The sequence below is a fragment of the Chionomys nivalis genome, chromosome 25 (assembly GCF_950005125.1).
Source record: "Chionomys nivalis chromosome 25, mChiNiv1.1, whole genome shotgun sequence".
NCBI lineage: Eukaryota > Metazoa > Chordata > Mammalia > Rodentia > Cricetidae > Chionomys > Chionomys nivalis.
Window position 1 is genome coordinate 20,717,704 of NC_080110.1, and position 1,146,104 is coordinate 21,863,807.

The following is a 1,146,104-nucleotide window of genomic DNA, read 5'->3' on the forward strand; positions in this document are numbered from 1 at the left end:
GCAGCAGAAAATGATCTTGTAGAAATTAGTGAAAATTTATGTTTTCAAATATTTGTAGCTGACAGGGATGGGTTCATGTATGAGTAAAAGCGTGAGGACTTACATTCAGACCGTCAGAACCCATATAAAACCTCAAGCTTGGCTGTGTACATTCATAGAGAGCATGGAGAGAGTAAGATCACTGGGGGTTATTGACTGTCAGGGTAGCAGAAAAACAATGAGATTCATGTCCAGTGAAACACTGAGTCAGGCAGATAAGGCAGAGTAATGATAAAGGACTCCCAATATCTTTCTTTAGTCCCTATAGATGTCACCACTGATGAGCACAACTGTATGCATACACACAAACACACACACACACACACACCCCATTTACACACACTGTAAATGATTCACATACATATGTAAGAAGATTACATGATCAGTATGTTCTGAAAGCTATTAGTTTAAAAACTTCATGTAAACGTAAAGCAAAGAAAGCCAGCCTACAAACCACAATCCCAGAGAACTTAGACAACAATGAAGACAGTAAGAGAGACTTACATAGATCTAATCTACATGGGAAGTAGAAAAAGACAAGAGTTCCTGAGTAAATTGGGAGCATGGGGACCTTGGAGAAGGGTTGAAGTGGGGAAGGGAGATGCAGAGAGGGGATCAGAGAAAAATGTAAAGCTCAATAAAAATCAATAAAGGGGGGGGGGACTTCATGTAAGATATCCTGTGCAGAGCGGCTGAAAGTCATTAGAACCCCCGAGGGAAGTGTGCCATTCTAAACTAGCTTGGTGGCCCTGGGAACAAAGAGGATGAGATCACCAAGTGCAAATGGGAACAACTGGGCAACTGTCCTATTTTGGAAGCAGAGGTCTTATGGACTTGAGCCTGGAATATATTTCTATTGCTCGCCAAGTGCTTAGGGGTGTGAAGTAAAGATTAATTGTCAATGATATTAAGAAACGAGTTTAAACAGTTCCAGGGAAGTCTGGAAGCAGAGCAATCAAGTAGTTCATCCATTTAAATTCACCACACTTACATATTCTGTCTATTCAAAGCACAAACCACATCTGATAAGACTTTTCAAATACTCTTTGTATGTTCTAAACTATATTACTAGTACTGCTGTAAGCACCATTTTTAAAGTTATACTGCTGAAGCCAATGACCTATTACAATGACTGTCAACCACACAATTGCATGTGCTGGAGCCTGTCCTTTTAAAAAGGTCTTAGATACAAGTGAAATTACACACACACACACACACACACACACACTATTTAAAATGTTGTTCATTCTTCACTTACAGAAATATGTTAGTAAGTTCTGAAATGCCTGGGGTCCTTATCTTTAAGCTTTGGTGAAATAGAGTCTTACTTAGAGAAAAATTAAAGAGATTTATGTCTTTATAAGTAGATTGTGATGAGAATTAAAAATTTACCATTAAATGGCATAAAAGTTCACACTGTACGTTGTAAATAAGAATGTATACAAGTATGTGTGGCATTAGAATTTTGACTGAAAACAAAAACAATCAGAGCTGCAGAAACAGCTCAGTGGTTAAGAGCACATCCTGCTCATAAAGAGGACCTGAGTTTGATTACCAGCACCCACGCTGAACAGTGTGCAATCCCCCTGTAACCCAAGCGACAGGAGATCAGACATCTTCTTTTTAGCCTTCACAGGAAACTACACTTAAGCCACATTCCAACACAACACATACAAACATGAAATATCTTCTAGAAAATTAACTACCCTTCCTCAAACCTTAAAAAAATCTATAGAATTTAATAACCATCCCATAGTCATTGCATTTGCTGCTTTATTTTCCAGAGATTGTGTTAGAATCGGTGAAGAATTACAAAGTCTGTCTAGCCTTTTATGAGTTTCTTTCAAATTCAAGGTTTTATATTTATTTTCTTTGCTATAACCTATAAGGGAAACCAGGCCATATCTGAGGGAACTTCTTGGGAAAATAAATTTGTATAATAGAGTTTACCATAACCTCAATGTCTATAACTATGCAATGGAGTGGAAATAGCTTTTGATATTCCTGTATTTTTAATTAAAACATCAAGAAACCCAATAGTGCAAACCAAATAGCGTTAGTCACACATTTAGCCAGAAGCAATCAAACTTGTACAGAAAGAAAGGCATGAAAGAAAAAAGTTGCCATTCCAAAAATGGTGGTATAATAATTACCAAATTTAAGAAAAAAGTTGCTATTACAAAAATGGTGGTATAATAATTACTGAATGTAAATGATAAAAATAAAGTGCAATACTACTCTTAGAATGCTGAAAGTTTGTGGAAGACCTGGGATAGAAGTTGAAGAAGATGAGTAACGAATTACAATAATAAAGAAGAATGGTGTGTGTGTGTGTGTGTGTGTGTGTGTGTGTGTGGTATTCACAAGGGCACCAAGGTATTTGCTGCTTTCCCTCTGAGAGAAGCTAGAAATTGTCTGAGAGACCTTCTCTTCTCTGACCCTTAGGATGCTACTGATTATAAATAGAGGACTGGGATTCGAACTTGCGATGTCTTCAGTTGCCCTTTTTAGTACTAGTTTCTCACTGCCCAACAAAGCCAACCCTAAGACTGATGTCGATCACATGAATGGGTTCAAGTCAGCAGAGCTGCTATTTCAAAAGTCACTACTATTTTTATCCTTTCTGGGCCACAATGAGGTTGCTGCAGCTCTTCACTTAAGAACTTAGGTGGGGGGCTGAACAGATGATTCCCCAGTTAAGAACCTTGGCAACTCTACCAGATGTTCTGAGTTTAATTCCCAGCAACCACATGGTGGCTCACAGTCATCTACAATGGGATCTGATGCCCTCTTCTGGTATGCAGGTATATAAACACATAGAATACCATATACATAAAATAAATAAGTCTTTAAGGAAAAAAGAGCTTAGGTAGTGACATAGTTATTTTTCTATTGCTATGGTCAATATACCATGACTAAGACAACTATAGAGGAGTTTATTGGCTTACATTTTTATAGGGTGAGTCCATGACCATCATGACAGAAAGCATGGTAGCAGGAAGGCAGGCATGGCACTAGACTAGTAGCCGAAATATTACATGTGATCCCCAAACAGAAGGTAGGGGAGGAGGGATGAACTCTTGGGAATGGGTAGGCTTCTGAAACCTTGAAGCTCACCTCCAGTGAGACAGCTCCTCTAACAAATGTATACCTCCTGATTCTTCCCAAACAATTCCAGCAACTGTGGACCAAGCATTCAAACAGTTTAGCCTATGGGGTCCATTCCCACTCAAGCACCACTGGTAAGAGTTCTCAGCCTTGGGGATTTAGTAAGGGAGAATAGAACATATGCTAGGTAGGCTTCGCTATTTAGATGTGTATCCTGTGGCATTGTTTACCTGTGTTTTCTTATTCTGCATGAACACTTACTTGCCAAAATTCTCATTACTGCTTCCCTCCTGTGTACATAGGCCATTCCTTAAGACCAAAGAAAGAAGTCAGTCTCAATAATCATTGCCTGAAATTGTTTCAACCTTAACTATTTGGTTAATGTCACTACTAATTTCTGTCTGTCCAAAAGCTGAAAGTAGCTGTTTTCTTTCCCTTATCTCTAAGCAAAGGAAGTAGATTCCTCTCTGGATTGCCAGATAATAAGGGACTTTTACACTTGGCCATGACTGGTTTTCCAGGACAGTGGTTCTCAACCTTCCTAATACTGTGACTCTTTAATACAGTTCTTCATGATGTGGTGACCCCAACCATAAAATTATTTTCATTGCTACTTCATAACTATGGCTTTGCTATTGTCATGAATCATAATGTAAATAACTGATATTTTCAATGGTCTCAGGTGGCCCCAAGGAAAGGGTCATTCGAAACCCAGTGGGTTGCAACCCACAAGTTGAGAACCACTGTTCTAAGAAGTCCTAAGGGGCACATAGTTTACCACCTGAGAAATAATTTGTAGTAAAGAGCCCTCTTAAATACTGATGGCAAGGGGTTTCTTCCTATTACTACCACTTCAAATCAGTTTGCATATTTTATCAGTTCCAAATTACAGAAACATTTCAAAGAGAGTGCTCATAAACTTGTTGCTTCCATTATTATGATACAGTTGTATAATTAGTGCACCAATAGTGGTATATTTATTATCATCTAAGATCACAGTTGACTCATGCTTCTTTAGTTTTCTCTGAAGGATCATGCAGCATGCATTCCATGTAATTCCATGTCTCTTCAAGTCCCTCTTTGCTGGGACAGCTTTCCAGACCTCATCTTTAAAGATCTTGGTAGTTTTGAAGAGTTCTGACAAGTAATTTTTTTTCAGTGTCTCTGGTCCGATGTCTGTTATAGTATTACAAGAAAAGACTGAACAGGTAAGACTGAGTCCCTGATTTTAAAGATCATTGCTACCCTCTTATCTCAAAACTACATATCCTCAGCTGGGCATGATCCATCTGAGCTGCCATTTGCCTTGACTATGAAATCCCTCTCTCCTCTGCTTTTCTTCAGTTCAGTTTAGAAGGAAACCTCGATTGACACTCAGAAGAGGCCTGACATGCTTGTTTCAGATCTTTGAAGGCACAGCACATACACACATTATTTAAGATTTTTCTGCATGAAGAATTTGTCTACTCCATTCCATTTGTTCATCTGTTTAACTATTTATACCAATATAGAATGCAGATATGAATTTTATATTTTGTGTAAAAGGAAACTTCATCATACTCGATCAAATGGCACATGGGAGCTCTTACAGCTGATGCATGAGTTACTCTGACATGTCTCTAATACATTGTGCATGTGTCTGTCTTGGACTTTCTGAAATGACAACATACTTCAGACTTACTCTCAATAGTCTCTGACCCAGTTCTAGAACTTTTCTTTTATCCAAAGAGCTCTAGTGACCAAGGTCTTCATCCTGTTTGTGTTCTTTGTTGTTAACATGGCAATGTCCATATTACTTGGATTCAAGATAACAAGGATTTATAAATGTGGCCTTGAGACAAAAATCATCTGCCTCCCTTACTATGTTGGTATTTCCTACTAATGATGAAATCTAATGTGTAGTCAAGTACTTTTCTCAGAGTCAGAGGTTGCAGATAGCATTAGAGCCATCTTCTAAGGAAAGACATGGAACATCCCATTTTACCACCCAAGAGAACTGTAACTCTGTGCTCAGGTCACACTGATGAGAAAGATCGGGGGTTAAGTCTTATTCTTTCATTGGCACACAGTCTACTGTTCCTTTGCCCTGAGAATAAAATTTTCATCTACTGTTTATCCATGAAGGTTGTATCTTACAAAGAGGCTGAAGAAACCTGGTTTATTTTCCAGTGTTTATAGAAAGGCCAAGTAGGGGTGTCTTAACACCATGGTGGTGTACATGGCAGATGTCATTGATGGGGTTCAGTATTTTGCTAATGTGTCTCCATGACCCTTGTAAGGTTTCTTATCATGGCTACAGTAGTGACTGTCAAAGAGCCAATGTCACCATCTCTTTGTAGAACTACTTGGCAATATCATTGCAAACCAAATGAACATATATGTATGTCAGATTAAACAATCCTATAAGGGCAAGGGATGATTGCCAAGTCCCATTTAACGCACATACAGTGAGTGGAGGAGTCAGTCTCCAAACAGAGATCTTCCAGGGCCAGGTATGTAGCTCTCGGAATATTTGCCACCGTGTCTGAAGCCCTTGGTTCAATCTGTAGAACTCATAATCAGGGCATGGTAGTAAAATCCTGCAAACCCACTGTGGAAGTAGAGGCAGGAGGATTAAGAATTTAAGGTCATCTTCAGTTAATTTACGAGTTAGAGGCATGACTGGGCTATATGAGAACTATCTTTAAAAAAAAAGATCAATAGATCAATCAAGCACATAATCAAACAAATTGCACATAAATACTCCAGACTAAGTCAACATGCCATTAACATGACCCCCTGATTCAGACATTTATTTTCCCATTACCAATATCATGCTTCTCCTTAACCCAAAATGGAAAGGTCAAATTTATGGTTTTCCTCAGTTTTTTTATGTCCCCCATTCCCAGACCTGGGTCTGGATATAATAGACAATCTTTGATGATTTATTTTACCAGGTCCGTGAAAGGTATTTTCTCACTTACAATGGAAATGCTGCAGCCTTCACCTTTGACAGGTGAATGACCACACATGAGAATTTGCCAATGTTTCCACAGAATAGAATTTAATCTTTCTTTCTTGCACTAAATTCTCATGAAGAGAATAAAATTTTCTGGCAATATGAAGAACATGGGCCAAGGCATTACATAAACAAATGTCTTCCCTCCTACTTTTGCCTTGGACAGGCAAAAGATGTCATTTGTTTTTATTGTCTAAGTTAAAATAGGGCATCCAAAGTCAGAAAAAAAAAACTGTACCTTCCTGAAATTTGAGAATAATTGCCTGGCTGCTAAAAGAGTCCAACTGCAAAGAAGAATAAAGTACCTTAAACTCAAAGTCCAAAGACTTTCTAGCAGCCTTAGTGTGGATCTGTGGTGGGAGAAGGTGAAGCTGCTTTATTTTATTTATCATAAGCTGTCAGAGGAGAATAGAATTTGGTCTGTGGGAAAACCAATTTGAAGAGAAAGAATGATAACAACTTAAATGTCAAAGACACAAAATAATGCTGCAACCAGATTCCAAATACAGCAGCTCCTTTCTCATCTGGGAAATCAGAGGTCCTGTATGCTCAACTCATGATGATACATCCCCAAATTTCTCTAACAACATGCTTTATCACAACTGTGGATTTTCTTAAACAACTGATCGCTAATGAACAATTTTGATGAAAAATGGTCTCTATGGGCATAAAATACAAAGCAATTATCACAAAGTCAATACAAAAATATAAAAAAGCAAAAGGTGAAATCTAATCTCCAAAAAACAGCCAATAGTTTATTAATATTTTCAGCTAACTACCATCACAACTTATAGACTAATATGTTAGGTGAATCTAATCAATACAAGATAAGTTCTTTGCCTGGAGAGATGCCTTAGTGGTGATAAGCATTTACTGAGAAAGCAAAAGGACCTGAGTTCAAACCCTAAGTACACTCATAAAGCCAGGCATGGTTGTATGTGCCTATAATAATAGTACTGGGGGCGAGACCCCAGAGTAACACAGATGCTCATTGGCCAGCCAAAAGAGAGATTTCAGGTTTGGTTAAAAACCTTGTCTCAAAAAATAAAGTATAAGTGATACAGGAAGACTCCAGATGCCTTCCTCTGCCCTCTCTCTGCATGCACATAGATGCACACATCTGCGTACACATGTGTATACACACCATACACACAGGCACACCAAGTTTAAGATTAACAAAAGTTCTTGGAACTTGAGAAACATCTCAGTTGCCCCCTAAAAAGTATGTGGGTTTGAAGTGGGATCTCCATTATTCACATAAAAATCAGTTCTCCTCTAATCTCAATGCTGCGGCAGCAGGGATATGAGGATATTTGAACTTGCTGACCTGTCATTCTACCCCATCAGAACTCCACATTTAGTGAGACCGAGTCTCAAAAAGCAAGGAGGAGAGCAACTGAGGAAGACGCCCAAACTTGATCTCAGGCCTTCACCTGCACACCTGCCTGCACACACAAGAAGATGTCCAAATACATACATTCACATTCAAAATGGATAAATTCTCTAATACTTAATAGAAAAAATATATAGGTATCTTTACATGTCCATAATTAATATCTACATATTTATAGTAGTTTAACCATATTATTTTATATAATTATATACAACATACTTGATAGTAATGTACATATGGTATTTACTATTTTTGTTACTCTAAAAGTTTCAAGACATTCAGTGTATGCCCTTCTGTATATGGTTGATGACTTTTATGATAAATTGTTAAAGGTAGAATTGTTGTATCAAATTTGTATATTTTAACAATGAACATACAATGCCAAATCATTGAATTGGAAGCCCAGCTATGAATGTTCTGTGCTAATCTATTAGGCTGCAAATTTCTCATACTCAGAGACTGCTGTGGTCTGTATCTGTTCCATAGTCTCAAACGGCCAAGCAGTCATCACACAATAAATATTAGTTGAAGAAATTACTATTGATGACAAAAAATTTAAAGGACCTAATTTGTATGGAGTTAATTGCATATTAAAATCAACTTTGAGGCTGGAGAGGTAGCACAGCATTTAAGAGCATAGACTGCTGCTGCAGAGGACAAAAGTTAGGGTCCCAGAACCACAACAGGGGGTTCGCAGTCACTTATAACTCCAGTGTTATGGGCCACTGTTCTGCCTGACCTTGTGCTCATTGGCCAATATTTTTGAGTCTCCAATTTTTTTATTATCTGTAGAATGAGTATAAAAAAAAAAAACCCACTTTGTTTGCCTGTCAGGATTGTTATGTGATTTAAATAATATAATGGGAGGCAAAAGTTCTTTGTATCCAATAAAATCATCAACAAATAAAAGAGATTAACAATTAAAGACAGCTTTAATGTTCTGAAATGTATTATATTCAACTCACATTAGCCTGAAAAGATTTCTGGAAACATCTCCATGCTCCAGGCTTAGAGGCTAGCTGTCTTGTGTCCACCTGCAGAGGACACCTCAGAGTGATGATTTTTGTAAGACGGGAAAGTGGCATGTGTTTTCACTTTTATCTGTCATACTTAGCTGAACAATACTTCCTATTGATTTGTGGCATCAAAGTCGGTTCCTTTTTTTCCAAGCGTGACATACGCTATTATCTCTTTGAAAGCTCAGAAATCTAAAGGCAACACCATAAGAAAAAGAAAATCAAAACCTCAGTAGCTTAAGTATTGATTAAAAACAAACGTGGTTCATTAAAAACACTGCTGGGATTTGAAGCACTCAGAGGCAATCTTTTCTTTTCTTCAGCATTTAAAAACTAAAATGATTTACAGATCTTCTTGGCACTAAGAAGGAGTTCCTGTTTCTTTAAATGTGCTTTCCATTAAAACAAAATCAAAGGATTATAAACAATCACCCTCCCCCCCATTACTCTTCTTGATGCTTACACAGAGATAGTATGTTTGGCTTAAAATGTCGATACCTGTACATGTCATGTATAATTGCATAACAACTCTTCTATAATAAATATCTTCAGCTAATGTGCCCTATACTTCTGTTTTCATTTTGGAAATTGTTAGTGCTTTTTTAAAAAGGGGGACAAGGTCACAGAACTGTTGGAGGAGCTCCTGAGCAGGCAGAAGTGACTGTCTTTAGATATCCCAGAGAGGAAAAAACCCATGCTCCTGTCAGAAGAAAATATATGTCTTCATCTCTAACTACTGCATCGTGTTCCCCTTCTTGCCAGGTGTCTCAGTGGCTAGAGGAAAGAAGGGTGAGTCATAAAACGACCCAGTCCTTGTACCCTCTTGGAAGGGCATTCAGCTCAGCTAACTAGTAGCTTCCTGTAAGCACGGTAGAGTCAAAGTCACTGTATATTGAAAAAGTTTCTTAAATGTGCTTAAATCTTGGCACAATTGTGTAGTGGATTTACGTACTTAGCTTTCTATGTTTTTTAAAACTGATTATTTGGTAGATCTGTGGTGCTACTCTTCAGCATTAGCATATGTCTATGTATTAATTATACTATTATTTTATTGGTTCCTTTACTTAAATACCTTTTTTTTACTATAATATAGAGGATAAGAATGATTCAATAGGTGCCCAGCCCTATTCTAGATGTATTACACCATGCCACTGAGGCAAAGAGACAGTCACAGAAGAGAAAACAGAAAGAATGTAAGAGCCTAAAGAGGAGGAAGGATTGCAAATGTCTAACCTGCTGGGCGTGGCACAGCCATGCAATCAATCTCACAGCAGCTACAGTGGCTACACTGGGCAGCACAAGATTGAGTCTGAACTGTAAAGCATGGACAGGGTAGGGGCTTGTTGGGTACTACAAATCCATGCTAAACTTTTAGCTACTGATGCATTATATTACAAAGGATTGTTCACCATTGTGTTTAATTATGTACCCACTCGTGAGCCAGCAGGCTGCAATGGATAGTTCCACACCCATGGTCAAACAGATGGTCCTGCTAAATTCACTGAGTCGTAGAAAAGGAAAAAAGACTTGTAGAAAAGAAGGAAAATAAAAGGAGGTTTGGGGTAAAAATCATCAGAATGCATTATATGCCTATATGGAATTGTCAAAGAATAAGATTAATAAATCTTTTTTTGTTCTTTTTTGCTTGTTTTTTTGTTTTGTTTTGGTTTTGATTTTTCAAGACAGGGTTTCTCTGTATAACCCTGACTGTCCTGGAAAGGAATTTGCTATGCAGACCATGCTGAACTCAAACTCATAGATCTGCCTGATTTTACCCCTGAGTTCTGGAATTACATGCATGTGTCACCACCACCCAGCAATAATTTATCACACTGTGTAAAGTTAAACAATTTAAAATACAACACAATCAAAACAGTAGTAAAACTTGGTTACCATTGACGACCACAAAGCTGTTTTTTTATTTTGAATGGAGTGAAGGAAAGAGTTAAAGAAATCAAGAATATAACCATATAAGATGCTTGCCTCTGGTTGGTCAGAAGACAGGGAAAGAACTAAAAATAAAGTTCTATTCTCAGGCATTGCTTTGGGATGGTGTGCATGTACTCTCTGAAAGACCTTGCCCCAACCCAGTGACACAACATTAGGAACCACAGCTGTATTATGTCCCCACGGTGCATCGTGTGAACTGATCAGCATCCGCTTCTCGTGCATCTATTTGAAAGGATAACACATAACAAGCCCTCTGCCATGCAGACAAAATACAAAGTGAATTGTCTCATTTTCATCTGGATTAAGTGATACCATATACGTTTGTCTCTGATACCCATGAGTGAAACCCTACAAGTAAGATCAGAGAACAGAAACTATTTTGTCTAGACATTTTATACAGAATCAGTCTCCCCCAAACACTTTGGATACATCAATACTGTGCAGGAATGCTTATGCTTACCTGTACCTATCAATCACCAGAAGATGCTAAAAATCAAGTCTGGATAGACAGATCCTGAGATTTCCCACGTCTCCAGATGATGTTGTCTTGATTTAGTAGTTTCTCCTTCAGTAGCAAGAGCTCACTCAAAGTCTAGGTGCCTGATCCTGTCTCTTACTTTACCTACTCAATCCCAACTGTCTTGTTCCCTGGTTATGTGAATGTCTGCAAAGCTTTCAACTCCTATTTCCCCCTCTGTTGAGCAGCACTTGAAGGAGGGGAGGTGCTTTATTGCATTGTGATAGAGAACACAGAGTTAGCTAATACACATAAAACATACTGGAAATGAGCAGCATCTTGATGAAACTGAAGATGACTGGAAAATTATGAGCAAAATTATATCTGATTTGGTATCTACTGCTGCTCCTAGTTATGATAAATTCCACCATCAAGGGGTATTTACCTCCAAGAGCGAACCAATATACCTTCAACATAATAATCTTCTTATCTTCTTCTTTTTACCATTTACTTTATTACTTTGCAATAGCACATTAGCTCTTGTGGTTATTTCGTTAGTATGTGAAAACGTCCAGAAAGTAAGAATCATAACTTACACACCATCAATGCTAGGTAGTGTAGCATGATCTCTTATGAGAGTGTTCACTATGCTGATTGGCATGGGGATGCTAAATATTTGTTAGATGAATAAAACTTGAAAATTTGTGTCCTCTCCTAATTCACACAAATTTCCTTGTGTCATAAAAACAATTTTAACAAGTCAGCATTCAGCAGACTCTAAAGGACTACTACTTTGAAGAATTTACATAACATGCCAAATTTACCCATTCCTCATAATTATTCATATGCTACAGATAAACTTTTGGCGTGTCTTGTGCATAGCTACACAATATACATGCATAAATGTGCTTCAAAGCACAATAATTTTATACTACCATAAAAATTTAATTTCTGAGCTGACATATTTTTCAGTATGCCTAATAGCTCCAAAAATACGACTAAATTAAGGACATACATTTATTGTATAATTATGGTACAGAAATGTTCTCTTTCCTTTCTGACATTTGATGTTACAGGACTTTACCTGGGAATACATAAAGAAATGTCTACACACTGTTGATAGGGAGGGTACCAAGAAACCAAATAAAGAATTCTGCCCAAGTCCAGTTGGTAAACACATGGATTTATTGTGGGTTAGTTGCAAGAGCATTGTCAACTCATGGGTTATCACAACACTTGGGAATTCTCTGATAAATCTTACGCAGTCACACCATGAAAAAGCCCATCCCCTTGTACTGCCAAAAGCCCTTATTCCCAACAAACATTCCTATATTTTCTGGTGACAAGTGGACATTTTCAAAGGGAAGGTTCTCATGACACTCACCTGAAAGCCTCATGGTGTCTTCAGATCCTTCTTCCTTACTCTACAGAGGACTGTTAATGACCCCATGTCTCCTGAAGGTCTCATATGAGTGATCACAACTATTTTGCCTCAAAAGAGCAATAGCTTTGTCTATTCCAGAGGAAGTATACACAAAAGATTTGAGATGTCCAATATAATTTCAAAAAAAAACATGGAATTTTATTCTACATAGTTTCATATTTCAAGTACTTTTTTATTATTAAATATTGGCATTTTGTGTGTATGCTGTTAAGGGCCTCGCTCATGCTAAACAAACACTCTAATAGTGAGCTATATTCTTATTCATAATTATTGTCATTTTGAAAAAATAATAATTTACCTGAAATTATAACAGATAACATTTTCTTTACTTTGAATTATGTAACATCATGTGTCTTAAAATCATTATCACCTTTGACATGATTTTATTATATTGAGAAAGCAAGAGCTTTGTACCATTTGATGAGTGGGTTCAGATAGCAACAGAAGAGATATGCCCAGAATTCTGTCAGAAAACTTGATGTAACACATGTAAACACATTAAGAAATTTTGATCTTTTCTTGAGAAATGAAACTGCTAAGAATGCCTTAGATCTTTTAGTTACTCATGTTGACTCTCTTGTAGAAATATTCCTTGAAAGTTTCTACAAGTGAAGAGTATAGAGTGTTACTTTTAAGTCTGGCTATAATGGGATAGTTTCTATGAAACCAACTTTTTCATCAAATAGCAACTTTAAAAGATAGTATATAATGCATGTATATATATAGTTAGTTTGTGAACAGGCAAACATATAGCCAAGATTTCAAAGTAAGATACCGAAGCTTATTTTAACAACTGGTACATTTTTTTGTCCTTGCGGTATTTGCTAGGTCATTAGTGATAGATGAACCACTAAATGGACTTTAACAGTTTCAAGGAGCAACAGAGAAAGAAAAATATGACCAGAAGCCTATGCAAGAGGAGGCAAGATCTCCAAATTTTCAATTGAGATGCTTGAATAACTACACCAGAAAATTCATGGAAGAACTGGAAATAGCAGAAGCAAGGCAGCTCAGGATAGAACCAAACTGGACTGGAAAAAAATAAAATGATTCCTAGTGATATCCTACTACATCCGTTGATCTTGGTGCCTAGACCAGTTGTCATCAGACAGACAACATCCAGCAACCAATGAGAGCAGTTGCAGAAATCCACAGCCAAATGCCAGGTGGGGCATGGAAACCCCAAAGAAGAGGGAAGTGAAGGACTGTAAGAAGCCAGAAAAGTTGAAGACAGCAGGAGAACATGGTCCACAGAATCAAGTAAGCAGGGTTCATAGGGGCTCACAGAGACATAAACAACAAACATGGACTCTGTATGGGTCTGAGTTAGGCCCTCTGCATTTAACTTATGGTTGTGTTGTTTGGTGTTCTTGTGGGATTCTCAACAGTCAGAGTTCAGCGTGTCTCTTTTTTAGCCTACAGTTGGGACCTTTTTCCTCCTGCTGGGTTTTCTCATCCAACCTTGATATGTTTGTGCCCTGTCTTATTGTATCTTGTTAGTCCATGTTCAGTGGATATCCCTGGGAGGCCTGCCTTTGTTTTTTGTGTTGTTTTGTTGTTTGTTTGTTTGTTTGTTTGTTGTTTTTTTTTTTACAGTTATTACTTTTTTTTTTCCTTTTTTTTTTTTTATTCTTTTTTACTTAAAATTTCCAACTTGAAGGGAAACAGAAGAGTTGATCTGGGAGAGGAGGTAGGGAATGGGCTGATAGGAATGGAGGGAGGAGAAACTACTGGTGGATGTAATATATGGGAGAAGAATAAAAGATTTTTAAAAAGAAATAGAAATAGTGTTCATTGTGGCAGGGACCTAACCCAAAGGGTCAACCCATGGAGGCTGGAAAGATAGCTCAGCAGTCAAGAACACTGCCTACTCTGCTCTTCTAGAGGTCATGAGTTCAATTCCCAGCAACCATGTGGTGGGTTACAACCATAAATAATGTGATTTGATTCCCTCTTTTAATGTGCAGGCCTACAATAAGACAAAGCATTCCTATATAAAACACAAAAACAAAAAGTCAACCTATTGTATGTAAAAATAAATGGTTCTAATTCTTCTAAGAGGCAAAATAGATCCCTGAAAAAAAAAAAAGATGGCAACTTCAATAGACTCAAATTGCATATCATATAAACAGTATTTAACACTTAATCAAAATTCACTTGACATATTGGTAGAAAAGACCAAGCTGGGAGGATTACATTTATTAGAGAATAGGAAATCAGAAAAGAGAAATTATGATGTGGATTAACTAACATTCAAGAGTCTTTTTGAGAAAAGACATATGGAAACTTCCTAAAATATGTGCATATACATAAATAAAGAGTTAAAATTGAGTTATCCTATAATGGGATGACAATATACCTACTAGGAACCACATGCTAGCAAACAAAAAATCCAGTACCAGGACTTTAGCTGTTGGCCAGTGTTACTCCATAGACACCAAATATGTCAAGGTTCTGACAATGCTCCTGGCTATCCTTCAAAACTCATCAGGAAATCCTTATCACTGAAGCCACTGTTCATATACTTATGCTGCAGAACATGTAGAAACCACCCTGGAACTTATCTGGACACTCCATACCATCTGTCTAGCTTTCATAGTGTTGGGAGGTGCTATGCATGGTACCAGAAGAGAAAAGCCATTATCAACCTCATCCAAATGTGAACTCTGAAACAGTGAGCCATGACTAATCTAACAAGATATGTCCACTTTTGCACTAATGGCACAAATGTTATTGGAGCAATAAACAATTTTCTGATTGGATCTAAGGAAGGCCTGAGATGGAACCTAAACTTGGCACTGCTAAAAGGCCAAAAAGTTCTGGCTAGGTAGGTCATAGGTCCTAGATAAGAACTTATTGTTATTTTGGTCAATGAACATAGTTATTTTGGTCAATCAACATAGTAACTACTAATGACTTATTTTATATACATAGATCAATGAATTTTTCAGCCCTTACGAGGAATATAAAAGGGTAGCGAATCTTTGATAGATACACATGTGGTAGAGGAATAGTATCCAGACTATATACAGAGCTCAAAACACAAAAAACAAAGCATCAAACAAAAACCTCCATTTTTGAAAATGAGCAAATGGATCTTAGCAGACTGTTCTCAAAAGAAGACATAAAAATGACAAAAGGAATATCTCAGAGGATGTTCAACATCCTTCACAATTAGGAGAATGTAAATGGAGAAAGCTTGGGGATTTCATCTCATACCAGTCAGAATAGCTAAGGTCAAGAAAACAACTGACAGCAAAGCCAACAAGGTTGCAGGGAAAGGGGGGTTATCGTCCACCGTGGGTGGGATTGCAAAACCGATGAAGCCACAGTAGAAATCAGGGTGGGGAATTATCCGAAGCTAAAAATAAATCTATCTTATGACCCGGTTTTATTGCAGCTTAGCACATGCCCAAAGGACTTGTTCGACATCCTATTACACAGATACTTGCTCAACATGTTCAATGCTGCCCTTTTCACAATAACTAGGAAATAGAAACAACCTAAATGCCATTCAACTGATGAGTGAATAACAAAAAATGGGGTGCCTATACACAATACTGTTCTATTCAGCTGTAAAGAAAATTAAAATCATGAAAGTTGGAAGTAAATGGAGAGAACTAGAACATACTATACTCTGAGTGAGGTGATGCAAACCCAGAAACACAAACATTACATGTTCTCTCTTTAGTGACTCTTAGCTCTGGATCCACAGACACGAGCATCTACTATAGAGTAACCACAGAAACCAGGAAGATGCAAAAGGATGAGGAGGAAGAGGAGCTCTAGAATGGGAAAGGCTGTCATATGGGTGCTGGGAATCAAACCTGGGTCCTCAAGAAGGTAAGTTAGTGCTTTTAATTGTGGGGCCATCCTCTATCTCCCCCAAAATTCTATTTGTAGGACATACAGTCTTGATTTATTTATTTGTTTATTTTGGATTTTGAGACAGGCTTTAGATAGCCTTGGTTCACTTAGAACTTGGCCATGAGACCAGAATGGCCTTCTACAGAGAGAGATTCACCTGCTTCTAGAGTACTGCGATTAAATGCCTGAGGAAGGAAACCCAGGGGACATCCTTGGTTTGACCACCAGCATGGCATACACCAGACATAACAGTATGTGCCTCTAGTCCCAACAAGAAAATCAGGCGTTCAAGGTCATATTTGGCGTTATAGAGAATTATAGGCCAGCCTGGGCTATAGTAGATACTATCTCAAAAACTATCAGAAAACACACACACACACACACACATACACAAAACATCAAAATGAACCATTCTTCTTTGTAAATTATCTTAAATAATTTGTTATTATAATACGAACTTGACTACCATATTCACCTAGGAAGGTAGTTCTAAAAGCCATTCTTATGCAGAGGCTTCTGAACTCGATAAAACATATTTGGTTTGTCTCTTAGATAAGTTAAATATACAGAGAAGGAACTTAACTTCAGTTCAATATACTTAAAGGCATTTAATTTATCGAGACTGTGAAAGGGAACAAATGCTAATCAAAATTTGCATCCAAATGAATGGTTTTGTTTAATATACAATCAGATAATATTTTTAAGCTGAACTTAAAATATTAAAAATCCAACTAATATTTTAAATCAACTAAAACTTTTATAAATGAAAGTTAACCTTGCCAACTTTTCTACTCAGCTAATTAAAGTTAAACGCTCTCCTGCTTCTACAAATGCCATTTTGGAGGCCACTGAAAACTCACTTAAGCAACACAAAATTTAGGAGCTGGTGAGTTTCCATCATAATTATAATTCACAATACAGAGTGATAACTTGCAACAAAAGTAATTAATTATGATGAGGTTATTATTGTTTTATCTCTTGAGAACTAAGTCTTCATGTACTGTTGATCTCCAGCTAATCTTCGGTAGATATGGCACAACCTAATAAACTGCCATTGTGGTAATGATAAAAGAACATACCAGGAGAAATTTTTTCATTTTACTGACGAATGTAGACCAGATATTTTCAATGGTATCTTTGTTACTATATTTAAATTCAAACTTTGCATAACACATAGTTTTTCTCTGTCTCTTCACTGAGACGTGACTATGAGTCAAATATGTAAGAACCAAAAGTCTGAGACCCGCTCAAGCTTAGAGAAGGCCCTTCGTGAGGTGCAGTTTGGACGAATTATACCACGAAGATGGGTGGAATACAGTTGACATAGCTTTTTCGACAACTCATGCACAAGTAAGGAAACACTCAAAGTTACTGCATTAACTGTCTCTTTGTTCCTCTCTTTCATGTGAGGTGTTAATTCATCCACCTAGCACATTTTAACTTCCAAGTACAGGACTTTACTTTTCACCTCTCAGGAGCATGAGATTGTAATATCCTTTCTGACAGAAAAGCGAATTTAGATTATCTAATATAGCTTGTTAATATTACAGTAGGAATTACAGACATGGAGGTAATGTGCATCACCCCCACGTCTTTCACCTCATGTGCAGTCAGCCAAATTATGTATTTATTAATTTTGTTAAGCTGGCCTCATGAGTCAATAGATTGAATAGAGTCTCTGTTAATTAAGTTTGCTGATGAAATGACTAGAAGCTTGGAGAATAGCTTTGGAATTAAAAATGAGTTTAACCAGCTGGAGGGGATTTATGCTTTGGATAAGTATTGAAACAGATGACCTCTGTGGTCTTTCTGAACTCTGAAATTGTGCGAGACACTGAGAAATCAATACGACAAGAACTTATATTAAATGAATTTAATTTAACAAAAAGTTAGGTGGAAGACACTGATTAAAAATATTCACATGTAATCAAACGTAAAAAGGAATGTTACCCTTGTAGATTCCACTAGAGACAGGGTCTAAGTACATGTCTGCATGGCAGGCAGATTTCATTAGGACACTGAGACGATTCGTGTTTAAAACTCATTTCTAAAGAAGAATTTTTGGTGTGATGGATATTAAACAAGACCCCTCTTTTCTACTTCCTCATTTATCAGCAGCGAGACCATTTCCAATAGCTAATGATACTCCTGTAGCTAATTAACTTTTAACCAGTAGACTATGGTTAGAAGTCATATACATCAATTTCAGACCTTCCGCATGAGTTTATCCTCAAGGAAGTCTCCATTTAATTTCTTTAGCCGGGGAACAGTGTATAAGGAAGTGACCTCAAACCATCTATGATGCTTCTTCTCAAATATGGACTCATCTGAAATGCTCACACACAAATGGCTATGATTTTCTTAATGGGCATTTTTAGACAGTTAAGTCAAAAAAAGTATTACAGCAAAAAAAGAAAAAAGAAAAGAGATGTGTAAACATCCAGTAAGTATATGTGAAAGGGCACTCAACTCTCTTAGTCATAAAGAAAATGCAAGTTAGAACTTTAATGAAAAGACCATTGTAGGCCTGTTAGAAATCGCGCTGCTGAGTATGGTCAGGCTATGAATCAACGAAATTTCTTCCCCTCCGACACTGACACCTGGGAATAGAGGAACTAACGAAGGGAGTTGATTCTCTAGAGACAACCATGTACACTATCTATGCTCTAGTAATACCACTGGAGATATTTTCCCAAACAAGAACAATCTTCGTGTTTCCAAGTGCTGGGCAAGAAGCCACAAAACAACACTAGTGTTGAAAATCAAAGTGGGGAAAATGTCTCTATGTAGTCAAATGAGGAAATTGTATCACGATATCCATGATAGAATCACAACAAACAGTGAACTCAATTAAACTCTTTCATTCTAGAATTATAAAATGATAAAATATTGAAGAAAGAATCTCCCTAAAAGGCCATCAAATTATTTCATTAATATATTTCTCAAACTAGAGAAAAAGCAAACAGGTGTAGAAAAAAGAACAACAGTTATCTTTAATGTGTGCCATGGGACATGGGAAAAGAGGATCATTACTTCCAGAGAACAGATGGAAGGTTCTGGAATGATGGGGTAATACATATTTTCATTCAAGCTATAATCATAATACAAGGATTTGTTTATAGTTTTAAAAAGTACCATGGTATTATGAGCATTTATTTATCTTTAGGTTAAACATCCAAATATGTATCTGAGGGCTAGGAAGGTAACTTAGCCGGTTTATTATTGTTTAGTATACACTTAAGCCCTTGGTTCAGTCCCTAGCACTGTATAAAATAGGGCATGATGGTACAAGTTAGATATTATAGCATTCTAATGGAAAAGGACATGCTCAGCTGTCTGGTTAGTTCAAGGAAATCCTGGAGAAAAGAGACCCTGTATCCCAAAACTACAATACACACCGCACACAAGTTACACATACATGCACACATGTGCGCGCGCACACACACACACACAACCACCCCAGTAACACAGCAGAAATGCTGTACACTTCCTTTTCTCACATAGTGGTTTAAAGCAATCATGTCTAGAGGCAGGCTGGGAGATTAAGCGACCTTTCCAGTTCCCTTTCTGCCCGGCGATCCTCTATTATTTCCTACAGAGTGCTGTTTTTCGTAAAACCCCCTTCAGTCTTCCTCCTCCTTTGCTATCGAGTTGCGCAAGACTGGATTTAATACTCCAGAGGTGTTCTCGCAAGGGCAATGTCAGTAGAAAGTCCACCAGCTACCTAACAGGTAATATGATCGGGCTGTATCCAGGGGAACTCTTGGTGGCCTTTGTGCGGTGCAGCTACAGTTGGATGGATAATGCAAGGTCACATCCAATTCCCTCTCTGCTCTCACCTCTGGATATTTTAACATCATTTCTTCACAAGTTTCCCTTCATCTGGCACGCTTTGCACTGGATTTATTTTTTCCCCTGGAGGCACTAACCGACTCCCCTTTTGTCAGCTTTAGAAGAATACCTTGAACACTTTCAGTCTAAATACATGGGAAGCAGAGTTCAGGTGATCTTAAGAACACTTTTTTGTAAAAAAAAAAAAATACAATGGGATTACTACTAAATTACTACTAAATTAACAAGAGGATTAGCTGACCAAATAAATTTTTTCATATTAATATGTACAATTATCAAACGAATGCAGTAAAAATTCAGTAAAGGGGAAATGAGAATTATTTAAATGATTGGAGATTTGAAATTTTTACTCTGTGTTTTCACTCAGGGGAATTATAAAGATTGTTGGCTACCACTACAATGTCCCTTATTGGGGGTGCAGTTCGAGACAGGGTTTCTCTGTAGCTTTGGAGCCTGTCCTGGAACTAGCTCTTATAGACCAGACTGGCCTCGAACTCACAGAGACCCCCCTGCCTCTGTGTCCCGAGTGCTGGGATTAAAGGCATGCCACCACCGTTTGGTTACAATGTCCCTTACTGACTGAAATTCAGATATTATGAAATAAACTATTTCATATTAAAGAACACTGTAAAGTGAGTCTGATTCTTATTATTGATATAACTTAATAAATTAAAACGTGATACTATTATCTTTTTCGCTTTGTGAAATAGGCTACTATTTTGTGTTTTGATACAACGTTGTTGATTATCTCCAAAAGCCCTGAACTGGCTTGTTCACTCTCAGCACAGCCAGCACAGGGACATTTTATGTGGAGAGTTCACTGGCTCTGAGAAGCCCATTATTATTTCTAGAAGTTCCCAGAGCAAAACATTTACTCTGGAGAAATAAGCTCACAGATTTGAAGACATCACCATTCATTGACACTGTAACATTTGTTCCCAAACTTTTAAGGCTCTCCAAAGGCTATGGTTTTAGGCCACCCATTCAAAGTTTATGTCACGGAGTGGTTCGGGGCAATAAGAGATAAGAGCACTGCAAAGGATTTGTGAATCTGTGCATGCAACAACCTCAAAATGCAGTTAATGGAATCTCAGTGTGAAGCCAGAGAAGACTTTTCTTCCTCCCACAAACTCATTATAGTCATAGGTTACTCTAGTTTGAAACTTGATTTTATACTAGCACGGGAAAAAAAAATCTAACTTCATAATGTCATCAATCATTGAAATATATAACTATTTCTATGCATTGAGGCCTGGATATCTAGATACAGAGCTTACCCATTTACAATTCATAGAAAATTTCCATGTCATTCAAATGCTTCGAGAACGTCACCATAAACTTGAAAATGATTTATCAGAATACAAATAAGAAATTATTTATTGAGGAAAAAAGTATTTTTGAAATACAGAGGTAGTCAATCATAAGACAACTCAGGCAATGGACTATCTAGTAAAGAGTATAATATTATGTATTAGCCAGAATTGCTTTTCTTTCAAAAGCTATCCTTTCCCTGATATCTAATGCGAAAGAAAAATGTCTAAATAGTACACACATCTAAAGTGCAAATGATAAAGATTTTATTCATTATTTCAATGATTAAACATTTTAATTTAACTATCTGAAAGCCTTCAAATGATGAAATTTCATTCATCATGAAGTTTTTCTGTTTTTCAGTATCACATGACCCAACTTCTTGGTTGCCGTAGGACATCTGTCCTCATGTTTTCAAAAGTTAGGAACTCCAACAGTATTTGATATCACAGGATTGGTTTTAACCTTCTGTTGAAAATCACTCATCTAAGGACTTAAAGATAATCACATCCTTTTAAAGACACTTCAGAAATACAATCACAAATCCAGGATAGTGTGATGTTTTACTCTCTTAGCTTTCTGAGGTTCCCACCAACCAGCTCCCAAATAAATCACACGCAGAGGCTCATTGTTGCTTATCAATGCCCAGTCTTTGTTGGCTTGTTTCTTACCAGCTTTTCTTACCTATTTCTCCCAACTGACTTTGGCCTCTGGGCCTTTTCTTTTTCTTAATTCTATATAGCTTACTTTTACTCTTACCCCATGACTGGATGGGTTGCTGACTCCTGACATTCTTCTCCTCTTGTTCTCTCATTGTTTCTCCTCCTTCTCATCCAGATTTCTCCTCCTATTTATCCTCTCTGCCTCCCAACCCAACCTATCCTTGCTCCTGTCTTGTTATTGGCCATTCAGCTCTTTATTAAAATTTACCAGGTGTTTTAGACAAGCAAAGAACCACAGCTTCACAGAGTTCAAAAGTGCAGCATAAAGAAAAGTTGCACACCTTAATATTCCCCGTCAGTGCTGGCTAGGGGCCTGCTGCCACATGCCCATCACACAGTCCTTATTTAAGTCACAGAAGACTTTGTCCCTATTCGCAATACTAGCATCTTTGATATCCTCTTGAAAGTTGTTTCTAACCTGCAGGAGACATCCTGCAAGATAGCTGCCAACTTCCTGCTTCCTGGTGCATGCTTTCTTGTGTTGCTTCCCTCAGTGTGGGGAAGGCTTAGGGAGTCACTTCTAACAAGTAGAACACAGAGCAACAGAGGGAGAATGATTCTGATTCCCACCTCTAAAGACACCTTCAATCTCTACCTTGGAAGCTCGTTCTGTCTTGCTCTTTATCTCACTTGTAACAGAAGGAAGTCAATGTTGCATCCTCAAATTCACTATGGAAAGAACCACGTGGCAAGGACATGAAGAGGCTCTCTAGCCAACAAAGAGCAGAGAACCACATCCTGCTATCTGAAATGAGGCTATCTCTTCCTACCAAGCTGCCATAAAACACCTGATGCCTATGAGGAAGCTCACTGAGGTTCTTTGGAAAGTCATACATTTCAGTGGGATGACTAATGGTTCTAAAGCAGTATTTGTAATTACTCAATTATTTTAGAATGTTATAAAGTGTGTTATAGGTACCCATGTGTAATGCCTTTACAGTGATGGCCTGATTTCTTCTGGTAGAAAAAAAATGACCTTTATTTTTCACCAATGCTTCATGTGATCCCTCTACCACTAGAGGAAGACATGGGGATGTTTTTGTGTTTCAATTGTTCCTTCTTAACACACATCCTTGAGTGTGGAGGGCACGGGCTATGTTTTCTCCTTGTTCTTGAGTAACTCCCCACCTTTACTCATATTTTATGTGTAGTTTTGTTTAGAATGACTGACATGTGTGCCTACTGACTTCAAAGTGGGGATTGAATTCCATTCCTATTATCACTCTAGACCCTAAAACTAAATACCTATCCAATATCATCATTCTAAGTCAAAACTGGCTAAAGGTATGAATTTTAGCCTAGAGCTGTGGTTCCTAATCCATGGGTCATGACCTCTTCAGACGTTGCATGCAGATATCCTGCATGTCAGATATTTACATTAAGATTCTTAACAGTAGTAAAATTAAAGTTATGAGGTATGAGCAGAATAATTTAATCTATTTTATTTATTTAACTATTTTATTATTTTACTTATTTTATGCTGGGGGTCACCACAACATGAGGAACTATATTAAAGAGTTGCAGCAATAGGAAGGTTGGGAACCACTGACTCAGAGCCTTCCATTCAAAGTTCTAAAGTTACATGTAAAGAGAGTAGACTTTGAGTCTTTAAAAACTCTCAATCTATTTCCTAAAGAGAATTTACAAGAATAAACTTTGACACAATTAAAAAGAATGTGTTGTTTATAAACTTATTAGATGAGACATTTTAATGTCAAAATTGTCAAAGGGAGCTGGTACACAGTTGGCATGATGCCTCTTAAGCAGCACCCAAGGTAGGGATGCAGCTCCCCAAGAATGAAGACTATAGCATTGAATAGAATATCAAGTATCCCAGAAGTGATAGACAGTTTCTAACTGTCAAGCTTAATAAAAATCAGCTGAGAACAGAGTCTTAATGAAGGAATTGTCTGAATTGGGTTGATCTATATGCATGTCTATGGGGGATTTTGTTTGTTTGTTTGTTTGGTTGGTTGGTTGGTTGGTTAAGTGATGTCGAAAGGCCATGGCCAAAATGAATGGCACCATTTCCTAAGCAAGGGGTCCTGAATTTTATAAAAGGAAGCAAGCAGACCTGCACACATTTTTTTCTCTCTGAATTTAATTGTGGGTATAATGTGACTAGATTCTTCAAGATGCCACTGTGACTCCTCCATTAGGATGAACTATCTCCTGGGATAGTCTGTCTGCCCTAAGGTGCTCATTGTCTGGGTCTTTTTATATCACATCAGAAATGAAAGTAGAATATAAGCTAACCAAGGCCCACATCAGTGATGCTTCAAGGGAAATGAAACCCTAAGCATCATTACAGAGAGACAATTATTATCATAGAAGAATAATGGTCTTTACCAAAGAATATGCAGTGCCTATCCTTAATTCACATTCCATGCTTTGGAAAGCATTCCTTGTCACCGACTGAAAATAAAACTCTACTTTATTAAAGGAGATAAAAAGAGGAGAAAAGATAGCACTGAACTACTTTTCTTTTAAGAATTATCGTGAATATTCACACATTTTTTTCTTCAGTACATGTTCATTGGACATCTTCTTGGGGGCATGCCTCATTTACATACAAAGAATAAAGCAAAGTAGAGATACAGGAGAATTTGTCTGGCAAAAGAAATTGAGTTATAAGTGAAAAATTAACAATCGAAGTGCAGTGTGTCATATGAAAACACAGAAGAATATCTCATCTGGACAGGAGGTAGAGAGGGAGTCTCCAAGAGGACTGAGCTCTGAGCTTAAATCATGGAAGTGAGGAAGATCTAGACAGAACAACATTGTAAGAGAGAAAATGGCATGAACATTTCAATGTCTTCTCTAAAAGTCAGCCATTCTGCACAGTCTATGTGGGGAAATGGAGAACTCCCGCAAATATTAATTTGCCATTTTGACAATGTCTTTCATGAAAAGCAGCAAGATGCATCCCATCCCAAAGCTAGGCTCTACGGGGGCTAAAAATTCCACTAGACAGATTCAGCCACACGTTTTCCTCCCCCCCCCCCAATTTTCCTAGTATGGACTGTATACGCTCTCCCAATAAACTGTGATTCTGCTTAAGTCAGCCTGCATAGGTTTCCCTTATTCACAGGCAAATCCCCCAACAACTCAGCCTTTAAATATTTTAGCAGAAGAGGTCTAGATAGATTTGTATGTTTTACAACTGATATAGCTATGGATGCTATAATAAATGGGAGTGCAGCTATTCTAGGATCGGGGACTGAGATCTGTGAGGTAACCAACAACCTTACTGGAGAATATGATGACCTCACTGTTTCTAATGGTAGTACCTAGCCAGCCTGTGGCTTTAAGAGATGTTGAAGCAGAATTATAGATATTGTATAGAGGGTTACGGAGGTAGAAAACAGAGATTGTTTTGTTTATTCCAATGGAAACTCTTTACTGACCAGCTTCTGGATTTATGTGTGTTGTATAAAGAGCCAAGTGTAAACTACCACAGAAGGCAGAGAAAGAAGAAAAGGATAAACCTAAAAGACTTAGAAGAAAGGAGATAATGAAAAGAGATAATTCCACATTTAAAGAATTAAATGCAGAAAAACCTGTCTCAAAATGTTTCCAAAAAAAGGTGCTGTTGATCCATGCCTCTAAAAGTTGAGTGGTATATTTGACATAATTATTAATCTAAGCTTTGATTTAATTCCATTGCACTGAGGTTGACTCTTTCTCTTTGGGGGTATTTTCCTCTCACTTGGACGATGCAGATAAGGTATTTGGCGATGATGAATCTGGACTCAAAAGTGAGGAGAGAAAAGAGGCCATTTCTTTTTGTTTCTCTTAATAGAAATTGAGAGACTTCATTCCAGAGCCTTTTGGAAACCTCTTCCCATTCACCATTATTACACACTGTGGTATGTCTTCATTCCTGAAATAATTGTGTCTGGAAGAATTTCATGTGTGAAAACTCAGGCCCTGATTCCGCCAAAATAAAAAAAAAAAAAACTGATAAAGAAAAAAATTGTACATGATACCAATAAAAAATAGGATGGTACTAACAATTTCAAAATATTTTAAAGAGTAGAAAATTATCTAAAACCATCATCTTTACCCTAACTATTTAGTCTCATATTAGGCTTTATGAATCTTACATATGACATATGAGAAATTAGATGATACTTATAAGAAATTATTGTGAACTCTAACCTTTAAAAAGATGAAAAATAAAAACCAAAACCTAAAGGAGTCTATTCAAGCAAATAGATTTTTAATAAATTCAAAATGTCAGATGAAATAATGTATTTTGAGTGAGCCACTCAATATAAAACATTGCTCTATTAAAATAATAGATTATATGACAAAGATACTCCACAATAGTCAATTGGGCAACAGAACTGCTATTTATGAAAATAGTCCATAGAAATCAAATATATTAGCCTAATGTAATGCTGTCAACACTAGAGGCCATAATTTCTAATAGTAAAACATGTGATTATTTTCTATAATTTAAAAAGTGAAGCAAGTATTGACATATCATTAAATTACTGAGTTTCAATAAACGCAATATTCTGTAAGATTTTCAAAATTAATCAGAAGTTGCAGGCTATACATAAGTAAAAAAGGATAAATCAAACCAGAATCATGTTTCTTCAGCATACTGATATTGGATAATTTGGTATAGTGGTTATACTAATATTTGTTAAATTATTTATTATATCATGCTGTATTTTTTAACTTTTCAAAAAAGAAGAAAATCAATAAAAAATGTGTTTCTTCAGAGAGAAACATGTTTGACTCTGTGAATCAATGAAATTAAATGTTCCACTAAGGTTATGTCCTGAGTAACCATTTTTGACAACTCTTTCACTTCTTGAGCAAAAGTTTTGGACAGAAGTAACATGATAACTTAAAAGTATTTTCAGCTTGTGATAAAAAAAATACTAAAATCTATTTAACAGCACACAAGGGAACCATCTTAGGAATAAAATCTAAACTGCACAGGATACACACAAAGTATCAAAATAATTTTGTCTCCCTTTCTCTGACATGGCCATGTGGATCTGTATCACAATCTTTGTGTTAAAATTGTGGTCAATAACTTCCTCTGCTTACAAACAAAGCAGGATTATAGTACTGGGAGCCACCATGACTGAACCAAGTGTGAGGCATAAAGGACTAAGTTCAGAGGAAATTAATTTTAGGGTTTTCAACATATCCATTTAGCCATTTCTATTCTGTCCTTGTATGCCATTTATTATTTGATATGGCAACACATGATATATATTTTATGTCTTGAGATAGTATTGATACCTCTTAGATGATCCAAAAAAGTTGGGATGCTTTTTTCAAAATTCCTAAAGTGTTTCTTTCTTGTCCAAAAACTGTTAGATATTTGGCAGTTTGAGATGGCTTAGATGACTTTGGTTAGACTTGGGATAGGTTTTATGGCTTCCTTGAACCAAGAAGAGAGAAAATTATATACTAATTTTTATGTTAGTGCCAAGGTTATTCTAAACTAACATAAGAACAATAATGACTGTTTTGTTTATAGTACCAACCAGCAAGGGGAACTTGAGTTTGGTGTTTCTCCTCCTCAAGTTGGAAGCTTGGGAAAGAATGGCTAGCTAAACCTGGAATCCACACACTGCATGACAATGAACTATGAATCCTAAGTATGCTCCTGCTGAAATATTTATCACCATTCATTCAATTATGAAGATTCTACATGATTAAAGTCCAATTTGAGTTTCATTGTCTCTAAATTGTCTTCTCAATTTATTAAAATGGCATATAATTTCTGCCTGCAAGCTGATTTCAGGTGTTGCATAAACCATGCTCAGAATCGTACTGGGAGAGCTTGTCTGGGTCAAGCTTCCTTCCAATGAGGAAGCAATTCCCTAAGATAACAATGCTGGGAAATAGTTTCAGACAGCTTCTCTTAATCCCTGTTCCCACTTACAAACCTTGGCAGAGAGTTCATGTGGCTTTTTAAATACCAGGTATCCCAATTCCCTCACTCTTTCACAACGGAGACACCAGAGTCTAATAAAAACAAACCTAAACACGCATAAGGGACATTTAAAGAATCCTCTGCAAGTTATATGGGTACTGGAAAATAACTGTTGCTAACTGCTGAGCCACCTCTCCAACCCTAATCGTCAGGCATTCTCTTATAGCTGCTTTCTCAACATGTTGGGAAAAAAAAAAAAAAACAACAACAACAAAAAAAAAAAAAAACCCACACATTCAGTAATTTAATCCAGGTACTTCCCAAAAAATTATCATTAATCTTTTTTCTTGTTACAGAGCTGTGGAAGACTTTGCGCCTCTGTTCATCTAGTTCCTCCTTCCTGGCTGCTGGGACTGCAGGCATGTGTTATAAGGCCTGTTCCATGATGTGCAGAGTCTCCAATCAGAGCCCCATGCTAGGTGACCACTCTACCAACTGAGTTACATACCCAGCTCTAATTTATAACTTTTAAATAAACATAAAGCCCCACTTGTACTTGTGTGTATCTTGGGGAGCAGAAGTCTACGTGTGTGATATATATAAAATATGTATATGGAGAGTTCATATGCGTGTAAGCAAATGCAATCTAAAAAATTGACAGCAAGCTTCTTTCTCCAATCCTTGCGGACTTATTCAAAGAGAGTGCCTCACTGAATCTGTAGCTCATTGATTTGGCAAGACTGCCTGGTAGTAGAGATCAAGGCATCCGTCTCTTGCCACACACAAGCACCCCACCATTACACCCCCAACTCCAGGATTACGGATGTGCTTTGGCGTGCTTTTGTGGCCAGCAATCTGACAATGGAGTTGTCATCTTCCCAGTCCAGTAGTTGGCTTAAGAAATGATTTTTTTTCTTATCCTTTCTCATCTTTAGTTGTTTGTATTTTCATTGGTTTGTTTTCAGTGGCATGCAAAAGTGAATGGTTGTTAATTAGTTTCACTTTTCTAATCCCTAGATATCCCTTTTGGTGTTCAGTATCATTTGCCTTCTAGTCACGCTGATTATTAGCCTTTATACCTAATTCTGTAGCAGCAAGCCAAATTACTGAATATGAAAATAATATTTAATTGTAAAATACTATATAGATATTTGGGTATATTTCTTTAATTGTCATAGCCTTTTACTTTGTAGAATGCTCATTTTGGAGGACTTCCTTGGAATTTCTCACCCTCAAAGATAATAAACATTGAAAGAACTTGGATAGCTCTCATTCAATTTTAACAGGATTTCAAAACATTACCACTTTGCTAATAACTACATGATAAGAATTAATTAAAACTAAACAGGGATGTTTTTTTCTGAAAGTCTTTTGTAAGTTAATTGAATTATTTTAGTTGCATTAGAGAAGTAAAATATTTAAAGAAAGCTACGATGAAGCCTTTTACAACTACAGCGAGTCGTCCTTTATTCGCCAATAATTCATCTGCTGAGTTCTGTGCTGCTCGAGGCAGAATCTGTAAGATACTAGCCCTCTCGCTAGCTAGTGAGTTATATAAGTTTCACCCAGGATTTCGGCTAACAATTTGAATAGTTGTCATGGAAACTGGAAGAGACAAAGGGTGCCTCTGGAAAAAAAATAGCAGAAACTCTTGCCGTCAAGTATTCTAGTAAAAGCGATTTTTATCTGGAAGCAATTTGCTGGGACAGCCCAGCTTTATCCTTGGCGATCCCAAGGAGACCCATGGATTAAGTGATACTTCCCACCATGAAACCCACCCAAGCTTCTTCTGCTTGGTGGATATTCTCATTGTACCTGGGAAGCTTTGGATTTTAAAGTCAGTGGTTATTTTTCTGCCCTCCCCTTCCTCTTTGTGGAATTGCACACGAGCACAGTTCCAGAAACTGCGAATTCTCATTCATGGAACACAACTACCTAGCCTCAACTTCCTGGAGCTGTAGAGTATTACCTAATATGATCTATATCTATACCTATATCTATATCTATCTCTCTATATATAGAAAAATAGGAGATAGAGTTAAATAATATGTATTACCTGACAAGCATGTGAGAGCATTAAACAGACAATATATTCATCACTGCTACAGAAAGCGAAAAGTTCCATAAGAGAAATCAAGATAGCTTAAACTGGCAGCTTTTGTTTTGTGTTTTCATCTGAACCTCACTGTCCTGACAAAACTTCACAATAAGTATGAAATATCCATTTTCTTTTTTTTATTAATTAATTTATTTAATTATTAAAGATTTCTCCCTCTTCCCCGCCACCACCTCCCATTCCCTCCCCCTCCCCCAATCAAGTCTTCCTTCCTCCTCAGCCCAAAGAGCAAGCAGGTTTCTCTGCCCTGTGGGAGGTCCAAGGACCACCCACCTCCATCCAGGTCTATTAAGGTGAGCATCCAAACTACCTGGGCTCCCACAAAGCCATTACGTGCAATAGGATCAAGAACCCATTGCCATTGTTCTTCAGTTCTCAGTAGTCCTCATTGTCCATTATGTTCAGCGAGACCGGAAGGTGAACCCAAAGAAAAACATATAAGCATCCCCCTGAATATTAACCTTCATCAGGCGATGAAAGAAGACAGAGACAGAGACCAACATGGGAGCACTGGACTGAAGTCTCACGATCCAAAGGAGGAGCAGAAGGAGAGTGAGCACGAGCAAGGAACTCAGGACTGCGAGGGGTGCACCCACACAGTGAGGCAATGGGGATGTTCTATCGGGAACTCACCAAGGCCAGCTGGCCGGGGTCTGAAAAAGCATGGGACAAAACCGGTCTCGCTGAAATATCCATTTTCTGATGAAATATTAGGACAAAAAGGACAGAAAGTTAATTTCTCTATTATAGGCAATGAGAAGTACTTATAAGAACAGAGAAAGGTCTTATAATTAGGAAGTTAATTATTTATAAGTGGATGCTTCGAAATTTTATAAGTTAAAAAAAATTATAAGTGCCGAAAACAATTATTATATTTAATTCCTTTAGAATATATTTTTACAGTACTGGTTACATAATTCATTTTGTGTAGCATGGTATCTATTCATGGAATTCATAAGGAAGTATCAAAGCAGGCACTATAAAAAGAAATTCTAAATCAAGGAAATTCCAAATATGTGTAATCCTAAATTCTCAAGCAGTATGTTCCTCTGATTTTATATAAGGACGGCAGAAATAATGAGGCTGGGATTTAACCAGGGGTACCCTGAGTACCATTGCCCATAGAGTGACATTCTTGGGATAGTGACACTCCTGGGATCTCAGCACTGGGGAAATGGAGGGAGGAGAATCAGAATTAAGGTCATCTTTGGATACATAGTGAGGGCAGCTGACACTTACGACCCCCCACAAAGGAACAAAATAATAAGAGAGATATCTGGTAAGAACTGTACAAAGAAACTATCAGCCAAGCCTTCAAAAAGCACTGTCAAATATCAGAAAATATGTGTTATTATGGGAAAGGCATTCAATTCTTGACAATTTCCTGGTATTTATGAATAATTTCCATCTGAAAGAAAACATGTGTTCCTTATAAGGCTTTTACAAAGGGAACAGATTTTAAAAATTGTTTTCCTTTAAAGCAATTCTCAACTATTCTATGGATCACATTACTGTGAAATTCTGTTCTCTGTTTTCAGTAAGGATTGGTGTAAGGAAGTAGTCTGCAAACCAAGTCCTACTGTTCTCTCTGGCAGACTGAGTTTAGAGAGGAGCGATAGAGATGGGAGGAAGTGGAGAGCAACTTTTCACATTGTAAGGACCACATAGTAATTGTGAGTGTACCCTTCATGCTGAGTAAGTAATGATTGCTCTGCCACCTTCCCTATATTCTTGCAGTGTTGACTGATACTTAAAAAGAAACATGACTACATGTTTTGATTCAATCATACTCTCCTCAAACTTGCTTTTCTTTTATTATTTGGAAAACTCCTGAAAATAGATGATCTGAATTGCATTCTGTCAGAGAACTTGATGGTTTCAAAATTGACTTCCTTAAAAGGAGAGTGTCCAGCCAACCTGGTTGTAGTGATAAACGGTGTTGGTCTCTGAACCAGGGCTCACCACCTTCTGTTGAACTCAGTCATCCCATCATTATTATGGGTTGTCTGCTGACTGGTTGATCTCAGTTGTCCTCGACTATTTTATAGCCCTCTAATACTCAATGATAAACGAGCTGTAAAAGGGCAGTGAACATAGGGCAAATTAGATCATTGCCTTACTAAACTATATGATACTTACATTGTCAAAATTTTGTGGGCAACATTTTCTATTTTTCTCTTTACCATTTCCAGCTCTGTTTCTTTTTTCATCAATGAATTAAATCCAATGGTAAAGCTGTTGATCAAAAATCTGTTTCTTTTTCTATATTATCACTAAGTTCTGAGATATTTTTCATTGGTTTCTTTCTGATTATTGCAAGTATTTTGGTTCATGATCGGCTCAATCAGATCTGTACTTTAGTGCCTAGCTCCTTCTGGAGTAGAAACAATTTTGTGAGTACGTACAAATTGAGAACGGAGACTAGGCTGACATCCTAAAGCCTGTGAAAGAGAGCAGGAAACACTCGATATGCAAAGACATGCATTTCCTAATAACACGATTGCTCCTTTATGCAAACAGAAGAGGCAAGCAAGACACTAAGTCCAGAAAAATAGATCTGAGGAAAAGAGACGAGACCCAGTTTAATGCTAGCACATTGATTTCTAGACTTTTCATCCCAATCACATTTCCAGCAAGCCCTCATCACTCACAAATTTACAATTCCAATTGATTCTGAAGATTATTGTGGATATCAAGGATGAACAATTGAAAACTGACGGTCGTTTTCTGTAAGTTGAGACTGAGAAACACTTTGTAACTTAGTTCTTTCTATGAGTGAAATAAATTCCTTTCCTTTTGAACATATGCGTTCTCCATTCTCCCTTTTAATCTAGAAAGTTATTAAATAATGAAGGTGCACTTACTGTTCAATTATAAACTCTTATGCTTTTATAAGTACATCACAATGTCATGTAATCAGCAATGTATTTTACATCTTTTTTTGTATTGCCTTTGATGACTTCTGAAACACTTCACATGTCTTCTTCTAATTCGTTCATATTTAAGAACAAACGTTTTCATGGTCAACATTTAATTCATATCCTAACCTCAAAATGTTTTATTTTCTTCTTTCTAATCTATCTCCTCCCTATGCAATCATCCCATACAGACATAGGATAATGTTTTATATGAAACATATGAATTTATATTGTGGAACATCAAGACAGCTCACCACCTGGGTAGACTTTATGGTACAAGCATTAACTGTTCAACAATCTTCTGTCAAAAGTCTTAAAAATAAGGCTTATTCCCAGACCTCTGAAAAAAAGTTTACTATCAAAGTTATTATTTTATATATTTCCTGAAAGCAGGACTCATTAATGCAGAATTCTTGCATGTTTGTACTGGGACTGTGAGTAAATGTTTCCGGATAACATTTGAGCTTTTCTCCTACAGCTGCAGCCCCATCATCGACTTCAGTTTCTCATTTCTGTGTTAGCAGCATCATGAAACTGACAGCGAGTCTACTTGACCCACTTAAGGCAGAGTCTGGGTATTCGGGTTTTTCAAAACAAATGCCTGTTGGACAAGTCAGAGAGGCTAAAAAGGGCCAAAAATACCAGGTGAGTCAGTGTTTTTAAATCTGTGTGTTCTTCTCATGGTCATGGCATTAATGCCTTGAAAGTAGAGGGCTTCAAGGCACATAACATGAGCTTAAATGCATCCCGAAGGTATTATATTATTCCTGCAGCTATTTTGAGAAGCGGAATACTAGGATAAAGTTTTTGAAAGCTTGAGATATGAGGGTTTGTTCATTTCTGTAGCACTGTGATTTTCTTTTATTTTTATTCACGTTTTCAGCACTGTCTTGCTAGAGAAGAAAGTCCACTCTGAAAATAGAGAGGGTAGCAGTTCTCTGATCAAAAAAAAGGGGAATGAGCCAGGAAGCAAAAAGGGATATACATATATATATATATATATATATATATATATATATATATACATATATATGTATGTATCCTAAAAGGGATATATATATATGTATTCTAAAAGGGATATATATATATATATTCTTCAAATAGGCAGAATGGTCCATTTGTATATTCATTCAATAACTGAAGCAATAAATATCTATTTATGATGTCTTTATGCATAGACATCCCTTCGTATGCTAAAAGTGAAGTAGCATAACGATACAGTAGCTATGATGTCTATCACTAAAGAGCACCCATCTAGAGGCAGAAACAAAACATTACACATCTGTCAAATAAAGAGAACCATCTCATGAGTATCTCAGTGTTATACTGGGGTGGTAGGGAGAGAAGGCACAGTACTTCATATATAAGAAAGAAGAGAAATTATTTTATTTAAATTATGTGAAAGAGATTTTGAAAGAAACTGTCATTTGATTCCTGGCATATGGAGTAGGTGGGAGCTTTTAGGGTAAACGTTAAGATTAGCAAACACGATTCAGTGGAGTTGGGCAATGGAAACAGAGCCGAAATGTTAAGATACTGAAGGACATTAAAATGGTGTCATTTCCCCTCTCCTTCATTTTCATCAGCCACAACTTAGATTTTTGTAGAGTTTAATTTTCTTGGAGCTTGTAAGAAATGAATGTTCTGACTTCTCTAAGAACAGTTGCCTTTTATCGTTGTTTTGTTCACTTTGGGTTTGGTATGCCGACTAGAGACAGTTGCTTGCTGTGTGGCTCAGAGTGGTGTGCAGCTCACTATATAGCTAGACTGACCTTGACCCTTGATCTTCTTTTTTTTTTAACCTTCAGAGTATTAGTATTAGACATTTGCCAGCATGTCTAACAATTACTTTTTAATGTTTTAAATTTAATCCATGCAAAATTGTTGAGAATTCTTGCTTCCATACCAACTGTTGTTTTGAAGTCAATCTTTCATTTTATCCTTTGTTACGTGACTTGAACCCATGCTCATACAGTGGGCACACTCAGCATGGGTCCTAAGTAGTTCTACATGGATAAGCATGTATGTAACCCCAAAAATAAATCTGTAAGAGTAAGTCTTCTCTAAAATTCACCTTAAAATTTTAGGAGGAATTCTTTAGTATTTGAATTCCGTCTTCTTTGTACAACTATTTTTATTATTCTCCATTTTTATTGTATAACACACCATACCTATTTTTCTCTTGAAGTCTCTAATCCATATTTTCCCCTTTTATACCAACTATCATTATTTTCTGATTTTTCCATTGCTCATTTTCTTTCCTTGCTTAATGCTTTCCCATATATCACCCTAACAAAATCCTATTTGGCTTTAAAAACTCATTTTACACTGTTTCTCTACTGTGTTTGTCCTCAGTTAAGGACTGGAAGGAATTATTTATTTCCTCTCTTCTGGCACTTGGCCTTGTATCAAATCCATTCTACTTAGCATTGCTTCCAGAGCAGAGCTTTCCCAAGCAGGACAGAGTTTTCTACCTGTGTACATCTCAGAGGAGGGACAGCAAGAACAGGAGCAGGGGGAAGAAGTTCATTGTGCTATAGTTTTCATACTGAGGAAAGGCAATGTAAATCCGAAGAAAGAAAGCATGGAAGACCATGACTACCCCTCTCTGCTTCCCAAAGGAGACAGCAGTTGTATGTTGGTGGAAATGGGGAGGGATAGTAGCCTGAAGATGCCATCTTGTATTTTGTTCAAAGCACCACGATGTCTCACGGCACAGCCTCTGACTAAAAAGGCAGGCTCTGTGCATGTTCATTTTGCAAAGAACTCTCGTTCTGAAAACAAGTTTTGTGTGAGATGTAGTATAACGTGTTTGTGATTCAAGCATTTGTAGGCCCAGATAGAATGTTCATGAGTTTGAGTCCAACTTGATATATATAATACACTTAAGGACAGCCTAGGGCTCTAAGTAGGATCCTTTCTCTGGTAGATGATAGATAGATAGATAGATAGATAGATAGATAGATAGATAGATAGATGATAGATAGATAGATAGATAGATAGGTGATAGATAGATAGATAGATGATAGATAGATAGATAGATAGATAGGTGATAGATAGATAGATAGATAGATAGATAGATAGATAGATAGATAGATAGGTGATAGATAGATAGATAGATAGATAGATAGATAGATAGATAGGTGATAGATAGATAGACAATGATATTTGGTAAAGAGAAAAGTGCACATGAGTATGTAAATTTTATTCTAAAAGAAATAATATTGGGAAACTGGGCAATAGCCACATATCTGAAATATATATCTAAGTCAGCTTATTAATAAGAAAGTCATGGTACTAGGACCTTTAACTCTGCAACTCTATCTTTAAAAATTTATAATAACAGCCGGGCGGTGGTGGCGCGTACCTTTAATCCCAGCACTTGGGAGGCAGAGGCAGGTGGATCTCTGTGAGTTCGAGACCAGCCTGGTCTACAAGAGCTAGTTCCAGGACAGGCTCCAAAACCACAGAGAAACCCTGTCTCGAAAAACAAAAAACAAACAAAAAAAAACAAAAAACAAAAAAATTCATAATAACCAGCCTAGTAAGGTATGTCTACAGGTACAAGAGAGACATGGCTGTTAAGGGAGCAAGCAACCACTTTCTGATTGGACTCAAGGCCCATTCCACAGGAAACAATTTATGTTGTAATGGATTACAGTATGGTACTGCAAATCCAACCAACATCATGTGGCCCTAACAGATAATCTACTATTATTATGCTAAATGCAGTCTCTAGTCAATGGATTAGCAAATTTTCTGATCCTTTCAGAGAACCATCTTTATGTACTGGATACTAGGTAACATGGAAATTGAAAGCTGGTCAAATACAGAGAATAAACGACGGTAAGGTGCTCACTTCCTGATCCCCAAGAGTAACGGAATGTAATGGAAAAGTGCTGGAAAAAGTCTAAGAGCCACATATTGTAGAAGATTCCTTCAGAACAGTGTCATCTGCTCAGGACAGCATCAATACGCTCGTGAACTCATAGCAGCTATACTTGCACAAGATCAAGCCAACCAACAACCCACCATGGATGGGAAAGGGCTCACAAGGTCCCAAGGAGGAGCTATTGACAGTTGATGGTTGCTGAGGGAGGGTCAGTGTCCCATATCAAGAGAGTAATCCCTGGTAGGTGGTTCATGCTCCAGGATTAGTCTTATGTCTATGTTCATTGAACAGCATTAAATTGGACTCTCTGGGCCACTTTAAAAGAAATAAAGAAGGAAGAAAATTGGAAAGACATTTAAAAGAATCCATGGAAGCAGCTCGGGGTAAGTTGGTAAACTTCAGGGTGGATAAAGCTAAAATATATTTTATAGATAGGAAATTCTCAAAGAAAAAATGATCATATTAATTTAAAAAGGAAAAGAAAAATAATAAAAATTCATCATTAAGTATTTGATGGATGAATGAACACCAACAAAGGGCTTATAATTCACTTGACTATTTCAGGCTTCTATTTTAGGCCTTAAGAGTCTCTCCCCATAGAAAATTAAATGAATTCAGATAAAACAAGAATGAAAAGTAATCATTATTCTTTAATTCTATTGCCTCACCTGGCAATAGAAAAACCACATAAATGAGGCAAGTTTCTATTTCAATCTTTCTAAAACAAAGACTCTCTCAAGCTTTCAAGGCTAAAGTCCAAGCGCTAAACATCTTTCCTTTTTTTTACTGAGACACAAAGTCATCTGCAGAGCTCCAACTCAAGAACTGTGCCACCAAGTTACAAAAAAAAAATGCAAAACCATCATAACATTTTATGATTTTGTGTTGGGTTGCATGCATAGCTATCCTCAGCTGCAACAGTCCTAGACCTTGGGTTGCACACACCTGCAAGTCTGGACACACTGAAGATGCAGGTTCTCTACAGACATGCAATCATTTTCAGTTTCAAGGAAGCTCTTGGCAATAGCAAGCTCAGGAAAATTCTTTGCATTCTCTCTGTCTAAAAAGAGCATGTTTCTAAAATAAATACCATGAATCACATCAAAGAACTAGAAGCCTGAATTCATCAGCAAAACAAAATGCAAGTGAGAATCATATTGTCTTTTATAAAATGACTTTTAATCCTTTCCCACTGGTTCTTTTGAAAGTTTAAATGCATTCTAGTGGTTTTTCTCTATAATAAATACCAGACAATTTCTGGGAAGCAGATTATACCTACATTATTCTGCTGGAATGTAGCAATTACTTACAGTTTAATCATTACCAAGAAAAATTTTCTCTACATGCAGCTCTTATTTCTGTGGAATTTTAATTTAGATTTTAATTCATGTATGCGACAACTTAGAACATTTCCATTTTTCCTTTCCATGAATTTGACATTTATATTTGTGTTCACTGGAGGGGAACTAAAACTTAGCTGTCAGGGCCAGTGCCATCCCAGTAGACAGACTCACTTCCTAATGACACCCAACAATGTCTGAAAGGGGAAACTCCACATCCTGGATTTTATGATCGCCTCTGAATCTCCTTCAGCTGGAATCTCACCATTTAATCACATTTTTCACAAGTTATAAAAAGGAAAGAGCCTGTTACATAGAAGAAGCACTAAGATTTTCTGAGTCTAAAAATGTCAAGGAGGAGAGGCAGTATAGTTGCTAGGCATGTACGACTGCACGAACACCAGATCCTACTGAAATATTACCTCTGCTTGTGTGCAAATTGTCCCCATCACCACTCAAAGTCAGAGTCCTGGCCTTTGAGGAATAGATAGCGTGGCACTTTCAGAGAAAAGACTGGCTTAAAATATGATCTCTTGTGTAAATCAACTTTCCTAAAGGGGAATTTGAGGGTGGAGTCCAGGTCTTTAATACATCCACATATTCTAATATGACTACCTCCTTCAACTCTGAAACCTATCAGTCCCAAACGTGATGTGTTCCCATTGCCACAGAGAAAGATTCAGAGATATATTTGTAACCCAAACCAGACCAATGAGAGCTCTTCCCTGGGCTCCACTTCACTGATGGTTCTCTGTCAAAGCACGCCAGAAATCGCCACTTTTAGCATGAGGATAAAGTCTTCCATTCAAGTGAACAGAGGTGATCAAAGAGGTAGACAGAGAATGGCGGGAAAGCTCTGGTTTCAACCAAACCACAGTTGCTTTTTCCTTAAGATCCAGGAATTGAGAAAGTCTGAGCTATACCAGGATTATGAAAGAAAAACAAAGCAAGCAAAAAACAAAAGAGACACACACACACACACACACACAAAAAAAACCACCTTCCTTTATTTTTTAGACTAGTTCATGCTTCATTCTGTCTCTTGTTAACTAAAACGTCACAACAGGCCATCCTTCAGGCTGTGAAACAGTGGTTCTGGATGCCTTGGTCCTTAGTGAGAGTCTATTTATAACAAGCTGTCCTTCAGTCTATGAAATAGTGGTTCTGCATGTCTTGATCCCAGTGAGAGTCTTCTCTTTAAGTGAGTTGCCAGGCCAAGTTATCAGCAGATTACCTTCACTGTACCCCATGCAACACAATCTCATCCTTTATCCTTCAATGACTTTCTCACTGTTTGTGAGGGGTATCATTTCGTCAGATCTGAAAAGCTATGGATCTCATCATAGGATTTCCTTTTTGTCCCTTTTCCTCATCATCCCTTAAGATGTTCACTTGTCACCTACAATTTCAGTCAGAAGTTTACACAAAGATGTTCATCTACTTTCTGTTACTCACAGTCTTCAATATCCCACTTTTACAGCGTCCTACCTGATTCATCGGTGAGCAACTTCAGATGAGGGTTTTGTATGGCTTTGTTCTTAAAGTAGCAATAAAGGGACTCCTATTGACTTTCTGCCCTTCTCATAGACCAGTGCCTTGCTAAGTCGTCATCAGATAGTCTTCTTCCAGGAACAGATGGGGACAAATACAGAGACCCACAGCCAGAAATTAAGCAGAGTTGAGAGACCTTGGAACACTCAGCAGAAAATGGGGTATCTCCATCAAATCCCTCCCTGCAGGCCTCAGAGAACAGCAGAAGAGAAAGTGGAAAGAACCTAGGTGCCAGAGGAGATGTGGGATACCATGGAAATAAGGCTTTCTAAACACAGCAGGACCTGTGAACATGTGAACTTCAAAGACTGAGGTGGCAGGCACAGGCCTGCATGAGTCTGAACCAGATGGGGTCCTAGAGCCGAAAGGAGAATTGGACAGAAGCCCTTATCCCTAACACTAAAGCTATCTCCAATTGATAACCACTAGCGAAAAAACAAACAAAAAATAGTTTTCTTCAGTGCGATCTCACTGGGGAAATAAACCACCTTGAAGGTAGGGTTATGCGCAGCAGTAACCGGCCAACACAAAACAAACTCAATAGAATCTTTGGAGGTTCTTTGTCTCATAAATGCATAATGTTGAGTCAGGGGTTTTGTTTTCTTTTTTCTCTTCACTTGACCATACAGGTCTGTTGTGTATATATTATGGGTTCCCGTGTTGTGTTTCTATGGAATTGCTGTGTATGTGAATATGCGTATCTCTGTATCTATAGTCACCCAATTTCTCAACTTAAAATTCAAGGCTATCTTTGTGGCTCAAACCTGCCATTTCTACCCAACTTTGTATTGTTTTGTTTTTTAATCCCATAATTGTCTGTGTAATATTCCCTATTCCCATAGTTATGTTTCTTTCTCGGCAGCTTTCATTTTGTGAGAATGCCTTTCCTATTTTCATCTTATTTTCTAAGCTCTGTCAAGCTCAAGCACGATTTTCCCCTTGGAGGGTGCCTTTGCCTGGAGGCTAGATAAACTAATCAAGAGGAATTGAAACTAAATGTGAAGAGGAAGGGGAAAGCATCCCGATAAATATGTAAATCAATTTACTATGGAAAACAGAAGATGTGGTGTTCAAGGAAGATAAACATTGTGGGTGGTGCCAGTTATTCAGAGGAGAAAACCCTTGCAAACACTTGCATCCGCCGAGATAATGCTTAAACCCGAATGCAAATGTGTGTCCTTGTGCAGACCAAGTAACGTGAAACTTATATTTTAGGGGGAATATAATAAGACAGTTTATGGATTCTGTGAGCTTTCCTAAAGCATCTCAGCATTTGAAGTCTATGTAGCAGACGCATTTACAGTTCCAAGGACTTTCTACAACTACCTAGGGAACAAAGATTCTCAAAGTTGGAGGTAACTGAAGAATATCTAGAGAATCCTAAAATAAGTAAATAAATAAGCAAAAAAAGGCTTCAATATATGAGCTGTATTCCCATTTTACAGAGTGAGTGCCTCGTGTGCATTAAGGCCCAGATATGGTGGCACAAACCTGTCAACAAGCACTAGGGAAATGGAGACCAGAATATTAGAAGTTCAAGATTCAAGCTTATCTTTCCTCTAGACTAGTTTTAGGTAAACTTATAAAACAGGAGACCCTATTGCAAAAGGAAAGAAGGAAGAGAAGGAGAATAAAAAGTCAATCCAGCCTGGCAGTGGTGGCGCACGCCTTTAATCCCAGCACTCCGGAGGCAGAGACAGGCAGATCTCTGTGAGTTCGAGGCCAACCTGGTCTACAAGAGCTAGTTCCAGGACAGGTTCCAATGCTATAGAGAAACCCTGTCTTGAAAATAACAAAGCAAAACAAAACGTCAATACAAGATTTTATAGAGATGGAACTCAGGTCTCATGATCAATATTCAACTTAAAAAATGATCCACAGGCCTCCCTACAGTCCGATAGTTCATAAGGCATTTTCTTAATCAAATCTCCCTCCTCTCAAATAACTGTAGCCTGTGTCAAGATGACATAAAACCAACATAAATATTATATGATTGTATATATAACTGATCCTAAAATTCTACCAGGAAACTCATACAGCTAGCAAGCACATTCAGCAAAGAAGAAAGCTACAAAATTAATATGGGAAAATTGGTAGCCTTCATACTGAAGTGAGAAATTGAAGAAGATATGAGAAGACGGAAAGATTCCCCATCCTCATGAATCAGAGGTATTAATATAGTTCACAAATCTATGACATCTGGTTTCTAATAAAGAAGCCAGAAATACACACAGGAGAAAAAGACAGCCTCTTCAAAAAAATGGTGCTGGTCAAACAGGAATGCTGCATGTAGAACAATCCAAATAGATCCATATTTTCATCCTGTACAAAACTACAAATGCCTAGCCTGTTTGGATGCTCACCTTTCTAGACCTAGATGGAGGGGGGAGGACCCTCAACTGCCCACAGGGCAGGGAACCCTGACTGCTCTTTGGACTGGAGAGGGAGGGGGAGGGGAGTGGGATGTGGGGAGTGGGGGAGGGGGAGAGAAAAGGGAGGCGGGGAGGAGGTAGAAATTTTTAATAAAAATAAAATTAAAAAAAAACTACAAATGATTCAAAGACCTGAACACACAGTCAGAAACACTGACTCTGACAAAAGAGGATGTGGAGAATAACCTTAAACTCATTGGCACAGGAAAAGTTTTTCTGAACAGAACACCAAGAAACAACAAAAACAACAAAAATGAATACAATTAGTAAACAGGATCTTATGGAACTGAAAAACTTCTGCATAGCAAAGGACACCATCATGCAGACAAAATAGCAGTCTACAGAATGGGAGAAGATTCGTACCAGGTATACCTCTGGTAGAGGTATTATCCAAAACACATTAAAAATAACTAGATATCAAAAAACAAACTACCCAATTTTAAAATGAAGTACAGATCTAAAAAGAGAATTATTAAAAGAGGGAACTCAAAGGGCTGACAAACACTTTATAAAACGTTCAGTATCCTTAACCATCAGAGAAATGCAAATCAAAATGACTTTGAGAATCCATTTTATACCCACCAGAATAGCTAAGATCGATAAAACAAATAACAGACCTCGCTGGCAAAGATACAGAATGAGGGAAGCATTCATCCATTACTGGTCGGGTACAAACTTGTATTGCCACTACGGAATTCAACGTGGCAGGTCCTCAGGAAGATCGGAATTGAGGAATCTGCTTCAAGACCCAGCTGCACCACTCTCGGGCAGAAACTGAATGTGCCATCCTGCCACAGAGGCACTTGCTCAACCTTGTCCCTCTTTTCACAGTAGCCAGAAGCTAGAAAGAACCTAAACGTGAGGTACCCCAGACCCAGAAAGACATTGTGTGCTAAATTTTCAGTTATATGTGTATGCTGTTAAGTCTTTGATAAGCAAGCTACAATAGGGCAGGACACAAGCTCAGTGTCCCCAAAAGGCTGAATTTTTATGGCACACGCTCAAAATGTAGAAGCCACAATGAACTTAAGGGTTTAAGTGCTGAGTATCTAGTCATTCAACACATCCAAGTGAACAGAGCCCCTGAGGAACTAAGGTGCACTATGAAATTTACAGAGCTCATGGTCAGATTAACCCGTGCATGAACTCCCCTGTGGCAATGAGGTAATCCTTCCTGGGAAGGGACACGTTGTTCATAAACCAACAGAACAAGCTTCCCAGAAGAAAAAGATACTCCAGAACAAGATGAAGAAACAAAGCCCTATGGCAGAAGAATAAATTCAGCATAAATAAATGCTATCACATATTTTAAAAGTAAATAAATCAACATTTATATCTAATGTTCTGCTTACTGGTGGACTTTTTTTTTAATCTAAGGATGCTGAAAAGTCAGAATAGCTTTTTGTTACTGATCACTGTACTAAAAGTCTTGAAAATCCAGTAAATAATGAAAAAATATTTATTGGAAAATTTTAAAAGTAAAAATTTAAAAAGAATTCAACTTTTTTCTGGTTGGTTTGGTTTTTTTTTGTTTTGTTGTTTGTTTTTGCAAAATAGAAAAAAAACTAAAAAATAAAAATGCCAAGTTACATTTATATAGTGCTCAAATATTATATATTTAGAGACTTATAAAATATGTGAGATGCACTAATAAATACCAACATTACTAAAATTATTTAAGAAAATGCCTATATGTCTGGTATTCTCCACCATGCTTATAGATTAGAAAAGTAATATTTATAAGATATTAATTTGCTTCCAGGTGCTGGGATTAAAGGCATGTGCCACCACTGACTGGCTCAATCAGGTTTATTTTCAACCTAGGATCAATGTGGAGCAAATTAATATCTTGTCTGTTTGTTTTTGAGACAGGGTGCCTCTGTATAACAGCCCTAGTTGTCCTGGAGCTAGATCTGTAGACCTGGCTGGCTTCAAACTCAGAGAGCCCACAAACAAACAATAAAACGTCAACAAAAAACTGATTAAATTTCGTTAAGTATTTTTGAAAAAAAATCAAGTTGTTTGTAAAATTAATATGAAAGTATCAAATATATAGGTCATCAAAATCATATTAAAGTAAGAACAATCTTAGAGAAGTCATGCTTCTAGACTTTAGAGTTCTCTATGTGCCAACATAATCAAAACTGGGCAACTTTCCTATGAGAGTAAATATATACAAGATCAGAAGACAAATTCAGAGACCAAGAAGCATCTATAGTTGGCTTAAGGTAAAATATTCAATGGGAAGAAGATACTTTGTGATAAATTGGGAGAGTGTGGTAAAGCACTATATGCTCATGAGAAAAAAGACAAACCATAGTTCGCATTATCTCCTGCCAAATACTAGACTTAAAGTGGATTGTAGAGCTAACCGAGACTATGACTGATGTTATTTGAACACATAGAAGAAAATTTCTGCCATGTAGACAATAAGTAAGCACATATAATATTTCTGAGAACACAAAGAGGACTCTGAATGAAGGGAAAAGAGGGACATGGTAGTAGCTTCAAAATTCATATTCAAACTTACTCTGGCCCCTAGAGCAATGCCCAAAACATGAACTTGTTTTCTCTCCCATTCATTTTCTGATGTTTTTTTTTTTCAAATCCATATGCATTTTAAAAAATGCTGACACAAAGTAATTACTGGTTAGAATAAACAATGACAGAACATTACTTGCACTTCAAAAGAGTTCTCTAAGCTCAGAGAAGAGGTGGCTGAGAGAATGTAAGAGTCTCTTATCCCTCCCTCTAGGCTCAGGGGACATCAGAGGAGAGGTGGCTGAGAGAATGTAAGAGCTAGATGACAGGAAGGAGGGCTGGGAAATGGTATCTTCTGGACAAGGGACAAATATTGCAATCAGCATCTGACAGCAGCTATGAGTGGCTGCATAGACCTGTATAATGCTGGACATGGATAGGGAAAAAGCTCATAATGCCTTCCCTAGGTATTGGTTACTGATGGATACTGAGGGAAAGGAATTTTTGTCTTCATTCGTGTAGCTAGCCATGTGTGAGCCTACCATTATCCCATGGCTAGTTCCACCCCCATGATTATACAGACAGACCTTATTAAACTCAGTAGGACACAAAACAAGGAATATAATGTGGGGCGGGGACTTGTAGGGAAGGGGAGCGGGTTGACAGAGTTGAGAAGGCAATGTGAGGGTAGGATGAGGGGAATCAAAGAATTCTACATATGAATGAATTTTTCAAAGACTGTATTTTCTTTGAAAAGGTCTTTCCTCTGATTTCTCTACATTAGGTAGGTTCTCTGGGGCCCAGCCTAGCAAAAGAGACAGCTGCTTGAATTTAAGCACCAATTAAAGATTTTGCTGCTTTTAGACACTTTCTTGCACAAGAACCATCTTCTGGCTGTGTACTTGAAATAACTTACAAATTCTCATGGTCACAGATATATTGCTAGATATTTTCAACAGGAGCTTCAAATACCGGAGGGTAACATACATTAGAACTTAGGTACAAAATGTAACTGTCAGCATTTCATGTGTACTGCCTTATTTGGTACCGTGATGAAGTCTACCAGTACTCTTAGAAAACTTCAACCAGACGGGCAATTCACCCAAAGACAGTCTCCCCAACACATCGGAACTCAGGCAGTCTGACTCCAAAGTCGACAGTCTTTACCGCCCACGCTGCCCAGTAGCTTCTTTTGTAGAAATCAGCCCCTTGCAAACTTCAGAAAACATAAGATTTGCCTGGGAGGTTCAAGCAGCCTGTGTTCCAGTCCAGGGTCTGGTTTTAAAGATCTCTCAGGTGATGCCCACCGAGCTACTCCCCAGATTGTACATTGCTAGAGGCTGTGTGGGAGAGGAGGAGGACAGTTTGGAAGCAAATCTTCTGCTAATTATCTTTAAAACAACACAGGGTTCATCAGGCCTGTGCAGTAATAATATTGCACTTTAGAACAGGAGGATGGAAGGGACCCTTCAAATCCGCTGACTCCCTAAAACCCTTTTCTAAATCGGTGTGCTTTAGCACCCAGAGACATGATTTACAGACTACTCAGAGTGTTCTTTACCTGTCAAATGGCAGAGAAAAGGAGTGCATTCTGTATTTTTTTTTTGAAAGCATTCTTCAGGGAAAATAGGGGCTGGGATAATAACAGGGTGCACTCGGCAATCTGCTGGGTTTAAGGGCTGACTGAACTCTGTCTGCCATTAGCTTGCAGGTTAAGAAGCAAGAGTGAGAATTTAAGCCAGGCCCCTCCTTCAGCTCTGCAAGCAAGACGGCATTCTACATGAGGAGCTTTTTCACACGGTTTTGCTTAAAGGAGGAGGTTAATTGAAGGAAACATATAACTCTTACCCCTAGAGGGAGGGTGGGCAGGGAGCTGCTTCCAAGGAATCCGGAGTGCAACATTAGGCAGGTTCTCTGGGGCCCAGCCTAGCTTCAGAGAGACAGCTGCTTGAATATAAGCACCAATTAACGATTTTGCTGCCTTTAGACATTTTCTTGCACAAGAACCTTCTTCTGGTTGTGTGCTTAGAAAACTAGTCAACTGCATATTCAGCTTACGATTAAAAAAATGCAGTCATGTATCATAGAAGCAAATGTTGCAGAAAGTAACTGTCAAGGGAATTGTCAGCACAGGAGTGACTGGAAAACTCTTTGCCAGTTGTGAGTTGCTTATGCCCCTAAATGGCTAACTCATCACCTTCTGGCTGAACATGAGAATGCAAGGTTCATACGTTAAAGGCATGCTTTTCTGGCAAGTATCATCATCTTTACCTAGCCATGTCTTAGCACATACAAGTTCTCAGAAGTTAAAGGTTTCTTCCTGTTTCTGCTATGTTTGTATTGGGAAAAATAAAACTGGGGTCAGTGTGATGACTCAGCAGTTAAAGATGCTTCTTCGGCAAGCGTGATGGCCCAACTTGGATTTCTGGACTCTAAATGACTTAGTTATGATTATTATTGCTGTGACGAAGCACCGTGAACAAAAGGAAGTTGGAGAAGAAAGGATTTATCTGACTTACGTTTCCACGTCAGTGTTCATCACTGAAGGAAGTCAGGGCAGGAAGCTGGACGCAGGACCTGACAGAGAGGCTGTGAGGGATGTTGATAACTGGTTTGTTCAGCTTGCTTTCATATAGAAACTAGGACAATCAGCCTAGGGGTGGCACCACCCACAACCGGTTGGGCCCTCCCCCATAAATCACTCATTAAGAAATGCTTCACAGGCTTGCCTGAAACCTGATTGTACAGATGTATTTCCTCAATTTAGGCTATCTCCTCCTTCCTTTACCTTGTGTCAAGTTTACATAAAATTAGCCAGCTCCTCATGTAGAGGGAAAAGGAGAGAATAGACTCTGAAAAGATGTCCTCTGACCTCACAAGGACACTATGACACATGTGCCCCAATATGATCATAAAAATTAATAGTAATAATAATAATGTAAATAATCCTTTTAAAACCTGCATTGGAAAAGTCAGTGGAGATGCAATCGAAAACATAGTATTTTTTGATGTCTCTGATAGTCAAATAAAACCAAAAATGAGAGGGATATAGGAAAATGAGCACATTAATCCATGTCATTTGGCATAACAATTCTAGTCTGTCATTGTTTTAAAAACTATTTCAAACTTCTGTCCCCAGGACTACTATAGAATAAATTTCTAATGTCTTTCCTGTTTCAAAAAATTTAGTTGGGACTAGAAAGATGGTTCAGTAGCTAAGAGCATCAGCTGTTCTTCCAGAGGACCTAGGTTCAATTCCCAGCATCAACATGGCTGCTCAGAACTGTCTGTAACTCCGGTTACAGGGGATCAATGCCCTCTTCTGGTCTCTGCAGGCACCAAAACACGCATGGTGTTCAACACTCATATAAAATATCCATACACATAGATAGACAGATAGATGGATGATTGCTGGATAATAGATACTTTAAATTTTGCTTTAGCTAACTGTTCATCTCGAGGAAGGGCTATTATTTGGGTGTCAAAATGCAGGCATAGAAAGTGTTCATAACCTGCTTTAATGAACTTTGTCAATATTACCAAAGCCTTTACAAGAAGCATATATTATTTAGAAACTTTCATGGTATTGGTAAAGGATTTTAATATAGCTGTGTACCTAAAAACTCTCAGACGAGGCTGTTTTCTGCTTGATTCCTCATACAGTTCTGAATGCTCCCAAGTGGTTGCTTTCACAATCCAGTGGCAAGCCCAGGAGATGCTGGATTCTACTAAGCTAAATCTGTTTTAATTTGTCCCCTGTTACTAAGTAGAAAAGAGCTGTCAGAAGAGGAAAAGATGCCTATTTATACATTATTTGTGGTGCTTACTATTATGTCTTAATTCTTACCAAACTGCTCTTCAAGAAAATTTATTTTACAATAAATACAATGGTCTCGCTTTATACTGGTGATGCCACTGAATATCTATCTGGCTTGAAGAGCCCACCAATATACATTTCAGCCTCTATAGGGATTTTAAGACATGCCTTATAAAGTGCAAAAGGTTTCAAGGTGGACTCCTTGCCTATAAAGAAATTATATAATTCATGGCAAGGAGAGAAAAAAAAAAAGACATAGTCATACAGCCAGTAAATTTCAAAAGTCAATGCATGTGTTTGTTTAATATGCCACAGGAATGAGTCCTAGGCAGCACACGGTGTAATGGAATTAAGGTACTTGGCCTGCCAGGAAAGGAAAGACTGTCTGAGAACCTGACTTTTCATATGATGCTAAGTCAGTCTGGACCGGCTGATGGATAGGACCTATGGGAAGGAAAAGGAAGACTGCAGCTCACCTTAAGAGTGACTAGGTGCGGCACACCGCGCCCATCTGCGCTCTATGAGCCACCATACAGTTCGTGAACCAGGCAAGGGGCTGGAGATTGAAACACACAAAGACTCACAGAGACACGAGTCATCTTTGAAACAGGAATGCCCCAAGAATGCCCCCTTTATTGTGCTCTGGGGCAGCATATACAGGGATAGCCACGCCCCAGGCAAACGCACCAGAAACCACTCCCCTGATATCAGGAATCCTGAGGGTCGCCTCGTGCTCAGAGCAGCTGCAGGCTGTCTCAGAACAGAGGAAAACAAGTTGTTTACAAGAAATTCAGCTCCCAACAACAGTGGGTTTGAAACAGCGGTATCATTGAGGATCTGCCTCTAACCCTCGTCGGGGCTTTGCGGAGACATCATTTGAGGGCAGAACTGGAAGCAGTCTACCAAGCGTCATTGTTTGCTCTGTTCCAACTAGGAGAGTATCTCTGGACACCAAAGCGCCTGTGATGGAGATGAGTAGATAGGTTAATTGGCAGAGGGAGGATAGATAAAATGACATGATGAGGAATAAGAGCTATCAAGGATGATTAGCAGATTTTTGGCGCTTCAATCTAGCCAGCTTCTTAATGTGAAGAAGTAATACCCTTTGTGGTGAAGCTGCTGAAATGTGCGGAGGGACAACGGGGGCAAAGTTGATGGGCATAGGAACCCAGGATACTTTTGGCCACATGTGAATACATGAGAATTTCACTTTAAATTCCATCTTTAGGACCTTATCCCAAATATTGTACAATTCTAGATAACTTTAGGGGATTTCTGTTTCCCATCTTAACAAGACGTAGGGTAAAGTTTTACCATTAAGGCAGTTCCTAGGAGCCCTGCTAACGGGAGATTATATAACTTTGCTAGGAGATCGAGCATTCTCTACAGATTTACCAACACGAGCTAAACATTTGCTAGGCATTTGCCTCAGTCTGTATGCAGATACTGTTTGTGCAATGTTTTTTTTTCCCCCTAAAATTTAAATATTTATCTCCTCCCACCCACAGGACAAAGTGCCAAGTGCTATTCTCTGATCAGCTATTGATTTTGTGCCATCTGTCACCTGTGAAGCCTGATCTCAATGATGTGGCAATCTCTTAGCTTAAATTGTCCTAGGCAACCACGGCTTCCAAAGTGCTAGACAGGAGCCTGTTTATTCCCTGTCTGTCACTGTGAGTTGTTTATGATTTTTATTGTTTGTAATTTACATCTAAATGAATTCACCAACTATAGTGGAAATTTGCATTTGAGCTGATGGGCTGAACAGAGGGTTTCAAACCATTATTTTCCTCAATCAGGAGGTACTTATTGGTGTGCCAGTCATCCAAATGGACTTTTCAGTATGACATAATTTCCAAAAGGCTTTCTTTACCTATTCCTCACAAAGCTTTAAATTTCTTGTTTGGAAAAAAAAATAGCAATGCAAAAAAAAAAAAAAAAAAAAAAAACTCATTCTTTGACTTGAACTTTCCTATTTATTAAAAAGGAGATTGTATCTACGGATATTCTTATAACAATCCTGGTCAAAATAATAAGTTTCCTTCAGTTTTATCATCGGAATCACAATTATATTTAGTTTTAAGAAGATGTAACAATGAATGAATTGAACATCTATTATTATTTCACAAAATACAATATCCCTTTTCCTAAACCTTTGACCTCTCTTTTCTCTGCTTGCCCATCCCACCTAATTCATGCGTATTCTAATTATGTTCCCTTTGTTTCCAAGGACCTGAAATACATTCAGTCAAACTAAAAATGAAAAGGTGAGGCTATGATTACAATAATAACTGTACTAATTTATTGGGTGCTTAAGTGGAAAACCATATCACTGCGTCTAGCTGTGGCTAAGACCGGAAGTTGCCTCGAGGGCTAAGACAACTCTGTCTTTTTGTCAGGTCATAGAATCTGCTTGTTATGCATTTAAACTGGGCAGCATGGTTGTGCAAGGCACTTTCTGAGCAGCATAAAAGAGAAATCGATTCTGACTTTGCTCGTAGACTTGTATATGAAATTTCACTCAAAACGTCAGCAAACCAGCAGGTACCAACAGATTTGGAAGGAAAATGGTAGATGTTTCTCAAAGGTTATTCTGGACTTGAAGCACTAAACAGAAGGTGAGCAGGCCGTGTGAGTACGAAAGCACACTTAATACGACTGCATGCTGTCTAAAGCCTTTTTGTTCGTTCTGCCCACTTCAAACTCTACCCTCGAACCTGAAATATGTATGTTTCACATTGGAAAACTGAATCCCAGTTGTCTGACTCTGCTGTGGTCTCAACTGTTAAATGCAGACTTCGATCAACTCTGCCTGACTGTGGAAGATGTGGTTCGCCTTAGCTGAGACCACTGGTCCACTTAGCTTAGAAAGGAGGGAAATTTATTATATCCTAAAATTCTTAGCACAGTGACTCCGGAAGCATCAGAACTGAGAGGCTACCATAGCTACTAATAGCTAGGCGTTATGCTTTGCATTTTTAAAAAACAAAAAAAATTCAAGGGTTTCCTTACTAACATTAAGAATTAAATTTTTAATTAAATTAAAAATACAAGATTAGGGGCTGGAGAGATGGCTCAGTGGTTAAGAGCATTGCCTGCTCTTCCAAAGGTCCTGAGTTCAAGTCCCAGCAACCACATGGTGGCCCACAACCATCTGTAATGAGTCTGGTGCCCTCTTATGGCTAACTGTATACTAAATAAATAAATAAATAAATAAATAAGATTAGCTCAGTGTGATATTAGACTCCTTTAATCCCAGCATTTGGAAGGCGGCAGAGACAGGTGGTTCTCTGAGTTCAAAACGAGGCCAGTATGTATAGCAACCTCCAGGTAGGCCAGTTCTGCATAGTAAAAGTTCTGCATATGTTAAAAGGGGAAAGAAAAGAAAACATAATCACATTATCAACAATTCATCATTTTGAACTATGTAAATTCTTTTTTATTCAAAACTGGTAATTTATGTTTTATTTTGGCTTTGAGATAAAAAATTTTATATAGCCCAGGCTGTGCACAAACTCTGTGTATCTGGGGATGACCTTGAACTCCTGATTCTCCTGTCTCCTCCTGGAAAGTGTGCAATTAATTGTAGGTGTGCACCATCATGATCATCTTTGAATACACTTTAAAGATAATCAATCAGACACGAGATTGATAAAATACATAAGAAAAAAACCTCAAGACTGGAGTTCCAAATTATATTTGGGAGAATTTATGAATAAATGAAGATTTAATTTGTAGGAAATGGAAATCCACAGGCAAGATGATTTTTCTTGAATCTTGGAACAGTTCTGAATAAGCAGCTCAGAAGAGATGATTAGCGAACGTGGGCACACTCTCAACACCCCACAGATTTTCACATCATTCTGTACCAGTGTGTGCGTAGGTGGAGGGTGATGGAGAAAAGGCTTCCTGTTCTGTGGAGCACTTCATCTGTTCTCTGCCTTGCCTCTTTCTATTTTTCCCAGTCTTTTTCTGCACCATTTTTCCTTTTAGTCTCTACCTCTCAATTTCCCATGCCGTTCCCTGTATCTTTTTCTCTGAGGATGTTCTGATAAGCTACACTGTACATTTTCCAGATTAGGTGAAATTACAATGTTATTTTAATATTGTTATTTTTAATATTGTTTTTTATAGTGTTACACTATCTTAGGACTTCTATTGATGTGACAAAGTACTATGACCAAAAAGGAAGTTGGGGAAGAAAGAGTTTATTTGGCTTACATTTCCACACTGTTGTTCGTCAATGAAGGAAGTCAGGACAGGAACTCAAACAGGGCAGAAACCTGGAAGCAGGAGCTAATGCAGAGAGCCAAAGAGGGTTGCTGCTTACCCATTTGTTTCTTCTGGCTTGCTCAGTCTACTTTCTTATAGAACCAAGGATCACCAGCCCAGGGATGACTGCTGTGGGATAATGCTCTTGTTCACTGTGAAGATTTTCCACTCTTATTAGTTTAATAAAATGCTGATTGGCCAGTAGCCAGACAGGAAGTCTAGGCAGGGTGACCAGACTAAAATAATTCTGGGAAGAGAGAAGTCAGTCAGTCACTAGCCAGATACAGAGGAAGCAAAATAAGAATGCCTTACTGAGAAAAGATACCAAGCCACATGGCTAAACATAGACAAGAATTATAGGTTAATTTACGTTGTAAGAGCTAGTTAATAATAAGCCTGAGCTAATAGACCAAACAGTTTATAATTGATATAATTAATATAAGCCTCTTCATTCTTTGGGACTGAATGGCAGGACAGAAACTTCTATCCAACTTCCAGATAGTGACATCTACCATGGACTTGACCCTCCCCCATTGATCACTAAGTAAATGCCTTACAGCTGGACCTCATGAAGGTATTTGCTCAACTGAGGCTCCTTTCTCTTGAATAACTCTAGCTTGTGTCAAGCTGAAACACAAAACCAGTCAGCACAAACACCATCTGAAATTACTGCCTTCAGACAAGGCACAATGCAGGATATTCTCTTTGATCTCTTTATCTTAGAGATCTTTCACAACTGAAATGGAAATTCACCTTTAGAAACATGCTAGTTGGGGTTCACCAGCACACAGAGCTAAGTGTGCACCATATTAGGCAATAGGCGTGCAAATTATTTGTTTCCAGCTTCAATATTTTTTCCCTAACATGAGCATTCTAGTGGCACATATTATACAGAGACTTTGCTTGAGATTTAAATCTGCTAATATACTGCCATTGCATATAAATTTGTATTTTAATGTACATAAATTTCACAACCTGGTGAGGAACATGGAGCTCATGAATAGAGATCTGATAACCACAATGGCAATGATGGACCAGATACAAAAATTTCACAGTCAAAGTTTCTGCTACCTACTGAATATTGTTAAGAAAATAACATGGTTTTATGTTAAATACCAAATGTTTCACCATACTACAAACCAGTAAGAATTTCCCACATGGGGGCTGGAGAGATGGCTCAGTGGTTAAGAGCATTGCCTGCTCTTCCAAAGGTCCTGAGTTCAATGCCCGGCAACCACATGGTGGCTCACAACCATCTGTAATGAGGTCTGGTGCCCTCTTCTGGCCTGCAGACATACACGCAGACAGAATATTGTATACATAATAAATAAATAAGTAAATAAATAAATAAATAAATAAAAAAGAAAAAAAAAAGAATTTCCCACATGAATGAAAGTAAACAAAAGACCCTAAAACAAACATGTAATGCTTGGTTTTCATCTTTTGTGGAAATTTTCTTTCCTGCTAATCAAATTGTCGAAAGACTTTTCTTGTGGCTCATCTTCAAAAGCTGGCATGGTCATATACATTGTGTGATGAACTGTAATATTTACCCACAGCCCTCCATCATTTATGCTAACTCAGAACTGATTTACTATCTCTCTAGGTTTTTGTTTGTTTGTTTGTTTTTTGTAGCTTGATGTTATGTCTCCATTATTCATCATTCTCCAAGTAGAATAATCCAAGCCTTATCAGGTAATTCATGCAATGTTATTTTAGCTAATGCACCTGTAGTCTAACTAGTGTGGCTATGTTCACTACATGCCTGACCATTTGAAATGAATGTTCCCACTCATTAGGGGGCCTCTGAATGCGCATATGGTGTTTTTATGCCTCATAGTCCTTTTCTCAAGGCACTGACATATCTTGACAGACGTTTTCATGCCTCTCTCTCTCAAAAAAAAAGTTTCTTAAATGATTTTGCACTGACTGATAGAATGAGATTAATGCAGAAGAGCTAAACTTGGAAAAATGCACACATATTCATTTGTTCAATATTTTTACACGTGTTCAATAGATCACAGACATGACACCCATCAGTTACTTTCTGAGAGTACATTGAGAAGCTTTAAGATGTGTATTAGTTGAATTAAAAATCTGTATTAACTAATGTATACTGTCAAAACATGTGGAATTCAGCCAGGAATTACAGGGAAATATGAACAGAATTTAGCTCATTTTAAAATCCACAACTCAAGTTGGCAGTAGGGTCAATCGATGCACATGCACACACACACACATATATACTTCACTTCTTGTTTCATCAAGTGGGATATCATCCTTTCTTTTAGGAGACCATTTACACCCCTTAGTTCCCCAGTCCTACAAATCATTTACAAATAAATTCCGTGCTGAATTTTTATCCTGTGAAACTCGAATGGGGAGAGAAAGCAAATCCCCGTTGATGATTCATGAGCTCAGTAAGCAGCTCTTTCCCAACACCAAGAAAGCCCAGTCTATAACGATCTCTACCCAGGAAGACCTTCCTTTTTCTCTTGGAGAAACATAAAAGGGTTAGCAAAGCATAAACAATGTTCCAGGCAGAATTGCTGAGCAATATGGGTAGAAAGAGCTATGGTTCCCACAGGTAGGACTTAGTATGTGCCAGTCAATGTCTCTCAGAGTGAGAGTGTGTTCTTTCCACTTTAGACACCCTTTTATTTAAGAGATTCGAGAGTTCTACTGATCTTAAGTGATGGGAAACCTGAGACTACACTCCAGGTCTACAAAAAAGAGTCAAAACTCAGGGGTCTTTCTACTGTGTCTTTCTGTAAGTGAACAGATTCATGTTCATCCATCCATTTATCTGTCTTTTCCTTCAACCTTTTCTGAATACTCATTTCAACAGAAATGTTATGATCTTGCCTGATTATATTCTATGTATATTAAAATGTTTGGAAATGTGTGTGTGTGTGTGTAGTTCTGGGAAATAAACCCAGGCCCTTTTACATGCTACTGAAGTATACTCTAAAAAGAGATACACTCCCAGGCCCTGAAGAATTTTAGATATTCCTTCAGAGGCAAAGAAGAGAGAGAGAGAATGGTTTGAACATTTCAAGGGTCCCCACTCATCATTCCCTTTAGCAATCGGATGTAACCAGGATGTGTGACAAGAGATGAGGCTGTGAGCTCTAAGGAGCTCTTACTTCCCATGTGGCTCTCATAGCAAGAGCAAGAAAGCATGAGTCAAGGAACTGAATATGATATTTATATTTTTATGTCATATGTTTGTTTTTTGCAGAATTTATGTAAAATTATTTATGAGCCCATTTATAAATTTAGGGAGATATTTTGATTATATACATAATTTTAAGTTCTTTATAGCTTTAAAATCTAACTTCATGCTAAATGTTTATTATTATAATAATTATTAATATTGTTTTTTTCAAAACAGAGTATTTCTGTGTAGCTCTGGAAAATTACTTTGTAGACCAGATCAGCCTCAAACTCAGAGATCCGCCTGCCTCTGCCTCTCAAGTACAGGGATTAAAGGTGTGCGCCACCATTGCCCAGCTTGTTTTATTATTCTTGGTTATGTATCCATGGGGGTAGGTGCATGTGAGTACACATATCAGCAAACAAATGTCATTTCTCTATTGTATTCCTTGTCATTAAAGATCATTCTTTCTTCTGATGGATACCTGGTCCGAAGGGCTTCCTCAAAATCCAGGTGGTTTACAGTTGCGAATCATCCAAATATATCAGAGGAAAGACACCCAACTGTGAAAATCAGCACCTAGCTTCATTCTGCAGTTTTAGAGATGGTTCATATACCTACACCACACTATAACATCACTTCTAATTGAAGTTAGCCAAGCAAATCTCTTACTCTGGTTTCATCAAGCCTACACATAGCACTTAATTTTTATAATATTTATATTATGTTCAGTGTGTGTGTGTGCGTGTGTGTGTGTGTGTGTATGTCCAAGTACATCTAGGCATGTGGTCGCATATGTGTGGCCATCAGAGGACAACTTGCAGGAGTCAATTCTTTCCTTCTACCATGTGGCTACCAAGGATGAAACTTAGGACATCAGGCTGCAGTAATAGTTTTACTCTCTGATCCATTTCTAAAGGCCCATAGATTCCCTTTAAAATCTGGTTTTACTATATACCCACTTTAAAATAAATGTATCAGTGATATGGCTCAGTGGATTAAACCTTTATCATGTCACACAATGACTTGAGCAGGACACCCAGGACCCATGAAAGATGGAAGGAGAGAACTGAGTTCACAGAGTTGTCCTCTGGCTTCTCCGTAAGTACCATGGTACACCCGTTCCCACACCATAAACACACAATTTAAAAAAATTAAAATGAAAAAGAAATAATAAAATGTATTTGACCTTTATCATGTATGTTTGATGTAGTGCTTTGGAATTCTGCTTTAATTAATTAGTTTTATATCACTTTATTTTTGTTTTGTTCAACAGTACTTCATGAAGAGACTCACTTAGTTGTAACCCCAGTGACATCTAATCTCATAAAGGAGTACTAAAACATAACTCTGGGTCTTCTAAGTAAGAATAAGACCCTGCAATATGGTAAACCCACAGATGTGTTCTCTTTGAGGCGACCTGGTTCTTGAAATAGCACTATTCAAATGACACTCCTCCTGTGGGATGTGTGGTGTGTGTGTGTGTTTTTATTCACTCATTAGTGCTGATTACAAAACCTCACCCATAATGCCATGATCAATATATGATTTTTAAGATATGTTGCTTCTTTAGGGTATATATCCAGGAGTGATATAGTTAGATAATAACATCATACTTCTATTCTTAGATTTTAAAAACACAATGGGGGTTACATCAACATTATAGGCCAAATGCTATGAAGAACATTATTACCTTTGTAGGAGAGAACAGTGGCATTGAGCAACAGAAAGAGGGCAAGGTAGCTGCAATTTTTTCTTCTTTTACCTTGAGCTACATATCACTATGAAGACACACTCATAAAGAAAATGGGGTGTACTGATTAAGAGAGATGTGGAATGCATGTAGTGAATAGTCAATAAATACAAGTTCAGAAATTCAAACATAGTATAGGTAGAAAATATTCAAGAGATCTTCTTACTAATAATTTATATAGAGAACACATAAAATATTGAAATCAAAGAAAGAAATCTGGGAACCAATAGCAAATATCTGAGAGACTAAATGGCTTATATATGAAGGTTTTTTCCAAGAAAAAAATGTATAATCGAATAGGATGAAGCAGCGCTTGTGGAGAGCACTGCACTCCGCTGGTGCTTTATACACAGAGAAGCATATGATGACAGCAAAACCAGCAAGGTGGGGAAGAGCTGAGATTAGCTCATGCTGTGGGTAAAATTGGAGGTTTCTTTCTTTGATTTTCTTATTCTATTTCTATTTGAGGAAGGGTATTTTGACACATCCCACCATAGACTTCAACTCACGGTCCTCCTGCCTCACCCTCCTGAATGCTAGAATTATAGAGTTGCAGCATCACATACAGCTTAAAACAAATTTCTTGATGGAAATATTGATCTATTTCCTAATGACTAAACAGAACACAGTGGAAGAAATGAGGGAGATGCTATGGACATCTTTCTTCCAAGACTGAAATATTTATTGAGTGTTTTCTCATTTGGGTGCCTTTGGTTGTGTTTCCAAAGGCCCTTCTATAGGCAGGCGACAGTGAGCAACAGATTACAAGGGTTAAGGAGTAATTGGTGAAGATTTGGAAACAAGACCTTTCCTCTTATTTATAGTCTGATCTGTCATAGCCCCTGAAGAACAATGATGGAAATGAAGCAGTTAAAACAAACAAACAAACAAAAAAAAAACAATACTGACTCTAATAGTCTTACAACATTAATTATAGTTTGAATCAGCATGTAGACATATGTTTTTGACCCTGCTATATTAAAAGTTTCTTTCTGTGGGGATATGTACCTATGTCATATATGTATTGTGCTGTAGCATGTACCTACCAGCAATTTGTTGGACAAATGAATGACCCAGTTGAATACTCAAAGACGTAAGACCACCCATTCCAAATCCCAGGGGAAATGCACCAGTGCTCGTGAAACAATTCTTTTTTAAAAAAAATTAATATGCAACTTGAAACAAAGAAGAGATGTCGAGCCTTGGCTTATCTTGTGGTTTCTGAGTGACAGACTCTGGCAGACCTGGGAGAAGAGCCACTGATGCACAGGATACAATGGCAAACAGCAGAGGCATGAAAATGGCCACTCTGCTGGTGATTTTCTGAGACAGGCTCTCAAGCCTAATGTGCTTTTCCATTTATCTGTCATCTTACAAGAAAAGAAACCTCTTTTTCCCCGAGTAACTAGCTACAGGCATTTATTTAATTTCATTACTGCTGCACTGCTCCCAGGCAAATCTCCTTTGAGCCTGCTCTGATTAACACTATGGTCTGCACTTGTTTGATTCCCAAGTCCAACTCAAGTGGAAGATGTGGTGTGGACCTATGGAGCTTCTCCCTCCTCTGTACTGTTTTGAAAGGATGTTTGTGATGGACATAGGTGTTGGGGAACACACCACATGGTACGTACACGTAGGTGCAGAAAGGAAGGACAAAGGGAATATTCTAAAACAAAAGCAGCAGAACTGAGTTTTTCAGCAAAAAGATCCAAAGGAAATGGGAATCAGAGTAATCAAGAAAAAATTTCATAAGCATTTTATCACCCTGTTTGAGCCTTCCTCTAAAGGCTCTTTTTCTTCTGTGAAGGCTGAAAAATATGATCAGAATGTTTCTACTTAAGCTTGTAATCCAAACATCTGCTTCTTTGACATTCCTAGTGTCTCCAGCTGGCCTTGGTGGTTACATCCGCAATACTTGCACGGACTTGACTTGAATTTGTTGAATATTTTATGACTTTTTGAGTCAAGATGTGGCAGGCATATTTACACTTCTTTAGCTTCTTCACCCCACACCATGTCCTACTCCTGAACTCTTTTGTACTGCCAAGTTGTCCCAAGTCTCATACTCACAGGTCTTATGCCTCTGTAATTGATACGTGTTTCATATTTTATTTAATCATTTGGAGACCAGAGGTGGACAGATATAGTCACTTATCTGCACAGCAAGAAAAAAGATCTTATATTTAGTTTTATATTTATATTTATATATTAAAGTTCTAAATCCTTGACTTTTAAAACTTCTCTGGATTTTCTTCTTAAATCTACAGGAATTCCAGCTTTGTAGCATGATGCTCCCTGCCTGTCTCAATAGACTGAGCTCATGAGCCAGTAGCTCCCACCCAAGGTTTTAGATCATTTCTGCTGCACGGTGCTAGCTAGTCCTTTGTTTGATCATCAACCATCTGTTCATGCCCAAAGGGCCTCATTCTCATATTTATGACCAAACATGACTCTTCTCTCCCTAGGAGGAATTCTGTGCCAGCTCTTAAAGTAATATATTTTTTCCTCCTTCTGCTACTTCACAATAAAGCTTGTATGCTTGGCCCTCCATGCGGGAAATTATGTGTTTATGTTGTTATACTCTCATGGAAAGAAAACAGTGAGGACATCAAGATTTGTTATTTTTTCTTCAGGGCTTCTGGCCCCAAAGGATTCATCCTCATCTCCCTTGTCCTTGAACTTCTATTCCTTCCAGAAGTCTCAACAAAATAGATTAAAGGGGGCAGCAGAAAATTTCAGTTCAGAGCTGTTGGCATCTTCCCACACTGCACCACAACTCAGCACAGCCAGCAGGTTTGTTTCTTCCTCTTCCAGGCCTACCCATTAATCCCAGGTTATTCAAAACTCCCATAGCCTTGAGTTCATATCAGAAACACTTTCTTTTCTATACTTCCCATGTTAAGGTATCCATTTCTCTAATTTGTTACTGAATTATGTGTCCTACAATCCACGAAGGAAACAGACACAGCCTCACTCAACAAACTCTTTTTTGGGCAGACAGAAATGAGCAAAAGTCATCACTTTGTGTCACTGGAGAGGAGTGAAGAAGAAAGTTGGATACAGAGAAGCGGGACAGAGAGTGGAGAGAGTTGGGATTTTACATGTGGTGGGAAGAGGCAAGATCACCAAGTCATACTGAAAACGAATATGGCTGTGTTTATTTCCTGTGTCTGCATTAACAACAAACTATCAAAAGTTTGTTGGCTTCAAACAACAAATGTTTACTCCTTTAGAGTCCAGTAGCCCAGAAGTCAGGAGAGTTTCACTGGGAGTTTGTGCAGAGGGAGTCTGGGCTGCTCTTGCTCTGGAAATTGAGGGAGATTGATGTTTTCATGGGAACTACCTTTTTTTGGTTCCTTCCTCTGTTTTCAAAGACAGCAGTAGACTGTGTGCCTCTTTGGTCACCTTACTACCATTCTGCATCAAATCGTCCCCTGTCTTCCAGGCAAAGGGACAGTAATGGCTACACTCTGGGCCCACCTGGAAAATCTGTGACATGTCTTTGTCTCAGAATCTTTTTAAATCTCGAGACAGGGTTTCTCTGTATAGCTGTCCTGAAACTTGCTTTGTAGACCAGGCTTGCCTCAAACTCACAGAGATTCACCTGCCTCTGCCTCCCAAGAGTTGGGGTTAAAGACATGAGCCATCAATGCCCAGAGCAGATCTTAAATGTAGTTATATCTTACAAACGTCTCTTGTTGTTTTGATTACTCCGGGTTCCAAAGACTAGAACCTGGATGTGTTTGAAGTGCTGTGAGCCTGAAACCAATAGCTAAAGAACAAACTATTCACATGTAAGTGTGTGTCAAGTCATTTTCCTCATTTGTGACATGAGAGTTTCAGAAGTCCTAAGACAAGTGATGGGTTCTGAGAACATCAGCATGGCTGGAATAAAGAAAGGAGAAGGGAGGAGCAAAAGTGACCAGACATATTAGGATGAAGGCCCACCAAGAGAGTCATGTAGCCACACAGTTTATGCCTACAAAAACTAGTATAAAGATTATAGCTCCTAGTCTGAGTCGAGAGACTGCTAATGTATAGAATTCATGTAACTGCTCCTCTTCCATCCACTGAGAGACGTTTATGACAATCTCTATTCTTACACCTTCTTTCTATCATGTATCTATACTCAAAAATGTCGCTGCTAATTGTTTGTAAGGCCCTCCCCCCACCCACAAAGTATTAAAAGTGCTTCCAATATAAAAGTTGAGGATTTTATCCTTTTCCAAAGCTATGTACTGTCAGGTAGAATTTTAGGTGATCGCTCTGAAGTTCATTGTAAAGGTTTTGGTTTCTATTCTGAGAAACAAGAGAATGTGAAGAGCCACTCTGGTGAACCTATTAAAAATGGTGACAAGGCTGGAGATATGGCTTGGTCAGAAAAGTGCCCACCATGAATGAACACATAGTGATCTGCGTTCTGATCTGTGACACTCAGGCAAAACCCAGGTTGGGTGGTTATGCATCTGTATCCCTCATAACGGGAAGACAAGGAGATTACTGAAGTTCATTATAGTGCCAGCCTAGACAATCAGTGAGTCCCAGGTTCAGTGAGAGACCCAGTCTTAGTAATTATAAATAATAACAATATTATTAATAATGAGGTGGAGAATGATCAAATAAGACATGATAGTGGTCTCCAGCTTCGACACACTTATACATTCATGTATACATGCACTTACACACTTGTACATACTCTGGTAAAAGCATATGTATGTACTACAAACACACACACACATACAAAACAAATTAAAAATAATACAATCCTCCAAAGCCACAGAGAAACCGTCTCGAAAAAAAAAAAAAATACAATCCTGGGTTCCCTTAAATCTCTTTGCAAGATTCACTCTTTCCAATTTCCTTGCGCTCTGCTTTCTGTTTTGAATATTTTCTTTTAAAGATTGACGGTGATTCAAAGCAGGGGTGAGAAGGGAGGGGAGACCAGCGGGGAGAAAAGCTCCGTAGAAGGGCAATGAAATGGGTGTTAGTAAGGGCTCCAAGCACAGGTGGGGCTTACCTGGGCACGTTCAGGCAAGTTTTAATAGGGAAATTACCTGGCATTAACAAGAGCTGCTAATGAGGCTCCCTAGCATGAGAAACACAATGAGTTTGCACAAATGGCATGGATGGGCTGCAGGCTTGGCTTGTCTCCCGTGCTTCTCCCTGGCAGAGGGTCTGACAACATTCAACAGTCTCCTGGCACTGGCCATTGTTTCTGCTGTAAGCTTGCAGAGCCAATTTGGAAGGCAAAAATGAACCTTGTCTGTTTCTCTTTGCGTTTCTGCCACAACAGTCTAATCCTCCAGGTAACGTACATCCCCCGACTCTCTAGTGGGGGAAGATCACATGCAAAGGAGTTCGGGTTCAATATTTCAATGTATTATCTCGGTGCACAGAGCAGTTACATATCCAGAAATATATTATTTCTCAGGAGGCAGTGGATAAAGTAAGCAAACAATTTGGAAGGAGAAAATTTAGAACTGGAAAGTGGTTATACTTTTATAGAAACAAAGTAGGAAATCTATAGACTTTAAAATTTACAAAGATTTGGTTGTTTCCTCCCCTTTCTCCTGAGATATTTGTTCTACCTTCCTTGGGGTATAAATAAATCTATAGAATATCCTACACTGTAGTCCTTAGCAGCTGATGAGATTTTATTCTGTGTCTAACGGGTATTCAGCACAATCCAGGTGGGTTAAACCCGAGTCACTTACGTGCTTAGTAATCTTGGGCTTTACCTTAGATTTTTATCTATAGAGCTTCGGATGCCATTTGCAAGGGGTAGAATTGTCTTTGGGGACAAAGCATTGGCACTGAGCAGAAATAAGAAAGGAATGGGCAGTGGCAAATCCAGGAAGTGCTTCTATGGTGGCAGTCACCAGCCACCTCAGTAGCAACTGGCCTGGCATCTCACTCTGTTCATTGGTTTCCCAAAGGTAAGATGTTTCTTAGCTGCAGCCTGTGTAAGAGCCATTTATTACCGAATCAATATTTTTCTGCACCTACTACAATGCACACTTCTGCCAGGTTGACTGGTACATTCTAGTGCTTCTGTACCCACAGGCACTGATTGTACTATGCTTGTTTTTTTACACAAACATGAAGGATGGCAGGTTGGTAGGTAGTTTTTCTGTTCCCCGGGTGTGAGGAATCGCACATTCTACTTTCTGAACCTCTCAAGAAAGCCGCCTCAATGCTTGGATTCTAATGCGTAAGCAAAATGTAGGTGCGTTGATTGCCAAGAGCCTATAAAGAATAAGTCCAATAATGTCAACAGTGGACACATGTCCAAGAAGGAAAAAACAAAAATCAAAACAAATGAAAGGATCTTAAGTGTCCCTCAAGAAGGCAGGAGAATGGCTATGAGGGAGAAAGTGACATAAAGAAGCCACCACCCACCCCTACACCCCCCCCAAAAAAAAATAGCATGGACACAGGTCACCTGCAAGGTCCACTGCTTTAGCTACAGTGGCCACATTGCTGTGCCACCGATTAGGAATAGTCGACAGGCTAGATAGCTAAGAATAAGGCATCAACAGTGTTTCATGATTACTTTTCTCTCTCCAGACACACTGGTTTTCCTTACACACACACCTGTGGATCACTGTGTGTCCAGATCTTCCAAGGATACAGTCAGACTGGGTGACACCCGCACTACTGGCCTGCAGCGCACAACGCCTGTGTGTGCTCTATGCGCTACCATACAGTTCCCGAGCTTCAGGCAAGGGGCTGGAGGTTGAAACACACAAACACACACAGAGACAGAGAGACAGAGACACAGACCTCTAGTAACTGGTAAGAAGCCCTTTATTCAGTAGCACCCTGGAGGCTTATATATGCAAGTCAGGTGGGACAACAGGTGAGCACCTTATCCTCTGATCCTCAAGGTCAAGTCAACACGTGCTGTGCTCTTGCTCCTGAAGCAGAGCTGGTAAACAACTTTGACACAGCTTTTAGTAGCTCAAATCAGTTGGAAAGTAAAGATCTCCAGCAGGGAAGAGAAGCTGGAGGCCAGGACTCCAAATGGTCCCAACACTGGCCTTCTGCTCATTTAATGATCCTGTGAAGGAGACTTTGTTCTAGATATAATCAGGGTCTAAGTACTACACGGGGCTGAAGGTAGGGGTGTGGGAGTATGGTAGAATTTTAATTGTGTTTATTTGAGAAAACACAAAAGCATAGCATTCATTTATTAAAAATACTATTTTTAATTTAGTTTACAAAACAATTGCCAGCCCTACTCATGACAAATTTCTTTAAAACATAACAAAACAGAAAAAGTTATTTTTAAACTTACATGTGTAGGGCAGGGTCTTGCCATGCAGCTATAACTGATCTGGAATTTGTGGCAATACTGCTTCCTCTGCCTTCTGAGTATTAGGATAAAAGAATTCCCAGTCAATTTCAGCTAAAAATTATTTTTTTTATAGTGCCAAGGACAAGGCATGATTGAGCATACCCTCAATCCCCACACTCAGTAGGAAGAGGCAGGGGGGTTTCTATGAGTTCAAACCCAGTCTGGTCCACATTGTAAATTTCAGGCCAATCAAAACTTCCTAGTGAGACTTGATCTAAAAAATTAGAAAGACAAAGGGTGCCAGATGTAGATGTTTCATGACAAAATGCTACTAACTGCCAAAAAAACAAAATAATCCCAGTTATACATAAAGCATTCCAGAATACTGGAAAGAAAAATTCCTAATTAAAATTTTCAGCAAGAATTTTCATTTAAGACCGAGAGTATAAAGAAATCAAAAATGGAAAGGTTTACACTTTGAGATTCAAGGGAGACACTGAGAATAACTTTCATGTTAGGAAATAGAGTTATTGGTTATTAACTTTGCAGACAGATAGGTAGGGGCTCTGATGAGGCCAGGCTCGTAAGAGAGAATGGCACTTTTGGAAGAAGGGAGAGCTCTAGTCTGCTTTGGTAATGAGCAGTCCAAGCCACTGGATTGCAGCCAGGCTGTCCCTCCTCATTCCTGGGTGGCACGCTGCTGAGAGGCTCCTGCATCCTAAAGCAGGTGCATGAAACTTCAGCATATGGGGGAAGTGAGAAATGAGGGTCGCATCCAGCGGAGGGTTTGGGCGACGTTTTGTGGACCACCAGGCAGCTCCCATCTTGACACGGAGACTTCTTATTCATTGTAAATACTTGGCCTTATCTTATGCTTGTCCCACTCATTTTTATAAAACTAAACCGCTTCTCTTCGTCTACACTTTGCCTCCTGGCTTTTCATCTCGTTTACATTTTCTATGCCCTACTCCACGTCTTCCTGGCTGGCTGACCCAAGATGTCTCCCTCTCTTTCTCCAACATTCTTTTCTCCCAAGCCTGGATTCCTCCTCCGACTTATTCTCTCTACCCACCAGCCCTGTCTATCCCTGTACTGCCTACCTGTTGGCCCTTCAGTTTTTAATTAGACCAACCAGGTGCGCTAGGCAGGCAAATTGAAACAAATGTAAGTCATCTTTACGTAGTTAAACAAACGCAGCATTAGCAAGTGCAACATAGCTTTACAGAGTTAAATATTCTGCAACATAAATGTTAACACATCTTTTCACAGTTAAAGTAATAGTCCACAACACCTTTTCCTACCTGAATCTTTCCCATGTCTTAAGTCTGGTGACCTGAGCCTATAAACTTCATTGGGAAGTCTGAAGAGTCCAGGCCTCTCTGGAGTGAGTTAGAGATTTATACAAATCTTAGAGGGGGGTTGTCATTTCCTATCCCATGGCTGTAAGGGAGGTGCTGCTGCAGATGGGCGTGGCCTGACTGCTGTGTACCCTGAAACTAACAAGGTCAATATACTCATAAAAATGGGATCAGTATAATGACATCCCAGTAGCACTGAGCACAAACAGCAGCCAAATATTGGATTTTAAACACTGTTCTCCAATAAAGAGGAGGAAGGATCCTTGGAGAAATAATTGATTGCAGGACCGGAGCAGTGGAAATGCAATCTAAATTTGGCCATTATATGGTATTAGGCACACACACACATACACAAATAAATAAATAAAATGGAAGAGGCTTTGTCAAAAATCACAGGCACTAACATAGAGGACTTCACAATGACAAGAGCTAGGAATGAGAGGGGAAAAATAGCATTAGTTTGTAATCCATAAATAATAAATAATAAATAACCACAAACTCATGCTTTTTTGTATAAGCAGCTGAACAAGTGAATAAGGGAGAAGAAACAGCTCTGCTGTACATGACTCTAGTTAATAAGGTAGAGGAAAACACCAAATCACCGTTAGCTGATTCCTCGGAAAACCTCGTTGCAGATAAAATCAACAGAGAGATGCTAAATTCAGGAGATGAACGCTTCCAGAGAAAATGGACTGACACAGTCTCACAAATTGCTGCCAACACTGTGTATTAATTACAGAGGGACTGGAATAAAATTAACAGTAGGGGGGTCAGCATAAACTGCTTATAGCAACTGGTCCCGGCCAACCTCGCTGGTACAAAGCATATGAGCATCACAGATCCTTAATGGAACACATTGAAGGAAACTCATGATGGGACACACTGCATCATTTCTGTGAACATCGTAATCAGAAACTCCTAATATAATTCAGTTCTAAGTAAACTCCAGTTAACCACAAGTTAGAGAACACTCGACAAAACAGCAGATTGATAATATTGAAAATTTTCAAAATCATATGTTATGGGAACCATTCCATGAGACACACAGGACAGAGGAAGTGTCACATATGGACAAATACTATGCATAAATGGCAATGAAATTGAAAGTGGAATACCAGGTGGGTATTTTTGGGACCTATTACTGGCGAAATCTGAGTCAGGACCAATGTGGGAATAATTTGTATGAAAAAAATTATTGGGTTATACCACATGCCTTGAATAGCCATATCCAAGGGAAATAACACACTGCAATTTTCATTTCTAGGTTTTGATAATTACAATATGGTTATGGGCTATAAATAAAGGTTACAAATAAATTCTCTTTGCTAGCTATGGAGATTTTCTGGACATGTACAAGTACTTCAAATTTCAAAAGAAAAAAATGATGGAGTCTTCACAATTACACAGCATAATTGTGTCTGGCATAATCAAACCATTTCTCCTTGGAACTTCCCTCCCATCTACTCTGTAAGAACGCTCCTTGTTCAGATTTTCCTTTGTGTGCCTTAATCTCTCTCCTATTGCTACTCAATAACCATATTTGAGGCTCAAAGGATCAAAGTTAGACATTGTGTATAAACAATCAAAGAAACACAGCTGCTATTGGCTAGCTCACAAGTTAGAGTTCTCAACTGTGTTCAAGGTTTTGTGTTTCCCGGGGCTTATAATTCAAGTGGAAAATTACTGCAAGAAAAATAACACAAACAGCATTTTGTATAGTCTGTGTTCTTTATTTTAAAGTTGAAAATAAAAGTGAAATTTAAACAATTCTTACGTATAAATATAAGGATATAGATAGAAGAAGTGGGCATAGGTACAAGAGCATTAACCCATGACAAGTTTTTCTGCTTTCAATTTTAATATGCTGTAAATCAACTTCCTGTGTGTGCTATGCTATCTAAACATGAGAAACCACCTATAGAGTGGGAGAGGTGGACATACTAGCTAACTTCTTGCTTCTCATAGTGTATCTTCAATAGGAGCTCGCTAATTTCTTTCTTTCTTCTATTCCTTTCCTATATTTCTTTTATTTTTAAATTCATTGTTGGGTCTGTGAACTCCCAGACCCTGAATTTCCTGTAAACAACTTACTTGCAGCTGCTCTGAGCAAAACAACTTGTTTTCCTGTGTTTGCAGCTGCTCTGAACACGAGACAGGGCAGGGCAGTGGTTTCTGATGGCTGCAGCTGAAAGATCCTAAGAGCTGGGGTGTGACCAGAGGGCTATATAAGCTGCCCCTGAACACAATAAAGTTGGCATTCTTATACAAGGATGACTCGTGTCCCCGTGTCTCTCTCTCTATGTCTCTCTCCTCTCTGCCCCCCCCCCGTGTGTGTGTTTCCACACCCTTGCCTGAGACTTGCCAACCATACTGCAGAGTGTAGAGCACAAAACAGACAAAGTGCTTTACAATTTATTCATTCATTTATTTAAAAAAACTGTCTTTTCTCATTTTGCATACCAATCCCAGTTCTTACTCCCTCCCCTTCTCTTGCTCCCTCCATCCCACCCCCCCAAACATCCAACCTCCCATCCATCCTCAGAGAGGAAAGGCTTCCCATGGGGTGTCAACAAAATCTATCACATTGCTTTGAGGCAGAACCAAGGCCCTCCAAACTATATCTAGGCTGGGCAAGATATCCCTCCAAAGGGAATGGGTTCTAAAATGCCAGAACAGCAGTAGGGACAAATCCTGGTCTCACTGCCAGTGGCCCCACAGTCTGCCTCAGCCATACAACTGTCACCCACATTCAAAGGGCCTAGTTTGGTCCTGTGGTGGTTCCCTTGCTGTCAAGCCGGAGTTGGTGTGATCCCATTAGCTCAGATGAGCTGTTTCAGTGGGTGCTCATCATGGTCTTGACCTCTGCTCGTATTCTCACTTCTCCCACTCTTTTTGACTGGACTTTGGAAGCTTAACCCAGTACTCTGCTGTGGTTCTCTGTACCTGCTTCCAGCAGTTGCTGGATGAAGGTTGTATGATGACATTTAAGCTAGTCCTCAATCTGACAACAGGGCAAGGCCAGTTCAGGCACCCTCTCCACTGTTGCTTAGGCTCTTAGCTGGGGTCATCCTTGTGGATTACTAGGAATTTCCCTAGTGCCAGGTTTCTTGCTCACTCCAAAATGGCTCCCTCAATCAAGATGTCTCTTTCCTTGTTCTCCACCTCTGTCTGAGAAGTTTTCTCCATGCACATGGCCTTTAGTAAATTTGGTGTCTTGAGTATGTGTCTGTAGCGTCATTTATCTAACACTTAACATGGTGGTTACCGAACAAAATTTTCAAATAATAAACAACTGAAGTCTTACCTGGGAAAATCACTTAGGTTGGGTTTTTGGAGAATTTGGTTAGACAAATCCATGGGGATGCTATTTCCAATTTCCGTTTTCCCAAGATGACACATTATTTCATAGTATAGGACAGAGGAACAAGGATGACTCTTTGTTTCTTTTAATTCACTTTTTCATTTATAAAAGGAAGCTATGAGATGAGGCTGGAGGCAGAGGTAAAAAGATAAGGCAATAGAGGATCTTTTATTACTTGACATTCTCTTCCTTTTGCGAGTTAGCTTTATGGATCCCTTGACTAGAGAGAGCCTAACTTCATGATGTCCAGATGAGACCTTTCCCTAATACAGCAGGCCGCTCACGCAACCTGTCTGCTTACATATTTTAAACTCAACATAGCAAACATTACCTCTAAACTGAACCTATTCTCTGACTTCCATTATTTTTGGCATTGTAGTCCACTAAGAAGCCAAAAAGTCCTTCTTTTTCCTGAAACTTTAATCCTTATTCTTAAGAGCTAATGACTGGATGAAAACCACTCCATATAATATGAAAGGTAGTTTTTATGCGATTTTAAATGTTGATCTTGTCTTAAACACACAAACACACACACATGTGCACGTGTGCATGCACACACACATTTATAACATTCATAGTAGTATTTGATCAAATAATTAATCTTCACAGTTCAGTAAGTTAATATAAAATTAACAATTACAAGAGTTGAGTCAATCATCCTTGACTATGACTTGGAATCCAATGATTGCCTGACCTCATCCACTCCATTTATGAGTCTGGTCCAAACTTCAGTCTCTTGCCTGGATTGTTTCTTTCATATTTCCAAGTTTCCCAAACTTTACCATTGCATATTCAACACAGGCTCCCAACTTTCTTTCCTTTGTTCTGCTCTTCTTTGTGCACAACAATATTTTCTTTCAAGCATTCAGATGACAGTTCAAATAATTTCCTGCTGGGACTCATTTCGGTGTCACTGTGTTGGTCAGCTTTCTGCCGCTATAGCAAATATTCAAGATAAACAATTTATAAGGATGAAGGATTTGTTTTGCCTCACAGTTTCAGAAATTTCAGGCTATGGCTGGTTGGCTTTATTGCAATTTCTTCTCTCACGATCAAGGAATATATAATCAGAGAACATGAGAGAAGAAATTGTTCAAGTTTTGAGAGTGGGAGTCAAGAGAGAAGGAGGGATTGTGTTCCAACGTTTCTGCTAATGGAAATTTCCAAGTGCTCTAAGTTGTTACCAGGCCACTGGTACCAAACCATAGCTAGTGACTGAAGCCTTTAGCAAATGGGCCTGAGGGACATTTCAGATCTGAGCTACAATTATCATTCCAAGCAGACTTTCTGTGACTTCCTCTGTCTCCTATAATGACATATGTCTCTCTTTTCTGTTTTCTGAATTTTGTGCATCATGCTAATTGTTTTTCTCACTTATGAATTACCTTTCCTTCTATAAAATATAAGAATTATGTTATGTGTGTGTGTGTGGCATGTGCATGTGTGTGAACAAGTGTGTGCTTTGCGAATGTTATCAGTGTGTTCTAGATCCTCATAACTTGCTTGGCATATAGAAGGTACTAACAATACTAGTTTAGCGGTGGAAGGGACATCCAGATATTCACTAAAGTTGTGTGACTTGGGTTGTAAGCATTCTAAGTACATTAACTATTATCCAAAGTAGAGGGAACAAAAGTTGTGTAAACATTAACTTTAGACAAGACATGAAGAGGACAGTGTGATTGCAATGCTAAGTTCAAAGTGAGGGCAATGTGTATACAATGAATTTGGGTTAGAAAGCCGGAGTTGGTTATAAACACCTTGTATAAACCTTATACAACGTGAAATAAAAAAGGATTGTCAGAGAAGGAGTGACAAGTTCCATTGTCACTGAAACAGATCACAGACTTTAACACAGATAAATATATTAGGGACAGACCAGCAGGAAGAGTGACTGCCATAACGCCATCTTACAGCAACAGGATCCCATGTCTTAGGGAGAGAGAGGAAAGTGGTAACATTATTACAGATGGGACTTTATCCTCGACATTAAATGCAAACAAAAATTATTAGAAAAGAAGTGGCTGAGCTGTACCGAGAAAAAGTCATTTTGAAGTAATAAACAAATACAATTATAACAATGGTTTGGGCTCACACAGGAGGGGAGAGAGGAGGAACTAATTATTTTCACCCTCTGATGTACCTCCTGCTGTTCATCAGGTTTGCAAGATAAATGCTTTAACTCATTACATTTCCATAAATCCCCTTGAAGCACCTTTGTCTTTTATCAGGGCACAAACAAAATGAATTGATTTTTATAAGTCTTTCTAACACTTTTTTTGCAATTAGTATACTTTTATTAAATTCAGTTTTGCAACATGTGAAATATCTTATCAACTTATCGCCATGAGTATAGATTTGAGAATCAATTAAAGTCTGAAAATTTAATTTCCTCCCTTATGAATATAATCCACCTCTTCTCACCTTCTGCATGATACCTACTGCTTTTATTAAATCAAACAATCACGTGCCCTTAGCAGGTTGAGGTGCTGAGCCTCTAAGAAAGACCTGAAAAATAAAACAGAAAGTATACACAGGAGATTGCAAGCTACTTTTAAAAAATAAATGCCTGACATGTATTTCTGTGAATGTGAATTGTGAGAACATGTGGTTTGCAAGTTGACATGTAATATTATATTAAAATAAAGAGTAATCCCCACCCTTTATTATACTTGTTAAGTAAATCAGAATAACAACTATGTACATGTCTGTGCTTACTGTGTTGAGTGTTCCCCCCCCCCCTTTCATCCTCTCTTCCATTGTCTGAAAAGGTAAGACTCTAACTTTAGCACAAATTGTGCAGTGCAAATGGGCTTTACCCCAGTCCCAGTCTGGGTCTTTCCGTATCTTTTCACTAGCTCAATGGAGTGTCTTTAAAAGTGGTCCTGCTATTGGACAGCCCGTTTGGGTGCTCGTCCCTAATATTCCTGCTCTCAGTATTTCTTTGTTGCCTATAGTTCTTTGTCTAGGGTAGGGTTGCAGGGTCCCCATATGATTTCTTCCATGTTAACATGTTGATTGATGTCATCCTTCTTCGGGTTCTGTTTAGGCAGCCATGGCAAGAGGTCAGCCCAGAAATCATATACATACCAGTGACATTTTATTGACTGAGAAGATTGTATTTATATTCTTATGAATTCATATTTATTACAATAATTAAAAACGTAGAGACCATGAACTTGAAATAGAGCAAGGAGTTGTATATGACTGGGAAGGCTGGGAGGGAGAGAAAGGAAGAGGGAAAATTCTGTATTATATTTCAATTTCAAAAATAAAACAGCCCTGATTTCTGAGACTTATTGTGTTCTCTTTTCTGTATTACTTTATTATTGACTGTTGTTCCTACAGTAGAAGACTGGAATAGCTCCTCTTTGTCTGATTTCATCCAATGCTGGTTTTCTCTAACACCTTCTAGACTCATGTTCTCTACCATATAGTCACAACCCTGTGTAGACCATAGTTTTAATGGCTTAGCTCAAAGAGTCAAAAATGGCAAAATTGGGGGAAAGGATACACAGTAGCTTGTGTGTAGACCAGGAGTCAGGGACAGCCTTCCTTTGGAAGGGGCCCGGGCCATGATGATCTAAGTCTGGGCAGGTGACCCAAAGGAAGTTCTTTACTTCCAACCATTACCACCTGGGACTCTGGCCATCAATAAATTTAAATAAGAGGCCCGAGTCTCAGTAGTTTACCCTGAAGCAATACCTGGTCACAGGAAAGAACCACAAACTGAGATAACCCTACCCCCACCCAAGGGCAGACCATTCAAAGGAAATGCCTGACATTCCAACCGCAGTAAGATAGGATCACCTGCCAGCACACCTCACCAGGATACCCCTAAACAAATGTCAGCCAATCAGGGGTCCTGAACCTCAGAGACCCCTCACTCCCACCTCTAATACTATAAAAACCCTATTCTAATGGAGCTCGAGGCTGTCCGGATATTCCAATATGTTGGACATGCAGAGAGAACGAGTTTGCAAACTTGATTAAAATAAAGGCTCTTTGCTTTTACATATGGAACTCCGTCTCCTTTGTTGGCTTTTGTGGGGACCCCGCAGATTTGGGCATAACACTTTGGCTTTCCTTTTTCCTTTTGAGAGTTGCCAGAAGATCATTGCCATGTTCCAATCCTCAAAACACACACACAAAAATCCATCCACAATTTGTTTCAACTGCCAAGCACTGACCACTGGGAAAAACTGCCTTTAATCTAAACTGAAGATATCCAGACAGTGGACAGAATCACTGGAATAGGCATCCTAGCTGCTCAGGTCAAGGTAGGCTTGTCTTCCTACAGATCTCTTAGCCCAAAGTATTTTCTGGAGCCTGGCAGGCACTACACTAAGCAGCAAAAGGCATATACAACCCACAGCTACCATGCAGGACCCTGAAGAGTAGCTCTAGATGCCAACCAAGTAAGTTCCCTATTGTTTTTAATCAATAATTCAAGTAAAATTTTATCCTTCTCAAAGATCTCTGATGCAGTTTGACAGCTGAGTGGTTCTGTCAGTTTAAAAGAAAAACCTCACCAAACAAATTTCAGTAAAATACAAGTTATTAACATGCAAGTTAAAAAGGTACGAGGGCAAATACAAGTTATCAAATTTCTCTGTCATGCTGCCTTCCATAGTCTTAAAAATATTTTCATTCTGATATAAATATACTACTGTTTAAAACTTATGTTTTCACAAACCCAAAGAATTCTTGTGAGTTCCAGGGAGTCAAATTGAAGGATCCACCTTAAATAGGTCAGATACACCCTTCTCATTCCCTGGTCATGAAAATATTTTTCTTCTTTCTAAACTTAACTTTGTCCTCGTTCTGCCAACATCTTTCCAGGTCCAAGAGACACCGAACAGTTCCATACCACAAACCCTGGACAGGTGTAAAGCGACAAGCTACCCCATGATGTGACCAGAATACAGCTTTCTCAGGTTCCCCCTCCCAAGATGATGACCACAAATAAGCAGATGGCAGTCTTGAGAGTCCAGTGACTCAATTCCTTTAACCTGTTGTGCCTAACTTTCCACCTTTTTATTATAAGAAAGAGATGAGACTATTAGGATCTGCTGGCCTGGTCTGTCACCTGGGTACCCTGTCCCTTTAAGAGAAAAGCCCTGCCCTCTCCCAACCCCTCCCCTTCTGGATATCCCACCTCCTTCAGCCTGCACTCTTTCTTTCTGGCTCTCTCTCAAAGAGGTCACTTCTGCGCTTCTGCTCTCTCTCTCTCTCTCTCTCTCTCCCTCCCCTCCCCCACCACTCCTGCCTCTTTCTTTCTCCCTTCCCCTTCCCTTCCATAACCCAAAAACTCTATACTCGCTCAGCATGATGTACCTATCTGTCTTGGTCTCCCACCTGCCAAGGTGACTTGCCAAGGCCTCAGGGGATTCACCAAGGCCTGGGGGAACCCACCAAAGGATCGGATCACCTGTCCCTACCCCTCCTGGAACTAGCTGCCCGTCATTGGACCAATCTCTCGCCACTATATCTTTAAAAAAGAATACCAACCATAGTTTCTGTGAGTTCATATGAACTTAGATCATGTTGATGTAGGGGGCCATGTTTTCTTGGTGTGCCCCATCCCCCTGCCTCTTATACTCTTTCTGCTTCAGGGTTTCCTGAGTTCTGAGGGTAGGGATTGGTGAAGACATCTGTTTAAGGCTGAGTGTTCCAAGATCTCCCACTCTCTACTTAATATCTGGCTAAAGGGCTGTGTATTTGTTTCCATCTGCTACAGGAGGAAGCTCAGTGATCCTAGTTTTCTTGACCAGGAGTCTTTTTTCTATTGTAACACATGCTGGCAAGGCAAACACATTACTGACTGAACTATCACTAGCCCCAAATTTACTTTTAGCTGAGATGTTTTCTCAGCTAACCTATGTAACTTTGGGAAATCATTCCTGAGCCAAAAATTCAATACTCTATAGAGGTACAGGGGATATGAAAAGAGCCATACAAAATCATACAAAACCAAGCATGATACAGCTGCGCCCACTCAGACCACTGACACCTAATGTTATTATTTTAATAACAGACTTTTATAGAAGTTGAAACAAAGTGTCACAAGCCTTAACCTAATCCACTGCATTTCTGCTGATGATATAAGTGTTGGCATGCATGTATTAAATAACATTTTTAAAAACAACCGAAATAAGACAGTCTATATAAAATATGGGAAGTTCTTATTTCTTTTTGTGGGTCCCCTCAATCTGGCAAAGATAAGCATTTGACAGTGCAGGTGATGCAAATGTTTTTTATACAGAACTAAATGCCCAAGATTTGAATAGCTACTTCCCTGTCATTAAAGAGTTTCTGTCGCAAATATATCATTCTTCAAAGAGATCTCATTTTCTGTGAGCTTCAGAAAATAACGGCATGAAGACAGCCACTTTCTCAACACCCATACGGGAAGGCGGAACCTGTTTTGTTCTTGAACAAATATATCTTGAAGATAGCAATTAAGTTACAACATATTCAAGAAAAGCCCGGAAAGACATCTCAAAAGGCTAAGGACAGAATAGTTACAACTAAGTGTAATTACAAAACAGAAACCAGGCAAGGTAAAGAAGGAAGGAATACTGGTGATTGACAAGAGAGGAGGAAGGGGACAGAGGTTTGTGAATGGGATGTAGGAAAGCTGTGGGTAAAAGCATTTGCTCTGGACTAATGTTCCTAAGAGCATTTTCTTTTTCTTTTGTTCTTGCTCTTTTATCGAGCAAGGAGTGACATTTTTAAGGACACTGTGTGACTCAGGAAAAGGAAGATACTGAAGTAAATTGCAGGTCTTAAGGCTGAGCTGTTTCAGCTAGAAAGGGTTGATCTACCTTTGAGAGCTGCTGGGAAGAAGTGCATGCTCAGTGCTGAGGGAGACATTCAGACCTTTGAAGCTGCTCCCCAGTTCAAACAAAAGCCAGGACACAATCAACATGACAAAAGAAGTGCCGATTACCTAATATAATTCTACTGCAGATATCAAAAGCCTTGCTCTCTTGAGAAGCCAGGTCTCCACAAACAGTTAGAAATCTCACAGAGTTAATGAAAGCCATCGGCCGAGAAGTACTTACATCCTCATTCTCCTGCAGAAATGTTTGCTGGATATGCTATGCAAGAAAATGTCCATTGTAAAATCCCTTCCTCGGGGACATTGATCACAGTCCCAAGTACCAGGCCTGAGGAGGAACAGAGATTGTGAAAGAACATACCAGTCCACCATATCTTTCTTCGAGACTGAGAAGGAGGAGAGTATCTACCGATTTGAACATCTTTGTTGCCACCCAGAACACAGCCTTCTCGGCCAGAACATCTAGTTACCTACGGCTGTCAGTTATCTACAGGCTGGACAAGAATCCAAGAAGTGGCCACACAGAAAAGCAACCCAGACTGGTCGATCTACACTTAAGGGTAAACACCCTTCTCAGGACCTTAACAGAGATAATTCAAGAAATTATGGCCAGAACTATTGAGCCACAAATAAGGCATGATGCCATGGATAAACATGAACCCCAAGGCAGAAAGAAAGAAGCAGTATGATATAAAGATGTATTTCTCAACCTGTGGGTCTTGACCCCTATGGGGAGTCTAATGACCCTTTTGCAGGGGTTGCATTGGAAAGCACAGATGTTTACATTATGATTCATAACAGTAGCAAAATTACAGTTATGAAATAGCAATGAAAATCATTTTATCATTTAGGGTCATCACAACAAGAGGAACTATATTAAAGGGTTGCAGCATTAGGAAGGCTGAGAACCACTGGTATATATTCTGAGTAACTGAGGCAGAGGAAGTAGATGACTCTAACAAACTTGTTAAAAAGATAAAAATGATCTTTATTATCTACCAGCAACTTTTATTCAGGTTGTATTTTTTACTTTTTAGAAATCTCAGTGTCAGCTCTAAACTGGATTATTATAGTAAAGTGGGTAATACTTATTACCCAGCTACATTAAGCACTATTTTAATTGAATAATAATGTATTAAAACAATCCTGTCATTATTGTTATTTTAGGATGGTAAGAAAATGGATGTTAGAAATAACTCGCCTAAAGTCGTATATACTGGTGACAAGAGAGGGGGTAACTTAGGCTTTTCTGCTACTATAACAGAGCACTAGAGACTGGGAGTTTATAAACAATTGAGATATACATTTTTTGGGAGCCATACAACTGATGACTTTCTCAGAGGTCCCCATAAAAAGTCAAAGGGAGGGGCTGGAGAGATGGCTCAGAGATTAAGAGCACTGGCTGCTCTTCCAGAGGTCCTGAGTTCAATACCCAGCAACCACATGGTGGCTCACAACCATCTGTACTGAGATCTGGCACCGTCCTCTGGCGTACAGACATACATCGAGGCAGAATGTTGTATACATAATAAGTAAATCTTAAAAAAAAGTTAAAGGGAATGTCAGCTCTGTGTTCTTATAGGAGCATACTCTGCAAGGTCCAGGCTGGGGCTGGGGTTGGACCCTGGACTGGTTAAACTTTTGGTTCGTGGAAACATGGTTTCCTCTCCTGGAGGGCTATGGTTATCAGTCCTAAGACAGCTGTGTCTGAGGAATCCTTGCTTTTCTTGCCATCATTGTCTAATTTAGCTCTCTGCTGACCTTGGTCCATTGCTGTGTGACAAGGGTCCTGTATACTGTAAAGATTTGTCACTTGTATTGGTTTAATAAAATGCTGGTTGGCCAGTAGTCAGGCAGGAAGTATAGGCAGGGCGATCAGAATAAAAGAATTCTGGGAAGAGGAAAGGCTCAGTCTGCAATTGTCACCCAGATACAGAGGAAGCAAGAGGAGAATGCCTCACTGATAAAGGTACCAAGACATGTGGCTAACATAGACAAGAACACAGACAAGAATTATGGGTAAATGTAAGAATTAATTAATAAGAAGCCTGAACTAACAGGCTAGCCAATTTATAATTAATGTAGGCCTCTGTGTGGAACTGAATGGTTGAGGGACCGGGCAGGAAAGAAACCTCTGTCAAAATCCATCCTTCCCATATATATATATATATATATATATATATATATATATATATATATATATGATGATGATGAAGTACTTAATAAATTTGGTGGCATACATCATCTTGTACAAGTCTACCTACCTGGTTGGTCCCAGGTATGCACCTTTTTTATTTCTCATCTCTGGACCTCTCTACCTCAACATTTGGGATCCCTATTCCTGTGGGTTCAGGTGACATTTCAGAGTTCTAGAGGGTAAAGTGTCCAAGATCATGTCACCAGGATTGCTCTTTGCTTCCAGGATGACACCTCTTGCTGCCACTTCCACAGGGGATATCGTCCTCTGTGTCCTTCCATCCCCAAAGGGCAGAAAAACAGAAGGACAGGGGCACTTTCCCTAACCAATTTATAGATTTGCTAAAACCATTCAAGAAGGCCCATGACTTACCACTCCAAATCACCTTACTACTTTAAAAATATTGATTGGGAATTAAGTTGTAATGCAAATTTTGATGGTTATACAAATATCAAAATTATAATAGGTAGGATTTGAACCCATACAGACTGGTTCTAAAGGCTATATTTTTAATATATTAGTCCACTGCTAGCCTAAATTAAACCATTTCCTGTTAACTATAGGATAATTCCTCAACATCTTATCCTGTCATGAAAGTGTCCAATCATCTAACTCACATTTGCTTCTATGGATTCTATGACTTTAACCATTTATAACCTCAGTCTCCACCGCATGCCTTCTCTGTAGAACAAGGCCCATCTTCCCCTATACTGGCCCCTCCCTCCCTGTGGCTATCTCTGCCCCCTCTATGGCTTCCAATTTATTGTTCCTATATTTCTATCTGTAGTTCATTTCTACCTGTCTCTATCTTTTTTCATCCTGAAGCTGGAAATACTTCCTGGAAGAGGTGGAAACTCCCACAACAAACTCTATACAAAGAGCCTCCCCAACTGCCTTGGTCTCATACATCTGAATTCCCTGCAGAATGCAGCATAGATGAACAATGCGATTCTTTCAGCCTGTATTATAAGTGCTTATTTAGTCTCCTGCTGAAGAACAAGGCAAAGGAAATTTAGTTCCAGGCTCAGTGAGCATGCTTTGACTCTCGGATAATTTATTTTTTTATGACAGATTCCATTTTCTGCTGCTGGCATGATTGCACGGGAATACATTTGTCCACTGAGAGTACATTTGTGTCATTTGCATGGGCTAACTCAGTGGTAGCATTTAATTTCTGCAATATCATTCACTTATCAGACCAAAAACAGTACATGTTCAGAATGACTAAGTGTACTGAAATGTTATTATAAGATTCAGCCTTGAGAGGCAGGAGGAGTGCCAATGCTTAGCTCGAGATTGCCTCATTATCCTTGAAGCACGGCTCTTGTTGAGACGATTCATTTTTGGGGAAATTTGGGTTTGGAGAGGTGAGAATATGTGCTTTATCAGAAACGATGTGTTTCAGCATTGTCTACTGCTGTAGTAGAAAACTAAAATTCTTGCATAGGGAAGTAGGGAAGTTGGTTAGAAATATGCTAAGAGTGAGGGGGAGTTGGGTTAGAAAATTTCCTCAACGGGGGAAGTGGTCACCTTTAAGCCATAATTAGTTGTTAAAACGGTACAATTGAGGCTGAGGTCAGAGACTGGTTTTTAAGAGAGAAGGCATTCCTGGATATGTATATGACTAAGTTGCAGTAAAGGTAAAACAAATTCAAATATATATATAAATACTACCCCCCTTTTTTAATCAAATAAAAATTGCAAGATTATTTCTATTAACTTAGGGATAAATTTCTTCCCAACCCGGCCCTAAAAATATCACCCTTTGGCTAATGTAATTTTAAAAATTAAAGATGATTAATCAGCAACCATCAATTCTAGAAGCTGTCACAATTCTCTTCTTATATAGTCAGCGTCATTAATTGAACATCTATTATGTCCAAGTCACTGTCCTATAAATGGAAGAATAAAACTTGACTAAAAAAGACAAAATGCCTAGTTATCTCCAATGTTCTTATTATCCGTTTTCTAATCTTTTTTGTTACAATGAAGAAATGAACATGTATAAGTTCTTTTTAAAATGTCAACAAAGATTTCCTAATCACACTCGACTACCACCCTACACAGAAATTCCGCACAAATGATACTTGAACTTGCCTGCAGGAGGAGAAGCAGAGGCTGTCCAGCTTCAATCTGCTTCTGAGCCTGCAAAGGCCACTACAAATGCCTCAACTGGATCTGAGCACATACACAAAGAGGGGACAATTTCCTTCCCTTGTGGCATGCTACGTGCCATACCCTTCACACAAGGTGTCCAAAATATGTGCTTTCTTCAAGAACATGTATGTAGGTTTTATTGTTTCCGAGTTCTACAGCTCGGGCTGGCATCTGGTATGGGCCTGCTGACTGCATGATAACATGTTAGAAAGTTTCATTTGGAGAACATGGCACAGAGAACCTTTCTTTATTTTATTTTGGATAACAAAGCCATCCCCAATAATCCACCAATCCATTCATCTAAGAACAGATTAAGCATTGAATAGGGCAAGGCCATCTTGAATCTAAGATCTCTAAAATGTCTGACCTCCAAATACCATCAGTCTGTGAATTTGAGGAATAAACTCTAAATACATGGACTTTGGAGACATGCCAACCCCTAGGCCTTGAGGAAAAGTCTTTCCAAGAGGACTTTTACAGAAACAAAATGCTTGGGCCATGAGGCCCTCTGCTTTTACCATGCATCTTTAGATTTCCTAGCCCATCATCCATTATTTTGAGGGCTACACTGAAAGGTTCTCCTTGGCATTTTCTGTGGTGAAATAGCTTTTTCTTGCAACCCCAAAGAATCTACTCTTCGTTAGCAAGTAAATGGTTTATAAACTACGTATTAACTTGATACGATTATAAAATATATATGAACAAACTAAACAAACGCCTCATTTTGAGAGTCACAGACAAGTGCTAAAATCTATTTTAAAAGACTGAGACTTATTTGAAAACACAGCTAGCAATGCTTTTACTTTGAGATGTTTCCAATTTGTGCTTTACACCGATGAAATGAGCATGTTTTTTAACTAACCACTTACCCTTTGCACAACAGTATTTGTTCAGGGATTCTATCAACTTTTCCTTAGGTTTTGATATCATATTCAAAATGAATTATTTAATAGAAAAATGTCTAAACATTAGTTTCAATACTTACTTTGTATTATTAAAGCATCCCAACACACTTGAAGTTATATTTTATATAAAAAGTTGTATTTTTCTTATGATTCCCCCCCCCACCAAATTAACATTGGTTCTGTAAAACTGCTTTCAATCTTAATTTTCAAGTTCCCCTTTTTATCTGTGCCTTACAGATGTTACTGAGATCTGTGACTTGACCTTTCTTTGAAATTAATGGTCACATACTGACTGTAGGTCTGACTCTAGCCATATCAATATTTGCTTGGCTGGAGAAATGTTTTCATTTGTTTGCACATGATCTATTTTCTAGTTCTCTGGAGGTCCTACATATCCTTTGCAATTCATTCTATGAGAAGGAAATTTCCAGAGCAGACTGCAAACCCACAGTGTCCTTCAGGAGTGAGGCAGGAGGCCACTGTCATAGTGAGGACACCAGCTGGCCACACAGACCTTTCTGCCATTATTTTCCACGCTTAATGGCATATAGGCACAGTATTTTCAAGTTCACAATGAAAACAAAATTAATGATAATTCCAATTTTGATGGTAAAATTAACTAATTTTACTTAAGTCTTAATGCTGTTAGATATTGGTGATAGTAATAATTTCATATATCTGAACAATTACTCAGCATGAAAGGCATTTTTTTCTTAAGCTAGTTAATAAAATTCCCAGTTGATGCCAAAGAAACCAAATAGCTAAAGGGCACATCAGAAATAAAAAAGGGCAAATTGCTGTTTGTACTCAAAGAGGAACGACATATAGTCAGTTCTGTAGCTTCTACAGACAAACTGCATTTCTAGTTTCAGATGTTAAAAAAAATATAAATAAAGCACTGAAGAGTCAAAACAAAACTTTAAGTCTAATTATATTTATACAACTAATTTATACTAATAAGAAAGCATACCTAATCAAGATGTTTTTGATATTGAAAATAATCATTAAACATCAATGTCTAAAGACGAAATTGTTCAAATAAAGGGGAAATACGTTTCACTTTAAAAGAGTTTCTACAATTCTCACTAGGAGGGAGTAAATGCTCAAAGCTGACTGAGAAGCAGTGAACATTGGCATAGAAGGTTGAGAAGTCAGAGGGAAGCTTTATGCAGGGTAGGGACAGTGCTGCCTTTAGTAGGCTTCCCCTACTACACAGGCTAGGACAGTGCTGCTTTAGTAGGCTTCCCCCAACACATTTAGTCCACACGCATAGTTTAAGTGCATTTGTAGATTTTTCTTGCTAATTCTGGTATTCCCACTCTCTCAAAACCTCCCTCATTTGTATTTGTAAATGTTAAGGTGATGTTTATCTGCAGTGAGATTCTGATCTTGCTTTGGGAGCTATCCAAGTCCTTAAAATATCTTTTTGTTGTTCTTAAAAAAGAAGAATCTACAGAATCTGACCAGAAAAGTCAAATGATGATGATGATGATGATGATGATGAATAGATATTGGGTTACTACCCAAATATAGGAGTGAGATGTTATGGACTGCCTTTTGTGTCTCCATAAAACACAGGACCCAAAATCCTAGCCTCTCCCCTTGAACAGGTCAGAGAGGAGATCTTAGTAGGTGATGGCTCATGAGTGTAAATCCATCGTCAACAGTCAGTGTGTTTAGGAAAGAGATACTAGATAGCTCGTTCATCTCCCAGTCACATAAGAATGCAGAGAAGAAATTGTCTCTTAAGGAGAAGAAGTCCACCAGACACAGAATCTGCCAGCATTTTAATCTTGGACTCATCACCCTCAAGGAGCATGAGAAATGAATTGCTATTACATGTAAAACAGATAGTTAATGGTAATTTTTTATAGTTACCCCAATGAAGTTAGAGAGCAAGAAATCATTGTTCTGTGACTCTTATTTAAAAAAAAATTGACAACAAAGAGATGGCAAAATAGAGATGACAGATAGATAAACAATAGTTTAGATTTATGATATTTGGACGAACAGACTGATGCAGAATTTTAAGATAGTTAAATTTTAAGTGTAGTCGCATTCATTAACGTCATAATTAAATTCATGGCTTCATATTACATGGTGGAAAAAAATACTAGGAAAGACAGATTTGGATGGCTGTTACCTATAATAGTTAGTGTTAGTTCTCACCTTAACAGATCAGTAATTACCTAGGAAATGGGTCTCTGGGAGTGCCTGTGGGGGATTATCTTGAAACTGTTCATTGATTTGGGAAGACCTGGCCATTGTGGGCAGCATCTTTCTCTGGCTGGTATCCTGAACTGTGAAAACAGAGAAAGGGAACTGAGTGGCAGCATGCATCATCGCCTCTCTGTTCCTGACTGGGCATGTGATCTGACCAGCTGCTTCGAGTTCTTGCTACTTTGACGTCAATGTCATATTACACTGTACCTTTTGCCATTTCCACCACCCAAAGTTGCCAGCATTCTGTCAGAATGCTTAGCCCAACCAGCGTCTGGCACTTCCAGGTTCCTCTGTGCAGGTGCCACCAAGCATTCAGGCAACTTACATACACACCCGGGATCCTCACGCCCATGACCACGTGATCTATGTGTGATGTGGCCAGTCCTGGAACTAGCTCTTGTAAACCAGGCTGGACTCGAACTCAACAGAGATCCACCTGCCTCTGCCTCCCAAGTGCTGGGATTAAAAGCTGAGCCACCACCACCCGGCAGAAACTACACTTCTTTATCCTCAGATTTTGACAGTGTCTTAGTTTCTGTTTCCTGTTGCTGTGTCACCAGTGTACTTAAGAAAGAAATGGTTTATTTTGGCTCGAGGATACTAAAATTACCAGGCAGGAGGATGGATCACAAGACACAACGTAACCCACTTATTAACAGAGCCGGGTGTTAGTAGCGCATGCCTTTAATCCCAGCACGAGGGAGGCAGAGGCAGGTGGGTCTCTGAGTTTGAGGCAAGCCTGGTCTACAAAAGCTAGTTCCAGGACTGGCCACATCACAAAACCCAAAAAAACCAAAAAAAAAAAAAAAAAAAAAAAAAAAAAAAACAGAAAACAAACAAACAAAAAAAACCCACCACCACCACCACAACAACAAAACAACCAAAAAACAAAAAAGGGGAGGATAATTTCTGCATAGTAGAAAACTATACAGTGAAAGTCTAACTACCATGAGTCTGACTGTTTCCTCAAATAGAGACAATGCCCTATAAGGAGCCTGGGCTGGGCAGTAATGGTCCCTCAATCAAACAACGCCTTTAATCCCAGCACTCGGGAGGCAGAGGCAGGCAGATCTCTGTAAGTTCGAGGCCAGCCTGGTCTACAAGAGCTAGTTCCAGGACAGGCTCCAAAACCACAGAGAAACCCTGTCTCGAAAAACCAAACAAAACAAAACAAAACAAAACAAAAAAACCAAAAAAAAAAAAAAAAAAAAAAACCACTTGATTAAGTGTGGCTAGAATTCTGTTGTCCTTTTCAAAAAGCTAGTTTAGTGCTTGAGAGCACTACAATTTAGGAATTCAACATTTAGTGTTATTTTTGTGCTAATTACTAACATTTAAATTCAAAACTGATACTGACTTTCAGTATGTTTGAACAATTTATTTCAATCTTTTCCTTTCTCTTTTTGATATTTAAATACAAGCAAAACTATTCTGATGGAAGTTTGATATCTAAATTGTAAGCATTTAGATTATGACTTGTGAGGATTTAAAAAAATTGCACAAATAATAAAAGATGAAATCAAGCAAAGAATAGTACTTTAAATATTTAGTTTTATCATTCATTGAAATAATATTTTTGATATATTAGTAATTGTTTCTATTAATGTGGTCACAAGAAAAAAATCTAAAATTGCCAACATGGTTCTTGTATTTCTCCTGAGAGCAGTGTTCGAGTCTGAGTTACATAAAGCCTCATAAGTGAACAGAGAAGATGAAGTTCCCTTCCCTGAGAACCTACTGATACTCAATTTCCCTCTGATCTCTACACAGCAGCCAAATTGTGAAGTGACATTATCACTACAGCAAGCTGACTCTGTTTCTGCATAGTTCTTATTTTAAGTCTTCTAAATTCAATCACGGCCAGGTTTCTGCTTACCAGTGCTCCGTCACTAAGTCTCTAATTCCATCAGGAAGAGGCTAAAGAGACTACCCAGTCTGAGGAACACCAGGAAATAAATCAACTAAAGGAAATAAAAAACGGAATGCAAGCCACTTACCAGCAAGCCACTTGTCTGGGAACGGAATAGCCCACATTCAAAGAGTTGAAAATTCTTGGAGAATGTCCCCTTCACTACAATGTCTAAATGGAATTTGGACCAGTATCTATATCTCATTTTATGCAACATATCCTCAGGATTGACATAGGCTGAATAATAAAGTCACTACATTTTCTAATAAGCACATACAGGTTTTATTGGATAGAATATGAGAAGATGTGCAGACATTCTATTGCCTATTGGGGGATGTTGGCTAGATACACATTCAATTTCTAAAGAATGCTCCCATAACATTGACTGCATTTTGTTATCTATCATCATTTTAGGGTAAGAAATCTTATCCCAAGAACGGAATGGTTAGAACAGAGATCCATTTCAATAATTCCTATGATACACATTCCTGAAAATGTCCCATTAAATTCATGCAGGTATATTAGTAAGATTGAAAAATTAGGTGGAAAAAACCTAAATGAACAATGAAGATCAGTGCTGCCCCCTTCCGGTTCTATTCTTAGTTTTCTCTACTTTGTCAAGACCTTTCCTGTGGGGAATCATTTCTGGGCTAAGGATTTTTATTTTCATATCTTCAGTTGCCACTGGACTTCCAGATTCTACCATTTCAGTTCCAACTGCTTGTTGTCTCTTCTTTGTTAAAAAAAAAAAAAAAAAAAAAAAGCTTCACATATTTAAATTGTCCTATTTATGGCTAAGGCAACCAAAGAGTTGAAGAGCAGAAGAAAGAGGAAACTTAAAAAGGAGGTATCCAGATAATTACATCTAAATGGGGAAAGAAAGCATCCTGAATTCATGGTAGGAGATGGCCTTCAGTTAGCCCTTAGGTTATCTTGTTCCTCTTCTAGCTACCAGTTAGCATTCTAATTAGTAGTCAGACTTCTAATTAGCAATCTGGCTTCTAGGAAGCACCTCTCTCAAAGGTGGTCACTCCTCTACTTAACACCAAAATTTAATGGGTGGTAGGATTAGTTGATGTCTCCAGACTCAACAATACTTTTCTTCAGTCTACTATTAATAGAATGAAATGCATTTTAGGGTCTGAGAATGCCGTATCATAACTGGGTCTCTCTCCTTCTCGTCCTCCACCACACACATTCACAGACCAGTCCTCAAAAAGTAGATGATTCATATTCTTGACCTAGTTTGAGAGACAAGGAAGGCTTATCTAAAACATTGCAAGTTTGACATGGCATATGAGAATATATAAAGAACAAAAGAAAGAATATTTCCTAAAATAAAAATAGCGCTCTAATCTGGACATGGCGGCACACCTGTATCAACCCATGGATTTGGTTGAGGCAGAAGATGAACCATATGAGTATCATGCCCAATCTGACACAGACAAAATGTCAAGTATAATATGATTTGTGAATTCTTTTTGAATAAATTAGAATACATTAAGGAATTTTCATTAATGATTTAACAAAGTTTGAGATTAATATTTATCCTATAGAATCAATCACTCACTCTTCTACTTGACTGCCAATGAATGACCTGAAACTCTTTCAACAAATAATTGTTTGGTTTTGGTTTACTGACATTTTCTAAAAATATGTAGCAGGAAAGAACCTCTCAGCTTCTCCCTCTAAAGTTTTTAGCATATGGCAGATCACAGTAGAACACTGACATGCTCACATAGCTATACTGTCCAGAAAGTTATCGTCCTTGGTTTAATAATTGTCTTTAGATTCTTCACTGGGTATTGTTATAGCGAACAGAATCAAAACCGTAAGCATGGTGAAAAAGGAAGCTGAGGGTTGGGACAATCAGCAAAGAGAGGAAGAGTAGCTATTTGGTCTATTCAAGAGATGAGGGAGAAGACCGCATTTTGTACATGTCTTCAGACTTCTGCAGCAGTACCCTGAAGGAGAAGTATGCCTGTCAAGTAAGCCACACAACATGAGCATGATATTTTGTTTTAAAGACACTCTCAGTCAAGTTAAAAGACTCAGGTGAATTCTAGCACTACAGTTAATAAACTGACAGTAGCACCACTTCAGCATTCAGTCATCACTAAATTACCCAGCTAATGGTACTTCACGTGGAAGGAAGATCTTAATGAAGATTTATCCATGTTGTTTTGATGTGGGGAGAAAATGGATGGCATCTCATGGCATCTGATGCCAGAAGAAGCCTGGCATATGTTAGGCATATAATAAACTTCCATTGAATAATAATAGCTAACACCAGGGAAGAATTTAAGATGTTCCGACTACTTTTATTCAGAGCTTTCTGCATTTAAAAATACCCAAATTTCAAAACAATCTTATGAATAAATATGTGATAATACTAACAGATACATGAGCAATTGAGCAAGATACTCTTTTTAAGAAGGCACTCTCACACATTGCAAAAATCTCACACAAGCATGCACGCATGTACATAAACACTAAATAAATCTTTTTAGTTTATGGTAATGCGAATATAACAATAAACAACTATTGACTTGGAGGCAATGTTTAGAGCACTTTAAGGTTCATTCCTCAGTACTCTTTACATGTTTTTTTTCCATAATATTTATTGAGCTCTACATTTTCCTCTGATCCCCTCCCTGCCTCTTCCCTCCCCCCTTCAACCCCCCCCCCCAAGGTCCCCATGCTCCCAATTTACTCAGGAGAGCTTGTCTTTTTCTACTTCCCATGTAGATTAGATCTATGTAAGTCTCTCTTAGTATCCATATTGTTGTCTAAATTCTCTGCGATTGTGGTTTGTAGGCTGGCTTTCTTTGCTTTATGTTTAAAAACCATCTATGAGTAGGTACATGTGATAATTGTCTTTCTGTGTCTGGGTTACCTCACTGAAAATAATGTTTTCTAGTTCCATCCATTTTTCTACAAAATTCAAGCTGTTGTTATTTTTTTTTGCTGTGTAATACTCCATTGTATAAATGTACCATATTTTTAAAAATCCATTCTTTGATCGAAGGGCATTTAGGTTGTTTCCAGGTTCTGGCTAGACAAACAAAGCTGCTATGAACATAGCTGAGCACATGTCCTTGTGGCATGATTCAGCATCCTTTGGATATATACCCAAAAGTGATATTATCGTGTCTTGAGGAATGTTGTTTCCTAATTTTCTGAGAAATCACCACGCTGACATCCAAAGGGGTTTTACTAGCTTGCATTCCCACCAGCAATGCAGAAGTGTTCCCTTTTCCCCACAACCTCTCCAGCATAAGTTGTCATCAGTGTTTTTGATCTTGGCCATTCTTACAGGTGTAAGATGGAATCTCAGAGTTGTTTTGCATTTCTCTGATGACTAAGGATGTTGAACATCTCTTTTAAGTGTCTTTCAGTCATTTCATTCCTCTGTTGAGAGTTTTCTGTTTAGGTCTGTACTCCATTTTTTTAAATTGGATTATGTGATCTTTTGGTGTCCAATTTCTTGAGTTCTTTGTATGAATGAGTACAATCATTGGCTTCATTTTATACAGGGTAAAGCTATGTTTAAGACGTAGTCTTACCAACACTTTGGAATAGGTGTGCAGTTCAGTCGTAGATCATGTGCTTACAGTACATGATTTCCTATGTTCTGTTTCCAGTACCCAAAACCACAAACCTATTTTAAAGATAACTTTTACATATACTATTTTTAAGAATATTGAAAATAGGGTAATGACTATTTCCTATGGCTTTTGGTGAAAATAGGAAGGGCTATGTACTGCCCATAACACTTTCATGTAATAAATAACATTTGATTTTTCCCAGTAACCTCTAAGAGGGGTACTTTTCTCATCATTTTATAGTGAGGAAAACTGAGGCTTGCAGAGTTTCAATAGACACATGAGAAGAACAGTGGCATTGGGATTCTGACTTATGTAGACTGATGCTTTATTAATAAGAGTCATCTTCAGATTTTGTTTTCTTCTTCTCAGGAAAAACAAAACACAAAACATTAAATCCAGTTCCTCCCACATGCTAGGTAAGTGTTTGACCATTGAGATACACTGCCACGCTCGAGCACTGGATTAATTCATACTCTGAACAAGAAGAACTGTAGAAGTGCCCTGTATCTCTCAACTGACTATAGAAATAAAGACACTGATTATAGTTCAGTATGGATCAGCAATGCCAGTAATTTATCTGTTAGAATTATAAAACAGAAAGCAACCAGATACACATCCTACTACTACTAGGATTCATGAAATGTCCAAACTATTTTGAAAGGAATTACGATTTTAAAGAAAGTTTGTTCCTATTTCATGAACTCTTTCTGCCTTTTTGTCTTTGTCTATCTCTCTCTCCCTCCCATTCTTTTTATACACACACATGCACACACACATGCATGCACACACACACACACAGAGTTACTTTTATTTTAAAATCATCATTATTACTAAAAGATCCAAAGTGAATTTGATGGAATAAAAACAAAGAAACACATAATGAGTTCATTTACCTCAGTGAATATGGACATTTTATTTTGATATTTTTAATTTGTACTTTGTCATCCAGGCATATTGGAATCACACTCAGAATTTTCAAAAAATATTCACTGGATAAATTAAGTTTCACTTTCGGAGCTACATATATACTGCATGTAGTTGCATGTATGTACCTGAACCTTTGGAGCCCTTCCGATGATGCTTATAAAATATAGGTTCACAAAGATCCCCAATGAGGACATGTTAATAGTGAGGCAGCATTTTAAAGCTTGACACATCCCTACACATCACCATTCAAAATTTCCCCATACAAGACACCACACCTTGTTGTCAATAAATAATTCCACTTTAATGGCAAAGTAATAATTTAGACAGATACAGGGTGCACATTTGCAAAAAAATATATGCAAGCTGGTTTACAAGCTAGAGGAACAATAAACCAATAGAAAATACATCATCCAGTTAGGTCCATTGACACCAAGTACTGATTGTTGGGGCTTTACAAAGACTACAAAATTTCTCAGGTGATTTCTTTCACTGCTTCTGCCTATTTACATGATATGTTACATCCAAAAATGTACAAAATATAAAATGTATACAGACAAATGTTTCACAAACTAGTTTACGTTGTAAACTAGGCGTACCTACTGGGATGTATTGCAGGAAGTTCTGTTGATGCTCATGTGTGGACCGTGTTTCTCGAAATGGCAGGGAAAGATTAGCAATGTCCTTAGATGACATATCATACAAGGGCAACTAGTCACTCATCCAGCTACGTGCATCGATGTTGCACGGCAGATTTGATCCAAAGTTGAGGCTCCAAAGTCGGGGTGACAATTCTGCGTGCACAAGTTCAGTCTGATATCCCTCGGGGCAATAGCACCATGTGACGACCCATTAACTTAACAGCACTCTGAAATCTGCACAGATACCTCGGGTTGTTAATTTTGCTCTAGAGAAACCACCCCATAGATGGTCGCAGAGGGTAGCACCAATAACATGTCCCAAAAGGCGCACAGAGCTACATCTATACCTTAGCATAGACCTTAAGTTTCCTAAACTTTGAACCCACCCTCTGTGGGTGGTGTCACTTTGCCAGTGACTGATCAGTTTTCACGCACTGTCTTCATAGCCTGCCACAAGAGATGTACTTTCAGACAGTTAGTCATCCAAAAGTGTACTGGCCGCGTGTACAGTCTGGAAGCATGCTCACTCTAGCACGGATAGCTCCTGCATTGTCACAACTTGTAAGTACAGGACAAACACACCAGATAGTAACAGCTTCGAGGGATTGCATTCTGTATTGGTTTGCAACATACAGGAAATCTCAGCAAGTGGAACACCTTGTAACACCAACAGGAGAAGATACAATTTTGTGTTAGTTTTGATTTTGTGCAAGTTTGAAGGAAAGGAAAATCATTATTTACAATACCTACCCAGTAGAGTGTGCAAATCTAACCGTTTTGTACAGTATAAATGCTTCCTCTTCCACAGTGGCTGACTGCCTCAATGTTCTTTAATGCCGAATATCTCGTGTACAACAATAGCAATCAAAACAACATGCGTCAGAACTAACATTTTCTTTTCTTGGAAAGATAAAGACGAGGGAAGGAAAGCCAGAGAGTTGTGCTCATGCTGAACCCAGTGCTTGTATTTCACCTGGATCCGAGTTAGATATCTCCCACCTTCTGAAATGCTTTCATTTAGCCCTGGATGGAATAAAGTCACATGTCTCTGTTTCGAAGTGATGGGCACAGAGGGGTTCTAGGGGTCTCAAATTATTGGCAGGATAGGCAAAGAAATCTCTTTATTCATAAGATAAAAATACTGATCTTTCTCCTATCCACTTCTTCAAGAAAAAGAAAATAAGAAAAACGAACTCGAAGAGTGAGGCTGCTGTATTAACTGGTGTGTTGCTTGGTTGTAAATGAAGAGACAGTGGAAATTACCAATGGTTTAGGATCGAAACCAACTGTTAAACTGTTGGAGAAATCTGGTTTAAGGCAGTGAGACAGCACCATAGAAAATGTTCCTTCTTTCACTGAAAAGGCAAAAACAAATACAGCCCTAAAAAAGCCTTTTGTCAGTGTTGACTAATAATTGGTATAAAACTCTGGGTTGGGGAGTGGGCAGGTGGTTTGAAAAGGACCACTGTGGTAAAAACAACCTTATAAAACCCATGACTCATACACTAAGAGGGTAGCGCACTTGGGGAGAACACAGGGGTTAGAAGGAAGCTGGCCCTTCCCGTTTGCCACAGTAATGTTTTCCTGGCGCTTGCACAATTCCCTTTGTGCTTACGGTGAGGACTGGCCTCCTGGAGTCATTCTGCAATGGAGTGAGCGCACAACACAGACACTACTGCATCCCTGTCACCAGCACCATGAGGGCCACAAAGGCTGTTGCATGGATCAGAAGAGCGGACCCTGCCTGAGGAGGGCAGTACCTCAGAGGAAACAAAAGAAAGGCACAAAAAAAGAAGGGAAAAGGAAAAAAAAAAAAGTCCTGCATTGTAAACTTTGAAAGAGGAAGAAAATAAAGTCCGGCCTGCTATTCCATTTGCAATCTACTCATTTGCCCTGTCTTCTTCAGGGTCCTTTCCAGTCGCATAAAGGGGAGCCCTTGCTGACGACTCCATGATTATAAAATGCCTAGGAATAAAATAAACTAAGCTCCCATTTCAATTTAGCATCTCGGTGCTTCCAGCTTAATCTTGCTGCCTCCTTGGAGGCCACGACTGCTCTGGGTCAGGGCTCTGGACAGGGGACTTTCATACTGGCAGTGGTTTAGTGACAATACCTGTCTTTAAAACACCTCTGAAAGGCATCGTCCTTCGCCTAGCTCCTCCCACCCTTTAGAGAGTGGACTCAAGTGAGGAATCCAAACCGTCTTCATGGTGGTGGATGCTCTCGCTGTCGCAGCTTTGTGTGCCCGAGTAGTTGGCTGCTTCCTGGAGTTTCATTAGCATATTCATCTGAAGAAAGAGAAAGAGACATCCCTGTGAGCACCGAGTCAGCCAGCCCCAGAATGAGCAGGGCCCTGAGCCATCTTGGAGAACCTTCTCTTTTCATCCCATCCAAATGAAATGCACACGGCAGTTTTCGCCTGAATTGCTTCTCTCAAATAGGACTACAGGTCTACACCGAGAGAACAAAATAGGGCCAGAAGACAACTCTTTCATTTGGTGCTGGGAATGAAATCTGCTCCAGCAGCGAGATTGGAAAGGAAACTATCACAGCTGGACATCTGGGTTGGGTGCTGGAAAACAAGCCAAGCTTCCCAGCCAGCTTTTTGGCTGGGAGAAGCAGAGAGCCCTGAATGGTAAGTGAAAGTCATGAATGTTCACACACACACACACACACACACACACACACACACACACTCACGCTCACAAGCACTGTCCCTTGAGAGGAGCGAGGACGGGGTGGAATGAAGCCAGCTGCTGCACACAGCGCACCATCTGTTGTTCAGGAGCTGACCCCCCCCCCCCCCCCGGGGTAATAGGAGGAAGCGGACCATGAGCATTTGAAGAGGGAGAAGGAAAGAATCACTGTCAAGTGTTTGCTGTCACTGAGGCTCTGGCTGAAATATGATTGATACATCACGGAGAACAAAAGCCACCTTCTGGAACAATGGCAGCCTTCTCAAGCGTCTCAACTTCACAGGAGAAAGGTAGCATTTGTTCCAGGAGAGAGGCTTGTGCCTGAGTGCACCTGGGGAGAAAGACAGCTCTCCGGTGTATTATAAAATAAAAGGCTTGGATTTCAATAGATCTGCAGTTCCACTATTAGAGATCGGAGCTAGGAAAAAAAAAAAAAAAAAAAAAAAAAGGAAGAAGAAGAATGTTTAAAAGCAGACTTGGAAAATCGATGGCTCAACAATTTCAGAAGGCACAGGGTAATTGGCGCCTGTCTTCGTGAGGGTTGGAGACTTGTTTTCTTATTGAAGGCTTCTTCCAGGACAATAAACTTTATATTGCTTAGTGCCAAATACTAACTACAGTACTTTCTGGAACAATCAGAGTTGTCCTTTATCTTTCAACTCAGAGAAATAGAGAGGAGATATCTCAAACAAGATTTCTTAGTCTTCAGTCAGGCCATGAATATTTGTATGTCAGTATAAAATGCATGTTTAATAAAGCTTGTGAAATAAAGAATGAGCTGGTAATCATGAGTTCCAGCAGGAATGCCATTTTGACAAAGAGGCTGTGGTTATGGAGTATTCTGAAATCATTTTGATAATTTTCAGGGCAGTTTTCAATAGCATTTCAGCCTTAACTACCATAATGTATTAAACCACCTACACAAGGATATGAGATGAAAATGGTTTGTGATAACGTCTGAAACTTAAGATTTGACTGAAGCTGGTTTATAGAAGTATTGTGTCTGAGCACCCTCCTGACTTAACAAGAGAAAATACACTTTGAACCTCAGTGGGCACCAGGCATATGTATGGCGTACACACATACATGCAGGCAAAAACACTCATATACATAAAATAGTAAATAAAGGAAAATGGTGCTCTATAATAGGTTTAATTAGCGTCAGCTCCCAGTCTCAGATATGTAATAAACACGTACAGTGTGATTCACTCTGCTTCTGGCCATGTTGTTGTATTCAATTGCCATCAAAAGATATTAGAAAATGAAAGTGAGTTTACATACAACTCAGTTTCCATCGTGATCAGTATGGATTCTCTGCACATTATTTTCCCCTGGCCTCCCCTGCATTCTTCCAGTCTATACTCACAGCCAAGATAATGCCTATTACTGTAACACGTTCTTCAGTTTTTCTCAGGTAGTTCTGCCAGCTACCCCAGTTCCATGCTCTGTCCTCTGCCCTGTTACTAAAATCATCTTAAGCAAGTACAAATGTAAACAGATAAACACTGATGCTTCATTGTCCATGTGATCATGTCTTAACTACCCATAAAAATAAAATGACATAGCGAGATCTAACAGCTGGATAAGTCTATAGTTTTAATTCTTCTGACCAACTGTTATTCGACCTCTAACTCTTAATTTTCACTGTGCTGTTTGGCAGTGTTTTGTGTGATAATTCCTTGATTTGAGAGGGTCTGCATTCAGCCACGTAAACAATGCCAATGCCTGTTTCAGTACCCAGCTCAACTATCCCATCTGTCAGGCCCCGTAACAGACTCACAACTTTGCCCGCCAGTTCTCCCGTACCTGATGCAGTCAATGCAAGCACACATCTTGCATCACTACTGGACTATGTCCTTTTAAGATCATAAACAATGGCACCTACTATGATCACCAAATCGTAGTATTCAGCACACATGTGCCAATGTTAAACATTTTGATGATGCATGTACATTCCATTTTAAAATAATGTTCAGTGTACTAGAACATACATTCTTGTTCGGATTCAAAACCAGACTCCTGATAATAATAATTTCCCTACTAGGATTTCTAATTTAGATTAGACTGCAATATATTTTTGCTTTCTATCCGAGATTATGCAAACATATGGAAACAAAGACAGAGGCAACATATGTATGTTCACAACAGAATATATCTGACCCAAGGTTTAACTTTAGATGATCCTTTCTGTCACTGAGCATGCAAGGTAATAATTTCTTGAGGTTCTCACTAGTAGAATACTATGAGTAAAAAGCAGATACACTAAAATGGGTCTTTATTGCTAATCACAATATGTACTTAATACTCTCATAATAGTCAGACATTGGAGTTCTATACACTTAAACTATTGTAGTGCTTTTAAAACTAAAATTATATGGTCTAATACAATGAGGAACGTGGTAAGACTACATCCTTTTTGATTGCCACAGAGATGGCTTAGCAGTTAAAGGAACTGTCTGTTCTTCTAGAGGACCTGGATTCAATTCCTAGCACCCACAAGACAGCTCACAAACTATCTGTAACTCTAACTCTAGTTCCAGGAGGTCTAGAACCCTCTCACAGACATAAATGCAGGTAAAACACCAATGCACATAAAAATAAATAAATCTCATAAAAAAACAGAACTTATCCTTTCTTCCTGAAAGCAACAGCACACTAACTGTGCATTTAATATGGCTAGTTTATATATAGAAAATAGGTTTTGTTCTGTGTACATTTGATTATATTTTAGTTATAGGCAAACTTCCAGTTTTCTCTTAAATACCCAGTGGATTATCAGGACAATTAAAATACAGATTATCTAAATATCAACACAATTTAATGTATAATCAGAGAAAAATCATACTTATACAGTTTGAACCAGTTTCAGGGTTTCTTACATTTTTTTGACAAATAAGTTGAATTTTGTTTTGGTTTTTGTTTATTTTCTTAAAGAATTTCAACGATGGAAATTGTTCTAGTCGTAACATTTTGAATGATCAGCCTCATCAAGCTGATTTCATACATTAACTACAGTAACTTGTCTTTGATAATGATGGCTAAATGTCAATGACTACTACTGATGTGAAGATAAAACAAGAATAACAGGTCATGCTTACCAAGGGGTCCCCTTCTGTATCAGTCTGGGGAATGTGCTTTGACGCTGTGGCTTCCTTCGTCGATGTGCAGCCTTCATACCCAACATCTTCTGGCCGTAGCTGCAGTAGTGCTGGGCCCTCTTGAGGCAGGGATACAGGATTCCACGGATAGGTCTCAAGGACCCACTTGGAGGGATCTTCCCATGGGGCGCGTTTCCCGTACATCTAAAAGTTCACCACATTACAAAGGTCATTTATATCAGGTGAGAAAAGAATCAAGTGGCTATTTTCACATTCAGTCCTCAGGAGAATTTTCCAGATTTCGAATGTAGATACATCTACAGAGGTCACTTTAAACCCCCCAATTCTACAAGACGGAAGGGAGCACCTGATGTAAGGGAAAGCACCAAGGAGGTTTATTATATGGAAATAAAGGCATTCTTGTACGTGTTTGCTTTTACACATAACTTTAAAAACCCAGGAGAAATGAACAAACAAACAAAAAATTCTCCAGGTTGGTAAACAAGATCTAAAAAACAAAATCTGTTTTTACAATAAAGGGAGTTCTCTAGTAACTTCATCTTTGGAAAGATGAAGAATAAAGAGGTGGTTTGTCCATTCATTGTGCTCAGCCAGCCATTCCCCTCACCGCCCCGTAATTCCATTGCTTCCTTTTGGAAGATTTTTGATACACTTATAAATGAGAATACTACAAAAAAAAGGGAGAAAGTGGAAACCCAAATATGAGTTCTGTAAGAATCTATGGGAAAATCATGAGCACAATAAGAAAAAGATAAAAGTGACTGGAGAAAGCAGGCTCAGTACAACACAGGGAGATGATGATCCAGGAGTTTCTATGTTATAAACAAAGTTATAAACTGAAGAGGGTCCAATGAGGAGATGGAGACTGGCGGGATTTTATAAAGAAGGAATTAGGCTGAGAGACCATGGAGAGAAATGCTACACTTAGGAGGAGGCAATGGTGTTCTTTCTTTTCCTTTGTGGCCTGGGTCACCTAGGATCATTCTGGCTACCAGGTGCTGTAGTGACATAACCTCAGAGGACAACTTGTGATTTCTCTGTTGAGAGCCAGTACTTTCAGTGTTTCAGTGAGACAAAAGAAAACTACAGGCGCAGTGAGTACAAGCCCATGGGATGCTTTTAAGGTTCTCCAGAAATTATATTAAAATCTGAATCCATGATATTGCAAAAATTATCTAGGTCCCAATATTTCTTTTGGGGTAGGAACAGAGGCAGAAATCTGAAGATTATTTGTTTTCCATCACTTTTTTTTTAAATATCTCTCATATGGGAGCAGGAAGTTTTTTCTCAGCTAAAAACTACTTAACATGGGGTAAAAAAAAAATACAGATATGTGCACAACTGACTAAAAGGGAAAATTCACAATTCTTTTTGAGGGGGAATCAAGACAGGTTTGTCTGTGTAGTCCTAGCTATCCTGGAACTCACTCAGTAGACCAGAGATGCATCTGTCTCTGCCTCCCAAGTGCTGGGATTGAAGTCATATGCCACCCCTGCCTGGCAATATACAATTCTTAAAAAGTTTGTGTTTAGGGGTTTGAGTGATGGTTCAGTGGTTAAGAGCACTGATGACCCTTTCAGAACAGCCAAGTTTGATACTTAGCACTGCCATGACAAATTACGATCTTCCTTAACTCTAGGTCTAGGGTAACTGGCACCTTCTTCTCACCTCCAAAGGCTCAAGGCATATATGTGGTGCACATACATACATTCAGGCAAAACACTTATCACCTAAAAATAATAAGTAAATCTCAAACAAAAAAATTTTAAGTCTAAAATTGACGTAAAAAGACTTGAGAGTGCATAAAGAGTAGACGCCAATCTTTATAAAGAATCAGCTAGGACAGCAAGAGTACAGGAGATCAATAAATAAACAGAAATAACAAGAAAATAACAACAGAAATCTAAACCTCCAGAAACAGATGATTTAATCACTGACATTTTAAGAAGGATGGAATCACCAGAAGAACTCAGATTGCGTGTGTCAGCAGCATCCTTTCCAACCTGAACATGTGTCACAGAACATCCCCCAGATGGTCCTCAGTGAAGCACCAGCCTTCATCCAAAAATGACTTTCCTTTTACATTCCTCTAAAGTGACAGACCCAGAATCATGTCTTCACTTATTCCTTTAAGATAAGGTCACTATGAGATCCAATGGCATGACTTCTGACCTTTTCTGCCCTAGAGGTCATGGATGGGGCCTTCCAAGATTCACATTATCTAAATTCTTTCACATAGTAAGAGTTTCCATTACAACAAAAACAGTCTGTTATTAAAAGTGTACTCTTTTTGCCTATCCCATGTGCCGGCTCTAAGCTTGACTTCTGTATCTATATAAGGTAACCTATTTAGCTGCTCACACTAACCTAGTACCAAATCATCAGAAACCACAGCAAGAAACTTGAGACTGATAGACTTCGTCTGAGAGATTATGATTACCAAAATGAGCAGGACTCTCATCCAAATGGAAGCTTTACACCATCATAATGTTCAAGGAAGAGTTTTACAAATATTATTTACTATAATATAAAAAAGATGCATGTATCTCCAAAGATGGAATCTAAGGAAGTTAAGCACTTTATGTATTACTGATTTGGGGCTCATAAGGCTTCTGTTGCTTTTTATTTCTTAGCAAGCAAATATAAAACATCAATCTACATACAAAGATTAAGATAATAGTTGTTAATATGGAAACTGTATCTGAAGGGAAAAATACTTCACCTAAACATCAATTTTATAATATAGCTTCTCTAATATAAGTGAGTTTTCATAAATGGTGATACTATTTTTAAAATAAATGAAATTTGAGAGATCAGCTTACATTGTATGTAGTACAGTGGATTTTGAAAATTCATAAAATGCAAAATGTTTGAACTAAAGCCATATCTTTTTCCTTGAATCCACTTAGTAGTCTGTGTCTTACAATGGATAACTGTCATTACATATCTGTTTAATAAGAACATTTTCAATACCCATTGTAATAGTCTTGGACTTCAATGCATTGCTGGGAGAGCTACTTCTGTACAGACATGTACACACACACATATACATACATATATATATATATATATATATATATATATATATATATATATCCACACACATATATACAAATACATACAAATACACACATATGTATACACACATACATATGAGCCTTGTGATAACAGACACACTACTGCACATTTGTTCTTCTTTACTTACTTTAGTTTTCTGCATAAATATCCAAAAAAAAAAAAAAAAAGAAATGGGTTTGTTTTTGAAAGAATAGGGGTTTGGCTTCTTTTTTTACTTTTTTTCTACACAGTAATACATGTCAAATACTCTACCTGAAGGCCTTCCCTCACTGCCTCCAGAACGTAAGGTACCAAGGAATAATTCCAAAGGTCCATGAACCACACCCTAGAACCTTCTACATCCATGGGGCAAGGAAGAAAAAGCCGAGGACCTGAGAAGACACAAATGATAAAATGTTTCAGAAGCACTGTATTTACCAATCCAAACGCATGTTTAGAGACATTTTCATGTTCATGGAAGGTCAAGCCTCCCCTCCAGGCCTCTTGTTTTCCTACCAATGAAACATTAATTGTTTAATAACACAGAATGAGAAGAAATAGTGATATTTCTGATCCAGTCTTATTTTACAGACAATATAAAGTTCAGTAGCACAGACAGGAATTGTCGATTACAAGATGTCATTCATGGTAGGATTTGGAATCAGTCTAAATACTCTGAGCTGAAGATAGGATTCATGCCTGCAGCTGAGGATATTTAATGACTGATAACTGTGGGAAATGCACTTCTGCCCATGAAACTTAAGGAGTAGACAAACAGACACCACTGTGTTCCCCAAAGAGGGGAACTCAGTTTTATCTTTTGAAAAAAATGTGAAACACAAAACTTATTTACCAGAACGCTCTTATTTTTAACTAAAGTCTTCTCTCAATGACATATCTGAATAAGCTAATTAATAGAAAAAAATCTGTGAAGTATTCTTTTTAGCAAAAAAAAAATTACTCTGAGGACTTTTTATTTGGACTGATGGTCAAATTTTTGGATACTTTTCTATTTCAAACTTAATTTTACTTTCCATAATTGTCAGATACAATAAAATAATTGTAGCTGTAACCCCCAGAGAAAGATGGTTTTAGGAAGGAAATAATCCCTTAATCTTTGGGAGCTTTGAGAAGCCTACCTTTCTTTGTTGTTTCGTCATTGAGTCTGGCCACCTTTACACAATGCTCACAGGAAATGGGATATTCTAATTCTGGAACTTACCAATGGTCACATCAGAAGAACTATGTGTTTCCAAAAAGCTATTGAGGTGATGCCATGTCTTAGGAATCCAATCTATGATTTTGACTAGGTCATTATTCCGTATATTCCTTTCGATTTCCATCTCTATCAATTTTCTTCGAAGATACCTGCCTAAGAAGCCTTTCACCGGTTCTGTGTGGTTTGCACATAACACCCACCTGCAAAAAAAAGAAAAGGAAAATCCGATGTCCTTTTGGAGAACTTAAAATGTATTTCTATAGTAATTTTCATTGTAATATAAAGCACTAATGTTCCCATATTAATTAATAGCCACAGTGTGATACTGCAAGCATTTAGAAAATCTATTATCATTAGAGTTATAATACGGGGAGTTTTACTTCATAGCTTCCAAGGAGCTTATGTTCCTGAGAGTGAGTGGGTGCCTGCATGCTGAGAGGGCCGCTGTGGGAGAGTGTAGATCCTGAAATAGGAGCTCTCTTCACAGTCTTCACTCAGAAGCAGAATGCTCTATTTTAGCCAGGGAAGTAGTGTGCAGGAAGAGAAACACTTTTAATGACAGATTAAAGATCACAGAATGTCTGCTTGAGAAAGGGTACCAGGAGAGTGAGAATTATCCCCACGACACAGGTCACTGTGGGCAGGAGTGTCAACAAGGAAAGGGAAAAACAGCCGTTTTTCTGATTAGAAAGAAACAATAACATGTGAACACAAGAGCACAGCTAGGAAGGGAGGTGCGTGTATGCATGCGTACACACACACACACACACACACACACACACACACACACACGGAGAGAGTCCTTCAAGTCCTTACCTGAAATTGTGATGTAGCTCTAAATTTGGTGACGAAGAGACTCCCTGATTCATTGTTCCAATAATATAAGGACTAGGAAAAATAAGAGAATGGAGCATTTATACATGCTAGAGGGAAAAGTGATGGAATTGTCTCTGGCATGGACCACATGGCGACTGTTGCTGCTTGACCAAGTTCCAGCATTTTAGCATTGCAGACCACACTTCATTTTTAATGATTCCCAATATTAATGCCTTTCCTTCTGGGAAGTTTTTGCTTGTTTTTGTTTTGTTTTTTGAGACAGGGTTTCTCTCTCTGTGTCCTCAAACTAGCAGTGTAGACCAAGCAGACCTCAAACTCACAGAGATTCACGGGCCCCTTTAATCCTGAGTGCTGGATTAAAGACATGCTCCACCACTGCCTAGCTCCCTCTGGGAAGTTTTGTGCAGGCTTTGGTAAAAGATAAAATTGTACACAATGGTAGCCTTTCTAAAAAAAAAAATTCTTTGGAAACACTCCCACCACCATGGAATCAGGAATGCCATTGTGCCCTCCTAATTATACCAAGAATAGGAAAATTAGAGATTTACTAGACACCCCTGATCCCAAGGATGCAACATCTAGCTATCACATTCCCTATTTAAAGAATCCAATCATTCCACCATCCACACTGGCATCCTAGACCTCTGACATGTGTATGGAAACTAACATCATCAAAGAAGGCATAATGCTTCCATAAAAGCACCCAAAGATCAGGTGCAATGGTGTGGGGAGACAGAAGCAGAGGGATTACTGTGACACAGGCCAGCGTGGTTAAGATAATGACACCTTGTCTTAACCTGTCTCAAAACAAAACAAGCACCTAAATAAGCAAACAAAGCAAGACAAACCCCTTCTAGAGACATAACTGTGGACAAATAAGTATTCTAAAGCACACATACAGATTCTATGGAAGTTTAGGATACTATGAGAAGTTTTTGCACTAATGGTATCCATTAGAAGTGTTAAAACATAAAAAGGTACACAGAAATCAATGGCATCACTATTTCTTAACGTGGTCGGTCTAATTACTTTCATGCGCTTACCATTTGTTGTATTTACAGTTGAGGAAACCATTGAAGATATCACTCAAAGAACCCACGTGGTGAAGATTATCCAGGATGATGACAACGGGGAGCTCCACGCCATTATTGTCAGCAGTGCACTGCTCAGCCAGGTTGGCAAGATACTGCTGCAATTCCTTAAAGAGGCCGAGCAAACACATCAGAGATGAGCCTCCACCACATGCAAGCAATTGACAATTGTAGGAATTGCACACTGTGTCCTTCATTTGATTTCTTTTTTCCATTATTGTCATGAACGAAGCCCATTTAAAATTGAGAGGCTCACATTTTTAAAGAAAAGAGGGGCAGGAGTGCAGAAAGGGTATTTCCACAAGATATCTAAAACTGAGAACACGGTTGCATTTCAGTGGTTCCTCCTCAGAAGGAAAGCCAGATAAGTTCAAGACAGGAATTTACATGGTAACCTATAAATTTCAGGTGTCTTTTTCTTTTTGAAATTTCAATAAGGCAGATTTTTATCAAAGTTATTTCAGTTACACGCTAAAACCAGAATTGCACCTTTTAGGTCCTTATATACTTTCAACATTTTGATTTAAATTATTTAGATGAGTTGAATCTAAAAGTATATCCCTAGTCCTCAGACCACTCCCCCAATAGTAGATAATTATTTATTTATAATCTGCAGGTGACTGCTGACATTTTAAACAGAGAAAGCACTTCTTACATTTTACAGGACAATTTTGTATCAGCGCTTGATATTTCTTGAGCTTCCTGGTGATATTCCATGCATTATTCTTGTCTAATATCTTTGAACCTAAATATGATAACAAGTTCTCTGATTGACGGTTCTCACAGATGGGAAGGTCAGGAGCAAAATTAGGTTCCTTAGAATTATCCTAATCAGTAAGAACATTTCCATAATATTTGCATATTTATAATGCCATTCTCAATTTGTAAAGCTTGTTCAGGGTTAAAACAATTCCACGATCCCAATTTCTGGCAGTCAGGTAAACACATATCTTTCCTCCCACACACACACTGGATGCTTCCTCACTGCACCTCCAAAGTTAAGCTAGAGAACCAACAGCAGAGCGGAAAAAGCAGCAAAAGGCGTGGCAGAGGCACTGAGTAACAGTCATTCAAGGTGGCCTTTGAGATGAAACATGGATAATAAGATAACGCAGATATGTCTGTAAGCATTAATTTAATAGTTGATATTAATAGTAAAATTCCAACTGGTAAGTTTGAAGTTATTCATTGTTTCAACACACCTTTACCATGAATTTACTCTGTGCCAGGTACACTGGCATTGAGAACTCAAGGACCCAGTTTCCAAGAACATCCAGTAGATTAGCAGACAACCTGAGCAGTAAGAATATCACACTACCACACAGACAGTGAAATGCATAAAATACCACACTGAGAGTCAGAAGAAGTCTGCCCTAGGTTCAAACAACAAAAATATAATGAGGAAAAGTGTTTAAAATATTCAGAACAACCCTCCCAACATTATAAAGTACAACTATAAGATATATTTATGGAAATAATAAGAGTTTTGCTGTAGCAGTGGGAAACAGTGCACGGTCATGGGATGTAAAAAGGATTGGAAAGAAAAAAGAGACTAGATTCATAAATAGGGAATTAGAATGCATCACATAGAAAAGGGTAGACCTACGGATGCCTTTGTTAGCTTGTCCGTAGGAGGGAGCAATTTATTTATCAAAAAAATACAATGACTAATGAAGCTAAAAGCAACTCAGAAGCTTATTATCTACAAAGAAGTGAGGCAATACACATATAACTATAGTTAAGATAAAAGTGCATTATTTTCATATATTTTGTTTTACAGGATGTAAAGATTACTCACCGCCTCTGGAAAAGACTCTGAAGTAGCAGAAATACTTCCCACTAATTTTTTCATGGCTAGGGAATATTGTGGTAGATAAAAATGAGAGAAGAGCTTCCCATGTAGAAAGACAGGAATAGGTAAAGTCAGAAATGAAAAAATTATGATGCTCAAAATACAAGTGGAAAGAATGAGCTTTGTGAAAGGAAAACACAGGGAAATGGTTAAGAAGGAAGTTTACAATCTGAGATGGTAGGTAAGATGATGCAGCATCTCCTGGTGACCACAGACACGTGTAATATTCATGGGATGCAATGAGGTCAAATTAGGATTGCATAAGGAGAAAAGGGATGAGCCCAGAGAACATTGAGACTGTTGAAGCCAAGGGACACTATCGTTCTGAACAGGAAGAGTGTGGTATTTTGGATTGAATGTAGAAAGCAAACGAAAACACTGGAGGATGATAATTGAGCTAGATTTTTAAATGAAAAGAGATTCTATTTTCCATGCCATGAATGGATAGAGCTGACAAAAGAGTGATGGGGAATTTTAGAGGGAAATCGTAGGAATCCGAGGAAACAGGAAGGTGGTTGGAGTAGAGGTTAATAGAAATGGATGGGCCTTTGATGCGGGGCCCACATCTGCTGTTTCTAAATATCATCTGATCAGATGAACTCTAGCACACCTGTAGGTTGAAAGAAAACTTTGAAACGGGAGAACAGGCATGGCTAATGATGCTCAATTCATGCCTACCATCCAGGTCAACACACGAGAAAGCCACTAGAATCATTTAAAGGGGAGCAGGAGAGAGGAGGATAGAACATCAGGAACATTTTCATTTGTGAAGGTAAAAGCAAGCAGTAAAAACGGCCAAGAAAGATCTTACCACAGAAGCAGGAAGGAAAGGAGGAGTTAGAATTATGAAATCAAGAATTTTCAGAAAGGAAATTCTTCTAATATCAACATACTATATACAAGGAATCAAGAGACTTCAGATCAGCAGAACAATGGATGGGTATGAAATAGATTCTGGAGAATATGATAAAAGCCATGGGCCACTCATTTTTATAACCCTCCTGGAGATCACTTTGTGATTCTCAGACCAGCTTATGGGATATAAAATTTAGATGGAGGGGGTGATGTACGTCATTAAGCCTTTGCCATTTTTACCAAGTTAGGCAAAACAGAGCAGCGCCAGATGCCAGATGGGCAAGGCAATGAGACAAGTTCATGTTTAGACTTTGAGACCATGGACAGAGCGACTGTTCCAGTCCATTGCATCCTTGTTTTCTTGGGTTTTGACTCTAGACATTGCTGATGAATCTGTCCATGCCAGTTCTCTGATCTTTCCCTACCTAACATTCCAAGTGGCTTCAGCTGGCCACAGACTCTTTACTAAACCCATTTCCATCCTTCTGGAGCTGTTGTATCAAATGTCACAAAGTGTAATTGTTTGTGTGCTCTGCTCCCAATCACAATATTCCAGCTGGCAGCTTGAGGGGAGGGCTTGAAGTGTGGGTAGAAGAGGAACAGAATGTAAAATGAAGAGGACCGAAAACATGAGGAGACATTTTTCTTTTTCTCTTTGATGGCTTATTGTTAGATTTTATTTTTTATTTTTTGAGTAAGTGCTTTCTGGTCATGTCTCCTCAATGCTTCCTAGTGGCATAGCACAAAACAAAGCAGCAATTACACGACTCTATTTTTTTTGCAGCAAAAGACTTATTATTTCATGCCTCATTAGCATTTTATTTTAGAAAAAAAATCTATATTCCTCATGGGTACCCCTAACACAGTCTTAACTTGTCACTCCTCTTCATTTATATCATCCTCCTACTCACACCCTCTCCACTCCAAAATCCAAAAGCCTGTGGATTCTCTGTCAACTTGAAAATAATAAGACATAGTCTCTGGCTCTAATTCTGTATCCAGTCTGACTGACAGCTTATTCACACATACCAAACCAAGGGAGAAAAATTAACATCTTTCATTTGTATTTTGTGTTTTCTCGATTAATACTATATGATTTGTCTAAGATTTCTTCCTATCACTAAGTTTTATTTAAATACTCCTAAGAATTCCACCCCTGACTACTTAGCAGTGAGAAATCTGAGCTGAGCAGTTCCCTTGCTCATCTGAAAAGCAAAAAAAAAACCAAAAAACAAAACAACAAAAAAAATCCACAACCCACGTAGCACCACTGGAGACAGATGCCAGAACTTTACCTGGTAAGCCACAGTCTCATGGCGATACACAGATTAATAGAGATGGGTTAAATTAAGATATAAGAGTTAGTCAGAAATATGCTTAAGCTATTGGTCAGACAGTATAGCAAATAATATGGTTTTTGAGTGATTATTTCAGGGCTGAGCAGCTGGAAACAAACAAGCAATCTCCTCACAACAATGTATACATAAATGGATTTTCACAAGAGAATATTTTGCTAGAGGAATTGAGCCACTACACTTTACATTGTCAAACTGCTTCTCATTGAATTTTAGAGTTGATATATTTAATTCTAGCCATCTACAAAATGATCTTCCACTTTATCAAAGTGCATTGGTCTCCTCTTCCAAATCCATTTTACTTATTTTCTAACCACTTTTTTCTTTTGTTTATTTTTTTCAAGGCAAAGAACTTGAATAGTGTTCTGGCATGTCAATAATGAGGAAAAGCCGAAAAGAACATAGTGTATGCCCAAGAGACCTCAGAGTTCTTTTATCTTTTGATTGGAAAGAAAAGTACAGTGGGCTAAAGGGCTTTATTGTGGAGATACAAAGAAACAGGAACACAGCATACATTAAATATGCAGGTGGGAACAAATGAGCAACTGTCTCCTTCTAATACAGCTTAAAGGGGAATAAAGCTTCCCATGTCGGGATTTGAGCAATTCTTCAGTTCCGATGACAAAGAATGGTACAACCACAATTTGAAAAGTGCTGAACTCCAAAGAAATACTCATAATTTACAGGATACATGTATTTAAGTCTAAAATTCCCCATTGTACTTTATGTATATTACTGTTGGAAAAGAACTTTGAACCAAGGTATGTATATATTGTGGAGTATGTGTTCTTAGGCAAGAAATCTCCATTGGTGTGCTTGCTACCTTTCACAGTTTATCTCTGTATTTTTCTGTATAGTCACCAGCTGCAGAAACAAAACAAAGCAATCCCACATACATTTTCTTTGACGTCTTACCGCAACCTTTCATTTTCCCTCATTCTACAGTTGAGAAAAAAAAATGAAGGTGCCAAGGAATCGAGTAATAGTTCCCAATGCTCCTTCTAGTTAATGTACCATTCCACTGAGACGGGACTGCTCATTTGAAGAATTCAGTAGGGTTGGGACTAACATTACCTTTTACAAATCTTCAAATCTCAGGTATTATGTATTTTCTTTTTTTTTTTTTTTTTTTTTTTTTTTGGTTTTTCGAGACAGGGTTTCTCTGTGGTTTTGGAGCCTGTCCTGGAACTAGCTCTTGTAGACCAGGCTGGTCTCGAACTCACAGAGATCCGCCTGCCTCTGCCTCCCAAGTGCTGGGATTAAAGGCATGCGCCACCACCGCCCGGCTAGTATTTTCTATATCTCCTGAAATGCTTGGGTGTTAAGTAGTTACTTGCTAGTTGACAGGCTTGAGGAACTGCCTGTACCAAGGGGTGGCTGCTAATATCAATTGATTAATCTACTGATGAGTTGATACCGAATGGGCAATTCAAAAGGAGGGTCTGATGAAAGGGTGTGGTTCCCTGGGGCACGTCTTTACAGGGTATGCAGGTCCCCCCTTGCTCTCTAATTTGTGGCAGACCTGAGATGATCCTCTCCACCTCATCAAGTTCTCTTATGACCATGCTGTTCTGCTTTGGCAGGTTAAACAAAGGGACCAGCTGACCATGAACTGAACTCTCAGAAACTGAGCAAGAAGGAATCAACTCCTCCCTTCCCTCTCAGTTTATCTCAGGCATTTTTATCACAGTGAGAAGAAGCTGATCAACACGCTAAGAGGCTTGGCCAGTGTACACCATTCAACTAGGCTGTTTTGAAACTGTGGCATGGCTCTCTCGCACTGGGACTCCATCAAGGTATCCTTGGTGACAGTTGCACTTTCCCAAGAGCCCCTCAGGTAGCAGCCTCTGAGATTTAAACAAACAGAACAGTAAAACAGGTGTACTTCCTACTTTAGCGCTCTTCATTTTATGAAGTAGAGCGGTACCAATGAGGTTGGGCTTTTTGTGTTGCTTTGTTTGTTTTTCCAAGACAGGGTTTCTCTATGTAACAGTCCTGGCTCTCCTGGTACTCACTCTGTAGACAAGGTTGGCCTTGAACTCATAGAGATCCTGCTTCTATCTCTTGAGTGTTGGGATTAATGGCGTGAACCACTACCCCCAGTGACTTGCCAGTGAGATTTTACAGTCTCACATTGGGGTGAAGAGTCTGTCTGTTTATGTTTTGCTTTTATTGGTTAATGAATAAAGCTTTTTCAGTCAATCACTTAACAGAATATAGCCAGGCTGGAAAAGATAAAAGATATATATAGAGAGTAGGTGGAGTGAGCAAGACACCTTATAGCCACCTGAGGAGAAAGAAGTGAGTCACCAGCCGGAACCAGTAGGTCACGGGCCTCATGGTAAAATATAAAAATAATAGAAATGGGTTAATTTAAGATGTAAGAGCTAGTCAATAAGAAGCTAGAACTAACAGGCCAAGTAATGATTTAATTAATACAGTTTCTGTATGGTTATTTTGAGTCAGGGCGGTCTGGGAACGAATGAGCAGCCTTCAACAATATCACAGGCAAATGTAATAACAGAGATAGATCAAACTACCATAGTAGATTAGAATGGTAGCCAAATTCAACATTCCTCCTTTCCCAAACTTCTCGTGCAGAATGTCTCTAGAGACAAGATGTCAGCAAATTGCTACTTTATTTGTATTTCTGCAATTATTACAGCTATCTCCAGATCAATCTCTATTCCTGCAACATCCCCATTAATTCCTGTTCATTTATTGATGCTTAAACCACACATTGCCTTTTTATACTGCCTGGCTCGGCCTGTAGAGTCATTTAACCATCTCCTTTCCACAGCACCATAAATTGCTGCCTTTCTTGTATAACACTTTGTAAACACATATCTTAGGGACATCCACAACAGAGGCTCTGCCATTGTATTAGATATAATTCCAGTGACTTTCCTGTTACATCATAAGTGACTGTTACTAAAAACAGAAGATTTATGGACATTAATTAAAGCAAAATTTGTTCAGCTACTAAAATGATTTTGGTGACTGACATAACAGGATTGTTTTTTCAGTGTGCTGACATGGAAATTGCATGTGATTTATAACTCGATTGCTCAGGACACTCCTGGATAAAAGACAGTTATTTTCTTAGTTTTCTGTGACGTACCTTACTTGACTTGTGGTCCACATTAAAAGTAGCAATTGCGTCCTCTGTTTTTTTCCTCCCAGATTTGGCTATTACATATTCAGCAAGTTTGTTGGCTAAATAGGTCTTTCCAGTACCACTTGGTCCTGAGAGTATAATTCTGTGGTGCTCCATCAGCAAGTTAAAGTACCTTTGGGTAATTGGTTTGGGGATCAGTGTATCAAAAACAAAACTGTCCAGACTATTTTCTTCTACCCCTGAAGGAAAAAAAATATCAAAGGCAATAATAAGCATTACTGTTTTTTTTTTGGCAGAATTAGAAATGCATTATGAACTCAAAATAAATCTTTGTTATTCATAAGAATGTAGTTCTTGCAAAATAATTTTCTGGCTATTTTTAACTCGCAAGCATTGGTTGTCATTTGAACATTGATAAGAAGGCATAGGGAACATCAAAGCTGCTTTTTTCCTGCTTAAGCTGCCCTCCACTGCCAGCTGCATGCTTTCTTTCCATTATTAAAGAAAGAAATATATAAATTTAAATTTACTGAGATGAGCAAACCTGCTAATTTCTCTTAGAGATATATGTACAGTGCTAGAGAAAAAAGGGAGATATGTAAGATCTACAGAACTAAGACGGAAAAAATGGCTTCATGAGGAGTCAGCAAGGAGCAGTAAAAGACAAAATGAGTTCAAGGCCAGCCGAGACTACATAGTGAGAACCTGTCTTGAAAAGTCATAACTCAAAGGACAATGCTTGGTCTTTTTTTCTACCCCATCCTTATTGCCTTCTCTTACTCATGAAGTACCCCAGCTGTATAGCCATGTAAGCTTTTGGAAAAAAATACAAATTAAAGTGTTTGGAAAAGGATTAAGAAGAGAGCAACATTATTTCATTATTTCCTTTTACTAACACAATTACTTTAATCACAAAACCAAATATTGACAAATCCCGCTATTAATCCACAGTTTATTTAGATACCTGCACATTTTCAAACACACTCAAACAGAGAACTAGGGAGGCAAGCCTGTGTCTGTTGTTGGATTCGCTATAACCAGACACAACACGCAAAGCATGACTCATCCCTGACTCTTGACTTTCAATCTTCACCCCCTGTGAATGTTTATTGAATACACAGACTTTTAGCTTCAAAATATGGTGATGAATATATTAGTTCAGTAAACCCAATAACGTTAATTGAAAGCTAGTCTCATAAAGAGAAGTTACGAAAAAAACCGAAAAGCTGAAATCCCCCTAGTTACCTTTCTTCTGCAAGTCTTGGGAATGGTACAGAATTATATTTCTAGACAAACCAATGTTCATTTCATACGTTAATACATTTTATAAAAGTATGCAAACTTTAACAAACTACAAGTGCAAAAGAAAAAAAATGAGGTGTCTGGGTAAAAGTTGTCCTTTTTTTACCTTTCAAGTTCACAGTGATGATATTATTATCTCCAACCAGGTATCCACAAGGCAGCAGTTCAGGCACATCTAGGTTATGGGATCTAATTAAATCTCCTATACAGTAGCTAGCGATACAGTCAGAGCTCAGACCAAGACTAGAGGATGTATCGATTCGGAACACATATTCCTAAGGTGGTCCACAAAAAACAAAAGTCAAAACAGAGCTTCAACTCATCTGTAACAAAGATAAATTCATGAAGATACAAAGCTGGGTGTTAAGAATTTTGATTCATAATTCTGTCTATAGTCAGACCACCCTGAACGCACCCAAGTTCCTCTGGTCTCAGAAGCTAATTGGGGTTGGGCCTGATTAGTGCTTAGATGGGAACCACTGGGATACCCAGTGCTGTAGGCTTTTTGGGTATAGAGATGACTCACTAGTTAAGAAAGGTTGCTGCTTTTCCAGAAGACCTGGGTTCAATTCCCAGCACCCAGGTGGCAGCTCACACCACCTGTAACTCCAGGCCCCCAAAATCAGATGTATTCATTTGACCACAGACATCAGATATACATATGGTGCACAAACTTATATGCAGGCTACTCAGACACATAAAACCAATACATCTTTAAAAATTAAAAGAAAATTTGGACCGACTATATAAGAAGTGTTACATTAAACAGTACAAAGCAGAAATCTTTCCCTATTGAGATGGGGGAGAGGATCAGATACATTTAAGCTATGAAAGTTAAGTAAATCATCAAAAAAGGTGAAAACATGAAAATTTATGTCAGGCTACCTTTAAAAGCTTACCTTAAAGAGACGCCTAATGACACCATCTAAGACATCCCATTTAGTTTTTCCACTCACACCAATGGATCCTATCAAATAAGCCTGAGACTTCTGTTCCTTAATGAGAACAAAAAGAAGAGAAGGCCCAATAATTCATTAATTTATCACTGTACTTCACATTAAAATGTACTAATGTAGTTGCTGCTTAAGACTGCGTATGGTGGGTTATATAAAGCAAAATATGCCTCAGTGAATTAGTCAACTGAGCAAATAAAGTAATAGTTAGAACAATAACTGAAGAAAGAGCGAGCTTAGATGACACAGTAGGAAAGGGAAGATGGGGCAGAAGCTGTTCAGAAGGAAGGCAAGATGAAGGTATCCCAGAAGAGTTGCTTTCCCATGATATACTTGATGCGTTCCTCCTATTAGCTGCCGTATGGAAGGAAGACATAGAAGACAGAATGGATCTTGTCAAACAAACACAGGACTTCATATTACTATTTTATGATTTTTATCTTTGATAAAGCAAACATGCAGAATTTATATCTTTAATTTAAATTTAATACACAATGCATCATTAACAACAAAGTTATCCACACTACTATGACATTTACGTATTTGAAAACAGGTGATTTTGAAGTTATCAGAAAATTTCTAAGAACCAGAAAGAGAAACTTTTTTTTTCTTTTTTTTCTCAGAAAGAGAAACTTACAAGACTTATTATGGAGCTCACTTTCTATGGAGTAGAAGTGGTGGTCTCATATCTATCTTATTTATAGGATTGATTATCGATATTTTTTCTAGGAATATGAGAGATACAAAGCTTCTGTCAGCTGTAGTTAAGTTAGAATTTTTTTTTTTTGGTTGGGCGGAAATAATAACTGTGATGCCAGTAATTAGAATTGATTAATAATTGCAATCCTGGTTTCCACAGTCTAGTGGTCATTAAAGTATAGTAAAATAATCATTGAGCCAAACCTTTAGAATGCAAAATTCTACAGCACATATTAGCTACAGTAAGAATCTATCTCCTTATTAATAAAGCATCTGTCTATTAAGAACTATGATGAGAGGTCAATCCCTCAGCTGACTCTAAACCTCAGTTTCTTTATCTGTAATATTTAATACTCCCAGTGTAAACAAACATTACCATTTCTACTGAGATGGAATCTGAGTTAGAAGTCTAATCTTTCTTTCTTTCTTTCTTTCTTTCTTTCTTTCTTTCTTTCTTTCTTTCTTTCTTTCTTTCTTCCTTCCTTCCTTCCTTCCTTTCTTTCTTTCTTTCTTTTTTTTTAAGAAAAAGTTCACAAAAGTGGTTTTGATACTTCGTTTAGTACTATTAGGAGTGAAATTTTTTATGTTCCCCAAATTAATTTGTTGGAGACCCGCTCTCAAGTATAATAAAGACTGAGCAATGAGACCTCTGGGAGGTGTTTAGGTCAGTGCAGACATGAGAGTGAGGACATCAGGGTAAGAGTAATGTCTTTGTCACAGCCTTTTTCTTCCTTTCAGAGATGCAAAGAAAGGCACTATGAGAACCAATCAAGATGTTGACAATCTGCAACCCAGAGTGCCCACACCACCATCCAAACTGGCTAGAAGCTCTGTCTTGGACCTGTCTGCCTCTGGAACTGGCGGGAAATACTTTTTAAAGACATCTCTACCATGTCACTTTTTTTGTGGCAGTCCTTATATACCTAGACAACTCTTATGAATTGTACTGGTAAAGGATGCTGGAACATATTCATTGTTTCTTAGAGTTATTCTGGGTAGGAAAATTTTTTCTTCTTCTGTGTTTATAGTGCAGATTCTAGTATGTTTACAGTGCTTACACAATACAATAGAACAGCTGCATTTATTTATTTATTTATTTATTTATTTATTTATTTATTTATTTATTTATTTATTTATTTTTGGTTTTTCGAGACAGGGTTTCTCCATGGCTTTAGAGCCTGTCCTGGAACTAGCTCTGTAGACCAGGCTGGTCTCGAACTCACAGAGATCCACCTGCCTCTGCCTCCCGAGTGCTGGGATTAAAGGCATGCGCCACCATCGCCTGGCGAACAGCTGCTTTTAAATTAGACGTAGTTCAGGCTTCCCTCAAACCACAAGACATAAATGGTCACGTGGGAAAAGGAGGCACAAGTCTACAGCTCAGGAGAAAGATTATAATGTCGGATAACTCCCAACATTTTTAGAAGCAGTATTTCATTATTAAAATTCAAGTGCTCTAACTATTTTTAAACTTTGAAATATTTTATTATTTTTGATGAAAAAATTTAAATGTGCATTCTGGGCTACCAAGTAACAATTTAATTTAAAAAATCCCTTTGAGTTAATTAGGACACAGAGTCAAATGGCATTCATTTAAAGAGAATATTTGAATACAGAAGTGAAGTTACATAGATGCCTGATTAGATAGGACTATGCTTAAAATGGACATGGACAAGTAGAATTAATGGAGTATGAGCTACTGATTTCAGTAGATTCTCTCTGATGTCTACAGTATTCGTTATCTTACAGGCTCTTGTTTGTACAAAGACCACATCAACCACCTGCACATGGTGATGTCCTTTCTTTGCTGTCTCTATCCTTTCATCTTATAAAACATGTTTAGCTGGCGCCAGAGATTCTGGGTAGCTACAAGAGCAAACCCTCAGGCACACACCACATCTCAATTAGCAAGTGTTCTAATTCCTGACTTACAGAGAATATAAGATTAGAGAGATACCTTTGCTCGACCATAGCCCTTGCTTATGGAGACTATAATTTTCACACTGCGGCCATCCTTATGTCCAGCTGCATCACCAGTGTCTTCTAGCAAAATATCTACAGAATCAAAAAGAAACGTAGTTACTACAGGGTAAGATTAACTCAGGGTTGCTTCCGGTCCATCTCCATGTCTATATTGTAAATATTGCCCAATGGAATCTGTTCACCATATTAGCCTAACTGATTAGAAAATCCTCAGGTCTCAAGAGGATGGATTATGTGATGGTACTAAAATTTCATCTTAAGAATTTATTTCTACTTGCAAAGATTTTTACTTAAGTGTTGGACCATTGCCTTTGAATGAGGAAATAAGTTTTATTCTATTGCAGATAGGTCTAGATAATACTCGAGGAATATCCAGGCACCATTTTAACTGTAACAAACTGAAAAGGAACCTAAGTTTTCATTTTATGAATGCAAAGGTGCTGAGATGTGAGTGGTTGTCAAATGAAACATCTTCCAAGCATCTAGTATATGATATAGTTGTGATAGGACTTTATATAAATCTATCGTTACTAGGTGTTGTTATGACATTATGCATACCTACTGAAGTATGTTACTCATTGTTCTCCTGTACCCTACATTAACAGCTTCAAAACCAAAATTCTGTTTTTAGCAATATTCTAGTAGTTACTGAAGCATGCTAACTCTTACTCGCATTTATAATACCAGCTTTTAAATGAGATTAAATACTAAAATTTAAAACAAAACAAATAAATGCCCAATTTGAAGAATTAGTATGGAAAACATTCTACATGTATGTTTTCCTTTAACAATGATGCTATTGAGTCATGTCTAATATGAAGACAGTATTCCACAGACAAATATAATTTAGTTATATGCTAAGGAATGCATGTGTTTGACCCAGCTTCACTAATAATTTCATACAAATACTGTGACTATTAGCATCATCAGAACAATTTATTAAGATGACTCCTAAAAATGGAAAGTTTCTATTTTTATTTGAGACAGGATCTTGTTCTCTCATAGGCTAGCCTAGAACTCATGGCAATCATTGTCTGAGATTACAGATGAGAGCTACCATACCTTCCTAAAATGGTTTCAATTATATCAATAATCATTTAATTATTAAAGAACTTTTAAAGTTATGGTGTATAGAAATTTCATACAAAGTTTTTTTATTATTATTGTAACTATTAAATTATTTTATCTAGGGTCAATGCAGGGCTTTGTTAATTCTTTTTTTTTTTAAATTAATTTGTACTCTTGGGATAGGCTTCCTCTTTGTAGCCCTGATTGTTCTGGAACTCCCTCTATAGACCAGTCTGGCCTTGAACTCACAGTGATCTGCCTACCTATGTCTCTAGAGAGCTGGGATTAAAGCTTTTTGTGTCTTTAGCAAGTACCCACCCACAGAGCTTAATCCCAGTCCTCTCCTTCACTGTCAAGTTTTACGTCATCAAAGACGATCTTTACTAGAATTTAACTATTTTCTTAGAAGACATTGTCAAAGACTTTTTCCTTTTTAGCTATTGTTTTAAAAAATAAAGGTTTACAGAATTATTTTCAGCTATTTTTTTTTTAGCAAGAAAGGATAACTAACAGTCCAAATAGTCTATGACATATTTCAGAATGATTAGAATGAATTCCTCCAAGGATAAAAGTGATTGTCATTTGAAGAGATGGAAATGTTCATCACCTTGAGTTGGTGACTACAGAATGTACATATATATTGAATTCTAAAACTTATACAATTGAGATAAATAAATTTTAGCCTAATAAAATTGTTTCTAAAATTATTTTGTTCTGAATTTCAGGAGTTTAGAGCAACACACCATTGGTTGTTCATATTTAAACTTCTTATAATTCATGGCCAAACTTCCTGCTCAGTTACTCATAAATATTCATAACTCTTAGTTACTCATAAATATACATAAGCATTCAGTAAATACTTAGTAAGCATAAAAAAAGAAAACTTCATCTGGATATTGAGGTGCATGCACATCGAAGTCGAAAAAAAACCTTCTTGCTCCTCTGGATACATGTTCTCAACAAAGTGATTTTAGAATATTCTGGAAATAAACAGGATGGTGAAATGGACAGGAATTGACAGGAGAGTATCCTAGATATTTAGGCATTTCTATCAGAGGTGGGGTTTGGGAGTAGACCAGAAGGCTGAGAAGTCAGTCCTCAGCAAGCAAAAAGCCAGAAAAATTGGTTCAGTCAAAAAAAGAAAAGGAAAGGAAAGAAAAAAAAAAAACCCAAGGTTATTTTAAGAGCTGAACATCAGCTTGGCATAGCAGTAAATGCAATCCAGCACTTAGGAGAAAGAGACAGGGAAATCAGGAGAGCACTTCAGTCCTAACTACGTAATGAGTTCAAGTTTCGTGCTTGGGGCTACTGGTATACCTACATAAAAGCCTTAGCCTAAAAACCACACTCATTAAAAACAAAAAAGGCTGGGAATTCTAGGAACACGTTCATGATAAAGACAGAAAAGAAGGTGAGGGCATGGAGTCCTCTGAAGTGATGTTGAGTGAGTAGTTGTCCTTTAAATGGGATAGACCTTGCTTGCTCACCCAACATGTCTATCATTCACTTCATGTTATATTAATTCACAAAAAAGGAGTAAAATATGAAAATCTCCTAACAACTTAGAGTAAACACAACCTTTAAACAAATGAGTAATGTTCTTGGCCTTTACATAGATAGTTAATTAAGAAAAAATTAAGTCAAAACTCCAGGCAGTGATTCATCCAGAGCAGGGTTTAAATACTACTTGCTGGTATATGATCTTGACAAGTAGGACCACGGTCATTTTCCTAAGGCTTGGTTTACACCTATGTAAATGGGGTGGGGACTACCAACTTTGAAGGACTATTGAGGGGATGAAAGATAATATTTTTAAAAAGACTCATCTTACATGGCTCATAAGTTTTGCTCTCTATGATATTACTCCTTTCTCTATGCGTTCAGTATTGAAATTCCCCTCTTGGCAGTAGGATGGTTATAGCATGTCTCACTCTGATGAGACTTCCAGATCACCTGAGAAAACAACTCCCAGGAGAATACAAGCTCTAGCCATAAATTCTCCATAACTGTTTAGTGGAATAATAAGCCACAGTGATATGGGACAGAAGAAAACAAAAATTAAAGAACTATTTTATTGCCACTAATCTCATAATCCTTTGGTTTTTTTTTTGAGTCTTTGAAGCTTTTTGTGAGGCAAAAATATTACCTAAAAATTATAAGATTAAAATATATATTTTTAAAAGTTTTTTTTTATCATGATATTAATGGCCATATAGAGTACTAACTAGTTCTAGTAAATGGCTTCATTGAGCTTCCTGTACATGATTTCGGGTTTGAGTCTCTATCAGGTGACAAGGAATTAAGTTTTTGAACTCTAGATGTTTATAACAAATATTGATCCTTTAACCTCTTTGAAATGTTCTACACATGACATTTAAAATGTCTAACTTTTCTGTACTGAACCAATACCATGCCTAACAGTGATATCTGAAGTCTCCAAAAGGAGGGCGGGTCCCCACAATGATGATTCCACCATGACTATGATGATAACATCACTAAGCCTGAAAACTCAACCTAAAGACCAGTATTTTTATAGCATTTTTATATTATGAAAGGCCACTGAAATAGAATTTTAAAAGTTCTGACTTCTATTTGAAGATGTTCCTTAATAAAAATACAATCAATTTCAGCATTTAATATCATTTCCTTAGCTTCTTCCATCTCATCCTCTGATCCTTGTGCATCTAGGTGCATTTGATTTAGAATTCTGATCCTACAGTGTTGTCTAGTTACCCAGGAACATGTGTAGCATTGCTTTCCAGTGTCATCTGCTGGTTGTGCCATGTAATTACCACAGATCCCCATGTAAACAATTTCTAAAGGAAATGCTATGTCTGTGATTGAAAGTCACAGGAAGAGTTATATCTTGTAATTGAATTATGCATCAGATATGAAGATGAAATTATGTCCTATGACTCTATTTGAAATCGAATCAGATCTGTAGCCTTGTTCTATCATTAGTATGCTGAATACAATAAGAGAATCCAGCATGTTCTTTTCCTTTGTTGAAAATTTAATAGAGTTACAGAATGGGTGACAAAGGAGCATCATGCTCTCTAGCCAGCATCATGAAGGGTAGCACAGTCATTTAGAAGTTGGCTCGGTGTACTGAAAACTCTATTAACCGGCATGGAGCTATTTTTGTTATATTCATGAGGACCAATCACCATGGAGAATATTTATTCCTCGTCTTCTTATTCATGACCATAGAAGAAGTACTTCACTGTGATTTCTAGACTGTATCTATCTCTAAGACTCTGTATTAGAGAATGCTCTTCTAAAATTACAAAATAAGGTTTGAGGACTTGAGAGGGAGAGGCAGCTGGAGCTCCCGGTTTATTCAAGATCTGTGTTGGCATTTCATTTGTACTTTAATGAACAAAACTGGCCCGAAGATCAGAGAGGAAAACAGCCCCACTGATTAGCTTTACTGTCTAGGCAGTGGTAATATACACCTTTAATCCCAGTAGCCACACTAGTCTGCCATAGATACCGGGTGGTACATGATTTTAATCCCAGTGCTGTGGACCTTTAATCCCAGCCCTAGCAAGGATTATAAAATGGGAGAAGACAGCTCACAGTTTCAGCCTCATTCTTAGATCCCTGGAAGCAGGATTGCTATTTTCGGAATGAGGTCTAGGTAAGAGTCAGTGGTTGGTTGTTTTGCTTTTCTGGTCTTCATATTGAACCCCAATTTCTGTCTCTGAGTTTTTATTGATCATGCTACAATGGCCAGATGATTTATATAGCTAGTTTCAGGCCAAACCTAGTCTCTTCAGAACTAATTAAATAAACAATATACACAAGTCTATATGATAAATTTTAGCTATTTCTGAGGATTTTGAAGATAGGTAAAGCTTTCCTGACTGACCCAAGGAGAATAGAAAGGAAGCTTGCTGGACTTTGAGTACACACATGCACTGACTCACCTGAGGTAATGGACTCTGTGATGTTCAGGTTGTTGAGCGAAAGCCCTAAGGATTGGCGAGAGGAAGAAGATGATGCGGTGCTGGAGGACTCAGATGGAGGCCGAGCGGGTTTAGCTGTGTTACCGGTTTCTGCCTTCAACCGGTCATTTTCAGCTTTCAATATTTCAATTTCATTCTGTTGAGAAGATGTAAAAGAAAAAAATGTTTGATAAAATGGCACAAATTTTGGATCAGACTTAATCTGTATGCTTGTTAAATAATAATGTAAAACAAACATAAATTATAAAAACAGAATTTTAGTCCAAAGGAGAGAAGAGAACCCTTCTCCACTATACATGCATGAGTTTCTATATTCTCCAATTAAGCACAATCATTAATGACATTACTTGTGGTACTGGGTACTAAACCAGGGCCTTACACACATGAGGCAAAAGTTCCTTACTAAGCATTATGTTCCATCCTGTTGCTAAAATATACTTTCAATAAGTTTTAAAGTTAAGCATACAGCTCAACATCTGAGTGATTGACTTGCATTTACAAGGTCCTAAATTCAGTTCTTGATACTGCCAAAAAATAGACTGAAGATTGTTTGTATTGATTGTAAATGTAATTTTTATACCTGATATTTGTTCTTATTGTATATAACTTTGTATCAGGCTTAGAACTTTCTTATTTAAACAAAAAGGGGAGGTGCTATAGGAATTCCTACCGCCAGCAGCCTTTAAGTTACCTGCCCACTTGGGCATGGCCTCTTTTATACTATATATTCCACTGAGGAGAAAAGAGTGATAGAGGGCACAAAGAGAGGACATGACCTTCCAGCCTATCTGCATGTACATAGATGCACACACATGTGCTTATACGTTCAGAAAGACAAACACAAATGAACTAAATCTTAAAATGGTTCCTAACATGTTCCTAACATTTTAATTTTTAAAAACAATTCAATTATGTGTCCATGTGTTTGTACACGGGTAGGTTTGTGCTTGTGAGTGTACTGTCTCCAGAATCCAAAAGAGGGCGGCAGATTCCCTGGAAGTGGTGTTTCAGGAGTTTGTGAGCCACAGCAGTTGGATGCTGGTAGCTGAACTCAGGTCCAGGGGAAGAACAGAGAGTCACCTGAATGCTGAGCTTTCTCACCAGACCTAATACCGTTACTGTTAAAAACCATATTACACTTCCACAGGGCAATGATGCCGGTTACACTTCTGTGAATTCATGCCGACTGCAAAAACCAGGCAAGGCAAAAGTAATTACAAGATGGTTTGAGTTCCTTGCGCATCCTACCTAACAAAGGGGAAAGGTTTTGTTTGGCAGAACAGGGCACGGCACTCATACAAACCACAGAATCCTTTCTGTTCATCTCGACAGCAGTAGGTAAATGGCTTAGCATTTGCTTTTCTTATTTGAAGAGGCTAGGGGACCACGGCATCCCTGCATCACAATGATAAGATGGAAGGAGTCAGAGCATAGACCCCTTCTGAACTTCGACTATAGATGCTCCCAAAAGTGCAGAGGCTTTGCTGTCAAAGACGGCGTTCAAAATCACTTCTACTCCTGTATCCTAAAGCCTGCGATAAATGCTTCTAGTTTTCCTCATTATTTTTGCTTTTCAATAGAAAATGGGTAAAAGTCAGATTTCAAAAGAACATCTTTGAAGAACCAATACAAAGGTAATTCACGGGAAAGTAAAGAAGCCAGAATCATAGTAGTTTCTTAAAACTCAACTCCCTGCCTGTATCCATTCACTTGTTCGCGTATCTTGAATTGTCCTGTTTGCCTATTTGCCTTCCCTCTGCCTACCTGGATTTGAGCAAATCCCCCATTTGGTATTAACAACTGAGTTGCAAAGACTGCAAAAAAAAAAAAAAATAGACTGTGTTTCCATGGTGGCTTTAAAAGTAGAATTTGTTATCTAATGGCTCTGAGGAGACAAAAGGCTGGCTTTTATCTTTCCATTTTGTTCCGTGAAGTAAGATGCACAGACCTGCATCCGGTTCATGGCTTCTCGGATCTGATCAAGATGATGAGCTGAGCTGAGGGCCTCCAGCCTGATGTCCGTTAATTTTAATTCCTTTTCTCTGAGCTCGCTCTTCAGCTGCAGAATGATCTCTGCCTCGGCCTCCGTGCATTCACAAATCCTAAAGGAAAGCCAGACACAAACTCGGTGGTCAGGGGAAGCCGAAGGATTAGGGAAAGAAATGATTCTTTTAAAGGTTGAACTGCTATAATATCCACCAGGTACAGATGTTTCCTGCTGTTGGTAAAACCTACAGCGAAGGAGAGTTTTACCAGCGCTCATTCACAGGTTCAAAACTGAAATCAGCTCCTTTTCTTTTCATCTTTTTGTCCTGTTTTCTGAAGTTTAAAGACAGTCTGGTATTAAGGAAGGAAAAGCAATCCTCAGAACTCCCTGGTGTCTGATATGGATAGAATAAACCATTGTGACATTTCACTGTGTATTTGTCAAGGGGCTTAACCCTCCGTTTGTAACATGAAATTCTCCTTTTTAAAAGCCAAATCATTATAGTCTCAAAATGTTGATTTCTCCCTTTCTAAAACTGTGCAAACAATAACCTTATTTGCCTCCATGCTGTCATTCAGCCTCCATGAAAATCCAATATAAATATTGTAGAAAATAAATTACAGAGATTAGTTTTGGACATTTAAATAATGGATGAGTGTTACATAAACTTCCTGTTGGACTCTGAAGACTTAGGAGATCACAGCTAATGAAGCTAAGCTACCAATTTCAACCCACGCCAGCAAGCTAGCTGGAAGCTGTCTGAAGGTCATATCCCCTATACCCTTACTGCTTTGTTGGGGTTTTATGCGTAACTTTGTTAGAGACAATCTGTCAAGAGATTTCTTTATATTAACTAATAACCTCCCCCTTTAAAATCTGAAGGCTTAGACAGTTGATCACAAAAGTTTTCCTTATGTAAGTGATGAAATCATGTAGTCACAGCATGGTGGTACTGTTTTCTTTGCATGTCTGGGATAGTCATTTTTGCTGAACATATAAGAACATTTACACAAAGTACTTTATAAAATCATATGAAATTATTTTGCAAGTTACATTTTACATGCTGTGTTTTTTCTTTCTTATACTATAAAATTTGGCTACTATAGAAAAGTCATGATATCTAGTGCAACCAAAGGCAAATGGATTTGGGGTTGGTTTGGGAAAACTATTGTTTAGTTGAAAAACAAAGGGCTATGTGAAGATGTAAACGCATGCAAAGGATTTTAGAAAAGGACAAAAAAGTCCATGGCGAGGTTAGAACCTGTGTCTTTACAGTTTCATGCAAAACACGCTCTTTTACCGGGATCTATGCTTGTAGATCACAGGGCCATTTTTTCGTTTCTTGGGTGGCCAGACAAGGGGTGACCTGCATGTATGCACATTTAGACAGACACATGGATCAATGCAAGTAAAAAAAAAAAAAAAGAATGATTTAATAAAGTGTAGGATGAGATTGCGAAACAGCAGATACTAATAGAAAATAGAACAGAAACAAAGATTGTCCACCATACAAGAATTGTAATGATGGGTAAAAACAGATGTGCTTGTGAGAGCGAGCCAGATTGCATTTAGGACATAGCCACTGGCCTTGGGTGAAGTCAATTTTGAAAAGTTGGTCAAAATGATACCAAGGGAGTAACTTACGCTGAGGCCGACTGGGAGGGCTTCATGGAGGTGGAACCACAGTCGCCAGCATTGTGGGGTAGCTTGGGGGATGCTGGCAGAGAGGAATCTGTCAGCTCTTCAATGTCCGAATGTGAGGAAGGTGGCTTCGTGGACTTTTTTTTCCCAAAGGCTTGTTTGAAAGAGCTTCTCAGCTGTAAGGAGGACAGAAGTTACCCTTTTGCCCATCTGAACGTGGAGGGATTATTGGCTGTGGGGCGTTAGTTAGCAGGCGCCATCCTAGCCACTGCCTGGGGTGAGTATATGTAAGCAGAGTATTAACAATGGCGGCACAGTATCCCTAAGACATCAATACTGTGCTCTGTAGTTCCCTTTTGTTCTTGTATTAATCCAGCAGAGCGCAAACATGGAGGGCTTTTGAATAGCGCGAGGTCAAGGGCATGGCTGTCAGAGCACTCATTTAAAACTAAGTACCTTGAAGGGATCTCTGTTCCCAAGGCTTCTCTCTTCAAGGCAATTTGTTTTAAATGGCCACTTTAGCGCCACAATCAAGTCATGTCCTGCTGACAGTCCAAACTTAAAAAGCAAAATGAAATCAAATTCACCTAACACTTCATTAATTGTGATTTTTTTTGGTGGCTATTCAGATTTCCAATTCCAAGACTATTCAAAACCAGAATTGGTATCCCCTACAGCTCTATTCAGAAAGTGGTTTTACTTCTCTTGAAAATTTGAGATTAAAATGAAAAGGCACAAAGAAAAGACATACAAGGTAATCTGTTTTTAAAAGGTATAAAAGCCTGCTGCCAAAATGAATAGCATTCATGCCGAGGTAGGGTGTTTTGTATAGATGCATGCCAAATGTCCACGGTTACATATTCACCTCACTTCCTCTAGAGTTCACCTTGCAGAAATATGAAAGAGTGTAGAATTACAAATCAAGGGAATGAAGGCTGATCAGTATTTTAAAATATTACCTGCATAAACATTTGTTTGAAACAAAAAGATATTTGTTTTCATTATTTCCAGAAAAACACCAGTAAAAGTCTCAGCTAGCTTTGAGTGTCCTCAAAAAACTTCTATCCGTGTGAAGGTTGACTTTTGTCTCAAGGTATTGATAGAAATTCTCTTCTTTACTGTACTACCTTTTTGCTGATTAATATTGCCATAAATAATAAAAACATCTCTAGTAAATTTATGGATAGTTCTTCTAAAGTTCATTTCTATATTCCCACTATGGTCTACTTAGTATTCCTATTATGCTCTGTTAGATAAATACGTATATGCCAATAGAAACTAATGCAGTTGATTTCTTATAGGCTGGTGCTTTCTTCCTTGTACATTCTGTAGAGTCTGGGGGTTGGGGAGGACTTTGGTTTCTCCTTTCCCTCTCCCACCTCTGTTTCTACCATCCTTATCCTAATCCCAATCTTCTTCCTCATCTCCATTGGGATAAGGAAGCCCCACACTGGCTCTCTGTCCTAGCCCCAGCATGTGTGCCCTTCAGTGCCATATCCGCCTAACTTTAGAAGTAAGATTTCTAACCCCTCCACCCCCAGCCTCAAGTAAACAACTAAGTCCTTGTGTCATCCAAAGTTCTGACTTTCACCAGAGGGGATGTCTTACCCAGTTTTTCTTTTTCTTTTTCTTGGAGTCAGCATCATTACCACTGCCAATGCTGGAGTGGCTGGTGGCGCTGTTGATACTAGAAACGCTTTCGGAGGAATGCTGTCTTCTGATGCGGAGATCTAGCAATAGACAGAGGGGGTCAAGTTCATTCACCATCTGAGTCTGAAGGCAGAGGGTGTGTGGCTTTCCAGCTAAGCATGGCTTTCTACAGCCCACTAAAGGGCAGTTTTGGTCTGATGTATTTAATAAAGAATAACTGTATTTGTTTTAATTAACTGGGTCGTACCCATGAAAAGTCAATGAGAATCTCAAATGGGCCCAAGGCACCAGAGGTTTGAAGAGTTTTGAGTCTAGTCCAAAGCCGAATGGCTCAGCTCTGTGATTTTTTACCAATACCTAATTAGACAGCCCTTCCAAAAATGATTTGTTTCTAATGATTAGTTCCATGGAGCAAATGGAAATTCACAAGACGTGAAAAATGAATTCTGTCTCTCTAATATTTGTGCGATGAATAAAGGTACCAAGGCCAAATTCATTAACTTTCCACTTAATGGAATCATACCAGACCACTGCTGAAACATTCCTTGCAAGGCATGCACACAAGCACTTCATTTCATAGGTGAGGGGCATGAACTGCAAAGAAGGTCTGTATATGATCAAGGTTAAAGAAAGGGCGAGGAAAAACCTCCAAGCAACTCCTGATCAGATAAAATTAACACCCCAACTCTTCATCTATGTGTTCTTAATTCCTGTGCAAGAGAGAGTGGAAGTGGCTATTTGTAAATTAAATAGATAATAACTTTATTATAGTACAATTCTTATAAACACATCCCTGGTCCCTGACCCAACAGAGAATAGTAAAATCAAAAGCAATAGCAGCCGGGCAGTGGTGGTGCATACCTTTAATCCCAGCACTCGGGAGGCTGAGGCAGGTGGATCTCTGTGAGTTCGGGGCTAGCCTGGTATACAAGAGCTAGTTCTAGGACAGGCTCCAAAGCTACAGAGAAGTCCAGTCTCAGAAAAAAAAAAAAAAAAAAAAAGCAATAACAATGCTGGATGTGTCCTGATTACTTAATTTTATTGTTAAAGCAATAAAATGTCTTTAACTACTAAATACAATCTGCACACAGTTACACACATGAAAACTGATGGTGTGATCATTGGTGCTACATTAATTTGTACTTCAACTTAGAGAAGATAATTGGAAGAGAACAGCTTTTGGTATTCATTATTCTATAAAGGCATCTACTCATCCCAAGTAATTAGCTTATGGAAGGTAGTATATTAGAATTAAACTTATATTGAAATTGTATCTATTTGCAACAACCTGATATTTTCAGTGGGACACTAAGAAAAGTGTAAAGAAAAATTTGCTTTTAGGATATAACTTGTAGTCTATTTAATTTGCATCAGTATAGATTAGCCTAACAAAAACAAATTTTGATGAGACTTGTAGGATGTCGAAAATGGCTAAATAATTGCTATATAACATTTAAAATGTTTCTATGGGAAGCCTGTTCGTTTCTGAAGGGGTCTTCAGAGTAGGAGTGGATCTGGGGAGGAAGATGACCAGTAGTAGTGGAGGAAAGGGAAACTGCAGTTGGAATGCTTTGAAAGCAAAACAAAGAAAGAAAAGAATTCAAAAGAAATAAAATAAATTAAAATATAATAAAACTAGTATTGTCAATAAAAACATTTCCATAGAAATAATAGTGTGAAATAAAGTTTGATTCATTTATCAAATTAATAAAAAGACTAGCAGATGTCAGTGGTTATTTACAAATTATTCTAAAAAGCATTTACTGTTATCCAATTTCATACACAAACACTCACACACATTTCTGTATAAATAACATATAAAACATATAATATAAAATATCATATTTTATATACTTATTATATATAACATATATTGTATATATTATAAATAACCGATCAATAGTTGATAACTAAGGAAAAACTGCTATAAAATGATATTATATCTGTGTAAAGAAAAGGAAAATTTCCATACTTTTAATTTTCAACCTTTTAACATTTTTATTATACCTTTCAAATATAATCAGATTCAAGGATACATTTGTATTCCTTTGTTTTAAACGTCATGTAATCTAGTAGATTAGTTATTTATATCTATTTCTTTATTTAAGACAAAATAGAATACCATGTACAAAAACTTAGATATATCTATAAATGAATTCATATTTTTGTGATAGGTTTACTTACCAGACTGGTAATAAATATAGCATAAAAATTTAGAGAACAACAGTGGGTTAACAGATGGGATTTTTGCCAGATTGGCCTATGCAGAAAGTGTCACCTCGCTGCACATATTTATCCCAGGGCCACATGTCAAAATCTAGAGGAAATTGCATTTTCAGAGCTTCAAAGACAGTATTTCAACCTCATCAGCTGAATAACCAGCGAGAGCTGCATGGCTTGGACAGGCAACTATTTTCGCCATGCAACACTGGCTGTCAATAAAATACAAGCAACATGTTTGTAGTAACAGAACTGAATGATGTTTCAGTACTTCAGAAATATAAATCCTGCTACATATCCAACTATTCTGTCTTCTGATTGTTCTCAAGGTGTAACATTTAAAGATTTCTAATGCTTGTGGATGAATTTAGACCTAACTGATTATCCAGCCCACACTTGCAAGCAAAAAAATTCCCATATTTGAATTCTAGAAGATGCAGTATAAGCTACCTGTTGCCTAAGATAAAAGGAGTCATTCCAGAAAGCCTCACTTCAGTGACTTGTGTTATATTAAGGGAAGGATTAAGCCTTTTTAAAGCCCTTCTGGACCTATTTACGACACGAAGATTTAGAACATAAGCTGCTTTATTATTGCTTTGAGATAAGCCTTAAATATGCAGTAATTTTCCATGCAGCATATAAATCAACTTCCCCACATGGAAAGCTGCTGAATTTTTAACAGAAGTAGCTCAAGAAAATAAGTCTGCTTTTCACAGTAAGTATACCCCTTTATGTACTTTTTTTTAAAACTTAAATTCAACCATATAATTTTTGACTTTGTTATTCCTTTCTATAAACTTTGGATAAGCCTCCATTTGGTGGTTTGAATAGGAATGACCACTGTAGACCATGAGTTTGAATGCTTGGTCCATAGCGAGGGACTGGTACTACTCAAAAGTGTGGTCTCAAGGGAGTAAGTGTGACCTTGATGGAGGGAGGAAGTTTGTCACTGGGAGGGTGGGCTTTGAGTCTCACAAGCCCAAGCCAGGCTTAGGGGTTCAGGTCTTGTCCTGCTGCCTTTGGATCCTGGTGTAGAAATTTTAGCCCCTTCTCTAGCAGCATGTCTGCCTGTCTGCCACCATGCTTCCCTTGATGATAACAATGGACTAAACCTCTGAACTGTAAGCCAGTCCTAATTAAATGCTTCTTTTAATAAGAATTGCCATGGTCATGGAAACTCTTCAAAGTAATGGAAATCCTAACCAAGATACTCCTACACATTTAAGGTATTGCCACAGCCAAAATACAAATTAAAAGATTTTCTAGCATAAATTTAAGAAGATAGATTTAATAAGTATAGGGGAGAAACGTAAATATGAATACTTTCCCAGAAATATATCACAGGGGACTTGAACAAGTTTAGGGGGCTAGGAGGCCTGCTTTGGCTAAATCCTGCAGTTTTCTAAAACGTTTTGATTTTTATCAAACAGAGGAGAATATTAGAAGTGAGCAGGGAATAATAAGAAATTCAGGCTGGAGAACAATTTCAACATGGAGTGCACATTATAACACAAAAGCAAGAGGCAAATTCAAGAACTACGAGTCACTGAATATTTGTTGAGTGAGTCAAGCTGGTGAGGAGATGTAGTGTTATATTTAATAGTCTGAATTTCTCACAGTAGACAATGGTGTCCTGATTAGTACATGTTTTTACACGACTTCTCTGACTTTGATGTGAGGGATGTTGTTGACTGGTGGTTCTCAACCTATGGGTTGTGATGCTTCAAAAAAAAAACTAGAAAATACATATATTTACATTACCAATTATAACAGGAGAAAAATTACAATTATGAAATAGCAACAAAAATAATTTTATGGTTGGGGTCACCACAACATGAGGAATTGTATTAGAGGAGGTTGTAGCATTAGGAAAAGTTGAGAACCACTGGTGTAGTCTGTAGAAGATTTTTCATCTGTGTGGTATTGTGGATTAGAATTAGGGTCCTGTATATGATAGACAGGCACTCTATGGCTGAGTTATAGCCCCAGTGCAAACATAGGAAGAAGTTAAGAAACATCGAGCCTATGTAGGAGTCCCTAGTCAGAGTTTAGGGGAGAGATGGAGAATGGTGATGGAGTCAGAGAAAAGTGAACATTCAAGAGCTATTGAAGGCATGGAGTCAATAAACCCATAGATACATTGAATCAGAAGAACAGTGCTTATAACTGACATGCACTATTTCTGACTATAAAAATGAAAAGATGGTAATACTATATCAGAGAAAAAGGATGGTGAATAGAGGAAGTGTGAGTGGAAAAATGGCAAGTAGAGAATGTTGATTTTCAGGTGCCAGAGTTAAACCCAAAGGCATTCTATTACATCTCTCCTTTGGCATTAAGAGGTGAGCTTAGCTTCAAGGCATATTAGACAAGTTCCTAGTAAAAGCAATAATTGTAGCTTGAGCAGTAGACAAATTCATAGACTTTTAGCTAGAATATACAACATCATATGGTAAGAATCATAATGAAGAAGAATATAGGATACCAAAAATTAAAAATGGGTACAGAAGAGTGAATGGATATTTACCACAGAAAAATTTACAAGGAATTAAAAAGGACTAGAAATATCACAGTAACTCAGGAAATGATCCCAGCAGTTGGTCCAAGGGATTGTGTACTGTTTAAGTTTCTGTACAACAAAGAAAGCCATCAGGCAAAGAGATCGCCTACAGAATAGTAGGACATTTATCCCAACGAAACACACGACAGGAAACTAACATATAGAAACTCTACAGGACTTCAAAAATTAAATATCATCTTTGAGAGATAGCTGAGTTGTTAAGATCACTGATTGCTGTTTCAAAGGACCTATGTTTGATTTCCAGCACCCACATGGCAGCACCCACATTTGTCAGTCCAGTCCCATGGGATCCAACAACCTTTTCTGGCTTCTGTGGACACTAGGAACACATGCATTGCTCAAATATACATTGAGGCAAAACACTCATAAAGAATAAATATAAAAACTTAAAATATTATATACCAAAATAGAAGTCTCACCCAATCTATAAGTGGACTAGTGAATTGAATAGCTAGTTCTCAAAGGAAGAAGTTAAAATAACCAATATATATTTGATAAAGGGTTCAGCATCATTAGGCATCAGGAGACATAAATTAAAACATGTTGAGATTCCACTCTAGCCAGAGTAACTATTATCAAGAATGTCAATGGTAAACGCTGGCAAGAGAGAGGGGAGGATGGTAGCTGGTCAACAATAACAGGTACAAAGTAACTACTACAGCTCCTCTGGAAAGAAGCGTGAAAGTTACTCACAGAAACTAGTAACAGATCTATCATTAGACCCAACTATACCACTGAAGGTATATACCTGAAGGATTCTCAGTCTTCCTACCATAGAGATATTTGCATAGCCATGTTTACATGGCACTATCCTGATAACCAAGATAAAGAGCTAGCCTATACGTTCACCACAGGCACTAGGTAAAGACAGAATAGTTTTCAGGAAGATAGCGGACCAGAAAGAGGGAAAGAAGGGTGAGAAAAGAAGACAGACTGTGAGGGAAGCAAGAATAAAATATAATGACATGTAAGTATGAAATATCATGGTGATTAAAAATGCAGCATGAAGAACAATGTATGGCAGCATGAATATTTGTAAAAATAAACATTTCAAGTGTGAGGGTTTGGGCATCACTAGTAGAATCTGTTTTCCTACCTAATACAAGAAATTGAAATCTTTAATGAATTAAGTATTACATATGTCACTATTGGTCCTGGACAACATACTTTTGGTGCAAGGGTGGGAATAGGGGGTGTCATCCCAGTGGGTTGAAGAGTGATTAGTAATTGGAGACACGGGGAAGAATGCAAAACTATTTATCAGAACTAGTCTGGAGCTGAGAAAAGAGGTGATAAGGCATTCAGGATTTAGAAAAGGATTTTAAATTGAAGGAAGAACAATGTACTTTAACATGCCGATGTCAGGATACAAATAAATAGAACATAGGTAAAGAAGAATTAGGACTAACAAAACAATGAGCATTTCTTCCACGGCATTCCAAGGCATGGGGATGGTGGCAAAGAATCACACAAGCATGGTACTGATACACTTTTATCTGACTCCTGGTCACTTTAAAACTCCTGGCTACCAGAAATGTACTTTCTCATTGACCCTACCCATAAGACCTTGCTCCCAGTGTACACGGGATCTTGATTATCATATCCATTCTTAGGCTTCATTTGCTTGAAGTGAGACAATTAACCAACTTTCAACCTACCAGCTTCAATGTACTAGTTCAAGCAGAGAAAAATGTGTGCATGACTGGTTACAGTTTCATAATCTAAAATTCACTGGATAATGAAAGCTAACGTTCACAAGATTTGGAATTCTGAAGCAATTACATTACTTTACTATAAAAGGGGGCACCACTGAGTAAGTAAAACTCTACTGTAACTAATCCCATGCCAGTGTTTACAGTATGGGGTGACACAGGGCACAGCTTGAAGTATACCTTTGGGAGGGTGGTCTGGGCCATTCAGCGCACCCTGAATAGCCGCCTGGGCAGCAGAGTTCTGGGCTTTCAACATTTCAATGGTTTCCCGTAGTTCTATGAGTTCTGATTCCTGTAGAATGAACAGAATTTGGGAGTTTAATGTCTCGAAAAAAATAAAAGGTCATTGTTAATACTTTCCTGTCAAATGGGTTTGATAGTATTTAGCCCCATACTCCTGAAGAAGTTGGAGTCTTGGCTGACCTTGTCAAACTGTATCTAAATTTTTGTTAGCTAAAGAGGGAATTTAAAGAATCCTATCCTATAAAAGTAATATCAGGAGTCCATAATCTTTTCAAAGGGAGGTACATGGCTGATCCCTTCAAAGCAAGGCAAGATAAACTGTCACTCAGTTTAGCATTACCTATGGGAACATTAGATATTAAATCTCAATATTTCAGCATAACACTATGTTGCCTTTGATGTCCAATGGATACCCTGATTTTAGATTTTGTCTGAAATGCTTTGTACCTTGGGAATTGATTCTCTGTCTTCAAGCATAAATCTTGGCACTCATTCCAGACTCATTTCTTTGAACTGTCACCTTACTATGTTCGGAGGGCATGTTAAAGTCACCTTAGAATCCTGATATTATTTTCATGCAGCAGTGAATAGAAACATATGAAATACAAAGACTTTATATATTAAATTATAAATAATATCAGGGTCCTTTCTCAGTGTCTCAGAGAATACAAGGAAAAGCTAAGCAATTTCGTTGCAGAAAGTTGCCTCATATGTTGAAATGTCCAGTAACGATTCTAATCTTAGGTAGACACTGCAATTGCTTGAAACGACATGGGAAATTAGAGTAGATTGTGATTGTCTCCCTTCTCTCTTTTTCCCTTTTTTTTTTTTTCTGAGAAAAGATTTCACTCTGTTGCTCAGGCAAGAATACAATGTCTTGGCCTCCCATGTGCTGGCGATACAGGCTTGAACATCATGCTGCCTTTTATACATGTATTTGCTTGAGTATCTCATATGTTCGTGATGGACACTGGTTAGACTGAAAAATAAACTCTTGTGAACATTAAACAGTTTGTAAATACAAACCTCATAATGGAAATTACTGAAATTATACATAGATATGAAATAATTTGCTGTAACCATTCATTTCTCGTAAAGGAAGCATATCACATTGTAGACACAATTTGCAACCCCGTTCATCATAACAACTTTGTCTCCCCCAACTTCTGCTTTGTGTCTCTTGTTCAATTACTACAAGTAATTTTACGAAAACTTGATGGTTCTACTTGAAACTCTGGAGAGAGAAAGTATTTACTGGAAATAGATTCACATAATTTAAAAATCAATTTTATAACCAGTGCTTAGGTGAGTGTTAAATTTTAATTAAAGTCAAATTTTCATCCCTGGATTTGGAACCAATGATGCTTATGCTGCAGACTTAAAAATCTGCTAAAATATTTAAAATATTTGACTCTGGCTTTTCAGAAAGAAATGGAAATAAGATCTTATGCAAATGTAATAATTGAGCTTAATTTTGAGCTAGCTGAGTTATTTAAGTGCCAAAGCTTTAATCTCTTCTAGAGAAGTCTCTTCTATAAACTTGGTATTTTCAAGACAGAGTTTCTCTATGTAGTCCTGGCTGTCCTTGAACTGGTTCTATAGACCAGACTGGCCTTGAACTCACAGAGATACCCCAGCCTCTGCTTCCAGAGTGCCAGGATAAAAGCCAGGATAAAAGGTGTGCACCACTACATTGATTTTTTTTTTTTTGTCTAACCCTTTAAAAGTGATTAAAAGTGGAATATTCATAGAATATTACCTTTTTATAACAATGAATTTAATACACCTTAGAAGAATGATCACTTTGTAAAATTAAGGTTTACTTTGAAAATGACAGATATCTATAGACCAATTGTTATCTGTGATGGTTTAGTTAAACTAAGCGAAGGATAACTAGGTAAGAAATATATTTACTATATGACTTTGAAAATTTCTATCTGTTAAAAACTAGCTGATATGAATTCATGTTGGTATTTCTACAGGGCAGCTTTCTAAGCAAAAATAACTGCCTATAACAAATTCTGTAAGATTTTAATTAAACTGATAGCTAAATTCCATAAAGATGGATATGATCTGTTCAAACCTGTATTTTCTATTCCCTACATCTGCAAAATTTTCCATGAATGAAATCTACTCTAATTTTGTCATTCAAGTTACAACCATGACCTTTGTGAGAATTTCATATGATGTTTACCTTTTGCCAAATACTCTTTCCCTTACAGGCCAAAATGAAATACCCCTGTCAGAAAAATAGAATAAAAGAGGTCCCTTTTATACCATTTAATGGAATATCTTATTTTGTAGCTGAGAGATCATTCTTTTTGATTGATTATAATTCAGTAAATGCTGGCGTGATTTTATGAAAAGTTCTGGTTTACACGCAATAGATGTATTTGTTCTCTGAAGAAAAAATTTTCAGCTTTACTACTCACATATAATAGAATGGATGTGTTTTCAACTAGGGAGTACAGGTGCTATATGAAAACATGAAAACTTTCACAGCCTGTTATAAACAGAAAGTCTCTGCATGGTTAAGTGAGTAGAACTATCTTTACTGAGTAGTCAGGAAGCCACAGTTCCCTTTCTTTCTTCCTCAGTAGAAGATTAGAAATTAACAAAATGTATTTTAAATATTTGACTAGGATTTAGAAAATTCCCAATATTATTCCGGCCCTCATTGTTTTTTGTCATTAGAATTGGTTTTGTCATTAGAATTGATTTTCCTGCATATTTTTCCAGGATTACTGTAATGCATTTAAATTACAATGTTGCCTCAAAACACATACATGTATCTTCCACCCGAACTTCTTTTTTGCTTCCTTGCTGGTGGGACATTGGGATAAGGACTACTGTCAGTAATGAATTCCAGAAACAGATGACTACGAAATCATAAGAAAATCTGAAATGTCTTCAGAAGGTCTCTATTTTGTTGTGGACAACAGAAAATACTTAAGTCTAGAGAGTCACTGGTCAGCCTTTGTGGAAGTACTCTGAGAAATAGCTATGTCATACAGATGACGGTTTAGTCTGTTGTGCAATACAGTCATTCAGAGTTCTTCTCTAAAACACAGAGAAAACAGGTCTGACAAATTCCACAAGGATGCCTAGGAATTAAGATGTCAGATAGTTTTTTGTTGTCTCTCTTCAATTCCTGTAATAAATTCAAGATAACGATTCCATGACTTCTGTAGACCATGTAAAAGTATACTTTCATGTGGTTTCTAATTTGGATGGTTGCCATGTGTATTTTTGGCTATACAACTTAGGAAGATCATGTTTGAAATACTTCAAAAACAAAGTAATCAAGTATTTCCTTGATACTAGCCTTTGAAATTCTTTCCAACGTAATTTCCTAGTTGTCCTTGACCTCTTTCAAAACTTCTCATTAAGTTCCACTAAAAACCCTACAAGCTTGACAACAAATCTTGTGAAACAGCTCAAGCTTCTAGGCAAGGCTGCTCAATTTTACACTAAATCTGTCTTTACTTCCTAACAATGGTACTCAGTTAATCTCACAGGTTAGCTGTGGTTTTCTTGAGAACATTCTTCTCTCCCCAGTCTTCTATGCATTTGCCTTGAAATCTACATATTTTTAAAATTCATATTATTTTCTTCTTACCTCACAGAAGTTAATAAAAATTTGCTGAAATACTAAATGGGCAAATGAACCTTGAAACTCTAGAGACTGAGATTAAAAATACAGTTCTATATTCTTGATGCTTTTTCTTAGGATTGTTGGATCAGAGAGTGATACACCCTTTTATCTTAGTTCCCTGGTGAATGCCTTTCCTGAAATATTAAATGTTATGACCTCGGCTTTTAGAAAAATGTCGAAGTGAACAATGTGTTTTGTCTTCTGTTATTTCATGACCCCAATTTAAGAACCCTTGAGATACATTTATCCTTAAATTCAGGGCCAAGATGTTAGTCTGTTCAATCTAAATCATTCTCTTCTGGTCAGACAATGAGAACAAAACACACCAAGAAATCTCCCTTTGTTCCTTAGCTTTCCTGAAAGCTGGTCAGTTTAGGGTTTTGTGACCAGTCCATGTGGTTTAGATACATTGCATACATTCATCTCCTGATTTGATGCAGTTTCTGTTACTGAACTACACCATAGTCCAAGTTATTTTATAGATTTCTTCAAAGAAAAATAAATATGAATTCACAAATTTGAGATGTATAGAAAGCTATCAAGATTCATGTCTCTGTATAGTTCTGAACTGAAGAGGAATTACTTTATGCTTAGTTAAAAATAGTAAAGGCAATCACACATGATATTTCTGGACAATTTCCAACAATTTTGATGATGTTATTTGAAGTGTCCTGTGTATATAATGACAAAAGTCCTTATATTAAGGAATTATATTTTGTGGCTGACTACATCCACATAAAACTCAAGAAAGCTTGGAAAGGAATTATAGACACGCACACGAAAACAAAGTTTAGCCACATTTTTTGGGGGGCTGGTGGTGTGCCACAGCTTCCTGAAGAGAGCTCTTCCTGATTCAGCAGTAGCAAAAAGCAAAACAAAATACGTGGTTTCAAACAGCTTCCTGGTTTGCCAGCAGAAATGGTTCTGACTCTTTTGACAGATCAGGCTACAGAGCATTTAAATGGGCTCTATGAATAGACTGTTACAATTTGCTTAATGGCATCATAGACTGCTTTGTGCCTAAAAATGGGGCAATGTAAATGTCTGTCAGAGGCAGTGAAGGGACCTTCAATGTGCTGAACAAGGCAGGGCAAGCAGGCAGGGCCATGTTGGCCCTCACCACGCCCACGTAGTATTAAAAAAATGTGCACTGCTGGTCAGAAAATAATTACAGATACACAATAAAGACAAATTCAGACATAAAAGACCTCTAAATGAGGCACAGTGTGTTTTAAAAAGGTACATAGGCTTGGGAGAGATAAGAAAATGAGTTTGGAGAGTTATAAAAAGAAATAAGTGTTGTATTTTTTTTTTTAAATAAACCAAAGTCTTTAAAGAGACAGAATAAACTTGTAGGAAAAGTAATAGAGTAAGAAAAATAAGTCATGTAAAGATGGAATCTACACAGAGAGTCTGGATTATATACACTATTGTGGTTTTTTTTTGACTATTTTGACTGCAGAGAGACATTTGATTCTGGGAACTGCTAAGATAAACCAACATAGAAATCTTAACGGTGTCTTGACTTCCAAAGTTTTCAAATATTATGAGTTAACATGCTTGTGGATCTTACAGAATTCTATTAGTAATTTTACTTGTACACATATAAAAGAGATAAAGGAAATATGAAGATATTGCCAAGAATCACTGTTGATTTTGCTTTCTTCAAGACATTCCAACGAATGCTAATCAGCCTTTTTAGAATATACCCAACATATGCCAGATATGAATTAGTTTATGTTCTTTTTTTCACTTTTGCCCATATATTTGTGCATGGTCAACATATATGTGCACATATGTGTAAACATGAAGGTATGCATGTGTACATGCATGGGTAGGGTTTGAGGTTGATGTTGATTATCTTCCTAGATTGTTCTCCACCTTATGTATTTCACTTCTCTTGATGAACTTGAATCTAGTATGTATATCCATCTGGTTCTTGGAATTGCCTGTTTCTGCCACCCACCTTTCAGAGTAGGATTATAATCATACTTATAAGAAGGCCCTCATACACTTTTGGCTTTTATACTGGGTTCGGAGGAGTCCTTACTCTTGATCTCATACTTCCATGGCGAAAGATTTACACAAAATTCTCCCCAGTCCCTTTTGGAATTTTATAAGAAAAAAAAGATAAATGTGCAGGAAGATGATATTTCTAGATTGCCCTAATACACGTGATGAAAGCATAATATTTTGCTTATTTTTCATGCTGATCCTACAAGGTACTTATTTGTTATTAATGTGACTTTGGAAGATATCAGTGATTAAAAAGAACACCCAACTGTTAAACCAATGAATTTTAGGTTAAGCTATCTCAAGACTAGATAATTCTTTTTTGTTTTATTTTATTTTGTTTTGTTTTTTAAGACGAATTTCTCTGTGTAACAGCCTTGGCTGTCCTGGAACTTGCTCTATGGTGGAATTCACAGAGAGATTCACCTGCCTCTGCCTTCTAAGTGCTGAGAGTAAAGGTGTACACTATCACCGCTTTGCTAAGGCTAGATAATTCTTAAGAGACACAGTCAGAATTCATGTTCAAGGTTTCCAGTTCCAATGTTATTAGATATTCTTTCATGGTTGGCTTATAAAGGACCTTATAATCATGTTTTCTGGGTTCTTATGCTACACAGTGAAGTAGCAATCCATAACAAAGAAGGAAATTACAAAAGAGGGAGGGAAGGAAAGGGGATAAGGATAGGAGAGAAAAAGATGAGGCAGGGAAGGAAGGAAGGAACGGAGAAAGGGGAAGGAGAGGAAAGAGGGAAGTTTAAGAACTCAGAGGGGTTTGTTAGAAATCTTCTAGAAAGGTTTGATGAAATTGTATAGAATATTGTTGTGGGCAGAAATCTAGGCTCTAAAAGAAACAAGAGGACCTGGTTGTATTAGGTAATTATATTACATTACACACCTTTTAATTTGACTATTCATATATTTTCTAAAAACAAGTTTCATGCACTTACAAAACTTGATAATGCAAGACCTCACAATAGCTAAACACAAAACTGAAGCTATCCCTACAGGCAAATATTGGCACAAGTTGAAAATATCCAGAACTTCTTAGAATATAGATCTGTATGGGAATCAGATGAATACAGGGACATCTGCCAGTGCTTTGTATATGTGTAGCTTTTATAAAACATTTCCATGAGCTTCCGAGCCAACAATACAAGAAGGTCAAGGACACGGAACAAACAGCACGGAAGAAAACTGGTCTTCATAAGAGAGTGACCAACATCTTTCTTGATAGATCAGAACATTTAAATGTATGTGCCTCTGAGAACTCAATTCCGCTCCCTTCTTTTTAGTATTCTTTATTCAACACTATAAAATCCTTCGCATGCCTTTTAAGGTTTTGATGTAACTGAAGTAATATTACTTCAAACAGACATAGCATCTCAGATGTCTACTAATTTTTGATACAGAAACACTTAAAAATTGTTCCTATCATAGCTGGTGCATTCTCATGTCTCCTACTTCGGAATTCTAACGTTTCTAGGCATCCTTCTTGATGTGTCAGCTTACAGCCGTGATTTACTTATAGGCTTTTGGAGCATGCGTTTTTGAAAGTTCTCATTTAAGTACATTTCGTATTAACTGCATAACAATATGAACATATTTGAATTCTCCTACACAAAGCTTCCTCTTGACATTTGGTTTTCATTTATAGATGCAGTTGGAGGTAAAGAGACAGACCTGTACCTCAGAACTTGGCGTGTATTTGTGTCTCTTTGTGCACATGTGGACAATCTGATTGTGTCTTTAGATTACAGCCGGAAAGGAAGTGGCACCGCCCACTCAGGGTTCCAGTTTATCGCGGAATGGGTGCTCTGCAGTATTGTTTGAAGGCACGAACACCTTCCTGATATTCAGCGTCCTGTGAAGTATACTCTCCCTTTTCGAGCCTCAGTGGCAATTACTGGTCATACCTTTTGTTCTGCTGTCATGGTCAGACTCTGCAGTCGGCCAGTCATATTCCCTAAACTCTTTTCAAAAGCTGCTACGAGGTGAGCCTGCAAAGAAAATAGAAGAAAGATAGAATGTCAGAGTCTCCTGTGGCTAAGATAAAGTCCTTCGCTTTACAAAATGCTTAATCTCAGCTGCTCCAACGTTTTAAGTGCTATGACTATCATGGTTAGGTCTTAGTGCTGATGCTCCTTTAACACATATCTCCATTTTCCATTTCTAAATTTTGGTTTCCTAAAAATCAGCGTTTCAGTCTTTTGACATTTAATATGAGCTCGGCTTCCAAAAGGGGGTGGTATTTTTTTTTTTTTCTGCAAATAACAACACCTCTGACTTGCACTTCACGCAGCGATCTGACACCCGAAATGCCGAATGAATTTCCCAGCTGCCACATTTTTAGAAAAGAAAGCCCGAAAGGAGGTCACTGAAATAGTCAATGGACAAATGTTCTTCATTTCTCGACTTCCGTCATGACCTTTGCGGATATTGTTAGCGCGTCTATTGTGAGGACATTCTCCTTCAAGTGTCAGACATCTGCTGACAGCTAGAACATTATCTTTTCTCTTTTTCTACTTACAAAGAACTGGGTGGGAAGAGTTGTCTTCACTTTCAAATCTCTGTAATAAAAGGCCTTTTCTCCTTACTTTCGATTCCCTTCAGCTAAAGAAGTAGAGCTGGTCCAAATTTAACATTAAGCTTTGGTGCCCTGGGGGTTTTATTTTCAATCTTAGAGAATTGCACGTATTATAGTATATATTCATCACACTTATGATTAGAAATGCTTGAAGATACAACTGTAAACGAGGCCTTTTCTTCCAGATTCCACAGCATGAAGTACAAATGCTAAGTATAATGGGATGCTTCAGTCAGACCTGTGACTTTAGAAACAATTGCAGTCACACTATCTCAAACTGATGTTATTTACCGTGTTCCTATGAATATCTAAAGATTAAGTGTTTTCTAATATCGATCTATAACAAGCACGATCTAGGTAAAATCTGGTCGATTTTGGCAAGCGATTGATTTTAGTTTTCTGAAGGAAGGGTGTGATGGGACTCTAACACATCATTTTTCCTTCTGTTGTAGAGCTCAAAGGATGGCACCTCCAATCAAATGGCTACCAAAGATCCCCATGAGAGTCAGCCTCTGATGGCCCATACTTAGCGCAAGTGCCTTCACTCATCATGGACTGTGGTTCATGGATACTGCAGTAGGGAGAAAAACAGTTTGTGGAGAAGACAGTTCAAGCATTCATGAACACTCTTTGATCTCTTATTCAGTTACTGGGGTCTTTCCTTTCCTGAGAGAGCCATTAGATCACTATGTTGCTGCTTTCTTCATATTTTCATGGCTAACTTTGCATTCCAAGTACTATGTTTTAATTTGACCAATTTTACAAAGTACCCAAGTACTATCATGCAGTTTTCATGAGTATTTCTTCTTTTTAATATTACATTTGAAAACAACCATTCTTACCTCTGAATTTACAATATGTTTGTCATGATGGATTTCTGTATTGATTACAATTTTGCCTTTTCAAAATAATCCCTTTATGCCCGTGAACAAAGGTGCTAAATGCTAAAACCAAGGTTGCCACCCCCATAAAAAACATTTGAGAAGAAAAAAAAATTCTTATTTGATAAAGAAAATAATCCTGAACACTGTGATATTTTACTTCTCAAAAAGTCAAGAAAACAAATATTTAATTATTGGGCCTTTGATATATACATTTGTAGAAAATTACTTTATAATTTGTGTATTAATGAAATCAAATTAGTTGGAATTAAAAATATGAGAATATTGGGATTATAAAAAAATAGGTTGTATACATAAACTATGTTGACTGTATCTTGTAGGTCCAAGTAATGATAAAGTATTTAACATTAGAATATTGTGCTATTTAGTCTTATGTCAATTTGACCCATGTTAAAGTCATCTGGAAGGAAGGAACCTCTGTAGAGAATATGCCTCCATAAGATCCAGCTGTGAGGCATTTTCTTTATTAGTGATTGATGGCGGGGGACAGCCCATTTTGGGTGGTGCCATCCCTAGGTTGGTGGCCCTGGATTCTATAAGAAAGCGAAATGAGCAAGCCACAAGGAGCAGGTCAGTAAACAGTACCCCGCCATGGCCTCTGCATCAGCTCATCAGGTTTCTGCCCTGCTTGAGTTCCTGTCCTGACTACCTCAGTGATGGAAAGTGGTATGAAAGTGTAAGCCAAATATGCCCTTTCCTCCGTGACTTTTTTCTGTTATGGTCATGATGTTTCATTGCAGCAACAGAAACCATAACTAAGAAAAGTACAAATGTCTAATCTTCGTAAATATGCTTTTAACTAATATTTCACAAACCCTTAATAATTGCTTACTAAATATCATCTTAAGTCAAATTATTTTCAGTGGAAAGTATGCTTTAAAAATGATTATTTCATATTCATATCATTTTGGCTTTGTTTATCAGGTTAACTTTATTACTTCAGAAGTAATAAATGTAAAGTTTCTCACTAAATACAAAAACTAACAGAAGAATAAAGGGGTAAATGTGGGACAATTTTTCATCAATAATTATTTTTATTACTTTGTCTGGGAAGCTTTGGGACTTTTAAAAGAAAATATGATTTTCAGGGTGGTTGCAGTGTTTACTAGATTGTGACTAATTTTTTTTTAGCAATTTTTCCTAAAATATTATTCAAAATAGAGTAGAATGTATTAATATGAGATAAAACAGAGATGCCTAACTGTTAGTTAAGAATAGCTATTTCTCATAATGGCCATGGAATTACACTATCTAATGTGATACAAAGAAAATTACTGTGAATTTTTTAAGAGCAAGATGAAGTGTGATCATTTATAATGCCTACAATGCATGTATCAACGTAGAATGAAATAACAGTTTGTACACCAGCAGAACGAGCTTTCTGTAAGTCTCTTGTGGCTTGACGCAGCTGTTTCTGGAGCACATCTGTAAGGAGGGAAGGACTACTGTGTGCTCCACTGACTGGTCCTGTACTCTGCTAGTCCGACGAGAAGGCGTCTCACTCAGTATCATCTTTCTCTCACTCTGCTCTACTGAACAGTGACACAGCAAGTTTAAATAGATTTATTAACGTCAAGTCCCAGCGCGCAACACACAAGTCACAAAAATGAACCTAATCAAGTGAACTCACTAGGACCTAATACATAGATTAAGAGGAGGTGAATGTTCCTTAAATGATTATTAAATTGAAAAATACCCCTCAAAATCTGTCTTTATGACATATACCTACTGCACTTTCATATGCCAATCCCTCCTGTGGAGAGCACACATTTAACCAAATACAATATTTACTCACAGTCTGAATAAGTTAATAGGCTAAGACTAATACAGCCAGTTCAGCTAATAAACTATATAAATTTGAATAAAAAGACCTGTCTTTACCCACAAATAGAAATTGCAAATTAGAAAAAAATAACTTCAGGTCTAGTTGTGGCTCTGGTGATAAAAAAAAAAAAAAAATTAGCCTGGCATATATGAGTACATGGTCCAAACCCAAGTACTACAAAAGCAGACAAACATGCAACAAAACATGTGATCATCATGGATGAGCTGCTCACTGAGGCTTCTTAACCACAGATAAACACAGTCCGACATGTCATCTGGGTGTAAGTTCAGAAACTCACCAGTTTAGCAGTACACTAGAGACACAGAGTAAAATTTACATTAGTCTCAAAATTATCTCTTTAATAGTTAAACTCAGAGATCACCAGTGGATAGACTATTATTTTCTAGCAATGCTTAAAGGAAAAAAAAATCTGCTTTTATTGTTAGGCATTTCATAGAAATCTTTGTGAACAATAATAGTCTATCTCAAATGACTATTATTCCCTAGCGTCAAAGCATAATGTCAGCGGATACAGAACTAAAATTAATTCCCAGTGAGTGAAATGACTTATTTCCTGCGGATTCCTATTACAGAGTCATACACTACAGTCCCGCACCTGTTCATTTTTGCTTTGTGATGCTTTGTGGAGAAGCAAGAACACCTCCACGAAGGGGCAGAGAGGCAGCCGTGGAGCAAGAGGGAGAATCCCAGAGCCACAGGGCAGAAAGGACTGAGCAAAAACTACAGAGGGCATATGTCAGCACAGCAGGGCCTCCGCACCCCCTGCTCTTGTTTCTCACACTGCTTCTCCCTAGCACTGTGCACAAGGCTACATGCTGTCCCGGGTTACAGTTCATTTAATCTACTTTGAGTCCTCCTAGGAGCGTGGAAAGACATTCGACAGAGAAGGTTAATGTGTTGACGGTCTTCCGGGTGCCTATTTTTATGAACATAAGTTGCTTTAGTACCAGCAAATGTAGTCTTCTAAATTGTTCTAAGAAGCGAGGTGTGAGGGGGTGATGGTATATTTGAGAGAACGGTATTTTATTTACAGTGGAGCTAAGCTTCCTATTTAGATCCACGTTAATTTATTTTAAACTTTATTGTATGTTTCATTAACCATTGAAAGGGACAGGACCCATAGGTATTTTGCCTTCCACAGTCAAAAACCAACAGACCTTATTAGGTTTCAACTTGAGCAAAACTTCTACATGCAAAATGACAAGAGTAAGAAACAAGAAAAGAGGCAACACTTGTTATCATGACCACTGTTTGTAATTTTCTAAGTTACAATCTTTTATCCCCATTGTTTTGTTTTACCATGTTGTTTCTCATCAACTTAGGTTCATATTTTATTAGTGAGTGGGCAAAACCCTTCCACTTCATATGAGTCCTACCTTCTAGTGCCTTCCATGGTGTGACCGTGGACACTTTAACCTTGTGACTCAAGCTATTACCTCTAATTAGATACAAATCTGTTCTGGTATCTTCAAACAATAAAAGGCAACTTACATTTGCCGACAGCTGAGATGTGAGGGTAGCAACTTTCTCCTGGGATGCAACCAGTTCTCTCCGTAGCTTATGGATTTGCTGTGCAATTAAAAAATCCAAAGAAATAAATGATCCGTTACAATGAAGATTTCGGTACAAGACAGCAAGTACAGTAACCAGAGGCAAATCGGTAACAAGTCTTTCTAGAGGGCAAACACTAGCTGTGTTGCAGCTCCCAAACGCTACTTATCAAGAGAGAAATGCATTTCTAACTTTAATATTGGGACCCACATCTGCTCATCAAACTAGTCTACTGACTCTACTTATAAGTCCTGAAGGATTGATGAAATAGTTCGCTGTCTCTATAGAGTCTCCTCCTTCTAAAACAATATTGTGATTAAAACTCAGGCATAAATTCTCTTTAAAAATTCATATAGACTATCTACATACTTTTCTTGATTTTTATGTAAATGATATGCCACATGATTTCTTTGAAAATCTCATGTTTTCAAGATACATTTTAGTTTTTTATATTTTATAAGATTTTCAGAAAGTATAGACTATTTTAATAATATAGAAGACCTGGATTTAAATACTTAGTGAGTCTATATTTGAAAAATAAATATTTTTCTTTCTGAGACAGAATATCGTCATGTGGCCCAGGTTGTCCTCAATCTTGTGATTCTCCTGCCTCAGGTTCTGGAGTGCATGATTATGAGCATATATCACTATGCAGAATACAAAGTAATTTTATGGAATGGAAGTTTAATGGTAAATAGATAATTTATAGTTAATGTTTCTTAGAATACCTTCATTCAGTGACCTATTGCTAGCTCTGAGCAGAAATGTTTTGTAGGTATCCAAATTATAAAATATAGGGGGAAATTAAGAATATCATATAATTCACTAAAAAAGCCACAGTATAAATATTCTTAAATGGTTTTGTTTTTACTAATTTCACTTTAGTTATACAGACATATAAATATCATATCATATTATGCATTCAATCAGTCACATCCCATGTTGCCAGGAAATGTAAACAGTGATTAAAATGGTAAGATATTTGCAAGCATATGAAAATTGCTTCTGCAAGTGTATTTCTTGTCTCAAGAGAATCCAGTCCTTTAGATGCCAAGTATTCTACATGGATGCTTCTCTTAACTCCTAAAAAATAAGTCCTCATTCTTGGAGCTGGACATTTTGAATGCTTTCTAAGTGTCAAAGGACATGTTAGAATGAGCCATTAAATGCCTTATCCCCTTCTAGACAATACACTTTTATTTTGAGAAAGAAATAGTAATCATTACTAAGAGGAGTGAGCAAAAGGGGTGATATTTATCTCAGTATAGAAATAGAAAACAATTATACAGTTTCTATTCCTATTGCCAGGAGAAGGATGTAGTCATTAATACTATCCCGCTCCAAAACTTGTGACCTCTAACAGTGATGTGCCCTTATACAGTTTTGCCAAGTACTGTTTTCTGTTATTTCCTATTTTTAAAATGAAGATCTACTTCAGTCCCAATGAACATATGTGTTACTTTCCTATAATGATGCATTTAACCCCAGGAAGCAAAGCCTCTTTTATCTTTCAGACAAATACAGACAGAAATAGGCTTTCTCACCTTACACCTTTATTATATAATTCTAGTTCCTGTAGCATGTAGCCCAGAAAACTATAAAGCAATGTATGGTACCTTTTTGAAAGCCCATGACCTCCTCTGAGCATCATAACAAAAGAATTGGATAGCTACTACAAAGGCAGAGAGACACTGCTGAATTTCCAAACCTCAGTAACTGTTTCATGACCAACACTACAAGTCTTGCCATGTCTATGTGATGTAAAAAGATAGTTTCAGTTAAAAAAACTCTGTGTGTGTGTGTGTGTGTGTGTGTGATCAATATGTACTCTAAGTAGTTTTGAACATATTTTGGAGCAAATTTTAAATCTAAACATTTATGAAATGAGCTCAGTCAGAATGATGTGCTCCGCAAGGTCATTTTCGAGGTGTTTTTCTTATCAGCATCAGTGTAAACCTATGAGAATTGGTACTATGCCCCGGAGAAAGTTTAAGATTTACTTTTAAGTTGTGTGCTTGTATGTGTGCCCATGGATGTGCATGTGATTTGGAGTTCCGTCAGAAGTCAGAAGAAGAAGCTACATCCCTGAGAGCTAGAGCTACAGATGTTTGTGAGTCTCTAGAGCAGGGTACTGAGGCCTTCGGCAAGGGCAGCATGCTTTTCCAGGCTGAGTCATTTCTTCAGCCTCCATGAATAAAGTCTTAATTAACTCTCACTGCTCTCATAGCCTAGAAATCTTTTTTTTTAATTTCTTTTAACCTTTTCTCCAAAGAGAAGTTTGATTCTGTACATGATTGCAAGCAAGCCAGACGTATTTGTGAAATGTATCCCCGTACAGGAAAAGGTAATTCTAGAGGTGGCATAGGATGTGATCCTTGTGTGGAGAAGGTCCTGCGCCTTGTACAGTTTCATTAATCCTAAACAGAGTGTATCAGGCCGTGAGAAAAGGACAGTGATATGTTCTATTTTAAAACTCAATTCACTAATGAATGAATGAATGAGTGCCAGCTACTATAGATAACGCATGCGTCGTTATCTGGAACGACATAGCGGACAGAATATGACAGGAAAGTTCACTGCTAGAATTTACTTTCATTTTCCCTGAGTCAACCTCTGAAACCACAGATAAACTTCTAGAAGTCCTATAGTTATGCTGCTGCATCAAGCGCCCTCTAGTGGCAATAACACTGATTTCATCCTAAAGTAAAGCTGGTTAGTAAATAATAAAACGCTAGAGAATTTTACCTCTGAATGAGCCTTTTCTTCAGCCTGTAAAAATAAATAGAGATTTTAATTTAAAAATTAAGGTCAACTTATTCTATATGTATAAATGAATAAGCTATTTAAACATGTATTTACAACTTTTATGATGTAATGTAATATAATAAAACTGCATACTATAGAAACAAAATGGACAGTTACGTATGATGCAAAGTACTTTAAACTAGAGGTAATAGATTCATAACACGCCTCAAGGCAATGAAACAGTTTATGATCTACAGAGACCACAAAAACTCATTATAAACTTATACTCTAAATATATGGATGTGTGGGAACATGAAATGTTGTTTTATATATCAGACTCCATAAAATTATATAAATCTTTAGCTAAGATTTAGACAAAAGTTTGTCTTCTGATTTATGTATTATGAAAATGACAAATGGAGTTGAAGGGAAAATGCTGGCCATTATTGTTAATAACAGAAGTAGAGGATACTAATTCCTACTTGCTTTCTTTTCCTTAGTGACTATTAAGCTGATCGGCAGACACATCAGCTAAACAACAAGATACTTTGTTTTAAAGTGGCAACAAATAAGACGGCCAAATAACATCAGCTGTGCAGCTGGCGGGAATGAGAACTGCTGTACAAGATGGCCGAATGTTTTGTGCTTCTATGCAGAAACTCCCAGGTCTTTTTTCCATCTGCACGCTGGGGCTATGAAACTACAGCAAATGAACTATCTGTGCCATCCCATTTGGGAACCTGCCGCAATCTGGGGAGAACTGGAGGATGTGTAATGTTGCTGAACAAAATGACTCTCTGCCGGCTGTCATTTGCTGAAAAAGGCTACAAAACAGTCTCGTCACCTGTAGCTGCTTTGGGGACATTTTGTAATGACTTAATACATGGTTTTGGTCTCTTTTCTAGAAGCAAGAAAACACACGCACACACAGAGGCACACACAGACATGCACATATACATACGCACGCATACAAACATACATACAAAATGCAAATAGCACAAATGCCTAGGTATATTTTATTCATCAGCATTTCTTTGAAACTGAATTTCATGCTCTTTAAAAAAATCTACCTCTGAAATGTGTCAAGATGTATGTTAAGATATCTGCTGTGTGCTAACTATAAAGACTTTTATGGTCTTCATATGTAAATTTTGTATTTAAAGACAATGTTTATATTTGCCTTGGTCATTTTTAAAACTCAATTTTAGCCTTCAACATATTCCTTTTTTAAGTTCTAGTAATATAAAGTTATTAAATGTGGTTTGGTATTCAGATGTGCAGTACAAGCAAAGGATGTCCAGTCATTAACTTGATTAAGCCTTATTCATGATTTTCTTTGACTACATAATACTTTATACATTCATTTGGTTTATTATGGTTGCATTTTGCCTTTAGACTTATTCAGATTGCATTAAAATTATAAAGACTCAATAAATAATTGATGTGATTTTTTTAAAAAAATCTACTTTATTTAGATGAAAGAAAATATGATCATCACATCATATTTTCATTAAAATAACTCCAAGTTACAGGGGTTAGTTAGATATTAATGCACTGTATGGCATGAATCTTCTCATAGCTGACTTTTCAAGACTTTTTTTCTCTTTAATCCTTGCCTTCTTTTCATATTCCATGGTTGTTTTTACCAGTAATACCCATTATCATAAAAATGGAGCAATGAGACAAGCATAATAACCTATCTTCCCCCAGTGGCTTAGATCTGGGATTAATGATATTATGGTGAGGTTTGATCGCATATTTTTAGTGAGTTTGTTAGAGCAAGACTAGCATACTGAAGAACAGTAAATAACATAAAGTATTCCACCTAAGTAAAAATACCAATTGATTTCTGTATTTCTCAAGCCAGTTAAGTTTATTTTAACAATCACTTCCTAGCATTGCTTTTGTGTTAAACAGTTTGTGAAGGACACATGCAAGGGCGAAGCATGGACCTTCTTCCCATGAACTCAGTGGAAATTAGAATAGAAACACAGAATGGAATCAATAAAAATGTCATATTTTACCACTGAAAAATTATACTGCAGGAATCAACAATGTAAAAGTTTTAACAGTATCATACATATAAAAATTAAAAGAATCAACATATTAAAAATTGATAATCTAACATCCCTCTATGCTACCCTTTGTTTTGTATTTTAGCAGATATAAGTATTAAGAAATACAATGATTATCAGCAACACAAACAACTTCAATGTAAGGGAGAAAAGAGGAGGTGGCAGAGGTGGTGGTTTATCTAAATGCCTGTGACATTACAGGAAAGATTCATCTAAGAGTCGCTGGATATTTCCATTATTATCACTATTATTGAGATAGGGTCTCTCTATTTAGCCTTAGTTGTCCTGAAACTTGCTATGTAGGCCAGACAAGCCTTGAATTCGGAGAGATCTACCTGGCTCTGCCTCCTGAGTGCTGAAACTAAAGGCATGCACCACTGTATCTGGCCTTAAAAAAAAAAAAAAAAACACAGAATTCATAAATTTACATTGTTTTGACAAAATCCACAGATTGTACAGTGGGTTTGGATCTTAAAAATGAGCACACAGATTTTAAGTTTCTAGAGGTGACTTCTTGGTAGATGACAATAGACCTGTGACTTCCAGTTTGCAAAGACCTCTTAGGGGTGGAAGTCAGCTCTTGACTGGGGAAGGAACAGCCCATGACATATATAGTTATTGCTAACCGAATCAGGTTAGAATGAAAATCTATTCATTCGTCCCCTAGCATCCCTAGGATAGTATAATGTTAATTATAAATGGCTGTTTCAGTTCATAGTGTGAAAAGCATGTCCACAAGTGGTTTCTGCCATGTAGGTAGAAGAGGGTGTCAGATCCCCTGGAATTTCGAACCACCATGTGGATACTGGGAATTTAACTCAGGTCTTCTGCAAGAGCATCAAGTGTTTCTGAACCATCATGTCGTCTCTCTAGGCCCCATATAATGCTTTGAACAAACTATTTCTCACCTAAGCTTTCTTACTGTCATAGTTTGCCTTCCCATCCCTATCATTCTATTGTTTAAAACCCTTTATTGCTGAACTCTTGGCTACTGATAGATTCTGGAGGAAGATTCTATTTAGTGTGTATGTACTGCTAAGTCTACCAGGCTTCAAGTGATAGCTCCAAACCCATGGTCACATAGATTGCCATGGTTAAACTCAGTAGATCACGAAACAAAATGAATAGGCATGAATGGGAAAGAAGGATTAGTAAGAAAGAGGGCTTCTGGGCAGGAGGGTAGGGAGATAGAAAAGAGTAGAGAGATAGGAGAATATAGGAATAAATTTGACAAGTCAAGTTAAATAGTTTATAAAATTTATCCTCTTGTTATTTTAATTAGCATGCCTCAACTCTGCCTATTAAGAAGGTTCAGTATTATGCATTATGTGTTAAAACAACACAATGTGCCTTTTTATGCTAATTCAGTCTTTTTAGTTTTTTTTGTTGTTGTTGTTTGTTTTTTTGAGACAGGGTTTCTCTGTGTTGCTTTGGAGCCAGTCCTGGAACCAGCTCTTGAGACCAGGCTGGCCTCGAACTCACAGAGATCTGCCTGCCTCTGCCTCCCAAGTGCTGGGATTAAAGGCGTGTCCCACTGCCTGGATAAGCATAAAACTTGTATTATGTAAATGAGTACCTTATAAGCACACTTGCTCATTCAAATGGTGATTGAGATGAGACAAGCAGTCTCTAGATGCACTGCAAACGATCAATAGTAACTTAGAACCCTCACTTATGATATTAAATTGTGTAGAGAAGATGATTATTATTATAGGAAGAGCTGTTAGACCCTAGTGTAGACCGTCTGTTTTTTTCCCCTAAACCCATGATCCACTTGTTCTTAAATCATAATGGAAATTTTATTCAAATATATGGTTGTCCGTGCATGGCAAAGACAGAAAAAAAAGGACCAAACTTACCGTAGAGTAAAGAGAAGATGTGCTAGAGACCAATGACAGGGAAGAGCCATGGACTGGAAAAAACAAGAACATGGTTAAAGCAGTGAAGTCCACATGTAAAATCAGACATCTACTGAACGTATAAAGATCAGTTGGCTAGAGATGTAAAATAACCACAGAAAAGGACCTGGTTATGCAAATAGTTGACTGGGAAACTTCTAGAGATTCAATTACTTAATGTTCCAAGGTCATTTACACACTAGCAGTAGTCACCAGGTTACAGAGAGAATGTGTACATTGGAAGCTGCAGAAAATTCCCGTATAAGATGAACAGAAAGCTAACATCTCCTTAAAGACTTTCAGATCTCCTTTACTGAATTTCGTTCTCCTAACATACAGATTCAGGTTCAGAATTTTTCTCTAACTATTTTCAAGGAAGTAAGTACTTGATTCAATTTGGTATTTCCTTTCTGTGATGAATTGATGGCGTTATTTGAAATGGGGGAATCAATTCTTTATGAATTTCAGTGATGTAAAAACATTCCCACTTCAAGATAAAGATGACGGTGAAAATTTCATTCAGGTTCATTGATATAAATCAAATACACTGTCATCACAATTGAAGATAAGTCATTACCTCGGGACTTACAATGCATTAAACTGAAAAGATGGGTAAAATTATACTTATTATATTTGTATGTAAGTTCTTCCTTTTTTCCATATGGAACAGTCTTGTTCGCTGCCTTTAATTCATCCCTTAAATAAATAAACATTAGCTGAAGACATAATGTCTGACACCATTGCAAGATTCTGGGGTCACACATACATGGGATACAACCCTGACTGTCCAAAATGAAGCCAAAAGGCATAATGAAAACAACATCTACAAGAGAGGAATCCACAGTCTATTGAGATCATTGGGTAATTTAAGGGCAGAGGGCTATGCCTCTAAGCTGGTTTGCAGAGGGCTCTGGAAGCTACCTGGGATAGTGTCAACCCGGGTGAAATAACAGGATGAAGCTTGAGAGAGAGCAAGAAGAAGCATCTTTTCATTTTTAGTTTTGATGTGTGTGTGTGTGCGTGAGCATGTGTGTGTGTGTGTGTGAGTGTATGCATGTGTGTGGCCTTGGTAATAAGTACACATAAGATCAACACTTGCTCAAGCATGTATGCTAGTGACCAGTACAGGGTGTCAGTTGCTTCCTCTGTCACTCTCCTCCTCATGTTATGAGAAGGAGCCCCTGCTGAAGCGAAACTTGCTGTTTTTGACTAGTTGGCTCCTTCAGGGAGTTCTGGGAATCTTCCTGTCTCTGTCTCCCAGTGCTAAGCTTACATGTGTGCACAACAGTTGGCTTTTTACATGGGTATTGGGGTTTCAACTTAGGCCACCGGGCTTGCAAAGCCAATATTCTTACCCATGGTCCAACTCCTCGGCGCTAGAAGAGTTACTTTAGAAGTGTGTATTAGGATATAAATGTTTGTGAAAAGGGAAAAAATACTTCTAGGACTTGAGAAATGCTATTACTTCATCAAATGTATAAATCATTACTCCTTGAGTCATTTATCATCTGAAAAGACCCATTCTTTCAATGTTTATATAACTTTTTAGTGATGCTGAGAAAAATGACTAGAGTTATCCTGGGGTACCAGAAGGAAGACGGACAATGGCTCAGAAAAGCCCACTCTCATTCTCTTCTTGACACTTTTCTGTTGTTGTTGTTGGCCTATGACTTCATAGCTTGTGATTTTGTTTTCTCATCTGTCAGTGTGGGCATTGAGCAAGTATTCAATCCAGTTCAAGAGTGCCTTCATTCTAGATCACAATTTAAGCAGGCCCTAAAGGATTAGCATTCAATGCATGGGTATAGGAGAGTTCATTTTGCCCAGTAAGGCTAGCTCTAAGCAATTCATATTATTTAAATGCCATACACTGGATGCCAAATTTCCCAGCAATGAGCATCATCCTACTTGTACACGAGGCACTCTAGAGAGCTATCCACATGTTTAGCAGAGTACAGAAGGCTTAAGAGGTTTCTGCACAAGCACGTGACACTATCACTTCATAAAGACAAGGGCCTAACATTTCAGATTAGAGATTTTGAACTTTGCTGCACCATTAGCTGGTCACCATTTGTAACAGGGAAATCAACGGTTTGTTTATTATTCTCAAAGGCAATGGAAAAGGCCTGCCAATATAGTGCTAGTACAATATATTTAAGTAGTGACCTGAAGTCATAAGATAGATACATTACACAAGAAGATACATTGGACAAAGAAGAAGGAAGAGCTACACTTAGGCCCATGTCATCTACATGAGAAGTGTACAAAGTGAATGGGACAGAAACTAGAGCTTACAAAGCTAAGAAACTTCCCTGAGTTCAGCCTATGAATAACTGATGGCTAAATGTTTATCTTCTCAGGTCTTTCAAGTTTAGAGGTTCTGTGTTATGCGTGATTATTAAATGGCGGCTTTTATGTTTGATTTTCCTTTAGTTACTTTGGATTTCTATGCTTAGTTTGGTTTTATCCTTAACTGACATGGTTTATGATGTACATATCATATGCCTTCTTCATGGGTAATTAAAAATGTTTCATTAAATTAAAGGAAAATTTCTTAGAGTTAAGTTTTTTTTTTTTGTAATACGTACACAAGGGAAAATATGTACACTTGAGCATGTATTTAGCTTCCTGAGATTTTTGCATGGACTTATGTAGAACATGCATGAGAAATTGTATAACAAAATGATATTTATGAGGCAAGGTATACATTTTATTATAGTTGGAAAAAATATGACCTGTATTGGAAAATGCAGGTAGAATATAAATTCTAAAATGGTACAGTAGCTAATATCACATAAACCTGAGAATAAAAATTAGCAACATAAAATAATTCTTTTATGACTTACATATCTTTATAGCTCTTTAATAAAAGTTTCAACTAAAATGTTTGTTTTAATATATGACACATATGTCAAGGTTCCCTAAAGCCCTATGTCTATCTATAGGAGAGCATTAGATTTACCCAAACCATTCTATAGTCAAGCATTAATTTTTAAAAAGAAACTGACACACTTCATAATATATAAAGAAATAGTAAAGTATCTTCAAGCTTTAGCAAACCTAAAGTGAGAATTAGCCCATTGATTTTTCTCCTCCTTGAGTATCCTTATGCTATGGATGATGAAACACGCTTCCGTTCAGACTTACATGAAATAGCCTTATTCCTATCTTCCCTCATTCCCCTCCTCATTACCTTCCTCCAAGCTGTCTCTGAATGAACCTGAGTGGCTGATAGCACGTGGCCTTTCCTCCAGAGATGTGGCGCTCCCACAAAGCTGGGCATCATCATAGAGGTCGAAGGAGGAGTCTTGGGCGGGAATGCTGTTGGAACGCATCATACTGGGTCCAGGAAGGTTAAATTGAGACAGGTTGGTGGGACTCACTGGAAAACAAGGAGCGGAGGCTCAGGGATTTGGGCAACGAAGATAATGGGCTAAAATAAAGTAAACACACTGCCAATTCTTGTAAAAGTATATACACGTTACAATCTCAATTTTAGGGAGGTGGAGGTTCCACCTGAGAACTATCAGTAACAGGAAGTGTGAGTCTTCCGCCTCACGCACTCTCATGGTAATAATCTTGCCAATTTCTAAGGCAACAGAAATCACCACCAACAAGTCACCTTGGCTGTTGTGCTAAAGATATAATGACATAAAATAATGAATATTTTCTGGCAAGTGATAAAGAAAACACTGGCTCTGCTAAGGCAACAGGATTCTTTTCTAGAGAATAATCATCACTTTAATAGGAAGAGCATAATGGAAAAGAAAGTAAAATATGAAAAGAAAACTCTAATCTCCGCAGGAAGCGCTCTGTCGGTATTTTCAGGCAAAATAAACTATATTGATGTGAGTTTATTAGAACAAGGTCATAAAGAAGAATAAAAAGCATTTTCTTTAAATAAAGTACATATGGTGTCTAGTCTTTTAGAAAGAGAATCATAAAAAAGCCATTTTCTGCTGAGTCTGAGATGAAAATATCAGAAGGAGGTTGTCAAGACAAACATATTTCAAAGAAGTATCTTAAGTGCACAGTTTCAAATAAGATTCTGTCAGTTATAGCTCTGCCTTATAGCTCTTATAGTAGCCTGTGATTTAGATCAAGTGATAATCATCAACCTAAAAAAGAAAAAAAAAACAGATACGGCTGATTAAGTAAACAATTCAATCAGAAAACACCACATTTTGAAACTTGGTATAGGATTGAGGCAAAAATTGGGAAACAGCCATATGACTTTGTCGTATTGAATTCCTCCCATTTAAGAAAAGTAAATTTGTTATTGCTATATAAGAAACAATCCAGAGTCTATAAAGGAAACTGCTAAAAGCTATAAAGAAACTGCTGAGCACTCTTAGAACACAGGAGAACCATATCAGCTATGCTGAATTGAATTGGTTTGAGTTTTTAAAACCTGCTCTAATTTTTGACAAATGACACATATTAATACAATGACTTGTCCTCATGAGAGAGTTAAATTGCAAGCTAAACCCTGAAATAAGCAAAACTGTCTATCTACTGTTTACAAGGAACTATGCCTGATATTTCACAAAGTTAACTGAAATATGACACAGAAACAACCCTCTGTTATGAAATGTAGACAAAGAATCAAGTGAAGAAATATAATCAAAAAGGAATAAACTACATATTTGTAAAGTATATAACTGGAGGAAAGAAGATAACTCAAGGACATAAGGAAGTAAAGGATAAAATAAGAGAAACAGAGACAGAGGGATAAAGAGGAAGGAGAGACCAAGAGATGGAGAGAAAGACAGCAGAATGGAGGGAGGAGCAGAATGAGATTTTTGGGGGGGCATTCTTTCAGTCCATAGCAGTGACCATTAGTTCTAGATCACTGTGGTTTCTGATGAGAGGCATTAAGCTTGCAATAGGTCATTCAGAACTTGAATGCTTGCTTGAAATACTGAGGAGGGATACATTAACCTGTTCAGTGTCTACATCATGAAAGGACTCTTGTAAAGAGCGTTCATCCTATTTACATGCGCATCACTTTAATATTTATACCAGCACTTAAAAGGACATTTGTTAACTGTTTTTTTTTTGGTTACTAAAATGAACATAGACATATCAATACAAGTATACTTCCAAATATACCATTTTACCAACTCCTGATAAAAATAATGATGAAATGTTGTGGAATATTTGTTTACGTTTTGTGAAGATGTGTCACTGTGACTGGTTTAATAAAGAGCTTGATGGCCAATATGTAGACAGGAGAGAACAGGCAGGATTTCCTGGAGAGAGAGAACTCTGGGAAGAAGAGAGGTGGGGAGTGGCCAGTGAAATGTGAAACAAGTTGAACATACAGTACAGAGGAGAGATAAATAGGCCATGTGATGAAATGTAAATTAATAAAAACGGGTTAATTAGTTACAAGGACTAGTCTGGAAATAGCCTAAGCTAAGGCCAAGCTTTCATAATTAAAAATAAGTCTCCATGACATTATTTACAAGATGGTGGTCCAAGATAGTTTGACAAGAAAGCTAACTATAATGAAATTAAAAAAAAAAAACTTTACAGGAAATAGATGAATTTGCAAGGACTATTGATTATTTTCCATTAGAAATATACCAACAATACTCAAGAATGTTCAGTTATAGTATTGATGAAAGGTTTGCTGTTTTTATAGTTGAACTGGAAGGGAAACATAACATCGTATCTGACTTCAAAACTGTCCACCAGGGGGGAAAGGACCAAAGTGGAGAAAAGCAACACAAAGTGCTGTGAGACAATGGCCTGTACCCTGTCATTTATGTTTTAAATAAATCCTGATTGGCCAGTAGCCCGGCAGGAAGTATAGCCGGGACAACAAGAATTCTAGGAAGAGAAAGTCCTAGTCTGCAGTCGTGACGCAGCCATAGAAGATATAAGATGTGACTGCTCGGCAAATAACGTACCATGCTACGTGGCTAACATAGACAAGAATAATGAGCTCATATAAGCTATAAGAGTTAATAAGTAGTCTGAGCTAATGGGCCAATCGGTTTATGATTAATGTAGACCTCTGTGTGATTTCTTTGGGACTTAATGACTGTGGGAACAGGTGGAACAGAAACCTCAGCCAACAACAAACTTTTTTATTGTTGTTGTTTTGCTTTGTTTGTTTTGTGATAGAATACAAAAAAGTATTATAGTGGTTATACTGATGCTTTAAACAAAGTTTAACTCAATCATCTAACCTGGCAAAATAATCAAATATTACTTTCAGAATGGGATGAAAATAATGAGAGAATACATGACCTTTAAGATCTGCACAAAGGCAGGAGTCTCAGAGCCATCTCTGAATACAAGAGAAATACAGAGGGCAATCTATTAATAAAAGGAGGTGACTGACTTTGCCCTAAATCAAAATCACAGAGTAAAACTATTGATTTTATTAATATTATATGTCTGATGATTAGGAGAACAGGAATCAAGGGAGAACTGACTGGGATTTATGTGTATACTAGTGACTGAGCTATCTGATCAGTTTCTGGGCCAGGCTTTTAAATAACTTTAAGACAGTCCACACCCTTGCTTCTTTAGTGAGATATTAATCATTGGATTTATGACACTGTTCCAAATAAGAAATGAGTCAAGGTAGAACATACACCTAAGTCCACTCATTTTTCTCACATTGACCCTTGTTCCTCCTGACTCCACCCTGCGGAGTGTTGAGGTTACCCAACCTACAAAGCTTCCACATTTTATCCAACTGCCTTTTCCTTTCGTCTATGAAAAATGTGTAAATACTTAAAATATTTAGAAATAGTACTTTAAAATTCAAAGATAACAAATATCAAAATATAAGACTGCCTAAATTTTATTTCATTTTCAGTATACTGCACCAATTACTGCTAAAGCATGGTTTGTCCTTGCGTGGTAACTGTAAATAGAAACAGTAGGTTCTTAAAGTTCTACAGAAACGGTCTGTTCTCAGTAGAAGCACAATTCTTTCATGATGTGTTTGAACTCTTAAAAACTGTGTAAATAAAATATAATCTTAAACCATCAATTTTTAAACACCTGTAACCATAGGCATCTTGTCTTCAAGTAACACATTAATTTAAACTTTACAAACTTCAAAATATATCTCTATACAAATATTTGACATTCTTGGTAGAGAAGCCTTAATTCAAATGTCATAGTTGTATTCATATATTTTTGGTTGTGAGCCTGGACTTTAACGGCTGAGCCCTCTCTCCAGCCCCATAGATGTATTCTATATTTATATGATGATACTTTGAATTACATTCACGTTAAATGATATAGCCACTAGTTTGAAATTATATTGAATTAAATGCAGGTAAAATTGACAGCTGTTCTTTTATAGTATGATATATGCTTTCTTTAAAAATGCTTCATTTCAGTGTCTTAAGTCTTCAAGTATTACATGGCCTTCCCATTCATGATATCAATCTTTCTTTGGAGGGTGACCTAGTTATTAAGTATCTGTTCAGCTAAGTTTTAATGACTGCCCCAAGGCTAGATAATAAAAATTAGGGAGGTGTTATATTTAATCTAGGAATAATGGAGTAGAAGGATTTATTTAGAATATCAAGTGTAGAAAAAGTATCATAAATACTCAGCTAAATAATTAGTATCAATTAATAAAAACTTGATAGGACACAGGAGGTATTTAGGAAGTCTACAGTGTTTGGGGTGATTTGGATTAGTATTTCAGGTGTTCTATTACATGTGGTTAGGATTTACATCCTTAAGATTCTACAAAAATATTTCAATTTTAAAAAAATGTTTCAGTGTTAGACTTTTTACTGTTTCATAATTATGCACCAAGTTAAAAAGAAGATATACATCTTTTGCCATTATGGGGCAAAGAAGCATCATTATGTGTAGCTGTAGCAATAAGTATTAATGTTCAGACCATTCAGTAGCTCACAGGCAACTGTGGAAAAGATTATTGTCTATGTCTTAAAAGTTCTAGCAATTATAGTGGGAAGAACTGAAATAAGACAGATTTAGCCTTGAGTCCTTTGGGGTTCAAAGTTGAAACGTTCAAATTGTTCATTTGTGAATGGTCTCCATAAAGACCATTAATTTTGTTCAGCAACAACATAAACTAAGGTGCCTTACTGAATGTCAATAAGGACTTGGGATAGAAAGGAGAGCGTGCTGGGCTTGAGGTCAGGTGTTTCATGATTTGTCCCCACATCTGATACTTACAGTGGTCTGTTTTGTGTAGTTCAGATTTAGCTCACCAAATGACAAAATTCTAGTTATAATATATTCTCAGCATTAAGCATTTCTCATAAAAAATAAGTGATACATTATTTGGAAATTATTCCGTGTACTGTAAGCAACATGCTGAGGTTCCCTCACTCTCTCCCTTTCTCTGCCTCTCTCCCTCTTTATGGAAACACACCAACATATTTCCACATGACAGGGCTGTGAAAGGGGTAGAAGAGATTTGATGATTTAGAATATTTTACCCAAGTTGGAAAAGTGGTATTTTCCCGTGGCTGAAGACGACATGGCAGAAGGGGAGACCAGCGGTGACTGGTTGCCAGTATCCTGGAGCCCTCCAGTGGAATGGGAACGTAGCCACTCTTTGCCTTCTTCCTGGTTGGCCTGCCGAGATGATGGGGTGTATCTGCAAAACAGCACAGCTGAGACGCTTGAGCATATCTACAAGGGCAAGGTAACATCAGGACATGAAGACAATCGAGGGGAGCTCACTATTCAGACTGCACGGCAATCACAAACAGATCGGATCTAACGACAATCGCACAGTTCCTCCAGATGATTTGGCACCATCTGTTTGATCCCACAGGAAAAATAAATAGAGGCACGTGCAGAGAAAATGATGCTTCTGCGAGATATGGACTGGAAAGTCATAAGCAATGAGGAGACAGCCAAGTTAACAGAGAAGGACCCCAAACCACTGTGTTGAGGAAAGGGCATGGGAAGGTGAGAACAGTGATTCATCATGGTAGACTGCAGTAGGCCAGAAGTCAAGGGAGGTGCAGTGGGAGGCACAGTTACAGTCACAGGACAGCACAGGAAGTGAGACACACACTGAGAGCTAGGGTTTTCCTTCAGTTCTTTGGTTAAAATGCCACTTGCTGTCAGCTCATAGCACTGTACCAGTTAGCTGTTTTCTCTGTATCTTTTTCTCAGAAAAAAAAATAGAGCGTAAGACAAGTTCATGGCCATGAATTCAATTCTCATTTTATTTTTATTCTAAACTGAACAACAATTTAGAAATTGCTAAATGACATTAGATTAACTTGGATTTAAACTGATGGGCAAATAATTTAAAGCAGGAGAGCAGAAATTGGGATTGAGTATTTATAAAACACAATCTGTAAAATAATACCTTAATTGCCACACCTGCCCTGTGATGATAATTTTTGTATTTACTCCATTTATAGCCTACTTCAGCCTTCCATCCTTACTTGTCACAGGTGTAGACTATGTAGGTTTGGGGCACTATGTAGGTTCTATGGGCATCTGTACATGTATTAATGTCAATAGTGTATGTGTGTGGGTTGTGTGTCTGCATGCATGTGGAGGTCAGAGGAAGAAATCAGGCATCGTGCTCTATTGTCTTCTGTCTTATTCCATTGCTCTAGTCTCAGCAAACCTGAGCTAAGCTGCGAACCAGTGATTTTCCTGTCTCCTCCACTCCTGTCAGCGATGGAATTACTGTCCATGGGTCTCTGGTCAGCTCTTTATGGGGGTGTTGGGGATTTGAACTCACGTCCTCACGCTTGCTTAGCAAGAATTTTTATAACCGAGTCACCTTCCTAGTTGCAGTTTTGAGGTTTGGCAAACATATATTTCCAAAAAGAAAATCCTGGAGAAACAATTTTATCTTAATAAGAGAGAAATGACTCTGCCTCCTACCACTAGCCCCTCCCCTCCTGAGCAACACCTCAGAGAAGTTCCTTTTATTTTCTAATCATGATATCCCTAATGGAATCCACTTGAGTCAACACCTCCGCACTCACTGGCATCCCTTCTTAAGAAGCATCACCACTCTTGCAGCCAGAGAAAGCATCAAGATTAAGAGTGACTTCATATTCCAAGTCAGATGCTACACAGCAAACAGATAGGGAAAAGACACAGCACACAGAGTTTACACGACAACAGAAAGAGGCAGTGATTGTGCTGAGAGAAATATATACCTTAGTCCCTTTTTGGGTAGTGTATTTCTGTCAAGCTGCATGCTGTTAAGACAAAGAAAACCCCTAAGGACATAATGCAAATGAAATTTCCAAATCACATACTCAACAAAATTCATTCTCTGAACTACACAAAACAACACTCTGCTAATACACACATGAATACTGAGCTGGCTGGAAAAGCTAACTAAGTGACAGGACCTTTGTTGCTGCAATAAACGTGGAATTTCTTTCTATCCTAGTGACATTCAAACTTAATTAGAAAATGCATTGAATCATGTTAGCCTAGCATCCCTGTGGAAGCTGTGTCCCTCCTTTTCCCCTGGAGTGGACGAGACTTTTGCTGTGACTTCATCTGCAGGAGAATCATAGGGATGGCAATGACACCTGCTGTTAAAGTGACAAGGCTCAATAACAAGACAGGATGAAAAAAAAATCACATTCTAGTTGTATCTCATCTAGTTAATTCCAATAAAAATAAGGGTAGATTTGTTTCCCACTTACATATAAGAAAGAATTTAATATATAGTATGTATTCTCTTTAAACAATGTTTCTAGTATAATTTACTTAAATATATTACTGAAGTGAAGCTATTTTATCCTTGAGATATCATTGATTGGGTATTTGAAGGATTATGTATGGTATCACCATTATTTTAACTAAATCTCAGTTTGTCAGACATAGGGCTAGAAAGATGTTCCTAAATTAGCGGGAAATGACTTTCTGGGATGGAGAAGAGTGGCTCCATGCTAATCTCTAGCACGCAGATTGCCAAAGTGGAAAATGAATGTGGACTTAGAGAACTACTGCTTTCGTTGCTGAGACTATCAGATGATCAAAATAAAATAGCATGTGCACAATGGGGATGATGGAACAGAAATGCAAAACAGACGGACTTCAGATTGAACCACTTAGAATCAAAGCTTAAATGTTTTCTTCCACAGGTACTCCATCTCTTAAACTATGCCAATGAGGAATTTGTTCTTGTCATATTTTATGATCATAAAACTTCCTAACAATCAAGCCAAAAGAATCATATTAAGCAAATAAGACATCTCTAAATATAAAATGGATTGGCCTATGCATTTATAATATCATATGTCATTATTTCTTTAAAATATTGTAGAAAATTCGAGAATTATTATTTTTCCCAATGTTATCAGGTTGTATAAAAATTATAGTTCATATGTTCCAGTGAAATAACTCAGAAAACATACTTAGGTTGAATAATATAGAACATTTCTTAGACTCTAGAACAGTGGTTCTCAACCTGTGAGTTGAGACACCTTTGGCAAACATCTATCTCCAAAAATATTCACCCTAGGATTCATAACTATAGAAAAATTACAGTTATGAAGATGCAACAAAATAAATTTAATGGTTGGGGGTCATCACAACACTAGGAACTGTATGGCAGGGTCACAGGTGGAAAACCAGTGCTCTAGACATTCATGGCAGTATTATGTTGGCATTTCTGCAAAGCTTCAAGAACCAGTGTCAGCCACAGCTTCGGAGGTAGAGAAGCGAGGTAAGTGCAGATTTCAATTTATGCACTGTTTGTCTAAGGACAACAGTTGTGTGCAACACAGTTGTCAGATTTCACATTTAATGAAAACCAGACATTTTCAAGGTTGTCTATGACTTTAAATTACTTTAAAAATATGCTTTGGTCACAATAAAATAAAATTAAATAAAACAAAGCAAATAGTTATAGTCATTGAACCACCAGTGACTAGATGTGATGTGCATGGCAAAATGAAAAAAGATATCATTTGTGTATTTTTGTTTTTTTACTTTTTAACTTTAATGGAGAATAATTTATGTAAATATTGGAATTAGTATAAATACCCACTGATTTACTAGCCCTAATATGTAAAGATCAAAGTGTAACAAGAGGAGTCAAGAACTTACATACAACACAGCATCTATAATATACATTTCAAATTAATTAAAAAAATCACACCTCAATACACTTTTATACTTTCGATTCAGAAATTTACTGGCCAGTTATGCCAGAATATGTACACGAGATACTCTTAAATAGACCATGCACTTCCTCATATTCACTGTTAAGAGTTAAGAAGTACTGTTAGAATTTGCAACTTCCTTCTGAAGAAAGAGTATGCACAATGTTTTAAATCAAAAAAAGTTTTATCTAGCTATTTGCTGGAAGAAAATTATTACTATCAGTTTTATATATCATTCTTAATAAGATAGCCATATTGACTTTATATGACTGAATAGTCACTAATAAATTTAAAGCATATTTTAGAAAGTTTTTTATTTATTTTTTTTTTATTTTTGGTTTCTCAAGTCAGGGTTTTTCTGTGTAACAGCCCTAGCTGTCCTGGAACAGATCAGGCTGACCTTGAACTCACAGTGATCCACCTACCTCTTCCTCCTGAGTGCTGGGATTAAAGGTGTGTGCCACCACTGCCTGGCATCTTTGATTTATCCTAATATCAGGTTAAAATTAGACTATTCCTAATATTGCCTAACTATTAAGAGCATTGCTTTAAAATTGTAAATAACTATATATTTATTGTTGTATTTCTTTAGTACACATTTTTATAGAGCTAAAATGTAGAAAAAGTATTAAAACTGGATTCCACTATAGCTATATAACTTGCTGATTTTAACATGAAGTTTTGATTTGATGGTGTCTTGGTTATAGTGATGTATTTGACCATGTTTCTTAATGTTTAATGTTTGAAGGCTAACAAATAGGTTGAAATCGATATGATCAACTTTATGTTTTCATCTTTATAAATTAAAGATTATCTGCATTTTGGAGAATGATTGCTACTAATAAACTGAAACCTGCTTGTTTGATTTAGGTATCAACTCATTGTTTTAATTCCTCACAATGCTCTCATCTATCTAGGATATATTATGTAAATAAGACTGTTAATACATTTTCAAATATAATTCTATTTGTTTGGCATAAGTTTTATACATGATATGTGTACCTTATAAGTACTGAAACCAGGATCTGAGATATAATTGAAAGTCTAATTTCTTTTAATGGACCATTAAGTACCAGTTCTTTTTTTATGTTGTATGTACTAACAAAAACCTAAAGGGAAGTGGATACATTTTTGTGTGTGTGTGTGTAGAATCCAGTTGTCAGGATTCAAGCCTTTTATGAATGGGAAAACATAGATTCTGTAATTATCAGCCCATCACAGTTAGCACTGAGCACCAATGTTTCATTTAGGTCTCAAGTGCTTTAATGCAGTAGAAGCGCCGATTGCATGGCTGTCGGTGTGCACTAAGGTGATGGAACACTTGATTTTGAATTTCACACAGGCAAGAGAATCCAGAAGGTAATATTTGGAAATAATAGATTAATTGACAATTTGAGCATCATAGAATATTTCTTAATAAGGGATTAAAATTCCACATATTTCTTAGAGCACAATTGTAGAATCCATTTAATTTTGATCGTTGACAAGGTTTTCATCATCCTAAGGATCTGTGGTGTCTTGACTCTCAAGCCAATCATTAGAAAAGTCTTGAGAAGATATCATCCATTGCATGAATGCCTAGTTTTTCAAAAGTTGCCTACAGACTAAAAAGGCATTCACGTTAAAAAATAAGCCAATCACCCTACCTTTAATGATTTCATTCCTTGTCAAATTTGGTAACAAGAGAGAAGAATAAGACTGGCCTTCCCAACATAAACTCTAAATTTACGTTCATTTTTATGTCACTGCACAGTTGTGCTCACCGTGGAATAAGGGAAATTTAGGAGGGTGGGGTCGTGGGCACAGTGCAGGAAGAAGGGGTTAAGGACTCATGGGTGCCTCCGGGGAAGCTCACCTTTCTGAGAGAGTAGATCTCACACTACCCGTTCTCATGAGCAGGCTCTGCACCTCGTGAGTGCCTGTGGTCAGTCCAGACAGGGAGCCATGATGGCTGAGGGGCAGGTCAATTGACTCAGAGCTCGTATGGAGACTAGTCATGGACTGGTAACTCGGAGTGTCCTTGCTGCCGGCAGAGGAACTGCTCAGATTGGCAGCCCACACAAGACCACCCGATGTGAAAGAGTGAACCGATGCTGGGCTGGAAGCCAAGGAGTGACTTAAGCTTATAACATCTGTAGGTAAGTCTGAGGGCTTATTGAAGAGAGGGCTGCTGCTGCCGCTCAGCCCACCAGCACTGCCCATGCTGCCCGTACCAGACGATGGTGACTCCAGACTGCCTTGTCGCGCTAATGAGGTACTAGGGCTGGGCAGTACTGAGGAGGATTTCACCCCCTCGGTATTAGGTGCAGAGGCAGATTTGCCACCTGCCTTGGCACCAAACAACCTAAAAGAAAAACAGATAACAACTTCAGTTGTTCCAAGAGACTCATATCCACATTCCATAGGGTTTCAGTCCACAGAGCCAAGGGTGCTTTGGTGTAGTGAGCTACCAAGCACGTCTAGTCTCTATGTTCCTGAAGGTGATTTGACTGGCCTTGGTATTAATCAACTACTAAAAAGTTCTTACAATATCTTAAGGGGAAATCAGCACTGGGTCGCAACCAAGCTGAGCAGAGTGGGCAAAAGCCAAACATGATCATGCTTGACTTTTACATTTGTAGCGATCAGAGGACTCTTAAAATATTGCAGCCATTCTGGCAATGTCTATCGACCATTATAATGAAACAACTTCTACGCATTCGGTATATGACTCTTAAATGGAGTTTCCTCTTTTTAAAATAGGTTCCTCAAAAATCTAACGGGGACAGTTAAGGCAAGGTTAAGTAAGTAAGGTAATGTCTGGAGGCTTGAGGGATTCAGCTGGAAATATTGGATATTGTTGGCAATTTACAGATTTGGGAAAAATCTTCCCATGGAAAAACCACAGGGATTTCTGTCAGTTGCCAGAGTTATTCAGATATATACCAGTGATTTGAAATATCATTGGTGCTAAGTAAGATATTGGAGTTTAGTTCAGAAAACATTTTAGTTTTGTAAATGAAACAGATGATATAATCAAATTTATGCAAATATGGAAATAACATGATATGAAGTAATGGCATAATGGTGACTAATTCAGCTGCAATGAATCCATATTTCCTGCAGTGGAAGATTTTTATGACGAATATGAGAAATTGTTTCATAGGTAATGGGCCACAGGAGGGCACTATTGGCTTTCACATAAACAGTGAAAATATTTACTTTTGCTAGAACTGTAATATATTCTTTCTAAGAAGAATTGACAATTCAAAACATTCTTCACAATTAGTACTTCTAATGAAAAATTTGACTATTTTTAAAACATTTATGCTTTTAAGGTTGCTTAAATGTGAGAGCAAATTTTTAGACTCTCTAATTCTAAATAAATTCAAAATTCTAGGTAAACCTGTTGAATAAGAACAAACCTTAAATATTTAACAAGTAACAAAAAATAAATGATACTGTATTAATTTGAACATGAGGAAATAGAGGCAGCTATTTGTCCTAAGTCATCCACTAATTTTCCCCATGCTACTTATAGTATCTAAAATCAGGGCTATTCCTAAGCAGAACTTCACATACTTAATATAAATATAATTGTGGTGCATACCACATACTGACTTTTGTCAAAGAACACTGATAAACGGTTATCAATGTTACCTCACTTGTGAGTTCTTACCCTGTGTTAGACATCTAAATGTTTTAAAATCTGAGAAAAAAAATCTGACTTTTTGTTTTGTATTTTACTATGTTAAGAGTAGCCCTATAAATAGTTCCAATATAAACAGTCATATGGAATACATCCTCTATATTCATAACTACCAATGAATGCATTAAGAGTCAGTCAAGATAATGTATATTAGAAGTAAGTGCAGTGTATATCAACAGCCATGCAGGTTGATTTTTTTTTTTAACTATGGACAGGAAAGATGGAAACTGCTGAATTATTTTACAAGCTATCACTTATGTTTTCACTACTTGTATGAACAGATTTTAAGCATGTTGACATACTATTCGTATTTCTCGCATACATCGTATTGACGGTATAGCCGAAAGACTTAACCGCTTCTCTAAACGGGCATCACTTTTTACACTAGCAGTTCACACAATCAGTTCTATAGAACTCAATATATTTTTAACAAGTCTAGAATACAGAATCATCAAATATCTAGAATAAATTAAAATACCTTTGTGTAGAATAAATCTGTGTTATATACTACCTTTTACGTTTTCCCAGCATCCCTATACATACCCTTACCTTCGAAATGTAGGTGAGGCAATATCTGGATATTTGGACCCTGGCTGTCTGAGCCCTTGCGCACCACAGGCACTGGCAGAGGTGGGGCTGGATTTGGGGGAACCTGACAATGAAACACTCTCTGAATCGGACACTGCGACTTTTTCCTTCTCTTTGTCTGTTTGGTTGACAGTGACCGGACTCGAGCGCCCTGAGGCAATCTTAGTGGGTTCTCTAAGTTTGGAGGTGGTGGCCCCCGCTGACTTGCTGCTGACGTTAGAATCGATGCTGCTGGTACTGGATCTGTGGCCGCCTCGCCCAGGGATACCGCTGGTGCTAGACTTGGAAGGGCGGGGCAAGCTGCGGTACTGGAGGGTAGTCTTGGAGCTCACGTGCAGGACAACGTCATCTTGATTCTGGGACCCATCTAGACTGGTTTTCCTTCCTGCATTGGACTTCCCACCAATGGCAGCCGATTTGGGGATCTTCCCCAGTGTTGCCGAGCCACTGGTTATGGTGGCCCCACTGTTGGTAATCATAGTTGAGGAGCCTACAGCACTTGGCTTCTTATAACCAAAAGAATTGCTGGCTGAGGATCTTCCAATGCCCGACGGTGGCTTTTTCCCTTCATCTCCGCTGCTTTTTCCTGCATCTGAAGGAGACCTTTGCAAGGATGACCCTTTCAGGGGAGTTTTCCCTTTCTCTGACGCTTTGGCATCATCAGTCTTCCCTAATTAAAGAGAAACACACAGATGGGTTCATTTCAATGCTTTGACATCCTAACACCTCCAAAACCAAATGTAAAACGTGAACGCTCTTTAGCTCTTTCTATCACTTCAGTTCTGACATATTTCTTGTTTCAGATCTAAACAGACACACTCTATGAGATGATTGAGAGTATAGCTAAAAAAAAAAAAATGTCTGTTGGGGGAAATGTAATGAGCTCGAGGAAATAAAGCGAAAATGTGATTTTCTTGTTTGTTAGTTTTTTGTGTCTTACAACACTCGTTTCAGAAGGCTGTCACTTATTCCCATCAAGTTGAACACTAGACCAGTGATTCTCAACCTTCCTAATGCTGCGACTCTTTAATACAGTCCCTTGTGTTGTGGTGACCCCCAACCATAAAGTGATTTTCATTGCTACTTCATGACTTTAATTTTGCTACTGCTATGAATCATAGTGTAATAGACACTATTTATAAAATAAGGGGAGAGTCTTTCAGCTCTCAGATTTGTAGCAAAAAGTAGTGACATCTGTGAAATCAATACTGAAAACATGGCATTTGTAAATCAATATTGAAAATATGTATTAAAAAATCAGGAAAAGTGAGTTATTGTTTATGCATAACTAATACTTTATCTGTACATAACATGACCAGATTATAATGCAGCACATAACACCCACTGTGACAAATGGTCCCCTAAAGGTTCTCAGACTGTCATACTCATGTGGGCTGATCTGACCAAGTATGTGGATTATAGAATACAATTACTTAACTGTGTTAAATAACTGTGTTAAACAGAATAACCTGATTATTAAAGGGAGAGTGAATACATGTGAATACAGATGCAAAACAGCATCATAGGTTAAAATTCTTCTGCAGCGCAGACCCTAAGTGACAAACTTACCAGGGGTCTTGAGCGTACTCGTGCCGGTTTTCTGCCTAGCTGAGGTTCCTCCCTGGGCAGACATGCCTCTCCTCCAGGAGCCTGTCTGAGACACAGACAGGCCCGCTTTCTGCCCTGTCTTCTCTGGGTCTTCAGCCAGTCCAGAGGTGGCGCCCTTCCACTTGGTTCCTCCATCACTGTGGCTGTCAAAATCTTCTTCGCTCTTCTTCAGATCCTCCGCCCTATCCCAGGTTTCATCGGCTGTGGAACGTTTCTCTGCATCTGTTTTTAGCTATAAAGAAAAATTTCCCATGGGGAAAAAAGACCTATAAGACGTGAATCGGTAACTGGGATGCATTTTCAGATCCATGGTAGGAAAAAATAACGAAGCAGCGACTTCCACTCCAGAAACATGCCAGAAACAATTCTATTTATAACTATAGTTTCCCTCATGTTTCATAAATTTCAGCCATATAATTTCCTTTCTCAGATATTAGAGAAAGTCAGAATAAATAATGTTCAGAAAAGCCTAATTAAACTCCACAAAGGAAGGGATTTTTCTATGACAGACATGACAAGAAAATCCAAGACAAGGTAAGATGCATTCAAAGCTCTTTCTTGATTCACTGTTGACAAGGGAGCCTAGTAATTGGTTTTTTAGATCATTATAAAATTAGTCCAGAAGGATCCAATGTTAGACTCTTTTTAAACTTGGTTTTTAAGTAAATCAGTATTAGAAGGGGAAAAGATATCAAGGTAGGTCTTTCTGGGTTAGAGGTCAGCAAATATTTCTAAGCTGTTTACAATCTTCAGTAGAAGCTGGGGGTGGGCATTGCTATAGTTCTGAGGGGCACAACTCTAGGGGACCTAAAATAAAAACACTTCAGATTCCAGTGTTGGTGAATCATTAGTATCTCTGCTTATTCAACTTATGCAGATACTTCAGATTAAGGAGTAAAACCACAGTTTAATAAAGTAATTTTTTTGAGAAAGAAATTGATAGAATCACTGGGGGAGAGAGAAGATGGGTCTCACCTGAGTGTTCTTCCTGGAGGGGACAGTGATGTTGGAATAAGAGCTGAGGGAAGATGCTGTGTTCAGGTCATCTGTGCTGATGTTATCAAGTGTGTCACTGAGACCGCTGCTCACTGAACTGCTGTCATCCCAGCTAAAGATAGGACACAAAACAGCAATGAGTTGGTCACAGAACAAACAACATGAACCACCCGTATTTCCATACAATGCTTTCATATATCACAAAGACATTAAAAACATTTATTATGAGAATTTGCTCCCTATCCATTTTGGGAATATCCTATTTATAAGAACTGAACATCTACTAAATAATAGCCATATTTAGGAAGAACCAGAAGACATGGCTTCCAGGTGAACAACTGAAGCATGAGTGGAAATTTTGAGAGAAGAGTAATACCCCGTACTCACAAAAGCAACCTGGAATCAAAAAGTATCTAAGAATTAATTCTCTGTTCAAAAAATGTTTGCTTTAATCAGGCACCTGAAAACCACTCCTAATGTTTCTATTTGAAAATTACAACCTTCAACCAGGCTTAAATATTGAAATCCACCCCAATTCCAAACAACGTAAGATAGTCTCCTATCTGGTGCTCCTCCTGCTGTTGGCCTTTGCAACACAACTTCAGTGGCAGCATCTGAGTGAATCATCAAAAAGATATATTTGGAGCCTAGAGAGATGTCTCAGCTGCTAAGCGCACTTGGTACTTTTGCACAGGGCCCAGACTTAGTTCCCAGGACTACACAAGACAGGTGGCTGTGAGCTGCTGTGTGGGTGCTGGGAACTGAACTCTTGTTCTCCGAAAGAACATCAAGTAGCCTTAACCTCTGAGCCACTACATCAACTCCATTAAATGAAAGTTTGAGCAACATTTTGCTCAACATAGTTCTTTGTTAAGAAAACTTAAAGTAATACTTTTTTTTAACAGTTAATGGAGTTATTTTTCTAATCTTAAACTTCCATGACATTTGACTTTCTTCTTTGATTTCGTAGATAACCAAATTCTCCATAGCCATGATGCAATTAATTCTGTTGATTGTCACACATTTAATTAAGTTGAGAAACCTTAATAGAAAATAGTTTTTAATGAAAGAATTATTAGCATAATTAGCTCTGAGTAATAGGCCTCAAAACTCATTAAATATTTTTTCCATCTTTCATTTTTAATTGCATTAAAATCTGAGGGTTTTTAACTATATTCTGCATAAAGGGCACCTCTTTATTTCTGCCAAATTACACATCCATAATTCTGATGAATTTTTTCCCTCACAATCTATAACAAATTAAAAAATTGTGGGATTTGTTACACACACAGTTTTTATTTACAGATTGTGTAGTTAATATCTTGAAACAATACAAATAAAATCATTGAAACATTCACACACAGGTCTTCTCATGGACATGATCCTTCTTTTACTGGGTAGGAGGGCAGAGTTGTACTCACATATGTCTTATTATATTCTTGCCTTGGCCTCTTTTTTTTTAAGTCTTTTCTTATTTATTTATTTATTTATTTATTTATTTATTTATTTCTACAGTATTCTCAGTACTCTGCCTGCAAGCCAGAAGAGAGCACAGATCTCATTACAGATGGTTGTGAGCCACCATGTGGTTGACTGGGAATTGAACTCAGGACCTTAGGAAGAGCAGGCAATGCTCTTAACCACTGAGCCATCTCTCCAGCCCCCTTGGCCTCTTATTTTTGTCACTACTGTCAATCAACATACTACTCATAAATTCATTCATCATTTTTCTAACTGAAAAACATGATAACAATCTGTGAAGCCCAGAGAGATTTGTTTATTTTGTCCATGGTTGTTTTTCATCATATCAGGGAAAAATATCTTGATTGTAAGAGGCACTCAATCAAAGCCAGCTTTTATAAATCAATCATTAATGGTTATCTTCTCACTTAATTCTCCATGCTGACAGTAATCACCTAAGTAGAATAGTATATATTGCATTGGATGTCTGAAGACCACACCTATTTGTGCCTTAGTCTTTAAGACACAAGTTTGATTTACTACACAGGTCTTGAACCATGTCCAGACTATATTACCATGTTGAATTCCAAATGAAAGCTCAGACATAGTTGGCTCCATTTTTAAGCAATCCAGAAAGTTTGTAAAACTTACTAATAATATTATGAATTACATGTAACTAAACACAAATTCTGCAATCATTTTGTCATTGGTAAGCAACTGAGCCCTACATTTAAAATACTCATTTAAATTTTTGAGATCTATGAACAGTTGTCAAATCTCTAGGACAATATTTTATATGTACTTAGAAACAGCTTGGTACTCTGATAATAATGGAGATGTACATTTATTTCACAAGTGTTATCCTAGCAACATTTCTGTTGCTGGGATAAGAGATCCCGACAAAATGCAAACTGTTGGAAAAAAGGTCTATTTTGCTCACCATTTCAAGTTATACTGCATCACAGCAGAGAATGTAAGAGGGCAAGAGCTGCACACATTTAGTTACATTATATCTACACTCAAGTGTGGAGAGAGAAATGAATGCCTGTACAATTAGTACTTGGATGACATCCTCCATTAAACAGTCCAAGACCTAAGCCCTAAGGAATGTTGGTGTCTAGAGTGGATTGGGTCTTCCCACCTCACTCAACACAACTGAGCCAAGAACCCACAGACAAACACACAGGTGAACTGAATGTAGACCATCCTTCATTGACATTCTCTTTCTGGGTGATTCCACAGTATGTCAAGGTGACAAAAAAAATTAGCCTCTTCAAGTATTTATTACAATATTGAAATTTTTCAAGCATTGGTGAATTAGCTGAAATAGAAATAAAATTTCAGTCTCTAAGTACTAAAAGATGCAGGCCCCTCAAGTGTCAGAGAATGTCAGGATTCTCATGAGACAGTAAAGAAAAACAATATTTCCTCTCCAACTTAAAGGAGGCAAATGGCATAGAATATAATGTAATGACTATTTTAAAGATTTTACTGAATATTTCTTAAATATGAAAATAATTGCTTAATAAAAAGGAAAAATGTAATCATCATGAGATTATTTTGTAAAAGTTTCTGGATATTCCATCCTGAAATAAAGGGAAAATTAGATAATATTTACACAGTAGAATGGAATCACTAAAAATCCTATCCTATTTTAAGATATATTTTTCTGTATGATTATTAAAATAATGAGATGCATTTCACTTTCACAGTCTGTTCTAGATGCAATGACCTTTGCAATGTTGAGAACTGTCTAGGCTGTGAAGTTTAGAGCAAACTATTAAGTCCCTGACACTGGTCCTCACAGCTACGAGAACATGCAACTAGTTATTCTTTTATTATACAGATTTGTATGTAAACACAATATATAATTCATGCCAGCTTTGGATATTTTAGACACTGAAGTGTAAATTCATTATTACTTTAGGGTCATTGATAGAAAACAACATAGAGTTATTTCAAGACAGATTAGTTGAGCATTTTATTTATTTATTTGTTTATTTATTTATTTACTGTAAATAAAGAAATAAGACATCAGCATAGATTTCTCTTTTTTTATTATCAGCAGAGACTTCAAAGTGGGAAAAATCCAAATTGATATATTAATATCTAAATTTTATACTAGATTAAATAGATAATCTCTCAATTAATAGCCTTTATATGACTTTATTACAGTTTAAACAATTTTTCCTTATACCCACCAATGTCTCATATTGCCACTGTATATTATCTGAATAATTTGGTTTACAATAGAACTGAAACAGCATTTCTTCATGAATCCTTCCATACCTTCCCAAAATTCTTTAATTCGTGCACATCTCTATTTGCTTCTATTCAGCCTCTAATCTCCTGAGACATTCTGCAAAAAGCTGTTCCAGTCACAGCGTTATAGCCAAGAGCAAAAGCAGATCCCTTTTCTCAGCCACAGAGCCCAACCTAACTTTGACTCGGTCTAGTTCCTTAATGCTTATAGACTAAATCAGAAAATGCTCCAGTCTCGTGATGTTACAACTCATGGCCATCATATGTGATTACTAGCCTCTGATTCTCAAATGAATTTCCTTTTTTTTTTTAAAGATTTTTTTTATATATTTATTTATTATGAATACAATTTTTGTCTGTGTGTATGCCTGCAAGCCAGAAGAGGGCACCAGACCTCATTACAGATGGCTGTGAGCCACCATGTGGTTGCTGGGAATTGAACTCAGGACCTTTGGAAGAACAGGCAATGCTCTTAACCGCTGCGCCATCTCTCCAGCCCCATGAATTTCCTTTTATGAATTATCATAATAAGAAAGAGGTGAAATGGGAACAGAACTCAGTGAGGTGGGGGATGAGTAAGTTTGGATTTAAAAAAAAACCTGTTTACTTAAGGGAATCTCATTGACAGAATAAGTGGGTAGACAGCTGAGAAGTAAAGCCTTCTGGGAGCGAAGAGTGAGAAAAGATAAACGTGCACAAATGGAATCCCCAAAATACCCAGACCCAAGAGACATATGGGACTAGAGTGGCGGGTGCGGGAAGAGTACAATTGTTCAGGGAGAGAGCAATCCGAATTCTCTGCTGGAGTCTGTGCTTAGCAATGAAATAAAGTGTGTGTGTGTGTTAAGTGTTTATGTGTGGCTGCACTTGCATACATATGTGTACACATGTGAAGACCACAAGTCAACATTAGGTGTCTTTCTCAATATCTCTTTAGTTTATCCTCTGAGTAGAGGCTCTTGCAGTACATGGAGCTTACTGATTCAGGGAGACTAGCCAGCAACACCCCCCCCCCCCCAGGGTTCTCCTGTCTCCGTCCCCCAGCACTGGGATTACAGGTACATGCTCCTCCATCCTTTTACAGGGTAAGGGAGATCACACTCAGGTCCTAACGCCTGTAAGGCAAACACTTTAATAACACCCTTCCCACCTGAAGGTGAATGTGATAGATATATTACAAACAAGGCACTTAAGGAAGCAGTTGAGATGACATTTCAAAGTTTCTAAAGAAAAAAAAAATACATGCAAATAAAAAGAAGAAAAGAGTTGCAAAAATCATTCTGAAGAAAACACCAGAGGGTTTGCTGATACTTGGAATGTGGGCAAGAGAAAAGACTAGTGCTAGCCAGGGAGGAAGACTTCTGGAACAGTAAGAAAAGAACTCATCAAGAGTATTCAAAACACAACCCTGAAGAATGTTGTGTTTGAACTTGCATCATCTCCTCCCATGTCAAAAGATGCTGGTCTGTTTATTTCTTTGTAGCTAAGACGATAATCTTTAATAAACTGACAACCCATATAAAAAGGTTAAAAATCTTCACGATTATAATTTTAGTGTGATATAAAATTGAGTTTAATCTATGAAATGTTAGGGGACTAGTATTTATAGGATGTGGATTTGGAAGCAGACAGCAATCCATCAGGTACGCACTGGCCTTCTCATTTCCTCTTCTGTTCTCGAGAAAACAAATAATGAAGACTTACATTTGTTCTCTTGGAGCATCAGATAAGGATAGATAAACAACAAAATGAAAAGCTCTCGTTCTTTATCAAAGAAAGCCCCCAGGTAATCTCTGTCAAATTTAATAAATAATGTTGGTTTAAAATGAATTTATGCAGTCAGGCAGATTTTTATATTTTAATAATATTTGAGGCACAGAAGAAAAATAACTATTTTTTATCATGTGGGCTGAAATCACAAGAGCAATAAAATAATGTCATTAAAAATTCATTCAAACACATTACTAGAATAATGCCATAATAGTTTTGAAAATTTATTTCATTGCTCATTTTTCACAATAGTGCTGTATGAATGAAAAAAATATCATATTTATGATAAGTAGAGAAATTATGGCAAACACATATACATTAAAATTATAAAAATGAAGATTGCAACCTGTTTATATGGATTTAAGACTTCAAAAAGATGACTAGTATGTATTTTATATCATATATGATTTAAAAGCCAATAAAGACCTATAATGTCTAATTTGCATTGTCTACTTGGTTGCCTTTAAAATCACTCCAAGGCACATCTCACAGTGTAACTCTGAGGAAGTTTCCAGAGAGGTTAAACTGAAGAGAGAAGACTCATTTCCGCTATGAGCTGGAGTCTTGGGTTCACAGAAAAAGGACAATGGGTTTTTAGCACTGCCTTCTCTGCTTCTTGTCCACAGCAGCAATGCGGCCAGCCTTCTTCTCCTTCTTTATCATAGCGAATGGACAAAATAACATCTGTCTTCCTCAAGCTGCCTTCATTCAGTATTTTATCAGAACAAACAGAATAATAATGAATACAGTACTTACTATTGACAACTGGCCAGAAATATAAAACCACAACAGAGTTAAAATCTGTAATCTGCCTAGAATTAGTCATTCATAATATTTTAACCATTTCTGAATCTTTCTGGATGTTACACATATAGGTAGACATTTTCCTTTTTTTTTTTTATTTTTATTTTGTTTTTTTGAGACAGGGTTTCTCTGTGGTTTTGGAGCCTGTCCTGGAACTAGCTCTTGTAGACCAGGCTGGTCTCGAACTCACAGAGATCCGCCTGCCTCTGCCTCCCGAGTGCTGGGATTAAAGGCGTGTGCCACCACCGCCCGGCGACATTTTCCTTCTTATAATACTGCTTTATGTGTATGCATTATATATTCACTTTATGCAATGTTATCAAGATTTTAATTTGCAAGACTGTCTAAATCATTACATATGTGTGCAATGACTATAAAATCATCTTATATGAAATATATATTTACTAATAATCTATAGTAACCTATAAAAAAGTTTATCATTTTCTATCAATCGTTAAAAAAAAACTTTAAGGAGTATTACAGATTTATGTAGTATTAATTTTAATTGTGGTTATATAACATAGAAGGGTGTCCTTAAATGTTCTAAAATGTTTGAGATTGAAAAGACTTGAGAATTATAGTTACATTTATCAAAAATTAGTTAAGTTGAATTTTCATTAATTTTATCAGCTATTCTTTAACTTTCTTTTATGTTCTTTGCAAAAATATTAGATAATCCATTTGTATTATATTATTATAACTTTCCTTTGTTCTTGAGGAATTCTTAGATGTATGCAATGAAATATGATCATATCCTCCATTTTCTTTTTGTGACTTTTCCCATTTTTCCTTTAACATGTTCCCCTCTCAACTTTATTTCTTCTTTTTTGATAACCCACTAAGTCTAACTGATTGCAGTTAAGCTTTACATTTCAACATTTAAACTATTTACACAATATACTACTTTTATTAATGTCATTTTAGTAAATTTTATAAGATGTTGGTTTTTTACCTTATAATAGTTCATGATCCTAGAGAAGCTAAATAATAAGATGAACCCAAAGAAAAACATATATAGACCCACCTGGGAACTGGAAACAGACATAATCTCCTGACAGAATTAGGGGTATGGGGGTAGGGGGAGAAGGGAGGGGAGAAGGGAAAGAGGAGAAGAGGAGAGTTGAGGAGAATTTGAGGGAACGGGATAGTCGAGAAGGAGGAAGGACAGAGATGACAGCAAGAAAAGAGCTATCTTGATTGAGGGAGCCATTATAGGGTTAGCAAGAAAACTGGCACTAGAGAAATTCCCCGGAATCCACAAGGATGACCCCAGCTAAGACCCTAAGCAATAGAGGAGAGTAGACCTGATCTTGACTTGCCCTGTAGTCAGACTGATGATTACCACCATAGAACCTTCATCAAGCAACTGATGGAAACAGAGGCAGAGACCCATGTCAGAGCACTGGACTGAGCTCCCAAAGTTCAGTTGTAGAGTGGGTGGAATGAGAATATGAGCAAATAGGTCAAGACCATGATGGGTTCACCTACTGAAACAGTTTACCTGAGCTAATGGGTGCTTACCTATTCCAGGAGGACTGAGAAGGAACAAGCATAGGACCAAACTAGTCCTTCTGAATGTAGTTGACAGATTCATGGTTGGGACAGACTGAGGGGTCACTGGCAGTGGCACCAGGATTTATCCCTATTGCATGTACTGGCTTTTGGGGAGCCTATTCTCTTTGGATGTATACCTTGCTCAGCCTAGATATAATAGGGAGGGCCTTGGACCTTTTCCAAAGCAATGTGCCTTACCCTCTCTGAGGATTGGATGGGGGTGGGGTGGGAGGGTGTGTGGAAGAAATGGGAGGAGGGGAAGGAGTGGGAACTTGGATTGGTATTTTTTTAAAAAAATTAATAAATTTAAAAAAATAAAAATAAAAATAATATTTTCTTAAAGTTCTGGACAAATATTTTGATTTCTATGATTTTTCATTAATTTTCTCTTGTTAAAAGAAACATTTTTAAATTTTATGTGTGTATTTTGCCTGCCTACATGCATATAGTACCTGCAGACCCAGAGACGGCGTCAAATCCCTTGAAACTGCAATTAGAGACTTTTGATTCTCTCTCTCTCTCTTTCTCTCTGTTTCTCTTTCTGTATGTGTGTGTGTTAGGAACTCATTATCTGTAGGAACTCCAAGTGCCCTTGATCATGAAGCCATCTATAAAATTTCCCCTTTTATCTCTTAGAGGAAAGCATTTAGTGACACCCACTTTTTCCTGTTTATTATTATGGCGTACTTACACAGCTTCAGCATGTGATATATGGACATTCTACATATTATCACATGTATTCCTCTCATGGCATCTTTTCAATTTTATTGTGGTAATATGCTATTATAAATATGACATAGATGGCCGTATCTATAAACTGCAGATTACCACTTTAAAATGAATATGTGTTTAAATTTAAATAAGTGTGCATTAGAAGATTCAGAATTTTAGATGTTCTATTATTTTAAACAATGATTACCATATTTATTCATTAGACCATCAAACATTTATCAAATGACATGCACAGAAAATATAGAAATAAGATGTTATAGAGACCCTACATTGACCTTAACTTTGATAACATGTAATTCTCACTTTTGGGAATTCACAGATTGGTTTTTGGACAGCAGAACATTCGTTACTAGCTCTCTATTTAATCACAATCATAGCTATTAGGCCTTAGCTAAATTGTCTCCCTTCTCAAAATCCCCCTTTCTCATTTGAAATATTCTTGGCATTAGCTATCTGTTTCAGAATAATAGAAGTGCCAAAATGACTATAATTTCAAGGCTGAGTAAAAAAAAGAGAAAACATTATATAGAAAAGAGGAGCTTAGGCAATGCTCAGCAAGTTGGCTACAAAGCCGTGAGCAGGATTTGAAACACAACTCCATTTATTTCCTGCTCGCTTAAAAGAGTATGCATTCAGGCAAAAGCACAATGACACACTTTTACTTTATGTAGACAAATATTATTAACAATGAAGAAATATTTTGCTATAATATAGCAAAATATATAATATATCACATAAAATGTACTATAATAAAAATCTATTTTTTCCTTTTCAAAATTCAGAACATTGCTTCAGTAAAGAATATTCCTTTGAAAAGGTGGAAGGAAGGAATAGAGGGAGGGAGAGAGGGAGGGAGGGAGGGAGGGAGGGAGGGAGGGAAGGAAGGAAGGAAGGAAGGAAGGAAGGAAGGAAGGAAGGAAGGAAGGAAGGAAGGAAGGAAAAAATGGCACTCGAGTGAGCATCTTCAGAGGTGAAAGGCAGTTCAGCATTAGGGAGCTATCTGCCCAGAAATCAGCTTCCCCCACCCATGAAGGACAACAGATGGTAGCAGTGACAAGAAAAACTTGCAGCAGATTCTTCCTGGCACACTTACAAAACATCTATGTTTCTTTAGTACAAAGAACTTACTGTCCTTTCCCCATACTGTGCAATGACTTTAGGATACAGGATAAAATAGGAGAATGACCCTTAAAATATCTTAACAGATCGAAAGGATTAAACTGCCAAACTGGGCTGAGGTGGTGACATGGCCCTAGCTGGGCTGGTCTCAGCTTTCAGACAATTAGCAGACAGGGCCCTTATTGTTGATATGTCACATGAACTACGTTAAGGTCTCATACACAGCCAGCCACCTGCTTTGGGCCACTGCCTGTCTTCTGGCACCATGGTCACTATTTCTGAGCTTCATCTAATGACTCACATTTTTTTTTTTTTTTTTTTTTTTTGCTCCTTCTCTTCCAGAGGCTATCTGTGCAAGGATTGTCCTTGTTCATCTGGATCATCTCATTCTTTCATCAGGTGCATCAGACTCAGAGCACTCACGCAGAGATGGGGGTCAAGGAGACACAGGCAAGTGAGGGGTCACTGAGTCTGCACACTGCCAGAGGCTGTGGATTTAAGGAGCGGCCAGTCCTCAGAACATTAACACGTGAGATGAGATACTGAACGGCAACAAAAGCCTCCGACAAATGTAGCCACTCTTCTAAAGCAGAGGGGCTCACATCGCGAGAGGAGAAAGTTTCACAGGGTTTTTACAGTAGAAAGCAGAAAGAGCTATGAGGAAGAAATAATTGCAAAGGATGAGAAGTAAAATGTTTACATCAATAAGCCTGCAGGAACTCGCATCATTGGTAAAGGTACTTCTGATGAGGGGACTCTGTGGATTAATCTGAGTGAACCCCTTCTTTCCGAATTAGTACCTCCATGTTTACTGCAGCCATAAGAGGCACTGAAGACTCAGATGGGTAAAAGTCAAAATAACTGAATCAGGAAATTAATTGTATCAATAAGTGTTATCTCAACCTATGTCATCTCTTCTAAATTTACTTACTTACATGTATAGTATTAATCAATGAGGCCAGTGCCTCAGCATACAGTTAACCTTCTACGTCAGGGGTTTCTGCACATATGCATGCAATTAGTCACAGACTGAAGATACCTTGGGAAAATGCATCTCTAGCAAACATGCCCAGATTTTTTTCCTTGCCATTCTTACCTAAATGATAGAACATGACAATTATTCACACAGAGTTTACATGATTTTAGTTGCTAGAATATAAATATGACTTAAAGTATATGAAAAGATTCACAGAGAATATGTGAAAATACACCACTTTTATCCTACAGATAACGAATCATGATTACAGCAGTGTCCTTTAGATTTCAGATGTGTGGAAACCTGCACATCCAGTAAGCATATCCTGTATCCTGCTGTGGATCCACATCCCTAAGACAAAAACCCATCTTTCTTCGACAAACATAATCTCAACCTTCATTGAGCTGGCACCAAGTATAACTGATCTGTGTTCTTTGCATCTGTAGTCCCAGGAATCTTGACATTTCTCAGTAAACTGTAGCTGTAGTATTCTAATTAGTCCCTGAGCCTCTGACCTGGGTTTCTAATGCATCTTTCAAAGACCCAGAATGAATTCTGAAAATCATAGCCTGGGATGAAGAAGACTTCAAAGTCTGCTCATGGGTGACTTGGCCTACTTCTCTACAATTCCCAACACAGCGCCACACTGGCTCCATTTCAATCTCTCGGCTGTCCTTTTAATTTTATGGATCTATATTTTCCCGACTTTCTGCACATATACATCTCCTGACTCTTACAGGTCCCCTGCTAAATAACTTTGCTCTAAAATCCTTCAAGCACACAATTCTCTTAAATGACATTTCTTGGTAGTTTGTGAATCTAGAGTTCAAGTACTTATAATCCCCATTAGAGTGATACATTTCTCATTACTCTGATTAATTCATCCAACTTTCAATTATACATATCCTGCTTACAAGTAGTTATGGATAGATTTATTATTATATACATACATATATATAATTTTGTAAATATATTAAAATTCAAGTAAATTTAAAAATATATTTATATAAAATTAGAAGATTTAACTCTTAAATAGTAATAACATTCCGACATTTTTATCTCCTTAACATATTACACCATTATATCCAGTGGATCATTTCAGTTATCAATCATTATTTATAACTTTCATATAAAGGTATACCTCAGGCATTTGAAATACATGTTTCCCAGATTGCTTTTGGTGTGAAGAACATAGGATTTTGCAGTTATAAGCTGACAGCAAGGGCTCCCTTGTCAAGGGCAATATTTAAACAGCCTATTGAATGTAGAGAGGTTGAGCTGGTGCCTGCAAGGAGCCTTCACCCCTTGGTTTTAGACTCTTTGTTATGGAAAGGTACTCTTCAGGCTACTAAAAACAAACAAACAAACAAAAACAAAAACAAACAAACAAACAAAAAAAACCCAAAAGACATGGGCAGCTACAAACCCCGCTTTCAGGGTACCAAGTAGCACCCCCTCCCCTGGGGGCTTATTCCAGACTACTCTTGAGAAACCCCACTATAGGTAATTCCTCCCTAAAAGATGCCTGGGACCACACCTACTGGCTACTTGAGATAGGCCTGTAGATCTACCATGTGTGCCCTTGTGTTCTGTTCCCTGCCTTCCTAAGGGTCACCCAGAAATGCTCTGCTTTGCACTGCCCTGTTTATTAAAGATGGATTTATTAATTTGGTCTGATTCAGCTTATTGTACTGGCAGCAGAGGAATCCAGCAATTGGGGATCCAAAACTTAACAATAAGGAAGAAATAAATTTCATGTTTAACTATATTCTCTGAGGGTTTGATTTCTGATTAATTCTGTGTTAGGATTTGCTTTACTTTGACAGTCAGTGTCCCTTTGTAACACCAAAGCAGATTGCCTGGCTTCTGATCCTGCGTTTATTCCATCACACCAGCAAATCTTACGTCATTGTCAATGTGTTTATTTCCAAAAGTTCCAACTTTTGACTCATAGGATAATTTTGATCATAAGGTATCACATGAGATCCCAGGGCACTTTTGATTCTTTTACTCTGCAGTTGATTAGTTGGATTTGTTCTGTTTTTAAGGTCCTTTATTAGTTCATGATTACATAAGGGTAGACAAAAATTATCTTTTGTCCTCAATAAGCATAAAAAGGCAGATGGTTAAATAACTGTAGCTGAAACTCATTATTTTAGTTCATTGAAACCCAAATAATAGAAAAGTAGAAATACACAATGTAAAGGCTATATTCAAAGTTCCTTGTGCCTATAATCATCAGTCATAGTGGCATCATAGGCATGAGAAATGTTATTTCAGCAATTCGCGATCATTGCTTATCATTATAGCATTCTTATTTTACTTGTTCATTTAGACTCCAGGGATTTTTCTAGGTCTGTAATGGGCACATAAAGATCAACTGAAGAAAAAAAATGTCCTTGTCTAAGAGTTTCTATTGTTGTGAAGAGACAGCATGACCATGGTAACTAGTATAAAGTAAGATATTTAATTGGGATGGCTCCCTTACTGTTTCAATGGTTCAGTCCATTATCATCATGGCAAAAAGCATGGTGGTGTCGAAGCAGACGTGGTGCTGGAGCTGAGAGTGCTACATCTTGCAGGCACTGGGGAGTCAACTGAATGTCACACCGAGGGAAGCTTGAGCAGAAGAGACCTCAAAGCCTACCCTCACAGTGACACACTTCCTCCAGCAAAGCCACATCTCCTAATAGTGCCACTCCCTTTGGAGGTTACTTTCTTCCAAACCACTTCAGGACTCCTTCAGGATCTTACTAAATGGAAATTGTCATAGAAAGTAGACAGCTTTGCCAGAGAAATTAGCCAACCAACTAGGAAACAGCTCTTGAGCCGAGAGTAATCCTTACTATATGCTTTGTAACAGTAAATGCATGGGCAAATGCACACATATGCACTCACACTCACACATACACACACACATGAGAGAGAGAGAGACAGAGATAGAGACAGAGACAGAGAGAAAGAGAGAGAGTGAGGGTTGTTGACACAACTTGTGAAGTCACAATTGATTATTGGTTCACAAAAGAATAAATTCATCAGTGAAATCTAACTTTATGCCATTTAAAACATAAAACTAACAACACTAATCATGACTGTATTTTAGCATGGCAGGAACCAATAATACCTCTTCAAGGAATCTATTGTGATTATACTATGAAGTCAAACTTAAGAATACAGAAACAAAGTTCTGTTATTGTTACATTTAACTGAGTTTTTAAACTTTATAAGCAAAGTCAGGGGATAATACGTTTATGATCTTCACTACCTCAACCACATATATTAAGTAGACTCTCTGGAAGTCAATTGTATAAACAGTGGCATCTCACACAGGAGTTAAATGAAATCCTTTTCTAAAATATTTATTGTGTAAAGCCCTAAAATTTGTATCGGTTTGGACATATTCACACATAGTAGAAAAATAGATCTAACACTCGGAAAAATGGCACATATCTTTTACTTTATTTCTCAAGTTTGGAAGAGAAAGGATAGATCCAATCAAAAGACTTCTAGGAAATGTTCACATCTTTTTGACCTTTATCTCTGTTGTCAGTGAATGTTAGAAATATGAAAGCAACTATTATAGTAGGTTTTAAAAATTGCCTTAGAAAGAGGTCATAAGGACAGTTGTATGATGTTCCAGGACGGTCATTTTTATAGTGTAAGAATTTTGAAAATATGTGTGCTGGCTATTTTAAACCTAACCTATAAAAATGCCCAGAAGTTATTCTGTTACCGAGTTAAGAATATGTCAACAGAGTTTCACTCTATTATTTTATACACTTGCATCAAAGAAGAAATATGTGACAGAAATAATTTGAGAAAGGATTTAGTTTGGTTCATGGCCTCAAACGTAATCTGTTCACCAATGGCCTGGGGGGCATGACAGAGATTAGTCTTTCATAACATGGTGACCAGCTAACAGGAAAGGGAGATAGGTAAGAAGGGACCAAAGCAAAACAAAGTCCCCAAGGATACACTTTGAGTGATCTACATTCTCCAAGGAGGATTCATCTTTCATACTTTTCTTCATCTCATATGTCATGTTAGGAGTCCATCAGGAGGTTAAGGGATTGCTTGGGTCAGATTCACCAAGATCCAATATAAGTTCCCCCAAACATACCAGTTAGCAACTACACATCTAAAGCATTTCATACACAAACCAGAACAGGTACCATGAGCATGGGACAATATTCCCCCATGCTCATCGGGATTTATGTTAATATGACAATTTGGAATGATTTATAGTCAAATGTCTATTGCGAAGTCTAGGAACCATCTTCAGGTAATGTGGTCAATGATAGTAGCACAGGCTTACTTCAGATAACCCGGGATACAGTGTGTATTTCTTATGACTTCTGAATTTTACATTGCCTAAACTATGGCTTGTAGGTTAATTTGCAGCGCTAGCATCAAAGAATTACCTTTTGAAGAGTATTTTCAATTTGAATTTAATTTAGCCACTCATATAGGGCATAAACTACAGGATGGTGAACTTAACGTTTACCCTTTCTAACAAGGATTCAGTTTTCTGTGTGCTTGAATGATTTAATGCTTCAGCAAAAGATTGCACATCAAAGGATGAAAATGAAAGACAAAATGGAAGAGTAATGGGTTTGCTGAACTTTTCCCTTCACTCTCTCAAGCGGAAATATTTGCAGTACTAATTCTGTGCCATAGTCTATGATAATAGCGTTGCTTCCCTTGGCAGAAAGGCATTTGGGAAAAAAAGACAACGATGAAATAAACCTATTCTTTAGCCTTTTGTAGTTCATATGCCCATTATGGACTATTTTACGTGTTACTTTAAAATCAGCTCATGATGTATAATGTCTATCCAACATCAATTGTATAGTTAAAGCAATAAAGATTAATCTTACTGAAATCTCTAAAATTCTTTCAAGAGTAGTGATAAGAAGGGAAGAAAATTTAATGAATTTATGTAGTATCATACTGGTAACGCAATATCGAATATGGTAGAAGATTAGCAAAGAAAGAAAAGTGTTGCATCAAATTTTTGACTCATATAAGGATTCTTTTATTTAGAAAAAAGCCTTTTGCAATGTCCTATTGCTTTGACAATAAAAACAATAGTTGTTATTAATTATGTTGATGTATAAATTAAAACTAATATGCTGTTCTGTCTGATTTCATCATCACAGAAAATAGGTTAATAGAGACTTAGTTAAATACAAAATATCCACAAAGCTATAAAAATAATCAATTAACAAGGTTTATTTTAATTTTTGTTTCAGATATACATATATACATGCACACATTTTCTGTATGTATCTGTGTAGATACATGCATCTGCATCTGTGTACAGATACATGCAAGTGCTTGTACATGTGCATGGAGAGGCTAGAGGGGAACAATATGTCTTCCTCGGTTGCTCTCCATCATATTTTTTTGAGGCAGGGACTTTTCTTGAACTTGGAACTCAATAACTTGGCTAGGCTGACTAGAGAGCAAGCCCCAAGATGGATTTCTGTGCACTTCCCCAGTGGTGGATTATAGGTCTGTGCAGTCTCACCAGACCTTTACTTGGGTGCCAGGGAGCCAAACACAGATTCTCACATTTGTATGACCAATGGCTGACCAACTCCCATCTCACTTGTCCAGGGGGTGCATTCATTTAAATATCCATTACTTACATATAGAAAAATTTCAAAAGTTGACAATAATTATATAAATTTATAAATTTTATATATACTTACCTTATTATCATAAAATATTTTAAAGTAAAATATTGAATAAAACTGAATGCTACATCTCACTGAGTAAACCACCCACCCCCAACCCAACAGCCCCCACCCCTTTTGCCTTATACTCTCCAGGAGGCAGTGTACTGTTATACAGACTCTGGGGTTTCTTCGTAATATGTCATACTGCTTTACAGCCTCTTCTGTACAGTACCAAGCAGAAGACACATATGGACACCAAAATAATATTTAATGCTTCCTGCGGCTGTCAGTTTTCAGCAAGGACTCCGATTTCTAGAATTAGCTCATACATGTCAAAGTCTGTTACAAAATCAGCGCTCCTAGAAAATTTATGTATCTTGGCAGCTTAACAAAGAAATCCTCAATTTCAATGAGATCAACAGAACCATTTTTAGAAAATTACTGCCAGACCTGAAGCTAATTTCCCCTCATTCTACAACATCTGTACGTCTCGTATAGAAATCTGGGTTTGAATAAGCCCTGAGGCCTAACAAATGGCTGGCGAGGCTTAAAGAAAATAAACACCGAACACCATTTGAAAGGAAAAGCACCAGATAGCATACGGGCTCCAGGCTTTACAGGCAAAAATAGGAGCAATGTACTGGGACCATATAGGAAACCTTTACCACACTGTTTAGTGTTATGAGTGATGGCCAATGGTGCTCCTAGGGTTCCAACACATAGACGATGGCACAGAAATGCCAAGAAAGGAGAACAGAGCAAAGGACAAAAATGCAACGTGGAATGGGAGCACAAGTCAGCTAGACATGCTGTTGAACAGGTGACTGCTCCCAAGATTTTAAATTACAGCCAACTTCCAGTTTGCTCTTTTTTGTTACTTCAGACTAAATGAATGATCTTCAGTCGAGAGTAATCTTTTAAAACTACCAAGTGGTACCATTCTTTTGTTCTTTGGATACTGTATTTGCTTTAAAAAAAAATCATCTCGGAACCCAGAAGGGACTTAATGAAACTAAATTAATGAGAAGAACCATGAGTTACTGGTGCGTATGTGTAAAGATATGAATGTGTGTATATAAACATGTATTAAACCAGGCTCCATAACCATGAAAAAAAAAATAAAAAACTACTCTGTTCATTAACCTCTAACACCTCATTGGATACAAAATTTAAAAGGATAAAGGGAAGCAGGAGCAGCTCTGCCCTAACAGCCTCTCCTTATGTCACTGTGATAACAACACTGATAAGAAGGCTGTGTGCCCCCAGCAACATTCTTACCATCATCCAGAACTGAGCATGTGGGAGAGTATGATGTCAGTCAAAGTGTTGCACATATCTGATAATTAAGTTTAATCTTATTTTCATTTTTTATAATATTGGTTAATGACATAAATCCCAGACTTTCTGAAGCTGTCAACAGAATGCCTAAGACTAGTAAATTAAGAACACATGCACTATCCAAGTCCATGGGTAATGCGAAGGTAAACGGAGACAGAGTGAATGTTTGCTTTGAGGTAATTCTGTTAGCAAACTCTTTCACAAGTAGTATTGAAAATGAGCCAAGGACTGCTTGACTATTTTCCAGGCATCATCTCATGTAATCCTTCCACAGTTCTGCAAGGGCAAACGCTATTACACTACTTTTCAAAGAAAGAAAAAGGCTAGAGCCAAAAGTAAAGGAATGTGCCCAATCTCGCCAAAAAATTATGAAGTGAGTGGGCAGGAAGATAAAATCAGTTCCTGGATGTTCAGATTTGTGGTTTTGCCATTCTTGTTTTAAGGTTTAACGGAAGCTATATGTGGAAGGGGTTTTCCTGCATTTATGGGTGTGCATCATGTGCATGCCTCGTGATCATGGATGCTAGAAGCTGGCATCAGATACCCTGAGACTGGAGTCCCAGATGGTTGCAGCTTGTCATCTGGGTGCTAGGAACCTTATCCAGGTCCTGACTGCCAGATCTCCAGTACCCTTTCCCTAGGCTTAGTTTATAATTTCCACACCATCTGAACTATATGATGAATTCACAAAATGTGGAACCCATTGATGAATGACCCTGAAATATTTGAAAGCAGATCAACAGTCTACATGTCTGTTGGGTTTTATTCTACCCAGGCTCTTATCTTTTAAACTGGGCACTCTATTTTCTCTACTTCTGTAGTTTTATCATCCTTCACTAATAAGCATACAACTCTGAATAATTGGTTCTTGGATCCCTTTAGACGCTTCAGCCCTGACCTTTTCCCCAGGCGCAATTTCTGTTTCAAGCTGCCTGCCTGTCATCTCTGCCTGGATGTTCAGCCCACACACAATATGCTTTTTACTGACTTCTTTCTCTTCACAACCCATCCCTTCTACTAGATCTTCTGTTTCTGTCCATCATCTTCACAGTCCATTCGGCAGCACAGACCCAGTAAAAATCATGAAAATGAGCTGTATCATTATTCACATGGTGCTCATCTTTCTCTTTTACTGACTACACCTATCTGTCCCTTTGACTGTGACCCCAGCCTCTGAATGTCTGCTCGTTGGAATAGGAACAGAAAGGACACTTGCCACATTCTCCAGAATCAGTGCAAGCTCCTGTGCAATATTTTATTCATCCTCCATCCCAAGAGGAGATAGCCCAAGAGCTTCTTTTCTCTGGGTATTAGCACTACAGGACAGGTAAAGTTGAACTGCAGCAGCTCGCTCAAAGCTGTGCTGTGTATCACAAACCCGGGACAGATGTTTGGTAGTGGAAGGCATTGGCACTTGGAGAGAGCTACTTGTCATGTTGAAATTGTACATTATTACACTCACCTTAATGTAAAATCTGTTATAGTGACCTCCACCCTTGTATCCTCTGTACCATGTTTATTCATTAAGGATATCTTTATCATTTTGAATGTTACACAACCATTTACACACAATATTGAGATTTAGATCTAGGGCCATGTAAATGTCAGGCAAGCATTCCACCACAGAACTATATCCTATTTCCTCTTTTTACTTTTCATTTTGAGACACGGTCTCATAACGTTCCTATGAAGTGGCTTAAATTTTCTTTGTAGTCAAGGCAGGCCTTGAACTTGCCATTCTCCTGTGTCAGCCTCCCAAGTGGTTTATAGTAGAATGTGGGCTCTTAGCACCAGGCCCAGACAAACACATTTCCAGCGCATTTCTTCCCTCCCATTTCCTGCTGATCAAGGTGATTCTTTCTGAAGACACAGTAGATTATTTTCTCCTAGTCAAACAACCCATGTGATTTCTCAAGTGATCAAATAATGAAACAAAACTTTTTAAAAATTTTACAATGTTCTAAGGAAGTTAAATTGTCATCAACTAGAGTCACCCACTCCTGAGCTGAGTCTTTCTGCATCAATTAACACAATTGAGACAATCTCCCACAGGCCTGCACACAGACAAACTAAGTCTAGACTATCCATCATTAGGAGCCCCCTCTCAGGTGACTGCAGACTGTGCCATGGTGACAATTAAAAGGAGCCATCACAGCAGGCTACACTGTATGAGTGAGTTACAGCCACACCCTTCTATTTGAATGATTTTTAAAAAGTGTTTCCTCTAGTTACTTTCAATCACGACGAAGCAGAAGGGATGAAATAATACATTTCCTTGGAGTATCCGTTTTGCTAGACAAACAAAATGATGTTTAGTTGAAAAGGAGGACTACTTAAAAAGGAGTTAAATTTTTTTTTGATGAATTGTGGAGTCTAACCTTCACAGGGAAGGAAATGGACAAACAACAAGGTTATCAATTTTTGGCAGGTTAATGGATTGTGCCTATTGTAAAATGCTATAGTTTTAGGATAATAAAGAGACTAACTTGGAAAGGGAGTAATAGCTATTAGCGAGAGTGAAAGTCAAGCATTTTTGAATAAAGAGAGTAAAGTTAATATTAATGACAAATTAAAAGGTGTCAGTATGAGGAGAAGGTGTCATGATCCTCTGCAGCTAGGCGACGAGAATATCAACATCTAACAAATTATTACTAAGCAGATCCAGAAAGTGAGTAATGATTTGGAGCTCAAAGTTTGGACAATACAGGAAGTGGGACTTGAAGTTCTTGGAGGATCACATTAAGGATAAGGAACTGTGGGTACTGAATTCTAGGATACATAAAAGAAGGGTGTTTGATAATAAGAAGACATAGAAAATGGAGTTTATTTTATGTGATATATATAACATTTAATATGATGTGAATGTATTATATTGCATTCACATTGTGTATAATATATATAGACACACATTCACATTAATGAAGCACACATGGGGGTGAGTCCACGTGCATCTGTGTGCTTATGAATATGGATGGAAAGATCGATTTCAGGTGTCTTTCTCCATCACTCTACTGTCTATATAGACACAGGTTCTCTGCCTTAAATCTAGAGATCTCTGAGTCACATGATAGTCTAGCTCACCAGCTTGCTCAGGCATCGCCTGTCTAGAGTCGTGGGATGACAATAAGTGTACCACACACACTGGCATTTACGTGGGTTCTTGGGATCTGAAGTCCCCTTTTCATCGCTTCACGGTAACTGCTTTTTTTTTTTTTTTTTTTTTTTTTTTTTTTTGGTTTTTCGAGACAGGGATTCTCTGTGGTTTTGGAGCCTGTCCTGGAACTAGCTCTTGTAGACCAGGCTGGTCTCGAACTCACAGAGATCCGCCTGCCTCTGCCTCCCAAGTGCTGGGATTAAAGGCGTGAGCCACCACCGCCCGGCGGTAACTGTTTTTCTTACTAAGCCATATCTTCAGCCCCAAAATGAAATTAAAAGGGGGGATTTATAGAATTACAGATATGTGGAAATATGAATATCAGATATAAATTTGACATATATATTTGATAGGTATTTGCTTAGCAAATATCCTTCAATAAGACTTTAGTGTAGAAAAATATCACAACTTTTGTTCCATGAGAAAACATATAACAGAAATATATATGTATATATGTGTATATACATGCATGTTCATATAACAGAAATCACATATGTATCTAGAAAAAAAATCAGAATATCCAAAGCAAAAGTCACTACCCTAAAGTTAGAGTTATCAGAAAAAGTTTAAAGAGCATGTTCCTTTGAACAGATGTGTATAGGTATTTGTAAAAGAGGTCATAATTACATTGAGTAATTAACAAGGAACAGTTAATAGAAGATTATCTTTGTGGTGTGAGCAAAGGCAGAAGAATATGCATTGATTACAAAGAAAGAACAAGGTCATTGTTGAAGTCTCAGAATGGAGGCCTCCTGACGTCCTGGAGGACAATTAGGTTCTTCTCCTTCTGGGAGACATTTCATTTCCTTATAGAAGCAATGGCATACAAAGCACTTCCACAAGCCTTTCTCCTACTTCTCATCCATGTGTCCAATGAGGTTTTCAATTAGGGAAACAGGCTTGCTTTGAGGTTTTAGGAGAGAAGGATGCAGGATACAAAGGTAAATCATGATGGTGTTCAAGATCATAACAAGAAGATGGACAGCTGTCTTGGCTGAAAGGCACATCAATAACAAAGAACACTTCCTCTGTCTCACACCACCCACTGTTCACAGCCAGGCGGTCACTACGGTGGCCCTCTCAAGCTACGCTGAGCACAGAGATCTGCACCTGCCCTAGTCATGCCCTGAGTCCCGAGGTACTGATCTGCCGAGCTCACTATTAGTACCTGTGCAAGAATAACAAAAGGCTTGAGAGTCTTCTCCTTCGAGAATATTCCATGCACCTGGAAAAAAATTGTTGCTTCTTCCTATTATAATGATGTAATAGTTCATGAGATAAGAGACATTACTGCAAGGTAATTAAATATTCACATATAACATGAAAGACTCATACAGCCTAGTATGTTTGTCTCTTAAAACATAAAATTCCAACTCTCTATTTATTGTCTTTTTAAGGGCTGCTTCTCATATCTGTTAGCTTGGCATGTGAATAAAATCTCCAATAGCCACCATACCCCGGTGTGTGTTTCCTAAATGCCTGCTGATAGGATTTCGAATTAGTCTTTTTGATCCTATCATGCACATATGCTCAACTAGATGAAGACACAAACAAGTTTGAGATATTTAGATGCGGCTGACGATACCTGGAGTACTTACTTTGCATTTCTGATTAATTCCCCTCAGTAGGCTGCACTCACCACCATGCTCTATGAGACACAGCATCAGAGTGAAAGAACAGTGCAGGGGCCCCCTATGACCAGTAGGATATCTGAACACTATTATCTAACCATGAATAAATTGGTCTGATACCTTGACAAAACTCCAAAGCAGCAACCAATCAAGAACTATGATCTATTTCAGAAAGAAGCTAAACTATCAAGAGAAAAATAAGATGTGAGCATTGTAATCAATACTGACACCCACTGAGTTAATGAGCTGCTGTCATTGTAACAATGGAAGAAAAATGTAGAGAAGAGAAACTCTCCAGACTGCAGTGATTAAGCCTTTAATCTAGAGAACATTTATGCAGGTGAAATTTATTTTAAGAGCATGCCTCTAAATGGAAAACACTGAAAAGTTAATTTAAGATTTACCCTCTGTATCATACAGACAACTTAATCTTACAAAAGGGTTGTATTGATCCTCGGAAACCAGAGATGCCTGCTGCTTCTGCAGCTTCTAAGGAGACTTATTACACTCTAGTTTTCTAGTTTCTACTCGTCTGGGTACGTTTTTATATTTTATAGCTCAACTTACATTATGTGAATACCTATGAGACAGGTATTTGTCTCCATGGATATGATATAAGATTCTATTGCCAGAAGAATGGGTGGGGAGAGTGTGGAAGGGAAGCTTGTGAGGCACTGAAATATGATAGATGATTTTACTTTCTGTGCTTCAGTTGGTTCACTGAAAACTGCAGAATAAATTATCTTGGATTATGATCCAAAAGCACTTTACAGAGTGCCTGCCATACAGTTAAACTGAAGTCAACATTCTTTCCCTTTGCTGAACTATGCAGAGAAGAGAGTAGCCATCCCGCCGGCTGATGAACCTCCCTTTGGAACACAGGATGACCTGATCTCTCCTCCAGGGTTCTTACCGTGGATCAATCTCTTCCACATGGTAGGATCAGAACTTCTGGGATTCTGACTCATTCTCCGATTGAAGGTGGCCCAAGTTGTTTTTCCATTCTTATTCATAAAGAGTTTTAAATATATTGACTCTGACTAATACTTTCTTCTAATCAGAAAAGCAGAATTATGTCTTTTTGTAATACACAAATACTATACAATCTTATGTATTTGTGTTTCTTTTTAATGAGCAGATGATTGATTCCAGGCCCCTGAGCATGCTAAACAAAAGACCTATTGCTCGTTTACATTCCCAGCTCCAAACATATTCACTGTGAACCCCTATGAAAATAGATTCGAGATCATTCATGAAGACACCATTAATATCAAATAACAAAATGTACTGCCTAGTTTTTCTGATGAAACATTTTTAACCACAACACACAGATCAATGGCAGACCAATGAGAGTTCAGAGACTGCCTTCTCCTCTCAACAAGACCTGAACAATGATAACATCAATAGAAATTCTACCAAGCAGGGGGAGGGGGTGGAATTTCACATCCCCCATCCCTAGACAATGAACTACAAACAACTAATGACTGCTATGAGACAGAGAATGGGATGGAGTACCCTAACTGGGTAGCCAATACGAAGTGGTTAGCCCTGAAATAATATTCGTACAGCAAACATCTCTCTCTCTCTCTCTCTCTCTCTCTCTCTCTCTCTCTCTCTCTCTCTCTCTCACACACACACACACACACACACACACACACACACACAGAGTCATCAGTTTTAGAGAGATTGGAGCATGGGAGGGGTGAAGGAAGGAAAGAAGAGTGGAGAATAATGTAATTTTAATTAATTTTTTTTTAAATTAAGAAAAAAATCTTTCTGACATTAACTGTATCAGGCTTTGTTTTAAAATACATTTAATCGAGCACAACGGGCTAATTCTACAAAGGCAGTTCCGAGCAACTAAAGTATAAATCTAAGTCCTCGTGTCTAAGAATGCTACGCAGCATTTTCATTTAAAAAGCAGACATGTGGGGATCTTGAACTAGCTCACCCTTGTGCTGAATATGAGACTGAATGATTGAACCAACCTTCCATGCTGAGACAGAACAAGCTGTAAAAGACACAAATCCAACAGCAAATCATATTCACACCCAGGGACTATGAGTCACAGCTTCATCCTACAATAATTCCAGAACGCTGCATGGACACAGGACTGTGTTATCTGTGGCAGAGTATTCGCTTGATCTATTTACAGAATCAGCATTACGGTGGATAAAGGCTGGCAAAAATATTTGTTAGACATAAGATAAAAAATGTTTTAGCTCTTTTTAGGATAGTTTTTTTTTAATTTTATTGATTTTATTGAGATCTACATTTTTCTCTGCTCCCCTCCCTGCCTCTCCCCTCCCCTTTAATCCTCCCCTAAGGTCCCCATGCTCCCAATTTATTGAGGAGATCTTGGCTTTTTCTACTTCCTATGTAGATAGCTCTATGTATGTCTCTCTTAGTGCCCTCATTGTCTAAGTTCTCTGGGATTGTGACTTGTAGGCTGGTTTTCTTTGCTTTAGGTTTAAAAAAACCACTTATGAGTGAATACATGTGATAATTGTCTTTCTGGGTCTGGGTTACCTCACTCAAAATGATGTTTTCTAGCTCCATTCATTTTCCTGCAGAATTCAAGATGTCGTTATTTTTTCTGCTGTGTAGTACTCCATTGTGTAAATGTACCTGGAAGGATGGCTCGGCCATTAAGGGCTAGGCTCACAACCAAAAATGTTTTAACTTAATTTGACTTTTTAAAATATTGCTTCTCTGCTGCTAGAATAACTGAACATTCATAAGATGGCCACTATTCTATGAGATCTTTAGAGTTATTTGAAAGCAGGGAGCAGTGGATCTCAGAGATTACCTGGCACTACCTCATTGTAGTTCTTTTTATCTGTTCTATGTGAGAAAAGCTCTTGCTTTATAATAGAAGAGAGGACAGAATAAGATCTAACTCCCGCACTTTTAACTTGATCTTCTAAACAAAAGTCAAGTCTGATACAGGGCTCTCTGAGAAAGAATGCCATAAACATATTAATTATGGGTGCGTAGAACTCAGATATTGAAGTCCTTACCACTGGTCCCTCAGAACATGACCTCATTTGGAAATAAGGTCTTTATAGACACGCTCAAACTAAAATGAGCACAAGGCTTAATCCAATAGGATTGGTATATAAATAAAAGAAGAAATTTGGACATAGATATACAGAGGAAGACAACCTGAAGAGGTAGCCAAAAGTAGGGAACAAATAGATCCTTCCTCCCTAGGGAAAAGGAACAATGCTCACACCAATTTACCACTGTTACAGCTCAAGACAATAGTCTCTGTACTTTTGGGGGGCTGCACCAAGAACATGGTAAGTTTGAAGCCAGTCTGGGCTACACAAAAGATCATGTTTCTAAAAGAAAAACAAGGGGGGTGGAATCACATCCTTCCTTCTCTCCTCTCTTTCTTCCTTCAATTATCTCTTATTGGAGGCTAGCAATGTATCATAGACCCTGTAGTATTGGCTAAGAATCTAAGGTCACACAATATGGGATAAATATTTTCAGTATAAGATATACTGTTAGTTGCTCTAAGTATTAGTTACTATAAAGGTAGCACATAGTTGAATAGAACTCCAGAAAAGTAAATGTATGCTTTGTGACAGGCACTATATCTGATTTGGGGGCTCAGAGAAGAATTGAAGATAGTTCTTATTGGTTAGGTCATAGGACTCTGGAAGGGACAGGTACATACAGATCTTCTAATAAGATAGCAAATCATGTAATTGACATAGCACAGAAAAGAGACACTGCTGTTCCCGAGTGATCCTGAGGCGAGTTCACAGGGGAGATAACAGCAGTGTTGAGTCTTTGAAGAAGAACAGATTGTGAGAGATGACATCTTAGGTTAAATATGAAACCCCAGACATTAGCAAAAACAAAGACTAACAAGGAATGTGTACCGGTGTGGCAAGGGGGCAGAAACGGGTAACTGGTATTTGAAAAGAGTAAACTGAGCCCAAACAAGACAAGAAATAAGGAAAGTCCATAAACTGCAAGCCAGAACCAGGGGAAAGGACAGTGAGTAGAGACAGAATGGGTAATTCTGCACCCATGGATTTGGTGATGCGCATGGGATGTACAGAAGGTCTTGGCTTCTCAATCCAGGTTTCCATTAAGGACCGTGTAGAAATGGGCTTCTGTCTCAATGGATTTAAGCCTAGAATCATGGGGGACCGAGAGTGTATTGCAGTCATAGAGGAACATCAAAAATACTCTGTATATACTACAGCCAAGCTAAGAGGTACAGAAAGGCGGGGTGTTGATAGGTGAAACCACACCTAAATTAAAAGCTAATTATGGACTTCCCAGTTTGCAAGTAATCCATGTGATTTGTTTTATTTTTTTCTTTATTTTTGCATTCCAACCAGAGTTCTCCCTCTCATCCCTCCTCCTGTACCCTTCCTCTCCTCCAGCCCATCCCCTACCCATTCTTGCCAATGGGTAAGGGCTCCCATGGGGAGTCAACAAAGTCTGGCATATTAAGTTGGGGCAGGACATGGGCTTTTGTCTTAAGCAAAATGTAATGATTTTAGGTCTCCATCTAAAGAAGTCTATAACTGTTACTAGTCACTAATAGTTCATTTGCTTGGCCATATATATATATCAGGCTGAGAGACGTAAATAACTTGCCTAGGTCTTCTAAACAAGAAGTATCCAAAGATACAACCGGAATCCAGGAATCTCTACTCTAAACCCCTTTTTAATAAACTAATTTACGTCAAATCCTATTCCCAAAACTTAAATGTGTACCAATGATGGAGATTAAAGAACTTGAAGATAGGCTTGGAAACACAGTCTATAATACTAGGACTCAGGAAAATGGGGCAGGAAGGTGTTTATACATTCAAGGAGAGCCTGAGCTACACCTATAAGGCTTTTTCCAAAACACACAAACCGAAGCAAAAACCAAACACAAATAAAAAATTCCCTTATGCTTGAGCACATCTTTGTGGTGTCTATAGGGTAAAGGACGGTCTTGACTACAGACAGACAGACAGACAGACAGACAGACAGACAGACAGACAGAAATACACACCTGTTACCTGGGTTATAGGTTCCAAATAGTAGAGAATCTTACTGCTTATGTAAACTTTAAGTATCCCGTGGTCAACTCTCAACTGTGCTTCCCCTGAGAGACATTAAAGCTATTATTTTTGCACTTCTTTTTTGTAGTATTCGAAGAGGTTGTTATAAACGTACCCAGCATAGGTTCACCAAGATCTCTAGATCTTTTGTGGAGGTGCAATTGCTGCTAAGAAAATGCCTCCACTGTTGCCACTTGTGTGATGTGCCACCATCAAGACCATCCTCAGTGGAACTGAAACCATAGTAGCACGACGCTTGGAGTCTCCAAAACTGAGAGATAACTTAATTTCTTCTATTTCTTAAAAAAGAAGCTACATAGGCAATTCATTACCATAATAAAAAGACAATCAATCCATATATTGTTTGTGTGTATACATGTATGTATGTATGTATATATATATACATACATTCATGCATGTATGCATATCTAAACTATGTAACTAGAGACAGTGGGCAAGCCCAAGGGAGGTATATCAAAACAACTTTGGTTGTCCTTACGATGGGGAGAAAATGGGCTATTTTTATATTTCCTTTTGAACTTTTATAAATGCTAATTTTCTTTAATACTTACACGGAAATTTTTATAGGATCAAAACCACCAACATCTCTCAGAAGAGTAAGCACTCATCTTTAACGAAAATGCTTCCCTTTACAATTTATCTGAGAAACCATATGGACATTCTGTGCATGCCGACAATAAACACGGCAGCTTACTGCAAATAACCGTTTCAAACACAAATTAAGTCAAGCAATAATACAAATGGAGGACAGATGACACCAATAAATAAACCGTGGCCACACGTTCCATAGAGTCACGGCAAAAATGCCACAGGCTTTATCAGGTATTAGCCAGAATCCCTCCACTTAATGATCCCAGGTTGGTGCCTCAACCCATTAGTTAGTCCATTAAAAAAAGGAATTCACCCCTCCCCAGTTCTTAAAAGAAAAGAGTTTCATATATTCGTGGAATTTATTAAATAAAGCTATACAATTAAATTAGGCAACATAATCTCTCCAGTTTTATTGCTTTTCATCTAAAAATTCCTATAGTATTAAAGGTCCAAGTTGCTTTTCCATTCTTGTGAGCTCTCTGTAAGAATTTGTCTTTGTACACAAGAAGTCACTTCTCCTCACATTACTCCTTCTTTAAACCCTAGAGCTATTTCCACAGGTATTCAATGTCAATAACAGCTCTAAATGCATAGGCACAGAAGCACAAACCTTTATTCTCAGTGCTATGGTGGCAAAAATGGGAAGTTTGAGGCTAGCTCAGGCTATATAGGCAAGCCTTGTCTCAAAACAATTTCCAGTATTATTACAAAGAACAAAAATCTCTAACTTGCTTTACTGGTATCAGTAGAGTAGACATCCCTTAAACCAGTGCTTCCCAACCTTCCAATTCTGTGACCCTTTAATAGTTAGAGTTCTTCATGTTGTGGTGACCCTCAACTATAAAATTATTTTGATTGCTACTATATAACTCTAATTATGCTACTGTAGTTAATCATAATATAAATATTTGTGTTTTCTGATGATCTTAAGTAACTCCCGTGAAAGGGTCTTTTGACTCCAAAGGGGTCATGATCCACAGGTTGAGGACCACTGCCTTTGACAACTCCAGAACAAGCACATTGGGTCTCATGTGTTTCTACATCTATTGATAGTTTGCAGTGGAAGTAGAATATATTCATATTCTGAGCTGACCCACATCTTTTTTTTTTAATTTTTGGAATGGAACTAAAAAGTCTGTTCATATTCTAAGCAGATATATTTAGAATAACAGAGAAAGTTTTCTGAAAAACCAGAAATTGCTATTAAGACATGAGAATCTTGATCTAATTTATTATTTTAAATAAAAGTATAAATATAGGATCTGGGTTCAAATAAGTTCTCATGGTTTATTAACAAATTCTTCAGGCAAATTACTTGATCTTCTTTAGATTACTTCTTTAGAAGGATTTACTCTTACTATGATGAACATTTAGTGTTACTAAAAGGTAATAATAAAAGTCATCATAGGACTGTTGCAAGATAAAATAATGTATTTAAACAATATAACCCACGTACAAACTGGTTCTTCTGTGCTATTTTCATTATAATAACCTTGACTCCTGTCTTTCTTCTATTCTCATCATTCCATTTTCCAAAGGTTCCACAATAAATCATATTGCAAACATACAGTGGAGAATCCTATATAAACTACTGTACCAAGACGATGACTCTTATTGAGAAAACAATTACAAAAAGACAAAGTTATATTTTGCCCAATCTTAATATTAAGACAGTCCTGAGATGGATTTTACTGTTTAGTCCAGGAGACCTTAAAATGGGCAAATAACAGAGTCTGGTCTCTAATTCCTAACCATCCTCCCTCACCCTCCAAACTTCCAAAATGCTGGACTTACAATTACATTTGCAGTACCACGCTTAACAAACCATACATACATATATATTGTATATTTACATACATATATATTGCCTGCCCAACAAGTTTTTCAAAGATATCATGTAGCATTTATAACATTTGTATATTTGTTCTTTTATTCTGAAAGATACTGAAGGAAATTCCAATTAAAGCATGTCTATGACCAGGGATAGTTGCACTGTAAGTGTATGTTTTGAATAAACAGTATTTAAGATTTTCACAGTCCTCATTCCAGTGACCTTGTAAAGTCAAGACTTCTGAGTACAGTATTTTAGTGCATGTGTGGTATGATCTGACTTTAGGAGTTATGCCTCCCATGAATCTTATATGTTTATTCACTATGGGATCAGCCAGCCCTGATTATTGGGTGAGGGGAAGTTCAGCATCAACACATAGGCCTGATATATGAGCAGAGTAGAAAAGGGAGGATAAAAGGACATCAAAAATAGTTGTTACAGGTCCCTAATATTTTCCATTTAGCTTGCTTTATTTAGAGGCAAGGTCTATGAGCAAAATGGCAGGCCATTTGATTATAAAATTAAGTAATGACATTTACTTTTATCTATTTTCACCTCAGCCTATTACTTTTTTATTTGCCTTTAATTACTATTGAAAGCTAATAAGCTAATGAAGGAAATACTGAAGGTATGGGACTATACTGTTTCTGTGATTACACCAGAGCAAACCAACACAGAATAGAGCGAGTCATTATAGTGTATGCAGACAAAAGGCAAACATAATGAATCTGAGCCATAAAATATTTGCTTGCCCTCTTAGGAGAAAGATGTTGACTTTATTTTTTTCTGTGTGGAGCAGGTATGGGAACAGCAAAGGCTTCCCCCTCTCATGCATGCTTCCCCACAGAGTTATTACAATGTTCTGTGAGTCTCTTTACAATGCCAATGCTCAAGGGTAGCTTTAGACAACTGGCGTGACTATATGCTTCTTTCTTCTCTGTATGAAGAGCAGCCACCTCATTTCCAGCCTTTCATAAGACATACCCAAGGACTTCTAAACTCCCACTGTATTTTGAAAACATTTGTCTCATGGTTTAGCAAGATCCTGTGCTTCACCTCCATCTCAGCTCGGCTTGTATCCAATCTTTATCATATGCAAGAATAATTATAATTTCAATCTTCATCATTACACACACACACACAAATATATATATATATACACAGAGAGAGAGAGAGAGAGAGAGAGAGAGAGAGAGAGAGAGAGAGAGAGAAAGAAAGAAAGAAAGAAAGAAAGAAAGAAAGAAAGAAAGAAAGAAAGAAAGAGAGAGTCACAAATAGTGGCATATGCCTGCAATCTCAATAACCCAGAGTGGCTGAGACAGGCTAAGGAAATACAAGGCTAACATAGGCTATAATCCAAGATCCCATCTCAAAACTCAACCAACCAACCAAGCAACCAACCAACTAGACAAGCAACAAACCAAAAACAAGAGCAAATTTTATTAGAGTCAACCATCCAGTTGTCAGTTCTGGGAAAATGTACTTTCTCTGCTCTTCTACACAAGCCACCAAGTAAGACATCAGAAACCATGTCTACTCTTGAATTTACTATAAACTAATTGCTTCAAGTGTCAACTGCCTAATCACAAGTTATGTGAAGTATTCTTAGTACTAAAAGGAATAAAGTGCAAATATCCAAAATTAATAATTTGTGCTTCATATCCTTAAAACAAGGTATAAAATATTATTAACTTATGTTATCAACCTTGTTAAGGAATTGCATACAAAATTATACTCTTAAAATGTGTTAAAAGTCACTAAATAGAGGATATCTCAATTCCAATGCCCAAAAGATTGAAATAAATGTTTCAACAAAGAAGTCACACACACACACATATACAGACACACACACACACACACACACACACACACACACACACACACACATATATATGTATAATACTTATAAGACAAAACTGGAATTTTCATACTTTGCTTACAGGAATGGTGCTATGTGGCAATTTGGAAGACAGGCAATAATTTTAAAAAGTTAAACAAATTTGTCATAAGATCTAGACAATAAATATCTAGATATCTATCAACCAGGGAAAAATAAAACACATACCCCAACACAGACTTACCCATGAATGTTTATAGCAGCATTATTCTAAATAGTTGGAATATGGGAATAATTAAATTGTCCACAAACTGATGAATAAACAACACACAATACCATCATTAACCACTTAATGATATAACACTTGTCAGTAAAGAATAAACTTAGTGAGATACGCTACGTTCTTGAACCTCAGAAGCATATTTAGGGAAAGAAACATCAGGCTGCGTACTGTAGGAACCCATTCATGTAAAGGATACAGATAAGGCAGTTCTATAGGCTAAAGCACAAGTGTTGCTGATGATGATTGAGTATCTGAGTACCGACTGGCAATAGACATTGGGGATCTTTCTGGGGTAAGAGAATATTCTATGCTTGGTTATGAGCAGTGCTTGCTTGGATGTATTTACTAAAAGTCGTTCATGTATCCATTGAAAGTGGATAACTTTTGTCCCCTGATTTTGATCCCAGAGAAGTTGATAGCATTTTAACCAAGCTTTCACCATCTCTCTAGAAAGGTTCTGTCTGTAGTACTTTCATTAACGTTCAGTCATAATTGTAAATTTGGACTCATTTCTCAGGACTCCTACCTCAATTTCAGTAGCAATTGAGTTTCTACAGAGGAACAGATTTAGAAACTGCAGGTATTTTTCCACCCTTCTGTACTAATGTTGACAGCACCTTTTCTGTTTTAGATGGAGTTTCTTTTGAACTACTTCTCTCAACAGCTACACCTTGCTTGTCTGTACAGACATCCACAACAAAATTCTATAGACTTAGTGGCTTTGAAGTGGTTATCAGTTTGTTTCTCAGTTGTAGAGGCTAGAAGACCAGAATACTTTAGACAGCAGATATGCTGTCTGGTGAGGTTCTGCTTCCTGTCACAGACAGAGATTTATTTATTTATTTATTTATTCATTTATTTATTTGTTTGTTTGTTTGTTTGTTTATTTATTTATCGATTTATTTGGTTATAACTTGACATTGAGAGAAATCATTAGCTCTCTGGACACTTATTTTCTAGGAAAATAAATTCATTCATAAAGATTATACTCTCACAATCTAATGTGTTTCCAAGACCACACATCTAAATATCAAGAGGAGGAGTATAGGCATCAAATCTAAAGACTATATATAATCTCTTTCCAAATTATCTTAGTATCCTACATATGAAATCCACCCCTAGTTCAGTGGATCTCAGACTTATAATGCTATGTCCCTTTAATATAGTTCCTCATGTTGTAGTCATCTCTATGCATAACATTTATAATTAAATTTTTGTTACTGTTATGAATCATAATATAAATATCTGATATGCATGCTATCTGATATGCAACCCTCAAAGGCCACAATCATAGGTTGAAAAATGCTTCATTTGTCTAGAAATTTATTATGCAAGCTCAGACCCTTGCACATATATGATGGTTAATTATCACTGTCAGTCTGATTGGATTAAAGAGCAATGCATTATGGAGCACACTTGTGGATATGCCTTTGAGAGCTTTTCCACAGGAACTTAGATCTGCAGAGCTCTGGTCTCATACATGATCTAATTCATTTGTGGATTTATATGATGCCATTGCAAGGCAGTGCTACAAGGTGGGCCCCTTGTTTGTCCTGACTGCCGGCTAGCTTACACCCAAAATAACCACACAGAACTACTGCTTGGCCATTAGCTCTAACTTCTTATTGGCTAATTCTTACATCTTAATTTAACCCATTTCTATTCATCTGTGTATGGTCACATGACTGTGGCTTACCGGCAAGATTCTAACCAGCGTCCATCTCAGGCATAAGATCCATGGTGTCTCCCACTCTGCCCTTCTTCCCAGCATTCAGTTCTGTCTTCTCCACCTATCTAAGTTCTGCCTTATCCGGCCCAAAGAAGTTTCTTTATTAATTAACCAATGAAAGTAGCACATGATCATAAGAACCTCCCACACCAAGGCGGTTGTGAGAAGAATATGGGGCCTTTTAAGGAAAATAACTGAGGGATGGGAGGCGCGTCTCTCAGTGCCATTCCTTTCCCAGGTCCCTTCCTCTGTCCCTGCCATTTCCTTCTGGCCATAATGAACTGCTATGTTGTGCTTTTCTTGCCAAGATAGAAGGCACACACTGAAATCATGAACTAAAATAAATCTTTCCTCTATTAAGATGATTGCCAGTGATGAAGAGGCAGCAAAAATTAATCTCTGTGATACAGTAGAGCAACTCAGCAATCATATTTACTTTGATCTGGTCCTTGTCCTCACTACTGTCTGCATGAGCTTCAACCTTCCCCTCGTTGTTTTGCCCTTACTGCTTCCCACTTAATTTTCTTGTTTCCATCACCTGGCACTTCCCTTTACCACTTCGTGGAAACTGGGTTAGATATGATGAGTGGTAAGAAGCAAATGCTGGAGTCATTTCGCCACAGTATCTGGCACTGCTGCCTGTTATGTCTTACTCCATTTTCGAAGTTTCAGTGACTCTCATGGTCCCTCACTCTACATTAGAACTGAATTTACCTCCTCAATAGTTTTATCCTCTTTATTTCTTCTTCAAATGTCAAGGATGCACATTAAGGGCTTGCTTTCTCATTCTGCATAGAAATTCAAGTGTGGTCTCAGTGTGCATAGTGCTTGTGAACAGAGCAATTTCACACATTTTAATTACTACCAAATTACAAGCTCTTGGCAAGCTTGAGGCCAGCTTTTCTCAGAAGTGCTCAGGTTGGGGCAATGACCTTAGATTTGTGCTGTTTCTATTAAAATTAACTGGGAGACTGAGAGAATAGGTTTTTACAGTTCTCCCTAGTGAGATGCTTCTCCCAACTGATGACATCACATTCTGCAGTGCCATCATCACCTGTTGTATCTCTTACATTGGCTCAAGAGAATTCATTTAAAAACAAAATGATAGCATGTGTTTTTGTTTTGATACTTAAAAATGAATTAAAATGAGAAAAAAAATCTTATCATTTACTACTTAAATGACTAGGCCTGATACTCTACCTCCTTATTTCTTGCCTCAATTTATTTTCTTACCTTACAATGAGGGTCCTTTTGTCAGACTGACAGACTACATACACTAAACGAATAGATTACTTATGTTCATTCACTAAAACAAGCTTTTATTAAAGCCTCAATGCATGGTGATCATCACATCATTTGTACTGATGAATAAAGACAGAAAATGTGTTTAGGAAGAAGCATACTTCCCCAATAATGTGACCTTGAGCTGAAACTGTAGGCAAAAAGGCCAACGAATACACAGGCAAGGAGCAGCAAGTCAATGCTCTCAGTTAAAAATTAGTTTACATTGTTTGAAGGATGGAAAAAATACCAAGGGTTAGGGATGAAGCTGCTGTAATAGTCAGTGACCAGAAATGTCTGCAAATTCAGAGTGCAGAGGGGAGAAATGTTTTCACACATAGTTACATGCTCCACATGCACACACAAAGATATGTGGACACATACACATAGAGAGACTAAAGACTGGGATAATGAGTGCAGAAGAATGAGAACTGAGATTGCTCTTCTGGTTGACATGATTTATAAAGTATTAATGTAGAATGAGCCAGACATGATTTATAAGGTATTAATATAGAATGAGTCAGAAGAATTCACTACCTCCCTTTTGGGTAGAGCTATAAAAAGTACACTAGATGTACACACTCTTATTTCACAATGTGACTATCTTAAGTTTTAAGATGTTGTCTTTATCATCAATGACCAATTAAAAAATTCTTCTATATATTCATATTACTTATAGAAATGTGCAATGCCAGCCAGGCGGTGGTGGCATGCACTTTTGATCCCAGCACACGAGAGGCAGAAGCAGTGGATCTCTGTGAGTTAAAGGCTAGCCTGGTCTACAGAGCTAGTTCCAGGATGGGCTCCTAAGCTACAGAGAAACCCTGTCTTAAAACAAAACAAAAACAAAAAAAGAAAAAAAGAAAAAGAAAAGAAAAGTGCAATTGCCTCCTTGTTCAGTAAAATGAAAGTTTGGAGTGAAACACTAAATAAATCAGTATAAGAAATATATTTTATGTTAGTTGGTAAAGACATGGATCTCAAATAATGATGATTCGAAGTCATCTGAACAGTTCCGGTAAAAAAGACTATGTCTGAAACACGCACGCGCACACACACACACACACACACACACACACACACACACTACACCCTCCTTAAGGAACTGGAGCTAAAAGAGAACAAGATGTTAGCCTAAAGCAAGAGCAGCATGTCTTCAAAGTACTCTCAAGAGAAGTATTGAGATTATTGTACTTATTGTAATTGATGGTTTGAAATGCATTTTTATAGTTGTATAATTAGCCTCCAGGTAAATCTAAGTGCATCTGAATTGATGGATAAACATTAACAACGTGGGTTTTTTCAAATTAGAAAAATTAATACATGCTGCTTTTAAGTTTTCTCTTATAGCAACTGAAATTTTAAATGCTTTCTATCAACAATATGTTTTGTCAGTATTACCGACAATGTTCTAAGCAAATGAAACTGCCTTTGTTTTGAAAATATTGCAAAGTAGAAGTTAGAGTTTATAGAGCAAACCCCTTGTAATCTAATTGATGAAATGACTTCATGCACGTCAGCATCTTCTATGCTGATAGCATTACCTGTCAGCATCCACCGTCACGTCATGAACCCCTCGCTGGATGACATCCCTGGAAGCTGCTGTGTCTGGTACTCGGTTCAGACTTCTGCTATAGAGGTTGAGCCCGCCATCTGTCATGTACCTAAAAGGAGTTGCCAACACGACATTATCAAGAGAAAATTCAATGACCTTATCTACATGACTTAATAGACCTACCGAATTGTGAATTTTCAATAACTACTCAAACTCTACAAAATATATAAATACTCTCATCAGAAAGAAGTAAAAGTTTACTTAAAAATCAATATTCTTTACTATAAAAAGTCAGTAACCTTTAGAAAAAAAACCCATTAGTTTCTTATCTTATCAATAGTTTTAACAAGTTTTGGAATCATAGATCTTGTACCAAACAGAAAGGTAATTTATTAGTTAAATGACATTTTTGCTACTTGAAAGTCACAGAACTAATGAAACTTTACTAAAATTAAAATTAATTTGTTGGACAAGTAAGTTATTCCATAACTGGTAATTTCCATTAAATTCTAACCAAAATGTATGAAATGTCCTATATGTTGCTAGGATCTATTTTTTTTTTTTGATAGGGTTTCTCTGTATCGCCATGACTGCCCTGGAACTCATTCTGCAGACCAAGCTGGCCACAAACTCAGAGATCTACCTGCATCTGCCTCCCAAGTGCCAGGATTAAAGGCATGGGCCACCACTGTCCCATTAGGACCTATGCTACGTCATAAGTATATCAACCAATCTATTGGCATTTTAAATGAATAACACAGATACTATAACATTTAATAGCACCCTCTCTGTAGGCATCCTTTCCCCCCATGTCCCTTTTTCTAGTTTCCTGGACCCTGTTGGTACCTCAAGTTAAATACACAACCTAAAGGTATAAAGCTGGAATATACATACACTGGGTTACATCTGTATAAACATATTCACACACATATATGTAATATATATGTATATTTCCAATTCCATCCATTTATCTATAAAGTTCATGATTTTAATAGCTAAATGTCCCATCATTTATAGACTGATTGCATTTCCTAGCTATAGTAAATACAACAGCAATGAACATGAAAAACTGCTCTTAGAACATTTCCTAACAAATGAACAAAAAGTTGGTTGGGTGATGTAGGAGGAAGGATCAGACAGAGTGGGGAAGGGAGTGTGGGTATGATCAAATAATGTCTCATGAAATTCTCAAGCAACTAGTGAAAATGCAAAACAATTAAAAACTTGGATATCTACTAGAAGAAGAATGGAATTACATTGATGCTACTCATCCTGCACAATAATCAACTCAAAATGGATTGAGGACTTTAATTTAGAACATAAATATGGGCCCAATGATGGCTCACTTGGGAAAACTGCTTGCTTCTAAACTTGAAAAGCTGGTATCCAACATGGCAGGAGAAAAAGCTATCTGTCCTCTGAGCTCCACACTACTACATATACCAAGGTAGTAGACATAAACCCACAGGTACATACACACACACACACACACACATACTCATGTGCATACACACAAACACATATAGACACAGGCACACAGACACATGTGAACACACACAAAGCCATATACACACCACACAAACACACACACATACAGACAGACACACATACGCATCACACAAACACACACTAAGTGAATAAATGTAAAACCTTAAAGGTTGAAACTGCTAGAGTAGAAAATAAAGAAAGCCTTCAAATTACAGGGATAGGCAAAAATTTTCTTAAGTGGACTCCAGTAGCACAGGGATTAACCACAAGAACTGACCAAAAAAAAGTGGTGTGGGAAGAATAATTGAATACACGAGACATGAAAATAGAATGAATTGTACACCTGCAATGGGGTAGGCAGAAAGGGAGAGATAACGTGCGGGTGGGTGCAGAAGGGAACCAACCAAACCTAAATATGTGCAAAAATGTCATGAGAAAACTAGATTCTTTGCCTGCTAATTAAAATAATTAATCTTCAAAAAGAAATTGTTTATGGCATTATTGTGTGTGGTAAACATATGTAGCTTAGTTGTTTGTTTGTTTCTAGACATGATCTCATCCTGCATTCCCACCTAACCTAGAACTCTATAATCCAGAGTAACCTCTATCTCCTGGCAATCCTTCTGCCTTAGTTTCATGAGCGTTAAGTTTATAGGCACAACCCCTAGCCTTTTGTTACTTTTAAAACCTCGAGGTTTGTTCCTACCACTTTTACTTTTATTGGTATACTGTTGAACTTGATGCTCTATCTATAGTTCTGCAAGGTACTAGCTGTGTGGGCTCTGAAAGAATTCCAATTATATATGACAACTGCTTAAACTGTAAAATGGAAATGAAAGCAATAATAATCTTACTTCTGGTTACATTGAGATAGCAATGATAAAAATCACATGGGGTATATAAATATCCCAAAAAGAAATTGTTTATGGCATTATTATCTAGGTTAAATAGATGTATGTGTATATGTATTTTGTATGCATATATATGATATATCTGAATATCTATATGATGTATACGTGTATGTATATATTTGTGTGTATATATATATATATGTATGCAAGTATATATACATTTGTGTGTGTGGTCTGTAGGTGGTGAAGAGCATTGCCTATCACAGAATAGCACTGTGTGCACAGTGACTGTTTGGCTGGTGTTTGTTCTATGAAAGTTTCCATGTTGACACAAAATGCCTGGTAACTTGAATATGAAACCAGAGTCAATGCTGGAAACTTGTTGAGTTCACGTGAAAGACACATTCAGGTTCTAGAGCCTTCCAGTTGCTGTGCCCATGTCAATCAGCCCACGTTATTAGGAGAACTGGGGGAGGAGCAAAGGGACTAAAGTATATTTCACTTCATATTTTCAGTTTCATCCTGTAGAATTCTTCATTTCTTTCATGTTTGGGTCAAATGACTCAAATGGAATTTTAACATTTGGTCACCTGTTCAGAACTGTTTCTCACTGTGATATCTAAAGATAATGTCAATTTCTACTCAATTAAAACATGTAAATTTTCTCCCAGATTTTCTTTTGTGGCTTCATAAATGTATTTTTCCAACTCATTATAAGAGTTCTTCCTCTCACTAATTCCTAATTACTGACAGCTTTGCATTCCCGAGTGTGTGAAGTAATTTCAAAAGGAGAAGTGTGAGATAAGGAAGCCTCTGCATGCTTCAAGCAATTTTGAATTCTGAGAATACCAACTAAGTAATTTTATCATTCCTATCCAGAGTACATGGAAAATGCAACTCCATTCTCATTTGCAATGACCTTGTAAACAAAGTCTGTTTGTTTGTTTCCCGACCGCCCAGACCCAAATAATCACACAGAAACTATATTAATTACAACACTGTTTGACTGATTTCTCACGTGTATTTCTAGCTAGCTCCTACATCTTAAATTAACCAATTTCTATTATTTTATATTTTACCACAAGGCTTGTGGTTTGTTACTTCTTGCTTCTTGGGCAGCTACATAGTGTCTCCTTGACTTCCCCTACTCTCTCTCTCTCTCTCTCTCTCTCTCTCTCTCTCTTTCTCTCTCTCGCTCTATCTCTTCCAGCCATAGGCCAAAGCAGCTTTATTCATTAACCAATAAAAGCAACATAAATACAGAAGGACCTCCTACATCAGACCTCATGGCATTCCTTGTGCTATCACAGAAAAGCTAAATAAAGCATTTCTTTAAATATTTAAACAATAACAGCCTGTTAAGCTTTTTGTTCCTTTAATCCGTAAACCATGCTTTTAAAATTGTGAAGAGCAAGCAAGTCTGTGATTCATTTTATTTTTAAATAAGGTGTAGCCATAGCTTTCACATCAAATTAAAACATTCTTGGACCACCTCTGATCTCATGTCCTCCACATTCCAATTCAACACTCAGATATCAACAGTGGCTTACTACATACTCTGGAAAGTGGTTTTCCACGCATTGTTCTCCAATCAGCCTCTAGCTGAGACCAGCCTCCTTTCCTGCAGAGAACAGAACTCTGCTGTATTTTAAAAGTCAGTCTCTATGTACGCTATGTCACAAAAGAAGTTTCAAACTCTAATTATAATATAATTATGTATTATGTTATAATATATCATAAGAAAATGATTCTTCTAATCATAGGCAAGAGAAAAACAATATCTTCCAGTGAAATTTGATACAACTTTCATTCATAAAACATGTAGATCACTGATGCACATATAATAGACTTCCTATGAAAGACTGGTGGAGTCGAAATGAGAGACTAGAAGTCTGAATTGGGCTCCAAATGAAAAAGGAAACAAGTCAAGTAAGACAAAAGATCTGAAAACATTGCTTTCCCTCAGTAGGCAACTCAGAAGGGGTGACAGCCAGCTGTTAGCAAAACAGTTTCCTTGTTCTCTAAGGCACACAGCTGAGCCATGTTTCCTTGCCTCCTGCAGGTAGCTGTGGCCCTAAAGGTACTCTGGCTATGAGTCTAAGTGGAAAGGAAATGCAAAATTTCCAGAGCTGAGGAAGATAAATTATTCTCCCGCTGTGCTTTCTTCATCATCATTGCTGTTTGTCAATTTAATGGTAATGATCAGGGTGATATTGGAAACCCAATTAGATAAGAGCAGAATTATCAAAATTCTAATTCTCTAAATAATTTGGGCTGACATTCCTCACGTGATGATCAGAAACATCAGGGACAGAGCCCGCAAGATAACTCAGTGATAGCATTTGCTGCTGAAGCCTGAGAACCTGACTTGGGTTACCTGGACTCACTTTGGGGGCAGGAATAAACCTGATTCCTACGAGTTGTCCTCGGACATCTACATGTGTACCATCACATGTGTTAAAACACACACACACAGAGAGAGAGAGAGAGAGAGAGAGAGAGAGAGAGAGAGAGAGAGAGAGAGAGAGAATTAGTAAGTGAAATGTAATGAGAGAAAACACCTGGACCATTTGACACAAAACAGAAATGAGCTTCTTTGCCGCAGGCTTAAGATTTTTGAGACTTGTCAAAATAAAAATAAGTATTAGCTAGCATATTTAGAAGTCTGGAAAATAAAGGGTTTTTCTGTGGATTGGGACGTTTATAATAGCTATCATATGCAGAACTCGGGGGTATATGTGCATATATGTACATATGTAGATTTTTGTATAAATATACAAGCATACTGTAAGCTCATTAAAAAACCTGAGTGCTCAAAATTGTAATTGCAAGTACAAGCATAGGGTTTCCCATATTATATTTATTTTCTCTCTGCCTCTGTGTGTGTGTGGGTGTGTGCACATTTTATAGCATATGTATGGAAATCAGAACAGAATCTGTAGTATATTCTCTTCTCCAAGACACCAGGCATTGAAGTCCACCACAGTTTGGTGGAAGGTGCTTTAACCTGCTAAGCCTTCTCATCCGCCCAGGATTAGTTTTAATAGAAACGTCCTATTGATTCCAAAGCTCATCATCCTCTACCTAAACCAAGTTGTTCAAGGTGTTGCCCAAACACCTTAAGAATTTTAGAATCACAAACTATAATTTTTGGAATATAATAGGAAAAAGAAGAAAAGATCACACTATTTTAAAGTCTGAAAACATCGACAAAGAATAAATCAATCTATCTAAACGATCAACTCTGGTACTGTAGAGACAGCTCAAAGGATAAAGGCATCTGCTGTCAAACCCGATTTTAGATCCTAGGTCCCCACATGATGGGAGGACATAACCGACCACTGCCGAGTTGTCCTCTGAATTCCACATGTTCACCATTGCATACATGAGCCCTCACATATACACACAAAACAGAAACAAACAAAACGTAATCAAAACTTCAAAAACCCTTCCACTCTGAAATGATTCCCCCTGAAATTAAACTGGAAGCTCTTGATTGAACAATGCCACAAAGTACTTATTCCTCAGGGCAGTGCGAGCCACCCAGACCCAAACCAGAAATACAAGCAATTCATCACAACTCCTGTCTCCTTCTCCTACCCTAGGTAACTATAAAATCTGTTATTTAGGAACACATAAGACTATTTATTATTAAAGCTACTAAGGCCATATCTATTTTTCTAGACCAGGGGTTCCCAACCTTCCTAATGCTATGACCCATTAATACAGTTCCTCATGCTAGGGCCATTTCAAATATAAAATAATTTTCATTTCTACTTCATGACTGTAAGTTTGCTACTGTTATGAATCATAATGTAAATATGTTTTCCACTGGTCTCAGATAACCCCTGTGAAAGAGTTGATTGAACCCCATGGGGGTCGTGTCTTACAGGTTGAGAACCACTGCTCTAGATGAACAACAGAAAAACTTGATGGCTGATCAAAGGAATCTTTGAATTTTGAAGGCAAATGGATGGAGCTAGAAAACATTATTTTGAGTTAGGCAACCTAGACACAGAAAGACAATTATCACATGTACTCACTCATAAGTGGTGTTTAAACATAAAGCAAAAGAAAACCAGCCTAAAAACCACAATCCCAGAGAACTTAGACAACAATGAGGACACTAAGAGAGACTCACATAGATTTAATCTACATGAAAAGTAGAAAAAGGTAAGATCTCCTGAGTAAATTGGAAGCATGGGAACCTTGGAGGAGGGCTGAAGGGGGGAGGGGAGAGGCAGGGAGGGGAGCAGAGAGGAAAATGTAGAGCTCAATAAAAATATTAAAAGAGAAACCTTTAGTATTTTTGCTTTCTACAAAGGAGCAGAAGAGGCCCTGACACATCATAAATCATCTCAGAGTATTAATGACCTAGGTATCATCTATGTCCCCTTCACAGCTAACATATCCTCACGCACCCCTCCTGGACAATGTTTGGCATACTGAGGGCCACTTACCCACTGTTGATGTCATCAGCTCTCAGACTCTTCCCAAGGATGTCTCCGTCACTCATGTACCCACCAACATCCACTTCAGAAGACACGTCCAGGTCACTGCTTGCTTTCTCACTCATGTCTATTTGTGACATGTTTCCCAGACGAGAGACAGCAGCTCGGCGGAGAGGTGTTGTATACATGAACCTGGAGGGGTCCGTGTGGATGAACCGGCTGGTACCGCTTCGAGGGTATCCAGCACCCATGGAGGGGGCATCCCCAGCCTGAAGACGAGGACATGCCTGACCCAGTCTCCAGGTCATGGGAGTAGGTCGGCTTGTCAGGTTGGGGATGGTCCTTCCATTTACTTCAGTTGTCACGGTAGTATCAAATGTTGTCTCCAGGGTGCTGTCAAACAAAGAAAAGGGAAAAAAAAGGAAGAGATAACTACACTTTGGTTCACTAAGGCCAAGATGCAAGATGACAGGAAAGGCTAGAGTTGAGTGACTCTGGCTAGAAGCTCATTGCTTTTATGAATGTGAACGGTGCACGGGTTCATTTTAGGAAGTCACACTGAAAGTGATTGCTTTCGAAAGAGAGGCTGCCAGTACCTTTTAGACTAACCAAGTACTGTTTCACTCTTGAAAAGTAAAATGCAGAAATTCAGCTATCTTAAGATACTCAGACCCATGCAAGAATTCCCTGTGGGCATGCTTGTGTGGATCCCTGGCAGCCCTCTTCTAGAGGTCTGGAAGACATGACAAAGTCTCACTAGAAACAGCTGTGGTTGACTAGCTAAATTCAGTCTAACAACAAAGTTCTTTTGGAGACAAGATAAAGAGAAGAATAAAGTACCTGACATCTCTCGGCTGAAGGATTAACGAAAATAACCACCATGTACTAACTGAGGAAGAAAACAGTAAACAACACCAATATTTTCTCTGCATCCTAAGAGGAATCACTTGTTGCATTAGTTTTTCCTTATCCCTCCAAAGATAGGTAGAACTTCTAGTACCTGTGACTTATCTGGGTCCCACGAAGACTGGACATGGTCTCTTCTAAGTTCTGTCTCAGGTCCGCTATGTTCTTGACTGTGCGCATTCTTCTTGTTTCAGGGTCTTCACCTGGAAATGAGCGTAAGAAATTCACTGTTGATGGCATGGTCTGTGCAAGGACAGATGTTTACACAGATGAGCAATATAAGCCCCTCTACTTTAAAACAAAAAGACAGGTAGAAAATTCCAGATAACTCATCATCTAAAAATTGTAATTCATTTTTACAACCACAACATATTTAGTATCACAAATAAAAATTCTGAAGTTTTAAATCTACAATAATACTCATAAGTCTATGATCATAGTCATTACAACATTTTAGACAACTGGAAATGCAGTATACAGTACTTCCAGCCGCTGGAGTGAATTTTAAAGTTTAAAATTATTTGGGCATTCTGATTTTAACAATTACCTTCTTTCTTTCTTTCTTTCTTTCTTTCTTTCTTTCTTTCTTTCTTTCTTTCTTTCTTTCTTTCTTTCTTTTTCCAATAGGGTTTTTCTGTAGCTTTGGAGCCTGTCCTGGAACTAGCTCTTGTAGACCAGGCTGACCTTGAATTCACAAAGATCCACCTGTCTCTGCCTCCATAGTGCTGGGATTAAAGGTTTGAGCCACCACTGCCTGGCAATTACCCTTTTTCAAGCACATCTGGAGTAGCTGAGATGCACTTCCTTACCTAGCATTATACATGGACAGTAAAGGATGCTGACACACCTTTTCTCACAGAAACTTCTGTGTTTGTCTTATTAGACTAAAGGAACAAGATTCACAACACTTATTTTTAGTTACCTCTATATTTTGCTTAGGAAACTAAAATGCCCACATGGAGACATCACAGTTCAAGCACAGCCGAAAGTATCCAAACCCAAACACATCTTTCTAATCCGCATGGAACAAGAAGTTCTGATCATGTGGTAACCACAGGCGATCCACACGAACACCCATCTTTTGGGTGCAGAAGAGTCATTAAACAATGTTTATGGTCACAAATTGGCAGAGGAGGGATAATGGGTATACTACAGAGGCAGAACAAGTTTGTACTCCCACCAGTAGTAGGTGAGTGCTCCCCTTTCCCCACATCCCTACTAGCATGAGCTGTCATTTGTCTAATTAATATGAGCCATTCTTATGGGTTTAAGAATGAAATACAAAAGTAGTTTTGATTTGCATTTTTTTCATGACTAAGGAGCAGTGTTGGATGGGTGGGGCGAGTTTTGGGGAAATCTGGGAGGAGATAGGAGAGGGAAGACAGTGATCAGAATATATTATGTAAATTTTCAATTTAATGAAAGAGAGAGATAAGGAAAGGAGAGAGAAGGAAGAAAAGAACTAGAATGAATGGACTAATAGGGAAAAGTAAGCTGGGAGGAGCAACAAATGGGAGAGTATAGAAAGAGAATCAAAAGAAAGTGGAGAGAAGAGAATTACATTATGAAAATCATCATGCAGAAAAGTCAAAATGTGCCGGGCGGTGGTGGCGCACGCCTTTAATCCCAGCACTTGGGAGGCAGAGGCAGGCGGATCTCTGTGAGTTCGAGATCAGCCTGGTCTACAAGAGCTAGTTCCAGGACAGGCTCCAAAACCACAGAGAAACCCTGTCTCGAAAAACCAAAAAAAAAAAAAAAGTCAAAATGCATCACACATACATACACACACACACACACACACACACACACACATTCTGTTTTAACATTCTAGGTACCAATTCATTTTACTAATATACTTCCTTAGGATTCAGACCAAATTCAAAAAAAAATGTACACATATAAATTCTGTCTCTTTAATTACAGTTGTAGAGTTGAGGCGGGGGAGGGGGGGCAGAAACCCATCTATGGAACTGACCTGCGACTCCCATGGGACAGGTACATGTCTTTCACCTTCATCCGCAACACTGGAAAACTCTCTACCTCTCTCCTCCCAACATTACTGGGGGTCTGATGATGAATATATTTTTGAGGAATGAACCACAACTATCTCTTGAAAGTTCTACTCGGTGGATCCAAAGACTCTGAGAGCAATTGAACAAACTTACACTATCCTGAGGCAGCCCTCAAATCATGAAAGACTACTGCTGTTTCCTCAGGCACACATTACCACTTTGTTCACGACCCCTCGGCCTGGTTGTCAGCCCACACAGCCCCTATTCTGCTGCCAGTGGGCAAACTTGTTGCCGCTCATTTACAAATGATTTGAACAGTTAAATTACAGCTAACAGCAGCATTATTATTCCAAATTGAGCTTATATTATATTGCTTCACCAAAAGAAACATACTTTAAGAAACAGAAAAAAAAGTAAGACAGGACTCATAAATGTAGCAAAAAAAAAATGTTCCCACATGAATATGAACTATGCAATCTCTGATCCCATAAATTAACATTCTCAGAAACTAGGACTGTTTCTAAGACCCAAGATGCCAACCATATCCTCTCTAGAAATGACATGCATGATCCCCGTTAATGTGATATAGTGTGATTGAGAAATGGCCACTGAGATATTCCCTTTTCTCTTCTAAATAATGTGCTACAACTTTGGGGAATTAAAAAAAGGGGGGAGGGGCTTGCAAAGAAAAATTTAAAGAGCGATGAAAGAATATAATTATAGCCAAAGGAAAGGCAGAAGCAGCAGACTGGGAGTAAAACAGTGAGGAAGTTTAGAGATGAAGAGACACTGGAGACTACAGGATGTGTGGCCGCCACCCGGGGGGAGCAGGTGCCAAGCACTGTCCCGAAACATGCTTGTGGGCTGTATCAGTACCTGCTACCCATCTCTGAGCCAATTGCAGTCAGGGTGCATCCTAACCACTTGTCAGATAGTCCAGTATTGGAACGGATATTTAAGTTATTGCCCATATGTTTTAGTAATAATTTTAAGACCTATTACTGTCACAGGTTGCTTCTCTGAATGCTTTCCCTATCTCTATACTTTCGGTAGTCCAAAAGGAGTGTTTGATTCATGGATCCTTCCCGGTGAATTTTGGGCTTGTTTATGTGTTTCTCTCAAGTATCAGAACTGCCTTATTTCCCTTCCTCCCTCTTTTGATTTTATCCTAAAGAGATTCACACATGACACCATGCCACTCATGGCAATCAGACAGATGGATCTCTGCCCACTGACACTTACACATCTCTGCTGCCTCGTTCATTGCATGAAGGATACCAAGCAAAGCAAAATGCATTGCTTAAATATTTCAGTGGCCCATGAAAGGCAAGATAAAAAACTAAGTGTGTTTATAATTCCCCGAGGAGCGGTTGCACAGTCTGGAATGCCCTTCAAAGTGATATTCAAATGTAGGGGAGTGGAAAGGCCCAATAATAGGATGCATGCATCAAACTGTTTAGCAAATAAAGTTATAAGAACAATACAGATTCAAAATTTACTTAAGCACTAAAGTGCTTCATTTCTTCCCATTGACTTAATCTCAAACCCAACTATTATTCCCAAGGGGGTCTTCTCGTCTTTGCCAATCACTGTGGCAGGGACTTCCATGCATTTTTTAAGATGATATATTCTCTAATCTACTTGAATCCTCAACCTGGCACAAAATGCTCTCCAACAGCTTCCAGGACAGCAGGCTCAATGTAATGCAAAACCGAGCATTTAATTTGGGTGGTGTGCCCTTGCTGTGCATGATACATATTATAATTAACATTGTCACACTACCATCTTTTTAATGGAAATCAACTGGTATATGTGTGAAATCTGATTTTATATAGCTAGATCCTTCACAGAATTCGTTCTGTATACATTGTTATTGAAATGCTATCTATTTTTTGAAAAGTAACCCTATCTTTGTGAGTGACCCCACCCATTATTTTTAGATTAAAAACTTCAAACTTATCTTTATAATGTTGACATTTAGTAGGTTAAAAATATGGTTGGTGGTCACAGAGTGGCATTTAAAATAATGTCCTACACATTTCAAGCACAGATCCTTGCCAATTCTAATTTATTAGGATACTCAATAGTAAAAAGTTGAACTCATGAAACCTTGGCCATAGCTAACTTACAAGAGGCCATTTTGAGTCAGAGGCAGAACCTTATCAAGAAAGCAGCAGAAATTTTATAAATTTCAAACAACACAATCTAGGGAATTTCCTTGTCGCACCTGATATGGAAATAGGATTCTTCACATCAGAACTGTATGAATGTGAACCTCCCTCCTTGCTTGCATTTTTGTGTGCTGGCACCAGTGGGTGGGAGGGGCAACCCTTATGGAGAATAAGCACATGAATGTGATTAGCAAGATCTCAGTTCAAAAATGCAGCATGGCTTAGATACTTCTATTAGGAGCCTGTTCCATGACAGCAATGATCCGGGTTATTTATGCATAACAAGCAAGATTTCATATTTATATCCAACCACATCTTGCAATCATTTAACACAGCAACCCCCAAATACTGCCTGGGGATTGCACTCTGCTCACATCATTGAAAATACTAACATGAAAGGTACTTAGAACAAGATGAATGCTACAATTTTACAAGCCAAAGAGGAATATTGTTTGATTCTACAGTTCCAGAGGATCAAAAAGAGATCGGAAAAGAGAGCAAAAGACACGAGGACTGAGACTTCCTCTGGTCTTTGTACTATGCAGAGCTTTCTTTATGAGAAACAGCCCATCACCCAAACCATACAATAATGTAGAAATACACCTCTGGCATCAGAGTCCTAGGAGGATTTAGAGCCAGAAATTACTATTCTCCAAACAGTGGAATCATTACTCTTTTGAAGCCAAACTGACATGAAAAATTGAGCCATATTTTGCCTCAGCCGTCTCTCTAAACTTTCCCATTCCAAATCTGTTCCCTAAAACATGACAGGCAACCTCATTAAACACCTTATCATAGGACATTCACAATGAGAATAAAAGCAAACCTGCACGTAGCACCATCTGTGTGTGGGAAACAAAGAGATCACTGGCAGGGGTAGTTCTTTTCAACTTACAGGACACCATAGGAAGTCCTTTCTGCAAATCTGCACTGACAGAAACTATGATGTGCTCTGTGGCTTCATATTTAGGGAGTTCTGAGGAGACTACATGATGAAAATATATGTCCGTGGGAAACCGGATGTAGAGATATTAGATATGGGCATTTCTTTAGGTACCCTTGTAAGGTAAGTGACAAGGGTGGCATTTCAAGTTTCACCACAAAACCCTTCACATCTAGTTTAAGGGAATGTTACTGAATGTTGATGCATTAAAGGTGCCCAGTTTGTAAAGTATGAAACAGTTAATAGTCAATCCCCTGGTTTAGTTGTGACATCCATATACAGGAGCAGCTCTTCCCAGACACAAGAGGAAAGAAAGGAAGGAAGAAAGGAAGGAAGGAAGCAAGGGAAGGAGGGAGGGAGGGAGGGAAGGAAAAAGGAAGGAGGGAAGGAGGGAGGGAGGGAGGGAGGGAGGGAGGGAGGGAGGGAGGGAGGGAGGGAAGGAGGGAGGAAACCAAGGCAGGGCTAGAGAGCTCAAGCCTCTGCTTTCAGAGTGCTTGAAACATCAAAGAAGGAAAATTATCTATTTAGGTAACTCCAAAGCAGCAAACAAAAGCATACAGAAAATTAACCCAGAAGACCCTTCCATCTTCATTACACATGTAAGATAAGGTCACCTTGAGAGAAGTCAAACAAGACTCCGTGAATGACTAAGTGGATAGCATGCTGACCTTTAGGACACCCTAGACTCCCTGTCAGCGATAACCTCAAGTGAGACTATTTACTTTTCCCGGTTAAATTTCAAAACAGGTACTCACAGTTCCGTTTTACAAGGAGAATCATTTCAAGAAAGAAGAAAAATCAAAATTCGGAGCACATATATTTCATAAGGAATTAGTCTAGAAAAATGGAAGACTCCCAGGAATCCGTCCTCAGCAACCTGGACTCACCTAGTAAGTTAGTGTAAAGTGCCTGCTCCAGGTCACCCAGCATAGTAAGGATCACATCCTCATCCAGGTGAGCGGTCCCTTCCCGCAGGCAGCTTTCTCCCTCCTCAGCCGCCCAACTTCGGCTTATGCTGCTTGGCTTGGAGGACCCATTTTCATCTTCGGACCTGCTGTCTTCATCACTGTCCCCTTCCAACCCTCTCCTTGCGGCCCAGTCCTCCAAGTCATCAGCACAGGACTGACTGCCTCCTGCAGGCAAGAGGCTCCAGGCTCCTGAGCTGCTGCCATGGTACAGCGACTGCACGGACCTAGAGAGAAACCTGGAGAGTGAGCCTCTCTCTGCATAGCTGGCTTCTCTCTGGCTAGCCTTGGCAGCGTTTCCAAACCAGTTGGAAATGCGCACAGTGGGTCTCCTCTCTCCCTCACTGGTCAGGGAAAGGTTGGTCAGAGACTTCTGTTTCTGAAGGCAAGCTCCCTTTCTCTTGACTTCTTTACCCCGGAACACAGAGAGCTCCGCTGACTGCTGCATGATCCTCCAGCTTTTCTCTCTTCACTCGGACTTCATATTGTCTTTTGCCGCTACAATTGTAACTGTCCTCCACCCCGTTTTTTGGGGTTTTAATTAGCACGTGCACTTCAACAAAAGCTCAGGCTCAGACATTCACAGGAGATTGCCGAGACGGGGTAGACACAATCATTTTCCCACAGCTGAGCGTGCCACATCGCTTCACTGATCGGCAGTACTTACAAACATTTTGCGTAAATATGTCTTAAGCAGAAAAAAGAGTTCACGGAAAGACTCTGCTCCAGCTGAAAAGTAGCGCAGAAGCCAACTACGTTTTCCCGTCTTCATCCAATCGTGTGTCTCAGCAGGATGGTGCGTCCACATTTCCCTCTAATGCTTCTGTGTTCCGAAACGCAAGGTGGTGAAGCAGCGCTGGATGTCTCTCGGTCCCGCCCCACACCCCTGCTTCTCACTAGCCCTTCCCTAATCCAGGTCTGCAAGCCTATAATGAGCTGACACAGTGCAGTAAGTACGGCTTCCGCAGCAGAGCCCAGGGACAGCAGAAACGAAGCTCCGGAGCCCAGCCCTGTTTGAGCCTCTGTCGTATTTTAGTATTCCACCTGCATCCTCAGATCTATGGTTCTCCCTTGCTGCTGCAGTGGATGCTGGTGGCTGCCATGGCAGCAAACACCCTGCTAAATTAAAACAGAGGCACGGCAGCAGCTGGCCAAGCGAGAATGCCACAGGTTTCCGAGCCAAGCCCAAGCTAGAGGCTATAGGAGGATCCTCTGCAATTCTAAAAGACTCTCAGCCTCTCAGCCACCCAGCCACCCACACGGGAGCACACATGCTCTCACATACACTCTTGCACAGCGCGCTCTTCCTGATTCCGAGAGAGACAGGCTAATTCTCTATAGCTGCAGGCAGCTGAAGCAGGCGGATCTGCCTTCTGAATGTCGGGATCCGTGCTGTAAAAGCACAAATCAAACTCAAGCGCTTTGCAAAGGACCTAAAAATTGGAGCCCGAATCCCTCTCCCCTCTGGCAGGTAATGTTTTGAAGGGAAAGCTCTCATCCTGCCTTTTAAAATCTTGAGATAATGCTTAAGAACAAGTTTAACATCTTAAGATAATGAATAAAATTCTAACGTGATAATGAAAATCGAGATTCTTCCTTATTTCCTTCAAAAACATAGCGGAAACAGCAACAACAACAAAAATTTAGTCAAAGCATTGTTACTCACAGCACAGATCAAAAAAGTTTATAGCCCAGTGCAGACATAATAGGGTGTGAAGTAAAATACACAAAGTACATTATTGTTATATACCAAGCAGTATCTTAAGTCAACCCATAAGCCTAGCACAGTATAATTCCTAATTTTACATATATTGATGAATACAGAAAACTTAAAATATAAGTATCTTATTTTTTATCTCATATTGTGTGTGTATATATACCATACTATTAGGATGCAATCCTGATTTTTAGGAAAATTTATTTTTGAGAATATCTGGTCTATCAGAAATCACGCATAACGCGGACGGTGAAGAAGGGTATTAAAGAACAAAATTTCTAAAGAATTTTATGTTCCCAAATATCACAGACTAAAAGGGGAACAGGGAAAATAATTCATAAAGATAGTCACTGTGTCAGTCAAATTGCATGTTAAGTCTTGATTGTCTTTGGAGATAGCAAGTAACATGAGCTCTGAGTTCCCATTTTCACTTATAAACCTCGGTGGGGAGAAATGTCTTCTTCACTAGCTAGATAAAACAGCACAGTAATATGCCATGCTTATTCTGTTTCACATGATGACAACGTTCCCAGGAAAGGTAATGCTCGCTCGTGGTCTCACTCGGTGCAGACCTTACTTCAGTCCACGTTACCAGTATGCATGATTAGATATAAAGAACCAACTGCTACCAAAATGATAGGCTCAACAAGCAGTCAGCTGTGGATTCTGATTCTCAATCCTTACACCTTAAAAACTGTGTGCATGCAATATATGTTTAAATAAAACTAATGCACATAAATGATCTCTGAAATAGATCACTTAGGCTTCAAAAACAACTTATTTTTCAAAAAACCACGTGTGTCTCCAGACGACCAGAACACAATGCTGTTCTTAAGACGCAAACATTCCATTTCTGTGCTCCATGTAACACATACATTGCTTGACATATGGTAATGTACCCTTAGGCCTCGCTGATTCACAACATGGGGAACCCTAACACTTTATAGGTCAAAGAATTGAACTTCTGCGTGTATACATGAAAGCGGTAATTAACCCTTCCCTTTCAAAAGGGTGTTTATATGCCAATCACCTTAAACAGTGGTTTTCCAGTTTTTGCTAAGAACCATTAGGAGGACTCATTAAAGTCCCATTTGCAAGGCACCGGGCCCACAACTCTTCATTTAGTAGGTCTGAGAAGGTCATGACATTGCTTTTCTAATATTTTCCCCTGCTTTTGTGAACCGTGCGGCTGAGGTTAGTGGTTTCTAACGGAAGATGACTTTTGTTCCCTAGGAGACATTTGTGGTTCCAATGGGAGAGGGTAACATCTGAGGGTCAACGATGTTGTTAAACATCTTACACTCACAGGTTCAGAGCCCACGGAAAGGAATTATGCCCCCTCTAATGTCAGTGGTGTCAAGGTTAAGAAGCATGACTCAAAGTGCTTTTCAAACTAACATTTCTCTTTCCAGACACTAATATGCAGCCTGTACCGGTTAACAGCTCCTGCTTAGGTATATTTTTTTCTCAGACCCACGGCAAGACCACCGTCTGGCACATATTGATCTTATGACAGAGAACAGAGATGAGCACTCTCAACAGTGGATCTCACAGTTTCTGTTCAAGAGTGGACTCCTGTCATTTTTCTACTTGCATGTTCCATCATAATTTTCCTGGCCCAGAGATACAGCACTCTCCTCACAGGGTGAAGACAGCAAAAGTGGGCTAAAGTCATTGAAATCGAAGAAGGGAGAAACCACAGACAAACATCACCAATAATTTTGTTAACATATTCCAACAAAGGAAACACCAAATGGGGGTTGCCATATTTTGTATTTATTTAAAGGTTTTACAACAAGCTTGTAATTTCAGTAGTTTTGCCCATGGAACTACTAGATGTAAATTTACCCTGACAACTCTAGGGAGCCCACTTACATCACGATAGGCATCCATCCCTGCTTTGTTGAGTGTGCATAACACAAGGCTATTTTTATTTATGTGGACTTACACAGAGAAATGCGTGTTATACACGGTGGAGGAAAAGCTTCCACACAAAGAGAATTAAAAAAAAACTACAGAAATTTTATCAATATATAAAATAAAATATTTCCACTGTAACGTCCTGAAAAAGAAAGCTCTCAGGTCTTTTGTGAGCACTGCCTTTTCTATTTGGCTATTTGAGTAGAATATGTAAGCTGATTTGAATCACCCGAGCTTGATCTTCTCAGACTCCACAAACATTCAAGAAATGGGAAATTCTGGTGATCATTTGCAAAAGCCTTAAATGCTATATATTCCCTATTCTTTAATGCAGAGTGTGTAAAACCACTGTCTTTGGTTAAACCTATATGCTTGATTCTAAAATAATTCCCTGAAATCATCTACTTATTTCAATATTACTTCTTAGAAATCAGCATAGTATTTTTTTAATATTTAAATATATGTTCCAGTTAAAAGGTTAAAAACTGCATTGAACAAATGTACACAGAGTAGATACACACGGGAGCAGAGAGCCTTAGGCAAAATGGAGAAAAAAATAAAGGCCAATGTGATCTTAAGTAGGAAGCACAATCTGAAAGCATTTTACAATGGAATGAACATTTAATCTCAATTACAGCTGATCTCTTGGCACTTAAAAGAAATGGCCTCAGAGAAGAAATTCTCCCTGTCAAGGAGGGTAAAAATACAAACAAAGCTAACGCAATGAATGTACATGATAAATTCACCCAGAAATGTAATATCAAGATGGTGACATGAATCCTAGAGGAAGGTGCTTTGGGCACTAAGCAGATTTACTCATTGCTGTGGGTTGCACAGTGCATAGTAATGCATAGAACCCACCACTATCAGATCCGGGAAAGGCATGGAGCTTTCTCCAGAAGAATAAGATGAGCAAAGGAAATCTGTGTGCTGGTCTCACAATGTTGGAGAATATTAAAAAGTCACAAAGAGTCTTCAAAGGCAAAGTGAGGCCTCTCATCTCTAATGCTTGTCTTCAAGCCTAAATTCAACTACATTAAAAGAAAATTCACAACGTTTTCTTGGCAAAGACATTTTAACTAGTCTATTAACTAGTGAGCTATTACAAGCAAGGAAAATTTAAACAGGTAAGCCTTCCCCATTAGCGAATTCCTCTGACCAACTTACACTGCACTATGAACAGAGCTTGCTCCTTAGAAGTATTAGAATTTTCACAGGCTATACATCACATGGTTAATGGAACAAAGATAGATTTGACAACTTTTTAATTAACAGAAAAAGGATTCCCCTTCCCTGGGGAACATTAACCTTTATAGAGAAATGGGGAGGGAGTTTCATACCATATATTTTTCAAAAATCTACAAATAATATAATCAAGATTATTTTGTTTTTCCATTCAAGTCTGTATTGGTTACATTCCTCAATGTTTGAGGAAGGTATTCCATCAGGTACAGCAGGCACAGCAAGAGCTGGAGGACACTTGTCATACAGACATTGAGAGTCAAGAATACTGTGAAAATGAAAGGTCTGCCCCTAGTGACCCATATCCTCTGGCAGGGCTCCACTCCCTCAAAGTTTAACAACCTCACTGAGTAGCACCACTTGCAGGGAACAAGTGTTCAAACACCGAGTCTCATGGGAAGTGTCGTCTTGCAAACCACAAAATAGTCAGTGCTTTCATTGAGAGATAATCACTCTACATTACTACAAGCCCTATTGACTGGGATGTCATCCAAAGCCCATAGCAGCTCTCCTTTTTCTTACATGTTCTATACACCTAAATATTGTGAGGGTTCTGTGGTGGCTCAAAAGAGAATGTCCCCCAAAGGGAGTGGCACTATTAGGAGGTGTGGTCTTGTTGGAGTACGGGTGGTTTTGTTAGAGGAAGTATGTCACTGTGGAGGCAGGTTTTGAGGTCTCCTTCTCAAGTTTTGCTCAGTGTGATAGTCAGTACACTTCCTGTTTCCTTCTGATCATTATGTAGCAAGCACCATGTCTTCCTGCTCACCACCATGCTCCCTGCCATGATGGTAATGGACTGATCCTCTGAACTGTAACCTGCCACTTAGTTAAATGCTTTCTTTTTAACAGTTGCGGTGGTCATGGTCTCTTCACAGCAATTGAAACCTAACTAAGACAGGCTCTTTCTCATCAAGAGTCCCATTTATGTAATATTTGCAATTTATTCATTTCATAAACAGTAATTGGGTGGGAATTATGAACCAACTACATACTAGGACACACCAGTTAATAAGGACAAAAATAGACATAGAAGGAAGGGGCTCTATTCTAGATAGATCTTGAAAATACAATTATTCTACTGTTTTTAAACTGCCTAGAACATTAGTTTTTTTGGTTTTTTGTTTGCAGTGTTAAAAATTCAATTTATGAATTATCACTTGGTAGGCTAGTACTCTCCAACTGAGCTATATTATCAGATCAGTGCTTTAGTTCTTCTGGAATGACATATACAGTGTCACCGGTATTTATTGAGCCTCTGAGATGAGACAAAAAAGCAAACCATCAAACACTGAGAAGTGTATCAAAAGCTTATTCCAAGTTTCCTGAATGCAAAGAGAATAAACCATTCACATAAGGTCGGTAACCTAGTGTAATCACTAGCCTTCAGGTGTCAGAGGATAGATTGACTCACAAATGAGGCTTGCATTACCATTAGCGAAAATGGAGAAGAGGCAGACAAAGGGGCTTTGAAGGCAGATTTAAGATTTGTTTTAAACATAGCATATTGGAAGTATCTGTGAGATATTTAAGAATATTTATTATTTAAGATATTAATGTAGGATATTTATTTAAGATATTTATGTATTTATGTATTGAGATATTTATATAAGGAATTGGAAACTTGAGTCAGGTTACAAGGGAGAGAACTAGAGTAGAGAAATGTTGGTGGTCATCAGTATATGGATCACATTAAAAGCCACAAATTACTGTTACTCACCAAGGGAGAATGTATAAATAAGTCTTGGGGGAGAAGCTGAACTGTTTCAATGATAAGAATTTAGGGTGAAAAGGCACAACTAGAAAAGATTACCAGGAAAGAACAAACAGAGAGCTATGGGGAAAATCAATGGAATTTTGACATCAAGCCAGAAATGTTCTTTTCTAAGGGGATTTCTTTTCTAAGAAGGCAGCTTCCTGGTCAGAGGTGAAGAATATGAGCCACAAGGCTTAATCCTTGGATTTTGCCAGGTCTCCAATAATATCAGCTTCAATTAAGAGCAATTTCAGTGCAGACATGAAGTAAAAAAAGCTAGTTCGAGTAACCTAGGGCAACAGTGAGAATGGTTTCACAGTCGGTTTGAAGGCTACTCAGAGTAGGACAAAAGAACTAAATTATAACTATGTTGGAAGGCAAAGGAAAGCTGTATTATATTGAAGTTATAGATACATCTTCACTTTGTGGTCTAAAGAGATGGTTTGGTAGAGAGGGGGTACATGAGAAGGTGAAAGAGATGACAGTACCAGAAAAACAGAGGAAACAGGTATCAAGTAGATGTAAACAGGTACCAAGTAGATGCAAACAGGTACCAAGTAGATGTAAACAGGCACCAAGTAGATGTAAACAGGTACCAAGTAGATGTAAACAGGCACCAAGTAGATGTAAACAGGTACCAAGTAGATGTAAACAGGTACCAAGTAGATGTAAACAGGCACCAAGTAGATGTAAACAGGCACCAAGTAGATGCAAACAGGCACCAAGTAGATGTAAACAGGCACCAAGTAGATGTAAACAGGCACCAAGTAGATGTAAACAGGCACCAAGTAGATGTAAACAGGCACCAAGTAGATGTAAACCCTGAGTGGGAAGACATGGAAGTAGAGCTCATGGACACCCTTTCTTGTTTTCCATTCTGCAAAGTTACATCGAGGTTAATAGTTAAAAATATTAGGACAGGCAGTGTTGGAGTTTGGCGACGAAAAAGGTAATATAAGAATCTGAGAGACTGAACAGAATTAGGAAACCATGTTTACTGGGGCTGCTAGAAATGCATAAGGCTAAACTGATCACTACAGAGTCACCTCAACCAGCACGTAGATTTCCTCTTATTCATTCATTATTGATATCAAAAATTTAAAGAATTTAATTCATTTAATTAAAGAATTAAATAAGACTATACTTGATTTGGTGAAGTGAGAAAGCACAAAGGAATCAGGGCTGTGTGCAGGTGGGGGGAATAACTCTCCCATTACCACAATTACTATGTTGATCAAGAAGGAAGAAGACATAGGCAGTCTGATAAAGGGCAATGAGAAGACATGAGGTTCATACTCTGGAAATCCTAGCAGAATCATTGTGGAGTCGGGGAACAGTGGGGAGAGCACTGTAAACACAGGGAACTTCAAGCAGTGAGAATAGGATTTATGGGGCTGGAGGTGTGGTTCAGTGGTTAAGAGTACCGGTTGCTCTTCTAGAGGACCAGGGTTCAACTATGGTGTCTGATGGCGGCTCGCAACAAGCTGTTATTTCAGTTCTAGGCCATCTGTCTCTGTTTTATGTCCCCTGTGGGTACCAGGGATCCATATCCTCTGCAGACATACATGATGAACAAAAGAACCACCAATATAAAGCAATTAAAAAAAAAAACAAATAGGATTCATGGTAAAGATGTTGAAGAGAAGTTATATTTCCTGATGATACCCAGGCCTAGACACCAACTATGAGAATGTATAGCTCAGCTGGGATTATGAGACAAGGTTCCTGGATGAGGCTAGGTTCTTGGGAAAGTCATTTATTCAAACCCTTAAAATATCAGAAATTAAAGCAGGGGTTGCAATGGAGGGAGGGACAGTGATCTAGAAGGAAAAGCTAATTTCAAACAGATAAGGGCAAAAATGACGTAATAGCACAGGACTCACTCCGGCATCTATTTTTTGTTTCCTTTTCTTCCTCAAATTTCCGACCCATATTTCTACAAATCACCAGTTCTTCTGCTAAATCCATTACATTATCACACAAATATCTGGTTTATATTACATTTTCAAATATTCTATTAAAACACCAGAACATTAAATAGAAATATCAATTACAAATATGAAAAAATGATTCAATGTAGACAGAATAAGATGCTGTAAAATTAAATACAGATTATTTGCTCCATGAGAGTTACTCATTGATATATTAACTTTAGAAAACCGTTTTCCTTGGTGAAACAATGATTACAATTCAAATTTCACTGAAATTCACTTCCAACTGTTGACTGGAGCACTGCACTTCATACTCATAAAGCAGATGTTCATACACATTCAATATGGTAATTGAAGCATCTTCACATCACAATTTATAAAATAGCTTGTCACAATACAGGAACAGAGAGCACCATCTTGACACTTCTCTGTAAAGTCTGATGTCTATAAATACACCGCCAAAGCCATATCTTCATACCATAATTTTTCCTGTTTCTCCTGCACTGGCCCTGGGTTGTATCTGCCAACTGAACTGAAGACACAGATGCAGATGGAATCACTCATTCCAAAAGTTGCACTTGGGGTGTTGTTTTCTCATTTCTGTCACTACCCAGTGATAGGTATTTCAGGGAGAGCTCATGCTTGCTAAACGGAATTTCTTGGTAATCAATGTGTAGACATTTCTTAACCTTTTCAGTTGTAATTTTTGTTGCTTTTTTGATCTTCAAGATGGGAATTTCAGGCTTTGAATTAATACAGACATGTTTGAAACTCAACTTGTTCCTTAGTTCTTGCCATTGGACTTGGCAGTGAACAAACGAGGGCTCACCTGCAGATTTGTTGGAAAAAGAGACGCTCCTCTACTTGCAACCCTATCCAGATTTCTTAAATTCTCTGCAACTAATGACAATACAGTTTTCTAAGAAATTACTTTGGTCCTCATGAATGATGAAATATGAATATATTATACTTAATAAATATATACATAAAATACATGAAAAGTTTTCCATATAATCCTAAGCTTGTATGAATCACTGGGAAAATAAACTCAAGCAGAAAAATCCCTTTTCATACAGTTAAAAATAATTGTATCTGGGAGATTTGACATTTTATATCACCTACATTTGTACAATGAAACATTTGCTGTAACTAGATTTTTGCCAAGATGGACAACGTAGAACTGTTGCAAACATCACAGAATTATATATAGGATAGAACTGAATCAATTATAAGCTTCAAAGTTATGTTTAATCATTAGTATAACCAATCTCCATACAGATCCAAGGACTACCTGATGTGGATTCCCTTCTGTATGCTGTGAATTCCATTGCCTAATAAAGAAGCTGTCTTGGCCTGTGGCAGGAAAAAAGAATAGAGCTAGGTGGCGAAAACTAAACTGAACGCTGGGAGAAGAAAGGCAGAGTAGAGAGAAGCCATGTAGCTCAGCCAGGGACAGACGCAGTAAGCCGGTAAGCCACAGGCTCATGGCGATATACAAATGAATGGAGATGGGTTAATTTAAGATATGAATTATCCAGAAATATGCTGAAGCTATTGGCCAAATAGTATTGTGAATATCATGGCTTCTGTGTGATTATTTTGGCGCTGAGCAGCCAGGAACAAACAAGTGGCCCCCTTATAACAATTACCCTACTAACCATAGAAGTTTCCCTAGAGGCAAAATGACTTGAAGTAAATTACAGTTTCAGGTTTTGAACGAACCACCATGTTTTCACACTTTTCTGAGTAACAGTGAGATCATCCTGACCACAACATTCAAATATGTGAGAAACTCTGAAGCATGAAATATACAGAATCCAGTTTTGCAAATCATAGAGCAAATGTGACTTAATAAAATAGACTTTCAAGGAGGTTATAAGAACTCTGAGGTTTGACTTTTCCATTAATCGACTGCTCACTTACCAGAGATTTCTTCTAGGCATTGCTTAGCCGTCTTATTATATGAAGAGTCCATCTTTGTGGGGCTGGTACAGGAGTCAGCTGATGGTAAAGAGGAGCCTTCGTTTTCTGAATGTGCTCTGAAGTTAACCAAAAAGACAGAGACAAACAACTGTGGTCACCAAGGACTCATCTTTAGCGTGAGGAGAAATTAGCTCATTACAGGTTTTCCATTGGGTTCGATAACTCTTTCCTGTGGCTGGGGTGTTCCACAGATATCCCTCTGGATGAGAATTTTAGAACTTATTTTATAGATAACACCCAAGTATGAGTGAAGTATTGAATCATATCTCCTAATTTTTTCTGCATTTGTAAACCTATATTTATCGATAGTTGATTGCATTGAGTGAAACAAGAAACAGGGGGTCTATTCTCCAGAAATTTGACCGCATAAGCATATGTAAGTATAGCAAATCACTGAAACAACACCTGGAACTCTTTTTAATGCCTACCTTATGAAGCTTATCCTAAAATATAATGCATAAGAATAAATAAGAAAAAGGCAGTAAACTATAACTGTAACCATAATGATTTAGTTACAAAGGAGTCTGGAACACTGAAGACAGCCAGAACTGATCTTTAATCTGTTTATATTTGTGTGCTTGTAAATAGTGCACAGGATGGAAGAGATTAGCAAGTAAGGGTTCGTCTAATAAAATGGAAAGCGTTCACCAAAGGAATCAAGTGCTTTTGACAATCCAGTCTCATTTTCACAGTTTCTTTCCTCTATACACAGGTGAACATTTTAGGAATCTCTTGACACAGACACAAATTCACACATAGTTCATTCAAAAGCTCATGTTTGACAAAGTCACAGCAGGAACCACTGAGACACAGGAGTCAAACAAGCATAGCATGTTATGCTGCTGGACTTGTTTTCTTAGTAAGAGTTTCCCCTTGTCTTACTTGAAATTCCGTTCACAGTACTGAGTCTGAAGCATGTCAAGTCATCTGTTATTATTTCTTAGTTTAGGAATATCTACAGAAATATTTATCTGTTAAGTAAATTTCAGTATACTTTCGATTCAGTTTTGACTGATCTATGACTTTTATCCTAAATCTTGGTTTTGAGAAAAATACAATATAAGCATTGATATCAGAACTAGGTTGATATTCGCACATCACTTTGGAACAAGGAAGCAATCTCATAACTTCAGAGGTAGAGACAAGAGCATCAAGAGTATAATGCTAGCCTGGGATAGCCTCAGATATATGGTGGGACTGAGGTGGGGTGGGCTTAGCAGAAGGCAGGGCGAGGAAAGAGGGGATGGAGAGATGACTCAGTCTGTAAAGTGCTTGCTACATAAGCATGATCTGTGTTTGGACCCCAACATCCACATAAATATTTAAATGCAGTGGTCTGTCTAAAATCCCCGAGCAAAGAGGGCAGAGCTAGACAGATCACTGGAACTCACTGGCCAATCTATACATCTGAATTGATGACCTCAATATTTCAGTTGGAGACCCTGTCTCAAAATATAAAGTTGACAGTAATCGACCACCCAACATTAGCATCCGGCTTCCATATGCAGGCAAGTGCATTCACTCATGCACACAATGGACAAACATATATGTATGCTTCAGACATATAACACACACACACAATTGTTATTGAACTGGCAGATATAAAAATTGAAAAAGCTCATTATTTTTCAAGAAATCCTTTAACACTGTATGTCATCCTTGGATGGATGTGTCATATATGTGAAGTGAGACTCATAAACAAAACAAAACAAGAATTTTTTTATGTCTAGCCATGTTGACCTCCACTAATTTCTGGCAGAGGGGCCCTACTTTATTTTACCTTAAACAGTATATTAAAATGAAAAGTGTCAGCTTTCAATTAACAGATTTTATACCACTGCATCAGCAAAGACCCCCAGGGATGCTCATTCAACTGACATCTTTATCCTTCACTTCATTTGATAAATTGGGGACATTTTGAACATTAGACCTTTCATTTCTTCAAGAGACTCTGGCCTTCGCTTCTATAACCCAAATTCTCCATTTTGCTTCCTAGTATCTTTGGCTTCTATAATTTTCCTCTTTTTATTTGTCCTTTGAGCAAAAAACAAATCACTAAATGTTGCAGCTGTAGTTGGTAGAAGACTCGGGGGGGGGGGGGGACTTGGGAAGACTCTTCAAAGGCTGACCCTAAGAGTCTTTTATTTTTCATTTGACAATCTTCCCAGGTGGTCTCGGTCATATTCGTTGAATTAAGTAGTACCTGTGCACAAGTGATGGCCATTCTTAGTTGTCAACTTAACATATCTGGAGGATGGGACCTCAACTGAAGAAATGCCTACATCAGGCTACCCTAGCTTATGAGACATCTTGTTGATTATTAATTGATGTAGCGGAGACAAGTTTATTGTGTGTAGCACCATCCCTAGGCAGGTGAACCTGGTCTGTTTTAGAAAGATCCGTGAACAATGAGCCTGGATCAAACCAATATTCAACTTATTAGTCAAGACTAATTTTTGTGAAACATTGTATCTTTCTGACCTCTCAGCCTATTTTGTCTGAATAATGAGGCAAACGTACTCTCAAGTATTCTAAGACTTCTTATTATGTATTGAGCAAGTTTGAGTATGAATGTACACTTGAGACTCTTTAAAAATCTACCAGACTGCTGTTCAAGCAGTGTGGAAAAGACATCCTGCCTTGGCAAGCTGGCTGGGAGCCAAGATTGGTTTGCAACTCTGCAGGTTTAGCATTCAGGGAGTCATCTCTCAGAAGCTGGGTTACCTTACATGTATACCGAAATGACTGTCAAAAGCTCAATGCTGGTTGCTTCTTATTAGATCAATACCAACAACTGTCATGGGAGGCAAAATATGCGAAGTTATAAAAATCCACAGGATGTCCCTCTAGTAAAGTCTGTATGGACCATGAAAATATTTAGATGTCTTGAGAGTAGGAATTTTGCTCCATGCAAAACAGATCTTAGAAAGCACTTCTGAGTTGACTGTGACTTCCTTCCTCACCACATGAGACTGATCGTTCAGTTCTGCTGGCTATGCCTCTCTAGTCCCTTACCTGAGAAACAAAGTGTGTTCACATTTCTAATTGTGAGCTCTTAATTCAGATGTTCCCATTATACTGTGTTATTGTGGAAGTACATATTGCTGACTGATTATCTTTTGATGTCTTTTGAGTTTATTTATTTTCAAGTTCTTTAGTAGATATGCCATGGCATTCTCAAAATGAGTAATTTATAGCAGCAAAAATATGGATACAGATTAACCATTACAAGGAACGCGAGACACTAAATGTCTCATCCTTTACATTATATCCACAAGTTCAGATCAGGCATCTTCATTCCATGTATTTTATAAAACTGCTATTTACCTAGTCTGTTTTACTTACAAAACTAGTAGCACTAGATTTTAAGTCTGGCCTACTGTGCTGTAATCAATGCTCATTAGTATAATTTTTACATTTTATTATAAATAATGAAATAAGGCAAGTTTCTGGACAATTCCCAAATGCCCTCTACTCTTGTGACTATTACATATTTAGAACAAGAATATTAGGGTCTTGTTATGACACAGTAGATGAAGACTTCAAAATCCACAGGTAAATTTGACAGAGTGAATAGTGGAGGCCATCCTTGACTGTTCCCACAAACTGGCATGACAGTGGCATTCATTACATGTGCCTACTGAAGTTATGACATGTACCTGGGCAAATACTATTTAGTTAATGTAGAATTTTACTTTTCCAGGTCTACAAAACGTCACTAAAACTTGCAGAACTAATAAATCTAAATCTTCACAATGATTAGCATGGAAATGAAACTCCATTTTTATGTACTTTCTGTGTAACAAATATTGGTCTAATGCAATATCTTTGGAGAACCACTAAACTTCAATTCTGCAAGGTATGTGCTGCAGACAAACAAATTACAGTTTCCAGATGTTTGACCATTGGCCCAGGTAGATGCTTAACCCATTGTTGAATTAGGCTGCTGTAAATGGTGACCTTATCAATCACTACTTTGACAGTTGGGCTGCATTTAAATGCCCCTGGACACTCAGTATTGTATTTCAAGTTCCTCTTACTAATAGTCCGTTTAGTCTATAAGAGACAACATTGACTGTAACAGCATCAACTGATCTATTCTAAATGTTACACTTTACTGGCCATTTAAGAAATTTGATAACACATATTAGGCACTATCAAAAATGAAATATTATAAAAGCGATTTTTATATTAACCCACATTTAACTGCATAATTTCTGATGGAAATGCGTATTTATATTCTTACCCAGATAACTTAGTTTTGACCACTTAGAAAACCTAGAAGCAATAACATGGTTTGAAATATAATTCTCCATGAATAGAAATTAGGGATAATTAAATGACAGATGAAGCTAATGTAGGGAAAGTACAGAAGAGTCAAAAGCACGTTAGACAGGGAGTCTCAAAGAGTGGTCAGGCTTGTTAAAAGGTTATACAAAGTGGCTTGAAGATCTCTCAGTAGCATAGTTAGGGAAACTGAAAACATGAAAATAAATTACGGCAGCAATGGATTATAACACATGAAATAAAATTAAATTCTATTAGTCATTACATTATAGATAATGGAGAGAAACTGCTTTCTTACACTTAAGTGGCAGGAAGTAAACACAGAGGAAAAAAAAGAATTATGAAATATTCCTCTTTAGAATATAATTTTAATTCAGGCAAGTAGCCTCAATGGATGTTAAAAGTTATGAAAGAATAGATATAAAGAATAAAATGTTTCATATAGTTTCAAAATACCTTCACAAAGGCTTATTAGGAATAGTGGAATTAATTTTTAAATAAAAATATCTATAGGAAGTATCTTAAAGAAGCAGACTAATCTTATACCATAATAACAAAAATATAAGTAATCGTATAATAAATACCTTTAGCCTAAACAATGGAGTGAACATAGCATTATTTATGTGACATTGGAGGAAAATGAGTCCATTTGTCTAACAATGGGAAATATCAGACCTACCCAGATAAAAGGAAAGTACTGAAAACTGGCCTTCAAAATAGGGATGTTATAAAAGTCAAGGAAATAATGAAAAAGAGACTGAGGGTTGCTAGAGAGACATGACTACTACATGCAACATTAATTTTAAATTACTAAGAGTGGTATTTTGGAAAAAATTAATAAAATTAAGTAATGTTTTAGATACCATAAATACAGTATATATATGGTATTAGCAATATTGCTTTATATTTTTTATAAATTTAATAGTTTTTGAATATCAGACAGTCAAATTCAAAAGCCCAAAACAGGAAAGATTGTGTATACCCCTCTATGCTTAGAGAACACCAGCTTACAGCAGGATTCAATATAATAGTCCAACTTCCAGCAGCATCTCTGTATTTCATCTTTAAAACACTGCAGTGTGAGGGCGTTTTAACTACTCCCCAGTGCACATAAATATATCCAGCCTAGTAAAAGACAAGCTTGCAAGGCAAGAATTCAATAATCTTTAGTGAGTGCTGATGACCAATTATGCCCAGTTCCCATAAATCTCCAACTGCACTATAATCTACAGAGGTTGCTTGAGGGCATACCGTGCTTCATCTGAAAGATGGTTATATGCTCCATATTTCAATCTTTGTGAGCTCACAGCTCCTCCTACTCGATTTATTGTTCAACAAATAACCTAAGCCTCAAACCCTGTGAGGGAGCCAGCCAGAAACGAATGTTTTATAGTCTTTGCCTTTCAGAATACAGCATATACAAATGATAGTTTTCCAAGGTACTCCCTAGGCAATTCTGGACTGTACAACATCTTATGACCCAAAGCTCTGCTAGCAGTCTAAGATGCTGTCTCAGAAGGGGTATGCTTTTACACCAAAGTAGAAAAAACACTTAAAATCATTGTTCATTCACCTAATTTTATAAATACAGAGAGTTACAGAAGCTTGCAATGAATATTTAATAAATTTCCAACACAGTGATTTTCTTTTCTGCATTAGTCATGCTTTGCCAGCTAAGGATATTTCTCTCTTCTGAGAAATGCCCAGGCAAGCCCTGTCTCAACTCTTTTGCTTGTAGGGGCCTACACCATATTAAACACATCGTTTTATTGTCATTTACAATATATGAAAAGAGTGGAGAAACTCACTGGAATTTAGGTGGGAAGTGGTAAACAGAAATAGGAAGAAACGCGTGACTCAGGTGGTGTTGTGCAAGAATTGGCAGGACTAGCGAAAAGTTGAATACTTTCTTGGGGAGTGGTTAAGAGAACAAAACATGAATTTTTCTGCGCCATTTATCTTCCTTAGTCCTTCAACCACCTGAGCATCAATCCATGGTGTGTGCCTTGGCAGCTATTTTCGTTTTTAGGATGCGTATGGCACGTCACAGTTTATTCCTTTGCTCCTTTTAACCTAGATTGTAAAATTGCCAAATACCAGATCTAGACACCTGACAAAATCCATGTTTTCCTTGAAGTCTCGCTTCATACTTGAACCTCCCTATTAGACACTAATTGGCCCAACATGCTTCCAAATATTTAAAAAGAACTCTTTCTTCGATATAAATTCTAAAGCAATGCACTTTTAGACCAGCAATGTTTACACACTCCAGTACAGTCTTATCATGTCCCCTTCCTTTGTATCACTCCTGAAAGTCACCTAAAGAGTGAAGGATGGGTGTATGGAAAGAATCGTATGTGATGACTCCCTTTTGTTTAGCTTCTGTCAAATGATCATGTGACCATCTCATAGATGTTTCTGTCGACACATTAAATACTTACAAGGGCAGGCTATTCCCATTTCATATAGCTGTGATTGTTATGAACCTCTACTGCTGAGCTTGTGTCTTCTATTAAATTCTCCACCTTTTAATGTTAGTTACTTCTGCTCATTAAGCGAGTAAAGGTCATAATATATTTACAATCTTCATTATTTTGTGAGGACAATGGAGTTACAAAAGTGATAAAAATATGTTATACTTTATTAAGAGTTAGATTGCATGAAACCCTTTGACGATCATAACCTGACATTTTATTTATGGGACTCTGGATATACAGTTGGTAAGAATGAATATTAGGATGCAAATATTAATGTTCCACTAGGGATGATAATTAAGAAAGTGTCCTGGTGAGATTTTGTAAACTTGACACAAGTCAGAGTCATTTGGAAAGAAGAAACCTCAGTGGAAAAAACAAAAATCAAAAACATAAAACGCACCTTCCAAACGGACTATAGGCAAGTCCGTGGGGATTTTCTTGTATTAACGATTGACTCAGGGGAGCCCTTCATATGAGGGCAGTATCGCTTACTGGCAGGTGATCATGAATTGTATAAGAAAGCAGGCATAGAAAGACACGAGGAGCTAACCAGTTAGGTGCTCTTTTGGTTTATGCTTCAGTTCTTTTCTCCAGATTCCTACCCTCCTTGATGCCCTGTTCTGAATTTCTCAGGGACAGACTATTACCTGGAAGTGGAAAATGCAAAATGAAATGAACCTTTTCCTCTCCAAGCTGGTTTTGGACATTGTGTTTTATCATAGCTAAATTTATCTAAACTAAGATTAAGAAAGACCTCTGTAAGGTTTAAAAAAAAAAAAAGAAAAGAAATCACCTGGGGTTTAATAATCTGTGTAGGTTACTTAAGCATATTTAAATATTACATATGTATATGTTCATATACAAAATATGTATTACGTTAATTTTACTAGTTAATAAAAATTCAAAATTTTTATTAAAAATGACTTTTTGAGGCGTACTCTTTCTTCTAAGCAAGGCTGGATATGACCATGCAGTCTCCTATCTTCCCACATAAGTTGTGGGATTCACAGGCGTACACCACCATGCCCTATTTATAGGGGTGTTCTGATTGAGAAACTTGCAAGCGTATTACTGACATTTTCCTAGTCTGAATTTCCTGGTAATAATGCCCATTCTTCCAACATTGTAGAAAGAATTGACAAGCAAAGGCGACTATGTCCTCACGTTCAGGCTCACTGAAGAGAAAATGTGTGCTGTCAGTCAGAAATTGTTTCACAGGCAAATTGTTGCCAACTCTGTAATTTTCAGAGATCATTACTACTCTGAATCTCAATCGCTGGTTCTCCGTTTCTGATAAATAGGAGGAGTATGACAACCTCGTGGATCTGTGGTGAAGTTTAAGTCAGGAAATGAATATCAGTCTTACAGTGTGGAGGATTGCATTAAGTAACCACTAACGGATGATATTTTAAAATATGGTACTGCCATTATAAAGTAATAAATCAAGAATATTATCATCTCAAATAATTAACGACCCTATAAAACATGTCAGGGTGCTTTCAGGAAGATTCTTACATGAGCAGGGATAGTTAGAATAAGGAAAGACATGTGGATCCACACTCAAAATGCTATGAATCAAGAATCCAAACCTCTCCCACACATGGTGGGAAAGTATGAGTATTGAAAACTCTGCTTGAAGCTAAATAAGAAGGTGAACCCAAAGAAAAACATATAAGCATCCCCCTGAATATTAACCTTCATCGGGCGATGAAAGAAGACAGAGACAGAGACCAACATTGGAGCACTGGACTAAAGTCTCACGATCCAAAGGAGGAGCAGAAGGAGAGTGAGCACAAGCAAGGAACTCAGGACCGCCAGGGGTGCACCCACACACTGAGGCAATGGGGATGTTCTATCGGGAACTCACCAAGGCCAGCTGGCCGGGGTCTGAAAAAGCATGGGACAAAACCGGTCTCGCTGAACATAATGGACAATGAGGACTACTGAGAACTGAAGAACAATGGCAATGGGTTCTTGATCCTATTGCACGTAATGGCTTTGTGGGAGCCCAGGTAGTTTGGATGCTCACCTTAATAGACCTGGATGGAGATGGGTGGTCCTTGGACCTCCCACAGAGCAGAGAAACCTGCTTGCTCTTTGGGCTGAGGAGGAAGGAAGACTTGATTGGGGGAGGGGGAGGGAATGGGAGGTAGTGGCGGGGAAGAGGCAGAAATCTTTAATAATTAAATAAATTAATTAATAAAAAAAAGAAAACTCTGCTTTTAGAGGACACATTTTTATCATTCATAAAATTCTGTGATATGTCATAGCTGTGCCATATATAGAGTACTGTAGAATGTGCCTTGATAGTTTTTATTTTATATTATTGACAATACAATACCCCAAGAATTATTATTGCCATTAATGATAATTGTTTTACATGGAATTACTTCCTTAAATCCCTTAAAACACTACTCTGTATGAACCACTGTATGAATGATTCGGAGGAGGCTGTGTAAGAATGAACAGATGTTCTTAACATAATACACATACCAGCCACAATTTTGTAAAGAATCATGTGAGGTAGGCTCACTTACTTCATCTCTATTTTATAGACTGGAAAACTGGAGTCCAAAATTAACCTACCATTAAGAAGGTTGCTAGAAGTCACATGACCAGTCATTGGTGGCAAGCAATGGCTGTGACTCTAAGGGGCATGGTATCAAGAACTCTAGACCAATTTTCTCAACAGTAGTGATGCAAGATTCTTTCTACTCTTTTTTCTCCTAACCAGTAAGCTATATTACCCCACATCTATAATATTCACTTTAAAGGGAGAAATGAAATTTCGAGGTGTAGAGAAAGTCTGTTTGGGTGACATGAGCATACCCACAAGTGATTCCTGTTAAGCTTTAAGCAGGTAAATTGCAACCATAAATATCTTTGTTGCTAATGTTGATCACCGATGTCATGGAATATCATTCAAGCATAAAGATAGAGAACGACTGTCATTTGAGACAACGTGTATCTGGAGGACAAGAAGGTAAGTAAAGTAAGTCAGGCACAGAAAAAGAACATTGTCTTTCCTACACTTGGGATGTAAAAAAGAAAAATTACCTGATCTCACAGAACTAGAGAGTAGTGATATATTAGTAGCAATGATGTGTGTAGAGGGGTAATTTGGGGAGTTATTGCTCAGATACACAGAATTTCTTTTTGAGAGAAGAAATAAGTTTAGAAGACCTAGTGTTCAGTTTAATATGATGATTATATGCGATAATAATAGATTGCATGCAAAATATTGTTGAGAAAATATGAAGTATGCTCATGACACAAATGGTAACTATGTGTGAAGATGCATATGTTAATTATCAACACTTAATCATACTCAAAAAGATCATATGCATAGAAATGTATTGATTTTAAAATTTATCTGGGAACTGGTGGTGCATGCCTTTAATCCCAGCACTCAGGAAGCAGAGGCAGGTGGATCTTTGTGAGTTTGAGGCCAGCCTGGTCTATAAGAGCTAGTTCCAGGACAAGCACCAAAGCTACAGAGAAACCCTGTCTCAAAAAACAAACAAACAAAAATAAGGAACTATGACCAAAGAGTTCTTTGTGATATGTAGTTAAATTCAATAGCAATACAGAGTTATCTAAAAGGTTAAAGAAGATTAAGAGTGCTGAATCAAAAACATATTTTCTAATGCAATGGAATCTACTAAATTTTCAGCTGCTGAATGTTTCATCACAAATAAACAGGCAAAAATAAGTCTGTTGTCACTCGCAGAAATAAAATGGATAAATAGGTAAACATAGGGATTCATTTCCATTGGCATGCATATTTGATTTAAAAATGATTGATGTCTTTGCAAAATATGCTTGAAATGAACAGATTGCTAAGTGTGATATATTTAAAAGTTTCATGTTTTTCTTATACTGTTGAAATGTGGATTTTGATTTGGACATCTTAAGTTTTGATTAGCCAGTTGGGGACTTTGGAGCCAGAAACAATGGACTTTCTTGATCCAGGTACAAAGGCTTAGATGTCATGTCACGGAAGTCAGGGCACTTTGACCAGGGATACTTATCAGGGATGTGGCAAGCAAGCCCCACAAATCAAATGTAACTATTAGAAGTTTGCTTGAATTCAGTGTGTAAAGCCTGCAAGTGATAACAGACTTATTTTTGCTTGTTTATTTGTGATGAAACATTCAGCAGCTGAAAATTTAGTGGATTTAGAGAAAAGCATTCAGTTTCTTTCAAAGGGGAAAAATAATAACAATTACAATTCTTGGCTTTATTTTGAAAAAGCTGTAATTCAATTCGTTAATAAAATATTTCACTGTAGTCTTGACTCCATGGTCATTACAGCAAGTCCTGTTAATCTATTCTTAAAACTTCTTACCTGCTTAAAATCTGACAGTCTGCCAAAGGATGGGACCAAGAAGACATTATTCTTCCCTTGGCTGGGTCTCTACTAAGCAGCCAGTGAATTAAATTAAACTGACAGTGCTGTAATTGATGAGTCAGGTCCCCAGACAGGAAAAAAGGGCTACTTTGGTAACTGTGCGGTAGTCTGCATATTTTTAGATATAATACATAATTGCATGTTTAATGTATACAGTGTAGAACAAATACACAAAATACAAAGCAACAAATATTAATATACTGATTTTATATAGAGCTATTTTTATCTGCAAACTTAGAAGATTTTACTATGATTTACTTTGTAAATGGTATACCTATAAAAACACTTCATGCTTTGCACTATACCAGAGTACAGAATAAATAAATCAATTACCTTTGTTATTATTCTAATCTCTACTAAGAGTTGAAGCAATGAGACGAGGAAATTTGAAACAACTTCTCTAAGGTCGTGAGGCTGGTAAATGGCACAGCTGGGAACTCAGGGCACATGTGTATGCTCTCGAGGCCACCCTCTTTAACCATTGTGATCTACTTCATCCCAAACACGACAACAAAAAGTTGGCTGCCAGCACCTTTAGTCCAACGATTATTTTAAGGGACAGCTTGAGCTAATGACAGTTGCTAGGTACCAGAGGTTACAGGTGTGATGAAGACCTGAACATGAAAAAGTCAAGGCACCTCAATTCCATCGTGCCCTTGAAAAGATGTATGTTCGTTTTTGAACCCTTCGGTGTCTGAGAGAACAGGGCCTGACACGTGAGAAGATTTCCCCAGACTAAGCTTTTCTACAGAATTCTAGTCCCGTAGCTTCGAAAAGAAACATTCTCAAATGGTCGTTTAACTTAATATTACACATCTTACTATGAAGATCTGTGAACATGGGGCCACGGGGGCCATCTCACCTGTAAATGAAGGGAGCCACCGTGGCAGTGTTGGGGTGACTATGTTGCTGTTGCTGGGGGAGCTGGACGGCTCCATTGCCAGTGCTCTGTCCACTGCTGTGTGCCACCTGCACACCACAGGAGCTAGAGGGAGATGCATGGCCAGCTTCCCTCCCCTCCTGGGGAGCGGAGAGGCCATGTGTGCTTGCTTTCTCCGTGGTGATGGGCTTAGGGAAGGCCTGAGAAGGGCTTCCCTTGGTAGTCCTGAATTTTTCAGACTCTTTGCTTGCTGCACTGCCGGGTGAAATGCTTTGCTTTGCCGTGGGTACTTTTGAGCCTGGCTTTGGGATCCCACTGGATGACGGGATTAAGCTTTCTTTCTTGGCTGCTGCGGTCTTGCTGCCCTTTGGGATCAAGCTTGCGATTTTCGAGGTCTTTTTCGGGGCTGTCTCAGTAACCTGGTCCTTCTCTTCCTTTCCGGACTTCTCAGTGCAGGCTTTATTTTTGTCCCTGTTCTTTTCCTCCTTTTCTTTTGGCTGCAGCAAAGACTTTTTATTGCTGAAATTTTTGCTTCCTGCTTTTGGAGGGGTTAATTTAGGTGAAACTTTGGGACTGCTATTTGTTGAGCCACCGCTATTCAAGCCACTATTAAAACCTTCCGTGTCTCCAGATTCAGAAAAGGCATCATCGTCTTTCCCGCTATCACTAGGTCCCGAACTGGGAGACTGAGGGGGGCGCAATGCAGTCCGGGCGTTAACCAGCTTGAATTTTTCAAGCATAGATTTCTGTCCCGAGGGAGCACTTTTAACCCCTTCTGTGGCAGGAGGCTTCAGTCTGTCTGAAGATGGTGTGGGCGAGGTGGCTGGGCTCGCCTGCTTCACCGTCAGCATGGTGGAGGTGGCACTGTGCTTGACATTCATGGACTTGCTGCGCCAGGGCTTGCTGGCACTTGGGGAAGGGATGGCAGAGGCTGGGGGTTGCCCAGCAGTGCTGGTAGGCTGTGTGTTTCCATTGATACCTGAAGATGGTTGAGGTCCTTTGGAGGAATCTGTACATAATTAAGAAAAAAAGGGAAAGATTTATTTGTCTTGGTTGCTTATTAAACACAATTACACATTTACTTTTTTTGTTCTTCCTTAAAACAATAGAGGTATCTCTGTGTGTATGTGTGTGTTTGGGGAGCATGTGCATGTGTGCTTCCATGTGGATGCAGGTATAGGCAGAGGCCAGGAAAGGGTACCAGATTCCTTGGATCTGAAGTTGCAGGTGGTTGTGAACCGTGTCTTTTCATAAGTGTCATCCACTCTGGGCCACTGAGCCATCTCTCCAGGACCCCTTATTTCTTAACTATAGACACATATTTATTCTGAACTGAAAAGCAACATATTATGCATCTTTAATTACTTCTGTGATACGATTTTCTTTTCTTTTTTTTTTTGGAAAGTATCAGTTCCGCATACTCCAGTTACTCTTACCAAATGGAAGTTATTAGTCCTGAGTATTCATATATTTGAAAATAAATAAAACAACACCTCTCCTTTATGAAACTCTTTGTTATCCAACCACTGCAGCTCAATCTAATGAATGAATATTCTGCATTGCTTACAAAATGGAGAATTTTTAAAGTTATAAGGAGATTAGCTACTTGTTATGTGACTACATATAAATGATGATGTAGCCTTTTAATTAACTGTATTTATTAACAAAAATTACCACTAAAGTTATATTTTGTGGTGTGTATGTGTTTGCATGCGTGTCTGTCTGTCTGTCTCTATGTCTGTGGTACTAAAACTGAAAACAGGATCTTGTGTATGTTAAGCTTGCATTGATTAAGCAAACAATTTAAGGATACATCTCTATTATTTTAATCTTTGTGTGTGTGTATGAGTGTGCATGTGTGTGTGTCTACCTGTCTGTCTTTCTGTGGTGATGGAGGTGGGTCTTGTATCTATCTGTTGCCTTCATTGGTTAATTAATAAAGAAAACTGCTTGGCTTGATAGGACAGAAAATAAGGTAGGCAGAGTAGACATAACAGAATGCTGGGAGGAAGAAGCAGAGTAAGGCAGTCACCATAGCTCTCCTCTCCAAGATGGATGCAGGTTAAGATCTTACCGGTAAGCCACCACCTCATAGTGCTACACAGATTATTAGATATGGGTTAATCAAGATGTGAGAGCTAGCCAGTAAGAGGCTAGAGCTAATGGGCCAAGCAGTGTTTAAAAGAATACAGTTTCTGTGTGATTATTTTGGGTAAAGCTAGCTAGCCGGGTGGCAGGACGCACAATCTTATATATGTGCAGTCTGTATTGATTAGGGCAAGCAATTTAAGGATATATCTCTATTATTTTAATCTTTGTGCATGTGTGTGTGTGCACGCATGTGCACACATACACACGCACACACAGGTATCTTTTGGAGTTGCTCTCTCAGCTTTTAATTTGTTCTGAGACAGGGTCTTTCTTAGTGTTTCCACTTCTCCATGGTGTCTTCTAGGCTAGCCAGGCTGTGACTTCTATGTGGCTTTCCTGTCTCTGCCTCCTTTCCTTTTTTTTTCTAGCTGTAGAAATGCTACAAATGTGGGCTTTTGCAATGCACTCTCTACATGGATTCTGAAATCTAAATTAGGGTCTACGGAACTGCGTGGTGTGTGCTTATAGATACTGAGGCATCTCCCAAACATCAAAATTTATTTCTCCTTTTCTTTATGATAATCCTGAGATGTGGGTATCTATTATCATCCTCACTTGTCAGATCCCCCAGGGACCCTCCAGTACCTGATTCTCAGCATACATTTACATGTTTACCGATTTTAAGAAATTACTGTCATACTATTCTGCTCTTTCTGGGAATATTAATCAATTTGATTTAATTACTTCTATCTAAAGAACCTAGTCTAATCATATCATCTGTTAGTATTTACTGAGTGGCTTCTGGATTGAAGGCACTCCTACACTGTATAATCCTGTTAGAATAAAGAAAGGAGCTGTATGATGAATGTCACTGGATGCTGACGTATTTTAGACATCAGAAGAACAGGATATATTGAAGATATGGTAGAAATGATGAGAGTTGCCTGAGATCACATAGGGCTGCCTAATAAAGACAGGACAGATGACATGGGGGAGGGGATATAACTGCTGAAGGCAAGAGAGTATTCATGAAATGTCTTTAAGGAAGCATACACGTTTTCCATCTATAAAGATTTATATACATATGTGAGGACATACGTCTGTAAAAAAATGCAATCACACAAAATTTAAGCCTGTTTTGCTGGGAGTACAATTGAGGGAGCCATTCATTACCTCACCAAACTCTTTCCCATTGGGATCAAAATCTATTAGTGTCATTGCCCATTCTACAAGAAAAACAATGTTAACATTGCTAACATAACCATTCCATATATAAGTCAACTGAAGATTCCTTAACTTCATTATTTCACAACAACCCTTTGAGGTGGGAAGGGCTTATGTTTCTAGCACATTCAACTTAGTGAGTCTAAGTAACTCCTTCAACAGTTTGCACCGAACTGTGAGACTCTGTAATTAACTTTCTTTGAATGTTTGGAGCACAGGGGATTGTATAGTTTAATGTGATCATGTGCTATCTGGGAATCTTACTGCATGTGTTATGCTGTGATCTTACTGCTATGATTTGGCATTTCTTCCCATTCTAATAGCCTGCAAATCTAACAAGCTACCAGATACTGTAATTGCTACAGGTCACAAGCTATGTTTGGAGTAGACAGGGCTGAATTCATTCTTTGACCTTGTTTCCTAGTATTATATCGTCCATGTTGGCTAAATTAATCAATGTTCCATAATTACGCAGTACTCATATTTTTGATTCTTCGATGTTTGAGAACCTTGTTCAGGTCTGAGCTCATCAGGGTATCGAGCAGTTTGTGGTGATGAATCACTGAGGAAAAATCAAGCATATGAAGATGTCTAAAAGTCTCTTTTCTCCTCATTTTAGGCACAAATCGGTCCATTAACAAATCAGAAACGTCCTGACTGCGAGAACCAGGCACTGTGGCAAGGATAAGAATGGTGGGAAGGAATGAGGCAGGATGCTGTTGAAATGACTAGCAGTGGTAGACAAGAAAAGTAATGATGCTCCTTACTTAGAAAACAAGCTGAGGGCGTTAACTCCATAGACCATAGAAGTTCAAGTACAGAAGAGGAAGTTATCATGGCTACACCCAGAATAAGTCATGTGGGACTTGACGTTATGGCACTCACTTACAACACACTAATGGTCATAGCAATAGCTGTAACATCAGCTTCAGCTGAGAACACTCATCTAAGACAGCTTTCCATGCCTGTCTCTAAATCTATCCCCAGTCTGGTTTGGTTTTTTTTTTTTTTTGTTTTGTTTTGTTTTTGTTTTTTTATAGCAGCCATAAGGAACCTCAGATTTCTTTAATAGGACAAACCACAGTGTCAAGTCACTCAGTGTCAGAAAGATGTCTGGATGAAGAGAGCTCCCTGGACTCCTCATGATAGCGTGTACAGCAACAGCAGCTGAAATGGCAGCACTGTGGGACCCAGCCATGACAAGCTCAATAGAGGCCTGGGTTTCAGTAGTTTTCCCTAAGGCAATATCTGGTTCCCAGAAAGACCATAAACTGAGACTTCCCAAGCCCCACCCAGAAACAGACCATCCAAAGAAAATCCCTAACGTTCCTTTGTAGATAGGATCACCTGCCAGCACATACCCATCGTTTTTCACGAGGACACTCCTGGACAAATTTCAGCCAATCAGGGGTCTGAAACTTTAGAAATCCTTCACCCCCACCTTTGCTACTATAAAAACCCAACTCTTACTGAGCTCCAGGCTCTCTGATCACTCCAATACATTGGACACTCAGAGAGACCAAGTTTGTAAACTTGTGTAAGAATAAAGGCTCTTTGCTTTTACATACAAGACTCGGTCTCCTAGTTGGTTTGGGGGGGACTTTGTGATCTGGGCATAACAAGCATCAGTACCTTCTACAGAACGGGTAAAGTGGGAACCTTAGGATCTGTCAATCTGTCAGTCACATCTTCAATATTAAGCATCCTGCACCCAATAACATGGTTCTGAAGGTTGATTAAGTCAGTTTCTCACTCAAAATTAATCTTCTTATAGAAAGAAAAGAACAGATGCCTCATATGCAAATGTAAAGGTATTTAAACAGTGTGACTGTACCTTGCATCTTTACGGCCTTTGTTTATGATGATAACCTGTTATCTCTGGTCCCCAAATAATTTTCTATTAATCTTCCTCTTCTTCCATCTAGATACCAACCAACTCTACCATAACCACTAAATAGGGGTTCTCAAGGAATTGTTCAAAGCATGTTGTGAGATTTTTGTCCACAGTATCATATTAAATCTCAAAATAACCACCATACACACAGCGTTCTTTTGCCAGAAATAAGAAAATGAGAGCTTCATGAGAGAAAGCAACTTGTACCCAATAAAACACACATAGCAAGACTTAGAAAACTCCAAAACATTGAACCAGATTAATCTGACTCCAAAACTTGCAGGATTTAAATTCTGACAGTATTTCTTACCATGGAGAAGCTAAATGGGTATCTGAATTCTGTTTGGTTTCTTCCTCACTGAGCAGAATTTAAATATGAATAACATAAAAGACTCTGCCCAGTGTACTACTCTATTTCCTTTGACAGCCTGCTCACACATATTCCTCAGAGTTAATGTAAAAATATATCTCTTCATTCAGGCTTACAAATATATCTAAACTTCCTCAGTCAATGTTTGGCTTCCTCACCAGGCAAGCGACAGTATCAACAATTCAGGTACAATTCCAATCTACTCCTAAAGTGAATACATTGAGGTAAATATGGTGACTGCAACAAACACAGGAAAATAAGGAATAGGGTTCTTGATAAACTTCAGGGCTTTAGGGCTTAGATACAATAGCTGACGGTGCTACCAGCTTCATAAGCAACACAGAAAATATCCTGAATTTGTACATCTATTTTTTAATGCTAACTGTCTTAGATAGAAGAAAACCAGCTTTTTAAAAAAAGTTTATTCATTTATTTTATATGCCGACCACAGTTTCCCCTTTCTCTTCTACTCCCATTCCCTCCCCTCTTATACTGCCCCATAACTCCCCAATTCACTTCTGCTCTGTTTCTGTTCAGAAAGGGGCAGACCTTCCATGGGTGTCAACACAGCATGCCATATTAAGTTAAGACAGTACTAAGTTCCTCTCCTTGTCTTAAGGATGAGCAAGGCAACCCAGTAAGGGGAATAGGTTGTCAAAAGTCATCCAAAGTGTTAGGGACAGGCCCTGCTCACACTGCTAGAAGCCCCACAAGTAGACCAGTAGAACAAGCTACACAACTGTAACATATAGTGAGCCTAGGTTGGTCCCTTGCAGGCTTCCTAGCTGTGGGCTCAGATTCTGTGAGTTTCTATGAGTCCAGGTTAGTTGTCTCTGTGGGTTCCCTTGGGATGACCTTGATCCCACCCTTTGGCAGGTATAGTTCTTCCTCCCTCTCTTCAACAGGATTCCCTATGCTTGGTGGATCAGTGGAACAAAATTGAAGACCCCAACATAAGTCCACACACCTATGAACACCTGATTTTGGACAAAACAAAAAGCCAAACTTATACAATAGAAAACAAAAAGGCAACTTCAACAAATGGTGCTGACATAACTGGATGCTGACATGTAAAAGAATGCAAATAGATCCATATCTATCACCCTACGTAAAACTAAAGTCCAAGCGGAACAAAAACCTCAACATAAATCTAGTTACACTGAATGTTATAGAAGAGAAAGTGGGAAATAGCATTAAGTTGGCATAGGAGATAACTTCCTGAATAGAGCACCAGTAGAAGAGAAACTGAGATCAACAATTAATAAATGGGACCTCACGAAACTGAAAAGCTAAGACACTATCAATAAGACAAAATGGCAGCTTACAGAATGGAAAAAGACTTTCACCATCCCCACATCTAATAGAGGGCTAATCTCCAAACTATATAAAAACTCAAGAAATTAGACATCAAAATACTAAATAATCCAATTAAAAATGGAGTATATAGCTAAACAGAGAATTCTCGTCAGAAAAATCTCAAATGGCTGAGATACACTTAAAGAAATGTTCAAAATCCTTATCCGTCAGGGAAATGCAAACCAAAACTATGAGATTCTGTCTTAAACCTATCAGAATAGCTAAGATCAATAACACAAGTGACAACTCATGCTGGAGGGGATGTGGAGCAAAGGGAACACTCCTCCATTGCTGATAGGAGTGCAGTCATTTTGGAAATCAATATAGCAGTTTCTCAGAAATTGGGAATCAATCTACCTCAAGTCTCAGCTATACTGCTTTTGTGTATACACTCAAAAGATGCTTAATCATACCACAAGAACATTTGTTCAACTATGTTGAGAACAGCATTATTTATAATAGCCAGAACCTGGAAACAACCTAGATGCCCCTCAACCAAAGAACAGACAAAGAAAATGTGGTCCATTTACACAATGGAGTATTATTCAACCATTAAAAGCACTGACATCAGGAAATTTGAAGACAACTATATGGAACTAGAAAAAAATCATCCTCAGTAAGGTAACCTAGACCCAGAAAGATAAACATGGTCTGTACTTACTAGAAAGTGGACATTAGCTGTAAAGGAAAGGGTGACCAGGCTACAGTTCACAGTCCCAGACAGGCTGAGTAACAAGTGGAATGCATAGATTTCCGTGGAAAACACAAGGAGAAGAGATTTCATGGGTAGGTTGGGGGCAGGGGTAGCAGGAATGGGAATAGGAGGGATCAGTTTGAAGGGTAGACAGAGGGGGAGAGAACTGAAAGTGATGTCTTCATAGGGGTGCATTTTGGGGTCAGAAAAGAACCCGGTACAATGGAAACTCCCACAGATCTACAAATGATGAGGCCAGCTAAGCTTCCTAGCAATATTGGATAGGTAGCCTAAACTGACAATCCTCTGTAACCCCAATTGTCACCAGAGATCCTTAATCCAGTAACTGATAAAAACAGATGCAGAGACTTACAGAAATTAAACCTTTAACTAAGAAATATATAAAATGATAATGATGATGACAATATTAGCATTCTTTGAAAAGGGTTCTCTGCAGAGCAGGTGGAGAATTGGGTAATACAGATAGCCTTGGATATAGGACATTTTAAGCACAATAATTCTTGCGAAAGGAAAGAAGCAAAAGAGTTACAGGTTGTAACAAGATTGGAAATAATCAGTATATAAAAGGCCAATATGTTTCACAATAACACACCAAAACACCTTTGAAGAACGTGAAAGGTCATAAAGGATGGCCCAGATGCAAATGTCTTCTCTTGCCTCTATTGTGTCACAGCATGTAACCTTGAGAAGGCAATTGCTTGTGAAATGTTCCAGTCATCAATTTTATAATGACTCAACAGAAACCTAGGATGCTATTGCAGAGACAATGTCCTCTCTGCATATGCTTTCCTATACTATTTGCAAAGTCAGAGAGCTGCTTTGTGAAAGGGTGTGATATTTGGGACTGTTCCTATTCATGAACCAGCTTTTATTATCTTTAGTAATAAACAAAGTCCCTCACTATACACATACAAACCAGCAACATATTTCATGAATATTACTTAGTGATAGTACCTTGTTTGTACTGAGTGTTGGCTAAGAGTTGAAAACTTCTTAGATTTCAGAAATTATGGTATAGCCACCTTATATTAGGATAAACAAAGAGTTGTGGTAAGCACAATAAAATTAACAGTAATTAAAAATAATAAACATATGCAGTGAGGCTGGTCTTGTAAAGGATCCATGTTAGGTTTCCTGAATCCATGACTGCTCATAGTCATCTATAATTCCAGTTCCAGGATTTCCAACACCTTCTGACTTCCATAGGAACAAGGCATGCATGTGATGTGTATGCATATATGTAGGCAAACACACACACACAATACAATACAAATAAATAAATCTTTCAATATACATATTATCTAAGAGAAAAAAAAGAAAAGCACTTTAGTTCCCTACAGATATTTAAAAAGAATTATGGAACAAAAGAGCCAGAAAAAAATGTGTTGAAGAATGGAATATCTTATGCTTAGCTAACAGTAAGCATCTGAAATTCAGGAGCTAATACAAAACTCACATGAACTGTAACGGCTTACAACAATGAGTCAAAATGTTGCTAGATCTTTGGCATCAATCCTGCTAGTTCCAGGTTGGGTATAAATAAAAGAAAAAAAAGGCTCATATTAGAGAGTGCTTGATGCTGTTCTCTTCCGTAAGGGCACATTTCAATGTAAGAACCATTTGAGAGACACAGTGAGATGGTAGTAGTGTTCCCCAGGGTACCGAGGTATGTTCCTTAGCAACATGGAAAAACACATCTCTAAGGAGCTGTGTCAGGCAACCCAAGTTTAGTAACTCGGGACTCTAAAATGTAGCTCACAACTGGGTCACAATGAAACAGGGGGATTTACATTTACAATAACTGAGATGTTTAGTATTCCCTTTCAAACACATTGCACGTACTTTGTAAAACAAAACTAATCTATTAATGCTTCTCAAAACACATAAAATGGGTGCCCAAATGAGTCACAGCATGTTTTTCTCAAGCTCCAATTCCTAGTCATCAGGTATGCTTTTTTTTCCCAGAAGACCAATCTGCCTAGAGTGCTCTTTCAGAGGGCATGGGCTCTGATAAATGCTAGGATCGCCTGCATTTTTCATTGTCAGCTTTTGAATGGCTGGTGATCAGGAGGAGGAAGTGAAGGTGAGTCTGAAAAGCCTAACAAAAGATGCTCTTTTAATTTCTTGATGTATTCTGAGAAATTTGTTCCTACCTCCCACTTCCACGGAACAGTGAGACGGCATTCCATTCTCCTCTAACATTTCTATCACGGCTGTCTCTACAAGAAATGATTTATGACAATGTGCACTTATATTTTAATTCGTCTGCTAAAATGAGCACACCTGTTTTTGGGAGATGCTTAGTATTGAGATGGTATTAGGTATTGAAGTGAGGTTGATGCGTCTCTGGTGATTCCACTGGATGTCACGGCTTATGGAAATTGCCCTGTATCCTTCTACCCCCAATCATACCAACTAACAGTGCTGTGCTTAAAACAGTTTGGTTTTCTTCAGTATGGAAGTAAAATTGTTCTCATATATAAATCTTTTTTTTTTGCAATTTACAAATTTTAGAGATTTCTGAATTTTTAATTTGTTTAATTCTTCAAACACCCCCCCCCCAGATACTGTAAGCTTCAAGAATTGGGAGACAACCATAGGTTTCAGCCATGCCAGGCTCTATTATTGAACTATATACATTTGGCCCTAAAAATATCTTCTCAAGTATTCATAGAATAATATAATAAATCCAGCCTCTCAAGCTACTTCTGAGCAATAACTCTCAACATTTTGTTCATCCTGCTTAACTAACAATTGCTTTAAGTTAGTAAATTCAATTTGAGTGGTTAAACGTTCCAAATTCTAATAGCTAAAAAGAAACAACCACCATATTTATAACAATCAAATGATATACCTAGAATTTTCTCACAATAAAATTACAACCTTTGGAAATTTTTTGATAATGATAATTGTCATCTTTCTTGGTCATACCCCAAATCAGAAACTATTTTGTGACAAAGACCAATTTACTACCTGATGAATATTTTTAAATTTATATTTGAATGCCCTATTTGTCTGTTGTTTCTTGAAGGCTTGCTCTTTTCTGAAGAAGAAATTAAGGGTGTAGCAATTTGAATGTAACTGGTCCCCATAAGTTCACAGGAAGTGACACTATTAGGAAGTCCGGCCTTGTTGGAGTAGGGGTAGTTTGAGGAAATGTGTCACTGTGGAGGTAGACTTTGAAACCTCATATGTGTTCAAGCTATGCCAAGCGACTCAAATAACTTCCAAATCCTTTATAAGAGTTGCCGTGGTCACGGTGTCTCTCCATAGTAATAGAAACCATAATTAAGACATAAATTGGTTCCAGGGATTGGGGTATTACTGTGATAGGCCAGACCATGTTTTCATTTGGAATAATATGAACTTCAGCAGTTTGGGTTAGGAAAACAGTGGAATGCTTGAACTTCTGCTACATGGGCTACTAGGAGCTAAGAAGACAGAGAGCTAAGAGTTATGCAAACTGTGGGGACCTGCCTCAAGAGGTTTCAGAGGAGAAGAATTTCAGTATGCTGTCTAGAGATCTTTATTGTGCTCTTTTGGTGAGGAATGTGTGTGCCTGAAGCTAAAGTGAAGAGTTTTGAATTAATTCTATTGAGAGGGAATTTCAAAACAGCCCAACATAGCCTCTGTATGACTGTGAGTGGTAATTTTAATAAAGAATTATAATGAAAGGAGGAAGCAGAGCAAGTTAAAATTCAAAATGTAAAATTTTAGGAGAACAAAAGCACCAGGAAGTAGATAGAATGGAGCTAAATTCTGTGTTCAAGGAGATAAACAGATTAAAAACTGGAATAAAGGAGGTAGTGACCTCAGGGCACGATCCACCCAGCTAAGGTTCCAATTTGTAAAAAGAAATTAAAGAAAAGCTTAGAGTTGTGTATGGTGGTGCACATCTTTATTCTCAACACTCCAGAGGCAGAGACTGGTGGATCTCTAAGTTTGAAGCCAGCCTGGTCTACAGAGCAAGTTCTGAAACAACCAAACTTAGGCAGTGAAGGTAACCAAAAACAACAACAGGAAGCTGGGGAAGATATAACTGAAAGATCTCTGAGTGCAAGGCCAGCCTAGTATAGAGCTTCAGGAGAGCCAAGCTTAGGCAGTAGAGGAAACTTTTGAAAACAGAAAGCTGGTAAACATGTAATTGAGTGAGGTGGCCATGTTCCAACCCCAGAAAGCAGTAGAACTCGTCAGCTTCAGCCACATGATTCTGGCTTTAGAGTCCAGGATAGAAAAAAGGGGTTATATAACAGTCCTCTGAAACAAAGGGAAGATGCTGAGGGCAGGTATGTGTGAGGGGTGTCTCTATGGAGTAGAGAGGTCACTGTGTGAAGTTGTGAAGTAGAAGCCTAGATTGCCTTGGATGACCCGAGATGTTAGAGATGCCAGAGCTGTGGGATACCTGCAGGGTAGAGCTGTTAACAGAGAGTGGAATCAGCCCAAGAGAAAGAATTGTATTGCAGTTAACAACACTGAAAGAAGTTGGAGAACAGGCCAGTTGGCAGTGGTGCATGCCTTTAATCCCAGCACTCTGGAGGCAGAGGCAGGCAGATCTCTGTGAGTTCGAGACCAGCCTGGTCTATAAGAGCTAGTTCCAGGACAGGCTCCAAAGCTACAGAGAAACCCTGTCTCAAAAAACCAATAAATAAATAAATAAATAAATAAATAAATAAATAAATAAATAAATAAGAAGAAGTTGGAGAACCAAAGAGCATTTTGACAACAGAATCAGACATGAAAATGCAGTTTGGTGTTTACCCAGCTGGTTTTTGTCTTGCTTTGGTCCAGTATTTCCCCACTATGTTCCCTTCCCTACATTTTAGAATGGTAATGTATATTCTGTGCTATTATATACTGAAAGTATGCAATCTGTTTTTGATTTTTATTTGGGGCTTACAGTTAAGAGACTGCATGAATCTCAGAAGAGACTTTGAACTTTAAAACATCTCAGACTGTAATAAACTACAGGAACTTCGAAGCTGGACTACATGCGTTTTGCATTAGTATATGATTATAAGCTTATGGGGTAGGGAGTGGAATGTGGGTGTTTGCATATAACTGGCCCCCATAGGGAGTGGCACTATTAAGACATGTGGTCTTGTTGGAGGAAGTGTGTCACTGTGGAGGCAGGCTTTGATGTTTCATATATGCTCAAGCCATGCCCAGTGATTCAGACCACTTCCTGTTTCCTGTGCAAGATGTAGAAAGCCCAGCTATCTTTCTCCAGCATCATGTCTGTCTGCATGCTACCACGTCCCACCACGATGATAATGAACTACACTTCTGAATTGTAAACCACACAATTAAATGTTTTCCGTTGAATTGTCGTGAATCATGGTGTCATTTCACAACAATAGAAACTCGATTTAAGAGAGATGGGAAGCTGATCTGTGGAAGAGGGGATGTGTGTGTGTGGGTGGACACTTAAAGGAGTGGAAGGAAGGAATGGTTGGGATGTGTTGTATGAGATAAGAATCTATTTTTAGCAAAAATAAACAATACAAATAATTTTAAATATTTATATGTCTTCTAATATGGAGGTTTGAATGAGAATGGCCTCCATAGGCTCACATATTTGAATGGTTGATACCAAGAAGGTGAAACTGTTTGAGGATTAGAAGATGGGAAGATGTGGCCTTGTTGAAGGAGGTGGGTCACTGGGAGTGGGTTTTGAGGTTTCAAAAGCCCATGCCACTCCCAATTAGCTCTTTCTGCCTCTTGGTTGGCCTCCTTGTTGTCATTGTCTCTGTTTGCAGAGCTCAGCTACGGCTTCTGCACCATATCTGCCTGTCTGCTGCTGCCATGCTCCCTTTCATGATGGTCTTGGACTTTTGCCTTCTGAAACTTTAAACTCCCAGTAAACTCTTTCTTTATTAGCTGGCTTAGTCATGGTATCCACAGCAATAGAAAAGTAACTGAGACTTGTAAATAACTCAAAATCCTTACAGCAAAGCATTTAAACTAAACGTCTCAGATTAAAGTTTGCAGTACTTGCTTGGACACAGAGTGAATTATAATTTGTCTCAATGACTCAAATAATTCTCACAGCAAGTGCATTGTACATATAAAACTTTTCTATCATGTGAGTTTATCTAAACTTATTGGCAATTTATTGGCACTTAATGCCCACATATGTGTGACAAAAATCTACAAATCTGTAAAAAGGATCTACAAAGTACAGCTTTCATATTGCCTCATTATCTGGATTATCAATTACACATCCCTCTCCTACAACTCCTTAACCCAAAGGGCATAAGTGACATACTCTTCAAAATGTTTTGAAAATTTCGGGTAGCTTTATTTAAAGCTCTAAATGTTAATTCACTATGTCTTTACACCTTCTGCTTTCTCTGGTAAGTGATCAAGGCCACATATTGCATTGTATCTGTCTCCATCTTGTGGTAATTAGAAATACTGCTATATAAATGTTAAATTTCTAGACATCCATGAGAAGCTGAGCATCTTTGGAAGAACCTGGGTGCTTGTCCATCTTTGGAGTTGTACTTTGAGATACCAGAAATAAAGACTTTGAAATAACAAATATAGATACTTCATTTCATCACCTTATCAAAATATTTAGATCACTTCTAAATCTCTCTTCTAGTATCAGATGTGTATGTGTAGAAACTAATATAATATATATGGAGCAATATATATGTATATACACATATATACAAACATATATGTGCATATGGCAGCAGGAGAATTTTAAATGAGTAGTGGTAGTTTGTTCAACACACCTCTGTTTGCAAGTTTGTCAGCCTCCTCTAGAAAATGTATAGCATATACTTGTAGAACTTGTTTGAAATTAGAGAACACTTTCTAAAGTCACAGAACAAGGGAAGTGTTTATTTCCAACCAGAAATGCCCATTTCCCATTTGCTTTCTTCCCAAGAAAAGTCAAAGGTTTAAGGGTATATTTTTATTTAAGTGAAAGGAAAAATAGAATGCTCAAAATCACTGAGCCTATTAAAAGAAGAGAAACCAAACTTGGGCTTGAAAAGTAAGCGTATGTGTAGTATTAAACATTATAAGAAATAACTGAAACTCTTTTTTGATGACTGTGAAGAGAATGTTTTTTCCTTGTTTTAAAATGTTCATTGAAATCATGTACGCATAAAGCTGCCAACCAGGAAGGCGAAAAGCCAGTTGATTTTAGAATATTATGGAAGCCAGTGGCACTCACAATTATGCCAGGAATAACTTTTTTTATTAAAACTTTAACGTACCTGGTCATCATGAATCAGTGAATGCCCAATCACTTGCCGACAAAAGGAGACTTTATCCTTAATTTTAAAGCTTCAGATTTCAAAATGTATACAGTATTTCCTCTCCCCTTCCCAGCACTGGACTCAAAAGTGGGAGGCATTTCAGGCATTAAGACACACTGCTTTGCTATCCAGGGATTACAATACTCCAAAATTTGCTTCAGTCTAAAGGAAAGATCCTCACAAAACAGTTTCTCGTTCAAGGTTGAACCTGTCAATTTATGTCTGAGCAAGAGAATGCTGCCTAATTCCCTATTGACATAAGTGGTAATTACCTAACCTGTACAAACCATGCTTGGTTTAACCATTCATACTAAGCTTTCCATAGTTCTCCTAACTAAACATATGAATCACTTCTTAATTTCATAGACTACCCTGCACTGGGTAGGGAATGACAAAGAAAAATAGGACATTTCACTGATGTGGAAATAGTGTTCTAACAGTCACAATATTTGTAAAGCATGCCTTTTTGATTTCCTTAGGATTCAGACATAGGTATTCATCCATTCTATTGAGCCCTGGTCCAAATAGGACAGGTTCCAAGTCAGCACCTTTAAAAATACACACCTTGCATATCATAGAGAACTGTGTGGCCTGTAGAGCATTTATAATCTACTATTTACATATATAATTGTGTCTTTTTTTACCTATTCATTCTGTGATTTTATGTTTCTAGTAAGTAATATTTTAAGAATATATATAGGGATAATTTGATGTTTTGGGAACAATGATGTCATAATGTTTCCCACTCCTTCTGCTTTCAAAGATAGACACTAGTGGATGGAGAGATGACCCAGCGGTTAAGAACACTGGCAGCTCTTCCAGAGGACCCAGGTTCAACTCCTAGCATCCACATAGCAACTCTCAACTGTATGTAACTCCAATTCCAGAGTATCTGATATCCTCACACAGATTTACATGCAGGCAAAATAACAAAGTCATAAAATAAAAATAAATAAATCATTAAAGACGAACGTTTATCACAAACATATATCGACTATTGTTCCTACTTTTTTTGAAATGCTCACATATGCTGTTATCTTGCCTATTTGGGGACTTACTACATAGCCCACATTGGCCTCAAATTTGCAGTAACCTTCCTACCTTAGTCTCCTGAGTACAGGAATTCCAGGTATATACTCCCACAGCCTATTCACTATATTTCAGCTTTTAATGCATCCACCTTAATTACTGTCCGCATTTTGTCAGTGACCTAAGGATTAACTGACACAGGTATTTAAATAAGTTTAAGATAGCTTCTTAATTTCAGGATAAATTTTCATAAAGCACGAAAGGCGTATGAAAACTCTATGTATATACATCTGGGGTAACCAACTCTTTGTGAAACAGATTTTATGCTTGGCTCTATAATTAACAATCTACTTTAAAATACATGAACTCGTTTCCTTGAAATGTTCTGCAGAATAGAAAGGACCAGGAGGAAGCCGCAATTCATGATGGCGGGGGTTAGTAAACTTCTCGTATAAGATTCCCATCCGCAAGCTGCCCCAGTGTTCAGCTCTTAACATTCCTGTGTCAATCCACAAGGCATACATTAGACTCGGACCAGGCTGATGTGACAGGTGCAAGCTTACCTTTCTCATTTCCATTTGCATAATTTGGAGACTTGTTTTTGTCAATGCTGTTAAAGCTCTGACTTCTCCTATTCAGGTTGGAGGCTCCTGGAGCCTTGTTGCTGCTGCTTGCAGCTGGCACCCTAGAGGGCCCTGGAAGCCTGAAATAGCACGAGAAAAAAAATTACATCATTATTGTACACTTCAAAAAATAAGGAGAAGGGAAGTATGAGCAAGGAAGAGTTGGTGGGAAAATCACAGTAGGGGATCATCTACGACCTACTTAGCAGAAAATGATGGGTTAAGGGACAAACAGCTGGACACCAAGTAAGAGACTGGGAAGAAAAACTGGGTTTACTTCTCAATAAACATGCCTCTAAAGATAAGAAAATTAAAACAAAGTGGCCTTTAACCATAAAAAAACCTTGCTCAGATGAATAAAAGTTTGTGTTAAATATACCATTCAATTATATGAGAAGAGCAACACTGGCTTTAACCTCATAGAATTTTTAACCCATTACTCAATCATTTGCAGTTGTTAAAATTTCCCTTTCAGTGCCCGGAACATAGTTCTAGCTAATGCAGCTTTTCCTAAGCCTTGAAATTTAACAGCAAGAATAAATCATTGAACAAAATGATATTTTGACTAGCTAAGCTTAAGCTTCTAAGCTACGTTAAAACACGGTGCCAGGACCAAGGTCGCGTTTACGCTATACACAGCCGGGCTGCTTCACAAAAATGTTTCACTATCGTGTGAAGAAGGAGACTGAGATATATTTTTGGTGATTACTCACATGAGCCCACCGCATTGCATAGGGCAAAACAGGATGCTAACCAACCTCAAAGGAAGAAAACCACTGTGAGTACAATGATAGTTGAAATATCCCTAGAGCGAAGGCAGTCTCAGTGCTTTTTGTGTATGAAGAACGAGTCAGGTGGAAACTCATGCCCTCTCTCTCATCACCAGAGCAGCTGGGTAGATGCCCGTCACCTGACACTTTTGCATTAAGACTATCATCAAGTTTCAGTTTGGATCAGTTTACATTTTACTATTTTTTTTCTTTGAAATAATACTTTTTCGTCATTTCATGAACTGTACCTAATTTTTAGTTTACATTACTATTGCATTTTGCATATGTATCATAAGCTCAACCCACATCACTTAAAACCTAGAACTTAACGGCCAGCTAGCATTGACAGTTTTGAGACAGACATGGATACTGCCAGCATTGTGGGCCTGTGCTGCCACCGTGTGGATGAGCTTGTGTACTGCTCTGAAAATTCCTGTTTGAAAAGAAGATGGATCAATCTTTCCTAAGAAACAGTGCTGATCTTTCTACAGCTCTTCTTTTAAAATAAAAATTTTAAAACATTTTTTATAACTGCTATATGTCCAAATTGCTTATCTATTTAGAACAGCAGATTTCAGCACATATCTACTGTTCTACCAACTTTGAGAAAGCAACTCCTCCCCAAATAAAACTTTTTATAGTAGTAAAACTGCAAAATGCAATGAACACCAGGAAAATACAAATACAAAAACTGCACTGATTTTAGAGGCTCTTAAGAGTTTCAAATTTTTGGCTGAACTTTTGTGATTAACATGTTTAAACACATCTGGCTAATAAACAGTCTCTGCAACAATTTTAATAGTTTGAGGTTGTGTCAAATACAAGATTAGAATCTTTCCCGAATGACTTCAGCTTTTTATTTTTTATCAAATAGCTATACAAGGGGTTGTAGCTACAACATCATAACCACAGACCCTAGGAATTTACAGCCCCAGTGATTACTCTCCACAGGAAGAAGTCAAATAATTAATTGGGCCAAATGTCCCAATCCCAGTAAATATGAGAGCAATTTCTGAAAACATAGCCATAGACTTTGAAATTCACTCCATACTCATGTGTAAACAGTGCGTCCTCAAACTTGCTCTGTTTGCAATGAAACTTGACCCACTTCTAGAAAGCAATTAAGATGCATTTTAATCTTTACTGTGACCCATGAAGTTAAGTGATCTACAGTCCTCAGAAGAACAAATTAAAAGATACATTTGCTCTTCCCGTTACCCTAATTTGACTGGCAGCCAGAGCCTCCACATCATTCATCAAAGCAGTAAAAAGGGAAGTGAGATGGAGAAAAAAGAGGGAGAAAGACAGTGTGTGACACAGTGAAGTTCCATTAGGACAGAGTGCTTAGAGTATGCCGTGCGTGTCCACATCTTTACAGGAGTCCTGAAGGTGCTTACTGCTTATGGGTGTCACTGTCCTCACAGATGTCATTAATGTCATCTGTTGTCATTCTAACTAAACAACTTTAAACATGCTTCCCTCCAGAATAAGTTTCTACTACTGTGGAAATTCATGTAAAAGAAAAATAAAACAAGGCACTAATGTCATTGAGCCATCAGAAGCAGCCCTCATGGTGAAGCCCCTGGACAGCTTGATTCATGGCTGAAGCAAGGACTGACAAATCACCACTTGACAGCTCCTAAGAAAGAAGAATGTACATAGCAGCACACATCAGAGTGCAAACTTTTGCTTTGACTTCATCCAGCTGACTTGAGCTACCATTACTTCTTTATCAGTAACATGAACAAAAATAAAGGTCTCCAAATACTTTACTAATCATCGTTTTGTAAAAAGCATAAATATATATTGATCTTTAAATCCATATGTTATCAAAGCATAAATTTGTTATTATATACAGAATATTGTCCTAAGTTAATTTCCCCACAAAAATCATCCAACCCAATTCTGCTTTTAGAGTGTATAGTAAGTACCACATGCCTATTTCAAAATAGTTATAAATCTTGCTGTGTAACTGTCAGATTATGAGAACTTGAAAGGGTCAAAGAGCTTTCAAGGTCATTTTCCCCCACTTACTCTAAGTCTAGGACACAGCTTTGCCCATCACCTAACTGGACATCACTAAATCTCAATCAAAGCCAGACCTTTAAACCCATTTAATCACCTAACATCCTCATCCCAAAGTCTCCATATCCACCAGGGAGAACTGAGTACTTAAAACTTAGTACTCTTAGAAGTGTGTACTGCTTTGGACAATGTAAAGTGATAGGACAGCATATCACTGGCATTTACTTGAATAGCACTAACAAACAATAGATTAGAGACGTGAACTGACCTAGTAGGTTTTTTCTGACTGGTTGCAATTCCACTGTGATTACACTGAGCTGCATATCTGGCTGTCAGACTGTATGAGGAGAAACAGAGAAATGGAATTAAAGGGATTCTTTGACCATGGAAAGAAAGTGCAAACTTACAAGAAAGTTATGAGTCAATGAAATGCAATTGAAACACACAGAAACAAATATATATACATAAGAATATCATGGTAATGCAACACATATGCCATGAGAATGTCCTATGAAATAATGTGGTACACCTCTTGTAGCAAAAAAGGGCCTCATTGCTGACTTCGAAGTTATAATATGAGATGTTATATATTATAGATATTTAATAATATTATTTTATATAATAGAACCTTAACCTTCATCTGACTGTGAAAACATTAAATAGACTAAAGTTTTATTCATAAGATTCCTTTCTCCAGAACAGTCGCAAGATAAGTCTGAGAAGAGAGTTCGGTCAACTCTAATTTGCTCTTTTAAACCAAATATTCTGAAAAGCAATTTACTAAAACTGAGTTTATAACACATACGTTATTATTGACACCTAACACTGTGCAGTTTAAAAAGCGTTTACAATATAGCAACTTTGTTTAAAAAAAGCTGTGTACCAGAGTTGAAAATTACTTAGAGTTAAGTTCTAACAAAAAAGTAAAAATCCTTAAAACATCTGATAATTTTTGAATATTCTTGAATTATATTCAACAAATTATTTTATTGTGTATAGTGGCGTTTGTGTGTGTGTATAGGCTGATTCATGCCATAGCATGCATGTGATATCAGATATCAGCAGGTAATTCTGGGATTGGTTCTCTCTTGCCACCTTGTAGGATCAGGAAGCTGAACTTAGGTCTTCTAACATGCCAAATTTATTCACTGAACCATATCCATTTCTTAAATTGAATACTTTGCTCAAAGAAATAAAATAAAGCATTACTTAACCCAAGCTTTGAAGAGTAACACTTTATCCACAAAAAAATGCAAATTTGGACCTATGTTGTTAAAAGTTGAAGAGATAATGTTTAGAAAAAAAACACTCAATATATTTGAGTGTCTGTCGGCACACCCAGGGTAGGCAAAAGTAAACTTCATGGAGAGGAGAATCACTTCCCAGGGAATTAGACCTCTACACGATCACATGTGGCGTGTCTGAATAGTCATTCGTAGTCAGGAGGACTTTAGACTAGCACTGACTGGGGTACTAGCATCAGCAAGAAGGGTCACTAGAACCTTATGGTAATTGACTAGTTTGCTCTGCTGCTGAGCAGAGAGGATTTAAGCAAGAGAAACTTCTTCTGGTCTTGTTTTGTTCTCTAGGAAATTTCTCACTCTTCTGAACCAGCCTGTGTTGGGAATGTGAGTGTCCTTACCTTAGCCTAGGGTAGAGGGAACACATTATCATATGGAAGGTGTTTTTGTGTCGGCAGAGTGCATGTTTCTCACATTCATTATTTTATACACTGGTATTTGTATACAAAACAATCTGTATTTTAACGAGGCCGTGAACTGAGACAGGTGGCCAAGCTACTCACTTTGCTGTCAAAAATATCGTAGAATAAATGAAAAAGAATAAGCTCTTCCAATGCAATCAGATAGAAATTAAATAAATACAAATACATTTTAAAATTCACGCATGGTGAGGAAATCTCTTGATTTTCAGAGATAACTTGTAAATCCTCCAGTAAAAGGACCACTTTTTCTTTATTGTACTTCCCACACCGAACATAGACAAGATTAGTGAAGATGATACGAGACAAAGGGTTTTCTGGTAACTAAGGCTAGCCCATCATTTCTATGTATAAGTTTTAAAGAAATAATATAAATCTGGGCATTTAATTAGGAAAAGGCAATAGGAAATCCATGTGCTATTAAATGATTCAGCCAAAGTCAGTTTAGCTTTATGGCCGTGTTTCTGATTTGCTGTGAAAGAAAATGTTGCATGCTGACTATCTTTGTACCAACACCTCTTACTTTATTTAATTCCTTGGTATTTCGTATCTTCAGTTTATCTCTTGCTTTTTTTCTGCTTGGTTTACTGAGGCACGATGACACTACACAGCTCACACTAGCCTGGAACATGCTATGTAGCTCGAGCTGGACTCTGAGCCATCACCCTTGGTGGCCAGCGTCCTAAGGGTTGAGATTATAAGTAAGACCTATTGCTAAGATGTATGATGTCATTACCTTGAACAAATCCGGGGATTTGTTCATTTTTCCTGCTTTCTAAATTCTTGGTATTAACCATGTTCTCTGTTTGTTACGCCGTCCCCTGTCACAGCAACCGGACCTGTGTGCCTGCCGCTCTTGTCTATTTCTCTTAGTTTCATTACACCTCTGTCCCTCAACTCTTAAAGGCATCGTTTTCTCTGCAGAGACTATGCTCCATTTCCTCAATGATACCTCTTTACTTCTAACTAAGATTCCGGCCAAATGTTTAGAACTAACTTCTTCAAACTGCAACATGCATATTAAGGATTTAAAAGACTTGCCCAGTTACATACTCTTCACGCTTACCCACAACCGTGAACTCACCATTTGTCTTCATTCATCTTCGAAGTTCCAATACACTTCTTCTACTCATTCGTTCTTATTCATAGGATCATGATTTACCCATGTGTGCTCAGAATTGATTTTCCCTTTCCCTCTAAGTCATGGCAGATGTCAGTGTCTAGTCCTGTTTTTAGAACTATACCAACCACATGCTTCTAAGTTCCCCTTCAAACCTCATGACTCATTCTCTTGATTTTTTTTTTTTTTTATAAAACACAGGTGACCAATCACCCTGGCATCACTTGAGACTTGTAAGAAATATACAATCTCAAATCCAATCCCATACATCTGCATTTTAACAAGGCCCTCATTATTTTCTCTTATCTTGAACTTATCTTTCTTTTATCGTCTCTTATCTCTTATCCTATCTGCATAATAAATCTTACTTCCACAGTAGAACATAAACTCATTTAATAACTCTTGTTATAAAGTTCATGGATGCTTTGAGGACAATTTACTTCAAAGTAATGAATAAGTAAGACAGAAGCTTTTCATTCAAAAGTTTATAAAGTGAAGAACACACATAGCTATTGGGATAAGTGTTTTGGTGCTATGGTCCTCACATTATAGTAAGATTATATGAATTCATGAAATAAGACAATGAATCAATCATGAAAAAAGGTGCTGAGTGACTACTGATTACATACTGCCAAAATACTTAAAAAAGATTTAATTTATTAAAATAAGTTTAAATGGTAATAAGTGGTGCTTTGTCTCCAGAAATATAGCCCATAAAATCATGTCTATTAACTTATGGGTTCTCCGTAAAGTATAGTTGGATATGTAACAGGAACTACATTTATTTCCAGCTTAGATATAGAAACACAGAAATGCCCAGCAAGTGGGCAAAGAGTGATGAATGACATATTTACTGTGAAAGAATAAACTAAGAATCTAGAATTAAAGAGCTAGTACATTGTTCATACCACAGACCCTGGAAGTAGACCGCTATGGCTGGCTCATCATCCTCTGTGGTAGTTTGAATGTAATTGGCCCCGAAATCTCATGGGGAATGGCACTATTAGTCCATATCTCTGTTGGAGTGGGAATGGCCTTGTGGGAGGAAGTGTGTCACTGTAGTTGTGGGCTTTGAGTTTTTCTAGGCTCAGGATACCTTCCAGCGCGTCAGTTGACTTCCTGTTGCCTGCAAGAAGTAGGAGTTTCAGCTATTCCTCCAGCATCACATCTGCCTACAAGCTGCCATGATCTTTGCTATGATGACAATGGACTGAACATCTAAAACTGTGAGCAAGCCAACCCAATTAACTGTTTATTTTTATAAGAGTTTCTGTATTCATGGTATCTTTTCATAGTAATAGAAACCCTAACTGAGACAACCACTTAGTCTCTCTGCTTGCTTCACCATCTGTTAAATGAGGTTGATAACTCTATATATACCAACTTTTTCTGAGAATTTAATTTAACATGACAGAAAACAAGTATTTGGGACAAACAGATCTTTATAAATATGAAAACTAACATGTAATGGAATTCAGATTCATGTTAAAGAAGTCCTAAACCATCTAAAATTCTGATGAATCCAGTATATAACATGACATTCTTTATTTATTAAAAATAACCCTGCCTCTCTATGCTTCACCTTCTTTTTTGTTTGTTTGTTTGTTTTGTTTTGTTTTTGTTGGATACAGGTCACTTGATGCATTAGTATTCATATCAGGAGTTCACAGGTATGGTCCTTTCAGGATAATGTCTGAGATTTCAACTATGGCTCTTAGTCTCTACAGTGACCCTGCCTTATAGTATTGCATGCCCTGCCTTACAATATTACATGCCCTGCCTTACAATATTACAGGGTATTTATTTACTCTTCTTAAATCCTGAAGTTGACCACATGAACCCCTAAAAAACCTTGTTCTACAATGAATCAGCAGATGCTGCTTCAAGAAGTACCTAAGAACCACCATGCCCAAACTAACTCTTAAATCTATACATAATCCAACGGTGCCAGAATTTCAGACATGGTGTTTAGCCTCCAAAGACTAAAACTGCATTTCTCTTTCCCTTTTCTTGGTTCTATTATCATATTATCTTTTTTTTCCTATTAAAATGTATCATCAGCCAAGTACTCAATAAAAATAGAAATAAAGTCTACCCCTGTCACCAAAGGCTGTCTTTCTATGTTAGTAGAACAATTCAGCCTTCCATTGAAAAAGTCCCTAGCCATTGCTGAAAAACTATTGGTAACAGATGCTGCTAGGGAGGGAAGATTAGTTCTTTTCAAGGATGTGGCTCCCAAAAGGCTGTATGGTTCAGTAGATAGTCTTATAATCATACATTTAAAGGAAAGCCAGTCCTATGTGAATCTAGTAGGTTCTAAAATACAAAAGAGCATATGAGAATGGGAGAGAAAAATGTCCAAAGGAACTATAGAAAAATTTGAAGACAGTAGAGAATAGATTTAGTCAAACATGCCATACGCATGTAAGAGACTCTCAATATAATTGAACCTTATACTAAGAATCAAGATTTAAAGATCATTTAAAAACCTGTACTATAGAAGATCCCTCTTGGGGGAGGGAATGGGAGGTGGTGGCGGGGAAGAGGCAGAAATCTTTAATAATTAAATTAATTAATTAATAAAAAAAATCAGCAAGAAAAAAAAAAGAAAAAAAAAGAAAACTCCTATAAAATAATAACTAATAAGCTAACAGCTTGTAGAAAGAAAGAGCGGCTTCAACGGTCACATCTTTTGTAACTTCAATCAATCTAGTTTCCTTCAAAATCCACATAAGACCTTTTGCTGATATTTGCACTTGAGAACTTGTGCCACCATACAATGGACACATGCTTAACTTTTGCTAAGAATTCACAAAACCATGAATGAATTAGAAACTTAGCTTCTCACACATGTTTCTTTTTAGTGGCTGGGTGGCTGAAATAACATCCTCGTGGCCTTTGAGACAGCTTACAGTGATAACTTATGCCATCAGCAGACTGTGGCATGAACACGCGTTATAACTTACTGACATTTCCGCACACAGTTAGTGAGGCCACCTGCACAGTCTGCTTCTGTGCGATCTCAAGACAGTAACTAAAGAGAGAGATCACGGAATAAGATATTGGAGAGATAGTCTCCTGCTATTTTGCAGCATCCGACTCCAAGATATAGGAAGATCAGGAATCTAGATTCATATTTCTCTCACTGTATCATCATATATCACATTTCCACAATGTTTTCCCTCATACTCTGCTTTTAGAAAATCCTCTATTGCTCTGTACCTCTTTTTATTTAAATCTACAGTCTTCACTGCACAGCAGAGCTGTATCTCAATACACCAAGAGCGTAATCACAAAAGTCTATTAAAAATACAAACCACCTTAAATGAGCTAAGATATTTTTCTAACTCATGAAATTAAATTAATTTGACAAAGACTATCCAGGTTAGTGAGAAAAAAAGAATAAATAATATTCCCAGAGATTTAAAACACACAGTAGTCAGTACCGAGTATGTTTGCAAACTATTTATTAATCTATTTGTTCATAAAAATGACTCTTTATTATCAAATTTATAAAATAATAATTTAAATCCATTTCTCTAAGTTATATAAATAGTTTCATAAAATAATTTTTGACTGTTAATCCAAAAGCACTTCGAAATAAGCGATGGGCAAGATAACATGTGAAAATATGGAGATGAGACCACAAAGAGGAAACCTCTGAGATAAGGCTTTGTAATAGAGATAGGTGATTAAAATCTCATGGGAGACATTCCTTCCGTTGTTAAAGGTTTGTTCCCTAGATTGGATTCTTTATTCACCCACCAGGCCTTTGATTACAGCTTGATTTTTCCATATTGAGTTATTGATAGGAAGATGATGAAATCATCACACAGGCAGAATTATTGTAGTTTTGCAGAGAGTTGCAATTTCCACTTTAAATCAGTAAGCTGAAATTTGGGGGAATATTGTTCATTAGAAAACTGATTACCACATGATAAGTTTATAAAATATAAGAATGTCAGTAAAATAAGCAAGTCTTTGTGTTATGCTTTATTTGCGAACTAAAAATAAAGTATAATTGAAACCAAATTTCTAATATATAAGGAAACGATTATAAACTATATAAACAGGACATTAAAACGTCCTGTGGCAAACTTTTAAAACCGGATGAATCACACATACTTTTCCTGAGTTATAGCTCTAGATTAACAAACATTTTACTCTTTACAGAATGATATAGAGTCAGTAATGATTTGCATACCTGCAATCCCAGCACTGGGAATTAAGGGGCCTCAGTTACTTGAGTGCAAGACTGCTTAGATTATATGAGACCATGTTTCAAAGACACACACACAACACACACACACACACACACAGAGAGAGAGAGAGAGAGAGAGAGAGAGAGAAACATTGATAGTTCCTTTGAAAGGTCAGTATATAATGGAAATTATACTTTTTGATACCCAGGAAACATTCTTAAATGATTGTTATTTTATGAATCAAAAACCTTACAACCTAGGATGACTGTCCCCATACCTTCTAAACTATATTTGCTATTCCTTGTTTTTCTCATATGATGCCATTTGATAAAGAAATAATAAAGGGTTAAGTTCATTACTTCAAATAAAACAGGAAAAAGTCATGAGCCAACAATAAGAAAGAGATTTTGAAGTATATTTTGGAGAACCAAACGGAGCGGAGGAATGTTGATTAAAAATGTTGGCATGGAAGAATGCCTTTATGGGTTTGAAATGGTCCAACCAAAGGACTTTAAAATGAGCTCTGGTCAATATTAAAGTTAGCTGATATTTTATGCTCAAATTTAAACAAATAGCAATAGAGACTTTCAAAAGAAATGACAAAAAGAGTCATATTCTTAATTCTGAATACTCTTTTGACATATGTACATTTAACAATCAGATACTACATTGGTTTCAAACTTTCAAATCAATCTACCTTAGGAATATGTGAAAATAATTCACAGAACAGTTATTAATCTTGTGGACACTGAAAACAAAGCAAAAACATGTACAAAGTCCAAACAAACAATAAAAGGAAACATGTGGACCAGACGAGGGAAATCTGAGCAGCTGTATTCTATCATGTTCTGTGAGGGGAAGACGAAGGATACTTAGATTAATAGATTAAATAAAAAGAGATAAAGATGTCTCTATTATATAAGTTTGCAAAGATAGCCAATGGAAAGTTAGAGGAATAAAATGCAATTGCATTAGTATAATTCATTTTCTATAATTTAATTGATAAAAAAATATTTTTTCCTTTCTCTCATGTTAATTCCTACTAAACAGATAGATGTTGACAGAACTATCACAGCGTGAACTTCACTGATACCACTGACTGATGTCATCTTGGGTTACTCCGCAGTTCTCGTCCTATTGGCCTGCAAGAGTCCAAGCGGCAGAGTTTGTGCCGACATATTTAGGAAACAAAGGTTCATATTATAGGAAACAAAGTTCCAGCTCACATTTCCTGAATTGGACTTTAAGATGAGTCTCTGTGAAATTTTGCCAAGTTAAACTGCTCTATCTACTTTGGGTTTCCTTAGAGGGAAGGTAAGATCACCTGTATCACATGGTTGCTATGAGGACTTAGTGAGAGAACACAGGCATAGACTAGCCAAAGGTGACTGAATCATGGCGGAGGGGGCCTCTATGATATCCATCATTATTTCCATTCTTCTTAGAACATTTTTTTTTCACTTTCTTTCTATGATACCAAGCTATCTTAATTTGGGTTCGATTTTGTAATCTTACTTTATAATTTCCTCTACACAGTCCTGCTCTATGTCTGGTCTCGATAAACACTGGTGAGCTGCCGACCCAGGGACTTAGTTTTATCACCTGTAAATAGTTTTTGGTGATTTATTGCCTCTAGTCTCATAGAGTTTTAAAGCTATGTACTATGTCCATAGTGTGTATTAATAAACTATATCTGCTTCATATACCCCATTCTCCCAACCCCAATGTCCTTCTTACAGACATTTTCAAGCTGATGTGTGGGTCAGTGAGTTAACTTCTTTCTATACCAAACTCACTTCTCCTACACGTATTTTCTTTCCGGTACAAAGATACATCTTCTCACAGTTAATGCCAACAATTTAGAAACTCCTTTCTAGTCATCCATTCCAATGCAAATCTGTCAGCTGATGCTACCAAAACTTCCCTCCAACCACATCAGGAATTCAACTTTTTGACCCCACCTCCCATGACAGTACAGACTTGCTCCTTGAATCAGCTATAACTAGCCTCTCTTTATCTCAGAGTAATGGGATGACACTTTCATTTCCACTTCCATTGCTATCTCCTGTCATGGAAAAATGATAGTTTCTCATTGCACTAGGGAACAAAAGGCAAAATCCTAACTCTGGTGGTAAATTGTCTTTCTCTGATTTGTATCTGTCCCACACGTGGCCTTCTTCCCTAAGATCCAGCATAAAGGGCTATTTTTCTTCTCAAAACGAAACGGACAGTACTCTGAGATAGACAGCCAGCAAGTTCTGTACTAGGACAAGGTCTTCATTTGGCAAGGCTTTTCCTGAGTATCATTTTTATAGTTATCAAAATACAACTCCTGTATGTTAATTTCCCTTTTCCCAGTTGATCTTTCTTCACCTGTCTAATGATGACTTGTAGTATTTCAAAATTGTTCCAGCTTATTACCAGAATGTGGTCCTCATGCCAGCAAACCCCCTTTGATCTATTTGATGCTATACCCTACCGTCAATGTCTCCACAACTGTTTGGGATATATAGAAGCTTATATATTTCTATGAGGTAAACCAACTGTAAGATAGTTCACTGTGAATCAACAGACAATAAAAAAACAGATAAACTAAAATTAACGGTAGAATAGTATTTTATTAACAATAGAGGAGCCACTGCTAAATTATTTAAATATGTGTATAGTTATACTGAGTATGGAAACGATTGAATATTTTTAACTCTTAATTATAGAGATATCATTACTTGGAAATAATTGCACAAGTTTAATAAAATTTAGAAGTGAAATGGACTTGGTTGATTAAAGGATGTGGTACAAGTAGGAGGCAGAGTTGAGACTCAGTGTTTCCAGGTAGCCAAATATTTTATAATACATGAGATATGAGGTTTAAGTGGGAGAAGGAAGTGAAAATAGTGAACTTGGTGGTTATGTGTTAGCAAGTTTATATGTCATTATCTAGGCATGTTACATATAAATCTGTAAATCTGTTCACATAGCCTCCTCTACAACCTTCTGTAACTTTAGAGCTGAGATCAACAGTCCATCAGGGGTTTCATCTCTCATCCATGTTACTCCACTGGCAATTGCTGAAATTCACATGGGCACACTCTTTAAAACAAAAATCATAGAGCCACGTCTTCCTAGCAACAGAAGTGTCAGTGGTTGTCTAGTCTTTAAGTAAAATGGTAGATATATAAACACAAGAAAAATATATGCATAATATTAGATACTTGCATGTCTGTGCATGTGCTCATATACATGGTGTGCACGTATGTGCACACACATACACACACATACACACACACACATACACACATACACACACACATACACACCTGCCCCTCCCACACATCCACTCACACACATGTGTGTTCAGATTTGCTTCTGATATTATCACCATCAATCTTCTTGGTTTCCCAATATCTTCAAAAGAATTCCCTTAATTTATATGTGCCTAGAAATGAAAGGTCATACTTTTGTTTTCTTAAGATTCATAAAATATCCCTACTTGTTTTCATTTCCTTAAAACTTTGAGTCCTTGACTTAAGAAAGAACACATGATAGACCACAACACAGAACTGAGCAGAGTAACTAATTGAAGCCAGGATCCCGAGGGCTTAAATTACCGCAGTCTCTCTGTCATCCTAAATTAAAGCTCCCTATACACATCTCATGATTTAGAACCCCACGACCAAAAGCTGAAAAGCCTCCCAGATTTGGAGCACATTTCCCTGAAGGAAATGGTGATTCCTAGAAGAGAAGTCCTGAGAGGCAAATATCCTCAATGGAAGAGGACACTCTGGACAAAGTGTGTGGCAAGGGTCATGGCGTTCTGGGGGGGGGGCTCCCTGGGAACTCAGAGCGCATGCACAGGGCTTCTGTCAATCAATCTGAAGTTCAGTCAGAGCGACTCCATCCACAGGGAAAGTAGGACCCAATCGCCAAAATAAAATGGGGCATAGCAACTGACCACCTGGGGATAAGCCTCTGTGTTCTTCTTAAAAACACTTGTTATAACCACACCTTTACCTCCCGTTTCATCCAAGTGCATATTTCTTCAACTCTACTTCACTTCCAGGGATTTTATAATTCAATTCTAGAAAGTATGTTTCATGTCATCATGTGATTTAATGTCTGAGGTGGTGAAAGCCAACAATTATCTGTCAGGAGGGTTAGAAATCATTTGCTCATCTTTAACAGGAATTTTTTTTTCAATTTCTTGGTATTTTTTCAGTTTCATTTTGTTTCGTTTTGTTTTGTTTTTTTGAGACAGGGTTTCTCTGTAACTTTGGCGCCTATCCCGGAACTAGCTCTTGTAGACCAGGCTGGCCTCAAACTCCCAGAGATCCGCCTGCCTCTGCCTCCCGAGTGCTGGGATTAAAGGCGTGCGTCAGTTTCATTTTTTTAAAATTGTAGTAGAAGCGGCAGGTATCCGGCTAGCTTTACCGTAGTGGGAGCGGCGGGGCTGTGTCCCGCCACCTGGTTAGCTTTACCTGAAATAATTACACGGAAACTGTATTCTTTTAAACACTGCCTGGCCCATTAGTTTTAGCCTCTTATTGGCTAGCTCTTACATATTGATCTAACCCATTTCTAATATTCTGTGTAGCATCACGAACTGGCTTACCAGGGAAGATCTTAACCTGCGTCTGTCTGGAGTGGGAGAATCATGGCGACTGCCTGACTTGGCTTCTTTCTCCCAGCATTCTTTTTACTACACCCACCTAAGGGCTGGCCTATCAAATGGGCCAAGGCAGTTTCTTTATTAACCAATGAAAGTAACTCCTACATCATTTAATTGAGCTCCACATTTTTCTCTGCTTCCCTCCCTGCCTCTTCCCTCCCCTTCAACCCTCTCCCAAGGTCCCCATGCTCCCGATTTACTCAGGAGATCTTGTCCTTTTCTACTTCCCACGTAGATTAGATCTGTGTATGTCACTCTTAGGGTTACAATCCCAGAGAACTTAGACAACATTGAGAACCCTTTAACAGAAATTTTTAAGAAAAAAAAACTTATTTTTATTTATTTATTTATTTATTACTTTTTGGTAAGCAAAAGATTATCTTTCCTATATCCTATCATTTAACAACATACATGAACTAGATTATTCTATTATCTCCATGATTACTATATCTTACCAGATATAGTAATATCTGTAACTATATCTGATATATATATGCATATATATACATATATACACACACACACACACATATATATTCATTATAGTCCCCATGTAACTCAGCCATTCATTAACTTGGTATTATTCATTGGATTCATGGGCTGAGAAATGAATGGAGGTCCTCTGGAAGAGCTGATAGGGCTCTTAACTGCAGGGCCATTTCTCCAGCCCAAGGGTGGCATTTCTGTCAGATTAGTCATGCTATCAATATCTTTATTAGGCTCTAATTGAAACTGAATACCTTCACTATGCTATTAATTGTAAATTAGCTATTTCTAAATACTAGATCTGTTATCTCGTTTGGCTCTTCCAAGCAAAACATAGAAGAAAGGAGTGATAGTCATGAATGGCTTTCATCTGTCAGTGACATCACAAAGCAAAAGAACTTCATGCAGCCTATTTATTTTTTACAATTCTCCAGATGGTAACAATCTTGGAAATCTCTATATTACGTTCTGAATGCAGAAATCATATGCAGAATCAGAAAATTTACTATGGACACAGGCAGCAATATGAGCAGTAGTGATTATCATAGACAACACAGAAAAAGAAGGTAAACCTAGAATCTATATAGACTGGATAAAGAGGGCATGATAAAACACCTACTAAAGTAGAAGCAAAACTTTTCATGCATCTTGATACTCTCTGGTTATTCTAATTGTCATAGTGAGACCAACCATAGCTGAATGTTAAGAGTAACTAAAAAATATATTTTAACTATCATATTATACTAAACTGATCAATTTATAAAAAATTAATTTTAAAGTCAAAATTATAACTATAAATCTTTTTCAATGCTTCCCCTTCCATTTGCATTTAAATTGACACATAGTAATAGTACATTTGTGGAGTACAGTGCGAGGTTTCGATACTTGCATACATTTCAAGATGATTTGATTAGGGTGAATGGCATTTTTTTTACCACAGTAGACATAAATCAGTTTTGTGTTATGAGCATGCAAAATCTTCTCTACTACCTACTTTGAACTATTCAATCATTTGCAAACCAGTTACCCTGTGAGCTATAAAGCATTAAAAATTATTACTCCTGCCCATCTGTACCCTACATCTTTAACCACTTATTCCCGACTTCCCTCTGAATTCCCAGTGTAGTCAACAACTTTTCTTTTTTCAAGTTCTTTGATATCAACTGTGAAAGTTTCATTTATTATCATGAACCCATGATAATTGTCTTTTGGTCCTTTTAGAGGTGTAAATATAACATTTCCCTAACTAAACTGGAAAAAGAAGTAATATAAAGTTGTTGTTATGCTTCTTTAAAATTTATTATGAAGAACATACTGAGTATAATGTTCTCTGATAATGCTTGCATTCTAGTAGTAACAAAAATAGGGGGGAAATTAGAGATAATGAACAAGGAATATAGACAAATAAATTTTAAGTTAGAAGGTGATTAGAATTTGGACAGAAGAGAAGTAATTTGAAGACCAATGTTGGGCAGGAATGGGAAGACTGCAGCATTTAAAGGATGGCCAAAGAATCATCAAGAGTTCTAGTAAATCCACACTATAGAGAAACATGAGCCTAAGCAACTGCGATTTGCTCATCATGTAGACCAAGCTTCCAATATGGAGGACCATTTGTAAGATTAATAACAGGGAAGAAGGACAAGCCAGGCAGGTTCTCTGTTATGTACATATACATATAACTTCTTATACAATCTTTTGACATATCATTTATTTTCTTGAGCAAGTAAGGAGACTGAACCAAAAAGATGCTTTGTAGGGATGCTAGGTGTCACCTGGCAAAAGCAACTGGAGTCATAGGGGTGACAGGTCTTCCAAGTACATCTCTGAAGGCTTATTTAGCCTCAGTGCATGCCTGTAAGTAGTCATCTTGTTTGGGTTAATTTATGTAGAAAGTCCCACCTTAACTGTGAGTGGGACAAACACCTATGCAGGGATGCTGAGCTCTGTCAAAAGGAGATAATGTACTGAGCACTGGGAAGCATCACTCTCTCATTCATGGTTTTGGATACTATGTGAGTAGCTGCCTCAAGCTGCATGACTTCCCTGCTATGCTGGAATTTGTCTCAAATTGGGATCCAAACTAACCTCTTCTCTCCTTAAGTTGTTTTTCTAAGGTTTGCTATTATAACAAGAGAAAAATGACTAATAGAGAAGCTACATAAATTTCATAGTTTGGAAAGAGTGACTTGGATTGCAATCTCATCTGTAATTCTAGAGGTGAGCTTTTAATGATGAAATCTTTAGGTGTATGCCTAAGTAAGAGCTGTTTAAATTATGAAAACACATGAATTATTTTCAAAATGGCAAAGAAGACAAAATTCTTAATGTATAATGTGGAGACCTATACAATTATGATTATTTTAAAAAGAGCAAAAACCACTCTCTCACTGAGCTGCAAAAAGGTGGCCTGTGAAATTTTTATTAGTCTACAAAGAAAAAGAATTATTGCTAACTATTCAGAATAGATTAAATTTTCATTTAAACCATACACTGAGGAAGAACTCTGAAATCAATACAAAGGTATCATAAATCATACTTAAGGCTCATGCCTCCAGCAATATGTGACAGTAGTTTTTTTCTGTATTGATTGTCTTGATTTTAACAGAAAGATATTATACTGCTTTTTTGTATGTTACTACTATGGATTTTTGAAAAATACTTAAGGAACACTGCTATAATAAGTTCACATAAATTATAATTATAAACAGTGGGCTTGTATGAATAGAAGTAAGTATTGATGACTGAGGCATTATATTACATTTTTCAAAATGTGTAGGAAACTGTTTACAAGGTGACACTGAACCCCACTGTATCAGGGCCATCAATGCTACACTTACCAAAGCAGGTGCACTAAAAATTTATTAAATTAAGTATCAATTAAAAAACTATGAATATATAGCTTTAGAATGCCCGTTATAACTGCACAGTTCACTGAGATGTTAGACTTGGGTCAGGTTAATTTTGGTGTATGACTTTTTTGATTCAAGTATTTACAATCAAGTTTTAATAAAAAACTAATTAAATCCAATTTTGTACAATAAAAATTAAAGATGTATCCAGTCTTAAAAGAAAAGTACAGAAAGAAGAATACTGTTATTAAACCCCTGCCACAAAAAATAATCTACGTCTTCCCCAAATGGTATGAGTGGAGTCATTTTATATTTAAAAATAACTTGTAATTACAAAGCATCCATGCATATCCACTGAGAAGCAGAAGAAAAGAGACATTTATTCCAAAAAGGAAATAATATCAAGGAATTCTGGGCAAGAAATACTGTAGCATAGACATAAGAACAGAGAGAGGGAAAATCTAACAAATGACACTTTGTCACTTCCAAAATCGGTTCTCTTTGTACAAAATCACTTCATTTAGATTACTCTTCCACTACTATTCGTGCCTCTTGTCCACTCAAATTGCTTAAATCAGTCTCTAGGAAGTACCTCTGCTGTCGGTAGTAAGAACCGACGTCTCCTTGCCAACTGTATGCAAACAAACTAGTAATAAAAAGATTTCCTCTCCCCTATTCCTTCCTCTGAAGATCATCCAGGAAATTACCTTATGATGTTATGTTTGATTTTGCTTAGTTTGTCTTCCTGTTCCCTCTACTGAAATTCAAAACTTTCACTAGAAATCACAGAAAGACAAGGTGTGCTTAATAAACAGAAGCCTAGCCGGGCGATGGTGGCGCACGCCTTTAATCCCAGCACTCGGGAGGCAGAGGCAGGGGGATCTCTGTGAGTTCGAGACCAGCCTGGTCTACAGAGCTAGTTCCAGGACAGGCTCCAAAACCACAGAGAAACCCTGTCTCGAAAAAACAAAAAAAAAAAAAAAAAAAAGCAGAAGACTATCCATATAACTGAATTCAAGATAATGAAAGGCATCCTCATCATTCTATGAATGAGGAAACGCATGGCATCTTGGTAAACCTATGTTCTTTCATCATTTACAAATCAGCTGTTAATCAAAGCGCTTTACAAAGAACGAGAATTTGCATGCATAGGTCAGTAGCAAAGCTGGCTGGAAATTCTGGAGTCAAACAAGTGACAATAGGTAGGGAATAGTTTTTGAAAATTGTTTTGATATTTTAAATTATTTTCTGTCAAATACTGAGCGGTAAACACACACAAAAAAATCAAGGTAAGTTTAAGTTGAGTACTTTAGATTTCAAAGATAGGAAAAAAACAAATACGTATGGGTGTTTCATATATTCATATATTTTTAAGAAAGGTAATGTATATTTTTATGCTTTCTTTCTTTAACAAAATATTATTCCTATTTATGCACCAGAACAAATTATTCCATATAGCTCATCTTTCTTCAGGAACAAAGCTAGGGGTTGACATGAAAATTATTGGCTGAAACTGTACTTGTCATTTTCTGATGTTCCAAACAAGGCGGTCTATAGTTCTAGTTAGCCCATGATACACTGACCTGCATGCTGCATGAATCTTATTAGGGGGCAGCAATTCAAGTCCATGATCAGTGGACTTTAAGTGAAGAATATCACCCTAGATGTTCTTTTTCCCTGAATTTTAAGCTTTATTTACTTTTGTTTGTTTGTGCTCAGGTGACTTTATGTGAACTACAGGCATGCAGGTGCCTGCAGAGGCCAAAGGTCATTGGATCCCTGGAACTGGTGTGAGCTGCCCGATGTGGGTGCTGGGAACTGAACTTGGTCCAGTTACATACAAGATCTGAACCACTGGACTCTCCCTCCAAGCCTATGCTAAAGAATCCTGATGTAAATTCAGCCAGTTGAATAATTCTAAACTTTGACCCAGGCTTTCTAGAAAGAGGGCATTTCCTGCCCTCCGGTGGGGTAGCCTTACAGATTTCACTTGCTTCTTCGGCACCACTGAACACATAGGCTGCACCTGCAAGGACCAAAATTCAAGCTACACAAACACACACGTGCACATATATACAGATATATACACAACACCTAATCTTAAAAAGAATGTGAAAAAGTACTATGAATAATAATCCTTGAGTTTTGAAAGATATAATCAATACAAGCTATCAATAAAAGGTAACCATCCTCATTACCAGGATTCAAAAGACACATGATATGCACTAAAGTATTTGACTGGAGGAAGAAACCATACCACTTTTCTTCCACCAGGGACATCTTGCATGGTAAGATATAGAAAAGTCACCATTAGAAAATAAACAAAAGTGTGCATCCTAAAAATATGATAGACCTTTTTTGTCAGATCCAGAGAGAAGGGTTTTTTTTTTTTGTTTTTTTTTTTTTTGCACAAATCACATACCTGGGTCACACAAAAATGAAAGCACACAAAGATAATTTAAACTCACAATAATTTAGAGAGTCAAACTGCGTCTGAACAAACTCGTTTGAAATATATCCCCTCCCCCCATCCTTACCTAGACTGCATATCTTGCTGGGTTTTGACCTGATTGGGTTCCGACTGAGGAGCAGTGTCAGTCACTCGCTGCTGAAGCTCCACCAGGGACTGGTAATACTGCTGTTGATGGTGCTGTTGCTGCTTGTAGCGAGACAAACTGAAAAACAGTCCTAGAATGGCTTTTAAGTTTCCATTTCTTATTTCTGTATCAAATGGAAAAAAATGTAAAACAGGGTCAAATAAATCGAATTGATTTTTCCTATATGACTCCAAGTCTAGAGGTAATCCGCTTAGACCAGATCTATGAGGATAAAAACACAAGTTGCTCTCTAACCCGCAATTTCAATTGATTATGAACTTCTCAATTCTGCCAACATTACAAAGTGACTTGCGATATCACGGGGCTCGGGGGAGGGGGAACAGAAGGAACAAACCTAACTAAACAAAGATGCTCTATGGGTTGTGGTTTTCCTTACTCTTGAAAGAGGATGTGCTCACTGCCTTGGGGTAACGATTTTATTTTGCACACAACTTCTCTCCCCAAAGCATAATAGCCTACATAGGCTCGTCTATGGAGGAATGAAACTGCTCAAACACCCACCGAGGCCATTTGTGAAAACAGTACAGTTCCTTACCTTCAGCCGACAGGCCTTGGACATTGACTCCGCGAGCTGCTAGAAAGCTAAGGCAAGCCTCAACATTTTCAATCTGCAACATGAAAAGCAGTGGAAAGGCCACTTAGAGGATTACTCTTCGGTAAGTGCATGAGCAAGAACGAAACTTGGTGGGGGGGGGGGAGAATTAATACTTTACATTCATTTCATTCTAGGGAGAGTTACCAGAGGTTTACGAGAGTGATCTCGGCCGAATACAGAGTGACCATAAAGCTCCCATTGTGCACTTTGGTGTGTGCACACAATTGATAAAGGCACAACCAAGAATGGCATTCCTGCATCATAGCAACCCACCTACGTAGCACAAAACTAGATCTGTGTTTTACAAATAAGCCTCAATGAAAACATCCATATGAGATGAGATTGTAGCCCTGCAATTATGAAAATATTAGGATGTGGGATATTGAATTCAGTCACTAATATTTCTTAAGTTCCCAGAAGCTGAATAAAAAGGAGAGTTTTTATATGAAATAAATGAGGCTTATTTTTAACTCTACACCAGAAAAAAAACTTCATTTTCAAAGTTGTCTTTGCATTTTGACAGTTGAGGAAGCCCATGATTAAATGCAAATATGATCTTTCAAATTTTAAAAGGGCAACGTACATGGCTTTTAAGTGATCATTTTAGTATGACAATCAACTTGCAACCATTTGAAATGGAGGAGAGGTACTGAATCCACCAGGCAAAAGACTACTCTCAATGTTGATCATGGAATTACACAGTTAAGTTACCTAGAGGACTGTTTAAAGCTAGAGGCTTCCAATTGATTGTGATTTTTTTTTTTTTTTGTGATTTTTTTAATACTCTAAGAGTGGTGCACGATAAATTATAGAAAACAGTTAAAGTTAATAACTAGTAAGGGATTAATTTCTGTCTTATTTACTTCTCATCAAAAGTCATACAGAAAGACCCATAAACTTCTGCCAATGCCCTCTAAGCTCAGCATCACAGGAAGACAGTAATGCCTCTGAAAAATAACAATATATTCAATAATCCATCTATCCAAATGAGAAGGTTATATTCCTTCTGGAATATAATCTTGTGGAAAATGAAATCTAAGCCATAGCATTCAATGAGCTATTTTTTTTTTTTTGGCTCACAAATAAAGCCAAGGCATATACATTTTCTTTGAGAAAAAAAATTATGCTGGTAAGAAAGTATTATTTAAAGTATTTTATTGTTAAATTAATAGAGCTGAAACAAACTGACCAAAGTGTAACCTAATATATTTCATTCCACCATCAATATCTGAGTCTCCAGGAAGGGTATGATGTTGAAACTTACATCGGATCTTTTCCCATGCTGCTTTGCTATTGGAAAATAATGAAATAAGAAACAAAGGACTAGGGAGATGGATCAGTGGGTAAAACCACTTTCCATGTACACATGAAAACTAGGTTCAAATCTTCAGGGCTCCAGGAAGAAGCTGAATTTGGACATAACAGCTAGAGTCACAGAGCTCAGTTTCGGCAAAGCTGGAAACAGGGGGATCACCATGACTTGCCATATGTTGGCCTAGATCCATCTCCAGACAGACTATCTCAGGACAATAAGGAGGCGAGAGAACAGGACATTAGATCTTCTGCTCCCTTTAGTGTAACTAAAGGCATCAAGCCATACTTTCTGAAGTTTCATAAGCATGCACTCTCCTTTATTTGGTTGTTGTTAGCAAGGTTATGTGTGTGTCTTGCTTTTTTAATGTTTTATTTTTCACTGTAGGTATGCGGGTATCTAGCTGTGTGAGAGTAAGGTGCCCACAGAAGCCAGAGGCATCAGACTCCGCTGAAGCTAGAGAGATGCATGCAGCTGGTAGCCACCTAACAGGGATGCTGGGTAATGAAGTCTAGTTCTCTGGAAATGTGGGGTTCTAATCCTGAGCCATCTCTATAGCCCCTAGCGTAGTATTTTGAATGCAATGGGTACACAACAATGCTTAAAAAACAAAGGAGAAAATAAGGCGATATATCACAGATATATCACATCTATCTTCATATTTATGAATGAACTAGATAAAACTAAAAAATAGCAACAGTGAACCAGTGGTATTTTAATTTAAGTCTACATGTTATAAAAATCACACCTATTCCCTGTCCTGGGCTCTAGGAAAAAAAATGAATCATAAAGTTTATTGATTGGGACAATCTATCAGATTGGAACTCTTAATCTAAATCTAGCCTGTTTTTTCCACGCAAAGCAGCAGATATACCTATCTATCATAGAGATACACAAATGAAACAAAATATCAAGAACACACTATATAACACACAAAGGATATGAGTTAAATACCAGCGAAGAAAAACAATAGAAGCAAAAACTATAATGACTGCGAACATTAGATTGAGATAGCCTAAACATACCGGGATGCTGGAAGTAGAAGCTTTTGACATAAATAACAGATAAACTGAACATTTAAGCTTTTGGTCCTTTCTAAACATTTAATGATATTACAAGCACTTAAACTATAACCTTACTGTAGGTCGTAATTAAAATATACTTTCTGACTTACATGTTTTTTTTTTTTGTGTGTGTGTGTGTGTGTATGCACAGGTGCAGAAATCTGCAGAGGCCAGAAGAGGACATCAATCCTGCTAAAGTATATTTACAGATGGTTGTGAAGCACCTAACATGGGTATTAGAAATTGATCTTAGATCTGGTATAAGAGCAATAAGCTCAGGGCTGGAGAGATGGCTCAGAGGTTACGAGCACTGGCTGCTCTTCCAGAGGAATTAAAAAAGAAAATGAAATTCACTCCCTGGCAATGCTGAAGCATATATGGGCAGCCCGTATATGGCGGTTCTGTTGAACTTGTCTATATATCGGTTTCATGGTCTAAGTTGATGAGGATGAATGACCAGGTCTCTTCCTCAAGAGGGTACCAGATTTCATTACAGATGGCTGTGAGCCACCATGTGATTGCTGGAAATTGAACTCAGGACCTTTGGAAGAGTGGGCAGTGCTCTTAACCGCTGGACCATCTCTCCAGCCCTTTTCCAGAGGTCCTGAGTTCAATTCCCAGCAACCAAATGATGGTTTACAACCATCTATAATAGTATCTGATATAGAGGCATAAAGCCAATGGAGCCCTCAAATATATATATATATATATATATAATATGTATATATATATATAATATGTATATATATATATAATCTTTAAAAAACCAGCAAGCTCTATTAACCACCAATCCATTTCTCTAGTTTGAAGGTTCATATTATGAATTGTATATACTTCTATCTGTATAATTTTATATCATATTGGAGCACTGCCATTTAGGTATATTATAAAAACTGGATCATTCATTTATTCATTCAATTCTTATCTCCATACCTAAGAAAGAGACACTGTCCTAAAATGTTTTAAAGAACACTGACCAATTTCCAATAATTTCATATAGTCCCATAAAAATAGATTCAATTTGCAAAACATCACTAACTTATTGACTTGTAGTTATACATTTAAGTTGATTCTTAAGTACTTATTAAACACGGACATGTCTAACTGCTAAATTACAAACTGAATTTCAAATGAAGAAAGGGAGAAATCAAGCCATCTTTTCTCATTTATAAGAAACTCAAAATAGTAAAAAATGTATTTATAGCTTTGATTATTTTAATTACGGGTTAATGTGTTCTAGATATAAACACAACATCTATATTACAAACAGCTCCATTTATTGATTTGAGCATTGAAAAACTCGACTTCAAACAGAATCACCTTTACAGTGAAATCATGTACGTGGCTCCATGATTATTATAACACCTTCTCTATTACAGCAAAACTGGTCTAACCTGCTTTAAGAAATGAACTTGGAGGAATCTTTTACAGTATCAACAGACTTTGTGTCCTCACAGGTTCCTTTCATAGTTAAGAATATTTAATGACTTTGAGACATTAAATGACTGAACGAGATAGATAGTATCCTTGGCGTCTATGTTTTAATGTTAGCCATGGTGCGGGAATTAACACCATGTGACTGGTTCATGCTGCAAGTCTTCACTATATTAAGGGCTCTGTGGGATGGTGAAGGGATATAAAAATGAATTACAAGGTCTTTGGTTTTGTGAGCTTAGAAAATAGCTGCTGAGACAGTAAGATTCATCACTACAATACAAGACACCGTATAATAAATTCCAAAAGAGATATAAAAACAACATGGGGCACTGCTAGAGAGAATGGAGCCATCAATTTCCAGTACAGATCTGCAGACGCCTCCACAGAGTGTCATTTAGAGTTGAGAGATAATTCAGGTTTTGGTAAAACTAGACAAGCAGCAGAGGGCAGAACAGGGCTTGTCAACCAGAGCTACCACACAGAGAACTGCGCATGGGTTGTTAAAGAGAGCTTAACAGCACCTCTCTCTCTGCAGTGACACACTCAAGAGGTGATCTTCACCTGGCCCGGAAAGGGTCCAGTCTGCCCTTTGACTCAAATACCACGCAACAGGAAGAAACAAAGACGCACAGTCTAAGCTGCAGGGATGACAGAGCTGAAGTCATTTCCTGCCTGACTCAAGTAGATGCCTATTGTGAAGAAGTCGGGCCAGTCTTACTTTAGCCTTCTATGGAGAGACAGTCTTCTGTGCTAGGATTTTATTATCATTATTATTGTTGCTGTTGTTGTCATTATTTTTTGTTTTTATTATTAATTTATCTTTACTTTGAGATAAGACCAAGCTTTCTACCCCAGACTGGACTGAAATCCTGATCCTCCTGCCTCAGTTTACCAAGTGCTAGGCTTATAGGCAAGTGCTATGCTTCTGTTTCCCATGATGAACTCCTGACTATACAAATTAGCCAAATAATTATGTAATTTAAATAATATATATATCATTTCTACCAAAATCAAAATGAGATGCCTCACTGTCATCCAAATTGCATTATAATATATTTAAACAATTAGATTTCAGCCAAAAGATTCAACTGAATATAAATTCATATAAAGTAAAATATAGTGAATATAGTAAAATATTTTGCATTAGATAAAGATTATATAATGACTGGTTTTGTTCATTACTTTAGTAATTGTCTAAAATTTTTTTTTTTTTTAGAACTCAACAAGTCATTATTGGAGTTTAAAAGGAAAAATACCCTGGGACAGGCAAACTGTAAATGTTAGAAGATGCCCAGGGAGTAAATGGAAGAAAGAAGGGGCTATCACTGCTCTCTGAGGTTGTACATGGCAGAGAAGCAGACACATGTTCAGAAGAGTCCTTAGAGAAAGACTAAGAAAGACCTAAATAGTAGGAAAATATTTTCTATGGCAGACACAGAAATAATAAAACGAAAGTGGGGCTTTTCTGTGTACTTCAGAGAAGCAGGCAGACTTTGAAGACCCCTGGCTGTGGCCCCGTACACCATTCTGTATGAAGGCAGGAATTCTGGGGGGAAGAGTACAGTACCCCAACAAAGAACTCATTATTTTCCCTATCTCTTTAGCATAGCTTACCATAAACCCCAATCAGGTCAGAGGTTCTATTCTCTTGGCCAGAACTTCACCTTCGTGCACCTTTATTACAACTAGCACAGCTCCACTGAGCCAACCCTGATATTATTTAGGAGCCAGATTTTGGATCACAGCCTTCAAGCAGACCTCCTATTCATAGAGTTAATCTCGAGTTCTGAAAAAGCCTTTTTAAACTTTTATTGTTGGTTGTTGGACAATTTGGTACCCATATAGTGAGCGTTCTGATTTTCACCTTCATTTACCATTCACTGCTCTTGTGCTCCCTCCTCTCTTCAATCTCTTCTTGATTCACGGTTTGAAAAACAAAAACATATTTTTATAAATGAGAAATAATTAAACTGTAAAACAATGACTTAATGTTATGCTTTGAGAGACAGACTCCTAAAGTCAAACCAGAAGTCGATTTTCAGTCAGATGTCCAAAGGACCAAGAAACAATAAAGTCTGAAACCTGTCTAGAATTGCTACAAAGGCATCCTCTTCTAAAGTGGCCAATTTTATAGCCCATTATAAGGAAAAAAGTACTGGACCACGAACTGAACTGATGTATTTATAGAAACAGCCTACAGTTTTCACCTCTGCAGGTGAAAGAAGCCTGCTTGATCTCCAAGCAGGCCAGGGAGGATTAGCAAATGGAGGAGCCTGTGGTGTGAGGTGAACCCATGAACCAAGTGAAGGCTGAGCGAGACACAGACAGGAAACACCTGAGGTTTTAGAACTCAACTCCAGAATAGCCAGAGATCCAGAATACTCAGTCTCTCTGGTGTCTTTCTCTACAGCTCCTAAACTGTTCGCCAGTGTGAAAATCCTAAGTATCAGGGTCTATTGGGGTGTCAGCCCCCTAAGCCTCTCAGAATCCAGAAGGAAGGCTACAGTAAGTGAAGACTTAATAGAAGGGGACTGAGGGTACATGTATGTCTGCCTCATCCTGTTCCATTTATTCTTCCAACATTCTCACCAATGTTCTCTTGATATTCTCTCTCGATTTTTTTTTTCTTTTTGATCCCACAAGGCTTCCAGTTTATATACCCACACAGACACAATTAGTAATTCTTGGGCAATAGCCAGGATAGCAGAGTCAATAAATCAAATAAGACCGACAAAGTAGGTATGTATTAGCTTATTTAGGTCTCAGAGGGGGCGTGGCTGTGAAACACCTGGGCATATCTGAAAAGGGTAAAGAGAGGAAGGGGCTGTGATTTCTAAGACGGGGAGAAGGGAGTTTGTGTGTTAACTACATCTGCGTGGTTAGTTAAGCTAGAAGTCTGTGACTGGTAAATAGAAAAAAAAAGAAGAAGAAGAAGAAGAAGACCACAGCAGGGCTGTGCACTCTCCGAGCGCTTTCTTCCACAGTTGCTGGGAACGCAGCTTTGTGGTAACCACTGCCACCAGCATAAGCTGTGGAAGGAAACCTGATGGTGCTTGATCCGCATTTAGCATTTACTCAAACGCTGAATTAAAGGGAATTTCTTAGTCCTAGAGATAACATCTGAGGTGGCCAGATAACAAGGGAAAAGTGGTAAGGTAAAATCCAGAATCTAGCAATTCCAGCCTCCAGGTCAAGCAGTGGCTTTGTTCCCCCTGACAGCCCCCACACCAGCCCCACCCCACCATGAAAAGAATTTCCTTTCTCTACGGCCTTTTCGAGAAGTAAAGGCACCTATATGTGTTCTATATGTCAAGATTATACAGCTAAATGAACAGTCATCCAGTAGAAAGTACATGAGGGAGTTATGCCTTTGGGAATTGGTGTGGGGAGAGAAACCAACCGCCAGCTACAAATGGCGCACAATGTTCGGCAACTATATTCACATAAAACCTGAGAGAGCTTGGGAAGGAATTCTAGACACAAAAGAGCAGAGTCAAGCATGGATTCATGGTAGCTGCATTTTCCTAGGTGGGTTCTGTTAAGCAATCACAGGCTGGGCTCCTTTAGGAGAGGCTTCCTGACTTAGTATTAGTTTTAAAAATCTTGCAGTTCTTTTAAGAAGTTCTGCCATCAAACAGTTAAATAGTATTTATGAATAGCTGGTGGCATGCTTCTTGGTGGTGGCATGGACCTAGAAACTCCATAGAGTTGTGGCAATAAACAGGGCTCCCACTTGTACCTTAAAAAAAGAAATAGAGTAGGTGGATGTGGTGGAACATGACTTTAATCCCTGAACTTAGGAGGCAGAGGCAGGAGGATCTCTGTGAGTTTTAGGCCAGCCTGGTCTACATAGTAAGATCCAGGACAGCCAAAGATACAGAGAGAAATCCTGTCTCAAAAAAACAAAAATTAAAAATAAAAGAAAGAGTTTTTAAAATGCCACGTAAAGATGAAAAATACAGAGAAAATCTGGATACTGTTATTACATTGTCTTTGAATTATTTGACTACTGAGGAAGGAGCAATAGCTGCTAAAGGACATTTAATTATAAATGCTGCTGGATTAATCTAACCTATATATTTTTTTTTAAAAAATCCTTTAACTTCAAAATTTAAGTCAAAAGACATGTCACTTTGGAGGAGAGGTGTTGCTTTTGTTTCTACAGGAAATGAGAGGCTGTGAATTCATTCTTGGTTAGGAAAAATAAGGTTTAATCAGGGAAGATGACCTGTAAAATCTCCAATGGGAATGGATGGTCTAGATTATTCAACATCTCAGAGCACCTCTGTTGTAGTTTCTTCTGAGTTCTACGTTCCGAGCATCTTCAAGGTTGCTGGCTGAGATGATCAAGTCTCATAGAATACTCCATAATCCTAAATTTTCTTTGGGTCCTCATAAGATTATCAGTGTCCCCAATCAACAGGAAGTAGCCTCGAAAATTATGGCCATAGTCCCAAAAACTGGATTATGGATGTTTATCTTTGTTTATAGTGCTGCTTACAAGTTCCTATGGATAATGGTCAGGAAAAAAAAGTTAAATCAAGAAGATTAGATTTTGAGTTATTGTTTCAAAAAGGTAAAAAATGGGGGGGGGATGCTCACTGTAAAGATTTGTCACTTGTATTAGTTTAATAAAACACTGATTTGTCAGTAGCCTGGCAGAAAGTATAGATGGGGTAACCAGACTGAGAGAATTTTGGGACTAGAAGAGGCAGAGAGTGAGTCACCAGCCAGATGCAGAGGAAACAAGATGAGAACGCCTTATTGAGAAAAGGTACCAAGTCACATGGCTAAATGTAGACAAGAATTATGGGTGAATTTAGATTATAAGAGGTAGTTGGTAATAAGCCTGAGCAATAGGTCAAACAGTTTATAACTAATATTAGCCTCTGTGCATTTATTTGGGACTGAATGACTGTGGGACTGGATGGGACAGAAAATTCTGTCTACATATACCCAATAATTGATAAATAAAAATAGACTTATGAGGTTTTTTGGGATGAATCCCACTATGGAAAAGGCGAGCACTATGGCTACACAAGGATTTTACAGAAATGACAGCAACTATTCAAAAAACAGATATTCCTGAAGCTTTGCAAATTGGTTTCCTCCACTGGCCTAGAGTTTTGCCAGCTTTACTTTCACTGTATAATGCTGTGGACCACAGCACCTAAGAAGATTGAGAGACTTAGAATATGTTTGGAGAATCTACGAAAGAGGATAAACTGGGCAAATGAGATCAGAGATCAGGAATCATAAACTCCAGAGCAATTTGGAGGCAGGAAAAGAGGATACAAAAACAAACGCGGGTTAAAGAAGAATACCCTCCAAACCCTAATGAGGGTGATGGCTGCTTTTAAAGCTTGGTTGAATGGTAAGTTTTAGTTAAAGGACTGAGGTCTCTGTTTTACATAGTTTTACTGATAAATGGTAAGAAAATCTTCACAAATCAATATTACCTATGATGAATTCTTTAAACGATGATTTTAATGCATTTCTATTTTACAGCATAACCCTAATACTCTAGGTTCACAGCATGCTGGATGGAAAAGGAGACAGTCTACACATCTTATATTGCATGCTAAGTATGGAAGCAAGAGGGGTAGGCTAGATGCTACTTCTCAACTTTCTTCACTCCAGACTTCTCAGAGCTAGCAGAAGGAGAAAGTTGAAAAGAATTTTAAGCACCTAGCTATTTATAAAATAAAATAGAAACCTTTCAAAAAATCTTCCTCATAATGTTTGATATGATTAACCTTGCTTTACCCATCTACAAAATAACTTAGTGAGACTGCCTTGTATTGTGTGTGTAAATATTTAATACATTAAAAAAATATTTAATACATTATACAGCCAAATTGAAACACAAACACAGAAACCTGCAGTGAAGCTGCTATTTCTCTTACACTGTTCTGACAAATGTAATGTAGACATTGAACTACTTCTTCCCCTGGCTAAGTGTCTACACCATTGGCACATGGTTAAGACACAGAGTCAAGCATAAACGAGTTGTCTAATAGATGTCTGGTAGGTGTAGTACTTTAAGATAGAATAATGTGTGACCTCTACTTGCCCCACATATTTTTTAAGTTTACAAGGTTTAAATACCTACAAATTATTTCTTAAGTACCTAACACCTTTGTCCATGTACAGAGACCAAAGCATGGGATCACTGATGTGACCACAATCCATGGCATTTAAGCAGGCACCAAAAGCCAAAAATGACACAGAATGGAATTCTGCTCTGCCAATGTAAAGAAAGATAGATCAAATGACATTTTGATTCTGACCTGGTGATAACTACTTCGGTTCTGGCCTCAAGGTCTGGGACAAAATTTCAATGCTTTTAATTCACTGGATTGGTGATGATTAGGTACAACAGTTCCCAAAGGTAATTCAGTTCTCTGCAGAGGAAATCAATAGAAATCGCACCTTGTGCAAACCAGGGCAATCTGTGCCAAAGTGGGCATCGCCTCTCCAAGTCTCATCTTCTGAAGTTGTGATTATATTTTATTAGAAAAAAAAAAAACAATTCTTCAGAGAGAGAGAGAACAAAAAGTTCAATTAGGTGCCAATGTCACTGAGATGTAAAACTCCCATGCTTCCTGCTCCCAAACTTGTAGGGCAAGACAGGAAAATTTCAAGAGAATTACATTTGTCTCTTTTATATATTTTTTCCTTGTTTTTTCAGGATTTAGATTTTTGGCTGTTTCACAGTTAAATAAGTAAAATGCTTTGCTTAAGAGACACCATGGTGAAGTGTATAAATATTTTACAGTCAAATAAATCTAGTCTTCATTTGGGCATTGCAATGTACACCTTATTAGAAACTGAGCTATGTTTACTATCTAAGTCTCAGATTCCTAATATATGAAATGGGAATGAATATATTTTGATTTCCTTTTTCAAAATCTTACGTGAGGGTTAAAAATGAGGAGATTAGCTGTATAGTAGGAACTAGGTGTTTGTGCATATCTATGTATCTTTCTCTATGAATATAAACATATACCCATATAAAAATAGAGAGGAATTAATTTCTGTTTATATGTAATTGTATATATAAATACATATATATACACTGTTCATATGTAAAAATAAACTTTTCCTAAATACATATTTCTGTGATACAAGTGTGCACATCCTACGTGCATGAGTCTATATGTTGAAAAATATAGACGCAGATATTGAAAGTTCACAAAAGTTTTCTTTTGCTCAAAATCACTTCAACTTTTCTTTAACCAACTTGGTAGATAATAGTAAGTGTCAAATGTTAACAGTTGTTTTCAGATACAAATGACAGTGAGTCATCATGACTCTGCCCATTCTAATGGGCAGGATGAAGCATCACAGCATTCTTAAGCTGCAGCAGTGTTCATTGACCTCAGGAGTTCAGGATTTTAAATAAGGTCTTCCTTTCCAGTTGGTCCTAAGAAACAAAACCAAAAAGGAGCCTGTGTGTTTTCTCATGAAGTCACAAAACTAATGAGTAATTTAACCATAAAAATCTACAAACAGTATTTCTGTCTTATGACCACACCCTTCTCCAAATACATGGGCATTTATATTCCTGTCACAAATGGAAGAAGCACATGTGGTCTTAGAAAAGAATTCTTATTTATGTCACAAGTTTGGGAGCAGCAGAGGAAAAAAGAGATATGAAAATGAGAGGAAAATGAGAGGGGGGCGAGAGGGAGAGAGAGAGAGAGAGAGAGAGAGAGAGAGAGAGAGAGAGAGAGAGAGAGAGAGAGAGAGAACAATCTCAATCAAACCTCAGGAAATAATTTTGTAAACAATGAAGAAATGATTCCAATGTACAAAGAGGTAAAAGACACAGAGTAGCTGATAGAACACCACAAAATGAAAAGAATAAAATTGGGTACTCATAATCCCTGATGTCAATGCTTACGACAGAACTACAGTATCAAGGCAGTGTGGTAATAAAAAAAGAATAGAGAGACCACAGTGGACAGAACAGAGAGCCTACAGAAAAAAAAGAGGCACAAAAGTAGAAACAACTAAACTTGGCAAAAAAAATCAACGGAAGTATTGTCAAAAAGTAGATGCTGAAATAACTGGATACCACATGCAAAACATCCAACCTAAATGGAGGTTTTACATACTTTCTAGAAAATTAATTTAACAGTGAACAATAAATTTAGATGTACACCACCAAAAGTAAAACTGTGAGGGCACAGGGAAAAAATCTGGGCCATCTCGGATGTGGCAAGACTTTTTTAATGCATCGTGAAATGTAAGGTCTGTGAAAGAAATGAGAAACTAGATTTCAAACTTCTTGTCTGAAAAAGAAAATGGTAAAATAATAAAGGAACAATAAGTGTATGGAACTATTTCCCAGAGATGTCTGTTATCTAAAATATACATGGGATACATAAATATGAATAAAATGCATACACTGGACATATACATTATTTATATACATTTCAGATGTATGTTATTTATAAAGTACACATGAGTTATGAGAGAGGACATAATTGTTTTCATAGTTCCAATTCTAATTTGGATTTGTTATTTTTTATTTTGATAGTGGGTAAGTATAGAAAATATATCCAATAGTAAAAGCAAAAAATTTAATGTAAAGCTTCCGGCTTCCACATCAAATGCCAATTCTTACCACAATGAAGTTCATTAAGTTGTATAGTGTTTGGGTCTATTAAATTTTTGTGTATTTGTAAGGTTTTTTATAATAAAGTTTGTTAAAATAAAATGCACAAAGATCCCTTAAACCTCAAAAATAGGGAAAACAATCTGATAAGAAGATGGAACCAGCCGGGCGGTGGTGGCGCACGCCTTTAATCCCAGCACTTGGGAGACAGAGGCAGGCGGATCTCTGTGAGTTCGAGACCAGCCTGGTCTACAGAGCTAGTTCCAGGACAGGCTCCAAAACCACAGAGAAACCCTGTCTCGAAAAACCAAAAAAAAAAAAAAAAAAAAAAAGAAGATGGAACCAAAGTTCTGAAAAGAATGCATCACTACGGAAGACATTCTGACAGCAAATAGCTTATGAAAAGATGGTTATGACCCTACGTCACCAGAGAGCCATGTTAAAACTAAATAAGCTGATACTACATACCTAACTACTGTATCCAAAATGTAGAACAAATCAAGCTCACCAGATGGGTAGAACTGAACTTCCATTTCAAATAGGGATATAAACACTGCTGAGGCCCTTGTAGGTAGTGTCACTGTCCCACAGAACTATACAAAATTACTTAAATTGTACAATCTACAATAGTGATCTCAGATATTAACTAAGCAATTTACATAGGAAAACATGTCCATATAAACATCTGCCCAAAGACAATGTTAGCAACTTCATACAGACTTCCCGAGACTTGGAAGTCAACTGGATTACCTTCAAGGAGCTAAGGATGAACACTGCATAGTACAAACACAGACACAGTAAAATGATATTCAGCACTAAGATGGAATGAGTTATCAGATCAGGTAATGATGTGAAGGGATATTCAATGCACACAGCTAAATGAAAGAAGCCAATCTGAAAGGCCACTGCCTATAATATGAAGGATGTGAAGATTACCATAAAGGAATTTCAGAGAGTTGAAACTATTTCACTGGTGAATAGAAGCTAATATACCTTTTCCTGAACCATCACTAATGTAAGCTATGGACTGTGAATAGTAAGAGTGTAACAAAACAATCAATCCATTACAAATGACTTACCACAATGAGGAAGGTTGATAATTGGGGAGCATGTGAATATAGCAACAGAAAGTCTAAGGAAAACCTTGGTACCTTTGAAATTTGCTGCATGTTTAAAACTTCTTTTTTTTTTTTTTTTTTTTTTGGTTTTTCGAGACAGGGTTTCTCTGTGGTTTTGGAGCCTGTCCTGGAACTAGCTCTTGTAGACCAGGCTGGCCTCGAACTCACAGAGATCCGCCTGCCTCTGCCTCCCAAGTGCTGGGATTAAAGGCGTGCGCCACCACCGCCCGGCTGTATTAAAATTTAATGTGTTTTAAATCAAAGGAGGGGGAAGAGAAACAGCCAAAAATCCAGTGGCCTAAATTCCAGACTGCATTCTGTCATACCATTTTTATAAACAAATCTGAAAGTTGTCAGGCTTGGACTGAAGCATGAGTTCAAGCCACAGTTTCTACACTTGCTCAATATGGATCACATGTACTCTTGATGAAGCCTAGTTCTTATGTAGTGCTGTTCTTATGACAAAATAGTGAATATAAGCAAATCATCTAGTTCCAGCTGTGTACATGTGTGTGTGGTTTTGCGTGTTAAAAAACCAATCAACCAATTATCATGACCAATTGTCAAATTCTCAGAACCACCTCTAAAATTTGGTTCCATGAAATTAATGTCTAAAATTTCTTTGACACATGAATATGAACAAGGTTTTTATCAAAATATAATAAAACTTTTGTTCATGACTATCCACATGATTAATTAAATTCCTGTTAGAATCATTTAATTATAATTTTGAGAAGCAAGTATCTTGGACTCATCTACTAAGTTTTGAACATATATCTGCTGAAAGGCCAACATTTAAATGGTATACTAAGACCAGGTAGAGCAGATGTCTCCTGCTTCATTGTTGCTTCTCTTTACTGCACCTAATGCAATTTAGGAAACATCTTTCTTACTCTGTGATGAGAGCAAATTAAAACATCTATAAAGATAGAAAATGACATGTATTATAAGACAGAATGTTGGTAAAAGAAAAATCATATTTTTTCAGAATAAAAAAAAATCCTATCAAACCAGAATTCCAATGGACTTTGATATTGGTTGTCCACTTTTTTTCATAGCAAGATAGACCTAAGTTCCAATTCCCTTTTCTGGGACACAGCCAGAAGGAGAATTAATTCAACCAATTCATCCCATATAACACATCTTGACAGTTCACTAAAAATTCAAGTAACTCTATAGAGACTTTCACTTTTGAAAACCATCAGGATGAAAGCCTTAAAACTTAAACATACATTCACTAAAAGTTCAGTTTATTATATTCCTTTCAAATTTAGAGACATGAAAACAATGAAATCAGTAAGGGAACTATGAAGCATAATTTTCTTGTAGTGTTTCTAAATACACCAGGGAAATATTTGCATTAAAACATGTGTTTTCATAAGTTTCTTTATCTCGCCATTTCAAAATCAGCAACTTCAAAATGCAGGGGGACCATGCGGATACCTAAAGTTAGGAACTGGACATTCCTGTGAGTTTCCACTCACAGGCTAGAACCCTAGAGTGTGCATATCATAAATTTTTATTAAAATTTAACAGCACTCTAGTATTTTATCTCTTCGCTATTCTGTTAAAAGCTTCTCTTCTTATGTAAAAAACCCTCAAGAGAACAACAATCACAGGCAATGACTCAAGAAATTACAACTTTGAAGGGTACAAAACTGGTGAAAATAAGGGACACATTCTCATCATAAGCGGTCACTTCCCAACAAAACTAACTATAGATGTGGGTAAAACGTCTGTGAAATTTGTAAAGAATTTCTTTTAGAAGCTAGTATCTTATGGATCATGGAATCATATAGAAGGGCACACTAAGTTCTACTTTTCCATCTTCTAGAAACAATTTTAAAACAAATTAAGAGGGAAAAACATTCCAAAACATCATTTGTCAGCAAATTTTACACAATAACATACAGAAGATGACAAAAGAAAAAAGAGTGCAGCTAAAGGTTGTGATTAAACCACAGTTGAGCTAGAAATAGGGTCACATAGAGGAGTTCAGTTTGAAGACCACAAGAGAGCCTTGAGCCACACATCTCTAATCCTCAACTATGTAAGAGAAAATAATTCTTGCCTGGCAAAGATTTCGAACCATCAAATTCCTAAATCATCTGGGCACTTCTGAAGATCCCTAAATATAACAGTCTATCTTAAGATGAAGAAAAACTTGTTTCAAAACAATTTTCCTACATGTCTAAGATTCTTGTTTGAGAATCTCACACTTGTGCCTCTGCCTTTCAAATAAATGTTGGGCATTTTTCTTTTGCTATTTTTAACCTATTAAGCATTCAGGATATTCCTGGAATTTGTAGTTTACAAATTTATTTCCTCATGTAAGCTCAGCAAAGTTATGTCATGCAGCATATATTTTAGATCTTGAGTAATACCTACCTAGAAATGACTCAACAGGTGTCACCCATATTAATAACTTCATCTTCAAATGATGTTAAATATAGTGTTTGTTCAGACCCCACAAAACTATTTCTATGCTTCAAGATGATGATGATCTGAAATTCACTGATAAAACATAACTATTTTTTTGAAATCCACAGTGGGATATCCAGATATTTCAAAGGGGATAAGTTTATATTTTTCTTACATATGTGATGTCTGGACCATGCTATCTAAAATACGATTGTTATATTCTTTTATATGCATGTACATACATAAATTTGCTTTCATCTTATAAGATACTTTATAGTTCAGAGTGTATCATATACAATATCTTTAGTAATGTTTTATTTATCATAAGAAAAGCTACAGAGAATAACAAAAAAGAGTATATTAGCATTATCTAAACTTCTGGTCCTTACTAAAATGATTTAAATTTCTTAAATTTTAGTTTATTGTACTTCAAATACTGACTTTTCATACATTTACATCCTCTGTGACTTATATAACATGACATAGAGGAAAAATGGTTTTGCTTTGTCTTTATCATTCTTCCATAAAAGCCAATTTTCTATAAAGACTTCAAAATTTCATCCCATCACTTACATTTTTGCTGCCATGAATCCTCTTCTCTCTCTACTGCTACATTCTTTTCTAAAAAGATTATTTATTTTTATTTTATGTGTATGAGTGTTTGACCTGCACGTATGCCTATGTACCCTGTGTACCCGAAGCCCATGGAGGCCGAAGAGGGTGTCAAATCCTTGGACCTGGAGTTACAGACAGTTTCAAGATACCCCTGGAGTCTTGGGTATGGAACCTGAATTCTAGAAAAGAACAGCAAGGACTCATGACCTGAGCCATCTTTCTAGTCCCTACAGCGATCTTCTTCTTGTCTTTTCCCACAACTGAAACAAATCTCCCCTCAGCCAAGATGTCTCTCAAGCATCTTTTCTTTTTTTCTCTTTGCTAGGATCCCCTAAAAGTGACGAGTAGTTCATTGGGTACCACAGTGGCCGTTACAACTTAATAGACTATCTCTCTGTAGAAGGATCCTTTTGTTTCGGTTATGAACGCTCATCTGATTACCAAGGCTGACTTCTTCATTGCAGCATAATCGCCAGACTAGGTAGCATGTGACAGCATTAGCTACATCCTATTCAATTCATTTTACTCGGTATTTGTGCTGAAGTAAACACTGTAGCTTAAACTATAACATTGATACTGAGCATTAGCAAGCTACACCTGTGACCCACTGTCTCTGTGAGGGCTATCTCACCATTCTCCCTCTCCTGATTCCTACCTTATAAATACTAATGTCCCTCATCACAAACCTTTCCTTGCTGAATTTACACAGGCCTCCTGCAAGATTTCCTTCTTGCTATCCATCACCTGTGTATGAAATGGTAGCTTCCCCGGATAGAAGCTCAAGGTAGCAACCTAGTTATTCCCTGCTTTATGTTCCAATGGGCATCAAACTTTACTTGTCAAAAATATAGAAGTGTCATTTTTCCTTTCACCTGTGAGCCTCACCTTCTTCATTTGACAAAAAATTAAAAAAAATAAATAAAAAATAAAAACCTAAAGGAAGTGTTTGAAAATTCCCCTTCTTTGCCATCTTCCACACCTAGTTGAAGTCTAATATATATTCTGTTCTCTTCAGGTAGCCCTGTAAGTGACTTTAAACACGTGTATCAGATATTGACATAGACAAGCATTAAGAGTGATCCAATTTATCCTCTCCTGATTTAAAAGACCAACATAAGCTCTTTACATGGCTCTTCCACGATTTGGTTCTGTCTTCCCCTTCCGACATCCCTAGCCAGACTCAAACCACAGAGTTCGTTCTAGAACACATCAAGATGCCTCCCCTCCTGGGTCCTTTTATTCTTCCCCATTCATTTCTATTGTTATTCTGTACTTATATTGCAGCTCTGATCTTCATCCGGACCTCGGTCAAATGTCCCTCTCCCTGCTCCTTTAAGACTTGTAGCAGAGGGGCTGGAGAGATGGTTCAGCAGTTAAGAGCATTGCCTGCTCTTCCAAAGGTCCTGAGTTCAATTCCCAGCAACCTCATGGTGGCTCACAACCATCTGTAATGAGGTCTGGTACCCTCTTCTGCCCTGAAGGCATACACACAGACAGAACATTGTATACATAATAAATAAATAAATATATTTTTTTTAAAAAAAAAAGACTTGTGGCAGAGAGAGGGACTAAGTGTGAATGACCAGGTTGTTATGAACATGGACCAATACACTGCAGTTCCATGTCACCAGAAACTCTAGTAATGAGTGCTTCAAATGATTCTAGAATGGTCATAGAGCATGAAACATAAATCCAGATAATCTAGTACTGGAAGGTTTTTTCCTCTTTGGTTGTTGTTCTTGTTTTGTTATTACTAAACACAGACTTCAGCCAGGGTGACAAAAGACAGGATATGTACGATGTGCTGAAAGTCCTTTTTGTGAGCAAGGATGGCTCTCTATGACGGAGGTGGAACCTTGCATTGTGTGATAACAGTCAGCCGCATCCTGACTGGAGCAGACGCTTGATCCATTCACCTAGTCATGTTGCCATACCTAGCTGTGTTTTCCTTTCTGGTCTCGGCTCTAGTCTGGGTTTTGTACTTATTAATTACACAGTGCCAATTAAAACTCTAAAGAAGAGTGACAAAAACAGTCAAGGCGGACATTACATTTTTTCACAGTGTTTCTTCTGAATTAACCTTGAGAGTTCATGCTAACTTCAGATTTGAAGTTCAACCACCAACCAGTCAGAAAAAAATAAACCAAGACATCCTCATTCAAGACGAAATATAACTCCAACTAAGACTTTAGAGGGAGGAAGCCACAGTTTTCACAACACCATCACTTTCGAATCTTTGGGTTTCTTTTTGTCTTCAGAAGCAGGGGTACCGTGTATACCAACCGTTGCATGGCATGGCTAAGAACATTCAGGAAGCCATAAATAAGTAAAAGAGTCTATGCTGAGATACTTTTCCAGATGTGTGAAAACGGTAGGTGCAGATACTTTAGATAAACATCAGAGCATTGCCTGTCTAATGTTGAGCTTTGGAGATTTTTTTTCCCTGTAATCAAGTATGAGCTTGTCTGGAATTCAGATCCTCAAAAAGCAGTGTAAAATTGGGATAGCAGAGTAGATAGAAAGCACTAGACCATTGGTTTTCAACCCATGGGTCACGACCCTTGGGGGGTCAGATGATCCAGGGGTCACCTAAGACCATCAGAAAACACAGATATTTACATTCTGATTCATAACAGTAGCAAAATTACAGTTATGATGTAGCAACAAAAATAATTTTATGGTGGTTGGGTGAGGGGGGCATCACAACATGAGGAACTGTATTAAAGGGTTGTAGCATTAGGAAGGTCGAGAACCACTGATCTAGATTTAAAACCATTTATAGTGTCTACCACTTGTTCATTGTTAAAATAATGAAAACACAATCAAGTTTTAGGGTTAAGAAGACACATACATGAGTTCCAGGGACAAATTTGTCAAGTGAAATGCATTACAATATTTGAGCAGGTGTTAATCCATTCATATGCTACTCATAAAATTTCCAATAAAATTACTCTGTATTTGCATATTATGTTAATTAGTGTATATATAGGCATTAATTTTTATATAATAAATAAAAACATTCAATTAACATGTCTTTTGCAACTGAGAAAGCTCAGAGAGTTTGTGTGTTTTTCCAACATCATACAACTATTATTACATCAGAATCTGCAGTTATTCTATTGTAGCATGCCAACAGTAAAACTTTACAAAGCAAATGTAATTAATTTCCACAGAGAATCATTTACGTTCAGAGTAATTAGATCAGGAAATACCCATAAAGCTGAAATCTTTTATAGAGACCTTATCTTTTATGGTGAATTTTATTTATCACAACAACTATAGATCATGACATTTTAATAGGTTTTTTTTTGAGCTTTCAAGTTTTAAGCAGTCTAATGAATCACTCTTGAAAAATAAAATTTTTATTACATTGGATTTTAGTCTTTTGACTTTAAGTGAAGCAGGTCAGCAGGTTTAAGAATTCCATGAGTTTTTCCTTTGAACGAATCCATGACAGGGATTCATTAAACACTCAAAATGCCTAAATTGTGCTAACAGGAGTATTCTCTGAAACAATCTCACTTGGAGAGACTTGGGCTGTTATTCAGGCTGGAAACTGCCTGGAATGTCTTCACTGGAGGCATTCTGTCTTCAGTTCACCCCAGAAAATGAAGTGGTGGCTTTGTGATTAGGGTTTGCTTGTTTGTTTTCATCTCAGCAGCCTATCAATCTATGCTTTTATTTATAAACGTTAAGCTTTGCTAGCTGGGAAAGGAAAGACATAGCTGGAATAAGGGGCCTTCAGACAGAAGGCTTTCTGGAAGCTACAATGGGCCTTATCTCAGAATCGCACATTGTTTTGAATATATGCTACAGCACACCCGCAGAGCGGTTCCCAAGGGTGGCAAGAACCCATGTGCTCACCCTGAACTTCGTGATGAACAAGTCACACAGTTATACTTTCAAAAGGCACATGGCTAGCTCTATTATTTAAAACAGCCGCTCAAGCAAAAAAATGTGACTTTCAACTGGAAATCAAGTTCACTGACAGAAAGCCCAGTGTAAAGAATTGCAAACTGTAAAACATCAGAACAAACAAAAGAAGAAAAGTAAAAGAAAAAAAGAAGTCGAGGGTCAGAATAAATACCTAGGAACATGTTACACAGTAGTCCAAATTCCCCTCTGCATGGTGCTTCCTCATTGACCCTGAGGCCACGGAAATGCAGAGGGCAGAATGGGATCCCATGGTCTCTTACACAAGCAGGAAGGCATGCAGAAAAGTCCCTAAGCAACGGTGCAAATGCAGTTAACTTGGAAATGGGGCTAAGTGCGGAGATTGAGAAGAAATCAGATTCTTACCATCTGAGAATGACTTCTAGGACATCCATTGATATCTTCCACTTTCTCATTGGCTAAAACCAAGAAATAAAACAAAGGAGAGAAAAAAAGAACAACATGCTTAAGCAATGAAGTGAAACACGCACAGGGGAAAAAAAAAGAGGCGACCTTTAAAATAAAATAAAAAATTAAAAAACACCAAGCAGAAATGCCATTGATTCCCCTACTCAGCCTCCCAAGCCAGGGACAAGGGAGCCAACTTGTTATCAGCCAACAATTCCATGTGCACAAATCAAGCAAAGGAAAAAAGGGAAAAAAAAATGAGTGAGTGAGGAGGAAGTCGCTGCTGACTTTCCAGCTGTGCCAAATGACGGCTGACATGAAACCTTTCACAAATGTCTCTGCTGGATCAGGATCCAGTTTCAAGGAGTCTCAGTGTATGAGCTCCTCCGGTTAAGGAAACACACACATGGGAGGCATATGGTTTAACGAGGCTTTCCTTTCTGACAATGCTATATATGTAAAGACACAGTTTGAGCTATTGCAAAGTGTGGCCAGAATGCCTTTTTCAGTCTCACGTAAACATATTCAATTAAATCGGAGACAGGAACACTCCTGTCTTGGACACATGAGACGATTCAGTAGGCATCAGACCTAAACTACAATGTAGCAAAAGCATAGCGAGCAGAGAGCCCCTCCGAGTTGTCAGAGGGCAGGTCTCACCGATGATCTGGATGATCTCAGCCAGAAGGACCCCGTCTGCAATGTCCTGCTGCAAATCCTTAATCAGCCGCTTGTGGCCAGATTTTGCCAGGTAGTGGTTGGCCCAGTCAGTGTAAATCTGTGGAAGACAGGGAGGGAAGAAGTGAGATGGGGCGTGGGAGAAGAGAGACAAGAAAACCGCTCAAGGCAAATGCGAGACTCGGAGGGAAACCGTTCAGGATCGCATTCCAGCTAAAGAAGTCACAGCTCCAAAGGAAACAGTTGTAAAGTCATTTTTAAACGGCTCTTTCCCCCACTTATCTCTTGTTTCAAAGGATGATGAATCATTCCTTTCAAAACCATGGACTAGTCAGTTGTGACCAAGCAAAGCTCCCTTCCCAGCTGACTCGGGAGGAGATCGCTAATGGAACCAGTTTGGGTTTTCTCTTTGCTCTTTTCCTCCGCCCTTTATTTTGAAAATAATCCTGTCTGTGTAAAGGGAAGCCACCTGGTCTGATTTATGGAGGAACTTTGTGAAAATGTGTTTCTCCGAAGAGACGTTATTGAATTTGCCATCTGAGATACTATATGTGACAATATTTTGGCATCCTTTTATGAAATAATTGCAAATGCCTTCCTGTCTAAGATATTTTGTTTGGACTGTCATCTCTTATTTTAAACCTCCTGAAATGTGTTTGTATTAGAACAGGGAGGCAGCAAATGGAGTTACAATTACAATACAGAACAGAGAAGTGTATTGTAAACCACAGGGTTGGCAATTTGGCTTACAAATAGGTGATCCCAGCAACTGGCGGGTCATGATATAAAGAAAACTTGAAGTTTCAAGAATGCCACACACATACCCACAAAAATGTTACTTCTTAAAACATTATTAGCCTATTAGGCTTGAAGGTGTTTCAATTGCACGGGTGGTTCATTAGTAATTGTGTTACAAGGTAGATTATTTTAGGACATAATATTTTTTAAAAAAAATTGAAACGAGAAGAGAGAAGGGGAAACAAGAAACAGACAAAGGTGGCTGGAATCATGGCTCTGAGGCTGAGAGTATGTGTGGGTTCTAACAGAGCACTGACTTGGGGTTGCTCACTGTCACTTGCTGTGTCATCTAAGATCCCGGGGCTCATATGCACTCCTCTGGACCCCAAAAGCAATCCACACCAATGCATATTCCTATACATACACATACATAGGTACACAAGATTAAAAGACAAATCCGTTTTAAAAGGCATACAAAAGTGTTATCAGAAATAGTGGGATCAGAGCTGGGATGATAAAACACGGATGTGAGAAATCCATGAAAGAATCTTCCCTGCAGAGGGTGTGACCCAGGCAAGGAAGAAGCTCCAGAAATGCGGAGTCTAAGGAGAAACTGTGGCTGACAGAGGATGTCTAAAATGAGCACAGCCCAGGCCAAGAGAGTGAGTTTTATCTCACTGTCACAAGCCAACAAAGGACAACAACATGCAAAACTACTATTTAAAGATTTATGTGCTGGAGAGACTCCTCGGAGTTAAAAGCACTTACTGCTCTTGCAGAGGACCAAGGTTAGGGCCTTAGCACCCACATGGCAGTTCAAAATTGTCTTTAACTCCAGTTCTGAAGGATCTGATTCCCTCTTCTGTCCTCTTTAGGAACCAGTTAAGTATATGGTAAACATATATGCACACACATGAAATAAAAATCTAAATAAGCTAAATGTATTGTTTTCTTATAGCTCATATCTGGTACCTTTCATAGGCAAGACAAATACTTTACCACTGTGCTAGAGATAAGCTCTCCCTAATGTGACTGGGTCAGCCTTGAGTTTATACTGTGGCTTACGCAATCATAGACACTGTGATCCTCCTGTTTGCTATGGAATAGCTAAGGATACAGAGTTGGAAAACAAGACCTGGCTACTTCTAAGAAAACAAATACATACGTTGTAATTGATAAATCAGAAGTATATGAGACCAAACAAAACTGGGAAGGTTTCCCAGAAGTTGCGACCCTTCATAATTTTGATTAGCTTGCTACAAAATGTTCTATAATGAGTATGGAGTATGTCTAAACAACAGTTTACCATTTAAGCACATTTTTTTACACACATACACATAGGCATTCACAGAGAGAGAGAGAGAGAGAGAGACAGACAGACAGACAGACACACACACACACACACACAGGGTTTCACAGACACAAACACACACACACACACACACACAAAGACACATACTTGCCGGGCGGTGGTGGCGCACGCCTTTAATCCCAGCACTCGGGAGGCAGAGGCAGGCGGATCTCTGTGAGTTCGAGACCAACCTGGTCTACAAGAGCTAGTTCCAGGACAGGCTCCAAAACCACAGAGAAACCCTGTCTCGAAAAACCAAAAAAAAAAAAAAAAAAAAAAAAAAAAAAAGACACATACTCATTTACAGACATACACATATAGATGATACACAGACACACAGAAACATACCCTATTAGGTACAAAATTAAAACTGCATTTTATAATTTTTGCTTTTTAATTAACAATTTAACAGAAATTCTAAAAGTCATTTCATGTATATTTGCATCAATACTCTTGATAGCATATTGCAGAAAAAGTTCAGTACTCCTGTCAGAGGATAATTAATATTTCTGACTATGATTTTACTGAATTTATAATTGAATATTTATATGAAGACTAATACACTGACACTTTATATGGTTAAACATATAAGTGGCCCTAATAAATGTTTTCAGGGTATTACTAAGTAGAAACATTCCAAAAGTATGAAAACATATAGATGATATACTTTTAGAAAATATCAAGGAACATCTTACGTATATCTGGTGATTCTTATTTACCTCACTGTGAGAATAATTAAAGGTGTATAGATATGTAAGAAAGACTAGGTTGGTAAGTGCCAGTTGATGTCTCATATCTATGATCTATGTTATTTGTAAAGTAACGAAGCTCTGATTCTCTTGCCCGCTCATGGGACCCTTTTCTGCCTATTGGGTTGCCTCGCCCAGCCTTGATATGATATTTGTCCCGAGTCTTTTTGTGTGCTGTTATGCTATGCTCAACTGATATTCTTGGGAGGCTTGATCTTTTCTGAAGAGAAATGAAGGAGCAGTGAATCTGGGGAAAATGGGCGGAGGGACGCTAAGAGGAGGGGACGGAGGGGAGGCTGAAGTTGGGATGTATCATGTGGGAGAAAAATAAAGAAAAAGAAAATGACTCATGGCTCTCTCTAAATCACGATGTGAACAATTTCTAAATGCATTTATTTGGCAGTCCTCTCATGTCCACTTATTTGGTGAAACTTAAGGTTGTCTTATATTTGCAGGATGGAAAATATTTCTTTTGCTGTTTGTAAAGATTTATAAGTTTAAAACATTTAGTGTTATCCTTGTATCTGTACTTCATCCAAGTAGCAGAGTTCCAAATTCACCGTTCCAGATGAAGAATGGCCTGAGTTCGACTTGGATTGTAGCCGTCTCTCTCTCCATAGGCAGGGGTCACTGAGCCATCGGCTGACAAATCTGAGGCCCTAGAGAATTCACCGCCACCGTGAACTTAGGAAAGTTACCTACTCTATCTAAACTGTAAAATAGGGTAAATAATAAACCTTGCATCACAAAACTGTACCAAGATGAATAAAGTAGCACCTCTACAAAGCCTGTGACACAGAGTTACTCCCAAAGAATTCCCTGACACCATGGCCAGCACTGTGACAGCTAGCTGTTCTTTGCTAGGCTAGCTTGAGAGTAAATGCTTGCTCAGGTTATTGCCCCACGGAGATGAAGCAACTGGAAAAACTAGGGCAAAGGCTGAAGAACTTGCAGTGCTGACTTCTGGCTCTATACTTCTGTCAGATGCTTATCTTCTAATTAGCTGCAGCTTCTGGGTTCTCTGCCTCCTGAGCTATGAGACTGGATTGAAGTGCAGTGGTCACCTCAGTACCTCTACTAAGGGCTACTGCATCACCTTCCAAGCTGCTTGCATTTTATTCTAGGAGGACACTAGCTAACATGAAAAGAAACGTTCATTTTAAATAAAAAAATGAATGAAGTATATAAAAAACAAAACAATTGTTTTACCCCCCAATGCATGCTGAAAGAGTCTTACCATGTGTATGACTCTTTCAGGAAATTTAGGCAAACAGATGGAAGCCAGTCAGCTGGCTTTAATTACTGATAAGAAAGCCTCAGGCTGGTCCGGCAGACCTTGTGTGTTTGCTTCCGGATTTTCTCCAGGGGATTTCACACCTGAGGTCTTTGCCTGAAAGTATGCCCTGACTTTCATTGTTGTCAGCAAAATCAGTAACTAAATGAATGAACCGAGAGCTCACTTCTGGTTAAAAATCACACACACAAACTTTTCGTTAATTATCCTTTTGCAAGAACATATATACTTTCTGTAAGTAAAAGAAATGATAGCCTATGAGGAAATCATGAGGGGAAAATTGTACATCCCAAAGGAATGTCATAACTGGAAAAACATAAAATAATTACAGCACAAAATATCATTATATATTATAAATGATTAAAACATATTTTATATAGATTACTTATTAACTTATTTCTTTATAAAAGATCTGTTATATATCTCAGGTTAATTTTAAATTCATGTCTATGCCCCAGATGACCTTGAAAGTGCAGCTATCCCCCTGCCTCAGTTTTTCAAGCACTAGGATTACAGGCATGTACCACCATACCCAGATTGTTTCTTCAAATTCTTAAATTGAAACTATGTGAGTTGAGGAAAACAGTGGTGATGTGGGAGTCCCCTCTGGATGCTGTGATTACCATGAAGGAATAAAGAAACTGCTTTGGACCTATAGCAGGGTAGAACTTAGGTAGGCGGGGAAAACTAAACTGAATGCTGGGAGAAAAGTGGAGTCAGAGAGAAGCCATGTACCCCTGCCAGAGACAGACGCCAGAACTTTAGGCAGTAAGCCACAGCCACTTGGCATTACACAAATTAATAGAAATGGGTTAAATTAATATGTAAGAGTTAGCCAATAAGAAGCTAGAGCTAATGGGCCAAGCAGTGATTTAATTAATACAGTTTCTTCATGGTTATTTCAGGGCTAAGAAGCCGAGAACAAACAAACAGCCTCCTTACAACACAGTGGGGAAAAGGACGTGTCTCTCTAATGGGGGAGTGGACATAAATAGAAGACATGGTAAGAAATCAAAAAACTCACTAGTCAACTTTCTGTTATGCTCTGATGAGAGAGAATGCAAACAGCCCTGTCAACTTTCATTAACTTCTGTTGTTTGAACTGATGTGGAGGGATGATAAATTATGTTCTGATGCTGGGTTTGGACTGCAGCTTCCTTTGGTTCGTTAACATAAAACACAATCATTCTATGAAACCTTTCAGCTCCAGTTGATTGAGTTAGGAAATATTATACTTCCCAGGATTAAACTGTGAATTAATAGAAGTTCTTGAGTGAAGAAATTCATATAAATGAGAGTAATATAAAATGAATATAAACCCAATATTTGGCAATTTCTATTCAAACTCTTTGAGTATTTTCATTGCCAAGCTTTAGGCCAATGCTTCAAAAGCTTCAAATATGGCTAACTCCTAGTTTCCAAAGTCAGTGTTCAAGTATTTTACCTAACAAATGGTTTATACATCTCTATGAATTATACTTTGGAAATTAGATAAAAATTAGTAAGATTACATTGACCAAAAACTAATCAGAAATTATATTACAAGTAATTATATGTATATATATGTGTGTGTGTGTATTTATGCATATATAAGCTCATTTACATTAATTAGAATAAATCAAAGGTATCATAAATCAACGTGAATTTTTGGCCTATTATATAATATGTGCTTTTAGATGATGCATTCTACAGCATTAAGTTTAAGTTCTATCACTTCCCATCCATGTAAGGACCACTGAGTATTTATTTACTCAGTACCAGGGACTCCTCATTCATAAAACAGGCAATATTACCATTATCTCTGAACAAAATTTCTCTCAAGTGTAAATGAAATCTGACATAGCCTTCCACTTAATACATGTATTAAGTGTTAAATATATTACAACTAGTTTGTTAAATATATATTTTCATTATAATGAGAACTGTAATAATTTTTCAAAAACCATAGTTACTGTTAACTCCTTAAACCGAAGATATTCATCTAATTATAATAATATGAAACAATTAAGGAAATCAGTTACAAGTTGTAATGACCTCTTAAGAATATGCCCTAATAATTATTTAATTTCATTTTTATTAAAAAGAGACTTTTTTCATGCAATACATCTTGATTATGGCTGGTCCTCCCCAACTCCTCCATGATCTCCCCACTTGTCCACCCCTACCTACCCAAATTCACAGTCTTTCTCTCTTTCATTCGAAAATAAACAGGCATTTAAAGTAACAGTAACAATAAATTAACTTAAGATAAAAGTAAAAAGCAAATGAAACAGAATATGATAAAACAAACAGAAGAAAAGATGTCAAAGAAAAGACACAGAAAACGCATACAAAGGCAGACACACATGCATTCCCATTCACAGAAAACCCACTGAAAACAAAGTTGGAAACTACAAAATATTAGAAAAAGACTTTAAGGTTAAAAAGAAAAATGACTATAAGGTTCAATAGAAAAAAAGATCCCAGACAAAGTATAATGAAACAAACAAAAAAGAAAACTCTACAAAAATACCATTGAGTTCACTTTGTGCTGGCCATCTACCGCTGACCACAGGGACTTGTCCTTGAGTGTGGTTTGTATACCCAGTGAGACTCAGTTGGAGAAAACTAACTTTTCCTTTTAGTGGTTATCAGCTGAAGACAGCTTCTGGGTGAAAAATGGGTTCTGTGTTGACTTCTCCGCTCAACCCTGGGACCCCATCTGCCTTGTCCTATGCAGGCCCTGTGCCCGTTGCCATAGTCTCTATGAGTTCATGCATATGTCATGTAACACATATAATAAAATACCTGTTTTGTTATGAAGTTAAAAGATGATATAAAGCCAACACATATGAATAGTACATAAATATCTTTGGCCATGAACACAAAAATAACATCAGAGGAAGATGTATTTGATGCCCCACAGAACCCTAAACTTGATTTGTGTTATTGGCAAAAACATACTGCTTTTTATTGTTATTTTTGTTTTTATTCATTTTTTTTCACTTGTTTTACATAGCAAGCACAGTTTACCTTCTCTCTGCTCTTCCTATTCCTTCCCCGTCCTCCCATCTACCCTGCCATCCAATCCTTCTCCCTTCTAAAGGGGCAGGCTTCCCATGGGAATCAACAAGGCACGGCATATCAAGTAGAGGCAGAAACAAGCCTCTCTCCCTGCATCAAGGTTGGACAAGGATCCAAGTATGGGGAACAGGTTCTAAAAGGCCAGTTCATGCATTGGAACAGGTCCTGATCCCATTGCTACGGGCCCCACAAACAGACCAAGCTACATAACTATCACCCACAGGTGGAGGTCCTAGGTGGGTCCCATACAGGTTCCCTAGCTGTCAGCTCAAAGTCTACAAACTCAGGTCATCTGTCTGTGACATACTACCATTTAATCCATCCAGGCAAACTGCTCTTAATTGTGTAAACCATTGCTCATTTCTTTCTTTTCTTCTTCTTCTTCTTCTTCTTCTTCTTCTTCTTCTTCTTCTTCTTCTTCTTCTTCTTCTTCTTCTTCTTCTTCTTCTTCTTTTTTTAATTTGTGATAAAGTTTCTCTGTGTAACAGCCCCAGCTGTCCTGCAATTTACTCTCTAGGCCAGGGTTGCCTTGAAACTCAAGAAATCTGCCTGACTCTGCCTCCTGAGTTCTGGGATGAAAGGCATGTGCCACTACCACTTGCAAGTTCATTTTAGTTCTTGATGAGTGTGCTATGTATAACCTGCCAATCAGCTACATATAAACATTTAGGCCTGTTTTATTTACCCCATAGATGATACTAACCTACTTATGTGGATGCAATGATTTATGTTCAATGAATGGCAAGTAGTCTAAGAAATGGAGGCTATCAAGATTCTTCAGTCGGAATTAGATTTATGTGAATGAAAGGGAGAACCTGAATATGAGCGAGTCTTTTTCTCAAAGATTGAATTTTAAACCATAAATAACTAATCCACTTCTAATACAGAACAGTATATTCTTGCATACGGTACAAAACCTTAGTCTTGAGAGAAATTATATATTATATTTTTATTTAATAAATCATTTATATAGTATGTTCTGAAATAATCTACCTACTGTTTCCTTCCCACCAATTCTTCCCTTGTTCTCCATCACTTTTCCCTTTTGAATTCTTTTTTGCATTTATTGAATCAGCAAATGAGCCAGTCTTGAAAAATCTGTTTTCTTCATACCTATTGACCCTGGGACATCATCAGAGCTTTAACAGCCCCATTTCAATTTCTCAGCCCAGTTCCTCTAGCATTGCAGAAATAGTCTCAGAACTCAGGTGTGACAAGCAATAAAATATCCCTTATATTATTTTAGCCAACTATAACTTTAAAATAAAAATAAGAGTAGATTATCTTCCAACTAAAAATCACATAATAGATCTCAATTACCTTAAAAATGTTTCTTCGTAAAGCAATTTTTAATAATTCATTTTTAAGAATGAATTATTTCATTTTTTAGAATGAATTCATTTTAAGAATGAATTATTTTAAAGAAAGAAAGCTGGCAATGACAACAACAACAAAAACCACGGATGAAGCTAACAGAAAAATGATAGAGAAGTGAGGCCCACCACACAAAGGGGAAGGCTTTGGCAGGAGGAGAAGAGAAGATTCTTTCATGGAATACAAGGATAACTAAAATCTACAAAAGGAGCAGAGAAATTGGACAATAGAGTGAATTCAGAGAATCATGAAGGTTTTGATTTGAATAGACCATGGAGAGGGCATACATAGGAAGTCAGAAATAAGAGGTTAGAAATCAGGAAAACACCAGGCAAAGAAGGAACGCACATAAGATAAGGTAGCTGACCTCAGATTTATCTTATCTTATTATTATTCCCTAGATGCCTGTTTGTTTTCTAACAAGAAACAGAAAGGGTACGTATCTGGATGAGAGGGGAGGGGGAAAGGGAAACTGTAAACAGAATATATTGCATGAAAACCTATTTTCAATAAAAGACCAAAAAAGAAGAGATATTGTCAAAAAAAAAAAAAAAAAAAAAGCCGGGCGATGGTGGCACACGCCTTTAATCCCAGCACTCGGGAGACAGAGGCAGGTGTGAGTTCGAGACCAGCCTGGTCTACAGAGCTAGTTCCAGGACAGGCTCCAAAAGCCACAGAGAAACCCTGTCTCGAAAAATCAAAAAAAAAAAAAAAAAAAAAAAAAAAAAAGAATTAAGGGCTACCAAAAATTTGATGAGATAAATTTAAGTATTGTTAATATACACAGATAAAACAATTTCAAGTAAAACAGTTCAAGTGAGGAGCAAAAGAAAAGTCAAAGAAATTATAATTAATATCCTATACTCTGCTAAGAAGGAGACAGTATATCCACCAGGAGAAAGACACATACATGCAAGCAAGCACATAAACATTTGAAGAAACATGGGATAAGGTGTTTTAAAGTCAAAACTATTAGAGCCAAATAGGTTAAAAGACTAGAAGATTAAATTGGAAAATAGATAAAAATGCAAATTTAAGCAATACAAAATATCATGTAGCATCATATTAAAGAATAAAGTCATTAGATTAAATGTCAGTGAAATGTATATTTCCAATAGAAGAGATTTTTTGAATAAAATCATAAAAGTTTTCAGTATAGATAAAAAGTTAAAAAGTGATACCAATAATAGTGGATAATAAAAATATCCTAATAGCTAAAGGGCCACAGAGAAGAAAACAATTTCAAGTTCCTGTCAAAAGAAAGCAAAGAGATGACATCGCCAGTCTCAATAACCCTCCTAAGTCTAGCGGTTTTAGATAAGTTCCTATGTTTTGGAAGACGGTGGTTTCCAATCTCGAATACGATGCAGACTGCCAGAGAACACAGATAGAAAAATAAATAGATAAAAAACTTGTTCAAAGTGTTCTGAAAAAAACATTCCTTATCTTAGGAATATATGGATAAAAATAAGAAAATTCACGCAGGTGGCCAAATACAGGAGAAAGGCAAAAAGCATTTTCATGTGCATGCCTTGGCAGCATGTCATCTTCCTGTGAGACAGGATAGAGAGCCGACATTTCGATGACTTTAGAATTATTGACAGCGGACAGATACTACAAGTAACACACATTCTGACAGCTTAGATAAAGAAAGTTTTACAGAGATGCCCTTTACACAGCAATTGGAAACCATAGGAAAAAAAATTGGATATTGGTTTTTAAAAATCTAAATTAAAAAGGGTGCTATGATTATTAGTGGTAGGCAAAATAGGACAACAAATTTTGCTTTAGAAAGGGCTGTAATCAGGGTATATTGTATGTGGTTTGGCAGTAAAGGATATTTACATGGAAATAATTTAAATATATGGATTTAGATGAAAATTATAATGTAAGTATATTGGGGGCAGGATAAATGGAATGGAAAAAAGAGGAACTAAATCTCATGTTTTTATAAAAATCAACATAAAAATCTCTATAATCCATACATTAATATTGTGGCATATCACTTGGAGATGTTGAAATAAGTGTCTTAGAAAACTTAAATAGTGCAAAATCAGTTTTCTCTGCTGTGAACAGGAAGGGGAGGTATAGAAGATGGCTGTGATTTTTTTTTTTGAGATTTTATTAGTTTTTGAGATTTTATTAGTTTTATTTTCTTAAATGGGTGCTTTATCTCCATGTTATCTGTGAACCATGTACATAAAAGCCTGTAGAGGCCAGGAGACATCAGACGCCTTGGGAATGGAGTTAAGATGTTTACTAGACTCCATGTGGATGCTGGGAATGGAGCCCAGGTCCTCTGGAAGATCAGGCAGCATCTTAACTGCTCAGTCAGACTCTTGAAGTTATTTTGCATTCATTTTCTGATAATGATTTAAATGACTTTTTTTTTGAAAATATGAAGATATGAAAAGAGGCAGAGTAAGAGAGATTGTGGCCATTAGCCACAAAGGTATGGAGATATAGAAAGTGCAATGTTCAGTAAGCAGTCAGCAGGGTGTGGAGGTCAACCAGGGTCAGTCAGTGGAAAAGTTCAAATTTGTAATTTAGGCTGACACTAGCACTTGTTATATTGCTAACCACTTAACAGACACTGGATAGAGATTGGTTTAAAGCTCATAGAGTCATCAACAGGGGATCCAAGGTATTCTTCTAGAGCTGGTCATAACAGGATAATACAAAAGAACTTAGCTTAATGAAGTCTATAGAGTGGTGATATATTTCAATAGTAGAGTGTTTGCCTAGAGAATTCTGGATCAGTTCCTAGTATTGCCCTGCCCCAAACAGATAAACAAACCCCACAGAGATTCCAGTAGAGCCAAGTATGGAAGTGAACATCCATAATTCTAGTAACAAGAGAGGAAAGAAAGGAGGCCAGGAATTCAGAGCCAACTTCAGCTATTTAGAGAGTTCAAAGCCAGCCTGAACCACATGGGATCAAAAAAGAACACAAAATACACACTGTCTTAATTTTTAATGTTTTAAATTATATTATTTGACTGCTTATCAATAAAATTCTGGCATATGCCATGAGCACTGTTAACTTCTTGACGTGTGTGATTACCAATTAAAGAAAATAGAATATAACATTCACATTTGTAACAGTACTTTCTTTTATCAAAATACTGATCTTAATACTTTTGGAGAATGACTTCCTCCCTAAAACGTTACACCTTGGCAGGCTAATGTGGTGGTTCCTATCATAAAGCCAGATTAAATCGATCATATCATCAGCAAGCTAGTATACCATTCCCAGACCTTCTGTGTTGGACAGACATCAAACACACATTTAGCTCAAGTGTTAGATGTTGTGGAACAGAAATTAGGCGGATATTTTTATTTACAACTGCATTTATCATTGTAAATTCGCAACATGATTTGTCTCTTTGGAATCCTCTGGTGTCTCTCTATTTCCATATCAGACATGGGAAATTTTTAGATGAACAGAAATAGACATATATGTAAACTGATCTGAAAGGAACGGGGAGGGTTTACATACTAACTATAGTACAGTCTGAATTCTTTTTTCATGTGTAGTTTCCTTATAGAGAAAATGACAGACCAGACATAAACTGTCCCCTCCATAACCAGATGAAGTCAGCCAGCATTTATGGGGAAGTGCTGTGTTTGCCATTGTGGCCACAGCATAAATGCTAATGTCCATAGTTTGTCCTTGAAGAGGGCCAGAGAGGGGGAAATGGTAAGGGAGCAGATTCTGTGAGCCCTTACCATCTGAAATGATGATGGCCTAGGCTCCCTACGCTTCTGCTTGCCCAGGGGACCTCAGCACTGCCCCTCTATCCAGTTCATCTCTCCCACATTTTCTTTCACTCATATGAAGTCATTTTTTCCCACCCCTTAACCCTTCTTACTGTTTCAAATGGGCTAAACCCTTTGGTAACTCAGTCAGCATTTTCTCCCCTAACCTAAGCGTCCCAATCATCCAGGGCAATTGCATGGTCAGTGTGAACAATCAATCAAACCAGCCTGGCAGAAATCAAATATGTAATGAAGAACCATCTACACTACCTCTGACCCATGGGCTCTAATAGATGATCTTTCTTCCCATAGTGCATGCTTTAAATTAGTGTTAGGGAAGGGACTGAATGTCATAACCATACAGCATAGTCATTGACTTCATTCCCATTGCCAACAGCAAGCTGACAAGGCTGTATAGTGTTCTTCATAACTTCATAACACTGTATTGTGAGCAAGATGCCTTCACTCAATATTTCAGAGTTTAACTTACTTGATCCTAGGAGGAAGTTCCCTGAGAGTGACGCAATTCCCTTACAAAGAAAAGGATCCTGAGTCAAGGGTGAGAAGTTTTCCCAAGCTGATAGTGGTTAAAAACTGTACAGAAAACAACAACAACAACAAAAGGCCTCTGGCTCAAGATTTGTGCTCCTGGTGCATGCAAAAGGACTATGTCACTCATGACATGGAGTGAACTCTAATATCCTTCAGCTATTCCCACTACTTGAGACAGCCGTCTCACAATATAGGGAAAAGGCTCCTTGGCTATTACCGTATCTGGTACTGAAAATGAACACTGGGAAGAATCCACACTAATGCCTTGCAAATGTTTAACAAGGCAAGGGAATAACGGAATATTTTTTTGAAAAAGAACAGCACAAAAACTTTTAGATTCCATTTTGGTTTTAGGACAACAAAATAGAACAACTTGAGTTTTTAAAATATTATTTTCAATACTTGAAGATATTCTGCTAAGGTCAACGATTGGCATCTAGCCCAATTGTCACAAAAGGGGCCTCACCCAGCAACTAATGGAAACAGATTCAGAGAACCATAACCAAACACTATGCAGAGCCAAGGGAATCCTACAGAAGAGAGAGAGAAAGGATGGTCGGAATGAGAGGTTTGAGGATGCCAGGAAAACATGGTCCACAGAATCATCTAAGCAGGGCACATAGGGGCTCATACAGACAGAAGTGACAATCATGAACTCTGTGTGTTTGAGCAGGTCCTCTGCATTTGTGTTATAGTTGTGTGACTTAATAGTCTTTGGGGACTCCTAACTGTGAGTACTGGGTGTCCCTGGCTCTTGCTTTGGCTTTGGACCCCTTTCTTCCTACTAGGTTGTCTCATTCAGCCTTAATATGAGGGTGTGTGCTTTGTCTTATTGTTATTTGTTATGCTGTGTTCGGTTGATATCCCTGAGAGGCCTGCTTTTTTATTTCTTATTCTTTTTGCAAAAGAAAATGGAGGTGGAGTGAATCTGGGGAGAGGGGTCGTGGGGGAGGGAACTAGAGGAATGGAGGGAGGAGAAACTGTGGTAGAGATGAAATGTACACAAGAGTAATAAAAAATAAAATAAAATCGTAATTTTGTGCTAATCTCAAAAATTGATATAAATAATAGAACTAAATTAAAGGTAAAACTGGCAAACTATGCTCCAAAGATCAGATGACAGGCTAGAAAATATGTGTAAGAAATCACTGTCAATGAAACCCTAAGTCATATTTCCAGCCTTCAGGTCTGAGTATATAATGTCTCACTCTAACAATTAATGACAAACTGATTGATGGAACCCCATTAGCATGGGTCAGTGCTTCTCAAGGTTGACGCGGAGACCATCACCATAAGAGCGATCTATGAACTTTTATAAGTGCATATTATCTGAACCCACCCAAATTTATTATCTTATAGGCTGGGGATGGTGGAGCCGACCAACTGTCTTGAGGAGGCGTCCACCTGGTTCTAAAGGTGGAGGTGAAAAAGAATAAACCCAGTTGCCTCTGAAAGGTTCTCCATCAAAGCCATTCGTGCCTTGCATGAGATGTATCTACTTCAAGATAAATAAAAATTACAGTACTCAAAACGGAAAAACAAACAAACAAACAGTGGCATGGATAAATACTATTTACAAATTTAAAGCAATCTGATTGAACAGTTAAGCTCCTTTCAACACACAAGACACATTTGCTTCTGAATCTATAGACTATACAAAAGCAGCATCTCTGCTTCTCTCATGTCCCACCAAGAAAACACAAGGTCACAACAGGGCATATGCAAATGTTCTTTGCAAACAACTCATTCCTATGATGTAAGCCCTTAATATCATTAATGATAAAGTTGGTAAATTTTCTCAAGAGAGAGAAATAACATTCTTTCTTTTTCTACCTTCTTTCTTTCTTTCTTATTCTGTTTTGCAATTTCTTTATTATTAACTGTCATGTGGGAAAAGTCATACTTTACATTTGCTTAGTCTTAAAATCACTGCAGTTAGAAACTGAGAGGTAACATTCTGTCTGCTGTATTGAAAGCCACAGTGAAAGTAATAGAGCTAAAAACTCAACAGCCCAGGCATACTTCTGTCCGTCCTGTATTGACAGGAAATAGCACTGAAACTTTCAGGGAAAAAGAGACTTTAAAACACAGAATTTCTGATCTCCTGGACCTGCTCTCCCTGCCCCCTATTTCCCTTGGTCCCGGGCTCATTGGGGCCACCAGGAATCCCTGCATAGGTGCTGAGAAGTCCCATCTGGATGGGTGAGTGTGTGCTATCCTGGGGCGCACTGTCCCGGTAGAGAGCACAAACGCCCCCCCCCCAGCTCCTGCTGCAAGGCTTTCTTTCCTACACACCCGCCCCCCACCCCCACCCCCAAGCCTGCCTTGTCTGCAAGGTCCTTAGCTGTGGAACAGTTTCCTGCCCTTTCACTAAGGCTACCAGCCCAGAGCAGTGAGTGCCTGACTAGAGGGCAGGCCTCAAGGTCCCCGCCAGGGAAAGCGGGCCCCTGCTGCTGGGGCTGCAGTCTCTGCTGTGATCTCCTGGACCTGCTCTGCCTGCGCCCTACTTCCCTTTGTCCCTGGCTCATTGGGGCATCCAGGAGTTCCTGTGTAGGTGCCGAGAAGTTTCATCGGGACGGGTGAGTGTGTACTATCCTGGGGCGGAAGGTCCCGGTAGAGAGCACAAACGCCCCTACACTAAGGCTACCCAACCAGAGCAGTGAGTGCCTGCCTAGCGGGCAGGCCTCAGCAACCCCCGAAAGGGAGTGCAGGCACCTCCAGCTTGTACTGCAGTGTCGCCTGTGTTCTACTCGACCCCGCCCGACCCCTTGCATTCGGCCTTCTTTACGCGGGTCATTGGAATACCACGCATCCATGTTTTGGTGTTGAGGAGTTCATCTGGAAGGGAACGGTTCCTGCCCCTACACTGAGGAGATACACCTAGAGAGTTAGTCACAGCAAAGACTGGTCCAAGACATCAGGCCTCTCCTGGCTCCATTTGAAGGAAAAGATGGGCAGGCGCCAATGCAAGAATTCCCCCAACAACTTGAAAGGCAACGTGACATCACCAGGATCCAGGAATACCGAAATGAGAAGTGTACACCCTAATCCAGAAGAATTAGAAGAATTCGACTCAAAAGTGAATTTTATGAAAATAATAGAGGACCTTAAACAGGAGGTGAAAAACTGCCACAACCAATTAGAGATTACAAACAAAAAGGTAGAGGAAATGAATAAATCTCTCAAAGATACCCAAGAAAACCAAGAGAAACAAGAAAAAGTAATCAAACAGGTAAGGGAAACGGTTCAAGACTTGAAGAATGAAGTGGAAGTAATAAAGAAAACACAAACCGAGGGAAGGATGGAGATGGAAAATTTGAATAAACGAACAGGAACTACAGAGACAAGTACCACCAACAGATTACAAGAGATAGAAGAAAGAATCTCAGACACTGAAGATACCATAGAGAAAATAAACACTCTCATCAAAGAAAACAGCATAACCAACAAATTCTCATCACAAAACATTCAGGAAATCTGGGACACAATAAAAAGACCAAACCTAAGAATAATAGGGATAGAAGAAGGAGAAGAAGTACAGCTCAATGGTCCAGAAAATATATTTAATAAAATTATAGAAGAAAACTTTCCCAACCTTAAGAAAGATATTCCTTTGAAGGTCCAAGAAGCATACAGAACACCAAATCGACTGGATCAAAAAAAAACATCTCCTCGTCATATAATAATCAAAACACAAAACATACAGAATAAAGAAAGAATATTAAGAGCTGCAAAGGAAAAAGGTCAAGTTACCTATAAAGGTAAACCTATCAGACTTACACCTGATTTCTCTATGGAAACCATGAAAGCCAGAAGGTCCTGGATAGATATACTGCAGAAACTACGAGACCATGGATGCAAGCCCAGACTACTATACCCAGCCAAGCTTTCATTCACTATAAATGGAGAAAACAAAGTTTTCCAGGATAAAAACAAATTTAAACAATACGTAGCCACAAATCCAGCCCTTCAGAAAGTAATAGAAGGAAAATCACAAACCAAGGAGTCCAACAATGCCCATAATAACTCAGACATCTAATGACCCTTCACCAGCACAACTTGAAGAAGGGAAACACACAAACTCTACTACCAAAAGAAGGAAAGAAAGAAAGAAAGGAAAAATGACCGGAGTTAACAACCACTGGTCATTAATATCACTTAATATCAATGGACTCAACTCACCTATAAAGAGGCACAGGCTAAGAGATTGGATACGAAAACAGGATCCAACATTCTGTTGCTTACAAGAAACACACCTCAACCACAAAGACAGACATCTACTCAAAGTAAAGGGCTGGGAAAAGGTTTATCAAGCAAATGGACCTAAGAAACAAGCAGGTGTGGCCATACTAATTTCTAAGAAAGTTGACTTCAAACTAAAATCAATCAAAAGAGATGGAGATGGACATTTTTTACTCATAACAGGAACAATTCACCAGGATGAAGTCTCAATCCTGAATATCTATGCCCCTAATATAAAAGCACCCACTTATGTAAAAGAAACGTTACTAAAACTCAAGGCAGTCATCAAACCACACACACTAATAGTAGGAGATTTCAACACTCCTCTCTCACCAATGGACAGGTCAATCAGACAGAAACCTAACAGAGAAATAAGAGGATTAAGGGAGGTAATGAATCAAATGGACTTAACAGACATCTATAGAACATTCCACTCAAATAAGAAAGAATATACCTTCTTCTCTGCAGCTCATGGAACCTTCTCGAAAATAGACCACATACTCGGTAACAAAGCAAACTTACACAGTTACAAAAAAATATCGGTAACCACCTGTGTCTTATCAGATCACCATGGATTAAAGTTAGAATTCAACAACAATGCTATCCCCAGAAAGCCTATGAACTCATGGAAATTGGACAGTCAACTACTAAACCACACCTGGATCAAGGAAGAAATAAAGAAAGAAATTAAAGTCTTTCTTGAATTCAATGAAAACGAAGACTCAACATACTCAAACCTATGGGACACTATGAAAGCAGTGCTAAGAGGAAAGTTCATAGCATTAAGTGCCCACATAAAGAAAACGGAGAAAGCACACATTGGAGACCTAATAGCCCACCTTAAAGCTTTAGAAAGAAAAGAAGCAGACTCACCTAGGAGAAGTAGAAGACTGGAAATAATCAAATTGAGGGCTGAAATCAACAAAATAGAAACACAGAAAACAATCCAAAGAATCAATGAAACAAAAAGCTGGTTCTTGGAGAAAATCAATAAGATTGATAAACCCCTATCCAAACTAATCAAACGGCGGAGAGAGAATACGCAAATTAACAAAATCAGAAACGAAAAGGGAGACATAACCACAGACACAGACGAAATTCAGAGAATCATTAGATCTTACTACAAAAACCTGTATGCCACAAAATTGGAAAATGTAAAAGAAATGGACACTTTTTTAGATAAGTACCATATACCAAAGTTAAACCAGGACCAGGTGAACAATCTAAATAGACCTGTTAGTCGCGAAGAATTAGAAGTTGTTATAAAAAACCTTCCCACCAAAAAAAGCCCAGGTCCAGACGGCTTTAATGCAGAATTCTACCAGAACTTCCAAGAAGACCTAATACCTATACTCCTTAATGTATTTCACAATATTGAAACAGAGAAGTCATTGCCAAATTCCTTTTATGAAGCTGAAGTTACTCTGATACCAAAACCACACAAAGACACAACCAAGAAAGAGAACTACAGGCCAATCTCACTCATGAACATCGACGCAAAAATACTCAATAAAATACTGGCAAACCGAATCCAAGAACACATTAGAAAAATTATCCATTATGATCAAGTAGGCTTCATCCCAGAGATGCAGGGCTGGTTCAACATACGAAAATCTATCAATGTAATCCATCATATAAATAATCTGAAAGAAAAAAACCATATGATCATTTCATTAGATGCGGAAAAAGCATTTGACAAAATTCAACATCCCTTTATGATAAAGGTCTTAGAGAGATTAGGAATACAAGGGTCGTTCCTAAATATAATAAAAGCAATTTATAGCAAGCCGTCAGCTAACATCAAATTAAATGGAGAGAAACTCAAAGCTATTCCACTAAAATCAGGAACACGACAAGGTTGTCCACTCTCTCCATACCTCTTTAATATAGTGCTTGAAATTCTAGCAATAGCAATAAGACAACATAAGGGGATCAAAGGGATTCAAATCGGAAAGGAAGAAGTTAAACTTTCATTATTTGCAGACGATATGATAGTGTACATAAGCGACCCCAAAAACTCCAGCAAAGAACTCCTTCAGCTGATAAACACCTTTAGTAGCGTTGCAGGATACAAGATCAATTCCAAAAAATCAGTTGCCCTCCTATACACAAAGGATAAGGAAGCAGAGATGGAAATCAGAGAAGCATCACCCTTCACGATAGCCACAAATAGCATAAAATATCTTGGGGTAACCCTAACCAAGGAAGTAAAGGATCTATTTGACAAGAACTTTAAGTCAATGAAGAAAGAAATTGAGGAGGATACCAGAAAATGGAAGGATCTCCCTTGCTCTTGGATAGGGAGGATCAACATAGTAAAAATGGCAATTCTACCAAGGGCAATTTATAGATTCAATGCAATCCCCATTAAAATCCCATCAAAATTCTTCACAGATCTTGAGAGGACAATAATCAACTTTATATGGAGAAACAAAAAACCCAGGATAGCCAAAACAATCTTATATAATAAAGGATCGTCTGGAGGCATTACCATCCCTGACCTCAAACTCTATTACAGAGCCTCAGTATTGAAAACAGCTTGGTATTGGTATAAAAACAGAGAAGTTGATCAATGGAACCGAGTAGAAGACCCTGATTTCAACCCACAAACTTATGAACACCTAATTTTTGATAAAGGAGCTAAAAGTATTCAATGGAAAAAAGAGAGCATCTTCAACAAATGGTGCTGGCAGAACTGGTTGTCAACGTGTAGAAGAATGAAAATAGATCCATATCTATCACCATGCACAAAACTCAAGTCCAAATGGATTAAAGACCTCAATATTAGTCTGAACACACTGAACCTGATAGAAGAAAAAGTTGGAAGTACTCTACAACATATGGGTACAGGAGATCACTTCCTACGTTTATCCCCAGCAGCACAGACATTAAGGGCAACATTGAATAAATGGGACCTCCTGAAACTGAGTAGCTTCTGTAAAGCAAAGGACACTGTCACTAAGACAAAAAGGCAACCCACTGACTGGGAGAAGATCTTCACCAACCCTGCAACAGACAAAGGTCTGATCACCAAAATATATAAAGAACTCAAGAAACTAAACTTTAAAATGCTAATGAACCCAATAAAAAAATGGGGCACTGATCTGAACAGAGAATTCTCAACAGAAGAAATTCAAATGGCCAAAAGACACCTAAGGTCATGCTCAACCTCCTTAGCGATAAGGGAAATGCAAATTAAAACAACTTTGAGATACCATCTTACACCTGTCAGAATGGCTAAAATCAAGAACACCAATGATAGCCTTTGCTGGAGAGGTTGTGGAGAAAGAGGCACACTCATTCATTGCTGGTGGGAATGCAAACTTGTGCAACCACTTTGGAAATCAGTGTGGCGATTTCTCAGGAAATTTGGGATCAACCTACCCCAAGATCCAGTAATACCACTATTGGGAATATACCCAAGAGATGCCACATCAAATGACAAAAGTATCTGTTCAACTATGTTCATAGCAGCATTGTTTGTAATAGCCAAAACCTGGAAACAACCTAGATGCCCTTCAATGGAGGAATGGATAAAGAAAGTGTGGAATATATACATATTAGAGTACTACTCAGCAGTAAAAAACAATGACTTCTCGAATTTTGCGTGCAAATGGATGGAAATAGAAAACACTATCCTGAGTGAGGTATCCCAGACCCAAAAAGAGGAACATGGGATGTACTCACTCATAATCGGTTTCTAGCCATAAATAAAAGACATTAAGCATATAATGTGTGATCCTATAGAAGTTAAATAAGAAAGTGAACCCAAAGAAAATCATATAGTCATCCGCATGGAGAGGGGGAAGTAGACAAGATTGCAGGGCAAAAACTGGGAACTTGCGGGTGAGGTGGCATGGGGCAAAGGGGAAATGGGATGAGAAATATGAGAAGGGGAGGATGGGAGGAGCTCGGGGGATTGGGATGGTTGGGATATAGGAAGGATGGATACGGGAGCAGCGAAGTATATATCCTATCTAAGGGAGCCATCTTAGGGCTGGCAAGAGACTTGACTCTAGAGGGGTTCGCAGGTGTCCAGGAATATGTCCCCAGCTGGTACCTTGGGCAACTAAGGAGAGGGAACCTGAAATGACCCTATCCTATACTGATGAATTTCTTGCATATCACCTTAGAACCTTCATCTGGCGATGGATCGAGGTAGAGACAGATTCTCAATTTGGAGCAACGGTCTGAGCTCTTAAGGTCCAAATGAGGAGCAGAAGGAGGGAGAACAAGAGCAAAAAATCAGGACCACGAGGGATGCACCCACCCACTGTGACAGTGGAACTGATTTATTAGGAGCCCACCAAGGCCAGCTGGTCTGGGACTGAATAAGCATGGGTTGATTCCGGACTCTCTGAGCATGGCGGTCAATGAAGACTGATGAGAAGCCAAGGACAATGGCACTAGGTTTCAATCCTAATACATGAACTGGCTTTGTGGGAGCTTAGCCTGTTTAGAAGCTCACCTTCCTGGACGTAGATAGAAGACCTTCGTCTTCCCGCAGGGCAGAGAATTTGGACTGCTCTTCAGTATCGAGAGGGAGGGGGAATGGTGTGGGGGGAGGAGAAGAGGAGTGGGGATAGGGGGAGGGGAGTGGGGGGAGGGGGCAATATTTGGGAGGAGGGGAGGGAAATTGGAAACGGGGAGCAGGTGGAAATTTTAATTAAAAAAGAATAAAAAAATAAATAAAAGAAAAAAAAAAAAAAAAAAAAAAACACAGAATTTCTTGGCATTTTTATTTATTTCTTGCTTCATAAGTTCTAAACAAGCAAGTAATTAAGCAAACAAACAACAAAAACAACCAAAAAAAATCCCAAAAATGATTGGGAAGGTTTTACATATATGTATATATGTTTGTATATGTGTAAGTGTATACATAAATATTATACGCACACATACACAAGTATTTTATATATAAATACACATACATTATATATACACATACATATATACATATATGTGTTTGTATATATATGTATGTACATATAAACATAATATAATAAATACATACATATATACAATATACATGTATTTACATATATGTGTGTGTATGTATATATAAACATTACACATGGTGACATTTGGCCTCTGTCTCTTGTTAAGGTCGCCTTAACAATTATAAAATTTTTGGAGTGTATGATTCCCTTTTCTTCTGCAACATGCTATAGCTACTAGCACCACTGGGTGGTGCACAGTGAACATGCCTGTAAGACAATCAGCCAAGAGTAGATGTGTCTGAGGGCTTGGTCACACTGAAAAGCCAAGCAGCTCACTGATTCAGAGAACCACAGGACCACAACAGAGCACCAAGACTTCAAATGTCATCGTATTAACAGCCACCTTAAAAGCCTCCCAATTTCACCTCAGAATCCTTTCATTTCAAATGGACCACAATTGCTAGATGGCTAAGGAGATCGTCTGAATCCATAACAAATCATCAGACTTTGTAAAATGAAGTGGAAAATAAAAGTGACAATGGAAACAAAACAAGCCAATCCCCCCAATGACAGACGTATCTCCATATGTCATACCGTGTTTATGCACATGCAGGTTCAAGTCTCCAAATGACTTTTAAAAGATTCTTTTTCTTTCTTTCTTTTTTTTTTTTTTAATAAACTTTGTCCTGTGATTGAAGCAGTTTCTCAAGAAATACATGCAACATAGGCTCAAACATTTTTAGAGCGCACAGAAAATACAAGCAGCAAATTTTCTTCCCAGACAGAAGGGAAGCTGACCTAAACTGATGTGTAATTTCCCCAATCCCTTAACCTCTCCTCCCCAGCCTACTGCCCCCTCTCCACCATAAACTTAAATTACTGAACCGTTTAGAAGGACAGAATTTGGAGCATAGAGTCAGAAGCACTGGGCAGCTCTCCCAGTCCCACCACTTACTGCTGGGGCTGGATTTTCCTTCTCGAAAATGCTGGGATCGGATTCTTATCTGCCTTGCCTATCTTGCAGAAAGGATTAACTCTAATGGGAAACATCTGCAAAAGCAAAGTTTATCACGCAATATGAAGCATCGCTATTATGATTAATGGAATGTGGTATCTCTGATTTACATTTTAAAAACCTATTCTCCAGTAATAGAACGCTTTCATGTTCTTATTTCTAAGCGTTCCACAATTATTTTAAGCCATTGCACATGTCAATACTGAAACTACTTGCTTGATTTTAATTATCTTCTAAGCAAACATAAAATAATTTATTTTCACACACTACCTTTATTTTGAACTTATTCTCTGCCCACATTTAATATATCCCTGGGAAAAATATATTCAGATACAAATTCAGACACAGTCCTCTGCATATTTCTTTATGGTTAACTATGTTGAAAGAGGGGAGATAACTCAGTGTGTAGGAAGCTCGCTGTGGAAGCATAAGGACATAAGTTTGTATTGTCAGCAAACATGTAAAAGTTAGGCATGACTGAACGTGTCTGCAACACCAGCACAGGGCCATCAGAGACAAATAGACACTTGGGGCTCACGGATCAGTCAGTGTAGCCATTCTGGACCGTTCCAGTTTTAGCGAAAGATCCTTAAACAAAACTCTAAGAGAGACAGTAACAGAAGATGACTCTTAACATCAACCTGTGGCCTCCATCTGCACACATACATGTGCACACAGACTCAAATATATACATATACAAGTCTCCCCACACACTTGAGTGTTGTGTATTTTTTATGCCCTCAAAACTGACTTCAAAACATTGCCTCACTGAGATGAAAGGAAATTAGTAAAACAAAACAAACAAATAAAGAAGTGGTTAAGCCATTGTTTGAATTCCTAGAAGCAGCACAGTAATCTGCATGCAAAGCATAAACATGAGACTTCTTATGTACTATCCCCACATAGAGAAGCATGGGTATCATGAGTTTTCAATGAAGGGCACTGGCCAAGATACCTAGAATCATAATGGACAGCAGTTGAAACAGTGCTGGCATGGTGTTCAAAAATAATGAGGCTTCCATTGCTGGCATAGCAAGATCCTCCACAGGAGAGTAAGAAATCCTGGACACACCGGAATTGCCAAAGTCAGAGAAAATCACCACTGACAATGCAGAATGTTCCCCAAATAGAGGAACTTATATTGGGGATTGATTAAGGGATCAAAAAGGAATCAGAATGCTCTTGGGTGCCCCGGTGACAGCAATGAAAGTGATCTGAAGGACTTGCCTCAACAAGGGCAGAGCTTTGGAACATTCTGTTCTTTGTTGAAAGACAGACTACACAGAGTTGTAAAATTATTCAAAGTTAGATGGTCTGGCATCTTCTAGAAAATGGGTAGTTAGAACCCCAGACTGAACTAAGAAATACCTTCAACGACCAGAGACTTTTACTTCAAGCTCAAGGGCAAAGAGACTCAGAGAGAACTTTGATGAACTGCATCCGCTCTTAAGTTATAAGGACATGCCTCCCTGTGAAGGCGAGCTTTTACTCCCCATGCGTCAGTCACTGTAGTTCTGCTCCACATTGTCCTCCTCTGACCCTATGTTTGGGGACCTTTCATGTTAGTCAGATGCAAGTCAGCTACGACACTGTCCCTCCTTCTCTAACACCTATTAATTTTTACTGACACTATACTGCCTTCATTTTCATGTACAATTAACGACCAATGTTAATTTGTCAAGCTACATGGCCTTCTGTTTTTCAGTATGCAAAATAATGTTCTCAACAATGTACGATTTTAACTCCAATTAATTGGATATTAATTTCCAAATATCTCATGCCTGATTATCACAGAAGCACCAAGTTAACTACTAGGTAAAGGACTTTAGCTATACCATGTAAAACACTTTTCCTAAGTCACTTCCAAATTGCACTTCTTAATAAAAACATAATTTTCAGAGTCTAGTATACTTTTATTAATAATAGTTACAATTTGTTGATCATTCCAGGCTCCCAGTGTTTATTGACAAGCATTGGGAATTACAACTATTAATATGCATCTCCTCTGGCTTCCAGGTTTCTGTGGGCGATCTTCATGATTGCAGGAAGATGGTGACCATAAGGCTCCTTAGGTAACTATGGAGGGCTATGATCACGCCGTGACTTATCAAGGGGCCAGGATAGGTAGAAAACACCTGTAGCTCTGAATACCTTAAATGCATTTGACAAATATTACTTCAAAGGGTGCTAAACGCAAAACCTGCCACAACACCTCTAACCTGTTCATAACGAAGTGATCATTTAGTTCTCTTAGAGATCATGTGTTGTTTACCTCAAATTCCAAACCAAATTAGCCCCAAATGAGCAGAAACCAACAGATAATCATAGTCTTTAGTCTTTTAGTCTTTCAGCAATGGTAAATAGGCAGTGGATTTTGGTGTGCCAGCATCCTAATGATGAGACCTGGCAGGAAGCATGCCGAGGGCGAGTGCCTCTGAGCACAGTACACAGCAAACTCTCTCCATGAGAATGTGAATGTTCTCAGAAGGAAGCAGATGTGGGCTACGTTAATGTGATTTATTTTGCCTTTTCTGAAAAATACGAAAAAAGAGAGACGTCTTTCAGTAGTTGCTAGGAAACGTATTAAAGTTTAAGAAATAAGCTAAATTACAGATCTTGGAACACTTGCCTAACATATATCATGGCAAACAGGAGACCCGAAAGTAGATAAATACATAAGACAGTTGATTCATGTGAATGACACTTTTTTTTTTTCTTTTTACTAGACTTGTTTCTATGACTCCTGAATTCCTACAGCATCTCTTGGGTCAGGATAGCAACTTCAGATCTTTCAGAGGCTGGAGTCTGAAGCACATGGATCTCCTGAAACATTCTAAATACAATAATTATCATTTGTTTACTTCATGTGGTGAAATCAATGTTTCAAACCACATCAGCTCCCCATCAAGAACTGAAAGAGCAAGCCCTGACCACAGCCTGACCTTTATCTCAGACCAATCTCTGACTAGAAACTGGCTCTCCATTAAGTCATTTCTCTGTTGACAGATACCAAATGTCCTTTTTATTTGTCCTTCTTTCTTTCTCTGATGTTCATGCTCATTTGGAAACTAAAGCTAAGTTTATAATTCTTCCATTATCCCATAGAAAAGTATCTTCCTGCATGCCCCCCCTCAAAACAGTTTTAGTTTATTATATGCCCTGGTATAAATGAAATACTGGTCCAGTTATACATCTTCTATGTGGTGGATTTAATGATAGTCACAAAGTCCACTCCACGGAGTTTGTTTCTCCAGCACTGAATTGTGGCTGGACACCTGACTGCTTCTGTCCAGTGTGATCATCACACACATATAGAATGGTGATCTTTGTTCACTACTCATGGAACTGTTCATTTGCAATGTACAACTAGGGTATCTGAAAGGTTAGTGAACATCATATGGACTGATCAAGCCTTCATCATCTATGCTGCTAAAAGCCCTATGCTCTCCCAAAATCGCCACTTCCATGTCTGGAGGAGATGGGGTATGAGCTTGATTGTTATGAGTCCAGACCAAGTGACCAATCAACAAATTGCTAACTAAAGAAATGTTTACTATCTTAGGACATGGGATACTGGTTTATTTTGTTATTATTGCTGTTTCTTTCTTTTCTTTATTTGGTTAAAGGAAAAATTTATTCAGTACACCTTTTCTAATAACTAGAATGAATGTAAAAAAAATGTCATATGACTGGCATGGAGGTCCAGATGATATCAGCACTCATGGTATCATCAAACATTTAGTTTAGTTTATGAATTATTGGTGAACACAATGCAGAAGCAATATACAAACTGATACTTTTCAGAAACAAAACAGCCTTGACTATGGAATCCTGACCAAAGTAAAGTCATAGTGATGTTAAATGCATTTCACTTGGAGCGAGCCCTAATAAACTAAACTACAGTCAGTCAGTGGAACTCCTGGGGTCCACATGAAAGGGGAAAATATTATATGCACTCTACATGGATGGTAGATGACAGCTATAAGCTCAAAGAATACTTCTTAGATATGATTAATTCAATCTGGATTCTTCACGGTTGACACTCCTGATGGAAAACAACATTCCTGGTTGGATGTGTGAATTAATTTTCCTAAGTTTTATTTATTCTTTTCCAGTCCAAGAACAGAATTGACCAACTATGCAGATCCGTTTAGCTACAACCTTTATATGCAAAAATGTGATTCTATGAGTCCAGGATCTAACTGAGGAATAAAAAGTCTTCTAGTTATTTTGAATACAAGAAATCTGCTTTGGAGCTTTGATTAGAAATTATGGAGCGACCATGAAAATAAACAGTGTGTGTTTTACGTAATCCAGAATAGGAAGCCACTGTCACATTTATAACAGGGAAAGAGACGGAAGGTTATCACAAAATCTCAAATGACTGAAGAGATGGAAGAACATAGAACCAGACAGGGAGAGAAACACCGCACAAAGGGCTTGCCTACTCACTTCTGGGAGTAGGGGATAGCATCCAAAATGTATCCTGCCCTTCCTATGCTTCCTGCCCTTCATGGTCACACTTGGTACTTTCCACAGCTGCAGACTTTGACTAATATGTTAAACTATAGTTTCATGAGAAGTTGGGGGTAAATCAGACACCACAACGAAGACCACCGGAGAAAAGAGATGCTTAGCATGCAAAGCACTGGTTACATAGAATCTTGTCAGCTCCAGAAGGCAATCTGAGTAATACACTTCAGCAAATGACTAAGAAAGATGACATAAAATATATATATATATATATCCTGCTCATTCAAATTCTTCTTAAATAATGCAATAACTTAAAAACATTATCATTATTTCAACCCAAAAGTTAACATCCAAAAATAATAGAATTCATGAACTCTAGGGTGGTGTACAAATGGCTCCCTTGTACAACAGCAGAGACAGATTACCTTGACTTGAAATATCCATTTTTGGAATGAATAACTTTGTTGTTGTTAGGAAAGTAGTTAAGTCACAGTTTTCATGTGCAGAGATCATGTTTATCATATTCAACATCTCTTTAGACTTTAACTCAAAAATCAATAGAAAGATAGCCTTTTCATATGCTTTGTTTTGGGGCATTGTAGGTGAAAGGTCACTCACAAATTTAAATCCTTTTCATACAATGAAGAAATAAATATTGTATATTTGAAACTTCAAGCTTTGTTGAAGTGTATATGGATAGCCTTCATTTAATCCTTCCGATGAACACCTAATAGCCTTTAGTATAATCACTGTATCTTTTTCCCCCTCTCAGTAGTATGAATCATTCTTTCCCCTTTGCCTTTGTGTTGTTTTTCTGAGGAACTATCAAGGTACAATCAGTTGTGGTCTTTAGTCTGTTTTCCTTGAGAAGTCCATGAATGAATGTGGAATGCTCAAGGCCGTGAGAATACACAGCGAAGTTTGTTGCCAATTTAAAATTTCCTCCCTTTCATAGCTCTACTAGGGAAGATAATAGTGTTGTGAAGTCGGTTGCTTCAGATAAACTGACTACCTTCTCTTGAAGATACGGTTCCTCCCATCTTGACCAAATTTTCCTGATCAAAATTGGCAGAGTTACATTCAAAATTTTCTATAAGGAATACACACACTCTCCTGATACATTTCTGGTTTGTGGCTGGTAGATCTTTGCTTCTTTCTAATATAAAGAGACCCAGTGGGAAATCCCTGGCTGAGCGTCTGGTTTTATAAAGCATGCAACTGTAGCTTGTAATCTCTACATCTGCTATTTATTTGACAGGTCTCTTGAGGGCCATGGAGGGGAAATTTCAGAGAATCACTAAGCACACTTGCAAGCTCCACTGAGTGCCAGAAAGCATGTTTAGCTGGAATATCAGTGTTAGGTTTAAATGAATCGTTAGCACAAAGGGTTCTGACTCAATTCCCCGTATAAAACATATCATGTTAGATTCAAGGAGGGCTTTCTATGGTGTTGCGAAATAAAGTTAATTACACATTGAAATCAGGCCTTCCCAGCTCTAGGAGGAGGAGATGCCAAAGAAAATTTGTTGCTGCTCAAGAAATACACCCAGGGTGGAGTAATTTTCCCTAGGGAAGGGGGAATGAATGATTAAAAGATAGTAAAGAAGAATTCAGGGACTTGAAGACTTTTGAAGGGTCTAACAACTAGAATTCCAACATGGCATGTTATCATCATATGAACACATAAGAATAACCAGAAATATCATTAGAAATTAATTGTGCTGCATTTCCTTAAGTTTGAAAATGTTCAAGACCAGCCTGGTCTACAAGAGCTAGTTCTAGGACAGGCTCCAAAGCTACCGAGAAACCCTGTCTCAAGAAACCAAAAATAAAAAATAAAACTAAAAAGTAATTTAAATGATGTATTTTGCAACTTATATGCATTTATTGACAGGTTTTAGGTGTAACGTAGAACACAGCACACCACTAAATGAAACACAAGCCATTCTGAATTTTGTAACCTCGCAAAGATTTCAGTTTATGGATATAAACTTCAATTGTCAGATTTGAAATAAAAACAGATATCTGAAAACTGCTCTGCACACTGTACAGCATTAACTCTCTTCTACAACACACTTGACAAATGGCCCGTGGGTTGTCACTCCCTATTCACACAAGGGAAGGAACAGCAAGAACAGATTATCCCACAGGGTATTCGCTAACCTTTGAGAGCACTGAATCAATGTCTACGATAATAACTTATTTTAATGGAACCTCCCGAAACCAAGAAGCTGCCCTTCAAATGTGATTTTTAAACAAAAGCCAAGTATTTATCTTGTGATTTTCGTGACATGGGAACATCTACAATAAATCACAAGAGAGTACCACAGACTAAAATGTCAAAGTCACTGGTTCTTTTGGTGCCAGATGAAGTTTGGGCAGCATCAATCCTATGTGTATCTCTGAGACCATTTCCCTTGTTCTCAGATGATTGACTGATTGACTGTTGAGCAATTGCATGCACTGAGCTTCTGGCAGCAGCCTCTTTACATGCCAGTAGGGCAGGATTAGTCTTCTGAAGAATGTTTGCTGATGCTCTCTGAAAGTCGTTTCCAAAGTTGGCAAAGACACAACGTGTAAAATTTACGGGAAGTATTAACCAGCTAAACAGCTGCTGAAGTTTTCATTCAATTAAAAGCAGAGAGTCTCATAAAACCTCAATTTGGCCTCCTCAAAATGTCATGGCTCTGAGGTGGGGTGGGCTTTTGCTCTGGATGTGATTAAAATCCACAAAGAATTAAGAATTAACAACATCTCATAAAGCCAGCATTCACTGAGTGGATGGTACACATCCAGACACTAGGACAGGGGAAAAAAAAAAGAAGCTGATGGGAAATCTGTTTCAGTTCAGACTGGAAAGGCATGTGCTGAACAGAAGGAAGAGACTCACAATGAAAAGATGCTTTTAGGGTCTCAGGTCCTCTAGAAAAACGTCTGAAGCCCAGGATAAAGTCAGAGTTGTGTAAAGTGCTTGGATCTCAGTTGTGTGACATAGCTTTACTTTGTTTTGAGATAGCTATGTTCCTTGAGCGTGAAAAGTCATTGCATAAATGAGTCAGGGAGTTAAATGATGTCTTATATGTGTATGTGTATATAATATATCTTTACATACAGATACATATATATGTAGCACAAATATGATTTAAAGGTCAATTTTTCTATCTTAAGGTATCTTTTCTTATACATATTATTCATGTCATAATTGAACTTTGAAAACTTCATCAGATCTGCCAGGACTTGGTGTGAATGTACAGAGCTGCAACCCCAGCCACTGGAGATGAAAGTGGGGAGCTTGCTGTTAGTTCAAGACCAGTCTGTGTTGCATGGAGAGTGTCTGTCTGAACAAACAAAAAACCAAAAAAACCCAAACAACAACAGAAACCCAAATACAACAACCAAAGAACTGTCATTATAATGTAAATAGAAGCATGGTATTCTGAAAATAGAAAATACTATTAGGATTTCATGAAATAATTAGAGACAATGAAATAGGATATAGAAATTATCATAATATTTTGTATAAAAAATTCAAGTCCACTTTACTTATACCACAAAGTTCTTTAAAATATTCATGAAAGCATCCATGCCATACCATCATTCATACTGAGGAGGTTATATTTAGGCTCAGCAGTTAAGAGCACTGCCTACTCTTCTAAAGGTTCAATTCCCAGCAACCACATGGTGGCTTACAACCATGTGTAATGAGATCCGGTGCCCTCTTGAGGAAGAGACTTAGTGGATGTCATCAGTGTAGACTATGAAACCCAATATGGACAAGTTCAACAGAACCACCACATATGGGCTGCCCGTGCGTGCTTCAACATTGCCAGGGCATAAATTTCATTTCAAAAATTTCATGTATATATGTATATGGATACGATAATAATTAATTGAAAAAAAGAGGTGATGAATTTTAGGGAGATCAGGGAGGGGATAAAGTTCGGAAAGGAAAGAATCAGATGTTATCATATTATAATCTCAAAAATATTCATGTCACAATCCCAGAGAACCTAGACAACAAAGAGGACTCTAAGAGAGACTTACATAGATTGAATCTACATGGGAAGTAGGAGAAGACAAGAGCTCCTGAGTAAACTAGGAGCATGGGGACCTTAGGAGAGGGGATAGGGGAGGCAGGGAAGGGAGCAGAGAATAATTTAGAGCTCAATAAAAATCAATAAAATATTCATGTTTTGGGGCTTAGAGAGATGGCTCAGTGATGAAGATGACTTGCTTCTCTCTGAGAGAACCACACCCATATCAGCGTCCCCACAACTGTCTGCAATGCCAACACCAGGGAATCCAACACCCGCTTCCAGTCTCCAGGAAAATTTCTGGGCTCACAAGCACATACTCACAAATAAAAAGGAAACATATTTCAAAAATAATGTCTAAATGTTAGGGATTTGTTTAGTTTTTATAAAATGGATTGGTCATTTCAAACTGAAGAAAATGCATACTGGCTGACAGTTGACCCACAAAACACTCCCAGAGAGAATTACAGTCCTTCATATCATGGGTTCAGACTACATGGATTGACTTCCTTTAGTAGATTTTTATTTCGGAGATTTCTGATAATTAGAAAACACTTACAGATTGACCAAATAGCTATGATGTATCTAAGAATTAAGAAAGATGAATAAATCATAATTGTTTAAAATATATATGCTAGTTTATTCTGCTTATTCATTACCATAAATACATATACTTTAGAAAATGCACCAAATTACACACATATAGACTGGGAACGGTAACACTTGTAATCACAAATAAATATCAAAATAGGGGGCATTTTGTGTATATTTACATTAAGACTAAAGAGGCTGAGGAGGCAGAAGGATCATTAGTTTGATATGAGCCTAGGCTATATAATATACTGTCTCAAAACTAAGTGAAAATATAATATTTAATTTCAACTGCCTATAATTAAACCTATTAGATATTAATTTGTTAATATGAAATGCTAGCGTTTTCAAAGACTAGACAGATTTGGATACACAGCTTCCTAGGCCTGGATGTAGAGGGGAGAGCCTTGGACTTCCCACAGGGCAGGGTTCCCTGCCCTCTCTCAAGCAGGGAGGGGAAGGGAGGAGGGTAAGTGGGGGAGTGGGAGGCTAATTGGAGGAGGGGAGGAAGTGTAAATTTATGAATGGGAAAATAAAAAAACCAACCAAACAAACAAAAAGAAAACAACAACAACAACAACAACTAACAAAAAGCCCTAAGGTTTTTGACAACATTTCATAGAGAGATGGTATTTTACTCCTTTCCTAAATATATTGCTGCCCTATTATTTTAAACCTAATGTTGTACAGAGTGACACATCACTCTAAGGGCCACAATTCACTTGTTCCTTCATATAGTTCCTTTATATGTGCACACTATTTGAAAGGTGACATAATATGCAGGTTGAAGAGGTAGCAAACAAATTTCACTCACTTCTTTTCCAAATGCATTGCTTTTGCGGTCTTCCCTTTGGTCTTGAGTTACTAGTCTCCACACATCAGTATCGATACTGGCCCCATCTCTCGCTCTTCATGTCTTATTTTATCACCTTCCATCTTTTCTTCTACATCTCCAACCTCACATACAATGACTTGGTGGGGGCAGACAACACAAACCTTAATGCTCAGATTCATGAAAATATTCTGAGCATTGAATACCGGCTTTGTTCTTGCATAGAAGTCATGTGTTTGGGGACAGAGAGCTTTGTGTTGAAGATGTAAAGTGGTTTTATATATATACTATAGATTCTGGTATAATATACCTGGTACACAGACTGGAGCCACTTGATGGAATTGAAGGTCAGACAAGAGTTTACACAGAGGTAAAGGGTGGTTTGGGATAAAAACAATTTTGGAGCAATAATGGCTCTGGAAATATGTCCTAATTTCACGTTTTTGTTTGTTTGTTTGGTTGGTTTTTGCTTTAATCGCCCTACTCCAACCTCCTCAGCACACCTCTCTTTCTGGGACTGAACTCAAACACTACTCACACTAAGCACTTGTTCTGCCACAGAGCTATATTCCTTACTCCAGTTCCTTTTGTGGTTGAGCTCTCTGTAGGACATAGTTTAAAAAAGGCTTCATGGTACCATAGTATAATTCTAATGAAAAATGACATAAAAATAGTACAAGTATCAAAGAGAAGGCTCACAAATGACAAGAGTAAATATATTTGCATAATACTTTAACCCTGGTGGACTACCTAGGTTGTCCAATTTAATCTCACAAGAAAAAAAAATAGACATCTAACCTATATTTAGACATTTATATTTTGGAGTATAAAGTATGATTTGATATTTAAATTTTTCCAATCCTGCTGGGGCCTACACCAATAATTTTGATAATACATTTGACTTTCCTAAAGCTGAAGAGAGATTACTGTATGATTTTACAATATTCATGAAAATTGGTGTACAAAACTTATGGAATAAGCTGTCAACTTCTACACTTTCACAGGGTTATATTAGAACATAGATGATGGAACACACATTATCTGTGGGCTGTCTAAGCATCTTCCAGGAACTGACTTTAGAAGGAAAAAGCATATTGCATCTGCTAATGTTTCAATAAAGTGACATTCTTATTTAAAATAAAAATAACAAGTTAGTCTGACTTTCCTCTGGGACTATAAGGCCGTACTATACCTATTTTGCAGATAAAGAAACTTAGGCAGAGTGAAATTAAGTATCTTGAGCAAGATCAAAGGACAAAGGTCTTGATTTAAATTCTATTTCTACTCATTTTCTCTACTCTTGACTATGGAATCTGGGATTTGATTTCATAATCAATTTCTTTTAATATAAACTATGCCATATAGTTGCATAGGTAAGACCAAAATATGTAAAAGAAAATATTTCTTAGGAGGACATACTGTATTTATCTCTGAGATACAGTGAATAGAAAATAGTTTAGATAATATTCATTCATTAATCATAATATTTTTGTGATCACTAAGGACATCATTGAAGGAAGCAGATGCTTTTGTGACAAACAGTTTTCACATACATTCAATAGAAGATGCAAATATTACTCTGAAAGGCATTAAATACAAAAATCAGTAAATTTGTTGAGACTCTAGAAGTCAAAGGGATGCAGTATATACTCTTTTGAAATTGTACCATACACCCCTAAATCCTAGTACCTTTTTTTCTCTTGCCTCTGAGGAACGCATTTGCATGCATTTTAGTAAATGCTGCCTGTCCATTTGGAAACCATTCTATGTAACAGGCTTCCAAACTCTTCAGTGAATCACAATGTATTTAGCCCACATGAAGTCATAAACCATATGTCAGTTCCAATACTTTCTTGAGACATATGCTCTTGGCTTTATACTCTATTTACAAAATAGTGATTTTAATATTTATGTTTATTATCCAATATGTAATTAGAAGCCTATGTGGAAATAAGCAATTTTGAATATAAGTTGTTTTGGAACATACTGCTGACTAACATAGTTTGTAACTGCTAATTATGTACAATAGCCTATTATGTTTTAAAGTAACAAAGCATGAGAAAATATTCTAAAACCCACAGCCAACCACAGCCTATAGCTTCTGTATGGGACTAGTTTATTTCTGGCTTTTCAAAATAATATGGAAGTCACATACAGCTATCACTGTGTGTTTTATACACAGGTCACAATCTTCATTCAGCTACTTACTCTGAGAAAGGGAAGATCATGAACAGCTATTCCCAAGTATGCGATACAGAGGTAGCGTAGGATGTAAGAAGTGGTTCAGTTAACTTCTTTTGATCCTGTTTTCTTGCCCAGTATGATGCATGTGCCAAATATATTGATAAATTACTCCTCTCCTAAGAGTTTATAGTCCTAAGAGATAGATACCAGTGTCTTTGTCTTCTTTGAAGCAAACAAGGTCTCAACAACGACAGATATTCTGTAGAGCACTGTGGATACATTTGTCAATCAGGCAAAGAGAGAAATGGCTACCGGGCTGTAATCTAGAAAGATGTAACACTTAAAGATATCAATTCAGATCTCAAATGAGTTGGTAGATGCTGTACAGAGTCTAGAAGCCTGCTGGAAGGTGAAGGAAGACGGGGAGATGGACCATATGTTGGTGAAAATGTGAAATCATGCAATTGAAAAAAAAATATGAGAAAGAGACCTCTCAGTGGACAAACACCTACACTCTAGGAATTACTTCTTTTCCTCAAGATTATGAAGACCTTGGTTGTTTTAATTCTAGCAAGTAGAAGTAGCAGTAGTTACATTCGTACATTCGTAACACTACAATAAACTAGCTCCGGCAAGAATTCATTTAAATCCTTCTGTGATCAAAGCCAGTAAGTCCTCATAGCAACACTATGGTTATGCTTCTGTCTCCTCTTTCAGTGGAGAGATCGTGAAATTGGTGTAATCCTCAGAACATATAGTGGAATTGGAATTTGGACTCGGGCTACATGGCCTACATTTGTAGGTATTTCTGTTTTTTTATATGTATATATTTCATTTATTCGTATAATTTGTTTCATTTTTAAAAAAGAAAACACTTTTTCCATTTTACATACCAATCCCAGTTCCCACTCCCTCCCCTCTTCCCATTCCCTTCACCTTCTCTCCATCCTCCCTCCTCCCATCCATTCCTCAGAGAGGGTAAGGCACATTGATGTGAGAAAGGTCCAAGGCCCTCCCTACTATATATGTATAGCTTGCTCAGCCTAGATATTTGTAGGTATTTCTACATATTGTTTTAATGTGTCATTCAGATAAAACAACAGCAACAAGCTTACTTTCTTGCATTGCTCACCCTGATTGTAAACTCTGGAGTGAGGATTTACCTCACAGGAGAGTTTGTTATAATGATTCAAAGCTCAGCCTCAATTTATGTTATGACAGAGAAGTTTAATGTAAAAAAATAATTATAGTCCAGAGAATTGGAGGAAAGTTAAGAATCATAAAGTTAACCCCTATCTGAAGAGTTAGAAGGAGCAAACTCCCAGTGAGCTTCATTTTCTATGTCAGCCTTAATTGAACTTTATTCCTGCGGATATTCTATGTGCTAAATCTTCTCGGTGTCCTGAAATTGTCCCTTCTTCTGTCCTCATACTGATTAAGCCCTCAGTGTAGAACTACAGATCAAATGACAAAGAAAAGATGCCAAGATCCCCTTTCAGAAATAAACAGAGCAGCTGACAGACCCATTTGTATGGAAACTTTAATGGGATTTTAATTTAGAAGAAACTGGACGAAAGGGAAACTGTCTCTTTTACTGAGGTCTATCTTCTAGGTTCAAAGGTGAAAATATCAAAAGACGGTCAAGATATGAAAGGGTAGCCAAGGAAAAGATCTATTTTTATACAGTGGAAGAAGCTTTAGGACAAAGAGAAGGAAAACAATTATTATGAATAGAAATTAAGCTGATTACATGATGGGTTCCTGGCAGCCACTGAACAAGTCATACATTTTGAAATGTTCTTCAAACTTGCATTTCTTTTCTCTTTTTTTTCATTTTACTTATTTATTTATTTTATCTATTTTGGTATCATAAGGACTGCTTGCTGTTGTTGAGTGCCTCCCTACCTAAAAGTGCCAGGGGCTTGTTTTTGGTTATCTATTATTTATTTATTTGTTTGTTTGTTTGTTTGTTTGTTTATTAAAGATTTCTGCCTCCTCCCTTTTCCCTCCCCCTCTCCCGATCAAGTCCCTCTCCCTCATCAGCCCAAAGAGCAATCAGGGTTCCCTGTCCTGTGCGAAGACCAAGGACCACCTACCTCCATCCAGGTCTAGTAGGGTGCGCATCCAAACTGCCTAGGCTCCCACAAAGCCAGTACGTGCAGTAGGATCAAAAACCCATTGCCATTGTTCTTGAGTTCTCAGTAGTCCTCATTGTCCGCTATGTTCTGCGAGTCCGGTTTTATCCCATGCTTTTTCATACCCGGGCCAGCTGGCCTTGGCCAGCAAACTTGCATTTCTTAACACAAAATATCTTTCTGTATGAGGATTTGCAATCCTTTCCTCTTCAAAATTAACAGTAACTGCCACCGTGAATAAGCAATCATGCCAGTTTTCCCAAGAAATTTTGACCACTCATTTATATCTACATAGATGTACCCATTGTATTTCATGAGCCGATCTTTCATCCTTGCCACACATTTTAGTCAGGCAATATTGTCTTATCAGTGGCCAGCTTTTATTTTCCACATGGCTTGTTCGACTTAGAAAATTGTCCTTCCTTCATGTGGATTCAGAGATAACAATCTCTGTGTTTTTTCCCTGTTTTCCTGCTTCCAACTCTAGTCTCCATCAATCCTTCCTATTCATTTCTGCTGCCTTAATTGCTTTTGTTCTATTGGAGCACTATATAAATGCCAATTTTCAATTTGTACCTTTTCTTTGAGAATATATCAACTTAAATACCTTTAAATGTCTTTTTTTTCACATACTACCCACTCTTGTATTAGTAAATATAGTGTTGACCTTTTCCTAAATTCTTGATTCAGTTGTTCACTTAGGAAACTGGCTTGATCTCCACAAAATTTCTCAAATAGGATTTATTTCCAATTTTGACATGCTCATGGCTATATGTGGTGAATCAGTTCCTCCTTTGTTCTTCTTTGTCCCTTTCAGGCCAGTTATTCCCTTCCTGTAATTTTCTCTATATACAAAATTTTACATATATGTAAAAGTATATAATTCATCATATAATCAACCTAGTTTCTATTCATAATCATCATTTTCCTCCTCTTTGTCCTGAAGTATCTTTCATTGTATAATAATAGATATTTATTGGCTACCCTTTAGATATCTTGACCAACTTTTCATCTTCTCAATTCTGAACCTAAAAGCCATACCTCAGTAGAAGAGACAATTTTCCTTTCATTCAATTTCTTCTAAATTAAAATTGCACTAAAGTATCCATATAAATGGAGATGGTGTCAGCTGCTCTGTTGAGTTGAGCTAATATCTTGGTAATATCATTGGCTTCCCTTTTTTCATATTCTATATATCCTCTATCAGCAAAGTAAAAACTTTATGCTTTTATAAAGATCACTTTGGCTAAGTAGTCATTAGACTCAGTGGAAGCAAGGAAATAGGAAGCTATTAATGTAATTTAAGGGAGAAATCTTGGTGGTTTGGATGTAGATGGTAGCAGAGGAAGTGGTAAGATGTAGATGGATCATGGTCATAAAAAGCCAGCAAATTGGACAGTTTATCATCTATAATGAGCCTATCTATGTTCTCCAAGTCTTGGATAATTGTAAAGATTTTTTTACTTGGATTAAAAAATCCAAGTTAATTCTGACAGGAAATTAAATTAATTGTTTTAGATCTAATAGAAAGGACTTGTATTAAAAGCCCTTAAACACACACACACACACACACACACTTTAGGGAGAGAGAGAGGGAGAAGGGAAGAGAGGGAGAGCGGGAGAGACACAGGTAAAGGGAGAGAGAAAAAAAGAGAGATTGTATGAATGAGCGCATTATTTCATACATAAAATTGCTTAATGAAATTACTTAAATTTGAGTTCATGCAGTTTCTCTGAAACAAAAAAAAATCCCTTGAGTTTCTTCTGGTACATTTATTCCTGTTGACTTACCTTATTTATTCCTCTTTTTATAAACATAGTATAAAATCTTCGTTTGGGATTCTTTATTGCTACCCCGTTTTACTGTATTGTGAAAGTAGCTCAAATGTATTATCTCAGCTTTCCACACTTAGCGTGAACTCCTAGGTTCACAGTTATTGTGTTTAGTTAACTTTCAAGGGGATGAACCTGAAAATGGGACAGTAATGATGCACTTTTTTTTTTTGAGAAAGCTCTAGCTTAGTGTATAAGAAACTAAGATAAAGTTTAAAACAAAAATGTAGCCTTGTTATATTGCTCAATTCATTAACTTGTTTACAGTAGTAATTTTACATTCCTTTAAAAGACTTCTTTTAATCTAAAAATAGCAAAAAAAAGAGTATTCCATTTTTATCATAAAACTGAGATCAAAAGGCAAACTAAGTGACCACAAAAGATCAGAATATATTAAATTCCACGTTCAGTGTTTATAAATCATAATTTATATTATCATATGATTCTTCTTGTGGGAAAGAGTATGGAACATTAGTCCTCTTTTTATCAGATCTCTGTGTTTGGTTTAAAAGGAAGCATAGGGTAAATGGTTCCAGACAAGACTTAAAGGAAAAAGAGAAACTTACTTTCTCTCTCTCTCTCTCTCTCTCTCTCTCTCTCTCTCTCTCTCTCTCTCTCTCCCTCCCTCCCTCCCTCCCTCCCTCCCTCCCTCCCTCCCTCCCTCTGTGTGTGTAGTAGTAGCAGTAGTAGCAGTAGCAGTGCTGCTGGTGTTGGTAGTAATACTAGAGGGTGAAGTATCACGGAAGGAAAGTATATTCAAAACAAAACCATGATGCCCACTCAAAGAGATCAATCTTTAATAGTTAAGAAATGCAAAGCACTATCTGTAGTACACACACACACACACACACACACACACATATATATATATCGGGGGCAACATATTGAGAGGAGAATTTCTGAGTACATTAGCAACATCAAACGAAAGCCCTTGTTCGAGAATGTTCTAAGGAAAATACTTTCCAACTATATGCCAAGGACTCAAAAAGCATTCCTAAGTTCCATATAATGGCTCTTCAGAAAATTTGAGAACTTTAATCATCCACAATTCAATATTCTCTGCTCTTCTTTGGGAAGAGGTTTTAACAAGGTCAGCTGACCAACAACTGACAATTCTACTGACTTTCCACCCTTGGAAACTCGTTTTAGTATTGCTCAGTTCTGCAGTGGATGAACTGTGAAATCATGTTTTTACTATGATTTTACTGATTGTTTTTTCTCTTCTCCTTTAATTTTCTAATAATCCTGCCATCATTTAGCTATCAACAGATTGTTTTCCATTGCTACATGACCGAGGTCTTTATATTAAATGAAGTGTCATTTGAAGTAAGAATTAAAGCAACGTAACAGATGTAGGGTTTTTTCCTGACCTTTACAGTGGCATATAGATTTTACTCTGAATCTTATTTTGGGGATAGAAACCTTTCTAGGTTCTTCTCGTAACTGCCATGCTTAGAGAGCAGTGACAACATCATCTGGTGAATCATGTGGAAAGGGATCTGGGGAATTATTGGGAAAACTTCCAATACCAACAACCAAAAGCTAACTGCAGCAGTTTCTGGAAGCTGAAAGGTAAGGAAGAGGCTGGAGTTCTGGACCACAGTCAAATCCTGCTTTTCAGAAGGGAAACCAGGCTAGAGCAACGAAGTGGAGGAAACAGAATCATGGATGGGTAATAGGACCATGGTCTGAGCCGTCCTTTGTGTTTCTTGCTAAAGTTGGACTGCTTTTGGTACCCAGTTCTCTTTAACATAACTGCAGTGAAGAAATAAGATGCACTTGTCATTCTGATACTGGAAATCAGAAGGATGTTCTTAAAAGGCCTGGGCAATGGTTCTCCACCTTCAACACTCTTCCTTTCCTGGAAACAGCCCTGGGGCAGTTCTGATTCAGAGGTCCTAGGCCTTACTTTATGCAGGAACTATTCTTCCCAATCAGATTTCGTTAATGATTCTGGATGCTTGATTCTGCTTCTGAACAGGACTCATTATGTGAAACTCACAATCAGCTGCCCTACATATTCAATCCACCAATAACATACATTAAAAACCATTTCACTTTAAAATAAACTATATCATTTTCATCTTAATTTTTTTTCTTTCTTTCGTTCTTTTTTTTTTTTTTTTCCAGGCTGGCCTCGAACTCACAGAGTTCTGGGATTAAAGACTTGCGCCACCACCGCCTGGCTTCCATCTTAATTTTCATACCCCCTTTACCCTTTCCAGAGCAGCACCTCTAATTCTCTCTCAAACTCATGGTCTTGTTTTTTTTTTTTGTTTGTTTGTTTTAAAGTACTATATCTTATGAATGAATATATCTTGCAACCTACAACCTGTTGAATCCATTTGGTGTTTTTTGAAAGTTTATGTTTAACTTGAACAATACTGGACAATATACTTTTACTTAAATTGGTTATCTTAATTTTAAGATATCAAATTTCTTATAAATAAATAGGATTCTCTCTAAAAGACACAATGTCAATTTTTGTGATCTATGCTATTTATCACTAATATAAGCACAATAATATTAAGGACTTTGCCTCCTTAACTTTTATATTTACTATTTATATATGAGTATTTGCAGTTCTTCTAGAAGGCAGGACAACGTGAGAGGAGTGTAGTGGCTGCAGAATAGGGTTTTGTAGGCACATCAAAAAGACTGCTGCTGAGATCATACGCAAGACTTCAGGCTTCAGTTTCACTGCCAAATGTTCGGTAAATTGTTAGTTCTACTTGTGATTTATATGACACAATATATTATATTAAGTCACTTTAACTTAGGTAGTTACTGATACAAAAAAATATGTGACAAGCCACAAATAAGAGGACTCAAAATTTACCAAAGTGTCTGGAAAAAAATAACCTAGGCTTGAGAATAAAAAAAAAAAAAGCATAATGGTCACAGGCCCAAATAGAAGGCATTTACTTATCTACCAAAAATAAAAATAAGGATATATAAAACAAGATATTTTATAGACTATGCTGAATTCCATACTCTGTGAAAACAATGCCAACCACAGTAACATTATATTGAATCACAGCCCATATACAAATGACTGTTCCTAAAGCATTGGGTACATTTGATTTACATACTTCAACATGTTTCATTTATCAACATTTCAGACACCAAAAGCAGAGAGGCATTCTAATGTTTCCCAGTGAACCCTACACGAATAGGAAGTTCTACTTAAGAAATGGGATAATCCTACCTAATAGAAGAAAGGGTGGAAAATATTCAATTACTCATAGACAGCTTCAGAGAACTATCTTGTGTTTAAATGCTGTATCATACTACAATATTGGGCTAGATATCTTCCTTTTGAACATCTTTATGAAAAATCATTGGCTTGAAGCTTTTCTCAGGATACCATAGGAGGCTTGGGAAGTGTACATAACCCTAACCAGTACATTTTAAATACATCCAATTGGCACTTACAACACAGTACTTAGGATGAAAGAAGTGTCTACATAATATAATTCTAATTTTCTATTGACACTTATGCAAGTTTCCTCATAAAATGAAGAAGACCACAGGAGACACTGCATATATAGCAATAGCAAATGGACATTCTTGCTTAATTTAAAAAAATGAAAGGTAAGAAAAAATACGCCATTTACAGCCCAAGCTAAGACTAAATGGACATGAAACAGATGAATACTAGAGCACAGACTTTGTGTTTATCAGATAGTCTTATTTCATACTTTAAAACTAAAGAAATAAGAATAGATTGTGAGTAGCTAAATTCTCAGGCAGTTCATTTATCAAATAAATCATATTGAGAGCTATAATTTCATTTAATTATAACTTGATAAAACGAATTTATAGAACAAAAGCTTATAATATTAATATGAAGCATATCTCAATGTAGAGTACCAATTTCTAGAACTTATTTTCCTAACTTTGATCACTTACTGCCTTTAACTTTGGTTTACTGAAAGATATGGAAAAAGAATAATAGCAACTGAATGTATTTATAAAGAGAAGATTTTTGATAGCTATTCATGTACATCTAAGCAAAGGTCGTTGATGCCTCACAGCTGAATGATGACCAGGACATGTTTTCTTATGTCAGTCTGAAGACTAGCAGATCCTTCTTCCATGGACACATGCCTCTTACCTAGAAGTAATATTAAGAACACCTAAAAGTTATCATTTAATATAGAACTCTAATAGCATGAATCCTAGTTGAAGTAAATGTTGGTGGAGATAATGTTACTTTGTTTCAGTCTTGAAATAACATGAATCAGCATGAGTCTGGCATGACATAAGTTCAGCATAATATGAATGATGGCAGATCAAAAGATTAATCACTGAGCAGCAACTGAAATAATCTAGGTTGTTGGCAGAGGCTGTTCGTTCATTCCCAGCCACTCAGACCTGAAATAATCACACAGAAACTATATTATTTGCAATATTGCCTGGCCAGTAGCATAAGTGTATTTCTAGCTAGCTCTTATATCCTAAACTAACCCACCTCTATTAATCTGCACATCACCATGAAGTCATGGCCTACTGGCAAAGATTCAGTAGGCTCCAGAGGAGGCATCTGTCTCTTGTGGCAGCTACATGGCTTCTCATTGACTCTGCTTACTTTCTCTATATATCTCTTTCAGCCTTGCTTGACTCAGTTAAACCATTGGCCAAAAGCAGCTTCTGTATTAACCAATGGCAATAAAACCTATTTATAGCATAAATTACCTCTTACATCTCTAAGTTAGTAATATATTGTAATGTGTCTTCCATTAAATGTCTAATATTTCAGTAAGTCCACGTGTATTAGTCAATCTTTTCTTTAAAGGTGAAACAAATGAGAGGTAGATAGAGAGAGAGACAGAGGCACAGAGAAAGAGAGAGAGAAAGAAGAGAGAGGGAAGACAAAGGTACAGAGAGACATCTGAATGTATTTATAAGGAGAAGATGTCTGATAGCTAATCATGTACATCTTGGAAAATGTCATAGATGCCTAAGAACTGAATGATGACCAGGACATATTTTCATATGTCAGTCTGAAGACTAGCACATCCTTCGGTTAAATTATCAGCTCTTCCAGAGACTGGGAAAAAAACACACATTGAAATAGTGTTTCTAAGTCCTTGGCAAATCTAAGGATGAACTCATATCTAATTGCATCACCCTATACAACACCAGGAGAACTTATGGTCAGGACCCACTCCTGAAATTAATTATCAAAGAATATTAATACAATAAATACCTTCAGGAGATAGAGAGACACAGAAAAGCATAGATAGATAGATAGATAGATAGATAGATAGATAGATAGATAAATAGATAGATAGATAGATACATGATAGATATGAAAGATGATGATGATAGATAGATAGATATGAAAGATGATAGACAGATAGATGATAGATATGAAAGATGATGATAGATAGATAGATAGATAGATACATGATAGATATGAAAGATGATGATGATAGATAGATAGATATGAAAGATGATAGACAGATAGATGATAGATATGAAAGATGATGATAGATAGATAGATAGATAGATAGACAGACAGATATGAAAGATGATAGATAGACAGACAGACAGACAGAGAGACAGACAGACATACAATATATCTGGAAGCTGAGAAGTCCCCAGAGCTGGAGCTATACTCTAAGTCCTTCAATACACAAGGACCTTAGAACTAGAAGAGCTCATTGCACCAGCTGACTACAGGGTCGAAGGACAGAATGGTAAAGCCGTGGATCAAGCAGGCAGGCAGGCTAACTGCCTCTTTACTTGGGTTTTCTTTGGGAAGAGAATCTTCACTTAACTGTCTAAGTGCTACCCACATGAGGTAGAGTGATCTATTTAGTCACTCTACGAATTCCAATGGTAATTACATCTAGGCCTACCTTTATTCGCACTTTCGGGATAAATGTAGGATCATCTGACACACAGGAAAGGGTACATAGAAAAAAAATCATTTAACCAACCAAATTTTGGATATTAGTTCTTCCCCATAGGGTAAAACATAGGGAGGTGTAGAGGGCTGAAGGTTATTCCAAGGATAAACACTTAAATGTGTCCCATAAAGTTTATGTGGAAGAAATGTATTCATATCTATTGACAGGACACAGGGCTCCGTCAGAGCACTGATGTAAATTACTGAACAGAACATTGGCCCTATTCTCATGTGTTCACATACCCCGTACCTTTGAGAGAACAAAAACAAAAATCTTCTAGGCTCTAGAATATTTAAAGTTTCATCAAATATGTATTCCAGATAGCATGCTTCATTCCCATGCTTCCTTCTCCATCAATGTAAACTCTAGACCCTTAGCCAGGAATGACATTCAATAGGAACAGCATGTTTTGGAGTCACACCTTCTTTAATGATATGTGAAACAAATAATTGTTTGAAATTATCAGTTCTTCCAGAGACTGGGCAGAACATACACACTGAAATAATGTTTCTAACTCCCTGGCAGAGGTGAGGATGCACTTGGATCTAATTATATCTCTCTATACAACACCTTGGAGAACTTACAGTCAGGAAGCACTCCCGGATCTAATTAGCAAAGAAAATAATGCAATGATATTTGTGTCTTTAATGTGCTTTGCTGTTTGTTTTATTACATAATTGTAATTATAAGCTTCAAAAGGTTTCAATTACCTCTTTCATCTCTTTTATAAAGCTGGAAGCTGAGATAATTGGGGTATAGTCACATAATTAATTATTTTTTAAAACTTATAATGACATCAATTTATTGTTTTATTGAACATTGCTTCTACTGCTTAAAAGTTGTTTCTCTGGCTTAATTGCTTTGGTAAAATGAAATATTTTTCTTTTAAATTATATTATTTATTTTTAGATGAATTAATTCATATGCAGTAAACTAATTTAAAATTCTAAAAGGATGAATTACTGTTGCAGGAAAATTAATTAAGGAGAAAATACAATATTATATTAAAAGGAGAGTGGCTCAGAAATGGAATGTGGCAGGCCCTAAGTTCAATCCTCATCACCACACAGGTACACACACACACACACACACACACACACGTACATGCAATTCCTTAGTGAATCTGTCTAAATAACTGAAGAGAAGATAATTAACATATTAACATAATCACTCTATCCATCTTTCATCCATTATTACTTAATTTTTAGTATATTAGGGATTTTCTAAATGTTGATCTTGTCTGAGTGAATAAAGTCATCATAGAGCTTATAATGCCATAGATTTAGGACGGACCATACAGTCACATGAACATACACAACTTTTGATTGTGAAAAAAATGTGGCTCTAGATACAGCAAGTCAAATTCTTACCTTGGATTCTGAAGTTACTAAATAAGGCAAAGATTACTCATAATACATTTTTCTTTTTATGACCCTCTCCTTACATGTAAGTACAGGGTACATAATTTACTATACTCAGCCTATAATGCTGTGTGAAAATTGAAACCAACTAAGGGGTTCTTATCTTATGACTTATAATCACCAAAGGGTATAACTGATTGAAGTGATGGAGAGACTTTCCCAGAGCATTGAATTAGCCTCTTGATCCTTATATCATTTCCATGTCAGTCTCTATCATTGAACTTATATGAATTTACTTATGATGGTACATTGTGAGTGATTCCTCTATACTCCAGAGTAAGAACAATTCGAAGGCAAGAACAGGGTTTGCATTATTGGCACCTTACACTATAATACTGGAAACTAATAGGTGTTTGGCTAACGAGAATGGCAAACTGCTGTGATATTCCAGTAGTCTCTGGAAAGATGCTCCTTTCTCCAAGAGCTTGGCATCTATTTTATGCAATGTGCAAACAATGGAAAAATCTTATACAAAGACATTTTTGACTATGATGACTAAATCAAATGATAGAGTTATAAATCATGGCCAAAGGCAACACCAAATTGGAACCACAATTACGCAGATCATTTCAGGCCAGTAATAATTTACTGCTAGGCACTGTTCTAAATATTTATTTAGGAAGAAATACTTTTTCAAAGTATCTTCAAATACAGAAAGATAAAGAGAATGATATTAAACACATATCAGATTTGGGTGCACCATATTTCAAAGCAAGAGAATGAGGGGGAGAATATGACATGTATTCAAACAGAGCTCACCAAACAGATCTATTGAGTTAGAATCAACGAATGTCAATGATACCCAAGGCCAACAAGAGATAATTTTACATTAAATTATATTCATTAAAATATGAAATCTGTGTCCTATACTTGAAGGGTTAGTATACTAAAAAAAAAAGCTGGATAATGTTCACTCTCTATAACATATTAATTGTGAGATATAGGGGCAAAAGCTGCACTCTTTGTAGGGAGGTTCTGGAAGTTGAAAGGAGTCAGAAGGAAATACTAACCATGAAGCAGCAGAAAGTATGAGGAAAAGCATCTAAGGCAATTACAGCAGAGCAATGGGTCTTAAAATGAGTGTGGTGCTTCAGAGCATCTTGTTTACCCTGCTGGGCAGCTGGACGTTCTCTCTGATGCCTTGGAGAATTGGTACTAACGCAGTATGGCCATAGTGACTTTGCTCAAGGAGCAGCTAAAGACCACGTAAAAGGCAATAAGATGGTGTTGGGACAGTCACCTGACATCAAGATAACTTTAGAACTTAAAGATAATGATCTAAACTAGGGAAGTGCTAACAGATGAGGTGATTGAAAAATATTTAAGAAGTAAAATAGGTAGGACATGGTGACTGCGTTGACTTTAGAAATTAAGGAATGATAACTGCCTGCATGCATAAACAGTAAAGATTTTTACTGAAAAGTGTTGTGCCTGAGTCCTGGGACCCCCAAGAAGACCGCCATGGAGCCACACTTCCAAATGCAAAAGCAAGGTTATGCTTATTAAGTACGGGCTAGCTCGGGTCCTTTGCCTCACAGTCTGACACAGCAGATGGAGGGAGAAGGACCCCGTCTACTATTGTAAAAGGTTTATAAAGACAAAAACCACAAAACAGTCACAAGGTTACAGTATCAAAACACAAAATTACGTATCCTATACTATAATTGGCTAAAGATTAGGTAAAGTTCAGCTGTTTGTTCCTGATGGGCTATTATTATCTAAGTTGGATAGCAATAGCTGCCCTCGTTATGTCTTGTAAACATCTGCTGACCCTTTGCTAACTGCAGGGGCTGGTTGAAATATTACCTAACTGATAGGGGAAGTTGGGTGGTCAACATTCTCTGTGTGACTACTGGTGGGGGAATGGGCTGCAGTCAGCAACTTTGTGTAACTTAGGTTTCTCCATTAGCTAATGCTTCCCCTAAATAGGGGTCCTGAGGCCTTCAGCTTTTCCTGGGGTGTAGTTCAAGGTCCCCAAAGGGCCGAGCACAGAAATGAAATCTTTTCCGCCTTTCAAAACAAACGTCAAAAGTCAACTATTTGTTTAAGTAAAATGTTATTTAGCAGAAGAGTGCAGATGATTCCATTATCAAGAAATGTGAGAAATAAGACTCATGTTTGATGAAAAATAGTGCCTGGAGGAACAGACAGGGGATGCAAAATGGCTATTTTGCCTTAGAAGAGTTCCTTTAACAATGTCACAACTCCAAATTATGGTAACGGACCACCACTCAACAGAGAAACTCAGCTCAGCAAACAGGTATAGGAAGTGAGAATGGATACTAGAAGTCTTTGCAGTATAAGATCTGAACATTTTAGAATATATTATTTTACCAAATTCAGTTCCTCTGGCGCTGTAACACCTTCGAGAAGTAACAGATTGTATAAAATTGCAATATTACTTTTGATTTTATGTTTCACTGTCGTACAGATTCAGTGGCATATATTGAGTATTCAGTCTGAACCAGGCACTTATGTATGTTGCTATATTTTGTCTTTTCCTAAAAACAAGAGACAAGGCATGCAGTTAGCAAAAAGAAAAATGAAAAGGCAAACAGTGGAGTAACCTTTGGTAAAAGGCCTGGTCTTTTTGATTTCAGACTGGCAATGGGCACCCTTAGATACCCGAGTTTTAGTGGTCTCTGAGATGCCGTGGAATAAAGGAGAAATCTACTAACATGTCAAAAAAGTTGAATTGTTTTTCCCTAGCTTATATATTCATAATCCTTCTCTACAAAGAAAAAGAGAAAGACTTGAAAGTCTTTACCTTAAAATAAGTGACCAATATTTTAACATGATGCTTTTACTAACAGAGAAGATTCTCCAATAGCTCCACCCATCACTGTCACCTCTTCGTTACTTGACTGACACTGACGCTATCTCTAACATAATTCCTGCAGCTAAATCTTTCTTTTTTCTCTAAAGAGTTATTAAATTGCTATAAACCTGAGGATTGTTGAAATAAAAAATAATCAGGGCTACATTCTGTCAATAATTGATTCTGTTCCTACAATTCAGATTTAAAAAACCCTATTGTTATGTGAACTAAATGGCCTAAGGAGCAAGGTTATGTGAACAAAATGTGTTATGTGAACAAAATGACCTAAGGAACAATCTTTTTCTTGAGTCCATTTACAACCAATATGAAGTTACAGTTGGACACTGCGACAACCCGAGATGTTACTGCTGGTTTTATTTTAAGTCGAAAGACAGAATAGATGAGATTTTAGGTGTTCAGATACAATTTTCTGCATCTTAATAAGAAGATAACGGCAGAAAAGATCAATCACATTTTTTTTTTTTGAAAGAATTCTCCAAAGAATTTGAGTGCTGATTTAACGTTGTAAAACTGGTACTGATGAAAGAGAACTACAAAACCAACAATATAGTTGTAAGTCGTGACAAACAGACAAATAATAATGCAATGGAGAACAGATCTTAGGGAACCAAAAAAAATCTTTTTTTTTTTTTTTTTTTTTTTTTTTTAAATTCAGGGGAAAGTGAAGAACCTACCAGGCTGCCTCCATCTTAGGCTTAAAGGCCAGTTTAACCTACCAGGCTGCCTCCATCTTAGGCTTAAAGGCCAGTTTACAGTAAAGACAAATGAGGTTATTTCCTGTTTATGATTAAATCTCTGTTTCTCAAAGATTGGGTTATATCTGCCTATAACCTTAACTACAGATGGTTCTGTACCGCCTGTTCCAGGAGTAGCAATCATGTCTTTGCTTTAAAAAGTTGTCTAAATCATCTTGCAATCCTATTTTTGTTTCAAAAGGTTATATGACCACCTATGACTATCTTGTAATCACTATAACTGCTCTGTTATGCCCACCTCACAACCATGTCTTTGTTTCAAGAGGTCATTAGGATTAATTTCTGTTTGTCCTGCTCATATAACCACACCTATTTTGTCCTCAAATCCCCCATCTGGAAATTCCCTACCCCTGAACTGTAAAAGCCTTGTCTTTACCTACATTCAATGCTGAATTCTTGAAGCCCACATTAAGAGAGGCAGCCCCTGCACATGAATAAAAGAAAAGCTTGATTCAATTAATTGCATGCTTTAAGTAATTTGGCCACAACAATTTGGGTTGGTGGTCTTTCTCCTCCTATCTTTGGGATTTACAGAAACAAAAATGAATTCTACAGTGAAAATGTGGTCATTCCTGTGCTTCTATACCCTATTCTGACCATCCCTCATTTCTGTGTGTTTGAAGAAAATACATATTCGACTAACTATAATTTCAAATGGTATCTTAAATGATGTGTTTACATATTTTAATGTAGGGTCCAACTAAGTTACTAACTTTTTCAAATATCTCTATATTGAATATTTCACCTTCAATAATAAAGTTAGCATTAGAATGTGTGAAATAGGACAATACACAGCCACCACCTCTACTCTGAACCATACACTATATAATAAATCCTTCAGGCCAGCTCCTGAAGTCAAAATCAAATAATATATAATGAAAATTCTTTTGTAAAAGTTATATTCATAATAAACTTATATACCCTCACATTTTAGAGTTACTAGGATGGCTGCCTCAAGAAAAGATGAAAGAGTATGTGGCCATTCTATCTTGAATATAATTATACATTATTACTTGGCAGAATGAGTTGGAAGAACATGAATGAACTACATAATTCCACAGGTCTCCATCCATATTTTGGTATCTATGAGATAGTCTGGTCTCAGTGACGCTGCCACACAACTATGAGCGGAGACAAATACTATTTTGCCCGCAGAGTTTCTCCCTCTTCATTCAATACACTAAATGCTACCATAAGCACCCACTTTCCAGGCCCTTAGAGCGAAATGACATCTTACCTGATGGTTAAGCACTACTGGGTAAGACATCTTGCCAAAGAAAGATATCTATCATTCACTGGGCTTTCTGCTGGTCCCTTCCCCAAATTAGAGGAACAATACACAATAAGCAAAATTATACCATTCAATATGCCTTCACTACTTTAAGGTGGAGGTTTTAGGTCAATTTTTAGGAGATTTCACTGGGAATTTAATAGGGCTTAGGGCCCTGTTTATCTTGACTGTTGATGAATCTTAAAAGAATCATCAACGATAACTACTTACAGTTTAAACCTTTAGTACTATACATGTAAAGAAATATGACCACACAATGCTCCCATAAGGCAAAGTCACAATGTATGAATATGGAAAACCGAAAGTCGTCAGTTTAGGCCATTTGTCTAAGCACTGGGTAGTAAGTAGGTTAGAGCTTGAACTCTTTTCTGTAGGATTTAATGATCAACTACTTTGTGCTACAAACTATAGAAAAGTGACTTTAACATAACTTGACAGATCATGTTTTAACAATTTATAACTAACAGTGAAGCAAGCTGGTTTCCAAACTAGCAAACTCTACTAAGACCATGGAATCACAAGGCGCATCTACAAGAAAACCACTTTCCAGTTGTCATTTCTACATGTATAGCTTCATTCATGGCAGTCCTATGGCCAAATATCATTTGATTCTCATTTTAATATGAATTTAGTTAACTGTACACCGGATAGAGACACATTTAGATTTCTATCTTATCTATAAGTCTATGACCCTATAACTTTTTTTGCTTCCTAAGCATATACTGGGTTATTCTGGGCATTTCCCAGGTTGCTAACTTAAGCTAGACTCCAATGCAGTTCTTGGTACCAACTAAAATTGTTTTTACACCATCAGCTGTATTTGGTGGCATGAACTACTAACATGGAGGCACTCTTCCCTCTATTTAGACCTGCTTCCATCTTGAGTGAGAATAAAAATAAAGAAACAGTTGTCTGAAACAAATGGTATGTAGGCAGTAGGCAAAAATACAATAAACTGGGATTTAACTCTGAAGGTTCAGTCTTTCTTATAAACACCTTAGTAGGTTGGTTAGAAGTTCCATAGAAAGAAAACCATGCATAGGTAGTTAGCACACCCTGCTCTCTATCCCCAATTTCAAACCAAAGTTATTTTTGAGAAGTCCTACTCATTCTTTCATTATAAAATATACCGATAATATACATATGATTAGCCCCATTTTAAAGATCAATAATCTAAACTCCACTCTTGTATAATTTGCTTCAGAAGAACAACCAATAATTATTACAGTATTTTAATTCATTATCAGCAATTTAAAAGTAAATAAATTAGTTCTTTAGCATCTATAAGATATTGATTATTAGCTGTAAAACAATGAAAATTAGTTTCTAACATTGCTCTCTGTTATATAATATCATTGAATGAACTTTGAAATTATTCTAATGAAAACGTCATCCTTGGGTAGTCAAGTCCATCTTCCCAATAGAATGTGGAAAGAAAATGTTCTTTGGATCACAGAATTCCCCTGCCAGCTGTAATTCATTCATATTTTATCTGTGTTAGGTGACTGTCACTCAACATTAATATAACTGTTCAAAATTACTTTTCTATGGCAGATTGAAATATTTTTAGATAAAGGTAAAGTGTCTTTGCATTCTTCCTCTGTTAGAATAGACTTGGAAAATTAACATTACAAAAGTATTAATGCATCTTGTATGGCACCAGACAGGCAAGATCCCAGGTCATGTGAGATCAGGGCACAGCACTCCTAAAGATGACTTTACATTATGTTGTTCTTACATTAGGATATTGATTACCTGTCATGCATAAAGGACAGAATTAAAAGTCTTAATAGAGAGGGGTGATAGAATTTCTTTCTAAGCAGCTACTAAAAACAATAAGAAGATCCATCATAAAGGTTAAACATGAATTGATAGAGACACCACCAATATTCTAAGGATAGTCATATACCCCAAGGCCCACAAGTGCTGCTTTCAAGATACATTTGTAATAATAGGCAATAGGACAACAATAGTTCACTTTTGTTTTTTGAAGAGAGACTTTAAAAGGCACTGTGACAAGCATTCTGCTGCAGAGGCAAAAATCTATTATTTTTCTTGTACAATAAAAATATTCATATCAGTTTTTCTCCAAACTCTAAACAAAAATGCTATAAAATAGAGTAATAACAAGTGGGTTCATTATGAACAACAAAAGAGCCTTGAACTGCATGGCAAAACCTCTAGTTTAGTTATTTGCAAAGCAGACACTCATGAAAATAAACACATCTGAAGTTCAACTACTATTAACATCTTGTCTAAATTTTTCATTCTTTGGCCATAAATTATATCATAAGTTTATTAATTTAATGTCCATAAAAACAAATTATAAAAGCAACCAACTACAGGAGGCTCATTGTGCAGAACAGCAAACATTCTAACTGCTTGTGGGCTTGTTCCTTAGGCTAGCTTATTCATCCATTATACTAGGCATTTATTGAACATTGACTCTGTGCAAGACATTAAATACATCTTTTTCTAGGGTCAAAATAGACAATCAGGTAACTTTTCCATTTTTAGTGCACACAGACCTCTTTTTAAGCTAAACTAATAATGAGTCAGAGAATTACACGTCGATATAAACTCTGTGGGAAGAATAAATTTAATGTATGCTTTGATGGTTAATGTATGAATGGAGGACTTTAGAGAGGTATGGGTGGGCTTGCTTCACTATAGTACAGACCCGAGGACTGTTTTCTTCTGTATTAGGTCAGGGAGCCCAACTGTTTCCATCATCTTTGTCTCCTCAGTGTTGTGTTTAGGATTTAGCTTCTTTCCAATGACTCATGTATTGGAAGTTTGGTCCCTAGCATGTTGGGATTAACAAGGAGTATGGAACTTGTAAGAATCTGAGACTAGTGGAAGTCCTCAGAAGGTATAACTGGATCCACATTACTCTCAAATCCCTACCTAGAGATATAACTTGCTTCTTCACGATGCCACCAAACAGCAGTCTCGCAAAAGGCCAAATCAATGGGCCCAACTGCTGCTGTGTGACGTTCATTCTCCCACACTGTGACCTGAATCAACATCACTACTTTATAAAATAGTCAGCCCCTAGCTGACTCAAATACACTAGCACACTCAAACATTTATAAATTATATCATCCTTTATTAGAACTCTAGAACTGCTTATTATATGTACTGACATTTATATAGCAAGAGACTGCAAGATATTGCATCAGAAAAATACTTATAGTGGCCATATTCCATTGTTGATATGATACTTTTATGTAACGGCGTAAATGAACGACAGACGGAAAATATAGTAAAATATTTAGCTTTAATTAGGGAAAGACTCACAGAAACCACAGTTCCAGCGGAGAACAGGAAAGCAGAAGGGAAGGCAGGGAGCACACCTGCAATCTTTATAAGTAAAAAATATCCTTGGGGGACCCCGCCCTACAAGCAAGGTGATTGGCTGGGTCTCCCCTACACTTTTAAAAGAAATTAAGACTCATACCCAAAACTGTATCTCACCAAGGCATTAAACAAATTACACTATCACAGATAATTGAACTTATAAATCACTTGCCCTTACTGCTGATACTGAGAAATTAATTAAGCTAGGAAAAAATATGTTGCTTTAATTCAGCAGAGTCATGAAGGCAGGAAGATGGTGATGTTGTAAGCAAGGAGTACAGAAAGAAGTTGTAGAAAAAGTAGAGTATAAACCAAACTGAGATGCCCGAAACACCAAGATAAGCAATATCAGATTTAGGAGAGCTCAACAATGTTCCCAAGTCCTGCCACCTTCATGTGATCATGCCACATGAGGCATGATGATATTAAAAACCAAATTAGTATTTACAAGTTTGTAATTATGATTCCAGACTCTTAAGGGTTTTGCTTACTCTTTCGTCTTCTGCCTTGATAATCCTATCACAAAATTAAATGGGACTCTTGCTGAACCTTGGGGTAGAACACACATGCTCCAGAATCCAAGTTTATGTCCAGCTCTACAAAAGCCAACCAAACAGACAGACACAGGGTAAATAAATTAGACAAGTAACTACTTCCATCTTAAGTCTACATTTTCTTGCTTTCAAATGCTTTCTTTATTCTCAGTAAGGCTGTAAACGATGTCTCATTGATTTGAGGATTATTGTTCCCAAAGTAAAAAATTCAAACTTTTGTTGAAATCCAAAATGATACCTTACACACTATAAAAATTTTGCCATACACATCTGTGTGAAACACTTCAGAAATTGTAAAATAGAAAGTTCAAAAGTGAGGGCTGTCAAGAACCATACCATAAAATTAGAAACACTCTAAAAAATTTCAAGGAAGATGATTTTCCTCTTATTTATTTTAAATATCTTTTATTAATTTATTATGTATACAATATTATGTCTGTGTGTATGTCTGCAGGCCAGAAGAGAGCACCTCATTACAGATGGTTGTGAGCCACCATGTGGTTGCCGGGAATTGAACTCAGGACCTTTGAAAGAGCAGGCGATGCTCTTAACCACTGAGCCATAGGACAAATGTAGTTGAAATAATTAGGAATATTCCAAACAGCTGTTGATCAAATGGAGCCTACAAAGAAACATGTCAGATATTACCTAGTACCAGACATTGTCCTCCCAGCCCATCTCCTGACCTCTTGAAGAAAACCAAGTTCCTTTATCTTTAATTCAGTGTAAATGTTTCACTATAACGATGCTTCAATTACTATGTGAAGTTGTGTTCTACAAACATATATTTGCATACACTTATCTTTATTAAAATTCCCTGCTATTTTACATTTGTGTTTCTTTTTCTAGTGCCAGTTAATTTCATATTCCCATCCCATCCTTTTCAAATAAAAGATTGTTGTATTTGTTATGAGTAACCCCAAATAACCTTAATAAGAATTTTTAGGAAACCAAAGTCTTTTTTTTTTTTAGCAAAAGGTTTTTGTTCATCTAGAAAAAGAGAAAAAGGTAATTGAGGGTGGTTACACGATATGATATTTTACAGAAATGAAGGAGGAACATGCTTTATCCTGATATTTTTTAAAATGAGAGAAAGGAAGGTGACCTTCTAAAACTGAGCATGACGATATACTCCTTCATCCTGTCTCCATTCAAGTCCTAAAATAAACAGTTGTTTCTTCCAAAAACTTCTGCCTGCTTGAAAATGGAAAGATTAGATAGGTATTGTTGTACAAAAAATGATGATGTTTTAAGCATGGCCATGTTCCACTAGCACGGAAGTGACACTTCCTCTTTGGGATTTCATGATTGAGAAACTTAAACTAAACTAAACTATTGATGCTGCCCCCGCGCAGCTCACAGTCATAATTAGCTAAGATACCCATTGGTTTTGGCAAGAGGGACTGCAGAAAGGATTATTGATGAAATACATATCTCCTCTTCCATTCCAACTCAGAACATCAAAAGGCAAAGGAAACAATTCAACTTAACAGAGCCTACTGATCGGCCACAATCGGCTCAGTACCAGTCTCAGAGGACCCTTCAACTCTTCATCCATTCTCTCCTGCACTCTCTAGCATCAAAAAACTAAGCCAGTTTCTTTTCTGAGAAGCAGACCTGCTTCAGGTAAAGCAAGATCCTTCACTGTCTTCTTTATTAACCTTCAGGTAATTAAAATACCATAATTCTCCTCTAGTAGACACTTCAAGAACAATCAATGAAAAGATTTCTGACACATCTAACCCAAAAGTATTTTTAAAATAATGTTAGAAAAATAGAAGACCAGAACATGCCAATAGTATTCAATATTCTTCAAAATACTCATGACAAGAAACAGCTCATTCTGATGTGTGTTCATTTTGTTAAGTGAGCCCAAGGCGCTGAGTACACAGTGCCAACACCAGAAAACAAGTCAGAAATGAGACAGCACAAAAGGAACTTTTTTTTTAATTTATGAAATTCCTTGACATCTGATGGTTGATGTTTCAAAGCAACTTAAAAGAAATAAAATTTCCATCAATTGAACAAACGGACTACACTCTAAATTTTCACATGGAGGAATGGGGTTGCGTATTGAATGACTAAAAAAAAACCCATTTAGTCTATATTTCAAACTGATGGAGTCTAAAGCAAATATATGATAAAATATAGACGAGTAAATAGCTTACAGGAAAGCACTTAAGATTTCAGGAATTTCACAGCTGCCATAAAGATTTCTGTTTTCTCCATAACCCACCTCCTTTTCAACTCCAGCAACAGAACATAAAACAAGTCACAGCAAAGTGTCCTGTGGCTTATACAGCAGGCAGTAAACGTCGAGGAGATTTAGCACGTCACGTTTGACTTATGATGCAAATGTGTCTGCTTCATTTTCTTTCACAATACAACACAAAGTCCACTTGCGCTGCTGAAATATTTCTTAATGTTATACAGAGACATAAAGACAGGTTTTATTAGTTCAGCACTTCAGATTACTTAGTAGTTGACCAGAATGCAATTGGCAGGAATTTGACTCATTTAGTATTGCCCTCATCCATCCTGGGAGATACCGCATGCATGGTAAACAGAAAGCCTGAAGGAAAAGTAAAGATCTGGATGGGTCTGGGTAAGTATGAGTAGAGTTAAAATAGATATATTATAATCTTCTTAACTAATTAGAGGCGTGCAGAATTTATTTTGCTAGACTCCAAAAGGTTTTAATCAATGATAATCCCATAAATACAGTGGGGCTATATGGCTACACAGTCATTAGCTAAATATTTCATGACATAAAATGCATACTTGGTTACAGATTCGAGGAGCTCCCGGCATTCATTACAAACAGCTCCATGATAAAAAAATAATGGGATTTCCGAAAGTAACATTTTGAAATGACTTTTCTAAATGTCTCCTCATAGGAACATATACAAAATTAATACTACCTAGCCAAATAATTCAGACCAAAATTGTTGGGCCCCATGGAGGTGGACCCATTCCACTTTGACCAAAGGTTCAAGGGTCAAGGCCTATTCTTGCTCCTTCAAGGTTATGACAGGAGGCTTGACCCAGGGTGTGATTGTCTACAGGATGCTTGACCTAAGGTATGGTTGCTGCATGTCCTGCCTAAACAACAGAATACTTAACTCAGGATTCTTTGTTTGATGTTTAGGGTATTGAAGAGGTAATCACTTTCTTTATTCCTTGTTTGTATCATGGTAAAGAAGTTTTGACTTCTTCCCTTTTAGGATTGGGACATATAAAACATGTGGAAAATAAAGATGGGTGCATTAATGAGGGCAGGTTGTCCTCCAGAATCTATTCTCTGTTTCCTCTGTCCTTTCTTTTTATCTATGTTTTTTTTTTTTTTTCTGCCTGATATTCCCAATCCACATGCCCTTACTCTGGAACAAACCTATCTACGTTGAACCCCGACGGATGTTGCCCCAACATAGGACCACAACACAAAGTGAACCTTATGAAGGATAGTTCTGAACATTATACCTTTCTTCCTTTTAGAGGCCAATTAAAATAGTTCAATAAAAAATTACTGAAATGCTAAGCTCATTGCCATTCAAATCATATAAGATACTACCAGCAGCCCTTCCCACTTGGTTTTAAAACCATATGGAGCTATATTTAAAAATTTAAACTTGACTGTAGGCATTCACATCTGCATCTAATATTTTGGCAGTAAAACCAATTCACTCTACTTGAATGTCAAATGCAGACTTAATATTGTTTTTTGCTCAAATAAAATATTGTCAATTCATTATAACCCCAAAGTAATAAAAATTTATTTAATAATTATAATTAATGGCCTACCAAGACAACACTTAACTTATATAAAATATTGTGGAGCTATTACAGAAATACTTGGTAACATTTCCCTGTTGGAATATTCATTATTGTTTGCTTTGATAGGACACTATTCTGGTAGTGACTCTTTCTGAATTATATGTAAGGAAGACATATAAATTTTGATTAAATTCCAACAAGCTATTGGTGGAGGAGCTCAAATTTTGAGTGATATAAATGATAAAAATATTAGATAATATAAAACACACATGTGCATGCATAAGCCAGTATCTATATACATGTTCGCACATAGTTTATTTCTCTGTATAGCGTACCTAGTGCATAAAAATCTAATCTAAATAAGAATTGATACATTTACATAAGATTTACATAAGTGTACATATATGCATATATGTAAATTAATGGAATCTTATTTCTACAATTGAATCTTAAGGTTCTCAGTTACTCTCCATTCTAAGAACCAACGTCATCATTTTCTTATACATGTATATAGAGACAACTTATACATGTACAAACGCATGCAAATATAGTAATATACTCTCAGACACATAATGTGTTGTATTACAGACATGGTTGCACACTGCCTTTTTTCCCAAAGTAACATAACTCAAGGTTAACTAAAAATGAACTCATGTATCTCCCCTACATTCTTTTTCATTATACAGAGAAATATTTTAAATGTGCTTTTAAATTAACTGGGGGAAATTGATTCAATTATGATGAAATAAAATTAAGTGCAAAAGAATAATGAACATAGGGGCAGTTGGAGTGGGAAAAGAAAAAAGAGACTAGGATTAAGAGGTTTCTCAGGGTTCAAACTAGAACAAAGACATTTCCCTATATTTTGGAAAGCAAGACAACATCACAAAGCTCACCACCTAGGTGTTTGCATTGCCTGAAAATTTCTCTGAGAGAGCCAAATCGAAGTTTCCTAGAGCCTGAAAATTACTGTATGTTAAAATCTTTTTCTTAGGAGCCTAAGCCTTATTTCAGGGTGCTCTCTCTACATTTATCTTAGGAAAAAACAAAACAAGAATTAGAAGATAGGGCTTGTATATTAAAACATTTCAGAAACAAGTTTGTAGGAAAAGTTTCCAAAGTCTTACAGCATAATTACTAAGGGGACAATTTAGGGACATGGCTGAATCCTGAGACAATTCATTTCAGATTTCAGTAAATACTTTTTTTTTTTTAAATGTTTTATTTTGTATACAACATTCTGCCTCCACGTATGCCTGCACACCAGAAGAGGGTGCCAGATCTCATTATAGATGGTTGTGAGCCACCATGTGGTTGCTGGGAATTGAACTCAGGTCCTCTGGAAGAACAGTCAATGCTCTTAACCACTGAGCCATCTCTCCAGCCCCTCAGTAAATACTTTTAAGAAATGCAGGAACTAAAGAAAATCTCCGCTGAAGTGGAATTAGAGGTTTCATGTTGTTGGGAGATGAATTTCTACTTCTCACTCTTCGGAAGAATGATCGAAAGTATACATTGTTTTAAATGACACACTCATTCATTTACAAATAGCCAAAGGGTCAACGCGTTCTGTAACCCCAGAGAATATGAAGAAAAGAAGTACCTGTGAGATCGTGATGCCAGTCAATGAACAGGAATATTCTATGGGCTCAGGTTGGGGTAAAGAATCTTGTCTCTCCCTCAGCAGGAAACCAAAGCAGAATGGCCCAGAGAAAGTTCTCTGGGAAGCTCAGCATATCCAGTTGTGACAAGCTGCATATTTCAAGAGATTTAGTTCCGTTTTATTTGGATTGGGGTTTCAGGAGAACAGCTATTGTTGTATAGATAGGCATGCTTATGAAGCAAGAGTTTCCTTTTATGTCTGTTCCTAGGGTTTAACATGAGCAAACACTTGATTTGTGAGCCTTTGCTTTCCCTCAAAAAAAGTGGTCAGACTGAAGTGAAAGAAGAGACCCTCTCCATCCCGATCCTGGAAGAAGAAAAATTCCCACAGTGTCAAAAAAACCACAGTGAGATAGTGTAACAAAATAGGTCTGCAAGTTCCCATCTGTCCTCAGAATATCTGTTCTCTCAGCCATTCTTTCTGCAAATCTCTATTAAAGTTGTGTGTGTAAACAGCTGGGATTTTCAGATACTGAACTGAATGTGGTTACACGTATTGCAGGGTTCCCGAGACTCCGAGATATGCTTCAAACTTTGAAAGCCAGAATTAACAACACAGCCCTACAACAAACATTCCCTAGAACATGTGTGTTTTGAGTCAAGTTCTTCATCCACATGGAATCCAATACCCTCTAAAACCCCGGACTCCCGTTTTTCATCTTCTTTTCATGTTTTCCTCCTCCCATGAAAAGAAAAATTGTTAAGTCGTACCCTAGAGCTTAAATGGCTGCAGTGTGCTTTACAGTGTGGATGACAGATAACTTTTCTGAACTATCATAAGGGATTGTGCTCTATTTCAGAAGCCACTGCCAGAGGAAAACCATGGGCCAGATTCCTAACTCCCTTGGAGCTCTCCTGTAGAAATGACCCCGTGAAATTCCTCAAGTCAGAAAATAAATATGGATTAGACTTTGTCTCCAATGCAGAAAGCACTTTTATTCTTGGCAAAATTGCATGGATAGCTTTGGGTTTGGATGTAGATTTTTGTTTGACCCATGAACTCTCTGCCTTATGCACATACCGACAACCAAAAAGCAAACATAGCAATATAAATTTTGTGTTTTAATCCTATAGCATTGGAAACACAAGTGGGTACTTTTCAGCCATATATTTTGCTTATGCGATACTAACCACTCTCATTCGCTCCAGTTTTAAATCAATGACATTATATCTATTTTCTCAAATATTAAAATATGATTAAGTCCTTTGATAAAAGTTAATCCTAAGGAGACTTTTCAAAAAGACATTATCTTCTCTATAAAGGAATTTAAGAAATACCGCATATATGTAAAGATGTTTTAATCCATCAAAAGGAATTTCAAAAAGAAATATGATAAATCAATACTTTATTACAACTGTTGCTAAATAATTGAAAAATAAATAGAATCGGTCATATCTTTTCCGTGGAAACTAAATAAAAGTTGACCAATTACGAAGCCTGAAACTTCCCATGCTTTTGTTACCACAAAACAATTCCCTTATCCTCTACCGATGTCTTATGACTTTTCAAAGAATAAGGTCCAAAATTTAGAGTTCTTTAAAAGAGATTATCATTTATTAAAAAGTTTAATTGCATTCTTCTGTACACAAGAGTAAGATATCTACTTCGTATACAATCTATACGAAGGTCAAATTGTACACGTTAGACATTAAAAACCTCTCATAAAACTAAAGTGATGCCTCATGAGAAGCATGGAAGCTTAATCTTCCCTCTATTTGTTCTTTATTTTTTGATTACTCAAAGGCATGCATGTAATCTAAAAAAAAATAAAAGATTTAATTAAGCCATCAAAAACAGTTGCTAAAATTTGATACGGTTAAATGAAGCTTCAACAATTAGCACAGTCACATTCTTTCATTATCCAACGTAAGCATGCCAGGTGAGAGCCCATCAAGAATTGGAGTGTTTTTCTTTTTCCAGAAATCATAAAGAAATCAATTAATTCTACAATGGCTGGGAATACAATTCAAATGTTATTTCACGTTCATAACTACTTAGGAAAGAGATAAAGATAATTCCATTCAAGTTAAGATTTTACTGTTATGATTTTCACAGAACTATAAAATTAATGGTATTTATTTTCATTATTTTATGACTCTTCTCATGACATTTCAAAACCATGACATTCTTCCTATTAGAAAATGCTTCAAAAGATAGTAATTTTCAGGGCTGGTAAGACAGCTCAGTGCTTAAGAGTAGCGACTGCTTTTCCAGCAGAGCTGGTTTTAATTCACGGCACCCACATGATGGTTCAACATCTTCTGTAACTCCAATTCTAAGAAATCTAATGGCCTACTCTGCCTACTTTTAACACTAGCACACATGTGGTACACATACATCAAGTTAAACATTCACAATACACAGAAGATAGATAGATAGATAGATAGATAGATAGATAGATAGATAGATAGATAGATAGATCTATAGATAGATCTATAGATAGATCTATAGATAGATCTATAGATAGATCTATAGATAGATCTATAGATAGATCTATAGATAGATCTATAGATAGATCTATAGATAGAGAGATGACAGATAGATAGATAGATAGATACATAGATAGATAGATAGATAGATAGATAGATAGATAGATAGATAGATAGATAGATACATAGATAGATTCTTTAAAGGTAATTTGAAGTTATATTTGGAGAGAGAATCTTAAGTAGAAGAGAAATATATTTCTGATGTGTAATGTTACATATCATAACAAAGGTGATATATCTTGTTGGGAGGCATTCTGGGTGAGAAAACTGTCCTCAGGGCTTGATAGAATGAGTCATTATTCATCACCTCCTCTAGGTTTTCACCCTGTCATCATTATGTAAGAAAGTGTTGTTTATTTTTGAATGCTTTAATAAATACATGAGAACAAAGGATAAGAATACAGGAACATGCAATTTTGGCTCAAGCCTGCTAAAAGGTCTTTCTGCCATTTTGTCTGGGCTCACTCAGTTATAGTAAGTGTGCAGCCCATCACTGACTCACACATCAACATAAGGTGTACATTTGCTGGCTGTTTATTTGAGCCTGGGATATTGTGACAGTGATTATCCAGTAGGCTTGCCAACATTTATTTATGGGGGGTTCACAAGAACAACAAATTGGAACAATATATTGCTCTCTGAAATTTAGTCCCCAAATTCTTCGATATCTGTACAAGAGCCTTGCATTGCTAAAATGAAATTGTGGAGGTTGGTTCAAATTCAAAGTAGCTCTAGACAGATATCCCTTCCCCACCTTGAAATTAAGATACAATTTTGATATGTTTCAGAATGTCCACATAAAGACATCATAATAAAATAGAAGCGACTCATCAACTACATTTTGCCAAAATAATACACAATCCCAGTGGTATGATAGAAGGGTAGCCTATATTCAAAAATAAAAATTAGAATTAAAGAATGCTAAGATCACTGTTTGCTACAATATTTTTTAGAAGAAATAAAAACGAGGCCATATAGTATTTATTTCTAAGTAAAAATGAATAAGTGTAATATTTGATAACCTTACATTTGATAAAAAAATTAACTAAGAACTAAGAAAATAAACTAAGAATAGGCAGTGAGCCTGAAAAGAAGACAACCTTGAAACTAAGAGACTGAATTTTAAAATGCTATGGAATTACACAGGAAAGACTGCAGGAATATGTTGGAGCATTTATTTCCAACTGCCCCAAAACATGTTTGCCTGTCCAGCACACAACACAAGCACATGATTATATGGTGTACTTGTTGCTTTTCTTTTTTTAAAAAAATTACCTATAGTAAAACACAGTTTTTCAACCATGAAAACTCGTTAGAACACAAAGTTTCTAAGGACCAGCAAGTCTTCTGTTTTCAAAAATTAACTAAAAGCAAAGGAAGATACCTGTTGGATAATAATCATAAAAGTAACACTTCAGGCATTTACTCATGTTGGTTTGGGTTGAGTATGCACACATTATGAAGCACAACCAAAAAGATGGTATAGTTGATGCAGGCTGACTGCAGAAACAGGCTGTCTTCCAGGTGAAGAGAATAATGGAGCCATTCATTGTGTCTGTTGGCAAAACATCACTTGGCTAGTTTGCTTTTTATTAATTCTTAACTTTAACTTTGAAATGCTCGTAGCTAATTTGTCTGTGTCTAAAATGACTAACCCAGATGAAGGCTATAAAATCCATACAATGTGTGGAATTCAGAAAAGCCCCTTTCAGAGCAAAGCAGAATAAAGTGAGGCATTTCGTATCCTTAGTACTGTGTATGACAATGAGCACTCAGAAGGTCAAGGTTCTCTCTCCCTCTCCTCCTCCTCCTCCTCCCTCCCTCCCTCCCTCCCTCCCTCCCTCCCTCCCTCCCTCCCTCCCTCCCTCCCTCCCTCCCTCCCTCTCTCTCTCTCTCTCTCTCTCTCTCTCTCTCTCTCTCTCTGTTTGTTGGGACTGCGCATTTGTAGTGATATAAATTCAACATAGGGCCTTGAGCGTTGGTGGTATAGTGGTGAGCATAGCTGCCTTCCAACATAGGGCCTTGAGCATGCTAGACAAGAACTGACCCCTGAGATTCAATACATCATTTTTTTAGACATTTCTGGTTTCTAAATCAACTTTATTCCTATTTGCATAACTATAAAACATAGATGGGTGTGTAACAATTTAAGATTGTTGAATACATGAATGAAGGAATAAATTAATGAGTTAAAAGTAACAAATGGAAGTTAGAGACAGTTTTCTAAATTGGTATAAGAAAATATGTTTATCTTCTGAGATGCTAGACCCTGATCATTAGAAATATCCTGCCTAACTAATCATGAAAAAATACTACATTTATTGAAGTTTTATTAAAATATTGTATGAACCAGCTGTCTTGTGAAGTTTATATCCAGAATAGTAATAAAGAAACTCTACTTTCTATAAATTATTGGGGAAAGTGGATTCATAGTCATCAGAACAGGTAGTAAGCAAAAACAGACAGTATAGGCATCTAATGTCAAAGAATAGTCAATAATAGATTAAATTACAGAAAAATGATCAAATGCAGTAGTCATCATATAATTGTAGATCTCAACTTCATTATAATCTCATTGCACACAACCTAAGACTATGACGTCATGGTAATAAATTACCTGGGAGCTTAGATGGAAGCATCTAGAGATATACTCCACGTGGTAAGAAAGCAATTTGTTATAACAAATTTTAAAAACAACTAATAAATTCAAGCATATTCATCTCCTATGATTTAGCAATTTCACTATTGACATTTCTGCATAGATTCTTACTCTTTTTTCTCATTGTAAGGATCTGACTGTCCTTGAACTTGCAGAGTCCAAGTGCTGGGATTAACAGTGTTCACAGCTACCACACGGCGATACTCTTAACGTCACAAAATAGAATAGCAGGGTTGTTCACAACAGTGCCGTTCATCAGGCTGTAAATTACACATGATCCAAATGTATACATTCACCATATAATGAATACACACTATGGAAAATTTATACAGTGGATAAACATGTGTATGTGAATGTGTTTATGTGCACGTGGTGTGTAAAAACAATCTAAGCTGCAAAATTGTCCATGTCAGACACTGCACGTCTATTTCCTGTTTTGTACTAATTTCACAGGTGTATTTCTTAACTGAAAATTCATCAGCCCACATTGGTGACATGCATTAGACATTAATACACACATTAAATGCTTATAGCAGGCTAGCTATTTGACAAAGCACTTTTGGGAGCTTACAGAAAAACGCTTGCTTTATGATTCTTTGAAGTGAAGCTATTTTGAGATGTGTTATTTCATCACCACATGGAGACTCTGGAAGTCATGTTATTTCTACCTTTACTTTACAGAGCTATGCCGTCTCATAAGTTAGATGCGCTGGCTTTGTCTTCCAAAATGTAGCCGTTGCTTAATTCCTGTGACTATCTTACTATTGAAACAATAACTTAAATAAACAGAAATTATAGAACTGCAGTCTCTGATTTCTCTTACTGTTGCTTGGGCACTTTTCTTTTTCTTTTTTTTTTTTTTTTTTTTTGGTTTTTCAAGACAGGGTTTCTCTGTGGCTTTGGAGCCTGTCCTGGAACTAGCTCTGTAGACCAGGCTGGTCTCGAACTCACAGAGATCCGCCTGCCTCTGCCTCCCGAGTGCTGGGATTAAAGGCGTGCGCCACCATCGCCCATTTGTCAACTACACATGAAGACCAAAAGAGGCGCCACTTCAAATTTCTCCAGCAGTGCTGGCCAGCACAGAAGAGGTCAATGCTATTGCTAGCTGTTTCTGAAGTTGCAGGGATACATGCATATTAATAGTAAAACACCATGGAACATCCCAGTAAATTGAACTATTTGAGAAGGCTACCATACCATGATTATACAGTCATTTTCTATTTGTGGCAGTTTGTGTCTGAAATTATCCAACACTATTTTGGTTCCTCTTTAGCTCTTTTTCTCAGCTAACCTATGATTTCGCTATTCACTGCATTAATGGAAAAAAGAATCCAACCTAGCTAATGTAATTCATTGATCAGTTTTAAATGTATTAAGCCCGTGGAGATAAAGAAGTCCTGAAAGTCTGGTTTTACTGAGTGAGAAGATGTTTTCTGAATTCAAAAGCTCCCCTTTACCCACCAAATGCAAAATCTTTGGCGTTGGAGCAAAGAGCTGCACCCAAAAATCAAATGCAGAGGATGCAAGACAGATTTTTCAGAGAAGCCATGAATTGAGATAAGTAAAATTTCAAATAGTAGGAAAGAAACAGGGATATTAAGCAACGGTTTATTGAAGTAGATGAAAGTACAGGAAACTCAAGATGCTTGCAGTGTTTATTCCCTTGCAGCCAGGCCCAGGATTAATAGTTAGGTAATAGAAGTACTAAGAAAAGTCTCAGAAAAGAGTAGAGAAGATGTCTGTTACATACGCACTCAGTAGCTGCCGGGCTTTAGTACCCCTTCCATCTATGCAGCTGCCACAGCAAAGGGAACATGATAAGTCCTTATTAGATAGCTGAGGTTCTGGGTTTGGGTTCTAGGTCACTAATGGAACAGGTACCTAGCATTTCAGAAGTGATGGACTCAATTAGGAGCAACACATGCACACAATTCAAGTGTGCCTGACTCCAGAAATTCGTAGGATCTTAGTATGTTTATGTAGTAAGACTGAAAGGCCTTTAGATTCCCAAACCAATATTAGGACAAGGCCCATGGCAATGTAAATGACACATGATGGCCGCCAGGTATAATAAATGCTCACATTTCAAGAGAGAAAGGTGCCCATACCGATTGAACAGGCTGGACGTGTTATCTCTGCAGAGAGGCCAAGGGTATAGACAGAGGCAAAAGGTCATCAGTTATTGCTGTTCAGCAACCTTCTTTCTTTAGGAATGGAGGTTTGTGATCAAGGAAAAACACATTGCAGAATACTGAGATACATTTTCTTATCCAAGGAATAGTGTATTTTAAAGCCATTTGAGCAACAGCTATAAGTTGCGGCATAATTGGTTGATTTACTATACTGAAGGGGACTTCTGAGTTCTTAAAGGAAAATTTAGATAAAGCATGGTTATAGATAATGTGGACTCTATTAATATTCATGAAACTACTGTAGCCAGGACTATGGATGCTATGACTGAATACAATTGTCTTTCTAGATCACTCTGACAAGGAAATGAAAAATGTCAAGACACTCTTGCATGCTACATATCTTGAACATGTCCCATAACCCTACAGATTCATTTTGTTGTTGTTGTTGTTGCTATTTTTGCTTGTTTATTTGGTTGATTTGGTTTGGTTTTTTGAGACAGGATTTCTCTGTGGTACAGTCCTAGCTGTCCTGGAACTAGCTTTTGTAGACCAGGTTGGCCTCAAGCTCCCAGAATCCACCTGCTGCTGCCTCCCAAGTACTGGAACTAAAGGTGTGTGTCACCACTGCCTAGCTGTAACCTTACTGATTCCTAAGCACAAGGTTCTAACTAGTTTCTAGAAGACTTTGAGGCTTGAGTGGAATGTGGAAGTCATTCATTTTCTCATCAGGTTAGATAGTCAAGTCTAAGTATCAGTTCTGAATAAGACATGATATAATATAGACTTTTATATCCACGTTTAAAATGCAGACACGGAAACATATATATCTACTTTTTAAAATGACACAGTTTGGGAACCAATAAGAACTAGGAAGAAGCTTGCCAAGCAAGTTTAACTACCTCAGATCAATCCCCAGAATGCATATATATATGAACGAGGATAGAAGTGAACATAACATGTTGATCTCTGACCTCCACATGCACTCTACCACATGCATGCACTCCACGGCACACATGCACCCCATGGCACACATGCATGCACTCCACGGCACATATGCACTCTACTCCATGGCACACATGCACTCTACCACATGCATGCACTCCACGGCACACATGCACTCTACCACATGCATGCACACCACGGCACACATGCACTCTACCACATGCATGCACTCCACGGCACACAAGCACTTCACGGCACACATGCCATAGCATAAATGCCTGTATATACAACATATGCCTCTATGGACAATAAATAACACTTTAAAATAGTTTTCAAATGACAATTTCAGATGACTTATTTAAATTTGCTAAGCTTTAGTTTTAACATGGCATACAAAGAGATTTGCCTTATAGAATCCTCTCCACTATTCCTTTCATCTTCAATATTCTGCATTTTATGATCTTCAGACACCTAAGATCACCAGTGATTGGGGGTAGTTTTGCTCTAGGTGGATTTGGTTACAAACACTAAAACCTAAACTGTGATACTTTGCATCACTGTTACGGAGAAATGGCAGAGGTCATGTTCATAGTCATGAAAATATGAGCAGGATCTAGTACTAAACTTTATGAAACAGGTACAAACAACACACATGCCACTGGAATCATAGCACAAAAATAATTTTCATTTTCTCTATTCAACAAATATGTTTCAACTTTAATCATATTTAAGAAATTGTGTTGCGACACTTGTGAGGTATAAACATGACTTATGTGAGCCTCTCATTAAGAAAGAGTTTATATGAGAACTTTCCCTTTAACCAGGTTGAGTGAAGCTTAAACAATTGGCAAGATCATGGCTGTTGGGAGAGACAATTTGTACAATAATGTCTCCGAAGAGCATGACCCAAAGACTTTCCTGACACAATGTACAGCGTCTAAAACCTGACCAAGGAGCAATTAGCATAAACTTTCCTTTTACGTATGTATCAAACTGCATGCAATTATTTGGAAAACTGCTCTCCTGGCCTACATAGGGATTTTTTTTCCTTTTACCAGACTCTTCCATTTAGAGAAGAGGTTGTCAACCTTCCTCATGATACAAGCTTTAAATGTAACTCCTTATGTTGTAGGGACCCCAAGCATAAAATTATTTTCATTGCTACTTCATAACTTTAATGTTGCTATTGTCGTGAATATAATGTAAATATCTGTGTTTTAGGATGGCCTTAACTGACCCCTATGAAAGGGCCATTTGACCCTCAACCCACAGGTTGCGAACCACTGATCTAAAGTACAGAACAATGGAACATAATCAGCCACTGCTCCACAGCGCATGCCAGAGGCAGCTCAGGGCTCTTCTATAGAATTGAAGGTGGCTAGCACACTGGCCTTTATACTTCTGCCAGTATAAATGCTCCATATACTTTGCAGATTATGAAGCATATTGAAAGAAAATATGAGCTCATTCTTCAATATTTGTAGTGGAAGAAAGCTTCCCACGTCTCCAACTAGACTACACCCAACAGAGAGGAGGTTTGGATTTATTTGGACTGAAACACTTGGACTCCAGTGGAGCACAATAAAGACTTCTCGTGACTGCTTCTTGCCCAGAAGTTTCAGGCCAACCCAGAAACTCCATAGGATGGCTCTCTTATTCAGTCGGCTGCCATACCTCACAGCTAGTAGCGGAGTTTGTCTTAACTTGGAGTGCTCTTGTTATTTTAACGTGGCTGTTTCTATTTATAAAGTTACACTACCCACTTGGTTCCTTCTTTCTCCCTGTCTGAGGCATGGTTTACAAAAAGAAACCAGTCATTCCACTAATCCATTGCCAGGAAACCCAACTACTGAACTACTGTCTGCTAGAACAGCCTGAAAAACAAACAAACAAACAAACAAACAAAAAAACACGCACACCTAGACTTCTGCCTTGCTTAGCCCTCCTCACCTCTACTCTCAGAGGCTCTTCCTTCTGACTGAACTCTGAAGTTTCACTGTGTTCATGCGAAGGCTGTTTTTGCTACTTTGCTCATGTGGTCGTTTCTCACAGGCCTCTAAAATGCCCTCTAAGCGAAAGCTTGACCCACAATGGGAAGCATCCACTGCCAAGTTCTTTGATGAGTAGCAATGTGATCCCAAGGAGATCCAGGTGTCAAGACATTTAAGGAAAGTTTATACAGCAGCATTTGAAGAGAAGAGAGAAAAGAGAAATGAACCACCGAGTTTCAGCCCAGCTCTTCTTTAAGCTATATGCTAACTGCATCAACTTAGATGTGTCAGACAGGTCCACAGAGGGTATTTATGGGAACTGTCCCTGGAAACTAAAAGAAACTGCATTTATGGTAGAGCATACATGGGGATAAGAAATCCAAGTGTCTCTCACAGTTCTTTAAAATATTCAATTTCATCAAAATATAATTGTTATTTGATCAAGGATGCAGAAGAGAAAGGGAAACACCACTGTCCGTGAATCCATCCTCTGGGAGACTCCTTTTCTTGGGTACACCATGAAAAAATGTCATGGAGGAGGAACTGCAAAGAAAATCTGGATACCTCATGTTCTTCACTATTTATTTATGATAAACTCTTAGCTACTCAGTGATCCAAACAGCTACCTCTCATTGTGTTTTGTCTTTCCACTCTTTTAATTCTCTCATTGGGAGTCCTGCAAATATTACTCCATAGGGTGGTATAGCATACAGACAGAATAATGAAATACACTATACTTCTGTGAGGAATTTATCTGCTGTCTAGTTTCTCTAGATAAAGTGTGGTGCAATTCCCTTTTTGAATTAAAAAAAAAAGTTCTTATTTTGAAGACAGTTTTCCACATTCAATCAAAACAGGTTATGGACATGGGTGACATTAAAAAACAGATCCTTAAAATCTATTATTATCATGTAGCAAATGCCTCTGATAATTTTAGGTGTAGACATATCCTCCCTTCCTCTTAGCACGCCCCCAACTTTCCGTCAATAGTCTATTGTTAAAGCATGGACTTTCTCCCAGACTACATCCTGTCTGTCCTATAGAGAGGCATCACACTGTTGAAGAAGAAAAATCCTCATCTCTATGTGCAGCTGCTGAAGAAAAAGAGAAAACAAACTCAGTGGAATCCAAAACACCATTGTATTGAACTCAGTGTCTACAATTTATTTTGAAAACTGTCCAAAGAATTTCAGAAATTATGAAAGGAACTAGGACTCTAATTCAGACTTTTGGCCAGAAGTTTAGTAATATCTGATGATACTACTACTGTCTTTACACTATATTCAACAGACATTCTTCATATTTGGATTATATGAATAAGTATGTACATGTAGCATATATCAATATAAACATGAATGTATTCCTCCTCTTCAATGAGCAAATGTTCAATAGACTAACTAAATGATCTTTAAGTGAGTCACATATAGAAACACAAGGCAATAAAACAGTCACTAAATCTAAAATAAAAATTACAGAAAAACTGTCACAGAATTAAATCTAAATTAAATGCACATAAGACAGATTTGTTTCATAGCCAGGTGAGTCTCTTGAGCAGGCATTACTTGGTGGTCATGCTTTGAGTCCTGAAATAGTCTGAAAGTATCTACAAAGGTGCTACATTGAAATGGAATTATTATTAAGGTACTATTAATTTATAAATGCACTAAAAGGTAATGAAGTCACAAAAATATATCCTATATGTAGAAACCTAGGACCATGATGTAAGGACTCAACAACCAAATCCACTTTGGACTGTCTTTCCACTCCATGAGAATGTATCACTCCTACTTCCCAAGCAGAGCGAAGTGACAGAGTGCCATTTTGAAGGCAGGGACAGCTTGTCACATGAAGTTTCTGAGGCCTTAATGGTTGACATCCCAGGCTCCCTGACTCTGAGAAGTACACCCACTTATTTATGAATACCCTGTGTGTGGTGTAATGTCAGAGCAGTACAAATGAATTAAGATAAATAGCATCACTGGACTCCACCTTCAGGCCATATGCAAGTATGCTTAATATGAGAAATATGTATATGAGTGTGCATGAATGTGATATATATGCATATGAAAATTCCCAATATATATTTTTATAGATCAACTTTTTCTCTAGAATTATCTTTTCCCATCGCTTGGTACTTCTTGCATTTCTATTTTATTTATTTATTTATTCTACTTATTTATGTTTATTTATTTGTATGTGTATTGTAGGCCCATATTTCTATATGGTATGGCAGCCAGGCTCTCAAGTCACAGGCCACACCTGAGGTGGTCATGTAACCTTCTAGATAGGCTACCCTAAGAAGGGGTCGGGATGTTGTTTTGCTCCTTCCTTTGTAATTTGGAGGATGCCTGAATAGAGATGCTAATTTAGGCCTACGTGACAGAGCTAGCATACAGACTAGGGAGACGTGACAAAATGGGCATAGAAAGATGTGATCAAAGATGTAGACGTGACCACAGACATTCACCTGGTTTCCTAGGAAACAGAATGCTAAAGTATTTCCCCCTCAGTTTGAGTTATGGTATAAAAGTTGTTTGGAGAATAAACGAGAGAAATTTTCAGGATGTGAACTCAGGATTTCATGAGGACCACTGAGAATCTCCCTCCTGATAAAGCCATGTGAGCTGTGTCTTTATTCCCGTGCCTCCACTCTGTTCCAGAGAAATAATTTATGGTGGGGCTGGCCGTACTACGACAGTGTATGCAATCTTACCTGACATATTCATGTATACATGCATTTATATGTATATATGCTAAAGCCGACTAACTTTTTTTTTGGGGGGGGGGTGGTTTCAAGACAGGGTTTCTCTGTGGTTTTGGAGCCTGTCCTGAAACTAGCTCTTGTAGACCAGGCTGGTCTCGAACTCACAGAGATCCGCCTGCCTCTGCCTCCCAAGTGCTGGGATTAAAGGCATGCGCCACCATCGCCCGGCGCCAACTAACTTTTTTAAGTAAGTCATGTTCTAAATTAGTGATTATGAACTCTAGGCAATCACCACTATCTGGATATATTTTTAAGTATTACATATGGAGAATAGAAACCTATTTAAAATACAGGAAGCATATCTCAAACTTCAAATAAAGGTTTTTGAAAAATGACATTATTTCTGATATTGTTAAGTTATATTATATAGGTGTTTGCTTTCCCAAAAGAATATACTGAATATACATTCTCAAGAGATCCCCAATTCTTATAATTATACTTGCTACAGTGCATTTGATGTTATTTTATTATATATGCACACATTTACATTAAAGCAGCATATATGTGAACATGTCATGCTTGTGGATACACACGTAACAAACATTTGTGGGTACGCCAATAAGCTGAATAAACAAAGGCAAAAAAAAGACTTCTAAGAATCCACGATGCATACATCAGAGTGTGGCAAATACGAAGATTTATATTTACTGAAAAGGCAGCTTTATATAGGATATAAAAGGTCTAGCATAAATCTGAAAAAAATAGCTGTATGAACACAGTGTTGAAGAGGGTGATCAGCCAGAGTTCAAAGGAAGATGCAAACCAGAGTGAGGATATCGAGAAGTCAGCCAAAGGAAGCAAGAAATGGCTATAAAAAACAGACGGCTTAAAGAGAAAAGAACTGTGACACAACTTTTTAAAATGGGCCAAAATAATAGCATAAATTTTTGGCAAGAATTAATCATATAGAAAACCAATAAAGGCAGAAAAAGATATTAAGATATAAGAATTCAGAAACAAACAAAAAGAATATACAATCTCCATGATTTAGGAGACTGAAAACGGATCAATTTTTTTTGAATGAACGTACAATAAAATAACATCCATCACTGCACTTAAACATCTTTGAACCCCCCCAAAAAATTTTTGGTTAATATGAAACAAATAGGCTTCATTGTGACAATTTTATACATATATGATTATTCATTTATTCATTCTATCATTTATTTTTGAAACAGTCACACTGGGGGGAGCCTGCTATGTAGTTTGGGTTTTCCTTAAACTTCTGATCCTCCTGCCTCTGCCTCCCAATTGCTGGGCTTACAAGCATGCCTCACCATGCTGTGTTAGGGATGAAAGCCAGGGTTTTTTGCATGCAACGTGAGCGTTCTGCTGAATTATGTTCCCAGTCTCTGTTTTGTCCTTACTCATCTCTACCCACAGGGAAGTCCTCGAGTCCACCTCTTCACTTTTTTGATCTACTGTTTCCCTCTCCAATTCTCACTGTTTTTTATGACATATATCCCAATAATATATTAAAAGAAGGTAGAATATAAGATGCATTGTCATTGCACAATGTACAATGACAAGTTAAACCACTCGGCATTCATCTCACGACTCAAACGAGGTATTCCAAATATTGTTCTTTAGAAATCCTTTTCATAGAATCTAAGGATTATAGTATGATTTTCTTCTTTCAGTATGAGGGGTGAATTTTTTCAATTCCCACTCAATGGCTCCTTGGAAATGGTATATAATGTGTTGACAGATGTTACAGGTATATAATGCTTCCAAGTCAAGGGTAGACATTCCATTACACACCTGTGTAGCCACCCACTGACCAATATCGAGAAGCCAATGGGTCAACTCTCTCTACCTGGACTCTTTAAATTTCGCTTCTAAAATCCAGATATTACACTTCCTTGGCCTTCTGGGTCATACTGCTGATGGAGAATTTCCAGTAACAGCAAGAGACAAATTCTAAAACCCATGTACTAGAGGAAGTAGGAATGAGTGTCAGGTCCAAGAGTAACTTCAGGACACCAGTATGGATCGACATGTTAAAACACAAGAAATATAAAACTGTCAGTTAAATCACATGATGGAAACAGCCAGAGAAGCCAGGGAACCACAGTGAGCCTTGTTTATGAGAATTTTTAAATCTATGTCAGTTTTATGTACTTGTTATACTTAAAAAGTTGGATAAATTTCAAAATTCTTTTCTTCTGTATTTTGGGAATTACAGTTTTCCTCTGATGTGGTGTTCTGCTCTTAGGTAGATATTCTTGCAAATCAGTACAACTGAGTAACAACTTTTAAGACACTATTGAGTACTTTGGAAGGATTTTAATATCAAAAAATTATCTAATCTTAAAAAATCTAATGTAGTTAGAGATTTAGACCAATTCCTAAAATAACAATATGCCCATTAATACTTCACCAAGCTATGCTTTTCTTGTTTTATTCTTCGTTCTTTGCTTTTCTTTTATGAGAATGACATTATATTATTTTGATAGGTAAAGGATACATTTGTGCCATGATCCCTCTTACCCAGTGACTTTTTTTCTAATTAAAACCATAATACATTTTTATTGATTTTTATTGAGCTCTACATTTTTCTCTGCTGCCCTCCCTGTGTCTACAATACTTTTTAACTTTTTCTTCAAAGGTCATTGAAGAAATATTTAAGTTAATGCATCCCATAGTTCTCTATTATGAAGATTCATCTTTGGTACGCAGTCTGAATAGGAACCACAGACAATGCATACAAAGCATGTCTGTGTTCAAATAAAACTTTACTCTAAAATGTATGTGCAAATCCAGGTTTATCTTATATAAGTTTGACATTCCTTGGTTATACAGGGTCATGAAAGGGATGAAATACATGTTTCTATTGTGTTAAGTATGGGATATCAAGGGATTATACATTATAGAATTTAGTATCACCTTAATTATCAGGGTGTCATTTTGACTGTATCTAAACTTATTGCAACGTCTTTCAATAAAAACAACTATGGACTTATCCAAACTCAGTTTTCTGGTTTTCAAAATTAATATGACAAAAATGCTGCCTTTGTTTATTCTTTGTCCCTTATTTTCCTTTTATGAAAATGGCATTACATTATTTTAGTAGGAAAATGGTACATTTCTGCCATGATCCTTCTCCTCTAGTGACTTTTTTCTAATTAAAACTACAATGCTTTTTTAAAATTGATTTTTATTGAGCACTACAATGCTTTTTAACAAATGATTCCATAATTTGGAAAGGGAAAGTCCTGCCATGTAAGCAATTATAAAACTCTCCCAGGATATCAAATTCCTCAAGCAGGCCCCAGCAAATAGTAATCCAATGAAAAACAATTCTTTCTTTTCCAAAGTCTGGAGCAACAGTGGGAACTGAGAAGAAGAAGAAGAGAACAGAGTGAAACTCGTCTAAGATTAATTCAGCACTCCTGGCCATGAATGCATAACTCTCCTCTTTTCTTTGGAAAATGGTCTCCAAAAGTTAGTGAAGAGGAGAGAATATTAAGGACATAAGAGTCAGGCAGAACTCGACTGTAATCCAACCCTCTACCGCATCTCTGATCTGTCTATAATTACTGATATTAATAAATTAGAAATATATATCATCTAACATGCAGTAGATGCTCAAAACATTGGGAAATATCATCAGTTTTATATGTTCCAAATTAAAAAGTTCAAAATGTTTCAAACATATCTGTATTCTTTACAAATAGAAAATGTATTTATTTAGTGACTTTTACAAGCCTTGGAATGTGGATAGTTGATAATGGGTGAATGAATTCAAACACCTATGTCTTCTTTTCCTAAAGTGATATTCTTGATTGTGTTTGGGCTTGGTTCTGAAATAAAGAAAAATCTATCTTTTTTGCTTCTATATTCTGGAGCTTCAGCCTCTTCCTAATCTGGCCCTTTTCATGCTACACTTCATCATTATGCATCTAGAAACTTGATACACATGTCACCTTGATACCTGGCCACCTCTGCTCATTCTGTAGAGGGTATAGCCAACATCATCACTGAGACTTCATTTCCCATCTTTCCAGTGTGACAATCACCTATGCCTTGCCCACATTCTATTTGTTAGACTTTGGTAATATTCTCTTCTTTGATACAGTAGCATTCTATTTCATACCTTGGTAAACAATATTATCTCTGAAACTCTCTGAAAAGTTCCATTATCCCATGTTTTCTTGGCCAGAAACAAATATTCATTCCAAAAGACATGGTTCAAATGTAACTTTTACCATAAACAAATATTTAACTAATAACCCTTGTCCTAGTACTTTGTTATAGTTTTATATGAAATGATTACCTTTATATTTTATGCATATTAATAAATGTTGGATAAATATGTATTTTCATGTGATCTATAGTTATATACACTCAATTATTTAATCCACAACAAGCTTATGAGTTAATTTATATCATTATTCTCATTTTAAAGACAGCTAGACTTAAGTATTAATTCATTTGCCAACATCATTTGCTAATAAAGTCTGGATTGTTCTAAAAAGACAATTGCTAGCAGATTTCAGATGCTGGCTGTCTTTGTCTTCCACTCCTACTCTTCTTAGCATCTAGAGATAATTTTTGTTGTCATAGCTGACATAGCTGAAGAAAGATCTGATTTGTAAGTGGGGAAGAAATGCTACTCCATATTCCACAGCTTTTATAATTATCTGATGTGGGATTCCCCTCTGTATTCTATGAATATGTCTTATTACCATTGATTAATAAACAATCTGCTTTGGTCTATAGCATGGCAGAATATAGCCCAGTTGGGAGAGATAGAGAGAATTAGTGGAGTCAGAGAGACGCCAGGTATGAAGGAGAAAGAAGCCAGCAGCCTTGTGGCAATACATAGATGAATAGAAATGGGTTAATTTAAGATATAAGAGTTAGCCAGAAATATGCCTGAGTAATTGGCATATATAGTGTATTAACTAATATAGTTTCTGTGTGGTTACTTCTGGTCTGGGTGGCCAGGAAATGAAAGAACAGCCTCTGCCTACAAAATGACCTACCTTTGGCACAAAAACTATCAGGTTCCGTTGTTACTGGTATTAAAAAAGTTTTTATAATTCCTGGTCCAAAGAACTAAAAGGAGTGAAAGAAATTGAAAAGATGCTAGGGAAATCAAGATTTTAAAAAGGGGACAAAAATCAGGAAAGAGAAAGGGAGAACATTGTAAAAATGTTACCCTTGAAAAACACTAAGTGTATAGAGAGCAAGCCTAGCATATCAGCGGTCCAGGTCAATTTCCACCATCTCATAAATGGGGTAGTTATGGCAACAACACGGGCCTAGAATCCCAGACACTTCACACGTGGCAGTGTGGAGGAATCCAAACATTTCCATCAGAAATTATCCTTCTTATTTCACTGAAGTTTTTGAAGAGTAAAGACTGAATTACTTATGTTTTTTTGGACTGAGCATAAGGTTAGTTTATGTCGTAAAGGACCTAATACAAACTCCTCTTAATTATACTTCATAAATTACTTAATTATACTTCATAAAGAAAGTTACAAACTGATTATGGTTACAAATCGCATTGTAACATTGCATCGCAACATTGTTACAATACAATGTAACACTGTTACGGTGAAACATTGTAACATTGTGTTGTGTCATGTTACATTGTAGCATTGTAACATTGCATTGTAACATTGTTACAACTTGCATTGTAACATGCCAACCAATAAAAACTCTGCTCAAAAATCACTAACACATCTATTGGTTTCATGTTTGTATAAATAATATATTTAGTAGTTTTTTAATAAAAGAAAGATGATTACAATACTGAAAATGTACAACTTAACATATTAACACATTGTCACGAATATAAAAATAAAAAAAAAACAGACCAAGTCTATAGAGAATTCAGTAAGATACATCACCTGTAAAGGTTATGACTTTTTAACATGATTTTGCAGTTTAAATACTGAGATAAAATATTTAATGACTTTGCTTAACACCAAACAAGAGAGACAGCCATTTCTGGTTGCCAATATTTACACAAGGACAATAAATCTATTGTAGTAAAAAATTACTCCCGCCAAGAGAAAAAAAAATATGTTCAAAGGTAAGCATCATTTTATTATTTTTATTCAAGTGCTACCCCAAAGACAAAAAAACAAAAACAGAAAACAAAAGAAAAAAAAAAAACAATTAAAGCATCCCAAACAGCTTACTGACGGAAGTTATCACTATGAAAAGGAATGAACGATTATGCTTCTTTAAACGCCAATAACAGACTGTACAAGTACAGCAGGGACAGGCAAGCCAGGCCCACTTACCTAGGGGATTATGAATGAGCCAGCAGGAGCTCTGACAGCACTATGCAAGCAGGCAAACTCTCCAACAGCAAACAGCTGGAAGCCAGAGCCTGGCTCTACTCAATTGACATCTGCAGCTGTATTTCTATCTTGGGGCCACTTCTATTCATTTCTGTTTCTCATACAATTCCGTAGAGGCCATGTGTCAGCTAAATTGTCTTCTCCTGATAATTGTACATACATGAACATAGCCAATGTCTTACTTACAATTTCTAGAAACGGCGATTTGGAACCTAAAATGTATCTACGTAGAAATCAAGGCTACCAATGACCTTGTAAGCCCATCTGCTATTGTCAAGAGTCTTCATTTTGGTATTTTTATTTAATTAGTTAAGAATTAACATTTTCTACAACCACATACTCTTTGAACCTCTATTCCACTACAATTTAGTCTCAAAAAAGGGGGTCAGTATTTTTACCCTTCTAAATCTCAGCTTCTTCGTGTGTAAAATTAGAGCAAATTGCATCTGTCATTCAGCTTGTGTGAGAACTAAATATGATAGCCTACAAAGCACCTAGTTCAGTACCTAGAATATTGCAGTACATAATGTTAACTAACATCGAATGCTTTCAACCCTGACTTATCTAAATATCACTGTCATGGTAATTATGTCTAATTCTATTTTAAGATCCTACTTCTCAGTCAGACAGTAATGAAATCTTCCTTTAATACCAGTACTTGGGAGGCAGACACAGGGAGACCTGTGAGTTTGAGGGTAGCCTGGTCTACAGGAAGTGTTCCTGGACAGCTAGTGATACACAGAAAAAGCCTGCCTTGAAAAACAACGGCAAAAATTAAAAAAAAAAAAAAGAAAACCTTTTCCTTATCTGCTTAACTAGCTCAGCCTCCACTAATCCAATCCTGCTACTTTCCACAAACAATATCCTTCAATTATAATATTCTACTCGCTGGGACATTCTGCACATCATTTTTACTAAAACCCACTTTTACCCTCTGTACCTGACCGAGTCCCTCCTGCCCACTAAACACCAACTGTTTCTTTTCTACATGGCCGATTCACAAAAGACTTCTCATAGCCTTATAAATGGACAAAACAAGTTCTCCCATCAGTAAGACTACTTATTTAATGTATTTGCTTATCTGCCTTGACATTTGAGTTGATTTTGAATCTGAGAATAGGGCATGATGACCCACACATGTAGCTTCAGCACTCAGTACACTGAGGCAAGATGGTCACTGAGTTTGCTGTCATCCTGGATTACATAGGGGGTTAAGGGTTAGCCTGGGCTACAGGGTGAGACCTGGCCTCGAAACACACTGAGGTAAATGGAGATAGGGGAATTTCATGGGGAGAGAATGCTCAACATATTATATACATATGTGTACATAAATATATGTATGAGTGTGAACTAAAGTTTAAAATAACTAACTGAAGTGTCTCATCATAGACAACGGTTTTGATTGTCTTTTGTTTCTAAGTATTATACTGAGTCTTTTGTAAACACATGAGAAAGAAAGAATTTCTCGTAAGACCATGCTTAGAAAACATTGAGTAAGAACACCGAACAGTATATTCCCATTAATATGGGGCAAAACACTAATCCTCTCAAGAATTACTTTAGATCTTCTCAGAAGGACACAAGTTGTCTTTATGTTTGCCATAATAATGTATATTTTAAAGCATTTTTTGAACATTTGGAATGAGCTCTAGGTGCGTAATATTTGCAGAATATGGTAAACCTAGAAAACATACAGAAATTATTTTGTGGAGAGAATGGGACATAATAGAGAATCAAAGGTTTATTTCTGAGATTTGTCTTTAAAAATCTCAAGCAAAGACTTCAGGTCTACAGTTATATCAAGCTTCTTGTTTATGAAAGAGCCCAGGAAGAGTCAAATATCAAATGTGTATAAGGAAAGGGGTTTGAAAATTCAGACTCATAAGTGGTTTTTAAACATAAAGCAAAGAAAACCAGCCCACAAATTACAATCCCAGAGAACCTAGACAACAATCAGGACCCTAAGAGAGACATACATAGATCTAATCTACATGGGAAGTAGGAAAAGGCAAGATCTCCTGAGTAAATTGGAAGCATGGGGACCTTGGGTGAGGGTTGAAGGGGAGGAGAGAGGCAGGGAGGGGAGCAGAGAAAAATGTAGAGCTCAACAAAGTCAATAAAAAAAAGAACATTCAGATTAAGTAAGAAATCAGAAAAGATACAGCAAAAGAAAACATGAGTGAGCCCTCGACATGTTTATGGAACATTTTCCAACTGTACATGGTAGAGAATAAAAAAAAAGTGTGTGTGTGTGTGTACCAGGTTGCAGAATAGGCTGGACTTGAATTTATAGAGATCTGCCGCCCTAGTGATGGGATTACAGGTGTGCACCACCATTGCCTGGCTGACAACATCAATTTTAATGTAAACCAAGAACAGAGATGCTGAACTGAAGGCATTTCTGACATGGTCAGAGGTTGTGTTCTCTCTCGCTCTCTCTCGCTCTCTCACCACAATACAAAACTGTTTGGTGTAGTGAGTAGCTGCATACTCCACAAAAATGCTTTTTAATGATAGTCATTTATTGTGGTTACTATCCAGGGTTTGCTTCTCTTAGAAATGGAACCCATAATTTTTAGATGGGCACAGAGCTGCTTAGGATAAACGCTGCATTTTCTAGTTTCTCCCACTGCTAGGTAAGGCTGAAGAACTTTAAGGAGGCCAATAAGATGTCATAAAACCTAAGTGGGGTATGTCTTTAACCAGAATGGAATTCTATAATCCACTTAAGATGGAGAGTTGGAAACCACTAATGGAGAGTGATAGGCAAAATGGAGAGGACCCCACTTTCTGACAATGTCTTGACCTCACTATATATCTCCAGACAGAGAAGCAATCTATCCTGTTGTCCAACTAGTATGATATTGAATACAGTGTTACATTCAACCAAGTCTAACTATGCTTAATATATGTACCTTGATCATTTCTGCTATTTTCGTTAGTTCTTTAATTTAAAATATTATAAATATATTTCTTTTTAACACATAGGAAGATTTTTAAATGCTGCTGAAGCATTCTTTACATTGGTTGAAAATTCAGGTTTAAATCTGATAAGAGATATGGTGAAATTATTCCTACATATATAATAATTCTCATGATTTTTTAAGCCATGGAAATTAATTGGAATACTAGATGCTTATTTTACATTTGTTGAACAAAGTGATCTACCCAAATTCTATTTAAAATAGTAATTACCGTAGCGAAGTTCTAAATTATGGCCATTTAGCACAGTTGAATTTTGAGCAAACATAAAAGGTAACAGTCATATATTCCACAGAGACAATAGATTTATTTATCCACTTATCTATCTGTCTATTTATCTACCAACCATCTAGCTAGCTATCTCTCTCTCTCTCTCTCTCTATATATATATATATATATATTATCAATAAAGTATCATCTATATAATTTTCTATTTAATTAGATAATCACTGAGTGAGCATAAACTATAATAGAGTTGTGTGGTATTCACTTTTAAATATTTTCATAAAGTTAAAAATTCTCTATTTTACCAATGTCTTATACTTTCCCAATGTTATTCAGAATTTTCACATTGCACTGAGAAGTCTGTATATAATCAAATAACTATTTAATTGAAATTTTTACTTGAATAACTCTTTGTTACAGCTAGAAAACTTTAAAATATTCTTGAATTTAAAACTTCCTTTTCATATAGAAGAAATGACACCAAGAGATCACTGATCTTTCTCTTTGTTCGTTTTGTTTTCTGAGACAGGGTTTCTCTGTGTAGCCCTGGCTATCCTGGAACTCACTCTGTAAATCAGGTTGTTCTAGAACTCACAGAAATTCACCTGTTTCTGCCTCTTGAGTGCTGAGATTAAATGCGTGTGCCACCACAACTTGGCTAAATCAATGACTTTAAATGATCTTTCTTGTAGTAATAGTTTTATTCATTCATTGATTCATTTACTCTTACATATATTCACCAAATTACTGTATCGAGTGTATTATTATATGTGAAACCTGAGGCGGAGTAAGAGGGAGCCTCAGTACTGACTGAATATAATCCCTACTTTCCACATAGTTACACCTGTTAGATCAGCAATACTATATAATGTGTGTGTAATTAAACCCGGAATGACAAAGGTAGACATCGTAGCCATTTCTACAGACAAAAGAAAAGATCACAATAAAGTAAATGAATTAGGTGATACCTGAAGGCTTTACGAAGAAAGGCACATCTGAGCCACGTTTAAAAACCTAAATAGAAGACAAATCAACTAGGCATCCTTGAGAAAAGCCCTGGCTTTCCTTTGCACTGGTAGAAGGAGTTTGTGTACAGCAGACACACTCAATTACTTTTTAGCTTGCATTTGTATATAAGCAAGTAAAATACCACTATTTCCTGTAAGTCAGAGAGGAGACGGTGAACTTGGAAAACTTTCGAAAGATTGATATCATGTTTTATGCTGCACTCCAAGTGATACTTATGAAGGTTTAGACCAGTGGTCCCCAACCTTCCTGATTCCAGGACCCTTTAACATAGTTCCTGTGGTGGTGACTGACCCTCCACTGTAACATTGCTTCATTGTTACTTCATAACTGTAATTTTGCTACCGTTGCAAATTGCAATGTAAATATCTATGCTCTCCCCTGGTCTTTGGTAACCCCTGTGAAAGGGTTGTCTGACCTCCCAAAGGGGTCTCGACCCACAGGTTGAGAACCACTGCTTTCGCTGCATCCCCAGTGAAGGATCCCAGCTGTCGGACTCAGCTAGCACTCTGTCCCTGGAGCAAACACCCGAAGAAGGCTCAGCAACTGAGAGCTCACAAAATACAGGGCAGTAAATGGCTGCAAAGGTGATGCCAGCGATAAGAAAAAGAGAGGTTCAGACAAACGTGGAAGGACAAGGCTTTACTTTCTTCACATTACAATAAATTAAGGCGCTCGTGTGCAAACGCTCAAACTGTGCACATGAGCAAAGGGATGGCATCTGCAGGGGACTGTAGGACGTCATCTCCTTTACAAGTAAAATAGAAGAAAGCGGAACCCTCCCCCCGCCCATTCCTTACCTTTGGGACTAGTTGTAGGTCAATGACAGAAATATCGAGGAGTAAGTATATTCATAAGTAATTAAGCCTGCCACCATTAAGTGTACTGGTTATTACATATGCATATTCAGAATTGTGCTAATGACTTTTGCAGCTATGGGCTAAAATCCAGTTTTCACGTAAATGCTCAGTCTCTCATAATTCTGCGTCCTAGTACACAAAGTTCCGGGTGCACCTGAAGCAAAATTTATCTTTGAGCCCTTTAAGTCTGCAGCGACCTTCAGTGACTCACCTTGGTGTCTTCTCTCTCCTTAGCTGCTCTCTGCGGAGCTCTCTTCTCTCCAAACTCACAGGTTGATTTTAAGGTGAGCTGACAGGAAAGCATCGAGCACTCCGGTGCAGCAAATTCCAAAGGTCTCAAAGAACGCTGCTGGGACACACTGATACCAAGATTCGGTATCGGTAGAGCAGTGTGAACAGGCTTTGACCCAACAGCTGGCTGTCTTAGTTTGGAGGCAACCCCAAGGACAGGCATGGCTTCTATACAAGTATCTTCTTGTTGCCAAAGAAAATGCTCCTAACCTCAGTCTGGTAGACTCCAGTTTTAGAATTTCCAGAAAAAAAAATACTTTAAACAAAACTAGCAGTCATCTGGATTTAAGAGAGAGAGAGAGAGAGAGAGAGAGAGAGAGAGAGAGAGAGAGAGAGAGAGAGAGAGAGAGAGAGCGCAGAAACGAAAAACAGATAATAACTTTCAAACTAACTTTCAGGAAGAGACAAAATTTTTCATTATTTGAGTTCAGATTCTCACATTCATAATCTCTCTCTCTCGTTCAGTAAGTAGCATCTGCAAAATACATGCTGCAAAGCCCCTTCTGTAGGGGTTATAGCGTTTCTAGTTTCTAGCTTTGCTGTCTCCTGACTACATGAGCAGAGTCTGATCTTTTCCAGAGGAGGGGGTGGAGGAGGTGGAGGACAGTACGACAAAGGAAAATCCCTTCGGTCTAGTTTCAGTCTAATTGTCAAAGAAGCCAAAGCCAAAAGACCACAATAGCTAGGAGTTCTTCCTGACTTCAGAAATAACCACAAAAAAAAAAAAAAAAAAAAAAAAGAGCAGGTCAACGGCCAAAACAAACAGCTGTTGGAAGAACTTTTAGCCCGGAAACAATTTCAGCAATGAAGCTGTTTGTCTAATTTCCAGCTATTTTTCACTCTTGACAGCCAGGAGCCACGGTGTTCATTCTGCTTCATCCCATGAAATCAGGCTAAACTGGAGTAACAGGACAGCCAACTAAGGCAGCTGAAGCCTTCAGCAGACCCTGCCTGCTTAGGTTACAAACTGCAGTAAACACAGGAAGTCAGGCACTGGGTGCACTGTGATTTCTAAATGCCAGGATGATGTTCTCATTCCCAGGACATCCATGCCCCCATGACAGTTACAGGGCTAAGCACATCGGCAATGAGCGGAAGTAACCTCTGGAATCACATGAAATCCACAAACTTATTGTCTGCACTTTGTACAAAGGGGGCAGAATAGAGACTAGAAACCCAAAGATCAAGATTAGCATTAAAGAAGCCAGTTTGCAGAAAAGTGGATATCCTTTCCAACCTGGAGCTGTGGGGCAAAAGCAAATCAAAACTGGCAAGGTTGGCATTCTATATATGTCCTCTAACTGGGTTCCTTTCTCAGCTTACTAGATCACTCTCATCTTAACATTCTTTCTTAATAAGCCATCCTATTTCTGTATCTAGTAACATTAGATGAGCCTGAAATCAGGTGCCTTCTGAACCCAGGTCCTCCCCAGTTCCTTAATTTCCAGCATGTCCTTCCCAACACTCTTGGAATTCTTTGCTCTATTTCTAACCCATATCTAAAAGTCATGCTTTTTTCTTCATCTCCTCTCTCTTGTGGCTGTTGGAATTTTCAACTTGCCTGCCCAACTGATTCACCTTCAGACTCTTATAAGACTGTCTTTGAGCTTCCTCTGACTCTGCTTTCATTGGTTAGACTAAGAATCAACATAAAGCAAAGAAAATCAGCCTACAAACCACAATCCCAGAGAACTTAGACAACAATGAGGACACTAAGAGAGATTTACATAGAGCTAATCTACATGGGAAGTAGAAAAAGACAAGATCTCCTGAGTAAATTGGGAGCATGAGGACCTTGGGGGAGGGTGGAAGGGGGAAGGGAGAGGCAGGGAGGCGAGCAGAGAAAACTGTAGAGATCAATAAATCAATTTAAAAAAATCAAGAGCAAAAAGAATAAAAAAAAAATCAAGAGCAGGAACCCAAAATTACACTGATAACAAAAAGGAAATTTTGATTCTCATTTGGGTGATGAAACCAAAATCAGGAATCAGAAAACAGAGGAGTTTTCACCTTTAAAGTTTAAAAGCTCTCTGAAAAGCCAGTTCGACAATAGCTTTTCAAGTGTTACCCAACTTGAAGTTTTATGCTCCTAAACAATTTCCAAATCTCTACTCATTGAATAATACTGATTCAATTTGTAAAACTGCTCTATTATAATCATATCAGATTCCGTGTTGGTTAAATGCACACAAGGATTTGTGTTAAGAAAACATGCAATATGCAGGCCTCAATGTCTTGAAATACATGTGCACACAGAAAACTTCCCATTGGTTAATAAGAAAAAAAAGCATGTGTGCGTGTGAAGATACTGATATGTCAGTTGTGGTTCTTACCAATAAGACAAATTTTATTTTGTATCTCTCGTATTTCTACTGAAGAATCCCTTTGTGTATCTCTTTTTATGAATTAAATGTGTTGACAATTTCATACATGTCTATAATACATTCTGTTTGGTCACATTCTCCAGTTCCTTTTCCCTCTCACGAACTTACACCCTATCCTTTTCCTGACAACTTATTACAGTCACAGTAAGTTGTTTCTGGGTTGTTTGGTCGGCTGCTTTTTGGTTTGTTTGTTTCTACTGAGTTTGATCAAGGCTATTGGTGGTGCTCATTAATTGGTATTGAAAGCAATGACTCCTCGTTTTCCAGAATCTCCCAGTAGCCGATTGCTGGACAGTGAGAGATATGACGTCCTCAGCTTCTTCTCAATCCATATCTAAACTCTGAGGCATCTGTACTGCTCAGACTCGGTATAGGCAACTTCTGCAGTCATGCATTCAGAACTGCAATGTCTGTGTTTTGCCTAGAAGATAGCATTTGCAACCCTTCTTTCTATTCTCTTTCTCTTATATTCTTTCTGCCCTCTTTTCCACAGAGGCCTGTGAAGAGTGATAACAATGTCTTGCTTAGAGATGAAGCATAACCTGTCTCTTCTTAGTATTTTGGAAGTCATAAGTTTCTTGAGTCACTACTATTTACGGCAAAGAGAGACTTTTTTTTTATTCGCCAGAGTGTAGCATTTATCTACGGGTATAAACACACACATTTAGAAGGCAGTTTTATATTATCTCAATTTTGCCGAAAAACACTATAGAGAGTTTACTGTTAGGTCCTGTGATCTCACCAGCCTTTGTTATATTAGAACTAAGGTGCTGTTTAAGAAGCTAACATCCCTAGACTTTTTGAGGACTAATAACTTTTTACACTGCAAATCAACAAAATGTCTCAACACTATTTGAGATATCTGTCCCACAGATATATAGAGAGTGCCTCTCCAAGTGAGAGGGCATACTTCTTTCAGGGACCCTAGGCCTTTGACAATTGTTTAATGGGTGACTAATGTTTTATAACCTGTACACATATTCAAGTTAATAGGGAGGTTTGCGTATAACCCTCAATATCTATAATAGTTTCAGTGCAAGAACTAGGACTTTCATTTTTTCCTGCCATTAAAACAAGAAAAAATGTTGAATGTTGTTAGTTTATCATTAATTCTCAAGAAATTTTTATTCCATATTATTCTTAATTCAGCTATCCTCCATAACTTTTAGAGAATAAAGTATTCCAGTGGGTTGCAAATTGTTTGACTAAGATGGCATATCTTTAGATCTAATGAGGACATTAAGTTAGAAAAAAATAAAGTAGATGCAGAGTTGAGAACATTCTCTACACCTGATTTACAAGACATAAAATCCTATCATCTATCTTGTAATATCTTTTGCCAGATTACCTACTAGTACCATTGTTGTTCAGAGATATCTGAGGGGAAATGGAACATAGAAAACTATTGTGTTCATGGTGGACTTGAAGAGAGAGTCATCCAAGATATGCCTACACTGTAGTTTAGGAAAAGAAGAGTTCAGTGACTGGCTAAAACACAGGGATGATCACCAGGGACAAAAGACACAGTAATAGTTAACTGATCTTCTTAAGTAAAGACAATGCCTGGGAGAACTGGAAATGGCCTACACGTTCTCTATGGCATACATATACTACTCTACTGACGTCATCAATTGACCAAGTAAAAGTCAGAAGGCCTTGTAGCTATAAAAAAGAAATGAAAAGCAAATGCATTAAGGTTTGGAGTCATATTGCATATGGATACAGGGAGTTGTGCCTCCCTCCTGCCAAATCCAAAACATACCCATATGGAGCTGGGTCGACTATTTTATTAAAACAAAATCACTTGGATAATTTGACTGATAAGTTCCAGTGCTACAAAACTATAACAAGAAGACATAGATATGAAACATATTAATAAGGAGAATTAGTATCTCTGCAGAAATATTGAAAGAAGCACTTCTGTTAATATATATACATATTCATACACATGATATGTACATGTTAAATACACATGTGTATTTCTAACTTATGAAAGTTAAAAAATACCTTGAAAAATGCTAGAACAGTTTGGTCTTGAGAAATGAGTTCAAGTATCTTTGGATATAAAATAAATCCTGACTGTTTATAAAGGAATCCATTTTGAAACTGTCCCCTTGTCAATCTGATTATTTTTACTTACTATACTTATCAATATATACTAAAACAAAACAGGTAGCTTACTAATGCATAAAACTTAAAATATATCAATAAAATGTTACTTTGAGCAGAAGTACTTGTGATATAATTGAAGCACAAAACAGGCTTCTCGTCTATCAGATTTAAAAATTTATAGGAAAATTACCATCAAAAAGTTTGCACAAGATAAGATTTGGTGTTTTACTGCAATAATACATTGAAAAAAATCTTTGTAATGTCATTTGTTTAAAGATGATAGGAAGAAAAGTCACTTCATGAACCTACAGATCCAGAACAGGATCTCCAAGACAGAGGACAACAACAGGGTACCCAAGAGCAGCCCGGCTGAGAGCCCTTAAGTCAGAGGCCTCCAGCCAGACGATGACCTCAATGGCTCCTGGGGTTGAACACTTGCAAGTAAAGATGAAGGGACTAAAGGGTGACTCAACAGCCACACTAAAGCTTCCAGGGATTCTTCTCCTTTTTTTTTTTTTTTTTTTTTTTTTGTATTTGTTTTTGTTTTCTCTTTGTTTTGTTTGTTTGCTGATTATGTTTGGTCTTTGGGTTTTTATTTTATTTTATTTTTTTGAGGGGGGTTGTTGGGATGGCAGAGGGAGGATGCAAGGGGACAGGGAGATAAGTGGGATTGGAAAACATGATGTGAAATCCACAAAGAATCAATAAAAGGTAAAGAGATTTTTTTAATAAAAAGCAGCAAAACGAAGAAAAAGGCAACATGGTATTCAAGCAATGACCTACAGAAACCCACTCACACCCAGACCATGTGTAGCCTACTTTGAACATTGCCATCACTATGTGTGGATTTTGTAATGACTGAGTAAATAAATTAAAGATATATTTTATCTGAAGGCTTTGCATTATACTTTGAGGGTAAACTAAATGAAAAACAGTGGTTTAGACACAGCCCTTTGAGTTAGATTCCCTGGGCCCACAGGACAGGTGGAAAGAACTGACTCCACCTAGGTATCCTCTGATCTGAGAAAACACTGTGACGTGTGTGTGTGTGTGTGTGTGTGCGTACGCATGTGTATATGTGTATGAGTGGGTGCACACTTACACATGGCAAATAGCTAAAGTTTAGCAAACATTGAAAAATAAGATTAATATTTCAAAACATACAAGCTCCAAATGTATATGCAAATACATTTACATATGTACACATAAATAAATCTAAGTGGATACTTCCATTTTCCCTTCCCTTCTGTGTTTCTCTTTGTCATATTGGTGTTGGTGTTTGTGCTTGTGTGTGTGTGTATGTGTTTGTGCTTGTGTGTGTGTGTATCCTCTCTTCTGGGTGCTGCAGAACCCAATACAGGGCATGGAAAAAGACACAAAAGTTTCCTACCATTTACCCAAATCGCCAGCTTATCAATATTTTACTTGTGTACTGACTTTGCTATCCATGTTTCTTCGTCAGCTTGCTTTCTTACTGGAGGTGTGATTCCATCATGCTATCTCTGCTTCTATGTGATTCATAGACTCTCTTCTCGAAATTTCACAATGAAGAATGACTTGATAGCAACCTCAACCATTGCCCAATTGTTTTTGATGATTCCTTTGCTTATTACTTTCATGAACCCACATATTCGTTATCCTAAAACATCTCTTTTTTTGCCTTAAATACTTTCGTAATGATAAATATGATCATAAATTAAAAGCACAATAAGTTTTTTATTCTTCTGTAGCTGGGATGCTACATCCAGGAAACGATTAATATTGATAATATAAAGTTATAATTTTTAGCAATGTTGGAGCTTAGGGTAAATGTTCTGTTTCTTATTCTTTCCACAATGTTTCCACCAAATTATTAAAAAATTTGGAGGACGGACACAGATATAAGTAGAGTACTTGCAACTGTAGATTGTAAACTTTAGAAGCTAAGATCTTACTTTACTTTCCTTATACACTAAACACATTTTTAATGAACTGAGGAAATTACACAAAATTTAAAAGAAACAAGAAATTAAACAGGAGAAGATAAATATTCTATTAAGTGGAAAACCTCAAGCAAAAGATAAACCTTTCTCTCTTGGGGATATCAGCTTAAAATTTAAGGAATACTAGCCATTTTCAGTTTAACTAACATATTTATATTTACTTTAATGATAATTTCAGATATAAACAAAAATAATTATGATTAAAATAAATGCCAAAAATATTATGTACTTCCTAGTGGTAATTACAACAACTCTCAGAAATGCCTGTTCCAGTCATGAATTTGCACTGCCAGCCTTTTAAACAGCAGCCAGAATCTTGAAATCAATCCATTCAAATCTCACTGACACTTGCCTGAGACTCTAGAAATATCATTGATTTATTTTAGGAAAGTGGATAACAAGTTCACATCGCCCCACAAAGGTGGGATCAAGGGCATTAGATTCGCTGAGAAGGACTCAGCTCAAAACTGAACAATGTTTAGGACACAGACTACGTCTGAAACTCTAATAAATTATATGTAATCACAGAATTGCATAACAAAGCGATTGGGCAATTCTTTAACATCCTTAATTTTTCATGAATTAAGCTTGGTTTAACGTAAACACATATTTCCTTTATCAAAAGCACAATGAACACTGAAGCAGTTTCTGAACTTGGCTGCGTATGTTTCTTCTCCTAAATAAACAGGATGGAGTGTGAAGATGTTGTCTTGTCCCCTCTTCATCTTTTGCTGATGGAGACAAGCAGACCCTACCCTGGATTCATGCCCTGATTTGCTCAGTGCTCCGAGAAGCGGGGATAACGTGAACATGAAGACACTCGGAGTAAAGGAGAAGACACTGCCAACTTCCCACACTTTATGACAGTAAACAAACACAGCAACAAAAAAGCAAAACAAATAAAAAGATCTTTGAACAAACATAAATGGAAAATTTCGCAACTCTAATGGGATGGGAAGGTCTGTTCTCTCATAAAGCCAATTTCCCTGTATTCTATTACATATTAAAACTGCTCGTTAGAGAATATATTATTTTCCACGAGACAGTTAAAAAGGCTTGAAGTCACTCACACTGTTGAAGTTTGTTTCCGCAGTTCTTTTCTGGAAGAAATCTATTTCTAATGTACATATCCTGGATTTCCATGAAAGGAGGTAGTTGATGTTTTTATAACAAGCAGTGGGGAAGGTTAATATGTGATTTAAACTGTAGCAATGCTTCTTTTATGAATGAAGGTTAAAGGTCAAATACAAACATTTTCTGGCCAGGCAGTAATTTACTTTAAGATACTTGGACAAAATTCACCAAGATTCCGAGGCTTCATGGGATGATTTACACAGGTAAGTCACATATATTATGACTCGTTTTAATGTAGAAAGAACTATGTATAATTTAAATACAAATGTAAACCTTTTATGTAATATGTCTACTACTAAAAACACCCAAGGATCAAATATTTCAACTTTACTGAGAACTTATTTGGCATCTGAAATGTATAATGAATAAATATCATATAAGATAACAAACAGACAAACAAAAACCTCAGCCAGACATAGTGGGAAACACCATGCAGAAGCAGGCAAATCTCTGCCTTTGAAGCCAACCTGGTCTACAGAGCAGGTTCCAGGACAGCATGGCTACACAGAGAAAACAAACAACAAGGAAAAAAAGGAAAAGGAAAACCAATAAACTAGGGGGAATATGTTTGATCTTTCATTTTATTCGCACTATTTTGTTTATGCTATAAAGCTTTCATTTCCTTTAAATAGTTACTGTTTATATACATCAAGAAAAAAATCTTTGCTGCCATTTGTTGTCTGGCTGTGGTATTTAGGATGATAAAAAGAGGGCCATAAATAGAAGTTCAAGGCTAACCGGGGCTATAAGGTAAGATTTGCTCCCCCCCCCAACAAAAAACAGCAAACAAATGCCAAATTTTTGTCTTTATCTCCTCACAAAGGAGTTTCCAATTCCTTGAATTTTGGTTAATCTCAAAAATCTTATTTCAGTCTCGCAAGGTACTATCAAATCCTATAGTTGCCAGCATCTCCCTTCCTGATGTTGAGAAACTATACAAATATACTCTTGGACATCCGAGAGATTCTTAGAAATACATTCAGCTAGCTGAACTCACTTCATACTAAAATGTGATATATGTATACTAGCATTGCTTTTTCTTCTTTCTTTAACAGCTTACATGCGTCAATTGTTTTAGGAGCTAATGTAGCCAATGTGGCAAACGTACAACACCAAGAAGAAAACTGTTGAGAATAACATGTCATGAGAACGATCATTAAGGCCCAGTGTTAACTCCATTGCATATCTGGCTTTTGCAAAGCACAGGACTGTGGGAGAGACGCTGCTTTGAAAACAAAAGTAGAACATGGTCCTGATAGAACTGCTAGAAAGGCTCTGCGAAGCATCACGATTGGTGAGAAGAGATCCCAAGGATACTTGGATGAATAAAAAAGGAAGCTTTAGACTAATAAACTCGGCACTTTGTCCTCTTGGATTTTACTCCCGAGCACTTGATTTAAACAAAGCATCCCTGGCAGAGAACAGGGCTTCCTAGTGTGTCATGGAATATTCCAGGAACTTATAAAATTATTAGTGGCTCTTAAGGAGGATGTGGAAGTTACAGGCAAACTTAGAGCAAGCTGTTTCATACAGACAAGGTTTAAGAGGATTTTACTGCGACCCTTCCTCCCTCAGTCTCCTTAGCTCCTAGAAGAACTCTTCCATGAGTGAAACATTAAGGCATACACAGGAAATTGGGATTAAGGGCTTCTATGAATTCACCCTGAATATGGGGCTATAATATAAACTTGATAATAGAATTGAAATAAAATGAAATAGAAAAACCAGTTATCCATGCAGACACAAACAGTTCAGTTGGTCGATAAGCAACTCTTCCAACAGTTACCATATAGATGGCAGCAAACTTTCTCTAAATGGTTCTCCATAAATTTATATCTCTATTGTTTCAAGATTTGAACATGGACAGAGCTGTGCTGAAAAAAAAGAAAAAAAACTGTCTTAAATCTACGTGACAGGCTGCAGAAAAACTAAGCATCCTGTTTCCTATGATACACAACTCATGTTCTTTTCCTTTTCTGGCTAAGGAAGCAAAGGAAGAAGGGTGTAAGTGTGGGCCTAAACAGAAGAAAACAATGTATCTAAAAGTAGTGATCTATCCTACTAGGCATGGAGAGATATACAGAGTTGACTAGCGTGTATAGGAGTCACAAATAGACACTGAGCAAGAATGATGTCAATCACTTTCACAGGACCCAGAATTTTTGGGTGATACTATACAAATAATGAGAGAGAGGGGGGCGGAGGAGAGTGTATCAGATAGCACAATTAAAGAGGTTAAAGAGGTTACCATAAGCAGTGGCCTAGTAATCAATCATAAAAATAAGTGAAAACAAAGACATTGTAGTGCATCTACATCGAATCAGTTTGACAAGTCTTTAATTTCCTAAAAGCGGGTCCTCTTCTCTCACTACACTGTGCTGAAAACTTAGATATCAATCATGTACACATGAACAACCAATTCTAAGAATGTAGAATATAGGAGGAAACATGTCAAGAGTACAATATAAAATTATAATCTACATTTATACATGCTCTGCTTGTAGGATTTTAAAACCTACACTCTTCATCTCAGTGAATGCTAAATTCATCTTCCCAGCACCGTGTTTGGAATTACAATGAATTTCCATTAATTTATGCATAATTATTCTCATTAGACCTTTGCTTAACTTTGAAACTCCAGTTCATATTTCCCAGTGCTCTGTTCTTAGCTCCAAGTCTTTGAAAATCATTTGACATATGACACCAATTTTACATAAAACGTATTGTGTTTCAGTGTCTCATCCTGTTGTACTTTGTATGAAGTTTCTAAACATTATAAAATATTGGTAGACATTCATCCTGTTTTATTTAGCCATTAGGTTATTATTTTAGTGAACTCGGTAGAAGCTGCTGAGGGCTACAACCAAGGTCTCATTTTAATAGGTCATACTTGGCAAACTGAAAAATTACACTGTAATTTTTTTAGAAATGATGTGGAGATGAGTTGTAAGGGTAAAAAGATTTGATGAATTATGACATCTCTGTAAGCCATGACCACACTTTAAATTAGAACTAAGATATTTTAATATAAAGTGATAATTATATGGGACTATGATATAATTTTGAAGAGCTGCAACCTACTGGAGACCATAATTTGGAGAGCCACTCATTAGCTGAAGCAGGAATTTCAATGCATTATATTCAAAATATTTAACCACTGTAAAGTCCTTGGACTTCCCAAAAGCTTAAAAAATACTAAATATTTACATATATTCCTGAAAATACATATGCTGTTATTCTAGTTAAGAAAAATAATCCCATAATAACATAGCAGTGTCTTCACAGGACACCTCTTACGACTTTTAATGAAATCACATCTCTGTCCATTTACGTATTTTCCTGACCAAGGGATATGTTCATTTGCTTTGATATAAACAATGTTACTTTAATCTCATCAGTAAAAGACCATGCAGAGCTAAATGGCAGTTATGACTAAAACACATTATTTGCCTTCCCCCCTTTTTATTCAGCCTAAAATTTTGAGTTGGAAATAACAAAGAATGTCTGACTTGGGAATATAACCAGCCCTGGAAACATGGATCCCTTATAGCTTCAGGGCCAACACCCACTCCAGTACAGTGCCATGCGTGCAGGGCCAAGCTTATTCCCCTCTGACAGAGCTCAAGGACCCCTCCCCAGCACAGCCAGTTGATGTGGCAATAAATTTGGAACCTCTTGTGCAAATGAAGAAAATTCTTTCCCTTCCCTGAAACGTGGAAATCCCACTGTAGCAAATCTTGAATCCCCTCCTTTAATGATCTGCTGCAGCCTATAAACTTCAACGAGAGGGACACCTAAAGTCACCTGGACCCGCTTGAAAATCGCCCATCTCGAATATGACTTTTTGGCTGCTGGTTTTTAGTCACAGGTGAGTCTCACTAATGGAGCAATTTCAGACTCATCAACGAGGAAAGTAGGCCTCTGCTCCTGGGGACGCAGTTCTGAGCAGACATGGCGTTCCGCTCCTTGGCAGTCCCTTCCCGAGGCCCTGATGTTTTTCCTTCTGTCCTGTTCTAATTGCCTTTGCTTACCACACATGGCTTGCTTTCCTTGGCTATAAGCCAGTTATTCTCTTTGAATTCTACCTAGTGTTTTCTTGGTGTTGTTTTTCAAATAGACATCTTCACCACCCTGGCGCTTCTTTATTTTTCTTTAATTTGCATGATGGAGAGCTTGGTTAGAGTGGGGTGCAACGTCAGACCACTGCAGAAAAAGCAGAATGTTTGGAGACACAATTTTACAGTGGACTCTTGCGAAATCTGTCACGGGGCAGGAAATGTTAGGAAACATTCCGAGGCTCTTCTAGCATTGGCTCTATCTCACACACATGAGGCTTCTTTTGTTGACATGTCCGGAAATGTCGTTTAGTCTTGTGTCCGACATTTGCAGGCCTGTTAGAACAATGGTTCTTTAATGATCTTGCACCTCAGGCCTGTTCAAACCCTAGGGATCATGCAAAAAAAACTCAGAGACTGGAATCTGCCATCTCTAGAGGGGTACCTGGAGATAGGCTGATTCCAAATTAGTTCCTAATACTGCTGTTGCCGCCGAATCAGGAAGCTTTGTGATAATATTGATCAGAGCAAGACCACAGACTTATTACTGATAATAATTCAGTTGTACTTAAATTATGCTCAAGAAAAGATATCACCGACCAAGCAAGTACAATCAGGTTGTACTTCCTGCTATTTTACTGAAACGTTTTGAGGCCCGTGAGTCCATATTTCCTTTCAAACCTTCCCTTAGAGCTAACGGCTTAGAAATATAACTACTCTGTTTGCTTTGAGTCCTTTATGCTAATGGGATCTGTGATCTACACAGGGTTGTTTTTTAGTGAAAAGAATTTAATATCTGAGATATTTCCTTCAAAAGTAATGAAGGAGAATACACAGAAATACATAAAAATTGTAGGAAAAAATAAACTAGTGATGTCTAGTGATCTTAGAGCCAGTAACTAATGGGGCATTTCCACAGTATGGTCCAAGATCAATTCCCGATTTGATGTTCCACTTGTGGATAATATTCCTGGAAAAGTAATGTGAGATTAAGAGAGTTCCAGCTCCATGTTAATACTCACTTCTCTGGGTATTTGCAATGCATTCCCTGTTGATATAAGCATTCAGTCAGCAAATATTTCAGAGCCAACTATTTGCTAGGAATTTAAAAAGTATGAATAAGCCTCGTTTTTGGGACTGGAGAAATGGCCCAGAAGTTAATAGCACTGGCTGCTCTTCCAGAGGTTCTGAGTTCAATTCCCGCAAACCACATGGTGACTCACAACTGTAATGAGATTTGGTGCCCTACATGGCAGAACACTGCAAATATAATGAGTAAATAAATCTTTTTAAAAAATTGTAGAAGAATATAAAGTTATATGATAAAGTAAGGTTAGGTATAAAACTTACAACCATTTTAAACAGACTGATCATATAAATAAACATAGGATTAGAACTGGTAGTGATAAATGAATGGTCCCTGTAAAATATATTCATCATAAATTAATTAGTTATTAACAAAAGTTATTTTTCCAATAAACTCATAAGCATTCAAAGAACAGAACCCATACATTTTGTGATAATATACAAAGGAAAATACAACATAAATGTCTATGTTATAGATAATACTGAAATAATATATGATTTTTTAAAGTTTGTAAGTTCTACTAGATAATAAGAAGAGATAACAAAGAACTAAATAAAGAGACAGTAGCACTTTACATTAAAAGAATGAGAATAATTAATATAATGTTGAAGCTTTAAATTCCTCCATTATGCATATTTAACTTGGTAAGTTTTTGTATGCAATTTTGAATAAAAAACATTTTTTACTTCATGAAACCTAATTGTTTTCTATTATCACTTGTTAGATGAGGAAAATTTGGTTTTTATTTTACCTATTTTTTACATTTTTGATTATGTATACATATATATGTTTGTGTGTGTATGTGTGTGTGTGACTGTATGTGTGTGTGTGCTGTGTGTGTGTGAGTGGGGTGTGTTTGTGTATGTATGTGAGTGTGTTGTGTGTGTGTTGTGTGAGTGTGTGTGGTGTGTATATGTATGTGAGTGTGTTGTGTTGTGTCTGTGTGAGTGTGTTGTGAGTGTGTGTGTGAGTGTGTGCTTCTTGTGACTACTATATGCATGTGACTGCTGGTGCTCTCGAGATCACCAGAGGGCGTGGGATCATTGTCATTTGCATTGCAGGTGAATGATGTGGAAGCTAGGAACCAAACTTGGATCTCCTGGTGAAGCAATAACTTAACTGTTTACTACAGGGACATTTCTCTAGCTTCTGGAAATGTGAATTCAAAAGTTTTTATTTTTTTTTCTCACACTTTACATGATTTTTTTTTTTTTTTTTTGGTTTTTCGAGACAGGGTTTCTCTGTGGCTTTGGAGCCTGTCCTGGAACTAGCTCTTGTAGACCAGGCTGGTCTCGAACTCACAGAGATTCACCTGCCTCAGCCTCCCGAGTGCTGGGATTAAAGGCATGCGCCACCACCGCCCGGCTTTTACATGATTTTGAAACAGCTAATCATTTGTTAACCAAGGAGAATAAGTAAAAACAAAACAGATTTGACACAAAAAAAAGACTTAGGAAAAAAAAACTTAGAAAATGGGTTTACTTTTTATTTTGCAAATTTATATTTACAGTGGCTACAAAGAAATATTTGTTGAAATGTAGAAAAGAAAAACAAGCAACAAAATACTGAATGAAGATATTTAATCAGAAACACACTGACTGGCATTTTAACTACAATGTCTTAGTCCTACTTTTATTAGGATCCAGAACACATTTGCTACAGAAAAGAACAGTCCATCAATCTTTTTGTGTCTGTAAGAATATAGGTATCCCAGACCCAAAAAGAGGAACATGGGATGTACTCACTCATAATCGGTTTCTAGCCATAAATAAAAGACATTAAGCATATAATTTGTGATCCTAGAGAAGTTAAATAAGAAAGTGAACCCAAAGAAAATCGTATAGTCATCTGCATGGAGAGGGGAAGTAGACAAGATTGCAGGGCAAAAACTGGGAACTTGCGGGTGAGGTGGCATGGGGCAAAGGGGAAATGGGATGAGAAACATGAGAAGGGGAGGATGGGAGGAGCTCGGGGGATTGGGATGGTGGGGATATAGGAAGGGAGGATACGGGAGCAGCGAAGTATATATCCTATCTAAGGGAGCCATCTTAGGGTTGGCAAGAGACTTGACTCTTGAGGGGTTCGCAGGTGTCCAGGAATATGTCCCCAGCTGGTACCTTGGGCAACTAAGGAGAGGGAACCTGAAATGACCCTATCCTATACTGATGAATATCTTGCATATCACCTTAGAACCTTCATCTGGCGATGGATCGAGGTAGAGACAGAGTCTCAATTTGGAGCAACGGTCTGAGCTCTTAAGGTCCAAATGAGGAGCAGAAGGAGGGAGAACATGAGCAAAAAATCAGGACCATGAGGGATGCACCCACCCACTGTGACAGTGGAACTGATTTATTGGGAGCCCACCAAGGCCAGCTGGTCTGGGACTGAATAAGCATGGGTTGATTCTGGACTCTCTGAGCATGGCGGACAATGAAGGCTGATGAGAAGCCAAGGACAATGGCACTAGGTTTCGATCCTAATACATGAACTGGCTTTGTGGGAGCTTAGCCTGTTTAGACGCTCACCTTCCTGGACGTAGATAGAAGACCTTCGTCTTCCCGCAGGGCAGAGAATTTGGACTGCTCTTCAGTATCGAGAGGGAGGGGGAATGGTGTGGGGGGAGGAGAAGAGGAGTGGGGATAGGGGGAGGGGAGTGGGGGGAGGGGGCAATATTTGGGAGGAGGGGAGGGAAATGGGAAACGGGGAGCAGGTGGAAATTTTAATTAAAAAAGAATAAAAAATAAATAAAAAGGAAAAAAAAGGGGGGGGGAAGTGGTATGGGACAAAAAAAAAAAAAGAATATACCAAGTGAAAGATCAGGCAAGCCTTTAATCCCAGAATCTGGGAGGCAGAAGCAGAAGGATATAAACTCATGGTTAGCCTGATCCACAGAGCGAGTTCCAGCACAACCAGGAATATACAGAGAAACCCCATCTTGAAAAACTTAAATAAATAAAAAATAAGAACATATTCTATGTGGTAAGCCAATTTCTGCCTCAAACAAAGTTATTAGTCTACCAATAGAATCGTGGCATGCCAATCCAAACACCCCAGTTTTTCAATGAATAGTATGTGAAGATTAATTTGTAAAAATATTATCAGTTTTATTAAAAATAATTTGTAAAAATGTCTTACAAAGTTCAGAAAATCAACCAGCAGAATTTGAAATTCAATTGGAAAGGAAAGCAAAATCTCCCTCAAACCTGAGCAAAATAGAAGAGTCCCAGGCGTGACAATCTGGTTTTAATCTGCCCATGATTTGGTATTTTCACAACAGCAAAAGTGACAATCCAATAAAAATATTTAGCAACTCAACTTTTGCTGCATCAGAGCCACAGGGAACTCAACCAAAGACAGACCTGATACATGAAGGAAGCAGTTTGCCAAAGATTAGAGCCTAACTGATTTGTAATCAACCATGGAAAAGCTACACCACACTGACTTTGTTGTAGAGTGGAAATAAGTTATTTCACCCAATTTAAGTGACAGAGTTCAACTACAATAAACAAATAAGTAACCACAGGTTTTGTTTTATTTTATGATTTAGTAAACAAGAATCCTGGTATCTCACATCTATAAACCTATGCTTCAAAAGACTAAGAAGAAGAATCAGGAGTTCAAAGCTATGTAGCGATACCTTGTCTCAGTAAAATAAAGTAAAAATAAAGAGTTTTTTTTTTTAAAAAAAAGAGGGTAACATAATCTTTGGGTTCACTGGCTAAAACCTAAAAAAGAATATTTAGGAAGAAAGCTAAATGATGGCATATTCTTATGGAAGTATCACGGAACACAGGATTCCTGTCATTGATGCCCCCTTCTACATTACCTTCAGGGGATTTAAAGAACTAGGTGTGTAATACCACCACGTCCTGGTTTTTGACCTTGTTGTATGATTTTCTTAGTGGTACTTAACTTTCAAGCTTGATTTAAGGAGGGGAAAGGTGAAAGAAAGAATAAAATAATATAGTACATAAATCACACAATTAAAGGCTCACTTGAACTTAGACAAAATCATCATCATCATCATCATCTTTCTCCTCACAATAAAAAATAATAAGCATTAGCATTTCTTAACAATCACAACTACTAAAGTTTGGTGCAGTCACTTCTGAACTAAAATTTAGAATTACACAATGCTGAATAAGAGACCAATACTTTCTCTTCTAAGTTTACTTTAAATGCTAGGAGCAGGGAAATAATCTCACAGAAAAGATTCTATACAATTATGAAAATTAATAAAATAAATAATAAATAAACTGTATGTGGTAGCCTGGAACAATCCCCCCATGAATCTTGTCTCTTAGCCACAAACTTGCAGCAGCTGCTCTCACATCCATGATCCTCCTGTGTGTTAGTTCAACAACAGAACACCAAACAAAAGACTATCTATGATGTAAAAGAAATTAATTTCTGCTGGTAGCACCAGAGGTTCAATTTCAAGGCCTTAAATGTCGGTAATATATCATACAGAGAGGGGGTTCACATTCATGCTAATTTCATACCAGAATGAGAGGTCACATTTCAAGCTAAACTGCATACCATAAGATATGACGGTCCATGGCTTCATATCTTTTGAGTATGATCCCCAATGACCTAAATATCACTCACTCAGTCTCCAACAATTACCATGCAGAGGACCAAGTCTTTTAGCATTCCACAAGCATTTGGGAAGCATCCAACAACCAAACTCTCCTACCAGTTTGCATAGCCAAGGGAAATGAGTGAAGAAGGAGGCGTCTGAGAATCCCAAGGTACCTCCTTCTCTTTTCAGACTTGAACCAGTCTTTTAAAACGCATGTCCCCTGCAAGAATGCTAGTACCGATCACCAAAGGTAGGCGAGCTGGTTCATTAGGAGCCGCCTGGCAGTCAAACCACATGAATGAAACACATGGCAAAGATAAAGCCATACCAGTTGAACCACAGAAAAATTTCCCAATAAATAGTGGTTTGGGATGTTTTTGTTTTCTTGTGTTGTATTGTAACGTAGCCAGCATTAGCTGAAACAAGAGCTCTTCTCCAAAGAAGTAATTTCTAAATTATTATTTTGAGCTAAAACTGGTCTCATTTCATGATTTCAGTAATTCATTCAGTGGTACACACATTGACATTGATGGCCAACATAGTGAAATGATCCTATATGAAGCCTGCCTCAAGAACTTTCTCACAGTATCGTGGGATGGGGAAAAGGATATACCCAAAGAATAACCTTAACTGAAAAAAATAAAGGTTTGAAAACACAGCATATACTTAGTAAAAGGTCATATAATTAAACAAACAGTATGTAAAATAAATTTACCTAAGACTAAAATCTTATTCTTGATGTAAGAAAAATTAGGCTGGAGAGGTTAAATGACTAGGCCAATGTTGTACATCCATTAAATGGAATATTTTCCCAGAACTACAGATTTACAGGTATGTATTTATATGGCTGGTGTAGCTTTCTATGCTACAGTTTTCAAGTAATATTGTTATACTTAGGGCTAAATTTATTTCTGTATCACAGGTAAATCAAGTGGGAAATACTGGGCAAGGGTTGTAGCTCAGGTTGTACAGTGGGGTTTGGCCCTAGTAATATACCAACCAAGGACAGTGTCATATTTCTGTGATTTCAGCACTTGGTAGATGGAGAAAAAAGGATCAGAAGTTCAAGGACTTCCTCAGCTACATACTGAGGTCGAGATTGGCATAAGATATATCCGACCCTTTTTCCAATATATATATATATATGGCATGCTTAATTTCAACTTCTCTTTATTAAGGTGAATTTAGTCTCATATCCAGTATTACTACTCCAAACCTACTTTCTTTCTTCAGCTATCGTAGACTATATATGAATTCAAAACACATTTAAAATTTCTGTGTAGAAACCTTAGACAAAAACCTAAATCAATAAACTAATATGTTAATCAAATCACTATACCAAAGTTTACAAAACATACAGTAGTTATTTTAATAAATTTTACACCTACAATGCATGTAAGTGGCATTCTTTTATTAAAGGCCACAGGTAGAAAAATAATAAAAGCAAATGAGAGTCTGCTCTGCAGAGTGATACTCTTGTGAACTCTGTCACTCACTTGTCAGACAAAACTGAGTTTTCTATGCTTTGGTTTTCTGTTTGTTAAACTCAATGCCTTATTTCACTTAGATAAAATTTGACATCTAGGAAAGGTTAGTATCACATAAGGAAGACTTGAAATGACTTAGCTTGAAACCAGGTAATCTGTCGGCTTGAAGGCACATTACTTACAATAGAAATGAAGTTGAATTGCAAGCAAGGATTGCTTTATTTGCAATACATAGGGACTAAATTTTGTACTTGGTACTTATAGGAGGATAAAGCACTTCAAACAGTAGAAAATAGTTGGTCTGAGAATATGTATGGTGAAAATGTAGAGGAACTAGAAGAAAATAGTGCAGCCATAAAATATTAATGAAAGTAAACATATATAGAGTTGATAAAAGGATATAGGATGTCTTGCTATTAAATTTAATAGTGCATGTGGGTCTCAATAGTGTATTAGACTCTTCACGTGCCTAAAGTGAATAACACAGTTCTTAGCTTTGTGTTTTTTTTTTTTATGAATTAAGGATGACAATACATTCTATGCTACAGGGATGTTATATGGATTAAATAAGATAGTATGTTTAAACCACACATTCGAGGTTTCAGAGAATTGAGACGATTGGAGATTTTTCATAAAATTTATTCATTATACTACAGAAAATACCTGTTTCTTTGTTTAGAGTCTCTTCATCAAGAAGGAAAGAAATGACCAATTAGTAAGGAAAAGTACTTATTGTTCTATGGAAAGAAAGAAAGCAACAGTTTAGAACCAAGCTTCCTTTAGCTCCCTTTGACTCCCTCCTTTCAGAGAAGATTCTAGAGCACATATGTGGGAAGGGAGTGGTGTTGTTTAAAAGGTGAGTGGAAGGGAGCATGATGGCAAAGTGACCTTAACCAACACAGATCAGTGTCTCACACTGGCTTGAGAGTATGGCCCTGAAGACCCTGTTTGTTGTCAATCTGCAGACTACTACAAAGACCCAGGGCCACAGAGCCAGAAAACTGTCACAGCTAGAAGCTTCCAAAATAAGGAAGTGGGAGAGAGAGGGCCAGATGTGTTTAGACAAAGAGATGAACAACCCACGAACCCAAATGATAGATTCCACTGAAGTGAGGTCCCTCCTGCAATGATCAGGAAGCAGGTGGACAAAGATGAGTATCCTGGAGATCAAAGCAAGTCAGTGCCTCTTTACTGGGAAACTCTTATTTCTTTAGCTCGAAAACTATCGAAAGCACCCACCCCTACAAAGCTATGCCTGAAACCATCTAAGATAGAATATAAAAACTGCACAAACAAAAGTGATGTCTTTTCTTTTGGAGATGCTGAGTATCACCTGAATAGCCAGTTTAATATATTCACTGAGTTCTTGGTAAGTCAGAAAATAGGGGTCTTTGTATAGACCAACTCAGCCACAGCCACCAGGCATCTCAAGTAAAGTAAAAATAAATTGACTATTATTTAGTAAGGAGAGCATGGTGCCAACCAGACTCATTACCATTAGTATAAAGTGGTGTGGTGTATAACAATTTAAGTTGTAGAATCTATCAGGCATAGTCTTGCTGGGCAACTGGAGTTTAGTGAGTCATCACCTAAAAGACACAGAGTAGATGAGGAAAAGAAACCACTGCATATAGTGAAAACAAGGAATAAAGCTAGGAGACAGGTACTTAAAAAAATACCAGGAAAAGAAAGTATACCAAGGGTTAGAGCACAACACATCAAAAAGAAGAGAAACTAATTATCTACAAATCAAGTTAAGCAGCAGGTAGTTGATAAAAAATTGGTAAAAATTTGAATGCAATAATGATATAAATCCCAGGTATTCCAACCTTGGCAGACAAATGGTGAAGGAATGGAGATATTTGAAAGCTGAACAAACCAAGTTTGAATTTGGTTGTACTAATCTAGGCAAACACTTACTGCAGCCTTATCTAAAGCAGCAACAAGGAGAAAGGAATTGGAAGGCTGAATAATCAGGTAAGATACACTAATAACTTTGCTGTTCGACTATTGTGGTTAGGGAAAATGGGGGCAAGGGACTCTTTGAGGGTGGCTTCTACATTTGAGGGTGAAATAAATGGAAGCAGCTTAAGAAGGGAATTTGAGAAGTTAGAGAATGGAAGATAAGGACAAGAGGCAAAATTAAGTTTTAGCGTTGTGTTTATCCTTAACTTATGCTAAGGTTTTAATCCCTTGGAACCTCAGCAGCTATATTAGAAATGGGAAGTCTCCTATTTTCTACTTGAATGCATAGAATCTAAAATCTCTACAGATTCGGCAAAATAGGAGGAAGGAGGAGGAAAGGGGAGAGGATGGGAAAGAGGAGGAGGAAACACCTGAAATTTTTTTTGTTGTTAAAAAAAAGCAAAACAAAGCTGGAAGCTCTCAAGAGTGCACCATGTGCAAAACTCATTAAGTCAAAGCACACCGATAGATTCATAGAGTTTTGGAGTCACGAGTCACCTTAGAGATCACGTAATCCGAGGCAGCATTTTTATAGATGTGGCAACAGCGGCTTAGAAATGTCAAGACACTTGACAAGATCGCACAGAGAGGCCATCTCTAGACTGGTTCCCGAGATACCAATGCTGCCCATACTGACCACACTTAGGAAGGATGGGAGGTAGAATCATGCACGGACCAAGCATCCACTATTACACATGAGCCTGTGGCATTGTATCTAGAGTAACAACTCTGAAACATCTCAACACGGTTCTAAATAACCTTTCAGAAAGTAAACTTTTAATTTACTTGTAATATGCTTCCATTAATCCTGCAGGAAAGATAGTATTTATGTCTGTTGACATTTGCTACAGTCCCATGGAGATAGCTCATATTTTATAGGCACGGGGCATGTGAAATGGCTTACTTGTGTTCACAGAGGTAATAACTTTGGGGATCATAACCTGAGCCCTGGAAATCCAGTTGCTGGATCTATAGTCTTATTGTCATTCAGAGTATCATGAGGACATTCGTCCACTCAATCACTCTGAAATATAGCATAATTTTAAAACAAGTACATTTACACTATTATATCATGTATATTATCATCTGTATTAACTTCTAAATGTGCTTCAAAGTCGTCTAGGTAAACCATTTTTTTTTTACATAAAGTGCTCATTTTTGAAACTTTCTAAAGACAAGACAGAGTGCTTTTAAAAATTGTTTAACTTAGTTCTAGTACTGTCTATAAGGCAGTAGCTTATCAATCCAGAATTATTACATTGACCACAGTGTAAAAATAAGCAATAACAATAAATTACATACCTAACACCAGTATTTGTAACTAAATTCTTCTATGACTACTGAGGCCGGAGCTTCTGATGTTAAAGAATGTGTGTAACAAGTAGGCTGTATAAGTTTGCAAACCCTTCGCTCTGTCTCTGAACTCATCAACATTTCAACCACAGGATGTCAAAGCCCAATTAGGCAGGAGATTACAGGCCGTTGTTCTCAACAACTGAAATAAATGTTTCTCAAATATGGTTCTAACTCCTGTGTATGATATCTAAGCAGAGGTATTGTGCAGTAGGATGGATTGTGAGGTACACCAAGTGTCTGAGGAAAAGGCATACTTCAGAAGAACCATGTGGGCTCCTAGGCCCTGACTCCACCATGGTGTTAGGAATGGGAAGGAGACTCTAAACAAATATGGCTGACAGAAAACGTTAACTGACTGGATGTAGGGATAGGAATGACACCAAATCCATTAACGTCAGGAGAATAAGTGTTGTCGGTTTGTTGTTGATTATTCAGGGATTTTTCCCATATGACTTTCCTTCTACAACCCCACCTCATCAATTTTAACATTTTCTCTAGTGTTGCGTGCTATCTACATTTTAATTAACTCAAAATGTTAGAAGAACTATGCTTTTTGCTTGAGCTACAGGGCTGTTCACATGCTGCCCAGTTGGGGGAAAAAGAAAACAGGACTTTCTTTAGCATGAAAGAGAGTGATGTTTGAAAATATTTTCTTTAAATATCATAGTGTCACAAAGACAAAGCTGCCCTGCAGTTTTATCATATGAACAACATTAAAAGGACACAGGAGGAATATTAAAATACATATATTGGAGTCAGCCTTTGAAAATGATGGCAGGCAGAGGATTGTATGATGAACAATCCAAAAACAGATTTTTAACTCAGAAAAGGAGCAAATAATTACCAGCGTTCTCTTATTTCAAAAGGCCCAGGGCTATGTTATCATTCTCTAAATGTAGTAACACATAGCAGGGCAGGGCACAGAAAAACAGATACCTTTAATTAGTTTTGAGAAATGATTTAAATGGGGACTTTTAAAAAAAGGAAAAAAAAGAAGGGACTATCTGGCCAAAATCTTAAGTACAAAGATTTTTACTGGAATGACTTCAAGAAGCCCACAGCTTTAGTGGCACTGTTTGATCCTAAATCCCAAACCACAAATCTTACCAATCTCCATCCATTAGGTAAGATTACGCCACTCCTCATGGGCCCTAACTTGTTCAATGTGTCAGATGACAAGCATCTTTCCATTGTAGTATACAGGGTTCTCCATTGCTAAGAGACAGAGAAGAAGGTCACATGAGTGGCTCCAGGTTCTGAGGCTCCAAAAGATGCCATGTGATGCTGACCATTACAAAACGCATCTTCAAGTTCATATGGCAGCTCACTTTGATCCCCTCCACAGGACCATTGGGTTCCCCTTCCCATTTAGCATTCCACCCAGTGATATCCTATGAGGTCTCTTTCTACTTAGGTATGGGAAGGAGACATCATAGCTAATACTCAACAACACCATTGTGTTGACATGAGTAAGGGTGCTGCTTTTATTTGGACTTTTATTATTTTTTTCTTTCCTCATAGCTACTGATGACTGAGTGTTGTTTACAGAACTGAAATACTGTAATAAGCCCTTGGGCTATGAGATTGCCATTAGTGCCTTTAAGTTTTTAATAAGAAAAAGGCTTATGACAGATTTCATTTTCACATCTTCAAATTGTGCAAAACTACAAGTAAGCCATGTTCTTAGATGATACGCCTTTTGTCATGATACCCTTTATCAAGTCTCCTCGCAGCACTCTGTTTTTAGTCTCTTAGGATCCGGGTCAAATGTTCACTTCAACATCAAGCTTGCTGTTCTTCCTTTGGAAACAAATGACCTCTTGTTTTAATTTTCTTATCACTTGACTCTCTCCAGAGCAGGCTCTCCTTCCACCCCATCCACACACAGGGCTGCTCAGCGGCTCACATTGTGGTTTTGTCTTCTCCATTCCCCCTCTGTGCATTGCGTCCTTCCATGATAGGTTTCAACTGTTGGCTTCACTTAAGCACACTGCCTGGATATATTCCCAGCACATCTTGTGGGAAAGAAGTGTGGCTGCCAGACACTGAACCTCTAAAGCCACCAGATCTGCACTTGCTCCTCGTCCTTTGCAAGATGCAGAATTCATGTTCTCCATCTGTGGAGGTTCTTCCTAACCCTGGGTCTGGGCAGGCCGTATGCTTATACTTTATAAGTACAAAGGAGAGTATTGTCAGTTCCAACAAGGAAATAATAAAAGAGCAATTGAAATCTATAGCCAAACCTGGGATTAATGCAACAGCTTTTAAAATGGTATCCTCACCATCACAAATTGAAAAACAAACAGTCATTTGGAGAACTGATGCTACAAATGATTATTTAAAAATATGTTTCAAGGATGACTTTGATGGGATGCCCAGTAAAATAATGAGAGAAACAATTGCTAAGATGTTTCTTCCTGTGCCCCTGCCCCCCACCTCCGCATCATTTCCAGAGAGGCTGCAGACACAGACTGAGACACTGTGTCATCATACGTTCGTTATTTTTTCTAACACTATTAGGATCGGCAGCAAAACTTTGCCAATGAAGAGAGGACAAACAAGGGTGCCCTTATGCATATGGAGGTGCCTTGCACAGTTGCTCACTGAAGTGAATGCTAGCAGCTCTCAGCAAATGTGCCATGACTCCCTTCAGGGACACTGAGGTTGACTGAGGCTGGAAAGTGTGCCACAAGAAAATAACAGCGCCTATTCCAAAATGGGTTCTCAATTCCATGGGAACACCCTTATAACATGTTTACAGTGAATTACATGTTCACAGGTGTACATCATGGGGGCATAGCTGTACCTGCTATTTATTTTAACCAATAGACAACTTACAAGAGGTCAAAGATTTCTTGAGCAGTGTTCAAGCTAGAGAGGACTCAGTTGTAGAATGTGTCCCTTTCATTGGAAGAACTTATGTTTAGGGCTTTGCATAAGCCATGTCTATCAGAAACACAATGACAGAGTGTGATATCGGCATTTCTCGATGTCCAGTGAGGGTCAATGCAGTAGCTTTGTCCTATTTCTGGTAGCTTGTGGGTGAATGAATAAATGAACTCTCCATAATCAATGACTAGAGTTTGTCAAATAAAATCTGGTTTTTTGTAGAGATCCCATAACAAATTGTATACTAATCCCCATGTGTGTTTTTGTATAGGGTGTTAACATCAAGCTCCCAGGAAGCATGTAGCCTAATAGAAAGTTCTTAAATACCAGAGGAGCATAACATTAATCTAAACAGAATTTTTTTAAAAATTAAACATGTTTCTATTCTACTGCGAGGCCTTCCTTTTCTGTGAGAGAAAAGCTGATCAATTTTGTATATATGTTTATAAAAATGTCACCTAAAATCATCAATTTATATCTCTATTCTCTTTTCCATGGCCAGTCTCAAATGGAACATAAAATATACTTCTGACTTAGGAGTAGACTCTGGGAATGTGTCAGTCGGCAATGATGCCTCCAAAACTCAGTCACACATTGCCTGAGGACCCAGCAGCTAGAGTCATTAACACACTTATAAATCAAGGACATGAGTCTTGATCTTACTCTGAGCCCTTCTGGAGAATACAATATCTATGCTTCAGTCATACAAATGGAATTACATAGACTGTGGCAATCATGTGTATACATAAATCATAATCCTACATCTGCAAACACTACTCCCAGCCCTAGATGTAAAACCTGCTTCTTTGATCACACTCAAGAAAGTAAACAAGGGTTTTTACCCTCAATTATTACCAAATGTAAATGTGTGCTCTTGCTATTAAAGATGCTTAATAGCTGATTAGCATATGTATTTTACCTCTTTCTTATTTATTGTCTGCAGCCTCACAAGATCTTGAATTCCATTAGGACAAGAATTATTTTTCTACTTCCCTAAATCGGTGATTGCAAAGCACCAGGAGAGATGTGTCTCCCATCTCCTAAGCACTTGATGACTACCTGTGAATGAACAGAGTAATTTGCAGTCAGTTTGCCTCAAGTACACAAAAGACCTTGTACAGACCAGTCAAATAAGAGTGGCATTAGGCCGAGTTTCATTTTCTTTTGTTCATGATGGAAGATGCCATTGGCTACATTTATAAGTAAAAATTATATATCCTTTTGACTTTTGTCTACAACAATTTCAGGCCAATATTTGTAAGAATTAGACTAAAAAAACATAAAAACCCAGTAGTATTAGCAAAGGGCATTCTGAGAAGTTGATGCAGTAATGACTATCAGTTGATGGAATGTGGGGGGTGGATGATCCATTGTTTGTTTATTCGTGATAGACAATATGGCCAGATCAATAAAAATAATGTCATTGGATATTTTAATAATCCCCAAACATACAGGCAGCATCCATATATTTCTACCTCTCAGGATGGATAAAAATGGAGATGACAGAATCTCAGAAACTAAGCATTTTATTTTCTACTATACAGGTAGGTGTGTGTGTGTGTGTGTGCATGTGTGTGTGTGTGTGTGTGTGTGTATTGAAATGTCTGGATTTATATATCTGGTGTTCCTGAAGAGTCACAATATGGACCATGAAGGATGATGGGAACATTTGGGAGGGAAGGCTGCAATCTGTTTAGTGAGTTAAGTCAGGTCTTCTTGCTATCATGTAACATGTGTTCCCCAAAGGCACATTTGGACTATCAGCAGTCACCATACGGCTCAGTAAGAATTCATCAGTGGCTCCAACAGCTTGAGCTATCATGGTGCATCCTTTGCAAACTGCTTCTCATGTGGCTGCAAGTGTAGCCACTGAAACGGGACCTCTCAAGCGAAGGAAAGAAATTTAAGACAAAATGTTCCCCTGACACGAAACTCAGCTCAGGTTTTCTGCATCGGGGAAGTCCTACATGCTAACTTTTTATCATAGCTTGTCTCAGGAAATCCAGTGCTGGTATTCAAATTGTTTATCACCAAACAGCAAGAATTTTCGTGTGCAAAGAAACAGACTCATAAATGTGTGGTAAGTTGAAGGCAAACCTCTGTGAATTAAACACATTTAATTTATCACAAGGCACTATTTATTTCCTAATTAGCAACATGATTTTATACCTAAAACTTTACTGTTATGATTTGCAATCATCTTGCAGTGTTCTCATTTGCTGCTACACCATATAGGCTTACTGAATTCTTGATAGACCTTGAAAGAACAACTGATTTTAAAAAGAGACTTCATGGATATAAGATCAAATACTGGCTTTCAATTTCCAAGGTCGATTTCTCCAAAGTTCTGAAATAGTTTGGACAAAAGGCTTTACTAACATCACTCTGATAGCCATTGTTAATGCCAAAACACTAATTGGTACGGCCCTGTGATATACTTTAGTTATACTCAGCTACAATGCTACATCTGTAAGGAGCCTCTGGGTGGGGTCTTGACTCTGTTCTGTTCATTCAGAAATGCCCCACCATCTAGAGCAGCAGTTCTCAACCCATGGGCCACAATCCCTTTTTGGGGGATCTACAGAGGTCACATATCAAATATCCTTTGTATCAGATATTTACATTATGATTCATAACAGAAGCAAAATTAGAGTTACGAAGTAGCAATGAAATATTTTTATGGTTGAGCATCACCACAACAGGAGGAGCAGTATTAAAGGCCCTCAGCTTTAAGAAAGTTGACAAGCATTAATCTAGATCAATTCCCCTCAACATGCCTGATCTTGTCAAAACTGCCTAACCACGGAGATCACAAGCACACATCCTATTTCTGTGCCATGGGCATGTCATCTTCATTGCTTCTGGAAGCTTCCTTCCTGTCATTATACACCTCATCACCACAGACAATTAACACCCCTAAGTGTCTAATGTCACCAATTCTAAGAGAGAGAGGGGGAGGGTAGAGGAGAAGAAAAGGGAAGAGGAGGAAGAAGCAGAGGAGGAGGAAGAGGAAGGGGGGGAGAAAAGCTAGATCTCTAGTCCCAATCACACTTTTACTTCAGTCATATCCTTCCAAATGCATTTGGTACGTTAAACACAAGACATACAAATTCAAAGTTACTCATTTATACTAAAAAATCCCCATTCATTCTCCTTATCATTATAGCTCCATGAATAAAAAAGTATATTTGACCAATAAATTTAATATTTCAGACATATGTGGATAATTAATTATTAACATCTTTCAGCCATTCTTTTTACTAGACACACTTACTGATAATTAAAAGACTTATAATCGAACATGACAGTTTATTTTGAGTTGATGTGTGTTGCATAGTTAGGCGAAATTATCAATGCAGGAACGATACCAATAATAGCAACTGTTCACTTCCCTGATGAGAAGGCCAACTTCTTAAAAGACAATATATTTTAAATATGGTATTAAAAGGCATTAATTCAATATCAACACAAACAATTTTAGATGAGATTATTAATGAAATATTTCAAAGATTCAATTTTTCATTATAAATAATAAAATAATTGTGTATATTAACCCATGTTCAGAATTATTTTCAATAATCTTATGACTTTTTTCTTCTTTTGATATTTCTGAGACAGGATCTTGACCTTTGACCCATCCTGACTTATGACTCAAGTTGTCTTAACCATATGGCAATCCTCCTGCCTCAGCCTCCTCAGTTCTGTAGTTTATAAAGATGAATTACTTGGCTCTTGGGACTTTTCTTTGGTAGATTTATATCTTCTCTTATATGGAAATGTGTATATATATACATATATATAACCATATATACATATATGTGTATATACATATATACATATATATAACCATATATATATACATATATATAACCATATATATATGGTTTCAAATATCAAAGTGTTTATCGGGAACAGTGTATAAAACCAACCAACAGTCCCTTTTCCAAAAATTACTTTTATATAAAAATACTTCTGACAGAATAGAAGGCCGCTCAGAGAGTTAAACCTCTGTTAGTTATTACTGACAAACTAGGCAATTTACATATGTCTAAAGTTAGACCAGAAATGATATTTGAAAACTTGAAAAGCATATACAGCAGACTTTTTTAAAAAACAGATATAATTTATACCAAACACAGAACTGACTAAGAATTATTTCATAAATATTCAGTGATTCTAAAGTACTAGGTAAAAGCATAGGCTTTGGGATAGGGATCATCAGGCTGGATTGCAATCTGGCCTAAATTATTCATTATTCCAGTTACACTGAGAAAAATTACAAAATCTCTCCATGCTTCTGTTTCCCCAATTAAAAAAGAGCAATGAAAACAACCAGATTTTATAAGGTTTAAATATAATATTTCATTCTAAGGACTTAATCCTGTTTCATAAAATGGCTTAATTGTTGTTCGCTATTGCTTTTGGAGGAGAGTAATATGTACAACTAAAGATAAAGAAGAGGCTCAGAGCAGATCATCAGGCCATTCCGTTCCCCAGGCTTGAGCTGGCCACTTTATACATATCATCTTGATGGTGTCACAACAATTATGTGGATGATCATGAACCTACCCTTATCCTGAAGTCACAATGGAACCCTAACAGGTTCAACAAACCTAGGTCAGGACACTCATCTGCCAGTCTAGAAACTAAGATTGGAACCTTAATTCTATAATTACATTGATTTACACACACACACACACACACACACACACACACACACACAAATCCTATTGTCATGGGTACCCCATATAATTTTTACCATAATTTTAGAATTTGAAATTTTAAGGCTGGGATACTCTAGAGATAAAATATATGCAGCCCAGAATTGAAGAAGCTTGTCTGGGACCATGCAACTATACTTTTTTTCTGTCTTTGCCCATGGTATATACATATCTTACTCTGAGAACATTAAAAAGCATCCCCTTTGTCATTGTCCCTAAGAAAGAACAATCTGAAGACTATTAATTTAAGGTCATAGTAATCAAGGGACAAAATTGGATATCTTACAAGGGAAATCATGATTCAAGTTCTCAGACAGATAAAAGAACCATCACTGCTGGTGTGCTAGAGTTGAGCTCCATTTCACTTACACAGGAAATACCAGGAGAGAAAGAAGATGGACTGGTATATGATACGACCCAACAGATGCTCCAAACCTTATGTTAGAGCAATCATAATCCCTTGTATTTCCTTTATCTTCACTGCCTTCCTTCCTCCTATCCCCTTCCTTTCCCTTCTGTGAGCAATACATTCTAAGCTATCCTAACTTGGAATGAGATACAAAAATAGATTGTCTGGTAAGTCTTAGTTGGCACTGTGTTTTAATCCCCAAACAGGCACATGGCATCTGTGTATTTCTACCTCTCAGAATGGTCTTTCTGTAGTCACCGCTCAATATAATCATTCCTACATCCCTTACATTTTAACCTATGGTATCTTAAATCTCTTCACTGCTATCAGAAAGCAATCTTATTGTGAAATTCATCAACCATGTCAGCTTTCTCATTTGGCTTCATGCCCTTGCTAGACATTTTCATCACTAGCTCTTTTCTTTTTTGTCACATAAGTTTTTCTCATATTCCCATGTTATAATTCTCTCCAGGTTCCCCTGTTGTTACCATCTTCTTCTTCCTTCTCTTCTTCATTTTTTTCTCAGTATCCTTATCTTTACTAGTTGGCATTATCTTCCGTTAGCAGCCTGCAGCCTAACTTGGACTACTTTAATCATTTTCCCTAACTGTACCCTATCCCACCTTTCAGGATTGATTTCTTATGCTCCCCCTCTAGACTCTGACCATGAAGGTGCTCTGATACCTATGTTGTTTCAGAACTTTTTGCTTCCATTCAAGTTATTTCTTCATCTTACTTCACCTTAAAATATTCTGCATTGAATGTATAAAACACATCTTTCTGCTGGGGTTTCTGAGTTCAGTAAGGTCATGCAATCCAATTCTTTTGCAATTACATTTCTCCCTTGTAGAATCTTTCCCTCCCCAAAAACATTTGAAATAGACCATTTGTCTTCCTTGCTTACAGAGTGGATACGGTATTTAGAATTCAGGAGCTTCTTTCACAATTAAGTGTATGATCAGTGACGAAATTTGCAGTGGTGGTATCTAAAAAGGCATCCCACCACAAAGTTAAGAGGGCTGGAAAGGGGTTTCTGTCTGAGAGTCTCAAAGAGGCTAAAGAAATATGGGGATGAATTAATATCAATAGTCAGGAAATGCCCAACTGCATAGGGTTTGAAATACTTATGTTCATCCAACAAGATTTTATTATAGAAAGAAGCTGAAAAGATTACAATTCTAGGAGACTTCACTTTCAACATTTGACAGCCTTCATAATGTTTTATGCTGATGGAAACTTTTAGGCAGGTTTTTAACGTGACATGTGTGATAGTGTACCACTGAGAGATTTTTATACAAAGGCGTAAGTAGGATATTCTTGCTGCTGCATGCCCAGAAACTTTCTGGATAGGGTATACCATCTATGATGTAGGTTAGTTTCCAAAACGATGACCTGGAGTTGCTGTTCCTCTATGACAACACAAACATAGAGAAATGAGCACTGTAAGCTACTCCATTTGTGAGTGAAATACTCACTGTACCTAATTCAGGGACATAGAAATCCTGTGAGGAAATAAAATAATTATTGAAAAATAAAACTCCATGATAGTAGCCCCAATCAAAAACTGTGCAATATTTCAAAGTATTGTTAACGCCCCTTTAATAAACCAGTCTCTCTTATTAACATGATTGAGAGTAAAGTAATAAAGAAAACTAATACATATCCTGTTTTGTTCAGTGGAGTATCAACTTCAGTCATGTTGAGTTCTAGCTTGGAACTTGATTAAAGTGGTCATGAAATGTTTCAAAATTGAATTTGTCTAAAACCTCTAAAACAAACTTGTTCCATTTAGTTTATTTTCATTGCCTTTTCATGAAAGACTGGTACCAATTAAAACGTGGCCAGGGCCCCCAAGAGCCTGAAAATGGGAACCATAAAAAGTGACTATGATTGCATATGTGGTAATACGTGCAATTGAGAAGTGACAAAGAGTGTGAATGGGGTCTGGATAGATCCTCCTCCTGGGTACACAGATACAAAAAACCAACATGAGTGCAGAGATGATGCATTGCACTACATGACACAAGACTATCTGTGCAAAGACAGGCACACGCAGAAAGGAATGACATCTGCTCTGTTATTGTACTTCCGAAAGCATTCATTCTCTTCAGGGTATGGCTGAAGGCATTGAGGGAGATGGTGTATTTGGAGAAGAAAAGATGGCTTAGTGTAATAAATGAAGCTGTTTCTTATAACTAAGTGGCTGTCTTTACCACAAAGAAAGTGACACCCCTATTCTGGTACCCACGCTCTAGAAAATTTTTTGAATGAAGTGCCTTTCTTGAAATAGTCTTTATCTGATACTTGGGCCTACCACCATGATCTTCAGGAAAGGGTCTCCAAAACCAGACTAAAACCTCACAGAATATATCACAACTTTGCCTAGCTAAGGTTCTCCTTAATACTTTATCCCAAGTATAGTGTTGGCCAGAAGTTCTGATGAGATTAATAATTCATACCCATCTCAAAACCTGTTGACCTTTTCCTTTTTCATGAAAGTACATTGGTTAGAAACTTATTTTAAAGAACTTATCAGAACTAACTGCAAAAATGAAATAAATTTTGGGTAATATTCATTAGGCATGGTATGTTAAAATTTTTATTTAACTGATAGTCTACCCCTGGTATTGGAGTTTTAGCCTCATGAATTTATGCATCTTTGTTCAGCTTGTCTTGCTCCAAAAGCACTAATACCATTAGTCAATAGCACAGGGATATAGCAAGGATAGCAGTAGACATTGTATATCCTGTGGTTTCCTTTCCCACTGGAAGCAGGCCTTCTTAGTTATTCTTGTTCACAGGTAACAGGGAACGAGTTCTGTGGTGCGGAACAAGTCTTTGTCCTCATGGACAACCATCCAGAATTATTTTCCTTGAACATTTACTCATAGGCTCCTCTCATGGAAGTCCCATGTTGCCTTCTGCAGCCACACAGTGATACCATGCTTCTCGAAGACTATTTTTTTTCCCTTGAATGGCACAACTTTTCTTTCTGTACCCAAGGATATCTATCTTCCCACTCTCTACTGACAGGAGCGTGCGGAAAACAAAGCATCCATTTGTATTTAGAAATCATAGTTTAGTAATGGCCCAATGACATCAAGAAGAGGCAGAATGCTAGAAAGTAGAATAGTTGCCTTTTGAACATTTTTTTTTTCTGTAAGAATCTAAGCAATGCTGACCAAACTGTCGATAATGTTGAGAGAAAAGAGCAGCACCAATCATTTTGACTCCTCTAAGCAAGCATTCCTATTTTGGAGACTATCTGCAATGGGGACCCAGGAACTACCACACTTTATGTGAAGTGTTTGCTCTAGTACTTTGCCATTGGTCTTTATGTTTGTTGTACATTCTTTGGTATCTACCACCTGACAGACAAATGCTGAGGTATAATTTTAACTCTTACAGATGCTACTGACAGCTTTGGCTCTCTGGAGAAGTCCAAAAGAATTATTAGGAAAGATTTCTTTGCTTGAAATCTCTGCGTCTTTTTGATACCCAAAAGTCTAGTCTGAAGCCTGAGATGAATTTTACACCTCAGCTAGAAATAGAGTTCTTCTTGTTGTTGTTTACTTTTAAATTGGTCAGGGTTTATATCATCATGACCATCATCATTATTATTATCATTATTTGCCAATAAACTCATTTCACTGATAATCTCCTGTTACTTAAAGTTAATTATAGTCCTAAATTCTATTATTCTTAATTGATAAAATTACAGGTAAACAGGCAACATTTAGATATCAAGCACACTAGGGTTAGAATCTTTCTTGCATCCCTTTTTGAAGGGTATGTTTTCTTCTGAACATATTGAATCCTACCCTGTAGGTCAGCAAAAAAAAAATAAGTCACACAATAAAGTTTATAAGACCGACAGTGTTTCTTTTTGATTTGTAACAAGAAGCTCCTCTAAAATAGGATTCTTTATAATGCAACTTCTTCATAATGATAACTTTGAAGTCCTGCTTCTGACATCCTTGGCAATATTAAAAATCAAGACTGTAGAGACTTTGTCTTCTAAAACTCTCCAACTGCTGCTTGCACAAGCGACATTAGCCAACAGCCAAAGTCAGCAGTGCAGGCCTGGGGATGTTAACGCAGGTTAACATTTGACTTTGAAATTCGTGCACATGGTGAAGAACCTTACATCCAAAGCAAATCTCCTGCTGTTCTGTGGTTCCCCAGAACAGGGTCTCCCCATTCCCAGTGAGAGCCCTGGTTACCAAGCCAAGCCATTTCTTCAGCATAAAAATGTTCTCCACCCATATGTGTAACAAAAATCCTAAGAAAAAGGACACTGCTTTGGGATAAGAATCAAAGCACTTTGGCATAGTTACCCAGTAACTTAAAAGACTATGTTCTCCTTTTATTTAACACACAGCTATTTCTTGGCATATATGGGGCTAACAGTGATTGAAACTATGGTATGAGACATTAAACTTATTTTACACCAGATATAGTCTGACATTCATGAATGTTCAAATGCCTAGGAAAATTCAAGCCTTCATTAAAAAGTTTTCAACTCCCTCGGATCTATAATTTGTCCTAGGATCAAAGCATACATACATTCACATATATAAAGATGAATTTTCCAGCCACTTTTGGGACATCTGCTCTAATAAAAATCTCATTGCATACAGCAGAATTGTTACTTCAAACTGATTATGCATCATACGCTCAAGGGTTAGTGATTTAGGCAAACAACTGGGCTAAAAATTCACAGGATGCTGGTTGGTTTGTAATAAGTCTAAAGCCAAAATATTTTCTTAAAAAAGACTATTCCTCTATAAATAACATTTACTTTTGCACATTTATAAGAAAAATAACTTCAACATGGCAAATCAACATTTATTAATTTGAACAGGTAAATTATGAAATATAATTCATTAAGAACATTTCTCAAATTCACCTTAGCTACATTGGGTACTAAGAATGGGTTTATTTGTTATGATAGAAAATAAAGCTGGAGAGATGGCTCAGAGGTTAAGAGCACTGGTTGCTCTTCCTGAGGTCCTGAGTTCAAATCCCAGCAACCACATGGTGGCTCATTATCAACAATGAGATCTGGTGCCCTCTTCTGGCCTGTAGTCATACATGGAGGTGGACCACTGTATACCTAAATAATAAATAAATCTTAAAGAAAAGAAAGCCTGGCAGTGGTGGCGGTAGCAGTGGCATACACCTTTAATCCCAGTAAGTTCGAGGCCAGCCTGGTCTACAGAGTGAGTTCCAGGACAGGCTCCAAAGTTACATAAAGAACCCTGTCTCAAAAAAAATAAAAAAAAATCCCATTTCCCCTTTGCCCCATGCCACCTCACCCGCAAGTTCCCAGTTTTTGCCCTGCAATCTTGTCTACTTCCCCCTCTCCATGCGGATGACTATATGATTTTCTTTGGGTTCACTTTCTTATTTAACTTCTATAGGATCACAAATTATATGCTTAATGTCTTTTATTTATGGCTAGAAACCGATTATGAGTGAGTACATCCCATGTTCCTCTTTTTGGGTCTGGGATACCTCACTCAGGATAGTGTTTTCTATTTCCATCCATTTGCACGCAAAATTCGAGAAGTCATTGTTTTTTACTGCTGAGTAGTACTCTAATATGTATATATTCCACACTTTCTTCATCCATTCCTCCATTGAAGGGCATCTAGGTTGTTTCCAGGTTTTGGCTATTACAAACAATGCTGCTATGAACATAGTTGAACAGATACTTTTATCATTTGATGGGGCATCTCTTGGGTATATTCCCAATAGTGGTATTACTGGATCTTGGGGTAGGTTGATCCCAAATTTCCTGAGAAATCGCCACACTGATTTCCAGAGTGGTTGCACAAGTTTGCATTCCCACCAGCAATGAATGAGTGTGCCTCTTTCTCCACAACCTCGCCAGCAAAGGCTATCATTGGTGTTTTTGATTTTAGCCATTCTGACAGGTGTAAGATGGTAAGGAGCTCGGGGGATTGGGATGGTTGGGATATAGGAAGGATTGATACGGGAGCAGCGAAGTATATACCCTATCTAAGGGAGCCATCTTAGGGTTGGCAAGAGACTTGACTCTTGAGGGGTTCGCAGGTGTCCAGGAATATGTCCCCAGCTGGTACCTTGGGCAACTAAGGAGAGGGAACCTGAAATGACCCTATCCTATACTGATGAATATCTTGCATATCTCCTTAGAACCTTCATCTGGCGATGGATCGAGGTAGAGACAGAGTCTCAATTTGGAGCAACGGTCTGAGCTCTTAAGGTCCAAATGAGGAGCAGAAGGAGGGAGAACATGAGCAAAAAATCAGGACCACGAGGGATGCACCCACCCACTGTGACAGTGGAACTGATTTATTGGGAGCCCACCAAGGCCAGCTGGTCTGGGACTGAATAAGCATGGGTTGATTCCGGACTCTCTGAGCATGGCGGACAATGAAGGCAGATGAGAAGCCAAGGACAATGGCACTAGGTTTCGATCCTAATACATGAACCGGCTTTGTGGGAGCTTAGCCTGTTTAGATGCTCACCTTCCTGGAAGTAGACAGAAGACCTTCGTCTTCCCGCAGGGCAGAGAATTTGGACTGCTCTTCAGTATCAAGAGGGAGGGGGAATGGTGTGGGGGGAGGAGAAGAGGAGTGGGGATAGGGGGAGGGAAGTGGGGGGAGGGGGCAATATTTGGGAGGAGGGGAGGGAAATGGGAAACGGGGAGCAGGTGGAAATTTTAATTAAAAAAGAATAAAAAAAATATAACGACAAAAAAAAAAGAAAAAAGAAAAAAGAAAGAAAATATAGAAGGCTCTAATTAGAACTTTACATTTATTTCACTAAATACAGCTTCATATTCTCTTGTATTAAATAAAGTACCACTAATTGCTCTCTAAAATCTTGCGTTCCACACATATTTCTAAATCACAAAAAAAAGAGAAAGAAATCAAAGGTCTGAGACTGAATCCCAGTCCTACCATTTAAATTATGTGGATTTTCGCAAATTTGTTAACCTTTCCTGATTCAATGCTCCTTCTTACCTTATTCTTTTTATTACTAAATTTTAAGTAAAAATTTAAAGCAAATTTTAAAAGAGATTTTATTTTTTATTTATTTATTTATTTTTTTGAATTTTCGAGACAGGGTTTCTCCATAGCTTTTGGTTCCTGTCCTGGAACTAGCTCTTGTAGACCAGGCTGGCCTCGAACTCACAGAGATCCGCCTGCCTCTGCCTCCCGAGTGCTGGGATTAAAGGCATGCGCCACCACCGCCCGTCGAGATTTTAAATTTTAAAAGATATTTTTTAAAAATCTCTATGAACATAGGACAAGTGACATGATAAACTTCCTACTAGGCAGAATTTTTTTAAATTCATAAAATATGCATATTTTTGTCTTTGTTAAACATCATCAGGCGGGACAACAATATTTTAAGCTAGCAACAAAAAGTATCCTTATAAATTGGTGAGGGAGACAGGATTAAAACCTTCCATAGCAAAATGGCAACTAGTAGCCATAGCAACCCATAACCTCTAGAATGTTTTCAGCACAGATTGATATGCATCATAACTACAGACACATGGCAGGCCAATTGAGTCATATGCATCATGTCACCAATATTAATAGGCTTATACTGAGGATGAAATGAAATCTATGTCCGGTGATAAACTTAAATAAACAAAGCAAAGGTGTGAAGACAGAGAGCGACACAGGCCCAATTGCTCACGAGTATGGTCACTAGCCTGTCTGATGAGAAGGTCCTGAAGTGGTCACTAGCCTGTCTGATGAGAAGGTCCTGAAGAACAGTGAATGGTGGGACAAACTTTGCAGATTTTGAAGGAAGCATATCCTAGTGGGAAGAGAAGAGGCCTGGATGCTGAGGGTGGGGTCTGTGGACACAGCGCATGTTCTAGATTGTCAATGAACCCATTGTCCATGAATGTGGGTCCACTGACAATCTAGACGCCCATATCTCTAGTAAGGAAAGGAGCTATGCCAACAACGTGGAACATGAAGGACACAAAAGGCTTCCCTGATTTCTTGGTGCAAAGAGGGGTATTAACGGGATCTGATGAACTTGACAAAGAACGATGCTTGTGGAAGGATTAACAGTCAGCAAGCTGTGCCACACAACCCATCCTGAGTGATTTAACATCAGAGGCTCTAAACTAGCTCCTGGAGAGAAAACTAAAGATGACAGTGATTAAAATAACCAAAAACCAAATAGCTAACAAATCACAGGGGTGGAATTTCCACTTCTGTTGCCCTCACTTTATATGTTCCAGTCATTTGAAATTTAGCATCCTAAAGAGAAGATTAATTCATAGGAAACTGAATTTTTGCCAGTATATATAGAAGAACAGAAAGGGTGGAAGTTTAAAGTATCATTAGCTCTCAACATATGACCATTTCTGTTGAAGTTTATATATCTATAGTGCTAGACGTCCCGTGTATAGTTAGGGCATTATAGATACATTGCATCCCAGGAAAGAACACCACTTTTCTTAAGATAGCAACCGTGAAAAAACTGCAACACAGCCATTCCTACCAAGCCCAGAACACTTTCTATCATGCCGTCTCCACACATTACCAAGCACCTTGCTTTGCCTACAAGTTAATTTTGAATCATTTGAAATTTGAATAATTTAAAAATTATTTTATGGGGTAAGTAACTAAACTTTAATGCTGAGGGTATATTTAGGAGGTTTTGTTTTGTATTTTAACATATTGAATTACTAAGAAGAATCTTTTAAGCAATAAAATATATCTTTTCCATAGACTTTTTAACAATACACAGTGGTTAAATAAATAACCCAATTTAAATGTGTCAACTGAATCTAGATGACAAAACTTTGTAGCTATTATATAACTCACAGACTTATAGAGTACATACATATTGTAAGATGTACTTGCAAACAAGGCAATAAGATTAGCTCAGAATTTCATTTTAAACCCATTATTGGAATTCTCAATCTAAGAAGAAATACATCGCAGAATCTTTATAGAGTCTGAGGCCAGAAATACATAGTTGTAGGTAATTCTTTTTACATGGCATTCCAGACTAAAAATCTATGCCCTTCCTAAAGTGTTTTATCTAACTGACATGAACAAATTAATCATTAATTACAGATAGTAACTAAGACAATCTAGACATTTCCAAATGTTTCCTTAATTCACAAATTAAAGAATAATGAATAGGGAAACATTCTGGGTATAAAACCAAAAATATATACTCCTGGAAGAGAAAAAAAAAGACATGAAATTCTTAAAAATTAATTGACCTTTATACCATCATAAATTATATAATGTACAAGATCCACCTGAGCCAAGATTTTGAAAGTTCTTTCATTCACATGATTTTCAACTTTTTAATGCAATGTTTTTCACTATTCTTGAGTATTTTAAACAGTATATTATTATGACCATATTCCCTCCTTGTTTGCTTGTAATGATTGCCTCAAAATAAGGTCTTGTTCTGTAGTCCAAGCTGGCCTTGAACTATCTCAGTCTCTTCAGTGTAGAGATTACTGGTGTGTATCAATATAGGTGATTTCGTGTATTTCATTTGTATTTGAGAAGACAAACATAAACTAGAATTTATTTATATTAGTATGTCATTAAGAAAATATTCCAGCCGGGCGGTGGTGGTGCACGCCTTTAATCCCAGCACTCAGGAGGCAGAGGCAGGCGGATCTCTGTGAGTTCGAGGCCAGCCTGGTCTACAAGAGCTAGTTCCAGGACAGGAACCAAAATAAGCTACGGAAAAACCCTGTCTCGAAAAATCAAAAAAAAAAAAAAAAAAAAAAAAAGGAAAGAAAGAAAGAAAGAAAGAAAGAAAGAAAGAAAGAAAGAAAGAAAGAAAGAAAGAAAATATTCCATTGTGGGACAAGATGAAGCTTTATAGGTTTCAAGAAAAATGGAAGAGAAAAACAAAGTTGCCCCAGTTGGTGAGATGGCTTAGTCAATACAAGTGCTTGCTGCAAAACTGGATGGCCTGAGTTTGAAACCCAGCACCCACACGGTGGTATGGGAGAAGTGATACCTTCACATTTTCCAATGTTTTCCACATGTGCATTGTAACGTGTGCATGAATGCATAAAACAAAATAAATCAATGCATATAAAAAGAATAACTGTCTTAAGGAAGGAGGGTGAGGGAGGAGGGGGAGTGGGAGGGGAATGGGAGGAGGAGAGGAAGTGTAAATTTTTGAATGGAAAAATTAAAAAAAAAGAAAAAAGACCTTCAAACTCAAAAAGTAGAATAACTGAAGGTGCTGTGAATGCTCAGATGTTGAATACTTGCCTATGAATATTAATGAAGGAATATGATTGATTATATATTCTTTTAATATAAGAAATAATCTTTCTCTAACACTGAAAAACTGATTCAAAGTATCATATTCAAAGTCTGATAACTGATTCCCTATTATGCCAATAATTTGAAGTGACTATGTCTTTCAGCAATAACTATCTGAGACTGTGCTTTGGGGTTTAATGTAAAAATAGGGGCAAAATAATAGTATTATAAAAATTACAACTCTGGTATCAGTTCTGTCTTAAGGCAGAGGAAAGGAACCTTCAAAATCACTGATCTCATGAGAAATTCAGATAACATTTCACATAAGCAGCGAAGCCATTGGAAGCACAGCCAAAAGGAGCATTAAAATTTTCCTAGGATTTTCTTAAAGTCTCACTAATAGTAATCAACATGGTTGACATCCTACTTTTTAGTCAAAAGAAACATGAAATTCTGATGAAGAAACTTGTTTTCTACAGCTGTCCACGTTTTAATGGGTAAAGATGAGAAACTCAATTAAATTCAAAGTCTGGGAACGACTGTTCTATGTGGGAGTTGAGAGTCTGGAAGAGAAACACTGTGTCCTTCTCACCTGAGCAACCTGTACGTGAGATGGTCAGAATATAGCTGATATCACAGCCGTGCTCTCCAAGAACTTGACTGTGACTATTCTTTCTCCAAAGATAAAGCTAATTAAGCCTGTAAGTAATTCAACTGATATCCTTCAAATTTATAGCAAGTGACTGAATCAATGCAACCCCATTCTGTGTATCGGCTCGAGGAGAGGACCAGAAGGCAAATGGTTACAAGAGGACACAGAAGCAGATGAAGCTAGAAGAAAGGTATGTCTGTGCGAAATGAGAAGATGGTTATAATTTCAGTGGAGAATCCCATTAAAATATTTACAAATAATCTCAGTGATAAACCTAATGAGCCATGATCACTTTAAATGATCAGTTGCCCCTGAATCGAAACTAAGGCCTATGAAATTGCACTTGTCCCCAGGTGAAGATTCAAAGTATCAGATTCAATTATAAAGCCTTTTAGTGGCACTAAAAGTGGTAATTGACTAATATGAAGAAACTTGAATCCTTGTTAGCGAATAAAGGCGAACTCATAAATTATCTTCAGGCCAAATTTCCTTCGGTGCATTAAATTATGATTTCAATGAGCAATAATTACTTTCATCTTTTAACCATTTCATGTTGAGCAAGAACTTTTCATATAATGTGTATCACTGCTATGGAAGGAAATGAAATTTATGCCCGGGGAATGCTGAAGCATGCATGGGGAGCCTATATATGGTGGTTCTGTTGGACTTGCCCATATTGGGTTTCATGGTCTGAGATGATGAGGACAACTGACCAGAAGCATTGTAGAACAATAGAGATCGCATCACCCCCACTCCTACTAAGCTGTATCAAGTCATTTTTTAGAAACTTTATGACAATTCATTTTGAAGGCTGTGATCATTCTCCATATGATCTAAGCAGTAAAAACTTTTGTAGATCCAGCCCTGGAGATTGAGGAAGAGAAGAAACACACATGGGAAGTTGCCGTTAAGGGCTGGAAGGATGTTTGCTTTCAGCTACTATTATGCCCAGCCATTGCTACTGCTCCACCGCCCAAATGCTTATCTACTAGAAAAGAATGTGATTCAGAGAATATTTTCAAAGGGAAATTTGCTGTGCGGGCTTTGCCATAAACCTCAGTTGCAAATAAATTTTATGAGGTACCATGGGATGTGTAAAGCAGTGTGCTCATAAGAATGGATAAGCTGTTCTCTCTCCTGCATGGGTTGAAGACACTTAATAAATATAAAGGAATGAGTTGATCTGACAGGTAGAAGTCAGCAGGAATTTCTTTCTTTCTTTTTTTTTTTCACTTTATGGTTGCTGTAGATACCTCTTTGCATAGCTCTTACAGAAGACCATTGAAATTTTATCCAAAGTATTGATGCTCAAAGTACACCCTTGAAAAACACTAGCTCTTAAAAATTCCTAATTGTCAGGGCTACCGGGGATGCATTTCAAGTCTCCTGCCAGATTTGATAGGTGACGATAAAGAAGAGGAGGCTAGGGTACCCTTTGTCATTCACCGTACCGGTTATTTACCTTTTTAATACTTATGACAGTTCTAAAATTTCAAGGCAATATGTTAGTTTACAGACCTAAAAAAGCACTTCAGTGAAGCTAACTATTTAAACACATAAATAGAGGCAAGATTTAAAACGAGGTAGTATTGATTACAGACCTTCTACACCACCCAGTCAATTCTATAGGATTTCAGCAATGAAATGCCCATCATATCCAAGAAAAATGTCTGCCCTAATTTGCTCTGATTTCCATTAGGCTGAAACATTCTGGGTGCCCATATCTGCTTCTACCTACCAACTTAAAAAAAAAAAATGGAATCTTGCCTGAATGCCTTCTAAAGTAAACCCAAGCCTGAGCTTGTGGGTACTGGCACTAAGGGGCAGTAGTTCTGTTCCTGTAAGACAAACACAAACATCCTGTCTACATGGCCCCTTAGAAAATGTTCAGCAAACAGTTTCCTTCCAAGCTTCCATGTCAAAATGGAGTATGTTTCATGTTTTACACCAAAGATCAGATCTGAGCCAAGTTTAAATTAAGAACAAAAGTCAGAGTAATGGCGCATCAGTTGTGGGTTTGGCAGGGGCAAGAGAAGATTGCCTCAAAGAAAACTCATACCTTTTATGGAAACCAAATATTGACCACAATTGGCACACAGAAAACTGCATGGACAAACAAAACTGCTGGATAAACAAATCCAAATTACATAGGAATCTGACACCCATTCTTTACGGTGGAAAAACCAAAGATAAAAATGAGTCATAATTTCATATTCTTGGAAAGGATAAATGCTCACCCATCTGGTAATATGTTTTCAAAATATTTCCCTGAAGATATCTAATATTTCCAATATTTTCTTACATAACAAACCAAGAATAACTTCGATGTGTTAATGTCACAGAAGAAGTGGTTATATACTCAGTTGTGGAAGGAGAAAATGCCTTTCATTGAATAATGTGTGATATGGACAATGTGATTAAGTATACAGAATCTATTCTTGGATTCAAATACTATTTCTAGAAAACAAAAGGACAGTTTGCTCATATTTATGTGTGTGTGTGTCTAGGCAGGCACAATTATTGGACTAGAGAAGGATAACGTCATTGCAAAGGTGACTTTGGCCATCTCCCTGAAGCTCATGGTCCCAAAGCATCTATGCTGTGTATTTTGTAACAGAGTAGCCTTATATAGACCACAATGCGCATTGTCAACAGATTCCTATATGCTTATTGGCAAAAGGAAGAATATTCTATTTCTTGAAAGACCTATTCTGTCTCTCTAAAATCATACAGAAGAACTCTTACCCTATCTCCAAAAATAGCAAGAGAAAAGGGGTTATTTTTAGAATCAGTTATAGAAATGCAGAAATTTACAGCACATGAGAAGAAAGCTCACTGAGCCAGACACTTTCAATTCAGGCTTGAGTGAACTAGACTTCAAAACGCTGCAATCCTGTTAGTTCCTGAAAGCGTTCAAAGTTTATCCACAATCACTTCCGGTGACTGTCTTGTTCTGTGGTTCCTTCTAATTTCTCTTTCCAAATTCTAATAAGACCCGTGTGTAACTTGCTGACCTTCCCTTTGAAATGTTAACGGTGTGCTCTTATCCCAGTTGTCTTTACTCATTAAAATTATGTGTCCATTTCCGTCTTCAAATGTTGCCCCGAGGTTCACGGGACCTGCTTCCTAAAGCACAGAAAGTCTAATCAAACGTGAGAGTGCTAAGAATGCCTGTCTCGCTGCTGAGGCAGTGGGATCTTTCTTCATGCCTTCAAATAATTTCACTGTATTACTGTCCTTTGTAAGAACAGGTAAGATATATCATTTAATCCTCACTAAATGGAAGAATCCGCATTACGCAGCTCTCTAGCAGTGGCTGTGCATTGTGGGAGTATCAAGGCTACTTCTTGAAGATTTTTCTTCAGAGAAAGACCTCTAGGGTGAGAGAGATGTCCCGGTGAATAAAAGAGCTTGTCAGGCATGCTGGGACAACTGGAGTCAGATTCTTAAATCTGAGGGTGGAAGAAAGCCCCCTCAATTGTGTGTCATAACAAACATGTTTGTATGTGTGAATATTCTCTCCCCCACACACATACACACACAAAGAGTAACAAGCTAAAATTGAATTAAAATTTATAATAATTAACTCAGGATTAGTACTTTTGGTCATTTAAATAAAGAGATCTCCCACCAGCCTCCTTTAAATACATCTCTTCTATCAGAAACTGACTTGAAACAGTTATGGACCCCTCAGATATGGCCACCCATCTGGGAGCACAGTGTACCCGTGACTTTCTTTGATCCTTACTACACTGCTATCATGCCTACAGTTTTGATGTTTATTTTTAGCAACTGCATCATATTGCTGGCTCATGTTAAATTTATAGTCATATAAAAAGTCTCAGCCCAACCTTCAAAACAACATCATTTGCTATCAAGCTGTGTCTCTGCGATTTAAAAATTCCTCACATTGATTTTTAAAAATAAGTATTTACACGTAAATGTCACACTATTATTCTGATGTGCTGTCATCCCTTTATACTTCCATGCCCGGTTCTTTCATCCGTCACATTCAAACTCGCACTATTTTATCACCTGCCATATATATTTTATGAATTCATTTCAGTTTTACAACTTTTTAAAACCTTTTTCTACTTGACATTAACAGAGCCCAGGCCTGATCCTTGAATGTCCCTCAACAGAGTTCTCAGCATCAATTCAATAGATAGGATTCATTCCTCCCATGCTGGTTACATTCCTTTCCCTGTTTACTTTCTGTCCATTTATCGCAGAAATGTTGTCCATACAATTTTCCTTCTCATTATGATGAAACTTGGGTGTTAAATGTCCCCTTCCCCAGTAAAGGCCCATGCTATAGATTTGATCACCAGTCAATGTTGCTATAAGAAGTAGATGCATAAAGATAAGCCATGGGGAGCATACCCATGAACAAAGTATTGATATTGGTTGGCATACCCTTGAATAGAATACTGGGATTGAACCCCCTTTTCTCTGTCTTATCTGCTAAGCTGTCATGACGTCAACAGGCCTCTTTCACCATGAACCCTCATCATGAAAGTCCTGACCTAGCCTAGAGACAAGGCCAAACAACCTTTGAAACTCTGAACCTAAATAAATCTTTTCCCCAAATAAGTGAATTTTTACCAGGCATTGGTCACAGTTTAGAAAATGGGACAAAGACATAGACTCTTGTCAGATCCACAGAGTAATTTTTCAAGATGAATCGTTTCTAATATCAATGTTGCTATAAGAAGTAGATGCATAAAGATAAGCCATGGGGAGCATACCCATGAACAAAGTATTGATATTGGTTGGCATACCCTTGAATAGAATACTGGGATTGAACCCCCTTTTCTCTGTCTTATCTGCTAAGCTGTCATGACGTCAACAGGCCTCTTTCACCATGAACCCTCATCATGAAAGTCCTGACCTAGCCTAGAGACAAGGCCAAACAACCTTTGAAACTCTGAACCTAAATAAATCTTTTCCCCAAATAAGTGAATTTTTACCAGGCATTGGTCACAGTTTAGAAAATGGGACAAAGACATAGACTCTTGTCAGATCCACAGAGTAATTTTTCAAGATGAATCGTTTCTAATATGAATTTGTGCAAACTACTGATTTCCCCAAATGTAGACTGGTAGATGTATACATTTGAAGTGCACAGCTTGCAGATGAAAAAACATATGCTCAAATTAAAACCACAAGCTATCTCACACATGGGTATTCTTACCTAGTTATTATTTTTGTTGTTTTGTTTCGTGACAAGAACATTGGAATGTGTCTCAGCAAATGGTAAATATCTAGCACAATATCATAACTATAGTCACCATACTGGCCAATAGAGGCTTGTAACTTGCCCATTTTAGAAGTCCAAACCCTTCGACCAACACCTGCTCATCTCTCTCAGTCCTGGTGTCTGGTCATCACTATATCTATTCCACTCTGCTCTTCTTCTTCTTCTTCTTCTTCTTCTTCTTCTTCTTCTTCTTCTTCTTCTTCTTCTTCTTCTTCTTCTTCTTCTTCTTCTTCTTCTTCTTCTTCTTCTTCTCCTCCTCCTCCTCCCTCTCCTCCTCCTCCTCCTTCTCCTCTTCCTCCTTCTCTTCCTCCTTCTCCTCCTCCTTCTACTCCTCCTCCTTCTACTCCTCCTCCTCCTCCTTCTCCTCCTCCTCCTTCTACTCCTCCTCCTTCAACTCCTCCTCCTTCTCCTCCTCCTCCTTCTCCTCCTCCTTCCTCCTCCTTCCTCCTCCTCCTCCTTCCTCCTCCTCCTCCTTCCTCCTCCTCCTCCTTCCTCCTCCTCCTCCTTCTTCTTTTTTGAGTCTCCCCCTGAGAATGGGATCATGGAACATTTCTCCGCCTGTCTCCACTCTGCTGCCAATGTCCTTCGTGTGTTCTACTGTATGTGATTGCATGCAATGACTTTTTGATTCAATCATGAAAGGACACAGGTTATTTCCCATGGTTGGCTACATTTATCAAAATTTATGAGGCAATTTTTAATCTAAGCTTCCATCTAAGAAAGCTTGACATGTAAAGATTTTGTTACTAAGATTATAATTTTGGGGTTGCCAGTGGGTTTATAAAAAACTTACAAGGAAATTGGAAACTGAATGTGGCAGCTGAACAGTTCTCAGGGTGTAGCAAAGATATGGCCATGACAGTAAATGCCTGATCAAATTTTCATCCCAAACCATCAGATTGCCTTTTATTGTGCAATTACCATTAGTGGATGACAGCTCTGGGTACTTCCGACAAGGTATTCTGTGATAGCAAAAGAAAGTAAGTTGATAACTGTTTTTGTTAATTTTTCTATACTGTTTTCTGGCTACTTCAAAAATTGGCTGCACTCATTTTTAAGAGGTTTCCTAACAGGGTAAGTGATAAATATAAGCATTAAGGGAATTAATATATCATGGCTTTAATTTTCCTTATGGACAACATTACAAAATGTAACCAAAGGTCAGGAATCTATTGTCATGTGAACATATAATATAGAAATGTCAGAAACTACCCCCTTAAAGCCTCACTACCATGGCTGCTGAAACATGACTGGAACAAGAATGACACCAATAGACCTCCTAATAGGGAAGGGGTAAAGCTCACAAAGCCTGAACCCTAAACAAAGAACTACTGGCAGCTAAGGAACACTGAGAGGGGGAGAAATAGTCTCCCCAGTAAAGAGCACACCAATCAGTTCTCTAATACCAAAGGGTCAGCCCTGACATACATACATACAAACATACATACATACACATATATACAAGTAGAATTATATGAATCGAGAAGGGCATATTTAGGCATCCACGAATATGTACACATGTGTGCATGCACACACAAACACACATACACACTATAGTAATTAAATAGAAGCCATGAATTTGAAAGAGAGAGGGGGAATACATGGCATACATGAGAGGGTTTAGAGGACGGAATGGAATAGGAGAAATGATGTAATTACATTATAATCTCAAAAAATAAAGTTTTCTTAATTACCAAAAAGTTAACATAATGAAGTATAGTAAGGTCATAGTTCCAAAGCACCAAATATTTTAGGAAAACATTTTCTTAGCTGCTAAAGTGTAATTGAATCTGAAAACCATCTATTTAACTTTTAGATATATTTCACTCTTAATAACAATTTAGACTCTGACATTTAGCAGAATGAAGTAGCAGAAATAATAATCCTGGAAAGATGAGTCATTAGTTCATCCTTCCAAACCGGAAAGTAGCTACAGTGTGGTGTGTAAGAACCAAGTAACTTCCCAGTTGGAGTCTGCCTAAAATTATGACCTCAGGGCCAAAGACAGAGAAATTTTCCTTCACTGCATACAAGCATTCTATAATCATAGTCACTGAGAGTCACTTTGTTTCATATTTTATAATTACTACAATATTCCCCATGTTCTTTTCATCACCTCTTTTTATAATCACTACAGCAGTTTTCTGAGCAGAGGTTAATTCTTGAGCTTGCACACGTACTTCAAAGGTAATGTAGTCCAACATATATGCACATACATGCCTGTATAGATGTGTTGATGTAGGCAGGTAAGTAGAGCAAAGCTCTTGAATAAATCACTGAGCAGGTCAACCCATTTCTGTAAGGACCTCATTACTGTTTACTCTTTTCTAGTGCACACAACTACCTTTCTTCATATAAATACACTTGGATATCATCTAAAGCTGTTTCCATGCTGTGAGAGTAGAGTTGAAGGTCAGGTGTAGAGACTACATGATCCTCTGTCCCTCCCCACAGTCAGATAAACTTACTATCTATTATGGTAAAGCAAGGTTTGCCAGCTCCCCGTGTAGGTGGAATACACAGCAGGGTGTTACCTTCAGCCAATATCATAGTCATGCAACTGTTATCATTTGCCTCTGTTTTTCAAGAGCATTGTAGACAATCCAATGACCCGCTTACTGACACTAACAGAGCCAAAACTACAGCCCTATGTTGAGCTCTTAAGCCATTAATCATCTTCTGAGCCTGCCTGGAATTTTATTCGGAGTTTTTACTGCGAGATTTTCTTGATCCCAGGTAAGAGTCTGTGTTGCCATTCATTTTAGTTTTCCCTGCTGTCCTCTGTATTTTAGAGTTTATTTTTCTCTGTTCTTTTCTGTAATGGACTTCGAGAAAGCTTACAAGTCATTCTGAGGGACTCTCATAAGTAAATTCACCAGAGCTCACTGCCATTTAGCAAAACCTTGACTGCATGCTGATGTCATTGATTCTTAGGACAAAGGACCCTGGACTCTCCTACTATCATCAAATACCCTTGGTGGCCCTTCTCTCCTTGTGTACCTTCTCTCAGCTCACTCTAAGGCTGTTTAATGGAAAATTATCTACATGGGAAATTATCATCCCTAGGGATGGCATCTTACACTCCTTCCTCTCTGTCTGAAGATGCTCCTGGCCTGATCTGCATGTACCATTTCATTACTGTCTGTCACCCCCATTCATCTGACTCTTGGTATTACAAGGGAAATAACTGCCACCTAGTCACAAATCAATCAGGATAATAAAGTCAAAGAAAGTCTTAGCTGCACACAGAATGAATAAACCCAGCAGTAGGAGTATTCTCCCATTTGTCCTCAAGAGAATAGGCACAACAAGGAAATTTAGTATTACAGATCTGGTCCTACTGAGATATTGGAATTTTCCAGTACTGAAAATACACCTTTATTAATTTATAATGAGTTCTAATAATAATTACAAGCTGTAATGTTTAACATAGTACTTCAAAATAATTTTATAATAAATTAATAGAAGAATGAACAGCAGAAATTACAGCAAAACTATAATATAAGGGGGAAATAGAGTTCTAAATTACTATAATCTTAATGAAGGATATATTTAACCAAATATATAGCATTATATTTATATAAATATTTGGCAAATATACTTAACCAAATAAATGGCAATATAGCTAGATACTTCTCACATGTGTTTTATATAAGGATCAACTAAAATGAAAAAACATGAAGTCAGAAAAACTCATAACTAAAAACAAAGGTTAATTTCTTCTTATGCCTATCTGGGAAATTAAAATCCTGGGTAAATATTGAGTAGCAAGTACAATTTGAAGAGAAAAAAATCATCTGACTTTTTTTATTGAAAAGAGTCTTTTTCATACAATACATTCTGAGTATGGTACCTCCCCAGCTCCGCTCAGATCCTCTCCACTTTTCCATCAACCAAAGGCATACCATTCTTTGTTCTCTCTTATTAGGAAACATATTTAAATAAGGAAAACTAATAAAGATAGACACACCTGAATTGGAAAAATAAACAAGTGAACAACAACCAACAACTAAACAGAAAACAAAGAGCAAAAGAAAAAGCACAAGAAACACACATGGATGCTGGAACACACACATCAACAGACACAGAAAATCACTAAAAACACAAAACTGGAAACCATAATATATAAGCAAAAGATCTGTAAGGATAAAAAAATAGGAAAAAAATTGCAGACAAAGCATTAAAGAGAAAATTATCATTAACCATTAAATTTATAGCCACCCAATTCTTATTCATAGATGAAGTTATAAAAAGATATTATCAGTGATACAAATACTATTTACCAAGCAAACTGTTTGCACGCATACTCTAAGTAACTTTGAAATCAAAAGTCAGATTCTGAGTTAAGGAAATGTTGGAAATAGAATACTGGCAGTGAGAAAAGACTGAATAATAAAAATATGATTTATAACAAAATAATAAAACTATAACAAGAACAGCAACTCTAAGAGCAACACACAAAAACTTCATGCATTCAGATCTCTGAAGACTGTCTATCAGATGTGAGTCACTTCTTTGCACAATCACCCACTTGTTCTACTTTTGATTCTTCCTACAGGCAAGCCTACTTTTCCAGAATTTCCCCAGTATGGTTTGATCTTTGGGAACCATTAAATGCTTCTTAGTCTTACATCTATCCTCTTACAAAAGGCTCACAAGAATTAATTCAGTACCACAGTAGTGGTCCCAGTGAGAGAATGGAGTTTACTGATATGAACGACATAATAAGCAAATCAATATCTTTAACTTGAACTGTATTAATCTGTATTAAAGTATGATGTTCTCTAATTCCACAATAGTGATATAATTACAATTATGATTAACATAGTATTTCAAAATTACATTCAAATAATACAGACATACTACCCATTACACTCTTTCTTTAAACAAGAGAGATCTTTATTTTATTATATAGTGTTTTGTGTGCATACATTTGTCATCAGAGAAGCTTCATTCAGCAACTGATGGAAATAGATGCAGACTCTAATTCAGGCATTAATTAGCCTAAACTCAGAGAATTCTGCTGAAGAGGAGGAGCCAGACAGGTCAAGAACACAACAAGAAAACACACAGAATCAGCTGATCTGGCCTCATAGGGACTCCCAGAGACTGAACCAGGCTTAGTGGCAATTTCTTTACCCACCAAGTCATCTCAGTGGCCCTAGGAAAAGGAACAAGTGAATTATTATCAATTATTATCAAGTTGATACTTACTATGCATTCACTAAGTAACTACAAGTGTTCCAGTTAGTACTTCCTATAACGTTGAAGAATAATGCAATCTTGTTTCCATTTCACAATGGAACTGAAACACAAAGAAACTAAGGAGGACACAGCCAAGTCTGGGCACTTTCATTCCAGTAACTGACAATTCAAATATTTAGAATAAGAAGAGATGACAAAATGTAAATTTAGACCAGTTTTTAAAGTTCGGAAAAGAATTTCAATTATCAGTTTAAGTTTTATTTGCAAGCCAGAATCAAACTCAACTTGGTGGGATGTATACATTGAGTTATTACTGCGCTACAGACCAGAAGATTATAAATCAAAAGTGCAGATCCAGGAACCTGTGGGGGGAAAATGAACCGAAGAGGAGGAGGTTTTTCTTGAAATAGACATAGATTTTGAAGACTGCAGTATGACGGTAGAGGGAGAAGAAGGAAGAGCTACACAACAGAGTGGTCTCAAGATTGATGAGAGCTAATGAAACTGTCACCAACAATGACAAATAGAGAAATACGGACTGTCAGTGTAGAAACTTCCGGACTACATTCCTATTCATCAGACCAATGTGTAAGACTGGAAAGACTTGTGACTAGAGACACGGTGACTGTTGGTGTCATAAATGATGGAGGATGTACCCATTATACAAGAGGACATGGGTGACTGTAAATCCTCCCCCAAAGTTCATTAAGTAAGTTTACCCATAAATGTCTCAGAAAGCTACTATTTTTCTATGCTAAGATGACATTTATAGATACACTAGCAGACTGCCCTATCATACTGACATTTTCCCCTGTATTAAATGCTCACTCTTAATTCTCGTTGTCCTTGCTCCTTGGTTGTGGGTATAGCAAAGAATCTCCTTGATAATTTTGAAGTAAGGCCTATGTCTGCTAACTACTTAAACATAGGCTACTCTTATGAAAATTTAGACAAAGAGTAGCCTATGTTTAAGTTCAATTCATTTCTCCCCTCAATTATTATACAGTTCTTGAATTGGTCCTATCTACCATCATGTTTCCCCCTGCAATCCATCCTGACAGTGCTGCCCAAAAGACTGTCATGACCATTTCATTAATTTTTGTAAATCCATGCAATGGAACCATCCACACTTATAGGGAAAAATAAAAACCAAGATGAATCTGGCAGAATGCAATGCTCTTTAAGAATAATGAGTACACACAGCAGCTACAATGTAAATTCTTTAGAACAGTAGGGCACTGTTGGCTGCCAAAGACCAAATTCTTCAGTATCCAAAGGCTCAAATGCCCTTATATATTCTGACCCATGAGGCTATATTTTTCTGGCACAGTGGAATTCCCTATGTTGCATGTGTGAAACTCATTCATGCCCCTCTGGAAAAGAAAAATAAGAAAAAAAACTGGTCACTAGTTTACCCAGAGGCAAAGAGATAAGACTTGATGAGTCAGGACTCACTTTATTTTAGCCTCTCCCTAACCTCTTAGCCGTGTACAGTTTAAGTAAACACTAGCAAGACTAGATAAAGACATTGTAGTGAAAATATCAGAACCTATAAATATAATATGTTTGAAAGCATTAACTATTTCCTTGGGGTACTTACTATGAATCAACAAAAATAAAACCAACACAGATTGCATATGGCTTCCTGGATGGACTTTCTACCTATTTGATATATAGGTGTACATATATAAAGGCCTTCCTTATGATAAAAGAGTACTTGATAACCTTCAAAATTAATGACTATTTAAAGAAATGACCTATAATCCATATATCGTGAATGACGCTTGCATGGATATTCCACACGAAGAATATCATAGTAGGTAACACAAACTTTCTCCAACTCTCTAAACCTGTATTAAGGATACATTACAGAGTAGGATTAGTTGAATAGTGAACAAGTTCAATACATGGTATTTACAATCTGTTTTGATGAGAAATGAAGAAATGTCCAAGCATACCTAATTGTCCTGTTCAATGAGGTGATAAAAATATGCACTATTGGATTTATAAGTCCCTTTTAAGGTTTGTTTCTTTTTTTTTTTGTTAATGTAACAGGCACTTCATTCATTTGAGGTAAATAGGTACCGTTTGAAAGCAATCAGTATTTTGTACTATAAGAAAAAAATAAAAGGGGGTATTTTGTTATAGTTCTCTGTTCTATTTTAAACAGGTTCTTGTTATGCAGCCCAAGCTATCTTCAACTTCACAGTCCTCCTGCCTCAGCCTCATTGGTGCTGGGAACAGAGCTATATACCACCATACTTGCCATGGCAAGTAATATTTTAAAATAAAATTTTATGTATGAAAATGAATTTTAAAGCATGTTTTACTAAATTCAAAGTATATTTTTCAGACGCTGTAATACCAGAAGGAAGACAACTGAAAAAATATTCATAATTTTATTTTATTTATTTATTTATTTATTTTTGGTTTTTCGAGACAGGGTTTCTCTGTAGCTTTGGTGCCTGTCCTGGAACTAGCTCTTGTAGACCAGGCTGGCCTCGAACTCACAGAGATCCGCCTGCCTCTGCCTCCTGAGTGCTGGGATTAAAGGCGGGCGCCACCACCGCCCGGCTATATTCATAATTTTAAAGAAGAGAACATATATCCTAAACCTAGGTATAGTCCTGTTGGAGGAAATGTGTCATTGGGGATGGGCTTTGAGGACTCAAAAACACAAGCCAGGTCCCAGTGTCTCTCTCTTCTTGCTCTTTAAGGATATGGATGTAGAATTCTCAACTACCTCTCCAGCACCATGTCTGCCTGCATGCTACCATGTTCCTCACCATTGGTAATCCACCAAATCTCTGAACTGTAAGCCAGCCTCAATTAAATGCTTTCTTTTAGAAGTTGCCATGGTCAACACTAAAACAATGTTCTTTACATATTCATTTGTATTATACTTTAGATCTCAATTAATAAGGAAAGCAAGCTTTTGTATTGAGCATTAAATATTTTAACACAATAGTTGCTTAAATATGTTGAACAAATGAACACTATACTTATTCCCAAAAGGCAGTTTCTGAAACTTTAGAAGAAACTTCAGCTTTTTCACACCTCATTGTTTTTACAATTTGTATTTAACATATTTTACAAAAATTTGCAACTATGTGAAGAATATCATATTTCTAATATATGCAGAAAGACTTACAGTATTATTCAGGGGTACATATATTTAATGATATTTATACATTTATTTCCATATCTGTATTTTTCAGAAAATTGAACTTCACCTTGTTCTTGGTGGGTTTGACTTCTTGTAAAACATCAAGGTTATCAGAGGGGAAAAAGAAACCAAAACAGATTTCAGATTAAATGAAGGAAGTAACCTTGATTCTGCCCTTGAGTAGAAAGTGTGTTGGTTTTGGTTCTTTGTGTTGACTTTTACTCAGTGGGGACAGTCAAGGTTGTCACATTAGGCAGTTCTATGAAGCAGAAATATTTTTAATAGAAATTTTCTGCTGGAACTGGCTTTGGGCAGTGCAGGGTCCCTGAAACTGGCACTTCCAAGTCCCAAACAGGCTGACTCATTCCTTCCACATTTAGAGCCTTAACGAATAAGTAAATAAATAAATAATGAGACACATCGTGCAATTTTCTGCATGCCTATCTTTGAGGCCAGGTTGTAAATCATCTGTGTGGGCTGTAAAATTATATCCCATACGCAGACCTAAAACCTCAGTTGTTATTACTGCCTGACTTCCATGGGTCTCATTGATTACTGCTTCAACATTCAGTTTGAATTCTAGGTAAAGTATTCATTATATGTAGACAGCAAAAGTTTTACTTAAAACTTAGCATTCGGGCAACCTATATCCTGACTCTGGAAATGAAGAGGACACAGAGGCATAACCAGGGATGTCAAGTGCACAGCAATCCTGAGGCATCAAAGGAACACAGATGAAGATTACGAACGCAACAAGAATTCAGAGACAGGAGAAATGGTTACAGGCAGAAAGGTAAAGTAGAGGAACTTGCCAGATTATAAGAACTCCAGTGACTAATGCTACTTCTGTCCTCACAGTACCATTGAGCAAAAACATGTCCATCCTTACTGTATCCAAGTACAGCATCCTTTCAGGGCTCTGGAGGCTGGTCACCACCAAAATGGTTTTCAATTGCCGCCCCCTCCTTTTTTTCACGATCTCTTCTTATCTCTTTGGTGATTTTTTAAAATATCTCTTAGGTAATAAAAATATGGAAGCCTATGGGTGGATCAGTGGATAAAGTAATTGACAAGTGAGGCCTTAAGGTCAGATCTCTAGAAGCCAGGGAAAGTCCACAAGTGTGTCAGCTCACCTGCAATTCCAGCCCTGGATTGGAAGAAACGAGGTCCCCTAGGCAAACTGGCTACTTAGACTATGCAAAAGACAAAATACACATTGAGCAAGTCACCTTACCTCAATAAATAAAACTGAACCGTGATTAACACACCTGGCATCAACCTTGAGGCTCCACATGGACACGTACCCTCACACATAGTAATGCATGTGTCCATATCCAAAGTACACACACGAAAACTCTGACAGAGTGGCATCTCCTTAGCTGAATTTACCATCTTTCTTTCCTTCCATGGAAGTCAGGCAGTAATAACAACTGAGGTTTTAGGTCTAACGTCTATCTCTTAAACTATTTTTATTCCCTTATTTCTCTATACTCGTCAAATAAGTTCTTCATTCATTCTTTAAGACAAAAAAGAAAGGGGGTAAAAGCATAAAGAAATGAAACCAAACCAGTAACAAGTAGCACTCTCCAAAGAGTTCAATGGCACATTAGTGAAACCAGCTCACTCATCCTGGAAGTCACTGGTGGTACCCTTTATTTCATGAGACCATTCTTTGCTGTTTTCCTTCAGAACTCTGGCCCCTCTCTAGTATCCTCTGTGATCTTTTTTTCTGGCCACTGTTTTCGTGTAACCTTTTCCTACAAATATAATTTCAATGCTTGCTCTTCACCACTTAGCTGCAATTACTCATCAAGTGAGCACAGATAAGGTTCTGGAACTTGGCTCTATCTCCTTGGCGTGTTTGTCACGGTGTCCAGTTTATACATGGGTAACCTGAACAGGTGATCTACAAAGAGGAAGCTCAGACCCGTCTGAACATGCCCTCTTTTTCCCAGTGTCTTGAGACTTTAAGCCATATACTGCATATTTCCACATGGAATTCCACATACACCACACAGACTGTGTATCTCTCAAGCAAAACTCACGTATTTTGCCTCCCAAATACTATTTCTCCTGCTTCCCCCATCATGCCACCAGTTCTTTATCTCTGCTACCCAGCTACACATGCAGGCATAAATGTCTTTTCCTCTCTTACATACTTTTCTCTCCTATCACGATTCCTCCTTGAAGTATCTCATATCTGCCCTGCCTATTTCCCTCTTAGGGATACTTTATGTATTAACCAATGGCAATCTAATAAGTTTCCTCATTATTCTACCCATTTTTTGTAGTTCCACTTATTTTTATAATATTGCTGGAAAACCCTTTAAAATACAAGTCCCAAACACATTGCATGGGTTTCCCATTTCAGTGGCTCCTGCTAATGGTCAAGCTAAAATCTTAAATGTCTTCTACCCAATTTTGTTCATGATCTCATTTCTCTTGTCTACGGACTTCCTCTGTAGGAATGTTCTCTCTGGGTCAAATTCTTCTCCAGTCTGACTAATGTGCATCTCCCTTCTCCAAAGCATACCCATCTGTTCCTCATTACATTTCAACAACCCAACACTGACCCTTCTCCAGAACACCTCTTTGGGCCCACTGTAGCACTTCTGATCATGACCTCAAGGGCAGCTGTTGAGCTGAGAGAGCAGAAAAAAGCTAGGAATCCCTGACAGAAAAAACACACCTCAGCAGAGACTCTAGTCTTTTGCTGGGGCTCCAATTCACATTTTACAATTTTAGGAGTTAGATTTGTGTGCTATTTTTCCTGTTCACTTTGTTTTTGAATTCTTCCATGTCTGCTGACTCATTCCAACAGCCCAGAAGCCAATTCCTACTTCTCCCACAGGAAAATGCTTTTCCCCTCAGGCCAACTGCAGGGGTGGGCCTCTCTGCACTTCCTTCTGGCCTTGATGGCTTCATTCTGACTGCCACTGAGCTACAGTTGTAGTTTCTGCTTGTTCAACCATTTTTTTAATTTAAAACACAATTTTATATTAAAAACACTTCCTGAAACATTTTAATGTCTAATACCAGTCTCACCAGCAGGTTCAGTTCACGAAAGGCAAGTACGTTCATCCATTTAGCTATTTCTTTTTAAATTTTTCTCCAATGGGTCAGTGTTATCCACGTTCATCTCTATCATTTGCTCATTCCACAGTCTTTTCATTTCTTATATTGGAAAAGGGGGTTCTTCCTTCTCTCCTAGCTTGGCATTTCCTCCCTCAGAAGACTTCTCCGACCACAATTTGAGCAGAAATTAGCATTACAGTAGTGTAACAAATCAGGTTGGTGCTGGGTCAGAGATTGCTCTGCAGATAATTTACCTTATTGTTTCAGTGACTGGTTTTCATAGATATTTCATCTACTTTTCTTTTAAATAAAATAAAAGATAAAATAAAAACTAACACGTCAATATTGGACAAAACGAACAAACAGAAGGAAATGAGCCCAAGATAAAGCATAAGAATAAAAACCCACTCACGTGCATGCCCAGAAAACCCATAAACACACTGAACTTCAAGGCATGATATGCAAGCTGGGACCTGGTGCAGACCCATGCATGCCTTGTGCATGCTGCCTCAGTCTCTGTGGGTTCACATGAGCTTTGGTCATGCCTAATTAGAGGACCTTACTATCTATCTTTTCTTGCTCTTATACTCTTTCTACCTCCTCTTTCATGGGATTCCCTAATCCCTGAGGGGAAGAATTTGAAGGAAATACCCCTTTTAGGGCTGAGTGTTCCACGGTCTCTCGCTCTGTACATAGTATCTGGCTGCTGGTGTCTGTATTTGCTCTGATCTGCAGTATGAGGAAGCTCTATGGTGATGACAAAGGTAGGCACTGATCTGTGATCTGTGAGTGCTGTGGAATAACGGCCTTGTCCCCTGTGAAGATTTGTCACTTGGATTGGTTTAATAAAATGCTGATTGGTCGGCAACCAGGCGGGAAGTATAGACAGGACAACCCCAACAGGAGAATTCTGGAAAGAGGAAAGGCTCTGTCTGCAGTCATCACCCAGACACAGAGCAAGCAAGATGAGAATGCTTCACTAAAAAAAGGTACCAAGCCTCGTGGCTAACACAGATGAGAATTATGAACTAATTTAAGATGTAAGAGTTAATAAGAAGCCTGACCAAATAGGCCAACCAGTTTATAATTAATGTAGACCTCTGTGTGTTTCTTTGGGACTGAACGGCTGAGGGACTGGGTGGGACAGAAACCTCTGTCAACAGTTGAGTATAACAGAATGTTATTAGGAGACATGTTATTATTACATTCTTCTTTTGTAGAAAGGTAGTACTTGATTTTACCCTAGGTCCTTTGGCTAGCTGGTATCAGGTTCCTGGTGACCCAAGCATTGTGACCATCTTCATTTTCTTAACAGGAAGAAAGAGGTGTTGACATTTTTTTCCTAGTTCTTTCACTTTTTGCCCCCAACTTTCCTTAGTAGAGTTCTGGATCACAGAATCCTAGATTACTTCTCTGTGGGTGTCTCATCAGCTAGAACTACAAAGCATACAATATATTTAGTATAAACTTACCAATCATAATAATTAAGATCCTAAGCATCTTGGTGGATTTTGCTTAGGTTTTATTTTTGATAATGATTCTCCTTGCCCTTTTCACCTACTTCTAAATCCTTTCCTAACTTCTAGCTTGTGAACTTATTATTACTCCGTAATTTCTGGAATGGTATTTTCATGTTTCAGATGTTTTTATTCAGTAGTAATTAGTTCACCTGTGTTATTTTCCCTCTGAGTTTATTTTAATAACTAAGAATATTTGCTTTTCTTATGAGTTAGTTTCTATCTGACATTTGATCTCATAAAATCATCTCTTTTTGAACAGAGTCTTACTATATAGCTCTAGCTCTTCTGGAACTTGTCATGCAGACTAGTTTGGCCTTAAACTCACAGATACCACCTGTTTATGCTTCACAAGGTTTGGGGTAAAAGCTGAAAGTATTTCTTAGGTGTTTGGGAATATGTGATATTCTGAATAATCTGTATTCTACAATGAGACACAATACACAGATTTCAAAATCTAGTTAATGAGTGATTAATGGCTTCATGAGTTTTACAGGTTTATGTCATGGAATGAATAGGTAAATGCTGTTCTTTATTTTTTTAACTAGCTTCAAAGGTAAAAATATAGACATTTCTCATACCCTAAACCAAGACTTCCTGAAAAAGGAAGCATTTATCCCCTCTCCCATGTAGGGAACAAAAAGCTAAAGAGTAGCATCCTAGCAAGAGAAAGATATGATTGTTTCTCTCTAAAATCTACATTGTCAGTCCATGTTCAAACTTTCAGGATCACCATTATGCCTAAACTCATGATGTTCAGAATCTTTCTGGTTCTCTTATGTCAGAATTTAAGAGATAGTTGTCCATAGTTATGAGACCTGGGTATCTAACTTCCCATTTAGAACTGAAGACATTTCTCATGTTCTCATGCACCTTTTCAATGACAATTTTATCTCCAATTTCTGTGCTCTCCCAGGGTCCCCAGGGAAGGAAGGAAAGGCTTGTTTCGTTGGTCTTTCGATCTTTGAGTTGTTGTAGGTTTTCTATTACCTATTAATTATACAACTTTTGTATTTCCACATCCAACATGCCATAGACTTTACTCATGCCAATCACTGTCTTCCTTATAATGTTTGAACTCTTTGCTAAGATTTTACTGGGATTTTGGAAGAATTCAAGCATCATGTTTAGGTATCTACCCTTTTTCTCTGCCATTGTGATGTCAGGTTCTCTCCCATTCTCAATGTTGACAGGATGAATAATGACATTTTTTGTTCTCATATTCATTCAATGACTGATTGAAAACTATGTGCATACATATATAATAAGCCTTGGTCTTTTATGTCAATATATACAAGTATTTTCTGAGCATTGTTTCAGAAATTGAATTTATTTCTTCTGTCACCTTCCAACTATTACTTCTTCCACCTTTTATCATAAAAATCACTACTCCTACTAAAAGAGTGTAAATCTATACACAAAGGTTAACATATGAAATAGCAGTATATGCAGCCTTTGCTTATAAAAGTAACGCAAATGTGAATCTCACTGCACAAGCCCTACCCCAACTGCACATACACACATATAAATAGATAAATAGTTCAAGTCATCGCTAGTCATTTCCTGGTGAATGGAGAAGAAATTGTTGTTGTTTTTTTCTGCACATGATCAGATATCAGTGATATATATCCACACAAAAAGGGGGTCATCAAGAGCAACCAGAAAACAAAACAATACAAAAAGGGCAAATCACTCACAGAGTCCTGCAAACACGTTCATTGCTTTTGTTTCCCTCTAGCGCCTTCTTGTGGCCAGTACATGTATTGCTGAAACCTGTAACATGATATTTATAGCAAACCCCATGCAAAATTTGAAGGTTTTTTTTTTTTTTTTAATTTAACCTGTAAACAGCTTAAACGTATTTTAAATACACCTTCCCAGTCATGGACTTAGAATGTAAGCATATCCCATAATTCAAATTATATTACCTTCCAGAATTTGAACATTTCTAAGTTAATTTAACTGCAGACAGTTTGTTCGATATTTTGCCAGCATTACAATGTGTGATATTGTCTGGATTATCTGAAAAATTAAATACCGAGAGAAACACACACCACCTTCCCTCATTATATTGAGAGTACTGCATTTAACATCTGTGGTATCTAATGCTTCCTGACATTTTACGTGAACAACAAGAAGTTTTTAAATTAACATATTTGGTTTTTCTGGGGGGAAAAAGGTGAGAAGTGTTACGTCTGTTTAGTGGAAAAAGAGAAGTGATACTTTGCGCGGCAAATAGACTCAAAAGACAAAGATTCAAGTGCACTTTCGTGTTCAAAGAACAAACGATTGTGAACACATACTCATCAGTTAACACAGCATATGTAGAAAGGCCAAACATTTGGGACTTGAGCATGGGAATGGCCTTTAACTACAGTTAGAATACTTATTGCATAAGTTGCTTGAGGCAGAAATGAAGCTCAGAGTTAACCATGGTTTCTTTTCATAGAAATTTATGTGCCAGTAGTCAGGACTGCCAAGGACCAGTAGTAAAAGTGTGTGGAGATGCAAAAGGGGCACCAACTCTGCCAATGCAAGCATTGCATGCGACTGTCAGTCTTGACTGGCAACTTGTTTGGATTAAGAAGCAGCTGGGTGTGGATGCACACCTCTGGATGGGTCTACAGTGACATTTCCAGAGACGACCTAATCCTGCAGGCTCGGGTCTAATGCATGGATCAACGGGTTGATGGATTCATTGCGTACTGCTGTTATTGAGAGTTGACAAAATTTAGGGACTGTGCCCTCACAGGAGGAAGTAGGTCACAGAGGGGTTTGACCCAAAGCTAAATTCTGCCCTGGCCTCTTCCTGTATCCTTTCTCCTTTTTTATTTATTTGTTGTTTTGGTTTTTCATTACAGGGTTTCTATGTGTGACCCTGGCTGTCCTAGAATTCACTCTGTGGATCAGACTGACTTCCACCTCACAGAGATCAGCCTGCCTCTGTCTCCTGAATACTGGGATTTAAGGCATGCCCCACTACCACCTGGCCTGTAACTGTTCTTTCTGCTTTCTCTCCACCATGATTTAAACTGCTATGTTGTGCTTTGTGCCCATAAAAAGCCAATCCGCCGAAACGGAGAACCCAGATGAATCTTTGCCGCTTGCAATTGCCAGGTCCAGCATTGGGTCACAGCAGCGACAAAGCCTAACGAATATGCCTCTTCTATACTTCCATGATCATTAACCAACCAAAAAATTACGATTTGGCTTTGCACCTGGATTTCCTGCAGGGAGATGACGTGTCAGCCAGAACACTCGAGCTTTCCACAGCATCTGTCTTAATTTGAAATTTATTTGTATGGGTGGGCAGAAGTCATGTCTATTTTGTTTATCACTGACTTCTTAATAGGTACCAGAGTGTTGGGCACACAGGACAGCCTTGTAAACATCTGTTCAGCTCTGTTTGCCTCGATAGCCTGCCAGCCTTCCGAAAGCAACATCTCGGCCCAAGTCCTTCACAAGTCACTTTCTCATTCAGTGTAACACGTAGTTGGCATGGCTACACAGAACTGAAAGGTCATCTGGGCATATGGTTTTGTTTATTGATAGTTACTGCAGCAAGAGGCAGGCCTAAGTAATGGAGAACTAGATGGAACACTAAAAGGAAAAAAAAAGATATTTAACACACCGTACCATCTCCCGGTGACCAATGGTGACACTGCTGTCACATCTGCATGTAGCCACTCTGTCCTGTGTGTGGCATGTGGTAGGTATACAATTAAATATCTATTGAAGAGTATGAAGAGCTGGTGGCCCCTCCCTACGTGGAGAGACTATGAGTGTATTTGAAGGAACTCAGCGCAGAGGAGGAAATGCTTAGTGAAAACAGGGCTGGACGGAAAGACCGCACATACTCACCTGCATCTGATCCTGCTGAAGCTCATGCCCAAAATGTACAGCAAATAGAAAAAGACAGTAACACCATCACTTTCAAATTCAGAGAGCTAAGTTTAATAAGATTTTCTTTTGCTCAGAAAATTATTATTCCCCAAAACCATTTCCATGGAACAAGAGAAAATTTCTATCAGCGATGCCATGCTATAAATATTGGGCCTAATTCAAGAACACTCCAGATCATTCCTTTATTGAAACCATTTCCCTATATAAACAAACCAAGAAAACAGCCTGGACTTTCTTCAAAGGGGCCTAACACAGTCAACGACCCGTATAATAACATTATTTAACATAATTTCCTTCAGACTTGAGCAGAATATTTTTTTTCCCACAACCCCATGATGTATATGTAATCTGAATACTGCCTTTATAAAACTGTTTCATAGTTAGATTGATATTAAAGCTACCGCTAACATGATTAGTGGTGTGATGTTTGTACAGCACTGGTCAGCAGCCTTCTTGCATTACCTGATGCTTTAACAATCACATCAGCCTATGCTGTTCTGGAAAATTACAAGTGTATTTATTACAAGGAGACGTGATCTCTTATTTTCTTCCTGAACAAAGGGTATTTACAATTCCTATCAAACAACATATGTTAGTCATAGTCGGTTCACAGTCCAGACCAAGCACAGCTGAAACCCTTCTCGTGTTTTCCCTTGTCTGAAGAAGCCCACTCCTACACTCAAACAAAAGACTAAAGGAGAATGAACATCGTGTTGACGAGTTGTCTGCCGGCTTCATTGTTGCTCTGCATCAATAAAAACCTTTGTCCGGCAGAAAATTGAGTCAGGATTTCAGCACTGTAAACTCACAAAGCACAAGTGTAGAGACGATGTACTATGGTCCTAGGCTTGGGTAGAGGTACCTCTCTGGGAGAAGAAGAGCCTGTGGGGGGACCTTTCCTTAGTTCACAGACAGTGAACTTTAAGAAGACACAAACAAATGCTGTCTTCCACTATTAGACAATGGTCATAAATGACTTAGAGTTTCTCCAGAAAAATCTGCAGTGGAAATTGCTACATCTCTGAGAATGGCTGAGGAGTTTACTGTGTTTTAAACCCCGCAGAATTAGGATCAATATCTTAATTGTTTTAATGGGCAGGATAAACAGAGCCAAAGGTTTAGGAAAGAAACATATAAATGGGGATAATTCTTTTCATCCGTGATTCTGTTCCTCATGTTTTATGGTATTTTATCACTCAGTAATATCGGGTATAAACGTAAATGTAAGGTAGCTACCCAAGTTATTGAATTTTACAATTTCATGATATCGGGAAAGAAAAGGGTGCAATCATATATACAAGAAAGTTAAATGAAATATAGAGGATAAAGTAAAACATAATTTAGAATAAACTCTTATTAGTTTGTTAAATGTAGAGGAAAGAAAAGATAGCCAAATTAAGCAACATGCATTAATTAGTTAGCAAAAATGCACATGTTCAAGACATAGTCTGTAATGACTAGATATAATCAATGCTATTAGTTTAGAATTTCCAGCCTTACAGTGTTCCTACAAATGACGAACAGTTCACTGTTATCCATGTCTACAAACAAAAGAGTATCAGATTACATGCCTGGGCCCCAAGGCTTACAGTAGGGCTATCTACTAAGTCTGCATGGGGATTCCGTTCCTCTCCTGCAATACCACATGCTTCTCATGTTACCTGAACCAAAATCAACCAAGAAAAAGCCAACCTGGGAGCTTAAGCAGTGGGTAGCTTAGAGGGTAAAACCACTGACTACAATGGCATCAAAAAGGACCTGAATTCAGATCCCAGCATCCCTGTCAAATGCCAGATGTGAGTGCACAACTTTAAGTCCAACACTGTGGTTGCCACAGGCAGGTGGACTGATGAAGCCTGCTGACTTGCTATGAATATGGTGAGAGTCTCCATCTCAAAGGAACAGGGGGTGAAGGCTAGACACTGGAGATCCTGCACACATGCAGAAGTGCATAATAGACTCCCACAGTCATGTCTGCAAACATCACCCACACTTGCCATACTGACATAAATACACAGACTCCCCTTCTCTCTCTCTCTCTCTCTCTCTCTCTCTCTCTCTCTCTCTCTCTCTCTCTCTCTCTCACACACACACACACACACACACACACACACACACATATAAACCTATCTTTTAAAGGGACATAACAGATTCACACTAGGTAGTAGTGGTGCATACCTTTATTCCCAGGACTTGGACAGCAGAGGCAGACAGATGTCTGTGAGTTCAAGGCTAGCCTGGTCTACAGTGCAAGTTCCATGCCAGCCAGGGCTACTGTACAGAGAAACCTGTCTTCAAAAACAAAAACCAAAACCAAAAAAACAAACCATAGATTCACATCACAATGTTGTGCTTAGGTCTCTAGCCACAAAGTAAGGATTGGTATGTAAAATATTTCTGTTCATTAACTGCTAAAGAAGTTAAAAAGGAATGCGATATCAGCCAGATGCTAGGGTGGAAACTCTGAGCCTCTATGCTCCCCTTCAAGAACACAATTCAACAACAAAATGGACCAGTTCCCTTTGTGAGAAATCCAGAAAACAGTTATGAGGCTTCCACCACAGTGAAGCTGAAACCAAACCAAATGAACCAGGGAGGAAATGTATTGGCTGTCATCTCTCTCTTTACTCAGCACAGAATAACTAGAAGAAAACTCCTAGCTTTGGATGCCTGACATCCAACATGGATTAGTACTGTCTTACCTCCTATACATCAGTGATGGGACTACACTCTGGAGACTGCAGTAATAGAGAAGGCAGCTACAGGAAGGTTGAGAAAAAATGCAGTACTTCAGGTAGGCAGTAGAATCATCCAGAGATTAGCTTCCTGAAAATGGTAACCAGCCAATACTTACCATTGAGAATTTGCATTCATTTAGCTAAGGAAGATATGTCTATGGGGAAAAAAAAAGAGACTCATAGAAGCCTTCCCCAGACTAATAAGTGAAGGTGTTTTCTACACAGATGCCAGCCACACAGATCAAGAAAGAGCCAAGCCTCATGGCGCTCACTGGCATTCTCAGTACTAGAGCCAAACAGGAGGGCAGGCTAGTGAGATCCTTTCTGAAATAAAGTGGACCAAAGAAGTCCTGACTACCCATCCATCTGTGGAGTACTGAGTAATAGAACAGTATCAGGCTTCAAGCTGGGAGTGATAGCTCTCAGGTGAGGCACAGAATTGAGTGGACCCTGAGCTGCATAGCACACTTCTTTCCAGCACACTTCTCTCTCCCCCTACAATTGGGAGAAATAACCACTGATTTCTATTTATGCTAGCAATGCAATCAAGCAAGGGGTATGAAGAAATAAGTAAACATTCCAACAACAGAAAATTTAAACGTACTTTGCAGTTTTTGAGCAGATGAAAATTTTGACAAGCCCATACATCAAGAAACAAAGACTCAAAAATCAAAATAAAACAGAATGCATCATAAATGACATGATACACATATAGATGCTTCTTAATTTATGACAGTTGTATTTCCCGAAATACTATTTATTTATTTTGGTTTTTTCGAGACAGGGTTTCTCTGTGGTTTTTAGAGCCTGTCCTGGAACTAGCTCTGTAGACCAGGCTGGTCTCGAACGCACAGAGATCCGCCTGCCTCTGTCTCCCAAGTGCTGGGATTAAAGGCGTGCGCCACCATTTTTTTGGTTTTTTTGAGACAGGGTTTCTCTGTGGTTTTGGAGCCTGTCCTGGAACTAGCTCTTGTAGACCAGGCTGGTCTCGAACTCACAGAGATTCGCCTGCGTCTGCCTCCCGAGTGCTGGGATTAAAGGCGTGCCCCACCACCGCCCGGCTTTCCCGAAATACTTACAGTAGTCAAAAACATATTTAACACACTTAGCCTACACTTGATGGTTAGTGTGGATTTGGAAACAGGAACAGATTGAGAGACACCTAGGAATTCACTTAAAGCACATTTCTGTGTCTGTTCAGAGGCAACTGGATTATGGGTTGGGGTTGGAGTTTCATAATTAAATCAATTCATTGATTGATGGATTCAAATTTTTAATAAAATAATGGGGAATGCTGGACCTATGAGAGGCTGGACTCAGTTGGAAAAAGTGGATGAACGGTGGTATGTCTTCAAAGAGTATACTTTGGTATAGCTCATTCCCATTACTCTCCTCTCGTTCCCAAATATCACGTGACCACTCTGCTTTATCCCATTCCATACCAATGATATTCTACCTAGGGCACAAAGTAATAGAGTCAGCCAAACTTTGCATAAAATCAAAATATAAACAAAAGGACACTGTTCTTTACTTAAGTTCTATTTATATGTATCTGGGACAGTGGTAAAAAGCATAGCATAGCACAGCATAGCAGTATATATCATAACTTAAGGCCCCGTAAACTGTAATTGGCTTATCCTCCTTATCATACTATCAATATGGAGGGCCGGCAACACTGATGTTGTTTAGAAAGTATAAAAGGAGGGGTAATGGGAAACTCCTGAATGCACAAATTCTCAGTCAGGCTAGGGAGAAAAGGATCTAATGGTCTAGCGTGATCCAGTGACGTGCATACAGCCAATGAAACTGTTCTGTAGTCTTCAAATTTTGTCAAAATGATTGACTTTGTTAAGTATTTTCACGACACTTCTAAAACCAAGCACAGTGAATGAAGACCTCAGCACTTCCTTCTACACAAAGGCATGCACGGCACCTACGTAGAGACAGATGTTTCCTTTGTAACAAGCTGGGAAAACAGTGTTTTCTTTCATACCATGTTCCCCTCCTACAATAAAGATAACAGGTAGTTCCTAACAGCCTGGCCTTAGAGGATTTGTGTTGCTAACACGAGACGTCTTATGTGCCTTCCAGATGGAGTACGTTTTATGCACAGCTCGCTTAATATTCATGAAAACCTGGTATGGTGGGATGTGCATCCCTTTTTTTGCTAGATAAGAAAGTTGATGATTAAAAGTATTAAACAAGAGTAAGTGGCACAGGTCAGATTGCAATTAGGCAGACTAGTCTATGATCGAGGTTATTACTCAGGATTCTCAACCAAGAGGAGAACTGTGAATTCACATTTTTGACAATCTGAGTAGTTATTATGACAAGGAAGTCAGAGAAATAATGTCTCTTCTACATTTGCAGTTGGTAAACATGGAAAATTTACAACTAAAGAGATGTATAAAGTAAGAATATAAAGAAATATGTCTTATTGAGACCAGCTTAAACTTTAGAAGAACCATAGAAGCACAGACAATTGGTGACTGTGTGTATACAAGCTGCATACAGTATACTTATATCACTTATTGTCAATAATTTCCTCCTCGTGACAGTTTGAAGTTCTGGAAGAAAAAAAAAACCATTTCTCATCCACTCTTTTTGTTGGCAAGAATACGCTCTTATAAAAAATTCTGTTGATTTTAATCAACATTTTATACTATGTATACAATGTACTCCCTATATGGAAATACCCCTATAACGCAGTATAGGAGGAGAAGTAAGAGCTATGGAAATATTAGTTTACCAAAGACGCTAATTTTAGAAGTAAAGTTCCTTTCCCAATGTCAGTTGCCACAAATGTAATAATCACATATGAGCTTAGTATCTAAATTTGACTAAATTGGCTATAGCTTCATATCATGTCATATCCATATCCTTGCATAATCTTAGTATACATGAATCTCTTCTTGCTTTGTCTCTGAAAACTGACAGCAGAAAATCATTTTAGTTACATAGTTAAGCACGTGTGATTTGATGTCACTACTGTAAGTGTTCAGGAAAATTAAAGTTCATATGAGTAAAATTAAAGTTTTTATTAAGGTTGGTATTCCTGTAAGTCAGTTTGTTGTCTAGATTAGATCAAATAGGTGTTAAGAAAAATCTCACTACCCTTCAGAAAATTCAATACTACTTCTAGAAGATCCAACTTAAAAACCACATAAATACCATAATATTTAATTTAAACTCTTTGTGTAAAAAAGTCTCAATTTTCTCTGTGTTTACATGATAGGGAAACACCCTTAATGACTAAAATCATTTGAATCTCATCCCGAGAATGTGAAGAAACTTAAGGGGTGCAATGTTACTGTTACAGATTGTACACATTGAACTATAACTTCTACATGTTAGACACTAAGCAACATTATTCTCCTTTTCCTTCAAAATATTCAGAGTGGGCTCACATTCATATAGCTCTGGACACCCCACTCCTAGGATGAAGCTACACTAAAATGTAATGCATCAAAGTTATAAGTTTATAAATACCAAGGTCCTCATAATATAAGCAAATATTTCACAAAAGGATGATGGCTATGATAATGCTCTCACTCTAGGTAAAATAGCACACTGCAGAAGAAAGGATATGACAGGATGTGAAAAATATGGCAAGCCAGCAAAACTTAATTTTCCACGCCTGTATGTGACTATACACTTTGTGATATAACAAAAGACATTGGGAAAGGGACTAAACTTCTAAAATTAGCATCCTTGGTAAATTAATATTTTATAGTCCTTACTTCAAGCAGTGATAGAAGAACTATATCCATCAAGTGTGACCTGTCAAGTAGCTACATATGTATGGTGTAGCTCTTGACAAGAGGTGGACTTGTGAAAGCTCTTTCTGATTCTCAACTTGAACTAACTGAAATAGAATTAACTAAATACTAAACAGAATTAGGTAAAACCAAAATGCCTGGCCACATCTGTGAGGGAGTTTTTCTTACTCATATCATTTAAAATGGGAAGACACACCTTTAATCCCACTCTTTTTAGTTGGGAAAATCCATCTTTAATCAGGGCCAAAATTTTGCTGACAGCCTGATAAAGGGTATGGAAGAAGGAAGCTTACTCTCTCTGCCTGCTTGCTCTTGCTCTTGTTAGCAAGTCCATTTCTCCACTGGTAGTAGAGACAACTTCCTTGGGATTCCAGAGAATATCGAATGAGCCATTCATCCCTGTAGATTGAGTAGCTACTATATCTTTGGACTTTTATTTATAAGAAATCATTGCTGGATTCGCTGAACTACAACTTGTAAATGATTCTGATAAAATCCCCCATAAGCTGTTTCTCTAGAAAACCCTGACTAATACATGTGGTAATTATGACATACACACCCATATGACTATATCACACCCTTGGAAGAAAAGGAAAAAAGAGTAGCAAAGAACTTCAAAAGACAGTTTCTCTCCCATTGGGATAGTTATATAAATTACCAGTAGACACAGAGCAAAGAGGATTTCACGCAGACATTTCTGGTCTGTAGATGTTCCCTCCCTGGGAAGCCCTCTGTCTCACTGACTTCCTGTCTGGCATCTGAAGAAGCAGGACTGGCAGGCCACCAGCAGAGTCTGCCCTTCAATTGCCCCAGACACCACACTTCACAGCAAGAAGAAAGTCAGATCCTACTTGGAACTTCCTTTGTTCCTTAAAAGATAATTTTGTGGTCAAGTCAAGTCTCGCTTCTTCTCTCGGAGTTCAAAAGTTGAAGGATTGGGACAGAAAATTAGACCAGTCATCTTTTCATTTTGACAGCTCCCCCTAAGGTCAAGGACAGAAAAATCACAAGAGTACCATGGAGGTCCTGAGAATTTCCCACAGGGCTAGCAATGCACACGCAGGAAAGGCAGGACCAAAGTCTTAAGCAGAAGAGACTCAGAGATCTGTTGCCAAGATTGGACACCACTAAAGTTACTTATGAGAAATAAGGAAATGACACAGGCCTTGAAAACTGCTTGTTTTACAAGGTCTCCAGTTTGAAATGGAATCAATAAATATCATCATACAGAAGATCTGAACAACAAACACTAACACAAAATTCTTAGAAATAGTGTTTTACAAACTTTGTTTAAAAGAAGCAGACAAAATAATTCAAAGACAGGTTTAACAAACAAATTAGATAAGCATGTTTAATCCGTTGCCAGGAGCTAGAACAGAGAGAAAAAAAAAAAAAAAAAACCTGTGTATGTCTAGAACTAGAAATGATGTGAAATGCCAGTTTTTTTTTCAAATGCCATTAGCCATAAAACTTCAAGAATGCAGAAGCAAAGAACAAATTCCGATCTGCACATATCAAACACACTCTTCTAGGACTCCATTCTCTAGAAGTTATATAATAACACATTTATTAAATTAACCACTGAGCAATAGTTGTACAATCTATCAAGTTCTCTAAAGTAATTTCTGCTGGCATCTATGGGGGAAGGATTATAAATCACACTAACCTCCATTTTCCACATGAGAGACTTGGTACAAAAGAAGACAAGCGAGTTCTAACATCACAGAGAACACTGGCGGACTCAAGTTTGACTCATTTGTCTGCTACTGCCTTTAATCTGCTGTGCCAATGAGTTTCAGGGCACACAAGATGTTAATTATTTGCTATCAGTGTCGACGAGGCAAATAACCGAGTCAGGTAAATCTGAATAATTTTAGAACTACGAGATAAATCTAAGTTTTAGGATTACTAATCTCACTTCCTAACAGACCATCAAAGGATATTGTTTATGATAGGTTGTTGAGTGGTATAGAGTGAAGTCATTTGATCATTTAAGTGTACTATGCTTGGACTATATGAGGATATTTGAAAAAAATGCATAGCCTAATTTATAAGAATTCATTGCTGCATTTTAAGTTCTATTTGGGTCTAATGAATAATTACAGACTATTGAAATGAAACTAAGACACAAACCAACACAGTAACTTTTAAAAGTAATGCAGGCTGGCATTTGTCCCTGCAGAAAGAAGTTCAGACTCCAGTCATATTAAAATACTTTCTGATTGTGCTAATAATTCACCGGGATTTATGTCGTGTAATCAAGTGTGCTGTGTTTGGTTTGGCCCAGTAAGGGCAGCAAACAGAACTTGTTTAAAGGACAGTTTCAAAATCTATGTGCAAGCAGAGATTTGTTGATTAAATATCTGTTGAATTGATATCTACATGATGTTGGTGCAATACTCCTTGTTGGAAATGCAAAATCAATATTGGGAAAGAGGTCATTCAGCCAAGGGGTGAGACAAATTCAGAAGAAGTCGTTACATTTGTGTCAGGGAGATGGCTCAGACAGAAACATGCTTGCTGCGTGATCATGATGAACAGAAATCAATCCCATGAAACTCACATCAAAAATCCTGTGCAATGTTGTAAGCCTTTAATCCTTTCATTTTTGCACTGGGGAGGTGGTCACAGGAAGATCTCTAGGGATTATGGGTCAGCCAGTCTAGCTCCGGGTTTGGTGAGAGACTCCGTCTCAAAAATAAACATGAAGAGCAAGCAAAGGAGACACCTGATATTGACTTCTGCCCTCCACATGCAGACACACGGACAGCACAGGCACCTGTGTATTCATATGCTCCCTCACTCCTCTCTTCTCTCTGTCTCTCTGTCTCTCTGTCTCTCTGTCTCTCTGTCTCTCTCTCTCTCTCTCTCTCAATTTGCTAGTAAATTCCTTGCATTAAAAACCCCTTTAGCAGAAATAATAATAGACACATTACACAGGAATCTGATACCCCAATTTTTTTAGTTTTTTTTCAACTATCATATAGGACATACCCAACTATTTTTTAAAGAAAGCAGAGTAGCTTTTATATTTAATAAATGTTCTGTAGTTTAAAAACTATAAATGACACTTTATAATACTTATCAAAGAATTTTTTAATATATATAAATAACTATATGCACATGATAAATAAGTAGCTCAAGTCCCATAATCTCATTTATTGATGAGACTGAGGTAAGCATATTCTTTAGCTCTTGAAGGTCTACCTAGACTACAAAGCGTGCTCAAGGTCATTCTGCGCAACTTAATGAGACCCCAACTTAATGTAAAAAGTCTTTTTACATGGACAACAGAAAAGCATCTTAGACTTAGGAAATATTGTAAAATAAAATCCAAGAAGTATAATTTATTCAATAAAATTGTAGTGTAATTCTTTCAGCATTCAAAAGGGAAACTATTAATGTTAATTTATTTCCCCATGTGATTAACGGGCTCTCTGGGGATATTTTGCACAGTGATAAGTCTACATAAAAAATTTATTAAACTTCTATTAATTCATATCTGTGAGCTACTCAACTTTGATTTGAAGCATGAATAAAATAGCCAGAGATTGTTTAAGTAATAAGTTTCATTCTTTTTGTAAAAGATCTTTACTTGCTCAGTTATAAATAGCTTAGACTATAATATACCCATTTATTACAAAAGCTTTTGAAGAAAAAATACAACCACAGTATAAACACATAGACTCAATTCATTTTCAAAATCACATGTGGAAAAATATGGAATTTACAATCAGGAAATGACTATTTCCCAGTATATGAAAATTCACATAGCATTCATAAAAATATCATGCATAATCAAAAATCCATTAAAGACAACAGAAACTGCCAAGTCTGGTGGTACAGGCTCATAATGCAAGCTGAGACAGGAAGAGTGAAAATTCTAGACCTACCTGAGCTACAGAGTGAGTTCAAGACCAATCTAGGCAATTTACTGGGATCCTGCCTTAAAAATACAATAATAGTGGTGGTGGTGATAATGGTGAAGGTGATGGTGGTGGTGGTAGTAATGATGGTGGTGATGATAGTGGCGATGATGATGGCGGTGGTGATGGTGGAAGTGGTGATTGTGGTGGTGATAGTGGTAGTGATGATGGTGGTGGTAATGATGATGGTGGCAGTGATAATGATGGTGGTGGTGATGATGGTGGTGGTGATAATGGTGGTGGTAATGATGATGATGGTGGTGTAGATGAGGGTGGTAAAGATGGTGGTGGTGATGATGGTGGTGGTGATGATGGTGGTGGTAAAGATGGTGGTTATGATGGTGGTGGTGGTAAAGATGGTGGTGATGATGATGGTGGTTGTGATGGTGGTGGTAAAGATGGTGGTGATGATGATTGTGGCGGTGGTGATTATAGTGGTAGTGATGATGGTGGTGGTATTGTGGTGGTGGTGATGATAGTGGTGGTATGGTGGTGATGATGGTGGTGGCAGTAGGTGGCAGTGGCAGTTGTGGTGATAATAAAGCTAGTATAGATATAGCCCAGTGGCAGAGAACTCGCTGGCATGTGTAATGCCACACTGTAATCCCCAGAACTGCTCTTCCTCCCTAGAACTAACAATTAAACTCACTACGTCCTCAGTCTGCTGCTAGGGATCCAGCTCTATGGTGGGATACACCGAAGCTGTTTGATAATAACTTCTACCCTAGTGCCTATGGTCCTGAAGATGCTTAACTACCTCCCATAGTATGGGTAGACACTGATGCAGGAGAAGCCATCTAACATGCCCTACATTGCTGGCTCTGTTGAACTTAATATACATCTTGTCTTTTTCAAAGGACTGTGGTTTATAGTTGAGGCACACAGAGGGAAATGCCACTAAAGAACAGAGGAAAGGAATTTCAGTATTAGAACCGTAGGGGTGGGTCAAAAACACTTCAGAATTACAAGTTCCCTGTTACTATTGACCAACAAACTCCCTTTGCACATCAAAGTTATCTTAAGCTGTTTTCTTTTAGACTTCTCATCACCAAGGACTAACAAGACCAGATTAATCTAAAACAATGGAACATAATCACCTAAGAAATATGACTGTGACACTCTGACTCTTCCTGCCTCTAGTATCCTAAAAATAAGAACATTTCTTTCCAAGTTGCAAAAGTAGTAACATGGAATCACTTCATAAATACCAATAATATTTAAAATTTATACCAGGAAGAAGAATGCTATTATAAGGACTTCAACTAGAGTCAGAAATTGCCTAGTTGTTTAACAGTTTTATTTACTAGGACACATCAGACAGATGTCTGATGGATGCTTGATGGAAACTTTGCCCTATACATCTTTAAGGCCCACTGTGTGAATTTTTTCATATTAATCCCTTTAGCCCACACAGCCAAGTTTGCCCAATTTCTTCACTCTTTTACATTATTTCCCCTATCAACTAATAACTGTGGAAAGCATGAAGGCTGAATAATTGAAGACTTTTCTCAGGAAGAAAACACGGCATGTTTTGCTTGATATTTTACATGAAATGCCACAAAGTTGCTAAAGGGTTTAGTGGAACGATTGCTGAGCTACTAAGGGATTTTCTTGAGCCAGTGTACACATCCTACTTTGTAGCTAAAGCCACTAGGAATCCTAACTACTGCAAGGGCTAGCATATAGGATACAGCAACTTTTCTGTGTGCTGCAAACATAAACTCCATTAATTATGCTTCACAAAAGTCTGACTTGGCACCAATACTAATCCAATCTAAGCACAACATTCACCAATTATTTTTAAGTTCTATATATGGACATGAGGGAAATATTTGCAAAATTAAAACATTAAAATCCAATTTCTTTTTAAATTGTACATTTTAATCACAGACGATAGAATACAGTATAATAATTTGATGAAAATACACAACGTGTAGTGTTCCCCTTAGACAAATTAGTATTTCTACCTCCATTTCAATCCTTTGTGTTCAGAACCTGTGAACACCTAAGGCTTCATAGAATATGGACTAGGTCTTTGTACATTAGTAATCATGCAGTGATGATCTATAACAGAAAATATTCTCATTATCCAGCCCTGTTTACTCCATATTGCTGAACTTACCTCTGTTCAGTCTCATCCCCAAACTTTCTATCATCTAGAAAATACTCTTCTACCCTGTTCTTTGAAATCAACCATTTTGGCTTCCGCACATGAGGTAGGAGGCAGCATTTGCCTTTGTGTCTGATTTGCGAAAGGGAAGCCTTGATTTCCAGTGCCTTCCATTGCATTGTAAAAGACAGAATTGCATTCTCTTTATGGTTGAATAACTCATTCTCTCTGTTTCTGTCTGCCTGTCTGTCTCCCTCTCTTATACACACACACACACACAAACACACACACACACTATGTTTGTATGTGTTTACACATGTGCTCATGCCTGTTACATACCTTTATCCATCATCTGTCAATTGCCACTTAGGTTGATTCTGTGTCTGGATGTCTTAACTACCATGAATAGTTCTACAATATATAGGAGAATATAGTTACCTCTTGGTTAGACTGATTTTATTTCCTTGCTGAATGTACAGACTTAGGATAGCTCATTAAAATAAATCTATTATCTACTTTAAGAAATTTTTGTACTATTCTCTACAAAGGTTGAATTAATTTATAACATTTCTAGCAGCTTATAAACTGAGCTTTTCCTTGCATTTCTAACAAAAACTTTTTGCTTTTTTAAAAAAGTAATGCCTATTCTGAGTAGCACAAGATAGAATCGCATTCTAGCTTAGATTTGCATTCCGTTGAATGCTAGAGATGTCAACTATAACTTCTGTGTTACCCACTTGCTACTTCTATTCTTTAAAACAATGCCATTCAGACTATTTGGATATGTTAATAAAATTATTTAAAGGGCATGACTGTGTCACCAAGACTTTCATATTTTTTTCTGTCATAAGACCAGTTTAAAAATACTTCCTTCCAGTGACAACTGCTTTCTTCACTCCAATGTTTCCTCCCTCTTGGTTCCATATAATTCCATTTTTCTATTTTTGCATGCTTTGTCTCAGAGGTCTTATACAAGATTTTGTTGCTATTGTTTATTTGGTTGATTGCGTGTGTGTGTGTGTGTGTGTGTGTGTGTGTGTGTGTGTGTGTGAGTCTGTATTTGCCAAAGCCTTAGTAATTCTGCTATTTTGTCTGTTTTACAATACTAGGTAATTGAACCTGAAGCTTCTTGCATGCTACACAAACATTCTACCACTGGGCTGCATCTCCAGCCCTCTATTTATTGAATTTAATTTTTTGGACACTGGATGTCACTAAGTGACCTGTGATAGCCCTGAATTTGCAGTTTTTCGGGAACCTTCTAAGCAGTTATATTCTAGTCCTATAGCACAGGCTTGGCCTTTCCAGTCGGGCCCCTTTACAGCTTCATAGGCTTGGGTTTGGGTCTTTGATCATTTTGAGTTGACGTTTTAAAGGATGAGAGACAGAAGGTCAAGTTGTATAAGTTTTCATACGACTATCCAGTTTCTTCATACTATGTACAGAAAAGGCTATTTCCTTTTAATATCTTCATTGAGAAACAATTGATTATAGAATCGTGGGTTGATTTGTTATCTATTTTGTTTCACCCGATGATAAATCAGTTATTATACATGAATGCTTATTACATTTCTGTAATATGTCTGGAAAATTGGTATTAGTATTGCAGCAACAGAGCTTTGGCTCCAAGTAGCTGTGGGGTATCTGGGATCATCTTTCTTACGAACCTTTGGGAGATTATTTTCTATTTCTGTGAAGAATGTCATGGTAGTTTGATGTAAACAGCACTGAATCCAGAAACTAATTGGATACTAAGGCCATTTATGAATACAAATCTCCCAGTCATTAGCATGGGAAGCCTTTCAGTTTACTCATTATCTTTAATACTTTTCCCCAGGGAGATTTGAAATTTTCATTCACAGGTCATGTACTTCCTTAGTTCACATTTTTTTTATACATGTTTTCATTTGTACAGCCATTATGACTGGCATTATCTCTGTAGCTTATTCCACAAGTTCTGTGTTGATACCAATAATTTTACTAATTTCAAAATTAATAACAAGAGAAATCCCACTTTTTGGGTTTAATAGACTGTCCAAAAGTCTATAGATCAAAAAAGAAATCACAAAAGGTGCTGGAGAGTGTTCTCAACTTAATGATAATGAAGGTACCATACAAATTTTACCGTGTGGAACTCAAATAGTATCTAAGGGATATTTATAAATTCAAATATCTTTACTAGAAAAATTAAACAAGTTTTAACTTGTTTCTATCATAAAGAGATAGCAAACAAAAAAGTAGTCAAAAATAAAAAATAAAAACTTTATAAAGTTGTATCTTTCTTATATTTGTTATGTTAAGTAATACCATTGATAAGTAGCTACCTTTGGAACTGGGGGGATCAGAGAGGGAAGAAAGGAGGGAGGAAGAGAGAGAATGGGAGGAAAAGAGGGAACACAAATTTCATTCATAATAAATCAAAGAAGTCTGTTGTGCTGGTAGGCTTGTGTATCAACTTGACACATGCTAGAATTATAGGGGAGGAGGCAATTGCAATTGAGAAAATGCCTGCATGTCCTTGACCTGTAGGCAAGTCTGTGGGACATTTTCTTAACTGATGATTGATATGAGTGGCTCACTGTGGGTGCTGCCATTTCAGACCACGAGGTCCTGAGTTAGACAAAGTACACAGGCCAAGAAAGCCAGGAGGAGCAAGCCAGCAAACAGCACTCCTTATGGCCTCTGCATCAATTTCTGCCTCGAGGTTCCTGTCATTAGTTCCTTCCCAGATTCTCCTCCATGATGGACTAGAAACTGTAAGGCAAAACAAACCCCTTCCTCTTCAAGTTTCTTGGAATTATGCCTTTTGACATAGCAATAGAAAACCTGTCTAAGACACTCCAAGGAACAGTATTAGGGCACTGGAAATAACTTTGGCAACTTTAATTACAAGGTTAAATTTTTTTTTAAATTAAAGTACCCCAAAGAACCAAATCAGAAAACTGAATTAGCTTTATATAAAAGATAAATTCAATGTTTGCCCAACTATTCAACAAAGGAATGCCATACCAGACTATTTTATGGATGGATTCCTTTAAATTCTAGAAAGAATCTTAATCTTACACAAAATTTCAGAAAAAGATAAAGATGGGACTCTCCTAATATTTTAAAGAGATCTGTCACCCTAATACCAAACTCCATATGTGAAAACAAAACATAAATCAAATTAACTAGGGAGATTTAATTCAAGACAATAAACCTTTTATGATTAAACAAAATTACTTATCAAGATATAAGGAAAACATGCTAAACTATTTAAAAGTCAATTTTCACTGACTCAGTAGAATCTACTACATGGATTTGAGAGTATATTTTAAAAAATCATTCAGTTCAGCTGACAGTAATGACATAGAGGTATGAATGTGTGTGACAAGACAAGCCTCTGTTCGTAACAACTAGCGGATACTCAGGGAAATAGGAGGGGAGGGTACACACTGTCTGTCATTCTGATAGAGGACAGTCACTGAAAGCCACAGTCAGCTGTGAAACAATGAAAACGCAGCATGAAAGAATGTTACTGCCAGTTGAATATGAGAAATGAGATTTGGGGGCTAAAAAAAAGTCCAGAAGCACAAAATAAATCATATTTGTTTTGCACACGCTTGAAAGAGATTCAGAAACTTGCTCGAGGCTATAATTTACAAGCAATCAGGATTATATCTACATTCTCTGATGCTTTCAGCTCCTGTGCATAGAAAATTACTTGCAGTTATTTTGACGTGTCCATCGCTGCAGACGGGTGTCTAAGGACAGTTCTAGGGAGAAGAAGGGGAGGGTGAGGAAGATGACAGGAAGACATTGTTTTCTGTAGGCGCAGGAAAGGCTGGGAAAGTACGGGGCTGGAAGAAGCCTGAAAGGCCAGGTCACTGGAAAGAAACAACACAGAGGGAGTTGTTAGCCACGACAGCCTCTTTCAGGCCTGGAGAGGTACACAAGACTCCAAGACCTGGCACCTTTGGGAAGAGGAAAACTGGGTCAGAAGCAGAGAAACAGGGCTCTTTGATAGGGTGAAGTGGCCAGCTGCTAGAGGCAGGGTACCAGTCAAAGGAAGTTTGCGACGCTATCACCACACATGGAGCTAATGAGCCAAGCATCAGCTGCTATGTAAGCTGAGGTTTTGAAAGAGCAGTCGATGGGAAATAACTAGGGAATTATCAAAGAGGTTACAGTCTGTAACACAGGAAATGCAGGTACGAAGTATGAGCAGTTTGAGTATATTTATATTCAACTAGCACTGCATTAAGCGAGCAGTGGGGTGGGAAAGCCTGTACATCGTTTCTATACAAACATCACATAATATCATTCACTCAGGCAGCGAAAGCATTTGAAGTACCCTGCCTTGGGCATAGGGATAGTCATCAGAGGGATAAGAAACGGCTCTTCTGAGAACTCAGAGCTTTGGCACATGCCACAAGGGGGAATAAATAGGAGCATCATATGTGGTAGAATTCTAGAAAACCAGTTTTGGCAGCTCCAGAGACAAATTCGACAGTGGCAGAAAAAAAATGTATGTTAAATGTTCTAAAGCTTTAAAAACAATGTAAAGTGCAGAGTCTGCGACTTGTTGAATCTCTCTTCTCTAATGGAGCCACTACTTGTGTCAGGAAGTAAGAAAGACTTAAATAATAAAAGTAACCTGCTTAGGAGTATGTTGTGACAATCAGTATCTGAAGAAAATCGCAATAAGGATGGCCATCAAGGTTTTATTTCTTCTCCACACACTGATCTCTTTCATGGAAAATTTTCTGCCCTCTACCCACGAGTGGACATGAAAACACAGGGAACCACTCTTCAGCATCCCTACTGTGTAGGGAGCAGGAGCTGCCTCACAACCACCCATTCTCATTGCAAACCTCGTTTCAACCCCAGCATAGGGCCGTGAGGGCCGTCTGAAGATGCCATCCTAGGAAGAGTCACCTGGTCTGTATATATGTGCAGGGCAAACATGCATACAGAAATGGGGAGGTATCATGCCTTAGAGATCAGCAACTAATATACAAAGAGATGTTATCGTTAGGATAGATACATCTGCTCAACTTGAATCCCTGCTAAATTTCCCTCATTTGATAGCCTAGTTCTATATTTCTGATTAGAATGTTAAACTGAAAATAGTACATGTATTATCACGTATGCCTTGTAAGGAAAGGAGGTCAACAGCAGGTGACCTGAACCTTTTGCTTCTGATTTCCTGTTTTGTGGAGGCTACAATGAGGCTAATGGACAGGACTGACATCTCATTTAAGGGCTTGCTTTGGGAGAAATCCATTCCCCAAAACTGTAAAGCTGTTGGCGAAGTTTAATTTCATACAAACTTTTTTAAACTCTAAGTATGTTTTCCCTGGCTGTTAGCCAGAGGCAGCCTGTAGTTCTTCACCACTTAAGTCTCGCCAGCCAGCAGCTGTTTCATCAAAACCTGCAAGGGAGCATCTCTGCTAGCAAGATAGGAGTTAAACAATCTTATTAAAATACTCACAGAACGGTCATATTCTGACTTTTGCTATATCCTATTGCTCCAAAGCTTATCACAAGACCAGCACATATAAAAAAAGAGGGACTCTTCCAAGGTCCATTGGAAACATTATGAGGGTACCTGCATCTCACAGTGGTAGGACTAGTTAAGATTTAAGAGGTGGCCTTCCTATGATACTTTCATTACCTACTTCTTAGAATGACTGAGCATCATTCCTAAAGACAGGGATGTCAATAGCCGAGGAGATGGGAAGTGTAGTTTCAACACAAGGACCCTTTATAATCATTGCTGAGGTAAAAAGCTGGGACATGAATACTGCCAACTACAAAATTGTGATGGGGAAAATTTTATAGGACCCTATCCCTGGATAAAGAGTTATGGGTAATCAATGGTTGCAGAGAGAGGGATAGTCAGATTTATTCAAAATCCATTATAGATTATCCAATCTCAAGTGATCAGCCCCTAAACACATATACATATGAGCAATGCTAAGTGGATTCAGTAGGTTTGTATGCATTTATGTAGTAATGTAGATATGTGTGTGTATATATGTGTGTGTGTGTACTATATTTCTATCTCAGTGTGTATGTGTGTATGTGTGTTAGCAGTAATTTAAATTCTATGATGTCCCCCCCCCCATAAGTCTCTAAACATTTGATTACTTGGTTCTCAGTTAGTAGAACCATTTGAGAAGGATTAGGAAGTGTGTAACTGTGGGTGAGGCTGAGGTTTCAAAAGTCTCCTGCCTTCTCCAGTGTGTTATTTTCTGCTTGCAGGTGTGTGTGTGTGCGCGCACGCGTGTGTGATAGATCTGATAAAGAGCCAAGGGAAACATGTTAGGAGCTGGTAGGTAGAGGAGGGGGTGAAAATCCAGTAAACGAAATACTTCAGAATGAAATTCTGAAAAAATAATACAATTAAATAAGAAAGAATAGCTTTGAAGTAAGCTTTCAAATGTCTTCACATGGTTCAGATTAATCTTGTTCATCCCGGACAGCTCATAAGACATCTTACTGTTTCAAAGGAAGAGAGTAGTTCTTGCATAAGCACCCATGGGAACAGACAGCATGGCCATGATAACATCTGTTATAGATCGAATATGAAAGGGCCCCCACCGGCTTATGCATTTGAACACTTGATAGCCAAGGTGGTGGTGTTTGGGGAGGTCATGGAAACTTAAAGAGGTAGACTTGGCTGGTGAAAGAAGGTCAGTTACGATGAGTTTATGAATTATTGACTGACCCTGGTTCCTGCTCAAGTTCCCCTGTCTGCTTCCATTCTTCAGTAACTGTGTGAGGAGTCTCAAGTTTCTACGCCTAGGCAGGAGTCCCAGCCAATATGTCTCTTCTTCATGAGCTAAATGAAATCTTTTTTCTCCTAAGTAGCTTTTTGCCAGCTACGTACTGGGTCACAGCAACTAGAAATGCAGTTAACATAGCATGCAAAACCCCTGGAGACTGCAAGGTATAGAGTTTGGGGATAAGGATGAAAACATCCTCCCCACTCTCCTTGAGCACTGACGTAAGATTAGATAAATGTTATAAACAGAGGAATGTTGTCTTCTATGCATGGCCATTTGCAGATATTAAAGGGTACACACAAAAATTTTTACTGAGTTTTTCAGTCTAGAAACTAATAGAGAGTAATTTTTGAGAGTGTACAGAAAGCTCAGAGTGAATGAATGATCAAACCAATTTTTTTTTTAAATAAAAGCCAACAGGACACGAAGTCTATGAACTTGGCATCTTTCCCAAGGCTTGTTAGATTTGGCAAATGATAACAGGTGTTGCCTCATATCAGAATAACAGGGGAACAAACTGCTCACCCCCAAGACTATTTTAAAGTAATATATAAAGGTAACTGAGGAAGCGACAAGTGTCCCTAACCAATAAGTAGAAGCTAATATAGTAACAAGTTACCAAAAGGGGAACTTCTTTCAATCTAGAAAAGATTCTGTTATGGGCATGTATGGAGTCTCACAAAATGATCCCTCAGCTGATGCTGGATTATGTTTCTGGTGAGAATGATCTCTGGATTTCAATAGTTAATAAATAAAAGGGACTACAAAATCTTGTAATTGTCTGTTGCTGAGCTGTGAGGCAGAGGCACTGGTGTGGGGATACGTGCTTTGGGCTATAGAGACCTAGATATCCCATTTGTGAATGGAGACTGCATTTTTGTTTCCCAGCCACCAAGCCCTGAATAATCACACAGAAACTATATGAATTATAACACTTTTTGTCCGATGGCTTAGGCATATTCCTAGTTAGCTCTTAGATCTTAAATTATTCCATTTCTATTAGTTTATGTACCACCATGAGGCTGTGGCTTACCACAGTAATGTTTTGTTATCTTTCTCCTTCATCCTCTCCCAGACTCTTCCTACTCTTTCTCTCTGCATCTCTGTTCAGATTTCCCACCAAGCTTTATTCTGCTAAGTCATTGCCTGAAAAAGTTTTTTTTTAATCAACCAATAAAAGCAACATATATACAGAAGGACTTCCCACATCACACATAGCATCACATCTCAGGATTCTGCAGGGCTCAATCTCCATACTCTCTTCTCTGTATTCTGGGTACTTCAGTATCCTTTATGACACATAGAAGGCCTCCATACATGCTTTTCTGTCAAGGATGTCTATCAGGAATGCTTTTCTAAACAGTATTTTCTGATTATTACCTATTGTTCATATTTTAATTGAAGCAGAACTCCCTCATAGGAGACTATGATAGGTCCCTAATTAGGTCATATCTATCTGCTATTCCATTCTAAATCCATGTGCTTAGACTCTGTATTCCTATCACGCTTATAGTTTCTGTGATTCTTGTCTTTCCTAATATTTTAGTAAAAGAAAACCCGTGTTCTTGTTTTTAAAACATTCCCTTTTCACATTCTTCTCATGTACAATAGAAAAAGTAACTTAGACAAAAATGCCTAAGTGTACCTATAAAATAGTCTTCTTAAACTTATTTTAAAATTTAAACCTATTGCTTTAGTCTATTCGTTATCAGTTATTTAGATCAACTATTAATTCAGATGTGTGGTATAACAAATAGCAGCCCCTGTAGGTAGTAGATTGGTGTACATTCAAGGTATATGGTACACATGCTCAATAGAGAACTCAGACAACTTAGTCATATCCTTGCTATTATAAGCAATGCTATAAGGGTTGGAGATATTTGCATATAATTTATTGACCCACTAACACTCAGAAAAGAACAGAGTTACTCAACAATAAAGGTCCCCTAAACAGTACAACAGTTCATTTGACCTGAATTGTTTGAGCCTTGGTCTGTTTCTCTTTCAAAATGGTAATGGTTGGCCAGGGCTAAAAGACAAGAAAATTGAGATAATGATAATAAATTACTAAACAAGTAAAAATTCATCTTTTGTTGGTATTATCTTTGTGTACATTTTATAAAGATGTGTCTGTTTAAACTCACCTACCTAAGACACCTTCTGATTGGTTTAATAAAGATATTAATGGCCAATTGCTAGGCAAGAGAGGATAGGCAGAACTTCCAAGGAGAGACAGGAACTCTGGGAAAGAATGAGAGGCATGGTAGATTCACCAGCTAGTCATGGAGTATCACACATATGGTACTGAGGAGAGGTAATGAGCCATGAGGTAGAACATAAATTAATATAAACAGGTTAATTTAAGTTATTATTTATTTATTTATTATTATTAAAAATTTCTGCCTCCTTCCCACCTCCCATTTTCCTCCCCCCCCACTCCCTTTCCCCACCCTGTCCCCCTCCCTCTCCAGTCCAAAGAGCAGTCAGGGTTCCCTGCCCTGTGGGAAGTCCAAGGTCCTCCCCACTCCATCCAGGTCCAGGAAGGTGCAGCATCTAAACAGAGTAGGCTCCCTCAAGAGCTAGTTATAAACAAGCCCAAGCTGAGGCTTTCATAATTAAATTAAAAAGTCTCTGCGCTATTATTTGGGAACTAGCAGTCCATAAAATGATTAGCTACAACTCCTCTTTTAAGAGAATAAGAAAATACATGCAATTATAAATAATTTTTGTAAAGAACCTGGTGAAAAATATCCTAGAACTCTATATATACAAATTAAATACAGCACTTCACACAAATTTTAATTAAAATTAAAAGACAGAATATTGTTTTGAAGAACAATCTCTTTCAGTCTATCAATGGTGTCTTAAACTGCCATCTATACACTTTTATGTAGTCATTTTCATCCTTCCCCACATGACATGCCAGACCCTCAGTCACCATCACCATTGGAACATCTAACTAATACAGATGCAGGTCCAGATAGAACAATAAGAAACCAGGAATTCTGTATTCTCCCATAATTCCCATAACAAAATAATTAATGGAAGTGACTTAAGGGAAGGAATCTGAATTTTTATCCATGGTTCATGGGACTGTAATCCATCACTGTAGGGAAGGCATGGTGGCTGAACTCCACCTACGGTGGCAGGACCTTGTCACAGGTCCAGGGATTGGAAAACAGAGAGCTTCTAGAGGAAGTAGAAATACCTACAACTTTCCAGCCCGTTTCATGAGTGTACAACTTTCTTCATATTGGTTCCAACTCCTGAAGATTCTAAAGTGCGCCAAAACACTGCCACCTGCTGTGGACCAAGTGAGCAAACAGATGAGCCTGCAGGGAACATTTTACTTTCAACCCCAAGTAGATGCTATCAAGTGTCATTCACCAACTGATTTCTGAAGTCTTAACTCAAGACAATTGATCAGAGGACTCAAAAACAGGGGACCAAATCCATTCTAATCTACCTTGCCAACTTACACCCAATCCTTGGATTTCTAGATATTTAATTTCCCCTGATATTGTCTTACTTAAAATTGTAATTTTCATTAATAAGTGATGCTGCAATGCCTAAATTTTCTTAAAGATGTGGTAGGAACAATGCTTTTTCAGATGCACATCAGAATCACAAGTGCTTTAATTTAGTTCTTATATGACAGGAACCAACTTTCTATGTTATTTTAATGAGGCTGACCTTAGTAATTCATATTTTCTTTGACTATGGCTTGGTTGACTGTCACTCAAAGCATGTACTATTTGATATTTAACTGCTGAGAAAAAAAACTAATAAATTTATCCAACTTAGATGTTAGAAATTTTATTTTTTCTTTACCTATCATTAGGACAGATATGCTATAATATCTTTCTGAAATTGTTTCATCCAGAATATTTCTTCCTTTTAATATTCCTGAGTATAAACATAATTTAGTTAGACTGCTTATAACTGAAAACTTTCTATAAAAAACAATGGATACAATCAAATTATATGGAACAGATTCAAAACAAATTTATTATGAGTCTTGAGATGTTACTTAAAATTTTAATTTTAATTTTAGCAATTTAAATTACTGAGACATGAATTAATTAAATAGCTAACACGGAAAATCAACCATTTTAAATCCATTTTATATTAGGGAGAGAGAGAAAAGAGTTTATATTAGTATAGACATCACATTTTCATTTAATATACACAACCATTCATATTTAAAATAAAGAGAGTACCCACTTTAATGGAACACAAAACCGATGCTGCAACCTGTGACCCTGAACAACCCATGCGTCCCCATGCTGCCATATTGCACTTTGCACAGAAAACATGAAACAAGAATGTCTTTGACAGCAAAAATTATATAAGCTTTCAGAATTTAAGACATATTTTGAAATGGGGTTTTTAAGGACTAAAACATTTTAAAGGACTTACTGAATTTTAGCGCCTGTGCTTATAATAATAAACATTCCCCTTTCTAAATAATTGATTTTTCTATGAAATTGTACTTATTGCCAAGATATGAGTGTCACCGCCTTTAGGCATATCTTTCTAGCTGGTTATTGTCGTTGTTCATAGACATCACATCTGGATGAGACTATTGATTGTTTCCCTCCCTTGGTAGCTTGCACAGCATCTTTTGGAACCACAAAAGTCGGCTACAGGTAGGAGATTTCCCATGCTTAGCACATGACTCTTAAGGGGAGTATTACCAGCCAAAGTACATAATTTCATTTAAGAGATAGATACAAAGGCAGACACTTACATGTATTATATATAATTTAGATAAATATAAAATAGTAACTCATCAAGGCTTTGCCAAATATCCTTAGTGTTGATTTTCCTCCCTCCACACTACCCACTGAAGACCCCTCTCCTTGTTTTCACATTTCCCTCTTTGCTTCACATGGTAATAACAAACAGCTATCTAGTTGGAGTTAGGGCCTTCTCAGAAGGAGGGAAATCACACCTAGTACCAGAAACTTAGCGAATTGCCGATGGTTAGTGAGGTCATGGATTTTAGAGGACAGCCTACCACTGCCACTTTACTAGATCTGCCTTATTCCTAACTGTACTCTAAACCTTGTCTTTATAACCACAGATACGTGGAGCTCTCCCCACATAAAAGAAGCTTCTCTTTGCAGAAAATGGAGGCTCTTACAGAAAACCACAAGTGGAAATAATTGAGAAATCAGCTCATCCTGGCGAGCCCAGCACCAGTGGATACATCTACAACACAACTCTTGGACCTACGGCTCCGGGAGCATCGCAGAAATGTGAGTAGAAGGATGATAAAGACCAGATGACCAGGAAATCTGCTGTGAGACTGTTGTTTCCTGAATTGACAAGGAAGCTATTTTCATGATAACTTGAATATGTGGGTGCCTAAACACGACCTGAGAAATGATAGCATCACAAGACATGCTAACACTGAAGGAGGAAATCTCGTAGGCTCCCACCCCTAGACAAAGTACTACAGGTAAATAATAACTTCCGGGGATGAGAATTAGAATAAGTTTTCTAAAGTGATTATCCAATATGGATTTGTCAGTCATGACATCATAAACACACAAGTAACACAAGGCAGAGTTAGCAAGATATACTTATATTTTTATGCATAAAATATATTAATATATTATTACTACATATATGTATATATATATAATTGTTATATTGTAAAAATATGTAACAATAATAATGAAAGAAAAAGAGGTTGCCAATTTGAGAGTGAGGAGGGGCTTGAAATGATCTCCTAATCATATGTTAATCAAAAGATTTAGTAATCCTTCTATGAACTAAGTGCATATAAATTTATTTGCCTTCTTTGGAGTCACTTACTTGTCAAAGTGACCCACACATCCCAGAGGCATCATGCTGAGACTTGTTATTTTTTCCAATGTTGTCTAGGAACCATCTGCATTGACATAGCCTGTGGAACTGATATGGATTCAGCCCACTAAAGTAGAGCACTTGAGAAAAGGACCAGACAGGTGACATTTTATCAAACACCCTTATCACTGTGATATAAACAACCCATAGATTAGCCTGCTAAAGCTGATGGCTACACGCTAATACAAAACATGTACCTATGAGAAGAAAAATAAAGTTCAACGTTAGTGATTATTCAGTTTTGGATAAAAATAAAAGATAAATAAAGCACCATGCAGTCATATTTATTTCTTCTATGATAATCCCCCTGGGAGACTGAACACTGCGGTCAATACTGAACATTCCAATACGATATCATTAGTCATGCAATAGTGTGATTACTAGAATATTAAAATATCTAGCTTTAGGCTGAAGGTATGGCTCCGAGGATAAAGTCCATGTCCAATAAGCTATTACACCCCTTACACATGAGATTCTGAGTTAAAATCCCATGAAATGAGGCAAAGCTTGGCACTGTGGTGCGATGAGTCTTTAAGTCCAGCATCCCTATGCTCCTACCTTAGAAAGATGGAAAATGCAAATGGGACAATGTGCAGAAGCTTGGGAGCCTGCTAGTCTAAAATACAGCAGAGAGCAACAGAAAAGGTGTAAAACAAGGAAGAAGGCACAGATCGAAATTCAAAGTTGTTCTCTGACATCCACAGTCATGCTGTGCCATGCATGTGCTCTCTCTCTCTCTCCCTCTCTCTCTCTCTCTCTCTCTCTCTCACACACACACACACACACCATTCAACATCATTAAATTATAATAGCACAGAATATGAACATTTCTTAGAGTAGTGAATTCCTATTTAATTATTTAAATGTCTAATTATAAACTCAAATAAAAATAACTAAAAAGGAACTTCCTCTTTGGTAAGTTATGCTGCCTCTATAGGAAACCTTTACTCGGGTGAGATTTCTTGTTATTTTTCTTTCTTTACCTTTCCTCCCCCTTTTCCTCCCACACTTTACTACAGCTGAAAACTAAGATATTGTTTCTACAACCAGCTCTCAGAGAACACGTCTAAGTATTGTAAGTTGCATCAGTTGCTATGGTAACCACCTTCTGCTCCTCCATCAAAAGTTCTGAGTTCACAGGCATTTTAACACACCTTTCTCAAATATGCAACATAAAAGCCACTGCTGAGATAAACTTGAGCTCCCTTGTATTTGTTTTACATCTCAGATTGGGTAGCTTTTGGCAGCAAAAGACAAGGGTATTTTCAAAAGATGCTAGGGGGTACTAAAACTCAAATTTGCATGATTTGATCCTCGTTCATTTAGTGATGTCATCACTACTTCTACGTGAACAAGGAATATAATCAGGTTTTCTGAAGGTTTGGTTTATTGTCTCGTGGCTTCAGATGTTCATGACACTAGAAAAGCATATTTTGCTTGGCAAAACATGTAGTAGTTGCAACAGGGAAATTTTATCTTCCTAGGCTTATTAACGTTCATCTCTATCGTTTCAGTTCATTGAGGTCTCCTGTAATCTGACTACTGATGAAGTCTCTAATAGTTGTCTTTTTCTCTTTACTAGTTCTAAATCATGCACTGTTTCTGTTTTTCACTTTCTGTTACCTTGCCTTCAACTAAGCATCTTTACAAAATACATAAATCTGTTGCTTCATAATTCAGATTTTAAATTTTTAGTTGGTTTAGTACTCCTGGGAGCTCCTTTCAATGTGCTCGCGGTGAGCTGCCCAAAAGTACTTCAGCCTAATCTTCTAAAGCTGCACTCTAAACCATTCCTCATTCACTAGAATTTCCATTTCTTTTCACTGCCTTGCCTTCTTCACTGCTCATCAGTCTCTAATACCCCGTGGTTTAGCTTCTTTGCAGTCTGTTGTAATGCAATTTCTCTGAATTACTAAAGATATTTCCACTACCAAATGCAATTGGAATAACTTACCTCTCACTCCAACTGTGCTTGATTTGATCACTAGATTTTTGTCATGCTCAACTCATCTTGTCATATTCCCCTTAGCTCTAATATTGTATCTTCCACACACTGATTGCTTAATCATAATAGACTGCACAAATACTCCTTTTGCATCTATTATTATCCTCCTAGCCCTTGAAGATGAAATAGTCAATAAAAACAACAAGGATCTTATCCTCATGATGGCTAAACCTAGAGAGAACAAAAAAACCAATGATAAAACAGTCATTAAGAAATTTAGAAAAAAAATAGTACAGGCACAATAAATGCAAACAGGAACTGAGTATAATCTACTCCATGGGTGCAAGGTCAGCTTTTCTCAAACCTGTACATCTGCAATCACATGCTGTTCTCACTACTTCTTAATCCCATCAAGAGATAGGTTAGAAATGAATCTTGGGGTAACAATAGCAAATTTAAACTCATGAACTTTATTCCTGTTTTCCTGTTTTGAGACAGTGTTTCCTTTTAGCCCATGATGATTTGGATATTACTGTCCACTATCCCCAGTCTCTTCAGTGCTGGAAGTAGAGGCATGCAACCCCACACATACGTTAGTTTTGCTTTCTTTTCCAAAATTTTTCTCACAAAACTACATTTGATTATTTCTACATGAATTTTTAAAGAGCTATTTTAAAAGTGTTTTCATATAATACATTTCCATCATATTCTTTCCCCTCTCTAACTTCCTCAAGATCCTTCCTACCTCCTTACCCACACAACTTTAAGTGGAATAACTGTGATTTGATAAACTCAACAAATCTTTATAAGAAAATCATTATAAAGACATAAAATACCTGAAATAGCAAGATGGAAAATTAATATGCATTAATGATTTGAATTATGATGTCAGGAAGACTAAAGCTTCATTCATCATGAGCAGTCTGTGCAAGACACTCCTAGACTTCTATATTCAGCATCCTTATTATAGCTGGGACTATAATTAAGTAGAAGGAAGCACAGGCATATGTAGCACTTAGTGTTGTCATAAGTTCCGAAAATGATTTGGACACTTAGAACGTCTTTACACAAAGATGTGTGAAATTTCAGATATTGTACACATAAAACATAGGTAACATGACAGAATCAATGGTTGGTAAGTCTAAATTCAATGTGAAATATTCTTTAAACAATTATTAAATCTCTGGATGGTCACTCTAAGGCGTCTAAAATCAGGTTTTAACAGAAAGAGGAATTATACATGTAGGTGCTTCATCTGTCAGTTCCTCTCCTATTATCATCCAAACCAAAGCTTAAACACTTCTCTACAGTCACAACAAAAAACCTTCAATATGTTGGCTAGAAACAGTTTTGAGTCTACAGGAAACATTTTCTACAGTTTCACAATGTTCTCAATCATTCAAAATGGCAAGAATATGAAAGAAAGATATATTTGCTATATTTAAATTCTTCTGTTCATAATATTCATAATTCATAACCATTATTCATAATAAAAAACTGTTAGACTATTAGGACAGAGTAGTTAAGAAATGCTCAAAACAATAATCTTTAATTAAGTTTGAAATGGGCAAAGAACTGATTTAAAAAAATCTTTCTTACTTTCTCTCAGGCTTTCTTATGTCCTATAAAGAAAATCTAAAATAGGCTTTGAAGAGACTTGGTAATGGGTCATGAAAACTAAATGTAGATAAGAAACAAAACATAAATAAATCACATAGTGCATACGTATGTTAGTAGTTTCTTAAATATGGCTGGATAATCTGTCATTGAAAACATTGAACAAACGAAGAGAAGCAAGCTGAATTACTAACCATGAGACAATGTCAATCAGCAGATGGAGCATATGAGAAAAAAATGATGTTTCTATGCATAAAAGTGTTATTTTAGATGCTATTTATTTAGAAACATATAGATAAATGTAACAGAATATAGAGGGCAGAAATGTATTGCAAATCTACTCAATTACCTTCTAGCAAACAGGTTAAGAGCACACAATAGAAGAAACGGTATTTTTTACTAATGGTGTTTAGAAAGATGAATATCCAAGTGTTGACAAATGAAATTAGACACATTATGCACATATATCGAGATGAATTTTATTTCCCTCACTCTGTATGTATGCCACTCCCTCTCTCTAAACAAACAAGCAAACAAAAACAACAAATAAATTAGACCTGAGTGTAAATCTAATATATGAGACTCCTAGAAGAAAACATAAACGAAAAGCTTGATGACATTGGACAAGGACTCTTTTCATACCACACAAAAATGGTACTACAAAGGGATAAGCTTAAAGGGACAGCCTACTGCATGAGATAACATTTTTGAATGGCAGAATTTATTTGAATTTATTTGATTACAGGAGATACTGTAATCAAAATATATTGCATAAATTTTTTTTTCAATAAAAAGAGGGAAAACAGATTGCTTTTGCAAGGGTCTGGTTCAGCTACCAGCACCCATATCAAGCTGCTCACAAACCGGTAACCCCAGGAACATAGGATCACATACTCTCTGGGCTCCAAAGGTACCCACATGCATGAGTTTTTTTATTTCTTTTCTTATTTAAAAATATCTTTTCATTTTACATACCAATCTTAGTTCCCCTTCCCTTCCCTCCTCCTGCTCCCCCCACTTTCCGCCATCCCTCCCCTCACCAACACCTCAGAGATGGTAAGGCTTCCCTTGAGAGGAAAACAAAGTCTGGCACAGCATGCTGAGGCAGGGTCAAGGCCCTCCTCCCTGTATCTAGGCTAAGTAACGTTCCCTTCAAGGGAATGGGTTCCAAAAAGAACTATCAATAAATAGTGCCATGCACTATCAATAAATTCTGGTCCCATTGCCAGTGGCCCCACAAGGTGCCCAAGCCACACAACTGTCAACCACAAGGGTCTAGTTCAATCCTATGCCAGTTCCCCAGCTGTTAGTTCAGAGTCATTGAGCTCCCTCTAGTTTGGGTCAACTGTCTCTGTGGGTTTTCCCATCAAGATCAGGAGTGTTTTCTAAAGAAACTTTTGAGTGGGCCTTTTAAAAATCAGGGCCAAGCTGGTGATGAGCCTACTTTGTCACTTTCAGCAAACCCTACTTACTTACCACCACAACTGGTAAATACAGAGACATACAGCCAGTCATGATAGATAGATAGATAGATAGATAGATAGATAGATAGATAGATAGATAGATAGATAGATAGATAGATAGAGATAGATAGATAGATAGATAGATAGATAGATAGATAGATAGATAGATAGATAGATAGAAAAACCTTTGAACACAGCTCTAAGTAGGATCTCTCCATCAAATCTTTCCCCTCAGAGCTCAGGAAAACAGATGGAAGGGGAGGCAAAAAGAATTCAAGAGCCAGAGCAGATGAGGACACCAGGAACATAATTCCCTCAGAATCAACTGAGCAAAGCCCACTAGAACTCAGAGAGACCAAAGCAGCAAGAACAGAGCCAACAGAGGTCTGCATCAGGTCCCCTTGTATATATACTGTATCTTTCACCTTCATATTCTTATGGGACTCCTGAGTGTGTGAAACTGTGGGTCTCTGACTCTTGTGCCTTCCCTGGGGGTTCTTTTCCTCAGTTAGTTTGCCTTGTCCAACTATGACGTGATGAGTATTTTTTTTACCCTATAATATTTTATCTTGTTACATTTTCTTATTATCTCTTAGAAGCCTTTTCTTCTCTAATGAGAGATAGGAAGGGAATGGATTCAGAAGCAAAGGAAAGTGGTGAGGAACTGGGAGAAGTAGGGAAAACGAAAGTGTAATCTGAATATGTTGTTTGAGAAAAGAACCTATTTTCAATAAAAGGGAAAAAAGAGCCCAATGAAACTCGGTCTTAAGGCAAGAATTCCAGTCTGTGTGCCAGAGGGGCATACATTCCCTGAAGACCTGCTCCATGAACTGAGGACTTGACCTTGCAACCCATCTCTTAATACAGAATTCTTACCAGTTCTGGTCCTCTTACTGAAATGGGACATGGAAAAGAATAATGTTTACCAAGAAAATTAAAATAATACTGAATAACACAAAATATATTACATTTCAATACATACATGATTCATATCATGAGTGTATTTAGAATGTATAAATAATATACTTCAAAGACTTCAGTGCTGGCCCTTCTTTACTTTTCATTCATTCATCCTGTACTCTATTCTTCCAGTTACAGCAGAAAGACCTTAAGAAATTCTATCTTGGTAATCAATAGATCAATTCAAATCCTGCTATTAGATATACCTACAATGTTTATTTTAATGATGCAGTATTTACTTCAGCTGAAATGAACATTTGTTTGGCATTTATCTGTATTTCTCTCTAGAGTTTAGGTTCTATGAACATGGATCCTATGTCTAATAGGAAAATTAATGAATATTTATTTGAGTATTCTCAATAACACTAACTAGGTCACACTGTGGGCATTCAATGGACAGCATTGGTTGGATATATAAATATAAAAAGTTATTTTTCAAAAGCCTCAGATTCAAAATTTGAATATGATTTGACAATACCTGCATTTGGGAACTGCCCTTAGACGAATCTTTCAAAGAACACTTAGCTAGCAATCAGAATGAAGAATTGAGGGCTAAGAAATAGGGTGATAAGTATCTAGTTTTGACTGTGTGGATAGACTATTCAATTTCATGAAATTCTTTTTACTAAATATAACCAAATTACACAAGCTAACAGTGACCCCAAACCACCATTTCCTGAAGAAAATCTAATAAGGCTGTTTCCTAAATGTATACAGAATTTTTATATATATACAAAATTACAGATTTTATGGCTCTGTAAGACAGTTAAGGATCATATTTTCTCAATATTCTTGATTGTATTTTATGCTCTCCTTAGAAATAATGATTCATCTCATAACTTAAGATATTAATTTGGAAATTAAATTTAAATAATAGGAATATAAAGAGCTGTAATTGTTTTAATAAAAATATACAGAGACACTCTTAATACAAAACAAATTCTTGTTCTTTTAAAGAACACAGTTGAATGTGAACATCAATTACCACTTTGAAAAGCAATATTATAATGTACATGAATCATGAGATGTTAAAAGAAAAGCAGATATTACAATATAACCTAATTTCGCAGATTTAACAGAATAAAAAAGAAATATGTCCCTTAGAGCATCCCATTATGGAAGAATATTCAGCCATCTCATCTTTTATTTCCTTTGTAAGTGGCTAAAATTATGAAATATGAAATCAAGTTCACCATATAAAACTTAGAAATAGAAATGCACCTTCAAGTGGATTGCACACCAATTGTGCAGCAGATTTCTTGTATTTGTATTAAGTTTTTATTTTATATTTAAGCAGACAAACATGTTCATCAAAATATTTCATACATTAAAGTGGATTTAAGAACTTTAAAATTTATATTTTGTGTTTGATATTTAGAAAATTGCTGTAATAGCCTCCATCACTAATACTAAGGCTTCCAATGAATCTTAAGGATTCAGTAGAACACCATTAACTAATACATTTCACTGGAAAGTGTTTAGCATCAGTGATACTGTCAGATGGTCTATTTTGTGAATATAAATATAAACATTTATTAAAAGTTTCTCTGATGACTATTCTTGGTTGCCAACTTGACTATATAGCCAAGACATGTCCTATTCTCATGAATCTGGGCATATAAACACTCACTCTAATAGAGCATGATGTCATCTAGAATACGGCCTCCCATTAATCAATGATTAAGCCATGCAAGAGGTAACTCAACTCCCTCTTAATAAATAATCTGCTGTTTTGCCTTCCTCAAATCATTTTTAACGACTGTGCTCCTCCTACTGTTCTGAAAGCTACTAATTCTCCATTAGTGCTAAGACTTTACAGAGGCAAAGTCAGAGAATAGGGCAAAGAAAAGGTGACCAGATTCTTCCTGAAGTTAGATGTCCAAATTCAGGACTTCTACTGCACTCCATGTAGTCTACGGTCTCTAATCTTTTAAAACATAGATCTTGAACCTTACCTTTCCTACACACATTGGCAAAATTATTTTCCACATTCAGTCTATGTATCACTGGCTTATTTTACTCTGCCACATGTAACTGAAGTAGAGAAAAACGTAATAATAAATGCTGAGTTAAACATGCATTTCCTAGTCCCTAGAAATTTATAATGGGTCTGGCCCATTAAGCATTTGATAAAGTGTTCACATAGCTAATTGCCATGCATGCAATTTGGTTCAAAGAGGTAAAGAAACAGAAGACCTGTGTTAATTAAGGGTAAGTTTTAAGAGGTTCTGTGTTGATTTTAGGTATTTTAAAAATACAAACGCCTGCTAAATAATCTTATCTAATCACCATTCATCCCAGCAGCAAGAACTACTGACAAAAAAGCCTGGGAAAATATTTGAGAAGTAACGCCTTGAATCAATAACAAAATGGGGAAAAAAACTTAAGTCTGGAAGGATTAAGGGCTCACATAGAAAAGGCAGTAGAAAATTCACTTCAATATTTTTTAAAGCCAGCATAAACATGATGGGAATGCCCCTGTGTTTTAATGAACAAATATTCTAAAGAACTGATAAAATTATGTTTGCCAAATGAAAATTATAAAATGAGGTAGAAAGAAATCACAATAGTCTTACAGATAATTTCACTCAAAGGGATTGTGGATAGTCTTAAACCTTCTTCCTTGTAAATGTATCAAAATATACAGCGTATTTGTCTGCTGATGTGCCTTAAATGTTTAACAGCCCACTTTAATGACTTTTCCCAGCCATTACCTGCATAAATTCTCCCACATATAGAATATCTTGTAAAACTATAAGATATCTCATTTATAATCCTCAGTATTCAACTAGATCTAGTCCCTTGAAATCAGAGAGCTTTGGTGCTATCCCAATCATTATCAGTATATTCATTGTTGATCATAATAGTGGCCTAATCATAGATATCAACACGACTATCTATGAATCTATTAGTGTGTTAGTAAGCAAGAATACAAATGGAAATATTAAGGCAGTATGCTTAATTAATGTCCACAAACATTTCCCGGCTTATGACCACTGTTCAGAAAAACAAAAAATGTATTTTGCAAAAATACTTCATAAAGTTTTGTCATAGATATAGTAAACAATAGAAACAAGTCAAAGTTTAGATAGTACCATACTGGCTTACTTCTCTCTGTTGATCTTTTATATTTTAATCTTTCTTTTTTCAATCATGAAGTAGGTTAACTCAACATATACAATACCAAACATTTACCGCTAGACCTCACTGAAATGCATCATCCCAAGAATCAATTTCTTGGGTATTATTTGCTGTTTTCTCAAACTACAAATATTCACCATTAATATTCATGCCAATCTTCACAGAAGACAGTGTGGAGCAATCCCCATAATGGTGAATAAATTTTGTTTCTTATCACAATTTCAAAAAATACACCATAAGTCATGTTTTTGGGTCTTGAGGAAGGTTGTTTCCTAATTTTCTGAGAAATCGCCATACAGATATCCAAAGGGGCTGTACCAAGTTGCACTGCCATCAGCAATGCAGGAGTGTTTCCTCTACCCCACACTCTCTCCAGCATAAGTTGTCATCAGTGTTTTTGATTTCAGCCGTTCTTACATGTGTAACATGGAATCTCAGAGTTGTTTTGATTTGCATTTCTCTGATGACTACTTTTCGGTATCTATCCAAAGGATGCTCAATCATACCACAAGGACATGCGCTCAACTATGTTCATAGCAGCATTGTTTGTTATAGCCAGAACCTGAAAATGACCTAAATGCTCCTCAACCGAAGAATGGATAAGAATGGTACAGTTACATAATGGATCACTACACAGCAGAGAAAAATAACAACATCTTGAAATTTGCAGGCAAATGGATGGAGCTAGAAAACATCATATTGAGTGAGATAACTCAAACCCAGAAGGACAGTTATCATATGTACTCACTCATAAGTGTTTTTTAAGCATAAAGCAAAGAAAACCAACCTACAAATCACAATCCCAGACAACCTAGATAACAATGAGGACCCTAAGAGCGAAATACATAGGTCTAATCTACATGGGAAATAGAAAACAACAAGATCTCCTGAGTAAATTGGGAGCATGGGGACAATGGGAAAGGGTTAAAGGGGAGAGGAGAGGCAGGGAGGGGAGCAGAGAAAAATGTACAGCTCAATAAAATCAATAAAAAAATACACCATAGTTCCAATATATTAAATTAAATACACAATGCTTAGGTGATAGCTCCATCTGTAAAGTGCTTGCCTTGCAAACATGAGGACCCATAGTTGAACCACAGAATCCATGAATAAGAAAGAGACAGGAAGCACTGTAATATCATTGCAGGGAAAATAGAAAAAAGCATATTTGGGTTTCAGAGACCAGACACCCTATTTAACTTGGGAAGCTCCAAGTCACAGAGAACACCTGTCTCAGTGAACAAGATAATTGGCTCCTGAGGAATGACCCTTGGGATTGTCCTCTGCATTCCACAAGTAAGTATACACATGTGCACGTGTACCAGCACATACAGAAACAGACACACACATCTATATACAAGCAAACTATTCAATTTCTCCTCATAATTACTTAAGAAAAGTTTAAATTCTCTGAAAACGCTAATTAGACACTTCACCTTTATACCCCTAGAAGTCACCCAGAGGAGGCATTTATGATGTAACTATAGCAGGTAACTTGGACTTTAGCCAAGGCCATATGAGGCAAGCTAAAAGACACAGACAACAGGGTGATGTAGAAAGTCCTTTTATATATGTGCTGCTTTTATTGGTTAATGAATATAGAATCTGCTTGGCCTTTGATAGGGCAGAGTAGAGCTAGGCAGGGAAAACTAAAGTGAATGCTGGGAGAAAGAAGGCAGAGTCAAGAGTTGCCATTAGCCACCACCAAGGATGATCCAGAGACCTTGCTGGTAAGCCACAGCCATGTGGCAATATACAGATTAATAGAAATGGGTTAAATTATGGTGTAAGAGCTAGCCAATGAGAAGCTAGAGCTTATTATTATTACTAGGTCAAGCAGTGATTTAATACAGTTTCTGTGTGGTTATTTCAAGTCTGGGCAGCTAGGGATGAACAAGCGGCTTCCTACTACAGCAGGGGAAAGAATAGTATGACCATATCCTGGACACAAAAATGTATCTCTTATCACACTTGAACATGATCTTTATTTCAGCATATACTGGTTAAATGATTCATTAAAGACACCAGTGAAAATTAAGGAGAACATTAGAACTTCTTAGTGAATAAAACAAAAATACTGCCAAAAAAGAAAGATCATCATTAACAAAGAAAAAAGAGCTATTATATCATTCATTTTTGAAGGCTTAGGTCAAAATCTTTTGGCACTTAAAATACGGCACATAGAAAAAATAATATAAACAAAATCATTCTTTATGTCACAGTATAGAAACCCTATAAAAATCATTTCTAAGTAAGATTACAATATAAAACCTGCCATTGTAAATAGGTATAATAAACATGAATTTCAATCTGTTGTTTTATAGTTCCAAGAGAAAGCCAGCTCTTCCTGTTGTCATGTTGAGTTGTACTTTGTGAATCAAACATAATCCAAGAATTTAACAGTATAATGAGACACAAATAATATGATGTGTTAACGTATTTCTTTTTATTTATAATTAAACTAAAGCTTTATATGTGTGCCAACAGAACAAAAATTAATATCATTGTATGACATCTCATTAGGAGTGCCTTTTGTCATTTGATTAAATTATTATGGCATGACTATCATATACAGAAACAGAAATAGATAAATAACATTAGACTATGAATTACCTAAGTTCGTTTTATATTTTGTTCTTTGTGTTGTCCTCAATGCCTACTAGACACATCATCTGAATATATCATAAACATTTGTGGATCACACAAATGGGCATTTCATCAGCCAACTATGTTCTCTCTGTAGTTACTGCCTTAAGCAAGGTTTAATCCAATACTCTTATATAATTTTTAAGGAACTCATGATGAACACAACATTGAAAGAAACATAGATCTTAAGGATTGTTTATGGTGGGCTTAGAAATGAGTTATGGTGGCAGCAGATCTCTGGAGCCCTAGTCTATCAGAACAGAGTTCATCTGTGATTTGCAGCAAGTATTAATGATGATTAGTAAGACACTGTGAGCCGTAAAATCAGAGGATTTTTCAATCATACAAAAAACTATATTTCTTCAGGAACAGTCAATCACTAATATGATTTGCTAGGCAAACAGAAGAAAATATATGATAGTACCACAGAAATTATATTTTAAAAAACTTCCAAAGTCTCCATCAAATATATCTTTTATGCACAAAGAAAACCTCTTGCTTTAAGTAGAATAGCCTCTTCCTTGGGACCATGGATAAAAAGTAGGTCTTGTCACAGAAAACCCTTGAACAGTAAGCTTGTGTTAGTACCATGTGTTTGTGTGAGATCTGCTTTCACACTACCAGCAACAGTACTAGAGAGCTGCATTCCCCTTTAAAAGACCAAGGGGAAAAAAATCACAACACAATAATTAAAATTTACTGAGGATGTTAATTATTTTAGTTCCTGTGCTGTCTTTTTGTAGTTCTAAAAGCTTGAGAGCACGCATGCTAAAGGACAGGACTGACTTTTAAACAAAGCTAATTACTTAGTTTGGCAAAAGATGTCATCAAAGGAACGGTCATCTTTATCTATGAATAGAAATTGCATATAACACAACATTAATAAATATATTGATTTCTCCCTTTTAAAAAAAAGAAAACCTTAGATAGCATTTAAAAAAAGTTCAAAGTGCTACAATTATTAAAAGAGACAGACAGCTAAGGCTCCACTGGGCACAGGTAATAATAAATTCAGAAGATCTCTTTCCCTGGGTCTACAGCTCATAATCAGGAAGCAGAAATACTTGAATAATCAAATTGGCTCAGATTCAAGAATTACCATTTAATAACCAGTCAGTAAAAGAATTTTAGACTCTGTAATTTGTGAGATATAAATACTGCTATCCAGCTACTTGTCTGCAATGTTCACCGTCTTTTATGTCTTTGACTTACAACACCACAAATGACTTAGAGTCTCCAACCAGGAGCCCAATTAATTAAGTAAAATTAGTGGTGTCTGAGCATGTGTCTGAGCTTGCATTTATGAAAAGATAATAAAGACCAGGTCTCCAACTACAGCTGAATTATAGAACAATTCAGCATCAGGCCATGTTTGATGGTAAATTCCAGCAGCTTCTTGGCTTTGATACTCCCCCAAAGAAATTCCTTTGAAGCCAGTGCTTTGTAGCAGGCTAAGCAGAAATACTCCTATCCCTTTCCAAATATACATGATTGTCCAAATAGGCACAAAATCTCGGTTTGGCCAATGATAAATACTTCAACATCCAGGAAAAAAAAATCAAGTTCTATTTTTTCTCTCTTTGTTATATCATTATTTTGAACTGCTGTCAGGCTCTTCCTTGGTCTTGAGGGTTCAAAATGTAGTATTATTGAATTTCCTCATCTGTTTTCAGGGAAGTTGAGATGTACACTGTAAATTAAAATAGAGAAAACCACAGCTTTTGCAAATGTGTTATGGGAATTGTATGGCTATGCTTTTAAATCAAGCAATTTCCTGAGTGGCAGCCTTTATTTTTCTCAGGTAGTAAAGCACAAGAGAGCAGTAATATCAATAGGAAGAGTGTACATCTATATTACATTGTTCTATCCCCATGAGAGTGGGCACATTAGAACAATAGAGCTGATTGTAACATGTTAATAAATCACTTCATTTCTTTAAAAAAAAATCAGATAGGATGTGAAACATTCCTGAAACAAGCAGGGACTAAATTCTGATTACATGTCCTTACGAATGCTTCCATAAGAACTACATGTCCTTACGTATGTTTCCACAAGAGCAACCAATCCTTACACATGTTTCTACGAGAACATGAGTAAAGAAAAATGGCCATAAAATCAATGCTCCTAAATGTTTTTAAATGTCTGAGGTTAAAAGAAGGAAATATCTACATAGTTTAAATAACTGAAACCATGTCAAAGTTATGCAATTTCAGAAGAGGAGTAACTTCAGAATCTTTAATTTTAGCTGATGCACAAATAAAATAAAACTTACAGTGTATCGGTTAAGGCACTTAAGTCTTTGTTTTAAATGTTCAGGGTACCACTGTCCCTCTGTCAAGAAGAAATTGCCATATTTTTAACTCTAAGTAAATTAATTTTCCAAGGGGGATATGTTACACTTAGGTGTGTATCAAGCCATATACAATTGACATTTTTTTTTTGTAGTCAGCACATTCTCTCCTTTATTTCTTGGGGTAGTGCCATTTTGAAACTTGACAAATTTATAAAGATCCTGCGTTGATGTGGCAAGGCTTATAGGTGCTTCATCTCTGAATTTACTGAACTCTGAGACGGACGTTCTGGAGGCTAGCATCCAAGAGGAAGAACACTGGCTCTTTGCTGGGATGCAGAATCCCAGTGCTGACTTCATTAACTCTCAGGAGGAATAAAGAGTTGTTAGGAGGCAATGGTTTGCTGAAGGGATATTTCATTGTAATTAGCTAACCTTTCAGTTTGGGGTTATATTTCAGACTTAATTTATCCCTTATTCAATGGGAGGTAGTTTTAAATGAGATCAAGCCAACTATTATTCCTAACTGAAATGAAGCAAAACGATATGTGTTTTTTACTAGCTTGCTTCTGGGCTTTGTTTCGTCTTCCTTTGTTTCGTTTTGAGACAAAGTCTCACTTGAACTTGTTATGTCCTAGCATAGATTACTTGGTCACAATAAGATAGCTTACATGAATAATTTAACTTCCATAGCTAATGGTATTGCTTGGGAAACACCCAAAATTCATTCAGAAAACCTCAAAATCCCAAGGCTGCAAGAAACTCTTAGCCATTAGTCATTGAAATCTCTGCTCATGTAAACCCACATCTAAATCACTACAATGACCACTGTTGGAAAGTCTTTTGGAACAAAATATTGCACATTCATTGATTGATAGTTGCCCTTAGACACCATAAAATATAGCCACTTGTAGATCGAAAGTTTTTCTTTTAAAAAAATAAGGAAAATCATGTGTTCAATAGTACATAAAATGCAAACTAAAAAATTTTAGAGAAAATATAGTGAAAAATGAGGTAAAACAGTGAATCTCTAATACTCTTCTATAAAGCTCACAACATTCACTGATTTTTCAAACAATTTAAATAGTGTATGTATTCTTGTGTGACTACTCAAATTAAGTTGTTTTATAAAGGTATAATGGTGCATACCTGTAATCCCAGCTCATGGGAAATGCAGACTGGAGAAACAATTGACATTTTTTAGGTTAAAAATAGCTAAATATTGGTGATTTCAGATGACTCAAAATATTTGAGAGTACAATTTAGAAAACTGACCTCTAAAATTGTTATGCTTTCCCAAGTGTGTGTCTATGTGTGTGTCTCTGTGTGTGTCTGTATGTGTGTATAACAGGATCTTACTCTGTGATCCAGAAAAGAGTAAAACTTAGTCCTTCAGCATCTGCCTCACAATTGCTGGATCATATTCAGTGTATCTGCTTTTGTTTATTTTTATTATATACATAAAAGGTGCATGACAAGGTATAGTATATAAATATAAATATTTAACTTATCAATATAAATTAATATACCCTCTGCTTTTCAAAATCATCATTTTTGTATGCTGTAAGAACCTCTTATTTATTCTTGATGCTTCAATGAGAACTACGGTATGATTAACCTGAATCCTTACTCTGTAATTTAAGCTATTGAAGAGCATTCTGACTTCCACTAGAGACAACAAGGATAGATAGGTCATGCTAAGTAAATAATCAAAGCCCAGCAGAAACACTATACTATATTTTTCTACAAAAACCATGAAAGGGGAAGAATGTTTAAACAAATAGAGGGTGGTAGACCTGTGCTCCAAACAAGCTCCAGGGAGGAGAAATGAGATGTAGGAGAAAGAGGAAAAATTTCAGGTTTTAATGAAGAGTACTGTTACCAGAGCCAAAAGAGACAGTTGATAAGTAAAGACCACTGGCTACTCTTCCAGAGGCTGTGGGGAGCTCACAACATTTGGTAATTCCAGTCCCTTTTCTGGCCTCCACACAGTTGTCACACGTAGGTGGGTATCAAGCTATATACACTGAAAAAAAGTAGCTAAGTAATGGTAATTTCGGATGACTCAATATATTTTAGGGTAGAATTGTTTGGTTACTTCAGGTTTGTTGGATTTGAGAACACTGACCTCTAAAATTGTTTTGCTGGTGCGTGTGTGTGTGTGTGTGTGTGTGTGCATGTGTGTTTGTGTGCATGTGTGTGTGGTATGTGTGTGCGCATGTGTGCACGCGTATGTGTGTGCATGTTTCTTAGATGAACATGCAGGCAAACACCCATACACATAAAATATTCTAAAATTAAAAATCAAATATTAACGAAGTTCTATTTTACTCCTCTGTTTTCTGAAAAGCAAATGCCTATGCCTTGACTGATGAACGGTTTCTTCACGTGGGCCACACCCAGCTTTCTCCACTGTGTGTCTATAATTGGCTTCCTAGAGGCACCCTTTTCTCTGCACCACACACGTGACAATTGCCAACTTCTGTTCCTCTGGGACAGTTTAATACCCTAGAACTCTAAAAGAATGGAAACCATGTCTGTTCAGGGAAAGAGTCTGATGTAAGAATGGTTCTGATGACTTCATCTCTCATATCAGGACACTGTAATCTCATTTTATCGGGGTGCTCTCCTTCAGGGATAATCCTTTAGCTGTCTACTTGATTCCCTTCTGCACCATGGCCCCATTTGGAACACTTGGCGTGGACCTTTATTTGCAGAGGCTTTTATAGGACTCCAGTATGTTCTGTAGCCTCGAACCAACTTTTTGTCTGCCGCTTAGTGTCTGTGTGGCAGAGGCTCTATCAAAGTGAGGATGGCTAACACTCAGATGTTTGAATACTTTCTAAACATGTCTGATAGAATGCTCAAAATAATAGTCTACTCAGGTAGTGACACTGAATGAAGAGTAATAAATTCACATGCGATCATTAAAAATAATATTCTTTGGCTAGAATGGTTGTATTATGTCTAATTGATTTTATGTTGATTGTGGAGAGTTGAGCTTTTCAAGTATGATACCAAAATAATTAGTATACAGAAATGTCAAAAATACAAGATAATCCAAGCTTAGATTTTCACATCTGAAAATCCAAAATCTAAAACATTACAATTTGAAATTTTTTATTAACACATTTGTTGACAGAGGTTTCTGTCCTACCCAGCCCTGCAGCCATTAAGTCCTAAAGAAACACACAGAGGTCTACATTAGTTATATACTGGTTGGCCTATTTGGTCGGGCTTTTTATTAACTCTTATAACTTACATTAACTCATAATTCTTGCCTGTGTCAACCACATGGCATGGTACCCTTTATCAGTGAGGCATCCTCCTCTTGCTTCCTCTGTGTCTGGGTGATGACTGCAGACTTAGTCTTTCCTCTTCCCAGAATTCTCCTCTTCTCATAACCCCACCTCTACTTCCTGCCTGGCTACTGGTCAATCAGTATTTTATTAAAACAAGTGACAGGGGACAAGACCATTGTCCCACAGCACACATGTTTTGTCAGCATATATTTATTATGGGTATTTACAGAGTACACTGTGCTAATTTCAGATACATATATAATAGCTAATAGAAAATTAGAGTACTTGGCTTTCTATTTTCCTCAGGGAACTGAAAGTTTTCAATAGCATTACCACTAACAAGATTTTTGGGAAACTGCTAATTTTCAGAGGCGGGAAAACATGAGTACATGAAATTCCATTCCCTAAATCTGAATACTCAGAAATCTGAAATACCTCTGGTCTTGAAAATATCAGAGAGGGCCTCTTAAAACTGTTTTACTCTATGACCCATCATTTTAGAGCATGAAGATGGAACTTAGCACCTAACAGATTTGCCATTGAAGAAAAAGGTAATCTCAGTCATACTAAGTACAAGGTTATGATTTTACATGGAATGTATGCATCCACACTTGAGAGGGTAGCAAAAAAGATAACATATCAAGAAGTGTAAACACATTTGCATGAATAGATTATCTCTCATGACAGTGAGGAGGTAGAAGAAAAATTATATTTATTGGGGTTAGAAAACTCCAGAGATAAATTTCAATGATTTATTCTTTTGTCTTCAAACCAAAAATAAAGAGACATAACCACCTATTATTCCTGGAATAAGATGGTATTATGAATTTGGTAATTAAAAACCATCAAAATGGTCTATTTCTAATTAATATATTTAATTAGGTTGAGATAGTACTTTCTCCCCTAGAACACTATTGTTTCTCGCTTAATGAGCAATTGTGAAGAATCTCTATATAGAAGAAAACTAGGGTGTTGTGCTCTAGTGCACAGATAAGATGACAAATGACATCACAGATTTGTGTCAAATAGTACCAGTTGAGAATGTCTTATTTATCAAAAATGTCAAGTAACTCAGAATTTTTCTATGACCAGAGTCAGATAGGAAATAGTATTGAAAACAATGACTCCTCCCAACACAACTGAAAAACACCTATGCAGTTTGGATTTATGGCACACATTCCACAATCTCTTAATAGAAGACAGAATTGTCATATACATGCAGCACATTTAAAATAAGAATACTAGACTTGTACTAGGCAATAAGAAGATTATTTCTGAGGCAAAATTTAGCATGGATTCTGGAATTACAACAGATTGAAATCAAATAACTATTTTCATTGCCTATAAAATACAAGGAAGTTTTCAATGCCCCTTTTTTTCTATAACTTGTATAAAACTTGAAAAGATATTATAGTTTGATCAATACTGGAAATTACTCGAAATCTAAATACCCAAACTAAATAACAAGGTTTTTTTGTCATTGTATCTTTATTTTTACATTTTGTTTGTTTTTACAAAGTTCTCCAATTTCCATATCACAGAAGTATTTCCTTGCAACCCTAAAAATGACAGTTACAACTATAATTAGAGATTCAGAAGTCAATGTTACATCTCAGAGATGGTTGAATATTGCAAAGTCTGTTATTAATTGCTATTATTACCCTAATAATCTCCAAATAATCTCTAAAATAGTCATTTACATAGTTGAAATAATTCAGTTTTCCCAGTATGCTTAGGAAATAATTATGTCCATATTTTTCTGCTGCAATGAAATGTTATGTAGAGGCTAAGAGAAGGATTTTGGAATTCAACTAATCTATAAATTAATTCTGTAATTTTGTCAAGTTTATTTTTCTGGCCTTCTAAATAGGAATATTCCCACTTCACAATGTTTTTGTTGAGAAGATGAAATGATTACAGGATAATATTTATCTCAAGTTCTAGATCGCAGGGCACTCTCAATGAATGAGGTACAAGAAGACACATATAATTCAATGTTAAAACTGAAACTGCGTTTTCAATAAACCAAAAAAATTAACAAGTCTCAACTGATAAAGAACTACAAAGTAACATGATTAACATTTTAGTGATGGCAAATTTTCTGAAAACAGTCTGTAATTTAAACTCTAATGAAACATTGCTATTGGCCTACATTTATGGAATTTATCTTTAAAAACTGATGTACAGTAAAACCAATTGCTTTGTGCACTGAGTATATGCTAACAAAAATCTGACGTATTTAGGAGGAAATTCTGTGTAGGTTTCCCAATCGCAATTACATTTATCATTTTATATAACTGATTCCTTCATTTAGAAGGCAAATAATCCTTAAAATATTTTCTTGCACTATACTATGAAAAAACTTCAGAAGTTTTTACGATTTTTATTATTGTCTTATTGTTTTCTTTGAACTTTTATTGTCTTAGAAAATTCAGTTGTCATAGACACAAAGTATCTTCTAAGTGACGACTAGGAATCAAAACTACAAATAAATAAAATTACTGCTAAATTAATTAAAAAGGAACAGAGAATTTCTATCATTCTACACATAGAAATGCTTTCAAGATATTGCCAAAATGGAATAAAGATGAGTCCTACTATAAAATGTCACACTGAGATTTTCTTGTTTTCTAGGTTAAAACGTACATTACATTTTCATGTGTTTGAGAATACACTAATTACCATCTGTTAAAGACAGAGATGTTACAAGTAAAATGGCACCCCTTTTAAAATGTTTTGATATCCACTTAGCTTTTAATTGTTGTGGTTCCCAATATATATTGATTTTCAAAGTCAGAAATTTCTATATTCCCAGCACTTGGCGGGGTTAAGTAGGAGGGTTAGTAAAAATTTGAGGTGATTCTTGACTGAAAAGTGAGTTTTAGATCTGCCTGGAACACAGACTGTGACCTTGTTTTGTTTTAAAGATTCACTTGCATGTTTTAAGATATGACAACATTTACACCAGAGAACTTACTGTATAGACTGATTGATAACGTTACCTACCTAATCATCGTGTTTATAAAATCAAGAAGCACATAATTTCGGGTACTCGGCCTGCACTTAATTGTGATACAATTTCTATTGTAGTAATACACTTCTCAAGGACCGCATAATACGTATGTTTTGTTATCCTCATGCAAAAAAGTTAAAGAGTACGAGAAACATTGGGCTTTTTAACCACTCCATTAATAACATGTTAGTTTAAGTTTTATACTTTTATTTAAGAAATAGACTGTATCATATATAGTTGGAATTAAGTTAATGTTAGAATATAGATAGAAATAAAGAATATAGTTAAATAAATTGACAGATCTGCCTGCCACTTTTAAAACTTCTCTCTCTCTCTCTCTCTCTCTCTCTCTCTCTCTCTCTCTGTGTGTGTGTGTGTGTGTGTGAGAGAGAGGGGCGGGAGCACGTGTGAGACTATGGGTGTAGGTACATGCTTGCCACAGCATCTTTGTCAGAAGTCAGATGTCAGAGGATGGTTTTCAAAAGTTGGGTCTCTATTTTTACTGTTGCAACTGTGTACTCCGCACTGCCTTCTGGGCAATTCCTCTGGCACCACTTCCCATCTCCCTGAAGGACAATTGGGATTGCAGATGCGTGCCACAGGACCCAGCCTTTTAATGTAGATTTTCTGCGAATTGAACTCAATTGCTCAGGCTTGCACAAGCTAGCAATTTTCACTGACTGAGCTGTCTACCCCCCAGTCCTCATCACACTTTTGGGGAAACAGCTAATCTACATGGTTGGTTGTGGATAAAATTATTCAAAGTGGAATCGTGGATATGCAGAATAAAAAATTCTGTTATCACTTTATTTGTATAGAAAGTATTTGACTTAAAATTTATATCCATACAAATTATACAGCAATTTTTAGAAAAATAATTCGCTATCATTTATGTATGATTACTAACTTTAATATTAACATAATAAAAGTACAATCTTAGACAAAGTTGGTTTAGTTTCTTTTTAAATATTTAAGCAAAACACTTAATATTTGTGAAAGGATTTGAACTCTTCTGAATTATCTTTCTCACATAAGTGTCAAAAATAAGGAAATACCATGGACTGAATAAAATAAAAACAACAACATCAGAACCTTGTGGGTAGAGAGGTGGCTCAGCAGTTCAGAGTTGCTCATGCAGAGGACCCAGGTTCTCAGTACTTACACAGTGGTTTACAACCCTGGGTAACTCCAATTCTGACAATCCCAACACCCTCTTCTGACCTCTAGGCATGGGGCACACACATGGTTCACATACACAATAAGTCAAACACTCATACACACCAAATAAAATAGATAAATCTAGAAAAAAACAAATGTTAATTTATTTATTTTAAAAGGTTCTTCAGTGCTTGAAGCAATTAAGCTCTGTGAGAAACAGATTTCAGAATTTACCCTTTGACATAGCATTAAACATATGAATATTTGTCAGTCTTAAACATGAGTATACTGAAAAACAGACAGCTGCTAATGCTTCCATAGAAACAATTTCACAACCTAGCCTCATTTCTTCCCATGCCTTATTAGAAAGCAGATATACATATACCATGATGGATAGATGCGCCCCATGCTTAAGTTTGCAGGTGGTGTCTCTAGGAGACACGAGGATACAGAAAAATATTCATTATACTACATCCCTTCTGCCTTACAATGAGTATCTGAATCACAGTGATGTGAGCAGGAAGGTCTTCGATCTGAAACTCTTTCCTCTTTACATCCCACCTGTGACTTGGTCAGTTGATGGGACTGGATAAAGTTCTAATGACTTTTGGGTACTGGAAGCAACATTGGAAGCTGCCATGATTCAAGCAATTGCTGCCATGAGTCAAGCAAAAAATTTTGGGGACTTGAAAGAAAGAACTAGGTTCTTTTACACCATCATGAATAACCTCTATGTACCACAATGTTTTCAAATGTTAAGATGAACTATATGATGAAACACTGTTTCAGTATCCTGTACAAAATTCTGAGGTCTACACACTCTAGACAAGCATTCTACCCCAAGCTCTTATAATTCTCCAAGTTAATATGAAAACCCCACCTGCACCAAGAACCAGGTAACCTCCTGGGATCATGGGAGCTGTAATCCTTGATAAACAACAAGACCTCAGTAGGGCAGTGGTGGCAAATGCCTTTAATCCCAGCACCTGGGAGACAGATGCAGGAGGATTTCTGTGAGTTCCAGGCCAGTCTTGTCTATAGAGCAAGTTCTAGAACAGGCTCCAAACCTACAGAGAAACCCTGTTTCAAAAAACTGAAAAGAGAGAGAGGGAGAGAGAGGGAGGGAGGGAGGAAGAGAGGGAGGGAGGGAGGAAGGGAGGGAGGGAGGGAGGGAGGAAGAGAGGGAGGGAGGGAGGGAGGGAGGGAGGGAGGGAGGGAGGGAGGGAGGGAGGGAGGGAGGGAGGGAGGGAGGAAATAACAAAGTCTCATGGGAAAGTTTGGTGGCCTGTGGGTTTTGTCTTGATAATCACCTGTAATGCGTGTCTTGGGGCCACTCAGCTAGAAAATTCCAGGCAGAGGTTGTCATCCATGTCCTCTTGGTCAGTATTTAATATTTAAATAAAGTTTCTTCAAATTTGGCTCAAAATGGCGCACTTGGTTTTTCTCACACAAATATCAGAATTAACACTCTATCCACAAGTCTCTTTACATTTATTTCAATATAGAACCTCATTAATTTGAAGTTCTGTCCTTGAACTTAGTCTGTCGTCAACACAGCTCACGAACATGTCACCAGACTCCATTGTAGCTGGGATTACAGACCTATGCCAACAGGCTTGCATGAAATTATTTTGGAAGTTCACTGTCCTCAAAGGCTGACAAGTTAAGATATCCCGGCATAAAAAGGAAAGATAAATCTAGCTAAATTCTTGTAACTATTGGCTCTGACACTGTTCCTCTGAAGATGTGGCCGAGAATAAGGACGCTCACTGTCCCTTCATTTGCAGCATAGGGAATGGTAGGGCTTCAGGTTTCTGGTTTTATTTAGAATTTCTGCTTGGATCTCAGACTCCAAAGCCATTCCTGTCTCCAATAGAGCATGCTGTCAGCCACATCTTCCTATAATCTGCTGACATGCTCTACATTTATACTTTCAGCAAAATTAACATAATGCCCCTTTCTGCTTTCCAGGGACATTTTTGTACATTAAAGCAACTCTGCCTTAATCTCTGTAAAAACGGCCTTTGTTCCTTTCTACCCCTTGCCCCGGGATGAATTTGTTCCCTGGGGTAGTTTGCCAAATGGTACCCTGGTGTCCAGAAAGAGTTAAGGCAGCTTGTACATTTGCATAATTTACCACGAGAAAGTAGCTGTGGGATTGGGCAAATCTGGTTCAGTAGACCATTTAGAAATTCATTAAAATTTATTTACTCTTTATGCATTAACAATTTTTAGAACCTGAAAACATCAAAAACATATTTTTAAAGGTAACACAGGAATTAACATAAAAGTGGTATGTTTATTTCTGCAGCTATAAACTCTTATACCACCCCAATGTTTTGGGGTAATTTTTTTCCTTAAGTACCAAAACTTATTCATATATTCACGTTAGGCACTTAATGTAACAGAATAGAGGTTGCTATAGAAACCATGTGGTATGCCTAGTACTTAGAGAGGAAATGAACACTTCTAATTATCACCAAATGTATGATATTCCTGCCTCTGTTGCCTACATTTTTAAAGTACAATCTGTTTAATAAGCAGCAAGTTGTTAACCCAATGTTCAGAGAGTGAAAGGGCCCTAAAAATAGACAATAAAATTCTCAGATCTTATCTGAACATTTTATTGACATAACTCAATAACAGTTGTATCCATCTTCCATCCAAACAAGAAGAGGGAATTTATTCACTTCTAAAACTTTAAGTTAAGCGAAGGAGGATTATGGAAAAGCATTATAAAGAAGAAATTATCTCCTGTCTCCCTTAGTTCTTTAAGCTATATCACATAGTCAGTCAAATAACAAAGAAAAAATGAATAACACCTAGCTAATAAGATATTTTGGCAAGCAAGATACTGTGGAAAACTGGAGATCTGGTCTGACAGCACATGATTGATTTGATTCCAGAGCCAACTCTATTGGGTTCCATAAAGAATTACAAAAAAGCTTGCTATTGGGAACACAGAAGGTACCAGATTAAATTTACCCCAGGAAACTGAAGCAAGCCGTTCTGAGCTGATATCTTTGAAGGAAGTTACAACTTCTGGCTGACTGAGGTACTCAGAGTTGCCAGAGGCAATGATTAGCTAATCTGGAGGAAGAGTGTACTCCTGACCTCAGCAACTTAGATGGATGAATCTGGAGCTTCCTCACCATAAGGAAGAGGAATCTGCAAATGAGGGACATGCTGTTCACACTCCTGCCCATGAGGGGCTTGCTGTTCACACTCTTGCCCACAGTTTCAAACAGAGAATCTAGCAGCCATTCTGCTAGATTTCATGACTTTCATGCTTGTCCGTTGCTTCCTAGAATCTATTGTCTATACAGTCTAATAACTGTGGTCACACTTTGTTTATACATCACCACCTGATAAGTGTGGGGACCCTCAGATGTGAGCCTGTTCCACCTAGACTAAAGGTCAGAGAGTTTGAGCGAATTTTTGCTCTTTCAAGGTTGTTGACAACAGGCATGGCTACAATCAAGAGATCTTTACCTAGGGTGTGGTCAATTAGTATTTTGAGTATAGTGGTGGATGTGCTTCACCTTGCCATTCTGCTCCTTCAAAGGAGGTTAGGAGGTTTCAGGGAGTAGCTTCCTGCAAGATACTTGGTCTATTCCATATATCATGTTACTGAAGTTTGCTGCCTCCTTCTTCCCCTTTTGGAGTGTAGGATATAAATATATAAAAAATAAATGCAGATGGGTTCAGCATTCACTGAATTTCCCTACGGGTGCTGTTCTGTGTTTTTGTCTTTTATTTCTGTCATATCTCTGTTCCTTTTGCTTAATAATTCTAATCCTCACACCCCTATCCTGGAATGTGCAAATTTCATCGAGGCTGGACTACAACAGATGTCAACCCAACGTGCGACTTATGACAGATAAATCCATGGTACCTTCTTCAAAAGCTATTTCTGCAACTCCAGTTGCTGTTAATTGGCCTCTGCACCAACTCCTTTGCAAAGGTCTTGGTTATTCCATAGTGGGACTTTTGAGGCCAAAGACCAGAGTCATAGCACTAATTGTAATACTTTCAGTGATCTTGGCGTGGGTTCACACTCCCAATTCTTCTCAAGTCTGCTATATTTCTATTTCTAATATTTTAGGTACTTTGCATAGCCTATATATTTTCAAAGGAGATGGAATGAACAGAGTATCATTATAGATAGAGGAGAGAGTTCAACTCAAGTATTAAAGTTGATAAGACAGTTTAAGAATATAGAGCGCATTATGGCAGTAATACTGTAAACACTAACCTTGGTGATGTAGATTGGTAACACATGGCATTCTTGATGTTAGGGAATTTATTGCAGGACCACACTAAAGTTATCAAAGGGTATGGTTCACTGCAACAGTCCAAAAAACAACCAGGAGAACCAGGGAAGTAGGAGCTCTATCACACATAAGGTTCTAAGCACAATTCTAGGTTGAAATCACAATGAACATTAAATAATGGGCACTGGACCAACATCTGTGAATATGCTAAGGTTGTCAAGTCAGCTTCAAAATGTCAAACTAAAGGCCACTTGTCATAAATAGACTTCAAAAGCTATATTATTTTATGCTTGGTTTGATTTGTACAGCATTCTCAGAATTCCTATCTCACTTCATTTAGCACACAAAATTTATAAATAGACATTAATCAAGCTACAAATGTTTATTGAATACTTATGTCAAGCCAGTTGGAATCCTATTACTACACTTCAAACAAAAACAGTATTAATGAACTTTTTATAACTTTATTATTTTATGAGAAAAAAATTAAATTAATAGATAATAATACCTGGTAACTGTTCAGATATTTTTAAAACTTTTTAAAATATATAAAATTTGTTTTCAAACTAATGGCCATTTAGGTTCATATACTACACACATTCAGTTTAGTATCCTCAGTGAAATCCAAAGTGCCTCTAAGAAACTTAAAATTTTGGAAGATGCCAAAATACATTTCGATTATGGATTCTGAGAAAGAATTTGCAATATGGAAAAAACATCAAATGAGGGGAAATAGATGGATGATACAAATAATAATTGGAATACTTTTATAATACATTGATAATTATGCTTCTTCTCGCAGAAAATAAATCTAAAGCAAGTTACAATGCAAGAATAATAGATTGCATAAATTAGCATGAATCATTACTTTTATGCATACCTCATATTCAGTTACTCATTTTGGCTTGCTGAGTTTGTGGATTATTCAAGTTCCGGTCTTCTGTAGCTTCCTATTTTTATTCAAATCGCTATATATCTATTCTTACTGTCAATGGTACTAATAGGTGATAAAATTATTAACATAATAAAAATTCATTAAGTACCAAGCATTGCACAGAGCATTTTTATATATGAAGTTATTAAATCCTGTCAATAACCCTAGAAGCAGGCAATATTACGATTTCTTACTTATAGATGAGAATACAGTGGATAGCTTTCTTAAAATGGATGATCTTTAATAGTGCTTCCATAATTAAACCCTGGCAGGCTGCTTCTAGGTAACAGAATCTTAATCAAAACATTATTTATACTTCACTCTTCTACCAATCATTGCTCAAATCTCATCATGCAATTCACTCTTCTTAGTACAAAACTGTAGAAGGGAAAAACCAGCTGATAGAATAATATGCAACATAAAGTGCATCACCAAAACGCTGTGAATTAGGCAAGAGTGCCCTATATTATATTGAAATCGCTAATTTCTCTCACAAATATCACATAAACTTTTAGCAACGAATAAGCACGGAGCCTCCCTTGACTTCTACTCCCACCCCACCTTTCTGCAGCCCCATACGTTTAGAGTCTACGTTCATCATCCATCACACACCTTCCATACTTCATCAGATCACAGCTACATCCTGGGGCTCGTCTAGTAGCTTCTCAAGTAACTGCCAGTAAAATGGTTCCATGAGTCCCAGAGTTTCTCCCATGCTTGGTTTGGGCTGCCTCCTTTCCAACTTCATTCCCTGTGTGTAGGCCTTCTTGTGTTTTCTGGTTCCCTCCTGTTGCTCATATGGAAAATACACGTGGAATGATTTGCTGGTCACTCTGCTTATGCACTTTGATTCCACCCTTTGTTTTCTACTTGAAATGCCCCCATCTAAAATCACACTTTTAATTCCTCACCTCACACCCTGATTTTCTGGTGTCCCCACACTACCTGGCTTATTACTTAAAGTCTTCTAACTGTGTGATTTCCTTTAAGAAACTACTGGATGCTTGATTCTTAGAGCAATGTCTGGTTCATCAAACATCCTTTTGAATGAGGTAACACAGACACAGAAATACAATTATCACATGTACTCACTCATAAGTGGTTTTGAAACATGAAGCAAAGAAAACCAGCCTACAAAATCACAATCCCAGAGAATTTAGAAAACAGCAAGGACACTAAGAGAGAGATACATAGATCTAATCTAAAATAGAAAAAGACAAGATCTCCTGAGTAAATTGGGAGCATGGGTACCTTGGGGGAGGGTTTAAGAGGAGGGGGTTGGGGGAGGGAAGCAGAGAAAAATGTAGAGCTCAATAAAAATCAATAAAAAAGATGTGCAAAGAATTTGTGTTAAAAAAATGCGTGAATCAGAGCACAAGTCTCTTCCTGTAGTCATTTTACTAGTACAGAAAGAGTAGACGAATCCAGCTCTGCATGATCCTACTTTCCTTGAGGGGATTTATTCTGAAAGTCATATTTTTTGAAGAGATGCTTATATCTATAATTCTTCCCTGGGAGGTATTGTCAACTATTTAAAGGTCAGAATGCTTGTCATTAGGATACTAGAGAGAATTATCTTTCTGATTCTTTTAAATGAGAAAAGCAAGAAACTTCTTTGTGTTAGAGTGTTTTCTGAGACAAGAATGGCATGTACATAAAGATTCCTCTTCCAGACAGCATGCTAGACCCCTGTAGCTGCAAGAAGGAACCAAACGGTTTTCCCAGAGGTCCTTAACCTTAACAGCACTGCCTCTCGGGAGACATTCCCCCAGACTCCCAAGGGCCTTAGTGTGTCTGTCATGTGCAATACTCTGCACCAGAACTCTTCGGATGTGTAGATCTCTTACAATGCAGGAAACGTAACTCTCCTGACGCCCACCCATGCAATATCACAGACTTCCTTCAGGCATTGTAAAATCTGCAAACGACTGCAAACTTTGCAACACCCCAAGTTATGACTTCCTGACAGCACAAGGCCCTTGAGGTTTGCTCTTGTTCTGCAACATTCTCCACTCTGACTTAATCATGTTTTCCTTCCAGTCCACTGCATGTATTATTGTCAGATTAATCTCACAGATGGACGTCACCAATCAAGATGCTCTCATGGCTCTCCCCTGCCTAAGGGAGAGTGGGGACACGGATCTTATTTTTTAAACTTATTTTTATTATTTTTGGCGTAAAAAATTTAATAGAAGAACAAATCTGTCTTCAATAGCAGGAAAATATCATATTTTCATTCAAAAAGAACATATTCATGAAGACACTAATGTGTTATAGCCTCAAAAGCCATCCTGCACCCAGACATCCAAAGCAGACACTTTAATGAATCACTAGCTTGCCGTGATGTATGCTCAGTGGCTAGTCTCTCCACATGGTTTGGTACCCATCAATTTCTAATAAGATGCTGCCTAACATGAAACTGTATTACCAATGTTACTGATTGAAAATTTCTGTCTGTCTTCCATATTCTCTGGGTATGTCCAAACATATGTTTTATATACCAATATAGATGGCAATTAATTAACACAAATCTTCCTGCTTTCAACAGTGTTTACATAATAACACAATTTTTACATATATATGTGTGTGTATGTGTGCCTCTGTGTATATATAGATGCATAGATAGTTCATTATATTTCAGCCAAATTCACATTTATCAATTAGCTACATCATAATTAATTAGTAAATATTACACAACTACTATGATTCATACAACATTTAAAAAAGCAAGGAACTAAAACATATGAACTAATTTTTTTTATACATTGAAACAATTACATTTAACTTTAGATCACATTTTCTTAGTACTTACACAACAATTTCTCTTCAGCTTCCAATTAAAAATTAATACGGATGAACACCATCCGGAATGTAATGGACCCTTATCAATGTGATGGGGTGAGAAGCAATGAGGCTTTCAACCACTATGGTCCCCTGCCTTCTCCACTCAAGTGAAATAATGAAATAATAATAATGCCTGGAACAAGAGCTGTGCCAAAAAGGCAAGCGCTAGAATGTCTGGTGAGAAAACCATAAACCTTGAATTTGAATGGGTCTACCACTCCCTTCTTTCTTTCACAGACATTTCTATCCTGTAGTCACTCAAATCTTTATGTTCCTTGAGTCCTAGGATATAAAATGATAAAATGCCGGGCAGTGAAATGAATTATGCGTGTGTCCGTCTCAGGGAAGGTCGACTGAGTTTGCTGGAGCCGCTTCATACCATACAGAGGATGCAATAAATCTTTCTGGTTAACAGCTAGAGTTGCCTGAATATAGTGTTAGCATCTGGCTCCTCTCTGAGGGTTTAAACAGAGCATGTGCCAGCTTCTACCAAGTGGCTACAGCGGTTCATTTCTCACATCCTGATGAGTTGTTGGCGGGGGGGTTCTGAGTAGAAGGGTATTGCTAACATGTGTGTCAATGTCTGTAACCATAGCAACAACAGCCCAAACTGGGAGAAGGAAATATAATATTAACCATCCCCCTCAGCTTTTGTCTCAACTGATCCAGAAAATATTTAAAAATAATCTTATAAATAATAAACTTGTAGGAACCAGAAGTTGTCTACTAATTTCAGAAATATACCAAAGAAAGACAGTTTCAGAATGCACTTTCAAACCATCAAACCCCATCCTTATTTTAATAATACCTTATTTTATGCATTAACAACCTGTCCCATTCATTTTATACATAGTGAGCTCTCTGAGTTTCAAGTTAACTGGTGTTGCATCATACACTTGATTCAAATCATCATCAGGATGTTACTTGTGTTTTCCAACTTTTACACCCCCAATACTCTGTGAGTCAGTCATAATCTGTGAAATGTCCAGCACCTCATTCAATTCTTATATACATGGGAAAATGGTTTCTTTTCTATTCTTTCAAAACTAGCTATCTTGGTTCCTTTCTTCAAAGAAGCTCAAAAAATGGGTGATGGAAATGCAGGAAAGATGGCTTAGCAGTTAAGATCATGTTCTGCTCTAGCAGATAAATTAAGTTCCTAGCACCTGGGTTGGGTGGCTTACAACTATCTGTAATTCCAGCCTCTGGTACCTGACACACACACACACACACACACACACACACTTCTAGCCTCTAAGGACACCGGCACTCATGTGCACATAGCCACATACAGAGACACATAATTCAAAATAAAATAAATCCCTTAAAATGGGTAATCAAAACAAGAAATGCAAATTTAAAGACAGATCACAGGCATAACCGTATTTTTCTATATGGAGATTCTACTGGGATATTTTTTATTTTATAGAAACACCTGACATCACCATCACAACTAATAAATGCCACTGTGGAGATGCTGGAGAGATAGTTCAGTAACTAGTTCATCTGGCAGAGTATCAGGGTTCAGATCCCAGAACCCACATGACAGCTCACAAAAATATTCAACTCTAATTTTGGGGAATTCAACACTCTCTTCTGGCCTCCATAGGCACTGTGTGTATGTGGTGTACATGTGTACATGCAAATATTCATACATGTAAAATATGTAAATAACTCTTTTAAAAACTAATTTATTGAATAATGATAATGTGTAAAATATTGTGTAATAAGCAATGTCCATAACCACTAATGTTAAGACAGTCGTATCTAAAGATGAAGATGAACCTATAAGAGATGAATAGATCTTCTAATGCTTCAGAGCTAGCTAATGACTGGCAATGTTTGGTGATTTTAGGAACAAGCTAAACCACGAAACTTAAGGCCACAGCAAGAGCCTCCAAAAGTTACACCTCTTTGTTCTGGGCATGAAATGAAAATGAGTAACTTTAATCTTAAAATGAAGAAAATTCATTCACATGCAACTTGACAATGACAATTCAGAATAAAATACCCACTTTTTGTTCAGAGTGCCCTTAAATATTTTAAATGTACAAACCACCATTTGTGTGTGTGTGTGTGTGTGTGTGTGTGTTTGAGAGAGAGATACAGAGAGAGAAACAGAGAAGTTGTCACTTTAGCTTGCCATTTTCCCAACTGTAAAAAAATAAAATAAAATAAAATCTGTCCATTCTAATTCATTTAGAGAATGGAATGCCTCCCCACATTCCTTTAAAAAGGGAGAAAGACATTTTTTTAAAAAACGTGATTTAAAGGAAGCAATTCACACCACATCAACTATACTCATTCACTTTTCTTCCCTAAGTCCCCTGTGAGAGCAAATACGGTTTCTTCAGCAGTCCACAAGCAATTAATGTCATACATCACGTGTATCCCCAACTGACATACGCACACCATGAATAGCCTCCACAGCGTGCCTGCTCAGAAGGCCAAATAGACCTGCAACCACAACTCAAAGAGAAGAATCTAGGCTAAAATTCACAGAAATACTTTCAGTGCATATATTCTAGTTACTTAACCAAATGAGGAATTGTCAAAATTAGGGAAATACAAAATGCACTGGGCCTGGTCAGGAAAAGCGGTCAGTAGAACAAGAAGTCTGATTTGAGATCTGTCTGAGGCAGACAATAGCCTTGATTAGCAGAAGCCTGTGGGAATCTCAAACATGTTATCAATGTGTATGGGCTCTTTTGAGATATTTCATGACATTTTGTGACTTAAGATGGTGTTAGACATAAAAGGGCAGCAATGAGGACAGGGCTGTGTAATCAGAAGAAGCACAAAGGTCATGCCTTTATGCCAATGTGATAAACCATCTTCACGGAATAATAAAGCAAGATAAAATAAAGTTACAAAGGTCAGCTGTGTTAATCGTCCAGTGTACTGACTGGGTTTATAAGAACGTATTCTTTCCAGTGATGATGGCAATAATATTTTAATATTGTGAGCAAATCCCCTGAGCCAACTGTTACGCCTCTCACAACCCGTAGCTCTGGTTCTTGATAGCTTCATACAGAATGCATCCAGACAATGGATAAAGAAGAAATGTATCAGAGGAGCTTCATCTAGATAACTGATCACTTATTTGTTTGTTTATTATTTGTTACCACATGCTTTCCTTATTTGATTTGTTCAAGAGGGCTAAGGTATATGCAGTTAGTTCTCTGTGTCCTTCCCTTTATTCCTGTATCTAAAACATATTGGAAAACTGGCAGAAAAATAATACTCAAAGATTTTACCATTTTATGAGGGTTGAAATCTCTTTACATGACAATATTATGAGACATTTTTCATATGTCTCATAAAATGCACTGTCCCATTTTTGAAGTGAATCACATACAATTGTTCATAATAGTGTTGACACTAATATTATGAATGCTTTCTACAGTTAATTTATTTTAAAATTACATGACTGCCAGGAGCATCCATTAATTTAACACCTAACATTGGGTTGTAAGTGAAAAAATGAAAAAAAAACACATATTTCAGTTTGAATAGATGACCATATGCAAGGAATTAAATAGGTATCTTGTACATTTCTAGTGCTTGTCAAAAGAAGTTTAAAGTCACTCCAATGACTCTTATCTAACTGTGGCTCAGGGAATATATTCTTCCAGGTCCATGTCTTAGAACATCAATGTCATTTCATCGTGTCTGAGGGTGATGAATTTATAGCAACTCAAGCTCAAGCTTTTCATGAAGATGTAGTCTGGTGACAACTAGGACCACTGAGGACAGAGGATTTTCCTTTTACATATCATGTTGAAAGTGAGACAGGGGGGCTTAGTTCTTTAAAATGTGGGTCTTTCCAAAGAGTTTGTTAGGTGGTTTCATAAAATGGTGGTCATATTTATTCCAGGTGAAAAATAATCCAAAGGATCAAGACAGAGACCCTGGTGGATTTTATAAGCTCCTCTGTCATTCCTTTCTAACAACACCTTATCTGATACCAAAGACATCCTACTCTGTGTAGGAAGGCCTGCTCAAACATGAATGCCAGGGACCTGGGGCTTTATCAATATACCGTACAATACAATCACTAAAATCTAAATATTTTTTCAGAATTCTATAATTCCCCAAATTAAAGACTTGTACAATCTACCCTTGGAAATGAGTGTCCAAAGCACTTCTAAGAGGTAGAGAACTCGGAGAGGAGATGAAGCATGTCAAGATAAAGTCAGAGGAGATTGCTTCAAGAAGCTAGCACAATGGTAAAGGATTATTTAACATCTTACACCACTTTAATGATTTATTCTCTGTTCAATGCAAATAGCTGACTAAACAATAATCCCAGACACTTGAGCAGTAGTTTAAGACTTTAAATGTGGATAAGATGCTGACCTTCACTTCACAGCATCATTCTACCCTAGTAGCCATGCTACTAGCCTTTGACAAGGGGCACAGCCACATAGCCACATGGCTCGTGCCTCAGTATTTTACTCTGTATACGAACAGCAAGAACTGATGTAAGACAGACTTAGTCTAATGAGTTAATATAGTAAAGTAACTCACTACTGCTGACCCCAATTTAATCACCTGTAAACTTGCTCTAACTACTCATTTTTCCATGGGTCAGAGAAGACCACGTGTGTGAGTGTGTGTGTGTGTGTGTGTGTGTGTGTGTGTGAGAGAGAGAGAGAGAGAGAGAGAGAGAGAGAGAGAGAGAGAGAGAGAGAGAGAGAGAGAGATACCATACAACATATATTTTAGAGAGAAGTGAGAGATTTGATTTTGAATACTGGGCTTGGAATCAACAGGCGGCTGCATTTCATCAGGTTCCGCTCAACATTGATTATGCTCCTCTTCCCATATAATAAAATAGTTAATGTGAAAACGGAAGGCAGACAGACATCCATTAAGTACAAATTGGGCTTTAACATATTTTGCAGGGAGATGAAAAAAATAAAAAATAACTTGGATTTTCTAAGTCTGTGACTAGAAGAATTCCAAAATTAGACAGGACTACCCTTGAGGTCTCAAGGATGACTAAAGTGTCCACTAAAAACTCATCAAGATGATATAGTGAATACTTCACAGATTTTTCTAACACAATGAGCTTTCATAAATTATGAATACGAAGAAATACATATTGGCTCCAATTGACTGCATATTTAAGTTGTTCAAGGAAACATTATCTAAGTGTTTTTACATCTTAAATTATATTGTCAAAGGAAAGGTAATATTTACACTGGCTGCCCTTCTGCCAATTATGATCTAGCTAGTTCTCAACTGAGGGCTTAAGACCCATTTTTTCCCCTAGAAAGGCTCCCTATGTTGCTATCCCCTCTCCACTCCACTCAGTACTGGAGGCTGGTGACATATCCCTGATGATATGCCACGAATGAAGATGCTGGTGTGGAGCACGGTTCCCATTCCATAGCACTGTGGTGCATGCTGTGCCTCTGTGTGAATCCTTTACCCTACAAGTGTGTGCAAGCAGACAGTATTATCTCCACTGTTTTATTCTATATAATGAAACAGAGGTTCTCGTAGTGTTCCACACGATCACACACATATAGAAAGGCTACTAAGGAACTACTCCTCCAACGTGCTATTTGACTGTAGTGATAATAGTCTCTACCACTAAGTGAGTACGATCTCACCGCATTGATTTTAAATGTTCATTGCATAGGAAAGCCCCTGGCTAACATTGAGTCTCAAGTCCATAGTTCAAAATCATGTGATAAATGAATTGAAATATTGCATTATAATGACAGATGCTTAAAATACTAATAAAATGTATTCCCTTACTAGAATAAATGAGGAAATAAGAGAGCATCATGTGTGGCTTAATGAATTTTGCCTAGCCTAAAAGTATCAACAATGCAATAAAATTAAAGTCTTATATATGTATATTTCGTGTGAACATATTTCTTGTATATTACATATTAAATATATATTTCATATTGAATTTTAATACACTTATTAAAACTTGGGCGATCTCCACTATTCCCAAAAATTCTATAACTTTCATAGATTTTTTTAAAATTAAATTTTATATACTGTTTTGTGATAGATGCACATAGAGGCCCAAGGGCTACACTTTACATGTGCAAATACAACTTTCAGAATTTGCCTTTTCTTTGTATGATGTGGGTCCTGCAGATCAAATCAACACAGGTCACTATGCCTGGTGGCCAGCTCCTTTACCAGATTGCTCCATCGCACAGACCAAACATTTCATATCTAAATGTTTTTAATACATAAAATAGTCTAAGGAAGCAGAGATAGAAAAAAAGCACTACCTTAGGAAGGATGAGTCTAGAGATCTGATAGCATAGAACCTCATAAAAAGTTAGTGTGGAAAAGAATTATTGGACTTATTTACCCTCTTTTGGCCGCTGGTTATATGTCAGGAAACAACCCAATATCCCTGAATGTCTCCACCAAGAAGAATGCTGTCTCAGCAAGGAACAGAGCCTAGTTGCTATCAGAGACAAGACTCCCGGTCATAAAAACATCCCAAGTCAACCTTCCCACACTGCACATGCAGATAATTGCAGGGAGAGAATACCAAATGGAAAGATCTCAATGTATATCAGACAGAAAATCAGATGTCAGGTAAACAGTAAATAAACAAATGATTTCTGGAGGGAAGTCCCTAACGGGCAAAAGAGACAACTTGCAGTGAAGTCATAAACTGTCAGTAAACCATGATATGAAACAAAGAAAACAGCAGTATGCTGTATCTCTTCACACGCAGCTGGTCCAGCCTTGCCCACACGCACTAGAAACAATGACTTTTGCATCTCACAGGAGTTCTCGCTGGAAAGAACCTGGGTGCCTGGAATAATAAGAAGGGTTCTTCACTTTTCTCAATAAAGCAAAGTTCACACGATGGCAGAGGAGAATAATGAGAGGAAATACCTGCCGCGGGGAAGGGGCAGGCTGTGTCTTTGAAACATGAATTTCATTTAGAAGGCTATTTATCCCTTTCTGTCACTAAGCAATGCCGCTAAATCATTTTAAAGACCTCTTTACTGCGATATCCCAGAAGGGCCCCATGTATGCACCCCTATGGCCAGCTTGCTTCAAAGGCAGAAACACTGTAAAAAGAAAGCCATTGGATTATTTTTTATGTAAAAGACAAAGACAACAACTTACAACACAAAAAGAATCATACATACATAAAATCCACTGGCAACACTGTTTAGAATTCAGCCCTCAGCAAAGAATACAAACAACTAGCAACCACACAAATAAACGAAAGTTATTCTCCCGCCATGACAAAATGAATAGAAAAGTCCATGAAGGATTAAAATGTACTGCTAATGAAGACATTTTCAAAACTGGATGGGGGTGGCATTTTAAACTACGAAGAAAGACAACAGGTCACACAAAATACTTCTGTATGGATAAAATTTCAAAACACAAAAAAAATTAAAATATTAAAGGAGGGTATATTCTTACCGTCACGAATCTGTTGATGTGGCCTAGGAATTTGCAAAGAGCAGGCATAAGTTTTGGAAATGCTTGTCCTGATTAAGTCAAATTAGAGTGGAGAAGCAACAAAGAGCTGGCTTCCTCCACTGCTTCCCACTTTGAAAATGTGGGCAACGGAACACCAATTCCAATAGCAAGTGCTCACAGAAAACAAAAACGTGAGGGTGAGCCTTCCACCTGTAGGAGCAGACTACCAGCCTTCACATATCTGTCAAAACCTAACATAGAAATGCTGCAGAAGACACTGGACACTGACCTCTGACCTCCTCGTGCATGTGCATGTTGATGCACACACACCTTCATACACATGTGAATGTATACATAAACACACACATACCACACATGAAAATACACATATTTCTAACTCCAAAAAATACTCAAAAGATTTTACATGTTTTTAACCACAAAAATTATGTTTGAGGACATAAAAATGTTGAATCTGATTTAGACATTATATCATACACATCTATGCATACACATGAAAATATTTTATGACTCCATTACCATGTACAATTTTTGTCTTCTAAAAAATTAAAAGTAGATTTTGTTTTAAAATAAGACCTATTTTTGAGAAAAGTCAATATAAAGAGGAGGCTGTTTACTTCTTTACCAGAACCCTGCCTAGCATTGTGGGGCACCCAAATTTGATACTCAGCACAGAAAAAAAAGTCAAATTATAATTAGTTAGAAACAAAATTAGGTAAACGATGAATGAAAGTGTTCTCTTTTCTTAACAGGGAAAGTATTACTGTGTGATAAAAAGCTTGCTTTATAAACTATCTTCAGTCATTTCATCCACTCTATAACAGCTAGAAAATCGGAACACCTGGGCACACATGGATACACACAAGTGTGTATGTATGCATTGTTTTACATTTCCTTCCGGTTGCTATGCAAATATCATGCTCAAAAGGAATTTTGGGGTGGAAAGGGCTATCTGGCTGATACTTCTAGATCATGGAACATCACTGGGGGAAGTTGAGGCAGAAATTCAAGGGAGGAACCTGAAGCAGAAACAGAGGAGGAAGGCCACTTGCTGGCTCATCCCCTATGTTCTGCTAACTTTCTAATAAGCACCAGGCACACTGCCTAAAGAGTGTGCCACCCTCAATGGGAGGAGCCCACTCACATCTGTCATTAACCAACAGTCAGATGTGTCCACAAGGCAACCTGATTGAGGAAATCTCCCAACTGAGAGTTGTTTCGATCATACTATGTAAAGTTGACAACTAAAGCTAACTAATAGAAGGAGGTGTGTGTGTGTGTGTGTGTGTGTGTGTGTGTGTGTGTGTGTGTAGAAAAGCATACACAAAAGCTAGTTAATGGATATTGTCTCTAGGGAATGGAATTTTGTTTCAAAGCCTATTTCTGAATGAGTTTTCATTAATCATTTGATTTTATTTGTGTGCCTACATTTTTAAAATTTAAAGGAAAATCAGTTTGGTATTTTCCAGAAGAAGACAATGTTTCATGGGAGGAAAATAGCTAGTATTTATAGTTATCATTTTATTCTTTTGTTGATCCTCTCAAACACAATTGAAATTATAATGTGTTTTTTCCAGGAAGCACAGGTATAAAATTTTAGACCCTGAATCTAATTTTCTCCAACTCAGGGAAAATGCTTTTGACAAGGGGAAAAGATAAACAAAGTAGACCATTAAAATAAATGGAAAATTAGGGGGTGATTGCTTGTCAAAGCCGAGAATTTTCTAGAAATGACGGCCTTGACGGTTATCTGTGTTTAAACACTCTGATTTTCACATTCTGGTAGTGAGTCCTCCTATAGGATTAGAGTCTACTTTCATATTTTCACCTTAAATGAAAATAGTCATCTGAAAATTCAGAATTAACAAACACATACTACTATTAAGAAAATCTAGTTTGTAATCAGATCTCTAGTATCTAACTACTGGACATGTTGCAATCTCAAAGGCTTACTTTATGCCTCTTTCCTGTTTTCTCTGTTTTATTTCTAATATATTACCAATCATACAGATGTTGATCAAACATTCCTAGATTATTAATGTGCCCCATATTCCAAATACAAAGGCAGAGACAAGGCTCCACTCTTGCATCTTTCAGCAAAGCCTACTTTTCATTGTACAGTCAGGAAGCAGGGAGCCGATAGTTGCGGGCACATGAGAGACAGTCTTTAAAATTCCTCTTTCTCCAGTCCAGCTGACGCTAAGATGCACTCTGGCACAAGGAAGGGCTGCTCCAGCCCTCATTTCACATGCGATAAGTCGAGGGTGACAACCATGATCTTTTCTTTCTGTCTTTTACTTTTATTTATCTATTTACTTAACCACCATTGTTTACTGCTCTAGTTGCCAGCATGGGATAGCAGGAGTCTGGGAGAGCAAGGCTTAAAAAATAAGACGGACTGAAGTCTTATGCGATAACCAACTTTGTTCAGAGCATCAGACAATTTATACTCTGAGAGTTAAGGCGAGTCACCTGAGTAAAGCGGATAATCACAAGGACAAGCAACACATGGTAAAAACTCGTTTTTCCATAGAGGCCCATAAACAAATAACAACAGCAAGTACAACGAATAATCTGAATTGAACTCAACCCTATCCACTATACCTGGGAGGGGCTTGGAAGCACAGTACAAGAACAATTTTGTTCCATGTTATGAAGGAACAGAGATTATAAGACCTTGGTTTTCTCACACCATCTCACAAATCTTGCCCAACTTCATTCATGGCATTCAGACATAATATGATCTTTGCTCTGAAATGATTTCATACACAACTACATGATATTTTCATTGTTTTACCCCTGTCCCTCCAACTCTTCCTGTGTTCTCCACATTCCTCTCTCAAACTTCTGTAATTACTATTGGGACAAATGCACACATGGCTTACTGAGTGCAGCTAATGTTGGTTATATGTTATGTATTGGGGTGTAGGGCTAACTGCTTGCATGGGCAACCTATACAGGGTGGGGTGATGAAAAGAACCCAACTCTCTTTCTGTTGTGGGAGGTGGAGCCTTGTAAGCTCTTAGTCATACAAGTTGTAGTGTTGGATGGGGCATTTCATATACATACACACGCTAAAAATATGGTATCTGTTTTGTGTTGGCCTGCTAGGGCACAAGGCCTGCTTTGTAGTTTGGTTGATATAGACACTGACACTCCATTGAAGAAAACTAATCGCCCCTAGGAAATATTGACTGCAAATGGCTTCTCTGTTAGGAGCAGAACTTTGTGTTCACTTCTGGCTTCTCACTGCTGGGAATTTGTCTGGTTTGAACCTGTGTAGGTCTTGGTTTTCCTGTCACAGTCTCTGTGAGTTCAGAGTCATGGATGACTCTGAAGGAAATAGCATCTTTCAGCCTCGTAAGGAGAATTATTACTCAGGATTAACTTGGGTGACTAAAAGGGGGAACCACTGTATACAACCTTGAAGGCTATCAGTCAAAGACAGAAGCAAAAACCATGCCTGAAGTTTCCAAGCAGTTGATTTCCATTCAAGGATGTAGTTTGAACTTCTCTCTGACCGATCTCTAAACCACCGATATGAGAATCAAAGATTGGGCAGGAAATGAGATGAATTCTAGAGGAGCATGAAAAATCCCATTTTGATTGAGTAGGAGATAATGTGATAAGAGGCAGAAATACATGCTGGGAAGCATGCTGAGAAGTCCTGCCATCTGGAGCCTCAGGGTTGCTCCACAAAGACAGTACCCGAGTTGTAGCAGCTGGAAAAGGTAGGAAACGTAGCATTACAATGCCAAGGACTAACAGGAAGCTGTAGATCCCGAAGGAGGTTTCCTAGATCAGCAGCATTGGAAACCACCTGGAAAGTCTCAGATAAGCAAATTCCCAGGTTCTATACTGTAGCAACAGAATACCACACTAGGGATTGTATATGTATAACATTACACAAGGGATTATGTTCTGGATGACTGACGAGCAGATTGAAGTTCGACTATTACTATAATATATAAAGGAATTGTCGTAAAAGCAATGTTCCTCAAACACTAATAATTTTCAAATTCGGGATCAGTGAATTTGTAGCATCAAATCAAGCAAAGAAATAAAGCTAAAGCCTCGTGGAATAATATGGATTTTTTCTAGTCCACAGTGACATTTTTCTGGGTTGTATGGATGAACTTTGGTCAAGTTTGGAAACTGCCAGACGAACACTGATGGGAACCAAACTTGAGACCAGGATGCTGATAGGTCTAAAATGCAAGTTTGATGAGAATTTTAGCCACATTTCTGTCAGTGTAAGAAATATCTGACATATTAGCTTTTAGGAAATAAAAACATGTATTTGAGCTCACATTTTGAAGGTTTTGGTCCATTGCTGATTGCTTACCACTGTCAGAACTCAGGTACGGTGGGGGTGGGAGGGTAGTCCAAAGCACAGGATGTAACAAGAAATGGTTTAATCCAACATTTTATTCTGTGATGAGGAAGTGAAAAGGAAAGAAAGGAAGAGAACAGGGTCCTATGATGCCTTCATATCATGTGTCCTGCACTTGAAGGTGTCCACGCAGGCCCTAATCCCAAGGTTTCCACCACCTCCTGATGTTGCCATGGTCTGAGAACAGCTATTAACAAATGAACCTTTGGAGCAATGATTCTCAACCTGTGGGTCATGACCCCCTTTGAGATGATCAAAGAACCCTTTCATGGGAATCACATATCAGATATCCTGTATATTAGGTATTTACATTGCAACTCATGATGATAGCAAAATTACAGTTATGAAGTAGCAATTAAAAATATTTTATGGTTGGGGATCACCACAATATGAGGGACTGTATTAAAGGGCCACAGCATTAGGAAGATTGAAAGACACTGTTTTGAAGGATGCCATCCAAATCATAGCAGTGAGTCAAATTTCACGGGAATGTCACAGAAAGAACCAACTCAGTGTTTGGTGTTTAAATAACAAAACAAAAAAACTTTTTAAATTGAAATGTATAAAAGTATGGGAACTGAACAAGTTATGCATAACAGAACAAAAGCTATATCAGGCTTGAGTACATAAAGTATAAGGATAATTACCAACCATTGACTTTCTTGAACAGAAAGGCAGAGATTGAGAGGGAGCCACGCAAATGGCTATTACCACCACCAGCACAATATACCGCACTGCATCCAGAATCTTGCCATGGGACTCACTGGATTTGATATTACCATATAGGAGAAAGTGAGAAGAAAAACCAGAAAATGTAGATGTCCTAACTGAGGTCACCCAATAGTAATAAGAGCCAAACTAAAGCTAGACATTCCAACTCCCAGCTCATGATCCTTCTCTTATATCACACTGCACACCAGAAAAATAAGGGATGTATCAACAATTTCCAAGACATAATCAGTAGGACTTAACCAAGGAGTAAATGGAGAGAATGAATCACAAACTTCCAGGTCACTATGGAACCCACGGTTCTCTAGATAACTAAATATGGCTACCAGTATGAACAATTGGAATAGACCTAAAAGATGTTATTGAACACGAGAGGGAGTAGGCTCAGGTGCTTGGAAGATCAAGTGGTACTGGCATCTTTATATGGCCTCCATATCTAAAACACAGGAAATATTCTACAGTATGATAAAGCAGTCTGTTTAAATTTCATGAAAAGGATAACACGGTTTAATTACACTGTGATTAATTCTAATAAGAGCTTGCTCTAAAGGGTTTCTGGCAGACACCAAAGGCAAGCACTTCATTGTCTATAGCAGCAAATATGGAAACAATAATAACATTGCACCATCATTTCTCCTTCCTCTGGATCTGGTTAAGAAGGCTGTTTCAATGACATTAAAGACGATATCCATATCTTGAAATTTTTATGGATGGAATATAAATGTAATGACATAGCCATAAAATATCTTCCTTTATTATCCATTTTGTTTGAAAGTCATTGGAAATCTGGCATCAGCGAGGCAAGTAAAGTTATTTCAAATGTGTCCACACTCTTTGAAAGTCAATTCTTTCCTTTCTTGTGGGTTTTCTTTTATTTTTTCAAGTATTTACATTTCTTTTATTGTTAAGAAAAAGCAGTTAATAATCTTTTAAGTGAGCACACAAACAAACTAATGAGTTTCATCCACACACAGACACGCACCCATATGTCTAGGTCATCATACTTCATACCGACTCATTCTCTTCCCCCAATAGTCTCCTGCACCCCTGCACCTGCTCTTGCAACCCAGTTTTTCTCTACCTAACTAGTCTCCCCTTCTACTTTGTGTCACCTGCACCACATCCACCTGTCTTTTACCCCCTCTCAAGAAAATTTTAAACTAAGAATCTCTCACCACCTTAGTACAACCACCTTTGCTCAAGTTGCCATGAAACACCATATAACTGAAACCCCACAATATCTATTCCACAGCTATTCCCTGTCAAAAGCTACAGAATGCCAAAGTGGGTTTCGTGTGGGAATGAGATAAAAGTGTCTCTGTCTGCTTGTTTTCTCTCTTCAGCAAGAAGGTGTACAAATGAAAGCAGATATACGAGACTACAATCCAACAGCAGAGCAGAGAATTTGCAGATGGCAGCATTTTGTGAGTTTGAGAAGACAGACTGTAATAGACTTGTCTGCCTGATGCTCAGGTTGAGGTTTTATACACAAACAGTATCACCCCCAGGATGGATGGGGGCCCAGGTATAATGCCCCTCCTGAGGAGTTCTGGCCTTCTCCTTTCAAACTGTAGGTACACACATAGACTCCATCGCTTCTTGAGAAGTCAGAGCATCAGTGATGACCCCTGGCATGATTGTGAGTCTGTCATTTTGAGGCCTTACATTTTCCCTTTTGAATGTTTGCTCCTCTCCATCTAGTTATATGACCAACTATTATCCAAACACAATTCATCTCTTGTTGAAAACTAAACTTACTCATAGATTTTAGACTTCCTAAAACAGTGTGAAGAAACTGTACACTATAACTTCCAAAGTAGTAGACATTTGCTCACGAATGCACCACCAGATTTATTTTAACCCATTTAAATATCTTTACCCAATACTCTTTTGAAACAGTGAAGAACAGTATTTTTCAGATTTCTTTCAAATTAAATTGAAAAACAGTCTAATTTCCATACATGTTATTGATAAATACTAGAAACTTGGAATTGAATCTTTCAGTTATGTTGAGTATTTTTTAGTGTGTCCTTGAAATCATTTTTCACACCCCTGGAAAAGCAAATTCATATATTCTGTGCCTGCCCATAGATTTGATTTAATGATGGCTTAGTTAAATAGCATCTGCAGAGTGTTTCAGGACTTCTCCTAGTGATTTGGGACAGAGATTCTTTTACCCTTAGAAGTGAAGAGCACTTGCTTCCTTGAATATATTTACCTGGTGGTAAACTTTGATGCAAGATGGAAAGAAGTCATCGAAGTGCAGAGTTAGGTTAAAGTCTTCAATTCAGTGCTAAAAATGCTTTTCAGACAAGGTCTCACTGTGTATCTCAGGCTGGCCAAAAGTTTTTATGCAGAACAGGCTGACTTTGAACTGGTCCTGCTTGCTGAGTGACAGGTCAAAGAAGGTGTGCACCACCACACTCAGCAAAGCCATTTTTCATATAATTTTCTTTGCCAAGCAACACAGAAAACCACCACAAACATATGCAGCTCATGAACTCAATAGACATTTGGTGATCACATACAATATGTTAGGTTCTGAGACTAAAGCAGAAAGAAAATTAAAATAAATTCTCCCTTCCCTGTGTTATCACTACTCTAATAGATTACTAAGGAAATAGACTGGTCTAATATACTAGGATGATTGAGAAGCATCGGTAGAGGATAGTATGAGAAAAGGAGGCACATAGCCCATGACTTGGTTCATTAGAAATGAGCTTAGGAAACAGCTCAGCAGGTAAAAGACTTACCCTGAAAGCTGCCAACGTGAGTTGGAATTCAGAAGCCTTGTAAAGGAAAGAGAGAACCAACTCCACAAAGCTCCCCTCTGACCTCTAGATAGGCATCCAGGCACAAGTGCAGACACACAATTAATTAAAAAGTAAAAAGAGAAAAAAAAAGCTGTCAGATCAAACACCTGTCAGTAAACAACACAATTAGTTCTTTGCAATTTATTGTGAAGCGCCTCCGGCTTAAACAGTAAATTCTCTCGTGACACAATGAAACCCTTGGAGTTGGCAATTCCCTTCTAAAATAAATAAATCACCATTTATTGTAGGCATGAGAAAGACATTTCAATAGATAAAACACAAACTATTTACTCAAGCTCCTCCCGGGTAACTCATTCTACTGGTGTGGTGTTGCAGAAGGTACCTCTCAGGATCATGAACTTTAATTCAGAGAAGTAAAAAAAAAAAAAAAAATCAATCACTATTTAGCAAAACCTGAAAAGGTAAGATAGTAGTGGGATATTAAATACGTATTTCTGTATAGACAAATGTCCTTGAGAGCTCACACACAATGCAGGATATGAAAGCAAGCCATAGATTAGAACAAAATCAAGGCAAATACCAGTTATTGCTGTCCATTTTATGACTGTGTCCTCTCTTACTATGATCAGAGGTGACCTTTCCTCTCTCAAAAGATTGCATCTTTAATTTAGAGGACGTTATGAACAAGGTAAAGAACTCCCCGTGGAGATTATCTTTCATCTCACAGGGCAAAGAGAGCAGTTGGCTAGAGAAATCTCCGTCCAGATAAATATGCAGAAAGAAAGCTGTGTGCTCCACATCCTTTTGCTTGGGTTTGTAAAACACAGCCAAATGACACTGAAATTCTGCTAGTGAGCGTAGAGTAGAAAGGCAAGTAATTCAGGCTTCTATGAAAACAGAATTGCTAGAGAGCTACCCTAAGCACTGAGAGTTAGCGACCACAGAAGAAGCGCTATCGATTCAGCCCTCGTAACTCTCTTGTTGCGATGATCATTTTCATTTTACAAGTGAGGGCGTCCAGTGTAAGGGAGCTTTAAGGACAAAATTGAAGGACTTTATTAAGGTACACAGTGAGGCATGATTTTGACTGATTTCACAATCCTACCTTCTTAATTTCTGTAGCTAACTGGCATCTCCAAAGCTCTTCAAGGGTTCCTCTTTAGCCAAGATACAGATCCTTCATTACTGTCGCCTCAACACTGAATCCTAAACGCATTCTCTCTCAATTGAGCTTTATTATAACATGGCAGTTCATGGAGAGCCCACCTAAAAATGTGAGCAATCAAATTTAACCAATGTGTTTCCCAGCCTAAAGATAATTTCTGACTACATTTTTTTTCACTGGTCTTACTGCTCTAAGGATTTACAGCACATATCTGAGCTTATCTCAATGGAGCATGAACTCAAAGCCAGAAGGAGAATCTGTGCTTTTTCTCTATTGAAACCCTCTATGGCTCCTCAGCCCACCCTCCCAAAGTGGCTTAAGTGGATATTAGATTGAATCAGTGGGAAAATATACAATGTTCCTTGAAAGAAAGTATTAATATTATCAATGTAAATTTTCCATTAACTAATTACTGTGAATTAAATACAATTTCATTTTAAATTTTACTAGAGACATTTAGTAACTTAATTAATTTACAAAGTTCTTCTAAAGAATAATTTTTTTTTACAAATCAGTTAATACTTAACTATAACCATTTTTAGTTAGAGAAAAAAGATAGAAACAAGGTTATGGAACCAGTGGCACATATAGACTATAAACATGCATGCTACATACACAAATACATAAATGTACAAATAAAAGTTTTGAAAAGGGGGCTGTGGAGTTTATGTTATCAATATGGGTCCATAAAATCACAATGAATATGTTCAAGTATAATTCTAACACCACACACACATAAATGGTATCATCAGCTCAGTTGATGAAAAAAAAACATTCCTGGTATTCTTTTCAAGTACACATGAAATAGTGTTTAATAAATTTAAAGCAACAGATATGCTTCTACAAAGAGAATGATGCTAATATTGCTCTGTAGCAGATACTGAATACATTTTCTATATAAATATATCCTTAAGCTAGTTTGAACTTTACCAATAGAAACTGTTATTTACCACGTGTAAGCCTGGCTACAATAATAAGGGCACAAGGACTATAACTGAACTGAGAGCTATCATTGATTCTCAAGGATGATGACTCTTTTGAATTTTGACTTTATGTTTGTAAGAATCAGTGTTCACAGAACCATTATGCTTGATCATTTTCCATATAGTATTCAACAAAGTAGATGAGATACTTTCTGCCACATTATAATAAGTTTATTAGATGATTTTTGTTAAAGGGCTCTGAGCAAGTTTAATGGTGTCAGTAGGTAAAGTCACTGAGTTTACTTTAACTGATGGGTTTTTCAGTTAGTGGTTGCTTTTATCAGGATTTAACTGCTTCATAAACTGAAAAAAATTCATACTAGATCAGGACAGACATCTTCAAAGATGGTAAAAAGAAGAAAAGGTGTTACCACAAAGTAACACAGTCCTTTGCCCAACCTGTTTCTGGAGAAGACAGCATTTTAGGGAGGCTTTGTCCCCAAAGTGGCCTCTATCCAAAAACAAAAGCAACATGAGGAATAAAGTTATGTTCTCTAAATACACAAACGGGCAATTATTTTAAGAATATAGACTTGTGGATGATTTGTTCCACGTGCTGTCAAGCACCTCTTTCCTATTACTGAAGTAGCTGTGTATATAATTTGAAGCCCACTGAATTGGGAAATCATTTTTTAATCCATTATTGTTATATTGCATGTATTTTCCTACACAGTCTCAAACTATAAACATCCTCACTTCATTCTTCTAACCTACTTGCCAATCTTCTTTACCTTGGAATAAAGATAACTGTTGAGTCCTCCCCAAATCCTTGGAACTTAAAGTGTTGCAGAAAAAGTCACCTATTCATACTGGTTTTATAATCTGATTCCCTCTAGAGCAGGCGTTTTCAACTTTTGGGTCATGACCACCACAGGGGGTGCTTATCAGATACTTACATTGTGGTTCATAACAGTAGCGAAATTACAGTTTAAAAATAGCATGGAAGTAATTTTATGGTACACGTCATTATGACATGAGGAACTGTATTAAAGAATGACAGCATTAGGAAGGTTGAGAACCCCTGAGCTGGACCTTCATGTTCTTCCCCTCTCTCTGTATTTCTCCCTGGTAAGTCCCTTCTCACATAACCCCTCACTCTCCTGGAATACTCGATCTGCCAGTCCACAATAGTTAGTAAACTAGTTGCCTAATTCACAGGGGGGAGACTAAAATTAAAGAACTCTCAAATCTGTGCCCTCAAGCTCCATCTCTAAACTTATAACATAGACTACCCTACCTCTGCCCTTCGCTTCTATATTGCATAGGACTGTCTTCCCCCACATTGAAATATGTCTCTTGTGATGCCTGTGTATCTCGTTCTTCCCATCATTTTGAAAATAAACATCAAACTTTCACAGGGAGACAACAGAAAGAGGAGGAAGGATGGTGGTAGAAAGATTTGCCCTTGATTCCTGTTGCTGCTCCACCTCTCCAGATCCGACAGACACAATGCTTGTCCTTGGGGGTCTTTAAAAGCAATCTGCATTTTCTGCCTTCAGTTTCTCAGTTTTCATTAGCCACAGAGCACTTTATATTGTCCAACGTGCTGTGACAGTCCTCCATCTGTTGAGACTAGCTAGAGCTGAGATCAGAGTTCACTATGTGCCTCATACCCTTGTTAGAGTTCTCACCTTTTCAGCACTTGTTAATTCCCAACACTTACTCCTTCAGTTCTCACAGATGGGCGTGCACGAATTGCTGTGCTTGCACGTGAGCGAAAGACAAAGATCCTTTGAAATAATTCTAAAGTTTATCATCCATAAAAGCCATCATCAGAAGGCCCAAGGCATTCTGAAGATACTTTCTTCCATCTCCTTCATAAGTAGCGAAATGACCGAAAAGCAGTGTCAGGAAAACATACAGATACCCCCCTGCTGGGTCTCACTTCATGTGGAGAAGTTAAATGGTAAATAATTTCGGGAAACTGAGGGAAAGTGAATCACTCATTTCCCAGAATTGACAGCGAAGAGCCTTACAATTTGGGGAAATCCCCTGGTGTTTAGTAATAGTCACTTGTGACTAAAATGAATACTAGGTTGAGGCCATGTTGGAATCAAGAATGGACCCTGGGAGAACCTGGGGGATGTTTTTCTCATAGGCAAAAGGCTGCAGGGTAGCTTCAATTTTACGGGCATGAGTTGAAGACTGTTGTTATAGGAGCAATAAAATGGGAAAAAATGGCTTAGAATTCACAAGTGAATTCGAATTTTATTCTTTCTGATTTTTCTTCACATCTTTCCCTCTGCCATTTTAAAAATAAAATCTGACTGTGTTCTTTTATTTCCTGTCCAGGTCTCAATGCTGCTGGCCTTTAGAGTCATGTCCTGGTTCACAAAATTCTCCATTAATAGTCTTCTGAATATACCGGCTTTGTGGGAGCCTAGCCTGTTTGGATGATCACCTTCCTAGACCTGGATGGAGGGGGGAGGACCTTGGACTGACCACAGGGCAGGGAACCCTGACTGCTCTTTGGACTGGAGAGGGAGGGGGAGGGAAGTGGGAGTTGGGGAGTGGGGGGAGGGGGAAGGAAAAGGGAGGCGGGGAGGAGGCAGAATTTTTAATTAAAAAAAAATAGTCTTCTCAGACTGTGACACAGCTTCAAATTGTTGAATCTTTGTCAATCTGCCTTCCCAACAGGACCAAAATCTTCATATCAGACTATGTATTGGACATATCTATTAATACACGTTAGATGTGTCTGTCATTGAGGAAAGATAGACATATACCAGCCTTTGTAACACTGGAGACTCTATATTAGGATTGGGCTGCAAAATCTGACTGAGAAGAAAAATTTCCCTCGCTATAAGTTCAGTTGGACAATCTGAACCTTATATAGCAGTTAAAGCAGTATTTATGTAATACACAACCAATTCTTCGGCCTTCGTTTTCACAGACATTGCTTGAACAACAACTGTCTAAACCTCTGGCTTAGAAGCCTCTGATGACTAACACCCCTCAGACAGACCACAGTTTATTCTTCAGAAGTATCATATAAAACACATCTTTTTCATCAGAACGTCTGAAATTCGTCATTATGTACTAAAGAAAACTGAACTGTCTCTGTTTGGCATAGATGTATACTTGAACTCCTCACTTCCTATCTCTTCCAAATATGATGCTCTTAGCACACAAAATTCTTGCTATTGTGAAATGACCTTAGTCATCCTGTAACATGGCTCATTCATTCAAACATGTTTATGACTTCAAATTCTGTTGGCCAGGAAAAATCCATAACCGTCTATTCCCCATATAAACTTCAGTAATCCTTAGAAATCATTCAGTAGAGAGTTCTTTATTTTCTCTGCTTGCTCACATGTACATGCTTTTACAGGGCATAATAAATCATATTTTAATTTACTTGCTTTTTAGGTCTGAGACAGTCTGTTTCTGAAAGACAAAAATCACCTCTAATTCATCTTAGTATCAACATCACCCTGGCTATAGACTGTGATACTTGGCTGACTAATAGCTTCTTCAAAAGTTCAAGAAGCTATACAACTTGTAATTATGAAAATAAAGACACCTTTGACAAAAAAATGCAAAATGGCTAAAGGCCCTCCACCTGCCCCCAAAAATCAGCCTGCAATCTACCATCATAATCCTTTCTGTGTTCTTCAAAGGAAAAACAATAGGTGTGGTATTAGCCTGCCTGACAGTCATAAGATACATGATCCCCTTTTCAAATTTCACACTGACGTTCAACAGCCGCATGACTTTGAACATGTCACCCACCTTCTGGGTTTCATTTAGCTCATGCAAAACATGAATCATAATTGCCCTACATCATGAGGTATTTGTAACGACAGAGGTATTTAACAAACAAAAGCACTCAAACCAGACACTATATTGTCAAATAGTAAATCAGGGTGTTGATCATTAAAAATTCAAACACAAAGTGAGAACAAAACTGACTTCTGTATTAAAATTGCATAATTAAACCCATTACTGTGTATGAGGTTCTTAAAAGTGGGCATTACTGATTACTTGCATCTATTCTCAAATTTTTTTTGGTAAGAACACACTTCTAAAACCTATTAACCATGAAACTAGTTATTTACTGTTTTCATAATTAAACTCATCATAGAAAAATCAACTATCTATAGAATGGCAAGTCACAGTGGGGCCAGATTGGGAGGATTAGTATCTGGAATATACAAAGAATTTAAAAAAACAACAACAAGAAATGAACAACTTATTTTTTTAAGATGCATACTGGAAGTGAATAGAGTTCTTAAGAAATGTTAATGACTAATAAATATGCTTGAAAGTGTTCAATAGCCTCAATCATTAAGAAAGTGCAAATTAAAAATAATTTAATTTTCCTCACTCCCCAATCAGAACAGCTATTAGCAAAAGAAAAAAAAATCAAATGATGGCAGATGATTCTGAGGTTGTAGGGAAAGCTCATCCCTGTATCAACTATTACTTCATCCACTATGGAAAACCATGTAGAGTTTTGCCAAACAGCAAGAAATGGAAGTGACAGATGACCCAACAATAACACTCCTGGACATATACCAAAGGACTCTACATCCCACTACGTACTACAGAGTCACCTGCAAGTGTTCATTCCTATTCATTGCTACTTTGTTAATTTTCAATGAAAGTCTGTTAAATGTCTTTCTTGAAAGCACAATTGAATGATGCAAGATTTTCTAAAATATAATTTCATGTTTCACCATCATACGCATCAAAAATCCTATTCAGTTGGCCAAAGAGTGGTATTTGAGTGTCTGAAAATGGCTACGCCTATAAGATGAAGAGTCCATAAACTGGGTACCTGACTTGCTTTATGCATTGAGGATACTGAGCCAAACATCTTAATTCAAATGACAAATAGTACAGAACAGAGGTCAGCCCGTTGTGACACAGGCACACAAAAAAAATATACAACAATATGTCTTGTTGACGGTGCAAAACCCATCCCAACCGGGATAGAGAAAAGTGTTACAAGCTGTCCCTAACACCATCTAAGTCTTACTGTCATCCAAGAAGAGTTCTCCCCACTTACCAGGTCACAGGCTAGATAAGAATATACAACTTGGTTGTAACTTTCCACTGTGAAATAAACATGGACAAAATCTCCCTCGCAGCATACCATCTTGGAAGTTTAATAAAAGTGAAGGGTTGGACCACGGATGCCACTAGTGTGCCATAGAGTATTCAGATTTGGCTCCAGGTCCTAACACTAATCTGCCCTTTTATCAATGACATAATTTTATCTCTTTCCATTCCATCTATCAGCTTTACATTCTCATAAAGGCATCTGGATGCTCAAAACCATCAAACTGGCTCAGGTTTTTCATCCCTTCAAATGGCTACAACCTTGCTCCCCATATACATAGGGGAAGCCAGCAGAGCCCAGGAGCCCCCTCTAGTGGTCAGCCCCACTGTGTTCCTTTTTTTTTTTTTTTACTTATTTATTTATTTTTATTCTTTTTTTAATTAAAATTTCCACCTGCTCCCCATTTCCCATTTCCCTCCCCTCCTCCCAAATATTGCCCTCCCCCCACTTCCCTCCCCCATCCCCACTCCTCTTCTCCTCCCCCCACTCCATTCCCCCTCCCTCTCGATACTGAAGAGCAGTCCAAATTCCCTGCCCTGCGGGAAGACCAAGGTCCTTCTATCTACGTCCAGAAAGGTGAGCGTCCAAACAGGCTAAGCTCCCACAAAGCCAGTTCATGTATTAGGATCGAAACCTAGTGCCATTGTCCTTGGCTTCTCATCAGTCTTCATTGACCGCCATGCTCAGAGAGTCCGGAATCAACCCATGCTTATTCAGTCCCAGACCAGCTGGCCTTGGTGGGCTCCCAATAAATCAGTTCCACTGTCACAGTGGGTGGGTGCATCCCTCGTGGTCCTAGACAAAAGTATCTGTTCAACTATGTTCATAGCAGCATTGTTTGTAATAGCCAAAACCTGGAAACAACCTAGATGCCCTTCAATGGAGGAATGGATGAAGAAAGTGTGGAATATATACATATTAGAGTAATACTCAGCAGTAAAAAACAATGACTTCTCGAATTTTGCGTGCAAATGGATGGAAATAGAAAACACTATCCTGAGTGAGGTATCCCAGACTCAAAAAGAGGAACATGGGATGTACTCACTCATAATCGGTTTCTAGCCATAAAATAAAAGACATTAAGCATATAATGTGTGATCCTATAGAAGCTAAATAAGAAAGTGAACCCAAAGAAAATCATATAGTCATCCGCATGGAGAGGGGGAAGTAGACAAGATTGCAGGGCAAAAACTGGGAACTTGCGGGTGAGGTGGCATGGGGCAAAGGGGAAATGGGATGAGAAATATGAGAAGGGGAGGATGGGAGGAGCTCGGAGGATTGGGATGGTTGGGATATAGGAAGGATGGATACGGGAGCAGCGAAGTATATATCCTATCTAAGGGAGCCATCTTAGGGTTGGCAAGAGACTTGACTCTTGAGGGGTTCGCAGGTGTCCAGGAATATGTCCCCAGCTGGTACCTTGGGCAACTAAGGAGAGGGAACCTGAAATGACCCTATCCTATACTGATGAATATCTTGCATATTACCTTAGAACCTTCATCTGGCGATGGATCGAGGTAGAGACAGAGTCTCAATTTGGAGCAACGGTCTGAGCTCTTAAGGTCCAAATGAGGAGCAGAAGGAGGGAGAACATGAGCAAAAAATCAGGCCCACTGTGTTCCTTATGTCATCTTGGTACCAAACACAACTGTGCTTTCCTCTGTTCACCAGTGAAATGTTTTTTCTTAGTGTTTGGTCACCTTAAAAGTGGAGAAAGTGCCATCTAAGGTCTGTATTCTTAGCACACGATTTAGCAACTGGAAATGAAAAATTTCTCCTTGAACATATTGTTCAGATACTCCTATTTTGAAAATACCAGCTTACTACAGAATGCTGAGCATCCTATATAATCTCTGGAATTGGTTTAACATATGGCTGTCAGAAATAAATCCCGGAGTAAAATTTTATGCAATTTAATTTAAGATACAAGAAGTTTTAATAGTGAATTTTATTCCCCAAACACATTACACCTAGATTCTTATTTTTCTTTGATTAGATTAAATGATAAGCACTTACAGTAAATGAAACTAATTTGATCTGCTGATGCTGTCAGGAATTGTTACCATGCATCATGCACTTAAGGTTTCATACTCTGTTGTCTTTCTAGCAACAGTCCCAAGGATGCTACTGTTAACACAGCCTAGAAAAAGATCATATTGAAGAGCCAGAAGAGACAGAAAGCTGGAATTTGGACCTAAATTTGCCTGGCTAACCTCCCAGACACTACTAGTTACCAGACTGTAACTATTGTTACAGTAAGCCTACTTTTATATGAGACATATATTTTAAAAATTTCTCTTTCTTAAATCATCACCGGAAACGCAACTGTTAGAATTAAATCAGAATGAATATAACAAATATTTAAGTTTAAACATAAACATATGTCACGTTGTATACAATGTTTTATCTCTCATATAAAATTTTGCGTAATATTAAGTATTGTGGCAAAAATAAAAGTCAATTATACTGGGTCCTATAAGTGGTCACTTACATTGTACTACATATGCAGCACTGAGCTTCAATTTTAAAATAAAAATTGTGTATCTTTTGGGAATATAGCAACACATTTTGCTGCATATAGAAAAATGCTTACTGCAGTCAAACCCACAAAGCACTTCCTTAGAGCATTACTGTATGCATTTATGTGAGAAACTTTTTTTTATTAGGATTTTGCTTTATTGATATAAATTTAATCTTATGTGAGAAAACTTGAAGTCTAACTCTCTCAGCATATTCCAAGTACACAAAAATTATTAATGATAATCACCTGGCATAATAAGATCTCTGAACTTTCGCATCTCAGACACTTGTAATCTTACACTTAGTGAACAACCATGTGGCATTTTCTTGCCTCCCACCCTGGGAAATACCTTTCTAGTAGCCATTTTAATGTCTCTGGCCATGTCACAAGGCATATGTAAGTGAGATCACACAGATTTGTCCTCTGGTACCTAGATTCATCCACCTATTATAAATTATAAGATGTCCTTTCATGATCATAATTTATTATATATAAAACACAATATGCAACATATAGTAATGTATATTATCTATAATAGATTCCATAGGCATGCATACTTCTTTATATATATATGTATCACAATTATATCTACTCATCTATTCACAGACACACCATTTTTGCCCAAGGCCCCCCAATATTGATGCAATGAACAGGGCAGAGCCGTTATTTCTTCAAGGTTAAGCTAGTTATATGGATTTCTGTATTGTATGTTTGGCTTGTTTGTAATTTTTTGAGGAGCAAGCTTTTGCAGTCATTCCCATCATGGATATGTAAATTTATATTCTCAATAGCATATCAAGATTTCCTTTTCTTCACACTCTGGCCAGCAGCCATCATGTTGTATCTTCCAGATGGGAGAACTGCACAGGTGTGAAGTAGAGCCTCTGAGTTATGACTTGTATTTCCCTGATGATTGCAGATGTTGCATTTCTTTCTGTTATCTTTTGACTGTGTGTGTATCTTCTTGGGAAAACTGTCTACTTAGAGCCGGTACCCACTTTTAATCAGGCTAGGTGGGGTTTTTCTTTGTTTAGTTACTGAGTTTTACGGATTCCTTGAAATTTTTGGCTTTTAATCGTTTGTCAGAGAAATGGCTTTCTCCCAATCCATTGGCTGCCTTTTTATTGTTTTGTTTTGTTTAGGTTAGGTTTTCTCAATAGTTGAGGTGGATCCCAGGGTCTTATACCATCTAGGCAAGCTCTTCACTGCTGAACTGCCTCTCTAGCCCCTGTTCTTCATCCTGTTATTATTCTGACTTTGGGATAGCATTTTTATGTTTCTTTATTACTTTTTTTTTTGACAGCATCATATGCATATGTAACATTTTCGAGTCACGCCCCTTCCTTCACTCTGTCTTATCCTCCACTTACCCCTACCAACCTTTTCCCCTGCCAACCCCTTATCCCACTTCCATATTTTCTGTGTTGTCATTACAGATTTTGCTTTGTGACTCATTAGGTTTAACTGAGATTACTTTTCTGGGTATGGGCTTGAAGCTAGCCACTAACTCATGAATAATCCATCAATGCTGCATTGGAAGACAATGGCTTCCTGACCCTCAGCAGCCCCCAGCTGCTGGTAGCTCCACTGGACAGCCAGAGTCTCATGAGCCTCTCCCTATCTATGATTGAATGTTTAGGGCTCTACACAGGCAACCATGGCAGATCTGAGTTCATGAGTGCCATGGCCATGTCATTCCACTAAGACCATGTGTCTGACATTCCTCCTCCCCAAAGTCGAGCTCTTAAATTCTTTCTGTCTCTTATTCTTCAGTGTTCTTGGAGCATTGAAGGGGGTAATAGGAATGTCCCTGTCCCTTTTAAAGCTCGGTACTCACCAGCTACTTGTTCTCAGCACTTTGACCGGCCATCTTTCTCTACATTAGCTCCAAAAAGAAATCTCTCTGATGAAGACTGAGGACAGAGTTAGTCTACAACCATGTACATTAATTTTTAGGAGACAGTTTGACAGTGTGTCTCTTTGGAAATACAAGAGTAGCAGGTTCAGCCCTGGTGACCACTGCAGCCATGAACCTTTGAGCAGGTCTATAATAGACTACTGTTTATACTAACATTGCATGTATTTATCACACGGAAATTTCAGTCTATTCAGGAGACATTCCTTTGCTGCAGTTTTAGGCAAACAGGGCATGTCAATGATTGTGTCAATGTATTCAGTCACCCAGATTTATTTCAACTCATTACTACCTTAGAGAACTTTTTGGTTAATGTTCTTCAAGAAAATATACAGTGTCATGAGATCCTTAGAAGTAACAACAGAAACATTTTATGAACCTGATCACAAGCTATAAAAAGCCATTTATAGAAGTCAGTTTGGGGTGAGACAATAATGAACTTTTCATTATTGTTAAAATCACACATTTATGAGAAAAACATCAAGCCACCACACAATGCCCCCAATACATGCCAGACATGCTAGACAAAACACAGCCAAATTAGGACATTTTCCACAATCAGCACCACATTCTAGTCACTATGAACTTGTACCATAGAAACACTTTGTACGTACTGTATTCTGGTAATGGATTCTTTTCTTCTCATAATGTAGTTTTAGTTCCTGGCATTTATTAAAGACAATCTCCACTTAAAAAAAGAATAGCTAACTATAAGCAGTATCAAGTAAAACAATTATAGACCAGGTACCGTCTGCTTTTTATTTAAAAGACTAGATAGGAAATCTTGGGATGGGGGTGTTGTCACCGAAGTCCGTGTATGACAAGGGTCTCATCCCATCCTCATTGACTTTAATTGAGTAAGCTGTCTGCTGCCTCTATATGCTTTATGCTCAGAGCCCCAGGGTGGCACTTCAGTGCTCTCAAACCAAGCAGCAAGCTTATTTCAGGTGGGGAACATTTCTTCTACGAAAATACACAGGCTGTTCTACCAGATGTTCAGCTAACAAAATCAATTACTGAGCAATGCTCTGTCCAGTATTGCTGCTGGCAGACCATTATGATACACAAAGACTTTTGACAAGTCAGTGATAACTAGTTATAACATTTTGGTACCTTTACTTAAAATCTGGAAAGATCAAGATTATCACATTTATTCTTTCTGCATGAAGATAGATGCCACTGTCTTAAGTAAAGGTGTTTTTGCTTTTTTAAAAAATCTGTGATAAGCCGGGCGGTGGTGACGCATGCCTTTAATCCCAGCACTTGGGAGGTAGAGGCAGGTGGATCTCTGTGATCTTGAGACCAGCCTGGTCTACAAGAGCTAGTTCCAGGACAGGCTCCAAAACCACAGAGAAACCCTATCTCAAAAGACCAAAAAAAAAAAAAAAAAAAAAAAAAAACTGTGATAATATGTAAAATTACTACCCTCTTCCTTCCTTTCCAATTCTGCCTTGGCCATGAATGATAGGAACAGATAAAAAGGTGTCTAGAGTTGAAATGCATGGGATAACCCCTCCTCCAAATTCTCTAATGTAATACATGAAATTGAACAGGAGCTCTTATTATTGTTCAACCATGCATGGGTATTTGAGTAAAATATACCAGTCTTACATTATTTTTTATTATTGGCACTGCACAGAATTGTTGAAAATGACAACAGATAAAAATTATGTAAAATTTGTTTAAAACTCAGTAACTAAACATCACATGATACAAGCTGAGCCAAAATATATCCAAGATATAAGAATCATGTGACATCAATGGTGACATAAAATACTAAGAAAAACATTCGGCAGATTATCAAGTTTTAAGCTCCTTCCTATTTTATCCCTCACCCCAAAAACAACCAATCACAAAGAAAACACATGTTTTCACATTGGGAAGAAGAAATAGAGTATCTGGGGAGAAAGAGGAAGGTAACTGTGTCAAGAAAAAAATGTTCTCAGTTTTATATTATATAAATTTGATGTAGGATTAAACACACTGGCACAGACAAGCATAAAGAAACACAGATACATCATAAGGTTAACATGTGTGAAGATGGCAGTATAATAATAGAATCCATTTTTCATCAGATCCCTTATTAAACGCTGATGGCTTCTAGACACCCAAGGGTGATTCACCTCACTCTGTTCTGAGAAGTCAGCCTTCTCTGAGAGCTGGCTTCCCTTCTCCACACAGGCTGGAAAAAAAGCAGGGCTGCTTCATGGCATAGCACCAAGTCCTTTAACTGGAGACTCATGCCATTTCGAAGCGTGGCTTTTTCTACCTCCATCTGTTGCCCAAGAAGAATTAGATTCCAATTGTCTATGCCACTGAGAAGGGATGTTTGCCGAATTCCTCTGGCATTTACTAATACTGGTGGCCTTCCCATTCAAATGTCAGCAATTTCTCTTCATCTAAAAGACTTTACTGGACAAAAACATTATGCTGTATGAAATGGTTTCATAAACATAGACCAAATTCACAACATCCAGTATACAGACAACCTGAGCAATCTAACTGCCAGAAGAAATTACTCAGCCAAAACATCCAGCAGAATTTAGGAGAGCTTAGCAATTTAGCATATGTAAACAAGAGCAGCATATGTAGGAGCAGCGACCAAGACATTACACAAAATGACTAGTCACAACTGCTAGGCTATGGGGCACAATATGACTAATAGGATTGTCTTCATTAAGAACATAAAGCATTTCTTGAGGCTTTGCTCTATGACAAAGGGATTGACTGAACGAACATACAGGGATCACTGAGTGAATGCAAAGGGCTACTTCATTAAAGCTTCAGGGGGAAATACAAAGAGGGCCTTTCAATTCACGTCAATAATGCCTGGCAAGAAACCTAAGAATGCTCATTCTCTTATTTGAAACTTAAAAAATAGAATGGCAAACACCGAAAACATTCAACACTTTGAAACTCATACACTTCTGGCTTGTTGACGAATGGAAACACCCCGTGCCAAACCCTGAACAACATGAGCTCAGGTCTCCCAGGGTGACCTCGGAGCCAGAGCTGACAGCCCCAGCCCCATGTTGACACACTCACTAGGCTTCCTAATGACACGCAGCAGCTGGCCTTCAATTTTGTGATCAAGAAGCCTGGGAGGGAAGCCGAATGAGTTAGACGCCATCCAAAGCAGAATCTGACACCAGAGACTATGCCAAACACCCACAGACTCTGTCTATCAAGTGGCCTAAAATGTCTAGTTTCTAACAACAGTGAAACAACCTATCATTGAACTCTACTTCGCATGACTTACTTCAACAGAAGGGAAACACATTTTATAATCAATCAACCATCTTAAGAATTCCTAATATTTAATTCAACAAAATCTCTGATAGACTTCTAAGGAAACCAAAGTAATTATACCATATAAATATAAAGGGGTGTGTATATATATATATATATATATATATATATTTACAGAAACATATAAATTCATGGTTATATTAATGTGTACCTATATCTTTATGCTTTTACTTATGGCCTTACGGGTACAATTATTTTCATACTAGCAAATCTTGAATAATTTTGAACTCAAATGACACTCTTGGATATGACTGATCAAACTGTTATTCATTTGATTTCTGATCAAGAATTTTATGGTCTGGATCTAAACATACAAGAAATTTATTAATCTCCAAACATCAGTTTCTTCCATCTGTGCAGAAATAATACTATCGACTCTTTATTTTATGCATGTTCCAGAAATATCTTTAACTTCAGAGTTTTCGCAGAAAAAAAATAAATGAGAAAAATCATAAGATTTTCCAATCCTATAACATTTTCTAATGAGAAAAATACTAAAAATCTACATGGAACTATGGCTAAGATACATCCTACTATCCATCAGAGCAACTATATCAGCCTATAGAGGTGAATGAAAGGAACAGGCTATTGAATAGCTCCCTGATTTTTTTCTCTTATACAGAGCAAATTTATGTGAAGCAACCTAATTCTTGAAGATATTTCACACTTTGATGATATAACATGAAGAAATCAAGCTAATGCTGATTTGGAAGCCCCCTCCAATGTAATAGTAGTCATAATTCCAGAAGGTGCTATGCAGTCTGCTAAGAGAGAAAAGTAAGTGGCAGCCTTACCCAGCTTGTGGACCCTTATAGCTACAGAAATGACCAGCCAGGCAAGATATGCCCCCTGGAAACAATAGTGGCATGAGTGTTAGAGGCGTAACAAATTGTTTTCTAATTGGATTTAAGACCTAGCGCACTGCAGAAATTCATGCCTTATGACAAACATCTGGGCAAAAACTCATGGTTAGGGGGATCCTCGGCCCTACAGGAGAACCTACTACTATTATGTTAAATGGATGTAGTTTTAAACTGTCTTATCTCTATACTAATGGATCAGCATAGCTCTCTGTCCTTATCAGACAAGCTCCTTTGTATAGTGAACGACGATAATACAGATACACAACTGGGTGAAAAGTGAAGAGATATTGTCTATATTGTACTGATTAGCTATTAGCAGAACCCCTACATCATAACCCTCCTCCACAGCCCAGGGAAATAGAAGGAAGAGGGAGCAGAAAGATCAGGAAGGACTGCTGCAAACAGTGACACGCTCACAAACTCACATCAGCTGGGGTTGCCCACACACAATTAAGCCAGCATGGATGAGGGAAGGGTGCATGATTTCAGAATAGCCAAGAGGTTTTATTATGAGTATTCAACAGGAAATACAGACTCACAAATACAGGACAAAATGAAAGCCACCATGGGTCTAGCTGTCATGTGTTGCAGTTCTGTCCAGGGGAGATGTGAACAAGCAAGGCCCACTTCTGGTCTGACCTCCCAAGAGAGAAAGACCCCTCCTCTTCTTTATAAGAGGTCATGTACACACACAGAAGCCATGCCCTAAGGTTGGTACCCCCAAATTATTGGCAAAATGAATTCCCCTAACACTTCCCCCATTTGTCTAAATAAAAAGGTTCTAAATCTAATAACAAACCTATATATAATAAGAACAAATATCAAGCATTGTCCAAGACAAAAAGGGTAATAACGTACACAAAAATAGAATTGCAACCAACAAGAATAAATTCAAGCAAGGAACACAAACACATACTAAATGTTCAGGCTCTGGGTAAAAGGCAAATAATAGAGATTATTCCCATGGCTGCCCTATTCTAAGGAGTTGAACTCTTGTACCTGAAATGCCTTAGTTAAGATAGGAGAGGATAGTAACTGTGACTATCAGGTGATAGGGGTTGTCTTGTGTGCTGTAAATATGTATTCCTCACATTGGTTAATAAAAAAAGCCCTGCTCTGACCTATAGCAAGACAGAATAGAGTCAAGTGGAAAAGTCAAACTGAATACAGAGGAAAAGAAAGGCGGGGTCAAGAAAGATTGCCAGCAAGCTTTGATAGAACAGGATGCCAGAACACCTAGGGTAACACCACGGCAATGTGGCAATACACAGATAAGCAGAAGTGGGTTAATATATAAGAGAGAGCTAGCCAGTAATAGCCAGAGCCATAAGCCAAGCAATTATATTAATATTAGACTCTGAGTGATTATTTCATTAGCAGCTGTGGGGACCACCAGGAGGGAGAGAAACTGGTCCAATGGAACAGACCGGACAGAGAATACTCCCAGCTACAAGTACAGGAATCCTTACCCCAGCTGAGGCAGTACTGGAAATTGATGGCTGCTAAGGGAGAGAAACTCATTTTCTTCAGGGATATGCTGCAAGGAAGGTTGACCAGTGAATTGCTTCACAGCCAGGCATATAGGAGCAGAATTGATTGGATTCAGTGGGTTATAAAAAGAAGGAAATGGAAGTGGGAGAAGCTTGGGTGGGAATACAGGAGGAATTAGATATGAACAGTGGGGTAAAATATGTTCAAAATGTGTTCCCTCTTTATAGAAAAGAACAAACACTATATAGTTTTGAATTCTCTATAGGGAGATGCTAAGTTGGCATCATGTTTGTTGCCCAAGCATGAGCATCCCAAGACCAATGTAGCAGCAAAGTGTAGAAGTCTATGTCTGTAACATCAGCACTAGGGGGATAATACGGGTAGATTCTGGGGCTTCGTAGTCAACCAGCCTAGGCCATAGTAAATTCCAATTTCAATAAAGGCTGTCTCATAAAAAGGGATAGAGACCAATAGAGAAAGACAGCTGGTGCCAAGTTCTGTCCTCTGCACCAGCACGCATGAACGCATGAACACACACATAAATTCACAAACAAAAAAATTAAATACTCTATGAAGAGAACAGTATTTATCTCACAGATATTATGCTATCTCCCAGGATTTTCCAGCTGAATGGTCACTAGAAGCATTCTAAGAAACCAGTCTGTGAGGAAATACATTTGTTTTCTGAGGTTATTATTTTCCTCCTCTCTGGTTATTGATCATTCTTATTCAGGGGTATCTACTATAGAACTCATACACCTGCCTCATTGTCTTTGAGTATGTTTAGTGTTCAAAGTACATGAGTACTTTGAAGTTGAAGGGATTATGTGAACACAAAAATGAGATACAATCTGGCTATTCATATCTGGGGCTACAGGGCTCTACAGTCTGCTCTTTCATCCACTGTAATATCACATGTAAGGTTGTGCAAAAATTCCAATCCAGATTTAATGCAAAATTGTAAATCTGTATGAGTAAGCACAATTGTGTGAATAACTAAAACTAAAATGTGGAGTTTGTTTCTTTCTTCTTGAGGAGAACATGCTTTGAATTCTTCTCATCTGAACTGTATTTTAGTGCTAGCAAAGTACAGAGAGCTAATCTATGATGGAGCATGTACAGTGCTCTGCAGTAAAGCCAAGTTCATTCATCAGCCTGACATAAATTGCCAAAGGCAAATTTAGATACAAAACCCTTCTGTGCAAATTCTTTCCTAGTAAGACTACGTAGTGGTGATTCCGTACATAAACAATGTTTTCACTTCTTAAAGCATGCAAGCTGTTTTAATCTCATCATGGTGGACTTCTAGAAAACAGTGCAATCAAATCTTTCTGGGGGATTACTGCGTTTCACGTTTGCAGCTCTTATCTTCTTTGATGTTCTTCAGACCCATGTGGGAAAATACTACAATTGCTCCTAGTTTATAAAGAAATTAAGCAAGTCGATCAAAGTAATTTTCAAATTGATCAACTTGGAAAGAATAGAAACAGTGTTTAAATGCAGAACTCCAGAGCTGAAACTCTATACCTTTATACTTTGCAAAATGCAACCAGCAATATCTTCCAACATGATTGTGTTTAGGGTCATGCACACCCCACAGAGGCTCTTTATTGGTTTCTATTTAAAAATCAGCAGCTTTAAGTTAGTTTTGCAGGAAGAGACTCAACACAGTTGGGGTTTCAAGTTAGTCAATTATGAATTAAAACTCTATTTCCACAGTCTGATCAATCCCTTTGTGAAAAGTTGGAGGAGGAGGATGGATTTTATGACCATTCTCATTTACTTCTGGTTAATAAACCTCTAACACAACTAAAAAATTTTTTTTCCTGCCCTGCATATCTTAATATATACTTAATTGAGCCCAGGAAAATACAGAAACAGTAACAAGTACTTTCTTTCTGTAAGACCACTGAGAAATGACTTTTCAATTATCCCAGTGTGACTCAGATGCATAAGAAAAATCAACATAGCTTAAATAAATGAGTCAATTTTATTGTTACTGATGATGGACATGATATCACATACTTTTAATCCAAGCACTTAAGATGGAGAGGCAGGCAGATCTCCAGGTTTGAGGCTAGCTTGGTCTAGAAACCATGTTCCAGGATAGTATGGGCTACAAAGAGAAATCCTGTCTTAAAAAAAAAAAAAAAAAAAAAAAAAAAAAACAGAAAAAAAGGAAGGAAGGAAGGAAGGAAGGAAGGAAGGAAGGAAGGAAGGAAGGAAGGAAGGAAGGAAGGAAGGAAAGAAGGACATGTAATATACATTTGGCATTAGGGTATTGTGGGCATCTCCCCACACACTGGTCTGCACTGGCATCCACACTCCAACACCAGACTGAGAATGCCTGAGGGTATATCCACAAAGACACCATGTAGTAAGCTAGGGGAGTGAGAGAGAAGAGCTAAAGCAGAAATTTCTTCTTCTACCCCAAGCCAACGAGACCCCTGAAAGGTAGCACAGAGCAGGCCAGACCTGGGTTCATGCCCCACCAACCTTCCAGAGTAGCTGAATCCTAGAAGCAAAGATTAGACCCACAAACTCTCACTGCCCTGACTTTGGACAGAGGGAAAGAAAGAAAGAGCTGACCCCAAAGGATGTTATGCAAAAAGCTAAAAGATTAAAAACTTATTGAGAGAAAGGTTCCCATGCCTTTTTTCTTCCAGTGTGTTAGATGCTTTCTGATAAAATGGGAACCCAGAGAAAGGTTGGGGTACCCATGCCTCACAGATAATCACTATGCAGTGGCCCTCCAAAGCTGGAGTTTTTATGTGCGAAAGTTTTTGTTTTCTTGTGGGATGTGGGGATTGATGGAGGGGAAATGAGCCAGAAAGAAGTTTTGGCTGAAACCCAGGCAGAAGTCTTGGCTCAGACCTCAAAGGGCCCTCAAAAGGCCATGATGTAAAAGATCTCTGTACCACAAACTGACCACCACATGCAGGGTAGGGTGCGCTGCACAAATTCATTGCTGTTACCTTGGCGAGCAACTCACAGACAGTTTTCCCTGTGGGCTGTAGCTACTTCATCAATCTCTGGAACTTGGGGGGAAAATCACTGATTAATGTTACCCTCTGAGAAGTTGAGCTTTGGACCCATCTGCTCCATGATGCTCTTTGGCACAGCTCAGGGTTAGCAGGGACATCATCCTTCTATTGCCTGTGCTGGGGAAGGTGAAGGATGAAGCTCCCAGAAGACCTGATGCTCAGAAGCATCAGATGGCCAAGTTCACATCCCTTTCTTTAGAGGATCTGGATCTTAGTTATCGTCCCTCTTTCAGGTCTCAATCAAGGATTCTATCACCCAGAATAGACTCTATTTCAGATCCACAGAGGCTTAGCAGACCTGAAGACGAATATCCCAAGCCTTGACTTCCAGAAACCTAAAACAGCCCAAGGAGCCATGTGGTAAGTTCTTTTAAGACTTTGATTTGAAATCCAGCTAACTTTTTCAGATATTAACAGTAGTATATATATACTATGCATGCATATACATATATAAGCACATATGAATTGCTCATATACATAAACATATGTGCACACATACATGCATATTTATGTGCTTATATATATGTTCCACTTAACAATAAACATTTATTTACTGGAGGATGCAGTGAAAAATAAAGAGATGCTCTCTGAGTATACATGTTTGAGAATATGGATGCATGTGAAATATTGTTTAAAATCTTTAGGAAATGGTTAACATGGTACACATGCAAAAAATTCAAAAACAAATAAAAACACGGCATTGAAAAGATAATTGTAATTGTTGATATGAATGAGAAACTCACAGGAAAAGATAAGATGAAATTAACCCTTAAAGAAAAGAAAGTAGCAAGGTATTTACTATTATAATGGGCAGCTTGATTTTTTTTTTTAAAAGAATCCAGTGGTGGGCTAGAAATCATCACAAGTCTCTAGCCACAGTGTTGACATTATTGAGGAGCCAACCTTGTGCTAACCCTGTGTTTTAATTACTGTTCTACTACAGTAGCAAAACACCATAACTGAGACAATTTATAAGTTAAAGCTCTTAAATCGGGCTTATGGTTGCAAACAGTTAGAATGCATAACCATAAATGCATGGCAGAGAGTATGGCAGTGGTCAGATCAAGATGTCATGCACAGGCACAGCACATGTGAGTTTTAAGTTTTATTCAATAGTATGACACAGAGAGATTACTAGAAATGTCATGGGCTTTTGGAATCTTAAACTTCCACCCCATCAGAAATATACCTCCTCCAACAAAGCCACACTTCCTCATCCTTCCCAAGTAGTTCCATCAACTGGGGACAAAACATTCAAATATATGACCCTACAGGGGCCATTCTCATTCAGACCACACCTTGGCACTATGTGTCCTTATTTTCATAAGAACTCATGCAATTCCTAATGTTATCTGCAACTGTAATATTCTGTAGCTACTACACAAAAAATATACAATAATTTCCTAATCAAAATGGCCCTAATAAGTATTAATAAATCTTATTTGAGGTACCACCTAAACTCCATCCTACTCAAAATCCCCAGAGGGTATCACGGTCTTACCACAATTTTCTGGGTCCTTCTTGATTTTTACCATTGAGCCAACTGGAAATGAAATAATTGAAAGAATACATGTTTCAGACCAATTCTTTCTGAAACACAAATTTAAGAAGGGATACATTTAATGACTGACTAACATACTACTTTTAACTTTAGCAAATTCTCCATCCAGGAGGAGCTTAGAGAACATATGGTTCTGTTGATCTTATCATTTGACTAGGAGAAGATAAGTGCATGTGATGGATGAATTGCACTACAATATGAAGGGATACCTTCATGAGTTTAAATCATTTGCAAAATGATGGAAAATATTATGTATGAATTCTTCTAGATATTCTATAATTCTTTTTTGACCTCAGTGCTTTTTCCTGGATGCTAATTTGTTGGCTGACCCCATTGTAGTCTTTGAAACAGCATTTAGCCCACCATGAGATCATGGAAAGTGTTTTTAAAAGTCTAGGTATGCATTTCACAATGAAAAGTTAACAAATAATTTATTATGGATGACTTCCATAACCATGAAATATTCCAGTACTCATATGCTTGATGCTGAACTCATTTGTGCATAAGCTTCTGGTTACTCCTTGATAACAAAGCTAATATAACTAATTCAAATACCACTTTAGTGACTAATATATCTGATTTCTAAAGCAAAACAGGCAGTTTTGCTAAATTTATACCTGGAGAAAATATGATTGTCCTTGATCTCCAGAAAGATGCTGTACTCCCTTTCTAAACTTATGCCCTTTATTGTAAGAAAATATACAAAAAGCCCTTCTATGACTGTTTTTATCCAATGGTCTAATGTGGGCTTTGGTTTTATGACATATTTTTATTATCTTTTAAAGTTATTCATTTATTTGTGTGTGTGTATGTGTGTGTAGTAGTCAGAGGACAACTTGCAAGAGTTGGTTCTCTCCTTCTGCCATATGAGTTTGAGTTTCAGAAACTGAACTCAAGTTATTAGGCTTGGGAGTAAGTACCTTCATGCACAAGTTTTTATCATGGGTCCCTGACTTCTTTTTCTGCATGTCATTTTAACTAGTATCTCTGTCCAATAGAACTGTGCAGTGCTGGGAGTGTTCTATGCACTTGCCACAATGTCTTCATCAGCCTTGGGTTATGGTTCAGCACATGTCATGAGGCTAGTGAAACTGAAAAGCAATTCTTTATTTAATTTCAATTAATTCAAATTTAAATAGATAAATGAAGATAGTAAACATGGCATCACTCAAAAAGAAAAGAAAAGCAGCAAAAAGCAGTAATCAGGTGCTTTCAAAGCTCTGATTTCCAGGGTCTAAATTCCTACTGGGTACTCTCTAATACTTTGAGAAAAAAACAAGCACCACTTTAGTTAATCAACATTCTATTAGAATTAAGCTCCCCTTGACAAAGACCTATTTTGAATGACATTGGTAAACAAGTCCATTATCTTTGATAAAAACTGAACCAACATTAAGTGCTAATGGACCCCTACTACTTCTAGATATAATAAGAAATCTATAAACTAGGTGAATATGATTTTAATATGCTCATCCAAGAAAATATTTTCTATATTTAGTACCAAAATCAAGACCTTCCAGGGAAGATTCTTTATACTCTCAGTCAGGCAATCATAAGACCTTACACAATAGAGTTCCTTTGGTATGGAGCATAAAATTATAGCAGTAAAATGTAATTCTGATTTGGGTTTTGGACATATATCAGGAGATGAAACCTAGGGCCTGTTGTCTGCTCGGAAAGCACCCTCCTAGTCCTGAGCACAGTAGATTTTGAATATTTGTCATAGTTGAGTGGTAAAGAAACCAGAAAGCTTTTATGCCATCTGTTTTATAATACTAGTATGTCTCTGCAGAGAGTAGAGTTTTATCAATTTTCAGATTTCTCTTTCCTAGTGAGATGTTTCTAGAAACTTAGCTTGGACTCTTTGAAATTGACTTTTTAGGAAATTTTCCTTAAAATGCCATTACCCCAGTGAAGGGAGTGTGAACAAGAACACTGTGAGAAGAGAAAAGGGAAGGGGTGCATGACCATGAGGAATGAAGCTGAACAAGAAGAACCTGGAAGTGGGCCAGGACAACGTCTCTGATCCAGTTGATGCTAGAAGGTGGGTATGTATGTGGCGTGAAATACTGGATATGGCAGCTGCAAGTTGACAGAGAAGATCCTAGCTTAGCTCTAGGAAATAGGCTCGTGTTTCAGAAAGTACCCTGCAGGAGACGGGCATCACCAGTGAAGCATTCCAGAACACCTGCCAACACCATCTGGTTACAGGAAACAATGGCGTGGACTTATGTGCCCGGATTCATCCTAACTTGAATGTTGCATGAATGAGCTTGTCTTTCCATTCTTTCACTTCCATCAACACTACTACTCAAGAAGTCAATATAGACTCTCTTCTCAAAATCCAAGCATAGATGCCCCAAAACCTCAATAAAATTTGGCAATCTCTCTATCCTACATGTATTGAAGAGTAAACAAGTCTGTAGACAGTGATCAAACTATGACTTTGATATCTTTATACAGCCAGTATTAACACTAAAAATTAAATTCCTGCAAAAATATCTGAATCTGTTAGTATCCAATGTTTCAACGTCCTAGGTAAAGTTTCACTTCTGCCTACAAAATATCTTAAATAAATTCACAAGTAAATGGCTAATTTGTAAGACAAAGTATAAAGTTTTAAACATGCCCTCCTGCTTTGGGGCAATACTCTTGTACCCTGTAAAGGTGTGTCAGTTGTACTATTTTAATAAAATGCTGATTGACAAGTAGTCCAGCAGGAAGTACAGGAAGGGAGACCAGAATTGGATAATTCTGGAAAGACAAAAAAGGTCAGTCTGTAGTTGTAAACCAGATGCAGAGGAAGCAAGATGAGAATGCCTTACTGATAAAAGTACCAAGCCACGTGGCTAACACAGACAAGAATTATGGGTTACTGTAAGATATAAGAATTAGTTAAGGGGCTGGAGAGATGGCTCAGAGGTTAAGAGCACTGACTGCTTGCTCTTCCAGAGGACCTGAGTTCAATTCCCAGCAACCACATGGTGGCTCACAACCATCTGTAATGAGATCTGGCGCCCTCGTCTGGCATGCAGGCATACATGGAGGCAGACTGTTGTATACATAATAAATAAATAAAATCTTTAAAAAAAAAGAATTAGTTAATAAGAAAACCTGAGTTAACAGACCAACCAGTTTATAATTAACATAGGCCTCTATAAGTTTCATTGGGACTGGATGGCTGGAGGACTGGGTGGGACAGAAACCTCTGTTAATACCCTTCTTCTTGTTTGCAAATGTTTGAAGACCTTGGAGACTCTGAAAAAATTGCAGGAGGCTACATCACCATCATTCTTTGGAAGTTCTGTTCATCCTTCATAGGGAGTACTAAGGAACCACAGATTATATTTACCCCAGTCAGGAAGACCTCATAATAGTGTTTTTCTACTTTCTTAATCTAAGTTTTATTTCTCTAAGAGTGGCTTTGGAGTGAGAATATAGCTTTACATTTTTTAAATCTTTGCTGTTGTCACTTAGATTTGTATTTTAAAATGCACTTAACTAGAAAAAAATCCCAATTATTATTATTTTCTCTGAGTAAACTACAGCTTATAGGCTTACACAGGCATTTTTTTCCAGGCTCCATTGCAACAGCTACTGAGTTTGTAACATGTGCAAGGTGGCTGATCAAATAGAAGAGTAACCAAACCAGAAACTGTCCTTGACTTTATAGACACAAGCCATACATGAGTGGCAGCAGCAATGGAAATGGTTGTAAAGAAGACACCAGCATTCTTCCTGTATAACAAAACACAATGACACATGAGTAAGAGGAATACAGGACTGAGAAAGGAAATGGCATTAAGACCTGATACGTGAACAGTGTGAAATCTGCACATGCAAAAAAAAAAAAGAAAAAAGAAAAAAAAGAAAAGGAAAGAAAGAAAGAAAGAAAGAAAGAAAGAAAGAAAGAAAGAAAGAAAGACAAAGTACAATGAGGGCTTACAGCAGGGATCTTAAAGGTGAGAAAGAAGCTGCTTTATCCAAAGAACTTAGACTTAGACATGGCTTTCTAAAAGAGCTGGAGGAAAAATAGAGACGGAGGTGGGGGGCAGGAAGCACCCTTGGAGGGAATAAGTTGAGACTGTGCAGGGTTTTCCAGTCTTGTTAAGAAGTGGGCATCATAACTCAGAAGCTCTGAAGGTTTTATCCAACAGTTTCAGATTTTAGGAAAAAGAGTGGATGAGTAGGTGACCCTGGCACATGTTTAGCGTTATAGCTTGTCACATCCCTGATCTGGTTCCTAGTGATGGATATGCAAGAAATTTGTAAAATAGAAAGTGCTAGAATACATTTTTATGTATTGGTTTTTCTTATAATTTTCCTCCAAAACAATGCAGGAATCACTTCATCAGTTCTTAATTACATAAAAATATTTTATGAATAAAAACACATAAAGACATTAATTAAGAAGTTCACATTGCTTTAAAAGTGTTACCTTAAATTATTTCCCAATGTTAATTAGAAAATAGCATGTACATACAAGGTGTTGTTTATCTGCTATTTGCAAACATTGCAATACTAGCAACTGTTAAAAGACAGAGAGCCTTGCTAAGATAGCACAAGGTAAAACTGCTCAATCTTACCTAAGAATGCTTTTAATCAAGCAGCAGCTAAGAGTCTATAGGAGAACATTTAATTTGAATGAAGAATATAAAAGAAAATTAACTACCGGCAGCAAAATGTAAAATAAAAGTAGGAAGTGTCTGTTTGGTTCAGTCTTAAGAAAGAGACTAGCATGAGAATTGAATGCTTGTATTTGATTAGTCTGCAACAGCTCTGAGCATCAGTGAAAACACCAATGTTCCAGAACTGTGATGCATGTAACTGCAGCTTCAGTTAAAGATTTTTATGGAAATAGAAAATCTGAGGGGACATAAAAACTGTGTAGGTATTCATTTCATTGGACCTAAACATATCAAGCACACTTGTAAATTAGGCCCAGAGGTGAAGATACCTCTACTTTAAAAAAAAAAAATCTCAAAAAAAATGTTTCTGAAAAGACTAGCAGTTTTATCCCTGTGACAAGCTGAACTCTTGTTTATTTCCACCATCACTAACAAATGTTCAATGTGAACATTGTCCAACAGCACACCCTGCCTCTGTCTGGGAGAGAAAGGTGGCTCACATCTATGCCTGTTCTCGTTGCCCACTGATACCACATAGAGAGTAGAAAGCTTTGTGGTGTCTGATGATCTAGAGAAAAGTGAGAAACTAAGATTGATGTTGGACCTTTCCTATATGGACTGAAAGTTTGTTTTGAGTAATATAACTAACTACAACATAACATATTCCTAGCAACACATTTTTACAACAGTGGGAAAAACAACTTCCTAATAATAGATGAGCTAAAAGTAGTTGAAGTAAGACAGGGTTTTATTTTGGCTCAGTCCATCAAAGTAAGAAATATGCAGCAGCACAGTTAGGAAGCGGTAATGAATTTATGTGCTCAGTTCACTTTAGCCTTTATTCAGTCTGGGCCTCCTACATTTAAAGTAGGTCTTCCCTCATCATTTAACCCAGACCAGATTTGCTTCACAGCCAAGCTCATAAACTTATATCTTCAGTGATTCTCTCGATGGTGCAGTGGAAAGTCAACATCAACTCTCACAACTGTCTGATCAACGTTAAACTGCACAGCCATTGGCCATAGGGTGATAGTTGTAAGTTGCTGTTGATGTCCTGTGTGTTGTCACCTGTCAACTGAATGTTTCAGAGCCAATTATACTGAGCAAGTTCTGATATTATCGCCAGTCTGGATAAACATCAAGGATGTCTACGAAGAAAACAGGAATGAATAGAAAGGACGAAGGACATCTTGGAAAGTTTGGATTCGAAATGACGATGCTATAAAGAAATTGACATGAAACAAATCCATTGCGTTGATACCAGAATTGTAGGCATAAAGTACCTTGATTAGTGCGTCCTCAGATCAAACCCAGCACAATAATACAAGTACAAGGAGTTCAGTTACTGGGGATACCAGGAAATACTAAAAGGAGGAGGAGTCAGGAAATGATTCAAAGAGAAAGCAGAAAATGGAGAGTAAGCAATCAAATGCATCACAATGCTATCTATCAAATAAAATATATAATATATAATTCTCTACCAAAGATCTCTCAGCAGTGCTTCCTAAGTTGTCCTTCTCAAACACAGATGAGCAATATACACGTGCTGATTTTTTTAACTCCATTTGATTGAGCAGATATAGAGTGGAGCCCGAGACGATACCTTTCAGTTGTCACATGCCAGCCGTGCTCCTAGTTCTTACAATGTACAGATCAAAGATTCTGAAGGTTTTCTACTGCTCTTCTCATTTAGTCTGAGCAAATCTAAGAGAATTCATTACCCGCACCTGAGTGAGGACAGATGTGATTTTGAAGAATCACTTTATTGTGTTTTTATGTGTATGTGTGCCTGTCTCTGCATGGAGACAAACAAGGAGTCAGATGCAGACCAGGAGTCACAGGTGGTTGTAAGATGCCTGTCATTGGTCCTGGGAACTGAATTATAGTCCTCTGAGAAGCAAGTGTTCTTAACAGCTGAGTCATCTCTCCAGCCCAGGTGGTGTATCTTTAAATCTGTTTTGTTTCTTATCATTCTTATCCAAGCCACTGCATAGTCACAGAATATCATCAGTCTTGGAGGGGATTTTTGGCCGCATTCTGAGTAATATATTCCAACCTTTCTGTCCACCCTACCCTGTTGCTCTTCTGCCAGACAGTCTTGCTCTTTAGCAAGCAGTGCACCATCAATAGAAATCAAGTTGGTCATCTTGCTTCTGATGTCTCCCCCCTCTGTTCTGCTCACACTCTTGTTCCTCTTCCTCGCTCTTTTGAATGCCAAATCATGGTTTGACTTTTCTGATTAGTCTCAAACCTTTGACCCTTGCAGATGAGCAAAGATCGATTTTACTGGTCCTGACACTCAAATCTTCCATGAGATAATCACAAGCACTCCTGAATTCTTAAGCCCTTGGCTGTCTCCCTGTCAAGCAATCTGGAATAGCACCGTCTGGCTAAACTACAGGGTATCCAAAGAGCTAGAAATATACCATAGAACTACTGTTTTTATAAGACTATGCAATATTCAAATGACTATGTATTTTTGGGTGTGTCAAATTGAGAGATCTCAATCCTCTAAAACACAATCTAAAGGAAAAATATGTATAAATCTATAAAATCACATGGCATATGTACAGAATTCTTAGAGAAAACCGGTGTGATGGGTTTTTTTATTCTGTATTTTGGCATTGATGGTATATACACATTTTGCAAATTTTTATAAAAGAAAATTCAAACTCATTCTTAGTTATTAGTTTATACAATGGTAATGGCCATGGATAATTTCCATGTTAGGGTCAAGACAAGAAGAAGGAACTCAAAGAGAAATAGGAATGCTAGAGAGATGACTCACTGGTTTAAGCATATGTTGCTCTACCAGATACCCTAGGTTCTGTTCTCAGTACTCACAGGGTGACTCATAACCACCCATGACTCCACTGAGATCTAGAGGATTCAACACTCTCTGCTAACCTCCTCCTTGGGATCCAGGAATACACATGTAGGCAAAACACTTACACATATCAAAATAAACTTTGAAAATTTCAGAAAAATAATATAGGAATTAAAATGGGCTTCATGGGGTTTGGAGAGAATGGTCAATGGTTGAGAGTGTCCTTGCAAGGGACCCAATGTAAGTACCTAGCATTCACATCATGTGGCTCACAATCACCTGTAACCCAAACTCCAAGGGAGCTACCCATCTCCTGACCTCTGCTGACACCTACACTCATGTGATCATACCCACACAGAGACACACATGACACATAAACAATAAACACACACACACACACATAAAAAATCCAAACACAGACAAACATGACACATTAATAATTGGAAGTAAAATCAACACTCAGATGAACATACCCACTCACAGATACACAGATATACACAAATAAAAGTAAAATCAATCTAAAATATACTGAATCTTGTATATTAGTTATCATTTTATTATCATAAAAATTTTAATAAAAACCAGTGTTCTTCCCTGTTTGGGTATAATTGTACCTTCGATGCTCAAAAGATTTGTATGGCTGGGGCAGACTGTGGGGCCTCTGACATGGAGACCAAAATTTATCCCTACTGCTTGTTCTGGCTTTTTGGAACTCATCTCATTCTCTTTGAAGGCATACCTTACTCGACCTAGATACAGGGGAGAGGGCCTTGGTCTTGCAGTGAGTGCTACTTGCAAATGCTACATTATTTAACCACCTGCCTAAACTTCATTTCAAGTCCAAAGTACTACAGGGGCAAACCTTAAAGTGGCAGGCCTTTTCTACAAATTAGCATTTCTGTCTAGCAATTAATATAATAATATCTTACTTTAAAATATTATCCACATTTCGAACACTCTGTCTTTAGAATGCACTATTTTTGAAATAATGGCTCTTTCATAAAGGCATTGTGTAATAGAGGTTCATCATGAGTTTCCTCACAGCAAGTATGAAATATTTGCCAATAGCATATATAAAATACTTTACTTGGTGAAGTAAAACCTGAGAGATTAGTCCTAAACATTTCATAAATGTAAATATCCTCTCTGTGTGTATATAATTTATGTGTGTATATGTGTATATATATATATATATGAGCATGTGTATATATATATATATGAGTATGTGTATATGTATGTATACACATAGTCTTAATCTCATTCTGATTAAAGCAATGAAGCAAAACATGTCTGCAACAGGTCACCAAGCATGTATTGCAATCCATTGCCATAATTTTAAAATGTGTATACTACCACCATTTTAATACTATCTACTAAATCATTGACAGTGATAAATGCTTTCATTGAACACATAAAATATTCATGGAGCCATGAACTTGTGTCCTAGGGTTGTCTGAAATGCAAACTGCTGCAGTTATATTGACAGTAAAATCTATTGAGCTCAGCTTTTCAGATCAAGGTCACAACTAATTATATGCCGGTGACATTTGTAACTATTGGGTTTTTATTGTCCTATGGGTTTCGCAGAAACAATCCCATAGAGCAATAAAAATTAATGGAAAGCAATCTGCCAATGTTCCCAGCATCAACATGCAAATAAGGTTGAAAAGGTAAAATTTTAAAGATACAGAACCTCATTGTGTACACTTGGGAGATTTGAAATGTCTTGGTAACTTTTCCATCTGGGACATTCTAGAAACTAAAGGTCAAAATTCAGACTGTGGTCTGGTATGAACTGTAAGTTCTACTGATAAATACCTGAAATAACTAAGAAGCCCACTGAATTCTAAGCATCCCAACATTGACCCAAGTTGATGCATGCTCCCTAGATGCATGCTCTTTAATTTCTCGAAGATTCTTTTTAGTTATTTAGTCTTCTCTTGTATAATACATCCCAACCACAGTTTTCCCTCCCTCCACTCCTATTCCTTAGACTTACTCTCTTTAATTCCTAAAAGATCCACTCCTCTGTTTATTTATAATAAAGGGTACTTTAGATAAAACTTGCGTTCACAAGACCTTTCTAAATTTCAGGTATGTTTTCTTCTGTTCAGACACAGACAGAACTACTTAAAAGCAAAACCCAAACTCACACATCTTTCTAAAACCGCACTTTTGAGGTTATATGCTCTTGAGTAACTGATAATTATTTTTGCATTTTTATATAGTTTAACAGAATTATAACATTTAGGAAGTGATATTCCAGGAAAAGTGTCCACCACGAACAAGGATATCAATGCCAATTAAAAATAGGAATTGCTACACAGAAATGATGTTTATTGTTAGAGAACTAAAATACCTAAGACAGTAGTGCAGATTTTTATCTTTGTGAGAAGATAGTATATTAATAAACTGCAAAGAACCAGCATATCCCTGAGATCACAGAAAGGGCTGTAAACCCTCTTTTCTCTCATTCACCTAATCACCTCCATAGATGGCTTGCCAATGCACACACTCTCAGAAACAAAGCACCAAAAACATAAATCCATATATTGGAGAAATAAAATTAAAACCAGGCAAAATGTTTGTAGACCAAAATGAGAGATTTGCTGTGTAGTAGATGGAATGGGTGCCTTTGATCGCTCTAGTTTGTTATATATTATTTTAAATATCTAGTGTATTCTAATTACTGAAAATAAGGTACATAGGTAAAAATACTGGTGATATGTTTACCTCTGCAGGAGGTGACAACTAGGGTGTGCACATTTTATTTCAATGGTGTAGAACACCGAACCTATGAAATTCATTCTTCTTGAAGGATTACAAATACTTCAAGTAATTACAGGCATAATTTTATGATCTCTGCTAGAAATTATCTCTGAGGTCAGTTCTTTGTCTACAAAGATTTATGATAATTCATTTCATTTTCCACTATAATGCAAACTCACAAAAGTGTCATTGACACTAGATATTCTAGCTGACACTTAACAAATCTGAATTTAATTTCAAATGCCCCATGTATCTATCTATCTATCTATCTATCTATCTATCTATCTATCTATCTATCATCTATCTCATATGCTTCTATTGTGTGCCTAGTTATCAATGTATGTAATCTATGTATCATTTATTTATTTATATATTTAAGTATCCATCCTTCTATGTGACCTTCTAACTTCTTTGTCTATCTTGTATACTAATGCTCTCTATCTGAAATATCCAATCAATGGGGTGGTCAAAGGGTCATTAGAACCCATTTTCCATTCTTCTTCTTACTCATTGAAAATGTTCCCGCTCTTCCACTTTCCCCTCAAAAGGCTAGAGTAAAATAGCACAAATGTTTGGAAACCTGTAGTCCCCAAACACAAAGCTGATATTTCTAGTTTTCCCACAGAATTATGACTCTCTATGATTTTTCTAAACTCTATTAATATGAGTACATATTTTATGAGCTGAAGAGTCTTTTGTGAGCTGGCCTGGGAACCTACACATGATTACAGACCATTGTTTAAAATTTCTACAAAAGCTATGTGGGAAACTCTGTAGGAATTCATTTCATTCTTTGGCTTGCATTCCCTTTTATGTTAGCAGAAAATGCCTTATATAGGAAATGAATAAATGACTTTCTCATAGGCACTTTTCTTTCCTGTCCATAAATCGGGGTATCTAACCAAAGTTAGGCCTTTTTAGTATTAAGGGTTTATTTCCCCTCCCACCCTGATCTTTGTCTAACAACAGTAGGTAAATTGTCATCAGCGTTAAAGACATTTTAAAAAGCATAAACAAGAAAAATGATTAGTTGACTCCCTTCCTGCAGGGAGCTTAAGATACTTGTAGCTCAGGAGTAGAACACTTGACTAAACTACAGGTGGCCCTGGGTTCGATCCTTCTGAGCACTACCAACTGAAGAAATGAAGGCAATCAAACAAAAAGAAAAAAAAAAACTATAGTGCATGCCTTTAGGCTGAAACCACCTGACATAGGATTCCCCTCTGTATGCTGTGAATATATTTTATTATCATTGATTAATAAAGAAGTTGCTTTGGCCTGTGGCATGGCAGACTAGAGCTATGCAGGAAAACTAAGCTGAATGCTGAGAGAAAGACGGCGGAGTCAGGGAAACACCATGTAGCTGCTAACGGAGGTAGATACCTCAGAAACTTAACAGTAAACCATGAGTCTTGTGGTAAAATACTCAATAATAGGAATGGATTAATTTAAGATGTAAGAGCTAGTTCATAAGAAGCATAAGCCATTGGGACAAGCAGTGTTTTAATTAACACGGTTTCTGTGTGATTATTTCAGTTCTGGGAGGCGGGGAACGCACAAGCTGTCTCTGCCTACAACTATTCATCTCCTTTGAGTTAGCTGCTTATTGACAATGGAGAAAAGTTCTATACTTTAATATAAACTGGTTATAATTAACAATATTCTTAGGAATACACTCAGATCCCTTTCTGTATGTTGTAAATATGTTTTATTACCATTGGTTAAAAAAAAATGCTGCTTGAGCCTATTACAGTTCAGAATAGACAGTGCAGTAATTTCAAGGAGAGCTTGAGGAGAAAAGAAGGCAGAGTCCTAGAGATGCCATGTAGCTTCCAAAGGAGACAGAAACCACAAGCCTCGTGGTAAAATATAAAATAACAGTAGTGGTTTAATTTAAGATGTAAGAGTTAGTTAATAAGAAGCCCAAGATAATAGGCTAAGAAGTATTGTAATTAACATAGTTTCTGTGTGACTATTTCAGATCTGGGTGGCTGGGAAATGAACAAGCAACCCCTGCCTACATAGGCGTAGTGGTTCTAGGTATCCTGGACTTTACTATTCTTAGTGTTTTCTGAAACTTACTTTTCTAAAAGTACAACCAATGAATGACTCATAAGAGCCATCACCCTCAAGAAAAGAGGTGTCCACTGCTGTTTCTTTTCATTGCTAGGGGATGGCTGTGACTGTCCTAGGCACAGTAAACAAAAGAGAAATTAACCAGCAATTGACTCAACATAGCCTCTTTCAAACTTTGTAACACAAAGGACTGGAGTTTTTAGGAAAAAGCAAAGTAGCTGGTAAACAAACAAGATTTCTAAGATGCATGTAAAATCAACTCATTTTTATTAGTTCTCTCATACATGACATCCCTACTGCAGTTCCCCACTCCACTCTTCCCAGTTCTATCCCTTCCCCCTCTCCCCCAGATCCACTCCTTCTCTGTTTCCCTTCAGAAAAGAGCAGGCCTCCCAGGGATATCAACCAAACATGGCATAACAGTTACCATAAGACAAGGCACAAACCCTCATATCAAGGCTAAATGAGGTAACCCAATAGGAAGAAAGGGGTCCCAAGAGCAGGTGAAAGAGTCAGAGACACCCCCATTCCCATTTCAGAAATCCCACAAGAACACCAAGCTACACAACTATAACACATATGCCGAGGGCCAAGGTTAGACCCATGCATGCTCTCTGATTGTCAATTCAGTCTGTAAGACCCTATGAGCCCTGATTAGGTGATTCTATAGGCTGTGTTCTTTTCTTTGACCCCTCAGACTTCTACAATCCTTGCCCTTTCTTCTTCCTCAGGATTCCCCAAGATTAATTGTTTTGTTGTGGGTCTCTGCATCTATTCCCATCAGTTGGTTAAAAGCAAATCTTCATCATGTACCTTTTGATCTGTACATGGTTAAAAACTCCATTTATCTCACATTCTTGTTCATGTGTCTTAGCCACTGGATCCGCACATATGTGTCCTGTGCTAACAGGAGTCAATGAAAACATCCAATAAGGTAATGTATTTGTTATTAGCAGAGCCTCCTCTCCCAGGCATTATCATTGACCCTTCTTATAAGTGACCATTAAGTGGATCTCACAACAGTGCAATAACTGAGCAAGGAAGAGTTCCTTAATATGTTGAAAATTGGATTTAAATGTGATCCCTTGGGTTTCTAAGCTTCTTACTACACAGTTCCAAAACTTACTCTTCTAAAACTGTCAATAACATGCTCTTTTGGATATATTTCATTAGTTGTGTTAACATAACACATAAGTAATTAAATATAAGCTCATATTTGTCTCAACTGCCAGCACTGTAAAGTGAGAAGGTCTAGGTCGACATGCCCCAATGATAAGAAATGGGGATTTTAAATGCACCTTTGCTTTCTCATAGCAAGAAGGCAAGTGTTCTCAGTAGCAGAAGTTTAGCTTGCCCTACTCTATCAAAGTTTATTTACTCTTTGTACATAAGTGCTGGTCACATGATGTAATTATTACATGTTACTAGTCACTAGCACAGTACACAGCAATACTGAACAAGCTATTGAAACATGTGTGCATGTGTGTATAGGATATAAATACACACACACATATATATATACATATATATATGTGTATATATATATATACACACACACACACACACACACATACACACACACACACGCACATTCTAGAGAACCAACCCTAGAAATAAATCTCCAGCTGGCAACAAAGTCCAGATTCACAGCAGCATATACTTTAAAACAGGTTAATTTCTATGTCATTTTACAATGATAAAAATTTACTTTATACATAAAAGCAGATGAAACAAAGGAGTTTTTGCATCTCTTACCTTCTTCTGGTCTTCCAGCTTGTGACTCACCGGATTCTTCCCATGTCTATTCATTTCTGAAGATAAATCCATCACATTAGGTCCTCGCCCAACAAAATGCAAACTCGTCAAAATGGCAGCAAACTAATCCAAGAGGCAGTGAGTAAGAAAACACTGGCACACCACATGTCCCATCACACGCCGGCTTCGAACTTCATCTCTTCCAAGAACCAATTAAAAAATCCATGGATCGAATGACAAAAGGAAAGTTTACAATTTAGTTCCAACTCCTTCCAAACCAGCATAGCGTTCTGTAATGCTGACTTCTCCTAAGTGAACTATTCATTCAGGAACATCATCTCCAACTGCTACCTCTTCCTCTCCTCAATATTCTCCATCTTAATACAAAAGTACAGTACTCCTATATACCTGTAAGAAAAGAAAAACCAGTAAATTCCCTGTGTCTTGTATCATATAGTTAAGGAAATAAATTCTTGTCTGAATTTATTTCAGATAGAGGTAGAGAAAAACATGTACTATTATATATTACTAAATAATGTGTAATGACTAAATAATGCATGAATAACCGTAGTTAAAAGCCTTATTCTTTGTTGTATGATAACTATAACATTAATTAATTAAACCTATACTAAGTATTAATACCAGGGACCTATATCACACTGAAATAGAAATCAATAAGATATATGAATGTGATCTACTAAAGAGTAGTTTTAAAAAAGATTGCAAAACTACCAAGCTCTGTGCCATATACTTTTCAAAAGCAATTTTATTTAAACTTCAAAATGAATCAGTAAGATGTTTGTTATCCTTCTGCTTTAAGATAAAGAAAGGAATGCACATTTTTTACAAGTCTTATAATTACTAATAGAACTAGAATTTGAATTCTTATTGCATTGGCTTTAAAACTTATTCAGTTCTAGATTTCTTCTTGCCAATTCATATTTCATACTTTGTCCACAAGGATACCATAGAAACATGGTTGACTCTTTGGTGCATTACATGCATACCATGTATGTTGATATTTTCCACAACATCCAGAGCTCCCATACTCTTTTTAATGTATTTAAAAAATTCAGCAGTCTCCAAACCCAGCCAAAATAATGAAATCATTGAATAACAGTATTAAAAATAAACTCAGCTTAATTGAAATATATCTACATCCATATTATTATCCGTTTTAATGAATTTGATAAATGCGTCCATTGAAAACTAACCATAAGCAAAACAAACAGAGAACATTGCCTGCTCCACCCCCAACTGCTGTTTTTCACTCAGTCCGCATGCTCCATCTCAACCCTGGACCACAGTTGATCTACTTCACTCACTTTACGCTTACATTCCCTGGTACTTGCATGCTTGGCATGGCTAAACATTGAGTCTTATCTGTGGGCACCTTTCTTTGAACATGATGCTTTGGAGATTAATCCAGGCTGTTGTATGTATCAGTAGTTTTATTGCCTTTACTGAGAACAATTTTGATGTAAAAACGCACCAGGGTTCATTTAGAATAGGAATCTGAAACATCCACAGTCCTACTAATTTGGAAGCTACCTTCCTAGAGTTTTCCAAACTTGTAAAACAGTGATCTCACTGATGAACTCTCTCAACCTTTGTTCTTACATTTCAACCCACAGCAAGTAATTTTAGAATCACTGCTGCAGCCTAAACTCAACTTTAGACAACTGACTAGTTACTGTCTGAACACATTAAACAATAGGAAATCTACTGTCTAAGAAGATAGTTCTTTATAAATGGAGGCAGTTAATAGTCTTTAATTTTAATTTTTATGTGCATGGATGTTTTGTCTACAGGTGGGTATCTGCACCATTTGTGTGCCTGGTGCCACAGAGGGCAGAAGAGGGCACTGGATGGTTGTGTGCTGTCATATGGGTGCTGGAAATCAAAACCAGGCCCTTTGGTAGAGCAGTCTTTGGATCAACGTTCCCAACTTTGAGACTAAGTCTACCTTCTGATCCTTCTGTTCATTTGCCATTTCTGACAATCTTTCTCAAAGAAATAATCTTTTTGTATACTGTAAAGATGTGTCACTAGGACTGGTTTAATAAAAAGTTGAATGGCCAACAGGTAGGCAGGATATTCAGGGCAGAGAGAATACTGGGAAGAAGGAGAAGCCAGCCAGATATGGAAGGAGTCAGACACACAAAATGGAATAGAGGTAAAAGCCACATGGTAGAGCGTAGATTAATAAAAATATGGGTTAATTTAAATTATAAGAGCTAGCTAGAAACAAGCTTAGGTCATTGGCCCAGTTTTCATAACAAGTCTCAGTGTCGTGATTTGGGAGCTATCAGGTAAGACAGAAAAATCAGAAGAAACATTTTGAAATCAGCTAATTGTTCTGTGCAAATCCCCATGCATTTTTCCCTCTCTAAATTAGTGACCTTCGCTCATTCTTTATTTCTTCTACTCTGCCATGGATGAATTTTACATTGTACAGTATATGGTTCTGGTATAAAAACAAATACGGGCAAGGGCTTAGACATAAGCAAGAACATTGCCAATTTGAAGATATGAAAGAAATCTAAGGAGGAACCACTGATAATTTGGGCTGCACAATTGCCTGACTAAGAACAAAGACTGAAGAAAGCAGATGCACCTTTAGTTATGCTAAATAAGAGGAGAAACTGGAAAGATGGATTAACAGGTAAGAGCACTTGTTGCTCTACCAGCATCCTTGTTGGGTAGCTCACAATCACCTGTAGCTCTAGCTCTTGGGTATCTAATACCTCTGTCTGCGAGCATCTTCACATGTGATATAAGGATTCAGAGACATCCTCACTAAATAAGATACAGTGCTCTTCCTTACCAGAATTCCCACTTCCTACTGCAGTGGCTAACAGAGCTTTGCAAACCTGCTCATTGTTCTGAAATATTAAAATCACTTTTCTTGTCTTCTGTGTTTTCTCTAAGCATGCTTGCTATAACAGTCTTGGATTCAGTGTTTCTCTAAAATTCTTCTTTCTACCATGTGGCCACTTGTCAGTCATGTGGCTGACCTCCATGCCCACCTAACTCATAGGGCATGACTTTCTTTCTTATTCTTCTCCATCTCGCTCCTCTGGGCAGCTGCTGAGATTTGGTTTGCTTGCTTTGGGGTTTTTCTTTTAAACCTTAATAAAACCATCACTGGGGGCTGGAGACATGGCTCAGTGGTTAAGAGCACTGACTGCTCTTCCAGAGATCCTGAGTTCAATTCCCAGCAACCACATGGTGGCTCACAGCCATCTATAATGAGACCTGGCACCCCCTTCTGGCTTGTGGGCACACATGGAAGGAATGCTGTACACATAATAAATAAATAAATATAAAAATAAATAAAAATAAAACCATCACTGAATTTCAAAAAAGAGGGGGTCAGGAATATGGAAAAATTGGGTAGCAAGATCCAAACCTATCACCAAGATCCATTATGAATATCATTAAAACAATTTAAGAAATAGACAATGGATAACTTGGCCTGGCTTATGATTTGACTGGAGGGAGTGAAAAGTGAGTGTTGTATAATTTGAAGGCTGCTGCTGATGGAATTGGTAATTAAACTAATCTTGGGCTCATTGTTTGATGGCTCCTGAAGATATAAATGGCATAATTACCTGAGGGAACAAACTCAAGAAGTACTTGGGTGAAACAAGTTTTTAAAAACTAACTACAAACTATAACTATTGCCAGAAATTTTCAAACAAATGTCATGATTAAAAAAATCATAAAATACACATGAGCAAATGGAATCCATCAATGTAAAAATATGAATAATATATGATGTCTAAGTTTGTATTATCCCTGAAATGAAAAATTGGCTGAAGGTTTTAAATGAATCAGTGTAATTTACCACATTAATGAAATAAAGAAAAATGATATGCTCATCTCTAATGGAGTAGAATTATAAATTGATAAATTAAACACTGACTCATGAGCAAAGAAGATTTCTGGGCAAACGTAGTACAGAGGGAGGTCTTTTTGTAATCTTTATCTAGAGTAGTATTTTCACAAACACAGACATCACACACATGGGTTAAGTATTTTTAAAACTGCTCATCTAATTAAGAATAATACACATCTACCTCCTAACAAATATTCTCTTCAACATTAAACTTAAAGTCCTAGTTAGGCAGCAAGACAAGAAAAAATGAGAGTTAAAAAAAGGAGAGTAAGAGATGTAGGAAGGCAGGCAAGCAGCAGAAAGGAATAAATAAAATTTATTTGCAAATGTTTTAATATCTACATATAAATATGTTAACAAACCCAAAAATTAATTACAAGGATTAACGAATGTGCTTAGAATGTTTCCTGGATAAAAAGCCACCTTATACAAATCCCTTCTGTTTCCTTCCAATATCAGCAAACATTAAGAAAATGAAACTTTAAAAGGACAACATTTATAGTAACATGAAAAATACCAAATGCTCTGGAAAACGTCTCACAAAATAGTCAGACCTCTTTGATGAAACAATTGAACAATGACAACCACAGTAGACATGTTAAAGAGAATCGGGGAAACCCACAAGGCCTCAACACTAGAGAACGAAAAACACAGGCACCTAAGGGATGCTAAGAGCAATCAGGAGGCAAGGGGCAACAGTGTCAAGGAAGGGAATGGAGGCAGTGACAGCTGGAGTTGATGAGCATTGCAGTCATGTTGTGGGAACCTAGAGAGGCAGAGATTTCCTAAAATACGTGAAGGAAATCCTAATAAAGTCTCCTTATAGTGGGAAAGTTGAGTCCCAACTAGCCATCTCTTGTCACTAAACAAAGCTTCCAGTACCAGGATTGAGTTACATACAATTGAGTTTTGGGCCCAAGTGGTCCCATGAAAATCCCCAAACAACCCAGGCTGTTACCAAGACCACAGGCTGCACTTTGCAAATTGACAGCAGGGCCCCATTGCCCAGGACAACACCCGGTAACTTACTGAATATGGAGAAGTCTAACTGGTACCTATATAGAACATTCCCTTACATTCTAGTGTCTTTAGTATGGTAAGGCACTCTGCAGGCTAACACAAGATAAATGTATACACCAACCCAACATCAAAAGTCTTTCAACTACAATCTGTCCTGCCTACAAAATATGCTAGGGCAGTGGTAACAAAGCTTGTGGGAGTAGCCAACCAATGTCTGATTGACTTAAGGCCCACTCCACAGGATAGAAACCATACCTGATACTGCTTGGTATCAGAAAAGAACCAAGAGACTAGGTAGTCCAGAAAGCAAGGGAAAAGCCAAAAATGATTGATCTTAAAAAAAAATTAAAAGTAACAATAAAATGATTCCTAATGACTTTCTGCTACATTCATACATCAGTGTCTTACTCAGCTAACATCAGAAAAGCTTCCTCCTGCAGCAAATGGGAACAAATACAGAGATCCATAACTGGACATTACTCAGAGAGTGAGACCTTGGAAAACACAGTTAGCTCTAAACAGGATGTCTCCCTCTTCTCTCAGCTCAGTAAACCCCACAGAAGAGGAGACAGAAAGAGTTTAGGAGTCAAAGAGGATTGAGGACATCAGAAGAACAAGTCCCTTGAATTCAACTTAGCAAAACTCATTTGAATTCACAGAGCTAGAACAAGACCAAGAGGAGTCTGCACCAGGTCCTCTTGGATATATATAATAGCTTTTAGTTGAGTATTTCATGGAAATCCTGAGTGGGTCTCTCATTCGTGTGCCTTTTCTTGGACCCTTTTCCTTTGCCTTGTTTAACTTTGAAGACATTGCTTTTGTTTTATCTTATATTTTCCTTTGTGATACTTGGTTGTTATCTCTTAGAAGTGTGTTCTTTTCTAATGAAACACAGAAAAGGAGTGGATCTGCATTGAAGAGGATGTAGAGAGGAAATGCGAGGAGTAGAGAGAGGGAAGACTGTAATCAGGATATATTGTATAAGAAAAGGATCTATGTTTAATAAAAGTGGAAAAATTAAAAGAAGAAAAATGAGTATATATCAATACAAACTTGAACAATGAACATATCAAAAAAACATGATAAGGAAAATCCTTTGAAATCGAACTTCTCACTAGCCAAATCAAATCAAAGGAATGAAAAACCATTGACAAAGATATGAGATAAAAAGAACCATGTACTGATAGAATAATGTCAAAAAATTTAAGATGCTTACTAAGTTTAAAGATCCATATAATTCATGATACATCAATAATAATTGTAAATGATAACACTTAAGATAGGTGTACATGTATAAGACACATACAAAAGCTTTGTCTTTAAATAACATTTTTAAAAAGTCAATAACAAAACAGTCCATCAAAATAAGAATAGATGAATGTTAGCTTGACTACATATAGAACTCATAACTATAAAAATGATAAAAAAAACAAACTATAGATGTATTTAACAATGTATAAATCACACAGGCACTGATTTTTCCAGACCAAATAAATGCATACTGAATGATTCATTTCTATAAAGCTGAAAAGCTTGTGAAAGAAGTCAGGATAGTGGCTACCTGTGAAGATCCAGGAAAAATATTTTTTAATGCAATAAGATAGCATGTTGAACAAGAAATGATAAGCAGGTCAGTAAGCATCAATCCTCCATGGCTTCTGCTTCAGCTCCTGCCTCCACATTGCCTTGGTCCCTGTCCTTCCATGACAGACTGTGATATAGAAGTATTAGATGAGATAAACCCTCCCCCCCCCAGTTGCTTTTGGTTGTAGTGGTTTACATCACAGCAATAGAAACCATAACTAAGACAGAGTTCGAACAGAAGTACACACATGTGTGGACAATGCTGTTCCCAGAAGATTTAGGCTATTAAAATTTGAAATGCCAGGCATAACATACCTTCCCACTAGCTGCTCATCAGGAAAGCCCCAGAGGTCTCTAAAACAACACAGTCTATCATCATTATTCTTGGCTACCCACTATACCTGTATCATAAACCATTGTTGCTAAAGATATCATATACTTTGGCTATAGAACATAAAAAAAAATCATCTTCAACCATAAAACTTCCACACTATTGACTAGTTTTGATTGTGCCAGAACATGGTATACAGAGTGCTTAGCAAGAAAAGACATGAGTAGCCTTAACTAGTGCTGGAAATTACATGCTATAACATAGAACTTACAGGTAAGAGACACACAGTGGTATAATGGTACCATAATGGTTATAGCATATACAAACTGTTCCTGGTTGGGTTTGAGACTTGCTCCACAGAAGGGAATTCATATGTCATATTATAAACCTACTCAAGAGCCCATTGTCTCTGGGATTGAATCTACCATTGTTATTTAGCTGAGCAGGTATGTTGTTAAATTGTCTGCTAGGTATTTCTGTTTATAGCCATAGACTAGGGATGCTCCCACCATGGTCCATGAAACTTCTCTTTGCAGTGAATACCACTCAAATAAAGATGTGCATAACTGCTCAAACTTCTGAGAATAAGAGATTGAGTACTCAGACCTTTACCACCTTCTTCTCAAGGTTCTGACAGCATTATGGAAGAGGAGATAAAAATATTGTGAGACCTGAAGGCTAAGGAGGGGTGCTGTGGAATGCTTTCGTCTGGATATGATGTAACTGTTGTACTCATGAACTCAGAGCAGATGTGACCTATCCAATTAAGCCAGCCAAAATTTCAACATGTATAAGGTATGAACTCAGAAAGGTCTGCTCCCAAATGAGGAGCAATTGCTGTTTGTGAATGCTGAGGGAAGGAGAATTATTCTTCTTTGAAGGTGTGGCCACTAATACGTTTCACATGCTGCCATGGATGGCCTCACACCCATGTAAATACAGACATCTTTAATTATAGAAGGTCATGGATTTGGGAATGGGAAATTGAGCGAGGCCTTCTGGGAGTTATAGGAAGAAATCCAGCACGGTTATTATTGTATTTAATTATATGTGTGCGAAATTCTTAAAAAATTAAGTCTTAAGACTAAACTATCCCATGAAAAAAAGACATTAAAATTTCAACTCTAGTTAAATGATTGATAAAACGTACTACAGCCATGCATGTAGCAAAATCAGAATACAAAAAAGTCAAAAATTGAAACTATATACATGTGTAAATAAACATGTGCAGGAATGTGTGTGTGTTTTCAATGTTTACAGGTCAAAGTCAGAATTCTTACAAAAACAAAGATGATGCAGAAAAACATAAACAAAATGAATAATAATGTAATTTAATTTATTCAAGGAGAAAAATGGATGACAAACATACACATTAAAAACTTAAGAGGGGAAAAAAAGCGGCTGGGCGGTAGTGGCACTCACCTTTAATTCCGGCACTCAAGAGGCAGAGGCAGGCAGATCTCTGTGGATTCGAGGCCAGCCTAGTCTACAAGAGCTAGTTCCAGGACAGGATCCAAAGCTACACAGAGAAATAGAGAAACCCTGTCTCAAAAACAAACAAACAAACCTGTTAAGTGGTAATGAGAGAACTGGTGTGTTTAGTGTGTTTCTGGAACATTAACATTTTACCTAGCAGAAAGTTACAAAAAAGTTGAAATTTTGCAAACAGCAAATGTCGGAAAAGACAGAAATAAATAGCACCCTCCTAAGCTGTGGATAACTGTAGAACCGGCTGAAGTAAATTGATAGGTTGTTTGGCAAAATTCAATAAAGAGGAATATTTACCGAAGTTCTAACATGTTCTATGAATTCCCATGAAGATGTATGCATCCTAGAGGGATGCCTAAGACTAGTCGTTGCTCCTCCCTTGGCACTAGTAAAATATTAGAAATACTCATAATTTGAATCATCAAAAATTTAAAATTAGTAAATTGTGGCATGTGTCTGCATGTCATACAGCATTAAAATGAATGAAAACATCTTTATACTTCACTACTACATGTAGAACACTAACTACAACTTAGCAATACCTATAAATATGGTTTTAAAAATCCCACAAATTTCTAAAATTTTATAGAACTTAAATCAGGATAGGAGGGTTAGGGGGTTGCTGTGGATCAACGGTCTTGTATTATTTTAATAAAATGCTGATTGGCCAGTAGCCAGGCAGGAAGTATAGGCGGGAAGACCACACAGGAAACCGTGGCAGGGTGAGAAGAATAGGAGAATTCTTAAAAGAGGAAAGTCTGCAGTCTGCCGTTTTCATCCAAACAGAGGAAGCAAGATGAGAATACCTCACTGATAGAAGGTACCAAGCCACGTGGCTAACACAGACAAGAATAATGGGTTAATGTATGATGTAAGAGTTAGTTAATAAGAAAGCCTGAGCTAATCGGCCAAACAGTTTATGATTAACGTAGACCTCTGTGCTTCCTCGGACAGAATGGCTATGGGACCTGGTGGGACAGAAATCTCTGTCAACAGGGATAAAGAGAAATGATGCCTCATGACAAAGCTAGCTGTTGCATACACTGAATTATGCATTATTTTATTTGGTTTAAAGAGAGATCACAATAAAAAGTATTTTAGGGATGGGCTGTAAGTTCAATGACAACAGGTGCTTGCAATCTCCATGATAAGAAGCTAGACAGGCAGATCCTAGAGGTCCCCACCCATACTACTGTCCTCGGTAAGAGCTTGACACCAATGAGATACTCTTTAAAAAGGTGAAGAGCCCCTGACAAGGTCTATGTGAAGTTGTTCTCTGGCATTCACATGTGACAAACATGCATGTGACACTCTCCATACACAAGTAGCCACAAGAATATGCACCTACATCCATATGCATACATATGTGCATGCGCATACACATGTATGTACGCTCTCTCTCTCACACACACACACAGAAAAGACAAAGAATGTGAAAGTAATGTTGAAAGACAAACCAAACAACAATAAAATGCTTGGCATGTGATCTGTACGAGCATGACACCTTCACATACATATCATTCAGAAGTAAATGGAGGGACTCTATACAACCGTCCCATTCATTGGTGAATACGACTGCTACTTAGTGGTGTCAGTGGTGACAAATATCCTTTAGTACCTTGGCATAACATAGCTAAAGAAAAAACAATTGCCATGGATCTCTGTTGACAGGTAAAGATAGGCAATCAGCCTACTAGACCACAATCATGATCCCTTGTCATGATCTTTGGAATCTTTAAAACAATTTCTCCATAGCCTGTTATGCCTCGGAGATTATACAAGGATGAAAGTACCATATTATCCCCCTATTCACTGTTTTTAAGGTGAACTTCTTGTTCAGCTTGTCAGCCAATAAGTTTGGATTTATCAAATGAGTTCTGGAAAATCTGTACACTCATTCTACTGCTCATAAATAAACCTGCCTTGGTGTGATCCTCAAAAACGTCCCCTTGACAGAAATGCCTTGCTTTTGTGGCACCAAAGGTAACTTAGCAACCGGAGAGTCAACAGTAACCCAGCACAATTTTGTGGGTTAGCTTTTAGAGAGCAGCAACCCAGTTACGTAAGACAAAAACAAGCCGTCCTCTTGTGTACCCAGTATTCAAAAATATATCAAAAAACACTGCCTTGCATTATGCCTCCCAGCTCAGGGTTCACATAAAATCCTGTCTTTTCCTCTTGTGATGCATGGGAGAAATAAAAACAGCAGGAGAAACATTATGTTCCTTGCAATGTGGCTGCACAGCTTCATTTCTGTAGCTTGGAAATGGAGGGTTCTTTGCCTTTGTAAGATAAATTGGCTCTGCAGCCCACATTTAAAACAGCATACACTTGTCTTCAGCAGGAAGTTTGGACTTGATTAGTTCAAGATAAAAGGAAGCAAGGAAGGCTGAGCATCATTCTGAGCCAGTAATTGCGTGTGTAATGGAGATGGAACAGTATAAAACATTCATATTCTTAGGTACTAATGATAAGTAGGGAAAAGCTTGTATCTTTCAACTAAGTTTGTTTATTGCCTGAAAACTCAATGTAGTTCAAGGCCAACTGACAGGAAGTTACAGTTTCCTGCCTGACATCAATTCCATCTTCAGTACTAGTTCTAAAATGGAATTTCTAAGCTCTCAAGAGAGGGAAAAGCACACATGCTATTTCCCAGTACCTTGGGTCAAAACCCAGATGCTATAGCAAACATTACGTGGGTAAAATTATGATGTATCTTTACAAGCATGCAGTGCCATATTTTGTCATTTTAATGAAACCTTTTATTTGATCAAGTTCTTATATTTAATCTGTACATAGACTGGGTTACTTAGGGAGTACAGGCCGCCATAAGGAGATTTGAAATGCATGGCTGTTTCTTCTTGCAATGGCAAACAAACAATCATTTTACCTACATGATTATCAAAGCAAATATACTAAGAACTGGCAATCTAAGAAGATTTAAAGTTTAAGTTAAAATACATATCTTGTCTAGTTGCTTGAATTTCTTTTTCCTGGAATCTATTTCATTTTACATCCATTCTTATGCCCACACTAAAGATTCTATTAATATTTATTCAAATTATCCTAAGAATAGACTGCCAATTGACACTGAAATCCACTCTATAATAATTAAGAACATTCTAGCTGTGTTCATCACAATGAGAGACTTGTTTCACAGCCCCTCAGTGAGGCTCTCGATACTAGGATGCAAACATACAGGACACACGTCGTTTTCAGATATTAACATTTCAAGAAGTAATTACCCCTGTCTTCTTTCTTTCCTCCTTCTCACTGACTGGAAAGAAGCAACGAACTGGTAAGGCAATTTTGAACATCAAAGTAGGGGAAAACCATAAAGAATCACATGATAGGAGGCTAAAGGGTCCTGGGATTCTGAAACAGAGTCTTTCCCCTATTCTGGGATGTAGGGCCACCTTTAACTTGTTATGACGCTAAGAAACAAAATTTGCTCTAAACACTATGAAAATATTGACGTGTGACAGAGTGTGAGAAACTGTACCATTACCAGAAAAACTCTTCTCTCCGCTCCCTGTTCCAATGATGTGAGGCTTGATTGGCCTAATAATAGAACAGAGAAGATGGAGGCAAATCACTTTAAATTGCTTGCCCGCCATCTCTAGTAATACTATAAAGAGAGAGCAGCCATAGCTTACTGAGAAAGAAGCAGGGTTAGAGAGACGTCTCAGCCGGCAAAGGGGCTGAGTGCTAAAAGTCATGCCTTGACTTCGGTCTCAAAGACCCACGTTGGTAGAAGAAAACATCGGACTCCCAAAGTCCTCCTCTGTATACACTACATTGATTTAATTGTTTAAATGTAAAAGAAGGAGGAACTATATAGTGAAGATAGCCCTAAATCTAAACCATAGGATAACAGTAAGATGAGCTAAACTCAGCTGATCCGTGGAAAGGAAAGATGTTTATGGTTATAAGCAATTGAACTTGGCAGTCAGAGAAGATGATAACAGTGGAAGATTAGGTAATATTATTGAAGCGATATTAAGAAATCGCCAAAAAAGAAGAAGCTATGGCCACATATTGAATGAATTTGGACTTCGTGAATTCAGAATTGTGAGTTCTGAAAATGTTTATGTGTAAGTGCTCATGATTTCAACTCAGTTTTTTGATTATAAAAATAAAAGGCTATAATATAGGATAAAAATACATAGTTTCTAAACATTCTTACATTGGAAATCCTAGCTTTTATGAATATCTTGATAATTTCTGCCACTTCCTGAGTGAAGACCGTGGTGAACATCTATGTAAATAACACTATAGGAGTTGCAGCATGTATGAGAACCAGACTGGGGCCATCAAGCCATTCACTGGTTAGTATGTGAATGTATGTGACATTTCTTGCAGAAGACGCTATGTTTACATATGCATACATCATTTTTTATTTATTTTTGAGACAGCATTTCACTGTGTAGCACTGGCTGTCCAGGAACTCACTCTGAAGACCAAGCTGGTCTTCAAAATAGAGACCTTTTTGCTTCTGCCTCCTGAGTGCTGAGTGCTGGGACTGAAGTTGTGCACCACCACTGCCCAGCTGTCATTAGTTTATTTTTTTTTAATTGTGGATATTTCAAGTTAAAGGTTGTAAATCTATTAGCAAATAAGTCTTCTCTGGGAACTTCCTTTCCTATATAGGTATGACTATATGACACACTTCTGATTGAGGCAAGTCTCACAGATGCCACTACCCTTAGAGGAAAGAGGAATTTGTTTACCTACCCCTTCGCCATTAACTAGTTAGAATACAAATACTATTGTGAAAGCAGCTACCTTGGACCATGATGTGAGCCCTACATGCTTAGCACACATCAGAGAGGAACTATGAAGATCCTCATAGAATGGGATCCCTGGGAATATTTTCTCATGTTTACCGTTAAAGGCAATGGTACCTCACCAGTCTCCACTTCCTTAAGTTTTAACTGAATTCCTTTCTCAGCCCTGCTTCGCTAAATTTGTTGATATGAGTCACGTTTAAGTAAACTTGGTCTTCTTTTCCATTTCATTATCTTCTTCAACCCTATATACTACGGCCACATGTGAGCCACCCAGCAGTGTCCTGGCAAGGGTAGCTGCAGAGAGCATGTTTTAGCATGTTTCTTGGTTGTGGTCCCATGCATTTTCCCTAGCCCTGCTTCTGATGTTCTCCCTCTAGAATGCATACATACAAATAAGAGCATGGCAATCTCAGAGAAGAAATGGCATATGAAGGAAAGATAGATCCGTGAAACTCTGTATTTAACACTTGTAAATTCAACGTTTGATTTCAGCACTTGGTGGTAGATTTAAGTACTCAGAACTTCTTTGTATCTGCAAATTGTGCACCAATTCAGTCATTGTTGCTATGGAACTGCCCACTCTAAGCTGAAGGGAGAGAGAGAGATGGAAAGAAAATAGAGATATACTCTCAAGAGTACTGAAAGAGCCAACTGGAGGTGGGAGGCATTTTGGGTTGAGGTAGAAATCTGATATAAGGGAAACTCCCAGGGATTTAAAAGGATGACCCAAGCTAAAACTCCTAGCAATTGTGGATATGCCCGAACTGGCCATGAACTTTGACCAGGCAAGACTTTCATTAGAGGGATTAGAATGCCAACCTAGCTACATAATCCTCCACCTACAGTCTGTCCTGCCTATGGGATGTGCTGGGCTAAGGGTGGTGCTGAGACTGTGGGAGTAGCCAATTAATGGCTGGCCCATCGTGAGACCCATGCCAAGAAAGTGAGTCCACCCCTGACAGTGCCTGGATCACCAGGACTCAGAGGCTGGGGGGCACTGAGACCTAGGATAGAACCAAACACCACTGGAGGAAACAAAAGTCAGTGTAATGATGTCTAACAATATTCTGCTATACACAGAGATTGGTGCCTAGCCCGAATGTCATCAGAAAGATTGCATCCAGCAACTAATAGAAACAGATGAAGAGAACAACAGCCAGACATTACGCTGAGCCCAGTGATCCCTGCTTGACAAGAGGGAGGAAAGATTGTAGAAGCCAGAGGGGTCACGGACAGACACCACAAGAAAAGCCACAGAATCAACTGACCTGGCTCATGGAGGCTCACAGAGACTAAACCAACAACAAGGGAGCCTGCAAAGAACTGATTTAGACCCTCCACATATATGTGACAGTTGTGAAGCTTGGTCTTCTTGTGGGAGGAGGGGCTGTATCTATCTCTTTTGCTGGCTTTTTTGACCATCTTTCTCAAACCGGGTTGCCTTGCCCAGCTTTAATACAAGGGGAGGAGTTTAGTCTTACTGCAGCTTGATATGCCAAGTGTTGTTGATACCCTTGAAAGGCCTATCTTTTTCAGAATAGAAACTTAGGGGAGTTGATGGGGGAGGTCAAACAGAGGGGAGGTTGAAGGGAGGACTAGGAGGAGAGGAAGGAGAGAAAACTGCAGTTGGGTGTAAAATAAATAAATAAATGTTTTAAAAGACAGAAAACCACGAGGAGGAAGAGGAGGAAGAAGAGGAAGTACAATAAGAGAGCAACAAAGAGAAAAAAAAAGAAGCAGGAAAGAAGAGAGCAGGATGCCATGTTGGGATCTTGTGGGAGCCGGTCTATGGGAATATGGGAATACCCCTATACAAATACTATGAGGAGAGGATAGAGAATGAGAAAGCCAAGATCTCTCCATCAAAGATCTTTGGAGTTTGGGAACTAAGAAATCAATCCAACTAAAGTAGAGGACTGTGAAGAGGCAGGTAAACCAGTGAATGGACTTGTACTACTTCTGTGGCCAGAAAAGGGAAGGAGTTCACACATCTCCCGACTTCCACCTTCAAGGAAGTTCACGATTTCTTGAAAAAAGCAGATTATGCAGCTACTCCATCATGGAAATGGCTCTGGTGGGGCTATGGCTTAAGTCACTTCAAAGAGATTACATCCTTAGCAAGTAAGAAGCCTCAATTTTCTACAAGGAAACAAACAAACAAAACAAAAACAATGCTTTTAACAACGTGGGAAAATAATGTTCCCAGTCTAACCTTCAATTATAGAAAGAATTGTGTTCCTTTTTATAACAAGAAAACCTAATTTAGAAAGGAATATTTTTAAAGGAAATGAGTCTGTTTGAGAAATCCATAGCTCTAAAATAGAAAAATTCTTGAAAGGTGTTTTAGGACTTGACTGTGATTTAAAAATCGATCTCTTGAAAATAGTGAGAATCCCTTATTTCCATGGAGGATTTCAATAAAATAATTATTTTTTAGAAGGCTATAACAGTGTTGGAAATGGTTTATTTCTATGGAGCTGACAGGAAACTGGTTTAAAAAAAAGTATCTCCCTTTGGTTTGAAATGTTGTTTTCAAAATGGCTTTTCATTCATGAATGAAGGAACTGCTGAAAACCAACACACCCATTCATTACTGCACCACAACTTAAAACCTAGAAAGTGAATAGTTACTGTTTTCTTACACAGCCTGTGCTGTGGAATTAAAACATACTAGAAGATGGACAGGTGTCTGGACCATTCAGCACTTACTGCTCTTGCAGGGGATAAAGATTTGGCTCCTAGTACCCACATGGTGGTTCACAATCATCTGTAACTCCTGTGTCAAAGAATCTGACATGCTTTTCTGTGTGCACCATGCACACACATGGTAAATGTGCATACATATACGCAATCAAACACCTATAAACCTGAAATAAAACAGCATAAAACAATAAAATACAATATGTCAGGCGATGGTGGTGGCTACCTTTAATCCCAGCACTTGGTAGGCAGAGGCCAACAAATCCCTGTGAGTTTAACGTCAGCCTGGCTAACAGAGTTCCAGGACAGCCAGGGCTACACAGAGAATCACTGTCGGCAACAAACAAACAAATAAATGTTTAAAAAGGTTTAAAATAATAATTAAAATACTAAAACCTTACTCGATTTTCATCAAGTACAGGTTTTTAAACATGTATTAATGAAAAGAATAATCATAAATTATATTTGCTGAATAGTATGATTTCATATTCTAACATAAGTAATTTATAATAAACCAAAAATTTTAAATATAAATCTTTTTTTAAAAAAAAATCAATAAACTTCCAAGTGTCTATCATTACTTAAAGTAGTCTAAGACCTGGTCCTAGATCAGTGAACAGTCATAGGCCACAAACTCTAAGTACACCCATGACTATTTTCATCTGATCTAAATGTCAACAGGATCACTCACTGATGCTCTTTCAAGGTAGGCTACCTCAGTGTAGTATATTTTGTCTCAGATCCTGTGACATAACACTATATAGGTGAGATGTCAAGTTTTATTTCTACAATGTAGGAAGAATGGAGGAACAGCAAAAGTTAAAGGAATATTTAAAATAAATTGTCATAAAGAAACTACACATTATGTCGAAAGGTGTACTTGGGGTATTAAGAATTTTATGTATGTCTAATGTGCTGAGGACAATTGTTTCAAACAAATTCCGTAAAGGAAGACTATCATAACGGACACACTTTGAAACGATTTTGTGTGTTCAATACAACTGGTTTCCATGGATAGACATGAACTTTAGTGTTCTGAAAGCAAACGGGCCAAGTACACTTTGTACTTTGCTTCCAGTGGCCAGTGTGTTCAAAACTTAGTCTCTACGCTGCTGTTGTTGGCAAGCAGGGTGATCTTCTAAAAGCTGGGGTCCAACGGGAGGTCTTTGGGTCCTTATGGACATGCCCTTCAGTGGATGCTGAGAAAAGGATTTCTTTCCCTTCCTGCCTTTGCTTCCCAGAAATAAGGTCTAGAATGGCTTTGAACTGCCATATAGTTTCACCAAGATGAGTTGTTTCCAGACTAGGGAACTAAGAGTGTGTCCTTGGAGTGTGTCCAATCCTGCAGTCCAAGTTCTAAAACTGAAGTAAAACAACCATTTTATGAGTCTGATATCTCAAGCACTTTTTTAATGCTGGAGCACTGATTAACAACACACGTTTATGGAGGAATAAAAGCGAACCAGAATTTTGTGATTGTTTCTTGGTGCGGGATAATTGTCTGTATTCTGTCAATCATGTTTTAAATAAACACTGATTGGCCAAGCAGGAAGTATAGACAGGTCAACCAGACAGAAAGTAGAGGAGGAGTGATGAGAACAGGAGAATGCTGGGAAGGAGGAAGCCCATTCCTCCTGAGTCCAGCCCAGACCACTGAAGAAACAAGATGTGACCTGCTCTGATGAAAAAGGTACTGAGCCATGTGTTTTGAAAATCCCCAAGTGACATATGTGTGGCTTCATGCACTGAACTGCCGGTCCCAGGGAGAGGCTACCCACTGTAAACAGACGTTCTGTAGTTAGCATGCTGAGGGTTGTACAAACAACCTGAGTCCCCATCAAACAGCTAAGCGACATGGGCAGCTAAAGGCTTGTAAATTAAAATTGTGTATACATAAGGGTATTTTGTTATTTACATAAGGACAGGGAATTATAATTACTGATAAGACTCCGCCATCCAACATGGTTTCTTGATTCAATCAAAAGACAGGAGCAACTCAACGCTGTTACATGGTTTCTCCTAGCAGAATATAGCTTTCTGTCTTAAACTATATTTGGGGAGAGATCCATCTACCTCTGCCTTTCAAGTGCTGGGATTACAGGGGCAAGCTACCACACCCGATTTACAATGTACTTTTTCTATTATATAGAGTGTTCACTCTAAAATAACAAAAAAGATAGTAATATCAAGTAAAATAGTCATTTATTATCATTAGTAGGCACGATTGAATATTACATGTAATTTATAGAACTCATAGATGAGAATTTCTTTACATTGGCATCATCAGCATCACTTATTTATGTAGCCTGAACTCAACCAAAATATTAGGAAGCATATAACTGCAGTTATCTTTGTGAAGTATGACAAGAGGTTTTTCATGTTTCTTTTAACTTTTATAAAAGTTTTCAAAGGTAAGTTGAAGCGATGTGATGAACCTGTGTTTTTGTATACCAACAACCTACCATTGATCCCTAAGCCAAAACACTTCGCACTGACACTTCATTCCCTTTTCTTTTTAACATGTTTCGTTCTTTTATACTATAAGGATAACTAATAACCAGCAAAAGAAAAAGTGGAGCAAACCACAACCATGAAAACATCCATGGTTGAAATATACTATCAAACTATATTAATAATAGGGATTTTAATTTTACCAGTTGCTGTAAAACTGGGGACTTAATTTCTAATTTCAATTGTCATTTTACTTATTTTTAAGGAAGCGTTAATCCCACAGAGTAATAGGTCTCAGGATAGTCTCATACCTGTGCACAACATACGTTAGTCACATCACACACCCACTTTCAGAGTCTGCCTCCCCAGAGCACCCCTGTACTTTTATCATTAGCATTTTAGTTTCTCTGGTTTTGCTGTTTTGAAAAAACCGTGTGGATCTTTGAACCGCAGCTTAGAAATATCTACGAAACACAGATAAATAATCACAGCAAGGATACTGCTCTCTCCTCTACACATGAATGCAGATTTTCCTTCCGCCTTTCTGCTTCGTGTTACCGGTTCTGCACACTTTAGCAACTATTTCCACTTCCTTTGTGGAATCCAAAAGAAATTTAAATGTTGAAGTAGTCATGGCTAAGGTATTTGCATACTTCAAATCGACTGAGAATTACCTACAGTTCACACTGTAGCTTCAAAATATGTGCTCTATTTAAAAATCCTATTTGAGAATTGAAATAAACTATTTTCCAAAGGGTATAATGTCATGGCCCTTTTGAGAACTATATTAAATTTGAAACCTGAAATAGAAAGTAAAATAAGCTTTTATCTAAAGCTATTACCTGCATCCAACATAGGCTACCTGTTGGGAAATGAAGGTGATCTGTAAGAAGCAGGCTCTCAGAGAGGGAGGTCCCTGATTATGAATAATCTAGCTTCATTCAGTCTTATTCTTTGAGACAGATCCTTGGTGTCTTACGGGTCAAATACACAGACCCAAATATGGGTCTCTTACACGCATCAGAGAGGGACCATATAGCATATGGAGAATAGCCATGAACCTCTTCTTTCTGAATGTTTTCAGCTGATGAGAAAAATTTAATAGCTATTTTAATACAAAAGCTCGAGGTCAATTATGGCGACTTGACTGAAAATGGCCACCATAGATACACATGACTGACTACTTTGGTTCCCCGTTAGTGGAACTATTGGGGAAGGATTAGATGTGACCTTGTTTGTCAAAGTGTGTAACTGGGGCAAACGTTGAGGCTTGAAAGACTAGTGTTATTCCTAGTGTGTCCTCTCTGCCACCTACTATTTATGGATCAAGATGTGAAATCTCAGCTGTTTCTGCCATTGCTCCACTTTCATGGACTCTAACCCCTGAATACTATAAGCCCAATTAAATATTTTCTTTCCTTGTTACTTATTAATCTTGGTTAAGGTGTTTTTTCGAAGCAGTTACTAAGACACCAAAGATACTCTCTTTTCTGTAATCAAATAAACCAGAAAAGGGGGTGGGAAAAACTTAAAGATGAGGAGGAACTGCAAGTACCAAAGAGAGGAAGAAGTAATTCACAGTTTATTTCTATCAAGGAAATCACACTGCACAGCAGAGCACTTTCAAGGGATTCGATTCAACAAATTGCCAAAAAGAGTTTTTCATTTCATCCAGAGCTCAGTTAAACACCTACGGAAATCCCACTCTGTGCCTTCTTACATTAGTTTTATATAATCTAAAAATAATCCTTCTCCTAATTCTAATTCTAGTCGAAAGGAGGCAGTGATGAGCACTATGTGTAGCTCCTAGTTAGAGAGAACACTGTGCCTCCATTTGTTTTCCAAATTGTGAAAACAGCTTGAGTCACAACCGCTAGCTTCCTGCCAAATCAGACCAGGAAATGAATGTGTTGACTGTGATGTTCCTTTTGCATCTGGCTATTGCCAGCCTCACAGACCTAGCTGCTGACATCACCCAGCGGTGAATAAGACTGACTGATCAGTTACCTGGCAGACACAAAGGCAGGGGACAGACTTCATTCTCTCCCACGAACCATACAAAATGCCCATGTTCACAACATGGCAACAGAGAACGACACTCAGCTGGTAACCCCTGACTACAGTTGACATAATAACCAGAATTCTTATCGCATAAAGTAATTAAGAAGGCCAGTCCTGTCAGCTGTTATGCAAACTAACAGAGGCCAAATTCTGTGTTGTGGAAACGACCGGCCCAGCTTTCTTGCCAAAAGATGTCTTAGGTGGCAAAATGTAAGAAGAGAGAATGCATTACTTACTGAACATTCATACACAAGAGAGTAAGAAGGCAAAGTGTGTTCAAATTAAAGAACAGATCAATAAAAACTCACTCCACTCTACTTCAAATAAATATCTCCGGGGATTATTCCATAACTCTGTAAGAACAAAAGTGTATCCCTGTTAGACTACAATTAATAGTTCACTTCCTGTACTTGCTGCTATTTCAGTGGCAGGCAAAGGATGTCTAACACTTAATAAAGACACCACACATGATGTTGCAGTTAGCAATGCAAATAGCATGCTTTCATTTCACCTCAAACACTGCATATGTTAATACAGATTTATAATGTTCATTAATATATAGTTTAATATATATTTATAACAGTCATTAACCCTTGAACTGTATGGGCTAAAGGCTTTTCCCTTAAGCTGCTTTATCAGAATACTTTTATCTTGTCATAGCTAAGGAAAAATACACTAGGTATCATATTGTAAGTCAGTCAGTCAAATCATACATAGAGTTTAGTCATTTTGCCAAGATCTCAGCACCTGAACACACTAATAAGTGACAAGTTGAGATCCAAACTCATGAATATGTTTATACAAGAACTCCTTCTAACTATAGAGCATGCAAACCAGTGATATGCTATTGTAAACATATTTTTACATATTTGTAATCATACTTATGAGTGATTCTAAAGTTTACTTGGACAATAAATGTGTGATAGGGAAAAAATTCAGAAAAAGGATAGCATTTTACCCTACTGTCTAAAAACATAAGAAAAAAATCAACATAGGAAGATGATATTACACAGAGACACTTGCTCATCCGTGTTCATTGCTGCTCTATTCATAACAGGCAGCAACTAGAAACAGCCTACATGTTTAGCACCAGATGAATCGATAGTGAAAATGTGGTACATTTGTACAATGGAATATTATTCACCTGTTAAAAGAATTGTGTAATTGTAAGGTAAATATATAGTGCTAGAAACAATTAGTCCAAGGAATGTAACTCAGACCCTAACAGACATATATTGAATGTCTTCCCTTTTAAGTAGATGTAAGCTTTCTAAATACTGGGCTCTCTGCTAAAGAAGTAGAAGGAAGACTGTGTGGGCCAGAGGATATGGACATCAAGAAAACAATGTCTTCCAGAAACAATAGGATTCATACACACATGAACTCACAAAGACTGAGAGCCCATATTAGATCTACACAGGTTCAAATGAGAAAATATCTCAGCATCAAGAAGGACAAGTGGTCACAAAACTTCCATCTCTAACCAAAAAGCCATTTGCAACTAACACCGGTTGGGAAAGGAAAATCAGTTTTCTCCAATGGAGCATCACTGCACATACTAAATGCACTCCAAGGTAGGTCATGTCTAGAAATAGGTGGTTAGCCCGTAATGAACTTCATGTTTTTTTGTGTGTGTGCTCTTTGGTTTGTTTTCTCTTTCTCTCTCTCTTAGTTTGCACTTTTTGTCTTTCTTTTTTAGGGAGAAAGAGAGCATAAAGTTGGGTGGTTAGTGAGAAGAGAGGATCTTGGAGAAGTCAGAAGAATGGGAAAAATACAATTAAAATATATTTTATGAAGAATTTTAAATAAAAACTAGAAAAATATGAAGGTAATGAAATGATTTACATAAGCAATGAGAAGGAAATTTCAGTGTGTGACACAGGGATATTAGTTAACAGTAAGGCAATTTCGGATGTCAGTAAATGTTTTATGTGGTCTAAATTCAAGTTAAATGCTACAGAACCACAGTACACAAACTTCAATGTAGTCATGGCCATTGCATGCTGTCAATTCAAGATTCTTTAAAACCTATTTTTAAAAATATCATACAAAGGAAAAAGTTTTATCAACAAAGATACAAGGTAAAATTTAGTGTTTGCTTTATACCTTAAGACTCATTTTTTAAAATAATCATTGTATCTTCAAATATACTGGAAGAGGTTTATAGTGTCCACCCATGTCTGGCTCTCATTTTATTATAAAAAACATACATTTTCATAAGCCAAGCGATGACTGGTGGCCAATAAGCTGAAGAATTGGGTCTTAAAGATGTGACCACAAATGTGATCTAGCAAAGGGAGTGTTTAAAACAGAATAGGGCTATGTCTAATGATTATGTCTGAGTATGACATTATAGAGCATTACAAAATAGTGTCTCATTGAGTAAGATTTTAGCATTGACTGCTGTGATGTAATTATTGGTTTAGACACAGAATTTCTAAAATCCTAGTGATTTTCTCGTACTTAGGAATGAACTTTGGTCTAGTGAGATGAGCTCCCAGGAGAATCCGAGAATGCCTTATTAAGGGCTGATCATCAGAAAGACCAAGCCATGACCTCCACTCATATCCCTTTTTTCCCATGAGGAACGTGGGATTAGAGACTGAATGATTAATCATTCCTACCTGCATACCTAAGCCTCATGATATCCATAAGTATTTCAAGAGAGCCACTAGGTTGGTAACTACAACCACATGCTGGGAGAGTGATTCGTCCTAGCTCCCTGGAAAAAGAAGTACTCTGCTTGGGATCTTTCCTTGCCTTACCCTATGGACATCTCCATCTGGCCGCCCATCTGTGTCCTTTGAAATATCCTTTATAATAAACTAGCAAAAGCATCTTCCCAAGTAATGAAAGACAATACAAAAAATGTGATCTAACCTAAGAAGTAGGCTATGGAAACCTCCCATTTGTAAATTCGCTAAAGGTTGTAGATAATATTACAGGTCTGAGACGTTAGCTTACTGAATCTGAGCAAATTCCAAGCAAATGATGTCAGAAGTGAATAAAGTCAGAGGACAGCCTTACTTCATGCCAACAGTCAACTAGATAAAACCTTGACATGGATAAACTCCTCACACACTTGGTGTCAGAACCAACGTATACACATCGTGGAGAAAACAGCTCATTTTGCCCATACACTTGTGTATTTCTGTAGCATCGCTGTTCCATCCTGATGAACAATATAATACGAGAGGGCTTCAGAAAAGAATGACAGCTCATTTTCAAAGTCACGCTGAAATCAAAACAGCATTAGAAATGATAAACAATAAACATAAAATCCAAATTGGAAATTACAAGTCAAATCTGACAGGCTTTCAGAAACAGAATAGGAAAGAAAACTGCAAGGGTTGACTCCAATAAAAGGTTTGATGACAGAAATCAAAGATAATTGATTTACAACATATGGATGATGGGCATTTTCTTGAACAGGCTAAGACAAGCAGAATAAACCTAATAATTCAACATATTAAAACCATAGTTCAATAGTGATCTACATGATTAGATGAAAATACTCAGAATATATTATGTAAGTCAATAAGAATTTAATAATCTACAAACACGAAAAATGGACTCAACACAAATACACTAAAGACCTAATTCCAAGGCCGAAATTATTAGAAATCTAGAAGAAAACATCACAGAACTACTTCAGGATATTGGCACAGACAATCATTTCTTATATTTCCCCAAAAGCACAGGAAATAAGAAGCAAAATAGACAAATGGGAAGAATTAAAGTGAAAAATTTTCTGCACAAAAGAGAAAATGATCAATAAGGTGAAGATAGGAAATTATTTGCCAGCTGTTGAGCTGATACAGGATTACTATCTAGAGTACATAAAGAATCCAAACACCTTACATAATCAATCCAAATTAAAATTTGATGTATAGCTTCATAGGCATCTCTCAAAACAAAACAATCAAGTGCCCAATAAAATCACAACAATGATCCAGGTGCATTATCCATCAGGAAATTGAAAATCAAAACTTCACAGAGATATGTTTTCATCCTGGTTAGACTGTCTATTGTTAAAACCAAGATGTAGATGAAACAGACATTTATACAGTGTTGGGCATGGAGATGCAAATTAATATGGCTATAGCAGAGAATATCTGAGATTCCTGAAAACTAAAAAAAAATTAAAACATCTACCAGCTATCTTATTAATGTGTATGTGCCCAAAGGAAAGGCAAACAGTATATAAAGCAATACCCTAGCTTTGTGTTCATTGAAGCTTTTCTTTAATCACTATAATGGAGATCATTCAAATTTTCATTGATGGATGTCTGGATTAAAATGCAGTATAAATACACTGTAGAGATGTAGTTAGCCATAAAGAAGAGTGAAATGCTGTCACTTGTGACAGCATGGATGGAACGGGAGGACACTATGTTAGGAGAGTATTATGCTAAGCAGCAAACACCAAAGAATGAACATCGTACACGGGAAATAACATTGGCACACTTGAATGCAGCATGGTGACTGCCGGAGGCTGGGAACAGGTGGTCAATGAGAAAAGGTTGGGGAACACACCAGACATACTCAGTGGTGCTATGGTTCTTATCATACCACATTGTAATAATTATCTACCTGTCTTAAGGGAGGGTTATTACAAAGAAGTCAAAAAGCAAAAATAAATAATAAATTGTAAAGTTAAATATGTTATTGTGAACTGAGGCTAAAATTATACTAAAAATTTTTTTTTATCAATTTAGTGTAGCATAATTGCATAGTTTATAAAGTTTCAAGTCACGTACAATGTTTTTCTAAGTCCTTGTCCTCCACCCAGAGTAAATTCAATTCCTTCAGCTCTTCAGAAGATGAAATGTCCTAAAAGGGGGCCATGTTTCTTCTTTTATAACACATTTTATTGTATCTTTTCTGTGCTAACACGTGGAAATACTTACGACTGTTCTGAAACTGCCTGCGATGTTTACTATAGTAACCTGCTGTTCAGATTTGTATCCTGGGGCAGGGGCATGCTGTGCCATGTGGTCTAGGTCCACAAAATACTCAACATGTGAGTCAGTGATCACCCTGAAATACTGTCACAAATACAAGTTCATCTAACAGATCGTTCATCTGAATGTATGTGACGAATGGCAACTGGATGGGGTTGGAAAAGTACGTTCCAGTAAAGACACAGGTAAGGGACGGACACAAAGAGAAGAAACTGGACAGGTTAGAGACACTGGCTTTGAATTACCAAATAATTAAGAAGAAGCTAAAATATAAACACAGGGCTCTAAACTACAAACACCGGGCAATTTTATATACATACAACAAATTCATCTTAAAAGTATTTATCAAAGGTCTAGGCTAGTGAGAGTTTATTTTCTTTCATTTTTAAATATCAGTTATTTCTATCAAAAGCATCAGAGACTATAAAGTACAATGGGATCCCAGATGCCAAATAAGTACAGTAAGAGAAGTAGATTTTCTGAGGAAAATGAAGTATAAACCTTTAATAAAGACAAAATTATTCTTGTGTATTTCCTGAGATTGATGGTTTTGCAACTGAGGGCTTCTGACAGATGGCCAGCTCTGCCAATGTCTCTTGACCTCATGTAGCTTTCTTCATTTTCCAGTTAACCATTTCTACAGCTGGCTAGAAACTGCATGAACACCACTAGCAATACCAAATACTTGCATGATCAGAATTTGATTGGTTATGACTTACTTATAGAGATTTGATTATGTTTCTATTTTGGAAAACTAAATGTTGCAGTAATGAGAAAATAATTACTGTGCAAAAGCTTCTACCAACAAATATTTTCTTTTTATTGGTGCTCTGCATAGACTTGATATATACCAAAATTACAAATGCAGTAATTCCATGATTATCTCTTTACACATTAATGATGAGAATAAGAATAATTTCTAGTACATTTAACTTCCTAGGCCTAGAGTTGTGTATTTGTTGTTATAAATTAAATGTTTTTCCATGCTATTATCAACACATATCTACATTTTATTACATACACTTTAATCAGTACCTCTTTATTTAATCAAAATATTCACATATTTTTATTTTAATTTTTTATATATTTTTATATCCTTCTCATTTAATTGTTTGGATAGGCGTGGGTTATGCATTTTCCCTGCTCACCTTCCTTTCTACCCTCTCTCCTCCCACCCTCCCCCCTACCCTACACACTCCCTTCCTAGGCAGATCTATGAAGGATACTCACATGTCTTAATCAAATATTTAGCAACTAGAACTCCAAAAGGCTCCCAAGTATTTAGCAATAGAGGAAAATGAGAACAAGTAAAAAACAAAGCCACATTAAAACTAAGCAAAATCTTTCATTATTCAAACAAATAGAACTCAGTACTAATCATACAAATATTAAAGAAAAAAAGTCAATCTCTTAAATGTCAAAAGTTGCAAAGACTTCAGAGTGTCACTGAAAAGGGACATGTGAACACTTTTGTATGTGGCCACATAATAGCCATGCAGACTGATATCAAAGCTGTAGAACAAGAGAATGGATCCTAGAATATTGATTCCTCCCTCAGACTCAGGCATGTTTAAGTCTAGAAGTTCTGTACCCCAGAATAGCAGAGTCCACTGTTAGGGCCACTGATTACTGCTTTTTTTTTTTTTTTTTACAGCAGCCCAAACCATCTGGTGAGGCTCCCTACATCAGTCGCCTGTATCTACATTTTGAGTCACTTCAAGACTCTACTTCTATGTTCATTAGATAACAAACCCCTTCTGATCCTATTTCCTATGTTTCTCTTCAACTTGACTCAATGTTCCTGCCATCTTCACATATCAGGTGGTGGCACTGCTCATTTTTCTGAAAGCCACCAGTAAGAGAAGGAAGAGATGCCTTGTTAAGGTAGACTCCATGATGCTACTTCAGTCTTCAGATGACACACATTGGCTCTCTGTCTGCCCAACTGTGCACTGTAACTTACAAAAGCTCTTGAGAGCACAGTGCTGGGTTACTCCGTTCCCACCCTGCTGACTATTCTCAATAACACTTTGCCATCTCTGCTTAAGTACTGAAAGTTGAGTTCTTTCAATGAAGCCATATTCTTTTCTGCTCCAGACTTTCTAGAAATTTTCTTTCCCATCCTTATTGTGTAATTTCTGCTCTATACTTAGGCTCTGCATAAATGGAGCCTTTGAATTCTTGACAGTTTTACCCTTCTTGGCATTCCTCCTAACTTAGGACCCAAGACACCTTACTCTCATCTGTATTACAGCATTACGTACGCTGCATTGGCTGTATTCTGATTGGTGTCATCTTCCTAAAATCCATAGATTCAGGTCTCAATCCCAATGTGGTATCCAGAGGTACAGCTCTTAGGAAGCAATCAGACTGCAGCATCTATACTCCATCCTCACAATAGGATTAACGTAGTTCCAAAGGGAGGTAAAGACAGAAGAATCCAGACCCTCTACCCACACACATCAAAGGAGAACCACCTAAACACAGCACCAGGAAAAGAGGTAATAAAAAATATTTGATCCCTTAGATATTGTAGCTCTAGACTTTAGAAGAGAAAAATATATTATATCCACTCAGTTAATGCACTTTTATTTTTTACAGCAGTCCAATCAAGCAATATCTTCATCATTCACGCTTTGTCAAAATCTATAGCTAGAAAGCAAGATCCTTGGGAATTCTGGGTCAACACCATTTTCTTAGCGCTGATATGGTCTCTGACATAGCAAAGGAGACATGTCGAGTAGACATGTTGAATAGAGCAAGCTGAACATGACCTGAATCTGACCTAGTTGATTGTATGTTTTTACAGAGTCCCTCATTAAATGAGATAGAATGTGTTCTTTGGTACTACCTTTCATATTAAAAAATACAGTTAAATTGGGACTTTATAGTTTTATTTTAAAATAAAACTCATATGCATAATATTTGTGAAATGAAAGATGATAAAAGGATTAGAAAAAGGAAAACTCCATTGGCACAATTGTACTTAAAAACTAAATTCAAGATAATTTTTTCAACTGTATATCATATTTATTATACCTGTGCTCACTAAACAGTAGTGACAAATCTTGCATTTGACCTCAACTGCAAAGATAAAACAAAATTAGTCTATGTGAATCATGGCCATTCTATCCCCACTTCCAGTAATGATTTTTAGAGATGAACCTGTAACTCAGTCGGAGCTAATGGGACAGGAATTTCAGGGGACGTTTCAGAGAGTCACAGGAAGTAGCTGCTGATGCTGAATGAGAAGATATGATGCCAAAGCCTGTTGTAACTGTCTTGACTCCACCGGAAGAGTACACACACGCCCTCATATTTGCACAGTAAATACTTTGCCAAATAAACTACTTCTCCAACTCTATAAAGCATGCTCTCGAGGAACAGGTAAGAACCTCCACGTAATGAAATCCCTCAAGCTCAAAGCCAGATTAGAGACTTGCCTTGGCACAAACCATGATGTAATGTTTAAAACAGCTCAAAGACTTATGAACCAAAATGAATTCTTCTAAAATTATAATAACTCTATGAATATATATGCAAGGAGAATTGCTATGTGGAACACATAAATTAAATAATGCTGATGGAGCAACAACCAAGCTATGAAGGGGCCTTTGAAATTGCTATGTTAGAGTGACAAGACAGGCATATGAAAATGGCGCTCCCTTGTTGCCTAACGGTTATGGCAAGGGATCATCTGAGCCTGTAACTCCTGTCACTAGCTGTCCAGACATTGTGCTGGTGTTTCTCTGGGAAGTTACAGACTCAACACATCTGAATTTGAGTTTCAGCTTTTGATCTTCTACATTCCATTTCTCCTTGAACAAATTCATGTAATGTCATACAATATGATGTATACAGGAAAGATGTATTAAAACTTAATAAACACTGGGTCTTTGCTAAGACTGAATGGGTACACACATAAGGACTAGAAGATAGAAAGACAGAAAAATTAACTTGTGTTATGGTGAAAGAACAATAAGCATTTTTATTTTGAATTACTTTTATTTCTATTATATCACCACTTTAATAAAAATGTAATAAAAGGACAAGAATACAGAATGATTTTAATCAAGCTTTATTTCTTTATTTTAAAATTAATATCGTTATTTTCCTGGCATGTAATTACAGAATTGAGGCCATTTTCTCTGGCAATGAGAGAAGGGAGCAAATGAAACCCCAAGAGCTTTCTTTTGTGATATTGAAAAAAAAAAAGCGAAACATGTTTTATTGAATATCAACATTTAAAGATCTTTAAAACACATGCTTATTTCTTTATCTGCCATATGCTCCTGAATCCATCCCTCAACTAAAATCTATACACCTTTTTTCAAGCAAAAATAAGATTAAAAAATAGGAAAAAAAGGTCATTGTATTACATAAAAAAATATAACCACATTTTAAATTCTCGAAAATGTCAGACTAGCCTATGTTCAATGAAATCTGGATAGAATGCTGTTAGAGGACCTGTTTTGGTGCCTTCCCTAAACCCTACCACTGAAGCACACATAAAGAATTCATCTGCACGTTTGTTTTTTATTGTAGCCATTTTGGAGATAAACAAAGGTAAATCCAATCATGTGTTTTAGAGAAAAACATACGACTGACATTATTATCTAAAATTAAAAATATTACTTAAAAAATTCATATCAGCCCAAATTTATTGAATTTATTTGGAATTTATTCTAAAAGCGTGCCCTTGCATTCTTAAGATTGTGGGAGTTGTGCAGGCTTTTGGACCCTCTGTCTCCACCTCTCAAAATTCCTTAGAAACTTCCCGAGTACAGAAGAAACACAATTCTTTTCAAACAATGGATGACACCCAAACTAAAACCATATATAAAAGAACCATCAGTTGAAGAATTTATAGCATTCATTTGAAGAACACCACTAAAGGTGGTGTTTAGAGCTTATTGGGACTCCACCACTGTCCTACACAGTTTATATGCAAACACTCTAAATTGGAATGGATTGCACCAACTGCCTTATAAAAACTTCAGAAACTGAATTCCCCTTCAGTCCACTAATCAATTCACTCTTGAGATGTCTTAATAGTAAGTAGCATCTTTATCAGAACTTAAGGATGACTGAATAATAATCATACAGTTAGAAATAGTAAATTTCTCTATTTTTAAGCAATACCACTCTTGGGAATATGCCCAAGAGATGTCTTAGCATACTACAAAAGCATTTGTTCAACTATGTTCATAGCAGCATTATTTGTAATAGCCAGAACCTGGAAACAACCTACATGCCCCTCAATGGAAGAATGGATAAAGAAAATTTGGAATATATACACATTAGAGTACTAATCAGCAGTAAAAAACAATGATATCTTGAATTTTGCATGAAAATGGATTGTAGCGAGCTGCGTGAAGCCACACCTGATGGCAATGTGTAGAGAGCTGCGTGGAGTCGCACCTGATGGTGCTGGCTCCCGCCCTCCGCGATCCCGAAAGCGAGTGCTCTCCGTGATAATCAACTCCTATGGCTAAAGCCTGACTTATGCTATTATCACACAATGACTGTCAGCTGCTTGCATATGCGTGGATCTGTGGGCAGGGCCCACCTGGCAATCTGGGGTTGGCTGCCCAGGCTTACTTAAGGGCTGGGAGAGGTTTGCCTGGAGAGAGAGAAGAGAGAGAGAGAGAGAGAGAGAGAGAGAGAGAGAGAGAGAGAGAGAGAGAGAGAGAAGAATTTGTGAATAAAGTCCTGAATAAACTGCTTAGCAAGAAGAGCTCCGGTATTGCACGTCTTCCTTGCTGGATGAGGGGGGCATGACAATGGAACACTATCCTGAGTGAGGTATCCCAGACCCAAAAAGTTGAATATGGTATGTACTCACTCATTAGTGAATTCTAGCCATAAATAAAGGACATTGATCCTAGAAGTCATGATCCTAGAGAAGCTAAATAAGAAGGTGAACCCAAAGAAAAACATATAGTTATCCTCCTGGATATTGGAAGTAGACAAGATTGCTGGGCAAAAATTGGGAACTGGGGGGTGGGTGTGGGATGAGGGTAAGGGGAGATGGGGAGAGAAAAGTGAGAAGGGGAGGATGGGGAGAGAGCTTGGGGGAATGGGAGGGTTGGGATGGAGGAAGGGTGGATATGGGGGCTAGCAAGTATATATCTTAATTAAGGGAGCCATTTTAGGCTTGGCAAGAGACTTGACTCTAGAGGGGTTCCCAGGTATTCAAGGAGATGTCCCTAGCTACTTCCTTGGGCAGCTGACAGGAGGGAGCCTGAAATAGCCCTATCCTACAGCCACACTGATGAATATCTTGCATATCACCATAGAACCTTCATCTGACGATGGATGGAGATAGAGACAGAGACCCACACTGGAGCACTGGACTGAGCTCCCAAGGTCCAAATGAGGAGCAGAAGGAGGGAGAACATGAGCAAGGGAGTCAGAACCGCAAGGGGTGCGCCCACCCACTGAGACGTTGGGGCTGATCTAATGGGAGCTCACCAAGGCCAGCTGAACTGGGACTAATGGAGAATGTGATCAAACCAGACTCCCTGAACGTGGTGGACAATGAGTGCTGACTGAGAAGCCAAGGACAATGGCACTGGGTTTTGATCCTACTGCATGTACTGGCTTTGTGGGAGCCTAGTCTGTTTGGATGCTCCTCTTCCTAGACCTGGATGGAGCGGGGAGGACCTTGGACTTCCCACAGGGCAGGGAACCCTGACTGCTCTTTGGACTGGAGAAGGAGGGGTAGAGGAAGTGGGGGGATGGGGGAGGGAAATGGGACAAAGAGAGGAGGAAGAAATTTTTAATAAGAATAATTATAAAAAACAAATTTAATAATAAAAAAGAAAAAAAGAGTTTTTTACTCACTCTGCCTGCTTACATTCTAAAAGTAATAAAAGAAAAGTCTAAGGGCTGTCCCTTCATCCTCTCTATTTATCTTTGTTTCTTCAGAATGGAGAACAGTTAGATATACCAGATGCCCAAAGCTCTAGCTTTTAAAACATACTTTTGCTGGCCATGGGCAGAGAGGGTACCCATTCCATCATCTCAGCCATAACAGCTATCACTAACCAAGTTATCTTGGTACACCAGGATTTATTTAGAGACCAGAGTCTCTCATTCTAAATGGGGAGATCTCAGGGCAAGATTAGTGTGGAACCTTTCTTACCAGACCACACAAAATATTTTTTTAAATAAAGGGAAATAATCAGATTGTGATCATACAAAAACTTATTGTGTAATGAGCTATATGTCAGCTTCAACTTGCTGATCATACTCGACAAAACAAATCTTTTATAGGTGAACAATACCATTTATGAATGTAAGTACAAAATTCTCAACATAATAATAGCAAAAATGAATTAAATTTCACTATAAATATCACACTGTGCGCAGCTGGATTTATTCCAGAGATACAATAGTTATTCAACCTATACAAATTACAAAGAAAATCATATAAACAGAATAATAAAAACCATATAGTCAATCCAGTAAATGCAAAAAAGTCATTGAATAAAACTCATTATTCTTTAATGATAAGATCCATAAACAAATGAGGTGAAACAGAAACATACCTTAAAATAATAAAGGCTATATATGAAAAAACTCAAAGCCAACATCATCCTGAATATAAACAAATTTCAAAGCATTTCCTCTCAGGAAAGGAACAAAGCAAGGGTTTTGTTTTGTCTTTTATTCAATAGGACAGACTCTTAGCCAAGAAAGTAGGCAAGCGAAAGATATGAAAGGCATATGAAAAGGGAAAGAGAAAACAAAGTATACCTGTTCAAAGATTATATGATCATAGAAAAAAACTAAGTATGTCACAAATAAATTTTAAAAAATCAACCCAGTAAATTAGGAAGGTAATGAATCCACTCCATTCTCCTAAATTTGTGAAGGATGTACTGCAATAGCAATCGTGGAAATCGTCCTACCAATAATACCTACAAAACCACCTATGAATTAATTTAATTAAGAAAGCAAAGGCTTATGCAATAGGATTTATTAAACACTGGATGGAAGAAACTGAAGATACTTAGTGATGGAAGCACTTGTGATGTGTAGCAACCGAGAGTGAGCACCACTAACATATTGCAGATAATTTGTCCATACCATCCAAGCTACTCATAAACTCAGTCCAACTCTCATCAAAACACCAGTTACTTTCCTCAAAAAGCTAGACAAACAGTCCTAAAATTCACACGAAAGCACAAAAGACCACAAATAAGCAAAGCAATCTGGAGAAAGAGAACCAAACATAGAGAAACCACAATACATGATTTCAGGACATATTACACAGCCATTAACAGCCAGAACAATATAATATTGGCATAAAACCAGACACATTGACCAATGAAATAGACAAATTGCAAAAATAACCCCCATGCATCTATGGCCAACAGATTCTTTGAAAAGACTGCCAGAAATATACAATGGCATCCTCTTCAGTAAATGGGACAGGGAAAACTGAATCACCATGTATATAGAAGGCTCAAATTTGACTCCTCTCACTCTGTATAAGAACAAACTCTAAGTGAGAGATGTAAATTTAAGGTCTGAAACTCTGAGTTACAGAACGTACAGAGAGAACACCTAAAAAATTTGGTAAGGAAAATCGTCTCTAGACATTCCAAAAGCATAGCAACAAATAAAAAGGATCCCATCAAACTTAACAGCTTTACACACACACAAGAAAAAATAAAAATAAAAATAAAAATGGAGACCTTGAGAAATGGGAGGAAAGCTTGACTAGGTATCCACCGGGTAGGAGCTAGCATCCATAATATATTAATTTTTTAAACATCTAAATATAAGATAAATGATGAGATTAAAAGTAAGGCAAATTATCTAAACAGAATGTTTTCCATAGAAAAAAATTTAAATGACCAATAAAAACAGGAACATTACCTAACAGCACTATCCATCAGAGAAGTAAATACAAACCAAAAAACTAAAATCAGGTAGTTTCCCATTTCATCTACAACAGTCAATATTTAAAAAGCAAAAATGGTTGTGAGGAAAGCTGGTGGGATGCTGGCCCAGCTGTTACCCGGGCTCAGAACCTGAGCTATGAGTTATTCCACCCCAGTATCCACTGTATCTATGAACTGCTGCTGGACCAGGTGTAGGGGAGAAACCTATAGATTCACAATGGCATGATCTCGACACACAAGACAACAAGAAATCCCAGAGGAGCCCGAGTGAGTGCCTGTTATTAACAGTGTAGCAGAGCCAGAGGCCTGAAATGAGACTAATGGAACCAGACTAATAACTTGTGGCAATGAACGTTTACAAGTAAAGATGAATGAACTAAAAAGTGAACTGTGTGACTCAATGGGCCACACTTCAGCTTCCACGATGAGACTTACTTCTTCTCTTATTTTCTTTCCTTTTTGTTTTGTTTTCTTTGGTTGTTTGGTTTGGGTTTTTTTGGTTTTGGTTTTTCTTTTAAGTTTTGTTTTAGGACGGAGATTGGGCCGAGGGTGGGTGCGAGGGTACAGGGAGATAAGTGGGCTCAGGATGCATGATGGAAGGTCTACAAAGAATCAATAAAAGTTATAAAACAAAACTCTACATGGTTGGGGAAAATGTAGAATAGTAAATCCATTACAGAAGTCCCTCAGAAAGCTAGGGTCTGCAGAAGAATGGGACCATCAAAAGTCAGACATGGAGAGAGGAGGACCTCAAGGGTCCCTACCCTTCACTGCTGAAGTTTTCAATATAGCTGTCTGCAGAGAACAGTGACGTCACTGCCTTTAGTACCCCACCACCCAACTAGGACCAATCTGATCTAATGGTCACACAGACACCCTTGATTAAAGGGGTCACAAAACAAAACTAAATGCCATAAACCTGGAAAGGGGATTGTACTGATAAGGAGGATGGGAATTATAAGGGAAGGCAGGATATAAGAGAGAGGGGGGAAAAAGTAACTAGAAGAAAATACAAGCATGTTTGAGATTGTCAAACAAGATCGACAAAAATGCTTGCTTTGAAAATAGTTTTTAAAGAATAAAAAGGAAAAAATGAAGGGATGAAAAGATGAAGAAAATATATGCCAAAATGAAATGTTTCATAAAATAAATTTATCAAAGGGAAAAATATAATTATTTTATGGTCTAGCTATCCTACTCATGGGTATATATTCAAAGGGAATTAAATCAATTTGCAAGTTAGGCATTGTCATGCCCTAGTTTGTTTTGAAATCATTCAAAATTAAGATATAAAAGATATGCAATCAGCCTAGATGTCTAGCAACAGATGAATGAATCAACAGCACAGAGAGATAAGGAGGGAAGGAGGGAGGGAGGAAGGGAGGGAGGGAGGGAGGGAGGGAGGGAGGGAGGGAGGGAGGGAGGGAGGGGAGGAGGGAAGGTAAGAGAGAGTATGATTCCTCCATAAAGAATGATGAAATTCTGTTGTCTAAAGAAAACCAGGCAGAAAGGGGGCAGCACAGGAAGACAAGTGCTGAATGTTCTCTGTCAATCAGGAAACTAAAAAGGCCACACCCAGCAGCACTGTGATTGGTGAGAAGAGTGCAGGTGAGAGGGAGAGAAGGTGGGAGCAGAGTGTGGTCACATATAATCAGCCATATGCGGGAGTGTTGGATGTCTTCTGTCAATTCCTCACCAACACAGACGTAGTTGGGAAGAGGAAAGCTCAGTTGAGGAAATGCCTCCATCAAACTACTCTGTAGACAAGTTTATGGGGCTTTCCCGTGATTGGTAACTGATGTGGGAGGGCCCCCTGCCCACTGTGGATGGTAGTCTCAGGTGCTATACTGAGCAAGCCATGAGGAGCAAGCCAGTAAGCAAGTGTTCCCCCTCCTGCTTCTGCTTTAGTTCCTGACATCTTTCATGATGGATGTGACCTGAGTTGTGAGCTGCAATAAACCCTTTCCTCCCCAAATTGTTTTTGGTCATGGTGTTTATCACAGCAAAAGGAACCCTAAATGAGATAGCATGGCTAAAAACATTACAATTATACCACCAATATGTGCAATTAATATGCTAATAAACTACAGAGCATTTAAACGTGTATTCATGTCAAAATTTATAGATCTAAATTTCAATAAGAAGGTTTTTTGTTTGTTTTAGGCATCACATACGTTATCTTCTAAAATCTCTTAATTTTTCCAATTTTCTGTTAGGAAATGTTCTATCAGCCACTCTATTAGTCTAGGATAAAGTAGGGTATATACAACAAATTATAGTAACATTTTGATATACTTTCACAGCCTGTCTCTTCTTCTTATATTTTGCATGCCAAGAAAAATACACGTAGTTTCCCTAAAAGGAGAAAGGATATGAGAACAGGAAACAACCTTCTAAAACAAACAGATTGATGGTGATAGCTGTATCGAATATACCATGAGGTTAATTTGTCAAGTAAAATACTACCGTGTTACAGCTTCATTCCAAAATCAGATTACCTTTGAGGTTTTCTAGGACAGGAAGACTGAAAACATATAGTTTGTAAAAGAACATTTTACTAATTATGAATAAATTATTTCTATTTTATCCAGTCAAATGTGTCATGTATTTATTACTGCTGCATTTATGTGAATAGCAAATGGACTACTAGATATCAGAGCTTTGAATATTAGTCAAACTAAGTGAATGAAGTTTTCTTAACATAAAATACTACTTTCTACTCCTTTTTGACTTGTCCACCATAGATTCTCTGTTGAAAGCCTAGTAGAACCTAAGCTAAAAACACAGAAGTTTCTGTCTCTAGCAATTGCATTGCAAAGTTGAGAACTGAGGCTCTTCACAAGAGATATGTAACGAAAATTTATCATAGTGTTTTGTCTGTCCCTTCTAATGCACAAGCACTCAATGAATAAACCAAACAGCCATTCATTAAATAGTATCTTTCATTTTCCATTTTTGGGTCATTATTCCTGAACAAGAAGAAAAATTTGTATCTTCCATAGGCTATACCCAAAACTGGCAGCTAGCGCAGGCAAAATCACTCAAATGCCAGAAAACCAAATTCACCATTGAAAAATCAAGACCAATTTTTGCTCCAATCAAGGAACTCCATCAGCATCACATTCTGAGGTCACTTGGTTTCAGTAACAACTTATTGGTGCAAAATTCATAATTCACATACCTAAATAATTCATCCTTCTAAGGTGTACAAGCAATATTGCACAACAACACTATTATTTAATTTCAAAGCATCTCCATCATTCTTTCAGAATCCGTGTGCTTGCTAATTGTTATTCCTCCGTCCCTCATACCCTAAAGGTCTAACTACCACTATTGTATTTTCTATTTCTGTGAACCTGCCACTTAGGGAATAGAACAAGGCATGGCATTTCATGTGTCAATATTTATCATTTCTTGTCAAATAATCTTCAGTTGTATAAAGACATCAAATTAATGGATAAGCTGATGAATAACCAGGTTTCCAGTTAATTATGAGTCACTGAGCATCTTCTTTGGAGAGGACATATTTAGACATTTTGCTTGTTAAATGGATGATTATCATTCGAATTGAGCATGATATTTTTGTGGTCTAGATAAAATTGTCTTATGAAGTATCAACATTTTCTTCTGTTCTGCAGATGACTGGCTCACTTTATGGTGCTCCTTCAAATACAAAAGTTTTAATTTTGATAAATTCCAGTCTAATGCTCTTCCGTTGTTGCTTTTGCTTTGGATGTCACATCTAAGAATATATCGACTAATGTAAGATTACTAAAGCTTACTCCTATGCTTTACACAAACAGTTTGAAAGTTTTTATATGCAGCTAAATCTATGCTCCATTTTGAGTTAAGGTCTCTTTTATAACTTATAAGTGAAACAGATTCCAAATCCATTCTTCTCTGTGAGGCATTCAATTTCCCAGTACCTTTTGTTAAAGGTTGTTACCTGAGCATCCCTGCTGAACATTCAAGCGCCTACCTGGAAACAACCTCACACGTTGAATTCTCTGCATTCAAAGTTGTAAATAATTTAATAGAATTTATTATTCTAACTTCATATAATATTTCCACTAGTAGCAACTCCACAGAGTTTTCTTTCAAACATAAAGGTTTTTAAAGATGCAATGTGTGTTAGTGAGGAACCATGCTAACTATCCCATACTGACTCTTCCCTAAACTATGACAGCAATGCCAAAGCTGCATGTTCATTTATTATAATTATACATGTGGCTGTACAATTGCTGGAAAATAGTCTACAGTTAGAAACAGTCTTAATTATTAAAGCCTGACTGTGATTAAGCCCTTCAATTTATAAAGATTAAAAAGAAAAAACAGAGTGGATAATTCTTGCCTCAGAGCTACACCAGAGGCATTTGCTTTGCTCACAGTGTACAGTTCAGTCCGGGGCACAAATTCACCTTTATCATAGTGAAGCTCTCACTCAAGAGCTGCTCATCGACTACAGAGTGCTCATCAGTTCCTGATGGTTCCAGTATCAATTCTTCCCTCCTACCATTCATGTACATGAAAGGTGTGTGTGGAGGGGACTTAGAAATTCATGCAGAGTAATGGAAAAAACGGTTTAACTAGTTGTGTTTACTAATGTCTTTGAAGTGACCTGATTGTTGGTTCAGTCTCTGTGAACCTCTATGAACCCAGGTTACTAGATTCTGCAGTTGTTACCAGAGTTGTTACCAGATATTATCTTATATCTTCTCAAATGCATTATCCTCTTTAGATTTTTAATAGCCTAGAGATATTACCATAAGTAAATTGCATGCCTCCCTGGGGTATTTATAATACTAACACTGCATATCATTGCCTCTCATTTGTAATCAGTGTGGGTTATGGTTTGGATCTACAAATGTCTCCCAAAGGCCCCTGCATTAAATGCTTAGTTGCCAAATGATAGGCCTTGGAGAGATGATTGGACCACTGATGGATCTGAAGAAGAACAGACAACTGCGGGTCATGCTTTGCTGTATGAATCCTCACAAAGAACATATTTTTAAAATTTAACCCTCCCCAATCTTTGTCCTCACCCTCTCTGCTTTCTGTCCACTAGTCAGTGAGCCACTTTACTGTACTACATCTGGACTTCCTGCTATGATAATCCACACAGAGGTCCTGGAAGAAATAAAACTAGGTGAGTGTGGATTGAAACTTCTCAAACTGTGAGTCAAAGTGAGTAATTTCTCCCTCTTTTTTCACGGTATTCTATCACACAAATATACTAAAGATGAAAGTTAAAGTAAGCTGTCAACTAAAAGCAAATCCACATTTCTCTATATGCTTCATTTCAGTATGTCTTTGTTTATAATTTTTCCTTTGACTAACCAGATAATATTTGATATCATAGGCTACAAGCGTGCATAAAGTACACTGAATTCATTCAGGACCTGTTGTGTCAAACACTGGACCACACATATAAGGTGATATAAGCTAAATATATACACTGAGTTTCAAATTATGACCAAAGATTATTTGGCCTTTTCCCATCAAGAAGTAGAACAAACGTCCCATGTCCAGTGTGGTTGAGGACATATTGTGTGGCTCTGGTCTCTCTGAAGTAGTATTTTTGGTCTCTATGTAAACAAAGACTTAGTGACCAATTCCAAATCTCAGAACTTTGCTCTCAACGGTTACCTCCAATTTGGAAGAGATTGCCTGCAATGTTCCCCCAAGGTGTCCAAGTTTTAAGTTCTAACACATGTAGAAACATATGTTCCATCCATATATTGAAAGGCAATTGAGGTTATGGTTGGCCAAAGCTGTTGATCAGCTATCCTTGAAATATGTAGATTGTTCCGGATCACTGAGATGAGCTAGCGTAATCAGCAGGGATTTTATAATGTAAAAGGTGGAGGCAAACCAGAGAAGAGTTGAAGCTATGTGAACAGATCTGAAATTGGAGGAAGCATGGCAGAGGGATTGTGGGGCGCCTCAAAAGTTAGGAAATGCAACAACAGTATTTCTCTTACACACATAAGAACACAACCTCATTGACATTCTTTTTTTTAATCTTCCCAAGACTTAACTAAATCCCTTAACTAAATCAGAGTGTTGTTTAAGTCATTAACTCGGTGATAATTTTTGAACAGTGGGTATAATTCGAGTTAGGATACATGACTTATCTTACTGGGTCATAAAAGGTCATGTAGCTTACATTTCCTTCTGCCTTGGATCACAACCCTCAACAGTCTACATGTAGGTACTCTAGCTGACAGTCCTGTCCAGACAAGCCTTCAGAGTCATCCTGGCTGAGGCATCAGGTTGCTGAGCCACAAGTTGTATGATTCTATGATTCTATCTCTTACCCATTAAAGCAGCCCCTGCCCTTCTACACACTGTACACAATGCCTTAGAGAACACAAAGCAGAGAGGCATGCCACCCCTTCCACTCATTAAGTAATGCCTTAAAAACATGGAGCAGAGAGGCAGGCATGTCAGTTCTATGTACACACAATAGGGTGGTTGTTTTATATTAGTGATAAATTTTTGTTTGCTTGTTTCTTAATACATTAACAAGAACAGACTTTGGTTCCCAAAAAAAAGAAAGGAAGGAAGGAAGGAAGAGAGAGAGAGACAGACAGACAGACAGACAGACAGAAAGAAAAAAAGAAAGAAAGAAAGAAAGAAAGAAAGAAAGAAAGAAAGAAAGAAAGAAAGAAAGAAAGAAAGAAAGAAAGAGTACTACCATGGCAGAATGAAAATGTGTAGCAGGAACAGTTTTATCCTTTAGGGAATGTGTTTGGAGATGCGGATAAGTAGATGAGCCACACAAACAGAAGTGCCACAGCATTGGCAAAATATCTGTGCTGGTGTATGTAGCACCTGTACCTGACTCCATCTGGGATGCTCAGAGGGAAGGCCTGCTGTACAGTGACATCTTCATTGAGAGCAGGAAGGTAGAAAGGGGTTTGCTAAAGCTGAAGGAAGACAATGTGTGCAGGGTAAGTAGGACACAGAATTGTGTCATATATTGAGGATCTAAACTAAATTCCTCCATTCTTGAGAGCTTACTTAGCACATAGGAGGAAAAGGCAAGTCTGTGGGGAGAAAAAAGAGACAAGGCTTTAAAGCACTTCATGTACCATGACCAGTGATTCATTTCTGGTGCAACAGATGAGACCCCTGATCTTTCAACAGGGAAATCCATGATTGCATTTGAAATGCAGAAGCATAACTGGCCAACAAGTCATAGCGGAGAGAATGCAAACTCCCTCTAAGGCAGAAATGGCATCCTGGGTTAGAAAGGTAATTAACTGGCTAAGTAAAACTTACAGAGATGGAAAACAGAGAGAAGCTTTTAGATGAGCTAATTAGTAAGGAGAAGAGTGGAAATCTGGAGAGTAAATGAAGTTTTGCTGTTTGGGAAGTGCATTGAGGCTCCAGACCTGACACAAGGTACCCACAAGTTTAACATCTGGTAGGATAATAGGGTAAAGCCTACGAAATGTTTGGATTCCTTAGTTATCAAATAAGAGATGTTATGTCTTAAACATGAGTCTATTTACTCTGGTAATTCAAAAATAGATGGTGAGAGAGGGAAAAAAAGTAGAAATCAAATGTGTTGGAACATTAACGATTGAAATATTTAATAGATTCGCTATGTGGAAAAGGAGGTCAAGCCAAAAAAAAAAAAAATCGATGACCGCCGTTTTCAGGTTTAACATTCGCTACATAAATATTTCCATAAGAAGGAAGCAGCTAACCTTTAAAGTGCTACCTGCTCGGAAGCAAACACTCTACTCTTTCGGGAAATGGGAAATCAATGAGAATCTTCAGTCTGCTGTGCCTGAATTTACTTAACAAGCCAATCGCACGGTCAATCAGCCAAATTATCTGTCATATCACAGCACAGCACCCCACACAGAGAGGCCAGAATACCTATACTCGTCAACAAAACAAACACTTCCTTCCCTCCCATGTTTTCCCTCTTAGTTTAGCTGGAGAACACAATGATATCCACTTTGATTGATACAACGTTTTCAGACGTAATTGTATTTTCTGCTTTTATTCTGAGTACAGTGAGTTTTCAATAAGAATTCCAACAGAAGTGGTTAATTCACACGTCAATATGAATCTAGAAGCACCTGTAATACTAAATGGCTACACGATTTGCAAATGGAAATGATAAGTTGTCAGGGCCAGAATTTATTTTGTTGAAGAGTTAGCATGACTGGAGCTAAGATAAGAACCTTACTGGCCTTTGGGGTGATTTAGGAAATGCTTTTTTACATCTAGCACCTCTAACGCAGGCTAATATGTTTTCAGATCAAGGCCACTGAGTACACGGTATGTTTGTATGATGGAGGCATTGTGAAAATTTTAATAATAGCCAGAAATTAAAAGTAACGTTCATAATTCAGTGATTGTATCATTAACTATCCAATTAACACATTGGTCAGTTAATAACACACACATACACACATAACATTCATAATTCAGTGATTGTATCAGTAACTATCCTATTAACACATTGGTCAGTTAATAATCACACAGACATACACACACTAACACACATACACAAAAAAATGTCTTTTAATACCATGGCATTGTTCACACCCTTATTAGGCTTTGTCTTCGACACAGAACCACTCTGTATTTAAAACTGACCTACAATTCACTATGGGGTCTAGATTGTCCTCACACTTCTACAAATCCTCCTGTGTCACCCTCATAAATGCTAGGATTGTGGGTTTGAGGTACCACACATAGCCTTTCAGTCTTATTGTTAGAGTACTGATCAACTGTCCCTTGCTCAGAGTCATTATCTCCTGACTCTACTTGCATTCCTCCTAGATATCTAAAATTTTAAAACTGTCTTGGGGACCTATTCCCATCTCGGTACAGAATTCCTCTTCCAGTGGCTGCTTATCCCAGAAACACTGGAAACATCTCAGCTCTTGGGTCCCTACCCCACATCAAGCCTCATTATGCCAATTACAGTTCCAAAGCCCCAAAAAACACATGAATATTCTCCAGCTTCTCTCCATTTTTCTAACAACAAAAGAAAAAGAAATGGAAAAAAAACAGAAACATATCACCTGAATACTTGGAGATAATATGAAGCCAATTTCTAATATTAATGTACAATTAACTTCACTCCCTCAATCTAATAAACAGCCTTATCAGAACTCAACTGTACATTGCTCTAAATTCCCCTGCATCATTGTGCTTGTCATTGAAATGATATATTTGAATGAACCATTGCCAACTAGTGAAATTTCAATTTTATTTAAGTTTGGGTTTTTGTTAAGCTAGGTAGAATTGTTAGATAATATCTAAGGAATGTTTCTAAATGAATTGTTTTAACATAATATATAAGTAAAATTAAAAGATAAACTTTGAAGTTCCACACCCTCACTCTCATCAATCTTGCAAGATAATTTCAGAGACGCCTTTAACTTTTTGCCTTATCTTAAATGAACCCATATATGAAATAACTATGAATATGGTTCATTTATGCAAACAAAAGAATTGCTCCAGAACTCCAATTCATAGAATTGGTCCCATTCAAGAAATGCTCTCAACAACTACATCCAAGATTGACAATGCATATTTATTTATATGTTTTGGGTTTAAATAAAATATTTAAGTATATATTATTTAGTGTTTCCTATCTATAATCATATTTGAATTAACCAATACAGAGGTATAAATTCCAGAAAAAATGTGAATAATCACAGTTAGTATTTACACATTTCAGTCTTGTGGAAAGCAATGAACCTGAATCTACAGATAATGAAATTTCAGGTGTACCCTACACAACTCAGCTTTGCCCACTTCTGTCCATGTGCACTATCATGACCCTTGGTCATTTGCATCAAGAAGCTTTTAGCTTGCCTCCATAGATTGATATTCATTCCTTCTCTAATTTCTGTAGTCAATGAATAGCAGCAAAAAATTTCATTGTGATTTTTCATCTCCACTCAAAACTCTTAGAGAAAAATAAACACTATTCAAAATCTTTACGGTGGCTTCCCAAGTCCTTGAGGATCTCTCTCTCTCTCTCTCTCTCTCTCTCTCTCTCTCTCTCTCCTGTCTGCCTATATCTCACTGCACACTCTTTCTTAATTAACGCATTTTCTTTATTCCCTTTATTGATGTATTCTCTTGCTTTCTAGTTCCCTCAGTGTGTACCAACCCTTTCCAGCATCCCTGAATTTCCCATGCTGGTTACTCTAAAATAGGAGTGTGTGTGTGTGTGTGTGTGTGTGTGTGTGTGTGTGCCTGACTACTCTAGCTACTCATTCTTCAGATCTTGACTTGAGCATCAATACTCCTGAATCTCATTCTTATCCTTGGGCTAATTATCACCTAGAACACTCAATATTTTCTTTCAAAAGTCAAAATCAGTCCTGACAAGTGGCCACACTTGCCATAGACATGCATTGACATAAGCCCATCTTATGAACTGATAGAGCAGAAACCATCCAGTCATCAGAGGAACCCATCCTAATACTATCAGAGAGGCAAGTCTGGCAAGCACAGCCTAAGGCCTGAGTCAGTCAATAAAGACTTTCCAGTCACAGGCAAATCGCCAGAGATGAGCAGTAACAAGAGACATGAAATTGGAGAGAGAGAGAGAGAGAGAGAGAGAGAGAGAGAGAGAGAGAGAGAGAGAGAGAGAGACGGGTATGGATTCATTTAGCACATGGCCAAGTAGGGCTGTATATTTTACATATTTTAACATATCTTGAGCACAGTATTAGAAGTTCCTAATGATGATCCCTAGAATAAAGATGTTTATGTGGGAAGTACCAAGTCTCAGAAAAAAAAAAAAAAAAAAGCATCTGAAACAGGATTCTGAGGTAGAACGCATCGTTTCCTGCCATGTCAAAAAGTTAAGGTATTGCCACTTTCCAGAGTTTTACAATGAGTCTTCTTAAAGTAACAAACAAGCTCTATAACATTTGAGATGTAATTCTCACTTCTCTATTTTCTCCAGAAGTTATGGGCACCAGTATAAAAACATAAATTGCCAAAAGTCAAGAGTTATGGCTCTACATCAGTTGTTACAGAACTGTAAGTTGCTCAGGAATTGGGAAAGACTTGGACTAATCAGGAACATGAGAGAATAATGAGGTATACAGCTTTAAAGATTCCTAAAGAAATAAAGTTCTCTAATGTGGCAATTCTCTGAACTGTAAGTAATGTGGAACACTAGCATTTCAAATTAATTCAACAGTACTAAGTGATAGTTATACAAGTTTGTGACTATAATTGATTAACATACATAATACTCCACTCAGCCCATGAACTGCACACTTTCTACTTAAGTGCAGCTGGGGAGAAAAGAAGACATCAAATGATATCAATTTCCACCTGCCAAATTATATTCTAAAGTAAATACAGTAACTTCAAACCTATATACTTGATTACTACACAGACTGATAAATAGACAAATAGATGATAGATAGATAGATAGATAGATAGATAGATAGATAGATAGATAGATGATAGGTAGATGAGAGATGATGGATAGACAGATAGATGATACATAGATGATATATAGATGATATATGGATGACTGATAGAGATAGATAGATAGATAGATAGATAGATAGATAGATAGATAGATAGATAGATAGATAGAGATAGATAAATAGATAAGCATGCAATAGCAGTTTAAAAAAATAAGCCATAAGTTTGAAGGAGGGTAGTGTGGGGGGAGGCTTTGAAGGAAGAAAAGGTAAGAGAGAAATGTTGTAATTACATTATAATCTCAAAAAGAAAGAGGAAAAAAGACAAGTAGAAATATAACTGCCAACAAAATCTACATACGTGATCAAATGTCAAAGATAAAACTGTTAATTAAATAATATTCACTATGTCTCAATATCAACCTAGGTCATCATATCAGCATATTTCATTTACTCCACACAACAAAGTTGAAAGACAGGAACCATAAAAAGTACATGGCTAGTAGGTCTCAAAAACAAAATGAGAATATTAAAAGTCCATTCTCAAACATCTTTGAGTCACCACCAAAGTATCATTAATGAAGCCTTTAATTATGTCACTACAATAAAACTGTTTACTATTTCATTTTTATAAAATTGTTAAGTTGAACAGTAATGAAATATACGTAAAACAAAGCTTTGAAGATATTTCACATGAAGTACTTACTATACATAATAAATACACAGAGTACCAATTATTTAGTTCAAAATATGACATGTCCAATCAGCTTCGAAGACATGTAGGTAATTAACGACAGTCATAATGCTGGTACAATGGTAAAGTCACTTGCCACCAAACATAGGGACTCCATTTCCATCCAGGAATCATATTATATAAGGAGAAAACTGACTCATGCAAATTGTCCTCTGACCTCCACACTTTGTGCACATACACACACACACACACATATACCACATAAACACACACATGCACACACATAAATAAATAATTAAAAATAAGCAAACAATTATACTGATATAGATATGAATAATTTGCATTGGTATGGATTTTAAGGTCAATTCTGTTATGTGTATATGTATTTCTGATCTTGATTAAGGTATTGTGATTGTCTAGTTCATTTAAAATGTAATGTATAATTAGGAAATATAAGTTGTTAATGGATAATTATCAATAATAGTCAAGCTTGTAGTCATATTAGTTAGATTTTCTAGTTATATAGAGATATATTTCAGTTAGATAGACATTCTTCATATCTTTCAAAGACTGCAGAATATGGCATTTAATGTTTTAATAACTTAGGGCTTTTCATGACAATGAGACACGTCTGCTCCTGGCAGCACCAATCTACTTCAAGAGGAAGATGGGCATTAAAGAGGCTCCTTATGGATTTTGATAGCCATTTGGGCAAGAAACTGCTCTTGCATGGACTGATGCATAAACTGGACACAAAGAACCCACAGAGAGAGGACTGCTAAACTTACCTAAAGGTGAGATGGTCTTTCGGGGTTCCTGACTCATGAAAGAGTCTGCGAGACATTCTACAGGACACAACAAAAAGTGACTAAACTGTCTTTGGAATTTCCTGCTTGATGAAAATGTCTGCTGGATACTATGGGCCTGAAGGCTGGAGATGGATGCCCCAACGGTACAGAGGAACTTTAAGTGACTGTCCAGGCAATGAAATGTCTCTGTCATTTCTAGAGTTTTGGATTTCTTGTTTACTTAGGTAATATTATATCCTTCTGGAGTCTTTGATGGAGTTAAAAAATGGATAGATAGTTATAGTTTTCCTTAATTATGATAAAAGATAAAATAGATATAAATATTGTAACTGTAATTCTTGCTTGACAACTGTCTTGTTATATGTAATTTTACTATGTTAAAGTTAAAGCCTTTCTTTTTTGTTTAAACAGAAAAAGGGGAAATGATGGAGAAAGGTCATTGGTTAAATAATAAAAAAACTGCCTAGGCCCATTTATAGGCCAGCCCTTAGGTGGGTGGAGTAAACAGACAGGATGCTGGGAGAAAGAAGCCGAGTCGGGAGTCGCCATGATTCTCCCACTCCAGACAGACGCAGGTTAAGATTCTCCCTGGTAAGCCAGCTCGTGGTACTACACAGAATATTAGAAATGGGTTAGATCAATATGTAAGAGCTAGCCAATAAGAGGCCGGAACTAATGGGCCAGGCAGTGTTTAAAAGAATACAGTTTCCGTATAATTATTTCGGGTAAAGCTAACCGGGTGGCGGTGGGAAGCAGTCCTACCGCTCCTATTACAACATTATACAATTTAAACAATATATTATGGAGAGAATAATAAGTAATAGGTTCCCCTCAAATGCTTCACAAACCAGCAGCCTATGATCTAACAACACTGCACTAAGGTATAAATTAGCAACATTATGCACTGCTTCTAGTTCTTTAGGCTAAGCACAAAGGCAGGAATTATGCATGTAAATGAGAATCTGTTGAGTTTTATTTCTTCCCACAATCTCGGATATGTTTATATAGAAGCATTATTGCTTACAATGGACATATGTTGCCTAGCAACTAAAACAGTGTATTTTCAGCTAGATATCTACAACTCTCAGAAAAGAGGGGAAGAAAAAGAATGTGTAATAATATTAAAACTACCATGTTAGGACAAAAATGCTTTGGCTAGAAATTTCTATGCCATTCTAAAAGACAAAACAGCCCATTCAAATGCTCCCCCAGGCTAATTGCAGGCTGCTTTGATTGTATTTCCTAGTATATCTCATCTAAATAGCATATTACATTTTTCACAGACTCAAATATGAATTAGGAAGCATGTTTATGACTTGGAGATTTATTTCTCTGTTCCTATATTCTATACACATGCCCCTTTTTAATTTCTAGGGGGGAGGAAAACAGGAAATAAAATCTTAAGTATTCAAGTATAGTAACATAAGATGTTTGAAATGTCTTCCTTCTCCCCAGTCTTTGATCTTTCTCTGATTTTATCACTTCCCTTACATTAAACTTAAAGAGGTCACTCTTCTTGCACACTGAATTTTTTGAACGCTCAAGATTCCAAATAGTAACAGATTTGTTCAGGATCGTTGGGAACTTGAACAATCCATCCATATAATAAACATTGGTTACTGAGGATCGAGAGAGATGGATCTATACTCCAGAATGTTTGCAAAAGCCTTCGTGACTTCAGTTAACACATCGGAAAAAGAGCTCAGTGAAGGTGTACTGATATTGTCCTTGCTGTTCTCATCTACTGGTGATATTTTTCGCCTAGCCCGATGGTGATAATATTGAATTATATATCCTTCTCCAGGAAAGACTGGGCTCTGCTAATGCTCTCTACAGTGTCTCTTGAATGACATGTAAATACAGATAGAACTGGGTAGAAAGAAACTACTGAGAAATATCCTGTGTCCTACCATCATGAACCTGATTCCGCTGAGAAAGCTCCTTGGCTTGACACACATTACAGACATTTCATCTCCCCTGTGTAACTTAACCAGCAGCTGGGAAAAGGTTTCTAAGTTAAAGGTTTATTCTTATATTGCTGAAAACCTTTAGCAATTACTGTTGACTACTTTCTCTGTTTCTGTTACTTGTCTTTCTTCATCTTCAGGAATAGGTAACCCAGAAATAGGATGGTTCTCTCACTTAAATGCCCTTAGTTCAGACCTCAGCCCATCTAACTCTGGCAACAAAAGAAACTTCCTGCACAGGCTGACCTGATATCCAAGGTAAGTATTAACATGTTTTTGGTACCCACATGGCAGAGTTGGATGGGTTAATCAAGGATACCCTGTATCAGATACTAAGATTACTAAGGTAGGGTTGGAGAGATAGATGGTTCTACAGTTAAGAGTGCTTGATGCCAGATGAGAAGACCACAGGTGGTGCCCAGCACCTGCATGGGATGACTCACAAATCCCTGTAACTCACATTCCAAGGAAGCTAATGCTCTTTATGGTCTCCATAGGCAAATGTACACACAGCGAGAGAAACATAATCAATTCTAAAACAATCATTTTTAACATACAATATTATTAGCATACACTAAATACTGACATTAGTAAAGACTACCTTGACATTTTAAAGGTTGTTACACTGTGTAACTGTATTGAGGATGCTGTGGAATATTCCTTTATAACGTGTGAAGATATATCACTGTGATTGGTTTAATAAAAATCTGAAGAGCCGATAGGTAGGCAGGAATTCCTGACAAAGAGAAGACTGGGAAGAAGAAAGGCAGAGTCACCAGCAGATGCAGAAGCAGCAGCATGGGCAGAACATAGATAAGGTAAACAAGCCTCTGAGGAGTATATAGATTAATAGAAATGGGTTGATTTAAGTAGTAAGAGCTAATTAGCAAGCAGTCTAAGCTATCAGCCAAGTGTTTATAATTAGTAAGTCTCTGTGTCATTTATTTGGGAGCTGGTTGGTGGGACAGAAAAATCTGCCTACAAGAGGCCTCTACTCCTATGTATGACTAGGTTAACGGAAATGAAAGGAGAAAAATACCAGAGACAAAAAGTGAAATAAACTGAAAAAAACATGCCATGGAAGGTATTTGTATGAATCTTATTATTTCATTAGGTCTCCAGTACTCTTTAAAAGTCCAATGACTTACATCTTATTAAATAATAAATATTTGAGTCAATCACTATTAATCTCTAGTTAGACAAAGGCCTGTTCATATAAACTCAGAGGTGATTGGTAATATAGACAAACACCAGATGATGACACGGCCAGAAGGATATCTGTTTAAAGTGAGAAGTCCAAGTGTGGACTGAAGCAATAAAACCTCCTCCTTTAAGACATAGCAAAGAAGAATGAGACTTCGGGACCAGGGTTGGGGAATGGGCGTGGGTAGACTGTTTCTAAGTGACTACTTGACTCAAATCAAATCTGTGTATGAGAGTGCAATCGTATGCATAGGAGTTTTGCACACTAATAGGGATCCATAGAGTTGGTTGAAGTTCAAGCATGACACACTTATTTCTAGCCATGGTAAAGAAGCCCATAATGACTAATAGCTTGAATTTAAATAAAAAAGAGGAACTTGAACTGATCAAAGAAATGAATTACTGAAGAAGAAAGGAGGAAATTAAGAGAGAGTGCGTTAGTCTTGGGTAAAAGTCTTGGGGGAAGGAAATCAAAGTCTTAGAGAAGAAAAATGTAAATCTTTGATTTAGAATAGAGATTTATATTGTTTTTCTAATTTTTCTTTTTATTGCATTTTTATTATTTAAAACTATTTTAAATTAAAATATATTTTGATCATATTATTCCCCTCCCCCAAGTTCATCTAGGTTCCCTCCCTCTCACTTACCCACCCAACTTTATTTCTCAAAAACAAAAATCTAATTCAATAATAAAATCCACCAAAACCAAGAAAACAAACTAAAGCAACATTTAAAAAAGCCCAGCAATCTGTAAGCAAATAAAAGCACTTGAATGCATGCATATGCGCGCACACACAAACAGACAAAAAACGGCAGAGTCTATCCTATCTTTCAAAGTGCATAGGATTGATAGAACTGAAATTCTCTTTTGTCTGAACACAAACACAGCAAATGATAGAAAGACAGATCACATGAGAAGTGCAACCACATGCCTCCTACACAGAATACCCGATGCCACAGAATCTTTCCTGTTTATTTTTAAACACACAGGAGGCAGGGAAGTGGTGGTGCACGCTTTTAATCCTTAGGACTCAGGAGGCAGAGACAGACAGATCTCTGTGAGTTCGAGGCCAGCCTGGTCTACAGAGCCAGCTCCAGGAAAGCCAGCACAAAGAAACTCTGCCTCAGAAAAAAATAAATAAAAGAGAAGAAAAGAAAGGAAAGAAAACACACAAAAGAACGTTTTCATTGGGTTGCCCTAAGAAATATGCGCCCTCTATATGGCTTGCCCACTTTATATTCACATCTTCACTGTCATTAACAAAAAGCCACTTCATTTATAACAGAGTTTTGGAGCTATTACAGAAGTAAAAATCTGCCTGATTAAAAAGCATAATGATTTGACCTTGAGAACATCAATGTTTTATTTAAAGATAAAAGAAACTTCTGTGCAGATTCAAAAGACATTTGAGGTTAAAAAAAAAAGAGAGAAAAATCAAAGAGTTTCTAATATGTGAAATTGGCATCTTTGCTTCCAGTGTTAAGGGAGGGATGGACTGTGACATTTTACTGAAGAAGCTTATAAACAGTCCATAGCCAAGTTATAAAGGTGAACATAATCTAAAATAAAATAAAATAAAATAAAAACTCTACAGATTCAGATACCTCTCAATATAAGGTTAACAGAAGACATTTTTCTCTTGGTTTTTTTCCCAAGACCCTAAAGAAAAGATAAAATAAGGATTTAGAAGCTCTCACTAAATCAAATTGAGGGGTATTCTGAAAATCAACTTACCAGTACCACTGAAAACTGCCAAGGTCATAGGAAATAAAAAAAAAAAAATCCAACAACCAGGTAAAAATAGACAAGACTAAACAAAGGTCACAGAGAAGAAGAGACCTAAAGTTGATCTCACCTGGATCATCAACAAAAAAAACAAAAAACAAAAAACAAAACAAAACAACAACAAAAACATTAGAGGAAAAAGTGAAATCCAAACAGAAGTTCAGAGTCTAGTACATTAGTGTGCTATTAGTGTTCTTTTGTTTTGGACCAACATGCTATGCCTTGCCTCAATAGCAATAAAAACAAAATATGAACAATACCTACCATGTTCACAGCCTTCTTACAGCGAGAAAGCAACTCCAGATTGCAATGTATATTTATGAATAAGCTTATTTACAAAAGAAGTAAAGAAATGAAACTAAACTCTGCCTCTCTCTTCCCGAATCTCTGTACATTTCAATTAAACTCTGCCAGGGATGCACTCAACCTCTAGTTAAGTAATGAGAAGAAGACACAAAGCCAATTCTAATAGAGGTATGTAAAAACCTCAGGCAAAATTAGAAGAGAAACTTAACACTATATTGTAAAATATTATTTAGACTTTAGCTTTTTTTCTTCCTTCTGATTTTGGGCTCGTTTTCTGCCATTTTGTCAGACTTAGTTTTAAACATTTATGAATTTATTGAATGTTACTGAATGCTATGGAATATACTTTTCTGGACACATATCCTATAGCAACTGAGGCAAACACCTCTATTAGCTTCACCTTGTGATAAAGCCACCTTGGGCACAGAAACTAATACAAAACGTAAGCATGAAGACTCCTTCCAAAGTCTAAGTGCTATCAGTAACTGTACCAAATGGTGGGTTTACTTTTCAAAGGTGAGGCGAATTTATTCAGAAATGCTAGCTGCACACATTTTCTAGCTGAAAACACAGATTCAGCAAGACACCTCTTAATCGTGTTTCAAAAGACAGTCTATGACAACCAAAATGTCATTTAAAAATAACCAAATGAAGAATGAAAGAGAAACATACTTTGAATCTGATGACTTGATATAATTTGCATGTTTTAGATTTATACATATTTATGTATTATATTGTGATGTTTTGGTACATATATATATGACATAATGAGAGAACGAAGCTAATCAGAATATGCAATACTGTGATCAATTTTAGAACATTTTCATTGTCTCCAACACTTCTTAGTTGCTTTTCCTTATCTCTCATCCCATCTCAATTTGTAAGTTACCATAAATCTATTCATACTTCCTTTCCTATAAATTTGTCTATGCTACATACCTTGTGTTAATTACAATATGCGGTTCTTTTTGAGTGGTTGATTTCATTCAATGTTGGGCTTTCTAACTCCATCCCTAGTTTACCATGTATCAGTACATTATATTTTTAGTAAATGATACTCTTTGAATGGGTGGATTGACCTCCACCCATTGCTGTTTAGGCATTTGGGTTGCTTTCACACTTGGCCTGTTATAAAACACATTGGGGATGTTTTGTGTATCCAAGTCCTTGTGTGAACTTATGCTTTTAATGTTCTTCGGTGTCCAGCTGGGAATGCAATCTTCAGCTCAGTAAGACAGGTGTGGGGGTGAGAGAGCCATAGAGAGAGAGGCAGAGACAGAGAGAGAAAGAGAGAGAGACAGAGAGAGAGCGCAACAGTTCCACCTATCTCTGAGGTCATCGGGAAGGTATAAAGCTGTGTCAACACTGACAAATGCTACAATCATTGTGTGGCCTTGTATGGGAAAGTCAGATGGTCTCCACCGGTGTGGTTGCTCAGGCACTTCTTTCGTGCTTCTTGAGGTAGGGTCTTTTACTGACCTGGAACTTGCCATGGATAACTGGGGAAGAAGGAGCCAAAGAGTGTAAGACTCAAAGGCAGTAAATCACTACAAATAAGCAGTATTTTCTGGTTACAACTGGTTAACTGTGGAGAAGTCATTACAGCTGTGATGGCATGCACAAGACCCATGCAACCTCAAGCTGAACCGAATCCCAGCTGTACAAAGTCGCACCCTGAACTGAGGAGCTGTTGGCAATACTGTCGGGAAAGGAAGAACCAGTTTTATCGAAGATGTGGCCCCTGAAAGATCAACCACACTCCAGCGGATGATGACCACATATCCAAGAATAAACAGACAGCACAAATTGGACTTAGGGGTTATTTTCTTTAGACCCAAAGTTGGGTGGGTAGGGAAAGGGATGGATTTTTGAGAAGGTGGGGGGATGAATATCTCCAAAATACATTATGGAATTCTTAAAGAACTAATAAAATGAGAAAAGGGAAAATCAATACAAGAGTTAAAAAAAGAAAGATAGAAAAAAGGAAAATATATGAATTTGAGAAAGGAAAGAAGTTTCATAAAAGTTGAGTATGAGCTCCATGCTTTATTTAATGTCTGCCGGAAGTCAGAACAAGTAAATAATCGAGTATGTTTTTTAATTATTTGGGTTCATAAATTTTCCCTCTTGCAAATTATGTTGCTCAGCAAGTAAGTAATAAGACTTTATTTATTAAGTTTTTCAGATATTTGCATATTTCTGAATAGGTACTCATTTATATAAAGAAACATCTATCATGAAAGATGGCTCAATTCCTTACCAGGGCATGCAAACCATTTGCTCTTTAGAGATGATAGTAGCTTACAACCTAAGCTGTAGAATCAGACAGACTTCAGATGATCTCAATTCTATTTTCAATGACACAAACATTAAAAAGGGCATTTCTTCAACCTATTTGAGATGCAAATATCTTTTGAACCTAACCAAGATTGTTTAAAAATAATATAAGATATACTAAGCAACTTATCACAATGTCCTTGGGCAAGCCCATAGCTACTAATCAGTAAATGGAAACTCTTCTCATTAAAATAACTTCACAAGCCATAAAAATATTTGAGGCAGATAACTCAATATTATAGCCAGTGATAATCACAGGGGAATGGATACGTCCAAAGAAGAATTCTGCTGGGGAAGCAATCAGACAAGGGCCAGCACAGCACAATTTAAGACAATCTCATCCTTACTCCTCTTCCCATAGCATTTTGTTCATTTTAGGAATAAGAGAGTGACATATTAACAAGCTACATTGCTCTTTTTGCTTCAGTCTTCAAAAGTTAAAAGGAAAAAGTTTTAAACTGTGATGTACTCCTTTACAGATATTAATGACTTCAAATCAAACTAGGCTGTCTCAAGGTATAGACAGGCAGAAAACACTGAGAGTCACTCTAACTCCCATATTTCATACAACATTTATTGAGCTACAAAACACCCCACACTGACAGACTAGCATAAACATCACTCGTCAAATGTGGAGCGATCAGAATACTGTTTGAAATCAATCAGCACAGTTACAGAAAAGCCTGGTCAAGTAAATCTAAGAAATTGCTTGCAAAAACAAAAGGAAGTAATAACATCTTTACACTCATGGTCCTGTTCTAGCTACCCCAGTACTTTCTAACTGATTTGCCCAAGAAATGTCTCAAAGGACCTACAATGCTTATTTCCACAGAATTTTTAAATGTTAGGAAGGTTCTGTAACCAGCCATGAGCCTCCTAGACCTCCTGAAATGGGGGGGGGGGCAGGTTTGAGACAACTGGTTACCTCATCCGCTATACACCCCCATAACATGTACTTCTAAACATTTCATAGTTATTACATATGAAAGGAAACCTATATCATAATTAGAAGAATCTAATCTAGTGTCTAATACATGGTAGGGCTTTAAAAAATCTGTTGGAGTTAAGAAAGCAGATACAGTAAGACCTACTGTCTTAAGCAACACCTTCATTTTCTCTTGTGTATTTGTATAAATATGTACATGTTTGTATGGCTGGGTGCATATGTCTATGCACATGAGTGTTCATCTCTGTGTGTGTGCGGACACATGGGCATACATGTATTCATGCATATGCATGCATGTGTACACACAGAGGCCAGAATCAACATAAAGTATCCCCCTCAATAACTTTTCATGGCTGTTTTGAGACAAGATCTCAAAATCACTCAACTGATTTGGTTAGGCTAAGTGGCCAGTGAGCTCCGGGATCCACCTCCTCAGCCCTGAGATATTACATGGAAAGACTGAACCCAGTCTTTTAGGCGGGTTCTGGGGACATTTATATTTGTATGGCAAGCACTTTTACAAGTGAGTCATCACCCGATCTTCCCAACTAATTTGTTTCAAACTGCACTCACTCCCTAAAGAAAGACTTTTTATTATAAAATAAACTATAAATATTTGACGTGTGTGTATGAGTGACTTTACCATGTCAGAGAGCCTCCTACATAAAAACTTGGGAGTTGTGTGTGTGTGTGTGTGTGTGTGTGTGTGAAGCTTTACCATATGATAGAACCTCCTACATTTAAAAGAAATAAACAGACGTAAAAGGACTATCAGGACATAGAAAAACTCAGTAGAAAATAAATGTAAGATTATATTAAGACACAAAATAGACATAATTGTAGATTAATGGAAAGGGTTAGGGGACCATTTCTTTCTCTACAACTGAAAAAGAAAATTCTTAAATTCTAAGAATATGTGACCTGATTTAAGGCTGGAATTGTATGTGCTTTTGGAAGAAAAGCTGGAGATAGAACTAAACGATGAAGGAGGCCGAATGTAAGGAGCTTCCCATGCTAAGCTGTGAACATTGCTTTTGTTCTGCTAATAGAGGACAGTGTCCCAGTACTGGGCTGCACACAAACCAGAATGGGATTATAGACAGCTTTCTCAAAAATGCTGTGTTTCATAACAGCAGCACTATTGACCCTTTGGCCAAGCCACTGTTTGGTGTTGGGAACAATCCTGTAAACCCTAGAATGTTAGCCCTTGATTTTTGCAGCCAGAAGTCTCAATTTTGACAATCCACAATGTCCACGGATATTGCAAAAATTCACCCGGGGGAAAAAATTTCTCTCAGTTTAGGAACCGTTGCACTAAATGCTTTCTACAGCATAGGACAATAAAACCCAAGGCAGAGGAGGATTAGATGAGCAAAGGCGGAAATGAAAAGTATCTGAGTGACGTGGTGGAAAGGAGGGAGCTAGAGTAACCCTGTCTGATCACGGATGTTGAGCGCGAATGAATCCAGGATCGCATCCAGCTGTCTGGATAAACAGACGATGAGCCCAGCCAAAGGAGGACTGAACCTCATTAGTTCAATAGACAGAGTTAAAAGTTGAGAGAGGCTTTGGTTATTCATTCTTCTAACCGTTGCCTGCTGTGCACTCAGCTACTCTTGAGATGCTAATGGGTAAACAAAAGCAATTGTCTTCTCATGAAAATTACGTTCTAATGGAGGTAGGACAACAACGAAACTCACAAACACCTGAGATGGATCGCAACTAACTACCACAAGGAAGTTTAAGGAATCTGCTGCTGGAGATTCAAAAGTGATTATTTTTAGAATCAAGGAGAAGCCATTTCATTCAGGAGAAGAATAAGAAAGCCTGATTTTTATACCAGTCCTATTATTAATTGGTCGGTGGGGTTGGGAACATTGATTAGATTCTGGAATCCTTGACGTCCTAATTAAGTCATGAGGATGAGACTATTGTGTAGGGTTGCTATGGGTTCTAAATAGGAACAAAAATATCCGTATATGAAAACATGAATGTCTGTGTCATCGTCTCTGGAACAGATCACTGTAATGATTATTAAAATCAGTCAGCAGTGTGGAGGAGAGAGTGTCCGGCATTTAACGCCTTTCTCAAAGCCGTTCAGTGCTCATGGTTTCCATGCCCCATGCTTTCAGTAATAAATTTACATTGTGGACCCACTGTAGTTGATGCAGTGCTGGAGCCAGGCATCCTACAGTGAACAAGACAGGCAAGGTGTCCGGCTTCAGCCCTAAAGCTCTCACTGGCAGCACTATCATCCTCAGCAGCTGGGTCCTTCCACTTCACAGCCTGTCTGGGCAGCTCCTTGATGGAAACTCAGTGAAATTCTCAGTGTGACTCCTTGATGGAAACTCAGTGAAATTCTCAGTGTGACTGCACTGTGCTCCTTTTCAAGGGCAATAGATACTAGCCAAAGGCTTCACCAGGGACTGGGGGTAGAGATAAACCCAGACAGCTGGTTCACCTTGGCCAGTCTACAATATTACCTTTAAAGCTCTTTACAGGAAAATAGCTTGGCTCTATAGAAAGCAATTCTAGTCCACACTGGCAGCCAAGTTGGAACCTGCTAAAAACTCCATCCTGGGGCCAGTTGTGCTTGACATAATGGTACTGGCATCTCCTACGTAGGAGCAATAGGAGAAACACTGGGAGTGAAGAACAAACGATGGCTGGCAGACATTTTTTAATGAATGGGTTCCAGGAGATGGGGGATGCTAACCTTCATCCATGTCCACTTTAGTGCATGTATGTGCGGGTTCATGGAAGTATCTCTCCATCTTCTCTCAAAGTAGAGTTGCTAGCATGTGTATGAAATATGCATGGGTCAGTGATATGGCCCAGCAGTTGGAAGGGCTTGCCATATGAACCCATGACCTGAGTTCCACCCCCTGAAGAAGAGAATGAACTGCACAAAATTGCCCTCTGGTATCTAGAAGTGTACCATCATCCTAACCCCACTGCCTGCTTCCATAGGTCAAACAGCAATAAATAACAATGATAATGATAATAATAATAATAACAACAACAATAATAATAGATTGAAGTAGCCAGGATGGATCTTCATACATACAGAGGTATGCTCAGGTAGAGAAGGGAAAATTTCTCCCACTGGGTCCAGATGACTCTAAGGTTGACAATCTTCTCTAGGACCATGGGAAGCAAATGGAATTCAAAGTATGCTTTAAACATCAATGTTTGCACCAGGGAAAGACATAAAAACAGTCAAAATAATTAGGAATAACTTTCCGCAAATCATAGTCAATATGGTTCTTCCTCAGTTTCTATTACTGTTTTTAACTTCAAGCTTCTATGATAGAAAGTTATTATTAAAGAAGAAATCAATATTAACCCTCATAGCTCATATTATGCTAATAATTACTCTTAGGAAACTTGCCTTATATTTAACAGGTAGCACAAATAAATTAACATAAATTCAAAATTAAATTCCTGTTATTAATCCAAGAAAATAACAATTTGATTTTTTATTTTGATTTTGATTTCTATCATCTTTTCATCAAATTTTTTGCTAAACTAGATGTGGGTTCTAGATTAGAAGACAACAGGCGTCCATCTCAACAGAGCAGTGATGACACAGAGAAGACACGCCAGGGATTGAGAAAAAAGAGGAGTGACCTTACAAAGCATGATCTGGCACTATGAAAAGTGAGTTATTCTGTTTTCAGAGAGGCAGAAATGAATTATGTTATAGCACGCTTTTGTGTAATTTTATTAAAAAAAAGATTTCCAAATTTATACTTGCTTCTTTTGACTTTGCTTAAAATATTGATAGGATAACTTGCTTTTTCATGTGCAGTGTAGGTTGGTAACACAGGTAAGAAAAGATGGTGTCATGGGCAAAGGAGATTCTGAATGCAGAATGCAGTCAACAGTTCCATGTTATAGCAAGCCTTGCTCCATGTTCAACATCATAAACAATCATGGGGCCTTTATGTGTATTATTTTTAAGTTATTATTATGGAACAGAATACATTGATTAACCATGAGATTATAAATGATCAAATGAACACTGAGAAGACCACAACAGTTTGATTCACATATTAAACACTAGTATGCTCTGACCCTGACCTCAAGCACCTGTATCACGTTTCAATCAGTTGTTAATGGAAACTGGCTGTATTTGAGAAAGGAAGGCTCTGGCTTAAGCTAACAATAATATCATATTGACCAAAATTCTATGACAGGGTAAATACAAGGTGTTAATGCCAAGCTTCAAAATCTTGCGGTTTATATTCCATTATTGTTTACCCTCAATGACAAAAACTGAGACTCAGAAACTAAAGACAACTGTGCAATGAGGCTAGGTTAGTGACAGATAAAAAGAAAATTATAAACTGCCTCTTTATAAATCAAATATAAAACCTATACTCTAAAAATATATTAAATGTACTGTATATGCTCTAGAACACATGTGGAAATCAGAAGGAAGTTCGGAGGATTTGGTTCTTTCTCTCTACCACGTGGGTTCTATGGACAATATTTCTAAAATGTACACACCATCTTTGTGGAATATCCCCAAGTAGTTTTACCAAACAGAAAAGAGAAAATCTTCCCTCATTATTTCCATGGAATACATCCCTAACTTTCTAACTTATAAGATCAGAAGGGCACATTGATTTTATTCCGCAGATGGAAAAAAGTGCACGTATTTATATACAAGCAACAGAAATTGCTAAAAAGAATATTGTTTTCAAGACATCTTTATGATTCTTTAGCCTATCTATATATTAAAATTAAAGATAGTAAAATCAAATTCTTCAAATGAATTCTTCTATTCACCATCATATAGACTTCATTTATTTTATTCCAAATTTAACATAGCTAGAGGCTTACAAGTGTTTAGGGCATGCTCAAGCCACTATGGCGACTGACCCAAGTCAGAGCTGTACAAATCACCAGGGGTGTGAGTCATCATATGTCTACTGATAAAAGTGTCTCTGCCTGGCACAAGGCACTTGTATTACTTTGTTAAACTCCCTTTGTTCTCCTTATTGCCTTCCTCATTACTTACTTTAAAATTCTCATTTGTGTGATTATTTGATTTATGTTCAACCATTCTTCCATACTGAAAAAATCTCATAAAACTCTCACTGTAGGGCTGGAGAGATGACTCAGTGGTTAAGAGCATTGCCTGCTCTTCCAAAGGTCCTGAGTTCAATTCCCAGCAACTACATGGTGGCTCATAACCATCTGTAACGAGGTTTCCTGCCCTCTTCTGGTCTGCAGACATACACACAAATAGAATATTGTATACATAATAAATAAATATTTAAAAAAACTCTCACTGTACATCTATTGTATGACTAATTACATCCTCAATACACAATGCAGTGGGTATCAAAATGCTGGTTTTCTTGCTGCTATGAGGTTTAACATGAAGTCCTTAGAGTAATGGAATGGATTCTGATTATATATATATATATAATATATATATAATATATATACATATATATATATATATATAACCCTAAGCTCTGTTCTCATTGCTGTTGTTTGTTGAACACAGAAGAATTGAATGCAGCAGAGCAGGTAGCTTTTAAGATCTCTATTTTAATAGACTTTTAAATTGGTGCTTGCAGAAATCATATAAAATTGACCAATAGAAGTTTAGAGACTAAGTAAATCATTGTTATGTCTGATTGTGAGAAAAGTGGCAGGAGTGGGGAGAATGATGTGTAATGTGATGCCTTGTAAAATTAAAAACATTTTAAAAATGTGTGATGGTATACACACCTAACCCCACTACAAAGGCAAGGACAACTGGGGCTCACTGGCTGGCCAGCCTAGCCTACTTGGTAAGTGCCAGGAAAAAACTTGCTTCCAAAACAAATGGGCAGCCACTATTCAATATACTGCAACAGGTTTTTCTCTGGCTTCCATGTGCATACGTATGTGTACATATGCATATGTACATGTATGTGTTCATATACATGTCATATGCATGCACGAACGCAGAGATAACAAAGAAAAACACATATCTATGTTTGTCAACTCCTACTATATGAAAAAAGCAGAAGTGTCAAACCATACTATAATGTGGAGTCCCCTCTGTATGCTGTGATTGCCACTGATTAATAAAGAAACTGTCTTTGCACCTATGGCAGGGCAGAACAGAGGTAGGCAGGGAAGACTAGCCTGAATGCTGGGAGGAAGAAAGCAGAATCGTGAGAAGCCATGTAGCCCTACTGAAGACAAATGCCAGAACTTTACCCAGTAAGCCACAGCCACGTAGCGATACACATGAAATGGGTTGGATTAAGATGTAAGAGTTAGCCAATAAGCAGGTAGAGCTAGTGGGCCAAGCAGTGATTTAATTAATACAGTTTCTGTGTGGTTATTTCAGGAGTCTGGGTAGCTGGTAAACGAGCAAGTGGCCAAGCAGCTTCTTACAATAATACTAAGCTGACAAACTAAACTTCATGAGCAAATTGCAGTCCTCGGGTTCAAAGAGTATCCAATCATTTTTGTTCAGATGGAAGCCTATGATTTCCCAACATGTTGATAGCCACATTTATTTTGCCTGTGTGGTCTTTGCAATATACCTGTCACCTCTCAAAATGAGAGGCGAAGTCTAATTCCCTCTGTCTCTAATCTGGGTTGGCCTTACTGTTGTGTTGTGTTTGTTTGTTGCCTGTTTTGTTTTATAAAAAGAGTATGATAGAGGTGGAATTTTAATATAAGACTAGATTGTAAAATGATTTACATCCTTTATTTGGGTGTAACTATGTAGTAGAAACTAAACCTCATAATCAAGGGAGATAAATAGTATACTCACTTATCGCTAAGGGTGGGGTGCTTACATAGCAATTAGTCACTTCAAATTTCAGGAGCAATACATACTGCTACTTTTGTTTACAGACTTTATACTGCGTATGGTTTAGAGAATTTGTTATGGGTAAGAATACACAGCCTTGTGGTGATTCACAGATTATTAAAAACTGGTTAATTCAAGATGTAAGAGTTATCTAGAAATACACCTGAATTGTTGGCTAAGCAATGTTTTAGTTAATATAGTTTCTGTGTGATTATTTGGATCTGGGCAGCAAGGAAACAAATGAGAAGTCTCCACTTACAGGATAGGATTTGGTTATCCCAGTCCCAGACTGAAAATATCTAACAGCCCCAGGTCATTAAGATACAACTCCCACATAATCATTTTGCAATCTCTCTGTAGTTCGTGGCTTATGTTACTCCCTTGATTTAACCAATCACTACTCATTCTCAGGGTGCTAAGTCCTCCTTTTGCACACTAATACCCTTGTGGCATTTAAGCTAATTCTAATAATTGCATTTGTGTAATTATTAACTTATCATATATTTCTACTAATAAACAATTAACTCCACGAGAAAGGAAACTCTCCTCACTTGTAGTACAGTATGTCTAGGGTAGCACAGGTAAGATTTTTCTCTTTGGTCACATGAATGAACGGACATCACAGCTCTGTTACTGAACTGATTCCTCTCCAATCTGAAGCTTTCTAAATTTGTACTTGTCAAAAACAAGCACTGTACTTTCCAGTGAGCCCTAAAATGCCCTAAGAAACTGAGGAAGAAATTTTTGCAAAGTAGAACAAAAAGATGAACGATAGCCAAAATCAACTTTTACAAGTCCTCCCTGGAAACTTCCTGAAGACTTCTGGTATCAAAATCAGTTACAGGAGTATGACCCAAGAAAACAGCAAAGCAACAAATACACAGTCCTTACAATCAGAAGGAATCAGACAGAAATACATTCTCACAATACTACACTTAATTGCTAGATTTGTTCTATGAAGCCAATGACTTTCCCGTGCTGCGTTTCTTTAATGTAAAACAATGTAACAGAGACAATGTTATCCATAGATTGTTCTTGACAAGAAGACTATGACAAAGTTAGTGCCCCCCATTTTTTAGAATGTGTGACCATGATTCTGCCACATCTTTAATGAATATCTCACTGTAGCATACCTGAAAACATTAATTTACAGGATTCTTTGACTTGACTTAAGAAGGCAGAATGTGAATTCATGAAATTGTGATCTACTTGATGGTAAGTTATTGGTTAAATGCAAAGAAACACTTGGAAAGCTACGAATGCGAGAAGCAGGTATGGAGACAATAGGTTGCCTGAAGCTCTCTTACACACATTACACAGCCACATGCATTTTTGCGTATGCATCTCCAAGGTAAACTCACAATTGCTTTTCAAGTTTGAAACTGCAATTTCGAGACATAGCTTATGTACTGGAGAAGAAAGAAATACTACTATGTATTTCACAATGACTACAAATCTGACAAGGAAAATGGCAACCTCATTGTCAATGTCATAGAACCTAGAATTGACAGGTATGTCAAGAACTTAAGTCATTGTCATCTTCATTCTTGTACTTCATTCTTGTGGTAATAATTTGAGAAATTTCATATGATGCATATACTGACAGTGTCAAGAAGAAAAAAGTTCACAGTTTTGATTTGAGTAGGATTCCCTCCCTCATGATGAAACTCAATGAACTCATCCAAACGCCTCTCTATACACACAGTTCTTATCCCTCATGTCTAGTATTATATTTTTACTATGTGCAATACATAATCAATATAATGCTAAAAAAGAATAAATTTGAAAAGTTTTATAAGATCATTTTAACCATTTCAAGAGCTGTTAAAACAAAAATGTCTTCAAAAATAGATCAAAAACCATTTTAAGGAAGGAAATGAGAGCCTTTGGAAAATACTTTAGAACTGTTTCCCAGTTGAAACCAAATTTATCACTTAGCTAAATTTGTGGGATGTTTTAATTACGCCCTTTCTCTGAAAGCAAGCTCATCTGAGAGGTAGGTTTCATGGCACTAAACTTTAGGAAAAATTATTATGTGGATATTTATATAAGGAGGTACTTAAAAGAAAATATAGGAAATATTCTTTTTAAAAATGAGGACACCAGGAAAATGTGGCCCACAGAATCAACTAAGCAGGGCTCATGAGGGCTCACAGAGACTGAAGCGGGAATCACGAGCTTGCATGTGTCTATACCAGACCCCCTGCATACATGTTGTGGTTCTTCAGCTTGGAGATTTTTGTTGGACTCCTAACAATGGGAATGGGAATGTCTCTGACTCTTTTGCCTGCTCATGGGACCCTTTTCCTCTTATTAGGTTGTTTTGTCCAGCCTTGCTATGAAGGTCTGTGCCTAGTCTTATTGCATCTTGTTTTGTTTGGTTTATATCATTGTGATGCCTCTCTTTTCTGTAGGGAAACAGAGGAGCAATAGATCTTGTGGAGAGACTGGGAGGAGTTGGATGGGAGGCTGCAGTTGGGATGTACTCTAAGAGAGAAGAATAAATAAATAAAAATTTATAATTTTTATTGAATTTTATTGAATTCTACATTTTTCTCTGCTCCCCTCCCCCCCTCCCCTCCTCTTCAACCCTTGCCAAGGTCCCCATGCTCCCAATATACTTAGATCTTGTCTTTTTCTACTTCCTATGTAGATTAGATCTATGTATGTCTCTCTTAGGGTCCTCATTGTCATCTAGGTTCTCTGGGATTGTGATTCATGGGTTGGTTTTCTTTGCTTTATGTTTAAAAACATAAAAAATAAATAAAATTTTAAAATACTTATTGGCATGTGTTCATTATACATAGTGACAGTTTTCCTGAAAACAATATCTACCTATTAAGTATATCATATATTATCACTTTGTTGTGCCCTCACACAGTCTCCATCCACATAACTCCTTCCCAGCCTCCAATCTCTCACGGTTGCCACATCCCTTCTAGTTTATGGAAAGCATCTTTTGAAGTTTGAATCACATCTCCTTCTGTCCATGTCTAACATCCTTTCAAAGAATTGAAGTTTGAATGAGGGGATAGGAGGAGCACTGAACTGACATTACATGGCTCTTTCTCCCAGAGCAGAACACCCTTAAATTGGTCCTGAAAATCGCTAATGTCCTCTATTATCAGTCCTCCGGTACACACACAATGCTACCTCTTAAAGAGCCTGCCAGAATCAATTAGCTTTAAAAGCTGCACTCGAGTGGCCCTCACAGCTGTACCGCCAAAGAGAATAATGCATCTTGCCCATGTGAATATGGAGAATTTACACACAAAATACTAGCCTACGTTTGGCACCACTGAAGTTAAAAGAGTTTTCCCTGGCAAGTATTTGAGAAAGTATGGCGCAGGTTTGGAGTAAAATCCATACACCATTTAGTCCAACTGGTTCTGATACTTCAGAATTGCAAGATCCTAAAAAAGTGATTTTCTCTACATATGGGTTTTCTCTATGTATGAAATGATCCCAAGAGTACTGCAGTGCCTCAACGGGCAGTGTAATAGATAATGAGGAATGAATTCTTCAGGATGATTGAAAAGGCCATGACCTTATCTGACTGTGTAACCTTTACTAGATATAAAGACTAGAGACTGGTGTCCTGAAACAGTTGGTAGCTAGGAAATCACCATTATGACATTCACTCCCTCTACACTGGGAATATGTCCCAAAGCTGTTACTGTTTCTATAAGTCTATAAGTCTATCTTCCTGAGATGTGCTCTGCATTTTCAGCTTTTTTTTAACGTCAACTAAAGGCACCTGTCACTGTTCACCAAGTTTCTCACTCCACAATTTGGCTTCTCATGTCCATTTGATAAAACAGTGGGGCTGGGGGAACCAACTGAACCTATCATACTTCATGTCTGAATGTATGTCTGTTTGAATTCTGTGGCCTTGCAAAATTCATACTGTAACAATCCAGTAGTAGTAGGTGGCAGTGTCTTTGGGGATTAAATCATGTAGTCTCTCGTGAAGGGAATCAGTATACTCACAGAAAAGGTGCCAGGTTTTTTGCCCTGAAGTGGTGTTTTTTTTTTTTTAATTTGGAAGTTGGATTTATCAAACCTATGAGAGCACAGCAAGAAGGCATATCTATGAACAATGAATGCAACGTCATCAAACTACAACTTTCCAGCCTCCAGATACATGAGAAATAATTTTATTTTTCCTATAATAAGACAGCCAAATGTTTTGTCAGAGCAGCCCCAAGAGAGTGGGAATGTGATACTTTTAAGGATTTTAATGGTTATATTGACCTTTACTTTGTGTGTTCCCACCATCATATGAATTCCACCAACACAAAGACCATGATTCAAACGCCATCTTTCAACCATAGATTAGTTTTAAAAATATCTAAAATGTGATCAGTTAAGAACTCATCCCACAATAGACCCTCAATAACTACTGATGCCATTATTCATCAAATGAGAACTTCCTTCTCCATTTCTTTTAAAAGAATCTGGGTAAGCTCTTGGACATATATTTCCCTGTAAAACACTAACCACCTACTCCTTACTAGTTACTAATTGATAAACAATGCCAGTATGATTGATATAGATGAGGAAAATTCAACATTGAAACATTTTTTATTCACTTCTGGTCCAACGATCACCACTACCTCAATGTTTTCTAAATACTGGTTGTGTGGTTAAGCATTTCGTGATAAACTAAATGAACAGTTGAACAGTCTGCTCTAAAATACCCTGTTCTGTGGATACAGCTAAAGACATGCAGCAAACCAAGGTCTCTAAGAAAGAGGTGCTTCATTATAACACAATCAAAAGCCTTTTATAGTAGGACATAACAATAGCCAGCCTAGAGAATTCCTCCAAGATTTACACAGGTTACAACATATACTGTTGATGCTTAAATTGAAGTGGGAAGGGGAAAATCATGGACAGAATTAAAACATCTTGCATGGCATCATCTTTTTAAGACCTATGCTAAATATGTCTCATATCTTATGTACTACAAATGACTGTAACTTACCAAAATTTTATAGAGTGCAATATGTGGATATAGTATACATATAAAGAGCCATGTGAAACTGTCTTGATGACTGTTATGGATTAGTCTTATGCCAGTGTCCTATTGTTCTTAATTAAATACTATTCTAATAACTCTTTCAGAATTTCATGTCGCATATTTCATCAGCCTCCACCAAATAGAAATTTCCTGCATGTCGCAGCCATGGTATCCTAGTAGAGTAGTACTATACAACACAGTGAACCTCAAATTTTCCTTTCAATGCATCAGGGTACCATGGAGACCATGGTCAAAATAGATCACTGGGAACCAATGCCAGGGTCTCTACATCAGTGGACCTGGTAGGGTCCCTGAGAATCTGCATCTTCATATGTTTTCAGGGATGCCAGAGCTTGCTGCTCTACCAAGTACACTTTGAGAAGTGCTGATAGAACACAGTCAGTAGCAAGGAGACATAGCACCATGCTCTTGCCCCAGCTTTTGACATGGGCAAACACAAGAACAAAAGTTCCCTTGGCAAGCCTAAAAATTCAGCACATCCATTATTTCCATACTCCTTGAATGTTTTCCTCTACTTGAGGGTATTTCTACATAAGTCATGTCATATCGCCTACCATGAGGTTAAACTCAACTTGCAACCAGGTCACCAACATGATCATCTAATTCACAAATGACAATGTGTGTTGACAGGGTCCCTAGACAGCTTCCATTTGCTGGCATGGGAGACAGCAGATGTCCTGTTATCTGGGGTCCCATGGTTTATAATTACAAGTATCTGGTGTTCAAGAGGCTTCGTTACAAGGTCAAGCTTCTGGCATTCATTATCGTTTGGATCAACCACTTTTTCAACAGGCCAGTGAATCAGACAAATTCAGTCACTGACAAAATTCAGGTATGAGTTCTGCCTCTAGCTGCTCAGTGTTCTATATGACAGATAATATTCATCAGGAAATTTCTTCCTGAAGTTCATACCAAACAACCCTGCCTCATACCATTCAATTTCAAGTATCATCAATCAATGCGTATTAAAGCTTCAATTTCTCTCTTTGTGAAATAAAAGTTGTATAAAATGAAGACCAGCTCTTAACACATAAAAGAATGTGCCAATACATGTGTATATAGTGATACATATTGATTTTCTTAAAGATATTTTCAACCTCACATAGATTTACATCTGGTCAAAAAATGAATTTCAAAATGCCTGATAGGCATATAAAATAATGTTGCAGGCAATTTTTCACAAACAAAACCTTCTGTGTGGATGACATCAATTCGCAAAGTGAATTTATGTATTTTTCCTTCACCACTTTAAATAATCTGGGGCGTTTTCAAATAAAATATTCAGTATTTCAAAATGAAAAACATAGCTATTAGTGAGAAATAGCTTCGAAGGTGAATGTTTGCAACAAAGAGTCTTTCCCCAAGCTCTGCTAAAAAGAAGGAGAGAAATCAAAATGTATTCTTCTATCTTGATTTTCTACACAGCCTCAAGAAGGCCTCCTGGCTAAGCTGTCACGGCCAATCCGGTCTTCCGTTCCTGAGTGCAGTCTACCAACTTCTCATTTGTTTAGCAGCTGACAGGAATATGACAGCAAGAAGAACAACAGCAGTTCTTCGTTCTGATGGCAAGTTGCATTTCGCCTCCGGTCCTCGGCACAGATCCTGCTGACAGACAGACTCCCGACTTGAACTCATTTGACTCATACAGAATGAATAGGAGCAAGCTGTTTCCCACAGTTACCATTCATCTCCATCCCACATTCATTCACCAAATAAGCCATCAGGGACCAACAACCAAGGCCAGAGTCACATCACCCATTACCACGGATGTCTATTTTCAGGATGACATTTGAGAGATCTGTACATGTGTTCATGCTCACACACCTAGAATGTATTAGAAAGAATATGTCCTTCAGTCATTCTGACTCTTGTAGTCTTTCACTGTTTGCTGTGCTGTACTATCTTTTAAAATGTATGAAACAGGAATTCTATTTATTTTGTAAACCTTGAGAGCTTTGGCACTTACTGGTTTATATTGCTCTATGTTATATAAAACATGTAATAATATATATACATGTGTATATATATGTGTGTGTGTGTGTTCTATGTAGAAAGAATATGAAGATGATATTTACTCACATGGAAACCACCTGCTCATCTATCTCATCTATTACAGTTCTTATTATGAGAAGAGACTGTTATCTTTGTCTTGCTTCCTTAAACGTCCAAGTGAAACATATCTGACATGCCCAGGTTTCAGCCAGAGTTACAGTTCCCAGACTTGGAGAAGGGACCAGGAGAAAAGGCAAGCACAAGGACTGAAAACGGATGCCCCTACAAGATGCAGCACCATGAGATGTCTCTATGAATGAAAAAGTAGCGCAGGCACATGGATTGTCTTCAGATAGCCTGTGGGGACCCCAGGACCTTACAAGAGACAAACTAATCGAGACCGTTCCAGGCACATCTTCCACAGTCTTCAGTTGTAACGGCCTGGGGTTAAGAAGCATCACAGTCAGCTGGATAAAGTACCGAAGAACAAATAGAAAGCTTCAGAGAACTCAGAATCCTGAGGATTAGCTCCCTTGAGATTGAGGCAGACTCCTCTTCGGTTCAAAAGAGTCCTTCAAGCCAGACGTAACACACTAATAACTTCAGGTCAAATCAGACATCAAAAGTTAGCAAGCTGGGCCAACTATTTGCATAACTGACAACCACAAAATATCTTCCCAGCAATCTTAAAACATGAAATTTTGGGTTGCCCTTCAACTTTCCAATTTTAGTAGAAAAATTATTAAATATTTTTGTATCATGGAAATTTAAAAAAAAAACAGCTGGGTATGGGAGCAAATGCCTTTAATCCTGATATTCAGACAGACATGTGGATCTTTATAAATTCAACACCAGCCTATCTAACAGAGAATTCCAGGAAAGCCAGGGTAATATAATAAGACACATTCTCAAAATAAATTTTCAAATAAATAATCAATACAATAATGATACTGAATAAAGGTTGCCTATCCTGTTCGAGAACCAGTTCATACTGGATTACCTGAGTGCCATATCTTCTCTTGCTCGACGACACAACACTGGTAATTTGTAACTAACCATGTGAGAGATTGTCAAATACTACACATCCACTTTAGCTTTTAGCAGATCCTGGCCATAAATATCAGCCACCATACTGCCATCCACACCTTCAAGCAATCCTCAGTCCTGTGCTAAAGCAGGGAGAGCACTTGAAGGTGACAATGTACTATAATTACAGAAACACACTTTCTAGGTAAGTGTGCAGGTTTCCCATAGGGGACTTTCCACAGACGCCAGCAAGTCAGAAGCAGAAACACTGAAGCTGAAGTCTTTAATGGTTAAATATCAGATTGATAGGCTTTCTAAACGTCTCCCTATGATAAACTGGAATTCCTGGCCTTAAGCATACAAATCCCACTTTAAATCAAACATGACCCTAAAGAGAATTTTATATGTATTCAGTTATACATGAGTATGAAGACTGAACCTTCCTTATTTTTCAGAAAGATTTTTAAAGACATTCTTTAGACTTTATCTCAGATGAAACTACATTTTTGAAAGATAGCATTATTGTTGAGAATGTATCAGCTATCTGGAAGTCATAGCTATATGTATAAGGAGAATGGGATACAAAGTCTTTTGTTTCTCTTCCAATGTTCCTCTTAAAATAAGTACCACTTTGCTGATTTTTAACAATAACCTCTCCTAAATGAATTGGGTACCTATGAAAATATTTCATACAATTTGAACAGGTAATCTTTATTGTCTAAAAAACAAAAGGGAAAAAGAGGGGGCAAAAACAGTCTTTTATTCCGCATTCCAAATTATGTTCTATTGGAATGATGGTACAGAGCAGTGTAGGAAAGACCCAGAATCTACTCCCCACAGAAACTTACCTCAGACAGACCCTAGGGATGCCCCTTGCCTTGTATTAGAACTGCTACTAGAATATTTTACATCATTTATGAGTTTACTTCACTTACTCCTGGTGAATTTGATGTTTTGAAACAAAATGTCACCTGCTCACCAAATACTCATTCTTCCTGTTCCTTTAACATGAGTATGTTTTTCCTGAATTCGCTGCTGTCCCACTAAAGCTGCCAGGCTATGTGTCTTGTTAGGTGTTTAACACACATCCCATCAAGATTCTTGGCTAGGTGAATTAGGAAGCATCTGCTGAGAAGAAGCTGCCGAGTAAGCATCTGCTGAGAAGAAGCTGCCGAGTACTAAGGACAGCGCGTGAAAATGCCATCCTGCACACAAACAGATGCAAAAGAGACATTCCTCTCCTTTAGAGCCCCATCCTGAAAAACTGCAGTCCAAATCTGCTTTCTCTTCTATACCACATTCCACATGCCAATCAGAAACATCTTCTATGCCAACTTCTACGATGCGCATGCACTGTTTGCATGCAGTCTAAATGTCACTTTGTCATACTTTTTTCAACTTTTCTGTGTATATAACAGAGTTGTATGTATGTGTGATTGTATGGGAACATATGAAAAACCTGTTTTTAAATAGTCAATACATTTTTCTTAACTCCTAAGAACAATTTTTTAGGTAAAGTGTCTCAAAATCAAAACAGTGGGTGTTCTAGCCTCATTTCCCATTGCTGTCATAAAACATCCCGAGAAAAGAGACTCAAGGAAGAAAGAGTTCACATTAACTTACAAGACCAGATTCTAGTTCATCACTACCAGGAAGATGAACACGTGGTCACATCCACAAAGAAGAGCATGGAGAGAAAGAATGCATGTACCCTTGTGCTCAGCTCACTTCCTCCTGTTTTTATTCTGCACAGGACCTAAACCTAGGGAATGGTGCTGCCCACAGTGGGTGGGTCTTCACACCTCAATTAACATAATCAGTTTGCCCTAGTTAAACAATCTCAAATCAAGACTCTCTTCCCAGGTGACTTTAGTGTCAAGTTGACAAAATAAAGCATTATCTTGAGGATAATATTCTGTAGGAAAACCCCAAGGAAACCAAGAAGCACAGCGGGACACATGATTTTATGGTTCCCTCTGAATTTACAGTCATTTGAACTTGAACTCTACCCAGCATGCTCTTTTTTGGTAAGTGATTAAAGGAGTGATCGCCTTCACTTTTCTCTTTAAACCAAAATAATGACCTCCAAATTTAAATATTTCTAGTATCTCCCTACAATCAGAAATTCAAAAGACTGTCTAAAGCATGCAAACTGGACATAAGCCCACAAGCTTTCAGCAAGCTTCTTCCGCAACCCTGGAATCATTATCATTCTCCCCAAGCTTGTCCATTACCAGGAACAGACAGAAAGAAATAAAGTCAATAAACAACAAAGTAGTTGTTTCTCAGATGCAAACGCTTTGGCTCAAGTTGAAAGATTATTCTGTTTATAGGCCTAATATTTTAAAAGAGCATCCCAGTGGTGTCTTAAAACACACCACATGTTGAACAGAAATTATGTAATCTATTGCAATATTGAACAGAAAATCATTCCCATTGTATGCAGCCATGTGCATGAGGAAGATTAATAAATATCACTTAAAAACCATGACTAGAGAAAATAATTTCACCTCAAAAACATGATTTTCCAGAATAAGACACATTGAGTATCAGATTTTGCTAATCTTACTTATTAAGTGTAATTGTTATTCTACACAGGTTCTTATGACAAAGTTTTTAGAAAGGAAATAAAAAACAGGGTACAACTTTCTAAAATTAATATAAAAACAAGAAACAAATCCCTTTACAGTGACCAACTCAGTATCCTAGCTATTGAGGGTCAAAAGGACAGCTTTTGTATTTCATGACTTATTGTATCATTTAATCATTTATATATTGTATATTATTTATATACATACAAATAACATGTTATTTACATATAAGCATTTATATATACAATATGTAATATATCATATATAATGTTTACACATGATATATATGATGAGTGTGTGCATTTGTGTATATTTGTGTGTGCGCATACACACCTTGCCAGGTCAGATCACGTGTATGACTTGAAGGGTAGAGGAGCTATTCCCTGCTACTACAGATATTTCTGTGTATCCAAAAATATAACTTGTTAGCCTTAGTCATTGTTAATAGACACTCGGTTGTAATGCTCTTAAAACAGACTCTGAAGTTGTATTAGAGGAACATAGATAGGCAGGGAAAGCCAACTCAGCCCCACTCTGATGAGAGTTTCTTATTCCCAGAAGACTGTGGAAAGCAGTAGGAAGGTACAAGATTGGCATTCAGCCAACTCCTAGCCTTAGGCTTCTGCAATCCCAAATGTATAGAGCTTTCCCTTTCTCTGCAGCTTGTTCTCTCGGTTTCCGTCGTTCAATTCTTTGTTCTTGCCGTGGAATGGATTCAGCAATCCCCTAGCAACCGCTATCACCCCAGTTACAATTTCATCTCAACGCACCTCCCTTCCTGAAGCCCTTGGTAGCAGCTAATCACTGATGCTCCCTGAGTATATTTGGCTTCATCTAGTCAAACATAAAGTGATGGGCAAGATAAATGACCTAGCTATGTAATATTAGGTACTCCATCAAGGCTCTGTCTTTCAGAATTCTTCACATGAAGAATGTATATCCTCAAAAGGCCTATATCTAGAACATTTTAACAAATGACCAAATGAATAACCCCAAAGTTACTCTTCCAGTGCCACCAAGTTTAGCAGCTCCTAACCTCTGTAGTGGCACTGAGATAGAAAAAAAATCTGGGTCAGTCGCCTTGCAGGGAATTGTAACAGGTAGCTCACATGCCTTGTCTCTCACAGAGTGACCACTTAGACCAGCTGCTACAAGTTTCTTAAAACTCTCACACTTACCATGGAGAAGACAATCAAGACTTTCTTAGATCCTTCAGGATAGAGATGGAGCAGAAACTTTGTGTAGATCCCTAAATGAATCTTCTATTGACCTGAAATGAACTAGCATTTGAGGGCAACCAAAGACTTGTGCAATGCTAGTGGAGTGACCGACAGCAACCCTTCCTCCACCTGACCTGAAGCCACAGCACCAATTCCTCACTGTGTAGAACTACCAAGATTCAGATGTCTCCTGAAACAATTCTACAAGAGATCAATATTTGTTATAAGAAAATATTAGTGCCTAAGCTGAGAAATCTCTTCTAATAAATCAATATGCTGGCAGACTTTCCATATGTCAAGGTCTTGGCTTATTTCACACTCAGTTGCTCGTATTCATTTATAAGTTATTATTTTCCCACTGCACAAAATGAGCTAGCAGGGAGAAAATGATGCTACGAACCAACCCCTCAGATGCACACCTAGTAATTAATTCTGACCGCCACACAGCCAAATTTCTAGCCCACTGCCCAAGTTCCACACAGCATCTGTATGTGTTACAGGAAGGGATGTGGACTACTTTCAGCTGCTCTCAGGCACAACAACATGGCTGAAGGGTTGTGCCTTTCAAATCCATTCCACTGCCAAACATCTCATCAACTGTGTCCCTGAGCATACAAGCGCCTGCCGTTTTCTACACGACTCTCAATGTTAGCCTCTAAAGTACCATCATGCAGCATAATAACCGAAGGCACTTCTCCAAATTCAGCTCTGTCAGGCTCCGTGTGTCTTCACCTTCCATCACTCAGGGGCCATGTGAAGATGTACTCCAATTGCAGGGAGGTCCACTGAAGCCTCACAGAGCTCTGCTTCAAGATAGCCCACTTTTGACAGACTGTTTCCTCACTGACATTTCTGGAATGTTCTGTCCTCATGTTAAGTATAATCTCCCACAAAGCATGACAATTCTAATTATTTCAGAATAGATTTGGATTAGAATTGACTTCTTACTTTCCAATCCAGGGGCTACTTTCTTGCTTTCCTCTCCAGACTCCACAGTCCATTTAACCTGACCTTGTCCACTCCACTATGCCCTCCAGAGTCAGTTTAACTTGGCCTTCTCTCTCCCCACCCACTCCCTCTGGACAATTGTGTAACATGCCCTTTCTTCTTTCCTTCTCGTATGTGCACAGACCACTGTGCACTTCTGTAATCACCCTGTGTTCTTTATAAAGGCAACGTCACCCCCGATCTTCCTCCAAACTTTCACCGATCTCATGTTCGCTTTCTTGATTAACTTATGCTAATGCCTGGGTTTGTTTCAGCTGTCTCCAGGCGAGCCACTGGGGATTTTGCATAATACAATCAATTAATAATCACAAATAGTTATAAAAATGTTTACTAGTCTCTGACAACCTGAGCCCGACCCCTGAAGTCTCTGATGGAGAGAACCGGCTCCTTAAAGTTGTTCTCTCATGCCCACATGTGCACCAAGTCATGTGTGCTGCCACGCGTACATGCATGCACAACACACACACACATACATACATGATAATTAATTTTAAAAAATGTTTTCATCCACAATTTTTAAGAGAAATGCTCAAGACAGCTGTAAAAACTTGACAAAAGACTTAATTCTGGTGACAGGAGGCAGGCAGGGAACTCTGCATGGGTACATGACACGGTCCACACAAACAGAACTTTGCCTGTGATTTCTGAAACCTCCATAGAGGTGTAAATACCCACAACTTCTGGTCAGAATGATGACTCAGGGAATAAGAGTCTTTACAGCTCAGTGTCCTATAACCTGAGTTGATTCTCCGAGTCTATATGCTGGAGAGCTAGAATGTGCTTCACATGTTATTTGACCATCACGAGTGGGCTGTGCACATAAACGAATGGAAATTCAAAAGATGTTCATGACTAGACTGAAAGTTCTTAACAGTGCCTGCTCTATTTTGAGAAGTTATGATCTCAAAGTGTAAGAAGCCCCGTGAGTTAAAGATGGGATCTGCAATCTAAGACTATTGGTAGATGGAAGAACATTAGGATATTAGGTCACTTAGGGGTAGACTCTAGATCAGAGGTCCTCAGCCTTCCTAATGCTGTGAATCTCTAAAAAGTCCCTCAATGCCGTGATAAACCCCTACCATAAAATTATTTTCATTGCTATTTCATAACTAATTTTGCTACTGTTGTGAATTACAATATAAATACCTGACATGCAAGATATCTGATATGGGACCCGTGAAAGGGTCACTAGACCCCCAAAGGGGTCGCAATGCACAGGTTAAAAAACACCACTCTAGGTGAAGAAAACAAAGCTCAGCTCCGCCCTCTCCCTCTATGGGTTTCCCTGACGTCATAATGAACAGTTTTCTCTGCAGCAGCTAATGCCATGATGTTCTGATGGACCATTATCCCAAAAGCAATGCAGCCACCACCCAAGGGCTGAAGACTCTACAACTGTCAGTCAGAATGAAATCTTCTCCTACCAAGTTGTTTATCTTCATTACAGCAACAGAAAGTCAAAAGGCCTTTTCAATTAAAATGTAGGACTTCTTCTAATATTATATATGGTACTACATAATAAATTAATAAAATGCTTGGAAACTCTATTTGATTCCACTTTTTAAATGTAAGTACAAATGTCTTTTTAAAAACTCCATACCTGACTTTCCATTACAGTCTCTAGCATCAATATGGAATATCTAAGAATCTTCAAATATTAATATTCTAAATTGATGTATAGGCTATTCTTTCATTATATTGCTAATCGTAGTACTAAACATTATTTAAATTAAGTTCCCATCAATAATATACAGAAATATTGTATGAAATGTAAAATTTTATGATTAAATGTAATTTATTTCTTGGATGTAGCTACTATAGAATTTACACTTGTCTGCATGGGTCTGGCCTAGTCCTCTGCATACCTTGGTGTTCTTGTGGGAGTCTAAACCGTGGGAGCAGCAGCTGTCTCTGACTCTTTTACTGCATTTGGGACACTTTTCCTCATACTTAGTTGCCTCATGCAGACTTAATATGACGGTTTGTGTCTAGTTTTATTTTAACTTGACATGTCATGTTTGATTGATATCCATAAGAGGCCTGCCCTTTTCTGAAGAGGAACAGAAAAGGGGTGGTTCTGGGGGAAAGAAGACAGGGTCAGGACTGGGAAGAGTGGAGGAAATGGAAACTGTGTTTGGGATATAATATATGGGAGAAGAATAAATTTTTTAAATTAAAAAGGAGGAATTTAAACTCGTCTGTGGGGACTGTGATATATTTCAGTTGGGAGGTGCTGGCCAAGACAATATATGTCAAGATGAAGATCAGCTATACCTGGAAAGACAGAGTTTAGTGGGTACAACAGTGTAGCAGGATATGAAAAATAACTTAGAAATATGACTTCCCAAACATGTGCTGAACAAGTATGGCATCAATGGAGATGCCAAAGAGGGACTGGGAAAAGTCCATGAGGCATCAGCCCTACACAAAGAGCCACAGACAACAAAGCAAAGCTGGGAGTGGCCGTGGGAGGAGTGGTCGTCCCAAGTGAAAGCACACTAATTAGTTGCCCATGGCCAGATGGTCAGCCCTGGAAAAATACATGCAAGTAGCATGTATGGACTGACCAGGTTGTAGTTAGGAATTGTGTATATGTGATGAAAAAGAGGCCACGGATTTAAAGAAATGTTTGGAGGAAAAAATGGAAAGGGAAATGTAGTCATAATCTCTAAAATAAGAAATCCTACAGTTTTCTATAAAACAATAACATAATTACAGTAGACAAAAAATTGAATATTTCAAAGTAGCAATCTGACAAGTGGTTATGCAAATTCACCTGATCAATTATTACATATTGTGCGTGCGCATTAAAATGCATACTCTGCTCCATAAATATGTATAATTATTATGTGTCAGTTAAATATATTTTTAAATATTTAAATTACCCACCATACATCTAAGTAGACTATGACAATCATTCCCCTAGAGAAAACAATTGCACACTGTACTCAGAACGGATTCTGATGTGGGAACACAAGGATGGAGACCATTCCTCTGCCCTGCCCCTGCTTTATGCCACCATGAACAGTGTCCTTTGTCTATCACTTTATTGTTAAGACTTTTCTTGTCACTGACCAAAATATTTGACTGGTATAGTTGGAGAAAAGGATTTATCACAGCTCCATTCCAGTTGGGTCCATCATTTCTGGGCCCATAGTCAGGGAGAACATCCTGGTTATAGAAATATGTGGAAGGAACTACCTACCTGGTGGAATATTGGAATCTGAGAGAAAAGAGCACCCCATGTGACCTATACTTTTCCAATTAAATCTCAGACTGTAAAGTTACCAGAAGCTTCCAAAACAGTGTCACAAAATGAGAACCTATTTCCCAACATATGAGCTTATAGGGGACATTTTGCACACATCAAAGTCACCTACATATCTTCCACAGTGTTCTGCTTTCAGCCTTATTTCACACTGTTCTCTACCACTGCTGTTTGACATGAAGGGATGAAACACCTTGCCCTCAAGACACTTCATGCTATAACTTGTTGGTCAGTATTGTTTCATTTTCTTGTTTATTTTGCTTTTAAGGAGAAAAATAATTGTGTCGTAGCACACCAGCCTCAGTAAAAGTGAAAATGCTGTCACTTCAAGGACTCTCCACCCTGAAGAAGTTCGTAGCATGCGTCTACACAAAACACTCAAACAGCAATAAGATAGGAATAAAAGAAGGAATATACCCAACTGCTTAATTTTAAGAAATAGGGTTCAACCACAGCTTATAAGCACACCTGAAAAACTTAAAATTCCATCCAAGTTTTCTTCCTTAACAAGAAATTTATCTTTTATCCTTTGACACAAGGATAAGACCTCGTCTACATACTTCCAAAGAGACGTGTGAAAATCTGAGATAATATCCTGAGAAACAAACACACTCAAGACAACGATTTGTTCAGCACTTCTGATAACTATAAGCAATGACTGTCGTGTACTCAAATCTCAAGCTCAGACACAAGGGAAATTCATTTTACACTTTCCGTAAGCAAAAAGATACGTTTCATACGTGAGAAATTCAGTTCCCTGAGACTGAGAAGAAAAGCATTCTCAGGAAATTTTAGAGTAGAAAACTTTTTGTAATTACCTAAAACTCAGAATCATAAAAACCAGTTTTATTACTGATCCAAGTAGTTAAATATTTTCTGAGTGTTTTGTTTGAGATATGCTAAAGACTCAAGCAGACTCAGTTTATGTATTTATGAATAATCTGCATCACTCACAGTGTGTGATTTTTTTATAATGAAATTCCTACCATCTTGATAGCATTTCCAAACTCGCATATAATGCCAAGAATATCTGTTTGTCAAGCTTTTCACCTTGGTCTAAGAAATGAGTACCAGACAACAAAGTCAAGCTAATCATCTCTTTAAGACTTAAATTTATGGTGATATGCAAGATATTTGTTAGTATGGCTATAGGATCCGGCCATTTCCGGCTCTCTCTCCTCAGCTGCCCAAGGACCTAGTTGGGTACATCTCTCTGGACCCCTGGGAACTTCTCTAGAGTCAAGGCTCTTGCCAACCCTAAAATGGCTCCCTTAATTAAGATATATACTTCCCTGCTCCCATATCCATCCTTCTATTATCCCAACCATCTCATTCCCCCAAGTTCTCCCCATCCTTCCCTTCTCACTTTTCTCTCCCCATCTCCCCTTTCCCCCATCCCACCCCAGCCCCCAGTTCCACATTTTTGCCCAGCAATCTTGTCTACTTCCAATATCCAGGAGGATAACTGTATGTTTTTCTTTGGGTTCACCTTTTTATTTAGCTTCTCGAGGATCGCGAATTATAGGCTAAATGTCCTATACTTACGGCTAGAAACCAATTATGAGTGAGTACATCCCATATTCATCTTTTTGGGTGTGGGTTACCTCACTCAGGATAGTGTTTCCTATTTCCATCCATTTGCCTGCAAAATTCAAGAAGTCATTGTTTTTTACCGCTGAGTAGTACTCTAATATGTATATATTCCACACTTTCTTCATCCATTCTTCTGTGGAAGGGCATCTAGGTTGTTTCCAGGTTCTGGCTATTACAAATAATGCTGCTATGAACATAGTTGAACAAATACTTTTGTAGTATGATAGGGCATCTCTTGGGTATATTCCCAAGAGTGGTATTGCTGGGTCTTGGGGTAGGTTGATCCCAAATTTTCTGAGAAACCGCCACACTGCTTTCCATAGTGGTTGCATCTGGCGATGGATGGAGACAGACAGAGACGCACACTGGAGCAATGGACTGAGCTCCCAAGGTCCAAATGAGGAACAGAAGGAGGGAGAACATGAGCAAGGAAGTCAAGACCGCGAGGGGTGCACCCACCCACTGAGACAGTGGGGCTGATCTATTGGGGGCTCACCAAGGCCAGCTGAACTGGGACTGAAAATGCATGGGATAAAACCGGACTCTCTGAATATGGTGGACAATGAGGGCTGCTGAGAAGCCAAGGACAATGGCACTGAGTTTTGACCCTATTGCATGTACTGGCTTTGTGGGAGCCTAGGCTGTTTGGATGCTCACCTTCCTATACCTGGATGGAGGGGGGAGGACCTTGGACTGCCCACATGGCAGGGAACCCTGACAGCTCTTTAGACTGGAGAGGGAGGGGGAGGGTAGGGGGAGAGGGGAAAGGGGAGGCGGGAAGGAGGCAGAAATTTTTAATAAAAAAATTTAACAAAATAAATTGATAAAAAAAAATGTAAAAAAAAAAGACTTAAATTTACATACCAGAAATGTCTAGGTCCTGTGATACTCTAAATGCGATTCATCCTTTAGACTAACCTTGCCTTTGCTTGGCATTACGATAAGACCTGTCAAACCGCGGTAACTGGTTTTGTTTATGACTGGGTAACACAGCAGTCAATACCGCTATAGGGCTTCCCATAACTTCATGTGAAAGCGCTGTTTTCAGGACTCTACACAGGGCTCAGTATGTGTGCTCAGCAGTGACCTGGAGATAAAAATTCATACTAAAGAAGCCACCAAAACACTGAAGGCATTGGCATGACAGAAAATAAAAGTGCTGAATAAATTATTTACAGTTTAGAAAATTGATAAATAAGAGAATTTTGCATCATTCATGTCAGTTTCTTATCCATACATGTTCAAAAGCTTTTCAACAACAACAAAAAAGTATCAGAGCACTGTATAACTTGTTTCTTTATGCACACTTTAGAATTCTCTTTTTCTGTTTCTATATGCAAAAATATACTTAAGACACTTACTACGCTATGTGCAAATTAAGTCTAGAACAGTAAGATCACGGTGAGTTCTTTCTCCTTTATGATGGTATGTATGTGTTGAGGGAGCATGTGCACTTATACACGTTGAACTCAAGTAGATTTATTTTCTTAGGGCATTCTCTCTCCTTCCATCGTGTGGTCTCAGGGACTGTCCTCCACATATCAGGCTTGGTGGGAAGGATTTTTACACACTGAGTCATCTCAGTCCCTCAAATCACTTCCATCCAGGTTTTCTAGCATTCATTCTCCATAGATATAATTGTACTTACACAATACCAGGATATATAGATAGTAAATAGTTCGCTGGATGAATAAGTAAATGTTAGGTAAATGTCCACATGCATAATCCTGGATTTTTCTTCAGACAGTGTTTATTGAAAACCAGAAATAAACTGATACAAAATATAGGCTCTCGTGTATTTCTGTTCCCCTAGACAAAAAGATGCAGACATTTCTCAAGATACGCTCGTTTCACAAAATTTTTATTGATTCTTTGGGAATTTTACATCATGGACCCCAATCACACAATTTTCTCAGTCCCTCTGTATTTGACCTTCACCTTTGTAGTACCCACCTCAAGGAAAGCTTATAAAGAAATAAAAATAAGATAGAAGTAAATAAAAATAGAAAATACAAATAATTTTTTAAAAGCGAAATATAAAAAGAATACTTTTTCCTCTGTCTTTCCCGCCTCTCCATCACCTCTTCACCAGGCTTCCTGGCATCAGGAGCTGTAGTGTGTCACGCAGAATACCTGAAAATGTTCATTGTGCAATGTGTACTTGGTCAGGTTCAAGGCCTCTGGCACCATCAATCCTGGATCCTCACCAAAACTTTTCTTGGATATCCTGCTGTTGGCCCAAATCATAGAGATCCTATGAACTCCTTGTCCACATGAACAAGCCCTTCACGTGCTCCAGTAGGTCATAGTAGGGTAGATGCTGGGGTGCTCTAACTCAAAGCCTGGAGGTGTGCCTGGGCAGTAGGTCTGGCTACTGTGATCATCACCCTCAGGTGAAGTGAGGAGTCAGCTCTCCCAAGCCCATGATGAGGGGTGGGGCCATTTTTCCCAAGTAGGAGGGGGAAAGCTCTCCTATGAGTGGCAGGTCAGCCCTCCCAGGGCCAGTGAAGAGCAGGGCTGGCTTAGCACAGCCTCAGAACTTCAACAAGTATGGTTCGCATTGGCTCCTATAGTAACCTGGAAACGGACATCAACACCAACCTCTGACCTCAGTTGTAGCAGGACCGAGAGGCCAGACATCGCACAGCAACAATTTGGGCCCCAGGAGGCAGTACATGCCACTAAGATTGGCATGAACTCGGTGGCAGCATGATCCTCAGCTCCAACATGGCACCAGGTGGTGGCCCAGGCCCCTACATCCATGCACTCTTTGGTAGCATCATAGACCATGTGCATCAACACAGACCCCGGCTGAGGTTGGACCATGGACCCAGACATCGCCCTTGGCAGCGCTGCAGCAGGATGCTAAGACATACACTTATCCGAAGATCAATGGTATGAAGAAGGGTGGAGGGCGAAGAATGGCAGATTCACACAGTTAATTTCATAGCATCTGTCTCCTTGCAGAGATGATTAGCTCAATAGAAAGTCAGCTTCTGGTAATTTACTTTATATTTTAATTGAGTTATTTGGAAAATAGACAAACTTGATATATGATATTTTTAGATAATACTGTGGGCACCAGTGAAATCACAAAAATCAAACTGTTCTAATATGTATATATTCCAGAATTTTGCATACAAATGGACGGAAATTGAAAACACTATCCTGAGTGAGGTAAGCCAGACCCAAAAAGAGGAACATGGGATGTACTCACTCATATTTGGTTTCTAGCCATAAATAAAGGACATTGAGACTATAATTCGTGACTCTAGAGAAGCTAAATAAGAAGGTGAACCCAAAGAAAAACATATAGCATCCCCCTGAATATTAACCTTCATCAGGCGATGAAAGAAGACAGAGACAGAGACCAACATTGGAGCACTGGACTGAAGTCTCACGATCCAAAGGAGGAGCAGAAGGAGAGTGAGCACGAGCAAGGAACTCAGGACGGCGAGGGGTGCACCCACACACTGAGGCAATGGGGATGATCTATCGGGAACTCACCAAGGCCAGCTGGCCGGGGACTGAAAAAGCATGGGACAAAACCGGTCTCGCTGAACATAATGGACAATGAGGACTACTGAGAACTGAAGAACAATGGCAATGGGTTCTTGATCCTATTGCATGTAATGGCTTTGTGGGAGCCCAGGTAGTTTGGATGCTCACCTTAATAGACCTGGATGGAGGTGGGTGGTCCTTGGACCTCCCACAGGGCAGAGAAACCTGCTTGCTCTTTGGGCTGAGGAGGAAGGAAGACTTGATTGGGGGAGGGGGAGGGAACGGGAGGTGGTGGCGGGGAAGAGGCAGAAATCTTTAATAATTAAATTAATTAATTAATAAAAAAAATCAGCAAGGAAAAAAAAAACAAATAAAAACAACACATAGACACTGACTTTTTGTTTAAAAAAGATGAGTTTTTAGATGTGACTATTTGTGGTGATTGCCTATTATTACTTTAAACGTCTACTTTTATTAAGACAAACATTTTTTTATACAAATGTGAATAACTTATTGGTGTAGTTTAAAGAATTCTAGAAAGTTATGTACTTTTGAAATAGTACATATATTAATAAAGATCATGCAAACTCAAAAAAAAATCAAACTGTTCACTATGAATAGGAAACAGAGATATATAAAGCCATCTCAGTTGAAGCATGGTAAAGCAGATCATCCCATCCAAAGCAATAGAAATCAATCTGTCAATAAATAAATAAATCTCTGTAAGAGTTAAAATTAGAAATAAATGTGCAAACAGTGATAAAACAAAAATAAATTTCTTTTCTAACAGTGGGCATGACTTATTGAAATATTATTCTTGATTTCATTTAGTCTACTGTGGTAATGAAAATTTAAGAAAACATCTTTAAGTATCTAAAGCAATAAGACCACAGTGCTTCTCTAGCTTATGCAGTAATAACTCACCAAGTTCATGTGCTTTCTAAAATCTAGCAATGAAGCATGTGTTTGTAAACTCACTTTACTGCATCAGATATCCATAACAAAATGCTAGTTTTCCTAGCATTTCTTGGAGTCTATTAAAATTAATAAAAAATAATTAAGATTTCAGAACATTTAATGAGCATTACTGTCTGGTTAATCAAGTAATAATGATATAGGACTTTGTGTGTCTATGTGTGTGTACGCACACATGTGCACATGTATGTGTTAATACATGTGTGCATGCAAAAACGCAGCAGCCACTTGCATGTAGAGAAACTAAATCGAGGATGGAAAGACTTGGTGGTCTTGAATTTGTGATTTTGAACTTTTTTCAGTTAAAATTGTTTGTGTGTGTGTGTCTGTGTGTGTGTGCATTCGCACATGCCCACACACGTACACATGCACACACAAAATAGGCTTCACTTTCTTTAGCTATAAACACATGCAATGACCAGGAGACCAGCATAAATGATAGTTAAACATGATAGCTTCAAAAGGATTATCAATCAAGAGTAAGGATCTGTGAAAAGCTGCCGTTATCTTCGTTAAAGAACAAGTAAGATTCTTAGCAATTATGTATCTATTTTGCTTACATGTTACAATTCCATATATGATTCTCACTTTATTCTCACTATACATCCACAACCTGATTTGATGACCATCTTCTTTAATATTGGTATTGAGATTTCACAATAACAATAACAAATATAACTTCTAATATTGCTAGTGTTCTTTAACTTGTATGATTATTATTTTACTCTTTTGGTGTCAAATAAAGTTGCATTTATCCTCTCCCTGCCAAAGGGAAAAAAAACAACCAAAAAAAAAAAAAGAAAAGTCACACAAGGTAAAGTACTAACCACGTGCCAGGAATAGCTTGAAATGATAAAGTGAGCCTTCAAAGGTGGTGGCACACGCCTTTAATCTCAGCACTTGGAGGCACAGACAGGCAGATCTCTGTGAGTTCAAGGCCAACCTGGTCTACAAGAGCTAGTTCCAGGATAGGCTTCAAAGCTACAGAAAACACACACCCCCCCCCCCGTCTTGAAAAACAAAAACAAAAGAAACAAAACAACTAAAAACAAACAAACAAACAAAAAAGATAAAGTGATTCAGTTTGAGTCTTACAATTCTAGGGGTAGGCATTAATATTAGCCCTTCATAAGTGAGCAACAAAGCCTTGAAGTAGGTCACACAAGGATTAAAACCAAGACCTCCTGGATAGAAAACATACTTTGCTAATTTCAGGGCAACTTATCTGTGTGTAGACAGCCCTCAGTCATATAAGTTTCCTGGTGTAGCACCCAGAGGTTTCAGCCTTAATGGTCTATACTTCCTCCCAGTCATTGGCCATGGAAGACATAAATCTTTAGATTCTAGTGACTCAAATCTCTATGTCACCTGCTCACAGACAATAACCTTTTGAATTACTTTTTGTTCAAGTCCATAAAAAACAGTATATGTAAGGGTACAAATTAAACAGAAGGGGCACCTATTAAAAGGATATACACAAGAAAACAGCACTAAAAGGGAACGGGGGTTTGATTTCTATTTCTTGAGACTCTAAAAACACTTGCTCTCTCTTTTATGGCCCACAGTGATACTGTGTAGCTCAGGCTGTCCCCACACAGATAATCATAAAATTCCATCTCCCCAGCACTGGGATTATGGGCATGAGCCACCCCACATGGCTTTAAAATGACTGCAGTACATTTTTTTATTTATTATTCCAGAATCAGGAGATGAAACTAAGCACTATACTCTGAACTGCGGAATTTTCCTCCATGGTATAATAGCCTTACAAGTATTTAAATGGAATCAAACTTAATTTTAAAGGGGTGGAACACTGCCTGAATAGTTCGAACTGTGCTGTTAACTTCATCTTTGAAGTGATCAAGAACTAAGTGTTCAGGATTGATAGCCAATCCCACATACAGCCAACTTCACAAAAAAGAGGAGAAAAAAACCAATAAAAGTCCTAAGACAGAATTTAGAGCTCCCATCACCCAAAGCCACCATCAGAAAAGTTTAATGAAGCGTTCAGAGCTCTTCCAAAAGACTTTAATTGCCCCGACTTCATTATGGCTGACATTACCCCAACTCAGATCACAGCCATGAATCTAACCACTGGTCTGCTTCAATATCTGCACAGTTGATCATTGCTAGTCAGGTTGCACCTGCTTTCTGATTGCCTGCGCCCATCTCCAAGTTGAAATCAATGAAGCCTATTAGCATGCTCTGTACTGCAAACTTTAATTTTGGATAGCAATGTATTATTAATGCAATCATCCCGACAAGCCTGGTTCAGCATCAGAAGTGAAGCTGAAGGATTCAGAACAGAGAACTTTAATAAGACCACTTATTGAATTGTATTGAAATCTAAATAATTGAATGTGTCTTTGATATAAATTTTAAATTGAAATGGATTGTATCCAAGTGGAGGGACAGCAATGGAGAACAGACATCTTTTATGCCTCTGAATGACAGAATATACCCTTTTTAAGTATCATTACACTCGTGACACATAGCCCAGGTTACTTACTTTAACACCTGAAGATGACTTCATTTTTTAAAAAATATTCTGTTATACTGGCTTTCATATTTTTATGTACATGTGTATGGTGTTTGTATGTGTGTTTGCTCCCATTGCACATGGGTGCGTACACTTATTTAATTTGTCTCACCAAGAACCTTCTACTATTTCACGATTAATGTTCACTTTTCTTAGTGCCTGCCTTGGAAATATTAATATGAGGACATGATCATCATAATGAAATATACATATAAACATACTCATTCCCAATGTACTCCAGGTTGCTTAAGCAAATTCACTTTTTTTTCTATGCTAGATGCCAGTAATATTCATTTGTTTCTGAACCAGACATCAAAGAATATGAAAAAGAAAATTTTACGGCAATCGTGCTTGCGCACCTTAGCAGCTGCTTATGAATAGAAGAAACTTGCCAAAGAGTACGAGAGACAAAAAGAGTGAGACCATCTGACTTTACCTAAACCCTCAGAACTTACAGATACATCACTGGCCATGGCATTTAAGAAGTCTGCCTAGCTGATGGTGGTTCAGTGCAGGGCTGAGATAAGGGTTGAGATAAAATAATACTCTTACAGGATTGAAATAAGAAATTTTGTTTATACTGGGATTGTACAGTTCTCAACTTCTGGAATGATCTCAAAATAGGCCTCCGGTTTGTGTGAGATCATCTCTTTCCTATCCCACGTGAACCATCGGCCACAAAGAATACATTTGAAGGACATGGAAGGGGAAATACATATGAAAGGCATTGGCTGTAGTTCTGACAAAAGATTACGGAATCCAAGTCAGAATACATGCAATGAGGATGAAAAGAAGGCGTAGTGATTCTCTCTTATCTACAATGGATACATGGCATGCCAAGACCTAGAAGAGTATTATGTATACATGTATAATATATGCATATGTTATATTATATTAAATATATTACATATGTTATAGTATACTATATACTGTATATCAAATGACATTATCTATGTTATGATATGCAATTATATAACATATTGTGTATATGTATGTATATTATACATGTATAATATACATGTATATTCTTTGTGTACATGTGTATCTATGATAGTTTGATTTATAAACTATACAAAGAGACTAAGTGAGCCATCATAACAACATGCTATAATGAAAGTTATAGGAAAGTATGATCTCTGTTTCTTAAAATATTTATATGTAATTTCATCTTTCCCCTTGAGTAAGTACATTACAGTTTAATTATCAGCAATCTTTCACCCGGTAGCCAATACTAAGCAAAATATGGGCTACGTGAACACAAGGACTGCAGTACTACAAACGCCGATGTGGCAAGCGATACCCACAAAGTGATTGGCAGGTGGTAAATACAGTGTGGATATGCTGGAAAAGGAACTAGACACATTTCACGTAGAACAGAACAACAACAAACAACATCACACACAGGACAGAGGAAAATCTGCCACTAATAACTTATTTACTGAATCTTCCATATCATATTTTTCAGATGAGTCAGCAGCAGATGACCAAAACCACAGAAATCGGATAAAAAGGACACCAATTTTCCTATGCCTTTGTGTATGTGGCATCAAAAATTAAATCTACGGTCTCATATACTCCAGGCAAGTGCCCTATCACTAAGTTACATATCCAGGCCACATACATCTGTTCCTCGGTGTAATTAGGATGTCAAGTTGAGTGGCATTGGAAATCACTTAGATATGCACATGAACAACTGGGAATCAAACAGGATGTGAAGCGACGAGAGTCTGGGGGTGCTAAAGCAGAGGGTTCCTCCTGTGAGAAAAAGAAGAAGACACAACTGACTAAGAACACACATTTGTGGTTATTCCAGCTTATTTTTGTTTTCCTGTTCATTGTCTAAGGAGAGAGAGAGAGAGAGAGAGAGAGAGAGAGAGAGAGAGAGAGAGAGAGAGAGAGAGAGAAGAGAGAGAGAGGAATAGAGTGGGTGGGGAGGCAGGCAGGATCTGGGAGGAGAAATCTTATTCAGAATATATTGTATGAAAACTTTTCAAAAATTAAAACTTTTTTTTTTAAAGAAATGTTTAAAAGACAAGGAAAAAAACTTCATAGGAAGTTGAGAGGGAGACACAGTTCCAGGGATCCAGGGAGAGTTGAAACAAGTGAATACAGTCAAAATGAATTCTATATATGCACCAACTCCTCAAGAAGATAAAAAGAAAATTTTAGTAGGTTACAATGAAGGTTCAGATTGAGCAATAATCAAACAGTTAGCATGTATTAAAATGTTGGATGTCAGTGGGAAAGGATGCAATTATATTGCAATCTCAAAATAAAACAATAAAGTTAAGCAGAACTAGAGAGATGTTTCAGCAGATAAAAACAGTGGCTAGTCTTCCAGAAGATCTGGGGCTCAAGCCCCAACAACCACAGGGAGGTTCACAAACATCTGAAACTCCAGTACTTGGGATCCCAGGTCTTCTTCTGGCTTCCATAGACACCAGACAAAGACATGGGACACAGACATGCATGCATTCAAAACACACACACATAAAATATATAATTAAAAATCTAAATTTAAAAATAAAATAGAAGGATTAGCCATATAGATAAGCATGAGACAGTGATATAAGATTGCAGTATGATTTATGCTAAAATATCTACAGATTGTACTATCCCGGGCTGATTCTAGAAATATTAAGCTATTCTTCCCAAATAATTCACAGTGGACAAGAAAATCGGGAAATAATTTCCTTAAGTGAGACATCAAACCAAACATATCTAAAAATGTTTATCAGCTTCCCCCCATGTTCCACCAAACCAGTTTGAACCCATGGTACATTATTCTTTATCATTCTTTTTTTCTTTTAGTGTTCAGAGCTCTTAAAGATGAAGTTAAAAATCCAGGGCTCCAAAAATAGTAAATAGAGGCTTACATCATGTACCTCCTTGGCCATGTTTATTCTCAGAATGAAGCTGCATGTTATAATTCTGCATAATTGAGAACTGCAGCCAAACAGACATCTACAAATTTTTTTGATTAATGCTTTTGGGAGTTTGCATGATAAAATGAATGAAAGATAAAAGATGAGGATTCTTTGCCGATTTTAAAAATAAGGCTTTCATCTAGAGTGGTCCTGTGCCATATGGGACCACCTGGCTCCTTGGAACAAAATCCCATCACCATGACAACCAAGCTCCCTTTCCCTAACATCTTCAGGATTCTTATGACATACTCTTTCCTACATTTCACTCTTTTCTCCCCCAAATTAAATTATACATCTCACAATAAGCTATTCTTAAGCAGAATAAAGATTGTCCTTTCATGAATTACCGAAGTATCCAACACTTAGAAGAAAACAGTCCACAAACTTTGTTGGTAGAATCAAAATAGCGGTAGGCTACTGGAAAACTTTACAGTGCCACAGCAATCTACATAGGGGAGTAAAAAACCACAGAGCTGTAGAATACTTTAGAATGTATGTAGAATATTACTATGAATCAACCTATTAAGATTAGTAATACATATCATATATAACACAAAATATAATAACAATAATATGTAAAAGAATGGTAGGAGCTGGGAATCATTTCCACTGACTTTCAAATGAGGATATGCTAAGTGTGAAGAGAGGGATAAAGATTTGAAGACAGGATTTGTGTTATCATAGCAGAAGACCTTCCTTAGACTCATAGAGTTCCAGAAATGAGTCAATCAGGAGCTTGGGATACAGCTCAGTGTTAAAGGCCTTCCCTGGCATATGTGATGCCCTAGGTTCAAGCCTCAGTACCTCAAAAATAAATTAAGAACAGAAGGAAGGCAGGAAGGATGGGTGATAGAAGCGAGGGAGGGAGTTATAACAAAAGAATAAGGAAAGAACCTTCTGGCTCATTTGTCTTTCAGGTGCCAAATACCAAATTCCAATAACTCTGCTGGGTATGTTTGTGCAGGAAGTCTCTGGGCTGAACACACACATACACACGTGTACGCGAGCGTGCCACACGTGAGTGATACTGTTTAGCAGTAAGAATGTTTTTCATCTCTGAAGATGCGCAACTTTTCAGGGGACGGGCAAGGGCATTGTGACTAGATTACACTTGTTTATTTGTCTGTATTCGCCTTCGTGGATTTTCTTTTTTCCTTTTCCTTTCTGGATTTCTCGTTCTCCCTCTTAAAATACTCAGGCATTTGATCTTCAGAATGTTTCCGCTCATTAACACACTTTCAGAGATCTCCAGGGAATAATTAGCTGGACTAGGAACCTCAACTATCTTATATGTATTTTTAATTTGACATTCAGTGAACAGTAAAATTATAGCCCCTCCAGTTGTGCCATGCAATACCTATATAAGTTTAATGAAGAAAAACATATCACAGTTGCCATAATTTGGGTAAATTATAGTACTCAGTCATCAGAGAAGGCCCCAGACCAAAATTAATCCCATTATCATGTACTTTTCGAAGTAAATTAGAAATAAGTTTTAAATAATACTTGAAGCAAGGCAAGAGAACTGTCATAAGTAAACAATATTCTTATCCAAATACCAAACACATCTGAGAACATTCATAAGGACAGTACCAAAAGAAAAGGGTGGAAATACTTCTGGACTATGATGAACACCAACAGAAAGCCTTTTTCATCTAGGTCTGCTTCACACATGTTTATAACCTGCTGATAATTGTTGTAGTCTAATGACCAAATATCTGTAAGCCTTGTGTGTTTACCCCTCCTAAGAGAGAATGTTGGTCCTGTAAGCATTGCTCTATCTGAGAAGCTATGGGCAGTTCCTCCATCTGCACTCTTCTTGTTTTCTTTAATAAAAGTTTTACTCTTTTAGTTTAATCTTTTTTTCATCATTTTTTATTTATTTTACATACTAACCTCCCCCCTCCTTTCCTCCTGCTTCCTCCCCACACCTCCTCCATCTCCACTTAGATGGGGTAAGGCCTCCCATGGGAATCAACAAAGCGTGGCACAACAAGCTGAGCAGGACCAAGCCTCCCCTCCCCCCCTTTATCAAGGGTAAACAAGGCATCCCACCATAGGGAATAGGTTCTAAAGAGCCCGCTCATGTGTCAGGAACTTGTCATGTCCTAGTCCCATGGCTGGGGTCCCTTACTGACTTTTAAGGGTTGTTCACAGGTAATGGGAGTACAAGGGCATCACATTGATGAGAAATTCCTGAGTCGTCTGCTCATTCATTGAAACAAAAAACAACCAAAGAGCAAGGGAGCCACAGAAAACTTCTTGCTTTTTAGTGACATCTAAAATTCTGCTTTCCCGCAGTAGGAGCAGAGTTCTGATGACATAATTGTTTTTAGATATTTTCCAGGACTCTCTGTTATGGAGAGTAATATCATCTCAGATGGTGTGGCCCAAGTCCTAGGCCTTATCCTCTAAGAAACCATCGAGTTTTATCAAATTAATGGAGCAACTCTAATTTCTAGGATTTCTAAAAACCTGTTTGCTTCATTGGGATAAAATAATGTTAAAATGCTAGTTTCCTTTCTAATTTCATATTTTGGGGTATCTAAATTGACCCATTAAAAGTAAGTCTGAGAAGTCCTGACATAAGGAAGCCCAGGGATCACTCTGTTGAAGAAGTTTAGGGTCTGAGGACAGATATTGTTGCCATGGTAAAGGGATGCGAATCCTTGGAGACCTGCTTTAGGAGGCCTCAAAAGGAAGGTGATTGGTGAATGAATGAATGAATGAATGTGCAAGCCAAAAGTTTATTATTGTTATTCTGTTGTTATGACTGACTCTTTTCCTTTGGAAGTTTCTCTCGGGTTCTCACCTTAAGATACCTGAATTTGAATTAAAATGCTTAACTAGTGGTCAGAACCCAAAGGAAACATTCGGTTTGGAAATGATGGTCTCTTCGCTACTGACCATCACACTCCGAAGACCTACTGGGAATGAGACTTCCTGGAATTACATAACCCAGAGCTCTAGATGAAGCAACAAAATGAGTCCAGCGAGGATATGCACATGGACTGTGACTCACAGTAGCTGTCTGGGTTGAGACTTTTCAGAGAGTCTGTTAAAACTAAATACTTGCCACAGTAAGGCCTCGTGCCAGCCTAGCTTCGCCGAGGAGTAGAGAGACACTAGATGGTGTCTGTGGTCAATGGGAGGTAAACTTTGACTTCACAGTGGTCAGTGAGCTGACCCGCCACTCCAGGCCACTTCTACTCATGTCTGGCACACACAGCAAGAGTTCCAATGGAGAGATCTCAAGTGCTCGCAGCCAACAGTGTAAATTTGATTTGATTCTGTGTGGAGATCACAGGTAAACTCTCCATAAGGCTGAACAATACTTGATGGCTCTGAGTCTTATTATAGACGCAAGCAATATACGGCGGCAGAAAAAAAAAAAGGCTTTGTCAACAGACAGCCCAATACAGGAACTGCTTGTCTCATAATATGCGTCAAACAATAACAATTACCATGCAGAGTCTGGAAAAGACTAAAAATATGGAACCAAGCGTCTGCTCGGGGGAGGGAGCCTGCCTTTAGAGGCTCTGTCATTGCGAATTGCTCAGAACGGAACTACAAAGAGATCATAGCGGCTCACACTGCCAAGCATCAAGTATCCTTAATTATTCATGAGAAAGCACAGTTCAGAAACTGTGTCAGGCTCCTGAGGAAAATGCCTCGGGACCTAAAATACACAGTGAGCTGCCAGGTCCTTAGGATCAGACCGTCGGCATTTTCATTCTCCTTGGTGCCACCTCTGGAAGTGTTGCCAAGCGCTGGGCATATTTCTGACTCTCAGTTTCTGCATCTTTAAGATGGGTGTAAGTGAGAGTTATCTAAATTTGAAAGTTATCTGGGGACTGGCATCCAAAAATGTACGCAAAGCCCCAGGTAGAGGCCAGTGCCTAATACATAGCCCTCAAAGTGTCAGAACCCATTACGGTTATTACTAACATCGTCAGACACAACTCAGTGTAAATGAAAACCGGGAGCTGGCTATTGTCGGGGTGCCAACTCATGTATTCGAAAACAGTGTGTGCGTTAATCATCTGTCTACACACGGACTATTCCACCTGCCCCTTCCCGAGAAATGTTAGCTACAAAAAAGTACACAAGTAAACATGGCGAAGGGTGACATGCTGAAAGAGCTGAGGGACAGAGTGTGACAGGAGCGTGTCCTTAGTTTGGGGTCAGGAAGGGAAGAGGAGATATTTAAGCTGATCTCCAAATAATGACAAGGCGCTCACCAGGGGCAGATCTGGGTCAAGAACTTCTGGAGACTGGAATATTAAGCTCCCTGAGTCACACAGAGCCTGGGGGGCCTGGGAAGCCGTTCCTGTCCCTCAGTGATCCTAACAGCAGAGCATGTACCAACAGAAACTGCTTTCTTAATATGCAGCTTGTGTCTCCAGGGAGCGGCATCTGCTTACAGTTAGACACACAGAACCCCAGTTGAGATCTCCCACCAATTAGCGCTTTCTCTCTCTCTCTCTCTCTCTGTCTCTCTCTCTCCCTCCCTCCGTCCCTCCCTCCCTCCCCCTCTCTCTCTCTCTCTCTCTCTCTCTCTCTCTCTCTCTCTCAGCAAAGAGTACAAAATAAACTGATGTGTTCATTTCATCCTGAATCTGCAGCAGCCTTTCCCACCCAACTTAAATGCTGTCTTTTCTCAGTGTTGGGCCTACCAACACTTCTGTTTGGGAAATTGGAGGACTGGGATTTATCTGAGGAAATTGGTAAGTAAATTAAGGTTTCCCCAAGGTTCACTGGAAGAGATGATAATCAAGGTGGGGTTTTTTTTTCGTTCGTTTTTAGGTCAACAGCTCAAGTCAAACTTGTTAAATAATTTTTTTAGGACAAGTTTCTACCTGGTCTTTTACAGTGGAAATTAGGACATAAAAAGTGGATTCAGGGGTGTGGCCTCTTATATGCTGAAGTGCATTGGGGGTGTGGCCTCCTGTATGCTGACAGGGAATGGGGGTGTAGCCTCCTGTATGCTGACAGGGAATGGGGGTGTGGCCTCCTGTATGCTGACAGGGAATGGGGGTGTAGCCTCCTGTATGCTGACAGGGAATGGGGGTGTAGCCTCCTGTATGCTGACAGGGAATGGGGGTGTAGCCTCCTGTATGCTAACAGGGAATGGGGGTGTGGCCTCCTGTATGCTGACAGGGAATGGGGGTGTAGCCTCCTGTATGCTGATGATGGATGAGCTTACACTCATGCACACACTCACAACTCTAGCAGTCAGGGTTATTAGGGTGGAGGATAGGACATTGGGAAGAGGATGCTGAAAGGGGATCTGGGAAAAGCTGTGGGTAGATATGATCAAAATATTGTTTATGCGTATGAAATTCTGAAATAATATATAAATCATTTTAAAAGAGAAAGAAAGAGAAGGAAGAAGGGAGGGAGGGAGGAAGGAAGGGAAGAAGGGAGAGATGAGAGGAAGGGACAGATGGGAAGGGAGGGAAGGAGGGAGGGGGTCCTCTCACGCAACCCTATCTGAGCTGTCAACCACACCCTATAAGTCCTTATAGGCTTGAGAACTGAACGCCAAAGGGTGCAATATCAAGGATCCACGACGAACTCCTGAGACACTCTGAAGACACTCTTCGCAAAACAACCACCAAGTTCCACTACCAAGTCCATCAACTCAGAAGACACCAAACATCACATATTAAAATCTGCATCTCACTGGGGTCCTAAAAAAAATGATGTAGTATTCTTCTGTGAACAGCTATCCTGTGGAATCCAGTGAGAACCACACAACACAGAGAAAGTTACATGCTCCCAAAAAAGACCCATATTGTTTCTAAAAGAAAGGCAATAGGTGCCATATATGGCGTAGTGAAAATTGCTCTAGTGTCTTTTAAACTAATTTTCCAATACTGATTCATGTAGAGACTATTTAAAGAATATTAGCCCGATGCACTCTGTATAACACAGGGACTGAAAAGACTGTCTGACAGTGGTCTGCTGAGATAGAGTTTGGTCTCAGTTTCTGCCTCTATTTATACTTTCTGAATTTATAATAAACAGCCTGTTATTGTTTCTATTAACAGAGATGTGTCTGTCAAGTTATGTGGCATAAAATTGTATACCTCATCCTTTTTTTCCTTCCAATTGCTCTTACTGAAGTCAGCCCAGAAGCAAGGTGGACCTAAGGACCAAAACAGCTTTAGGGAAACAAGCAATAGTTATGACATGAGAGAATTAGCAAAACAGCAGCTTTAGCACAAAAATGAGCTACAAAGCAACATACAAAGTTAAAGCGAATGTTTCCATGTTTTCATTTCTGCAAAGACATTGAAAGGAAAACTGTAAGAAATGAATGGCTACACATCCAGATATCTCATCATTAAATGGCGCTTTGTCTCGAATTACTCCAGCTGAATACATGCAAAGAGGCTCATTCTGTGTCAAATGGGGAACTGAACAAAACATTGACTTCATTATTGTCTCCATGTTTTCTCAAAATTCAGTTAAATTCCCACTCCAGAGGCCATTTCCAGACCCTGAAACAGCTGGACATTATCACGAAAGTGAGAGCATCATACACTACAATAAGTTTTACAAATTTGCACCGTCATTGTCTCTACTACCTTTTAAACTAGATCAAAAGAATATCTGAGTGCTCAATTGTAAAGTTATAAAAATTATACCTTTAAGAAGAATGGTCTACTGACTTAGAGACCTTAGGACAGACACACAAGAGACATTTACATGGTCTCACTTAATCTCAGTCATTTCTAGGGACAAAAAATGGATTCACTGCTCAAAAATCACTCATGACTGCCAAAATTTCCAGAAATGCAGAGTAGAAAATGATCGTTATTCTCTCAAATAAACAAGTCATGGATGAAGTGAATGGTTTTAGATTAAAGACAAAATAGATAGGCACTCATAAATCAATGCATATCTTTTTATGATATTATCTCAAGACATAATAAAGCTCTAAAATGTGAATTTAAAATCAATCAGACATGGTTATACTCATAAGATTTACATGGTTTTCATATATTTGATAAAAAATACTCTAACACATATCAAATAATAACATTAATAGTTAAGAGTTACAGAACACATATTTAGTAAACCCACAGTTACATACAGAACCCAATCTAGTCCCTCAGGCAGACTTCAGTGAAAGAACTAGAAAATCAGGATTTCAGTTATTTTCTTGGTTTAACCACTTATAAAACGGAGATAATGATAAAAAAAAAAAACCTGCAGCATGGAGTTAGGAATGCAGCAATACAAAAAAATCTTTTCCTAACAGTTATCATGGGGCCTGCCCTACTGTGACATCTGCAGTGGTTCTTATAACCAGTGCTGCTGCAGTAAAAACCCCCCAACGCTACACAACTACTATACACATAGCACCTTCTCCAAAACTGTCGACACTGCCCACCCTACTGCCCACACTGCCTCTTCCTATAGGCAAGAGAGACTTTACCATGGAAAGTGATCATCAGATGGAATGTTTGCAGAACATTCTCAGAACTCAGAAGGATGATGGTCCATGATCAATCGTGGTGGCAACATAAAACGTAGGAACTAAGTTGCCAGGCGAGCAAGGCCCAAATTATTTAGAACTTGGTAGACCATAACCAGTTTCCGGAATTGCACTCGCAAGCAAATTGGCAGCAGGGACTGAGGTAGTAAAGAGCCTACGGATAATGTGCTCCCTGTGGCTCGCTCACTTAGCACTTTAAGCCCATAGTTTGTTCTATATGCTTAGTTTAGAACTCAATAAAACGATACACCAGGGTGCCAAGCACACGAAGAACACTTGAATGTTATACATGTCCAGGAGAAACTAACAGAGGAGAAATGACAATACCATTCTTTCTGAACCCGTGGGTTTCAGCCAAAATCCAGGACATTCGTAATTATGAAAAGTTGTCCCTAACTTTCTACTGCATAATAGTAATCTCATACACATACAGGTCTCCCTTTAATCTTAGCCACACAGCACGGGTCCCTAAACAAAGATAAACAAAGTGGAACGTGTCTAAGTTTACCAAACTTCTAGCACTTGAACTTCAACTTTAGTCCTTTATCAGAGTCTTAAACCATGGACAACATTCAGATCCAAATGGATAGACAACTTAAATCCCAGGAACCATAACTAGATAGAAACATAAAGGAAAAACTCTCTGACTTTGAACTTTGAACTTCCTAAATATCACACCACAAGCTGAAGCAACAAATCACAAATAAATAAATGGGTCTAAATCAAATAAGAAGCATCACACAGTACAAATCAAAAACAAAAATCAGAAAATACGATTTACAAATTAGGAGAAACACTTGCAAATCACATGCATATACATATATATACAATAACTTGAAAATCTGGTGCAGATATAATATCTGAGATAATAACTTACACATCTCAGTAACAAAACTCATTAAGAAGCAACTTACATAAACAAAAATCTGAATATTTACCCAAGGAAAGCATACAAAGGGGCTTTGTTATATAAAAATCATATTCAATATCACCAACCAATGAAATGTAAATCAAAATAATGAGGTACCAGATTACCTCTATAAAATGACTATTTTTAAAATGGAATAAAGGTAAGTGCCAGGGAATGAAGAGAAAGGGGAACTTTGAACACTATTGGTGGGAATGAAGGGTGATATAACAACAATCATATCAGTATGGATTAAAAAAAATCAAACCTGGAACTACTACATTGCTCAGAAATTCTGGGAATAAACCCTAAGGCCATCAGGGAACTACCTTGAAAAGATATCTGAACTCCAACTGCACTGGTTCATTGGTCACAGAACTGAAGACACAGAAACTGGGCTCAGCAGGAGATTGCTAGCCTGACATGCAAAAGGCTCTGCGGTCTCTCCAAATCACTACCAAATAGCAAAAACTCCCAGATATAGAAACAACTGAAATACACATCAATGGGTAGAAGGACAACAATCTGTGGTATACATTTACAATGGAATGGGTTTCATTTTCCACCACAGGACCAACCTGGAGGAGTTTGTGATATGCACTATGAGCCAGACATACCAAGAAAAATACTATGTAATCTCACTTGCATGGTAAATTGAGAAGTCAGTCAAATACACGGGCCTAGAGTTGTTACCAGAGAAGTAGGAACTGGGGAAATTTAAGTCAAAGAAAAGAAAGAATTTGGGGGCAGAAAATAAGAAAGAATATGATTTAGAAATTACATTTGCTAACACGGGTCTTTAATCCTAATATCATGAGCCGTCACACAGAAACACCTACCAATCACATATCAACCTTAAAATGATGATTTAAAAGTTTCTAAAATCGGGAAGGATAAATCTAATGTTAAATTGAACGCTTCCTCTTTCCTGCTAAGCAGCAGTCCCCCCATCTCTGATGTATTCTCCCAATAGGGGACAATGTAAACATGACAGTTTTAAATCTATGGGCCGGATCGGAGCCTCCCATGGAGAGTTCATCACACAACATGAGAAAGCATTTGCTGAGACTCCGAAGCAAACGAACCAGCCACTACAAAGTTGCTTAGGCTCCTAAATGGATCAACTGACAAGGTGAGCGTGCTCACAAAGTGTAGTTCAACCGCGACTCAGTCCAGTGCTCCATATCGCAGTAGCTGGAAAGGAATGTCCTACTTAGGTTGTCACTGTCCTGCTTGTCTCATAGGTTCTGATGACTGGAGTGGCCAAGTTATTTAATTGCCTTGAGCTGAACAGAGTTGCAGTGCATCTGATTATTCCTGCGGTGCAAAAGCAGTGAGGATCTTTGTCATTCTGTCATAGTCGGTCTCCATCAATCCATCTCTCTAGCGCGCTCTCCTCCCCCCCTTTCCTCTTCCCTTCTGCCAATTTAAATGCCCCATAGCCTGAGGAATCCAAAGCCTACTTCATGAGCTGACTGAAAAGAGAAATAAAGAGTGAATAAAAGCCATATGGAGAAAGAGCAGGTGTGGGTCAATTGGGTTAACATGGTGATGATTTCCTTTTATGTGAGAATCAAGTTCTTGAACTTGGTAAGGTGGGGATACTGTCTGACTGTGGACCTGGAGCCCAGAGAAGCCATTGCTAAAAGATAACTAACAGATCACACCTTCCAGAAAAAGCTGTCAACTGTCATCTCAAAGTCAAATATGAGGTTGGCCGAGCTTATTAATTCCTAAATTGGAATCTATCTAAAGCCAAAATGAAATGAAATCGGTATTTAATGAGAAGTCAATAGACGCGAAGATGTCTCTGCAGTTATTGCGGTGTCCAAAGCATGAACAGCTTCAGGGATGTCGTGCTGTGCTTTGGAGACAGGTCTCTCTCTAGTTTGGCCCTCTTTCCCGTAGCTGTCAGATTGGATTTGCTTAGGAGCAGCATGTGTCCATACTAGGCCATTTGTATAAACAAACATCATGGAAAATCAGCAAATTCGATGCAATGAACACAGTACTACTTAGTGATGACCACGACGACTTGGCAATCCTTGATTAAACCCTATAGAAACAATACTTAGCTTCCTCACGCCACTTCCAGGACCCCTGGATGCTTTTAGAGCCCTGGATGCTTTTAGAGCCTTATTGTATTTTATTCTGCTTTCTGCAGCTCAAACCTAGTCTACAGGCCATGGGTAGCAAGGAATTATGACACTATTGCATGTGGCATTTAGAATCAATGGCTCAGTTTATATACTGTCTCTTCTCTCTCTGACCAACTTGACGCAGGGCATGGTTTAAAATCCCAAAGATGGTGGTCGGGGTACAGAACCATGAGATGGGAGAATTCTGGAAACCTCAATCACCAAGTGAAGCAGGGGAAATCCTGCTAAGGATCTGATTTCCAATTTTACTTAGCTATCAGTGTTGTACTTCAGTCTAAGACTCCAAACTTGTCAGAATACAATGAAATATGAGCCTCATTAAGCACCAAATGCACGCCGGGCACGTCCCTGATGCTTCCTAGAACACGATAATCTTCTGTCTTCACACGTGTCTCGTGAGCCTCAGAGTGTCCATGAAGAATCAAAAGGTAGGAAAACCCATCAATGATCCCACCAAAGATGAGGCAGTTTGTTAGGGTACACAGACTCCTGCGGGAAGTTGTTCTCAACTTTCCTAGCACTGACCCCCCTTAATACAGTTCCTCATGCTGTGGTGATCCCCAACCAAAAAAATACTTTTTGATGTTATTTCATAACTGTAACTTTGCTATTGCTATGAATATAATTTGAATATCTGCTCTGCAGGGTATTTGACATGTGATCCCTGTGAAATGGTCATTCGACCCCCAAAGGGTCCATGACACACAGGTCGAGAGCCACCGCCGTAGAGCTCACACAGGAAGAAGGAATGAAATTTCTGCTCAGTACCTTCCAGTCACTGGGCTAAGTCACTGAGGGGCAGAGAATCTGGAGAGGGTCTGGCTTTGAGCTACTTCCAGTGAAGAGGGAAATGACTGTCACTCAGAGAACACGAACTGTGCTAATGAAGGAGTCTGGCACACGTGGCATGGCAGCGACACGGGAGTCTGCTACCATTCTCCTCTGGTCTGAAATGACTCATATCATGGGCATCACCTGCCCTACCACGGATCCCTTGAGGAACTAAGGGACCAAACTGCCAAATATTACTTCCCTATACTCTGATTCTTTGAAGGATTATGAAGCCATCTATGCAGCCAAAGGGGTTAGTTACAAATTATGTATCCTCCTGATTAATTGCGGACTGCCCACTTGGTACAATATTGCTGATTTCAAGTAAGCAAAAGCTATTCTCTTTAGCCTATAGGCATGGTTTATTTTTTTTAATATTTTCATTTTTGTTTTTTTTTTTTTTCCCCGCCTTATGTGTCTTCCTTTGCTAAGCAAACCACTCTGCATTTTTCTTGGGTCTTATCACTGGATCTTCACTCCTGGCGGGTCAAGCTACAACCCATGACTGTGAACCTCCTCTGATTTTCAAATGATGACTCCCTAATGGCTTGCCACCAAAATCTCCTCCAACATTGATTTTAGATATGTCGTAAAAACCAATTCAATTAGTATTTACTGACAACTTTCCAGCCTTTGGGCTAGACGGCCACAAGAATCCAACAGGGAAAAACAAATGTATTCCCACCATCCATTACAAACTATGCGGTTTGGTTTGGGACAGGCACTGGTGGAAGGATAAAAACAAAAAATGGCAGGCACTGCGTGATTTAGAAGATAACAAGATATATCAGGAAAGAGAGGAGGAGAGGAAAGGAGTAGAAGGCACAGGCAGAGGGGGCGGAAGAGAAGAGAGGGAAGGAAGAGATGACAAAGGATGCGCACAAGTTACCAGGTAGACTCAAGCTGGTGGGAAAGGGACTTTATGTGAAGAGTCCAGTTAGTACAGGGACTAAGTGTATGGAGATAGAGGGAGAATAAGATAATATATGTGTGTGTGTGTGTGTGTGTGTGAGAGAGAGAGAGAGAGAGAGAGAGAGAGAGAGAGAGAGAGAGAGAGAGAGAGAGAGAGAGAAGACAGAGACAGAGAAAAAGAGAGGGAGAGAGAGAGAGAATGGGTCAAAGGGTGTTTTAAGGCAAGATACACCTGGAAAATCAGACAAAAGCCAGAGATTCATAACTCAGTTAAAAACAGAAAACCACGGCATGCTTTAAGGTGTGATTTATGCACACCCTGTGAGCAGTTTCTCCCGCAACAGAGCCCATCTAGTGGAAAGGTGGCATGGAATTACTTTTAGCTGAAATGTTCTGTGAAGCCACCTCAGCCCTGGAAGGCATTCAGGTCAGTCTCCGTGCACTGTTCTAGACTTCCCCATTTGGGGAGAAGGCATAAGATATACAGATCATAAATCCATCCTGCCATGCCTGGGTTGATGCCTTAAGACAAGTAAAAGTCATAATAGAAAAAAAGAAGGAGGAAGCCACCGGGTTGGTACGATAAAACCTGGTGATGGTAGGTTTAGTCCAGTTCACTGGGCTTGGATCCTAGATCTGAGCTGGCTGGGGCTCTGGGGGATGAGGCTAGTCTCATCATGCCACATGGAGTCCTACAGATAAAAGCCTTAATTAAGTAATGTATGAAACAAATTAAACAGATTTGGTCTAGTTTCTGCCAGCCAGATTAATTAGGGTGCCCAACGGAATAACACGCTCATGGGAAAATTCCCAGTAGCCAAGATGGCATAAAACTGAAGTAGCAACATGACCAGCAGACAGTTTTCTATAGGTCCCTGACACTTACACATATCCTGTAAATGGGGGCATACATTGTTTTAAATGATACTTTTTGGATTTGTGACAAAATCAATCTAAACACATATAATCTCTTAAGGTCTCTCTCCTCCCTCTCTTCCCTCCTCTCTCCTTCTTCTCCCTCCTCCTCCTCCTCCTCCTCCTCCTCCTCCTCCTCCTCCTCCTCCTCCTCCTCTCTCTCTCTCTCTCTCTCTCTCTCTCTCTCTCTCTCTCTCTCAGAAAGAGCAAGTTTGTTCACTGCCAAGTGTGATAAAGACCATATTTCTGGCCACAGCAAAGGTCAGGTGAGTTCCCCAGCAGTGTAATTGGGAGAGATTTGGTTTCCCTGATAAGGGCGGAGACTCCCGTTCTATACACTTTCGGCCTTACCCTGCAAGAATAGTGACTCGGAGAATCACAAACATTCGTTTTCCTGTGCATGCCAGTGTTCTGCTAAAAAATCCTCTATAACCGATCCATAGAGAGCAAACATGAGCTGGGAAAGCAAGTTTCTCAGCTCCGAGCAGGGCAAACTCTCAGTTGCCTCACATCTTTTGATACCCATAATGCTCTGGGCTAGTGTATTCTTCACCTTTTTCATTGCTGGGACAAAACCCTCACAACAATTAGCTTAATGGGGGAAGGGTTTGTTGCTCTCACAGTTTAAAGACCTGTTCTCCACCACGGAGGGGAAGCAATAGAGTCAAGAGTAGTTTTTACTGTGACCTGACCAGTGTCCAGCTACCTTCCATCTTCCATTTGATCTTGTGCACGCCTCCAGCTCATGGGCAGCCACCACCTGCATTCAGGGTCAACTCACAGGCATACCCAAAGCTCCGAGGGTTTCCTACACCACGTTCACAGTGGAACTTAGCCATTGCTGGTGGCTGTTGTGAGGCCCACAATTCGGATGAGTAAACTAAAGTTCTCCCATATAGAATCGATGCACTGAATACCAATGTACATTTTCATCAATTAAGTTTTTATATTGTCAGCCCAGAACTAACACTGGATGATTCCACGTTCCTGATACATATAATGGATTCATTAAACTACTAATTTTACATTTTCAATCACCAAAGTTTTTATGTCGTTAGTCCAGATGTAACATTTGGTGATTCCTTGTTCCTGATCTCAAATGTTTTTATTCAGATACTTATCTTTAAATATCCCTCATTTCTTAAAAGATAATTTCTTTGTTGAGGAATGGTGACCCTGTAATAAACCACTTAGCATGAAATTCTTCTAGATGCAGAGATTGTCACATGGTACAAAAGTTCTTCCAAAGAAACTATGCCCCATGACTCCTGTCCAGTGGTTGAGAAATGACATTACTTAAACCTTTGTATAATTTCTGTGGTATAGGATATGTGGCTTAGAGCTGAGCATTAATTTTTCCTATAAAGAAAGTTTTCTAAAGAGAAAATAAACCACAAAGAAGAGTATGATGAAGGTAGTGACAGAAAAGCAAAGCCAGGGACAATATAAAACCATGCCCAGTGAGAATCTTTTACTGGCCTTTACTTTATAAGTAAACGGACGTTACTCCATTTGACTATGCCTTACAAGAGTCAATGCCCAGGTTCCTGTGTGGGGACAAGGGATCTATTGGGATGTGTGGCTCTTCAACCAGAAATAAATTAATGTAATACTCCTGGGAGAAGCTTATTTTTTTTCAGAGGAGTCCGTTGTTCTAAGGGTGAACTCTTGCTTAGTCTCTTGCTCACAGACTCTCACCAAATTGCTGTTATGAAGCATCAAAAAGGCCCTTTCCAAACACTGTGTAGATGTCAGTATCATATCCTGAAGTTTGCAAACTGGTAGACACATAAACTAAATAAACTTTTCTGTATAAACTGTGTAGTCGTGGCTGGTACAATGGTCCAGCTAGTAAAAACTCTGGGTGCCAAGATTGACCATTTGAGTCGGATCTCTGGAACCAACACAGCAGAAGGAGAAAACCAACTCCTTCAATTTGCCCTCTGATCTCAGCACGTATGTTGTGCCTCTAACACCAATCATAGCAAACACACAATGAACAAATGTAATTGTAAGGATTTTTTAATTGTCTACCCATGATATTCTGTGACAACAAAAAAATCTAAAATACTTTTATTAAACCAACTTTCAATATATTTATCAAGCTTAAGACTTTGAGTTTGCTAATCGGTTGTGATTTACCCCAGATTAAAATCCATCTTAAAAATGGTGACATTGGCTCTAAACTTTTCTACTCTAAGACATTTAAAAAGCTGCATGACATTTCAAAAGTGCAGAGGATCAAGACATATGAATGTCAAGGAAGACTAAATAACTATCCCAAAGTTTTTACATGTTACAGAACTGGTCATCTTTCTTGGATCTGGGCTGTCCAGATAACCATTGAAAGCTGATAACTAAGTAGTAAACCCAAAAACAGAGGAGATAAAAATCACTGGAAGTTATCTAATGCACTTGGCAAGGACATCGAATAGCATCCTATCTATGAAAATGCTTATCAGACATCGAGAAGTAGATACCAACTTCCTGCAGGCAAAATCTGAAAGTTAATTTGAACTGATAAGAGCATAATGTGTTTGAAGAATTTCAAACAGAGAAATGCTTAGGGAAGGTATAGCTTTAGTATGAATCTGGAGATGTGAGTATTTAGGATTCTGGTCAGAAAGAGCGCCATTCCTTGGTCTATAGACTAAGCAGTTTCATCTTTTATTCTACAAATCAGTTGCTTTAATTAGTAATATACAGACTATATATGTGCAATATGAACATGCTGTGGCTATGATTTTATCACGTATGTGTACGGAAGACAAACACAGGATAAGGACCTGTAACTACACTTCAAGTCTGATCCTGCAGTAGAAAAAGAAAAGGTTTATGACATCTACTAGAGATACCTGTGGGAGGATAGCTCTCAGGCATGCTTGGGAGAGACGAGCCTGGCTCCTGAACTATGAATGGATAGGGTAAGGGGTATGACATGCCATTCCCTTAGGATCATATAAGGATCATACTCTAAAGGTTCACTTACATGAACTTAGACAGCTCAGGAATAGAACACAGGCTAAGAATACCCAAGGAAGACGAACATTCCTGCTATCATCATACATAACCATAATGATTTGATGAATGTGCATGTTTTACATTGCCCATACTTAAATCCAACTGTATCTGATCACAGGTCACTTACTGGTAACACTAGCTCCTCTTCAGTGAACATGAAATAGAGACTAGCTGTCCTAGACACTTTGATCATTGTCCTTCAGTGTGCAGATGGTGTTAGGAAGTTCTAGAGAGTAAGATGCTCATCTCAGAAATCAACTGCAAGGAGCTCTCCCTCAGATGGCAATATGAATGGGGACAAATCTGAGCAAAGGTTCTTAGGCAAAGCAAGACCACAATATTTTTATGGCAATGTTTAAGAAACTACAGACAGTGCAAACAGAAGAGTGCTGGGCGTCACCAGCGATGTGGAAAACTAAAATCTGCAAAGAGACAAGAAGTCAGAAAATATCGCATTTGAAGGGAAGTCCCTTTAGGAAGCTATATTTAAAATTTTCAAAAATGGACACGGAAGGACATTTTTGGAAGACTTTTGACTGTTTGGTTTATTAAATCCAGCCACAGTTTTCAGATACATTGTTCATACTGATGTTTATAAAGATAACCTGACCGCACAAAGACCTGTAAACTTCCTAAAACCCAGAAAGTTTGGAAACCACGGTTCCCACACAAACTTGCCCACCACTAACATAGGAAAGTTCTTTCATCTCAATAGCTAAAGAAAACCATTGCCAAACATAAAACTTGCTGCAGTAAAATCTATCCAGCAATCTGAACACTAAATTACAGAAGACTGCAATTGTCATTCTCACTCCACACACACACACATCTTGAAGCTTGAATGTGAAAAAAAAATTACAAAGGTTATGAAAGTAATATGCTTTGGAAACCAGAAGACGAAATGCAAACATGTCAAAAAGATTTATATCATCCCGATTGTAAAGATTTCAAAATACTAGCAGGTGACTAGGTGCTGATGGCTAAAGCTCATGGGAAAATAGGACATCTTCCCATGATCAACGGACATTTTCTACTCAACCGTAATAAAAACGGCATACGTGGGGAGAAGGAAATGCATATTTCTATATCCTACCTTTAAGCTTTTCCCTATGGAACAGAAAAGTGGCTGAGAAAATAAAAGTGGGAAACTACACGTGGAAATCTGCTACAGAAATATGTGATGAAAATGAACTGGGCATAATGTAGGCAAGAACCGTCTACCACGGCAGGAGCATCGTAATGAAAATGTGTTCTTGCCATCTACAGAAGGGCTGTTTTTAGCTAGGGACATCAGTAAGAGTATATGGTGAGTCTCTATCTCCATCCATCACCAGATGAAGGTTCTATGGTGATATGCAAGATATTCATCAGTAAGGCCCCAATGAGGAGCAGAAGGAGGGAGAACATGAGCAAGGAAGTCAGAACCGTGAGGGGTGCACCCACCCACTGAGACGGAGGGACTGATCTATTGGGAGCTCACCAAGGCCAGCTGGACTGGAACTGAAAAAGCATGGGATAAAACCGAACTCTCTGAACACGGCAGACAATGAGGGCTGATGAGAAGCCAAGGACAATGGCACTGGGTTTTGATCCTACTTCATGTTCTGGCTTTGTGGGAGACTAGCCAGTTTGGATGCTCACCTTCCTAGACCTGGATGGAGGGGATAGGACCTTGGACTTTCCACAGTGCAGGGAACCCTGACTGCTCTTTGGACTGGAGAGGGAGGGGGAAAGAAGTGGAGGGAGGGGGAGAGGGGTGGGAGGAAGGGGAGGGAAATGGGAGGCTGGGAGGAGGCAGAAATTTTTTTTTCAATAAAAAATAAAAAAAAAGTGTATATGGTGATAGATAGCAGCACCAACAAGACGACTCTGTCCTCCGTGCCTTGGAGAGGAGTGAGAGCCACGAGAGAACCACGAACAAGAGTGAACAGCCACGAGAAGCACAAATAAAGAATCTCTGTATCTTTGACAACAATTTTTGGACCCTGACAAACTTTAAAGCACTCAACAGCATCGTCTCCACCAGGTCTAGCTCCCTACTGATAGGCATGGACGTCTTTGAAGTGCATTGAAACATCTACCCAGGGTTTATCTCACCAAATTCCAACAGAGTTAGGAGGGCAGGGAATTTTCACCTACCAACGGGGCATATTTGACTCTGTGTGACTGGAATCACGGCTTTTCCCATGTACGAGATTGTTGATTTTAAGATTAATCATGTAACATGGCCAGGAAATAAATTAAGTTGCTTTTCCCAAAGCTAACCATTTATAAGTCAGCCATTGGTTTATCTTTAAGAGTTATTTAGCCTTGAACAATCAAATAAAAAAACTAACTTAGATAAGGTGAGGAATTAAGCTCAATGGTAGAGCACAAGTCTAAATTCAAGGCCCTTAGTGCAAGCTTCTATACTGAGAGATTTAAAATAACTAAGTAGATTAAAAACTAGCAGCAGATAAAATCAAGATGAAATAATAAGGAAAGGGGAAGCATTACTTTTGTTATTTCTGGTTAAACAGATTACTAAATTACTACTGCTCCTAAATACATGAAGTAAATTTTCCCAACACAATTTTTATCTCACAGGGAGAAGCCTAGTATATCTTATGGGAATCCACCAAAGCCAGCGTAATCTTCTACCTCCCAGATTCATGTGTGGTTATCAACACTAAATTTAAAATCTGGAACAAAGCCCAGAACCTCTTGTAAACTAAAAACCAAGCATCCACCTTAAAGGGAAAGGTTTTCTCCTCCTCAGAACACACACACACACACACACACACACTCAAACCTCTAACATTCTTGGAATCTTTATTTCTCTGGCCCAGCTGTAATATCAATTCTCAAAACAAACAATGTGTACTTAGCATAATATGTACACCACTTTCAAAAGTTATGTTGAAGAAAATCAAGTCAAATCGATTTCATTTTCATTTGAACAATTGATTGAAAGCATCATAAAGTTCATAAAACAACATGACATAGAATAAAAAGTCAACCATAATGCCCAAGGAGCTATGTTTACTAGAATGGCTGTCACCAAACTGTTTCAGAACTAAGCATATTTCAGCTTTTGGGAAAGAGATTTGGTGCTTGCACTATATATTACATAACTCTGTCAAGGGAGTTAGGGCTTCGTGCTATAATCAAACACATGTGCATTCCTAAAGCAAAACATAAGTGTGCTGGAAAGGGGAGTGAAAATAGCTTTATGCATGCTGCATCAGTCAGGTGGCTAGGTTAAATGAGATGTAAACAGAGATTTCTGTTACCCAGAAAATGTCTCCAAAGTTGTGCTGCTGAAGCAAACAGAGTAGAAGAAAGGGAGACTTCAGAAATGAAGACATGGCTGCACATGCAACTAACCCCACCACGCCACCACTCAGGAGACACACACAGGAGGACCTCTATCTGTTGAAGCCAGCCTGGTCTACATAATAATACTTGATAAATCACACATACACACCTACACACACACACACACACACACACACATGAAGAAAGGGAGGGAAGGAAGAAGGAAAGAAAGACAGATATTTGCACAAAAGTGAAATAATGTACAGGAAAAAATTACAGGGTAAAGGAAAGAGTTTTGAGCCTATGTAGTGTAGACAAAGAAACATTTGATGCCTCAATACAACATGTCCAATAAACAAACAAAAAGATAAAAGTCCCACAACCAACTCGGGAGGAAACACAGAGAATTAGTTCTTGTGTCAATGTGTATCACCATTTTAGAAGGCAGACAAGTTATATCTACACCCTGGTCCCCTGGGTCTGTGAATATGCTGCATAGCAATGAGACCTCAAAGATGCTGTCAAAATTAAACACCTTATAATGGGATGCTTTTCTCAATTGCACAGGACGTATTATCATTGAAGCCCCTCAAAATGAAGAAATTTCTCTGGTTCATGTCAGACACACAGTCCAAAAAGAAACTACGAAGGTACATGAGTCCGTGATCCACTCCACTCTGTTGATGGTGAAGACACATATGGGAGTCATGGGAAGGAAAAAAAGGCAAGAAGAAAGACTGTCTGGACTGACAGACAGGGAGGGAAGGACCACCTGCTGAAACTGCAAGGTAATGAATTGAACACCAATAAGGATGAGCTTTTGGAAATGGATCCAGCCTCACATTCTGTAGGAAGAACATAACCACAAAACACCCAGATTTCAGCCTTCATAACAATGGCGGCCAACCCATTCTAGACCTGACCTTCTGCCCACAGACGTCAGAGGCGATAAACAGGTGTTGTTTGGGGTCATTAAATCCATGTTAATAGCCTCACCCCTGGTGAATGGCTGGCCATAGTCAGAGAGATATTACAAATATGGACCATAATGAAGAGAAATGGGTGAAAGGTGTGATTCTTTTTGCTGGAAATTAAAATAGACTGGAACACATTCACAGAGCATCTAATGTGTGCTGGCAGAAACGCACTGATTGTCAGTCCTGCTCATAGATACACTTCCTCCCTCCTTGTAGTGCTCTTATAAACAGAAATAGAAACCAAGATTCTTAACACAAATTGATTATAAAACTGCATGCAGTATACAGATGCTGTGTCTTCCCACTTTGAAAACATTATGCACTAAAGATAAAAGAAGATAAGGGCAAAAGACCTTCATCTAAACAGGCTTACATTGCTTTTAATAATTTCTTTTACTTTTTGAGCTTTTAACATAGTTACATCATTTTTCACTTCTCTCTCCTTCTTCAAACGCCCACATTTATTCTTCTTTTCTCTCTTTCAGATCCAGGGTGTCTTTTTTTCAATGACTGGTATCGTGTGTGTGTGTGTGTGTGTGTGTGTGTGTGTGTGTGTGTGTGTGTGTGTGTATAATATGAAACCTGCCCTATCTGTAGGGTTAAAGCCTCTTGGGCTTTCTTCATCCACTTTAGTATGTATATTATTGTTGCTCTTGTTTTGCTCACAATTAGGCAGTGCCCTCAATAAGTTTTATATCAACTTAACACAAGCCACAGTCATGAAGAGGAAGAATCCTCATTTAAAGAAAATACATCCATAATATCAGTTGTATGCAAGCCTAAAAGGCATTTTATTAATTAGCAGTGGATAGGGGAGGGCTCTGCTATCGTAGATGGTGCCATCCCTGGGCTGGTGTTCCTGGATTTCTATAAGAGTGCACGGCTGTGCAAGCCGTGAGGAGCAAGCTGATAAACAGCACCTCTCCAGGGCCTCTGCCTTAGTTCCTGCCTCCTGATTGTTATTAAGGTTTTTCCTGGTACATTTTGCTGTCTTGTGATAATTCTTCCTCCATCAATCTATTCTTGCATATCGAGCTACACCTTTGTAACCACACTGAAAAATACCAACCCCCTTCTCAGTGCGGGTTATATAGTGCGCGCATCGCTCTCCCTGGTCTGGCACGTAATTATGGACCTATAAATTACTAACCGGCTACATTTGCTTTCTATCTAAGCCATTAACTTAAATTTATCGAACTAGAAAATTGGAAAATAAAAATAGACAGCTGACGACACAAGACTTAAACTTAACCATAAAATGCTGGGTATGCATATTAATATGTGTGCTGTATTTCTTAATGAAAGCTATCTTACCAGTGGAAGCTCTCAATTGCCAGCATATATTGTCTGAGTAACTACAAGCATGAATTTAACAAGAAAAAAAAATGATGACACAATTCAGGGAGCATCCCCATCCTAACACCTGCATTTACATTTAACTCTCCATTACCTCATGCCTATTGTTTGTTCAGTAGTCACTGTTTCTCTGAGTGGGTGCAGAAAGACCACAAAATCCCACCATGTGACTGCCTAACTCATTTGGAAAATGCATTTTTTGTTTTGGTGAATAAAACTCCAACCTAAAGTTTAAACATTTTCCTAAATAATTGGTCATATTCTTCTCTCTTATGATTCTGGACACGCATTGCAACACACTAAGAATTAGGTTTGCATCCTTCAGAAAACTGAGAATTGGCTCAGAGGATGAACCCGGAGAGGTTCAAAGTTGAGTCCCAGAAAAGCAAGAATATTAATAAAAGATGATTTCCTTAGCTATGGGCCTAATGAATACGCCTTAGGACACAGCTGCTCTCTGCCATACAATTTTAAAAAACAAAACTTTCACTAACTGACCTTTGTCCAGGCTAGAATTAGAATGATTTTGAAATAATCTATAAGGCTTGATATTTTCTTGGCCCTCGAGGTAGTTCAGAACTCTAACAGATGAGTACTTTTGCTTAGAATAAAAAGAAAAAGCCTGTTCCAGATCTTTGAGCACTATGGGTTTTGGGTTTGGAGAAGTCCTCCTTGTGTCAATCATACTCTTTCCAGATTTGGCACTGAAATGGTCACTGTTGAGGCACAATGACATGTACTGGAAAGGAGCACCTTGTCAGGCACAATGGCCTCCCCTGGCATCTGTCTTTTGCTTCTCGAATTCAGTACTCTACTAAAGCAAGACATTTCCACTGCTCCTGTGTAATGTCTCCTCATGCCTTACCTGGTCATATAAGTAACAGCACAGAAGAGAAGGGCTCTCTTCCAGTCACATGGTATCCAAAGAGTGAGAATAAGCATCGGGGGAGCAAAAAGCAGCTGGTAAAGGCACATGGGAAGGGTGATTTCCAAGGCATTAGATGCCCACTTCTAAATTCCCCCATCTGTATGCAGCTCAAAGACCTGATACCTGATCGCTTACACATGCAAAAGTTAAAAATAAGGCTGAGGGAATGAAGAAGCTATTCAAAACTCAGAGTGGGTAGATACATCCAAGATTCTCATGACCCCTGGTAGCATTCATTCTCATCACAGTAACCAAAGGTCCCTCCATGCTGTGGGGAGCATCACTCACTTCGACACAGGCTGGTATAAACCTGTTTCATTTACAGGCATAGACAGCCCAACTGTGGCCTCTTAACTCTGCTGGGTGCAACAGGAGGCCTCACAAAAGATGATCAAAGGAACGTTTATTTCTTATGTGATTCCATCTTCCTGGCAAGTGAATTCTTATTTTCTCACTTGCCGAGTAAAGATGTGTCCGCAATCAGTCCATTCCTTGTCCCACCTCCCCACTGCAAGGTGATTCAGAAAACATACAAGACGATCTCTAGCATCCTATGTAACCAAGACAGTAGTTCTGAAGAACCTGGAAATGGATCTTACAGATAACCGGTTCTGATCTATTTTCAGTGGGCACAGCTGCTTCTCCTTAAACAACAAATTCAGTATCTGCCTAAGATATTTGGTGGCGGGTTTCTAATCCTTTAGACCATGACATCATTTTGTTGCTACTTCATAACTGTAATTTTGCTACTGTTATGAATCATAATGTAAATAAATATCTGATACACAGGATATCTGATATGTGACCCCCATGAAAGGTCGTTTGACCGCCAAGGGGGCCTGCGATCCATGGGTTGAGAATCACTGATTCAGACAGACATCTGTGATCTTCTTTAATCCCTTCTAGGGTTTCACAGCCTCGGCGCTACTGATACTTGAGAGCAGGTAACTGTCTGCTGTTCAGCTCTACACTGTGTGGTGTACGATGTCCAGAAATGGCACAGTCTGTATCACCTATGTGCCATCACCTCACATCCTCGAGTGGCAACAAACAAAACTATCTCTAGACACCGCTAAACGTAGCAATGCATGCAACAAATGCATGACATGATCCCCAAGTAAAAGGCACTGATTTGGCCCCAGACCTTTCCACAAACTTTAATAGCCACAATCTCTTATGTAAAACTTTATTGCTCATTTGGAGCCCTGACTCCTACTTGAACTTTGTTTCCATTTCATTCCACTGGTTGAGATCCGATAGTTTATCCTTTAAAGGTCTTGATTTTCTCCACAGTGCTGAGTTTAGTAGTTTGGGTCACATACAGTCTCTGAGTCTGTGGGCTGTTTCTCATTGTTTATTGACAATGATAAAATCCAGTCTGTGTTCCCTGGTAACCGTGAAAGACCAACAAGATGGCACACATGAATGTACAGAAAATAAACAAATATAAATTATTATTAATAAACTGCAAAGCAGAATAAACATCTCACAGTTGTAGCTATTTAGTTGTATGGGTGATGGGGAGGTGGAAAAGATCTGGGAGGAGATGAGAGGGCAAAATTATGATCAGAATATACTGTATAAATAATGCATTTTCAATAAAAAAGAAAGACACAAAAATTTATAGTTAACCACTTATAAAAAATCTTGCTACAGAAATTACATCTTCACATCATCCAATCTTTATTATTATTGTTGGTGGTGGTGTGGTCATTTGTGTGTGTGTGTGATGAGTGTATGACTCTGTGGACAGGACTGTAAAAGAATGCAAGTCGACATCACAGGGCTTTCAGAAGTCAGTTGTTTCTTTCCAACTTGAGTTCCAGGCATTGAACTCTGTTCTTCAGCAAAGCAAGGGCCTTTGCCTGCTGAGCCACCTCCCTGACTTCTTCCAAACCTTAAGGCTTATTGTGAGCAGGTAAAAATTCCCCCAGAATCTCTGCTACAGCATTTTCAATAAAAACCTGGACAACTTCTCAACAAACAAATTAAACTACTGAGCAGAAATTTAACTGTTTAGTGATCTCATTGCAAGAAAATAAAATTTCACTTTATATTTCTCTGTGTTCCTGAAGTCACTGATTGCTCATACATAAAAGTTATTTATCAGATATTTTTATCAGCAGATTGAGACCAAGTCTAAGAACTGAAGAAAGACTAAGGTGGTCGAAGCACTGTGGAAACATTCAAAGGTAAAGTACTAAGAAAGTGTCCAAGACCCTGGCTTTGGATCCCAGGTATTCAAAGAAGAAAAACATGCTTGAAAGAAGAGAGTTGAAAGCAGTAATGACTATGGCAAGCACATACAGAGTCAGTATCTTTTACCTGTGCTAACAAATAGGTTCCTTTGGCAACTTAAAAAATGTTGGATATTTCTAAAAGCCCACTGTCAGCACTAAGCATGTCTCCAAAGCACTGTGCAGAATCTATATCCATCTTCATTGTTACAAGATGGATTTAATTTTGGATTGCAGCCAATGTTTTCCATCAAAGGTTAGTGCAGTCTACTATCAGTCAATTCAGGTAAAAATAAATTCTTAGCAAGGCTTTAATTCTATTAAAGTTAGCCTATGGAACCCAATATAGGTACTGAAGAGAGAAAAAATGTTTCAGGTGCCAGGGACAGTTATTGACAGTGGTTGCAATCTCCCACGCAGGAGCGACTGTAGAGCAATATTCATTTCATGTACTATAAGTTTGATGGCTCAAATTTTTAAAAAGCCATTTAAAGCTGGAGGCTCCTATGGGGGGAAAGCAATTAGGTGTAATCAGCACTTCCAAAGTAGAAATAAAATAGCATAGAATCCCAGTCTATGGTGTTCTGGGTTTCATATAATGAGTTTGTTATTGAATGAATTCTACTTTCATTTAAGGATCTGCAAATATGATTGAAGTAATGCTTCTGAAGAAATCTCTAATAAACACTATCTTAGAACAAAGACTCTTTTTTTAAAAATTAGATTACATGTAATCTGTAAACCCCAATGAGTTGGTTTATTCAAAACAGAAGATAACCAATAGAGATTAACATAAGTAAGCTAGGCTGATTTTGAAAACCTTTGCAGTCTCTAACGTTGAGATGAAGTTTTCAAAAACAAAACTGACTTTAAATATGGGGGCCACTACTTCCTACTTGCATTAAGCCATGAATACTCATGGGTGGCACATTTAAAAGAAACGGACACAGATTACCACAACCATGCTCCCACACTGCGCCGGCAAAGGCTGAGGGACCTTAGGAGTTACAGTTCAAGTCTGCATATAAATATACACAGCTACTCTTGGGGTTTATAAGTTCTATCCAGGATGAGAACCTTTTAAAAGAAATCAATCTGCTCCCTAATTGATCCACTGCAAGTCTCATTTTGACAACGAGGAGTCGAGTCAGAAATAGTATGTGGTTGGTTTAATTCAGCACTTTACCACAGCAGGCTGTGATTCACCTGCGGTTAGGAAGAAATCTACGGAGACCTGGAGCTGGAGTCTTCTAGAGGCTATCTTATTTCTAAAGCAGCCAGCTTGACAGTTAATTGATAAGTTGGAATTGTAGATGAGTTGGAAAGTTCGGCCGATTTCCCAGGAGTTAAAGAGAAAGGCCTTACACACTCCAGTTCCCATAATGGATCTGAAAAAAATACACTTCAGAAAATATTAGAACCAAGTCGCTTAAGCCAACATAAAATTTAATTTTTCTATTTCTCAGGTCTGTGTTTCAAACTGCCTGCTAGTAAATATTAAAACATAATAATTTTCTGTAGTGTGTGCATCAGTGTTTAATGATGAAATCAAAAGAATACTTCTAAAGCATTGAATATCAAAAATTAGATATATAATAGCAAAAGTACTTAACAAGCAAAATAATGTGCTAGGATGTTTTTCATATAAAATATTTTAAATAAAGAAGAAAAACCTAAACTCCCTGTTTCGCTGAAAACATACAATTTTATACTCTAGATTGGTCACATACAATTACTGAAGGTCACATTGGTCCATGAAAGACAAGCTACCAAGTAATACTGAGGAAACAAGAGGAACATAAAGAGCTGTATTTGTCTGTATTTTCCTCTGTATCCTCTAGACATAAAGAATCCTGTTTGCCCTGCTAGTTAAGGTCAAGGGAGATACACCCAATGTGAAGGCTCCAAACTGGACTCAACAAAAGTGACAGTTGCATTTCTAGACAGCTGGACAAACTCTTAAGCAGTTGTCCAGTTCTGAAAGTAAATGACAACCACGAATACACATTCAAACGTTCTAATCACTAATAAAGGCTAACACCAGTATTAATACCCAAGTAACTCACAAGGGAGGGTGAATACTGTCTCGGTCTTCAAGGCCACATAGCTGGTGCCTGGTGAAACACACACTCTTAGCCACAACTGTAGCTGCTTATGCTTAGACAGGTACTGCCTTGTGCAACCAAGGTCTGAGACTTCCTAAACTACAGGGCTAGTGATCACAGAAAAGGTTTCCATCTGGAAGACATACTGCTGAACACTCTATTTACCACAAAGTACCCTACCTAGTAAGTCATCTGTGATTTGGGAATTAAATAAAAGGTAACAGTAATATCTATTTCTCTATGGAAAAGTAGGAGGTGAAATGAGTTATACAGCAAGAAAATGCTGAACACCTACTAAGAGCTTAGTACTACTATCCTTGGTGGCTGATAAAAACGAAGATGAATCATTCTATTTGTTCAATGGGACATCAGCAAGGTTTCTTGCCAGGATCTCGTTGTGTGCAAGAAGGAACAACTAAGGAGTAAGTCCACACGTAACGGAGTACAAAGGATTACAGTTCAGTGGTAACTACTCTGCAGATTCAAGCTTGTGCCTTGAGAAAGAGCAAATCTGTCAAAGTTTATATTGGCTTATTCACAGTGAAAGTCTTCCACATAAACTCCACATTATGCTTACAATTTTACTTGAGAGGTTATAAGTATGGCTTAGTGGGGAAGTACTTGTCTAGAATGATGGAAACCCTGGGTTTAATCCCCATACCAAGAGAAGGAGGGAGAGATGGAGGGAGGGAGAGAGGAAGAAAAGTAACTTGTAGGAATTATGGACGTTCTACATTTATTTTGAGTGTGTGTTAGTTTAAGATCTGAGCTAATAGTGGTTATTTTTTTTTCTGAATTCCTTGGCTTACCTCCTCGAACCAAAAGGACCATATGGGATGTGCAAAAGTGACACCTAATTTTTAGAAGTTCTTTTTTTTTCCTATAAGGAGTCTACCAGGAGCTGAAGGAGGTGGTGAAATAGACCTCCCTTTTTTCTCACAGGCCTCTTAGATTTTTGCTATGAACCAGGGAAATCTTAGCTTGTGCCTAAAATATTTGCCTCCTCATTGAGGACTCGTGCCAGAGACACCTACTTATCATCTGTTTCTGTCTTCTTTAACACCCAACCACCCCTTGCCTCCTGGATCCAGAGAAATATAAACTCACGAATCAAATTGCTGTCATGGGAATCTGCCAGGTACTCTTGTGTCCAAGGTTGAGTGTAGAAATACAAGTGGCCAGGAAGTTCCATGTTTCTGCAACTCTCACTGTTAATTTTTGAAGGATATCTAGTTCTGTACACTTCTCATTTTCCCTAACAACCAAAATTTAAAACTTTGTTATGAAAATTCAATTACCAGCTCAAGAGCTACAGATTGTAGTATCCGGCTTGTAAAATGTAGGCAATCACTGTAAAGTTTTTAAGTGGCTAATGCCTTTGAGACCTATTCTCTACTTCTAATGATGACACCAACCAATGTGGAATAATTATATTACTGCCCAGTATGTGTAAAAAAAAAACCACTTTGACATTCATTTGTGCCTCGTTTATCAAAAGTAATGGTAGCTAATTTTGACAGAAGTGTCAAAGAAGCTTGAACCCATTTCTAAACACTCAAAGTATCTCTGTAGTTGAATACTGCCGGACTGTGATAGACAAGCTCATTTTCTCAGTTGAAACCCTTGCCCTCAATGGGGACAGGCTGTCATCATGACTATCTGGGGCTCAATAATGAAAGCCATTTCTCTTGTACTACAGTAGGGTCATTTCCCAAGAGAGTTTTCTGCATGAGAAATTTTAAAAGGGATTCTATTTCTCCCCCCAATTACATGACTTCTCGTATTATTTGAATTGTTTTCTGTGGTACTGAATAATCAAGGACCTTGTTAATGACAACAGCGTTACTGATAAAAGTTATCACTCGTGTATACTTAATCTGTGACAGTCTGGCATTGTTCCAAGCACGTCCTAAACATTAACTCATGTTAACTTCACTGCAGCTACATGCTACGGTTCTCATTTTAATGAGAACGATGCTGAGGTACAAAGACACATGGAAAGGCAGCTGTGGGACCAGAATCTTATCTCGGGCAAATTTACACCCCACACTGCCTCTCAACCACTCACTAAATTTAATTCCAATGCTATAAGAAATGACTTGGAGACACAGGAGAGCCTATTATAGGATGGATTCAAATTTCCTTTACAACGATAACTATCAGTAATTTGTCTCTGTTCATCTTTCCTGAACACCTATATCCTATTACAATACAAGGCTATTTTGAAGCAGTTCTATAATAAAGTAAAAGAGTGAATAAGGAAGTACAAGATACTGGTTTTTATAACATGTTCTTTGGTCACATACTTCACACAAAGCTATGTGTCAATAAAAAATATTTTGTGTTCATATAAGTGCTTTTACCCCTACCAAACTGGTGGTAAAGTCAATGGGTAAAAATGTCTAAAACACCAGGTTCTTGAACCAATACATGCTGTGGAAGGTTATTGTCAGTACATACAAACCAAAGCACATGTCAAGAACAGGACATGGTAAACAACTCATTTGTAGATTTTGATGTTGCAATAACATTCTACTAAACAACTATGGTTTGTCAGGAACATTTCTTTGAGAGCAGAGAAGAATAGGTCCTCCCAGTCCAATGATGTGAATTCCAGAACATTCTGATGGGTTTCTTTTTATAGACTCCAACATCAGACACTGTGGAACAGATTAACTGGCCATAGCAATAGTTATCACACTAGCCAAGGATGCTGGTGCCTGCTTTTAATCCTAGCACTGGGGGGCAGAGCAGGAAGATCCCTAAATTTGAGGCCAGCCTGATTTACAGAGTGAGGTCCAGGTCAGTCAGGGCTAAAAAGAGATCTTGTCTCAAAAAATAAATAAATAGTTATCACACTCTACAGAAAAGAGAATAATTAATATAATGTTCCGACCACAGAAGCCAGAGGCTACATCCAGTAATGCTACTTTATCTCATAGGGGTCTAACAAATGAAGAAAAGAAAGAAGAAATGTTGGGTTTTGAATGATATACTCACAGCAACAAAAGCTTGAGGAAACTAATTTTGGATTTCTCTTTTACCCCTGGGCTGCCTAGAGAATGAGGAGGAAATCAAGTCAAATAAGAACTGAGATAGGCTTAAAAAAACTTAGAGGAAGGGAGGGAGGGAGGGAGGGAGGGAGGGAGGGAGGGAGGGAGGGAGGGAGGGAAGACAAATATAATACCTACACAGACTGAATTTAGTCACTCAGTCCTAATTCCTGCTTTAAACATTAGTCTCACCCCGTAGCTCTCTCTCGTTAACCCTTCACTTGTTTTTATCTCTTTCAGATCCTGCATTTTGAAAACCTTTGCTATAATCACAAGCAGCATGAAAGGATGGTGTGAGTAGAACACATAAGGACACCAATAAATCTGCCGCTGTCTGGAGGCTCCAGGAGACTGAAAATCCTTCACGCATTCCATTAGAGTTGTCTACTTCAGGCTGCAGATCTAAGCACCATCTTCTCATACAGCTCACTCCATTTACAGCTACCTGTCAGACACAGAACCTAAAACAAGCTTCTGACCCCTCCGACAGCCCCTCCTATGCAAAATGTGTGTGCTCTCGGCACCTACCGCGGGGTCGTCACACTGAATGAGAAAATCCTTGATAAACACGGCACCTGCCAAGTGTTCCACAAACAATAACTGCTCTTCGCAACACGAGAGATTTCTTGAGGTCTCCAGGAATATGACAAGTAAAACCATCACGCCGACAACATCTTTCAAAATGCCAAAACTGTTGCCAAGCAAGTCATCGGACGAATATTCCTTTCTAATAATCTATTGAGAAACAAATACTTCAGCGAGTTAACACATTAACGACCAGCTCACACTGACACTCAGCTTTGAACCCATTTGCAGTTTTCACTGTTTCTTCAACATTTCAATAGGACAACATATGTCTTCCATGTGTTACTCTCCATCTCATTATAAGGCAGGCTCTGGACTATCTGAGTGGCAGAAGGTCCTTCCATCAGAACTGAAAGCTTAGATGTCCAACTTACATAGTCCGCTTCCCAATTTACATACATGGTCGCTCGGAGGTTCTCAACCTTCCTAATGCTGTGACCCTTTGATACAGTTCTTCATGTTGGGGTAAGCCCCAGCCATAAAATTATTTCCGTTGCTACGTTGTGACTGTAATTTTGCTGTTATGAATCATAATGAAATTATCTGACACTTCTGATGGTCTTAAGGATGTCATGACCCACAGGATGAGAACTACTGCTCACAGCTACAGTAGCAAAAATGCATGAGTATTTAATATGTCTTTCCTTGGAAATCTTTTTTTCTTAATTTAACCTTCCTAATAGCCTTCTGTGGGGAAACAAAAACTCAAAAATGAAATGAACATGCACACATTAAAACCTTGAAAATCTTCAAACCTGTGGAATCTTAAGCCCCATATTTCATTTGAGGGATGATCAACGCTTAAAATTCTGTAGCATAGAAAGTGATTCTAAGCACCTAAGATGAGTAACTTAGCACTTAAATTTTACCATATGCACCAGAGAAGGAGGCCTGGGTATGGAACTGGAAGCCCCGGATCTGGATTCTGGTTATGCTCTCAGTAATAACTCCATCCTGAGATGCCAGTCCTACCCACATGCCTGGATTTGGAGAGGACCCCCTGCTGAAGTGCAGCCATGTTTCTGACAAACGAATGGTTAATCTTCATGCCAAAGAACTTCAACCAACCAGCCCCTAATGTGCAAGGCCTGACGCCATATGGCCTAAATGTACTTCATTTCCAAGCTTTCAATGTCTATGAGGATACATTGGAATATGTATCTCTTACTTAGGACAGGCTGGGAGCTATTTTTCTCTTCCTTTTCAACTTACGCTTTACAAAAAGAAAAAGGCTTAAACGTGTGAGCTCTTGTGAATTGTTTTCAAACCTGGGTCTCCTAAGTTGCAGGGTGGATTACATTATCTTCATTTGGTTACTATTACATTCTAGCAATGAGAATGTGTAAAAAAAATACCTGGGAATGATCAATTTTACAAAATCTTCAGAGGAACAATTCTAAGCATCCCTTATAAATAGTCTAAATTCTCAGGCAATGAAATCATAGCCAGTGATCAAAATTTTAACAGTCATATTGGCCATGTTTATTTTGGGGATTTTGAGCTTTAGGGCTTCAATATTTAAACATGTTATATTAGAACAAAGGATTAAAAAATCATTTTATCCCATCTATAAATGGAAAGGTGTTAGATGACAATACTGAATTTTAACTGAGACCTTCGTTTTTTCAGGTGGGATTTCACTATGTAGAGGAGGCTGGCCTGCAACTTGGGTTGATCTCCCCATCTCCAAATTCCAAGTGCTCTGAGCAAAGGCTCCCACCACCATGCCAGACCACTGTTAGTTTTGTTTGCTCGTATTTTACAGCACTCTCCTGTACAGGTGCACACCACTGAAAACTATTCTTCTCCTGAGAAGTCCAGTATGCTTTTATCTCATCTCCTGGAGCTGCATATTCTCAATTCAGGGCTAGAACTGAGAGCAAGGCATGTTTGAGGAGGGTAAACTGGTTTCAGCAATACCCTTTTAAGTCCCAAGTGGTTTTGACGTACAGTCTCTTTCTATATGCATTATGGAGAACAGTACTTACTTGGTGCAGATTTAACTCTGTGAGCACAATGTTTAATAAGCACCATTTCTATGCAGGTAATATTTCCTTCACAGAAAATAATTTATTTCCTTTCAGAAAAACATAAAGAAATCAGAGATACTTTTAAATGAAGCCAATAGATGCTATTCTATGACTGTGCTTCTGAGAGCAATGTAACAATGTTAATTGCTCAGTAACCTATGAATTTTATTTGATATGTAATGTTTCCCTCATTCTCTTTCCCCTGACCTGTCTTGGCTCTTGATCTATTACTGTCACAAAATACCCAAGGCTGGATACTTTCTGAAACATTGTGCAATCCTATCAGTTAAAAAGTGCAAACCATATGATGTCAATAGCTTCTCTGGGAGTCTCCCTGATGAGGTTGCAACACAGTAGAGAACTAGAAGTCCCATAAGGTGGGGAAAAACATATAGGGTAGCATTGCACTGTAATACTCTGCTCTCCAAAGAGCTATCTAGTCCCGAGACCTGATCTATGTCCACGAATCAGCATTAATGTATTTGCAAGAATGGCACCTCCCTGATCTAAACACACCCCACTCCTAACATATAGCTTCGGAGGGCAAACCATATCCAAGTCAGAGCACTGGTTCATGAATGCTTTGCCGGGAACAGTTTTCAATTGAAAATAATTCTCGCCGGGCGGTGGTGGTGCACGCCTTTAATCCCAGCACTTGGGAGGCAGAGGCAGGCGGATCTCTGTGAGTTCGAGACCAGCCTGGTCTACAAGAGCTAGTTCCAGGACAGGCTCCAAAGCCACAGAGAAACCCTGTCTCGAAAAACCAAAAAAAAAAAAAAAAAAAAAAAAAAAAAAAAAATTATTCTCTTATATCATTTCTTTGTCAACTCAAATTTATAGACTTAAGGTTGGTTCCACAGAGGTCATTTTTAATGGAACACCTTACCCTTGCAAATATCGCCAAGTTATCTTTTTCCTGTAGCCCTGAAAATTGCTTGAGAGTATCAAAATGGCTAAACTGTCTCCCTCAGAACGGGAGCCTAGCAAAGCAGCATCAGCAAATAGCAGTTTAATGACTAAAGTAGCAGGGTTTTCCAGCTTGAGTTTGATGCGATGTGGTCTCCACTGCGCAGGAGCTAATGCAGAAAAAGCACACAGAGCCTTTCTCTGTGTCACTCGGTTACACGTTCCGTGTCACTTCCAGCATAGTCTCTTCAATTTCCGTTCACTTTAAGCTGCTTAAATCATTACAATTTCATCTCAGGAGTTGACTTAAGAAAACTTAACCAATACACTATGCTCAAGTGGAAGGCACTAAGAACCTAGGATCATCTTGAAGAACCTGAAAAAGTCCTAAGCTTAGAGTCCAAATTTAAATTTATACTACAAAGTCAAAATTGGGCAGCAAACAAATAACTAATTGCTACTTCTGTGAACATCCTTGAGAATAATTCTACTTACAAGGATAAAGGCAGTTTCTTACATAATTCACTAGATTATTTTAAACCAAAATGAAGTTATTGGCATTGCAAAGTTATTAGAACTTCTGAATCAGAGATGAACAAAATGGCCATTGGATGCCAGTTGGTCTACAAACACCCACCGGGCGCCCTTTAAACAGACACTTATTGTGATTTGACCGTGCTAGTAATATAGTAACATTGTAACGACTGATACAACACTAAGGGAAGAAAAGAATTTTCCATTCACAATAATAAACTTGTGTCTGCCTCTCCCTCTCATCTCAATGAAGTAGAGGACACCTGGGTTTTCATCTTGTCAGATACCTGCTTTAAAAGTTAAATGTCAGGTGTCCTTCAACAAAAGTAAAACTGTCTTTGGACAGATGGGACAAAGTTTGCTCTTTTAGCCAGTGATAGCAACTCCCAAAGAAGCCACAGACAGTAAGAATGCAGCTAAACTTTGCTCAATTTCAGGGAAAGATCCAAAAACTTGTGTGTGTTCAATGTTTTATTTCCAACAGAGAGACACCACTAGCCAAGAAAAGATCCGTCCAATGGAAATTTCTATGATGAAAAGGCTTTCATTAGTCTTCTCCAATGTGTAGCCACTAGGCTAAGGAGCCTTCCATATGGCCAGGGTCACTAGCCTCAATTTTATTTCATTCAAATAAGCAAATATCTGGTAACTACCTTGTTTACTATAAATATGTTAGATCCTCATCCTAAGTTAAACGATATCTCAGCAAGAGACATGAAAGCAGTTGAATAAGAAAAGCATAAAGAAGAGATGAACTGGAATGAAGCTGGGCTAGCTAGCTCATTTTCTCATCACTGTAACCCCAAAGGAAGGCTTCATAGTTCCAGTCATTTTTATAAATGAGAGAAAAATAACACTTCTTATATTATTACTATTAAATAGCATAGGCGGGTGGTATATTGGCCTAATGATTTTCAGTAATAAAGTAACAACTGTAGGTATTCTGAAGGCCAGCCACTTGAGCCAGAGGGAGCCTAGCAGAAATTGTCATTCCAGTTGTGTGTCTTCGGTGGGTGGGGAAACTAAGAGCACTGGCTGGCCCTTTGTATAAGGTGCCTTTACCAGGTCTGGTCCTGCTAAAGTGGGACACGTACTACCTTGACTAATTTTAATACTAAAGGTGTGTATATGCATTAAACCCATGAAAACTGGGGATAATTTTAGGCTCATAAAGTGGCTTAGCTGCCAAGGTATCTTCATGTTTCTTTTAATGGTAGATCTGAGAACTAATTAACTGCCTTATAATATTTAATAAGAGGCAATAATTCAAGAAAAGGGAAGATTCTTCTTACTATTAACAGGGATGAATTTGTACTAGAGCTCAGAGCCCTAGATGTAATTAGGAGGAGAAAATATATGTCGGAGGCTAATTAATAATTTTAAACATAAGAACACAGAAGAGAATCATCTTAGTGAACAGTTAGTGAGGTTATCGATTAAATAATGCTGGGCATCATGGCTGGTATTTGTGATCCCAACCTTAGGAGATAGAGGCGGATGGTTCACAAGTTCAAGGAGAGCCTCAGAAATAGCAAACATTCTCACAGCAAAGATGGATGATGCCATGTGCCCAAGATAGCTTTTGTTGAGGTGAGACCATAGCCTGTCTTAAGTTGCTCTATATTGTGTGAAACTCTAACCTTGAGGATGGTCCTTCTCCTGGGACCTCCATTTTATGAGCATCATTTGACTCCAATTTGAGCGCAAATTCACAAGCAGGATGACTGTATCTCATTTTGTACATACCATTATCTTTCCAGCATCTCCTATGAAACACAGTCTGGCAAACAACTTATTCCTAAAAACAAAAGGGACTGCCACATGAGTTTCTCAAACTACACTAAAGCCCCATGAGCCCATGGGCATATTAAAACTATCTGGAAAAGATAGGTCCAAGAACTTATCAGATCCACAGAACTAAGAAAGGGTATTAGACCTTCACCTGGACCCATTACAAGGAATAACTTACCTCCACCATCCCTCCTCTGGACTTGCTGGTATGTGTCAACTGATCAACAGGAAGAAAACACCAAACCTTCCTATGGCTTCAGATCAGATAGATCAGTCTCTGCTGTTGATGTGTCCTACTGAGATGTCATTGGTCAATCAAGACCTGGTCCTGCATCTCATCTCTGTAGCTCAACTCAACGCTGAGGTCCAGATCAACCCAAAGATCTCCCATCAAAACCCTGCGAACACCTCCAGCGAATCTCCAACCAGATTCATTAGGATCTCAACAAAGGACAGCAGTAGGTTACCTCAATTTTCTTTCTCTCCCCCTCTCTTTCTCAGAGATGGGGTCCGCTGGTTGTCCAGTAACTCATGTTATAGACCCAGAGGGACCTTGAACTCAGATTCCACCTGCATCTTCCTCCAAAAAAATTGGAACCAAGGGTATACATCTCCATACCTAGCCTAAGTCACTACATCATTATTGATTCTCTGCTTCTGCTCTAGCATCTATGGAGTATAATCCAAAAATTTATGCCTAAAAATAAGTGGTACCACCATATCAGCTTATCAAACTACACTGAAACTATGTGAATACATAGAAATATTAACACATATTACAGAGCTGTAATTGCTATCTTGCATGTAATGTGTGGCCTCAGTTTATAGTAGCAATTAATATCAGGATCAAAGAACCTATGATGGCTTCAACCTGCTATCAAAGGAAACTGGGTAAAGGCCAATTGGGTAACAGCCTTGAGTAAAGGCTCTATTGTTCAGGATAGTAAAACAAGAAAAATATATACTAAGAAAAGTCATGCGTTATTTCAAACACTAATGAAAAGTAAATCAGTATTTTTCACTGTTAGAGTTTTCACACTATTAGATATGTTAGTTCCAGCCTCACTATGATTACTGATTCTCATTTACATCTGTGTAAATCTCCAAATAACAAACAAGACAGCAATACTGATTACAACCACGAAAGGGGCCATCTCCTTTACAGCTTACACCACAGACTAAGCACAATGCTGGGTGATTTTCATGTATGTCCTCTCCTTCATAGAACAATACAATGCAGACTGGTATCATTATAGACAATGAAATGCCAGAGTTAAAAAGACAGAATGATCATTCAGCTAGTCATCAGAAGAACTGAAAATCCAATCAAAGTTATCTTAAAGCTCTCCCCCACAGACAGGCTGTCCTTTGGGCAGAATGGGAAGAATGAGGCAAAAGATGGGCTGGGAGGGGTGTATCTCCTCTCCCCTGAGCTGCCCTCCTCCTGATGCTAATGTCTCCGTCAGCAGCATTCTCTTTAACAATCCTGGCATGGCAGCCACCGTCAGCAGCCAACACTGTCATCACTTCCAGGGTGCTTGTCAACAACCAAAATAACAAAATCCACACAAAGCTGTGACCTTGTGTGAGACACACAGGAGGCCGTGTTAACCAAGGATATGACACCTGCTTTTCAAAACAAAGCCTCAGAGGTAATTCTCCGCACTCTCCATCCGTCTTACAAAATTTAGTCAAACCACACAGAGAATAAAATGATGTGAATGTCCTTCTGTATAAATTTTGCAGTTAATGAATAAAGCTGCCTTGCAGGGTAGAATATAGCCAGGCTGGAGGGGATATATACACAGTGAGTAGGCAGAGTCAGGGAGAAGCCATGTAGCCGCTGAAGGAGAAAGACTCCCACCAGACCCTTACCAGTAAGCCACAGGTTTGTGCCAATGTACATATTAATAGAAATGGGTTCATTTAAATGTAAGAATTAGTTAATAAGAAGCCTGAGCTAATAGACCAAACTGTTGTAATTAATATAGCTTCTGTGTGATTATTCTTGTCTTGGGAGACAGGAAACAAATGAGTAGTCTCTGATTACAACAAAACATTTTTTTCCTTGTGGTATTAGAGATTAAACTTCATGAATACTAGGCAAGTACTCTATCTCCCAACTGTATCCCCAGCCTCTCTCCTCTTTCTGTTTTGAAACAAGGTTATTAAATTGCTCAAGCTGGCCTGCCTGGAGCTCATGATATAACCTAGACAGGTTTTGAACTTGAGATGTTGTAACTTTAGTTTTGGCAGTCACTCCGGTTACAAGCATGTATCACCACATTCAGTCTGGATGGCTTAAGAAGCAGAGTTCTTGGAGATTTTGTCTTTCTAAAATGATGTAAACAAGGTGTTAAATTCAGTATTTTGTGCTTTATAAAGAAGTGGAGACCTGTGGAAATATGCTTAGTAAGTAAAGTACAAGCTATACAACATAAACACAGGAGAGGGATCCTATGCTGACTAGTTTCATGCCAGTTTGACACAAGCTAAAGTCATCTGGGAGGAGGGAACCTCAATTAAGAAAATGCTGTCCTAGAACAGACTATGACAAAGCCAGCAAGCAGCACTCCTCCATGACCTCTGCGTCAGCTCCCACCTCTGGATTTCTATCCAGTCTGAGTTCCTTCCTTGGCTTCTCACAATGGGTTATGATTCATGAAATGTAAGCCAAACAAACCCTTCCCTCCCTAAGTGTTTTTGGTCATGGTGGAACACCATGTCAATGGAACACCATGTCAATGGCCACCCTAGTGAAGACATCCCCAGAACCCATTTTTAAGAGGGGGCTGTTGGGTATGCTGGTACATATTTGGAATCCCAGCACTGAGTCTGGGGATTCCTGAAGCTTCTTGGCCAGTCAGTCTATCTGAATGGATGAGCTTCAGGTTCAATGAGAGACACCATCCCTACAAATAAAGGTGACACCAGAGTGACTTCTGACCTTCATATATGCAAGCCCATATGCACACATCCATATTAGCAAGCACTTTATACAAACACACATGCACACACACACACACACGGAAAATCGATAAACAGGTCCTATGAGACAACAAGCCTCGAAATTATGCCAAATGAACAAAAGTCAGGCCCAGTGGAATGGAGAGAGTGCTTATTGGTTAAAAACTGTTACTGCTCTTGCAGAGAACTGGATATGGGATCCTAGCTCTTATACAGAGGCTCACAGATGTCTATAACTCCAGTTCCAGAGGGCCTGACACTCTTTTCTGACTTTGACAGGCTCTGTATGCATGGGGTACACACAAAGACACCCTTCTCTCACACATAAAAGAAATAAGAACCTGGGTACATGGTGAGGTGGGATAGAAAGATGGGGAAAATTATGAAGCCACGGGAGGAAAGGATGCCACCACCAAGGAAGCAGGTGAGACTCTTAGAGCTATGCATTAAGAACCCCAACTCATTGACGGCATTTCCTTAACACCTTTGTTCTTTCCCAGACACAAACCGACATTTCCTATGCATCTCACCAGTACAGAAAATGTCCTGTCCTAAAACCCTTTTCAAGCCTAATGGTTTTTAACTTTTAATTGTTTAATTTTTTCTAGTTTCACTACATCAGATTATAAAACCATCCAAGGCACTTCGGGACACACCTTATGATCTCATATGTCAAAGAAAGAGAGAAAAATAAAAGACAGCAGTTCTTAGCAACCCATGGAGTCATGGCAAAACCACCCAAATAGGGTATATGACTACTGATAAGATTCTTAATTTCCACTCACCCTGAGGAACCCAGTCTCTCCTAGAACATTTGTCTGTTTTAAAAAAGAGAGACAGACAAACAGACACCCAACTCTGCTTCATGGCCCATCTTAAATTTCTTTACTGCTTTGAAGTCAAAGACTTGGTTTGTCTCAAGGTGACGTCCTTAAAGCATCACATGAACATCTGAGGCTGCCAAGGACAGCCGTGTGGAACTCTGCCTCCACCCCAGCTGCCACCGAACAAAACACTGCGTGTCTTCTGCTTCTCTGCCTAAAAATAAACACGAAGTATCTATAGAGTGAGAAAGAACAGCAGTAATTGCCGAGACTGAGAGTGTCTACAAAACACTTATAAAGACTGGGAATGGATGGAGATTTTATAAAACTGAATTGTTCAGACTGGAACCAAACTCGGTGGTTATAATTTCAGGCTACTCTTTTACTCTTTTCTGTTGTGATTTTTAAAAAGACTGACCAAAAGCAATTTAGGAAAGGGCTTATTGAAATTACCAGTTTCAGCCCATCATCAAGGAAACCCAAAGCAGGAACCTGGAGCTGGGAACTGTGTTCGAGACCACGGGAGTTCTACTTTTCCGGCTTGCTTTCTGTGTGCTGCTCGGCTACCTATCCTCTACAACCCAAGCCCACCTGCCCATGGGCAGCACACCCCACAGTGGGCTGGACCTTCAGTTAGCAATCAAGAACTGCCCTGCAGACATCCCCACAGGCCAATAGAATGGGGACAATTCTTTTACTAAGGTTCCCTCTTCTCAGATGTGTCAAGTGACAGCCAGGATTAGCCCTCAAAGATATGTTGAAACAGACTTTGAAATTTTAATCATGTCTTTTGTGTTCATACTCATTTTCAAACTGAATCAAAAAAAAATATGCAAGGCCATAATATGCAAATGCTATCAAGAGAGCCACACAGACATAAAAAGGGTTGCTATGCTTGATATTTTCCCAACTCGTTTCCCTGTCCTCCATCCTCATCTACTTGCATTATGGAAAGAAAGTCAGCCTGTTATCCAAATATTTCATAAGAAGGATCGTGAAGAAATTAATAGAACTAAATTCATATGTAATTATAATTCAATTTACCAAAATCAGAACACCATTTTATGAAGTTTTAAATTGCCTTTGCTCCCAGTTCTTCAAGATGCATCACACTTAAAATTAACAAGCCAAGCTGAATTTATTTTTACCCAAAGTTCACAGGTTAATTCCAGAAAAATTAAAAGCTGTCGGAAAGATCATCGTTTCTGACGACATGTGCGCCCTCAGACAGACTCTCAGCTACTCCCCTCCTGGAAGCAAACAATTAGCGCCACTTTTGAAAACAGGATGCACCCGTTTTGTTCCTGTTTCTTTCCTCCTGTGAAAAGCAGAGAAGTGTCTCTGCTCTTTTTCAAGGTCGTGACAGGCGTCCCAGCCAAATTACACTCATCCTGTAAACCTGAAACTTAAGTTTCGCATTGTAATTAATCATACATACAACTTCACTGCATATGGAAAAGCCCCTTTCGTGGCTAAAGATGCTACTGAACCTGAACGCCATGAGCCAGACCAGTGTTAGACAACAGCAGGTAAATGTCAATGTCAACAACGATATTATGGTCTGGCTGGAAAAGCACATTGTTCTCCGTGAAATACACTCGCCTCTTACTCTCTTAACTTCTTAATACATTTATAGGCCACACAAGAAGACTCTGTGCAGTGGTAAAATTTCTATATAGCAAATGATTTCAGTCCTATTAAAACCGAGGGCCATGTTACAGTTTGGTGGATTTACATAGTTACTGTCCCATAACGATGATTTTGGTAAGCTTTAGGACATTCTGTACCCAGTAGAAGACAAATCAAAGGGTCCCTGCAAGTCATACTTTAATTGCTGGCCTGGTGACAACTGCCTTGGGTGAAAATGAACTACATCTATGAACTGAAGATCCGCAACTTCAAAACAATTTATAGCTTAATTGCGTCTATTAAAATTGGAATCACTGGTTCCATGAGAAGGCAGTCTAGGGAGGGGACCAAACGCATTTCCACAATGGCTCCAATTAAAGGCAAATAACTTATGTCAACCAAAGCCTCTTCATCTGACCTCAGTGAGGACAAAAGTGTCTGTGGACTCTTGCTTGGGACTGAAACAAAGATCCAGTCCTTCCTCCTAGAAACTGGATGCACATTATAATATTACTGTCTGCCTTCTTTTCTACTTCCTTTAATCTGTAAAAGCATTCTGTTTAAACACAACTGCCTGTACACTGACCAACAATGTGACATTCTGGAAAGTTGAGTTGCATCTCCCTGTATCAGTGAGATATTCGGAGCATCTCTCAGTTGAGCTCAGAGGAGGGGACTGTTGGCTGTCCCATAGAGAGGGACATTTACAGCCACGTCTCCAGGGCCCTGCTGTCCAGAACCCTAGCTATTCCTAATAAACGTAGAGGAATACAGAGTTCTTGGCCTCTCTCTTCACAGACAGTAGCCTGAAGACCATAAACAGCAACAATACACTATTGTTCTTCTGTGCTGCAGTTAATCTGAAAGCCACTAAAACATCTAAGCCTTACATTTCTAAAACTGAGTCATTCCTGATGCAGAATGCAGAGATGTCTCAAACCTCAATATTTATTATGTAAACAAAGAAACAAAAATACCACCCTCCGCTCTCAATAGGCTGGATGACTCCAAGGAAATCTTGTAGAGGAAAAGACCTTGGTCAAGGACTGCACTTCTCCATGTCTGGAGAACGTTGGAATTTTCTGCTGTCTCTGGTCTCCACAGAGCCCCAGTGTGCTCTGTGTGGATCTTAGACATCAGGAACGTTTTCCCTCAATCAGCTCTGTGCCAGGCACGTAGAATGTGCTAGGCATTAGTGGAGGAAAGACGAAACAAACGTCACCAAGAGTTGATTTGGGTTTAATAGTAACAATACTCACGAAATTCAAAACAGATACATTTCGTGGGTTTTTTTTTTTTTTTTCTGAGTCTGGAACTTTGGGAAACTATTACTGTGACGTCCAAAACAAAAACATTAATAGCAGTCCTACAGTGTTGTTCCAACCATGGATAGACAATCCATGCTGCCTTCTCTTCTGAGAAGCACTGAGGTGGTGGGTTCTTGCTTGAATTAGGAAAGTGACAGAGAACTGAGATGAAGCAGTCACATAAAAGGCCGTATGTGATACTTGAGGGACTCTGTCTCTGGAAAGCTATGGAAAACACTGATTTCTGTCCCTTTATCTTGGGACAGCAAGTACATTTCAGAGTCTCCACACTGCTTTGTATTCACAACTGTGTAACTTCAAAAAGCGGCAAGTAATCATAATAAAGCTATTCCTTCATCAGGTTCTAGAAACTTCTCAGGTCCACATCCCATGGACACCAGGTTGGGTCAGGCTGCATATTTGAATACTTCCTTGTTTACATGAGGCTCCTAGCACTATTAAGATGGTCCTTCCTGAAAAAGAGAGAAGGTTTTTGAGAAAGGCAGGAAGGGTAACAGAACATGCCATAGAAAAGCAGAAAGAGGAAGTCTGATGGTGAAAAACCATGAGGACTGGGGGGAGGAAAAGCAAGGGTAAGAGCCACAACGGGGAAGCCAACATGAAATATGAATGGAAATGCCAAAAGGAAACCTGTTGCCTTGTATGCTAATTTAGAAATATAAAAGCAATGGGAAAGATCATGCTTCGATTGTATCATCTTCATTTTTTTTCCCAGAATTTACAGAACAAAGATGGGCTCAGGTAATTCGCCGGTCCTAAGCTGCTTGCCAGCAAGCACTTAATTCATTGGAGGTTTTCCCCAGTATAATTCAGCGCACAGCTTCTACTTCCTCAAGCTGATATATTATAATCACTAATGTGGTGTTGTAGTAAAAGCTACACAGGATATACATGCTGAAGACCCGGAATAATATCTATGCATTGCACAGCCTAACCACAGCAGGATGGGGGAAAAAAACTCTTAAAGGGATTGCAGGAAGAACTGAATGCTAGCTGGTAGGATGACCTGTGTCTTAAATACACCGATAAATAATGCATTAGGAGAAGTGAAGCTGATGCGCCATCTCAATTTGTTGCAAAGGAAAATCACTTACTTTTAACTAGATTTCAAAGTCACTAGGCCCGCTGAATAAACAAAGAACTGATGCCAATCAGTATGTTTTTACAACCATGACGAAAGAAGCTTGAGAAGGGCAGTTGTATCAATAGGAGATGTTTGCTAAGTTCCCAAGGTCCATGAGTTATCACAACAGCAAATGCTTTAGCGCCCTGTACAATGACTTTTAAAATAAGACCCTACACACACACACACACACACACACAGAGAGAGAGAGAGAGAGAGAGAGAGAGAGAGAGAGAGAGAGAGAGAGAGAGAAAGATACACATGTTCAAGTAGGTTTCTGCAAAGCTACAGACCCTTGATCTATATTTTTTATTCCAAGAACATATTCAAAGCTTGCAGTGAAAATCTCAACTTAACTCCTGAGACTAGCATGTTGAAGCGTCTATGTGTGGTGTATGCTTGACATGCGTGTGATGATATGTGTGGGGTGTGTGTTAAGCGGTATATGTCTTTTATGTGTGTGGTATTATATTGTTGTGTGTGTATGCATATGTACATATGCACATGCATGTACACGTTAATGGGTATACTGTGTGTGCATATGTGCATGTGGTGTGCATGTGTATGCACGTGTGTGTGTGTGTGTGTGGTGGATGTGCATGGTTCATGTGACTACCCAGGTTCGCAGGCAAGAAAAGGACAAAGCAGAACACGTACTCTTTCTTGATGTCTCCCAGTAGAGGCCAAGTCTCGTTAAATTGGAAACTCCCTAGTTTGTCTAAGTGGCTGGCCATGAAGCTCTCTGGAAGATCTCTCTCCGACTGCCTCCAACACCCAAGGCTAGGATTATGGGAGGCCACACCAAACTTTTCACAAAAGTACCAAGGATTCAGACTCAGGTTCTCACATTTGAACAGCAAGCACTTTTCCCACTGAACCGACTCGGCACCCCAACTTGCTGAGTATTTTCTAGCCACAGAAAACCTCTCCTCATTTCTGCTTTTCTCATATGGCCGCAGTCTGTGACGCCGGGGTGTCTACAATACAATACTGTACTGTTGCCAAAGTCCATGACATTTCTACACCCTTTATGCAGCTGGAGAGAGAATGGTGACAGATGCAGGGGTCTATTCATACCACTTATGCTCATCTCACTGCCCATAATTTATGGTTGAAGCACATAAAGGGCAGTTGTCTTGTAATCGCAAAGTTGCATTGTACAATTACCTGGGTTTGTTGTTCACTTCCCAAACTTGATGAGATGAATGCTTTGGTCTAGGAATTCAATATTTCAATATTGCTTTCTGACATTTTCATCCAAACAAATTTAAATGCTTTAATATGTAAGGTATATCATCAAAATCTAAGAGCAAATTATCCTTGTTGAAGGTGAAGTCTTTGTTTTCTTTTGGTAATATTAAATGTGTGTGTGTGTGTCAAGATTACACACAGATCTATGAACTATTTCTAACTATGATTTAATCTCACAATTTAAACACTTATTAAAAAGAAAATAAGCAATAAAAATGTTAATGGCCTTAATATCTACTCCATGTATTCCTAGTGAATGACCAGAAAGTATCTTAGTTTGCTCCACAGGATCTGTCCTGAAAAGAACATGTATTTTAGGTTTCCTCTCTGGATTCCTGTTTCTCCTGAATTTCCTAGGATTCTGGATTTCCTGTGTAGCAAAGATACCCCTTCTTTTCAAATGGGGGTGATCAGTTAAACCCATAGGAATTGTGGATGATTTAATCCTGGGAAGACTGGAAGTCCCTACACAGCCAGTATTTGCAAGTCTTCAGCAGAGCTCTAGATGCAATGTCCTGGCACACCACATGTGAACACAACCCATGTGCACCAATACTACACAGCAAAGAACGAAAGCCTTATATTAGCTCAATAAGTAAAATACTTGATGCGCAATCATGAGGACGTGAATTCAGATCCCCAGAACTCACAAAGCAGACACAGTGGCATGTCCTTATAACTCAAGCGCTGGAAATGCAAAGCCAGGAGGAACTCATGGGCTCACTGGCCAGGCTAGCCGAAACAGCCAGTTCAGCTAGATGGGAGGGCTTGTATTCTAAATAAAGTAGATGTTTTCATTGGGGCTGAGCTCCCCCATAATCTGTTAATCTTTGCATTACAACCAGTTGTGGTTTTCTGTAATTGGTCTTTACTTGCTGCAAAAGAGAAGGTTCTTTGATGAGACGTGAGAGCTACAGTTATCTTTAGGTAGAAGGATAAATTTTAGAACGTAGTTAGGTATTAAGCTGGTCTAATAAAGTGACAATAATAGGTTTTCATCTGAAACCCATGCCCTCAGTAGCTTTGGGTAGTTGGCTAGCTTTCTGTACTAGGCATCATTTCCCTTCTATTTAGTTGGCCTTTAGTTCAACTGGACATTTGTTGGTTGCTGCTAAAAATATGAGTGTCCCTATGGCACCTTTGGATATCTTGCCTTGTTAGTCATAGTTCATAGGAGTCACAGCTGATTAAGGCTACTGAGGTTTCCCTCCATTGGCCGCTTATATAGTACTTTCTGGTATTACTTTTGAAAGCTGAACCATAGGAAGGAAGCTTTCAGGTTAGTAAGCTTTGAATCGTTTGAGTCCTGTATCACAAGTGCACTATGTCTTCAGCAGTAAGGATTTGTCCTTCAACCACTGGGAGACAACTAAGGGGCAACTATGATAGCCCATATGGTACAGGGAGTCACTTGAAACTACCCTGACCAACAACTCAGAGGTTTCTAATAACTAGTACTGGGTTTTGGTACATAGTTTGGGTAGTTAGCACCAGTGAGCATAACTTAATCTGTGTGTATGTGTGTGTGCACACACGCACGCACATTTATAAGTATATAAAATATACTTCCTAGAGGTCTTATTAAACATCCATGGTGTCATTTGTTTCTCCTTCCTCTCCCTCTGTTCTGACCTTCCTTCTCCTACCCTCTTTTTACGTATTGACCTCCCTCTCCTTCCATATTGATTCCCCACTCCCACCCTCTCCAATTAGAGCTCCCCCTTCTGATTTTCTCATTTCCCCCTTCATAAACCCTGTATCCCACACTCCTATGGATCAAGGAATTTTGTGCCAAAGGCGGTGGAAAGATTCCAAGAGTCAAAAGACCAGGAAGTCATCTGTGGGATTGTTTCTCCTAGAAATAACAGAAGCTACACTCATGATACCTCAACAACATAGCTGCCTAAACAAGACCTGAGCAGTGACAACATCAATAGACCCACCAACACAAAGTGCAGAGCTCTCAAGGGGGTCCCACCCTAGACAAAACATTACAAGCAACCAGTGACTGTTGAGAGAGAGGAAATAGGCCTCTACAAGGATGAGCCTCTGCTGTGATGTTTTGTGCTCTTTTGGACTTCTGAGGGGCCCACCACCCAGCTCCCAAATAAATCACACATGGAGGTTTATCCTTAATTATGAAAGCCCAGTCTTTGCTTGGCTTGTTTCTTGACAACTTTTCTTAACTTAAATTATCCCAACTACCTTTTGCCTCTAGGCTTTTAACTTTTCTTACTTCTGTATGTCTGACTTTTACACTTACTCTAAGCGAGGTTGGGTGGCTGAGTGGCTGAGTGACTTAACCCTGACGTCCTCCTCCCTTGGGTGTCTCATCGTTCCTCTTCTCCTTTCTCCTTCTGTTTATACGCTCTGCCTGCTAGTCCCACCTATCCTTGTTTCTGTCTCACTATTGGCCATTCAGCTCTTTTCTTAAGAACATCAGATGTTTTAGACAGGCAAGGAATCACAGTTTCAGAGTTAATCAAATGCAGCATAAACAAAAGTAACATACCTGAATATAATATTTCTCCACAAGCCCCCTACCTAGTTATCCAATACAAAGTGCTCTGTCCTGACATCATAAACACTCAAGTCACACCAAACAAACTCAGCAGGTTGTATTTATATATTTATGCATTTGCATAATATATAGAGAGACATGTAAATTTTTAAAGGTTTTCAGTTTGAGATGGAATGATGAGGGAGGGACATGGGAGGAGAGGGAGTTGTTGGAGCAAAGAGGGCATATAGTCATAGTTTACCCAACAGTTTTAGTAAAAATTAAACCCTCCCCCAAACTGAGATCAAGAACAATAGAGGAAGACACTGATGCTCATTCTACCCCCACATGTCCACACAGAGACACGCACTCAGCCATACACCACACACACACACACACACACTTTAAATTTTTTTCACTATTCTAGATACATCTCATTATTCATTAGTGAGGTTGTGTATCTTAAGTCTGAGAACCATACTGAAAATACAGTAATGATAATCAAACACTACAGTTCACCTCCAACTGAACCCTGGCAAGCTAACAAGTTAATTCACCTGCATTATAATGACCTTACAAGTTGGGCTTAAAATCTAGGATTTGGTAATACGTTGCTCTGTTCCAAAGCCAGGAAATCCAAATATGCTTCTCTAATCACACAACAATTGAAAATAATATGATCTGCGCTGGTAACATCCTCTGCGTTTCATGCCGCTGCTGGCTCCTCAGGATAGTACCACTTCAGGCAAAATGAGGGCTGTGTGAACGGTGAGGAATCTTCAGTCTTTGATGTTCTGTGTCAGACAGGGAAGGATACAGACGCTATCCTCCACAAACCTCGAGCTGCAAGCCCTGGAGCAATGCCAAGAAGACTTGGGCATTAATTAGTTATTTCCTATTGTTTCTCTTTCTATGCCAGTGCCTTATAACTACTGAACTGAAGGGACAATTTAAAATCTAATCAGGATTAGGAAAAATCCTTACATTATCTTGTTTTTTTTTTTAAATCCACTTTTGTTTTAGAATGTGCTTAACTAAGCCCGTGTGGAACAAGCCTCACCCGCCCACCGTAAATCAATTTGAGTCTACTTTGTCTCTCATGTTTCTTCCTAAGATGCAAATAAAGTGAGTTAGAAACTGACCTTTCCATAAAGATTAAGTCAGACCTTATCAGTTTATATAAAATTGATGAGATGGCTAAATCAATACCACCTTTTAAGGTTGTAGCTTTCATATGCATTTTCTTCATGGGAATGGGTGCATGATATTAAATTATGTTGTTGGAAAAATGCTCATATCTAATATAGAATATTAGATCCTTCAATGTCTAAGTGTCAGAAAAAAAACCCACTTCCATAACCAATTTTACACACTAAATCAAATTCAACAAAGTATGCAGGCCTTTGAATTGATTTTGTAGTATGCACCTAGCGAAATTCCAAAATTATAGCACCATAATCTTTGAGACCCATCTTTCAAACTGTGTCCTCCATTCAAAACTTAGAAAATTCAAATGTAAGGCAATACATAAATATTGACACATATGCCTTGGGGAAACAATACTTGCTCATAATAAAAATTACAAATAGATTAAAGTTACTCAAGAACACATTTCTATTTTCAGGTAACTCATAGCTTATTGTTTTATACATTTTAGTAAGATGAGAAGCATCTTTCAGATTTGTATTCTATTTAATATGTGTTAAAACATTTTCCCCATAGATATATTTGTGAGCCTTCATAATTTCTATACATTTTCCCTTATGGATTTGTGATTATTTTGCCATTAATACTAATTTATGAGTATTTCAGTTATCTGCTCTTGTAGAATATTGTTTTAACTAGGCAAAGATGTGTCATTTTGTTTATGCTGTAAAATATTACTTTAACTTGTAAAGGTGTATTACTTTTGTTTGGTTGCATTTTTTTAATTATGAAAAGATGTGCTGTATTTGTGTATCACTTTGCCTTCCTAAGACACCTGATCTGTCTAATAAAGACCTGAATGGTCAATAGCTAGGTAGAGATAGGATAGGTGAGGCAGGCAGGCAGAGAGAATAAATAGGAGGGAAAACCTAGGCTCAAAAAAAAAAAAAAAAGAAGAAAAGAGGAAGAAGAATGAGAGAAGGAGGAGAGAACGCGGGAGACATCAGGGGCCAGAAGCCAGGAAGATGCCAGCCAGCAGACACGAGAAGCATGAAAGTAAGATACACAATGGAAAGAAAAGTAAAATTCCCTGAGGCAAAAGGTAGTTAAAGAGAAACAGATTAATTTAACTTAAAAGAGCTAACTAGAAATGTATAATTAAGAAATACAGGTTAATAGGTAGTCACCTATAATAATCAAACTTGTAGTCATATTAGGTATGTTTTCATGGTTAAACACATAGATAGATAGATAGATAGATAGATAGATAGATAGATAGATAGATAGATAGATAGATAGATAGATAGATAGATCATCTCCAGACTCTTCAAAGATCTACAGAATATCATATTTAAAATGTTTTGTTAATATCATGTCTTTTCATGAGCGTGAGACAGGTCTGCTCCTGGCAGCACCAACTTAATTCAGAGATGATAGGCATCCAAGAACCTCCACATGGAGTTTGGGGTTTTTTTTTGTTGTTTTTTTTTTTTTTGTGTGTGTGTGTGGCAAAATTAGCCACTAGGCAGAGAAGTTGTTCTTGCTTTTATTGCTGACAGTATGCTGTACAAACTGGACGAGCAGGGCACACACAAATAGTGACTGCTGAACTTTGCCAAGACAAAGAGAAACCATCCTTCAAAATTCCTGCTTAATAGAAAAGTCTACCAAAAATTTTGTAGAACATAAAAGAAAGCGACTAATGAACTTTTGGCAAGATGGGACAAATGTCCTTCGAACATTTCTGCTGCACAAGAAATCCTGCCAGATATTCTAGGCCTATAGGCTGAAGACTGGATGCCCTAATTGCAGAGGAACTTTGGGTGACTGTCCATGATGTCTGTCATTTCTATAGATTTGGAAGTGGCTTTCACTGTATCTCCTGTTTACTCAGGTAATATTAAGTCCTTCTGGGGTCTTTGATGGAGTTAAAACTTAATGATAACAGTTGTTTTCCTTAGTTATAATAGAAGGCAAATGAGGTACAGAACTTTGGACTAATCAAGATAGATGAATAATAGAGTATTTTCTTGAATTTGTCAAAAACAAAAAGACTGTGCATTGTAAATGTAATCTTTACTTGAAAAATGTTTTGAGGATATATAGCTTTACTATATTAAAGTTAAAACTCATTTTTATTTAGACAAAAGGGGGAAATGTTGTGGAATATTATTTTAACTAGGCAAAGATATATTATATTTGTTTATGCTGCATTTGTTTAATTTGTTTAATTATGAAGGATGCGTTTCACCCTGCCTGCCTAAGGCACACGATTACTCTAATAACAAAGTGAGAGGCCAATAGTTAGGCAGAGAAAGGAAAGGCAGAGCTAGCAGGTAGAGAGAATAAATAGGAGAAAAATTTAGGCTCAAAAAAAGAGAAGAGGAAGAAGAATTTGAAAAGAAGAAGGAGGGAATGAGGGATACACCTAAGGCCAAAAGCCAGGCAATCACCAGACAGACAGTCATAGAGAGTCATAGAGACAGCAAACAGTAAAAAGAGAGAGAGAGAGAGAGAGAGAGAGAGAGAGAGAGAGAGAGAGAGAGAGAGAGAGAGAGAGAGAGAGAGAGAGAAATCTCCAAGGGAAAACATAGATGAAGAGTTACATTGTAAAAGCTAGCAAGAGAAGAGCTAAACTAAGGCAGAGCATTCAAAACTAATAATAAGTCTCTGTGTCATGGTTTGGGAGCTGGTTGGTGGCCCAAAAGGAAAAGCCAGATCTGAGCACCTTACTCTTACACACCCTAGGAATTTTACCTTTGGCTGCAGAGACATGAGTGGCTACGTGGATGAGCCAGGACTGTTCAAGTGTCATCTGCAAGGCTTTGGATTCCTGCTTCTGACAATACCAGTTTGTGAAACTGTCACATCCCCAAACTTTTGTCATGAAGGATTACTTATCTATTGTTCCAACTTTGTGTCAGCATTTTAACACACATTATTTTATTTCCTACTCTCAATGCCATCCTACAAACTTATTGCCATTACTTTAAAAAGATAAGTTACACGTTTTAGAAAAGTCAAGCAAGATCAGACTTTAGGGAATCCCATTCCTCTATTTCTAGTGCGCCTCGTATAATAGTACATGTGCCAACCCATTCTGTGCTCTGAGCTAAACTTCTAAAATCTATGCTGCCAGCCACCATAGAATGTTTGCCTGACAAAGTCAAAGAGGACTGAGAAATAGTCTCAGAATATCTGTTTGGCAGGTATCTAGAAAGGACAACCTACTTTCCTTACTATGTAAGGAAAGGGTCTGAAGAGATGGCCCCACAGCTAAGAGCTCTTCCAAAAGACCTGAGTTTGGTACCCAGAACCTCACTACCAGAGTAAATCCAGCTCCAGAGATTCTGACATCCTATTCTGACCTCCACAGGCACCTGCCTGTAATGAAGTAAAACTCTTTTTAAAGGTAAGAGACAAAAACAGCTACATTAGGGGATGGCTGAAAGAGAAGCTCTTATTTCTTTCCAGATTCTTTAAAGAAAATTCTACCTATTACTCTTGGGGAAGTAACTCCACTAAAGCACTTGACCTTGGCACTCCTGCATTAGGAGGCCTTCTTAGCCTCTACACTCTGCAAGCTGTAATAATGGAACTCATGAAAGCAGCCTTGGTTCACAATCCTAGACTTGCATTGCTGTTCAAGAACAATGTTCTAGATTTCCTAGATGCCAGCAATCACCAAGAGATAACCAAACATCCACATTTGCTGCATCAATTTATTAAACACACGATTAAACAAAACTATATTGGCTTCTTCAGCTGGTTTAGCAAAGGATTTATTGGGATCTTCAGAACATTTGCATGTCTTAGATCCCCAAGACTAAGCAGTCTGTGTTCCCCAGGTATTTTAGACATCAAAATCCTCTCGTTACCCAGCCACGACTAGAACTCTGAAAGCAATGTTTTCTGAGGTTGGTTCCAAGGCATGGAGTCACTCCTTAATGATGTGAAGCATCTTACTTTTTCAATCACATGAGAATCAAATTGATGATTAAGTACTAATTGAAATTAACCTGTCTTACATTCATTACCATGACCCTGAATAGGTCAAGAAATTATAATTTGTGGAAGTTATTTATACCATAATTTCATCCATGATCTGTTAGCAGCAGAATGAGTCCTTTGGCATTTAAATACATCGCCATGAAATACGATTTCAAAACGAACACAGTGATGTGGTTCCAACAGAATTTTAGTGTCTTAATACATTACTATTTACAATTTTATTATAAGGCTAATTTGGAGTACAATTTACATATTTGCAGTACTAAAATTTCTTTTTCAGATGCAATCCAAAATGAAATATTACAGCCCTACTGAACACAGAGATGCTAATGAGGCTGAGATTTCTTTTACTCTACAAGACAATTCTTCCATAAAGTGTAAAAAATAGACTTACATATAATTGTCAATAAATCTGTGCAATTTCTTAAGCAAATCTACCCTCTGAGTGTGAAGGGTTCTAAGAATCAAATAGGATGGTGAAGGTATCTTAGATTAACCACTAAACCAGTTTCAACCACTGTTTCCTACTGGAAAGTCTCAAACGCAAGCTACCTCTCCAAAATCAACATGTTGAAGCCACATTAAAATATCTCAGTAAATTTTCGTAATTCAACAAAATTAATAATCTTTTGATTTCTTTTATCTGTCTGTTCATGAGGAAGTGATTAATTGCTACAAGTTTACTATCGTTATGATGTTTACAAAATGGGAACTTTGTATTTCATGCCACTAGCACCTGGAATTATGCTTAGACTGCAACAAAAGTTGTTTTTTGAACAAATACACAGGTTTCTTGCTGATAAAACAACACCGTATTAGTAATTAGCATGGGGCTGTGATAGAAAAATTAGAAAATACATTGAATCTAAAGACAAGATAAAAATAGAGTTCCTAAGCAGGAATGTCTGATTCCACAGACAGTAATACGAACAATCAATAAATGGAACCGCAGGAAAGTAAAAGTCCTCTCTGTAGAAGCATGCCAACATCGGAGCCAAGAAGAAATGTGTAGAATGGGAAAAGCATTTACTAACTATACATCTGATGGAGGGTTAGTATCGAAAATGAACAAAAATCTCATAAAACTGAGCATCAAAGAAACAGCCCAATTAAAAATGGGCTATAGAATTAAACAGAAATTTCTCAAAAGATAAAACACTAATGACCGAGAAACACTTGAAAAAAAAAAGCATTCAAAATCTTTGACCAGCAATGCAAATTAACTTCTTTTAAATTTCACGTTATCCATAGACTCCAAACACCATACATTATTGTCAATGCTATAGGTTACCCTCCACAACTTGACAGTGAGATCCTATTGCTGAAGATATACGCATGTCATCAAACATGGGAAGATCTAGTTGTTACTCGGCTAGAAGCATCCTTCTACTGGATACTGTCCAAGTGCTAGAAGATGCTATGCACACAACTGGAGTAGAAACAGAAGAAGCCTCAATCTCACCCAGCTATGAACCCTATAATCTACAACAGTGAACTGCCTGCAATTATACATCCACTGGTACAATAGTGGCATGAACCTTTGCTTGGTTATTTTTTTCTTCTATTGGACTTAAGGCCCACTCTATGAGAATGAAGTTAACACTTCATATTGTTTATTGTTTTTTTTTTTTTTTTTTTTTTGGTTTTTAGAGACAGGGTTTCTCTGTGGTTTTGGAGCCTGTCCTGGAACTAGCTCTTGTAGACCAGGCTGGTCTCGAACTCACAGAGATCCGCCTGCCTCTGCCTCCCAAGTGCTGGGATTAAAGGCGTGCGCCACCACCGCCCGGCCAACACTTCATATTGTTAATGATGCCAAGATCCTAAGACTATATATCATGAGCCTAGGGGAAATCCTAGTATGACTATTATTATGCTAAATGGACATAGCAATTAAACAACTCCTAATGACATATTGCTGTACCCATCCCTCACCCCTCAGCCAAGAAGCTTATTCTTGTGGTAGATGATAATTAACACAGAAACCCACAACTAGACAACATGAAAGCAAGAAATGTTGGAATGTTCAGCCCAGAATGGAATGTTTTTATCACAGTTCTCCTTCCCTCAAAGTGAAGAGATCTATGTAGAAGAGGGGGTGTAAAGACCATAAGAGGTGGTGGGCAATTTCAGGGAAACAGCATTTTCTGGGCATAACAGGGCAGATGTACATATGAACCCAAGAGACTGTGACATCATGTGAAAGGCTTGCACAAGGTCCAAGGAGAAAAACCCCAGTACAAAAGAGGGAGAAGGGGGCACAAATCCCCTGTCCTAGCCAAGAAGTTAATCACAAATAAAGCTATAGGGAGAGGGAAGATCCGTTTTCTTCAATGGAGTGAGACTGGATACATCAGCCACACTCCAAGGGAGGTCCTAGGCTCAGAAATAGTTACCCAACATAAATCAGACTCCATGCGTCTTCAGTGGCTTTTTTCCTTTGTATTTGTTTTTGGTTATGTTTAAGAGATAGAAAGAACATGAGGTTGGTGAGTAGAGGATCTAGGAGGAGTTGGAGAATGAGAAAGAATATGGCAAAATATATTGTATGAAGATCTCAAAGAATGCATAAAAAGAAATGGAAAAATACTTATAATCCTCATAGGTTAAATTTCGTGTCCATTTGAACTTGGGTGCATATAATATCAGAAATTAGTTTTTGCAGTTAGCACGATACATACTTTAGAACACATTTCCTTAAGTCTATGGCTATTGGTTAAAAATATAAAGCTTCATTACCAATAGCTACCCAGGCAATCATAGTCTGAGCACAGAAAATTTGGGATGATTGCTACTTAAATCTTAAGTTATTTTATCAACTCCACCTCTACAGCTCAACTTCTGTCTTGTCTGGAAGAAATATTCTTTTGCTAAATCTTTCCTCATACCACTCTTTCTTCTTGGTAATATATTTAAAACCACATATACATTCTGAAAGCCTTTACAGGTAGACACAAGGGTGCAGTTCTGTAATCCCAGCACTCAGAAGGCTGAGGTAGGAGAATCACAAGTTCAAGGCCAGTCTGTGCTACATACTAAGATCCAATCTCAAAACAATTACATAACAAGTCTTGACTACGTATTTCCAAGCCATCATTCAGAAAACTGGAACCTCTTGTACCCCACACCACACAGAACTAAAGATCTGTGATCTTTAGAGCTTTAGCTAAAAGTCAGGGGCTGTGACTCAGACATTCTCTTCTTATGGCTTTCTACCTTCACATCCACAAATGGCACCGTTAAATAACAACGGGGCTGTGAAAGCCACTATACCATATGGGGCTTTAAAAAGCTAACCTTTCCTCCAGGAAACCAGCCTTATAAAACTACTATAAAGAAAGACTTGTCTTTAAGAACACCAGAGGGGCAAAGTCACAGAGCTTAAAACAGAAAATAACAATAGTGTGAAAATCTTAGAAAAAAGCATGAGCTTTAACAGGCTTAAATTGGAGAGCTTTACTTCTCTGCCAATGAGAGCACGAAGCCTATAACTCATTTTAAACGTGGGAAGCTATGTTTTTCCAAAGATGAAGCCCACATGACCACACCTGTGTGATGTCCTCAGGAAAGATTACAGGATATGCTCAGTAAAACTCTATTAGACATTACAAAGTGCTAAATTTAAAAGCAGACACAACAACACACATTGACAAGCAACACAAATCCCGGCACAAGAAACACAAAGATCACCATACCTCTCTAAGTCTTGGGAGTGGAATTGAAGCAGATCAGCAGAAATAGCAGCTCCTTAGTGTGCCGCGGACTTCCACCTATTCATGAGTCTCTCTTGGCCTTCAGTGTACCTATCCCAGCCATCCTCCAATAAATTTACACTAGCTTCTTCCCCAACCCCTCCTCCAACTATGTCATGCAGGCAGCTATCTTCCAATTTATATGACATTTCTAAAAAGTCCAAACAAGGCCATGCTGGTTAGAAAAACAACCATGAACTAATTTGGAAGCCCCCAAGGTCGGCAGAAGAAATCTAAGAGGAATTGGATGAACGTAGGAGCTGGGATTCACTGGGAAATTGACAGCCTGCCTGAGCCCAGACGAAAGGAGGAAGTTGAACAGTTTTCTCCTCGCTTGACATGATTTTTAGGCTGAATTATTTTCCTCCCAGAGCAATGACCTCTGCCCATAAGAAGTGATTGTACCCTAAGAGGGCACTATTCCCTGCCATGGAACACCAGTATATTGGAAGGCCCTGTAGAATGGCGTCTGCAGGGAAGACAGACTGCTCCATCTCACAACATGGGGATACACTCTGGACAAGGAAGAAAGTAGAAAAACCGATGTGCTGTAGCCTTTATCCAAACATTACCTCAGGTTCAAGAGCCAAATTTTCACTTACATGATATAGAAAACATCCACAATGGCGGATTTACGAAACACTTTTTGGAATACATCACTGTTTTGCTTTGTTGTTTTTTTCTTTCACCAAATCAGGCTTTTATTAGCGAATAAATACATAAAAATAAAGAATAAAATAAAGCATCACTTCTCCATCTTGATTAGAATCCTTAACCAGCTGGTAATAATCAGGAGTCATATTACTAAGGACGCCAAAATCAATGAGAACCTTAGATATTACAGGGTACACTTGATGCCCACACTCACCTTAACTCCTTTCAGTATTTAAAGAATAAAACATAGATGATTCTAGCACTCTTGCTCCCGTTGTGAGAGCTGTTGTCACGGCAGGTAACCTCGGTTCTACTGTCTGAGTTTTCCCTCAGCCTCTCACCTACATCTTAGCCCCAGAAGACTTAGAAAAGAAAGGCATCTGTTGTTCTTGATCCCATGAAGGGCTGTTCAGTTTGACTGAACAGGATGCCAGCTTCATACAGCCGGAGACAACTACACAGTTTATGGTGTCTTGTCTTAATTTCGTTTTCTAAAATGATTTTTTTAGAGAAAGATATCAAGATGTATGCTGTGTTGTCAAGAGACAGGCATCTTGATTTTGCACACTTAGGAGATTTTTACAATCCTCACTGGCAACATTGAACGAAACAAAAATTTATAAGAAAAAGGGAGGCTTTAACCCCCACCTGCTGTGGGAGCATATTCTGCTCCTTCAATAGGATTTAAGATACCAGCCCACTTGGGCGTGATTTTTTATTCTGTAAATGCAGCTGAAAAGCTTGTACTCTTTCTGGCTTTCGCTTCTGGCTGCTAGACTCTGTTCCTGTCTGTTCTGTTATCTGTAAGTTTCCCTTACATAAATGACCCTTTATTGTTGATAATTCTGAAATGGTGTAAGATTATTTTGTGACATCCACCATCACCCACCCCTCAAAAAATTGGGCATCTAGTAAAGCAAACTTAGAGTCTGCTGGCTGAGGGAACTTTCAAGGCCACTTTGCAGGGGGAGCTTCATACTAAATACCTGTTTTTCTTCACTTTGGGGATAGTAAAAGCAGATTTTCAGTTGGTTTTTCTGAAAAGCCTTCTTTTGCCTTCTACTATACAGCCACATAGCACAGAAAAAAAAAACTACATTAAAATCTCCACTATAAATTCTGTCTCCTCTTCCATTATAATATGAATTATTAAGTAATTAAATCAGGAAGTGAATACAGAGCACTTTTGAACCACACACCAGTCTGGAGAGGAGGGGGGGGGTTTATAGACAAGAGCAGGCAAGGCATCTCTGGAGCATGCGTGATTTTCATTCCCTGAACTGTATGTTGACTGACAAGTCACATAGTTCCATCTTGAACTAAACATCAAACACATGCCAAAACCTACAAACTATAAAACCCACCCTCAAAAAAGCTATCATTAACACATTCTTTCCTGCCAACTTCATTGCTGTTTTGGCTTTATTCAAAGCGGAGTCCAGGAAGCTTCAGACTCCAGTTAGCCTAACCAACAAGTTACACACAAATAGTAACCTGTGGGGAGAATGTCAAGAACCTTCCACTCATTCTCACAGTATTCCCACCTTGTAGCGATAAAGAAAACTTCCCTGGGACCTGTGGTAATGTTGATAAATGTGACTCTGCTCGGAACTGGGAAGTTCAGAGAGATCGCCTGAATCTTTCAATTGTGTTAGTGCCTCCTCCTACATCCCTCACCCGCATCTCCGCATCTCGTGTTCTGTCTACAGATTGAACCTTTGTTCACATTTTTGCATTTTCATTAAATGATACCTTTGAGTTGAGCTGTCTTCCCAGCTAAGGTCAAGTATATTTTCTTTGATTCCTACTTAGACGGCACATTGAAAGATAAGCCTCAATAAGATTAAGATGCGAAGTTATTCAAAAGAGATTTCATTTAATTAGATTTCTGGACTTTAAAAAAGAAAATGTATATTTAGCATGAGGAAATGAAAAGGCTCTAAGAAAAGCTACACACAATAATTTTTATAAAGGTTCACCAGGTGGATCATAATTAAGTCATCTCTGCTTGTACTATCATGGAATTTGAACATGGAAGAGGATCGTGCATACAAGACAAGAACAAACAAGGATAACACTGGAATGCATCATAAGGGACAATAGCAATTCAGGGGAAAGCACACTGGTACTAATTTAGTATCATTTTAATGTTAATATCAAATATTTAAATATCTGAAAACGTAGAGATGATTTCTCAGAAATGTTCACTTAACCAAGTGGAGAGTAACACAAAATACACTTTTAAATGGCACATGAGAGACATTATCTCTTATAGTAATATATTACTTGTGAATGTACAACATATCATTAACTGTACCATAAATTATAGATGTACATATGTACATATTCCCTTAATCATAAACACATATCTTTGTATCATGAAACTGATAGGATCTGGGATGCTAGGTCTGAAGACATGTGTTCACATGTATATTCATGCGCGCGCGCACACACACACACACACAAAATCTGACTACAAATAACTATCCTAGAAGCACAAACAATGTGCAATCATGGCACAATGATGTTAGCTTGCAGATGTGAACATGTCTTTATTAAAAGGGTTATTCCTCAAGATGAGTGCAACAACACCAATTACTTTCTATTTCTGATCCCCCCAAGTACACAATGAGGGGATCTGGACTTGAAACAGTGCCATCATATAAAAAAGGAAATGGCAGAGAAGAAATGGGCTTTGGATTAATGAGCTGGCATATACACTATGGCCTTAATGGGTAGCGCTGACAGGGTTCAATTATAGCAGAGTGTGCAGCCTCATTACTGCCAGGGGCTGTCACTTAGGGCGCTGATGCAGAGGAGAATCCAATGTCTGCAGACAAAGGGGCGAGAAACTTGAAAACAAAAGACATTTACAGAGCATCCTGAGGGGCAAAGGCCCTAACATCTCTGAAATACACATACACACACAAATATACACATAGACACAAATATACATATACAACACAATGCACATAATGAACACACATACATACACACACACACACACACACACACACACACATAGGCTCTATGTATTTACACTATGTTAAGTCTCTTTGGCCTGGCTTGCTAATTGATTATTTACACCTAGGGCTTTTAGTCAGTAATATAATTGAATTAAGGACCAGTGTCAAGGCAGCATTTTTAAAGGGGACTTTAACTGCTATTCTCCCTAAAATAAATAGAGCCCCATTAACATTGCTCCTCTTTTACTGAGCACTGACTGTTATTCTTGCCATTTCACTACCCTGCATTATCTTATGAACAATTATCACCCTTTACTATGTAATTTCTATTGCAAAGTTTGAGAGAGTTTTGAAAGAAGTGTTTTAGTTCCATGAATAGGTACATGTAGATTTTTAGGCTATTTAAATTATCTTCATGTTCTGATGTACAAATGCAAGAGGAAGATACATGAAGTGGAGACTTAGGAAGACACGACTCTTAAAAGTTGGAACGGTGTGGGATAAAGCCTTGCCACCGAAGATACATTCTAAAAACACCTTCTGTGGATTCACAGACGAATGACAAAAGCTGTCTCTTTCTTATGAAAGGAGCTCCCTCCATTTCTACTGGGACAAACACACGTTCACCCACTGGTTCTAAAGTGGTGAGTTCATACAAATAAAAATAATCGGTTACCAAGATGGTATGTGCATTTAAACCATTTAGCTGTAAATATTTAATGCAACACAGTTAGCATTATTTGATAAGCAGTATAATGTTTCAGTGGTTACTTGAACAGCAAATTATAATGCTGACTTTTTTCTCATGGAAAAAAAAATCTGTAGGTAACTCTAACGACCTATCTTTAAATAATAATTGGATTACTTTTCAATAATATATGAATGGCAGAAGCAAAATCAATCTTAGTGGAGATAATTCAGGAAATGCTTTTGTGGTTTTGAAAAAGAAAGAAACAATAGAAACTTCAGGTTACTCAGAAGAGAGTTTCCATCCCCCCTTCCTGAAACCATAAGAGTGGATGACTGAGACTGATTCAAGGCAGGAGTTCAGTCCCCAAGGCAGAGAGAGACTGATCAATAAGGGCACAGTACACAGATTGTCGGAGCAAGTGAAGCTAAAATAAGAAGAAACAAGAAATGTCTCAAGTAAATGGCGTTTTCCATACCGAGCAAACATAAACAAGGCAAGACACATTCACATCTTTAAAAGGGGGGGGGGGGGGTTAAAGAGCCATTTTGTAGAAGGAACTCAAATAAAGAACTTTTCTAATAAAGATAGATGCCAGGAACTATGCATAATGATGATTCCATTTCAGAAAGCACACTGAAAACAAAAATATATATATAAGCATTTCCATTTGTGTCTATATTTTTAGATATGTCCTCATTCTAACACTTTTAGGTAATTCAAATGGAAACAAATTAACTTATTTCTGCAAAATTCCTTACAGCAGATGGTGATACTCTGGTAATTGATTTCCAACTTGAAAGTGATTCTCAACTTTCCTACTGTTTTGAGACAGTTCCTCATGTTGTGATGACCCCCTAACCATAAAATTATTTCATTAGTAGTATGGGAGACAAAAGGACTTCCCACACCACATTGATACTTCATAACTATAATTTTGCTGATGTTATAAATTGTAATCTAAATATCTGTTATACAGGATATGTAATATGCCACCCCTGTGGGGTCACAATCCACAGGTGAAGACCAAAGGTGGTCTAGTCACTCTTGCATGCTGTTGGTTCAGGATCTTCAGGTAACATGTTCTAACCTTGCATCTTTCACCATCCCCAGTAGTTACCTAGTTACCAAGCATCTAATTACAATAGCTACCACAAAAGCTAACCTTCCAGCTGGACCTGGGATAGCTTCAGAATGCTTCCCGAGTCCCTAGATTTACTTTCAAACCCAGGTTCCTATTCTCTCAATGACCTTGGTCATTGGGCCGAAGTATCTCGAATGGGAGTATTCTGAATGGGAGCTCAGAAAGTCAGCAATGGACTTGAGAATTCGCTTTGTAACCTCCAATGTGTACAAGAGAGCTGGAGAGCAAGGTGTAGAGGATATTCCACTTGGAACCCAACAGCGCCATGAACATGAAAGACCAATCACTTAAGCCTGGAAGCTCATAGATGGAGAACGGAATGCAATTTTAGTAGTTGAAAAATGCACAAATAATAAAGAGACTATGATGCCCCAAAGTGCAAGGACCTTAGCTATTGGAAAACGTTGACTTCCCCTTCACCACCCTTTACTGTAATGCATGACTTCATTATATCTTCAGACCCATAGCTCTTTGTGGTTTATGTTCCCTCTCCTATCTGCCAAGTTAAGCCACAGAGTGGAGGCTGAAGACTGCCGCAGCTAAATGCTGTGCAACCACTAAAAATATACTTCGCATATACCTCTGATCTCACTGGCGTAATTGGCAGGGACCAAAATACACTGCGACCCATCTCATCATTTCCTGCCTACAGTGTTAAAAAAAAAAAAGTTCAAAGAAAGATCTTCATTTTTTTTTTCATTTTGGCCTTTAGTAAAGTCTTAAACAACCCTGTACATTTTTATTCAGTATGTTTGTCACTAAAGCATGCTCTCTTCTCTTCTGGAGGTATCAAATGACTAATCTTTTATTCTTAAGATATGGAAAGCCATACAGAAAGTCATAGTATGGTTACCAGCTGGAAAGAAAAGGCAGCAAAAGTAGGAAGAAACACATGTGAAGAAATAGATCATGCTAAAGGCTTCATACCAGAGAATAGACTGGTTTATGTATTTACTGCACAGCCTTTTGACTTCTAATATAATAAGCATATTTCTACTTGTGAAAGAAAACTGACATTAAATTAAATTAAAATATATTACTGAGAATAAAACTATTACATTTTAGTTTAAGAAATAATCACTGGCATTTTCCCGAATATAAGATGGAGGGTTCCAGCAGAATGTGTGTTTAACTGTCCCTCAAATCTCCTTTAAATGTGGTTTCTACCTTAAGGTTGGAGAACAGCTCCTGGCCACTGGCATCTGGATAGAGCACCCATCCACAACAATCACTCAGCAGACTAGGGAGACAGGCAGAGGTAGGTGAGGTGTGCCAAACATCCCCTCAATAATAATTGTCCTTTGCTCTAGAGAATAAGATTTGATTGGCTTTGACCTTCAGGCAACAGCATTCATTTTCCCACTCGAGTAGCTCACATGTTCCACCCTCACCAAAATGCCAAGCCTCCGATTAGTTCCAGCATCTAATAGCGGCCAGATTCTACTATCAGCCAGCATCTGCTCCACTCGTAACCATAAACAAGATCATCCATGATCACTCCAAAAGATGCCAAGCAGCAGTGGAGGTTCTCACTGGGGCAAATCACTGGAAACAACAGCTATCACTCCTCTTACACAACACATTCCCAGTACTTTAAAACTAAGACTCATCTATCTTCCCTTGATTCCACGACCTCTGTCCAGGCACAGAGTTCACCATATTGGGTAACCTAATTTCTTTGTCTCTTTCCATTATTACTACCCCCATTCCATCTTAGAAACTGTAGATCAATGACCCTCAAATTTTAATGTATACACCACCAACTCACAAGCTGTTTAAACTGTAGACTTTCAAACAAGGTCAAGGTAGCACTACAGACATTATGTTTCTAAACAGCTCCCAAATGGTGTCCGTTCTGTAGCACTTTTCTAATTTAAATATCACATTTCTGGGTCCCTCTGCTTCCCTAAACTTTGTTACCCCATTTGTTATGCTTCAAGTCTAATATGTCATCTTTTTAAGACAGGGTTTTTCTGTATAACCCTGGCTGGCTGTCCTAGAACTCAAACTGTAGACCAGGCTGACCTCGAACTCATAGAGATCTGCCTGCCTCTACCTTCAGAGTGCTGAGATTAAAGGAGTGTGCCACCAGCACCCAGATAGTATGGGCATTCTTATTTTAAGTGTCAAATATCCAAGGCAATTCCCACGGGGTTGGCAACACATCCCATTACAAACATAAGCCCATGATGACAAAACACCCAGACTTTAAGGACAGTCACCTCAATTATTTCCAGTCATAGAGCCCATAAAACTATCTTCCCGACCATCATATATGGATTCATGATGGATAGATAGATGATAGATAGGTAGGTAGGTGGATAGGTAGGTAGGTAGATAGATAGATAGATAGATAGATAGATAGATAGATAGATAGATAGATAGATAGACTATTAAATTCCAAATCCATTTTAATTAAAATGATATATTAGATATAACAACTAAGAGAGAGAGAGAGAGAGAGAGTGTCCAGGTCATTTTCTGCTACTGTGATTAAATTCGTGTCAGTCTCAGCTCCCACACTGACATTATTGAAGTTCACAGACCTGCCCAAGGTTTGCTGTAATTTCTAAACATTCAATAGCTGCATAGCACCTGACTTTATTGCATAGGAATCAGATCTACATGACTTACCAGTAGCTGTATCTTCCTCCAACAACTGTATAGGTTATATAATAAAATAATCCATGTATGAGCAAACTGCTTTCCTCTTTCACTGTTCTCTGAGGGCTCTTTTGCATGAACATAAAAAATAAAAAAACCAGCTCTTTTCAAAGTATTTAAGGGAAGGAGTGTCAAGCAATGTTTAACACCACAGTTAGAAACTCAGACGGCTCTGAGCCTCTGGGCACACATAAATAAAGCTAGATTTCATTATGGGCCTGACAGCATTATATAGCCCTAAATTTTTTATTTTATTTCAACCCTAGACAAAAGCATAGAGAAGGAATAGGCACTTCAAAGAATATGCTGTAAAATAGCATTCTAAGAAAATAAACATAGGAAAGGAACGTGATGAAGCAAGAAATGCCTTCCATGTATTTCCCAACACTTTCTCAGAAATACAAAAATTCCCCATGCTTTCTACACTTTAACTTAAGCCCTTAATTTGATCCATATTCTCAATGCTGAAAGTGTAATTATTTATTTTTTCAAAACGTATCTTGTCCAGTAATGTCTTAGACAATAACTTCTCTTTATGACTCTCCTATGTCATCAAATATAACTCCCTTTTCAGTTTCTGTGTCTCAGTACACGGGTGCCCTTTCTAGATAAAAGCACCGTTTTGCAAAGTAGCTTGCTGTCTGCTAGAAACCTTCCACAGAGCCAAGAGACAATGGTGCACAGTCTCACTGCAGCCGTATATTCTAACACAGACAAACAAAGCCAGCAAGATGGCTCAGCAGGCAAAGACTCCTGTTACCATGCCTGATGGCCTAAAGTTCTACCCTAGGGACCCAACCCCCAAAGCTGGCCTCTAACTTCTCTATGCACATTTTGGTGAAGAGTCATAAATGTACATACACAGACACACATAAATAAAGGTAATGAGAAATAAGACAATCAAATCTAAGTGCCTCAGATTTGCTTCTAATAAAGTTGCATGCCACACCTTCTCATAATAGGAAATACATGTGACACCATGGACATACTGACCACTTTATTGACAAGTGAAAACCATTTCCAATTTTACCAAAGCCTCAAAGTCCTGACAATACATGGACATTAACTATGCTTTAGATACTTACTGACTTTGCAATCTTTCTAGGACATCCCTTCAAATCATTTTTCTTCATTCTCAACACAAAATCATTGTAATACATGATGTATCCCTTAGTATTTTTTTTAAAAAATAGATAGCATTTAGTGCCCTTTCAACTCTTGATCAGAAACATAAACTCTATTTAAAACCATGACTTACTCATCTTCATATAAAATAATTTTCAACTCCTGCTAACTTTTGCTCATAGATTATACTTCCCAAACCATTAGTCATGTTCCAGATGTTTCTAGTACAGAATACAGAGGAAGACTTGCCATGTTACATTTGTTTTTAAAACATTCCTTTTTCATTTTTAAGTCTAAATTATTATTTTGAAAACTCATACAATATATTCTGAACATAATTTTTATAATCTAGTAGTTTGGGGGTGGTAGAAATTTCACTGAAGTTAATTTTTCTTGAGTAGTATGAATAGGTTAGAAGCAAAACTAAATTCAACCAAAAGATAAAAGATGTGTTTCTCAGAAATGGTACCAAGAAGATTGAGTCCAGTGAAACTTCTCCTTTTAAGGACTGAAATATTCTTAACTGTAATTGATGGTTGCTACCATAATAGTATAGTGCCTGCATTTTTACCTCTAGTAATGGACTTTATTTGCTAGATTTTAATATCCTTGAGACTGGCAAGTGCACAAGTCTTTAATAAGAAAGGTGGTTCACTTGCACAAAACTGATTAGCTCTGAGAGATCTTGAATGGCCTTGCCTTGAAGTGGTTTTTGTGGTTATAAAATAGATGGTGGGAATTTGAATTGGCCCCTCTTATTATAGTATTGAAATTAAGTCTATTTAATTTATCATGTTCATGCCCTGATTTTATATATTTGTATTTATCAACAAACGTTGTGATACTTGAAAAAAAGGACTGCAACATTTGGGATTCTGAATACAAATTTTGAAAAGAAGAATAATCCAAATCTATGATATACATAGAGCTGGGAAGGAGGTTGAATATGGTGAATTATATAACCGTGACTTCTCAGCGGCCGGCTGTTTAGCCCACAAGGAAATCCTCATGTTTCTAATCCAGAATTTTAAACATTTTAAATCACCATTCTGGCAACACTCAAACTTAATTTAATTGGTTATTCATTACCCTAGTTGCAATAAACTGATCTTTCTTTTCTGAAATTGATCACATTTACCCTATTTTTTTTCTAAATCATAAAAGGTGACAAACTTAGTTGAAAAAAGGTTATAAGATCAAATGTATCTTGCCAGTGACAGGTTGGGTGAGGCAATGCTCATTCTCCCTTCCTAAGTTTGTACTTACTTTTTAAATCTAGGCCATGAGTGCCAGCAGGCATACTCTACCTGGGATCTCATGGCACTGCTAGGCATTTCCATAATCACAGAAGTTCAGCAAACATAGTTTACATCCCTGACAGACCCTAAGATAATATAAAAGAAAATTTCCGGCATTTTCTCTTAGATTTGAATTGTGTCTTTGATGCTAAAAGTGATTCATGCCTATCTTTTTTTTCCTGTAAGGGACACAGATATGGTTAAAGTACCTTGGTGGATGTCTAACTCAGTCAGGTTGTGCTGTTTATACATACTCTTTCTGAACTTTATGTTTTACTCTTGACCCAATCTTCCATTTTCTCCAGAAGACATATCTCATATTTACCTTCAGTCCTACACAGAAATACTATCTAATTTAAGTTACTCACTGTTACTCTGACTTGGGACTCTATCTCTTCTCTTGGTTATATTTTATTTTTTCACATTCTGAAGAGAATAACAAGGTTGTGATAGATGGCAGCTAAAAATCTAGCCCCGTGCCTGTATCATCTCAAACAGTGATAATACATCAATTTCTCTTCCATGCCATTAATTCCCTTTTCCTACAATGCTATAGGCAAATTGGGAAGCCTACCATGGCCTCTGCAGTAGAGTAATTGGAATATCTCAATCTTAAAAAGCTATCCATTTCAATGTGAAAATAAATACATTTTACAAGCAACAGAAACAATTCTAATTTCATAAGGAAACAACAGTGGCTACAGACATATAACTAAGGATACTATATGCTGTGACCCACTTGAAAACTTTAACTATTGGTACTTCTTAAGTCAGGGATGCGAAAACACAATCTAATATAGGAAACACAAGTGTCCGAAGTCACAGAGATGCGAAATCCATCTCTTTTCTACTTATGCATTTTACTACTAGAATAAGAACTGAAGGTTGGGTGTGGTGACCCCACAAAAGAAAAAGTGTATAGCCGGGCGGTGGTGGCGCACGCCTTTAATCCCAGCACTCGGGAGGCAGAGGCAGGCGGATCTCTGTGAGTTCGAGGCCAGCCTGGTCTACAAGAGCTAGTTCCAGGACAGGCACCAAAGCTACAGAGAAACCCTGTCTCGAAAAACCAAAAAAAAAAAAAAAAAGTGTATAGGTGAATTGCATGGTGGTAGAAGGCCCTCCATTAAAATGGGCGCTGCACAGACCCACAGAACTTCAATGCAATCCTTCACAGAAGACGCAAGAACTGCAATACCTCCAGAGGAGTTTTCTAGGCTTCGTAAATGCATCCTGAAATTAAAGCCAATCTCTTAGGGAGGCTTAGATAGCCTACCATGTTCCAAGAATCCATGCATAGCAACAGAAGATGAATTCGGGAAAATTCTGAGATATTCCTCCAAACAGAAAAGTTAGAGGATGCCTGCTTCACCCAAGCACCCATTTCTCAACAGCCTCCTCTGCGGCTAACCCCTCTTGGAAATGTGTGAAGAACAAAGAGCCTTCGTGCGCCATTTGTATTCCACACCAGTGGGTCTGGGTGTTGTGTGCTGGCTCCATTCTGATCATCAAGCTTTTGCAAACTGAGCAAGGCAAGCTATAATTTGGAAATGGCTACTGTTATGTTTGTTTGATTGTGTGTCCCGCTTTGGTTTTGTCTTAATGACATGAGCATACTGCAAAATGTCTGTGTATTATAGACACTTTATAAAGCATTCATTAAAGAATAGTTTAAACGTTACATTCTTTGTCTGATTAAAAGCCTTCCTTAATTGCATCTGCATTGACTCTGTTAATGTGTTCCTAAAGATTATCCCAAACAAAAGTTGGAAGCATTGAGAGAGAAAACTGAGCCCCTAAATTGTTAAGATAAGAAAGCATCAATACTTGGAATCTAATACTAGAATGGAAATGGGCAGGGTGACTCCCCTCCATGGAGCTCATTAGAGTGAAAATCAGAGAGGAAAGGAACAGTTACATAGATCATGAGCATCATTTTAGACAAGGTTTTGGCAGTCTTTCCTCTTGCCTCGTGCTTATGTATGGTCTTTTTCCACAGACTTATGACTTATCAGCTAGACTCCAATGTGAATTTGTCATTTAAAGTATTTTCATGTGATTAATTGAAAACCTTTGACTGCGAGGCTTTAGAATATTACAAAACAAGTATCAAAAGAATGTCTTCTCATAGCAGAATATTGGACCTGGAAGGGAGCAAGTCAGTGAACGCTCACATTTATACATCACAAATTCTTCTTGTATCCAGAATTACAAATATCTTCCTAAAGGCTTACAAACCCTTCCCTGAATAATTTTCTTGATAATAGCCAATCCTTTGACATGTATTTTTTCAGCTATTTTATCTCATACAAAATCATTTCTACCTTCAAAATAAATCAGCTGTTTGCCATTACCAGGACTACCCGCTGCCTGCTACAAAGTCTCAGATGTAATTTGTATGTAATTTATACACACAGTTCTGAAACTTAATTTCCATCCCCTGTCAGCTTACAGCAATGTGCTTCTCTCTCTGTTCAACTTCTAAATCTAGTGGCACACCAATAATATTGAAAAAGAAAATCACATCAATAACCAATATCAAAATTTGTGTAAGTAGAAGAGATTATTATATCCAACTGTGGAACTGTATGTATTTTGTTTGTCACTATATAAAGTGGTTGTCTGGGAGACATGACTTAAGATGTATAAGGAAGACTTGCATCTAAAACTATCTCTCCCATCTGCTGAAAATTCTTCATTTTACTTCAGCACAATCCAAGAAATTTATTCCTTCAAGTTACAAAAATTTAACAAAATACAAATGCTAAAAGGAAGATACCAGCCAATCCTATAAAGTATTTCCAGTTTCAAATACATTAAATTGATTGCATGACCCGATTATGAATTAGCTAAGATCTAATGCATATGGTACTCCTTAAGAAGTAAGGACTGAAAGAGCAATGTTTTTGTTATAAAGAGTAGAGGAGGAATGAGTTTGAAGCTTTGCAAATGGAACAATGAGAGACATGGGGAATTAATGGGGAAAAATTAATCATAAAGACAAATGTCATTTGTCTCATAACTTTAACAAAATTTGATCCTTCCTTCGCCATGACCAAGAGGAGCAAAAGCAAGTCTTTGACTTCCTGGAGATTGCCATGGTCTTTGACGCTTCCAAGTCACTGAGCACTTCAAAAACAGCTTTGGTCCTAAACATTTACACCGACCTGGGGCGTTTTAGTAATTTCTTCAACCTGAGGAAATGAAACTTGTCAGCACATGGAGGCAAAAATTTGAGCTGTGGAAATGAATGAGAGTGAGAAAGAAAAAATTAGAAAATCGGTCAGTAGTTGAAGACACAGACCCAACACAGGAAGCTTTACAGCCATGGTTCTCATCTAGAATAATTGTACGTGTGCCACAGAACGATGGGCAAATCTGCAGACATTTTTGGTTGTCCAAAGTGGGAGGGAGAATGCACCTGACATCCAGAGATCTTTTGCTTGGGTTTCTTTCTTTCTTTCATATTTTTTTTGAGACAATGTTTCTCTGTAGCTTTGGTGCCTGTCCTGGAACTAGCTCTTGTAGACCAGGCTAGCCTTGAACTCACAGAGATCCACCTACCCCTACCTCCCTAGTGCTGGGATGAAATGCATGTGCCCCCACCTCCCGGAGGGGCCTGTGATCTTACTTAGCATTCTGTTATGCACAACCTCCCCTAATAAAGAAGACCCCAGTGTCGGCAACTGTGAGGTTGAAACGAATCTTATACAAAAGGTAAAACATGATTGCAGGAGCAACTAAGAACCCAAACCGAAAGGGATAGTGATCAGTCATCAAGGAAAAACAAATTTAGGGTCAACCTAGCTGCGTCTGCCTTAAATTTTCTTGTTTTGAATATCATATCATTCTAGCATAATAATACAAGATATTGATCTAAGAGAAATTAAGGAGAAAAAAACACCTACATTCAGCCACTTGTCATCCCTCAGTCACGTTCCTGAGTGCCTTCCATTAGCTCAGGGCACAGCCATGACAGGCAAGTGCTTTTATCTTAGAGAAGAAACCATTCAGTGAGATAGAGAATGTCCAGAGTAGAATCTATTACACTCTGATAAACCTCTGCAATCCACAAGGCCAAGAGAAAAAGAGACTGTACCTCCTAGGTACAGCATAACTACAGTCTAATCATTTGTTGAATCCTTGTCTCTGTTAAAAGTCAAAAGATAGATTCCCTCTCCACCTCTCTTTGCTTCTCCAATCTCTCTCTCTCTCTCTCTCTCTCTCTCTCTCTCTCTCTCTCTCTCTCTCTCTCTCATCTCATCTCTCCCTTCTCCATCTCCCCCTCCTATCTGAAGGATGGATAATAAAATAGAGTGAGGGATTTATGGATAAGAATTTGAAGCCCTCAGATCCCAAACTTTAAGTCGCCCAGAATCACAAGGGGAACTGAAGTATTTCAAAACACTCAGCAGGCTGTGGACGCAGCAGGCTGCTGAGACAGCTACCACGTGTCCATGGAGCATCCCCGTGTAGTGCAGAGACCGCTGTGGAGCAGGAAATCCCTCTGAATCCCGGGATTGAGACTGTGTTCCAGTCACAGCTTCATTACTTACCAACTGTGACCGTGAGCAAATTTAACCCTCTCGAAATCATCATGTCCTCACCTACTAAATGAGAGGGAGAGCTTCCCCTGCCTATAATAGATAATGCCTTGAGAAGACAAAGCAAGCTGTCAAGACGAGCCATTGTGCTTGGTATCTGATTTTATCCACCTGTACTTGTTAGAGGTCAAATATTCTGTAAGAAACATGGATGGCCGGGAAAAAGACAGCATGCCATGCCTCTTCTGTGCCCATTACCCAGTGCCACCTGCAAAAACCACAGGCACTGGCATGTCAAGACCCGAAGGCTACAATCTCTGTAAGATGGAGCTAGGGTTTTCTCATGTCCCGTTTCCATATTTATTATCATCTTATAAACGCAGAACCAAATGGGGGGGGGTGCCGTCAGACCCTGTCCTGTTTCATACTTAAGTCCACTTCACTTCGGAAGACTACACACATGTCCTACCCTACCCCAGCACGTATGTGGGGACTTTTCACTTGGTAACATTTAAGAGTTCTGTCTGTAGCCTGTAATGGGGAAGCAGCCATGACGCCTTCCCTATAACACCACTGAAATAGTGGTAAAAACAATTATGGTGGAAAATTGCTACTGAAATCCTCAGAGTAAATATTAACCAAATAATGTGATGAATAATACATTTTTGTAGCTAAGTGCAAAGACTTGACTTTTTACATCTAAGTTAGAAACTATGCAATTATCACTGCCTTCATACTGGTGGGTGGCCGTGCCCCCAAACAAGCTCAATATAGGCCATCATAATATCTGAAGCTAACTGTCATGATTATGCAGTAGTGTTTCCAAGTGTGGGCTCTGAATCCTGCCACCCATGTGAACTTGAACAAGGTATATACATATATATATATATATGATCTCACACAAACTACTTTTTTTAATTCTCTGCTACTTTATGTTAAAATGAAGACAACACCACCACTTAGCCCTACAACCAGTACGAGGATGGGATGAGATGAGCCGAGTGTATAAGACTGTAGCTGACACTGTATGTGTTTAGGTGTTACTGGTACCTTTTTATTCTAACTGGATGCTCCAAGTCTGCTCTATCCACTTAATTTTAATTCTGAAGCATAGAGGAAGAGAGTAGACATTGAAGGATGTTCCTCTTACTTGCCAACAAACTAGAAGCTGCAAGTGAAAGCTGAGCAATCTGTGTAGAAATCAAGCAGCGAGGTAGCCACTGGAGGGAAGGCAAAGTTTGAGTGGTGTCGTACATGGAACTGAACTCCCAGCAGCCCCCACGTTATTGCAGAAAAGAGCTCAGAAAGGATGATGGACAGGCAGAGGCCAAGATGACAGAGGGGGCAGTTCTCAGGAGCAGCAAAGGTCAGAACAGCTATTATGATCATGGTGACAATTTCCACGGCGGTGCAAAGGTTCAGGATGCAGATGTTATCAGAGCACCATGTACGGCCAAACGGACTGGGGAGAGGTTTAGAGAAATCATAATGACCTTTTAAAATGAAAGGGAATGTTTTTCAGTCCTGGAGGTAGGAATAGAATCCTTATCCTGGAGCTGCTCCAACTTTACTCTCCCACCTTCTGCATGACCTTAAAACAGTTCAGTATATTGCCAATGCTGCTATAGCACATATATATATATATATAGAGAGAGAGAGAGAGAGAACATGTTATGAAATAGTTCCATGTGATTCTTGCATTAGAAAACAGCTTCAGCATTATCAGATATCTGGCTTTTTTATACACAAATTCATCTGTGAGAGACACCTAGGCAAACAAAGCGAAATGCACCCAGCTGGACCAAGACACATCAGAGCCCAAAATATAAAGGCACAGGCACCTAATTCAACATCCACCATCCTTGTCAGCATCTGCATTATGGGCCAGACCCATTGGAAATTACTGTTACAATCTTCACTCAATTGAGACCAACCTAGCAACCTCTTCACAATAATCTCCAAGCTGGAACCTCCCTGAAATCAAGTCTTCAGGCCTTTTGCAAGTTAAAGCTACACATTCAACATTATATTGACACACTGCTTTATCCTTTAACGTGTACCTGTGTGGCCATGGTTATTAGGTTCCTACTCTTCCCCTCCTCACCTTAGTCGTTACTGGCAAACTTTTTAATGTTTTACCATTGAAATTCTCTTTCCCATATCATGGTTTTATGTTACTGTCGTTTCATTTTCTCCTGTGCAACGCTGCAAATGTGATTTTTTGTCTTTAAGAATGAAGTCAGAAATTTGACTATATCTTATACTGTTTGCATGCACACTCTTTTAATTTTTTTTTACATTTATTTTAATTAGCATACAGAGTAGCATTTGCATACAGACATGCATGCCATCACACTTTATTTTTGCACATCCACCCACCACACTTCTCCCAAACCCTCCTCCAGCTAACTGCTCCCCATTTCGCTCAGGATAAGGAATCATTGCTATCTCCATAGCTTGGGCCTACATATGAGATGCATACAAATACGCAGGATTTGTTTCTCAGTCTGGCTTATTTTAACATAATGATGTCAAATTCTATCTATTTTCCTGGAAATGTCATGATCTCATTTTTCTTTAATCAAACAAAATTCCACCGTATTTATGTAACACCTCTTCTTTACCCATTAGTTGGTGGATGAACAATAACTTACTCTATTTCTTAACTATAATGAATAATTTTGCCATAAATATGGGTGTGATGATATCTTTTTGGTTATGCTGGCTTCGAGATCTTTGGACGTACACCCAGGGAGTAGCATAAATGGCCACCCACAGTGTAATGTAATCAATAAATTTATCCCCACTAGCTAGTTATGTTTTGCCTGTGAAGCCCATGTCCAACCTCTTTCTCAAGTTAAATCCTGCTTTGTCTTATTTCTGTCTTATTTGGAGCTATCCCTGAGTGCCCAAAGAACCGCCCACATAGGACTTTCCAACTGCATTTAGCCCATTGCACAGAAATTATGCCTTAAGGATAACGTTATCTCCACCTCAAAAACAATAGCCCATTGTACAATTGAGGACACCTTCAGGGAAGTACTGAGAACAGTGAAACAGGAAGAGAAATCCTTAACAACCTATTTATAGCCTCACAACTCGGCAACATGGATGAAGAGAGGCGGCATGGAGGAAAACTATCACAGAAAGCGGGAGCTGAGTGTGTTCAGATGAAGAAAATGCATGCAAAATTCAGGGCCTCAAAGTTCACAACAACTTTGAGAGAAATTATATTAATATTTATGAATGAAGTATCTGAAAATACATTTTAATAACTGCTCTTCATGTATGAAGAACAAGACTACATTACATCTACAAAATAACCTCTCGCTAACATTTTCAGAAGAGCTACATAGTGTTTCCCCTTGCTAAACATTTTCTTCTGAAGTCATACTTTCTATATCTGTCATGGGAAAGGTAGTACATGGGAGGCTTATTGACATTTGACTTGTTCAACCCAACTTAAGGGTTGATTTCCCATCATCCCAAAATGCAGACCAAAATGAGACATAATGTAAGGTTCCTGTTAGCACAGACAACTTACATCATGAGTCAGACTGGCATTCAAAGTTTACCATACATTTAGAAACCACATGGGTCAACACACTCATCAAAGATTCTAAGTGAAAGCCTTGAAAAACTTTCATTGGGATAGAATTTACAGTCAAATGGGGGAAGGGAGGGGGGCTTACTCTTCAAGCCCAAGCCTAGCATGCCGAAGGCTTTGGGTTTAATACCAAGTATTAAAAATAATTCACAAAATTAAAAAAATTGTCTTTATTGTTGCTTTTAATGCTGTATACTGCATGCAAGGCAATGATTATCCTTGAGGCTTAGATGTATTCACAACTGTTGCATGAACTCAAGGTGAAGACCAAATAGAAATTAAATCTATTAATTCTTTCGTTTCACTGGTAAAAAGGAATCATCATCCAATTGGTAACAAATAAAACAGGGAAAAAAATAAAAAGACAAAGAAAAAAAATTGCAAAATGAAGATATAAATAAAGGGAGAACCTCAGTTCACAAAACTAAAGTACAGGCAAGAGAAAAAGGGCACCCAGTAGATGACATCAAGTAAGTAAATACACTCCATAAATGAAAGTGGAAAAAAAAAGAAGAAAAAGAAACAAACAAAAAGACTCGGTGAAACATTTTTTACTTATGAAGCATGGCTGAGAGTCAGAACGCTGCCACAGGCGACAGCCAGACTATAAAATAACAAGTGTAATTTTAATGAACTTGTGTGATTATTAACTATTGCAAGCAAGCGAAATATTTCAGTAGGGGAAAACTCTCCCCGGAATATGAACTGAAAACACACAACACACACACGCGCACACACACACACACACATACACACAGGTGAAAACAGAACAGAAATTTTTATGAGCCAGGTTTGCTTTGATTAGTTTATACCAACCCCTCAGCCAACCACTCCTCAAGAGATGTAATCACATCTGTGTCTGTCATTCCCTTTGATGCCACATGACTCAGAATTGTTCGTGGTTCAGTATTTGAGCGCCTTTTCTTTCTTTAACTTTCTATTGATTCTTTGTGGATTTCACATCATGTATCCTGAAACCACCCATCTTCCCGCCTCTTTGCTTCTACCCTCTGCCCTTGTGACCTCCTCCACAAAAGAAAACAAAATTTAAAAGTAAAATAAAAAGGATACTAATAAATAAAAACAAACAAACAAATTCTCCTCGTGGAAGCTGTAGTGTGACCCAGTGAGTCACACAGTATACCCTATAGTCCATATTTCTTTATGTGTAAATGTTCATTGCAATGGATTATTGATCTGAACAAGGCCTCCGAGTTCCGCTACCCTATAGATTCTGGGCCTGCACTGGGACTCCTTTTGGATATCCTGTTCTTGTCCTGTGTTGTGGAAATTCTGTAGCTTTGGATCTTACAAATACTCAGCAGTTCAGAGATGAGGTGAATGTTGAGATGGGCTAACCCATAGCCCTGGTTCTGGATCTGGGTGGTAGTTGGCTTTCCCTCTTCTTCACCACCAGGGTGAGCTCTCCAGCACTGGCCTGGTTAGCTCATCCAAATTAGCAGAACCCAAGGAGCAAGGCTGCTTCTGCTTTCACAGGCTCAGGTCTAGCTTACCCGTACTCACACCACCAAGCTCAGTTCTACTGTTTTGCCCAGGTAACATGCAGGGCCCTCTCCCCCAATTGCTGCAGGCTGCAGTTGGTGACGGACAACAGGGCCAGCTCTTCCATCCTCCTGCCTCTGAGGCCTGAGGCCAGCTCTCTCCCTGCTGCAGTTGGCAAGGGGTTGAAGGAAGGGTATAGTTTCTTCATCCATGCCACTACATGGCATACAAGAGAGGGGGCATAGACCACTCTCCTCCTCTCACATCCTCAGGACCAACAGACCTGTGCAAATGAGGGGGTGATGAAGTCCATGCCAGTCTTAATACATTCTGGGATACAGGCCTTTACAATGATGAGAAAGATATATGCTCTCAAAGGAAACTATATTCCCAATTTTAAATGTTGACCCTTCCTATGTTAACAATACTCAGTGAGATGCTCCCGCGGGATGCCGAGACACTTCGGAAGCCCTCCATCAGCCCAGGGACCATGAGAGGAAACAACTAATTCCTCACAAGCATGCCCCTTTGACACTATGGCGCGGCCCTGTCATCTGCAAGTTTGCCCTTGAGAGCCACGTGATTGCATTGTAGACAGAAATGCAGAAACATGTCCCAGTGTTTTAAATAGCTCCAAGCTTTCTTCTTGGGCCACAGTCATAGCTGTGCCGAGACATCTCTCTCAGAGCGGGGCTGTATCATTGTTAGTATACTTGCTTAGTTATGGACGTGATATGCATTTTCTTTCTCATGCTATTTTTTAACTTAAACTGAATTTATCAGCATATACCCCATCGCAAGCCAAGGATCATCTGTAAGCGGTTTGATTCTTTGAGCAAATAATTAATTCTGCCCCTGCCCGACAGGGAAGGAAACTGAACCACAAAGAAGTTGAAGAATTCACCAAGGTTACACAAAGCCGAGATTGGCATTCAGATACTCTGGATCTCAAGCACCCCTAACCATCCCCAGAAATTAACAGATCATATTTATCTAGGAGTATCCCTCTCCAAAAGTATATTTGAAAACTCTATTTTGCAAGCGATACGCACAACCGAGATCCATGCTTGCCATGTGAGTCCCGTTGGGGGAATATGGTCCAAAGGAGAGCGTGCAGCCAGAACGACATTTGCAGTTAATCAGCAACAACCAAGGGACTGCATCCAAGAGGCTCACCCCAATTTGCTCAAGGGCTACAGAGTGCCATTCACCAGCTAGGAGAGAACAAAACGTACACAACCACTCGGCCCAGCTCCAAGAGGGCAAACAGCATGCTGTATCTTCGCTCCAGAGGCAACGCTTTCCCCCTCTTTTGAAAACTGCTGACCACTGCTCCTGTTTCTGCTCCTGAGTAATTTCAGTAACAACTTCCCCACAGCCAGAGTTAGCAGGACAGCATGTCATCTCACCTCAATAGCGTGAATCCTAGAATTGTAGGATTCATTGTAGAATCGCTTGTAATGATTGCTCTTGCCAAATACTGATGGCAACTCCATTCCTCTGCTACAGAGGAAAAGAAGAAATCTGGGCACCCAGTATGATGATGTTTCTGAAATTCTGGGTAGAGTTACTTGGAGGTTTAGGGTGCTATAGATGTCATTCCAAAATCAGAAAGGACAGATGTCATTGTCTAGCTAGGAAAATATATAGTAGTGAACATATTTGGAAACCCAGTTGTATCAGAAAGCACAGAAGTGATGTTTACTACCCCCTACACGTGTGCCTCACTGTCATTAACATCTGAAATCCCCAATGCTTCTAACAGTGGTTGTCAACCTATGGGACGCAGGTTTGCATATCAGATATTCTGTATATCAGATATTTAGATTATGATTCATCAGTTTCATTTGTTTCATCAAATTCATTTGTTAACAGTAACAAAATTACAGTTAGGAAGTGGCAACAAACAAATTTTATGGTTGGGGGGGTCACTACAACATGAGGAACAGTATTAAAGGGCTGCAGCACTAGGGAGGTTGAGAGCCGCTGTAGTCATCCCTGCTCAACCAGGGTTACTGGAGGTACCCTGGAAATGCATCCCAGTCACACTTGCCATGGTACATCTCACTGCACAGTGTGAAATGCAATTCTCTACCTACTGATTGCAGCGTCATGGGGCTGGGCAAAAGCCTACACCTTTTATACTTGTTGCATTAAATAATATAGGCCAAAGTAGCTAGCAGATACAAAACACAAAGGCACCATTTGGGGAGTGAGAAAATGCTGGAGATCAGGCTCAGGACCTTCTGTCTACTTGGTTGGCACCACTGAGATGTAACACCAATCCATATAGTCACTTGAAGTTCAAAGATAACATGACCTGGATTACCATCCAATTTTAAGAAACCCATAAGATCTAAAGTTTATCATGAATTCCCTTCACTCTTTGAGGAAAAAAAGGGAAAGGACATGTTCATCTTGGATTGGCACTTCTAGAATGGTTAAGAGAACTGAGCAGAAAGGGGACAATGAAATTGATTTATAACTTTCATGCCACATAAATGGAAAAGACCCATTTAGAAACTTACAGTGTAATAATAGGTGATATTTTGCCTTGCTTTATTTCTGCCTTATCTGTGAGTCTACATTTTATTTCATGGTTTGTTTGCCTTAAACTGGATACTTTCTCAGAAATCACTAAAATACATATTTAACTGAATTTTGATGTACCATGTTTCTCCCCAGTGTATTTAAGAGAAAAAAGCATAAGCAACATTTTTATAGCTCAACAATCTTATTGCCTCAAATGTCCTTTCTCAAATAGTCACTTACATATGTTACACTTATCAATCTGTTCCTTCTCCATAAGAGCAAAGCCAAGTGATTCTCAGATTTCTTGAGCTGACCAGTTACTATTTCAATTGTACATATTGAAGCTTTCAAACACAAAATATAGAACTTAAAAAGACATCAAATAGAAAAGGCAAAGTAGTATAGTAAAGGAAGGGATGAGACCACACTGGTAGCACAAAATACCAGCTAACACAAAGTATGCAAAGAGTTATATTTCAGTCATCAGATTCCAGGGGCAGAAATATATGTTCAACCCAAATTCGTATCCATCTGAACTCTATGGATTCAAGTTACATTTTATGATACAGCCATACTCAAACAACTACTTATGCATCTGACCACCGTCTCCAGTAACAAATATACCGCAGAACCACCTTTGTGCAAGCAGGACATTCCCCAAAGCATAGGAACGTTAGGAATTACCTGAAATCAAGAACACTTCAGAGGTACTCAACTAACCCAGACTTCTTAAATCCCTAGCATGCATCAGACATTGTGTTGGTGTAGGAGGTCCTTTTGTTTGTATGTTGCTTTAATTGATTAATGAATAAAGAAACTGTCTTGGCCTAGTTTATAGGACAAAACTTAGGTAGGTAGGGAAGACAGAATTAAATACTTGAAGAAAACAAGCCAGAGTAGGGGAAAGACACCATGGAGCTACCAGACGGACATGCCAAATCTTTCCTAGTAAGCCACTGCCAGGAGTCAATATACAGATTAATAAAAATGGGTTAAATTAATGTAAGAGTTAGCCAATAAGAAGCTAAAACTAATGGGCCAAGCAGTGATTTAATTAATACAGTTTCTGTGTGGTTATTTTGGATGTAAACTAGCCGGAAAGCAGGGACAAACAAGCGGGCCCTCACCGCAACAATTGGCGCCCAACAAAAAGCTCGAACCCATGACCTTGAGATTAAGAGTCTCGTGCTCTACTGACTGAGTCTTTGGGATCTCAAATGAAATGATTATCATTTACAGACTTCAGAATCTATAAAAGATGAAAACTCCATAAACCAGATTGTGCAAATGCAGCTAAAACAAATATACGCAGTACTACGGTGAGGGGACTGGTCCAGGAGAGGTGTGTTCAGGGTCTGAACACTCCACAGAAGACCAACATGATGGAGACTGTGAGTGCATGTTTGTAGCTTTGCAAGTGCTGGGAACTATGTGCCAGGGGTACAGAGAGAAGGAGAAGGAAGGACATGATAAGGGCTAAGATGTGAACGTGAGAGACAGCACAAGAAGCAGCTGAAAGTGATTAAGGCAGAAACTTTGAGGCAAGAGAGGCAAGGAGATCACCAAAGGATAAATGTGGACGCAAAGGGCCTCGGAGACATATTACGAAACTTGACTCTGACAGCTGGAAAGGGCTGAGGTTTTTGTTCAGGGAATGGTCATAATTGTGCTTGCCAACTGACTGGTTCTTACTGCACAGCTTCTGAATACGTCATTGCCACATCAGGACAACAAGTAACTTCGTGCCAGGGGAAGGTGAGGGACAGCACAGACTTTGTAAGGTACACAAAGACCAAGTTCAGCACGTGAGTGTTCTACGTAAATGAGCAGAATCCTGACTGAGTTCACTGGAGCAGACAGAACTTTGGATGTATGGCAGTAATTAAGCCTTTTACCCCAATGCCAGTGTTATAACGTGTTGGTAATTCAATGGTATTACACAATTTACAACTATAGAACAGATCCCTTAAAAAAGCATTCATGTCTTGTAGCACAGGAACTCCACATGTATACAAACAGCCACAGCCCCAAGAATAATCTAAAACTCATGAGTATATTTACACACAAAGATCTCCACCTTGGCAATTCCAAAGCAGCAATCTTTAAAAGAAATATCCAACAATAGGGAAATAACTGAACAAAGTGAACTGGATTATCCACTCAACTTTATACATTTATTATAAAGTTATTATAAGGGTGTCATGCTCTACTAACTGAGCTAGCAGGGCACATATGAGGTCGAACCTATCGAGGACTCCTAGTAATGGATGATACGGAGCCTCAACTGGCCATCTTCTGTAACTAGGCTAGACTCCCAGTGGTAGCACAAATACTATGGCATACAACCTTCCCTGCCTGCAAGATGTGCCAGGGCATTGGTGGTTCAGAGCTTGTGGGAGCAGCCAGCTAACGATTAGTCTAACATGAGGCTCATAACATGAAAGGGAACCCATGCCCAACACTTGCCAGATGGCCAGGATCCAGCAGCTGGATGGTTCAGAGATCTAGGGTAAAGTCACACACGACTAACAAAAAAGGAGGTCAGTGAAATGATTCCTAATGATAGTCTGCTATACTCATAGGATCAGGGCGTAGCCCAATTTTCATCAGAGAGGCTTCTTCCAGCAGCTACTGGGAGCAGATGCAGAGACCCACAGCCAGACATCCTTAGTCATCAGAGAAATGCAAATCAAAATGACTCTGAGATACCATCTTACACCTGTCAGAATGACTAAAATTAAAAACACCAAAGACAGCCTATGCTGAATAGGGTGCAGAATAAGGGGAACACTCCTCCATTGCTGGTAGGAGTGCAAACTTGTACAACCACTCTAGAAATCATTATGACAGTTTCACAGAAAATTGGGAATCAAACAACCTCAAGATGCAGCAATACCATTCTTGGGCATCTACCCAAAGGATGCTCAATCATACTACAAGGACATTTGCTCAACTGTGTTCATAGCAGTATTATTCATGATTAAGGCAGAACCTGGAAATAATCTAGATGCCCCTCAACCAAAAAATGGATAAAGAAAATGTGGTACATTTACTCAATGGAGTACTATTCAGCTGTAAAAACAAAACAAATGACATCTTGAAATTCACAGGCAAATGGATGGAACTAGAAAAAAAAAAAAAAACATTCTAAGTAAGGTAACTCCGACCCAGAAAGACAAACAAGTTATGTACTCACTCACATGTGGATATTAGATGTAAAGTAAAGGACAACCAGAGAAGCTAGGTAACAAGGCAGACACTAGGAGAGACATACATGGATGCCCTGGGAAGGGGAAATAGACAAGAACTCCTGACAAAAACTGGGAGCAGGGTGGGGGGAGCAGAAGGGAAGGGGAGGGAAAAATGGAAAGGGGGAAAACATGAGGAACTGGATGTCAAGATGGGGCAAGAACAGAGAGTGAAAACAAGAAATTTCTTGATTGATGAGGTCATTATGGGGCTAGCAAGAAACCTGGCACTAAGGAAATGACCCCAGCTAAGGCGCTAAGCAATAGTGGGCAGGGTGCCTGGACTAGCATTGCCCTGTAGTCAGATTGAGGGAAACTAACTTTTATAGAACAAAGTGATGAAGGGATCCTCTGCTTTCCTCCCGAGCTCCTTACCCCTTGTTGTCTTGGACCTGTTCAGAGTCACCTTCCTTCACAAAGCTGTGTTACTGATACAGCTGTGACAACAGTTTTTAAAATCTAAGGAAACTCACGTCTCTGAGTCAATGGAACCAGAAACATGAACCCAAAAGGATGAGGTGTGTGAGAGCATCAGCTTTTCTGACTTCACTCCTGCCCTCCCACCCCACCCAACTGATCTGAAACCAGTTGAGCAGCACCCTGTAAGTCAGAATGTACCTGGGAAAGCCCATGGGGTGAAGAACAAGGAGAGAAATCTCCAGTGACATGAATGGAGTAATCTATGTTCCAACCTCACCCTAAAATGATATTGTATTGCAGACACAGAGAGATCCAACAAAGGCTTCCATCAAAACCACCTTCCCAAACCCAGGGATATCAGAGTGGAGAACAAAACGGACCTGAAATAGCAAAGAGTGAGAACAGAATAAACACCAGACAAACTACCCAGGGAGTGCTGTGAGCCTCAGTGGTTTGATTGTAGCAAGGAAAAAAAGGAATATTGTTTTAAATATGTGCTTGACATAAACATACACAATCATACACATACACACATACACAATCATATACATACATAACCACATACACACACATACACATGCACAGATACAATCACATACACACACATACACATGCGCAGATACAATCACATACACACACACACATATATATATAGTCTCAAGAGGATTTTTAACAAGACTCAAGAGTCTCAACTAATATTCGAAAAGTTCAGGATATAATCCAAACTTATTCAACATATGAAGAACTAAAAAAACCTCACAATTCACAAAGAAAGCAACACACAAAAGTTAATGCCAAGATGTTCTACTTATAACAAGTGTCTTAAAGCAAAAGAGCAATAGTCTATCAGTGTATATGCATCCATAGATATGCATATGTGTGTGCATATATCCTCGTAGTTAATTAAAAAGTAAAGGCCTTTAGTAAACCAAACCATCTTGTTCTTCCCTTCTAAGTCTGCCTTTCAACCTGACAATTAAAACAGTGTAAGAAAATTAACTGCAGACTGAGAAAAAATAGGGGGAAAAAAGTCTTTGAGCTGAAAAAACAGCAACAATCAGCCATTTGAAAAACAGAGAAAAGCTTTGTAAAGATAGGAGAAATCATAGAGGCCTGAAGAGAATAAATCATAACACTGAAGGATAATATATTTCAGAAATACAAAATAATGTATTTCATAAGTGAGGTTAAAAAAAAAAGCATTGTCAGATAAGTGAAAGTGAATAGGAATTGTCACCAGAAGCCCTATGTTACAAGATGTGTATGACAGTGTACACCAGAAATCCAAACCTGTAGAGGCTGAGGGAGAAGAATGTTACGTTTGCGAGCAGTGTGGGCTCCATAGTAAAATCCTGCCTCAAATCTAAAAATGAAAGATCATAATAATGATAGACTATCGGCTGGAGAGATGGCTCAGAGGTTAAGAGCACTGGCTGCTCTTCCAGAGGTCCTGAGTTCAGTTCTCAGCATCGACGTGGTAGCTCACAACATCTATAACAAGATCCAATGCCCTCTTCTGTTGTGCAGACCTACAGGAAGACAGAGTACCCATCTACATAAATAAGTAAACCTTCTTAAAAGATGATAGGGTGTGTTATTTTCTCAAACTTTTAAAAACATGCATGACATTTTAATTGTAAAGTTTCTAACACTTTGGGTAGAGAAAACATAGAACCATAGACCAAATATAACTTTAAAAAAATCTGAAATCAGAAATGGTCTTTTGGAGATGACCAACCAGTGAAGCCTATAGAAATTTTCCAAAATTCATCAGCCCCACATTCTAAGATACTTCAGGTCCCAAACCTTTCAAACAAGGAATACCCAAACTGTATAGGATTGGACAGAATCAAAGTACACTATCAACTGTAGGGGTCGAGAACATTTTTCAGTTTGTAAGAGTGCTTACTTTACAAGAATGGTGACCTCAGTTTGAATTCCCAACACCCACATAAAAAGTCAAGGGTCCATAGAAGCTCGTGTTAAATATATTACGAGTGTTTTCAGAGAAAAAAGAGAAAAAGATACATTATATAACCTTAGAAAGCTGGGTAGCTATACCCATACTAGTTAATATATGTTTCAAAAATAAATAAATAAAAGTGAAGGGAATGGAACCTCTTGTGGTTATCAAACAATCAATAAAATCATAAATGCATGTAGGTGTAACCAAATACATAAATCAAAAATCAGTAAAACAATAGAAGTTGATATGACCAAAACTGTACTCAAGGTCATTGACCTTCCTCCACCTCAAAAATAGAAGTTTGGGAAAACAGAAGATTGGGAAAAGACAGGTAAACTGAGGTACATCACTGAGTATGGACCTTCTCTTGATCTGCTTTCAGCAGGAAATCTGTTCTTTTCACATGAGGATAACATATGAACCAAAATACGGCAGAGGCAGGACCACAAAACCCAAAGTCAGGGAAGATAATACTCTGCAAAGCATATTTTCCAACTACAGCACAAGGAAACAAAGTCAGCGCTAGAGAGTTCTCTGCAAATTCCCAGGTATCTGCTTATCTCCAAATATGTAGAACTCAAACAGCACAATGCAAAATAATCCACAGAGCAAGCACAAGTTATCTAGGGAGATTTGAATATATTTTGAATTAAATGAAAAGAAAATAGAATTACAATGAATAAACATCTGTGGAGTCCAGCTAAAAAGCACACAGAGTAAGTTAATAGCACTAAATGTACACACGATAAAAAGAAGGATCACAAATCAATTAAGGTAGAAGTTTCCACCTTAAAATTCTACAAAACACATACCCAGGTATTCAATCATCTAATTCCAGTGTTCATCAATTATATGCTTTTCCATTAAACCTTCTATGAAAGCAAAGGAGCAAAATATATATATGCTAGTGTGGCTGTGTTTAAACTGTTTTAACATAAGGCCCTCCTTCAGTCAGAGCCTGATTCTGTGAACAGTTAATTCTTGTATAGCCCTGGACAGGGAAAGCCAAGTTAATAAAAGATTTCAGTACAGGAGTGACTTTTCATCTGACAGAAACAAGAATTCCAAGCCACTGCCTGGTGTTCCAAATTCAATAGGGATCAGAAAGGGGCAGTCACTGTCATCAGAATATCTACCAGAACATGCCTTCCCGGGGAAATTCTGCTGCAAGCATTACCTGAGGTAACAAAGCAGAGGGAGCTTTATCTGCTTCCCACACACAGCCATAAGCCTTTGATATAAAAAGTATACATGCATGTGCACGCAGAGAACACAGGCAATCACAGCCAACGGACAGCTGGAGATAAATACATTACAAAACAGAAACCTGCAATATGCTGTGGGAACTCCTTCAGCCAACAGCCCTTAAGATACTGGCCCACTTTGGGCATGGTCAAATGTGCTACATATGCAGATGTAAAAATGTGTGCGGCCCCTTGGCTGCTGTACTTGGTTCCTGTTTCCCGCTCATGCAGTAGACTGCTGATCTATGAGTCTACCCTTAAATAAAGAAACCTTTATTATACTTCATTCTGAGCTAGTGTGGGACTATTTTATTACATCAACAACAATGTATTTTTAATGAATTTAATTTGTTCTTTGACAGTTTCATACATGTATATGGTACACTCTGGTTACTCCCACTCCCATCTTCCAGTTCCCTCCCATTCCTGTTTCTCTCAATCCTCTAAGTTTAACCAGGGGATCTGTGTGACGTGAGAACAGTGCATGTACCAAAATATAGCCCATGATAGCCCACAAAACACAACCAAAGTCATACAAAATAACACAACCAAAGCCATACAAACAAAGTCATACAAAATAACACAACCAAAGCCATACAAAGTCATACAAAATAACACAACCAAAGCCATACAAAGTCATACAAAATAACACAACCAAAGCCATACAAAATAATACAAAGTCATACAAAATAACACTCTAAAAAATATTTTCTGACTACAGCTCAAGAAAACCAAAAGATAGTAATGGGAAATCTTTGGATTTATCCAAATTTAGGGGGTTATCCATTGGAAGTTGGCAGACTCGGGCATGGGTACAGACCCAAAGACAATGACCCCTCTCCCAGAATCTATCAACTGCCAATTAAAATATTAAACACACATCCATGCAATAAATATTAGTGAAAAAAAAGGGACCATGAATTTGAAAAAGAGTGGAGAAGGGTTTATAGGAGAATTTGAATGGATAGGGAGAAATGCTGTTTTTAAATTATAATCTCAATTTTTTTTCAAATTTAAACATTTATCATAATGAAAGATCTTTAGGTTTATCAAATAATTGCACACATTTCAAAATAATGTTAGGTATCCAGATAACAACATGAAGTTGCAACAGAGACACTTCAGCGCAGTGGTCCTTCACAGTACCTCCTCCTCTCTATTCCAGGGAATAGCTATTCCTTTATGTTTTACCTGATGTGTCGTCCTGGTGTGTGAAAAAGAAATTGTGAAGAAACACAATGGCCCACCTTTGGATAACAACGTCTACATGGCACTGCCATGGAAGATAAAATGGAGAAACCCCTGGCATGTCTCTGAAGAAACCAAAGCAAACTCAGGCAAGCCCACAGAACCAGGCAGACATGTCTGCGCTGATTTCTGCAGAGTATTGGGAACTAGAACAGTCTATCTGCTTCCATCATTCATCAACAGGTCTTCCTTTGCATAAACCCCAGATCTGGGAGAACAACTCGCAGGGCTTGGTTACAAATTCAGGTCTCAGGAGGTGACCTCTCATTCTCTCTTCCACGTTTGCCTTCACTGCTCAAGATAATGACTCAGTTTTTTCAAACGTCCAACAAAAATTTAATCTCTACTAAGAAAGATAGCTAAATGCAATGCCGTTAGTATGAATGTCACATGCACGTTGAATGAACCTATGCAATGGAGTTGCGTGAAGATGACATGACCTAAATTTTTTCGGACTTGAATTCTTGGCAAACAAAACTGAAAATGAGCCGGTGCCCATTGCATACCAGGTCCTTTCCATCCACGGCTTGACCTCACTAGGACAGGCTGCTGCAAAGGGTTAAGAAGTCATTTAAGCAAAACTAAAGAGCTATTACAAGACGGGGCCGGAAGTCACCTCCCCAAATGGTATTCATGCCTTCTTCCTGTAGAGGTCAGGGTGCTTATGTATAGTAAATGCCAAATGTCATTCTGAAGGCTGGCAAGATAGAGTTTCCTAATATCAGATACAGCACACACACATACACACACGGGGGGGGGGGGGAGAGCATAGAAGAAATGTTTGCTAAATTGAATGCCTTCATAAGAAATAACAAACTACAAAGTTAAAAAAAAGAAAGAAAGAAAGAAAGAAAGAAAGAAAGAAAGAAAGAAAGAAAGAAAGAAAGAAATCCCACAACAATGATCCTGCAGAACATTAGGCCTTTGTGCACATTTGTATGCACATAGGAAAAAGATGTAAAGCTCACAGACACTGGCATTAAAGGGCAGTTTGTGCAAAACCCAGAAGAGCTACCTTTGAAATGTCTTAGTCTTTCTTGGGCTCAGTCTCCTTACCTATACGAGAAAATTTTAACTATTTTGATAATTGCTTTCAAGATTATTGCAAGAATGTGTAGCAACACCTACCAGAGTACATAGAGCACAGCAAATGAACCAGAAATATTAGTTCCTTTCTTCACACAATACAGTGAAATAAGAATCTAACGGTGCTTCTATAAACACCCGCTTAGATGAAGCCTCAGAAGTGAGCCGACTGCCCCGTGTTTTTCCCCTCCAGCCAGATGCTTTATTCTAGCCCACACAGGGCACCAAGCAGGTCCTTATCTGACATCTCCTCAGCACCTTGCATGAGACAGGTCTAGTTTGGACTCCACAGTGCAGCCCCACTGCTGACAGCTCCCACAACGCAGCAGCAGGACCCTGCTGCAGGCTGTCACTCAAGCAAGAGGGAGGGCAACAAGAAATCTTTTTCCAAAGCCTGCTAAGTAAGCATTCTGCCTCTTCCTCTCCTAGTAACTGAATATGTCGATTCAAACTGCCAAGAGTATGCATATAAACATACAGGGCTCCCCATCCTCCCCTCCATCCTTCATTCCTTCCTGTCTTCCCCCAACACACACACACACACACACACACACCATGCTTTCAGCATAGCTTAGAAGCCTTTACAATGGACTGCTCCTACCAACACTCAGATATGGTGTTTTAAGAAATATGATGATGGAAACATGTGCACACTAATTCAATGTGTATCACTCTTACAAAAAGAAGGAAGAGCAGAAATGAGTTCTCCCTTAAGATCTTAGTGATTTCTTATCTCCTTTACAAGAGGATTACTGTAGAAACTGCCATTACCACTTAGCAATGGCCTTCCTGGTAGCTAAAGGAAAGATGTTAAAATTCAGTAATCATCATGAAAATACCAAGAGATTTATTATAATAATGTGGAGGTGTCCATCATGCTAATTAATTCTAAATAACACACAAAGAATCTGTGCATTGGAAGTGCACATAAGAAGGTGGAGCCAACTTCTACCATAAATGTATTGAAAATCCTCATGACATTCATATAAAAGACATTCTGGGAAACGAATGCCATTCTCAGGTAATATGAGCTTTTATTCATCTATGGCTGTGATTACAATTCTGAGAAAGCACAATTTATTCTTAGAAAAATATTTTTAATAACCCTGACTTTATATTCTAATTGCTTTATAACAAAATTCCTTGACAATTTTTTTCAAAGGTGTTGTCCAAATGTCTAAATCTACTCATCATGAGGAACTTTCTCAAAACAGCTATACGCAAATAAATAAAGTATCAGAAAACAGTATCCTAAGGTGTCTTTTGTTTCTTGGGCTTTTGTATAAATACATTGCATCAGATAGAAATGTCTCGCGTTAAAATAGTTTAAATATAACATGGACTTTATCAATATGCGGGCTGATTACATATGGTGACATACAGCTTGGCCTGAAATGTTTTATTCTGCAGCCTTCTAACACTAAACTTGGCTTTTAAAAGGCAAGGCGACATGCTGTTATAATATTCTAGACAAGTTCAAGCCTACAGTCATAGAGTGCTTCTTAAAATGCAATATTGTTCTCTCTAAAAATTCAGTCTGATAACAGCCCCTCTCAAGTCACAAGGACAATAATTTGGCCATGTCAAACCTATAGTGTCAACAGGTTTACGGCCACAAACACTTGATGAGCTGAACACTGTACCTACCCTTCAATAATGCCTGCAGTGTGACAGGATCTGACGGTTACCATAGTGATCATGTGGCAGCTTCTGATTTATTACCCTGTTCCCCAGGACTGTGATGGTTTCCTAGCTGTACCTTCAACAGCTATTTCGAATCTGATAGATACACTGTGATAAACATCCACTAGCTCAAAGATATGCTCAGCAGAATGTAACCATGGAAAGCAGAGCTTCCGATGCAAATTCCCTGCTCTGCCTTCCTCTTTTACATAAAAGCATGATTCCAAAGTCATAAAGCAGCGAGACCTCTGCCCTCGGACACAGGGATTCTTCTCCTTGGGGACTGTCAATTACAGAGACGCTACCCACTGAATATTTACGCAGTCTGAATAGAAAATGAGGTAATGAATTCTGCCGAGGCTAGCCCAGGCAACACATTGACTGCAAAAGCAAGCGTGGGCCAAACCAATTAGTGCGGCATTCTGTTATGTGGCACCAAATGTTCAACACAGTCAGAGAGTCGTCACCATCGGTCAATAAATTATATCATTCCTTCTCAACTAATTGACACAGTGAATGCCTCCACACAGAAACCGAAAAAGAGCATTTAAGCGAATAAAACCTCACAGCTGGTGTCCATTTGCCAAGCTTCCTAATAAAATGCCAAAGGAAGATGAGTGTATTTTAAAAGAATAAGAAAAACAACACAATACCTATCCAGTTTCTTTTTCTGATGTTTGCTTCAGGAATCACACCATGCATAGCACTGGGCTTTACGTCCAGTCCAAAGAGGTCAGCTGCCATTGCTACCTATCATGCCGGAAGATGATGACCCTATTATTTTACTCTGCTGCATTGTTTCTGATTATTCTTTCATTTGACTGCGTGGCCATCAATGCCAAGAGAACATGGCCTTCCAAACTCATCAAGCTCATAAGCACCATGCACTAATTTGTGTATTAGCCAGTCCCAAATGGTTTCCAAGTTATTGATTCCGCCATCTAATTTCCTAGCTTTGACAGCTGGGATATTGCTTTTAGGATAAATAAAAACTATCCCCACAATCATTTACATGCAGCTCTTGGGATGGTGTGTGCAGAAGCCTTTGCAAAGGAGGAAACAAGACATTGTATTTTTATCCCATTATAGGTCAGCACAGACGAAGACTCCTTGTCTTTGTTTTTGCCGACCCAATATCAGAGCATTACTGCAACAAACAGAGAAATGCAGTTTCTGATTTGTGGATTCATCACATCTGCGCAAACCCTGTCTATGCAGTGTGTTAATGGGCTCTCCATAAATCATTGCTGACTTGGGCAGAAAGGTACACATAATACCAAGTGTTATTGTGCTTTACTGGTAGATGGGCCACAGGGGAAGAGCAAATAACTCAAAAGATCTCTCATTAGCAAACAGCTGGAATTCAGACAAAGACCTGCAGCATAGTTTCAGGAACTTCCTTTATGAATCATATATCCCAGTCAAGTATTTGAGGGGTGAGGAGAGTGGGGAAACAAGGCAGAAATTGATTGCTTTGAATTAGCTATTTGATTCTGTACTGAGGGGAAAATAAAACAATACAATCCACTCTCTCCACCGTCACACACAACATGCCCCCTAGCTCTTTATAACAAATGGTTACATACAGCAAGTACTGTAATCCATTTAATAGAATCTGATCGGTGTATCCCAACAATTTAGAATTCACGGGTACCTCACAAGAGATCAATTTAGGATTATTACATTTTTTTTTACTTTAAATCAATACATAAGGAGGATTAATACCATCAGATTAGATATTAAGTCATAAGATATCAGCATCTACAATGGAATTTTTATTTCCAAAACAATGCTGTCTAGTGTCAAAAATATCAAGGTTACAAAAAGAATTTGTTTAAATTTCATAGCACTCCTCTCATCTGTACAAACACAAATCAGGCAAATAAATGACTTGCAGAGTGGACTGAAGCTTAATTGAACACAATGAGCAAGTATTCTCATCCAAGACCACACTCATACAATCCTTCAGACTAGAGCACAGTCCCAACATTCTGGGCATCTGGGCTTTCAGAACCACTTCACATACATACATCCTGTCACTGATCCGACATCTTTATATGACTCACCCAGAATGTTTTCTCTACGGACAGAATGTGGAGAAAGGGAACATTATAGCACGTCTTTCCTTTGTCTCTCCTCACCCCCACTAAACCATAGTGATTAAGTGATCAAAGCAAGTGATCAAAACTAAAATAACTGGAAGAGTCCAGTGGGAAGGTGTTCAAACTCTAATTTTGATCCAAAGAACTACAAAAACAGGTAGAACAGACAATACAATATTGAATAATGAAGTCTGATGCAAACTAAACACCAAAATATACTACGTCTGGACAGGATGGTATACTAAAATCCCAGGCTACAGAACATGGCCCTGCCTCAGAAATGGCGGGAAATGGCACACTATAGCAGAGCTAGAGGGATCAGCAGAGTTGGAGCTGGTGACAGAGCAGACACTGGATAAACCACTAGAACGAGATGGACACCTACGTAGAAACAGGACAGCGACCCCTGACACAAGCCCCGGTGCAAAACAACGAGGCATTCTCTCCAATGAATACTTAAAAATAACTGGACATCTATCTTTTTTAATTCTCTATAAAGACCTTATACTGTTCAAAAGCTGCACAAACTGGATCAGAGGCCTCGGTGTAAAAGACAAAACTATAAGCACACCCAGAGGTAAGAGGAAAAAACTAGAGTTCGGCAATGATTTTATACACATCATGGAAAGCATAAAGAATGGAAGAACGGAGAGCTGGATTCAACTCTTAAATTTCTCCTGCAACGAAAGAATGGCTTGGAGAACATACTGCAAAGGATCAACTTCACAGAGGATTGTTATCCAAAATATAAGACGAATGTGTTAAAACTCCAGAGTAACAAACAATGGAGAAACAAACTAAAGACCAAAAGAGATACCTCGGCAAGCAAAATGTTCTGACTGTAAAGAAGCAATGTGAAAATGGGCTCCACGTCATATTCTGACAAGGGAGCGCAACCTAAAACATCAGCGAGATGCCACAGCACACCTGGTGGAGTGACCACAAGCCGTACTACTGATAGCATTGAGCATTGGCCAGGATACAGACCGACAGAAATTCTACCTCGCCACTGAAAGGAATGCAAAGTGGTGTAGCCACTTTGGAAGATGTTTTGGGAATTTTCACGAAAGTAAAAACAGTCTTGCCATGGGATGCAATAATTATACTCTGTTATCCGCAAAAACTGAAAACTTATATCTGTAGAAATAAATGCACGTGGACATTTAAAACTGTCAAAACTTGGAAGCAACTAAAATGTCTTTCAGTGGGTGGAGAAATAAAATGTGACACACCCCAACTACTGTTTAGTTCCATGAAGAAACGACCCACCACACCATGAAAAGACATGCCTATTTCCTCCCCCAAAGAAGCCAATACTAAGAAGTTACATGCTACATAAGTCCCATTATATGCATTCGAATGGAGAGAGTAAAAATATCAGTGGTGACCATGGGATGGGCAAGAGGGAAGGACAGCTAAGGACAACCAAGTAGAGGATTTTGAAAGCAGTGAAATTATTCTGTATTACACTACTACTGTGGATACAGTGTACATTCATTCAAACTCATTGAATGTACACTATACTACTCTGATGGGGAACATTGGTAATGGATGAGACAAAGGAAGTGTGCAGGCAGAGAGTGCATTAGCAACCTCTGTACCTTGCACTCAGTTCATTAACTTCAAATTACTAAATTTAAGAAAAGCATTTTAAACGGCAGAGTAGAATAGGAACCTACCAACCTTTTCTTGAGCTTTACTTCGGAATCAGCTGAATTTCTACCCACCTGGTCCCAGAGCTACCCATGGGGGGAAAGGGCATTGACAAAGAAGCCCCTCACCTTCAACACCTTCCCTTTCAGAGGCTCCTGTGAGGTCTCTCTCCCTCAGCTTTTCTCACCTAGGCAGCCCACCAGGAGTTAACAGCTGTCAGGCAGGCAAGAGGCGCTGTGGCCCCGAGGTCAGCAATCTTATTAAATCCCTATGCTGCCAATGGGACTAAGTAATGCTCACATTGCTCAGTGTAAGGCAGGGAGAAAATGATTGAAGAGAAAGAGCTAGAAAGGCCAGAGGGGAAATGAAAAAGAACAGGAGCTGAATGAGAGCAAGAAGTAGAGAGAAAGCCACGCAATCCTACACAGAGACAGACCCTACTTCTTTCTAAAGATTTACCAACCGAGAAATCACTTGCTGCAATTAAATAATCATTGCACCTGGGAATTCCCTAAGATGGAGCACGATCTTGAACCTTTTGTCATTTTTTTTTTCTGTGAATGCATAACCCACACTCAGAAGTACTGGGATAGTCATCCTTTGGCATTTTGTAGACAAGTGCTAAAAATTCCTCTAGTATGAGGCATATTGATTTTATTTTTGTAATGGCAATGTTCCAGGAAAGAATGCACTCTGCCATTTTAATGAACATGAATTGGGCTGGAACAAATGCACACGATACAACTTCTCATTTTTAATCTCATTTATAGATGCTACATACACAACTAGACAATCTTTCCAGCATTAAATCTCAGCTCCGCTATTGAAAGTTTATGTTCACATTGTTTGTAATTGTTTAACTACTGATAATTTTCAAACATTATAAATTGAAGAAAAGTTTAGGTTAAGAAGATTATTTGCTAGCCGGGCGGTGGTGGCACATGCCTTAGGTAGGCAGATCTCTGTGAGTTAGAGGCCAGCCTGATCTACAAGAGCTAGTTCCAGGACAGGTTCCAAAGCTACAGGGAAAGCCTGCCTCAAAAAAAACAAAAATGAAAAATAAAAATAAGAATAAAAATAAAAGATTATTTGCTTCATAACGCACACAACATTACTTATTTTCCAAAAGGGCTTCTACATAATTATAGTCGTGTATGGTCAGATTCTGTGTTCTTATCATCCAAAGCTTTATAACATCCAAAATTGCATGTAACAAAAGAAATAATCAATCTAAAGATACCAGAATGGTAAGAATGTAGCATCTGAAAAGGAGTCAAAAGTCTGTGGTCATCAAACCTGAAGCAGTCAACTCAATTCACAACATATATAAACACACACATACACACACATATATCCTTGATTTTATATATTTATATATATACTCTTGATTTTATATATATATACTCTTGATTTTATATATATATAAATGTATATATATATGTATATATATCTCCTTGATAACAAAAATAATTAAGTGGCCATTGTCTAGGATTAATTAGCAACTCAGGTTCTTGCTGCAATGCCAAAGCATCTACAATAAAACTTAAGTAACCAACATTTATTCCCTTTCTTACAAAAATGTGGGTTTAATCAAACAGAGCTCAGTAAATGAACCAAGAAAATACTCTAAACCTTCAATGCAGCACCAAATGCAGTTTAAATACTTCATTTCCCTTCCCCTCGCCTAATCGTGGGCCATTTTTCCCTGGCAGACAAGATGAAACAGAAAAAGACTGAGTAAATACAACAGAAAAAATTGGTTCTGATCTCTCAAATCAACAAGCCATGTTGGTGCCCCGTCAGCAAACATCACAGATCATTCTGGTCTAGGGGTCTAAGCAACAGGCTAAGAGGAAAACACTTACGGATCACGTCTCTTCTCTGTATTACTTATTACCACATACGTGACATTTTCACAGACACTCTAGGGAGAAAAGCCCAACTGGATCACTTTAAATTCCCTTCCAAACTTGTAAGTTCATGCAACTTGGGGATTAAAATGCAAACTGAAGGCAACAGGCCAGACCAGAAGGATAAAAGAAAAAATAACTGACATTATTCCTCTCTCTGAAAATGTAGGGTATACTCAAATGACTAATTTATTGAGAATTTAGTGAAGACCTACTGTGTGGTAGATATTGTTCTAGGTACTAGGACTACAGCAATGAATTGTACAAAACTAGTGTTCTCAAGAGCTTACCCTCTAGCGGAATATAAAGCAGTTTTAAAACGCTTGAACTATTAAAAAAAATGAGATCATTAAAAATATCCATTTGGGGCTGAAGAGAAGCAGCAAGACTGAAGTTCAGAGCCCCAGACCCCACATAAGTGTGGAGTAAGGATTTGGGCCTGTCTCTAATCTGTCTTCTCCAATCACAATCTACCACCTGTTTTGAGGCAGGGTGTGTCACTTGAATCCTAACTTGGTGATTCAGCTTCTCTCTCCACACAGCTTATTGTGGTGATCCCTTGTATCCAAGTTCTCAGCCTTGGGATTACAGTTGGGCATTTATACAGGCGCTTGAAATCTAGGTTCCCATCCTCTGCTCACACAGAAAGCTGAGCCCTCTCTCTAGCCGCCGGGTCTAATTCTGTGAGAGCTTTTCAGGTTCTTTTGCACCTGTCGTTATTCTGCAGGCACCAAACACCTCATGGGCATTGCCCTTTCATTCATTTGACCGTAATATGTGTAAGTTCAGATGGGGGAAACAGAGGCAAACGTTCATGGTTCAAGTCGTGTACTAGACAATACACAAATACAGAAATCTGAATGAAAATTTTAAATTATGGTAAGACAAATTTTCAATGTAATGAACATCCTATATCTCATTGAATATTCAATGCCAATAATTATAAAATAAACTACCACATTACAAGAAAGTAAGAAACAATGCTAAGTAAAAACACAGAACTGGTATAATATAATCGGGAGAGAAGAAAAGTTAAACGTGTCAAATAACCAGAAATTATCAGAGATAACAAAATATATCCTGGGGCTGGAGAGATGGCTCAGAGGTTAAGAGCACTGGCTACTCTTCCAGAAGTCCTGAGCTCAATTCCCAGCATCCACATGGTGGCTCACAACCATCTGTAATAAGATCTGGTGTCCTCTTCTGTACTGCAGAATACATGCGGGAAGAACCTTGTATATTAAAATATATATATATATATATATATATATATATATATATACACACACACACACACACACATACACACACACACACACACTGGAGTTAGGGCAGTGGTTTTCAACCTTCCTAATACTGTGACCCTTTATTACAGTTCCTCATGTTATGGTAACCCCCCAGTATAAAATTATTTCATTGCTACTTTGTAACTGCAATTTTGCTACTGTTATAAATCATAATATAAAAATCTGATATGCAGAATGTCTGATATTAATTAATACCTGTGAAAGGATCATTTGACAACCCAAAAGGGTCTTCTCATGTTGAGAACGAGAGTTGGGGTGGAGTCAAGCGTGAATATGACTGAAATATTCTGAATGAATATATGAAATTCTAAAAACTTTGATAAAGATACTGTCTTAAAAATTAAACACATCCTGTTTGCATATCACCTTAGAACCTTCATCTGGCGATGGATCGAGATAGAGACAGAGACCCAATTTGGAGCAACGGACTGAGCTCTTAAGGTCCAAATGAGGAGCAGAAGGAGGGAGAACATGAGCAAGGAAGTCAGGACCACGAGGGGTGCACCCATCCACTGTGACAGTGGAACTGATCTATTGGGAGCTCACCAAGGCCAGCTGGACTGAGACTGAATAAGCATGGGATGAAACCGGACTCTTTGAGCATGGCAGACAATGAAGGCTGATGAGAAGCCAAGGACAATGGCACTAGGTTTCGATCCTAATACATGAACTGGCTTTGTGGGAGCATAGCCTGTTTGGATGCTCACCTTCAAGGGCCTAGATAGAAGTGGGAGGACCTTGGACTTCCCGCAGAGCAGGGAATTTGGACTGCTCTTCAGTACCTAGAGGGAGGGGGAATGGAGTGGGGAGAGGGGGAGATGAGTGGGGAGGGGGGTAAAGGGGGGGAGGGAGCGATGTGTGGGAGGAGGGGGAGGGAAATGGGAAACGGGGAGGAGGCGGAAATTTTAATTAAAGAAGAATAAAATAAAGTAAAAAATAAACACATCCTGTTTACAGAATTTTTTTGGCGTGGGACAATCTGTTTATTGGGATCGAAGGAAAAATAATACTCGAAAATAGTTCAGTTATAGCTTCTTATAAATCCAAACCCAAACGCTGAGGTAAATTATCCATGCGTGCAGTGAAGATTCACTCAGTCGCAGGTGGGATGCACCCCCATGATGGAGAGGCCCCTGCAGAGCATCCTTCTAACCAGACCCGCATTTTCTACCATGTTTCGCTCTACTTACCCCTAATAGACAAGTACTCACAGAAAACCTGCACGTGTGTGCGTCTCCCCTAACTTCAGAATCCAGATCCACGGGAGTGCTTTGAAAGTCACAGATTATCAACTTTTTCCACTTCAACTTCCTTCTGATATGTTCACACGTGAGTGCCGCGTTTACATCATCTCCACCTCCAAGCTCAGCCCATCCAACCCCTTCCGTGCCCCCTCTCAAATCCATGACCTCCTCTGTGGTGGAATATTATTGTAACTAGGGAAGGTATGTTACTTTTCTTTCTGCCACATTTGCCCGATGATGTAAGGATATACTGCATCTGTCTGTGGTGTGTTTAATCACATAAAGATGAGTTGCTGTTTCAACCATGCCTACCTGAGGCACCTGATTGGTCTAATAAAGAGCTGAATGGCCAATACTTAGGCAGAGAAAAGGATAGGCATGGCTGGCAGGCAAAGAGAATAAGGAGGAGGAGAAATCTCATTCTATACAAGAACAAGAAGAAAGCCAGGCATAGAGACAGCAGGAAAGTATGTACAGGAAAAAAAAAAACAAGAGGTAAAAGGTCCCAAGGCAAAATGTAGATAAAAGAAATAGGTTAAGTTATAAGAGCTAGCAAGAACCAAACCTAAGGTAAAGTCAAGCATTCATAATTAATATTAAGTCTCTGTGTCATAATTTGGAATCTGGTTGGTGGCCTAAAAGAAAAAGCCTGGTACATTCTTCTGTAATTATTATTGTGATATCGAGAGAGAGAGAGAGAGAGAGAGAGAGAGAGAGAGAGAGAGAGAGTCTTCATTTAGTGCTGATCATAAGATAAACACATAAGTCTATATGTTTAAGGCCAACCATGTAGGACTAGAAATCCTATCAGAGGGAACTTGTCAGTGGCAAAGACTGACTCTCCCTCAGCCTAGTTCGGTGCTAGTTTGATGAATCAGTTAGTGAATGGCTCTTCGGTGTACCCGGAACAGCTAAACCAGGTCAAGACAACACTGAGATAGAACTGCAACATGTAAAGAAATGGCATAAAAGCACAAATATGTTCAGCGCTCTCAACCCACTGCATACTAAATATATCTCGTCAATAACTGTTTGCTGATACCATCCAGGAGAAATCTGAGAGGCACCATTGCCTGACTTTACAAATTAGCATGCAGAAATGGGATCCAAAACAGAGGCCAAACAGAACTCTGATGATGCATAGAGAAGGAAAACTTTAAAAATATCCCAGACAAGTAATCAAATGTGAACTGGCTGTTGGGACTTTCCCTCTTAACTCAGGGAAAAAGATGAACAGATCTGAGTGAGATTGGAGTATACTGAAGACACATATCAGGTCAAGTTACTGGGTGAGGGTGCGTAACTGGAAAGTATCTCAATATTACCGTCTCATCCTCATGTAAGAAAGGTGACCACAATGTCCCTAACAAGTTAAAATATATACATATGAAAGTGCCAGGTCCTGTGTACTCAGAAGTGGGCCTTATAGAAAGGGCGTCTACTCTCAAGACAAGCCCATCTCTAACACATCCTCCACAAGGCTATAGTCTCAATCTTTGTACCAAGCTTTTATTTTTCTCTCTGGAGAGGTAGCTTCTAGAACCCTGAGCAGAGTGCACAGCCATAACATGATAGGTCCTGTCAATCCTTCCAGATTTAAAGACAGGCCCATGTAGCCACATGCTCTGTGTTTCTCAGGCATCTTCCCTATATGTTTAGCACCCTATGTTGGCCAAACTGCCTCATTCCTTCATGCCTCCTGTGATCCCCGAATATGGGCTTTATATACTTCAAAGCCCCCCCCCCATGACACAGAGTTCAAGAGACAGGGCTAACACATATTACGAACCAAAGATGGAGCAATAACAACACAAAGCCTTCCGTCCGGCAGCTGGCAGAGGCACAGAAAACACGTGCAATGGCAGTGCCAACTTCTCTTCCTGTGTTTCTTTTATCTGATTCTCATTAGGTTCTGATCCTGTTTGTGCCCACAGCATGTCTTATTTTTACAGATTGACTGAAGCAACCGGAATGACTTCCTTGTCTGCCATGCCTTGGGTGGTAATTTTCTAAAAGGCAAATTTTCTATTTCCTTTCCCTTCTTATTTTAATCAACCTAAACATGTATTTTGCACTGCATCATGCAAGAAAAGTGAACTGATGCTAATGGCGCCTATAAAATGCACAAAATGCTAACATTTCTGAAGCAAAGGAAGGACTTGCATAGCCTCGATGTGATTTACCTCCTAAAAGTAATGGCTGAGCACTGTATACCAGGAAACGCATTTTCAGTGGATAAATATGTCTTATGTATATTCCACTTTCTCTAGCTGTTTTTTAGTTTCTTCCTAGAAATTATGTACTCATATGAAACTAGCTATTATGTTTATTGAAAATAAACAAAGTCAGCACTTTGGTTGTCATACATACGAGTCGCTGTTTCTTTTCCCTGTACGGAACATAATGCCCAAATATTTCAAAACATGTTATACCATTCTGGGTTATTATCTGTTCATTACCACTAGGTCTAATTTTATACAGGCAAGGAAGAAAATTACTTGAAATTTTTAAATTAAAGTTTATAATTGAGGGTTCCATTATCAAGTTACCCTGGCAGACAACTCCTTTGGAAACAATACAGAAGATATTGCTTGGATCTAACTTCTTTGCTTAGGAATATATGTATATGTATGTATATGTATATATATGGAATATATATGTGTGTGTATGTATATATGTATATATGTATATATATATATATATATTCTAACCAGAATGTGCATGCTAAAATATGTTTTTCAAAAATGTCCATGTTATTGCAGGAAACATTAAAAGAAAAAAGGGGAAAATAGAGGAATTCCTGGTACATGTAAAAACTTTACCAGACAAAGGCTAACAAGAGTCTCAACATGATCAAATGACATCCTTATGTAGATAATAGCAATGAGTAGACAACACAGAACACAAACACTGTTCTGAGTTTAAAAAAAAAAAAAAAACCCCACTGACTCAGCTAAATCACAACATACACTAAACACTAGCACTCATGGGATTATGGTCAGATACAAAGCAAACCAGCCCAGCCAGGAATGAATCTCAGAGTAAATAAATAAAGTCAATAGTTCTGAAGAAGATGGGTTCTGTCTACTTGGTTACTCAGATGTGTTATCCCTCTGCTCTTCTGGATTGAAAAAAAAAAACCAGCAGACAATAGCTTGGATAAAGATGTGTGAAAGAAATCACCTAAGAATTCTAATCCTTATGAAGAGGGTTTTATCAAAAATAATATAATAATAATAGTTATTATTGTTATATTAGTATTATTATTATTATTGACAATGCAACAGAGAGCCAACAAAAAAGAAGGCCTCTTTTCTCCCTTGCTGCTAGTTAAAGAAAGGATGCCATCAAGGGGGGTTTAATAAGCCTTGTCTAAGGAGTGTTCCTTCGATTTATTTGTAAAGGTTACCTATTGTGAGACAAACAACTACAACATTAGAAAATCGGGAAACCAGATTCTATAGCCAGGCCCTTTCCTTAGTAACGTTACCAACTCACTTCTTGCTTTAGATATAATTTTAGATCTTAAGATGAGTGATCAGATTATGCTAATATGTTCTCCAGTGTGTCTAAAGCGCCTAGAGTCCCTTTAATTATTGCTTTAATGGTTTTAAATGAAGTAACTGTGACATTTTTTGAAAGATAAAATACACCTTGCAGTATGATATTCAGTCTCTCCTGGAAGACTACACCCTAGTTATCCCCCTGAACGCGGGGTTCAATCCTCTCCTTCAAACCTCTCCAGAGAGCTTATATTCCACCTCAGCAATACACACATATACTTAGAGGAGGAGGTGTTTACTGTAATCTGCTCGAAGCAGTGCATATATGGAATTCTGGGTGTCACATACCAGGAGAAATGGCCTTTTTTAACATGCAGCGAAGGAAGGAGGCGGAGGCAACACAGCAGTCCTCGCTGAAGAACAGAGCACTGAATCACCATAGAGAGAGTCAGGTGGAAACGGAAAGCCTGATGCTGGTTTCGTCTTCACAATTACTGCTCCAAGGCGTTATTCCACAAGCAACAGGCCATGAGATTGTCACAGATGCTTACCTGGACAAAGGGCCCCATGGCCCAAAGTAGAGAGAGACAGTTCAACTCTTTTCTCCATGACTAGACTCCAGAGCCTTGGAACACAAGGCTCTGTGCCTAACAACGAAGGATAAATACCAAATCACCATCAAACTGTCTTGGTTTCTACCCAGGCCCCCTCCAAAAAAAAAAAAAAAATCCCTACGAATCCTACTGAAATAGAAGGAACATTATTCTGGCTACCAAAATATAAAGCAAAATCTGGTTCTAGGATTTTGTTCAAATTTTCTGCAGCTCAGCTCATTGTGTCCCAAAAATAAAATTTAATTTCTACTAAAGATTACTTATCATCAAGGAAGCATTATGCCATTTCTGGCTGTCATATAAAATGTTGAGTGGGAAGAACTCCCATTTCCATGTGTCCCTCCCACCTTTCCAGAGTATATCAAACACACCACATAAGGATAATGTTATTTCAAAGGTTGTTTTTAAGGAGGGGACACATCATTGATATGTATTAAGATACTCTGATATTCTCCTCTAATATGGATTCAATCATCTACCTCCTGCACGCCTTGCCTGTGTCCTAAATACAGTCACGTGACCTCATGATGAAATACCTACGAACAGAAAAACATCACACAGCTGCACCAGTTACTCTGGCGGCGTCTCTTTATGCAACCTCCAACTAAAGGAGGGTCGGCAGCATTAAAAAATGTGATGACTTTGAAATGTGTGTCATAAAACACGGTTATTTATCAACATGCCTGACGAGGAGAAGGTGAGAGCCCATGTCAGCTAGTCAGAATGATGGCTCTACGTCACTCTCTCTAGCAGTCGGGCAGACAGAATGAGTATTACCAAGTTGTTATGGTAACTAAATTGTAGCTGGTTCCGTAAAGCAGGAGCTTGGCATCCTGGGAACCGTGTTTAAAATGCAGTGCAACTCGGTGCCTCGCATCCAAATCAGACAGCTAGTACTCACATCCAGGTACAAGAAGCCACACCAAAAGTAAACTCCATTTGAGTGGGCACAGCAGCTCACTTCCAGAAAAATAGGAGAATGGCGAGGCTGTAGGCCAAATGCCTTCACCTCTTAAGCCCCGGGGCTGTGACCAAAGAAAGAGGCATCCTTTTCTTGCCTACTTCACCCACACTAAGCACAACCTGCTACTGAAAACCAAACAAAGGTCACTGAAAACAGTCCTTGAAAGCAAAACCTTCAGGAGAGCTGCAATGGCCATGGGCACAGAGAGAACCGCATTTAGGGCTGGGAGCCTGGAGTGTAAGGCATCCCGGCGGAATGCCGGTCTTTCTCTGATGCTGTGTGAAGAGGACGAAGCACTCCTTTCATGGAAGCTGACCTACACTACAGAGGTAATCCCTAGGGGACTGTGGAGTGGCCTCAAGTATGAGAACTGACAGCACATGGCTTGGATTTCAATCTTGTCTGCAGTTGAAAAAAATGACATCATTTTAGTCGGGTTGTTTAACCCTTTAGAGCCTCCAGATGTGAAGGAGGAATACCACAATGTACTTCTTACAGCTGTGAGAATGACAAAAAGTATCTCTCTACACGCAACATAGTGCAAACTCAATACATTGTGTCAAGAATGTGTCCTTGCTTTGTAAGATAGTATTATGGTATAAAGTTGTATTATGATCATTCTGGTGCGGGTAGTTACAACTAGTGGACAAAATAATTGGATCCCAAAGGAGTATATATCCCAATATCTGGAGCCTGTGACCTTACATGTCAATGGGGACCTTGCAGATGTGGTTCAGTGATGTACCTTAACATTAGAAGTTTGTCCACAGTAATCATCAGTGTCCTATTAAGAGATAAAAACTGTACAGAAGAGGATATAGAGATCAATTAGACACAAAAGAGAGAATTGCGGATGACGCTGAATCATTTGAAAATAGAAAAAGGAGTCATGTGTCAAGAAGAGTAGGCAGCTTCTCAAAACGAGAATATCTCTGACAAGGGAAATTCCCTGGGTCTCCAGAAGGCACGCAGACCTGCTGACAAGATGGTTTGGAAACTTTGACCTCGAAACTGTACAACAATGATTTTGTGTTGCTTTAAGCCACCATAGGTAGTAATTCATTACCATAGCAACAGGATGCTAATGTAACACCTTACTGCTAATATGAAGGGAAACTGTGACACACAGTTGGCTTTGGGCAACTGGAGGCTAATGGATCACAACTGAGGAGTAATGAAGACTTGGGGAGACTCCCGGCATCCCAGAACAACCATATTCATGCAGTCACCTGCTGCAGCTAATGTGTGTTACATGTAGGATCCATGTGCCCCCTGCTGCCTATCGAACAATTGTAGACAAAGCACAGCCTCTAACCTTGCATTCTCAGATAATCATGCCTGAAATGGAGCAGATCAGTCAATGAACCCAGAACGAGATGCACCATCAACCCGGAAGTAGTTGAATCCTGAAGAGACGAAGACAAGCCTGGGTGGCAGTCTTTAGCCCAAGGCTGACTTGTACCATGAAGCAAAAGAAAGCCATGGAACTTTGAAAAGCGATAATGAAACCAGGTCTATTCGCCTCGGGTCAAGTCTTCAATCACAGAGTCTGCCGATCTAGTTGGACCATAGTAAGGACATTTCATGTAACCCAGGAGGAGACTACAACATAAAAGTTCAAATGCATGGCCTAGACAATAGCAAAGAAAAGCACAAATACACGAGGAATCATACAGGGTGCCTTTCTCCTCACTCCATGTCCCGTATGAATGGAATATTATGATATATATGTATGTGTGTATGTATGTATATATATATATATATATATATATATATATATATATATATCTTGGTCTCGATATACATCACTGATGAGGGAAAGAAGTGTTGAGGTCATGCTATGCCTGCTGCCTATGTGTAACCTGGGTAGAGGAGAGATGAGTTTAATTTAAAGAATTACACAGACACAAGAGTGGTAGTGGTAGAAGCAGCATCCCTAAGTCACGTGCAGAAGTGGTGATGGACACAGGAAAGCCCCGTCAAGACAGCACAGCAGAAAAAAAGTGCTTTGGCACAAGCATGAGGACCCGAGTCTAGTCCCTGGGGTGCAGGGACAAAAGGCGCAAGTGGTGGCTTGCATGTAATCCCAGAAAGGTAGGAAGAAGAAACGGAAAAAGAGTCACCTGGAAACTCACAGTCAGCAACCCTGTAGTAGGCAGTGTAGCAGAGACAGGTGAGAGCATGCATCAACGAAGTGGAAGAAGAGGACTCCCCAGTGTTGTTCTCTGTCAGACACAGGCTGGGCCTGTGTGTCATGTGTGTCCAAGCACATACTGATATTCCAAACAATAAATAAAAGAAAAGAATGCAAAAGAGAAACAAGGAAGAAACAAACGATAGGCCCACGAATTGTCAAACTGGGGATTTCAAGAGGCAAGTCACCTTGATTTTCTGTGCACATTCACCGAAATTCTGAGAATTACCTTATTGGTACAGCGCATGCAACAGTCTCAACACCAGAATATCTACCATGGTGATTACGTAGAGCTGAGAAACAGCCTTTCATCTCTGTGGTGCATGAGAATTTTGAGCTAGATAATTTCTTATAAGGAGTCACACCTAAAACAAAATTCCTCAGCTCCAAGTATTTCAAACAAGAGTTGCTGGAAAGGAGAGAGGGAATAGCACACTCCTCAAGCTCATACTCAACACTGTGAGATGTTAGTTAAGAGGGAAAGAGACCATGTTAAGCCCCAAAGGATGCCCTGCCATGTTAGGCTGCATCCCTTTGCTTCTGCTAGGATTTCCAACTTTCTAGGCATGAAGATTTGCCATAAGATCTGACCAGAGGGTCACGAACGGGTGAAATGACTCACAGAATGTCAACATTTTCAAAACTTGCCCCAGATTTTACCAACCCAGCAGCCCTGAGTCATGTATGCAATGGATAATCAGAAAAGGGAACCCTGCCCAACCCATGTTTCAGATGGAATTTCTATGTGTTTTACACGTGGGGCTCACTGAAGAGAGAACACATGAAAACTGTTAAACTAATCATTTCATTTCACATAAAGATCAAATGATCCTGTCGTTCAGGACAGTCTAGGCTTCTGTCTGAAGACCACTTGCTATGTACAAAAGCGTATCTGCCTTCCTCTGATGACTCTTGCTTGTATCAAGTTGACACAAAACCAGCCAGGGCACCACTGCTGGTGGGTATAGACTTCTTGTCAAAGCTAATCTCGCCTGTAAGATGTCCATACTCTTGTGAGTAACTTCAATTAAACTCATTTGGTTCACTAGAGCAGATTTAGGTGAAATCATTTGAGTTGTCATTGGTACCCTATCTGGGGTAAATGTGTGTTTATAAACATCTCCCCCAGTAAAAATTAATGCAGGCAGCATCCTTCCCTACATCCACAGCCCTGCAGAAGATCCAAGTGCATAAAGAAAAGAACAAATATTCTAAGCCCTTTATCAGTAGATTCCAAATATGGTACACGCTCCAACTCACAGCTGTGTGCCAAAGCTGCTAACATGAGAAAAGCAAGACAACTTCTGCTACGTTTCTAATGCACACATAAAACACTACATGTGTCAGAAGACAAATTCAAGTAGGACTGGACATTACGTGATAGAAAAGCGCCAGAGAGAACTGTATCCTGTCTCCCACAGCATCCAGTTTGGAACAGTATGCTCAACTCATACAACACATTCATTGTATGTGCTCAGTGTAATAGATGCCTAACTGAGATAAGATTTCCTTTGCAACTCAGACTGCCCTGTAAATAGAAAGATGGAGAGATTATTTCACCTTGGTAACATTGTTGCTATTGAATTTGCTAGTGTAAAGCCAAAGTCTGTGAGAAAAATTATCTGCGTTCATGTCTCAGTCCCAACACCTTGCCCTGGTTGTAACAGCTCCTACAGTAACTGATCCTCCTGAACCTCAACAGAGAGAGAGAGAGAGAGAGAGAGAGAGAGAGAGAGAGAGAGAGAGAGAGAGACTATATGCATACACACATATATGCATATATATATGTACACACATATAAAAACATGTTTTTGTGTGTGCATGTGTACCTTACAAAAGGTCTTTGTGGTAGCTTGAGATTGGCTCCCACAGGTTCATGAATTTGAATACTAGGTTCCCAATTGGTGAACTGTTTAAGATAGATTAGGAGGTGTGGCCTTGTTGGAAAGAGGACTGTCACTGGGAGTGGGCTTGGAGGTTTCAGAAGCCCAAGCAAGACTCAGTCTTTCTCCCCCTCTCCCCTTCCCCCAATCAGACTGACTCTCTCTCTCTCTCTCTCTCTCTCTCTCTCGCTCGCTCGCTCGCTCGCTCGATCATGGATCAGGATAAAGTTTTCAACCATTTTGCTAGCACCATGCTTTTCTTTTCCGCAGCTATGCTTCCTGTCATGTGGTAAGGATTAGCCCTCTGAAAGTAGAAGCAAGACTCCAGTTAAATGCTTTCTTGTATACGGTTGCCTTGGTCATGGTATCCTTGATAGCAACAGAATAGTGACTATGGCAATCTAGAAATAGCTAAAGACATCTAGTATATATCTTGAGAGAAGGACTACAGAAAACCTAACAACTCTCACCTAAGTCCCTGTGGGAAACTGATGATCAAGGCTGCAGAGGTGGCTCAGTGGTTAAGAGCAGGGAAACAGATGATGTCATTATTAATGTTGAAGCAGAAATTGTTCCTGGGCTTCTCTAAGCCTCAGGATACCTGAGGAATATGGAGACAACGGGTTACTATAATAAGGGAAATGTGGAGACTCGTGGATTTATTGGGAAGGACATAGGGATGTAATACCGAATGAATTTTCTTTCCTCCAAACACTCAAATGCTCCCATCCTCTCTCTAAAGCAAAGAGAGACTATTCCTAAAGATAAGACCATGCCAAGCTGCATGGTCCATATAAGTCATATAAGTTCTAACGAAAGTACAGGACCAAGCATGCATAGACGCCACCTCAGGCATGGATAGCATTAACCTTGCTAGCTCAGTTTCTTCCAAGGACCTGTTGTGCTGGAGAGGGGAACCATTGAACCATTGAGTATATACGTGCTTATGGAATTATTCCTCCCTAGTCATTCATTTGGCAGAAAAACCTGCCCTGCTTTATATAATTAACTGATTAAAAGTGGTTTGTGATTAAATGCTAACCAAATGAGCTTGCGCTGATTGAAGGACACATTCAAACTCTTCAATTGATGATGTCTGTACTTGGAATAATGTATCTTTATTCAAGGAGGAAATAAACTACTATTTGTACAGTGCTAACACATTGTAATAACACATTTAGGTTAGCTGACTTGGAGATCTGAAAAAAAAACACACATGAGGAGACTTTAAGTCATCCATTTCTAAGAAATAAATGTGTAAATTATTCACAATGCTCACTTCTAGTGAGAATAAAACAAACAAACACACACACACAATGTTTTATCTGCTTGTGATCTATAGAGACATTGTCTGTGGTAACTAAAATTCAGTCACTGACCTGGCAGAACCCTGCTCTAAAGATGAGACACCCCAACACGAAGCACAAATAGGAAAGGCTGCATTCTTTGCATCCAGTCCTCACTGAAGGAAGCCACTCAATTAGTGCCTCCCTCCTCAGCTCCCAGGCACTGTTCCTAATTTGAAAATGCACACAGCTCCTCCCAGTTCTGTACAGACACAGAATGTCCAGCAGTAACAGTTCACAGGACTCATGTTTGCTTTTCTTGGTCAACTATGCATTTATCATCTATCACGAGTAGCAGTTCCAAAGTCTAGAAACTGACGCTTCTAGGTTCTACTTCCACCATGCCAGTCAACGCCTTTGTAAACTGTAGTAAACACTAAACCTTCCCCTAAGCCCCACTGTAGCTACCTGTGAACTGGTGACAGACACAGCGGCATGCAGCTTCCAAGTCCCAAGCCATCAGATGCTACAGGACTATAGGGAATGTCAAAGGAAAGCTACAAATACAGCAGAGAACAAGAAAGGGTTCCTTATTAGCATGAAATGACCCTGAGGACATCCCTCGTTCATAGCTCAACTAGCGATTTTCCTAAACCAGTTTGTAGAAACTGGAAATGATCTAACCGCATCTCGTGTGCTTTAACAGGTCCTCTGGATCACGTTTTCTCGAGAGTTTATTGAATAGCATCTGACTACTTTCATTCCTCGGGCCTAAGGGATTCTCCTATTAGCACTTAGAGATGGTCTGACCCCGCCTACAGGCTGTTTCAAGTTACCCCCCATCGTCACAGCTGCCTGTCATGGCCACTTGGTTCAACTGGACCCCTGTGAAGGAAAGACAGAAAACTCTTTGAACAGATAGTGAATTTGGTTTAAAAGTCAGATTACCTTTTCAAAAGACAGGTGGCTAACATGTAACTTTACCTCCTCGCACATAAAGTCAGTCAGTTGTCGTTAAACTGCTGATATCTATCATCTGACTCAATCATCCACGCCAGTGGTTTCGACCTTCCTAAATCTGCGACCCTTTCATACAGCCCCTCATGTTGTGGTGACCCCCAGCCATAAAATTATTCCATTGCTATTTCCTAGCTGGAATTTTGCTAGTGTTATGAATCATAATGTAAATATCTGATATGCAGGATATCTAATACGTGACCCCCAAAAAGAAGTTTTTATGCACAGCTTGAGAACTGCTGATTTAGAGACTTGTAAGGACTCTTTTCACCATACATCAGTGGTCTGTATCCCCCTAGAAAAACAAATTTAACCCTGTTCCCCCCATCTGACCCTCTCTCAATTCAACAAAAGTACAGTATCTGCAGAAAAAAAAATATATAACCCTTTTCGCTGTGTGGCTCTACATACAGAAATAAGCTGCACATCATTCTGCAAATGTCCATGGAGTCATTTGCCTTCATAGCATCTCCAACCTGCCCAGACCAAGACACAGCCTGTGTGGAGGCTGAAATGTAAACAAGATTATTTCTTTGCTGAGCATGACGGTAGGGAGAATACAATGTAACGCTGCCCGCTTAACAATTAGAAGTCAGCCAAGGTACTGTCTGCTGCATGAATACTGAATTTCAATCTATTCTTCTGCTCGAAGCAAGCCAAGAAATAAAGGAAGTCGGAACATCAGGCATACGACACAAATTCTATTACCCTGGAAGCAGGGAAGGCACGTAATGAAATCTCTTCCTGTCTGCAAGGTCATCCTTCTAATTCGTGGAATTCACTTAATCCTTAGGTCCAATTCACTGCATGCTAGTCTTCAAAGAAATCTATACAGGTTCCTATCAACAACCCGAAGAGGAGGCTCAGAATGCAAAAGAGAAAAGCCACTACAAGGTGGCCACTGGTAAATTGCAACTGCTGAGTAGCTGAGTATGTAATGCTCACCTCCCCCCCCCCCCGCACCAAAAAAAGGTTGTTTTCAGATTTAAATACCTTTTAGAGGGCAATAAACTGCTGTATCAAAAAATTAAGCTGTAACTTTAAGGAAAAAATGAAACTAGAAACATTTGCAAGAGGTTAATTTTCAAGGACTTGAATGTATAATTTACCACCCACTACCTTTTCATTAACAGAGCCAAGTCATCATTGAAAACTTATCTCTACTTTGCCTTCATCCGGTCCCTGCAATTCACCCGACTCTAAGAGTAACAATTACTCATCACCTGGTTTCCAAAGTAACTCATCAAAAGGGCTAGGGTGTGACCTCTCCTTTGTAGTCACATTTGACAGGTTGTATGAGAAGCCACAAACATTAGAAGCACTGTGGCTTGTATTTATCAAAGTAGAATGTTTCGTTCAATATTAATTGAAAAGTCAGCAAGAGAAACCACTTTCCCACCAAAAAGAAACACGCACACACACACACACACATACACACACAATAGTTATTAACATAAAACTTAGATGTAGTAAATAAAATTCATGATGATTTACAACCTCAAAACAAACAGTTATGTATTAACAAAACTATGGAGGTCTGTGAAGTATCAAACTATTCACTTTACAAAATAACACTAGGTGGGGCTATAGAGAAGGCTCCACGCAAGCACAGAGGCCTGATGTGGATCCCCATAACCCATAAGAAAAAGAAAAAGCCAAGCATGCTGGTACACATTTTTCATCTCAATCTCATTACTGGAAGGAGAGATAGACAATGATTTCTGGGGCAGCCTCGTCTACTAGATGAATTTTAGGCCAATGAGAGATCCTGTGCCAAAATTAAAAGGCAGATGGCACTTGAGAAATACCACCCAAGTCCCACTCTGACCTCCATGTGCACGTGTGCACACACACGCATGCACACACCATGTATACATTAATGTTGTTTTTACTAAAATAAAGCTCTTTTACTAAAAGGTTCTTCACCCTGTGATATGCATAATACAACTTGGTATGCAAGAATTGTACCAATTTTGGAATGTACACAGTGGTTTTTTAATGCAAATTACTTCACAGTCACTCATTAAACTCTTCAATGCATACATGATTAACCAATGAAAGCAGTCAGTCCGTCTCATCCTGTTCTGGATGGTTTTTTGTTGTTGAATACAAATTTAAGTGACTACCTCTGCACAGGATGCGAGGAATTTTCACACGGCCAGTCAAGCAGAAAGTGTTATGGCTATCCGCACCTCACTGGTCATTCATTATCCAGTCCTAAAGGCTGGCTGAACTCAAGGTGCATCCGTACACTATCTGAATGTCTCAGGCTTCAGTTCATGTAACTCTAGACACCAAATGGGTCATGGTAGTGACATCTAAAGAATCAAACATACCCTAGTTTTTGTACATCACTTTCTGACAATTCTACCTTGGCTCATATCGATGCACAAAAAATAATACAAAGAAGAGGGCAGAGTTTCAATATTGTCCCTGAAATCTGACTACCCCACTCAGGGTTCCACATTGTGTTTGTCTTCTACACTGTTTATTTTTTTTATTTCTATCACTACTTATTTTCTAATTATCCTTCCACAGATAGGTAACATGATATTTTCAGATTTAGAGACATATGGGACTTGGCCATTAAGTGGGTAGGAGATGGATTGCCCTTCCAGAGAACCTGAGTCTGGCCTTCAGCAACTATGTTGGACAGCTCACAACTATTGCCTATAACTCCAGCTGCAAGGGATTTGGTATCTTCTTCTGGCCTATATGATGATGATCTGCACTCTCACACACATGCCTAAAGACAGCCACACATACGCATAATGTTTTAAAAGGATACAAACAAAGAATTCCAGGCATATTTAGGAATCATCTTTTGGCCTTTCTCATGAGTTTAACATTATACACACTGCAATTGCCTTTGGAAAGACACTTTCAGTTCCCATATTAACCAGCCTACTCCTACACATATAGTTGCTATTCTTAATGAAATTAGCATGCATGATAATGCATGAAATTGTGGTGTATTACCAAATTGATGAGTTTTTTTTTTTTTAGCAATAACAGTCTATAGAATCCTCACACCAATTCTAAGACAACCACTGCTATACTCCCACTTGGCAGATGGTAGAACAGAAACAGGAAGAGATTAATTGTATCATGTTCATCCCATCTGTAACATAGGTCAAATTATGAACTCAGGACATGGTCAGCACATTAGTCTGTTTCTCAATGAACAATTATATATTATGATGGGATAGCTTTCATTTTGTACTCAAGAAGCATCATATATATTAATGAATATATTATATATATATATACTGGTACCTATATTAGTGTGTATGTAATTATGTATATACACATGTATGTACATATGTATGCATGCAATTTTAACACTTTTTAATGCTGACAGCCATTTACAGCACCAAGTATGGACTCTTTGATCTAGAATGTACATAGATTGTGGGCTTCCCAACCTCCTAGCTGCACCTGTCTCCCCTTTGCACAAACTCTTTCCTCCTGAGGACTGATTGTCCCCCAAACTTTTCACATTCCCTTGTGTCTGTGTGCACTGGCAGAGGCATATCCTGAACCACCCCTCTCCCCCGGTACTGTGGCCATCTGGTGGGTTCCCACTCATCCTCCATGACTCAGTGCTAGCATCTCTCTGGGCACCCTTCCCTGACGCCCAGCCGCCAACGGAATTCTCACACCCAGCTCTGCTTTGTATGCACCTCCTTCACACAACTGGTACAGTTTTTCTAAACTTCTATATCTTAAAAACTTAGAAACAAAAAAAAAACATATTGTCAATCCCATCAGCAATGAGACCCTTAAGAACAAGTTTGTCTCTTGTCTTTGCCCTCTTGGCACTGACTAGAACAGACATGCTTTGATAACACAAGGATGTGTAAGTGCCCTGAGTGAAATCCAGCAAAAAATGCATCTGCTACATACAAGCACTATAATTCTAGGACTTTGTAGTTGATGGGATTAAACTACGAAGATACAATTAGCAGATTCCTATATGTCAAAAAACATCAATGGAGAAGTCATATTGCACAGAATTATTTGGAATTGTATCTATCATCACAGATTCAAAGTAGAAGAGACCTTGGGTCATGTAGGACCCAACTAGCTCCAATAAGCTAGAAAGCATGGGAAAGACAGTCAAATATAAGAGACAGTTGAATCCTAAAGGCCTGCCTGCCAAGGAACACAGTCAGTCTTGCTTGAAAACCTAGTTACCTCCTTCTCCATTAGAATATGCTTCCTTCTGCCAGTGCATATCCAAACGCTACCTTTCTGGCTCAAAGCCAGTTGCTTGGTAAGCAGCCTGCATTTTCCCCCTTTGAAGACTTCCTTCCTTTAACATGCCCTCTCCGGGGATGACCACACAAACTCCAGAACTTACCATCTTTGCCTATCTTACTTCCCCTGCCAGGCACCAAATCAATAAGAACAAAGTTACATCATTTTGGCCCCACTCAACCACGCCCCCACCTAGGTCAATGTCTAATACACTACAATACGGAGAATAAAGCACTCTAGGTTCTCCAGCTTCTTTAAATATATACATCAACTAAAATTCAGTAGGGTTAACAAATTTTGAAAATGATCTATTGATTGCATATAATAGAAATTTCAGAATGCATTTCAGATAAGAATTCCTATTAGATGTTTATTTTTTACTTGGATTCCTGGTCTAGATAAAATTCTTTAAAACTTGGCATCAGTGGCCATCTTGTTACTGATTACCTAGAAATAAGGGTCTCATGATGATTGCATGTCTAAAGTAAATTGCAAGATATTTCTTAATTCCAAAGGTGTTTTTTTGTTTTGTTTTGTTTTGTTTTTTGCTCAGGGAAGATTGCAGAGTTGTAAAAATTACATTGGGGACAGGAAATGCACAGGTTATGGACAAGGAGGACAACTGCTTTGGCTGAGAGATGAAAAGACTCACACATTTGATTGTAAAGCACAGCTGAAAGCTTGGCATCTCTCCGGGCACCCTTCCCTGATACCCAGCCACCAACAGACGTCTCACACCCATTTCTGCTTCGTATGCACCCCCTTAGGAAGGCTGAAAACAACACAACCATGAACATGCATGCAGTTGCTAGGCAAACGAATACACATTCTCCTCGTACTCAGACATCAAAAGAATCAATAGGACAATTGATGTTCCTAAAGATTCTGCCTGCCGCAGATCAAGGACAGTGCAAGGTTAGAGCTCTCATTTGAATCAGAGTAACACACCATTCTGACGTAGTTCACTGAAACATTCACTAAAATATGACTTCTGACAGCTACAACTGTCTCTCAATAATAGAATATGCTAAACATTTATCACAAAACAAAACAAAAGCTGCCTTCCCAATGTGACTTCTGTCCTTTATGTTAAAACATGCTTTGTAACTTGTAAAGTCTCTTCTCTGTCAGTTTCCACATGGAAACTTCATTCTGGATCCTGCCACATGGAGGACCCAAGAATGGATAGTACAAGCTCCATTTAATGAAATGGTGAGGGCTGAAACCATTTATGAGATACACAGGTGAGTCCAAGGCTCTTCACTGGCCAGGTATTCATGACAGATGCCTTTGCTTTGACAGCTGCACACTCTGTGGCGGTTTAGACTACAGAATTGAGTACCGAATACAGTACACAGTACCAAACAGAACCATAAGCCAAGTTGATTTGGAGCAAGTATAAAACCCATAATATGATGCAGGGAAAATTGCTCAGTCAGGAGAAGTGCTTACCTGGCAAGCAGGAGGGCTTGACTTTGATCTTGAAAACTCACAATGAAAAAAGCAAAACAAAACAATACAAAACAATGCAACACAAAACAATTCAATACAATATAACACAAAACAATGCAAAACAAAGTGAAAAAGTCAGGCAGTTATATGCATTATTTGTAATCTCAGCACTGGGGAGAAAGAGACAGGCAAATAGATTTCTCAGGCTGACTGGCCCTAGTCTAACGGGCAAATGCTAGACCAATAACAGGCTATCACAAAATAAAGTGGACGGGAGCCAAGTAACAGTACCCAAGGTTGTTCCCTGACCTTCACATGCACGTGTGCCCCCAACAAACACCCCAGATCCATAATAACTAAGGAAACAAACAAAAAGGAAATTTAAAAACATCTCAAAATAGTTAACTAAAAGGGTTTGCTTCTAGACAACTCTTCCAAGCACAGTAAAAATTAAAACAAAGTAGAATCACAGTTGAAAATACCAAGGAGTGGGGATGGTAGCACATGCCTGTAATCCCAGCACCCAGCAGCCAGGTCAAGGACAAAATGGACTATATCAGATTCTAGTCAAGCTTGGAAACTCTGTCTTAGGGAGGGGAAATAAATCCTGCTCCCTCTGTGCTAGCCTACAGTCTCCAAATGCAATCCATACCCAGGAGCTATGAAATTCCAAAGGGTATTTTTTTAACCTGGCCTGAAGCAAAATAAAGCCATGACCTATATTCTACCGTATCCACTTTCTATTGTGTCTATAATAAATTATTATAATCTCAGTGGCTGGAGAATTCAAATGCGTTATCTTACATAATGCTGGAGGCCAGGGGTCCAACAGTCTCACTAAACTAAAACCCAGCTCATCGGCAGAACTGATTCTTTTTAAGCATCCAGATAAGATTCCACTCGCTGGCTTTGCTGTGGCTTCTAGAATGCCCTGGATTTCTTCACCTACGGCCTCTTCTTCCATGTGCAGAAACAACCATGCAGCCCCTTCTGAGCCTGTCTCCATTATCATGTTTCTCCCTCTAACCCTCTTTGGGAATAATTCCCAGTCTGACTGCTTGAATGAATTGTGTGACCAAATCAGTCCCAGCCAAGCATTCCATTTCCAGTTCCTTACCCTTTAACCACACAACCACAGATTCCATTTTGCCACAAGGATGGCAATCCCTGTCCTGGAGAATAGTGATGTACACCCTGAAAGGGGGTATTCTTTTATCTAACACATCCATTGACTGTGATTTTATGATATGTTCTTTCCGTGTACTTAGCAAACACCAGTATCAGAGAACCTACGTAAACCTTATGAAATGCCTTTCCACTCTGAAAAATAGAATCCTAGCTGCAACAGAATCACGCTCTATAGGGACTAGCCTGAATAGTTATTACTTGGCAGAAAAGAAAAAAAGAAAAGGCTGTAAGTAATGGCAAAGCTTCTAATGCCTCTTCCCGTGACATTGAGAGTTTATCTGCTGGAGGCAGAAAAGCCTTTGTGGTTAGTGAAGCCATGCATAGGAGACCTTCACAGGAACATTAGCGAGCATTAACAGTGCAGAAATCGGAACGACTCTCAATTATGGTAACATAATCCCACCCAGTCTTGTGTTGAGCACAGCCCGGCCATAATAAATTGTAATGTCGCACTATAAATAAGCAACTAAACACTCTGGAAAATAAATATAAAACTTTTTGCATTAAAAATTAAACACAGTCCAACTTCAAGGACGAGGACCTTGTTTTATTCATTCCTGTGTTTCTGTTATGCTCATGACAGTGTCGACAGCAGTTAATATACATCTACAAACTTTTGTTTTTGTTGAAACATCATGTTTAGTTCATGGGATAGATTAATTCAGTGTCTGATGTGCTGAGCACAGAAAATAAGTACACAAGATGGGACACATTATTCAACAATAAATAAATAAAAGTATGATTATCAAGAAAACTCCTTTTAAAAAAAAGCATACCCAAACTCCAGACACATCTGCCATAAATCAATTTCTCTGGCAACAAAAAATAGTTCAATTTTTATGTATTGCATGAAGAATATAAATATTGAATCTGTAGCCATCAATTCTAAAGGCAGATCTGACTACACAGTGTGCTCAAATATATAACTACCAAGAACTACTGATTTCATTAACTTTATCCATAGCTTTGTGATGCAACTTAATTTGCAATGTCCTGAAAAGTAGTTTCTAAATGACTGGTTGTTGGTATTCCTGATCCTTTCCAGGTAGCGCTCATTTAAAGAACAAATGTCTGTAAAGAAAAAGGAAGAAGACAGGAAAATGGGAGAGAGATGAGGGGAGAGGAGGGAGGTAGGGAGGGGAAAGAGAAGAGAGGGAAGGGGATAAGGAGTGGGGAGGAGAGAAGAAAGGAAAGGAAGGGAGAAAAAAGGAGGGAAGAAGAGAGGGTGGAAAGGAGGGAAGAGGAAGGGAGGGGAGGGGATGGGAGAGGAGGGGACAGGAGGGGAGGGGAGGGGAGGGGAGGGGAGGGGAGGGGAGGGGAGGGGAGGGGAGGGGAGGGGAGGGGAGGGGAGAGGAGAGGAGAGGAGAGGAGAGGAGAGGAGAGGAGAGGAGAGGAGAGGAGAGGAGAGGAGAGGAGAGGAGAGGAAGCTACTTTGTATTCCCAGAGAGCATGATATTGGTGCTGGTCAGGTAAAAACCATCACTGATTTATAGCAAGGTAACCCTGGATCTGAAGCTTTTTTTCAGGGGCAAAAATCCCATTAATGAACACTAGCAAACATGGAAACCACATGAACCACCAACCGACACCTTGACTGTTTGTCCGTTCACACAAAAATGCCTCGTACATACATTAAGTATTTAAAGAAGCAACTTTACCTCTAGTCTCCAATGTTCCAAAAACTCATATAGATAGATAGATAGATAGATAGATAGATAGATAGATAGATAGATAGATAGATAGATATTAAAGTTCAGTCACTTCCAAACTTTTTAAAGGATAGTAATTAATTTAGTTAAAATTAAACAGTATCATAAAGCAAAATGTAACAGTTACCTCTTTTTATGTATGAGAATGCAACCAAAACCTTGCATTCATAAAGCATCTATTCTTCTTACAGAAGCATGCATTTTAGATCTTTGGCTTTCAAATACATGTAAAAATAGTTTGACAAATACAGTGTAGAACCATGCTTAAGGAGGACAGCTTAGCATTCCACACAAAAATCAAGCTATAAACTTGAGAAAAGAAGTTGTAATAACATGCAGTGAACTTTATGTAGGTCATATTAAAGTGCTTGAAATCTATAAGACAGAATAAGATAATATACAAAGAAAGACTTCTGTGGCAAGCCTACATTATAAAGCTTTCATGTGCACAATGAGAACAGGGATGCATTGAGAGTAACTTGGAAAACTCCCATACATAATCAAGTCTACCACGAGATTCACCAGAGTATTTTCCATCTTGGCCCCTATACACCTCTGTTCTCTTCTAAAATTCTAAAAATAGCTGAATTTTTCTTTTGGGTTTTGGTTTTAGTTTTTCTCGACAAAGTTTCATTTCTGTGTAGCCCTGGCTGTCCTGGAACTTGCTCTGTAGACCAGGCTGGCCTCAAACCAAGAGATCCACCTGCCTCTGCCTCCTGAGTGCTGAGATAAAAGGGTTGCACCACTACTGGGCAAATACTTGAATTTTTAACAGACATACCCTGAAAGAAATCCCTGGATTGGACCTTGGACTTCCCACTGGGCAGGGAACCCTGACTGCTCTTTGGACTGGAGAGGGAGGGGGAGGGGAAGAGGGAGGGGGAGGAAAATGAAAGGAGGTGGTAATTTTATGAAATATTTTAATAAAATATAAAAAAGAGAAAAAATAAATAAAATAAAAAGAAACTGTCTCCTGCTCTCCTTTTACATAGTGTCCACCAAAGGCTCATTCCTGGGAGCTTGAAATAAAGGAATCCATGGTGGCACTTGCTGTTCACTGTGGGAAAGGAAGGATCAAATGGCATTCTGCCAACCAGAACTCTATGGGCTGTCTTTTTTCACTGCCTATAAAATGGCACCAATTCATGTGTGCAATTAAAATCCAGGAGGCAATTTAAGTTATCTATTGATACTACATACCAAATGACTCCAACACTTATCAGTTGCAGGAACTAAGGATTTACTAACTCAAAGAGCTTCTCTGGGCCACAGTTTTAGGAACTGCACAGCTAGGTGGTTCTGGCTCAGAGACTAAAGAGAACATGTTCAAATTCTGCCCTAAAGCTGGCATCTCAAGACCTTGCTAGTGCTTTCAGCATACTGCCCAAGGTGGCCCTTTGGCATGTCTGGTATAGACTGCTGCTGTCTATCAATACTTCCTTTCTGGCCAGATCAGTCTCCAGGGACAGAATAAGTATGCTCACAACATGGCAAATGGCTTTTACCAAAGCAAATGGCCCAAAAGAAAAGTAGGTATTGCAACATAAGGGTGGCACCCACAGTCATACATCAGCAATCTGCCACCTTCTACAGGACATTCCAAGCGCACGAGCAGGAACAGGCAAACCGTTTAGAGTCTGATTGTTACAACTTTGAAACAAGTTTACAAATGAAAGAAAAATAAATTTTTGATACAGTTTTAGAACTGCTTATTATGGTTTAGATTGTTGTTATATGTGACAATACAGTATTAATATGTGACAATACAGTATTAATCAGGACACTAGAGGACACATTAGTGTTTCATGAAAAGTCCTTATATTTTTGTTGAATGAAAATAATACCACATTTTTAACCAAGACTTACAGCAATTGTTCCATATCAGCAAGTTTTTCATGCATTATTGTGTGTGTGTTATTTTATTGATTTTCTATTAAATGCTTACAATGATAATCACATCATTTTAGTATCAATTTTATTGATGGAGAAGTCAAAATTTAAAAATCAGTTATGCTGGAGTCTTAAAATCAGAGAGAATTAGGATTCCTATCCTTTGATAACCCCAGAATCATGACACTGAGGAGAATCCTAAGAAATTACCTCATTGGCTGAAACTCAGTGACAGGTCTATTGGAATACAATAAAGCATCTTTACTTTTATACTTTCTCAAAACTTCCCATCAGCAAAACTCTTTAGAGCAATGTGGCAATCCAATAGTTTGTTTTCAGATAAGACATGACATCCAGCGTACAAAGACAATTGCCTACCTAGTGAAGTTCTGCATACTGGAAATGAATTTTTAAAAAAAAAAAAAAAAAAGAATGAAGCATGACATTCTCACCCAAATAGCACCGTCTTCTCAATGGAATTTTAAATGACTGCACATACAAAAAAAAAAGGATTCAGCACCCTTCTGTAGGAGGAACTTGTAGTGTGCCATTTTAGGATAACAATCTCGTGAACAGTTAGAGCTACAGATTTTATGCTTGCTGTGTTTTTACCCTAACATACCACGACTATAGCTAACTCTCATTTAGATTTTCAATTCTTGGATAGCTGTCCTAGGGATTTTTCTATTGTTGAGAGAAACACCATGAGCAAAAACAACTTGGGGAGGAAAGAACTGTTTGGGTTTGCACTTCCACAACATAGTCTATCACCAAGAGCATTCAGGACAGGAGCTCAATCAGAAACCTGGGGAAAGGAAGTGAAGCAGGCCCTGAAGAAATGCTGTTTACGGACTTGCTTTGAATGACTTGCTCAGTTGGCTTTCCCATACCACCCAGGACCACCCAGTATAGGTGTGCCACCACCCATAGTGGGCTAGATGCTTGCACATTAATCAATAGTATAAAAAAATAATGGCCCCAAAGACTTGTCTACAAGTCAGCCTGAGGGAGGCATTTTCTCTATTGAGGTTTCTTCTTCCCAAATGACTCTAACTTTACCAAAAACCAGCCAGTACAACTGACCCCTTGTCAGCCTGACACATGAACATATCACTAGAAATTACCTCATATAACCTTTTATTTCTTGTTTGTTCAAAATATGACATGTTAATATCACTGTACAAAACACTTGAAAATGTCCTACAGGTTTTTAAAGTTTCAAACAGTTTAAAAGTTCAAAGTCTCATAACTGTGGGCTCCTATAGAATCAAAAATGAGTAAGATATTTCTTATATACTTTCTCAATCCTAGAGGGAACGTGACCAGAGCACAGCTACAACCAGATCATGGAAAATCAAATTCCAGCATCAGTATCCAATGTGTGGGATTCATTCATGATATTCCTGGCTCCAAATGGCTTAGGTAGCCTCACCTCTGACTGTGCATACACAGCATACATAGCTTGTCTTACAGGCTAATGCCAACCCCACTGCATACCTGCTCTATCCTTCACGATCATCTCATGGTCCCGGCATCTGTACTATGTGGATACCTCTGTATGCTATCACCGACGACGTTCTGGCCTCTCTTCGGGGATTCTGACCACAGGGTGTTAAGACTCAACTTCGATACATAACTCCTCCAATCCTAGGTTCTCTCCTGCAACTGAGGCCTCTCCTGCCTCTCACAATACCAAGCCTCAGAAGTTCTCCATCTCCATAACCCAGTCAAAGCCTGCAGCTTTTATGATACCAAAGCAAGTAACGTATGACCAAGCTTGACTCCAGCTTCCTCCGCAGCCTTGGCCCCACTGGACCCCCTCACTAGTCAGCTCCTGTGTGCTGGCCCTGAGGAAATACTTCCCATAAAAATCCGCCTCCATGCTGCTGCTCTCTCCTTCATCACGTTTGATTTCCATCCCCAACTGACCAGCATCATTTGTTCCATTAAAGTAAAAGCTTCGCTGCGGTGGTTCTAGTCTCTTGTTTATTACAGTTGATTCTTCAATCCCAGCTGACCCAGAAACCATATATTAACCCAAAATATCACATAAGTGACCCTGACAAAGAGTATTTGCTTCCTTCTGAAATTTCATAAACCAGGTCTCCATCATCAGGACTCCTTCAGTTTTTACATCTTCCAAGTTCCCCAAAACAAAACAAAACAAAACAAAAACAAAAAAACAAACAAACAAAAAAAAAAACCATTTACTAAGTTCTGAGGACTCAATAGCTTTTCCATCCCGAAGATCTAAAGCTCTATCCATAGCCCACCACCACCCAGAACATAGTCAAGTTCTGATGGAGATAATACAACTACCGTTAACAATTTTTGCCCTGGTTTTCTTTCTGTTGCTATAATAAATTACAGGCCAATTGGCCAACCCTTCCAAGCACCTAATCAGGGAAAGTCGTGGCAGGACTTCAAGCAGGAACCTGGAGGCAGGAACTAAAGCACTGGCCGTGGAGGTGGACAGCTTATTATTTTTGTTTTATTTTTTTCTCCATGACTTGTTCAGCCTGCTTTCTTGTACTTTTCAGGACCACTCACTCAGAGGTAGCACTGCCTACAGTGGGTTCAGTTCTCCTATATTGATCATAAATCAGGAAAATGACCCTACAAACTTACCTGTGGGCCAATCTGAAGGAGGCACTTTCTCAACTGAGGCTCCCTCTTCCTAATGACACTAGCTTGTGGCTAGCTGACAAAGTGCAAGGAGCAAAATGGCTCTCTGGGTATAATCTTCACAGTGTGTATTTTAAAAGTTAGTCCACCTTTCTGGAAACCCAGAGAATGGAGTGCCTACCATCATACAAATATAAGAATTATTTTTCATACTTATCTATCAATTTAAAATTATGGATAAAACCAAGGTGAAGAAAGAAGTATATAGGTAAGTATTATGGTTCATATTCAAAAGCCAAAGGAAAATAATTGTGGTATTCCAATAGCAGCAGCAGTAATATCAACAAGCAACTAATATGTGATAAGATTTTGCTACATCCTAAGAGCTCTCAAATATTAGGTTAATATACATTACCTCATTTTATCATCATCAAAAATGTTTAATGATTTTCAGAGATGCAGACATGAACATAGAGACATAGATTAAAGAGTATGTCCAGACCCTCTATATCAGCAGTTCTCAACCTGGGTATCACGATCCCTTTGACAAAACCTCTATCTCCAAAAACATTTACATTATGATTCATAACAGTAGCGAAATTACAGTTATGCGGTAGCAGTGAAGATTTTATGGTGGGGGGTCACCACAGCATGAGAAGCTGTATTAAAGAGGCGCAGCATCGGGGAGGTTGAGAACCACTGCCCTAAAGGTATGGGGGTCACCACACCATGAGGAGCTAACCACTGCCCTAAAGGTATTGGGGGTCACCACACCATGAGGAGCTGCAGTAATGGGTCACAGCATCGGGGAGGTTGAGAACCCCGGCACTACACAGGATTTGGTATAGAGTTGCAGTTGAAGATAGTGGGTATCTGTCCACACAAATCCCATTTGGACAGCTAATTACAATTTGCTGGACAACATTGCCTGAAAATGGAGCAATGCAATGCACTGGTATCCACTGGTCCTATTCTGTCTTAGGAAAGTAGCACATGAAGATGTTCAAAACTCGGGTGATTCTTTTGATATGAAATAACATCTCCAACAGAGAGGACTTTGTGGTCGCTTTTGAATATATAAGGTATTCTCGTCTGATGGAGGAAGGTCATTGGTTAAAAAATAAAGAAACTGCTTGGCCCTCATAGGTTAGAACATAGGTGGGTGGAGAAAACAGAACAGAATGCTGGGAGGAAGAGGAAGTGCTCAGATGCAGGGCAGCTCCTCTCAGAGGCAGATGCGATGAAGCTCCGACCCAGGATGGACGTAGGCTAGAATCAGTTTTCTTACTATCCCTCCAAGAGCCCGCAGGCAGGGATGAGGATTGAGATGACTTTTCAAGTAGAAAAAAGTGCAAGTTTAATATAAAACCCCCAATTCTACACATAAAAATATATAACACAAGATCAAGGAAACAAACACTGAAGTGTTTTTTTTTTCTTCAAGCATTACTGGCTATACCTGACCCACTTTAAATTCCTTCTATTCTAAACAATGATTTTATTCTCAGGAGGTCGCCAAACCTTGAATCTCTAGGGTCCCTATTATCTCAAATAGGAAAAAAACTGAAGACAATTCCTATGAAAACCATGCTGCAAAGATTAGCAACAAGCATTGCCATACTAAGATTGTGCAATCCAAAGTCATGAATCAGCAGCTTTTATACACTCACTAAGATCAAGTTTATTTCTTCTGAACACTGCAAAATCGCTTTAAGTAAGAGAATGCTAACTGTGTATTGTTTTAAAGACCTGCAGCTTCTATATACAAGACAACCGAGTTCCACAACTAACTTGAAAGACACAGTAAGATCAGAATCTATTTGACTGCAACTCCTATGCTTCCTGTTCTGAGATTTCATCCGGGACAGTAAAGGATGGTGACCTCCACACACATAAGCACCCCAGCGTCACATCAGATGATGTTGCAGTTAGACTTTGGGAGGAAAGATAATCAGTGGACAGAAAGCCCTGGGGACCTTTGCTACCTTCAAGTTTGTTTTATATTATGGAAAATGATTTTTTCCCTACAAAGAGGGGTAGGAGATGGGAACATTCTTAAATGTTTTCTTCTTTTTAACTGTAGCAAGGGTGTTTCCCACTTGCATTCTTGTAGGTAGAAGGTGATACCTGCTGGGCTTAAGCAGTTCTGCATCTAATAAGAAGTGATTAGGTGCCAGTATCTACTGCCTCTGTACAGTGACTACAGAGTCTAAAACATTCCCCTTCTAGATGGAAGGAAAAGTACATCACAATGATCCACCCATCAATGGTTCAAAGAATCCCTTCTCCTGCCTCTAATTTTTCTTCTGGGAAAATGTAACACTAGGTCACCTCTGAGAATCTAAGGGCCACTGCAAAAGTAACTCTTTAAGATAGTGTCAGGTAGAAATATATAGACCTACTGCTTCTTACTTCCAGCACCAATTCCTTGATACCCATCATTTCTACAGTTCATATCTCCTCCCTGGTTTGATATGGGGATATTCCCACCCTAGTGACTTCAGCTACACACAAAGGCAATTACTCGTGCACACTTCTAAGTTCTTTACTATAAAGGTGGAATTCGGTGTATGTTTCGCCCAAAGATTCTTATATTGCCTCTCGAGTGAATAAATCTACCGCAAAGTAAACCTGAGACATGTTCTCAAAGTCAGCACGTTAACATCCATCTGTTCAAAGGAGCCAGTGCACTAATTCTTTTTATATACAGTCTCTGAAATAGTCAGAAAGTGTGGGCCCAGGTCTATACTTCAGCTTGTACTGGAGCACAACCGTTTCCCTGTTGCCATGGGTTACAAGGATGAGTCGCTCAGAGTCCTCCAGACAACTTGAGGAAGATCTGATAGCAATTTCAGAATGAGGTACATTCTTAGCAATTACCAACTTGCTACAATTCAGTATAGTAAGTGACCAGCTCACAAACTTTACTTAACTCGTTACATGAGAACAGGGACGTGAGATAGGTAAACTCAAGGGGTTCTGTTTTCCTATCAGAAAGCAGCGGTCTCATCACCACCAGCCTCCCACTAAATGATCTACATAGAGGTCCAATCACAAATAGGGGCGAGTAGTTTCAGAATCGATGTATTATATACCAGGGTGATGTATAGCCATCACTAAAATATCTTCTAACCTCAAATCACATGACACTTAGAAGTCTTTATGCTGGGTCCTTCATAGACACACACTTATATTAAAGCGGCCAGAAGGCACAATAACTCTGATATTAAGAACAATAAAAAACAAGCATTTCATTGTACCTATACGTTTATTAATTCTACATTCAAGTTGCGCTTGGACTATGGAAGCATCTTGTTCATGTGTCTGGAAAAAGAAACCGATTCATTCAGGAAATGCCAGAATTGGGAGTCAGGCATGAAAAATGTAGCATCATTCATATACCATCCCTGCTTAAAAAAATGTGCTCAGAACATGCCTTGGTAGCTCCACTGACAAATGAGTTGTTAAATATTCTCTAAATGTTCCCCTGAACATCTGAACCGGATAAATACAACCTCTGGTTCAGTCAATATCGTTTGAACAAATAAGAAAATGAAGCACATTGAAGATGTAAAGCTTCCTAATTGGCTAAACACAAAGATGACGCTGTGGAGTGGCATGGCAATTGTGCTTCCTCTGCTTTGGGTTTGTTTCCCATTCTGTCAGCCGTTTGTCTTCTTCCTAATCCATTCTCTGCCCCCAGGATCCTTCATTCCGTATTAATAATTTAATTTAAAGACAAATGTGCACACAAAGAAAAGGAGGTGGTTTGGATGTGCTCTGAAACTGAGCCCTTCCCTGCATCAACTCCTGACAGCACCGAAAGTGGAGGAAATCACCGACAAGGACCATGTTCCACATGAGAAATACTGTGATCTCAGAAAACTTGACTGCAACAGGATTTCTTTTTTAAGGAAAAAATTTTAAATCCCATAAACCCCTTTTTGGCTAAAGAGAAGGCACCCACACACATGCAAACACCCTTTGTTTTCTCATGATACATGTCTCTTAGATGTCAAACAAAAATTAAAGGCATAACATAATGAGAAAGCATCTAACTCAAGCAAGGCGGGATAGGTTCGATTCTAGCGGCTTGGTTTTAAATAGCAGCTACTAACTTACACCTTCTTGGTATGGCTGTCCCTGTGTCAATGGCCAAAAACAAAAGGCCTGACTTGATAGTATTTTCACATGCTCAGCACCAAAGTCCAATTCTAATTTCACAAGGAAGTTGCTAATGTTCTTCTCTTCTTTGGTAGGGTCAGAACAGCCCATTGGTTCTCTGGACTTCCCACTTGAACCAGCTTGGCTTTCAGGGAGCAAGTACCAGAACCTTAACTATGACCTTTTCATTCTACTGCCTGGCTAGTGAAAACTCAATCAGGTTCCAGAGAAGATAATTACAATAAGAGTTGCATGTTCCTTATAAACTAGAGGAGGGGAAGGGGCTGTTTCCCAAGTCCCCTACAATTAAATGTCAAAGAGGAGGAAAGAGCAAAACAATAACCAGAGAGGGAAGTTTCACTAAAATAAGTCTAGATTTTTTTTTTACAAAGATGCATTTATTTATACCCTTGGCTTATTTGGATTCGAAAATCAGGTTGTCTTTACAATTCATGTGATACTTAGAGCCGCAGAAGTCCGATGCTGACATAGAGTCGCCCAGCTTAGAATGCATTTCTGCACAATCCATGGAGATCAATAGACTCAGGAAACAAATATGTTGATGGATGAGGACTGGTCTGAAAACAAGCAGGTTAAGGTAGCCACGTTGCTGGTTTCATAGGCATTCTCATGCTGGCAGAACCAAAGGGCTACAAAGGATTCCTCCCTTTTTGTGAAGGGGAAAAACGGGAAGGAGGGGAAGAAAGGGACAGGAAAGGAAGGGAAGAGAATGGTGTGGATAGTGAGGAAAAGAAGAAAGAAACAGAGGATGGTGAACAAGAAAGAGAAACCCAGAGAGGGGCGGGGGAGTAGGAAGCAAAGCTATGATGTATGGATGCTAGCCAGCCACCCAGCCAAGTGCTCCATCACCCGCAAGCCTACATCCCCCCCCTTCCAGACTCTGAGCTCAGTAGACTTAGGGCTCCCCGGTGCTGACAACCCTCCTCATAACCCCAGTGCAAGCAATGCCAATGCGTGATGCTCCAAGTAGCCCAGAGCATCCAGCCCATCGGAACCCGCCACTCCCTGGACCATACTGTACTTATCACCCCCTACCCCCCACCTCCGACTTCTCCTTGGCACCCCCATCACTAGTCTCAGGGTAGGGGGGAAGCCTGGAAGAGAGCAGCATGGGGGGGTGTCAAAAAAGGGGAGCGAGTGGAGGAAGCGATCAAAATAATTTTTAAATAATGTGATAATAAATGCTGGGGAAGTGCCAGGGGAGGGTGCCCGTGGCAAGCACCTGGGTAGCACAGCACGCTGTTGCAAATCCCCCAGGCTGCGTGGAGCTGGGCGATTTTCCACAAAAGGAACTTTGCAAGAAGCGCAGCGGTTTTGCAAGGCGAGGAGAGGAAGAGAACGCAGCGTTACCTGGCCGAGGTCAACGCCGGCGGGGCCGCCGAAATCCTCAGGTTTGCACGGTCCTGAGCCACTTGATCGGGTTACTATGGAAATCGTCTTAGGGAGGACGCGGGCAAAGCACGAGCCGGGCACATCGTCGTCGGCCGCCGAGCGAGCGGGCGCGGGACCGGGCGCGGCGCCTCTCCCGGGCCCGGCTCGCTCTTTCTTCGCTCTCGGCCGGGCCGCGCCTCCCCGCCCCGCGCCGCCGCCGCCGCCGCCGAGCAGCCCGCGGGCGAGCCGAGCCCTCGCCGCGCGCAGCCGGCAGCCGAAGCACGAGCTCGCAGCAGCCGGCCTGGGCGGCGAGTGGCGCTGTTTCCCAGCCGCGCAGCTGGGATTTAAAGAGACAGACGCTTCGCGGGGCTCTAAGGGGCCCTGGCCGGGAGGGGAGTCACGCAGCTCGCCCAAGGTCCCTGCCAGAGCCAAAGATAGCCCCAGCACGCAAAGTTTCCTGCGGAGACTGCCCCTGAGAATTGCGTGAGGACCCGCCTCGGTCACCTCTCCTGACTGCAGAACAGGCTGCAAGGAGAGTAAGGGATTTTTTTTTTCCGTCCCTTGGAGACTAAGGGGGAAATGATTTGTATGCTCAACAAGTCATGCACCTATTTTCAGCCGCTCTAGCTTCCGTCCTTGTGCACCGACTTTTTCACTGAAAGCACACAGGCAAACTGGGGGCGTGGGGGCTCTTCGTTTTATGTTAGACTCTAAGCAGGGATGCGTGGTTTGGGGGGAAGACAGTGACAGAAAGATATAGCTGTCAAATATCTTGGGCTTCCCACCACCACCACCCCTCTTCCAGCTAAGGTAGCATCTCCTTTTCTCTCCCCTCCCAGACCTGGAATACGTGCTTAAAGGTACAATCTAGAAGCTACTCCAGCATTACCCAAAGGCTCACCTTTCTCTAAGTGGCTTTTCCCGGGAGCTAGGAACACAGGAATGGGGGGGGGGGGGGAGTAGCAGAATGAAGACACTAGTGATCTCTTTCTTTCTACCCTAACTCAAAGCCAGTTCTCAGTGAACAGCTCCTTGGATGTTGGAAACAGAATGTGCCAAGCAACGTGCATGGTTTGCTACCACTGCGCACACGTAGATCCAGAGAAATTACAATGCAGTAGCTTTGTTTCCTATGCTAACCATCCATTTTCGCTGCCTTACACAGGGCCCAGGATCTTTGTAGACCCAGTTCAACTCAAACTTGCCCCCTGGAGGAGAGGCAGAAAGAGAACTCTCTTGAGATACCCAGGGTGGTAGATGTTTCATGAATAACGACAGTACTCTATAACTGGGAGGAGGGAAGGTGTCCTTGGGAGGGGCGATCCTGTAACTAGATCATCAACACCTGGCAAGCAGGATTTACACTTTACCCCTCTCTTTCAGTCTTGGACTTTATAAATGTTATGAGCTGGGAACATAGCAAGGGAGATAAAGAGATACCTTCCCATCCCAGGGTATTCTGCTTCCCTCTTGTACCTCACTCTCCACTCTCCTCCAGACCTCACGCCCTACCATGCAACCTTCATGTTCTTTCTTCGTCTACCTCTCCTCCAGAGGAAACCTTTCAAACAATGAAATGTGCCCTTCCAGGTCCCTACGCCCTTCAAGAACGTGAGCACGTTCTTATTATGATATGGGACAGTGGCTAACAAAACGGCATCATAACAAAACACAGAAAATGCTGTAACAACACACCCGAGACACTATAACATGTCAACAACGTAATCTTATTACTCACGGATCTGGGCTTGGGAGTCCACCACCTAGCTGGCCAGCTGGACTGGTTGCTGCCTCTTTGATGATGTTTAGCACGTGTCTTCCTCATGAGGGAACGTGCTTACGTGCTGGATCGTCTCTTGTCTCTTAATTCTGTTCACCAGGGTCAACACCTAATGGCTCCACCTGTTGATGCTGTTGCACTGACGAAGGTTTCAACACAAAATGTGGAGGGACACCAACCCTCAAGGCCACGCCAAGCTGTTCTCAACCAGTAGCAGGTCACATTGCCTGCAGGACTTACTAAAGCAAAGATTCCGGAGTTCCCAGGACCACCTTACCATGTTCTAGGTAGCACATAAGCATGTATGTTCCCAACCAAATCTGGCATGATGTTTTGCTGGTTTGAGAACTATACTTTGAGAAACAGTAGCAGGGAGCTTTTCAGCTCTTGGTCCTTTTGCCTCTTCATGCCCCACACCTTCCCAACAGCACCAGCAGGGGAAAGTTACTATCTGTGCTATGTAGTTTTTCTATAGGACACATTTGCTTCCTCTTTCATAGTCGCTGCTCCCTGTCAGGAATTCTGTGCCCCAAGAAGTTTGCGTCTATGTTCCCCCCACTGTATCCAACTAACTTTTACTCATCTTTTAAGAGGGCACTTACTCAGAATCTTCACCAAATACCTGCAGGTCCCACACCTAAATTTGGGGGGTCACTCCCTTGTGACATCTCTGTGCCCAACTGTCACACAATAGACATTATAATAATATGTTTATTTCCCTAGGCTGTGTGGGTACTGATAGGAGCTCATTTGACCTCCCTATCCAGGTGCCAAACCCCTAACTCAGTTGGTGGGGCACAGCAGGAAGTAAAGGAACCATCTGATGTTTGGTGAACACATTGCTAACCAAAGTCAAAGCTAGTTAATAGTGTTAGAAAAGACAGAGGGCTGAAGGGGACATCAGTGTTTCTGAACTGCTAGTATGTATCAGGTACGGGTTACATGCTAAATGAGTTATATTGTGCATTCACCCAAACACCCTTGCAAGATAATCACGTGTGTGGAAACTAAGGCTTTCTGAAAGTTAAGTAGCTTGTTCTGTGTCACATGGCTGCTACAGAGGTGGGGGTGGGGCAATATGCTTTATAATAAGCTGACAGTTTTCTGCAGTTCTAAAGTGAGATGTGGCTTCAGTTCATATTCGCGAGGGGTTCCTTACTTTAGTTGAGGCCACTGAACCTCTGTCATTCCGCCCAGGAAGGCTTTGCCACCTTGCATCCTGGGCTAGAAGGCTCTGTGACATCATGACAATCCCCTGACTCAACGGTCTCATGGTGTGTGTTCTTCCCAGGCTCATGAAAAGGGTTGTTTGGGTGACTGATTGTAAGTTCTGTGTCATCCCTCTATACCTGTGTTCCTGAGCCTGAATACAGTGTAAATGTCTGGTACAGTTGATGAGACTAGACAGGTAAACCTCTGCTGTAGAGATGGGGCCAGGGGACTTTGTTCATCTGCTTCTTCTGTGCTACATTTGACTTAATAGAGAGTGCCATTAGAGTGGTAATCTGTGAATCAATTAAAAGAATAAGAAATCAAATTATTTGTACCCCCTTGACACACTTCCCCAACAAGAAATAGACATACAATGTAAACAAAAGTAAATTTGATTGTATGTGTGTGTGTGTGTGTACAGCTATTGATGGTAGTGTTTAATTAAGAATTTAGATAATTTACTCCAAAATTACAAACTCAGAGACATTAGGCTCCAACCAATATAAACTTGGAACCTATATTATGACTAGGGAAATACATCAACATAGAAAGTTTCTTTCCTTGAGTACAGTACCCTTTACAGAGAAGACGAGGACGCCATAATAAGCTTACAGTTGCACAGGGTATTTAGGGTAGCAGTGCCTAACATTATGGCATATTAGAATCCCTTGGGGGAGCTCTCAGACTCGAAATGCACAGGTTCCATCTCAACCCAATTATACTGGAACCTCTGGGATCTGAAATCTAGGCATGAAGGTGGTTCAGGCTTGCCAGGTGGTTCTAATGGGAACTCGGGATCGAGGGCCACTTCTTCAGCGCGAATCTCCAGTGGCATCTGCACCTGGCTGCTCATTAGCGCTTGGAGAACGCTACAGACTCTCAAGCCCACACCCACCTGCAGAGGTTTGGAGTTACTGTCTGTCCTCTCTGTATTTAACGTCTAAGGAGGCTGATGTGGAGTCAGGGTTAAAAGTCACTGTCTCAAGCCAATGCTTCTAAAATCAGAGTCCGCAAACAGTAGCGTGAGTGTTGACTGGGAGATGCATTAAAGATGCACCCTCTCACTCCCGCTCCAAATCGACAGGTGTTCAGGGCGGGGTCCATTAATCTGCAATTCCACAAGCCCTCTTAAGCGCTCTAATGCACAGTGAGTTTGGGAACCGATGATTCACAATATAGAACTAGTGATACTATCCTCTTCCAGTTTGAGAGCCAGCCTTATCTTCAGCAAACACTACAGGCCTCCACTCGAGCATCTAACTATCATTTCTGGCCGGTTTCTGCTGTTGCTGATGCCGCAGGTCCTAAAAGCCCACTTTGAGAAACACTGTTCCATGACATGTTGGGCTCTACAATTAAATATGAAGAAATCTAAAAGCAGTTTTCCTCTCTAAAGGAATATCCCAACATAAAGTCAAAGTGTGATTTTGACTTTGCTGCTCTGTCAAGAGAGCAGCTTTTGGGTTCCCAAAATGCCCTCAGCAGAATAAGGGTACTTGCCTTCATCTTTAACAACCTGGGTTAAATGTTGGGGTCCAGATAATGACTTCTGTGAGTTGTCCTGTGAGCTCCCTGTCACACATGCACCCCAGGTTCACACACACAGTAAATCAATAACTGTGAATGGGTAGAGAGTAAGACACCTTGGAGCAATCAGCCCTGAATGGCTGTCATTATCACATCCCTCTGCAACTGCAGAGAAGACAAAGTGGAAAGATTGCGCGACCCGGAGGATGGCGGATGAATCCGAGGGCACAGCAGGCTCGGTGTACATACGAACTCATAGAGACTGTGACAGCACACACAAGACCTAAAGAAGTTCAAACCAGACATCATCAAACCAGGCAGCATCCCAGCACCGAGATGGGGAAGTGGACACAAAGTCCCACCCCTAATCAAGAAGTTCTTTCTAAACAATAGCTTCTGAGAGAGGGAAAATCTGTGTTCTTCAAATACAGTCTCGGGGCGGGCCTCGTGCTCAGAGATAGTGAGCACACACAAAATAAACTCTATGAGTTGTTATGTTTTTGTTGTTTGTTTGTTTGTTTTTTAAGAGATAGGAGAAAATGAAGTTGCATAGATTTGGGCGAAAGATCTAGGAGGAAAGAATATAATCAAAATATACTGCATGAAACTTTTAAAATAAATAACCGGCAAACAGACTTTTAAACGTTTTAATCTTAGTTTATGCATATCCATGTTTTGCCTGCATGTTTATATGTCCACTACCTCATGGAAGTCAGAAAAAGGCATTAGATCTTCTGAAATTGGAATTACAGAGGGTTGTGAGTCCGAAGGTAGGTGCGGAGAACTGAACTTGGTCAGTAAGAGCGGGAAGTGGGTTTAACCGCTGAGTCATTCTTCAGCCCTGAGAGTAGCTTTTAAGAAGAAAACTCTTGCCCCTAGTTCCCCACAATATGAGGATGTAGAAGGATTCTGTATGTGTGTGCACGCTATAGCTCTGACTTAGGAAGTGGCCGCTAAGTGTTGGCCTGTGCAACTGAAGTCCTGGGTACCTGAGACCTAAGTCAGTTCTGAAGAGCTTCTTGGCTGTACTAGACGGCAAGCAAACCTCCGGAAAAGAGACAAACCCTCTTTTCCTCAAACTAAACCACTTGAAGACTTGAGAAGAGAGCTAATCAAGTTTGCGGTTTCTGGCTGCACACACGAGCCCCCACCTGCCTTGCTGTGCTTCCCTGCTTGCAGCTGCTCTAAGGGGAGAGAAAAAAAGATCTGCGTTTTCTTGAAAGGCAATTGCTTTTCTTCTCGACAATTTAGACTGAGAGTAGCTATGTAAACCCCATCTGTCCCGAACTAACAAACGTTAAGAGGACCCTTGGTTCCCACAGGCCAGGCTTCCTTCCAGGGGAAGGAGCGTGGTAGAAGATCGTCATGTCGCTAATCTTAGCCTCTAGTCAGACAGCCGAAGAGAACTCTGCTCAAAAGAAGACACCCCCAGACTGTGAAATCGCCTTTCATCCTTTGAGCTGCTTGAATTGATTTCAGGCTTCTAACGTGAATTCTTGGAGGGGGACCTGTCAGGTTTAAGCTCTTCCTTCCAGCTTGGGGCCTCACCTCACCTCGTCTTTGCCTTGAGAAGTCTTCAGACTGCAGAACCGCGTTTCCTTCCTGGGAATTTTTTTGGAAATCAATAGACTCTCTCTGTCTTAAGAGATGGGAGCACCAAGGACAAGACAAAACATCAGGTGCAAAGTTGCTGACAAGACAAACGCCTTTCTAAGGGGGTTCTACCAGGGTGTGTTTGCCTGGGCTTTTGCAAATAGTCCCCACGTTAATTACCGCATCGGCTGCTGAGCTGCTTACTCCGGGCTGTCTGAAGTTTCGAATGAAATCTCCTTCTACTGTGGCTAGAGGAAACAACAGTCATCGCCAAACTGCAAAATATCACCTAGATTTCTTTTTTTAAAGTCAGATCCATTTTTTAAAAAAAGGCGTTGCAGCTCCCAGAAGTGTAACTAAGTTGCTTGGCTGAACAGGGAGCTGTCTGTGGCCTTTAAAAATATCAATTGCCAGGGAAAACCGAAAAGGGAACAAAAAGTAGATAGAAAACGATGTGGAGCAAGGGCAGGTAAGAATACTAAGGAAGGAGGCTCCCGTTCGTGGCATGGGGTCTCCATTTGCAAGGTGCCAATTATAAACGAACATCTGGGACTGTTTTGTTATGAAGTTGATATCCTTGTAAAAAATAAATAACTGCTTCTTTGTCTTCCCATCAGATGATTCTCAAGGACAGGTTTCTACCTGAATTGCATAGTAGTGATGGGGTTTCAAAATGCATCATCTTGTTCTTAGAGGATTGACTGCTCTCAGGAGACTACCATAAGAGAATATACTGTTCTTAGGAGACGACCCTATATGAGCTGCTACATAAGGATAAGAAGATGTTAACACACAGGAGTGTCTGTGTGCATGCGTGCATTTGTACAGACACTTGAGAGTGCCATTGTGAGGACGTGTTAGGGAGAGGCACACAGAAGTAAATGCAGATGCGTTCTAATAGGATGGTAACTTCTCTGCAGCTCTGAATGTGTTTCAAAATAAAAAATTAAATGGAAGATTAGATCAGAATTGTGTGGTAGTTCACTTCTGTGATCCCAGCACTCAGAAGGTTGAAACAGGAGGATAGCTGGGAGTTTGAGGACAGAGTGAACTGCACAGTGAGTTCTAGGCCAACAGAGTGAACCCTACCTTTAAAAACACTAATAATAATAATAATAATAATAATAATAATAATAATAATAATGATGATGCAAAATAAGTTACCCACAAGTATAATAACATTTAAAATGAGGTTCCTAGCCGGGTGGTGGTGGTGCACTCTGGGAGGCAGAGGCAGGTTGATCTCTGTGAACTCAAAGCCAGCCTGGTCCACAGAGCGCGTTCCAGGACAGTCAAGGCTACACTGAGAAACCCTGTCTCCAAAAACCAAAAATAAAATAAAATAAAAATAAAAAACGAGGTTCCTAGGAAATTGGCACCTGCTCCTCTCTTCGACCATGACTGATGCCATTTGAAATTTCCTGCTTCATGGAAATATCTGCTGGAAACTATGGGCCTGTAGGCCGAAGATGGATGCCCCAACGGTACAGAGGAACTTTGGGTGACTGTCCAGGCAGTGAGATGTCTCTGTGATTTCTAGAGTTTTTTAAGTTGCTTACTTCCCATTTACTTAGGTAATATTATATCCTTCTGGAGTCTTTGATGGAGTTGAAGAATAGATATATAGTTATAGTTGTTTTCCTTTGTTATGATAAAAGATAAAGTAGATGTAAATATTGTAACTGTAATTCTTGCTTTATAACTGTTTTGTTATATGTAATTTTGCTATGTCTGTGCTCATCCGTACTCAGAATTACACTTCCCCCTCCCAAAGCTTTGATGACATCATCATGGTTGGTCTACAGAACAGCAGCATTGTGAGTCTTCTAGAAGGACAGATGTAAGAACTGTAAGCAGTTAAATGAACTCATCACATGAGCCTACCTCAAAGAATACTGCTGATTAACACTTTTCTTTATTTTTAAATATGCTGGATTGTAAATCTCTAGAATATGGACACCAAAGATGTAAAGCCTTTGAAACTATAGGGTCATCCAGATCCACGTGTACTTTACCATCGTTCAGTCAGCTTTACCCATTTTTTCATGAATTTTATGCATAACAATGTCTTTTATGTTAAATTTGTATAGATGTTGATAACAGCCGGGCGGTGGTGGTGCACGCCTTTAATCCCAGCACTCGGGAGGCAGAGGCAGGTGGATCTCTGGGAGTTCGAGGCCAGCCTGGTCTACAAGAGCTAGTTCCGGCACAGGCACCAAAGCTACAGAGAAACCCTGCCTCGAAAAAAAACAAATAATAATAATAATAATAATAATAATAATAAGATGTTGATAACATTAATTCATGCTATGGCCTAAAAACAGCCCTGTGGTAATCTCACCTAAGAAGTCAGACCCAAATCATGAAATAAAAGGAAGGTGGTTCCTGCTTTATACTTATGATTAGAATCCCCAGACACAAATATTTCCATAAGTAACCCCTAAATTTAAATAATCTGAATATATTCTTCAACCTTGTTTGTCTCTTTAGAGGGGCAGGGGTTTGAGACAGGGTTTCTCTGTGTAGCATCTCTGACTGTCCTGGAACTAGCCCTTGTAGACCAGGCTGGCCTCAAACTCACAGAGATCCACCTGCCTCTGCCTCCCGAGTGCTGGGAACATAAGCATGTACCACCACTGCCTGTTTTTCTAAACACTCTTCTAGCAATATATATATATATATATATATATACATATATATATATATATTTAAATTTCTGCTTCAATCTTTATTCACATAAGGATTCTTATCTTTCGGGGGAAAAAACAAATGAAGACAAAAGAATTACCATAAGCAGAGAGTGATTTGTTTTTCATATGCCCAACTATAAAGAGAAAAAGATGAGTTGAGAAAATTTCTTGCATCTTGTCTCACCCTTACAGCTCCAGTCACGAAGTCGAGGTTCAAGGGGAACTCACTGGGAAGCCAAGAGAGGAATGTTCCCTCTCTGTTCAGGAGGAAAACACCAGGTGGAGAATATCTGTATGAACAACTCAAGGGGCAAGGGGAGGATTATGCACATCAAATTGTTCGTCGGAGAACTCGGGACACTTTTTCAATGGTCACCCAGCTAGGAAGTGTCAGGAGTGAGAAACCATAGGTGTTCCTCGGTGACAGAGGTCCACAACTCATTCCTTCCGATATGTTCAGAAACATGGGAGTTTGTCTTCTTGAATCAGGAGGTCTTTGTACAGTTTATCTCCTGTAAAGATGGCACGCATGTATTCATTCGTATTTATGCAAAGTTCCAAACCCTAAGCTGCAAGTTTTATAGAACAAGGAGAAAAGGGAGCATCCCATACACTCCCTTGCGTGGGCACAAGTGGGCACCAGTGGATTTTCACTCACCTCTTATTTCACAAAGCATGGGTGTAGAAAATAGACTTTTTTCCCCCAAAGGAGTGGCTAAGGTCAGTTTAAGGAAGGTTGCATTTCTGCTTTTCTTCTTCTTTTTTTTCTTTCTTGTCTCTAGTGTATTTTCCTCTAATGTTTTTGGCACGTGAACTTTAAGAACTAAAAAAACAAGCGCAGACCAGCTTAGTGGCTTGCTTACTAACCAAACACCCCAAACACAACCATAACTGCTGAAAATTCAAACACAGAAGAGTCAACAGAGTATATGGATATAGCAAATAGCGGGGACCATCTACATGAAAAGTAACTGGTTATAACTGTCACAGAAACATCTTTTATCCCATAGCCTCATCTAACCCAAAGTTATTTGTCACTGCCTGCAGCCTCAAACTCCTCAAGCTACCCATTACATTTTCTGAGGTATAAATTTTATTCTATAGTGTGCCAGATATTGCTGAAATCCTCTTAAGCCTCAACACTCCGCATTGGCTAAAATGTACTTGCAAGGATCCAGTTTACATGTTTGACGAGGAAAGAACAAGCCCATTTCCGATCTATATGTTTCATTAAAATTTGCCATTTAAGCTCTTTCTCATGGGCACCCAAATTGTAACAAAAGCATACGTTTGTGAATGTGTCTATGTGTGATGGCTGATTTTTAACACTAAAAAAATTGCCCAGACATTTTGTGTTTATTAGAGGGAGTGTGTTATTTCACTTAATTTGGACCCCAACTCTCTTTACAACAATTTCTTACACTTCAGTTTGAAGCCACTGACATTTTAGTTACTGTATAATCCTTGTGCATAAACATTGACTGGAGGCACAGTCTGCAGCCTGAGGTACTGAGGGATGGGTAGGGGACAAACCATGTGATATGAGACCGGCAGCCATATCTCAGCTCCTGTAATGACTGTCACAGGAGAGCAGATGTGAGGTGCTAATGCCTGTCGGCTTTACGTTTTGCAGACTAGGAAGTTTCCCTACTGATCTATAAACTTGTTTTGAAGTCATAAGCACTTAGGAAGGCAGTTACGTGTCCCACTTTTCTTAGGGGTCTTACTAAAAAGAGCATCCTTCTTACTTCTAAACAACGATGCATATTCTGTGTCAACATCGGTGGCCATTAATCAATCTGAAAATCAAAGCTAAATTATGCCTTTTCTCCTCCATTACTTGGATTCAGGATCCGGTTAATGTCAGTTAGTAGGGATGGTGAAGATCAATGGCTATAGCATTTAATGGAAAATTACCCTGATAGTTCCATAAAAATCTACCCAAGAGCCATTTATTTCCAATCTCCAGGCAGCATATCAGTGGAGACCGCCCAGAAAATACTTCATTAATTTAAAAATATAATAAAACAATGAAAAAATATCACACAAAAGAGGGCAGAAATCAGAGAATGTATTCCTTCCGATTTCTTCTCTTAATACTAAGATCTTAGGATGGGATAAGGTTTTCATGAGGAAAGGGTTAATATCATTGCCTGCACACATTTCTTTTACAGAGTGGAGAACCATTGGGGAAAGCACCCATATCGAAACACATACATTTGCAAAATGTTCTCGGGCACATATGACTCCTTCAAGTGTTTAAGGACTTGACTCAATTGGTGCTTTAGTTTGAAAGCTGAGACCCAAAATCTGCAGTCAAAATTTATGAACATTTTATGCCTTCTTCCCCTAAAATTTCCAACAGACTGCTATGGTCTGATTTCTGTGGGAGGCTTCCAACCCAGGCTGCAAACCCAAGCACCTTCTTTCTGTGGACCATCTATCTTTTGAAATCCTTCAAAACTCTGCAGTAGGAACCCTTTGGAAAAATAGAGTCTACTCATCAAGCAATCATGTTTGCATTCAGCGCATCAGTTTTAGATAAAGAAGTTTGGAAATGACCATAATTATGATGAACAATAATCTGTGATGTTTTCAATCTCAAAACACCACACTCAATAACAGGGAAGATGATGGCTCGGCATGAAGAGCAAGAAGAGCGCTTGTTATGAGGGTGGGAGGACCACAGTTGGAGCCCCAGAATCTCTTTGAAAAGCCGGATAAGCATGGAGGTCCACCTATAATTCCAGGCCCTGGAGACAGACACCGAGAATGCCTGAAGCAAGCTTTATAGCCAAACTGTCGGAAATGGTGACCTCCCAGTCTGCCTGCACTGAAAATACCTTGTTTACCTAGGGCAATAGCATGAAAGAAGAAACAAATGATACTGCTTAAGAATATGTACCTCTGCTGGGCGGTGGTGGCGCACGCCTTTAATCCCAGCACTTGGGAGGCAGAGGCAGGCGGATCTCTGTGAGTTTGAGAACAGCCTGGTCTTTTGTAAATGGAGACTATGCTTTTGTTTTCCAGCCACCCAGACTCAAGTAACCGCACAAAACTATATTAATTACAACACTGTTTGGCCAACAGCTCAGGCATATTCCTAGCTAGTTCTTACATCTTAATTTAACACATACCTATTATTTTATATATTGTCACGAGGCTCGTTGTGTGTTACCTCACATCTTGCTTCTCTGGCAGCTACATGGCGTCTGCCTCACTCCACCTTCTTTCTCCCTGCATTCAGTTTAGTTTTCCCGCCTAGTTATATTCTAGTTATATTCTGCCCTGCAAAAGCAGCTTCTTTATTAACATATTCATAGCATACAGAGGGGTATCCCCAAATCAGTCTAGAGAGCAAGTTCCAGGACAGCCAGGGCTACACAGAAAAACCCTGTCCCAAACTCCCCCTGCAAAGACTATGTACTTTGACCAAGTCCGATTTCCAAGGTCAGCCAGCTGATGATGATGATGATGACGATGATGGCTGTCACTCCAGAGGCAGTGGAGTTAAAATAAACCAAGTTGGAGGTGTTCACCTAGATCTTACAAGCTGTGGGACTCCAAGTTCGGTCTATAGGACCAATGGCAATACATTAGCTGGAAGCTGATGAGAAAGGCAAAATCTCTGACCCCAACCAGAGACCTGTGAGTATGAAGCTCCTTATTTCCAAGTCAAAAGATCATCCATGTACCTGCCCTACTTGAGACAATACGTTATGGGGGAAGTAATATGGGAGCTGGTGTTGGAAGGATAGGGAGAAATTGGAGTCATAAACAGAGTCTAGGAGAGTAAAGACCTTAGAAGTTTAATTGAATTTATTTTGGGCTTTGCAGTGGTTAAGTAGGAGCAAACTGTACGTATCCAACTACTGAGGAGTGGTAAAAGGATGGAGAAAATCCTCTATTATCTCCCTTCTTTACTACATAAAGATGGACAGGCAGCTCCCTGTCCTTGCTAGGATCTTGATCAGTCAATGTAGCTAAAATCCTTTCCCGGGGAAGACTAAAGAATGCCGACCCCTTTGCCTGAGATCCTGAGGCATGATTCCACTTCACTCTAGTAGATTCTATGAATTTATTGGGCTTCCTTACAGACCGTAGGTGAGGGGTCACTTGCAGGGATATGGGCATTCCTCCCCTAACTAGTTGCACATGAAAACCTTACCTAGCTAGGATAAGTGAGTCCTGTAGCCACATAGATGGACCCCCTCTTCAGTCTCTCTTGGCCTCAATCTACTCTTGTCCCTCCCCTGGACTACATGCAGAGTTACAAGGAGGTAGGAAACAACGGGAAAAACAGCTGCGCCCTACTTGGGTGTAAATCATCAACAAGCCTACCTGGGATGATGTGTTGCAAGGGGAATGGGACACAGTCAGATTCCCCGAGAGGGCAGTTGTTTGTCTTGGATGGTGGTCAAGTACACTAAAATTTGTGATGGTTTTCACATTGTTGTTTAGTTGTGTTGTGCTTTTTGTATAAGGACCAAATTCTCAAGATTTGATTGTATATCAGAAAAGTTCTTCCCTTGACTCAAGATTAGAAGTGAGGACTTTTAGGAAGGGTAACCATGAGGCATATCATCTACAAAACTCTTCTGAACTACATCAGAAAACAAGCATAAGCTGAGATCACCTGGAGCAAATAAGTATCATTCTACAAATTATAGTGTGCATGTATATGAAGTGGTATCAAATGCACTAAAAACTCAGAATGTAAATACAACCAATGTTTAGAAAAATTTTCCCAATAAAATCTTGATCCCTTAATGCCCTTATTAGTATGTAGATATATGTCTTCTGATAAAGTTTATTTCAGAAATTATGTCTTTTCACTGAGTGGGACATTGAATTGGAAATACCTAACATAAATTTAGAATTTTAAATCCTTTTTGAAAATTTTATATATATATTTACTGTATTTAAATCATTTCCACACTTCCTACCCATCCTAGCCAACTCCTCCTGTGCCCCCACTCCCTCTCAAATTCAAGACTTCGTCTTCATTATTATTTTATTATTATTATTTTACATATGTGTTATAAATATAACCTGCTGAGTTCATTTTGTTTTGTTCATATGCATATGTCATATGCATGTGTTTAGGATTGATCACTTGGTATTGGATAACCAACCAGGGAGCTCATTGCTGGAAAAGATTGAATCTCCTTTTCTTGATTGCCATTAATTGCCTGTATCTCTTAATCTAGTGATGGACATTCTCAAGATCTCTGCCCCCATCATCTACGTTGATGGTTACTACAAGATAGATGATTTTTTAAGGAAGCATGATTAGTTTCAGTATAGACAAGGAAATCTTGCACTTCTTAGAGACTGGTGGGAGTCTTGCGGATGAGGTCACGCAAGGGAAAGAGTGGGATAGATAAGTCATCAGGAAGGACATGGAAAGTATGACAGAGTGTGTGACATGTGGATGGAAACAAATGCCAATGCAAAACAGAACTCCAGGAGAGATAATGTGGAATCCCAGGAGAGGGAAACAACCGGGAGGTGAAGTCAACTATCAGACGTCATGGAAAAATCAGAGGGCCCAGAACTCCAGAAAATCAACCTAAGTAATTCACACACAAGAGAAAAGCAAAGACATCCGAGTCCAAATATCGACTAGACGCTCTTACTTACATTTACTCATATTAGAAAGAGTTTAGCAATGACCTTGAGAAGAAAGAGAATTCTGGCAGGAGAGGATTCAGCCACACAAAGTGGCATCTCGTGGGGATAGCAGGGTCGAGATCGAATTAGTTTCTGTTTTATTATTCTATAGTAAAAGAGAAGAAACTGCTTGCTTGAAGGCAGACAATAGTAAGCCCATTGAGAAAGAGATTGGAGGGGCGTGGATGAAGCTAAATGGTTGAGATGGTAAAGGGTAAAAAGCTAAAGGCTTTAGTTAGCAATTTTGTGCTTTCTCTGAAAGAGTTGAGTTAGTTTAATAATGCATGGAATAAGAGTATTTTTCAGTTTCAGCCCTCTTTGTCACTCTGCCATGTACTTTCATGGTTCTTTATTCTTTAAAAAAATCTTTTTTATTCCGTCATGTCCTTGTGAACAGGTAATTAATTTTAATTTTACCATGACATACAAATTTTGAATAATCAGCCTAATTGTTGATACAATTCCAAATGTATAAATTGGACTAGGATTTTTTTCCTCTTTTTTTAACAACTAGGGAATTTCAAATCTGGGAAAAAAAAAAAACTTGTGGGCCCTATAATTCATTTCAGTAAAAATTCTATTCTGTCTCATGAAAGTGATACTTCTATAACCCCAAATCAACTTACATCATAAAACTTTCCCTAAAACACAAATATATCTGGGAAGTGGAATAATTACCCAAAAGCAATGTCTTAGCTATTTCAAATACCACCTATTACAATCAATAGTCTAAATTGGCACTTTATTGCCTCTGTTCTGGCTGTAATGCGTCTCCTAAACAAGTGCCCACGGTCCCTTTCCTTGCACCTAAAATCCCTCTCCATCCCTAGAAGCCCGGCAGCACAATTGTCTAAGACAGAGATCCAACCTCAGCTACACCAGCTGCTCTCCTGACATTTCTTGGCGAACGTCCCGAGCCTAAATGTCCCTTGGGCAAGATAAAATTTCGGTGTGATGGGATATCAATTTCTCTCACAATTAAATCCTGTCCTAGACGTGCAGATATATAGCTGCAGCCTCATCGCTGCCCGACTGCTAGTCACTTTGGGGGGAGATGATGGCTTGGTAATTCCCTCAGAAACAAGAAGCCGGGATAGTCAAATGAATCATCCACGAATATTTCCCTACCATTCTCTGACATGAGGTGAGGGACCGAAAAGAGACGGAGCAACAGTCCTTGGTGTCTGTCTTCGCTACGTCAAATATAAATAAGAGCAAAACTCCGTCGATAATTAGAAAAATAACTAGCTTCCTGTTTAGGCAACAGGAATCATTCTGAATTAAACAGAAAGAGGCTACTTATGCAATCCGTTCCAAAGAAATGTGAAGCCATATGGAGGTGCTCCATAAATATCTCCAGTTTGGTTGTGTGTATATGTTTATGTAGGTGTGCAAGTGTTCGCAAGTGTGCACGAACACACGTGTGCATATGTGTGGAGGCCACACATCAACCCTGAATGCTACTCTTGTGATCTTGTGTTTTGAGACAGGGTCTCTTGTCCTAAAGCTACCTGTTCAGCTACGCTGGGAGGCCAACAAAATCCACGTTTCTCTGACCTCTCCCCCCCTGCTGTAAGCATCAACACACCCAGTTTTTTGTTTTTTTTTTTTCATGTGCTTTCTTGGTATGGAGCCCAAGTTCTCATGCTTGCAAGGTAAGCGGTTTATGAACTGAGCTATCTCCCAATCCCCATAAAGTTTATTTATAATGTGCATTACAGGCATCTTATGACAAAGGGGTAAGCAGATGGCAATCGTGACGTACTGTTATTTAGACAAGAGTAAAACTCAAAGCTCAGTAGGAATATAAAGTTTTCCTCTTTACAAAATTATTCCCCCAATGTTATGCAAAATTCTCCAAAAACTCCTTTGCTATAGTCTCCCTATTGCATCTCTCCTGAAGTATTAATGTCAAATAATTATAAGGTTCTTTTATACTCTAGGAACACAAATTATAGGCAAAGACTTCAAAACACGCTGAAGAGTTACTTCTCAAACGTAATACGCATACAGTTCACCTAGGGGATCTTGTCAAAATGCTGATTCTAATTCAGTCAGTCTGAGGTGGGGCCAGAAAACCCTGAGACTCTGTGTTTCTAATACGCCACCAATTTTGAATAGCAAGAATCTGAAAGGAATATTCAAGGTTGGGTACAGAGGCTGCCACAGAACCAGAACCAGATATAGGTTCTGTGTGTGAATATACATATGTCAGATGGTAGAGAAATAGCAGAATTATGTAGGCTAAGCAAGAGGAAGATTTGCAGTGAGCAAGCTGTAGGTCGGTTCAAAAGCTGGTAGAATGGAGACCCAAGAAAGAATATAGCCAGTTTTAAGACCTAACACAGAAAGAGCAGTGCCCTATCAAGCAGCTAAGCAAGAGGAGTTTTTTCTCAATTGTGAGGGGCTCAGCTCCCTGGTTATTTGGACTTTCAAATGCTTGCAAGAGAACTGTAAACATTAGCAAGGAAAATCAGCTTTACTTGGTCTACAATTCAAATGTTAATCTCATCCTAAAACACTCTTATAATCCTACCCGAATTAGTGTTTGACCAAACATCTGGGTACCGATGGCCCAGTCAAGTTGACAGATAAAACCAACCATCATAAAAGCTATTGTAACTCTGACACATTTTTTAAAACCCAATAACCTATCTGAAGAAATTATAAATCTTTCAAAGCCACAATTCATTTAGAGCCTGGCCCATAATAAGTTAAGGATACAAGTCGTGTTGCCTAGTTATAGTATTTGCTATAGGTAATAAAAATCATTCTTATTTAAAGAAGCCAGATATTTGCATCATAAACCCAATATCAGATGCTGACAGGCCTTGAGAGATGGTGGACAACATGCATGCAAGAATCTCTTGAGAACTAAGGAGGTGGGCTTGGAGGTCAGCTATCCTAAAATGGAGTGACAGGAAATCATGAGTATTGGTAACAGGAAGAATGGAAAACTTTGTCTGGCACAAAAAAAGGGGAGTTCAGAGTGCATTCTTAAAGGATTAGTCCCAGTTGGGTAGCATTCTCCACACAGGGAGAGAGAGAAGGCAGCTGCTGGGGGCTGGAGTCAGTGCTTAAGACAGAGAAGAACCCAAAGAGTCTGCATTGCACACTGTACTTTGAGTAGCAGATACTTTAAAGGAGAGAGAGAGAGAGAGAGAGAGAGAGAGAGAGAGAGAACTATAGACCTATACAGATGGCAGCTGCATCAACAAAAAGAGGGCAGGAGCCAAGAAACCTCTCACTGGCACTTGACCAAAGCAGCCATTTTTAAGAACTTGCTGGCCTGAGATGCAGAAGTGCCCCCGCCCCCCAGCCACACACTCTGGGAACCCAAAGCCAATACCCTACATCTGGTCTGTAGCACCCTTCTAGATAGGGACAGATGTTCAGAATCATACAGTGCTCCCTGAGGTAGAAAGCTGGTCTAAGCTGTAGTCTGGAGGAGCCACACAGCCACAAGCTCTGACCGTGTGTGTGTGTGTGTGTGTGTGTGTGTGTCCTGATGTTGTGAGGGACCTCCCAGAGGCTAGACAAGGGACAGTACCAGGTGAGAGACAGTGTGGAGATGCTGCACTTTCACCCCGTTGTCTTCCCTTCGTTTTCATACTTCCTTGATTTAATAAATCTGTTTAGTGGGTCAACTTCATTTCTTCTGTGCTTTTCTCTCTCTCTCTCTCTCTCTCTCTCTCGCTCTCGCTCTCTCGCTCTCTCGCTCTCATTTTTATTTTATTTTTCTTAATTCCTTCTTAGGCTGTCCCAAGGAACACAGACTGGTCTGGAGTTATGGGGTCCTCCCTGCCTCAGTCTCCCAAGTACTGAGATGCCTTAAGTTTAAGTTTTCTGACTATATTCTTGTCTCCTCCTTGTGTCTTTATTGTTTACTGCCTTACTTACTTTTTTCTTTTTTTCCTCTATCACCTCAAGACTATTCTCTAGTCTTACTTTGTATATTTACTTCATATTCAGAGCCTTAGTATATATACAGTACTTTCATGTTCATTCCATGTTCATTTCCTTCCCTGAAAGTATTGGATTGAGAGGTTGGTTATTTTTAATTGACTGTTACTATATTCTTCACACCGAGCTTATTCATCAGCTGTGATTGTTTCTGTTGGTATAATGACTGTTTTCAGACTGCTACTGACCACTGAGCTCAGAGGTCTAGCACATGGGCAAAGAGTCAAACTACAGAGCTCCATTTTCAGCTGCTGTGCTCTCATCCTACTTGAACACTAAAAGTTCTTCCCCTGAAAGAGAATAAGAACATTAATAAAATAGTCTAACCACTGACTAATTCTAGAGGCAAAGTACCATTGAAAACAAGAAACTTGAAAAACCTAGGCAATATGTCTCCTCCAAAACTTATTAATTCAACAATAGCAGCTTCCAAGAGAGTGAATTAAATAAGATCCCAGACAAAGAATTAAAAATCTTGGTTATAAGAATAGGTGATGAAATCAAAGAGGTCATGAATAAACTCCTGAATAAGTCCCAATAAAACACAAACAAATCACAAAATAAAATCGTGGAGTCCACATGGGATATGGAAGAATTGAGTAAAGAGAATGATTGAAAAAAAAATAAATTGAAATATTAAAATATTCCTTGTAGGGTCCTCATTGTTGTCTAGCTTCTCTGGGATTGTGAATTGTAAACTGGTTTTTCCTTGCTTTATGTCTAAAAGCCACTTATGAGTGAGTACATATGATATTTGTTTTTCTGGGGCTGGCTTACCTCACTTAATATGATGTTATTTAGATCCATCCATTTGACCACAAATTTCAAGATGTCATTATTTTTTCTGCAGTGTAGTACTCCATTGCATAAATGTACCACATTTTCCTTATTCATTCTTTGGTCAAGGGCATTTAGGTTGTTTCCAGGTTCTGGCTATGACAAACAATGCTGCTATGAATATAGTTGAGCACATACATGTCTTTGTGGTATGGGATCTCAGAGTTGTTTTGATTTGCATTTCTCTGATGACTAAAGATGCTGAGCATTTCCTTAAGTGTCTTTTAACCATTTTAGATTCCTCTGTTGAGAGTTCTCTGTTTAGGTCTGTACCCTATGCATATTTTTATTGGATTATATGTTCTTTTGATGAACAATTTCTTGAGTTCTTTATATATTTTGGAGATCATCCCTTTGTCCAATGTGATGTTAGTGAACATATTTTCCCATTCTGTACACATAGATCTAATCTACATGGGAAGTAGAAAAAGACAAGATCTCCTGGGTAAATTGGGAGGGAGCATAGGGACCATGGGAAAGGGTAAAAGGGGAGGAAAGAGGAAGGGAGGGAAAGGGAGAAAAATATATAGTTCAATAAAAACAATGTAAAAAAATTTTTAAAAAAGAATTGTTCAAAATGAAAAATTCAATAAATCATATAAAAAGCAATAGAAAGCTTCATTAGTAGAATGGATCAAATGGACAACAGATTATTGGGGCTTGAAGATAATAAAAGTATATTAGAATATTCAGAAAATGAGAAAAATAATAAGAATGTATAAGCAGAACATATAAGATCTACAGGCACTTTTAAAAGAAGAAATCTGTGAATCACAATCATAGATAGAGAATTTCAGGTTAAAGACAAAGAAGACACATCCAATAAAACCACAGCAGAAATAGCCTAAATATAAGGATGTATTCTGAATGCCAGAAGACAAGACTGAAATATAATTTCAAATTTTATTTAGAACATTGTTAAATACACAGGACAAGGAAAGCTACAAGAGAAACAACTGAATCATATAAAGATACGTAAAGTCACGCAGAGATAAGCCCATCAGAATCAGAACAAATTTATCAAGAAAAAACTTTAAAAATCCAGGAAGTCACAGAACAATGTATTTCAAACCCCAAAAGACAATATCAGGCCCGATTCTAACATACAACAAAGCTATTTTTTGTAACTGAAGGAAAAACAAAAACACATTCTGTAGCAGGTGTAAACTAAAGGATTCATAGCTATTAATCCAGAAGAATAGAAAATACTTGGAGGAATACTATACACAGAAGAGAAAGGGAAACACACTGATGCAGCCAAAGAGAAAGAATCACTAAGACAGTAAACAAGCAAGCAAGGATTAAGAAGGTTTAAGCTTCCTAAAAGAATGAAATGACAGGAATGAGTACATAGCTTTCAAGAATTACTCTGGATGATAATGGTTGCAAAGAATACAGACTAGCAGATTGTAATAAAAAATTGAACCCATCTATTTGTTGCCTACAAAACCCCACCACACTGGTCAATACATTGAAGCATCACTGTAAAGAATTAGAAGAAAATATTCCATGATAATGGAACTAGAAGTCAAGCAATGTAGCAATTCTAAATCCTGACAATAGATTCCAACCCAAAACTTGTCGGAAGTGACAAAATGATGACGGCATATTGATTAAAGAAACAATCCATTGACACCATATTAGATTTTAAACATATATATGCTGAACATTAGTGCACCCAGTTTTGTAAATTAAGCAGTACTAGATATTAAGACATGAACTGAGATCAACAAACAAAAAGTAGGTCATTCTAATACCACATTCAAAACCTACCACAGCAATAGGTTATGAAAACAAAAAAATCAACAATGAAATATCAAAGTTAATTGACATTGTAAATAAAATGAATTTAATAGACATCAACATAATATCCTATCCAAACAATTTACAATGCACATTTTTCTCAGAAACCCATGAAACTCTAAAACCCACCACATTTTAAGAAGCAAAGTTTATCAGAAACAATTAAAATAACATTGTATTCAATTTGATCACAATGAAAAAAATAAATAATAAATAACCAGAGAAAAATTATAGAACATACAGAAACTCATGAAGATGGAAGAACACACTATTAAACTGTGAATCTGTCATTAAAGAAAAGAGAAATTTAGAACTCATAGAATGAAAGGAAAATTAAAACACAGCATGCCAGAGTCTGTGGGAGAGAGTACAAGCAGAACCAAGATACAAGTTTCTAGCTATTTAAATGCCCACATCATTTTATGTATCGATTGTCATTTTCTTTGTAGATACAAGGTGACTGTCAAGAATAGTAGTAGGAATTGAGTTCACTGTTCTGAATGCATGGTTAATTGACTCACTCTTGAAATAGACTTTCAGTACAGTGGAAAGAATGGCACCCTCTTGCAGACACTATGATTCTGTACACAGGACACCTTTACAGACTCCAGAAATCTCTTAGAATTGATAAACAGGTTTATCAGAGTAGCAGGATGCAAAATTAATCCACAGTACCAGTAGCTTTTCTGGTATCAACAAGGAGCATGCTGAGAAATAAATCAAGGAAACAATGTCATTCACATGGTTTCAAATGTACCTAATAATACACTGACTGAGGAAGGAAAAGACTTATACAATGAAAGTTCTAACACATTAAAGAAATGAGGCCTTAAAAGATGAAAATAGTTCCCAGGCTCGAGAACCAACAAAATTAATATAGTGGGACTGGCTATGTTACCAAAAGTGATTTACAAAGTCAAGCAAATTTCATCAAACTTCCAATTCCATTCTTCACATAACTAGAAAAAAAAAAAAAAAACCCTGAAACTTAAATGGAAAACATAGACTATTTTGGAGAACTAAAGTAATTCCCAGGGAAAGATGGATGAACAGTGCAGGTGTCCCGATAGCAGACTTTAAGTCCTACTACAGAGCTGTAATGATAAAATCAGCATATTAGTGGCACATCAAACAAAAGTGTAGATCAATGGGACAGAATAGAGGACTCAGAAGAAAACCCACAGCCGGGCGGTGGTGGCGCACGCCTTTAATCCCAGCACTCGGGAGGCAGAGGCAGGCGGATCTCTGTGAGTTCGAGACCAGCCTGGTCTACAAGAGCTAGTTCCAGGACAGGCTCCAAAACCACAGAGAAACCCTGTCTCGAAAAACCAAAAAAAAAAAAAAAAAGAAAGAAAACCCACACAGCTACAAGAACCTAGTTTTTCACAAAGATGCCCATTTGCCGATAAGCTCCTTTTTGCCTCTGAACATTAATATTCTAAGTCAAAGGAGACGACCCTGGTCATGTGTAGCTGCAAAAGCCAGTCCAACAATATACATGCAATAAAATTATTCCAAATTTTGCATTCTGCCAATTCTGCTTTCATTATTGCATTACCTTAAAATTCCCACTCTTAATTTGGGTTTGGTTTTTGTTGTTTATCCGACATAAACTGTGAAGTCCCCGGGGAAAGTTTATTATTGCTTCCTGGGTAATTTTGCCACTGAAGAACACCACTAAACAGGAATCATCATGAAATTTCTGAGAACTGTTTTATTTGATATTGTAACCATAAATGTATAAAAGCGAGTCCCTTGTGGCTCAGTAAATACATTCATTGTGGACTTCCTACAATATTAATTAAAAATCAAAGGGTTGCTTTGGTTTGCACTAAGGAAACCTGAGGACGATAATGATGGAAATCCTGCTACCATTAAAGAATTTCTTATATCGTGTGAAATTCTCTCATCAACATTATCTACTGGGAACTTATAAAATCCTGGCAGGGAGTCATATCACTGTTTTTACAGATGACAAATTTGAAGCTTCAAAAGGTTGACTGCCTGGGATAAAGCGTCTGGCTCACACATTCATGGCACAGCTGAGGTTTCCGTCTTGCAACGCCAGGTTCTCTAATGTATTAGGATTCAACTTTAGCGCCTTCGACTGTAGATCGGGTATAGCTTTGCTTTGTGGGAAGACTGCACTGAGTACTGAAGAAACTTCAGTGGAATCTTTTGCCCACTGACTAGATGTTGGTGGTACCCCCATCTCTAATTCAGGACAACAAAAACATCCCAAAGCCTTGTCAAGTACCTCTTGTGAAAGGGGTAGGCATGAGGAAGGCAGCGATTGTCTCCAGTTGAGAATCTATCTGATCGCTCCACCTCTTTGCTACTATGTGTCTAATGTTTCAAATAGTCGTCACGCCCTTCTCCCCACCACTTTGGTCCAATAGCAAAGGCTATTTAGAGTCCGAGTGTGTTCATTATCTGGGGTTGCCATAAGAAATCATCACTAGCAGGGGGGCTTATAGCGAGAGACTACTTCCTCACAGTTGCGAAGGTCAGAATCTGAAATAATGTCAGCAGAATTACTTCCTCTTGAGCAGAGGTCCTCAACCTTCCTGATGCAGTGACCCTTTAATACAGTTCCTCGTGTTGTGTGTGATGACCCCAACCATAAAATTATTTGGTTGCTACTTCATAACTGTAACTTTGCTACTGTTATCAATTGTGATGTAAGTATGTGTGATTCCTCGTGGTGTTAGGAGACGCTTGTGAAAGGATTGTTTGACCCCAGTGGAGTTGTGACCCACAGGTTGAGAACTGGTGCTTTTGACTATACTAGTAGAGAAGCCCCTGCTTCCCATGTCAAATGGTTTTCTCATTTCTGAGCTCTCCTATACCTGTGCGGTTGAGTTTAGGGAACACCAAGGAATCCATGATAGTGTCAGATCACAAACAAGGTCTCACTCATAGGTTCTGGAAGGAAGGAACTTTTGGGGGGTGGGGCAACATTCAATTTACCACATAGATTACATGGACCATAACTGTTTTCTGAGAATTCAAAGCAATTCTTATGTCATCTATCATCTGTCATCTCCTTAATTTCATAAATACTCTAGACAGTAAGAAGAAATAACAAGACAGCATTGTACAAACCAATTAAAGACAATTTTGGTAAGAACAATGATTATGGTCATTAGAAGTATCTTGTAGTCTCTGTCCAGGTTTTCCACACTAAGGTATCACAGGATGGATGAGAGGACTAGTTGAATTCCCTCACAGGTAAGGAACCATAAATTTTATGTAGGTTCTTGTGAGAAACCGAAAAGCAAAAAGATAACATGGCTGGATTTTCAAATCTTACATCAAAATAAAATCAGCTCTCTAAGATCAACAGAACCCTGTGGAATCCAGCAAAGGCAAACAGGCATGGAACATGGTCAGACCATTTAATAAAGCAGCTTCCCATCGTCAAAGTCTCCTCTAATGCCCATTTCCATGAGTGACGCGTCTTAATTTTAAACAATCTGTGGTTATGGAGCCATGAGCAGAAACAGACATTAGTTTCATAAAGCATGTACTCATCACACTCCCGTCCCCGAAAACCGATCCTCAGAGAAACCGTGAGATCACGCTACCCCGAGAGGGCTTGGTCACAAAGGAATGGTCTGCTGATTTCCCCAAAATGCTGCGTTTACTTTTTTGATACCTCTGCAATTCATTCTAAGCACTGTCGACATTTTAACCAGAGTATCCAGTAAGTGATGAATCACCAGTCGACAGCAAATGACTCAGTTATGAAATTACAACCATCATTTGTACCAAAAAAATAAAGCCCTCTTTAATGCATGGCATCATGAACAAAGCTCCCTTCTGACTTCTCTCATAGGAGCCTCTGTCTGTCACCCGAAGGGGACTGGAGCATGCCCTGTCTCTTGTTTGTCTTACCTGTTTACTACCGGAAGTAATAATTCAGCAGTTTCAGCCTGTTACATTCCCTATTATATGTGTTGTATTTTATTTGGGCATTTCTACGTATTCAAAAGCCATAAATTCATGTGGTTTCTTTTTTTAAAATAGAAAGCAGAGGGACAGAATGCCAAGTGACTTTCATTCCTTGTCCATGTCTCTGTTCCAGCAGAGACAGCCAATAGTTTTAAGTGTGCCTTTTCAGAAATATTTTATGCATATTCATAAGTGCCAGTTATTCTTATTTAATCATAGAATTGCTGCATTTTTCTTAAGGCACAGTCTAGTAGAAACTTTATCCCAATTCTTCTGAGATTTCAGCAAGTCTTTGGTCTCAGTCGGCACCATCTCACAACTTGAAAACCTTAGCATCTTTTTAAAGTATTTTCTCTTTTTATGGAAAATTATTACTTTTTATCAGATTATATATACTGATTATGGTTTCCCCTCCCTCTATTCCTCCCAGTTCTCTACACAGCCCCTCCCATCCATATCCACCCATTTTCTATCTCTCATTAGAAAGCAAACACGCTTCTAAGGGATAATGATAAAATATAAAGATAAGTAAAAATTAATACATCAAAGTAGTATAAAACAGATTTAAAAAGAGCTCAAGAATAGGTACAAAAACCATACATAGACAAAGACCCATTCATTCACACACTCAGCAATGTCATAAAAACACTAAACTTGAAGGTGTAATGTATAAGAAAAGGAATACGTGTATATATATTTGTGTGTGTGTGTGTGTGTGTGTGTGTGTAGTCCTCCTTCTCTTACACAGGGTTCCCTGACCCTTGAGAGGAGAGATCTAATGGAGAGATCCATCATAGGGCTGAGCGTCTCAAGGACTCTCACTCTCTGCATAGTCTCTAGCTCTGGGTTTCTGTATTTGTTCCCATCTGCTGCAGGAGGAAGCTTCCCTGATGATGACTGATCTATGAGAACAGCACAAAGTGCCAGACATGGTGGCAAACTCCTTTAATCCCAGAACATAGAAGACAAAAACAGGAGGATCTCTGTGAGTTCCAGGCCAGCCTGGTCTACATAGTGAGTTCTAGACCAACCAGAGCTACATACTGAGACCCTACCTCAAAAAAGTATATTATTGTTATGTTTCTTATATTGTTGTTATTGTTTGTTGTTTTGTTGTGTTTTATTTTGCTTTGTTTTGTTTTTTACAGTACTATTTGGTCTTACCCTAGGTCCTTGCACTTCCTAGTCTCAGGATCTTAGTCACCCATGCACTGTCAAATGGGGGTTCTATCTCATAAAGTGACCCTTAAGTCAAACCAGATATTGGACAGCTACTCCCATAATCTTTGTGCCACAATTGTTCTGGCACATCTCGCAGGGCAGGACACCACTATAGATCAAACAACTTTGAAGTATGTGGTTAAATTACTAGCATGAGAGCGCTCCAATTTTTATGCAGATACTCAGCGCCACTTGCCTCTAAGAACAGCCTTCATGTGTCCCATAAGTTTGGTATGCTGTGATTTCATTGTTTATTCAATTTTAGAAAGTCTTTCATTTCTGACTTGACCCATTTTTCATTCATTAGTGATTTGTTCAGTTTCTCTGAGTTTGTAAGTTTCTGTTGTTGATGACATTCAGCTTTAATCCATGATGGTCAGAGAGGATGTAGGGTGTTGTGTCAATTTTCTTGTATCTGGTGGGACCTGCTCTGTGTCAGAGTATGTGGTCAGTCTGGGAGAATGTCCTGTGAGGTTCTGAGATGGAGGTGTGGTCCTCTGTGTTTGGGTAAAATGTTCTGTGAATATCTATTAGGTCCATTTTATTTATAATGCCCATTAGCTCCAGCATTTCTGTTTAGATTTGTCTGGAAGACCTGTTTATTGACTACAGCAGGTGTTAAGTCCTCTACGGTCAGTGTGTGAGGGTCAATATGTGATTAAAGCTGTAGTACTGTTCCTTTTACACACTTGAGTGTTCTCATGTTTGGTGCATAGATATTAAAAATTACAACGTCCTCTTGGTGGACTTTTCCTTTGATGGGTATACAATGTCCTTCCATATGTCTTCTGAGTAGTTTTGGTTTGAAATCTATCTTGTCGGGTATTAAAATGGCTATACTAGCTTGCTTCTTAGGTTCATTTGCTATAATCTTTTTCAACCCTTTTATCCTGAGGTTAGGGTGTGTTTCTGCTTTGACACAGCCGAAAGATAGATCCTGTTTTTGAATTCATTCTGCTAGTCTGTGTCTTTTTGGGGGGGGTTGAGACCCCCGATGTTGAGAGATATAAATGAGCAATGTTCCTTGATTTCTATTACTTTGCTGTTATTGTGTGGTGTCGTGTGGTGTGGTGTAGTGTGTGTGTGTGTGTGTGTGTGTGTGTATGTTGGACTGGATTGTATATTCTCTGTGTTTTCTTGGGTGTGGTTACCATCTCTAGGTTGAAATTTTCTTTCTCTTGCTTTCAGTTAAGATGGATTTATAGATATATTTTGGTCAAATTCGGTTTTACTGTAGAATTTATTTTCTCCATGTATTGTGATTAAAATTCTTGCTGAGCATAGCAGTCTCGACTGGCATCTGTGGTCTCTTAAAGTCTGTAGAACATCTGTCCAGGTCCTTCTGGCTTGTAGAGTCTCCACTGAGATGTGAGGTGTTATTCTGATAGAGCTTCCTTTATGGTACTTTACCTTTTTCCATTGCAGTGTTTGATAATATCTCCTTGTTCCGTACATTTAGTAAATTGATTATTATGTGCCAAGGGGAACTTCCTTTCTGTTCCAGTCTATTTAGGATTATGCATGTTTCTTGTATCTCGACGACATCTCTTTCTTTAGGTTAGAGAAACTTTCTTCTATGACTTTGTTGAAAATATTTAGCCTTTAACCTAAGTTTCTTTTCCTTCCTCTGTTTTTATTATTCTTAGATTTTTGTCTTTTCATAGTGTCCCAGATTTCCTGAATACTTCTTGCCTAAGTATTTTTCTTCATTATCATTTAAATTTCCTGAATATTTTTCCTCATTATCAAGCTATTCATTTCTTCTATCATGTATTCAAAGCTCGAGAGTCTCCTTTTCATCTTTTGTGTTCTGTTGGTGACGCTTGCTTCTGAGGTTCCTGTTTGGGTTTCTAAACTTTTCAGTTCCAAATTTTCCTCACTTTGGGTTTTCTTTATTGATTCCATTCCCACTTTCAGGTCTTGAACAGTTTTATTCTTTTCTTTCATCCACTGTCTGTGTTTCCACAGACTTCATTAAGGGATTTATTCATTTCCTCTTTAAGGGCCTCTATCACCTCCATAAAGGCTGTTTTAAAACAGGTCTTTGTCTTGTGCTTCAGCTATGTTGGAATACTCAGGATCTACAGTGGTAGCATTGCTAGGCTCTATTGGAGACTTTTATTTTATTTTGGTTTTTCGAGACAGAGTGTCTCTGTAGCTTTGGAACCTGCTCTGCAACTACCTTTTGCAGACGAGGCTGGCCTCGAACTCATAGAGATCCCCTTGTCTCTGCCTCTCGAGTGTTGGGACTAAAGGTGCACCACCACCATCCAGCTCTGAGACCTATTTTTATAGCTGTTATTGTGTTTTATGCTAGCATGTAGGCATCTGGTCTTGAGAAATTTGCAATTCTGATAGCTGGTCTTATCTTTCCTGTGGGTCTGTGTTGTTCCTTAATTTCAGTTGTCCTCTCTGGTTCTTAGGAAGGCATGGTGGCTGTCCTTTACCTAGTAGGAAAATTTTCCAGGATCCTGCTAGGGGTGGCCACTGGGTGCTCCTGGCAAAAGGTGTCTGTGGATTGAGGGATCACACTTAGAACAGGTGCTAGGCTGGTTGGGAGGTGGCTGAAAAGGTCTGCAGATGAAATGAAAGCAGGGTTTTCCACCAGGATTTTCTTAATCCTCTGAGAATGGGGGCAGAGTGAGAAGAGGGTTTTTGTTGTTGTTGTTGTTGTTGTTGTTGTTGTTGTTTTCGTACTCTTTGGGGCACACCACCTAGCTCCCGAATAAATACATGGAGACTTATTCTTGCTTAGGAATGCCCCGTCTTAGTTTGGCTTGATCCTAGACAGTTTTTCTAACTTAAATTATTCTGTTTCTTTTAACTTTTATATTTTGCTTCTGGGCTTTTTATCTTTCTTTATTCTATATATCTTTCTTTCCTTCTTTTTCCACGGCTGGCTATGTGGCTGAATGAATAGTCCCTGGTGACCTCCTCTCCTCCTTTTCTTGTTCCTCACCTGCCTCAGCCTCCTTAGTTCTGGGACTAAAGGCATGCAGCACCACCGCCAGGTTCAGCTCTTTCTTAAACCAATCAGGTATTTTAGGCAGGCAAAATAGCACAGCTTTACGGAGATAAACAAATGCAACCTACAAGGATGTAGCACATCTTTGCATCATTAACCAAATATTCTGCAACACAAGCGAATGTAACACTTAAACTAATATTCCACAGCAAGTGGGGGGGGGGGAGCAGAGGGTGAGGAGAGGCCACAGCAGGGAGTCTGCCACAGAGCTGGGGATGAGACTGGAGGTGCTGGATATGGAGGAGAGGAGGGAGAGTGAAGAGCTGAAGCTCGCCTGCCTGCTTTACTGGCCTGCTTACTTCTCCCACAGGGATGCCTTCTGGAGCTGAGGGCTGGCATAACAAGATGAGTGGGAAGGAAGGCTGGAGAAGATCTGCATGGTCCATTGAAGATGGGGGCAGAGAAGACGGGGAGGCCTCAGCAGACGTGTGGAGGTGAAACTGGGGGACTGGATACAGAGGCAAAGAGGGGGTGATGGTTCAGTTATGCTACCTGCTTCCCCGGGCATGCCTGCTGGGGCTGGGGAGGGGGCTGGGATAAAGTGATGATCTGGGGGAAGGAAGTTTGGAGGGGAAGACCTTTGTGACCCACTGGGGATGGGGGTGGTGGGAAAGAGGAGTCTGCCCCAGGAGCTTTGCAGAGCTGAGTATGAGACGGGAGGGTCAGATCTGGAGGAGAGGAGGGAGAGGTGAACTTAACTGCTTCCCTGGCTGGAGTAGCCCAGGGCTTCTCAGGGAATGCCTGCTGGAGCTGGGGGCTGGGATAATTGGATGAGTTAGGGGAAGGACTAGGAGGAGATCTATCTGTGTGATCCACTGGAGGTGGGGGTAGAGAGCTTGTAAGTATTATTTTTAATGAGTAATTCTCTCACACATTATCCTTAATGCCCTGCTTACCATAATCTGCTCACTCTACCTTTATCCTCTAAGTATCTTTTTAATTTAATTCACACAGAGAAATAAGTCTCCCTAAAATTAGATTAAAAGTCACAAATATTTTACTTAAAAAAGTAAAGTATCTCAAGGGTTCTCTATTGCACATTGCCGAGAACCACTCAGCCCTTATCTTTACTTTGATTTCTTTAAGGGAAAGGATTGTTAATGAGCTTATCCATTAGAGTGGAAATATAGAGGAAGCTGTAAATCGCTTTCTGATTTAAACTGGGGAATAATAAAGATGCACATTAGAACTTCAAACGTTAGCGTCTGCCTGCAAGAGATCAAGCAAGATTTAAGCAGCCCATGCTTAGTTCTGATGGTGGTGTGATATTTAGCAGCGTCATAACAATAAAAAAATGGCTTAGATCTGTTCTCAAGTTACAGATGGCTCTTGTCGCCTGCTACATGTTTGCTGTCAAGAAGGTGTATGAGAGGACCTAGTACATGCTCTACAATCTTGACAATGTGTCTGGATGCTAAAGATGCTGCAGGTCTGCAGTGAGTGAGTGAGGAAAGCAAGAAGATTGAGTGTGCACAGGAGGGAGTGTCTGACTGTGACTCCTCTCTACCCACACGTGCGAAGAGTACACGGGTTTTTAATCAAATCCATCAAGATGCAGCATGGAGACAGAATGATACAGTAAAGACATTGGTACTCTCTGGTGAGAGAAAGCGGGAAAATACATAGGCCAGAGAGTGAGCAGTCAGACAGAGGCAGGTCTATCCAAGAGAAAATGAGAAAGGAAACAGAGAAAAGGGGGAACCTTGGATGGGTGTGTCGTCACTGTGGTGTGTTCTAACACATTCAGCAAAACCAACACAATGCTGGGTAGGAGGGGAAAGATCTTCAAGCCAAAGTTGCCTCCCCAAGAGATTCCTCATATCCCAGGGATAAGCAAGCGTGTCTGGGTATCCCAGCTGTGCCCCTAATTGTATTTTTAATTGCTAGGCATTCTAGCCTTCTTAGAGCCACCGTTCTGACTCCTACCAATACAAATTAACTTCACCTGTTCCTAAAGCTCCTATAGATGGTCTCAGATAGCATATACACTTTTGTGTATGGAGTTTTTCACTTGAGTATTTTGAGACTCACCTATTTTATTTCAAGTGTGGTCAGTATTCCATTACGCTTTATGGCTGTGCATATTTCGTTGTATGAATATATCATGGTTTGTTTATTATTCACAGATCGCTAGCTACCTGGGTTGTTGCCAGATTGGGGCTATTTTGTGTTAACCTATGTTTTGCTTCCTAGGGTGAATTCTCAGCCCTAATATAGGTAATATGATTACTTTATAATAAGGTAGTTCTCTAACGCTTTTACCACTTTCTTCCCCATAGCTGGTAGAGTTTTAGGAAATATCATATGACATTTTAGACTCTACCCAAAATTATGCCAGACAGCTAACTCCGGCAGGGATAAAAGAAAGAGTCCATGTGTTTCTTCTAGCCAATGCCTACAGGGGGTCTATCACCCCCCGTTCTACTGATACAAGGATGCCAGGAAACACACTTACATGCTCAAAGTATAATAGCTGGTGCTGTGATCACTATTCAAGCTCAAACTTCACTCACTCCACAGTGAAACAATCTTTTCCCTGAGCGAAATTCCACACACACCACTGAAGAAAGCCGTGCTCTAGCCATTTGCCAGAGGCCAGAAGCTGAGCCCGACATAGTCACTCAACAGTGGTAACCTCTTCTCGGACTACAGCAGGCCAGGAGGTGACAGACCACCATCTCTCCCTTACAGTCCCCGCCCAGGCCTGTAACTCAGTCCTACCCTCTGATGACACCAAGAGATTCTTCTTCTTATTCCAGTTATTGATAATTAAAAGGACAGGACAATGGATCTATTTATATAACATGTTTAAATTTTATAGATTAGTGCCTTCAGCTTCTTGAAGTCAGAGGCTATTATGACATTATTTTAATATCATCCCTGCCTTGCAGATGAAAGGCAACGCGGGCTACTGGATCCTGATTGGATGATAAATGGAGCCCAGTTGAGCCTTCTGGCTTCAGATTCAGAAGTCTGTCCAGTAGGCGATATGTACTAGAACGCTATATTCTTTTCCTCTGTGTGTGGGGGCCGGGCACGTTTTGCTATGTGGGCGGGTACGTATGCATCAGTGTGGAGGTAAGTGTGGGAGTCAGGGCTCAACCTTTGGTGTCCTTTAGACGCTGTCCATCTTGAGTTTTTAAACATGGTTTCTCCCTGAGACCAGGGATTCACAGAATAGGCTGTCTGGCCAATGAGCCCTAGGGCTCTGCCTGTCTCCATCTGTCCAACACTGCTATTAAAAGCAATTGCCACTATGTCAGTTTATTTCTTTTGAACCTGGGTTTGGGGATCAAATTCACCCTCATGCTTGTACAAGTATTTCACTGACTGGGCCCCTATTCACCCTATCTCAGATGCCCCTATTCCTCACTTTTAAAAACCAGAGATTGGACAAGATGATTTCTAACATATTGTTCAGTTCAGCAAGGCTACGTCTTCATGAGTCTGCATTCAATACAAGATTTAAAAGGGAAAGGGTGGAATTTTTCTCTGACAACACTTTGTATTACCAAAGAGCGTGATCCAAAACCTTGAACGCAGCCAGGAAGCCTTCTGTAACTAATGAGTAGGAGGCCCTGTGGGATAAGGGCTGTGAAGACACTGACAGCTAATCCAAAGGTGACTTTAGACACATTCCTTCTCTCGGATGGCACAGGTTTGAAAACCAGATTTCCATTTCTGGAGCAGAGACAGATGTTCTGAAAAGTCATTTTCATGAAAACTTTAAGAACTCTATTTGCATATGTGATAATAGCACTCTAGGAAGAAATCAGAATATAGAAATATAAGTTATTTCAGGGAACAAGAAGGGTAGAGAAATCACTGCACAACACATAAAAACAGTTACTTCCTGCTCACATGCCCAGCCCCAGCCAGTCCCTAACACTGTCTGCCTCCTTTTTTTAGTCACCAACCTCCACGCTGTGGTGCTTCAGCACCTGCCTCTTCTCAGATCAAGTGTCAGAGCTGAACATCTTCACTTTGCCAGGTTGCTGTCTCTGGTACCACCGAGGACAGACACTGTCAAACCGATGAAATCGACTTTCTCTTTGGAATTAGAACTGTTGCCAATCCCCAAATCACAGCCCATGTTTATACCTCAGTCCAGATGTTCAGGCAACTTGTTTGTCCGTGAAATATCAAGAGATATTATGTGATACCTCTACTCTCCTGCACATCTATCAACTAAATTTGATCTGTGGGTAGCTATCAACCTGAACAATAAGCTGATCTGTTAGTTATTTTTTAAGGAAAAAGGTTTTAATTGCCACATAGTAATTCCCCGTGTTTCCGGGGGTACAGTGCAACATCTTAGTACATGTTCAGATGTATAATATTCACACCTGGGTAACTGATGTATCTATCATCCCAGACATTCATCATTTTTACATAATTTGATGAAACTCTAGTTTTTGGTCCACTAAGGATACAGTATCACCATCCTCAAAGCGTTTTCTTAGACATGACACTCAGTCTTCCATGAAGCCAAGATGATAAGGAAAAGTGAGGCAATTAATGGTTATAGAAAAAGCTGTTTTATTTCTACTTAGTATTCAAATGTTCAGTTCGTACTCCGGTATGAAAAGAGGACACCCTTTCTGCTATCAAGAGAGAACGCGACCCTATTTTTATGTATGTGTGGAGTTCCTAATCGGCTACTTTAGCATGTCTCTCTGCATGTAAGACCCGAAATGTCATAATTAACTTTCTAACAAGTATTAACTTGAACTGAGAAAATAAGCCAAGACAAATTGTATCTTTTTAAAATGGATCCTTTAGCTCCAGCTACGTTCTTATAAGTGTCAATAGCTTTTCATTATTACAGGAGTGCAAAACAAGCCCCCGTCTCCACCCCACATTTAAAGGCAGCAGAACAGGATCTGCCAGCATCCTCTGCAGAGCCTCCAGACTCTCTGGGATCCACCCCACCCTCTCTTTCTTCTCCACCAAACTTTGTTTCCCTCTACGTCCAGTAAATCTAACACACTGAACATCTGTTTCCTACCTCTGATACTCACTACCCCTTAACTGAGTAGAGACACTCTTCTTTGCAATTTCAGTCCAAGATCAAGTTTTTCAGGTAGGTCAGAAAAGTTTCCCTCTCACTTGCTTGTCTTGGGGTTTCTATTGCTGCAATGATACCATGGCCATAAAGCAAGTTGGGGGCAGGGATTTATTCAGCTTACACTTCCACATTGCTGTTCCTTGTTGGCTGAGATGATCGAGCTTCACAGGATATCTCAGTTTGAATTTGACCATAAACCTAAATTTTCTTTGGGTCCCCATAAGATTATCTGTACCCCCCAATCAGCAGGAAATAGCCTGGAAAACTATGCCCACGTTCCCAAAAAATGGATTACGGATGTCTGTCTTTGTTTAGTGTGTTGGTTACAAGTTGTTATGGATAATGGTCAGGAAAAAAGCTAACAAAAGGAGAAATATTCAGGGTCTTGTTTTGAGAAAAAAAAAGGGGGGGGTGGAAGGAACTGCTGTGGGACAATGCTCTTGTACACTGTAAAGATTTGTCACTTGCATTGGTTTTATAAAACAATGATTGGTTAGTAGCCAGGCAGGAAGTATAGGTGAGGCAACCAGACTAAGGGAAATCTGGGAAGAGAAAGGCAGAGAGATTCAATCACAAACCAGATGCAGTGCAAGGAAGATGAGAATGCCTTACTGAAAAGGGTATCAAGCCACGTGGCTAAACATAGACAAGAATTATGGGTTAATTTGAGTCATAAGAGCTAGTTAATAATAAGCCTGAGCCAGCAGCCAAACTATGTTGTAATTAATATAGCTTCTGTGTGATTACTTGGCTCTGGGAAGTCAGGAAATGAAAGCGGAGTCTCTCTCTCTACACTTGCTCTAAAGTGGAAACAACCTAAATGTCCCGCAACAGATAAATGAGTAAGGAAATGGAATGAAATACTATATACAATGAAATGCTATAAAGGAAAATGAAATCATGAAATCTTTAGGTAAAGGATGGCCCTAGAAAAAAGCACATTGAGGGAGGTAATAAACACCACATGTTCTCTCTCATCTGCAATTCCTAGCTCCAAAGCCTCAGGTGTGAGTATACAACATGGAGTAACCACAGAAACCAGTATACAGGGACTGTAGTGATTAGAACAGGAAAGACCCACATAGGCTCATGTATTTGAATGATGGGTCTCCAGTTGGCAGAACTATTTGAAAAGGTTGAAGGGCGCAAAGCCTTGTTAGAGTGGATGTGGCCTTGTTCAAGAAAGTGTGTCACTCGGCTGGGCTTTGACATTTATAAAGCTAGTACCAGGCCCAATCTTGTTCTCTCTCTGCCTGAGACTTTGGATCAATGCTATGCCAGCCTGTCTGCTGCTGCCATGTTCCCCAACCTTGATGGTCATGAACTAACCCTCTGAAAGTGTAAGCAGTTCCCTAATGATATGTGTTACTTCATAACTTGCTCCAGTTGCTTCTGAGTAGTAACAGATCATTAAGAGCAGCAGTAGGGGATCAATTCAAGAGTTGCTGCATCACCTGTGAATCACAGTGACCAGCATGGCACCATTTCGGTAAAGGTAAAATAGGTGGCACCATGGTGGTGGTAACCAAAAACCATCTAACTAAGCTTTAGGAGGAAAATTATGCTTGGTACTGAATACCTAGTTAATTTCCCAGAATTAGTGCATTCATAGACACGAGAAAAAGCATCCCTGCTACCACTTTGCTAGCCCAGCATGATTCACTGCTACATTCTAAGTCCTACTCTTACGCCCCCAGAGATGTTCAGCTACCGCCCCTCACCAAAGGAGCCTCTCTTTACAGCAGAGAGACATGTCAGAAAACCACAGCTGCAATACAGAGCTGCGTGGCTCCATGGGATCCCACCGCAGCATGGCCATCTGGATCAGGGCTTCCCCTGTGCCTCGGAGAACATCATGGAAGAGGGAGCAGAAAGAATGTAAGACCCAGAACACCAGGAGGCCTCTTCTGAAACAATCTCTCTTAGAAATGGCTACATAAATAAGACCAAGACAAGAACCTACAGACAAGTAGTGGCTGCTGGGAAAAGAAAAATTAGCCTCTCCCCGGGATCGGGCCCTAATGGGTTGTCCAGTGCAGAGTGGCCAGGCCTGAAATCATATACGTGCAAATTGTATTGATATATTTGTGCATATGTATGTGTGTATATATACATACTTACATAACAATGATATTCAAAGAAAATGAGGCTATCGATTTGAGAGTGGGGGAGCATGGAAAAGGCTTGAAGAGAAAGAGGAAGCCGGAAAGTGATGCAATTCTATTTCAATTAGAAGATATTTTTTAAAAGCTACTGGAAAAATAAGTAAACGTTTATGCTTTGCCAAGCGGGGGGAGATAGCTGCCTCAGCTACCACAGCCACCAAGTATTGCTCAAGATATTTTGCTGTCCTCTCCTACAAAAAGCCACCAGAATTTGGCTTGGAAAGATGGCTTAGCAGTTGAGAGCATTGGCTGGTCTTCTAGAAGACCTGGGTTCAGCTCCCATTACCCCCCACATGGCAGCTCACAACTGCCTGTAACTCCAGCTTCAGTGGCTCCAACACTCTCACATGTAATGTACAAACACGCAAGCAAAACACTAATATGAATAAAAAAACATAAACAATGTTTAGAAAGTTAGCAGAATTTGCTAGTGTGTCTGTTTACTTGCTTGCTTTTATCTGAGAGATGTGGGAACCTTTGTTTCTGAACCTACTTTTTCTTTCCCATACTACTTTCCAAGGCTCACAAGTGCTAATAACAAATGACTCCCAATGAATCTATGTAAATTGTGCTAATCTTGAGACGCTTCACTGTGTCCATGTATATTGCACTCAGTGGGGTGGTTAACCCAAACCTTTGTACTTTTTTTTTCAAACAGAAAATGAGAAAAGAATTGCACTTTAATTTTATTTCAGCAATAAGAAAATTAAATTTATATTAAAAACTTTAATATGCTTTGAAAATCGCAACAATTTTTTTCATAATCTGAAATGACTTTAATGGATTTTTCTCTAGTAGGCCATTATTACAAATCCATTTTGTTTTATTGAGGTCAAACTACAGTCCCTCGTCTTTCCCTTGGAGAAGGAAATTGGGTAAAAATTAGCTCACTGTGGTTGTATTCCCTTTTATTGCTGCATAAAGAGGAGGGGTAACTAGAGGGCAAACTGGTACCTTGCAAAGATCAAGCATTTTATATTAAACTAGAGTTCCTGTGATACAAGAGAAAAATAAGAAAATGGGAAAGACAATCTATAAATAAGAGCCAAAGAACTGTGGAAAGTAGAAGTATTCTCTTTTTTAAAAAAAGTACAGTCAGGTAATGGTGGCGCACACCTTTAATACCAGCACTCAGGAGGCAGAGGCAGGCAGATCTCTAAGTTCAAGGCCAGCTTGGTCTACAGAATGAGTTCCAGGACACCCAGGACCACACAGAGAAACCCTTTCTTGAAAAACAAACAAAAAAGTACATGTCTTATTAGTTATTAGTTAGTAATTAGTTATTAATCCACCATGAAAGGCACTCAGAGACACATATTTGCCTGTATCTTCCTTAGGTACAATTAGCGATAACCACACACACATGGGGGGGGGAGAGAGAGAGGGAAGGAGAGAGCAGGAGGCTAATTATAAGTATTATTTTCCTAGGAACAATGTTTGTAACATATAGACATAAAAACAAAGCAAAAATACATATAGCACAAATATGCTTAAAATAGTAAAACACATAAAAGTATATTGTGTTATTAATATGTATATATACTCACACGAATAACATCAAAACATGAAACACAGCAAATTTATAGTGAATTTCATGGTTTCATGCTCTCAAACTCCATTCTACTTTTTCTTATAGCTGAAGAAATTAGGAAACTTAAGACTAAATATTTAAATGTCCTTGCATTTAAGATTCTGGATGAAACTTAACTTGTGTCAATTAATTTATGTGTCCACATGAAATTTGAGAAACAAAAATAAACTGTAATATGTTTGTATATGGTGTATATATATGTTTTCAGGGCTAATCATCTGATATTGAATAGCCAGTCAGCTTTATGTAGCTTAAGCCTTAAGTAGTCACAGCGGATGAAGTAATAACCCAAGTGTAACAAAAATAATTTCCAGTCAAATTCATGACTTAGAACAGACATTAGTAAGCTGAACTGCAAACCAAAGTTGACCCACTCCTGCTTTGGAATAAACAACACAGAGAATGATATTTCAGAACACGTGAACATTCTATGAAGTTCATTGCTCATAAAAATGTTTTACTGGAACGCAGTCACATCCGTTCATTTATTCATTGTCTATAGCTGTCTGTGTCCTGTAAAATCCTAGCTGGATGTTTGGAACATGTATCAGGTGGTCTGGAAGTCTACAATATTTACAATGCATCTATCCCTTTATAGAAAGAGTTGGCCAACCCCAGTTTCCCATGATTGCTTCAATAGGTGAAGCAAATTTTCGGAGGATAACGAGACTAGAATAAAACAAGAGCCAAGAAGAGAATAGCTCAGCGAGCCATGGGGAAAAGACAGAAGGCAGAAAATCAAATTCGGAGCAGTGGAGAAAGCAAAGTGTCAAGGGTATGCTCAGCTAATGGCACTAGCACTCCTGAGTCTCAAACCCACAGATGCACTGGGGACAAAGGAAGGTTACCCTTCCTATAAATTATATGAGCTTGACAAACTGTCAAGCTACAAGGTGATGATGTATATATAGCCTTTACTAGGTATCATCTTAGAAAGCTCAGAGTCACAATTATCAGCTTCTCTTGGCTTTATAAACACTTATTTTCAGCCATCTCAATCACAGTAATCTCTGAACTTTGTCCTCAGAAGAAACTTCCTTTTCTCTGGCTTGTCAGGACACTTCTAGAGAACTTCTCCCCGATATTTATTGCAGATAGCAGCAGGGTGACTACTATGCCATCTTCAATCCTGGAGTCAACTATTTACTTCAGATTTCAAAAAAAAAAAAAAAGCAAAAACAAAACCACCACTGTTCTGGGTTCCAAACTCTTGCCTATGACCAAAATTACTGCATATGAAATCTCATAGTTATCAACTGGCACCATCGTGTGTGTGTACTTTCTCTTCTTTTATAACTAATAATGAAGTCAGGGCATATGTGAGGATATTGTTAACCAGTCTCCTAAAAATAATCTTTACAGTCTTGTTTTAAGGCCTCAGAAGCAATACTCAAACCCCAAATAAAAGTCGCATACCCTGCCTTGGCATTTTGCTCTGATGGTTTATTGGGGACATGACTTCAATGGATGGGTCTCTACTCTAAATGCACCAACATGATATAAGCATCGCCGAATTCATTCATCATCCATTCATCCAATTAACAGCGTCTTTACATCATTATTATGATTCAGGAGGTCCGCCTGGCACCAGCAATCCCAGACAGATACGGCTCCTTTTAGTAAAAGGACCAGGTTATTACAGCCTATAATGATGGATAGGACAATAGAGAGCTAGAAAACAAACATCCAGCACAGATTGGAGGATGTGGGGGAAGATTGTGCTTAGAATGGCTGAACTGAGAAGCAGAGCCTGAGTAGAAGGCGTCCAAGGAAAAGAGGAAGAGGGGAGAAAAGCATACAGGAGTGGCAGCAAGAAAGAACTGGAAGAATAACAGACTCTGACCCCTACATGAAGTGTGTGTCTCCTCTCTGCCCCCTTCCAAATAGACACTACCTTGATGCATGAATTCAGCGACAATACCTGGTCTATTGTGCCCCCACACACACACCACCAACAACAACACCTGTATTCTTGCTGATTCCAGATAGCCAAAGGAAATCGTAGCAAATGAAGCCCCATGCGGCTGTACCCACTGGAACTGGGCTACCCACCATCAGTTGATCTACACATTGGATTCATTTGTGGTTTTCTGTGATGGTCTCCGTCTCATCTGTTGAGAGAGGATTCTTCGATGACGGGTGGTAGCTACACTTATCTGTGGGTGCAAGGTAGGATTTAGAATGTAGGAAGGAATTAGGCTGGTCTAGCAAAATGGAGATAAAACTTCTTTTCTAAGGTCTATGACCTCACTATAGGTCTCCAGTACCAGGCATGATTTTCATCGTGTTGAACGGGCCTTGATTTCAATTAGACACCTGTTCATTGCCATGCGGGAGTGCCACTTCATGTGCCTTTATGCTTATCTTGCCATACTGATCAATGTCATGGGTCATAGGTGCTGCTGGGTAGGACCGTTTTAGGTCGGATCCAGCTTAAGTCATCAGAGTCCTGTGTCCTAAGTGTGTGGTGTCTTCGGCAAAAGGCGTCCACCCTCAACCCCTAAGAGGCAATAAACTATGTTTTGAGGAAATCACTTGGACTACCCTGACCAGTCATTTGAAAGATTTCTCATATCTGGCCCCTGGGTCTTTGTTAGTCTCTGGTTCCTGTGGCGAGCACTGTCTGTGTATGTGTGCGTGTGTGTGCGTTTGTGTGTGTGCACATGTATATGCTTATATCTTATGCATAATTGAGATGGAAGTGGTGGAAATATTGTAAGAGCAAGAATATCAAGATGTATGAGATTCTCTTGTAGAAATGACTTCATAAACAAGAACAGAACAGTGGCAATGGGCATGCTAACCTGTTAACACAAAGGGGGAGGAATTTTATGGAGTCCGACCCCTAGACAAAGAATTATAGGCAACCAAGAATTAGCCTTTGCTAGGGATGAACTTCTTATTGGTTGTCCAAAGCAAAGTGGTCAGCCATGTACATATATATATATATATATATATATATATATATATATATGGACCCATGTACATATATATATATATGGACTCGGCAAGATGTGTGTGGTGTGTGTGTGTATACATATATATGTGTGTGTGTGTGTGTATATATATATATATATATATCCAATATAACCAAAAAAAGTGAAACTATCACCTTGCCAGTGGAGGTGAATATGGGAGGGGTTTGAGAGAAGACAGCTGGGAGAAATTGAAGGAGGGAAAAGAAGGAAGAAACTTACATAATTCTGTTCCAATTTAAAACATTTGGGGGAAATAGGTAGAAAAAAAGAAACTCCATATGGCTGAAAATCAGTGTAAAGGAGCATGTGAGGCAAGAGCAAGGACCGAGTCTGACAACCTGGGATTTCTGTCGCTCTGGCTTTGACAGCATCCATTTGCCTGGGGGCGCGGTCCAGAAGCAGCATTTCTGGTACCTGCTGGCCAGTAATACCTGCCTGTCACTAACTGAAAAGAACAACCACATGGCACACCCACACCTGCCTATGCAGAGGGAGACAGGAAATGGGTTTCCCAGTCCCTGTGATGTTATGTATGTTCCAGAACAGGGGGAGGAAGAAAACAGAGAGGATAGAGTTATTCTACGATCACCCATCACTGATCGTACTGTAATGATGAGGGGCTTGCCTTCCTTTCTACGTAAATATTCATTCAGGCTTTTTTTATGGGAAGGTGTGCTTTCTCTGTACAATACACAGTCAAGGACTTGGCAGTTGCAGTCTTCCGGAAGATGGAAAGACATAAAAGAGAAATCAAAGCATTGTGAGTTTGGAACCAGGAGGCAACATTAACAGGAAACTTAGGTAGTTTGCTTAATTGTATTCCTATTTTATATCCGGGTGGAGTGGAACTCACTGTACCTAACTTCTTCCCTTCATTATCCACAGCATTTTAATATCCTATTTCCCCCACTCCAGCCTATGGGACCATGATTTGTATTGTTGTTGTGAGATGTTTTCCATAACATAAGCAGAGGAAAAACATAAGTTGAGAATTCTCAGAGCAAGAATTTTTTAAGGAACAGAATAGTTGAAAATTAGTTCATGTTCATTGATATCCTGACAAGTTTGATTTAGAAAATTTCAGTGGCACAGCAGACAGACTTGGTGGATTTTCTCTGGACCTTCTCGGCAGCCACCAATGAAATAGTTTATTTCTTGATGGATAGATGAGTCCAGACTTCAGACAGTTAATATGGAAAAGAGCACAATTTCCTCTCTTAATAGTTTGATGTAAACTGGACGTAAGTAATGAAAACAAATGGCAGTACAGCCCAGGAGTGACATCACTAGCAAAGCCTGCAGAACACACATGAGATAGAGAGGATTCAGAAGTCCCTTTTCATGCACTAGTGACTAGGACCTTGTTGAGCCACCATGGGACTCAATGGGCTGAATATAGGAATTGGAAGTCACCAAAAATGCTATTTGATCAGGTTTATAAATATGTGTGATCTGTCCTTGTTTCTTGATACAAATAGACAAATCATATCTTCCATTTGTCTCCTTCTACTTACATGGCAGAATACTAGGTTTCAGCCACACTTTTCTAAAACCTAAAAGGTAAAAGGAAAACAAAGAAAATTGGAGGAGAAAGATATTACAAAACACTTTATGTGATTTTGGTAGACCAGTTGTATTAATCAGTTTACTTTTTAAATTCTCTCTCTCTCTCTCTCTCTCTCTCTCTCTCTCTCTCTCTCTCTCTCTGTGTGTGTGTGTGTGTGTGTGTGTGTGTAGGTGCACATAAGTGGAGACCAGAGGACAATCTCAGCTGTGGTGGTTCCTCAGACACTATCGATACCTCCTTTTTGAGGCAAGATCCCTATTGGCCTTGTACTCATTAAGTAAGCTAGTCTGGCCAGTGGAATTTAGGGATGTCTCAGCTCCGTGTTCCTGGTGAGGTTATAAGCACATACCACCACGTCCATCTTTTTAAGAAACGCTAAGGATTTAAGTTCTCAGCACTTGCAAGGCAAGTATTTTGTGACTCAGCTCAATCTACTCATTGGCTCATGAAATGAATGATTCCACAGTCTAAACTGGCTGTCATCAGGAGATAAAAAGTTACAGAGATTACAAGTAGGCTATACACACAAAAACAGACAGAATCCTAGAACTGATATTTTTTATTGCTATGTTTTATTTATATTAAAATAAAAATAATTTAAACTCTTGGAAAGAGCATCAGGAAAAGTCAGGATTGTAGATATAATATTAAGGCATTAATTATTGATTTCAGATTGCAGATGGGGTAGGAATTATCTTTGGCCTGCTGTAATTTGTAATTGTGTTTATAATTTGCTGTATTTTCCACCCAATACTCCTCAGATGTCTCAGATTTTTAAATCATTTTGTTGATTCTTACAAATTGTTAAAGTGTGGCTTTGTTTAGTGTGTGTTTCTGTAGATTGAAAGGCTAGTTTAGCCTGATGGTTTACAGCTTTTTACCCCTTTATTTACATTTCTCATTTCACCCTTCCAATACTGCTGAGAGACATTTTTCCTTCCGTTTACAGATACCAAGGAGATAATCAGTGGAATTCAAAAGCTAGCCCACTGCCACACATGCAGAGGAAAATGACAGAATCAATATATAAACCCATTTCTTCTAGCTCTCTAACTTTTTCAATAAATGAAACAAGGTATCAGTACAGTGGGTAACCAAATTATCACCAATTCTTACTTAAAGAATGAAACTGATATGTTGCTACATTGTCATAATTCTGAGGTAGACCTCTAAGGTAGACACAGAATGGCATGTTGCCAACTACATGCGCAGTTACACCCATGGTTTAGGATCTGGGTGCTAATTATTGTTCTTTCTTTCTGAAACTTAAATACAGCAATTTATCCATGCCTTCCCCCTAAGATGGATGGAAGCCCTCTGAAACCAGGAGCCAAGATAAATGTTTACACCCCTAGATTGTCACTTTTAGATACGTTGTCACAGGGATGAAAAACTTGCTGACACCATACTGAAGGGCTAGTTTGTCATGTTATTAACGAACTCATTTAAAAACAATCCAGTCCCATGTACTGGAGAAAATGGGAAGACTGATATAAATTGAGATGCTGTATTCATACATGATACTGTAGCAGAGAAGTCATTCTGAAGGTGGTGTTTGCATGTGAACTTTGTAGCTCATGGTTTTACCTTCTTAAAAACTATGTTCTTGGCCAGGCAATGCTGGTGCATGTCTTTAAACCCAACATCAAGAGGCAGAGGCAGGTAAATCTCTGTGAGATTGAGGCCAGCCTGGTCTACAGAGCTAGTTTTAGGGCAGCCAGGGCTACACAAAGAAATCCTTTCTTGAAAAAATAACTAGCAACAACAACAACAACAATAATGATAATAAAAGCAAAAAACACTGTCTATTGATTTATCATATCTGCCCCCGCTGTATCCATCTCACTCTGATCTTTTCAGTCACCGTTTAAACATGCACATAATACCAATATGTTCAAATGCACACCCACATTCTCCTCCAGATCCTTGGCTTATTAGACTGGATGGGTTGTTTGCACTTGCTCCCTTCTCCTCCTACTCCTTGGTACACTCCAGTCTGCTTTCATCTCACAGATTTCACTGAAGTCAAAAGTGATCCCCATCTCCTCTGAGCTTCCTGTTATCAACATTTGGCATGATTCCTCTTCAACTGTGTCTCCCCTGACTCTAACAGCACACATTCTCTGCCCTCCCTTTTGCCCTTAGCCAGGCAATGCAGTCTCAATCATCTTTAAAGATACAACCCGCTGCATCTTTCTGCATCCTCCTGCATCCTTCTGCATCCTCCTGCATCTTTCTGCATCCACCTGGATCCTCCTGCATCTTTCTGCATCTCCTGCATCCTTCTGCAACCCCCTGCATCTTTCTGCATCCACCTGCATCCACCTGCATCCTCCTGCACCCTTCTGTTCCCTCTTTTCAACGTTGATTGTCAAACTCAAATGTGAAGGCCAATCACTGGGCATGATGCTGAGCCCCATTTCAGAGTTTTAGATGCAGTGGTATGTTTTTGGCCCTCTCTCAGATTTCCAGATGGTTATTACACTGTTGGCCCAAGGGCTAAACCTGAAGAACCACACCATTAAACATTATAGCTCCTTCAGGCTCAGGTTTAGCTCCCTTCCCCTTTCACTTTCTCTTCCAGCTGGGGACTTCTTGGACATGCCCACTTTCAGTTATCCACTTGATATCAAGTGCACAAACTTACATTTCTATTATGTACCTCTTATCTTAGATGCAGACCCAAATGGAGTGAAGTCTCTACTTGCATTTGCACGAATTACCCAAAACTCTAAGTATGTCTTCAGATGAACTGTCAAGCCCATTTCTTTACCAGGATTCCCTCCCAAATAAATCAAAGTCTTTTCTATTATATTGTGGAGTCACCTTCTTACTATGTATAAAACTTGAGTATTTCTTTTTACTGTACCTCCTAAGCATCTCTCCACAAATCCCTGTCTCTCTGTGTACTACATACCATACTCGTGATGGAGATGAAAGGAACCCCAGTTGTCATCAAAGAGGCAGCATTGAGGGCTGGAATGAGACTGGAAGGAAGCATGAAGAACCCTGCTGGATGGAAACTGACTTGAAAAATTCAAGTGCAGTAGGTGCCAAACACAGGCAAGCAAAGATTGTAACGAGCAATCGGAAACAAGGAAACACAAAGTATTCTGTGGCACCTTTAACAACTGGGAACCTCCCTCCCTGCTGCCACCAATGCAGGAAGTGGAAGAGACCACTGACAGTATTACGAATGTTTTCAGTAGGATCCCTCTCCTCACCAGATGTAACAACTCTCTCTGGAGTGGTCTTTGTTTTGGATTTTATTTGCACACACGCACACGCATAGACACACAAGCAGGCCCCAAGTGGCTCTACATAACGAGCAAACTCTTGCTCGTCGGACTTCTGGGATCTGTAGTTAGAGAAGAAAGAGAAGACTGACTTTGGAACTGGTAACAGTCTCTTCAGAATTTTGCCACCCCTGAAACTTCTGTCACAGGCAGGGAACTCATCTGTTACCCATTGCTTCAGCCCCCAGGGCTGCACCCACAACTGCAGACACAAGACTCATGCCCACACTAGCCGCTGGGACTATGCTGTAGCTAAAAATCAGAATTCATTCTTGCTGGAGGACTAACCTGTTCCTTGACTCCCAAGATTCGCCACTCCTGAGACCTGCAGTTCTAGCCCCCTGGCCCCTCGGGAGTTGCATTACTTCTTCAATCTGAAAGACTTCTGACATTGTCAGCTGGCTCTTGGCTCGCATGCCACTCTGCCAAGAGCTGGGTCTTCTCTCACTGTTTCATGGGACTGTCACTCCACACATAGCAACCTGCTTTCCCATTGGACTGTCAATCCTGTGTTAATACGGTTCTCCTTACTTGAGCACCTCTCTCTGCCTGCCCAGTTAGTTCTTGGAGAGAGCAAGATAAGAACCTTTTTGGAGAGAAGAAAACCAACCACCTCACTTGTCCAAATTACCACACACACACACACACACACCCCACACCGTGACTCTGGCCACAGAAATCTTGTCTTCTCCCAAGCTGTCCTTCATACTTAGCCCAGAAGCATCATTTCACAAGACTTGTGATATCCCTCTGTCTGAATGTCACTGGCTTTTCATTATTTACAGAAAAAGAAAGAAAGAAAGAAAGAAAGAAAGAAAGAAAGAAAGAAAGAAAGAAAGAAAGAAAGGAAGGAAGGAAGGAAGGAAGGAAGGAAGGAAGGAAGGAAGGAAGGAAGGAAGAAGAAAGAAAGAAAGAAAGAAAGAAAGAAAGAAAGAAAGAAAGAAAGAAAGAAAGAAAGAAAGAAAGAAAGAAAGAAATCTTTGTGGCCTGCCTGGTTTAGTGAAGCGGTTCTCAACTTTCCTAATGCTGTGACCCCTTTCACACAGTTTTGCCGCTGCTTCACAACTGTCATTTTGCTACTACAATGAATCATAATGTAAATATCTGCTAGGCAGGATATCTGGTATGTGATGCCCGTGACAGGGTCATTCAGCTCCCAGGAGGTTACGACCAACAGGCTGAGAACCACTGGTCTATCAGCTGCCTAGCCAACTCTGTCTCAGTTCGTGGCTTACTCCCTCTGACTCTCCTGGCTGTCTTAGTCTCTAAAATCTTTGTGCCAAGACTCTTGACACGTATTTTCCCCCTTGCATGCCTCATTCTATAAGTCCTAACAATGCCTCATATCCCTTTAACTCCCTTCCTGGTCTGAGTATTTCCTCTGATAAATATTTTTCCAGCACTAGACGCCTTTGCTCCAAAGCGATTTTCCTAGTTTGCAGATGCACATTGAGTTATGCGGATGGCTCGTTAATCCCCATCTCCCTATAGTCTTTAAACTCCATGAGGTAAAGATAGAGTTTGTAGTTTCTCGCTAGGGCCTCTCCAGAGTGTAAGAAACATTGACATAAAGGAGGGCTTCGCTATATATATGTTGAATGAATAAATAAAATTGGCTGTTTGCTTTGGAAACAAGGAGTGTTTCCCTGGTTTCATAGAGAGCTTTGTTGTGAGCCTTGGGGGGGGGGGGGGCTCCATTTAAGCATCAGAATTTCATTAGCACATATCAGCATCTTGGTTATTGTTATGCAAAAGCTACTAAGTGTGCATCCCTGAAGTCTGTGTTTCCCTTAGACCCTCCTAGGAAATGTGAGTGTGTACGTGCACACAGGCTGCGGATATTGAATATTAGCTGACCTCCTCCTGTGTTGCTCAAAAGGCAAGTTGTGTTCTGCCACCGCTTTAATTTTCTTCCTAATATTGTATCATGACTTCTGAATCCTCGACGGGTTTAGGGCAGTTGTTAGGGGATATAGGAAGTAAAATTTGATTGTGCCTGGGAAATTGGCTTGCATATGAGACAAATAGCTTTGGTTTCTTTTCCCCATTTACTGTAGTGCAATTATCTGAAATCCAAACCTCATTGGGTTGCGAGAAACTGCAGCAGCTTTAATTAATGCTTTTGCCACTGCTCCTATTGATTATTGCAAATGTCTTCATGTCTCCCTGAATGTTGCTTCGGAGGGTTCTGGATACTTCAAAGAACTCTACTGTTACTGCAAGAGAGAGCTCATTATGGCTTCTATGAAAAATGACCCCTCTGCCCCTCTTTTTCCAGATTTTACAACAGCAGGTCCCATGCTGGTTTCAGATTCCATCCCTGCACCCTGATTGGAGAATTTCTGTCTTCCTACGATGTACCTCTGTGTTTCTAAATATCACTCACATTCCATTTGTAGCCATATTGTTTAGAGGACACTTGTTATAAGATCCCCGGGTGTATGAGCTTTCAAATACCATCTTACAGTTTGCTAAGTGGTATCATCAATTACAAAGAAAATCTCCGAAAACTTTTGGCTTTGTGTTTTGAAAAGGCAAAATGTGACACTGTTTTACGAAACCTCTTCCTTGATTGGCTGCTGATGGAGGGAAAGTCAGTTTGGGGATTTGGCTCTTGCAAGGTTATCCATGTTCCAGTAGATGGTCCTACACCCATGAACATACAGAGCGCACTAATGGGACTCAATGGATTCTCTTTGACATGAAATCGAGAGGGGAAAGTGGTGGGAACAGAGGGAAGGGATTAAAAGAGAAGGATGGGAGAATAGATGTTTAAAACATGTTATAAGCATGTACAAAGTTCTCAAACAATAATAAATAAAACAATATACATAGCAGTTTGAAAAAAGAAATCTCTTCCTTAAAAAAAGTCAGTGTCCTGACTTGTTTCAGGGGAATGTATGTGAACTATAAAATGCGTAATTTAAATTTTCAGGTCACTTGAATGGTTACCCTTCCGTCTAATTAGGACACATAGGTTGTGGAATGCCTAAAGCAAATCCATTAACACTTATGCACTGACCCCCAACATGTGATTGTTACACACTTGATGGAGACTAATGACAAACAACAGTCATGATGTCAATGGTAGACTGTGCATTGTTACCGTAAGAATGGCAGGGAGGAGAAGAAACATTTACAGATATGTTCCTTCCTGCTTTCACTGGAGAAGTGGCAGTGGCAGAGAAATCTCCAGTTCCTATCTACAGTGGCAGAGAAAGGACCCTATGGTATCAAGGTCTTCTTTGTAATGATGTCTGTCTGGAAATGCAGCTACTGGTGCGCGTGGGGGGAGGGCTCATCTCCTTTGTGTGTGGGCGAGGATGTATGTCAGCATAGATTCTGTGTTCATCAGTAACAGCTTCATCTTTGGCTAGGCTAGGTGATGAGAGATCTCTGGGGGAGGGGAGAAGTGACTGCAGTTACTCCCCAGTGTTGCCAAGGGTCAGGTAAGGTGACAACATGCTGTAGGATGTTGCAAGGAAGATGGTATTGAATGAATGACTAGGAAGTCTTTCCCAGGAGACAGGATGGCTTCAATGACAGTCAGCTGTTGGAACCGAGACAGATTATAGCAGAATAATAGGAAGAGGGAAAACTTCCTGGCCACTCAGAGATACAAGTCAGAGGTACAAGTAAGAAGTAACTCAGTCTCTCTCTCTCTCTCTCTCTCCCTATCTATCTAGCTCTACACACACACATACACACACACACACACACCTTCCTTTTACTCTCTTTCTCCGACTTATTAGACTTTAATCATTATTTATTCTTATCATCTTTAAATTGGCAAATAAAATTCTAGTGACTATAAAGCTGCAACCACCAGTTGGTTGGATTTTTAACAAATGTTTTTACATTATATAAACAAGTCCGTCCCTCTTTCAGAAAAGAAGCTATTTCTTTAAAGCCTTCTACTGGTCTTGCATCTATTTAGGAATGGCTCTGAGAACCTGTGACACAGTCTTTTGATATTGTCCAGAACGGCCAGTCTGCACTGACTCAGGGTCGATCTAAAATGGAAAGACTGTGATCAAAGAAGTCATTCAGAGCCACGTTCAGTGACTAAAACAAACGCCTAAATTGGAACAAGGCTTCAGTCTGGCATTTGGTTCTACACTTAGGGGTCTGTTTTTCTCTGTCAGCTTGCTGGCTGACCCCTCCCACCCACCAGCCCACCCAAGGTAGCCACGCACCTCCCACTGGTGTGTGTGGCTTTTATCTAGTAACACTCCTCTGCCTGTCCTTGGACTTTCAAATTCAGGGGATTGCTCGGTTCTCTCATCTCCGCCCTACTCCAAACTTCCAGACCTTGGCTATAGAATTGGATATTACCTCCAGGTGTCTGAACTGGGTGCTGAAAATGTTTTTCCCAGTGTATTATAGGACTCTGACTGAAGTGTGTAGGCAGAGGCTGCTTGTTCGTTTCCCGGATGGACAGAAACTGCATTAATTAAAACACTGCTTGTCCTTTAGCTCGGGATTCTTATTAACTAACTCTTACATCTTAAATTAACCCATTCCTACTATGTTATATTTTACCACGAGGCTCGTGGTTTACCGGTAAGGTTCTGGCTCACATCTTTCTCCTTCGATGGCTGCATGGCTTCTCTTTGACTCCGCCTACTCTCTCCATACATCTCTTTCAGTCTGGCTATATTCTGCCCTGCTATAGGCCAAAGCAGCCTTATTCATTAACCAATAAAAGCAACACATATACAGAAGGACTTCTCACACCACTGAAGGACTCCGAAGGATCAAAGGACTCTAACCAGTATAAAAAGTTCCTACCTTTTATTGACTTTTTCTTTAACAGTTTTATACATGTATATAACACACTCCATTTCCATTCCCTGCCTGCCTTCTTTAATCTCCCTCACACCCCGTTGTGTAAGTCTCTTCCTCTCATTCACGACTTTTTTGATTTGTTTTGTGACCCACCAGTTTAACAGAGCAGTCTGTGGAAATGTGTGTATTCTAGGATCACAGGCACATGCTGCCACACCCAGCATTTTATGCGGGCACCGAGGATCTGAATGCAGATAGTAACACTTGAGTGCTAGGCATTTGCCTGCTGTGTCATCTCCTCAGTCAGACATTTAATGTGCAATTTTTAATAGTTCCTACATTATAACCCATGTTTAATTGTTCCTGTTTATTTGAAAATGTCCCCTCAGATGTAGTTATCTAAACCAGGATCTAAACAGGGTGAAGACATAACACTTAATATGCCTCTGTAGGATCTTTTCATCTTAACCCGTATTCTCATTTCACATACCATAATATAAAGAAGTACATAATTATCAGAAATTAACATTTACAGCCAAATTATAAGGAAAGTTTACCTGTTACGTTTAAGTAGGATTTCATGGCTGGATTGAGCATACAATTCTCATTAAAAGCATGTTGCCATGAAGGGAATAAAGGAATAAGCTCTACAACCTCCTAAATGAAGAGGTGACAGGTGTCTCGGACCTTGGTTTTGAATGACCTCATATTCTAGCTTTTTCCTTTCCAATTTCAATTTATAAAATACGAATACCATTTTAGAGTAAATTTAGTGTTTATAAGCAATATTTGTAAACATCTGCCTCTTGCCTTCCAATATGAGTTTGCAAAAGTAGTTTATCCTAATACAGGAGCTCTTGATTATATTATCTTCCATTCCTCTATGCTGCACTGCGGGATCCCTGCAGCCTTCACAGTGTAACAGGAGTCAGTCGGCAATGTTGGTTCACACTTAGAGAATCTGACCCCAGGAATCTGAATGTTTACTTTAGACATATTTAAATACAACACAATCTGATGGGAACTATTCTTGGGATGATTTTCTCAATCTTGCATGCACAACAAAGCATACCTAAGGGATAAAAGAAAATGGCCTCCAAAGGAATGGCTCTATTAGGAAGTGTGGCCTTGTTGGAGTAGGTGTGACCTTGTTGGAGAAAGTATGTTGCCGTGGAGGTGGGCTTTGAGGACTCATATATGCTCAAGCCATGCCCAACTCTCGGCTCTTTCGTCAGCACCATGTCTGCCTGCATACTGGCTTGCTTAACACCATGACAATAAAGGGTTAAATCTTTGAACTGTAAGCGAGCCACCCCCAATTAAATATTTCGTTTATATGAGTTGCCATGGTCATAGTGTCTCTTCACAGCAATAATAACCCTAAGAACAAAGTAAGCTAGATATAGTTCAGATGTGACTATATCAAAATTCCTTGTAAAGTACCGACAACACCTGCCATAAAGATAGGTCCTATAGTCTAACTGAGATAAACAAGTTTATGAGAAGTATCTGGAGGAGGGTCCAGTGCTGGCTCTAGCCACACAAATTATGCAAAGGTCACCATGCTAGAAAGCACATCTGCTCCAGCTTTCTGGGTAGAGAACAGGTTTTACGTCCTCCCCTTGAAGGAACAACCTTGTGTCTTTAACATTCCAGGCCCCCTAGTACATGCCCATGAGCACAGAGACCTTCATGTTCCCTACACTGCATAAATCTGGAAGTCCATACACTCAATATATTGCATAACAAAGAACATTTCACATAAAATTGGTAGATATTTTCCAAAACAGTATCCAGTGAGAGCAATATCATTTAATTTCTATAAAATCACAATAAAGCCCTAACTTCTTGCCTGATATAGGACCTAACTATAATCTAACTAGCAAGGTAGATGAGGTAAGAGGATTAATAAATTGAGGACAAAATGGAATACATAAAGGGTTTAAGTCAAGAAAGTAAGCTCACTAAAGAGAGAAAGGGGGGAGGGGGAGGATGAGGAGGAGGGGGAGGAGGAGGCGGAGGAGGAGGAGGTGGTGGAGGAGGAAGAAAATAAGGAAAATCCTATTTAACTACCATCAATTTTATGTTTTAATTATCTGCACTTAAACTATACGTTTACCCTGCCTTCTTATATCTCCAGTTCGTGTTGTCCTTCTCCAGGGTTTATCTTCAATCTAAGTTTTTCCACTGTATCCAGGTTCCACTGTAACAACACAAGTAAATATAACATAGGCACATAGGTTTATCTTCTTAAGATGAATGCCACCTTGGCTTTTACAGACTCAAACCCTTTGCCAGAGTTCCATGCACAATTGCACCTACGACAACAGTATCTACATTTCAGGTGTAAAAATACCCATGCCTGTTGTCTGTGTTTGAAATTTATTTTACCTAATAATATACCTATAATATAGATATTTATTCAAATATATACATAATATATTTATATGTGTATTTACATATAGATATGAATTTACTTAAATATTTAAATAGCTATATAATACATTTACACTGAATGTTATATAAACATAGCTATATTTTATGTAAATGTGTCTGTGTATATATGGTGTGAAATATATATGTATATATAAATGGTCTGATGTGTGTGTGTTTAAACAGTGTGATATATATGTATGTGTGTATAAATGTTGTGGTATATATATGTGTGTGTATAAATGGTGTGATATATATGTGTGTGTATATAAATGGTGTGATGTATAAATAAATACATTAAAATTTATATAGCTATTTAAAGTATATATATTTATGTAAATATATTACATAGTTATTTAAAGTGTGTATACACATACATTTTTCCCGTTCATGCTGGGCATTAAATCCAGAACCTTGCACATTCTAGGAAAGTGTTCTACCACTGAGCTGCGCTCATATCCCACCCCTATTGTTTGACTGATAAGGTAATATAGCATCATTATCCCAACTCTTATAGATATGTTGTATGCATGTGCAAACACATGTAAACACACACACCTAAAGTCATACTGTAAGCTTGAGCGCATTACACACAAAACAAAGCAGATAGAATTGAGAATGTAACACCTTTAGAATATATATATATATATATATATATATATATATATATGAGTATCCATCTAACATTCTGACCACTTTTTAAATAGTAAACCTTTAAGACCTAGCAAGAATTCAATTTACTTGCTCTCTCAATGAGTTCTCTTGAAAATTCTTTTCAGCGTGTGTTTTAGTTCAAACGGGAGACTGATTTTTCAAAGAACTCTCAGGGCAATTTCTTCCATATACAAAAGGAAGAAAGAATACAAAAAGGAAAGAAGAAGCAACCCTCTATCTTTCATCCTGTGACTAATGATCTGCGAGATTGCTTATACACTTCAAGCTTTGTAAGTTTCTTCTAAAAGAAGGCTCCACCAGACCTTAGCATTGTTCGCGGATAGATAATGAATTCTGCAGATTATTGAGAACAGCTGGCCAACTGTGGCTTCCCCACCTGAGGCCTCAGCAGGTTGCTAGGCCAGGACAGCTGGGAAAAGCCAGCCAAGACTCACATTGAAGAATTAGAGAAATGAATGGCCTGGTTTCCAGGGCATGTACTCCGATGCTTCCCAGAAATAAATACAATTTATTCTTACAGTTTTATTGTTGTTGATTTGAAAACCCTAGTCTAATTTGCTCCTTTCCAGGGCCTTTTCAATTAATATAGACAAAAGAAAGTAAGCCACTGTGGGTAATGGCATATATATAATCTTTTTCATTAGTCCAATTATTTATTAGACGTCTAACATTAAAAATGTAATACAGAAATTTAAAGGCCTAATATACTAGAAGATACAGAGGTTAAAAGATATTGATGGAATAGTTTGCGTAACAACTTATAGAATACAATAAAAATAAAAAGCAATTGAGAGACTTTTTTTTACTAGCAATTAAGTAAGTTTGAATTCTTCTAGACAATTAATCATGTTATAGATTATTAGTTTCCTACCACTCCTAATCAAGATTTTGGGCCCCACTCAGGTCACCTCGTAAGGCTGGGGATTCAGCGCAGAATCCACCCGGCTCTTATTGTCCTCTCCAGCAATTCTCATTTATGTAATACCCATGGTCAACATAGCAGGCCTCCTGGTCCCTCGCTGTCTGTGCCTCTTTCTCCCTTCGTATATTATTATCTTCCTTTTATCTCTCCCAGAGAACACACAGGGCCTAGTTTACAGGCTCTATGACTCAACCTCCTGAGAAAAGACTGTTCTGCATTATCTGAGTGCATCTTTGCAGAGACTCCCACACCTCACCCCCCTCTTTTCTTTCTTCTGTATTCACCTTCCTTGACTTCCTCCTCAGCATACTACGAATCCTGCTCACTAATCACAGTGGGGTTTCTTTCTCTTTATATTTTCCACTCTTACCCACAGTGATTAATGTACTAGTTCACTAGTACAGGCTCCTGAAAGATAAGTGACTAATGACTCTTTAATAGTCCACTGACACTGTGGGTTGACTGCTGGACAGTGTCCACAGTCTCAGACAGCACTTAAGTCATGGTAGTGGTCTGGGGATATGACCTAGTGTCCTGAAAAACAGCATAAGAGAAGAAAATATAACTTGAATCCTGACACAACATAGTCCCACCTGAAAACTAAAAACACCTCTTCTAAAAGTAGAAAAGTGAATTGGATTAAAAGACAATAACAAAAATCTTAACTGATGGTCTCTTCCTAGGACAAAACAACAAATGTGAAAAAAAAAGACAACTTGTCTCCTCCAGAAGTTATCAGCGCCACAGTAACAGCCCCCAATGAAAATGATATAGATAAAACTCCAGAAAGAATAATGATAGCTGTCTTCAAACAAACCAAATAGTAAAGGAACATCAATAGCTGCATGAATTAAGATGGTCAATTTGTGCTATGAAAATAGAACTTAATAAAGAGATAGAAATACAGAAGTGCTGTGAGTTTGAGACCAGCCTGGTCTACAAGAGCTAGTTCCAGGACAGGCTCCAAAACCACAGAAAAACCCTGTCTCGAAAAACCAAAAAAAAAAAAAAAAAGAAATACAGAAGTGAAAGCAAGCCAAAATGACGACAGAAATGAGAAGTAAAATAGGTCAAATAAGCATTTCACTGGAGAAAGCTTCACCAACACGATGGATCTGTGGAAGACAGAATCTCAGAGCTTGGAGACAAGGTAGAGGAATTGGATCATACAGCCAAAGTCAATAATAAGTTTCAAAAAAACATATCAGTGGGACATTCAAAATCTCTAGGAACATGTACAAAGACAAAATTCATGAACATAAGAAGGATTCATGCCAAAGGAATAGGAGATATTTTCAATAAAATAACAGAAGCAAATTTATCAAATATGGGGGAGGGAGCATTGCTCACCCAGAACCAAGAGGCTCACAGGACACCAAGCAGAACCAGAAAAGAGCACAGCTAAAATAACAAATAAATAAAAGAAGGCCCACTGCATATTGCAAACTTCAATGGAAAAGCACCAAGTCACTGAGAAAGGCAGGCCCATCAGAGTAACTCTCGATTTCCAGGGAAAACCTTAAAAGTCAGAAGGGCTTAGAGAGATATATTTTAAATTCTGAAGGATCATAGCTGCCAACCCAGCATAATATACCGAGGAAGATTATCAATCATAATTGAAGGACAAAAAAAAAATCTATGACAAAAGCAAACTGAAAGAATTTACAACTACCAAGCCAACCTATAGAGGGCATTGGAAAGATTGCTTTAGATAAACACACCCAAGAGGGTACAGGGAGACATGTACGAGATCAAGGCAACTGTGAGACAGAGGAACACAAGAAAACACACCTATGGAATTCTTGGGATCAATAAACAAGAAACAGCTTTCAATAATAACTCTGAACTGAATATGGCCCATCTCAATTCCTGGACCAAAAGACACAAATAAATGGACTGAATCGGAAAAGAAGATAAGCCTTTTGATGCCTCCAAGAAACATCCCTGGTCATCAAACATAGGCACTATCTTAGTGTGAAGTAATGGAAAAGGGGTCTTTGGAGCAAATGGGATCCAAGGCAAAGGAACTCTATAATCTGAAAATATAAATATAGACTACAAACTGAATCTAGTTAGGAGAAAAAGAAAGAGCCACTTCATATGATGAAAGAAACAATCCATCAAGAGGAAATTGCAATTCTAAATATATACATACCAAGCACAAATTCACCCAATCTAAAACAAAAAATACTACTAAGATATAAAGACACAAATTAATGCCAACACAGGGATCGTTTGTGATTTCATTACTCCACTCTCTCTACTGGACAGATTAACCAGTGTTCCATGTTACCACCCCACAATAAAAAACAAACACTGTAATTAAATGACACCATCAATCAAATATAGCCTTGATTTTACCAGAAGCACAATATGTTTGGAAGGTCAACACTGCAGCATGCAAGACCCCACACTGGGTAAAACCACAGATGTCTTTTCTTCCTGACGTTCCGCATAGCATTTCCTGGTACTATAAAATTTAGGCAGAAAGGGAAGGTTTCTACTTGGCCTGAGATTGGTTTTTCTACATCCTGCTGCCAGACTGTGTGATATCTTCAAAAATGGGGTCTTACAGTATAGTCATGGTGTGGAACCGAGGGCAATGGCAATAGCCTGGGTTGTTTTTGAAGACTTCTAGAATCTCTCTGACCCTTAGCTGACAGGTCCCATATCTCCTACTGAGGTTTTCATTTAACAACCATTGTCTTCTGGGAGTAACCTAGTCCACCTGTGCCTACACGGTAATTCCATTCTAATTTTTTTTTTTTTTTAGAGTTGGACTTTGGGTCAAGGATGAGGAAGAATGCTTTCAAACGCTGTCCTCTAGACAAGACATACTATCAAAATCATGAATTCATAGCTGCTCTGGTTACCTTCAGAAAACCTATACAAGATTAAATGAGCCAAATTGTCAGCATAGACGGGGCAGATGCTCTCCAGATCACATCCTTTGCTGAGAAGCAGTGGGCGGTTGCTAGGGTAGGAGGAATCATTCTGTTCTGAGGATGTGGCTACTTTTAGGTTTCCCAGGCTTCAGTGAAGAACTCAGTATCTGTGAATATATGGACAACATTAGCTGGACTGGAGGGATTGTATGTTTTTAAGACATGAAACTGAAAGGGAAGAATATTGGGCGATGTGGGGCTTAGATGGAGGGGTAGAGCCTCAGTAAGACAGCTCTGGAGGGGTAGAGCCACAGTAGGACACCTCAGCCCTAGGGGGAAAGTGTACTGACTTGTCAGGAAGCCAGGCTACCCGAAGTTGGGGTGCCTTGGGGTATGGTCTTTACACAGGATAGAGCGATCCCGTTCCCCTCCTGGAGAGCAGCTACACCTGAACTCTGCTGTGACCCTAAGGGAATGTCCTAGCAGAGCTATCAGCTTCTTCTTCTGCCCAAGATGTTACTTCTTTTGCTAACACTCTGTTAAAGGGGAAGCGGGTACAGAAATGCAGCAGTCTCCTCTGGATCCGGCAAAATGTTGTTAACTTTTTCTGCTCAGCCTTGCTCAGCCCAGCTAAGGGAGTATCCCAGCAAGGTTCTTCAGTTCTGTTCTGCTCAGCCTTGCTCAGCTCCCCCAAGGGAGCATCTCTCAGCAAAGTGTTTCAGCTCAGTCCCCTAAGGGACATCCCAGCCAGGTTTTCCTATTCTACCCTGGCAAATTAAGATCTTCACCCAAGATTTTATTTGGGAAGAAGGAGTCCAGGGAAGTGACTGCCTCTGCCACGGTGTTGAAAGACAGCCTCCAGCTGAACAGGAAGAGGGGCTTATAAAGGACTTCTCAGGGGTAGAGTTTTACCTCACAGAAGAGGGATTGGTTAGTTTAGTTGATCAGGGGCAGAAATGGATGTGATTTCAGGATCAAATCGTGTTTCTTTCATTGATCCTTTCCAGACTTTTGACTCTAATTTTAGAGCCAGGGCATATTTCTTTCACTGGCTCTGATTCTAGGGACAAAGTGTGTTTCTTTGGCACTGGTTTCAGATTCAGGGCATGGTTCTTTGGTTCTGGGTTCAGAGCTGAATGTGGTTCTCAGGTCTCAGATTCAGGATGTGTTTCTTTTACTGGCTCTGGGTTCAGAGTCAGGGTGTTCATGGATTGCTTTGTTTCCTGATCAGGGATTGGTTGATTTTCCCACTTCGGTCTTTTTACCCTATAGTCTCCACCTCCCTAGTGTTGGGATTAAAGATGTATGACTTCCAAGTACCAGGATTAAAGGTGTGAGCCACCAATGCCTGGCTCTCTTTCTGCTCTAGACTGAATAAATCTCATGTAGCCCAGGGTAGCCTTAAACTCACAGAGATCCATCTGCCTCTACCTCCTGAGTGCTGAAATTAAAGGTATGTGCCACCACTGCCAGGCCTCTATGGATAACTAGTGTGGCTAACTCTGCACTCTGATCTTCAAGCAAGTTTTTTTTTGTTAAAGCACAAATAAAATGTCACAACAAAAAAGTATAAAATTATACTTGCATTTGTAACATTCCTCAACCAAGAAATCATTCCAGAGAATGTCTTATACCTTAATCCACCCTCCAATCTATCAACACATTCTTTCCTAAGAGAGGACTACCATAGTAGATAGATAGATAGATAGATAGATAGATAGATAGATAGATAGAAGATAGATAGATAGATAGATAGATAGATAGATAGATAGATAGATAGATAGACAGATCATACATACATAGAAGGATGATAGATAGATAGAAACATAGATAGATAGATAGATAGATAGATAGATAGATAGATAGATAGATGATAGATAGATAGATAGATAGATAGATAGATAGATAGATAGATAGATAGATGATAGATCATCCTTTACTATCTGCTCTGCTTCTACAGTTATCTTTTGAATGGGAGTGATTTGCAAAGTTCATAAAACATTTGTTACTTCTATAGATATTAAAATATTTTGTGGGTTAAAGTTGGTATTAAAATAATTTGCTGAGGGAGCTGAGAGCACTTGCTATGGACTCAAGTTTGATTCCCACACCCCGTTGGCAGCTCACAACCATCTCTAACTCCAGTTTGGGAATCTATCGTCCTCACAGGTCCAACGTGGTACACAGACACAGACGTAGGTAAAACATTCATCTCCTGGGTAAATTTGGGGGTGGGGATGGGAATGGGGTATGGGAACATGAGGGATCCAGATGGTCAAGCTGGGAGAGGAACAGAGAGGGAGAGCAATGAAAGAGATATCTTGGGCTGTCGGTAAGACAGTTACCCCTGCCTGATGCCTAACATTTCAGCCGGGGTCCTGCTGGGCAGTGGTCCTTAAGGTCCTCCAGACCCAGCTGCTGCCATGCTGGGGTTCATGGTCCTACCGTGTCTGTGGTCCGTGCTGAAGTCTGGGCCCTGTATTGCCACCAGAGGTCACACTGAGGTCCAAGGTTAGGGCCACAACCTGAGGCCTTGGTGGTTTCCATACGGCCGCCGGAACCATTCCCACCTGAGTGGCCGTTCCCTTCCTCCTAAAGCCATCCGGACCCAAGCTGCTGCCGAGGGGCAAGTCTGGGTCCATGGTCCAGCTACAGCTGCGGTCTATATGATGTCTGTGGCCCGTGTCACCTCAGAGGGCCTTAGGAACCATAGGAGATGAAATCAGAGGGCCATGCTGAGCCAGCCCAGGCCTTCGCTGGCCCTGAGAAAGCTGACCTTGCCTCTCGCTGGACACTACAGCAAGAAAGCTGGTCTCTGAATGCTGGAAAGGTGCTCCCATCCCTCACCACAGGCCAAGGTGAATCGACCCTGTGAGCATGCGCATAGGGGACCTGACCCAAGTGTTATCATTTCCACCATTCAACGTTGCCAGAATGCTTAGCCACCCCAGGCACTGGCACTTCCAAGGTCCATGACCACGCATGTGCCATCAAATATTCGGGCAACTTACATAGCTTCCCTGGGTCCACAAGCTCTATGTGATCTGCATGGGGCATGGTCACACAATCTGTGCATGACATGGCTACGTAAGTCCCGGTGCAAATACGCAGGATGGCCTCTAAAAGCTGGACATGCCCACTCCACAATGTCTTCCTCCAACACTTTTCAGACAGGAAGAGCGCTCCTCTCATACCCCTCCCTTCTCCGTTAGTGAACTCTTAAAATGGGTTCCATACCTCTTCGCACCTGGTAATCTTTCATTCACGCCCTCACCCAAGGCAGGTGGCCCCAGGAGCCTGGACTGACCAGCTAAGCTACCACCCAAGCCCACAGCCAAGCCTTGGGTTGACCCATCCTAGCATCTACCCCAACTAGGACCTACTGGAGCTGGTGAAGAGTCTGGTCCTGTGGAACCATACCCGGAAGATCTCCCAGACTCGTGGCCGCCTCAGGATATTCCAAAAGAGTTCAGGTAAGGATGCAGTGATGGCGGTGTACCAGAAACCAGAGGCCCTGAACCACACCAGTGACTCGGTGCAGTAAACATTTGCCAGTAAAACTGATAGGAAAGATCGGTATACTATACAGCACACTGAAGCCTCCAATGCCACCAGGATGAATGCATAGGTATTGGAGAGACAGGAAAGGAGGAGAAGAAACGAGGTTTTTCTGTTGTGATTTTGCTTTTGTTTGCTTGCTTACTTAACACTTTGATTTGTTTCCTTTTTGGGGGGCAGGGATGAGGGAAGGATTATGGGGGTCTGGGAGGTGAGGAGAATCGGGGTTCAGGTGTGAAACTCCCAAAGAGTCAATAAAGATTTTAAATATTAAAAAAGGAAGGAAGGAAGGAAAGAAGGAAGGAAGGAAGGAAGGAAGGAAGGAAGGAAGGAAGGAAGGAAGGAAGGAAGGAAGGAAGGAAGACAATAAAGACGTATCTTGATAGAGAGAACAACTGTGGGGGTAGGGAGAAACATAATGACAGAGAAACTCCCAGGAATCCACAGGATAACCCCAGCTAAGACTCCCAGCAATAGTAGAAATATCTAAAGGAGCCTTCCCCTGTAATCAGATTGGTGACTATCTTAATTGTCATCATAGAACCTTCATCCAGTAACTGATGGAAGCAGATGCAAAGATCCACAGCCAAGCACTGGGCCAAGCTCCCGGAGTTCAGTCAAAGAGAGGGAGAAAGGATTATATGAGCAAGGGAGTCAAAATTATGACAGGAAAAGCCACAGAGACAGCTGTGCCAAGCTACTGGGAGCCCACAGAATCTAGACCAACAGCTAGGGAGCCTGCCCCGGACCAGCCTAGGCCCTCTGCATGTAGGTGACAGTTGTTTTGTTTGTGCGACTCTAGCAGTGGGACCAGGATCTATCCCTGGCCATGAGCTGGCTTTTTGGAACCCATTCCATGTGGTGGGATGCCTTGCTCAATTTTGATGCAGTGGGAAGAAGCTTGGTCCTACCTCAACTTGATATGCCAGGCTTTGTTGACTCCACATGAGAGGCCTTACACACTTTCTGAAGAGTGGATGGGGGTGGGTAAAGAGGAGGTGGAGGAGGAAACAGGAGGAGAGGAGGATGGAGAAAGTGTGGCTGGTATGTAAAATGAATTAAAAAGTTAAAATAATGTTGTAAAAAGGCTTTAAAACATAATTTGTTGGTAAGGAATTCTTGGTGTGCCAATATGAATGTTCTAATCCTATTGAGTTTAAATGATATTAAAATATCATTGGAAGAACAGTAGAATCCAGTACTACTTTGGAAATAAGAAACTTTCATTGCAGAGTTATAGAGAAACAATTAAACAGAACATACACAATGTCTTTCGTTTTTATTGTTCATTGAAGCAAATCTCACAAATGCTGCTGAGAATATCCTAAGGACAGCTCCCTTCAGTGAAGCCATTTCTGTCTCAGTTGCTGTCCCTTCTGTCCATCTGCGACAGATGGCTAGGCTGCAGGCTTTCCTGGTGGCCTGGCACTAGCCTTGTCCAATATTTAAAACGAGACAATATTATTTTGACTATAAAGACTCACACCAGAACACTTACTTTCCCTATACATAAGTATAAAAATACACACAGACATATATGAGCGGAATCTTCCTATATATAAAACTGTATTCTCAGAGCTACTATTTTAGGCACCTCACAGAGCCTGTACCACTTGCTGTTTAGCTGAAGTGCACAGTAGCTTAGACACGATTTCCTCAAATGTCCCTCAATGTGGCCATGCACCAAGCCCCCATAGCATTGCTCCTACAGCCAGAATCACACAGTTTAAAGGTCTCGTCTTAAATTTCTGGCTAAAATTCTTAACCTTCCAGATCTACAGGAAAACAAAATTCTTCATTGGGATTCAAAATGTGATCTGGCATCCATAACAGATTTTGCTTTCAAAATCTCTCAAGAAAAACATAAACTAGATGTTTGGGAGAAAGAAGAAAGATGTTATGTGTGATATTATATGGGCTGTAGTTTCCTACAAAAGTTTCATGTAATAATTATCTGTGGAAGCAATTGCACCATTTTGAAATGTTATAAAAGTCAGAACTCCAAAGAAGATAAATTCCCTTTACAAGTGAATTTACTCTTGGGTAGTATCTATCCAATTGCAGTAACTCATTATTGTAAAGGAACTTTAATGGTATTATTTATTATTAGGGTCAATAAAATAATACCTTTAAAAGACACTTCTAGCACATGTTATACCACAGTACTAAATGATGTGGGATGTCCCACTGTATATGTGTTGCTTTTATTGGTTAATGAATAAATCTGTTTTGGTCAATGGCTTAGCAGAATAAATTCAGGCAGACAATTTGAAGAGAGAGAGAGAGAGAGAGAGAGAAAGAGAGAGAGAGGAGGAGGAGGAGGAAAGAGGCAGAGTCAAAGAAGACACCATGTAGCCACTGAAGGAGTAACATGCTGCACCGGTAAGCCACAGCCTTATGACATTATACACATTAATAAAAATTGGTTAATTTAAGATGTAAGAGCTAGATAGGAATATGCTTGAGCCATTTGCCAAACAGTGTTGTAATTAATACAGTTTCTGTGTGATTATTTGGGTCTGGGTGAGATGAAAGCACAGTCTCTGTATATACCCACTAAAACGTAAGAAAGCTTAGATCAAGGGGAAAAAAAATGAAAAATGCCAAAACCAGATCCTTATAGTTACTCTTCCCTCAGAGGCAAATTTTCACCACAATAAACAACAGAACCAAACTGAAAGACACATCGGTAGTGCAGAAATAGCTGCCTGCCATCCTGCAAGTAGGCAGGTGACATTTTTCCACCTTCCATCTTTTCTCTGGTTCATAAACACAAAATTTAAATCAAACAGAAAACCCAGTGGCTATCTTTATACCATGTGGAAAAATAAAGGAAATTAAAGTGTAATGGTTCTTGCTACAAATATTTTTATCTAATATTGCAAATGGAAATTTCAAATACTAAAATACAGAGTAGAATGCTATGGACAGAGGTCAAATGTGATCACAGCACTGGGAATCAAAAGATTGCTCAAAATCCAGGCCCCAAAATGGAAATTAAGCCAAAGACTAAAATTTACTTAACTTAGGAACATGCCAGCATTATAAGTTGGTCGCAAAACTAAGTCTAAAGGTCACCAGGAGTACTTTAAAAAATGATGAAAAATGTAATTGTAAAAGGATAAGTTAGGTTTTGAACCCCAAACCGTATAAACAAATGGAGAGTTGGTGCAATGGTTCCTCTTTTGTCTTCTCAGATCCAGTTCATCTGTGAGTCCTGCCCACCTTCTAACTGCGTGCAGACCCCAGCTACTTCCCAACCTCTACACGAAGGTGCTTTCTTCTTCCATTCAGATTGCTACAGGCAGCCTGCTAGCTCGTGGTCCCTTGTTCCCTTCTAGCATTCCTTTGCAACACTGGACTCAGCATTGGCATCGATTTGCGTTTTCTAGTCTTTAATCTGCTTCAATGTATAGACTAAAAGTTGAAGCCCTACAGTGGCCACTGGATCCACTAGAAGATGACTATTGTTTGCTTCTCCAAACTCGGTTATCTCCTTCCCTGAACTCACTCTCTGCCCTGAACAGGCTCTCTACAGTCTAGACTAATATTCTCATACACGGAGGACTCTTGAGTGCTTCTCTTGGTATTCATCTATACTGTTCTCTCCCATGGCTACCAGATAGTCTGGAAAACTAGCACTTATCAGTGGGACTAGAAATCTGTCAAGCTAAGAAGCATACAGCCTATGCAGTACCACACCCTCCCCCATAGTTTCTCTCTACTCAAAGGCCACCTCTTCAGAAAAGCAGCCCTTTGTGATCCCGTTTAAAATGTAGCATGTCTCTAGAAGTCCCCTTCCCCCTTCTCTATTTATTTTTTACCATAACATCCATCTATCACTACTTGACAAAATACTGTATTTCATTTAATGAAAGATCTCATCAATTATAAGCTCACGATTTTAAAAACACTCTACTGAAAAAGACACAGCCAATTAAACTATGATGTGTCATCAATTGTAAGTGGCGTCTTGACTTGCAAGATGTTAAATTGTGAAGAAACTGTATTTTATAAATCAACAAATATCTTTATTCCTTATTATATTTATTATCCACATGGCCATCAGAATTAAGTTCCAAGAAGGCAGGGGTTTTATCATTTAGTTTTGTTTGTTTGTTGTTTTGATTTTGTTTTGTTTGTGCAGAGCAAACAATGTCAAGACATAATTCAAGAAAAAGTTTTAGTTGAATGAATGGAATCGTATCCAAGAACTTTAAGTTTTCATATGAGACGATCTCCCCCATTTCATATAGGGAAGATTTAAAAGTTGATAGTTCTGTACTCTAAAACTGGTCCTGTCAACTATGTCTCTCAGTTATAGAAGAGAGAGGGGCTCATGGACCACGCCCCTCACTACTGAACTATGGGTAGATTCAGGAAGAGGAAGGGGTCATCATCTTTAGTTGCACACCCACTGCTGGTCCCACTAGGCTCCAAAGGCTAGCTCCAAACCCTCACACAGATGGCCCTGATAAAAATCTGTTGTCACAAAAGAAAACACATACAGAGGAATGTGAAGAAGAGATGTGGAGGAAGTGTAGCGGATGGACAGGGTGGAAGGTCTTCACCATGACCAGTTCCCCGGGAGGTCTCTCAAATTCCTTATTCTGCATGAGACACCAAGAGAACAGAAGGTAGAATCTTGGGCTTACTCCAGTTAGGAAGTTAAAAGAAGACATTTAGGTAAACACTCTGCCTGTTATCCCTCAATCCAATAATGAATAAGGAGGCAGGGAAAAGCCTATAATTCTACTTATAATTTGCCATCTCATCTTTTAAACTTTCTAAATAAAATACACATTTGTTAACATTTAGACAAGATTTAACGCATAAACTTCCATGAGAGCTTGGAGCAAAGAGAAAGAACACAGACCAGGCTCTGGCAGTTTACCCCTGGGTACCCTCTCCTCTGCTTCCTTCAGCTTCGGGCCCTTGTAGGAGGTTCTTCTGTCGATGTGTTGCTTTCATTGGTTGAATAAAGAAACTGCCTTGGCTTTTTGATAGGGCAGAACTTAGATAGGTCGAGGAGACCAAACTGAATTCTGGGAAGAAGGGCAGTGTGGCAGATGCCACGGTTCTTCTGCCTGAGACGGATGCTGGTTAGACTCATGTTGGTAAGCCACAATCAAGTGGCGATACCCATTAATGGAGATGGGTTAAACTAATATGAGAGTTAGCCAATAAGAGGTTAGAAATAATTGGCCAGGCAGTGATTTTATTAATACAATTTCTGTGTGATTATTTCAGGTATAAACTAGCCGGGCAGCCAAGACAAACAAAGGGCCCCCTCTCTCAAGAGGCGCTGGTTGGCTGTCAGGGTCCTCTTCTCCTAGTCAGATCATTTGGATGGAGCTCATTATTATCCCAGCACTGATGACATCACATCTGACCTTGAGGATGAATGTTAGCCACAGCGACAGTTATCAGTGCCAATCACAGACAAAATTTACCTCAAGGGTTTCATAAAGCAACAAATAGAGACACTGACTCTCCTAAGGGAACAGAATGGATGTCTACGGCCACTGGAAGTCATCTTATACCACAAGGAGCCAGCCCTTCTGAAAATGGAGCCAATGTAAAGAACTAAGGTGGAGAAAGAGAAGGCAATATCATCTGAGTCCCTGGAGCCTATGTGGACCAAACCAGGATTTCTCTGGATGGATCAGAAACGTGCACCAAAAACTTAGTCTCCTGAATTCCTTAAAGCAGTGGTTTTCAACCTTCTGAATGCTGTGGTCCTTTAATACACTTCTTCATGTTGTGGTGACCCCCAACCATAAAATTAATATTAGTCCTACTTCATAACTGTAATTTTGCTACTGTTTTGAATTTTAAATATCTGATATGCGGGATATCTGATATGTGACCCTTGCGCAAGTGCTGTTTGATCCCAAAGGGGTCATGACCCACAGGTTAAGAATCGCTGCCTTAAAACACGACAAAATGTGTTTTGTGTGGTGGTGTAGATATGGAGCTGATACACAAATGTGTGGCCGCGCCACCTGTTTCTGGGACAGCTAAGCGAACTGCTGGCAACTGTTGTGACTGATTGGTGACCATGCCGTGCTTATTGTTAAATCCTTTATTTTGTCTGCTTTCAGTCAAAACAGTTCCACTAATACCTAAAGTATAATTTAGAAGCACGAATACATCCAGAGGGAAGAGAACATTTTAGTCCATAAAAGAGATTAAACAGAGTGTGTTGGCATATGTCTGTTTAGTCCAGCACAGGGACAGCTGAGGTGGGAAGCTGGGAAGTGCGAATCTAGTGGTGACCATAAGAGTCTTCTTGTCTATTTAATCAAGTTATAAAGAGTCCAACTCACTATTTCAGTCCAGGAAAATAATTCGCTCCCTAAGAATGAGTTTTATTTTGAAATAAATGGAAATATTTTTAAGGACTGATCTGTCTCTCCCTTTAGCATTATAAGTGCTACAAAAAACACTTTTTAAAAAAAACATTTTGTATGATGGAATAATAATAATAATGCTTCCTGAACACTTCATAAATGTAAAGTATTATTGTCCCAGATGGTTCTAATATTCTGCGTTTAGGGTTAGTTCTGTTTCCTGTTAAATACAAAATATCAAGTGAGTCGTCATGTTAGAGAAGGACTTTGTCATTGCCAACAACAGTAGCATTTTAACACCTTAGTCTTTAAAAGATCATTCCCACTTTATTCTTGGTACATTTTGTGTTTCTGATTCTCTCTTCTCAGTTCTCTCTATAACACCAGTCAGAAAATTAGGAAGTTGACTCAGATCACAATCTTCCATTTAAAACCATCCAAATTCTCTGAGACCCAAAGTATGTTAATCTTATTGTTACATCGCATGATCTGTGTGTCCAGAAAAAAATGACTAATAACTTTCCAAGACTAAAGTGGTGCTTCTCAGCCTGCCCATGTTATATAATGATTTTACATTGTAAGAATAACATATACATATTTTGGATTATTTTAATTGATATGTTTATTAATTCTTTAAGAATCTTGTAAAAGGAGTTTTGATCATATTTACCCCACTACTACCCTACTGTCTGCCAGATGCATCCCCTGTCTCCTCCCAGATTCATGTCTTCTTTATTTTTTTAACAAAGGTTTTTATTTATTATGTATTCAGTATTCTGTCTGCATATATGCCTACTCACCAGAGAGGGCACCAGATCTCATTACACATGGTTGTGAGCCACCATGTGGTTTCTGGGAATTGAACTCAGGACCTCAGGAAGAGCAATCAGTCCTCTTCACCACTGAGCCATCTCTCCAGCCCCCAGAGCCATCTCTCCAGCCCTGTCTTCTTTATTTTTATTCATAGTCTATTGGGTTTAAAAATTTTGCTGCCCATATACTTGTGGGTATGGGGCCATCAGCTAGAGCATGGTCAACCTACTGGGGGTCACCCCTTTATAAAACAACTGACTCTCCCTTCCTAGAAGTCATCAATTAGCACTAAGGAGGCTTGAAAACACACTACTTTATAAAGTTCATATATAAATATATAAAATGTGTATAATATATTATATATTGATATATCACACACACACATATATATATACATACACACACACACACACACACACACACACACATATATATATATATATATATATATATATATATATATATATATCACATAGATGAGTACAGTTGAAGCTACCCTACATGAAGGTAATTCTCCTCTCAGAAGCCACAGGTTACCAAATAAAAAGCCCAGTGCCAGTTTTAAACACCTTCTGCCTCCAGCTGCTGACCCTAGTGACCTGAAGACCTCCAAAACAATTCAGGTTATTGCCATTGCTCTAGATATCCCACCAGAACTTAATGGTAACGCTCTATTGCTGAAGACTACACACACTTTGGCCACAGGACATGAAGAAATCACGTTGGTGATACTAGGAATCCTCCTCCATGATGACAAGCTTCACAATACTGGCAGTTGCTATGGAGCCAGCTCAATAGTCTTGCCCATTTGTAAATCCTTCCTTATTAATAACTGTTACTTTAAAGAAGTCTCTGGTTCATATCTTAAAGTAGCATTGATTATTATCACTTTGTTACTCCATGCAACCAGAGCATAAAACATTTTAGGAAATATACTAGGCCACATGCCAAAAGATCAGTTACACTAGACAATTTGAGAATGAAAGAATCAATAATTCTTTGATCTACTTTACTTTAAAATAATTTATTATTAAATTTGCTATAGGAGCCCACAGAAATGGGTCTGTTCCACATTGACTAAAAGTCAAAGACTTCAGGCCTATTCTTGCTTCTTAAAGATTATTAGCAAGAGACTTGAACTAAGGTGTGGCTATTAACAAGATATTTTGACCTGGGGTGTGATTACTTGGTATTTTTGGTTATTCAGATGGCCTACAAAGGTAGGTCCATTCCACCTTGACAAAGGTCACAGGGTTCAGGCCTATTCCTGCTCTTTCAAGGATATGACAAGAGGTTTCACCCAGAGAGTGGATGCCTACAGGATGCTTGGCCTAAGGTGCGGTCACTAAATATTCTGCCTTGTAAACAGAGATGCCATTTTTGTTCCCCAGCTGCCCAGACCCAAATAATCACACAGAAACTATGTTAATTACTAAAGTGTTTGGCCAACAGTTTAGGCATATTCCTAGCTAGCTCTTACATCTTAAATGAGCCAATTTCTACTAATCTGTGTATCACCACGAGGTTGTGGCTTGCTGGTAATCCTTCTCCTCCTGTGGCTACATGGCATCTTTTCAACTCCACCTACTTTCTATCTCTGTTCACATTTCCTGCCTGATTTTTCTCTGCTAGGCCATTAGCCAAAACAGCTTTATTCATTAACCAGTAAAAGCAGCACATATACTGAAGGACTTCTCACACTGCCTAAACAACAGAATACTTAACTCAGGGTATAGTTGCTTGATGTTTCAGGTATTGAAGAGATAATTTCTCTGTTTGTTTTTTTGTATCATATTACGTAAGTCTTTTGCATTCTTCCCCCATTTTTTGGGTTGTTGTATATAAGCATATGGAAAATAAACATGAGCAAATTCAGTATTCACTGAATTGTCCTTCCGACTCTATTCTATGTCTCTGTCTTTTTCTTTCGTTTCTCTGTTTCTTATGCCTAATATTTCTAATTCGCATGCACCTACCCTGAAACGTGCAAATCCTGTGGAGAATGGACCCCGACAATTTGCCTCATCTAGGGGTACCATGAACTATAATCTTGATAGCAACAGCCATGTTGTTTGATTTTTAAGAAGGAAGGCCAGAATAGAAGTAGAGACAGTCACTGATACAGAAGTTCCAGTGGTCCAAATCCATGTTGCATAGCCACCATGTCTTTCAAATACAGCATTCACCATTTCAACCCAACCCCCATTTACCAGTCTGGGAATGATCAGAAGATATTCTATAAATGCAGCATAATTTAGTTCTGCTTTGAGTCAAAGCCATTAATGACTATTAGAGAGAACTCCTAGATTTGAAGTGAAAATTGATATCTTTATTATTCAGTATGCATGTTGACTCATTTTCTAGAACAATGTGCTCAAATAAATCATTTGTCAGTTCTTCATCAGATCGAATATGTCTCCAGGAACATCACTGGATCGTAACAATTGCTGGCTAGCTGCACAAAAGCCTCTTGTGTGAGTTACAATTTATTCAACGAAATATTTCTTAGGCAAATTTATCTTGAAAGCTTTTTAGCTTTTGAGGAATTACCAACATTAGCTTTTAAAAGTTATGATGTAGGGCCTAAGAGTATGTAGATAATATTCAAAGAAACAGTTCAGCTACCAGTCTCTCAGAGCTTTCAATTCCATTGTTTACACGAGAGAGCTAATATGCTCTCTTTAGCAATATGAGACTCCAGTGAGGCCCAGGGAAAGAATTTACTGAGTGGGCTGCAATGATGCAAGTGGCATTGGCAGTGACTGGTGGGCCAAAGGCATGCTGGGACTTCTAAGTCGGCATTACATTTCATGAGATATTCTGAGGGAAATGTCTTACAGAGAGCTGAACTTAAAGAGATGCCAGAATAAACCTGTCTACAGATTAATCAATCAATAGAGAGGCAGAGATTAAGAGTAAAAGGAGATCATTTATTCTTTGATCAGATGGAAGGGTGAGATTCAATTAACATATTTTCCATTTTATATTCATTCTAATAAGATTTGACTCCGTAGTCCAAGAAATGTATTATAATTTTTTAAAAGATGTTTTGATCAAACTCTTAGATCTTTCCTAATGTAATAAAACAAAGGAGAAGGAAATAGAAGTCATGGAAAATTAGGAAAAAATACAGAATTGGATTCCTTCAAAGATTGCCATGCACTATAATGTTTGGTTTTGTTTTAAGAAACTAACCTTTGATCTGGTACAGAAGTCAGAATTACTGTGCTATCCATCCTGTAGACTCAGGAAGTTTATTAGCTGCTTAACTTCTCCTAATCTGTCATTTGAGGAAGGTGGATGAGCTATTCCCCTTTAGTTCTAGAGCCAACACGGCTCAATTCCAAGTGCTATGCATTCAGCTGAACATTCATGCTCTTCATCTCAAGCGAATCCTTCTTACTACCCAGCAATCCTTTTGTGCCTATCTTGGCACATTCTTCATAGGAATCTTCAGGTCTTGGTCCTCCCTATCATCCGCATCAGGGGAGTGTGAATTCATGCTCTGCACATGGGCACAGGCCTACCCCTAGCAGCTGGTTTGAAAGGAGCAGGCAGTATGATGATAAGACCTCTCAAAACTGACTTGGCAGAGTTAGCTCCTGCCCGGTCTTGATGAGCAATGACTGTGGGATGCAAGGCTTTTTCTACACGCTGATTCAACTGTCATTTTTTTTTTTTTACCCCACATGCATCTGCTGGAAGACCAAAGTTGGAGAAATGCATTAAGTGCCACGAGTGTTTTTAAACCCCGACTGTATGCCAATTATATTAATTATATTTTACACCTTTATTTTGCCCTCCTAAGAAATCGCTATGTGACCTAATTGTTAACATTAAACGGTTGGTCCTGAAAGCGGAGCCACTCCACAGTAACAGCGGAACTGGGATATTATGTTAAAATTAGAATAAGCTTTATAAGGAATTACACATTCTGACCAAGGTGGGGAAATCAGCTAAAAATATCTGCCAAAGGAAAATGGGAAGTTCTAAGGCACCAGATGTCTCCGTGGGCTCCAAATTTGGAATTCTCTGCTGCCTCTGAAAGCTCCTCTAAGAAGTAGCGAGCCTTACAATGGTATATGTGGCTGCATATGTGCTGTTATCTTCCGCTTCTAGAGTCTGAGTCTGCCTTCTCAGTCAGGATCTCAACAACTTTACAAAACTCCGTGGTTATCTGGGGGTACCGGGGTAATTCTGTGTGCACGAATGTGTGAATGAGAGGGAATATCTCAATCTTCATTTCCATTTAATCATAAAGAGCCAGCAGACAGGATTCAGAGTACACTCTTCATTTTAAGAATGTCTTTTTATCGCCAGTGATGGGGGCTCACGCCTTTTATCCTAGCACTCAGGAGGCAGAGGCAGGAGGATCTCTGTGAGTTTGAGGCCAGCCTGGTCTACAGAGCAAGTTCCAGGACAGCCAAGGCTACATAAAGAAATCCTGTCTCTAAAACTTAAAAAAGAGAAAAGAAAAGTCTTTTATACTGTTTATATTCAAAGTAGAGTAGTAGATACAAGCAGACTCCCCATATCAAATATATATAAATATAAATAATTAATATAAATAATAAATATATATGTTTAATATATAATCTTTTCATAGAGGGCATTTTAGACCACTATATGAGAGCCATATATTTCTCTTCAGTACAAGCAGTTTGTTAGTCCAATGATGTAATAAGGAACAATAATTAAAATCCCAAATTAAAGACCTATAGTAAAAAAAGTTTTTCTTCTTGGATTGCACAAATAATTGAAGCTATGGGCTAGAGGAAATAAATGATGATTATTGTGAAATACCAATCTGTAAATATCACTTGATGCTCTGAACATGAGCAACTTGTTGGTTTGCCCGTGTTTTCAATGTTTCAAAGTATCAGTGACTAAGTATGTAAGGAAAGGCTCAAGGCATGCTTTCACACTTCTGGATAAACGGATAGATAATAAGAAATCCTTTAAAAAAAAACATTTCTCTCTTGTGTCTGAAGAAACAGTTTTCAACTATGCTGGGGCAGTGATGGGTAGATGGTCCAGCGGTTAAGGGCAATTGCTTCTTTTTCACAAGTTCCCATCACTCACGTGGCAGCTCACAATGGTCCAAACTTTAGTTCTTAGACATCTGACGCCCTCTCCTGGCTCTGTGGGTCCCAAGTATGCATCCTATCACTCTTCGCTTCCCTTTCCTCCCTCATCCCCTCCCAGGTATCCTCTACCCCACCCCTCCCATGGCCGCATCCATTCTCAAGTTGATTGCCTCTTTTTCTCTGATTTTATATGTGTGTGTATGTGAAAATAGGTATAAGTATAACCCCCTGAGTTTGTATGTGTGTGTGCACCCATGTGTCTGTGAAAATATGTATAAATATAACCCCCTGAGTTTGTATGTGTGTGTGCACCCATGTGTCTGTGAAAATGTGTATAAATATAACCTCCTGAGTTTATGTTGTGTGCACCCATGTGTCTGTGAAAATATGTATAAATATAACCTCCTGAATTTGTGAGTGTGTGTGTGTACCCGTGTGTCTGTGAAAATATGTATAAATACAATCTTCTGAGTTGAGTGTGTGTGTGTGTGTGTGTGTGTGTGTGTGTGGTTTCAGGGCTGGCCACTTTGCACTGGTACAATCAATAAGATGGTTCTTTGTTTAGGAGAGAGACTTCATGAAATTTTGCCCCTTCTACAACAATATGTCCACTGATACTGCCATTGTTCTGACCTTGTTTGCGCAACCATTTCTAGAAGAGATTGTTTCACTACAGAGTCCCTGGTATTCAGGCTCTTACACTCCTTCAACTCTTATTCCACTGTCTTCCCTGAGCCCTAGGTATCCTATCTATTGGGGCTGAGCTGCACACTCTCTGTTAATCTGTGTTCAGGTGTGGTTTTCTGTGATGGTCTCCATTTACCGTAAACAGAGCTTTTTGTGATGAAGGGTGGTAGCTACATTTACTGGGGAAAGTGGCTCATATACAAACACTTTTCCAGGGCTATGGGTCTGGAGCTAGGCTTTTTTGGTTTGTAAGCGGTGGTGGGTTGGGGTGAGGGACTGGTGAAAAAAGTGGCTGCACCTCAACCAGCCAGCACAATAAGCTGACCCTGTTGGTGGGGATACAGGTGAGTGGGGGGGTGGCAAGAATAAAGGAAATATGCTCTGCCTCCTGCCCCTCACCACCTGCACCATGCAGGCGACCTGGCCTCAGGGGCGTGAGAATGGAAGAGCTGGCCCTGCCCCTCACCAACTGCAACAATCCGGAGAATGAGCCCTGCACCTTGCCTGAGCAAAACAGCAGAACTGGTTCTGTGGGTGTGGGTAAGCTGGACCTGAAGGCTCGATAGCACAAGAACTGCCATGTTCCTTGCCATCTGCTACATTGGGTGAGCTAGCTGGGGCGGCGCTGGAGAGTTCTCCAGGGTGGAGAAGATAAAGGAACGCTGGCCAGGCTGACCAACACAGCTACTACCCAGGGCCAGAACCAGGTCTATGAGTTAGCCCACCCCAACATCCACCTCATCTATGATCTGCTGGAGCATGTGAAGGGGCTGAACCTGCAGATTCAAAGCTACCAGATTTCCACGACACAAGGTGATAACAGGATATATCCAAGAAGAGTCAGTGAAGGCCCAGTATCAAGGGTGCAGCAGAAGCCAGAGTCCTCTAACCAGACCACTGTCTCACTGCAATGAACACTTGCAAGTAAAGATGTATGGACTAAAGGAGAAACTGTGTGACTCACTGGGCCACACTACAGCTTCCTCAATGTGATATTTTTTATTTGTTTGTTTTGGTTTTTAGGTTTTGATTTTGGTTTTATTTTTAAATTTTGTTTTGTGGAGGATGTTGCGAGAGCAGAGGGTGGGATCAGGATGCGTAATGGGAAATCCACAAAGAAGCAATAAAAAGTTAAAAAAAATATGTGCTTTCCTTATTTTAAATATTGTTTTTTAGTAAACATATTACAATGGTTCTTTAATAATAGTGACAAACCTTTTTGAAAAGGGAGTTTTATAATGAAGAATCATTCTGGAAAATCATATATATATGACTAAACATTCCTGAAAATAGTAGAGAAGACACAAGAATGTCTAACGGTGAAAGAAAATACACATGCTTCACACCACTAGCCATTCCCAGCAGAGGCTTTTGGATCCAGAAACTGGAGGAGATAAGAAGGGATTATCTTTCCCTTTAATCTTATACACAGAAGAACCAGCCATAGGGGACGAAGAGATGTCAAAGACCTATTATGAGCCTAGGTCCTCTTAGGCTTAAAACTTAAAAGCCACAAAGGAAGCACGGAAATACAAGGCTGTTGATCATACTTGGCATGCCAGGCAACAGTGAAGTAGGAGAATAGAGGAACATCTGCCTCTCTGGCTATCATTATGAGAATTACTGATTGGAGCAATGGGTGAGACGAGACCCACATCCTAAAGATCCCCACTGCCGTAACACACAAGACTGAGGGAGACATCACAGAATCGCGGTCTGGGAACCTGGCAAATATAATTACACAACAGCACCTTAATGTGCATTTGTGCTAAGGAAATGGCAGTGCTGCAGGGGAGGCGCATGTCAGCATCCTGAACCTCACTCAGCCAGTGGCTCCTGCGCTGTCTTTTGCCTCAAAGCAATCTTATTCCTTGCCAATCATGCTTTCATGTTTGCCAATAATACCTTATAAGGGGTTGTGAGGGCAGGGGCCATACTGCCTAGTTCTTGCCAACAAGTCTCGAAGAAAACTCTAGGAATCTGTTGCAAGAAATGTGACTTCCTGACCTAGAAAAGTCCCTTTCTCCAGTCCATCTCTGGATCGAGCATGATGGTGCCAGGCGACAGTGCTTCCTTGGCAGCCATCCTGCAACTCCGGGTCTTACCCACTGATAAGATGAAGACAGCAAAGCAGTGCATGGAAAACTTCTGGCTCCTTGATATTCTCCAAACCTAGCACCACTTAACTCCCACACTGAATACTTCGGGAACTAATTCGTGATATTTTTAAAGTAGTAATCTACTCCATCTATGAGCTGCTGGGTCTCATGGAGGGGCCAGTCCTGTAGAAGCACAGCTGCAGGATCTCTATGTCACAGACAACAAGAAGATATCCAAGAGGAGACCCCGGGACAATCCAGTACTAACAGTGTAGCAGATGCCAGAGGCCTCGAACCAGACCAGTGACTCATTGCAATGAACATTTGGAAGTAAAGTTGTTTGGGCAAAAGGGCGTACTGTGTTACATGCCATGATACAGCACAGCCTCCATGGTGAGATTTTTATTTTTAAGTTTTTTATTTTTCTTAATTATTTTCTTTTGGACGGAAGGTTGCAAGGGCTTGAGAGCAGACATGTAGGGATGGGGAGAATGTGGGATTGGGATGCATGATGTGAAATTCACAAAGAATCAACAAAAAGTTTTTTAAGATAGCAATGATGCTTTTTCCTTTTCTTTAGCCTAATGTTTTATTAATTCTTTGAAAAATGTTATACATTTTGACAATGTTCATTCCCCTCCCCCAACTCCTCCCAGGTCCACTCCTTCTATTCTCACCTCCTTGCCCACTTAATTTTGAATTTTCTTCTTCTTTTTTGTTTTCTGAAACACATTTAAATCTAATTTGGATTACCCAACAACTCTTGGGAAAGGAGCTTATCCTTTAAATATTTATTAATATTAATCAATTAATTTAAATCAATTAACATTGATTAAAATATTATTGTGTATCTTTATATAGCTGGTAAAATTATATATTATATATGATATTTTAATCAATTTTCTAAGAATTTCACATGCATATATCCTTACCAGAATCCTCCCCCTAACTCCTCTTAGATCCATATATTCTTACCAGATCCCTCCCCCCACCTCCTCTCAGATCCATATATCCTTACCAGATTCCTCCCCCTAACTCCTCTTAGATCCAGCCACATCTTTCATTTCCCCACCCCACGTCATGTCCTTCTTTATTAGGATCTACTGAATCCAGATTTTGCTGAGCATACACTCAAGGATGTAGAACCATCTACTGCAACAAGACCAATCCATCAGAGACCACACCCTTAAAGAAAATCGACTCTTCCTCTCCTAGCAGCCATCAACCATCAGCAAGGGGGGGGGGAGTCCCTGGAATGTTGGCTGGCTTGATCTTGCATAGGTCTGGAGCAGGCAACCACAGCTGCTATGAATTCAGGAGTGCAGAACTCTTTATCTGCAGAAGATGCTGTTTTGCTCCAGTTCCCCCAGCCTCTACCTCTTACAACCCCCACTCTCCCCTTTTCTAAAATGAATACCCCGGAAGCCTCAAAGGCTGGAGGTATGACACGGATGTTCCACTTACAGCTGAGCTGTCTGTGGACATTTATGCTCTGCTCTTGAGCCACTTGTGTGTTTCTGTTAACTATTGCACCCTGCACTAATAGCTTCTCTGATGAAGACTGAGAGATGAGTTATCTATGGGTTTGCTGATATTTTATCTCCCAAGCTGCACACAAATCAATTCCAAATATATCCAAGGAGTCAGTGCTAGATCTGAAACTCTGAAACTTCTAGAGGAAAGATGAGAGTGTATACCTAAGGATATGAGACCAGATTAAAAACTTTCTAAACTGAACCCCAGTCACACACAAGATATAGGACCAAGAAGCAACAAGTGGGACCTCATAGAATTAAAAATCTTCTGTACTTCATTGGAAATGTGGGTTAAAAGTGTATGCATAGGGGCGGGGAATCTTTGCCAGCTATATGTCTGTCAGAGGATTATTGCCTAGAATATTAAAAAAAAAATCTCAAAAAACTAAACACACAAAAAAAATTAAGAGCCCAGTTTTTAAAATATATGGAATTGAACAGAGACTTCTCAAAAGAAATATTTTTACAAGTGTTCAATATCTTTAGCCATCACAGAAATGGAAATTAAAACTACTTTACAGTTTCATCTTACTGCCATCAGACTGACTAAGATGAAGAAAATAAATGACAGCATAGGTTGGGAAGGATGTAGGTAAAGGTGATCTCCAATTCACTGTTGGCGTCGGGGGTGCAATGGTAGAGCCACTATGGAAGTTGGTGTCAAAGTTCCTTAAAAACCTAAAATAGATCTACCATATGATCTATTCATACCACTGCTGAGCACACATTAAAAAGTCCTACAACATCTTATTATATTTAAGATTTATATTTAAAAGCTCTATTGGTTGATAATTGCATTACTTGCTGACAAATGGGATATCTTAGTTTGAGATTTTTATTGCTGTGAAAAGACACCATGATCACAGCAATTGTTATAAAAAAAAAAGTTTAATTGAGGTTGACTCACCTAGAGTTTCAGAGGTTCAGTCCATTATCCTCATGGTAGGGAGTGTGTCGGCATGCAAACAGATGTGGCGCTGGAGCTGAGAGTGCTACATCTTGATCAGAAGTCAACAGGAAGTCGACTGATACACTGTGCAGCATCCTGGTCATAGGAAACCTCAAAGGCCAACCCCACAGTGACACACGTCCTCCAACAAAGCCATTCCCACCCCAACAAAGCCACAGTTCCTAAGAGAGCCTAAGAGTGTCGGTCCACATGAGCCCTGACTGATAGGGAGATTTCAATTGACGTTTTGCCATAAGCAATAAGTGGTATAATAAAATGCAATTCTTTTAATGTAAGAGAAGCTTTCTCTCCATGATTTATGGAAAATCGTATCCTGCTTTGCTCTGTTTAACCCAGAAACGAGTGTGGAGAGGTGAAGAGACAATATTCTGCTGGGAGACAGAGGACAGAGAATCCATATTCAGGATACACACCTATGCTAATTCTCTCACTGGTAATCACCGTCCCCATAATCATGTATGAGAGGACATGTTCTTCTTTAACAAAGGAAGTTAAAAAAAAACTAGCAAAACAGTCAACAGACTCTTCAATCTGTTCTGTATCTTGCCTGTGACATTTTGTTTCATTTGGCCTCTATATCAATAAATTAATTAAAGATAAACATTTTGCTTCAAAGAGATAACAGGGAATTCACTAGTGCCCAGAAATCTCTCAAATTTTGGTTTATTTGTGTAGAGCTTTACATATGCTTTGTGGTTTCATTTAAATATGTATTACGTGTGTGTGTGTGTGTAAGGCATGGAGGAAGAGATAGAGGTGAGAGGTTATGTTTAAAGATGGGAAATAAACTTTTTATTTTCCATTTTAAACTCCCCAAGCTCAGTGAACAACTGCAAGTCAGTGTGTTGCATTTACTGGACAAACTAAAATCTCAATAAATATTCATTTTGCATTATAGACATTACATGGGTATTATATAATATTACGCCTATGTTCTGCATAATTTTTATGTCATAAATATCTAAGGAAAGAAATGAAGCGATGATAACAGACACTCAGAGCTTCCTTTTGTCAGTCCTGGGTTGGACTGTGTGATTGACTGGGAATCTGAATTTTACTGACACTTCCTGACTCTTCAAAGTCTATGCCAATGCCCAATTTCGCTTTTTTCACCTTTTGCCTTTATCGTGAGTACCAAAAGTATACAGGAGCTTCCGTTTCTAGAATTTGAGGAAAACATTTTCACACTTGCATAACTCATACAGTAGAAACAGCTTGAAGTCAACAGTCTCTAGAAAAGCAGCCTTGAACATAGAAAGAGCTTTAAAAAAAATCAGTGTTTCAGAGAAGGACTGGAAAAGAATAGTAACGGAAGTGCCTGTGACATAGGACGTGGGAGCTAACCAATACCCAGAGTGGGAAGAACTTCATTCTGGAAACACGGTGCTTTAGACATTTTCACATGTGTGAATTGGAGGTGGGGTGGTCATCACTAAAATTTTCCTGAGTTTACAGATGTTTGAAGTGGTCATTTCATCTCAACGCCTCTTAGCAGTAGAATGCAGTTTTTGGAATAGCTTTCATGGTGACTACAATATTTAGAAAACTGGCATGTCCAAAAAAAATAAAGATTGAAGATGGCTAGGCCCACAGGAAAGGAAAGAAGGGAAATGTGGAGTCAAATAAACAGCGGAGAAGAGTCAATATGATGGGTTTAGTGGTATGGGAGAATAGAATTGTTGGAACAACTGAGGGAAAGGGCACAATTGGGGGAGACTGAGTGAGAAACACCTGAAGGAGTTTTTCTCAGAAAGATAAGTCTTAACAAACCTAATACTCTGAGCTTCTCTGTGTGACTTAGACAATCGGGCATGTGTGCAAGCGAACACACAGTTCCCTATGGGGGAACAAGGCTGATGCCCAATGTCTGTGTGGGCAGAAAAAGGGTGCCAGGTTTGCTATAAATTAACATTCCCAGGAAAGCACAACTAGGCACCTGGGTCCCCAAGGACAAAGCCTTGTATGTGTCACGCTCTGCTGATAGTTATCTATTGACATCCTTACACAACCTTCTCAAGAAACCTATTCTTGATCCTTCACGCCATTGCAAAAACATCAGGATGTCTGTGTTCACTCCCCATTCTTAACCTGGAGCCAGAGTTTGCAGCCATCGTCTTTGACATAAGCCTGTAAGATTTATCCTCTCCTCTCCCTTCTTCCTTCCCTGTAGGACACAGGATGCTCTCATGAGCTCTCTGAGTTTTATGGATTTAGTATGTCAACATGATGTCAATGAAACATATTAATATAACACTCTGAGTTCTTGCCAAATCTAGTGTAGCTGAGTGTGCTCAAAATTAGTGAAATCAAGTGGTGTTCAATAGAGGAAGCCAGACACAAAGCAAGCAAGATGTGACTGCCTCGCCGAAAAAGGTACCAAGCCACGTGGCTAGCACAGACAAGAATAATGGGCTAATATAAGATGTAAGAAAGAGTTAATAGGAAGCCTGAGCTAAGAGTTTATGATTAATGTAGACTTCTGTGCATTTCTTTGGGACTTAATGACTGTGGGACCTGGTGAGCCAGAAACCCCTATCAACATCAAATGATCCCAAATGTGAGTTTATGGGATGATTATTCAAGTTCAAACTCCACAAGAGTGCAGACAACCCTTCGTACCCGTGTGCATTACATGTCAATTAGTGAGACATTTGTTTTTCAAAACATTTCCTAAGCACAATTCTTTATTTTTAGCCTGATCTGATTTCTAGCAGTCATAAAGACTTAATTGTTATTGTCACAGTAACCGATATTTTCTCTTGGATTTTTTTAACTAAAAGCATAATGTACAGAATCTCTTGAAAGTCATCCCCTAGATCTTTCACAGAATTTGTGTAAACACAAAGGTATGCCTGAAGCTGCTTTTGTAGAAAATGTGCTATGCTTCTATAAGACCACTATCTAATGTTTCGTAGGAAATCACTTTTTATCTGTTTGAAAAGCAAAAGTCATTCAATAGACTATTCCTGTTCGTGATGTAATGACAGAAAAGGCAAAAATATAATGACTTTGAACTTTCAAAAATACCAACTTGCATTTCTGAGAGGCTCTCCTGCCCCTTTTATTTCTCTATTTATTTTCAAGTCCTCATGAATGTGTATGTGTGTGCGTACACGCACACATGAACCTACTATGTATGCATGTGTGATAACACTGTAAAAGAGAGAGAGAGAGAGAAATTACCTTTTTAATGAAATAAAATGGAGAGCTGAAAAATCAACAAAAGAATGAGAGTAACCTTGGCAATAACTCCACATCAGGACCATTTGGGTCATCATTCCAGTCACAATGAATGAGTACCAAATATCACACTGTGTTTGTCTGATTCATCTGCTTGATTCAGTAAAGACTTTCTACCTGGTCAAGATCATGCAAAGTCTTTTCCGGACCTTCTGTCCGTCAAGCCCCACATTATGAAGTACAAACCTGGATGTTCCTGCCCTACAAAAATACATACACTGAAGGGAGAGTATTTTGTCAACAAAAGGTGTGATGTTATGGAAAGACACAGATTATAAATTGAAGGCTGAGACTGAAAGCTTGAACAGCTGTACGTCATAGATGTTCCCAAGTGGCACAATCATGGTATACATGAAAGGGGCTTGGCAAATATTTGGTGAATACTGAGTCAATAAAATCCTCTCACCTCCCAAATTCTAGTGAAAGGTCACCTTGAGCCAGATTTCATACACAGTTATTAATTTTCAAGTCCGTTCTGCTGTGGTTTCTTCCTGGAGCAAAGCCAAATGAGTCTCTGAAGGAAAGAAACTGTGAAGTCAGATGTGGGTTGAAGTGAAGACTGAAGGAGATGGGGAGCAAAGCTACAAAGCACTCAACCTCTTTGTGTTCCCCCCCATCTCACTCACTTGTCTTTCTAGTTCTGTCACCTTCCATCACTCTTTAACTGTTTGGTACACCGATTGTTTCTGTTTCCTGCTTCCAAGGCACAAAAAGAGTGCATTATTTATTGTGGACTAATGTCATACCACGGGACTCTGACGAGAAGTAGTCACATTCGTTAGAAACGTGTGTGGGGATTCATTCCTTTGACCAACACAGTGGGTTTTCTTTAATGTTCTTCAAAATTGATTTTATTTATTTTTTCTTCATCAGAACACAGAGCAGCACTTGGGGAAGGAAGCTGCTCAGTGCAGAGCCCCGGTAAAACTGCACTTAGAGAAAGACATGCATCCTCAACTTGTCTGTGGATGCGCATCCCTCATCTCTTCCGTGGTACCCTTCCATCAGTTCATGGACTAACATTCAAATATTTTTTGAGAACGTAACCTTTTGTGTCATTGCTTCCAGTGACAATCTTCTTAGTCATGACTTTCCTTCACCACGAAATGAAAGGCAGTCCTTCGTTTTCTTCTGGAAACTGATTATGACCATTAGTAAGTGCTCTTTCCATAGTTCCTTCTGCTGCCACAATGTCTGTAACCAGTGAAACCAATGGTTGGTAGGAAATTTCTCAACTTGAGAAATTTTTTGAATCCTGAGAAAATTAGTGTTATCAGCAGTTATAGCCAAATGCCTGACATAAACAATCTACAGGAAAGAAGGCTTCTTTTGATAACAACTTCATAGACTTTAGTCTGTGGTTTGTTGATCATGCATTAGTTTGGTATATGAATTGTTGATCATGCATGCTTGAGAAGACCATCATTGTGGCAGAATTACACGAAAAGGAATCTCTTCCTCATTCTCCATTTTTATTGACTGGGATACAGATAGAAACTCCATAGACATGTCCCCAGCTAGGTTCCACAGCCTCCCAAAATAATGTCACCAACCCAGGACCAAACTTCCAACATCATTTTCAACTGTTACCATAAACAGTACTAATAATCCATTAATGACAGAAGGAAACAAAAGTAACAAATGGCATCCATTTCAGTCACTTTCAATGTAAGTTCTAAGACAATTTGGATAATTGTTTCGATCTAAAGTATGATAAAGTTGATTTATGTATTCTATAATCAAGGACAAAAACAAAGAAGTGACAATCTGAGCTCAAACTTTTCAGAACTCCAACAGCTAGAATGCCACCTTATACACAACTCCAGTCTCCTCAGAAACAAATACCCTTAGTTCCTCTTTCAATTTAACAAACAAACTGAGATCCAGAGCAGAACCTACAATGGGAAAAGACACACAATCAAGGAAAAAGTGCTCGTGTTCTATTTGGGTGGAAAAAGCAGCATAAAGCAAAGTGTCCAAGGAGGTGGTTCCAAGTCTGTCTTCCAAACCACACATGTGGGGAAAGACATAGTAAACGTGTTCTGATCTGTCGGTTCACTGCAACTCACCTGGACACACCATTGACCAGGTGGTTGGAAACTATGAGCACATAAAAGGAATGTTATCATTGCCCCTGGGAAAAATCTCGTTCCATATTTCTGCAAACATGAGGAAATATGCTTACAACCTCTTTACTTTACAGGCTTCTGTGGGCTGGATTTGTGATATTTATAAAGGTTTAATTCTCCAAAGGAGACTGCAAAATGAAATTTGACTTCTTAAGCTAACACCATAAAATACATAAAGAAATATTGTATTTCTAACACATTTCCTCGCATAAAAAATTAATATAAAATAGAGAATACCACTTTATGTCTCAATAAACTATGAAAAACATATCTACTCTTCATTTAAAAAAAGAGTATTCTTCAAGGTACAGAAACAAAATAGGGAGAATTTAATGGTACTTAAAACGCTGGGCACATGCCAAGAGTGGCCTCTCATCCCTCTAGCTGCAATAAAAGATTATACTGAAGAATCTGGATGTCATAGAAACAAGGACCATCTCATTCCAGCATCCCAAAGCTTATTGAAAAGGTTGGTGTTGAGTTGATGATAAGACTTCAAGAGTTAATTTAAAGTGAATGTGTAAAAATCTACTGAAATATTTTGAAAGGAAGAAAAAACTCAAAATAATTCTGAGTAAATTCAGTCTGTATAAGACAGCAGTTCTCAATCTGTGGGTTACAAGTTCTTTGGGGATTGAATAATTCTTTCAGAGGGGTTGCCTAAGACCATCATAAACCACAGACAGATATTTACATTACGATTCATAGCAGTAGCAAAATTACAGTTATGAAATAGCAACAAAAATAACTTTATGGTGGGGGGTGGTCACCACAACAAGGGAAACTATATTAAAGGGTTGCACAATTAAGAAGGTTGAGAACCGGGGGGAGGGGGAGGGAAATAGGAGGAGGGGAGGAGGTGGAAATTTTTAATAAAAATAATAATAAAAAAAAGAAGTTTGAGAACCACTGTCTTAGCCAAAATGATGATAGGGACTAAGATATGGAAATTTTCTTGACTTGTGGAAGAATCTTCTAGCTCTTAGAACTTAACGAAATGATTCTGGGATGTCTCACAGAGAAACAGTCCTCCACCATTGGCAGTGGACTAATGGAGTCCGACCAGCCACACCATTACTACCACCCATTTGAAGAGCTCCCTGCCATGTGTCAGGTTCTACAGTAAGTGCTGTGCCTGGAATATTTCATGCAGTCTTTCATCTCCAATCCCATTCACTATATTATTATTTTCACTTTGCAGAGTACATGAGACACAGAAGATATATCTCTCTCAAAGTCATGGAAATAATAATGTCTTAGTTACTGTTTTATTGTCATGATCACACATCATGACCAAGGCAACTTACAAAAGAAAACATTAAATTGGGGGCTCATAGTTCCAGAGAGTAGTGGAATCTATGACCATCATCATGAAGATCATGGCAGCAGTCAAGCAAGCATGGCATTGGAGCAGTAGCTGAGAGCCTACATCTTATCCACAAGAGGCAGAGAGATAGCTTAATGGGAATGGCATGGTCCACCCACAGTGACACACCTCTTCCGAGACCACACCTCATAATCCTTCCCAAACAGTTCTACCAACTGGGTACCAAGCATCCAAACACATGAGCCTGGCAAAGGAGTGGGGTGAGGAATTCTAATCCAAATTACCACAAATAGTAAGCAGTTGAGGTTTTAAATTTCATTATGACCCCAAGTCAATAATACAACATTCTTTCACTAGGGTTGCTATGTGAAAGGCTTACACAGGGTTATTTCCAAGGGACAGCTAAAATCAATGATCTAATATTCATTTGCATATTGTGCTTTAAAACCTGGAGACTTTTACAGTTCTACAAATATGAAGACCAGATAATTAGTGGATGAGTGACACACAATTAGTCATGGTGAAGTTTTTACTTTATAGAACTTACTTTCTTGGACTCAACCAGTATTGTGCTCTTTGCGAATTATTTCTCCTTCCTAGGATAGATCTGGGTATAGGGAGAAGAGAAGAATAAATATACAGCATGGAATACTCTATACCGTTCATGCCAAAAATAAGCAAATCTGGCAGGAAAGGCATATGTTTTTCAAATGGTAGAAAATGGATAAAGAAAGAGGATGTAGCCAAGAACCCAAGTTTCATGAGTCGATGAGAAAAGTCCTCAAAGCCTGAAGGAGAACTGAGCTGCTACAAGTGAAGGCACACATAGATGCTGCCCCCACACACTCACCCCGCTCTTCTCTGAAGAATGAGAAGGCTTTCATGACGACAGTCACACACTGATGTGCCTCTGGACTCGCTAACCTCTTCATTGTCACCTGTCATATGCCCATCATGTATTTCCTTCTTCACTCATTTTGAATCTAATCTTCCTTCCTATCAATTTTCTTGTCAAATGCTCATTAATAACCTTTCATATCAACAGGAACTACTATAAGCCTGTGTTCATTTTATAAATAAAGAAAGTGAGGGTCATGAAGGTGATTAAAATGGCATGCAGTTCACACATGGCCAAATAAAATAATGAGGGTGCACTGACTTGCAGAACAATGTTCTTATACCACATAGACTCTCTTCCCCAGAGTATAGACAGGACACGGGGATCTAAAATGTAGGGAACCTAGAAACAAGCATATCCTTAGTGATGTGTATCCACAGCCTTCTCCCATTATTGTTTATCTTTATAAAGCATAAAATTTTTCACTCTACAGAACTGAGGTGCAGACAAATCCCTTCATAAGGCACATCTGTATATATCCGTGATTTGCTCCTTACATTTTAAGGAGACTCCTAGATTGGTGTATTTTGAACATTTTCTTTGGGAGCTGAAGGAATGACTCTTATTAAAGAACTTGTCGTACAAACTGGAGAAGCTGGGTCTGGCTCCCAGCACGTATGTAAAAGCCTACGTGATGGAGTGTACTCTCATAGTGCTACAGAGGCAGAGGTAGGAGGATCAGTGAGCCCAAGTTATAAAAACAGTCTCTGTCTTTCAAAAAAAATTAAATTTAATTGGACTGTTCCTAAGGAATGACATCCAAAATTAACCTCTGATTGCAATGCGCACACAGATATACATGAGCCCCACGCCTGTGCATATGAACACACAAACCTTTATGTGTACACATAAATAGTAATTAAATGTTATGTTTTTAACACATCCAAAGGTAACTGTAGGTCTTAGATTTTTATGTATTTATGAAAACTACACAATAAAAACAAAACATGTTTGGAAACTGTTATATGAGTTGTTTTAAACGTACGCTTGTTTAGATACAGAAAAGACTGCAAGGGGAAAAAACAGAAATCAGGAATGTACATCTTAATAACCTACGCATGAGCCAGGTTTTGAGCGCACGTGTAATCCCGGCACTTGGGAGGCAGAGAAAGGCAGACCTCTGTAAATTAGAGGTCAGTCTGGTCTGTGCAGTGAGTTCTAGGACAGCCAGAACTACATAGTGACATCTAGTTTTGAAAAAATATAATATTAAGGGGCTGGAGCGATGGCTCAGTGGTTAAGAGAACTGACTACTCTTCCAGAAGACCATGGTTCAATTCCCAGCACCCACATGGCAGCTCACAACTGTCTGTAACTCCAAGATCTGATACCCTCACAGAGACATATATGCATGTAAAACGCCAGTGCACATAAAATAAAAATAAAAAATACAATAATAATAATAATCTACACATGATTAAAAGGCATATACCAGAGAAATGTTATTTTTAATTTGTTATTGTTTTGTCTATCTATATCCATTTTTTTATAAAACTAATTTAGAAAAATTCAAGAGTAATAAACTAGAGATCAAGTCCCCCAGATCTAGTTTTGGGAGGATGGGGTTAGAGAAGTCGAAAATCTTGATAACATCAGGAAGACTAACACTGGGGCTTGGAAGGCTTTTACAACGATCAAGGCATTCTCAAAGGAAGCAGCGCGGCAAAGGAAGAAAATAACTGGCTTACATCAGCTGGAAATGACAGGCTACAATTCCGTTTTCAGACCACTTCATTGTTTGGGAATTGTAGTCTCTCCACAGAGAATCTTCCTGCTTACCTGGACTGGCAAGCAAGAACCCTAACAGAAACATGGGTCTGGATTTTGTCGCCATTTAATTATTCATCAGAAGAAAACCTAACTTCTTGATTACAGAAAATAGGGTCCTCATAGATTATTATAGCTCATAGCAAAACCACAGAGAGAAAAAACTGTTTCTCTTCCCCTCCCCCTCAAAAAAATGTCTACAAAGTAATTCATGTATTTGAATGTGGGCAACATATCGCTAAGAATTAACAGCTAATTCTAACATGTTAGACACTTGTAGTCTTGAGGGTAAGAAAGTACTGGAATATAATGGAAAGCCTTGGAGTACTCTAATCAATGCTATAAAGGCCAGGTTTCCAAGGAAACAGTACCACACATGTTCTAGAAAGCAGGATTAAACCAGTAGACAAGGGGTACTTCAAAATGAAATATTGACATGGAAAGATGCTGTAACTCAAGCTCATCAAAACCGGAGACATAGAATTCTCTCTCTTTTTAAGCAAAATACACAAAAAGGGAAGTCTGTGAAATCTAACACAGAACATGTGTGCATCCTGGAATCACACATGTGCTAACAGACAAGATATTCTTAAAAGAGTGTCTATTATTCCCAGTGTAAGGACGGGAGTTCCACCTTCAGAGGTGTATCACAGTCTCAGAGTCACACAGGTAATAACTGAGAGAACTCATGTCACCCAACTGTCATGTCTCACGTTGGTTCTCTCTCATCAAGGTCACCCCACGTTGATATTGTTCTAGATAATGCCTGAGACCATGTGAACCCCTGCATGTTTTGATAGCTATAGTTCAATCCCCATTCATGCTTTCATTGTAGATCCTTTCCTAGCTACTTGTGAATAGATCAATGTAGCTCAAGAGATGTCTCCAGGTTCTGTAAACAGACTGGAAGTTATTTGCCTATTGATGGGGGGCTAGCTCTAGAATTTTGGATGTACCAGAGATAATTAGTGTGAGAATGCCAGAGAACTAGTCAATTTCAGGAAATATGGATAGCTAACGGGGTCAATGAAGGCACAAACTCAGGGGAACACAGGGACATTGGTTTCTCAGAACGAAAGTAAAAAGATCTGAGAAGTTAAGGGGAGAATCTACAAGTGATAGTTTAATAAGGAGAATCCTCCAAGAAAGAGGGGAGAGTCGACTCTGTAAACACCACAGACAGGTCAAGTACAATGCAATAGTTTTATGAAGTCTAAGGTCAGAAGTATTCCTGACCTCCATAAGAGACTAGAGTACAGACCTTGTCCTAATGAATCCAGAGGTAGACAAGGCTATAAGAAGTGTTCTTTTTTTTTTCTAATGCTTCTAGGAAAGCTAGCTGCTACTTCACTGAGCAGGGTCACAACTCCTGTAGCTAGGAAGTGACATCGGCTAGCTCATATCAGTTTTTTGTACATCAGACAGTACAGGAATCCAAACCTCACGCCAAGACCACTCTCCTTAACGCACATACAAAGTCCCCAAATACCTTTTTCACCTGAGCCTTCCAAACTCATCCTTTTATCTCCTGTGTGGCATTCATCTCCCCCTCCCTGCCCCATGCTTCTATGGAGATGTCCAATTATAATCATGGGCATGCTAACTCTTATTGAACATTTATTCATTTTATGTCAAGTTCTTCATGACATAAAGAATGCCTCAAATCTGATCTCAGAGGGGTGAGAGAGTTGCCCAAGACAAATTATCAGGAAGCAGAACCAGTATTCTGATCCAGTCTGTCTGTTGCCACAACCTGACCTCTTCACCACTGCACCATATTTAGAAGGTTCAGAAAATGCACATTCTATCGACTCAGTATCAGTAAGGAGATAATAGCATAGCTATGAACACTGTGTTTCCTATTTTCTTTAATGCTAGGACTATTCCTCTATTCTGTGTCTACATATAGGCTAAGTGGTGTTACTGTAAAACCACAGCTTCATTCAGGAGCACTTACTGAAGACCATACTCTCACATTCCAACAACAGAGTCAACACAGGTCAAGTTCTTCAAGATTTCTACATCGACTTACCATATTTGGGGTTGGTGAGACAGTCCCCAAAAGGCCATGAACTTATCTAGGCAAATCTGAGTTCAAAATAGGATACATTTTAGAGACAATTATATATTCTCAAAACATTGTATGTAATTCTGCTCCAACTCTGGTCTGGTGTTTTTTGTTTTACAATGTTTTGAGAATATATTTTTGAGAAATAGAAACAAGACTAAAAAGCAATCATTTTCAAACATTTTGTATACATATTATTTAAAACAGCTATATATGACACTTCTTTGGGAATTCACATCATGCACTCCAACCCCAATCACCTCCCAATCTTTCTATATTTGCCCCCACCGTTACAGTGTCCTCCCAAAATAAAACTACACAAATATTTTATTAAAAACAAAACAACAACAACAGAAAAACCACCTTGCTCCTCCATCTTTCCCCTCTCTCCAACCCCTCTTCATTCGGCCTAGTAGAACTGAGAACTGTGGTGTGTCACACCGTATACCCTCTTGTTCAATCAGACCCACCCACTAATGTTCACTGCCATGAGTCATTGGTTTGACTCAAGGCCTCTGGCCTCTGACACACCAGCATCACTGGACACTCACTTAAACTCCCGTCGGAGATCCTGTTTTTGACCCGAGTCATGAGGATCCTAGGGCGACTGTTCTACAGGACCAGTCCCTTCATACACTCCAGCTGCTTATAGATGGGGGAGATGTTAAAGTGGGTCAATCCAAAGTCCAAGATGTACTTCTGAGTGGTAGCTGAGCAGGTCAGTCTGAGCCACTGGAACCGCCCCTTTAGGAGAGGGGCAGAGCCAGCTCTCCTAGGCCCACGCCATTAAAGCCTACTTTCTCAAACCCTTGGTGAGGAGTGGGGGCATATCTCCTAAGTACAGGGACCAACTCTCCCATGGGGGCGGGGCCAGCTATCCCAGGGCCAGTGAAGGGTGGGGCTGACTCAGTCCTGTCCTCTGATTTTGACAGTCATGGTTACTATAGCCCCCTGTGGTTACTATAGTCCCTGATTGCAGCAGAACCAAAAACCTAGACATGGCCCTCGGGAGCAACTCAGGCTAAGATGCCACCATTGCACAGGTCACCCAGATAAAAATGGCTCTGACCGCTGCATGGCTCTTGGATACCAACATGGTCTCAGGTGACTGACCAGACCCCAGGCATCCACAGGGTCCTTGGTGGTAACAGGAACCATGGACATCAACTCAAACCCAGGCTGCTGTAGGTCCAATGAACCAGACATGACCCTCAGCAACAGCCCAGGCCCAGATGACACCATGACCTCATGTGGCAATGCAGGCATGACCTCAGAGGCAGCACGACCCTCAGATACTAACATAGCCACAGATTGTGGCTTAGATCACATACAAAGCACATTATAATTTCAGAAAAATAATACAATTAATTAAAAATACACACACACACAACTGTACAACAAATAGGGGACTAGTGACCATTGCACAGACTGCAGAGTCTAAGCTTCAGTCAGTTGGGAAACATTGGGAAGGATATTTTCTTTATTAAAAGAAGTTAGCATTAAATGCTCAGAAGATATTTGCCAAGTTAAGGTCAGTGTAAGGTTGGCTGTAACTTAAAGGGGAAATTAATAAAGCTGTGGCAATTCAAGGCTCCGGAAAATCAAAGTCAGAGCTTGAAGGAGGCCTCCATTTTCCCTCATGGGAAAGTTAGGCAGAAAAATTGAGAATCGTTTTCACTTTAGCTACTCAAATGTTTGGCACCAAATTTCAAGCTTAATTGTAACAAGCTTCGAATTGTTAAGCATTGGGGTCCTGGCAAATCATGCTTCTCCTTCTAGGAAGTTAGACTTAACCCTATTTTTAAATCTTACCTATACTTTATTTAACCAATTCACTATATATAAACTTTTGAGAACAAACTTTGATTATACATAAATAATCAGGAATGGTAAACATAACAGATTATCATAGATGATTGAGAAACCATTGACAGAGAGCAAGAAGAAATTAACAGGCATTTGTGACTCAGTGAATATGAGACCTGAGAGAATTAAAGGACCCAAAGACAGCCAGCCGTATTGGTTCTGTAGCTCATTGACTGTGCAGAAGGTAACTCACATATAGGATAATCAGTTCAGTTTATGCTTGCTGAATAGAATAGCAAAAGCTAGAAATAACCAGGAAATAGCTTTCAAAATGAGTCCAAAGCTTGAGGAAAAGTTCTGAGCCAGAGATGTACATTAGTTTTCGGCAACAATGTAAAGTATTTGACATGGGAACGAAAGCAGTGAGAAATCGCAATGAGAAAATGTTTGTTTTTCCTGAGCTTGGCAATAATAAGCTTTAGAACAATTCCAGGATAGAATTCCCATAAACACCAGAACTGATGGGGAAAACAGTATAGGAAAGCAGGCAAAGGGTCCTGCATGGAAGCAGGGAAGCACAGCGTTTAGAAAATAAAGACCAAGTGTCCAGGGGGAGCAGAGAGGACCAGTAAGGAAATGTTAGAAAGGCTGAAAAGCTGGGACAGTTTGAAACTCTGCTCAGTCACAGTCTCCAGAACCTGCTAGAAGACATTGTCTCAAGAAGTAAAGGAGAATGGGAATGTAGAAAGCAGAAGCTCCCACTGATGTAGGAGATTGATGGAAAGTCAAAGCCAAAAGGGAGTTGACTTTTCTACTTGGAAGCCTTTTAGACAGGTACTGAATGGGTTAAGAAAGGCAACTCGCTGTGCATCTGGAGAACAGCCCTCATGAAGAACCATGTACCTCAGCCCAGTGTCCAGTGACATCGTGATGGTTTCTTCTCCATGGCCACCGGAGAGCACATGGAGGTACACTGCCGCAAGATCCAAGAAGCCAGGAGTATATTCGGCTGTGTCGGAGAAAACCACAGACCACAAGGTCCATAGAGAATGCATCTGTAGTGTCACTAATGTGTGTTAACCCTTGGGGCACACTCTGGAATAATCCTAAAGATGGATTTTAAAACACTGCCTCTTTCCCAGTGATAAACAAGTTTTGAGGTAGTGTGAGTGTGTGTGTGTTGTTGTTGTTCTCATTATGAAGTAAATAGAAGGTAAAGATCAAGATGAACCCAATTATTTCAAAAACACACTAATACATATTATATATTATATTCCATATGTATAATATATTATATATAATACATAATATAATATATAAACATACTAATATATGATATATACTGATACACAATATAATATAAATATTTATATAATTATAATATATTATATAATTATATAAATTATATATTATTTTATATAATTATAAAATATTACATTGTGTATCAGTATATATACATATTATATATTATATTACATGATACATAATATAATATATAAACATACTAATATATGATATATACTGATACACAATATAATATAAATATTTATATAATTATAATATATTATATAATTATATAAATTATATATTATTTTATATAATTATAATATATTACATTGTGTATCAGTATATATTTATATATATTAACTGCAACATATAAATAGTCACCCTTCTATAGTTTCAAACAAAAGCCATACCCAGTCAACCAGGAGACTGGTCTAACTGTGCTGTAGAGCAAGGCGATGAAATAGCGCCCACAATTGTATTTCGTGTGCTCACCAGTAGGGAAGTAGGTGATGGAAACAAGGGGAAAGAAGTCATCACACATGCCAGGATCTTTAGTGAGTGATGGAACTTTTCCTAAGGGAGATCAAAGAAGAATGGAATTGCAGAAGCTCACTGTAGAGAATAAGGGCACCATCCTTCATTTAAGAGGAGCCAATGGAAATCTTACATCATTCACAGAGAAGCCGTATTTTCAATAGTGTGGGAAATTAGCAAGTGCATCCTGTAAGTATCGGCTTATCATGGATTTGACGTTTACGTGGGGATGGACAGTGAGGTCTGGTCCTCATCACAACTGGAGACAAGAGAAACCCATAGAAAGGAATATACCTGGGCCGTGGGTAAGGTGATACTATGAAAAGAACATCGGTGCAGATGGTTTCGGTACAAATTGGAGCTATGTGTGCAGACTCGGTGAACATACTTACCTGTAAGTCACTGAGAACAGAGGCAACCAGTCATGCAATTGGTAGGTTTGGAGGTCAGTTCTGACAAAGGCTCTGATTAAGACTGATAAGGATTCTAGCTAGAAATCTAGAGGTAAAGCCTTTGCCAACTGAGCAATGAGCCCAAGCTACCTCTGTTTCTATTCAGTGAATAACCCAAGCTATCTCTAATTCTATTTGGTAAATATCCCAAGATACCTCTAATTGAATCTAGTGAATAGAACCATCATACCAAAGTGTAGACATCTCCCAAATCATAAAACGTCTCACCGCCCAAACTCTCTGTTCTATCAGTCCCTTTTTATGGAATATGAAGTTCTACTGAGAGGCAGCTATGACTCAGAGAGGGGAAAATCATATTTAAGCGATAGGAAGTACATCAAAGCATTAAGTGGTAAATTCCAGAGAAATTCTGTAGGTCAGAACTTATGGAGAGCAAGCAATACTGGAAAAACAAACTGCCAGTTATATGAAATGGTTTGAAGTATTTTAACCTCAAGGATAAAGGCCATCAAGACCACAGTTTTACCAAGCAGAAAAGTCTCATCCAAGTGTGTGACACTGATCCACTCCTGCTCCTCCACCTTAGAGAGAGTTTCTGTTGTTTTGCTTGCCTTGTACTTTTGTGGAATATTAGTTGAATATGTGTTGCATTCATTTATGCTGTGGAACATTGTTTAATGATGCAAAGATGTGTTACATTCTTCTATGTTGCATTTGTTTAACTCTGTTAAGCTGTGCTACTTTGCCTGCCTAAAAACACCTGATTGGTCTAATAAAGAGCTGAACAACCAATAGTGAGGCAGAGAAAGAGAAATAGGTGGGGCTGGCAGGCAGAGAGAACCAACAAGAGGAGAAACCTAGGTGAGGAGAGAAAAGCAAGTAGCAAGAAAAGGAGAAGGAGAGGAGGACGCCAAGGGTCAACCACCCAGCCAAACAGCCATCCACGGAGTAAGAAGAAAAAAAAGATACAGATACACAGGATAAAGAAAGATAAAAGCCCAGAGGCAAAATGTAGTTAAAGAGAAATGAAATAATTTAAGTTAGAAAAGCTGGCTAGAAACAAGCCAGGTTTGGTGACACACCCTGTCTCTAAGGAAAGAAACAATGAAATGAGTGATAGAGCAGGGTAATTGATGTATTTCTCTGAGCTCCACACATGCATGTGCATGGGCGCGCGTGCGCGCACACACACACACACACACACACACACCAATAATTATGGGCTCTAGCTGGAAAGGAAACTAAAGGCAAAAACAAAATTGTACTGCATGGGCTTAGCCTTGACCCAGATAGTGTGAGCTCTCCGGGTATTTAACCTTTTGAAAATAAAATCCTCACCCCTTTCCCTCATATGAGGACCCTGAGAACGCAGCCCAGAAAGGAAGCACCTTGCCTCAGCGGAGATAGCCAGCTCACCTAACGTCAGCCGCCCAGGACCCCTTCCTTCTACCAGTGCTTGGCTCTTGCGTTTTATGACTAGGCTTTTTATTCTTTGCTTATAGCTTGCAATTTATTCTTTCCCTGGAGTGTGGCCTGTCACACTGTATCTGAAGTGCCCTTCTCTGCGTGGAAAAAGAAAACCAGCTGCGAAGACTTCCCCTGACACCACCTCTAAGCCACACACACAATCATTCTCAGCTATTCCAGATGAGACTGCTAAGCAAATGTTGCATATAGATGGGGGGATTTGTTCACAGTGAAACAGCCAATTCTGTGGACTTCTGCCTTTGGAGGAGGCAGTTAAATCCCTGAAAAATGCTGACATGTATTCAGTTGAACAACCTAGTGCCTGGCGGAGAGTTGACAATCAGTTATATTAATTAAATCTGGTTCTGAGTCTTACCCTTAGCAGGAATCCATGGGCGTGCTTTTAACTGACAGAATTGATAGTGAGAATAATCATAAGGAAATGACCACATTTTAGAGTAGGAAAAGCCACCAGGAGATTCTGTATGATACAGGTGAGATGTTTCAGATCTGGAATACTGTAGAGAGTGCTCAGGAGATCTGTTCAGGAAGCATCTTCAACCCACCAGCCTACATACACTCTGGCAACTTCATTTCTGAGCCTATAAGATTGGATTTGTTTATCTGACCTCCTGCCTGTTTTACGTTTTCAATTTAGTGGGATGTTCAGTTCTAGATGCCCCTGTCTCGTTCGCAAACGGCGTTTCCCATCTTCTCCCTCCCATTTGCTGCCACCTTTGCAGTCTGGTATTCCATCACTGGCCTTGGTAGACCCAGCCTAAGAGCCCCAGGAACAGCTCTGTAACTTACTGACTGCCGTAACAGCACCAGAGACACAACTCAGAAACCTAGACCTTCGAGAGCATGTTCTTGGAAACTCGAGAAAGAGATAACCATGCTCCATGCCAACTCCTTAGAATAACACATTTAAATGCTATTTTTTTCCTCTTTCTCTTTTTTAAGCCTTTATGCTACAGTTCCTTGAATTTGGTCCTTTGTCATTTTTGTCTTCTTCATCCTCACTCTCTCTTAAGGGATTTCATTAAGTCTCATGGCTATAAATATTTTGACTTCCAAATTTCTATCTACAACCTAGTCCCCTCTCCTGAACTCCTGCCTCATATACTCTGGCATCTTCACTGAAAATCTATAAAGTTTTCAAGCATTAAATTTCCACAACTGTGCCGGGTGGTGGTGGCACACGCCTTTAATCCCAGAACTGGGGAGGCAGAGGCAGGTGGATCTCTGTGAGTTCGGAGCCAGTCTGGTCTAGAAGAGCTAGTTCCAGGACAGTCTCCAAAGCGACAGAGAAACCCTGCCTTGAAAAACCAAAAAACAAAAACAAAACAAAAAAAAAAATGCCACATCTGCACTGGCCTCTTGATTTCCTCTCTGAAATAGGCTTCTTCTCTACTGCCAACCTCACTGTCCACTGTGTTCAAAGGAAAAGAAAGAGGGAAGAAATAGGGTTCAGAGGTGAATGAGTGATTAAGAGGATAATGTGAGGATGACAAACCCTCTTAAAACTGCTTGAGGGGCTTACTTCTGCTTCATTTTCTGATTCAGATCCCAAATAAACTCTGAAGAATGAGAGCCAGGCATCATACACGAATAATAGTAAAATAAATAAATAAACGTGAATTATATGGTCAGCAAATGTCATTTAAACTGTCTCCCTATCACTAAGAAACTACTGAAAATGGTGTTGCCTGTTGTTTTTTGAAATATAATTGCTAAGATGATATGGGGACTCCATGATACACATGAAGAAAGATTAGAGCATAGTCATTTGTGCAGTGTCTAAATGCATGGTAAGAGGTTTTTTATTATTATTTTCATTATTCCAAGGCAGGATTTAAACCCAAATCTGACGAATCGGGGCTTCAAGATGTGCTAAAAGGAATAAGGACTGGGAAGGGTCTCCGGCACCTTCTGCTTATCTTCTTTTCAGATTGTGCGTGTGTGATCCTCACTGACTGTGTGTTCCCTCCCAAGAATTCGCCCTTGGATAATAACCAACATCTGGCTGTGATTAGTATTTCTACTAGAAGTATCCATTGTAACAGTAGAAAGCGCCCTGTTCCCCTACACACCGTCAGGCAAGTCCACAACCGTTTATAAATTGGGTGCCCCTCTGGCACATAGCGTATGCTGTGCCCAGGAGAACACCTTTCTCACTTCAACCCTTCCTAAGAGTCGCAACTCCTTATTATTTTAATTATCACTTGTTATTAAATTTTAACTAAAAGTCTACGCGGTCTTAGAACTACCAAAATACTTTTTCTTTCCAGGAGAGAACAAACTGTTAATTAAGAGCTGATTGGAGCTTAGGGTGATGAACCCCTCACCTCCTCTAATTCCAGGCATTTTTTCCTCTTCCTTTTGGCTCCATCATGAAGTAAAACAGCACACCGATTCCAGAAATTCCACCAGATACCACTGACTAATGGCTGTGGGACTTCTGCCAGGGCGCCTGTGAACACATCCTTCCCATTGGCTTATCTTGACCTGTTATTCTGTTCTTTATGTCCCTGTGTAAAGAATCTGAAGATTACAAAATAACAAGGTTTTCCAATATGTTGGTGTGTTTAAAGATGTGATCATTTAAAGGGTGGGGGATAGTGCAATGGGGGCATTTGTGTTTAATGTCCATCCAAGGCCAAAGCTAAGAGCACTAGAAATAAAAGGTATTTTGGTTTATTCTCTAGAGGCTAGGTGAGCGCACAACCAAACAAAACCTACCCTCCACACAGCACGACTTATTAAACCTGGACAATGAGACCAAGTAACATCCTGAGCAGGGAACTAAGCCTCGGTTCAAGGTTTCCATGGGTGGAGCAAAGCACCACGCTGAACTGAAAACAAAAAAAACAAAATTTGGTGTGCCAATGCTGAATCTTCAGGTACAAGCACAGATCACAAAATACAGATGGGAATTTTCTCTAACGAGTATTTTCCTTTAGAAAATGCTGATGGGAGTTACACAACAACATGAAATGAGAAATTGTGGTCTGATTCCAGCTTTTTGTGACTCGGCTTCCTATATCAATTCATGCATTATATGGGGCCTTATTCCCAACACATTGTAATAAGATAAAGCCAGCTTTCTATTGGCTTCTGGGTAAAACAAAATGAGATGTTTTCTGAGGTGACAATAAAGCACACTTAGATTTTTAAAGAGGCTTTTAATGTAAGAAAAATAATGAATTTTTTCAATAATTCAGCTTGAAAAAATTCATGTTTCTATAGATATTCAATATAGGATTGTGGGGGGGGGTAGATTGCAGGGTGGATAGCTGTATTTTCATAAAACTAGGCACGGGTCCAAGGCCAGAGATGGAGATCTTAAATATGAAACAGCCTTTTGTTTTGCTTTTCTTATCCTTTGCAAAGCTCATTTTGTGGCTTTAAAAATATTTACTCAAGAGATGCTATCCTCCAGAACTAGAACCACAGAGTCGCTGACTTGATATTATTTGAGGGGTTGCCAAAAACAGGTCCTTGCAGAGACCACCTTCCCTTCCCCTCTAAGATGCCTGCGATATCAACAGCTCTAATTCATTCCATGGTGTTGATATCTGACATCTCCCTGTGGTAAGGAGGTGGGGAGAACAGGAAAAGATAGGATCTACCGCCCAGGCAGCCTCAAAGAGATGCCTGCGCTGTGCTCCCATGCAGTGTGCATTCCTCCGTATGATTCACAAAGATGCTCCAACTCCTTCTGCTAATTGACGGGTACCCAGAGTACACCATCACTGGAGAAAGTGTTGGCAAACATGTTGAGAGAGGGCAAGAGGGTTTCCTAAAAAGTTTTTAAAAAGCAAAGGACATTGCAGTTTACGGTGTAGGCAAAGTATGCTCCTACGTACATGTGTACCTAAGTATGTGTATATATATATATATATATATATATAAAACCAATGTACCCATTCTACCTACTCTCTCTCTCTCTCTCTCTCACACACACACACACACACACATGCACGCACGCACACATGCACACACACGCACGCACACATGCACACTTTGAACACCCTAGAATGAAGATGAGGAATAAGATTGGCTTCTGGTGACCTCCACATTTGCTTCTAAACACTTGGGAACCACACTCTGGAGATCTTCTCTGCAACTTAACCAGAAATTCCCTCTCTTTAAAAAAAAAAATTAGGACATTGATCCATTTTAGGGTCTCCAGATTTTCAGCCATTGCTGGGAATTTCAAAGAGTTCTAAAATAAACCTAAAATGTTACTTCAGCATCCTTAAATATAAGTTGGTGAAGCGTGAGCTTGTGAGTTCTTCTAAAGTAGGTCATTTTCTCTTTGCATCTTAACCTATAATAAGACAGCAGCTCCCCTATAGGTTACTTCATAGACACTTTCCTATCTCAAGACTGATAGAGAAAATTGAATGGAACTAGAACTGGCTGGCTTTTTTTTTTTTATGTTAAGGGTCTTTTGTCTTAGCAAATCTAACAGAACTAATTGACTAATCTAAACGTGCGTGTATATATACCTGATTTTTAAGTAGCCCACAATAAGAAACAAGTGGCTCTGTTCTGTAATATTCCAGAGGCATCGGTCACTTTTTTTTAAAGAAACTATATGAAATCCAAATCATCTCCCAAATTTGGTTCTTGTACTTTTCATCAGGTGCTGAGCACTGCAAAAAAAAATTCTCTAAATTGTCTTGATGTCTACAACTTCCCAGGCTTTATTGTCAAAAGGCCTCGTGGATCTATTTTATGGGAAAGACCATGGCGTGGTTTGCCGCTCCTATCCTTTTCCTCATGAAAAAAAAAAGGATATAAAAATTCAAAATGAGACTAAGGCTACCAACCCAGAGCAGTGAGTCCCTGACTAGAGGGCAGGCCTCAAGGTCCCCGCCAGGGAAAGCGGGCCCCCACTGCTGGGTCTGCAGTCTCTGCTGTGATCTGCTGGACCTGCTCTGCCTGCGCCCTACTTCCCTTAGTCCCTGGCTCATTGGGGCATCCAGGAGTTCCTGTGTAGGTGCCGAGAAGTTTCATCGGGACGGGTGAGTGTGTGCTATCCTGGGGCGGACTGTCCCGGTAGAGAGCACAAACGCCCCTCCCCCAGCACCTGCTGTAGGGCTTTCTCTCCTACACACCCGCCCCCACCCCCACCCCCAAGCCTGCCTTGTCTGCAAGGTCCTTAGCTGTGGAACAGTTTCCTGCCATTTCACTAAGGCTACCAACCCAGAGCAGTGAGTCCCTGACTAGAGGGCAGGCCTCAAGGTCCCCGCCAGGGAAAGCGGGCCCCCACTGCTGGGTCTGCAGTCTCTGCTGTGATCTGCTGGACCTGCTCTGCCTGCGCCCTACTTCCCTTAGTCCCTGGCTCATTGGGGCATCCAGGAGTTCCTGTGTAGGTGCCGAGAAGTTTCATCGGGACGGGTGAGTGTGTGCTATCCTGGGGCGGACTGTCCCGGTAGAGAGCACAAACGCCCCTACACTAAGGCTACCCAACCAGAGCAGTGAGTGCCTGCCTAGCGGGCAGGCCTCAGCAACCCCCGAAAGGGAGCACAGGCACCTCCAGCTTGTACTGCAGTGTCGCCTGTGTTCTACTGGACCCCGCCCGACCCCTTGCATCCGGCCTTCTTTACGCGGGTCATTGGAATACCACGCATCCATGTTTTGGTATTGAGGAGTTCATCTGGAAGGGAACGGTTCCTGCCCCTACACTGAGGAGATACACCTAGAGAGTTAGTCACAGCAAAGTCTGGTCCAAGACATCAGGCCTCTCCTGCCTCCATTTGAAGGAAAAGATGGGCAGGCGCCAATGCAAGAATTCCCCCAACAACTTGAAAGGCAACGTGACATCACCAGGATCCAGGAATCCCGAAATGAGAAGTCTACACCCTAATTCAGAAGAATTAGAAGAATTCGACTCAAAAGTGAATTTTATGAAAATAATAGAGGACCTTAAACAGGAGGTGAAAAACTGCCACAACCAATTAGAGATTACAAACAAAAAGGTAGAGGAAATGAATAAATATCTCAAAGATACCCAAGAAAACCAAGAGAAACAAGAAAAAGTAATCAAACAGGTAAGGGAAACGGTTCAAGACTTGAAGAATGAAGTGGAAGTAATAAAGAAAACACAAACCGAGGGAAGGATGGAGATGGAAAATTTGAATAAACGAACAGGAACTACAGAGACAAGTACCACCAACAGATTACAAGAGATAGAAGAAAGAATCTCAGACACTGAAGATACCATAGAGAAAATAAACACTCTCATCAAAGAAAACAGCATAACCAACAAATTCTCATCACAAAACATTCAGGAAATCTGGGACACAATAAAAAGACCAAACCTAAGAATAATAGGGATAGAAGAAGGAGAAGAAGTACAACTCAATGGTCCAGAAAATATACTTAATAAAATTATAGAAGAAAACTTTCCCAACTTTAAGAAAGATATTCCTTTGAAGGTCCAAGAAGCATACAGAACACCAAATCGACTGGATCAAAAAAAAACATCTCCTCGTCATATAATAATCAAAACACTAAACATACAGAATAAAGAAAGAATATTAAGAGCCGCAAAGGAAAAAGGTCAAGTTACCTATAAAGGTAAACCTATCAGACTTACACCTGATTTCTCTATGGAAACCATGAAAGCCAGAAGGTCCTGGATAGATATACTGCAGAAACTATGAGACCATGGATGCAAGCCCAGACTACTATACCCAGCCAAGCTTTCGTTCACTATAAATGGAGAAAACAAAGTTTTCCAGGATAAAAACAAATTTAAACAATACGTAGCTACAAATCCAGCCCTTCAGAAAGTAATTGAAGGAAAATCACAAACCAAGGAATCCAACAATGCCCACAATAACTCAGACATCTAATGACCCTTCACCAGCACAACTTGAAGAAGGGAAACACACAAACTCTACTACCAAAGGAAAGAAAGAAAGAAAGGAAAAATGACCGGAGTTAACAACCACTGGTCATTAATATCACTTAACATCAATGGACTCAACTCACCTATAAAGAGGCACAGGCTAAGAGATTGGATACGAAAACAGGATCCAACATTCTGCTGCTTACAAGAAACACACCTCAACCACAAAGACAGACATCTACTCAGAGTAAAGGGCTGGGAAAAGGTTTATCAAGCAAACGGACCTAAGAAACAAGCAGGTGTGGCCATACTAATTTCTAAGAAAGTTGACTTCAAACTAAAATCAATCAAAAGAGATGGAGATGGACATTTTTTACTCATAACAGGAACAATTCACCAGGATGAAATCTCAATCCTGAATATATATGCCCCTAATATAAAAGCACCCACTTATGTAAAAGAAACGTTACTAAAACTCAAGGCAGTCATCAAACCACACACACTAATAGTAGGAGATTTCAACACTCCTCTCTCACCAATGGACAGGTCAATCAGACAGAAACCTAACAGAGAAATAAGAGGATTAAGGGAGGTAATGAATCAAATGGACTTAACAGACATCTATAGAACATTCCACCAAAATAGGAAAGAATATACCTTCTTCTCTGCAGCTCATGGAACCTTCTCGAAAATAGACCACATACTCGGTAACAAAGCAAACTTACACAGTTACAAAAAAATATCGGTAACCACCTGTGTCTTATCAGATCACCATGGATTAAAGTTAGAATTCAACAACAATGCTATCCCCAGAAAGCCTATGAACTCATGGAAACTGGACAGTCAACTACTGAACCACACCTGGATCAAGGAAGAAATAAAGAAAGAAATTAAAGTCTTTCTTGAATTCAATGAAAACGAAGACTCAACATACTCAAACCTATGGGACACTATGAAAGCAGTGCTAAGAGGAAAATTCATAGCATTAAGTGCCCACTTAAAGAAAACGGAGAAAGCACACATTGGAGACTTAATAGCCCACCTGAAAGCTTTAGAAAAAAAAGAAGCAGACTCACCTAGGAGAAGTAGAAGACTGGAAATAATCAAATTGAGGGCTGAAATCAACAAAATAGAAACACAGAAAACAATCCAAAGAATCAATAAAACAAAAAGCTGGTTCATGGAGAAAATCAATAAGATTGATAAACCCCTATCCAAACTAATCAAACGGCGGAGAGAGAATACGCAAATTAACAAAATTAGAAATGAAAAGGGAGACATAACCACAGACTCAGAGGAAATTCAGAGAATCATTAGATCTTACTACAAAAACCTGTATGCCACAAAATTGGAAAATGTTATAGAAATGGACACTTTTTTAGATAAGTACCATATACCAAAGTTAAACCAGGACCAGGTGAACAATCTAAATAGACCTGTTAGTCGCGAAGAATTAGAAGTTGTTATAAAAAACCTCCCCACCAAAAAAAGCCCAGGTCCAGACGGCTTCAATGCAGAATTCTACCAGAACTTCCAAGAAGACCTAATACCTATACTCCTTAATGTATTTCACAATATTGAAACAGAGAAGTCATTGCCAAATTCCTTTTATGAAGCTGAAGTTACTCTGATACCAAAACCACACAAAGACACAACCAAGAAAGAGAACTACAGGCCAATCTCACTCATGAACATCGACGCAAAAATATTCAATAAAATACTGGCAAACCGAATCCAAGAACACATTAGAAAAATTATCCATTATGATCAAGTAGGCTTCATCCCAGAGATGCAGGGCTGGTTCAACATACGAAAATCTATCAATGTAATCCATCATATAAATAAACTGAAAGTAAAAAACCATATGATCATTTCATTAGATGCTGAAAAAGCATTTGACAAAATTCAACATCCCTTTATGATAAAGGTCTTAGAGAGATTAGGAATACAAGGGTCGTTCCTAACTATAATAAAAGCTATTTATAGCAAGCCGTCAGCTAACATCAAATTAAATGGAGAGAAACTCAAAGCTATTCCACTAAAATCAGGAACACGACAAGGTTGTCCACTCTCTCCATACCTCTTTAATATAGTGCTTGAAATTCTAGCAATAGCAATAAGACAACATAAGGGGATCAAAGGGATTCAAATCGGAAAGGAAGAAGTTAAACTTTCATTATTTGCAGACGATATGATAGTGTACATAAGCGACCCCAAAAACTCCAGCAAAGAACTCCTTCAGCTGATAAACACCTTTAGTAGCGTTGCAGGATACAAGATCAATTCCAAAAAATCAGTTGCCCTCCTATACACAAAGGATAAGGAAGCAGAGATGGAAATCAGAGAAGCATCACCATTCACGATAGCCACAAATAGCATAAAATATCTTGGGGTAACCCTAACCAAGGAAGTAAAGGATCTATTTGACAAGAACTTTAAGTCAATGAAGAAAGAAATTGAGGAGGATACCAGAAAATGGAAGGATCTCCCTTGCTCTTGGATAGGGAGGATCAACATAGTAAAAATGGCAATTCTACCAAGGGCAATTTATAGATTCAATGCAATCCCCATTAAAATCCCATCAAAATTCTTCACAGATCTTGAGAGGACAATAATCAACTTTATATGGAGAAACAAAAAACCCAGGATAGCCAAAACAATCTTATATAATAAAGGATCGTCTGGAGGCATTACCATCCCTGACCTCAAACTCTATTACAGAGCCTCAGTATTGAAAACAGCTTGGTATTGGCATAAAAACAGAGAAGTCGATCAATGGAACCGAGTAGAAGACCCTGATTTTAACCCACAAACTTATGAACACCTAATTTTTGATAAAGGAGCTAAAAGTATTCAATGGAAAAAAGAGAGCATCTTCAACAAATGGTGCTGGCAGAACTGGTTGTCAACGTGTAGAAGAATGAAAATAGATCCATATCTATCACCATGCACAAAACTCAAGTCCAAATGGATTAAAGACCTCAATATTAGTCTGAACACACTGAACCTGATAGAAGAAAAAGTTGGAAGTACTCTACAACATATGGGTACAGGAGATCACTTCCTACGTTTATCCCCAGCAGCACAGACATTAAGGACAACATTGAATAAATGGGACCTCCTGAAACTGAGTAGCTTCTGTAAAGCAAAGGACACTGTCACTAAGACAAAAAGGCAACCCACTGACTGGGAGAAGATCTTCACCAACCCTGCAACAGACAAAGGTCTGATCACCAAAATATATAAAGAACTCAAGAAACTAAACTTTAAAATGCTAATGAACCCAATAAAAAAATGGGGCACTGATCTGAACAGAGAATTTTCAACAGAAGAAATTCAAATGGCCAAAAGACACTTAAGGTCATGCTCAACCTCCTTAGCGATAAGGGAAATGCAAATTAAAACAACTTTGAGATACCATCTTACACCTGTCAGAATGGCTAAAATCAAAAACACCAATGATAGCCTTTGCTGGCGAGGTTGTGGAGAAAGAGGCACACTCATTCATTGCTGGTGGGAATGCAAACTTGTGCAACCACTCTGGAAATCAGTGTGGCGATTTCTCAGGAAATTTGGGATCAACCTACCCCAAGATCCAGTAATACCACTATTGGGAATATACCCAAGAGATGCCCCATCAAATGATAAAAGTATCTGTTCAACTATGTTCATAGCAGCATTGTTTGTAATAGCCAAAACCTGGAAACAACCTAGATGCCCTTCAATGGAGGAATGGATGAAGAAAGTGTGGAATATATACATATTAGAGTACTACTCAGCAGTAAAAAACAATGACTTCTCGAATTTTGCGTGCAAATGGATGGAAATAGAAAACACTATCCTGAGTGAGGTATCCCAGACCCAAAAAGAGGAACATGGGATGTACTCACTCATAATCGGTTTCTAGCCATAAATAAAAGACATTAAGCATATAATTTGTGATCCTATAGAAGTTAAATAAGAAAGTGAACCCAAAGAAAATCATATAGTCATCCGCATGGAGAGGGGGAAGTAGACAAGATTGCAGGGCAAAAACTGGGAACTTGCGGGTGAGGTGGCATGGGGCAAAGGGGAAATGGGATGAGAAACATGAGAAGGGGAGGATGGGAGGAGCTCGGGGGATTGGGATGGTTGGGATATAGGAAGGATTGATACGGGAGCAGCGAAGTATATACCCTATCTAAGGGAGCCATCTTAGGGTTGGCAAGAGACTTGACTCTAGAGGGGTTCGCAGGTGTCCAGGAATATGTCCCCAGCTGGTACCTTGGGCAACTGAGGAGAGGGAACCTGAAATGACCCTATCCTATACTGATGAATATCTTGCATATCTCCTTAGAACCTTCATCTGGCGATGGATCGAGGTAGAGACAGAGTCTCAATTTGGAGCAACGGTCTGAGCTCTTAAGGTCCAAATGAGGAGCAGAAGGAGGGAGAACATGAGCAAAAAATCAGGACCACGAGGGATGCACCCACCCACTGTGACAGTGGAACTGATTTATTGGGAGCCCACCAAGGCCAGCTGGTCTGGGACTGAATAAGCATGGGTTGATTCCGGACTCTCTGAGCATGGCGGACAATGAAGGCAGATGAGAAGCCAAGGACAATGGCACTAGGTTTCGATCCTAATACATGAACCGGCTTTGTGGGAGCTTAGCCTGTTTAGATGCTCACCTTCCTGGAAGTAGACAGAAGACCTTCGTCTTCCCGCAGGGCAGAGAATTTGGACTGCTCTTCAGTATCAAGAGGGAGGGGGAATGGTGTGGGGGGAGGAGAAGAGGAGTGGGGATAGGGGGAGGGAAGTGGGGGGAGGGGGCAATATTTGGGAGGAGGGGAGGGAAATGGGAAACGGGGAGCAGGTGGAAATTTTAATTAAAACAGAGAATAAAAAAAAAAATAAAAAAAAAAATTCAAAATGATGCAGTTGAAGGGAAGCGATGAATGTTGGTGTCCAACAGCACAGCGGGATGGTGGTGGTTCAGATAGCCTGTTATGTATTCATGAAGGCCAAGAGAGACTCAAAGGTTCCAAATAGAAAGGGATGACAAGGAGAGAGGCTGCTTAGCGCCCTGATTTGATCAGTACATTGCATAAGAGTGTGCTGAAACATCACACTGTATCTCATTAATATGTCCCATTAATATTTGATAATAAAAATAACCGAGGGCTAAGCAATGAAGTCAATGACTAAGAGAAAGAGAGTCTTTGCTCATAGAATAAATGGGTATAAGATGACCTGTTCCCTTACGTGACAACAGCTACTCACTCCTAAATTACTGAGCCATTTGTTTGCTACCAACAGACACACAGAACAAGACCTAGAAAAGAGACAAAGAAGGTAGCAGTGAAGGCCTTTGGCTAGAAGGGACTTCTCAATCCTCCCTGGCTCCCGTAATGTCCCCTCTGCTCTGCAGCAGAAAAATCTAAGATGCTCTCAGGGATGGGAAACCTTAACTTTACCATTTCCCTACTGAATCAGAGGGTGCTATGCCAATGTTAGCAAGATAAAAATCTCCCACAGTTTCAGAAAGAGAATACTGTCTTTACCCATAATCCCTTGCTCTGCCGGGGGAAGCTGCTCCAGAGACTATAGTGTGAACTTGGAGGCAGGTGTGCCTTCTTATTTAAAGATATAATAAATTTGTTTGTTTCCTGCACTGTCTATAAATTAAGAATGTGTCTTTATTAAAAGCAATGTCTCTTTGATTCTCTTAAGTTTGAGAACTGGAAGAATTTGAACAGCAGTTTGCTGGAAACATTATCATATAGTTGGAAGTTCTGAAGGGTTACCTTGCACGCCAGCTCCTCAGTCTGGGGGTTGGGAAGTACAGAAGCCTCTAGATGGCTTCTCATCATCCACCTGCTGTTTTGTGTGCTATTCAGTATCTGAATTCACGTCTTTCAAGCTTGGTTTTTTATTGACCAAGTGGCTTGTCCTCTAAGTAACACAGAGAGTGCCCTTGTTATGTATTATACACTAAGTCGCAAGGAGTTGCAGTTATAACAAAAATAATACAACCTTTGTTATTGTTCTATCACATTCCGTGCATCCATCCTATACTTTCCAAATCTATGCCAATTTCATGAGAAATTCTGCAGGATTAGTGATGGGACCAAGACCTTTGGACCAAAAGGCTGTAAGATCAAACAAGTTTGATTACATTATCCCATTTTCATTGCTATACCAAAATACCTGAGGATGGGTACTTTTTGCATAAAAATATTAATCCATTTTTCCTTGCTATAACAAAATGCATAAGGATGGGTATTTTATACATAAAAATATTTTTTGCTCACGCATTGGTAATTTTTCTCACGACAAAGTGCCTGATATGCCCATCTCATAAAAGAAAAGATTTATTTGGTGCTCTTGGTTCCAGAGAGCCTCCACTTATCATCGCATGGCTGAGCACAGAACAATGGCGGGAGAGAGGGATGACAGCCTCTGTTCATGTGACATCAGACCCAAAAGCCAAGAGAGTAGGGCCTCAACCAGAACTAGGCGCTAACCTTCAAATGCCCGCCCCTAGTGGCCTACTGCTGCCAGCTAAACCCCACCCCCTAGAGGTTCTGCAAATCCCAACATTCAAAACATGAGAGATGGTTTAGTTCCAATTCATAACAAAGACTGGATGTCCAAGATTGCGTGGCTTTCTTGTTCTTTCTCTGGGGAGGTCACCGTTGGGGGTGTCACAACACGACAGAGAATTAGAATGAAAAGGAAAACCATACAGAAAAAAAATGAGGAAAAAAATGGGGTAACCTCGTTTTATCAGAAGTTACTGTTTTAAGAAATAGCAGGGTCCTACAGTAGTTATGTTAGCCTAATCCCTTCCAAGGGCAGAGAGCGAAGGACAATCTCCTGCCTCTGGGTTTTTCCTCTTTAGAGCGCCCATCAGCCTCCAACAGAGCCAGGGTTCAGAAGGAATCCTCTATTCATATGCAACCCTCTGAATAGAATGAAGTGAAGGGGGTCCCCTGGCCACATGAGTAAGAAATGTCCCCCCAGATGCTTATTATCACTGGGAGACCGCAAGCTTCCTGAGATGCCCAAGTTGTTCCAGTAGAAGGAACTGCCAGAGAGGAGCTAACTACCTCCGGAACCTGGCGAACAAACCGCAATGAAAGGGGAGTCCTGAGAGGAACCGGCCAGGTGCCCAGGAAGGGGAGCAAACACGTTCTTGGTACCCAGCGGGACCTATAAGAAGTTAAGACACTGGTGATGGATTTGCTAGAGGGGGGAGCATGACTAATTTTATGTCAAACTGACCGGGCTGTGGTGCCCAAATATACAGTCAAGCATTATCCTAGACATTTCTGCGAGGCTCGTAGTGGATGAAATTAGCATTTAAGTCAGCAGAAATTTCTCCTCCTCTTGTGGGTGGTCCCCATCTAATCGTCGAAAGTCTGAGGAGAGCAACAGCAAACGACCTTAGACATTTCTCAGAGAATTATCATCTCCCACCGTGGACTGGGTGAATTGGGTGTTTACCATCCTTTTCTCTCTCAAGAGGGATTTCCACTGGCGAAACTGAACTTGAATGGCAGATATGCTCTATTATAGGCCTTGCCCAGGCTCTTCCTGATTGCCAGCCTTCAGCCCAGATGCAGTTTTTTTTTAAGCGTGAAAGCATCCATCATCCTGGGAACCCATCACTTAAATAATCTTCTTACATAACACAGACGTTTGATCAGTTTTGATGGAAAAAAACCTAGTACAATGGAGTTAGGTCAGGGAAGGCCCAATTTCCCACCAAGTGTAGAACTGGGTTGTAGCTACTGGCATCCTGGCTCCTTGCTGATCTGCCCCCTCTGTATACTGGAGCAGCCTGAGGAAGGAAGCAGCAGCCGCAGCTGAGAAGCAAACATCTGTTCACTTACCTTGTCTCTGTTTATTTCCATGAATTGGTTCACTGGGTTATTCTCTCTCTTACTCTTCCCATATGATTCAGAGGCAGCCTGCTGAAAACAAAGAATGCAAACAATAAAACTATTAAAATAATAAAGATCCTGGCCTGCTAATAGGAAAATACCTGGAAGATATTTAGGGAAAAAGCTTGTCCTAGAATTAGAATCTCTGAGTTTCCTGTAGGCAAAAGAAGTAGTTCGCGACAGTGCTTTTAGACACGTAGAGGATTGAGTGGGACTCGCTGCTCCTGGTCCCTCTTCTTTCTGAGGAACACTGCCTGTATCAGTTCCTTAAGGTCAGGCAGGGGTGAGGAATAAATTTTTTTAACCAACAAATTTTCAGCAAAAACAACACACGTACTTCCAAAGGGAAGCCATGCTTCCTGGCGCCAAGTCCCTGGGGCACTGTAATTGATTTGGTGGCTGAGCCACATTCAAGCAGCAAGGATCGCAAGCAAGCAGGAACTCTGGAGAGTGGCATGACCCACAGAGGACGTTGTCTAAGCAAGAAATAATTTGCGTACGCTCGGCAGGTGAGCTTCGGTGTGTCTGCTGCCCCAGCAGGAATCAGCCCATTCTAAACAAGACCCTGGAGCTCGTGTCTGGCTAGGAGGCACTGTGCTACACGGCCCCGTGAAAAAGTAAAACAAGTATCTGCGCATTTTAAGAGCAAGGTGGAGGGTACTCAGAGAGCTAAATCCTTAAAGAAGATTTTATTTTGCACAATTTTATTCTATTTTAGTTTTTGGAAATAACAATAATCTAGGGATATAGAAAAGATCTTCAAAAGTAGATTTTATAAGTGGTAGGGATGTCTTCTTCACTATTAACAAATACAGTGAAAACTTGGGCTCACCATTGTAATGTAGCTTTAGGGAATGAAGTCCCTAGGTCATTCTTGGCAGTCTGAGAGAGAGGGTAAATACAGACATCACAGACGTGTGGCCTGTTAGGCGAATCTAGGCAGCAAGACTAGTTTAACTAGCATGCTCAGGTGTTTGTTTCAATAATGGCCAACATGGAACTACAAAGGACATCCATTCCTTGGTGAGCTCTGGCTTCTCTTGCTTGAAAACTCAGTTCTACATACACTAAGTACACATTCCCAACTGGAAAGGAGCCCCCCACAGTGGATTGGTTGTCATCTGTTTATCTGTGGCCTGCTGTTCAAGTCCCAGCATCACCACTGGGTGCATCCTCAATAATCCTGATTAGATCTTTAGGGCATTCACATTTATGACTCTAGGTGGAAAGAAGTCAGAGTTCTTGAACCACCCCAGGGAATCAAGAATGTATGTTTGGCTCCAATTTCACACGTCATCCATACTGGACTTCTATATTCAATAAAAAATTGCCCGCTGGCAGAAACATAAAGACATCCTGAAGGTGAGATACATTCGGGGCTTTTTCTTGGGGGGAGAGGGTGTGGGAAGTCACATGTGTTAGGCAATCACCCTGACCTTGGATGGAAGGGATTGGAAAAAGAGACATGGTATTATAGAGTGTCACCTATGGCATCCACCAGGAGCTATGGTCTTCAGAAAAGGGACCAAAGGCTGGAGGCCTCAGCCTCTGCCTCCACACTGCTTCCGAACCCCTTGCTTGCTTGTGTTCCCTGTGAGTTGAGCTTGAGTACGAGTCAGTGAGAAAAGCCTGTTGATTCTCTTTTATTAATTTTCATTTTAAACTTTTTATTTAATTTTTAAATCATATTATGGATATAAGTTAATTCACAAGGTAATGGTGAATCTCCTTCACGATTCCCACACATATACGCCTTTGTATTTTGTCCTTACTCATACCCCTGTCCGGATCTCTCTCATCCACCTATTGCTGGTCCTTCCCTCCCACATTGATCTCGCAGATAGCATTATCCGTTATATTCAAAACAAGAGGAGGGGTAATGGGAGAATCAGGAACAGTCAAAGCCAGAGCTGCTTTAAGTAGAAATGCAGGCAAGAAATAGTAACATTTCTGCTAAACAGATTATAAGTGGGGGAGTGATTCCACCGAGGCAGAGAACCAGACACCAGCTGGGCAGGATCACTAATGTAACCTTAATAAGGCGTAGGTGGCTCCAACAATGGACACGTATTGACACAGTGCAGGAGCCTTAAAGTCCAATATCAACGCACTGGCTGGGTAGTTTCTCTCTGAGGACCACAGAGGAAAATCACCTTGCATCTCACTCTTGGCTTCTGGAAGTCTGTGGCCACCTTTGGTGCTCTTCGGCTTGCGGCGCTCATACTGCTCCCTGCCTGTGCCACTAGACAGCATGCTCCCTATGTGCATGCCTGCCCATGTATGTGTCCACAGACCCCCTTTCTATGTGGACACCAGTTACGGTGGGTCACCCCCCCCCCCCACAAGCGCAGTAACCTCACATTGACCATCTGCAAAGATCATCTTTCCGAAGAAGGTCACAGTCACAGGTTGTCATGGATTGAATGTGAAATGCATCCGCAGGCTCCTGTGTGTGAACACGTGGTCCCCAGCTGGTGGTGCCGATTCAGGAAATCATAGACACTTTCGGACTGGGGGTGTAGCTAGACGAAGTGGGTTTCGGGGACAGTGTGCATTGTGGGTTGCGGGCCAACACTACCTCTAACTCTGGATCGCTACTTGACTAACAAAGTTAGGGGCTCCGTTACCTCCCCCTCCCATTGTCATAGCTGCTAACGGCCCCACCCATAGCAGGCGTTCTCTGTCATGATGTCTTTCAAATGGTAAGCCCAAATAGATGTTTCTTCCCTTACTTTTTTCCGTCAAGTATTCTGCCATAGCTTCGGGCAAAGTAACAAATACACCAAGGGGTTAAGGCATCAGCATCTTTTAGGGGAACACGATTCAATCCTTAACACCAACTTAAAGTCAGTGGTTCTCAGTCAACAGCGCAGAATCAGTCGTGAAATGTGACATTCACTACATGCATTGAACGTCTGTCCCCAAAGGTGCCCCAATTTTCACACATGTTTTCTCACACTTCTATCTTAGCAGGAAAATGTGTCCCCAGTGTTGGCACGGCAGTCATTGTTTTCGTGTTTTCCGAGGCACTATAGCATTTAATTGTGTGCTCCAAAGTATTGTTTTGATTTTCAAACACTAATGTAATTACTGCTTTGGGTGGTTTGTGCGTTGACGTTTAAAAATAATTCCCAACAAGATAACAGCAATGTAAAAGGTGTAAATTATCTCTATGCTAACAATATGGCTCTAAATATAAATACATAGGAATCATTGGGGAAGAAATGAGATGTGTTACCTATTATGGTGAGATCTAGGTCATCAGATAGGAAGTGAGTTCCACTATCTGGGAGGTTACAATGATCTTTCTGTCTGATCCCTGTTGCAATAGCAAAAACAATGCAATTGTGCTTAAAATCACACGCATTTAAAGAACCTGTTCTTCAAGACTTTGTCATGACTTGAACTCCTGAAGTATCAAACAAACTTTTGCATCTCTCCAGGTTTAAGCTGAGACACTACAGGCAAGTTTCTACCTCCATTAGAAAATACTAGCCAATACCTCGCCCCAGACTACATGGGCAACTGGGCAAGGCATTACCTGAAAAAAAGGCTTGACATTTTCCATCAACTCGATCTATAATGATGAAGGGCCGTACTGGAAATATTTCTGTCATTTTGTTTGATGTCTGCTGCTGTAAAAGTAAAACTGTCTAGGCGTCTATTTTCATGTCTCAGAGCTGTGCTCCAAGGCAGAGCCAGAGCTTGTTCCCCACAGAGCCTATTTCAGACGCAATCTTTATCCTTGGTCCACTTAGGAAATCATCTGGGCTAGCATTTAGCCTGATGTTCATTCTCTCATCCATTCATTTCTCCCTTCTGATTTGTGGAGAGTCTAGGTACAGGCTCTTTATTGCTAAAGTAACTTCTAAAGCATTATCTTCAGAATTCTCTGTTTGATCAATAAATAGAATTGGCCTTTCAGGACCTTCATCCTGTACTATACTCATCCCTACTTCTGGTTTTCCTTTCTTAGAGACTCTAGAAACACCTTGGGACTATGCAGATACTGAACGCCATGGGGATTTTGTGTGATTATTGTTAATTGCTTGTGAGATACAGCACAAGATTTATCATAAATTTCTTTGGGGGCATCTTCCTAAGGCTTAGCATTGAAAATATCGCAGATTTGATTCTCAGCAAAGATGATAAGTTGGTTTTAGAAGTGGTCGGTGGCAATGAACTTAAAAAGCAAACTTAAATTGACAGTATATATGAAGGGAAAGGTCCTAGCCTGAGGGAAGCCGTGAAGAATGGAATCAGAAGGAAACAGATGGAAACTTGAGAACCAAAATAAGCTCCGAAATGCGAACTTGGTTGGAGTGAGGCATGGTGGCTCACCCCTGTTTTCCCAGCACTTGGCAGGACACAGCAGGGGGTTATCATAAGTACAAGGCCATCATGTACCAGATGGTGAGTGCCAGGATAGCTTGGGCTGGAGACAGAAAAGACTTCTTATTTAAAAGACTATAACTCAAGCTCAGAAGTCTGTATGTGAGGCCCCAATGTCAAGAGTGGACTTGAATTAGAGAACACATCCAGCTGAGTCACCTGATGACTCAGGCTCTCGGGTGACTCCTGACACCCAGGACGGTTGCTGGACACAGGCGCCTGTAGCTGAGCGTACAGGAAAGACCAGGGTGTCAGTGGCAAACATGCTCCATCCGTTCAGATGGACCCCAGAATCCCACAGGAATCTCCACCAAATCACTGAGTTAAATTTCGGTGGGCATCTAAGCTAAAAGAATCTGCCTTCCCCCCTCCCTCTCGTGTGTATGTCTCTCATGTGTGTGTATGTGTGAGTGTGTATATCTCTGGTGTGTGTGAGAGAGACTGGTAGAAATACAAGCACACGTACAAATACACAAATTAATATTTGTTCAAATGTATTACACCTACTCTTGTCATTGGTACTGTACTGTGGATAAACTAATGCACAGATAAGGAAAGACAGTAGTGAGGAAACAGTGTTGGAAAAGCAGGGCCAGAGAAGGAAGAAAAGAGGGTGTCCAGATTGGGCTAAGGATGAGTCTCATTCCAAGCTCAGAGATGTTTAGAAGGATTCATGATCCCTTCTATGTTTGTTTGTTCTAATAAATATCACTTGACTGCTGAGGGTCCAGAATAACACAGACAAGTCCACTTTGAGGGTTATCATAATCATTCTAGCAAGAGGTCTTAGTGCCTCAAACTAGATTGGAATAGGAAAGAAGAGCGTGCTCGTAGAACTAACAGATCCAGAACTGAAAGAAAATGAACATGAAACCACAGTTGCTGAGATGGTCATGCTGGGTAAACTGCTTGGTGCACAACCATGAGGACCTGAGTTCACATCCTCAAACCCCACATAAAAATCAAGCATGGTACCACATGCTGTAGCCCCAGCATGAGAAGGAAAGATGTAGGTAGACTCTGGACTCTCTCCAGCCAGTCATTGCAAAAGAGCCAACTCCAGGCTCTGGGAGAGACTGTATTTCAAAACTTAGGGAAGTGCAGTAGAAGAAGATTCCCAAAGTTGGCCTTTGACCTCCACACATACTCATAGATGAGCATAGCGCACGTATACAAATATACTCTACACATGCATGCATGTATACATATGTATGTACTTACATAAATACATGCATGCACACATGCATAAAATAAAATAAAATAAAATAAAATAAAATTGTTGGCCTAAACGATTGAATGGATGAAGATAGCACTGTGCAAGATGGACAAATGGAGAAGAATAGTGAAGTCTGGGGGGGATAAGAAATCCTACTTGAAACACATTAATATTATGAGACATCCGAAGGGAGCGTGCAAACAGGAGTGGGGTGGGACAGAAGTCAGAGTTAAAGCGAACCTGAACACATGCTCCAAATTTTCTTATGGCTTTTGTTTCTGAGACGTCATTTAATTTCTACGTAATTGCTACATCCATAAAGCCGCTATCTTTACACAATGCAAAATAGAACTTGTTATAATGCACCTAAGCTTTAAAATACTTTGTAATGCTTTTTTCGCTCAGGAAACCTGAAAACGCAACAGGAGAAATCTTTGGTTTGTGAGGATAAATGATTATCCGTACAAGGAAAATGAGAACACGAAGCTCTTGTCTCTGTGGAGCTCTGGTTTTAGACATGAGACAATTATGGGGAACTCTGTAATGTGTAATCTAAGGCACAGAAAGGTCAGTGCACATGGGTTGCAGTCATAGTTTCTCTTGAAATACAAAGAGTTGTTGCCGAAGTTAGATAATTATGGATAGAATCTAAGCGTTCTAAAACAATTTGGCATTTGCTTTTGTCCCAAATTTATAGGCGCACCGAATATTTCATACTTTTTATGATAAATATGCATTGCAATGTTGAATTGTTCCTTCTTCATGTACCCAAATCTGATGAAATATATTATGTCCCACAAATGAGGCTATGAGAGAGATTACCTCATTCCTTTTTCTTCCCTTCCCTCTTGAGATCTCCCTGTAATTGACCACACAGTGATAAGAAAGGCCAGGATGAGGCGCTTTTATCCAGCTGGCCAAGATTGATTTAACTGGTCTGGCTGAGAAGCAACTGCCCTCACTCCCCCTCCTTCCTGCCTGCTCACTGACCCCTTGCAGAAAGTGAGTTCAGTACCCTCCTTGAGGGAGACCAAGCTTCCACAACCCAGATGTGGAAGGCAAGCCTCTTGCAATTGGTCCGTGCTTGTGAAATACAGTATTGTAGAAAAGTTAAAAAAAAAAATAGATACATAAATAAAAAGCCCCTCTTGCTGGGAAGGGACGTTTTTGCAATGTTTGAATATGTCTGAAGGATCATGAAAAACGTTGGCTCTAACAAATGCCACACGGGATTACATATCAGCCATCATCGATAGCTTCAATTATTCAACTTACCACACCCTTGACTTCTGGGGAAATCTCCATTCACCTTCTACCACAGATGAAACCACTTTACCTGCATGCTGGGATTATGCGTCATCTATTGTCTCCCTTCGAAGAAGATGCCTTTTTTTCTTCTTAAACTAAGAAGATTCATAAATTTGTAGATTAAGATGATTTTTTCTTAATTAAAAAGCAAAGGCTATTTGACACAATACGCACAAACTTGGCTGCACAATGTGTTTCTTTGCATGATAATTTGGGGGGGAAAGATCATTTCTAGTGGGAATATACTGCCCTACCTAAAGATAATATCCAGAGCATTCCTGCTTTAGTTGTTTTCAAATTACTTAAGCACTTATGGTTTTAGTAACAGAAAACCACCCAAGTTCAAATTCCTTTGTTGTGATGCTGGTATTAATTTTTCAAATTTTGAATTATAACTGTTCTGTAATTGTATTAAAAGAAGTCTGAGATGTTCCTCCAGCAGCAAGGGTAGTTCATCAAGAGTCCCGCATCACTAGACCTTAGTGTGTTCTAAGTCCCAGAATGGCATATATACATGATATCCACAATTTTGAAAAATTGTGTCGTGAGATTTGAAGCCTAAAGGACCAAAAGGTAGAGGGGAAATGGAGCCAGGGTAACTTTTGGAATTTATTTCTACGAACTTCCTTCTTTATCCATGCCCTATTCTTGTCTGTGTTTCACCTTATTTCTCACTGTAGACTTGCCCAAGGATGCACCCACACCCCAATGACACCACGTCCAAGGGTGTCTCCCCAGGTCTTCGTCCTGTGTACCATGCTCATGTATCGGTAACTTTTCATCTCCACTCAGATCTCACAGGCAACTCCAATTCTACTTCGTCAAAGACGATCCCGTGAACTCTCCGTCTCCAGGCCGTTCCTATTAAAGTCCTCTATGGCGATGTCATGCATCATCAGTTCAGACAGGAGCATCCAGGCTCTTAAGAACCTACGTGGGACTCGGGAGCGCATCTAGACATACAGGGAAACATGCGCAGATCCATGCAGAGAGCAAAGAAAAGTAACAAAGTCCTGGAGAAGGTGACCTGTGCACTAAAGCTTAAAGCAAGTCAGTGTGTAGGCTCTGCCAGGCAGTCGCGTTGTGTAAGGTAGGGCTGAGCGAAACAAACTGCAGGCTTTTTAGCACAGCTGGAGGAGCCTGAAGTTCCGCCGACCTGGGATGGGGAGAACTATAGGGAAAGTAGAAAGCCAAGTCGTAAGCGGGGCCTAGTGAGTCTAGTTTTGTCATCATGAGCAGCTGAAGTCCCTACAGAGCTTTAAACAGGAGAGCAATAAAATCGGATCCATAGTTTGGGGGAGTCGCTGGGCAGCGTAGGTGGTAGATAACGGGGAAAGAATGAAGACGCTATTGCTGTGATCCAGAGGTCAAGGAAGAACACTAAGGTGGACTGACTGAGCAGCTTGAAAGATGGCAACACACAGCCATGAGGCTGAAGACCTGAGACCCTCCTGCCCGGACTCTGGTCCCCACTGTGTCCTTATCTGGTGCATATCTTATGCGGCTGAATAAGCTTTTCTCCTTCAGCTTGAAAACTTTGATCTGTGGAGTCAAGCATCCCACAGAGGTCTTGGTGTTGGAAACTCTAGCGGACCCTCACCTCTTCCCTCTCCACTCTGTACCTGTGCCTCCTCCTGCCGCTCTAGCTGCTTCTGTGACCCCACCTGCAGCTCCTCTCTGCTCTGTACTCCCTGCCCCCGCCTGCTGCTCCTCTCTGCTTCTGCACCTCCCCTCCCCGCCTGCAGCTCCTCCCTAAGAGGGTCAACACCTCTTTTGTCTCATAATTTCCGTGTCATGGAGGAGGGAAGGTGTATTTTTTTCACCGAGCCCGCTTGTGTACTTCACTTAGTAAGTAGCTAAAACTGCTTGTTAACACCTCCCTCCCCACCACGCACATATATGTAACTGCATTAATTACATTGGAAATTTTATGTCTTCAAAGTCAGTTCATGCCACAAGAGCAAATTACAGGTGAGATTACACGACAATGTAGACACACATGATACTGCTACATACCTAATCACCATTGGGATCATACTTAGAGATGGGTCTTGCAGGTAAATGAAGTAATATAGAATGTGTACTAACCCAGTATGGCTGTTAGGCTCAAAAGAAAAAGAAGCAATCACTATCCACACTCAACACAAATGACAGTAGCTACTATTATTGCGGGGGGATGTACTCTTAGATAGCTACTGAAAAAATTGGGGCAATAATAGCAATCAAGTCCCAGAGGATCACGGGGACACTTTGCTATTTTGAAGATATCAGGAACCAGGTTTTACTTCTCATGTAATGGCATCACAGATATCGAAGACTCTATGGTGTCTAAATGTTATTAGAGAGTGGGAACTCTATCTCAACACTAATAAAACTACAATCCTGGGGAAGGCATAAAGAAGAGGAAGGAAACATTGCAGATTTTTCTGCCTATGCCCTTCCTTGTAAACTCTTTTCTTGCTAAGAACAAAAGGTCTCTCGATGATACCCATGGCAGATTATGTGAAATACTTCCCTTAGACATACCATCGAATGCAAATTCAGTATCTTTATTAAATGTCAATTTAGCAAAATCTACACCCACCTGTGAGATGACCTTCTGAGTATGCCTGAGGGAAATTATCTGATTGGTTCATTGAGATAGGAAGACCTGCCTGCTGTGAGTGGTACCATTCCCTGGGTATGGGGTCCTCGACTGTGTAAGAGTAGAGGAGGTACATTGGGCGCTAACATTCTTGCATCCATGGCTCTCTTTTCCTGACTGCTGATGCATTGTGACCAGCTACTTCAAGTTCCTCACACTTTGATTTCCTTGCCAAGATTGACGGTGACCCGTAACTGCAGGTTAAAATAAACACTTTACCTCTTAAAATGTTTCTGTCGGGGTGTTTTATTATAACAGCCGTAGAGAAACTAAGAAGGTATCTTCTGTGTCAGTCAGTTTCATTGTTGAACAGCTAAATCTTGGGATCTTGAGTTTAACTAGAACATGTTTAAAAAAAGAAAAACAAAAAAAGAGAATTTTGCAAATTGCTTATTGAAAGCGAGACTGAAAAAAAATCATAATTCTGGGTCAACTACATTTCTATAAATGCCTTTCAAATATCTTCAAATATTGACTATGGTAACAATCAACCTCAGGTTAAATGTAGCCTCTTCTATCTTTGCCCTCACAGTCTGATTCTTTAATATGCTCATTAATAGTGTGAAATTCTTCTCAGCTGTATTACAGTAGGGAAGGGAAAGTTGTGTTTATCTTACAACTTTCATGAATAAGACTATCAATCTGAGTAGCAGTTTTTAAAAATATTCCGAGCAGTGCTTTTTTAAAAACCTTTTGTTGATGCTATAAGCTTGCAAATGAATGAAAAACCCAGCGAGGGGCACGGGGAGACTCTCCTATGGTCAATAGTTTTCCCTTGGTCACTAATTATACAACCCTCAACAGAACCGTTAGATATGAGGTGTGGAAGAAACAGCCCCTGAAAAGAAGAGCAAACATGTGGATTGATTGCCCTGCCACATTCTCCAAACAGAATCAAAATAGGTTAAAAATTAATGAGGGGACTTGGAGAGAAGGCTCAGCAGTTAAGAGGACTGGCTGTTCTCACCGAGGACCTGGAGTCTATTCTACTCCCAGGAGGCTTACAGCCATCTGTAACTCCACTTTAAGGGATCCAGCTCTGGCTTCCGTGGGTCCCAGGCACAAATATGCAGAAAAAAAGATACACATATAAATAAAATACAGTGCTAAAGCATTTTTTTTAATTATTGAGGGAAAGCCCCTTCAATAAAGCTGGCAGTCTAGGAACAAAAGGGTTAAATGTGTTTACAGCTCCCCGGTTAGTTTAGAGATAGCAATAAGGAAGTTTCATGGGACTTTGAACCTCTGTAGACAATGGAAGGTGTTTGTTCAGTTGACTTTTCCAAAAAATGACTTCCTGCCAAGCAGTAGGCTGTGACACTCACACACAATGGTCTACACTTCCCACACAAGCCACTGAGAAATACTGATTTCCTGTGGGCTGTTTCTGAGTCTGCCATTGCGTTATAGGCAAGGAAAACTGTGGGAGGGGAGGGGGGGTACGGAAACGCCGTGTTCAGTTCCTAGAGTCTATTTCTAACACGCCTGAGAAAGTTTTGAGCTATTAATGTAATGAGCTTAGATTCAAAAACAAATGGAGAAGCTCAAAGCAGCCAAGGCCTGCCATGAAGGAACGATAGCCGAGTCCTTAAGGATGCTAACATCTGTTTGGGTGTCATATGGGATGCCATTACTCATCACCACACATTTAATTTGAGGAAATCCTGATTAAAAGCAACTATGCACAGTTAATGAATTGGCTTTCCCTCTGATCCTGGTTTTCATAGTCTACGGAGTGTTTCCTAATGCTCCATTGTGCGCCCTCTGGGTTTCATGTTAGATATACTTGTGGGGGACAGATTTGCACCCTGATTGTGCTCTAAGGTCTTTTATTTATTTATTCATCAAAAAACATGGATTTGCTCACAGGGCTGTGATCCAGGACAGGTATTGATTGCTGAAACACTGAAGGACAATATCAATCAAGGTCAAGCTAGCCCACACTCTATAATACCGTGGAAGCCATACCATAATGTTCTACCATTCGATTCCAAAAGGACAATATAATCAACAGCCTCTGCTTACAGCAAAGGCAAGAATTTTAGGTGCTTTTTAAAATTATCTCCCACAATTTCGCCCTCTCTTCATTTGACAAAAGGCCGGTTTGACAGCCTGCTTCCCGGTGAGCCAAGCACACACTGTTAAGAAAACAGGAGTATCAGTAGGAAGTGTATCAATTAGTGGGGTGCTTGCCTCTCACGTGTGAATTTGCAGGTTCAGGCCCTAGCACAGTAAGTTGAGAATGTGGGCACACGCCAACAATCTCTCGGGAGGTAGAGACAGGAGGATCAGAAATTCAAGACTTTCCTCAGCGACATGGCGGGGCCTCAAACATGACACAGGGCCTCCCCAATGAGACTCTGTCTCAAGAGGACAGCAAAAGAAGTAACAGCAGCGAAAATTTATTAAGAACCTGTTAGTAAGCAAACATAGGAGTGAGCATTTCACAAAGGGCATTTTCGTTAGACTATCTTTTGTACTTATAGAGGATAAAAGCGGGATTCTGTACACTGGTTGCTTGCTAAGGCAGTATGACCAGTAAGTGATAAAGCTATTTTAAATCAAAGTCCATCTCTCTCAAGAGCCCTGAGGTTCTTTCCTCACGTGCTATTCCACTTTCTTGGGATACCCTGATCATCATGATAAGTTCACACCTAAAAGACAGTCGGCTTTCTTCTCAGAGACTCTTATGCAGACCCGAGGCACGGAATATACTGTTGGGCACATCCCCAGCCCCTTTCAATCCCAACAAGGATGGAGAGAGGGAGGGGAGATGGAAAGGAGAATAGATGGGCTGCCATTCACAGCCCTCACCTCCCTGCACCTTTGATGCTTGCCTTTCAATCTAGGAGAAGCAACTTCATGATGCTGATTCGCTTCCTCTAAATGTGGCTTTATTGTTTGACAAATTTCAGCCTACAAGTCCTGGGTCTGCGGTAAACAGCCTACAGAACAGTCCACAGAAGAGGACCGTGGTGGGGCTATATCATCCACCATACCTCTGTCATAAACCCATAGCTAGAAATGTCTTTAAATGTGTCTAAAAATAGAGCACAGCTTGAAACTGTCTGAAAGGTCAAGAGTAATTAGCAAAGGGAATAATAGCGGGCAACGCTTCAGCTTGAAACAGAGGAGGAGGGATTAGCTGGGAATGCTTCAGCTTGAACGGGGACAGGGGTGGGGAGCAAAACCGAAGCTGCCCAGATTCACACAGAAATGAGTGGAACTGGTTTCTAGAATGGGATTCGCTTACTTGGGCTGATTTCTCAATTCTCTCAGCTTCTTGTATTTCTCTCCTTACCACCCTCGCATTCCGTGTTGGGCCTCGTTTGCCACAAATCTTTACGTCATAATATAAGCTAGGACAAAAATTGTGATTCTTGACCAATAGACGATTTTGCTAATACTAGGGCAAACAGACAAAAATAACTGATGTTTCGACATCTACCTAAAATAATTTTTATTGAAAAAAAGATTCTTCTGACCACAATTTCCCTGCCTGCCCTCCACTCCTCCCAGACCCTTTCTCCCTTCTCCCCTCTCCCCCAGATCCTTCCATTTCCCTTCAGAAAAGAGCAGGCCTCCAAGAGACAACAACCAGACATGACAGAATAAGATACAGGAAGACAAGACAAAAGCTCTCATGTCAAGTCTAGACAAGACAGCCCACGAGGAGGCAAAGAGTTCCGAGAGCATGCAAAACAGTTAGAGACACACTCACTTCAACTGTTAGGAGCAACACGAAACTATCAAGCTAACAGCTACAATATCTATGGAGAGGACCTGGTGCAGACCCATGGATGCTGGTGCTTGCTGCTTCAGCCTCTGTACGCCCATTTGAGCCTCTTAGTAGATCCAAGAGTCCCTGCTAAGTTGCACAATGCTCTCCCAGTGTTCTCCATCCCCTAATACTCTACAGTCTTTTCCCACCCCCTCCCATGGGATTCCCTGAGCTCCAGTCCTAGGAGAGGGACCCAGTGGAGACCTCCAATTTAGTCTCTCTCTCTCTCTCTCTCTCTCTCTCTCACACACACACACACACACACACACACACGCACACACACACACAGGATGTCACAGGCAAATTGGAGTATAGACTACACCCATGCATAATTTTATAGAATCTGTAAACCAATAAACTAAGAAGAATTGGGGAGCAACTCTCCTATCAGATGAGTGACTGCAGAACAAGAGATAGTCTCTGTTGCAAGACAAAGAGAAAACCTTAGAAAATGGAGCAGGGGAGTACGTCCAGCATCATTTCCTGGAGGCTCAGCCCCAGTGCGAATGATTGCACAAGTGAACTGTGAAGGTCAAAGCCGTGGCTTAGGACAAGGAAAGAGTCTCAGAAAACTCACACTCTGCTCTCAGTAGCAGATAATTAGACGGGAGGAGGGGTAGGAGTATAAGAAAAGGTTCACAGTGATCACATGTACAGACAGAGGAATGGGAAGAGACCGAAAAGAGAAAAGACAGGCAGACACTCAGAAACAATGCAGGACGCACCCCTCAGCAGATCTGCCATCCCACCAGGCAGGACTGCTAGGGTCTATATTTTACATGGATGGTGAAATCCTCTATTCTCCCCAGACAGGTGGTTCTAAAGGCCAAGGTCCTTCCCTGCAGGAGCTACTCTTGGAACCCAGGACTATTCCCTGAGCCCTGGAATGCTGATTAGCTCCTTCTGGGGAGGGAAACTCAAGAAAAGTTTCACTGAGGCAGAAATCGAGGCTGAGCCGTAGGTTGAAGACTCTCACTAGTTCCCCAGAAGAGGGGCAAGTGAGCGCTAAAATGTGCCAGGGTACAAAGTGTGCCAGTGCCGAGCTTACAGACCTTCCTTTCCAATACCTGGAAGCTGAATGGCGCCTAACTACAGGAATATTCTATGGACAGGAATGGTGGCACATGCCTTTAATCCCAGCACTTGGGAGGCAGAAGTAGGCAGCATTTGGGAGTTCAAGGCCAGCCTGGTTGACATACCAAGCTTCAGGACAGCCAGGGCTCTGTAAAGAGACCCTGTCTCGAGAAAAAGAAGACTACAATGCCTACTGCCTAGTCCACGAGCCCTATACCCCACTTGTGGGGCAAACAACATAAAGGTAAGTGCAGAAGGCACAACAGACAAAGCATATGCTTGCGTCAGAAGACATCATGTTGACAGCCAGAGAAAGAAACAATAACCTAGAGAGGAAGGATCTGTGCCTGTGCTCGAGGAAGTGACTACGTGGAAGCAGACTCTATTTAATACCTGATTTTAATATTGTCAATTGCTTTCTCCCGTAATGTTTTCTTCCTTAGTCTCCCTTTTCCCCCTCTCTCTCCCCCATCCTACCTTCTTCACTGTTTTATGTGAAATGGGCTCTTACTAAGGACATGGAAGAAGAGAGGACAGAAATATCATGAGTGTCAGAGGAGCCATGAGTTTGCTGTGAGATTGTGTCTCCTGGAAATGTCAGACAGTCCCTCCATAAAGTCTCACCAATATGGCTGCCTAACGTGAGCTGAACAAGAATGACACCATTAGACACATCAACACAGGAGAGGGAAAACTCACAAGGACTCTGTCCTGGCTAGTTTTGTGTTAACTTGGGACAAGCTAGAGTTAGCTGAAGGGAGGGAATCTCAATTGAGAATATGCCTCCATAAGATCCAGCTGTTGGGCATTTTCTTAATTAGTGATCATAGGGAAGGACCCAACACATTATGGGTGGTGCCTCCCCTGGGCTGGTGGTTCTGGGTTCTATAAGAAAGACTGAGCAAACCATGAGGAGCAAGCCAGTAAGCAGGATCCCTCCACAGCCTCTGCGTCAGCTCCTGCCTCCTGATTCTGACCCTGCGTAAGGCCCTGTTCTGACTTCCTTCAATGATGGACTACGATGTGGGAGTGAGTTAAAATCACCCCTTTCCTGCCCAAGTTCCTTAGGCCATGGTGTTTCATCACCGTGCTAGTAACTCTAGCTAAGAGAGACTCAACCCTGCACAAAGAACGACAGGCAACTAAGAAATGGTGAGAGCAGGAGAAATAGTCTAACCCAGAGAATAGTACCCAAACTGGTTATCCAGTACTAAACAGTCAGCCCGAAAACATATCCATATAAGTCACATTATACAGAATGAGCAGGTTGTGTTTTACATATTTTGGAATAGATATACATATAGATAATATTTAATATATAATAAAATATAAGCATACAATTAAAGGAAAATAGGCTATGTGCTTGAAAGAAAGCAAGAATGGGAAGGCACATGGGAAAGTTTGAAGGAAGGAAAGGGAAGGGGAAAATTATATAACTATATTATAATTTCAAAAAAAGATTCTGAGACTTCATATGAAACAATATTCTGTTATGTGAAGATAAGGTATACTTACATATTAAAACACAAGGAGATCAGACATACAGAAACGAGGAAATAGTAGAGGCAGCCTGGAGTCAGAGCAATAATATATGTAAAGGGCAGAACAATAGCAACACTATAAAAAGCACGAGGAAAAACTGAAATCCAGCACCAACATCGTAAAATTACATGCAGCAATGCAATAATTATAAAAATTAACTAAATTACCTCAGCACATCAATCAAAAGATACTATCCTAATAGTTTAAAACGAAACCTTACTATAAGGCTCATAGTGAACAAGGGTGTACCCTCAGGTTAAAGCCAAAAGGACGGTGCATAAACTACAATGAATGTACTCAAAATAAACCTGGAGAGGAGCCCATCGTGTTGGTTACAGTGTATTTTTGAATGAAGATATTACCAGGGATGATGTTAAAAGGATCGTGACAGAAGGCTAGAGCCACAAGATGACATTACTCTCATAGATGGTACTTTACCCAGAAAATAAATAAATAAATAAATAAATGAAAGCCTCACCTACGTCAAAAAGAACTAATAAAAGTGCAAGGAAAACAAATAACTAACAATGACTGTTCACGTCTACAGCGACCCTCTCAGTAACTGGTAGAACAAATAAACACAAAATGAGGAGAGAAATCGCACAATGATGAAAGACAGCGACTTTGCTCTGATCTTTCTTTCCCTCTTACAAAAATCTTGCTGTGGGTGTCTAAAATGTACAAAAGGATAAAAAAGAAAAAAAAAACATTAGCTAAGATACTCATAAATGAACTTAGCAGGGATATAAGACACATGTTCAATATAAAAAATTCAATCCTATTTTTATAAACAACTAAGTCTGATATTCCAATAAAAGTAATTTGAGAAAATGAATAACTGACAACATAACTGACAACTAAAGTAAAAAACTGAAATCATATTTGACATTTTAAATTTATAAACAAAATGTGTCTATAAAGTTTGATTCAAAAAACTACTTTCTTGTGTATGCTGGGTTAAACCAGATTGGCTTTTGTTATTCTAGAAGTGACCAGTGAACTATATATTGGGGCAGGGCAACATTGTTTTCAAACTAAGTTTTCTATGTCAACCAAAGAAAACAGCAATTTTGATTTTCATTGTGTCCTGTTCAGTGATATTCTTACTGATAAATGTTGTTCATGTCTTTGTTTTCTGTGTTTGAAGTAGTATTGAAACAATAAGGAAAAATCACTACATTTTCCTCTTGTCTTCTAGATAGCAACGTGGCAGTTCTATGCCCGTGGAGGATGCCACCAGCCACACCACCTTCAGTCACTGGCAAACCTCAGAAACTTCTTGGTACTGATTATCCTTGGGAGTTACTGGTCAGAGGGGTCAACACATGGACTGAAAACCTGCTGAGCTCAGAGTAATAAAACTCAAATTCAAATTCCCCAGGGAATGAAGTTGTCTGCGGTCTAACACACCTTCATGCCTGTCCTGTCTTTTCTTTCTCTTCCTTTCTGCTCTTTCTTACAGACTCTTCTATCGGTCTCTACTTCAACCATAAAGCCATCCCTTAAACACCTGGGCCAGCCGAGGATATTTTCTTTATGGATTCCCATTTCACACATAACCACTGTCCCATTTTAATGCAAAATTTGTCCCTCTTTTAATTCCTAACCTGATAGATATACAAATACATGCTTATTATCTAGTTTTTCAATACAGAAGCCAAAGTAATAAGGAATTCTATATTACCATGGTGACATTTTTGGCTATTCACTGGCATTACCATTATATGGAAAACCTAAATTGAAAACTCCATTTCTTGACCAGTAAGCCATACCAACCTCAAGCCAATGCTATGAGAACATAAAACTTGTATGAATTCATCACAAAAATAACAATACCCCTCAATTATAATGATTTTATTCCTGAAAATAAAAAAAAAAAACCTTAAGTATGAAGTTTCTAGAACTTTTAGAAGTTTATCACCTGAAGGTATGACTCTTTTTTTTTTTTTTTTTTTTTTTTTTTTTTTTTTTTTTTTTTTTTTTTTGAGACAGGGTTCTCTGTAGCTATGGAGTCTGTCCTGGAACTAGCTCTTGTAGACCAGACTGGCCTCGAACTCACAGAGATCTGCTGCCTCTGCCTCCCTAGTGCTGGGATTAAAGGCTTGGTTTGGAGACCGGCTTCTAGTTTAGAGAGGAGACTGAAAAAAAAAAAAAAAGTCCCATGAAAAAAGCAACATTGGCCGGGCGGTGGTGGCGCACGCCTTTAATCCCAGCACTCGGGAGGCAGAGGCAGGCGGATCTCTGTGAGTTCGAGACCAGCCTGGTCTACAAGAGCTAGTTCCAGGACAGGAACCAAAAAGCTACGGAGAAACCCTGTCTCGAAAAATCAAAAAAAAAAAAGAAAGAAAGAAAAAAGCAACCTTAAACAATGGGTTAATTTTGCTATGCTTAAGATTGGATCAGAAATCTGACAGAATAAATTAGTCCAGTCTTAAAATGTTGAAGAGGAAAAATTGGGGAATAACACTTGTTCTCTGTGAGCTACCTGGACATACACCTGGGCAAACTTGTGGCTAGAAATACGGTGATTTAATTTTCACTCAATTGACCTGCAGAGCTAAAACCAGCTCTGCATATCTAGTTAAGCTAGGAAATTTTATAATGACAGCAACCCATGCTGAGACTCTATTGTCTGTAGCAGCGGACGTGATTTCTAGCTCCATTTTCAACATCTGCCATTGCAACGCTGTACACATTTTTATTTTCATTTGCTTATTACTCTTTGAGAATTTCATACAAGAGATTTTGATCATATTCTTCCTCTTCCTTCTGAAGAGATCTTACGGATCTCTAAAGCATCAAAATATGATTGTGCCCACTGGTTCTCTTTGTTTCTCTAAAAATTTCACGGTGACTTCTTTTTCTCCAAGCACGTGGTGTTTCCTACCTCAAAATGAAACCATTATAAATTCAGATGCAGACATCGAGGCCCATAAAGAATCTGGTGTATTATAAAACAAATAAAAAGAGCATGCCTAATGAAAGTGGGTCCCCGCTGTTTTCACATAAATGAAGATTTATTGCAGTTTAATGTTAGCTAAGCATTAAAAATGCTCCGAAAGAATTTGTTCAGAGAGTTCTACATCACTTTTTTTTTCCTTCTGTAGCAATTCTCTTGTCTCCTGATGCTTCCTCTTACTGTGTGCTCTGCATCATTGCTGTACACTGAGGAGGAAAAGGAGATGGGGGGATGCAGTGAATCAAAACATAAATACTGACTGACCCGGGGTTGATTTAATGCACTTCGGTGTTTATTTTCACCTTTATTTTCTGGGTTTTACCAAATGTACCATTTAATTTTATTTTTCACAATTACAGTTTACTCTGTTTATATTTGAAAAGAACATATTGATTTAAAAGTTCCACTCACCCTTCACTGTCTAAAGCTGAGCTCTTTACAGTTTCCTCTCCTGGGCCTTTTCAGGATTAGTTAGGATTTGGCAGGCCTCACATTACTCCTTGAGGCGAGAGGCCAAAGAGGAAGGTGTGGTGCTGGTCAGTTCACCAAAAGGAGCACACAGGTGTGTAAGCATGAACACACACACATGGACAAGCATGCACACGTGCATACATACACACATAGCTTCTCCTTTGAACCCAACGTTAGAGTTGGGGAACTACTGTAAATATTTTCTTAAAACTTCTTCAAATAAATAGTATGCATTTATCTCTTCATTTTATAATTTTACGTTACAATTTGCACGTTTTTAAGAAGACAAATAAAAAAATATATACTGGTGGAGTACCAATGAATTTTTAATACTTGTATACATTGTGTAATGTTTTAAATAGCTATTTTATGAATTCTTTGCAAAAGTCATATGATATTTTTTGATCATATTCCTCTCACTCCATCAGCTTTTCCCAGATCCTCCACCACCTCCCTAATCACATTTTAACTTTATAATTTTACAAAATTCTCATTGATTTTCCTCTGCTTACTCTTTGAGAGAAGAGAAAAATATATCCACCCTGCATTCATGTGGTCAGAATACAGCATCATAGTAAGTGTGTGTTCTCAGAAATTCAGCAGAACCTGACTCATTTTCTGATCTTTTTAATGGTATCGTGAAGAAGTAGAGACAAAAGAAAGGACACTAGGTGGATAAATAGGTACATCTTAGTAGTTTGTTACTTTTATTCAACACACATAAAGAAAATGAGGAAAATTATACCTTTACCTAGGAAATATGGGAAACCAATACAGAGTGCATACTTCAATTCATAAGGTGATTGTTCAACCAGCAGTTACAAATTTAGTTTTTAAGGGCTACCTGAAAGTTTTAATTATTTTTGTGATTTAGCCTCATTATAATTTGTAGCCACTTTTTTTAATAGAGAATTTTTTTTGCAAACAATGATCTATCTTTGAATGGTTCCACTGCACTGCAAAGCTAAGCTAAGACCTGGAAGAACTAAAGCCAAAGAAAAAACTCTGATCTTATTCACACACCAGAAGAAGAAAAAAAAAATGTCTCCAGATTCTGTCTCTGATTGCTGCCCACAAGTGAGTTGATAATTCAGTTTATAATTTCTCTGCTAACAACAGACCTGCAGCTTTTGAGTGATCTCAGTAATCCCCCAGGGCCGTTGTTTACAATGAGGTTTTTAAATTCAATGCTGTCACAGCGGGCGGTTTTCTTCTCTAGCACACTGAACTTGCTGATGGTCCATATGCTCCTAACGAATTTCCCAGGTGCTAAGCATCACCCAACCCGTATCCTCGGCATCCTATATGGGGACTTAAGGCTGCTTTTGTCATTCTCTTAAGACAACCTAAGTTGCTCTTTGGAGAGGAAAGTTTGAAATGGCTGGTGGAAACAATAGAGTTTTACATGCCTGCATTATCAGCGCAGATGTACTGTCAGGAGAATTCACTTCTGAGAGAAGGAAACAAAAGCTATTCACTGAACAACATCTTTGGGAAACTCTTATGGGAATACATGTTTGAGGTGTCTTGATATGTGCTTTCATATTGCAGAGGAAAAAGTCTTGTCTTCCCCACTGTAAAAAGCAGTATACAGCGTTTTTTATGTCCATATGTCTGGCTACTTTTAGGGTAAGTGACCAACCTATCCCATTGTTAGCCTTGAATAGTACAGGATTCCAAATTAATTTTAATTATCAATGTATTTATTTTCAAGCTAAATTGAAATAAGGGTTATTGAGTTAATTATACAGGTGTATATGTAATAGTACAAATAGAAAGTACAGAAAAAGTTATTTTGTCTGCTTTTTCCTTAATTTATTTAGTTCCTACTTTAAGTATGTTATCTAAAAAAAATCTCTATGTGGTATACATAATTCATTTCCCCATTTTAGAGAGCAATTAAACTCCAAAACCCCACCTTTATGGACTTGATAATTTTGCTCAATTTGGCAGATGCAGTAGTCAATATTATATAATACATATGGGAGCATTAAGTAGCTGCTCAGAAAATGAATCCCTTTCCATACTTTGTATCTACCACCAGAGTGGCCAGACTTCATGGATGACAGACTTCTGCATCCTCTGGAGAGTGTCCAGAAGATAAGACATGTAACCCCCTGCCAGCCTCTACCACCAGGGTGCTAACCTGGTTTCTCTCCCTACCTAGGAGTTTAAGCCTATCATGAGGATTCAAGGAAAAAGAAATATGGACCATTTGCTTCTAGCACTATAACAGCACCAAAGCCCTAGCTTTCATTGATGATGTTGGTGGCAAAATTAAAACTATGGGTGTTGAGGCAGTGGTACCAGGAGCATCGTTATTAGTATCCACTCCAGTGTGGCTGTAGAGTCCTGAACCTAATACTGTGTCTGCCTCTCTGACTTCTCATCAGTTTTGTGGTCTACCTGACGCCTTGTAGGCAAATATCTTCTCAACTGAAGCTAACCTTAATTTGAGGCCTACACACTCAACAGCTTTCTGGGACTAATGGAAACCATCTCCTTGTTCCTACACTACTCCCTCAGTTACCACCAACAGTAAATACAGCATCATTGGTTGTCTCCTACAATTCCTACTTCCCTTTTTCCTTCAGCTGTAAAGTATCTAGCTCTGGTGAGGGAGAACTGTCTGTATTCTGTCAATCATGTTTTAAATAAATGCTGATTGGCCAGGCAGGAAGTATAGGTGGGTCAACCAGACAGCAAGTAGAGGCAGGGCGAAGAGAACAGGAGTATTCAGGGAAGCAGGAAGCTCCCTCCAGCAGTTCTGCCCAGACCACAGAGGAAGCAAGATGTGAGCTGCTCCGCTGAGAAAGGTACGGAGACATGTGGCTAACATAGATAAGAATAATGAGTTTATATAAGCTACAAGAGCTAATAAGTAGCCTGAGCTAATGGGCCAATCAGATTTATAACTTATGGAGATTTCTGTGTGATTTTCTTTGGGACTTACTGACTGTGGGGTACCAAGCAGAACAGAAACCCCAACAAGCCAGCCCTCATGTTGCATAGCTCTAATTGGGCACATGATCAATTAGATGCCATTTCCTACAATTAGTTTGGTTCTTGTAACCAAGTTCTAGATTATGACAAGTGAGTGTGTAACGACAATGTCAATGTCATGCTAAAATAGAAAGCAGCATTCTCCCCAATTCACTTCTCCCCTGCTTTCCATCTAGAAAGCACACATAATGACAGGAATTGCAGCAATTATTTTAGACTTTGAGTGGAGAGAAACAGAGCAACAATGTAGAAGGAGTACAGGTCCTGAATGAGGTGCAGTCAACAGTCAAGTTCTGTAAGCCTTGAATGAATACTTGTAAAATCAGCGAGCATTTGTCATCTTAAAGCTGTTGTTATTGGGGCTTAGTTTATTCTAGTAATGTGGGCAGAGGCATCTTCAACAGTAAACAACTGCTTGTCAGTTATCTTCAGCTTTGGGGTCTGTTGAAACTTTTCTCATGAGGAAGGAAGAATGGTTTTTCCTGCCCACCACTTTAAGTTTTTTGAAACTCAGTCACTTTGTCCAGTGACCATAACAACTATTCAGCAGTAACACACACAAGAGGTAAGCAAAGGGAGCTTCTTGGGCACTTGACCCACAGCGGCAGAAACTAAAGCCTGGAGTTGCATAGAGAGACACCGAAAACTCTAATGAGCGTGGAAAGGTCAGGCTTTTCCATTTTACAGGCTGCTTGGAAAGTGGCATGGGGCCTTTCTTTAGCATTTAAATAATAGTGTCAAGCTGGCTTCCCTTCCGAGGTTCATGCCACACTTTCTAAATAGAAGCAGAAATCAAAGAAAACAGCTGTGTTGCAGTGTGCGATACTCGCTTATGTTACTGACAAAATAGCAGTTGGGGTCATTTTTTTTTTATTATTTATCACGATGAACAACTGCTCCAAAAGTAAGCTTCTCTTTTTCCAATTAAACATAATCTCTGTTTCATAGATTCAAGTTAACTATGTCGAGTGCAATTCTGTTATAACAATTGTCTCGTCTTAGCTCACAGTTGACTATTCCCATGTGCATGAGATAAAAGCGCATGAAAGCAAGTGGCTTTGCTAAACATTTTGGAATGCAGAAAAACCAGCCCAGCGTGGACGCTATGTGGCTGTAGTTACATTTAAGTCAGCATGAACCTAACTGGTTGTCGTAAATGACCGTGTATGTTAGAGTCTTAATTCAACTGAAAATACTTCATAAGTGGGTATTTTTCTTCTTTCTTTAAGATTAAAGAGAAAATCCCAAAATTTTTTCCCTTCTTCAGCTCATGTTCCCTAAGCAGTAGAAAAAACAGAATGCTAGTCCTGTACTTCTGAGTGACTGACTGCAAGAGCTAAGGTTACCTTTACTGATGATTTTCTTTATCCATCCAGAATCCTGGAAATTTTCAAGTACAACTGAATATTAGAAGAAACAGAAATACACACATACACCATGGGGAAGAGTCACCTTGAAACACACCAGTTTTCTTCCATGTGTGTTAAAAAGAAAAGCAAAAGGTTGATATCTTTCCCCTCCGTTTTTACATTTACCAGGACAAGTATATCTTTAATTGTATGAGAATGACCATCAAAGAACTCTGCTGTCAGAAATGATTGATTTAAAGTGCTGGTAACATTAGCCTAAGGCAGCCTAAGAGATGAGCAAGAAGATTAATCACAGAACTTTGAACAGAACTAAGCGAACCACAGCCAAATAGATAATGTTTCACAAAGAATTCATGCTCTCTGAATGCTGGGGTTTCTTCTACCACATACATTCCATAATGGCTATAAATTCCATTAGCACTAAATATCCACTGAGCTCTAAGCCAAGAAGAAGAACAAAATATCAAAACAACATTGTGTGTTTCAACTACGATTTACAGAGTGCCTCCCCTATGCTGGGCACTGGAGTAGGAGATCACAGTATAGCAATGAATAAGACACAATGCCTACAGCCTGGATGTGCTTGGAGAAGTGGTGATTTTAGACCTTGGAATGGGTCATTTTGATGTATAGATGGTGCAATGTCACACACAGAAATGTGTGTGGAAGTGGGTGGATTCAAATTCTGACCCTACTGTGCACTTACGTGTTTCCTCACTCAGAAGTGTGAATAATAATTCACCTGACTTACAGGACTCCTGCCTGGATTGGAGGAGCAAATGTATTGAAATCATTTTCAAATAACTTTTGATATAAAATACTCAAAAATTACAATTGATACTTATTTCCTAATGAGAGCATCCTTCAAAAGAACAAAAGGGAGAGACTTTACCACCTAGAACTATTGTTGTAGTACATCCTGGAAGGAAGACACCATGAAAAGAAGAGAATTATTTGACAGTTAATGGCAGAGGGGATGAAAGGGTGAAACCATGCCACCAGAGCCGGTTAGTGTTGCCCAAATGCAACCACTTGCTTCGTGCAGATACGAGAGTCTGGATGGAGGACGTAACTTTGACCTGGATATTCTATTATCACAGACACAACAGTAGCTGCAAATCCAGGCTGCACAAATCCCGTATGCAATAGAAACCCAGGAAAGCATTTTATGCATGGGGCGTGCTCCAATTTGTCCCCATTGAAAGATCACACTTGAGGACTGAAGAGATAGCTCAGCCCTTAAGAGCATTGGCTGTTTGTCAATTCCCAGCACCCACATGGCAGCTCACTACTGTCTGTAATTCAAGTTCCAGGGGATCTTACACCTTTACACAGACATGCAGGCCAAACACCGATCCACATAAAAATAAAAAAAAAATTTAAAATATCACACCTTATCCACGAGGACAGGGTACTGGAGTGGGGTGCAATGACACCTCAGAAGACTGTTGTTCAAGTTCGGGCCCCAAAATTTGAAAGTAAAATTAGGGTAGAGCCTACAAAATTAGAAGGTAGAGGGTGGATTCAAAATCCATTTTAGATGTTAGAGGCCTCAACAATTGATATTTCATTTGTGTAGAGTGAGGGAGAAGGGGAAACTGAAATTTTCCAGGATTTATATTTGAGCAAGTGTGAGTACGACATATTTACTTAAGAAAGAAACAGAGAGGGAGAAGAGATTTCAAAGAGAAAGTTGTGCGTTCACACTTGATTGCCCACAGGGCATCTCAGGGGAGTGTTTAGGCTTTTCTAGGGGGCTCTCGAGAAAAAAAAAAAAAAAAACGGTTACAGTCTCAGACACTGTATTGTGGTGAGCTAAAACTGCCCAAGGAAAGAAAAAGAAGGAAGGGGAGAAAGAAGGAGGGAAAGGAGGGGGAAGAGGAGGAAGAGGTAGTAGAAGTGTCAAGACTCCATCAGAAACGAGAAGAAATCTCTGGGTGAAAAATCGAACATACTTCAAGGTCACCTGGAAACCTGGAGGGTTTAGTTCTGTGCCAAACAAAGGCAACAGCGCGTCTCTCAATAAGGAGGCAAGGGTGAAACACACCGAGAACTAAAGAGCCTGTGAGTGGGCGGGAACTGAACACCACCCTTTGAAGTCTAGGCCCTTTGGTGTTCTTAACGCGAGCCAACCGCCGAAGCACTGTGGGCACAAGCAGATTGTACAGAAATGAAAAGTCAACAGGAGGTGGGGACGTCTGGCTTTGAAGTGGCGCAGCCTGCTGGGGCAGCAGCTGCCAGGCTGTGGACGGTCCTGGGAAGGCATGGGTGGTTTCTCGGACAGGAAAAGCTACAGAGTGGGTTCAAATAGCTGGGAGCCACAAGTGGGTGGCAAATGAGAGCATCCTCAGCAGGCCTTCCCAGCTTCCAGTACACACCCAATTATCCTTGCTTCTAATTTGTGGAGCTGTGACGTAGGGATCCATTAAACCAATCGTCGCGCTGTAATGTTGGCTCTACCTGACTCACTCACTAAAATGGACTCCATGTGACTATGCAAATTACCTGTCCGGTACCGTGGTTGGCTCACTCATCAAATAATCAGGCCTAACCAAGAGTAAAATTAATATGTTTAAAGAAGAATCAAGCATATTTGAGTACAGTGAAAAAACTAGAGGATTTCAATAAGAGTCGTAGCATAGACTTGACCTTAACCTACAGAAACGTGTCAGAACAGGCTATGCTAAATAAATCACTTCTTCTCTAGGTTTCCTGTAAATACCATATTTTAAGCATTTTGTATCATCTCCCCATGTCCAGCAAGGCTCAGAACATTCGATAGGGGTTTCCCATAAATATTTATGGATTGATCTTTATTTTTTCTGCTTGAAATGTTTTCTATACAAAGCACAGAGGTTACCACTGTGACCACCAGCAGTGCATCCCTGGTGCTACCCGAATGGCTTGTCTCACCCATCACTGTCACAAGGCTGTCTGCACAACAGAGCAAGTTACTGAATCATGGTAAACACCACCATCCAATTGCCACATAAAGTAGATATATTGGGGTCTGTGCAATAGGCAGTCTTCTTTAACTGTGGAGTGATTAAACTGCCAAGCTCGAATTCTAATTGTTTAAATGTGTTGGTGCTGGGAGCTGATAGTACAGTTAGCCTGCTCATCAGAAGATCTCTGAGAGGCAGAGCAGTTGCAGGAGGGAACCAAGAGAACAGTCGTGTTCTCTGGGATGAATTTGCACAGGGCATTTTCATTCTACACAAAGCATAGTTGCGGCTATTTCATTGCTGATGCTCCCGCAGCCTCAGGCACAGATATGCTTTGACTAAAGAGGCAGAAAACAGCCAACATTCTGGCTGCAATCTTTCGTAACTAAAGAAAAACTTACCAGCATGTCAGTTGGCTGGTACTGTATTTATATCTCCATGATAGAGGTTGCTGATGCATCTGGATCTGCGGTTCTTTTTTTTTTGGTTTTTCGAGACAGTGTTTCTCTGTAGCTTTGGTGCCTGTCCTGGAACTAGCTCTTGTAGATCAGGCTGGCCTCGAACTCCCAGAGATCCACCTGCCTCTGCCTCCCGAGTGCTGGGATTAAAGGAATAATTTCCTATAAGGATAAAGGGGTAAAGAATATTTTAAGCCACGAACTCAGAACAATATTTAGGAGAAAAATCAGGCCTTGTCATGTGGAGACTGATGCTTTTAGATCTGGGGATGAGGGTAACTCTCCTTTAAATGGATCTGTTACAGTTGGGGGCTCAAAAGAAATTGAGAATCAAGTCTTTATTTCAAGCTGTTAAATAATGCAATACTGGACTAGGGAACTTAGACACCGTGTGCTTCCCAGGAGCACAGTCTCAGCTTCGCTCTCAAATTCCCACTGTAGGGACTGGTAGAATGGTCTGGTCCAGAATTAAGACCTAGCCGTGGACACCAGAAGAAAAGCACTGTCCTTCCATGTTGGAAATGAAAGGGGTGGGAAGACCTGCAGGATACAAAGTGCTAGAAACGAAGATATCCTAGCCACAGAGCACCAAAGAGCCCCAGACAGGAAATAGAATTCTGGGTAGATTTCTCATCTCCTGCCACGGCAAGGTGATAGCACAAGGAAGGGCTGCCATGGACACTGGACGGGTCTAACGGAACTGAAGCAGACAAAAGGGCAAGAAATCCATGATATAATGTAGAAACCCTTCCCTCCCGCTGTTTACTCTTCTGGATGCCGGGCCTTCCTGGGTCTTCTCTCACCGAGAATTTAATGTAAGGTTTTTCTCGACTTTGTGGTTTGCTTCTCCTCCCTCCTTCTTCCTGTCTGGACTTGAAGGACCCTAATGAAACATTTGGGAAGATCAGGAAATGTGCTCATTTCTTCCAGAACCCACTCTACTCCCACGGAGCCTGGCAAGTGTAGGCTACCTTCTGGAAGCAAAAGAAAGTTGAAAATCGTGAGACTTTGCAATTGAGGGGGAATAAACGAAGGGAAACACTAAGGAAGCTACACTTATCTGTTGACTTGATAAGCCTGCTTTCAGAATTTAGCTATTCACTGAGCTAGGTTAAAAAGACAGAGCTCTGATGTTGTCCTTTTAAGAAAGAACTTACTGATTTGTCTCCACAACTAAATAAAGAATTCTTTAGAGACTATCTAGTCCATGCATTAGCGAAATCAAAAAAATAAATAAATAAAAGACCACCCTTTGAACTTGTAGCATAGTAATAAGGGCAAATCTGATATTCTGATATCAAGCATTAGTTGGAAACAAAAATATAATCAAGTTAAAGCATGATCAAGAAGAGTAAACAACAGAAAATAAAACCAGCAAACAACAAGATAAGTTTGAAAATAGCACCTAGAACATCCATGAGATCGCTACAGAGTTAAACTCTGAGGGCAAATGTAACAGAGACAGAGACAGGACAATATCTTGATACTTCAACCTGTTACTAACTGGAATCTCAGAGAGGGGGAAGAGAGACAGGGAGGGAGAAAGAGAATAGTACAATCATGATAAAGGAAGATTTAACGAGCCTACAAGAGGCATGGCTTCCTGTGGCCATAGGCAGACGGTTCTACTGTACATTTGAATATTACAGGGACTTTTTAAAAACATTTCAAAATGCTGAGCAAGAAGGAAGTTGGATTGTTACTATTTCCTGATTGTAAGACTTCCTATAAAAGCGTAGAACCCAAGACAGAATGACGCTGATGTAAAGGCAGAAAAATAGCGCAATGAACCTGCCCACTCCTCCGTGTCCAGTTGACTTCTTACTGTCTTTTTTTCTAAAATTAAACACTTTATGAATCAAATTTGTCTTTGATGGTTCCTACATGTATATGCCTCCCATGTTCCCTTATCTCCATCCTATTAGCCACCCCTTCCTCCCTTCAGGCCATTTCCATGTACATGTCCTTTTGTGTCGTAGAACCAACCGAGCTTAGTCAGTGTTATGATTTTAATCGCAGAACTCTCAAAGGAGCCTAAAGGAATCAGCCATTATTATCTTCTTTCTAAAGATACTTCATAGCCAATATTTGAGCAAGCCCATGAGCTTCTCTCCAATCTACGTCTGGCTCTTGATGGTCCAGGCTTATAGAGGCCCCAGTGTCAGGAGCCCTAGCTACTGTGAATGCGTAGCTGCAATACTGGGTCATGCCCCAAAGATAGCATTTCGCTGCCTCTTCGCTCTCTTCCAGAACTGACATTCTATCTGCCCTGTCTGCGATATCCTCTGAGCCTTGTAGGAGATAAAATAAACGTCCTTTTTGGAGCTGAACGCTCAGCATCCCTTCTTCTCAGCACTCTAAGCAGCCAAAAGAATCTGTGACTGTTGTAAAGAGAAATTTCCCTGATGAAGGGGGAGGGTGGCTGTTGTTTATGGATAAAGATATGGATGTTTACAAGGCAGCTTGAAGTCATTGGACTCCCTTCTTTTTACAGTATTTTTTGTACAGTGTTAAATAAAAATTAACCATATGCACACTGTATACAGTGTGTTTGGATATACGTGTATGCCTACAGAATGGCTATATACCAAGCTAATAGATGTGTTTGTTACCTGATACAATTTCATGTTTTGGTGAAGAAGTTTAAAATGCACCCTTATCAATTTTCAACTTCACGACATCTTTCAAATATTATAATCATGTTGTACAATAGAGTGGTGTAAAATGTCCTTCTGTTGGTGTGTTGCTTGTATTGGTTAATGAATACAGAAACTGCCTTGGCCTTTTGATAGGGCAGAACGTAGGTAGGTGGGGAGACAGAACTGAATTCTGGGAGGAAGAAAGAGTCAGAAGAGCCGCCATGGAGCCACCAGAGACAGACATGCCGAATCTTTCCTGGTAGGCCATGAACTTGTGGTGATATACATATTAATAGAAATGGGTTAAATCAAGATGTGAGAATTAGCCAATAAGAGGCTAGAGATAATGGGCCAAGCAGTATTTTAATTAATACAATTTCTGTGTGGTTATTTTGGGTGTAAGCTAGCCAGGTGGCCGGGACAAACAAGGGGCCCCTCTCATTTACAATAGAGGGCCTGAACTTACTCTTTCTAACTTAAGTTTGGGGTTATCTCAAATTGTTCCCATCCTCTCTGTCTTCATGACACATTTTAGAGTTGACAACTCATTGGGATTCTGAATATTTGCATTTCTGTATCTGGCTTATTTTACTAAGCTCAGTGTACATCCATGGTTTTGAAATTAACAAGACCCTATTCTTTGTAAAGGATGAACATTGTTTGAATGTGCATCTATACAACATTACTATATACACTGATGGATACTAAAGTTGAATCTATCCTTGGCTATTGAGTATAAGGTTATAATTAACATGGGCAGCATAATGTTCTTTATGTTAAATACTGACTCAGATATAGAATTTTTGTCTCATATAGACATTCTATTTTTGTTTTTGAGTTATCTCTATACTGTCTTCTTCTTTTTGGTTTTTCTGTATGACCCTTATATTGTCTTCTATAATGAATGTACTAAGTTACATCAATAAATTAGTATACAAACATTCCTTTTCCTTCATACTCTTGCTAACACTTGTATCTTCTTTTTTTGATAATAGTCATCTTAGCAAGCATGAAACTTGCTGAGGCTTGGATATTTGCATGTGTGTAATCATTAGTGAAGTTGAGTGATATATGTGTGTGTGCAGGCACACATACACACACACATACGCACACACAGTCAAACCTGGTTGAACAACTGTAAGTCTTCATTCGATTTACAAATATCTTTCAGGTCTTTTCCCCAAGTGGCTTTTTATTTTCAAAAGATCCCATTAAGTAAATCAATAGGCACTCCAGCTACCTACTAAAATATGACATTTACCCAATTTGTATTTTCAGAATGTGTGAACTACTGGGGTTCAATAAGAAAAACACTATCAAATAGGAGGCAAAAGACATAAACAGCTCAGAAAGATAGTGTATAAATGAAAAGAAGAGATAGGATTTTGTTCAGTATTCTAAGACATTACAAAAAATGCAAAATAATATAAAGCAAATACATGCTTTGCCCTCTATGTGTACAATAAACATTGCTGGCAACACAAAATGCTGTTATTAAGGTGAAGCAACTGGAATCTTTTCTCCTAAGAGTGTAAAATGACAAATTTGTTTTCGGAAAATAGGTTCCCAGATTCTTCCAATGTTAAAATATACACCCATTCCATTACCCAGGAATTTTTCCAAGAGAAGTAACAATGCATGTTCATAAAAAAAAATTTTCAAAAAAATGCTCACAGCAGCTTGGTTCATAATCACTCCTAAGTCAAATCATAGAAATGAACATTTCACTGTATAAAACTATATGTCAATAAAAATAAAATTAAAGGTTAACAACTGAAGGAAGTTCTAAGTGTGAAAATTTATAATATATCCCACATCCTAAGCAAATGCATTTTTAATCATATTAACATAATTTTCTAAATACAATAATGAAGAATTAATTTGCCTTAAATTAATATAAAGGTGTGTACAAAATTCTTTCAATGATATTTAATCATACCGTATGTTGCAATCATGTCTGTGGTAAAAATTATAAGCAATGATTCCAGAATTCAATATCTAGCAAGTGGTCAAAAATATTTGGAAGTACTGCAATGATAATATCAGATGTGGAAGGACTCACCAGCCATCCAGATACTCTTTCAGAAAGTTATCTACTTACTCTATGCTGTGTGGAATAGTCCTTTACAGTATGTGAACATATGTCTCTGTGATTGGTTCAATAAAGAAGCTGATGGGCCGGTAGCTGGACAAGGTAAGTTTAGGGGGAGAACCAAACAGAGAATGCTGGGAAAAGTCTGACAGAGTCTGAGGAGTTGGGAGCAGATGCAGAGAGATGGCATTCTGTACTGAGAAAAGGTGCCAAGCCATGTGTCAAAGCACAGATAAGAAATATGGGTTAATTTAACATGCCTGAACTAACAGCAGAGCATTTATAATTAATATTAAGCCTCTGTGTGGTTACTTGGGAGTGGCTTGCAGGACAGAAACTTACACCAACAAAGCTATTATAAAGCAAAGGAGGAACAGAGAGAGACTGAGTATGAGAACGTTGTCATAGAAAACAATTAGTGGCAATATTCAAATATATATGTGAAATATCAGTGTCTTGAATAAAATATCTAAATGCTCAATAATTTTTGTTTACATACTTTTATATTCTCTAATACATAATCTGTATTGCATTTCTACAGAACTTGTCCTTCTCTTAGTTGTAGACAATGATACAGAGAGAAAAATATGGATTCAAGGAAATCAGAATAGTAGTGTAGAGGCCTTATCACCTTATAGCCTAGTCTGGTATGGGTATATACTTTCCAACTCCAATTCCTTCCTCTATAAATCTAAGAGAATACATTCCTCTAAAAGTCACTGTGATAATTATGTATGATATCTCCCTAAAACCTTTTGAATAAAATGGCTAATGAGAAAATATATCATCTGCACATATTTTGAAAGATAACTCCTTTTTTTCATTACTCCTTGGCCTTTTGGCTAAGACGAGAGGTGAAAATTGACTTTCCCTGGGATTTTTGCTTTTCAGTTGAAGGGGCTAGAAGTCTATCAGGAAGTGTGCTGAGAAGTTCCACAATACAATTAGTACAGTCAACTGATCAGTTCAGTTCCTCAAAGAAAAATGAGGTTCTAATTATAGCATCTCAATTGGTGAGTCCATAAACCCAAGCTAGGTTATCACCTTCTAGTATCTCCTTGAGAGCTAAAAACCTCAAAGCAAGAAGTTTGCATTTTAGAGATTTATGTTTTGATCAAATATGGCCTAGAATCTCACCTACAAGATGTCCAAAGAGTACAGTTTTTAAATATAACTGTAATCCTGAAGAATGAACACTTATAGGTAGAGGTCAGCTGTTTCTAAGAGAAATAAAAGATGGGATTTTCTTCCCCTTCATCTCCATCAATCGCTTTTGTAACAATAACAGAACTGTATAACCTATGAACAATCCAACTATTTTGTTCATGCAGTTCAAAAGAATTGACTGCAAAAAGAAAAATAAAACAAAAACAAAGAGTAGCCAATGGGTGTTGCAAAAAGTCATAGCATACATACATTAACCCAATTTCAGGAGGCCCCTTTATTTGAACTTAGACAATTATGTTGACAAGGAAAGTATGTATTCAGAAAAAGAGTCTGCATTTAATTGCCCTGATTCCTGGATGCTATTTGAATGTGCCTCAGTACACCTTCCTGAAGCAAAAACTATCCACTTTCCTTCTTAAATTACAGTAACATTTTATTTCAATGCCATACAAAATACATTAGGTATTATGCCACATCCGGTCCATGGTAACATTGATAAACTCTCAATTTCACTGGTTTTAGGAAATAACCTCGTAGGTGTGCTATTAACCCACTGTACTATTTGAAAGGACAGCAAAGGAAACTGGACGAGAGCCCCTGATGGTCTACAACAGGCTCCCACCAAACATAGCCATAACGCTCCCTTCCCTGCATCCACATGTCTTTCCAGACTTGACTTAGAATTTTTCAGTCACATTCCACATCTTCTAGAATACGAACAGGTTGTGTGACTTCTGGTGTTCTGAATAGAGTGAGCCAGAAGCAACTTTACTACGATACTGACCTAGATAGCAAGAGACCCTACAAGTCTAATTTCTCCTTTAGAAGACATGAGGCAGCTCATGGAGCAGTTCAGCCCCATCTCGATGCTACTCTGGCCATCCCACCCCAGCCAAGTGTATTATTGGTCTTAGACACACGAGACAGCTCTGGAGGACAGAAGAGGTCCTGGTCCAGATCTGACACATACTCAATAAAGGGTGATTGTCTTATGCAAATACATTTTGACACAGTTTTTAAGAGGGCAATAGATAACTGACAACACAGAATGCAGGTAGAATCTGTAAATATTAATGTCATAAAAATGCTTCGATTTATCTTTAGAAGAGCAAGCTTTACTTAATAAGTCATGAGTAAATTTAACCTAAAATTTCTTTTAGAATTATACAAGACACTGTCACGGATAATAAAATTGTCATGGTTTGTGAGCATTGTAAATAACATGATTTTGTGTTCCACTTACTTATACCACACATGCTTATGCCTCTGGGCAAATTAGTATTCACAATGGTTCTTTCACACAGCACAATTTTTCAAACAGTTTTGGGATGACTGATAATTTCTTAAATTTGAAATATCCTTTAATAAATACACCTGTTTTCTTGAAATGTAGCAGTTCCTCCACCAGACTAAATGTAACCCAATCTGATTTGCTTCAGTCTTTTAGAGGAACTGGAGAGATGGCTCAACAGTTAAGAACATAAACCACTCTTTGAGAAGATCTGAATTCAGTGTCTAGCACCTACACCAGGCAGCTCACAACTGCCTGTAACCCAAAGTCCAAGCAACCAGGGCCTTTGGCCTCTGAGAGTATAAGTACACACATACACAGATACACACATATACGCAGAATTAAAAAAATAAGTCATGCCTTATGAGTCTTTTTTGAGATTATTGTTTTTGTTATCTTAACTCAAGAACCCACCCTCTATTCTATTTCATCTATGATAGTAATCAGCTCTCTGTCAACCCAGCAACACAGAAAGAAATCTGTCCAACTTCTGCTTTTGAATCTAGAGTGATTACAAGATCATATATTATTGATATACAATTGATTAAATAGAAATGTCTATTAGAATGTTGATATAGAACTCATGAACCAAGGATTATAGTTTATCTAACCCCCTTTACCTCTTCATTAATCCAAACTATGATAGTGTACAGAGGAAGAAAATAAATGACTGTTTTTGGGGGGGGGCTCTGCTTCTGACAACATAATCTTGTACATACTTCATCCACACAGACACTGACTCTGGGGTGCAGAACTCTACGTGCTGTCTTGTGTTCCTTGCCTCCTAAGTTTCTGCTTTGACACTGGGTCAGTGTTTCTCTGACTCAAATTCCAACCTGCAGGAACTGAAAATCCTCATTCTTCCTTGGTGACCCCGGAAACACCAAGACAGACACTGCATATGCCCTATGGACCAGTCGTCTTTGCTCCTGTGTGCCATGCTTTTCCATTTCAAGCATCAGTAGATTCATGCAATTACATTCCTATTATTGTCTCAGAGCAGCAGCCACGTTGAGGGTCCACACCCAACATCACTCACAGCTGGGAAGAAGCAAAGCCAAGGCTACCTTGGTAAGTGTCTGCAGGTGCCATAGGTGAATTGTCATTACCTGATGTCCAGACTCTGGGGTCTACTGGTCTACCATGTACCTCCATGAAAGCATCTGGAAGTCACCACTCATAGAAGTGGCCAGTACCAAGTTAGAGACATATTGTGTTATCCGTGGACTAGAAATTATTACAGAATAACTGTCACTTTAAGTTTTCTGTGGGAGGAGTTTATCTCTCACATGACCATGAGAGTTCAGGGGTTGAGTCACAGAGCAATCCATAGGACTGAGATGATTCTTTAAATTACAGGCCTTAGATGTTGTCTTGCAAAGCTCCCCATGTAATTCTCTCCAGCCATATCCTGCTACCTTTGAAAAACAGTCAATAACTCAATTATCTTCTCTGGGGATGGATCCTTCCCCAAGGCACCTGAACTTCTCATACAGTGGAAGCTGAGTTCCTAATAAAGACTCAATTTTTGATTTGGTTTTTTCCTTGTTAGTAATAAACTATCAGAATTGGTTTGTAGCTGCAAGAAAGTTATACAATATCTCTCTCAAAAGGGAGCCAGCTAAATAAGCTTCTGCACGGTCTCTAATGTCTTTACTTCAGATACACAGGCCAGATAGCAGAGAACAAACAGGTGAGAGCTACCCATGATAAGGATGTGTCCGCACGGACAGAGTGGTACCCAGGCAGGAAAAGGGGAGGAAAGGAGCTGGTATCCTCAGCCTAAGAGACAGCATACAATTGAGGTCAGGTTTGAGGTCAAGGATGTAAATGGTATCCATACAACGAGCATGATGAAGCTGTAGCGACCTCCGCTGAGGGCAGCCCAGTGGACACACCACCACACCCTACTTAAAAATGGTGACTCACTGGGGCCATCTATTCTCCTTCTCTCACTAATTCTCTGTCACATCTCCAGCACGTCTCGCCATCATCCCTTCGTTCTGGAGGACATGCTCCTCCAACAACAATCTTGGACACCTGACAGTGACACAGGATGGTTGTACACCGGAGGGGTTTCTCTATCCATCAGAGGATGAGGACACCTAGGACTTTGGGAATAGGCTCTTCCAAATGAAAAACAGAGAGGAGTAAAGGCACAGATTCCACTCTCACAGGAGGACACTGGACAGTACTCTTCCCTGGCCCCACCAATGTGCTTCAAGCTCTCTTATAGATGTCAAATCCTGTGATGAGGGCGACTTCCTTTCAGCTGTCCATCCCCACTCCAATCAATCCTTCTTCCATGACAGACTTTAAAGTACCTCAGTGTAGTTATCATGTCCCCTCAGTTGTCTGTTCTCTAGGCTAAATTTCCCTTGATCTTTCAATTAGAAGATAACCATGCCTGAATAGAGCCATTCAAACAAAAACCCCAGCAGCATCGTTGAAGCGAGGAATCCCATCTGCAGGCATTGGTGTAAACATTAAGTAGGGAAATCCCTCCGATGCTGTCTACAAGGCAGCCATCATCACAGTGAGCCATGCTAGACAAAGTCATCAGCATGGGTCTGGTGAAAATTACACAGACTGGAAAACTGTGTCCGAGTGGGAACATAGAGTTTGCTTTGTCTCCCAGGACTATTTGCTGGTACTGTGCTCTCCATCCAGAGATGTCAGAGAGCGCTGGAGACAGAACCAATATGCCATATCCCTTCCCACGAGCATCCTGGGTATACAGTTCGCATTCAGATCCTAAAGCATATGCCCACTAGTTAAATGGATAGCTGGTATTTATTCTTCAAAGACAAGAAATACAGCTGTCTGTCAAATCAGCAATGGATCTGGTACTAAGAAACTGACACGCTGAATGGTAGGACGTCAAAATGGAGGAATTTAATGTATAACAGCCCAATTCACTGTTGTTCACAACACCCTAAAGAAGCTACACTCCTTATTTGGTGGAGACTGGGATTGGGTGCTTAAAAATACAAACTGCATTTCAAAAGTTTAGAGTTGTATTTTACTAAAGGGTCAATATTATAAGACAAAATATTTAGAGAAATATGACATAGCCCATTTCGAGATCAAATCAGGGGAAGGGGCTCAAATATAATCACCCATCATAAAATTGATTTAACATGGACAGATTTAGTTATTCAATAATTATTTATTGAACTCATGCTGTGTACCACAGTGCTATCCCACAATCTTGAATTGTATAGCCAATTATTGTTAATCATTATCAATTATAATTAGTCAAGTTCTGCATAAGGAATAAAGCTAAAATTTGAAGGCATAAAATTACTAATATTTATTCCTCTTCTTCACAAGTGTTCGTATAACTGGGGATTCAGCTGGACTGCAATCCAGTTTATAATCTGTTCTGGTTCACCCCAAATAGTACCCACAACATAATCTTCACAAAGATGTCTGAAAAGGGAGCCTGTGGAAACACACGTCTCTCTCAAGACCCATTCTGTAAACACTCACCTCCACCCACGTCCCCCTAGCCCAAAAAAATCTGACTAAGACCAATAGTAGAGTGATAGGGAGATAAAATCTGCCCACTTCAAGAGAAAGTTTAAAGGCTTGGATTCATAATTTTTAGGGAATAGAAATAAAACGGAAAACAGTAAGGACCTTAAGGGCATGACTGCACTCGTGAGCCTCAGGCGAGGTGATGATTGATTGATTAAGGTAGTAAACAAATTAATAAGTTCAATGGAGCTTGGTTAATCACTTTAATGGGTTCTATACAGTGGATACATTCTGGGAACACTTGCAGCTCTTGAGAGAGAAACATGCAGAGGTATAAGTGGGGAGGATAGTCAGTGACCTGTGGCAGTCCTCACAGTGAGACCTGATGGCCTTGGCTAGAGAAATGAAGTCAGGAGAGGCAGTGAAAGTCAAACCCCATCTTAAGTAGTTTGGTCTCTATCCGATGTTGCAGGTGCAAAGAAGTATGTGGGTACTGCCATTTGAGCTTCTGACTTAAATAACAAAGAAATGACGGCAAAAGAGGGAGAATATCATATTCCTTGTAATTAATGTCTATAAAGCATCATCCCAAAATGACTAATTAAAACCAATAGTCTTAATAGCACAAGTGCCTTCCCTCCTGGGAGTTCTAGAAAATTTAGGGGAAAGAGCAGTTCAAAGTTTTTTAATGACTAAGAGGTGTTACCAAAATTTTTCGTTCACAGTCCCTGCATGGCAATGATCCGGAGACACAGGATTCATGGAATATTCCCACAAAACAAAGAACTGAATTTTTCTATGACAAGTACCAATATGTTAATGTTATGACATACTGGCCAAGACCCACTGAAGTCAAAATGCCTCACTCCCAAGTGGTCAGCCAGAAACAGGTCTGATTTCATCTTGGCTGGATATACTGGAGTGGTGTCCTCATCAATAAGGCCACAGAAAGAACCAGTCCCTTTCTTCCTCTGAACCCTAGATAAGATGTCTGGGGCTCTCTACAGACATCCTATGCCAATCTGATGCCAAAACTCAGACAACAGAAGAAAGAAGGATGAAAGGAAATGAGGCTTTGGAAGCATTAGTGAATTGTTGGACCTTGGACTCCCCACCATATGCACACAAAACTTAATTAGAACTGGATTTGCAGTTGTTGCTGTTGTTTTGGTTGTTGATGTTGTTGAGGTTGCTTGGGTAACAAAGCATTCTAAATCATAAATAACAGATTTATTAAACAAAAAATTGAGTGCTGCTTACTGAAAAAACTGGGTCTATGCCTCAGTCTCTCAACATACAGGTCTGGAATATAAACAAGAATGGATCTTCTCTTGGAGATATAGATACATAGATGATTAATAGACTATATACATACATACAAGATTCATAAACAGATACAAATAGATGATAGTCAGTTGATAGACTAGATAGATAGATAGATAGATAGATAGATAGATAGATAGATAGAGAGAGAGATAGAGAGAGAGATAGATAGATGATAGGCAGACAGATAAATGATAGATAGATAGATAGATAGATAGATAGATAGATAGATAGATAGACAGACAGACAGATAGATAGATGATAGGCAGACAGATAAATGATAGATAGATGATAGATAGATAGATAGATAGATAGATGATAGATAGATAGATAGATAGATAGATAGATAGATAGATAGATAGATAGATAGATAGATGATAGATAGATAGACAGACAGATAGATGATAGAAATAGATATGTAAATACATAGATACAGAGATGTATAGGTGACAGAGAGCTGCATAGCTGCGTAGCTACATAGATAGACACATAGTTAAACAAATAGATGGATACACAGATAGAAACATTTTTCTGGACTGTGCAGTGAACTTCACTGTCACAGTTCATACATTAAAGATGGCATACATAAAATCACTGTGCATTTGATTAAGTGTTCTGGCCTTTTGTTCAAGTGCGGGCAAGAAGATGACTAGTCATCTCAAAGTCATAAAGCACATGTTTGTGTGTCCTGTTGTCTCACAGATGCTTCGGGGGTTTCCATGTCTAATTTATTGTTTCTTAGAAGGCATAAATGAAGTTATTCATTCCATACATAACAAATCTTCAGATAAAATACATGAAACTCAGGCGGTTTTATTGAATTCTTACATCTCAAAAATCCCGTCTTCACTGTTGTTGATACTGGTAAAATTGATTCTACTACACTATATCACATATCTAAACCCAAAGGTTATAAACTATAGTCCCCAGGTATGTAGTACACAGCTTGATACAGGGAGATTGTCTAAGGAAAGAATGTTTGCATAGTTAAGTGCAAGGTCCTGAACTCTAGACTCACACTGAAAATTATATTTTTATTAGGCCAGCACCAATGTTGGAAACAGTTTCCCCAATTAATATCTGGGTATGTGGCTTCAAATGAAGATTGGTGGCACTGTTGCCATTTTCCAGTCTGTCAACAAAGGGATGGAGCCAGCAAGACTTTACTCTCCATCCCTTGTTGGAGGAGACTACTTGTTCATTCCCAGCCACCAGACTCCTGAAATAATCACTCAAAACTATATTATTTGCAATGCTGTTTGACCAATAGCTTAAATGTCTTTTTAACCAGCTTATATCTTAAATTAACCTAATTCTATTCATCTGTGTATTGCCACACGGCTGTGGCTTACCAGGTAAAATTCTGTCCGGCGTCTGTTTCTGGTGGGGCAACATGGTGTCTCTCTGATTCCATGTTCTATCTCCCAGAATTCAGTTTAGTTTTTCCTACCTAGCTCTATTTTGTCCTATCACAGGCCAGAACATCTTCTTTATTCATTAACCAATAAAAGCAACACGTAAAAAGAAGGACTTCCTACACCATTTCCCCTTTTCTGTTTAAATAAAAAGGAAGATTTTAACTTTAACATAGTAAAATCATATATAACAAAACAGTTATCAAGCAAAAATTACAGTTACAATATTTATATCTATTTTATCTTTTATCATAACTAAGGAAACATAATTATAACTATCAAGCAAGAATTACAGTTACAATATTTATTTCTATTTTCTCTTTTATCATAACTAAGTAAAACTATAATTATAACTATCTACTCTTAAACTCCATCAAAGACTCCAGAAGAATGTAAGATTACCTAAATTAACAGGAAGTGCATTGTAAGCATCTTCCAAAACTCCAGAATTGATAGAGACATCTTGCTGCCTGGACAGTCACCCAAAGTTCTTCTGTAAGGTTGTGGGCACCCATCTTCAGCCCACTGGCCCATAGTATCTGGCAGACTTTTCCATAAAGCAGGAAATTTCAATTTCAGTTCTGCCTATATTGGCAGTTTGTCAGTCACTTTCTTCTGTGTCCTGTAGACTGTCTGGAAGACTCTTTCATGAAGCAGGAACCCTGAAGGACCATCTCACCTTTAAGCAAGTTCAGCAGTCATTTCTCTGTGGTTCCTGCATGTCCAGTTCATCAAGCAGTCCAGGCAAGAGCAGTTTCTTGCCCAAATGGTTAACAAACTTCATAAAAAGCTTCTTTGATGCCCATCATCCTCTTGAAGTAGATTGGTACTGTCAAGAACAGATGTATCTCATTGTCATGAAAAGTCCTAAGTTCTTAAACATTTTAAATGCCATATTCTGAAGGTCTTTGAAAGATCTGAAGAATCCCTATCTAACTGAAATATATATATATATATATATATATATATATATATCTTGAAAGCCTAACATGACTACAAGCTTGACTATTATAGATGACTCTCTATTAACCTATATTTCTTAATTATACATTGCATTTTTAAATGAGCTGCACAAACAATACCTTAATCAAGAGCAGAAATATACATATAACAAAATTGACCGTAAAATCCATACCAATGCAAATCTCTATAGCATATTCCCCTTTAAATGTAAACAAACATTTATAAATGATCATTTAGGGAATTTTGGCACAGTTCTATCCAAACTGTATCCTACTTTTTTGGGGCAAAGTAATTTTGGGGGGTTGTTCACAATGACCTCTTGGGGGATCTTGGCCCATCAAACCGCATTAGCCTGGAAGCAATCCAGAGGTTCTCATCCTCTGTGAAAACAAAAGAACCTCTTTTCCAAAGCAACAAATCCTTAGACCCAAATTCTGAAGTCTTGATCACCTTTAAATTATATATGCTGGTTAAGCTTAGCAGCCCATACAATGAAACATCTCTCTGTACTCAGCTCCTTCACAGTCAAAAAATTCAAAGAAAACACAGTAACATACATAATCCAGACTCTTTCTGTGTGTATATTCCATCTTTTTTTTTTTTTTTTTTTTTTTTTTTTTTTTTTTTGGTTTTTCGAGACAGGGTTTCTCTGTGGTTTTGGAGCCTATCCTGGAACTAGCTCTTGTAGACCAGGCTGGTCTCGAACTCACAGAGATCCACCTGTCTCTGCCTCCCGAGTGCTGGGATTAAAGGCGTGCGCCACCACCGCCCGGCCTGTATATTCCATCTTTATGTGGCTTATTTTTCTTACTCTATTACTTTTTCTACAAGTTTAATATTTATTTTATTATCTTTACTCCTTTAATTTATGACTGTCTGTACTCTTTTATATTACATTTACTGTTTCTTTACTTTTTTTGTTCATTCTCCCAAGCCGACATACATTTTTAAAACACACTGTGACCCATTTAGACATCGTTTTCATTTGAATTTGTCTTTATTGTTCATCTGTAATTTTCTTCTGACAAGAACTGCTTCTTAAAATGCTAAGTAATGTGACTAACACTAAGGATGCTTTGCCTTTGGCTCCACCAAAAGGCACCACCTCACCACTTCAACTCTAGAAAGCACCACGCATCACATAAACCCTTTTTATCTGAGTAAAAGCTAAACCTACAATGCAGCATACTGAGAGGCCTGGAAATATCACTGGGTATGGCAGCAGGAATCCACCATGCTCTCCTGCCTGTGAACTCCTAGCAGACCGGACCTTGCCACCTGCCCAGGCAGGAAGTGCTGAGCTGGGGGCATGGTCTCAGCTACTCCTCCAGACCCCGAGTGGGCACATAACCATCCAGACCTGAAGTGGGTGGCAGGCATCAACCCCCCAAAAAGGCCAGAGCTGTTCCTGTAACTAGCACAAACCAGGAAGCCTGTCCTTAAAGAAACTGTTCAGTTCTTGCCACTAAAGCTGAGTCAGGAAACCTCTTAAAGGAGCCACATCTCTGTTTTCCACCAACAAACAGAGCAAGAAGCTGCATTAAACTATCTCTCTCTCTCTCTCTCTCTCTCTCTCTCTCTCTCTCTGTGTGTGTGTGTGTGTGTGTGTGTGTGTGTGTGTGTGTGTGTGTGTGTAGAATTCCTTTTCAAGCTTCAAGCTCTCTCGGGTTTTTAAGGGGATTTAGTTGACCATGTTTAGCCAATCTGTTGGAGGACACTGCTTGTTCGTTCCTGGCTGCCCAGACTCCCAAAATAATCACTCAGAAACTTTATTATTTGCAATACTGATTGGCCAATAGCTTAAGCATCTTTTTAACTAGCTCATATCTTAAATTAACCCAAAGCAAGTCTACTACTGCTCTAGCAAAAGAAGAGTAGCCATTCATCTCCTCATCTTAATAATGAACTAAAGGGAGATAGCTTTTTAGAAAGTTTCCACTGCGAGCGAAATTTTGCTAATTTTTTTTAGAAGACACTGGGCAGCTGTACCAGATGCCTCGAGCAGATAAGGCAAGTCTCAAGCTCTACTTTCATTTTCAGTAACGCATCTTAGCTCCCGCCCTGTGACACTGGGACACATTTTTCAACACTCGAGCCATCCCTATTCTCACTGTGTTGAGCTAACCAACAGACCTCCTCATTTAATCTGTTTTAAAAACCTACGAAGAGTAAGGACATCAAGAAGGCAGCTTCGTTCTTTCTCATATCCCACTTTGACTAAACAAATGCAGATCTATGACCAACAACTGTATTCAGATACAAGTATAGGATTTTGTACACAGTATACTGTGCTACCCTTTCCTACATTCTAGAAATATTGTATCCAAAATACTTATCTACAGAGCACTATATTAAGGGCTTAGTATTGACACCGAGTAGATGATATTCATATAGAAAAAGCAAGACTAAGTGTTTCCAACTGCAGAGAAAATAAGAAGCTGAGTCTCCCGAGAGCAATGAATTGGACAAATACCTTTTATATCATTTGCCCAGGCACAAAATGTAGTGAAGAAGGAATGTAAATCAGATGGTCGTGGAAATCCTGGGACTATTATGGCCAGCCCACAATGAGGAGGACATATGAGGGTGCTATCCCATTTGTCTTCAAAATTTTCTTTCTCTCCCTTGAACATAAAACATATCAATGCCTTTTCTGCCGCAGATATATTTTTTTCATCCTCCGTAATATATTTAATCAGAGCATGTACAATAGTAGTGACGGAAATAAGTTTTCAATCATTCAAGGTATTAAAGAAAAGACTGTTTCAGATTAATTTTGAGTTGGATTTGTCTTTAAGCTACCTGCAAATGTATTTAAAGGAATGGACCGCGCTGAGATGCTTTCGAGAACGGTTGTAATAGGGAGCTATTATGCAAATGTGCCAGTAAAGAAAGAGACATTTTCTCCACAGTGTTTTCCAAATGCGCTTTCAGTTCTGGACCTACTGTGTAAGTTGTGTACCTACTGCGTGGTTCAGTTCGTGGAAGCACATTGTTTCTAATAAGGCTTCACTGCTCTGGATTCCAGCGATGTCCTCCTCAGAAGAGACGAGCACCGCAATCGATGGCGTAAGATAAACTAGCCCTGATGGGATCTCTGCTCATCATCTCAGAGGCAGATTTAAGACCTCCGAATGCTGTCCTGCGTCTGCATTCTGATAAATTACACCCACAATCAAGCATTTTATTAGTTTGGCCCAACTCTAATGTTATCCTTAAGTTCCAAGAAGAGAATGTGAACCCCATCATGCAACCTAAGAATTAGTACATGAGACTGTATTTGTTCTAAGTGTGAACAGTGTTGCTATGCATCTGATATATGTCGTTACAGGTCATAGAATGATATCGAATAGAGGAATGGAGCCTGTGGTTGTAACATTATTAAGGAGGGATATACGACATACATGGAGAATTCTGTACAAGAGCAAACTTCATTAAATGATATACAACATACATGGAGAATTTTCTACAACTGCAAATTTCATTTTATTCATTTTTCCCCTGAAAACTTTCTACATGTGAAAGAGAATGATTTAAAACTTCTTAGGTATCTGGTTCAAGGCAGAGGCCTATAGGGTTGAGGCCAACCTTAGCTACATAGTGCAGCTCTGTCTCAAGAAACACACAACAGAAAACTGAAGTTATACAGCTACAAGAAGAGTAAGGACAAGATTACAGCACATTCTTATTCAATATGATTTTCTAAAATGTATGCAAAAACGCTCAGTCTGCTTTGTTTTTATATATCAATCTGGTGAACTATTGAAACTATTTAGAATATTATCTCTATTTGGTACTCAACACTTTCACCTTTCCACATATACTCATTCATCCATTGAACATTTATTGAGCCCTTACTTAGTATATAATAGGACATGATGGACATTTTAAAAACAGCATTTCCCTTAGTCACAATATATATTACATGTATTATACTACCTACCCCTTATAGCAATTTATACATTTATCAAAATATGAAACACATATTGATCCAATCAGCCAGCTGAGGAGGAGGCCTGGCGACAGCCCTGGCCCACGTGTTCCTTTCCTAGGACAGAAAAGCTTCAGACGGGGCCTCCTGGGAGACACGCTGTCGCATATGCTCTTCTAGGAGGGATTAAGAAAGCCAGAGCAGCTGGGACTCGTTTTCGATATGAAACCAGCATGAACGGCTTTACATGAATGCCTAAAACTCCAGGTTCAGATAAGCTGGCCGAGCCTAAGGAGAGGGTGCAGCGGTCTTGGTGTTAAAGCAGAGAAAATTGATTAGATCACAAAATGGGCAGGTTTAACTTTCGATTCCGTAAGCCTAAGAAAATGAAAAACAAAGATCTGTGCCATCATACATCAGTCCTCGCGTGTGTCACAGTCCATGGGCGGTTAGGATTAATGTTCTGTGAGAAACGCCACAGGGAGACGTGAAATCAGACGATGATTTGTGTTAAAGGCCGCCCGGTTGCAAAATTTTAGATGACTCTCGATAAAGTCCATTTTCAAAGTTTCAAATTTGAAGAAATTGGGGCCTGGTCTTTTGCCCAAGCTAAGGCATATTTGCCCTTTCCTGTTCCTTGGTCCTCTCCCGGCAGGAGTGCAACATCTATGTTTAAGGGCCCCTTGAACATCTTTATAGACAAGAACAGCTTATTGCCAATTTACACCTGGCTCTTGGGTTTTATTTTTAGACAACAAAATAATGGTCAGCTATTTAAATTTGCATTTCAATAAAATAAGATGGTAGGAGTCTTGAAATTTTAGAATGGTGAACTAAAGTGAAAATAAATATTTAATTCTCTCTCTTTATCCAAGGAATATTGAATGACTAGAATGATAGTCTCTAGACATGTGGACACATATCTGAAGATGGCACTTTGATGGTCATGCAATGTAAAATCTTTTTTAACGGTACATGTATATGTATGTGTCCATACACTACAGTGCAATCAGAATTATTGTTCACCATTTCATTGCAGAAATATATGGAACTGGTAAAAAAACAAAGAACAGTAGCATATTGTTTAATATTTAACAGTCTGAAATGTTTGATCTCTACCCCTTTTAAGCCCATTACTGATCTGACACCATATTTCACAGAGTAAGAATTAGACACAGCTCCAGGAATCACTCAAACATCACAATTTAAAGTTCAGATCAAAAACTATCTTTAAATTCTATGTTTTTCATTTATTTTCTATATTATTCTTCTAATATTATTCTTCAGTGATTGCCACATGTGACTCTCATATTATCTCAATTTTTCTTCTCCAAAGAAACCAAAGAATCTCTGTCATTAATAAAAGGAGGTAGTAGGATTGTTGATGTTAGAGGCTCAGAGAATCTCTGTTATTCATAAAAGGAGAGGGTAACCATGTTGATGTTAGAGAGTCTGAGACTCTCTGTCGTTCATAAAAGGAGGTGGTAGCACTGTTAATGTTAGAGGCTTGGAGAATTCTGTCATTCATAAAAAGGGGTGGTAGCATTGTTAATGTTAGAGGCTCAGAGAGTCTCTGTCATTCATAAAAAGAGGTGGTAGCATTGTTGTCTCTGGAAAGTCGGCTCTGTCGTTCTTTCCCCTGTGGGTTCCAGTGAATTTTCACACAGACGGAGGAAACTAGATGAGGTGGCAACAAATTGTCCAGTGTATTTAGCAGTCTGTGGTGTTGGGTGCATTTGCCAAGGAGTCAAGCTTTCTTGTGTTCCCTGAGCATTCTTTCCCATGTCTAGACTTTGTCCATCTTGAGGAAGTACAAGCGTGTACAGATCTCTCATCCAATATATACATGTTTGGCACCATGTAGAAGTTCAAGGAAGGTAGACATGGTAACCCCACCCACTGCTGAGCCTTCAGTCAATGGATGACTCCCTGAAATTACATAACCAATCAGATAAGTCATCCTCCCATCCATAAAGGTTTAGAGCTACACTGGAAATCAAGATACTTTTCTTTCTCCTATGTTTGGGAGGGGTTAATTTTGTGAGAAGTTTCAAAAATACTTTTTTATTAGGCTTGTATTCTTTTAGATATAGTAGATAGATAGATAGATAGATAGATAGATAGATAGATAGATAGATAGATAGATGATAGATAGATGATAGATAGAAAGATAGAAAGAAGCATATAAATAAGAAAGAAAGTGAACTAGCAAAATAGTTCATTGAGTAAAAGTATTTGCTGCCATGCTTGACATCCTGAGTCCCCAAATCCTCATAATGGAAATATAGAACCCTTTCCTGCAAGTTCTCCTTTGGCTTCCACATATCCTCTATGTCCTGCACATACACACGTATAAAATAAATAAACATGTGTCTGAAAATGATGAAAAGCATTAGAAATTCTATTGTTTGTCAAGGACACTCTGCAAAATGATTAAATTACATAAGCTTGTTTGCCAGTTTCTCATTTCCCCAGTAAGCAATTATGATAATAAAAGCAACCATTGATTATTCTATTGACCTAATGAAATGTCATCATAAGATTTGCAAACTTCATCACAAACTCTCTCTACTCTCTATCAGTCTATCTATCTATCGTCTATATATCATACACACACACACACACACACACACACACACGTGCATTTGGATATTTGTCCTCCAAGATCCCATGTTTGTTTCACGACAACTGTGGTGATCTTGAGGGATACTTGCCCATGCTGGAGGAAGTCCTCTTACCAAGTTATCTCCTCTACATACTCTCCTGTTCCTATCATCAGTGCTCAGAACATAGCATCAAAGGGCTATGTCCTGGCCTCGTAGATATTCATTATACAATGCTGCTGTTAGTGATGAACAAAAAATAATCAGCAAGGTCATTTTATGTAGGGATAAAGGAAAAACGTTCAAACTATTCCTCTTGATAGTTGTCTAAATACCCAATTCAGACTGTAGAAAGGAGTCTTTGGTGCAGGTTCCTCTAAATACAGATATACCATGAGGTCAGAAGGAGAGCTACTAGGGGATGGAGAGAAATTGGCACAACTTGGGGGTAATGTCATGGTGGATATGAGTAAGATACAATGATACATATGTTTTGGAATGAAACTCACCATTTTACATGTTGACAGAAAAACTTTTTTTAGTCTAGAACCAAAGAAAGGAGCCACTGGATTCAGTGATCAAGAAAGACATTTAAAATGTAAACCACTCACAGTGAGATATAAATTAGAATAAGGGTTCTAGGCAGACCTAAAAAGGGGTGTGTTTTAAAGTTTTGAGGCAGATAGCAAGAGTCTATAAGTGGAAAATGGTAGTTGTCATCTAAACATGAGCTAGCCTGTTTTATTCCAGAAACATTGCACTATTAAATGTTCTGATTCTGGTAAGTAGCCTGCTTCTTCAGAAATACATGATACACTGCTGAGAAATGACAAAAGAAAATTTTGAATGAATGGATGAAATTTATGCCTTAGCAATGCTGAAACATGAATGGACAGCCCATATATGGTGGTTCTGCTGAACTTGTCCTTATTGGGTTTCATGTTCTAAGTTGATGATGATGACTGACCAGGTCTCTTCCTCAGGAGGGCACCAGATCTCATTACAGATGCCTCTGAGAGAGCCATGTGGTTGCTGGGAATTGAACCCAGGACCTTTGGAAGAGCAGGCAGTGCTCTTTTTTTTTAAGGTTTATTTATTTATTTAATGTGCACTTGTGTTTTGCCTATATATACTCTGTATGAGGAAGTTGGATCCCCTAGAACGGGAACTAGAGACAGCTGTGAGCTGTCATGTGGTGCTGGGAATTGAACCCGGGTCCTTTGGAAGAGCGGCAAGTGCTCTTAACCACTGAACCATCCCTCTAGCCCCTCAGGCAGTGCTCTTAAACGCTGAGCCATCTCTCCAAACCCAAATGGCACATGACTGACAGCAAATCCTCTGGTGTTGATTTTCTGGTGGTAGCCACAAGTCTATGACCTATCCAATGTCGGAGCACCAGCGACTGTTTGTTCTTTTAGAATCTCACTCTGAACAAATACATCCATAGTCCCCTCCATGAATTTGTTTTCAGACACTCTCAGAGCAAGGCACCATACTTGGCATTAGATTCAGTTATAAACCTGATTCAGCACCCCAGTAGACACTTAGACTCAATTAAGGGAAAAAGACAATTAAACCATTGTAATCCAATTTGATCAGAATTATCAAATGAGTAAAACTCAGGTACTATAGGTGCCTTAAGGAAGGAAGAACTTAGAAATTAACCCTTCAATGATGCTTTTCAAATCTGCAAGTACTAGTCAGGCGACGTGTCCCACAGTGGCCTGGAGAAGAAAGAGCCTTGGGAAACGACAGGTCTTTGTGCCTGAATCTAGAGGTGATGCAGAAAACCGTGAGCAGATAATAGCGTGGGCTCTTCAGCAGGCAAATCTCGCAGACACTGTATGCTAAGGAATTTGACTTTACATGAATGCAGTGGGAAGCCAGCGTAGCAAGAAAATGACAAGACAGATCCGTGGGTTTTGAAGAAATTTCGAGAGCTTCCACGTGGAGAGTCCGTGGACGGGAAGACACAATGAAGGCTGAACACAGAGAGAAGATAATCCATCCAAACAATTTTCTGGGAAAACTTGAAAGCCACCCTTGAGCTGAACTTTTGCCCAAATTTCACAGTGCTTCGCTTTAAATGAACCAAACCCCATGTGTAAGCTGCATTCACCGTTTCTAATGCTCAGGCAGTGAATTTAGTCTCACAAGGTTGCCTTGTATATTACTTCACTGATTTTGAAACGTCAGGTCTTCATTGACTCAGCACGGGCTTATCGCTTAGCTGGGGAAAACATGTCAATCTTGAGGTCCCCGCAAACTGCCATTGACGTGCATGACATCAAATCTTTCAAGGTGATGCAAAATTAAGTCATGAATCTTTGCCATGCATTCCAATCAGCTACTTCCATTAGCTGTTTTCAAATGTTAATCAGCTTGGCTCCAAATGAACAATTAACATATTCAGCTTGCTCAGTGGATTCTATGAACGCACTCACCATTACAAGTTATAATTATATTACTTTTAAAAGTCATTTGCAGCAATTGAACAACCAAGAGAATTCTAAATGACTTGTGTGACATTACAATTAAACAATATGAACTGCAAGATTATTACATATTCTGAAATTTAGTTATGATATTATGTTTCAGCAGAAATGATATTTTGGAACAAATGCAGACATTGTTTGCATTAAAGCTTTATAGTATTCAATTCTGGACCACCAAGTAAAATAAATGTATATATTCTGTGTGCCATTAAATATATTGCTAATAGAGAGGAACCCTCTCTCTTTCAACTCAATGTCCAATAAGAATCTTGTCAGCTGAGCCAGCAGGAGAGTTTCCTGCAGTTAGGCTGCTGCATTACCCTATCCCGACCATCAGACCATGAAAGCTACAAGTCCCACCCAGCCCCAAACCCTTATATAAGCCTACAACCCAGTGGAACTCTGAAACACAGCCTGCTACTACACAGACAGGACCAAGAGGTGAGTGACCAGCCACCCAGCAAGACAACCCACTCTCTAGGCCCCCCATACCTGGGCAAAACTCTAGGCCCCTCCCCTACCTGCCTCAACTTTTCAAGTCAGCCAGCAAGAGTTTCCTGCAGGTAGGCAGCTCCATCACCCCTATCCCAACCACCAGACCCTGCAAGCTACAAATCCTGCCCTGCCCCCAAACTTGCAATACCTGCAGGGTAGCAGGAAAGAACCACAAGCTGAGATAACCCAACCCCCACCCAAAAGCAGACCAAGATAGAAACACCCGCCGGCACACATTTAACAGGACACCCTAGGCAAATGTCAGCCAATCAGGGGTCCTGAACCTCAGAGACCCCCTCACCCCCACCTTTACTACAATAAAAACCCAATTCTAATTGAGCTCTCTGGTTATTCAATATGTTGGACATGCTGAGAGACCAAGTTTGATTAAAGTAAATTGATTAAAATAAAGACTCTATGCTTTTATATATGGGACTCGATTTCCTTGTTGGCCTTGAGGGGACTTCGTAGATTTGGGCATAAGAACAGTAAAGGGTTGGGTAAGGATTTTCCAACCAAAGGGACCTAAGAAGCAAGTGGGTGTAGTTATTCTAATGTCTAACAAAATAGGCTTCAAAGTAAAATCAGTCAGAAGAGATGGAGAAGAACACTTATTCTCATCAGAAGAAAAACCCATCAAGAGGAATCTTGTTGCCGGGCGGTGGTGGTGCACACCTTTAATCCCAGCACTCGGGAGGCAGAGGCAGGCGGATCTCTGTGAGTTCGAGACCAGCCTGGTCTACAAGAGCTAGTTCCAGGACAGGCTCCAAAACCACAGAGAAACCCTGTCTCGAAAAAACAAAAACAAAAAAAAGAAAAAAGAAAAAAAAAAAGAGGAATGTTGTTCTCAATCTGAACATCTGTAACCCAAATACAAGAGCACCCACATATGTAAAAGAAACATTACTAAAGCTTAAATTGCACATCAAACCTAACACACTAATAGCAGGAGACTTCAACACTTCACTCTTACCACTGGACATGTCAACCAGACAGAAACTTAACAGAGAAATAAGAGAACTAACAGATATCATGACTCAAATGGAATTAACAAACATCTACAGAACATTCCACCCAAACACACAAAAAATATCTTCTTATCTGCACCCCATAGAGCCTTCTCTAAAACTGACCACATACTCGGTAACAAAGTAAACCTCAACAGATACAAAAAAAGAAATTGAAGCAACACCCTGTATCTTATTGGGTCACGGTGGTTTAAAATTAGAATTCAACACCAACACTAATTTCAGAAAGCCCACAAGCACATGGAAATTAAACAGTGCTCTATTGAACCACCCCTGGGTAAAGGAAGAAATAAAGAAAGAAATTAGAGACTTCCTTGAATCCAACAAAAATGCAGGCAAACCTATGGAACATTATAAAAGCACTGCTAAGAGGAAAGTTCATAGCACTAAATACCTACCTATAGAAAGGGAGAAAGCTCATACTAGTGACTTAATAGCACACCTGAAATCTCTAGAACAAAAAGAAGCAGACTCACCCAGGAAGAGTAGAAGACAGGAAATAATCCAATTGAGGCCTGAAATCAAAAAAATAGAAACAAAGAAAACAATACAAAGAATCAATGAAACAAAGAGCAGTGCTTTTTTTTTCTTTGAGAAAATCTACAAGATACACAAACCCTTATCCAAAAAATCAAAAGGCAGAGAGAGAACATCCAAATTAACAAACTTAGAAATGAAAAGGGGGACATAACAACAGACACTGAGGAAATCCAGAGAATCATACAAAAACCTGTATTGCACAAAATTGGAAAATTAAAAAGAAATGGACAATTGGCACATTTGCACATGAGAGTACTAAGCAGCAGTAAAAAACAATGACATCTTGAAATTTGCATGCAAATGGATGGAACTAAAAAAAAATCTTGAGCGAAGTAACCCAGACACAGAAAGATGAACATGATATGTACTCACTCATAAGTAGATACTAGCTGTAAAGCAAAGGATGTTGAGCCTATAGTTCATGATTCTAGAGAAGCTAAGGAACAAGGTGAGCCCTAAGAAAAGCATGCATAGATCCACCTGGAAAGGGGAAACAGACAAGATCGCCTGGGGATGAGGGAGAAGTAGGGAGGGCAGAAAGGGAAGACGAGGGGGTAGGAGAACTTAAGAGAACGGGATAGTTGAGATGAAGAAAGGACAGAGATGAGAGCAAGGAAATATCTTGATTGAGGGAGCCATTATGGGGCTAGCAAGAAACTTGGCACTAGAGAAATTCCCAGGAATCCACAAGGATGACCCTAGCTAAGAACCTAAGCAATAGAGGAGAGGGTGCCCAAACTGGTCTTGCCGTGTAGTCAGACTGATGACTATCTTAAATATCACCAAAGAACCTTTATCCAGCAACTGATGGAAACAGAGGAAGAGAAACGCAGCGGAGCACTGGACTGAGCTCCCAAAGTGCAGTTCAAGAGTGGAAGGAGTGAGAATATGAGCAAAGAGGTCAAGACCATGATGGGTTCATCCACTGAAACAGTTTACCTGAGCTAACGGGAGCACGCCAACCCCAGCCGGACAGGGAAGGAAGCAACATAGGTCCAAACTAGTTCCTCTGATTGTCGATGACAGTTGTGTGGCTGGGGAAGGCTGCAGGGCCACTGGAGTGGCACCAGGATTTATCTCTACTGCTTTTACTGGCTTTTTTGGAACCCATTCTCTTTGGATGGATACCTTACTCAACCTAGATACAGTAGGGAGGGCCTTGGACCTTCCCCAAAGACATGTGTTTTACCCTCTCTGAGGAGTGGATGGGGATGAGGTGGGAGGGTTAGGTGGAGGGAATGAGAGGAGGGGAGGGAGTGGAACTGGGATTGGTATATAAAATGAGAAAAGATAGTTTGTTTTTCTTTAAAAAAAAAAAACAATTAATTTAAAAAACGAATCTTATCAGCCAAAACACTGCCTGGGAAAAGGTGATGAATTTCTCAGAGCACCTATGACATGTCACAGTCTGTGCTAAGAACTTTATATGTTCTGAGTCGTGTGATCCCGAATGCCCGACAGAAGAGCTCACTTTTCTCTCAGACTCGGTCTGATGACTCATATACCCATAGCACAGCATTATTGGCCACTGCTACATAACTCACCGCCCTAAGTTCAAGACCTTAAAGTAGCAGCAGCCATTACTATTTTTCATGGTTGGTGGGTAGGCCTTGTGGCTCTGTTTCTATTGTGATGTCTAGGCCACTGGGTTAGGCAGTAGGTCTGTAGTGACCTCATTCCCAGGGCTGGCTTTGGGTCTCTTCTATTGAACGCCTTTCTACATGCTTGGGCTACCCCACATCAAGCAATTTGCTTCCAAGAAGGAACCACAGCTAAAGGCCTGGGCGATTAACTGAATTTGCAGTCCACTATTCTACCTAGCATAGTAAACATTTAGGCAAAAGCACCATTTCATTCAAGACATTTCGTATGATTGATTTTTCTGTTGCTAATTTAATAATCACAAACCACGTGACTCAAAATAACACACATTTGCTAGCACAGTTTCTATAAGGCTTGAGGACACTATGGGTCTTTCTGGGCTCAGGTTCAGCTATTAGAAGGTCTACAGCCCTTACACAGACTCAGGAGAAGAATCTCATCCAAACCCCATTCAGTCTCTTGAACTCAGTTCTTTGATTCTGGAAGCCTGAGGACGCTGTTTCCTTGCTGACTGTCAACCAGGGGAGCGTGTCTTCTCTGCAGTTCATGCCCATGACTTCCTAGATGAACCAAATTCAACTCATCCTGAAATCCCGGAGTTCTGCTCTTGTCTTTCCTTTCACACGGAGAACATTCCCTGCTAATAAGGTTATATAATATCCCTTTCCTATTTATTTGGCTTTGCAAGACAATGTCTCACTGTGTGCCCTGGGCTGGCCTTGAACTTAAAATCCTTCTGCCTCTACCTCCTAAATTCTGTGATTACAGGCATGTACCACCACATTCAGCTATAATCTCACTATGTTAATACCCTTACCCTTAATGACCTCTGCAAAGTTCTTATGCCATGCAACAAAACACAGTCTCAGGTTGCAGTGATCTGGGCAAAGGCATTTGGAGGACATCTTTGTGAGGCGGCTGTCCTGGGTACAATTCTCTGACCCTAGAATCTTCATGCCAAGCAGAGTTTAGAATGCACACCAGTCTGTTCCACGCCCTGTCTAGCAGTAAAACCTTGGAGGCAGGAACAGCACAGATGAATTCATCATCAATCTGTCATTTACTGGCTCCAACAGCTTAGCTAGGATAGAATTTATCCGAGCTGCAGTTGGGTATTTCATACTCAGTTCTGCCTCCACGTCAAAGGACGGGTTTTCGGATGAACAACAATATGGTTTGTACAATAACCTCGTAAACTCTCTTGCTTGACAATAAGGACCACCAATGTACCGAGATTAACTGAGTCCAAATGATTTCATGACATCACACTGGCGGCTAAGAACGCGCATCATCCACATATTTCTTTACTCTGCAAATATTGCGAGTGTTTTGATCAATATTCTGAATCAACTTAGTGGCTTTGTTGGCATATCTGATTACAACATTGGGAGCGAATTGTGATTATTCCATTTGACAGTCAGAGTAGTGAGAGACACTGAGATAAGGTGGGTTGGGAGACAGAAAGTAACTACACTTAAAAAAAATTCCAAGGCCTCACTGATTTATTCCAAGTTATTAAGTTTTAGTCTGTTTCATTGGACATCAATAAGAAAACAAAGTTAAGAATTAAGGAAAGGAACAAAGGAATACTCAAAATTTGTGAGAATTTGATGCCAAATTTCTTGTTAACTGTTATTCAAGGAGAACAGAAATGTGATATAAATGAACTGATAAAACCTTGGGCTAGTGATGAGAAGTTTAATTCTGTTCCCCTAGGGGAAAACTCAAAGTTCTACCCAGGATGGAGACAGAATCGGGAATATTAAAGATGCCTAGAAACATAAGTCGGGAACCTTTTGTCCTGACTTTATACATTAAAGTGGAAGAGAGCCTCCTTCTGGTCATTGACACGGAAAGGAACTTTCCATTTCCACTAAAAGCTCTTTTGTATTTTCCAGCTGAAGGTACAGCCTGCTTCTTTTCTAAAAGAAGGTACTGCATTGTGAACACAAGAAGAGCAAACAAAAGACTCTCTGTCAGCCTCCTCGACGGAAATGTGTCCAAATGTTCACATTCTTCACACATAAGGAGCGTCTGCGCTGTTTCAATTAGAAGGTAATCATCTAGCGCAACCATCATTTCAAACAAAATGCAGTCCAAGGCTATTCTCTCCAACTATTGGCACAAGTGAACTTGAAGTGACCTTCCCTGTATTAAAATATGTATTACTTTGGTGTAGTTTAGGTGTAGACTCCTAATATTTGTTTATATGTGTACTATAGGAGCATAAATAGTAATTCATACATTTTTAATTTAAAATACATCGATTTGACTGATGGAGTCATTTTTTTTTCTATCCTATCAAGTTAAATTAAATCCATAGTCAAATCCCTCAGTAACATATGAGCTCACCAGGAGATGGCCTGCCAAGGGAGTGCTTGGCACACAGTAGGCAGCCAATAAAATGATAAGCATGCTTTTTTTAAATCAAGATCTATGTAGTACACCAATTTTCAGTCATGTGTAAGCTCTTCAAGTTAAATGTTTACAAGGATCCAGTTTGTCCCATGTCCAACACACCTGAGAGCTTCTTCTCCTGTTAACTGAATTGCATTCTGGAGAAAGACGTTAATGACTACTCATTGAGCTTCCTATGAAAGTCACGTGTGAAGCAGCACATCCCTAAATACTCTGAGAATGCACGGCAAGGGTCTCAGAGTTGTCACATTGCTGTCCCATCAGCCTGTGCTGACACCTAACCATATGAATGCAGACAGAGACACTCAGCAAGAAAAACATCCAGTGGGGCTCGCACACTTCCTTTTACATGACCTGGGAAAGCTTCCCAAGTTCTTTTTTGATTTCTAAGATTCCTTTTATGTTTAATAATGTATACACATGTGTGTCTGTGTGAGTGCCCATGGAATTAGAGGCGTGGAGTTGCATGCAGCTGGGAGCTTCCTGGTGGGAACTAGGAAGCAAACTTGGAACCCTGGAAGAGCCCGTCTCAACCTCTGAACCATTTTTCTAGCCTACATTTCTACCCATAGAGACTGAATAGGGGCCATACTAGGCAAGTGCAAGGCAAGAGACAATGCCCTTCCTTGAGAAACGTACAACAAAGTACTGAGACAGAAAGAGTAAACACACAGATGATAAACTTGTCTGTTGAAAATTAGAGCTAAGGGAGAATTTAGATTTTTTTTTCCTCGACACCTTTAACTTAAAAGCTTCCTAAGATAAAAGGTACCTGAATGTCTACATCTTCCTAGGGAGATGTAGGAAGTGTTCAAGGAAATTGGTATGCAGGCAAAAAAAAAAAATCACAGAATAATTGGAGGCTTATTTTTATAGCCAACGCATTTCTTGCAGTAGGCTAGACCTTGGTCACCAGGTATGTGATCAAATGCCAGATGGAAAATGCCAGAATCCCCTTCTGACTGGAAGCCACACATGGGTGCACATGTGTGCACAATGTGTATTACCTTACAGTGTAAATTGATTTTCATATGCAATCTTGAACCCTTGACATACCAAGGCCAAAGCCCTCCCTCTCCCAGCAGTTCTGCAAAGAGATTTATGTGCCCTGTGCAAATAGGAATTTTGGAAGCATGTCCCAAATATTAAATTTGGGGGGAGGGGTCAGGAAGTCCCCTTTCCCACTACTACCTTACTGCCACTGGCAGCTAGAGAGGACAATGAGCACAAGGAACACATTAACATGCCTTCCTCAGCAAGGCTCCTCCTTCACACTTCTTTCCTGGAACAACCGGGAGCACTGCCTTAGTGATTCCCAGGGAGCTCCTTAGATAATGACAAAAATAATCAAGCATGCTCCCAAGAGAACCAGGATAATAAAACCCCAAGAAGTTACCATGTGTTGAAAGTTTTGCCGGGGAGGAGGGGGAAGGAATGGGACAGGAGGGGAGGGACACGCGAATCTCGTTGGTGAATAGCACTGTGTACTCTCATTCCCTCTTTCTCACCGTTTCCTAGAAGGCTGCTGACTGGGATGTGTGTTACTTATTTGCATTGCCCGGACCCAGAACACGGAAGTTTCTGTTGATGCCAAAAAAGGCATCGTGGTCCCTTACTCTAAGTCACTATGTGGAGCCAGTTCTACCTGAGGCAGGCCTGGGCAAAGTCCAAGTCGTCGTGAGACCTTATGTCCAATTTGTTCTTGGATCTGACTTACCAAGTATTGTCCCATGGTGGCCCCATCAAAGCTGGACCTCTGCTAGTAGAACCAAGCCAAGGAGCCCTGCATGTGCCTACGAAGCAGGATTCTCTGCTCTCTTACTTGTACCCCGGGTCCTGGAGCCATTAAGATTGTGTTTGTTGTAAGAGCATTTATTTGAAAAATTAATGAACAAAAGGTTCATTTGTTTTAAGAAAGGCAAAGAACAAGCTCCACAATTTATGGGAAGTTTTATTTGACTGCCGGGTCAGTGGTTTAATTTCGCATATGCTCTCGTAAATGTAACCAGCAGTGTTTTATGGGAGATTCATCTTGTAAACCAAATGTGCTGGCAGAGGAAAGTCGGTTTGTGGCACCCAAGACATTAAGGAAATTGGCAGTCACTAAAAACACCTGTAGTGCACTGCTCCCCAGCCTCCCAGCTAGATGCCAGAAGAGGCATATCCTTGAGCCAACCCTATCTTCTCAAGTGGTTAGCTCGTCTGCCAGCCAATCTTTCTGGATTAATTTCAGTATTAAGAAGGAGACACTGGGACCAACAATAACTCTTATTTCAGTGATAACTTGTTATATATGGCATAGAAATCTCTCAACTCTCACAGGGCCAAGACCCACATGGAAAAGTGTGCTTGTGGGTATGTCATGCCTTCGATATTTGCCTCAGCTTGCTAGAGCTCAGAAATGTAACATTGCAAACTGCGTCCATCTGAACTTGACCGCTAGAATGATGCAAGTTTGAATTTATGAAATGGATTTAAGGAAGTCTGTTTTTGGTGAAGACTTCTGGACATTGGTATCTCTTAGTATGATTACAAAGGGTCTTGACGGAATTCAATAGCTACGGCAGCTAGTTTCTATGGACCTGTCAGAAATGGAGATGAAGCTGGTTCGCCAAACTTCACCTCCTTTGGTATGACTAGCGTCTCGGAGGACACAAATCCTTATCCCTATTTTACAAACCAGAGCTGAATCATAGAGAAGTTAAAAGGTATGGGAGGAATATACATCAACTTTCAGTTGGTCTCCAAGGCCAAGCTCTTCCCAGTATATACATTACCACTGATATAAATATGTTTATAGTATTATTACACATCTTCTAAGCTTAAAAACACCATAACTAATCTACTGTACTAGGCTGCTAGAGTATCTTCTCACCTGAGATAAAGATCTTATAGAGCACAGTAGGAAGGAAGTTTTTATTCTTCTACCCCTAAGAAAAAATTGATACACATTATTCATTCATTTAATGGTTATTTACTAAGATCCCACCACGGCAAATACTGTTACATGACGAAATTAAAATAATGAGTGAAAGAGAGTGTCCGCCATCATGGGGCTCACAATATTAGGAACTCAGACCACTAGCAAAGCTGGGGTTTCTATTGGGTGAGAACAACTGGGGAACAAGTGTAAGGTAATAGGACGCAGCAAGGAGGAAGTTCTGTGGGCACCCTTTCTCCAAGCTTTAGAGCAGAGTGGCACACAGCACAGTAGGGCTGGGATGACCTGGCAATCTTCCGAGCAGAAGAAGAAAAAGCAAAAGAATACACAAAACCCTAGCACAGAGGACTTGCAAGCACCCAAAGTACTCAAAGCTCTGGATATTTCCACAGTGCTGGAGGAGAACAGGACCAGAGATCCTACTGAAAAAGGTTAGGACTTCATCCTAGAGGCAACTCTAGTCATACAGGCAGAGTCTCCAGAAGCTAGACCATTGCACATGACCACATCAGGTGCTGGACCCCCTGCTCTTGTGTTGTTTGCCTCTCCAGACTTCTCATTCAGCCCTAAGGGGAGACTAGGGTGTTTTTCCACTCCATGATGGGATTCTCTAACCGCCCATGATCATTCACAAGAGGATAGAGGAATCCAAGAGGGAGAATGGAGTCATTCACAAATGCACACGCTTGGTCAATCCTATACTTAGCACAGACAATACAAGGATAATAGCTTCATGCAGGAGCTCACAATCTACTTAGTATGTGTGGACCAAATGTGACTCAGCAGCTGCTTTCGTAAATAACGTGTTGGGATGCATCTATGTGTGTTTGTTGTGGGTATCTATGGCTGCTTTCACACAAGAGCAGAGATAAGCTGTGAGAATAGCGACAGTCTGTGCCACAGAGCTGTAAACATCCATCATTCAACCATTTATGGAAACTGGTGACCTCTGGTTAGTCAGTTCAAATACTGGCTCTGAGACCTGGACTTGAATCTCTCTGTTTATCTTTTCATTTATCAATCAAAGATAAAAATAAAAAGATAATCTTTTACCTAGCAGATTGACCTTGATAATTAAATACTTTTAGGTATAGACCGCCAAAGACAAATTAAACTCTGAATGTTAGTTGTTCCTATTCATTTATTCACTGTTATTACAAAAGTGTTTGGGGGGGGGAGGACTATGGTCATTTGTCCAAAACCTATGACTGTGTACTGTTTAAGATGTCTATTACGTAGGCACATTAGAAGTATAGATTGTAAAGGAAAAAAACTAGGACTTGGTATACACCCTTGGGAGTCAGTTACATATGTATTTAAAGCAAAACCTAGGTGAATTAACTAGAGAGAAACTCAAATGAGATCCCTGGGGAAAATATATGTGGTCAAGAGTGGCAGGCCAGGAACCAAATCTTAGCGTGTCCTAAGTCTGAAAGTTCGGAAGGGTTGGGGTCATCAGGAAAAGTGGTTGAGAGTAAGAGGCCAACAAAGTGGGGAAAAAATGGGGGAGTAGAGCAGTAAAGAAGGCAAAGTTTGCTTTATCTTTTTTGAGAATAAAGGTTGACTGTGCTCATACACTATTAATGGTTCATACAGACTCATGGGACATACCGACTAGAAAACAGTCATAGGATTTGACAACACACCAGTCCCTGGCGATTTGGCAAGAGCGGTTTTGCCGGCTGCTGTGCTCTCCAAAGCTGGACATTGTGTGCACAGGTAACTAGTCAGAGAAAGTTTCTGTAAAGGTAGCACAGAGGAATGGGACTGAGTGAAGAAGATGTGGGTCAGAGGAGGGAAATGTCACATGGGAAGCGGTGACAGGAAAGTGGAAATTGGTGCAGCTGTCCAGTGAGACGGGAGAGAATCCGGTGTGAAGCAGGAAAGCTAGCCTCGAACAACAGCAAGTTAGTTTATCCGTTTCGTCAAGAGAGAAGCTAGACTGCAAAAGTACAAGAAGAAACGCCAACAGAGACTACGGAAAAGGAAAAAGCCTTTTCTGATTTTTTTATGGTAAAATACCCAGAGGAGTAAAGAGGAGTACCACAGAAATATGAGTAGAGCAGGGGACAATGTGAAGAGTGAAAAACTAATTAGAGGGTCTTTAAGTTTGAAAAAGGAGGCAGAATTGATAAGAGAAACACAATAGCATTGCTTGGCTGTGATGTGTTTCCAATTTCACTCTGTGGTTATGAATGTAAAGTTAAGGAAGTCAAAACTGGTATGTTATTTTCCATCCATATCCACCTATTCTGGGGTAGGGGGGAAATAGGACTAAAGCTAGATTCATTGAGAGTTGGAATCTGGCCAGGAACAAACAGGAAAGTGAGACAAAGGAACTCAGGAAATTGATTCGATAGTAAAGGGCTTAACAAGAAAAAGATGGATGCTGGCCGGTGATGTGGTAGAAAGGTCAATGCACCGCAGAGCTGCTGGTACCCAAGCCATCATCGCAGGAGGAAGTGAACTGGAGAAATCGGAGTAGATATTGAAGAAGACAGAAAGTGACGCACAGTGATATGTTCAGTAAATTAGTGCCTGAAGTTCTCCATATGTGGACAGAGACATTGGTTACTATGTTAATAATTTCTAATATTTAATATTAATAATAGAGAGCCTAAGGTGGTCTCGCAGCCTAATTCTCATGTGCTTTAAAAGACCCGCGAGCTTGAAGAAGTGGGTTGAAATAAGGATAGAGGAACAGCGTTGGGGAGGATGATCACCTGCCCTAATTAACTTCAGAAGAAAGAAACTATCATCCACGCAACAGAGCCTAAATGTAAACAAGAATGTGTTACCAAGGCAGCAAACATCAGCTGCTCTAAAACTGTAAAGTTCCAAGGTCCAGGAGCTTAATGTAATAGAAGTTTGCCTCTTGCTCAATAATTTCAATGGAGGTTTATCTCTTCAAAGAGGAAGGGCTCTTTTTAATGTAAGTTATACAAAGACTCAGGTAGATATAAGCTTTGCCATCTTTAACACATGGCTTCAAGACAGGAAGGAGAAGGAAGAAGAGCCTGGCATTATGAGCCAGTCCTGGATATGCCAACGTTCTTTTTTCCTATTGAGTAATTTGACTGGAAATGGAATCTGTATTCTATGCCCAGAAATAAAGGGAAGTCAATCCGTTGCCTTACAGAGAGCGAGTCTACAGAATAGTGTAACTTCATACTTTGATGGAACTTTCAGGAAAAAAATCACAATATATTTTAAGGCATCATGGATTTGGAGGAACTGGGTTTGAAAATCTGCCCAATGATATTGAGTAAGTTTTGAAAACTTTTCAAGTCTTATTTATAAAACTAAAGTAAGTTGGCTTCTGGGTGTTGATAATGTCTTATAAACTCGGAAACAGTGTGTAAATGCATTATTATTATTATTAATACAACTTATATCTGACCCAATCTGACTCCTTTAAATTAAGAATACATGCCTACGCAAACAAATATAATCCTATAAGAAGCTGCTTCAAATACCAGCATCCCTGTCCGTTCATACATAGGTACGTGTTTATTTGTTTAAGATTCAGTGTGGTATACTTAGTTCTCATTTTCTTCCCGTCTCAGAATACGAAAGCCAGACTTTGACTTCCCGGGTTCCCTTTGCTCTGACAAAATAACATTCTCTCAGCTAGAAGTGACACATCTTGAGGTCAAGGGCCTTTTCCTCACCCACATTCAGGTGCGACGCAGATGCAGGTGGTCTCAGAGAGAGCTCTGTTCCCATCCAGTTGTCAGAAGTCACATGACCCCTTCAGGAAAATTAAGCATGGGGCTCAAACAGAAGATGCTGTACTTGAGAACCAGAGCTGTCAGTCTCCTAAAAACTGTAGACGAATATTTACTGATTGTCGATGACGCAGAACTGCTGATTAATGATCAAGTCAGCTGGAAAACACGTTTGGAAGTTTGTTACACGCATGCCTGTGCTCTTTATTAAATAAACTCACATTGCGATTGTTCATAACGCTGCACTCAATCTCAAACAAATAAACACACCTTTTTAAAAGTCAGTTCAAAGCACTCTACTCCCCAGAGTTAAAACACAAACAAAGCAATCCAAAGTCTGTGTTTTGATCCTAGGCAGGGTTTTTTTGTAATCTGGATAGCACCTTTAAATGCATGGTGGGTAACTGATGTTCCAAGATCTGCCCTGAATTAGAAACTGCCAGGTAGAGTGAGATAAAGGCATACACAATAAACAACAGCCAATGCACACATAGCCTAAAAGGAATTTGCCCCAAGGAAATGATCCCAATACCTGAACTTCTGATCACCAAGCTATCTTTGCAGACATTAGAAAAACACATCCTTTGACTCTGTACTAACCCTTTCGTCTTATTTGGCTCCTATTCATGACTTGCTATGATTTGTCCCTATCCATCATTATGGACCAAACTCAAAATCTATATTCTTAAAGAGATATATTTTATAAGATTCTACTTATAGGAATACCTAAAGCAGCTGAATCAAGAGACACAGAAAATTGGTTGGTGATTGTCAAGATTTGAAGGAGAAATTGACTGTAAAGAGGCTTTGTGGATGAGACACTTCAGCTGGCAAGAGAGAAAGTTCTGGCAATCTTACACTCAGCTATGAATACACCTGGTGCTATTGGGCAGTACAGGTTCAGATGTTTAAGATGGTAAGTTGATATTTTTTAACCTTGGTCAAAAATAAATTGCTTCATATGCCGAGTCTAGCCAATAATATATGCAAATATGTAAACAGACATACATGTGAATACAATGTGGTATGAAGAAAAGAGAACAAGGAAAGCTAAGTGTACGGGGATGAGGAAGGACTGAATACAGGTGATGGACAGGACTTATGAGTGAGGAAATAAAGCCAATTGTTTTTCTAGTTCTGATTCTGCCATGGATTTTTTGGTTTGGGTGGTAGATAACTGCATAAAATATATCTGATACTGAACATGTCAAATTTCATATGAAGCTTCACAGCTTCCAATTCGAATGCCAATTCTAACTATATATGCATTCAAGTTGTATATACATGAAGTCTAGTTGATTTTGGTGTGTGACTTTTTTGAATTTTGCAAACTTTTCATAAAATTTAAAAAGTGAAAATTAAAAAATAAAATTTTTATCTGGGCATAGTTATGCATACCTGCAACCCCAGAACTTGGGAGACAGAGGCTAAAGAGTTGCCACAGGGCAGAAGCTATCATGGTCTACATAGTAAGTTCCAGATCAGCCAGACCCACATGAGACCCCCCCATCTCAAAAACAAAAAGACAAAAGATGATTCTAATAAAATAGATCGTTTTCAAACTACATTCTTGGATTCTGGGGAGGAAAGAATCAGTTTTCTTTAAGATGTGGCCCCTGTGACTCCAACTGTGATCCAGAGAATGATCCCAGATGCACGAGTATATGAGCTGCTCACATTCAACTTGTGGATTACAAAAACCAAAAGAAGAAGAAGAACAAAAAAAGGACAAGAAGTTAGGAGAAGGTGGGTGTGGATCTTGGAAAAGTTAGGGGTAAGAATGGGCAGTGAATAATGTAGAAATACAAGAAGTTCTCAAAGATTAATAAAAATATAAATATATTTTTAAATAACATAAATAACTATATTACTTTTCAATTTTATTTATTTTTATTCATTCATTCATCATGTGTGTCTGTCTGTCTGTGCGTGTGTATGTGTGTGCCACATTGCACATGTGGAAGTCACAGGACAGGATGGGTTCTAGGAAACAAACTCAACTCTTCAGGCTTTGCAACAGCACCTGTACCCAATGAGCCACGTTGCCAGCACGAAAACTATTAAGAAGTCTGGTTTGCCAACCTTTCCTGAAAGGATGCCACCCTCTCTCCCCAAATGATTATCTATACTACTGGTTGCTTATTCATGGGCTACTTGCAACAACTACCATCTTAAACTATATGCATCAGTTTAGTATGAAAAAGAAAATAAATGGCCCAACTGCAAAGAAATAACCTTAAGATTAGAACCCACATCTAACACATAACCTCAGTGCCTTCCATACAGGGGTATTTGCTCTTTCCTGCTTTTATTTTATTATGGTAAGGATAATCAACATATGTTCCATTCTCTAAGATTCTAGAGCATTTCATCTTGTACTATGAAAACATTAATCTCTTGATTGGTAGCACCCCATTTCTCCTTTCCCTGGCAACCACTATTTTGTCTTGGCTTACATGGGTTTCACTGTTGGAGCCAGCCCACATAGGCAAATTATGCAGTATTTGTCATGGATGCCTCCTTCCAGTTACTCTGACACGCTCCCATGGCAACCATGTAGTCAGTATCACGAGACGTAGGAATGAATAATACTCCGCTGCATATGTATATTTAAAATTATTGTTCATATGACAATGAATATTTTGGTGATTTTTATGTATTGTCTTATAAACACACTGTAATGGACATGAGTGTGCTAATCTCTTTGAGGTCCTTAGTCCAAGTCTTCTGGACAAATACGTAGAAAGGGATTGCTAGATCAAACAGTAGTCCTAACTTTTATGGAGAAAAGAGAACACCTTCAACAAATGGTGCTGGGGAAAATGGAGGCGGATCTCTGTGAGTTCGAGACCAGCCTGGTCTACAGAGCTAGTTCCGGGACAGGCTCCAAAACCACAGAGAAACCCTGTCTCAAGAAACCAAAAAAAAAAAAAAAAAAAAAAAAAGATAAATTAGACCCATAAATTAGACTCTGCACTAAAACTGGATCCAAATGGATTAAAGATCTCAATTTGAAAGCTTAGATGCTAAAACTGCTGAAGAAAAGGGAGGCAGGCGAAAGAACTGGCTTTCTGAACAGGACTCCACTTGCCACTGAATCCAGGCCAACAACCGACAATTTGAATGTTATAGAACTAAAAAGCTTCTGCTCAGTTAAGAAGGCAATCGAGTGAGTGGAGAAGAAGCCCACAGAATGGGAAAGAGTCAGCTACACAACTGACAGAGGTTACCACCCAAATATACAAAGAACTCAAAAGACAAAGAGTCTTGGGAACAAACGATGGAGTTAAAAAGTAGGCAAGGCGTGAAACTTCAACCCTACGGAAGAACTAAAGGCAACTAAGGAGTCCAGAGAGTGGGAGAAAGAGGCTTTTCCAGGGAAAACTGCACCAACTGGTTATCCACTACCAAATGGTCACCTGGAAAGCATACATATGAATAACATTTACAGACTGAGCAGGTCATATTTAGATATAGATCATATAAATGTATATATACATGTAACAACAATTAATGAAAAAGGAGGCTATGAATTTGAAAGAGAGCAAAGAGGGATATCTGTGAGGGTTTGGAGCGAAGAAAGGGAAGGGGGAGATTATGTGACTATATTATAACCTCAAAAGTAAAAGGAAACAAACTGTTAAGATTTAAAAAAAAAGATAGCTTAAGCAATTACCACAAAAATAAAGGACTATGGAGCTAAACAGAAAGTTCTCAATCGAAGAAATAAAAAAAAAATTGATAAGCTATATCTCAAAACATGTTCAAACTTCCACCAGGGAACTCCTACAACCGATAAAAAAAAACTTTCCACAAAGTAGCAGGATACAAAATTAATGTACAAAACTCAGTAGCCCTTCTGTCTATAAATGACAAATGGACTGAGAAGGAAATTGGGGAAATAGCACCTTTCACACCAGCCTCAAATAATATAAAATATCTTGAGGTGACTCTAGCCATGCAAACGAAAGACTTGTGTGATAAACCTTAAAGACACTGAAGAAAGGAATTGATTGCCAACACTGTGCTGATGTGGACACTCATGATCCTTTAGCTCAACAAACGATTGTGGGTGCCTGAGTAAAACGCATAGTTACTCTGCAGAACGCAATGTCAGCACAATCTCTCTCTTTGGAAATTTATAATTTAGCATTTTATGATTTCTTCTCCTAAAAAAAAAATGGGAGGAAAGGACCAGCTTTATAGGACCTTGTCAGCCTGCGATGTGAGGGCTGAAGAACAAAATGTTACCAATTTTTTAACATAAAGATGGGAAAGGTATCATTATTCTTATTCTTTACTGTCAATGAAAGAGTGAATGAATCATCCAGGATCACATGACTGGAATGTGGCAGTACCCGGATGTGAGTTGCATCCACAGGATTTTGCACCACAGTCCCTTCCTGCTCACTAGGTTCATCTTGCTCTCTCTCCCTGATGTGCAGGCGTCACACTTCCAAGTGGCGGCTGGTGCATAAAGGAGGATCTTTCCAGCGCCTTGCGCACACGGACAGGGACTCTGTCATTTCTGCCTTCCAGTTTCTGGTTCACTGTCACTACATCTGCCCACAGCAGACATCATCCTAATTACAGAATTCTTCCTGCCTTGAGTCTGCTCATTACCGCGACCAAGAAGCCAGCACCAGCCTGTCAGATTTGCAACCTAAGGAAAGTCTATTTACCATCATGGGCATGGGAACCAGTCACCCTGGTGTCCATCTCAGATGTGCGGTTCCCCTCTGTATGCTGTGAATACCATTGGTTAACAAAGAATCTGTCTTGGGCCTGGCAGGACAGAATAGAGGTGGCGGGGGTGGGGGGCGGCAGGGAACACGAAACTAAACTGAGTGCTGGGAGGTGGAGTCAGGAGACTCCATGTAGTCGCCAGATGAGAAAGACGTGAGTTGCCAGCTGGAACCTTGCCAGTAGCCCATGAGCATCGTGGTAAAATATAAAATAATGAACATAGGTTAATTCCAGATGTAAGAGCTAGCTAGCAATACGTTTAAGCAGTATTGCAAATAATATAGTTTTATGTGATTATTTCCGGTCTGAGCTGACGGGAACAAACTACATATCTCAGAAAAAGGGCCATATTTCATCATGCTTGAGTACTGCCGGCCTCAATTCCACTCAAGACAGGACAGAGCGAAGGAAGGAGCCCTCAGAACTTGGAGGTTATCGTATTATACAACTAGATGTAAGCATTTTGTTTTTTATCTTTGTTTGGTTTATAGTGGGTGGTTTAATCTTTTTTTTTTTCATTTTTGTTTTCTGAATTCTTAGTTGGACCAAAGAACAAGCTTTATAGTGGGGAGAAATGGTCACGTGGCAAAAAGGACCAACTGAAGTGTAACATTTCTTTCTACCAAATCCTTTCCCTTGTCAATGTGTTGCCAAGAACACAGTCATTCTGGGAATTATTAAGCATAGTGTTGAATTAATCAGATGATGCTGCAAATGATTTTACCAGTTCTTCTCAGAGGAAAGAACCTAACAGATGCTTCAATACTTCAGTATCGTCTTCTTGGGCAGTGTTTTCCAGTGGATCGCATGGTGAAAATGTTAGGAAGCTATTTTCCCTTCCAATGGATGCTCTTTAATGAGCCCTAAAACAGTCAGAGTGGTCCCCAAACAACTGCGCAAATGCTTGGCTTTTCAAAGAAGCATTTTGTTTAAATAATAAATGAGCAGGAACAGCATTCAGTGATTGGATCTTATGTTTTGAGGCCGTTTCTCACTCTGATTAGCTTGAATCAACATGGAAAATCCAGGGCTTTCACTCATTGCATCTTTATTTTAGTCCTTACTGCCAATACACCCAGTATAAATTTCAAAGGCTTCAGGAAAGTGCCAGACCCTGCGCCGGTTACCCAAAAGTGCGCTCTTCTAAAATCTCTGCCTCCAGCTCACCTCGTTTCCAGCCTTTAAGCCCCAAATCTCCCACTTTAATATGAGCCTGCCTTATTCCTTCTCTGTACAATACACCAGAATAACACCTCCCTTCTCTGGCTGATTGTTTGTACTGATGTTGGCATACAGAACAGTGCATTGCACTGTAACATTTCATACAAACTCTCTGTCCATCCCTTTTGCTCATTAAAGTTCCTCTTCCTCCCACCCACCCCCAATAGGCCTATTTCTACCTCCATGTCACATGCATTCTATTGCCTTAAGATTTCTTCCTATCCTTTAACGGTCTCCTTTGTAGTTTCATGGACTTCACACACAGACAGACAGACACACAAATACAGATTTTTTTTTTGTCTCCCAGTTTGTAGATGTCTTTAAAACTGGGGTATGGTTCTTGGAGAAAACAAGTAACATCTTGCTTTTTAATCTAGCCATTTAAGCGGTGAGTAGAGACCTGCTGCATGTAAGGTCTCCTGCGTTGAGAGGGCTCGCTGATTCTTCTGGTTCTGTTGGCTGTGGTTGGCTGGAGCACCATTACAGCGCTTCTCACCCCTCCCCTGTTAGCCTGTGAGGTTTGCTATGGCACATGATGGATTCCTTCTGAGTACTCTTCGGCTCATTGATTTCTCTCGTGAAATATACTTTTGTTGGTGCCCTTGTGAATGAAGCTGGCTTTCTTCTCCCTCCATGCATACTAATTCTGGAAGCATTTTCTGCAGCGGTGTGTGGTTGTCATGAACTCTCTTAGTGTTTAGTTAGCTTGTGTTCTTATTTTTTAACATCTCTTTTAAACTATAATTTGCTGGATATTTTGCTGGGTATAATCATCTTTGCTGGCAATTAATTTGCTCTCAGGAACTAAAACGTGTTGTTTTCTGCTTTTCTGGCTTTTAGGTAGCTGGTGAGAAATCAACTTTTAACTTGCTTTCTTTTCTTTCTTGACTCTTTTTGTCTTCTACCTTTGACATTGTTTTTTTCTTGCAACTTCTTAAATGAGTCGTTTTCTGGAGCCCAGCTTCAGTCTCTCATGCACATTCTCCTTAGCGTTTCTAACATTTATTTTGGAGAATTTAAATATGATCCTTTCTCTTATATCAAGGTGTTCAATCATTTCTCATAGCTTTTAAATCAAATCCAAAGTTGTCACTAAGGAAAAGGGGAGGAACATGGCTTCTCTAACTTTGCTGTCCATCTCACAGTTTGTGGTTTCAACACTATTACAGTTTATTGCTTTTCTTTATTTATGATATTTCCTGTATCTTTATCTCTATTCAAATTCATTTGCCTCCCTGATTCTTATATAACATTAAGGAAAATAAAATAAAAGTGTTTTACTATCTTTGAGGTTTAAAGGGCATCCATACTAGATGTTCTCGGTGATGATAGGTTATAGTGATGTAGAGAAACGTTCTGAAGAAGAATTCAAGGAGCTAAGCAAAATATTTTTGAGGCACAAGACAAATACCAAGGCAGAAAAAAATTGAAGGAGAAAATATCCAAGAAAGAAAAAAGTGCAAAAAGCTCAATTTACACCCTAAGGCTTTTTCTGACGTGAATATAAATTAGCACAATCACTTTAGAAGACTGTTTGGCAATAACTACTAAAGCCAACCTACCTATGCCTTACAACCAAGCAATTCTGCCCTTATATAATACACAGTAATGTATATTGAAAACCACATAGAAAAATATTCACAGTAGTAATATTCCTAATAGCCCAAATTGGGAGCAACTAGTATTTTCATTAAATAACAGAATTATGAATAACTTGTATTATAGTTGTACATTAGAATGCCATACAAAATAAAAAATGACTGCTACTCACAATAGAAATGGTGAACTTATATACATAATTATATGAAAAAAATGTCAGCCTTAAAAGTGTAGATACCGTAACACCTCATTTATACCAATTACAAAAGCAGGCAAAACAAAATACTTGTTCAAAGTCCAGATAATGGTTTTCTTTTAGAGAAAAATGAACACAATAATTGTATCCTGATAACATTCATCCGAATTGTATTTCCCTTAGAGGCATCAATTTTACGATCATTTTTCAAGCTGTCTATGATTGGGCAAGTTTTGACATGCACATTACACTCCAATAAGAATTTCTTTTTCAAAAGAAAAGAGTACATTTTTATCTAAATAGAAAATATAACTGTGTAGAATTGATAAAAGAATCTAAGTATAAAGCCGTATTTTAGGAAAACAACTCATTTTAAATTGGATATCTCAGCATCTTAAAAAATCTGGTTTTTGTTAAATTACTAAAAAAATACAACCACAAATGGGTATATATATATATATATATATATATTCCTACTGCAAACAAAAATTCATGTAGCAATTGTACTTGTGTACAATCAGTAAGCTTTCTGTGTTCTTACAAAAGAAAGCAGAAATCAATTGTGTTGGGTCTTTCCAGCTGAAATCACCTGTGAGCCACTTGTCGATTTTATTTGTTTTAGGACTTGGTCCATGCTTTTGAACTCGGACTTTTGGATTCCCTTGTACTTTGCAACAATCAGCTATGCTCCTTATATAATTTGTCTTTGCCTGGCAAAATCTGCAAGAGTGTGTGTGTGTGTGTGTGTGTGTGTTCCAATGCAGGTAGAACCACACAGATAGGGACTGCCTTTTAAAAGTACAGAAGAGAGTCTGACAGTTTCCAAATGTTTCTCCAGTTTTCAAAATCAGGGGAAAGTTTATGCTTAAAGATATACGTAAAAAAGACCACTAGAAAGCTGAGGACATCTCAGTTAATAAAGTATCTGTTGCTCAACCTTGAAGAGCTAAGTACAAGGGTTCCCGTCTATAAACCCAGCATAGGGAGGTGGAGATGGCAGGATTCCTAGAGCTCACTAGGCATTGACTCTAGCCATATCCTTGATCCCCGAGTTCGATGAGAGATCCCACCTCAAATTAGAAAGGAGCTGGAAAGAGATGGCTTACTGGTCAAGAGTACTTGCTGCTCTCTTAGAGGACCAGAGTACAGCTCCAAGCACCTATGTGGGGAAACTCACAATCACCTACAACTTCATATTCAAGGTTATCCAATGTCTCTGGGCTTTGAAGGCACTTGAACACTCTATTTATTTATCTATCTATCTATCCATCCATCCATCCATCCATCTATCTATCTCTACCTCTCTGTCTCTGTCTCTCTCTCTCTTCACACACACACACACACACACACACACACAACTGTGAAAAGCGAGGAAGACATTGATGTCAGCCTCTAACCTCCACATGCAGGTGCTTACATTCCCACACAAGAATAAACATACACTACCTCCATCACCTCAGACACAAGAACTAGATAATCAGTTTAGATCAGTAGATTTTAAAGGTGGAAACATAGTAACAAAGGTTTTCATACAAATCACCTTCAGCTTGTAGTCCAGTAATAGCAAAGGGGATACAAACTGAGATGTTGCAGTTGGTACACATCTTCTAGTTTCTTGCCTCTCCCTGCAGTATTTGGCGCAGCAACTAGAATCCCCAACCTACTACAAACTCCTACTCTATAAGTCCCCCGCTTCCCCCAACAACATCAGTAGAAACTTCATCAAACTACTGAGACACATAATTTTGACAAAATGGCATTTTCCCCGTCTGGTTTGCTTTTGTCGGTGCCCTCCCAAGAACCAAAATCTGACCCTAAATCACTATGACGTGTCACCAAACTATGGCGTGAAGTCAGTAGCTTGTGTGTTAGCCGGCCTTTCTGGAGTCTTATTTGCTTGGCCACCTTCAATATCAAATGAGTGTGTTTCCTATCGATGTTCCTGGCCTGTCAATTAGGAAATAAGGACCTTTATATCAAATGCTTCCTGAAATAAAGGCTTTGCCGTCCCTGCAGAAGAAGGAATTCCACCTATGAAGCATAGTGCCAGCAACTATCCAATAGTAAGTAACCTTCTTGTTGGGCAGACATACAACCATATCAGATTGACCTAGTAACTTCCAGTCATGTTATCTAAACCACTGTAATAAGGGGTTTTTGTGTGTGTGTGTTATATGTGAGTTTATAAGTGTGTTTTTCTGAACTCACGACCCACGGTATACTATTTATAATATAACTAAATATTTATTGGTTCATATCATACTGACTTTTTATGTAACAACATATACCATAACATTTACTTCTAAAAGCCACCTTCCAAAGCATTCCCTAAAATGCTGAAAAATGCTGGTTGTCTATTCCTTGCACACCTGCCAGACTTTAGACAAGATTAAAAGGAAAGTAGGATACTGTTCCTGAATCCAAGCACACAATTACTGTATCACGGGGCCTCTATAATTAAGATTCCTTTCTCCCTGTAGTGAAATGTATATTAAAACATGCAAGACAAAAAAAAAAAAAAAAAAAAAAAAAACCTTCATAACCCAGTCGCACTGGAAACAACAACATTGGTAACCCTAGGCTTTCCTTTCTACTATCTGTGTTCAGGCACAGAAATAATGATACCACATTTGCAGAAATAACGTCAGCCCTCAGGGTGTTGTCCCTACCTTTCTTAGAGCCTCTTTTCTCTGAAATCGCCCCCTCTCTATTCCTATTTTTAACTCCTATTGGGGTTTTTCAAGGATGAGAAAAAAAAGAAGTATTTTCTGTCTGCATCTAATCCCGTCCTCCCTCACCCCTCACCACCACCTCCACCTTGCTTTTTCAGCACTTCTTTCAGGAAGATCCAGTGTTGAGCCTGCCTTTAATTATGCAGTCCGCTGTCCGTGGTGCTGATTTTTAGACCAAGGACTCCCTCATCTTAACTGCACAAAATTCCATCTCATGCCAAAAACTGCTCCAAACATTTGAGTCTGAGACTTGGATGTTAGATTTTTGCACAAAAGGCTTTGAGTATTCCCATGGTATTGGAAGCAAGTTTTAATTGAAAATACAAGTGCGACTGATAGGTCAGGGCCCTACACGTACCAAAGTTTGATATTCTCTTCAGCCACCCCGCGAAATCCTCCATTATTTTATAGCATGCTTGTCCAGTAGGCATCAAGAAAATGTTGCTCTTAGTGTGTTGGCAATTTTTACAACATATTGTTTTATTTTTACCCTTCTCCTACAAATTAATACATAATCATCGACCTGGAGGGCAAATAGCAAGCAGCATATTGTATTAAAACATGGTACCCAATTCTAATTATCAAGTTTGTCTATTATTTCATTCTCTCATGCAACAGGCTAATTCTCAATGCTGTCAGACTTTCTTCCAAGCAGATTCTTAATGAACCTGTCCTGGTGGGTGTAGGGATATAGCCCCACCCATTGGGGGCGTGTTCGCCTCGGGCTAATGTTTATGGGTAAATCTGCTGGGAGTGATCCCAGCAGCCCTTTTCTTTTGCTCTGCTTTTCCTGTGCTCCGCGGGAACCTGTGGTCCTGTAAGTCTATTTCCTTATTAAAGCTGTATATATCTATATAATCTGTCTGCATTCATTTGCGCCGCCACATTTGGGCGCCCAACGTGGGGCACGAACCCACGACCCTGAGATTAAGAGTCTCATGCTCTCCCGACTGAGCTATGGTAAGCCAGCTCATGGTACTACACAGAATATTAGAAATGGGTTAGATCAATATGTAAGAGCTAACCAATAAGAGGCCGGAACTAATGGGCCAGGCAGTGATTAAAAGAATACAGTTTCCGTGTAATTATTTCGGGGCATAAGCTAGCCATGCGGGCGGCTGGGTGCCGGGGACGCAGCCCTGCCGCTCTTACTACAACAGGTGGGTGCAACGCTAAGAGGAGAAGGATGCAAACACTGACTCGGGATCCACCTGCACCATATTCCATTAGCAACTAGTTTAACCAAAAAAAAACTATGATTTTATATTACCTAGTTGTAACTGAAGAATTCATAACCTCCGTTTAATTAAGAGATCTTAATTCAGTATGCAGGCTAACTTGAATCTGCTGATTCTAATCTTGCAGGTGAGGTAATTGAGCCCAGCACAGTTCCATCCATCCTTAGCTATGAGAAGACCCTCCAACCATTGATTCATCTCTGTGCTTGTGCCTCAACACTCTTAGCTCTGAGATTATCAACAATGAACAATATCCCAGGGCTTCAACAAAGGCTAGTTTACATTAATAAGCAACATAGGTATGTGTGGATGCATATATGTATCTATGGGTTACAGCAAATAGTAACAATTTCCTATAAATTTGCTAATGCTACTAAACAGTTGCTGAGTAACTATTACAAATTATCCACTCCTAGAAAAAAGATTCTCACTTAGTGACTATTAAAAAAAACTGCTGTGATCTAGATATTTGGTTTATTTCAAAATGTAGTTTAACTTATTTATTTATTCATTTATTTAACTCTTCTATGCCACTAAACTGATAGACATACTTAATATTGTACAAATGTTTGTTAGTATTCATAATAAAATATAAAATTCTATCACATGCCAGCACTGGAAAATATCTTGTTTAGTAGAAATTTTCAAGCAAATGTGTATTACAGGCATAAAGACACCTTTTCTATGTAAATATAATCATGTATCTTTACTAATATGTGGCATGGATATATTTTCTAGGCAATATATAAACTTCTGAGTGTCAGGCTATATAATTTAATATTATTGTACCAAAATAAATGTCAAAATTGTCTTTATTTTGACTAAGAGATACATCAACAAAGATAGACAATATATTGTCCACTTGTATGTTTTCCTTATTTAGTAGCAAGAGTGAATTAATGAAATAAAAAACAGACTTCAATGAAAACTAAAATACCCAGTAATATATACTTTGAAATTCATAACTGATTTGTTCCTAAGCACCAAAAATGAGAAGCAACCCATGTTGCCAGTCAGTGAGTAAAGAAGTCAACAAACTATAGTATTTATTACCACACTGGGTATTATCACATCCTGACATAATACTCAGAAATAAAAATGTGGCATGATGTTATAGGTGTAACCAACAGCTCTCTGATTGGATGTGTGGTACTGACAACTGAGTCAAGAGGCTTTGGCCAGAGAAGAGATTGCCCCAGAAGGGAACCTACTCCTAATGTTTTAACTACCTTGTGAATGTTCATATTTATGTCCACAGATTAGCAGTGCTCCCAGATTCAGAGAAGCATCTTATAACTATAGACATCAGCTAATGTAGAGGGTTGTAACCAAAGTGCCAGCAATAAGGCATGGCGGAGTGCTCAGTGATAAACAGGACAGATAGATCACCCTCTCCAAGGCTCACGGAACATTGTGGAAGAGGGGGTAGAAGGAATGCAAGAACCAGAGGGCAAGGCAGAGTGACATAAGTGTATGTCTCCTGGACGTGGACTGCTGAACACATGAACTCACCGCAGTTGTGACTACTTGATGGATCCGTTAACTTTTTACCATGAATGAGAAAGAAATTCATGAAGAACATCTCTCTAGGAATTGTTGGTAGCTAATGGTCATTTTAATTTGTAATAGACCCAGTGAGAAGTAGCCCGTGCTCATGTAAGCAACTATTATTAAATTCAATGGGATACACATACACACACACACGTACACACACACACACACACACAACACTGGAAGAGGAACTATTGAAAAGTCTTCCCACAGTAGAATAAGACATGGTGTGAGAAAGAATAAAGTCTAAATTTCACTATATACATGTATAAATTGGCAAAAATTAAATTTTTCAAAAAGAGAGAAATCGGAATGATAGCCTTTCATTCTGCTTAGATTTACAGTGTCTGCCGTATGAAAGCAGCAATATTGCCATCATGATTCAATAAATATTCACTCGCAGCCGCCTGAGCCCTGAGAACACACCATAATAGGTATTTCAGCAAAGAAAATATTGTATGACCTTTACAGATACCCTGGTGGCAGGTACTTCAGCTCCTATTCACAAATGAAGAAATAAGTACAAGGATATTAAGAAACTGCCCAAAGTCTCATGGCCAATATACAGCAGGCCTGCCCTTTGCTCTCAGGCTGGTGATGATTTTTAAGACTATAAGGCAACAACCATCTCCAAAATCTCTTTAAAAACCACTCCGCTTTGTTCCCTACTCCTACCTTGTAATACTTAACCCTGACTTGGTTACTATGTTTTCTTTGTCCACCCAAACGACTGGGATGCTGGGCTATTGCAGACAGTGTGGTCAAGGAGAATGGTACCATAGCCAACCTATGATGGCCAAACCTTTAGGAGACAACATCTACCTCCGTGTACTATGTAGCAAATGATGCGACCCTATGATCCATTAGGACCTTATTCTTTTTTCTGTGTGATGTTACTCAAATATTTGAAGCTAATTATTCTGTTATCCAAGCTGTGTCTTTTCCGAAATACTGAAAACATTCCATTGTGCAAGTCATAATGCCCAGAAATGACCCTAATGTGACTGTGTGTGGTTTCATGCCCAGGGCAGAACAAATTTGCTCCTACCAACACTCTAAACATGGTATTTCATTATCCTACTTAATTTTTTTAGTTTTTTGGGACTTTCATAGACTAGTAAACACAGTTATTTGTACCATTTCCAATTCTCTCTCCAACTATGACTTCTGTGACCCACATTCCTGTGACTCAAATTCATGACCTATTCTTTAATTAACATTACTACATATATTTATCAGGAGGCTTGTCCCTGAAGAAACCTGATTCTCCCTCACTCGGTAGCAATTTACTACCTGGAACTCTTTATTTGGGGGTAGGCCTTGTGAAATTTCCCCCATAACACAGACAAATCTTCATTTTCTTATAATTTGCCACCATTTATAAAATGAAATTTTATATTCTGCTTCTAAGCTATGTCCTTTTTCTCATAATTACACAATTGAGTAGTACTGCTTCTTTCTTTGCTTGACTTTGTTGTGTCTTTTACCAAGACTCAAGTCACTTTATATATCTTCCAGAAAAAAAAAATTAGATATCTACTTTTATCTGTAATTTTGGAACACGCTCAGATTATAAAAAAAAAAAAAAAAAAAAAAAAAACCTGTGTGATGCTTTGAAAGAAAATGGTCCCTATAGGCTTATAGAAAGTGGTACTGTTAAGAGGTATAGTCTTGTTGGAGGAAATGTGTCAGTGGGGTGGGTTTTGAAGTCTCACATACTCAAGCCAGGCCCAGTGTGTCTCAGTCTCTTCCTGCTGCTTGCTGATTCAGATGTAGAACTCTCAACTACCTCTCCAGAACCATGTCTGCCTGCATGTCACCATGCTTCCTACCATGATGATAATGGACTAAACCACTTAACTGTAAGCCAGCCCCAATTCAAAGTTTTCCATGACAAGAGTTGTTGTGGTCATGGTGTCCTTTCACAGCAAGGAGAGTACTGACTGAGAAGACAGACTGAATTCACAAAGCTCAGAGGTGAGGGTAGGACAAATAAAACCATCTGTAATTTTCCTCAATGGGGAAGAGAGGTTATCACATTACAGAAAGCTCTAATGTGAACATGGAGTCATGACAGTTAAGGATTTTCAGAAAGAGTAAAGATCACAGATCTATTGTATGTGTAGTAATAGCTATGATAAAAAATTAAGTAGTAAAACATAAAAAAACATGCTAAGAGCTTTGCATCTTTCTGTTGTGGAATATTTGCTTACACTGTGAAGATGTGTCTTTGGCAAGGCATCTTCTGACTGGTTTAATAAAGAGCTGAATGGCCAATAGCTAGGCAGGATTTCCGAGGACAGAGAGGACTCTGGGAAGAGAAAAGGTGGCATCATCAACCAGACACAGAGGAAACAAGATGGGTAGCATGGAGACAGCAGCAGAGTACAGAACAAGTGGGACATATAAGACAGAGAAACAGTAACTGAGCCATGAGATAGAATGTAGATTAATAGAAACATGTAAGGCAGAGGAATGGTAATTGAGCCATGTGATAGAATGCAGATTAATAGAAACAGGTTAATTAAGTTATAACAGCTAGATAGAAAAAAAGCCTATGCTAAAGACCAAGTTTTCACAATTAATATTAAGTCTCTATGTTGCTGTTTGTGAGCTGGTGGCCCAAAGAAAAATCTCTCATTTCCATGTGTTCCAAACCTTTGAATTTGGGAAGTCAAAGGCTGGAGTGATCTGGGAGGAACTGGGGTAGGGAATCATGATCAAAACACAATTTATGGGAAAAAGTCAGTAAAATAAAAAGAATTCAGCATCCTTATATCAAAGCTTGTGCATTCCATGACTAATGTAAACTATGTATCATCACTGACTATTTTGAACATAGCTATTAATTGTTAATCAGCAATTATTGATAGCTATATTCCAAATAATAAAAGACCCAATGAAGAGCTGCTTTCATGTATTTTTCACTGAAACACAACATCAATACAAATCTTGACTTTACTATTAAACTCAAAATAATGATATGAGCAACTTCCATCATAATATCATAACTCTATGTTCTTATGAATCTGTATAACTTTTCAGATGTCCCTGCCAGCCCTCAGGTCATACATTTCTATTTAAACTTGAATAACTGGAAAAGAATGAAATTTATAAACTCTACTAAAAAAAATCAAAGATTTCATGGCAAATTAATTTAAATTAATGTTTTTCTGATTAATGCCATTCATTTATCAAATATTGTGAAACTTGGGAAGAAAGTAGTCACGGTGCTTGGAAGAAATTATTACAGGGTTAGTTAAACACTTGAACTCTATAGCCTCTTTGATTTTCTTTTTTTTAAAAAAAAATCCTCAAAATCTTTCCAAAATTAAGAACTTTACCGTGTCTGGTAAAGAAAAATACCCTAGTGACTTATGAATTGTCTCAGACTCTCTCAACATGGAGCTGCTACTGTTAGAATCACCGTTGTCTCAGGTTGGTGCTGTCATATGTGTGTGTTCTCTTGCACCCGCAGGCTCACTTTCATCAATCTCGCCCATCCTTTCATTAGCTCATAAAACGCTTGGGATGGAAATCACATCGACAGCTCGTCCCTTGGAACTCCCTGTAAAGCCGCAAAATGTTTTGCCCGTTGCAGCTATTTAATCAACACTGGCTCATTGCCTGCAGGCCGCAATTGACAACTCAGTCATAAAGAACCCATGGAGCTTCTCGAATTTATGAAGCTAATTTCTTATGTTTCTGTGAGAGGCATGTATCAAAATATTTTCTCATCTTAAATGAGATCAACCTGTATAATCAGATAAGCAAAGGAATGTCACATTGTAATTCACCGCTGCCTGCTATTTATGACAGCAGCTTCTCCAGTGCTCAAAATTTAAACTTCCGTGAGTAAAATTAGAAAGGGATTGGCTCTGTTGGTATCATTTTTTCATTTTGTTATACCCCAAATTGAAGATATGTGATGCCCAACCTGGGAAAGATATATTAACCATCATATTTCTAAAATAATACCAAAAGCTAAAGAAGTATGATAATACACATGTTGGAAGCATGTTGGACTTGACTCTAGATGTTTCTCTGCTCCGATCTTGGAACTACTATGTCTTGTAATGTCACCTAAAAAACTACAGACAACTATTGATGCTGGAAGGAGGAGAATAGGCCTCTTCCAGGTATGAGACATTTTGTTGGATGTCGGATGCAGAGTGGTCACTCCTAAAACCATATATACACACAAACAATAAAAATGGACTCAGCAGGATATATATATATATGCAATATATATAAATATTTGCTGCACATATATTCAATAAATACAATGCTGTTGTGTATTATATTGGGATTATATCTATTTTATATAAAACATATGTATTGGGTTATAAATAAATCTATAGGGCAATTTTTAAGTTAGTGATTGAAGGAAGAGAGCCACACCCATTTTATTTGGCTTATTCTTCCACATCATAGTCGATCATTGAAGGAAGTCAGGGCAGGAACTCAGAAAGAGCAGGAACCTGGAGGCAGAGGCTGATGCAGAGACCATGGAGAAGTGTTGCTTACTGTTTGCTCCCTCTGGTGTTCCAGCCTGATTTCTGATAGAACCCAGGACCACCAGCCCAGGGATGGCACCACCCACATGGGCTGGGCCCTCCTCCACTAATCTCTAATTAAGAAAATGTACTATAGGCTTGCCGACAACTCAGTCTTACAGAGGCATTTTTTATTGATGTTCTCTCCTCTCAGATGACTTCAACTTGAGTCAAGATGACATAAAACTAGCTAGCATACGTACACACACAAATCATTCAGAGAGAATAGATTTTATACGTCATTAAAAATAATGATATATCACTAAGAGTAGTAGAAGCAAGGAAGCAAGGCAATGACCTCTAAGCTGAAAAGGAGGATGATTTACCATGTAGAATTCTGTACCCAACACAACTATGCAGTGTAAGTATGGGACAAATGCAGCTGAGGATCTGCGCATCTCAAAAGCTTCACCTCCCAACCTATTATTTCCCAGAAACTGAAGGTTGGATCCTCTAAAATGAAGAATGTGATTGAAAGGAGAGTCTCAATCCAGATAGAGAAGGAGCTTTTGTGATGACATTCTGAAGAAAACTCTGTGGCAAATTTAGGAAACATGTCTAAATTTGAATAGGGAGGTGTTCCTGGGAAAATTATCTTCCAGAGATGATAGAATATCTCTTCTATTTGTGCTTTGAAGATTTTGACAACTGGAGAACACAGGGTTAAATTTGTGATAAGTGCATTCATTCTCTTCTCTAACCAGCAGGGTGAGGTAGCATATGCTTGTAATCCTAGCGACTCCTAAGGATCACAAATTCAGGGCAGCCTGAGGGGAAGAAAAAAAAAAAACTTATCTAGAAAAAATTTTACAGGTAGAAAGGAAAGAAAACTAAAAGGAGGAAAAAAAGAAAAAAGTATCAAAACAAGGTAATTATTAACTCCAGGACAAGTAAACTATTGAACCTAAAAAAAAAAAATGGAAATAGTCATGCAACACTATACTTAAGAGGAACCAGGGACCTGGAGCAATGGCTCAGTGATGAAGAGCATGAGTTGTTCTTGCAGAGAACAAGATTCCAACAGCCACAGCATGGCTCACAACCCCTGTAGTTCCAGCTCCAATGGATCTGCTGCCCTCTTCTGGCCTCTGTGGGATTCATGTGTACAAATCCATACACACACACACACACACACACACACACACAATTTAAAAGAAAATACTTAACAATTAAAAAGCGTAAACATCATTTGTGTGGTGTCAGCTATTAAATTTCTGAATATGAGTTCATCCACATATCTAAACACTGTAAGTACATTGAGAGGATGGAAGCATATGAGAGAGGCTGGGAGGAGAGGGGAGGCTGTAAAAGTAATGAGCCTTCGTCTTCCGCAGCAGGAGAATGGTCGATAGTGACCAAAACTGCAAACTCCATAAATGCATGCAACTTACTCAGAGATCTCCAGAAGTAAAACGCCAACACCAATGCCTTAATGAGCTTTGATTGTTTATACTTGGCAGAGGAGATCGTGGAGGTGAGGATGTTTCCCTGGAGGAACCATGAGAGGCTTATAGAATTATTATTATAGAATTATAGACCGGGCTGCGGGTCTCTCTGCAACTCTTAGCCCCCTTCCATTCCTGAAGCTTCTTTCTCTCTATTAATATGCCGTCTATTTCTAGTTCATGCTTAACCTGAAGGGCTTGACTTTTTCTCAGTCATTCTCAATGTTCCTAATGCTGAAACCCTTTAAGACAGTTCTTCGTGTTGTAGTGACCCCCAACCATATAACTTTTGTCGTTACTTCATAACTGTGATTTTTGCTACTGTTAAGAATTGTAAATGTAAATGTCTCTGTTTTCTGATGATGTTGGGATCATTCGACCCTTAAAGCGGTCATGATTCAGAGGTGAGAACCACTGCTGTATTCCTGTCCTTTTCCCCCATAAGAAGAGGTAGGATATACAAGCGACAATGAGTGAGAGCAGGTCCTGCGTGAGGAGTTACTGTAACCTGTGTGGTTGGCATCGTCTTCCCATTGGAGGGCTCAGCTGCAAGCCATGAACACGAAGCTCAGAATCTGAACACTATGAAATTAAAACCAAGGCGGGCATATGAGGAAGATAAGAATGAGAGAGAACAACAAATCAAATCAAATCTTCATTAGATGATAAGACCAAGCTCCTGAATAATTCTACAGATTCCCAGGGATACTAATGATATAAATTGATGGTTTATCTGTTTCTTCATCAGCCATCCCCATCACATGCCAGTGTTTATCACTCCTGTCCTTTGTTTTCAAATACCTCCTGAGGATCTGAACTCAGCAAAATACAACCGACCACACTTAACTTCAGTTAAGACCCCCAACTCGAATATAGGAACTGTGTAATCAAGGCTTCTTGTGGCTCGGTCTTTCTTCTGTCTGTGCCTTTCCCTGACCTTTGGAAGGTCAAATATTAATTTCAAATCATCTGGTGTGGTTCAGTCCTGGATTCCTAGAACTCGACTTTCTGATTCGATCTCTACTAAACAGTCGAGAGCAGGACTTGTCACAACTGACAATCTTTCTATTGAGCATTTCAGGCTCAGATTTTTCCTATTGTTTAACCAAAGTAGCTAGAGTCGTTATCCAGAGCAAAGAACATCACCCTCTTTGTTGCGACTTGGTCTATTGATCTTTTGCTTCACAGCTGCCTTTTCCATCAATTTTGCAAAACCAGCAAGTGTGGAGGAGGATGGAAATGGTGATAATTAATTTCATTATGACTTTAACCTTAATATACGAGAGCAGAAGAGAGTTTAATTAGAGAGTGTCTGACATTAATTTTCTTTTATTACACAGTTTCTCTGTGCCGGCCGCTGTGTTGGACACTTTATATGATATTATCGTTAGCCTTCAAGGTAAAGCTTCAAGATGACTGTTTCCTTGCCGCTTGTAAGTGGATACATCGAGCTCTGAATAACGTAGTCTTCTCGGGATTACGCAACAAGCCACAGAACTGTATGACCTGATTGAATCCTGTCATCCTTCAGTCAATATGAAAAGAGGTGTATCCCGGTAATGGTAAATTATACCTACCTCAGAATGCCTTTACAAAGACTGAGCAAATAAAATATGATAATGCAGCTCAAGTTCTGAGACCAGCACCCTGAATGCACAACGTTTAATACTTGTTAGCTCTTAATGTGATTATCACTCTCGTCATTTATCAATGATAGAGTAATGTTTCCGTCCTTCTGTTTGTATTGCTCCTCTCCATTGGCCAAAGGGAAGAGAGATGCACTATGCCTTGAAGAAAAAAGGCTCCTGATTTAAGGGCATTATTCCAGCAAATGCTCTTGTTCCAGATCTTGTCTGCTAATTGGTGCACAATGCCTGCAAGACTGAGCCTGTTCTGTTCATGTCCAGCCTGGATGTTTAACAGGAATTAATACCCAGCCTGGCCCGATTATTTTAACTAGCTCAGTCCTTCAGCAAGGGAGTTACTAAAAGGCTTGTGCTAACTTTGAGTTGTCAGGAATGCTATCACAAGTAAGGACTGCTTATTGAAGAGGGCCCCCTGCTCCTTCCCTTCCTCCTCCCATACCCCGAGGAAATACCACACGGATTTTTAGTCCTCTTTGGGCTATTCATGGCATTGTTCTACTCTGTGAACATGGGGCAAGTGTGTTTCTAGTTGACGGTGGGTTCTACCTATGAACTGCTTTGCAAAGATTAGTCCCATCAAGAGATACTCATAATGTCTCACACCCTCCACTGGTTATCATTTCATGGATTTACCAGAAACTCTTCCTATAGCTTCCTTCACTTGTTCCCAAGTGATATTGTTTATTAAATTCCTCTCCTTCATTCTCTCTATTAAATGTTACTGGCTTACAGGTGATTTTCACCTCGTCTTCTCAACACCTGGGCATCTCCATGCCTAGGTCAAAATCAGATTTTCTGACTCCATTTCTTATTTCTAACTCTTAGAGATAGAGATAGATGCCTAAGACTCCTTGTTCTCTCTCTCTCTCTCTCTCTCTCTCTCTCTCTCTCTCTCTCTCTCTCTCTCTCTCTCCCCCCGTGTGTATGTCTATTTGTCTCTCTCTCATCTCTGTATGTGTCTGTCTCTCTCCTCTCTGTGTCTGTCTTCTCTCTGTGTGTCTCTCCTCTCTCTGTATGTCTGTCTGTCTTTCTTCTCTCCTCTCCCTGTATTTGTTTATCTCTTTCCTTTGTGTGTCTGTCTCTCTCCCCCCTCTCGTAGTTGTAGATCAGATGTAGTCTTTCAGCTACTGCAGACCATGTCTACCTGCCTGATGGCCTGCTTGCCTGCTGCCATGCTCATTATCATAATAGTCATTGGCTCACCCTCTGATAATACAAACTCAACAAACTCCCTTCTATAAGTTGCCTTGGTCATGGTGTCTCATCACAGCAACGGGAAAGTAACTAAGACAGAGTAACTTGTCTTGTTCGGAGAGGCAGTGTTTCCCACAGGAAGCAAATCCACTAAAAATCCTGTAAGAACTCATCAGGTAGGGACAGCAGCACTGAATTTGGTTTTATCCCTTCATGAAACAAAGATTGTCAAATAGACAAAACTCCCCAGTTTAAAACTTTTTAAATAAACTTTTGTTATGTTATGCTGCTAAAGAAAATCCCTGTCGAAGCTGCATCACCTTGATGTTCTAATAATTTTCAGATACGGAGAAGCAAAATATAGAAGTTCATTAATATTTCACATAAAATGCAAATTCCATGGCACTTGGGAACAAAAGAACATTCACGTAATCTGATTTTTCTGGGAGGATCTTTATATCCGTGTGTCATCTGCTTGATATCTTACAGAGTTTTACCTCTGAGCTTTGAATATTGCACAGCTGGCAAGAAGACAGATTGATAAACACATGTTAATGTCTCTAAATTTAAAATGCTAGTAACTATTTGCCAAATAAATTTCCAATCTGCTGTATCAAGTGCTTCATAGAAACCACATTCTCTATATGTTTTATCTCTCATCATAAATAGGGTAGAATCGATACAAGATCAAACTCTGCCTTCGGTCTATACTTTTTATATTTGTGTAATTTCCTTTGCATTTAATTTTTATGCATCTAAAAAGGGAGACTGGGATGGTCATTTCTATCAAATTAAATGATCACTACAAAAATAATTATGATATAAAAATTATTGCTTCATTCTTTTCACCAAAATAATCTACCTCAAATTTGGAACCTGAAAAGCAAACTTCTGCAACACGGCTGCTTACACATTTGGCTAACAAAGGTTTTCTTCCTCCATTGCTATCTCATTTGTAAAGCTGTAAGCATCTTCTGATAACATGGTTCAGAACAGAAGCAACCTTTGTATAACAGATTTGCTTCAAATAAATATTCCTGGAAATTAAAATGCATTAACTATTACATTTATTTAACATTTGCTGCTACTTAAGGACTGCATTTCAAACCCTACTATGGTATGCTATACAAAAAAAAATCTAGACATACAATGATTTAATATTTATATAAACATTTACCAATCAGCCTTACATGACCTTCACCCTGTCTGCTATTCTATCTCTGCTTTTTTTTAAAATTGGGAGTGAAACTTGACAGTGTTTTCTTTTCTGCTTTGTATTAGCATTTTGAGAAAAATAATGTTTTCTCCCACACACCAAGAAAACATTTTACATTCTTCATTTTTGTTGTACAAACATTTTACATTCTTCATTTTTGTTGTACTTTATGGGGAAGTTGATGGTTAAATATTTAATATATCATTTCACTTAGAAGTAATAACGGTTGTGGTTTCTTCTTTTCCTTATTCCTTCCTCTCCTTCTTTCTTCCTTTCTTCCTTCCCGCCTTCCTTAATTTATTTTATTCTACCTTTTCCTGTTCTTTCTTTCCATATGGCCAGCCAGTTGCTCCATTATAAGATATTAAATTGCTCCTGCTTTCCTTACCTTCTTGAAGGGGGCCTTTATCATACATTAAATCCTGGCATTGATAGCAGGTAGGATTTTCACAGTACTTTCAAAAGAACATGCATTGTTCTAAATGCTGCACATGTTTTGCCTTTATAGCAATTCTATGCACTGTTGACCACTTTATCCCCATTTAAGGGGTAAGAAATTTGAAACTCAGAGGGTTTAATAGTCTACCCGAAGCCACAGCTGTTAAATGGCAACGCCGTAATTTGCACATTGGTGGTGTGGCTCCAGGATCCATGCACTTCACCACATGCGACTTGACTCTCATCTGCTGCATGGTCCTTGTTCTGCACACACCCACCTCACTAGCAGTTTCTCAGCTGGCATCATCTTCCTAATTACTATAGGTCTGTGCTACGTTTTGACCTTTACTAACAAATTTTCCCTCATTCTCTTTCAGTTTTCTTTTTTTTATTATTATTATTAATTAATTTATTTAATTATTAAAGATTTCTGCCTCTTCCCTGCCACCACCTCCCCATTCCCTCCCCCTCCCCCAATCAAGTCTTCCTTCCTCCTCAGCCCAAAGAGCAAGCAGGTTTCTCTGCCCTGTGGGAGGTCCAAGGACCACCCACCTCCATCCAGGTCTATTAAGGTGAGCATCCAAACTACCTGGGCTCCCACAAAGCCATTACGTGCAATAGGATCAAGAACCCATTGCCATTGTTCTTCAGTTCTCAGTAGTCCTCATTGTCCATTATGTTCAGCGAGACCGGTTTTGTCCCATGCTTTTTCAGACCCCGGCCAGCTGGCCTTGGTGAGTTCCCGATAGAACATCCCCATTGCCTCAGTGTGTGGGTGCACCCCTCGCAGTCCTGAATTCCTTGCTCGTGCTCTCTCTCCTTCTGCTCCTACTTTGGATCGTGAGACTTCAGTCCAGTGCTCCAATGTTGGTCTCTGTCTCTGTCTTCTTTCATCGCCTGATGAAGGTTAATATTCAGGAAGACAGGCATCTCTCTTTCAGTTTTCTTGCCCTTCTATCAGCTAGTCATTAGCATACATTTCATCATTAACTTATTGAACTAAAAATCAGCTCTAATGGATTGTAGTTGAAGAGAAGGAATGCTCTTTAACACCAAATCATCCCATTCTTGGTCATGCCCACATACTACTTCTACCTATATTGCAAATGCTAATGTTTACTCCACTGGCCCCTGAAACCATTCAGTTTCAAAGAAACACACAGAGGCTTATATTAATCATAAACTATTTGACCTATTAGCTCAGGTTTATTATTAACTAGCTCTTACAACTTAAATTGACCCATAATTCTTATCCATGTTTAGCCATGTGGCTTGGTACCTTTTCTCGGTGCAACATTTTCATCTTGCTTCCTCTGTGTCTGGGTGGTGACTGCAGACTGAGCCTTTCCTCTTCCCAGAATCCTCCTAGTCTGCTCGCCCCACCTATACTTCCTGCCTGGCTACTGGCCAATCAGCATTTTATTAAACCAACACAAGTGATCTTTACAGAGTATAAGAGCATTATCCCACAGCATTATATCTCCTTTTTGTGCCTAAAGTAAAATGTTATAGTTTTTATCATGTAAATTACAAACATCTCCTCCTCATTCATCCACGTGCATTATATTTTATGTCCATATGTTTTCATTATATTGCTCACTCTTTAATGAAAATATATGTGGAAAAGCTCTTGATTCTTGTGTCTCATTTTCCACATTGTATTGAATTCTCTTGTTTATTTCTAAGTTTTAAGTCAATTCAATTCTACATGGGGTACTAAGTGATGTCTTTTGAAAATAAAAACATGACACATTATTACAGTCCAATAGTTGCACTTATTTTTTTTTTTACTTCTCTGATTAAAATTTCCTGAACAGGGGCTGGAGAGACTGCTCAGTAGTTACAAGCACTGGCTGCTATTCAGAGGACCCAGGTTCAATTCCCAGCACCTATATGGCAATTCACAACCATCTGTAACTCCAGTTCTAGAGGATCCCATATACCATACATACATGCACACAGTGTACACACATACATACAAACAAAACACTCATAAACTAAAATAAAACTTTAAAATATCCTGAACTGTATTAAATATTTAATATGATCAATGATAGGGCAGAAAATATTCATTATCCTCTACTATCTATCCTCTTCTTCCCTCAGAGAAAATCTTCATTTATAGTTGAGCATATGACTATTCAAAATAATAGAAAAATTCCAGCATGCTTTGCAATGAAATGTGATATTGTAATAAAGTACTGTCCACTCTTACAGAAGAATTATATGGCAGCTTTTAGGAGAATCTTTAAAAACATCAGACAACACATTGTCTTCCTTTCTTTGACCATGATATTTTTTTTTCTATATCTTGAGTCTTTCTGGGATGGTGGCAGTGGTGGTTTCTGGGTTTTGTTTGTTTTGGAGACAGGGTCTCATGAATTCCAAGCAGGTCTCAAGGTTACTATGTAACTGAGGATGATTCTGAACTTCTAATCCTGCCTTCTGCCCCCATTTTCAGAGTGTTTGGGTTACAGATGTGTGCTAGCATATCTGATATTATTACGTGGCTCTGAAGACAAGCCTGGGCTTTTATTCATGCCAGGAAAGCACTCCATCTACAGAGGTATATCCTCAGTCCCTACTGTGTGTCTTCACTGTGAATAAGACACCTGGAATTTGTGTGTCATCTTGAAATCTAGTGATGAAGGGAATGTTATGTCTATAAAAAATCCTAGATCTCTGAAGCCATTGGGTTAGACCTCCATTGCCAACCTGAAATGGAATGTGTGAGTGTGAGTGCATGCATGGGGGGGAGGGAGGAGAATGCCTTTGAACCTAGGTCTAGAAAAATCCTAGATCTCTGAAGCCATTGGGTTAGAACTCCATTGCCACCCAGAAATGGAATGTGTGAGTGTGAGTGTGTGTGTGTGTGTGTGTGTGTGTGTGAGAGAGAGAGAGAGAGAGAGAGAGAGAGAGAGAGAGGAGAATGCCTTTGATCCTAGGTCTAGAAAAATCCTAAATCTCTGAAGCCATTGGGTTAGACCCACATTGCCACCCTGAAATGGAGTGCGTGGGGGGGGGAGAAAGAGAGAAACTTTTTAAATTAAAACCAAACCAATATAAATGGAAAAAATAACGACAGAGGTAGTCACTTATTTTTCCTGAATATAGTGAAAATACCACTTGGCTTTCATTATTTACTATATTTATACTTTCTTATCTATGATGTTTATCCAGTTAAGAAAAGATTTGTACTAACTCTAATTGACTAAAATTTTTTACTCAAGAATAACTATTACTTTTACCAAAAGATCATCAGTATTTATCTATACCAAATCTGTCTGGTAGAATTTCCCTCAGTGGTGGAAATGTTCTTTATCTCTATTAGCATTTTAGCTACCCACTGTATGTTGCTGTTAAACTCTCGAAATGTGGCCAAGAAAACTCAAGGTTTTAATAACTTAATTTAAACTATTCAAATCTCAATTAAAATAACTACATGTGGTTAGTGTCTTTTCTGTTAGACAGAGAAGATTCATCCTTTTTAATCTATTCATATACGGTATTATAATATATTATGTTAAAACATTGTCTAGTCCTAGAACAAAGTCTCCTTGAAAGGATAGATTTGACTTGCTAATATATTGGCAATGTAATAAGATGGGGGAAATCTGCATTCACCAGAATTCTTATTAGAGCAATCACTACATAGTTCAGAAGGTAGGGTACATTTAGTTCTCGGGGCGGTATGAAAGACTTTGAGGGAGTGTGAGAATAATAAACATAATGAAATTTGTTCTCCGTGATGCAGAAGCACTGAATTTTAAGTACCAAAGAGAAACCCAAAGACGGAAAACGTGGGGGGGGGGGAGAAGGACAAGAAGGTTAGGAAGAGAAATCCAGGCAGGGAGAGTTTGGGGGAGGGCTTTTTTCTAACAAGATTCTGCACATCCTGAAGCCCAGTTCCTCTCTTGATCCCGCCATGTTTTCAATAACACCTGCCAAGATTATTAATGTTGGTATCCGTTGTGTGGGTGTTTGCCCTAACAGATACTCTACCTCCCTGTCCTTCCAAACACATGGTATGATTTTATTTCCTCAATGTCCTAAAATTAGTCGTGTCTTAAGGTGTGGGGTCTTACACCAAAGGAGGAGTGACATGCGCCATTTCTAGACAGATGCACAAAGCACAAGGGCCTGCTTTTCTATATCCCCTTTCCCTCTCAAAATTACAGGGTTTCCAACAATCAGTGAGCCTGAGTGAGGATGACATAGGAAACAACCTGTGCTGACCCGTGACATGATACACCTGTTGTAAGCGAGGACAGGTTCTTTGCCATAGTAAGGCAGCAGAAACTGTAAATTGTTAGCACAGCACAACCAGCTTCTGCTAACTGGTCTGAAAATCAGTGACCATCATAAAGTGAAAATCATAAAGGAGCACTGTCGTGTCTTAAAAACGTAAATATTGCTGGGTGGTGGTGGCGCACGCCTTTAATCCCAGCACTCAGGAGGCAGAGACAGGTGGATCTCTGTGAGTTTGGGGCCAGCCTGGTCTACAAAACAAGTTCCAGAACAGCCAGGGCTCAAAACCTGTCTCAAAAAAAAAAAATAGCTTTAGATTAGGAAGTGGAAATGAATGGTGAAAGGAAGATTGGTGGATCACAATAAAAGGAAATCTATTTTTTTTTCTGGCTATAAGAGAATATCACTAATTGAGCAGTATAAATGATAGAAATATATTATCTCACTGTAGTTGAGGTTGGGAAGAGTACCTGTATTTCCAATGTAAAATGGAGAGTGAACAAAATAAATAGGCACCAAAAAATATTTTCCTGATAACCATTAGGACTATTAGTAACTATTCCACATCTATCTCTTAACCAACCTTCAAAAGTACAATGCGGTCATGTGACTTGCCTTCACCAATCATTCATAAGTAGAAATTGGTGAATCAACTCTGCAGCACAGCCTTAATATCAGAATATGAGGATGTAATTGTAATTCTAGCCCCTCTATAGGTGGAGGTGGGAGAACTGTGAACTTGAGGCTTACTTGAACTGTGTAGGTGACTCTACTTCTCAAAACAAACCAAAAGAGTCAGACTATGTGTTCCCATATTTCCTTATTATAGCAATCACTATGGCTGGTATTTTGAATTCTTGTGTAAGCCGGTTTTCAGTAGTGTATCCAAGAAATGTTTTCACTATTTTAAATAAAATGCAGGATTTCACCATAATGAATCCATGTCTGTTCTGAAGAAGCAATGTGATTGGATTTTCTTTGTCAGCCAAGTAAAGGAGTGAGTCCTGCACTGAACATTGCAGGGCCAGATAGAGTCAGTCTGTGAGGTTGACATGAACAGGCCATATGCAAATGCTATCAACAGGAGCCTGACTCCTGAAGCCAGCAGTTGTCATAGTATACTGTAGGTTTTGCTATCCTGGTGCCTTAGCATCGGGGTTAGGATTGACAATGGAAAGAGAGAGAAGGGGCAGGGACAGAGACAGAACTAGGGAGAGACACACAATTGCTAGATAAATCAGCAGTAGGCAAACCCATAAGCGGTATAACAAGTCACTGAGAAGGTCATAAATCTTTGGAACCTGTACAGTCCCTACCTATTGGGGTTTTCCTAATGTCAATTGAGTCAGTTAAAATCATTTGTCATGTCTTAGCAAGTGCTGCATTTCATATAGATTTTGAAATGTACTGGCAAAAATGAGTAAGTTTTTCTTCATAATATGCATCAAAATGAGAGCTAATGATAAAACCAAAGGGAATTCTATTAAGGCCACTCCCCAAGAAACTATCATAAAAAGTATCTAGGCCTGCAACTCACTTCCAGTTTAGCTTAGCACAGAATAACACTCAATGAGACCAGAGAAAGGATGGACTGCTAACCACCCTCCAGACAATTCTCGCCTATGGTACTTTTCATACCTGACCTTTCCATAGGTTCTGGGTAGCATGAATTTCTGGGCTACAGCTTAGGCTTCTGTAGCCTGACAAGAAAGTAGAATACAAGGGACTTTACTACAGTCAATTCATGTTTAATTAAATCTGCATGTCATTAACATTTTTCATGCAAGTTTAGACATCTAAATAAATGTGTATCTGAAGAGAAGACCATCTCAGGACCACACCAAGGTACTTTTTAAAATAACCACAGAGGGGGGCTGGAGATATGGCTCAGCAGTTAAGAGCACTGATTGCTCTTCCAGAGGACCCAGGTTCAATTCCCAGCACCCACATGGCAGCTCACAACTATCTGAAAATGCAGTTTCACAAGATCTGACACCTTCACACCAATGCACATAAAATAAAGTTAAATAAATCATTAAAAAAAAAATTAAAAAAAAAACAACCACTGAGGGAGGAGCCAGCCTTTTCCAGAATAAACACAAAGCAACAAGAGGCAGAATAATGGGGTAGGAGGAGCTGATGCATAGCCAACAGAGAGTATGGATCCAGGGAATGGAAAGAAAGACAGTATGCAGTTTCACCCGGAAAACGATCATTTCGACGAGTATTGACAGACGGGAATGGTTTTGATAAACAGGGACAGGTGAGAATTTCATGAGTGTGTCTTGCACAACATTGGTATTCTTTAAAGAAAGGACTAGAGTTAAGGGACAAACAAGAGAGCTTGGGTGGAAAGATGATCCAAATTCTCACCCCGTCACCCAGGTATGAGGAAGCTCGAGCTAAATCCAGAACGATGCAGAACATAGCTCTGAGAGGCAAAGGGCTTTACATGTTGCAACTCCAGCCGGAATCCCAGCTTAATTAATCCTCAAGATGACCCCAGATAAAGTCCAATGAGGTAGAGGGAGATTGTAACTTCACCCAGCTCAAATTCAAACCACATGGAGAAAAATAGACAGCTTAGGGTTGAAGCTACAAAGCTTGGATGTGGTTTGCCATCTTGGGTATCTGCTCAAATCTGGACCAGTTTGCCAAACTTTGTGCCACACTCTATCTAGCATGAGTGATGTGGCAGTCTGTATTCTGAATCTGACCATCCTTTGTAAAGGAACCATGGCATTTCTCTTCTCCGGGAGGCAAGCCCACAAAAACATAAGTCTTGAAGAAAATATGAGTCCGCAACAGTGTTGTTAATCATATTGTGCCTAGTAGCACTTGCCTTGTGGGTGCTTCCCTTCAGCTTCATTTTATAAAATAGTGCCATTTATCATGACTTCTTCAATGCGTTGATTGTCTGTCTAGACAGTCTAAGCCTACAGCTCTATGTGTCTCCTATTGAGATGCGCATGAAGATGAACATTCCCGTGAGTGACAGGTTAGTTTCTTTGGGGGTTCTAAAGCCCAGAACATGCACGATAAAATCCCCCGCTTCTGTTTTCCAGTGATACACAGATGGAAAGCTGATTTTGCAAAAGATCTGCAAGTGTACAGGAACACTCATACCCAGAATGCTGTGTTTCTTCCATTGCTTTCTGGATGAATGTTCTTTTCTTTCACAGCTCAGTAATTTGAGCTTTAACAATCACTAATTTTCCTTCCAGAACCTGAGCTTATTGTTCCTTCAGTTGGTTCTCACAGCCTGTTATGTGATCGGCTACATTAGGGGCTACATTTCAGAATAGTATTTATGTGTCTATCTCCCTGCGGGGAGTATGCACTCAAATAGAGACATATACTTCATTCGTCCTCCTCAAAGCCCACTGTTAGTGCACAGCAGACATCAATTTCTGAAAACCTCTTGCAGAGTCGAAAATATGTCTGAGAACTGAAAACGTTACCTGATTGATAAATGTAAACAAATCTAAATGGAAGAAAGTATCTCATGATTAATGTTGGCAAGGTCCCTTAAGAAAGAAATTATCAGTGGAAAGTATAACTAATTATAAATTAATTATAAAGGCAATGGTAGGGAACAAAATAAAAAAATAAGCATTACAGCTCAAAAATGGTAAGAATATATGAAAACTGTGATATATGTGAAAACTAACTAGAAAATAATTAACAGTACAATCATAGATGCTAGTTGAAGACCGGGTGTGGTCATGCGTGCTTTTAATGCCAGTGTTCCTGGAGGCAGACACAGAAGGATCTCTAAGTTCAAGGTCAGTCTGACCTATAGAGTAAGTCCCAACACAGGGTTTCCCAAAGAAACCCTGTCTCAAAAAAATTGTTAGTAGATTTTTATCATTGTCAAAAAATTGTTATTAGCTTGTTACCATTTTCTTCTCTTTCTAAAACTTGAACTATGGTTTACAAGCTGACTCTAAATACAGTTGTTGGTGTATAATCTAAAACCAGGTGGAGAGTCCATCTTTATCATTAGTCTTGAAGAAAGACATTAAAGAGGAAGACAATAAAATAGATGAGGACTGGCCAAGGCTTTACACATATCCACACGGCCACAAAAGAAATGGAGAAAAAGTAACTATAAAAAAAAAAATTCCAGTAAAATCATCCTGACAGTTTAGAACCCCCTGCAACCACTGAAACAGAAACACATCAACCAAAGAGCCATACCTGAAAGAGAAGAGCTTGGAACCTATCCACTGTCTGTTCCTTCCCATTGGTTCATGTTACATTTTCTGAAATTCAAGTCAACGAAATAACACAAAACACACTTTTTTGAGGGGTAGGGCTGCTTTGTTGCACTAAGTATTTTTGACGTTCTAGCTACCTTGCTGTGGCCTGGATCTCTTTCTGCCTGAGAAGCAGTTAACTGTATCCCTATGCCACCATTTCCTCTGCCATCCACGTGTTGACAGACATCAGGGTTACTTCCAACCCGGCACCATCATAAATAATATTGCTATGGATTGCATAAATTTGCATGGAGGTGTACTTCATTATCGCGGGCAAATACTTATGTGTGGAATTCCTAAGTAACAAAATCACATGCTTAACTTTAAAAACGGCAGAACTGTTTTTGGTTTTGTTTTTTAAGTGCGTGTGCTGTTTCGCTTTCCCTCTGGCCGTGTGTGAGCTCTGTGGCCATATGCAGGCAAGACCTGCCTGTTGTTGTCTAGGTTTGATTGTTCTATTTTTGCGTGGCAAGATGTTCTGGTGATTGGCTAATGGCTCGACACTGTAGCTTCGCTTCACGTTTTCCTGACAGTTAATAATCTTGAGCTAATGATGACTAGCTACGAAGATATTGAGCTCCTCTTTATGTGTTTATTAACCATTCGCACATCTCTTTGGAAATTGTTTTGTTTGGGTCTTTTGCTCATGCATTATTGATTTGCTTGGCTTCTGCTTCTGAATGGAAAGGGCTCATCGTGTATTCTGGAAAGCACATTTTCTTTATCTGTGTGTGTTGAGAGTAGCATCCCCATGTTGTAAAACGTCCTTAGAACAAATGCTGCAATTCTGATAGGCTACTCTATTGTGATTTTTTTTCTGGTTTGTTCTTCTTCGTTCCGGAATATTTATGTTTTCATATCTTGATCTATGATGCATTTGAAAATATTCTGTGTATGCTATAATATTGTTTTTAAGTGTGTGTGCTTAGTAACAAAATGAAAGAGTAGTATTTATATTACACCATGCACCATGTTCAGCCATTCTAGTGTTATTTGTTGAGACTATTACCCTGTGATTAATCCATTTGCCAAAAATGAAGTAACTTGAGTGTGTAGAAACAGGAGTGTGTGTGTGTGTGTGTGTGTTCATTTTTAGAAACTCAGAAGCATCGTAACATCTTGAAACTACATAGTTTGTGTTCTCTAACTCGGTTTCAAAATAATATTTGCTATTCTTGGACCTGTGCAGTTCCCTATAAATTGCACAATACAGTTCCAAGCGCTACAAACGTAAGATCGCGGAAACGCTGGTTAAGGCTATGTTGAATCAATAGAACATTCGGAGAACTTAAAGCTTTCGGGACTTCCAGGTGAGCCAGCGGACGTGAGGAGGCATGCTTCCTGGAGAGCCCACGAAGGAGGAAGCCAGAGCCAGAAAGTATAAACTTTCTCCAAAGAGAGAACTAGAGGAAGGGCTTCAGACGTGCACGAAGGAAGCCAACGGAGACTCGAAGGAGAAGGCGTTTAGATTCATTACGCACTGATGAACTACACTAAGCCAAACCCGGGCCAGCCGAGCATCTCCCGGCTGCGGAAAAGGAGCCAAAAGGTACGAGAGTAAAAGGTCAGCCGTTCTAACCTCAAGGCAAACCCACAGCCCTCTGGAGCTCAAATTCAGTGCCGGTAATAGCGAGACCGTGCTACCTGGCCCGTGTTGGGAAGGGGTAGAAATCCTGTTTTGTCACCATCTATGACTGAGAGGGAAGCCCTCAGGTGCCATATTCAGAAAGAATCAGCTGTTGAAATCGAAGTCACCCTTGGGGCCTGAAATCGGGCATTCACAGACCCAGGGGACTCAGCTTGCCCTGACACAGCCACCGGGAGAGGAAAAGTCAAGAGTCAGTTGTGGAGAGCAAAGAGCAGGAGGAACAGTAGGCCTCATAAAGGAGGATAGTGAGGGAATCGAGAGATGGCTCAGCGGTTGAGAGCACTGGCTGTTCTTCCAGAGGACCCGGGTCCAATGCCCAGCACTCACATGACAGCTCACAACTGTATGTACCTCTGTCAGAGGGGATCTGACAGCATCACACAGACATACACAGGCAGGTCACACAGACATACAGACAAGCAAAACACCAATGCACATAATAAAATAAAAAGAGGATTTTGAGCAGTTGAGTGGAGATTGCCCTACCCTTTTCACCCTTTCTTCAGCCTCCAAGTGATCTCGCAAGTCCAACGACAGGTCCTTTGTACCAATCTCAATGCAACAATTGCCGCCCACCGGCTAAAGAATGCAAAGCCGAGTGTGGCCAGCAGAGGCCACTGGTGTGCAGAGGAGGGATACTGCCACTGAGATGAAATCAAAAATACAAAGGAAGAAAGTTTTAAAAGCTACAAGTGGGAAGAAAAACCTGTTAGTTTAAAAAAAAAAGCGAGGAGCATTAGAATACTATCAAATCTCTCATCAGCACCCTCAGTTTCAGGAAGCATAAAATACGATGCATATTCAAGCCCTGAAAATAAGTAACTGCCAGCTGAGAGTGCCACACCCAGCAAAGCTATCTTTTAAAACTGACCTCTCAAGATGAACATAAACCAAGACAGTTTATGAATCCCGCCCCACCATCCCAGCAGGCCAGAAGATGCTTAAGGGAATATTATACACAGAAGAGAAACAAAGGGAGCCTCAATTATGAGAGCACAAGAAAGTTTCCCTTTTGCTAGAGGAATGCCTGAACAAAGAGGAAGTAGGAATGAATCCATTTTGTCCAGTATAGTCTGTCTACAGAGTCTTCCTACTAATAGGAAAGAAAACAGACAACACGCAGTTCAACCAACAGAAAAATAACGAAGCTACAGGAATTAGTAAGTGCTTCTTAAAATTAACTTACATGTAAAAAGTCTCAACTTGCCAATAAAGAGACACAAACTGTCAGAGTAGATTAAAAAAAAAAAACTAAACCCAACCTTTGGTGGTCAGACATACACCTCAGCAGTAAAGACTCCCACAGACTGAATCAAGAGAAGGAAAACATTTTAATGAAAAAACAAAACAGAAACTGAAAACAAAGCGGTGGACACTATTATGATGTCTGATAAAGACGATTTCAAAACAAAAATAGTCAAAAGATATAAGGTATAACACATTAGAATATGTTAATGAAAAGAATTTATCAAGAAGGTATAACAGCTGTAGATACGTGTCAAATGTTGGAGTTCCTTATGAAATAAACACTGGCATATGTAAAAGGTCCAATAGGTCTTGATACAGTGATAATGGGGGATTTCAGTATCTCATTCTCATCTCTAGAGAGGTCATGGATACTAAAATCCAGCAGAGAAAGCTCAGAGCTAAACTACACCATTACCAAGTATCTGCAGGGCAGTCCGCCCCACAGGAGAACACACGTTCTTCTCAGCAGCCCATGGGTCCCTTTCTAAAACAGACCACATTCTCAGGCCAGTCTTAATAAATCCAGATGAACTTAAATTACCTCTTATATCAATCATATCAGAGCAGAATGCAATAAAACCAAACGTCAATAGAAAAATAAGCAACCTACATGAAACTACATGTGGAGAGTGGACAATATGCTCTTGAATGAACAGTTGAGCATTGAAGAAACCAAAGAGAAAATTAAAATCTTTCTAGATACAAATGAAAATTAAAGAATGAATTTCCAGGACCTTCAAGATACAGTTTTACAGGAATTTTTATATTATGTTGACATAAAAAAAAATCAAATAAATGACCCAAGGATGCACCTTGAGGTCCTAACAGCAATCCAAAACCAAAGGACCAGGTCTTGGACTTGGTCCTCGATGTGGTACCTGGATAGATATCTGTGTAGCCTTCTTTAAACAAGAAGCCTGTTGCCCAGAGTGCAGTCTGTGACAGAAATATCTAGCTGCCCCCAAGAGTTCCTGCTCTTTTCCATAACACTGTGGCAGCAATCACTGTTCACCTCGAGTCCATTGTGGCATGAAGTTCTGCTTCCTCTCTCAAGAGTGCGAGATGAGTGAGAGACAGTTCCCCTACTGTCTTGCCTGTGTCCTACAAGCTGACATAGAAGGCTTGAAGCTGCACCTAAGGACACTACCGTGGAAGGAACTGGGTGTGAGAGTCGCTAAGGCACCTGCCGTCCAGAAACAGTTAGCAAACACGAATGAGAACTGAACAACCCTTGCTAAGCCACTGAAGTTCAGAGGTTCATTTGGTATCAATATTAATGTATTCCTGAAAGGTGTGACAGAGACAGTTACACAACTCTCCGAACGAAAAGCCTCCTATCAGGGGGAGCAACTGCTGTGTGTCCCGTGGGCGGAATAAGAAGGATTGCACAGATGAACAGGGATCCAAGCATGACTGAAATGCAATAAACATGGAGAGGAACTTGAGGAGAGATGATCAAAGCATTAAACTAGAAGCCAGACCTCTGAGCTCTAATAATGCCAGCATAAGGACATTCTCCTTGTCCTTGCATGAGGTGAGGTGGACAGTTTCTAGAATGTTTGGAGCAGAAGGGAGACGTGGGGTGACATTTTCATTGGCTCACTCTACCTGTTATTCAGGAACGAGTTACAGAGGAATTCCAGGTAGGAAGCTCTCTTTTGAGACTATAAAACAATCCAGGGAGCGTAGTGCCAGGGACTAAGAATCAGGTGGGACAGTGAAGGACATAAACTGTATTTGGATCCTGGACATGGCTCCATGGTAGTGCCAAAGGCTTCTTGTCTAAAATCCAAACACCAGAGGTACTTATTTTTATACGCCTGGCTGGCTTAAAGCAGACGACTGTGTGCATTACAAGCAGAAATTGGCTCCCAGCAGCTCATAAAGTGCAGGGTGTCCTCTGTGGTGAATATACATGATAGTGCTATTATTGTTTCATTATGAGTGTTAATAATTAATGTGTAAAGAGTAAATGAGACCAGGGGAAGCTCTTACAAATGTGCATTGAATTGCCCAGCCTATAAATATTTTTCATTGAGATTTAATGTTCTTTTTAGATAGCAAGATTGCCAGTGGCTTGGAAGACAGGACTTAGGGTGAGGTGTCAGAATGCCACCTATGATTACTCTTGCCCACTTCCTGGAAAAACAAGAATTGGGCTGCCTGAATTAGTTAGCGGTCTCCCATACAAAGGAAGAATGGGAAGCATGTATTGAAATAGGCCAGTCTGAAGGAATTGGTCAACAATTCAAAATGGGAGCAGCTGGCAGGTGGAAAATTCCAGAAACAGCTGCAGTTTAAGTCCAAAGGCAGTATATCTTAAACCAAGAAGGGCAGATGTGGCGTATGTCTGAAGCCTGTATGCGGACAGAATAACACCTTCCTCATGAGAAGATGTCACCCTTTTGTTCCGTCTGTGTCCTCAACTCCTTAGATGAGGCCCATCTGTGTTATGGAAGTCACTCTGCTTTACTTACTAACCAACTTCCATGAGAAAGAAGCACCTTCGACAGAAACCGCCATAATGAAGTTTAATTAACTATCTGGGCATTGAGGTGCAGCTGAGGTGATACACAATTAGCTCTCAGACTGGCACTGTGAGGTAGAACACCACAGTGCCCTATCTGCAGCCCTTCAGTGAGCTCTGCCTCTCAGCAACCACATGACGTTTTTCTTCTCTTAAAGTCTAATTGAATATTAAGAATCAACAGCAACAACAAAATCATTGGGGACAGCTCGATGGCTTTGCATCCCAAGCCTGGTGACTGGAGTCTCATTCTAGAATTCATTTAATGGTGAAAGGAGAAAACTGATTCCACAAAATGTGTGTGTGTGTCTGTGTGTGTGTGCGCGCGCACACGCGTGCATGCATGCACAAGCATACATATGCAATAATATTTTTAAAGTCATTGGACAATAAGAGCCCTGTAGTGATATTTCTTTTGTATTTTAATAAATCTTGCCTGAAGATCAGAGAGTAAAACAGCCCCCACTGGTCAGCCTTAGAGACCAGGCAGTGATGACACATACCTTTAATCCCAGTAACCACACTAGTTTGCCATAGAAACAGGGTGGTGCATGCCTTTAATCCCAGCACTAGAGAGGAATATAAGGAGGACACAGCTCACAGACACAGTCTCTTTCTGAGACTCCTGGAGGCAGGATTGCCATTTCAGACTGAGGTAGAGGTAAGAGCCAGTAACTGGCTGTTATGCTTTTCAGGCTGATCCCCAATTTCTGTCTCTGGGTTTTTATTAATTGTGCTACAGAGCCCAAAAGTTTTTAGTATTATAAAATATTTAATTCATCTCTTGCTCTTGTTTTATAAGGTTTAGTCCCATGGCTATTGTGATACCTCACACTGTCTCTTTTTCTTTGTTCTCAGTTGTGTTTCTCCTTTAAAAGAGGCACTGGAAAAAATGACAAGATGTTCATGTAACTGTTCTTAAACTAGCCATTTCAGTTGATTTATATTGGTTCAGACTATGGTCTAATCCCCGAAATATTTCATTATTTAAAAAGATCAAACAATTACAGAAAGTTTGAGAAAAGAACAAAAACAATTTACCCTAAGGGATATGCCTGTATTATGTCATTGTAATTGCAAATATCAATAAAATATTTAATAGCTACAAGGAAAGTAACCAGTAAACTGAAAAAATAAATTCCTAGAGTAAATGTCAGGACGCCTAAGAAAATAGTGAAGTGATCTCATGGGAATACTCGCCAGCGAGAAATCCTGATGTTGAGAATCAGAAGAAAATCCTACTTGGATCAAAAGAGTAGACAGAATTTAACTGCATCAACTAAGAAAAAGTTGAATAAAGAGACCTAGGTCTAAATCAAGACAAAAACTACTAAATGCTAAGAGTCATGTAATGGCCATCAACTTGACCACATCTGGAAGGAACAACAATCCAGAAATGGAGGGCTCACCTGTGAGAGATTATTTCTGCTTGGTTTGAAGGGGGAGGATCCACTTCTAGAAGACACCAGCCTTTGAAGGGGATCTGGGGTGGGAAGACATACCTTTCATCTGGGCCACACCTGCTGGAAGCCTGTATAAGGATGTGGAATAAGGAAGCTTTTGCTCTTTGCCTGCTTGTTAACGCCTTGCTAGCAAACCCATAGAGACTACTTCTGTGGGATTCCAGTGTCTACTGAAGACCAAATGAAACATCCAGCCTTGTGGACTGGGTAACTTCTGGATGTTTGGACTTTCCGTGCATAGCCCGCCGACTGCTGGGTTAGTTAGACCAAAGTATGTAAGTGGTTTTCCTACAAGTCCTGCTGGTCTACAGAACCCTGACTAATACGAGACATTGGCCTGATATGTCTTGTCTTTACTGGACATATGAGGTGTGCAAGAGATCCAGTATAACCTCCAATCTCTGGACTTTGGCACTTTGCAGAACTAGTAACAGGGTACATCCTCAAAATAGCCAAGATCCAAATCTGTTTTCACTTGATGGTAGTAGCCATGGCTGATGCCCTTGATGCAGAGAACAGCGGCATCAAAGAGCATCTCTCCCCTTGTATTTGAGGATTTCGGCAAGAGGGAGCAGTACGATATGGAGGTTCCTGGTTCCTCGCATCACCAGTGAGGGCAGAAAGAAACCAACACTTGGCACGGGAAGGTTTAGGTGCCCTGAGCAGTTAAGAGACTTAGGAATATGGGTGACAGAAGACTAACAAAATTCATTCAGAGAGGGCCAGCAAGATGATGACTCAGTGAGCCAAGGCACCTGCCACCAAGCCTGATGACCTGGATCCAGTCCCTAGAACTCACACTATGGAAGGCGAGATCCAACGCTTGCAAATTGTCTCTAATCTCTACATGTGCTTCGTGGTACACACGTGCATGCACATACACACACACACAATAAATAATGTACAAAAAGTTTTAAGATTTTTTTCAAAAGAAAAGATGTCTTGAAATAAGTTTAGAAATTGTGTTGTAGGCACGTTTTGACTTTTGATAGCTTGGCTTGCAATTTGAGACTTTACAATGGTATAAAAGTGATATATATTCAGTGGGATTGATATTATGAACCTTTATATTCCCTGGGCTGGTGCTGTGCAGTCTGAGTCTACCTTGCCATGTAGAGTGGCTCACTGCACCACAGCTCCCAACCAGTAAATGAATGATACTCTACGATGTACTCTGTGGCCAGTCATTTTTTGCGTCCAGGCATTTAATAGATTATATCAGATAGTTAAGGTTTTGTTCCCCCTGTATGTTTGTGTTAGATGAGTTTGCCCCACTATAAGCTAAAGTAAGTGTTCTGAGCATGTTTGAGCTAAGTTAGCGTAAGCTAAGGTTTTAAGTAAGATAGTAAAGGCATCTTCACTTCTGATTCTTTCATCATGCAAACCCATCACAAGTTGTGGTGATTTCAATGAGAACGGCACCCATAGACTCATATTTGAATGCTTGGCCCCAAGTTGATATTACTGTTTCGGAAGGGTAAGTAGGTATGGCCTTGTTGTGGGGAGATGTACCATTGTTAATACTCATGTTCTCTCTCTGTCTCTCTGTCTCTGTCTCTCTCATGTGTGTGAACGTGCATGCATGTGTGCATTAGTATGTCTTTGTGTGTGTGTGTGTGTGTGTGTGTGTGTGTGTGTGTGTGTGTGTGTGTGTGATGGCTGTTTCCTCAACACATAAGCTCTTAGCTACTGCTCCAGTGCCACGCTCCCCACTATGATGGTCATGGACTCTAACCCTCTGGAATCCTGAGTCTCCGAGTTGAATGCTTTCAAAAGTCTGCTTGGTCATAGTGTTTTGTCGTGGCAATAGAAAAGTAACTACGAAACAAGTCAAAAAGCATCAAGAAGCTTCTCTATTTTGTACATGGAATTTTAGAAAACATCGTGGTCTTCACTTCAAGGTTTACCCGTTTTCCACTAAAAGTTCTGATGAAAAATGTCTTCACGGTCTACATGGATGATGTTGGTCAAATGATTCCCTTTTAATAGGAAGTTCACATTTGACAGATTGTTTTATGAAGTCTTTGTACAGAAGGTGTGCTGACTAGTTTTATCTCACCTTGGCAATAAGCAATAGACATTTTGGAACAGAGAACCTCAACTGAGAAAATGCCCCCACTAGATTAGCCTGGGGGCAAGCCTGTGGCACATTTTCCTGACTGATGATTTGTATGTGATTGATGTGGGGGGGGGTCTGACTCACTGTAATCAATGCCACCCGTGGCCTGGAGGTCTTGGGAGGAGACTGAGCAAGCCACGAGGAGCAAGTCAGTAAGTACCACTCCCGCATGGCCCCTGCATCAGTCCCTGCCTCCAGGTTCCTGCCTTGTTTGAGTTCCTAATCCAATTTCTCTCACTGATAGAGTGTGATGTGGACCAATAAACTGAAATAAACCCTTTCTTATCCAGCTTGCTTTTTGCATGGAGTTTGATCACAGCAATAATAATCCTAACAAGATAGATGGTGTGATGAGAATCAGGACTATGATCTATCCACTTGGGACTAATACATCACCTCTGTAGTTTTGCCCACGGTAGAAAAGCCCAACAAATGATGAAGTGACCCTCCACCAACCCCCTTCCCTTCCTCCAAAAGGCCTCTAAATGCTGTCTTCTGCATGGAACACGACCATTGCACTCATGAATTTACAGCAGCATTGATTAGCTGCTCAACAGAACACACTCAAGCCAGTCAAAACTCCCATAGAGATGGAGGAAGAACTCACAAGCCTCATCTCTGACTGGGGAGTGATTGACAGCTGATAGTGGCAGGGGAGAGGAACTATTCATCTTTGGGAGTGTGGTCACTGATGAGTTTTCCAGGCCTTAGTGGATGACCTCATAGCCATACAAATATGGGCAGCACCAAATAAACTTGAAGGGAAGTAGGAAAAAGAAAGGAAGGAAAAAAGGAAGGGAAGAAAGGAGGGAAAGAGGGAGGAAGAAAGGAGAGAAAGAGGGAGGGAGGGAAGGAGGGAGGGAGGGAGGGAGGGAGGGAGGGAGGGAGGGAGGGAGGGAGGGAGGGAGGGAGGGAGACGTGAGATGGGGACATGTGGGGAAGATGGTGGACTTGGAGAGGGTAATAAGGGTGAATCAAAACCACATTGAAGAAAGCTGTACTGTAGGTAGAAACCTGATGCAAGGTAAACGCCCTCAAATCTACAAGAATGATACCAACTAAGACCTCTAGCAATAGTGGATACACAGCCTGAACTCGCCATCTCCTGTGATCAGATTGGTGACTGCCCCAATTGTCATCAGAGAGCATACATCCAGTAACTAATGGAAAATGATACAGAGACCCACAGCTAATCATTAGGTTGAGCACAGGGAATCCCACTAAAGAGAGGATCATAGGAGCTAGAGGGGTCAAGGACATCACAAGTAAACCCAAAGAAACAACTAACCTGACTCATGGGAACTCACAGAGTTTGAACCAACAACCAGGGAGCCTGCATGGGACCAACCTAAGCACTCTACAGATATGTGACAGTTGTATAGCTTGGTCTATTTGTGGGACTCCTGACAGTGGGAGCAGTGGCTGTCCCGAATGCTTTGGCTGGCTTTTGGGAACCTATTCTTCATACTGGATTGTTTTGCCTGGCCTAAATACAAGGGGAGGCGCTTAGTCTTACCAGAACTTGATATGCCATGATACCCATAGGAGGCCTGCCCCTTTGTTAACAAAAACAGAGGAGGAGCGGATTGAGGGGCTGGGTAGAGTAGAGGTAGGGTGAGGGAATGGGAGGAGAGGAGGGAGAGGAAACTCGACAGGTTGTAAAATAAATAATTAATAATAAAAATAGAAAAAAAGGAAGTTGTAATATTACTATAGGTTATGCATGCATTTTCATTTCTGTAATTTAATCTATAGACTTACTATCCAATATGTAGTACATGTAAGTGCTCATCATACAATGTCATATAAAGCAGTTATGTAAATACTTTAAAAAGAATAGATAATATCTCTCATATTTAAAATGAAGTTAATTCCCCATTCTTTTCTCCCTTACTATAAACTCATCTTTCTGCCACACAGTGAAATATTCTGATTTGGTCCTACAAAGTATTATGATAATTGAATGCTACTAAGTAATACACTTTATGGGTAATAAAAAATTACACTGAGACATTTAATTTTAAACTGAGAATCAAGAAAGTCACATAGTATCTGGTCTGATTTTTTAACAGTTTAATGTAGTGATATTTTGTTTGTGTTTTAATAAATAAAGCTTACCTGAAGATCAGAGTGCTGAGCTAAGCCACTAAAGGCCAGGCAGTGGTGACACACACCTTTAATCCCAGCACTTGGGAGGGAGGCCTACACCTTTAATCCCAACGCCAGGGAGGAGGAGACAGGAAGGGATCTGGCTGAGCAGAGATAGGAATACAAGGTGGGAGGAGACAGGAGCTCAGATGCAATATGGAGATGCAGTTTGGAGGTGCAGTCTGAAGCAGTCAGTCAGAGAATGCAGTCTTGGAAGGCAGTCTGAGGAGGACGGGGTCGCCCTTGGTCTGAGGATTCAGGAGAGGTAAAAGGTCTCGCTAGTGGCTGGCTGCACTGTTTCTCTCATCTCTCAGCTTTCACCCCCTAATATCTGACTCCAGGATTTTATTAAGAACAATTAGAATTCGTGCTACAGTTATGCTATTAATATAGATGTGTGTACATGAATATACATAAAGTGAGTTAATGAGTGTAGATGTATTCCATTTAATCAAATAGAGAAATAAAAGCTCTGATTCTAGTAATAGCCTCACATATCCCTTATCAAGTAACTAGAAAGAATTTTAAGAGGTAGCAAGCGGTTTCAGGAACTAAACTAAGTGGTCCAAGAAATATCTAGAATAAAAAAAAAATTGGCAGACTTTTAAAGGGTCTTCCAAATTGCCTGCCACTTGTAGAAGAAACTCAGGCCTAGGTAGGTAACACCAACAGTTCCATGATGAAGTTCATGGCCAACCTTGAACTCAAATACAAGTACCTTTCTTTCATTTCTTTTCAAATGAAATTCTTGACTTTCTTGATAAGACTGAAGATTCAAAGGAAGTTGATTGATTATTTTTTCCAGACTCTCAGTTCCAGGGCAGCAGTCAGTCCGCTGTTACTACCCAGGGTGGTGCTTCCAAACACAGTGCTTAATCTTGCAACGTAAATGATGCTTGATGTAAAAGAGGGCCTAGTATACACACCTATTCCTCCACTAGTCCCATAACCACTCAACTCCAAGTCATCTGTGGAATATTCCTTTACAGTGTGGGAATAGATGTCACTGCGATTGGCTTAATAAAGAAGCTAACTGACCTGTAGCTATACAGGATAAGGTTAGGCAGAAGAACCAAACTAAGAGAACATGGGGGACAAAAGAGGTGGAGTCTCGGGGGTCAGGAAAGATGCCATGAGATGTAGAGAAAGCAGGATGGGAAGTGTGTACATGAGGTAAACAAGCCTCAGGGTAACACATAGATGAATAGGAACAGGATCATTTAAGTTATAAGAGCTAGCTGAAAAATGAGCCTAAGCTATTGGCCAAGCTTTTATATTTAATATTAAGTTTCTGTGGTTATTTGGGAACTGGATGTCAGGATAGAAAGGTCCACCTCCAGTCATCCAATCTAGATCAAGTTCCAGCAAAACCTCTTCCTATCCTTCCTTGAGTACACAGCAATAGATATCAATGCACACATATACATCCCAAATATGTTTTCACGTCGTGAGAGTGCAAGCTATATTACTAAGAAAACTGGCCTTGTTCCATTGTGCTAATGATCACAGGAGTCCGCAGATGACAACAAATGAATTCTTCTGTGCCCTATAGGACTTGCAATCACAGTGGGGGCGCCTCCCTTGGCACAGCTGGATATCTAGAAACCATTGAGGATGGGAGCCATATCTGCCCTTTGCTATGGTTTTCTCTGTACTGTCATGAGCCAGTCATGGACCCATGTGCGCTCCTTACGTCGCTCACAATCAGTCAGAAGCAAACGTTTGCCTTCTCTGACCCGCTTCTCGTTAGAGAAGCAAATGCACCAGGTTCTCAGATCCATGACTGGCTGGTGACAAAAGCCTTTATTTTTTTAAGACAGCTTCTCACTGTGTAGCCCCAGCTGACCTTGAACTCGCTATGTAGACCAGGCTTATGTCTACCCCCCACGTGCTGGGATTAACGACGTGAGCCTCCGTGCCCCGCACAAAGGCTACTTCAGACAGCCATTTTCACTTTAAGAAGAACAGTTAGCCAAGGCTGGCGATGAAGGTCTGTCACTCAGCTATCCCAGAAGGTAAAACAAGCAGGCCACCATTTCGAGGCAGCCCAGGCTATAAAATGAATTCATGTCCAACTTGGGCCACTTAGCAAGACCCTGTCTTTAAATCAAAATGTTGGGCCCGGAGAGATGACTCCGTGATTAAGAGCACTGGCTACTTGTCCAGAGAACTTAGGTTCAATTCCCAGCAGCCTTATGGTGGTTCATAACTAAATGTAACTCTAGTTCCAACGGGTCCGATGCCTCTTCTGGACACAAAGACACCAGGCACACAAGAGGTACGTAAACATACACGCAAGCAAAACACCCATACACACAAAATAAAACACAGTGAATAATAGATGTCAGACGTGAAGGGCTACACTGAGCGTATTGGGGGGGGGGCTATTAAGCGAGGTTTGAGAAGTGCCAGGACACAAAGCCATCTTTCTCTTACCGGAAACCTGAATCTGTCCTTTAGAGTGTAGATGTCACATTAAAAGCCATTTAATTCCATTGCCTCTGGCAGTAAAAGAAGAGGGAACTATCAGAGGAAGCCCATACATTGACAGGCCAACTGGGACCATCCTGCCCTGGAGCCGACCCCCATGAATCCGATTTTCCTACAGGTATTCTATTCTTTCCCTAAAACCTTGATTAATACCGTTGTCTCTGAAAATCCAAACACGGTTTTGAACCAGTGGGGTCGAGACCCCTTTGGGTCTTCACAGGGGTTGCCTAAGACCGTCGGAAAGTACAGGCATTTCCATTACTAGTGATAGCAGCAGCAAAATTACATTTATAAAATAACAACCAAAATAATTATACAGTTAGAAGTCACCTCAAGAGGGACAGCATTAAAGGGGCGCGGCATTAAGAAGGGTGAGACCTACTGGAATAGAGAAAGCTGTGTGACAGCGGAATATCAGGTATCGTCTACAGGATGTCGGCTAGGCATGGCTCTCCCAGCCCTCTCACCCTCTCGCACGCTCTTCAAAGTTCATCAAAGCTTTTTATTCACAACCGCGGCTCTTTCCTCCACGAGACAGAAGGCCCCAATGCTCCAAACCTCTGCATCTGCTTCAGAGTAGCATATTGACCTACCTCTGCCACTGGTGGGATCTGTGGGTCCCACTTCTGAACCACGGCGTCCGAAGAACCCACGGGAGCCGACGAGGAAGCGTGCAGCTGGCAGGATGCGGACACGCGAGCACCACGCGTTTTAAAATACTCAATCCTCAAGTCCAGCACAAAATCAAGCGGGTGAGGGATAAGGGGGTGTGGGATTCAAGCGCTGGAATAATTAGGCATCCCCTGAAGCGGTGCTGAAGCATACACAAGGTTGAGAACTACAAACTCAGCATAGTACATCCCGGTTAGCTGGGGACTGATGCCAGCCAGACCCGCAATCCGAGGCCACTCTAGTCAGTAACCTTTCAAATCTGATACGGCCATTTTTAAAACGACTTATTCCATGGTCAGGAAGAGTGTGTGTGTCCTCTCTCCTGGAATATGGACGAACTCTGACCTACTGCAGCTAGAAAAGTATTACAGCATCTATGTCCTCTTCCTTCTTGCACCGAGATAGGCGGTTCACGTTGCCTGCTGAGACTTATTTTGGATCCCTGAGGCTACCGTATGAGTCCAGCTTCCTGGAGCTCTCGGCCTACAAGGAAGTTCAGGACACACGCAGAAACCATATGTAGGGGCTGTCACAGCCTACTTCCCATCTGAGACAGTGGTAGGGTGAGGATTCTAGAACTTAAAGGGGTCCATTTTAATAAGTGTTCGGTATCTTTGAACATGGCTATCAAATTATGATTTTTTTTCCAATTTTTCTCCAAATCTAAGGTCATTCTTATTAACAAATACAAGTGTCTAAAACTACATATCGAATTTTTCTTAACTCAGTAGGTTCAACCTCTTGGATTGAACCTGATAGAGGACTTCTTTTTCTTTCCTTCTTTCTTTTTTTATTTGTGTGTGTGTGTGTTTGTTTGTTTTTGTTTTTAGAGACAGGGTTTCTCTGTAGCTTTGGAGCCTGTCCTGGGTAGACCAGGTTGGCCTCATACTCACAGAGATACACCTGCCTCTGCCTCCGGAGTGCTGGGATTAAAGGAGTGTGTCACCACCGCCCGGCTCTTTTTTTTTTTTTTTCAACACTGTTTAATCTCAATGAAATAAGCACATGAGTTTTGAGACATTAGAGAAATAAATGAATTTTAATTGTTTCAATTGTATGGGTTTTGGGTTGTTGCTGTATAGATTTTGAACAATAACCCATCAAAATGTATATTCATATCATAAACTCTGGAACCCATGGGCATTTCCTTATTTAGATAACCTTTTAATTCATGTGATAATTAAAATATTTATATAATATTTATATGTGGGATATGTATGAACTTCTGGGGTTTTTGTTGTTGTTGTTTTGGTTTGGTTTGGGTTTTGGTTTTTTGAAGCAGGCTTTCTCTGTGTTGTCCTGACTGTTCTGGAACTCACTCTATAGACCAGGCTGGCCTCGAACTCACAGAGATCCACCTGCCTCTGCCTCCCGAGTGCTCGGATTAAAGGTTTGCGCGACCCCTGCCGAGCAAACTTCTGTTCTTTTAAGTCAGTCATTTTGTGGTTAATTAATTGTAGCAGTCACAGAAAACTACTAGTCATAAATAATGCATTTTCTTATCTACATTCTCTGCATCTACCTGAGGGAAAAAAACTGCAGGAAGCTCCAGTTTTACCCCTTACACTTCCCAATGCTCCTCTATCGGTCTACAGGATAGATTTCAGATCAAATTTTCATTTATTTGTGTGTGTGTGTGCACGTGTGTTCCCAAAGCACATGTATGCACAGTTATGCACTTGTGTGGGGGTCAGAGGACAACCTAAGTGCTTCTTAGAAACCATTCACCTGGGTTTTATTTTTAAGATTCATTTTTAATGTGTGTGCAAAGAGAGGTGTTACCTGTACACGAACGCAGGTGCCCAAGGAATCCTGAAAGAGCAGCCATTGCCCTGGGACTACGAGCTGCCCAGCTTGGATGCTGGAAACCAACTCCCATCTTCTGCAAGAGCAGCAAATGCTTTTAATGCCTGCCTAAATCATCTCTCTAGCCACTGTGTGTGTGTGTGTGTGTGTGTGTGTGTGTGTGTGTGTGTGTGAGATTGGGAGATGTACGTATAAATGCCAGTGTGAAGACCTGAGGTAGACATTGGATGTCTTTTTTCAAAATCTCTCTTCATTTTATTTACTTACTCATTAATCCATTTTTTCATCCAGAGACTGAAGTTCATCAACTAGGTAGCTTGACTGGGCAGTGAGCATGTGGAATCAGCGGGTCTCCACAGCCTAGGTTACAGAACACTCCACCCCCTGCTTTTTTAAATGGGCACCAGGAATCCTGACTCTGGCCTCTTGCTTGTTCAGCAAGCACTGGGGGATTAAGCCTTTTCCCCACCCCCCACCCCCACCTTGTTTTGGACACAGGGTCTTTCCTTTATCTGAAGCTCACTGATTACACTAGACTGGCTAGCCCACAAGCCCCAGGGATCAGTCCCTATCTGCCTGACGCTGGGATTACAAACGGGCGCCACCACACCCAGTTTGGTAATATTTGTACCAGGAATCAAAGGCAGACCCTTTCTGCATGGCAAGCACTTTTTTGCCTGAACCATCCCTCTAGTCTTCAAAGTGTTATTTGCCAGAGAAATATTTTTTGCTACTGTTTATTTGTCCGTGCTGATTGTTTTACATGCTTTCTGTTCTTGTCTAAGATATGGCCCAGTGGCCATTTTTAGGCTGTATTTACCAGCAGCCTGGAACAAAAATGTGCAGGACTTGACTAAACATTTTGAATTCTGCTGATGGTTCACTGTACATATTGGAGAGCAAAGGCTAAGAAAGGAAAATGAGAATGATAATTTCACAGTAAAAATTACTGGGGGTGGGGAGGTTGGTAGGCATGCGTTAAAGAGGGCCATTCTAAATCCCAGTTGAGGGTACCCTACAAAATACCAGTACTGGTGGAAAACGCGGAGATCATTACAAGAAACTGTCGTGTTTAGGAGACATGAACAAAAACGATGTCCTCGCACAGGAAAACAAGCATTAGGTAAAATTAAAAAAAAACTGAATAAATCGTGACTCTAAGAAACGCCCTGCATTTATGCAAATGCTAGAAACTGGGTACTAGACGTGTGAACTCTTTAAAGTATCGTTTCCATTTTTCTGCAAATCCAAAACGGCTCTAAACAGGAGTTTCTCAAGAAGGCCTGAAACAGCCATCTTTCCTTATGTTCATACTTTAAATAAGAAATCAAAGAAGCGAACATCTCATACAAATCGGCAGTATTCCGGGGGTATCCTTGATTGTTTGCCCGAAAGCTTAAGAAAAACTAATTAAGAACACCTCCTCGACCATTCGTAAGGCTCTAAGAAGGAAACACCATGAAATCCTTCCAAAAAAAAGCCTTTTGGTGTGGCTTCCAGGCTTGTTCCCAGGGCTAACGGGCGTGCCATCTGCTCCCAGCCCAGGTGGTAACCAGGGTTCACGTGTCACCCGGCACCGGGTGCTAGGGAGCCGCCCTGGCAGGTCCAGGCAACTCCGCTGCCGGCAGGTCGCTGGGGGGCAGGGCGGCAGGATCAGCATCCAGCGCCCGCGGCTCGTTTCCCCGACTCCATCTGCTCCGCGGGGACCGGCGCGGGTCCGGGGTCGCACAACAAAAAGGCTCCCCGCGGAGAGCGCGCCGGCCCGCCCCGCCCCGCCCCGCCCCGGCTTCCCGCGTCCGCGCCCGCGTCCCCGCGGGAATCACTCCCGCGTCACCGCCTCCAGGTACCCGGAAGGGGGAGGGGGCGAGGCGACAACAATCCGGCGGGCGGGAGGGCGGGCGGGCGGAGGGGGAAAGGCGCGGCGCCGAGCGCCAAGACAGCGAGGGGCGGGGCTCCGGGCCGTGCCGCCGCGCCATTGGTCGGCCCCGCCCCTGAGGCCGCCGCTCATTGGTGAATGCTCAAATTCAGTCTCAAGGCGCCAGAGGAGGTGTTTTAGCGGGGACCGCGGTCCCGGGCTGGAGCTTGGCTAAGGCGGGTAGGATTACGCTGCTGCCGGACGGACGGACGGACGCCGCTAGCTGGCTCGCTGGGCTGGCTGGCTGGCTGGCTGGAGTCGGGGATCTGCGAGCCTGGTCCGGCTCTGTCCATGTCGCCAGCCGGCCGCTGAGATCTCCACGCACTCCCTGCCCGCGCACGCGTGTGGCTGCGGGTGTCCCCGGAGACGGAAAGCCTCCATCGCACAGCGGCAGTAAGGAAGCGTGCGGCCCCTGCGGATGGGGAGGCGGGAATGGGGAGAAGGGCTACCCGCCGGGGCTGCCATCCCACTGGCCCGGAATCCGAGTGGCCCAGCGGTGGTGGTGACTGCAGCCCTGGGTGAAGGAGACTGGTCCTTCCCCAAGATTTAGGGGGTTCCATGGGAAGAGTTCAACTTGGGGTGTGCTTAGATGCCTTCCTGGGGAGGGGCTTGCGTGCATCCCAGACGGGTTGGTCTCGAGATCGGGTTTCAGTCTACCCCGTAGTTCAACCCACTCAAAGTTGAATTCCTCCCAATTCTTTGCGCCAAAATTAACGACCTGGGAGACCCTGTAACTATCTGACATTTGCCCAACACCCTCCTTACTCTGGTAACTCTTTTGCCTGTTGATTTTTGTAAAGAATTACTGGTTTGATCAGTTTTTCTTCTTCCCAGATTTTCTGTGACTTCTAAGTATGTTTTAAGCGTTTGTTCAGTGAGTTTTTAATGAGGGTCGGAGGATGTCTGCGTTCCTGGAAATTCCCAGGAATGCTCTAGGGAAGAGCAAGTGGATGTTCACAGATGGCATTTCTGTTGTTGGAGCGGGAGATAAATGTGAAATCGTTTTCTGATAGAATTGTATGTTACAGATGGAGGTAAATTGTTTAACACTAAAAGACTTGATGAGCCCCAGACAGGCCAGACTGGATTTTACCGTTGACGATGCCGAAAGTGCACAAAAGGTAAGCACATATACACACTCGAATCTCTAACGTCTTTTGGATGGTGGTGCCTGGCTTTCATCTTATGCACAGCACAGTTTTGATGACCATTAAAAAAAAGGTTTTAAAGAACCATTGTTTCAGCTCTACACCTAGTCACTAGTGTTGGAACCAGCTCCTCAAGTCAAAGATCTGCCGGGTGCAGCAATCAAGTGTGTAGTGCTTAGAGTTGTCAAGGATATTTTAGCTAATGCTTTGCAGAAATTAGAAATATTAGTACCAGATTTAATGTTAAAATGCCGAGAAATAACGACTTCATCCTAGTGAATCTGAAACAGAGGTTCTGCCAAGGAGTCTAGTTTGCCTACCATACAGGGCCAACGTGCCTGGCCCTCACCAGCTATTCTGTGCAGTTAGCAGCCACTCTGCTTCTTTTGCGCGTCTGTGCATCTTGAACACATCTGCCGACTAAACTGGCTGTAGCAATGTCTACACCGTCACCTTGGCCTGCGATGGCGCAGGTGTGCCCATCAGTGGATGCCCTGAGGAAAATCTAGAGCAGTGAAGTCTGAGCATTTCTTTAAGCAAAAGCAAAGAGGTACAACAAACCAGTTTTAGGAACCTTGAATGTACATCTATAGTAGCAACTTCCTTGGGCGTTGAACCTCTCTGGATTCCAGGCGTTAGTTTTAGGTTAAGGTCAACAGTGAACCTGCTTGGTGGCAAAGAACATCCTTTCATATGATACTTTTTGTTGTTGTTGTTGTTGTTGTTAGAGAGATATATACCAAAACATTATTGATTTAAACATCACCTAAGAGTATGACCTTAATATATTCCAAATTTTGTTTTGGGAGGTTTTCTGTTTTCCTTTGTAATTAGGATGGTTCTGTCGAGAGAGAGAGAGAGAGAGAGAGAGAGAGAGAGAGAGAGAGAGAGAGAGAGAGAGAAAGGTGTATGTGTGTAATAATATATAAAATCTGTCCAGTCAGTACTCCATTCTCTTTCTGGTCAATGACTTGCCAAATACCTTCCCCAAGGGCTGCTCACTCCCTCCTCAGTTTGCCTCAGTCAGTACTGTTGAACCCTCAAGGGGGTGCAGATAAACCTAAATGACTCAACAGATTGGGAAAGCGGTTACAATATTTAAACTGGAATGAATAAGCAGGGGTTCAGCTCAGAGAGGAAGCAAGAGATGAGAACAGAGTGGTTTTGTGGGGACATTGGGGAACCCTTTGTCCTCTCATCATTGCTACATAAAGAAGTTTTCTAAGTATGATAGGAACATGGGGTGTATAGTCACAGAGACCCGAGTTTGATTTCCTGCCCTGCCATTAACTGGCTACATGACTCCAAATAAACATATTTTTAAGGTTTTCCAGCAAATATTTGTGTTCTGAAGGCTAGTGATAGGGAAGGTAATATCACCTAACCTTTCATAGTCTGCTGGTTACCTCTATGAACTAGAGCCAGTGAAAATCACCTCGCTCATTGGGTCTTTGTAGAGTGCCTAGCGTATACATTCTTCATGTTGTTCTGAATTAAAATGAGAATGTAAATAAGAACTGTAGTTTCCTCTCCCAGCCATCCCAACTGCAATAATCACACAGAAACTATATTTATTACAACACTGGCTAGTAGTTCTAGCTAGCTCTTTCATCTTAACCCATTTCTGTTAGTCTATGTACTGCCAGGAGACTGGGCATTACCTCGTTTTCTGCATGACTTGTTTCCTCAGCAGCTGGCTGACATCTGACCTGACTCTGCCTTCTTTTTCTCTGTATCTCTGCTTGGATTTCTCACCTGGCTTTACTCTGCTAAACCATTGGCCGAAACAGCTTTATTTATTAGCGAATAAAAGAAACTCAGATACAGAAGGACATCCCACATCATAGCAGTCCGATCATAACTTGCCCTTTGATTATGTGAGAGGCTTTCAGAGACCCAGATGGAAAAGTAGCCAACTAGATTAAACTCTCCAAATAGAGGAGGAGGAAATGCATGCATAGGCATTGGAAAGCTTCAGGGGGAGTTTTTGGTTTTGTTTTGTTTTTTTTTTCCCCAGGATTTGGGTTGAACCTTACTAGGTAAGAAAAGTCAATCTACACTAAAAGAGGTAGTGAGAGGAACATTTCCGACAAAAGAAACAAGGTTTGAACCTTTGAGAAATCCAGAGTGGACAGAAGCCAGGGAGGCAAAGCTATTCCTTCTGAAGATCCCTCGGGGGGTTACCAGTGAGGGCATCACTGGATCACTTGTCCCTTAGAGGACCTCTTCCTTGACATACACTCTGGTCCAGATCTGCATGCGCACATCTCCTGATCACTCGCAGAGAAACTTGCTTTGAAAAAAGGAACTTTTGTAGCATAATCGTCTGACCTTACTGTTTTTGGTTATGGCATAATAAACAGACTTACCAGTGTCCTGACTAATGGACAGTTCGGGGCAGAGAGGATGGAGCTATTAAGAGGACTTAGTGAAATGGCTGATGCCATGCATTGGGCTCGGAGGGCATGCGTGCTAAGGCCCTGGAATGTAAGAAGAGGGCAGCCGGTAAAGAAGTAGAAGCATGCTGGACCTGACGGTGTGTGCCTCTAATCCAGCACCCTAGAGGCTAAGGCGGGAGAATTGTGAGGCTAGAACAACAGGCTCGTACCTCCACGAGCTTCCGTGTGTTTTCTTTAAAGGCCTTGAACGACTTTGGGGAGTGGCCAAGGAAGATGGTGGATTCAGCTTGGAATATGCTTGCACCTGTGTGACAGGCAGACAGCAGGAATCAGCTGATTGGCTGATTTAGAATTCTGGAAAGGTTATAGCCGTGGAACCAAATTTCGAATTGCGAGCACATAGTTTGCCTTTAAAGCCACGTGTATGAGGCTGGGTGAACCTGAGTGAGGAGAGATAGAGGTCTGGATATGGACTCGTGTAATTTGTAGGAATACAAAAGGAAACTCAATGAGGGAGATTGAGAAGGTGCTGTCAGAAATACGGAGAGCAAAGATCACATGCGCAGTGTCTCAGGAGCTGAAGTCTAGATTTTATAGAGACTCACTGTCCCCCTTACTGCTTCTGTGGGGCGGGGAAGCAAGATGGCTTCAGCACCAGTTTGATGGCCAGCCAAGAGGTGATCTGAGTGAACAGCATGGATTAGAACAGACGAATGGATGGGGAACCTCTTGGAAGATGACAGGAAGATCTCGCCGAGGACTACTCTTTCTAAAAGTGTTCTGGCAGGAAGGAGAGTTGATGGTCTGTAGCCAGGGGACACTTCCTGACACAGAGTCTCTGCTGTGAGCTCTGAGCAGCAGGTGGGGTTTCCACAGGCAGAGCTCTGCAATGTTCAGGGAAGGGTTTGAGTGTGGTGGAGGACAGGTTTGAAGAAAGCCAATGGGACCATGTGTGAGCTGTGTATGAAGACGGGACTGGAGAAGACGTTAGACACCATCAAGAGTCTTGCAAAGCTGGTGGTCATATACGTGACTTGAGATTGCATAATCAAGCCTATATAGAGACATAACCAAGTTGAGAGCTAAGGTCTTTTAGCTTCCAAGCCTTTTCTGCGGCAATATACAGCATGTTTGCATGTAGCCATAGTACCGGTACTTAATAATAATGGTGTGTAATATGGAGGGCTGCTTCTTGGTTCCCAACTGCCCAGCTAGCTTAGACACAAAATAATCACACAAAACTGCATTAATTAAAACACTGCTTGGCCCATTAGCTCTAGCTTCTTATTGGCTAACTCTTACATATTAATTTAACCCATCTCCATTAATATGTGTATTGCCACATGGCAGTGGCTTACCGGAAAAGCTTTGGCATGTCTGACTCTGGCAGCTCCGTGGCGTCTCTCTGACCCTGTCTTCTTCCTCCCAGCATTCCCTTTAGTTTTCCCCCCGCCTAGCTCTGTTCCCCTATGGCTCTGCTATAGGCCCAAAGCAGTTCCTTTATTCATTAACCAATAAAAGCAATGCATAGACAGAAGGACCTCCCACACCAGTGGTGAACATTTGCAAAGCCTTTCCCAGTAGCAATGTTTTACCTTGTATCACAGCAGCGTTGTAGCAGATAAACCCAGGTTCGTTCCTTCCTTTATACCTGAGGGCTGTGAGACCATTCATGGCTGGCATTTCTCTGGATCCTCTGACCTAAGTGATGTCCAACATTTCCTAGTGAGGAGCTCTCACGTGAGTGTGATATACAAAAAAACTCTAGGTACCCAGGATTGTAGCAAAGGAAGGAAGAGAGCAGAAAGGCGCAGAATTGGATAGGGCAAGAGACTGAGCTGCAGTTGAGTCTCAATAGAATTCTGATATAACACTACATGGAATTCAAGGCAACCCCTTTGAGTAGACCTGAGCTAGCAAAGAGACCAGATCTTTGCCCTACTGGTAGGAGTTTTACCAGTCACCGAGTTCACTGGTGGCCTCCCAGGAATGGGTGTGTTCCCGGGTTCATGGGCTCTCCTTAGCCAAAGCAATCCAGCCAAGGGCGTGTACTGTTGGCATGGCTTCCAGCAGCTGGGAGATGACTCATTCATTCCTGAAGAGAGCTGGGTACATTTAGTGTCGACCATACAGCTAGGCACATTACTAGAAAGTTTGACGGTTCGTCTGAACCCTGTGTTTTGTGTATACATGGAAATATGGAATCAAGAAGAATGAACACCCAGATCTGGAACTGTTCTAATCCCTTGTTCTGCCCCACACAGTGTCCGGAAGGCAGTACAGACAGGTGGCACCCGTGTAAATACCTGACCTATTTCTTGCCTACCTGGGACTTCATAATTTGTGTGCCCATTTTTAAATTTTCATGTAGAGGTGTTGTCTTAGTTGGGGCTTCTATTGCTGTGATAGAACCATGACCAAAAAGCAAGCTGGGGAAGGAAGGGTTAATTGGCTTACAGTTCCACATTGCTGTTCATCGTTGAAAGAGGTCAGGACTGGAAATCGAGCAGAGCAGGAACCTGGAGGTAGGAGCTGATGCAGAGGCCATGGAGGGGCTGCTTAGTGGCTTGTTCCCCATGACTTGCTCAGCCTGCTTTTTTATAGAACCCAGGACCACCACCCCAGGGATGGCGCCACCCGCAATAGTCTGGGCCCTCCCTTGTCAATCACTCATTAAGAAAACGCCTTACAGCTGGATCTTGTGGAGCCATTTTCTCAGTTGAGATTCCCTCCTTTCAGATGGGTGTGTGTGTGTGTGTGTGTGTGTCAAGTTGACGTGAGACTGTGATGCATTATAGCCCTAACTCAACCACATTATATAACTTCACTATGACTCTCTCACATAAACTGCATTTTAAAAAAATGCACCCGTGTATGAAGAAATTACTCATCCTGAATTGCTCCCTCACTACAGAGAAACTTAAGAACTCATTCCTGTATGGACACGTACTCTGGAAACGGAAGGGAAAGAGAGTAAATCTGTCTACTCATAAGCCTAGGACACACCTTGTGTCTTGAGGGTACGTCTTGGCAAGACTTAGTGTTCATTTAGCACCTGCAATGGGCAAGGCATCTAGTGAATATTATGTGGGGGACCGGCCTCCACAAGTGCAGACTCATTATTCAGACAATGACAAACATCCAGTGTTGACCGAGGTTTCTCTTCTGCCCGATCCTGCAGTCATTCAGTCCCAAAGAAATACACAGTGGCCTACATTAATTATAAACTGGTTGGCCTGTTAGCTCAGGCTTCTTATTAACTGTTATATCTTACATTAACCCATAATTCTTGTCTGTGTTAGTCACATGGCTTAGTATCTTTTATCAGTGAGGCATTCTCATCTTCCTCTGTGCCTGGGTGATGACTATAGACTGAGCCATTCCTCTTCCCAGAATTCTCCTGTTCTGGTTGCCCCACCTATACTTCCTGCCTGGCTACTGGCCAATCAGCATTTTATTAAAACACTGTAAGTGACAAATCTTTACAGGGTACAAGACCATTGTCGCCCAGCCATCTAGGAAGCTAAAGAACAATGTAGTATGCTATGTTCTGTTAGAGCTAAATTGCCAGGGCCAATGGGAGAGAATGGGGAAAAAGGAGAAAGATAATAGCTAAGTTATATTGGGTGTTTAATATGCACTTGTGAACAAGGCTGAACCCTTGAAGCTGGTATTTTTATGAGCTTCGTCTTTGGGTTGAATAAATGGGAATAAGTGAGGTGTGGAGGAGGACCTGGCCCAGTAGCCTGAGACCCTGCATATATAACCACTCCTATGTGCTGCCTCTTCAGGTTCTACTGGGCACCTTTCCCGGAACTTAGAAGGTAGTTTCCTTCTAATTTGCACCCAGAATAAGCTCATCTGTAGATGCACCATTTCAGAAGCTGTTCTCATCTGTCTTTTGCATGCTGTGCTTTTCCCAGGGGCTGCTGTACATGACTTGAAGCAACTTGCTAAACCTATGTACATGTGGTTATGTTAACTGGAACAAACAATAGTACCTTCACCAAAGGATTAGATTAGAGATTGATACAAGTCCAGGAAACAGGGTGCGACATGTATTAAACGCTCCATCATTTCCCTTGAGGGCTCATTTGTAGGCACCTTCAGAACGGCTCACCAGCAGGGACTTGCTACCAGGATTGTTGCTTGTTTGCTGCAGCTGAGCTGTGAGATCCCATCACCTCCACCTCACCTTTCTGCCACATTCCAGCACAACAGAGTGTCACCACAGCTAGCTGGCAGCTTCTGCTGACCCGGGGAACAAACGTCAGGTGGCCAGGGAACACGAACAACAATTTCTCCCGGTCGTCTACCTCTTTATAAAACAGGATTACTGTAGCTATTGATCCGCCAGAACCGGAGCATACAGTAGCGGTAGGATGGGAAATACGTGTCCAGGAAAAGTGGGACATGTTGAACCCTTCCCCCGTTTTCCATGTGTGAGTCTCTGTTGGCGGGAAGAGAATTCCACTCGAAAAATCTTTCAGGTTTCAAATAGTAGGAAAAAAATATCAGAAAGATGTTTGCTTCTGTTACTTGGAGGAGCCAAATGCAGGGTCTGTATAATTTTTTTTATTGTTTTTATTATGTTCTCCATTTGAACCCTTTTTTTTTTGTTTGTTTGTTTTCTTGCCAGTTTTTTTTAATTGATTTTTATTGAGCTCTACATTTTTCTCTGCTCCCCTCCCCTTCAACCCTCTCCCATGGTCCCTATGCTCCAAATTTACTCAGGAGATCTTGTCTTTTTTTACTTCCCATGTAGATTTGATCCATGTATGTCTCTACTAGGGTCCTCATTGTTGTCTAGTTTCTCTGGGATTGTGATTTGTAGGCTGGTTTTCTTTACTTTATGTTTAAAAACCACTTAGAGTGAGCATATATGATAATTGTCTTTCTGGGTCTGGGTTACCTCACTCAAAATAATATTTTCTAGATCCGTCCATTTGCCTGCAAATTTCAAGATGTCATTTTTTTCTGCTGTATAGTACTCCATTGTGTAAATGTACCACATTTTCTTTATCCATTCTTCAGTTGAGGGGCATCTAGGTTGTTTCCAGGTTCTGGCTATGACAAACAATGCTGCTATGAACATAGTTGAGCACATGTCCTTGTGGTACGATTGAGCATCCTTTAGGTATATACCCAAAAGTGGTATTGCTGGGTCTTAAGGAAGGTTGTTTCCTAATTTTCTGAGAAATCGCCATATTGATATCCAAAGGGGTTGTACCAGCTTGCATTCCCACCAGCAATGCAGGAGTGTTCCCTTTACCCAACAGCCTCTCCAGCATAAGTGATCATCAGTGTTTTTGATCTTGGTCATTCTTTCAGGTGTAAGATGGAATCTCAGAGTTGTTTTGATTTGCATTTCTCTGATGACTAAGGATGTTGAAAATTTCCTTAAGTATCTTTGAGCCATTTTAGGTTTCTCTGTTGAGAATTCTCTGTTTAGGGCTGTACTGCATTATTTTATTGGATTATTTGTTCTTTTGATGACCAATTTCTTGAATTCTTTGTATATTTTGGAGATCAGACCTCTGTCTGATGTGGAGTTGGTGAAGATCTTTTCCCATTCTGTAGGCTGTCGTTTTGTCTTGTTGACCGTGTTCTTTGCTTTACAGAAGCTTTTCAGTTTCAGGAGGTCCCGTTTATTCATTGTTTCTCTCAGTGTCTGTGCTGCTGGGTTTATATTTAGGAAGTGGTCACCTGTGCCAGTGTGTTGAACCCTTTCTTATCGTTGTCTAAGGCAGCATACATGCATTATGGTGGGGGAGCAGGTGCTGCTTTACCATCTGTTCCAAGATTGCAAAAGTTGAAGAGCAAAAGCTTGGCCCTGAGCACTTAGGAACCGTGCTAGCAATTTGATGCTGCCTTTGGGGCGTCTCGGCTTATGACTTGCTGAGGGTCTCACTTGTTGCAGAGGCTGGAGGTTGATTTAAGTGAGAAACTCAAATGGTCAATCATATGTTGTGGGAATTCCACGCTAGTCCTATGAGGGAAAGGTGGCTTAGCAGTATGTGGGACTAAGGAACTAGAAAACAAAACAAACAAGCAAAAAACTGGTCGTTCACTGAATGGTTGGAGAAACACTGCTCAGAAAACAGCAGTCCGCTCTCAGGTTCGCGTACGCTGGTATTTTGTTGGCTTCTGTCCCTTTAACTTGTCCTGTTACTGGTGGCTTTTGAACACCTAAGTCCAAAGACATAGCTGTTCTTTACTGGTAAATTCAAACTTGTAAGTAGGGTCTGAAAATATAAAAAAATATGGCCCTGAGGAATAACAACAACAAAAAAAAAGACTCAACTGGCCTTCTTCATTTACAGCTATTATGAGCATCTGTTGGTGTTAGATACGTTTGTGATTTCTCTTACTGACACTTTATGGGAAATATGTGTAAAGAGAGTAGCAGCTATTAATGGGTGTCTCCTTGGAGCCACCCATCGGTACCCATGGAGCTCAGTCACGATTCTTTCCAGCCCTGATCATGTGTTTGAATTTCCAGGTCGAAGTGGAACAAACTCCACACTCTTAGCCAACTCCTGCCCTTCCTTAACCGCGCTGAAAGTTCTCTTTTCTTTAAATAGGAAAATATATTTGTTGATCGATCAAGGATGACCCCAAAGACTCCGATGAAAAATGAGCCAATTGATCTGTCAAAGCAGAGGATCTTCACTCCAGAAAGAAATCCCATCACGCCAGTAAAGCTAATTGACAGGCAGCAGCAGGTGGAGCCGTGGACACCCACAGCCAACCTCAAGATGCTTATCAGCGCTGCCAGCCCCGACATAAGAGACCGGGAGAAGAAAAAGGGGCTGTTCAGACCCATTGAGAATAAAGAGGATGCGTTTGTGAACTCGCTGCAGGTAACTAACTAGCTGTGCTCCTAGGCTTTGTGAGACTTCAGAGATTTACAAGATTATTAAAAGGAAATAGGATGCCCATCCAGTCACATACAGTGTTAAACATGGAATCGTTTGGTTAACAGCTGAATTTTCTCTTAGATTCTTATGTTTCATAATTAATTTCTTTCTTCCTTTTCAGACCACATTTTAAAAATGACATATTAGTAATTTGATTCAATAAAGAAACTTGGGTTCTGGTTTTTCTTTGTTTGTTTAAGCACTGTTGAGAATTTTTCATTTCAGTAATTTTGACTAGGAAAGTTCTACTATTCTGTTTGCTAGTTGGGGACTTAGTGTATTTCTTTAATTTTATTTGCTTAGGTTTTTGGTTGAGAGAGTTCTTTTATTTTGTTGTTGGCTGATTGGGTGTGAGTTGGGGGGTGTTTCTGCTGTTTTAGACACTGTTGTGTTGCTGTGAAGAAACACCTTGACCGAGACAACCCTTATAACAGAAAGCATTTAGTTGGGGCTGGCTTACAGTTTCAGAGGTTTAGTCCATTATTATCAGGATGGAGAACATGGCAGCGTATATGGCTCTGAAGAAGTAACTGAGAGCTGTTGGCCTGCCGATCCGCTGGCCAAGAGGAAGACACTGGACCTGGTGTGGGTTTGAACCCCCAAAGACACACGTCCTCCAACAAGGCCACACCTCCTAATCCTTTTCAGATAGTGCCCCTCCCTGATGACTAAGCCTTCAAATATATGAGAATCTGGAGGCCATTCATGTAACTCGAACCACCACAGCTGCTAGTGATTCAGCCCAAGGCTTTATACATAGTGGGCGAACGCTCTGCCACCAAGCCACATGCCCAACTCTTAACTCAGAAGGCCATCTTTAAATCACAGACCACGCAAAGACGTAGAGCTGCTCGGTGAACAGCATCTTCATACTGTTTTTAAAAAGACCTAACAGTCAGTAATTTTCCCTCCCACCCACCTTTTTTTCTGAGACCTCCCAAGAAAGATGACTTCCAGATCAGAGTCTTCTCAGCTATTTTTCCCCTTTTTTGGTGTATTATTTTTTTTTAACGTTGTAAAATCTGCCAAAATATAGAAATTGGGAAAGAAAAGGAGATGTCTCAACTTACAACTTGAAGCTAACAGAGCAAAGGCCGTTTAATCTCCCACACATGCCACTGCCACGGCAGAAGTTCTTCTGTGTGGCTGCAAGCAGATGATGCAGTTTGGAGAGCAACTCCTTTGTGCTCAGAGCCAGAAACTGTTCATCGTTCCTCTTGTACGTCTGCTCTTTTCCTTGGCCTCCTTTCTGTATTTTATTTGCTTTGAAAACCACAAGAATCCCACTTCAGGGGGTCATGAGTGGGTGTGGCTGAGTGCATCAGCTTCCATGTCCAGAAGGTGAGGTGTGTGGTGCTCCCTGCTCTGGTTTTCCTGGGATCTGCTCTTTGTCTGTTTCAGGCGGACCCAAGAACTCATTATACCTTTGTTTTCTTTTGGCTTTTGTTTTTCGAGACAGGGTTTCTCTGTGCAACAGTCCTAGCTGTCCTGGAACTCCCTTTATAGACCAGGCGGCCTCAAACTCACTGAGATCCGCCTGCCTCTGCCTCCCAAGTGCTGGGATTAAAGGCGTGCGCCACCACAGCCAAGCTTTTTTTTTTTTTTTTTTTAATTGATAAATACAGAAAGTGACGGTCACCCAAAGGGAGATGCCCATAATCTCCGTAACAAGGTAGAACTGCTTATTTCAGATGTCGCTAAGACAATCCCATTCCCGGTTTCCTACCCAGACGTCATAAGATTTTAGCTGAGCGCCCACTATAAAGGTTCATGACCTTAAGTGCCCACAATGTGAGCAGCCATAAGTACATGCTTTTTAATGTCGCTGATAGACTGTTTTATCAGCTGATGTACCTTTTGTATTTGATGCCTTTAAGACTCAGAGGCTTCGTCATGCCCCAAGCACAGAGAGGTGTTAATTGACATCAAATGATTGCTGAGTTAACCATTCCCTTGCCAGACTTAAGTCGCTCGGCTGTATGTGTATATATGTGTGTGCTCTTAAAGACTGTGGCTTGGGCTGTTCTGTTAGGATTTCAAGCTTTGTAAAGTTGTGACTATTATAGTATTCACTCATTTTGGGTTTGCTTTTTCATTTGTGTTGTTTATTTTGTTTTTGAAGACAGGGTCTTACTATGTAGCCTGGCTGTCCTGGAACTCACTTTGTAGACCGGGCTGGCCTTGAACTCACAGAGATCAGCCTGCCTCTGCCTCCTGAGTGCTGGATTAAAGACATGCGCCATTAAGCTTGGCTGGGTTTGCGGTTGCAACTAGCACATTTTTTCACAGTGACAGCTCTGCCTTTGCAGCGATCCACAGCGTGGGCCTTCACCGTGACTGCTTATCACTCCTGGCCATAGCCATGAAGGTGGTTTGCAGTTTGGGCCTGATACAAATACGCAGCTTGTTCACATCTCTTAGTGTGCATGGCCAGCATTTCCTACAGCATGGTTCTCAAAATACTGTCGGGAAACCTCTTTGTTCCCAAAGGATCTTTCAGAAGGCATTTTATGTGTGTGTATCTGCTTGTCTGTATGTGTGTCACGTTCATGCAGTGTCCATAGAGGCCAGAAGAGGGCATCAGATTCCCTTCAATAATACTAAGATTTTTGCCAATTAAATTCCCACTCTCTTGTACACTGAAATTTGAGTGATTATGAGTGTGTACACTGTAACACATTAGTACAAAAAGGAGCATAGAATCCAGTTTTCTGTGACTAACACTCAAGAGATTTGAAACAGATTAAACCCTCACCTTTTCTCAATGGTGTAGCTATCTTAATTTATTTTTTACTATATTAAATATAGACAATAGAAAATAGGATAACACTCACACTGGCCACTGTCTTTAATTCTAGTACTCAGGAAGTAGAGGCAAATCAGTCTGTGTGAGTTCAAGGCCAGCCTGGTCTACAGAGTGAGTTCCAGGGTTATGCAGAGAAACTATGTAAAAGGAAGGAAGGAAGGAAGGAAGGAAGGAAGGAAGGAAGGAAGGAAGGAAGGAAGGAAGGAAGAAAGAAAGAAAGAAAGAAAGACCAGAAAGCTCATGGGGTCCTCAGTAATTTTCAGGAACATATGTTGATCCCACAAAGTTTGAGAATGATTGTGTTCACCATTAGTGGAAGTACCGTCATTGGCCGTGCACACATTCACAGGGTGGTGGGTGCCACATTGATTCCCAAGCGCCTGCCCATTTCCACCAGGTATGTGAGACATTGACTGATCCGTGTCGCTGAAACTGTCACTTATCACTCTGTCAAGTTACCAGGTGGCCTGTGTCTTTCTGTGGCTCATAAGATTAAACTTCTTTCTATGTGACCCCTGGCCGCCATGGTTGTTCCTCTTCTCTGTGATGGCCGTTTGTGTGTGTTGGATTGTATTGGGTTGTTTTTCTCTCTCATAGTGATTTCTAGGAGATGGTTGTGTATTCTGCGCACTAAACTCATCAATCACTGTGTTTCATATATCCCATATATCCTGGTTCTGTTGGTATTTGTTTTTCCCCTTTCTGATGGTTCTCAGCTCACAAAGCTTATATTTAAGACGGCTCTGTGTATAGATCCCTTCTTTTTGTAAAGATTTTTTTCATTCTAATTTTTGTTTTTTTAATTTACATACGTCTGTGTGTGCGTCTCTATTCATGTACCATGTGTGTTCAGATGTTCATGGAGACGAGAAGAGGGCCTCACAGCCACCGGAAGTGAAGTTACAATGATACTAAGTCACCACATGGATTCTGGAAAACAAATCTGGGTCCTTTGCTCTTAACTGAGGAGCCCATGTCTTTAGCTTCTAAAATCTCTCCTTGAAGGGGATCTTCCGGGGGCTAGAGCAATGGTTCAGTGCTAAGAACACTCGGTCTTGCGGATGCTAGGAGTTCGGTCCCCAGCATCCACATGGTGGCTCACAACCCTTAGTTCCAGAAGGTTCCAATGCCCAATTCTGGGCAATGCACACATACACATAAGAAAATACATCAATAAATGTGATCCTTTTGTATCCCTTTGAACTTTCACTAGTGTAGGCTTAGAAACTTATTCACCTACTTTTTGTCTATGCTAATTCGCTTTCTGTAAGTCTTGAGTCCATTTGGAATTGCTTTTTAAATGCCTTGTGAGTCAAGGACACGGCTTTTGGTTTCTGTATGCTTTGTTGTTTGTACATTTTTCACACACTCTCCCTCTTTCACTTGGCAGTGTGGTACCTGTCCTGTCCCTTTATGTGTGCTTCTGCCTATTATATGTGTGTGTACCTTTGTCCATTTACCTGTTTGAGGCCAGCACGATTTTGCAGTAAGCACTCCCAGCAGGCAAAGCATGGCTTCACCATATTCTTAAAATGCATAAAGTGATCCTGATACTTTCTTTCATACATGATTCGAACTGACTGTTTTCTTTCACCTTTTCAGACGAAGTGTCCCTATGTAGGCCTGACTGACCTGAACCCATCTGTAGACCAGGCTGGCCTCAAACTCACGGAGATCTTCCTGACTCTGCCTCCTGAGTGCTAGGGTTAAAGATGTACGCCACCACTCCTGGCTCTAGATTTGGGTTTTAATAGGAATCATTTGGCTGTATTGATTGGAGAAGTGTTAACATCTTTATGGTGCTGAGCCTCCTATCCATGAAACTGGTACACACCCCCAATTATAAGTCTCTAAGACAGTCATTTTCAACCTTCTAAATGCTGTGACCTTTAATACAGTTCTTCATGTTGTGATGACACCCCCTCACACTATAAAATTATTTCGTTGCTACTTCAAAACTGTAATTTGCTACTGTTATGAATCATATAAATATCTGATATGCGGGATATCTAATATGCAACCCCCACAAAGGGTTTGTGACCCACAGGTTGAAAACCACTGCTCTAAGATTTGCGTCTTTACTAGATTTACTCCTAAAAACCTTACCATTCTCATTGTTTTTTAAATGTCTTTTCCAACGACTTTCTCTTGCTATATGGGAATGCAACATGGGTTTCAAATATCTTTTTCTGTATTCAGCTGTCTTTCTAATTCCTCTTGTTTTCATGGATTTTTTTTCTGAAAAGGTTTGGTTTGTACATTTCAGTCATTGCTTCAGTTTCTTCTTCATTGCCCTAACATACAACTATGATTTCCTATATAACACAGAGGAGGACCAGTGACAGTGGGCGTCCGTGGGTTTTCCTGGTTTTAAGGGAAGACTTTTGTATTTTTATGAATGTGCACTATAAATTTATCGACAGCCTTTTCTGAATCTATTGAGATAATCTTAGCACGTTCCTCCTTGGGTCTGTTTATTGAAAAGCCTTTTCTTTCCTGTGGAGACCTGTTTACATGTGGGCAGAAACGAGAATGCTACTTGAGTATACTTAGAACAAAAGAGAATTTAACTTATTGGCCCTTTTGGAATTTCACTAAGATTTGGTCCACCTTGAAATATATGACAGTTTAACAGGTCACTGTATCTCATGCTTTGTCCATAACGGTCACAGAATGGGAAAAAGCAGATGCTGATGCACCAATCCAAGATGAGACCAGAGACGCCACTCCATCTCCAGCGAGTGCCTGTTGTTGCCACCGCTGCCGGGCCCACCCACATCTGAGAGGCCAGGGTGCGGCAACCTGCACAGGACACCTGTCCTGTTTTAGATTTGTAACCATGAGTCTCTCAGCCTCCTGTTGTAAATGAGAAACAGCTTAGTCCAGAGAAGATAAGAGGAAAAACACTGAGACTACTAGACTAGACATTGTTTTTGCCGGAATCTTGAATGGTGTGGATGGGAGCACGTTGCCAATGGGCTTTCAAACATCAGCAGTTAAGGTGGTAACCATGGCATCTCTCCCTGCCCTTGCTGTCCGCCCTCCATAGCTCGATGTCGTTGGCGACAGTGTCGTGGATGACTATGAAAAGCAAAGGCCAAGCAGAAAGCAGAAAAGCCTAGGACTACTGTGCCAGAAGTTTCTCGCTCGCTATCCAAGTTACCCCCTGTCCACTGAGAAAACCACCATCTCCCTAGATGAAGTCGCCGTCAGCCTTGGTATGTATCCCCCGATTAACCGGAGACCTGCCATCTGTGACAGTGGGAACAGGTTACCTGGGGTGGGCCAGAGGCTTCAGGTAGGGAGTGGGTGGAGCTGCCTCCATCGCCACAGAGCTCCCTTCAGTGTGCACAGAATTCAAGGAACCCACAGGGCCAAACGGAAACTCTAGGGCTTTCAATCTTAGAAATGTCGGGGGTAGGGCTATAGCTGAGTGGTAAAGAATTCGCTGATCATGTACAAAATAGGCTTACCCACAAATACAATACATAACACCATACAGAAAAAAAAAACTGTTTTTATATTTGTATTTGGAATCTAACAATATAAGCTGGGTCTGATGGCACATACCTATAATCCCGGTACTTGTGAGACACAAGCAAGAAGACTGTACACTTGAGGCCAGTGAGACCCTGTCTCTAGAGAAAATTACAGATTTTATTTTTAGTAATGCTTCAAAGAGTTTGGAACCAGTGTCATTGCCTATATAAAGCAAAAAAAATCGAGAGCAAGACCATGCTGCTTGAAACCCTGTGCCATGGTCTTCACGGCCAGCCTGTCAGAACAGAAAGCGCACAGCTGGTCATAACTCAAACAGCTAGGCTTCCTAACAAAGAAGAACGTGTATGTTCACGTGGCAGGAGCGTGTGTACCGCAGGATGCCTGCCTGCACAGCTGCAAATACATATACCGTCGCTTTGGATGAGAGACCCCTAGTGGACAGGGGCTGTCTTTCAGGGTGATTAGATTACTGACTGTGATTAAATAGAAATCACGCTAGTCTGGAGGTATACTGGGGTATCCACTTAATAAACCAGGGAGCTTTCCATATGGGGGATAAGCTAAATGAACAGTTAATAGTCGTGTTTCATAGCTGTCTGTCTTCCATAACCCAGAGAAACATACCGGAGTAGTGGGCTGTCAGTCTGAGTTACCCGAGCTGACAGCCCTTCGGACTGTGGAAACTGAGGTGATGGATAGGCACGGGCTAGGATCCGGGGTCAGCAGGGCCCAGCTCTGAACGTACCCGCCTCGTAAGAGCTTTGAGAACTTATTAACTTTCTTGAGTAACGTAAACTGCCAAGATGTCACAGAGTTGAGCCAATGCGAGTCACACGCTTAACTCGGTCCTGGCGGGGTTCCTGGAAAACGGTCTTGCAGAAAATGAGGGTTAAGTACCAGATCATCCTGTGACCTCATTAGGCCTCAGGACATCATCCCCCGACCCCACCCCATGAGTTCCGTGAACCATGAGTTCAGCCGGAGATTTTCACAACAGCCTCCCAATGCCCCATGACGACACAGACCCACTAAGCAAAATGTGTTGCCATCTCTTCTCATGCAGGGTTGAAAGTTAGCATCTCTCCCTAGAAGCTCTTTTCCTCAGTGATCATCTCCTGGCCTTGAGTCCGAATCCCTTGCTCCCTAATTTGAAAGGCCGCCATCTACCCAACGATGTACAGAGTTTCACACTGTTGTTCCCAGAGCCACGCGATGTAGATTTGACTCCAGTGTTAATGAGGAAGCGTTTAAAAACCTGGGAATGACTTTAGAAAATAGAAAACAGGACAACATTTGAGTCTTACTCTGAACCGAATAACGTTCTCACTCAGTTCCTAGGAAAGTAGACTTAGGAAACAACAGTAGTCATCCATTAAGTCCTCGTATGTACAGCTAGGACCACAAGTAGAATTAATAAGGCCACCTCAGTACAAAAGCAAAAGAAGGCAGGATTCCAGGGAAAACCATCCTCCCAGCAAGCTGCCGAGGAGCCTACAGGCTTGAGACCTGTGAATGGAAATTCAGCCCAGCCCCCTAAAGAGCGAAACTTGGGCATGATTGAAATGATGAGTGATTAAGCTGGCAAGGGGCTGCCGCATTTGGCGTTTGCCAAAACAGCCTACCAAGTGCCCAGCTGCACATTCTAACTCGAAGCAGTCCTAACCGTCCTTCCTTTTCCCGTCTTGTGATGCCTGGCCACTAGGTGGAGACTAAACAGCTTACGATCAAGCACAAAATAACACAGCAGGCAGGCATATGGCCAGCTCCGGGGTGTCTCGGTTGCATTCACATGACATTTCTAATGGGAAGGTTTATGGGATGGTACAGGCTACACAGGATGTGTTACCGTGTGGAAACAGATTACAGAACCAGACCACTCTGGACAAGAGACTCCTGCCAGGACCTTCCAGCAGGCAGCTGACGCCAAGCCTGGGGTGGAGGACAGGCCAGTCGAGGTCATGAGTGAAATCGTTCTGATTGACTGTGAAATGCCTCTTCAATGTGTGTGGTGAAGAGGACTCCAGACGCTTCCTCAGTCCGGAGCTGTCTTTGTTATTTGGTGTCTTTGTTCTCTCTCTCAAGAACCCGAAGCTGCCCTCACTGTGTCTGTTTCTGGCAGATGCAACAAATGGAGCCTCTTTAGAGCCAGTCTGGGTTTTCTTCAAAGTGTTGGAGGATTTAGTGTGGATCCTTAGACGAGAGCAAAGGGAACAGCAGTCCCGGGGCCTGTCACTCAGGAGAGTGAGTCATGGACCAGAGATGTTTAAAATCTGCCTCTACTGCGACTCTGTGTTGCTGGGGGTTTAGGCGGCTCCAAATCCTGCATGTGTTTAGTCAAAATTAACAAATGTTGAGGACCCTTTACGTCTATGCTCAAACTTAATTACTTTATAAGGGAAGTACTATACTGTGAAGAGGTTAGGTAGCTTCTTGACTTATAAGGGATAGATTGAGAATTCATGTCCAGGCAGTCTGATTCTAGAGCCTTCCATGCTTAGCCAGCATACGTATTTTCAGACATTAGAAGAGAAGTCCTACTTGGGGGCGGTGAATTCATTTTCGTGGTTGGCCTGTACTGTGCTTTGCGCTTCCCTGCTGGCCAGCTTGTTAGCAATTGGTGAACGAGAACGCAAGGAGGGTTACTACAAGCCGTGGCAAATAAAGGACTTGTGGTTACTACAAGCCGTGGCAAATAAAGGACTTGTGTTCTTCGGGCGACATGAGAAGGGGACCAAGCCCTTGAATCTGGAGTAGCCGGTTCAAAACCAGAGGCAATATTTACCATCCGCTTTCCTTACCAGACTGCAGAGAGGGTGTATATTGTGTTATACCGTTCAAACCCCCAAGACAAGACAGTACTGTCTTGTGATGAAGTGACAGTCTACTTTTTAGCTCTATGATTGTTAATCTTTGCTGTCAGTGTGGTGACAGGATTTGGGCTCATCACAGGAACACACCTTTGGGTGAACCTACCAGGGTATCTGCACAGGCAAGGCCCACCCAGAATGTGGCAGCACGGTCCCATGGGGTAGGGTCCCCAACGGACACCTTTGTCTCTTTCCGTTTCCTGACTATAGGTGCAGCCGCCGCCTCCCATCCCGGCACTGTGACCTCTTCACCATGCTGGGCTGTCTCCCTGAACAAATGATTCAGAATAAGTCTTCCTTCCATTGCCTTTGTCAAATATTCTGTCACGGCAGTGAGACAAGGAACTTATGCAAGTCCACCAACCAGTTAGGAGTGCAGGTGACTAGTAGCCAGCCACCATGTCCAGTAGGCATGCTGTGCTAGACATTAACATCGGACAGATAGTTCACGGAACCATTCCAGACCCTTCGGGAGTGGATACGCAGAAATGTCCACTTGTGTGATGTCATCTGCCTTCTCCTTTTGCAAACAGGTGTGGAGAGGAGACGCATCTATGACATCGTCAATGTGCTGGAGTCTCTGCATCTGGTCAGCCGGGTGGCGAAGAATCAGTATGGTTGGCACGGTCGACACAGCCTGCCCAGAACCCTGAGGACGCTGCAAAGACTGGGAGAGGAGCAGAAGTACGAAGAGCAGATGGCCTGCCTCCAGCAGAAGGAGCTGGACTTAGTGGATTATAGGTTCGGGGAGCGCAGGAAAGATGGCTCCCCAGATCCCCAAGATCAACACCTACTTGATTTTTCTGAGTCCGACTACCCTTCTTGTGAGTCCACTATGAATTCATGAATAATGGCAAAGGGAGTGACGGTCTCTTTGAAAACTGACCACTAAGATGTGAAGTGTCAGTTAGACAGCCCTGGGAAACGGGGAACAAAGTCTTGACAGCAGGTGCACTCTTGCCATGGCCGCCAGCTGAGCTGCCCACTCCACCTCACTTGTGACAGTTCTCCTGGTCAGAATGTAGGAGCCACAGAGACTGATAACCACATACTGTTTGCCTTTGAGACTTCACACTGAAGACATTTTCTTAAACCATTTTATTCAGTTATCTTGTTTGAGTAAATTGCTAAGAAGAACAACCCCCATAGTTGAGTCTGTTAAGAAAGACGACCTCTGCTTCCCTTTGGTACCATTTAAGTGTTTGTTTTTTAATTTTATGTCTACATTGTTCCTTCTTTACCCCAACTTCTCTGTCTCCTCTTCTGGCTGTAAGCATTGATACCCATCAGTCCCACATCCCCCCTGTTTTGAGAATGGCACATACAGGCATCACTGACACGCTACCTTGCACAATTGGACGCTGGCGAAGGGTAGAATGGTTTTCTTTAGCTCCCCAACTTCATGGCGTTTAGCTCCGCCCCATAAGGAAGTACTTACCCTATAACCAGAGGAGACAGTCATCTTATGGGGGTTCTGCCATCCACAGCAGCACACAGATAACTGGTGTCCTGTTTGCGTAAAGGCAGGCCCTATTGTTAGGGTGCTGTCTAGACATGGTGATGACAGAAAAATGGGGTTCTTGGGTTGAAGATAGCTGAGGACCTGAATTCAGATCCCCAGTACCAAGTAAAGTCAAGTACCTCGGTGGTGTGTGCCTGTGACCCTCACACTAGGGAGGCAGAGGTAGTAGAATCCCTGGGGCTCCCTAAATAGTCAGTGAGCTCCATGTTCTGTGGGAGACCCTGTCTCAACAAATAAAATTGTAAGCAGTTGAAGAAGTACGACTTGTCGACCTTTGGGCTCCGCACGCATGTGCAAATACCCGCTCCACGTGAGCATGTACACCCATCCACACGAACACAGACACACACAACACATAAATGGAGTTCTCGCTTTTGAGAGGAGAGTCGATGTTCTGAAAGCAGCTCCTGGTCCCTACCCCATCCTTTTATCTGTCTGCATTCATCTCTTCAGAGTGGCTTAAGGAGTCCTGCCATGTGGCTTCTGTTACATGATGTGAGCATGAACTATTAAGAGCAGTGGAAAATCACCACCCTTTTATGAGATGCAGGGAGATCCTTCCGATTTCTTTACAGGCTTATTTTTGTGATGTGCTTCCAGTGGCTTCTGCCTGTTACCCGATGATCCCGCCAATGCTGACGGAGTGAGGAGTGACGGAGCTGGGGAACTGGTAGCAAAGTCTTTCTTGTGGCAAAGCTGCGTTTTGATGATTTCTATTCTCTTTCCCGTTTTAGCATCTGCAAACAGTCGGAAAGATAAATCTCTAAGAATTATGAGCCAGAAGTTTGTCATGCTGTTCCTTGTCTCCAAAACCAAGATTGTTACCCTGGACGTGGCTGCCAAAATCCTCATAGAAGAGAGCCAAGACACCCCAGACCACAGTAAATTCAAAAGTAAGAGCTTTCGCCTAATCCACGTATCAGCACAAAAGGGCCAGATTGCTGACGCTGCTTCCTGCCTCTGAAATAAATATATCCAGAGAGGGTTTTTATTGACGGTGGTGGTTTTGGAGAAATGTAGCCCTTGTGCTCATAAAAGCCCTCCGTGCAGTAAACGTTCAGTCAGCTAATAGAACCCCCACCAGATCCACGTCAAGCCCCTTTTCCTCCATGATTATGGTGGACAGGGCAAATCCAAATGCTCCCCCGAGAGCCCGGGAGGGTGTGATCGATTAGCATTTCTCTTTGGTGATGCTACATCCGAGACAGAATGCCTGAGTCTTCTTTCCCCTTCTCTCCCCATCCCCCGCCTACTTCTCTGAAGGCTGGAGATGAAAGTTTTTCTACAGGTAAGCACCCAAGGAATGGCCAGGGCTGGGGTGGGGGGGCGGGGACAGGGCTGCTCGGAAGGAGAGAGTCTCTGGGTGTCGCACCCACGCTTGCACCTTCCTTTCCCTTTGAGCTTAGCTGCAGGGTCCATGCCCTGGTAAGGAACCAGGAGCTTATCTTTCTCCAGTAGTGTTTTGGTTTTGGCTTGAATAATAGCCATCCTACTGGTGAAATGGTTAAGATAAAGCCCAACCCTGGCAGAAACCCTTTCTTCAAGTAGACGTGTGACCCTTCCTTCAACTCTTGACTAGAAAAGCAGACAGGCCATCTTGTCCTGTTTTTTAACACACCATCTGAGTCATGTGTCGCCCCCCCCCCACACACACACACACTTCATACATGCATTTTTCCAAAGTTTCTCCAATGTGCTTTTCCATGCAGATCTCACCCATCCGGGGTTTCAGGTGAGCACCTGCTCTCTTTCAAAACTGTACCTCATGACCTTGAATCTTCCGCATCCTGTGTACCAGGAGTGTGGCTTCACGGAGACCCTAGGGGATCCCTGTCATTGTCACAGGTCAGCGCCTGTGAGGCGGGTACCAGCACCTCTTGCTGGGGGACATGCAGGACAAGCTTTTGTTGGCCACATACCAGAGTGATGTTCACTAAGCCTTCCATCCCAGCCTATCTCCCCCGGTATTTCTGCCATCATGAAGCTCCCTGCCTGTCCGCAAAGGGTTCTTACACAAGATGTGGCATTGTGGGAAGGGAAGGGCACATCGTCCTCCCCTGATATTTGTGTGTCTGCATGTGCTTCGTGCGCATAGCTCTCCACTGATACCATTGACAGAGCCATCAATCTCATTCACCTGTCCTCTGGAGGTTCATGTGGTAGCCAAGGAATGTTCCCCGTTGCGTAGACTAAAATGCAGTGGCATTGCACATGGCGTGACCACAGCTGTGTTTTCTATCTTCAAGCAAAGGTACGGCGCCTCTATGACATAGCCAATGTCCTGACCAGCTTGGCTCTGATAAAGAAAGTGCACGTCACGGAAGAGCGCGGCCGTAAACCAGCCTTCAAGTGGATCGGGCCTGTGGACTTCAGCTCCATTGGTAAGGAGATGGGTTCTGCTGAGGACCTGCTGTGGGATTCCAGCGAAGTCGACCTCTTCCCATTCTCTGTGTCACATTGAATGTTACGCTAATGACGTCGCTCTTGGACTCATAATTATTGTCCAGCAAATGTAGGTGCTGTTGCCTCATACACATCAGGAAGGAAAATACTAGAAGACCACGGGTTTAAGTAACTGCTAAAGTATACTCATTTATGAAGTTTTATTTTGTTCTGGAACTCTTCCCTGAAAAGTTTGGGACTCCAAATTTAAAGAGACACTTCTGAACTTGGGTGATCTCTACATCTGCAAAATAAGCCACTGTTTTTCAGTAGCATTTAAAAACTACGATCAAAGCTGGCACAAGATAAGGTACCTTCTAAATCTGGTAGGGACATATCGGATGCCTTTTGTGTCATTTAGTTAAAAGATTAAACATACCACGATTTTGCTAAACCATATCAAAGGAACAGTTAACATATGTGCGGTCAGGGCCTGGATCTTCTGTGCAAGGGACCTTACATACAGCCATGCTGCCTGAGCACCAGCCGTTCAGATAGTGTTTGAATTTCCCTTTCCATGTTGGTATAGTGATACAAATTTGTGCCACATAACTAGGGCTTATAAAAGATTCAGCTCTCTGCCTCCTTGGTAAAATATTAGTGTTGGAGGAAGGATGCTTGTTCGTCCCGGCCACCCAGAACCGAAATAATCACACAGAAACTGTGTTATTTAAAACACTGCTTGGCCCATTAGCTCTAGCTTCTTATTGGCTAACTCTTACACCTTAATTTAACCCATCTTCGTTAATCTGTGTATTGCCACAAGGCTATGGCTTACTGGGTAAAGTTTCCAGTGCCTGTCTTTGGCTGGGACTACATGGCTTCTCTCTCTGCCCTTCTTTCAGCATTCAGTCCAGTCCTCCCTGCCTAGCTCTGCTCTGCCCCGCCCTGCTCTGCTATAGGCTCAAAGCAGTTCTTTATTCATTAATGGTAATCATAGCATACAGAGGGAAATCCCACATCATATTAGGATCTAGATAAAAGTCCCCTTAAAATCAAGTATAACTACTTCAAGCCAGCAAGAATTTACTGTGTGGACTGCAGGCCGTTTACTATACTTAATGCCACAAGAGATTTAACTTTTGTGTGGAGTGGTCCCTGCCTACGTGAAAGAAAAGACTTCATGGTTTTTGTTGTTTCTGTGCCTTTGGCTTCTCTTCACCTGTGATACCCTCTCCTTATCAGCGTTCAAAATAGTCATGCCTTACTTAGTGATAAGCTTGCATTCTGAGATACACGCCGCCACCACCCAGCACCCCTTCACATTTTTTTTTCAAATGTAGAATTAACATTTCTTTTCCTTTTAGGATTAAAACATCATGTACATGATTAGTCACCCATACCTGTGCAGATGAGTGTACCCGTGAGCATGGATGCCAGAAACATGGAAATCCTTGGAGCTGGGTGGTGGTTGGTGCATGCCTTTAATCCCAGCACTCGGGGGCGGGGGGGGCAGAAGCAGGTGGATCTCTGTGAGTTCGAGGCCAGCCAGGGCTACACAGAGAAACCCTGTCTCAAAATAACAATAATAATAATGATAATGATGATAATAATAATGAGAAGGTTATTTCCAGGAAAGTAATCCTTGAAAAATGAGGCAGATTTATATATATATATATAAAACAAGCAAAACCTGATTAAATTTGTCCCCACTGGACCAGCTTTATAGACTTGTCAGAAATTCCTCAGACCAGTGAGATGCCTGAGCACGTAAAGAAAGGCCCTTTTCTGCCAAGCCTGGTAATTTTGTCCGAAAATGCAAAGAACCCAAAACAGAAAGAATAACCACCTCCCCCAAGCTGCTCTCTGATCTCCAATGCACTCTGTGTGTGTGCATGTGTGTGTGTGTGCGTGTGTGTGTGCGTGCGCACGCGCGCACACACAAAACTCTAAAATAAATGTAGTAACATTTAAATGCCTAAAGTAGTCTTACCATTAGAAGCAAAGGATAAATATATCTTGTGGATATAAAACATACTAGCAGAGCAGTTTTACGAAAGAAAAAAGGATCAAACTTAATTGATATAGGAAACCAAACCTCAAAGACAAAAGGGAAAGATAGCCAGAAAAGAATGAACAAAATGATCAGTATGAACTATTTGTGATGGCAGAGAATGTATACAGATTACCCTCCCCTCCGTTAAAAGAGAAAGCCTGCGCAATGGCCACACTGACCATAAGATTTCCTCCACCATAAGTAAGCAGGCATTCATATGATTGTATTCCGGAAGAGGAGGGACAGGAAAGAGCCTGAGAAATCAACACTGATGTAGAAACTGCCGTAGAGTCATCGAGTCTTGGGAAAGATACAGAAGTCCAATCTCAAGAAGCACTCAGGCACACACACACAATCTAAGAGACCTGACAACAGAAAGTAAAGGAGTAGCAAAAAAATATACCCTGCAGTTAGAAACTGAAATAAGGAGTAGCTATATTTACATCAGATAAAATGGGGTTAATGTCGCAAGTAGTAACAAGAAACAATGGGCATTTAGTCATAAGAGGATCGATTCGGCCAGGAATTTAAATTGTGTTTATGTATGCCCTTAGTGCTGAAGCACCCAAGTATATAAAGCCAACGCTCCTAGGTGTCAAAGGAGAGATGGGCTGTAATGTCACAGTGGTGACTGGCTTTCCACTTAGCACTTGAGAGGTAGAGACAGGTGATCTCTATAGTTCGAAGCTACCCTGGTCTACAAGGTGGGTTTCAGGCCAGCCAGTACTACATTGAGAGACTGTCAATGGATGGATGGATGGATGGATGGATGGATGGATGGATGGATGGATGGATGGATGGTGGAGGCTTCGCTGCTCTTAGCATTGGGTGTGTCATCCAGATTTTAAATATCAACGAGGGAACGTCCTTGTGAACATATATCATCAGAGTAAAGTTAGATGCATACTGATGTCCCCGCCACTGTCCTGCCCTGCGAACTCTAGCTGCCTGCCTCTGTGCCTTCGTCCTCCAGCTGCACCTCAGCTTGGGGAGACTGTCGGGTTCCTGCACCCCCTCTTAGAAACATTGTGCTGGCAGTAATTTAGGAGAGTCTAAGCTTGCTTAATTTCACGTCTGCTCTAAGGGGTCGCCATCTTCCCACATCCCTTGCCAAGTGTCCTAAGAGCCACGGGTGTATACATTCCTGTTCAGTGTTTTATTTGATGCAGGAGATAACTGTGATCCCTGGGACTGACTTGACCTATTTTTTCTTTTTGTCTTGTACTTCTGATTTTAAAAAGGCAACATATACTGGGCTTTTGTTGCATGACAGTGAAAGTCATCAAGATTTACTTTTGGCTCAGTTTCAAAGTCGCATTAGGTCAAAGCGCATTTTCTAAAAGTCTAGCTGGACTTTTTTCAGTGTGTCAAATCAGATTTATAATTAAAATCTGTATGTTCTGAGCATATGAGGAATAAACACAAATAAATAAGGCAGAAATGATCGGCCAGACCATGGGGATAGCTGCCTGAGCTACAGAAATGTCCATCTTTTTACCTTGAAACATGAAATGGTCTTCAGGGCCCAACCTTCCATCCCTATTCTCCCTGTTCATCAGCATGTCAGCCCTGACGTCTGCTGACCTTATTCCTGTGGTCACTTGGTAACCAAGCCTCTACCTGTGCAAGAAAAAAATAATAAAGCCAAGTAGGAAAGTGAGGCTCTCCTCTGCGTTGCCCTGAAGCTTTGGAGTGAGAAGCTGATCTCGATTCATCCTGAATGTGGATCTCAAACTACGCACACAGAGCTGAACATGGCCGGGTTTCCTTTGCTGTCGGACCCTAACCGAGCATGAAAATGCTGGGCCTGTTCTAATTCAAGTTGCAGGACATCTTGCTCCACTTCGGTTGCAGTTGGGATAATTTTAGGATGCATATGGGTTCGTTCTCACGTTATAGTTAGCCATTTTTTCTTTTTCCAGTATATGGAAACAAATTGGGGTTTGAGATAGTTCATAAAATTCCTTTGATTGTCTTAGTTTTTTTATTTATAGGATAACTCCATTTCAATTGTAAGTTCAAAGACATCTCTTATTTTTATTTCATGTGCTTTGGAGTTTTGCCTGCATGTATGTCTGTAGGGTGTCCAGTCCCCTGGAACTGGACTTCGAGACAGTCATGAGCTGCCCTGTGGGTGCTGGGAATCGAACCTGAGTTCTCCAGAAGAGCAGCCATCTCTCCAGCCACTCAAAACCAGCCCTTAAAAAGGTGAAAATTACCCGAGACTGTAGCTGTGTAACAGCACTGCCATTCTGATTTTCTCCCCCTAGACGAAGAGCTCCTGGATGTCTCTGCCTCTGTCTTACCGGAATGGAAGAAAGAAACGTATGGCCAGATCCGAGTGTGTGCAAAACAGAGGCTGGCTCGGTACGGTTCCTTTAACACGGTTCAGACGTCTGAGAAGATAGAGAGGAAAGTGAGCTCGGAGCCCAGCAGCCCACAGGGAGGAAAACAAGGTACGGGCCCTTGCTCCACCTCTGGAGTCCATCAGTTGCCATGGAAAAGTAGCCTTGGTGATACGCAGGCATTTTCAAATGATCTCTCTAGACCATGCCGTTTTTCTCAACAGCCAATTCTTCACTTGCCTGAAGTCAAACAGTTATTGGCTGCAAAAAAGACGCTGACTTCACAGTGTGTGAGCATAGCCCCGCGCCTTAAATTGATCCAGTCAGCCTTGATCAATTGGCTTGCTGTGCTTTGCCCCTTTGATATGTCACAGAAGTTTATAACTTGGGAAACAACATTTGTTTTTCTCTCTTACTTATTCTTAATGAGACCTGAAATCACTGTTAATAGCTACAGTCTGGAAATTGCCCTTTCTGAAACAAAGCCAGGGCGGGTTTGGAGTGGTCTTCACAACCCCTCAGCCTCGAGGAACTGTCTGTGTTGTGTGTGTCTGCGAGGCATGGCTCCTGCTGCATCTGTTAACCCTTCGCGTTCCCTTGCAGGATCAGCCTATTCCCTAGAAATTGGAAGTCTGGCAGCCATCTACAGACAGAAAGTAGAAGACAAATCACAGTAAGTCGCCTTTAAGAACCCGGTCATGGTCAGGTCATGCCGTCGTTCCTGGTCGAGATGGAGCGGTTGACAACCATGGCCAGCGGACACACCGACGGTTGATAGATTCACTCTGACTTTCAGAGCTCAGTTTCTCGCTTAGGGAGGCCGAGGTTGGAGAGAAGCACCCAACCTGCAAAACCCACATCCTCTACTTTCCAGAGGTTAATCTAGTTCAAAACATGAACAACACACACACACATATATATAGGCGGCCCAAACACATTAAAATCTCATAACGAGGCTTAGTTTTGAATGAGGGCTGCCTAAGCATTCTTTATTAGTACTGAGCAAACGGAGAAGAAAAGAATAACAAACTCAACGAGCTGTCCTTTACATCAGTCCTGCCCAGCCTCCCTTCCACCCGTACTCTCTCGAGTAACCGGGAAGCTGGCCTTTGCCGTCAAACAGACCTGCAGTGAGGTCCAGCTTCACATCCTTAGAACCGGAGCGGGTGGATTAACTCTGAGCTTGGCTTGGGTTCTTCTCTTCAGTAAGTGGGAATAGGAGTAGCTATGACTACAGTATGGTACCAAATGTCTGTCAGGGGCCAAGTGCTTGATACTCAACAACCATGAGCTGTGGGAGAACCAGTGTCAGCCAGTAGTCGGTCATCTGAGAGCCCAACAGCTCTTCCCACATAAGCACCTCGTGTCGTCCCTAGCCACCTCAAGACTTCCTTGGTCTGCCTGTATGTGCCCACGGAGGACATTTGAACATCGTCTGAGCAGTCTTACTTCACTTCTGACTTGGACAGCGGTGAATCGGGGGCTGTGGTAGAACTCGGTGACTTGATGGTACTCTTTTATTATCTCTTTATTACAGGGGGGAAGCCTTTGCCAGCAAGAGAGTGGTGCCTCCAGCAAGCAGCTTGGACCCTGCCCTCCCCGTTGACTCCGAATACTGTGTCAAGTCTTTAGCCCACCCAGTATTTTCTGTTGCTCAGACAGATTTGCAGGCTTCCTCCACGCAGAATGGCCTCCACGGACAAGCAGGTGGCCACGTTCCTCCCGCTGCCTCAGACGCAGAGAGCTTGAAGCCAGCTCTGCTCGCTGGCCAGCCCCTGGTCTACGTGCCCTCCTCGCTGTTCATGCTGTGTGGGAGCCTGCAGGAGGGGCTGTCCCCAGAGCCGAGAGCAGAGGAGGATGGTGGCTCAGAAGTCCCGGCTGACCTGTCCTTGGCACCCTCGGCTCAGAAGCGCCTGTGTGAGGAGAGGAATCCCCACAAGGAGGATGAGCCTGCCATGAAAAGGCAGAGTCAGGAATTTGAAGACAGCCCCTTATCCCTAGTCATGCCCAAGGTAAGGGATTGTGGGTAAATGTGTCTGGTGTCATCTCATTGACTCCAAGCTTAATGGAGACAGATGCTCTGAGGCAGTAGACTCTGGACTAGAGGCGTATTTCATGCGGTCCTGATATATTTAATGAAGCCCTAGACTGGCTTTCCCAAAAAATCTTACCATAAGATAATACTATAAGAAAAGTAACTTTTATTTTAACAAAATGAAAAATCATACTTCTTATGAAAAGCCAAAAAAGTATAGAGAAGAAAAAAGCTTGCTTGTTAGTACAGGGTAATAATCGTTGTTAGCGTGTTTGTGTATTCTATCTCAGCGCAGTTTCATGAACTAAAAAAAAAAAAGTTTGGAATCATTTGGGCCCTGGAAACAGTGGGGTACCTGGATCAGGGAGGTGAATAGCTTTGGGCTGGGCCAGTGCTCTGCGCTGCCCGTCGATCCTGGACAAAAAGACAAGCTGTCTGTGCCCTCCCCTCCCCGCTCCCCACAGTAGCCATGCAGAAGTTAATGAGGTAGAACCAACCAGTGAGGCTGGGAGAACCAGAGAGCGTTCCTCTCAGCGTGCAGTGGGTCGACTTGGCGCGCTGCGTGGAGATTATTCCATTAAGAGCCTTTCCCTTCTGTCTTTCTCCTGCCAAAGTGTTTTTTTTTTGTTTTGTTTTGTTTTTTTAGTTTTATATATAGCTCAGCATTGCAGATTAGAAGTGTGAGAAGGAAATAGAGTTGGTAAGAATGGGAGGGAGATACCAGCAGGTAGAGGAGAGAGTAACCAGAACGCATCATGTACCTGCGTGAAATTGTCAGAGAAGTAGCTTAACAAAAAGTAAATCAAACTTTAATTAGAGGCCGATGGTGGTGGCACACGCCTTTAATCCCAGCACTCGGGAGGCAGAGGCAGGCGGATCTCTGTGAGTTTGAAGCCAGCCTGGTCTACAGAACTAGTTTCAGGACAGCTAGGGCTGTTACACAGAGAAACTCTGTCTCAAAAACCTGAGCTATTAATCCAAGTGACACCTGGCTGTTTTCTCGTCTATATGCTATCAATTTTAAGAGAACTCTTCTATCTAAAACTGACTCCTGGAATCCTGACTTGGCTTCTCTGCTTTCTGGTTTGGTTGTGCTTAGAGACCGTCAAACTCCACAGCCCTCGCCTCTCCTGTGACTGCGGGAGATGGGAGATCTACGCCCCTGGAAGGCGTCGCCTGTGAAAAGGGCCAGGCCCCGGCCGACGAAGAAGTTTCAGGAAAGGCCATGGCAAACTGCTGCTTCCTTGCATCTGCATGTGGAAACCCTTCCAGAAATCCAGAGGCGGAAAAGCCTTCAAATGGAACTGACGTCACCAAAGACCCCGCCCTGCTGCAGTATCTGTATGTGCAGTCTCCAGCAGGTAAGGGATGCCCGTGCCTGCCACACCATGCGTTCCTATCTCTGCCAGTGTCACCAGACCAGGGCGAGCAGTAAATTGTCGGGCTGTGCCCATCTCACTCCCGGTCTCCACAAGAGGTTCCTGTCCTCTGTTCAACAACAATGGGGTTAATGGGATACACTTTAAATGCGTTACACTTTATCTGACGAAGAAACCTCCCGTTTAAAAGACAGGTTTATTTTTTGATTCAAGCAAGTCTGGGCACGGGTTCAGACTCTCAGTATGAATGTGTCGGCGATTGTGCACAGCCCCCATTCTGATTTCAGGGTCGAGCAGTACCGAGTGCGTCACCGTGATCTCCTGTAAGAGAACTTGACATTTAAAACCACTCATGACCTCCGTCAACTTAAAACAAGCACTCAGATATTCTCGTTAGTAGAGGACTAGCAAAAGCACCTGCTTCTCTGGAGTGCTAAGAAACTGAACTGGATCTCATAAACCTAAAGCACCCAGAGCGCGTCAGTACTGGCACTTACTAAGTAAGACTCAGTAGATCATGTTGTTATTTCAAACAAACTGAATTAGAGCGAAAAGCTGGTCAGGTTTGTCCTATATACGTCAAGTTGTTCTTGATACAGAGATACTGTATTAGCTACTTTTCTGTGTTAGAAGGGAATACTTGAGAACGGTTTAAAGAAGGGAAGGTTTGTTTTGGTGTGTGGTCTGGGAGGGAGTGGCCAAAGGAGCACAGCTGCTTACATTGTGACTGCTTTGGCAGTATAGAATTGTGTACTACAATTAGAAGGATGCAGAGACGATTAGCACAGCCCCTGTGCAAGGGTGACGTGCACATCTGTGAAGCATCCCATATTAAAAATAAAATAAGAGAAGACCCGGGAGGGTGGAATGCTGTTGTCCACCAGCTTTGTAGCTTTCATTCAGGCCAGGGCCTCAGCCAAGGGGCTGGCTCTGCCCATGTCTAGGGAACATCTTCCCTCCTCAGTGGACCTCCAGTACAGCAGCCTGAGAGCCGGTCAGGCATGTCTCTTAGACGATTCCCAATTCTGTCAAGTTGATAACGATGATTGGCCAACAGGTTTCTGAGATGCCTTCGGTCCAGTCCCATGCTGGCTTCAGTCTGGTCTGCCAGGCATAGGAGAAGGGTGTTTCTTCATCTGCTAAGTCCTCAGCTTGCATTGTTGCCTCTGGGACATCTCAGTGTTGAGGACACTTTAATAGGGAAGCATAGACTCATCTGCTGCAGAACTGAAATCATAGCGCAATATGGAATTTTTCTTTGGTTGGTTTCTTTGGCTTTTTTAAAAAAAAAAACTATTTCTCAACCATAAGCCATTATTAGGCGATTGAAGGAAACACATGAACTCCTCAGAATGCTTCAAAGCAGACAACTTAGTACATAGACGTATAAAGAAACAATTCCAGTAAGATTAAAGTAAAATGTCAATTTTTTTAGTTATCTACATTAATAAGAAGACCCAGTAGCAACTGGGCAGTGGTGGCACACGCCTGTAATCCTAGCAGTAGGGAGGCAGAGTCAGGCAGATCTCTGAGTTTGAGGCCAGCCTGGTCTACAGAGTGAAGTCCAGGACAATCGGCTACACAGAGAAATAAGACATCTAATGGCAACTCCAGAACGCCACACACTTCCAAAGCTCTGATATGTTAAACATAATATTAAGACCTTTAGTCTAGAGTCCCAGAACCTAGCTGTGTGTCTGGGTTATGGGCAGAGGACATCCTCGGGTGTCGGTCCTCAGACACCACCCACCTTTCTCGTTTTGTTTTGTTTCAGCCTATCTCTTTCCGGACTGGAACTCACCAAATAGGCTATGCTGATTGTCCTCTGGACCCTAGGGCTCATGTCATGCTGGTTATCCCCATCCTCATCCCAACACCACCACCACCACCGCCACCTCCCTGGTGCTGAGATTGCAATAGGCACCAGCATGCCTGGCTTCGGGGGAGCGCTTCTTGTTTATTTGCTTACGGAGCTCAGATCTAGGTCTTCTTCCTTGAGTGCAGCATTTTCTCAAGAGGGCTATCTCTTCAGGCCCCACATCTGTACTTTTCATTATTGCCAAAGTTATCATTCATACACTTAGGAATTCTTGTTTGTGATCACTGAGGGAAATAGAAATTTTTGGCCAGAAGTTCATAGCAATAAAAGTAGAGGTTTTCACACCGAAATTTTATTTTCCCCTTAATTTCGGATTCAGTGCAGTCCCTATAAAAACTCCTCAACAGGAAGATAAGGAGGCAGTTCAGTGAGTAAGGTGTTTATTGAGTCAGCATGAAGACTCGGTTCAAATCCCAGAGCCGACGCAAGACTGGGCATGGTGGTACATATCTCCATATTCCCTGCATTCCTGTGGAGAAATGAGAAACTGAGGCAGGAGAATCCTTAGAAGCTCTCAGGACAGCTAGCCTGGTCTGTGCGATGGTAAACAAGAGACCCCGCTTCAGAGTAGAAGGTGGATCCAGCACCCAAAGTTTTCCTCTTATCACCACGCCCACCCACATCCACACACAAACACACACATGAGAAAGAAATTAAAGAGTTCTCCATGGGCATTGACCACAAGACCCTGCAGGTAAAGGCTGACATGTAGTCTTGTCACCAGTGTGAGGTAGCTGTGTCAGCTGGAAGAGCACAGCCAGGACGCTCACCCTCGCCAGAGAGAAGGTTCCATCATGCGTTGATCTATTATGGACCCCGCTGGAGGAGCCATGAGGGATGTGAACATGAAGAGGATCTTGTCCTGTGATTTTTCACTTGGTTCTCCTTCTGTTTCAGGGTTAAACGGCTTCAACATGCTCTTACCAGGCAATCAGACGCCCCATGCTGTGGGGCCGTCACCGTCGGGTCAGCTGCCGTCCTTCGGCGTTCCTTGCATGTTCTTGCCGTCTCCAGGTTTGGCCCCCTTCCCAGTTCTCTATTCTCCGGCGATACCCGCGCCCATTTCTTCAGCTCCCGCCACTCTCCCAAACACCGGACCCATGAATTTTGGCTTGTCCGCCCTGGGATCCACAGCGCACCTTCTCCTCAGCCCTGCAGCCATGGTCAACCCGACGACGCCCACCATCCCTTCCTCAGATTCTCAGCTTCAGTGTCAGCCCTCCCTCAACCTGAGCCCAGGGATGCCAGGCTCACACGGCGTCATCCTTCCCGAGTCCCCCAGTTACAGGAGACATCCGGTGTCAATGGTAAAAGTAGAACAGGTAAGACCCGAGGCTTGGTCACTCCGTGATGGGGTATGCCGGCATATAGTTAGCTTTCTTCTCAGTCTCTTGACCGATGCAGAGGTATTACCTCAGGTCCTGCCTGGTTTTCAGTGTGAACTGTATTGTCTGCTTCTTCCACAGAGCTCTGGGCTCCAAGGAAAGAGATGTCATGCTTTAAGACAAATCTTTCCAGTTTGCCGAGGGTAGAAGGAATGTTATTAGGCATAGTTATAATTGATCTCTGCACTTGGACAGTCTCCTGACCCGGCATTCGTCTCTTCAGGCTGTTTGGGGAGACCATCCTAACTTTAATGATATGGCTGTAGGACAGCCTGAGAGCTTGGGTTGCACATACTCCCGAAAACACACACAGACAGTCACTGCCCCTGTAGTCAATGCTGCGTTTGTCTCTCGGATTCTTTTGTAGTCGAGCCAGTAAAAAACCTGTTCCATTCTTGTGACACCGTGTTCAGAGTCACTCATACCTCTCAAGAAACATTATATGTGACTAAAACTAGTTGGAGGTAGGTTATTCAGAGGTTCAGAAGTCTGCTGTATATTTAAATAGTCACATTAGTTTTCTGACTCAATTTTGTTTTGGTTCAGTTTTTTGCAGCACTGGAAGCCAAACCTTGGGCCACACATAAACCAGACAAATTTTCTGCCACTGATCCACACCTCTTGCCCAACATACGCTTTTTCAAAGAAAAATAATATTTTTATTAAACCTTTGAGGATTTCCCTGCAGAGTATTTGGATGATATTCACCCCTTCCATCCCTGTCCAGCTTGCTTTTCTCCCGCTTTGTCTTTCTAAGCTCCCTGAGTCCACTTTGTGTTGGCCAGCCCTTCCTGGGCATGGGGCCTGCCCCCAGAGTGTGGTCAGTGTGGCTGATGTCACAGCGTCAAAGAGCACTGCCCCTCCCTCTCACATCAGCTGGCTGAGGCCAGGAGCTCCTCAGCTAGTGGTGGGATAGTGTGCCCACCTCCTACACACACCCCACTTTCTTAAATTCACTATCTCCTTAACCTTTGTTACGTGTATGTTACGTGTTCCTAAATATGTACATGAAGTTTGCTCAGTCCTTGTCATGGCGCTTGTATGTATAATTTCAGGGCTGACCACTTGGTACTGGATAACCGATTTGGGTGCTCTTCCCTGAGAAACATGATTTTTCTCACTCCCCTCAGCAGGATCATGCTCCCTTCCATTGTAGGGCACACAGAGAGGATGACTGTTAGCAGAAGGGACCACAGACAGTATTTGCTTTGCATCTTCTAATGTACTCTACCAAGATTTTCTCGCTTAGTTCTTCTAGCTCTGTGAAGTTGTTATTCATCTCTGATGGGGATGCAGACACTGAGGGACACAGAGGTGAAATAATCTAATTTGTCCAGCATCACACAGCTAAGTGATGGCAGAGCCCAGGACCTGGCTCTAGACCTCAGCCACATCAGTACCATTTTTGGTAGGCTGTGCTTTTCGGTATCTGAGATACCTCACGCATTGTTCTCAGGGTTAAATGGTGGGAAGCCCTTAGTGGGAAAGCCAAGCACAAGGGACAGACAACCTGGTGACACCTAGCAGGAAGAGATTCCCGTCTTGGGGCCTGAAACATCTTTTCACTACTGCTTTTGCTCTTTCTGTCCAGTCTCCTGCACCAGCGACTCCCAAGAGCATCCACCGAAGACACCGGGAGACATTTTTCAAGACTCCCGGCAGCCTTGGAGACCCTGTTTTTAGGAGAAGAGAAAGGAACCAATCTCGAAACACTAGCTCGGCCCAGAGACGACTCGAAATCTCAAGCAGCGGGCCTGACTAACCTGCTGCTTCAGTGGGTGGGGTGGCCTCGGCCCCTGAAGTTTCCCGCGCCTCAGACAATGTCCGACATGGAACACACACGGGCTGTCCTGGTCCTCGGCTTGTGTCCTTCCTCTCTGGCATCCACTGGTTCTGCTAACTTCCCAATATCACGACTCACCTATTTGCCTGAAAGTAATTGTTACTAATTATGCATCTAACACCAGCTAGAGCTCGGGCTCCGCCTGTCACAGCGGCAGTACCGACCGACTGGTGTGGTCTGCTTCGAGAATCATCCGAGTGCTGGAGTCAGTCCTGACAGGCTGCTGGAGCCTTGCAGTTTTTCTGAAGTAGGGGGGCTGTCTAGCACTTAACCGGGGCAAGCGTTGGCAATGTGCGTCTCACCGCCCTGAGTGAGTCTGTAGTGAGAACTTTCTCTGCAGCCTAAAACACACTACTGCGTCCTCAGGCTCCGGGGAGCCGCCTTCAATGACGAATCCTACGGTGTTATTTATTTTGTTTCTGAAGGGGGACTTCCTGCACAAAGTTTACAACATCGGTCTAACACGTATTTTTTTTTTCAGGGTATCGCGACTTGAATGTTTAAGCCTTTTTTTTTTTTTTTTTTTGTATAATTTGCCCTGCACTTATTCTACAACTTTTTAATAATGTGGATAAATGTATATACGTGACAGATGTCAAGACCGAAATAACTGTGAATGCTCCTCCACATAGCAATTGATGGATGGACTGTACTCGACCCGTCTGGGGACACGGGAGCAGAAACCGAAGTCTAGGTGCCTTGTGGCTGTTGCTCCGATAACCATGAATAGTGGGGTTTTACTGTTTGTTTAAAACAAAACCAGACCTACTGTGCTCAGCTTCCTTTGCTCCATTCCACGCCCTGTGGTTTTTAAGTTGAACGTTCACTGTCCAGGGTCAGGTGTGTGCCTTCTCACGGTTGCCATTTGTAGTCAGCTGAATCAGGGTAACAGGAAGGAACGGAGGATGCTGGAACCAGGTGAGAGTGTTGGTTGAATTATGAAGCATATTGATAACAGAAACATATAGAGCCAATAGCTAAGTCTTTTGTTTTTCATTTCCCTATCTTTCTCAGATTTGGAGGGAGACGAGGGAAAATGGGCACATTCTGCCCATTTCCAAGAGTGTCCGTAAGTTCTGTGGCCCAGAGAAGGAACGGCGGGCACAGGGGTTGTCTGCGCTAACAGGTGCAGTCCCGGAAGCTGTCGCACGCCTCCCTTTGTGAGCCACGTTGCTTTAGGGTTCCACATGGATTGGTGTTTTTACCTCAGTCTTCTCTCTTCAGAGGAAACCTCCTGTTTCTTTCCGCTCCCTTTCCCCTCTTTCCTTCCTGTGGTCTTCTCTTGAAACTTAGTCTTACTATAAGGCTGCTTTTTCTCTGTATTTTTTGTGCCCTGTGAAATACCATATAAAAGTATAAAAAATATTAATTTAAGAGACTCTGGGAGCCTGAACAACACAGTTTTATGTTAAGTACAGGACATCTGTGGTCTTACTACCCCAACAACAGCTTTGGAAAACGGGAAATGAGTGGCCAGATGTAACACGTTCGCTACTTATCCAATTTTTTTTTTTTTTTTTTTTTTGTCAACACTAAGCTTCTGAAGTTGCAAAATGGCATTACTCCCCTTTTTAAAAGTTGGTTTTTCCTCGAGTTAGGTGAAAATTGCATGGCGGTGATGACTCTGAACCCACACCGCTGGTTCCTTTCCGGAACAGGGGAATCACCCTTTCTCAGATAATCGAACATGCAGCCAGTGGGTCCGCCGAAGCCTCTGGCGCGTAAAACCTGCCGTGCTTATGAACAGCCACAAAGCATTTTCATCGAGACATCCGCATTTCCGTCGAAACACAAACCTCTTCCCTTGTTCCCGGACAATGTTCATTTATTTTTCACTATGTGCTGTTCTTTAAGAGTTCTTACTGTTTGTGAATTGACCACATTAACCTCAGAGAATTTGTGATTCTTGAGAGGATGTTGAGAAGCAATTGCATCAGTGAAAGACAAAGTTTCTTCTGTGCTAGGGTCCCACGTGCTCTGGCTTTTGACTTGTCCAGAAGGACTGGACTTGAGTAGCTGGGGTGGAGAAGCAGTGGCAATCTAGAGTCTGTCACAGTCTAATTTAGGGCAAGAGGAAATAAACTGTTAGTGATCCTGCAGAGGACATGAGCTCTGAATCAGCACGGAGGGGGTGTGCGGCCTCCAACGATGCTGTCCAGGGTTTGCGGAACCCTTGCATTCTGGTACAAGAGTTGGGGGTATAACTTTTATACTTGAACCTACCTACCAAGTTTACATTGCTCAATGTAAGGTGCTATTCCTGTATTTAAATAACGTTAATATAAGGCTGCTTCCTGCTTACCTTACTGCACTGCTAGGTTTTTGTAGGTGTTAATATCATTGCTGCTTACCGCTCTGTTTCCACGGTTTTTGGCTCTGCTCTTTCCTGGTGGCTGTGTTATCTGTAGCCATCTGCTTGTAACTTTCCTACATGTAAACCAGTCTTTCCTTTTAGAAAAATACTAAGCTTTATAAAGTAGCAATGATAATAAAGGCATTTAGTAAGAAATGTTATATTAATTTTTTAAACGTTTTCATTTGTGTGTGTGTGTGTGTGTGTGTGTGTGTGTGTGTTTGTTGGCGGTGGTATGCCATGGCACGTGGGTGGCGGTCGGGCGACAACTTGTAGGAGTCAGTTAACCCTTCAATTGCGGGTCCTGGTTGGGCTCACTGGCAATCACCTTTGCCTGCTGAGACATCCCACAGGACCTGTGTATTCCCTGGTGGGTTTTCTCTGCTACTGCTTATTGTAAAATTGCTAACAGTAGCCGTAACAGCCACAAGGATGCTTCCTGTGGCTCTCACACACCAGAGACAGCTGCCTCGGGCTGACCTGAGAGCTTGGGAGGGTTAGGACCATGCTGTTGGCCTTGCGTCGGCTCTGTCCAGCTGGAAGCTTAGAGCCTCCAGACTGGGCTGACATTCGACTCAGCAGCCACAAACGAGACCGCCTCCCCAGCTCCTCGTGTCCATGACGTTAACGACTTGTCGGTCTAACTCATGCTCATTTCCATTCGTCCCAAAATCCGTTATTCGCATGGATGTTGCTTAGCTCTAGGCTCGCAGGGTGTGGTCCATGGTGCCTGGGTGTCACCTCCACCGCCACGTAGTTAGGTGGAGCAGGCAGATATTTGAGCTGGTGAGATGGTTTGAAAGAAGATGGCTCACGAAAGGAGTGGCACTGTTAGGAGGTGTGGTCTTCTTGGAGGAAGTGTGTCCCTGTGGAGGCGGGTTTTGAGGTCTCGCATATGCTCAAAATACCACCAGTGCCTCATTCTACTTCCTGTTGCCTGCAAGCCGAGATGTAGGACATTCAGCTTCCTCTCCAGCATCACGTCTGCCTGCGTGCCACCGTGTCCCACCATGATGATAATGGACTAAACGTCTGACGCTAAGCCACCCGATGGAATGTTTTCCTTTTATAAGAGTTGCCATGGTCATGGATTGTCTTCACAGCAATAGAAATCCTAACTAAGACAGCTGGTTTACACAGGGGGCTTGTGCCCGAACATCTATAATACAGGCAATGTATTTTTCCTCCAACTGCTGTTTCTCCCACAGCCCCTGGTTTCCACATCAACAAGCCCCAGGCTGACCATATCCCCTTCACCCACAGCCAGTATCCTTTCTCCTAACTAAGAAGACCCAGCCAAACTCTACCCTGGTCCACCCATCTCCCCAGGCAAGTGAGTCACCGGGATCAGCGTCCTGCTTCAGGAAGGACTGGAGGCCAGCAACAGGGAACACCTCCCCTCATTCCCTGTAGGCAAGGAGACCTGTACTACTCTGATGCCCTCACCGAATCTATTTCTGCTTCCTCAAGCTTTTCACAACCTTGCGGGTGAGGGGACTCAATAGATATGGGGTTTGTTTTTTTGCAAAACTTCCATCAGTTCTGCAAAGCCCAGCACCTGCTGAAAGAGTATTTGCTGTAATTGGTGCTCTAGCTACAATTTACAATTTAATATTCTATCACAATGTCCTCCTGTTGTCCAGGAGGCCCATGTCAGTCAATGGCTACTGAGGTTTAATATCTCATACTTAGCAGTGGTTCTGGTGGGTAATTTGGTTGGCGTTAAGGTCAGATTGATTCTGTGTCTTTTCTGGCCTGAACGCTTCCAAACTTAGGAAATCACTCCAGAAACTAAAATGGTTTCCATTCTCCCACGTGGAAGTCTGTGACTCTGTTTAGCCCACTAGCAACCCCTCATCTCAGTGGCTCCTGTAAGCCAGTGTTCCAGTGTTAATGGGTGTGAAGAGTAGAAAGTGGAAAACATTGACCAATCAGACAGTATCTGGAAGAGGGGGTGCACTCCTCGTGTGTGCCTACAGAAATAGGGGGCGGGGACAGGTGTCAACATCTGCTGTCCTTCCTCTATCACTTCTGTGTTCTTGAGGAGGTGTTTCTCAGTGAGCCTCCACAGTCCAGCGTAGGCAGAGACTGCTTGTTCGTTTCCCGGCCACCCAGACCCAAAATAATCACAGAAAGTGTATTAATTACAACACCGCTTGGCCAATAGCTTAGGCTTCTTATGAACTAACTCTTAATATCTTAATTAACCCATTTCTATTCATCTCTGTATCGCCACGTGGCTGTGGCCTATGGTAAGGTTCCATCCGGCGTCTGTCTCCTTCGGCGGCTACATGGCATCTCCCCGACTCTGCCTTCTCTCTTCTAGCATTTAGTTTAGTTTTTCTACCTAGCTCTATTTTGCCCTGTCACAGGCCAAAGCGGCTTTTTTATTAACCAATGGTAATAAAACATATTCACAGCATACAGAGGAAAATTCCACACAGTTCACCTGTCTCTGCCATCCCCCCTCTGGCTCTGGAGTTACAGATGTACACTATGTGGGTTCTGGAGATTTGAACTCCAGTCCCATGCTTGCACGCCAAGCACTTTACCCACTGAGCCACTGCCCTAGCTTCACAGTTCACTGCAAGATTACAGACTTAAGTTAGTGAGTGTATTTGACTTAAAAACTAACTTGAGTATGAAAACGTTCTCACATTTTATAAGACACTATTCAGAAAAGCAATGAATCGATGCCCCAAACCCTCTAAAGCTAAATTAATACTTAATTCCTAAGGGTAGAGGTCATATGTGACTTTTATATTTATGTCTTATGATTGCCTCAAAGGCATAGCTCCAAAACGCTGGAGTAACGGTGTTGCCATAAAAGTTATATTAAAAAAAAAATTAAAGCTTCAGAGGACTATTTCATTACATGGCTTCAGTAGCAACAATTACCTAAAACTATCATGAGGCATTTTCATTTTAATTCAGAACAATGGACTCCACAGTATAACCAACGCTTATAAGATGTATTTGGTCCTGATGGTCTTCCCTTTGCCTTTCATACATCCTGGACAGCATTCTGTCACGTGCTTTCCAGTCCCACGCTGCTTCCAACTTGCCTCGCCAGCCGTGACGGCCGCCACTCATCCCTACTCCCTGTTTCTCACCCCAGGGACTGAAAACCTGGCAACTGATTCTGAGATGCCACTGCTGCCAGACCTCTGAAATGATCTTGACACATCTACTCATCCCACAAGACTGGGAGACAGAGGGACACGGGGCTGTTCTCACAGTAGAAGCAGCCTAAGCTGCAGGGATGCATTTGAACAAAAAAACTTTGAAAAGGAGCAAAGTGATTGGTTGATGATCACAATGGACATCTTCTTTGATGTAGCAATCTGTGGGCGAAGCCAGCAAAATCGGGCCTCATCAGAGTTTAATGTACCTTATCATGGTAACTGAAATTTGAACCAGGTTCCTGAAAAGTTGATGGTGTCTAACTGCCGTGATGCTGGTATGCCTGTATTTCACAAATTCTGTGACTGGAATTAATTTTGCATTTTAAACCCGCATTTTATTTGAAGACTCTTTAGTGGGGAATCTCGACCAGTGTGCTACTTACTCTCAGGCAACTGGGAGACTTTCAGTGGCCAGTGTTCCTAAACATAGCTTAAACGGACTTAGACAATGACAGTCCTAGTGAGGACCCGAGGTAGGAGGAGCCAGATAATCTCCAACAGTTCCTTCCAGCTTGTTCCAATGACTTCTTCCGACTTGCCTTGCTCCCTGCATCCATTTGTTTTTCTTTTCTCCTAGGCTGCAGCAGGTACAGCCCCACACAACACAACTCAAATTCAAGTGAAGAGTACAGGCAACTGTTTAGAAATCCTTCCCCTCCGGATTCCTCAGAAAGTCTCTCCTCAGTTCTCATAAATCCTGAGTGGAATAAGCATCTTCTATAGTTTAAATATAGGTTTCAAGCCGGGCGATGGTGGCACATGCCTTTAATCCCAGCACTCGGGAGGCAGAGGCAGGCGGATCTTTGTGAGTTCGAGACCAGCCTGGTCTACAGAGCTAGTTCCAGGACAGGCTCCAAAGCCACAGAGAAACCCTGTCTCGAAAAACCAATAAATAAATAAATAAATAAATAAATAAATAAAATAAAGGTTTCAAAGGGCCCCCTCTCTTAGATAAAGAGCTGCAGGCAGTTAGCAACAGCTGCAAAGAGAGAGAATGAGTCCTCCCAGGTGTCCCCTAATTGTATAACCAATACCAAGTAGTCAGCCCTAAAATATACCATACATATAATCAACATTAAGTGGTTGTATTGAGACATATATTATATTGTTATATAACAATAATTTTAAAAGTTCATGAATTTGAGGAGAGTGTTGAGGGTGCTTGGGGGGAGTTGGAGGAAGAAGGGGGCAATGGTGCAGTTACATTCTAATTAAAAGTAAAATGAAGGGCTGGAGAGATGGCTCAGCGGTTAAGAGCATTGCCTGCTCTTCCAAAGGTCCTGAGTTCAATTCCCAGCAACCACATGGTGGCTCACAACCATCTGTAATGAGATCTGGTGCCCTCTTCTGGCCTGCAGACACACAGACTATTATTGTATACACAATAAATAAATAAATAGATAAATAAATAAATGTAAGATGAAATTAAAGATATACATAGTTTTCCCCGAGATCCATGTATTAGCCCCTTGATGTCAAGGGCAGCATCATTGGCACATGGTGCCAACTTTGGAAGGTCTGGCCTAGTGGGAGATCCTTCCATCATTGGAATATATATCCTTGTAGGCAGAGTTCTATGTGTCTCAGCCACCACTTCCAAATAACCACTCAGAGACTTAATATTATAAATGTTTAGCCGATAGCTCAGGCTTATTACTGCGTAGCTCTTACATTTGAAACTAATCCATATTTCTTTTTTTTTTTTTTTTTTTTTTTTGGTTTTTCGAGACAGGGTTTCTCTGTAGCTTTGGAGCCTGTCCTGGAACTCCCTTAATCCATATTTCTTATCTAGGTTCTACCATGTGGCTCATGGCTTTTTACCTCATTTTCTGCACATCCTGCTTCCTCTGTGTCTAGCTTGAGACTCCTCTGACTCCAATCTCCTTCTTCCCAGTGTCCTTAGTCTGGTTCTCCCAACTAACGTTATCCTGTCCAGCTATTGACCAGTCAGTTTCTCTATTAAACCAATCACAGCAACATATATTCACATGGTATAAAGGGATATACCACATGTCCTTGACGTAAGAATAAGCCCCTGGTCACCGCTTCTCTCCCTCCGCTCGACCGCTTGCACTGTGACCTTTTTCTTTGACACATATTCCTGCCATCATCATTTACTGCCCTCAAAAGTGAGCCAATGTAGGTGCCTTGCCTTTGGATCTATAAAACTGTGAACTCAATAAATGGTTTGCATGTATAAGTTAGCTAATACCAGTGCTTTATCACAGTAATGAATGGCTGGCTGAAACAACACTCACTTTGGACCAGTTAGGTCCAGACAAGATTATCTTTCTTACTGGTTGAAACTGCTCATGGGACAGAAGTGTATGGGCTCTATAAAGGGAGGTTGACCCCTGAACAAAATTCAGCCCAGTTAAAATGGAAAATGAAGCAACTTGATGCTGACCAACTACAGTGATTTCACTCTCTCTGTACTCCCTTCCCTGAGGTGGCAGGACATCAAACCATAAGACGTGATGATTAGATTGCCAATCCCTGCCCTTATAAACTGCCATCAACTGAAATATGTATTCCCTTCTGCTCCTGGGTCCCCGTTATCCCCTTTGACATCACTGTGAGTTCCTTGGCTACCACGACCAACTCTATAAAATACTGCTGCACCTTCTTCATCCAGATCCAGAGCTTCAACCAGGCTTTCTGCCCCCCCCCCCCCGTCATGTTCGCCAACACTGGCATCCACAAAGAAATTGCAACTTTACACACAGCCCAGGGATCCAAGACTTTCAAATCTGCCTCTGGGTTTTTCAACCACACACACACACAAAAAATAATTATTATTTTAGGTGAGAAGATCCACAACCACACATCCTGCAAAGTCTGCCCTTTGTGCCATCAATAAAACTTCAACTTGGCTTGCAAAAGTGATTGGCTTTTTCAACCCAGAAGCCTGTTTTGGTCAAGTGATTCAATCACTTCAAGGGCATGCATCTCAGAGAAGCATATAAAAACTAATATATAAAGATGCTTATTGTAAACCCATGAAAACAAAAATTGAAGGCCTCAATGGCATAGATAAATTGTATCTATCCACACAATGCACTACTGCTGAATAAATGGAATATCTAGAGCTGTACACGGCAATATGGACACATCTGAAAACATCCACTGTTGAGTGGGAATAGAAACGATACAGAGATGAGATTTTACAACATTTTAAATTTAAGGCACGTTTGCAGCAAATATATGCAAGGATAAAGTGCACGCGTGCACACACATACACACAAGTGCACACGTGCACATACACACACATACACACCCTGACAACAATAGATTATTCCAAACTGGAAGAGCATGGAGCGGGAGGGGCTTCTGAGAGGTCTTCAACTGAAATATCCTGTTTCCGTTAAAGCAAAGGGAACTGAGGTCACTTTGGCAAATGGCAGACATCATCCCGGGATAAGCAAATACCTGTGTCTGTACTTCTCTGTATGATGAACTATTTTATAAAAATTATGCCCATTTTTTGCCTGTGGGGCTCCTATACTTTGACTTTGCATGGAGCCCCTGGTTATCAGGTTAGCCCAAATATCTCCTTCAGCTTCCGGCGGGAAGTTTGCACATCCTCATACAGAGCTCTGAGAGACCACGATTTACTTGTTGCCCAGAAATACAGGAGGAAGCGATGTGTGTGCCTTTGGGCCAGAAGTTCTGAGATAGCGCTCATGGCTTTCTATGTCTGTTTTTTACCCTTAGCCAGGAAACCTGTTGTCCCGGACCAGGGTCATTTGGCCACACTGGGCCTGAAACAAGAAACAGACGCATGGCCAGACCAGCCTATAGGGAGCATGCCGGTGATCAAACGGAAAACATTTTTCAAGCTTTGGAGGTTTGGGGCTGCCTGCTACCTCTGTCTAATTTATGGCTATGCCGGCTGACACAACTTCAGAGTGTCATAGGAAACACAGGATCCAATAGGGCACAATTGCTGTGCGAAAGACAAGGTTTTCAGAAGGACTAGGAATCTCCCAACAAACATCTTTTTTTTTAATTCATAAGACATTAAAGAACTCAGTAAATTCAATGTTGAAAACTTGGTATGCATGCACGCATGCACGTTTGTACATGTGATGTAGTTACACATCTGTGTTTGCGTAGGCCTATGTATGCACGAGGTCAGAGCAGGATGTCCGGACCCTGCTGTATCACTTGCCACCTCGTTCCTTTGGGACAGGATTTCTTGCTGAACCAAAGCTAGGCTGGTAGCCAGCTAGCTCCAGGGAACCCTTGGCCACCGTCTCCCACAGCCCTGAAGTTGCAGGATGAAGGGCTACTCCATGAGTGCTGGGGATTTGAACTCGGGACTTCACACTTGCACTACGGCACCATCATCTCAGCCCCGGCACTGGGAATGTCATTATGTCCTTACTACTTCTGGAGAACTTCATCGCTGACTGGCTTTACAGGCAAACCAGTGGCTTTGCCAGGCGTGAGCACACGTTGGAAAGGACTGGTAATATACCAATCATTCTCTTTGTGCCCTCAAACCCCGTTTGTATTCCATTCTAAGATCTGTTTGCCTAGGTAGTCTCCGGTGAGCTGCTATCTCTCCCTCCCCATCTCTAAGTCCTTTCTCCCACCATAAAAATACAGACCATCTCGAGTGCACTGGAAGGTGACTTGTATACTGCCTGGGTGTGGGGACCACAGGGTCCCCTGTCATAGGGGTGACAGCAGGGCCACTATGCTGAGAACCTGTCTGTCAATCAACAAGTGAGGATCAAATATATTTCCAGCCGGGCGGTGGTGGCGCACGCCTTTAATCCCAGCAATTGGGAGGCAGAGGCAGGCGGATCTCTGTGAGTTCGAGACCAGCCTGGTCTACAAGAGCTAGTTCCAGGACAGGCTCCAAAACCACAGAGAAACCCTGTCTCGAAAAACCAAAAAAAAAAAAATTATATATATATATATTTCCAGGTCCCAAGGTCTCCAACTATTTTGCCGTCAGTGTCTTAAATAGGACCCCGCCTGCTGTCTACTGATGGAAAAGAGAAAATTATTAAAAACAGAAAAGGCAAGCTAAGGAACTAAAGATTATTTTTCCAAATTGGATTAGCATTGCCTCATAAAATTTCTTCCATTCCCACTATATTTCTGGAGTTTATATTTCTTGAGGCTTTATATGTAGAAAATGTAATAAATACGGACGATCATCGAAGCTGGTTCCTGTCACGGGGCAATAACAAGGGTACAGCATGGGCGTGTAAAGTGACTATCTAAAGCCTCAACTAGCGAAGAGGCAAATCTCAAAACGCAACATTTGTTTTGAATGTTTAATTATTGATCAACATTTTAAATACGTTTGCATTTTTATGAGTAACGAAAATGAACATAGCTAAAGCCTTGTATTCAAGCAAAAAAGTAACACTTAAATTTAGTTCGCTTATTTTACTTGAGCAATGTGTGCATGGATTTTTACAGACAACACACCATCATGCATATAACACAAGGCGTTTGAAACACTGCCATATAAAATGCGAGAATGGTAAGTCTGTTGGGGAACTGAGATTTGCAGATCAATCAGCTCAAGGAAGGAGAAATATGTGAAAATTACTGGGCTGGAGAGATGGCTCAGAGGTTAAGAGCATTGCCTGCTCTTCCAAAGGTCCTAAGTTCAATTCCCAGCAACCACATGGTGGCTCACAATCTGTAATGGGGTCTGGTGCCTTCTTCTGGCCTGCAGGCATACACGCAGACAGAATATTGTATACATAATAAATAAATATTTTGAAAAAAAAGAAAAAAGAAAATTACTCATCTAAAAACGCTTTTTAAACCGCTGGTGTATATCAAGACGCCATTCTATTGGTATTGCACCGTATTGTATATATGAGCAGAGTGATGAGTTCTGTCTTAATATTTGTGAATATTAATATTCACAAGCCCCGGGAAACTTTCATGGGATCTTTCAAACTGCACAGCCCTACCACCTCCTCCCGCTCTCCGCGGGCTCCCAGCACTGTCCACGAGGTGGCGGTAGTGTCCGCACAGCGTGGCCGGTCTCCACAGCCAGATGTTTCGAAACCATTTCCCTTGCAACCAATACATTAAATCAACTTTACCTCGCCCTTGAATTATGTCATATCCAGGGTGAATAACGGCTGGATCTCAAAGTATTTCATTAAATTTTCCTGTCATGTGACAAACGATACCAGGGATTTTTCTGCTCCACCTGGGACGGACTGGGACGTTAAATTCATTTTTTTTATATACCTCGCTGCTGCCTTTGTCTTCCCTAGTGCTTTCACACTCGACTCACTCCCCCGCTCCAGTTGCTAAGCAACTAAGAGAGCTTTGTTTTTCTTAAACACTAGCCATTAACTGTCCTCATTTTCTCTAAACCAGAACATGGCTGCCGACCAGATTCCCGCCTCTTTCTAAAATCCCAGAGCAGGACGCTTATGATTTACGTTAATAGCATGGTAAATCGCATCACAAAGGGTAGAGGCAGGAGAAGGAAAGTCAGAACATATGCTCCTCTCCGCACACAGGACTCACGCATTGCACTGAGGGTTCATTCTGCCTGAACAAGATCACAATTTTATTGAGCATTTATTACACACAAGATACTCTGCAACATGTATATTTCTTTTAATAGTAAATACAAAAAGAAACCCACCCCACTCTGCTTTCTGGAGGTTTTTATATCCCTGTATGAAAGGCATTGCATTTTGAAAGCAGGAAATAAAAACACTACTCAAATAACCATCCACACAGCCATCTTAGGCATACTGGGAACATACGCACGTATTTATTCAAAGCAGGGTCTCACTATGCAGCCCCTGCTGGCATTGAGTTCCTGGTCCTCCTGCCTCTACTTCCCAAGTATTGACGTCACAGGTGCATGTAGCAATGCCTGGAGGTAAATTTTATTTTTAAAATTTCTTTCATTTTTGCTTTATGTCTATGGGGGTTTTGCTTGCATGTATGTCTGTGGAGCATGTGTGTGTGATGCTCAAGCACACTGGCATGAGGCAAAGATCCCCTAAGACTGGAGTTACAGGTGGTTGTGAGCCACCATGTGGAGGCCAGAATCGAACTCTGGTCCTCTGAAAGAGCAGCTAGAGCTCTTTTCTTTTAATTTTTTTTTACAGTTTTATTTTTTATTGATTTATTGAGCTATATATTTTTCTCTGCTCCTCCCCTCCCCTTCTTCCCTCTCCCATGGTCCCCATGCTCACAATTTTCTTGTCTTTTTCTGATGGAGGAAGGTCATTGGTTAAATAATAAAGAAACTGCCTAGGCCCATTTATAGGCCAGCCCTTAGGTGGGTGGAGTAAACAGACAGGATGCTGGGAGAAAGGAGCAGAGTCAGGGAGTCGCCATGATTCTCCCACTCCAGACAGACGCAGGTTAAGATCCTCCCTGGTAAGTCAGCTCGTGGTACTACACAGAATATTAGAAATGGGTTAGATCAATATGTAAGAGCTAGCCAATAAGAGGCTGGAGCTAAGGGGCCAGGCAGTGATTAAAAGAATACAGTTTCCGTGTAATTATTTCGGGGCATAAGCTAGCCATGTGGGCGGCCGGGTGCCGGGGACGCAGCCCTGCCGCTCTTATCACAACAGAGTGGCGCGCCCAGCTTGATAATGAACTCCACGTAAAACCTGAGAGGGCTTGAAAAGGAGAGAGAGAGAATATAAGACAGCTTTTTGCTGTTTCTGGGTTGCGTGCCGCAAAGAAATTGTCCTGACTCAGCAGCAGGAAAAAACTGGCTGTTTTAAAATGCCGGCTTTCTGGGCTGTGCCGCCATTGCAATCTCTGTCTGGCTCCTGCGGGAGACAGAGCTTTTGAATGGAGCATTTGGAGTAAAGTGCTACGATTTGTTTGATGGCAACTAGACTCACTGTGTGCCTAAAAGGAAGTCATTTTGTGCTGCGGCTCAGAGGCACAAGCAGCTCCACCATGCTACTGGTGCAATGTACAAGGATCAGAGGCACGAGCGGCTCCGCCATGTTGGACTGGGCGGGGCAGGCAGGCAGTACCTGTTTTTGACCTAAGAATGTCACAGCTTAGATTCTTAAGTGCTTAGCGATTTAAAAGCACAAAACAAAGTGCTCCTGGATAGTAAAAAAATTAGATTCACAATAAAACTGATTCAGACACTGTTGGATGAATGTACGTAGGCTTGAGAGAGAAAAAAATATATATATAAAGAATAAAGTTAATGTCTTAAAAAAAGGGTAAAGTCTTTAAAGAGACAGAGTACAGATAGTTATAGATTAAAAGAAATAAAGAAAAATAAGCCACGTAAAAATGGAAAATTCACAGAGAGTCTGGATTTTTTGTATTATTGTGTTTTCTTTAAAATTTTTGACTGTAAAGGAGCTAAGTGCAGAGAGACATTTCATTACATGGACTGCCAAGCTAAACCAAAATGGATATAAGGGTGTTTTGATTTCAAAATATGTGTCTAAGGATATGATGCTTTGGAGAGGGTCTTCTTTTGTTTTCACAGAGGATGAGACTCTGTGGATTGCGTCTATCCCAATGTGGTATGATAGACCACGCCCTCCTGAAAGGTTGCTGTAAACACCTTCAGAAAATTACTTCATTCAATTGCCGACTGAGATGACCCTGACACACAGGTTACACCATAAAAGATCTGAATACAGCGCCCCCATTCAGCAGGAAGCAGTTTGGAGAGAAAAAACTGCGCCCATATTCCCAAATATTGTTTAAGGTCAATTTTGTTATATGTATTTCTGATCTTGATTAAGGTATTGTGATTGTGTAGTTCATTTAAAAATGTAATGTATAATTAGGATGGATAATCATCAATAATAGTCAAATTTGTAGTCATGTTAGTTAGATTTTCTAGATATATAGAGATATATTTCAATTAGATAGGTATTCTTCATATCTTTCAAAGACTGCAGAATATGGCATTTAATGTTTTAATAACTTAGGGCTTTTCATGACAATGAGACATGTCTGCTCCTGGCAGCACCAATCTACTTCAAGAGGATGATGGGCATCGAAGAGGCTCCTTAAGGAGTTTGATAGCCATTTGGGCAAGAAACTGCTCTTGCCTGAACTGTTGCATAAACTGGACACAGAGAACCCGCAGAAAGAGGACTGCTGAACTTGCCTAAAGGTGAGATGGTTTTTCGGGGTTCCTGACTCATAAAAGAGTCTGCGAGACATTCTACAGGACACAGCAAAAAGTGACTGAACTGTCTTTGGAATTTCCTGCTTGATGAAAATGTCTGCTGGATACTATGGGCCTGAAGGCTGAAGATGGATGCCCCAACAGTACAAAAGAACTTTGGGTGACTGTCCAGGCAGCAAGATGTCTCTGTCATTTCTAGAGTTTTCTTATTTCTTGTTTACTTAGGTAATATTATATCCTTCTGGAGTCTTTGATGGAGTTGAAGAATAAATAGATACTTATAGTTTTCATTAGTTATGATAAAAGATAAAATAGATATAAATATTGTAACTGTAATTCTTGCTTAATAACTGTTCTGTTATATGTAATTTTACTATGTTAAAGTTAAAGCCTTTCTTTTTTGTTTAAACAGAAAAAGGGGAAATGATGGAGGAAGGTCATTGGTTAAATAATAAAGAAACTGCCTAGGCCCATTTATAGGCCAGCCCTTAGGTGGGTGGAGTAAACAGACAGGATGCTGGGAGAAAGGAGCAGAGTCAGGGAGTCGCCATGATTCTCCCACTCCAGACAGACGCAGGTTAAGATCCTCCCTGGTAAGTCAGCTCGTGGTACTACACAGAATATTAGAAATGGGTTAGATCAATATGTAAGAGCTAGCTAATAAGATGCTGGAACTAATGGGCCAGGCAGTGATTAAAAAAATACAGTTTCCGTGTAATTATTTCGGGTAAAGCTAGCCGGGTGGCGGTGGGAAGCAGCCCTGCCGCTCCTATTACAACATTTTTCTACATCCCATGTAGTTTAGATCCATGTATGTCTCTCTTAGGGTCCTCATTGTTGTCTAGTTTCTCTGGAATTGTGAATTGTAGGTTGGCTTTGTTTGTTTGTTTTTGTTTTTTGTAGATTTTTTTTCTTGCTTTATGTCTAAAAGCCACTTATGAGTGAGTGCATGTGATATTTGCCTTTCTGGGTCTAGGTTACCTTACTCAATACAATGTTTTCTAGATCCATCCATTTGCCCACAAATTTCAAGATGTCATTGTTTTTTTCCTACTGTGTAGTGCTCCATTGTGTAAATGTACCACATTTTCCTTATCTATTCTTCAGTTGAGGGGCATTTAGGTTGTTTCTAAGTTCTGGCTATGACAAACAAAGCTGCTATGAACATAGTTGAGCACATGTCCTTGTGCACGATCGAGCGTCCTTTGGATATATACCCAAAAGTGGTATTGCTGGGTCTTAAGGAAGGTTGTTTCCTAATTTTCTGAGAAATCACCATATTGATATCCAAAGGGGCTGTACCAGCTTGCACTCCCACCAGCAATGCAGAAGTGTTCCCTTTACCCCACAACCTCTCCAGCATAAACTGTCATCAGTGTTTTTGATCTTGGCTATTGTTACAGGTGTAAGATGGAATCTCAGAGTTGTTCTAATTTGCAGCCAGCACCCTTAATTACCAAGTCATGTCTCCAGCCTGCAAATTTATTATTTATTTTTTGATATTCAGTTTTTCAAGACAATGTTTCTCTGTGTAGCCCTGGCTGTCTCGGAACTTGCTCTGTAGACCAGATTAACCTCAAACTCACAGATCTGCCTGACTCTGCCTCCCAAGTTCTGGGATTAACCACCATGCCTGCCCTATTTTTTGTGGGTTGTTTGTTTGTTTTTGCTTTAATATTCGAGACTGGAGATGCGGCACCCACAGAAGTTAAAATATTTGTCCTTCAGAGAACCAGAAAGTGGCAAACGTGTATGCTGCCACAGTCAGAATCAAAGAGCACATGACTTCTTCCTCATGTTGGAATTGGAATGTTTCCGGGGCTACTATTGTTCTATACCATTGTGCAACATGGGAAAATGGGATGAGAATCTCTGCACTAAAACTGGCAATGTGAAAATCTGCAGCCCCCGCAGGAAGGGACTGGGCGGCTAGGGTTTGGGGTAGTACAACCTGGGAAGGTAGACCCCTTTATTTAGACTTTGGCTCTCCCTCTGGAAGAGTGAAAATGAGAGCTGTCTTCCTCGTAGGCATGATTTGAAGATTAGCATCATATACTGATTAAAATTTGTTTTCTTCCTATGCTGAATGAGTCCCACATGTATAATCACTCAAAACTTAGGTTTCCCTCTTATTGACAGCACACCCCTTTCAGAGTGACAAGCTGATGGCGGTGTCACCATCTTTAACACGCTACCTTCAGGGTTACCCGAGGCTTCATCCTCACCCACGTAAGCTAGAAGCAAGAAAGGAAAGAAGAATGGGGAGGGGGCTGGTTAAAGGCAGACCTAGACACAGGACAGTTTGCTTTCATTTACAGCTCATCAGCCAGAAGCTCAGGCAAATAAATATAGCCACACACAAAAGACTTCAAGATTCAAGCCCTTGGAAGTTTGGCTAGACTCGGGTTAAACACTGCATACACTGCTTTCTTGAGATAAGCCAGGCATATGCTCTAAGCAATTACACAAAGTAATTCATTTAAACCTCACAATGACCCTACAAAGGTCTTACCATTATCCCCAAGCGTAGACAGAAGAACCAGCTTCAAGTGGCAGGGCCTAGATTTGAACACAGGTTGATAGAAATGTTCACATATATACACTGTATGATTTGACCTTCAAAGTGGGGAAGAAGAATAGATGCCCAAGGAACCTACAACAATAGGAACCCTCAGTAATGCAGTTCAGGGGTGGTTAGAAGCTTAGGAAACGGCTATGAGCCAGCCCCTGCTGCATAGCTCACAGAAGACTGTGGAGATCTGTCTTAACATTATATCTTCATTGGTAAATCTGAGATGACAGTTACATCTAGGCACTTGGAAAAGATGGGGGTGCATAAATTCCCATAGGCTGGAACTGTCAAGCCCAGGAATCGCACCCCAAGTCAATATGACAGGATCTGTCCTTTAGAGAACTGAATTGTGTTCCACGTCCGTGCGACACTGGGCGTGCGCCTGGCACAGGACTGCCAGACCTAGGCATCCCCTCTTGTCTCTCTCAGTGTTGCTGACACACACTGGGTCAGAAGAGGGGATCTCAGCTCTCTCTAGATACTGCAGATAAAGGAATACAGTCTGCAGAAACAGAGGAGAGAGCTGATCAGTGTCCTGGGGCTGTTGGGAACTGTGCTCTGTGAAAGAGGAGACAGTGGGGAGTGATATTTCCTTCCATTCTCCTCCGCAAATCCCTATCAGAACCAAATAGGCTTTCCACGGTCAGAGTTTAACAGAAGAGGCCTGATTCCCGTCTTAAGGGCCTCTCTGCCGGGTCTTTCCGCCTATTTCCTCGCTCATTGATATCAATTCCCTTTACTGGAGAAAATCTCTCAACTTTATAGTTCAGTGAGAGACCCCAAACCCGAATAACTAGATGAAGCAAGGTTTAGTTTGAATGTATTTCAGCAAAGCGCTATCTGTCATTTTGCAAACACATGGATGTATGTCATGAGCCGTTTCTTGCTTGATAAGGTAGCAAGGGAGCTGGAGATCTCACTGCAGCTGGCACAGGGGACTCTACAAGGGTGAGAGGGAAAAGCACCAACAATGAAATATTCCAGCAAGAATATATGAAGGAACACTACCCGTGCCCAGAGGAACCACCGCCCATGTCCAGTGGAAACACTACCTCATGTGTAGCGTGGGCTGCTGCTCCTGGATGCTCTGCAGAAAACTACTTTGTCAGAGCAAATGTGGCACCTCTTTTCTTACTAATGAGCTTTCCTTGAGTTAATTTTCTCCCTTACATTCGGTTTGTAACGGACACAATGGTTATACTGTGGTATGATGTCTCAACTATAAAAAGCCAGTCTAAAGAGAGAGACACAGCCTATCTCATAAGAAAACATTGTGATTATAGTTCCAGGCTGACGTGACGACCTTTGCACTAGGCAAGATGAGAAAATTCATGGAGGGTACCTCCTTCCTCAGAAAACACTGAGATTCAAAGCACAAAGCATGCCCTGGAGGTGCACCAGGTCAGGGACGTCGATTTTGAAGGAAAACAAGAACACTCTGACCCTGGAGGCTCTACATGAAGTCGGGAATTAGATTCACAGGGTTAGTATCCCTGTGGCCCTTTGCCCATGAGTTAGCATTTCTGAGTCTCGGTTTCTACTACACAAGATGAGCCCCAGGCCCTGATACATAACCTGGATTCGATGTTCATTCATTCATTTCACCTTCTTAGATGTGTGTTTTCCACCAGTAGAATACCAGTTCGCATATGCTTAGGGAGTTATCTGATATTTGAAAAACACGTCTGTTTTTCGTTTCTGAAATTTTGCATGTAATTCAGGTTTTGGTACTTCAAAGATATGTGGTGGCTGCCATGGTGAGCACTTAGCTGACTTTAGGTCATAGGCCCACTTAGGATATGACTTACAAAGTAGGCCTGGTGTCTCGTGGCCATGAAAATAGATGTAGGCTATCACAAGAAGGGGTTGTCGGGGAGGAGAGGGGCAGAAAGACACTGGGGCCAGGGTCCTGATGGAAGATTTATATTAGCTCTGGGCTGCCTTCTTACATCTTGCTATGTCAGAAAAACAATCCCTTATTTGCCCCTGACGCCATAGCTTGATCTCTACTGCTTACAGACAAATACATTTATATCAATTAATGAAAATGAAAATCATCCTGAGTAAGGTAAGAGAGGAACCCCACCCTTTCCAGGGCAGAGTGTGGTAGAAAATAGAAAGCAGGAAATTAGAATTCATAAGCGTGGAGTGACCAGGGGATCTTTTGAGAATGGGATGCCTATGGCTAGATGCTGTTTACAGTGGAGGATTGCTATCCTCCCGTCTGCCATCCTCTCTGAGTTTCATGAATGGGACGCAAGGAAACTAGGTTAGAGTTGAAGTTCTCACTAGCAAGAGGTCTAGCAGTAGGTGTGAAAGTGAAAGAAAGACCAGCATCAAGCTAACCATAGGAATGTAAGTCCCCATAGACTTCATGACCATAGGAACATAAGTCCACATAGACTTCATGACCATAGGAACATAAGTCCCCATAGACTTCATGACCATAGGAACATAAGTCCCCATAGACTTCATGACCATAGGAACATAAGTCCACATAGACTTCATGACCATAGGAACATAAGTCCACATAGACTTCATGACCATAGGAACATAAGTCCACATAGACTTCATGACCATAGGAACATAAGTCCACATAGACTTCATGACCATAGGAACATAAGTCCACATAGACTTCATGACCATAGGAACATAAGTCTACATAGACTTCATGACCATAGGAATATAAGTCCACATAGACTTCATGACCACAGGGCTGTAAATCCACATAGAATCCATAAGAAGCTGGGGACAGGAGTAAGGCTTGCTTAGGTTACATAATCTAGGACTAGATTTGAGCCAATTATGCTTGGGTATTTGGGGTCGGAAGGATTCTGGATAATATTTGGATTGTGTCTTAAATCCAACAACACTGTAGCAAACTGGCCAGACTAAAGAGTTGTAATGGTATATCTTTCTACTAAGCTAGCAGAGTGCTTTGAAGGATGACTTCTTTCCCCTTTCCCAAAGAGAGGGAAACCTAACACTAAATAGTGAGTTGGTTCTTCTCGCTGGTGCTACATAAGAAGAGGACTAACAAAGGGTTCTGCGTGTGCCCCTCCCAGAAAGGCTCAGGGAAGAGAGGGTGGACAGACCATAAGAGCCAGAGATCAGGGAGAACCAGGGATTCTTCTGGAGGTGATGGGACACATAAACTCTTGAACTAGCTACAACTGTGGCTGGCTGTGCACCACCTACCTGCCCAAGACTGAGGCAATCAGCATTCCAACATGAAGCGGGGCTCAGGAGCCCCTCCCCCAATAAGGAGCTGTGCATGGAGAGGGAGTAAGAGAATCTGTGTCCTTTAAGGATGCAACCCTTGTTAGGTTGGCCATAGATGAATGGCTCCACACCAAAGATGGCTAGCACGCACTAGACTCAGTGGGTTATTAAAAGAGATGGGGGTGGGGGGGAGGAATAGCAAAAGGGAGAAGGGGAAAGAGGGAAGAAGGAGACAGGGAAATGGAAAGTGAAGGAGAGAGAGAATGAAGTTGGGGGACTATGGTGAAGGGTGGTGTCTGGGTGGAAGCTCCACCCCAAACCCCCTCCCCCAGGAGCTGCCTCAGTCCAGACTCCGCCCAAAAAAGCCCGCCAAATGATGACCCCTCCCCAGAAATGCTTTAGACCACTCCCACAGGGTACTTAAACTGCCCCCCAGAGAACAACACATGGTTTTCTGGACATCCTCTCCTGGCTGCTTTCTAAGGGGCTGGAAAGCCATTCAGGAGCATTTGTAGCCATTAAGCCTGGGCCTTTTCTAATTTGGTTTGATTTGGTCTGATTTGAATTATTGTATAGGCAGAGGAGCAGAAACTTTTCAGGTGGACCTGGGAGGACTGGGGAAAACATAATCAAAATAAACTTTATACATATATGAAATTCTCAAAGAATTAATAAAATATTGTATTTTAAAAATACTGTGTAGAGGATACTATAAAATCAATCAAACCACGTCCATTTCCTTCTTTCCAGCTGGAGAGGTTGAAATGCTGTAACCGTATCTCCTATTCCCATGAGTTCAGTTCTGCCAACTAATGGACGAGAGAGAAGTGGAAGATGGGGGTGGTAGGATTCATCTTCCTGCGTCTCTAGGATGCCGCCACTGACTGCAAGGTTCTGGAAAAGTGACCCTTCCTCGTAGCAATATCCCAGATATGTCAGAGCAGTTACAACTTTGGCAAAGGTTTTTATTCCTCTTCCTAAGGATAGTGTTGTATTCTAGACATGGTCCCTGTGGTGCCGTATACTCTGTAACTGTCTCCTCTTGGCCTTGGTGAATAGCACATGTTTAGCTAGGACAGAGTCTCCATCCTCTCCCCCAAGCCCTGATACACACACACACTCACACACACACAAACACACACACACACTTTCCCATCATCAGAATTAGAGTATAAATTCTAGCTATGTATTATGTGGTTTGTTAAATTTCACAAGGTTAAGGATCATGAAATAATTTTTCCATAATTGGAGAATCCGGTTCCACATGTTGGGATTCTGTCCATTTTCAACAAGTACTTCCAGAAGAGACTTGGAAGATCCCATTTTGAGACACGGTGCTAGCTTGTTACGTGGCGATTAATCTGAGCCATCATGTACAATCTGTCTTTCAGAAACCAGTGAGTCTTTGCAGAAGCCAAGAAAAGTGAGTCTTAAACTGGGAGGAAATGGGACAGGAAGCAGAGGAAGCAAAGAGGAGGACAGAGTGAAAAAGAACAGAGAGAGCCAAGAGAGGGCCTTTATTGTTCTCGCTCTCCTCTGGACCTTTAGAGCCCTGGCTACACCACCTTACCTAGGATAACACATTTGCATTTGGTTGGTAAACAGCTCCTTTCACCTAAGACACCCAGGGTCCTTTGATCTTTATCTTCTCCTTAAAGATAGCATATGAGTCATCTCTAGACTCTTAAGAATGTTTTTTAATTGAATGGAGACAGCTCAGTCACACTGCATATTTCTGGATATGAAATAATTTTTGGAGGTCAACTCCATAATGGTAAAGCCACGACTATGTGATGACTTTATACATGCTGGAAGCTGTAGAGTGACAGCTAGGGTTACTATGTCTTACAGGCTCATATCTTCTGTTTGTTTGTTTTATGAGACAGGGTTTCTCTGTAGCTTTGGAGCCTGTCCTGGAACTCGCTCTATAGGCTAAGCAGGCCTCGAACTCACAGAGATCCAAGGGCATATCATATGCTTCATATCTTGACATTTACAGCAAAATTATATTTGTTGCCAAGGTTTATCAGTCTTATGTTACCGTGGGTTGCTTTCTGCTTTAGAAGACTATTTGGGCTCAGGGAGATCAAAACTTTACCAAAGATCACACACCTAGTTTCAGAGTGGGACTCTAAGGCAATGCCACCATCTTTCCACGCTTCTATTTCACAAGCACAGATGTGCAGGAAAGAACTTTGTAGAGAAAGCAGACGACCTTGGCTGTGAAGCACCCGTATTTTGTGGAGGAAGGTAGAAAAATGCAAATGAACCTTTCAGGAAGAAAACACATTTCAAACAGTCTAAGGCAGGATGGAACAAAGCGGTGTGTGTTTGTGTGTGTGATGAGGTGGCAAGAGAAAGCGTCCATGAAGGAGTGATGGCTGGCACTGTGTCAGGACAGGGACACCCTCAGCAGAGGGAGGAATGATCCCTATCTTCTAGAGTCAACAGTAGTAAAAATCTTTCAAACTGGTACTAACCAATGTGTGTACACTATGAATGAATATACTGCCTTCGTGATCTGTGTACCCATATTAATTTAAAAATTCCTTCCCTATGTATTAGCTTCACTGCTACAGCATGGAAAAGCCCCAGAAAATACATACACGCATACACACACATACACACACACACACACACACACACAGAGAGAGAGAGAGAGAGAGAGAGAGAGAGAGAGAGAGAGAGAGAGAAACAGAGAGACAGAAACAGAGAGACAGAGTGACAGAGACAGAGAGCAGGCATGGTAGGTCATGCCACGGTCTTTGTTTCCAGAAGCAGGCTGCAGGTTGTATTCAGCTTCTAGATACACTTTGCCATAGCCTAAGTAAACTACAACACCGAGAAACTGCTAAATAATAATGATTTTTTTTAAGAGGGTGCTACCTAAATTTCTTTGAACTTGATAGAGAATCCCAGTAAGACTTGGGTTTATTTGCAATTCAGAAGAAAATTTAAGTCACTATCACTTCCCAGGATTATGAGCATGATTTGAATAACTTCCATATGTCCTTCTACACCAGATACCAGAAAACATCAAAATGGGAGGACGAAGTTGAGGTGTGCAGGGTGTATTGGAGATAAAACCCCAGCTGAGTGTCACCGTGAACACAATGTGGTCAATAGCATTTTACAATAAAATGAATGGCAGGGTTACAACAGGCCCCATGTTCTAACCAAGCAGGGCTAAGTTAGCCAAGTAAAAAAACAGGGCACTGGAGTTGTTATGGAAGATTTTCATGAACTTGGAAGTGCGATTACAATCATATTGACTAGACCCAAGAGGAGCCAAAGGGATTTCACTTCATACTTAACAATATGGAATAGGAGCAAGTTTGCCTGAGTGAGGAAAGAGTACTCTTATTAATGGCCCTATGAAGCCCACTACAAAAGATACTAAAACGAAACCCAGTAGAAATGCTTAGACAGCATTAGCCGTGAGTGTGACCTTACAGGGTGGGGGCTCTTACCTTTGGAAGGTGACACACAGCTGGCACAGGTGGGAGACGCACAGGGGAAGGAAAATGGAAGGAGATAACGTATTTAACTCACCTGTCTGCTGTGATCTGTAGCACAAAAGCCCAAGAAATGAACAAAGAGCAGAATTTAGGACTTGGTTGTCTCGTGGTGGCAGCAGCTTAGGTAGGGGGACATAGGCCCCTTTAAGGTTGTTCCTGCTTGTGACTGATTCTGCTGTCCCCCAGATAAGTATGGTGGATTGCAGCTTCAAGTATTTATTGCAATGGAGTATTCCAGAGCCACAGGAATGCTGTCATTACTGGAGTTGATTGAAAAATTTCAAACTGGGGCTATTTTCTAGTGCCAGGATCTGAGAATTACTCCCCCTCAATGCAATACCCAAGAATATGGAAATATTCTTTCTCTGGGTGTCCTCCCCCTGATCAGTGGGCAGCACAAACATTGAGTTTAATTTCCACTACTTGATTTTTCAGAAATTGGGAGTGCGTGTTAAAACATGGAAAGGGGAACCAATGAATGCTGCTTTTATAGGATTGAGTCAGTAAATATAATATTGAAAACACAGGAAAAAAAATAGAACACAGAAATGTCTGTCCCAGGTCAAGAAGAGTGGTGGGGTCTGGGAGGCTAATCAAGTCCAGATGCATTGTGGAAGGATGCTGTGCCCTGGGTGCGCTGCTGTAGTAGATGAAGGACCTTTCTGCAAAGAGGAAGGGTAAGAGCGGTGATGCAGAAACAAAAATGGTCCAGGGGGTCAGTAACTGTCAGAACATCCCTGCCCCGCTGGCTGGGGCACTGCTGTTAGCGTGCTATGGTTACAGGGTCTAGTCATTGCACTGAACACTCAGCCATGAGTCATTCAGTCCTGACAAAACCTTAGTGTGATTGTCACCCCACATTCTAACTGGCATGACAAGGCTCTTGGAGGTTAAATGAGTTCCTGGTGTTGGAATGGAAGACCATGGGCTTAGTTTTTGCTCCATCACCCTTCACACATACTTTATTCCCAAAGGCGGGGGTGCTCGGCCATCACAGACAACGTATCACACAATGGATTCCAAAGTATGACAGTTTTGACATAATTAAGGATATTCTATGTTTAGCGCAGGGCCCAGCTCAGTATTAGCTATTATTACCAGTCCGGCATACCCTCCTAAAACCTCCTAGAGTTATCCCCATTCTGCAGAGAAAACTGCAGTAACTCTCAGATGAAATTGGATCCCAAGTCCTTGCTTTTAACTATGGAGCATTTCTGCCTTGAAGTGAAAGGATGGGGGACAGTAGATAATTGGCTTAATTCCTGGCTTGTAAGAACTGAGGTTATTATAACCTAGCTAAACATTTTAAAAATTATTCAGGTAGAATATGAAGCTGTCAAATCCTTCTCCATCTCCTTTCTCAGTGAGGTCTGAAGGCAGGCAGGCAGCCACTGCGGGATTGTTCAGTGCCCGCAGCCTCCTGGCACTCAGCCCCGGCTCCTACTTGCTGACACAGCTCAAACTTCTAAGTTGAATAATGTCTCCTCTTTCCAAAGGAGACCTTTTACAATACTTCCCTTTAGCGAGTAACCACAGAGAGGTTGTACTTAAAGAAAACAGGCTGGGGTAGAGAAGATCGAGGTTTTTTTTGAAAATATTATTTTACTTTTTATAAGTCAGAAACCATATGGATTTTCCACCCTCACGTAGCACAGAAATGACTTTGCCTGGCTTTCTGGAAACCTGACTCTCCAAACTCCAAGCTCAGCAGCGTCTGGAGATGAACTGCTGTCTGGAACTGATACTGCCAAGTATGGGGTGGGGGTGGGGCTGTGGTCCAGGACCACTCTCAAGAAGGAAGTTAGCCTGTGAAGACAGAAGCCAGGACGTCGTATTTTGACCCATCACTTTTTGTCCTGATATTACCTCTCCAAATCCTAACAACATGCCTCATGCTCGGATAGCATTTTCCTCGTGTTTTTTTTTTTCCCAAGGGTTTCCAAGGACAGGAAGACAGCGCACTGCTCTGCCCGTCTGTATGAGCCATGATTACATACAAAGCAGGCAACCAGAGAAGCACAATTGGGCTCCTTGGCCACACTCCTGATTTGGCATTTTATGGCTTAATCTATCCTCTCCGTTGGATGTTAACTTAATGAGGGTATAGATGGGAGTGAGAAGAGCTAAGGTTTTTCACTGTAGGGTTTTTATTTTGTCAGAAGCAGGAGCCATATCATTATAAGAGAAAACTATGGGAGCCAGAGGTGACCAGAATATGTTTCCAGTATTACATACTATTCTTTCATATACATACATTCATATCTGCAGATCTGACCGACCTCAGATAAAGATTTGGAGCCAGTTGAGGTGGTTTGGCACTGAAATCCCTGCAGGAGGCAGGAGGATCAGTACCGGTTTGAGGTTGCTCTGGGCTTGCAGTGAGTTCCAGGACAGTCTGAGGGCATAGGAGTAAGAGCATCAGAAATGAAAGAGAGGGAGGGAGAGAAGATGGAATGAGGAAAGTGGGGGAAAAATAGGTTGATGGCTGAGGGAAACTGCTTCTGTACTGATCATGTACTCGCAGTTTTCTTCTTATTCTGCGATATTGAACAATGCTCATTCGTATACCATCTGCATTGCATTGGGTGTGGTAGGTAAGCTGAAGGTGACCTAAAGTAAGGTGAATGGAAGGGTATGCATTTTTGGAAGAGTCTTGAACATCGATAGATTCTGGTGTCTGCAGGGGCCTAGAACCTGTCTTATAAGTACCCAGGGAGAACTGTACAGTCCTATGATGCTTGGGGACATTTTATGAATCGTTCACTACGACCTAATCCTCATTCTGGGCTCGCAAAGCAAGACTCCCCTTGTATCAGCCAGCAGTCACTTAAAGCACACCATCCCAACACACAATGGCCTGAAGCAGCTCCCGACTGTACTGGGAAGGTCTGCCGGTCCAGCTGTACTCTGGGCTCGCTCACGTGTTCCCCATTAACCAATGGGTTGGTTAGGTAATTGCTGGTTCTACAAGTCCACGGCTGACTGAATGAGCTCTAAGTGGCATCCCGTCTCCCGGTTGGCTAGCTCAAACATTTCCTTATGGAGAATAAGGCGGGAATCCAAAGCAGAGAGGAGCAAGGGGTACGTAAGGGCTCTTGTCAGCAAGCTCTTTCCTGATCAGTCATAATTTTGGCGATGTCTAGAGTAAAGTCACAAGGCTGGCTGAATTTAAGAGGCAGAGAAATAGACCTCACCAGCTGATAGGAAGGCATTGCAGAGCTGTGTGGATGGGGGGCGGAGGATAACTGGGCACCATTTACCTGTCTCCCTCGGCCCAGAACTGAGATCCTGTGGGGAACCGAGTCTGTCTTTGGTTGATTCCCCATTCCCTCAGTGATCATATGGTGACAGAAAGACAAAGGGATTTGGGGTTGAAGAAACAGATTTGAATCTCAGTTCTGCTGTTCCCTTACTGCATCATTTGGCCCTTCTTATTTTATTTTTTAGCATTAATATATGCTCATTTTCAAAAAGGCTTGACATCTGACCAAATGCCTCTGAGAGTCTGGCCACGCAGACGCTCATGTATTCTGCAAAGAAGCCAAACCAGCCTTTCTCATTTGACTTTCAAGGCTGTTTTAAGTATTCCTGGTTGCTGGTGCCCCCTCATCACCTCCAGCACCCACTTTTCTGCCCTAGGCAAATGCCTTCTGCCTCACCCGGGAGTTCCCCCTCTTTCTCTTCCTTCTCCTCAGGTTGGTTTGGACAGTTTTCAATTTTCACTGGATTTCCCTCAGCAAACAGCAAGTCTAATGATTCCTTTCCTTGAAATTATTCAGGAAAATTGACAAAATTACTAAAAAAAAAAAAAATCCCCAGTGTTTTAAGGTAAAATCAGCACCTTGGCATGAGCCTTCTGAGAAATCAAACACTTTCACACAGTGATTAAGCTCTCCTAGAAGCTCAAAGCCATTCCCAGCTGCACTTTGATAGTGAAAACCACCTCCCTAATGAGCTCTATGGAGGGCTTTAGACAGAGTCTTTCTCGCCAGCTCAACTAGGAGTGAAGGCCCCAGAGCTGACACTGCCGAGCGGGGTGATGGTTTTTTAAAGACGCTCTATTATACTGTGCTCATCTCTAAACTGAGGAAATCTGACCTGGAGAGGCCTTTCCAAGTGCGAGATGACGATATTCTAGGGAATATCAAAAATAACAAAGCAGTGCACGGCAGTCTGGGAATGGTTCCTTTCTCCATGCTGTGTTTTAGAGAGCCAGTGATTCTGTGGCTACTGACAACACAGAAAGGAGGAAATCAAAATTACAGTTAGCGTAGCTACTGTTTGTTGTGTAGGGCCAACAATAACAACCCAGGCTGGCAGGATGGCTGAGTAAGAAAAGGTGCTTGTCTCATAGCCTGATGACCTGAGTTCAATCCCCAGGACATACTTGATGAAAGGAGGGAACAGACTCTCAAAGACTGTCCTCTTACCTACACACACACACATGCATATGCATGCACATGCACATACACACAATACGCACACAGATGCACACATGCATATACACACAATACACACATGCATGCACACACGCACATACACACAATACACACATGCATGCACACACACAATACACACATGGATGCACACGCACATATATACACAATACACACACGGATGCACACGCACATACACACAATACACACATGCATGAACACATGCACATACACATAATACACACACAGATGCACACATGCACATACACACAATACACACACCACAATATGTGTGCTCTTCACACACATAAAATACGTAAAACAATGATGTAATTTGAAAAAAAACAACTTGGAAGTATTGTGGGAATTCATTTCCATCAATAGTTTTTGGGTACCGGCCTTAGGGCATGGCTTCTGTGTGCAGACGTGATCTCTTATAAGGAAAAGGAGGAGTCTCTCTCGCTCTCTAGGGAGGTCGGAGCAGAAGGAAGCTTGTGCAGTTGTTCACACCTCCTCTGGGGCAGAGCAGCAGGACAAGGCAGCTTCCACCTTGGTCCTGTACTCTGTGAGTCTGCATTTTCCTTTTAATCCCCATTTCCTTTGAAGCATCATCAAGACAGTTCATAACTCTTGCATTGCCTCTTGCTTTATGGGAGGAGTTCAAGGCTGACCTGGGCTACATGGTGAGATCCTGTCTCAAAAGCAAAATGATGAAAAACAATTAAAAAGAAATCTTACTTTTCCGTTCTGATTTCAATTGTAGAGTTATTATATTGTCATCTATATTTAGAACCATGCATGAGAAATATCTGTATAGAAGAATGGATCACAAAGAAAGAAAAACTGAAGAGAGGGAAAGGCGAAGGAAGGATGGTAACAAATACTGAACACTAACTGTGTATGCAAAGGGTCCCAGAAGCCTTTCCTTCAGCAGAGAGTGACTGTGCTTTCTGAATTCCAGATCTGTTTCTTTCTGAACCTTGGCTGCCTCTCAGTAAGGGCACATTTGGAGCTTTGGGCTGCACATGTTTGGAAAGGAGGTTCTTCCTCTTTTAAACCTCCACAACGCTCCTCCCTCTGATTACTGGGACGTCTTAGTCTTAGATTAATTGAAGCCCTCAGTGTCTGACGAAGGGGATTATTTGACATTTAAAAACTTAAAAACATTGCCAATCAAAGTTATCTAAGAACATTTAAGATCTTTGTTTATTGGGGGCTGGAGAGATGGCTCAGAGGTTAAGAGCATTGCCTGCTCTTCCAAAGGTCCTGAGTTCAATTCCCGGCAACCACATGGTGGCTCACAACCATCTGTAAAGAGGTCTGGTGCCCTCTTCTGGCCTGCAGATATGCACACAGACAGAATATTGTATACATAATAAATAAATATTTCAAAAAAAAAGATCTTTGTTTATACCTATAAGATCCTTGAAGCTTTTTGTTGTTGTTATTTCATTTTGTTCTTTTTTTTTTCTTTTGGTTTTTCAAGATAGGGTTTCTCTGTGTTTTTAGCTCAGGCTGTTGGGGAACAAACTCACTCTGTAGACCAGGCTGGCCCTGAACTCAAGAAGGCCACCTGCCTCTGCCTCCTGAGTGCTGGAATTAAAGGTGTGCACCACCATCTGGCAAGATCCATGAACTTTTATAACACAAAAGTTTTAAAACTTTCACGGTGACAAACTCACACTTGAGTTCTATAAATAACCTGAGACTATCAATCATAAAATACTGTGTGTGAATATTGACACGTCACTGCAGAAATACCGTGCATTTGATTTTGGGCTGTTATAGCTATTCTAGATGATACAGCATATTCACCTTACTTTTTTTTAAAAAAAATACAAAACAAACAAACAAACAAAAAAATCCTCCAAATTAAGAAATACATGGGGCTGGAGAGATGGCTCAGAGGTTAAGAATACACTGGCTGCTCTTCCAGAGGACCCGAGTTCAATTTCTAGAAGCCACATGGTGACTCACAACCATTTATAATAAGATCTGATGCCCTTTTCTGGCATGCAGGTATGCATGCAGGCAGAACACCGTATACATAATAAATAAATAAATAAATAAATAAATAAATAAATAAATAAATTTTTTAAAAAAGAAAAGAAATAGATGTGACTTCAGTGATCTCAGCAAGGAATTGGGGGCTCTCATTTAATTAATCTGAAGTGAGAATGTCTAATGTCCACGGAGCTATTTTAAGCTCTTTGTATTTGTTAAATAACTTGACTCAGTTAGCATAATGATAGTGTTTCCTTTAAAGCTAAGCATCTCAGAAAGAATCACAATCTAAGAACTCCTGCAGGGAAAAGAAGAAGAAGGAGAAGGAGGAGGGGGAGGGGGAGAGGAAGAAAAAGAGGAAGAGGAAGAAGAAGAAAAGAAGGAGAAAGAGGAGGTGGAGGAGAAGGAGAAGGAGGCGGAAGAGGAGGAGGAGACGGAGGAGGCAGAAGAGGAGGAGAAGGAAGAGGAGGAGGAGGAGGAGGAGGAGGAGGAGGAGGAGGAGGAGGAGGAGGAAACAAATATGGCACAGCAAAGACCAGATTTTTCCAGAAAACTTTTCATTTTTCTTCCCTAGTCACTTGGCCATATGCCTCAGGGGTGCATGCTCACTATGAAAGACAAGCTTCAGAGGGGTGTGTGCTTATGGCGGCAAGTTTCCAAATTCTTAGCTCTCCTCCTGAAGAGGGTCATATGCACACATTCACTGACAGACGCAAGGAGAAAGTGCCCAGTTCTTCCTGTGCTATGTTCTTGAGAACACATGGGCATAAAAAGAGAGAAATAAGCCGGGCGATGGTGGCGCACGCCTTTAATCCCAGCACTCGGGAGGCAGAGGCAGGCGGATCTCTGTGAGTTCGAGACCAGCCTGGTCTACAGAGCTAGTTCCAGGACAGGCTCCAAAGCCACAGAGAAACCCTGTCTCGAAAAACAAAAACAAAAAAAAAAAAAAAAAAAAAAAAAAAGAGAGAGAGAAATAAAATCAAAATGACATCCCAATGAATAGTCGCATTGTTAGACAAATCCTAGTGTAGAATTCTAACCAGTTGCTCCTTGAATAGCACATATATATTAAGATATAAAAACCACTTGTACAAAGTGAAGTCTTGCTTTTTGAGACAAGGGCTCACTATGTGGTCCTGGCTGGCCTGGGATTCAGACATTCACCTTCTTCTGTCTTGAGGGTGCAAGGGGTTAAAAGTGTGTGCCACCACACCCACTAAATGAAATTTTTAACCGAAGGGTGTTCATTTTTTGCAAAGTGCTATTATGTTTCTAAGGATGAATGACTAAGAAAGGAAATCACATTTAATAACCACTTTAATACTTTTGTCTATCCGCTTCCTGCTGCACAAATTTAAATCAAATCAATGGTAAAACGATTTTCATGCCCAGCTTGAATAGCAAAGTTCCACCAGTTAACCTAATATCCCATAATTCTGCTGGATCCCCATTATGTAGAAAAGGAAGGAAGAACAGACCTCAGTTAGGTGACATATCACCAAGCCACACTGATTACAAGCTTGCAGGCTTCACGTCACAAATAATATATGTCCTCCATTCCCAGAGCTGTGCGGGCAAAGATAAATTTACAAACTGACAGAAGAAAAGTCACTTCCCTTCTTCCCTATCACAGTATAAAAGATAGGCAAATTTATCATGAGTGAGGAGGTGGTTTTATCTTTATTCATCTAATTCTTGAGAACTAAAACAAGTCCAAGGTGACATACATCATTGTCATTCAGTCCCTAACAGTGGCTTATATGAATGAAGCACATATTGTTTGAAGATACAAGGCTAATTTACGTGGTGGAGCTATGACAAGAAACACAGATTTCCTAACACACTACATAAGAGGCAGACACTGACCCATGTCTTCTAATTCATTGCTCATTTAACTCCCCAGTAGAAACCCTTATTTCCAGTAGATAAGAGAAAACACCAAATTAACTATGGCTCCTCCAGTCCACCTTCGAACAAAGACATTTATTCCACGCGCAAAAATACAGATGTTCCAGCACTGAATTCAATTCAGGCACGTCATGTGCAACATCTGGAAAGCACTGTATTACCAGCTGTTATACTAGACTCCCCCCAAGCAGACTCCTACACGAGTATTTGTCTGCAAGAACTGTTCTCTTAGGAAATGGGTAAGGGAATGGGAGAGCCCAACAAAGCCGAAAAGGAAGCCAAGAATTCAGCAGACTCCCAGGAGAGTGGTTTTTGCCAGATACTAGACGGGATCTCTGGAATATATGGCGGCAGCCTCCACATTGTGTTCTAACACAGGGAGGCTAAACTCTGGTCTCCCAGACTGGTTCCTCATTAGCTAAGCATCATGCAGAGCAGTGGTTCTCAACCTGTAGGTTGTGACCCCTTTGGGGGGGGTGTCAAATAACCCTTAGGGGTCGCCTAAGACCATGGGAAAACACAGATAATTTACATTACAGTTATGAAGTAGCAACAGAAATAGTCCCAACATGAGGGACTGTGTAAAAGGATCGCAGCATTAGGAAGGTTGAGAACCACTGTGCTAGAGGGTAATCATTTCTCAAGCTCATGTGTGTCTGTGGGCACAGCAGCTCCAGGAAGCTGAGGCTGGCGTTTTGAAGAGTCAGGGCAGGACTGTTAGGAGAATAATGACATTAAGGCTGGGGGAGGGTGTATAGGTGCAGTGGAAGGGGTCTAGGGGAACTGAGGAAGAGGCATAGGGTCCTCTCTCGGGAAAGATGCAAAGGTGCCATCAGCCAGATGGCTGCAACATGCACCCCTGATACAAGCAGCAGTTTGAGCTATTGGTGTGATTTCATTGAGGCCTGTGCTTTAAGAGGGTGAGTAAAGAAAGGAACTAAGGAACCAATTAAATATTTATTTTCTTAGTCATCCAGCCTGAGGAACCAGTAAATAATTACTAAGCGATTAATAACATTGCATTCACATACAAAAACACCTTCAAAGAGCGAAGGGATGCCCGTGAGAGATCTTGGATATAACAAATAAATGAAAAGGCAAGGCAGGGTCATATACCTGCGTGTCAACAGCACCCCCTATCCTTCCACCCTATCCCCAGCTCCCCCACCCCTGTCAGAGCCTTGGCAGCAAAACACAGCACAGCAAAATAAGATGCCTTCCCTCCAGGGAAAGAAGAACAAAGTTAGCACTTGGCACTATTGTGAACTGGGGCGCCTGGCTGTTCTCCCACGATCCCAGGCACCAGACAGATACACAGACAGAAGCCCCAGGCCAGGCTATGAGCATACTCAGTGCCTGGTTGGTCCCTTTGCCTCAGGCTGTTTCCCACAGACCTTGCCTAGGGAGAATTCAGACTCTGCCTCTCCCCTGATGCTAGGCTGGAAGCCACAGACGCCACCTTTAAGACAATCCCTGTCACCCTGGACAATATGCTGTCTCCGTGGACCTGGACATCAAGTCTTTTCCAGATCCAAGCAAGTTCCAGGTACTAATTAGTTAGTTCTATGGCCACCGGTTTCAGTGAGCTCAGAAACCAGGTCTACCCAAAAAGACAAATAGTTAAGGCCACCTTGGAAGATCCCAGTGTCAATTTGGCCACCATGGACCCAAAGACTAGAATGACCATGGTACACTTGAGTTCAAGCCCCGTCCTTACTAGACCAACCAAAGACCCAGGCCTGGCCCTGACGATTCAGGTGACAAACCTATTCTGGCAACAGGGAAGACACCAGAACCAGTGGGTTCAATGATGACTCCAGTTGGCCTCGGAGACTCTGCAGACACAGGTTACATGGATGCTCTTAGGAATCCAGACTTAGATGGCACTGGATGGAGCTAGGCAGTAATGTATCACACTTGCCCAAAACAAACCCCTCATGGACTTTTGAGATCTGCGAAGGATGTTTGCTACCCAAACAAGTCCCTAAGACTGGGAGGTGTCGTCAAATATGTAGACACCAATTCGTGGCAGTTTTGTTCTGTATATCAATCTAGATGATCCTGGAGGACTTGATACTGTGACAAATAAGTCAGACCAAACACACACACACACACACACGCACGCATACACACACACACACACACACAGAAAGAGAGAGACAGAGAGATTCTGTATGCTGTCACTGATACATTTTATTTTTGTAAAGAATTTCAGCTAATCTTATGAGATTGCTACATCAACAGAGAGTGCTAGAGTTTCCAAGGATTTGCGGAGATGCTGATGCAGAGGTATAACTTTGCAGTTACAGAATAAACACATTCTAAAGACCTAATGCATATTGACTTGATTATTAAGACAGTATCTTCAATACTTGATCCATGCTGAGAGAGCTCAAATGTTAACCTTACCACAATTACAAACGTTACTAGGTGAGGTGATGGGTTATTTATCTCTTGAAGTTGGTAGCAACTTCATAAAGCATACATATATCAAAGCACATATTGTATACCTTAAATACAGCTAATATTTATCAATCAAGTCGCAGGCATGACATACTTTGTCATGACGCTTATCTCATCTCTTAAAATTGTTTCTGAATCTTGATTTTTATGGCCGGGCAAGGTAGGACTATGCCTTTATTTCAAGGACTCAGAGTCAAGTAGATCTCTTTGAGTTTGAAGCCTGGTGTACATAGTGAATTCCAGGACAGTCAGAGCTATAAAGCAAGACTCTGTCTCAAAATACAAGAAAGAAAAAAAGAAGGAAAAAGAGAGAGAGAGAATAAAAGAGAGAGAGATAGAAAATTTAATTTTTATGAAAAAAACTCATTATACAATATTATTTCCAAATAGTTGCTTCTTACATTGAACAAATAGATCAAAGGTTAATGATACTGAGATTTCACTAGTAAAAAAAAAATTCTAGGACATATTTACAATTAAATTTTGCTCATTTTAGGAAATATAACTATAAATTTGCATCATTTTTATGATTATACATATACAATCAAAATGTAAAAAACAAAAATGCCTAAAGAAAAAAATCCTCATTCCTCATAAATAACCATATTTCAATGAATGCCTTTCTAAAAAAAGATAGAATTTTACATAAATGGAATTGTATTTTCTTTTGCTCAACAGCGTGTTACAAATATCCTTCCATGCCAGTAAACACTGGACTTCACAAGTAAATGAACTAAATTTTACTATTTGTATATATAATTTAATCAGTCCCCTACTGAGGGATTTTTGGGAAATCTCCACTTTTTCTAAATTAAAAACAGACTCATAAAAAACATGCATGATTTTAAATCTTATTCTGTTGTCATTATCTTGACAGGGGAAATACCTAGAATCAACATTTTTCCAAGTTGTTGAAATGCGTTCCAGAACGGTCCATGGATTTATGACATCCTTCCGTTGGTTTAATGTTTAACTCTGAATATGACTTCTAAAACGATATTCCTTGAGAATCCAGGCACATTTTTTCTTTATTTTTTTCTTCTGTATCTCTTGTTTAACTACAAGGGTCTTCGAAAATTGAAATAAATAATGCCCACAAAATTTTATGAAGAACAATTTTAAAATTCTCTGGCAATTATGCAATGATATAGTCAGGTATCAGGAAAAAATAAAAATGGAATTGCCTTCTCCACTAGCATTAAAAATTATTGCAATATAAGGAAGTTTTAAAGTTCATTCATTCTGATAATACACACTTGTTTCCTATTGGTAATAGAAACTGAAAAAATAAATTTAATATAAATTTTAAATTTATATTAGTATATACTTTATATTAGTATATAAAGTATCAATTTTATATAAAAAAAAATCCAAACCATTAGTTATTATTCAGGACAAAACTGTTTTACTGAAGAGCCGAGAGGAAACATTGTGATAAAAACCCAAGAGGTTCTGTGAGCCGGAAGCCGTTCCGTCATCCCATCTAAGATTATTTAAGATAGGAAGTTTGCTGAATAAGTCAAAAATTGTGCAACTCAGAAGCCCCAGTCCCAGAGGGCTTGGAGTGAGGATGAACGTATCTGTGGAAGGAGAAAGCAGACCCTTCTCTCCAGATATGCAGAATGGCTGCCTCCCACCTACAATCCTGCAGGAACCAAACCAATGATAGCTCCACCCACCCGGCTACCCACCAGCATCAAGCACTTCCGGTATCCGATACTTCCGGGAATCTGTATTGTTTAGAGCGATTTGTAAATTCCTTTTGAAGACCGCTACTGTGTATGCTCACTAATATTCACTTGAGGCTCCTAGGAAGATGGCTACTAGGATAGACTAATCTTGTAAATAAGTATTAAAGCCCTTTATCAGTGAACAATCCAGGACGGTCCTGCTTGTCCCATAGGTCATAGCTTATCCAATAGCCTCTTAGCTTTCCTGTTTAAACGAACACCTTTTCATTTGCATCATTTCAACATAGACTAAACGTTGATCTCAATTTATCATGGAAAAGTAGAGTAGGTAAAGGAGAGCCAGTGGGGACAAGGTGACAGGAAGTGTCACATCAGATAGCCCGGTCCAGCAGCGAGTCTGCAATGGTACTTTACTATCTGAACAGACGCCAAGGAAATCAGAGGTTAGCCATAAACATACATGGAAAACTAGAGTCAAGTTCCAGGTGAGTCAACAGGGACAAGGGTGAGAAGCAGCAGGAGTTTGTAAGGAATTATTTTGTGTGCTGCACGGGGAGTTATTTAAAGATATGAAAAAAAAAATGATTGTTGGATGAACAGGACTAGAAAGGAAAACCAAAAATAGATGTCTCAGATGTGTTCAGTTTGAAATGGCGTTCAGATGTAAGATGCGAGAGTCCAGCAGCTATACCGAAAGCGGTAAGACACAATGCCTATGATATTATGCCAGGCTTGGGCGAATCCTTTAATTATCTACACTCCATGTCTTGAATCCTGTGTACAGCATTTCTGCCCATGACCTCTTCAGTCTACTGGTATCAATTCTGAGCTAGTGTGGGATTTCTTTTAAGCGTCCTCCAGCCTACCTCAAACCCTTCCAGCAACGACTGTCTCGACACCACCCTCCGAAGCAGACTATTCCATGCTAAGACAATTCTGACCAGCAGAAAATTCTAGATGCAATATAAATCAGGCTCCTTGCAATAAAAACCAGTGTTAGTTTTTCCCCCTTGGTCCCCTGCAAAGGTTATTTACGCAAGCGAGCAATTATGTAAAGACCCAAAAAGGAAATTTCAACTCCTTGTAAGAAGTATTCAAATATCTGAATTATTCTAAATTAGCCTGAGTGTGTCAGGAGAGAATGAAGCTATGAAATAAGATAATTAAAAAGAAATCTGAAGATCCATATATCAGCTAGATCTGGAAGGCTCCTTTAAAGTTAATGTTCTAACACTAACTGGTAAATATCTGTTTATAATGAGTTAATTAAATATAAACTACATTTAAAACTGGTTTGGAAATGGATTGCTCTTTAAAAGCACTGTGTGCTTGGTCTACATAGCAAAGTTACGGTGAAACCCACTTCAGCATTAACAGATTTTATATCAGAAATGATATCACCTCTCTGGTTCCCTCCAGAGACAAAAATACACTTAAGAACTATGATCCAATGATAGACATCCAGAGGGGATAGATTCTCTTGTTTGGCCCTGATTTCCAAGGGGTCATTCTTTTGGAAACTTGGCAGGGATGAGGGAGGGATTCTACCTCCTTCTAGAACTGAGAGTCCTAGAGGCTTCATCTGGATCAAAAGTAGATGTGACCACACTTCTAAGGAGACAAACAAAAGAAAATTAGACACAGGGCTAGAGCAATGGCTCAACGACTAAGCGTGTGTGCTGCTCTTGCAGAGGACCTGAGTTCCATTCCCGGCAGTTTGGTAGCTCACAACCATATAACTATAACTCTAGCTCCATAGGATCTAACGCCTGCAGTCTCTCAGGGAACAAGAACTCATATGCACATACCACATACCACAGACACACATGTATATGCATAATTTTAAAAATAAACAATACTACTTAAAATTATAGTGAATTAGATTCACTGATGTTTTCAGTTTTCTTTCAAACTCATAAAATTGTATCTCATGAGTACTGAAATCACGGGCATCAGCTGCATCCTTCAAATTTCCCATTTTAAGTGACTTATGATTTCATTTCCCATTTTAAGTGACCTATGATTACTTATGTTTGTTTAGTCATAAACCCCAATAAGCTTATTATGGGTTATTACAGAGCCAGTCACTAAGAAATTCATTTTCTACCTTCTTGAAGAAAATAGGCTGCAGAATTAAATGGCATTGCCTCTTTAAAAACAAACAAAAAATTAGTGTGCCAATAACTGTTGGGCTGTCCTCTCAGAACTATGCAAAGATCATTTTGGTGGTCACGTGCCATGCATGATTCCTTAACTGTGGGGACAGAATATGTTTCTGACGTAATCTTTCTGTTACTACTTTAAAAGCTGAAATGTAACGTAAGTTTCTTTGTTGATTTTTATGATATACTAATATATAAACTATGAAGACAGGAATGCTTCTTTGTTCTAGCCTCGTATTTGACCCCATGTTCCTTGCTATGTGTTGACTAGATGAATTCACAATGTAAAAAGGTATTTGCCTAGCTACCTCTCTATAGTTTATGGTAGACAGCAAAATTCTCAATTTTAAATGTGCTTGAGGAGTGAAACGATTTGTGTTGGATAGCCACACCCATTTTCTTTTTCTTTAAGTGGCTTCTGTAACTAGAACAGGACAGAAAGAGATGGCTTGGGGGTCAAAAGGTGACATTGCTCTCACAGCTTTGCAAACACAGCAGCTGTCGCTGCAGAATTCCTCAGCCCTTCTACCCCAATCAACAAGCTCTGTCAGGACTCCAGACCGGGCTCTAATCCCTTCAGCAAATCAGAACTGTGTGTGGCCCCAATGACCGAACACGCTTGCTCTCTTTGGAGAAAGAAGCCCAAGCATTTTAAATCACTAACATCAGAAATAGGCGGGACAGTCTTTTAATTTTTCCTTTTATCCATAGAGGAAAGAGAAACAATGGAAGATAATACAAATCATTTACCGGAGGGGTTCGCTTACGCCAATGCTTCAAAAGAGAAGTCTGAAAAATAAAGCAAAAGAGCATTTCAAAGGCATCCTTGCCATGAAGCCAAACTCATCCAAAAGCAGAAGGAACCGGCTCTGTGGGGGTCCTCGTCCAAATAACACTGCTTGTTGACAAAATCCGCACAAGGCCGAAGCCTGAATTAAGGTTTCTCCTTCCCGGGTCCCAGCATGTTCAAAAGGAGCAGGGGGAGGAAACGCGCCAGGGTGACTCCTTAGGTTTGAAGTAGCAGAACTGCGTCTTCCTGAGAGATCACGCCAAGACGTCCCAAACAGGAAGAAAACGATAACACGAAAGAACTCCCACTTCTGGCACGTGAAGGTGGAATGGGGAGCCATATAGGAGGACATCATTCAAAACCAAGCGAAAGAATACAGCCAAAGTCAGCGAACGTGCTGGGAGGTCCTTCTGTGCCTGTGGTGCCGATGGTGCAGGGAGGACCGGACAGTCAGGCACAGGGACCCACAGAAAGCAGCTCTCAGCAGGTGGCAATGCATGCCCCCTCACCAGCACAGTGGCTGACCATTCTTTTTTTTATTATTGTTAATTTATTTATTTATTAAAGATTTCTGTCTCTTCCCTGCCACCGCCTCCCATATCCCTCCCCGTTCCCCAGTCCCCCAATCAACTCCCCCCTCTCATCATCCCTAAGAGCAGTTAGGGTTCCCTGCCCTGTGGGGAGTCCAAGGACCTCCCACCTCCATCCAGGTCTAGTAAGATGAGCATCCAAACTGCCTAGGCTCCCACAAAGCCAGTACGTGCAGTAGGATCAAAACCCAGTGCCATTGTTCTTGAGTTCTCAGGAGTCCTCATTGTCCGCTATGTTCAGTGAGTCCGGTTTTATCCCATGCTTTTTCAGACCCAGGCCAGCTGGCCTTGGTGAGTTCCCGAAAGAACATCCCCATTGTCTCAGTATGTGGGTGCACCCCTCATGACCCTGAGTTCCTTGCTCATATTAGAGTACTACTCGGCAGTAAAAAACAATGACTTCTTGAATTTTGCATGCAAATGGACAGAAATAGAAAACACTATCCTGAGTAAGGTAAGCCAGACCCAAAAAGAGGAACATGGGATGTACTCACTCATATTTGGTTTCTAGCCATAAATAAAGGACATTGAGCCTACAATTCGTGATCCTAGAGAAGCTAAATAAGAAGGTGAACCCAAAGAAAAACATATAGACATCCTCCTGGATATTAACCTTCATCAGGCGATGAAAGGAGACAGAGACAGAGACCCACATTGGAGCACCGGACTGAAATCTCAAGGTCCAAATCAGGAGCAGAAGTGGCTGACCATTCTTTTGAACACTATTGGGAACCCCACATATGTAGAAATGCAGGAGGCTCTGTACGGCATCACTGAAAAGGTTATCTCTCAGATGTTTCAGGAGTGCCTGACTTTTACAGAACGTGCGACTTGCACAATCCGTGTCCTGTCATGTTTTTCTTCGGGAACAAGTATCTCGTGATTGATTTGGGCACTGGCAGCAATAACAAGATTAACTGAGCCGTGGAAGATTAACTGAGCCGTGGAAGACAAGCAGGAGAGGGCCGATGTCATAGACCGCACTGTGGAGCCCACAAAGGCCGGGACCTGGTGGCATCTCCCAGTGACGACGTTACAAAGCACGGAGGCTGAGCACTGTCCACAGAGGCTGAGTAAAGGACACCAGGAGCTACTTCCGCACATCAGCCCTTCATAGGGGAGGACCATGCAGCAGCATGGGTCTAGGGCTGTAGGATCCTTGAGATGGGGGTTACAGGCCTTAAAGAGCCGAGGCAAATAAACATTTGGCAAACCGCCAAGGTTGGACAGAAAGAGACCTTCCAGCAACCTGACGTGAAAACAGCAGCTTTTCTATATATCAATAAAGAACTTGCTGAGAAAAAAGGGGTGGGCATGGGCAGAATATCCCATTTACAATAGCTTCAAAAATATTTGGGGTGGGGAGCCTGGAAAGACGGCTCCACAGATAAAGGTGTTTGGTATCCGATCCCTGGAACCCATCTAAAGGTGGAAAGAGAACACCAGCTACACCAGTGTTCTCAGCCCCACACTGGAGCTTGCATGGTACACACATCACAGTGAGAGGGGAAGGACAGAGAAAGGGAGAGAGAGAGAGAGAGAGAGAGAGAGAGAGAGAGAGAGAGAGAGAGAGAGAGAGAGAGAGAGAGAGAGAGAGAATATACCAGCTACACCAGTGTCCTCTGAGACCCACACTGGGGCATGTACTATAAGTTTACATCACAGAGAGAGGGGAGTGAGGAAGGGAAAGAGAGGGGAAAGGTGAGAGGGAAAGGGAGAAGGAGAGGGAGAGGGAGGGAGGCAGGGAGGGAGGGAGAGTATAACAAATTAAAAATAGGAGTATACCCAACCAAGGAGAGGAAATGCCTGTACAATGAAAATTTTGAAGTAAAATTGAAAAATACACTAGATGACAGAAACTGTCCATGCTTCTAGGTTATCTGGATTAACACTGTGAAAACGACTATATTGCCAAAAGCGTTCTATAGATTCAATACGATCCCCAGAAAACTTCCCACAGAGTTATAAAATAGACTCCTAAAGTTCATATGGAAACACCCAGGCAGAAAAAGGTCCTGAAGAAGATAGGAAGTTTGGCCCATTCAGAAGAGCAAGGTGGTCATTGTGGCTAGTATAAAATGAAGAAGAAAACTGGAGGACCCAGCAAGAACCAAGTCATAAAATGGAGTCCTGATTCTGGAAACCTCCTGCAGCCATCTGTGAAAGAAAACTCGCAAGCTTAGTTGGAATTGCTGTCTCAGATAAGACCCTAAATCAAGTGGTCTACCAGCCCTGTCCCTAAGCAGCCGCCCACACGAAGCCAACAATGTCATCAATCTCCATCCACGGTGGTGAGGCAAGCCATATGCAGAATATTCGTGGTGAACACACAGTAGAGTTTGCAAGTGTTATTCAAGTATCCATGCTAGCTGTAAAAATCATTAGAGTCTAATTTTCCTTAGATACGTATCTCAACTATTTACTGAGCCATCAAGTCATGACAGGTGAAGTATAATAACCACAGAGCTGACTTTAAATTGAAAGCATTTGACAGTTGATGCCTGCTGTGGCCAACCTTAAGAGACACCGAAAGCGCCAATCCACCTTGAAACAGTTCGAGTGTGATAAAATCAGAGGGAGGGAAAGCCTGGAAATATCAGGCAACAGTCAGTGATCATTACTCGCAAACCAGAGACTGTGCACACGTTCCTCAAACTCCTAACAGAACCAAGCTGTTCCAAAGGCAGGGTGCCTTACTCACAGAAAATACCTACTTACTGGACTCTATTTTAGCTTAACGTAACACGTCAGCAGTTTTTCTTCCGTGACTCTAAAGCCAACCCCATCAGTCATCTTGAGGGTAGCTTTGTCACAGACACCTCAGTGAGCTGAGGTAATATTTTCCAAGGACAGGCAGCCACATGCCCTTTACTCTTTCTGTTGCATGAATATCTTCCAATATCTGGCCACCCTGCCAAGAAAGGATATACAGAACAAATGTTGTCAAGAATGAATAGGTCTGATATAGTATAGTGATACATATCTTTATTTTCAGCACTTGGGACATCGAGGCAGGAGTGATCTCAAGTTGAAGGCCAGTTTGGACTACACAGTTATTTTATATATATATATATATATATAATATCTGTGATACAGCCCCTTGGTAAGGTAAGCCAGTATAATTTGATGACTATATCCTGATAACGAATCATACTGAATAGCAAAACAAGTCATGGGGTTACAATTTCCAAAGTTAAGATCTAAAAGTTATCTGGCATGTCTATAATTCACATGCCCTTAGCTCAGGTTTCTTCCATCCCACAATGCCTCTTCCAGGGTCCTGTAAACCCTTGACAGTTCTATGGTACTAAGTACCAGAAACCATCTTGGCAAACAGATGTACAGACAGAGGACTAATTGACAGGCTTGAGGGGGCGGGCACCATTTAGAAAACATTGCTTTAAAACTGACAGAACCAGGCAGGAGAGATCACTAAGTGGTTAACACAACTGCTCTTCCAGAGATCCTGGGTTCAATTCCCAGCACCCACACAGTGGCTCACAACCATCTATAACTGCAGTCCCATGAGAGCCGATGTCTTCTTGTGGTGTGCACACATACATACAGATAAAACATGCATCTACATAAAGTACATAAGTAAATCTTTAAAACCGACAGAACCAAGGAACCCTAGTAGGTCATGTAGCAAGGATTGTTGTTAATGCTTCCCAGATGCTACCATTGGCGTGTAGGAGCTCCAACAGCTGTCTCTAACCTTGCATACATTCCCTCATTATATAAAGTTGCGTGAGGTTTGATAATATCATGTGTCTCTAGGTCATTCCTGAGTGATGAGGCCAAGGGTGCAATGGCAAGAGGCTCCAGGAGCACCCACTGTACAATACAGAATTAGAGACCAAAGTATGGACTTACCACCTCCTAAGACCCCGCACATGGGGAAAATTGCATTTCCTAAGTGGGGCTGGAGAGATGGCTCAGCTGTTAAGAGCACTGCCTGCTCTTCCAAAGGTCCTGAGTTCAACTCCCAGCAACCACATGGTGGCTCACAACCATCTGCAATAAGATCTGGCGCCCTCTTGAGGAATAGACCTGGTCAGTCGTCCTCATCAACTTCATGAAACCCATATGGACAAGTTCAACAGAACTGCCGTATGCATGCTTCAGCATTGCCGGGGCATAAATTTCATTCATTTTCATTTAAGTATAAGGATACAGGCAGGAAGGGATCTTAGTTCTGATCCAATATCTCAATGGACAAAAACTGTCAAATGTCGAACAGAAGATGAAAGACATGCATGTACAACTTGAAGAAATAGAGATGTATATTTTAGAAAGTAGAATCTTCCTACAAATTTTAGTAGTTAAACATGAATTTTTATATTAAGCTGATAAATTGCATGTGCATTATAAAAGTCACATAATAGTTAAAGGTTGACTTACTAGCTGAAAAATAGGCTGAATTCAAAACTTGGTTGGAATGATTAAGTCGCTTAATTTCTATAACTCTAGGAAATGAAAAGGGAACCAGTAAATTTATGACCTCTGGTAACTATTTCCACTGCTTGGGAGGAAAAGTTATCAAATTACCACAAAACAATAGCTGTTTTGCTGATGCAATTAATTCAGAGGCAACAACTGAGCACAAGGGTTGTGCTCGTGGTTTTAACCAATCAGACAAACAGTATTGATCCTAGAAATGAAAATACCAGATTGGCTAAAGTACCAGTAGCAAATGTCACTACAATTCACTAAAATTCAGTCTATGCTTATTAGATGGCTACTTGTAAAAGACACTATCTAAACAAAGCTTGAAAGACTTATACAACTGTAGTAAGAAAAAACAAACAAAAAGACACACAAGTACAAACAAAACAAACCCCTAGGAGTTACTGCTCCATCCCTACAGCAGAGAGGATCCAAGAGGGACTAGGCTGGAAGTTCCTCTGGGTTGTCCCACTTGGAACAGATGACTGGGTAATGAGCAATGTCTTGTCCGTATTCCTGGTTCTGGTGCCAAGCAGTGGTGTGGGACAATTGTCTATAATCTGTCAATCATGTTTTATTTTTTTTGTGTGTGTGTGTACACATTGGTTTTATTGTAACAAAGCAACTTGTACACTTCAACATTTAAAATGAGCATCTTTTCCTTCCAGTGAAAACCAAAAAACTAAAAATAAAAAAAAATTAAAAATAAAGTTACAACAGAGAATGTGAACTCCAAATAAACCCCTACAGGTTCTGCTGATTCTCCCATTGAGTGGTAGGGCTCGAGTCATCGTTAGGAGAGAATTTTATTTTAAAAGTGTCATCTTAAACTGCAAGGATGTCTGTTAAACATCACAATTAAACATGCCAAAGGAGAAGCCATGTTGTCACAATGCCCACTTACCCCCCCAGACACTTCAAACCCACCCTTGCTGACCTTCTAACCCCCCCTTTTTTCTTTTTTTTTCTTTTTATTAAACAAGAGAAAGTAGACAGATACATGTTGGTAAATGCTAACTGTCTGTATTCACATAGACACAGTGTAATCTCTGAGCCCAATATACAGAGAAAGGAAAAAAGCTAGAATTCTATGCACTACTACACAGGGGCCTAGCACCCCCCAGCCTCCAGCAGAGCCAAAGGGGCTGGAGGGCTTTTCTTTTTTCCCACAGAGCACGGTGGTGGTGTTGTTGAATCCACAGTTCAAGATAAGAAAAGATAAAAATGAATGTAGAACAGAGTAGTGGAGATTCTTTTCCCATTGTATTTTGCTCAAGACATTTCCCCAAAAATAAGTTGAGAACCATGGTATTGAGAAGCGAGACCTCAGAAACAGGGCGACTGAGCACAAGAGGGATTGGGGACAGGAGGGAAATGACTGCAACTTGCTCCCAGGGACTGGAGAAATTTAAAAAATAAAAAGAAAATAAAAGAGTCGGAATCCATCAGTCTTCTGTGCTAGTCATCCTCGCCGTCATCCTCCTCTCCTTCTTCCCCTTCATCATCATCTTCATCTTCTTCGCCGTCATCTCCTTCCTCATCAATATCTTCTAAGCCTTCTTCTTCTTCATCATCATCATCATCATCATCATCATCATCATCATCATCTTCTGCCTCTCCCTCTTCATCGTCCATATCAGGAACCAAATAGTACTGCAAGGGGTTTGGCCAAATGTCATCTTTGATGACTTCTCCTAACTCATCTGCACCTGCATCAGAGTGGTCAGTAAACCAGGTAAGAAGCTCTCTGGCTCTTCGTGTTGTCTCTTCCTGCTGGCCTTATTCTGTGTTTGACTCGAGCGTTTTGTCAAATCCTTTCCAGATTTCCATTTGATTTCAGTGGACTTTGAGGATGGGTCACCACTCTCATTCAGATGAAATTCTTTGGAGAGAACTTTATTTTCGAAGTAGGGATTTTCATCAAAATAAAAATCTATTCTGTAACCTGATTTAATGTCTTCAAATTCTGTTACTTCAACTCTGGTTAAATAATGCAGAGCCTCTTCGTCTTCCTCCCCAAGCAGTGCAGACACTTGTGGATGATTGACAAATGTGGTTACCCAAAAATTTGGGATTTTAGCGATCAATTCTGACCTCTTCTGAAAAAATGGTTGGCGGAGTTTGTTATATTTTTGTTCTACTTTTAGTATTTCCTCACTTGCTTGTTCATTAAGTCTGTCTATTTCATTTTGTACTTCGTCAATGTGTTCAATTGCTTCTTGCTGTTCTTTTTCTCCCTTCGGCAGGCCGGGAGAGGCAGACTTGTCCTCCAGTTTCGGGGAAGGAGCCGATTTGGGTTTCTTGGACTGAGGCAGAAGCGCAGATTGCCCTTTCGGGGCCATGACACGAGGGAAGTGGCTAGAGGCCAGAGGACAGACACAGAGAGCAGGAAGAAACTCGCAGGCTGTCAATCATGTTTTAAATAAACACTGATTGGCCAGTAGCCAGGCAGGAAGTATAGGTGGGACAACCAGACAGGACATAGAGGCGGGCCAAGGAATTCTGGGAAGAAAGAAGCCCATTCCTCTGTAGTCCTTTCCCCAATCAGAGAAGAAGCAAGATGTGACTGCCCTGCTGAAAAAGGTACTGCACCATGTGGCTGGCATAGAAAAGAATAATGGGCTAATGTACATTATAAGAGTTAATAAAAAGGCCTGAGCTAATGGGCCAATCACTTTATACTTAATGCAGATCTCTGTGTGATTTTTGGGTTTTTTTTGTTTGTTTGTTTGTTTGGATTTTTCGAGACAGGGTTTCTCCGTAGCTTTTGGTTCCTGTCCTGGAACTAGCTCTTGTAGACCAGGCTGGCCTCTAACTCACAGAGATCCGCCTGTCTCTGCTGGGATTAAAGGCGTGGGCCACCACCGCCTGGCTCTGTGTGATTTCTTTGGGACTTAACGATTGTGGGAACCAGGCAGCTTAGGAACTGAGCAGGACAGAAACCTCAGACAACAAAGTAGCACACTCTAGAGCAGTTGTCCTCAACCTGCAAGTTGTGACCCCTTTGTGGGTCAAACCAGTCTTCGCCAGGGTCACATACCAGACATCCTGATTATCAGATATTTGCATTATAATTCATAACAGTAACAAAACTACAGTTATGAACTAGCAATGAAAATAATTTTATGGTTGGGGGTCACCACAGCATGAGGAAGATTGAGAGCCTTGGCTGTAGAGAAAAGTCCAGTTGTAAGTTACACTGTTTCTGGAATCTGGCCCTGGACCTATCTGCATCCTCCAGGTCTTCAGTCTAGATCTTGCTTTTCTGTCTCCCTGTGTTCCCTTCTTGTGTCCCTAACTTATCTCAGCCAGAGAATCCTGGCTCTTCTCAAACACCTCATACGGAGCGTTGACTTTATTGTCTCCACATGTGATCTTCCTGTTTAGGATGCTGAGAGTTAGAAACTATGTGTCTTCTCTGTCACTTTTCCCCTGGAGTCACTGAACGTAAAATTGCTGTCCGAATGGGATAAAGGGTGAGAGATAAGAAGAAACAGGAAACAAAACCCAATGAAAAATATTATTCCACCCCGCGGCGGACTCAGCCATTCAACGCAATGTCAAACAAAAGTCAGAGCAGAGAAGCAGGCACTCGGTAAATCCCACCCCTAAGAGAACTCCAGATAATCAATCCAGTGTGAGAGCAAGAAGGGCTTGGGGAGCCCTGAGGAGGGAGGCTGTCGGGACAGAGTCTGAGAAATGATTTCTGGGGGTCAGGAGAGGGTAGTTAAATTTGTGTGTGTGCTTTGAATTGGGGGAATGTAAAATACAGGAAAAAGACGGCATGAACAAATCCCCATCGCCAAATGCTTCTTTGACGGCATTAATAATCTATCATGGTCAGCCATCTTCCATCTAAACATCAACTCCCCATGGACAATCTTATAAAGGGTTATTGTTTAACTCACAAGACATGAAGTATACAGTTCTAAAAGTTAAGAACATTGCAAATAAAATCTCAACGTTATCATCATGTATAATTTTTTTAAAAAAGCATTAAATAACGAGCTATTCAACAGGCAGGTTCCCCCAATTGTACTAATTTAAATGTGTTGGGCCAATGAGTTGGCGTTTAGCAGGTCAAGGCGCTTGTTGCCAAGTCTTAGACCTGCGTTCAATCTCTAGAACCAACCTGACAGAGGACCGACAACTGAGCACCGTCCTCTGACCTCCACGCTCACGCTGTACCACACTCACCCTTGTGTGCACACACATTGATAAAGCCAAGACAAATAACTAAATGCAAAAATGTGTGTAGATGGCTTATACCAATTTGACCCTAAACAAGACAGCTAGTAAATTTTTTCTGTTTTGTTTTAATACTAAAAAGCCTTTATCTACAAGCTCTGCGCGTTTTCATCCTTATAATTTATTATTCAATTCACTGAATTGTCCTTTGTGGTTTCTCTTATGTTTGGTTTTACTGACTCTATTTCTGTTCTTCCCTTCTTCATTTCTAACTCCTTTCCTTCACTGCAAACTGGCAGCTAGAACTAGAATATTGATCTGGTAATAATTGAGGACGTCCCACCCACCCACTTACGCACCCACCATATCTGATTGTGCTTTGTAGGGGATACTGCAAACTTCCAGGGGGAATCACAAAACATCCTGTTGCTGTTCTAGGATGTGAGTGACCCCAGATGATATTTCCCCAGACTCGCTACCTCACCGGGGATTTGTGTCAGCATTGGGGGGGGGGGGGTTATACCAACTCTCACAATAACGAAGGCATACTCTTAATTTTCTTTTTGTGGAGAGGGCATTTTTTTCCTTATTGGTATAAATTCTCTGAGACTCTAAGACCAACTGGAGTCAATGAGGTAAGGACTGGGACCACAGCAGGTTGCCCAGACAATACTTAGCTTTGTAATGTTGCTAGGAGCGACGGAGAGTGACAAGGATGCAGATATCAGAGTAGCTCTTTCGGGAATCAGAGAACTCCAGAATCCAGATGGGATTTCTGTTGTGCCCACTACTCCATCACATTCTTAGTTCCACCAATAAAAACCGAACAGTCACTGTGAGTCCATCAATCCCCATTCGCTCCCTTAAACTGACATATCCTCCCCATCCCACCACACACACACTTGAATTCACCTGGTTATAAATAAAAAACCAGATGGAGTCATTTATAGACAGCCCCACCAAGGAAAAAGCATGAGAGCCAATGACTGTACCACACAACAAGCAGCAAGGATCTTCGCACCCAGGCCACCTGCAAGCATCACGGTGCTGCAATTCTTTATTCTGTGCATCATTTGCTAAGCCACCTGTTAAGTATTCAGTCCTTCTCACTTGACAGGGCAGACAGAGAACGTATACTAATTGCCCCCAAGCCTGGCTCTTTTTAAAAAGAAGACTGTGACTGGATTCAGTTCTTATCTAACAGGTAATCTTAAAAAAAAAAAAAAAAAAAAAAAAAAAAGCAACTTTATGTGACATTCATTTCTTTCACAGGTCCAACCTGAGTCCTTCAAAAAGAAAATATTTCCTTTTTTCCCTGCATATCTATTTAAAGGGAAAATTCAAATCACTTTCTCTTAAATTCTGGTATCACCAAAGCATGAAAGTTTAAAAAGTATCAGATTGTGGTATTGGGGATCTTCTCCTGCCACAAAGAAGGAGCGGGTTTAGATACCCGAGCTCCACCAAGAGCTACTGAACCGGGCCAGCATCTTGATGCTTCCACTCTGGTGTTTTGCACAGAAGAAAGAGCCCTATTTGTTTGTTTATGACAATGGAGTCTAACTCTCTGCTGCCTCCAGCCTGAAGCACTCTAAGCTCAAACAAACTCACAGTGTACTTGAAGCGTAGACACGGATGAGCATGAAATGGAACAAAATACGAAAAAAAGAGGAAATGGGCTCAAGTCCAACAAATCGCTTCTGTGCAGGACACGACAAAAGGAGATGGTTTGGGGTGGGAAGGGAGGGAAATATGCCAATATATCTGCGGTTGTATGTATTGCTTCAGGGAAAAGGCTTCAGGAAACCTTCACGGTGACGCCTGCCCCAGCCTAGATGATAAAAATAGTATTCTGTAAAACTTAGTCTGCGTCCTTTTGCTGTGAAGAGACACCATGACCACGGCAACTCTTATAAGGAAAACATTTAACTGGGGCTGGCTTCCAGTCTCAGAGGTTTAGTCTATTATCGTCGTGCATGGGTGTTCCTGCATGGTGGCGCGCAGGAAGATGTGGTGCTGGAGCATTGGAAAGAGAAAGTGACACTAGGTTCGGTTTAGTCCCTTGAAACCTCAAAGCCCACCCCCAAGGACACCCTCCCTCCTGAGGCCACCTCTAATAAAGCTACACCTACTTCAAACAAGGCCACATCTAGGCAACACCTTCTAAGCCCTCCTTAGTGCCTATGGGGCCATTCCTGTTCAAGCCACCACATACAGTGACATGATGGCAGAGGGGATATGCTGTAGGAAGAGAAAGCAAGGCACCGATAAGTTAAGAAAAAAAAGAACAAAAGCCAGACATAGTGGTCCAGGCTTTAATCTCAGCACTCTAGAGACAAGGGCAGATGGAGTTCTGTGAGTTTAAGGCCAGCCTGGTCTACAAAGTGGTTTTCAGGACAGCCAGAGTGACATAGTAATACCCCGTCTCAAAAATCCAAAAACCAAAGTGGGGGAAGAGACACATAAGTTGTCTACAGGCAAGGGAAGAACCAGGCCAAAACAGCCTGCAACATCTTGGGCCATCATCAAGACCAACAAAGTTGTCTGCTCTACTTAGGATGCTAAAAGCAAAACCAGAAGCTCACAACGGAAAGGCACCCACCCTAAGAAAAATGAAATTGAGCCTATTGCTCCTATTCTTCATGCTTAAAACATGCTGAGGGAACTCAGTTCCTTAAACAGCAACTGGGCAGGTTGTGATTGCCCTCTGTATTCAACTACACCAGAAGCATTGTTCCTAACATTGCCTGAGGTGGATTTCCAAATATCTAAGCTGGTAACAATTATAGCAAATCGGTGCTGGTACCCTGGGAATTAATGTTTTAAAACGTTGATGTAATTGTAGTTAATGGGTTATAGACAATTGGATAACTAGTCAAAACATGTCCAGTAAGGCAAGCACGGGAACTTAAGTGAAGGAAGGTAGGGTGTGATTTCAACTATACCAGGCTGAGATCTTATCACAGGACCTTAGGATAAATTCCCCAGGGAGTGAAACCTGATATAGTGAGGAATCTTGCAGAGATAATCACCGAGAATGTGAACATGCTGTTTGTTGGACTGGGGTATTGCTGGGGCCCTCTGGGCCTGTGAGGCTCAGACTCTGGGGTGGTAGGAGAAATAAGAATACGCTAGCAATGTTCTGCATCCTTCAATCCGTTCCACCCCTGGGATTCCAGCATGCCTTCTCCCTCTTGCTTCTTGTCTCTGAGCCTGAGACATGAAAACCAACCCAGTGTGAACATAGTTGTTTGTCAAGATAGAAGTAGCTTTGGATTTCAGATGCCTAAAACTAACTTCAGAGCTGTGGGAGGTTTGGGGTGGGATTGTGAGCCAGATCAGCAATGGGTGCCACCAGCACCATGATATAAAGAGCAGAACTGCCCCACTCAGTCTGTGGAACAGACAGATGGGAGTGGAGGACCCTAGAAAGGGACCAGGAAGGCAGAGGGGAACAATGGCAGTCAGCTGTAATACCACTGCTCCCAGGGGGCAGTTGCCAGCTGAGAGAATTTCCTGGAGGACCTGAGACTAATCTGGGTCTACGTCTAGCCTAGATTTTTGTTTTGTTGTTTGTTTTAAAGATTGTTTTGGGGGTTTTTGTTTATTTTATGTGCATGAGTATTTATCTGTATGTATGTGTCTCAGTTTGGGTTTTTATTGGTTTGAAAAGACACCATGGGCAGGACAACTCTTATAAAGGAAAGCCTTTAATAGGTTGGCTTACAGTTCAGAGGTTTAGTCCATTATCATCATGACAGGGAGCATGGCAGCATGCAGGCAGACATGGTACTGGAGGGATAATGGAGAGTCCTACATCCTGCAGGCAACAGGAAGTTGACTGAGACACTGGGCGGTATCCTGAGCATAGGAAACCTCAAAGCCCGCCCCCACAGTGATGCACTTCCTCTAACAAGACCATAAACACTCCAACAAAGCCACACCTCCTAAGAGCACCACTCCCTATGAGATTATGGGGGCCAATTACACTCAAACTGCTACAGTGTAGATGGGTATCATTGTCCACTGAGTCCAAATGAAGGCATTGGACCCATGCAACTGCAGCTACAGATGGTTGTGAGAGCCACCACATGAGTGCTCAGAACTAAATCCGGGTTCTCTGCAAGAGCAGCAGGTGCTGCCAACTGCTGAACCATCTAGGCAAGGTCTTATTCTGCAGACCAGGCTGTACACAAACGCACAGCAATCCTCCTGCCTCAACCAAGCTAGGTTTTCCCTGAATACATTCCATGTGTGACATGATATTAGAGACAGAGAAGTAATCAATGGTTCTCTGCCCTTCTTCTTCAATCTTGCATCCTCGAGCAGTATCAAGGTCTCATAACAGTGAGGGAGTCAAGCCCTCCCAGACTCCCAGCTTAAGCAAATAACAGGTCTACTTCCCCCTTCTGCTGCTTACCTATATAATACATAATTATAATTGTGTACTTAATATTTTATAGTTTACAAAGCAAATGTTATAAAACATTAATTTCATAGATACAGATCTAGAACCAATTAGCCTGAGATAAAATCTCGCCTTCACTGGCTGTGTGATTTGATACCTATTCTCCATTCATTCAATGCACAGTCATTAATTCATACTGCAACAATGTAACAATAGACAAGATAAAACCACGATATGTTTATCTAGTTATTCTTTATTTAAAGAAAATCAGGAGTCGAATATTGGGGTAAGAACCTAAATGATCAGAGAAGTGTCTGAGAAACCACCAGTGACCCCCTATCTCTTCTGTTCCTCCATCCAGAAGGGCTGAGATCCTCTCTAAGCCCCGCCTTACTACTTCCTGTCTGTCCTCAGTCCTGCAACACTTCTGTGGTTAATTCTGGTCTAGTGGCTAGTTATGCCCTCTGATTCAAAAGCAAGCTTTATTGCCAGAATGCAATCAAAATACCCCACAATGAGCCCCTGTCTATATCATTAATGCTTGTTGTGGTAGAGGAGTGAGGCAGTAAACAAATTAAGCAAACACATGTATACTAGCCCACAGAAAGCCCTAAGGAGAAAAGCTACAAGACCGAGAAGCAACGTACTGAGTTCTGGAGGTATAGGGCTGCAGCTTCAAACGTGGTGACCAGGAAAGGGCCACTAAGCTGGGGTTTTTACTGTGCTAAGACCTGAGCTAAAAGTTATATACATGCTGTACTGCTAAGCTATAATCCCAACCCTTTTACTGGTTTGTTTGGTTTTTCAGACATTTTGGGAGCACAGGATGGCTTCCAACTTGCTAAATAGCTGAGGAACGTCTTGAACTTTTGATCCTCTAATTCCGAATGAAATTGAAATGTATGCCTGGCAATGCTGAAGCAAGCGTGGGCTGCCAGTATATGGCGGTTCTGTTGAACTTGTCCATATGGGTTCCATGGTCTAAGTTAATGAGGACAACTGATCAAGTTCTCTTTCTCATTTCCAAAGTGTGGCATTATAATATCATGTATTGTTGGGGACCAGAACCAGGGTTTCATGCGCAGCAGGCAAGGACACAATGAACCACATCCTCAGCCCCACTGAGAAAGTATTAGAGAAAATGCCTCAGATGAAGGAATCCCGTTGATCCTTAGGGGAAGGGTATCTGTGAAGAAAGCCACCCAAATCAGAAGAAAGGTGGGACCTGGACGGCAGAGTAACCAACAGCAATGAGAGGAGGGTTAGCAAAGGCCAGAGGGACATCCACTCATGAGAGCCTTACAGAGCCAAGGTGGGAAGTGCCAGAGCAAAGGAACAAGAAGCTCTCTCTTGCCCAGAAGGTTTCCAAGGGGTAGACTTAGCACACCAGCGAGGAGAATTGTTGGGGTACCATGCTCTTCAGGTTGTAGTCTGTCGTGTCCAGACAGTCTGGGCTCAGCGCAAAATGGGGGACTCCCCCTTACAACAGGACTCCTTTCCTCTCTATTTGGATAGTGTCCCTAGGCCAGGAGGCCTGACCTTATCTGGAAGCTCCCCCTAAGCCTGGATGCCTGACCTTTGGCACAGATTTCTGCAGATGCTCTTTTTTCTGTTGCCCATATGATAACTAGGTGCTCTTAAACTGACAATGAGTCATCTCTCCAGCCCAGAGCCAAAACTTTAAAAACCTAACTGATTTTTGCAAAATTACAATATTTCCAATATGCTCCAGGTAGGGTGTTGCCCAGTGAGACTCTGGCCTAGGGTGTTGCCCAGTGAGACTCCGGCCTCTAGTCTCAGGGAAATAACTCATTTAAGCACCAACGCTTGCTCTGATCCAGTCCCTTAGCCAATCACCCAGCAAACCGGGGCACCAGCGTTCAATGACAGGAAAGACAGAGAAGTTCAGAGAATAGGATGGCTGGCTCCTCATTTGAGGCAAGCCCACAGCAGGAACACACAACACATTAGGAACAGAAAGTAGAGGGAAAGATGAAAGGGTCAAGTGTGTGGGTGTGTAAGGACAAACACACACACACACACACACACACACACACAAAGGAGAGAAAATCCTAGAGGCCAGTTCTACCTGGCTAAGAATTTACAAAGCTGACCCTCCCTGACTCTGCTGTAAAATACTGCCATCTTCTTGGAAGACTTTGCCTCTGACCTGCTCCGAGTGTTCCACATCTCTCTATAGCATCAATAAAATACAGATGGCCAGTAATGTTGAGTAATCATAACTGGGCTGAAGAAACAGACACGGCGTATCCATTTCAAATTGAGGCCAACTGGAGAGGGTGATTGTTGTAATCGGGAACAGATCAAGAAGGAAGATTGGGTTATCCTCCAGCGAGGTCATTCCTATTTTCTTTTTTTTTCCTTTTTACCGTGTCCAGGTAGCATGCCTTTTCTTACAAGCTTTCCCCCACAAATGTAAATGGTTCTATAATTATTTCTGCTGTATTTGTTATGAAAATAAATAAATGCAGAGTGAGAGTCATGGAGATGACTTAGTTCATAAAGCACCACAGGTCTGTAACCCTGGGGTTGAAGGCAGACAAGCCGACAGCCAGCCCACCCATCAGTAAGCATGGGATTCACTGAGAACTCCTGTCAAAACATAAGGTAGAGATAGAGGAAAACGACTCAAATGACATCCTACACACACACACACACACACACACACACACACACACAAGCAGTTCTCAACCTGCGGATCGTGACCCCCTTCAAGGTCTCATATCAGATATTTACATTGTCATTCATAACAGTAGCTAAATTACAGTTATAAAGTAGCAGTGAAATAATTTTTGGATGGGGGGGTCAACACAACACAAGAACCTGTATTAAAGAGTCACAGTGTCAGGAAGGCTGAGAACCGCTGATAGACTAACCAATATTCCTAGTACAAAGAAACCCTGGTCAGGTGGTGAGGTGTGACTATTTCTGCCAACATGAACCGTTGGGCACCCTCACCCACCAACTGTCCCCCTCCTCTACGCTGGAAAGCCTAATGCACGCTAACACACATTAACAAAGATAATCTTGGCTTAATTAGCATCCAAATTTATATGTCCTCTCTTGTGGAGATAGGGCCTCAGAAATCAATAAACATGTCTTCTAATTTATGCAAATCACTATAATTAGATCTATCATTAATTTGATGTTCATTAAGTTTCTATTTTAAAAAAAATGGAGAGGGCTTGGCTGAAGCCAGAACACACACAAATTTAAGCCAGGCAAAGAAATTCTCATTGGTCGTGAAGAGGGCTGGAGGAGCTACACACAGGAGCACGACCTCTATTGGTTTGACAACACAGGACGCTAACAAGACTGTTTTCCAAACGATTCCATTTCTTTTCCAGCACAGCTGAATCCGAAGGATATAATCAGACATTTGGGAGTTGTCAAAATGTCAAAGAACGAGCCAGGTAGCAAAGCCAGCGTCACTGTGGGCATGTTCATTTTCTCCGGAATGAACGTTAGGAGAGGAACATCTCCAAAGAGCCCTGGTGCCCTAAAGTGTAAAAATCGTAGTAATTGACATCTAATCATTTTGCCTTCATCCTTAATGGACTACTAAAGACCTTCTGGATCGTACCAATAAAGCAGTACTGAGGGTTTTTATTTTTAAAGATTTGCTTCGCTAAATATAATTAGGGGTCTGGAGGCCCCTCACAGCTAGCCCAGTTTTAATTTTGATAACACAGCAATGAATGACTCCCCAAAGATCTTGCCTCGGAGAAGTCACATCTGCTTACCTAACTGACAACGTGAGGGGGATTTGTTGTCATTTGTTTTCTTTGGCCTGTATCAAAAATCTATAAAACATTCATAGCCATATGGTACTAGGGACAGCGCTATATAAACCCATACCAGTTATTCTACTGAGAACGTGGGAACTCAAAACATGATTGTCTTTTTCCATGGCACTTACAGTATACTAGTATCTACAAATGGGACACACTTCCTCTTGGTATTTTCTTTTTTTTTTTTTTTTGTTTTGTTTTGTTTTGTTTTGTTTTTTTCAAGACAGGGTTTCTCTGTGGTTTTGGAGCCTGTCCTGGAACTAGCTCTTGTAGACCAGGCTGGTCTCGAACTCACAGAGATCCGCCTGCCTCTGCCTCCCAAGTGCTGGGATTAAAGGCGTGCGCCACCACCGCCCGGCCCCTCTTGGTATTTTCTAAACAAGTCTGGGAAACTCTGCCAAGGGGAGCCTCGGTTCAGACGGAGCAACAACAGACAGGAATGAGGAGAAAATACTTTTTGTTGTTGTTGCTGCTGAACCAGAAAACTCGAATCAGTCAGCCAATGTGTTGTTTTGAGAAAATAACTTGTGTAAGAATTATGAAGGAAAAAGGTTTTCTCATTTTCTTTTCCTTTTGGTAAATAAGCTTGGGTTAAAATAAATTTATGTAATGTTTATTATTATCTGTAAATTTACACATTGTTTCTCTTCCCTTCAAACCCTGTTTTATATGTTAAAAGATTAAAATAAAATTTTTCAAACAGATCTGAAATAATATGAAACAACCAGCTAGGAAACTTTATTTCTCTGAACTGTAATAAAAAAAGACTAAGAAAGTTACTGCATCCAAATGCAGTCAAATTATCCTCATGACTGTGTCCCTAAGCAGGTAGGGCACAGGGGTGTCGCTCACACCGTTAGCTCTAAGAATGACGTCCCTTTGAGCTATGCAGTACACAACCTGGGCAGTCCTAAATGGGAGCCCCGATTTCCTCTACCTCACAACTGCTGCAATGCAGACTTCACAAACCAGTTCCCAGCTGTCTTCCACATAGTCTACCAAGGAGACCTTTGTTCGTAGACTTAGTATGAAGGAAGTCAAATTACCAATTTGTTCCATGTTGTATTACAATGGGAGTAATATATGAGTAGACTAGATGGGCTAACTTCTTATTTTATTGAGAAACTATAGATAAGCACTATTATCTTAATTAATCTCACAATAAACCTGTCCAATAAAAATATTACCATATTAGGACAATTCATTTATAAGTTAGAATATGAGCTTACATCTGTATCCATCTCATCTCAGATTTTCCCTATGTAATTTTCATCTGTTTTTTTAGTCTAGATTAAGCCCTAAGAAACAGCTGTGGGAGGCTTCCCCAGGTGTGAAGTTCAATTGCCATAAAAGTGGTGCAATGCACTCTGGGACACAGTTTTGAAGTATCCTCTAGCGGAGGCAGAGGGTAGGTTGATTCTGGCCCCTCCCCCTGGTTGAGGCACGGTTCTTGTTGTTTTTCTGCTGTGTTGGGTACTCCAGGCTAGCAGGCTCATGGGCTTCGAGGTGATTTTTCCGTCTTCACCATCTTACTGTAGGAACACCGGAATTCCAGATGTGCGACACCACATCTGGATTTTAGCATGGATTCTGGGGATGAGATTGGTCCTCAGGACTGCAGGGCTAGCCCCTCACGTTGAGCCATCTTCTGGGCCCGTATTTCTGTCTGTTATTTCTTTGTGTGTGTCAGCGGTGTGTATGTATATGTTGTGTCAGTGGTGAGTGTTGTAGTGTGTGTATGAGTATATCCATGGTGTGTGTGGTGTGTCTGTGTGTGTCAGTGGTGTGTGTGTGTATGTGGTGTGTATGTTATGTCAGTGATATAAGTGTGTACGGTGTGTGTATGTTTGTGTCAGTGGTGTGTGTGTGTGTATGTGGGCATGTATGTGTGTGGGGACTATGTGCATGTATGAGTGTGTGTGTGCACAGGTTTCTGAACATTATTGGTGGTCTGAAGGCATGGGCATTAGTATGAGAATGAGAACATGTGTTCCTGTGTGCATGTTCATACACGCATATGGACATACCTGTTAAGATATCTAGTGACATACAGTGTCTTGAAAAATTACTAATAATGCTGGTTTCCTGAGAAATCTCTTCCCCAGACACAACTAGCCACAATGACATCAAACCCTGACAGGAAGAGACGGTCATCCTGGGTGCCAGTGGTTGTTCTATGTTGAACATGAGCTATGCTGTACAGCCAGGCCTGGAAACTCCGTATCTGCCACCAGAGGTTGCCAGTCCTAAGCGGCATGCAGCAGAGACAAAGGCAACCAGACCTGGGGCGCAGATGGCCTGAGCCCTGGAATCGCAGGCATCTGCAGTGGTTTTGCATATACCAGAGATGCAACTTCACATACATAATGCTTCCAGACAGTGTGGTTGGCATACTTTCTTACCGTGAGTTACTAGCAGGCCTGCCTGGTGGAAGCCAACACATGAGGGTTATTAGGATTGTTAGGACATCTGTTTCACATTTCTCGAGGGTTTACTGAGGCCTGATAGAAGCGCGGCTCGATACTGATCAAGAACTGGACACCTTAGCTGGGTACCATGGCAGAAGCTTTAATCCTAACTCTGAAGAAGCTGAGTTAGGAAGACTGCTATGAGTTCAGAGTCTGCCTGAGATCCTACCGAGTTCTAAGCTAACCTGGGCTACAGAGGACAAGCCCATCTCCACAATACCAATGACAAGGAGAAGAAAAGAAAAGAAAAAAGGAAGAACATGAAAAGGATGAAAGAACAGAGCCCTGTGCCTGCTCCACACTGATTTTCCATCCAGTTAAAGAAAGGGTTCATTAACGGACTCTAAAAAACCAAATCCTCTAGGAAACAGAAATGTGTGCTTCAAACAGGGCAGGGAACCCTGATTGCTCTTTGGGCTGACGAGGGAGGGGGACTTGGTTGGGGGAGGGGGAGGGAAATGGGAGGTGGTGGTGGGGAGGAGGCAGAAATCTTTAATAAATAAATAAATTAATTAATTTTAAAAAAGGCAAGATGATGATACACAAGTTTCTTCAGAACATTCCCCCAAATGTCCCACAATGTTTCTCCCCTTTGTCATTCCTCAAGAAGATTCAAACTCAGAAACCCTCTCAGAGTCTTCAGTATTCTCCATTCTTCCGAAAATCAAATTGACTCAAATAAGTCCACAGCTGTTTTCAACTCAGTTTCTACAGCAAGCGACCCTACGAGTCAAGAAGTATAGACTTGGAAAAGCATAATTATGCATTCATGATATTCATCATGAATGCCATTTATATAGCCTGAAAAAAAAGTCCACGGTGCCTGTAAATGCCTTTATGAATGTACGTAATTTGATTAGCACAGAAAGCTTTGAACGAATGGGTCTGGAAGTCCTGATTATTAATTACACAGATCCCAAAGTGAATTCATTCAAATGATGTATTAGCCATCGAAGCTCGTCCAAAATGAGTTTCTGCAGAAACTGGGCAAAATTACATGGGGGAATTACAATTCTACACAAACCAGATCAATTGTCCCTGGTTTATGTATGTGCCCAAATCAATTACGTCAAGAAAGCAGCAGAGAAAATAATACAACTCATCATTCTTTCAATGTGTAATTTTCGCTTTTCTATTTTTAACCTGACAGAGAAAAGTCAATGAGAAATCTTTAGGAAATTACAATGAGTTTCAAGACATTAATAATATAATAATTCATCTCATTATGAATAGGTACTTTTAAAAGCATCTTTCTGGGCATAGTCTTAATTATCAAAAAAATATCCAGGGTTAAAAATAGCATTTTACTCATTCTTTTTCCTACTGTTCTGAGGAGATCAAGTCTGAGTCCGTTGTTTATTAATTGTAGAGTCTTTCAAGTAAGCTTTGCTTTGTTTCACTTCTAATCCTGTCTGTATTTGAACTGTAGAAGCGATGCTTTAGCACCTTGAGATATATGTAATTTGACCAAGTACGATACTGGAGCCATATCTGTACCTAAGATACACACATACATGTACACTTAAACATGTTAAAGGCTTTCTGCTACTACTAATTTTATTGCTTTGGATTATAAAATGGAAATTGTTAGTTGAACCTAATTACTTTCTGCCTAGAGTACACTAAAGGATACTAAATAAGACTTTACCTGTATAGCTCCTACTTTGCAATTGATTTTGCAAAGTTCTAGATCATTTAAAAAACAAAATGTTGTAGGCGGAGACCTGGCCACCCAGACCCAAAATAATCACACAGAAACTGTATTAATTACAACACTGCTTGGCCTATTAGCTTATGCATATTTCTAGCTCACTCTTATATCTTAAATTAACCCATCTCTATTAATCTGTCTACTGCCACATGGTTGTGGCCTACCTGTAAGGTTCTGTCCAGCATCTGGCATCTGTCTCCTGCAGCAGCTACATGGCTTCTCCTTGACTCTGCCTCCTCGCTCCTCCTCTATCTGCTTGGAACTCCACCTTGCCCTACTCTGTGCTGCAATAGGCCCAAAGCAGCTTATTTCTTAATCATTGGTATTCACAGCATACAGAGGGGAATCCCACATCAAATTTAATGGAATTGAATATTTGTGTATCCCCATGAAACCATCACTGCAACCAAGGTACTAGACACATCACTCGTAAGATGTGTCAAACAACATCTGCATTTTTATAGTGAATACTAAGAACAGTTTGCATGAGTATTGTTTCCTTTTAATAAAAGAGATGAAAATTAATATAAAATTTGACAATATAGTAATGAAACAACGTTGCCTATACTACAGACATGGTATAGATCTTACCCTGGAAGCACCTGCTGGCGATATGGGCATAGCAATATACAAACATCTTTCTAGAGTTCAAACACAGACAGGACTGAAAACGAAAAACTATACATTATCCTTGTATATAAATTCTTCTGGCCAAAATGCAATCATAAAGAAGGAAAGCTAAATTACTCCGGGTCCACGTATTAAGATGCTCACTAAGACTAGGCTGTCTTCCTATCACTTTCTCTCTTTTTTAAATATTTGGTTGACTTTATGTGCATTGATGTCTTTGCTTGCATGTATATCAGTGTAAGGGGACCAGATTCCATGGAACTGGAGTTACAGGCAGTTGTGAGCTGCCATGTGGGTGCTGGGAATTGAACCTGTGTCCCGTGAAGAACAGCCAGTGCTCTTAACCACTAACTCATTTCCACAGCTCTTCTGTTGCTTTCTTAATCTAATTATTATGTCCTAAAGAGTAGAATGCCACAGCTACCCTTCTATGGCTTGAGTTGACTATGAGACCATCTGCTTATGCTCCTGGGGAGCCAGTTCCTGGGTGGGGGGTAAAATGAAGAGCCTGCCCTAACATCCTGAAAAATCGTTGTTACCTCCTCAAACAAGATGATGAGAGGAAGGCCGTTTCGAAAATCTGATATTAAACCAGAATAGATCATGAGTAAGTAACGGCTGAGTCATGTCCGTGGATTGAAAGAAATCTGACCCACAGCCTGTTTTAAAAGCCTGTGAGCTATAAATGGATTTTATGTTTTCAAAGTGTTATTTTGAGATGGAGACACAACATGACCTGCTCATCAGGCATGCTCTTTATAGAAAGGGTGTGGCCCTTTATCTTAATCTAGATAACACAATTGCCAGCAAAATCCAAGTAAATTTCAAAATGTTTTCTTCTCCTGTTTCCTCAATTTACATAACAATGTTAAATAAGTGTTTGTACTAATGGCTATTTACAATTTTATGTTTATTTGTTCCTTGCTTGTTTTTATGTTTTATTTTGTTTTATTAGGAAGTGGAAACAGACTACACTTGTTTCTGGACCACCCAGACCTGAATAATCACACAGAAACTGTATTAATTACAGCACTGTTTGGCTGATGGCTCAGGCGTATTTCTAGGTTGGCTCTTCTGTCTTAAAATAACCCATTTCTATTAATGTGTGTATCACCACAAAGTTGAGGCTTACAGGTAATATTTTGGCTTCTTTCTCCTTCAACAGCTACATGACATCTGCCTGACTCTGCCTTCTTTTTCCCTGCACCCAGGTTAGTTTTCCCACCTACCTATATTCTGCCCTGCTACAGGCCAAAGCAGCTTCTTTACTAACCAATGGTAATAAAACATACAGCACACAGAGGGGAATCCCACAACAACAGAGTCTCAGTATATAGCCTTGGCTGACTCGGAGCTGGCTACTAAGACAATGGTAATAAAACATACTCACAGCATACAGAGGGGAATCCCACAACAACAGAGTCTCAGTATATAGCCTTGGCTGACTCGGAGCTGGCTACTAAGACAAAACTGGCCTGGATTCACAGAGATCCCCCTGCTTCTGTCTCTCCAGTGCTGACATTAAAGGTATGCCAATCAAAGTCAGCAAAATCTTAAGCTCTATGCCTTACTAGTGTATAGTTATGTGCAGTAACCTGCACGCATTTGAAGCAAATGATTTCTGCGTGTGGTAAGGGAGATGGGGTTCAGGGCCTTTGGTGTGCTAGGCAGCCGCTCTCCACTCAGCTACATCACAGCCCTCAAAAAATGAGGTGTTTTCTCAGAACGTTGTCATCCTAATAAAGACACCGGAATAGTTCATCACTTCCAAAAATGTCCCTGAACTTCTTTGAAATGCATGCCTCCTCCAGTCTTGTTCTCAGCCACTGTCCTGTCTTCTGTCATAACACATTTGATTACATTTTACAGAATTTTATATAAGTGAAATCATAAGCCGTATACCTTTTTCTGTAGCTTCCTTTGTTGAGCCTGATTATTATTTATATATTTATTTATTGTTTGGGTTTTCGAGAAAGGATTTCTTTGTGTAGACCTGGATGTCCTAGAACTTGCTTTGTAGTCCAGGCTGGCCTTGAACTCACTGAGATCCACCTACCTTTGACTCCCAAGTGCTGGCATTACAGGCATGTGCCACCACCGTCCAGTGAGACTGGCTTTTTAATCCATCTATTTCTGCCGTGTTTTGTAGTATTGCAGGATGATATTCCACAATATGGATACACAGACTCTGCTTAGAGACTTACTTTCTGCTAGACCTTTTGCTGAAGCTCTTATATAGAAGCAAGCTCCCTTACTAATACGGTAACTATTATGCTTACATTTTACAAGGCATACCAAAGCATTGGTACCACTTTATATTTCCCGCAGCAATCCTTATTCCACGTTCCTAACACCCCTTGCTATCATCCTTCTGCAGCTGTCTGTGCAAATGAGTATCTAGTCATGGCTCTAGAGAGAGAGAGCATGAAGAATTTGACGCATGTGGCTGTGGAGGTTTGTTGAGTCCAGTATCTGATGGGATGGGCTGGGAGAATGGAGACTCCGCAAGAGTATTTAAGGCCTTCCGGTGACAGAACTTCAGCAATCTTGTGTTCCACAAATTCCTCTAGAGATTAGATGAGACCTGTCCACATCAGCATTACCGAAATGTTGGTCTTCCCCGAAGCCACCTGTGCACAGGAGCAGCAGTAACGATTGACTGTGTTTCTGTCTATTGAGCCCAGCTGATGAGATACTTTAATATCACAGGTTTGTGCTTCCTGTGCCCTCGCTAATAACTCTTTCCACACTGACGTCATATGCTTTTCTCATATGTTTTCTTCTGAGGCTTTTATACTTTTGGTTCTTTACACTGAAATCAAATCTATAAACCCATTCCATAGTCATTTTAAAGTGATATATTTTGTCAGCTAAGGATAGACGTTGGACTAAATTCCAGTCATTTCAGGACCGTTTGTTAAAGACTACTCGATGCCCCACTAAATTTCTTCGACACCCTTTGCAAAATCGAGCTAGCTGTCATGTGCATATCTGTTCCTGGAATCTACAGTACTCTGCTGGCCTATGGTTGTCATTTTTATGACAGTAACCACTGTCTGATTTTGATAGCTTTACAATGATTAAAACTAGCTAGGATAAACCATCTGCTTTGGTTCTTATCTCAAATTGTGTTGGTTCTTCTGACCTATATTTCTACAAAATCTGAAAATCACTTTTTTCCAGTTCTAAGAAATGAAAAAGGCATTGCTAGGGTTTTGAGGTGCATCTTCTTCCTCCTTTTCTTTACCCCTCTCCAAACTGTTAGGGAATGCCTATCCTCTGGCTGTGTCAAAACCTTTAGAAACTCTTCACTCAATCAGAAAAGTTCTAACTAAAGATGAAAGTCACCCCTGCAGAGTATTACAGAGAGGTCTGTTTCCTTGGTAACTAGGAAAGTTAGGATAGCAAAGTGTGGTGGCTTGAATAAAAATGACTCCCCAATAGACCCATAGGGAGTGGCCCTACTAGGAGGTGTGGCTTTGTTGTAGGAAGTGTGTCACTTTGGGTGGGCTTTGAGGTCTCAGATGCTCAAGCCAGGCCCAGTGCATTTTCTTCTTTTCCTACTGCCTGCAGATCCAGATGTAGAACTCTCAGCTCCTTCTCCAGCACCACATCTGCCTCTGTAATGCCATGCTTCCAGCTATGAGGATAATGGACCAAGCCTTTAAAACTGTAAGCCAGCCCCAGTTAAAAGTTTTTCCTTTACAAGAGTTTCCGTGGTCATGATGTCTCTTCACAGCAATAGAAACCCTAACTAAGACACAAAGCTTTAGAATTCCTTTTTGGATGTAAGGATGCGGGTAGAGGGTGGGGACAATGGCCAAGAAGACGTAGAGCTAGAAGTTATCTCTAAAAAGCTGTTGCCCTGACAGATACAGGTCACTCTGAAGCAAAGGAATGACAAACACGTTTAGTTCAATCAGTCTAACTCTGTGGACTCTGTCTCCCCAGGATCGGCACTCACTGAAGCCAATTAACCTTCAGTCCCCCATCAACAAACCAAGTTCTCATTTGACTGAATAGTGGCAACGAAGGAGAAGCACTGGGAAAAATAGGAGAGACTGGACCTTGGGCACCAGAGCAGCTGGTGGGACTGTTTCCAAGGTGGCCCAAAGCGAAGAGTTGAAGGCATGGTTTCCATGGGATCACAGCGCCATAAACGTCACAAATTTGTGGTGCGCTGGGCTTAATTCTTTCAAACAACTTGAAAATGGGTAAGCTACATGGTTTCTAGGAAGAAATCCAAAGGGTACATTTCAGAAGAGGTTCTGCTTGCTCAGATCATTTCCCTAGATGCTGCAGAAATGGAAAAACCCATCAAATACCCTTCCAAACAGTGGGAAAGAGCGAAGCTGCGCTAATGTGGAGACTGGAAGGCTTTCCTGCCTGCAGTGACTTAATGTGCTGTGTAGACGAATGATTTGGAGGGGAATGCAATCCAATGTTCATGATACAAAAACGGAATCCTCTCCACGTTTGCCGTTGGCTGTCAGCGGGTGCAGGTGACGTAGTGACGGACTGCGATACTCTGGATGGGGTTCAGGGTTAGTTCTGCCACAGACATCTGGGTACAGTAAAATAGTCCGGTCTAAGCCATTTTTTTTTTTAGTTGTAAAATTTTGGGAGGAAGTGAACCTTACAAACGCATGTAAAAATGAACTATACCAGCGCCTGTCTAAAATGGAAACACCCGAGTTATCTTGGCTTAGGAAAGTCCCTAGGGAGGTGTGAGCTCATTATCTCTACCATTTACCTACCTGATTTCTCTCTCTCTTTTCCGGCACACCCTTAAAAGGTTGAGGGATGTTAGTGCCCCCTCTAAATGCACACATTAGCTCCCCGGGGGAGAAAGTAATTTATTTGGGCTGTTAACATCAGTGGACCTCTGCTCGGTACAGGCGAGTCCTGTTTTAAGGGTGTGCCGGAAAAGAGAGAGAGAAATCAGGTAGGTAAATGGTAGAGATAATGAGCTCACACCTCCCTAGGGACTTTCCTAAGCCAAGATAACTCGGGTGTTTCCATTTTAGACAGGCGCTGGTATAGTTCATTTTTACATGCGTTTGTAAGGTTCACTTCCTCCCAAAATTTTACAACTAAAAAAAAAAAATGGCTTAGACCGGACTATTTTACTGTACCCAGATGTCTGCATAACTTGTGGGTTTTTTTTTTCTCATTTTTGTCTCTTGAATTTCAAACTGGTATTTATTTTTTAAATAATTGCTGTAAAATTGTCCATGGGTGAGAATGTGTATAAATCAAAGACGCATGAAGAAAACATCGTGCAAGCGAGATAGGTCAGTTGGAAAAGTGTGCGTCTTACAAGCACAAGACTTGAGTTCAATTCCCAGGATTAGTCTTTAAAAAAAATAAAAAAGCAAAAAAAAAGTCACCTGACTGGGTACCAGCAGCAGTGGGGCAGACGGGAGGCTCCCTGCAGTTTGCCGGCCAGCCAGCCTTACCTAATAAGCAGGTTCCAAGCCAATAAGATACTGTATCTCAAAAATTAAGGTGGTTGGCGCTGAGGAACAACTCCCCAAGGTTAATCTCCAACCTACACAGGTTTGTATGCGCACAGAGAGGAGGAGGGAACACACAACAGAGAGAGAGAGAGAGAGAGAGAGAGAGAGAGAGAGAGAGAGAGAGAGAGAGAGAGAAGAGTGGGTAGGGAGGAGAGAGATTTAATTAAAATAAAAATTATTTTTAATTGTAAAATTTTGGGGGGGAGAGGAAAGAGAGGATGGGGAGGGAAAGAGAAAGAGAGAGAGAGAAGAGTGGTTGGGAAGGGGAGAGAGAGATTTAATTAAAATAAAAATTATTTTTAATTGTAAAATTTTGGGGGGGGAGAGGAAAGAGAGGAGGGGAGGAAAGAGAGAGAGAGAGAGAGAGAGAGAGAGAGAGAGAGATCACCCCAGAGGGAAATGTTAAAGTATACCTCCTACCTAGGCCAACCTGAGGACACTGGGATTGACAGTTTGGTACGCGCATCCTCAAACCCCAGTGGTCACAAGAGAAACGAACGTGGCCCCTTTGGAAGGCAATTTGGACAGAGCCATACAAATCTGAACTGCACATATCACATCAGAATTTGTCTCACAGGCAAGTTGGCGCACAGGCTACCGACAGTCAACAATAGTGTGGGGTTAGAAATGGCCTAGGTGTCTAGTAACAGAGCACCCTGTGCACGAAATGCTGGGACCCAGCTCTGGAAGCGAACCGTGGAGGCTCTGGGAAACAAGAGGCCAATGTCAGGAGCGACGGTTTTAACACGCTCTTTCCACAATTTCATATTGTATTATTTTTTCCACTGACTGCTTGAGGTTATATAACGCAGAGGCTATTTTGGGGAAAATACGTAAGAAAATACCTCATAGGGCAGCTGTAGAGTCGTGGCCACTGGGGCTTCCGAATAAGGAGGAGGAGGCTTACTTTATTCCCTGTCCTTTGGTGATGGCTGACTTTGTTTTCCGTGTGGATGTAATCTTTTCAGAATAACAGAGGGGGGGAAAAGCAGGACTTTTGCCAATCTGATGGAGGAAAATTTTGCTAATTTAGCTTTGAATTTCCCTGTCGAGACTGAAGGGCTCTTTCTTCACATGTCAGGCTCTCTCGGAGTCTCTCTGATAAAACAACATTTGAAATGACAAAAATGGTATTAACTTGGTTTTTTATTTTTGGTATTTCTTTGAAGACAGGGGCTATTTCCTTCATTTATCATATATGTTGCAAATGTATTTTCCTAGTGTATTCTTGGTAATTCAGGTCTTCAATCCATCTAGAATTTATTTTGTAAAGCATGCACTTTGACCACATTCTACCAGGTGTATAGTTAGTACCATTATTTTCAGGTTTGCACATATATAGTAACCGGGCACATCTCTCTCCATTCTCTGACTAGCATTGTATCCCTATTTTTTTTTTTTTTTTTGTCAACCACTCCCTCAAAACGCAGAGGTACTCATACACACGCACACACGCATACACACACTTCATTACTTTCCCGTCTGCTGCTCATAATACAACAAGGAGAGGAAAGATGTATTTTGGATCAAGGTTTCAGAGCATCATCTTGGTCTATCGTCACAGGGAAGAAGTCCTGATAGAGGCAGCATGTGGCAGAGGAATCTCTCATTACAGTAACTTGAGCACAGAGAGTAGGCAGGAGCCAGCGACTGATCAATGACCTACAAGGGCTGACCTCTAATGACCTTTTGCCAAACAGACCCCACCTCCAAAAGGCTCCCACCACCGCTTCCCAGAATAATGTCTGCCGCTGAGGACGGAGCCTGTCTGAGACGGTTCAGATTCGAACCATGACCCGTACAAGTGTTTGCGTGTTTACCGGATCTTCTGTTTGCCTTTGAGATTTTTCTCATCCTTTGCTAACCAGCATGGTGACGGCCAGCCGTGTGTATGACTTTTGAGTCCTTGAGACATGTCAGCCCAAGTTGAGATCTCATATGAACGTAAAAGGAATATTAGATTTCAAATTCTTTATAATAAGAGTTGATAATAAATATTTCAGCAGTGCTTTCTTTTAAAAGGTTGTATGCCCAAAAGGATATTATAATGGATATGTAGAACTAGGAAAAACTTATTAAAGTTAATTTCATCTACTTCTTTTTACTGTTTTAATGTATGGTCATCTGTCATTTCCTCTGCTGCTTCTATGAGGAAATCTGATTAGTTCTTAAAGCCCTGTTTGAGATGTCGCCTCTTCAGGGAACCCTTGCCAGCTCCCCCACTGCAGGTGTGATTAATCCCTCCTGCCTACACTCCCCAGAGCCTTTGCTGATCTCTCAGCCATAGCAGCTGCCCCTGTCAGGCCCATGTTTGCTTCTGCATCTGTCTCCACACGCTTTTATCCCTTATAAGCCTGTTTCTTTCATCTCCAGTCCAGCCACGTCCTCGGTCTAATTATGTTGGCCAACTGGGAGGATGAGGTCGTGCTCTTGAGAACTCAGTACAAGACCTAAAAGTCATCACAGAACTTACCCTCAAGTATAGTGCATAAAAGGCAGGAAAGGAAAATAATAACTCTAAGGAAAAACATTCAGTTTGTCAAGAAACCAAACTCTGATCTAACTCCTTGAGGGGAGATTTGTCATCTGAAGCCTCATCTGAGACACTGGCCCACACAGAACATCTCACAGGACGACAGATAACACAGAACTGCTCCTTATATGGTCATGTCTGCTATCAACCACTCCAAGGAGAAAACATGCTCTTCCAGGACAGATAAGCAAGCATTTATAGACTCAAGTCAGACGGTCCAAATGGAGCACTCTCGAGTGATCCCACTTGATAAGGAGAATAGAGGATACCATACCACAGTCTGGTCTTCTAGACGGGCTGTGAATTCTGTTTATAGTGATGCAATCTACTGCTGGATTCAAATCGCTACCCACACTGCTGTTTTCTACCTGCCCTAACTGGGTTCTTTCAGTCCTTCATTTCTTTCTCCCCCTGGACTCCGCGAGCATATATTATCCCATCAGCTTTTTTAGTAATATATTCTTTTTACATTTCAGTTTGTCCAGCTAATAAAATTTAAAGTTTGTTTTAAAATATACACCGTTGATCAAAAAAGAAAAAATTCAAGGTTATGACGTGGAAAAATCTATAGACAAGGAGTTGGAAAAGGCTTAATGGAAGGACACCAATCAGAAGAAAGTAGATACAACTCCATGAGCAACAGGCTCAAATATGCACAATGACAAAGAAAGAATTTGCCCCAAAATACAATAATTTGGGGCATGTAATTACCTAACTATAGAACCACACTTTGAAAGAGAAAAACTTTACAATTCCTCAACCATGGTGGCTATGAGAACATTGTGTATTTAGACAAAGCAATGGAGTTTGTGACCTAACAGGATAATAGGTGGTTGTCCTGCTCGTCTAGGGGGGACTTGTCCCAAGACCACCCAAAAGATCCCAAATCCTAGAACACTTGTGTCACAGAAAACAGAAGCTTGGGGGTATCATCGACACCCCCGTTCCCATGCTTTAAGATTGCCTCTGGGCTCCGTATGATGCCTAACAGAACACATGCCGTGGGAATAAGTGTATCCTTTGAGATAGAACGACAAGGCAAAAGTTAATATTCTCAGTGAGGGTAAAAATTTTTTTAAAGATTTCTATTCACATTGGTTGTAGCCACAGACAAGGAACCTATAGATCCAGGTGCAGACTGTAAAGGAATCCTGAACACAACTTTTCCAACACAGGAAAAACTTAAAAGGCCTGACCTGACACAACCCCTAGTCGTTACCAAAAGAAAAACCAACAAAATACCACTTTGCCTATCCACAGCTCATTGAGAGGCACAACATTAAACGAAACAGAAAATGTCACAAACGCCCACATTTGGAAATTTCCCAATGCGATTGTGAGGAATCTGGGGCGGGGTGTGTGTGTGTGTGTATGTGTGTGTGTGTGTGTGTATGTGTGTATAATGGTTTAGATAAAAGCGGCGGCACAATTCTCCGAGGGGCAGCAATGGGCCATGCACAAGGGGCATCCTGGTCCCACCACCTGAGGCCTCTGTGGGTCCCAGACAGGTGGGAGGTGGTGGGCCAGTGAGGCAGCCTGTCCCACAAGGAGCGGCTTTAGATGAGAGATGGATAGGCACGACATGCAAAGAAGATGGGTATAGTTTATTTAGTGGGTTATGAAAAGGAAGGGGAAAAGGGAGAGAGAGAGCAAGAGAGAGAGAGGAGGGTGAGAGAAGAAGAGGCAGCAGCCACCTCTTTCAAAGAGAGACAGAACAGAGAGAGCACAGGATAGGAGCAAAAGGAAGGTCTGCTTGCCTCAGCAGAAGAGGGGAACAGGTGGGGATTGTCTCTTAAAGGGACAGGACAGGCCATTACAGGGAAACTAAGTCAAAATGGAAATTAGAAAACACCAAACCATGAAAATATTATCCATTAAAACTTATCAGATAAGCTAAAGTCAGACACATAGGAGGGGGTGGAGACAGCCCAGCTGGTAGGGCTTGGCTAGCATGCCCAAAGCCCTGGGTTTGTGGCTTTAATCCCGAGTTCATATCATATAAAACTGGAGCTTTATGCCTGTCACACCAGCACTCAGGAAGCAGAGGCAGGAGGATCAAGAGTTCAAGGTCAACTCTAGTGACAAACAAGTTTGGGGCCAGCCTGAGCTAAGAGACCCTGCCAAAAGAAAGCTATCGATCAATCTACACTCTTCGACGTACAGTTTTTTTTTTAAAAAATAAATAAATAAGAAAAAAGGACTAAATATTAATGTCCTCAACATGAGAATTTAAAACAAACACAGAACTGGGTTGTCAAAAGTCATGTAAGAAATGAATATTAAAGATAGGAAACAAGATGGAAAATAAACACCAGAGGACCAGAAAGCCAAAAGCTGATGAAGCTAATAAAGCAACAAATAAACAGAGGGAAATCCTGGCACGTCTATCAAGAGGGAAAAAATACAGACTGCACAAGTATACTAGGAATTTTGAAAGGGACCTGTAGACTTTCTCTTTAAATCAACTGTGTTACTATTCAGCTCTTTTTGACAAAATACATCAAAAACTCAACAAAAGCTAGCTCCAATAAATGCTAGATTTGGTACTCCAATTAAAGAAAGGTTCAGGGACGGGTGATTCAGCATAAAATGACCCAAAGCTTCTACTACCAGAACTCAAACTCGACCCTGGTTCTCTCCGTCTCTTACGTCTATTCTCCTTTATCGCAGTTGCACCGCTGTTAAATACTCTCCCGGTAGGGTGACTTATCTAGAATATCTCCAAACTACACTCCAGAGCAAAGGAAAAGACCTCAGTGTCTTAACACACAGGTCCTGGAGCACCATTGCCTCCGGTTGGCTCAGGAGCCCATCTTCAGTACGCAACTCCAACGCTCTGATTGGTTTAGCTTCCGGCACACCCTTAGCAGAAGGGCGGGAGCGGACCTACCTTCTTGGTAACTAGGAGCAGCTAGGGAAGGCGAGCAACTGGCCCTCAGGCAAAACTAACCACTGTGTGCTTGCTTACTGCTTTGGCAAATATTTGACTTCCAAGCAAGCTCCAACCCTTTCGGCTCACTAAGAGAGTTTGATCTTTTACAGGAAACGATTCAACACTGTTCCTGGAATTTGAGGCGGTTCCCTTCATCACTAATGATACAGGGGGAAACGGGACCACCATCTTGGGTTCCTGGTCTCGTTAGAAAGAGAATTTAAGAGTGGAATCAAACAGAGGCTTGAGGAAATTTTTACAAGAGTTTAAAGAAAAATTCCCAGGGCAGACAAACTGTAAATCTTAGCGGCTGTTATGGCAGGAGAACGGAGGAGCAGAGGGGATCATTGCGCTATTTAAACTGGCACCAGGGCTCCGTAGGCAGGGAGGGAAGCTTTAGAGCGTGGTTTTCTATTTTCCTAACTATGCGACCCTCTCTCTTCATACAGCTCCTCATGTTGGAGTGACTCCCAACCATAACACTATTTCGTTGCTACTTCATAACTGTACTTTTGTTACCGTTAAGAATCCTAATGAAAATATCTGATATTCACGATAGCTGATTGGCGAGCCCTGTGAAAGGATTGTTGGCCCCTCCACCAAGCGGTTGTGACCCACAGGTTGAGAACCACTGCTTGGAAGACAAAGTAAGGGTGGCTTAGAGCATGAGAAAGGTATGCTTAGGTTCTGGCTGGGATTAGAAAGACAAAGACAGAAAAATGAAAAAGAGAAGCATTGGGCTTTGCTATCTCAGGCCTCAGACAGGCATTAAAGGAAAAAGCTATTCTGCCTATCTCTTTAGCCTGGCTTAAGGTAAGCCTGCCTGCCTACAGGTGGTCCTTTGGCCAGACAATTAGCCTGACCTTATAAGAATGTTTGATCTGGCCGGGCGATGGTGGCGCACGCCTTTAATCCCAGCACTCGGGAGGCAGAGGCAGGCGGATCTCTGTGTCCTAGCGTTTCATTCACAGATGGGAAAACAACAAAGACCTCGGTTACTTGTGGTGGGTGGGAGGCATTCAAGAGGACAATGAGATGGATGACTGGGGAGTGAGATTATTAGATTAATGAGTGCTGTGGACGGACAGACAGAGAGGTTCGTGTGATTGGGGAGCTGGGAGGAGTGGGCAGAGCTGAGCCCCAGAGCAGGGTGCTCAGACGCAGGGTCTCTGGAGACACCAGCCACAGCCCGTGTGCAGAGGAGCAGGCCTCTCCTCTTCATGTATGTCTTCCTTCTGAGGATAATGGAGGCTTCACAGCTATGGCTGGCTGCCCCCAGGGTCCGGGATTCCCAGGCAGGGAGGGGGGAGGGGGCCAAGAAGTGTGACTTTCATGTCAACTCACTTCCCAGACGAGATATCCTGGCTCCGGGATGGTCTGTCATGGAGGGACACACTGTTTCAGAAGACAGCCTGTCAGGACCCGTCAAGGCACACGGAGGCTGCTGCGGATACGGTGACCTGAGCAGAGCCTGAATTCTCACGTTTGCATTCCTAAAGCCTTGACCTTTGGCCTCCCGAGGCTGGCGGTAGCAAGCTGAAGGTCAAAATAAATATCCAGCTGTCCCAGCCCCGGGATGACTTCTACACCGCTCCCAACAGCTCGCCCTGCAGATTTCACGGGTCGTTAATCCGGCCAAGTGAGAACGTTTTGTTCCAGTGCTAAGTGCTACGGACTCTGTGAAACGTGACTTTAGCGTTTCACCGAATTCCTCGGAGAATGAGGGGAACTAGAACACTTTGTCCAGCCTGGATTCTAGAGCCCAGACCACTCCCAAGTGCAGCAGGATAGACTTTGAAGGGTAGGTGGTCTGGGGGAAGAGAGCGGGGTGAAAAGAAGGACAAGGGACTGAAAGTATGAAAGGGGCGATAGAAAGTCAGGGGACGGTGGGAGGCGTTTCGAACAAGGGTAGGTGCCGGGTTAAATCCTGCCTTCTGGAACATGCATAAATATTCATCTACGTCCATTGGCAGTTATCAGAGCCCGGGAACGACGCCTCTTTCGCCTGGCTCAGTGAATATTTCAAATGATCTTTAAAACTTTGAACAAAAGCGCTATTGACACTGAAAACTAATTTGATGACATCTTGACTCAATTATAACGGAGAATCACTGACTCCATATAAGATTTCACATTATAGTCATGCCATACTTCCTAACTAAAACAGCTCATTTTCGCTTTCTCCTGCATACTTGGCTAACAAAGAAATCATAGTTGATTTAAAAAACAAAGGAAATAAAAGCAAAATCTAATGGTGGAGACAATGCATTTCAAACGAGAATAATTATAACATAATAAGCTAATCTTCAAATAATGAAGACAATGATTGATGTAAAATATTTCTACCAGCAAACAAAAGATGTTTTTAAGATAAAAACATAGATACAATTTATATTTCTCACTGAACACAAACAAAATGTTCCCAAAATTATTTAAGAAATTAATACGAATACAGGCAAAGTACAATTACAGAAAACACTTGTACATATACATTAAAATGTCGCGATGATGGAAATATTTCATACACCAACTAAATTTAAAAAAAAAAAAACAAGCAAAATCAGAGTTGTCACACCAAGGTGAGGAACAAAACATAAACATCATATCAGAGAAAACATTTAGAGAGTCCTGCTTGAGTCTTTCTAAAAAGCTATAGTTGAGCTTGTAAAGCCCAGTTGAAATGGTCTGTACGGGTAAAGCCATTGTGTCTCCGCGGCAGAGGATCCTGTCGCTATTTGACACACGTGTTTGTAATTCCCTGATGGTACTCTGGAAGGCCAACTCCTCTGGGCCTTGCCTCTGTGTCTCATCCACAGTTCTGTCTTTAAACACTGCTCTGCAACATCCATGTGGCTCCCAGGACAGGGCCAGGTACTGTCATCCCAGGCTATGCCATTGGTCCTCATCTCTCCTGAGAGCACTCTTCTTCAGGTTCTTTCCATCCTTCCGTGCTCGCTGAGGCTCTTCCTGACGCCCTACTTAAAATAGCAAACCTTCCCCACAGACACATCCATGGGTAGGTTTCCAGACCGATTCTAAAGTGGTGTTTCTTAACCTTCCCGACTTTGCGATCCTTTAATACAGTTCCTCACGTTGCGGGGAGCTCCAACCATAAAATTGTTTTCATTGCTACTTCACAACTGTAATTTTGCAACAGTTGTGAATCGTAATGTGAATGTCTGTGTTTTCTGATGGTCTTAGGAAACTCCTTTGAAAGGGTCATTTCATTCCCAAAGGGGTTGCAATCCACAGGTTGCGAATCTCTGATCTAAAGATATTCGAACTAGCAATGTGGATTAACCAATAGAGCTGGAATCTGGAGATGGAGCCACGGTCATTGTTAGCCATCCAGTGGATCATCTCTTAGTGAAATTAGTCTCATCCAGCAGTGGTGGCACTTGCCTTTAATCCCAGCAGAGGCAGATGGATCTCTGTGAATTCAAAGCCAGCCTGGTCTACAGAGTGAGTTCCAGAACAGTCAAAACTACATCAAGAAAACTCCACCTCAGAAAGGAAAAAAAAAATAGTTTTATTCAAAATTCCCTGAAAGCATGTGCTGACAGCAGACCTGGAAAAAAAAATACCTTAGTGCAGGCTGTCTGCTCACAAAGTTAACTTCAACCATCACAAGCGAGGGACAGAAGGGAGTGAAGTCAACCAGAGTCAGCAAAGCAGACTAGGGAGGCGAGTCAATCGGCAGGACACATAAAGGGGACAGAGCTCTCAAAACAGTAAGACAGATAAGCAAGCAAGAATGCCAATCTGAAGTCCCCAAGAGTGGAGCAATCAACCCTGATGGGGCCTGCCTGGAGGACAAAGTGGGCTCAGAGAAACAAAGACAGCTATAATGTCCTTACGAAACCTTGAAACCTTCCGCTCAAAGGTTTGATTCAGAAAGGTTGAATCAACAGCTGCAGCTTCAAGGGCTTGTAAGCAGCCTCTAAGGACAGGCCTTGTGGTCCTCTCGTTTTGCTCTGGCTTAAAATTCTTGGTCTTTTGTCCTTGGACCTCTGTTTTTCTTTTCTTTTTGTTGATTTCCCTGTGTAGCTCTGGCCTCTATCCTGGTACTCTGTAGACCAGGCTGGCCTCAAACTCAGAGGTCTGCCTGCCTCTGCCTCCCGAGCGCTGGAATTAAAGGGGTGTGCCACCAATGCCCACAGAATCTCTGTTTCTAATGAAGTCCAATGGAGCAATGATGCATGAGCAGAAAAGAAAAGTCATGGTCCAAGGAGTTATGGTCCGGCAGCAACAGTCAATATACAAAGGGTTCCAACTGAGGCTCAGCTGAAGCTCTGACCGTCTCACTCTTTTTTTAAAAAAAAAAAAAAATTTATTTATTTATTATGTATACAATATTCTGTCTGTCTGTATGTCTGCAGGCCAGAAGAGGGCACCAGACCTCATTACAGATGGTTGTGAGCCACCATGTGGTTGCCGGAAATTGAACTCAGGACCTTTGGAAGGCCAGGCAATGCTCTTAACCACTGAGCCATCACTCTAGCACCCCCCCCCCCGTCTCACTCTTGAAGAGGCAGCTTCTGTCTCTCCCCACTTCTCCCCTTCACCCCTTCTCTCTCTCTCTCTCTCTCTCTCTCTCTCTCTCTCTCTCTCTCTCTCTCTTCTCTCTCTCTCTCTCTCTGCTCTTCTTCCCTTTTCCCCTCCATAACCCACTAAATAAAAATCCAACCTCACTCTGCATGGCGTGCCTATCCATGTCTCTGTCTCACTGTGTGGCTCCCTGCCCAAGACCAGCCACCTTCGGAGACCTGCGGCTTGGTCTCATGGTGCCCATTTGTCTTCTTGTGGGACTCGCTGCCCCTCGCTGCCCATTGCTGCCAGTAGGGAACCTGCAATGCTTCTGTCACTGCAGCCACTTGGGGATCCCCTGCAATTTTTACTTAATCCATTAAAATCTGCATAAGCTCCCCTCCCTATTGTCATCTGGCAATCAAGGTATCTCGGGTTACTCAGAAATATTTGGGAAAGAATGCATAGCCCCAGTGTGATCCTTCGCCCTCATCAAATTGCCTTGCTTTTGTTTTCAGCATGTTGGCTTCTTATCTCGTGTTTTCTTATTTTCTTTTTCTCCCAGCTAGACTCTCTGCAGCATAGGAGAAGGGCCTTGTGGGTTTTATTCATCTCCATAGCTCAAGGCCTGGAACATAAGAGATTCTTGATAAAACTTTTTCAAAGAAATAGTAAAAAGGTGGGTAGGGCAACAGAAGGAAAAAAAATAAGCGGTGGCTTCTAAGTCTGTGTTGAAGTAATAGTCCTCTTCTCTGAAAAAGGCTGGTGATTCAGTCTGCATTGAATCCAAAGCAGGAGAGAGTCAAGGATGATTTCAACACTTTTACTCCCTCCACCTGAACTGCTTTTCATTCCCATGGACTCCAAATATGTGGGACCTTTTCCCCAGACCAACGCATTCTCCAGCTTACCAGACACCAACTAACATCTCCAGATTCCGTTCAGTTCTGACACTACCTAACCAACTCTTACCTCAGAGCCCATGTGGTAAAGCTCAGTCTTTCAGACCATCACTATGTCAGACAACATGCCTATGTTCCATTGCCTCTTCTTCTCAGAGTTGGCTAGCTAACAGTTACAAGCTCCCATAATCCTCTCCTCACGGCCAACTGTTTGCAAGCACTGCTCACAGCACTGAAGAAAATGGTTTCTTTGGAACGTACTGGAATCAATGCAGAGACAAAGCGCAGGATGGGGCTGTAGATAGAGCTTCCAGGAACTCTCTGGGAGTTTCACCTCCATAGTCTCCCAGGTCGTTCACCAACCTGGAAGGTCTTGGGAGTAGTGTCATTTAAATGAGAGATTTTTTTATGCATATGTGATAAATCATTGGTCGTTAGTGACTAAATTCAACTTCTCAACTCCCTAAGTTTATGCCTAGCTCTTCTGGCAACCAGTAATCGTCTTAAAGCTACTTGGGTGCTACGAGCCACCAGTCCCATCCCTGTGACAATCATCTTGTAAAGAGAAAAGGGTTGCTTCAGTTCATGGCTTCAGAAGTTTCAGTCTATGGTCAACTGACTGACTCTTTGCTTTGGGTCTGTGGCAAGGTGGTCCACCATGGTACTACCACGTGATAGATTAAAGGTCCTCATCTTGTAACAACCAGGAAGCAGAGAGAGACACAGAAAGTGGTCAGTGCGTCTACATCTCTATCAAGAACGCGTCCTCAAAACTCTACCTTCCTTTCAATAAGTCCCACGCTCTAAATCAGCAGTTCTCAACTTGTGGGTGTGACCCCTTTGGGGGTCAAATGACACTTTCCCATGGGTTGCCTAAGACCCTCAGAAAACAAGAGATATTTATATTAAGAGTCACGACAGTAGCAAAATTACAGTTATGAAGCAGCAATGAATATAATTTTATGGTTGGGGTCACCACAACATGAGGAACTGTATTAAAGGGTAGCAGCATTAGGAAGGTTGAGAACCACTGCTCTAAAGGGTCCTCCCTCTACCAAGTTGTGCCACAAATGAGAGACTAGACTTTGTGCCTGTGGACTTTGGGAATATTCAAAGTCTAATCTACAGTGGTTTCTTTATTGTAAACATTTAAAATACATGCGATACTTTGGGGGCATTCCTTATTTTTAAAGATAACAGAAAGTCTTAAGAAATAAAATTAGGACTGGGGAAATGTCTCAGCAATTAAAAGCACTGGGTGCTCTTTCAGGGGACCCAGTTCAGTTCCTAACACCCACAAGGTACCTTAAGACCCTCCAAAACTCCAGTTCTAGGGAATGCCATTGTGGAAATCCATTCAGTCAATTAACTTGTAGGGGACCGGTGCTTTTAGTGTGGTCTGAGCTGCTACATGTCCACTGATAAGCTTCAAAAGAAAGCATGTGGACTGTCTTGCTTTGGCTCTCGCTTGGTGTGAGGGGACAAGAGGAGACCCAGAACAGCGGAGAGATAGCAAGGGATCAGCAGTGATGTCAGCCTTTCTCTATGCCTTGTGAGCTCGTCCCTTTCTATTTGCAATCCCTTAATAAATTGGTTCTGTTTACCTCTGCGTGATTACACAATAGGTTCCAGTACCCTCTTCTAGTCTCTGTGGGTACCACGCACACGCGTGGGACACAGACACACATGCAGGCAAAACATCTATACACATAAAGTAAAAGTAAGTAAATCTTTTTGAAAAAAAAAAAAGGAATCAAAAAAATGAAATTGTCACGGGGCTTTTACGACATCTAAAAGGTCCTAAGTGGCAGGGAACTTTAGCTTATAACTATTTGAGCTGTGATTTCTATTTTGGAAATGTAATTTAATGATGTCTAAGCTAGGGTGATAATTCCCAACCTGCCTTGTGTTGTTGTTAAAAGCGGCACACAGAGAAATGTTTTAAAGCTTTGCTACGGGCTCTGCAGCCAGGGATTCGTTGAGACACCAGAGCTAGGGACTAGCCACCGGTCAGCTGATCTGACCTATGCCACCAAGTCCCTCGCCCAGGGTGTAAACAGGACTCTCCCAGCTGTAGCTTTAATCCTTGCCAACTGTGCAGTAGAAACCAAGGTTATCAATACCACTTCCCTTTTGGAAGCTGCTTCCTTGTTTATAGCAAAAAGGGAAAGCCAAACTGGTTTTTCTGAGTATCAAGTGTATGGTGTGGAACTGGAAGCTTACCATTAGCGTGTTCAGAAAACCTGGCCACCAGGTTGAGTTGAAAGGGAGAGAGCAGTTATGTTTGTTGAGAAACAGCATTTTTGCAAGTTCAGTGGGCAGTAAAAATGGGCCTAAGATTTCTAATTAAGTTGCCTGGCAAGTAGCTCAAATGACACTGTTTAGAACTCCCAACCAGCCAGAGTGGGATCCTTACACATAACCCAAAGCACTAGCCCCAAGGAGAGCAGAGCCGAGAGGGAGAATTCCAGAGAAGCAATGGATTTGGGCAGATCATGAGACAGAAGAATGCCTGTGTCTAGTTGAACAGAGAAAGACTAAAAAGAGGGAAGAGGTTCATTTATAAACCTCCTTTAAGTAAATAATAATGTCACTGCTTTCTTTTTGCTGTTTTATGTCCTTAAAAACAAAATCTCCCTTTACAACCCAGGCTGTCCTGGATCTGCAATGTAAACCAAGCTAGCCTCAGACATTCAGTCCTCAGCATCAGCCACCCAAACGCCCCTTTTGTAGGACCTGCTCTGCCAGGAGCTGCTCTTGTCCACCTGTGAACCAGCTCCTTCCCCGGTTCCTCTTCCTCCAAAGCCACTGTTGCCACAAGATCTTCCATGATGACACCAGGAAAACTGAGTGCCCCTCTTGGGGTTCTTCGCCTCATTAATAAAACAATTTTAAAATGGACTCAAACAGAACGTCAAGAACACAGTTATTAGAGTTTAAAAGAAAAATGCCCAGGACAGGCAAGCTCTCCACTTTGGTAGCTGGTGGGAGGGGACATGCTGGTCCAGAGGTCTGACATGGGGTACAAGTATACACATAGTAAGGAGGAGAGTTTTCAACAGAGTAATGAGGCCCAAAATACCAGCAAAAGTATACTTAGGTCTGGCCAGCATCCAAAAGAAAGAAACAGAACAAAAAAGCAAAGTTGCACCTTTCTGGGGGCCTCAGAAAGGTGGGAAGACCCAGCCAAACTCATGGGGGTCGTAGGGGCTATACTCAGGGGTAAGAATTTTGGGTGAGAAAATTACAGTATCTCATTAAATGGTTGGTTCCTATCTCTTTAGCATGGATTAAGATGAATCCACCTTCCTATAGGTGGTTTCTTGAGGTAATTGACCTGACCGAACTGCAAGGTTATGTCCCACGCAAGCCAGAGAGTCTTTTTTCCTCCATTGACTGCCAAGTTTTTCCTTAGTAGGTCTATACTGCTGCTCTAATGATGACATGAATTAGGCGTATCCCTAATTCCATACCAACTAATTAGTGGGCAAAGCCCCAAGCCCAAACATGTTTGATATGAATGTCGAAATGTTTTAAACGGGTTCTGAACTGACTTCTTTAAGAATTGGACTGTCTAGCAAACTGTCTACCTCAGCTTCCCTCTGGTCCCACCTTAAACACACTGGTCCATTTCATCCAGATTTCCTGCTTAGCCCCAGGAGACAGGAATTTTCCAGGCCTGCCAAAAGAACCAAGGTCCTCGAGGCTAGAGTCACCTTTGTGGGGATTTCCTTTATTTACAGCACAGTAGAAAGGGCTTTCCTGTTTCTGAGGTTTTTATCTTGGTAGCAATATAACATGGTTGGCTCAACAGAAATAGACTATGGTCTTTAAATATATACTAGTAATAGAGACGGTGAAAGCAGGAACAATAAATGTGATTGAAAAAATATATAATATCCAAATTTAAGAAAAAAGTCATAAACATCCCCAACAGACTCAAGAAACTCACTATAAATAAATGAGCAAAGAATATAGCTCAGTGGTAAAGCAACTGTGTAGTGTGTAGAGGGCTTATTCCTGATTTTAATTCTCACCAACACACATACCTTCCACACCTACATGCACACACACACACACCATACACATACACACACACATAAACACACAAATCTACAGTCTAAGAAAAATGTCATTAATCTCAAAGACCATGTTCCCAAATATTGTTTATAAATGTTCTTTTACATTTAAAGGGGGATATGATATAGATATGAATAATTTGCATTGGTATAGATTTTAAGGTCAATTTTGTTATATGTATATGTATTTCTGATCTTGATTAAGATATTGTGATTGTGTAGTTCATTAAAAATGTAAAGTATAATTAGGAAATATAGGTTGTTAATGGATAATCATCAATAATAGTAAAGCTTATAGTCATGTTAGATTTTCTAGATATATAGAGATATATTTCAATTAGATAGACATTCTTCATATCTTTCAAAGACTACAGAATATGGCATTTAATGTTTTAATAACTTAGGGCTTTTCAGGACAACGAGACACGACTGCTCCTGGCAGCACCAGTCTACTTCAAGAGGAAGATGGGCATCGAAGAGGCTCCTTATGGAGTTTGATAGCCATTTGGGAAAGAAACTGCTCTTGCCTGGACTGTTGCATAAACTGGACACAACGAACCCACAGAGAGAGGACTGCTGAACTTGCCTAAAGGTGAGATGGTCTTTCGGGTTTCTGACTCATGAAAGAGTCTGCGAGACATTCTGCAGGACACAACAAAAAATGACTGAACTGTCTTTGGAATTTCCTGCTTCATGGAAATGTTCCGGATACTATAGGCCTGTAGGCTAAAGATGGATGCCCCAACGGTACAAAAGAACTTTGGGTGACTGTCCAGACAGCAAGATGTCTCTGTCATTTCTAGAGTTTTGGACTTCTTGTTTGCTTAGGTAATATTATATCCTTCTGGAGTCTTTGATGGAGTTGAAGAATGGATAGTTACAATTTTCCTTAGTTATGATAAAAGATAAAATGGATTTAAATATTGTAACTATAATTCTTACTTGATAACTGTTTTGTTATATGTAATTTTACTATGTTAAAGTTAAAGCCTTTCTTTTTTGTGTAAACAGAAAAAGGAAAATGATAGAGGTGAGTCTTGTATCTATCTGTTGCTTTCATTGGTTAATTAATAAAGAAAACTGCTTGGCCTGATAGGATAGAAAATTAGGTAGGCAGAGTAGACAGAACAGAATGCTGGGAGAAAGAAGCCAAGTCAGCGAGTCGCCATGATTCTTCGACCCCAGACGGATGTAGGCTAGAATCCTTCCTGGAAAGCCACCTGGTGGTGTTACACAGATTATTAGAAATGGGTTAATCTAGATGTGATTAATCCAGTAAGAGGCTAGAGAGCTAATGGGCCAAGCAGTGTTTAAAAGAATACAGTTTCCGTGTAATTATTTTGGGGCATAAGCTAGCCAGGTGGCTGAGAGCCGAGCGGAATGCAGCCCACTGCTCTTACTACAAATTCCAAAAGAAGACAGTTTTATATAAGCAAATATATGTGTGTGTGTATGTATATATACACATATCTATGCAACTGGCCTTTTTTTGAATATACATATATGTATACATCTATACAAAAGTAAAATGTATATAAACTGAAAGTATCTTCATAAAACAAACCAGTTAAAGGCTAGGAAGATATCTACACAATTCAGTCTGCAATTCTAGGTCAGAAGCTTCCACATAAACCAGGTGGTAGCGGTGCCCATCTTCTTAAATTCCAGCATTTGGGAGGCAGAGGCTGGCAGAGATCTGAGTTCAAGGCCAGCCTGGTCTACAGAGTGAGCTCCATGACAGGTTTTTCTCGAAAAACCAGGACAGAAAAAAAAAATCTAGTGGCTAAATTCACTCCAAGAATTCAGACTTGCTAGTATAAGGTATAGCATAGACATTAATTTTCAAAAGTTTTTCACGTACATCTAAAATTGAACAAACAAGGTATGACATCGCATAGCTTGGGAGTCCAGCACTTGGGAGGAGAAGGCAGAAGGACCAGGAGTTTAAGGTCTTCCATAACAATTTAGGAAGAAAGGGAGGAAGTAAATAGAGCACGAAAACTGAAGCAATGCTGTAAACATTGCATTATCATTAAATATTAAAACTATTGCACCTCTAAGAGCCAACCATATGAGCTGGTGAGCTGGTCAGCATGACGTGTCTGTCACCCACTAACTATCAATGCTTTGACCAATGTCATACACAACGGTGGGTCCCAAGGAGTACCTGTAGCACCTGTGACATTTTAGCCCCATAATTCGGATAAGCATGCTCTCTCATTCACGCAGTGACACAATTAAGTAACGTCTCATTTGTAGAACGTAACCCCCATCATTACGGAACACACAATGGCAATTATGCAATGGCTTGTGGTCTCCTTGGATAGACAAACACTAGTTGAGAGAAAAGGGGATTAAAAACCATTTATCAGCAGGGTTGAAAGTTGCTTTTTTCTCATATTGCTTCATACAACTGTCGAGGTTGGGAGGCACGATCCTCAAACCTTGAGAACAAACTAGAGATGAGCTGGAACGGGAGAGCCGCAAAAGACATGATTAACAGCTGGAAGGCGCTGCCAACAGTCATTTCCTTCATAAAGGAAAACAAGCATATTTCACAGACCGGTTTTCTATTTCAGCTGTAATCAGTTACTTGGTGGTTTAAACAACACAAATTTATCATTACATAGCCCTGTGGGTTAGAACGCTAACATGGACCCCCGAGGGCTCATACCAATGCGGGAGTAGGCTATGTTCCTTTCCTTGGTTTTGGGGTTCAGATTTCTGGCCTTTCCCATCCTCTCTAGCTCCTTGGTCTTGGCTCCCCTGATCTGCCTTCAGACAGACTATTCAGGCTACCAGCTCACTGTCTCCTGATTCTCTTTCCCAGCTTAAAAAAAAAAAATGTCCTCTCTGTCTGGCTTTTGTTGATGCGTTTTGCCTTTCTCTTCTACTTTTAAAGACGTGGTTCTAGTGGAAACTTGAGATTCTTTTCCTACTTACGGCAAAGGATTGGCAACTTCATTTGACCTGCCCCTTAATTTTGCTTTGTTACATGACCTAACATAGTCACATCGCTACGACAATGCAGAGACAAGTCAAGCTAGACTGCCAATCACAGAACAGCCAGTGAACACCCAACACCCAACTCTCAGTTTGGTCAAGACTGACTACCACCTCAAATCCAAGAACTATGGTATAAGCATCCTTGGTTGGAGGAGGTGGGCCCCGGTGTGCCTTACTGCCTTGACGTTTTGCTAACATAAAAATAAATAAATAAACAAATAAATAACAAGGTAAAATCTTCATTCAGCAAGTTAAACTTGGAATGCTGACCCAGTGCATCTGGTTGTCACACTGTCTCTGCTTCTATTTTTATCGACATCCTATTTATAATCATGTGCATGTGTGTAATCTGTCCATGGGCATGTGAGTGGCTTGTATAGGAGGGTCTTCTTTTTATGTGTTGCTTTCATTGGCTGAATAAAGAAAACTGCCTTGGCCTTTTGATAGGGCAGTCCTTAGGTGGGCGGAGTCGACAGAACAGAATGCTGGGAAGAAGGGAAGTGTAGCAGACGCCATGATTCTAAGACCTGAGACTACATACCGTCTCACTATGCTTTTATAGTATCCGCTCTTCGTTCGATAGCATTGCCACTTTGAACTGTCTTGAGGGTCATATTCTTTCTTAAATATATGAAAACTCATAGTGAAGCATGAGCTCTGGATTGCAAACGACGGATTGTTTTCAAGCCTGCTTTATGTCCGCGGCTACCAGTTCACCAAAACCACACACAACTGCTAACCGCGACTGAAGAGCTAATAAGGAGCGTGTTTCGTAAAGCTCCAAGACGGCAGTAATCAACCGCCCAAGGCATGTATTCACAAGGCAAGTGCACCTTCCTCTTCTCCAGACCTGCTCCATGGCAGACATCACTAATCAGCCAGGGGTAACTTTAAAATCCTTCAGAGCTTGCGAGGTAATTACATTAGGAATAGCCAATCAGAATTGGCACATAAGCTGAGCTGTTTTCCTTTCCATGTTAAAACAAACAAACAACAACAACAACAAAAAAAAAAAAAACACAACAGAAAGAGATTCTCCCAAGGGCCTTTCCAAGAGCCGCTGTTGCTCTAAAACAAAGCACCGTGGCATTTTATAAGGACGCTATGCAAGTAGTCCACGATCATGATGGAGAAATTAGGAGGAAAAAAGAAACAAATAACAAAACCCACACAAAATCCTACCCTTCAGAAATAAGCCTTCTGCCAGACGTCAACTTTTGTCCTGGTTTCTCTTCCTTTTGCAGTGACATTTGGATTCAGCCACTGACAGGAGACGGGGGTTTCACCAAATCTCAGTTTCAGGTTACAGTCTGTCATAGCAGTGACGTCACAGCCGCAGGAGCTGGAGGGAGCTGGTCACGTCGCACCTGTAATCAGGAGCAGGGAGCAATGAATACAGGCTTACAGGCTAGACCTTGAGCCCACTTTCTCTACTCTGACACAGTCCAGAATTCCGTGCCTAGGGCTGGTACCGCCCACAGTGGGTGGTTATTTCCACCTCAGTTATCACGGACATTCTCAACAATCTCCCTGATAATTCTAGACTTTTGTCAAGTTAACAATTAACACTAAGCATCAGATAGCCATTCATTCTTTCTTCATTCAACACATTTTATCGAGCGTCTGTGCAAGGCTAGGCTTTGAGGGTATGGCATTAATAAAGCAGACAAGAAAAAAACCCTACAGAAAAATTTTAAAAAGTCAAATATGATATCAATTTTTGTATATGGTATATTATTGCTGTTTTTTTTCTATGTCATAATTTTTGGAATTAATCTTGTCGGGCTCTTGAGGTTTTCTCTGTAGGCTTGACTAAACTAACAGCTAAGATGATCACTGTGTGCTATATCTTAGACAGCCTAATCGGACAGCTCTTTCTATAGCTTATTTCTGTGTGAGCAAAACAGACCGTTCTCCCCCACCTTGCCCCAAATAGGTAATTTGGTGACCACTGCAGACCTCAAAAACCTATTTAGGACACTAAAAAGAATACCAGTTCTATTCCAGTAACCTATTACTGCATGTGTTCCAACTTAGTAGCTTAAAATTAGAGCAACTTGTGAGAGGAAAGGGTTTATTTGGGTTACACTTCTGCATTACTGTTCATCATCAAAGTAAGTCAGAACAGGAACTCAGACAGGGAGTTAGGAGCTGAGGCGGAGGTCGTGGTGGGTGTTGCTTACTGGCTTGCTTCCCATGTCTTGCTCAGCCTACTCTTTTATTTATTTATTTATTTATTTATTTATTTATTTATTTATTTATTTATTTATATTTTATGTATGAGTGCTATGTCACCTGCATGTCAGAAGAGGACATCAGATCCTATTATAGATCGTTGTGAGCCACCATGTGGTTACTGGGAATTGAACTCAAGACCTCTGGAAGAGAAGCCAGTGCTCTTAACCTCTGAGCCATTTCTCCAGGATCCTAGCCTGCTTTCTGACAGAACCCGGGACTACCAGTCCAGGGAGCCCCACCCACAATGCTCTGGGCGCTCCCACATCAATCACTAGTTAAGAAAATGCAGGTTTGCCCGCAGCCTGGCATTTCTCAACTGAGGTTCCCTCCTCTGAGATGAAACTAGCTTGTGTGTCAAGTTGGCAAACTAGCACAGCTGACCGCTTTTCCCCTTGACACACAAATGCTTCACGGTGAAGCCACAACCGTTCCTTTCTTGTTCATGCCCAAGATTATACATTAATATTGACAGTACAACATAAAACATTTTACAAACTTAAAGAGTTCCAGTCTTTGCAAATTCAAACACTTTAAAATTCAGTCTCTTTTAAAATCCAAAATTTCTTTAAAGATTCGAAGTCATTCAACTGTGTACTCCCGCAAAATAAAAACTAAGTTAGACATTCCCTTATTTCAAGAGGGAAGAAGCAGGGCACAGACACACTCCACATAAAGTTAAAACCAAATTCCTGCTGTGTAAATAACTCAGTGACCAATGTCTAGGATCTCCTTACAATGTTCTGGGGTCCTCCATAGGGCTTGGGTCACTGCTCCAGGTCCGCCCTCTGCAGCACACACAGCTTGTCTTCTAGGCGCAGGCTGGCTCCGCTCCACCACTGCTACTGTTCCTCGTGGTCGTCCCATGGTCCTGGCACCTCCAAAATACTGGGGTCTTCTGCTGCAACTGGGCTGCACTGTCACCCATAGCCTCTCCTAGGCTCTCTTTAGGGACTCCACCCCTGACACGCGGTTATGTAGCCTCAGCTGCTCTTCATGACCCCTTGATGCCTTCAAAACCAGTATCACTTACATTACAGAGTTCAGCTACAGGTGCAAGCAACCTTGGCCTTCTCTGGAACATGGCTTCTACGTGCTTCTACGTGCTCTCAGTAAACACTTTCCAGAAGCTTTCACCTCAGTGAAGCTGGTCTCTTAATCACCACTAATTTCTCAGCTTCAGCTGACCAGCATCAATTGTCCAAGCAAAGCAAGGGTTTCACCTCAGTAGGCCTGGGATTTTGTTAATCACAAGTGATTTCTTCAGCCCCAGCTAACCAGAACCACTGTTTCTTAACTCAAAATAGTCAATGGCCCCAACAGAGACTTGGAGTGACTCTCAGACTTCACAAGCCAGGCCTCCAGCATCTGCATTCCTCTCAACATTCTTCTCTTCCAAACTCCCACACTAAGCTTTGAACAATCAACGACTTTTCTAGTGCAAAGTTCCACAGTCCTTATAAAAATACATGGTCGGGTCTGTCACAGCAATACCCCAATATCCTGGTACCAATTTCTGTCTTAGGGTTTCTATTAAACACCAGGACCAAAGCTAATTGGTGGTGTGGGGGGGGGGGGGGAGATTTTATTTGGCTTATACTTCCACATCACTGTTCATCATAGAAGGAAATCAGTATAGGAACTCAGACAGGGCAGGAACCTGGAGGCAGGAGCTAATGCAGAGGCCATGAAGAAGTACTTAGCTGTCTTACAGAACTCAGGACCACCAGCCCTGGGATGGCACCACCCACATTGCCCCGGGTCTATCCACATCAACCACAAATGAAGAAGATGCTCCACAGGTTTGTCTGCAGTCCCATCTTAAGGAGGCATTTTTTTTATCTGAGACTCTTTTCTTTCCTTGTCTGAAGTTGGCATACAACCAGCCCCACAATTATCAGTGCTTCCTGTGCTGGGGCTTATTTAGTCCAGTTGGGCAACCCCTGCTGTGCTCTCTTTCATACCCAGTTTGGGTTTTTGCTGCTAGAAGCATGTTGAAGTCCTTCTTGCTGTGGAATAATCCTTCTGTACACTGTGTGAATATGTGTTGCTATAATTGGTTTAATAGACAAGCTGACTGGCCAATAGCTGAACAGGATACAGTTAGGTGGGAAAGCCAAACTGAGAATGATGGGATGAGAAAGGAGGGTGGGGTCAGAGTCACCTTGAGAGACACAGAGAGACACAAGTTAGGCATGCTGTATCAAGTCATGTGGCAAAGCATAGATAAGAAATACGTGCTAATTTAAATGGAAGAATTAGCTAGTAGTAAGCCTGAGCTATTGGCTGAACATTTACAATTAATATTAAGATTCTGAGTAATTATTTGGGCGCCACTTCAGCACAGGAAAACTCCACCTGCACATTCTTGTTCGCACGTCCATTGATTCTGATTATTCACTAGTAGGTCAGCCAAAGTTGCGATATGAAATGCCTATCTACAGCCCTGTACGTGTTCTCATGGCCTGGTGGCTGTGTTTGAAGCGCTTGCATCTAAAACCCTAAGCACAAGCTACTTCACCTTTATGACTTAACCCGTGAGGTCACAGAGGGTTACTTCCAGCATAGTCGCAGGTGTCAAATCCAAGATGGGAAACATGAATCCTACCTTCTGATAGCAGGAGTGTTGGCACCCCATTGTACAGGGGAGGGCCATGCGGCGACCATGCAGCGACGTCTCCGGGAAAAGCAATCTCCATGTACCTTGTCTGCCTTATATCTTAATCACCATGGTGAAAGTCAAGATGGAAAAACTACCAAGCATATTGTAAACTTTGGGAGAGTTTTATCACTATTGACTCTCTAAAATTACACATCTCATAGATGTGGCATAATAAAGCAAAACCGCAGCTGATAATTGAGGAGCTAATTCCCCTCTCTCATAGGTACATAGAAAATATTGATACATAGAAACAGCTTGCTCAAGGTCACAAACTTTGCCAGAAGAAACACTATTTGTCTGAGTTGTGAGAATAGCCATTAACTAATGTCGGCAGCTAAAGCTACTAAACTTTTGTTAGCCAATGTTTAAGTGTAAGGTTAAGAAGGCTGTCAAGCAGACTAGATACTTGTGGACTGTCGAGGTACCCTGTTAGAAAGGGATGCATGCATGGTATCCTGTCCACTTAGTCTTAACATTTAGGAGGATGGGAAGAGGAGAAGGTGATGATAAGGAAGGCCAGGTTAGAGTTTAGAGGAATTGCTCACCAGGTTCAGCACACTAGAAATCGACTAACTACAGCTTCCAACACCACCATGCATTCATTCGTTGATAAAGAGCAACCTGTGAAATATGAGCTATCTACGCACTGTGTACGCGACTCTGTGAACTTAGCGGATGGCTTCATTTTGAAAGGACCGACAGGTGGAACCAACAAACAGGATCCCCGTTTTGTCCCCTCTTTGCTTCCTCCACTCAAGTTCTGCTTTGGTTTTGACTGAGCTGTTTAGAGAAGTGGGCTGCTCTACCTGGCAGCAGGAGCCCACTCCCCAGGCACTGTAAACCCCGCCATTTTCAACTGTTTCTCTATGTACTGTAAATGTACAGACGATGTAATAGTAGGTTAGGCACCCTTTAAAAAGTCTGACATTGGTTGACAACTTGACAGACTACAGAATCACCTTGGTGACAAATCTCTCGGCAAGTCTGTGAGGGATAACGTACATTGGGCTAATTGGGGTGAGAAAATCTACCCTAAATGTCAGCAGCACCATTCTATAGCGGCCGGGGACCCAAACACCTGTATCCGTTTCTTCTTCCTGACGGTGAACACAGTGTGACCAGTCAGTCGCCTCAAGCTCCTACAGTTGTGGCTTTCCCACCACGACGGACTGCCTTCTCCAACTGGGTGCCAAAGTAAACCTTCCTTCTGTGTTAGGAAAGATCGCGGAGTCTTGGGGATGGGCAAAGGACAGCCTTCTATGGTCATGCAGACTTAAGATTTCACTACTGAGAGATTGTCTGCTCTCCCCCAGAACTTTTAGGAATATTTTCTTTTCAAAGAAATCCAGAGACCTTGAGAAGCTTCCAGGCACAACATCATGAATTGGTTAGGATGCATTTAATGACTTCTACACAATATTCCAGACATCACATTAAGTGTTGGGGGAATTGGTAGAAAAAACAGAAAGGTAGTCTCTGTCCTCATGAAATAGAACTAATTATTATGGGGACGTGTCGTTATCATAGGTGACAAAAATGTAAGGCAAATGTTGTATAATTTAGACCTCTTTGCATTCCAAGTGGCTAAATCCTGCTCACACGGCTCATCCTTACATACACCAACAGTGAGGGGGCCAGTTTAAAAGCCAAGGGTCAGCTGCAGCACTCGCTGGCACAGAGTCTCAACGTCACCACTGAGAGACCTACTTTCTCAGAGTTTTGCCCTGCTTACCTTCCTTTGTGTTTATCACCATGGTCAAATTCTGAGATCAGCAGAATTTCTCTTTCTCAACGGCTTTGATTGTGACTCAAATCGCACACACGTTCCTCAACTACTCTGAGCCAGTAGAATGTGGGTCTCTGACTGGGCAAATCTAAGTCCTATGCTCAACACTGGAGTTGAGCTGCCAGGAGCAGCCAGGGCCAATGAGTCAGTCTCTAGAAGATGTGAAAATGCCTTATAAAGGGAATAGACATTGGCCACCACACACGCCAGTTGTCCTCTTCAGTGTCCCCAAGGAACAGTCGTGCTCCCTATTCCGGTAAACACAGCAGCCACAATTCTACTGAGGTAATTCCTATCCTTGAGGACGATTGGAGGGGTTTGAGTGACCTAGAGACATATTAGCTGTTCCTATTCCTTTTCCCTCACCCCCAAAATCCCACGTGTCCCGTAGTTTTTCCTGTGTTTCCGTGAACATCATATACTCCAGGTCCTGCCCGCATTCCAGCCTCCCCTCACATCCCAGCTACCTGCCTTTATTTATGGTGCCTCAGCTCCCTTTGGGCCCATTATTCTCTCGGTCCTAGTACTTTTCTCTCTGGTTTCCAAGCTTTCCTGTTTTTCAAGTTTCCCATCGCCGTCTCACCCAATCTACATAATGAAGTCCACCAATTTTCCTAAACAGTGGCCGTAGGGAAGACTTGGAGGCAGAAGACACCTGTTACAATCCACACAGGTAATAAACACACTCTGAAGGTCTTTGCCTCCACCTCTGCCAACCAATCATGAGCCACACTCTGTAGTTTCAAACTGTGCTGAAAACCTGGTATCAGATGACGCATTGGGCTGGGCAGCGGCAGGTTTTGAATTAGGATGGGGTAGGCATTCGTAGGAGGGCTTGCCTATCAGGCACCGTGCAAGGCCTTCCCTGACCTCTCAACACCACCCAAGACAGTGTGGAGAGCAAAAGAATGAGGCAAATGAGAAAGATGGAAAGAGATAAAACTGGTTTTGCAGCAGATGCAGCATTAGACAAGACCCAGGCCCTGGAGGAAGCCACATTCAGAATTCCAAGTGAGGGTGGCTCAGCACAGACAAAGCCCCTTAGGGGTCACCCCCAAGCAGTGGGCTGCAAATGACCAGGCATTTCTTCACAAAACAACCATCTGGCCAGCAGGTCTACAGAATATCCTGGAATCTGAATAGGACTAAGGGAAAGTGTTTCCCTTTTGAACCTGCCTGGGTTGTTAGGCTAGAGCAACCTGAATTAAGGAAGGGCTCTGCGTTGAGTCTCTTGACTGAACCTGCCAAGCATCTTTCTGTGAAATGCTTAGGTCAGAAAAGGAATCGCTGCCAGGAGCGTTTTTTGCTGTTGTAATCACAGTTAATTCAAGTTTCTAATCCTCTGCTCCTCTGGAGGAGAATTTTGATGTGGAGAGAGAGAAAGATCAAAGTCAACTTGTTGACTTGCGTAAGAGTTCAGGCCGGTGCCGTGGCAACATGGTTTACAGTTTCTTATGCTTATCCGTTTTTGGCATGATTCATCTCCTCTTTGATCCCTGTTTCTTTTTTTCTGCCTTCTTCTGCATTACGTGAATACTTTTATGATTCTCTTTACTCCTTTCTGTGACCTATTAGGTAAAACTGTGTTGTTCGGTGTTGGTCATTGCTTTGGGGTTTACCCTAAACTTACTACAGTCTCCTTTAAATGACAATGTCACTACATAGGCTACACAAAATGCTTCTAACAGCTCCTTTCTCCCTCAAGCTCCAGGCTTTCCTGACGTCATTGCCATACATCTCACTTGGTATTTACAGTCACATTTTGCGTTAAGCTATAGACTCCATATAATACATTGTATACATTTTGCATTAAGCTCCATACAATACATTGTACACGCTTTCAGAGCCTTCCTATTAACCTGCCTGAATACCTTTGAAACCATTTATTTTTAACAAGGAAACCGATCTTTTAACAGCTATCTGCTTTTTTTTTTTCTAGAAACAAGGCTCTTCACTCCTGGAGACACTCGCTTTTCCTCTGGCAAGAAGGAACTTTTGGTCATGGCTTGCCCTTCAGCTCTGCTGCGATGAAGCATTTCAGTGCTCATGTGAATGAGAGAAACATTATTTCCCCTTCAGTTTTTAGGGCATTTTTGCTGGGGTTTGAAATCCAAGCTGACACTTTTCCCTTCGGTAAAGATATTGCTCCATTATGAACTCTCTTATGCTGTTGCCTTTTTATTTTTTGTTGTTGCTGGTTTTTTGTTTGTTTGTTTGTTTGTTTTGTTTTCAACACAGGGTTTCTCTGTGTAGACATGGCTGTCCTGGAACTCATACTGTAGACCAGGCTGGCCTCGAACTCAGAGATCTGCCTGTCTCTGCCTCCTAAGTGCTGGATTAAAGGCGTGCACCACCACTTCCCAGGAGGTCAGTTCAGACAAGATGTCAGACACCACTGTTACTCTCTACCCGGCTATGTATACTGCTGTAGTTTACTGTTCAACAGCTTTTTAAAAAGACTGATTGATTGATTTTTATCTGTACATGAGTGTCTTTCCTACACACACGTATGTGCACCGTGTGTGTCAGAAGAGGGCATCAGATCCCCCTGGAACCGGAATTACGGATGACTGTGAGCCATGATGCGAGAGTTGGACACTGAACCTGGGGTCCTCTTCGAGAGCAACAAGTGTTCTTTACCACTGAACCACTGGCCCAGCCCCTCTTAGCTGCTTTTAATAATTTGCCATTGTTAATAATTTATATTCCTTGGTGTCCTCTCATGGTTTTTGTTCTTAGAGTTTGATGATTAAATTTTCATGTCTTTTGGCAACTTTCTTCTTATTGTTTATTCATGCTCTTCCTGACCCTCTTTTCTGGGGACTCTATGTACACCCATCTGGCCATTTAAAGCTGTCCCACAGATCACTGAGGCTTGGCTCATCTGTCCTATCCTTTCTCCACGCATCTCAGTTGGATGTTTTCTCTACTACTACGTCTTTAATCTTCCACTCTGCGGAATTGAGCAGATTATATTTCATCTCAGATGTTTGATTTCTACCTCCTGAAGTTCCATTCAGATAACTGTGTATTTCCCATGCATGTCTGTAGCACAATGCCTGCTCTGTGCGCTAAGGTATGGTTCGCGAGTCGGGCAAGGGGCTGGAGATTGAAACACACACAGAGACACGGGTACCAAGAATGCTCCAAGAATGCCTCAAGAATGCCCCTTTTAGCCAGGCTGTGGTGGCGCACACCTTTAATCCCAACACTCGGGAGGCAGAGGCAGGCGGATCTGTGGGAGTTCGAGGCCAGCCTGGTCTACAAGAGCTAGTTCCGGGACTGGCATCAAAGCTACAGAGAAACCCTGTCTCAAAACAACAACAACAACAACAACAACAAAAAACAAACAAAAAAAATAATGTTCCTTTTACTGTGGTCCAGGGCAGTTTATATAGGGTCTCCTTGACTAATGGCCACACCCTAACTCTCAGCTGCAAGCCCACCAGAAACCACTCCCCTGCCATCAGGAACTCCTGAGGGTCTCGTGCTCAGAGCAGCTGCAAGCATAGGAAAAACAAGTTGTTTACTCTGGCAGGCAGGGGGGTCACAGGAAAATCAGGGTCTGGGGGTCCACAGTCCCTAAGACATGTCCTTAACTAGAACTGTGGGTCAAAATCCCATGTGGAGTTACATGATTGAATATGGGAATTATGAAAAATTGGATGAGAGAAGGAAGTTTCAGAATGCAATAAAAAACAATATAAAATTAATCCATATTAAATGTATAGTGGATCTGACATGTTTAGAGCAATTGTTCATCCGTGTTGTATTGTGTGTAACTTCATTATAGCCTTGGTTCTGAGTGGCCAATGTGCACTGCGCATGTTGTCTTGTCATGCAGTGTCAATCATGGCTGCCTGACACATCTGCTCAGATTCAGTTGTTTATTAAAAACTGTAGTGTTTGCTGTTTACTGTAAATGCAACGTGTTTTGCTCCTTGAGAAGCATAATAGCTTTAATTAAACAAAAATGCTCACTGTTTTCCTGCTGCCATTTCTCAGCATGTATCAAATTAGTTTTTCTCTGGGTTGTACTGGGTTAGAATAATTGATTTTAAAATTTACAACTTAAAGCTGGGCATAGTGGTGGATGCCTTTAATCCCTGAACTTGGGAGGCAGAGGTAGGTGGATCTTTCTATCCAAAGCCTCCCTGGCCTACATAGTGACTTCCAGGACAGTCAGGGTTATGTAGAGAAACCCTGTCTCAAAAACAAAACAAAACAAAATGAAACAGAAAACAAAAACACTGGCTGGGCGGTGGTGGCGCACGCCTCTAATCCCAGTACTTGGGAGGCAGAGGCAGGCGGATCTCTGTGAGTTCAAGACCAGCCTGCTCTGCAAAGTGCACTTTAGAACAACCAAACCTACACAGAGAAATCCTGTTTCGAAAAACAAAAAATAAAACAAAGCAAAAAAAAAAAAAAAAAAAAAAAAGCTTATAATTTGAGTTGCTGATTTGAGTTCCACAAAACATTTTGGGATTAAGTCAGGATTTTCAACAGCTTCTAAAACCAGTCTAAACATACCTCTGCCATTTTGGTTCTGTGTATTTATGTAAAATGTACTCTCAGCACTGATAATAATAAAATAAAAATATCACTCAACTCTGAAAAATGTTGAATAAGCTCCATTTCCCATGGTATCAAGGATTCAGTCAAAATTTAATTCTTTATGCAAAAACAAACAAGCTCATCCTTCCCATTGGTGTGCAAACTTGCTTTCATCTTTGATAAATGCTAGTACGCAAAGAAATTTATTTTAAATAATATTTTAATGACTTGCTAATAGTAACTGTGAGAATTGTACACTGATTTTGTGTACCTGTGTGCTCATGGTCACTAAAAAAATTTTATCTGACAAAATGGAGTCTCAAGCAGAATCTAAGAGGCCTTCAGTGAGGAAACCCATCTTCTCTGAACGGCAAGAAATGAGACAAGCCCCACCCTGTAGAAGCTGTATTTGCTCCACTGGAATGTGTCTTTCCCCAGTCTCACTCATTTTCCCCTACACACTGACTGATACTCAGGAGACCTTCTGTAGCTCTCCAGACGTTCAGTATCAGCAGCATTTTCAAGTCTGGTACTACGCCTTGTAAACTTTGGCCACTTCAGTCTTGTCAAATTCTCAGTAGTTTGACAAGTTTAATTCACTGATGCCCTGGGTCTGCCAAGGTTTCGTCTTCCTCGTCTCTTTCCTCTTTCCCAGTAATGACCATTCATGCTGCCTCAAGCCCGGTGTCTAAGAACCTTAGATTCAGATACTTTCTCCAGTGTTTCCCTTGTATCAGATGGTAGGGTGAACCCAGTCCCTGGTATTTTTGAACAAAAAGCCAACGTCTTGACTATTTAACAGTGGCCCTAAATGTTAAATGTGTATCTATGTGAACTGGCATGCTATTGAAACACAAACCGTTCCTAGTCAACACGAGGCAAAGCCCTGGGTTCAACACCCAGAATTATAAAGCAAAATAAAGAAAATGACAAGCAATGTCACTTTCCTGTTCTGTTCAAGCCAGTGAGGGGCCTGAGAATTAAGGTTTCTAACAAGTTCTTGGGTATTCTAGAAACGGCTGTCTCAGGACCATACCCCAGAATCACTGTGTTCAACCACTGATCTAAGAAAGGCTAACGTTCATCAGTGAATGGGCGGTAGAGGGTGAGCCACAATAATAATTGGATCAAGACAAAGCCTGTCACTGGTCAAACTGTCCTGAGTTCATGCACAGAGCTGCTGCACTCCAGTGGGAGACACACAGAACAATTTCGTCCCTTCCTATAGGCAACAGGAGATCAACTCCTTAGGAACCATACAAATGAATGTCTTCTAAATTCTTTTCTCTCTCCCTCTCTCTCTCCCTCTCCCTCTCCCTCCCTCCCTCCCTCCCTCCCTCCCTCCCTCCCTCCCTCCCTCCCTCCCTCCCCCCCCCCCCTCTCTTCAAGAGAAAAGACAACTAAGAAATGATTCATGCCATTTGTATGTTATCCTTGCTCAGGGTCCATGCTAATAATCTCTGTATTCAGTAGTTATGTGTGTGTGTGTGTCTGTGTGTGTGTGTATGTGTATGTGTTTTGTTTTTAACTCTTTAGGGGCCCACCACCCAGCTTCCAAATAAATACATGGAGACATATTCTTTCATATGAACGTCTGGCCATAGCTTAGCTTGTTTCTAGCCAGATTTTCTAACTTAATTATTCCATTTCTGTTTAACTACGGTTGCCTCTGGGCTTTTACCTTTTTCTGTTCAATATACCTCTTTTTCCTTCTTACTCCGTGGCTGGCTATGTGGGTGGGTGGTCCCTGGTGTCCTCCTCTCCTTTTTTTCTCGCTCCTCCTTCGTCTTTAGATTTCTCCTCTTATTTATTCTCTCTACATGTCAGCCCCATCTCTTTCTCTCTGCCTAGCTATGCCATTCAGCTCTTTATTAGACCAATCAGGTGTTTTAGGCAGACAAAGTCACACAGCTCTACAGGGTTAAACAAATGCAACATAAAAGAATGCGACACATCTTTACATCATTAAGCAAATGTTCCACAGCATAAATGAATGTAACATGTCTTATGCTAATATCTCACAACAGTATCATTCCAGTTTTACTATAGGCAGCGTCTTCTATCTCCAGCCTCCCTCTGGCTACACTATGCCTAGTCCAGAGGGGGAATCAGTCTATCCCCAGACCAGAAGGGCAATCAGTTGGCATCCTTATGACTCAGGACTTGCTTCTGTGATGGGTAGAGTTATAGGAGTCAAGTGATGGGGGTAGAGAATACATTTTAAAGGCAGCCTCCCAAAGTAGGCAGGAAATTTGGTCTATAAACCATTATACATATCCTGCAGCTTGTGTGAAAGCATATAAAATGATCCACGAATTGTTTTAGTACTAAATAAAACTTGAAATGAGACACTATGTATGCAGTTGCCGACTAAATTATAAGTAAGATACAGCCACGGTCCTGGAGAAGGATCGCCGCAAAGTTACAGACAGTAAATATGCTCAAGTAGAAAATAACATTGCATCTAGAATCTGAAGGAGACATTTCATTACACGTTACGATATTAATCACTGGAGTGTGACTTGAACTGGCCATATCCCATGGAAACAACTGACCCTGAACTCAATGCCTCATAGGAGAAAAATCAGAGAAACAAACTTTGTGTGTCAAGAGACATGAAAAGTTACCAAGAGCAGGGTCACAATGACCCCTTTACAAGAATCTGGTCTCAAGTTGTTCTATTCCCTCTTTCCCATCCGACTTAATGGTTTTTTTTTTTCTCCTTAGACTGAAGACTTCTTCCCAAGCTGAGTAGGACCACTGTTTCCAACAGGGTCAGAGCCAAAACCGGTAGGAGCTAGTGAAAAGACGCTCTGACTCCTCTGCCTCTTAGGTAGAATAACTCCCCCTCTGTGTTTCTAGGTTTCACTTCCTGGTTTCCTAGAGCATTAAACTCACAGTCACAGAGGAAGTGGCTCCTCTGTGGTTCTACTGGCCACCTCCTCATGCTGTTTACTTTCTGGAAAGGCTCCCTCCCCACACTGCAAACAGAGTATCCAGGCCTCTTCCTATCTGGGCTCCTAGTCCCATGATGACAAGCCTCACCGTCTACACCGCAGGCTTCTGTGAATGTCTTGACGCTCCTAAACAAACCACGCATGCTCTAAGGACAGAATACTTCTTTAATTGCTGTATCTCTCACAGCCTAACAATGACTGACACAACCAGCGCTTGAAAAAGACAAGATGGGTGGGCAAGATGGCATGCATAGCAGTATCATCCTGGGGCCGAATACTGCTTGCTTGCTTGCTTGCTTGCTTGCTTGCTTGCTTGCTTGCTTGCTTGCTTGCTTGGGCTCCCTGGGTAGCCCTGACTGGCCTGAACTTGCTACGAAGACCAGACTGACCTTGAACTCACACAGATCTGCACGCTTCTGCCTCCCAAGCCTTGGGACTAAGGGTGTGTGTCACCCTGCCTGGCCTATCATCTGCTCTCTTGTTCATGGTAATTCCATAATCTACAACCAAGAACCTTGTTGGATGCATGTGAGCACACGTCCTTGTCCAAAATCACATGACCATAATATTATATACACGTTGAATGATGTTTTACTCTTTTGGATTTTGGGGGGGCCCACCATCCACCTCCAAAATAAATTATACACGGAGGTTTATTAGTTATGAATGCCTGGCCTTAGTTTGGCTTGTTTCTTGCCAGCTTCTCTTAACCTAAATTATCTCGACTACCTTTTGCCTTTGGGCTTTTTTCTTTCTCCATTTCTGTGTATCTTTCCCTGTGGCTGGCTGTGTAGCTGGGTGACTGGCCCCTGATGTCCTCTTCTCCTTGTTCTCTTGCTCTTCGTCTTCCTCATATCTCCTTCTATTTGTACTCTCTGTCTGCCAGCCCTGCCTATCCTTGCTCTCGCCTTGCTATTGGCCGTTCGGCTCTTCATTAGACCAGCAGATGTTTTAGGCAGGCAAAGAATCATAGCTTCACAGAGTTAACAAATGCAGCATAAACAAAAGCCACACACGTTAAAATAATATTCCCCAACATATAAATAGTACTACTTGTTGAGCTGCAGAGTTTTAGAGCCAAGCAGAAGTTTAGCGATAAACTCTACTTAAATTAACCTCAAAGCAAGTAAATAACTCACCCAAGTTTCCATAAATGGAGGCAGAGGCAAAACCATAGAAAATCATTCTGACTCTACATAAAGAATTTATAGCTTCCTTATGCCCAAGGAGGCAGTGAAACAAATGGCCACCTGGCTGTGTTCCAGGTTACAAGCCGACATTTTTGTTAATATAATGTGTTCATCTGTAATATTGCTGGCTGTAGTCAGGGGATAGTATAGATGGAAGTTTCTGTCCCATTGGGTCTCACCGTCATTTGGTACCAAAGAAACACACAGGCTTATATTAAATATAAACAGTTTTGCCTCTTAGCTCAGGCTTATTATTAACTAGCTCTAACAACTTTAAATTAACCCATAATCCTTGTCTATGTTTAGCCACGTGGCTTGGTATCTTTTTTCAGCGAGGTATTCTCATCTTGCTTTCTCTGCATCTGACTGGTGACTGACTCTGTTTTTTCTCTTCCCAGAATTCTCCTAGTCTGGTTGACCCACCTATACTTCCTGCCTGGCTACTGGCCAATGAGCATTTATTAAACCAATATGACTGCCAAATCTTTACAGATCCCACAGCAGGATAGATAGAATGTGATACCTCTTTAATGAGTTTATTTCTCAGTAGAGGCCCCATTTCCACACCTACTCCCCTGTCTGAAGCCCACCTAGACTACTGCATGGGGTCAGTGCTTTCTTAGTCTTCATTGCTACAGAGCATCACATAGAGGCCTCTCTGTAGGATGAAAAGGTCTGTGCTTTGTTTCCCAGAAGGCATCTTCCCAGGAAGCTGGAGTTCTATAAGGTCTTCAAGGTAAAAAGAATTTAACTTTTGATTTGTTTTTTGTTCTGTTTTGTTTTGCTTTGTTTGGTTTTAAAGTTCTTCTAGTGTGACACCAAAGAACCATTGTTGAGAGAACTTAACAATGGGAAAAATGTGATGTTAGATTCGGACTGAATTTAAATCCCTGTTTCTGCCACTTGTTTACTATGTGAGCTTGGCTAAGTTATCAATAGCTCGCCTCTCTCATGTAAGATAATAATCAACTTGCAAGACCGTTGGAAGGACCAGGAAAAAATATTTCTGCAATGCTTGACATTCAAAAAAATTAATGAATGATCATTGTAATTCTATTGAAATATTATTCAATTGAAGAACAATCGACCATGTGGATTTTGGTCCTTTCTTATTTATGATCTTACAGCTGAAGTAAGTTACAAGAGGGGTCCAAGATGGTCCAATGCCCTCTCATGGAAGACTCAACTGGCTTTGAGACCATGTGCTATGTGTTGACTGCTGTAAGGAGGTTCCTGGAGATCCAGGAAGGTGCAAAGGGAGATGATATCTTCAGGGCTTTGCTCTTATAATTCAGAGTATTATCTTGGGAGTATGTTAGTGATTGGATGAGTAGGTTCCTGATTTTTCATAAGAGCTCAGGTTAGGACCTCTTCTCTTTCTTTATCAGCCTTCTCTTGCCCTCACCTTCTGCAGAAGAGCCCTTTGCCTTGGACTCCCAGACTCCTGGGAGAAAATTATCTTTGTTTTGTTTTTTATCCGTAAATTACTAGGCCTTAGGCGCCCTGCTTCAGAAGCACAGAATGAACCATGTCAACCCCATCCTTACAAAACAGTAGTGTGGGTCTCGTTACAGCACTTCAGGCTGTGCAGATGAAGTCCAGATATGGACAGGGAAATAAAAAACCCAAGTCTTCCAACATATACCATTAAGAATTGGGATTGGGGTCAGGCAGTGGTGGCTCACACCTTTAATCCTAACACTCCAGAGACTGAGCCAGGGGGATCTCTGTGAATTTGAGTCCAGCCTGGTCTACAGAGAAAGTTTCAGACTGGCTCCATAGTTGCCTTGTCTCAAAAAAATAAAACAAGAAAAAAAAGAAAAGAAGAAAGGAAGGAAGAAAGGAAGGAAGGAAGGAAGGAAGGAAGGAAGGAAGGAAGGAAGGAAGAGAGAGAGAGAGAGAGAGAGAGAATTGGGAACAGGAATTACATCTTCCTGCACCAGTGGTTCTCAACCTGTAAGTTGTGACCCCTTTGGGGTCTCAGATTAGATACTCTGCATAACAGATATTTACATTGTGATTCATAACAGTAGCAAAATTACAGTTATGAAGTAGCAATGAAATAATTTTATGGTTGGGGCTCACCACAACATGAGGGACTGTGTTTAAGGATCCCAGCGTTGGGAAGGCTGAGAACCACTGCTTTCTACTCCTTGGAACACTGTGGTCCAACAACCTTTAAAGTAAAACCTAAGCCTGTAGGTTTATTAAGCACATAAATTGTATGACTTATAGGAGATTTTTGTCTTTTTTTTCTAACATTAACTTTCCTTATGATGTGAGGGCTATGGAGATATGATGACAGATTTTATTTTCTTTTACAAGAAAAGGTTCAGTTCAAATGACTCTTAATCCCACATTGTGAGGATTACACAAAATCCTTGCAGGCATATGTCATACACAATAAAGTGTCTATTAATTACACAATTCATTATTGTTCCTAAAATTGAGTCAACTTTCCCTGCCTCTGTTCTCATGGAAACACGCACATATGCGTGCGTGCGCGCGTGCACACACACACACACTCACAGTCACGCACACACACATGCACACATGCACACATACACATGGCTCTAAGTGGACATTTTTACGAGGTTTTCTTTGGAGCTTTGTTTCAGTGGCCAAGACGTATGGAGATCTCATTACCTACATTTAAAGTGAAGCATACGCCTGTAAGTTAATTTTAAAATCTCAAATTGCAGTGATTTTTCTAGTGTCTTCCTGAATGTGGAAAAATACTCTTTTATGTGTGATAAGCTCTATTAAACATTCTAAAAACTTTTTCTTAAAATTTTGTAGTTAAATGCATATGTTTTTATTTAACCTTAGCATGAAGAAAAAATAATGTAATGTAAAGGAAAATGAAGAGGTTTTATTTTCCTCAACATATCTGGTTGTTTGGGGTTGGAGATATGACGCGGTGGTTAAAAGCACTGGCTGCTCTTCTACAGGACCTGGGTTTGATTTCTAGGACCCACATAGTGGCTCACAGGCGGCTGTGTAGCTCTGGTTCCAGAGGATCCAATGCCCTCTTCTGGTCTCTGCGGGCACCAAGCATGCTTGTGGTGCACAGACACGCACGCAGTTCAAACGCCCATAAAATAAGTGCTATAAAACAATTAAAATATTCCTGGTATCCGCGAGATGGAGTCAGGAAGACCGTTTAAGCCCAGGAACGCGACACCAGTCTGTATACTGTACCAAGACGTGGCCCAAAATCAAACCAAGCCAGACAATAAGAATTTGCGAAGTGGGAAAGCCGGGCGTGCTCGCGAGACCAAGGACGGTAAATACAAACTCTAGAGAAAACATCGACGTTTTGAGACAAGGCGGATGAAGGCTGAGGTAAGGTCATCTGACTGTGAATGTCAGTGAAGAAGCCGATGCCACTGATTGAAAGCTACAGAGGAAAGCGCGCCAGCAACCGAGGGGTTATGATAGCACAATGAAATGAGTCGCCTTCTCTCATTCTGAGTAAGGCTAGACCTCAGCTACGACAAAAAAAAAAAAAAAAAAAAAAAAAAAAAAATGCATTCACGAGCTAGAAAAGCTATGAAGCCCTTGTGTAAAAGAAGGCATAAATAACACGTAGCAAAAGATAAGAATACAAAAGGAACGAGCTAGAAAAGCTAGAAAGCCCTTGTGTAAAAGAAGGCATAAATAACACGGCAGCAAAAGATAAGAATACAAAAGGAAATTAGTACCCACTGATGAGACGGGGTTAGAAAAAGAAACACGGACGAGGCAACAGGAGTCTGTGGAAAACTTAAAAACACACAGCTCTGCCAAGTACCTGGAACGAGAGCCTCGGAGCTCAGAATTTAAACATACGAAACTTGTTTCCTTTATCAGAAAATGCCTTTGAGAGAATCACTGTTGGGCACCCGCATGTTAAAATCCCCACATAGCTACTAAACCTTGACTACACAATAGAGCAGCTGTGGTTTGGTTTTGTTTGTTTTGCTTTGCTTTGTTTTTCTTCTCTGTTGTCCATCAGCAAAATGAGAACTTTCTCTCTTTGGTTAGTATGCACTAAAAAAAGTCCCTCTTCAGCTAGCCTGGCTGGCTTCTAGGGACCTTAAAATAAAGAGGCCTTGGGCTTCTGTTCACCACCGCCTGACTGACAGTTTTGAGGGAAGGAGGCAAGAAATGAAAACAAGGAAACTATTTGAAAAATCTAAGCACCCAGCACAAGGTTATAAGAAACACAACCTTGGTTCGAGTTGCCTCAGGACACTGGCCTTGATAGGGAATTTTAACTGAAAATTGGTTCCAGAAAAAACGAAGGATTTGTTACAAAGGTGTTTTGAGTGGGAAAATGAAACCTCCTTCTGGACGTTTTATTGACTCCATTTTGCCTTCAAGGTAGAAGGGGTCAAACAGACAAGGACTCTTTGGCAGTCAGTTGGGCTCATTCTTGTCCACAAGGGCAAATTTTTCCAACTAGCCTTTCTCAAGGCACATGGATTCCTTTCTACTAAAATCTCTTGTTTTAGAGAACACTTAATACATTTCTACTACAAAACCTTCAAGAAGCATCATGATTGGTTAGCAAAGAACAACTTCTGTTTCTCAAAAAAAATAAAATAAAAACTATACAGGATTTTATGATATCCATTCCTCCTAATATAACAATCATTTAGTGAGTATTTACTGTGGGCCAAGTGCTATGCTGGTGTTTTACATGCACCACATGATTTGTTCTCCTACAAGATGCATAGTATTATTTGACAGATATGATGGTTTGAATAAGAATAGTCTCCATAGGCTCACGTATTAGAATGCTTAGTCATCAGCAAGAGGCACTGTCTGAGAAGGATTAGGAGGTGTGGCCTTGTTGGAGGAAGTGTGTCACTCGGGGTGGGCTTTCCCCAGCCAGTGTCCCTCTCTGTGCGCTTGCAGATCAGGATGTTACTCTCACCTATTTCTCCAGCATCATGTGTGCCTGCCACTGTGTCTCCTGCCATGAAGTTAATGGGCTAAGCCTCTGACTGTAAACAAAACCCCCATTTAAATGCTTTCTTCTTGTTAAGAGCTGCCTTGGTCATGGAGTCTCTTCACAGTAATAGAATAGGACTAAGACAGCAGATAAAAACAGGATCAAGGGGCTGGAGAGATGGCTCAGCAGTTAAGAGCACTAGCTGCTCTTCCAGAGGTTCTGAGTTCAGTTCCCAGCACCCACACGGTGGCTCACAACCATCTGTAATGGAATCTGATGCTCTCTTCTGGCTTGCAGGGATACATGCAGACAGAGCACTGCTACCAAAAACAAAAAAACCTAAAAAAAAAAAACAAAAAAAAAAAAAAAAAACAGGATCAATAGGTTACTTACCCCAAGCTCACAGAGTTACGAAGTGACAGTTAGCTTTCCTTACCATAAATACCTAAGACAAATTAACTTACACATGAGGAAGGTTTTCTTACATAGCTTGGTGGTAGAGCACACACTTAGCAGGTGCCAGGCTCTGGATAGAACTCCCAGCATCTCAAAATGAAGGGGCAAAGATTTGTTTTGGCTTATGGTTTTGGAACTGCACATTATAGCCCAGAGCACATGGGGAAGGAAGCTCCATGCTCTCCAGGCATCTTAGGAAGCAAATGGGGAGGTGCTATGGAAAAGTCCTTTTCTACACTGTGAAGATTTGTCATTCGGATTGCTTTAATAAAAAGCTAATTGGCCAGGCAGGAAGTGTAGACGGGGCAACCAAACTAAGGACATTGGGAAGAGGGAGGGCAAGTCAGAGGAGTTATTCAAACAGATGCAGAGGGTTGCAGGGTCAGACAGATGCAATGAACGTGCCATGCTACCAAAGGTCACCCCACATGGCAGAGTATAAATAAAGAATATAGGTTAAATTGAAATGTCAGAGCTAGTTAGTTATAAGCCTGAGCTCTTGGCTGAGCATTTACAGTTACATTTACAATATGTAGTCTCTATGTTGGTTATTTGGGAAGTGGCGGGCAGGAAAGAAAAGTCTGCCTACAGGGAGAAAGAGATCAGCATCTGCAATCCTCCTTGAGGAAACGCTCCTAATGACCCTAGATCTTCACCAGGCCCTGAAAGACCCTACAGACCCCCTCCTCAGAACCCGCAGCTAGCAGGCTCCCCGGGAGAACGTCCTGTTTGCTTGAAAGATTCTCAGGATCAGCAGCTAGCCTGCTCTCGTGAGAGGAAAACAGGATATCTATAAGATAGGACATCTACAAAGCAGGATGACTTCAAAGTAGGATACCTATAAGATAAGAGCAGGATGTCTGCTGCCAGACATCCATGCTGGGAGAGGAAAACCATTCATGCCCCCCGCCTCATTCTGATAACCACGCTTCTGCTTCTGTAAATTGCTTTTTGCTGCCCTCTTTCCTATAAAAAGTCCTCCTCCCAGTCTGCAGGTGCGCAAGTCCTCCGAAAGACTTTGCCGCCCGCAGGTACCTGTGTCTACCTAATAAACCTCTTGCAGTTTGCATCCGACTCGTGGTCTCGGCCTGGTCTGTGGGTCCGGGGTCTCCACCTGAGGGAAGGTCCCTACCGGGGGTCTTTCAGCCCTACCTCTTGTGGGGTCCACCTTGTCCCACTAGTACTGTAACTAGGGTACAAAAATTTTAACTCTGGCCTTGGAGCAGTGGTTCTCATCCTGTGGGTGGTGACCCCTTTGGGAGTCAAATGACCTTTTCACAGAGGATGCACATCAGATATCCTGCATATCAAATATTCACATTATGACTCCTAACAGTAGCGATATCATATTTATGAAGATGCAATGATATAATTTTTTAGTTGGGGTCACCATAGCATGAGGGAATGTATTAAAGGGTTGTGGTGTTAGGAAGGTTGAGAACCATTACCTTAGAGGCTACGTTCAGAACCAAGCCAGCATCTTGCAGACTTGAATGTTGAAACCACAGATTCCACGAGAAAGTCACCCCTTCTTCCTACCACCACTTCCATCTTGAAGAGCTGAAAAGAATTTATTCATGTTCATAGCTGAAATTCAAGTTTAAACATTTAAATAAGCAAACAATATTTTAAGATATTGATAGTTAAATGCAAATGCATTAGAAAAAAAAAATCAATGTACACCATTTCCCGAGTCATATGCACAGAGAATAGACAGCAGAAATACTTTTGTCTTAGGTTGCTGTGAAGAGACACCATGACCACAGCAACTCTTACAAAGGACAACATTTAATTGGGGCTGGCTTATAGTTCAGAAGTTTAGGCCATTATTGTCATGGCTACACACAAGTAGACATGGTGCTGTAGCTAAGAGTTCTACATCTGTATTGGCAGGAAGAGAGAGACACACAGGGCCTGGCTTGAGCATCTGTGACACACGTCCTTTAACGAGGCCACACCTCCAACAATGCTACTCCCTGTGCGCCTGTGGGAGCCCTTTTCATTCAAACAACCGCAAGTTTCATAAATACCTTTGCTTCACATGACAGGTTTTGGTGTTAGGATATAGGGACAGGTGTTAAGTTTCAAACCTATAATGGCTGAGGTGCCCATTTAATATGTCAAAGCAGACCTGGCCCCCAGGTTCTCCCAGCATCTCTCAGTCTGTACCTTTTACAGGGTATGGCTGGCATATCCCTTTGTCTACCCTGAACTGTCCAACCCAGGGGCTGGGCTACCCTTCCCCCAGAGGCTCTTCCCTATGTAATGTAGACATTTTGGTTACCCTTCCCTTTTGTACCTTTGGCCTTCTGGCTGCTGTACCTTGTCTTCACCCTGTTCTCACATGGTCCAGCTCAGTCTGGTCCTGTCCACACTGGGCTCTTAACAGATGTGTCTGCCTCTGGCTATATTCTCCCACACGTCTGTAATAAACTTTCTCCTCCACCACACCTAGAAGCACTCATGCCCTTTCCTTTTATTTATTTGTTTGTTTGTTTGTTTATTCATCAAATCGTTTGACAGAAAGGCAACAGGTCAGGTCCTGAGGCCCCTTCCACAAAGAGACTGGAGGTGACCTCGGGAGGGAAAGGACGATCATTTGCAGAAAAGGGAGCGTTTCTTATAACGCGATGACCCAGCTTTATTCAGTAAGAACAAAACCAAAATCTACTCGGGTAAAAACAGGAGAGCTGCAGAGGCAAAGCGAACAGATTGGAATCGTGAACAGAAGAATTGCCGTTTTTAGAAAAGCTCACAGCAGGCGCCCATACTTTTCAAACTCCTGCTGCAGTCTCGAGAGATGTCAATCACTACTTGCCGTGTTTTTGTACAGTACTTGGTGGACAGAGAATCTGGCTGCAGTGATGAGTTGATTCTGGATTGGGCCCAGCACACGGCATCTACAGTATCATAAGCCAGGTCTGCACTTTGTTACACAGACATACACCCCAGAGGGGCGATCCTCAACCCTGCCCTCTCCCAAACAGGGCCTCTGGTAATGTAAGCGGGACTTCCCTCCCTCCCCCAATTGAAGCAAGGTGAGGGTACTGGCATCTACTGCCACCTAGCAGGTAAAGGCATCCTACAATGCCCCC

General features: G+C 39.3%; 2 protein-coding genes, 1 non-coding gene and 2 pseudogenes across 7 annotated transcripts; 2 read left to right on the forward strand and 3 right to left on the reverse strand.

Moving 5' to 3' along the window:
* Positions 1 to 90,544: 90,544 nt before the first annotated feature.
* Positions 90,545 to 776,712, reverse strand: Nav3 (neuron navigator 3). Of its 5 annotated transcripts, XM_057757532.1 has the most exons (40): positions 776,442 to 776,712; positions 557,715 to 558,122; positions 302,975 to 303,092; positions 302,273 to 302,325; positions 281,324 to 281,396; positions 280,708 to 280,891; positions 263,393 to 263,461; positions 260,270 to 260,409; positions 243,739 to 244,765; positions 231,642 to 231,757; positions 215,159 to 215,267; positions 214,168 to 214,551; positions 207,358 to 207,477; positions 170,660 to 170,792; positions 169,646 to 169,916; positions 168,038 to 168,746; positions 165,656 to 166,144; positions 161,836 to 161,877; positions 160,138 to 160,298; positions 154,884 to 155,072; positions 151,652 to 151,704; positions 147,718 to 147,741; positions 144,913 to 144,990; positions 140,003 to 140,086; positions 132,359 to 132,470; positions 125,624 to 125,745; positions 124,881 to 124,901; positions 124,019 to 124,191; positions 122,336 to 122,489; positions 120,349 to 120,523; positions 115,326 to 115,423; positions 112,616 to 112,711; positions 111,823 to 111,991; positions 110,418 to 110,653; positions 103,187 to 103,341; positions 102,123 to 102,194; positions 101,310 to 101,506; positions 100,361 to 100,479; positions 97,010 to 97,213; positions 90,545 to 93,503 (listed from the first exon to the last, which is right to left on the reverse strand). In XM_057757532.1, the coding sequence occupies exons 2-40, from the start codon at positions 557,784 to 557,786 to the stop codon at positions 93,384 to 93,386; spliced, it is 6,921 nt and encodes a 2,306-aa protein (XP_057613515.1). In that variant the 5' UTR covers positions 557,787 to 558,122; positions 776,442 to 776,712; the 3' UTR covers positions 90,545 to 93,383. The 5 variants fall into 5 exon arrangements, with proteins under 5 accessions (XP_057613515.1, XP_057613518.1, XP_057613519.1 ...); XM_057757535.1 differs by lacking the exon at positions 263,393 to 263,461; XM_057757536.1 differs by lacking the exon at positions 165,656 to 166,144.
* Positions 776,713 to 1,001,606: 224,894 nt separating this feature from the next.
* On the forward strand, positions 1,001,607 to 1,036,964 carry E2f7 (E2F transcription factor 7). The gene is made up of 12 exons (XM_057758063.1): positions 1,001,607 to 1,001,699; positions 1,010,710 to 1,010,988; positions 1,016,901 to 1,017,069; positions 1,020,753 to 1,021,043; positions 1,022,476 to 1,022,634; positions 1,023,988 to 1,024,122; positions 1,028,450 to 1,028,635; positions 1,029,128 to 1,029,197; positions 1,030,062 to 1,030,536; positions 1,031,659 to 1,031,920; positions 1,034,715 to 1,035,139; positions 1,036,794 to 1,036,964. The coding sequence occupies exons 1-12, from the start codon at positions 1,001,607 to 1,001,609 to the stop codon at positions 1,036,962 to 1,036,964; spliced, it is 2,715 nt and encodes a 904-aa protein (XP_057614046.1).
* Positions 1,032,674 to 1,032,774, forward strand: LOC130866687 (U6 spliceosomal RNA; annotated as a pseudogene).
* A 45,799-nt stretch (positions 1,036,965 to 1,082,763) lies between the features above and the next one.
* Positions 1,082,764 to 1,083,857, reverse strand: LOC130866477 (protein SET-like; annotated as a pseudogene).
* Positions 1,083,858 to 1,122,841: 38,984 nt separating this feature from the next.
* Positions 1,122,842 to 1,122,967, reverse strand: LOC130866696 (small nucleolar RNA SNORA40). Its single transcript, XR_009056379.1, has one exon. It is a non-coding gene; the product is annotated as a small nucleolar RNA SNORA40 (small nucleolar RNA).
* Between the last annotated feature and the right edge of the window lie 23,137 nt (positions 1,122,968 to 1,146,104).

Excerpts from the sequence above, each read along its gene's own strand:
- E2f7 (XM_057758063.1), top strand. The coding sequence starts at position 1,001,607 with ATGGAGGTAAATTGTTTAACACTAAAAGACTTGATGAGCCCCAGACAG. Across the intron at positions 1,024,123-1,028,449 it reads TGTGGACTTCAGCTCCATTG|ACGAAGAGCTCCTGGATGTC; the intron begins GTAAGGAGATGG and ends TTCTCCCCCTAG. Across the intron at positions 1,030,537-1,031,658 it reads TATCCCTAGTCATGCCCAAG|AGACCGTCAAACTCCACAGC; the intron begins GTAAGGGATTGT and ends GGTTGTGCTTAG.
- Nav3 (XM_057757532.1), bottom strand. The coding sequence starts at position 557,786 with ATGGATTTATCTTCAGAAATGAATAGACATGGGAAGAATCCGGTGAGT. Across the intron at positions 161,878-165,655 it reads AGATCTACTCTCTCAGAAAG|CATGCAGCTTGACAGAAATA; the intron begins GTGAGCTTCCCC and ends TTGTCTTAACAG. Across the intron at positions 122,490-124,018 it reads CCCTCCCAGTCGGCCTCAGC|GATTTGTGAATGCACGGAGG; the intron begins GTAAGTTACTCC and ends GCTTTCCTTTAG.